Source organism: Mesoplodon bidens (genome assembly GCF_964165515.1).
Source record: "Mesoplodon bidens genome assembly, chromosome: 16".
NCBI classification, from domain to species: domain Eukaryota; kingdom Metazoa; phylum Chordata; class Mammalia; order Artiodactyla; family Ziphiidae; genus Mesoplodon; species Mesoplodon bidens.
In genome coordinates, this window is record NC_138173.1 from 39,877,173 (window position 1) to 41,030,605 (window position 1,153,433).

Consider the following 1,153,433-nt stretch of genomic DNA (forward strand, 5'->3'; position numbering starts at 1 on the left):
ACACCACTACGAAAGATCCCGCGTGCTGCAGCTAAGACCCGACGCAGTCAAATAAATTCTTTAAAAAAATTTTTTAAAGAGTACAGTTTTGTAATGTTAAGTATATTCACAGTTTTGTGCAACAGGTATTTTTCATCCTGCAAAACTAAAACTCTCATTGAACAAGTCCCCATTTCCTCCTCCCTCTAGCTCCTGGCAACCACCGTTCTACTTTCTGTTTCTATGAACTTTACTACTTTAGATGCCTCATATACATGGAACCATATGTGACTGGCTTAATTCAACTAGCATAATGTGCTCCGGATTCATCCATGTTGCAGCATGGGACAGGATTTCCTTTTTCTTTTTTTTTTTTCTTGGCTGTGCCACATACCATGCAGGATCTTAGTTCCCCAGCCAGGGATCGAACATGTGCCCTTGGCAGTGAAAGCACAGAGTCCTAACCACAGGACCTCCTGGGAATTCTCAGGATTCCCCTCCTTTTTTTTTTTTTAAATTAATTTATTTATTTTGGCTGTGTTGGGTCTTCGTTTCTGCACGAGGGCTTTCTCTAGTTGCAGCAAGCGGGGGCCACTCCTCATCGTGGTGCACGGGTCTCTCACTATCGCGGCCTCTCCCGTTGCAGAGCACAAGCTCCAGACGCGCAGGCTCAGTAGCGGTGGCTCACGGGCCCAGCCGCCCCGCGGCATGTGGGATCTTCCCAGACCAGGGCTCGAACCCGTGTCCCCTGCATTAGCAGGCAGACTCTCAACCACAGTGCCACCAGGGAAGCCCTCCCCTCCTTTTTAAGGATGAATAATATTCCAGTGTGTGTGTGTGTGTGTGTGTGTGTGTGTGTGTGACAGTCACATTTTGTTAATCTATTCATCTATCGATGGACACTTGGGTTGCTTCCACTTCTGGGCCACTGTGAATAATGCTGCTATGGACATGGGTATACAAATACAGAAATGCTTTTAAAGGGATGCAGAAGTTAAGAGTTTGAAAAAGTTTGCTGCGGAGATTTGGGGAAATAAATGTGTGGAACAAAGAAGCAAGTCATGCCTAACAATGACAGAAAAAGTCATTAGTCATGGATCGTTCATGTGTTAGGAACAGAAGCCACTCAAACTAGATCAAAAAAAGAGGAACTTATTATGAGAACACAGGGGTGTCTCATGGTACCTGAGATGGGGCCTCAGGAAATACTGGATGCAGAAACTGGAGTTAATCAAAGTTCTTCTCTTTATCTCTACAGAACCCATATTTATTCTGTCAACAGCAGGCACCACCGCTCTAGGCCTTAATGATACAACTGTAAAATAAAATAGGCTTTACACTGGGGAAGATGAGTAATAAACAAGAAATTCCAAAGTTTATAAATTGTATGAAGGAAAAAGCAAATGCTGTAGGAAAGAATATAATGGAGGGGGCGGTGAGGGGGTGCCCAACTTCGCCATTGTTGATCATTGATCACTTCTCTGAGGAAATGACACTGAAGCCACAACCTGAAGGATAAGGAAGTATCAGCCACATGAAATTCCAGGCAGAGGGAAGGGAGTGCTAAGGAAGTAAGAGAAGGCCATGAGCCTGGAGGAGGGTGATCAAGGTGGAAATAACAGCTGGAAAAGAGAGGTGTGTAATGGTGGGCATGACCACATGGAAACTTGTTGACCATGGAATGGAGTTTGGATTTCTTTTCTAACACAATGGGAATCCATTGAGGAGTTTTAGGCTAGGGAGTGATATCAGTTGATTTATATTTCTACAAGATCCTTCTGGAGTTCAGGTGGAGAGTGGATTGGAGAGGGAGAAGGGGGGTGGGTGAGACCGGGTGGGATTCCTGCAGACGATGGTTTAGAGCAAGGTGGAGACAGGAGAGGTGGAGAGAAGGCAGGGTCAAGACATACTTGGGGCACATGAATGTTCATAGGAGCACTCTTCATAATAGCCAAAAGGTGGAAATGGTCCAAAAGCCTAGCAACTGATGGATGGATAAACAAATACGGTATATCCATATGGTAGAATATTATTCAGCCATAAAAAGGATTGAAGTCCTGATATGATGTGGATAAATGTTAAAAAACATTATGCTGAATATAAGAAGCCAGTCACAAAAGGCCACATATTATATGATTCCATGCATATGAAAGTCCAGAATAGGAAGATTTATAGAGACAGAAAGTGGATCAGTGGTTGCCTAGGGCTAGGGGGAGAGAATGACAGGAAGAGAGGAGACAACTGTGGGGATTCTTTTTGGGATGATGAAAATATTCTAAAATTGACTGTGATGATGGTTGCATATATCTGGGAATATACTAAAAGCCATTGGATTGTACACTTTAAATGCGTGAGTTATATGGTATGTGAATTATATTGCAATAAAGCTGTTTGAAAAAAAAGACCCATATTGGGAGGCAAGCCGACAGGACCTGACTCTGGTTTGGAAAAGGAGAAGCCTCTCGTCTCTATTTGCTCTGTGCCTTTGTTTCATTTCCCTTCCTCTCCACGCACAAGGAGAAAAGGGGCTGTTCTAGGGCTTACACTCCATTCCATCCAGCCCAGCTCCCGGACTAGAAATCTCTGTCACCCCATTTCAGATCCCCTGGACGGAGACTCATTTGTCCAGCATGGGTCAGTGGCCGGGAAGCAGAGCTGCCTAGTCCATACAGCCAGGCCCACCCCTTAGCAGGGCTGCGTGGGATGAGCAGTTCCCATCCTCAGAGGTCACAGGAGACTATTTCAGATGCCTCAGGCAGAACGAGCATAGAATGCTCACCTCCGATGTGCCACATCCAGTGTCAACTGCTTTCATATTCCTAATGCCACTTAATCTCTTATCTACACTGTGTGAAAGTTTGTGCTGACTGAAAGAAAGCAGTTTCCATCGGGCTCAACTCGTGGTATATGCACGATGTCGAATCAAGGCCACCACTGGTAAAATCATCTACCCAAGGGTAGGAAGAGGCATCCTTGAAATGGGGTTGCTGGCCACAGAGGTTGGTTTCCGGAGGGCGGTGTCTTCAGGTCACCAAAACACAGGGCTCAGAGTCCCTCCTGGTGAGTGAGCTGTGCTGGCCAACAGAGAGATATTTCTGAAAAACGCTTTAGAACCCATCTGATGGGAAGAGAATCTGTTACAAAAACTATTTGGTTCTTATATAGTAATCTGTGAATTGCCTGTTTAAAAATCCTTCCTGGTCTTTATGAAAGCTGATTGTACACTTTAGAAAGAACGATGGCTAATGCCTGAGGCTGAAGGTGGGGAGCGAGACACAGGGAAAATCCATATTCTTCAACTTCATCAGTGTGGAGTAGGCAGAATCAAAATCCAAACCACATTTTCCAAAAAGATTTTTCCTCTTAATTCTGAAATCCATGTGTGTTATATGAGAAATCTAATCCGTATGTTTCTTACTCATTTACACTTAACTCATCAAAGTGTTTCCTCTGAAGAATTATTTGATGTCCAAGAACACTTAAGAGATTTTTTTTCTTTTCAACAAGGCTTTGTTCTTAGAAATAAAGAAGCTGCTGAATTTGTATATGCAAAGAATCAATGAACTCGAACCCCAGAAATGTTCAACTTTGTTTCACGCAGGTTCTCTATTCAGGAAAAACAACTTTAGGAATGAGTTATTTCTCTTTTAAATTTTTTAAGGCGGGGTGGGGGGCCCTCCAAATGGATGCTTGGATTATCATGCCAAAATGATTTCCTCTTCAGCTGTTCATAGGCACCATTAGATAGATGAAGCCCATCTTCTTAAGGCACTCTGAAGTGGTCTTCGACTTTTTAGTTAGAAGAGGCTGCATCTAATTTTGATCCTTCCCTCATAATATGTGGCAAAATCTGCCCAGAGGAGGATGTATCCTTCTGAGATTCCCAGCATGTGTGCTAGAAAGAACAAAGCTCTTGATGAATGAGGTGCCATGGAACCATCGGGCTTGACCACCACCTAAGCCATCATCAGGATGGCCTGATAACCTCTCTCATGCCCTGCATGCCAAAATTTCTTCCTTAGTTTGCCAAGATTTATCTTTAGCCTTCATTCATATCACATTTATCGTATATCTCTTAGCATAGCTGTGTCCTGGGACTGGGAGGAAGCAGAAGGCACTGCTATCCTGCTTATGAGACGGTCATCATTTCACTGGGAGACAAAACAACACAAGTGAGAAGTTTATCTGGAGTGTGCTTGGTGGGTATTCCAAGAAAGGAAGGATGCTCATGGACGGACTGAGCAGGAAAAGCGTCCCAGAGCAGGTGGGCCCTTCAGTCCAGGAACAGCAGCCTGAGTATGGACGTGGCCATACCCGGACGAAGAAACAAGGCCCCCTGGGCTGGCGTCAGTTGGACGTTCCTTCAAATTGATGAGCTAAAAATATTTGCTTGATGTGTATCTGGAAGAGAGACTGAGGACTCACTGTAGAGTGTGTCCAGGACCAAGAGGGGCAGGGCTCATGGCCTCTATCGCCTCTGCAATTCCACTCCACCCAAATTCGCCCACCCCACCCAGCAAGCCCAAAGCCGTGCAGTCAGTTACCTGGTCACCCGCTCAGTGACCTTCAGTTGTAACTTCTCATGTCCCCTGGGAGTCTTACCACCCAACCAAAGTGCTCTTTCTGTGTTCTAGTAAATATAAATTGCTTCATCTCATTCCATTTCTAATGAGGTTTTAGCCCCCTGTGGTCTTTTCTGGGACAACTGCCTGGCTGGGATGATGTGAGAAATAGGCAAATACTTGGCTCGGTGCCTAGAGAAAAGGAACAGGCTAAAGAAGAGAAAATGGTGTCTAGGGACACTGCATTTGTCTATTTCCTCCTATGTTCCAGGCCAGTGCTTGGTGTCTTACAGGCACACACTCAGCTATTCTCTGTAACAGCACTGCAAGGCAGGTGTTGTGATCCCATTCAATGGATGAAGGAGCTACATAGAGGCTAACACACTTGCCCATAGGCAGCTAATAAGGAGTGGAGCTTGGATAGAGATGCAACACAGGGTTAGGATGGACTGCAGGGGAGTGGAGCTTAGAGTCAGGGAGAGCAATGAGGAACCACGAGAAAGCTGGCTACGAGGGAGGGGCAGTGAGCTGGAAACGGGGCATATGAGAGAGAACCACAGGCAAAGAAAGAACAGGCTTTCGTGACTCTGCCACCTGCGAGGGTCAGGAGTAATGTTGGAAGAAGAGGAAAAGAAGTTTCTGGTCCTGAGAAAGCATTTGGTGACACTGAAACCTGGATGTCAAGTCGGGGCATGGGTTTGAAGGGAAAGATGCTGACTCTGTTGTGTCTGAGATTCTGGAAGGGCTGCAGTCTAGGCTCCTGGTCCTTGCTGGAGAGCGGTCGGTGCTGGGTCAGAGGACTAGCCTTGTGTTGAGGTACTGAAGGTCATAGATGGGACCTCCAGGCAAGGAAGCAGAGCGGTCCACTGGACACTGGACCTTTGGGACCACCATCCCGTGTCTCTCACAATACAATACCACTGCGGTGGGGCCTCTGCTGCCTCTGAGGTAGAGCATGGGAGGACAGAAGGGATGTTTTCGGTTGTTCCAGTGACTGGACGAGGCCACCCGTCTTCAATAGGCATACAGGGTATACGGGGACACAAGATGTCCTACCATGCACGAGGCGGTTCTGCACAACTTATATGGACTGGTAAATAGATTTTTCACCTAAATGAATATCCAGTGCAATATTTAGAAATCAAGAGGAATCCAGAGTAATTTTTTGGTCTCTGAGCTTAGAATGTAACTACAGTTTCCATATATACATATACCTTTTGTGCCATTTAAATGTATCCTCAGTTTCACAAGAATGAAAATAAAAAATTGTACTTTGTTTTGCTGGCACTTGACTGAGTTGTTCCATTTCAGAAAATCACATCTCTGATGGCCACCTGGTTGCTAGAATTTGAGTTACTTCTCTGCATTAATAGTGATCCCATTAAAGGTGATTCTGCATATGTATTCAAGCATCTGATTATTTTGTCTTCAAGTACTCATGTCTCGCCATAAGTTGAAATACATTTTTTTCCCTGTAGATTCTTTTCTTTTATCCTTCACATTATAGTTCGGTCATTATATTGATTTTTTTACATTATGCATATAGATGAGTTATTTTATCTGTAACTTTCATTTCAGGAGAGTGAAGAAGGTGTTACAAATTAGTTGTTATAAGGCAGGGTTGGGACTAATGGAGTTAAGAACTACTGGTTCTAAACTAGCACCATCCTATAGAAATATAATACAAGCCACAAATTAAATTCTAAGTTTTCTAGCAGCTATCTTAAAAACATTAAAAGTACGGAATATTATGCAGCCTTCAAAAGGAAAGAAATCACGTCACATCCTACAACATGGGTGAACCTTAAGGACATTATGCTAAGTGAGATAAGCCAGTCACAAAAAGACAAATACTATATGATTCCACTTATTTGAGGTATCTAAAGTAGTCAGATTCTTAGAAACAGAAAGTAGAATGGTGGTTGTCAAGGATTAGGGGGGAGAAGGAAAAGGAGAGTTGTTGTCTAATGGATATGGAGTTACAGATTTGCCAGATGAAAAAGTTCTGGAGAGCTGTATTTGTGAATGTAATTAACACACTGAACTGTACACTTAAAAACAGTTAAGATGATAAACGTGTGTCATGTGTTATGTGTTTTTTACCAAAATTTAAAAAAAATAAAAGGAGAAAGTAAAATTAATTTTTATATTATGTATTTATTTAACCCAGTATATTCCAAAATGCTATTATTTCAACATACAACTGAAATATCAACTTCAATGAATCAACAGAACAAGTATCAATGAGATATTTTATGTTCTTTTTCTCATTCAAAGTCTTTGAAATCTGTGTGTACTTTGTACCTATAGCACCTATCAAGCCAGACTAGCCACATTTCTAGCACTCAATAGCCACATGTGGTTAGTTGTTACCATACTGGATGGCAAAGTCCTAGATAATAGCTAACACTTGTTGAGCAAACCTTAAGTGCCAGGTACTGCTGTTAATGCTTCCCGTGGAATGACTAATTTAATCATCATAACGGCCCTATGAGACAGACACAATTATTGTCCCCGTTACATGTGAGGAAACTGAAGCTCAGAAAGTTTGAGTCGCTGGCCTGAGGTCACACACCACTGTGACCCCGAGCAGAAAGCTGAACGCGGGCATTCTGGTTCCAGAGCCCTGACTTTATTTTTATTTTTTTGGCTGCGTTGGGTCTTTGTTGCTGCGTGCGGGCTTTCTCTAGTTGAGGCGAGCAGGGGCTACTCTGATGCAGTGGCTTCTCTTGTTGAAGAGCATGGGCTCTAGGCGCACGGGCTTCAGTAGCTGTGGAGCGTGCGCTCAGTAGCTGTGGCTCGCGGGCTCTAGAGCGCAGGCTCAGTAGTTGTGGGCACGGGCTTAGTTGCTCCGCAGCATGTGGGATCTTCCCAGACCAGGGCTCGAACCTGTGTCCCCTGCATTGGCAGGTGGATTCTTAACCACTGAGCCACCAGGGAAGCCCCCAGAGCCCTGCCTTAACCACTGTGCTACGGGTGCCTTTGTAAAACTTTTCCCCTCAGACTCCTTTTCCAGCCACTGGGAGTCTGCACAGCCCTGGCAGGGCTTCAGGTAGCAGGAACCTGGCTGGCCCACCAGGTAGGCTCGTTTTCGCAGCCGTTCCTGAGGAGCATGGCCGAGGCGCTGGCCAGCCCTTCTGAGAAGCAGAAAGAAACCTGTGCTTGCTTCACGACCCCTGCAACCTTCTCTATTCTTCTCTGTATTCCCATTAGGAGAAGTGGTGCGTCTGGCAGAGAAAGACAAATATCATATGATATCACTTACATGTGGAATCTAAAATATGATACAACGAACTTATTTACAAAACAGAAACAGACTCACAGACATAGAAAACAAACTTACGGTTACCATAGGGAAAAGGTGGGTAAGGATAAATTAGGAGTTAGGGATTAATAGACACACACTATATAAAATAGAAAACAACAACAACAAAGGTCCTACTGTATAGCCAGGGAACTATAGCCAATATCTTGTAATAAATTAATATGGAATAGAGTATGAAAAAGAACATATATATATGAGAAACTAAATCACTTTGCTGTACACCAGAAACTAACACAACATTGTAAATCAACTATACTTCAACAAAAAAAAAAAAAAAGAAGAAGTGGGTCTGGGCAAAGACAAAACACAGATGGGGCAGAAAGACTGTCCCAACTCATGCATCTGATAAAAACTTGCTACCAGGACCTTGCTGGTGAACTATCTGCATTCCAATAACTTTTTCTCCTAGGTTGTCCTTAATAAGATAGATTTCTTCATTTCCTGGGACTCCCTCAAGATTATACTGACAACTTCCCCATTAATTACCAAACTATGCCCCATCACAAAATGATTACATTTGCTTCCTACCTAAACACCTCCCCTCATTGATGAAAAGTCTCATTTAAACTAATATGCTTTTAACTTGCTTCATTTCAACACCTCCATCGCGGCTACTAATGAGCTGACTCCTTGCCCAGCTGGTCCCTCCGCCCTTCCTTGTGTTCTGTTCCAAGACCAATTTAGATCTGTCGGAACAGGAAAGGGGAGGGCTGGCCCTTTGAAACATAGGCTTGGCTGGAGCCTTCTCGAGGGATGAGGACACACGACCTTGAGCCTGAGCCCCCCACAAAAGTGAGACTCCACTTGCAGCTTCCAGAAACACGAAAATTGCCTAAGAGTGCAGCCACTGAAGTAAAACGGCCTCCCAGTTTCGACTGAGCAGCTTAATGAGTCAGGTAATTATACCCAGATTCCCTTCACAGGGGCCTCTTAATTATTATTTAATAAAGAGATGATTCCAGGCTGTAACCCGCGAGGCTGGCAGCATTATAAGCATCTCCCTGGAGAAGTGCCTCGCCTCAGACGTGGTCCTCCTCTGGCAGGGAGACGGGGTGCTTTGAAAGGACCTCTCATCCTTGCTTTTGAGAATATCATGTGCCAAGCAACTCCTCTTCCTGGCACTGTCTTCTCTGGGGTGTCAGATGGGTCCCTTCACCGGAGTGCTGTGAATCAGGTCAGTCTGTTCCTCTGAGTAACCCTGATCTCATTCTGCTGGCAGCAGGCAGTAGCCTGAGGCCCTGCTGCCTTCCAAAGTCTGCCCACTCATGTGGACAGGAAGAGCTCCCCTAGTTCGCACTGTAAGCCAGGTTTGATTCTAGGTGCTCTCAATACCTGTCTCCTTAAATGTTCACATGGGCCACTTGATATATATGTCCCCACCCCATTTTACAGATAAGGAAACTGAGACTCACTGGATTGCCCAAGGTCATACAACTAATGGAACTGGGAGAGCTGGGATTTGAACCTTCGTCTATATTATTCCAGAGCATAGGGGCTTAACTCCTGTACCATACTGCTAGGTGTTAGCCGGCCAGGAAGAAAATTATTTGGTCCATGTTTTCTTTGGTAGATTATCAGAGAACTTTGGTAGATTATCTAAGGACATCCATTTTCATCAATATTGATGGTACATCATGCTCTTGGTCCTTAACCAGGGACATGTACAGTAATCATGGTTTCCCCTTCCCCGTCCCAGCAGTATTCATTAGATCAGGGATGGACCTATCATCCTGGCCAGACCAGTAGGAGTTCTTCCCTGGAAATTTTCAAATTGGAATTGAAGAAAAGAGGGGCCTTACCCACTCTAGTGGTACCAGCAACTAGGTAGATATGAGCTCCAAGGGACCAGGGGTCATCGTCCAGGCTTGTGGAAAAAGGCAAAGACAATGTTGACAATACACAGAGAAAGAGAAAAAATTCTAATGGTATTCAAGCCCCTGATTCAAATATCTGGGACACAACAGGTCTATTTCCCACAATTCAGCTCTGTAAATCAATACATTTCCCCCTTTTGTCCCAAATAGTCCTACTAAAGTTTCTATCACTTGTAATAAAACTGCTCGAATACGCCATGCTCTGGAATTTGGTCTGCTAAGGACAATGGGGCGCCTCCTAAGGGTTTTAATGTGTAGGGCAGAGAGGCAGCTGTGCCATAGTAGAGAGGAAGGGGATGCTGTGAGCAGGAAGACGGCGAGGAACCTCTTGCAGTGTGGGCAGCAATGGTCCCACGGAGAGATGTTGAGAGCCAGAACCAAGGCGACTGGGGATGGGGTCAAGAGATACTTAGTTGTTATAAGTTTTTAGATTTGATGATTGATTAAAATTGGGAAGATGATATTGGAGATGCCCAAGATGATTCTTAAGTGGATGGTGATGCCATTAGCTGAACAGGAAACACAGGAGACACATTGTACTCAGGGGAGGTGAGTGGTGAAGCAATAGGTAATAAGCTTGACCATGGAGAGTTGACTGGTGTCCAGCTGCATGTGGCTCCTTTAAGAGGCATGATATGTTCTGGCACCATGACAAAGGTGTGCTCTGGCAATCACCTGCTGGTCACAGCCTCAGTCCTGACTTGTTCATGCTAACCTGTGCCTCACACTCCTTTCTATCCTGCTCTCAGCTCCCAGTCACCAAGTGGTGTTATTTTTGTCCTTACATCACCTTCCAGATTTGTCAGAACTGGTATTGTCTTCCTGATAGAACTTTGGCTCCTTTCCATGGGATTCTGTGTTTCCTGCCACTCAGTTGAATTGAGCTGCCTTGGATAACTCCCCCGCTGGAGTGGTGGAGAAGGATGGCTAGCACTGTTAAAAACAAACATAGGAATCATGCTGCAGGAAACTGACTCCAGCCAATTTGCCTCCTTATAATTATTAGGCTTTTTGTGCAGGATATCTATAGCTTACCATTGTTAAAGGGAGCTGAGGATTATAGATCTCCTCTACCACGACTGTCCAACTAAGGGGTTGGTTGCATTGGGTAGGTTGCATTGAAAGCAAGACCCAGACCAAATTCTGCTATGCATACAAATATTTACTAATAAGCAGGCACTACAAACATGCACAATCTTTTTTCCTAAGTTTGCTCTCTGTCTGACACAAACCTTGTATAAAGAGACAATGTTCTAGTGGCAGAATTCATCTGAGCTACCAGTCAGAATCAGGCAACAGCCTCATCTGTTAAGTGAGGCACAGAGATTAGGTGGAATCTTAGGCATTGCGAGCCATTACGAAGGGTGTAAGCCCTTGAGCTTGCAAAATTCTTACACTCTGTTCCTGTAACCATGGAGAGCCCATATTGTATTTCTAGCTATCCACCATAGCTTTTTCACCATTCATTTAAACAATGAAAATTATTTCTAAACAATTATACAAATGAACAAACTCTGTAGTGAGGATGGAAGGTAAAGATTGCTGAAACTCTACCCAGAAATAAACCCACGCATATACGGCCAACTAGTTTTTGACAAGGAGGCTAAGAAGACTCAGTGGGGAAAGGATAGTCTCTCCAATAAATGGTGATGGGAAAACTGGATCATCACATGCAAAAGAATGAAATTGGATCCCTATCTTACACCACTCACAAAAACTAACTCAAAGTGGATTAAAGACTTAAATGCAAGACCCTAAACTATGAAATTGCTAGAGGAAAGCATAGGGGGAAAGCCCCTGACATTGGTCTGGGCAAAGATTTTTTGGGGGGATATGACAATAAAAGCACTAGCAACAAAAGCAAAAACAACCAAGTGAGACTATATCAGACTAAAAAGTTTTTTCACGAAAAAGGGAAAAATCATCAAACTACAAAGGAAAACAGGAGAAAATATTTGCAAACCAAATATGGAACAGGAGACAATATTTGCAAACTGTCTGTCTGATAAGGCGTTAATATCCAAAATATAGAAAGAATTCATACAACTCAATAACGAAAAAACAAACAATCCAATTTAAAAATGGGCAAAGGACTTTTGCCCATTAGACATTTTTCCAAAGAAGACACACAAATTAAAAATAGAACTACCATATGATCCAGGAACCTTCCTTCTGGGTATATATCCAAAGAAAATGAAAACTCCAACTCAAAGAGATATTTGCGCCCCCATGTTCATTGCAACATCATTTACAATAGCCAAGACGTGGAAACAACCTAAGTGTCCATATAAAGTGACTATATAAAGAAGATGTGTATATATATCATGTATATGATATATATATATGATATACAGTATATATATGATATATATGATATACAAACATATATATATATATCATATATATATATACAAACATTATTTACCCATAAAAAAGAAGGAAATCCTGCCTTTGCAACAACATGGATGGACCTTGAGGACATTATGCTAAGTGAAATAAGTCAGATACAGAAAGACATATTTTATGTTCTCACTTATATGAGGAATCTAAAAAAGTCAAACTCATACAAATAGAGAATAGAATGATGGTTGCCAAGGGCCAGGGGTGGGGAAGGTAAGAGGTGTTGGTCAAAGGTACAAACTCCCAGCAATAAGATGAATAAATTCGGGGGATCCAATGTACAGCATGGTGACTATAATTAACCATATCATATTATATATTTGAAAGTTGTTAATCGAGCAGATTTAAAATTTTATCACCCCAAAAAGACAATGGTAATTATGTGAGGGGGCTAAGGTGTTAACTAACTTTATTGTAGTAATCATTTTGTAATATATACATGTATCAAATCATCACATTGTACACCTTATACTTACATATATTATAAGTCAGTAATATCTCAATAAAGCTGGAAAGAAAAAAAGATGGCCAAAGCTCTTGTAGAAGGTACCTCCGGAGTGTGACATCCAGTTAGCATCTATCAAAGCTTAGAAACACTCTGGAATGTGTATTCCTGAGCAGGGCACTTCAGATGTTAACAAATTGCTCCTAGGATGTAGATTAAAAGTAACAGATCCAAAAAAATTAAGTAACAGATACTTCTCTCTGTCTAGGCTGAACTATTTGAAACTAAATTGTATGCAATATAATTCATGCCATGTACTCACCTCAGAACCTTTGGAGAAGTATTCTCTGCATACAATGTCTTCACCCCCTTCTCACCCATTTGCCTGGGTAACGTCTTATTCAATCTTCAAGATTTAGAATGGCTGTCACCTCCTCCAGGAAGACTTCCCTGATCCTCCACCACACCCACCAAGGCAAAGTTGAGTGACTCTCACGTCTCCTGTAGCATCTGTGCTAACTTTTCATCATTGGGAATCAACTGGTCTTTTCCCTTTCACTTGACTGTAATCCCCAGTCCTTTTATCCCTAGTAGCAAGCAGAATACCTGGCCATTAGCACAAACTCAATTTGTTTGTAAAATTGAATTTAACTCAAACAAGAAAACAATTTTGTTTTTCTGTCTCATTGCTTCCCAGCCATGTATTGGAAAAGGAATCACCAGTGATCATTTGTTGGCCAAAGATAGATAACTGATGAGAAGGAAATGAAGGAGACGTGGCCCTGGATAGACCATAAGTATGAGAATAATTTGGAAGTGACCAAATGTAGAACCATTTTTAGTTTGTTTTTTCCTTTAAACGCTCCAAGTCTTCACTGAGTTTGCACTCAGGGTGGGCTCTGGAGCTGGAGTAGTGGCAAGTATCTTCTGTACTGGCTGATCTCTGATATTTACCCTGAAGAGAAGAAAGCAACCAGGAACCTTACTCACTTGATGCTTCCCTAGTGGAGAGGAGGCTGGTAAGTTGCTGTCTGTCAGACAGAAAGCCCATCAGGAGGCTGCTGACCCCATTTTGTCCAAATACACAGACTTGGACTTGACATTTGCCAAAGTGCAGCTAAACAAATGGTGGTAAAATGATGCCCCACCTACTCAGCCCACATCAAAGTGGCTACATGTGGTTTTCAACGGTAGAAAATAGACTCAGTAGGAATACTGAGATACGGCCCGTTTATTCCTTATAGGGACTCTATTCCCTCGCAGCTGTAGACCTGTGATTTTAAATAAGACCAAGTCTGTATCTCATTGGATATTTTGTCTCATTTAAATAGTGAAGATGGCGTGGAATTCATGCATTCAAAATAGGTAAAGTTTACACTTTGGGATTATATGGAAAATACTGTGAGCAAACGACTACTATCCCCAGAGGCCCCAGGAAAGGAACTGGAGGCTGGGGAGAGTCAGGATTCCTGTCTCTCTTCTGCACCCACAGCCTCAACTTTCTCTCCACCTCAACCCCCTTATCCCAAAACAACACAAAGTCTTACCAGAATCAGCATTCTGGGCGGGAAAACAATGCAGGACAATTCTATAACACAGAGTGGAAAACCATGGTGCTGAGAAGTAGACTGGGCAGCAGCCACCTAGGGTACCCGGCCTGCTTTCAGGTAGAGCTGGATGGGTATGCATGGCCTGAGGCTGGTCATTCTTCCTTGTGGGAAACAAGGGATCCTCTGAGGAGCTCTTGGATAAAAGCTCTTTACATGAAAGTCATTCCGTGAATGAAATCTGGTGTGTCTGTGTTCTTTGCTCTGGTAAGTAGCAAAAATTGTCAGAGATAATAATTAAAGGCCCCCGAGCCCTCATCTGAAATTCAGGATTTCTCAGATTTTAGAAAGGTAACTCAGTAGCTGACACCTCAGGAAATGATCACATGAACATTTCTGCAGCAAATGTATGACTATTCATTCCTTTGTGAAGCTGCAAAGACAACAAAGAGCTCAGGTCAATCTGGGTCAAGTCAGAATGATGAAAAGCTTTCGGTATTCAGAGCTGTCTGAATCAAAATGTTTGAATAAGAGATCATGGACCTGTAATAACATTTTCCTGAAGGGCTTAGCTGTCTTGAGAAGAGAGACTCTGATTTCCACTACCCCATTTAGGGAGCCACGTAGCAGCACACAGCTTCAGGCTCAGAATCCTGACATCCCTCAGGTGAATCAGTGGCAACTCCCTCCCTGCTGCATTTCCTTCCCAGGGATTTTAAGACTCTGCGTGTGTCTTTTCATTTTATCTTTCTTTCTGCATTGTGCTTAAGGCAGCGTTGGCTTCACTGCTCCCGTGGATACCCACAAAGTGAGGCAAGCCAGGATAATGGTTAAGGGCTAAGACCTTATAGTCAGAAGGAGCTTGGTTTAAATCCTACCTCTGACACCTTTTAGCTGTTTGTTGGATACTAGGAGGCTGCTTGATCTCTCTGAACCTCAGCTTATTCAGCTATAAACCCACTTGCAGAGCTGTTATAAGAATTAAATGAGGCTTTAAGATTGCTGACATTTATGGAATGCTTGCTCTGTACCAAGCACATATTAAGAGTTCTACATGAAGGGTTATTCTATAAAACAGATACCATCCTTTTTTTTTTTTTTTTTTTTGCGGTACGCGTGCCTCTCACTGTTGTGGCTCTCCCGTTGCGGAGCACAGGCTCCGGATGCGCAGGCTCAGCGGCCACGGCTCACAGGCCCAGCCACTCCGCGGCATGTGGGATCTTCCCAGACCGGGGCATCAGCAGGCAGACTCTCAACCACTGCACCACCAGGCAAGTCCCCATCCTTATTTTATAGATGAGGAAACTGAGCCTTGGAAAGCTGGACTAACTGGGCCATATTGCTATCAAATGGAGAAGCTGGCATTCAACGCTGAGTCGTCTAACCCCTGGTACTCTCAACCACTCTGCTATAATGGCTCATTAGATGGTCGGCAAAATGTTTTGCACGGTTCCTGAAACAGAGTGAACTCTCAAAGTATGATAAGTATGACATCATAGTAATGATGATGATGTTAAAGGAGGGCTGACTTTAAGCTGAATCTAGAGGCGGACCATTGAGTGACTTGGTTGTCATTGTCAACAATTACCCATGTGGTGCTCCTGACTTGACAGCCTAGGGATAACCCCCCAGAGCTCTGTCAACATCCTTTTTAAGTAGAGTCTCACATATACCTGGCTCAGGGATTTTTAAAATGTTATCAATCTGTCTTCCATGCCCTCTAGTATAGCACTAGTGTCTTAGGTCAGGTTCCTTGGGAAACAGACTCACAGGCAGAAAATTGATTGGCAAGCGCTCTAGGGATCAATGACTATGGGGAATGAAGGCTGAAGGACTGAGCAGAGAGAAGAATTGCACTGCAATGCAGTCCCAACCAAGACCTCAGTCTATCCCACCCAGAGCACTGGGGCTCAGATGGTCTATGGTGGGCAGAAATCTAAGATAGCCCCAAGATTCCTGCCCTCTGGTGTACATGCCTTGTGCAATTCCTTTACCTTGAGTGCAGGCAGAAGCTGTGAATATGATAGACTATCACGCCCATGGTTAAGCTACTCATCAATTGACTTGGAGTTAATAAACAGGGAGATTATCTGGGTGGGCCTGACCTAATCAGATGAGGCCATAAGTGGATCTGAGCCCTTCCAAGCATGAGAGGGAATATGGGAAGGGCCACATAGCAGGAAATAACAGAAAGGCCCTAGGAAACTGAGAAGGGTCCCTGGTTGAGAGTCAGCCAGGAAATGGGAGAGCAGTCCTAGAGCCACAAGGAACTGAGTTCTGCCGACTCCTGATTGAACTTGGAAGAAGACCCCCAAGCCTCAGATGAGATCCCCAAGCTCTGGCTGGCACCTTGTGTTCAGCCTGGTGAGACGTGAGCAGGAGATCCAGTTGTGCTGTGCTTTGACTTCTGACCTGTGAGATGATAAAGGGGTGTGGTTTTTGCTTTATTTTTTTAATTAAACTTTTTATTTTGAGATAATTGTACATTCATGTGCAGTTGTAAGAAACAGTACAGAGAGATCCTTTGTATCCTTTACCCAGTTTCTCCCAAGGGTAACACCTTACAAAGCTGTGGTATGAGATCACAACCAGAATATTGACATTGAGACAGTCAAGACACAGAGCAATACCATCACTACATCCTGTAGTCCTTTTATAGTCAGGCCCCCTTGCCTCCTGCATCTCCTTTCCCCATTTATCTTCGACTCTCAGCAATCACTAATCCATTCTACATTTCTGTAATTTTGTCATTTCAAGAATGTTATGTAAATGTAGTAATATAATATGTAACATTTTGGAATTGGCTTTTCACTCAGCATGACTCCTTGGAGATTCATCCAACTTGTTGTGTGTATCAATGGTTCATTCATTTTTACTGCTGTGAAGTATTCCATGATATGAATGTACCACAGTGTGTTTAGCCGTTCACCTGTTGAAGGACATCTCGGTTGTTTACAGTTTGGTGCTGCTACCAGAAAAGCTGCTTTGAACATTCGTGTACAGCCTTTTGTTTGAACGTGTTTCCATTTCTCTGCAAAAATTTCTCTGGGCTTGAAACTCTGGGTCATACGATAGTTGTATTTTTAGTTATTTGAGAAACTGCCAAACTTTTCCAAAGTGGCTATACCATTTTACCTTCCCACCAGCAATGTATAAGTGATCAGGTTTAATGCCGTCACTATGTTTTATTTTAGACTTTCTGAAAGATGTATAGTGATAACTCATTGTGGTTTTAATTTACATTTCCCTAATGGCTAGTGATGTTGAGCATCTTTTCACACACTTATTTGCCATCTCTATATCCTCTTCAGCAAAATGTTCCTTCACGCCTTTTCCCCCAAATCTAATTGGTTTTCTTTTATTAGTTACTGTTGAATTTTGAGAGATCTTTATGTATTCTAGATGCTATTCCTTTGTCAGAAGTATGGTTTGCAAATTTATCGTCTCACTGTCTGAAGGTTGTCTTTTCATTCTCATAACAGGATACTTACAAAACAAATTTTAAAATTTAGATGAAACTCAATTTTTTTTCTTTTATAAATCATGCTTCTGGTTGCAAATCTAAGAACTCTTTGCTTAGCCTTGGATCCCAAAGATTTTTTTCTGATATTTTCTTTTCTAAAAGTTTCATAGTTTTACATTTTACATTTAAGCCCATGATCCTTTTAAGTTAATTTTTTTTTTTTTGAAGTAGATTTGCTTGGCTCTGAGTGTTTTAGTAATTTTATTTTATTTATTTTTGCTGTGTTGGGTCTTTGTTTCTGTGTGAGGGCTTTCTCTAGTTGTGGCAAGCGGGGGCCACCCTTCATTGCAGTGCGCGGGCCTCTCACTATCGTGGCCTCTCTTGTTGCGGAGCACAGGCTCCAGACGCGCAGGCTCAGTAGTTGTGGCTCACGGGCCTAGTTGCTCCGTGGCATTTGGGATCCTCCCAGACCAGGGCTCGAACCCGTGTCCCCTGCATTGGCAGGCAGATTCTCAACCACTGCGCCACCAGGGAAGCCCTAAGTTAATTTTTTAATAAGATGTGAAATTTAAGTCAAGGTTCATTGAAAAAGCTAGCCTTCCTCCATTGAACTGCTTTTGTACTTTTGTAAAAAATCAGTTGGGCATATTTGTGTTAATGTGTTTCTGGATTCTCTATTCTGTTCCATCGGTTTATGTGTCTATCACTCTGTAAACATCACAGCTCTGTCTTCAAATCAGGTAGATTGATTCCTTCCATTGTATAACTCTTTTACAAAACGATGTTAGCTATTCTGGTTCATCTGCGCTTGCATATAAATTTTATTTATTTTTATTTTATTTATTTATTTTTGGCTGCATTGAGTCTTCGTTGCTGTGCATGGGCTTTCTCTAGTTGAAGTGAGTGGGGGCTACTCTTTGTTGCAGTGTGCGGGCTTCTCATTGCGGTGACTTCTCTTGTGGAGCGTGGGCTCTAGGCGTGCCGGCTTTAGTAGCTGCAGCACGCTGGCTCAGTAGTTGTGGCTTGTGGGCTCTAGAGCGCAGGCTCAGTAGTTGTGACACACGGGCTTAGCTGCTCCGCAGCATGTGGGATCTTCCCAGACCAGGGAATGAACCTGTGTCCCCTGCATTGGCAGGCGGATTCTTAACCAGGGAAGTTCCCATATATATTTTAGAATACTTTTGTCTATGCCTATAAAAAATCTTGCTGGGATTCTGATAAGAATTGCATTAAACCTGCATTTGGGAGAATTGACCTCTTAATTATGTTGAACCTTCCAGTCCACGAGTACGCTATGTCTCCACTTACTTAGATCTTTGGTTTCTTTCAACATTGTTTTCAGTATAGAAGTTCTGTAGATGTTTTGTTAGATTTACACTTAAGCATTTCTTTCTTTTTTTTGAGTAATTGAAAATGGCATTCTATTTTGAGTTTTGATGTCCACCTATTCATTGATATATAGAAATAACAATTGCATATACAATTGTATATCTAGAAATACAAATGTGTACAATTTTTGTATGTTTATCTTGTATATTGCAACTTTGCTAACTCACTTATTTGTTCTAGGAGTTGGGTTGTTTTTGTTTGTATGTTTGTTTGTTTGTTTATAGATTCCGTGAGATTTACTACATAGACAACCATGTCATTTGCAAATAGGGACAGTTTTATATCTTCCTTTCTGATCTGTATGCATTTTATTTCCTTTTTGTGTCTTATTAATTTGATCAGAACTTCCAATAATATATTGAATAAGAGCGGTGAGAACAAACATCCTTTACCTTGTTCTTGACCTTGGGAGGAAAGCGTTCCATCTTTCACCATTAAGTGTAATATTAGCTGGAGGCTTTTGGTAGATACTTTTCAACAGATTGAGAAAGTTCCCCTCTACACCTATTTTCCTCTAAGAGTTTTATCATGAATACATGTTGAATTTTGTTAAATTTTTTTTTTGCATCAGTCGATAAGACCGTGTGATTTTTCTTCTTTAGCTATTAATATGGTGGATTACATTGATTGATTTTCAAGTATTGAACAGCTTTGCATTCTTTGAATAAACCTCCTTTGAGAGGGTGAGAAGGACCATTGGGGAATGCTTTGTTGTATTTTAAGCCGCCTGAGAACAAATGGTGAGGAGTTCACCAGGCAGTTAAGGAGGGAAAGAACTTCCAGGGTGAGGCATTACAGTTACAAAGGCACTGAGGCATGAAACTGCCTTCTTTGAAAAAATGAAAATATTTCAGGATGTCTGGAGTGTTGAGTCCCAGAGGCAGAGTGGCAGGAGATGAGGCTAAGATGTAGGCAAGGCAGAGCTCCAAGGCTTTGTATGCTGTGCTCAGGACAGTGGGCTTTCACTGAAGGTGATAGAAACCACTGTGAGGCTGGATGTAGGGAATGATCCTGTAAAGTTTGCCTTTTAGAAACCCCATGAAAAGGGAACTGGAGGGCTGAGCCTAGAGAAGGGGAACCAGTAGGAAGAATCCAGGAAAGGAAGGATGGAATCCTGTATTACCACTAAGATTGAACTCATTACCTTCCTTCTTCAAATGCTTCTCCTCAGAGCCCCCTGACTCTCCTTATTCATTTGCCCAAGGCCATCTCAAGCTCTTCTTTCTTTTGTCTTCCACAGCCAGTTAGTTGGCAGAGCCTCTGTGTCCTCATCCTCTTCTGTCCCTTTGCTCTACTCACTGTCACCAACTCAGTGAAACTGGAGTATTCGTATTCTCCTCACTGGCCCCCTACTTCTGCATTTTCTCCACCTCCAATCCATTCTCCATCCTTGCCCCTGTTTTCACCTTTAAAATTCCCTACTCTACTCAGATCACTTCCATTTCTACAAAAACTTCAGAAAGGGTCTGCTTGGTCTGTATGAAATGGAACAGACTCGTGGCTGCCTGGGGGCATGGACTAGGGTCTTAGAGGAACTGCTTTGGAAGGTCTTTGAGAGAAATCTCCTCTGAATTGTCAGGGGACCTCCAATGCAAAGGCAGCCATCTGCAGGGCAGAGCTTTGGTGCCTGGAAAGATACCTTCTCTTTAGCATGCCTGACCTCCACCAAACTGCTCATTTTTTCTTGTAGCCCTCCTCTCCAGCATACTAGTTCAGAACAGGCACACAGGGGCACTCAGCATGTACTTGGTGAATTGAACTGAATTGAACGGAGTTCACCCAGGTTATTGCTTTATTATTATTTGCAATCTAATCTGCATTTCTGGGACTTTCGTCTCCCTGCTCCTACTTACCTCCCTTCTCCGTGCTTTACTGTTCTTGGCTTGGATTTATGGGACGCAGGAGCCCTGGCTGTCCTATGGCCACTCAGGACTCCTGGACACTGAGTCTGTGCACCAGGATGATCCTGCCAGGCTCTCGGGGCACTTTTTGGTCTAGGTTGTGAGAGTCTTAGGGACGGGGACTGACCTGTCTTTGTGATGAGGGTGGGGAGCATGACACTCCACTCCCTGCTAGCCCAGGGACAGAAGAGTTTTTATTCAGTAAATGAGTGCTAATATTTGGTTACATGCGAAGCCCTCAGGAAGTCATTCCAAGAACACAGCGGACATCCCAGCCTTCAAGTTCCCTGATCCAGTTTCTCACAATCCCCAGCCACACAACTGAATGCCAAAGACTGGATTCTTTACCTTCCTCCACTATCTTCCTTTCCGATCTGCTTCCTAAGTCCTCTCTGAGCCCCTTTTATGTCCCTGCACAGCCCAGGCATCCTCTCTTGGCATTATCTCTGCCTGACTCTTCCCTCCTCCCCTCTTCCTGTTCCAGGTCGTTTGTCCAAACCTGTTGTATCTCCATTTATAATAGCTATTAGGGAATTCCTCTCCAATCCCAACCCTCTCTGCCTTTAAGTACTATCTGCTCACCTCTTGATCATGATGACCTTCTGGTCTTGGATCATCCTGCCTCATATGTCAGGAATAATGGCAGTGGTGTCAATGGTGAGAAGAGTGGCCTCAGGGTGATCTGAGGGAGTTGTGAGGATGTGCTGGATGCTTGACTGAAGGACAAGAGGCCTTCAGAGTGGAGGTTTCTAAGAATCACCTTTGGGAGAGAAGAGAAAAACACAATGGCAGATCCCAGATTTAGCTCCCACCCTATAAAAATCAAACCTCTACTAGTATCACACCCAGTCCTCCAAGACTGGCAGTGGAAAAAGAGCCTTTATGTGGATAAGGTGCCTGAATCTCATGGCCACGACTCCCAGGGAGCAGCTCCTCTTTAATTTCCTGCCCAAGCCCTGCCCATAATGCTACTCTCTGTATCCAGTCCATCCAATGAGACCATGTTGGAGAATAGACACCCCTTAACCAGAGCACTTAGATTTCAGACAGCCTGGGCTCCCCTACTGTGTGATCCCATAACATCAGCATTTCCCCCAAACAACATAAATGGCCATTTGAGTGTAAATGAGCATAAATGGCTGTCATTGGTCTGCATTCCCTGGACTGTCTCTATGTCACTCATCCCCATATTCTAGATCATAGTTCAGAGACTGCTACAAGACTGATGCTCAATAAATATCTGTTAAATGAATGAATGAATGAATGGGATGGATGGATGAATGAATGAATGAATTTTGCTTATGGCTCAAGGATAGCAAAAGAGAAAACAGACCCAGAAAGCTAGCTGTAACTAAGGAATCTGGCTTCCGAAGTGTAACTTACTCATCTCCAGCTTGTGTTCCTCTCCAGGGTCTCCCTGCCTAGCTTCTGGCATATCCCCACATCTCTCTCTCTGTTTCCACCTGGTGCACTCCAGCACAGCTAAACTTCTCAAGACAGACCCACAGGGAGAGAGGGACAGGAGTTCCCTCTCACGGTAGGCTGAATCTGCTAAGTTTCCAGATTCCTGTATGAAGGGCTACATCTTCTCTAGATAATAGTCCAGTCCTTTAGGGGTGTGTGCTTCCTCTAGGTCAGAAGGGAAAAGAGCTTTCATCTCCCTTGGCAATGTTCATTAGTTTCTCCTAAAGTATTCTACTGAGGATTAGCAGGAAAGAGTAGGTGATCCACTAACAGTGCCTGCCATGGGTGTGGCCAAGAGGAAAGATAGTTTCTATGGTGCATATTTGCCTATGGCCTCAGCAGGACAACCTGTCTTTATAAAACAAATAAATCTAAGATCCACACTTAGGGGGATTATTTCATACTTATCCTTTAAGGAGTGAAGGTTTCCATTGGCAGCCTTCACATGTACTATTCCCCTACAGAGACTTGGGGAGGGACATTTTGTGTGCCCTTTTCGGTTGTGATTTTTTTTCTTCTGATATGTAACAGAAGCTGAAGGAAGCAACTGCAACAGGATAGTGTAACTTAGACGCAATTCAGTCATTATTATTTTTGTAAATTTTAGACTTTTATTATGAGCCTTGAATGGGATGCTGTGCTCTTTGGCAAGCACTGTTCCTGAGCTCTGGCAATGGTGATGGATAAACCAGGGACAGTGTATTCATTCTGCTTCTTGTTCTCCATGGGTCTGAAACACATCTTCCAATGGGCCCCAAAGGGAGTTTGGCTCAGCATCTACACCAGGACTCTTGATATTGGAGCTCTTGGAAAACCAAGAATCGAGGGCAGCCACTGGGCTCCTTTCTTTTTAAGAAGTATTTTCTTCACAGCACCCACCCACTAGAGCCGTGGGTGATGGCAGCTAAGGAAGGGCCTGAGTGGGTTTAAGTGGGTTCTAGGATTGAAGCAACACAGACAAGTTGAGCAGAGGAGGTGGAGGACAGTCTTTGTTCACCAGCCCCTGGCAGTGAGCTACAGATCCAGAGCAAAAACAGCAAAATGCCGTGGAGGCAGTCACCAACAGGAAAGAGATAGGAGAGGTGACAGAGACTGAGCATATGTGCCCAGTGAAGTCGAATATTTTCTTTGGAGGTTCAAATTATCCCGTGAATTTTTTTCTAGTATTTTTCCATATCTCTGGGACCAAACATGTGCATACGACATGATGCGTTTAAAGCAGTTTTTGGAGAAGCAGATAGAGATAAGCTTCCAACTTTTAAACATGGAAAGGGAGGATTTCTCTCTGACTCAATAATGTGACCAGTTCATTGAAACAAAGCAAGCATCAATGCATCCCCTCGCACAGAATGTTTCAGCTTACCTTCATACACTGTCTCCAGCTGTTTCTCAGACTAAGGACTGTTTATTCTTTTTTAAATTAATTAATTTATTTATTTTTAAATTTTGGCTGCATTGGGTCTTTGTTGCTGCACATGGGCTTTTCTCTAGTTGTGGCGAGCGGGGACTACTCTTCGTTGTGGTGCCCGGGCTTATTGCTGTGGCTTCTCTTGTTGCAGAGCATGGGCTCCAGGCACACGGGCTTCAGCAGTTGTGGCACGTGGGCTCAGTAGTTGTGGCTCACGGGCTCTAGAATGCAGGCTCAGTAGTTGTGGCACACGGGCTTACTTGCTCTGTGGCATGTGGGATCTTCCCGGACCAGGGCTCGAACCCATGTCTCTTGCATTGGCAGGCAGATTCTTAACCACTGAGCCACCAGAGAAGTCCCCAAAATTGGTCATATACTTCTAAATGAATATATTATGTCCATGTAAAAACACACAAAAAATGGGTGTTTTAAAAGGTTGAAATTTTATAAGCAAAAGTTCCACTACTTTCTTGTACCCAGAAGGATCGCCATAGACACCCCACTTTGGAGACCGCTGGCACAGACACAGGTCCTCTGTGGATTCAGAGGAGTGAGGGTTGCTATTGACCGTGCCTGCAAGGCACTGGATAAGTGGACCAGCGTCCCAGTGAAAGATGTTTCCAGAGTACGGAAACACACAGGGATGTCTGAATGGTGTTGTGGGACAGTGAATGAACCATGGGGCTGGAAGTGACTGAGATTCTGGGCCTCAGTGTTAGAGCTAATAATAGAAGTATGGTAGCCAGGAGAGGAAGCTAGTCTTTGGGGAAAAGATAAATAACGTGAAAAGAAGCCATCTGAGGGGAGCTAACCTTATACAGGGTGAGCAAATGACAGCTGACTCTGGATTTCATGTCAGCGTGGGAGAAGAACATGAAATTTTGGTAGGTGCCACTTAAGGCAGATCTTGTGGTGTGGTTTGAAGAGACAAGTCACGAGTTCCTGGCTCAAAATCTACCCCCTACTGACTGTCACAGTGCCTGAAATTTCTCTTTTGAAAATTAATCTTTGTCAGTTAAAGGGCTGGAAGACCCAATTAAAATACAATCCCCCCCAACAGAAGTAAGGTCTTCATTTTTTGTGAGTTAATACCTCAAAGGGGTCAGGTTGCTGAGAGGAAAACACTATAGAAATGTAGTGAGGAAGCTGGAGGTGAGAGAGAGTAGGAACCCCAAGAGGAGAAAAGGTTGTACTAACAGGAGAGGTGAGAGGGCATGGGATCCACTGAAGGGAATTTTATGCTCATAATCTTCATGTGGCATCTTGGATTCTGCACCGAATTTTATACGTATATATTTATAAATTATATAGCATATAATTAATATATACAATTATATATATTAACCACCTTATGAGAAAACACACACATACATATATTATATAATGCAATCATATATAACACACACATAAAATGTATAATTATATGTAATATGTCTTTTTGAGTATATATAATATATATATTTCTGAATTTTCTTACAATTTTTCTCCTGTGTGAAAACAGGCATACATATGTTTGATATATAATATAATTAATATATATAATTGTATTCAATTGAAATGATAAAAAGAATAACATAATTATTATATTAGAATTATAAATATAATTATATGTGTCATATGTGTGTGTTTTCTCACAAGGTGGTTTCCAGCGAGAGAAAAATTATAAGAAAACTCAAGAAATAACCATTTTTCTGGATATAAGTAGTTTTAACCATTTATTTTCTAAGCCTAAAAGCAAGAGAAGAGAACATAAGGGAAAGGATCCAATAGATTTGAATAGATAATTTCAAAATTCTGTAAAAAAGGGAAAACACTACCAAAATTAAGATTGAAAGGCAAACTGCAGAAAACATTTGCAGTAAATACAACAAAGAGTTGCTCTCTTCTCTGTATAAAGAAGTCAAGCAATTCAATGAGAAAAACACAAAGAACTCTTAATATAAACAGGCAAAGGTATTATACAGACAGTTCATAAAAGAGGAACTCTCACTAGTCATTGATTACAAGGACCATGAGGAAGGGACCATGTCTGTGTGTTCACCATTGCAGCCCCAGTGCCTGGGTCAGTGCTGAGTCACCTATTAAGTAAATATTTGTTGAATGATTGATTTGATGAATGAACTAATTAATACAAGAAAAAGTCAATCTTGAGGTAATCAAAGGAATGAAAATTAATTTTTTTTTGTCCATCACTAGAGCAAATACTTTCTAAGTGGAGTAATATCCAATGAGTATAGTAATTAAGTATAGTGAAAGGACTTTCTCATGGGAATCGATGGTGACTCCCTAGGAAAGCAATCACCTCCTTCTTATGCGTGGGAAGATCACACCTCCTCACCTCCTTGGAGTCAGAACTAGCTGTGTAACTAGTTCTGCCCGCTGGGTTATGGGCAGAGGTGATGTGTGTTACTTCTGGACCAAAGCATTTAGGAAAATTCCTCTGAAGATGTGATCACAGAAGAGGCCCCCGTTGGGAAGTTGGAGCCAAAAGACTGAACAGCCTGGATTGCTGAATCCACAGAAGGAAGATGGCAGCTTCAGAGGGTAACCTGAACCCAAAGATGATTTTGTATGACTAGGAAGTAAATTCTTATTTTGTTAGGTCATTGAGATACTAGAGCTGCTTTTACCATGGCACACCTCACCTATTTTGATTAATATACTTATTTCATTCTGTTCATGAATATCTATTGAGCTAAGCACCTACTATAAGACAGACCCAGAAATTCCATTTATGAGGAATAAGAAAATCATCCTAAATATGGAAAAGGATATTTATACATGAAGATGCTCATTGTAAGGTTATTTTAAAACCCAGCTTTTCCATAATAGAACAGCAAGTTGCAAAAGAAAAACATTTCACATGCACTTAGTAGATATTTATAAAGAAGATATAATAACATGGGAAAATATTTGTGACTGTCATCCTCCTAAATTTCCTATACATGTAAAAAAAAGATTGAAAGAAAAAACACTGAAAATGTTGAAGTGTGGTTTTGTTGAGTAATGAAAATTATGATCATTTTTCCTGCTTATTTCTTTCTACAATTTAAAATTTTCTAAATATTTAAAAATAATTGGTATCAATTTTCATAATGAAAAGCAATCCTTCTCTCCCAACGTTTAGATTTATAACAATCTATTTATAACCAATAGATTATATCTTACAAAATATAATATATATTATATTTTATTATATCTTATTGTTAAGATTTTTCTTAATTTTGGAAACAAATCTTTCCCAAGTTGTTGTAAAACCCAAATGGTGGATGATCTTTATATTTTTTGCTCCTTTTTTGGTGTATATGCAGAAATTGCAAGTTTTAAAGAAAAAAAATTCTATCCATTCATCTCTTTTAAAGGCATTGCAGACTGCTTATTGATGTTTTAAAAATAGAATCTGATCTTGAGCAAGACTCTCCTCCTCTCTGGAACCCATTGTCTTTGTCTGAACAATGGGAGGCTGGGTCTAATGATCTCTCAGACCCCTGCCAGCTCTAGCAGTCAGGTGAAATAAGAAGTTAATAAGTTCATACGTCAGAGGTGTCATTCAAGCAGGTTTTGGAAAACACTTGCTTCATTAGTTTTGTGAACAGGTATCTATGGAAACAACTTATATTTGTACTCAAGGGAGATAATCATTTATGAATTTATCTCCATACAATCTTCACAAAGATAAGCTGTGCTGGAGCTAAGCTTCTAAGAGCCTGTACCGGAAGATGCAGTTTTACACCCTTTTTGGTAGAATCAAGTAAAAATCATCCTGATCAACTGAGATATCATCAGAGTTTCAGAGACTAGAAGGTTTCATTTGAAATTAAACCACAAGGATCTGGAGAGTCACAGCATTCACTAGACACAGTTTTTTAAAACTTGAGGAAAACACTCTGGAATGTTCGCAGAACTAGCCAAGTAACCATGGAAAGCAGAAGAGAAAAACTAGATGCAAGCAGCATCATTTTTCTTTCAATCTGGGTCATTTTTATCCAGTGATTCTGGAATGACCCACTCACTTCCTAATTAGCTGCTCCTCTCTGGGCCTGAGCTTCTGCATGTAGAAAATGAGGGACCTTAACCAGATGACATCTAAGGTAGCTAATAATACGAAGATTGAGCTAGCGTTTAGTATTTTTGCTATCATGTGATGACCTTCAGCACTGATTTAAAAAAAAAACCCAGGTTATGTGCAAAGAGGTACTTCTATGCTTTGATATTGTCTAACAAGCAGAACTGGTATCTTCCAGTTAACTGTTCTTGACTCCTAGCTGTGTTGTTCAGGACTCTGGTCGCCAATGCCAAAAGCTGAACGTGATTTAGCTTAACTGGAAAGGGGGAGCCTTGGCTCACGTAACCAAATCGCTGAAAGAAGGTGGGTCAGGTGACAAAGGACAATGGATTCAGGGACTCAAACTCTGTCAGGACTCTCCATGCCCTTTGGGTGTCAAGGGCTAGACCAGTTTCACCATATCGTGAGGAGCATGGCTATGGACAGCTCTGGGCTCACATTTCTGCAGCTTAGGACCAGAAAGGAAAATTAGCTCTCTTCTTCAGGTAAGTCAGGTAAAGACACTGACTGCACAGCTTGGGTCACCGCCCAACACCTGAGTCAGTCACCATGCCCAGAGGCAGGAGATATGATGGTCTGCCTCATCATTTGCCCCATCTTTGTTGTCAGGAAGATTTGAGTATATTATTAGGAGTTGAAGGAAAAGATGCTGAACAGGGAAACATAGCTGCCGCACTGGTTTTCTATTTCTTGCCATGCAGCAAGTTATCACAGACTTAATGGCTTAAAACAGCCCTCATCTGTGAGTTCACAGTGCTATAAGTCAGAAGGCTGTGCTCGGCATGACTGGGTTCTCTGCTCAGGATTTCACAAGGTTAAAAGGTGTCCACAAGGTTTTGTTCTCCTTGGTAGCTCAAGGTCATCTTCCAAAGTCATGTGGTTGTAGAGTATTCAGTTCCTTGTGGTGTACACCTGAGGTCCCCATTTCTTTGGTGGCTGTTCTCAGCTCCTAAAGGCCACTCACATACTTTGCCACACGGTCCCCTCCATCTTCAAGCCAGCCAGTGTTGAATCCGTCTCACTCTTCGAGTCTTTTTCACCAGGAAGAGCCCAGGTCCTTTTAAGGGTTCCTCTGATTAGATCAGCCCTGGCCCCAGGATAATCTCCTGATCTTAAAGTCAACTGATTTGACACCTCAGTTACATCTGCAAAATCCCTTTGCAACAGTACCTAGCTTAGTGTTTGACTGAATAACTAGGAGAAGGTAGATACTGGGGGAGAGGAGGGTGGGGATTGGGGACCCCCGCTTAGAATTCTGCCAACTACCACTGTTACATGAGCTTAGGAAGTTTAAATCCATCTTGAGTAGACCTATTTCAAAAGGCCAATCATTCCAAGACTAAGTCTGCCTAACTCTTGGGCAACTAATTCATTTATCAGACTGGTTGCTTGGCTCATGTAATCAAAATAACTTGATTAAATAGATTTTTTATTATTAATCTGATTGCCAACTTTAGGAAGATGGAATGTAAACTAAAAGACAGAGCTTACTTGCTTAAAAGCATGGTTTTTGTTTTTTGGGTTTTTTTGCGGTACGTGGGCCTCTCACTGTTGTGGCCTCTCCTGCTGCGGAGCACAGGCTCCGGACACACAGGCTCAGTGGCCATGGCTCACGGACCCAGCTGCTCTGCAGCATGTGGGATCTTCCCAGACCGGGACACGAACCCTTGTCCCTTGCATCAGCAGGCGGACGCTCAACCACTGCGCCACCAGGGAAGCCCTAAAAGCATGTTTTAAACACTTTCCGCATGCTCCTGCTCTAGAACATGAACTGCTTCATCCCCTAAATGCAGTTCAGTCCCCCTGTTATACATCTTCACGGAACCCTATTCTTTTCACTTGCAATGCTCCTCAGTGCTTATTCAACACCAGTCCTACTAGACTATATACTGATGATGCAGAATCTGTGTTTCCTGTTTAATGCATAACATAGCATAGTGCCTGGCACATACAATAAATATTTCTAGAACGAAGAGGAGAGGTGTCATGCCATGCCTCAGTGTGTACTTCTGTGCTTAGGGTGGTGCCAGCACATGGCAGGTGTTCCTTCAGGGTGAAAGGAAGGGAGGGAGAGAGGAGGAATGGAGGCCACAGCGCTGGGCCTTTCAAGGAAAACAGCTAACTTGGGTCCTTCTGACTTGATCAAACAATACAATTTCTCAGCATCTTACTTCCAAGAAAAATTGTATGCAGTGATCCAACTATTTCAAAATGTTTTTGAAACTCTCCAAGCCTATGGAGCAGAACAGGCAAAGTGTCCCCACAGCAAAGGCTGGCGTCATTGTCCCCGGAGGGCGTTAGTGGGGCCGGGCTCCAGACCGAGGGACTGGCCGCCAAACTGTTCAGTCAGTCTGCTTTACCCCCAGCACAGACACTGGCCCGCTTCAGGACTCTACACATGTGGAGGGGCCTGGAGTCAGTTACTCCTGGAGCAAAGCAAATACTCTCCTCCCCAGGCCAACAGCACACAGGCAGGAAGGCAACCCTGACTCACAGAACCTGGCACTGATTATAGAAAAGAGTCCTTACCACTCTGGGAAGTCAATCTCACTTACATATTAACTATCCCCCTGGCCCTGGGGATCTGGCTTTGGAGTGGGTCTCAAGATTTTGGACATCGCAGAAAAAAGCATATATTCTGTGTCCAAAATGTTGATTAAAATGTACAAACAGACTGCCTTCGCTGAAGGAAATTTGGGAAGTACCTTCCAGGGTCATTGTCGATGACCTTGTGTTGGTCTTCCCTGCCAGCCCCTCCTCACTCCCTTCTCCCCAGCCTCACCCACAGCTCTGCCCCTCCTTTAACCTTGTGGTTGCAAGTCTAACGGACAAGCGCACACATGTCTTCCTATCTAAGTGATGAAAGCTGTTCTATCTTTTGCTTCCCTGATGCATCAATGGGAAGGGAGCTATTCATAGACCCAGGAAAAAGTGAGGGACCATTGGGAAGGATGGGTTTTCAAATCTCTATCCCAGATCATCCTTCCTCATTCACTTGCTTATTGTGATTGGCTGAATGTTTGTGGCCTGCAAAATTCATCTGATGAAGCCCTAACCACCAAAGTGATGGTATTTAGAGGTGGGTCCTACAAGAGGTGATAGTCATGAAAGTAGGACCCTCACGATGAGATTAGTGCCCTTTTAAGAGGAGAAAGAGAGAGATCTCAGTCTCTCTTCACGCGCATGCACAGGGCACAGGCCATGTGAGCACATAGCTAGAAGTGTGTCTGTCTGTCTACAAGCCAACAAACAGGCTTTCACCAGGACCTGAATCTGCTGGCACCTTGATCTTGGACTTCCCTGCCTCCAGAACTGTGACCAATAAAGCCACCCAGTCTACAGTACTTTGTTATAGCAACCCGAGCTGGCTAAGACACTAATATTGCTGCAATTAATTATTTGTTTGATGACAGATTCCTTCCCTTATATTACAGCTCTCCAAGAGCTAGTCTTATTCACCTTTGTCCCTCATGGTGCCTGACCACAGGTACCTGACTGTATAGATGCTTATTTAATGTTTGTTAAACCTTAAATTCTGTGCTAAGGAGTCTGGACTTGAACAACAAAAACAATTGGAGTTTTTGAATGGGGAGTGTTATTAGCTGTGTACTGTCAAGCAAATGACTTGTCCTTTGGAGCCTCAGGTTTCTGGTAAGAGGAATTATGCTGTCCAAGGGAAAAAAGATGTGCAAATTCTCTGAACAGCATAATTCATTGCCTAACTGTATGAGAGCCATAGCATTTCATGTTTGCCTTTCTGCACTCCTCACAAGGCAAGAAAAGCTGCTAAAAGACCACTCTGTGATGCTCATTTTATTTCTGTTTATTTAAGCTGGACTACCCTGTGACTGAGTAATTCTTTCTAACCGTATGCTGTTGCTGCCTAGGCAGAGAAAGTGTCCAATGTGGAGGGGATTTGAAACCCTTTATTATGGGAAAAAAATTTCCCATCGTGCCTTGCATCTTTACTCCTAGGCAATAAATGCAGATTCCTTTCTAAATAGTTTAAAATTCACTTTGCAATCCAAAAACTACTGAAGGGGATGAAACTTTGAGTTTAAATTTGTCAAATATGCTTTAGCAGCAAAAAAGTCTATTGAAACACAGACACACACACACACACACACCCATGCTTGCTGCTGTTGCTGCCATTCCATCCTGAGGATTACTTAGTTTAGAAAGCCCACAATGCACTAAACAATTCCTATAAAATGTCCTAGCTGGTGAGTTAGCTATGTGATAAGGATTCCCATATATGGGAGTGTGACTAAGCTCTGAGAGAAAATATGGCAGAGACGGTTGGCTAAAAATCTGGGATAATTCCCTGAGAAGGAAAAAATAAAGAAGGAAGGATAACAAAACCCGCGGTGCACAGGAAATGCCTGGCTCACAGAAGGGTGAGCACGTTTGTGTGGGAAAACGCACAATCTGGCCAGCGCCAGTTCCCAGTGGAAAGATGTCTGCAAAATGCTCTCTCCCCATTTGCACCCTTTCAGATGCCTAAGAGCCTCTTTGGGGACTTTTGAAAAAGACCCTGGCCCTTCAGGCCAGGACATTTTAACAGCCTTTCTCACAGGCTTAGCTCTGTGTTCCTTGCAAACTGCTAAATCCCTCAACCTCTAAATTTTGTTTTGAAGCCATAAATTTCTCTCCAGGCATCCTGGTTTTCAGAAACCAGCACAGCATGTTTCATTTGTGAACAACTGGAAGAAAGCAGATTTACTGACAAATTTTTTTTTAAAAAGATTTTTTAACTTTCATTGGCTTTTCATTTTACATAAAGGTATGCCCCCTCTGCCAGATGTAGGAAAATGCAATGGAATTAGAGTAGCTTGATCCTCAGAATTGCACTGGTTTGCTAGTCTAAAAATATCTCGACCGGCTAAAATGTTGGGCTGAATTAACAAAATATAAATGAGGAGAAAGGAATGTAATATCCCTCACTTAGCTTCAAAAATTCAGCTGCACGAGTGCATTTAGGGGTTTATCTACTAGTAAGTCTACTGGTCCCAGCCCAATTTCTCCACAGACAGGCCACTGGGGGTGGGTTCAGGGGGGCCTAGATCACAGCCCCAGCCCTGCCCCTTGCACATATGTATGTTTGGGGCAAGTCACTTCACTGAAACTCAGGGTTCTCACTTGAAAAGTGAGAAAAACAAGAAATCTTTCCCCAGAGATGGATAAAGATTAAATGAGATGACAAATATGAAGCATTGATCACTAAGTTTTCACCAAGTAAACACCTGTTGTTATTAGGTCATCTGTCTCTGCATGGGCACCACTTTGGAGGACAAATTGATCAGTGGGCTCCACTCAGCTTTTGGTATTTCTGCTCTAAACCAAATCTGTAAGGGTCAATACATTGAAAATGTTAAAGACAAAAATGAGTTTCTTTGGAATAACTTAATGCACACAATCTGAAGAACCTTGAAACCATTCACAGAGTTTCAATAATTAACTATATATATATATATATATATATATATATATATATATATATATATATATACACATTTTTTTTTTTTTTTTGCGGTACGGGGTCTCTCACTGTTGTGGCCTCTCCCGTTGAGGAGCACAGGCTCCGGATGCGCAGGCTCAGTGGCCACGGCTCACGGGCCTAGCTGCTCTGCGGCATGCGGAATCCTCCCGGACCGGGGCACGAACCCATGTCCCCTGCATCGGCAGGCGGACTCTCAACCACTGCGCCACCAGGGAAGCCCTACATATATTTTTAATATATCAGTCGATATCCTTATATCAACCTTTCTTGTAGTCCCAGATTGAGTGTCAAGATCACTGCCCCCATCCTCCCCCCGCTCCCTTGGTAGGCTGGTGGCTAGAAGCAGCTCATGGCCCAGGTAGAGTTGCTATCAGTCCTCTTCATGTCTGTTATCTCGTTCCTGCTCATGTTAATATGTTAATTCACATTTCTTTCCTTTTCTCCTGTTTTCTATCTCTCTCTCTCTCTCTCTCTCGCCCTCTCTCTCTCTGGTACTTAGAGACATTAAGTTTTCAGACTAATGCTGCTACTACTACATTTCCTCTTTATAGTGAGTGCCTGGGTTCAAACCCTCTGTTATGGAAATCTTTTAACCTCCCTGTGCCTCCATTTCCCTATCTGTAAAATGACCTGAAACAAGAAAAGACCTGCTTCCTGACAGTGTTAGAAAGGGACATCCATTTGTGCTGTGTTCGAGGGCCAGGAGGCACAATGGAAAGAGCGAGAGTTTAGACCTGAAGGCGCCTCCTTCAAATCTCAGCTCAACCATTTTCCAGCTGTGTGGACGTGAACAGTTATTTCATGTCTCTTGGCCTGATTTCTCATTTGTAACACAGAGCAGCAGACTGTTGCTGCTTACCCCATATCCATTTCCTGTTTCCTTGTTTTGTTTGTTTGTTTTTCTGGTACGCGGGCCTCTCACTGTCATGGCCCTTCCCGTTGAGGAGCACAGGCTCCGGACGCACAGGCTCAGTGGCCATGGCTCACGGGCCCAGCCGCTCCGCGGCATGTGGGATCTTCCTGGACCGGGGCATGAACCCGTGTACCCTGCATCGGCAGGCGGACTCTCAACCACTGCGCCACCAGGGAAGCCCTCCTGTTTTCTTTTTTAACCAATAAAACCCTGATTTTGTTTGGAGCTGAAAAGTGCCCAGATAAAATGTTTCATTTCCACTCTCCCATCTGATACTGGCCATGAGCTGTAAGGAGAAACCACCGAGTACAGCTGATAGAAGGCTGTTTCCGAAGGACAGCCTGGGCTGCCACGAACTTCTCCCTTTGCCTTTTATCCCCTTTCCCCTAGAACCTGGGCACAATGCCTGGAGGGACAGCAAGCCACCCGGTAACCGTAAGGTGACAAACATTAGGATGAAGCCTTTACACTAAGGATGGCTGAACAGAAAGAGGAAAAACCCTCCTCTAATTGCCTCATAGGGTTCCCAACAAGCACTGGGCTGCCCACCTCCAAGCTTACAAAAAAATAAGTTGCAATTCAAATAGATCCCTATCTTTTATGTCTTTGTTGGTCAGTTTGTCTGTTATTTGAAGTCAGACTCTTCTCAAAACAGGTACTCAGGGCTTCCCTGGTGGCGCAGTGGTTGAGAGTCCGCCTGCCGATGCAGGGCACACGGGTTCATGCCCCGGTCCGGGAAGATCCTACATGCCGCGGAGCGGCTGGGCCCGTGAGCCATGGCCGCTGAGCCTGCGCGTCCAGAGCCTGTGCTCCGCAACGGGAGAGGCCGCAACAGTGAGAGGCCCGTACCGCAAAAAACAAAAACAAACAACAACAAAAAAGCAGGTACCCACAGGAACTAAAATGATACTTGCTTCCCAGGATCCCTGAGACAGGAAAGTAGGTTAGGTACCTAAAGTGTTTAGCGTGATTCCTGGCACATGGCAGACTTCCAATAACTGTTTATTCCCTTTCCCATCATCACATTTTGAATTCTCCTTGATATGGGTAATTATCAGAGCTACTGGGGGGCTGTCTCAGATATTTTGCTCTTAACGTGTCCCTAAGCGTGAGTTGCCCAACTGAAAGTGATCCCACAGTCTGATGTCACATCCCAAAGCACATGTTTCTAGGCTGCCTTCCTAGAGCACAGTCCCAGGAGAAGGGGCCCTAAAGGTCAGGCATTCTCTGCACTAGTACAGGGCATTTATGATAAAGTCCAACGTCCATATTTCAGGACTGACTTCCCTACTGAGAAAAGGGTCTGAAAACCACTGTCATGTTGGTTACCTTTATATGTATAGCTTAAAAGAGTAAAGGTACAAGGGAAACACGGCAGCTTTCTTCAAATATCACTTAGGCCCCTGGGGAGACTTGGCCAAGTATTAGCTGTGTGAACTTGGAAACAACAGCTTCTGAAAACCCTTCCAGTTCTAGATGAGATGCATCATAGATCACGGGCTTTGAAAGGATGACCATGATATAGTCTCAGCAAGTGTTCAGTGAATTGACTAATTAATTAATGATTAGGTATTTAGTCCTGATGTTTCTATGGGTAAATGCAGCTTGAGTCCCAATACCCAACTTATTGGTGAGAATGTGCCTTGTGTGAAATGGAGGTCACCTGGCTTTGGGGTCATCTGAAATCCAGCCTCTCCCTGATGAGCCCCTTTCTGGGACCGTCCAGGGAAAACCACCTTGAAGGGTCAAGGCCTACAGCCTTCCCCAGCCCAATTTCAAAGGCAGTGACTATATATCTTAAATTGCAAAGGCCAGAAGGACTGGTTTATGCTCACTTTTCTGAGACAGTTGTTTTATTTCAGTTGAGTTAGCATCACACATTTTTGGCATCTCCTCCAAGAAGTCTATTCAGTAGGCCAGAAGCATGTGAAATGGAGCCTTTGCTCTCAGAAATGGCATACTGACTGTACTTAAAGTTATTAAATCTTGAATGAATGGAAGAGAAAATGTCATAATCTTACCAGCGGAGAAGAGAAAGCCACACAAAATCTCCTAGTGTGAAGACAGCATGTTGGGACATGAAGCAAAAGGGAATTTTTCATTACTTGTATCTGGGTTTTATGTTATAGTGAGAAGTACTGCCTACTACAGTTGGTTTTATGTACACCTCCTCTATAACTACCTAAGGATTCCATTGGGCAAAAATTTAATCAAATATCTTGGTTTCTAGTTAGTAGATTTGTGGCAAGCATCGGTGACCAAAAAAAAAAAAAAAAAAAAAAAAATCTGAAGTATTTCCACCTACTTGGATGCCGTAAATGTTCCCTTCTCAAATTCAGGTTGAAAAGAAGGAATTCTGTGATGGGAACAAGGGAATGAGTTCTCTCACTTTTTATTTTTTGACTTAGACAACACATTCATTTTATTGAGGACTCAGCATTAAGTTTGAAGTTCCAAACATTGGAACTCATTTTTGAGGTGATATTGGAAAATAGCATCACATTTTTTAAATGAACTTTTCCCACTGTCCATAAAAGTCAGCTGAAACTTTTCCCATCATTCTTCATTCCTATGCCAAATTTACCTTTCTATTCTCAAATTTCAAATAAAACCCTCTTTCACAAATTATGAGAAATTTTGAAAAATGAAATTAAGCCACATGACTTTGGCAATGAGGGGAAGGATGAGGTTCACCTGTTTGCTTTCATTATGACTTATTTGGATCATCTAAAAAGCTCTGCATTTTTTTCTCTTTTTAAAAATTTTTTAAAATTAAAAAAATATTTACAATTTTAAAAGGTTACACTCCATTTATAGTTATTACAAAATATTGGCTATATTCCCCATGTTGTACAATACATCCTTGTAGCCTATATGATAACCAATAGTTTGTACCTCTCACTCCCCCACCCCATATTCCCCCTCTTGCACTGGTAATGACTAGTTTGTTCCCTATATCTGTGAGTCAACTTTTTTGTTTTATTCACTAGTTTGCTGTAATTTTTAGGTTCCACATGTAAGTAATATCATACAGTATTTGCCTCTCTCTGTCTGACTTATTTCACTTAGCATAATGCCCTCCAAGCCCATCCATGTTGCTGCAAATGGATTCCATTGTATATGTGTGTGTGTGTGTATACACATATATATATCTCACATCTTCTTTATCCATTCATCTGTTGATGGACACTTAGGTTGCTTCCATACCTTGGCAATTGTAAACGATGCTGCTGTGAACACATGTGAAGGTGCATGAATCTTTTTGAATTACTGTTTTTTTTTTTTTCAGATATACACCCAAGAGTGGAATTGCTGGGTCTATGACTAGAAAACTATGGTTCTATTTTTAGTTTTTTAAGAAACCTCCATACTGTTCTCCACAGTGACTGCACCAACTTACATTCCCACCAACAGTGTATGAGGGTTCCCTTTTCTCCACATCCTTGCCAACATTTGTTATTTGTGTTCTTTTTGACCCCCCATTCTGATAGGGTCAGGTGATATCTCACTGTGGTTTATATTTGCATTTCCCTGATGATTAGTGATGTTGAACATCTTTTCATGTGCCTGTTAGCCATCTGCATTTCCTCTTTGGAAAAATGTCCATTCAGTCCTTCTGCCCATTTCTTAAAATATTTATTTATTTATTTATTTATTTTTGGCTGCACTGGGTCTTCATGGCTGCTCGTGGACCTGCTCATTTTTTAACTGATTTGTTTGGGGATTTTTTTTTATACCCACCCCACCACAGTTTCCCCCCCTTGGTGTCCATACATTTCTTCTCTACATCTGTGTCTCACCTTCTGCCCTGCAAACCAGTTCACCTGTACCATTTTTCTAGGTTCCACATACATGTGTTAATATACGACATTTGTTTTTCTCTTTCTGACTGACTTCACTCTGTATGACAGTCTCTAGATCCATCCACGTCTCTACAAATGACTCAATTTTGTTCTTTTTATGGCTGAGTAGTATTCCATTGTATATATGTACCACATCTTCTTTATCCATTCGTCTGTCGATGGGCATTTAGGTTGCTTCCATGACCTGGCTATTGTAAATAGTGCTGCAATGAACATTGGGGTGCATGTGTCTTTTTGATTTATGGTTTTATCTGGATATATGCCCAGTAGTGGGATTGCTGGATCATACGGTAATTCTATTTTTAGTTTTTTAAGGAACCTTCATACTGTTCTCCATAGTGGCTGTATCAATTTACATTCTTGCACAACAGTGCAAGAGGGTTCCCTTTTCTCCACACCCTCTCCAGCATTTGTTGTTTGTAGATTTTCTGATGATGCCCATTCTAACTGGTGTGAGGTGATACCTCATTGTAGTTTTGATTTGCATTTCTCTAATAATTAGTGATGTTGAGCAGCTTTTCATGTGCTTCTTGGCCATCCGTATGTCTTCTTTGGAGAAATGTCTATTTAGGTCTTCTGCCCATTTTTGGATTGGGTTGTTTGTTTCTTTAATATTGAGCTGCATGAGCTGTTTATATATTTTGGAGATTAATCCTCTATCCATTGATTCATTTGCGAATATTTTCTCCCATTCTGAAGGTTGTCTTTTTGTCTTGTTTATGGTTTCCTTTGCTGTGCAAAAAAATATTGCTGTGATTTATGCCTATGAGTGTTCTGCCTATGTTTTCCTTCAGGAATTTTAAGAGTATCCAGTCATACATTTAGGTCTTTAATCCATTTTGAGTTTATTTTTGTATAAGTTGTTAGATAATGTTCTAATTTCATTCTTTTACATGGAGCTGTCCAGTTTTCCCAGCACCACCTATTGAAGAGACTGTCTTTTCTCCATTTTGTATTCTTGCATCCTTTGTTGTAGATTAATTGACCATAAGTGCATGGGTTTATTTCTGGGCTCTCTATCCTGTTCCATTGATCTATGTGTCTGTTTTTGTGCCTGTATCATACTCTTTTGATTACTCTATCATTGTAGTATAGTCTGAAGTCAGGGAGCATGATTCCTCCAGCTCTGTTCTTTCTGTTCTTACTTTTTGGCTATTCAGGGTCTTTTGTGTTTCCATACAAACTTTAAAATGATTTGTTATAGTTCTGTGAAAAATGTCACTGGTTATTTTGATAGGGATTGCACTGAATATGTAGATTGCCTTGGGTAGTATGGTATTTTTAACAATATTGATTCTTCCAATCCAAGAACACAGCATATCTTTCCATCTTGTGGAACGATTGTGTCATCTTCAGTTTCTTTCATGAACATCTTACAGTTTTCAGAGTACAGGCCTTTTGCCTCCTTAGGTAGGTTTATTCCTAGGTATTTCACCCTTTTTGATGTGATGGTAAATGGGACTGCCTCCTTAATTTCTTTTTCTGATATTCCACTGTTAGTGTATAGGAATGCAACAGATTTCTGTATATGAATTTTGTATCATGCCACTTTACCAAATTCATTGATGAGCTCTAGAAGTTTTTTACTGACTTCTTTAGGATTTTCTATATATAGTATCATGTCATCTGCCAACAGTGACAGTTTTACTTCGTTTTTTTCCAATTTGGATTCCTTTTAGTTCTTTTTCTTGTCTGATTGCTGTGGCTAGGACTTCCAAAACCATGTTGAATAAAATTGGTGAGAGTGGACGTCCTTGTTTTGTTCCTGATCTTAGAGGAAATGCTTTCAGCTTTTCACCATTGAGTATGATGTTAGCTGTGGGTTTGTTGTATATGGGCTTTATTATGTTGAGGTATGTTTCCTCTATGCCTGCTTTCTGGAGAGTTTTTTTTTAATCATAAATTGATGTTGAATTTTATCAGAAGCTTTTTCTGCATCTATTGAGATGATCATATGGTTTTTATTCTTCAGTTTGTTAATGTGGTGTATCACATTGATTAATTTGCAGATAGTGAAGAATCCTTGCATCCCTGGGATAAATCCCACTTGATCATGGTGTATGATCCTTTTAATGTGTTGTTGGATTCGGTTTGCTAGTATTTTGTTGAGGATTTTTGCGTCTTCATTCATCAGTGCTATTAATCTTTTTTTGTGATATCTTTGTCTGGTTTTGGTATCAGGGTGATGGTGGCCTCATAGAATGAGTTTGGAAGTATGCAGTCCCCTGCAATTTTTTGTAGTATTTTCAGAAAGATAGATGTTAACTCTTCTCTAATTGTTTGGTAGAGTTCAACTGTGAAGCCATCTGGTCCCGTATTTAAAAAGCCATGTATTTTATACACTGTATTTTCTTTAAATCTTGTAAAAATGGGTAGCATCCATGTTTTGGGGAAGGCAGGAGGAGATCATGTGAAAATGAATTTGTTCCTCAGATGCACATCGGAGCCCTCTGCCAGCCTGGTAGTGTGTGACCTGAACTGCTGCATGCTGCAAGGGAAGCAGTGGAGAGTGGGGACTAAGGAGGAACTGAGTCCACCATACTTAGGGCTTGTCAGAAAGCAGCAGGGGTCTTGCATTCGCCTTTGAGGGCCACATTTTAGCCCAGGCACTTCAAAACCAGAGAATCTCCAGAGAGGCAGAAGGGCAGAATCAAGCTGAGGTGCTCTTAAAAGAGTGACTGGTGTTCTGCGTGAAGAGACGGCCCAACGGGGGCAGAGTGGCTGCCCCAATGCTTGAAGCTCTGTCATGAGTGAGGGGCGGTGTGGTCAGGTTTAACATGCAACAGCAGCTAGATCAGAGTGGAAGGAGGAAGATATGAGAAGTTGATCTCAGATTGTTGGAGGAGGTCATGGAGAGGATGTGACCACTGGTTGACCCACAAGCTGCACCCAGGTAATCAGAAGCTCCTCACCCCCTCCCCTGTCCTTGGAATGTACGTTCTGCCCACCATTCCCACAGTGGGAGCTGTTCCAAGGACATGGCCTTGAAAGAGTAAGGTTTGCTGAGGCCATCTGGATGGGATACCTGCTGAGCCCAGTAAGCCCTCTATATAAACTTTAAGATTCTGGTGGGCAGGTGCAGAGATCTATTCATCTGGCAGCCGCCTGAGACAAGCCTTCTAAGTATGTTCCCTTGTTTATTAAACGTGACGCCTAGCAATCTGGAGCGGTCTGCTCTGTCTTTCCTCTCTCCTTGCTGTACGTGTACAGGGGCCAGTTTGTGAACCAACACACATCAAGATGAAGAAACCCATTCTGACGTGGAGAATTGCCCCGAATGAGTGGACTGCCCTCATCCGAGGATCTGGACGTCTTTCTAGTAATGATTGACATCTGTAAATCTCTTTAAAGTCTACAACACACTCGCATATGTATCTTCTCAGCTGAGAGGTATTAGCTTTGTTTTACTGAGGAGAAAACAGACATGCTGAGAGATTGAATGACTTTTCCAAAGTCATAAAATCATCCTAGAGCCTTAGAGTTAGAAGAGACAAAGAATGTCATCCAGACAAAGAAGGTAAGTGACAGATTTGAGATTCAAATCAGATCACCCAGCCTCCTGGTCCAGGCTCACAGATTACATCCTATTTCCTTTCAGCCTGTTTTTTTTTTTTCCTGGGAGATTTCAAATTCTGTCTGGGGGGCTCGCTGGGTCATCCTTCACCCCTCTTTTTCCCACTATCAACCACAGCTTAGCAACTTGAGTGAGTTTCTTAACCTCTCCAAGCTTCAGTTTCATCAGTTACCTGATGGGGATGATAGTAGGACTCATCTCATAGGTCTCACACTGTGAGTTAAATCAGACGATGCATGTACGTCTCTGGACATAGAATTAACACCCAGTGGGTTTGCAGCTTGATTTTACCTCTGCCACCATGTAGTCCAGGCCTCTAATTCCTCACTGGGAACCATTTATAATAGCCTGCCAACTAGTCTCCCACATCCATTCATGCCCAGTCCAGTTGATTCTCCATACTGTAGATGAGGGACCTTTGTAAAATGCAAATCTGATTGTGTCACTCTCTGGCTTAAAAACTGCAGTGGCTTCCACTGATTTTTGGATAAAGGCCAAGAACTGTAACAAGGTCCACAACCCCAAGTGTGGCTGGTCTCCACACGCCTTGCCAGCCTCAGCTCGTGGCAACCTCCTCTCATTCGGCACTGACCACACCAGGCTCCTTCTCACCTTGGGGCCTAGAATATTCTTCCACACCTTCAGGAAGCAAGGTAGCCCCATCCCACCCTACATACTCTCAGAGCCCCGTTTCCATCCCTTGGTGGCCCTATGCCCACTCACAGGTGTATTATTTTGAGTATTTCACTACAGTTTGTCACTAAACTATAGGTGTCTTGAGGGTTTTGCTCACCACTGTTTCCCAACATCCAGTGCAGGGCCTGTCATTTAGTCAATGCTCAAAGAACATGCGCTGAATGAATAAAGGCTTTGTAGGGGACTCTTCCATATAGATTTCTGTGTGGCTTAAGCTGGAAGGTAAGACTAGATTTACTCCTAGAGCCCTTCCTTCTCTGGGGTTAGATGATTCCATGCTTCCTTGTACATCCTCTCACCCTGCCGTCTCCAGACACTATAGCCTTTAGATGAGCCCCAGGAGTCTTTCGATAATTCTTTTCAAACTTACAGACAAATGACTCAGAGAAGCAGAAAACAAACCTTGAACTGAATTCTATGCAAATTCTCATCTTGACATTATTTTTATACTTCCCCACAGAATGTGAAAAATGCCAACCCTCTCATTGCTGGTGGGAGTGCCCATTGGTACCAATCATTGTTTCAGTCCCTCTGGCAGCATCTTACAAAACTCAAGATGGTCAAACTCTATGACTCAGAGATTCTAGTCCTCAGCAGACATCCGAGACACTCTTGCACCTATGCCCAGCACAAAGCAATGGCTGGCATAGCAAAGAAACAAAAACATAATCACTTAATTGTCCATCAACAGAAACATGAACAAATAAATTGTAATACGGTCATACAATGGAATACACTAGACCAATAGAATAAAGTAAACCAGAACTTCATGTATTAGCATGATATCTTTTTTAAAAAGTTTAGTAGTAGAAGCAGATCTCAGAAGGATGTACACCAAATAATCCCATTTAAAGAAATTTTTAAATAAGCGAAACCACAAAATGTGTCGTGTAGGGATTCTTAACAATGTAATCAAAGTATAAGGACATGAGATGGGATGGTAAACAGCAAAGCCAGTTCAGGGGCTGTCTCCAGAGTGGAGAGAGTTGCATGTGATCTGAACACGGGGTACCCAGGGGCTTCAACCATCCTGATAATATCTTACTTCTTAAGATGGATAGTTGGTAAACCACTAGTCATTATAATAATATCTCTGCCTTTTTGTATATCTGAACTATTTCATAATTAAAAAAAAAACACTTTAAATATATTTAGAGTGGCTGATTCAACTTAAAACAAGAGTGGCCACACTGGGTTTTCTGGCTCATGGTAAATTGGGTTTCCTCTCCCCTTTCTGAGATGAGAGGTGCCAGGTGAATTCCAAGCATCCTTGCTGTGTCCTCAGGTCTCCCCTCTCCCTGGGCATATTCTCTGCTGACCCTAGTGAGTACTCAGGCCAAAAACTTTGAAAGAAGATGTTTGCCTTTAGCCTGGGGACCAGGTACAAGGTCCTTTATGCTCTTGTAGGGACCTAGGAGGAGAAAGGGCTGAAAAGAAAGAATTGGGCAAATAGATCGGAATTTAGCTCTAAGGTAGGTAGGTATTATTATGGACAAATTCTTACTATACTGGCCAGAGGGTTGGTCAAGGCTTTTGGTCTTTACATCAGGGGTACAGATAAAACAAGTTTACTCCACCAGAGAAGGCCTGCGGGCAAAAGCTGCACAGCCTCCTGTTCCCTTCCATACCACGTACCATGCATCTGTCTTTCAGCAGCTGTCCAGGGCAGGGGGAGGACACGTCCTCCTAAATCAGCAGGACATTTTATTTGTCTCCTGCTGATAAGCCGTGTAAAAAGATGTCAACACAAGTTCTGCTCCTGAAATCTACCATCCCATCGGCCCTCCGCTCCTTCTAAGGAAGAGCATAGGGAGATTACAGAACCACCAGAGAAACCCAGCTGGGTCCAGTGATGAGAGCAGAGGACGCTGTGCTATGAAACTGGCCTGGAAGGGTGCTGCGAGCAGGAAATTTGTGGAGCTCTGTCAGCTTGAACTCCAGACGGAACCAACATTTCTTACAAATAAACCTCAGACACAGCTCTCTGGTTTCCTTACCGTCCTGACTCAACACCTAAAACAGGTCAAATCCACTACATTTTGGCAAAACACTTCATAATTAACTGAGGTCCAAGGCTTGGGAAAGACGCTCTTAGCGTGGCTGGTTTATCTTCAGGGCTAAGACTGCAGGGGCCCTTCTTGGGGCTGCTGTCCTGCCTTAGATGCACCTCCATGGTTGTGGGAACCACTTCCCAGACCTGCCTTCTGCCCTGAGGTTATTGTGGCCTCTGAACAATACTGTCTCATGGTGAAAATCATGGAAAGTTTGTGTTAACGCGAGCTTTCTGTCTCAGGGCAGCCCTAACTCGAAGGCAATGCGAGGGGGTAGGAAGGAGTGTGACTGGCAAAGGGAAAGAGAAAGGGTTGGACGTTGCAGGGGAGGGAGGGAGGGAGGGAGACCTGCTCCGCTCCAGGAGCCGGGCGCTGCGGGACACAGTGGCAGGGCCCAGTGCTGAAAGTCACCCTGCCCAGTCACTATTGTGTGAGGTGCTCCAGTGACAGGCTCGCAACCAGCCTCTCCTCTCCTTCTCTCTCTCTCTCTCTGTCACACACACACACACACACACACACACACACACACACACATGCACACTCTCCCATGGCCTGGTGGATGGGAACACAGGCTCTGGCGCCACACTGTATGGATTCAGGTCCTTGCTACACTACTCACCAACTTGATGACCTGGGCCACGTTATCGAGCCACTGGGTGCCTCAGTTTCCTCCTTCCCCCCCAAAGAACATTAATAGAAATGACAGTCCCTGCCTCATGCACATGGCCAGGAGGATGAAATGAGTTAATATGAGTTACATACTTAGTACTGGAACAGAGTAAGTCTGAAGTGGGTGTTTGGTCAATCAAACCAGGGGAAAAGGGGTGGAGAGGGATAAATTGGGAGATTGGGATGGATATATACACACTACTATATATATGAATAAAATAGATAACTAATAAAGACCTTCTGTAGAGCACAAGGAACTCTAGTCAATACTCTGTAATGACCTATATGGGGAAAGAATCTAAAAAAGTTGGATATATGTGTATGTATAACTGATTCACTTTGCTGTAGAGCAGAAGCTAACACAACATTGTAAATCAACTATAAATACTCTAATAAAAATTTTTTTTAAACTGTGAGGTTTCCCGTTCCTCATCCTCTCCCCACTTGTCCTGCCTCAATTCAGCCCCAGTAAAACTCTAGAACAGCCAGGAGCCTTCAGGCTGCTGTGCCCACCTCTCCCCTAGGCAGTGAGAAAGGCTGGGGGGCCAGGGAATCAACCACAGAGATTCAGAACAATTGGCACTGCTCCAGGGGATGGTCCAAGGCCCCCCTTGCTCAGTCATCATGTGTCCCATATCTTGCTTGGGACCACTGAGGAGGAGGGGACATACGTCAGCTCTTAACCGTGGTTGGTGCCCTCTTGTGCCATCAGCCAGCATTTTGGGGACGCTGGTTAGACACTGTCCTCTTGTCTCTTTCTGGTGCTAGGTGGGGATTATAGAAATGGCGGCATCCCACACTGTCCCTATCTCTGCCCTGCAGCCCTGATCGGACCCCTTGCCCTATGTCCCCAGAAATATTGCTAATGTTTGTTAAGTGATTAACATGTGCCTGGCCCTGGGCTAAACAGAAAACTTTAATGAACCCCGTGAGGTGGGTATAATACTATACTCATTTTCCAAGAGAGGTCAAATATGGGTTAGGGAGTTTAAGCGACATGGCAAGGTCTTAGCTCCCGTTAGACGCTTTGCATTTAGCCCAGAACTGGCTTGACTATGCTGTTCCTTGTTTGTTCGGGGGGCCTCTCGGCAGGGTGTGGGTGTTGAGGGAGGGTGGGGCTCTTCTCCTATTCTCTTCTATTTGTCTTGGCTTCCTGAAAGCACATAGAATGCTTATCCCAGGGCTGAGTATACAGTAAGCTGTTAACAGATGTTAGCTATTATTATTATGTAATACTTACTGAATATACTGTATTAGGCCCTGGAAGTGGGCCAAGAAAATAGGACACAATTCCTGTCCTCCAAGGGCTTACATTCTAGCGTGGGGTTGGGTGAGATGGGAAAATGAGACTCGCGCCAGAGTAAATTGCAAATGCATCCAGTAAGTGCTGAAAGAGAAGAGAAGGAGAGATACTCCTGGGCCAAGGTCGCTGGGGAGACGTCCTGGAGGAGGAGGAAGGATGGAGAAGATGCCGCAAAGAACGGAGGTTGTCTACAACAGGAGGGAGAGAAGCAGGCCTCGGGGGCTTTATTCTCAGAACCTCCGCAAGACGAGGGTCAGAGCGGGGAAGGTCTCACAGGCTAGAACTCACCGCTGTGACCAGAGCCACTGGGTGCCCAGGCCTGGTGATGACAGGATGCAGCGTGTTCCTGTGCCAGAAGCAGGCTGGGAGTCCGCCTGCCCAGTTTACAACGGTGGTGTTTATTGGCTACATTTCATCAGGCAGAAGTACCATAGTTTATCTAACCATTCATTTTTATTGGGCTCTTAGGTTGTTTTTCAATTTCCCACTGCTATAAATAATGCAGCAAGGCAGGATGGTAACAGACACGGACTTGACCATCAGAGAGGCCTGTGGGGGGTTTTTTGTTTGTTTTTTGTTTTTGTTTTGTTTTTGTTTTTGTTTTTTTTGCGATATGCAGGCCTCTCACCGCGTAGCCTCTCCCGTTGCAGAGCACAGGCTCCGGACGCGCAGGCTCAGCGGCCGTGGCTCACGGGCCCAGCCGCTCCGCGGCATGTGGGATCTTCCTAGACCGGGGCACGAACCCGCGTCCCCTGCATCAGCAGGCGGACTCTCAACCACTGCGCCACCAGGGAAGCCCCCAAGGCCTGTGTTTTAATACTTTCTCTGCCACTTACTAGTGATGTGACCACAGGCAAGTTACCTAATGTCTCTAAGCCTCAGTGTCATTATCTATTAAATGAGAATGATAATGCTACCTAACTAACTCACTGAGTTGTTATACATCCAGGGAAACCACATTAAAGTTAAAAAAATTATCTCTATGTATTTGAATGTTTACCGTGTGATTATTAGGTGCCCGGCTCTGTTCTTATATAAGGCAGTTGTGAGGATCATATGCCTTATTAAGAAGACATTGTTACTAATAGCCTCATGTTCGATGTAAGTGAAAACTGCGGGAACTTGTCCGAGGTCACCAGCCAGGAGGATGCTATTGAAAGTGAGTAGTCACATGCCAGAGCCCACGTTCTGCACCGTGCCTCTGCTCTCCTGCTCAGTAAGTGCTAGCTGGTACTGCATTTATCATGATCATGCTGCTATTGGCGTTGTGACAGGGTGTGGGGAGGCTGCGGGAGGCTCTAAGCCACTTTCAGATTTTTAAGCTCTTGGCAGAAATGAGAAAAGGCCAAACAGTTTTGTTTTTTTAATGTGGTACATTTTAAATGTTTAGGTTTAACAAATTCACACTAGTAAACGTTTATTAAAAAATTTAAAAATGCAATGCCTTCTGGAACAATAGACACAAGAGATAAGCCCGGGGCTGAGTTTCCCTCCGAGCCTGCTCTGAAGCTTCTGCGTACCCGACACCCACCCCAGGATCTCACCCAGAGAAGCAGCCTTGGGGACAAGGGCTGGGAGGAGAGATGTGATACTTAGCTTAGAGCTATGGGACGTGAGGTCCCCCCCACGCCCCACTGGACAGTCTTCTGCAAGGCTGGTTTGTAGGGGAGGATGAACAGGAAGGTGACTGGCAGGGACTTGGCATGCAAAGTAAATGCTGAATGTTCACTGTGTAAATATTAACATTTTAAGATCCTGGAAATAATGCCGTCCATTTATTTACAAATACACACTCTTGTAGCTGGCAGATGTTTTAGATTCAAAGCAGGTTTTCTAAACTTTTTGAACACTTGCCATCCTATTCGTTCTTAGGTACCAATGCTAAAACCACATAGAATGGAACTCGGTATTTATTAGACAAACGCTATTTGCAAAGTCCTGTGCTTGGGGCTGTAACAACAGCAGTGACATTAGCCACGGCATTTACTGACCACATACTCCACACGGGTACAGGCTAGTGCTTCTCACACATTGTTTTTATTTAATCCTCATGACCACCCTATGAGGTCAGTGTGTTATTATCATCACCATTACCAGATGAGGAAATGGAGGTGCAAAGAGCAGGTCTATTAGGTTCTACGTCTGTTGGCTTATTGTTGGAACTCTGCTCCTACTGAAAGGCCCAAGTTGAAGTGACAGGTCAGACTGTCCCTTTGTAATTAAGTTTTGTCATCTATAAAATTGGACTAGGTTATTTCTAAGATCACTTCCACATTCTATTGATAGTTTCCTGTCAGAAAGGAGGACACTTCACATAATCGGGACATTTTTCTTTCAAACTGTACTTTCCTGTGGACTCCATTTTTCTAACTTCTTTTGAAGTTTATAACCTGCATAGAGAAAAGTGTATACATCTTGATGAATGAACAGAATGAACACCCACATGTAACCAGCGCCTAGAAAAGAATCATAGGCTTCTGTTTTAATTTCAGAGATCTGGTGTCATTAGCTAATTCTTTCATTTAATTAATATTCATTGAGCATCTACATTGTACTAAAAAGATGATGCAAGGGCAAGAGAGTGAGAAGACACGCCACAGACTGGGGGATAATATTTGCAAAAAACATATTTGATAAAGGACTGGTATCCAAAATATACAAAGAACTCTTAAAACTCAATAATAAGAAAACAAAAAACTTAACTAAAAGATGGGCCAAAGGCCTTAACAGATACCTCATCAAAGAATATATATAGATGGCAAATGAGCATGTGAAGAGATGTTCCACACCATATGCCATCAGGGAAATGCAAATTAAAACAATGAGATACCACTGCACACCTATTAGAATGGTGATAATCCATAACACTGACAACACCAAATGCTGGTAAGGATGTAGAGCAACAGGAATTCTCACTCACTGCTGGTGGAAATGCAAAAAGGTATAGTCACTGTGGAAGACAGTTTGGTAGTTTCTTACAAAACTAAGCATATGCTCTTACCATACAATCCAGCATCACACTCCTAGGTATTTACCCAAAGGAGTTGAAAACTTAGGTCCACGTGAAAACCTGCACACCGATATTTATATAACCTTTATTCATCATTTTCAAAACTTGAAAGCAACCAAGATGTCCTTCAGTAGGTGAATGGATAAATAAACCGTGATATGTCCAGGCAATTCGGCGCTAAAAAGAAATGAGCAATAAAGCCATGAACAGACGTGGAGAAACCTTAAATGCATATTACTAAGTGAAAGAAGCCCATCTGAAAAGGCTACATAATGTATGATTCCAATTATATGACATTTTTCAAAAAGGCAAAACTATGGAGATGGTAAAAACAAACTCAGTGGCTGTCAGGGGTTAGGGGGAGGTGGATAAACAGGTGGAACAGAGAGGTTTTTCAGGCAATGAAACTACTCTGTATGATGCTATAATGGAGGATGCATGTCACAATATATTCATCAAAATCCACAGAATATACATCACCAAGATTGAACCTGAATATAAACTATGGACTTTTGTTGCTAGTGATGTGTCAATGTAGGTTCATGGACTGTAACAAATGTACCACTCTGTTGATGTTGATAATGAGGGAGCACATCGTGAGGAATCAACACGGCTCCCTCAGGTGTGCCCTGAGGTGTCAGACCCAGCTCTGTGATGGCATCAGAGTTGCAAGCATCTGTTTCCATGCCCAGCTTCCTAGCAGGACTCCAAGCTCCTTGACAAAACGAAATACATCTTCCTCTGAGCACAGGCTCAGTTTACACTTGTGAATAAAGTCCCTTCACATCAAACTTTACATTGCCGGTAAAACCTGCTTTGTTAGCTTACTGTGGAATACATTTTCTCCTCGTTATTCGCAGCTCCATATTTTCAAATTTTCCTATTCACTGTAATTTATTTGTAACCTCACCAGCGCTTTTGCAGCCATTCACAGACATGTGCAAAGAAAAAATCGAAGCACTGATGCATACCTGTGTTAGAAGAATTTCATTCAGGCATGAGTTTTAGTACTGTTGGCTGTGAGTTCAATATTAATTAATCAACAGTATGTACTCAGTAAGGTGTCAACAGTGCATATCTATAAGGTTATGTATTGATCAGTTGATGAAAATGTGACCAGGGGCTTGCAGCAACCTAACCGTGCATTTCCCCTAGGAGCCGTGGTTCAGTATTTGTTAATTCAGTGTTTGTGGTGACTCTACAGAATGTAACTACCACGAATAATGACAATCAACTGTATTTGCTTTTTTACAAGGAGAAAAGGATTGAGTCTCTTTACAGAAATCCTCTGACCATCACAAACAAGTGAGTTTATTTGGTCAACAAACAAGGTGGAGGGAATGACCAGTCCCCAGGTCCCTGAACTCATGGTCCTCCACTGAGTACACAGAGTTTACAACAGTCTGCTCAGATGTCCTTGGAATATTTTCCAGAAAAGTAAAAAGAGCAACCAAGTAACTTAATGCTTTCCAGCATATGGTTTCACTATGGGAAATCTAAACTTCACAGTAAAGTAAAAAGCCAACTGTTTTCAACACTTGACTCTATTAGAAACATCATTATAAGTAACTGGTTTTTTAAACAACTATGAGAAAAACAAAATAACTTCTTACCTAAACCTCAGATCTGCAAAACTCTAAATGCAGATTCTTTATTAAAAAACAAATTAAGTATTAAAATGTAAATTGTACTGAAGTTATGTAGAATTCATTAAAAGATTAATATTAATCAAAACAACTCTTTACGGCTCAATAAATGCAAATAAAAAGGCATCAAAATTTGCTAATTATAACTTGAATCTTGTGTCCATTAATTATTTTTTCAATTTTTTAATTTAATTTTTTTTATACAGCAGGTTCTTATTAGTCATCCATTTTATACACATCAGTGTATACATGTCAATCTCAATCTCCCAATTCATCACACCACCACGCCCACCCGCACGGCTTTCCCCGTGTCCATACATTTGTTCTCTATCTCTGTGTCTCTATTTCTGCCTTGCAAACCAGTTCATCTGTACCATTTTTCTAGGTTCCATATAATATGCGTGAATATACGATATTTGTTTTTCTCTTTCTGACTTACTTCACTCTGTATGACAGTCTCTAGATCCATCCACGTCTCAACAAATGACCAAATTTCTTTCTTTTTTATGGCTGAGTAATATTCCATTGTATATATGTACCACATCTTCTTTATCCATTCGTCTGTCGATGGGCGTTTAGGTTGCTTCCATGACCTGGCTATTGAAAATAGTGCTGCAATGAACATTGGGGTGCATGTGTCTTTTTGAATTATGGTTTTCTCTGGGTATATGCCCAGTAGTGGGATTGCTAGATCATATGGTAATTTTATTTTAGTTTTTTAAGGAACCTCCATACTGTTCTCCATAGTGGCTGTATCAATTTACATTCCCACCAAGAGTGCAAGAGGGTTCCCTTTTCTCCACACCCTCTCCAGCATTTGTTTGTAGATTTTCTGATGACGCCCATTCTAACTGGTGTGAAGTGATACCTCATTGTAGTTTTGATTTGCATTCCTCTAATAATTAGTGATGTTGAGCAGCTTTTCATGTGCTTCTTGGCCATCCGTATGTCTTCTTTGGAGAAATGTCTATTTAGGTCTTCTGTCCAGTTCTGGATTGGGTTGTTTGTTGTTTTAATATTGAGCTGCATGAGCTGTTTATATATTTTGGAGATTAATCCTTTGTCCGTTGTTTCATTGGCAAATATTTTCTCCCATTCTGAGGGTTGTTTTTTCATCTTGTTTATGGTTTCTTTTGCTGTCCAAAAGCTTTGAAGTTTCATTAGGTCCCATTTGTTTATTTTTGTTTTTATTTCCATTACTCTAGGAAGTGGATCAAAAAAGATCTTGCTGCGATTTATGTCAAAGAGTGTTATTCCTATGTTTTCCTCTAAGAGTTTTACAGTGTCTGGTCTTAAATTTAGGTCTCTAGTCCATTTTGAGTTTATTTTTGTGTATGGTGTTAGGGAGTGTTCTAATTTCATTCTTTCACATGGAGCTGTCCAGTTTTCCCAGCACCACTTATTGAAGAGACTGTCTTTTCTCCATTGTATATCCTTGCCTCCTTGGTCACAGATTAGTTGACCATAGCTGTGTGGTCAACACTGTGTGGTCTCTGGGCGTTCTATCTTGTTCCATTGATCTATGTTTCTGTTTTTGTGCCAATACCATATTGTCTTGATTAATGTAGCTTTGTAGTATAGTCTGAAGTCAGGGAGTCTCATTTCTCAAGCTCCGTTTTTTTCCCTCAAGACTGCTTTGGCTATTCGGGGTCTTTTATGTCTCCATACAAATTTTAAGGTTTTTTGTTCTAGTTCTGTAAAAAATGCCACTGGTAATTTGATAGGGATTGCATTGAATCTGTAGATTGCTTTGGGTAGTAAAGTCATTTTCACAATATTGATTCTTCCAATCCAAGACCATGGTATATCTCTCCATCTGTTGGTATCATCTTTAATTTCTTTCATCAGTGTCTTATAGTTCTCTGCATACAGGTCTTTTGACTCCCTAGGTAGGTTTATTCCTAGTTCTTTTATTCTTTTTGTTGCAATGGTAAATGGGAGTGTTTCCTTAATTTCCCTTTCAGATTTTTCATCATTAGTGTATAGGAATGCAAGAGATATCTGTGCGTTAATTTTGTATCCTGCAAATTTACCACATTCATTGATTAGCTCTGGTGGTTTTCTGGTGACATCTGTAGGATTCTCTATGTATAGTATCATGTCATCTGCAAACAGTGACAGTTTTACTTCTTCTTTTCCAGTTTGTATTCCTTTTATTTCCTTTTCTTCTCTGATCGCTGTGGCTAGGACTTCCAAAACTATGTTGAATGATAGTGGTGAGAGTGCACATCCTTCTCTTGTTCCTGATCTTAGAGGAAATGCTTTCAGTTTTTCACCATTGAGAATGATGTTTGCTGTGGGTTTGTCATATATTGCCTTTATTATGTTGAAGTAGGTTCCCTCTATGCCCACTTTCTGGAGAGTTTTTTTCATAAATGGGTGTTGAATTTTGTCAGAAGCTTTTTCTGCATCTATTGAGATGATCATATGGTTTTTATTCTTCAATTTGTTAATATGGTGTATCACACTGATTGATTTGCATATATTGAAGAATCCTTGCATCCCTGGGATAAATCCCACTTGATCATGGTGTATGATCCTTTTAATGTGTTGTTGGATTCTGTTTGCTAGTATTTTGTTGAGGATTTTTGCATCTATATTCAGCAGTGATGTTGGTCTGTAATTTTCTTTTCTTGTAGTATCTTTGTCTGGTTTTGGTATCAGGGTGATGGGGGCCTCATAGAATGAGTTTGGGAGTATTCCTTCCTCCACAATTTTTTGGAAATTTGAGAAGGATGGGTGTTAGCTCTTCTCTAAATGTTTGATAGAATTCACCTGTGAAGCCATCTGGTCCTGTACTTTTGTTTGTTGGAAGATTTTTAATCACAGTTTCAATTTCATTACTTGTGATTGGTCTATTCATATTTTCTATTCCTTCCTGGTTCAGTCTTGGAAGGTTATACCTTTCTAAGAATCTGTCAGTTTCTTCCAGGTTTTCCATTTTATTGGCATAGAGTTGCTTGTAGTAGTCTCTTAGGATGCTTTGTATTTCTGTGGTGTCTCTTGTAACTTCTCCTTTTTCATTTCTAATTTTATTGATTTGAGTCCTCTCCCTCTCTTTCTTGATGAGTCTGGATAACAGTTTATCAATTTTGTTTATCTTCTCAAAGAACCAGCTTTTAGTTTTATTGATCTTTGCTATTGTTTTCTTTGTTTCTAATTCATTTATTTCTGCTCTGACCTTTATGATTTCTTTCCTTATGCTAACTTTGGTTTTGTTTGTTCTTCTTTCTCTGGTGCCTTTAGGTGTAAGGTTAGATTGTTTGAGATTTGAGATTTTTCTTGTTTCTTGAGGTAGGCTTGTATAGCTATAAACTTCCCTCTTAGAAGTGCTTTAGAAGTGCCTCAGTTATTCTGCTGTTGATTCCTTCTAGTGTAGTTTTCATTTCAGTTATTGTACTGTTCATTTCTGTTTGTTTGCTCTTTGATTCTTCTAGGTCTTTGTTAAACATTTCTTGCATCTTCTTGATCTTTGCCTCCATTCTTTTTCCGAGGTCCTGGATCATCTTCACTATCATTATTCTGAATTCTTTTTCTGGAAGGTTGCTTATCTCCACTTCATTTAGCTTTTTTTTCTGTGGTTTTATCTTGTTCCTTCATCTGGTACATAGCCCTCTGCCTTTTCATCTTGTCTATCTTTCTGTGAATGTGGTTTTTGTTCCACAGGCTGCAGGATTTTTGTTCTTACTTCTGCTGTCTGCCCTCTGGTGGATGCGGCTATCTAAGAGGCTTGTGCAAATTTCCTGATGGGAAGGACTGGTGGTGGATAGAGCTGTTGCTCTGGTGGGCAGAGCTCAGTAAAACTTTAATCCACTTGACTACTGATGGGTGGGGCTGCGTTCCCTCCCTGTTGTTTGTTTGGCCTGAGGCAACCCAACACTGGAGCCACCTGGGCTCTTTGGTGGGGCTAATGGCAGACTGTGGGAGGGCTCACGCCAAGGAGTACTTCCCGGAACTTCTGCTGCCAGTGTCCTTGTCCCCAAGGTGAGCCACAGCCACTCCCCACATCTGCAGAAGACCCTCCAACACTAGCAGGTAGGTCTGGTTCAGTCTCCTATGGGGTCACTGCTGCTTCTTCTGGGTTCCGATGCACCCACTACTTTGTGTGTGCCCTCCAAGGGTGGAGTCTCTGTTTCCCCCAGTCCTGTCAAAGTCCTGCAATCAAATCCCACTAGACTTCAAAGTCTGATTCTCTAGGAATTCTTCCTCCCCTTGCCGGACCCCCAGCTTGGGAAGCCTGAGGTGAGGCTCAGAACCTTCACTCCAGTGGGTGGACTTCCGTGGTATAAGTGCTCTCCAGCCTGTGAGTCACCTACCCAGCAGTTATGGGATTTGATTTTACTGTGATTGCACCCCTCCTACCATCTCATTGTGGCTTCTCCTTTGTCTTTGGATGTGGGGTATCTCTTTTGGTGAGTTTCAGCGTCCTCCTGTTAATGACTGTCCTGCAGCTAGTTGTGATTCTGGTGTTCTCACAAGAGGGAGTGAAAGCACCTCCTTCTACTTCACCATCTTGGTTCAGGGCCTATACTTGGGTCCATTAATTTCTAATGTTTTTGTTTTTTTTTTTTTTCCTAAAAAGACGTAATGAATGAGGGCAATAACTTTAAGAACAAACAGGAAAAATAAAAATTACAAACACAGCTATTGCAGTCATTCAACCAAATAGTTAAGTGGTGTGTTATTTTCCACTGTAAGCACAACTTGGTAGAGAGAAATTTATTCTCTCCCAGTCTGAGAGGACAGAAGTCTAAAACCAGTCTCACCAGGCTGAAATCAAGGTGTCAGCAGGATCACACTCCCTCTAGAGGAGAAACTATTCTTTGTCTTTTCCAGCTTCTGGTGGCTGATGGCATTCCTTGGCTTGTGACTTCATTACTTTTTGGTCACATTGCTTTCTCTTCTTCTGTGTCAGATCTCCTTCTGCCTCCTTCTTATCAGGATACATGTGATTGCATTTATAGTCCACCTGCATAATCCAGGATTATCTCCCTGCTTAATCATATCTGCAAAAACTTCTCTTTTTTTGCCATTTAAGGTGACATTCACAGATGCCAGGGATTGGGATATAGATATCTTTGGAGATGGGGCATTATTTAGCTTTCCACAAGTGGTAAACCTAATATTAATTATATCTATGCACCAGTAACCTAATAAAATGAAAAACTAAAGAGAGGTGCCTATAAGAACACCCACCTCTGTCTCTGAGCCCCCCATACTCCATGGTCAATTGTGATTCTTTTATAGTAACAATGATAAAACATTTATCAAGAATCTGCCATGTGCCTGGTCCTGTTGTAAGTTCCCATGCATTGCCCCCAAAGGATCCTCACAACTACCCAATGAGGTAGGACCATCATATTTCCACATTTTACACATGTGGAAATGGAGGAGGCTAAATCCATGTTAGGAGAGCAGAACCAGGGTTCAAAACTGGGGGCGTCCACCTCCCATGACCCTGTCTCTGGTTCACTGGGAGTGCACCCAACTCCCTGGAAAGGAACGTCTCATGGGCAGGAGCATGTGCCGCTGCTGCAGGTGCCCAGAGAAACCACCAGCTGCAAAACTGGCTTGTGGACTCCAGCTCCAGGAGCTCCACATTGCCCTAAAATAAAATATTGTGCTGAGAGTGTCCCTTTAAATTTTAATGATAGCATAGCTATTCAGAAGATCATTTTAAGTTTACATGAGCATTCAGATGAATCTTACCTTTCTGAAGGTGAATGTAGCAGATCTAACTAATCACTCCCTTTGATTCTGGATCCTAGGATCCCGGGAATAGCTATTGATGAGCACAGGCACTAACTGAGCCCATGGGGGTTAACGATGTTCACAGAACTGAGGGTTGCAGAAGCTGTGGATTCTTTTATATTTTATTTTTGTGGTGTAGGAGCAAGAGGGACTAGGAAAATGCCTGTTATTAAGACAACCAGTGATATAAGCCAGACTTTCTGGGCAAATGGATTAAATGACCTATAAAATGATTTTTTTCTGAGCCAAATGGTCCACTCAGTGTCCTGGAACACACTATCTCCTAGCCTGTGCTCGCATTGCTCTTCTTGTCTCAATTCCCACCTCCTTTCTGGTCATCCATCATCACATATTGAACACTTAGTATAGGAAAGGCATTGTGCTAGGTGCTGCCCATATGAAGGCAATTAAACAGGAGTCCTCTCAATAGTGGAATCTAGAATTAGGTAATGAAAAAAAAGTAGTCAGTTTTTTCCAATTCTCTTAAACTGGTTAGAGTTACTCACTCATTTACTCATTCATTCAACAAATATTTATTGGGCATCTTCTTTGTGCCAGGGATGAAGGAATTAAAAAATAAAAAGGTATCTAACCCAGCCTGAGAGAGAGGGTAGCTAATGTTTCTAGGAGTTACAGACTTTGTTTAAGCTGAAAGATGGATGGGAATTATCTAGATCCAGTTAGAAGAGGGTGTTTCAGGCAGTGGAGATCTGTAAAGTGGGGTGTGAGGGGACCAAGTAAGGAGTGGCAATGGATAGGGTGAGGAGTTAGGGCCAGAACTTGGAGCTGCTTGAAGACTATGTAAAGATTTCCAGGCTTTATCCCAAGGCGGAAAAGGAGCTCTTGAAAATTTTTTGTTTACATTACAAAAAGCACACAGGCTCTGTACAATACATACGAACAGAAGTAAAAAGAGTACATTGTGTATCTTCTACTACAACTTGACGGTGCAAGAGTTACTGCCCTTTAAGTATATAATGTATCTAAAAAGAAGGAAAACAATAAAATTTTTAAAAAATTAATGCAGATTGTATCAATGTCAATCTCTTGATTGTGATACTGTACAAAAATTACCCAAGATATTACCATTGGAAGAAATCAAGTGAAGGGTATTGTTATTACTATTATTATTTCTCACAACAGTATGTGAATCTACAAAGATCTCAGAACAAACGTTTTTTTAAATGCACCACACACAAAAATAAAGGCAAAGACATCTTCACAGGAAGGAGAATACTGATATAGTAAAACAACACAATGGAACCCACTGATAGCTTCTGAAAACCAATGAAAACAATTCATCCTATGGAGCTTTAGAGGTGACTAAAGGTTCAGCTGTGGGTCTGTAATCCGCATTTTCATTGCAAAAAAATCCTGGGAGTGATCAGAGCACTGATACAGGAAGGAAAAATGGAATGGCTCAGATAGCAATAAAATGTTACTAAGAGGAGTAAGATTGTGTGGTTGGGGAAAGAGGTGGCTGCTGGACTATGATTCTTAAGTGGATTTAGATGTGCCCAACACCCAGCTTACTAGCAAATAAATTTATGTTCTTTCATTGGCTATTGTAGGATACAGTGTTCACCAGTGGCTTCCTCTCCTGCAGGAACTTCCAGTGATGTTTCTAGCAATGTTCCTTGGACACATATTGACACATGATATAAACCGTGTAACGAAATAAATACAAATATGGAGTAGGACATTCTCAGGCCCTAATATTCAATTCATAAGACAAAACATCCTATCACAAACAAGTCAGAGCTTACCAGCCTCTGGAAAGGTTTTTTTTTTTTAATTTAATTTAATTTTTTTTTATTAGTTTCTGCTTTATAACAAAGTGGAAAGGTTTTTAACAGTGGGAGTGATATAATCAAACTTGTCATTTAGAAGATCCCTCTGGCAGCAGTACAGACTACTTATTGGAGGGGGTGAAGATTCAAGGGAGAAACAGTAAGGACTTCCACTAAAGGGACAGGGGCAATGGAGAGGAGATAGATTCCAGAATTATTAAGGAAGCAAAAAATCTCTATCTCAACCATAAGAAATCCCCAGTAGAGCTTGGCCCTTGAATCTGCCGGGGTCAAATTTGGCTGTAAAACAGAAAACTCAAAATAACAATTGTTTAAACAAGATAGATGTTTATTTCTTTTATAAAAAGAAGTCCAGAGACATCAGTCCAGATGTGGTCTGGCGGCTCCAGTGTCACTGGGGAGTCAGGTTCCTCCTGTTCTTCTGATCTACCTTGCAAGTACATAGCTTCTGTCTTTAAAGTTACCTTTTGGTCCGAGATGGCTGCCAGAGCCCATCTAACTGGTCCACATCACTGGTAGTGGAAAGGAAGAAGGGAGAAAGCTGAGCCATCAACTTCTGCAAAGGCTTGTCCATATCTCCACACATATTGATGTTTATATCTCACTGGCCAAAACCAATGGCTATACCTACTAATGAGGATAACAGGAAAATAATATATTCTAGCCCTGCTATCATTACCAGAATATCTGGAATGGATATTTGATGGATACTTAGCAGTCTCTGTCATAGCCATCAATCAAGTGAGACACAGAGAAGGTGAGAATATCTTAGCCCTCCAGGGGATGAGTCACGGAGTTTGGTGGACACTGTGATGTGCCACCCAGGTCTCCTTCCATGAAGGACTTTTGCCTCAGCTGCAGAGCATTGTCAACAGAGAGCTTTCACCTGCCAGCCCCTTCTGAGAGCCTCTGCACCCAAGGAGCCTAGACAGCTTATGTTCAATGACCTTCAATACAGGAATATAAGATGGACATCTTCATCCAACTGAGGACAACTCAGAAGAACTATGCTAGCTCCAGCTCTTTCCTTGGAGTTGGCTAAGGCTACTGTCGGGTTATACTGTAGTTTGAATTTTCAAGCTGGAATCTAAACTCCACAAAAAAAACAACAAAGTTCCCTTCTCTCGCCACAAATTTCTCTTTTTCCAGAAGTGACTCCTACTTCCTTGTCTCCCTTCCATAGCATGGATGCCATGTTCACTCTTTAATAAACCTCCTGTGTGCCAACCTCCAACTCAGAGTCTACTTCTCAGGCCAGCCAGTGTGGCAAGGAGGGAGGGTGTATCTACCTGAGGTGTCAGAAGCTCTGGAAGGAGGCGAAATGTTCACATTTATTGAAAGTAGAGTGGGCTGAAAAGATGGAGACATGCCGCTGTATGCACATTTCCTTTTTTCTGTCTCCTGCTTGCTTCTCATGGCTGTCAGTGCGTATGTCTATAGCATCCGTTACATCGCTTCCAGTGTGTAACTATCCATCTAGGTTTGGATACCAGATCCTCAAACTTGTTAAAACTGTGTGTAAAGAAAAGAAAATGGCTGTTGGGTGAGAGCTGGGTCTTCCTAGATGGAAAGTGCCTGAGTGCCCACACGGTAGGACTTCCACTATCTCCAGCTACGCTTATTAGAGGCTTTTTAAAATTTTTATTTTTTGGTTTCTTTCTTGGCTCTTGGCTAGGTTCCAGATAGGTGAGATGGGACTCTAAATGCAATAAATAAGAGAGGGGGAAATTCCTCTAATTTTGTGGCATTTTTGGTTCTAACTCAGAAGCCAATTTTCCTTACTCTGTCCGGAGCTTATAGAATTTAGCCTAAAACAGCCTGTCATCATAGACACCCCTTCCTCTGGCATTCCATCTGCCCATTTGTGAAAGCTGGTCCACACAAATGTTCACTCAGGATGAAAACAGACCACCTGGGCACCCAGTTGTGTGTGAGGGGTGCTCATGACCATGGAGGAAAATGTCCCAGAGGGGCCAGAACTGCATCGTCACCCAGTTCTCAGGCAGGGAGTCCTACCCCCAAAACACTCCCTCCTCACCAGTGTGTACAGGGGACTGGCAAACATTACACTGCACCCAAAACTTCATAGTCAGAAATGTTTTTTCATTTCCATGACTCAGAGCAAACGTTATTCATATAGTGCCTCTGAATACACCCACTTCTGGAAAAAAAAGAGAAATTTGTGTCAAGAAATGATAACTTTGCCATCATTTCTTCCCAGAGTTTAGATTCTGGGTTAGGAAGCATCAGCTGCTAGTGACACGAGCCTGCGTGCTATGTGGCTTTTGAGGTTTGCCTACTCACAGATCTCTCTGGCTCTTCCCACTTGTCTCTGTCAACAATTGACACTGCAGTCTTTATTTATCTGGATTTTTAAAAATTGAATTTGTGATAGCACCTTTTCTCACAAAAGCACTTTTCAGGCAAGCAGTCCATAGCAGTTTCCTCCCGGTTTATTTTAGGGAAAAGTGCGAGAAGATCCTCTTCCTTTGAAAAACCCTAACTAAACTCATACAAGTCTGTAAATATATTTTCTCAGAGACTTTTATTCATCTTTGAATCTTCCAGGGTCTGACACCTGGAGTACAATAGACACTAAATGTTTGTTGAATGAATAAATGAATGAGTGAATGAAAGAAACAAATGACAATTACTGCATGAATAAATGAATGTGAGCTCAAGAAGCTTACTGGTAGGAGGATAAAATTCGTCCCTGAAAGGTATAACACAGGAAAGACTGGATGCTGTGAGAAGGTGGGAGGGAATGATCACATCAGGTGAGATGAGTGATGTTCAATCAGGCTGTATCTGGTAGAGTCGCCAGGAGGGCTTTACAAATCCCAGAGCCCAACCTGATAATTCAGAATCTTTCAGGGTGGACCCAGGCATTGGTGTTTTTTTAAAGCTCCTCAGGAGATACCAATGTCCAGCCAGAGTTGAGAGCCACTGGGACATGAGGATCAGAAAGAGATTCATAAAGGAAGTGGTTTTTTAAAACAACCTTTAAGGATGGGTAGAGTTTTGACTTGTAGAAATGAGCAGGAACTAGGGAAGATGTCCTGACCACCCTTCCCTCCCAACCACAATTCCAGACTGTCTATCCTACCTAATCCAGACAGATGCTGGCAACTGGTAAGGGGGCGCCTGTGCAGTCAAATGACTTTTTCCCCTCTGGGCCACCTAAGAGCCTGGCCACTAGTGTCTGAAGGACTCAGGTGAGGGTCTGAACACTGAGGATCTTGGGGGAGCTGGCCTGAGGGACTGCCCACCCCAGGGCATGTCTGTATCCACTGGTATATTCCAACTCAAGAGCTGAAAAGGGAAGTTAGTGATTTCATCCTTGAGGTTGGGATCTCATGAAAAGATGGGAAACCTAAAGTCTTCCTTCCTGTGGTGCCTTCACAGGGATCTGACAACCCACTGTTTGCTCCACTGGCAGCCCCTACAACAGAGACCACAGGGCCTTCCACTACTCTCGGAAGTGATGCTGCAGAAGGCTCTTAGCAACTATACCCAAACTCCAAGGATTAAACAAAGAAAAATAATACATCAGAGAAGGACAACAGCTAGAGAGAGAGAAATAATAAACAAAGCACTCAAAACATAAAAAATAAAGACTTGTAAAATTTTAGAGCTACTGGAGGAGATCGTCTACAAACTATACAAAACAATAACAGTAATAAGAGGTGCGGAGGAGATTTTTAAAACACCTTCAGAAGACAGCCTAGAATTTAAATAGGCAAATGTGATTTTCAAATTAAAACAAATTGAGTTAAGTAAAGAGCAGGATAGTCAGTGTTGAGACTCAATTCAGGGCCTAGAGGATCAAGTGGAAGAAACAATTCAAACCACAGAACTGATGGCTTCCATAGGGAAAACAGAAATTCCAGAAGGAGAAGGAGGAACAGCTGGAGAGAGGCAACAAACAGTGATGCAAGAAAATTTGGTATAGATGAGGAAAGATCAGTACCTGTCTTGCAAGTTTTCACCAAATTCTACACCCAGGTATATGTTGGTCAATTTCCAAATTCCAAAGGTAAAGCAATAAATCTTTCAGGTTTACCAGTAAAAAGAACAAGAAAGGAGAAGCACATTGGCACTCAACACTGCTGCATTGAAAACTAGGAGAGTAACATTTATGGACTTTTGAGAAAAAGGACTGCAACTTAGGATTCCTCTGCTGGCCAAGTTAGCCTTCATCTGTCAGCGAGAAAGAAAGATATTTGGGGCGTGTAAGAATTCAGGGAATATATTATTCCCACGCCCTGTCTGGGGAAAATACTAAAGAAAGGGCTCTAATTAAACAACAAATGAATCATAGCAGAGACCTCAAGATCAGGAAAAAAGAATAGGTAAAAGAAAAGAGTAGTGAGCTATGATGCTTGCTATTTATATAAATATGTGTAATATCTAAATCCATAATAGTAGGTTGCCTGAGAACGTGTAATATAAATTCTAAATGAGGATTCTTAAAATAGGCAAGGAACATTCCAAGGAAATTCTAATAATAATAATAATAATCCAGAATGAAAAACTCTTTTGTATCTCAGCAAAACCCAGAAGTGGGAGACAGATGAGGCAACAAAGCAAAAGCATTTATTATATCTACTCTGGAGAGAGAAAGGCGAAGGAAGGAGGAAGATAAAGTCTTCTAAAAGAGAGTTAGTAAACATGAAAGCAGAGTGAACTAAATAGAAAAGAAAATCATACGAGACACTACTGAACAAATCCAAAGGCTTGTTCTTAAAAAGTTCAATGAAATTGATAAACGCTTCCCTAGTCTGTTTAAAGAAAAGTGAGAACAAAAAAATAAACAAGAACGCTCCCCAGACGTGAGAGCCCAGAGCCACCTGCGTGCCAGCATCTGCCCTGGGACTCAGGGGCTCATGGATGGGCTGGGTCGGGATGCTCCACCCTTTCCCACACGTCCCATCCCCCCACGTCCCAGATTTGTCTCAGCCACGTAGCCAACATTGGATCAAAAGCTGCAGATGACATCAACGGTCCCAAGAGCGTTGCTCTAATTAAGAATAATACAAAAATTTTGGATGATTAAAAAATAAATAAATAAATAAATAATAAACAAGAACACCTGAAACACATAATGTTGTGTGTCAATTATACCTCAATTTAAAAAAATAGACACAATTGGGAGTGAAAAAGAGCCATCATCACAGATACAGAAGAGATTAAAATAATAAGAATTTATTATATGCTAATTCTATGACAATAAATTTGAAGATCTAGAGGAAATTACCAAAATTAATCCAAGTGAAAACCCATAATAACAACAAGAAAGGTTGTTAAATATCAACCATTAACAAGGGTATCAGGACAGATGGTTTTAACAGCTCAGCTTTCTAATCTTCAAAGAATAGATAATATCAGTGTTAATTAATTTATTCTAGACCATGGAAAAAATTGAAAGCTTCTCAATTTATTTTACGAAGCAAGCATGATTTTAATGCTAGATAAAATATTAACAAATAGAATCTAGCCATGTGGCAAAAAAAAAAAATACTGTAACTAAGCACAACATCAATAAATCTATCAACATAAACATTTTCATCAATAAATTAAAAGTGAAAAACCATACCCTATCAATAGTTCCTGAAAAGGCATTTGATAAAATTCAGCAGCCATCCATATTAAAGCTTTAAGGAAAATAAGAATGAAATGATAGTTGTTGTATATAATAAAGTCTCTTTATCAAAAACCAATAACCAATATCATTCTCATTGGTCAAACACCAAAAGCACTTCAATTAAAATCAAATCCAGACAAAAATGCCCACTATTGCCATTGTAACTCAACATTTTCTTCAAGATTCAGAGATTAAAACAAATGTCATAAGGTAAGAAAATGAAGTGATTAGTACAAGCATGTGAAAGAAGAAATAAAGTATTGGAATATTTCTTTTTGCTCATGGTTTTATCTCTTCTTTTCAGATTTATGCCTGCTACTAACGTTCTTGTTTAACATTGCCTTGGAGGTTTTTAGAAAATATAATAAGAACATAAAATTAAGTAACTGACATAAATATTTGATAATATTTTCTTCCATTGACCACATGAATGCATTCCTAGAAAACCCAGGAAACTCTAGTTTTAAGAAAACACTCAAATTAATGAAGAATTTGGTAAGGTGACAAATTTTACAGAAACGCATACAAAAATTATCATTTCTCTATACTATTGCATGTTCACCTAAAAATAGAAATGAGAAAAATACTCAATTAATTTTAGTGACAAAATCTATAAAATATTGAGGGATAAATATAAAAGAAACATAAGACTATGGAAAAAAATCTTATGAAAAAAATCGAAACAAAATCTGAAGAAATTTTAACACCAAACAATTTGTTCAGAGGAGTTAATATCTTGACAAATTCCTTCTCCCCCCAAATATAAATGTAATACAATGCCACTTATAATCCCAGTAGTTTGTGGGTTTTTTTTTTTTTTGGCTGGGGTTTTAATAGGAATTGCATTATATTTGTATATCACTTTGGAGAGAATTAGTTATCTTTACTATGTTGAGTCTCTCAATCCACAGACATGGTCCCCCTCTCATTTATTTAGGTCTTTGATTTCTCTCCACAGCACCAGTAGATTTTTTGATTGTAAGTAAATTGGTTTTGAAGTATAGTGTACATACAGAAAAGTGCCAAACCATAAGTGTGCCCATGTAACTAACATCCCCATAAAGACATATAACATAACCAACTCCTTAAGTTCCCCATCCCGTCCCCTCCCAGTGTCCCCCAACACCAAGGAGAAACCATCTACTATCTTGACTTCTAATACCACAGACTTACTTTGCCTCCAAAAGGTTTTGTTTTTCAATTGGATAGAATGTGCTTAGAACTTACACAGACAATAAATGTTCAGAAGATAAGAAAAATAGGAAAAAGAATAACAATAAGAGACGTGTAACCTTATCAGTATCAGAGCACTCCAAAAAGCTATAGTAATTAAGTCATTGTGTATTAGTACAGGAAGAGACCAACAGTAAGAGGTACAGAATAGGGGATGAAAAAAATCAATCCCGGTACATGTGAGCATTTAATACAAAGCTGATAATTCAAGACAGCAGGGAAAGAATAGATTATTTAATAAATGATACTAGCTCAACTTACTAGAACAAGTTGAATCCCATCTTATGCTATATACAAAAACAAATTTTAGACATATATAAGACTTGTTACATTTGTATAAAATAAAACAATAAATAGCTTAGAAGAAAATCTAGGTAAATACACGGGTTGGGGAATCTTCTTATCAGAACAGGAAACCCAGAACCTCTGAAAGAAAGACATATGTGACTTAAATTGAAAATGCCACTAAGATAATACGTAAGTGATAGATTTGGAGGGAAAAAGTTTTACAGATGACAGATAAATGATAAATAACAATACTATAAAAAGAGCTCCTACAAATTGCCCAATCAAAAAATGGGCAAAGACTATGAATAGATAATTCACAGAAAAGCAAATCCAAATTCTCAACAAACTTGAAAAGATGCTCAAGCTCACCAGTAGCCCACAAACTGCAAATTAAGTTTACAATGAAATATCACTTTAAGACGATCTGAATGGAAAATATTAAAACAAGAGTGATAGCGACTGTTGCTAGTAAGGGTGTGGGTAAAGCATTCTCCATATTTTACTACTGAAAATATGATGTTTGGGCCTTTTTGAAAGCAATCTAGAAATATATAATAAATTTTAAAATACACATGCCCTTCAACCTTGGAATCTATTCGGTAGAAGCAAAAGCATCAGTACATAAAGATACAGGCTTAAGAATATTTATTGCTTCACAGTTTGTAGTGACAGAAACGTAAAACAGACAAATGTCTTTCAAGAGAAAGATAAATAATGGATAAATTATGAAAGAGTCTCATCATGAATTATTATGTAAGCCAACTCAAAACAATGAATTAGAACCATACCAGGTGACAGAGGGATTTCCACAAGGTATTTTTGAGTGAGAAATAGAATATGTACAAAATCCATGATCTAATTTTTCCAGAGAAAGCAATGAACTCCCCCAAACCCTACATATACAGAGATTTATCTATTTATCATCTATCCTCTATCTGATATATAATCTATATATCTATGTGAAAGTAATCTTATATCATTATATGAAGATGGAAAGAGTTAAAAGGCTATTAGCACCTGGTCATCTGGGGTAAGGGACTGGGGGAGAGAGCGGGTGGGATGGATACTTGAGAAGACTAAGAAGTGAGAAGTTGCAGGGAATGTATGGATGGGAGTGAGTAGCTCCACTTATCTGAAGGGTACTTCAAGGATTCTGGGTATACTCAAAGTTTGAACTCCAAAGCTGCTGGTGGGGGCCTTTCCTGCAGGATACTAAGGCCAGACCCTCCTTAGAGGATGTGGATACAGGACATATCACAGAGAATGCCTCCTGTCCCTCCCACCATCTGACCCGGTGAAATCATGTCATGACAAATACCAAGGCCACTGTGAGGAACCCATAGTCTGGGATGTGCAGGACCTAATGCTGTGTTTAGGGTGAAGTGTTCCTGCGGGTCTCCTGCCAGGGGGCAATGGGGTAACTGTGGGATCACTGTATGTGTATATGGAACCCAATAACCCCCAGGGACCTTATGGCCTAGTTTGGGTAGGTCAAAGTCCTACCAAAGTCCACAACTCAAGTTATTAAGAACAAACCCCAAGAGATATTCACTTACTTCTCTTAAAGAACATTAAGGGGGGCTTCCCTGGTGGCGCAGTGGTTGAGAGTCCGCCTGCCGATGCAGGGGACACGGGTTCGTGCCCCGGTCCGGGAAGATCCCACATGCCGCGGAGCGGCTAGGCCCGTAAGCCATGGCTGCTGAGCCTGCGCGTCCGGAGCCTGTGCTCCGCAACGGGAGAGGCCACAACAGTGAGAGGCCCGTGTATCGCAAAAAAAAAAAAAAAAAAAAAAGAACATTAAGGGATCCAATTCCTATTCCATATCGACCATCTTAAACTACCCTTTCTCAGGGTTTTACTTTGAGGTGATGAAAATGTTTCAGAAATAGATAGGTGGTGGTTCCACAACATGGTGAATGTAACTAAACGCCACTGAATTTTTCACTTTAAAAAGGCTAATTTTATGTTATGTGCATTTCACCTCAATAAATTATTTAGAAAAAAAAAAGACCTTTTCTCTCCCAGCCTAAAACTTACTTTGTATCTTATTCTCAACTCTACCAAAAACGTTCCTGAAAGCCCAGTCCACAAACCCCTCCACTTTAGTTCCTTTTCTCTTCCCTCCTGTTTCTTGTAGTCCTGGCTGCACCCATCCCTCTACCCCATGTCTCAAAATCCCAGGAGGCAGGCTGGCAAACATGGAATTCCACATGTGGGTGAGGAAAGAGGGGAGCTGAGGGGGGAAAGACACATTTTCCTTTACCAGGTGGTGGGAATGGGCGAGCCGAAGGCTGGTATTACTCATTAGTAAGCTTTGCCTCTTTCACATATGGGAGCATAAGGTAATTTGGGTACCAGCCGCCCTCAGCAGCCTGTCTCCCCCCACACTATGAGTCGCTGCCCCCGCCTGTCACGACAGCTTGTTCTCAGCCCCCCAAAGCCAAGGCCCTGTCACTGGGAGCCCCCATCTAAAGATTACTTTTGGATGGGGATAGGGAACCTCCCTCCTTTGGTGGGAGGGAGTCGGGGAGGGAGGGACAGATGGGAGAGCTCCACTGGGCAGCACGCAGTCTTGCAGAACAGGTGGTTTTGTTTATTTTTCTCCATTTCATTTACAAAATTGTACCCTTTCCTAAAACAGCCTCAGGACTCAAGCACAACAAGTACAGGCACAGTGAGATGGCATTTAATCAAAATACAGAAATTTAAGCAGTCAACATCTTGATGGAGCAGCAGAAATCGCCGCAAAGTAAACATCCATGCAGCCATTTGACTGCTCAGCAACTGAGAGGACAGGACAGGAGACAGGCATGTCCCAGCTCAGCCGCTCACCCTGTTCACCCAGGGCAGGGCCGGAAGACAGGAACAGGCCAGTCCAGAGGGTCTGGGCCCCCAAGGCTCCAGAATGCCCAACTCCAGCCCCTACCTCAAATGAAGTTGGGTTTCCCTGGGCTATTTTATGGGTTAACTATGGTTTTAGGGAATCAATCTGTTAATATTACTAATACCCAAAAAAAAAAAACCACACTTCTGAAAGTCATTATGGCACAGTAGAAAGAGCTTTCTACTCCATTAACTCCCACTCACCCCCTTTTTTTTTTTTGAGCCAAATTAACTTAGGTTCAAATCCTGGCTCTGTCACTTACCAGCTGTGTTGAACTTGCACAAATCACGTAAATTCTCCAGGCTTCTGTTTGTTCATCTCTGGGGCAAGGTCAGCGTGATATCACTGGTTTACTGGGAATCTCAGTTCACTGGGGTCATAAACATGAAACGGTTTATTTTTCCTGAAATTGCTCCCAAACTCTCAACCCCCCCCCCCATTTCTCACTGGGTAGCTGCTTCTTTAAGTGACAGATCAGCCCAATTCCATAGTGTTTCCGTCACCTTTTATCATTAAACGGTTATTTTCATTCCTTAAGATTCTGCCCTGTTCATTTTAAAATTTCAACCTTCGGTCCATTTCCAGTACTTTTCCTTCCCTCTTAAAACTGCAGAACGCCAATGATATTAGAGTTCTAGATAAATAACGTTTTCATCTAAGTACCGCTCATTTTGTTTGCTAAATCTGGCAACCTTCCACCTTCTCCCAAGCACAGGCTTTAGGGAAGTGGTTCCCAATTCAGGCTGCTCATTAAAAATGTCAATGCCTGGGTTCCGTTCCAGACCTGTTAAATCGGAATATCTGGGCATACCAAGAATTTTTTTTTTTAAGTTTCCCCGAGGGACTGGAACGCTCTCGGGGCTGACAGCAGTGCTTTGGAGGGGGGTGGTCCGGCTTCTTCCCGTTCTAGCAACGCCTCCCGCTTCCCAGCATGCACTGCGGCGGCGTGGGGGGCGGAAGACGGAGAGGCCGGTCTCGTTTTACGAGACTGTCGCTTGTAAGCTCGTAACCCTCTCAGCTGGTCACGACAGCGCCTCCACTTGACACCGAGGGGCCCTTTGTTCCCAGTGTATGGGCAGGCACCCAAATGCGGGCTCTCCTGTTACGTGCTCTGGAGGGCTCCGTGAGGGTCTTCCTACTGCCTGCTCCCTGGTGTGGAGACGAGGCTTCAGCTGCCCCCAAATCAACCCTCTGCCGGAAGTAACCGCCCCCCGCCCCGACAGCTTCCTGCTGCTGAGAGCCCCCTCCCGCCCCGAGGCGCCCTTCCAAGGGGAGGGTACTGGCAAGATAGCTTAAACCACACTGCCTCCTACAGGCCAAGGTGACCTACAGGGCTCGTCTCAGCAAGCCGGCACTTAGCACCTGTTGTTCTCAGGTGAGGGTCCAATTTCAGCACCTCCCTCTGCACCCACGACCATGTTACCCTCATAATAACTCATGTTTGTTGAGATTTTCTGGGTGCCTGGCACTGTGCTCAGCTACTTATCTCCTTTAATCCTCGAAAACAGGGTGGGGAGATAGGATTCATTTCCCCACTTTTCCGATAAGAAATTGTGGCTAAGACAGTTTAAGTAATTTGCCGAAGGTCATACAGCTAATAAGAATCAGAGTTCAAATTTGACTCCAAAGCCTTGCCTTTACCGCTATAATTTATAATCGTCCTACTGTAATGTAATTTATGAAACTTATCTTGGTTTCTGGTACACAGCAGCCGCTCAATAAATATTAGTTATCTTCCCAGATAACCTCATACTGGAAATCTGTCATCAAGTACAGTTATATAACGTTCAGTCCAAGTTACTTGGAAACAATGTCAAGCTTTGTTTCATCATCCCCATGTATTAATCTATTAACTAATTCACTCTTTTAAAACATATACTATGTGTCAGGTTCTGTGCTAGTACCAAGATAGAGAACAAGAAAAATTTAGTATTAGTTTCTCTTGGCTGCTGCTACAAATTACCGCAAACTCGGTCACTGAACAGAAATTTATTATCTCACAGTTCTGGAAGCTGGAAGGCTGAAATCAAGATGTTGGCAGGGCCACACTCCCTCTGAAGATTCTAGGGGAACATCTCCTTGCCTCTTGCAGTTTATGGTGGCTCAAGGTGTCCCTTGGATTGTGGCTGCATCACCCAATCTCTGCCTTGGTCTTCACATGACCTTTTCCCTGTGTTTATGTCCTCTCCTCTTGCGTCTATAATAACACCTGTCATTGGTTCTGGGACCCATCCACGTAATCCAGGATGATCTCATCTCAAGGTACTTAATTACATCTGCAAAGACTCTTTTTACAAATAAGGTCACATTCACAGGTTCCAGGAGTTAGGATGTAGACATATCTTTGGGGGGCGGGGGAGGGTACTATTTAACTCAATACAAAATTATAATGCAGTGTGTTGGAAATAACTTGTTTGGTCTTTGGAGTGAAAAGTACATGTGTTCAAACTCCACCCATGCCATTAGCTCAGGCAAATTACTCAAATTTTCTGATATGTTAGTTTGGGTCTTCTGAGAAGAAGATGCCACCTGGGATTAGATGTACAAGAGGTTTATTGGAGGAAATGCCTGTGGGATTCCTCAGGGATCCTCACTTGCATTTCACTGGATAGACTCTTCTGCATGATTGTATCTAGCTGCAAGGGAGTCTAGAAAGATAAGTTTCCAGGCTTTATTGTACAGATAGGCAAGGGGGAAAGGGGATGTTGAGTATCTGATCCATAATACCTGCCAAGATAATACAATAATAGTGTCTACAGTGGCTGTGGTATGACATTTGGAAATTCCAGTTCCTATCGTGGAAGCAAAGTGCCTAAATCCAGCTAAATCTGTGTTTGGGGATGAGGCAAAGGTCATCAAAGTGACTCTTGGAAGTGCATTGGTTTGCCAGATGAATGAGGGCATTTCAGGCAGAAGGTGTGCATATGCAGATCTGTGGGTCACAAGGGCCTGCTGAAGAAATGGCCAGCAATTTGGAAAAGTTAGACCATAACTAATGAGATAGAGAGTGTTGAAAAATGATGAAAAACACATGTCCCATATCAAGGCATTTGGATTTTATGCTTTAAGACAGGGATGTCCAACATTTTGATTGTGTAGTTTTATTCAATAAAAATCTTTTTTGGAGTGTACACCCCTAGTGTATATTTATTTATTTATTTGCCTATAATTGATATACTGTACTAATATGCCAGGTGGGTTATAAGTTGCACACTAGAGTATAAGCTCCCTGAGGGCAGGGAATTATTCTTTTATTCACTGCCTATCCCCAGTACCTAGATGGGCCCTGGCACAGAAAAATACTTAATAAATACTTATTAATGACAGAATGAAAATTTAATAGAAATTGTAATTCTAGATTTCTTCTTGCACCCCATGGATCATCTTGTTACACTTGGGATGCATGCAACCTCCCCTGGATTTCAGCAGTGTGAGTAATAAGAGTTTCTGAAGGGTTTGAAACAGTAACATGATGAGATCTCAGAAATATGATTCTGGCGTGGTGTGGAGGAGACCAGAAGGCAAGTTAGCAGGTAGACTAGAACAGTAGTTCCTGAACCTCTAGGATTTCATGGACCAGTAATGGTAATAACAGTAGTATCATCAACTATTATTTTTTTCAATTTGTCAGCTTTTTTATTTTTCTAAATAAGGATTAAGGGGAAAAAGATTATTTGAGATTTTTTTTTTTTTTTTTTTGCGGTACGCAGGCCTCTCACTGCTGCGACCTCTCCCGCTGCAGAGCACAGGCTCTGGACGCGCAGGCTCAGTGGCCATGGCTCACGGGCCCAGCTGCTCCGCGGCATGTGGGATCTTCCCGGACCGGGGCACGAACCCGTGTTCCCTGCATCGGCAGGCGGACTCCCAACCACTGCGCCACCAGGGAAGCCCCGAGATTTTATTTTTAATGAAACACATTTTCATACCAAAAATGTATGAAGGACAATCTCAGATTAGAGGTGAGTTCTTTTTTTAATAGATTTTTTTAATTGTGGTAAAATATACATAACACAACATTTACCATCTTGACCATTTTTAAGTTTACAATTCTGTGGCATTACGTGTATTTGCATTGTTCTGTAACCATCACCACCATCCATCTCCAGAATGTTTTCATCTTCTCCAACTGAAAGTCTGTACTCCTTAAACACTAACTCCCCTTTCTCCCATCCCTTCATCTCCTGGCGGTCACCATTCTACTTTCTGTCTCTAGAAGTTTGACTCTTCTAGGTACCTCATACAAATGGAATCATATAATATTTGTCATTTAGAGACTGGCTTACTTCATTCAGAATAATATCTTCAAAGTTCATCCGTGTTGTAGCATGTGTCAGAATCTCCTCCTTTTTTAAGGATGAATAATATTCCTTTTGTGTATATACCATGTTTTGTCTATTCATTTATCTGTCAGTGGACACTTTTTTCCCACGGAATTACTGGATCATAATTCCATGTTGATAATTCTATGTTTAATTTTCTGAGGAACCGCCATACTATTCTCCACTGCACAGTTTTACATTGGCTGCACAGTTTTACGTTCCCATGGGCAATGCACAAGGGTTCTGCTTTCTCCATATCCTTACGAATAGTTGATATTTTGTTTTGTTTTGTTTCATTTTTTATAACTGCCATCTGAATGAATGTGAAGTGATATCTCATCGTGGTTTTAATTTGCATTTCCCTAATGATTAGTGATACTGAGAATCTTTTTATGCGTTTGTTGGCCATTTGCATATCTTCTTTGGAAAAATATCTGTTCAAGTCCTTTGCCCATTTTTTAATCTAGTCATTTTGTTGTTGGATTGCAGGACTTCTTTATACATTCTGGATATTACTCTCTTATCAGATAGATGATTTGCAAATATTTTCTCCCATTCCATGGGTTATCTTTTGCTCTCTCGATAGTATCTTTTGATGCACAGAAGTTTTATATTTTGATGAAGTCCAATTTTTATCGATTTTTTCCTTTGTTGCAGGTGCTTTTAGAATCATATCCAGGAAATTGTTGCTAAATCTAATGTCATGAAACTTTCCCGTATGTTTTCTTCAAAGAGTTTTCTGGTTTTAGATCTTACATTTAGGCCCTTGATCCATTTTGAATTAATTCTGGTATATATTGTAAGGTCAGAGTCCAACTTCATTTTTTGAGTTTTTTATTTTAAATAACTTTAGACATATCTAGAAACTCACTGCATTGTCTTTAATTTTATTTTTCCCTGCAGATTGGTGCAAACTTCATCAGAGTCTGCGGGATGATATTTGGAAGCCCCAGTCTAGGGAAGAGACAGTGATGGCCTAAACTAGAGCTGCAGAGTGGCGTGGGTGCGGTGAGGTGGGAATGGAGGAGGTCAGCGTGGGGCCGTTCTCAGATACATAATCGATAGAATGTCATGGCTGATGGGATGTGGAATGTGAAGCCAGGGAAGAAGTCTATGTGCGTGATGGGTAGATAATATTTTCTTTAATTGTCTAATATAAAAAAATATCTGAAAGCTGGAAGTTACCTTAGAATTCTTCCTAAGCAACAAAGAAGTTTTTGTTTAGAAAACTTTGAGTCCTTCTCTAAGAGGTTAAGGGAATAAACATAGGCCTTGATATGAAGAGGAAGTTAGGGCAAAGGAAGGCTGAACTAGTTTGCAAAGGAAATGAAAGTGGTTTAGTTTTTCAGAGTGGGCACAGAGGGAGAGGGTGAGGGACCCAGGAAGATGGGGAGAATAAAGAAGATGCAAGGAAGGTGGACCAGAGGAAGGGGTGTTAAACAAGATGGTGGGTGCTGGTACTTAAAAAGAAAAGAGAGCCAGATTGGAAGGATAGCACAGAGACTTTGAAGAATGGGCCAATATCTTACGTTGTTTGTTGTTCTGTGTAGTCTGTAACCACTTCCATTATCCTTAACTTCCAGTAACCATCTGTTACATACTCTGTCTTGTGTTACTGGTTCCTTGGGAAGGTAAGTCAAAGAAAAAGGGACTAGGTCCCTTTTAGATGCAAAGGAGAAAGGAGAAAGGTGAGATGCAAAAGAGAGCTCTTTTCTTCCCCACTTAGTAAAGAAAATCTGGTACTGTGCAAGATTGACCCAGTCCCTGTGGCCATGAAATGCAAAGCACTGATGGGCTCAGAGCTTGGTTACTCCTCATCTCTGAGACAGAGCGGTAAGGTTATGCTGACACCAACAGGCCTACCCTTGAGGTTGGGGGCAGGGTCAACCCCACTCAAATCAGTGGCTTCTATACATGGAGGAAGGGGTGTGGTACATGGATGCTGGGGAAGCAACCACAATGTTCACTATAGGGTTTGAGCCAGTTCTTACGATATTAAAGTAAAAGCAGGAAAACCTGAGGACACTCAGGTTGCTGGTAATTGAGTTATATAGGATAACATAGAAATACTAAAATCCAGTGAAAGAAAAAATGGCACATTGTCTTGATGCTCTTTGATGATAATGTTTGGGCATTTTTCAAACATCCTAATTTCTGAATATAAACTTTAATATATTCATGGAAGCAAGGTGGTGGTGGTGTTCAAATTCCAGCACGTCCCTTACTATGACTCTGTGACTTAGTCTCCTCATCCATAAAATGACATTAGCAGTAATACCTGCCTTATAGAGTTGGCAGGAGGATTAAGTCACTGAATATGAGTGAACCTCTTATGACACATGGTAAGTGTTGGTTAAATAAAAAATTGCAAACTAGAGGTTTCTGGGGTCCCTGATGGTCAACTAAATTTTATCTGCCTTCCAGACACATCTGCCTCCTTCCTCTCCTGACCCATGGCAAAGTCTCCTAAAATCAGAAGGCAATCAGTTGACTCTCCCTAGCTTCCACAGCATAGATTCATCTCTGGGGACCAAGAATAGATAATTGGCCTGTTATTGATTAGACTTTGAGGTCACTCTTTCTTTCCAGTGACTGTTGATCTGTTTAGAACAATAAGCAGTCAGTGATTTACAGAATGTCATCCTGCACACGCAGAGAAAGATACCCCCTCTAGAATGGCAAAGGTAATGGAACAGAGCTCTGGCTGGGCAGAATCCTTCAAGTGATGCAGGTATTTAAAAGCATGTGAGGGTCTATCTTAAATGCTTGGTCATAGCCTTTTTCTTTTTTTCTTTAAATAAATTTATTTATTGATTGATTTCTATTTTTGGCTGCATTGGGTCTTCGTTGCTGCATGTGGGCTTCACTCTAGTTGCGGCGAGCGGGGGCTACTCTTCGTTGTGGTGCTCAGGCTTCTCATTGCGTTGGCTCCTCTTGTTGCAGAGCACGGGCTCTAGGTGCACGGGCTTCAGTAGTTGTGCCTCGATGGCTCTAGAGCGCAGGCTCAGTAGTTGTGGCTCATGGACTTAGTTGCTCCTCGGCATGTGTGATCTTCCTGGACCAGGGCTCAAACCCGTGTCCCCTGCACTGTCAGGTGGATTCTCAACCACTGCACCACCAGGGAAGCCCCATAGTCTTTTTCTTAATCATAAATTTCAATGATTCAATGTACCATGATATTTATTACAGTGTCATTTATAGCAATGAAAAATTGGAAATGTCCAACACCAGGGGACTGGTAAATAAATTAAAGGCAGCCACATGATAAAATTATTCAGCCACTAAAAGTCATCTTTTCAAAAAAGCTTTCAATGACAGTTCAATGTTTACAGTACAATGTTAAGTGAAAAGAGCAAGACACAAAACAGTATAAAGTGTAGGAGGACCTCAACCTCGTGAGAAATACACATACTCATCCACCTTCTCACAGAATATAAGACCGGAGGAATACGTATTAGAGGCATAACAGTGGGTGTCTCTAGGAGGTAAGACACTGGGTGGGTTTCATTTTCTTCTTTATATTTTCCAGTGTTTTCTAAAATGCAGATGAGAGAATCTGTCCCCACTCCCATTTACCCCAGTGAACACCCCATATGACAAATCTCAACAGAGAAGGTCCGCATTCCCACTACTAAGATCCCCGGGCCGCCCTGGATTCTGTACACACTGCATCCTGGTTGTCAAACTCTCCTTCAGTTTTGGGTGATTCCCTTGTCTCCACCCAGTAATTTTCCCCTTTTGCTTAAGGGGGAAGAGATGGTTTCTGTTGCCTGTAAGTAAAAGAACTTTAATTAATACTATACCCTAATTGCTTTAGATACATACATTTTTATATCCTCAACTAGATGTTAGCTCTCTGATGCTAAGGACTCTGTCTTTGCTTTCTCTGTACCTCTCAGAGTACAACTAAGCCAATTCTAGGAGCAACAGGAGCACAAATATTGTGATTTCCCTCAAATAGGTGGGGAGCTCAAGGGGGCACCTAACACTCCTGGATGGTATGTTCGGTAACTGGGAGCCTTAAGGTGTGGGGAAGGTGATAAAAAATAAAGAGGGCCTCCCCTTGCGTCAGCTGTGGGGGCACAGGACTGGGGCTTTTCAAGAACAGAGCTAGCTTTTAGGAGGAGAAAAGTCCTGTTATAAAAATATTCTCTTCACTGCTAGTCATTAACCAGCAGGCCTAGCTCACCGAGAGAGTGACCAGCCACGTGGGCCCTGAGAAGAATCCAGCCCCATCTAATTAGAAGCCCGGGCTCCTCATCCACAATGATCCTGGGGACATTTCAGGGGCCTTTCTGAAGTCAGAAAATGCAGGCTTACACCTGCTTACAAACTGAGCCCTCCCCAACCAGGCTTTTCTTTCTTTCTTCTTTTTTTTTTGTAATAAAGCGATTTCATAGATGGTGTCTCTACTGTGTGATGAGGCTTTTGTACAGTATCTTCCCCTCTTCAAAAGAGGTAAATTTAGACAGGGGTAAACCTCACTGCCTCTACCCTGAGCGTGGTGGCCTGCCCCTCCCATCTGTGTGTCTGTCCCCTCGGGTCTCTGCTGCTTCGTCCCTGACTCCCTTTCAAGTCTCGGCTCCGTTCCCTTTGGCAGGAATGACTGTGCTCAAATTCCTTCCTGCCATCACCCGCCTACTACCTACCAGTTCTGCTTAGATGCCACCTGCCCCAGAGAACCTTCTCTGACCCCACCCCCAAACCTCACCCGCCTTCTCCCCTCCCGCACCTCGAAGACTGGGTCATACCCACCCATCTGGGTAACATGCCCAGGCTCTTCCCAGCACTTTCACACCGAAGACCAACAGGCTGCTTGTCTGTCTCCCCACTAAACTGAAAACTGCATGAGGCCAGGGGCTGGATCTTACTCCCCACCGCAGTCGCTGTGTCGGCACTTGGTACAGAGTTCACGCATTCACTCAGCGAGCATTTGTTGACTGCATCCTGTGTGCCAAGCGCTAGGAACAAATGGTGAACAGAAACACGGTGCACACCCCCACGGTCTTGTTGGCACTTCCTACGTACACAGCTCTCTCCTCATGCCCTGGTTTTCTGCTGAATCCCCTTGTCGCAAATCTGCTGTGCAGAGCAACATCAGGGAGTCAGACTTTGTTATAAAAGTTCTGTGAAACGCATGCAGGTGGCTGAAGCCACACTCCTTAAGCAGCAAGAAATGACTCTGAATCATTTTCTAATTTTGCTCTTAAAAATCTCTCTCCTACCTTATGTAAAGCTGAAGAACTCTTTAAGATGATAACATGAATTTCCTTGAAGGAGCTAATGCAATGCTTCTAAACCTATCTTATGCTATTGGAACAAACCAGGAAGCTACTCTTTAGCCTGTTTCCCTCTCTTTACACGTCTGTTTCATGGATCAAGTGATGTCTAGTTGCTAGAATAGGCTCTCATTACTTCTTTGTTTTCCTTTGCGACTCATGGGCTCCTGGGACAATTCATTAAGGTCTAGTGTATGAACCCCACTCCTCGCCATCTAGGAAGCTCAGGAAGAGACAGCACAGGAGAGGAAAGACAACAGCAGCCCCCAAACTAAGAGCAAGAGACCTCAGTGACAGAAGCTGCATGTCAAAGGAAACTGGACAGTGAGAAGTGTGCCTGGGCCACTAGCCTTTGGGCACCAGAAGGCTTACACCTGCTACAGGTGGCCCACCCCTGGGGGACAGTGATCAAGTGAAGGCTGGACAAAGATGAGATGGCTTCACTTTAGGCTGAGTTTGAAAGCAGAGACAGGAAAATCAAGGCCATTGGCAATTGAGGAATGAGGACACTGAATGATGACAGGAGAGAACGGGACTTCTCCAAGCCAGAGACCTCACTAAGCAGTTGGCCCCCTAGGGATTTCCTGTGAGGTATCTTGGATCTTTAAGAAGATATTTTGTAGTTAGAGACCAGGCTAAAATGACACCACTGAACAGACTGGTGTCTTCGTTTTATGTAGATGTATTTTTCTGTCATAAAAAGTGGCACATACAGAGGAAAAGCATAGACACAAATAATCTAATCCCATCACCCAGAGACTCTGGGTCTTTCCCTAAAGTCTTTGTTAATCTGTGCATATAAAATCACCCTCAGGGCTTCCCTGGTGGTGCAGTGGTTGAGAGTCCGCCTGCCGATGCAGGGGCCATGGGTTCGTGACCCGGTCCGGGAAGATCCCACATGCCACGGAGCGGCTGGGCCCGTGAGCCATGGCCGCTGAGCCTGCGCGTCCAGAGCCTGTGCTCCGCGACGGGAGAGGCCACAACAGTGAGAGGCCTGCGTACCACACAAAAAAAAAGCACCCTCAAACTTTCCCCCCAAATTAGGAAATCACATGGCATATTCTATGCTCTAACCTCCTTTTCCTCACTTAAAAATATATAACAATGTTGTTCCATATCAATTTATATAGATTTGTATGACTTTTTATGATTAAATAGTACTCAATCATATGAATTTTGAGTAATTTATTTAATTCCCTCTGGTTTAGAAATTTTTTAATCATTATAAACAACGTTACAGAGAAGTCTTTGCCAGTAAAACTCAGTCCATAGCCATGATGATTATCTTAGGGTAAATTCCTACAAGTAGAATTACTGGAACAAGTGGTATGCATGTTTTTAAAGAATTTGAATAGGATTCCAAATTACCCTTACAAAGGTCATGCCAATTTATACCCCTGGGTTCTGCTGACAGTGTAAAAGCATTTCCATTTTCTCGCATTCTCAATAAAGTGTACCTTACCAGATGTTAATTCAGGAGAACACTGAGATACTAATTAGGCAGATTTCAAGGGAAGTATGCATCAAAATTTTATCATCCCAGTTTCCTTCCATCCTCAGCCCTCTCACACCCCTCTATTCTGTCTCTTTGTTTTCTCCTTGGCACGATTTGGGTACCCATCTCTCTCTTGCATTGTCTTAACAGGTTTGAAGGTAAGGAACATGTCTGATTCAATTTATATTCTTCTATACTCTTAGGGCCTAGAACAGAGTTTTGTTGGTGACACATTTGTTAACTAAGCTAGGTTAACTGAATTCAAATGTATAATTTTGATCCAAAATATCCCAAGAGACAGAAAGTGACATAGTGTAGAAAAATGGCATTTGGTAAATTATGAAGAGAATGAAAATGGGTGTTTTATTTTGAAGTCTAATAGCTGCTTAGCAAGAATCTGTACCCTTGGATTCCTAAAAGAATCCTTGCCAATGTTGCCCATAGTCAACAGGTTCACTTAGTTATTCATTCTTTTATTCAGACACTTACTAGGGGCCTGTCAAGCACCAAGCACATCAGTGAAATAAACATACTCGCTGCACTCAGGGATTTTACAATGGAGCTGGAGAGCAGAAACATACACATTGATTCTGCAAGAGATATCAAGCACTCATGATGTGCCAGGCCCCAGGGATACAGAAATAAATATCTCATCTATGACCTCTAGGAGCTTATGATCCCACAGAGAAGAGAAACTGTAGAGAAATAATTTCACCTTTGGGTGATGAGTGCTATGCGTATCACTGCACCGCACCAGCAGAAGGCACCATGGCATGGAGGGAAAAGAATGGGCTTCAGGATCAGGCAGATCTACGTTTGAATTTATGATCTGCTTTCTAGCTCTGTGACTCTGGGCAAGCCACTTCTAGTTTCAGTTTCCTTATACCAGGCTTAATGTACAGATTGAAGGAAATAATGTATATGAAGGGCCTTCAATACCTGTAGATGGTAAATGATGTTGTTAGCAGGATGAGGTCAGGGAAGGATTCACAGAGGAGCTGGTGCTGGGACTGGACCTGGAAAACGATGTGACGTTATTGGGCACAAAACATGGAGAAGGACATTTCAAAGGAAAGGGAATAGCATGGGCAAAGTAGAGGCATAAAACCACTTGGTCGGGCTTCCCTGGTGGCGCAGTGGTTGAGAGTCCGCCTGCCAATGCAGGGGACACGGGTTCGTGCCCCGGTCTGGGAGGATCCCGCATGCCGCGGAGCGGCTGGGCCTGTGAGCCATGGCCGCTGAGCCTGCGCACCTGGAGCCTGTGCTCAGCAGCGGGAGAGGCCACAACAGTGAGAGGCCCGTGTACCTCAAAAAAAAAAAAAAAACCCAAAAAATACCACTTAGTCTGTTTGGAAAACCATGGTTGTTAAGTGATGTTGTACCATAAAAAATAAGGAACAAGGAAGGGCAGGAAACAAGGAGCAAGAAGTGAGCAAAATACATATCGCCATATGTCATAGTGAGGAGCATGGGTGGTGTCTTCTACAGTTGAGATGTCCAATACAGCAGCTGCTAGCCTCATGTGGCTATGTAAATGTAAGTGAATGACAGACATAGAAAACAAACTTACCAAAGGGGAAAGTGTGGGGAGGGATAAATTAGGAGTTTGGGATTAGCAGATACAAACTACTACATATAAAATAGATAACCAACAAGGACCTACTGTATAGCACAGGGAACTATACTCAATATCTTGTAATAACCTATAATGAAAAAGAATATATATATGTATAACTGAATACTTTGCTGTGTACCAGAAACTAACACAACATTGTAAATCAACTATACTTCAATAAAAAATAAATTAAAAATAAATAAATGTAAGTGAATAAAAATGAAATAAAATTCAGTTCCTCAGTCACACAAGCCATATTTCAATAGTCACATTTCATTATTCAGTCCCAATAGTCACATGAGGCTAGTGGCCAGCATATTAGACAGTTCAATAGCGAACATTTCCATCATCGTAGGAATTTGTATTGGACAGTGCTGCTCTAGAACCCAGCTACGCAGAGTGGTCAGCAGACCAGAAGCATTGGCCTCATCTGGGAGTTTGTTAGAAATGCAGACCCTCAGATCCCCAGGCCCCGGTGAATTAGAATTTGCATTTAACAAGATGCACCCCCCTTCCCCACCCCACCTCTGGTGATTCATGATGCACATAGAAGTGTGAGACTCACTGCTCTCTAGAACGGGGTCCTCAACCCCTGGGCCGTGAGCAAAGCTTCATCTGCCGCTCCCCATCTCTCCTCATCGCTCGCATTACCGCCTGAACCATCTCCCCCCACCACCCACCGTCTGTGGAAAAACTGTCTTCCACGAAACCTGTCCCTGGTGCCAAAAAGGTTGGGGACCGCTACTCTAGAATGGGGAGCCATTTAATGGTTTAAGCGGAAACAGCATGGTCAAACTCACATTTTTTTCTTATTTTTCTTCATTTTTTTATCCAGCTCCCCATCTCCCCATTTCCCCCCCGCCCCACCCCACCCCTCCAGCAAACAGCGTTCTACTCTCTACCTCTATGAGTAGAGATAGAATTGTCTTTTTGTGCCCACCTTATTTCACATAGCATAGTGTCCTCCAGGCTCATCCCTGTTGTGGCAAATGAGAGGATTTCCTTCTTTTTAAAGGCTGAATATATCATATATCATATATTATCTATATATATATATATGTATATATCACATTTTCTTTATCCATTCGTCAATCGAGGGACACACTTGGGTTGTTTCCATTCTTGACTATTGTGAACAATGCTACAATGTACATGGGAATGCAGATACCTCTGAGATACTAATTTTATCTCCTTTGGATACACTATACTCAGAAGTGAGCTGCTGGATTATATGATAGTTCTATTTTTAATTTTTTCAGGAACCTCCATACTACTTTCCATAACGGCTGAACCAATTTACATTCCCACCAACATTGTACAAGTGTTCCTGCTTCTCCACATCCTTTCCAACATTTATCTTTTGTCTTTTGATAATATCCATTCTAACAGGTTTGAGGTGATATCTCATTGTGCATTTCCTTGATGACTAATGATGTTGGGCATCTTTTCATATATCTGTTGGCCATTGGTATGTCTTCTTTTGAGAAATGTCATTCAAGTCCTTTGCCCATTGTTAATTGGGTTATGTGTTTTCTTGCTATTGATTATTTGAGTTCCTTGTGTATTTTAGATATTAGCCTTTTATCAGATATATGGTTGGCAAATATTTTTCCTATTCCACTAGGTTGTCTCTTCACTCTATTCATTGTTTCCTTTGCCATGCAGAAGGATTTTTTGTTTGAGGAAATCCCATTTGTCTATTTTTGCTTCTGTTTTCTATGCTTTTGGGGTCATCTCCAAAAAATCATTGCCCAGACCAATGTCAAGAATCTTTTCTCCTATGTTTTCTTCTAGAAGTTTTACAGTTTCAGGTCTTATATTTAAGTCTTTAATTCATTTTGAGTTGACTTTTGTATATGGAGTGAGATGAGGATCTAATTTCATTCTTCTACATATTGATATCCAGTTTTCCCAGGACCAGTTACTGAAGAGACTGTTCTTTCTGCATTGTGTGTTCTTGGCACCCTCATAGAAGATCACCTGGCCATATATATGAGGGTTTATTTCTGGGTTCTCTTTTTCTGTTCCTTTGGTCTATATGTCTGTTTTTATGCCAGAAACCATACTGTCTTGATTACTATAGGTTTGTAATATAGTTTGAAATCAGGACGTGTGATGCCTCCAGTTTTGTTCTTCTTTCTCAAAATTACTTCAGCTATTCAGGGGTTTTGTAATTCCCTGTCAACTTTAGAATTTTTTTTCTATTTCTGTGAAAAATGCCACTGGAGTTTTGACAGAGATTGCATTGAATCTGTAGATCACTTTGGGTAGTATGGACAGTTTAACAATATTAATTCTTCCAGTTCATAAACACAGAGTATCTTTCCATTGATGTGTGTCTTCAATTGCTTTCATCAATGTTTTCAAACCTGCATTTTAGAAGTTTACTCTTGAATGAGGATAATGAAAGGAAGGCAAGACCAGCAGAAGTGAGCCCAGTCAGGAGACACTAGCAACAGGGCTGCTGTTGCCACTTTTGAGTAAATTTTAAAAAGGCAACTTTTCTTCACAGAAGCAGCCCAGACAAGCTTGGTGAACAGAGTGTACTAGATTTAAGCCCTGCTTCAGCCCAGGCATCCTTGTGCAATGAATCCAGTGCATGATCATATGAGGAAGTGTATTGGCAGTTGTCCAGGTGAGTGATGAGGAAGGCCTGAACTACACAGCTTGAGGATGTTGATTAACAGCAACAAGCACCACTATATGCAGCATTGCTTTGTAACATACCATGTGCATCTTACACATACAAGGGCAGTGGCAGTTGTGAGAAAGTAAGAATCTGCACTGCAAACACCAATAAGGAGGGCTGGCCTCTTTACATCATGTGCTAATGGGCAGCCCTGCCCTGTAGAGTCCCTGTTTCATTTCACATCAGGAAAGTGATTAAACTAATTGCCTTACACCAGTGCTGTATTTCATGTGTATAATACCCAAAATTTGAGGTTTGAACACAATTGCAGTAAATTATACTAATCACAGGAAAAGTTCATTAAACTTATATAGGCTTATTGAAAAGTGTGTTGTTTTAAGCAATCAGTATCCCCAAGTTGAAATGTGCTTTCTTGTTTTATAATAAAAGAGATTGTGTACTTCAAAACTCTGTTCATTCGAAGTCTGTTTTTTTCTAAAATAATGGGAGTTTTTAGAAAATGTTAACCCATTTGGAGAATGGTCACCTTTTAAATCATGGGACATAATGCTAAAAAGATTAGAAAAATAAACCTAAAAGCAACCTTAAGTGGAAAGAGTCTTTAAAACTCAGTTTCTCTCATTTGTAGAGAAAAACATTTTTTTAAAAAGAAAAATACCCTCAGTTTTCTCTCTATTCTGAATACTTCTGAATTTCTTGGACATGGCAAAGTTTAATTTATGCACTTCCAATGGCTTTAGATAACATGAGCTGGGGCAGAGAGAATGCCTACCATTTGCTATACAATGTTGTACACACACACACACACACAATTATGCACACACATCCTGTATTGGTCAGGGTTCCTGCAGGCATCCAATTGATACACTCAGCCAGGGTAATTGAGGATTGTTGAATAAAAGGATCATTCACAGCTGTGTAGGTAGGGCCGAAGGGAATCAAGGAGGACTGCAGCAGCACTCTGGGTCTAGCAAAGGCTGGGAGATGTTACAAAACTTGTCCAGAAGAGGAAAGGGGAGAGGGTAGTTTCTGAAACTCTGCCAGAGAAGACTGACCATAAGGAGCCTTGGCCTTTGGTAGAGGGATGCAGCCAACTTACAAGACCTAGCAGAAAGGGAGTTGAGGGAATAAATGTCCCAGCCTCACACTCCTCCCTCCCTCTCTTCTTCTCCTGGCATCTCCCATTGGCCAAACCTAATAGGAAGCCAAATGGTAAGGAATCTATTGCTACAGTCCCTTCAGGAGAGCCTCCAAAAACACAAAGCAAGGAGGAGAAGGGTAAAGAGTGAACAGGAGGGTGGAGTCAAGATGGCGTTCTAGGAGGACGTGGAATTCGCGTCTCCTCACAACTAGGGCACCTACTGGGCACCAGTGGGAGACCACGGACACCTAAAGGGATGGGAGGAACGCCCAGCAACCGGCTTGCAGGATCTTGGTTCCCAGGCCGGAGGTTGGGCCTGAGCTCCTGTGGAGGGAGCTCTGAGTCCAAACCACTGGACTAACAGAGAACCTTAGATCCCAGGGAATATCAATTGGAGTGAGGCCTCCCAAGTCCTCATCTCAGCACCAAGACCTGGCTCTAACCAACTGCCTGCAAACTCCAGTACTGGAAGTCTCAGGCCAAACAACCAGTAAGACAGGAATATAGGACCACCCACAAAAAAAAAAAAAAAAATTACAGACAAAGGAGCCAGGTAAAAACCTACAAGAACAAACAAATGAAGAGAAAATAAGCAACCTACCTGAAAATGAATTCAGAGTAATGATAGTAAAGATGATCCAAAATCTCAGAAACAGAATGGAGAAAATACAAGAAACATTTAACAAGGATCTAGAAGAACTAAAGAGCAAAACAAACAGTGATGAACAAAACAATTACTGAAATTAAAAATACTCCAGAAGGAATCAATAGCAGAATAACTGAGGCAGAAGAACAGATAAGGGAGTTGGAAGATAAAGTGGTGGAAATAACTACCAGGGAGCAGAATAAAGAAAAAAGAAAGAAAAGTATTGAGGACAGTCTCAGAGACCTCTGGGACAACATTAAACACTCCAACATTCAAATTATAGGGGTCCCAGAAGAAGAAGAGAAAAAGAAAGGGACTGAGAAAATATTTGAAGAGATTATAGGAGAGGAGCTTCAAGATGGCGGAAGAGTAAGACATGGAGATCACCTTCCTCCCCACAAATACATCAGAAATACATCTACATGTGGAACAACTCCTACAGAACACCTACTGAACGCTGGCAGAAGACCTCAGACCTCCCAAAAGGCAAGAAACTCCCCACGTACCTGGGTAGGGCAAAAGAAAAAAGAAAAAACAGAGACAAAAGAATAGGGACAGGACCCACACCAGTGGGAGGGAGCCGTGAAGGAGGAGAGGTTTCTACACACTAGGAAGCCCCTTCACTGGCAGAGACTGCGGGTGGCTGAGGGGGGAAGCTTCGGAGCCATGGAGGAGAGCACAGCAACAGGGGTGCAGAGGGCAAAGCGGAGAGATTTCCGCACAGAGGATCGGTGCCGACCAGCACTCACCAGCCCAAGAGGCTTCTCTGCTCACCCGCCGAGGCGGGAGGGGCTGGGAGCTGAGGCTCGGGCTTCAGTCGGAGCGCAGGGAGAGGACTGGGGTTGGCTGCGTGAACACAGCCTGAAAGGGGCCAGTGCAACACAGCTAGCCGGGAGGGAGTCCGGAAAAATGTCTGGACCTGCCAAAGAGGCAAGAGACCATTGTTTTGGGGTGCCCGAGGAGAGGGGATTCAGAGCACCGCCTAAATGAGCTCCAGAGACAGGCACGAGCTGCAGCCATCAGCGCGGACCCCAGAGACAGGCATGAAATGCTAAGGCTGCTGCTGCAGCCACCAAGAGGCCTGTGTGCGAGAGCAGGTCACTGTCAATGACCCCTTTCTGGGGAGCCTGTGCAGCCCGCCACTGCCGGGGTCCCGTGATCCAGGAACAACTTCCCCGGGAGAACACATGGCGCGCCTCAGGCTGGTGCAACATCATGTCAGCCTCTGCCGCCGCAAGCTCGCCCCACATTCTGTACCCCTCCCTCCCCCCGGCCTGAGTGAGCCAGAGCCCCCGAATCAGCTGCTCTTTTAACCCCGTCCTGTCTGAGCGAAGAACAGACGCCCTCAGGCGACCTACACACAGAGGCAGGGGCAAACCCAAAGCTAAACCCCAGGAGCTGTGCAAACAAAGAAGAAAAAGGGAAATCTCTCCCAGCAGCCTCAGGAGCAGCGGATTAAATCTGCACAATCAACCTGATGTACAGTGCCTCTGTGGAATACCTGAATAGACAATTAATCATCCCAAATTGAGGAGGTGGACTTTGGGAGCAATGATATATATATTTTTTTCTCTTTTTCTCTTTTTGTGAGTGTGTATGTGTATGCTTCTGTGTGTGATTTGTCTGCATAGCTTTGCTTTTACTTTTTGTCATAGGGTTCTGTCTGTCCGTTTTTTTTTTATTTTTATTTTTTTGGTATAGTTTTTAGCACTTCTTATCATTGGTGGATTCCTTTTTTGGTTTGGTTGCTCTCTTCTTTCTTTTCTTTTTTTTATCAATTAAAACCTTTTTTTAATAATTAATTTTTATTTTAATTATTTTATTTTATTTTACTTTATTTTATTTTATCTTCTTCTTTCTTTTTTCCCCCCTTTTATTCTGAGCCATGTGGATGACAGGCTCTTGGTGCCCCAGCCAGGCATCAGGTCTCTGCCTCTGAGGTGGGAGAGGCAAGTTCAGGACACTGGCCCACAAAAGACCTCCCAGCTTGATGTAATATCAAAAGGCAAAAATCTCCCAGAGATCTCCATCTCAACGCCAAGACCCAGCTCCACTCAACGACCAGCAAGCTACAGTGGTGGACATCCTATGCCAAACAACTAGCAAGACAGGAATACAACCCTATCCATCAGCAGAGAGGCTGCCTAGAATAATAGTAAGGCCACAGACACCCCAAAAACACCACCAGACATGGACCTGCCCAGGAGAAAGACAAGATCCAACCTCATACACCAGAACACAGGCACTAGTCCCCTCCACCAGGAAGCCTACACAACTCACTGAACCAACCTTACCCACTGGTAACAGACACCAAAAACAAGGGAACTACAAACCTGCAGCCTGAGAAAAGGAGACCCCAAACACAGTAAGTTAAGTAAAATGAGAAGACAGAGAAACACACAGCAGATGAAGGAGCAAGGCAAAAACCCACCAGACCTAACAAATGAAGAGGAAATAGGCAGTCTACCTGAAAAAGAATTCAGAATAATGATAGCAAAGATCATCCAAAATCTTGGAAATAGCATGGAGAAAATACAAGAAACCTCTAACAAGGACCTAGAAGAACTAAAGAGCAAACAAACAGTGATGAACAACAAAATAAATGAAATGAAAAATTCTCTAGAAGGGATCAATAACAGAATAACTGAGGTAGAAGAACGGATAAGTGACCTGGAAGATAAAATAGTGGAAATAACTACTGCAGAGCAGAATAAAGAATAAAGAATGAAAAGAATCGAGGACACTCTCAGAGACCTCTGGGACAACATTAAATGCACCAACATTCAAATTATAGGGGTCCCATAAGAAGAAGAGAAAAAGAGAGGTACTGAGAAAATATTTGAAGAGATTATAGTTGAAAACTTCCCTAATATGGGAAAGGAAATAGTTAATCAAGTCCAGGAAGCACAGAGTCCCATATAGGATAAATCCAAGGAGAAACATGCCAAGACACATATTAATAAAACTATCAAAAATTAAATACAAAGAAAAAATATTAAAAGCAGCAAGGGAAAAACAACAAATAACACAAAAGGGAATCCCCATAAGGTTAACAGCTGATCTTTCAGCAGAAACTCTGCAAGCAAGAAGGCAGTGGCAGAACACATTTAAAGTGATGAAGGAGAAAAACCTACAACCAAGATTACTCTACCCAGCAAGGATCTCATTCAGATTTGACAGAGAAATTAATACCTTTACACACAAGCAAAGGCTGAGAGAATTCAGCACCACCAAACCAGCTTTACAACAAATGCTAAAGGAACTTCTCTAGGCGGGAAGCACAAGAGAAGGAAAAGACCTACAGTAACAAACCCAAAACAATTAAGAAAATGGGAATAGGAACATACATATTGATAATTACCTTAAACGTAAATGGACTAAATGCTCCAACCAAAAGACATAGACTGGCTGAATGGATACAAAAACAATACCCATATATATGCTGTCTACAAGAGACCCAACTCAGACCTAGGGACACATACAGACTGAAAGTGAGGGGATGGAAAAAGATATTCCATGCAAATGGAAATCAGAAGAAAGCTGCAGTAGCAATTCTCATATTAGAAAAAATAGACTTTAAAACAAAGACTATTACAAGACACAAAGAAGGGAACTACATAATGATCAAGGGATCAATCCAAAAGGAAGATATAACAATTGTAAATATTTATGCACCCAAGATAGGAGCACCTCAATACATAAGGCAAATACTAAAAGCCATAAAATGGGAAATCAACAGTAACACAATCATAGTAGGGGAATTTGACACCCCACTTTCACCAATGGACAGATCATCCAAAATGAAAATAAACAAGGAAAAACAAGCTTTAAATAATACATTAAACAACATGGGCTTAATTGATATTTATAGGACATTCCATCCAAAAACAACAGAATACACATACTTCTCAAGTGCTCATGGAACATCTCCAGAATAGATCATATCTTGGGTCACAAATCAAGCCTTGGTAAATTTAAGAAAATTGAAATCATATCAAGTGTCTTTTCCAACCACAACGCTATGAGACTAGATATCAACTACCGGAAAAAATGTGTAAAAAACACAAACAAATGGAGGTTAAACAATACACTACTTAATAACCAAGAGATTAAAGAAATAATCAGAGGAAATCAAAAAATACCTATAAACAAATGACAGTGAAAACACAACAACCCAAAACCTATGGGATGCAGCAAAAGCAGTTCTAAGAGGTAAGTTTATAGCAATACAATCCTACTTTAAGAAACAAGAGACATCTCAAATAACCTAAACTTACACCTAAAGCAATTAGAGAAAGAACAAAAATACCCCAAAGGTAGCAGAAGGAAAGAAATCATAAAGATCAGATCAGAAATAAATGAAAAAGAAAGGAAGGAAACAATAGCAAAGATCAATAAAACTAAAAGCTGGTTCTTTGAGAAGATAAACACAATTGATAAACCTTTAGCCAGACTCATGAAGAAAAAAAGGGAGAAAACTCAAATTAATAGAATTAGAAATGAAAAAGGAGAAGTAACAACTGACACTGCAGAAATACAAAGGATCATGAGAGATTATTACAAGCAACTAAATGTCAATAAATTGGACAACCTGGAAAAATAGACAAATTCTGAGTAAAGCACAACCTTCTGACACTGAACCAAGAAGAAATAGAAAATATATACAGACCAATCACAAGCACTGAAACTGAAACTGTGATTAAATATCTTCCAACAAACAAAAGGCCAGGACCAGATGGCTTCACAGGCAGATTCTATTAAACATTTTGAGAGGAGCTAACACCTATCCTTCTCAAACTCTGCCAAAATACAGCAGAGGAAGGAACACTCCCAAACGCATTCTACAAGGCTACCATCACCCTGTTACCAAAACCAGACAAAGATATCATAAGGAAAGAAAAATACATGCCAATATCACTGATGTACATAAATGCAAAAATCCTCAACAAAATACTAGGAAACAAAATCCAACAACACATTAAAAGGATCATACATCATGATCAAGTGGGGTTTATCCCAGGAATGCAAGGATTCTTCAATATATGCAAATCAATCAATGTGATACACCATATTAACAAATTGCAGGAGAAAAACCATATGATCATCTCAATAGATGCAGAGAAAGCTTTTGACAAAATTCAACACCCATTTAGGATAAAAACCCTCCAGAAAGTAGGCATAGAGGGAACTTTCGTCAACATAATAAAGGCCATATGCAACAAACCCACAGCCAACATCGTCCTCAATGGTGAAAAACTGAAACCATTTCCAATAAGATCAGGAACAAGACAAGGTTGCCCATTCTCACCACTATTATTCAACATAGTTTTGGAAGTTTTAGCCACAGCAATCAAAGAAGAAAAATAAATAAAAGGAATCCAAATTGGAGAAGTAAAGCTATCACTGTTTGCAGATGACATGACACTATACATAAAGAATCCTAAAGATGCTACCAGAAAACTACTAGAGCTAATCAATGAATTTGGTAAATTAGTAGGATACAAAATTAATGCATAGATATCTCTTGCATTCCCATACACTAATGATGAAAAATCTGAGAGAGAAATTAAGAAAACACTCCCATTTACCATAGCAACAAAAAGAATAAAAGAGCTAGGAATAAACCTACCTAAGGAGATAAAAGATCTGTATGCAGAAAATTATAAGACACTGGTGAAAGAAATTAAAGATGATACAAATAAATGGAGAGGTATACCATGTTTTTGGATTGGAAGAATCAACATTGTAAAAATGACTATACTACCCAAACCAATCTACAGATTCAATGCAATCCCTATCAAACGACCACTGGCATTTTTCACTGAACTAGAACAAAAAATTTCCCAACTTGTATGGAAACAAAAAAGACCCTGAATAGCCAAAGCAATCTTGAGAATGAAAAACGGAGCTGGAGGAATCAGGCTCCCTGACTTCAGACTATACTACAAAGCTACAGTAATCAAGACAGTACGGTAATGGGACAAAAACAGAAAGATAGATCAATGGAACAGGATAGAAAGCCCAGAGATAAACCCGTGCACATATGCTCACCTTATCTTTGATAAAGGAGGCAAGAATATACAGTGGAGAAAAGACAGCCTCTTCAATAAGTGATGCTGGGAAACTGGACAGCTACCTGTAAAAGAATGAAATTAGAATACTCCCTAACACCATACACAAAAATAAACTCAAAATGGATTAAAGACCTAAATGTTAAGGCCAGACACTCTCAAACTCTTAGAGGAAAACATAGGCAGAATACTTCATGAGGTAAATCACAGCAAGATCCTTTTTGACCCACCTTTTAGAGAAATGGAAATAAAAACAAAAATAAATAAATGGGACCTAATGAAACTTCAAAGTTTTTGCACAGCAAAGGAAACCATAAACAAGAAGAAAAGACAACCCTCAGAATAGGGGAAATTATTTGCAAACGAAGCAACTGACAAAGGATTAATCTCCAAAATATACAAGCAGCTCCTGCAGCTCGATATCAAAAAACAAACAACCCAATCGAAAAATGGGCAGAAAACCTAAATAGACATTTCTCCAAAGAAGATATGCAGATTGCCAACAAACACATGAAAGGATGCTCAACGTCACTAATCATTAGAGAAATGCAAATCAAAACTACAATGAGATATCATCTCACACCAGTCAGAATGGCCATCATCAAAAAATCTACAAAAATAAATGCTGGAGAGGGTGTGGAGAAAAGGGAACCCTCTTGCACTGTTGGTGGGAATGTAAGTTGATACAGCCACTGTGGAGAACAGTAAGGAGATTCCCTAAAAAACTAAAAATAGAACTACCATATGACCCAGCAATCCCACTCTTGGGCATATACCCTGAGAAAACCACAATTCAAAAAGAGTCATGTACCAAAATGTTCATTGAAGTTCCACTTACAATAGCCAGGACACAGAAGCTACCTAAGTGTCCATCGACAGATGAATGGATAAAGAAGATGTGGTACATATATACAATGGAATATTACTCAGCCATAAAAAGAAACAAAATTGAGTTATTTGTAGTGAGGTGGATGGACCTAGAATCTGTCATACAGAATGAAGTAAGTCAGAAAGAGGAAAACAAATACCGTATGCTAACATATATATATATGGAATCTAAAAAAAATAAATAAATGTTCTGATAAACCTAGGGGCAGGACAGGAATAAAGACACAGACGTATAGAACAGACTTGAGGACACACGGAGGGGGAAGGGTAAGCTGGGTCGAAGTGAGAGAGTAGCATTGACATATATACACTACCAAATGTAAAATAGCTAGTGGAAAGCAGCTGCATAGCACAGGGAGATCAGCTCGGTGCTCTGCGACCACCTAGACAGGTGGGATAAGGAGGGTGGGAGGGAGATGCAAGACGGAGGTGATATGGGGATATATGTGTATGTATAGCTGATTCACTTTGTTATACAGAAGAAACTAACACACCATTTTAAAGCAATTATACTCCAATAAAGATGTTAAAAAAGAAAGAGTGGGCTTCCCTGGCGGCGCAGTGGTTGAGAGTCGGCCTGCCGATGCAGGGGACGCGGGTTCGTGCCCCGGTCCGGGAAGATTCCACATGCCGCGGAGAGGCTAGGCCCGTGAGCCATGGCCACTGAGCCTGCGTGTCTGGAGCCTGTGCTCCACAACGGGGGAGGCCACAACAGTGAGAGGCCCGCGTACCGCAAAAAAAAAAAAAAAAAGAGTGACTGGACTATATCCAGCACTCACACCACAAACACAAACACAGATACATTTAAACACGTATCTTACATGTTCGTATCACCTCACAGTTAGCAAGAAATTCAAAATATCCTTCAGATATGCACCTGACTCATAGTTAATACTCCATATATATTTATTGAATAAATCAATGAAGTATATTATTTTCAACTGATCTAATTTTTTTCTTATTCCCAGTAGGTTTCTTTATATATTTATTCTTTTATTATGGAAAAATATACATAATTTACCATTTTAGCCATTTTAAAGTGGCATTAAGTACATTCATGATGTTGCACAACCACCATTATTACCCAGTTCCATTTTCATTATCCCAAATGGACATCCCATACTACAAATTTGTTTTTAAAGTGACAGACTTATTTTTTATTAATTTATTTATTTTTGGCTGTGTTGCATCTTCGTTTCTGTGCGAAGGCTTTCTCTAGTTGTGGCAAGCGGGGGCCACTCTTCATCGCGGTGCACGGGCCTCTCACTATCGCGGCCTCTCTTATTGCAGAGCATGGGCTCCAGACGCGCAGGCTCAGTAGTCATGGCTCACGGGCCTAGTTGCTCCGCGGCATGTGGGGTCCCCCCAGACCCGGGCTCGAACCCGTGTCCCCTGCATTAGCAGGCAGACTCTCAACCACTGCGCCACAAGGGAAGCCCCGACAGACTTGTTTTGTGTGCAAAGATTTGTGAAAGATAATTGGTACATAAGAGCTATTAAATGCAAAATAAATAAATAAATAAATAAATAAAGAGATATTAAATGGTGTGACAATTTTCCTATTACGAAAGAATAAAGGATTAAAAAACAAACTTCAGTGTGATTCTATCTACAGAAACATAGTGAAATACATGGAGTTACACAGAATTAACACACAGTGTGTAGTTAATTCAAATATAGGACCTGGATATTTACAGAAGTAACTTCCTGTTCACCGCCTTGATGATCAAATTGGCCAGGAAGTCGACCAATTCTTCCCTTCACTTTGACTATACAGATGTGAATGCCCTGATAACACAGCCTTCTTCCTTCTCCAATGGGGAAACAGCCATTTTCAATTCTCAGACCTTGCCAATGAAACCAAAACAAATTCCTGAAGAGTTTTGAGTGAGCATTTCAGCCACAATTGGCCTGTTAGTGGCAAGCGGGAGGTCTAGTCCTGGGTCTGCCATTCACTAGCTGCACGCATGCAGAACCCACCAACCAGGCCTCCCTTATCTGTAAAACGTCAGGGCTGGACTTTGAGCCCTAAAGCCCCTTTTGACACTAGCCTCTGTCCAAAACCCTCCAAAGCTTTCACTGAAAAACTCTCAGTCTAAAGACAGCAAATATCTAAACACACAGTATTTACCCTTCGGATGAAATGGACGGTGTGGAATTTGACCCTTTTGACAAAACATGGATACGAAAGCCAACATTCTGTGAGTGTACAGACGGTGGAGAAACAAGTAAGCCAGATTCACTGACCAACGTATTTTTTAATGGGTATTTTAATGACATGAAGAGGCTAGTTCTGAGCTTTTATCTGCAGCACAGTTCTCCCCATGGTGCTGGGAGACTGGCACTGATCCATCCTCACCTGGTCTCCTTGGTAACCAAGGGCCTAGATGTGTGAGACGTCTTCAGGACATCTGGCCAGGATTAAAATGCAGGCGACCGCGATAAGAGATCAAGCCCAAAGCCCTGGCTTTTGAAGACCCCCTGCTAATTAAAGACTCAGCAACCTCAGGCTGGGATGTGGAGTGCCCAGAACTGCTGGCAGTCAGGTTGGCACAGTGGTTGAGAATGTAGGTTCTGGAATCAGACTGCTTGGGACTAAATACCAACCTGTCTCTCGTTAATGGTGGAACTTTGGGCAAGTTTTAGTTTGCCTCTCTGGGTCTCAATTTCCTCACTTGTAAAAGGAGTTTACTAAAGTACCTTCTTCATGTAGTTGTTGTCAGGATTAAGTGCATTTAAAGATTGAAAGTACTTAGAGCAAGGGTTCAGCATGAAGTAGCCGGCAGTAGTAACAATGAGATGATTATGTAACACCAATAAGAAAAATAGAGCTTTTTTGAGATGACTACATGCAGCATTGTTTTTGGGAGATCCTAGCAAAGGTTCTTGGACTATAAAAACACAGCTGGAAAAACCTCTGCTCCGTTCCTTAACAAGTACACAAGGTTAGACTAGCATGGCAGGGATGTGAACAGCAGGAGAAGATTGTGAAGATTGAAATAGATGATTTTGGCATCAGACAGATCTGAGCTGGGATCCTCCTTCTGCAGATTACTAGCCATGTGAACTCCAGGAACTCAATCTGTCTGAGCCTTGCTTTCCTCGAATGTACAATGGGCAGAACCTACCTCAGAGGGTGTGTTGATGATTACATGGATGATGTATCAAAAGTGCTCAGCACACTGCCTAGAACATAGCAAGTGCTCAATAAATATTAATGACTGCTATTACTAGGTCCCATCCTGCTCCATCTGGCCCAGTGTTGTCCCATATCCCTAAGTTTATACACTTGTTCATTCATTCCATCTGTCAGACATTTACCAGGACTAATTTTGTGTCTATTACCAAACCTGACACCAAGAATTCAAAAATGATTATGAGGTGAGGTTCATGCTCCTAAATATCTAAGCAACATAAATATCCTCCTAAATATCCTAATGTCCTAGTTTAGTCTGAAAATGAACCATAGATCCACCAAGTAACAGGAGAGCCACCTTCAGAGTGCCCCGTGCACAGATGTGAGATTACAAAGGAGGACCCAGGTGGGGGATGAGCTGGTCAGGACTAAAGGAAGCTCCTGGAGGGTCTTGATGACTGAGGAGAGGCAGTGTGATCTAGGGGTTAGGTACAGGCCCGTCTCAGACGGTCGTCATCCCAGATCTGTCCCCATGAGCTCATATGACCTTGGTTAAGTTACTTCATCCCTCCCTGCCTCAGTTTCCTCAGCTGTAAAATGGTGAAATGATAATACTTGCAGAATTAAATGAGTTAAAACCCAATGAAGCATGTGGCCTGTAGTAAAAGCTATTGTTATGGCGTGGGTAAGAGAAAGGGAGAATTTTTCAGGCACATAAGATATCAGGAGTTTTGCTTTTTGTTGTTTTGTTTTGAAACTAAACATTGCCCATGGAATGCCACCACTGAACCCCTTGAAGTCTAGAAAGATGGATCCTCTTCTTTTAACCCCAGAAAACCCAATCTTTCTCGTGGCTTATCTGAAACACATGGGGCTCCTAAAGCCCTGCATAGATGCTTATTTACCTGCCCTTGGGGACACTTTTCAGCAAGGGCTGGCTCAGTATTATGTGGGCACCCCGAAGGCCCTTCTCCTTGGTCACCTACCCTCCCACCATCCACTTTCATCTCCCCAGGGTCCTGGCTTCATCCTGTCATTGGCCCTGAGCTGGAGCTAGTAAATGTCATCTCTCAGGGCTTCCCACAAATCCGTGACTGAGGTTCTGTTTGCCTGTGTTTTAAAATTCTTCAGGGAGGGCACCCACTACATAAGCCAGCCTCTTTCCAGCTAAAACCAATCACTTCCCATAGAATAATTTGTATTTTATACTAAAGACCCCTTCCCTGCTAAGGTAGAACAGGGAGGGACAATGGGGGTGAACAGTCTTGACCCTACATAAAATATATTATAAAAGTCCCTACTCAATTCCCCATACTGAAGTCTGGCATAGAGCACATTTTGTGGCTTGCTTTATTTATAAGCTCACTGAACGCCAAGCTTGATCTCCTGAGGTCTAATTTAGGAGGGTTAAGTGTTTAGTGGAGGCTTTGCATTGCTGAAGAACAGCTGGATAGAAGCATCACCCTCTGCCCAGATCGGGATTCTGATTCCAGCAGCATCCAAAGTCTTATCATCCCAGTGACTCAGTGAGCAGCCAAGCTCTGTGAGTCACCACGAAGCTTGTCACTGGATGCATTTGTCTGCTCAGGCCAAACAGCAGTTCGGAAGAGCTCTTTTATAGTTTGATGGTCTGGAAACAACTAAGGCTGTCTTCACATTCTGTGTTGTTGGCTCATTTCTTTTTGGGAAAAGCAGATGCTGCCAGGGCTTCCCTTGCCCTTGACAGTGCTGAAAGAGCCTTATGGACTGATCCTTTCCCTCGCAGATGGGTAAGGACCAGTAGTTTAGAATCCCTTAATCAACAAGCAACATTTCTTGAACAACTAATGTAAACACTACAAATGGCTTGGTCCAGTGAGGGAGAGAGGTGAGGAGAACACCTATCACAGTAAAATGGGAAAAGACCAGAGGAGAAAGGTACATGGGAGGCCATGAGAGCGAAGAGAGCCAGAAGTAGCTTCCCAAAACAAGAACAAGTTGAGTCTCAAAAGAAGGGCATAATTTACAGAACACCTGTCCTGGATATTTTACTTACCTCATTTCAATTAATTATCTCACCAGAGTCACAGAGCTAATAGGTATCGAAACTGGGGTTTGAATTAGGTTGGTTTGTACCCAAACCCATTTGACTTCTTCCCACTGCTGAGGAACCAGGCAGGCCTGGGCAGGTGGGTTGCGGGTTGGGATCTCAGGCCAAGGGAATCACCTTCCCAGTGGAGGGAAACCTCTGTGGACTCAAGTCAGACAGAAAAGGCCCGTGTAGAAATCCCTTCCCAGGTCTGAGGCAGGCACATGGCATTGTTTGTTGCTGGGCCCTGAAGTGGCCTTAGAATCTTTCCCAGTCTCACACTCCAGGACCACCGTTGATCAGATTTGAAACCTATTTGCCGCATAGAAGAAGAAAATGTATCTGGAAGAGCCAGAGGAGTTCTAAAGGAACCTCACGGAGCCAGAGGTTCAGGCAGGATGATTTGAATTTTCTCAAGTTTTCGGTTGCCTTAGGGGGAAAAAGTTATTGACCTGAAAATTCCACTGCTAAAAAGCTGAGGCTAATGCTTATGTAAGAAAAAGGACCTGAGGTCAGGATGGCTTCTTTTTTTTTTTTTTCCACTCTTGTGCTGAAATTTCACCATTACTACTGGTAAACCCTTGTTGACTACCCCAAATTCAGACTCCAGAATGGTACTGAGAGCTTACTAAGAAGTGCCCAAAATTGGGCCTTGGCATAGAAAACTTAACAGCGGGACAGATTCACACAAGCTGCTTGCTTTGCTTTCCCTAATTAAAGCACTCTTCAGTTAAGGAGAAATGTTAAAGGCTACCCAACTTTGGTCGAAACATATATGTTAGGCTAAACTTACCTGAAACATCACTCTGACTCAGCCAGACTTTGATTTAACGCCTGCCTCACTTTCTACCTCAAGTTTTTGAGCATTTGGCTGATGTCGGATGCCCAAATAAGGTTAACCTCCACATCCCATTAAGAGGAAGAACTATTTCTCAGGTAGGTTTTTTTTTTTTTTTTTTCTGGCTGCAATATATTTGTAATATTCTTCCAAGGGCTTCTGTGGACTTAAATATATGACATTCAAAAAATAATAGGTAGGGCTTCCCTGGTGGCACAGTGGTTGAGAGTCCGCCTGCCAATGCAGAGGACATGGGATCATGCCCCGGTCCGGGAAGATCCCACATGCCGCAGAGCAGCTGGGCCTGTGAGCCATGGCCGCTGAGCCTGCGCGTCCGGAGACTGTGCTCCGCAACGGGAGAGGCCACAACAATGAGGCCCGCGTATCGCAAAAAATAAAAATAAAAAAATAATAATAATAATAGGTAAATGAATTTCTATCCATTTCACTGAGGGAGTTTTCCCCTCCATTTGTAATCATTTTTTTATGATTTTCTTCTTGCAGGAAACAGAAGTAGAGGTGTATTCAGGCCACATGCCTAACTCTGGGATCAGCTCTCTGTGATGAAACTGGAAGCAAATCCCAGGTGAGAGACCCAGCTGTTTCAGATGAACATGGCAAAGCCCCATGCTCCTGACCAAGTTGTCATACACAGAGCAGAACTATGGATGAGAGCTGTACAGCATCTGTTGCCTGGGTAACCATCCATCCACAGAGCCAGCCCTGAGTCATAAATGGCGTGGCGAGGAGGTCTGCTAGGATAGAAGGCAGTGCAAACTCCTCTCGTCCTTCCCCGTCTCCAGATATGGCCTAAGGATGCCATATAAGGTTAGAAGAAGCCTGATAGATCCTTAAAGACCTGAAGACCCATCTTTCCCTAACCCTCATTCAAAGATTCCTGGACCTCCATTAGTCTCATCACAAAAATTCCCCAGATTCTTATTAGTGCTTAGCACATTACCAATGCTAAGCAACACTGCTCAAAATGCCAGTCCCTGACTGGTGCTACATCATTCACATGCTGGCACCTGGCTCCCAGACTACAATTTGAGTAGGACTAAATTAGAGAACCAACTCCTTAGGACCAATATGGCAGCCCACCAGAGCTCACACACTTACCGGTGGGGATGGGAAAAACTACCATATGGTTCTCCTTTCATGTATTCCATCACATCTAAGATGCTGCACACACATTTAGAGAGAAAAATTAATAATATGCCTTCACTGAGTAACTAGTTCCAATTCTCTAAAAACACTCCTAGGTATATTCCCCAAAGAATTGAAAATAGGTATTCAAACAAAAATTTGTACACAAATATTCATAGCAGCACTATTCACCATAGCCAAAAGATGGAAACAGCCCAAATGTCCATCGATGGATGAATGGATAAACAAAATGTGGTATATCCATATAATGGAATATTATTCAGCCATAAAAAGGAATGAAGTACTGATATATATTATGACATAGATAAACCTTGAAAACATCATTCTAAGTGAAAAGCCAGGCACAGAATGTCACATGCTGTATGATTTCATTTATATGAAATATCCAGAAAGGTAAATACATAGAGATAGAAAGTAGATCAGTGGTTGCCAGGGACTGGGGGGGATGGAGAAGTGTGAGGAGGCTGCTTTACAGGTGTAGGGTTTCCTTTTGGGATGATGAAATGTTCTGGAACTACGTAGAAGTGATGGTTGCACAACATTGTGAATGTACTTAAAACCATTGAATTGTATACTTTAAAAATAGTTAATTTTAGGGAGTTATCTGGTGGTCCAGTGGTTAGGACTCCATGCATCCACTGCAGGGGGCACAGGTTTGATCCCTGGTTGGGGAACTAAGATGCCACATGCCGCAGAGCCAAAAAAAAAAAAAGGTTAATTCTATGTTAAGTGAATTTTACCTCAATTAAAAAAGAATAGTACAAGAAAATGTATAAAACAGAGAAGCAGAAAGAAAAAATATTCCCCAGAGTTGCACCATCCAAAACCAAATACCCTTCGCACTTTGTTCCAGTTTATGTTCCAGAGTAATAATTCATAGTGCATTTATAATTTATATTTTGTTTTCACACTTAATGTTATTTCCAAACTATTGCCTATGGTCTGTATGTTCCATGAGCATAAACACTGGGTAAAGCTTCCTTTTTTTTTTTTATACAGCAGGTTCTTATTACTCATCAATTTTATATGCATCAGTGTATACATGTCAATCCCAATCACCCAATTCATCACACCACCACCACTACACCCCCACCGCTTTCCCCCCATGGTGTTCATATGTTTCTTCTCTATATCTGTGTCTCAATTTCTGCCCTGAAAACCAGTTCATCTGTACCATTTTGCTAGGTTCCACATATATGCATTAATATATGATATTTGTTTTTCTCTTTCTGACTTACTTCACTCTGTATGACAGTCACTAGATCCATCCACATCTCAACAAATGAACCAATTTCTTTCCTTTTTATGGCTGAGTAATATTCTATTGTATATATATACCACATCTTCTTCATCCATTTGTCTGTCAATGGGCATTTAGGTTGCTTCCATGACCTGGCTATTGTAAATAGTGCTGCAATGAACATTGGGGTGCATGTGTCTTTTTGAATTTCTCTGGGTATATGCCCAGTAGTGGGATTGCTGGGTCATATGGTAATTCTATTTTTAGTTTTTTAAGGAACCTCCATACTGTTCTCCATAGTGGCTGCATCAATTTACATTCCCACCAAGAGTGCAAGAGGGTTCCCATTTCTCCACACCCTCTCCAGCATTTGTTCTTTGTAGATTTTCTGATGACGCCCAATCTAACTGGTGTGAGGTGATACTTCATTGTAGTTTTGATTTACATTTCTCTAATAATTAGTGATGTTGAGCAGCTTTTCATGTGCTTCTTGGCTATCTGTATGTCTTCTTTGGAGAAATGTCTATTTAGGTCTTCTGCCCAGTTTTGGATTGGTTTTTTTGTTGTAATATTGAGCTGCATGAGCTGTTTATATATTTTGGAGATTAATCCTTTGTCTGTTGATTTGTTGGTAAATATTTTCTCCCATTCTGAGGGTTATCTTTTTGTCTTGTTTATGGCTTCCTTTGCTGTGAAAAAGCTTTGACATTTCATTAGGTTCCATTTGTTTATTTTTGTTTTTATTTCCATTACTCTAGGAGGTGGATCAAAAAAGATCTTGCTGTGATTTATGTCAAAGAGTGTTCTTCCTATGTTTTCCTCGAAGAGTTTTATAGTGTCCGGTCTTACATTTAGGCCTCTAATCCATTTTGAGTTTATTTTTGTGTATGGTGTTAAAGAGTGTTCTAATTACATTCTTTTACATGTATCTGTGCAGTTTTCCCAGCACCACTTATTGAAGAGACTGTCTTTTCTCCATTGTATATCCTTACCTCCTTTGTGATAGATTAGTTGACCATAAGTGTGTGGGTTTCCTCTGCGCTTTCTATCCTGTTCCATTGATCTATGTTTCTGTTTTCATGCCAGTATGATACTGTCTTGATTACTGTAGCTTTGTAGCGTAGTCTGAAATCAAGGAGTCTGATTCCTCCAGCTCCGTTTTTTCCATCAAGACTGCTTTGCTATTCAGGGTCTTTTGTGTCTCCATACAAATTTTAAGATTTTTTGTTCTAGTTCCATAAAAAATGCCACTGGTAATTTGATAGGGATTGCACTGGATCTGTAGATTGCTTTGGGTGGTATAGGCATTTTCACAATATTGATTGTTCCAATCCAAGAACATGGTATATCTCTCCATCTGTTGGTATCATCTTTAATTTCTTTCATCAGTCTCATACTTTTCTGCATACAGGTCTTTTGTCTCCCTGGGTAGGTTTATCCCTAGGTATTTTGTTGTTTTTGTTGCAATGGTAAATGGGAGTGTTTCCTTCATTTGCCTTTCAGATTTTTCACCATTAGTGTATAGGAATGCAAGGGATTTCTGTGCATTAATTTTGTATCCTGCAACTTTACCACATTCATTGATTAGCTCTAGTAGTTTTCTGGTAGCATCTTTAGGATTCTCTATGTATAGTATTATGTCATCTGCAAACAGTGACAGTTTTATTTCTTCTTTTCCAATTTGTATTCCTTTTATTTCTTTTTCTTCTCTGATTGCTAAGGCTAGGACTTCCAAAACTATTTTGAATAATAGCAATGAGAGTGGACATCCTTTTCTTGTTCCTGATCTTAGAGGAAATGCTTTCAGTTTTTCACCATTGAGAATGATGTTTGCTGTGGGTTTGTCATATATTGCCTTTATTATGTTGAGGTAGATTCCCTCTATGCCCACTTTCTGGAGAGTTTTTTTCATAAATGGGTGTTGAATTTTGTCAGAAGCTTTTTCTGCATATATTGAGATGATCATATAGTTTTTATTCTTCAATTTGTTAATATGGTGTATCACATTGATTTGCATATATTGAAGAATCCTTGCATCCCTGGAATAAATCCCACTTGATCCTGGTGTATAATCCTTTTAATGTGTTGTTGGATTCTGTTTGCTAGTATTTTGTTGAGGATATTTGCATCTATATTCATCAGTGATATTGGTCTCTAATTTTCTTTTTTTGTAGTATCTTTGTCTGGTTTTGGTATCAGGGTGATGGTGGCCTCAAAGAATGAGTTTGGGAGTGTTTCTTCCTCTGCAATTTTTTGGAAGAGTTTGAGAAGGATAGGTGTTATCTCTTCTCTAAATGTTTGATAGAATTCACCTGTGAGGCCATCTGGTCCTGGACTTTTTTTTGTTGGAAGATTTTTAATCACAGTTTCGATTACATTACTTGTGATTGGTCTGTTCATATTTTCTATTTCTTCCTGGTTCAGTATCGGAAGGTTATACCTTGCTAAGAATGTGTCCATTTCTTCCAGGTTGTCCATTTTATTGGCATAGAGTTGCTTGTAGCAGTCTCTTAGGATGCTTTGTATTTCTGCAGTGGCTGTTGTAACTCCTCCTTTTTCATTTCTAATTTTATTGATTTGAGTCCTCTCCCTCTTTTTCTTCATGAGTCTGGCTAGTGGCTTATCAATTTTGTTTACCTTCTCAAAGAACCAGATTTTAGTTTTATTGATCTTTGCTACTGTTTTCTTTGTTTCTGTTTCATTCATTTCTGCTTTGATCTTTATGATTTCATTCCTTCTGCTAACTTTTTGTTTTGTTTGTTCTTCTTCCTCTAGTTCCTTTAGGTGTAAAGTTATGTTGTTTACTTGAGATTTTTTTGTTTCTTGAGGTAGGCTTGTATAGCTATAAACTTCCCTCTTAGACCTGCTTTTGCTGCGTCCCATAGGTTTTGGATCATCGTGTTTTCATTGTCATTTGTCTCTGGGCATTTTCTGATTTCCTCTTTGATTTCTTCAGTGATCTCTTGGTTATTTAGTAGCATACTGTTTAGCCTCCATGTGTTTGGGTTTTTTTACGTTTTTTCCCTGTAATTCATTTCTAATCTCATAGCTTTGTGGTCAGAAAAGATGCTTGATATGAATTCAATTTTCTTAAATTTACTGAAGCTTGATTTGTGACCCAAGGTGTGATCTATCCTGGAGAATGTTCAGTGTGCACTTGAGAAGAAAGTGTAATCTGCTGTGGTTGGATGGAATGTCCTATAAGTATCAATTAAATCTATCTGGTGTATTATGTCATTTAAAGCTTCTGTTTCCTTATTTATTTTCATTTTGGATGATCTGTCCAATGGTGTAAGTGAGGTGTTAAAGTCCCCCACTATTATTGTGTTACTGTCGATTTCATCTTTTACAGCTGTTAGCAGTTGCCTTATATATTGAGGTGCTCCTATGTTGGGTGCATATATATTTATAATTGTTATATCTTCTTCTTGGATTGATCCCTTGATCATTATGTAGTATCCTTCCTTGTCTCTTGTAACATTCTTTATTTTAAAGTCTATTTTATCGGATATGAGTATTGCTACCCCAGCTTTCTTTTGATTTCCATTTGCATGGAATATCTTTTTCCATCCCCTCACTTTCAGTCTGTATGTGTCCCTAGGTCTGAAGTGGGTCTCTTGTAGACAGCATATATATGGGTCTTGTTTTTGTATCCATTCAGCAAGCCTGTGTCTTTTGGTTGGAGCATTTAATCCATTCATATTTAAGTTAATTATCAATATGTATGTTCCTATGACCATTTTCTTAATTGTTTTGGGTTTATTTTTGTAGGCCCTTTTCTTCTCTTGTGTTTCCCACTTAGAGATGTTCCTTTAGCATTTGTTGTAAAGCTGGTATGGTGGTGCTGAATTCTCTTAGCTTTTGCTTGTCTGTAAAGCTTTTGATTTCTCCACCAAATCTGAATGAGATCCTTGCTGAGTAGAGTAATCTTGGTTGTAGCTTCTTCCCTTTCTTCACTTTAACTATATCATGCCACTGCCTTCTGGCTTGTATAATTTCTGCCGAGAAATCGGCTGTTAACCTTATGGGAGTTCCCTTGTATGTTATTTGTAATTTTTCCCTTGCTGCTTTCAATAATTTGTCTTTGTCTTTAATTTTTGCCAATTTGATTACTATGTGTCTCAGCGTGTTTCTCCTTGGTTTTATCCTGTATGGGACTTTCTGCACCTCCTGGACTTGGGTGCTATTTCCTTTCCCATGTTAGTGAAGTTTTCAACTATAAGCTCTTCAAATACTTTCTCGGGTCCTTTCTCTCTCTCTTCTCCTTCTGGAACCCCTATAATGCGAATGTTGTTGCGTTTAATGTTGTCCCAGAGGTCTCTTAGGCTGTCTTCATTTCTTTTCATTCTTTTTCCTTTATTCTGTTCTGCAGCAGGGAATTCCACCATTATGTCTTCCAGGTCACTTATACGTTCTTTTGCCTCAGTTATTCTGCTATTGATTCTTTCTAGTGTAGTTTTCATTTCAGTTATTGTGTTGTTCATCTCTGTTTGTTCTTTAATTCTTCTAGGTCTTTGTTAAACATTTCTTGCATCTTCTCGATCTTTGCCTCCATTCTTTTTCCGAGGTCCTGGATCATCTTTACTATCATTATTCTGAATCCTTTTTCTGGAAGGTTGTCTATCTCCACTTCATTTAGTTGTTTTTCTGTGGTTTTATCTTGTTCCTTCATCTGGTACATAGCCCTCTGCCTTTTCATCTTGTCTACCTTTCTGTGAATGTGTTTTTTGTTCCACAGGCTGCAGGATTGTAGTTCTTGCTTCTGCTGTCTGCCGTCTAGTGCATGAGGTTATTTAAGATGCTTCTGCAGGTTTCCTGATGGGAGGGACTGGTGGTAGGTAGAGCTGGGTGTTTCTCTGGTGGGCAGAGCTTAGTAAAACTTTAATCCACTTGACTGCTGATGAGTGGGGCTGGGTTCCCTCCCTGCTGCTTGTTTGGCCTGAGGCAACCCAACAATGGAGCCTACCTGGGCTCTTTGTTGGGGCTAATGGCAGACTCTGGGAGGGCTCACGCCAAGGAGTACCTCCCAGAACTTCCACTCTCAGTGTTCTCATCTCCACAGTGAGCCACAGCCACCCCCAGCCTCTGCAGGAGACCCTCCAACACTAGCTGGTAGGTCTGGTTCAGTCTCCCCTTGGTTCACTGCTCCTTCCCCTGGGTCCCAATTGCACACTACTTTGTGTGTGCCCTCCAGGAGTGGAGTCTCTGTTTCCTCCAGTCCTGTTGAAGTCCTGTAATCAAGTCCCACTAGGCTTCAACATCTGATTCTCTAGGAATTCTTCCTCCCGTTGCCAGACCCCCAGGTTGGTAAGCCTGATGTGGGGCTCAGAACCTTCACTCCAGTGGGTGGACTTCTGTGGTATAAGTGTTCTCCAGTCTTTGAGTCATGTACCCAGCAGTTATGGGATTTGATTTTGCTATAATTGCACCCCTCCTACCATCTCATTCTGGCTTCTCCTTTGTTTTTGGATGTGGGGTATCTTTTTTGGTGAGTTCCAGTGTCTTCCTGTCGATGATTGTCCAGCAGCTAGTTGTGATTCTGGTGTTCTCACAAGAGGGAGTGAGAGCACGTCCTTCTACTCTACCATCTTGTTTCCAATAAAAACTGGGTAAAGCTTCTTGATACATATTTTTTAATTACTTCTTAATATTGTTGTACTAATTTATGCTGACACATGAAATATATGGAAATATCTATTCCCATACTTCCTTGCCAGCATTGACTGGTCTCCTAAAAAAGAATAAAATAGATTAGTGCATGGTTGTTTTAATACTGTTTCATTTGCACAGAGAACTCTACTCAATACTCTGTAATGGCCTATATGGGAAAATAATCTTAAAAAAAAAGAGTGGATATATGCAATTATATGTAAGCAATTCACTTTGTTGTAAACCTGGAACTAACACAACATTGGAAATCAACTCTACTCCAATACAAATTTACAAAAAAATACTATTGCATTTGCTTGTTAGTAAGATTTTCACCCTGTGATTTTTTTTCTGCTTTGAAATAATAAATAAATATTTAGTAGAGAGTTCTCTCTGCTTTGTCTTTGTCAGAGTAGATACTAGCTAGTTACTATTGTCTGGGGAAGAAGCCAATGGTAAAAGCTTTAAAACACTAGGCTAGACTAGGCTAGGCTAGACACAGTTGTCCCTGAAGAAGGAACTAGAGAATTGGAAGAATGATGTTATCAAATTACCTGAAATGTAACACTAAGCAGAGATAGAAAATATGGAAGAGAAGAATATAGAAGGTAAAACTTTACAATTTTGATAGAAATCAAATAGTTTGCATCCATGAAGAACTTGACCTTGCATGATTGAGGGAGGTGGTTAAACACTCTGCAAGGCTATTGTCTTCTGGAATGATGCTGGAATAGCTACTATTCTAGCCCTGAGAGCTGCCAACAGAGTCACAGAAAGAACACAGACAAGCATTGGAATAAATCCTGAGATGCAGGCTGTTAAGTCTTATACATGCTTATCTGGTTATACCTCAAGGTGTGGAGCAGGGAACAGTGACAACAGGAGCTGTGGCTGTGGAGGCCACTTAGTCTTTCTTCCCCAGGAATTAATAGATACTAAATTCCAGACCTGAAACTTAAAAGTAATATCAGTATAAAATTTTAAATTTAATCTGGAACATTACTGTGTGAGATGCTGCCCACCAAGGTCACACTAAAATACTGAGCCTTGTTAATGAGTCATTGCAAGTGAGACATAGGACCACCATATCACTGACTGCCTTTGGACACTTGCCTGTAGCCTTTCTGCTCCTCAACTTTGCCTCCTTGCTAAGCATCCCTTTTCAGGAATGTGAAGAATGGTTGAAAACCCAGAAATTTTAGGATTACCATGAACATTGCCCAAGATTAATCTGGTCTCTGCTGTTCTTTAGTAAATCTAAAGGAGAATCTCACAAATTAACAAAGACTGCTGAGGGTGGTAGTCTGTCAAGATGCAGGATGCCCCCTCTCTTTCCAATTTTCGAGTAAAAATAAGAAGAAAAATGGGTTCACCTTTAGTGTGCACAAGGAGAAACTGTTATTGAACTTGACAAAATCTGTTGAAATAAAGAATGTGTGACAGATGAGCTTCACCTCTGGTGAGAAGAAGCTATGTTCTCAGTGGTCACGTCTCAGTCCTTCAAAGCCTAATTGTGATTCATGGCAGTAGTTTTCACCCTCTATCACTCAGAGTATAATGTTCTACAAGCCAATCTTGCAACCAGAGCAACTCTGCTCATGTTCATTTATATACTAGAGTTGTATTAATATATTGCTTGAAAACACATTCTTAATTTTAAAGTTAGCTTGTAATTCCACTGCCATAAAGGAGGAAACTGTGTATAATCTATAATTAATTGGTCCCCATTTTAATTTCTACAAGCTCTGCTATCTTAGATTGGCTCCTAAAAAATGAGAATAATACATAATTCTTCACTGAAGGCTATGGGGATCAATATGTGTGGGAAGACTTTTTGTAAACTGTGTCACCATGTGAGTGTTAAGAATTATCATTTACTATCAGTGACTGCAGGATTGTCAGGTGAGAACTGAATCTAGTTTCACTGCTGCCACAATATGTTGTAATACAGGAGAGTAAATCACTGAGAGTTAACCTTAGCATATTTTTCCTATTTTGAAGGATAATACTTCAGGAATTAGCCAGTCAAACAACAAAGGGAGAAAAGATAGAAAAATAAAATGAACAGAACCTCAGGGATCTATGGGACAATACACAAAGGCCTGATGTTTTTGTTATCAGAGTCCCAGAAAGGAAGGAGAAAGAGCATATATGTATATATTTGAAGAAATAGTGGTTGAAACTTTCTCAAATTAGAGTAAACTTGGGATTCAAGTTACAGGCTCAAGAAGCCCCAACAGGGTAAGCTCAATCCATGCTCATATGTATCATAGTCAAGCTGAAGAACACTAAAAAGGGTGGGGCAGAATCTTGAAAGAAGTCACAGAAAAATGATACTTTTACTTATAGAGGAACAGGAATTAGAATGACTGTAGCTTTCTCATCAGCGACCATGGAGACCAGAAGGAAGCCACAGAACACTTTCAAAGGGCTGAAAGGAAAGAACAGTCAACCTAGAATTCTGTATACAGTGAAAATATCCTTCAGGAATGAAAGCGAAGTGAAGACATTCTCAGGAGGAGGAAAAGTAAGAGAATTTGTTGCCAGAAGATCTCCTCTGAAAGAAATGTTAAAGGCAGTTCTTGGGATGGAAAGGAAATGATATCAGAGGGAAACATGAAACTTCATGAAGGAAAGAAAATCAATACACAGAAGTAGTAAATATCTAGGTAAATAGAAAAATTGTGAAGTTTTAAATATATGTTACAGTTAAAAGCAAAAATAATAACACTATTCGATGGTGTTTTCAATGCATATAGATGTTACACACAGGACCACTATAACATAAAGGAGTGGTCTCCAACCCCCAGGCCACAGACCAGTACCGGTCCATGGCCTGCTAGGAATGGTGCCGCACAGCAGGAGGTGAGTGGTGGGTGAGCCAGCGAAGCTTCATCTGCCACTCCCCATCGCTCCCCATCGCTTGCATCACCACCTGAACCATCGCTCACATTACCACTTGAAACATCCCCCCACCAGTGGAAAAATTGTCTTCCAAAAAACCAGTCCCTGGTGCCAAAGAGTTTGGGGAACACTGACATAAAGGGAGGAGAGTAAAGAGACTTATATGATGGTAAGTTTTCTGAACTCCACTCGAAATGCTAAAATATTTATTCTAGGTAGGTTGTGAATGTTAAGTAATATGTTGTGATCTCTAGAGCAACTGCTAACAAAATTATTCAAAATATTCAAATAATTAAAAAGATAGCAGCAGAGGGGAGAGATCAGAGGAGACATCAAACAGAAAACAAATAATAAAGTGGAATTCTTAATTCAAATACATAAATAATTACAGAAAATTTAAGTAGTCTAACTGCATCTTTTAGGAGAAAGAGAATGTCATAGTAAATAACAGAGAAAGACCTAACTACATGTTGTCTGCAGGAAACCCACTTTAAATACCATGGTATAGGTAGGTTAAAAGTAAAAGGATAGGCAATATAGACCATGCAAACACTAATGCAAAGAGAGCTAGAATGGCTACATCAATAAAAGACAAAGTAAATATCAGAGTGATGAAACCTACCAGGGGTAACATCAGGCTTCCCAACCTGGGGGAACAGCAACTGGAGGAGGAATTCCTAGAGAATCAGACTTTGAAGTCTAGCGGGATTTGATTGCAGGACTTTGACAGGACTGAGGGAAATAGAGACTCCACTCTTGGAGGGCACATACAAAGTTGTGTGCACATCAGGACCCAGGGAAAGGAGCAGTGACCCCATAGGAGACTGAACCAGACCTACCTCCTAGTGTTGGAGTGTCTCCTGCAGAGGTGGGGATTGGATGTGGCTCACTGTGGGGACAAGGACACTGGCAGCAGAAGTTCTGGGAATTACTCCTTGGCATGAGCCCTCCCAGACTCCACCATTAGCCCCACCAAAGAGCCTGGTAGGCTCCAGTGCTGGGTCACCTCAGACCAAACAACCAACAGGGAGAGAACTGAGCCCCACCGATCAGCAGACAAGCAGATCAAAATTTTACAGAGCTCTGCTCACCAGAGCAACAGTCAGCTCTACACACCACCAGTTCCTCCCATCAGGAAGCTTGCACAAGCCTCTTAGATAGCCTCATCCACCAGAGAGCAGACAGTAGAAGCGAGAAGAACTACAGTTCTGCAGCCTGTTGAACAAAAACCACATTCAGAGAAAGATAGACACCAGATGAAGGAACAAGATAAAACCCCAGAAAAACAACTAAAAGAAGTGGAGATAGATAGGCAACCTTCCAGAAAAACAATTCAGAAAAATGATAGTGAAGATGATCCAGGACCTCAGAAAAAGAATGGAACCAAAGACCAAGAAGATGCAAGAAATGTTTAACAAAGACCTAGAAGAATTAAAGAAAAAACACCTAGAAGAATTAAAGGACAAACAAACAGAGATGAACAACAAAATAAGTGAAATGAAAAATACACTAGACGGAATCAATAGCAGAATAACAGAGGCAGAAGAACGAATAAGTGACCAAGAAGACAGAATAGTGGAATTCACTGCCATGGAAGAGAATAAAGAAAAAAGAATGAAAATAAATGAAGAGAGCATAAGAGGCCTCTGGGACAACATTAAAAAAAACAACATTTGCATTATAGGGGTTCCAGAAGGAGAAGAGAGAGAGAAAGGACCCAAGAAAATATTTAAAGAGATTATAGTCGAAAATTTCCCTAACATGGGAAAGGAAAGAGCCACCCAAGTCCAGGAAGTGCAGAGAGTCCCAGGCAGTCTAAACCAAAAGAGAAACACAACGAGACACATAGTAATCAAACTGACAAAAATTAAAGAGAAAGAAACATCATTGAAAGCAACAAGGGAAAAATGACAAATAACATACAAGGGAACTCTGATAAGGTTAACAGCTGATTTCTCAACAGAAACTCTACAAGCCAGAAAGGAGTGACATGATATATTTAAAGTGATGAAAGGGAAGAAGTTAAAACCAAGATTACTCTACCCATCAAGGATCTCATTCAGATTCGATGGAGAAATCAAAAGCTTTACAGACAAGCAAAGCTAAGAGAATTCAGCACCACAAAACCGTCTCTACAACAAATGCTAAAGGAACTTCTCTAAGTGGAGACACAAGACAAGAAAAGGGCCTACAAAAACAAACCCAAAACAATTAAGAAAATGGTAATAGGAATATACATATTGATAATTACCTTAAAATTGAATGGATTAAATGCTCCAAACAAAAGACACAGGCTCACGAAATGGATACAAAAACAAGACCAGTATATATGCTATCTACAGGAGACCCCCTTCAGACTTAGGTTCACAGAATGGACACAGAAACAAGACCCATATATATGCTGTCTACAGGAGACCCACTTCAGACCTAGGGACACATACAGATTAAAAGTGAAGGGATGGAAAAAGATATTCCATGCAAATGGAAATCAAAAGAAAGCTGGAGTAGCAATATTCATATCAGATAAAATAGACTTTAAAATAAAGAATGTTGCAAGAGACAAGGAAGGACACTACATAATGATCAAGGGATCAATCCAAGAAGAAGATATAACAATTACAAATATATATGCACTCAACATAGGAATTATAAATATATATGCACCCAAATATGAACACAAGGCAAATGCTAACAGCTATAAAAGAGGAAATAGTAACACAATAATAGTGGGGGACTTTAACACCTCACTTACACCAATGGACAGACCATCCAGACAGAAAATTCATAAGGAAACACAACTTTTAATGACACAATAGACCAAATGGACTTAACTGATATTTACAGGACATTCTATCCAAAAACAGCAGATTACACTCTCTTCTCAAGTGCACACAGAACATTCTCCACGATAGATCATATTTTGGGTCACAAATCAAGCCTCGGTAAATTTAAGAAAATTGAAATCATATTAAACATATTTTCCAAAAACAACGCTATGAGATTAGAAATCAATTACAGGGGAAAAAAATGTAAAAAAACCCAAACACATGGAGGCTAAACAATATGTTACTAAATAACCAAGAAATCACTGAAGAAACAAAAAAATACCTAGAGACAAATGACAATGAAAACATGATGACCCAAAACCTATGGCATCAGCAAAAGCAGGGAAGATGGAAGTTTATAGCATTACAATCCTATCTCAAGAAACAAGAAAAATCTCAAATACAATCTAACCTTACACCTAAAGGAACTACAGAAAAAAGAACAAACAAAATCCAAGGTTAGTAGAAGGAAAGAAATCATAAAGATCAGAGCAGAAATAAATGAAATGGAAAAAAAGAAAACAATAGCAAAGATCAATAAAACTAAAAGCTTGGTTCTTTGAGAAGATAAACAAAATTGTTAAACATTTAGCCAGACTCATCAAGAAAAGGAGGGAGTGAACTCAAATCAATAAAGTTAGAAATGAAAAAGGAGAAGTTGCAACAGACACTGCAGAAATACAGAGCATCACAAGAGACTACTACAAGGAACTTTATGCCAATAAAATGGACAACCTGAAAGAAATGGACAAATACTTAGAAAGGTATAACCTTCCAAGACTGAACCAGGAAGAAAAAGAAAACATGAACAGACCAATCACAAGTAATGAAATTGAAACAGTGATTAAAAATCTTCCAACAAAAAAAAGTCCAGGACCAGATGGCTTCACAGGTGAATTCTATCAAACATTTAGAGAAGAGCTAACACCCATCCTTCTCAAACTCTTCCAAAAAATTGCAGAGGGAGGAGCACACCCAAATTCATTCTATGAGGCCCCCATCACCCTGATACCAAAACTAGACACATATACTAGAAAAAAAGAAAATTAGAGACCAATATCCCTGATGAATATAGATGTAAAAATCCTCAACAAAATACTAGCAAACAGAATCCAACAACACATTAAAAGGACCATACACCATGATCAAGTGGGACTCATCCCAGGGATGCAAGCAACCTTCAATATACCCAAATCAGTCAATGTGATACACCATATTAACAAACTGAAGAATAAAAACCATATGATCATCACAATAGAAGCAGAGAAAGCTTTTGACAAAATTCAACACCATTTGTGATAAAAACTCTCCAGAAAGTGGGCATAGAGGGAACCTACCTCAACATAATAAAGGCCATATATGACAAACCTACAGCCAACATCGTTCTCAATGGTGAAAAACTGAAAGCATTTCCTCTAAGATCAGGAATAAGACAAGGATGCCCACTCTTGCCACTGTTATTCAACATAGTTTTGGAAGTTTTAGCCACAGCAATCAGAGAAGAAAAAGAAATAAAAGGAATACAAACTGGAAAAGAAGTAAAACCGTCACTCTTTGCAGATGACATGATGCTATACATAGAGAATCCTAAACATGCCACAAGAAAACTACTAGAGCTTATCAATGAATTTGGTAAGGTTGAAGGATACAAAATTAATGCACAGAAATCTCTTACATTCCTTTACACTAACAATGAAAGTTCAGAAAGAACAACTGAGGAAACAATTCCATTCACCACTGCAACGAAAAGAATAAAACACCTAGGAATAAACCTACCTAAGGAGGTAAAACTTGTACTCAGAAAACTATAAGACACTGATGAAAGAAATCAAAGATGACAGAAACAGATGGAGAGATATACCATGTTCTGGACTGGGAGAATCGACATTGTGAAAATGACTCTACTACCCAAAGCAATCTACAGATTCAATGTAATCCCTATCAAATTTCCCATGGCATTTTTTACAGAACTAGAACAAAAAATCTTAAAATCTGTATGGAGACACAAAAGACCCCGAATAGCCAAAGCAATCTTGAGAACGAAAAATGGAGCTGGAGGAATCAGGGTCTCTGACTTCAGACTATACTACAAAGCTACAGTAATCAAGACAGTATAGTACTGGCACAAAAACAGAAATATAGATCAATGGAACAGGATAGAAAGCCCAGAGATAAACCCATGCACATATGGTCACCTTATCTTTGATAAAGGAGGCAAGAATATACAATGGAGAAAAGACAGCCTCTTCAATAAGTGGTGCTGAGAAAACTTGACAGGCACATGTAAAAGAATGAAAATGGAACACTCCCTAACACCATACACAAAAACAAACTCAAAATGGATTAAAGACCTAAATGTAAGAGCGGACACTATAAAACTCTTAGAGGAAAACATAGGAAGAACACTCTTTGACATAAATCACAGCAAGATCTTTGTTGACCCACCTCGTAGAGTATTGGGGAAAAAAACAAAAATAAACAAATGGGACCTAATGAAACTTAAAAGATTTTGCACAGCAAAGGAAACTATAAACAAGACAAAAAGACAACCCTCAGAATGGGAGAAAATATTTGCAAATGAATCAACAGACAAAGGATTAATCTCCACAATATAAAAACAGCTCATGCAGTTCAATATTAAAAAAACAAACAACCCAATCTAAAAATGGGCAGAAGACCTAAATAGACATCTCTCCAAAGAAGACATACAGATGGCCAAGAGGCACATGAAAAGCTGCTCAACATCACTAATTATTAGAGAAATGCAAATCAAAACTACAATGAGGTATCATCTCACACCGGTTAGAATGGGCATCATCAGAAAATCTACAAACAGCAAATGCTGGAGAGGGTGTGGAGAAAAGGGAACCTTCTTGCACTGTTGGTTGGAATGTAAATTGATGCAGCCACTATGGAGAACAGTATGGAGGTTTCTTAAAAACTAAAAATAAAATTACTATATGACCCTGCAATCCCATTACTGGGCATATGTCCAGAGAAAACCATAATTCAAAAAGACACATGCACCCCAATGTTCACTGCAGCACTATTTACAATAGCCAGGTCATGGAAGCAACCTAAACGCCCATCAACAGACGAATGGATAAAGAAGATGTGGTACGTATATACAATGGAATATTACCCAGCTATAAAAAGCAAAGAAATTGGGTCATTTGTAGAGACGTGGATGGATCTAGAGACTGTCATACAGAGTGAAATAAGTCAGAAAGAGAAAGACAAATATCGTATATTAACGCATATATGTGGAATCTACAAAAATGGTACAGATGAACTGGTTTGCAGGGCAGAAATAGAGACACAGATGTAGAGAACAAACGTATGGACACCAAGGGGGGAAAGTAGTGGATTTGGTGGTGGTGGGATGAACTGGGAGATTGGGATTGACATGTATACACTAATATGTATAAAATAAATAACTAATAAGAACTTGCTGTATAAAAAATAAATAAATAAAATAAATTTTAAAAAAAGAGTAAAAGAAAGTTACCAGGGGTAAAGATGGACATTACACCACAATAAAAGGGTCAATTCATCTGGTAGACATAAGTCTAAATGTGCATGAAACTAGCAACAGTTTCAAAATACATAAAACAAAAGCTGATAGTACTGGAAGGAAAAATGGAAAAATTCACAATTATAGCTGGAGACTTTAATACTCTTCTCTTAGTAGTTGTTAGAACAAGTAGACAGAAAATCCACACGGATATAGTAGAATTGAACAATACCATCAACCAACTACATCAAATTGACATCTTTCCAATCACAAAAGCCTACAGATGGTTTTCAAATACACATTGAATATTCACCAAGACAGACCATATTCTGGGTTCTATTGCAAACCTTAAATCATTTAAAGGAATTAAAAGCATACAACGTAAGTTCTCTGGACATAATGGAATCAAATTAGATATCAATAACAAAAATATAACTGAAAATATTCAAATACTTGGAAATTAAAGAATATCCTACTAAATAATCCATGGATCAAAGAGCAAGTTTCAAAAGAAATTAGAAAATATTTTGAACTGAATGAAAATAAAACTACAACATTTCAAAATTTGTGAAATAAAGTTAAGTTAGTGTTAGATATGTCATGATTCTCAATTTTGATTCACATTTGAACCTGGAAAATACTGATCCCTGGACCCCACCCCAGACTAATGACATCAAAATCCCTAGGGGTGGAGTCAGTCCAAGCAAGGGTATTTTTGCAAAGCAACCCCAATGTTTTTACCATACAGCCACAGTTGAGAACTACTGTCTTAAGTGCTACAAAAGTGATAGAAAATGATCTGGGAGCACAGATGGAACAATGAACACAGCCAGGGCCATGATGAATGGCTTCAAGGAGGGGGCACTGGGTTTGAAGAATATGCAAGAATTTATCAGGTGGGAAAGGATTAGGAGGAAAGGGATTCAGGCATAGGAACAGCATGCATCAAGCCACAGAGATATGAAAGGCTATTTAGGGAATGAAGTACAAAGTATATCTACTGTGCCACCTTACAAATACACACACACACACACACACACACACATGCTTGTATATATATGTACATGTAAACCCTAATTCAAATATAAGCTTATTTCTTACCATTAGGGTGAAACTTACAAATGACATAAACTTACACAAAACTCTACATCAAGAAAGGATAGAAAATATTTGAAGATAGGTTCTTATTGAGAAGGAGAAATTTGGGGAGTAAAACTTGCTAAAAAACATTTGTTCATATTTCAGTTTACATATAAGGGTTTTCATATTGTACCAAATTGTGGCAGACAGAGTCACCAAATCAATAAATCCCACTGGAATAGAACATTTTGTGTTCAGCCTGGACCAGTGTGGGTTTTTTCTTTTGTTCCCTCCCTAGGTTTCTAGTCTCACTTATGACCAATCTCCCTCTGCCCCCCACACCACCTTGTACTTTATTCTTTAATAGCAGAACACTGAACAGATTCACCTCCTTATTTCTTGCCTCTGTACCTTTGCTCATATCACACTCCTTGCCAAGAGTCTCACTCTTTGCCTCCGACCCCACCCCAGTTAACTCTTACTCATCCTTTACTCTTCAACTCAGATATCACCTCTTCCAGGAAGCCTTCCCTGAACGGGAGTGCTTGGGTTGGATCTTCAAGATCCTTTAAGATCCTTTTTTGTAAATTCAGGATACTTTGCATTTTTTCTGCATTGTCTTCAGATGTGCAGTAAAGTTTTATAATTTTATTCTTTCTTAATTTTGAAGCACAGGTCTGAATGAGATTCAACAAGGTTATGTCATTTCTGAGACTCAGTGGAGCAGCTGGAATCCTCTATTGTCATTATTTTGCAGGAAGTCTATTTGAAAGATTGTAGCAAATGGGCATTTGTTTTTCTTGGGTATTCCAGAAAACATTGAGGAGGGCTTTAGAAAACAAAACTCTAAACTATGGCAGGTGGTGTTATTTCAGAGAAGAAATTAGGCATTAATAAGGTTGGTAACACTAGACCCAGATGAGTATCTCCTCTCGTGTTGGAAATTTGCTGCAAGGATGCCAGGGTGTTCCATGGACACATCCTAGGCTCTCTTAAGAGACCCAGAATTGCATCCCAAGAGGCCCTTTAAGGTAGGGAGATGTTTGTCAGCTGTAAAGCTTTTAACCGGAAGTGAAAACCCCACATAAACATTAATTCTCCCTCTCCCTGTGGCAGCAGACAGAAAGAGAGAGCACAAAAGTTTTAACAAAGTAAGGAAATTAACCTGGCAGTGGGACAGCCATGGGGATGAGAGTTTTTATGATGAGGCATTATGACTATCAGTTGGGACAGAACTGCCAACTGCCCTGATTAAATGATGTGAATGTGTAGGAACAAGACTATGCTTGATAAGATGTTACATGAAAATAAAAGTAAGCTACAGAATATTATATTTAATGTCATACTAACTCTATTTAAAAATAGGAACACAAGGGCTTCCCTGGTGGCGCAGTGGTTGAGAGTCCTCCTGCCGATGCAGGGGACACAGGTTCATGCCCCAGTCTGGGAGGATCCCACATGCCGCGGAGTGGCTGGGCCCGTGAGCCATGGCCACTGAGCCTGCATGTCCGGAGTCTGTGCTTCACAACGGGAGAGGCCACAATAGTGAGAGGCCCGCGTACCGCAAAAATAATAATAATAATAAAAATTTTAAAAATAAAATAAAATAAATAAAAATAGGAATATGTGCGCCTTACAAAAGCAGTTGTGAGGAATATTTCGACCTTTCAACAGTGATCAGCTATGGCTATTGAGACTACAGGTAATTTTTTAAAATTCTTTTCCTTTTTGGTTTATCATAGGATATTGAATATAATTCTCTGTGTTATATAGTGGGACCTTGTTGTGTATCCATTCTCTATATAATAGCTTACATCTGCTAATCCCAACCTCCCACTCCATCCCTTCTCCAACCCCCTCCCTATTGGCAACCACAAATCTGTTCTCTACAGGTAATTGTTTTTGCTTGCTTGCAGTTTTTGGTATTTTATCTATTTTCTGTACTGAGTACATATTGCTTTTATAATAGAAAAGCATTAAGCTTTATTCGATAATAGTAAATTAAAATATGAGGCTGTGTGCAGGAAGAGGGCACTGGCTGGACCTGAGAATTCGACCAGTCAAGCTGTGAACTTGCAGAGTGAAGGTATGGACAAGGGCATTTCTTATTCTTTGCCAATTTGACAAATGAAAAAGATAATAACTCAGTGTCGTTAATTTTTCTTATTTTGATACCAGTGTTGTTGAACACTTCTCTTTTGGAAAAAGCACTGAGAAATCACTTTGGGAATCTGTTGTACAGTATGATGTCATCAAAGGGACACCCACAGTATTCTCTGTACACACGAAATTCACATTTCTATCCTTCACATTTCCTTTAAAGCTGGGTGGGCTTTCAATGAATGCAAAAACAAGGTTTGTGGAATTCTGTGTTCCACCAGGGAATCGTTAGCCTTGTGTAGGGACTCCGAACTCAGAGCGGGCCTGTGGATGGTAGGTGAGCTGGGTGGGCTTTGGAGAAAAACTGACAATCCAAAGGGGTGAAGGTGGTCCAGTGGCTACACTTTCCGTATACAAAAGGTACCCAGGTACCTCCATGCCAGCCTTTATGTTCTGCCACTGGGCTAGGGCAAACCATCTGCCATCCAGAGGAAACTGGTGACAACACTGCCCCATCATCAGAAGCAGGGTCAGCCACTGACAAAAAGCCAGGCCTTGATTAGAATGTGACAAGCAAAAAGGTGATGAATCAAGCCTCACAGTTATTTCTGTGGCTTCCACTCTCCCGCGCAGACCCATTGAGAGTTTTTCTAGGAAGCCAAAAGAATCATTTAGTTCCTCAAAGCAACAGTGATGTGTCACTCCAGGGATTCCCCAGGAAGTCCTCACCACATTTTGAGCCATGACTTGCTGACTTTCATGCCAATGGGAAGAGTTAATGTTAATATCTGTTAGGCTCTTCTTACATGTATGAACCATTGAGAAAATGCTCCAGCGCTTCAGAACACTGTTATCATAATCAGCATCATCACTGTCATCATTACATCATTACATCATTCAAGTAAATTGACTATGCAATCTTCATAGCAATCGATAGCTATCCTTTCCTGAACCAATTTTCTGAACAAAATCTTCCTAGTCTGACCATGGGACTGAATGACGTTTTAGAACACAGCAAGCATGAGCCTGATGGTAGGTTTAGCAGGGTGTGGGAAGTGAAAAACAGGAACACTTAAAACAATTAGACAACGATCAGTGCAACTATTTTTTACATAACAAACACTCAGTGATATCAATAACATTAATGACTAATTTTTAAATTAATTTTATTTTTAAAATTCTCATGTAAGGGGGACTTCCCTTGTGGTTCAGTGGTAAAGAATCAGCCTTACAATGCAGGGGATGTGGGTTCGATCCCTGGTCAGGGAAGTAAGATCCCACATGCCATGGGACAACTAAGCTTGCGTGCCACAACAAAAGATCCCGAATGCCACAGTGAGAATCCTCCCTGATGCAACTAAGACCCAACACAGCCAAAATAGATAAATAAATTAATAAAATAAAAAATAATATTCTCATGTAGTAAAATCAACCTGTGTGTGTATGTGTATGTGTATGTGTGTGTGTGTACAGTGCTATGCATTTTAGTATATGTAGGGATTCATGTACTCACCACCACAATCAGGGTACAGAGCAAATCCATCACCTCAGAAAAATCCCTCATGCTGTCCCTTTGTAGTCACACCCTCCCTGACCCCCGCCCTGGACACTGATCAGTTCTCTATCACTACAGTTTTGTCTTTTAGAGACTGTCATATAAATGGAATAATATACTATGTAACATTTTGAGATTTTCTTTCACTCAGAATAATGCCTTGAGATTCATCCAAGTTGTTGCATGTATTAATAGTTGACTCCTTTTCATTGCTGAGTAGTATTCCATTGCATGCCTCTACCACAGTTTATGCATCATTTGTGGAAGGACATTTGGGTTGTTTCCAGTTTCAATTAAGAATAAAGCTTCTCTAAATATTTGTGTACAGATTTTTATATGAACACATGTTTTCATTTCTCTAAGGTAAATGCCCAGGAGTGGGATTGCTGGCTCATATGGTAAAGTTCCAGAGTGGCTGTACTATTTTGTATTCCCATCAACTATGAATGAGAGTTCCAGTTGCTCTGCATCCTTATCAGCAGGCCATATTGTCAGTAATTTTTATTTTAACCATTCTACTAGACATGCAGTAATATCTCATTGTGACCTCAACTTGCATTCCCCTGATGGTTAATAATGTTGAACATCTTTTCTTATACTTCTTTGCCATCCTTGTATCCTCTCTGGTGAAGTATCTTTTCATCTTTTGCCTGTGTTTTAATTCGTTTGTTTGTTTTCTTACTGTTGAGTATTGAGGGTTCTTATATATTCTGGATATAAATCGTTTATACAATATTTAATTTGCCAAATTTTCTCCCAGTTTGTAGCTCCTATTTTCATTCTCTTAACAATATATTTCACTGACAAAAAGTTTTTAATTTTTTTTTTTTTTTTTTTTTTGCGGTATGCGGGCCTCTCACTGCTGCGGCCTCTCCCGTTGTGGAGCACAGGCTCCGGACGCGCAGGCTCAGCGGCCATGGCTCACGGGCCCAGCCGCTCCGCGGCATATGGGATCCTCCCAGACCGGGGCACGAACCCGTATCCCCTGCATCCGCAGGCGGACTCTCAACCACTGCGCCACCAGGGAGGCCCAAAAGTTTTTAATTTTGATGAAATCTAACTTATGATTATAGTCTTTTATGTATCATGCTTTTGTGTCATATCTAAAAACTAACACCAAGTTACAAATATTTTCTCCTGTGTTTTCTTCTAAAAGTTTTATAGTTTTAGATATATGATCTATTTTGAGTTAAGTTTTGTATAAGGTGTGAACTTAGGTCAAGTTTCTCTTTTTTTTGCCTATGGATGTCCAATCGTTCCAACATAGTTTGTTTAAAAGACCATCCTTTCTCCATTGAACTGCTTTTACACCTTTGTCAAAAATCAACTGGTTGTATCTGTGTGGGTCTATTTCTGAGTTCTTTATTCTCTTCCATTGACCAATGTGTCTATATCCCTTCACCAATGTTTCCACTGTCTTGATATCTGTAGCTTTATAGTAAGTCTTAAAATCAAGTAGTGTGATTCCTCTAACTTTATTCTTCTTTCTCAGGATTTCATCAGCCAGTTTTCAATGTGATTTTGTTATGAATCCAACACCATGCCAAGCACCTTATGTGAATGATCTCATTTAGTCTTCACAAAAGACCTCTGAGGATCTGTATCAGTTCAAGCCTGCCAAGAAGCAGATGTCAACATTGATTTAAAAGTGCAAAAGTTTTATTGAGTGCAATTTCTATAGAGGATGAAAGGGAGAGGGAGCAGGAGTAACAGGGAAAGCCTTCAGGTCATGATGCTGCAAAAGGTCTGACACAATGAAAGAAGGGGGTAAGGAAGGAGGTTTAAAGGAGGAGGAGACTCAGACTGTAGCACAGGTCTGAGAAAATCTCAGCCAGGTTTATGGGGGAAATTCTAGAACAAAACTTTCCCACTAGAGGAGCCCCATGTTGGGTAGGAATCATCAGGATTCTTATATCCCCATGCCTCACCTTGCTCAGCTATTGGCTGGGAGCAGCCTTGGAGAGGCTTGGCCTCTCTGTGAATACTGCAGAGGAATTAATATCCAGAATGATCTGATTCTAACTCTTATTATTTCCCCAAATGCAAATTTCATCTCAAGATTAAATTTAATTGTAATATTACAAACATGTAAAATAATTTGAACCCTCCCCTGCTCAAAAATGAAGATCTCAAGGTTAATAGAGTTAGAAATTCTACAGCATTTTTCTGCTCAGGCAAAACCCAAGTATTAATAGACTCAATATAATGCATTTCTGATGGCATTTAGATCCATTTCCCTGGCCACAGACACGGAACTGGACTTGGAATCTATTTCTTGCCCTGGCTCCTCATTAACTGATGTTTTTTTCCTTAATATTGTTGCTCCTTCTTCTTCTTCCTTTCTTATCCTTCTATATAAATTTCTTCAAAGATCGAAGTCACCATTCACTCACAACCTCCTATCTGGCAGCAGAGGCCAGCCATCTTATGCTTTATTAAAAACCACATTCAGAATCTCTTTAATCAATGTTCTCATTGAACATTTGTAATGAAATGCTAAAAATGATGAGGCCTGTATGCAATGCCTTTCACTGACTGGCAAAACTATCACTGCACCTTGATACTCTAGGGCAGGGGTCCCCAACCCCTGGGGCCGCAGACCAATACCGGTCCACAGCCTATTAGGAACTGGATCGCAGAGCAGGAGGTGAGCAGAGGACCAGTGAGTGAAGCTTCACCTGCCGCTCCCCATCGCTCCCCATCACTCGCATTACCTCCTGAACCATGCCCCTGTCTAAGTCCGTGGAAAAACTGTCTTCCACGAAACGGGTCCCTGGTGCCAAAAATGTTGGAGACCACCACTCTCGGGCACCCCATTTGAGCATTCTAGAGCATATCTAGAGCAAATCACATTTTTAGTGCGATTTAAACATGTATTCTGACCAGCAGCTGGCAAATCAAGACATTTTATCCACAGATTTTTCACCAATCTTTGTATTCTTTAAGAAAAAAAAAACAGTTACAAATGTAAAATGTATTCTTTTTAGTAATAGCAAAGATAATGTCAATGATGTCACTCCCATTTTACAGATGAGAAAAGTGTGGCCCAGAAAGTTAAAGTGACATCCAAAGCAGAACTGTGATGAAAATCTAAGTTTTATGACTCAAATCATGTGCTCTCTTCTCTATACGTGAAAGTCTGTATATAGCATCATAATTTGTAAACATAGAAGATAAACAAACCTTTAAAAAGTAAATAGTTGACAGAAGGTTTGGAGTGTTTGTAAACATGGAACATGCTAAGCATCACATGTTTATGTAGGAGCCCAACCACTGACACTAATGAGAGACTGACCTCAAGATGTTTCAGAGACAGTTGGATGAATGAATGGATGAATGAATGAGTGAGGGTGTGCCCCAAATCCAGCACTGCCACTGCCAGCATCAGGGTCCAGAGGGTAACTACAGAGTTCCACCTGTTCCAGAACATCTCTTCCTGTGTCATGATGTCACATTTTCCTCCCATTTGTCCTGAAGCCTTCCCAGGCAGCCTCTGTTAAGAGCCAGGCAGCGAAGATAGAGTGTTTTTCCCAGCCCTGGACAAAATGTACATTCACGATCTGAGAGGAAATGGAAATGATGGGTCAGCCTTTCCAGAAAGCACATCTATGCCCATTCAATTCATCCAGAGAATCCTCCTTCTACCCTGCTCCCTGCTACCAGCACCCCTGTCATTTCACTCACTGCTTTGTCTATGTGTTTGTCTCCTTCATTGAATGAGCACAGTGATTTCAGCAGCATGTTCATCCATCTTTATATCCTACAGCGCCCATCACAGTTCTTGGTATAGTTGACAAGCCTTAAGCAATGGTCTAAATGAAGGAATGAGAACTATATGCTCAATATTAGGGCTAGTTTTCTAGCATTATGATGAGGAGGAAGATAATGACAGCAATGATGATGACGATGAGGAGGAGGAGGAGGATGACATTGATTAACGTTTATCAGCATTTATTATACGCCAGGCATTCTGTCACATCTTTTACACACACAATCTTATTTAATTCTCACATCAGCCCTTATGAGGTAGGAATTTCTACTGGTCACATACACATCCTAGGAAACTGGGGCTTATTGGGGTGAAATAATCTGTCCAGGACCACACAATGAGTATGTGGCAGAAATATATCTTGTTGGACTCCAGGGAGCATAGCCTTAACTTCTATGTTATTCTGCTGGCCATACTGTCCAATCCAGAAAATGAATGCATGGTCCTGACCATGGTCTCTCAAAGAGATCAGGAAAGATTCCTTGAAAGATCTGGGAACCAAGTCACCTTAGCAATGAGGGGAAAGAATTGAGCAGAAGGTAGGGTCTCCAAGGAGCTTACAGCCATAATATGGAGATGAGATCAACATACATGTTAAAGAGAGAGTGACCCGGACACATGAAACTTACTGTCTAGATATCCACTCATTTATCTAGACAGCCATACCTCTACCACTTGGTATGTATACCCTATATGCCCCACCCTATGCTAAATGCTTTACATCTACTTTTAAAATAATCCTTCCAATGACTTTTAGAAAGTACATATTATCTTCAATTACAGATGAAGAAGTTCTAATTAGGAAAAGTAATTAATTTGTGCTAGACCACAGAGCCAAGAACAAGTTGTGGATTTGGGTTTCTGAGCCAGGTCACAGGACTGCAGAACCAAGATTACAAACCCCGTCCTCCACGTGCTCTGAACCAGGAGCGGTAGAGGTCTGGCAGTCATGCCATAAGAGGAGAATGTGTCTCCAAACTGGTGACATCTTTATGAAAAATGGGGATTCTTAGCAAAGACTTGTAGATCTGGTATAAACAAGTTCTTTCAGATTAGCTAATAATTCAGTCGGGATCTTATGGACATAGGACACAGTACAGATAGATATTTTATCTTCTGCTCAAAGATGGTAGGTCTGTATGAGGGCCACATGAGGCATCTTGAGTAGACAGGGTGATGGGACATGAGGGGACAGACGTACTATAGCCCAAGGACTCTGGAAGTCTGAAGAGTAGCAGGTCTGCAAAGTGAGTAAGGGAATGATGAGAAGCAAGCCCATAATTTCACTAGGGACTGGCCCTGTTTAAGGAAGTGGAAGAATCATGTCTTAGAGACTTATTCTTGGAGATTATTCTGCATATTTTGTTATTCTGCTTATACAAGCAGAATATTGTCTAGTAAAAGAACTAACATTTTGGAGGACTTAATATATGTGCCAGTGCTCTAAGTAAGTTTTACATGATTTCTAATTAAGTTTTGCATGAGTTATACCTCATTAAATTCTCACAACTAGCTATTAGGCAGCTCCCTCTCAAAAAATATGGGTTGAATAAATGAATACTATACATATTAATCTGTGCCTTGCTTTTATTTAACTTAACAATACGTTTGGAGCTATTTCCAGATGAGCATATACTGATCTGCTACATTCTTTTAAATGGACACACATTATTCTATAGTATTGACGTATGGTGATTTATAGAACCATTCTCTTATCGTTGGATGTTTAGGACATTTCTGTTCTCTTTATAATGATACAAACAATAATCCAATGAATATCTTTGTTTATACAACCTTGTATACATTTCTGTAGGATGGATACCAAAAGTAGAGTGTCATTGTTCTTCTTTAAAAACTAAAAACCTAAAATTTATTAATTGTTGAGTTGATGAAACAACTCTAACTTCTGACCTAAATTGCTTTTTGAAACATTCTTTTTCCGTTTTAATGTAAAGTTGAAAAACATCTTTTTTAAAGATAGGAGGTATAAATTACATGCCTTCTATTTTGGATAATAGACCAAAAAGCTATGAGTAATCATAAAAGAGCTATAAAATTCTATTCTGTTCTCCAGCATGAGGCAAAGAAAAATTTTCAGAGTAATGAGTATAATTTGGGGTGTTTTGATGTCAAGTTCAGGCTTTACACCTTATAGTAATGCCCTTCATTACTCATATTTTCAAGCATTTTTTTGTAGATTTGTTTTTTATACATGGAACAACAAAATATAGGGAGAAATGTACTAGTGACACCTCAAGTACTTTTTTTAAAAAACATATTTTGCATCTGTATATACTTTGATTCAACTACCATTCCTAAATCCCTGAATTTGTCATTTCAGAATTAGAATGCAGTTGGTAGGGGTGGGGGAGTGAGAGGCATAAACTACTGGGTGTAAGTAGGCTCAAGGAGGTATTGTACAAAACGGGGAATATAGCCAATATTTTGTAATAACTGTAAATGGAAAGCAACTTTAAAAACTGTATGAAAATAAAATTTTTTTTAAATAAAGATGAGGCAAAGAAAAAAGAATGCAGTTAGTGGCAAGGGTCTGTAGGAGGTGAAGAAATAAAAAGCCAAACTCCAGTGTTGCCTGTGGGGTCATCCTCCTGTAGAGATGGCTCCTAGACCCTGAAAGAGTTACAGACAAGCAACTCAAATGTGCATCGACAGATGAATGGGTAAACAAAATGTAGGATATACATACAGTGGAATATTACTCAGTCTTAAAAAGGAAGGAAGTTCTGACACATGCTAAAACATGGATGAACCTAGAAGACATTTTGTTAATTGAAATAAACCAGTCACAAAAAGATAAATTCTGTATGATTCCACTTATATGAGGCATCTAGAGTAGTTAAACTCATAGAATCAGAATGCAGAATGGTGGTTGCCAGCGGTGTGGGGAGCAGGAAATAGAGAGCCATTGTTTAATGGGTATAGAATTTCACTTTTGCAAGATGAAAAAGTTCTGGAGACCTCTTTCACAACAATGTGAATATACTCAACACTACTGAACTGTACGTGCACTTAAAAATGATTATGATGGTAAATTTTATGTATGTGTGTTTTATCACAATTTTAAAAAATTACAGATGATCTAACCCAAATAACAGGGCATCTGCTAGACTTTGAGGAACCTACCCTCTAGTGCTCACATTTAAAGTTACACTTCAAACTTAATTGTACTAGTTGGTGTAGCCTAGACCCCAACAAGTTGACCTCAAAATGTAAAGTGGCTAAAACATAATAGAAGATCATTTCTTTCATGTAACAGTCTATGGCAGGTGGTAAATAAATGTTTGTTAAATGGATGAATGAATAAGTGTGGTTTATAAGATGTGTATACAAGCCATAGTACCAGGTATGAATATCAGTTTATAAACTCAGATGTGAAAGAAATGTGAGTTTATTCTTCCATAATTAAAATTTAAAAAATATATTAAACCTTCTTTCTGCTGGGCTAGGTGGCCAAAACTAAATCTGAGATAGCTCCTTGCCACTCTGTGGTGGGCAGAATAGTGGCCCCCAAAGATGTCCACATCCTAATGCCCAGAACCTATGAATATGCTAAAGTTCCTTAACAAAAGGAATTTTGCAGATATGATTAAGGATCTTGTGATGGGAAGATTATCCTGGATTATCTGGGTGGCCCAATGTAATTACTAAGGGTTCTTATAATTTAAAAGAGGGAGGCTGGAGAGTCAGAGTGAGAGAGAGATTTGCTGATGCTACTTTGATGGCTTTGAAGAAAGAAGAAGAGGACATGAACCAGGGAATGTAGAAGACTTCTAGAAACTGGAAAAGGCAAGGAAACAGATTCTCCCCTAAATCCTCCAGAAGGAACCCTGATGAGCTGATACCTTGATTTTAGCCTGATGAAACCCCATTTCAGACTTCCAATCTCCTGAACTGTAAAATCATAAGTGTGTGTTGTTTTAACCCACTAAGTTTGTGATAATTTGTTATAGCAGCAGTAGGAGACTAATACACACCATCCCCACTTTGCTGGCATGGTAACTAAATTCTGGAAGGGGGAGGCAACAGTGATACAGAGAGGTGATATAAAGCACAGGGACGCAGAGTAGAAACTGCCTGGATTCAAAACTCAGCTCAGTCACCTGTTGGCTTTGTAACCTTAGTGAACTTATGGAACCTCTCCACAAATGGCTACTTCCGCATCTGTAAATTAATGTTCTCATCTGTAAATTGGGAATAAGATCAGTACCTACTTCTTTGGTTTATTGTGAAGAATAAATATGTTCATTTAAGTAAAGGGCTTAGAACAGGGCCTGGCATGCAGTAAACATGATATAACTATTAGCTATTATTGTGGTTACTCTTATTATTATCATCTGGTCTTAGGCCTTGATTAGTCCATGTTGGTTCCTGCCAAGTGAGCCCTCAACCCTAGACCCACGTCTGTCTGTATTTCAGTTAATTCTGCTCCAGAATTCTTCCACCATTCTGGAAGCATGATGCTGATTCCCATACCAATTTGAAACAGATATCAGACCCTCACCCAGATCCCTTGGAATCCCTTTTACCTGATGGTTGACGTGCTTGTCCCCCTAGCTTCTGCTGTGGCTTTGGCTAAAGGCTCACCCCTGCAACCTTGTCCAGAGGATTGCCCTTGGGCAATGGAAGCCACCTTGCCCAAAGTTAAGATACCTTCATCCAAGGTCAGGAACCCAAGGAAAGAGTATAAACGTCTTGCTCTCTTGTTTCAAGGTAGGACAGACTACAGTACAATTTATGCTCCAAAGCTTGAGAGGATCTGATGGAAGCCACATGCTTCCCCTTCCCTGTCCTGCTGCCCTCACTACCCTACAGATGCCTCCTGAGAGAACCCCTTCAGTGTATTACTTGCACATGAAATTCTGTCTTTGGCTCTGTTTCTAGGGAACTTAATCTAAAATGTGGCCTAAGTTCTCAAGACACTTAGTAGGTGCTGTTTAGGGCACATGATAGGTGACCTGGGAGATGATAATAAGAAGCTGTGGGATTGCAGAGGAAGGAGAGATTTGGGCTGGAGGAGCAGGGAAGGCATCACAGACTAACCTGGGCCAAAATTCCGGTTGTACGCACCTAATCAAAAAAGCATCCTTTTAGACCAGGCTTGTGTCCTATGTATGCAGTCATTGTGTCCTATGTATGCAGAATGTGTAACACTATTTTCAATTCAATCTTAGTTGTCACAAAGTCTTTTTTTTTTTTGCTCAAAAGCAATAATGCTTCTACCCCTTGGGTCCTCAATGTTAAAAGTAAAACTTAAAAGCTCAAATTTTTGTTGCCCCTGGAAACCAAATAAAAAGTTTCTAAGACAAGAAAAATTAGGTTTGTAGTTTTTCCTGAATAGATTAAAAAAAATAAATAAATAAACCGTTAAGTTCTGAGACATCTCAGCAATTCATACTATGATCTTTTTGTTTTATTTTCCCTTTAGGTGATATACTGCTTAATATGTAAGCATTTATTGCCATTGTGTCTCAGAATTTTAATTCATTACATTTTCTGTGGTTTACATGCTTCTATTCTTCCTGACATCCTCTGCTACCCAACACAACTCCTGCCCCCATTCAAACTCTTCTCTCACACCATCCATACAGATGCTTCCCACACACACATTTTCTATTTTTAAACAAAAGAACTATGGCCATTGGCAAGCTATTCAGGGAGTCATAAGAATATCATATGAATTCACTGAAAAAGACACTGACTATATATTCCATTGGACGTGCAGATAACAAATCTAAAGGACAGTGAACAACAAGGTCCTACTGTATAGCATAGAGAACTATATTCAGTATCCTATGATAAGCCATAATGGAAAAGAATATTTTTAAAAAAGAATGTGTGTATATATATACATATATATATACATATATATAACTGAATCACTTTGCTGTACAGCAGAAATTAATACAACATTGTAAATTAACTATACTCAATAAAAAAAATTAAAGAATCTGAAGGACAGTGTCTTCCCCAGCACATAAGTGTTTACTGAAAGGAACAACCAACAAAGACCAGTCATTTGCTGCTGAATAGGACAGAAAAATGGTAATTAGTGACTCTCCACTACACATCTGCTTCTTTATCCCCTTCCTTCTTACCCACAGTTCCTTACCTTTCCTGGACCGTTGCCAGGAACCAAACACAAACCAAACTGAATTGTGGGAACTGGCCCTAAACTGACTCAGTTCGACAACACAGCCACTCCAGCCCTGCTGGGTAACCACCTGGAGAGCCTGGCCCTGCCAGGGCGGCTGAAAGGCTGCAGGTCTTCCACCCTGGACCAGAGGTGCTTACTTATGAAAGGGAGAGTTAGAAGGGACTCCTTACCTGCCTCTGTCTACTTCTCACTCAGAAACACACTGGCATGTATGTTTTGACACTCAACTGGAGAGTCCCCAGTGCAATTCTTTGATTTTTTCTTTCTTAGGGTATAAAGTTGAAACATGGAGGAAAATGACAAAAAAGATGCTTTTACTCCTTCCTCTCATTTCTCTCTTAAAAATATACATTAATATATGCTTTGGGCTTTCATACAGTCTTTTTTATAATTATTTGCTTTTCTCTTTTTAGTTCTAAACCAAGAATGGAGATACACCAGAACCAGATGCCTCCTAAATTACTTCAAGGGCAAATGAGGAATCATGCTAGTGAACATAGCATGTAGTAGTTAAACATACTGAAGTATGTCTAACAAAAGCCTTTTAAAACATGTTGGTTATCTCCATTTAATATTGTAATAAAAACAGAAGAAAAATAGAGTGATTTGATCAAAACTCATCACATTATAGCAGAAGCAAAGCAAGAACCCAAGAACTCTTTGATCTGAACCCAAAAGAGCTTGTTTACCTTCCAGTATAATGGGGGGGGAAGTTGTGAGTATACATCTTTGAACATAAAACAAAAACAGAAATATAACTTCTAGCCCATTTACTAATTCTCAGAGAATGCAGCCTCCAGTTTTAAAGTCTGTTTCAACATTTGAATGATTTTAGTACAAGCCTCAATTAAGGCTTCATTTAGATTGCTATTAGCAGCATTGCTATATAAGAGATTTTGTGACCACCTAAAGGGTTGGGATAGGGAGGCCAGTGGGAGGGAGACACAAGAGGGAGGGGATATGGGGATATGGGGATATATGTATCCATATAGCTGATGCACTTTGTTATACAGCAGAAACTAACACAACATTGTAAAGCAATTATACTCCAAAAAAGATGTTAAAAAAAAGAAAAGGAAATTAGATGTTTACATATCATCTCTCTATCCCCACCCCTAAATGTGCATTGCTATTTCCAGTTGTCCATAAAAGCAATAAAGCCATCATCAACAACTTCTATCTAGAACTGATGTGTGCCTTTATGACTCACTTCTTGTGTACCTATCTTGAGAGCACTAAAGCTGCATAGGAAAACTATAACTCAAACCCTGCCCTTAAAAAAAAGTATGCTTTGTCAGCCAGTGACAAAGGATCTGCAATGAGAACGTTAAAGGCAAGCAAATTGTGACGTCCCAAGAAGAAAACGTCACCAGGGAAGAAGAGCACTAGAACATAATAGAAAAGGAGGAAATAATTCATGGTTTTCTCAGAATTAGCAGGTTGGGGTAGGTTTACTGGCTTACTTTTATCTTAATTCTTTACAAATATGAAGACAATTATCACTTTTATTACTAGGTAAAATATCTATCCAAGACTATGATCTTGTATTTGAATTGTCAGAAGGGCTTTCTTGTACTATTTTCAGCATGTAATTTGGCTAAAATGGAACCACAGCCTATTTAATTACCTCTGCCCCTTGTTTCCCTGTTATCTAAAGAAGTTCCAAAACCTGAGAATTAGGTTTAAACTCATAATTTTCAACTCATCTTTTGGTTTTTGTTGCTGTTGTTATCGTGTAAAACAGTTACCATTTCTGACTCTATTCCTGTATTTATTCTCTCCTCTAGGAGGGCAAAAATAAATTGAGTTAGACTTAAATAAAATTAAATGGTTGTAATATTTTTCAATTGAAAAAAAACCCCACCAATATTCTCTATGCTACTAATGACCCCTGCCATCACCACAGCAGTGCTCTGACTCTTTTGTTGGTCCAAAAGAGAGGCAAATGTTTTATAGGCCGGTGAAAGTTCTAATGGACAAGGATTCAAAACCTTTATTTATAATGCTAATTTAAACTAATCTGAGTTTATGATCTTTGGGGAGATTTGTGATCCATGTGCAAATTATTATTACAATAAATTATTTTTCAGTAGGGTTTAGTGTGAAGGAAATGAGCATGATTCTATGACTAGGCAGAGGAGAAGTTTCCTAAGAAAAACAACCAAGGGTTGGAATGAGAAATAGTTTCCCAGAGATATCTCAAAATGTGAGTCAGATACTAATTTGTCCTGAGAGATTTAGTTGAAGTATCTCTGGAGGCATCACATGGTAGCTCTATTTTTAGTTTTTTAAGGAACCTCCATACTGTTCTCCATAGTGGCTGTACCAATTTACATTCCCACCAACAGTGTAGGAGGGTTCCCTTCTCTCCACACCCTCTTCCAGCATTTATTGTTTGTGGATTTTTTGATGATAGGCATCTTGACTGGTGTGAGGTGATATCTCATTGTAGTTTTGATTTGCATTTCTCTAATCATTAGCGACATTGAACATCTTTTCATGTGCCTCTTTGCCATCTGTATGTCTTCCTTGGAAAAATGTCTATTTAGGTTTTCTGCCCATTTTTTGATTGGGTTTTTTGTTTCCTTTGCTGTTCAAGAGCTGTTGAGTTTAATGACATGCCATTTGTTTATTTTTGTTTTTATTTCCATTACTCTGGAAGACGGAAAAAAGATATTGCTACAATTTATGTCAGACAGTGTTCTGCCTATGTTTTCATCTAGGAATTTGATATTATCCAATCTCACATTTAGGTCCTTAATCCATTTTGAGCTTATTTTTGTGTATGGTGTTAAAGAATGATCTAATTTCATGCTTTTACATTTAGCTGTCCAGTTTTCCCAACACCATTTGTTGAAGAGACTGTCTTTCTACCATTGTATAGTCCAGCCTCCTTTGTCATAGATTAAGTGACCATAGGTGCATGGGTTTACTTCTGGGCTTTCTATCCTGTTCCATTGAACTATAGTTTTATTTTTGTGCCAGTAATATGCTGTTTTGATGACTATAGCTTTGTACTATAGTCTGAAGTCAGGGAGCCTGATTCTTCCAGCTGCATTTTTCTTTCTCAAGTTTGCTTTGGCTATTAGGGGTCTTTTGTGTCTCCATATAAATTTTAAGATTTTTTTTATCTAGTTCTGTAAAAAATGCCATTGTTAATTTGATAGGAATTTCATTGTATCCACAGATTGCCTTGGGTAGTATAGTCATTTTGACAATATTGATTCTTCCAATCCAAGAACATGGTATATCTTTCCATCTGTTTGTGTCTTCTTTGATTTCTTTCATCAACGTCCTATAGTTTTCAGAATACAGTTGTACTGTCCCCCTAGGTAGGTTTATTCCTAGGTATTTTATTCTTTTTGATGCAATGGTAAATGGGATTGTTTCTTGAATTTCTCTTTCTGATCTTTCATTGTTAGCATATAGAAATGCAACAGATTTCTGTGTATTTTGTAGCCTGCAACTTTACCAAATTCATTGATGAGCTCTATAATGTACTGTTGGATTCAAATTGCTACTATTTTGTTGAGGATTTTTGCATCTATGTTCATCAGTGATATTGGTCTGTAATTTTCTTTTTCTGTGATATCTTTGTCTGGTCTTGGTATCAGGGTGATGGTAGCCTTGTAGAATGAGTTTGGGAGTGTTCCTTCCTCTGCAATTTTTTGTAAGAGTTTGAGAAGGATAGGTGTTAGCTCTTCTCTAAATGTTTGATAGAATTTGCCTGTGAAGCCATCTGTCCCTGGACTTTTGTTCTTGGAAGATTTTTAAATACAGTTTCAATTTCATTACTTGGGATTGGTCTGTTTATATTTTCTCTTTCTTCCTGGTTCAGTATTGGAAGGTTGTATTTTTCTAAGAATTTGTCCATTTTTCCAGGTTGTCCATTTTATTGGCATATGGTTGCATATAGTAGTCTCTTATGATCCTTTGTAATTCTGTAGTGTCAGTTGTAACTTCTTTCTCATTTCTAATTTTATTGATCTGAGTCCTCTCTCTTTTTTTTTTAACATCTTTATTGGAGTATAATTGCTTTACAATGGTGTGTTAGTTTCTTCTGTATAAAAAGTGAATCAGCAATACATATACATACATCCCCATATCTCTTTCTTGCATATCCCTCCCACCCACCCTATCCCACCCCTCTAGGTGGACACAAAGCACTGAGCTGATCTCCCTGTGCTATGTGGCTGCTTCCCACTAGCTATCTATTTTACATTTGGTAGTGTATATATGTCCATGCCACTCTCTCACTTCATCCCAGCTTACCCCTTTTCATTCTTTTTCCTTTATTCTGCTGTGTCGTAGTTATTTCCATCATTTTATCTTCCAGGTCACTTATCCGTTCTTCTCTCTCAGTTATTCTGCTATTGATTCCTTCTAGAAAATTTTTAATTTCATTTACTGTGTTGTTCATCATTGTTTGTTTTCTCTTTAGTTCTTCTAGGTCCTTGTTAAACGCTTCTTGTATTTTTTCCATTCTATTTCCAAGATTTTGGATCATCTTTACTATCATTACTCTGAATTCTTTTTCAGGTAGACTGCCTATTTCATCTTCATTTGTTTGGTCTGGTGGGTTTTTACCTTGCTTCTTCATCTGCTGTGTATTTCTCTGTCTTCTCATTTTGCTTAACTTACTGTGTTTGGGGTCTCCGTTTCTCAGGCTGCAGGTTCATAGTTCCCGTTGTTTTTGGTGTCTGCTCCCAGTGGGTAAGGTTGGTTCAGTGGATTGTGTAGGCTTCCTGGTGGAGGAGACTGGTGTCTCTGTTCTGGTGGGTGGGGCTGGATCTTGTCCTTCTGGTGGTCAGGGCCAGGTCTAGTGGTGTGTTTTGGGGTGTCTGTGAACTTAGTATGACTTTAGGCAGCCTCTCTGCTAATAGGTGGGGTTGTGTTCCTGTCTTGCTAGTTGTTTGGCATGGGGCTTCCAGCACTGGAGCTTGCTAGCCATTGGGTGGAGCTGGGTCTTAGTGTTGAGGTGGAGATCTCTGGGAGAGCTCTCACTGATTGATATTACGTGGGGCCAGGAGGTCTCTGGTGGTCCAATGTCCTGGACTTGGCTCTCCCACCTCGGAAACTTAGGCCTAACAGCTGGCTGGAGTACAGAGACCCTGCCAGCCACATGACTCCGAAGAAAAGGATGAAAAAGAAAAGAAAAAACCAAACAGATAGAATCCCAAAGCAAATGGGAAAAGCAAAACTAAACAGACAAAATCACACAAAGAAACATACACATACACACTCACAAAAAGAGAAAAAAGGATAAAATAAAATAAATAAATAAAAGAATTAAAAAATTTAAAAAGGAAGTGAGCAACCAAACCAATAAACAAATTCAGCAATGATAACAAGCACTAAAAACTAAACTAATGTAAACATAAAACCAGAAGCAAATCAGATGCAGAATGTAAACCCCAAGTCTGCAGTCGCTCTCACAGTCCACCACGTCAATTTTGGGAATGTTCATTGTCTATTCAGGTATTTCACAGATGCAGCATTTATCAAGTTGATTGTGTGGATTTAATCTGCTCCTCCTGAGGCTGCACGGAGAAATTTCCCTTTCTCTTCTTTCTTCGCACAGCTCCTGGGGTTCAGCTTTGGTCTTGGCGCTGCCTTTGCATGTAGGTCACCCTCAGGCATCTGTTCCCGCCCAGACAGGAGGGGGTTAAAGCAGCGGCTGATTAGGGCTCTCTTGCTCACTCAGGCTGGGGGGAGGGAGGGGTAAGTAGTCATAATTGGAATGTGGGCGAGCCTGCGGTGGCAGAGGCCAGCATAACATTGCAACAGCCTGAGGTGCGCTGTGTGCTCTCCAGAGGATGTTGTCCCTGGATCACGGGACCCTGGCAGTGGCAGGCTGCACAGGCTCCAGGTGGGGGTGTGGGTAGTGACCTGTGCTTGCACACAGGATTCTTGGTGGCAGCGGCAGCAGCATTAGCAGTTCACGCCTGTCTCTGCTGTCCGAGCTGGTAGCCGTGGCTCACGCCCATCTCTGGAGCTCACTGAGGTGGTGCTCTGCCTTCTGTGGGCACATGGAGCAGGAATCCCCTCTTCTCACACACCCCGAAACAAAAGGCCTCTTCCGCAGGTCCAGACTTTTTCCCCCACTCCCTCCCAGCTAGTTGTGGCACACTAGCCCCGTTCAGGCTGTGTTCACGCAGCCAACCCCCGTCCTCTCCCTGGGGTCTGACCTCCGAAGCCCAAGCCTCAGCTCCCAGCCCCCATCCGCCCCAAAGGGTGAGCAGACAAGTGTCTCAGGCTGGTGAGTGGTGGTTGGCACTGATCCTTTGTGCGGGAATCTCTCCGCTTTGCCCTCTGCACCCCTGTTGCTGCGCTCTCCTCCGTGGCTCTGAAGCTTCCCCCCCGTCCGCCCCCTGTCCCCACCAGTGAAGGGGCTTCCTAGTGTGTGGAAACTTTTCCTCCTTTACAGCTCCCTCCCAGAGGTGCAGGTCCCATCCCTCTTTTTTGTCCCTGTTTTTTCTTTTTACTTTTGCTCTACCCAGGTATGTGGGGGTTTTCCTGCCTTTTAGGAAGCCTGAGGTCTTCTGCCAGCGTTTAGTAGGTGTTCTGTAAGCGTTGTTCCACATGTAGATGTATTTTTGATGTATTTATGGGGGAGAAAGGTGAACTCCATGTCTTACTCCTCTGCTGTCTTGAACGTCCCTCTAAAATGGTTTATTTTATTGTCTAAAATATTCTTCGAACTTATATGGATGAACAACTACCCAAAGATATCCCCAAAAAAGTGTGGAAAAGAACAGAAAACAATGTGATGTTAGGGAGAGTAGCAATAATGGTTTTGGAAATTTCAGAAGGTACTATATCTTCAAGGTAATTAAATGAGTATGGTATGACATAGAAACAGACAAATAGATCACTGGATAGAATAGAGAATTGGAAATAGATTGTAGTATATATAAAAATATATGTAAGATGGATGAATACCATAGTTGTAGATGGATATATTTATAGCAATCATGAAGAGCTCTTACAAGAAAAAGGCATGTTGCCATGTAGAAAGTGGGAAAATGATATCAACAGATAATTCACAAAGGACCAATTCCAAATATAGCAAATACGTAAAAAGATGCTCTAAAGCACTAGGACTCAGGAAAATGCACATAACACTAGCAATGAGCTGTCGCTTCATGCTCATCAAACGGCTAAAAAGAGAGCTAACGTCTATTGCTGGCTGCGACGTAGAGAAAGGAAAGGCGCGATCTCAAGCATCGCTGGTGGAAGTGTGAGAACGTTTTGTTGTTGTGAAACCGTCAAACAACATCTGATAAAATTAAAAATGTTTACACTTTCCAACCCAACAATCCCACTCTTGGGAATCTAGCCTTCAGAAAGAAAATTACCATGAATTAAGGAAATATATAAAAGGTATTTCCTGTAAGATTGTTTGTAGGCAATAACTGGAAACAGAATGAATGCCTATTGTAGGGAAATGGCTGAATCGAGTAGGAAATACCCACACCAAAGGGAAATATGCAACCATTAAAAAAAATGCATGAAAGTTCTGTCAAGTGACTTGAAGGAATTTCTGCAAGACGAAGAAAGTGTTTAATGGATACTATTTTGTAAAACAGTAAGAACAAAATAAACACAAAAAAACTCATGTGTGTGCCATGTATGTGTGTGTGTATCCATACAGGGTTACATGAGAAGGGAGGGAAAGGGAGACATTCAGACTGGGCTGCTCACATAGGTCATCTTGGGGTGTTGGCGTGTGGTGACTTGGCAAGCATGAAGAGCTGCTTTTACAGTGCAACCCTGGAGTCAAATCTGCAGAGAACTTCCCTTCCTTTGCTGCGTGAATCACTAACAGCTACAAGAAAAAAGAGCAAAAATCAGACATATTCAGTTCTGACTTTATCATAGATTATGTTTTTTTCCTTCCCAGAAGCATTTTCCTTATTTCTATCTGAATTCAAAAGAGTGAGATTGTTTTGTTTGTTTTAACAATTCAATTCTCTTTACTTCTATTTCAGAATTTGTTACTTTACATTTTTACACTCTTTCCCTAGGTTTTTATTCAGGTTTAAACTTGTTATGGTGCCCATTTTTTTGAGGGTAGATTGATGGGTACTCTTGTTTCCTGTGCCCTTACTGATGCTATTCAGTTTTTTGTTTGTACTTTTAGCCACAACAGAACATGTTTCTATGAGCAAATTTTATTAATACTCAAATATTCTATCCTAGGTTATAATTAATAGGTGAGAATTAATCGTCTTTTAAAAAATTTTCCTTTTTCCTATTTCTTTCTTTATTTTCTTTCTTTATTTATTTTTGGCTGTGTTGGGTCTTCGTTGCGGCACATGGGCTTTCTCTAGTTGCGGTGAGCAGGGACTACTCTTCGTTTGGGTGCACGGGCTTCTCATTGCGGTGGCCTCTCTTGTTGTGGAGCACAGGCTCTAAGTGCACAGGCTTCAGTAGTTGCTGCACACGGGCTCAGTAGTTGTGGCTTGTGGGCTTTAGAGCACAGGCTCAGTAGTTGTGGCGCACGGGCTTAGTGGCTCCATGGCATATGGGATCTTTACGGACCAGGGCACAAACCCATGTCCCCTGCATTGGCAGGTGGATTCTTAACCACTGCGCCACCAGGGAAGCCCTGAGAATTAATTGTCTTAAAGGTCTCCTACTCAGTTGAGGTGGATCAGGAAAGGTTACCTGGAGGAGGTGTGTGATACATAATAGGCATTCAAATGTTTGCCAGTGAGGGAACTTCTAAACTGACACTGAAGGGGCAAGTAGGCATTAGCCAGAGAATTGGGAGAACAGATAGGTTATTCCAGGCAAGGAAATACTAATAATAACAACTGGCATTTATTGAGACAACCTGCATTTATTGGAAATTCACTATGTACAAAGTGACTCGATAACCTCTTTGATGCATTAGCTCACAGATTCTACACATTAACCCTATATTTCCAATCTACAGATGAGGAAACTGAGGCTTAGATTCAGTGGCCTGCTTGGGTGTCAAGGCCTCTTAAAACACAGTAAGGGGACTTCCCTGGTGGTGCAGTGGTTAAGAATCCGCCTGCCAATGCAGGGGACACGGGTTTGAGCCCTGGTCCAGGAAGATTCCACATGCCGCAGAGCAACTAAGCCCGTGTGCCACAACTACTGAACCTGTGAGCCTAGAGCCCGTGCTCCGCAACAAGAGAAGCCACCACAATGAGAAGCCCACACACCGCAACGAAGAGTAGCCCCCGCTCGCCATGACTAGAGAAAGCCCACGTGCAGCAACGAAGACCCAATGCAGCCAAAAATAAATAAATGAGTAAATAATACAAAACACACACACACACACACACACAGTAAGGGGTGGAATTGGGATTCAAACTCCAGTCTGTCTGTTGCCAAAGCCTGAGCTCTTACCTGCTATAGTGTACAGCCTCCCCTAACTGCAGGTGTAAGAGGCTGCATTCTGTCTCCTGAATGTATTGGGTTACTTAACAACTCACCCAGGCATGACCATACTACCTTCTTCACATTTCACTACCTGAAAGAATTTTGTAACATTTCACACCTGGATGTTTGTGCACCTTGCCTTCTAGATCTTTTAGAAAAATGTTCAGTGAAGCAATTTCCAGCATTAACCTGCAGGTGGTCCCAGTATTAATACTATTCTATTCAGAGAAGTATCTATGTATTCTCTTCTGCTTCTAGAAATTTTAAGATACCTAACTCTACTGAGTGGGGAAAATATTTTCCCTAAGGTAATTCAATAATTTAAACACATTTTTTCCTGATTTTCTTCTGAAAATCTAAATAGCTTTTACAGTAGGTTGTCTTCATTAACTGTTCTTTACTCATATATGTGTATAAAGCACTAAATGACAAGGATTCTATTCTACTCCAAGTGAAGGTAAGGTAGTCAAAACTCTGCCTCATGTTCAGCTCTGTCTTTGGGATCGCTTGTTTACCAGGAACAGAAATCCTCTTAAACGAGCTAAGGAAAAAATGAGGAATTTACCTTAAGATACCAGAGTATCTCATGGATCCTGAAGGAATCAAGTTGACTTGGGTCTCCAAAGAGGCTAAGAAATGAACTGGAAAAGAGTCAGGAACCTACATTATTCTGGAGTCAAGTGTTCTCTATTTCTGATTCTCTCTGTTCACCTGCTTTTTTCTTTCTACTGCAGATCAGCCACTTCTATTTCAGCACACAAGGACCCCCTACTGGGTTTGGATGACTCCCAGGTCAATGTACAATTGAGTTAGACTCTGAGTTCCCTGGTTTAAATGATCTGAAGTTCTGCTGGCCCACTAATAAATTGCTTCCCCCCCACATCCAGCCCTGGTCTGAATAATTGTGAGCAAGGAAGTGTGGGACCATTTAGTATATAGTATGTAGGGCTCCCCTCCAGGGCCTTGGAGAAGACAGATCTCTAAGAATAGTAAAGAGGGTAGGGCTTGCTGCCATTAAAGTAATAGTCTACAGACAGTAGTAACAAAAGGAGTAACATTTTACATAAAATCAGCCAAGCTTAGATATTCCTGTCCAGCTGGACATATACAAATGCAATGCAAATAATTTCAAGATGCCTTTATGGAACCTTTCTCAATTCACATATCCAAGTATGGCTCTTAGGAAAATGTTGTTTGATGCCTAAGAACGATGTAGTCCATAAATAATGCTTTCTTTCAATTTTCATAGGATGAAGTTTGACTTGGACCTTAGTCACAGACTTGTGACTTGAGGAAAACTCTTAGTGTAAAATGTATTAACTCTAACACATTTCAAGAAAATTCATGTTCCTACCCCATGGGTACCTGGCATGTGCCAGGTGATCCATGTATGTTTATCAAACGAGTGAATGTCAAGTTTTGCCAGTCTTTCAAGAACCATGCCACTCTGTTAGGTAAACTGATAAGAATGTTTTGCCTCCTGTTTTATTCAGGGGATAACTTATGTATTATACAATTTTGACTTTCCTGCCGGTGTCCTGCTGCCCAAAATGTGACAATTTTGTTCAACATTAGCACCGAATCAAATTATAAGACTCAAATCAGCCAACTTCCTTGGCAAAGGGTTGACAGAGGTGAGTGGAGAGAACAGTGGAAAGACTGAGGCTAAGAATAGACTTTTTGGATTGCTGGTAGATGTTTATCATGGTCTCCGCTCACTTGCCATTATTAGCATGGGTAATTAATAGCTGGCTAGCTGGATTTCCTCTTAGTCTCAGGTTCTATCATAATTCGAGTGAATTTAATCAGGACTGATGCTAATAAATGGATTTCTAGCCTGGACCCCTGGGAACTTTCCAGGGGATGGTGAGTGGAAGAACAACCGAGAACAACCAAGTGGCATCTTTGTCCCTCTGCAGTTTCCTGCTGTGACAGATCACCCTGGAACATACACCTGCTTGTCCACAGTTATCATATGATATCCTTAGATACCATAATGATGGAATCCAATGTGTCAGCTTGGGTTTAAAAATATGTCTCTAGTAGCTTTCGTTTTTATTAGTTCATGTTGTCTGGTTCTCATTATTTCTTATTTTTTACATTTCTGCATGTTAGCCTCTATATTCTGTTCATTTGTTATATTTTCTTCTAAGATTCTTGAGGAAGGGTGTTTATTTTTTAGCAATCAGTGACACTATTTGGGAAGTGATGAGTTTTGCTATTGTATTTGCTGTGCCCCTCAAAGCACAGTCCTCAAGTGAAGGACTTGAAAACATATATTAGAGAGGAGCCTCTGGCTCTAGTTACAAGCTACACTTAGTGTATTAGATATACTCCACAAAATTCTCCTGAATTTTAGTCCTCATCAGTTTAAAAAAATTCCAGTCAGCAAAACACACAAATAGGTGACTATAGACTGAATGTCTGTGTCCCCCCCCCCCAAAGTAAATATGTTGAAACCCTAACCTCCAAGGTGATGGTACTTGGTGGTGGGGCCTTTTGGGAGGTGTTTAGGTCATGAGAGCATAGCCCTCATGGGTAGGACTTGCACCCTTACAAGAGGCTCCAGAGAACCCTCTCACCTCTTTTACCACATGAGGACACAATGAAAAGACAGCTGTCTATGATGGACCAAGAAGCCTGCTCTCACCAGACACTGAATCTGCCAGTGCCTTGGTCTTGGACTTCCCAGCCTCCAGAACTGTGAGAAATAAATTTTTGTTGTGTATAAGCCACCCAGTCTATGATATTTTTCTTATAGCAGCCCAAACAGACTAAGACACAGGCCTTCATCATTTCCAAGTTTAGATGTGCTTCTAACACCGGGGGACAAGGCCCACTCCCACTCAGCATGGGTAACTTTTTTGTAGCCAGCTCTTGTGTAAGTGCTTTCACTGTTCGTGATTTTTACACAGTCAGATTATCCTTTGGCCACAACTGTTCATGCATTTGAGCACAAGATGTTGAATATTTATTTGTTATCATATATCTGATATTCTGTGACTCTCAAAATAGTACCATCGCCTTATTACATAAACTCTCAATGCTACATGACCATTGATAAAAAATACCCAGTCACTGAGAGTCTCATAAACACCAACAGCCTTGGGGTATGTCTTCAGGGGCACAGCTACATTCCTTCAACAGATGCATCTGCTAATTCATTTTTATCACTGCCTGCCCAAGCTGAATCAGAGAGCAGCCACCATGTTTCTTGTTAGGTGGATGCCCCAATAAACAGCAATAGCTGTGAAAGCCAGTGGAGAAGTGCATTTTCCCCTTTCTCTGGAATTCTAATTTATTTGATGGATTCTTAACTGCTGGGGAGAAAAGGGGTATGACCTTGTCCAAAGCCTGGAGAGCGGACTAGATCTCTTTTGGGAGTAGAGACGACATTTTATGGCTTTGTGCATTTCTCTCACATTGTTCATTGTCCTTTGGAAAACTCCTCTCAGAAGTCTCCCCTTCTCAAGAAACTCTTCAACCCACAAATAAATTCTACCGAACCCACAGGATCCGAAACCCGTAGACCCGGGTTCAGTTTCCCTCCTTAGAAGCTGCTGACTTAGCGTGTGTAGCTGGACCCTTTTCTGCAGCAGGGGCTAAGATTACTTTCATCCAAGTTACAGGATGACAGCGGCCCCTAGTTTGGCAGCCCTGCAGAAGTAGGAACGGCCATGTTCAGCCGTGTTCAACCCACAAAGAATCCATCTTAAAAATTTAGTCGTAGTTCATTCTTCCAAAAACCAAGCCAGACCCACATTGACCCACCCAGGTGCCAGCTCAGTTTCTGTGGAATCAGAAACATCCTGATGTTACAACGCCCAGTCTCCCGATCTTTTTCTTCTTTTCTTTCTTTTTTGCCTACTCTTCCATTTTTCCAAATTACCTCTTGGCTGCCAATGACTTAGATTTGCCTGTTGGGAGCCTGGTAGTTGGGACTTAAAACCAAAGAGGCAGACGTCTCAGAGGTTGTGTTCTCTAAAGTTCTCTCCAGTTCTCTAAATTTCTCTAAATTTCAAAACTTATATTTTGAAATATAAATTCAAAAAATCTCAGGGTCTAGTATCTATATACCTACATCGATGTTTCTTAAAGACTCACAACTCTTATGCAGTATAGATTGAGTTTTAGATGAAAGTTTATCCAAGAAATATTTATTGTGTATCTTTATGCAGTCGGAATGAAAATACAGTGGTGAACAAGACAGAAAGATCCCTGGTTTCCTAGAGTGGGCATTCTAGGAGCAGAATGGCTCCATAGAATTATCTACTTCAGAAGTCAGTGAGAAAAATCGTGCTAGAAACTGGAAGGGAGTATGCATTTGCCATGTTCTGTAGTGTACTATAGACACAGAATTGAAAAAAAAAGATTTCACAGGAAAATATTTCAGGTCGATTACTTCCATTCAGGAAATACATGCTCATTATTTTCTTCAAACTAGAAATTACTTTATCCCTTTTATCTTTGAAGTTCTCTTAAATCTGTTATTATTCAGATCTCTATCCAATTTCTCATCAAATTGCCCTATTTGTAGCTTCCAAACGTTAACACCTCTATGCTGAAATGGAGCCTATAAAATGCGTTAGGGGCTTAAACTGTGTGTGAGGCAAAAATGGTATTTAAGCCCTTAATGAAATTATGAGCTTTGGAAAGTGTCGCATTTTGGGTTTATGGGAGTCTTCTTTCACTTCCTTTTTGGGGGGCGGGTGGTTAGGGAGGGTGGGAAATACTCAATACACGTTTACTATATTTATTGTCTTCTCTTTTAAAATACAATTTTCATGAACTAGCCATTTTATGAACACTTCACATTGCTTGAAGGCATCTGTAAACTTCGTGTGTGTGTTTTTCCAACTCTCAAAGCAGTTTCTTCGTACTGGTCTGATTCTCACAGGCAGAAAAGCTCAACATGTCTCTCGTCGCTTCACCGATCTTTCTCCAGAAAAGTGAAAGTGAAGAGAAAAGAAAATAGAGAAAAAAAGGAGCACGGAGGAGGAGAGAGAAAAAGGGGGGAGAGAGTGGGGGGCGGGTAAGGGAGTCAGAAAATGAAGGAATACTAGAGCACTGGAGCACAGACTGCGGACGCACAGACCCAGAGCAGCCACAGCGCGGAGCTGCTGGTGGCCACTGGTCGCCGGAGCTGCCAATCCGGGCGTAATCCTGTAGGAATTTCTCCCGGGTTTAGCTGGGAGTCACACTGCCGCCTCCCCTCCTCGAGACGCCCGGAGAAGCCCAGAGAAGCGGGCTCCGGAGGGAGGCTGGGAGCGGTAGGAGAAGAGGAGGAGGAGGAAGGGAGGAGGACCCTGCGAGGGAGGCGGCGGCGCGGGAGGAGGAGGGGCGCAGCCGCTGAGCCACTAGCTCCGCTCCGACGCGCTTCTCTCCAGATACTCCGGGAGCTCCAGCCGCGCGGATCAGGCGCTCCCACCGCCCTGTGCCCAAACTTCAGCTGCAGCTACATTCCAAGCCACCTAATTTATTCCTTAAAAATCAGAAACGGAGCCGCGACACGGGGAAGGAGTCCGCGGAGGAGTACAACAACAGCAGAGCAAGAAGAGCTCCAGAGAGCTGCCTCACCGGAGCAACAGCTAGGCATCGGTTGTGTAGGAACCAACAAGTGAGAAGGCGCCGCGTTCTCGGGGCGCAGCCGCAGGCGCAGCAGGAGGAAGCGAGAGCCCGGAGCCCGAGCTCCCGAGCCCGAGCCCGAGCCGCGGTCGCTGCGGCTGCTCTGCTCCGGTCCTTCTGCGCAGGCTGCGCCGGTCGCTGGGCGAGAGACTTCGTTTTTCCCTCGTTGCAAAGCGGCGGCTGGGAGCAGCCGGTCCCCGGGGAATATGCGGCGCGCTTGGATCCTGCTCACCTTGGGCTTGGTGGCCTGCGTGTCGGCGGAGTCGGTGAGTGGGCCAGGCTGGGGACGCGCGCGCCGTTTAGGGTGCAGAGACCGAGCAGAGTCCGCAGAGCCCGCGGGGAATCGGGGAGCGCCACCTGGGGGATGTCCCCCATTCCCAGACGTGCCCCTCGGCCCCCGGCGATCTGCTGGGACAAATGAGCTCGCTCCTCCACTCCTCTCCCCCTTCGCTTCCCGCAGAAAAGCGCCGCTCGCTGGAGTTGTCCCGAGGTCCCCCGGGATGAGGGCAAGAGTACTGCAGTTTTGTCGAACCGCAGAGGCCCCTGAAGTCACTCCCAACTTCTTTGCAGTCGGAGGGTCTGGAAGCGTGGCCGGGAAGGACCGATGGGGAAGGGTGGCCGGAGAGAGGAAGCCCGGATAGGGCTGCGAGGGAACTGGCCCCCTCCGCGCGCTCCCCGAGACCCGGAGACGCCCTGGAAACTTTGGGGTCCCTTCTCCTGCACACCATCCCCCCAAACCCCCACGCCAGCTTTCCTACTCGATTGAATGCAGGTTCTGGGGAGATGGGGCTCAGCTTTAAGAAACCCTTGAGTGTCCGGAGAGGAAAGTTTGCAAAAAGTTCTTTTGTTTGATGTTCCCCTGGCTGGGGCGAGGGAGCAGACACTACGTGGAAACGCTACCGGCGGAGGCGCAGTCCTCGGTCCCGCGGTGGGTGAGCGGAACGCGCCCGAAAATGCCGGCGTGAGGGCCTCTGGACTCCCGGTGGTGCGGCGACCCGTGCTTCCTGCGGGGCGGGGGGCAGCTCGCGGGGCCTTAGGGACAGGAGGGCATTTCAGTATGGATTGCACTCGAGTGCAGCAGCGGGGCGAGGCGGGGTACTGTGACACTGCGATCGGCCTCGGGTCGCCCGGCCGCTCGGAGACCGAGGCTTCCATCCCGCCATGCTTGCCCTCGTGGCACCCGGCGGGAGTACCCCGAGGCCCGGAGGAGTCTCTTCTCCGGCGGGGCCGGCTGCGGGCACCCAGCCTCCCTCCCCGGCCTCGGCCGTGGGAACTTGGTTTCTCCTCCTCTGGGTCGCGTTTTGGGGGGGTTGGAGCTTGCTTCCTTAAGACGCCCAATGAGCGCCCTCTAAAGAGAACTGCCTCCTGGGCTTTCACTTGTGCTTGGCGGCCCCTACCTGGGCGCCCTGAGCTTTGTCCGCGATCCCGTCTGCAGCCTCAGGGCGGTCCGGGGCCTCGGTTAGGGAGTGCAGCTGTTTCTGTCCCTTCCAGTTCCCCATGTCTCCTCCCTTTGCCACCGAATAACTTGTCCATTTCTAATAAACTGAACCGCCTCTTCGAAGACAAATAATGTCATCTTTAGAGGTGGTTTTGTGAGTTTCTCCCCCTCGCCTTTAGCGTGTTATTTCTCCCTTCTCCCCCCACCCCAGCCCGCTTTTTTGAGTTGATGCGATTTAGGATTGGGAAACCTCTTTGGCACTCAGCAGCAGATGGGCATTTTTCATCGGTGTGGGAACCTCTGTGTGTGCTAGCAGGTGCCCAAACGTTAGGCGAGATTGGAGAACAAGTAGGATTGTAAACTGAACACAGCAGATGAGAATTTGGGTGCTCCGGCTGTAGAACAGAACTCCGAAACGTATCAGCATTTCTCTTTGGCAAATGATCGTTTTATCCCTTGGGATTGGTAATCTGCCAGCCAGTTATGAACTTTGGCTCTTTGCACACCGAAAGGGAGAGATTCTCTGTTTATTTCAGAAAAACATTATTGCTCATCTTGTTGCAAAGCAGGGCAAAGGGAGAACTCCATCTAAAGATGTTCAGGAGAAGCCTGCCTGCCTAAAAAGCTGTGCAGGGTTATAAGGAGGTCCCTTTTTTGCTGAGTCCTGTTCATAAATTTGCTAGAAAGTGTTGATGTTTGGGGATTCTAGAGGAATAATGTTTCCTTGGAGTTTTGCATAAATCTGACAGTGCTTCTTTTTTTTTTTAACATCTTTATTGGAGTATAATTGCTTTACAATGGTGTGTTAGTTGCTGCTGTATAACAAAGTGAATCTGCTATATGTATACATATATCCCCGTATCGCCTCGCTCCTGCGCCTCTCTCCCACCCTCCCTATCCCACCCCTCTAAGTGGTCAAAAAGCACCGAGCTGATCTCCCTCTGACAGTGCTTCTTAAGGAAGCTTTTTGGCTGAACTATACCTGTCTTCTCTGGTGACACCTCTACCCCCAACTCTGTGCCTTTGGGGTTCTAATATTTCTTATTTCCAACCAGAATTGGGTGCTTTCCAATTGAGCCGTTTCACTGTGGTAGATACTGTTTTCAGTAATTGGAATATCATTCAAAAGGGTGGTTAGATATTTTTTAAATGTCAACTTGAAGACTGTAGCAGAGAGTCTTTGTTAAGCAGGGAATCAATTTTTTCTCAATAGAAGCTTTTTCAAGGCCCAGAACAGCCAATAGTCCATTTAAATTACTTTTCAGCCTCTGTTTCACATGTAGCAGCATAAACGTACGCGAAGTTGAAAGACTTCACTTTTCAACATTTAGTTATTAGAGTACATGATTTCCAGTACTTCTAATTTTAATTGGAAAACTGCAACTGTTTTCCGGGAGTTAGAAGTAGTGATCATCTAAGCGTAAAGCCTCTCATTTTCAAAAGGAAGAACATCTCCAGTTAGTGCATTCTTGAGTTTTATACTAAGTTCAAGGGGGTGAAAAAAGAGGTTCTCAGCAACCAAGGCTCAAAGCTGTCTGTGGAAAGGAACTGGTGGCCCTGCCTTTCTGGACGCTGGAGGCATCAGGGCGAGCCTGGTCATGGCGATGCATTTATACCTCCCACCGGCATGCGAGAGGAGAGACTGACAGAGTGTGGCAGTAGTGATATGCTGCTGCTTTTCTATCAATTTTTTACATGACTGTTTATCTTCAGAAATAATACATTGCAGACTGCCATAAACACGTAATTTGAACTGGAAGTATGCTTAAGAAAAGGAAGCGTTTTGAACTAGTGGAATTTTTTGCACACGCTTAGATGTGTGTAAATTAAAAGAAACTGCCAGATCATTTGGACCCATGCCTCACGTCTCCGTGTATTATGAAAGGCAGGCCTTGGAAAACTTGCATTTGAAGGAAAAATTAAATTGAAGCCATATAACCTTTTGCAGTTCTTTAGAAAAATGCATTTTGGCTGCTCCAGTAATGTGGCAGATCATACTTGCTAGGGAATCTTAGAGAAATCAGGGCTCTTTCTCTGTTAGTTGGATATTAGCAGGAGGTAGATGTCACTTGAGAAGGGAAGACCTTATTAAGATCAGGCTTGTGGAAGATGGGCATCCAGAGGAATTGGAGTACACCCTCCAACTCCTGCTTCTGGGACCCGGAACGTATAATTTTGATGGTGCTTGCCATTTGAGGAGCTGTGGAATATGCTTACACACAAGGCACCTTGAATAATCATTCGTTTGGAAGGGATTTCAAAAGATCATCTAGTTTTTTTCTTGGGTAGAACTAGTTCTCAAGTCTCCTAGAAGCCCCCAGAGACCTGACTGGCCAGTTTCAGGGGGCCCGGAGTCTCCTCAGGTTGGCAAAGCCTGAGGCTGACCAAGCCACACAGAGCCCGGCCAGCTCTGTCAATTCAGGTTTACAGGGAGTCCAGTGGCTTAACGCCACAGTGCTATCGGCACGTCAGCTGGCAGTGATCTTAGGTCATGTGAAGAATGTCATCTGAGTTTAGATTCTCACGAGATTGTCTCTCCTCCTTTGCCAAAGAAGCAAACCAAAAGATCTTGCCCATCGTTTTCTTCTTCCCAAGACAGAAGACCTGCTGTTCGTGCCACTGTCGAAGGTACATTCCGGTATTTCAAAACCACCTAATTCTTTCATGCACCAGAAGCCAAAATAAAGCTTTAGAGAAAAGCAAGAAGGAGTGAGGAAGAGCTTTCGCTGAAAACAAGCTACTCTTTTTCAGTCACCTCTGCCAGTACCATCATCTTAATTCTAGATTTGAATCAGATTTGAATCTTGAAGTCCGGTCCTTGACCCATTCATCTTTGTTGACTTTCGTGACCAGTTGGCCACTATATGCACCTATATGGTGTTCACTCCATGATATTTATTCAGCATCTATTGTACTAAGTGCTCAGGATAAAGGCGTAATCAAACCAGGCAGCCAGGAAGTGTTTCCCCTTCAGGTTTTTCTTTGTTGGCACCTTGCCAGCATGTGCCCCATGTCAACAGCCTTGCCATTGCCCTTCCTGGCCCAGATGCTCACCTGCTGTTTGATTTACCCTGTACCACTTGGATTGTGTTTCCTTGTTATCATGGTGCGGAGTCTAAATACCTCTGCCAGATTTATATGATGCTCCAGAATATCACTCCTTCCTAGTTAGTCCCACCCCCCCGCCCCCATCCCTCTCCATCACGTCTCCCCGCCCTCGCCCACTCATCTCACTTTTGTGAATGCTCGCTGGACATAGCCACCTCTTCAGTGTTTCTCCTTTTAAATTCTGTTGATTCAAATCCAAGCTCCAGACAGCCTTTCACGACTGATCTAGCCATTGTTTTTCTCTCTCTGTAAATAGTAAGGCAGACTGACAATCAGAATCACTGTAAGTATGTAAAAATAGAGATTTCAGGGCCTTCTAACAATCAGAAACCTAAAGGGGGTGGGGGGTTTGTATTTTTAGAAAGCATCTCAGATGATGCTAAAGAATTAGCCACATCTGGGAACCACTGGTCTAGTAACACACTTTACCCCTTCTACGTGCTATTTTGTGTTAGTCTTGGGGCTCCCAGGGGTAAGAAGCTTTGTGACCCTGAGGGACCAGTGTAGAGATAAAGGGTTTGGGTGGGGGAGATGTTGCTACTTTGCCACTTACTCCGTGTTAGGACTTGGACAAGATACTGACACTTTGAGTCACTTAAAAAAAATACATATGTGCGTGTGCATATAAATTGCACCTGAGAATGCCTTTATAACAGGATTGTTGTGAGGATAAAATGATGGAGCGTGGGAGTGGTACCTGAGGCACAGAAAGTAAGTGTTGTTTTTTTTCCTTCTTCTTTCTTGGGCTGTTTTCTTGACTATGAAATGAGAGAGCCATATATGATATTCTTGAGGGCCCTTAGCCCTCTGATGTTTTGGAGACTGGCACTGAGGGGAAGGTCCTTGTTTCCACACCTTTGACCCCTGTGGTAAACACCTGTTGATGCTCCATACTTAAGGGCAGGTGCCCATGGCTGGGGCAGTCAGGGTCAGCTGGTCCTGCTGAAGCTCTCCTTCGCTCTGGTCACTGAAGACAGTGTGGTCTGGGGTCAGCTGAATCTACCAGCTTGTGGGTGGACCTGGGTTAGTTTGCAAGTTTTGACTCTCGACCTCAGTTTCATCCACATTGTGGTGTTGAAGAATAAAAAGGCAAATCCAGTGCCTCCCATCAGTGTACATTCCTACTCCTTCCCGTGTCCATGTCCTTTGGCTGAGTTGAGATTCTAGCAGGTCGGAAGGAGAGAGTTACAGTGGCATCGCATGCTTAAGTGCCACTGGGTGTCTAGAATGAGGTGGCACGGGAGGTCAGGGAATGTTGGGCAGCTGTGAGTAGCAATAGGGAGAATTTTTATTTTTTAAGAGTAGAAATGCATGGAAGAATTTCTTCTCTTAGCAGTTTGAGATGTGGGTCCTGCTATTAAAAATCTCCATTGCATTTTGATGAGTCTGTTTCTAGGGCAACATTCGTTTTAACAATAAGGCTAGAGGGGTGATTGCCTCTGAGTAGGAAAGGACACTGTTGAAATAGACTGTGTACATCTGTTTTTCTTGGGTATCTCAAAGAATTGGTGGGACTAGGAGAAAGTCACTGGAGATTTCCCATTTGAATCAGCAGTGAGGCCAACTGGTACCCCAGTCGGTAATGTGAGAGTCAGGTCATGGTGTTGGACTCCAAGCTATAGAAAAATATTATTAAAGACAAGATATGTTTTCACATTTCTCTCCTCTGTTGTTGAATCTGTTCTGTGAAAAATGTCACAAAGATGCAGTAAAATGTGTCCTTTGCAAAGCATTTTGATGTTTTCTTATCTTTATACAGGTATATTAAATACAAATAGTACAGATGTTTAAGGAATATGTACAATAAATAGAGTTTAGTCTCATGGTAAGAATGACACATGGAGCAAGGTATACAAATACTAAAGGAAAAATTTTTTTTTAAAGTTCTTATCAAAAAAAGAGTAAGAGTTAAATATGTATTTTTGTACAATGTATTGTTAAATATAAAGATAGTGAAAATAAATGTACAGTATTGAAGGCAAAAGAGAGGCTTTGCACACATATAATTAACAATCTTAATCCCTGTGGGACCTCAGCTTTCCCAGCTACAAAATGATAAAGTGAACTAGAAGAACTTCTGTCTTTAATATTTATTTTTTTCTGTATGCTTCAGGGTATGATTGGAGCAATGTTAAGATTAACCTAATCAATAAGTAATTATTAAGCTCCTGCCAAATACTTACTATTTTATTACTGGAGCAAGGAATTTCTTCACATTACAGAAATGTAAAGCTACTGGTAAAATGCTGGTGGTAATCAGTTAACTTGAGCTAACTATTCATCATGTACTGGGATTATATACATTGCTCTGAATATTCATGATCTAATATCTAGTGTTTTCCCATATATTTCCTGATATAGGCCAGTGTAGCAGCAAGAGCAGTTGATGTGATGGAACTCACTTTCATTCTAGAAAGAAGACAACATGACTTGTTGATGTAATCTGGAGGGCTTTTGAAGCATAATCCACTGAGGGTCTCAGGTTTCTCATTTGGTTTCTGGCCTTGACCTTCATTTCCAGAGAGGGGCCTTTAACTGCCTTCCCTTTGGTTCCTTTCTATAGCACCAGAGCCCAGCGTCAGTGCTGTAGAGGCCATAGCAAGAGTCTAAATGAGAAGACAGTATGGTACAGTGGTTCAGAGCCTGGGCACTGGAGTTAAGACTTGCCTGGGTTAGAATCCACTTACTGTGTAAACTTGGGCAAGTTTCTAAACCTCTCTGTGCTCAGTTTTCTCATCTGTAAAATGGAATATCGTCCAATAGGTTCTTAGGATTACATGGGACAGAACACACTGGAGCTTTTAACACAGTGGCATCTTCACACTCAGTGTCACATGTTAGTTACTTATATTCTGTTTTCTGCTTCCCTAAAGAGTGGGGGCTTGACACTCTACGGGCTCATCTGATAAGCTTCAGCCCAGAGGGTGGCCTGGAAACTACATGATTGAGCCTGCATTTTCATAGCTGGGGTTCTTTCCCCGACTTGGGGAGGCCTAGCTCTACCTCGAGATATTGGGGACATTTTTGTGTAGATATACTGGGAGATACTGTGGGTTTGGTTCCAGACCACCACAAAAAAGCAAAGATTGCAATAAAGCGAATATCACAATAAAGTGAACCACATGAGTTTTTTGGTTTCCCAGTGCATAGAAAAGTATGCTTATACTATACTGTATTCTGTTAAGTGTAGTGTGTTGTGTCTAAAAAAATCAATGTACATTATCATAATTAAAAATTTTTTATTGCTAAAAATGCTAACCATCATCTGAGCCTTCAGCGAATTGTAATCTTTTTGCAGGCAGAGGGCCTTGCCTGGATGTTGATGGCTGCTGACTGATCAGGGTGGTGGTTACTGAAGGCTGGGGTGACTGTGGGAATTTCTTAAAATAAGACAACAGTAAAGTTTGCCGCATAGGTTGACTCTTCCTTTCACGGTTTCTCTGTAGTATTTGGTGCTGTATGATAATCTTACCCACAGTAGAACTTCTTTCAAAACTGGAGTCAAGGGCCTCCCTGGTGGCGCAGTGGTTGAGAGTCCGCCTGCCGATGCAGGGGATACGGGTTCGTGCCCCGGTCTGGGAGGATCCCATATGCCGTGGAGCGGCTGGGCCCGTGAGCCATGGCCGCTGAGCCTGCGCATCCGGAGCCTGTGCCCCGCAACGGGAGAGGCCACAACAGTGAGAGGCCCGCGTACCGCAAAAAAAAAAAAAAAAAAAAACTGGAGTCAATCCTGTCATACCCTGGTGCTGCCGTATCAACTTGGTTTATGTCATATTCTAAATCCTTTGTTGTCATTTCAATGATCTTCACCAGGAGTAGATTCCATCTCAAGAAACCCCTTTCTCTGCTCATCCATAAGAAGCAACTCCTCATCCATTCACGTTTTATCATGAGAGTGCAGCAATTCATTCATATCGTCAGGTTCCACTTCTAATTCTAGCTCTCTTGCTATTTCCACCACATCTGCAATTACTTCCTCCACTGAAGTCTTGAACCCCTCAAAGTCATCCCCTCAAAGGGTTGGAATCAACTTCTTCCAAACTCCTGTGAATGTTGATATTTTAACAAATGTTCTTAATGGCATCTAGAACGGTGAATCCATTCCAGAAGGTTTTCAATTTGCTTTGTCCAGATCTGTCAGAGGAATCACTGTCTATGGCCCTACGAAATGTGTTTTTTAAATAGTAAGACATGAAAGTTGAAGTGATCCATGGGCTGCAAAAAGGATGTTGTGCTTGTAGGCATGAAAACAGCATTGCTCTCCTTGTACATCTTCATCAGAGCTCTTGGGTGACCAGGTGCATTGTCAATGAACAGTAATATTTTGAAAGGAATCTTTTTTTTCTGAGCAGTAGGTCTCAACAGTGGGCTTAAGGTTACGTAAACCATGTTGTAAACAGATGTGCTGTCATCCAGGCTTTGTTATTCCATTTACAGAGCACAGGCAGAGTAGATTTAACATAATTCTTAAGGGCCATAGGATTTTCTGAATGGTAGATCAGCATTGGCTTCAGCTTTAAGTCACCAGCTGCATTAACCCCTAACAAGGGAGTCAGCCTATCCTTTGAAATTTTGAAACCAGGCATTGACTTCTCTGTAGCTGTGAGAGTCCTAGATGGCATCTTCTTCCAATAGAAGGCTGTTTCATCTACATGGAAAATCTGTTGTTTAGTGTAGCCACCTTCATGAATTATCTTAGTTAGATCTTCTGGATAACTTGCTGCAGCTTCTACATCAGCACTTGCTGCTTCACCTTGTACTTTTACGTTACAGAGACGGCTTCTTTTCTTTTTTTTTTTTGGCGGTACGCGGGCCTCTCCCTGCTGTGGCCTCTCCCGTTGCGGAGCACAGGCTCCGGACGCACAGGCCCAGCAGCCATGGCTCACGGGCCCAGCCGCTCCGTGGCACGCGGGATCCTCCCGGACCGGGGCACGAACCTGCGTCCCCTGCACCGGCAGGCGAACTCTCAACCACTGTGCCACCAGGGAAGCCCCGGCTTCTTTTCTTAAACCTCATGAACCAATCTCTGCTAGCTTCAAACTTTTCTTCTGCGGCTTCCTCACCTTTCTCAGCCTTCATAGACTTGAAGAGAGTCAGGGCCTTGTTCTGGATTAAGCTTTGGCTTAAGGGAATGTTGTGTCTGGTTTGGCCTTCTAACCAGACCATTAAACTTTCTCCATATCAGCAATAAGCCTGTTTTGCTTTGTTATCATTTGTGTGTTCACCTGAGTAGCACTTTCATTTCCTTTAAGAACTTTTTCTTTGCTTTCACAACTTGGCTAACTGTTTGGCGCAAGAGGCCTAGCTTTCGACCTCTCTCCGCCTTTGAGATGCCTTTCTCACTAAGCTTAATCATGTCTAGCCTTTGGTTTAAAGTGAGAGACTCTTTCTTTCACTTGAACATGTAGAGGCCACTGTAGGGTTATTAATTGGCCTAATTTCTATATTGTTGTATCTCAGGGAATAGGGGGCCCCGAGGAGAGGGAGAGAGATAGGGAACTGATCCGTGGAGCAGTCAGAATACATCCAACAGTTATTAAGTTTGTTGTTTTATATGGCCGAAGTTCGTCCCCAAAACAATTACAACAGTAACATCAAAGAACACTGATCACAGATCACCATAACAAATATATTAATAATGAAAAAGTTTGAATATTGTGAGAATTACCAAAATGTGACACAGAGACACGAAGTGAGCAAAAGCTGGTGGAAAAGTGGCGCCGATAGACTTGCGAGACGCAGGGTTGCTGCAAACCTTTAATTTTTGAAAAATGCTGTATCTTTGAAGCACAATAAAACAAAGTATGCCTGTACTCACCCTTTTCTCTAAATGTGGGTGATGTGAGAGAATATGTCATCGATTATTTCTGGCCCATGAACAGTTTCTCCAGTAATTTTATCTCTACAGATCTCTCCAGAGGAAATAATCGTAGCTGGGTAAATGTATTTATTGAAGCCTTACTTATAATAGTTTAAAAAAATGGAAACAACCTACGTGTATAATACTAGAGGAATGGTTAAATAAAAGATTCTAAATTATACATTAATTATCATACAACCATTAAAAATGTATTGGAAGAATGTTTATAACTTGGAAACTTTTTATAATAGAAAAAAAAGTCAGATATAAAACTATGTATAGACAACATTGTAAATCAACTATACTTTAATAAAAAACTATGTATAGTAAAACCCTGGTTATATTAAATAAATTTAAATATATCTACACATATATGTATATACTATGTATTTATGTATCCACAAACCTGTGCGTTGATGAAATTACATAGAACTAAATACACACAGATGCAAACACAAATGAGTACAGGTAAAACTGGGGAAATCTGAATAAGATTGGTCAATTGTATCAATGTCAGTATCCTTGTTTTTATATTTATAAAATGTTACCATTGGGGTAAACTGAGTAAAGGGTACAAGAGAAGTCTCTGTTATTTCTTACAACTGCATGTGAATGTACAATTATCTCAACAAAAAATTCCCTTTAAAAAAAATGGCACCAGGGGACTTCCCTAGCAGTCCAGTGGTTGAGACTTCGCCTTCCAATGCAGGGGGTGCGGGTTCGATCCCTGGTCAGGGAGCTAAGATCCCACATGCCTCACGGCCAAAAAAGCCAAAACATAAAACAGAAACAATATTGTAACAAAAATTCAATAAAGGCTTTAAAAAAAATGGTCTACATCAAAAAAAAAAAAAAGAAAAAAAACTTTAAAAAGTGGCGCCAGACCTAGATGGTTTTACAAATAAGTTTTGCTGATCCTTCAAGGAACAGACACTTGTTCCAAAGCTTAGAGAATGACAGAAGATTTCATGAGGTTGGCATTATTCTGTGTCAAAACCAGACAAGGAAAGCACAAGAAAACAAATCTTTAGGCCAGCTTCACTTGTGATCATAGATGCCAACTTTTTATTTTATTTATTTTTAAAACATCTTTATTGGAGTGTAATTGCTTTACAATGGTGTGTTAGTTTCTGCTTCATAACAAAGTGAATCAGCTATACATATACATATATCCCCATATCTCCTCCCCCTTGCATCTCCCTCCCACCCTCCCTATCCCACAATTTTAAATAGAATGTTATCAAACCGAGTACAGCAGCTTATTAAAAGAATAATGATGAGTTCAAGTTGGGTTTATCCAAAGAATGCTTCAGCCTCAGAAAGCAATGCAGTTATTAACAGTTTAAGGGAGATAACAGTATGGTCATCTCAACAGATTCAGAAAAGCATCTGATAAAAATTTACAAAAATGTTAATATAAAGGTCTAATATCTGGTTAACTGAAGGCTTACTGTATTAGGGTTAGTACATCTGTGCTGAAGACTCAATATATTTGACATGTTTAGGAACCAAAAAGCCACTGTGTACTGAGTTGTTAGGCAACAGTCTCTGCATGGATGACAGGTGCGTGACAGTGCAGTAAATTATGGGTCATAACATATATAGATCCTAATTCACATGAAGTCGTAGTTCTAGTGTTGTCATGTTTCACTTGTGTGCCCTCCCAAATTAAGATAACACAGGAGATGATATTGAAGGGTATGATGATGAGTCAGGTATGCTGTAGTTCAGTTTCTGGTATTACCACCTAAAAGCCACATGACCTTGGGGAAGTTTCTTATCATCTCTGAGCTCATTTTTCTCAGTGTAAAATTGGGAATTATAATATTTTGCTTTTGGGTTAATTTTGAAGATTAGCCTCAATAATGACTGAAAACTTCTAACAAAAAACCCGACCCAAAGTAGGTGTTATAAACTCATTTGATCCTCTTTCCTTTCAGCTTTAAGTTTCGTGATTCCCGAGTATATTATATATGCACAAATATGTATGCATGTTTCTTGTTTCTTGCTTGCATTCTGACCCTTGGCACCAAGGGACATATGTTTTCACACATTTATGACCAGTTTATTTTTCACCAAGCAAGGTGTGATGCTGAATTATATTTTTTCTTTCCTGCATCATCCGTTTCCTGGATTACATTCAAGTAAAGCTCAAAATAGACTTGCATACAGGTTGGAAATTTAGTTGAGATTTGAAAAATCTAACATAATACTTGGGATTATAATTATAAAATGCTTAAAGGAGGTCCTATAAACACTGATTTATCTGTTAGGTTTACTAATGAATTAAAATCTTAATTTCATTTATGTCTCACCTCTGAACTCATTTAGATAAGAGTGCAGGGTATTTTGGTTTGAGTATTTTGTTTATTTTTGAGTTGATTAGATTTTGTAATTGTTTTGATTAGTTATTGGATGAAGTTTCTTATTTGGTAAGTCAGTTAATAATTAACTCATGTTATTGCACATCGAACAAGGGCAAAGCTCTTGCTTGTCTTGCAGGTTAAAAAGAAATGACATGATACCTACCTTCAAGCAACTATTATCTACCTTTTGATTGTTTAGGATAGTTGCACCTGGGTTGAGCCATATTTAACACATGCATTCTTTGTAAACTATGGATCTGTTTGTTTTTGTCTGAATCTAGTTAGACATATCTAGCAATCAAAACTGCTTAAGAACTACAGTTGAGAAGGATAAGAAAAACCCCTTGTAGAAGAGAAGTTACTGCTTTCCTAGAAAGAAGCCTTCCCTGAAGTGGCACAGTGTGCTAGAGAAAAACCAGAATTAGACACTGGATTTTCATACTTTTTAGTTTTCCTCCACCTGCTCTGCAAGCAAAGACTTCCGAATATTAAAATGTACAAAAGATTCAAAGAGCAAGAAATTGTTTAGAACCTGAATAGGCTATTGATATTTATATCAGGCAAGAAAGAAATCTTACATTTCATCCAGTTTAATTCTCCATACTTTATAAGCTTTGGACTCTTAAAGGGGAGAGCTAGACCTTATACTATGTGTTCAGTTGATCAGATAGTCTTAACTGATGAATGAAAGAGGTATACAAGTGTTGGGATGATTTTCACTGTGTTCTTTTGGATTCTGCCTTTTCATTATGTAACCATGGGTTTTGGAGCTAGAATTGACTTGTCCAAGATCACATAGTTAGTTAATGGTGGAATTATAAGTTGGGCCCAGGCTATCTGATTTGCTGCTGTTTTCTTCTTACCATAACACATTCCCTTTGGGGCTCATTCCTCTCCCTTATTCCCTACACTAATGATTAGCACCTAATACACTTACTTCTGCCACATGTTTGATAAATAAATGAAATTCCAAGTGGAACATACATTATATGTTATATCTCTGCATCAGTGTGTTTTGTGCAAAATGAATAAAGTGATGTTGAGATAATTTCAGAATTTCCAACAAAAAATGTGCTCCTGCTAACTTCTTTATTGTCTGTGAAGCTTTTGGCTGATTAGGGGAGCAGGGCTGGGAGCACTAGGATCTGGAAGACCCAGAGAGAGAGAGACTGAAGTCAAGTTGATTTGTAAATCTTGGGAAGATTGTGGAGACTTGCAGGCAGAAAAGGAGATAAAAACTTCATGGAGATAAGAATCAAAACTGGAAGCAAAATCCTCATGAATTACTACCACATTTTATGTAGGTAGCAAACTGCTGTTGTAGGTTGAGGGGAGAAGAACATTCTTTGGATTTTTATACTAAAATTATGTCAGAGCCTTCAGGGAAAAATGTCTGTGGAACTGAGGGCCCAGGTAGAAGCACTTTTTGCCAGCACTGGATGATCTTCTAACATTTTTCTCTTGAGTACTGATGTAAATCTTAGTGTAATAACATGAATATATTTGAGTCCTAGTTTTTCAGAAAATAAGTCTGTGGGATGATATTTTTAAGAATTGAATTTTGTTAAAAGACAATAACATGAGAAATTACTACAGTGATCTCCTACTGTGTGCTTAGAACTGTGGTAGGCATTTCCCATTTATTGCCTATAATTGTCTCACAACTGCTAGGCGGTATTACTTACCATGACTGTATTTTAGATGACAGAGCAGAAGTCAGATCCTCAGTTTTTCTAGCTTTAAATAGCCCTGGCTTGATACTGTAATCTTTCAAGAGAGCAGTGAGAGTGTTTAAATGTATAATCACTTTTTAAAGCAGTCTGATGGGTGCAGCCCCCATTAGTGATGGGTCAGACCCTTCATTTGCATGGTTGGGCTAATATTCTAGGTCACACATTTCCTGATTCCTTTACCAACATTTAGCACCTTACCTCAAAGGCTTCTCTCCACAAGCTTCTGTCTGTGGAGAGAATGGGAGAACTGAGTGTAGAATAAATAGGAATCTCTTTAAATACCAGATCTGCTGGTGTCTGGCTGTAGGGCTTTCAGCAGGTTACTTAGTCTCTCTGGGCCTCAGTTTTCTCATCTGTGAAAAGAAGGTGAGTCACAGTAGCAGCTCATCGAGATGCTATGAGGATTAGAGTTCCTGCACGTCAAGCATTTAGGAGAGTGCCTGGTGTAGAATAGTCACTAGTCTCCTGTTGACGCTAATTGAAATGGATGGCTAATTAGGTGTGCTGATCAAAGAAGAAAGCATCCTCTTTTGAGGTTTTGAAACTGAGACAGAGAAGAATGATGGTGCCACTGACCAGATGGGAAAGACAAAAGCAGAGGCTGAATTTTTTTCTTTTCTATTTTTTTTTTTGTGGCTGTTGTTTTTTGGTGAAAAAAGGTGGTGTTTTGCCTCTTCAGCTCTTGTTCTCATCTGGAGAGTGAAGAGCAGGTTCTAGGTCAGTAGTTCTCAGCTTTTCCTGCACATTAAACTCATTCAGGGAGCTTTTCAAAGCTCTCTGTACCTGAGCCCCACCCAGAACCAATTAAACCAGAATCTCTGGGGACGGGGCCCAGCCAGCTGGAAAGCTCCCCAGGTGATTCTAACCTCTAGAAGATTTGAGAAGAGAACTGTTTTGGATGCTTTCGTGGTCTCCTCCAGCTCCAGAGGAAGTCGGGCACTCAAGATTTTGTCTTCTTAAACCATGCTCACCACTGCCTGTGACCCAGCCACGTGGAATACAGTGGCTTCCCCGCACAGTTCTGCTGCCTGGCACAGTCAAAGCTGTGTAGAACTGGGAAGTGCTCGCTCCGTCTGAGCTTTTTCCTCTTCTACCCTTCTCTTCAACATCTCTTTCTCTTGGGTTATACTCTTCTGATAATTATGTTGGTGGATTAGGATGCCATTTGAGAGGTCTTTAGACAGAAGATTATACATGTATAAGTGAAAGTTATCTAAGGATGTCTTTAAAAATTTGAAATATTTCCCTTGCCTTTTGAAAACTCTCCTTGGTGGAACAAAGAATGCCTGTCCTCTTGGCCTGGTTGCAGAAAAGCATGTTTGGTCAGCTTATTAGATTTGCCTGAGTTCACGCTTTGAGCAGAGAGATGGTGTGTTTTACTGATTGAAAATGTATTCTAGGGCTTGTCTGAATGTACTGGTCATGTATAAGCCGAGCACACGTGTCTTAATGATGGCCCTCTTATTGTAACTGCACTTCAGCTACTTGAACCTGGTTCAACTCGAATTAATTCCATGGAAATAGACTGTTTCCAGTTGGAGTTGGGAAGAGAGAGTGCTTTAGGCTGTCCTGTGAATAAGACATCTGAGTTGTCTTTAGTTCTTTCTTAAGTAAAAAAGCAGCAGCCCATTATCTAATCTATTCATAGTTTACTTTGTTCAGATATCTAATTTGGGAGCATGTTTGCCCTCACTCAACTCTGAACACAATTTTCCATCCCTTGAATAAAAGAGGATCTCTTTAATTGACTCGGGAAAAAACCTTGTTTAAGAATTCTGGAGTTCTCAAAGCTTTTAAAAACAGCTCTGCAGGATGACATTAAAATGCTGACCCTTTAGAAACTACCACTCAACATGTATCTGTCCTACAATACAGATGGAAGAAGTATTATTCTGAGCAAGCTGTTAAAGTGAGCCATTTGCTGTGATTCATAGGCTTTTAAACCCAATGAGTCTGTAATATCCAGAAGAAAAGTTATCATTACTGTTTATTATTTTGGTGACAATAGGGTTAAATCTGTCTATACAAAGTATTAAGCGTGCACAGAGACTAGTCTTAGAAATCAAGGAAGTGGAAATGTGAATTCTACTCCCCTCCCCCAGTGTATCCCCTGATAGATGTTCCGGAGCATTAATAGAATAAAATTGGCAGATAAAGGCATTTGTTCTCAGTGGAAATTGAGGTCTGTTGCAGGAGTCATTAACTCTAGCTTTTGACGAGCGTTTCTTAAAGTGTGGATGGATCGCGGCATCTTTATCACTTAGGATCTTGTTAGAAATGTGGGTTCTGGGCCCATACTCCAGTCCAACCAAATCAGAAATCTGGGGGTGGGGCCCAGCAATCTGAGTTTTTAAAAGCCCTTCGGGTGATTTTTGTGGCTTGCTAGAATTTGAGAACTACAGAGAAGTGGTTCTCATCCCTGATGGTACAGGCACCACTAAAGGAGGGCCCCTAGGGGTGGGGCTCAGATATCAGTGTTTTTTTTTTTTTTTAAAGCTGCCTTGGTGATTCTACTGTGCAGGCAGGCTTGCAGACCACTGCTTTAGGGCGCTACTACTCAAAATGTGGGCACTGGACCAGCAGCCTGAGCATCACCTTGGGAGCTCATTAGAAATATAGAATCCCAGGGCTTTCCTGGTGGCGCAGTGGTTGGGAGTCCGCCTGCCGATGCAGGGGACACGGGTTCGTGCCCCGGTCCGGGAAGATCCCACATGCCGCTGAGCGGCTGGGCCCGTGAGCCATGACCGCTGAGCCTGCGCGTCCGGAGCCTGTGCTCCACAATGGGAGAGGCCACAACAGTGAGAGGCCCGCATACCGCAAAAAAAAAAAAAAAAAGGAAAGGAAGAAAGAAATATAGAATCCCAAACCCCATCTGAGACTGCTGACTTCTAATTTGCATTTTAACAAGACTCTCAGTGACTCACAGCCACATTATAGTTGGTCAAACACTACTTTATAGAAATAGTGAGTTTCCTTTAAAGAAGTCAGTCCCTAGGATGCCCTTAATTTACAATTTTGAGGGGAGGCAGAATAGCTGCTTTGGCTTCTGTCTGGTGTCAACTCAGGGAAGCAGGCACTGATGAGGAAGCAAGGGATGGCTCGAGAGCTACTGCTTAGGAGATCCTGGGACCGTGAGGTGTAACAGTAGCCCATAAGCCATCATCATTTAAGCAGTTAAGACACTCCCCGGTGCAAGTAACAAAACTCCCAACTCAGATTGGCATAAGAAATAAAAAGAAACTTTTTGGCTAAGATAATGGAGAAGTCCAGGAGTAGTTTTGTCTTCAGTCTGGGCTGCATCAAGAGGCTTAAGTATCAGGTCTTGGGTTTTACATGTCTTTCAGTGCAACTTTCCTTTCTTAGGTTTACTCCCAGGACTTCTACTAATTAAGGTAACAGCTCAGCTGTTGTTAAAAAGAGATTTCCCCAAATATAGTGGCTTAAAATAGCTGTTTTATTTCCCTTTGTCATAACAGTCCAAAGACAGAGCTGGTGGGATGGTTTTACCATGTTCCCATGCAGCTCTTATCTGTGGCTCCAAGGTGGCTGCTTCATCCTTCCCGTCTCCCAGCCAGGAGGAAGAGTCAAAGGGTGGACATGCACATTCCTCTTTAGGCCACAGCCTGGAAGTGTAGCGTCACTTCCACTTACATCCCATTGGTCAGAGTATAGTCATGGCTACACAAAATGCAGTGCAGGTTGGGAAATGTCTCTACGTGGGCAGCCACATGCCTAGTAAGAATCTGGAGAGGTCGTATTACTAAAGAAGGGACGATTTTGGATATTGATGACAACCAGGAGAAACCACTCCCCTTGTGGTGGCAAGATGGGGTATGGCAACTTCAGGTTAGCACACAGCCTGTCTTCTCAGCAGTTGTAGAAAGAGCTTCTCTTTCCCAATTATTCTAGTAAGAATACGAAAATAGCTTGTCATTAACTTTTTTTTTAATATAAATTTATTTATTTATTTATTTATTTGGCTGTGTTGGGTCTTTGTTGTTGCTGTGCGTGGGCTTTCTCTAGCTGCAGCGAGCGGGGGCTTCTCTTTGTTGCGGTGCGCGGGCTTCTCATGGCGGTGGCTTCTCTTGTTGCAGAGCACGGGCTCTAGAGCACAGGCTCAGTAGTTGTGGCACATGGGCTTAGTTGCTCTGTGGCATGTGGGATCTTCCTGGATCAGGGCTCGAACCTGTGTCCCCTGCACTGGCAGGCAGATTCTTAACCACTGTGCCACCAGGGAAGTCCCATCATTGACTTTTTTGTGTGTGTGGTACGTGGGCCTCTCACTACTGTGGCCTCTCCCGTTGCGGAGCACAGGCTCCGGACGCACAGGCTCAGCAGCCATGGCTCACGGGCCCAGCTGCTCCGTGGCATGTGGGATCTTCCTGGGCCGGGGCACAAACCCGTGTCCCCTGCATCGGCAGGAGGACTCTCAACCACTGCGCCACCAGGGAAGCCCCCCATCATTGACTCTTGATTGGCTTGACCTGACTGCCTCTGGCCTGGGTCATATGCATCATCCCTGGAACTACAAGTGGAGGAAGAGCCTGAATCCCCTTGGACCGTGATAGGAAAGGATTGGCTCCCCAGATAAAAGTGGAGTGACTATTACCTGAGGGAGGAGAATGAATGCTGTCAAAATGGGACACCTTTTTTTCCCCTTCACCTGTGCTCTGGCTCTTACTACAGTAACTTCTCTCTCCTCTTTCAAGCCTGACCTTCACCTTACCTGATTTTGCCAGGGTAAGATATTTGACACACACAACAGTTTGCCTTGGGGCTTACACTCCTGATGACCATATCTTGGAAGTAGGTTCATATCTTGGAAGGGGGGTCATATCTTGGAAGGGGGGGTCATAACTTGGAAGTGGAGGTTGTAACTTGGATGTGGGTTCAGGCATTGCCCTTTGTCCAGGTAAAAACTCCAGTATCCATCTATTTAGTGACAAATTAAATAGCAGGCATAGTATACAGTGAGCTTACTCTTTTAACTGGCATTTGGACCTAGACAAGAAAGGGAAGTGGAGAACTTGGGGATGCTAAAGCCAGGGGTGGAGGAGTATTTACTGTCAACTTAGTTGTGTATGGAATATTTGAAGATTATTGGCACATTAGATAAAAGGCATTTAAAAACAAATATTTTGATGAGTTTAATAAACATAGGAGACTGCAGCAATGTACTTTTGATGTCTTATTTTAATGATTGGTAAGTATTGATAAAGGAAAAGATAAATTTGTTTATCTTTGACTGATTGGTAAACTTTTTTTTAAATATTCTAAATGAAATGGTTTGCATCTTTAACTGCAAAGGACTGTATAAATAGAGGCCATCATCAAACAGTGATGAGTATTATAAAAATGATGAATTGTGCTGTGTTTACCTCTCATTCTCAAGGTTTTGTTTCCTTTAATATATATATATATATATATATATATATTTTTTTTAATAACTTACTCATTGTATAGAAGATTTGAGGTGATTTCCAAGACTGCAGACTTTTCCACAAACTTTAGAAGAAATGATATGTGGTTGAATTATATGAAACAGGAGCACTTTAAAAGAATACCATGTTAAAAAAAGTTGTAACCGTTAAATGATAGAAAAATAATGCATAATATTCAAAATGACATGGTATTTTCAAGCCTCTCAACTGAATGCTTATTGCTTATTGCATTATTGTCCTTTTTAATAAAAATGTGGATTGCAGGCACATCTGATGTAAATGAATTAAAATTTCATTTGCCCAGAACTTTGTGTATTGTGTTAATAAGATTTACCCAAAACACTATTGTTGGTTTAATAAATATTAAGAGACACCTCCTAGTGTTTGTCATTTTTCTCCCTGGGCATTAACTACTCTTGTGAGTCTTTACCAGACTGCTTGTGTTGTTTTGTGCCTTGAGGTATAAATAGAGACAGAAAACCTAGAAGATTCAAACAAGTTCCATACCGTAAACTATTCGCAGATGTGTTTAGTATTCATTCAGGAAATCCTTTTAATCTATTTCATATAAAACTACTTTCTTTTAGCATCTACATGTGCAAGAGCTTGTATTTATTTCACTGGAAATTTAAAAAACAATAATAAAAACATTTTCTGGAAAGCATCATCATCTAACAAGCACTAGGAAGATATAATGTGATGACTTACATCTGACCCTTTGCCTTCTTGGATCTTATATTCTTTTGGACAATTAAGAATGAAAGGGGTGGTAGCTTCCAAAGAGACAGATTTTGATTGAATAAAAGGAAGCCCTTTCTAAAAGGCAGGCAGGGATGGAATAGACCACTTCAGAAGTAGTGAGGGCCCCAGGCTGGAGGTAAGTAAGCATGTGCTTGGATGGCCTTTTGGGATTTTTAGAGGAGATTCAAAGCATTAGCTGGCTGGGAGATGAGCTGACCTGTATAGCTTCCTTCTAACTTTAGATTCTATTGTTCTTATAATATTTTGAAGTTAAATGCCAAACAACTTAAAATATATTTTATTTCCTGATAACCTGGTCTTAGACTAGACATCATTTGTTGCCTCAGTTGAAGGAGTATGGCACTCTAGGGCCAATTTTCTGTTAAACTGTTGGCAAGATGTCTATTTGCCAACTTGAGGGGACAAGTAACTATTGAAATTTGCCATTGCCTCAAACTTCAAGTGACCCTGACAGGTACTTAAATGAGGAAGAATGGCCAGCTTGACTGTGTGATGTGAGCCAGAGAGGTGTGGACCTGGGAGATGAGGCAAACTCAAGTCACAGCAAGGGGCCAGGACTTGAGGGCAGTGGAAGAATCTTCAAAGGAGGAGAGGTAGACGGTCTCCAAGCCAGCATGAAGAGTATCAGGCAAAGAGGCCACTGTCCCAGGCTGTCAGGGATGTGGAAGGTAGGCTTAGCCTCCGAAGCATTCATTCCCCCATCACTTTGTGACATGCACCAAGTACCTCTTCTCTGACTGGATGAGATGGTCATGCTGTGTCATGATCACCCATGACCCATGGGACACAGCACAAAGCTTTCCTTATGAGGCTTAAGCAACCACTGTGAAAAACACCACTGAAACAAATGATGGGCAGAAGGGCTCTAGGTTAGGAACCATTTCTCTACCTCTTTACTCTTGTCCAAATAGCACCCCGTTCATGTTTACTTCTTTATCCTGCATGAAGCAAGAGAATGCTGGCCAGGTAACCAGAAGACTTGGGTTCTTATAAGCTGGCCTTTCTCTGCCAGTAGCCAGCAGTGACCTCTAGCACATCCACCACTCAACCTCTTTTGTCTCATTTTCCCCATTTGTAAAACCCGCTGATCTCTGCCACCAAATGTGCTATAGTTCTATAATGGCTGCACTCTTCTTTTTTTTTTTAAGGAAATAATTTTTTTCTCCTCTCTACCTATTACCTTGGAATGAAGTTTTTTTTTTTTTTTGCAGTACGCGGGCCTCTCACTGTTGTGGCCTCTCCCGTTGCAGAGCACAGGCTCCAGACGCGTAGGCTCAGCGGCCACGGCTCACGGGCCCAGCCGCTCCGCGGCATGTGGGATCTTCCCGGACTGGGGCACGAACCCGTGTCCCCTGCATCGGCAGGCAGACTCTCAACCACTGTGCCACCAGGGAAGCCCGGAATGAAGTTTTTAAAATTCCAGTCCACATTTTAACATTTTGCTCTATTCTCTTCTCCTTTGTCAGCCAAGTAAATTGGTTACAGTTGTCATTTAGAATGCTATAATCTTTCATGACTAACCACTTCCTCTCAGGGATGCCACTCCATCTAGCTGTTATAGCTCAGATTTCTTCCTCCCAGATAGGAGGATGGAGGTTGCTTCTGAGTATGGGAAATAGAAGCTGGAGTAGGAGGTGAAGTTCTCACAGTTGGGAGAATGTGCTCCACCTGTTAGAGACAGGAAACAACTGGGGTGTGAAGGCCAGCTGTCCTTGTTCTGTGGATGGCAATTCTCAGCAGATTTTTTTCCTCATTTTTGGGCTCTGAACATTACACACTACGCAGTTTCTTTGTCCTGGAATCTAATAGTTCTGTTAAAAACTGTGCAAGTGAATGTACTCTAGAAAGATACTGAGACTTTGAGTAGCTCAAGCATGGTATTCTGGGGGTCCCAAGGAGTGACTGAACTGCCTCTTCTAAAGGCGAGCATTTCACCCAGCATGATTTATCCACAGACTTTCAAATCTGACTATCTCCCAAATGCCTATGAAATTGATGGCAAGTATTAGTATGAAAAATGCTGCCCAGCTGTGATCACAACTGGCCCACCGATTTACAGCTCATTAGCTCCAGGACTGCCCAGAGGAGGCTTTCCAGGTGGATGGGTCTCCTTGCCTAAAGTGCTGTCCTCACACTGCCTGGATTAGAAACATCTTGGGGGAGGGCAAGGGGAGTTTGTTAAAAATGCACGTTCTGGGCTTCCCTGGTGGCGCCGATGCAGGGGATGCGGGTTCGTGCCCCCGTCTGGGAGGATCCCACATGCCGCGGAGCGGCTGGGCCCGTGAGCCATGGCCGCTGAGCCTGCGCGTCCGGAGCCTGTGCTCTGCGGCGGGAGAGGCCACAACAGTGAGAGGCCCGCGTACCGCAAAAAAAAAAAAAAAAAAAAAAAATGCACGTTCTTGGTTCCCACCCTTGACTCTGCATTTTAATGTCTAAACACACTGAAGTTACAGAATGAACTGCTTTTGGCCGAAAAACTAGAAAGCTTGGAAGGACTTTCTGTGGACCCCACCTCTATGCTAATAACCTTTTTGGTGTTTTTAGTTCTGGTCTGAGGTCCTCTACAAAATGCAAAATTTGACACTGAGCTCAGGATCAAAACATACCTTGCATTGTCGGGAAATTATTTAGTTATTAAAAAATAGTTTATTTGGCTGTGCAATAGGATCACTGGCAAATAGTCTTTCTTTTATGCTGCTTGCAGTTGATGTACATATATACATAGAATTTAATAGCTTTCTTAAGCAATAACTCACATACCACAAAGTCACCCATTTAACGTGTACAGTTTAGTGATTTTAGTATTTTCACAGTTGTGCAACCTTTGCCCCAATTTGATTTTAGAACATTTTTATCACCTCCAAAGGAAACCCTCTACCCATCCACAGTGACCTCTCGTTCCATCCCCACCAAGTCCTAGGTAACCATTAATCTACCTTCTGTCTTTATAAGATTGTCTCTATAGATGTGTCTATTCTGGACATTTTGTGTAACTGAAGTCATGTAATATGTGGTCTTTCGTGACCACTTTCTTTCACTTAGCATAAACTTTTCAAGGTTCATCCATATGGGTGCCTGGATGAGTACTGCATTTCTCTTTTATTGCTGAATAATATTCTGTTGTATGGAGGTACCAAATTTTGTTTACCCATTCATCAGTTGATGGACATTTGGGTTGTTTCAACTTTTGGGCAGTTATGAACAACGCTGTTTCAAAAACGCTTGTATAGGTTTGTGTGTGGACATGTGGTTTTGTTTCCCTTGGCTGTACACCTAGGCGTGGAATTGCTGGGTCATATAGTAACTCTATGTTTAACATTTTGAGGAACTGCCAAACTGTTTTCCAAAGTGGCTGGAATATTTTACGTTCCCACCAGCGGTGCACAAGGATTCTCTGCATCTTTGCTAATACTTGTTATTTTCTGTCATTTTTGATCATAGTCATTCTAGCGGGGATGACATGGTACCTCACTGTGGTTTTGCATTTAATGGCTAATGATGTCGAGCATCTTTTTGTGTTCCTATTAGCCACTTGTATTTCCTCTTTGGAGTACTGTCTGTTTAAATCCTTTGCCCATTTAAAAATTGGGTTATCTGTCTTCTTATTACTGAGTTTCGAGAGTTCTTTATATGTTCTTAATGCAAGTCCTTTATCAGATATTCAATCTGTAAATATTTTCTCCCATTCTGTGGATTGTCTTTTCATCCTCTTGGTAGTGTACTTTGAAGCACAGAAGTATTAATTTTTATGAAGTCCTGTTAATCTAATTGTTCATTTGTTGCTTTTGGTGTCATATGTAAGGAACTGTTTCCTCACTGAAGGTTGCAAAGCTTTACTCCTATGTGTTCTAATAGTTTTATGTTTTTAGCTCTTACGTTTAGGTTTGTAATCCATTTTGAGTTAATTATTAATTTTTGCATGTGTTGTGGAGTAGGGGTACAACTTTTTTTTTTTTTTTTTGCATGTGGTTTCTAGTTGGTTCAACACATTTTATTAAAAAGACTATTCTTTCCCCCATTGAACTGTCTTGGCACTGTTGTCAAAAATCAGTTGACCATAAATGTAAGGCTTTATTTTTGAACTCTTGATTTTATTCCATTTATCTGTATGATCTATAAGTACTATAGGTACATATTTATGTACATAAATAATGTGTGTCTATCTCTATAGACACACCTATGGAAGGGAATCTTCAAACAAACTTGGTTGTGATGGGTGTCTTTCCTTTGGCTTTAATTTAGGTGGTTAGGAAATGGGATGAATTAAAAAGTAGGAATGTAAGACATTAACTATATCAGGAGACTTGGCCATGAGGCCTCTCAAGCCTCACTGAGCCCACTTGCCAGTGATACAAAGGGTAGGTAGCAGAGTGGTTGGATTGCTGTTAGTTTTTATTCTGTTTTTCTCCCTTCTGAAATGGAATGCATTTCTGAATGTTTGGAGTGGAGCACATTTTAGGTCCCTGGTCCCTGGCTTAGCCTTGCCAGTAAAAACTTGGTTAAGTGACCTTCCTGAGCTCTGACTGCCTCTACCCTGCCTACAGTTTCTGAGCCTGGGTTTTTTCAGCTGTGAAATGAAGGAGCTTGAGTAGCCTCTGATGCTCCTCCCCAAGTCAGCTTGAAATTGTGTGATTTTTGTGCCTGGCCACCCTTTAAAAAATGGTATGTTTTATCATTGTTGCCTACACATATAATTGAAAGAGTAAAGACATGTCCTACTAATGTTCTCTATTGGTGATTCTGGTGAGAAGTGGCTGGGAAGCACATAAATGGTGGCATTGAAGTGATCCGTTCTCTTAGTTTAATGGTATTAAAAGCCTAGTCGTGTGCTTTCATAATATTTCTTGGTTATTTTAATTTTTAACGATAAAATGCATGACATAGAAAAAGGAAAAAACAAAATTTTGCTGTGACACTGTGTACTTCTGCCTTGTGGATATAGTTAGAGAGACTGCCTTACTTTGAGAGCAGTTAACTTACAGATAAATAGCTGAAACTTCTTTCAGAAATGTCTTAATTTTATTCTTGGGTTCGTGGGAATTTTAGAAATAAAGGCTTTTAACTGTTCACAGCTGGTGCATGAATATAGTGGTAATAATTAGGAACAATATGGTTCACCTCTTAAGTTGTTAGTTTTTGTTTTTTTTTTCTTTTTTTGCGGTACGCGGGCCTCTCACTGTTGTGGCCTCTCCGGTTGCAGAGCACAGGCTCCGGACGCGCAGGCTCAGCGGCCATGGCTCACGGGCCCAGCCGCTCCGCGGCATGTGGGATCTTCCCAGACCGGGGCACGAACCCGTGTCCCCTGCATCGGCAGGCGGACTCTCAACCACTGCACCACCAGGGAAGCCCCCACTAAATTTTTTGGATCTGAAGTCCGGCAGCATCTTCCAGTGGAACATTAGGTGGGGGTCCGTCCTAGTTTTCAGTCAGGGAGTGTGCGTGTCTTGCTTTGTTTTGCCAATTTGTTAGAATGATTTCCATGGTTTGATTTTAAGGTCTTCCACCTAAAAGCACATACACAAAACCAGCCCATACTCAACAAAATCCATCCAGACATCCTCACTACAGAGCCCTTGAGCAGATGCAGTGAGCACCATGAGCCTGGATCAAGCATATCTGGGGAGCTTGCGACCTCAGATGTGGCCCCTGCAGTTGGACCCTACCTGATGGAGATGGGAGCCTTGTTAGGAGAGGAAGTGAGCTTGAATTAAGCGCTTGTGAATGGGGGCTGAACCCCATTGTGGCGCTCATTACTTCCTTGGGGTAAAAAACTCTTTCTATTCCCTGGATAGTAGACCCAAATCAGAAAGATGACTTTTTTTTTTTTTTTTTTTTTGCGGTACGCCTGCCTCTCACTGTTGTGGCCTCTCCCGTTGCGTAGCACAGGCTCCGGACGCGCAGGCTCAGCGGCCATGGCTCACAGGCCCAGCCGCTCCGCGGCATGTGGGATCTTCCCGGACAGGGGCACGAACCCGTGTCCCCTGCATCGGTAGGCGGACTCTCAACCACTGCGCCACCAGGGAAGCCCAGAAAGCTGATTTTTATAAGTTATTTATCCCTCCCACCTTTGAAGACTTTTGTAAAGTGTTCAAATTCCAAAGTAATAAGACAGTTTATTGGTGGAGTTCATGCTCCATGGCTCCATCTTAGAGAAATTTTTCTAAGTGATAAATATTTATTAGAGAATAAGTATTGGACACAGTGGTTAAGACTCTGTGTTTCCACTGCAGGGGGTGCGGTTACATCCCTGGTCAGGGAACTAAGATGCCACATGCCATGAGGCGTGGCCACAAAGAAGAAAAAAAAAATAGAGAGAGAACAAGTATTAAAAAACATGTATTCTTGAACAGTGATTTGGATGGAAGTAGTATTCTGAGAAACTTTAAAGCAACGACAAAATCGATTTCATATGAGAACATGTAATTACATCACACTGTTAAAGGATACCTCTTTTACCTTGGATACCTTGGGGAGAAAAAAAAATCTTAAATTTACATTTCATGTCAAAGAAATGTAAATCCTAATTTATGTTATTTTTAGGAGTTAGTGGTAGAACTTTAGTTTTGTGAACAAATTGATAGCTTCTTAAAATTCACACAGACCACTAATTTGGCTGCGGCAGTCCACACTTGTGTTCTGAAACTAAGTGATTCTCAAAGCACATCCTCTTCACTTTTCCCACAGGACTTCCTAGAACAAGAATACTTTTGCCAGGTAGAGCTGATATAAGAATGCTGCCAAGAAAACGTTGTAATGACAACCTTTATGCCTTTAAAGGAACACATTGTAAAAAGCTCTCTTGAATCTACAAATAGAACCCATTTTACAAAGCTAAGCTGTTGTTCACATTGTATTTCCAGGGAAGCAAGTTGGAATTGTTTTTACTTCAGAGGGCCATGGAAGTGAAGTGGAGAGAGGTTCTGACCTTGTGGAAACACTAGGTCACTATTAGGAATTAGTGTGAGATCCATACATTGAGCAATTTCTAAATGGGTGATTTTTTGTTGTTTTAGTCACTTTTGCTATTTCATGAAAGATTGTCTGTCCAAGTGAACAGAGGGACAGTAAAGAATCCCTTTAATAAGGAGCCCTACCTCCCTGCCCCTCAAAGACTCTCTTTTTTTCATCCCGAGCTGTTTATATATGATGAGCGTGTGGACACTGTGCATGCTTATGTCTTTTAAGTATTTGCTTCTGGAGAGCCAGCTTGAAAAAGCAAAACAGAAAAATCCATTGGCATTTTGAGAGTTGAATCCACAGAAGATGTTGTTTGCAATGTGCCGAAAACATAAGGTCCAAACAGCCGGAACAGGCCTGGTGCCAGGCAGTTTCACTGTGATAGAAAGAGGAGGTCTGAAGTAGTCCTTTTAGGATTATCTCCAACTCCGCAGCTGCTGTCTGAGTTTGATTATGCACATCCTGCTCCGGGAGAACTGCCTTAACCCTTGGGCCCCTGGGGAACATCAGGGCTGTCTTTTAAACAAAAGCCTCTTCCCCTGGACACCCAAGGGCAAAAGCCAAAACAATATGGAGGTTAAAAGAAGGTGGAGCTTTTGAAGATTGGATTTGAGAAAACAATCTAGGAAGCAAACTGACTGCAGAAGTTCGGAACTGCATTGTGCCTTTTAAGACCCTTTAATTTTACAGACGAAGGAGCAGAGACTTGGGGAAGTTAAGTGACTTGCCCAAAGAGAACTAGTCAGGACTGAAATCCAGGTCTCCTCGCCCCCGGATTATAGCTGTTTTGTAGAGCACCACATTCTTAATGACACGATTCTCACATCGATGTACGTAATACGTTGTATATTTTTGAACATTGAGCCGAAAGAGAAGAGACTTTAAAAAAGCATTTGGAGTTATGAGCTAACCAGCCACATTCAGATTTTTCTTTAAAGCAGTAGTGTTCCTCAGCGTGTAAATCCTAATAACTGGACCAGTATATAGATTATTCCAGTAAATTCTGTGTATGAGTCCTAAAGACAGTACAGGCATATTAGAGAGGTGTTGGGAGGGAAAATTTGAGTCTAGGAAGACTGTTCTGAAAACTAGGAAGGATGTTTACGTAAAGAACTCTTTTGTTCAACAATGGTGGTGTCTGGAGCAGGGCTGCCACCTCTGAGGATTTATGGCCTCCAGTCTGGAGAAGGTAGGTGGGCTCACGTTATCTGTGCTGAAGAATGTGTGGGGGGTCCTTGAGCCTAATGGTGTCCAGGTAACAAAAGGCTTCGTCAAAGAAGATGGCTGTCTAGAGTTCTTGGAGTGTAATGTGTGGCTGTTTGTTTCACATTTGTGCTGGGAAGTGAGAATTTTCCTTGCTCTGTAGTTGAAACAAGATCCCCAGTTTTCTTCCTTTTAGAGGTTGGGAAGCGAATTTCTTGTAGGAAATAATACATTAAATCCAGGGATGTCACTGAAATGTGAATGCTTTCCCTTCTTGCCCAGTTAAAGGACTGAACTGGTAGAGTTTTGTTTGGTATAATGGAACTGGGTATCATTGTTACCTAAAAGGGTGTTTGACTAAGCAAGAGAGAAAAATCAGGATGATCTTATTCACTAACATGCCAAGTGGATTTGGAACCGATTATTTTTTTTAAATATAAATTTATTTATTTATTTTTGGCTGCGTTGGGTCTGTTGCTGCGCGCGGGCTTTCTTTAGTTGCAGCGAGCGGGGGCTACTCTTCGTTGTGGTGTGCAGGCTTCTCATTGCGGTGGCTTCTCTTGTTGTGGAGCATGGGCTCTAGGCACGCGGGCTCTAGAGCGCAGGCTCAGTAGTTGTGGCACACGGGCTTAGTTGCTCCGCGGCATGTGGGATCTTCCCGGACCAGGGCTCAAACCCGTGTCCCCTGCATTGGCGGTCAGATTCTTAACCACCGCACCACCAGGAAAGTCCCTGGAACCTATTTTTATACTTTCTAATAGTGGGGTTTTTAATTACTTTATTCACTTTTAAAGGTTATGTTGCTTGTGAGCTGAGCATCCTTTTCTATGTCTCACCATCCTTTCTGCAAGACTTAAAAGAAAATACTACATTTAGGATACCCTACTGAGATAACAGTGGAATGTCTTTCTTTGCATTTATTCTCTTTCTAGGATTTTGGTGACGTCTATAGCTGAAAATAAAGCGGTTGACGGGAGGTCTGGAGCATATCCCAAACAGGCAAATGTGAGAGTCTTCTTTTAGAGCTATGCCTTGGGAATGTCTTTTATTTAGTGGTCTAATTAGGACATGTCTGAGTCCGTTTACTGATTGACAAGCTTTTGAAGTACCTGTTGCCTGCAAGTGAATTTTTCAAGTGGTTACTTGATTTTTTTTTTCCCCTCGACTGGGGAAAAGTTAGGGCACAAGAAGAAGCTATATATTATTTTCCTTGTTCTTCACCAAAGACAGAGTTTTGGGTACTTTGGAAAGAGAAGGTTATCAAAAGGTAATGAATCCTTTCCTCCTTTGTTTCCCTTAATTGATAGCAGTGGCTCTTTGTCCCTTTGGGAAACACTTTCTCAATGCTATTCTAACGCTGTAATGATATCAAAGGAGGCAATTAAGGTGATTTTCTCTGAAGGCAATTATTCCAGTTTATGATATATTATAAAACTTTTGGAAGAGCCATTTAGACTCATAAGAGAGGGGAAGTAGTTTAGGAATCTATGATCTTTATTTGAGATAGTTCTTAGTCTCTCTACTCGGATATTTTGAGCAAAATGGGCAGTTTCAGAATGTGTAGCATAAGATGAATTTTGTGTATGTACTGCCTCCAAATTGTCACCTTGCCCAGAAGCAACCTTCTTCAGGTGGAAGCTTTCTCTGGGAAGGGGATGTATATGTCTATTTCTGGATTAGTTTCACACAAATGAAGTGTCTTTGCCACCTGCTGCTCTTTGCCTAGGGTTGGAATTTTTCCCTTTCACTTCTTGTCACTTGGCCTCTGAATGGCAATGTGTCCTCCCTTTCAGAGCCAGAAGATTCTGCGTAATTCATCAGGAGAAGTTTCTCTGAGGAGTTATTAATTCAGTTGCCCCGGAGCAAATAGCTCACACTGCAATGATAAACCTCTGAATTTGAAGTCTCTTCAAAAAATTTTTTTCTTTTCTTCCAAAAATGTATACAATGGATTTCCAAGCCGCTAAAAATCCCACATTGCATCGCACTGTCATTGTCTGTAATCTCTTTTTAGAGGATTTACTGTTGTTTGGCTGCTTCAGCTAAACCACATTAACATGAAGTTCAGGCTTTTGAAGTGTAGAAGCAGTGAAGGAATAATATCGGGAGATCCTTTAGATTCCCTTGAAGAAGAAAGAGGAATGTATGGTGAATATACATGAATGTCCCATGTTTGAAAATGTGACTTATTAATTTTGGCTGGGAGTTAAGCTTGCCCCTGGTGCCTTGGGCCTCTTCCAGGAGTGGTACTCAGAGTCCTGGGTACTGTTAGAGAGGACCCTTTCATTCTTGGCGTTCTGGGGGAGATTTACATCTGTAAGCCGGATAAAAATACATGGAAAGGTGATTAGTTTAATTGGCCCACTATTATAATTATTCAGTAGGAGGTGACTGTACAGGACGGCTATTCTAGCCCAAAATGCCTGGTCGGAATGGGAGGAAACTCATTGAAAACAGCAACAACATTATAAAATGTTGGTTTAAACGTGCATTTAAAAGCAAATTACTCTGGCACTTTCAGAAGGATGGAGGAATTCTTAACTATGTGGGATTAGAATCCACCCTCACCCCCCCGAAATGAGGTGGGCTTTTTTCAAGGAAAATTGTGGGGAGTTCTGCTAATGATCTCTCTCCCCTTAAATATTACCAGGGTAACAGGATTTAGTGGATGTAAACTCGTTCCAAGTGTTTGTAACATTCAGATAGCCATTCATTCCCAAGGTGTTGGGACCGACAGGGTGGCCACAAGGGTGGGGATGTTTTGGCTTCTTTCAGAAAAAGCTCCGTCGAAGGGAATGTTGTAAAGCAGAGTATTTTTCTTTCACATCAAAGGCCAGGGAATGTTGTACAGACAGTGAGCTAAGAAGTAGGGAGCAGGCCTTTCAGTGCTCGCTTTGGGAAAATATGTGTGGAATGTCGTAGTTCACGGACCAGGGCCCCCGTCCCCAAGTGAATCCAGGTGCCTGCCCGGGGCTGTTTTCCTGGAGCCCAATGACCGGAGGCAGAAACTGAAGCCAGATGAACCAAAAATAAAATTGATGGCTTTATTGGACATTCTTTTCATGAAATTTAACTTTCTAATGTGCACATATATCACTCGGGGGATGTCATTATCTGTGGCTGACCTTTTGTTTGGGGGAGTTGCAGATCACTGCTGCTGTGCTCAGCTCGGCTTTGATTCGGCCCACATCTGTTGAACATGTGGGGTGTATATATATATATATATATATATATATATATATATATATATAATTTTTTTTCCCCTCTGAAGTACACTGACAATTGGCTAAAAAGATTTAATGAAAACCAGTCAGAACTAATTTCACTTACCTATTCCTGTTTAGGGTCTCAGCTCTCCTCGTTTCAGATGTAGACGTTAGGGCTTCCTGCAAGTCACAGCTGCAGGCAGCATCAGGAAGGCTTCTTGGGCCGGGGACTGGGTGGCTTTGTCTGGCCGCCCCCCTCCGCGCCCACCCTCCCCCTTCCCCCTCCCCCGCGCCGCCCCCGCCGCTCCCCCCCCCCCCCCCCGCCACCCCGCCTCCGACTGCCCCGGTTAATGATCGCAGGGTGGGCTGGGAATAATGAGCCAGCGCTGCAAGGCTTGTTATCAACGTGCTCGAGAAATATTTAAAAACCATCCCTCCTCCCTCTCCGCCTTTCCAATAGGAGTCAGAGCATGGCTGTGGTTACACCTAATAAATCCCTCAGACTTCACTGGGCTGTTTAATGGGACCTAATGGAGTGACATGTGCACTTCGGTGGGTGGCGGGTGGTTCTTATTTTTGTGTGGTTTACTGCTCACTCTTGAAAAGCTGTGAGGTCTGAAGACTTTCCAATAATTACAGTCTTTTATGGGATCAGAACCTGCGGGAGACACGACTTGGGCCATTATTTAACAAGTCATCCGAATTTCCATGTGAGCTTGGGGGATAGCGCAGGAATTAGGTCACAATAATATAAAATTGGACTTTGTCCTTCAACTTACTCCAGAGAAGTGGCTGGAACGCCTGCTCTCCCTTCTTCAGGCAGATCCCAGTCATGGTTTCTCCCTCTGCCCAAGTGCTCCTGAGCGTTCCTGGCTGCCCGTTCCTTCTCCCCACGGCATCCTCAGTCTCATCTTTGGTCAGTCTGGAGGCAAGCAGTGGTGAGGCTTCTGGTTTGGGTATGATGTCACTTAGGGCAGGAGATGGCCTTGTCTTGAACTTGGTCGTCCTAGAGAAGCTTCTGCCTCTCACCTTGGAAGATGCCCTCCTTGGGGTTGATCAGTCTTCTTTCCACAGCAGCTCCATGTTCAGCCTCCCACCTGTGCTTGGTTAATACTGGTCGGTCTTGTTCCTTGTAGCACTGGGCGGTCCACTTAGGTCGCTGGACAAGTTCCTCGACAGAGCCCCTTTCCTGTTAGACTGAGGCTGCACCGTCTCCTATCCCTGCTGTCTTGGTTGGACTGCATTATCTGTGGGCCGCTTAGGGAACAGGGACAAGGTTCTTACCCTGGGAGCGAGAAGTCAGGGCCAATTCCTCGAGTCTTTGTCTTCTCCTTAAAGCTTTCTTGTGATAAAACCTTCCTCTGCTGGTCTATCCTCCAGGCAGGTTTGTTGAACTCAGACAGATGAAACCGCGGTGCTTGGAAGGGTTAGACTCCTCTAAGATCATACCTTGCTACAAACTGGATTCCTCAGTCTTTATTGATTTCTGGGGGCTTTCTCTTGATTTGTTAGATTCCCACCTGCCCTGGAAAAAGCATTGTCTGGCCTTAGTTTCTCCATAAGTAAAATCAGAATAAGACGACTAACTCATGTAACTGAAAGGGGAGCAGTCACAGTGCCTCCAGAGGGAAGGATCTAGGATGTCTTCATGGCTCTTCATAATTTACAGAGCTTTTCTCACACTTATCAAGGTCATTCCTCACAGTAACCCTGAGGGGTGGGCATCACTGACCTTGTTTCACAGGTGAGGAAAGCAGTCTCCTCGCGAGGTTGAAGGACAGGCTTAGCAAAACTGAGCATTCGTTCTGAAGTTTATGAAGCATCAGATGGTAGAGATGGCCTTGGCTCTTGGACATTACGGGTAGTGGGAGGCATGTTTTGCCTTTCTTGATGTTTTGGGCCTGGCAACCTCCCCAAAGTGGCTTTGTACCTATTTTTGTTATAGGTCTAAGGAGGTTAGAATTCAGTGAATACATACTGATTATTTGTGATTCCTGATTTTAAACATAGGAATCTTTAAAGGGAATGCAGACTTTTAAGTCTTACAGAAAAATGAAGTATCAAAAATCATTTTACATAAGCCAGAGAAAAAAGTTACAAGTTTACATGCTTGATGTACAGAGCTGATCTCCTTAAAGCAGTTGCTAAAACCACCCTGTTATTATATAACAATATGTGATTCTTGTTATGCCTTACATGACCATTAAATGCAGAAATTTCTTCACTCCTTTCCTTGACCTTAAAAAGGTGGAGCAGATGTCTCTAGTCTGTTTTCAGTGCTATGGGGGAAATAGAGAAACTTCTTTCTAGATGACAGGAGTGCCAAGAGGGTGGGCTCCTGTTAACAGTGGGTGGATTGTGCCCAGAGAGCTGTGGAAACCACACCCCCATCAAGGGGAGGAGATTAAACAGTGAGCAAAAAGTGGGGAAAAGCCCTTCCTTTTTCTTCATGAGAATTAAGGGCCTTCCTAAGTACTTGGGATACATCACAAAGACACAATGGTCAAGCCAGGGAATCCAGAATTGGGTTCTGTTTTGATCCCCCTGCATGTAGCCATGGTCGGGGTGCCTGATTTCACTTGTCTCTGTTGATCCATCTGTAAAACTGGGATGGTGATACTGCTTCAAGGAAGGCTTGAAAGGCACTCACAGGGCTCCCGGATCTGCAGGGGGAGATGGGGGCCTGGCCACTGGCCTGGAGTGGAGAGGCAGGTGTCCTCTGGAAGATGGTGGCTCCGTGCAACAGTCTTCCTGATGTCTGGGTGACGCCGGTTTCTAACACTTGGTGTTTGGATGTCAGAGTCATATTCTTCGTTCTCTTGTGACTCCTGCTGATTTTTGGCACTGACCCATCCAGGATTTATTTCAACAGCTAGCATGGTGCCTGACCCATAGTAGGTGCTCAGTGAATACTGGTTGAGTGAATGTACCCCAAGGGGAAGAGGGACAGTGTGCTTACTGACATGTGGGGAGAGACCATGCCCGGGGACAAGTTTCGAGCTTCATTATTTCTGCTTCTGGAGTGTTCAGATGTGCCCTACGTAGCAGCAGAGGCGATGCTGCAGTGCCATAAATATCACCAAAATCATTCTTTGTTTTCCGTTGCCATTGTCCTGGTCACTGCTTGTCTAGAACAGGTACTGCAGGAGATTCCCAGCTGTTCTTGTGCCTCTGTTGGATGCTTTTACACTAAGCTAGCTGTCCACTCTCACAGCTATCTTTATCCTTCTAAAAGAGAAATCTGATCATGGCACTTTCCTTACTACTTAAGTGCCCTCAGCGGCTTCCTATCGCCCCCAGTGAAGTCCGCACTCCTTGCTGCCACGGCACAGGGCCCTCTGACCTGGCCTTGGTGCCTCCGCTGTGTGATACCCCAGGGCCTCCTTGGGTGGCCCTGCAGGCTATTTGGTGGGGGGGAGGGGGAGGGGCTCGAATCTACCAGGTGGAATTAGATCTGCTGGGTTTAAAACCAGGGAGTTTTAAAACCTGCTATGTGCTGAGTCTCCAAATGAGCTGAGAATCAATATATTTGGGACAAGTCAGCAAGGTACACTAAAAAGAAAAAAAAAAGTCATTGAATGTTTGGAACAGGAGTGCAATAATTCATGTTAAGGGACCAGAGAAAATTGAGATGTTAAGAGTCCTTTGCATATAGTCTTCAAAACTCTATTCAATAAAAAGTGTTTTTCAACTGATCCTATAGTTTATCTGGAAGAATATATGTTTGTATAGGTACACACATATATACACACATATATATATTTTACTTTGGAAAAGGAATGAGATGGAGACGTGCTACTGGAGATTAAAACGTACTGTAAAGCTATAAGAAAAGAGGATGATGTGGGAGTAAAAATATACAAACAATCAAACAGAATAGCACCTCTCAGAAATTTTCAGTGTGGAATAGCAATTCCACGATAAGTCCTTGGGGGAACGTACAGATTATCTGGTAAAGGAGGTCATGAAATTGGATAGTTTAAAAAAAACACACACACAAGCTATTTAGATCCTTGCCTCAGGTCATCACCAAAATACATTCATGTGGTTTGGGTTATATATTTTTATATAAAACAGAAAAAAAAGGATATTTAATCTCTGAACAAGGATATCTTTTAAAGCCTGAAAGCAAGAAACTTAGTGATTGCTCAACTTGAATACAGGAAATTATTCCTTTTACTGGGGAATTACAAATGACAATAATGATCACTAGTACCAAAAAATACAAACCCAAACTAGTGTTCATTGTTCTATCCTATATTAGACAAGCTTTAGAAAATGCAAATACCCAGTACTCATTCGGATACATCCTTTCTAGAAAGAAATGTAATTTAAAATAAATTCTAGATATTTTTAAGTGGTTTGGATTTTACATATACTGGGGGAATGTTACTATTTAAAAACTAGTGTAAATTATTTAAAAATGAAAATCTCTAATTTTAGTTTTATAACCTTGGTTTTTCATCTTAGTTCTGTTGTTGTTTTTTAAAATAACAAAGACCTTTTGGCCTTTGGGTTGTCCAAAAGAGAGATATCTATAATTTACTTCTATTAATCATTTACTTCTCCATATAAAATATGGCAAAGAGATAAACCATCGGAGAAAACATGCCTTATGAAGGGGATTTATGATCCTTAATATTCTAGAAGACCATAATGAAACATCCTATGTAAAAAACAAGTCATACTAGACTCCAGTTTCTGAAATGTTCACATTGTAAGTTGCAGGGTGACTTTGTTTTTTTTTTTTAATTTATTTATATTTGGCTGCATTGGGTCTTTGTTGCTGTGCGCGGGCTTTCTCTAGTTGCAGCGAGCGGGAGCTACTCTTCATTGCGGAGCACAGGCTCTAGGCGTTCAGGCTTCAGTAGTTGTGGCGCATGGGTTTCAGTAGTTGTGGCTCGCAGGCTCTAGAGTGCAGCCTCAGTAGTTGTGGCACACAGGCTTAGTTGCTCCGCGGCATGTGGGATCTTCCTGGACCAGGGCTTGAACCCTGCATTGGCAGGCGGATTCTTAACCACTGTGCCACCAGGGAAGTCCCAGTTTTGCTTATTTTATATCTCAGACTTGCTTTTCTCATTCAATGTTATGTTACTAAAATTCATCCATGTAGTTGTGGGTAGTTATAGTTCACTCATTCTGTTGAGTGACATGTCACAGAATAATTTATCTATTCTGCTAGTGTGAACATCCATTTTTTTCTGTCCCCCAAAATATGAGTGTTTGTGTAATGCACAAGTATATGCCTAGGAGTAGAATTGCTGGGTCACGAGGCATGACTTTACAGGATGATGCCAAACTATTTTCCAAAATGAATGTAGCAATTTACACTCCTACTTGCAATGTACAAGTGAGCCTGTTCATTCATATCCTTTCCAATATTTGGTATTGTCAGATTTCTTAATTTTTGCCAATTAAATGGGTATAAAATGGTATCTCACAGTCTTGATTTGCATTGGCCATATATGTTACCTCTTCTGTGAAATGACTCTTCATTTCTTTTTTCTCTTTTTCTTATTTATTTATTTACTTTATTTATTTTTGGCTACGTCTGGTCTCTGTTGCTGTGCACGGGCTTTCTCTAGGTAGCGGCGAGCGGGGGCTACTCTTCGTTGTGGTGTGCGGGCTTCTCATTGTGATAGCTTCTCTTGTTGCGGAGCATGGGCTTCAGTAGTTGTGGCACATGGGCTCAGTAGTTGTGGCGCACGGACTTAGATGCTCCGCGGCATGTGGGATCTTCCCAGACTAGGGCTCGAACCCGTGTCCCCTTCATTGGCAGGCGGATTCTTAACTACTGCGCCACCAGGGAAGCCCCACGGGGTGACTTTGAACAAGCTGCTTTACCTCTCTGGGTCTCAGTATTCTCATCTGTAAAAATGCGAGAGTTGGATTTGCTCACAGTTTCCCAACTGGGATGCCGTGCCACAGCTGTGCCAAGATTCTGATGCCCCTGAGCCTTCAGGGCAGCTGGACAGAGCCTGTGGTGGAGGCCACAGGTCCGTCACCTCCAGCCAAGAGCAGCTATTTCTTTCCCCCAGTGAGTCGTGCAAATACTACCACAAATCACACTTAATGCATCAAACCTGTGTGAAGCAAGTTGTTCTATTCTTAAATTCAGGAGGTGAAAGCTAGGTGGAGAAGGAGATAATTTCAAATACCATAATAAACCACTCATCCTTTCCACTCAATATTCAATAGCGTGTTAAAAATGAATGGTGGGGGCCTCCCCGGTGGCGCAGTGGTTGGGAGTCCACCTGCCGATGCAGAGGACGCGGGTTCGTGCCCGGGTCCGGGACGATCCCACATGCCACGGAGCGGCTGGGCCCGTGAGCCATGGCCGCTGAGCCTGCACGTCCAGAGCCTGTGCTCCACAACGGGAGAGCCCACGGCAGTGAGGGGCCCGCGTACCACAAAAAAAAAAAAAAAAAAAAAAAAAAAAAAAAAGAATGGTGGAAAATACATCAGAATGTTATCAGTAATTGTTTCTGGTGGTGGGTAATTTTATTCTCTTATTTATAATGTTCTATATCTTTTAAATTTGCTGTGTTAGGAATGGGTTAAGTTTAAAATAAGAATAGTCTTTAAAAACAAATTCTCCCTGTAGCCGTCCTTATATTCCAAAACCCCATAAGTACAGGTGGCTGCTTGTGGCTGTCAGTGTTAAGATTCTAACAAAAGTAAAACACCAAACCTGGACCCATTTCTCTTTATGTAAATATCCCTGGGCATTTTCAGCCCAGGGTTTCTTGCTCGGGCTGATTTAAGGTGTGAGAAGTAATCTTTAAGCAGACCTGTCTGTCAAGGGAGTTGAACCCTTCTCCTTACTCAAGGGTAGCTCACCAGAAAAGTCTTCTTCCCCATAGTCCTCCCCAGATGCTCTCTCCTCTTTCTTTTCCCTTCCCTGGGATCCCTGGAGTTACGGAATAATCCTTCCTTCTTTGTCTTCTTGATCCCCGGTGTGGATTTAGTTAGAGGTCCCTTGTGCCCGCTCAGCTAAGGGATGGAGATGCTGTTCACTTGTCCTTTATATGGCAGCCCTTCTCCTTCCGTAGTCATTATTGGTTTTCCTCTCCCAGCCCCCTCCTGCTTATTTACATCTTTCTGGTAATGCGTTGCCTGAACTTTCCAACCTATTAGTTTAAATCAGATTGGGGAATGTGGGCTTTTTTTCACCCTTTGTTGGCCTTGCTTTACTTTGAGGATAAACATTATAGACATTAAATCTGTTTAAACCCTATTTTCTCTGGCTTCTTAAACAGGTACTTCTGATTGACTCCAAACATTTTAATTTTCTGAAAAATGTAATTGCTTTGTCTAAGTGATGGGAGTGGTGGGCCCACGGGAAATGAGAAGTGCCATTATAATTCTTAAGCAAAATTTTAGATTGATTAATAGTGAGGCTACTGTGGCATATAGTAATTACTTATAAAGGTTAGAATGTATTATCATATTGTTTATATTAAAACTATACTAAATATAGATTACTTTCTTTTATATAACACTTTAGGGTCTTACAGGGTGCTTTGACATTCTAAGCAGAGATAACAAACTAAGGTATTAAGTAATAGAAATTTCCAGTCGGTAGAACCCTAGTAAAGAACATTGTAATTATATATTTAATTGTTAAAGTAATGTCGTTTTCTTAAGTGATGCCACTGCACTTTGAGCCAGTGTAACAAATTTGTTGAGTGCTTTCTGATTATACAGCACCATGCTCTGCATCGCAGGTGATAGAATCACTTAGTGGCTGGCCACTGGCAGTAGCTCGGACTTAAAATTTAGAGTTACAAAATGTCAGAGGTAGTATGGACCTTGAGGTCATCTTATCCAGTGCTTCCCAGCCATTTTCACATCATGGCACACATCGAAACGGTTTGCACAGCCCACTGCCGGGAAACAAATGGCCGCTTTGGGCTGGAGGTAATGGTTCTGGGGCCTCCAGTGTGGGCTCTGGCCAGCTGCCCTGCGGGCCCAGGGGCATCAGAATCCCGGCACGGCTGTGCCAGCGCATCCCAGTTGGGGAACTGTGATCTAAACCAACCTCCCATTTTACAAATGAGACGTCTGTGTTTACACTGAGACCCAGAGAGGTAAAATCGCTTGTTCAAGGTCATACAATGAATTAGTGATGTGTTATAGTAGATAGAATTTGGAGCATTTCGGAGTCTGAAATGACTTCTTTTTTACATAGAATGATCTTTTTCAAGATCATTAAGGACCATGAAGACCTTTTACAGGGCATGTTTTCCCAGAAGGTTTATTATCTCTTTGCCCTATTATATAAAAGAGAAGTACATGCTTAAGAGTAGGAAATTATACGAATATTTCTTTTCAACAATCCAAAGAATAAAAGGTTGTTTAAAAAAACAGCAAAATGAAGGTTATGAAGCTAAGAACAGTCCAGTATACATAAAAACCACCAAACCATTTTAAAATATTTTATTTACACAAATCAAAAATGTACTCAACATTTAAAACCTGTAAGTTTGGGAGTTATCTTGCTCTTGAAATTCAAGAGATAAAAGTAAGATGGAAAAGGAGGTGAAAAATGTTAATATCATAATGAACCACCATCACCTCCACCCTTATATTTACTGACCGACTATTGAACATGACTCAATGATTCTAGTATATTCGTGGCTTGGTTCAGCCTTATGTACGTCCACGTGTGTGCCAGTCAAGATGGGCACTGGAACACGGCATCTCATTTTCGGTTCCTCGACTGAACTACAAACTCTGTGTGCCAATTTAGGACAATTTATGGCATGCTAGAGTTGTGACATCACATTGAGTTGTTCCATCATTACCTGTAGATGTGTAGCTCTGGACTAGCATCACCTACCATTAACAGCTATATGACCTTGAAGTTCCTTAATCTCTCTCTGACTCCTTTTTCTCATCTATACAGTGGGGGAATAATAGTACCTGTCTGCTAGGCTTGTTGCACAGATTAAGTACTTTTTGTAAATGCAAAGACTTAAGAATAACATCCGGCACATAGTAAACCCACCATAAATGTTAGTTGTTGTTATTATTTGCCACGATTGTCATGGAGAAGGCAGCAGTTGGGGTCTTCAGGTGTAGCTAAGAACTACCGTAATCTGTTAGTCTCAGACTCACACCTTTTATATAAATAGTAGTCACCTAACTGAGTGCTTGGGACCCCAGGGAGCATGACTCTTGCCAGGCACCAACTGGCTGCCTTTTGAGGGGGCTTTTTGTTGGGCTTTCTTATTTGGGGGGAGCAAAAGAAAGCCTACCTCCTGAGACATGGGTAAATATATTTTCCCCCATAGTTAACATGAAATTCTAGTCATTATTTTGCAGAATATCGTGGACTAAGAAGGAAGGATAAAGATCCCAACTTTTGGCTTTCCGAAGACTGCAAGTACCAATATTCTAGACGGCTTCTGGCCCACATATGACTGAGTACATCCTGGGCTGTGCCTTTACCTTCTCTGACAGTCCTCCAGGTGGGAGCCAACTGCTAGAGGTGTTGCGAGCCATCAGGGATATGGTGTAAGAGACTAGCTAGGTGCCTGGAATGTAGACCGCGTGCCATGAATGTGACTTCTCTTTTCTGAGTTCATTGTTGCCAGAGTGCAACAATGAACTCAGAATGCATTTTTTACCTTTGTCTTTGGGCAGTCTTGTGTGGTGGCCCATGGGAGGCTGTTTCACTCCAGTGGCCTTTCCATTGGTGGCTTTCAATGAATGGTTCTCAGGCTCCTCGTTCTCTGCTCTCTTCCCCCACAAACTTTTTGAGCATCATTCTAAGTTATTTCAGCCCCTTTAGTTTTGTCACCCAAGTTCTTAGTCCCCTCATCACAGTCTCTAGCCTCACCACGCTTCTTGCTGTCTCACTGTCCTACCCCCTCCCCCATAGGGTTGACAGATAAAATACAGGACTCTCAGTTAAAATGTAATTTCAGATAAACACCAATTTTTTTTTGCGGTACGCAGGCCTCTCACTGTTGTGGCCTCTCCCGTTGCAGAGCACAGGCTCCGGATGCACAGGCTCAGCGGCCATGGCTCACAGGCCCAGCCACTCCGCGACATGTGGGATCTATCCGGACTGGGGCACGAACCCGTGTCCCCTGCATCGGCAGGCGGACTCTCAACCACTGCGCCACCAGGGAAGCCCACACCAAATTTTTTTAACATGAGTACATCCTATGCACTAAGTGGGACATACTTATACTAAAAAGTATTCATTATTTGAAATTCAGATTTAACTGAGCATCCCTATTCTTAGGGCTGACAACCCTGTGCATACCTGTACCAGTGACACTGTTGTAACTCACGCCTGCAGGGGCATCTTTTGGCTTTAGGAGCATCAGCAGGAATAAGAGAAGCTTCCTAGGCACCTCCCGAGGCCTTGGTTTGACTTCCTTGAAAGGAAGATGGCCGCAGGTTAAGAGGAGAGTCTGACAGTTATCAGGGGGCTCTGTGATGTCAGGGCATGAGATACATATCTATTACTTTGATTTGGGAGATGGACACTCTAAAAAGATGGTCGTTCAGCAGTTAAGTGTTACATCAGGCAGTTTTATGAAACGTAGAAAAGGCTTTTTCATGCAGCTCAAAGGCACGATGTTGAAGGGGAAAACCCAGACAGGAATGATTTGTGTTCATTGACTATGAACACTTCTGGAAATGTCCGTGGGGAACCCCGAAGTAATCAGATGACATGGACTTGCCCCGCAAGGAATCTGATTTATGGGTGAGAAATTTGAATATAGAATGGCTTATGCCAACTTTTCTTTTTCTTCTTTTTGTTTCTTCCTTTCATGTCCCTCCCGAAAGACAGAACTAGGGGCTGCCACAGCTATGGATAGGAATAATTATGTGAAGGTTGGTTATGGCCAGAAGGCTCCCACATAGAGGTTACGCTGATGGCTCCATTATATTTCCTGAGTACCTGCTGGATGTGGTTGGTCATCGTATTTATTGTGTGCCTTGTGTGTGTCTGGCAGGGCTCTAGGTGCTGGGGTTGCAGCAGCGAGTGACACAGTTCCAGCTATGTGGAGCTTGTGCTCCATCCATGTGGGTGCTTTGAGAAATACAGATGTACCAGGTTGGGAGGGAACCCTGGCCTCCAGGAGCCTAATGAGGATTGGTTCCTATGTGCTTTCCCTCTGTTCAATTAGAGAGAGTCTGCTGTTGGCCAGAGCACTGGAAATCTGTCTGTGTGTTGTTGTTTGGGAAGCTCATCAAACCTCAGGTCCCTCGTTGAGGAATTTTATACCAGAATCTTCAGTAGCTAGTCCAAGCTGACAGTGGCAGGCTGTAACAAAATAGCTAGTCAACCAGCCAGTCAATCTATCTTCATAAACGAATGAAGGAACCCTCCATCTTTTGTCAGATAGGAAGCCTCCTAATTTTGGTACGTTAGCAGTACTTCTGCAGGGGTCTACTGTTATGAAAAATGGTGGAACTTGATTAATTCTGATGACATTTTGATAAATTTGAGGGGGCTAAAAAGATTGTACTGTGACAGTTAGGTTTTTCTTCCTTACCAAGAGAATTTATAAATGGTACAGAGTAACAGAGAAAGCTCGTGGTTCTGAAATTTCTAATTTTTTTTTAAGATAAGAGAAAAAATAAGCCTTATTTTAAACCCCTTGGAGTTTGAACTCTTGCCTGTATTCTAGAACCCTCTTGGGCTGCTTGAGATCCCCAGCCTGAAGTTCACGGGATCTCACAGTGTCCAGGTATCTCAGAGATGTCACAAAGTTCTCCAAAAATTCTGAAAACAATATACTTAAGGAATAGATGCCCGCAGTGGAGTACTCTTTAGGGCTAGCAGGGTTCTCTGTGGCGGGGGCGGGGGGGAATAGCAAATCAGGCAGATCAGGAGGTTATGTCAGAAAGACTGCATAGAAATCATTGGTTTTCGGTGTTCAGGGAAGTTGAAAGAAACTAATAACTTTTCTTCTGAAAGATTTTTGCTTTGGGATATTTTGTTTATTTTGTACTGGTTTCAAATGCTATTTTAATGAGCCTAGTATTTTGTAGTGGGCCTATAACATAGCCATGAATTTTAATGATAATTTAGGGGGGAAAAAGTTCATTCTCCTATTCCTTAAGGGCTAATACACTTAAAAGTATGTCTTTAAAATCTTTTTATTTACAAGTGACCTCTGACTTTAGACCTAATTGGTTCCCGAACGTTTAGTCTTGAGGCATGGCCATAACACAAACTCTTATTTCCTGTAGGCTGTGTTAAATGTAAAGCTTATGTGATGTATTGGGCTTCCATTCCTGGAAGTCGGTTTTATAATACTAAAAATAACAAAATGGATATGAAAATATATCAAAAATACAAATGCACTTTTTAAAAAACAAACATTAAATATTTTAAATGAAAGATACTAAAGATAGTAAAAAAAAAACAAAAAAGCTTTGCTGTAAATAAATGTTACTTTTGGGGAATTTTTCTGCTTAGGTTGGATTGATTGAAGCTTGTTATTTGAATTTCCCTTAAGCAGATATAGGTATTTTTTCCATTGCTTCAAGGACCTTAAAATTGTATTATATGATAGGGTTGTCTGCCTCAGATTCTGTTGCACATGAAAATTGTTAGAAATGCCACTAAGTTTCTTAATTGCTGAAAGTTGAAGGAGGGGCAGTTGCCATGGCAACTTCTGCAGCCACCCATGCTCTGATATTTCAGAAGGATCTTCTTTGCTGAGCTGTGAATGAAATACTAAGAATTCATTCAAGTCTTCAGAATGAGCAATTGCTAAAGAAATTCATTTTCCCTAAGTATGGTTAGAGCAGACAGTTAGCTGGCTGTGTGCTGTCCCCAGCTGTGTCAGCCAGGCCAGTACACTGACCAAGGCATTGACTTTTGTGGGTCTGATTGCCATCAGTTTTGTTATCCCCGTAAGGATCTTTTAAGAGGAGAGGCAGTCCCAAGTTGAGCTGTCTTTGGGGTTTGCTGCCCAAACATCATTAGGATGTTCTCCTTTAATCTGTGTGTGTTTGTGTCTCAAGAAAGTAAGCAAAACATAAATTTTGGCTAAGAGAACAAATTTATGCTGTAATCATTTGTTGGTTTTCCTTTTAAATAAGAAAACAAAGCAGGGCCTGGCATTACTTGTAATAACCAGCACTGACCATAGAATTTCATGTAGGAGTTCCTGCAGAAGTGACATTAAAGGAAGATCTTTTATCTCCCATGTTGTCAAAGATGAAACACATCTAAGTGTGAACGAGATGATATAAAAGTATTTTCTTCAAACATCTTGGGGTACTTATTTTTTCTTACTGATCATCTCAGCTAGATTTTGTGCTTTGTAGAGTTGCATACATGGTAAATTACTTAAGAATTTATGGATATGTTGACTCTCACTTTCTGATAGAATTTTTATTTTTAAAAAATAACTGAATTATGTTAAGAAAGGAAGAGAACCAACAATCTTGCATTATTGCTCATAGTCAAGTAAACATCAATCTATATATCAACATGTGTTAATCAACAGTAGTTATTTGCCTAGCACTATACCACAGGGATCCAAAGGAGACACGAGGAAGGGTCTCTACTCCCTTGAAGTCGCCTGACCACTTATTAGTGATTAAAAAGCAGTATGACATGCGTTTAATGAGGTTTTCACTACCAGTGCATTCTACGTCCATTTTTTCATTCATCCAGTTTGCTTGTGTTAGATAACATTTCTGGTATTCTTAGTCTTATAGGTCACTCCCCTAGTCAGGTTTTCCAGTTTTCTAAGGTGTCCTTTCTGGATCAAGGTATAAATCAACCCTTTCCTACCCTTTGGGACATCATATGAGAGGAATGAACAGAAGCAGTTCTGACCAATTAACGTGGTTGGGAAAATGAGACCATATTGACAGGAAGATTTGACAGAAGAAATGCTTCTAAAACAAGTCATTATATTTAGCTTCACTGACATAATTAGATCAAGCTTCCAAGAAGTTCCAAGGAGTAGGAAGAAGAAGTGTCGGGTTCATTATGAAGAGCGTCTGTGATTATGCATTTCTGATGTCTGTTTAGAATCTCAAGATGGAGGGAGAAAGGAAAAGGGAAGCCCCTACAGGGGCGGCACTAAACGCCTTGGTGACTCAGAATTGTACACAGTAGCTTTCAGCAGGCCCCCCTGTGCTCACCTGCCCGCCTTGGGAGGTCAGCCTTGTGGAGACAGTGGCTACCCAGAGGCCCCTCCCCACACACAGCTTTTTTTTTGTAAACTTCTGTGGTTTGTGGAAGTCTGGATTTGAAAAGATTTAGCAATTGTTTATTCATTCTGTAGCAGCTTTCTCTTTCCAGATGAAGAGGCTACCTTCTTGGCCTTCGTGAAAATAGGTTTGACTCCTGCCATGAAACAGAAGCATTAAAATATAAGCTGATGGGCTTCCCTGATGGCACAGTGGTTGAGAATCTGCCTGCCAATGCAGGGGACACGGGTTCGAGCCCTGGTCTGGGAAGATCCCACATGACGCGGAGCAACTGGGCCTGTGAGCCACAATTACTGAGCCTGCGTGTCTGGAGCCTGTGCTCCGCAACAAGAGAGGCCGCGATAGTGAGAGGCCCGCGCACAGCAATGAAGAGTGGCTCCCGCTTGCCACAACTAGAGAAAGCCCTCGCACAGAAATGAAGACCCAACACAGCCATAAATAAATAAGTTAATTAATTTTTAAAAAAGAAAGAATATTATAAAAAATATAAGCTGATAAAAGCAAGGCAGTTTACCAGAAAAATCTCAGTTCACACAGGGCAAGTGAGCTATTAAGTCCCGCCTTCTCCTTGAGTAGTAGGTAATAGAAGAGAGCCTCGGGAAGCATTTTCTTACCTGATTTTTTTTTAATTGCCAGTTCATCTCTGTTTCTCTAAGAAATTTCAAATAGTCCAGTATAAGAAAGAGACTTAGAGCTTCCCTGGTGGCTCAGTGGTTAAGAATCCGCCTGCCAATGCAGGGGACACGGGTTCGAGCCCTGGTCCAGGAAGGTCCCACATGCTGCAGAGCAACTAAGCCCGTGCGCCACAACTACTGAGCCTGCGCTCTAGAGCCCGCGAGCCACAACTACTGAGCCCACGTGCCACTACTGCTGAAGCCCGTGTGCCTAGAGCCCATGCTCCGCAACAAGAGAAGCCACTGCAATGAGAAGCCCATGCACCGCAATAAAGAGTAGGTCCCGCTAGCCGCAAGTAGAGAAAGCCCTCTCACAACAATGAAGACCCAATGCAGCCAAAAATAAAGTTTAAAAAAAAAAAGAAGAAAGAGACTTAAAACTCCCTCACATGTGGGGAAACTGTGTTCTAGTCTCTGAGGTACACCTACTTCGATTCAAAAAGTATTTATTATAGAAAAACTGTCCACGGTCTATACATACAATGGGTTATTATTCAGCCTTAAAAAGGGAGGAAATTCTGACACATGCTACATGGATGAACCTTGAGGAGATTATGCTAAGTGAAATAAGCCAGTCACGAAAGGCAAGTATAAGTCTTGTATGATTCCACTTTCATGTGAGGCACCTAGAGCAGTCAGGTTTATAGAGACAAAGTAGAAGGGTGGTTGCCAAGGACTGCGGGAAGGAGGAATGGGGAGTTGTTTAATGGGGGCAGAGTTTCAGTTTTGTAAGATGAAGAGAGATGTGGAGGGTGGCGGTGATGGTTGTAGAACATAATGAATGTAAACACTACTGAACTGTACACTTGGAAATGGCTAAGGTGATACATTTTATGTTCTGCATATTTTACTATGTTTTTTTTTTTTAAAAAGGTGTTTGTTGAACATCTGGTTTTTGGGTGCCAATTATACTCCAGTGACTGACACAAAAGCCCCCAGGTTTGAGGCTGCTCACGGGAGAGGTGAGGGTGTGATGCTGCTGGGATGAGGAGCACAGTCACGTCACAATTAAGGATGATTTGGTCCTAAACTCAGGTGAACCTGAACCGAGCCATGAAAAAGGACCAGACGTGGTTCTCTGATTCCCACTTCTGCCCCGCTTCCCCTCACAACACGTAGTGCTGCCTTGTTGCTGCATCCCCAAAGCCAGTGCCTTGGGATCTTTTTTTTTTTTTTTTTTTTTGGCTGTGTTGGGTCTCCATTGCTGCATGCGGGCTTTCTCTAGTTGCGGAGATCGGGGGCTACTCTTCGTTGTGGCGTGCGGGCTTCTCATTGCAGTGGCTTCTCTTGTTGCCGAGTGCAGTAGGCACGCCGGCTTCAGTAGTTGTGGCTCACGGGCTCTAGAGCGCAGGCTCAGTAGTTGCGGCTCACGGGCTTAGATGCTCTGTGGCATGAGGGATCTTCCCGGACTAGGGCTCGAACCTGTGCCCCCTAGCGGATTCTTAAGCACTGCGCCACCAGGGAAGCCCCCCTGGGATCATTTGAACCAGTTTCTCCTTTAACTGGTTTGCTTTCTGCTCTCTTCCCAAATCCAGCTCTGCTCTTCCTCCTTGGCCTGCATTTTTGTATCCCCTATTTGATGTGTGAGTATCTCTTACTTTATAGCCCATGTCATTTTCCTTCTTGGACTGTAAATTCAGGGAGGACGAGGGCTATGCCCTTTGACCTTTGCAGCACCCAACACAGTAAACTACACTTAACGAAGGTTTTGGATAAGAATGAGCCTCTGAAGTTAGAAGATGACATTGCTAATGCCTATTTAATTGAAGGTTATTAATGCCTCTTTAACAGTGAAGGATAGTCCTCTGTTGAAACCAGCAGACAAACAAGGCCTCAAGCTTTTGCCAGTGGTCCCAAAGAATTTGCAGTCAGGTACATTCTGACCTGGACTTTGCATCCCAGAAAGGAGGAGAGATGCAGCAGCAGGGCAACTTTCTTTCCTGTGCATGGTTCAAAGACGGAAATCAGGGCTGGGATGGGTCCGAAGAGTTTTTTTTAAGATAGTCTTTTATTTTTTTAATTTTTATTTATTTATTTATTATTTTGGCCACACTGTGCAGCTTGTGGGATCTCAGTTCCCTGACCAGGGATCGAACCCAGGCCACAGCAGTGACAGCGCTGAATCCTAACCGGTAGACCACCAGGAAACTCCCGGGTCCGAATATTTACATACTAGTTCAGCCTATTAAATAAGAGATTTCCTTCTCTCCCTCATCCTGAGTAGACTTTTCCCTCTACCTAGAATAATAGCCGTAGGTAGGGTTACTGTATGTCCCAGTTTTTTATACCTGTTTTTCTGGCTTAATTATTAATCGCTCCCCTCTTTCACTCTCCAAAGTGCCCTAGTTGATGATAAATTTTATTGCTACTGTGGTAAAAGGAGGAACATGTAGAGAAAATCAGTTATTAAGGGGAGGTTGGGAGAATGAGGAAGGGAAATTTAGACTACTAGAGATTCAGGAGGTGAGGAATTTGAGAAATAGCTGTGTCGTCTGGCATGTTAGATATTCTTTGGATGGAAAAAAATATTTGGCTCTTAAATTATAAGCATGCTAATCTAATATGTTAGAATTTGAAAGTCTTGAGGGCTGCATGGCATCAAATGAAGATTTATTTTAATTAGTCACACTATAAAATCCTCCAGTGCAGGTTAACAGGTTAATATATTTACTTAGAGCTTCAAACATTTTTATGGCTAATGACAAAAGAGTTCACTGTAATGTACAAGTGGGTGTGAATATCTTGCATTTGTTTCTTTAACTATGAAAATGAATTTCAATCTTTTAAAGTTCTGTTTTATATGTGTATGTATTTAACTTAGGTAATTGTATATTGGGTATTCATTATTGATTGACCCTTGCTTTTAAAAAAAGCCAAGATAATAATGAAGGAAATTAGGTAGGACCATAGTAATATCTTTTTAGTTATTGAGGGAACATCATGTAATCTGAACAGAATAAGTGTTTTCTTTTTAAATCCAGTATCATTTAGGATTTTTTTATGTCACAGGTTTCAATTTAAACAAGTTTGAGCTGATTTTCTGTTAAGGAGGTGTCTCTGTTTAAGTAAATGGAAAGACTAGCTGAAGGGTGCTTTCAGGGTTGGTTTTCTAGCAGCCCAACAATTTCAGCACCTTCCTGTTTATTTCCATTTTTCTGCTCTGGCATCTCTGGTATCTGCTTCTGTCTGAGCCTAGTGCTCGCCTTGCTGAGGACAGTCATCATGTTATTTGAGGGTCTTTATTTATTTATTTTTTAATCACGACAATGTGTACTTTAAAATAAAATTTAAAACTTTTCAAAACTTATCCAGTAATATTGCCTTACATTTTGAAAGAGCTTTATAATTTTACAGAGGACCTTCATTCACATCCATGTTGTTGGAACAGCACTCTTACTGGGTGGAGAAATTACCATTTGTATTTTGCATGCAAAGAAACAGAGTGTGAGTGACTTACTCCAAGTGTTACAGCTGACAAAATGAACTTGAACTCAAACCCAAGTCTTCTGACTTTATGTCCATTGGTCTAGCCATGATGATCCCTGGTACTTTTTCTCACCTAGTTTATTGCAGAATATCGTTTTTTCCCCAATTTCCTTTCCATGGAGGCTTAATTTGAGGTTGGGCTGCACTATTGTTAGTAAAGAAGTAACCTGGGTGCCTTTAGGCTAATTGGACATGGTTTACCCATCAGCAAAGTGACTTGACCATTGTAAAAGCATCCCCATCCTACGGGTATACCCGAGAGGCCAAGGAGCGTCCGTTCAGTTATCCTGTCGACAACTCTGCCTCAGCTGCCATCCCATCCCATTCCGAGCAGAAGGATTTTCCCATCTGTGTTCTTAAGCTCTTGCCCTTCTTGCATGCTGACTGTCCTCTCCGTCCTAACCTCAAGAACCAGGTGGACCGCTGCTGCCCCAGCGCTGTTTTCTCTATTTATTCTAGTAATCACGCCTTCTCTCCTCTAGTACCTTGACTTTCTCTCACGGCACTTATCACACACTGCTTTGCACTATTTTTCTTTATTATATTCCTTCCGACAAGATTGTGCTGAGCTCCTCAAGGGCAATTAACCATTTCTCATTCATCTTGGTGTCCCCACCGCAGTGAGCACAATTGCCACATCCCTAGGAAGCTTTGCAGTTAATATTTTTTAATAAATGGATGGGTTTAGCGATGGTTATGCCCACTCATAAGGTTTGAGGACTGAAGCTTTTTATAACACAAGCATATAATTATATATGCTTATACGCTATATATGCTATAATTATCACCTGGTTTGTGCATAATTAAAAAAATAATTGTATATTTTTATGCAGCAAGTCATCATGTGCAGTTTTAAGTCCGCACTACCTTTTACGGGCCTGTGGTTTAAGTAAATGGCATAGGGGTTTTTGAGACACTGCCGTGAGGAGGGGGGAGGGGCAGAGTTGAGGTCTTTTCCAGAAGCTCAGTGAGCTGGCTCTTTGTGCTGTCAGTATATCCTGTTAGGCTAAGCCCTGGCACAGCTGTTCCCACCTGACTAGCTTTTCTCTGGTAGCTGGCATCTATTGCCTTAGCTGAGAGAGCAGGTTTGAAGACTTTAACTCTTCTCTGCCTGGCCTTGGTGTCAGAAGTATTTTAGAGGACTTTTGGAAAGTAGAAATTTAACAGACAAGATTTTGGTGGTTTTGAGAGTTCTCTCAGTTTTCCGTCTACTTCATTTTTTTTAACATTTACATATTTACGTTTCACTCCATGGTCCACCAATTCTGTAGCACCAGGAATGGGCTAATAACTAGTATTTTAAGGACTAGGTAGGTAATCCTGATGTGTGAAGTCAGAGAAAAATTCACCTTGAGAGAGATCAGAATAGATCAGTATCTGGGAAGGAGGGGCTTTGAGATAGACCGTTTGAAGTGCGTAAGATTTAGGTAGGTGGAGAATATTTCCACGTAGAGGTAAGAAATAGAATGAAAGTCTAAGGTGAGAATGAGCACATAATGTTAGGACGGAGGCAGGCAAGGAGGATCTTACCCAGGCTTCAGTGGAGGATGATTTGTCAGCAACAGTCCACAAACTGTGGGTGCATGAGAAATGTCCACGAGCTCTGTAAATGTGCACATTCCTGCACCCCACTCTGAAATTCTGTCAGTTTGGGGTGTTCTGCGATTTAGGGTGTGGCCTGGGCATCTGCATTTCTGACAGACATCCAAATGACCTTGAACTCCCTGCAGTGGATGGAACCCCTGCTCTGGAGTAAAGAGCATAAGCTGACGGGATAGCAAGGACTACATTTTGGCAGCCCTTCCATTTTTGGATGAGGTTTTGGGGTTTAAGGTGGGGAGACCAGAGCTCTGGCTGGGGGATCGATTCCAGGGCTGCTGAGTAATCCTGGTGAGGGGTTACAAGCAGGCAGGGGACAGGGAGAGGGGAGAATCAGGAATTAAAGGGCAGAAGTTTAACTCAGAAGAAGATATTAGCTGAAAAGGGAGTTTACTCTGCTGTAAACTGCTCAGAAATTGCAGAGAAATTTTCCATTTCATAATCTGTTGCAATTTTTTTAGAAAGGTAAACCTTTTCATCCATCCTTCGAAGGGTCTGTCAGTGGTCCCTCACAGACATCCAAAATAGACTAAGATCGGAGAGTGGTCCAGTCTGGGGGTTTGACTAGGAATCCGGGAATCCTGGACGGACCTAAGGATTTCATGAATCAACTGCCAAAAACTGTAGAAATTTGTGTGGACACACAATTTTGGGGGAGAGGGTCCGTAGTCTCCCTCATGTTCTCAGAGGAGCCCTTACTAGGACTTGGGGTAAGATAATTTAGTACTTGGCCAATTGGCTGGCTTGCTTTCTGTCTCTTCTCTCTTAAAATATGAAACAAAGTTCCTATTAGTGAAAAAATTAGCCAAGAGAACACAGAAGACTCCAGTCCATAGTATGGAGTGATGGAGGAGCCGTGGGCTTCCATAAAGAAGACCGTCCCTTTGCTTTTGTGTGATGGGAATGCCATCATCATAGTAAACTGGAGGAAAAGGGGAATGGGGAGCTTTTTGTAGAATGTGTGATGAATTTTTCTGTTCCTCATGGAGCAATTTCAGTGGTCTCAGCTGAAGTACAAAGAAAGGGCTATTTTAACGACAAGGAGGTGAATTACTAGTTATTGCTATCAAGTTTGGAACTGAGGGAAAAAGCTGGTGTGTGAAACAGGACTACGTGTGAATGGATTTCTCAAGTGTTTCATTAAAGATTTGTCAGAACAGTTAGCCCTCTAACCAACTAGAGTCTCACCTCTGATACCTTTGTGGAATTAAAAAATGTTTTTGGGAAGAGGGCTTCCACAAGCCTTTTGTTTGAATTTCCATATATTGATTAATGGGCCCAGCAGAGCATCCTGCTGTGAATTCCCTCTGCTGATGGGAGCCTTCACAAAGAGCAAAGCTTTTCTGAACTGGCACTTTCCACGCAGCCTGTAGCCTGCTCTGTTGGGTGTGACCATTTTTAAAAAGCCACCGTGCTAGAATGAAAACGGGCCATTTCTAAATGGCCTGTTGATTTGCAAAACCTTTTGGTGTCAGATTGAATGGTCTTATATCTGAGTTGAGGGGAAAACACAGGCTATTTTCAATTTATTACTGTGTCTCAAAGGTTTGAGTTGACGGCATTTAGGCAGTGATGTTCCCCTGCTGTTGAAAGGTCTACTACCATCAGATGCCTTGGATGCACATGTAAAAATCTGGTTCAGTAGCTTATCCTGTGAAAGACTCCTGCAGCCCCACTTACAGTGTGAGTCACAGTCGGTAAATATGGATCTAGAAGGCCTAATTATGACTCAAGCTCACCCATAAACTTGGAGACCACCTCCCCACCAGTGCTCTCCACCCACTATTTATAGAAGAAGCTACCGGCGATTGTCAGGGTCTATATTCATTTGCCGCATCCCAGTATTCAATCTTGAGGCCAGTCTGGGCTCTTCATAAGGTTTGCACATGGTAATACGTGGTGTCAGGGTGTACCTGGGTAAATTTTTTTTGTATTATTGTTATTTTTTTTTGCCTGCTGTCCGAGGATATCAAAGTGGCTCTTACACAAAACTGTGGGGTCTGGATTTAAAGGATGCTTTGTTTGTCTTGATATCTGGCCTGACTTGAGCGGGGCCTGGTTTGACTTTTTATGCAAATTATACTGCAGCTTTCGTAGATGTTTATTACTAACACTAGCAGCAACAACAATAATAGAGGCAGTTGAGATATCCACTATTCATCTTTCCCCAAACATGAAAGGTCAAGGAGGAAGAAAGTTCTAAGGATCACAGATGCTTTTTGCTGCAGACAGACGTACAACGTGATCCATCTTTATTGAGGGATTCTTCTCACCTTCAGGCAGTCTTCCCTGCAGGGAGCGAGCTGCCATCCTTTCACTGTTTTTTAACCTATATTTTACCCCATCATTTCAGTGCTTCCTTTTTTTTCTTTTTGAAGTGACAGGAATATTCATGAAAGGTGAGAAGCTACTGGAAGTAGCTATGACCAGAAATGGACCAATGAAATTCCTGGTCTGAACCTTCTGTTTAAACGGCCAGTTTTAACGGTGAGAATCTGCTTTGCAATGAACACGAAACAGAGAATTTGCAGCTTTGAGGGCATGCAGTTTACTGTCTTGATGTCGATTTTGGTGGTAAGTAGGACCACAGCAACAAAAAAGCTCTGATTGCCAACTTTACAGCGTCCTAGACGACAGTGCACACACGGAGTAGACATCATTCAATGGGTTTCTGCAGCATATTCTGTGTTGTGTACAATTCCTTCTTATCACTGTTCTAGCAAATTGAACTCAAATGCGCCTGTGTACCTTTTATCTCTTGGATCTCAAATTCTATGTCAGAAACATTTCTTGGGTAGTCACAGTATAGGAATCTAAACATGGAGTGTTTAACAGAACACTTTATCCTGAAATTGAGATCCTTACTTCTTCAAGAAAACTTAGGGAAGAGTGTTATTTGAAACCAACTTGATGCATTTCTAAACTTTCCCCCTCTTTTTCTCCTTTGCATTCATTTTCCTCTCAAGCAATGGCCTTGACATGGGGAAAAAAACAAACAAAAATGTTTTTCCCAATGTTTTCTGTATGTTTCCTGCTGTTGAACCACAATCCCCCTGAACAGCTGGGTGGCTTGAGGCTCTCCTGAAGGGTGTGGTATAAGTGAAAAACAAAACGCTTATCTGTAGGTAACCCTGAAAATGGGACTGAAGTCTTTGTCTCGGAGAGCTGTCCAGCAACTGCTGTGAACTGAGCAGCCTTTTTAGAAATGAGCGGCTCATGAGTTGTTGGGAAAGGGGAAGTTCAAACCTGACAGCAACGCTAGGAAGCGTTAACACAGCCGGTAGATAGACTCAGTTGTCCTTCACGAGTAGGTCCGTTGGAGCCAGTAATTTGGGGAATGTTTATTAATTGGCCCTTTGTTTCTCCTTGTCTGGAGTGTCTTCATCAGGCTGTTATTTTGGTGCCTCCTATCAGGGACAATATGGTTTTAAAAGTCCTAATATCAGTTTCTCTTCTGAGGACTATAGTAACAACTCCCATATGTTTGCATACTCGGAAATGCCTTTGTATAGGGGCTCAATAAGTACTGAATATTACTCAAATAATGACTCAAATATTACTGAATTTGATTTTTTTTAATTTAATGAGCGGTGTTTAAAACAAATAACGCCTATTTGCTTAGGTTGAACCAGAGCCTAGAAACTGTTGTAGTGATTAGTAGTCCTTTAGCTAAAAGAATAGAGTTAGAAGAACTTTTCTGATTCATCAGTTTTGAAATCCAGCTCACTTTGGAGACTGCTCTCTCTCTTTTCGGTTTGCAATTTTACCCTTGGGCTTTTGGGGTTTCCCTAGTAGTGTATTGTCCCTCCAGATATGGGCAGCTTAGATAGGCTGGGATCTCTCTGCTCACATGAAAATTTGAACCCTAAAAGCTTGTCAACGATCTCATATTTACAAGTGTGTATAATTAAAATATAAAAATTAAAATCAAAATGGAGGACGGGATGGTTGCCCCAGTGTCACTGTAGGATTTTTGATAGAATCTAGTGATAATTCAAGCAGTTGATGGAGAATGCTAACAGTCATGCCCAGAGAGGGACAAATTCTACTGAAAAAGAAAGCTTAATGGCTAATTATACTATCATTATTGGCACCACACTTGTGTCAGTGGTGCTGGTGAGGAAGGAGTTTTGATACTCCCCGCTGTGCATGTGTAACAAGTGCATTGACTTGGGCTGATTCCCACCCAACACACAGAGCCCTAGAACCCTGGGGAAATAACTTAGCCCAAATCAAGTCCCCTGACCTCCCTTCGCTAGGCACGTTTTGTTAAAGAATAAAGTGTTCCACTGAAGTATATTACAGTGATTCTTATTTAAACTGGCCAATCATAACAGTCCACTGCCCTTCTGTGATTATTCCTCATTGGCGTCTGGAGCCCCCAGGAGCCTTCTTTGTGGGTCTCGCTTCTGGAGTTACAGGAATCAAATTCCTTCCTGTTGATGGGTGCCCTGATCATTTTTCTAGTCCTAATATCATCAGCTCTTGGTTCCTACCCACGGTCTCCGTGATCATCGGGCTGACGAGGTCCCTGGGTTGCACACAGCTCGCAGGTTACTGTTGAGGAGGGCTCAGAACTTGCCTCCTGCCCAGCCAGCGATCAGCATGCTCACCCAAGTTCCACCCACGAGCAGGGCTACTGGAAAAGTAAGTGACTGTCCCTGGGAAGCTCCCGCTTGGTTCTAGCCATTGAGCATGTTAGCCCATTCGCTGGGGGAGGCTTCCTTTGGCCCACACCTAGCCCAGGCAGGTGGTGTAGGTGCAGAGAAGACACCTGTCACGTGCTTGTTGTGGGTTGCATCACATTCCTCCTACAAGCCCCAAGAAATTCACCTCTCACCCACTAAATGGGATTAAGAGAGAAAATCTGCCTGTGGTTATAATTTTCCTTATCAAACCCATCTGTTCTGCATAGGACAGTAGAAAACCGATGACTTCGTCAGTAAATAATTACTGGTAACTAATGCTATGCGCTGCTTACTTAGGTGCCAAGCAGCTCTCCTAAGCAGTCTATGTCTGGAATCCTCACTGCCATTGTGTGAGGCAGGTATACTGTTATCCACCCCAGGTCACAGGTGAGTTAACCAGAGAGACCCGGGGCAGGTAAGTCACTTGCCCAAAGTCACTGGGCTGGTGGAACCAGGAATTAACCCAGCCTATCTAGCTCCAAGGCTTTTAAGCTCTTGCACTGCTCGTCATCAAGTGCAAGCTAGTTTTAGGGTGGTTAATTTTGGATTCTAATGGACTTTTCAGGCGATTGAGTTTGATTATTTCTGAGACTAGGCAGGTCATTTTGAGAATCTACGGAGGAGAGATATCAAGAAAGAAGCCAGTAACAGAAAGAGTTCTTGACCAGCTCAGCGAGTTTGGCAGGCCCAGTGCTCTGAGACTTCTCTCCTTCAGCTCTGATTCCAACCCATGTGAACTTGGGTGCCTGTTCCTCTTGTGCCCATTTCTCTTTTCTTGGAATAGGTTTTCTTGGATATCTCCATTTCCTTCAGATGTTTTCTTCTCTTCCTCCTTCCTTTTTCTTGAACAAGATCAGCCTGCGTTCACTCTGGGGGGGGCAGGGTATCTGCCCCATGAGTCAGGGACTTGATTGGCAGTGCGAGGGGCCAGTTCTTGCTGCCTCCTTGGAGGGCTTGATGTGTCCTGATTTGGGGAAAGTAACCAACTTCAACATTCTTCAACAGAAGCTGCGACCCATTGGTGTGCATTTGGCTTGCCTCTGATTTGATGGTGCTCTTCTCCAGCGAGGCTTGGCCAAAACCCCTGCTTCACCCAGACCTTGTTCCAGTGAATGTCTCAGCTTCCAGGTGAAATGAGGAATGAAATACAGATTCTAGTATCTAATATAAAACTCTAACTTGTTTTTACTCTGAGCTCCATCTTGGGACTCTGTTCTATCCAGAGGCCCCGAGGACCTTCTTTCCCTCTTTTGTTTTGATATATTAAAGTTCTTGAATTATATTCCATGTTATTGATCTTGGCAAATGGGGGTTTCAAAATTGAGAGAATTAAATAGTGCCGTGTCGTTACCATGCATTTGTTTGAATTCCATGCAACATCTAAAAGGAAGGAATTCTATCCAGCCACTGTCTTTTGACATAAAATCAGTTTGCACCTTGGATTGATTCACTCAGTACATTTGGTGTTTGCCATGTCTAAGAGTTTATTCTGATTCAATGTCATTGTAAAGTCCTAAATTTTACTTAGGACAAAATTTTCTAATAGTGCTACCTATAGGCAGTCTTCCTCTGCTTTCAAGGCTAAAAGGGACAAAGGAGTTTTTAGGCTTTTGTCACTAACTTTTAACGTATAATTAAAAGTATTTTTATACTGTTTTGAAGCCTCTCTATTTTGTTTTGTGGTTCTGTTTTTCTGTAGAAGGGATACTTTACAATCCTTCAGTGTATTTAGTTAACTTTTCCTAGAGTGTGGTCTCCCCTCCCCCCTCCCCCATTGGAAAACTGAATGATGAAATTCCTGTGGAGCCTTGAAGCTTCTTGCCTTTGTTAGCGGGTAATGCTTCTCCAATTCATTAAGCTTATAAGAGTTTTCTGGTATTGAATGAAAAAGTCTTGTAGGTATTTCAGGAATTCCAGAATAGCTATTTTATAATCAGACTGATAAAAAAAAAGCAGTTTTAGGCTTGGAGTTAATATGTAGTGCAAGGTTGATATTTTAAAAATGATGCAAAAATCTGACACGCTTATTTTACAAAATGCTCTTCTACATTGAGGGAGAAATTGCTAAAAGGCATAAAATAAGTTTCATTTGATAAATATTTGTAAGAAAAATGTGTTTTATCAGGCACACTTTTTAAATAGACTTAACCCCTGTAAACCAGTATTAATTTCAGAAAATATTAATTACAGGCATTCAATTCTGATAACCAATCTATAAGAATACTATACACATGGGTTGTATGAGAATGCACTTTTATAAAATTTTATACTGTTTTATTATTTTGATTTTTTTAAATAATCTTTTTGAAGATACCTACAGCAGTTGTAACTGTAAAGGACCTAGAAGTTTACACTGTTTAATATGCGAATAGCCTAAACAGTTGAGGGCTGTGTGTGTGTGTGTGTGTGTGTGTGTGTGTGTGTGTGTCTACTGAGTCATTCCTCTTGCTAAAGTTTGATTGCTTTAATGTTTTCCTTTTAGGAAGAGATAAGGGTAATGGGAAGCTGTAGAGATAAGCTAACCTCATACCAACATCAGTCTAGAGCACCTTGCTTTTTTTTTCTTGCTTGCTCTCTCTTGGCAGCAAGAATTTCACGCACCAAAAAACAGAGTAGATGCTACAGCTATTTATCCATCGTAAAGAACCACAGATGTATTCTTTTCTTTCTGCTTTATTGCTGTCCTTCAGGATAATGCCTTCAGACCATGAGAGCCACTTGTACTTCAACTTATTTATGTTTAATTGTATACAGGAATAGGTAAGCTCTCTGTCTAGTTTGGCTCCAAGCTCTCTGTGTAATAAGATAATTGATTGATGACATACAGTTCTGGATTTATACCAGGGATATTTTTTCTAGGGAGGTTTACATGGTGATTATTTAAGATATAAGATTCTGGTGCATTGAAATATAATAAATGAATATCCAAACAGCTGGCCATCCATCCGTAAGGGGTCATAGAACAGGTTAACATCCGAAATTTAATAAGGTCTTGAGTTTTGTGAATATCATTTCCTTCAGTGAAGCACAAGTGTGAGAGTATTACTCTTAAAATGATTATATCTTTGGGCACATTTTCCTAATTTGTGATTTTAAAAGGAGAAAGTAGATTTTATGCAAATCCTGGTTTCTTTTACAGCATTTAATTAAAAATAATCTATACTCTTATAATGCTATTAATTTGCCAAACACTTTACAAAGCAATTTCACATCCTTCACCTAATTCATTCCTCACAAGGTGCTCTGAGATAGGTTTTGATATCTTCATTTGACACACTGAGTGGGGCAGAGGTCGGTGCCCACCTGATTTTGATCTGGAACTGGGGACTGGGGATCCCTTGTCTCATTTGGGATCCAGTCCACTTTCTACTGTGCTACATGAAACTTTGGGGGGGGGTGTTTTTCTCTTTTTTTATGTTAAGATAAAGACACATCCTTAACTAGACGCTGCAGGTCTGGCCTCTGCCTACTTCTCTGCCCTCTCGACCCGTATTACCTGCCTTCCTGTCAGTCAGCGGTGTGGGCAGCTTTCAGCTTCTCCTGTGGGCTGCTTCCTCCCTCCAGTGACTTTCGCATTAACTGCTATTTCTGCTTGAAACGTTCTTCTTCCCTGTTTCCTCTTCCTTCTTGCCTTAGTAAAGACCTAGCATCCTTCAGGCCTCAGGGTAAGTCTTCTTTGACCGCCCCCCCCAAAAAAAAAGCCAAACCTTACACACTTTCACAGCTCTGCTCACCTCTCCTTGGAAGCACTTTTTTCTACAATTTATTTTCATGGTGCTTGATTGTCTCTCATGAGACCAAGCTCCAGAGGATGGGGATTTTGTCCAGTTTTGCACCCTGTGTTATCAATGGGGGAGTATGGCCTCCTTGTGGGGTCTTTAAGGATCATCACAAATGGCCACAGAAGTTACCCCTGGAGAGGCATATGAAATTAAAGGAGTTACTACACTCACAGGTCCCAGAAGAGGGAGGCCCTGCATGCCACTCAGGGGACCGTGTGAGAGGAGCTCCAGGGAGCACACTCAGCCAGGCAGGTGGCGGGCCCAGGGGGAGAGAGGACCTGCGGGCAGGTGCCTTTGTTGGGCTCAGATGGAGTACACAAGTATAGGACGTGAGGTGAGTTCCTTGGTGTGTCTGAATGTCACTAGCTCGCAGTCGGGGAAGGGCAGGATGGGGAACTTGTGGTAAGATCAGCTATATTGTAGTGGTGCAACTGGTCACCTGGACAAGGTGTTGGCAGCCTATTTGGGGGATGCTGAGGCTTAAGAAAAATAAGAAGTTGGAAAAATTTACTATACACACATTATGTTCTCAGCCATTAGCTTGGTGCCCAGCACATAAGAGGTTTCACATACCTGGATGGGTAGATGGATGGATGGATGGCGCAGACTTGTTTTGTCTCCTTTTTTAGGCCATTAGAATCATGGGGAGCTCATGGGATTCAGTTAGCATCCTTTAAGAGTAGCTGGTATGGGAATTCCCTGGCATCCAGTAGTTAGGACGAGGCGCTTTCACTGCAGTGGCCTGGGTTCAGTCCCTGATCTGAAAGCCATGCAGCAAGCCCCCTGTCCCCCCGCAAAAAAAAGTAGCTGGTATGGCACTTGGCCAGATTTGAACAAATTAGAAATGTTTTGTTTAGTTCCAACTCCAATCACTTAACCAATATCTATTGCGTATGAGACAGGGTGTGAAGTGTTGTAGCTCTGTTGTCTTTTTGATGTCTCCATCTTAGCATTTACTCACGTTTATAGAGCAATGAGAATGATTCAAGTAGCTGATGGAAGCCACCAGGTAAAACTGCACAGCTAATAAATACTAGTATTTATTTAAGGGAGCTGCATGAACATTTAAACGCAAATGTGAAATTTGATAAAGTGGGCTAGATTAAAATGTTTTCCCTCTGGTGTGTAATACTTCATGGTCTTGGAAGTTTTCAGAAAATGAGGCCACTTCTCAGTTACTCCAGACAACACTTACTCTTCCAATTTAATAGCATTTTCTACACCAATGTCCTTCCTTTGTTCATTTCTCAAACTCCCTTTACTGACCCTGCAAATTGAGGCATCCGTACAAATCCACGTGCTTAACTTATTTGACTGTTGCAGAGGTTTGAGATAGTATAAATTTCCTCATGGTCTAAGAATAGTATATATCCAGCTTGAGCCGTAATAAATTGTTAAACTTAGTGCAAGCTGGACCTCTCAACTTCCTCTTGAGCTTGGTTGTTAAAACATAGTTTCTTTGGAGTGAATTATCAGAATATCACACATACACGTATATTCGAATGGGATTAAGGGACATACTTGGAAGTCCAACTTGAATTAGAAAATTTATGGTTTGGATTATTTTTGTAATGTTAGTTCAGATTTTTCACCATTATGTTTCCCTCTCTGGGACTGATCATTTGAGAGGTTAACTACATATAAGCCAGCTTTATAAAATAGCTATAAAATAGCTGTGCAGTTTTACCTGGTGGCTTCCATCAGCTACTTGAATCATTCTCATTGCTCTATGGGGGATAATAAGAAATTTTATTATGTTTAAAAGAAAAAGAAACTAAACATTGAAATTATTCCTCCTCTTTGGCCACACTACTGCTCTCATGCCGTGGATTTTTAACTTTTAACCAATTTTAAGATGGGATCAATTGAGTATTTTGTCATATGTGTGATCACTCCATATCTTTATATATGAAGTGTCGTTTCTCCATATGTAAAGATATGTGTTGTTTATTGCTAAACAATATTTTTGTCTCTTTGATACTTGCCCCAAGCCCAAAAACAAAACAGCTGTGTTGTGTAGTAGAAAGGTGCTAGAATGCCAGGCTGGGATTTTTTTTTAAAGAAGATACACAAGTACAGGAGGAACATAAGTACATTAAATCGATACTGAGGCTACATGTCAGGGCATGTCTAAACCATGTCTACACTCAGTGTACTTTGTAAATAAAGCCCATACGCACAAGTAGTTAGCAGTTCTAATTGCATGAAACCCATCTGAGAAGGATCCATTCTGTTCTTGGCAGTTGAGGAGATTATAAGTGTAGGGTAGAGACGTGTGTCATTTAGAAATGGTTTGCTAGGGTTCAGACATGCTGCTTTTCTGGTGGGTGGAGATGGGCTGAGAGGAAAGTAACTGGATTTGCCCTGGTTCTTGGGAGAGAAGAGGATTTGTGATTCAGGCTCAAGGTTTGGATAACCAGGAACCAGGGGAACCAGGAATGCTCAAGCAAAAGAGATGGCAGATGGTGCCATTGTGGCAGGAAGCTGATGGACCTTCATTGGTAGGGATGTTGCCTGTGTCGGTGCCTGTGTTGGTTGTTGTCTTCAGTTGCATCCTTGATGTGTATGGAGGAAATCTTTTCAAAGTGAATTAACGATGCTGCATTTCTGAATTTTACCTCTTGAAATTGGCTTGAATTCTGATGATTAAGTTCCTGACACCTAGTGGGTGCTCTGAAATATTTATTGAATGGAAGAACGGATGTGATTTTTAAATGGGATAAGTCCATATAAATCAAATATCCGTTTTTGAAGCATTTCCATAAATCATATGAATTTTTTTATTACTGTGTAATAAACTAAGTGATATATATTAGTAAAGCACCTCAATAGAAAACTCTTAAATCACACAGTATCTTAAATGTCACTTATAAATCTAACTTCCAGATTATTTCATGGATTGCTAGTAGAGGAACTGGTCTATTTTTAGACTGTTTTGCATGACTTACTGGAGTTGGGGAGTAAGTCTACTCATGGCAATTTAATGACTAAGTTATCTACCTTATACTCAGTTCTGGTCTAGGTGCTTGCCATGTGGGACCTCCTCCCCAAAGAAGGATGGTGGAAACAAGGTTGCCATATTTGGTACAAGGTCTGGTGGTGACTAGATAGGATGTAATGATGTGAGAGAGGAGAGTCAAGGCTGAATGGCCAAGAAGGAGGTGAGATTTGAGGTGGGGCTTAAAAGATTTAGGAGTTTGAAGGCTAGAGGAGAGAATGAAAGGGATTGCTGGGCAATCTCCACTAATTTGGAGATGGAGTTGAGTGTGAGACTGAGGAGGGTGACCGACCATGAGGCTGTTGTAATAGGTGGGAAATGAGGTGGGGTGTGAGGCCAGGCAGAGGATATGGGATTTAATAAGATAAATAATAAGAGACCATTGATCATTTCTGAAAAGAGAAGTGAAAGAATGAAACTGTGGTTTAAAGATAAGCTTGATTTGCTGTGTTCATGAGTACTTCTCATGACATTGGTATAACTTGCTGTTTCTATACCCCTAATGACCAGTAATGATTTAGGGATTAAACCTTTCTGAGTATTAGGCTTTTGTCTCCATTTTTATGCCTCTCTAAGTTAGAGTGTAAATAAGTGGTTCAGTCCCCACTCTACAGAAGGGGAGGTAAAGGAAACTCAGGAGTTCTGCAGCCAAATTCTAACCAAGCTGGAATTAATCCAGGAATAGTAAGCCATCTTTTCTCTTCCAGTTACTACTGACCTTCCTAATGTGAAATGAATTGTAAATACTTGGGGAAACAAAATACCTCCGTGAGTTTTTGAGTTGTATTTACTTTGGTCTTAAAGCGGACAAAATATTGAAAATTGATTCCTTCCCTTAGTTTTTTTTTTTTTTTTTTTTTTTTTTTTTTTGCGGTACGCGGGCCTCTCACTGTTGTGGCCTCTCCTGTTGCGGAGCACAGGCTCCGGACGCGCAGGCTCAGCGGCCATGGCTCACGGGCCCAGCCGCTCCGCGGCATGTGGGATCCTCCCGGACCGGGGCACGAACCCGTGTCCCCTGCATCAGCAGGCAGACTCTCAACCACTGCACCACCAGGGAAGCCCCCTTAGTTTTTAATTGATTTTTTAACAGCTTTACTGAGATGTAATTCACATGCCGTATAGTTCATCCATCTAAAAAGTACACAGCTCAGGGGTACAACCATCACCACACTCTAATTTGAGAACTTTTTCATCAGGCCCATGAAAAAAAACCTGTATTCATTAGCAGTCATTCCCCCCACCTCCCAGCAGTTCTCACCTCTTCTCTCCATCTCCCCCCTCCTCAACTCTAGGCAGCCACTAATCAAATTTCGGTCTCTATAGTCCAATTGATATTTTTTAAACTAGTATTTTACAGAATGTTACCACAGATTTTGGCATCAGAAGACCTAGGTTCAAACCCCAGCTTACTAGTACTATGACCTTGAGAAAAAACTTTAACTTTGTAAGTCTGTTTTCATACTTTTGAAACATGAATAATATCTACTTCACAGCTTTTTGTGAAGATTAAAGGATGTTTATATAAAAGTGTTAAGTGACGTATGTGTTCATTGTTCCACAGGAGGTGTGTAACTGAATTACTAAAGGGTCTCAAATATTGATCCTTTAAAATAGTTGGTGGAACATAATATGATGCATAACAAATGTTTGCATATAAAAGGACAGAGTTTATGTTTTTAAAGCTATAGTTTTATTATTTATGTGACTTAAGGGTTTGACTTTTAAGATGGAAGAAGTGTTTCTGGATTTCCCTGCAGAACCTAGTGTAGTGGTACTTGGGCTATTATTGGATCACAAACTCCTTTGAGAATTTGATGAAAGCTGTATGCATACACTTGATTTTATTTTATTTTATTTTATTTTATTTTTTATTATTATTATGTTTTTGTGGTACGCGGGCCTCTAACTGTTGTGGCCTCTCCCGTTGCGGAGCACAGGCTCCGGACGCGCAGGCTCAGCGACCATGGCTCACGGGCCCAGCTGCTCCGCGGCATGTGGGATCTTCCCGGACCCGGGCACGAACCCGTATCCCCTGCATCGGCAGGCGGACTCTCAACCACTGCGCCACCAGGGAAGCCCTGATTTTATTTTTTTAAAAATCAGGAGGCTGATGGATCCCTTAAAACCATCCATTTATTCCCTGCATACTAGATTAAGAGCCCTTAGTCTTTTAAAAGAGAGATAAAATAGCTCTTCAAAGCTGGAGTGAACAGTCCCACACATTGGCAGGAAAACACAGCCATCAGCTTGAAGTGTGTTTATTTACCCTCCAAGTTTTAGTACCCATGTCAAAGTGTGCCCAGTATGTGTTTGGCCAAGCAAGGTGGATTTTCTTCTAGGTATAGAAATGTACACACATTTCACATAGGGAAGAAATGAAGGGTAGTGTCCTTGAAAGAGAGAGCTGGTGAGAAAAAGAAAAAACAACCAGAGCATCTGTCATATTGTAAGCATCACCCGCCCTGGTCCTGCCAATTTTAGAACCCTTGTATAAACAAGCATTGGATTCCCAAAGGACTGTGGAGAAGTGGGAATTCACAACAGCCTTACTGTGCAAAGTGAGTGGGATGGCCTTGATTGAGTTTATTCTCCAGGTAGCTGCTACTCACGAGCCACTTGATATTGCTCCACTGTTGTTTATTTCATCGTGGTTCCATGGCCCCATGGTGCGGCATCCCTTAGTAGATTTAACAAAGTTCTTACCGTATCGAAAAAGAAAATTTTTGCCTTATCATATCTATTTTCCCAGTTCCTTCCCTTAGTTGGAAATGTTTATTATTGTGGGAAAATATTTGGGTACTGGCAGTAAAAGGATCTGACTAAGAACAAAGCCCAGAGGATCGCGATGGGGAGAAAAAACGAGCAGAAAGCGAATCAATGCTAGTAAACACAGAATGGCCAGGTGTCCCCTGTCAAATAAGAAGACCACTTGCTGCACAACCTTTGGATCATAGTTCTTTATCAGATATATCTTCTGTAAATATTTTCTCCCAGTCTGTGGCTTGTCTTCAAAGACACTTGGCAGTGTCTTTTACAGGGCAGAAGTTTTAAATTTTAATGAATTATTATCAATTATTTCCTCCATGGACTATGGTTTTGGTGTTTTCTCTAAAAAGTCATTCTCATACACAAAGTCGTTTAGATTTTCTCCTAATTATCTTCTAGGAGTTTTATAGTTTTGTGTTTTACATTTAGGTCTATAATCCATTTTGAGTTAATTTTTGTGAAGGGTGTAAGGTCTGTGTCTAGACTTTTTTTTGGGGGGGGGACAGGTGGATGTCCAGCTGTTCTAGCACCATTTGTCAAAAAGATGTTTTTTCTCCATTGTACTGCCTTTGCCTCTTTGTTAAAAATCAACTGACTATACAGTTGACCCTTAAACAACATGGGTTTGAATTGTGCGGGTTCACTTATATGTGGATTTTTTTCAGTAATAAAATATAATACTACACTACTGCATGATCCGTGGTAGGTTGAATCGTTGGCATGACAGGCAGATGCAGAGGATACTGGCAACAATGGATATGGGGGGCCAGGGATACAGAGGGCCAACTGTAAGTTACAGGTGGATTTTTCAACTGTGAGGAGGGTTGTCGCCCCTAACCCCTGCGTTGTTCAAGGGTCAGCTGTGTTTCTGCCGGTTTGTTTCTGGGCCACAACCTTTCAGTGACTTAAAGGTAAGTGACAGAGGTGGTATGTTTGCTGGAGCTGCCTTGCCTCCCTTGCTTGTTCTTGGCAGGCCTTCTGAAGGCAGTGGTTCATGGGGGAGTCGGGATGGCAGGGGGCTGGCAGGGAGGACGTTCCCTGTGGGTCTTGGGAGCTCTGGGAGTTTCTGAGGAAAGGACTGATTGTTACCAGAGGCTCTGCATCAGTAGAATAACAATGAGTCCAAGCCTCGTTTCCCTCTCTTCTGCAGGCTACCCGTTCATAGCACACTCATTCTCACTGGGAAGATAATTATCAGTGAGAATGAGTAACTACTAGAACCAAGGATTCCATTGATACAAATATAATTGGTAGTCCTCACCTTCAATTCTTCATTCTAGTGAAACCTAAAATAAAATTAGGATTGTTTTCAAGCAGAGCTTTTGTGCTTAAATTACCCCACTTCTCTCTCTGTATCTGCAGGCTGATCTAAATTCCAGATTTCCTATTTGGGGACTTGGATAGTTCTCCCACGGAGGTCAAGGTTCATTTGATGATAGGTTAGTGAATGTAAGAGAGGGGCCAGTTCACTGTAGAGTTCCATCCTTTTTTTTTTTTTTTTTTTCTCTTTACATTTCCCCCTCCAATATCACTTAACTCTGTGGCTTCACATCATCATTTTCACATGCACGCCTCATCCCTAATTTGTTTTTCTGGCTCTATGCTCTTTTCTCTTTCACTGTTCTAATCACCTGATAGACATTTTCCTTGGACACTCTGTTGGTACCTCAAACACCAAAAGCGACATTGGCTGGTCTTCTCCCAAACTTATCTTTTTCATTGCTTTTTCTATAAATGGTGTCAGTGAGATGTCTCCGTTGCCAAGTCTTACTGAAACTTCCAGTCCTGATACCTTACAAATCCCTCCCATGTCCATATTTCATTACCTTGCTCTAGAGTAGCCTTCTTGACAGCCTTCTGTCAAGTCTTCCTAGCTTTTCCTAACCCACCCTTCTCATGATCTCACTTCCTGCCCCCAAACTTTCAAGAGCTCACAATTCCCAGCTAGGCTTTGGGCTTCCTAGGCTGGCACTCAACCAACTTGAATTTCCTGGCTTTTCTACCTAACTTTCATTTTTATTTCTGGTACATTCCCTCATGCTGTTTGCTACCTAACTAAGCTGAGTGTTCTTTCCGTACCCACCCTGGAGTTTCTGTTTCACTAGGTCTGGGGTGGGGTCTGAGAATTTATAGTTCTAACAAGTATCCAGGTGATGCCAATGCTGGTGGTATAGAACTCCACCTTATACCTTGAGAACCGCTCTTCTAAGCAATTTTCGAAGCTGATGTGGAAGTATTACAGTCCATGTTTAATATATTTGGGTTAAAAGATAAATTTAACTCTTTAAGAAGGTTGTCAGTTATTCAGATCTGTGCACTGGAGTTTGTTTACAACAGTGCTAAAATTGAGTTTTGAACTTTAAAAAATGTGTAATTTAAGCTGTTACTCTGTGCCATCTGACAGGCCCTTTGCCTGTAAAAGCACTGTTGAATTGAGGGTTATACTTCTGTTTCCTCTCTACATACTGGATGAGGACACTTGTCCTCTTTACTCTCAGGCCACCGATGAGCTCGCTCTGTCATTACAGACCAACAGGCTCTACAGCCAGTCAACTGCCAATTACCAAACTGCAGGCCTGTCTACTGAAAGCTTTGCCAGCATCTTGGTGGTTCTTTCTGTTACCAGGCCTGGATGTAATCTTGTAGCTTGGTGGCTTGGTAATTACACCCTGTTAAAGACTCAGGTGTCCTCATCTGTCCTAGTGAGAAGGTTTTACATTTTAGTCTTAGTTTTAAATGTAGGGAATCTGTCCTCGTCCCTTTTAAAATGGTTGTGTAAGCTGCCTGTAGTGCCGTCAGTAGGGGTGGGAAAAGAGGGGTGGGAAAGCAGTGTGGCCTGCAACCTGTTGAGAGGCACTTTCATGCTTTTAACTTTGCAAGGGCAGGTCCAAGAGTGACTGCAGTTTGAGGAGGGTGTTTGGAACTCCTGAAAAGGTCATCAGTTCCTCATAGATCTCACTCCTCTTCTCACTGCAGTTACATTCCGCAGGTCTAGCCTGCAGTCCCTTAAACGTTGCTTGCCTGTGGCCTGGCTTCACACGGAGAGGTAAAGAACCTCTCATTTAATGGAGCTTCATTTGTGAAGGATTCTAAAGGGAAAGGCTGAAGAGTGCTTGCTGTTGTATGAACATACCTAAGATGTTTCCCTTACACACCTCTGGACTTTTGATATCTAACCCAAAATAAAACATTCCAAGGAAATGCCATCAGATTTTAGATTTTTTTTCTGTGGTTCATCTTACAAGTTTTATTGTTTCCCGTAAGTAAGTGACGAGGTCAGCCCTGCCAGTGCTTTGGGAAAGTGCCTTGCCCATTGCTTTGGAAGTTGAACTTCGTGATCCTTTGGAAAACTGACTTGTCTTCTGTCGCATTTTAGTCTTTCTCTGTCCGTTTTTCACTCTACTTCATAAACTTTGATAAGTTAGCAAGCTGTTTTTTTTTTGCAATACGGGGGCCTCTCACCGCTGTGGCCTCTCCCGTTGTGGAGCACAGGCTCCGGACGCGCAGGCTCAACGGCCATGGCTCACGGGCCCAGCTGCTCCGCGGCATGTGGGATCTTCCCGGACCGCAAAAAAAAAAAAAGGCCTCATAGATAACTGCCATGAAGAAATTGGAGACATTTAAAATGTAATGGTGTTTCCCCTGGGGGCAGGAGGTGAAGGGTCCAGGGGTGGAAAATTGAGGAATCAATGACCCAGAAGTTGTGGAGTTGAAGTTCTGCAGCCGGTTGAAATATCTGAGTTGTTACCCCCAGAAGACTCATACTGTGAGAGAAGAATACCGTGGGCATGGCACCCTGAAGACCTGGGCTTGAGTCTGCCTTCTTTCCTGCCTCTTATGTCACTTAGTAGCTGTGCAATCTTGAGTAGGACTCTGTAGACTCACATTCTTTTTTTTTTTTTTTCCAAACGAAAGGTCTTAACGTATTTATTACCAACCAGCCCACTAGTGCAGAAACATTGAAACAAAGAGAAAAATCATTTTCCCAATAAAGTACATCCGGCTGTCCAGATAGTAGCAATGTTTTCAGAGTGATACGTTAAGATACAAGTGACCTTGGTAACAGCATAAGTATGTGTGCCAGCTTATGAGCAACTCCTTATAGACCCAGCTTGGTTCTTCTCCAGCGTCTCCCCTTGGACTTGGACTTGATTTTATTACGAGTTTTCATCCAAATCCATTGGGGAATTGGGACAATTCTGTTTTGTTTCTTGGCTAGGAATCGCTTGATCCTGAAAATCTTCTGAGTAGACCTGGTGAGGAACAGATTCTACTGCACACACCAGGATGGCGGAAAAAAAGAGAGAGCACCCTTTTTGATGTCAGTGATGCCCACTGCCTGGTCTGCCTCATCTGGGTGCTGGGAGCATTGACTACCTCCTGGGTGTGGGGAGCATCTCCCTGGATGACATGAAAGTGTGGCATGGATATAAAGTAGCCAAATGCAATGTCTGGTGTTTATCATGATAATTGTCCTGGTTATATTATATGTTTATTATATTGGCTGACTTTATTGTGGGTTTCTTAGATGCTTTCTCTTAAAGAAATATGGGATTTTAATTTAAAAGCACATTTCATGTAAGAGCATCGGAGTTGACTTTGGTAAATTCGTGAACTTAAACACTTAAACTCTCTCCTGGCCTTTAATTATTTCTTGATTACTTAAGAGCATTTAATTCATCCTAATGCTTTGGAGTTATAAAACCATTAATATTATTATGGCTCTGAAAGCAAAGGCTACAGCTAATTCATTAGAATGATAAGGAATATTGTGAAAGGGTTTTCAATCATTCTACTCACAACATGTCTGGGAAAATAATGAAACGTGAACCATAATAGAGTTTACCTGAGCATATTTTACATGTCTAAAGAAGCCTTTATAATAACTATTGTACTTATTAGTTTTATGTGAAAGACAATTAATAAGCATATATAACATACCAGAAAATGTTTTTGCTGATCTTACTTTCCCTAAGATGTTTTTTTTTTTGTTTGTTTGTTTTAAAGTCATTCTGACCTTGCAATTTGAGAAGCATGGGCATTATCTTCATACTTCCCTTTGTAAGCATTTATATTTAGGGAGGGGGTCTGTATATGTGTTTGTGTGTGTATGTTCAAGTGTATCTATCAAATGTCATCAAAGGCTGGCTTCAAGAATTCTAGTAGCAAAAAGATAGGGAAGAATTCTCATTTCTCAGTTGCAGTTTGAAGAGAAAATGGTGTCCTGTTATGAAAGTCTTAAGTTTTGGCACGTTCTGCCATCTTTAATCTGATTGAGTGTTCACAAGGATAATTTAGTTGTCATAGATATTTTTTCCTAAACTTATTTTTGCCATAAAAGCCTCATTTCCCAACTGTATTCTGAGAAGTGGAGCGGAAATAACATCTTTTGAGTACCTACTATGTGCCAGGCACTGTTAAGACACTTTATGTGCAGGTGTCATTTTACCATTGTAGGGGTATAATCTTCACTTTTTAGCAGGGGAAACTCCTGTGAACTCTTGCTGTCATTCAAACCTAGGTCTCCCGCACACTGAATGTCCATATTTTTCCCACTGTTTCCTTGTAAAGACATAAATTGCCAACTGTTTATCTAATATGCCAGTAAAGCTTATTCTACACTTAAAGGAGATTGTCTCAGTTTCCTTTGCTTTGTCTTAAAAGTTATATGAGTTAGGGGTCAGGTAAACCCTCTGTCTGCAACGAAGCCTGTGGGTTTTTCCTCTCTTCCTCAGAAGTTCTTGATTACATTTGGCACATCTTATAGTGAAAGAATACGTCTTGTGGGGGTGAAAAATGAAATGGTAACTATAATGAATAAAATTGTTAGCCAGTCCAACAAGTTGGTTTAAACAAAAGGGGGGGAAGCACCTCGAACGAATTTGTTTTTCATAATATACCTTTAAAACGTAATCAGAACTTGTTGAAGATACTAAACAATCGTCCAGTTGCTAAAACGGTTGGATCAGTACGTGTTGATAGAACCCTGAAGCTCTGTCTGTATTAGCTGGACAAGCAGCGTGGCTGGAGGGGGTGATGTATCTGGGTCAGAGAGGTTCAATCACTTGCCTGAGGGAAAACCTGGAGGTGGAACTCTCACTTGGTGTTCTTGATTCATAGGTGAGAAATAAATACCACAGTGATTGAGTTAGAGCCATCTTTTCTTGTATCTGCAGGTTTGTAGAATGTGAACTGGTTTGACACTGTAAACTGAGCATGGGTCTGCTGAAGCCAGGAGCTGATTGGTGTAGCCCTGCTCTAGGACCATAGCTTAGGCTGCCATTTTGGAAAAGTGGGTCTTTACTCGTAAGGAAAAATAAGGGAGAAGTGAATTCATTCAATAAACATTTACTGAATTTTTCTGTGCTTAGTAGGGAAGCAGGTGACGAGGGGAACTCTTCATCTCTTGGGGTAGGCAGACGTAAATCAGAGTGTAATATAAGTAAAAGTCATAAGGAGTAATGAAAAGTCATTATGTGACCAGGGAAAGATGAGGACTTGCATGTGGCTGGTGCTTAGGTAGAATGTCCTTTCGTTCTCAGTCCCCCTTTTTCCTTCTTATTATCTCAGCCTAGCTATCCTTTTCTCCATGAAGGCCTTTCCCTGACCCCCGCATCCCAGGACTTGGTTAGATTCCCTTGTGTGGGGTCCTAGAGTACAGTTTACCACCCATAGCAGACAGCTACCCCCTGGATTATAAGTGACTCTTACCTGACTGTAAGCTCCTGTGAGAGAAAGCCCATGTAGACACAGGGCCCTGCACCTAGTACGTGCTTAAATATTTGCTAAATGAAGCTGTAAAGGTTGGAATTCAGTTGGGGAGGGCCCTGTAATAATAATAGATATTTACTGAATGCTTATTATGTGCCAGGCACTATAAAAGGACTTGATTTGTATTAACACCCTAATTGTTCAACAACCCAGAAAGTTGGTACTATTTGTTTTATACATGGAGAACTTGAGGCACAGAAGTTGAATCGGTCCTCACAGGTTGCCTATAAGTGCCGAGCCTGGCCCAACCCTAGTCTTTTGGATCCAGAGTCTTGTTCTCACCCACTTTGCTCCCTGCTTGCCCTGCTTTGGAGTTTAGACTAGCTCCTGGAGCCAGTGGAGGCTGTCAGTGCTCTAAGCAGGGGAGTGTGTGCCCGTGTAAAGTAATCCTGGCGCTGCTGTGTAGATGGACTGTGCAAAGGAGGGAGATGCCTGGAGCAGGGCAGTCATCCCTGACACGGCACTGGCAAGACATATCAGCGTGATTTACTGACTTAACAAACAGGCGGAGCACTTCCTATGTGCCAGGCACTGTTCAAAGTGCTTTACAAATATTAACTGATTTAATGCTCATAGCAACCCTACGGGGTCGGCACTGTTACGATCATCCCCACTTTATAGATGGAGGAACCTGAGCCTCAGGGAGGACCCATAGGTGGTAAGTGGCAGGGCCAGACAAGGCTGAGTCCAGGCTCTTAACCACTATCCATGCTGCCTTGAGTCTTCCTGTAAAAGGGAACACCTGATTACTGGTGGTTTCCAGGGATGCTCCTATTCCAGATAGTAGAGGATCTCGGTGATATTTTGGAGATGGATTCTTCCATTTGTAAAAGCATCTGCTCTAAAGACATTAGTCTAGAAATATTTAAATGATTCTGTTCTATTTAATATATGCTTGAATTATGGTTTTCCCAGGGTATATGCCTAGTAGTGGGATTGCTGGGTCATATGGTAGTTCTATTTGTAGTTTTTGAAGGAACCTCCATACTGTTCTCCATAGTGGCTGTACCAATTCACATTCCCAGCAGCAGTGCAAGAGTGTTCCCTTTTCTCCACACCCTCTCCAGTATTTATTGTTTCTAGATTTCTTGATGATGGCCATTCTGACTGGTGTGAGATGATATCTCATTGTAGTTTTGATTTGCATTTCTCTAATGATTAATGATGTTGTGAAAACCATAATTCAAAAAGAGACATGTACCAAAATGTTCATTGCAGCTCTATTCACAATAGCCCGGAGCTGGAAACAACCTAAGTGTCCATCATCGGATGAATGGATAAAGAAGATGTGGCACATACATACAATGGAATATTACTCAGCCATAAAAAGAAACGAAACTGAGCTATTTGTTATGAGGTGGATAGACCTAGAGTCTGTCATACAGAGTGAAGTAAGTCAGAAAGAGAAAGGCAAATACCGTATGCTAACACATATATATGGAATTAAAAAAAATGTCATGAAGAACCTAGGGGTAAAACGGGAATAAAGACACAGACCTACTTGAGAATGGACTTGAGGATATGGGGAGGGGGAAGGGTAAGCTGTGATAAAGCGAAAGAGAGGCATGGACATATATACACTACCAAACGTAAGGTAGATAGATAGTGGGAAGCAGCCGCAGAGCACAGGGAGATCAGCTCGGTGCTTTGTGACCGCCTGGAGGGGTGGGATGGGGAGGGTGGGAGGGAGGGAGATGCATGAGGGAAGGGATGTGGGAACAGATGTATATGTATGACTGATTCACTTTGTTATAAAGCAGAGACTAATTAAAAAAAAATTTAAAAAAAAGTGTCATGAAGAACCTAGGGGTAAAACGGGAATAAAGACACAGACCTACTTGAGAATGGAGTTGAGGATATGGGGAGGAGGAAGGGTAAGCTGTGACAAAGCGAAAGAGAGGCATGGACATATATACACTACCAAACGTAAGGTAGATAGATAGTGGGAAGCAGCCGCAGAGCACAGGGAGATCAGCTCGGTGCTCTGTGACCACCTGGAGGGGTGGGAGGGGGAGGGTGGGAGGGAGGGAGATGCATGAGGGAAGGGATGTGGGAACACATGTATACGTATGACTGATTCACTTTGGTATAAAGCAGAAACTAATTTTAAAAAAAGTGCAAAAAAATATATATATATATGCTTAGCTTAGAGCAGAAAACAAAAGAAAACAAAAAACAGAAGCCACAGGCCCTGCCTTGAGGAACTTATATTATGTTGAGGGGAGACAAAACAGCACATGGATATACAAAGAGAAACATCATTCTGGCTGGAGAAAAGGAAGTGAAACAAGGTTCAAAGGGGATGTGATAGAGCTGTGCGATCCACTATGGCGGCCGCTCGCCACGTGCCCATTGAGCGCTAGAAACGTGGCCAGGCCACACTGTGCAGTGCTGTGTGAGATACACACGGCAGTTTAGAGACTTAATATGAAAAGGATTATCAGTATCTCAATGTTTACATTGATGACATCTTAAAATAAATTGTTCATGTATTAGATGAAATAAAATATACTAGATAAGTGACAGGTGAAATACGCTAGGCCCCGAAGGACAAATACTGTATATTCCACTTACATGAGGAATAATTGGATTTCTAGAGATAGAAAGTAGAACGATGGTTGCCAGGGGCTGGAGGGGCAAGAAATGGGGAATCATTGTTTGATGGGTACAGAGTTTCAGTTTGGGATGATGAAAAAAGTCTGGAGATGGATGGTAGTCATAGTTACTTGACAATATGAATGTACTGAGTGCCACTGACTACTAAAAATTTAAAATTACATGTGTGGTTCACATTCTATCCTTATTGGACTATATCGGGATAGCGAGTGGTGGGTAAGATGGTCAGGAAAGGCTTTTTTGAGGAGATCTTCAAAAAGAAAAGATGAGTCCTCTGAAATGAGAAGGAACTGACCACACAGAAGCATGAGGGAAGAGTTTCAGTCAGATGGAGAGATGGTGCCAAGGTCCTGGGCTGGGAGCAAGTTTGAATGCCTGGGGAGGCGGGTGAGATGAGGATGGTGGTGGGGGTCCCAGGTCATGCAGAGTCTTATGAGCCATGGTGAAGAGTTCAGATACTTCTTCTGCTCAACTTGAGATGAGAAGCAAAGCAAGAAAAAAAATGCAAAGTCTGTATAGACAACACCATACAAAACTGCTAACATTTCTGACCTACAAAATGGCAATTTCATCAGATTGAACCTAATATTGGGATTTGTTATGCCCTTTCTGCAAGCAAAGAGTGCACTTCATTGTTTCTAATTACCTGTTCTTTGATGGGCGCCTCAGAGGACAGCACCCTTCCTCTGAGAGCTTGAGAGCACTATGCCTGATAGCAAATCTGTGTTGAAATGGAAGAAAACCTAGCTGGCCACAAACTGACACCGTCACAAATCATAAAAAATTCTGAACGCAGTCTCTTGAATGTTTCCTGTTTTATAAACCTTTGTCTTTGTCACCTCTGTGGCTTTTGGAACGTGGAGGGAAAGATAATAGTATCATTAGCACCTTTGGATCTCTTGTCTCTATCAAGTCATTGTGCGCATTTATTATTATTGCACAGGGAGACTTTTCCTTCTGGAGAGGGCTTGACTCAGGATAAGAAAATTGAAGGATTGGCCTTCCCCGTAGGGGAGGGTTGTTAGGAAGGCAAGTTGGGCGGTTTATCCATGTATTAAAGGCCGTTGGTGCTGGCTCAGGTCGTCTCGCGGCCGTGCTCTGCATCCCGCACCCACCTTGGTGGCCTCATTATGTTATTACAACCTTTCCTGGAGCAGGGGGCCTGGGACAATGAAAGGAGACCCCATGGGAGGTGCTGCGGGACAACTCTTTTTCTTAATAGTCTTTGATACCAGAGCCCCTGGTGGAAAATGTTTGTTCATATTAGAGGGGGAGATGGTTAATACCTAAAATCTTTCATCTGGTGAAAACATTCTCTGGGCTTTGAAACCTCTCTGGCCACCTGCTGGGGACCAGTGGGTCCAGCCAGAAATAATGATTACCGCCTTGGACTCTGGTCTTTTCTGGAAGTGGTCTGGGTTCTGTTTGAACTCCCCAACCAAACGCTTCTAAGTGGCTCTGGGCATCTCAGGTGGTGTGAGGGGAAGAGGTGAATGCGGATTCCTCAGGCTATGTGGAGTTTTAAAAGTTGACTGGATGCGTTGTGCTCCCCTGGGATGAGTAGGCATCTTTTCCAGCCTAGGTGCTGTGCACGCTAGTTTTCTGAGAACAGTAGAGGCATGTTATGTAATTATTGATATCTGAGCCACAAAGCAAAAATCTGTCCCATAATTCCTAGAAGATCTCTCAGCTCTGCATATTGTGATCTGTTTCTGTGGGGTCACTGTTGTGTCATCCTTGTTTACTGTCAAATGGCCAACTAATAGAAGTCATGAACTACATTCATTCACCACTTTCTAACCACATGAGGAACTCCTTATATGGATAGTTTATATGAAGGTGGAGTTGGGTTTAGGGTAGTAACAGAGCCTTTCCTTTATTCTTCAGTCCTGATCAGCTTCATTTGGTTTGTTTTATATCAAAGTTAGCCAGATCACTGTGACCCCCAGGCTTCATTATGACACAGACTAAGAAAGCTGTGTGATTCCCCAGAGTAGCTTGAGTTTGAAGAACAGTCACTTTTTTTTAACAGGGTACCGGATCTGCCTAAAAGAGCAAATGTGTCTACACAATTATAAATAATCATGCATTGGGTTTTTACTTTACAGTTTACAGTGGCTGTTTCACACGTTGCCTCTCTTTAATCTTCCCATGAAACCTGGGAGATGGGCATTGTTATTTTCTCATCTTACAGGTAAGGAGGCTCAGCCTCCGAGTTTCTGTCCAGGTGCGCTGACTTCAGGTTGGATTCTCTTCAGCCCCTTCTAACTCACATGTTGCCTAACTTTCTGGCACGTGGCCCAGTGGTCTCTAAGAATATGGTCATTCAACATAATGGGAGGAACCCATCATCCATCAAGTATTTCTGATTCTCTGTCTAGTAACTCCCACTGGCACGTCCTGCTTGCTTGGTCACCAAACTCATCCTGTCTCAAACCACCTTGCTGTGTGAGCCGCATGCCTGCTTCTTCCTGTATTTCTGAGTCACTGAAAGACTCGACCCCTCATTTGACGAAACCTGGGTGTTAGGATCATATGGTGCGTGATGGTGGACACACCATGTGATCGCTAGGGCTCAGGGTTCCACAGCTGTAAAATGGGGCTAATACTTGTCTTATTGGGTGTTGAGAGTATTTTGGGGTCTCATCCATCTACATTTGGCACACAAATGCTCAACAAGGATAGCAGCTACTGTTGTCATTTTAAAAATATCATTATAGCCTCTTTCCCCTCATTCAATCAGTTGGCAGGTCCTGCAGATTCTACCCACATTAATACCATCGACTCTGTCCTTTCCAATCTCTCTGCCTTGGACTTCTTACATAATTGCTGCCATAATTTGACTCATCAACCGTGGCTCCAGTCCAGCCCCTCTAATCCATCATCTGCACTGTATCCAGCCTCATATTTCCAAAAGCACAAATTTGAAATTCTCCTTGAAGTCCTTCATTTGCTTACAGAATAAATATAAATTCTTTAGTTTCTCCCCAAAGGCCCTTCATGACCTGACCCTTTTCATAGCCTCATCTCACTATCATTCCTGTTCCTGGACACACACGCTACCCTCCACCGTGCAGAACTGGGGCTCCTCTGAGTAATGCCCCATCCTGTCTGGGTCCCCTAAATGTCTTGGTTTTCTGTCCCCAGTTTCCCGTCTTCCCTCCTGCCCCTCAGATCCCCCCTGCGGCCATGCCTAGCTGGTATCAACCCACCTTCAGCTTCGTGGTCTCAGCACCTCACATGGCATCCTGCACACAGTGGGTGCTCAAGAAGTGAACGAATTAACTCTTGGCTTCAGTGGATACTGCGTGGCCAGCATCTTTAGCCCAGGGTCCTCTCACGTCTCCGGTGTCTCTCGGGGGTTGACAAGGCTGGACGCAGACTGGATCTTCAGGGGAAGACCCTGGGTTGGTAGCTGAGCCAGCAGGAGGCCTGGAGTCTGCCCCTGGGAACTTGGGGTGAAGAGAAATGAGGTCACTGTCACCACAAGTCATCCACTTTATCACAGCAAGAAAGCCTACCTGAGGTTCAAGTGTATACAGCAGCAGCTGTCCCACCAGGAATTTATCCAGCGTTGCCATTTGACTGTTCAGAATTTACATCATAATTGTCCCTAAATATTCCCTGCAGAAGCAGCCATCCTCCCCCCACCCCCACGCCATCAACAACCAGCTGAGTGATTATCCATGGTTACCAGGCCTACCATCTCCATCAGCTGAAAAGTGACAAAGCCAGGCCTGCTGGCCCTACAGGCCGTAGGCGCTTACCCTGTTGTGGCTGGAATCACACTTGTCCAGAGTCATCTCACAGCTTTCCACAGAAGGTTGTGAGGCGTTAGTCTAGTCTTATTGTTTTGTGAGAAAGACATTTAATGCTTCCCTCCATATGTTATGCTCTGGAAAACTCAAGAAGCATGGAAAACTTATTGCATTACATGTATGTTTGAAACCACTAGAAATCCAAGCCTCTCTCCTTCATGAGAACTATGGGGATTTGCTTTGTCCCCCCCACAAAAAAAAGGTGCAAAACCTGCTAAATATGTTCCCAAGCAAGTGTTGACATCTCTTGAGTTTCATGCTCAGATATACAGAAGTGCCTGAAAAAGGACCCCACGATCCACCTGTTATGGATCTTGGAAATGCAGACTTCTCTGAAAGAGAAGGCTGTGACCAGGGAAAAGGATTTATTCTCTAAGACAGAGGTTGCTCTCTTTCTGCTGGTGTGTTTCAGTCAACTTTTTACTGAAGTATAACGCCATCAGCAAAGGACACAAATCAGAAGTGCCCAGCTTGAATTTGCAAGTTGCCCTTTTCATATGTATTAATATATAATGATTAATAGGATTTGGTGCCACCACCAGTTTCTCATTGAATTAAATGAAGGGGTCAGTGAGGATGGAGATGGGAATGAAGTTCTGAATTCCATTCTCTTGACACAGCTGTTTAATAACCTCCCCGTTACTCACATGCTCAAGAAGGCCAAGTTTTGTTTCCTGGTGCTCACAGCCTGTAACTTTTGTCTCCAGTTCTGTTGCTTTAGCCTTTTGAATACACAGATGAATTCCAGTGAAGCCCCCACATATAAAGGTGGCCTGCTCCTGTCCTACTTGTTTGTCCGAAGAAAGGACCCCAAAGAGTTTATCTGCCCACGTGGTTCTGATAAGGGAGTTCCTTACCTAGATTGGATTTCCCCCCCTTATGACAATGCCTCTCTTACCCCTATGTCTTCCCCTTTTCTGTCTTCAGAGGTGGAAACTCTTTAGGGCTGTAGTTTATCTCTCAAGCTCATGGCCTTCTTTTCTTCTAGAAGATTTGTCCGATCACCTCCCCTCCTCCCATGCTGTCTTCTGTCGGTCCACTTAGTTGAAGCCAACTTAACACAGGCTGGTGTAATTTTCAGTCAAGTGCAGTTCACTCTTCCCCCTTGTTAGGAAAATAGCACTTTCTTGGCCCATTAGTGACGAACTAATACTCCATAATATTTTCTAATATCCAGTCCACATTCAGTTTTCCCCAGTTGTCCTAAGAATGTCTTTTACAATTAAAAAAATGAAAGAGTATACTAGAGTTTTTATTCCTGGTAGTTTATTAATGCATCAGAATATTTGGATGATTGTGATGGCTCAGTGGATAGAACAGTGGTGCAGACATTGTTAATCATGTAGACAGTTCCCCAGGAGAAGTCTGCATTTGCCTGTCTGTTGTTGGCAGTTTCCTTACTTACTTGATGCAACAAGTGTAGGCAAAAGTGAATGAATAAGCATGAATGCAGACACCCATCACCACTGTGAATGGGCCACTTATCACTCCTAGAAGTCTGGAAGGTCTCATTTCTTTCATGAACCTAATTGTCATTGGTGTGAGGCAGCCACATACACACGTTGTTAGTACCCAGGAACCATCTTGTGTGTGCTGGTTTGCCAAAAAACGTGTGTTTTTATTCTAGAAAGGAGCATAGCTCAGCACAGGTACATGGGCAGGCCTTAGGAATTCACCAGAGATTTGGACGTCATGATCATTAATAGACTTTATTTTGGGGGAGTACATGTTAAGATTTACAGAATAATTGAACAGATAGTATATAGTTTTATATATCCCCCAGGCCCCTGCCCATTTCCCTTATTATTGCATACATTGGTTACAATTAATGAACCAATATTGGTACATTGCCATTAGCTATAGTCCACGGTGTACATTAAGGTTCACACTTCGTGGTGTACATTCTGTTGGTTTTGACAAATGCTTAATGTCATGTCTCTACCGTTCCAGCTTCACACAGGATAGTTTCACCGCCCTAAAGATCTCACTTTCCATCTGTTCATCTCTCCCTCCTTCCCCCGAACACCTGATGTTCTACTGTCTCCATAGTTTTGCCTCTTCCAGAATGTCATATAGTTGAAATCGTACAGTGTGTAGCCTTTTCAGACTAGCTTCTTTCACTTAGTAATATGCATGTAAGTTTCCTCCTTGTCTTTTACTGGCTTGATAGCTCATTTTATCTTCTCGCTGAATACTATTCCACTGTTTGGCTCTACCACACTTTGCTTATCCACAAAGCTTACTGTTTCATTTATTTATTTTTTAAATACATCTTTATTGGAGTATAATTGCTTCACAATGCCGTGTTAGTTTCTGTTGTACAGCACGGTGAATCAGCCATATGCATACATATATGCCCATATCCCCTCCCTCTTGAGCCTCCCTCCCTCCCACCCTCCCTATCCCACCCCTCTAGGTCGTCGTTATTTTTAAATAGATGATAGAACATTCCGGCACATAGTAGATGTTTGGTAAATCAGTAGTTGTTAAATGACTTAGTTAGATTGAATCCTTACTTTTTCTGACAGGTGTGTAGTGCAAAGGGAGTGTTGTGATGGAAGAGGCAATTCTGTGTTAGGCATTGATTTCTGCTAATATGCAGTTATTGTTTAAGGAGAGAGCATTTAACCCCACAGCGGCTTAGCCCAGCAGCTGCAGACAGCTTTGATATGCCCAGGCTTCCAACAACAGTTTAAACATTCTTCCTAGCACTGCGCTGTCCATTGTAGTAGCCACTAGCCACGTGTGGCTATTTCAGTTTCAATTGATTAAAAGTAAATAAAATAAAAAAATTCAGTGCCTCTGTTGCACAAGCCACATTTCAATTGCTCGATAGCTATATGTGACTAGTGGCTCCCATTTTGGACAAGGCATTGTCATCATCACAGGCAATTGTATCGGACAGCCCTGATCTAGAGCATTCAAATGGAAGGAGGGGATTGACATGAGTTGATCAGGCCGATTCTGGTTTCTCCTTAATGCTTAGCTGTTTCTGAGCTGTAACAATTTTACAATGGAAGAGAGGAAGGCCAGAGATTTGTTTGCTGGAGAAAAGTTGCTTAAAATAACTTACTGGGGATAAAAAGGCTGCCCAGGCCAGTGAAGCTGTGAAATCCTTCTTGTGTGACAACCCCAGGAGGCCTAGCTTGCCAAAGCTTTAATCCCTTGATCAACTAGTGTTAACGGAGTTTTATAGAACTCTGAGTTCTTACTTATTTAGTTTGGTGAAAAAGCAGGGGCCTTCTCTAATTTGAGGGGTTGGGTTGGGTGTGGAGAGGGAGTTAAACTTCTCAACTAATAAATCTGCAAATTGTACACCCACCCCTGAGTAAACGCCTATGGTCCTTGGATGCCAGGAATGTGAAACCTGAACAAATATCAGATGTTTGCCACAGAAATTGTAGCTCATTCCCTTGAAATTGAGATTACTTTTATTTGGGAGCAAAGCAAATGACAGTTAAGTTTTCTTGGTTTTTTTCTTTTTTGCCAGCTCTTTGGATGTGATCAGATCTAATTTCATTCACGTGGTAAGTGCCATGCTGACACAGTGTTATGGGTTTCTTCAGTCTACTTAGATTTCAATTCTGTATGCATTTTATGTATGGCATTTTAATAAAGTCTTCAGGTTGTTTTCTTCTAAATAGAAGTACAGATAACAGACATTATATGAAATTGTGCTTTTCCTTAATGCTTAATCTGGAAATTGGCTGTTGATGTTGGTGAGGGTTTTTAATATAATTTTCAACTGAAAACACCAAATTGCTCTGTTTGCACATTGTAGCTTTAAATATTGACTTTTCACCTTTTGACATGCTTGGGTTTCTAAGAGGGCCTCATGTGGAAAGGCAAATTTGACAGCATAATATATCTACCAGAATTCCTATGAAAAGACTTAAAATATTCTGGTATTTGGACGTCCATTCAGGATGTGACCACTTGGAATCATGACTGTCTGTAAACACAGGCTTAGAATTGATAGTTTTCCCTAAGAATAGGCACAGAGAAAATAGTATATTATCTTGCAAATGAAGAATTGGAAATGCCAGACCTCAAATGAAGACAGATTTCCCTTTAATCTTTCGGCTAGGGTCACCTGCTAAACAACTCTTAGAAGAGTTGCTGAGATTTAATCAGTATTTAATAATTACTGCATTTGTTCAACTGACTTTTCTTTGAAAACAAACACGTTGGCCCTTGAATAAAAAGCAGGATAACGGATGGATTTCTTATATTTACTATGGTTTTCCTTTAATTTTGAAAAGTATATTTTAATTTAGACACTGTTTCGTGTTAGCAAAGTCTCAAGAAATTGATTACGGTTTCTGCCATGGGATTGTTTTCTTAAAAGCCATGCGAGGGGAAAGAATCAATATTAGGGCTTTCCGAGTGGCAGCTTTTTACAGAGCCCCCCAGCACGATTGATTACAGCTGTTTTTGTAAAGGATTTTAAAAGAACAATCTGTATTAAAAGCCTCCTTCTTTGGTATGAGCTGGAACAGTTCCAAGCGGGTTTCCACGCGGGCTGCGCTGCCGTGTGACCACTTGAATGAAGGGCTTGTGGCCGCACCGGCGCGCCAGGGCAGCCAGGCAGGGAAAGGCTATTAGGTGAGGGGGCTGTTGGCCTGCATGCCAAAGAGGTTACCCTGGCAGCTGACATCACTCAGCCGAATTCCTCAGCCTCCAAAGCAGGAGGGGCAAGAAGCAAGTGGTTTTTCTACCAGCCGTGTGTAAGCGGCTGGAAGAGAGAGATGGAAGTATCCATATACCTTGTTCCATTGGCCAAAGGCAGGTAGGTCCAGTCCAAGTTAGGAAGGATAGAAACGGATAGCCCCCGAGCTTCCACATCCTCAGCTGTGGCCTGGAGGCCGGTGAGGAGTGGACGCATCTTCCTTGGGTCTCTTACTCTTGAGCCCCAGGAGAGAGTTCTTCTCAGCCTGCCTGCTGATCTTGTACCAATTAAATAATAAACTCTACTCTGTGGGCAGAGGCGCTATATGGCAGCAGGGTGCCCGGAGCAGTTCCATCTATTCGAAACCGGTCCCATCTCAAAAGGCTGTGTGTGACAGGACCCAAGTGAGAGACCATGAATGTGGACTGGGCTCCCCCGGCTTTAATTCTCAGTAAGACCCTGTGCTCTCTAGGAAATGAAGATGTAGCAAGTAGCTCCAGGCGGCTGTCATCCGAAAGGGCGGGGCTTTCTACATAGATCTTGCCATTGGTTGCTTTGCAGAAGGCATTTGCAGGCATGGGGTGGCCCATTAATTTGGGAAGAAGGAAGGATCCTGGGGAATATGGGAATTTTTAGAAAATAATTTAGCACACTTGGGTGCTAAATCACCTCAGGCTTTTGGTATGGCTTGCTTCAGAACTGATGGAATCAGCTAGTAAGCTGCTTTTATTACTGGATTCACCTGGAGAAAAAAAAATTCCTTGAGATAATCTGTGTTTTTGACTCCTAACTATTTGCTTTTCCTTATCTCCCATATTTTTAGAAAACTAAGTGCTATGTCTCCTATGAAATGGTACTTATGAATGTGTGTTCCAGCTGAGCCTTTTAATTATCACTAGCGAATTATCATGAATTGGCCTCATTTGGGTGCAAAAAATAATGACAGGCTCTTTTCAATATATTCTCTAAAGAGCTTCTTAAATATTATTTTTTAACTGAGTATGTAATTTTACCATCTTGCAGGCTCTGTTTTTCCCTTCATCTTTGACATCCTCGTATTTTAAGAATAAGAGTTACGATTCCATCAGCAGAATGTCAGAATGTCTTCATAGATAGATTCTGATGGAGGCAGATCAGAAAGACAGGCAGCACTGGGGTGGATTAGGTTACCTTTTGGATTTTTGAAGGCTTTGCTCACATGTTAGTTTGAACAGCCAATAAAGTGTCTATTGTTTTTGGGAAAAAATATGACTATCCACACATCTCCTTTCCTCTTCCTATGGCAAGACTGTAAATGTTATCTTCAGATAAATAACTCATAAATAACACTTGAGAACACCCACAGGAGCGCTTTCTAAAATGCGTTCGCTTGAGAGATGGCACAGGTCACGTGACTGTAAACAGTCCTTGTGAAACAGGTGCTTTTGTCTGGGAGCTCAGGCTTCGTTTCTTGGGAAATTCCATGCAGGGTCCACAGTGGATTTCATAATGGGACTCTAATACCTTTAAACTTTTTCCCGCTTCCTCTATCAAGGAAATCATTTCTTTAAAAGCTGCTTGGCCTTCATTGTTTACTGGTTGGAAAGTTTGGTCAAGAACAGTTCCTTTATATAACAAGAAGAAATACAGGGCCAGGGGCTATGTGCCTTGGGCAGAATCAGAGTGTTTTTCCAGTAGATAATCAAGAATATGAATAATCCTTCAGCACACGGTGCAGCCGCCGCTGTGACTTGGCACTAGGTATTAAAAGCCCACTGTTCATGTACGCTTTGCTATATTTAAAATAGACAACAAGGACCTACTGTATAGCACAGGGAACTCTGCTCAATGTTCTTTAATAACCTACATGGGAAAAGAATTTGAAAAAGAATAGATACATGTATATGTATAGCTGAATCACTTTGCTGTACACCTGAAGCTAACATAACATTGTTAATCAACAATACTCCAATATAAAATTAAAAATTTTTAAAAAGCCCATGTTCAGAACAGCTTGACTCCACTTTTGAAGTCCGTGTTCTCATCCCCTTTGGGTGTGTCCCTTTCTGTGTAGCTTTGTTCCTTTTATTTAGATAAGTGCTGACACATTCTCAGTCTTCCAGCGTAAGGAAGTAGCCGCATGTCATTTTCTTCATTGAAAAAGTCTCCTAGATCAGGTAGTCACTGTGCCAATCCAAGGCTCTCTGGAATCAGCAGAAGGAGAGATAGAACAAGAGGCTCCCCTTGCAGACAGACGAGATCAGTGTAACAGAATGGACTCTGAAAACCAGGAACAACGCGAAACATCTTGGGGGCTCACTGGCACATCAGCCCTGGAGGTGTGTCGGGGGCACAGTGCTCCCAGGTCAGGTAGTGGCCACTGCAGGTGGGGACTAAGCTGGAAGGGAGCTTGTTGACTGGGGCACCGGCAGCCTCACCTTGATGTGGAGTGTCTTCCTTTCTTTAAATAACTCAAGAGCAAAGAGTAGCTAATGAGATGGGTAATTAGACCCAGGACATTTTCAAACCTAGAATCTTGTGATTAAATATCCATTTTACTATACGTTTTGCCTTTATGGCTTCAGTTAAACTGGATGGGAAGCGGCCCAAGCACTGTGGTATGATTCTGTGGCACTTTTCTGAAGTGTGCACTTTTTTTGTTAGTGTCTGTCACTTATACACCCATATACTTCCATGATGCTTCCTTTAGGTTCTTTATATATGTATGTACCTGTCTGTTTGGATGCATTAACTGTTAAAAGTTACTGTTGATGTTTGGAAGCCGGTCCCTGGCCCTTTCCATTGATCTTGTGCTTTCTGTGCCTTTAGCAGCATATATATGTTGGAAAATATAACAATAATATCAATTAGGAATGAAATCATTCACAAGCCACCACCCTCACCAATTAACTCTCTTCATTTTTCCACTCCCCTTTCAATGCTTAACCAAATGATATGAAATTTTAAGAGTTGTAATATTAGAAAACATTAAAGCAATATATGCTTTTTAAACATAGTGTGTCGTCTAAACTTTTTACTCATTGTTCTGTGGTACATGCTTTTTAATGGCTGTGTTGAGAAATTAACGTATCATACACAATTGACATAGCTACCCCTCTAGGGTTGCATTTAGGTTGTCTCAGGGTGTTCGCTTTAATGCAGTAGTAAACACCCCACCTCCCCTTCTTTTTAGAATATTTCCTTAGGGTAATTCCTGAGAGTAGAAATACCTGGTCAGATGGTAAGAAAGGTTTCATATCTTCGTAAAACACATTGCCAGTGTGCTTCCCAAGGGACTTGTGCCCATTTCTGTTAGTTGGCATCTTTTAAATAAAGCTTCTCTTGACAGGCCCGCAGTAAAGCTTCCCATATTCCTATCAACGTTCAAACTCAGTGCTAGCTTAGACCTGAAATACAGGCTCCGTTGGAAATTCCATCCACCAACCGCTGCTCACTGCCAAGAGCAGGTTCATTCTCCAGCATCAGCTGGAGCCTGGAAGGGCGTGGTGTGCCCTTTGGACCGGTCTTTCCCATTTTTCTGTCCCGTGGGCGTCCTGTGGCAGTCTGTCAGCTCCCGTATAGGGTGGAGAGTATATGTGGTTGTGCCTTGGGGCCTAAAATTGTAGCAGATGAAAAGCCTTTAGAGTGAATTATTAAATCTAAACCAGAGCCTGTTGGCTTCCTGTGCTTGATTTGGAGTCTGTTCCATTATGGTAGTTTTTACAAACCACTTCTGAATGAGAAATAAATTCCAAATCTCTTTTTTTCCCCCCTCTCCTGTCAAACGCCACCAGGAAACAGAATCTCGTTATTTCAGTTAGAATATATTAATACTGACCCTCTCCAGCACTTGGGAGTTTTCAGGTTAGGCCCACACAGCTTCTATTTTTACCCTAGTCTAAACTGTGGTCATATGGATGGCAAAATAAAAACTGGAATATTCTCGTTTGGGAGGGGGAGAGGCAGGAGTGCTTATAATAACATGGCTGCAAACCTCTGGCTTCCCTCTGTTTGATATTCCAAAAAAGGAAGAAAGCACAACTTGGAGCACATCTGTAAGTCATGAACATTTTCCTTTTGTGTGTCATGCATATTCAACATAATCCCACTCCGCATCCCAGGCGTTGCTTTAATGTACATTGCTTCATAGAGCCCTGTTTTTGTAGCCGACAAATTTAATTCAAGACAAAGGTGGCTTCCCTTCTCTCTCTGGATCAAGAATCCGAACGCTTTACCACAGACAGAAGTAAAAAGTTTTGGTGTGTTCTGCTTTTGTCCCCCACTACCTACCCCTAATCCCCTACCTCCCGGTTGACTTCCTTGCTCCCAAAGAGGAAGACTGGTTTTTGTTTACTATTAGCAGTAAACCAATCTCAGGAAGAGGATTTAAAAAAAAACAAAAACATATTGATTGAATTTTGTAGTATAGATGTTTCAAAATTCAAAAGTTATGAAAGGACATAAAGTGAAAACTCCAGGTGAGAGATTTTGCATTTAATTAGTTGTCCCTGTAGTTTCTCTAGGTGCCAAAGCATAAAGTATGTCAAGAATTTGGGTGCAAGGATTAGATTTCTTTCGGCTTGGTTTATTTAGTTGAGGGCTTTTCTTCATGAAGTGGTGGCTTATAGAAACGAAGGGCTTTGGAACATGGGGGTTTGTAGAGGGATAGGCCAGTGGTATGATTATTGGTAGATGAGCATATTCTCAACGAGTCTGTGTAATCAGGGCTGTTCACAGATTAAAGAGAAATGGGACTGGGGACCAGCCTCCTGCCTGTTCTGTGTGTCGTAATGCTTGGGGGCAGAGGAGGGTTGCATCATTCAGTTAAATAAACGTGCAGGATTTTCTGGGTCCTCCTATCTGAGAGGCTGGTTGAAATTTACCCAACAAACCACTTACTGAGCCAGGTACCGTACTGTAGACTCAACAGACAAACGTTGTAGGGAGAAAAGTAATTTTGAAGCTCCAGCTACACCAATATACCTACAGTGAGGCATGTTTGGTGAAAATGATATGGATTCTATTGAATCATAAATATAAATTGAGATGAGTCAAGTAATCCTTTGGCAAGATTATTTTGCTGTTGTTTTTTTTAACATGCTGATTATTGGACTGAGCATTTTATTAGAGAAAGATTATATTTGAGCTTTGTTGGCTAGAAAATCTAAGTACTTTGAACCACATTCATTTCTTTTTTTTTAAACAAAGAGGAAAATTTCTACTGTGAAGTACACTAACTCAGTGTTACTTTTTAAAACACTTTTCAGCCACTTAATGTTCTCCAGAGACTAGTGTTGTACCCGGCTCATTGGAGGCATTCTTAATGAGTTGGTGGGTTCTTCTAAGGTCATACTTATCTTTCTGTTAGTCCTCCTCACAGTAAAAGGCTGAATTCCAGATCTCCCTTTTTAAAAAGAGACCTAGTAAGAGTACATCGGTTGAGTTTTCCTTGATGCGAGGTAACCAGCTAACTTATTTAAAATACATGGTTATTTCCTTTCACCAAATGGCTTAAAGCTTGGGTTTAGCCTTTCAGAAAAATGTGACCTCTCCTACTCTTTGTTGAACCTCTTTCGTGTGCTGGCTCTAAAGCAGTAGGGGATACAGAAAACATCAGACCTGCTCCTGGTTCCTGGACCTCTTCAAGGAACGTACATTCTAAGTGGTGAGATAAGATTCCCACTCTGTATGCAGTGTCCAGCAGGAAAATCCGCCATGACTGGTCAATTCCAAATGAGTGGTTCAGACCTGAAGGATTGTAAATAGATACGGTAGGAATTCTGTCATCTGTCATGCTTTGGTTTGTTTCAAAAGGTTCATGGAACTAGTTGAAATTTTCCACGGTTGCCGATGATTTGACTTTTTTAGAATTTATTTTTTGATGTGACGTTTTTATGAGCAGCCCAGTCATCTTTTTGTCTCGTTCACACCCAAATGTGATTCCACCTTCATAAACCTGATTTTTTCTTTTCAGAATTGGATTTATTTTCCTATGCACCAGTAAATAATTTAAACTAAATCCCCACTTTATGGAAGGTATGCTGAAGTGTTTCTTAAAGTTAGAGACTTTAGCAAAAAGCTAAAAGGACTAGTAATTAAGGACTAGTCTAGGCGTTTGAAACAGGTCTGAGCTAAAGATCTTTCTTAAGGATTTCTTAAGTAAGGACTTAAGAATTTGCTTTCATGTGTGACCTCACCTTTGACCTCAGCTTTTGTGGGAATTAGATACAGGATAGTAGAATATGCCTAGGACATTGTTAGGTACCAGGTAGTTTTCTGTAAACAAGTGCTTGGTAAATACAATAGCATTTGCCTGGAAATATATAATGCAGTCATATCTCACATATTCAAGGACAGCAATATCTTTTCCCAACAATAAACCTAGGTTTCTTTCCTTCCATTACATCTTTGGTTTGGATGGGACATCTGATAGAGATGAAGGTATTACTAAAAATGAATGAATGGCAGTTGGCATCCTTCACATGGGCAGTTTACAAGAAGTTAGGCAGAGAAGAAATTGTTAAGCTAGAATTCTAACTCTTCACACAGACTTTTTCCCCATCTATGATGCCAAGAATACTAGTTCTAAAAGATGTTAAATAGATTTTCGGGGAGGGGGGGGGTTGGAGAATTTCCGTGGCCAAAGTTTGAAGGTCCTGGATCAAGCAGAGTTCAACAGGACTCTTTATTACAATTCTTCTCAGGACCTTTATTGTGTGTGAATCACCAGGGGGGCTGGTGGGAGGCACAGCATGGCCAGCCCTCTCAATGACCACACACTTTGAAGCCCAGATTTGGACGTGAACCCCTGCCTCCCCACTTCTGAGCTGTCTGTCTTTGGACAAGCCTCATTTCCTTGGTCGGCAGGGGAGACTGTTGAGATGATTAAAGGTGCCAGTGCTTATAAAACACTTAGCACAGAATGCCTGGCACATAATAAACACTTAACCATTAGCTACAGCTAATCCTTTTGAACCCCAGGCTGACTGGCTCTGATAGCTTCATGTTGTAGGACATTACAGTGCAATAGTAAAAATTAGGAGGGAAAAGTCTGGGGCTCTAGTTTGGCCACCAACTAGACTGGGTGATTTTCAGTGACTTTGCCACTGTGGTGTTCTGTGTCTTCACTTTTGAAATAAATCGGTCATCTAGATACCTGTAGTGTCCAGTCAAGCTCTAAGATTATATGTTCCTTTGGGCTCTACCTAAGCCAGAATTGGCAAGTTCATCTTAAGGGCAAGTGTATCATCTCTGCGGGACTATGTGGGAGAAAATTTTAACTATTATTTCTTTTACAGTGTGTGTTAGCTAGTAATAAAATAGTTTATTGAGTCACCTCTGGAAAAATAAGCTAAAGTTACAGCCAGTTTGGTGCTTTGTAATCACCATAAAAGTTAATATATATTTGAGTCTAAGTCAGGACTGGATGTGCCTTTATCTTAAAACTAAGAGACACCATCCAGGTGTTTGTTATCTAAGATATGATTTAGAATGTCATAGCAGGCCACATGAATATTTAAATTTTATGTCCAAAGGATAATTTTCTGAAGCTTGGGTCTGGGAGTGGTATCCATAAGTAGTTAGGTTTTCTACTTTCTGACTTTGTTATCAACCTAAGTTTCCACCATAAGGTGAATTTAACACCTACTGCTTTGAGCTTTAATTATCTTGACCGCTGTTTATCGGTTGCACGAGTTTAAGGCATTTAGAGGACATTCATCTAGTAGATAAGGCAGTGTATCTTTCAAGGAAGACCTCTAACTTCTAAATAACAGATTTCCACCCTGGCAGTTTGAAACATGATATCTGTTTGATGTAAGCTTTACCTCACAAGAAAAAAACCAACAAGTAGATTTGTTCAGTTGCCATCCCATGATTTTCTTTGCTGAGAAAGTGGGCAGGTTTGTGATATTGCTTACTAAAATCGAGACTGGTGCACTTGTGGTCTTCCAGGCACTGGATCAGCATTTTCTCTGTTCATTTTTATTACAAATACCATGTATGTTTGGGCCAAACCGTCTTGTCAGAATATTAGTTTTCACCATTCTCAAGTATATGAGTCCTAGATCACCATTGTTTTCCTCAATTTTCTGTCCTTAGGGGAGTTTATCTCCTCTTAGGGGTTTTTGTTTCTTTCTTTCTTTCTTTCTTTGCGGTACGTGGGCCTCTCACTGTCGCGGTCTCTCCCGTTGCGGAGCACAGGCTCCGGACGCGCAGGCTCAGCGGCCATGGCTCACAGCCCAGCCGCTCCGCGGCACGTGGGATCTTCCCGGACCGGGGCACGAACCCACGTCCCCCGCATCGGCAGGCGGACTCTCAACCACTGCACCACTAGGGAAGCCCCTCTTAGGGGTTTTGTATAAAGGAAATTGGTGTCACCAGGTCTCTGAGTGGAGTTTTTTTTGTCATGGAGCCCAGGGTTTGGGCGGAGGAAGTGGCAGCAGGTGACAGGGGAAATGCAGGTGAGGTCATATGCTATTCTTTCAAGGAAAAGGCATTTTTCTTTCATCCTATAGGTGATAGGGAGCCACTAAAGGGTTTTCTTCAGCAGGGGAGCAATGTGGCCCTTTTTAAGAAGAGTACCTCAGCAGACAGTGGATTCAAAGACAATGTCTTGAAGGGTGGCTAAGTACGGAGGCCTCTGTAACGGTCTGGACCCAGCATGATGAGGTTGCTGCAGTTCGAAGGCTAGAAAAGAAGGGATGGAGTTGGGAGACAAACGTGTATCTTGCCTGCCTTCCAGGCATGTGGGGACCCAGCACTCAGGCAGTGGGCCTTCTCCTCTGGGAGGAGCTGCTTCCTCGATGAAGGCAACTTAGTGCTCAGTTTCCATGGTTGAAGCTCCATTTGGTCGTGCAGTCAGTTTTCCTTCTCGTGTACCCAGTTGCTCTCTACAACTTCCCCTTGCTCTCCTGCATGCATGTCTTGCATCAGCCAAGGGGGGAAGGGTCTGAAAGACCAGCTTTGTTTTTCTTCCAACTCGTACTCTGAGCCCTGTTAGCCAACAGTCTTGGCGTTGCCTCGTAGAGATGGCTGGTCCCAGGTGAAACAAATGCATTAGGAAATCCTACCGTCAGGCTGCATCTCCACCCCCTGGGCTGTGCCTCTGCCCGTTTCCTCCTGGTTCCTTTCATCCAGAGGCTCTGTAACATCGAACACGAGAGCGTTCTGTGTGTCTTGGGGTTTTCTGCTGAGTGAGGCACTTCGCAGTTGGCTGGTGTAGAAGTAGTAGTCTTGAGTCACCCCTTCTCTTGGCTTTCTAGAGATGCACATCTTGCCCCCAGGGAATGTCGATGCAGAATTCTTTTCCCTCTCCGGGCATGTTAACTTCAGCAATCCTTTCCACAGACTGCGGAGGCTTCACCAAAGGAATTGTCATGTTTGTGAAGGTGGGTTTTGTTTAAAAGGAAAGACAGTGGAGGTGTTTCTTTGAGCATTATCTGCTACCGAGTGAAAAGGAGTCTGCTTAAATTGGAATCTATAGAAGGATGGATATTGGTAATTCCTCTTAGGTGCTTGGCACCCCTGACATCAGAGCAGGAGTTAACTTTTAGTGTGAGGTCATCACTATTTGCACCGCACCGGATGCTGGAGGAACAAATACTTTTAGCTGCCTTTGAGCACATTAAACATCCCGTCAGCCGCAGGACCACCCTGGAGCCCCGCAGAGCCCGAGGGCAAGCCAGCTTCTCTGCATGCATCCTGACCCCAAGTCTTATAGTAATTCAGGTCTGACAGCTTCTTCCTAAGGAGCCGGTTGTCCTGGAGAAGTGAGTTGCTTGTCAAGCCTCCCCGTGTGGTTGAACTGTGCGGTGGCCAGAATCCTCTGGGAGACGTTTTTGGCCCATCTGCCTGTGAGTGTGACAGACATGTCTGTCCGACAACTGGGTCACCTAATGAACAGAAATTCAGTTTACAAGGAGGGATTAAATACCTTCGTGTGGCCGGCGCCACCTCAAACTTCTTTGACGGAGCCAGGAGGAAAAAGGCGTTCAATGTTAAGAAAAGGCAAACGGGTTTCTGCTTTTAAGACTCAAGGTCACCTAAGCCAGGTGCCATGCCATGTGTGGGGGAGGTTTGGGGCCAGTGATCTCCCAGGCTTCAGATGGAAAGATTTCAACTTTAGGGATCTTATGACACATGTTATCTCTGAAGCCTGAGTCAAAGGCCAATTTGTTTTAGGTAATCTCAATTGGCAAATATTTACTGAGTCCCCATGCAGTCTTAGAGGCCCGGGGAGCACACACAGGGCATTGAGGCCCTGCCTTCTCCAAGTGTGCTCTGCTGAGGGGCAACAATTTAAAATAACACTGAGGGCTTCCCTGGTGGCGCAGTGGTTGAGAATCCGCCTGCCAGTGCAAGGGACACGGGTTCAAGCCCTGGTCCAGGAAGATCCAACATGCTGCGGAGCAACTAAACCTGTGCGCCGCAACTACTGAGCCTGTCCTCTAGAGCCCATGCTCCACAACTACTGAGCCTGCATGCCACAACTACTGAAGCCCACGTGCCTAGAGCCCACGCTCCACAACAAGAGAAGCCACCACAATGAGAAGCCCGCGCACCGCAACCACGAGTAGCCCCCACTCTCCGCAACTAGAGGAAGCCCACACGCAGCAACGAAGACCCAACGCAGCCCAAAAAATAAAATAAATAAAAATTTTAAAATGTATATATATAAAAAAATAAATAACACTGAGAGTTTGTCTTAAACTGTTCATAGGCTACAAAATCCAAAATAGTAGTCTGGAACGAGAGGACATGGAAGGACTGAAGAAGTCAGAGCCTGTTTTGTAGACAGGATTTGAGAGAAAGAACGACAGGGTCCTGCAGATGAAGTTCCCAGGACAAAGTTTAATACAAGCAGGACAACACATGAAACAGACCAAGCAGTGTTTACTGAGCGTGTACTATGCGCCAGATACATGATTGTGGGGAGTTGGGGTGGACTGAAGATGTATGAGGTGCGGTCCTCGCCCTCAAAGGAGCTGACTGCATACTGTGGCTCAGTGACGCTGATGGTGGGGCTGTGGAAAGCAGGGCTCCTGATACGCTCGGTTCACAAGCTTGGGAAAACACCCGAGGCCTGGACTGGGGAGAGCCTGGGAGACCTGTGTCACGTAGAATGGCCCCAGAGGGCGGAGTTAAGCTCTGACTGTTCTAGTAGGAAAACTCCAGCACACTCTTGGATCAGGGTGGTCACTCAGTGTCTGCAGGCCAGGCCACTGGGAAACCAGTCCCCGATTAAAGTCTCAGTTCTCAGAATGTGCCGATGTGGCCGCTCACACAGGGTGGGTGCCCATACCTTCCCGTCAGTTGTCCCTGACTCCTGGAGAACACAGACTCGGGTTTAGGACACTTCAGCCTCTCCAGCCAGCGGCCGAAACCTGAGGGAAGATGGTGTTGCTCTGATGAGGGGCGGGGCCAGCATCCTCCTAGGAAGGCTCCAGTGCCAGTGACAGCTGGAACAGAAGGCTTTAAAGGAAATCTAATGAAAGCCTCTGTCGTGAGGGAAACATTTTTTTGTCATTCCTATTAGGAAGAGACATTCCATTGGATTTTAAAAAATAGGACAATAATGAGTGTTGCCTTTTTCCAAACACAGATGTTGTTTTAGAAGCTGACAGATTGCTGTATTTGTTTCTGGGCTTTCATGAGATACTGGTGGTAAAATATCAATTTACTGAAACCATTTAAGAAAAAATTATACGTCCACTCGGCCTCCAATTCATGCGACTTGCTTTCTTGGTAGGATTAGGTTGAATTGTAATACTAAAATTCTTACCGAAGAGCTAAGAAGCTGCGGAACTGGTCGACTTAGTGAATGACCCTTCTCCATATTCACTGTGTGATTTGCTGTTACCAAGTGCCAGGAATATAAAAAGAATGTGCTCATGTGGGTTTATCTGCATTTGTCATTAAGGCTCTGCTAAGCCCATGAGCCCCAGACGCGGCTCACGGTGGGCTGTCGCCCTGGTCCATGAGCCTCACAGGCCCTGCTCCTCAAGGGGTATGGTGCTGGCATCTGCATGCGTCTGGGCTGTGGCAGGAAGCCCTGTGACAGCCTGCCCGCCACCACGAGCTCCTGGCTGCGGTGATGCCTCTCTGAGTGTGGCCAGGCCTGCAAACATCCAAGGGGCCTTGACGGATCCCTGGGTGGTGATTTTGCCCAAGCACCCTAATACATCCCCAAGAAAGTCTTAAATGATTTGAATGTCTTGTATCTTTTCCAGTAAAGGAGCCTCACGGTGACTTTGTGACAACAAGAATGCCTGAGATAGTTCCATCTAGCACTGGGGGGCCCTGGAACTCAGACAGGTTTAGTGGGACGTAAGGAGATAAGCCCGTGATAGGCGCTTCGGCCTCTGAGCCATCTTCATGTTACTGAGTTAGGTTCTGTAGGCTTCCCTCAGGGGCATTTGTCTGTGGTCAGCCCTTGACGTCATATGAGTTGTCAGGGTGTCCTAAGGAGGGGTAGGGCCAGAAATGTGGGTTCCAAGGAACAGGGGAGAGGGACGGGTAGTCGCCGAGGTGTAAACCTGCACAGTGAGTTGAATAAGCTCATTTCCTAATTTCTCACCATCCTGAATCCCTTCTCTCTCCTTTCTCAGCGGGCAGAGCTGACATCTGATAAAGACATGTACCTTGACAACAGCTCCATTGAAGAAGCTTCAGGAGTGTATCCTATTGATGACGATGACTATGCTTCTGCATCAGGCTCGGGTAAGGCAGGCTACGTCCACACTCTCCTCTGTTCTCTGCGCTTGTGTAAGCACGTGTGTGCGTGCACGCATGCACACACACACACACACACACACACACACACTAGCGGAACTTACTTTGAGGAGACAGGCGGTATGCACAGTGGTTAAGAGCATGCTCTGTGGAGTCACAGCATCTGGGTGTGAATTCTAGCTCCCCGCCACTTGAGCTGTGAGATCTTGGGAATGTATTTAACTTGGCTGAACCTCAGTTTCCTCATTTATAGAATGGAAGGTAATAATAGTCCCTCCCACATAGGTTTGTCATGAGGCTCAAGGGGTTGACACATCTGTAGCTCTTAGAGTATGCTGCTTGGCATGTAGTCAGTGTTCTGTCAACATTAGCTTTTAATTTTATTATTAACGCTTTCAGAGCGATGTCATGAAAACCACCCTGAAAGAGATCCCCGAGACAATGGTTTCATACAGCTGCCAACCCTACCTTAAATATTATAGGTGAGACAGAGAAGAGTTATACTTTCTTACTCCTAGTGTATTGCTCAAGCGTAGGAGGGAGAACGTAGTAGCCAGGTAAAATGATTGTACAGTGATATCCTCAACTCCAGTGGTGTATCAGTTATCTATCACTGAAGTAATGACTCGTAACAAACCACCCCGAAGTGTAGTGGCTAAAACCAACAGTCATATTTATTTTATTTAGCTCATTACTCTGCAGGGTGGAAATTTAGGCTGGCCTGACTGGGCTCCTTCACATGTCAATCGTCAATTGCAGGTTGGGTTTGCAGCTTTGCTGATCTTTCTGGATTCTGTCATATCTCTGGGACAATGGGACAGACTTGGCTCTGGTCATGCAGTCTCTCATCCTCCAGAAGGCCAGCCATTTGTCCACAGGGAGGAGGCAGAGATTCCAAGACAGCAAGCAGGAGTGAGCAAAATCTTCTGAAGCCAAGGCTTAGAACTGGCACAATTTCACTACCATATTTGATGGGTCAGAGCCAGTTATAAGGCGAGGCCAGAGTCCGCCTCTTAATGAAAAGAGCTGCAGGGCCACATTGCAGAGGATGTGGATACAAGGGGGAATAAAGGATTTGGCCAATTTTGCAGTCTACCATACCTGGGAAATATTTCACCTGTGCCAGGATTGGACCCCAGGCAGCAGAGAAAGAAGAAGAGCTTGGGCATACGTTAATGATCCAGTCAGGAACTCGAAGTCAGCAGCATGCTAGGCAACTCTTATCCAGGATCTTCCTTGATCTCATTTTCTGTTCAACATTTGGTAAAAGTTACGCTGAATGTAGATGTCTCACAATCAGATCGGCCTGGGCTTCAGAATGACCCGGAGGAAATTAAAATCAGTTGTGTCTTTGGGAGAGCTCTAGCTACATAAGAGTGAGTGTTTTAGGTTGGAAAACAGCAAGTCTGAGAAAGACAAGAGAGGTGGTGGCTGACCTAGTAACAATGAGCTTACAATGCAGTCCTTATGTAAAAATAGCCCTCATGTAAAACTAGTTATTCTGGGGAAAGTGGTATATAACGCACATGCAGGAAGAGTGTGAAAAGTTGTTCTCCATAGTCCACAACTCTATTAATAACGTTCACTCATGGCACTTCTTTTTTTTTCGTTAGCACCTCAAAAGTGCTTTGTAACTGTCTTCTTCAAAATGTCCCAGGAAATAATAACTATGTATACATTTTGGTCCCCATTTCACAGATCTTAGAATCTAAGAGTTGTTAGAAATATGTGGAGGTTGTCCAAGTCATTTTGCTGATTTCTGCCAAGATTGTCCCTAAGTTTAATATAAGGACTCAGGTTCAGTCCTGCTCCTCTGGCAGCACCTCTCCTCCCCCACTCCCCCCCATCCAGGTGAAAGGGGATTGGAGTGGATCATTTGAAATCCTGAACCACTCATCAGACGGATCGAGCTGAGGCTTAAATGTGGTCCCACATTGCTTCCGCCTTGGCTCCAGCCTCAGACAGATCATTGCTACAAAGAAGTGTATCATTCTGGGGCTTCCCTGGTGGCACAGTGGTTAAGAATCCACCTGACAGTGCAGGGGACACGGGTTTGAGCCCTGGTCTGGTAAGATCCCACATACCGCAGAACAACTAAGCCTCTGCGCCACAGCTACTGAGCCTGCACTCTAGAGCCCGTGAGCCACAACTACTGAGTCCGTGTGCTGCAACTACTGAAGCCCGTGCGCCTAGAGCCCGTGCTCCACAGCAAGAGAAGCCACCGCAATGAGAAGCCCACATACCGCAATGAAGAGTAGCCCCCGCTCACCACAACTAGAGAAAGCCCGCACGCAACAAAGAAAACCCAACGCAGCCAAAAATAAAATAAATTTTTAAAATTAATTAATTAATTAATTAAAAAAGAAGAAGTGTGGGCTTCCCTGGTGGCGCAGTGGTTGAGAGTCCGCCTGCCGATGCAGGGGACACGGGTTCGTGCCCCGGTCTGGGAAGATCCCACATGCCGCGGAGCGGCTGGGCCCGTGAGCCATGGCCACTGGGCCTGCGCGTCCGGAGCCTGTGCTCCGCAACGGGAAGAGGCCACAACAACAGTGAGAGGCCCGCGTACCAAAAAAAAAAAAAAAAAAGAAGAAGTGTATCATTCTGGATTCTGGAAACCTCCTTGCAGTGCACTGGGGATGTTGATTTTCAGCTTAAAGGTAATAGAAGCTGTAACTAAAATTTGTACAGCCCTTACTGCATGTCAGGCACTGTTCCTAGTCTTATAACATCTCTGTAAAGAGAGACTGTATTATCTCCATTTTTCACATGAAAAACCCTGAGGCTCAGGGAGATTGAATAACTTGCCTCAGATCACACTGTTGGAAAGAAATGGAGCTGGGATGGGGGCCAGGGAGTTGGGCTTGAGAGTGTGTTCTCTTCCACTCCTTTGCTCTACTGCCTCCTTGTGTCTCAAAACTCTACTCCAGAATGAGGAGACCCTGCCTAACTGACGCCCAGTCCCAGCTGGAGCCTGGGATCCCCCGGGTTTTGGCCAGAGGGTTTCGTTCCCTCTGTCCTCACTCCCGTCATGCTATCCAGTGGAAGAGCAAAGGGACTGGAGGGAAATGGCCAGAGGCCTAGAGGGTGCTTCCCAGCTGAGAAGATGGTACCAGACTATATATGTGCACTCAGGGGTGGACATTGGCAGACATGAAAACTTCAACCATTCACTTAAGTGTTTCATGGGCATTCACTGTGGACCAGACACTAGGCCGTGTTCTTGGGACACAGATGAAAAACTAGGTCCTTGTCCTCAAGGAACCAAGAGTCTGATGAGAAAAATGTAGAAATGAGAAAAAAAATCATTGTTATACCTTGTCATGGGTGATATAACATAAGAAGGTGCTATAAAACAAAAATGTAAGAGTGAAATGCAGAGTTCTGGTTAAAGATGGCAGATTGAACACACATACCTTTCAACATGCAACTAAACCAACAATAAAGGAATTGGGCCTAAACTCACAAGGACAAACAAAACAGTACAGGAGACAAACGCCACAATGTTTTGAAAGCTGGGAAGCAGATGGGCTAGTAGTAACAGACTTGGCAGATGTGAGAAAGCTGAGTTAGCCAGTAGTGGGGGTGAGGAGAGCCAAGAGGCAACCACTTTACACAGTAGAATCCTCGTAGGGCCCCAGAATTCATGGCACTAGATGGAGTGTGGAAATGGTACTAAACTCAGGATGATTAGTTGAAAGTCTGTTCAAGATGCAGGTAGATTTCCTAATTCCTTCCCACCATAACGCAGCAAAGGGACTGATGCTCCCAACCTCAGGAGAAAACTGGAGGTTTATTATCTGGGGAAGATAAAACAGAGGGTCTTTGGACTGGGAGTGTACCAGGCACAGATGGGGCAAGGGACCCCACACTGAAAACAGGAAATACAGGTTCTCAGATTAAGAGTTATTTAATGCAGAGATATTCCCAGTTGTCTTCTCCCAGTCAGTTCCTGGAACACTGACGGGCTGGCCTTTACCCTCTCCAGGAAATTGGACCAACTCCAAGATACTGGCATTGGCAATTTCTCCAACAAAACACACAAGTCTATCTAACTGATGATGCTAACATTTGACAGACCTCTCCTGTGTGCTCAGAACTTCTAGTCAGCTTCTCAGCCTTTCCTTCTTAAATACAAGAAGACAACCAAGGCTCCCCAGACATTTACAGGAGAACTTGTAACTTCTGAAAGATAGAGACCTTCCCACACCCCCAAATTGGAAGAGAACAGAAACTCACAGTGAGAAGAGAACTTACAGAAAAACTTATTACAGTTGGAGAGATAAGGCTCTTTAATGTTGAAACAAGAAGAGGATACTTTGAAAAGGGAACATTCTGAGAGTGCATGAGTCCTTGGAGGGTGGAACTGTCATCTAAGAGGTGAAAAACTCATTAGGAGATGATATGCAGATATTTATTCAATTCATTCCACAACTATTTAATAATGACCCATAACACGGGGGAACAGACACTATTCTAGGTGCTAGGAACACTTCAGTAAATAAAATCTAATGATGCTTTCTCTGGTGGTGGAATAATTTTATTTATTCCTTCCTGTATTTCTGTTTCCCAGTATCATCCATGAAAAATGTATTTTTTAAAAATATGTATTCTTTTTATAAGTAGAAGAAAATGTTATATTTTTTAAAAAAGAAGAGACTTAGTGAACAGTGGAAACATAGAGAAAGAAACAGTTCCACAATGGATGGAAAGGGGATGACACTGATTCTGGGCATAAAAGTGTAAGCAGGAGTTTCCCAGGTGGAAACGAGCTTTGGGCTCTGGGCTAGCATGTCTCAGGCAAAGCGAGCTGAAAGGGGGTCCCCAGATTACTGGTTTGGGCAGGAGGGTCAATCTTTTTAATAAAGATAATAAATGCAGTGGAGGAGCCTCTGAGGTGGGTCACTCACCTATCTCTAATTTAAGAAGTGCCAACTTGAGGGAATTTTCTACTTTACAAAATCTCTTCTCTCACAACAAATTCTCCACATTCCTAATTTGGCAGTTCGTATTTGTAACTCTTGTGAGCCAAGGGAGTCTTGAAAGCCCTTAACTGAAAATTTTTCATTTCTCATTGAATTTTTTTTGTAAGAAGCAAATTAATCATATTATGTATAAAACTTTGATGGAAAATTGGGGAGACTGATATGAAAGAGCAGTGTACTTGGAGCCATCATTATTAATGACTTACATTTCTGTAACATTTTATGTATACAGAATGCTTTCAAATATACATATTATATTTGCACCTCTGAGACTTAGTTGTTGTTATCCCCATTTTACAGGTGAAGAAACTGACTCAAACGTTATTTGCCCAAGGTCACAGAGAAAATAAATGCCAGAATCAGTACTGTTTGTTTAATGCCAAATCCAACATTTGTTCCAATAGACCCTCACCATTTCTTCTCTGTATAATGAGTGTACGTGCCAGAGGCAGTCGGTATATCAAAATATTTTTAAAATGGGCCTTATTCATAGCTTTGCACTATTCCCAGTATCTTACCTCTTGCTTTTTGAACCGCTTGTTATTGTAACATGCTTCTGTGAGGAATTTGGGGCTATTCATCATTTGTTCCTGTCCGAGGAAGCAGGTTAGCTCGAGTTACAGACTGAGTTTTTTTTCAGTTGTTACAAATTTGACGAATGGTCAGCTTAAAAAGAATGTTATAAAAAAAAAAAAAAAAAAAAAAGAATGTTATAGTCTGAAGTCCGGGAGGCTGATTCCTCCATCTCTGTGTTTCTTTCTCAAGATTGCCTAGGGGCAGGACAGGAATAAAGATGCAGACGTAGGGGATGGACTTGAGGACACGGGGAGGGGGAAGGGGAAGCTGGGACGAAGTGAGAGAGTGGCATGGACATACATACACTACCAGATGTCAAATAGATAGCTAGTGGGAAGCAGCCGCATAGCACAGGGAGATCAACTCAGTGCTTTGTGACCTAGAGGGGTGGGATAGGGAGGGTAGGAGGGAGACGCAAGAGGGAGGAGATATGGGGATATATGTTTATGTATAACTGATTCACTTTGTTATACAGCAGAAACTAACACACCATTGTAAAGCAATTATACTCCATAAAGATGTTTAAAAAAAAAAGAATGTTATATTTGAATATGAGAAATTCTCAAATTCTTCTGATAAAAAAGCAAAACAAATGAACAAAAAAACATAGTGCCCAGCTGGCAGTCAGTTGTCAGTCCTTACTGCACAAATACTGGGTCAGAGTCTGGAGGTGTTGGGACTCTGTTAGGCACTTGGTGAACAATCCCTTGGCCATATGGAGCTTCAGTCTTGTAGGGGAAACTTCAGTCAATCATTACACAAACAAATGCATCATTACAAACTTTTGATAAATGCAATCTTAGGGTAAGAAAGGTGGTGTTAAAAAACCACTTAACGAAGACTCTAATCTAATATGGAAGGGAGGCCTTCTCCAAGGAATGACATTTGTGCTGAGGTCTGGAGGTGAGAAGGAATTAACTAAGCAAAGGCTTCTGGCCAGAGATCGGGGACCACAGCTGGAGCACAGGGGACAGCAGGGAAAATGATGCTGTAGGAAGCTGGAAAGGTAGGCCAGGGCTGGACCACACAAGGCTAGGTTGAGGCATTTTATATTCATCTTGAAATCAGTGGAGTGCCATTGTAATAGCTTTAAACAGGAGGATGATGTGGTCACAGCCAGTTTGTGGACAGTGGACTGAAAGGGAGCTGTTAGGAAGAAGGTAGGTACAGTGATTGATAAGAAGATTACAATGGTTTGGATGAGGGCGGTGGCCCTGGAACCATAGAAAGGTGTAAGAGTGAAAACATAATAAAAAGGTAAAATCCACAGAACTAGGTGATGGATTCAATGTGGTGGTAAGGAAGAGGGGAAGGGGCCAGAGCTGTGATTTATAGGAATGGAGGGTTCCATTCACTGTAAGATAATATGGGGAGAAGACCAGGTTTGTAGAGGGAAGAGGCAAGGAGATCATGAGTTCTATTTTTTTTTTAATTTTATTGAAGTATAGTTGATTTACAATGTTGTGTTAATTTCTGCTGTACAGCAAAGTGATTCAGTATATAATTAGATATATACACACACACACACATACATTCTTTTTCAATATTCTTTTCCATTATAGTTTATCACAAGATATTGAACATAGCTCTCTGTGCTATACAGTAGGACCTTGTTGTTTATCCATTCTCTATATAATAGTTTGCATCTGCTAATCCCAGACTCCCAATCCTTCCCTCCCCAACCCCCCGTCCCTTGGCAACCACAAGTCTGTTCCGTGAGTTGTATTTTGAACATGATAGAGATGTATATGGTACCTTTGAGTCATTCAAGTGAAAATGCCAAGTAGGCCAGTGGATATGTAGGTCTACATTTCAGAGGAGTGGTAGAAGCTAATGATGTCAACTTAGGTTTCATTTGTCTTTAGATGGTAATTGAAGCCATGGGTGAGAGAGGAAGTGCGGAGTAAGAAGCAGCCTAGGGCTCAGCCTTAAGGAACTCTTCATATTTTGTGTCCAGGTAGAAGAGAATGAGCCTGCAAAGGAGACTTAGAAATAGCCGGAGAGGTGAGGGGAGAAAGCCAGGAAGTCAAAGCCATAGAAACCCAAAGGTAGTATATCAAGAAGGAGGTGAGAGGTGACAAACGTCCAGTGGCGCTAGGAGGTTCAATTAGATGAGGACTCTGGAAAATGCCACTGGCTATGGAACGTGGAGGGGAATGGTGACCTTCACAAAACAGCACCAGTAGTGTGGTGACAGGGGACACCTGGCTAGGGGCAGTAGAGCACAGAGTAGAGTAGACGGTGAGGGAAGAGGCTGGTGGTGAGTCTGCACGCCACCACTAGACAAGTCTGGTTGCAAAAAGGGGAGAGAACAGCAGCTCACACAGATAAAGCGTCCGTGTTCCTTTTTTGTGGTGGATATGTTTTAAAATGGAAAACGTAGCTCCTTTCAGCACAGAAGGGAAGAAATCTCTTGAGTAGGACAGACTGAACATGGAAGTAAAAGAAGGGCTACCTGAGAGCATTCAGGATAATAATAATATAGGAAAAAATGCCAGGCTCCCCACAGATCCACCTTGAAATCACTCTTCACTGCTATGAAGACTGCAGGAAGGTTTGTGCTAAGTTCTTGAGGAGCAGGTGTTTTGAGAGAACATGGCTCTGTCATCGTCAGCCTTAGACAATGTTGTCTGATACTGTAGAAATCTGTGTCCTGATTCGTGGGCTTAGCTCATCTTCGCTTATTTTGCCAGGAGCTGCTGAGGACGGAGAGAGTCCAGAGCTGAGCACATCTCGACCGCTTCCAAAGATCCCATTCACCAGTGCTGCTCCGAGAGTGGAAACCACGACTCTGAACAAGATACAGAATAAGATCCCCGCTCAGACAAAGGTGTATTTTGTTTTCCATTGCGTTCTCAGGTTATTGTAAAGGTGCCTTTTTAAAAAATTGTACAGACTGTGCTTTTTTTTTTTTTTTTTGGCGGTACGCGGGCCTCTCACTGTTGTGGCCTCTCCCGTTGCGGAGCACAGGCTCTGGACGCGCAGGCTCAGCAGCCATGTCTCATGGGCCCAGACGCTTGGCGGCATGTGGGATCTTCCCGGACCAGGGCACGAACCCGTGTCCCCTGTATCGGCAGGCAGACTCTCAACCACTGCGCCACCAGGGAAGCCCCAGACTATACCTTTTAAGAGGTGCCCTTTAACACTGTGTAAGGACAAAGGGTCTTTTCATTGTATCGTAAATGGCTCTTCCTTACTCTTTATGATCCTTTTGACATTTGCCCACCTACTGCTTTTTTGTTGTTGCTGTTAGATAGCCTTTGTTTTTCAGAGCAGGTTTAGGTTCACAGGAAATTGAGTGGGAAGTACAGAGAGTTCCCAGAGACTCCCCCACATGCACAGCCTCCTCCCATCAACATCCTGTGCCAGAGGAGTACACTTCTTACAACTGATGAACCTACACTGATAGGTCATAGTCTCCCAGGGTCCAGAGTTTTACCTTAGGGTTCACTCGTGGTGATGTACATCCTGTCAGTTCTGACAAATATATAATGGGCATGTACCCACCATTACTGTAGCCTACAGAAAAGTTTCACTGTCCTACAATGCTCTGTACCCTACATATTCATCCCTCCTGCCCCAGCCCCTAGAAACCACTCATCTTTTTACTGCCTCCATAGTTATGCCTTTCCAAAATGTTGCATAGTTAGAATCATGCAGTCTGTAGCCTTTTCAGGTGGGCTCCTCTCACTTAGTAACATGCATTTACAGTTCTTCCACGTCTGTTCATGGCTTGATAGCTAATTCTACCTAGTACTTTTATCACCCAGGCGTAGCTTATGAACAAATCTTTTTTACAGGGTACTCCTTCTTAAGGACCTCATAGCCCAGTTAAGAAGCAAAACCTTTTCAGTTTATTTGGCTTATGCTAAGAAAATTTGTTTTTATTTCGTAAAGAATTTGTTCTGAGTTAAAACCATTGTGAACTTTTACATCTGCTGAAACAGGTTATGGACTAAGCAGCCTCCAGGTACTAGTCTCAATACGTGTTTTCCCAGAGTTTTTTCAGGCCCACCTTCAGTGGTATGTAAACCCTGACCTCTTCCAATGATAATGATGCATGCGGGTACATCCCTATATTCATTTTGAGAGCTGACTTACTAAGAAATAAGGTCTTTGGGCTTAGAACAGAGCAAAGCTACTAGTTCATGGAAACTGCGAGACCAATGATTTTGGCCTTATTAGCATGCTGCTGCAACTAGCTGACTACCCACTACTAGGTAAGCTATTTAAGTTGGAAAATGCATATTAAAGTCTGAAGAAGGCCTAGGTTTCAAATCCTAGATCTGGTCAAGTTTCTTAGCTTCTCTGAGCGCATTCCTGATGGGTCCTTGAGAAGGTTACATGTGAGGGCATGCAGCGTGGCACCTGAGAGCCAGTAAGCATTTTGTAAGCCTTTATTGAATTTGGTTAGAGCAGGAGAGGCCGAGGCAGTTCACCAAGTGAGCCTGTGGAATGACAGAGCAGGAGGCTCTGCAGGCGGCCTGGGGGGTAGCATGCTGCTTATGAGAACTTGGAAACACAAGTGCCCCCTTTTGGAGCTCACCCGTCTGCTGGTTAGAAATGAGGTGCTGCTAAGCTTTAGCAGCAGACAGGCTGTGGAAGGCTGTGTCACGAAGGTAGGGACGGGCCTGCTCCCGAGGAAGGAGCACCCCTCTGCAGGCCGGAACGCACGCAGGCTTCCTGCCCACTGATGCGCCTCCCCTTCCCAGGGTGCAGCTGTTCTTCCCCTCACCTGCCGTCCTCCCGGTGCCTGGGCACAGGGTGGTGAGGGACAGGCGGGATGGGTTTCTGCAGATGTGGAGCAGTCAGGTCAGCCCTCTCCAGACGGGAGTGCTGTTTGTGGGATGGAGAAGGGCTCGTTGCCGTTAGCAGTAGACTGACTTCACAGGCCAGGCAGCAGGAAAGGAGGGAGAAGCTCTGAGCACTGAGGCAGACACACCTGGCTCCGGGCACGGTAGCTGCTCCAGCAATGGATTCGGTTCAGTGAGTGAAAGGAAGAAGGGAGAAAAGGGGCAATGAAAAGTAACAGGTGCATCTGAGGGTAGGTCATCCAGTGTGGCTGCTGAAAGATGCATCTGGCTTTGTTTATTTGACCACATGTCATAACTGAATCCCTTGAAGTCAAGAACCGTTAGGAACCATTAGGACTCGCTAGCGTGAGACAAGAAATTCAGTGTTGGGCTTCCCTGGTGGCGCAGTGGTTGAGAGTCCGCCTGCCGATGCAGGGGACACGGGGTCGTGCCCCGGTCCGGGAGGATCCCACATGCCGCGGAGCGACTGGGCCCGTGAGCCATGGCCGCTGAGCCTGCACGTCCGGAGCCTGTGCTCCGCAACGGGAGAGGCCACAACAGTGAGAGGCCCGCATACCGCAAAAAAAAAAAAAAAAAAAAAAAAAAATCAGTTTTGGCTTTTCATGGTGGAGTTTATCCTAAGCAAAACCTAGTTTGACGTAGAGCTCTCTGGTCAGTTCACAACAATGAATTGAAAATTGGTTGAAGTTTTTAAGAATTGTTTTGTTTTTTTGTTTTGTTTTTTTTGCGGTATGCGGGCCTCTCACTGTTGTGGCCTCTCCCGTTGCGGAGCACAGGCTCCAGACGCACAAGCTCACCGGCCATGGCTCACAGGCCCAGCCGCTCCATGGCATGTGGGATCCTCCCGGACCGGGGCACGACCCCGTGTCCCCTGCATCGGCAGGCGGACTCTCAATCACTGAGCCACCAGGGAAGCCCTAAGAATTGGTTTTAAGGAAATAATTGTGTCAGATTAAAATAAAGAAGACAGATGTTTGGCAGATGAGCTCAGAAATTAAGGACCCCCAAATCTTTTACTGCATTCCTGGTATCATTTGTGTTCGATGTAGTAATAATAAAAATTTATCCATTTGTGGGAGATTTACTGAGTGCTACTCATTGTATCCAACACTTTTCAAGGTACTTATCATGATAATACTGATAATGAATAATATTAATACTGGTGATTCAATTTTCTATTTTGTCGTTACATGGCACAGCTAAATTAAACATTGCCTCCAGGATACCATTAAAGTAGACTTTGCTTTTGAATGGGCGTCACTGTGGCATTAATGTCACTGTTATAGATATTCTGTCTAGTTTGTCATGGGACAGAATAAAAGGAACACAGTTGTTTGTTCGAGCCGAGCGTTGCTCGTCATCTTTTACTTCCATCACATTTCCATGGCATCCAAACAACCAGACATGGATGTGATACATCTTTAATTGGCCTAATTTAATTATCTCTGCTGCCTTCCGTACTTTCACTTTGTACATCTATACAGGAGTTAAGGTATTTCAGGTTAGTTCTATACTATTGGAAGAATTCTTATTAGTCAAGCTCTTACTTTCATACAATAAAACTTTTAAATTTAAAGAGCGAATGCTCCATCCAGAGCACCTGGAAGTTTGTACACTGGTGGACCATTCCTGTGAGTACGTGGAGGCCCCAGTTCTATGGAGACCTCCTGTCCCCACACCCGCAGACCCCCTGAAATGCAAGCTCCTTCCTGGCTGCTGGATCAGAAGCTGAGTCAGAGGGAAGGTCAACTCTCTCAAATGATCTTAGGGACTGAAAAAACCTGAGGGGACTCATGCGATCTGTCATAATAATGGGACAAAGATGATACGGATGAGTTAAATTCAGTCTCTAATATCACAGTAGCTACTTATGCTCACCTCATTCGCCACCAGAACTTGCTTTCCTCTTTCCCTAGTCAAAAACCTGAGTATTAACCTATTTTTCTCTTCCCTTTCCTAACCCTTCCCCGACTGCTAATGCATAGTGAAAAGGCTCCTAGATTAGAACCCAGATAATTCATTCTCTCATCTGTCCAGTTGTCTGTCCTTCTACCAGGTATCCAAATAGCGATGGGCTTTCTATGAGAAGAGTGTACTTTAGGCTTGCAGAATACTCAGGAACCTGAGAGTGCCATTCATTGGACAGATATAGAAAACGAAGTCCAAAAAAGTGGTATGACTTGATCAGGACCACATAGGAGCTACTTGCAGAACCCAGGCCCCCTGAAGTTCTTTGTCATCCAGGGTTTGGTGAAGGTGTTGTAAGAGTGAATAAATAGAGGGGAGCATTACAGACGAAGCCTGGGGGCTGCTCGCCACAGACTGGTAGCAGGCAGAGCCCTGGGAGAACACTTGGAGAGAATGCCAACAAGGAAGCTGTCATCACAGTGCCCTGTGTAGCAAAAAGATGATAAAGGAGTGAGGAGAATCGGGGCAGTGCTATTGGGTTGGAGCAGCCAGAGGGGGATGGTGGCCTAAAGTCCGAAGGGTGGTGGGAAAGAGATCTTACGAAATGTCGACTCAAACAACCTAACCATGTCATTAGGATTATTATGAACTCACTAACTATCCATTTTGCGTATGCATGTGATGGGTGTTATATAAAACCATGAACAACGTAGGTCCACCATAGGACTCACCCACTGATATGCACATCACACAAAGCAATGATTGCAATTCTTTCCTGAACTCAGTGTTTGAAAAGAACCAACTTGGGAATGTGCTTATCTACTATTTCTTCTTTCCAGCACATTAAAAGAAAATCTTCATAATCTTTTTTTTTCCCCAGTCACCTGAAGAAATTGATAAGGAAAAAGTTCACCTCTCTGACTCAGAAAGGAAAATGGACCCAGCTGAAGAGGCTACAAATGTGTATACTGAGAAGCACTCAGACAATCTGTTTAAACGAACAGAAGTCCTGGCAGGTGAGTAGCCCAGTGGGGATCAGGTGGCACGTCCTTAAACAGGCCAGCATTTGCCTAAGTGATATTCAGAGGTATCGGCAAAGCTTGCTGGATGTTACCTTAGCACCATATTGAGCACCTGTCTCATTCCAGAGTGAGAGACAAGAGTTAGGCAAATGTTATCTTTATTTTCTGTCGGCTCCCTCAGCCTCCCCCTTGGCCAGCCTTTTGGGCGGGGTGGGGAGAGGCAGGAAGAAGAAAGTTAAGGCCTGAGCTGGTCCAGAACAGTGGGGCGTTGGGGGTGGCAGAATATGAAAATCGATCAGTCTTGATCCAAGTCATTCATCCTGATTTCAAAACAAATTTAAGGAAAGGTTCTTTATGGGGAGGGCCATTGATATAGTGCCCAAGGTATGTTGTCTCTAATCGTAACTTACTGATGAAAGGATTAACATTTGATTTTAAAGGGGAAGATTTGCAAGATTTTAGAACACTTAATCCTTTTTAAAAATTTTTATTTTATTAAAGTATATTTGATTGACAATGTTGTGTTAGTTTCTGATGTACAGCAAAGCGATTCAGTTAGACATATATATACTAGTTTGCACCTGCTAATCCCAAGCTCCCAGTCCATCCCTCCCCCACCCCCCACTCCCCACTCCCCACTCCCCACTCCCCACCCCCCACGGCAACCACAAATCTGTTCTCCCCACCCACCTTGGCAACCACAAATCTGTTCTCTATGTCTGTACAACACTTGATCCCTGAAAGAGGATAGTCCCAAATCCAAGACTAGAAAGGAAATTTGCATGCTTTTTTTTTTTTTTTTTTTTGCGGTACGCGGGCCTCTCACCGTTGTGGCCTCTCCCGTTGCGGAGCACAGGCTCCGGATGCGCAGGCTCAGCGGCCATGGCTCACGGGCCCAGCCGCTCCGCGGCATGTGGGATCCTCCCGTACCGGGGCACGAACCCGTGTCCCCTGCATCGGCAGGCAGACTCCCAACCACTGCGCCACCAGGGAAGCCCCTCATATTTATTTTCCTTTACAGAATTTAAGTCGATTATATCATGTTTTGTGTTTTCATTGAAAAAAGCAATTAGAAGATTAGACTACAAAATGTGAATACCGAAGAGACTCAAGAGTTTTAAAGTATGGAATTAGTTGAGGTCACAGCCAGATTTTTCTTATTGAGGCTTTTGGGGGATATTATTAATATTAATCAAAGAAAGTATTATACCTCCTGAGGAATGTCAGATTTGCATAATTACCTGGTTGCTTCATTGAATCCAGTTTTGGGGTTTTTAAATTAAGCTTTTTATGAAAGTGTAGATAGATTGGGCTTGACAAAGCTAATTTCTGCCACCCTTGAACCTCTTCTGAGAGTAATCTTCCTTCTGGTGTGTTTCAGCTGTCATTGCTGGCGGAGTTATCGGCTTTCTCTTTGCAATTTTCCTTATCCTGCTGTTGGTGTATCGCATGAGAAAGAAGGACGAAGGAAGTTACGACCTTGGAGAGCGCAAACCATCCAGTGCCGCTTATCAGAAGGCACCTACTAAGGAGTTTTATGCGTGAAAACTCCCATTGAGTGTCTCTATTTATGAGATCACTGAACTTTTAAAAATAAAGCTTTTGCATAGAATAATGAAGATCTTTGTTTTTTTGTTTGTTTGTTTTTTCCATTAAAGAGCCATTCTGGCACTTTAATGATAAAATCCCATTGTATTTAAAACTTCTCATGTATTTCTTTAGAACAACATAAAATTCACATTTAACATCTGCAGTGTTCTGTGAATAGCAGTGGCAAAATATTATGTTCTAAAAACCCTCAATGTTCATGGAATCGGTTTAAACTTTTATGTGCAAATATGAAAAGATTGTTTTTATCCTACGGTTTGAAGATGAAAGCTGTTTCGTTTGAGTCTGCATGTCTCAGATTGACCTTACCAAGTTCGTCTTACTTTGTTAATTTATCTGTTGTTTCCCTCTCCTCTGCTTGCCCCTCTTGTCCCCTTGAAAAGAAAACAAAACTCTATGCCTTTTGTAGCTGTTACGGTGCAGTTTGTCTTTGGATATTTCAGATAATGGTAATTTAGTGTATATGTGATTTTCAAATATATAAACTTTAACTTCCACTTTGTATAAATTTTTAAGTGTCAGACTATCCGTTTTACACTTGCTTTGTTTTTCATTACCTGTAGCTTCAGGCAGATTTGCAACAGCAAATTAATGTGTAAAATTGGATTATCACCACAAAACTGTTTAGTCATGTCTGTCTAATCAGATCTTCTTTTGGGAGGATTTGAGTTACTGACAAGCCTCAGCAAACCCAAAGATGATAACAGTATTTTGAGAAGTTGCTGCAGATTCCTTTGGCCACTGTATTTGTTAATTTCTTGCAATTTGAAGGTACGAGTAGGGACTTAAGGAAAAAATCAGTTTTTGTTCTTAAAAACGCATTTAAGTTGTAAACATCTTTTTAAGCCTTTGAAGTGCCTATGATTCTATGTAACTCTTCGCAGACTGGTGTTAATGAGTATATATAACAGTTAAAAAAAAAGTTGGTATTTTATAAGAACAGACGATTATAATGGTAACTTTTGTAGTCTTACAAATAGACGTAAATTGTAATTTGGGAACATAAAAACTACTGAATAAATCATGTGGCCTAATATTGAAAATGTCACTGTTATAAATTTTGTACATTTTCGGTCAAATGTACACCTCCCCTTTGCTAACGACTGTCTGCTCTCAAGGATGATGTGGGTTTGATTTCTGAGTGTTCCACAGTGTCTGTAAATCAAAAACCAAAGAGCTCAGTGATGAGGCTGTTTATTACCAGATTCACTTGTGAATTGGCCAGAGGAAATCTGAATGTATCATCATCCTGTGTATGTTTGAATGTAGATATCGAAAGGCCGCCAGAGAGGGAATTGTGACTTTTGCAACCTTTATGGAGATAGCTGATGGCAATATTGAGACGAATGCCTGCTCTTGCAAATAACTTTTAGGACCATAAATTCCCAAGGACTAAAGGGGGCTTTCCTGACATCGGTGTCTATGGTTTAGTCCTGTAGATTGTTTTACCTTCGAAACTGCTCCAAATCTCTCCTGAAGCTTAACCGAAGAGATAATAGATGGAATACCATAGTTCACACTGTAGGGAAGAAGAGTCAGGCAGGGAGGCTCTGTGCATTAAAAGGAGGGCCTCACTGCTTAGGAATGCAATTGCCAGAAAGCAGCGATGCCTGATCAAGAGCTGGAAATATGAGAGTACCCTGTCTGGGGACTGCCTTCTAACTGAACATTTCCTTTTTCTATTTTACCACCAATTTTGTTTTAAACTGTGAGTGGCCAAAGTAGGAAGACAGCAAAAACAGCAACCTTTCCAACACGTAATTTACTTTTAATGAAGTATGAATCCTTCATTTAGAGAACATTCCCCAGAATTGCCACAGAACTCATTTAAAAAAAAAGTTTTTTTAATGCAGCACTCGGAACAGTGTTTACGTCAATTCTTAATGGCCTTAATTCTCAAATTCCTGTCCAGTCACTTGCACAATCAGTCCACTTTGAAGTGATTAAAAGGAAGTGATAACACCTTCTTAAAGCTGCACAATGTCCCTCGGTTACGGAGGTTAAGAATGTAGTGGGTACACCTCTAACTGTGCAAAGCATAGCGAAATTCAGTTCGTACAGTAACAACTGCTTGGACTATCCATGCCAGGAAAAGGAGATTTCTGGCAAATATTTTGTCACTGCTGTAAAGCAAAATATTTGTTAAAGTGCCAAAATAAAGTCTGTCATGCTGAAAGTAAAAAATCATTGTATAGACTGACATCCAGTTTTCTTCAGCTGTACATTTTCTGCTTAGTTATTTTATTTTTAAGATGCAGTAAACAGTGCTATAAGAAGTGTTAGTAATGATTACCAAGTTCAGGAAAATTTTGGTAAAATATAAATATTAAAGCCAATGCAAAAATTTCCTGTTTCCTTAACCACATCTAAATGATTTCCTGCATGTGAATGAATATGGCTTTGTTTGAGAGACTTGCAATATTCAAACTGTCCCATTTTCAGCATGTGGGGGAAATGGTATGAGCTCATTTTTTTAAAAAAGTTTCGCCTGCAAGTGCCTAGTACCTGAACTTCAGGATTAGGACCTGGTTAATAACATTGAATTTCGTTTGGACAAGATTGCAGAAATTGCCTTCTATTAACATTAAAAGTTGATAGTTTCAGATCAAATGTTTAGTGAATTGATATTTACTCTTTTTTTGGGCAAAATGCACTTGCTTCCTGAGGATGCAGCCTGTTTGTCTAGGGTCTAAGAGACTAAGCTAAATAAGTAGAACATAATTAATTTCTGGCTGCCCTAAAGAACCAAAGGGTGCTAGTTCCTGAAAGAACAGATGCAGTAATAACTTCGTAGTTTTTAAGAGTTTATTTCTTCAATATCTCAGACATTTTGAAACCTTAAGGAAAAATTTTAAGTGAGGAGCAAAAATATAAAACCTAAAAATATCGCAGGGTTAATTTTATAATCAGGATCTTCTTTACAGCTCTATTATAATTATATAATGGAATGCTAGAAAAAAAATGTTTTAAAATCTATTTGGTTTAAAAAGGTAAAGACGTTAAACAAAACAATCTCTAACTTGAATTTTACATTCTAAGCCTCTGGCAGAAAACAGTGAGACCCTAAGAGGTTTCCAAATAAAGGGAATCAAGCCAGCTGATAAATGGAGTTGTCTGAATTAAGTAATCACTAAGTTTTTTTTCAATGCCAGTATTTTATGACCAGAGTGAAATTGGAGGTTTGGTCATTTCTGGGGAATTAGATTTAGCTGGCATAGAAAATTGTAAAAAAGATAGAGCAACTGTCTGCCAAGTAACACTGGTAAAATAGTATCAAAATGAATTTTGTTCCACTCTGTCTCCTAACTCTGGGCGGCTTCACTCTCATGATTTATGGCTCCAAGATTTCACTCCTTTTTGTTTATCTGCTGCATGTGGTCTTTAGCAGAGCTTTTTCTGACTAAGGAATCATGGTGACTTTGGGAAACTTGGTTTCCTGTGAATTGGGAAGGGTGTAACCCAAGCAACTGTCCTAACCGGTAAATAGCAGAGTGAAGCTTTAGGCCTCGATGCTTCAGATGTGCTGAGTACAAGACCCATGCATTCCAGTTGCCTTGGCAAACTAACACATAAGGCACAAATGCTAGGTGCAAGGCACTGGAGGTTTAATCAACAGATACTTGCCTAGTGACTTGTACTGGGCTCTCTTCTAGAAGCTAGGTAAACAGAAGTCCTGCTCTCATGGGGTTTGGAGAGGGGTGCAGAGGGGAAACAAAATTAATGAATAAAACCAGCAAGTAGAAATGATCACTTGGTGGTATTTCCACGATGGCCCTGAAGCAGGTTGATGTAAGGGACTGAGGGACTCTTTCAGCCCAGATGGGCTAGGTATGCTGCAGTCACCATCTCAAAGCCTCAGCAACTTAAAACAGGGAACATTGATTTCTTGCTCATGCCACGTGTCTGTAGGTTGGCAGAGAATTCTGCCCTGAAAGATCATCATCCTAAGTCTGGGTCTCAGGCCAGTGGAGGAGCCATCATCTGGTACGCTGCCAGTCTCTGTGGCCGAAGAAAAATCGTGGTGAAACACACAGTGGCTCGTAGGCTTCCACCCAGTGGAGCCATATATCACTTCCACCCACATTTCATTGGCCAAAGCAAGTCACGTGGCTACAACTAACTGCCCAGGCGCAGAGAAGTGCAATCCTACTTTGTGCCCCTATGTAGAGAGATGGGACGTTTGCGAACAGCTGTAATTACTACCGCCTGGTCAGGAAAGTTCTCTGAGAGGGTAGGGACTGAATGATGTGGAGCCGGCTGTGCTAACATCAAGACAAGCGTTCCAGGCTGTGGACAGCCTTAAGGAGGGAAAGGGCTTGGCATGTTGCAGGCACAGGGAGAAGGGGAGTGGCTGCCAAGCAAGTGAATAGCTGTGGAAGAGCTGGGGTAAGAGGGCTGAGACGTGTAACTGCCTCCTAATTAGTCTTCCTTCCACTTTTTGGCCCTTACGTTTTATTTCCCACAAAGAAGTTAAGCTGATCTCTTTATGGTATAAATTACTTATGTCATTCCCTTCAGTGGCTCCTAAAGCACTTAGAATAAAGTCCTGACTCCTTACACTTGCCCCCCAGGCCTTCGGGGTGGGGGACAATGCGTTGGAAGGAGACGGGGTGGGGAGTGGAGTACCATGGCCAATTAGCATGTCATTATTGTTCCCTGTCAGAGCGATGATGGTGGCTTGGCCTAAGGTGGTGATAGTGAAGGCACAGAAGCCTGGAGAGGTACCGTTTGGGAGACGGAATCAGGGGGTCTTGCTAAAAGGTTGGAGGGAATACTGAGTAAGGAAAGAAAGGAATCCAAGATCACCCGTATTTCTGGCTGAGCTGGGTGATCCGCATTCTGAGAAGGAGAATATCGGGGGGAGGTGGCGGGTAAAACCAGGTCCTTTTGAACCTTGTTAAGTTAGAACTATTAGACACCCAAGTGGAGGTGTCAGGTGAACAACTGAATGTAAGAATCTGCAGCTCAGAGAAGAGGTCTGAGCTGGAGAAGTTAATCTGGGAACAGTGTCCATCGTTGCCTGTTGGCACTCTGATTCATTTCCCTCTCTTCCCTGCTCTGCTCTGTACTGAAGTGGGGGTGACCTATGCAAACTACATTTCCCAAGCTTCCCTGCCAACTGGCTCCTGGGAAAATCTGGCTGATGGAAGGTACTGGCAGAACACTAAAGGTCAGGAGGAATGGAAAAGCCAGCGTTCTTTCCCCTCTCCCTGCTTTGGGCAGCGTCTGTCGCATTAATGAGTCTCCTCTATGGTTTGAGATCCCACTGGTCTGACTCTCTTCCAAGTTCCCTGCTCCGACTGTTCCTAAACTCTCATAAACACCACTGTGGCCCTTTTGTCTCTCCAGCCTCAGGGAGGGTCACAGCTTCCTGCTGTTGCTCTTCTCTGGGTTATCTCACCCCCACCCCCCATTTACCCACACAGCTTTTCCAACATCTTTGTAACTAATTCCCTGGATAAATTCCTTCCATTGTGTTACCCGGCATGGGTTCTATTTTCCTTCCTGGACCCCGACTGATGACACAGGAGCGAACAGCATGTAGATGGTGTTAAAAGCCATGGGACTAAATGAGATCATCTGGAGATGTGCACAGATAGAGAAGGACCATGGCCCTGGGTCGGCCTGCTCGCATAGTCTTTCTTTGTAGATGAACCACTACCAGATTCACTCTTCAGCACTGGTCACAGGACTGGATTTTCGTTTTGGCAGATGTTTAGCAGAGAACACAATGTTTAACGGCCGGGGGAAAAAAAATCCCCATGAGGCTTGATAGAGAGCTCATTTTCGAGCACATTAATAAGCATGTTCAAGTATCCACTTCTACCAGGTCATTAACAACATATGAACTGTTTTTAAAACTGAAAAAAAGTAATTGGGAGGAAGAGTAAGAACTATTTGAATATTCAGGAAATATCTGTGTTTCCAATGGGAAAATATCAGCAAACAAAGCAGCAATTCTCCTACTTGTAGCCTTGTCCTGGGATCATTGAAAGCAGGATTTTACCTCTTTAGTTACATTCTGCTTAGGTAAATACCAGAGTAAGCTGGCATGTCCTCTGCCCAGACCAATTTCAAGGAAAAACAGTAAAGTTGGTACAAAATGTAGGTGGATTTGGCTCCATGTCAAACCCAGAACTTGGGGATTATGAAAAGTTTCCTTTTCTGATAACCTCGTATCTCAGTCCTTTCCTTTTTTAATTTTTTAGTATCTGTCACTCTTCTTTTTTGCATTTAGTTCACTTTTTCATCTGTAAAATAAAGATGATAACATACACTGGGAATTCAGTGAGGCACATTCAATGAGGTGATGCACCTAGAACAATATCTGGCATCTGGTAGGACCTCAATACAGGATCATTTATTCATTCCTTCACCAGCTGTTTCCTGGATACTCACTATGTACCAGGTACACAGTTCCAGCCCTGAGAATACAGGAGTCAACAAAACAACATCCTGGTTCTCAAGTAACTTACATTCTAGTGGGAAGAGACAGACCATGGATATGTAATGTATCAACAAGAAAGTGACATTTGAGGTGGGGGGGGGGGAAGGTGAGGAGGGTTTGAGCCATGATAGGTGGGGTAGGAGGCCTGGGGAATGGGCAACATTCCAGACCAAAGGAACAGTAAATGCCAAGACCTTGAGTATAGCCAAGGAGCAAGTGAGCTAGAGACTAGAGTGATGGGCAGTCAGTGAAAGATCCACAGGCCAGACAGTATATGGATGGCCTTGTAGCTTTGTAATGGCCTTGGAGAGTTGTAGGATTTTGAGCCAAGGAGTGACATTACCTCACCTATGCTTACAATTTGCTCTCAAACCTCAGCACGCATCGGAATCACCAGGAGCACTTTTTAAAACACAGATTTCTGGACCCTACCTCCAGAGTTTCTGATTCTAGAGGTGAAGAGAACCCAAGAATTTGCCTTTTCAACAACTTTCCCAGCAAGGACCCCACTTTGAGAACCACTGCTTCAAAAGGATTGCTTTGATTATTGTGTTGAGAATAGATTGGTTGTGGGTGATGGATGTAGGCAAAAACACAAGCAGGAAGACTAGCGAGGCTGTTGCAGTCCTCCAGGAGAGAGAGAACCACGGTGGATGGCAGTGGTGAGAAGTGATGCATTCTGGAGAGCCAAGGTGGCTGCAAAGTCTGGAAATCCAAGTGAATACATAATAAATGGTTTATTGACATTATATCATAACACCTGATCACATTATATGATTCATGCTCCCAGACTTTATGGCCACCCCATGTTTTGAAGGTGTAGTCAACAGAAATTGCTAACAAAGCCTGGGTGATGGTCTTCTACCAGATGGCCGCAAGCTCCTGACTCTTCCCTTCTTAGGATATCAGGAATCACGGTCATGATCCATTCCCCAATCAACCCCACTCCTTTCTTTTCACTACTATAACCTTCAACATATACCTTGTTCCAGCCTTGTGTTACATACCTGCTTTTTCCTTCAGCTCTCTGTGTGGGGGGCCTAGATCAGGTTTGATTCATTTTGCGGCTTCCCACCCACCCTGAGCACCTAGCCCAGTTCCTAGCATTGGATGATGGATGAATGCCCATATCATCAGATCTCTTACTAGCTCTTACTCAATTCCTCCCTGAAATTTAGTAAGGCCCCATATGTCTGGGACATTCAGCCAAACCAAACCAAAGCAAGTAATCTATATCACATCAAAAATCTAAACAGAATCCAAGCAACTAGGTATTCACAGATATTTGTTAAGACCCTGGGCTTGAACGTCCCCCACTTAAAACACAGAATGTGCTCTTGATGGGTTAATGGTTTTCTTGCAGATATATTTTATCATCTTGTAGATAAATATTTAGCATTTATACAGGGAGTTGATTAGTGTTTTCTTGCTTTGTTCTCTCAATATTTCCGTTATTGTGCCATATAATCACCAAGCTGGATCTATGCTGTCCTGAGATCAAAAACTACCCTTTTTATGACCCCCTCTCCCATTTATGCGAAGGAGGCTGGGCTGTAAACACGGTATGAAAGAAAATTCTTATATGCCATCTTGATTGCTAACATCTGTTCAAACTTCCATTCATAAATTTAAAATTCAGCCTTCTACAGTCATCTGTTTTCTTGCAACAATCCGAAAAGAAGAAAAGCCCAAGGCAGATGTGCAGGTGGGAGAGAAGGTTCTGCCTGGCTTGGCCACCTTTTCTGAGTTTTGCTTTGCTTTCTTTTACCTCCCCAGCAGAGGAAGGCATGACTTTCCTTCCTTCAGGGAGGGATTTCAGTCCCTGTGTCAGTTTCCTGCTGCACTGGGAGAAGGCTTAAGGAGATGGCCAGCATCTTCTTTCTCTCCCCACTCCTCTTTTTAGTTCATTTAATCATGTTAACCTTATCTTTCGGACAATTTGTAAAAAACTGTATTTATTTATTTATTTATTTAAGCTGTGTGGCTTGTAGAATCTTAGTTCCCCGACCAGGGATCAATTGAACCTGCACCCTCGGCAGTGAAAGCATGGAGTCCCAACCACTGGACAGCCAGGGAATTCCCTAAAAAATTTTTTTGTTCATTTTATCATTGCCTTCTAGTGCACTCTCTGTCTCTCCTTGTCTCTGTCTGTCTGTCTGTCTGTCTGTTTCTCTCTCTCTCTCTTTCACACACACACACACACACACACACACACACACTAGGAGTGGAGTGTCCATTTTATGAACAAGAAATCATCCTACTGACTTGCTTAATCAGGACTGCCTGGCAATCTTGGCAGAAGCTGGAGAACTGGAACCCACTGCTTGCCTGCATCATAGGCGATTTTGTAGCTTGCTGGGCCACTGGGAATTTTTCTGAGGATGACTTTGGCATGGTGAATGGATATGATTTGGCCGCTGCAGGACCCAGATGCCATGGCCCTTTTTTATTTTGTTCTTGGCACTGTCATCTGTGTCTAAGGGACTGGGCTGCTTCTAAAGCTGCTTGGCTTTATTCCAACGGTGCTGTTGCAGCAACTGTGAAATGCCTTTGAAAGCTGACATGACATTTTGGGGGCCTGCTGGGCTACAGTACTCTCTCAAATGCAACCTAGCCTGGGACTCACTTTTAGCTTTATATAATTAACTTTTTCTAGTTTATCTTGAGAAATAAGTCCTCAGCAAACCACATGCAAAGTCCATTTCACATTCTAATGTCCCTCTCTGAAAACCTCAGCAGTATGAGCAAGGATCCACCCATCCCAAACCCTAGTTTAACAGCCCTGTACGTAAGCTGGTGGTTTGTGGGATCATCTTGCTGGGTTCTATGTACTCATTTTCTTTCTACTCTGACATTGCTTTTATATATAACTCATGACTGATCTCACTGTACGACCTGGAATAAATCATTTAACCATTCTGACAACTTCTTGAAATGCTACAAGAGTAGACAAAGACTTGCCTCCCTTGGGCTTGCTGGTGTGTGGATCACTGGGGTGATGTTTGTGAGTGTGAGGAAGGGCTAGGCCGGCATGGTTGACACACAAATTTTCAGCTTGCAAAGTTACCCATAATTCTGAACAGCTGTTGTCACCCCATCAGAGGAATCTCAGCCACTAGTTTCACCAGGCCCCACACGCTGTCAACAGAAGCCTCAAGCAGTTTCTGCTCTCAGAATCCCTGCCCTGTCCCTTTCTTCCACTCCCTGGATTCCTCTGGGCTCTAGATTGAGACATATCCAGAGACAGGGTCGCAAGCCTTACCTCACAGCTTAGTGTCAGGGTGTAAAAGGGTCTGGAGCAGAGATGGCAAATGCCTGGCTTTGGGACCTCTCTTCCTGCTTCTCCATTCATGGAAGACATCATTAATTGACACTGGTATCCTTTCCTGCTAAGGCCAATCTCAGAATTCTTCTCCAGACAGTGGTCTGAGTTCTGTGCAGCCACAGTCATTGATTGGAATTGAGTTGGGAGATAAAACCTATTCACTATCCTTTGCCCAGCAGGACACTGGTCTTGAGGCCATAGTTGCTCTGAATCAGCTATGTTGTTAAAAAAGTTTGGTCTATTTAAATAGGTTGGCCCAGGAACCAAACCTAATTTGCAGTATTGTTTTGGTCGGAAATGCATTCAACTTGAAATACTAGCTTACAAGTGAACTTTTGGAAAGCAACTCGTGCATAAATGTACCAGCAACTCCTGTACTTTGGTTATGTGGTGGTAAGAGCAGCTACAAGGGTTGAGGTTAAGAGCGTGGACTGCATGGTTCTAACCCTGTCCCTACCTCTTACTGGCTGTGTGACTTTACACAACTGAACCTCTCTGTGGCTCAATTCCTTCAACTATAAAATGAGGAAGGTAATAGGATTACCCTCCTCATAGGATTATTATGAGGATTAAAAATGTATTATTTGGGGCTTCCCTGGTGGCGCAGTGGTTGAGAGTCTGCCTGCTGATGCAGGGGACACGCGTTCGTGCCCCGGTCCGGGAAGATCCCACATACCATGGAGCGGCTGGGCCCTTGGGCCATGGCCACTGAGCCTGCGCATCCGGAGCCTGTGCTCCACAACAGGAGAGGCCACAACAGTGAGAGGCCCGCATACCACAAAAAAAAAAAAAAAAGTATTATTTGTAAAGCCCTTAGAATAGTGCCTAGCATACAGAAGGTACAATATAAGAGTTCATGAATTAAAATAAATGCCATGTTCTGATCTGAACTGGGAGGCTATATCTGTTTCCTTTTATTCTCTCTATGAAACAAAAAAATGAGATGATCACAAATTTTGTAGTTGTATAAATGAGGTGCTATTGGTATCTATTAATAATTTATTTAACACTTTACAAATGTATTAACTCATTTAGTACTCCCAATAACTTTCTGTGGCAGGGCATTAGTTCCAATTTTACAGGTGAGATAACTGAAACGTTTCTATATGGTATTAAAATGGACTGGTACAGTCAGACACACCCTTAGGCACCTCTCAGACACATGGAGCCGAGGTGATGACCCTATGCCAGAGACAAGGAGATACTTCAGGGACTTTGTCCAAACGTCTTCTGTAACATTAACATGTCCCAGAGGATAAAAATGTGGGTTATTCAAAGTTGTATACACTGACCCCATTGATGCTTTCCCCCTAATTCTGTTATTTAAATTTTGCTTAAAAATTATCTTTTACTACCACAGAAAAAGGGCATAGACATTGTTGTATACTAGAAAATAAAGACAAGCAAAAATAAGAGAATAAAAACGTATTCCCGCCACTCAGTGAGTACTAGTACTAAGGTTAGTATTTATCCTTCTAGAATTTGACTTGTATTTCTCTTTTTTCCACAAAATCAGATCACATGATGCTTACCACTGTTCTATTACCTGCTTTTTTTTTTCTCTTCTGGTCAATGATGTCCATTTTTCCATTTCAACACATTTCATCTCATCTAATAATAAACCATATTTACATTACCCAATCATCTCCAAAATGTGCTTTGTTGCTGTTTATCCAAATTTGAATCTCATCCAAGACCGTGTTTGCAACTGCTCGTCATGTCCCATAAGCCTCTTTTAATCTATCCCTGTTTTCATGACACAGATTCTTTGAAGAGACTGGGCCAGTTGTTCTGCATCCTTGACCTTTTTTTTTTTTTTTTAATTTGGAAACAATCGTAAATTTACAGAAAAGTTACAGTACAAATAATTTGTATTTTTTTTCTGAAGTATCTGAGAGTGAGTTGCTGACATGATGCCCCATCACATCCAAACATTTATGTGTATATTTCCTATAAAAAAAGACATTCTCCTACATAACCACAATACCCCCATCAAATCAGGAAATTAACACTGATCCATCGCTACCATCTAATCTTCAGACCCCCTTCAAGTTTCTTTAATTACCCTAGTAAAGCCTTTCAGATGAAGGATTCAGTCTGGAATAACGTGTGGAGTTTTTGTGTCGCATCTCTTTAGTCTCCTTTGATATGGAACATTTTTCAATCTTTCCTTGGCTTTCATGACCTTGACATTGGTGGAGATTGGAGGCTAGTTATTTTGTATAATGTCCCTCCACTTAGATTTGTCTGATGTGTCTTCATGATTAGATTCAGCCTATGTATCTTTGGCAGAAATATCACAGAACTGATGTTGCATTCTTCTCACTACATCCCATCAGGTGTCCTAAGATTTAGGTTTGTCCCATTACTGATGCTGTTAACAATAAGCATTAATGCAGTGTCTGCCACCCAGGCATCTTTCTCTTTGTAATTAGTCAGTATCTAATGGGGAGGCACTTTAAGACTAGGGAAATATCTCATTATCCTATTACTTCTTTTCTTTTTTTTAAATAAATTTATTATTTATTTTTGGCTGTGTTGGGTCTTCGTTGCTGCGTGTGGGCTTTCTCTAGTTGCAGCGAGTGGGGGCTACTCTTCCTTGTGGTGCATGGGCTTGTCATTGTGGTGGCTTCTCTTGTTGTGGAGCACGGGCTCCAGGCACGCGGGCTTCAGTAGTTGTGGCTCATGTGCTCTGGCAGGAAGGCTTCAGTAGCTGTGGCGTGCGGGCTCTAGAACGCAGGCTCAGTAGTTGTGGTGCATGGGCTTAGTTGCTCCGCGGCATGTGAGATCTTCCCACACCAGGGCTCGAACCTGTGTCCCCTGCATTGGCAGGCGGATTCTTAACCACTGCGCCACCAGGGAAGCCCCTCATTATCCTGTTTCTTATCATACCTTCAATTTGTTATTTATTTATGTCAGTATAGGTTCATGAAATCCTCTTTTATTTAATGGGTCATAATCTATAACTATCTTTATTTTCATGCTTATTATTGTTCCATATTTGCCTAGTGGGAGTCCCTTCAAGCTGGCTTCTGTGTCTTTTTGATGTGACGTGTCTCTCAATTCTTTGATCACTTTTTAACTTTCTGGTACAAAAAGAGGTTTCAGGGTTACCTTGTACTTTTCCTAGCCCAGCTCTGGCGTCAGCCCTTTATCCAAGGATCCCTGGTGTCTTTTAGTGGAGAATAGTGTTTAGAAACCAAAATCTAGGTACTTAGGATGCTCACTGATATTGGAGTATCACTACTCCCAGATCCTCTCAGTGCACAGAGCTAGGGAAAGTGTATTTGTGCATGTACACATTTACATTTTTTATCTATCATCTATCTATCTATCTATCTATCTATCATCTATCAACTATCTATCTATCATCTATCTATCTGGTTATCCTCTATATATCTGTCTTGAAAACTATGTGTTCACACCATCATCTCCAACTCTAATCTAGCACCACAGGGTTCACTCTAGTCTTCCCTTTTCCATATTTGTAATGTCCTTCTCCAACCATGAGGCATCTAGCTTTCCTTGTCCTTAATACATTTTCTTATTTAATCAACCCACCTCTGTGTAACCAGTCTCTCATCTGTCCTCCTTATACCTCTTGGGCTCCATGTGGATGTCCTCTTCACCCAGCTCCAGCCCTGCCACTTCATACCACCTCGCCCTTCTGTCTGGGTATCCCCCTCACCCCACTGGGGCTCCAACCCCGTCCCAGCCTCCCCTCCACCCCCCGCAATGTGGACATCTTTCTCACTCTGCTCAGGCTTTAATGTCTTACACTGGGTTGCACCTCTGTGGGGAAGAGACATCCTTCTCACCTTGTTCTGGCCATGACACCCCACACAGGGTCACCCTCCCACATGGAGACTTGCCTCACCCCACTCAGCCTTCAGCTCCTTACACGGGCAGCTCATCGACATAAATGCCCTCTTCACCCTTCCCGGGCCAGACTACCCTGTGCTAGGCTTAAGCCCCTGTGTGGGTACCCTCCTCCTTCCACTCAGACACTAGCACCCTCCTCTGGGCCACCACAGCTTACCATCCCCCTAGGCCCTAAACACACACACATACACACTTTACTTGCTCAGCTCTATCTAATGGCTGTTGCATAAATTGTTAGGGAAGGAGACAGGAAGGGAAAGAAGAGAAGGAAGAGGGACCACAATTGACACTGGAGGAAGAGAATACTGTAGTATCATCCTCTCCCACCAATGATCAAGACCCCAGATCCACACCTTTATTACTGGCTGGATAAGAAAGTGTTTAGTAGTAATTCCACAAATACCATGCGTTTCTTTCCTGTGGATATTTTTTGAGAGAGAGAGAGAGAGAGCCAGAAAGAGATTTCTATTGTTCTTTTCCAATGAATTTGGTGAAGAGTGATGCCAGTTTGCTAATAATTAGCAGGGAACTGATTAGTTTGCAAGGGAACCCATAACAAAGTACCACAGACTGGGTGGTTTAAAAAACAGGCATTATTTTCTCACTGTTCTGGAGACTAGGATTTCAAGATCAAGGTGTCCGCAGGGCTGGTTTCTTTGGAGGCCTCTTTCTTTGGCTTAGAAATGGCCGTCTTCTCCCCATGTCTTCACTTTGTCTTCCTTTTGTTTATCTGTCCTAATTGCTTCTTGCAATAAGAACACCAGATATATTGGATTAGGGCCCACCCTAATGACTTCCTTTTAACTTAATTACTTCTTTAAAGATTCTATCTCCAAATACAGTTACATTCTGAGGCACTGGGGATTAGGAAGAAATTCAAGGGGACACAATTGAGTCTACAATAGGAACATACTCCCATAGGCTAAAAGTCTTATGTAAGGCTAAAAGTGGCCAGAGTGCCTTATGCAATACAGATTTTTAAGACTTCCTTATTTGAATGACTAACCTCTCTGTAAAAGCTTATTCTTTTTTATCCTTTCCCATCAAAAATTCCTATTAACAAATCTGGGGAAAATAGTCTGAATATTTTGTTCAGCTATAGAGGACGTTTTGACCTTTGGGTTTCCTGAACAACATAAATTAAAGCCAAGGGCAACACCACCAAAAGAAGGGGAACATGTATTAAGGGGCCCATGCAAGGAAACAAAGGGCCCACAGAATGGAAGCAAAATGACTCGGTGGTTCTCGCTTATAGAGAGAGGTCTGGCTCAGGGGTCATGGGCCGGGTGCAGAGGTTGGAGACATTGGCCCATGGGATACAAAGGATGCAGCCCAGGGTTTTTGGAGGAACTGCATTCAGGGTGAGACTGAAATAGGCGGCCAGGCTCAATGTACCATGAAGTGTCAATCCAAAGAGATCCAGGTACCAGACCACAGGACAGAAGTAGAGATAAGGAACCAGGGAAGAAGTTTTAGAGTGGAAAGTACAAAGTGGAACCTGGGGCAATTTTCTGAACCAGTGGGACATGACTAGGAGCTGTCTCTAGGTCCTCAGCAGTCTCAGCCATGGGTGAGCTTAGCCCTTACACCTGTTAGGGTAATCCAACCAAAGCATGTACTCTATGAATCAGGACTCTCTTAGAAGCAAATGGCAGAAACACTAGCTAAAATAAGCTTAAATTAAAAGGGAAGTTGTTGGTGCATGTAGCTGAAAGGGGCAAATCTAGCTTCAGGAACAACTGGATCTTGGCGTTCAAATTGTATCAGTACTTTCCAACTGATATTGGCTCAACCTTGCCTCCCTCTTTGGTTTGGCTGCATTTTTTCACCACATATGTCCTTTCTAGCACTAGGATAGATGTTTTCAAATAGATCAACTTCCACTTTCCTTTATCTGTCCAGAAGAATCCACCCTCTCTCTTCCAGCATCTGCATTACATTTTAAGGAAGACTCTAGTTCAGTTTGTGTCATATACCCACTTCCAAACCAGTCACATGGTTAGGAAGATGGCGTACTCATTCTGGGTATGGTGGAGGGGTGGGCACAACTGTACGAAAACCATGTGGAAAGAGAGAGCAGTGGATCCCTAGAAGGGCAGCAAAGTGCTGTTGCCAGAGGAATGGAGCATGATTACATGGAAGGTGGGCCAAACCATGCATCCATTCCAGACTGCTCTGCCAAAACCAGGGGTGGACACATTTTACATGCCCAGGTCATCTTATGTCCTGAAGTAGTCTGTGTGCTAGATTATCTCTAATGTGCCCGAGAATGACCTCAGAAGACTAAGTCTGAGGACTCCTAGAGTTTCTTGCTATGGCACTGGCCTCCTTCTGAGTCAGGCGCTGTCTCTACCTGCTAAACCAATGTCCACTCTCATCCACTTTTGCTTGTCATTTTAGTGTCCACAAAGAGATCGGTAAGAGTTACCTTGACTCTAGTACATGTAGTAGGCAAAGTACATCCAGGCTTGGCCAAGCAAAGAAATGAATCTTCAGGTTTCTGGTGAGATGTCTCCTGCCGAAGAGGCCTAGTGACAGTTTCTGCCTTTAGTAGAAAACGTTATAATATACTCACAAATAAGGCAGATAATATCAGGTTGGTTCTCATTGTGTTTCCTTCATTCCATCTATCTATCTATCTATCTATCATCATTTATCTTCTATCATCTATAACACTTATATGGCACTCACCATGTACCAGGCATCATTTTAAGTGCTTTTTACAAATACCAGCTCCTTTATTCCACATAATCTTCACATCCTAACAGTCCCCTTTGTGTCACAGTTGAGGAAAGAGTGTTTCTTCTGCAGGTTTATGAAAGTCCAAAAATTGATCCTGAACATTTGAAAGTCAAAGTAATCAATAATTAAAACTAACATGGGGCGTGGGTGGGAGGGAGGTCCAAGAGGGAGGGGATATAGGTATACATATAGCTGATTCACTTCATTGTACAGCAGAAACTAACACAACATTATAAAGCAATTCTACTCCAAAAAAAAAAAAAAAAAAAAACTAACAATGAGAAACTTACCTCAGGGCACATCAAGTTTACCCTCCCTCCCCTGCTAAAAAAAATAAATGTTGAGTAAGTATTCACTGAAGTATTTAGTCCTTGAGTCTTTTGAAAATTATCATTTCAGACAGTCCTCTGAACTACCTTAATGTGATATAAATAAAAGGAATTCAATCTTCTATGTATTGGATACTATGCTAAAAACATATATACTTATTTATTTGTCCTTAGTGAATGAGTCACAGTTCCTGCTCTCATGAAATTTACTCTCTAGTGAGTAATAGTCAAATGTGGCAGAGACTGATCATTGTCTCCCTGTTTATTCCATCCTTCTCCTATTAGTAAAAGAATCCCCAAAAGTTTTAGCTGTGCCTATGGCTGCCAAGGTATAAACTACTTTCCCCAGCACCATTGTAACTAAATGTGGCTGTGAAATTATATTTTGGCCAATCAGGTGTGAGCAGAAGTAATACAGGCAACTCCCAGGTCAGTTGATTAAGAATCCCCTTTCTCTCTTTTCCACAACGGGTTTGCCGCCAGGATACAGGTGTCGTGAAAACCACCACTAAACCTAAGCAAAAATGGGAAAGGAGAAGACCCACATCAACATCGTTGTCATCGGACACGTAGATTCGGGGAAGTCCACCACTACTGGCCATCTGAACTACAAATGTGGTGGGATCGACAAGAGAACCACTGAAAAGTTCGAGAAGGAGGCTGCCGAGATGGGGAAGGGCTCCTTCAAGTATGCCTGGGTCTTGGACAACCTGAACGCTGAACGCGAGCGTGGTATCACCATTGATATCTCCCTATGGAAATTCGAGACCAGCAAGTACTATGTGACCATCACTGATGCCCCAGGACACAGAGACTTCATCAAAAACATGATTACAGGCACATCCCAGGCTGACTGTGCTGTCCTGATCGTTGCTGCTGGTGTTGGAGAATTTGAAGCAGGTATTTCCAAGAATGGGCAGACCCGTGAGCATGCCCTTCTGGCCTACACTCTGGGTGTGAAACAACTAATTGTTGGAGTTCACAAAATGGATTCCACCGAGCCACCGTACAGCCAGAAGAGATACGAGGAAATTGTAAAGGAAGTCAGCACCTACATTAAGAAAATTGGCTACAACCCCAAGACAGTAGCATTTGTGCCAATTTCTGGCTGGAATGGTGACAGCATGCTGGAGCCAAGTGCTAACGTGCCGTGGTTCAAGGGATGGAGAGTCACCCATAAAGATGGCAGTGCCAGTGGAACCACACTGCTTGAAGCTCTGGATTGCATCCTGCCACCAACTCACCCAACTGACAAACCCTTGTTTTTGCCCCTCCAGGATGTCTACAAAATTGGTGGTATTGGCACTGTCCCTGTGGGTGGAGTGGAGACTGGTGTTCTCAAACCTGGCATGGTGGTCACCTTTGCTCCAGTCAATGTGACAACTGAAGTGAAGTCTGTTGAAATGCACCATGAAGCTTTGAGTGAAGCCCTTCCTGGGGACAATGTGGACTTCAATGTCAAGAACGTGTCTGTCAAAGATGTTCGTCGGGGCAATGTGGCTGGTGACAGCAAAAATGACTCACCGATGGAAGCAGCTGGCTTCACAGCTCAGGTGATTATCTTGAACCATCCAGGCCAAATCAATGCCAGCTATGCACCTGTGCTGGATTGTCACACAGCTCACATTGCCCGCAAGTTTGCTGAGCTGAAGGAGAAGATTGATCGTCGTTCCGGGACAAAGCTGGAAGGTGGCCCCAAATTCTTGAAATCTGCTGATGCTGCCGTCGTCGATATGGTTCCTGGCAAACCCATGTGTGTTGAGAGCTTCTCTGACTATCCTCCTCTGAGCCGCTTTGCTGTTCGTGACATGAGACAGACGGTCGCTGTGGGTGTCATCAAAGCAGTGGACAAGAAGGCAGCTGGAGCTGGCAAGGTCACCAAGTCTGCCCAGAAAGCTCAGAAGGCTAAATGAATATTATCCCCAATACCTGCCACCCCAGTCTTAATCAGTGATGGAAGAACGGTCTCAGGACTGTTTGTCTCAATTGGCCATTTAAGCTTAGTAACAAAAGACTGGTTAATGATAACAATGCATCGTAAAACCTTCAGAAGGAAAGGAGAATGTGTTGTGGACCATTTGTTTTGTGTGTGGCAGTTTTAAGTTATTCGTTTTTAAAATCAGTACTTTTTAATGGAAACAACTTGACCAAAAATCTGTCACAGAATTTGAGACCCATTAAAAAAGTTTAATGAGAAAAAAAAGAAAAATCCCCTTTCTCTCACGTTTTTTGTCTCCCCATGGATTAGAATGTACAGATGTGGTGCTGGGGTCCAGCTTCCCCCACGGGGTAAGAACCTCACTCTAGCAGCCTATCTCAAATGGGGTTCCTGTAAGGGAAATAAACCTTACAGACAATGATTTAAGTAACTCTTTTTTAAGACATCTTTACTGGAGTATAATTGCTTTACAATGGTGTGTTAGTTTCTGCTTTTAAGTAACTCTTATCTCCATTATTCCAAAGATGGTACAAAGCTATACTATTCCAGATACATAAGAGAAAGGTTAATTCATTACCACAATGGATGCTTTAAAGCATTAAAGCTTAATTCTCTCAATTGGGAAGGGCTGCTTGAGGATGTTGAAGCAAGAAAATAAAAGAAACCTGCATTCCTGGGTGTCCACTTGGACTTCAGCCTCCAACCCATTTTGACTGCTTGCCCATCTCTGGACAATATGAGAGAGAAATGAATGTCAATATTATCTGAATTTCTATGTTTTGTGGTGTCTTTTATACAGCAGCTTAGCCTTTTGCCTATCTAATTTATACCAATAGGAGAAAGAGCATTGCAGTGGGATTCAAGAGAATTGGGTCCGAAGAGCTGTGTGATGTTGGGCCAGTTGCTCTCAATCTGAGACGATAAATAAGAACACTTTGCGTATTGTCTTTGGCACAATGCTTCAGCCAAGGGAGGCCATCTGGACAGAGCAGTAGCTACAGACTCAGGGAGAACATCTCTAAAGCAATGCCAGGAGGTGCTTTTTCCTCCTGCCTCCTGCCCAACTTTGTCCTAGACACCAAAAATTCAAACTGCCAAGGAATAAAGTGGATGTGTAAAAGAACTGTCAGACCAAACACATATCATTTGGCTGGCTTTCTTCTGGGAGACACATCTTTCCCCAAAGACAAAAAGTTGTAGTTGCCAGCAGAGAGGGTGTTAATACTCATCTTAGGGGAATGCTATATTCTGGGTTCTACTGAATTTTTGTTTCTCTCCAATATGTTGACTTTGCAGCACCAAAGTCAAACCACTGATCTCTCTCCCCACAGTTCTTATCCATAGAGTCATGGCATGCTACATATAACTAGCAGTGGTGCCCAAAATGCAAAGTCCATGGACAATATCACATGCAAGTCTTGCAATCACAAGATGGGGGAGATACAAATCTAGATTTTATGGATGAGAAAACTGATGTCTAGAGAATTTTAAATAACTTGTAGAAGGCCACAGAGATATTAAATAATAGTCTGTCTGTAGTCTCTAAATATTGAGTAAAAATGGCCTCTATTGTGGATTGAACTGTTGACCCCAATTTTTCACCTCTCCTTGTATCTACATTCTTTACAAGTGAGTTTACAGTTTCTCTCACTAGAGGCATGGTGTACTTCCCTGCCTCTTGACTTTGGACTCAGCTATATGACTTGCTTTGCCCAATGGAATGTGGGTGGACATCATTATGTCCCTGTTCTGATCCTAGGCCTTAAGAGAATCACAGTTTCTGCCTTCTCTCTGGGGCTTCTGCCATTGCCATGGAAAGAAGATGCCTTGGATGATCAACTGCACCAAGGAGGATGAGAAGAAGCCCCCATAGGTAGTACTTCCCCTTTATCCCAGGTCCCAGAATTAACACACATGGAGCAGATGTGAGGTCGACGTACAGTGAGGAACTGAGCCCGGACAGACTTGCGGATTGAAGCAGAGAAGCCAGCTAAGCCCAGCCTAGTATAGGCCCGGCCAACCCGAAGACGTGTGAGCAAGAATAAATGAGTTGTTTTAAGACGCTAGGATGGTTTGTTATACATCAATAGCTGGCTGAAACAATCTCTTAGAACACTTTTTATCCACTGTGGAAATATTGCATTGTCCTGAAATGGGGATGTAATTATTCTGCTTATAAAAGCTCCCTGTAGATTTTATGATAAAGTCCACACTCTAACTGATCTCCAAACAGTCTTGGATCTGATCCTTGCCTAACTGTCCACTGTATCTCCTCTGCACACTCATGATGTTTCCTCCCCACATAGGTCGTCGTGTTTCACACCTCCATGTCTGCAGCCTCTTCCTAGAATGTCTTGACTCCTCTGCCTAATTAATTCTAATCATTCTTCAAGATGAAGCAAAACATCGCCTCTTTCAGGAAGCTTTCTCTGCCCTCCAGTATGATTTAGATGCCCCCTTAGATGTGCTCACCTTTAGTCTAGCCCTTGTCACATCATATTAAAACCATCTTTTCACATGCTTGTCTGTTCCACCTGCCTCTAATCTCCTTGAGAGCAGGGACAGTGTTTCATTTGTCCTTGATTCCTGGAATCCAGCACAATGCTAGGCAGAGGACAACCCCTGCAGGAAATGAATACTAAACAAAAGCATGAGATATCAAGCAATCACTTAAAACATTCCTAAACTAAGAAATCCATCTGCATCTTTAAGAAGAGGCGCTTTTCCCTCAATAAGAGAAGGATTTTAACTGTACATGATCCCCAGCCTCCTACCAACTACTTAAGGGCTGCCACTATGTTTTTGTTTTTTTGAAATTTTAGTTGTCATAAAATGCATATACCACAAAATTTACCATCTTAACCATTTTTAGGTATACAGTTTAATGACACTAAGTACATTCACATTGTTTTACTACCATCATCATCGTTCATCCATAGAACGCTTTTCCTCTTGCAAATCTGAAATTCTATACTCCTTAAACAATAGCTCCTCATTCTCCCTTACCCCCATCCCCTAGCAACCACCATTCTACTTTCTGTCTCTATGAGCTTGTACCTTAGGTACTTCATGTAAGTGGAATTATACAGTAATTTTCTTTTTATGACTGGCTTTTTTTACTCAGCATAATGTCCTTAAGGTTTATCCTTATAGCATGCATCAAATTTTCCTTCTTTCTAAGCCTGAACAATATTTCACTTTATTTATGCAACACGTTTTGTTTACCCATTCATCTGTCAGTGGAGACTTGGGTTGCTTCCAGTTTTTGGCTACTGTGAATAAATACCACAATGAATATGGGTATATAAAAATCTATTTTCAATTATCTTGGGTATAAACTGCAGGGGAGGAAAAAAATCTTTTTCCTCTACCTTCTTTGGTGACTGGGACCCTGAAAATTCAACTGCCAAAAGACAGGTTAACAAGAGAAATGGTTTACTATGTATGCGTAGTAAGGACTTCATAGAAAAGAAATGAAGACCCAAAGAAGCAGTTAGACCCAGGGGCTTGTATACTATTTTAACAAAGAGCAATAAATTTGTGGAGACTTGCCAAAATAAAAGAAAAGAGGTTTTGGATTTGTGGGGAGGTAAATTGTAGGACGGTAAATAGATGCAGGAAGCTAATGGAAGATAAGTATTATTTTAATAAGGTTTGTTTGTGCAGGTTTGTTCTAGTGCCATCTCTAGCAATGAAGGTTGTTTTCCTTCTCTTGGTACAGGAGAGGGGAGTGGGGACTTCTTCACAAAGGAAAATTTGTACCCTCCTTTTAGGCAGAAAGGGGAGGGTAGAGAGCTTTCCCCTGCACTTGCTGTATGTCAATTGTCTTCAGCTCAAATTAATCCTTATGCTAAAGTGGCATATTTTTTTGGTAGCACATTCTTTTCCTTTAAAATTTTATTTTATTGAAGTATAGTTGATTTACAATGTTGTGTTAGTTTTTGATGTACAGCAAAGTGATTCAGTTCTACATATACATAAAAGTTTGCATCTGCTAATCCCAAACTCCAAATCCTTCCCTCCCCCTTGGCAACCACAAGTCTGTTCTCTATGTCTATGAGTCTGTTTCTCTTTCACAGATAAGTTCATTTGTGTCATAGTTTAGATTCCACAAATAAGTGATATCATAGGGTATTTGTCCTTGTCTGACTTACTTCACTCAGTATGATAATCTCTAGGTCCACCCATGTTGCTGCAAATGACATTATTTCATCCTTTTTTATGGCTGAGTAATATTCCATTGTGTATATACACATATATGTGTATATATATATATATATATATTCATTGTATATATATATCTCACATCTTGTTTATCCATTCATCTGTCGATGGACACTTAGGTTGTTTCCATGTCTTGGCTATTGTAAACAGTGCTGCCATGAACCTAGGAGTACAGGCATCTTGTCAAATTATAGTTTTGGCCGGATATATGCCCAGGAGTGGGATTGCTGGATCATATGGCAACACTATTTTTAGTTTTTTGAGGAACCTCCATTCTGATCCCCTTGAATACCTGGAAGTAGAATTACTGGAGCATATAGTAATTCTATTTTGTAATTTTTTGAGGAGCTACCATACTGTTTTCCATAATGGCTCTATCATTTTACATTCTACCAACAGTGCATGAAAGCTTCAATTTCTCCACATTCTTTCTAATATTTTTATTTTTTTGACATACTTAAGGGTATGACATATGAGGTGGTTGCTTCTATGTTTTAAGTAAATTCTTATTTGGATTCAGGACATACTGTCCATAAGAATTTTCAAAGGAAGCAGAAAAGTATTTAAACTCAGCATTGTTTGTTCAACCAGTATCTAACTGGAATCATTTGCAGAGGTTATAATGAAATCATACAATATGCTTAAAACCAACCAACACAACACCTATCACAGGTTGGGTTTTCCAGGATGCAGACTCTAAGAGAGAAATTACCATGCAGAAAAATTATAAGGGAGGGCTGGAGGGATCAACACCTGTGGAAAAAAGGGCAGGGAAGAAAGCAGGATAAGATAGAAGCTAAATCTATGGGAAGCTCTGAAGCTAGGATGGCTCTTTCCAGTTTTCCTCACTAGGAATGTGGTCTGGGAAGGCCATCTGTTTTCGAAGTGTGTATTATATTTCTTTGAAGGTGACATAGACCTGTTCCAGAATCCTGGGGGACTATGTTGTGGGTTTTTCATTAGGAATTTCCATAAATTCTCTATGGTGTGTTTTCCCACACTGATAAATCCAGTATCATAGCGTTTGCCTGGTTGTGTGGCCCAACTTCAGGGCAGTGCTTACTGCAGTCTGGATCTGCTGAAAAGCCTTTTCCTGCTCTGGTCCCGCTCAAACCTGGCAGTGTTTTTTGTCCCTCAGTATATGAGTTAGAGAATCCCTAGTTATAGAAATGTTGACTCAAGGAACCAAAGAAGTCTACCAAGCATTGTGCTTTCTTCTCTGTGGTGGGAAATGCAAGATTCAGTAATCTGCCTTTTACTTTGGAGGGATGTCCCAGCATACCCCAGGCCACTCATCAAATATTTTACTGATGTAGTGGGTCCCTTCATCTTGTTTGGGTTTACTTCCCACTCTCTAGAGCTCATGTGTCTTACAGTATTGCTACCTCTCAGCCTTTTTTGCTCATCCTCTTCAAGGAGTATCATGTAATTGCTATAGTGGACCAGTGCAAATTTCTGTGAGATGTCCAGCTGGCCTACGTGGTTTTGTACTATATTACGACAGAGGATGGTAGAATTAACATAGCCCTGGGGTAAGACTGTTCGTTCTAAATGAACATGACTTTTTTTCTCATCTTCCTTTCTAATGAGAATGGAAGAGAATATATGCATCTGATTAATGGCAGCATACCACATGTCTAAGGCCATGATAATCTGCTCAAGCAAAGGTACCACATGGAACAGCAGCTTCACTCAGGTTATAATCTGCTCAAACAAAGGTACCACATGGAACAGCAGCTTCACTCAGGTTACTATTTGATTGAGTTTACAACAGTGCACCATCATCCTCTAACTTTATTTAATTTTTGAGGGAACCAGGATGAAAATTAAATGGAGATACAGGGGGGACCACCACCCCTACATCCTGTAGATCTTTGTGTCACTCTGAACCTACTGCCATATTTTGACAATTGGACACACCTCCTTCTGACATTTAACTGCAGCTGCCTGACCTCTATTATCTTGGAGTTCTTGCCCCAATCATCAGCCCATCCTTACTGCTTTGGTAAATGGTTGGCTGGTGGACTTTCTAGCCTTAGGTAATCTATCTAGTATGCCCACCTCTCTGAACGTTTGATCCCTTCCTAAACCATCTGCCTTGGCAGATCTGGCACTTGTAGTGTGGGGCATCACTTTTTCCAAGATTCCCAAAAAACTAACCTAGCTGCATATTAGTATCCTCTTGTGAGGTCCTTGCCATATGTTAAATCCTATCTCAGGGGAAAGTGCTACCATGTTGACAAACCCTCTCTTATTTATCTCTGTGTTCTGCCCTCCTTGATCCTGCATCATTAGGGACAGTACCGTATTGATCGAGCTCCTGTTGGTACATAATAGTCAGATCCTGCCTCAACTCTGGGAATAATCCCTTCTTCTTGTACAAGGTCCAGCACAGCCCAACCAGAGTCCTGACCTTTGCATAGGAAACCTGCCTAGGGTGAGAATTTTATCTTCTTCGAAGCTCTTCTCTAATGATTAAGGAGGGTCATCAGCTTTTACTGCTCTCCTGTGTAGCAATGAAACCTCTTTATATGCCACCAAAGGAGCACTCTTGGCTTTCACACTTATCTTTTGATTTACATTAATCATTCTCAACCACTGTCTATGGACTTTGCACAGCCCCTCAATCCCAGTGTCCTTATAATTTCTTCCTTATTTCCCTAATACATCACACCCTCTTTTTGTGCTAAAAAGTAAGGAAGCACTCCGTGAATAAGGCAACTGCAACAAAGGAAATGCTGGAAGAGGGCTAACAGCTGCAGGCTGATTGTCTGCCAGCAGTACTTCCAGAAGTTAGGGAAATGAAGACACAGAGGCCTGGAGTGCTGTGGTATGTTGCACGACTATCAGCAATTCAGAACTGGAGTTGGAGCTGGAACCACACAGCTAAGGGTTAGTAGTAGAGTCAGAATTCATGTCTTTTGAGAGTTAGCTTAGTTATTGTTCTACTGTAACAAGCAATCACTGTGAAGTCAAATAAGGCAGCTAGATTCCTTGGTGATGTTGGGGAAAAGCCATGTGCTCTCCTTTTCTGCTTCCCAATACCACCACCCCTTTTCACAGGAACAGGACAGAGAGGTTCAGCAAAGGGGCTCTGGCAGGACACTCATAGCTCAGGCCCTATTCCAACATTTGGGGGATCTTTCAGTACCAGTTACTGACGTTCCTTGGTGTCCTCTCCTCCCCCTACTCCCAGGTTCAAGGGTTCCTGTACAGCCAGCTCTTCAGGGAGATAAGATCAGTGCCGATGACTAGTGATTGTTCCCTTCCTCTTTCCTAAGAGGCAGAGGATGCAAGAAAGCTCTACCTTCTGTTTCTAGGATTGTTACCACAACCTTCCAGTAGAGACTCAATTTTATTAAAGGATATCCTCTGACTGATCAATCTGTTTGAGGATGTAAATTTTTTCCAATGTAAAAGGAATAAAAGTTAGTTCTAGAAAAATTAGAAATTTCATACAAGAAAAAAGAAGAAATATACACATTCAACCCATCATACAGAGACAACCATTTGTTGATATTTTGGTTCATTTCATTTCCAAGTTTTTCAGGATTTTTTTACACAGTTATAATCATATAAAGTATTTTTCTTGCTTTAATATTATAACAAAAGCATTTCCACTGTTTTAATCCTTGTGAATATAATATTAAGTGTAATATTATTAAGTGTAATATTAGGCATACGTGTATTCATAATATTGATATTATTACACAGCTATGAGAGTATTGCCTACTTAAACATATCCTTGTTTGGGGGTAGATGTATGATATATGATGAAATACATATATTTATATAATTAAAGCATTGTAAATATGGCCATGTATCAAGCTTTTTAATTTAAAATTATATGCTGATATTTCCCATGTCATGAAAAATTATTTTTTAAGCCTAATTTTTAATTGCTGTATGATATTTCACTTTGTGAATGTACATAAACTTGTGAATTATTCTGGTATTATTAGTCATCCGATACATTGTCAGTGTTTTATTATACTAAATTAATCTGCTGCCTGTATAATCATTTCCTTAGAAGAGATTTCTAGAAGTGCATTACTGGGCGACAAACACTGTGAGCTGTTCAGCAAACACATTGCCCCTTCTTCCTGGACACAGTCAGATACATTTCCCGACCGTCCTTGCAGTGAAGTGTGCCAATGTGACTGAGTTCTGGCCAGAGGAATGAGAGCCACTTCCACGCCTGGCCATAGAACATTACATGCAGACTTCTATATATTCTCTCCAACTCTGTAGAATGACTCTCAACATCTCCATTAAATTGGGCCAAGGATCCATGAATTTCCAGGATCCTGAGTGATTGTATGGAGCATCTATCTTTCTCTCTCTCTCTCTCTCTCTCACACACACACACACACACACACACACAACTAAGACCTGAAGCAGTTCAGGAAAATCATGTGAACAAGAAGAAAACTTTTATTTTGTTTGAGCCATTATACATTTTTGGATCAATGTTGTCAGACTAACAAAAAATACACACTTTAAAATATCTTTGTACAGTTTGTTATTTTTGTATATATTTTTAAACTGCTGTCTAAAAGGTACTGATAATATATATTCTCATTTGCAATGTATGAGAAAGCCCACACCATGGTCAACGTTAAAAATATGTCTACCACCTTACTTGAAAAGACTCCTTATTAAATTTGCCTTTTTTGATTACCGGTGAAGTTGAATATTTTTGTTTATTAATCATTTGCATTTTAGGAAGTTTTTCAAGTATGGAAGTTATATAATTTTTTAAAGCACTCAAATATATCTTTCCTTCTTTGATGCACTTCATTGTTCCAATCTACAAGTTTATAGACAATCTGAAATTAATACTCTATTGACCTGGAGAGTCAGACTTAGTTTTCTTGGCTAATATTTTAGAAGATCCTAAACTATCATTATGTTTTAAAGGTATAGTAATATATCATGACCAACAAGACCAAGAAAAAAAACCCAACTGGATTTGATCCTGCAATTCTGGGAAAACTAAATTGTTAATCAGATAACTGCAGAATAGCACATTCAAAATAAATATCAAGCAATTCCTTTGAAATTCTGGTGTTGGAAAACAGGGCCACCACCTGGTATATTCTATATTTATTTGGTTTTGGGGAATGTAATTTGGCTGCAATTCACTATAATTAGGAACAGTATTATAGTGAAGTTTAGCTCAACTCATACATTGGCTTTGATTTATGGGGCACGTTACCATTTTGGGTTTCTTACATGAGCTGAATGCTTTATTTCAAGCATGGTTTCTACCACAGTGCTGTACTCTGCTGGGAGTGGAGGAATGGCTGGTGATTAGGATTCTGGAAGTATAATCCATTCCCTTATACTTAATTTTAACTCTCTGTTCTTACATGGCCAGCAAGTCAACTTACTTTACTCTCCCGGTTATCCTGTCCAGCTCAGTCTTAACTATTACTAGGACTTACAACACAAATATTTATTGAGTGCCTACTATGTGTCAGACAGTGGTCTAGGCGCTGGGAATACAGTAGGTAAAAAAGGAAAAATGGAAAACTCCCTGCCCTTGAGGAATTTTCAGAAGGTATACAATAAACATAATAAATAAATATTATTATATAGTATGTTGGAAAATGATAAGTGCTATGGGAAAAAAAGTAGAGCAGGGTAAGGGTGATTGGGGGCTGGTTACTGTATTAAATACATGGTCAGGGTTAACCTCATAGAGAAGATGAGATTGGATCCAAAACTTGAAGTGACCGAGGAGAGTCGGTTAAGTAGATGTCTAGGAAAGAGGAGCAACTAGTGCAAAGTTCCTAATGTGGGAGTGTTTAAGAAGTGGCAAAAAAAGAAAGCAGTATGGCTGGAGCAGAGGTACCCTGAAGAAAGGAAGTGAGGATGGAAGCTACATCATGCAGCATCTTATAGGCTGTTATAAGAACCTTTACTCTCCGGGTACAATGGGAAGCCACTGGAGGATTTTGAACAGAATGACATTATCTGACTTTCACTATTTAGAAGTTCTGTTCGCATTATCTACTGTTGTGACAAACCATCCCAAAATGTAGTGACTTAAACAATTTATTGTTATCTCTCATGGTTCTGTGAATTGACTGGGCTGAGTTGGGCAGTTCTTCCTTGAGTTCTCTCAGTCAGATGACATTTGATTCTCACTGTTGGTTGGGTCCTCAGCTTGAGTATTGATTGGAACACCCACATGTGGCTTCTCCATGTGGCTTGAGCTTCTCAAGCATGGAAGGTAGGTTCCTAGTGGAAGCATCCCAAAGGCAAGACTTCCAAAGACCAAAGCAGCAAGGGTTCTTATGAACTAGCTGTGGAAATCCCAGAATGTTACTTCTGCCATTGTTCAAGCAAGTCTTTGAGGTCAGCCCAGATTTGTTAGAGGTGTTTTAGACTCCACTTCTTGTGGGAGAATGGCAAAGCTCACACTGCAAAAGAATATGTGGGATGGGAGGTATTATTATTATTTCTATCTTTGGAAAATATGCCTCAAAGTCCCTCTAGCTGTTGCGATGAGAATAGATTGGGTGGTTGGGGGAAGGATGGGAGTGGCAGGTGCCAAAGACAGCCTATCCAAGAGGTTAATCTCAGCAAGAGGTGACAGTGGTGTAGACCAGGATGATAACAGTAGAGATAATAGAAAGTGGTCAGATTCTGGATTTAGTTTGAAAGTAGAGCCATCATTATTTACTGATGCCTTGGAGGTGGGTGTGAGAGAAAGAAAGGAGTCAAGATGTTACCAAAGTTTTTGGCCTGGGCAACTAGAAGGATGGAGTTGCTAACAGATGTGAAGAAGGCTGCAGGTAAAGCAGACACAGATACAATAAGTTCAAGACATCTGTTGGATATTCAAGTGGAGTAGCTAGCAGTTGGATACACAAACTTAGAGTGAGGATACATTAACGTATTCAAAATACATTATGAGTGTTCTCTGAATGCCTTCTAAGCCCTAAAAATTTGGTTGGTTTTTATTTTCCTTGTTTTAAAATACGTGTAACACTAATTGCAATAGCCCCAACTAGATACTTCCCAAATGCCCATCAACAGTAGAATAAGTAAATATATTGTGGTATATGTATATAATGGAATAGCAATGAGACTGAGTGAATCATAGCTATGTACAATAATATGAATGAATCTCCCAAACATACTTACATTAAAATTTTTTTTTTAATTATGGTAAAAAAACATGTAACAAAATATATTAAGTGTACATTTTAAGTGTACAGTTCAGTAGCATTAGGTGTATTTGCAATATTGCACAATACGTCTCCAGATCTTTTTCATCCTGCAAAAACTGAAAAACTGTACCCATTAAACAACAGCTCCCTATTTCCCCTTTCTGCTAGCCCCAGGCAACCATCATTCTACTTTCTGTTTCTATGGATTTGACTACTTTAGATACCTTATATAAGTGGAATCTTACGTATATTTTTCTTCTTGTGAGTGGCTTATTTCACTTAGCATAATGTCCTCAAGGTTCATTCATGTTGTGCATGTGACAGGATTTCTTTCCTTTTTAAGGCTGAATAATATCCATTGGATGTATATACTGAATTTTGTTTATTTAATCATCTTGATGGACATTTGGGTTGCTTCACTTCTTGGCTCTTGTGAACAATGCTGCTATGGACATGGGTGAGCAAATACCTCTTTGAGACTCTGCTTTCAATTCTTTTGGATATATAACCAGAAGTGGGATATCTGGATCTTATGGTAATTCTATTTTTACCATTTTGAGGCACCATCAAACCATTTTCTATAGTGGTTGCACCATTTTACATTCCAACCAACATGGCACAACAGTTCCAACTTCTTCATATCCTTGCCAACACTTGCTATTTTCTGTTTTTTGTTTTTGTTTTTTTAAACAGTAGCCATCCTAATGGGTATGAGGTGGAATCTCATTGTGGTTATGTTGAGCATCTTTTCATATGCTTATTGGCCATTTGTACGTTATCTTTGAAAAAATGTTTGTTCAAGTTCTTTGCTCATTTTAAATCCAGCTATTTGGTTTTGTTGTTGTTGTTTTTGAGTTATGGGAGTTTTTATACATTTTGGGTGTGAGCCCCTTATCAGATATATGATTTGCAAATATTTTCTCCTGTTCTTCAGGGATAAATGTTCACTCTGTTGATTGTGTCCTTCAATGCACAGAAGTTTTAAATTTTGATGAAGTCCAATTAATCTATTTTTGCTACTATTGCCTGTGCTTTTGGTGTCATATCCAAGAAATCATTGCCAAACCCAGTGTCATGAAGTTTTTTCCCTGTGTTTTCTTCTAGGATTTTTATAGCTTTATGTCTTGCATTTAGGTCTTCAATCCATCTTGAGTTAATTTTTGTATATGGTATAAGGTAATAGTCAAATTTCATTTGTTTGCATGTGGATATCCAGGTTCCCTGCACCATTTGTTGAAGAGACTGTCCTTTCCTCATTGTGTTGTCTTAGCACCCTTGTCAAAGAACATCTGGCCATATACATGATGATTTATTTCTGGGCTTTCTGTTCTAAGCCATTTGTCTATAAGTCTGTCCCTATGCCATCAAACATTTTTAAATAAAAGGAGTCAGAAAATAATATAAACTGTATGATTCCATTTACATAAAATTCAAAAATAATCTAACCTATGGTGTTAGAAGTCAGGGGGTATCCTTGTGGGTGTGGGTGGTAACTGGAAAGGGCAGGAAGGGAGTTTTGGTGCTACTGGTAATATTGTTTCTTGATCTTTGTGTTAATTATACAGGTGTGTTCACTTTGAAAAGTCATTGAGTTATAAAGGTATTTAGCATTCATAATTACCAGCAGACTCTTTATACTATTTAATGTAGTCTTATTTAAAAATGATTGCATAGAAACAGAAAAATATGATCAAAATCCATTGATCCTGTACTGCTTTTAATTACTGTGACATGCATTTTTTTTTTTTTTTTTTGCAATTGGATTCTCAGTAGACAAGATAAGTGTCTTGGTACAAGTTTCAGTCATTCATATTTAGGTAGACTTCTTTTCTCACATACCTGGAGGAGTAGTTAGGAGTGAGTGATGAAAGAGAATAAGCAATGCTTCTTATTGCATTCTTTGAAGAATCAAAACAACATTGACTTTTTCTAGCTGACAGATAGCATTTGATTATAACATCTTCCCTAATTGCAATATTCTGGTAATGCCAACTTTGACAGAAAAACACTTTTCCATCATGCCAAGTTGATCAGGACCCACCAAAATAAGGATCCAACTGTTATTTCTGAAAGCCCATGTCAAGGGGAAAAGAAGGTGTAGACCTCTCTTCAGTAGTACCTGTACTAGAGCTGCCCAGTCTGTGTGCCTTGGCACACTGCATGCTGGGAATGCATTACAGGTGTAGGGAGGCACGGGTTCTACTCAACCTTCAAGGGTGGTCAAGCCAGGCTTGAAGAGAAGGAGATTACTGGGCTGGTCACTCCTACAGTGAGATACCTCAATCCTTCAATCCATTGTTTCCTGCAGATATCATTTTCTCTGTGTGAAGTAATGTACAAAGGGTTGGAAAGTCAGTAATGAGAAAAAATAGTAAGAGACCCCTAGCACACTGAAAAGTTCCACTTATAAATGAGAATTATTCTTAAATCCTGATAGTAACCCAGGTTCCTGGACGGGCAAGAGGAGCCTCTAGGGAGGAAAAGTAAGGTCTAGTAATTTCCAGGGAAGGCTCTAGAGTCAAACTACTTGATTTTGAATGATGACTCTATCATTAAACAACTGTTTTGTAACGTACTTAAAAAACAAAGTGACACTGTTTTGTGCCTCAGTTTCTTCATCTATGATTCATAGAAACCTATCTCAGAGAGTCATATGAAAATTAAATTGCATTAGCTCAGTGCTTAGCATATAGTAAGTGATTAAGAAATATTAGCTATTGTTAACATTGAGTACCATTGTGTACCATTTACTGAGTACCAGGCTGGAGTGCCAGGCTTGCTAGGAATTTTTATAAAGTTTATTCAATCTAATCCTCAAAGCAGGTTTATTATTTCCCATTTTATAGATAAAAAAATTAACGCTTAGAGAAGTTAAACAACTTGTCCGTGGCTAACAGCTAACAAATGGCAGAGCCAGACTTTAACTTCTAGGTCATGTAGACCCATGGTCTTCAAATGTTTTTGCTAATATATTCCTTGCCACATTAAAAAAAATTACTTCTATAGTTTTCATTGTAAGTATAGTAGTTACAAAGAATACAATTTCCAGCATTGTGAATATTGGCATTTCAAAATAAAACTGTTATATCACTCTTCTAAATGTACCCAAAGGCATTTAAATTTCACATTGATTGGCTACTCACCATAGTCCATTTAAAAAAAAATACTTGAAAAAACTCACAATAGTTATAAATTTACACTGTTCCTTTCCTTCCATGAAGTTATTTTTCCATCTCAATGTCCCTATTCCAGGATTTTATCCCCCTAATTTTTATGCTTCAAAATATTTTGTTTGTTGTCCTATCATACTTCTCTACAATAATGAATACACCTAAAATTTTTTTCTGAATAAGGACTTGTTTAAAATTTTTTTCTGAATTGAATTATCATTATTAATTACTAGTAGTTCATAATTTATTAAAACATAAATATATTACACATTCAGTAATTATTGAACACAAATATAAGATATTGGAAATGAATCTTCATGAGATAGATGGGGGTCATGGGGATCTATAGAACTCTGATTAAGGGCATTATCAAAATGTCCCTTAGGACTTCCCTGGTGGTGCGGTGGTTAAGAATCTGCCTGCCAATGCAGGGGACACAGGGTCAAGCCCCGGTCCGGGAAGATCTCACATGCTGCGGAGCGACTAAGCCCGTGCGCCACAACTACTGAGCCTGTGCTCTAGAGCCTGCGAGCCACAACTACTGAGCCCGTGTGCCACAGCTACTGAAGCCCACACACCTAGAGCCCGTGCTCCGCAACAAGAGAAGCCACCGCAATGAGAAGCCCACGCACCGCAATGAAGAGTAGCCCCCGCTCGCTGCAGCTAGAGAAAGCCCGCACACAGCAAGAAAGACCCAACACAGCCAAAAATAAATAAATAAATAAATAAATGTATATATTAAAAAAAAATGTCCCTTAGCTTGGCCTCTGGGACATCTTTTCCCTCAGGACAATGCACTTTAGGGAGGTGTGGGATATGTGAGAGGAATTCTTTCTTGAGCTTCTGGATCTTAAGACTCGTCATGCCTGTCTGTCGCTCAGACATGCCTTCAGCACTAAGATGACTACACACTCCAGTTTATGCCTGTCGTCCTGGAGTAATTCTTAACAGCAATGATGTCACTCTCTAAGTATCTCAGTTTGGAGGATAGTATTGATCACCCCATCAAGTACCCCTTGTGGTCCCCCAAGGGAACATTATTCAGATTTGAAGACGGCTCTTGTAAACAAAGGGGTGACTGACATTTCTTTTTCTCCCGTTAAACTGTAAAAATATTCGTTGTTTACTTATGTTCCATGCACTATATTAGTTCCTTTGACATATCTGATCAGCAGAATTACCATATGAGGTGTTTTTATTGTACCCCCTCTTTTTTAACAGATAAGAAAACTGAAAACCCGGAGAGCTTAATTGACCAGTCACAGGTAGTAAGTGAGTCAACCAGAACCCAAGCCTTGCTGCCTGGTTCTAAAGCCTGTGCTTATAATCAGGTGTTGTCCCTGTGTCTCCTGACTTGTATTGATTCCCTTCCCTGGGGCATGGGGTCCCACCTGTTGAAACTCAGGCTGTAGTGTAGGTCTGCTCACTGCCAGACTGCCCTTTTGCCCAAATCTCCACATCAAAAACCTCCTACTGGGCTTCCTTTTACAGCTGTCAGCACTTTCTCTTCATCCCTGTCCTGGTTCTGTTCACCAGCATCTCTCCTCTGGGTGACTGCACAATGCCCAATCCATTTGGCAAAGGCAGCCAGAGCAATCTCTCCAAAATGCTAACTTCATTGTTCCACTTACCTGCCTAAGCCAGTCTGGTGCTTCCCATAAAGATGAAGTCTGAACCTCTTATCAAGATTTACCAGGCTCTTCTCAAATGTACATGTCAGGCCTACTGAACTTTCTCCTTTTCTTCTCCAGTCCCACCCACTTTGCCAATTATTTGTCCCCCACACACATCCACCTCCCAAACCTGTCTTCTATTCATACTTGAGGTCTTAGTTTAGATCTCCGGGCAGCTTGCCTGGGCTTTGTGAGCCACTCTCTGTCCCACTAGCTTTGGTGCCCTTCCAGGGGTGTGCTGGAGCCAACTGGAACAGGCTCTCAAAGCCGATTGTTCGCATCACGTCCCGGTTTCAGCACTGTGGGATGTAGTGTTGACATCTCGAAATTGGCCATCGTGGGAGTATTCGTATCCGGGAAATTGACAAACGGTACAAACCTGGATTTTTTTTTTTTAACTGATCAATAAGCATTCACTGGAACAACGCTGTGCCCCTCCTATATTTTCATAACATTTGGAACACCATTTACTTCATTCATTCAGTGAATGTTTACCCACTGCCTACTGCATGTCAGATATTGTTCTTGTCGCTGAGAATATAAAGGTGGGAAAATAAGATAATCCTGGCCATCATGGAGCTGACAGTGTTGAATGGGGGAGACCGACCTTAGTCAAATATCCACATAAACTACATTTAAAATGATAATTATGTTAAGACCTAAAAACGCTTTAAAAATCTATACTAGGATATTTGACCTTGTCTAGGAAGGATTTCCTGAGCTAAAATTGGATGAAGGATAAGTTTAGGTTTAGGAAGGAACCAGATGAGGGGACATTCCAGGTTCAGGGAACAATATGTGCTATGGTTGGAGGGAACATGACCCCCAGAGGCAAGGGAAATAGGACAAGCGTGGCAGACGGGAACCAGGAAGCTTGCTGGGAGAGGCACCTGCAGAGTGGAGGCCACACAGAGTTTTGTAGGTCCCACTAAAGGGTTTCGGCTTTATCCTAAGAGTCATGGAAAGTCACGGAAGTGTTTTGAGCAGGAAGACCTCATGGTGCGGTGGAAAATCAGCATAGCATGGCGGTTCAGAAATCAACTCTGGAGCCTGGTTGCCTGGCTTGGAAGGCTGACTCCGCGACTTACTAGCATCTTACTAGTGACTTCTCTGTGCCTCAGTTTCCTCATGGGTTAAATGGTGATCAAATAATACCTACTCTGCTGGACCGGTTATAAAGCATAAAGGAAATTCCAGTTGGAGAACGCAGCACTGAAAGGTGTGGAGATACACAAATGACACTGACTCAGGAGCTTAAAGCTTAACGCCAGACATCAATAAAAGACAAGGATGCGGGGGTGGAGGGGAATTCCCTGGCGGTCCAGTGGTTAGGCTTTCACTGCTGGAGCCAGGTTCAATCCCTCGTGGGGGAACTAAGATCCCACAAGCCGCGTGGTGTGGCCAAAAAACCTCCAAAAAACAAAAAGCACAAACCAATGGGGGAAAAATGTTGTAGTAGAGGGACCAAGAGGTGATTCATTTCAACTCCAAAGCAAATGAGGAGGCTTTATGGAGGAGGGTTCACCTCAAGGTTGACAGTATAGGCCTGCTCAGGTCAGAGTGCTAACTCTGCACCTCACTAGCTTTGTGATTTGACTTCCCTAATCCTCAGTGTCCTCATTTGTAAAGTGGGAATAATAATAATACCTAACTCATAGAGTTGATAAGAATTCACAGTTAATGCATGTAAAGTCTTGGCATAAAGTACCCAATAAATGTGAAGCCATTATTGTTATTATAACGTTACGAATTGAACCTTGAGTGAGAAGAACTTTGATTGGCACTGAAGGAATAAAAGGCCCCAAAGTCAAAAAGTATCTGACGCATTTGAAGAACAGCAGGTCAAAAGGCACTTTTACGTATGGTCATCAGTTTGAATCTATGAACTGTTTTTACTGGCCTGGGATGAGATAAATATAGAATTTGAGAGTAAACACTTAGACATTAAAAGAACACAAAAATAAATTGACAGTGATTTTATTTTTGTATGCCTGTTATATACCTGTAATGAAAATTGGGGCTTGCAGTTTTTTATGTCTTTTTTCACTTTTCTAGCAAGTTTTCAATTTATATTACAAGAATGACAGTCCATAACTTATCGGAAATAATAAAACTTGTCCTTTACCTCAGATAGTTTGAGAAAAAAGTAATTCAATGGAGCTGGATATAGCACCATAGAGATGATCCTGGAAAGGTGGGCCAGGGTCACATTGTGAAGAACTACTCTGAATGTCTGAGTTCACACTTTATTCGGTGGGCAACGGGGTTATTAAAGCTTAGAGAGATTGTTAACTGGGGGTCAAGTGTATGCAGGTAAATGGACATTGCAAGTTTTGTACTTTTTTAAGTTCCCAGTGAGCACGTGTTTTTTCTTTTTTAATTAAAAGGTTTTTTTTTTTTTTTTCTGGTTAAAGAGGAGACCTGAATTGCTCCGTGTTTCACAAAGATAACTGTTTGTATTTGATAAGAGTGTGGTTAAACAAAGGAATTCAAATTTATCAAAACAGAAAACATTGAAACTACGTGAGCACACGCTTTGTGACCAGCGATGCGAGTGACTCGTTGAGATAAGCTACGCTGGGTAATCAGGCGAGTCTCATATAATTAACGCATAAACCAAAGAGACAGGACTCTTTCTGATCTCCCAGTTCGGGTCCTCTTGTCCACCTTCCATCATCACCGCCTCTCTAACAATCCTGCCCAGCAGGATGGGACAATAACGGTTTAATAAACGCGTATCCTATCCACGCTTACAAAGCATGGGGTTTCCAGACGCCCTTATGCAGGCGCAGAGACAGAAAAACACCTTTCACGCTTTCCTTTCAGCTCCACAACCCCTTCCTTCCCTACCTGCACGGCCACTCATGAAAGCACAGGACACCTCGGCCAAGCCCTTCGGCCCACCGGAGGTTACAGCTCTTGAAACCTCCGCCGCCCAGAGACCCGCGAGGGCCTGAGGGAGACGCACGGGCGCTTTGGCCCCTAAATAAAGCAAGGCCGCGGGGCCCAGGACCCAGGGTGGGACACTGATTTTCTAACGGGAGCCAGAGCCAGAAGGTGAGGCACCAGCTGTTCGGCCCGCGGCCCTCAGGTCTCCCGAGGCGCAGTGAGGCCCGCGGGCGTGGTGGAGGCGGCGCCGCGCCGGGCCCTCCCGCCCGCGCCCAGCGTCCCGGGCCGCTGCGTCCCGCCTTCCCGCCCAGTGCGCAGCGGGCAGGACCGCGGATACCCGGCAGCGTGACCCTGGGCGCCGCCGGCGACGCCGCCGCAGCCCGAACAGCCGACCAGGTGCGTGCGCCGCTGGCCGGGCCGTGCCCGCGGGCGGCTGGGCCCGGCTCCTCCCGGCGGGCGGGCCGAGGCGGTGCCGGCCCCGGTGTGGACTTCCCAAGTCACCCATTCGTGGGAGCGACTGACGGACAGGGTAGGGAGGCCACCGGGAGACGGGCCGGGCGTGCGGCTTCCGCGACAAGGGCCCAGCAATGGGGAAGCCGCGTGCGGCCGCCGGGATGGAGGGAGATGCTGTGCACGGAGGGCAGCGAGCCGGGCGTGATGTCTCCTTTTCCCTCTTGTCTCGGGGAGGGGAGGTGCCCCGCCCCAAGCCGCCCAGGAGCTTCCTCGCCCGCTTCTGGAACTAGCACCGAGTTTCCCTGAGCCTCCAGGTTGCTTTATCGGGTCTCCTTTGTGGTTCTTTTCGCCTTTTATCTTGTACTTTCATTTTTGGTGTGTACGTCTAGGCTCCACGCAGGCTCTTAAGTTACACGGGGGGCAGAGCCCCTGTCGGACTTCTCAGGTACTCGGTAGTACTCAAGTGAGCAACTGAATGAATGAGTGAGTTCCTATGAGGGAGAACTGGTGAATTAATGAATGAGTACACATGAAGTAGAGCTGAATGAAGGAATACATGAATGGATATAAATACACACGACGAGGAGGCAGTGGAGACACAGGCTTACAACTCTTATCTTCTGGTAGTTTCCCAAAAGCTGTGTGAATGTGGCATTCTTGTAAATGGAGTCATTCTGACTGTGGCTACTTAAAAGTTCTATTCTATGCTGTTTCAAAAGAAAATAATCACCAGAAGCACCCCCTCATATTTCCACTCTAAGTAGATTTTCCTATATGCATTGCTTAAAGCAAAGTATGCCTAGGCTTTTTTTGTTTTTTCTTGAGTTTTGTTTTCTACTTTGGAGAATCATTGTCACTATAATATTATTTAATGTATTTCTGAAAGATAAGGATGAATCTGAAGGTAGTACCACATGACTCTGCTTTTAGTAACTTGTTTGTAAAACCAGATGTCTCTTTGAATTCAGGATTGTGGAGGATCGTGTCTGTCTTCCTGAGACAAGTGCTGGCTGGTCTGTGGGTGACTGAAGAAGGCTGAATATAGTTCAGAGAGGAAAAGAGAGGCATTTATCAGTGTGCAGACCCTTTGGAAGTGACATAGGTTGAGACTGCTTTAATTCGATTGGTCACTGCATCACTTCTAGGTTTCCAGACCCAGGTTTCAGAAAAGCTGGATGACTTTAGACGTGTTACTTGATCTCTTTAGGTCTCAGTTTCTTACTTTCCAAGATGCAGGAGGTTAGGTAGGGCCCCTTCTTGAGTTAGACTTCTAGGATTCTCTTTTATCGGTTAAAAGGTGAAATTGCAGGTGATTTCATGAAGCCTGCTCACTTCAGCTGCTCTACTTGGGATTCTGTAGAATTTTGGCTTCACTGTTTTCTCTGCAAATTCCAACACATTCCTCATCCTCTCCACATCTGCTACAAAAGAACCTGGGAGCTTGAGATGAGAATTATACACTCTGGGCTGGAGGGGAGAAAGAAGGGCAAGATTGTTTTGTGCATTGCCCCAGGTTCCTGGTCCTGGCTCTACCTTGTTTCCAATACAACCAGCCTGACAATGCCATATATTTTCAGTATATCTAGGGAGTTATATCACTATTAATTTGACTGCATTTGAGATTAGTTATCATAGATCACAACATTTTGGAAACGGAAGGTCCTTAGAGATTTTTTAAAGGCACTTAAAAAGTCATTTTACATACATATTGAAATATTTCTTGCATGCTACATTTCACAAACACAAAGTCCCAAACATGTTAAGTAAAGTAAAATTAATGTTGCCTACTTCAGTTCTTTCAAGTCTATTGGGAGAAGTGAAGTCAAACATGGTGCTTGGTGAAAAAGACCCACTTTCTCTGATTCTTTTCTCAAAGATCCAATTATGGGGTCACATGTGGTTCCGGCATGGAATGTAACAGAGGTGATATTTATGGGGCACTGACCACTCACCAAGCACTGTTATATTTAACCATTTTACTTGTATTGCCCCATGTATTCCTCACTATAAACCCAAGTGCTAGGTGCAATTGTGATCCCTATTGAACCTTCCTAAATGGAAACAGTGCTTGGGAAATGGGAAAGTCAGGCATTCAAAACACAGGCAGATGGAGGCAGGGTTTCTGCCAGAAATATAGACATTTCCTGCTAGGAAAGCCTTGTAATGTTGTCACATGTGGTCTCTGTGTGTGTTCCAGGTAGTATATTAAACTCTTGGGCATTGTGGGTAAGTAAATTTAGAATGGGAACTCAGGGGTGGAATGATTAAGACTGAACTATAGAGAATTGTTTGTTATATCATTTTGCAAATTATTGAGTTCCATTAGTACTCTAGACTCTGATATTTTGACCTAGATGCACATGCATCCTAATTTTAAACGTGTTCAGATTTAACAATCCAGGGAGTATAAAAAGGATGACATCAAAAGCTGTGTGGGTGAGTGGCACCTAAGGGCTTCAAACTCTGAGTACCAAAGAGTGTTGTTTCTTGGGCTAGTTGCTGCCTCCCAGCCTAATGACAACTCCTAACGCAGACAAAGTACAATGCCTACCTCAGTGTAACGTAGGGGCAGAAATGCAAGATGAATTTCCAGCACTCTTATAATTAATTGACAAGAGCAAAAGAGGAAAAGAGAGGCCCATAAAGTAACTGGGAAATTATTTTGTGTCTTCTTTGTCAGTCAAGTTTAGTCTCCTAGAAGGCAGAGATCAATTGCGACTGCTTGAAAAACAGAGAGCCAGTGCCAGTTTGATTTAGCTCAGGAGGCTGAAACTTTCTGCCCTGAAGGCGGGTGTGATGGAATAGACCTTCCCATTGCTCACAATATTATGAAAAAAACATTAAAGCAACAATTTTTCTTACTTGCCCTGGAGCTCGAGCTTTAAAATATACTTTCTTCTCCCCCTGCCCTCCCTAAACCACTTCGGTTTTAAAAACAAACCACCCATTCATGTGTTTGCTACATCAGATTATCAGTCCTTTCCTTTATCCCTGGGCCCTGTTTCTTTAATGCAGCTAAGAAGGAGGACTGGTGTGCTTCTAGATCTGTGGAATTTTTCTTTAGTTATTCTTTTACTCAGCGCATATTAATTTCAGTAACCATTTAATGAGTGCATACTGTGTGCCAGATAAAGATGAATGAGATACCGAGTTTATGTAGGAAAGTGATCCATCCACAAATAATTGCAGCACAGGGTGATGTGGAAATAGTGGCCACTCATTCTCCCAGGAGAGAGGTATGGTGAGAATTTAGAAAGACTTCACAGAGCAGGTGAATTTTGAACTGGATTTCGAAGCCTGAAGGCCAAGAGGAGGGAGAAGTGTGTTTGTTCTAAGCACAGAGAACTACATGGGCAAAGAAATGGAGGCAGTCTGAGCGTGGCATTCCCAGGGGGAGACAGGGGTTGGGTGCGTCTGTAGTAAAGAGGTCTTGTGAGGTTGGGGCCAGAGAAGAAAGGTCCTTGAATGTCATGTTATTCAGGCTTTATCACAGCCTAGATAATCTTTAAGAGTTTTTAAGCTGAATTTTTAAGCAGAGGAGTGCTATGATTGGATTTCCTTTAGAAAATAGCTCCAGCAATAGTATGTCAGAGGAACTAGAGAGGGAAAAGCCAGGAGGCCAGAAGAAAATGAGGATGCTGTTGCTATAGTCCAAATGAAATAGGATAAAGTCTAAGCTAGCATTAAGTTTGAGAGATATTCAGAATATAGGGAAGGCAGGATTTAATGACTAGCTGCATATGGGAAATAAGGTTGAAAATAATTCTGAGGCTTTGGAATTGCTTACCTGGGTGGATGGAGATGCCACTAATGAAGGTAATACACACCAGACGAGGAAGAGGTTTTGGCAGAAAGACAGTGAGACAACTTTGGAACATCCAGGGGAGATCCCTGGTGTACATCCTTGACTGTAGCTGCACTGTGACGTCATATAGCCAAGACTGGCCAAACTTTATGACAGGTCCACAGTCTAAAAAGACAAATCAATTCAATAAAAAACTTAAAAAGAAGAAAAAAAAAACCACATGAGACTTAACTAATGGCCCTTATATTTCAGGCGAGATCTTTAGAACTCTAAATATTATGTAAGTTCCAGTGAAGGAACAAAGTTAGATACGCAGACAATGAGGGGTTTTTATAAACCATCAAGAAAAATCAAAACAGAGCAACACAGACAGGAGTGGTTGAAAGGAACAAAGATGAGCAAATGACAGGAGTGTAGCAGAGAGGACTGGTTGCTTAAAGCACAGGTATAGGCAGATTTGGAATACAGAGAGGAAATTTGAGCTGGCTCTTCCAAATAACGTATTTCTTTAGTGGTAAGAGTATCACAAGCTTTGGTTTCTCATCTTATTCAGCTTGTCAGGGAGAGACAAATAGGTGATTGTTTAGAGGTGCTGTGCAGAGGGTTTAATCTTATTTTGCAGAGAAAGTATTGGGAGACTTTGAACTAAGGGAAGAATAACAGAAGTAGAGTAAGATAAAATGAAAAGGATAATGATTAGGAGGAATTTTCAGAACTTTTAATGAATTCTGTGAGAAACAGTTGCTAACAGAGAAAAAGTTAAACTGATGTAGTGTTCTCTTAGGATCGTGGCATTAGACTTGCTTGGAAAAAAGGATATATTAGCACAGCACCTTATATTTAAAAATAATTTTTATATGAACCCTCAGAAGCATGTGCAGGCAGGCACTATTATCTTTCTTTTGTAAACTAAAAATCTGGGTATTAAGGAGGCTGTAGTTTGCCTCAGATCCCATAACTGGCAAGAACTCTAGGCCTTCGGAGTTTCAGCCCACTGCTCTGTCCATTGTATCGGACCTTGGCGGTTTACAATGAGTCCCCTCCACCTCCCACCATGTCCGTCATGTAAAAGTAAGAATAAAGCAGATGATATTTGAAGGCCAACAGAGCCAAGATCTCTGGGGAGACAGGCAGTGATGGAAAGGATCCTTAGCACCAACTCTGCTATGTGCAGTAGGGATGATTATGAAGGGTTGTATATAGAGAATTGCTGTGGAAATCAAATAATACTTAAAATGTAATAGGAGAGTCTGCAATATAAAAAAATCTTATGATTAAATCTTCCAAGAGGCAAATAACCCCTTTACAAAGTGAACTATTAATCATTCCTTAACATATTATCTGGATGAGTCCAGACTTTCAATATGGGGTTTGCTTAAAGCAAGATACATCTGCAGTAAGCTACGTCTATATTGATTGTATTATATGTGAAGACTTTTCCACGTTGAGTATCAAATAAGAAAATGGGGATCTGGACCTGGATCCCCTAATTATTTGAGGCCATTTACAACACATTGAATGTAATGATTTTCAATTAAATCCATCTAGCTACCTTTGCTTCTTATGAAGCACCTACAGGTAGGACACTGGCCACAGCTCAGCTGTGAAATGGAGAGATAAGCCCAGTACTGGCACTGCCCCTGGTGGGACCCACAAGAGACAGTCATCGGTGTAAATCCATCAACATAGTGGGCCGGGGTGGGAAAACCAGAAACGTTTATGGACCTTGAGTTCCACATCATTATTAAAAAGAAACCAAGTGTAATTCAAAGCAAAGAGCATTATACCAGATCTAGAGTTGATGAAAGATAAAATCTACAAGGAAGACAGAATAGCTGGGACATTTTATGGGCCAGGCAGTTAAACATATTTATCTTCAAAGGATATAAAGGAAATGGTCAGAAGTATGAGAAAGTGACCAAAACAATTTAAAAATATTAATTTTTATTAGAGTATAGTTGATTTACTATGTTGTGTTAGTTTCTGCTGTACAGCGAAGTGAATCAGTTATACATATACATGTACCCACTCTTTTTTTAGACTCTTTTCCCACATAGGTCATTACAGAGTATTGAGTAGAGTTCCCTGTGCTAGACAGTCGGTCCTATTGGTTATCTCTTTTATATATAATAGTGTGTATATGTCAATCCCAGTCTTACAATTTATCCCTTCCCCCCTTCCCCCTTGGTAACCATAGTTTGTTTGCTACATCTGTGACTCTATTTCTGTTTGTAAATAAGTTCATTTGTAGCCTTTTTTTAGATTCCACATATAAGCAATATCATATGATAATGGTCTTTCTCTGTCTGACTTGACCAAAACAATTTATAGGAGACTTTAAGATCTGTTGTTTATATGACATATCAAGCAGACAAAAGCCAGATGGTAACGTACAAAAGACAAATGGTAAGATTTGAATAATATAATTCATGAGGTTGAAGAATATAATTCATAAGGGTGAACAGGGATATAGAAAGTTTCAATAATACGGTGTATTAAATGTTTATCAAAAAATTCTTTATGTTGTATATGAATATATATGTGTAAGATATATGATTATATATGTATATATATGGTCTCTTATTCACAGAAAACTCATTTCTTCTTCAAACATTTATGAAAGATTGTAAAAAAAGTTTAACGAAGAATTCAGTGAATTTGAGAGTCCTGCTGGTCTTGTGCTTTGATCCTCTGGTTTAGGCCATGTTTTCAATTAGCTTTGTAATTGATTGAAATGGTAAAAAGAAAACATCTTCTCTTTCACGATGCTGTCAAGTGGCTCATATAATTAATCTTCCACCTTCATATGTCCTTTTTGTTCCCAGAACATCGTTTTGAGGTTCTTTTACCATTATCAAAATACTTTGGATCTATGTTATCTGTGACTAATCTGAAGATGCATTTGTTACATTTGGTTAAATGTTCTAAATCATTAATACCGTGTGTATTGTATCGCAAAATTTACCATCTGAAACATCTGGCTGTTCTTTTATAGGGTTTTTCTTTTCATTAGCTTTTCTGAGATAAGACTTTCAGAAAACCAGGGGCCATAGGAGGACTAGGGAATGAATGGAGGATCACAAACCCCAATTTAGTTCTTTGGGAAGCAGAGGGCAAATCATGGAAGTCAGCACTATTCAGACTTCATTTCACTACTTATTCAGCCTAAATTTTAGGGTTTACCACTTAAACTAACCACTCACTAGCACCCTATATTTGCTGTAGTTTAACAGTTAAGAAAATAGGATCTGAAGTCAGTTTCTTGGGTTCAGATTTCAGCTGTCACCAACACTTGTGTGACCTTGGACCAATTACATATCCTCTCTATGCCTCAGTTTCTTCCTTTGTAAAATGGGAAAAATAATTATAACTATCAGTGGTAGGCAGAATAATGTCCTCCCCCAAAGATGCCCATGCCCTAATCCCTGGAACCTGTGAATATGATAGGTTATGTGGCAAAGGAGAATTAAGGCTGTGGATGGAATTAAGATTGCTCATTATCTGACTTGAAATCCATATCCTGGATTGTGTGGTGGGCCTAATTAACAGTGGGAGAGGGGGGCAGAAGAGGATCAGAGAGTTAGGGAGATGTGACTAGGGAAGAATGGCCAGAGAGATGCAATGTTGTCAGCTTTGAAGATGGAGGAAGGAGGCCATGAGACAAGGAATATGGGTGGCCATTAGGATCTGAAAAAGGCAAAGATCCTTCCCTAGAGCCCCCGGAAGGAATGCAGCCCTGCCAACACTTTGATTTTACCTGGTGAGTCCAGTGCTGGATTTCTGACCTACAGAACTGTAAGATAATAACTTTGTATTGTTTAAGCCACCAATTTTGTGGTAATTTGTTACAGCGGCAATAGAAAACCAATGCATTATCCTATAGGTTTGCTGTAGGGTTAAGAAATATAAACATTTAGGACAGGCCTGCTCAGTCAATATTAGCCACTATCATTATTATTTTTTTCATTGGTGTGTTCCCTCCTGTCTTTGCACCTTTGTAATAGCTGTTTCGTGATTACCTGAAATTGTTGGAAATCACCCCCCTCCTTCCCCAAGACTGTGGCCTTAGGAGTTTCTCACTCTCAAGGTAGGCCATACTCAGTCTCCAGCAATTTGTTAAAGTTACTGTTGAGGTATTCCTAGACTTTATGGGTCCAGTGGCTTCTGCTCCAGATAAGCAGATCTGGGCTGTGACTCTCTGGATTTTCCTGTCTCTCTAGACTTTAGAGTGGTGGTTTGCTTTGCACCTTCACTTCTCTGCTCCAAGGAGAGTCGTTGGTTTTCAGTTTGCTCATTTTCTTTGTTGCTGTAAGGACGGGAGTGATGACGGAAGTGAGCTCAGTGCTCTCATTGCCATGTGGCTCTAAAGAGCTCCTCTATTCTCAAGAGATCTCTAGCTCTACACTTGACGTCCTTCTGATTTCTGTTCTCTGGTTTTCAACCCATCAATTTCATTCCCAAATATGCTTTCTGGGTTTTCTATTTTGGTTAATGGCATCTCAGTCTATGAGATAGTAGGTAATGTGACGTATCTGAAATATAGGGTACAAAACAGGGTCAAAACCTGGGAGGTTAGCCTTAACTCTTCCTTTTCCTCATCCTCCCACATTATTAAGTCACCAGATGCTGTTGTGTCTACCTGTGATAGCACCTGAAATTTTCTGTTTTTTTTATCCCCCCATCCTTTCTATCATGACTTTAGTCATATCCCTTATTGTCTCTTGCCTTGGCCAGGCAGAATCTTTTAAATTACTTCATCTTCCACACTGCTTCAAGAGTTGGATCATAGGCTGGATCATATTACTTCCCTTCTCAAAAGACCTACATTTTGAGAAATTGTCTGCGGAATAAAGTCTAAACTCCTAAGAAAGTCTAAACTCCTAATATGGCATTAAAATGTATTTCTCAGTATGTTCCTAGTGCATTCACTTACTGTATTAGTTCGCTAGGCCTGACAAAACAAAATACCATAGAGTGGGTGGCTTAAACAGTAGAAATGTATTTTCTCGCAGTTCTAGAGGCTGGACGTCCAAGATCGAGGTGTCAGCAGGTTTGATTTCTGAGGCTTCTCTCCTTGGCTTGCAGATGTCCATCTTCTTGCTGTTTCCTCACATGGTCATTTTCTTTCTGTTCGTGTGCATCCCTGGTGTCTCTGTGTGTCCAAATGTCCTCTTCTTATAAGGACCTCAGTCAGATTGTATTAGCCCCACCCCCCATGCCCCCATTTTAATTTAATTACCTCTTTAAAGTCCTTATGTCCAAATATAGTCACATTCTGCGGCACTGGGTAGTAGAGCTTAAACATATGAACTGTGGTGGGGCACGATTCAGCCCATGACACCTACTAGGTTCCTCCATGTATTCTATGTGTGTGTAACAGATCACATCATGAGTGCACATCACGACCTGGGAAGATGTGAAAAATACTGATTCCTGGTCCCCACCTAACTCTGTGGGTTCTGAATCACTATGTCTGAAATGGGACTGGGAATACACTTCTTGTATGCATGTGTGTGTTTAAATTTCTCCCTAGTGCTTTATAATACTTCAGCTTTTTATAGGCCAGAATTTTTTTTTAAAATCATCTCTGGGGAACATATTATAAATGTTCACATCTTTGCTCATGGTTGTTCTTTAAATACCCTTCCCACCATACAACTCTGCAAATTCATGTATCCTGCAAGGCTGAGCTGAAATATCATCTTCTCCGTTACTGCTTCCTTGTTCTCTCCTGTGATAATCCTGCAATACTTTATCATTACAGTTGACCCTTGAACAACTTGGGGGTTAGGGGCACCAACCCCACAGCAGTCGGCAATCCGAGAGTAACTTTACAGTTAGCCCCACCTATCTGTGGTTCTGCATCCTCAGATTCAGCTAACCTTCGATCCTGTAGTACCTGCAGTATTTATTGAAAAAAATCCACATATAAGTGGACAGACACAGTTCATACCCATGTTGTTCAAGGGTCAACTGTACTTTATTGTTAGTACTTGAGAATCTGTTTCCTATTGTCTTTGTATTGCAGTCATTTGCCTTCCTCTTTCACTGGCTTCCTAAGGCCTAGGACGACATATTCTTTATCTCTGTATATCTGAAACAGTTGCAGTTGCTCTTAGCATAATAGGTAATCAATCAAATATCTGTAGTATGAATAAATGAATGAACTCATTAATAAATGCTAATAATTTTCTTATGACTTTTTATCCAATGGAGACCATTGGATAAAACAAATAAGCTTATCAAATGTAAAACTAGTGGCAAAGTTTTATTTTTGAATTGAGTATCCTTAACATGATACATGAACAATAGTCTTCATGTGTATTTCCAATTTAGAACTTTAAACGTAAAATTTTTTCTTGAAGAAGGTATTTGATAATAGGAAGAGGATATAGCGAAGGCATCATAACAATTTGTGATAATGACAATTTTTTTTTTTTTTTTGCGTTGCATTTTCAAGGCAGAGTGTGGATGGTTCAATTCTTAAAGATGAACGGATTCCCTAGTGTCCACTTGTGGTGTATCCTTGTTTATCCTCCCGATCAAGAACTACTGCCTTATAGGGGGTATGTTAAGGTGGAATTGTCTATTCGCTGAGCTAATGATAAGCTGTGTTTTCCTGGGTCAGTGAATAACAGAAACAGTTCTTGAAATAATTACATCAGCTAAGACCCAATTTCCAGGCAGGGATCAAGAGTCTGACTTTTCCTTTGTTTTAGTTTTCCCCAAACTACTAAAATTTCTAGAGATGGAGTAATTACCTCTCAAATAATTTCTCCAAAGCCTTTTCTGAACAAGAGCAGGCAGTAACAGAGATTGGCAGGGGGAGGACTGATGTCTGCTCATGAGGGGAAGAATGACTCTGCCTTGAAAACACAAATGAGCCTTTGGATGTGGAAATTTACAAGTCTCAGAGAGCCCTGAAACATCTTTAGAAACTGAGCCCAGAGGAATAATGGGAGGCTGTGTTCTGGCTTGGCATGGGAGCCTGTCTGGCACAAACTACACTGTAAACAACTCAAACATTTCAAACATTTGCATCTGCATACATGACATTAGATTCTCAAAATGTCCAATTAAACACTTCCTCAGCTGACCTGGTGTCAGCCTGGCCTTTCTGATGGGGAAGGAGTTTCAGCTGATACTGTTGTATGCTCTTCCTTTCTGGACCCAATCTTGTCCTTCTTGTTCAGACAAAATTCTTCTTAAGGGAATTCCCTGGTGGCCCAGTGGTTAGGACTCAGTGCTTATACTGCCGTGGCCCAGGTTCAATCCCTGGTTGGGGAACTAAGATGCGCAAGCCACGTGGCATGGCCATGTGTGGCTGAACCACACTGACTCCATTTTGTCATCTCCATCTTAGGTCCACAGCCCTACCCCCTCCCCTTTCTGTGTGACTCAGCTTTAGCTTAACTTACAAGGATAGGTTCCCCATCAACTTTTACCCTTGTCTTCATCTGATGTGAAAATTGGAAGAATGCCTTATGCTGACACAGATGGTTAATGGTCCTGAGATCCCTGGGGGAGGGGAAAATCCCCGGTCCCTGTCGGTGTGGTCATGCTTCTCACTTGGTAGTCAGATTCCGTGTTTAGCTTTGGCCCCTTTATATCCCCCAGTACCCCTTTCCGTGGTGCAAAGTGCAGCTGCGAATGCCTCTGGATCATCCCGTCGGCCTGATCCTTCCTGCCTGTGTGTAGGTTACCCACGACAAACTTCATCATTGCACTTTATGGAATTGCCTGCTTTGTTTTTCTATCTCAAAGTTCCTTGTCAGTTTGGAGGATATTATTCAGTATCTCAGTATATTATTATTATTATTATATTATTAGTATTATTATTCATAATAATACTAATTATTATTAGTATTATTAATACTAACTATAATTAATAATAATAATAATTATTATTATTATATTATTCAGTATTCAGTATAATTGGTACAGTATGGATAGAGAATTTGGCCTTGGAAAGGAGGGTGGGCACTTCTTTCACTGGGACGTGAGCTGAGAAGAGCTGTATAGATAAAAGGATAGAAGAGTTTTGAGTTGAGGATGAAGAAAACCAAGTCATCTCATGGTCATAATATCGTGTTCTCAGTTATGTAGAAGAGGAGAGCTTTTGCTGAGCATGAGGGGAGTAGGGGTTGAATCCGGGGCTTAAGGAGAGTGGAAAAACTTTGTAGCAGCTGCTGTGGGGAATTTGATAGGAGTCAGTTGAAGATAAATATAAGGGTTGCTGAGCAATGCAAGGGACCCAGCTGAGATCAGACAGCCTTTAGTTCATATGGAGATATTTGGCAGGATTAAGTAAACGTTCATGATGGTGTTATGGAGCACATACGGAGAAGATTCACAATTAGTTGTGAAGAATTGGCAACTTGGGTGAGGAGGAAAAGCAAAGGTATTCTAAGGTGCTAATGAAAGCATTGTTGGAATCATTAATTACCATTGAGGTTTTTTTGTTGTTGTCGTTGCGGTACGCGGGCCTCTCACTGTTGTGGCCTCTCCCGTTGTGGAGCACAGGCTCCGGACGCGCAGGCTCAGCGGCCATGGCTCACGGGCCCAGCCGCTCTGCGGCGTGTGGGATCTTCCCGGACCGGGGCACGAACCCACGTCCCCTGTATCGGCAGGCGGACTCTCAACCACTGCGCCACCAGGGAAGCCCCCAGTTGAGGTTTTGAACCAAGATTAATCTGAAATGGTGAGTTGGGTGGATAGAAGTACAGTCAGACTGGAGACGAGGAAGTGTCTTAGTTAGTTCTGACTGCTGTAACAAAGTGCCATAGACTGGGTGGCTTATGCACAGCAGAAATTTACTTCTCACAGTCTGGAGGCTAGAAATCTGAGTTCAAGGTACCAGCATGGTCAGGTTCTGCTGAGGACCCTCTTCTGGGTTGCAAACTGCCACCTTCTCATAGTGTCCTCACATGGCAAAAGAAGAAGGTGCCCTTTTATAAGGGCACTAATTCCATTCATGAGGGCTCTACCCTCATGACCTAATTACCTATCAAAGGTCCCATCTCCTAATACCATCACATTATGGTTAGGATTTCAACATTTGCATTTTAGGGGGACACATTCAGTCTATTGCAGGAGGCTCTTCACTTAGCCAGTGTCAATCTAGCTGCTTCTCTGTGCCACACATGTGCTGAGTGGTGGGGATACAAGGATGAAGAAAACACAATTCACTTTAAAAGCTCAAAATCATTTATTGAGCTTCTACTATATACTGCGTGGAAAGACATTGATCTTTCCCTTGAAAAGCTTTAAGACTAGTGAGATAGTCTGGATAATTTCGATTCAGATTGTGGTAAACTTTGAAGGAGGTAAGCAGAGGGTGCTAGAAAGTTGTAGAAGAGGACATTCAACACAACCTGTGAGAAGAGGAACCAGGTCAGGGAAAGCATCCTGGAAAAAACTGTGCCTGAGTTGACTCAAGATGATTGAAAGACTCTTGTGGCTTAGATAGGAAACAACTCAAGTGTCTGTCAACAGACGGATAAAGAAGATATAATGTATAAGTGTATATATACATTATACATATACACACATATATACATAACACACACACACAATGGAATATTATTCAGCCTGAGAAAGAAGGAAAACCTGCCATTTGTGACAGCTTGGATGAACCTTGAAGACATTATGCTAAGTGAAATAAGTCAGACAGAGAAAGACAAATACTGTATGATATCACTTATATGTGGAACCTAAAAGAGCTGAACTCAGAAAAACAGAGAGTACAGCCATGGTTCCCAAGGGCTGGGGGAGCGGGTGGGGGGAAATGGGGAGATATTGAATCAAAGGGTACAAACATTCAGTCATAAGATTAATGAGTTCTGGGGATCTAATGTACAGCATGGTGATTATAGCTGATAAAACTGTACTGTATACTTGAAAGTTGCTAAGAGAGGAGATCTTAAATGTTTTCACCATTAAAAAGAAATGGTAATTATGTGACAGGAAAAAAAAAAAGGATGATTGAAAGAGAGTAGGGGTGGAGAAAAAGCAGAGCGAGAGGATTGCTTTGGCCAGGGCAGATAAAAAAAGGTTCCAGAGAGAAGGTGAGCATTGAGATGTGTGATGTATGATACCATTGCCAAGTGAGAGAAATAAAGAAGACCGAATTAAAGTGGTAAAATTTTTGTTGGTAGGGATAGAAGAAAGAGATGTAAGAGGATAGAATGATGAGATTTAGTGACTGATTGAATATGTGGGAGAATGAATAGATAAGACTGAATGGTAGGGACAGTTATGTTTTCATTAACAGAAAGAGGGAAATCCTCTTTCTGGGTTAGAGAAGATTTTGGGGAAGATGAGTTTGGAGATTTTGAATCAGAACATCTGATTATAAGTGAAAGCAATCCAACTAAAATGATATTAAACCAAAAGAGGAAATCTGTAACTTTCATAACTGGAAAGTACAGAGATACAGCTGGCGTTAAGCATGGCAGGATCCAGGGTACAAATGATGTGATATGGGTCCATCTCTATCCCTGTTGTCTGTATCTCTTGGCTTAGCTTGTCCTGCTTAGTTTCATTTTGCAGACAGGTTCTCAGCACACAGTAGGCAAAATGGGTACCTATAGCTATAGATTTGCATCCTAGCAATCCCAGAGGAAACAATTTTTTATTTCTAATTTTATACACAAAGACTTTATTTTACCTTTTCTCAATTATAATTTTAAAAACAAATAATTTCAAATGTCCAATCTTCAATGTAGTCTGATTTAGGGACAGAAATACTATAATTGTCTTCCAATAATTTGAAGTTAAAAGACATTTGTATTTTCCAAATTTATTTTATTTCCATCAATCTAGGAAACTGTTGCTACATTTTTAACATCTTTCTACCAAGTTCCTTGAATTTTTACCCCTTTATATATTTATGCCATTCTAATCACACCCCACTCATCAGATTTTTCCGTTAATTTTCACCAATCAGAAGACTCAAGAAAATCCTCCCTTTTAAATATTGTGTTTACATTGTCTTCATTTGCCATTGCATTTACTGCAGTCAATGCAATTAAGAAGTAATTCAACCAGCATTTATTGAGCAACTTTTTGATTTCAGACTGAAATGTGGAGGAAATCAGAATACATAGATACATGAAACAAAGCTCTTTTTTTTCAAGACAGTCATGGTCTAGTGTCAGAGACAATCATGCATACATAATACTCAAAATGATCTGCAGTGATCCTCGGGAGGAAAATGAGCAGAAGACTGAGAGCCACAGAGCAGAGAGGCTTGCTTCTGGTCCAGGAGGGAGGCCCCAGGGCTGCACAGAGGTAGGGCAGAAGCAATGCAGGGACCTATCTGTGTGCAGGATTTTGAGGAAGAAAAAAGAAGGGAAGGCTGCCCACCAAGTTCTGAGAATTTATATGTGGAAGGATGGTGTGTTCTATCAGAAATAGGGAATCTAGAAAGGAAAGACGTTGAGGAAAAGGGGTTATGAATTTAGGTAGGCTTTGAAAGCATCAACAGATTGAGATGCCGACCGTAGGTTTGGTCTGAGAAGACAAACACAGGCTTTGGGATTAGATTCAAAGAGACACTGAATAAGGTGGGTGAGAAAAGCAATTGGGTAGGAGAATAATAACAAAAAAATTAACTCAGTAGATCTTAAAGGCATCTAATGTCAGCACAAAGGGAACATTTAGAAAACAAATCCCAGTGATAGAGACATGTCTGAATTCATATCATTTAATTGCAAGGAGAGGTTCTTATTTCTTTCTCCCTCCCTCCTTCCCTCCCTCCCTCCCTCCCTTCCTTCCTTCCTTCCTTCTTTTCTTCCTTCCTTCCTTCCTTCCTTTTTACACTTAAAAAATAGTTCACCCATTTCTCCCACCCTCAAACCCTTGCCTGTGGCAACCACCAATCTATATATCTATGAGCTTGTTTTTTTTTTAATTTAATTTATTTTTTTAAGATACCACGTGTAAGAGAGATCATATGCATTTGTATTTCTCTGTCTGACTTATTTCGCTTGGCATAATGCCCTCATTTTTTTCTAAATTTCTATTTGTATTTTTATGTATGTGGAAGGTTAATTATGTTTCTTGACCTTGGAGAAGTGGCTGTCTGTAGGGTATGTCCTATGTCTTCTAGCAGTACACTCCCCTCTCCTCACCCAAGGCCCAGGGACCAGCTGGTTCCAGGGTAGGTTATTATTATTATTTTTAATATACATATATGTATATATTTTAAAAGATTTATTTATTTATTTTATTTTTGGCCACGTTGGGTCTTCGTTGCTGCATGCAGGCTTTCTCTAGTTGCGGTGAGCGGGGGCTACTCTTCGTTGCAGTGAGAGGGCTTCTCATTGTGGTGGCTTCTCTTGTTGCGGAGCATGGGCTCTAGGCACGCGGGCTTCAGTAGTTGTGGCACGAGGGCTCAGTAGTTGTGGCTTGCAGGCTCTAGAGTGCAGGCTCAGTAGTTGTGGCGCATGGGCTTAGTCGCTCCGCAGCATGTGGGATCTTCCCGGACCAGGGCTTGACCCTGTGTCCCCTGCATTGGCAGGCAGATTCTTAACCACTGTGCCACCAGGGAAGTCCCCCCAGGGTAGGTTCTGATCTGTGTTTGTGAACTTGGTTTCGAAGGCTGCTGGATCATAGCTTTCTTGCTTCTGGTGTCTGGCTTCCTGGTGGGAGGGGCCAGTGCTTGCCCACTGGTGGGTGGAGCTGGACCTTGGCCCTCTGGTGGGCAGGGCTGCATCAAGGGGTGTGTCTAGAGGTGACTCTGAGTTCAGGAAGTCTTTCGGTAGACTGTCTGCTGATGGGTGGGGCTGTGTTCCCTATCTGTTGGTTGTTTGGCCTGGGGCATCCCAGCATTGGAGTCCACAGGCAGATAGGTGGGGCCAGGTCTTGGTCCAAAATGGCAGGCTCCATGAGAGCTCACGCCTGATTACTCCCTGATATCTCCACTACCAGTGTCCTTGTCCCCACAGTGAGCCACAGCTGCCCCCTGCCTCCCCAGGAGAACCTCCTAGACCAGCAGGTAGGTCTGGCCTAGGCTCCTATGAAGTCATTGCTTTTGCCCTGGGTCCCAGTGCACACAAGGCTTTGTGTGTGCCCTCCAAGAGTGGAGTCTCTGTTTCCCCTAGTCCTGTGGAGTTCTTGCAATCAAGCCTTCAAAGCCAAGTGCTCTGGGGGCTCCTTCTCCTGATGCCAGACCCCCAGGCTGGGGGGCCTACTGGGGGTGGTCAGAACTCTCACTCCTGTGGGAGAACTTCTGTGGTATAATTCTTCTCCAGTCTGTGGGTCAGTCATGGGGGAGGGGGGTATGGGATTTGATTATATTATGAGTGCACTCCTCCTACCGTCTTGTTGGGTTTCTTCCTTATGTCTTTGGATGTAAAATATCTTTTCTGGCAGGTTTCAGTCTTTTCTGTCAATGGTTGTTCAGCAGTTAGTTGTGATTTTGGTGTGCTGAAGAGTGAAGGTGAGTTCAAAGTCCTTCTACTCTGCCATCTTGTCCTTCTGTCCACGTGGTGTAATGCCCTTGAGGTCCAAGCACGTTGTCGAAAATGGTAAGATTTCATTCCTTTTTATGGCTGAAGAGCATTCCGTTGCATATATATCACAATTTCTTTATCTATTTATCCATGGGTGGGCAGTTAGGTTGTTTCCGATATATTGGCTATTGTAAATAGTGCTGCAATGAACATGGGAGTGCATATATCAAGTGCTTTTGTTTTCTTCAAATAAATACTCAGAAGTGGAATTGCTGGATCATATGATAGTTCTATTTTTAATTTTTTGAGGAACCTCCATACTGTTTTCCATAGTGGCTGCACCAATGTACGTTCCTATCAACAGTGCACGCGGGTTTCCTTTTCTCCACATCCTCGCTAACACTTGTTATTTCTAGTCTTTTTGGTAATGGCCATTCTAACAGGCATGAGTTGATATCTCAATGTGGCTTTGATTTGCATTTCCCTGATGAAATGATGTAGAGCATCTTTTGATGGACCTATTGGCTATGTGTATGTCTTCCTTGAAAAATACTTATTCAGATCTTCTACCTATTTTTTAGTTGGATTGTTTGTTTTTTTGTTATTAAGTTGTATGAGTTATTTATATATTTTGGATATTAGCCCTATGATTTGCAAATATTTTTCCTATTCAGTTGATTGCCTTTTCATTTTGTTGATGGTTTCGTTTGCTGTATAGAAGCTTTTTAGTTTGATATAGTCCCACTTATTGATTTTGCTTTTGTTGATTTTGCTTTTGCTGTCAGATATGAAAAATCATTGCTAAGACTTACATCTAGGAGCTTACTGCCTATGTTTTCCTCTAGAGTTTTATGGTTTCAAGTCTTATGTTCAAGTTTTTAATCTATTTTGAGTTAATTTTTGTGTATGGTGAAGATAGTGGTTCAGTTTCATTCTTTTGCATGTGCCTGTCCAATTTTCCCAACATTGTTTGTTGAAGAGACTGTCCTTTCCTCATTATATATTTTTGGCTCCTTTGTTGTAAATTAACTGATCATATATGCATGGTTTGATTTTTGAGCTCTCTATTCTGTTCTGTTGATCTATGTGTCTGTTTTTATGCAAATACCATACTGTTTTAATTACTATAGCTTTATAATATGGTTTGAAATCAAAGAGCATGATACCTCCAGCTTTGTTCTTCTTTCTTAAGGTTGCTTTGGCTATTTGAGGTCTTTTTGGGTACCATATAAATTTTAGTATCATTTGTTCTAATTCTGTGAAAAATACCATTGAAATTTTAATAGTGATTGCATTGAATCTGTATATTGCTTTGGGTAGTATGAACATTTTAACAGTATTAATTCTTCCAATCCATGAACACAGAATATCTTTCCATTTACTTGTGTCTTCTTCAGTTTCTTTCATTAATATCTTATAGCTTTCAATACACGTCTTTCATCTCCTTGGTTAGATTTATTCCTAGGTATTTCATTCTTTTTGATGCAGTTGTAAGTGGGATTGTTTTCTTAAATTATCTCTCTGATATTTCATTCATTATTAGTGTATAGAAATGCAGTAGATTTGTGTGATTTTGTATTTTGCAAATTTACTGAATTTGTTTATTCTAACAGTTGTTTTGATGGAGTCTTTAGGGTTTTCTATATACAATATCATGTTATCTACAAATACTGACAGTTTTACTTCTTTTTTCCAATTTGAATGCTTTTCATTTCGTTTTCTTGCCTAATTTCTGTGGCTAGGACTTCCAGTAACAACTTTAATTTGCAACATCTGTATGTTTTAAAATCTATTTTATTATTTTTCAGGTATGGTGAGGCCAACAGATCAGGAAAATATTGCCACTGAAAAGGTAGTTTGTTGCTCACAGTTCCCAGGAGGAGGGGCATGCCATGCCATGCAGGGTCACATAGGGAAGCAGTGGGGTCAGTTAGGAGGCAAAAGGAATGAAGGGAAAGCACGCGCAAAAGACTCTATTGTGGTTTTGGTGAGAAAGAATGGGTTAGACTGGGTAAGCAGGCTTAGCTTTGGCTAGTGTGAAAAATTTCATTGGGTTCTCTCAGGTATTAGAACTATCCCAAGTTGTCTGGTACCTGGCCCTGGGTTGATTAGAGCAGGGAAAAATTGGTTTGGCCTGTGAGAATTAGATAAAGGAAGTGATTGAACAGTATGGGCTTTAGATTGGTTGGTTTGCATGTGAAAGGAGTGTTCATTAAGAATTAACTAACCCTGGGAGGGGGCAGTTCTTCCACTCAGTGAGGTCCAAGATGCCAGAGCATCAAGAATACAGAATATAAAAAACTGTAGTTGCTATTTTACTGTATATCAATATCAGGGAAGATTCTGGTTGGCCTTGCTTGAGTCATCCTGTCTCTGTAGTTTGGGTATGGAGCGTGGGGTAAGGAATGGTACTGTGATTGACAGCCAATCTAGACCAGAGGATAAACTTAAAGAGAAAGAAAACAAAGTGGGAAAGTGTACTGGGAAGCCAAAAACTATAGCTACTGTAGTCTACTACAAGATGCCTGTAGCCATCGTGGTTGAGCTGAGCAGGTGGCAGTTCAAATGTGGCTCTGGGCTTCTAGACTTCAGAGAAGTTAGGGGTTTGTTTTTGCCTTAGCAGCTCTCACTGCACAACATGCACTGTTCCCTGGCTTGACACCTTTCCTTTATCCTGCATTTCTACAAGCCTATAGAGTTCCTGAAACTCAGTGACCACATGTAAACTCATTATTTATGTTTTCTGATCCCTTTGACTAGGTACCAGTGTTTTCCTCAATGCTTACAACAAAAAGTTTAGCTTTTTCTTGACTCCTTTCCTTCTCCCTCTCTCAAGTCATCTATCCTCTTCTGAATCTCTCCTAGATTTACTCCTTTCTCATGCATATTTGCTGCTGACATTCTAGTTAGGATCTTCATCACTTTTCTAATCTCTTCTTTTTAATCCATCTTTCTTCATATTGTCAGATATATCTCACTGGGGAAAAATCACCTCCTGCTCCCCAGGATCACCTCCCTACCCCCAGTTATTTGAACATTATATAGAGAGAATGGTGTGTACATGGCACAAGGGTGAATGTCTGAAGATCTAAATTCAAGTCACTTCATGTTCCTCCTTTGCATTTCATTAGAGACATTTTGTGGCTTAAATGAGAAAGTGCTTGTTTGAAAAAATCTTTGTAAACTCTAATGTTCAGATAATGGTGGTTTCTTTATTTCTCTTTCTATGCTATATGAATTCTAAGTCTTTTCCAAACTCTAATTTTCAGCCTTATCTCCTCTTTTAAAGTGAATTCCTCTCTATCCCCATGCTTAGCCCACATTTGGTTCTATCTTTCTATACTGTTCCTAAACCTAAAATGCCCTTCTCTTTTTTCTCCTGGTAACTAAATCTTAACCATTTTTTTAAAGGCCTGACTGAAGTCCTGCCTCTTTTATGAAGTCCTTTTTAATTATTCAGGTTACCCATATTCTCTTTTTTTTCCTTATACTTCATTTTTCACTACTGATTATTTACTCTTTAATTTTTGCTCATCTTTTAGTCTCCACAATGTATTTTATACTTCTGAGGGCAGGAATCCTGACTTTCACTATCTTTGTACCATGCATAGTTCTGGTCATATAGGTTTAAATAAATAGTTGGTAGTTAATTACTTGTTAATTGGGAAAAAGTGCTAACCTGCAATAATTGCACTTTGGATATGCTTAGTGAGCTTCTCTTTTCCCCATAGGAAGAAATAATTGTGGATTGATTAGACTGACAGATGTGGAAACAATTTAGTCCAATTTAACAAACCCTTATTGAGTTCTGGAACATATGGCAAGTGCTGAATAAATATTCATTTGTTCACTTATTCAGTCAACAAATATTTATTGAGTATCCACTATATGCCCCACACTGTGTGAGTTATTGTAATACATGCAACCTATTAGACATTCAGACATTAAGAATCAAAACATGACTCTGACATGGTTCTCATCCTTTTCTTTGATAAATTTATTTATTTACTTTTGGCTGCATTGGGTCTTTGTTGCTGCTCATGGGCTTTCTCTAGTTGCAGCAAGTGGGGGCTACTCTTTGTTGCTGTGCACGGGCTTCTTATTGTGGTGGCTTCTCTTGTTGCGGAGCATGGGCTCTAAGCATGTGGGCTTCAGTAGTTGTGGCTCATGGGCTCTAGAGCACAGGCTCAGTAATTGTGGTGCTCAGGCTTAGTTGCTCCATGGTGTGTGGGATCTTCCTGGACCAGGGATTGAACCCGTGTCCCCTACACTGGCAGGTGGATTCTTAACCACTGTGCCACCAGAGAAGTCCACATGGTCCACATCCTTAATTTGCTTTGCTTAAATGACCAACGATGACATCATTGGTTGATTATAAGGCATTATAGAAAAGTAAATAGTATGCTGTGGACACACAAAGAAAGGAGCAATTCATTCTGACTTGATAGTTCAGGAACGGATTCACAGAGGAGATAACATTCAGGAAAAAAATGAAGTGGGCAGGGAGGTAGCTTTGACACTCTTGATCGCTTTGTTACAATTTTGTATTTTACACAGTGTGTTGTTAAAAATTAACATGCTGGAGAATTTCCACTTCTGGGAAGATGGGGTAGATGTACTTTTTCCTATTTATCCTGCTAAGTACAACTAAAAAAATTTAAAAACCTATGTCTGTCTGTCTATATATCTATCTATCTACCTACCTACCTACCTACCTGCTCAAACATAATAAGACTCTGAAAGGTGGAAAGATGGTAGACCAGCTAGGGACATTGGGACCCGAGTTCCTTGGGTTTTCTTTTTGTGTCATATATCTCAGACTTGGAGCTGAAAAAGCTGGCAACTTGGAAATGCCAATGAGTACAGACAAAAAACAAACAAACAAACAAAAAAACCCAACAAAAGCCTGCTCTCTCTAGTCAAAGGACCAGGAAAGGGAGAGTCTAGCAAGACAGAAAACTTTTAGAAAGTAATCACTCTATTCCAGTCAAACATTACAGAAAAATATATAGCCCACTGTGTGACCCACCCATGTCAACAAAGACTGAGTGGATAGCTTAGGCAGGGTATTCCAACATGCCTCCTGGGTGGTGTCACAGAAGACCAAGCAGGGAGTCTGGACTTTCATACCCACCAGCCACTAATGAGCGTCCCCACCCCCAGCCCCACCTGTAGAGTAAGTAGAGACCATGTGGGGAGCGGGGACTATGACCCATTTGGCAACAATGTACCCCTCCACTTCCCTGCTGGCATGGTGTCAGAGGGGATATCCTGGAGAGTCAGGACTTTCACCATTGTCAGCAGTAGTGAGACCTTCTCACTACATAGTTAGTGAAGACCACTTGGGGTATCTGAAACTCCCATCCTCCTTCAGAATTTATAAGGAGACCCCGCTCTTTGAGTGTCTGTAGAGGCCAAGTGGGGAACCTGCACTGCTACCCACTGGCAGTGTTGCAACAGCAACATCTCCTACCCCCTTCCTCCACTGCAGTGGTATCAGAAGAAACCAGCTAAAATAGGAGGTTTCAAAAAGATCCAGAGTCTCATAATGCAACAATGTCTGTGTTTCAGTTGAAAATCACTTGTCATAACAGAAGAGCCAGGGAGATCTCAAACTGAATGAAAAAAGAAAATCAATAGATGCCAATACCAAGATGACAGGAGTCTTAGAATTATCTGACAAGGACTTTAACACAACCAGATAACAATGCTTTAATGAGCAATTACAAACATGCTTGAAACAGTTGAAAAAATAGAAAGCCTCAGGGAAAAATAGAAAGTCTCAGTAAAGAAATAGAAGATATAAAGAAAAATCTAATGGAAATTTTATATATGAAAAATACTATAAGCAAAATAAAAATCTCAGTGAATGGCCTCAATGCAGAACAGAGGCAACAGAAGAAGGAATCAGTAAAATGGATGATAGAGCAATAGAAATTGCCCAATTTGACCAACAGAGGAAAAATAGACTGGAAAAAAAAAGGAACAGAGCCTCAGGAGGCCATTGTACTATAAGAAAGATCTAACCTTCATGCTGTCAGTGTTTCAGGAGAGGAGAAAGAAATCAGAGTTGAAAAAAACTCTCAAAGAAATAATGGCTGCAAACTTCCCAAATTTGATAAGAGACATAAACCTAGAGATTCAAGAAGCTGAGCAAACTTCCAACAGGATAAACTACTGGATCTCTGCCAACACACAGCATAATTAAACTTCTGAAAACTAAAGACAAAAGAACCTTGAAAGCAGCCAGAGCAAAATGACACCTTACCTATAGGGGAAAAATAATTGGAATGAGAGTATGTTTCTCACTAGAGACTATGGAGGTCAGAAGATGATGGCACAGTATTTTCTGGGTGCTGAAAGAAAATAACTGTTAACTTAGATATTATATCCAGCAAAAATATCCTTCAGGAATAAAGGGAAAATTAAAACATTCTCAGGTAAAAGAAACAACCGTAAGCAGACCTACCCTAAAAGAATGGCTAAAAGAGGTTCTCTGAACAGAAAGGAAATGCTAAAAGAAGGAATATTAGGAAGGAAAGAAAGAACATGATAAACAAATATGTCAGTAAATACAATTGGCTTTTGTTTTCCTCTTGAGTTTTCTTAATTATGTTTGATGATTGAGGTGAAGACTGTTAACACTCTCTAAATGTGATTCTAAATGTATGTAGAGAAAATATTTAAGAAAATTATATTATAAACATGGAGAAGTAAAGGGACATAATATGTAAGTTTTCTATACGTCACTCAAACTGGTAAAATATTTTACCAGTGATGATATATATATGATATATAGATGATGTATATATATATGGTGTTACACCTATTGCAAGCACTAAAAAAGCTATGCAAAGAGGTATACTTGAAAACACTACAGATAAGTAAAAATGGAATTCTAAAAAATGTTCAAGTAACCCACAGGCAGGAAGGGGAAAAAAAAAACACAAACAAAAAGCAGAGAGGAAAACTAGAAAACAAAAAGTAAAACAGCAGAGTTAAGTTCTAACATATCAGGAATTACATTAAATGTAAATGGTGTATATATAGCAATTAAAAAACAGAGACTGGCAGGGGCAATTAAAAAAAATGTGTTCCACTGTATACTGTCTACAAGAAACTCATTTCAAATATAACAATATGAGCAGGTTGAAAATAAAAGGATGGAAAATTATAAACAGTTGATTATCATTATTTTTGGTAGCTAATAAAGTTACTATGCATGCTGAATTAGCAAATACTGAACTGCTGCTTCTAAGGGAAATGCAGGGCTAGGTTCCTGTGAGCCTCTGTTCACATTTTTGTCAACTGATCAATACATATTCTTGTTTTATGTGTTTCTGTTTAAAGACACCTTATTGAGTATATATTGTTGATTCATTAACTTGGAACTCACTGCCACCTGCACTGTGATTAATATTTGATCAAAGCTTATCTAGCACACGTTTTCTCTGTAAAGCAAATCATAGCTTCTTTTACTTAGGAAGAGTAGACAGCACTTCAGCACTATGCTTGAGGCCATTTTAACAGTAAAATTACCAACAAAAAGCACAGAAATGAGAAGACACAGATAACAGTACCAGGAGTGAAGCAGGAAATCACCAACTGCAGGCACTAAGAGCTTAATAAGGGACTACATACTGCAAGTAATTTTACATACATAAATTAGACAGTGTAGACGAAACAGACCACTTCCTTGTAAAACACAAACTACCACAATTTACCCAATATGTAACAAATAATTTGAATAGCCTTATAACTATAAAGGAAATGGAATTGATAATTTAGAAACTCCCAAGAAAGAAATCTCTAGCCCCAGATGGTTTCACTATAGAGAATTCTACCAAATGTTTAAAGAAGAATTCACGTCAGTCCCCAAAATAGAAGGGAACATTTCCCAAATCATTTTATGAATCTAGTATTACTGTGATACCAAATGGCAAAAACAGTACAAAAAAGAGAACTACAGACCAATGTCCCTCATGAATATAGACACAAAATCCTTAACAAAATATTAGCAAATAGAATTCAGCAACACAGAAAAAAAAAAAACTGTACATCATGACCAAGGAAGGTTTATTCTGGGAATCAAGACTGGTTCAGTATTTGAAAATCAATCAGCATTGTGGTGGCTGGAATGATTAGGAATACAATATAGAGGCATCCAATTTACAGTATATACAAACTAAAGTGTGAGTGAGTGTTTGTGTGTGTGTTTGTGAAAAGCATGTGTAAGTATGTCTTAGGGAGTGGACATAATTCTTCTTTTTCAATATTTCAATGTTCCATTGTAAATTGTAAGAGCTATACAGTAGTGTAAAGTGGCATTTGTAATCCTATTCAGCTCTTAACTTGCCAAGAAGAATACCCTCTCTCAGGATATGTAGCTTCACTACATTACTAACCATTGTATTGTGAAATCCATACGAATTATGGAAAACAAAAGAAAAACAAATGGCCTAGCTAAGGTTTGGCAGCTGCAACAAGGGACCTATCAATTTGAGGTTTATTGTAATGGATTACATTTAAAAGAATTCTTCCAGGTAATTCTAGAGCTTGAAATGAATGAAGAATCTACAACTCATTTCCAAAAATTAGGGAAAAAAAGAAAATAAAATTCTTGCCAACTTTTTCTTGACTTGTATTTATGGAGTATATGGAAGTTAAGCATTTTAGATTATTTCCTAATTATTAGTTAATTTTCTTGATCTAGTTAAAACAACTAAGTTTTAGCTAGAGTGGTAATTCACTACTCTGGTATTCAGGGATGTGGCAGAAAAATAGATTCTATCAGATCTTATGGTTTAGAGTAATTCTTACAGATTTAAGTGTAATAGATGAAGATTTTTGCTTTTATAGAACCAGATAATTGTTTTTCTATGCAGTATCCAATACCAGCTTACCACATAATAAAAATGAAACCATAAAAGTAAAAAGGAGGCAAAAATAAAGCTTTAGGGACATCTGAAGCCATTTGTGAAAGCTGCTGTGTTACAGATCACAAAGCAGGTAGTAGTTAACAAACTCCAGTTACCTGGACAGGACTGCACCATTGCGCCACTCCTAGACCATGTGAATGATGTCCTCTGAGGTCATGTATTACATAGTCAGCTCCGTTCTGTGTAGCAGCCCTGGCACCTACCATGTGCCTGATACTGTTCTAGGTAGTGGGGATACAGCAGTGAATAAAACAGATGAAAATCCCTGCCCTCATAGAGTTTCCATTCTAGACTGGGAATATGGACTATAAGCTAAATGGGTAAGTTAATTTTATAGTATGTTGAGAAGTGACATGTTCTATGCAGAAAATAATTTGAGGGAGGAGGAAAAGGACTGCTAGAGCAGGGAGTCATGGGAATTTTGAATCTGGTGGTCAAGGAAAGATTTACTGAAAAGGGAATTTTGAGCATAGCCTTGAAGGTACTATGTTCCTTCTGGGTAAGAGTGTTCCAGACAGAGGGAACAATTAGTACTGAGGTTCTGAGGTGGGAACCTTGTACTTTAGCAAGGTGGTCAGAGTGACTGGAGTAGAGGGAGGGAGTAGTAGAGAAGAGGTCTGAAAGTAGCAGGGGCCTTGTGGGCATCCTGAGGACTTTGCCTCTTACTCTGAGCGAGATGGGGAACAATTTGAGGGCTTTAAGCAGGGGAACATCCTGTTTGACAGCTAGCTTTGGTGTGAGTACAACATTGCCTTGCTAGTAAGGAAGCAGCTCAAATACCACAATGAAGCAACTTAGCAATAAAATGCTAAGTAAGTTAGGGCTGCAACTGGGGAAAAGGGTGGTTAGACTGAAAAAAGAAAAAAAAAACCCAAACCACACATACACAACATCTGATGAGACTTTTCTGTTCCTTTTTTTTTTTTTTTTTTTTGCGGTACGCGGGCCTCTCACTGTTGCGGCTGCTCCATTTGTGGAGCACAGGCTCTGGACGCGCAGGCTCAGCGGCCATGGCTCATGGGCCCAGCCGCTCTGCGGCATGTGGGATCTTCCCGGACCGGGGCATGAACCTGTGTCCCCTGCATTGGCAGGCGGACTCTCAACCACTGTGCCACCAGGGAAGCCCTCTGTTACTTTTAAGATAGTGGAGGTGGAGGAGTCAGAGATAAGAGTCTTGTAATGAAAGCAGTCTTGTATCTAAAATAATTGTTGGACTAGGAACAATGAAACTGATCATAGGAGATCTATTTTAGTAGGTAAAGCAATAATATACCAACCATTACCATGGTATCTTAAAATTTTCAACATCATGAAATACCCAGAATACCTGTTACAGCTTGGATTCCTCCAACTGGAAAAACCAGTTGGAAACAGAAGAGGTTCTGCAAGAGGAAGGAGTCTGAGAAGTAGAAGGGACTGAAATGTGTGGATTTTCTGAACTTTTTGTTTTTTCCTTAATGGTGTTGTATTTAAAACACTTTTGTGGATTTATGGAGATTGTTTAATCTCATTAAAGTCAGATCTACATGGTTGAATAGTACTGTTTTGTAGTCTCTAAGACTTCATGACCCAGGTAAAATTTTATATTACCCTGAATTAGTGGTACCAAGGTTATAAGTTACCTTAAGGAATGTTTGCAGAGCCTTTAAAATGATGAAAAACTACCTGTCTTACTTGACTAAGAATTATTGCATTAGATAAACATTTCTCTAGATAAAGGTCTGTCAGCACATCTATGACAGGCACATATTTTCGGGTTGAAACTTGGCATAGCAGTTCTAAAGAAGAAAGAGATTCAAACAAAGTGTGAACAAAATCTTTCTTTTCTTTTGTTTGAAGAAGGAGACATTCCCTTTGTACCCTGATACAGCTACATCCCACAAAAGTGGGAATCTTGATTTTTATTTTGTTTTTAGTAAAATAAGGAGTGCCCTTGAAAAACAGTTTATCTTTGGATGTAAAGGTAGAAAGACACCTTTTGATGTTTGGCAACAGATTTGCTTAAGAACGGAAATGGTTTAACGGGCTTTTAAAAAAGAGACGGTATCGTCTATTTTTTTTTTTTTATCCTCGAGATCATAATCACACTGAAAATTGAAACACTGATACCCTTAAACATGGAATTTATCTGGCCTGTCCCTGGAACAAAACAAGATACCCACAAAGGTGACACCCTCTTTAGAAGAACAGACACTAAGTGTATATTTGTTGAGAATTTGAGAAGATACATGCCAGATAAAAGAAAGCATATAAAGAAGGCTTTAAATTTTTATAGTTTTTGAGGCAATATATGCAAGTGGAACACCACTCAAAAAGGGTGTGTAGTGAAATGTCACTTTTCCTCTTCCTCCTGCTCTAAGCTGCTGGGTTACTCTCCTGAGAGGCGCCCCCTGTTCTAAGAGGGACCCCTTGTTATCAGTGTCTTGTGTATCTTTCAGGAGACAGCATATTCTTTTTTTTTTTTTTGGTAGTTAAATGGTAGCTTACTATACACTTTTTTTCTGTGCCTTGTTTTGTTTTTCTGACATTTCATCTTGAGGCTGTTCAATATTTGTTCAGAGAGAGCACTTCATTCTTTTTAATAGCCTCATGTTTTACCTTATGATGTACCCTAATTTACTTAGTCTACTATACACAGGCATATAGGCTTTTCCAAAAACTTTTGCTATTATAAACTATATAAAAATGAATATCCTTGTGTATAGATCATTTTGTTTGAGTATATCTATAGGATAATTTCTAGAAGAGGAATTCTTGTGTAAAAAAGTGCATGCTCTCTATAGAAATTGTACACTCCCAGCAGCAATATGTAACTGTGTCTATTTCCCTATTCCCTTGTCACCACCATGTGTACCAAAGCTTATGATGTTTAGCAATCTGATGGAGGGAAGTTGTATACTGTTTTGGTTTTTATCTCATCATGAATGATGTTGAGCATCTTTTCCTAAATTTAAGAGCCATTTGTATTTTCTGTGAACTGTCTGTTCATATCTTTTGTCTCTTTTTAAAAGCATTATCATAAACAAAATGAAAAGACAACCCACAGAATGGGAGAAAATATTTGCAAAGGATGCAACCAACAAGGGATTAATCTCCAAAATATACAAACAGCTCATGCAGCTCAATGTCAAAAAACAAACAACTCAATCAAAAATTGGGCAGAAGATCTAAATAGACATTTCTCTGAAGAAGACATACAGATGGCCAAAAAAGCACATGAAAAGGTGCTCAACATTGCTAAGTATTAGAGAAATGCAAATCAAAACTACCATGAGGTATCACCTCACACCAGTCAGAACGACCATCACCAAAAAGTCTGCAAACAATAAATGCTGGAGAGGGTGTGGAGAAAAAGGGAACCCTCCCACACTATTGGTGGGAATGTAAGTTGGTACAGCCACTATGGAGAACAGTATGGAGGTTCCTTAAAAAACTAAAAATCGAACTACCATATGGTCCAGCAATCCTACTTCTGGGCATATATCCTGAGAAAACCATGATCTGAAAGGATACATGCACCCCAATTTTCATTGCAGTGCTATTTACGATAGCCAAGACATGTAAGCAACCTAAATGTCCATTGACAGAGGAATGGATATAGAAGATGTGGTACGTCTATACAGTGGAATATTACTTAGCCATAAATAAGAATGAAATAATGCCATTTGCAGCAACATGGATGGACCTAGAGATTATCATACTAAGTGAATGAAGTAAGTCAGATAAAGACAAATAGCATATGATATCACTCATATGTGGAATCTAATTTAAAAAAAAGATAGAAATGAACTTATTTACGAAACAGAAACAGACCTACCGATATCAAAAACAAACTTATGGTTACCAAAGGGGAAAGGTGAGGGGGTGGGATAAATCAGGAGCTTGGGATGAACACACACATACTACTATATATAAGATAGATAACCAACAAGGACCTACTATATACTCAGTATTCTGTGATAACATATATGAGAAAAGAATCTAACAAAGAATGAATATATGTATATGTATAACTGAATCACTTTGCTGTACACCTGAAACTAGCTATTTTAACTTCTGGTTGCAATGTACTCTTCCCTTAAAACTCCTATCAGTCTTGTCTGTATATATGAAGAGTAGTTATGTCACTATGTTATGTTTATATTTATCTACTTTAGTGAATTCTCTTATTGATTATATACTTTTTCAGTTGGTTCTCCAGTGTTGTCCTGGTAACTAATCATATTGTCTGAAAATAATGATAATTTTACCTTATCCTTTAAAATTTTATACCTAATTATTTTTTATTGTCTACAAATATTGGATAATATTTTTTTATATTTTATTATCCAAGACCCTCAAAAAATTAATAGTGGTCAAGGTAGACATCCTTGTCTTCAACTTGACTTTAATAAGAATACTAATAGTGTTTTCATTAAGTATGATATGCTGGCTTTTGAGATGCAATAGGGATATTTTATCATGTTAAGTGAGAATTCATCTATTCTTAGTATAGTATACAGTAAGAATTTTTGTCAAAAAGGATGTTGAAGTTTAGCAAAAACTTTTCTTTCTCCTCCCTCCCTCCCTCCGTCCCTTCCTTTTCTTCCTTTCTTTTTTTTTTTTTTTTTTGAAGATCTAATTGTCTTTATTCAACAATTCATGAATCTGATGGCATCCCATCTAGCAAACTAGAAGAGTGCTCCCAGGAAAGGTGGGGCATGGGGAGCTATTAGTAAAAGAAAAGAAAGGATTATTTTTAGGTCAGGACACCTTCTTTTGTGGGGCAAGGGATTGTCAAGGGTTTTGTCATGCAGATTGACTCTTCTTCCTATGGTGGTGGTGAGGGGTGGATGGGGAAGGGCCCGAGTGTGACAGATTACCTCCTTGGTTCTCACAGGAAAATTTCAGACTGGTTGATTAAGAGTACATTCCAAACTCTTAGAGGAAAACATAGGTAGAACACTCTATGACATAAATCACAGCAAGATCCTTTTGGACCCACCTCCTAGAGAAATGGAAATAAAAACAAAGATAAACAAATGGGACCTAATGAAACTTCAAAGCTTTTGCACAGCAAAGGAAACCATAAAGAAGACCAAAAGACAACCCTCAGAATGGGAGAAAATATTTGCAAATGAAGCAACTGACAAAGGATTAATCTCCAAAATTTATAAACAGCTCATGCAGCTCAATAGCAAAAAAACAGACAACCCAATCCAAAAATGGGCAGAAGACTTAAATAGGCATTTCTCCAAAGAAGATATACAGACTGCCAACAAACACATGAAAGAATGCTCAACATCATTAATCATTAGAGAAATGCAAATCAAAACTACAATGAGATATCATCTCACACCAGTCAGAATGGCCATCATCAAGGAATCTAGAAACAATAAATGCTGGAGAGGGTGTGGAGAAAAGGGAACACTCTTGCACTGCTGGTGGGAATGTGAATTGGTACAGCCACTATGGAGAACGGTATGGAGGTTCCTTAAAAAACTACAAATAGAACTACCATATGACCCAGCAATCCCACTACTGGGCATATACCCTGAGAAAACCATAATTCCAAAAGAGACATGTACCAAAATGTTCATTGCAGCTCTATTCACAATAGCCCGGAGCTGGAAACAACCTAAGTGTCCATCATCGGATGAATGGATAAAGAAGATGTGGCACATATATACAATGGAATATTACTCAGCCATAAAAAGAAACGAAACTGAGCTATTTGTAATGAGGTGGATAGACCTAGAGTCTGTCATACAGAGTGAAGTTAGTCAGAAAGAGAAAGACAAATACCGTATGCTAACACATATATACGGAATTTAAAAAAAAATGTCATGAAGAACCTAGGGGCAAAACGAGAATAAAGACACAGACCTACTTGAGAATGGACTTGAGGATATGGGGAGGGGGAAGGGTAAGCTGTGACAAAGCGAAAGAGAGGCATGGACATATATACACTACCAAACGTAAGGTAGATAGATAGTGGGAAGCAGCCGCAGAGCACAGGGAGATCAGCTCGGTGCTTTGTGACCGCCTGGAGGGGTGGGATGGGGAGGGTGGGAGGGAGGGAGATGCATGAGGGAAGGGATGTGGGAACAGATGTATATGTATGACTGATTCACTTTGTTATAAAGCAGAAACTAATTAAAAAAAAAAAAAAAGAGAAAAAAAAAAAAAAAAAAAAAAGAGTACATTCCTGGGGAAGGTTGAAACTGCAATTAAATCAGGTATTAAGTCTTGGTTTGCTGATGTGGGCTTTGGCACAAGTAACACCATTTTGGGCCTATGTTTTTCTCTTTAATAATTCCTCCCTTTTGGTCAAACTCTCAGCTTGATTGAGAGATGTGATAAAAAATTAAGGTATTAGCATCACTCTCAGCTACCACTCTGAAGCTTTGTTGATCCTTAGTGTGGCATGGTATTTTTGCTTAATTCCCATGACATCCATAGATCACAGTTCCAGGTTCACATGTCTTAAGTTGGTCATTCTCTTCATTCCTTTTCCAATGTTCCAGTCTTAGGGAGATCATTGCCTGGCCGTGAACATAGATTTAAAGTTTTTGAGAGAATACAGTGCTCCAGGGAGATCATCATGATTATAAGAAGCAGGATTATTCCCTATGTTTCTCATGCACTTTGAAGCCATTGTCCCTAAGACTCAAACCAATCAAAGGAAGACCCTACTGAAGAAGTCACTCTTTCAAGCCAAGTGGGTTGTTTCATGATCTTATGACACTGAGTTTCAACTTCCTCAGAAGTGTCAATCCAGGTACAGCAGGTGGTGTTGGCCACAGTGTAGACACCTCCTTGCTCAGCTAAAAGAGAATCAAGGCCTATCTTATTATCAAGAACACCCTTAGCCAGAGAATCTTAAAGATTTTTGTTAGGCAGCTAGTGTCTAGCAACAGAATCTACAATGTCTCTAAGAGTTAAGGAAGGGTTCCTGATTATATTGTCATTTGTATTAACTCCTAACCAGGGAAGTAGGGCCCTACCAAGGTTAGTGAACCTTGAATCATGGAAAGCATCCCAATAGGTCCTTTCTAGAACAGTTAGGGGCACAGCTAGATAACCTAAAAGGCATTGTCCAGCTGTGCACTAACCATCTAGGTTCAAGGAGAATGTTAACCACCCCAGACAAAGATAAATCCTGTCAGGGCATAATTGCCCCTTCGAGTCTGGGGTCAGTTAGATTTTCCCTAGCCTGAAATAAAGCGTTATGCTAAATTCCAGAGGTTACCCCTCCCCCATCCCCCAGCAATGCCCTGGGAGATACAGATGATGGCATTATTTTTCCAGGTCAGTGACAGAATAAAGGAAGGAAAAAGAAGAAAGGGTTTCATGTTTAGTTAAAGTATGAAAAATTGACCCAGCATTTGGGTAGAATCAATCTACCTTGATGTCAGCTACTTCTCTTCCTTGTCATTTGATTCGGAGGTCTTCAGAGTTTGTACAGGTGTCAGGTGAAGCCTTCTTTAACTGTGAGATGTATACGCAAAGCTTCTAGTTTCACAGCAGTGTCAGTGGTCATGGCCACTAGTTTCACAGCAGTGTCAGTGGTCATGACCACTTGGTAAGGTCCCTTCCAAGGGGACTCTAGGGCTGCCTTGGTTCAATGGCCCTCCAAACTGGTGAGAAAACAGTGAACTCAGGAGGGTTCTCAGGGCACCATTCCTGTGTTTCTCATTGTCCCGAATGCTGTTAGAAGTTCACTTTGGGTCCTGTTGCTGCTACCAATTCTGCTTGACTACACTGATCTTTCTTGTTTGGAGCTCCTTTTCCAAGGATTTCCTTTGCACCGCAGTAAAAGCTTTTTCACAGTCTATGGAGATGGTCATTTAATTTTCTTTTTTATTATTAAAATGGAAAATTATTGAATCAATTTTTAAGTTTTGAATTATTCTTTTATTTTAGGAATAAACTCCACTTGGTAATGGTATTAATATACTTTAATGTGATCCTGGATTCTGTTTGCAAGTATTCATCTAGAAGTTTTCATCAGAATTCATAAATGAGTTTGGGCTGTAGTTTTCTTTTTTCTACACTACCTTTATTGGAGTTTTATATCTTCATAAATATAATTTTGAGGCTTTTCTTCTTTGTCTATGCTCTGAAACACTTTAAATGGCATTGGGGTTATCTGTTTCTTAAGGATTTGGCAGGATTCCCCTTGTGAAACCAGCTGTGTGTTGAACTATTTTGGTAGGAGTACATGTTTGACAACTTGTCCTACTTTTTCTGTGGACATTAGTCTGTTAAATTTTCATTCCCATCTGGGGTGAGATTTCTTAGAAAATAATCTATTTCATCTTAGTTCTCAAATTTACTCACATGGAATTAGCAAAATGGTGTTTTAGGATTCTTTTAATTTCTTATGTTTTGTGATTTTTCTCATCATTGTTTCTTTCCTCCTAACTAAAAAAATTAGGCAAGTTAAAGGTTTTCTTTTGTATTCCCCCCTTCCCCTTCACCCAAGAAACAGTTCTTTGGTTTACTTGTTAATTCTACCATGTTCTGTTTTTCTAATTCATTAATTTCAATATTTATTTTTATTAATTTCTTCCTACTGTCTTCTCTTTCTTTCCTTTATTTTACCTTCTTGAGTTGAGTGCTTAAATCATCTCTTTCATTCTTCCTTGTTTCTTAATATTTTTAGCTATGTCCTCTAAATAACATAGTTATCCTGTTCTTCTGTATAGTGTTTTAAATCTATATAGTTCTTTTTCTATCATTATCTTCTAGATATTCTATATCTTCAGTTTTAATTTCATCTTTGATGCAAAAGTTAACAGAATTTTATTTATTTATTTATTTATTTATTTATATTGAAGTATAGTTGATTTACAGTGTTGTACCAATCTCTGCTGTACAGCAAAGTGACTCAGTTTTATACATATATACATTCTTTTTAAATATTCTTTCCTATTATGGTTTATCACAGCATACTGAATATAGTTCCCTGTGCTGTACGTTAGGACCTTGTTGTTTATTCATTCTAAATGTAATAGTTTGCATCTACCAACCCCAAACTCCCAGTCCATCCCTCTAGCTCTCTCCCTCCCTCTTGGCAACCACAAGTCTGTTCTCTGTCTATGAGTCTGTTTCTGTTTTGTAGATAGGTTCTTTTGTGCCATGTTTTAGATTCCACATGTAAGTGATATCATACGGTATTTGTCTTTCTCTTTCTGACTTACTTCACTTAGTATGATAATCTCTAGTTTCATCCACGTTTTTGCAAATGGTATTATTTCGTTCGTTTTTATGGTTGAGTAGTATTCCATTGTATATATGTACCACATCTTTATCCATTCATCTGTTGATGGACGTTTAGGTTGTTTCCATGTTTTGGCTATTGTGAACAGTGCTGCTATGAACATAGGGGTGCATGTATCTTTTTGAATTATAGTTTTGTCTGGGTATATTCCCAGTAGTGGGATTGCTGGATCATATGGTAATTTTATTTTTAGTTTTCTGAGGAGCCTCCATACTGTTTTCCATACTGGCTGTACCAACTTACATTCCCACCTACAGTGTAGGAAGGTTCCAAAAGTTAACAGAATTTTAAAATATCTCATGGTAGAGTATTTTTTATGTTCTAGTTTTGTTATTTTAAAGTTTTACTGCATTGGGATCACAGATGTCTATATTGCTTCTCCTTTTTTGGAACTTGCTAAAGTTTTCTTTGTTTCCAGATAGTCAGTTTTGTAAATGTATCATGGGAACTTGGAAAGAAGGTGTATTCTCTATTTGCAGAGTATATCACTTAGGAATACATTATCTTATTTATGTTTTCTTTATTCTGAGATATATTTTGTCTGCTTGTTCTGTGATGTACTGAAAGAAAAGAATTTAAGTTTCCTATTGCTGAGATTATATTTTCTAGTTTAAAACTTGAATTTTTTGTAGGTTTTTCTTTATAGCAATGCTATATTGTTGGGTACTTAGATATTTGTAACAATTAATCTTCATTTTGGATTGTACTGTTTAACATTATAAAGCTGATTTTTTTCATTTAATGCATTTTACTCTGCATTCAAACTCATCTGATATTAATATCATGAACCTTGTTTTCTTTTATTTGCTATGGCCTGTTAGAGCCTTTGCCCTTCCTTTTATTTTCAACTTCCTCTTATATGCAGCAGATAGTTCGATTTTGCTTTGAGATTCAGTCTGAGTCCTTTTTTTCTTTTAATAGTTATGCTTGGGCCATGTGTATTTTTGGAAATAAATGTTTGCTTTCAGTTCTGTCATTTTTTGTTTGTTTTTAAATTTACAATATGAACTGTATTTCTGCTTTTATGGGTATGTGTGTATTTTATGATAATTTGGAAGATTTGTATTTTTGTTCTAACAGTTACCCTTATGACCATATCTTTACATAGTTCTTTCTCTTCTCACTATGAACACTGATGAACTTGGCAATTTCTGCTTCTTTCCACTACCTCCACCCCCAAATTGATGGCATTATATTTCTTCGTGTCTGTCTCTTTACATTTAATATAATTCTACATTTAAATACATTTCATACATTTAAAACGTATAATTCCAATGCTCGATTTATCGGTTTTAAATGATATCTTTTGACTGCTAGTATATCAGAATGTTTTCATCAATGAGTAACTGGAAATCCATCTAATGATTGCTTAATCAATAAAGACATTTGTTATCTCAATAATAAGTGTCCAGAGGAAGGATAGTTCTAATATCTCAATAGTGTCTTCAGTACCTAGGTTTTTCCATCCTTCCACTTTGCAATTCTGAGCATGTAGGCTTAATCTTCATGGTTATCTCTTTTTGGTTCGATTATAGGCATGGGGTAGCTATGAAGCTATGGCAAGAGAGAGAAAAATGTGCTCTTTCGGCTTCTCAAATTTCTTCATAAGAGCAAAGAAACAAATGTCTCCTCATGCCTCATTGGCTAGAATTGAATCACATGTTCATGCTAAAGCATTATTGTTAAGGCAAATAGACTTACAAAGCCTGGCTTAGATCCGTTCCCTGGATCAGGGGAGAGCCCCTCCTAGCTCTACCAACAAAGAAGCAGGGGAGGATAGATTTGTGTAGGTGGGACCTACACATTGGTGTCTGCTATGCCTGCCTCTTTAAGATGAGGAAACCAGCAGAAGGATATTACCATTTTCTTGCCCCCTTGTTCTCTTAACTTGTTGATTATAAATTTCTACATATTAGGGCTTATAACTTATTCATTCTATCCTATAACCATAATCTGTATATATTTTTTTGGTCTTATTTGTTGTGACTTCAGTACTACTATTAGTCATTTTTGCCAGAGTTTTTTCATTTATTTCTTGATTGGCTGAAGTTAATGTACTAGCATTTCTTCTAGGGATTGTGAAGAGGAGGGAGGGAATCAATTATTTGGGTCCTTGCACGCTCAAAAAATGTTTGTCAGCTGTCATTATACTTCAACAACAGTTTTGTGGATATAAAATACTTGGTCTTAATGTCTTTCCTTGAGAATTTTTCTCTAGACAGGGAAATAAATATGGATTGAATCCTGTTCCATTGTTTTGATTATGCTCTTTGGGGACACTAGCTATGCATATGTTTGATTCCATTTTTTGAATTCCATATATTTCATTTTAGCTGTAACCATTTAAAATTTTTTATTTTTGTTGTAATTATTTTTAACTTGCATTTACATTTCATTCTGATCACTTTTCTCATTTGTGTCCTTCATGATCCTTACTTTGTTTTCAGCAGTCTCTTTGGGCTGTCTCGAATATGATTTTCATTTCTCTGATGGTTTGATTTTTCTCTTCTATTTATGAATTTTATCAATACATAATTCATCTCTTTCTATTTCCTTTATTTAACTTGAGCTCTTGTATATTTACATTGAGTTTTTGTTTTATAGAGGCATTTGCTTAGTTTTGGTTTTGTGACATTATATTTGGCCACAGTTTTTATCTGTTCTGTGGCAATATTTTTTTTTCCTCCTTTGTGGCTTTTATGTAATTTTTTTTTTTTTTTTGGCTGTGCCATGTGGCTTGTAGGATCTTAGTTCCCTGACCGGGGATCAAACCCAGGCTCTGGCAGTGAAAGTGCTGAGTCCTAACCATTGGAATGCCAAGGAATTCCCTTCCCTTCTTTTTTATCGTCATCTTTAAATGAGGTGTGTACTTTCTGGATCAGTTATTTGTATAAGGTTTGTAAGGGAGAGGGACTAATGCCATGTTCCAGGCTGACAGCTATTGTCCTTTGTGACATGGGATTTTATGGGTGAGTATGGTTTTTTAGCTTTTACTTTCTTCCCCAATCCTTCATCTTTAGCTTTCTGAAAATATGGCTTGTATATTTAACTTGTTATTTATTCTCAGCCACCTTCTTTCTTTTGTGCTAAGTTTGGTCCAGGAAATCTGCTGCTACTTCATGCTTCTACTATTCATTACAAGCAAGAGGTTTTTTTCTATCAGGGTGCAGCACTTTGGAAAACTGTCCTCTGCTGGTTTTGTCTCAGATCTGTAGCCACAAGTGCTCTCTTTGACATCTTTCTGTACCCCTGTTTGAGCTGTGACACAGGTTTACATGTCTAATGCAAGGGGAATGATGTGTGCCCTGCTGTAGTTGTTGACTTGTTCAGACTCTCACGGTCTCTCCTGATAATGGCAGGAATTAGGAAAAGCTGGCCTAGAGTACTCTTCCCATGTACCTTTTAAGAGCCACATTATGACTTCCTGTTCTCATGACATAAATATATGACTGTATCTGTGGCCTTTTATGAAACACAAAATAAAATGTCCTGCTAGCAACTGACACCCCAAATCCAGGAGGTAACCATAATTGCTTTAGGAATATAAACTTCCCCAAGGCAAGATCCATGTGTAAGACATCTTTATGTATCTAAAATGCTAGCACAGTGTCTATTTTGTATATAGCAACCTCTTGAGGACTATTTTTCTAGTGGAAGAATAAATCTGTAGAAGCTGGTTGTATTTGTTTCCTAGAGCTGCTAAATTACCACGAAGTTCGTGATTCAAAAGAACAGAAATTTATTCCTTCATAGTTTTCGAGGGCAGAAGTCTCCAATCAAGGTGTTGGCAGGACTGTGCTCCCTCTCGAGACTCTAGAGGAGAATCCTCCTGCAGGTACCAGCTCTGGGTGGCTCCACGCATTCCTTACCTTGTGGCTACGTAATTCCCCATCTCTACGTCCATCTTCACGTGGCCTTATCCTTTGTGTTCTGCATCTCTTACTCTGTCTCTCATGAGGACACTTGTCATTAAATCTAAGACCCCCCAAGTAATTCAGGCTGCTTTCATCTCAGGATCCTTATTAACTTTATATCCACAAAGGTCCTTTTTCCAAGTAAGGTCTCAGTTAGGTTCCGGGTGTTAAGATATGTACAAAACTTTTTGGGGTTTAATCCACTACACTGGTGTTTCTATTTGCATCACCTCCCTTCGTACGTTCAGACCTTTACAGAATACTACCTTTGTGAATAACACTGTTCTAGAGGTTTCAGAGTGTTTACTATGACTATTAGTATCATTAGTACTACTACTACTACTAATTACCAGTATTCCTCAAGATGTTTATAATTTAGTTGAGGACTTAAGAACTATATTTGAACAATGATACAAGTTTAAAAAATAAGTTAAAAAAGTGGAGCATCTTGGGAACTGGTGTAAGAATTACTTTGCTAGGAGAAATGTCTTTTTTGAGATGATGCTTTGATAAGCTTGGACAAGAATTAGGCTCCAAGGCCGGGCTAGTCCTCAAGTTTCTGCAAGAATGAATATAAAAGGCAGAATGGTCAAGAGGGTCATCGATGGTGGTATGAGAGGTGGCTTTAGGGAGAGGAAAGCCAAATGGCTATTTCTCATGTGAAATTCTGTGTTCTCTGCACTGTGACCCTTCCTTATTCTCTCTATATTAGTAAAACCATAAAACTCATGATAAAAGTTTGTGGAGTGGATTTCCTTTGGAAACCAGTGAAGGAGCTGGGATTTATAAAAACACACAATTGCATATGATTAAATGTAAGACAGTGATGCTATTAATAAGTCCTATAATTTTGGAGATGGGCAAGGTCTCTGTGGTTGGAGTTGTCTCTGGGAAATGAATCTTGAGCTGAATCTGAACGGAAGGGTACAATATGACTGAGAAAGAGGGCATTCCAACAGTGACTGTGACATTAGTAAAGGCAGGAATGTACCTAAGACAATCTTGAAACAACAAATGAATGGTCTGGTCTGGCTGACTCCTTCAGGCTTTCAGTAGAAGTGCAAGATTGCGTACTTACTTGTAAGTGAATATTAGGACTATTCCGAATAAAGTTGTAGTTTTTTTTGTTGTTGTTGTTGTTGTTTTGGCCACACTGCATGCCATGTAGGATCCTAGTTCCCTGACCAGGGATCAAACCCATGCCCCCTGAAGTGGAAGCCTGGAGTCCCAACCACTGGACCGCCAGGAAAGTCCTGAAGTTGTAGTTCTTAATAAAGGGTGAGCCTTCCATAGCCTGTGAGTTTTTACCATACTTCACAGTGAGAGCCACCATTCATTTTGTTGTGAGACTGGCCTTAATAGGGTTAAAAAAGGTGGATTGAGGGAAGGAAGGAGACAGAGAGGAGTCTGTTAAGAATACAGAGAAGGAGCCACCAGAGATGGGAGAACCAGTATAGATTGGTGTCATTGGCGTGAAAGTAGGAGAAAATTTTGAGAAGCATGATTGACCCATAAACCCCATAGCTCAGAGAGGTCAGGAGAAGGGCCTTTTGGCAACCAGGAGTTTCTGATGTTTAATAACACATCACAGCACTGTGGGTGTGTGACTGGTTGGAGGGCCTTGAAAGGCACATTGCGGAGAATTAGGAGGAGGAGGGTGGGGAGGAAATGGAGCCATAGTGAGAAGCGTGGCAATAAAAGGAAAGAACGGAATGAATGGCAAGTCGAGCAGGTGGTCCAGTCAAGTAACTCTGTTACCAGGCAGAGAAGATTTGTAGCACCAGGTGAGAGAGTGGAAGACAACAGTTTGGAGACAGGGACTAGAGATGTAAGAGTGAGGGGTGCCATGAAACTGGCCAAGGTAGACAGGCTCTGGACAAGTAGGGCTGAGTTTACTTGGCAGGAAGAGGAACGTTCTCCCCGTGGATGTCTCCTTCAGGGGTGGTTCCATGAGCGAAAATGCCGGAGAAGGGGAGAGCAGAGCCTTGACCCCCAGAACCGGTAAAGTATGGGGTCAGGGTCTTCTGGGCTCTGCTGTATGGAAGAGGTTTAATCTTTTGGGAGATATGATTCTGGTAGAGAATGGAGGCCAAGGAAGAATTGAAGGAAAATATGGGTTGAGTTTATTTGATTACTAGAGTTTTTTTTGTTTGTTTGTTTTTGTTTTTTTGCGGTACGCGGGCCTCTCACTGTTGCAGCCTCTCCCGTTGCGGAGCACAGGCTCCAGATGCGCAGGCTCAGCGGCCATGGCTCACAGGCCCAGTTGCTCCGTGGCATGTGGGATCTTCCCGGACCGGGGCACGAACCCGTATCCCCTGCATCGGCAGGCGGGCTCTCAACCACTGCGCCACCAGGGAAGCCCTGATTACTAGAGTTTTGATGCAAGAATAATTGAGTTAAAAAAAAGCATGTGCAGAGGGAACAGGCAAAGGAGAAGTGCCGTGATCTACAAACAAACATCTCTGGGGGCCAGGATAGCACCAGTGACTGAAGAGGGCTGGTCATGAACTGGAGAACTCCTGCCCAGGCTAAAGGGGAAAGCCACGACTCGGCTTCTGCAGCTGTCACTGTGTGGGGATGCATGGCCAGTATTGCCCATCCTGGGAGATTTGGAATTTACATGAAACCTCCTGATGAATTGGCACTTGTTTCCAATTTTTGAAAATGCTGTGTGACTCAAACAAAAATGCCTGTTGGCAGTTTTTGGCCCTTGGCCACCAGTCTGTCAGCCCTGTTAAATGAGGGCTGAGGATGCCTTTTGTGTGGCCATTTTGGCTTTTTGACGGCTGGCTTTATTTGGGACTACCACTTATGATGGAGATTTGTCTTCGTCAGTTTCAATCTGAGTGATATTCTTCTGACTCCGCTGACAAATTGACAACATTAAAATACAGTTTTCACTGAGGTACTAGACTTTCAGCACCTTTTGCAATAATCTATAACCACAGCTTCATATTTGTACTCCACTAAATTCAACCAAAATTTGAAAGGCATGGGGAAATTGGTCAGAATTTATGTTGCAATGTATTGAGTGGAACTTTTCCTATTACCTTGGAATCGGTAACTAGGGCCCACATATCAAACACCTCTTATTTTAAAGTGAGATGCAAATAAGTGGAGTCAGACACTTCCCCAGAGCTCAGTCAGAGGTGGCCAAGCTGTTCCCATTCTAAAGTATCACCTCATGACCTCCCCCATCCCTTCCCAAATGATAAAAGAAGATATGGGGTAGAGAGGAGGAAGTTACAGTTATGAGTTGCTGACCAAATATCCAAATGTTACGGTGTTTCCCTCCCTTCCCCATGGCGGCTTCCTGCTGACCTCAAAGCCCTGTGAAATGTGGACTACTTGATGAGAGCCTGGGGGTGTCCCAGGAGACTGGCTTCTCACCCTGGCTAGATGGTGGATGAGATGGGGCAGCAGAGGCCCTCCTTGGTGCTGTCATTAGCATGGAGTGGAGCTAAGTGTGGGGAAGGAAGGAGAGAGGCTGGCATGGCTCCCTGAAGTGTAGGGGCATATGTGAACTTGGAGACTGATGGCTGCTGCTTGCCTGGCTCTGGTAGTCTGCCAGAGCTCATAGAGACACCGCAGGGTAAGGTGTCTAAGAAGGCAGAGGAACTCCCCCACCCTACCTGGAAGGCCTGGAAGAGGATTTTCATGGTTCCTGTGGCTTCACAGAAGAAGCATAGAATGCAGAATGGGAGGCATGAGTTTTGGGATGATCAGGTGACATCTAGTTAGGGGATGGGGCAGATGCTTGGGGGCATGGACCCCTGACAAAGACAACATGGAAACACAGTTGCCCCACTCTCCGAGAGCATTCTCAGTCACGGACGGAGATGAAGTGAAGCAAGGCATCTCTGCAAGTAAACCACATGCACCTTCTTGGTAGAAACTGCCAAATTAGCGAAGACCACCAGCAGCAGAGAGAACCAGACTCACTAGACTGGACACTTGAATAGACTCCTGAAGCTGTCCGCCTCTCACAGGCAGCTGGCCTGGGAAGTCAAGCCCTGCCACTTCATGGATCTCACTCTCTCTGCTCTGAAGCACTGGCCGACGGAAGCCTGGGAGGTGAGGAAGGGAGGAGGTACCCTGGGCGCTGAGCATGTCTCCTCTCTCCCAGGAGCGTGGAGACGGGGGGAAGAGCAGACCAGGGCCTCTGCTCTCTCTAAGCCCCTACCTGCCCTGAAGCGGGGCTGGCCCTGGGGAGATGGAAGAGGGAGCGCTTTAAACTGGATGAGAAACAGGAATCTAAAAAGTAAATAGGGGCTTCCCTGGTGGCGCAGTGGTTGAGAGTCCGCCTGCCGGTGCAGGGGACACGGGTTCGTGCCCTGGTCCGGGAAGATCCCACGTGCGGCGGAGTGGCTGGGCCCGTGAGCCATGGCTGCTGAGCCTGCGCGTCCGGAGCCTGTGCTCCGCAACGGGAGAGACCACAACAGTGAGAGGCTTGCGTACCGCAAAATATAAATAAATAAATAAATAAATAAATAAATAGGTCTGAATCTTAAAAACTGGAATGAGACTCTTCTAATAACTGAAAACGATTGGAAAGTTGTGGAATCCACCCAGATGTTGCTAAGGGACAGTAAGGTATGGAGCTTTGTAGCACAACTGGCAGGAGGGACTGGGGAAAATAACACATCTCAAGTCCGTGTTCCATTGAGTGCAGACCATACAATTACCTGGTTATATAAAGTATAATAGAAAGGATATAGATATTAAAGTCAGGCTGACTTCGGTTTGGGACCTTGCTCAACCACTTACTTTCCACATGATTTTTGGCAAATTACTTTCCTCACAGTTTTCTTAACTGTGAAATGGGGATGGGTTGTAATGTCAACCTCCCAGACATTTGGGGGAAGATGAAATGAAGTAAGTTCTAGGAAGTGTCTAGCGTGATGGCCACAGCATAGATCCTTGAAAGGTGGTTATTACTATAACTCGAGACAGATGTGATAAGTCAAGAACTAATGGCCAATGTAGCTGTCAAATATCGTTTGCAGTTAGTTAGACGTGTCGAATCTGCTAAGTTTTTGATGTTTTCTAAATCGCAAATTATCTTTTTCAATGAAGGCAGTACAGTTTCAAAGCATTTTTCTGCTGAATTTGGAAGTTTAAACGTATCTAACTGGAATCTAATACTATGAAGACCGTGAAAAAGGACCTCTTGTCCTGATCAGAAAGATGAGGAAGCTCCAAAGAGGAGATTTGAGGCCGGGCTTCTGCCAGCCTGCAAATGTGCCACACACGTTTCACTGGGAAGATGCTCTGAATGACATGCTCTCAGCTTTGCAAGCGTGTTCCTTGGCAACCTTGGCAGGAGGGGGTTTTCATGTTGCCAGCTAAAGCCCTACCACTTGGGGTTGGCTTGAGTGTCTTTGCTCCCGACCGTTTCCCTATCCCCGACCCAAGGAACTTTTGTTTGTGTGATGGCCATTGTATCTGTTCCCTTCTACTGACTGGCCCTGGCCCAGACTTCCTCTCCACATCCTCTAGCTCAGCCATGCACGTGGGAGGTTTGCTCTGAGAAGGCCCCTGCTTTACCATTGTCATTCTCACCTGGCTCTTGTCTCTCTCTTTACTTTGTCTGGAGCCTGGATTCTTTGGTGACCCACTGAAAACTGAAGTGCTGGCAAGATGGCAGTGCTCTAGTCCCTTGCTGGCATGGGAAGGGGCAGTTGCAGAGTTGCGGAGTTCACAGGAAGGCCCCTTCTGCCTGGGGACGGTCGGTTCCTTCCCTTCCCCTCCCTTTCCTTCCCTTTCCTTCTCTCTTCACTCATACTGTCAACAAGTGTCTTTTGTGGTCTATTTCCTGCCATATTTTTCACATTTTTGTGGTCTCTCGGGGGGTGATTACACTGTTTAAAATGGTCCTCAAGTGTAGTGCTGAAGTCCTGTCCAGTGTTCCTAAGTGCAAGGAGGCCTTACGTGGAAAGTACACGTGTTAGATAAGCTTTGTTCAGGCATGAGTTATAGTGCTATTGGCTGTAAGTTCAATGTTAATGCATCAATAGGCGTTATATGTGGTACCTTTAAAAGAAACACACATAAAACAAAGTTGTATATTGATAAGTTGACAAAAGCATTGTAACCGGAGGGTCACAGGAACCTAACCCTGTATCTCCCTAGGAGCCATGATTCAGTGTGCTATGGTTCAGTGTTTGTGGCGACTTTATAGACCGTAACTACCATGAATAATGAGACTCGATTATATATCTCTTTCTGGCAAAGAGGATAACAGATATCTCCTTGCCATCTAAGTTTGGCTAGACATACAGCCATCATTCTAAGCCATGTTGTCAATTTGCTAAATACTGACACTATGCTATATAGGTTTTGTTTCCTCACTTCATAAAATCCCATACACAATATCTTACATGGTCCCTAGCAAGTGGTTGGTGCTCAGTAAATGCTTATTGAATGAATGAGTGCATAAATGAATAAGTGAGTGCTTCATATCTACAAGATAACCTAGTCTAGTATTCGACATCTTGAGAAATACATGAATTGATCTGGGAATCAATATTTTCTTTCTTTTGAGGTAAGCCATAAAACCTTTAGGTTGCCTTCTAGTTGATTATATACTATTTGTATATAGTATATAATCCAGTTTCCCAATCTGGCTATTGGGACTTTCTGAATGGAATTTTGTGGTTTGCTGTATAGATTGTTTATTTCCCTTAGTCCTGTCTGATAAGATTAAGGTCCATTTGGCTTGGATAAGAGTGCACTATTCACTTACCAAGAGCACTTTGATAAACAAAGAGGTTATCAGCTACTTGTGTGGATACCCTGTAGTCTGTTTGGCTGTTGTTGGGTTCAGAGGTCAAGAATCACCAACTTGGAGAGGTAGATTATGTAAGGGATTCTGGCCCATGAAGAACCTTATAAATGCCCGGGGACCTATGGAAGTGGATATTTTTGTTTCATTAATTCATCTATTCAACAAGTATGTTGAACAAGTATTTTGGTGATGTAATTTATAATATAAAAAATGTGACTTCCCTGAGATTGCAGCTGTTCTGTGGCATATTGGAAAATAGTCCTATGTAGAAAGCAATAGATTTCTTAATTTATTCCTTAAATATTCATTGAGTACCTGTTATGTCCAGGCATTTGGGATATAACAACAGACAAAGCCTCTGCCCTTTGAAGTTTACATTCCTTCAGGAAAAGCAGACCCTGAACAATCTGATTAGAGAAGTACTCTCTCCTTTGGCCTTGCTCGTAACCCAGCCAGTTTCTCTCACATCACCTGTTTTATTGTCCCCATATTATTACATAACATTATCTTCCTTTTCGAGGGGTCTATTTGCTTATTGTCTGTCTCTCTTTTCCTATAGATATGTAGCTCCAAGAGAGTGGAGACCTTGTTTTCCTGTTGCTGAATTTTCATCACCTAGAATAGTGTTTGGTCTAATAGTGGGTGCTTAATAAATGTTTGTTCTTATTTAATTACAATTGTGGTGATGCTATGAAGTGTATTCCTAGAGATTTTGACTTAGTGCAGGGAATCAGGAATGTGTCTTTAAGAAAATGCTGATTGAACTGAACCCTGAAGAAGTAAGAATTGACGGAAGGCAGCAAGGAGGGTATAATCCAGGCAGAGGAATCAGGACAAAGCATGGCATGTTGGAGTGTGTGAGATAAAGTCAACATATCTGGAGCTCAAGAGTAGGAGAATACATGAGAAGAGCCTATAAAGGTAGGACAGGGCAGGACATTGAGGGACTTCAGGCTGTGTGTAGGGATTTAAAGTTTTATCCTATGAGCAGTGGGAAGCAACTGAAGAACTGTAAACAGGAAATCAATCTTGTGTCTCTGTAGATTGGAGGGAGACAAGTGTGACCTTTTGTGGTTCTGAAGATCAGGCATTCCGTTTTGGAAATCTTGAAGTCGAAGTACCTGTAAAACATCTCCAGTTGGAGATGTCAAATAGACAATTGTGTATACATATTATTGGGTTCAGAGAAGAGGTCTGAAGTGAATATACACATTTGAGTGACAGCCCTGTGGATGGTATTTGAAGTCAAGAGTATTGATGAATTGGTTAGGGAGAGCATATAGACTTAAAAAAGAGAGTCTCAGGCTCGGAAACTTCAACTTTAAAGACTTGACAAAGAGGTTGAACAGGGAAGAATCTTAAAAGCAGGGGGGGCTGAGTTATTTACACCAATTTCTATAGCCTCTCTAAACAGTTTTGTCGTCAGTTGCCCAAAGATAGCTGCATCTACCTTGAGCCTAATCTCTCTACTGGAATTCAACTTAATTTACCATTTTTTTTTTTTTTTTTTTTTTGCGGTACGCGGGCCTCTCACTGTTTTGGCCTCTCCCACTGCGGAGCACAGGCTCCGGATGTGCAGGCTCAGCGGCCACGGCTCACAGGCCCAGCCGCTCTGCGGCATGTGGGATCTTCCCGGACCGGGGCACGAACCCGTGTTCCCTGCATCGGCAGGTGGACTGTCAACCACTGCGCCACCAGGGAAGCCCAATTTACCATATTTTAATGATTCATTTTCTTGTCCATTCCTTCTATTGTCCTTGAGAGCCGGGACTTTGTCTTTTAAAACTAGATGCTTGAGACCCTATCATCTCGCACACTGACAGCTTAGTAGCTAAGGAATATGTCTGTGTTTGAGTGGGAATAAAGATCCTCCTTAGGAAAGATGAGTAAGAACGGAAAGCAGAGTTTTTCTCACATAGCTTCTCTGTATGGCAACCATAGACACTTAATTTTAAGAATTTTGTCTATAACTGAAACGGTGACTTTCAGGTATCAGCAAGCATATGGGAAACTTTCTGGGGGCAGAGGAATCCAAATTCTTCATCTGTGGTGTCTTTGCATGGATTTGCTCCTACCCTAAGACCTATGGCTGCTAGAAGTTATTTGCAGAAGCTGCTGCATCAGAGTTTGGTATCCACCTCAGAACGCTGGCCTGCTCAGGTCTACCAGTAGGCCTTTTCTCTCTTTTCCATCTCTTCTTTTTTCTTTGGCTGTGCTGCGTGGCTTGAGGGATCTTAGTTCCCCGGACCAGGGATCGAACCCATGCCCCCTGCACTGAAAGCGCAGAGTCCTAACCACTGGACTGCCAAGGGAAGTCCTCCATCTCCTTCTTGATTGTGTACTGCCACTTTCCCTAACTTTATATGGAGCCTTCCTTTTCCTTTGCGCAAAGAATCCCAGGGGTATGTTTCACAGTTATAGGCATTATTTTACTCAAATTTTAATTATATTTTTGTATGGTTAGTGATGCTCTTCTCCATGTTTCATTCAGAAATGTATTACTTCGTTTCATGCCATTTTTACCTTTGGTAATGACTGAGGTTTCTGCATTCTCTGTGATAATGGCTCTAATAATGCTAATATGATCGATGTGCGAAGGTGAGTAGGCCATGCTGCCCTCCCATCATTCCTCATTCCCGCGGGGCTGTCTGTGCAGGCATAGCCTGCCATGTCCAGTTTTGGAGAGCGGCTCTTTTTCCTGGGCTGAAGCAACAGCTGTAATATTGAAACCTTGCTGTCAGCTAGTGATCCAGTCCTTGTTGCCTGGACTCTGCTTTAATTCATGATCTTTGCTGCCTGAATTTTCTTTTCTCCAGACTTACTGTTTTATTCTTAACCTGTGGAATTTTATGCTTTCTTGACCTGTGGAATTTTTCTTAAGTCCCTGGTTTTGAACCAATGCCTCTGTTCTTTTAAGCCAGCTCTGTGTTTTTCAGCCTCTGCCTGCTATCTCTTGTGCTGCCTGTTATGTTTCTCATCTCCAGAGTGACTTGGATGATAGGGCATTTTGTTAGCTTTGGGGAAAAGCATCAGCATGACCTGTGTGACTGGAGAAGAGTGGGGCTTAGCTTTTGAGGGTTAGGGGGTGAGTGTGTGGAGGGTATTGGGGTAGAGAGTCTCAGGGGCTACTTTGGAGGGGGACTTTCAACAAAATAAATTTCACTGATTTCAAATCAAGATGAATATGAAGTTCTGTCTACATGAGTGAAGACCAATTCTTAAAACATTTGAAGGCATACATTTAAGATGACAGCCTAATGTTAAAATGGGTAGTTATGATTCATAAGCAGTAGTATAATTTTGAATAACATGACCTTATTCATCGACACTAACTTGCTTTACATCTTCAGGTTTCATTATATCAGTACTGTGAATAAAACCCAGAAAAGTTATAGAGGAGGATGTGATTTTGATTTTTTTTTATTCAATAGTGATTACTTAAATCCCTTTTACATTTTTGCAAATTTTAAATTGCAATAGTGATCTTGCTACTCAATTTGCCTATTTCTTACAACTATAACCTTCTGGAATAACCACAAATATAGGAGAAAACTGAAATAAAAACCTTTGAGCTCAATGAAAATATCTTCCACAAAGCCCATGGTTTGACTCGGTAAAACCAGAATGGCATTTCCTTTTTTGTAATAGGCCCAGAACTTATTTGATTTAGTTATATCTATGACATTTTATTTATTTTCTCCTGGAAACATATAGTTTTTACTTTTGACCTAGGAAAGAAAAGGAGGCTTATGGCTTTAAAAACAGCCCTGCACAAAGTTATAGGCCTGAAAGCATAACTGAAGAGAGTCACTGAGGGGATCAGTGCTGTTCAGTAGAACTTTCTGTGATAACAGAAGTGTTTGTCTGCACTGTCCAGTACAGTGTCCATTGGCCATGTGGCTGCTGTGACTGAGAAACTGAATTTTAATTTTTATTTCATTTTAATTAACTTAAGTAATCACATGCGCATAGTGGCTACTATCTTAGATGGCACAGTTCTAGATCATTGTATTAGTTTCCTATTGCTGCATTTAAAAAATTATTATAAAATTAGTGGGTTAAACAATACGATTTTATTTTCTTACAGTTCTGTGGGCTAGAAGTCTGGCATAGTTCTCACGGGGCTAAAATCAAAGTGCTGGCAAGGCTGCTTGCTTTTCTGGAGGCTCTGGGGAGCATCCATTTCCTTGCTCTTTCTAGCTTTTAAAAGCAGCCCACGTTCCTTGGTTCATGGCTCCTTCCCTCCATTTTAATGCAGTGTTACATCTCTCTGTCCCTTTCTTCCATAGTTCTGTTTCCCTCTGACTCTCCTCTTCTGTCTCTCTCTTCCTCTTTTAAGGACCCTTCTGATTACACTGGGTTCACCTGGATAATCCAGGATAATCTCCCTGTTTAAAAGTCAGGTGGTTAGCAACCCTAATTCCCCTTTTCTGTGTAACCTAACATACTCATAGGTTTAGAGATTAAGAGTTGGACATCTTTAGGAGTGCTTTATTCTGCGTACCACAACATCTTGTGAATATGGAGCCATCTAGTGAAAGGGCAGGCTAAGCCCTATACATCTTTTTCACATTATTTGTTGAGCCTATACCTGTTTTTCATTCACCACAGTACAGTTCTCATAATGATTTGAGAACAATAGAAATTTAACTTTAAAAGGGACCTTATATGATACCTAGCCCAATCTTCTATCCCGTAAAGTATTATTTTATTCTATAGAATCTATAGTTCATTTAGTGTCTGTCAATAGTTTCCTATGAAGGGTACTCCCTACTTAGCAACAAAATCAGTTGCACTGTTGTATAGCTTTAATTGTTTTGTCATCCTATCATCTGGTCCTTTATCATCTCTACACAGTAGCCCTCTGGTTCTGACTTTTGGAACAATGTAGACATAATTTTCCTATGGTGTTACTATCCAAGAAATGGTGCTACCACCCACACAGTTGTCTGAGCAAAATTTTTCAGAGTCCTGTCTCTCTGTTCACCACTATTAGATATCCTAAAATATACAACTCCTAAAATATCTCTCAGGTCTGTCTACTTTTTTCGTTTTAGTAACGATACTTTTCAGTCCTAGAATGTAAAATTTTTTAATAGTTTCCATTGCTCTACTTATAGTCTCATTTGTTTAATAATGAAAACCATATTTTTTTCTTGAATTCTCTGAGCATATATATATATTTTTGTTTAATTTCTTGAACCCGCTTATAATAATTATTTTAAAGTTTTTGATAAATCCAACACCTGGGCCATCTTGGGGTCGGTTTCTATTGATTACTCTTTTCTTAATTATGGACCACATTTTCCTTTTTCTTTCCAGACCTAGCAATTTTTGATTGTATGCTAGATATTGCAGGTGATACATTTTAGATATTATGTGGTCTGTTATCTTCCTCTGAAAATATCTTCCTCTGAGGAGTATTTTTTCTTTTTCGAAGGCAGTTGCAGTGTTTTTTTTAGAAGTCACTTGATCACCTTGAACTTGGATAAGCTTGGGTTATGCTTTGCTAGAATGGTTCTTTGGAAAGCTCTATGTGTTACCTAAGCCTCTCTTAACTTACTGGGACTTAATTTATAAACTCTGTTTCCTTTGAAGACCTTGTTAAGGTTTAGTTTTAGGCTTTTCTTGGGAAGGTCTAGAGTAGTCTGTACTCTAAGGCAGTGTTTCTCAATCTTTTTAAAATTATTACTCGTCAAGGAGACTTTTTAGACATTTTCACTCCTTTCCCCCGTCATTGACCCTGCCCCCACTTCCCCACTTCTCTTGTGAAGTTTTAATACCACAGATATAACTATATACCTGCTTATGAGCTGTGTAATATCTAGGATGTTTTTCACTCCCCCTCTCCTCCCAGAATTAATTTTCACCCTTTTGGTGATATCCTTGTTGAGCGTACATGTCAGAGGGTGTGGCCCCTATTTGTAAGGTGAAGCCTTTTTGGTGTTTCTGCTGGATGCCCAGGGGATTTATGAGGTGATAATGAGATTTTTTCCTCTCGGGCTGTGCCAGAATGCGTGTCTTCCACCAAGGCTCAAGCTCTAGTTTTTTTGTTTCTTTTTCAAACCTATGGCAGCTACTCTCTGGGAAGCTTTAGGTAGTCTCACCAGGGCTGTACAGTCCAGCCCTCAGCTAAGGATTTGCAGGGACACCATATGGACTTCCAGGGCCCCTTGTTATATAGCTTCCTTCTCTCTAGTGCCCTGCCTTGCAGAGTCCAACTCTTCAAATTCAGAACTCTGTTTTCTCAATTCAGTGAGCCTGCTGTGCTCTGCTTGGATTCTAGCTCACTTTGCTGTTTCTGGTTAAGTTGTTCCTAGGCAAAGAGCTGGACAATTGGGGTCACCTTGCAAATTTGTCTTCTCTCAGAGGTTGCAGTCTTGCACTGCTTCTTTTCCAGTGTCTGAAAATTGTTGCCCTTATTCAGTTTTATGGTTCTATGGCAATGGTGGGAGGGTCAGTCCTGTACCAGTAACTCCAGTCTCTCTGACTTCTGTTGGAAGCAGAAATCCTTCCTCTACTTCTTTTAGTCCCCATCCATAGCTAGTACAGGTGATAATCATTACCCTAGGATTAAAACAATAGCGTTTTAACTAGTCTACTGGTCTCCTTACTTTCAGCCCCCATACAACTTCTAGAGGGAGCTTTCTAAAACACCAATCTCTTCTGTAATTTCACTGTTGGAAACCCTTCTTAGGAATTCTATTACCCTTAGGATAAAGTTCAGAATCTCTAAAGTGACTCATGGTCCTCCTTCTTTGATTCATTCCCTATCTTCCTCTCCACCTTGGGTTTTGTTGCCCTATCTTGAACACTTGTATGTGGCACACTGATCTTTTCCAGTTGTCAGTTGTGCACTGGTGTCACTTGCCTTCGTATGTTTATTTTCCTGTGTCTGGAATCCCCACATCCCTGACTTCCCACCTTACTTGGCTAACTCCTGCTCTTCCTTTAGGTTGCAGCACAGAATTATCTTTTTCTGGAAGGCCAATATAGGTCTCCTGCTATCTGAAAGTAGAGCATTCCTATGAAACCTATGAAGCCGAAATGCCGTAAAGCAAAAAGGCAGTTACAGCGTATCTTACTAACAGATGCACAAAGTAAATTGAGATGAAGCACACATGCTCACAGACACGGTTCAAAGCTATGGCGGCCTGATGCTGAGATGCTGAGTGCAGTTCCCACGGAAGGAGCTTGACGCTGCCACTCACTGCTCCGCGTGCGCTGCTTGGGTGCGTGCCGCCTCTATAACAGTTTGCTGCAAAACAAGCGCTGAACCTTTGCTTTTTGCCTTTTCTCATAAAGGTGAAATTCCTCTTTGAATTTCTTTTGGTTAGCAAAAACCGGTACTAATGTAGGTCTTTTGTAAAAGCAAAGTGGTATAAAGTGAACTTTTGAGAAGCGCGAGATACTTGTACCAGGACAGAACCCCTTCTTTATGCTTCATACACTAGCTGAGTGTAATTATTTAACAGTTCTATTTTTCCTCTTTACTCCCTTAGGAAATATGCTGTATAAAGGCAGGGATTTGATCTGTCTTGTCTCGTGCTGTATCCACAATGCTTATAAAATGCCTGGTGCATGAATAGGCATTCTGTTAATATTTATTTGTTGAATGAATAGATAAACAGATCATGCTTACTTCCTTTTTCATTTCACTGCTCTTCAGATATACAGAATAGCTATTGTGGTTCCTTAATCTTCACTTCTTCAGGCTGTGTATCCAGAGATCATAAAAGAAAAGTTTAAATGTCTATAGCAGGAGTTGACAAACTACAGCCAGATTTGGCTGGCTGGCTGTTTTTGTAAATAAAGTTTTATTGAAACACAGCCATGCCCATTCTTTACAGATAATCCATATTTTTTTTAAAGTAAATAATTCAATCACTTTCTTTTAAAATCAAGATCTAATGGTTTTTAAAAATTGATTTTATTTAAAAATATTCAGTTGACACAATTGTCCAAGAATATGTCAATCATGCATATTAAATGAAATATAGCAATGTTTTAAATGACCTGAATGATCTCCCTGACACAGGGGATTGTTTTATAAACCCTTATGTGTATGTCCCAGCTTATGGTGGTTCCACTTATGATTTTTTGACTTTACAGTAGTGTGAAAGCAATATGTATTCAGTAGAAACCATACACTCAGTTTTGAATTTTGATCTTTTCCCGGGTTAGCGATATGTGGACAATATTTTCTGGTGATGCTGGGCAGCGGTAGCGTGGGCAGCTTTCAGTCAGCCATGTAACCACAAGGATAGACAATTGATATCCTTACAGTCGTTCTGTTCCCAGACAACCATTCTGTTTTTCACCTTCAGTATAGTATTCAATAAGTTACATGAGTTATTCAACACTTTAGTATAAAATAGGCTTTGTGTTGGATGATTTTGCCCAACTCTAGGCTAATGTAAGTGTTCTGAGCACATTTAAGGTAGATAAGGCTAAGCTATGAGTTTGGTAGATTAAGTATATTAAATGCATTTTTTTTTTTTTTTTTTTTTTTTTTTTTAGTGGTACACGGGCCTCTCACTGTTGTGGCCTCTCCGGTTGTGGAGCACAGGATCCAGACGCACAGGCTCAGTGGCCATGGCCCACGGGCCTAGGCACTCCACGGCATGTGGGATCTTCCTGGACCTGTGCACGAACCCGTGTCCCCTGCATCGGCAGGTGGACTCTCAACCACTGCACCACCAGGGAAGCCCTTAAATGCATTTTTGACTTAAGATATTTTCAGTTTATGATCGGTTTATCAGGACCTAAACCCAAGCTGAGGAAGTTGACGAAGATCTGTAGACTGAAAACTTATCCTCTTACTTGAGTGTTATTTAAACTGGTGGCTTTTAAGTTCTCCTCCCCTCATTCTGTTTGTTATAAGCAATGAAGTCTTTCCAACAAATGAAATCTTAGGAGGAAGCTCAATTTAAACACATAAAGGGAGCTGCTGTGGTTTAAGAGGGCTAGCGCTGGATCCCTATCTACTTGGTCCCTGTTTTATTACCCCATTCCTCCCTCTCTATATGGGCACCTTTGTAGTATCCTTGAAGAGTGAAAACCACTGTTTATGGCATCTCCAGGACAGAATTTTGAATTGGTCTTGTTAGCAGGTCCTGCTTCTGACATTGGTATAAAAACACCATTAGTGCCTGTTCAGAGTTAGTCTCACTGCTGTGTTCTGTGGTGCTGCTGTCTTGATTTTTCTAGCTCCTTGAGTCCTGACAGTTCTTTTACATCTCACCTAGCTTTCTGGCTTCAAAAGACCCTTAGCTTGCAGCTAAACGTTGTAAAAAGGTAACTCACAGACTCACTGACTTCCAGATACCTGGTCTTTTCTCACCTTTGGCAGCTGAGGGCTCCTTGAACCAGGGATGACACATGCAAATGCTTATTTGATCCAGGATGGGAACACTAATGAGTGACCCAGGATTCGTGTGACACCATCAGGAGAAGCGGGACTATGGTGACCTGATGACCAGTTAGCCACTTCTCATGGGGCTGCTCCAGGTCTTCTGATTTTTCCAGAAAAAAATATAAATCCAGATTTTTATGTGAAATCTCCTGACCTTTTAATGTCACTAATTGTTTTGATATTTGGAAAAACACTGTGCAGGCCAAACAAAATATATCTGACCTGGATGCAGCCCACAGATCACTCATTTGTCACCTCTGCCTCAAAGTTTGGCTTATCTGCCTTGTGCTTTGGCTACTGCCTGGTCTCAGCCCCTATTCTGCTGTTCCTACCCGGGTGTCACCTACCTCTTGGGGTGATACTTCATTGAAATGGCTGTCATGTTAACCTTGACTTCCAAGTCATCTGGTACTGAAAACAGGCAGGACAATGTCTGAGCACTTAGCCTTACTGCTTGTCTTAAGTACTTTTACCAAATGCTGGTGCTTGGGAGGCCTGACTTGTTATGATACTTTTAGTAGAAGAGAAATGTTATATGGAAGGATATATTTTTTTAACTGTTGGAAAAGTAAAAGAGGCCAGCATTTTATGATTCAGCGACTCTTAAACCTCTTTGCCCTTTAGGGTTTCTGTGCTTCCTTGTGCTCTAATGTGAATCAGGTGACTCAAGTGTAATTAGAAGTTGGATTTTTCCTCCTCTTATCCTAATAGATTGATAGGCTAAAGAGCAGTCAGATTTATTTATTTATAAAAAAAGTTGTTTAACCTTCTTAGAATTTTCTCTACCTTTTGATTTGTGGATTTTAGGCTTTTGAGCATTTTGGGCATAGCCTTCTTGAAACAGAAAACATTTGCTTTCCTTGGGATTATTTGACACATTCCGAGGGTAGATGTGGTCAGTATCATCTTGGAAAACTAAGAAAGCACTTTATAAATCACAGAGTTTTCTCTGTTCTTGAGTCAGTATCAGAAATATTTTCTGAGCCAGCTGTGCTGGTCTTCCAGGTGTGGGATTATAGATGTGGTCCCTGAGATTGAGCTAGTGGAGTTCATTAGAGCACAGAGTCATGTGTTTGATCCCCATACAGGTCTGTTAACTAAGCCAAAGGAGGGACTCCTGGCTCAGCCTGTCTGGCAAATGTATGGTTTCAGGCTCAAGAAGAATCAGATTAGAGAGTGAGAAATCCCTCATCACTAGGCGAAAAAGGAACTCAAAGTGCGTGTCCTGTTGGATGTATTATGTCATTTGTGGATGGAATCAGCACCTAGATTACCTACATATAGGGAGAACGTTTGCATCACAACAGGTGTAATACCTGTCACACAAATTTAAATAACCAGTGGAAACCAATGACTTCCAAGAAATCTGGGAAATGACAGGGAGTCTTATAGCTGACGGAGCTGGGGTGGACCTCCATGGAACTCTGAGTATGCTAAAGAGCTCTGTGTGATTCCTTGTTAGGTGTGAAGCCATGCGTGTGCACCTTGAGACAACACTTTTCCCATGCAGAGTGGGTCAGAGGGTGGAGAGAGTTGTATTGGGCATAGTGTAGACACTCATCCTATGGCTGCCTTACACACCTTGTATATTTGTACATCCTGGTTTCACATTTCCTGAGCATTTTCCTATGGAAATCTTCATTATAGGAAAGAGTATTTTCTAGCTGTGCCTATTTTTCAGGGATGAGAATTTTTAAAATTATTTTTTATTATGAAAAATTTCAAACAAAGTAGTTAGCACATAATGCTGAATATCTATATACACATCATCTGGATTTGATAATTGTCAACATTTTGCCATATTTGCTTCATCATTTTTGTTTTATTGCTAGTGTTATATCATCTCTACATATTTCTCTAAAAATATGACTATTTCCTGCAGTACCATATACTATTATTGCTCTTATTAAAATGAGCTGAAATTCCTTAATATCATCTAATACTTAATCCATATTCAAATTTCCCATTTGTCTCCAAAGTATCTTTTGTAGTTGGTTTGTTCAGTTCAGGATCTAATCAGGGCCAGTGCCTTTCACTTCATTCTTATGTCTCTTAAGCCTCTTTGAGCTTAGAACAGTCTTTCCTCATCCTTGCTTTTGTGTGTATGTGTGTGTTTGTTTGTGTGAACACAGGACATTGACTTGTTGAAGAGGCAAGCCAGTTGGCTTATACCATGTCTCATCTCCTGAATTTGTCTGATATTTCAGGATGAGTTTTGATGCTTTATTTGATATTGAAAATGGCCTTGGGTCTGGAGATTGGCAGCAGTTGGGAGACCCTGTACACACAGGGCCTCGGATAATGAGGAAGATATACACAAAGGCAGTGGCAGTGTTGCATGTTCCTGTGTCTTGCTCCCTGTCAGAACTGACAGACTCATGTGAACACTCAGGACCATAGTCCTTTCAGAAAGAATCAGCTAATTTTTTCTCTTTGCTAGGCCATAGCACAGAGCTTGAGGATATAATGATCCTACTGAACATATATTTTAAATAAGGTATCCTGAATAGAACAAGTTAAAGAGACGGGAAGATGAAAGGAAACTAAAGCTATGAGAAGGCCATAGAAAATTACCAGTGGCCTGACACCTTGAGTTTCTTCTCCTCTCCTGAAGTCAGCTCATCTCTCTTGGGGGTAGCAAGAAACCAAATTTGGAATAGACAACTGCAGAGGACCAAGTGTCTTGGGAGAAGCAGATGACAGACATTAGGAGATTAGACTTGGGAAGATGAACACAGCCAAAGAAGAAAGCTTAGTACAGGGAGGGAAACAGTGAGAGGGTCCAACTCATCTCTTTTCTCCTTCCCCCAAAAGACTGGTGGTTGTCAGAGGGCCTGTAAAATCTTTCTAATCTTAAAGGTTTTCGAAAACTACTCAATCTTTAGCATTCCTAACCTGGAGCAGGGGATCTGAAACTTGAATGGTATCACCCGGGAAGCTTTAAAAAACTGATGCCTGGGTCCCACCCTCAGAAATTCTGATGTAATTTGTCTCAGATGTGGCCATGGCAACAGGATTTTTAAAGGCTCCCCAAGTGATTCAATGTGCATCTATGTTTGAGACCTACTGACCTAGAGCAATAAACTGTATATACATTAACTTTAAAAAAAGAAAAGACATATTCAGTTGTCTCCCCCACCTCCATTAAACTTTATAGAATTCCAATGCATAAAAAAGATAGAAGTGGAGGTTCTTCATCTAAGATAGTTCTGAAACCTTGCTCATTGGGCACCATTTACCACCTGCATTACTAATTTTTTCCAAACTCTCACTTCCTCCTTATAGCAGCATCTGCCTAGAACTAAGCTCCAAAGAGGAAGACTTCAAAAAAAATCACCGATCTAGAGTTTACTGGATTTTAACCATCTAGACCTTGATTTGAACCGTGTCTCTGTCACTTATTAACTGTGTGACTTTGGACAACTATAGCTAAACTCTCTGACCCTCAGTTCCTTTACCTCTTAGTTAAAGATAATACCTGTCTCACAACTTGTTAACGAAAACGAACATTGGATATAAGCTAGTGTACTCTTAATAGAGGTTGGCTCCTTGGATAGTTCAGCCTTTCCTCGAATCCACCATAAGCTTTCAGGTCTCTTCTGGCATGGGATTGATGGTTTGGTTTAATCTGGGAACTCTCAGTTACCTTTGTATTGTACTTGTGCTGTAGGATGAACACGGATTCCCTCTATATATGATGGGTCCAAAATTCTTGATTGACTTGTAGCATCATAGGACCAGATGGGGTGGGGGAGGAGTTGTTCCTGGTTGAATGACGAAGGAGAAGCCAGGAGCTTCCATGAAATGTCTCAGAAAATACTCTGTAACTTGAAGGAACTGAGATAATCAGTGGAGAGGGAATCAGGCACAAAACTGTTTTCACGAGAATGAAAATGGTATGAGGGTCTGTAAATGGTGGTGGTGGATGGGCCGGGGATTGGGAGGTTTGATGTGGGAAGGAGATCTCTGTGGACCAGACAGAGGTGCAGGTTCATGGATGAGGGAGCATTTTTTTTTTTTTTTTTTTTTTTACGGTAGGCGGGCCTCTCACTGTTGTGGTCTCTCCCGTTGTGGAGCACAGGCTCCGGACACGCAGTCTCAGCGGCCATGACTCACGGGCCCAGCCGCTCTGTGGCATGTGGGATCTTCCCGGACCGGGGCACGAACCCGTGTCCCCTGCATCAGCAGGCGGACTCCCAACCACTGCGCCACCAGGGAAGCCTGAGGGAGTATTTTTTGATGAAATTTTTTTTTTTTAAAGAACAGTGGAATTTGAAGCAGGTATGTAAAAACACAAACATATTCTTTCCCATTTTGGTATTCCAATGTGGTTAAACAAAACTCCCAGGTAATGCAGACACCTCACTTTTTCCTTTGTGAATATTTTACAGGGTTGCTACGAAGTGTAATTGACTGATATGAACTTAGCTTCCTCCTCGCCCTCCTTCTTCCCACCCAGACTTTGGCAAGTAGTGAAATGACTGGGCGCGTTCAGGGAGATGACAGAGAAGTCAGAGGCTTGGGGAATTACAAAGTTAGATGATCTGTAATTGAATAATGTTGAGTAGAACACACAAATCAAAAGTGTCTAAAATCTGTTAAAGGAAAGACTCATTTGGGTTTGGCCCTGTCTCCATGACACTGAACTAGTGTTTCTCAAGTCTCAACATGGCCGTAGGTGGTATTTCCTGTTTATCGTTCACAAGCTGACATCAATTTCCACATCATGTTCCTTGCACACCCCCGACCTCTACAGAATGAAAAATGCTTTTTAGTTTCCTCAGCGTTCACAGTGAAGAACCTTTTCTTTCTGGTGTCTGGATAAATGGAGGAATAGCACCCTATTAAAATAGGTGTTTGGGCCAATTAGGATGTTTGGTGGGCTCACTGTGGATTATCTTTAGTCTGTTAAATTTTTTTTTTTAGAATGGTTAATTTTATTTATTTATTTATTTATTTATTTATTTATTTACGTGCCACGTGGCACATGGGATCTTAGTTCCCCGATCAGGGATCGAACTTGTGCTAGCTACAGTGGAAGCGCTTAGTCTTAACCACTGGACTGCCAGGGAAAGTCCCCTAAAATTTTTTTTTTGAATTATCTTATTGACATGTTATTATCCAAAATATGTAAGTTTGGTTGCTAACCCACTTTAACATAGTAGTTGTATTGTTTATTTCCGTTCTTGACAGATGACAAAACACACTTCCAAGAAGTACAAAGTGGAAAATGCTTATTTGGGACCATAAAATCTTTTGCTAATTTGAAATTGAAACCAAGGCAGTTTCTGGCAAAATGTGATGCTGTCTCTACGGCGGCCTCTTCTCATGTTATCCTCCTGTATCCCCGTGCTGTCTGGCACACCTCCACTCACATCCAGGTGCTGAGCAGGGCCCCCATGTGGCTCTGCTGTCAGAGTTCACTTGCCCATAGTGTCCCAGTGAGAACACCCCCTGCAAGGCAATGTTTTTTTTATCATTTCTCCTTCCAGAGAAAAAAAATTTTTTTAATGCCTCAGTGTTAGTGAGTTGTCTGAGGAAAGAATTTGATGAAGATAGATCAAGTTCTATGTGAGATCAGTGGTAGGACTCAGTGTTTTATCGTGCTGTGAGTATATACATTTGAAAAGAAGTCCCCTGTAAACCCCAACTAATGCATCTACCTGTTAACAAAGGCATTTTCAGAACTTCAGGTACAGATTTGACGGCTGGGGCAGAGTGGTGTATAGAGTCTTTTATACAGACTTCCTCGAATCTCAGCACAAGACTTCTGTTTCAAACCTATTTTAAAGACAGGACTTAAGTTTTAGCGTAATATCACTAAACTCCCTTTTTGTTATACCTCCTCATTGCCAGGACATTTAAAAGTCCCTTCCATTCCTACCAAAGATAAGACATTGGTGACGTCTCAATTTCTGTGCACTTGTGACTATTCTCTGTTGGTGAAGAGGTGAAATTTGCGGAGTACAGGGATTTCAGTTCCTCACTTTGCATGCAATTAACAAATGACTTCCTTTATTATGGTCCTGACTTTTCAGTGTGAGACACATTTTTATTTCCCTTTCACCAGTTTTAACAATGAACTTTTTCAATCCATCATTACTTAATGAAGACATGGAGAATAATGAATACATGGTTCAGATAGTTCTGAGAACAGCCCCGTTCAATAGAAATAGCATGTGAGCTCCATACCTAAGTTTGAATTTTGTAGTAGCCACATTAAAAAAAAAAATAAAAAGAGACAGGTGAAATACATTTTTAGTAGTATATTTTATTTAATCCAATGTAAAAATATTATTTCAACATGTAATCAATATAAATAATTAGTGAGGTATTTCATACTCTTTTTTTTTCTCTGTACTTAGTCTTTGAAATCTAGGAGGTAGTTTGCAATTATAGCACATCTCAGTTTGCAGTAGCCATATTTCAAGTGCTCAGTGGCTAAATGTAGCTAGTGACTATATTATTCATAGAAAAAATTTCTGAGTAAGAAGAGTATGGAATTGTGAGCTTAGATTTAGTTTTAACTAGACTGTATTCTCTGTGAAAAATGTTGAAATATAAACTGATGATTTTTCTCCCCAAGTCTTCTCTGGTGTTCTCCAGTTCAGTAATTGTCACTGACAGGCTTGCTCTGTATGTTTTTACATGTAGGGATACTGTATACCTCTAACAGGTACTAATTACAAGGCACATGGCTGTATGCAGTGGTACTGGTTCAGTAACACTGCTCAGTTGTCCATGCCAGAAAGGGAGTTATAGGTATGTGCATGTTCAAATTTACCATATAATTCCAAATTGTTTTCCAGAGTGTAGGAATTCTTCTTTTGTTCCATGTTATCTCACATACTTATTATCAGACTTTTGTGTTTTTGCCAGTATTATGGTGTGAGTGGTATCTTGTGATTTAAATTTATAATTTCCTGATTCCTAATGAAGGTGAACATCTTTTAATTTTTTAATTCACCATTCCTGTTTCCCTTTCTATGAAGTGACTTCTGCCATTTTTCTGTTGGATTGTTCATCTTTTCCTCTTTTGTTCTTTGGGATTCTTCTGTATTCTGGGTCCTAATGCCTTTTTTTTTTTTTTTGTGGTACGCGGGCCTCTCACCGTTGTGGCCTCTCCCGCTGCGGAGCACAGGTTCCAGACGCGCAGGCCCAGCGGCCATGGCCCATGGGCCCAGCTGCTCCGCGGCATGTGGGATCCTCCCAGACCAGGCACGAACCGGTGTGCCTTGCATCAGCAGGCGGACTCACAACCACTGCGCCACCAGGGAAGCCCCTGGGTCCTAGTGCTTTTGAGGGTATTTGTATTGCTAATATTTTCTCCCAGTTTGTGGCTTTTTTACTCCTCAGTGATTCTATGGTCTTTCTATGAATCAAGATGATTAATTTTAACATAGGAAATTAACTGATCTTTTCCTTTATGGTTTCTGCTTTCTAAAATCTCATTTAAGTACATTCTACACTATTCCAAAGTTATGAATGTCTGTAGCTGCATTTCATGTGTTTTGATCAGTAGTATTTTTGTTATCGTTCAGTTCTATGTATTTTCTAATTTTAATTCTTCTATAACCACTGGGTAATTTAGAAGTGTGTTTTTGGATTTCAAATATGTAATTTCCTTTTATAGTTCTTCTTGCTACTGATTTTTAATTTAACTATTTGCTTTCAGATAACATAGTATGTGAGATAAGAGAATCTGAAATTTGTTGAGATCTATTTTATGGCCTGGAATGTGGTTAATTTTTATAACCATGTGCGCTTGAAGAGAATGTATATTCTCAAGTTGTTGAATGTATTGTTTCATAGGTACACACATAGGTACACATAGGTAGATCAAGTTTGTTGTGTTGTTCAGATTTTTATATCATTACTGATTTTGTTGTTGTTTTTGCTCGATATGTCAGTTACTGAGGAGGTATGTTAAAATCTTCCATTATTATGTGGATTTGCCCATTTCTCTGTAGTTCAGAAATTTTTTTGCTCTATGTACTTTTGAATCCATGTAATTAAGTGCATATACATGTAAAATCGTTATATATTCCTAGTGAACTGAGCATTTTTGGTAATGAATCTCTTCATATCAGTAATCCTTTTGCCTTTAAATCTGTTTTGTCTGATATTGATACAGCTTTACCAATTTTTTTTAATTAGTGTTTTTTGATATATGTTTTTCATAAACTTTACATTAAATTTATGTGTGTTAAGCTTTAGATGTGTCCCTCACAAATAACTTAGAGTTGTATTTTACTTTTTACTCCGGTCTGACAATATTTGTCTTTTAACCAGATAGTCAAGTCCATTTACATTGATTGTGATTAACGTTATACAGGCATACCTTGGAGATATTTCAGGTTCTGTTCCAGACCACTGCAATAAAGCAAATATCACAGTAAAGCAAGTCACATGAAATTTTTGGCTTTCCTGTGCATATAGAAGTTAGGTTTACACTATACTGCAGTCTGTTCAGTGTTCAATAACAGCATTATATCTCCAAAAACAATGTATCTACCTTAATTAAAAATTACTCTATTGCTAAATAATGCTAACCATCATCTGAGCCTTCATCAGGTTGTAATGTTTTTGCCACTGTAGGGTCTTGCTTCAGTTTTGGTGGCTGCTGACTGATCAGGGTGGTGGTTACTGAAGGCTGGGGAGGCTGTGGGAATTTCTTAAAATACGACAACAGTGAAGTTTGCTGCATCGATTGACACTTCCTTTCAGGAATGATTTCTCTGTAAAATACAATGCTGTTTGATAGCATTTTACCCACAGTAGAACTTCTTTCAAAACTGGAGTTGATCCTGTCCAACCCTGCTGCTGCTTTATCAACTTAGTGGATGTAACAGTCTAAACTCTTTGTTGTCGTTTCAACAATCTTCACAGTATCTTCACCAGGAATAGATTCCATCTCAAGAAACCACTTTCTTTGCTCATCCATAAGAAGCAACTTCTCATTTGTGAAAGTTTTATCATGAGATTGCAACAATTTATTCACATCTCAGGTTCCACTTTTAATTCTAATTCTCTTGCTATTTCCACCACATCTGCAGTTACTTCCTCCACTGAAGTCTTGAGCCCCTCAAAGTCATTCCATGAGGATTGGAATCAACTTCTTCCAAATTCCTGTGAATGTTGGTATTTTGACCTCTTCCCATGAATCACGAATGTTCTTAATGTCATCTAGAGTGGTAATCCTTTCCAGAAGGTTTTCAATTTATTTTGCTTAGATCCACCAGAGGAATTACTACCCATGGCAGCTATAACTTTACAATATATTTCTTAAATTGTTAAGACTTGGAAGTGGAAATGACTCCTCAATCCATGGGCTGCAGCATGGATGTTGTGCTAGCAGACATGAAAACAACATTAATCTTATGATACATCTCCATAAGAGCTCTTGGGTGACCAGATGCATTGCCAATGAACAGTAATATTTTGAAAGGAATCTTTTTTTCTGAGCAGTAGGTCTCAACAGTGGGCTTAAAATATTCAGTAAACCATGTTGTGAACAGATGTGCTGTCAACCAGGCTTTATTGTTCCATTTAAGGAGCACAGGCAGTATAGATTTAGCATAATTCTTAAGGGCCTTAGGATTTTTGAAATGGTCATTTAAACTTCATTCAGCTTCAAGTCACTAGCTCCATTAGCCCCTAATAAGAGGGTCAGCCTGTCCTTTGAAGCTTTTAAATTAGGCATTGACTTCTCTTCTCTAGCTATGCAAGTCCCAGATGGCATCTTCTTCTGATAGAAGGCTGTTTCATCTGCATTAAAAATCTGTTGTTTAGTGTAGCCACCTTCACGAATGATCTTAGTTAGATCTTCTAGCTAACTTCTGCGGCTTCTACATCAGCACTTGCTGCTTCACCTTGTACTTTTATGTTATAGAGATGGCTTCTTTCCATAAAGCTCAAGAACCAACTTCTGCTAGCTTCAAACTTTTCTTCTGCAGCTTCCTCACCTTCCTCAGCCTTCACAGAATTGAAGAGAGTTAGGGCCTTGCTTTGCATTAGGCTTTGGCTTAAGGTACTGTTGTAGCTGATACTATCTTCTATCTAGATCACTCAAGCTTTCTTCATATCGGCAATAAGGCTATTTCACTTTCTTATCATTGGTATGTTCACTGGAGTAGCACTTTAAATTTCTTTCAAGAACTTTTCCTTTGCATTCATTCACAACTTGGCTAACTGGTGCAAGAGGCCTAGCTTTTTTTTTTTTTTTTTTTGCAGTACGCGGGCCTCTCACTGTTGTGGCCTCTCCCTTTGCGGAGCACAGGCTCCGGACATGCAGGCTCAGTGGCCATGGCTCACAGGCCTAGCCACTCTGTGGCATGTGGGATCTTCCCGGACCGGGGCACGAACCCGTGTCCCCTGCATCGGCAGGCAGACTCTCAACCACTACGCCACCAGGGAAGCCCCAAGGCCTAGCTTTTGACCTCTCTTTGCTTTTGATGTGTCTTCCTCATTAAGCATAATAATCGTTTCTAGCTTGTGATTTACAGTGAGAGATGTGCAACTCTTCCTTTTACTTGAACAAGTGATTAGAGGCCATTGTAGGACTATTAATTTGCCTAATTTCAATATTGTTTTGTCTTAGGGAATAAGGAGGCCCAAGGAAAGGGAGAGAGTCTGGAGCGGTGAGAACACACACAACATTTATTAAGTCAGTTTGCCATCTTAAGTGGGTACAGTTTGTCGTGCCCCAAAATAATTATAACAGTAACATCAAAGGTCACTGATCACAGATCACCGTAACAAATAATAATCAAAAAGTTTGAAATATTATCAGAATTACCAAAATGTGACACAGAGACATGACGTGAGTAAATGCTATTGGAAAAATGGCACTGATAGAGCTTACTTGATGCAGAGTAACCTTCAATTTTGAAAAATGTAGTATCTGTGAGGTGCAGTAAAGCAAAGTAAAATAAAATGAGTTATGCCTGTATTTGGATTTATTTCTTCCGTCTTGTCATGGTTTGAAGTGTTGATCTGGATTGTATCATATCCTTTGGTTGAAAGATGTTCCAAGTCACTGAATAACCCAGTCACCTACCTATAGCCCATTATGTTGGACTATCCCTATGACCCCAACAGGGTAGTGACTTGGGATTAAATGGCAACAGAACACAAGGTAGGAACTGGAGATGGTTAAAGACCAGTGTTAGGAAAGAAGACATTCACCATCATCATATGTTTAAACAACTCTTATATGCATATAAAAGAGGAATTAAAACATTAGCAGCAAATGACAGAGCTAGAACAAATGAGTGGAATAATACTTTGTTCACTGAGCAGCTGTTAAGTGCCGTGTACACTGCTAAACACTTTTCACGTATAATTCACTTTTCACCTACATAGTTTACTTCACACAACAAACCACTAAGGTAGGGGGTTATTGTTTTCATTTTATAGGTGAGGAAATTGAGGATCAGAGAGCTTAAAGAAGATACTCAAGGTCAAACAACTGGTAAATGGTAGAATTGGGGATTGTACTCAATCCTGTATGACTCTAAAACTCTTGCTTTTTTCATTAAGTTATATTGCAGGGAGGTGAACGGGTAAACAGCAAATAAAAGAACATTATTTTAACTAAAATTGATAAAAAGTATAATGACCTATCATTTGGGGTGGTAAGCATCCCATTTTTGGACATTTCCAAGCAGAGAGAGGGTAGTCGTAAATTAAGGCTATGACAGTGGGAGTTTTACTTTGAGTGATAAGTTGTACTTTAGAACAGATGCTTGCTGAGAAGATAAACAAAATTGATAAACCATTAGCCAGACTCATCAAGAAAAAAAGGGAGAAGACTCAAATCAATAGAATTAGAAATGAAAAAGGAGAAGTAACAACTGACACTGCAGAAATACAAAGGATCATGAGAGATTACTACAAGCAACTATATGCCAATAAAATGGACAACCTGGACGAAATGGACAAATTCTTAGAAATGCACAACCTTCCAAGATTGAACCAGGAAGAAATAGAAAATATGAACAGACCAATCACAAGCACTGAAATTGAAACTATGATTAAAAATCTTCCAACAAACAAAAGCCCAGGACCAGATGGCTTCCATGCGAATTCTATCAAACATTTAGAGAAGAGCTAACACCTATCCTTCTCAAACTCATCCAAAATATAGCAGAGGGAGGAACACTCCCAAACTCATTCTACAAGGCCACCATCACCCTGTTACCAAAACCAGACAAAGATGTCACAAGGAAAGAAAACTACATGCCAATATCACTGGTGTACATAGATGCAAAAATCCTCAACAAAATACTAGCAAACAAAATCCAACAGCACTTTAAAAGGATCATACACCATGATCAAGTGGGGTTTATCCCAGGAATGCAAGGATTATTCAATATATGCAAATCAATCAATGTCATACACCATATTAACAAATTGAAGGAGAAAAAACGTTTGATCATCTCAATAGATGCGGAGAAAGCTTTTGACAAAATTCAACACCCATTTAGGATAAAAACCCTCCAGAAAGTAGGCATAGAGGGAAGTTACCTCAACATAATAAAGGTCATATATGACAGACCCACAGCCAACATTGTCCTCAATAGTGAAACACTGAAACAATTTCCACTAAAATCAGGAACAAGACAAGGTTGCCCACTCTCACCACTATTATTCAACATAGTTTTGGAAGTTTTAGCCACAGCAATCAGAGAAGAAAAAGAAATAAAAGGAATCCAAATGAGAAAAGAAGAAATAAAGTTGTCACTGCAGATGACATGATACTATACATAGAGAATCCTAAAGAAGCTGCCAGAAAACTACTAGATCTAATCAATGAATTTGGAAAAGTAGCAGGATACAAACTTAATGCACAGAAATCTCTTGCATTACTATACACTAATGATGCAAAATCTGAAAGTGAACTTAAGAAAACACTCCCATTTACCATTGCAACAAAAAGAGTAAAATACCTAGGAATAAACCGACCTAAGGAGACAAAAGACATGTATGCAGAAAATTATGACACTGATGAAAGAAATTAAAGATGATACAAGTAGATGGAGAGATATACCATGTTCTTGGATTGGAAGAATCAACACTGTGAAAAGGACTCTACTACCGAAAGCAATCGACAGATTCAGTGCTATCCCTATCAAATGACCACTGACATTTTTCACAGAACTAGAACAAAACATTTCACATTTTGTATGGAAACACAAAAGACTCTGAATAGCCAAAGCAATCTTAAGAAAGAAAAATGGAGCTGGAGGAATCAGGCTCCCTGACTTCAGACTATACTACAAAGCTACAGTAATCAAGACAGTATGGTACTGGCACAAAAACAGAAATATGGATGAATGGAACAGGATAGAAATCCCAGAAGTAAACCCACACACATATGGTCACCTTATCTTTGATAAAGGAGGCAAGAATATACAATGGAGAAAAAACAGCCTCTTCAGTAAGTGGTGCTGGGAAAACTGGACAGCTACACGTAAAAGAATGAAATCAGAACACTCTCTAACACTATACACAAAAATAAACTCAAACTGGACTAAAGACCTAAATGTAAGGCCAGACACTATCAAACTCTTACAGGAAAACATAGGCAGAACACACTATGACATAAATCACAGCAAGATCCTTTTTGACCACCTTCTAGAGAAATGGAAATAAAAGCAAAAATAAACAAATGGGACCTAATGAAACTTAAAAGCTTTTGCACAGCAAAGGAAACCATAAACAAGATGAAAAGACAACCCTCAGAATGGGAGAAAATATTTGCAAATGAAGCAACTGACCAAGGATTAATCTCCAAAATTTACAAACAGCTCATGCAGCTCAATATCAAATAAACAAACAACCCAATCCAAAAATGGGCAGAAGATGTAAATAAAGATTTCTCCAAAGAAGATATACAGATTGCCAACAAACACATGAAAGAATGCTTAACATCATTAATCATTAGAGAAATGCAAATCAAAACTACAATGAGATATCTCATACTGGTCAGAATGGCCATCATCAAAAAATCTACAAACAGTAAATGCTGGAGAGGGTGTGGAGGAAAGGGAACCCTCTTGCACTGTTGGTGGGAATGTAAATTGATACAGCCACTATGGAGAACATTATGGAGGTTCCTTAAAAAACTAAAAATAGAACTACCATATGACCCAGCAATCCCATTACTGGGCTTATACCCTGAGAAAACCATAATTCAAAAAGAGTCATGTATCACAATGTTCATTGCAGCTCTATTTACAATAGCCAGGACATGGAAGCAACCTAAGTGTCCATCGACAGATGAATGGATAAAGAAGATGTGGCCCATATATACAATGGAATATTACTCAGCCATAAAGAGAAACGAAACTGAATTGTTTATAGTGAGGTGGATGGACGTAGCGTCTGTCATACAGACTGAAGTAAGTCAGAAAGAGAAAAACAAATACTGTATGCTAACACATATATATGGAATCTAAAAAAAAAATGGTCATGAAGAACCTAGGGGCAAGACGGGAATAAAGATGCAGACCTACTAGAGAATGGACTTGAGGACACGGGGAGGGGGAAGGGTAAGTTGGGACAAAGTGAGAGAGTGGCATGGACATACATACATTACCAAATGTCAAATAGATAGCTAGTGGGAAGCAACCACATAGCACAGGTAGATCAGCTCGGTGCTTTGTGACCATTTAGAGGGGTGAGATAGGGAGCGTGGGAGGGAGGGAGACTCAAGAGGGAAGAGATATGGAGATATATGTATATGTATAACTGATTCACTTTGTTATAAAGCAGAAACGAACACACCATTGTAAAGTAATTATACTCCAATAAAGATGTTAAAAGAACAGATGCTTGAATTAGATGACCAGTAAGGTCTAGTTTAGTTTCTAACATCTTATTGAAACTGTGCCAAAGCTTAACAAGTGTATGCTTTACAAAACTCTCCCTACTTTTTGGAAGTAGCTGCGATGTGAACTTGTCCTTTCTTCACTCAGGCTCCTTAACTCACTGCAGTGTTATATGATGTGCACAGGTGGTGGCTTAATAAAATGCTGTTTGATGATGACTTGATGAAAGTTGACTTGGCCTGTTTAGATAGGAGAAAAGCAAGTCATGTGTATTTTATAGAGTGAAAACATGAGTGCAGCGTGAGGTTTGTTATTTTGAAATGCTGGAGTCAAGAGATGCAATCACTGAGAATCTCCCTTTAATATCAACACACCTCCTCACATTAAAACCTTTAACAATCAAGCCATACCTAATTTTAAATACAATGTTTTAAAAATGAAATATTATCTTATAGATAGCTTTTAGTAAGTAGCCAGAATTAGAGAAAAAAGGTCTTTCCTCTGTGTCTTACTTTCTTGGTACATTCTGCCCTATGAAGGCCAAGAGCCCATAGGAATAAAAAAAAAAAAAGTTAATTTCTGTCAGCAGTCTTATCAGACTGCCCGCCCTGTGGTCTCTGCTTCTGTCCACCTTATTTTCTTTATCCTCACTGTCACTCCATCAGTAATCACTTCTCCTTCTTTTAAAGCCCAGCCAAAAGCAGATTTCTTCCAGATGCTTCTCCTTGTGCCTGGACCTCTCAAAGTATCCAATAGGGGCAGCTGAAGTAGACAAGAAAGGATTTTACCTTTTCGTATAGTCCTTTTAAAACTTGTACAAGCAGTTTCACAGCTACCTGCTTCCTACAGCATGTCTCTGAGGTGTGTAGGAAAGGTCTCATTATGGCCTTTTGATACGTGAAGAAACTGAGGCATAAGGGGGTTGTGAATTGTAAGTAGTTAGCTGCAGTTTTAGCATCTTTCCGCCCCACAGCTCTAACGGTCAAATGCTGTGTTGCAAAATATTTCCCACCAGTTTCTGACTCTTGAGAGTTTAAGTTATATGACATGGCTGATGCCTGGGGTTTGGGGTATTTGCAATTTTCTGAGCTCATTGTTGGAATGGGCCACCCAAGTGCTGCCCAAGGCATGGAAAGATGAATGGCTATGAACAGCCTACCAGAATGTGAACACACTTTGAGAAGGGTTTACTGCTGAGGTGAATGTGCTGTCACCTGCATGCATGAGACCAAAGCCACCCCCAAAAATTCTTGCTTTCGGAATTTGACCCTATGTCTCTTATAGATTGGTTATTCCAGTTTCATCTAGTTGGCCCACAGTGACTTTGGGTTGTTTGGGGCAGGAAGAGATGTGTAGTGTAAAGATGGCTGGGAATTGGGAACCTAGGGTTTGAATTCTGGAACTTCCCGAGGTTAGATTCATGACTTTTATTGTCCTGGCCTCAGCTTTCTCATCTGGCAGTTGAGGGGCTTGTACCAGATCAGTGATTCTTGGAGTATGTTCCTTGGATATGTATCAGAATTACTAGGGTGGCTTGTTAAATGTCGAGATTCCTGGACTCCACACAGGCCTACAGGATTGGAACCTCTGGGGATGGGACTCAGATATCTTCCTTTTAACAAGGTGACCAAGCATGTGCACTGAAGTTTGAGCACCTCAGAATGAGGTTCCTTCTACCTTTGACGTCCTATGATTTTCTGAGTGAGAAAGACAAAAAAGAAAGATAGCAATTATGGATTTACTTTTGGCAGAGATTTCCTTACTCCTCTTTTTTTGTGTATAAAACTTATTTTCTGACATACAAAAGCTGAATATATTTAATGGATGCAACTTGGTGGGTTTGGAGATAAGCATACACTTTTGAGACCATCACAGCAGTCAGTGCCGTAAATGTATCCATCACCTCCAAAAGCTTCCTCTTCCTCCCTTCCCCTCTTCCTTCCTCCCTTCCTCTCTTCCTTCACCCCTCCCTCCTAAGAACACAACGTTAGATTACACTCTCAACAAATTTTTAAGTATATAATACAGTATTGTTAGCTCTAAGCACTATGCTGTACAGTAGTAGATCTCTAGGACTTACTCATCTTGCATAACCGAAACTTTGTCTTCTTGAACCAACATTGCCCCATTTCCCCCTTCTCCCAGCCCCTGGTAACCACCATTCTATTCTCTGCTTCTATGAGGCTGACTATTTTAGATTCTTCATATAAGTAGAATCATGTATTCATTCTTCTGTCTCTGGTTTATTTCACTTAGTGTAATGTCCTCCAGGTTTATTTCCATTGTTGCAAATGGCAGGATTTCCTTCATGTAAGGCTGAATAACATTACATTGACTGTAAATACTACATTTTCTTTATCCATGGACATTAACGTTGTTTCCATATCTTGGCTATTGTGAAAAATGCTGCAGTGCATGGGAATGCAGATATCTCTTTGAGATCCTGATTTCAATTCCTTCAGATAAATACCCAGAAGTGGAATTCCTAGATCATATGGTAGTTCTGTTTTTAGTTTTTTGAGGAAACTCCATACTGTTTTCCATGGTGGCTGCACCAATTTACATTCCCACAACACTGTGTGAAGTTTCTCTTTTCTACACATCCTTGATAACATTTATCTTTGTCTTTTTCAATAATACCCACCCTAATAGGTGTGAGGTGATATCTCATTTTGGTTTTGATTTGCATTTCCCTGATGATTAGTGATGTTGAGCACTTTTTCATATACCTGTCGGCCACAACTGATCGCTCTTCTTTAATGTCAAAGACTCTAGTTTTAGATTTGCCAGAAATCATCTAATTAGTATGTGACGACAGTATATAGTTTTCATTATTTATGCCTGTCTCTCCCAACTTATCCGCTTTGGTCCTGTTTTTTTCCTGCAAAACTACAGTAACTTTCAATCTCTTCTCATGCAAATTCATTTTTTATGCTATTATCTGCAGGGGTTTTGTTGTCTGTAAAATAACAAATGCAAAGAAGTCCCTCACACAATTGATATGTTATTTCTTTGTGCTATAAAACACAATTTCTCAGCATGGCTTACTAGAACTTTTCAAGTACTGCCTCATACCTTACCTTTGTAGTTTTATCTCCCAAATTTTCACCATTCATCCATCTAGGAATCCTTTGGTTCTCAAACTAGTGCAGGTAGCTGATTACCTAGAGTCAGTCATCCTTTTCCTAATATTTTTTTAATATGAAATAGTTTTATATTTTACTTCATCATTGGATCCAGAGACAACCTTATTCATAGAAAATATGCTAAAACATTAAACCATAGGATTTATTTATAAGAAAGCAAGCACTAGACTTAGTGCTTGCTTTGGCTTTTTAATTTTTTTACTTAATATTTTTGTGTATTTATTTTTACTGTTTGCTACTTCTTGCTATTAGAAAATTGGAAACAAGTACAAAAGAATAGACAAGGAAAATTAACTTCCACAAAGGACCCTGAATAGGCAAAGCAATCTTGAGAAAGGAAAATGGAGCTGGAGGAATTAGGCTCCCTGACTTCAGAAAAGTAAATCAAACAGTATGGCACTGGCACAAAGACAGACTTATAGATGAATGGAACAGGATAGAAAGTCCAGAAATAAATGCATGAACCTATGGTCAATTAATTGATGACAAAGGAGGCAAGAATATACAAGGGAGAAAAGACAGTCTCTTCAATAAGTGGTGCTGGGAAAACTGGATAGCAACATGTAAAAGAATGAAATTAGAACACTCTCTAACACCATACACAAAAATAAACTCAAAATGGATTAAAGACCTAAATGTAAAACTGAATACTATAAAACTCTTAGAGGAAAACAGGCAGGACACTCTTTGACATAAATCACAGCAATATCTTTTTGGATCCATTTCCTAGAGTAATGAAAATAAAAAGAAAAATAAACAAATGGGACATAATGAAACTTAAAAGCTTTTGCACAGCAAAGGAAACTATAAGCAAGATGAAAAGACAACCCTCAGAATGGGAGAAAATATGTGCAAACAAATCAATGGACAAAGGATTAATCTCCAAAATATATAAACAGCTCAGTATTAAAAAAACAAAACAACCCAATCAAAAAATGGGCAGAAGACCTAAACAGACATTTCTCCAAAGAAGATCTGCAGATGTCCAAGAGGCACATGAAAAGCTGCTCAACATCACTAATTACTAGAGAAATGCAAATCAAAACTACAATCAAGTATCACCTTACACTGGTTAGAATGGGCATCAGAAAATCTACAAACAACAAATGCTGGAGAGGGTGTGGAGAAAAGGGAACCCTTTTGCATTGTTGGTGGGAAAGTAAATTGATACAGCCACTATGGAGAACAGTATGGAGGTTCCCTTAAAAACTAAAAATAGAACTACCATACGACCCAGCAATCCCAGTACTGGGCATATACCTTGAGAAAACCATAACTCAAAAAGACGCATGCGGGCTTCCCTCGTGGCGCAGTTGTTGAGAGTCCGCCTGCTGATGCAGGGGACGCGGGTTCGTGCCCCGGTCTGGGAAGATCCCATGTGCCGCGGAGCGGCTGGGCCCGTGAGCCATGGCTGCTGAGCCTGCACGTCTGGAGCCTGTGCTCCACAATGGGAGAGGCCACAACAGTGAGAGGCCCGCGTACTGCAAAAAAAAAAAAAAAAAAACATGCACCCCAATGTTCATTGCAGCACTATTTACAATAGCCAGGTCATGGAAGCAACCTAAATGCCCGTCAATAGACGAATGGATAAAGAAGATGTGGTACATATGTACCATGGAATGTTACTCCTCCATAAAAAGGAATGAAATTGGGTCATTTGTAGAGACGTAGATGGACCTGGAGAATGTCATACAGAGTGAAGTAAGTCAGGAAGAGAAAGACAAATATCCTATGATATCACTTATATGTGGAATCTAAAAAATGATCTAAATGAACTTATTTACAAAACAGAAACAGACTCACAGACTTAAAAAACAAATTTATGGTTACCAAAGGGGAAAGGTGAGGGAGGGATAAATTAGGAGGTTGGGATTAACATATATATACTACTATATATAAAATAGATAATCAACAAGGACCTACTGTATAGCAGAGGGAGTTCTATTCAATACTCTGTAATAATCCTTATGGGAAAAGAATCTGAAAAAGAGTAGATATATGTATATGTATTACTAAGTCACTTTGCTGTACACCTGAAACTAACACAACATTGTAAATCAACTATTTTCCAATATAAAATAAAACTTTAAAAAGACCCTCCAAATTACAAAATAAATGAGTCATGGGGATAACATGTACAGTGTGGAGAGTATAGTAATATATTCAAAGAGTAAGGTATTACAAAGAGTATGTAATATCTTTGTATGATGACACATGGTAACTAGACTTATCATGGGGATCATTCTGAAATGTACAGAAATATTGAGTCACTGTGTTGTGCACCAGGAACTAACATAGTGTTGAGGTCAATTATACTTCAACAAATAAACAAACAAACTCATTGAAAAAGATCAGATCTGTGATTACCAGAGGTAGAGGGTAGGAGGAGAAGGAATTGGATGAAGGCAGACAAAATGTGCAAATGTCCAGTTATAAGATCAATAAGTGCCAGGGATGTAATGTACGTGATCAATATAATGAACACTGCTGTGTGCTATATGTGAAGGTGGTAAGAGAGTAAATTCTAAGAGTTCTCATCACAAGGAAATGTAGTTTTTCTTTTTCTTTTGTGTCTATATTTGATGATGGATTTTCACTAAACTTATTGTGGTAATCATTTCATGGTATGTGTAGTGTCAAATCATTATGCTTAAACTTATACAGTGCTATATGTCAATTATATTTCAATAAAACTGGAGGAAAAAAGTACCAAAACATTTTTATGCAAGAATAACTTAAAATTAAGAATATCCTATATATTACCTTAGGAAAAAGATTTGTTGTACCAGATTGCCATTCATGGCTTAAACAATAAACTACCTTGATTCAGTTTGTGCAGCACCAGGGTTCTCTGTGAAGTAGCAGGGTCTGTGTCCCTGTGGTTTTTTTCTTTCTGGAATGCTTTTCTGAAGCTTCTCTTCTTGAAGAACTCCTATTCATTGTTCAAGACTCAGTGGACTTTTCACCTTCTCTGTGAAGCCTTTTCTGATGCCTACAGGTCCGATGAAGTACTCTCTCCTATATATTTTCCATGTTACTTGGGATATTTGTCTATACTTTTTTACAATTCATATTGAACATAATAACACTAACTATAATTATTATTATTCTGTTTCTGTCTCTCTTGCTAGGTTATGCTTTTTATTCTGCTTTATACCTAAGCGCCTCTATGGGGTCTGGCATAAAGTGATGTTCAATAAATGATGTAAAATGAAAAATTTCTTTTGACTAAGATATTTGTTCTTTAAGAAATTTATCCTTCTTACCTTATTTTGTAGTACCTGGAACACAGGATCTTATAGGTACCCACTTAACAATGATAGACTGTCCAAGTTATCTGACTTCTCTCCTTGCTCTGGGAAATAGTTTAACTCTGTCAAAGAGCAATCAAGAAAAATTCACGTATTGAGTGTGATATGATGATGGCTATTTGAAAAGCTTGGAACTACCTTCTTAATTTAATAGACTTGTGTCTGTCTCAAGTCTGGATTGGGGCCAGTGTTTGAGTATCTCAATTAGTAAGTATCAGAACTCAGGAATTCATAATCTTTCATTCTGACCTGAAAAATTGCTGAGATGATTTGTCAGTAAACAGTACAGACCTTCTAGGACTAGAAGGAAGAGGGAGGAAGCCTACAGCTTGGAAGGGGTGCTCGCTGCCAGTGTGGAACTCAGGAAAGAGGCTTAGTTCAGGTCTGGTAAAGAGCTTGAGAATAACGGAAATGTAAGGGCACAGTAGTCAAAAAAGTAACTTAGGGCTTCCCTGGTGGCGCAGTGGTTGAGAGTCCGCCTGCCGATGCAGGGGACACGGGTTCGTGCCCCGGTCCGGGAGGATCCCGCATGCCGCGGAGTGGCTGGGCCCGTGAGCCATGGCCGCTGGGCCTGCGCGTCCACTGGGAGTTGGCTCGGGTGTGAGGGAAGAGGCAGCTTACACTGTTGGCGAGGACAGAAGTGTAAATTGGTACAGCCTTTCTAGAGTGCGGTTTTGCAGTGTGTGTTAAACATCTTATGCGTGTTTACACTTAATTTTCTCACCAATTCCACTTCTAAGAATTTTCCTTTTTTTTTCCTTAAGTACTTTTCGTAATGGAATAATCTGAGATGTTTGTATAAAGATATTTATTTGGAATCAATCTAAAGGTCCAAAAATAGAGAACTGATCAAATAAATGGATTTATCTACACAGGGGAATGTTACACAGGCATTTAAGTAATAATGTAGAGTTATATTTATTGAAAAGGAAAGAGGTACATGATATATTAAAAAGAGCTGTCCATGGGGACTTCTCTGGTGGTCCAGTGGCTAAGTATCTGCACTCCCAATGCAGAGGGCCCCAGTTTGATCCCTGGTCAGGGAACTAGATCTTGCATGCCGCAACGAATATCCCACATGCCACAGCGAAATCCCACATGCCGCAACTAAGATCCAGCGCAGCCAAATAAATAAATAAAATAAATCAATATTAAAAAAAAGAGCTGTCCATGAAACCATGGGTAGATTATGATTAATTTATTTTTAATTAATTTATTTATTTTTGGCTGTGTTGGGTCTTCGTCACTGTGCACGGGGTTTCTTTAGTTGCAGCAAGTGGGGGCTACTCTTCCTTGCGGTGCGCGGGCTTTTCATTGCGGTGGCATCTCTTGTTGCGGAGCACCGGCTCTAGGCATGCGGGCTTCAGTAGTTGTGTCTTGCGGGCTTTAGTAGTTGTGGCTCGTGGGCTTCAGTAGTTGTGTCTTGTGGGCTCTAGAGCACAGGCTCAGTAGTTGTGGTGCACAGGCTTAGTTGCTCTGTGGCATGTGGGATCTTCCCAGACAAGGGCTCGAACCTGTGTCTCCTGCATTGGCAGGTGGATTCTTAACCACTGTGCCACCAGGGAAGCCCGGATTATGATTAATTTTTGTAAAACATATATATTTATGTATATGTGGACCAAACTATTATGGGGAGTTGTACACTGAGAAATTTTTTCTTTTGATTTATCTTCTTTTCTTTTTTTTTTTTTTTTTTTTGGCCCTGTGGCACAGCATATGGGATCTTAGTGTCCTGGCCAGGGATGGAACTTTTGCCCCCTGCAGTGGAAGCGTGGAGTCTTAACCACTGGACTGCCAGGGAAGTCCTCTTTTGATTTATCTTAATGTTACAAATTTTCTACAGAGAGCATATAATGCTTCACTTATAAACAGATGATAATTTTTTTCAAAATTGTTACCTGTAGAAAGGATAATTCATTCAGATTGGTATTCTCTAGACTGAATGAATAGTACTTGGAATAGAATAAATGTATCATATGTATTAGCAAATTAAATGAGTGAAAGAGTAGGCAAGCAACTTTACTCCCAACTTGGCATTATTAGGTAATATCAGGGATATTTTTCTGAATTTTATTCCTTCATCTTCTTCCACTGGAACTGCTTCTGCAGGACAGCTGTTTTTAGTTTTTCTTGAGATCTTTTCTCCTTCCCTGGTTTTCACTTCTCAGACACCAGTTTATGAGATTCCATGCCTTCCTTAGTGTGAGGTTGTGCCCCTTCCTTTTTCTGGGTGTTGCTGGCAATTTCTGGCTGGTCATTAAATTATTTTTGCTCATTTCATTAAAGGTTTTGAGAGTCAGGTTTCATGATCCCATGTCATTTCATCATCCTGTGAGCCCTTCCAGTGGCTATGAGGTCTAGAAAATTCTTCCTCTCTAAAATTTGGCAAATATTTATCTATTCTGTTCAAAAATATATTTTCATTTAATTCTAAAATTTATTGGAAATTCATTTTTGTATGGTTTGAAGCGAGACCATAAGTTGATTTTTTTATTCCGAAATAGTTAGTTTTGCACAAATCACTTATAGAGTAATCCATTTTTTCCATATGGGCTTGTGATGTGTACTTTGTCATATATTAAGTTCTAATATATATGCGTCTATTTCAGGCCTGTTTGTTTTGTTGCATTGATCTGTCTATTGATTCTTACATTGGTATTATACTGTTTTAATTATTAAAAGATAATTATACAATTTAATATCTGGTTTGGGTACATTTCCACTGATTTTACTTTTTGTTTTTTTACCATAACTATCTTCATGCACAATGTTTGCCATACTCAATGCTTGGCATTATTCCAGAAATATATATTTATTTGGGAATAATTGACATTTTCCATTATTTAGTCTACCTTCCAAAACATTTTAAATTTTCTCTTCTGTTTCATCTCTCAGGGTTTTACTTAAGTAATTTATAGTTTGTAGCTATTGTGAATTAGACCTTACCCTCGTTACATTTTCTAATTGGTTATTGCTAGTATATAGAAAACTGAATCTTGAATATATATTTTGTACATAGCCAATTTGTTGAGTGTTATTATTAGTTTTAATAGTTTTTTGATTCTCTTATTTTTCTAGGAAAATAGTCATGTTGTGCAAATAATTATAATTTCTATTCTATTTTCAATTTTAGTATATGTGCTGCCGAAGGGAGTGCAATCCCCTTTTCAAATATTTATATATCTTTTTTCTTTTCTTGAATGTTAGTAGTGATCCTGGACATCCTTACCTTCTTCCTGATTTTCTTTTCTTTTCTTTTTTTTTTTTTTTTTTGCGGTACGTGGGCCTCTCACTGCCGTGGCCTCTCCCGCTGCGGAGCACAGGCTCCGGATGCGCAGGCTCAGCGGCCATGGCTCACGGGCCCAGCCGCTCCGCGGCACATGGGATCCTCCCGGACCGGGGCACGAATCCGCGTCCCCTGCATCGGCAGGCAGACTCTCAACCACTGCGCCACCTGGGAAGCCCCTTCCTGATTTTAATGAGAGGAATTTTAGTAATTTGCTGCTAAAAGGGATTGGCAGTTGGTCTGAGAGATTAAGAAATACACTTTGCTTCCTAGATCACTAGGAGGCTTAAAAATCAGAAAAAAAAGATGTTGAATTTTATCAAATGATCTTTTGTCCTTTTTGATAATTATGCGCTCTTTCTCATTTGACCTCATGTTGTTTAATGTGTTATATTAATATACTTTCTAATATTAAATAATCCTGTATTCCTGAAGTAATCCCTACTTGATTGTGCTGGCTTATTGTTTTAATATACTTGACTTAATTTCACTGGTTCCTCATTTAGGATTTTCACAACTGTATCCATAAATGAATCATGTCTGGAGTACCATTAATTGAAGTGTTTTCTAAAAAGGAATCTTATGAGGAAAAAAAAGGGGTTCGATGGTCAAACACATTTGAGAAAGACAGATTAAAACATTTAAACGAATTTCTTTGCTTCTGGCCTCTGAGAGACTTTAATATGCTAATACATGCTGTAAATTTCTGAGAGTGTTTTCCAAACTAGTCCACAATTAGACCTTCCCTCTCAGAAAGTGATACTAATGTCCACAGAGCCGTCTTTGGAATATACTAGTCATTTTCATATTTTGGCATTCGAGTTAAGTTAGCCTTGTAAAGTGAATTGGGATAGCTTTTCATAATTTTATATGTTCTGGAATAGATTATACAATATGGACGTTATTCAGTCTCTTGAAAACTTTCAAGGTCTTGCCCATAGCACTGTCTGGTTCTAGAGCCAGTTTTACAGATTATCTCTTGATAACATTTGCAATGTCTTCCATGGATATTCAGCTTTCTTACTCCATTGAATAAATTTTATTAATTCGTATTTCTAGAAAATTGTTCACATTATTGAGATTTCTAAATTTGTTAAAATGTAATTATGTGTAGAATTCTTTTTAATTCTTAAGACATGTTTACTTATGTGTTGGTAAATACAATAGAAAGAAATGATCTATGCCAAATATTTGAAACACAGTGTATGGCACTTTGTAAATGGTGAATTCTTTTATTTTCTACTTCCTTTCTAATTTTGTTTCTTTCTTTTTAATTTAGGTTTGTCAGAACTTTGTCAATTTTTCCCAACTAATCACCCCTTCTACTTATCTATTTACCCACCTATCTATCCATCTATTTATTTTATTCTTTTAAAATTCATTAGTTTTCTGCTTAGATTGCTATTTTATTCTTCCTGTGTTTCTTGCAGTTGTTTTTTTCTTTCTTTCTAGCTTCTTAAGTTGATTGAATAGTTCATTTAAACAAAATTCTTGGTTAGTAATAAAAATATTTAAGTCTATTAATTTGATTTTAAAAGACGTATTTTGTGTTCCTTTATATACATGGTGCAATATTCAAAGTTTACAAAAAGACTTGCACAGAAAATTGATTCTCCTTTCTTCCCCTGCCCCAGTCGTCTACTCATCAGGAAACAACTACAGTTCCCAATTCCTTATGTTTTGTTCCAGAGCTACTCTAAGTGGCTTTGTCAGGAATGCATACAATTATAATTAGTTTTTATTTTCATTAGGTTTAAATAGGATCTATGTTAAAATTTTTTTTTTATTGGAGTATAGCTGATTTATAATGTTGTGTTAGTTTCAGGTGTACAGCAAAGTGAATCAGTTTTAAATATACATATATCCATTCTTTTTTAGATTCTTTTCCCATATAGGTCATTACAGAGTATTGAGTAGAGTTCCATGTGCTATACAGTAGGTCCTTATTAGTTATCTATTTTGTATATAGTAGTGCATATACGTCAATCCCAGTCTCCCAATTTATCCCCCCTCTCCTTACCCTCTGGTAATGGTAAGTTTGTTTTCTATATCTGTAACTCTATTTCTGTTTTGTAGAGGATCTACTTTTAATTTAATTTTTCATTTGGTACAATAATTGGACTATGGCTTTAAAACTCTTTTTTCACAAGACATTAAATTATTTTGTTATTAATTTCTGTTTTTATTGCATTGTGATTAGAAAATGTAATCTATAATTTATACTGTTTGGAAAGTCCTGATATTCATCATGTGATCAATTACATGGTCAATATTTATAAATATTTCATAGATATTTTAAATTGTATTGGCTTTAGAGGCCCAAAGTATATAATTATTAATTCAAAACAATTTTTGTTTATTGTGGTTTACTTGATATATTATTATAGAGAGTAGTAAATTACTTTCTTTTTCAAACTGAACTTTTGTCAATTTTTATTTATATTCCTGATAATTTTTGTTTTATATTTTATTCCATAATATTTGGCACATAAAGCTTAATGATTTCTATATATTTATTCTAGATTCTAACTTTTACTTCTTTAGAAAAATCCTAAAAGTAATACCTTTACCTGGAAATAAAAAGTCAAGTAATAGAGAAGGAAATCAAATGAAAAGTAAAATATTTTTTCAGACTCCCCACCCGCAATGTCACACTTAAGTGGTAATTATTTTTGAATATTTTAAAACTATTTTTATTTCTTCCAGTGGTTACTTCCATAACTTTAATAATATGTTTTTATCTTTCATTCTTAATTTATTAACTGTTGATATTATATATTGATTTTTCAATATAAAAGATTAAGATTTAAATTATTTATACTACCTTTACCTCTCCTCAAATTCCTCCTAATTTTAATTTTTAAACAACCTTTATAATTAAAATAATAAACTGCAAGTTCTTGATTCATTAGTTTTAAACATTTTTTGACTCTGTTATTTAAGATGAAGAAATGAATTTCCCAATTTAACATTCTTTGTGCCTCTCTTTCTCTACCATCCAAATATGTTTATCATTTTTATTTGGGGAAGGTTTAGAGCATTTTGTTCTCTAGTTATAATAAACCTTCCATACTTTGTCTATAGGTTGACTTTGAAAGTTAAAAGTTGATAGATGGCATTTTAATATAATAGTTATGTAAATATTCACTGCATATTTGGTAGAAATATTGAATATGTAGAGAAGGCAGTGCAATTCAACATCTACACCCCTTGAAGGGGAATGTTCCAAAGGTCAAGGCTAAATGGATTCTTTCTCTTTTAGTATTTCATCTATTACTCAGACTCGTAACTTGTTTCATATGTGGACCATTCTTGGAAAATGTTTTTGCTTTTTCTTTTTGGAGTTTCTAATTGTCTTTTTTCTTAACAAAAGAATCACATGCCTCTCTACCATATACCAGTATCTTGCAACTGTTAGTCATAGTGTTTGTTGAATGCTTTAGTATGTGTTGACATATTTTTTAGGTCTGTCTGTAGCTAGCATCCTGGAATTTTATTTAATTTCACTTCTAGATTTGTTCCACTATTCCTTACATCCTGTATATTCCTCTCTTTTTATTTCATTTTTTCCCCCTGAAGTTCATATTCAAGTGATTCGCTTTTTCCAGGAAAGGTACATCAAAGATAAACTTTCTAGGTCCTTGCTTTTCTGAAAATGTCTTTGTTTTGACCTAATGCTTGACTGATATTCTGCTAGGTATAGAATCCTAGATTTAAAATAATTTCTTCTTAGCAATTTGAAAGTATTGCTCCTTTATCTGTTCATTTGTCTTTTAGCATGTACCATTCCTGATAAAAAGTCTGATTGCCACTCTGATTGTCTTTACTTTCTAGGTAACCTGAATTATTCCTTCTGGAAGTTTCTAATACTTTCTTTTTAACTTCAGTATTGTGAATTTTGTCAAATGTAGCTAAGAATTTCTTTTTGTATTTATCCTGGTGAACATTTCTGGATTCTTTTAACCTAAAGACATATCTTCAGGTTTGAAAGTTTTTATTCTATTATTTCTTCAGTTACTTTTTGCTTTTATTTTCTTTTGTACTTTTTGAAATTGTCATTTTAGTTGGCTTGCAGGAGGAAAAAGTGTTATTTGTAAGTATTTAGTGTGCTTTCTGATATGGAAATAAATCTGCATTGTAATTTTTTTCAATATTAAGTGACCTTTTTTCTTTTTTAAAAATTTTTATTGGGGTATAATTGATTTGCAATGTTGTGTTAGTTTCAGGTATACAGCAAAGTGAACCTATTATACAAATACATATGTCAACTCTTTTTTAGATTCTTTTCCCCTAGAGGCCATTACAGAGTATTGAGTAGAGTTCCCTGTGCTATATAGGAGGTACTTATTAGTTATCTATTTTATATATAGTAGTGTGTACATGTCAATCCCAATCTTTCAATTTATCCTTCCCTCCTCTTACCCGCCAGTAACCATACATTTATTTTCTACATCTGTAACTCTATTTCTGTTTTGTAGATAAGTTCATTTGTACCCTTTTTTAGATTCCACATATAAGCAATATCATATGATTTTTGTCTTTCTCGGTCTGACTTACTTCACTCAGTATGAGAATCTCTAGGTCCATTCATGTTGCTGCAAATGGTATTATTTTGTTCTTTTTTTATGGCTGAGTAATATTCCACTGTATATATGTACCACATCTTTTTTATCCATTCCTCTGTTGATGGACATTTAGGCTGCTTCCATGTCCTGGCTATTGTGAATAGTGCTGAAATGAACATTGGGGTGCATGTATCTTCTTGAATTATGGTTTTCTCCAGATATATGGCCAGGAGTGGGATTTCTGGATCATATGGTAGCTCTATTTTCATTTTTTAAAGGAACTTCCATACTGTTATCCATAGTGGCTGTACCAGTTTGCATTCCCACCAACAGTGTAGGAGGGTTCCCTTTTCTCCAAACCCTCTCCAGCATTTACTGTTTGTAGAGTTTTTGATGATGGCCATTCTGACCGGTGTGAGGTGATACCTCATTGTAGTTTTGATTTGCATTTCTCTGATAATTAGTGATGTTGAGCATCTATTCATGTGCTTTTGAAACCATCTGTATGTCTGCTTTGGAGAAATGTCTATTTAGGTCTTCTGCCCATTTTTTGATTGGGTTGTTTGTTTTTTTGATATTGAGCTGCATGGGCTGTTTGTATATTTTGGAGATTATTCCCTTGTCAGTTGCTTTGTTTGCAAATATTTTCTTTCAGAAAACTATAAGATACTGAATGAAAGAAATAAAAGATGACACAAACGGATGGAGAGATATACCATGTTCTTGGATTAGAAGAATCAATATTGTGAAAATCACTATGCTACCCAAAGCAATCTACAGATTCAGTGCAATCCCTATCAAACTACCAATGGCATTTTTCACAGAATTAGAACAAAAAATTTTATAGTTTGTATGGAAACACAAAATACCCTGAATAGCTAAAGCAATTTTGAGAGAGAAAAACAGAGTTGGAGGAATCAGGCTCTCTGACTTCAGATTATACTACAAAGCTACAATAATCAAAATGGCATGGTACTGGCACAAAAACAGTAATATAGTTCAATGGAACAGGATAGAAAGTCCAGAGATAAACCCACGCACCTATGGTCACCTAATCTATGACAAAGGGGGCAAGGATATACATTGGAGAAAAGACAGTCTCTTCAATAAGTGGTGCTGGGAAAACTGGACAGCTACATGTAAAAGAATGAAATCAGAGCACACCCTAACACCATGCAGAAAAATAAACTCAAAATGGATTAAAGGGGGCTTCCCTGGTGGCGCAGTGGTTGAGAGTCCGCCTGCCGATACAGAGGACATGGGTTCGTGCCCTGGTCTGGGAGGATCCCACAGGCCATGGAGCAGCTGGGCCCATGAGCCATGGCTGCTGAGCCTGCGCGTTCGGAGCCTGTGCTCCGCAATGGGAGAGGCCACAACAGTGAGAGGCCCGCGTACCGCAAAAAAAAAAAAAAAAAAAAAAGGATTAAAGACTTAAATGTAAGGCCAGATACTATAAAACTTTTAGAGAAGAACATAAGGATAACACTCTCTGACATAAATCGCAAGACCTTTTTTGATCCACCTCCTAGAATAATGAAAATAAAAAGAAAAATAAACAAATGGGACCTAATAAACTTAAAAGCTTTTGCACAGCAAAGGAAACCATAAACAAAAAGGAAAGAAAACCTTCAGAAAGTAACCCTCTTTCTAGTTAATAATTTTTGTCTTGAATTCCTTTATGTTTTGTATGTACAATACCGTCTTTCCCTTCTCTTTTTCTACTTTTGCCTGGTATAGCTTTATTCAGCCTATTAGTTTATACCTCATTTTCTTTTAGATTTGTCATTTGTAAGCAGCCTTGAGTTGGATTAATGCTCACTAACAGTCCTTTAATACTGTGACTTTCCTATTAATCAGTTCTTAATTTTGATTAGACCCTTAAGGCAGAATGTCTTTTAAAAAATAATTAATTAATTAATTAATTGTTGGCTGCATTGGGTCTTTGTTCCTGTGCGTGGGCTTTCTCTAGTTGCGGTGAGTGGGGGCCACTCTTCATTGCGGTGCCCAGGCTTCTCATTGCAGTGGCTTCTCTTGTTGCGGAGCGTGGGCTCTAGGTGCACGGGCTTCAGTAGTTGTGGTTTGCAGGCTCTAGAGTGCAAGCTCAGTAGTCGTGGTGCACGGGCTTAGTTGCTCCACGGCATCTGGGATCTTCCTGGACCAGGGCTTGAACCTGTGTCCCCTGCATTGGCAGGTGGATTCTTAACCAATGTGCCACCAGGGAAGCCCCAGAATGTCTTTAAGTAGCATTCTCAGGGAGTGTGGACATGTCATGTTTTTGCTAAGTATATTCACATCTGAAAATATTGTTCTACTGCTTTGCGACACACACAGTAGCTTGTCTGGGTGTCATATTCTTTCGGCACAATTTTTTTCTCTAAAATCTGTGTGTAAATTGATACCTTTTTTGTTCCTTATATTTAGGGTGGGCAAGTCTGAGAGCAGCCTTTTGCTTATTTCCTTCCTTTTCCCTCCCTGTTTGCCTTTGTAGCAGATGTTTTGTTGCCTGGATCTGGTATATGTGTGTGTATATGTCTGTGTGTGTGTAATTTATTTAGGTATGATTTTTCTCAATGATTTTGGGTCAAACCAGAACACTGTCTTTTTATTTTATCGACTACTATTCTAAAGTTGATACAAGTTTTATTTGATTATTGCTTTTAATCTTTTTTGTTTTTTAATCTAGCATAACTACAGTACCTTGGATATATATTCTGTGTTCGTCCTACCTACCACCTTCCTTTGTGTAGTTTTTTGTTTCTCTGTATTCTGGGAGAATTTTTCAAGCTTGTTCTCTGTATTTTTGCCATGTACATGGTCTATGCAGCAGCAGTTTCATCATCATCGGGAGCTTGTTAGGAATGCAGAATTTGGGTCCCCCTCCAAAACTGCTGAATCAGAATTTATATTTTAACAAGGCCCTTAAGTGATTCATGAGCACTTGAAAATTTGAGAAGTGCTACTCTATCACAAATTCTATTTTCTGCAATGTCATTCTATTCTCCATTGTTGTTAGTATGTTTTAAAATCCCTGATTGCATTTTGGGTTTCTTATATCTTCATATTTTAGCCAAGTCTTTTGGCAGTTTGTTCTCTAATCTGAGAGTTTGTTCTGATCTTGTTTCATAGAGATGGTGACCTTTTATATCTTTATGAAGATGACAAAATAGGATTTAATTTTTCACTTGTAGAAAACTGTTTTTAGTTTCTCTTTCTTTGCAGTTTTAGGATATTATTCATTTTTCTTTTGCTGGAGGCTTTTTGTTTTTCATAAGCCCATTACTGGCTCTTTTTCTACTTTTTAAAAAAATTAATTTATTTATTTTTGGCTGCATTGGGTCTTCTTTGCTGAGCGTGGGCCCTCTCCAGTTGTGACGAGTGGGGTCCACTCTTCATTGAGGTGTGCGGGCTTCTCACTGCAGTGGCTTCTCTTGTTGTGGAGCACGGGCTCTAGGTGCGTGGGATTCAGTAGTTGTGGCTCGCGGGCTCTAGAGTGCAGGCTCAGCAGCTGTGGTGTACAGGCTCAATTACTCCACGGCATGTGGGATCTTCCCAGACCAGGGCTCAAACCCAAGTCCCCTGCATTGGCAGGCAGATTACTAACCACTGCGCCACCAGGGAAGCCCTCTTTTTCTACTTTTTTTCTTGAATTGTGTGAGATCTAGCCAGCCTTTGTTTTTATTCACAAAAAGAATAGATGAATCATTTTTCACTCCACTTAACTGTTCACATTGTTCTGCTCAGATTTAATGTAAAATTTTAATTCATGTTTTCTTTATTTCTTATTTTTATGTCTAGCAGGCATTCATCTATCAAGGATTTAGATGGACAGTTAATATCCTCTTAATACAACCCTTGCATTTTTTTAACGATAAGGTTACATGCGATATGCAGTTATTTAAATAGTGTAAAATGTTAAATAGTCTTTAACATGCTCTCCCAGAATGTGAACTCTTCCTGTCTTTGCTCCTATTTGTAATACTTTTTCTAAAAAACTGTGCTTCCACCTATATCTATAATCTTGCTAGGTTAGGAGAGCCGAGGTCTCTTAGCAAAGTAATGCAAGCAGAGCTGATAGGACGGGAAGACTGGTTTGGGTAGGAGTCCATGACTGCAGAAAAGAGAGTTCTCACAGAACTGGATGCTGTTGCTGACCATATTTCTGACCGCCGAAGCCCCTGTATTCTGAAATTTGGTGCTGACTCTAGAGGTGATTGAGGTCTTTGCCTATGTTCTTTGGGACCATTCTTTCTGTCTGGTTGTGAAGATGAAGCCTGTGATGTACGGTCTAAGGATGTTGTTCCTAACCCACTCCCACTGAGGCTGTATTAAATGGAATTTTTACATCCACAGTGAATGACTCTTCCTTCTGATCTTTGGCTTCTGTACTTTGCCAGTCATTATGTGTGTGTGTGTGTGTGTGTGTGGTTTTTATAATGAGAAGTGAGGAGAAGCCCTATTATGCACATCTAGCCTACTACCATGCTAAGAAGACCAGTCATTAGCCTGTTACTAAATTTTGATGAGTTAGGGATCTCAGGTGGCTTTTGGCTTTCTCTTTAGTTATTATTATTATTGTTACTATTATTATTAGCTTTTCATATTTTGTATTTATTTTTGTGTTTTTAATTCATTCTCAGGGGCTGAATTCTCTCTCACTTAACTCATCTTGGGTTATCTTCCAACGTTTTCACACCAGAAATCCTTTACCAGTCTTCTTATTGCTTCCACATCCCGCTTATCACTTGCATTGATGATTGTCTCAGGTATTGAATCACCAATTAGACTGTGAGCTACTTCCTTGAAGGTGAGAGCTAAGTCTTAATTCTCCGTATTTCCCATACAGTAGATGTTCAATACATACTTACTGATAAGCTTCTTGAAGGGGATATAAATGAGCTCCTACTTCTCTTTCTCCCACCAAAGCTAAACCCTGGAAAAGGAAAGCTTTGAGTAATGTTTCCTAAGGAGAAGTTGGAACCCAGGCACCTACTGTGGAGGCCTCATCCCCTTGCTTCTCCTGGGACGAAGCCAGTAAGTGTGCTGCTCCAGGGCTCTGCGGGATGGGCTGGCTCACCTTGCTCCATCCCTGTCCTACCTTTAATCTGCCTTCACAGGGCTCAACTTATTCTCTTGTTTCCTTTCTTTTCTTTCCCCCGAGGCTCCAATGAGAGAAGAAGAGATTTTAGTATTAGAAAAATGGGCTGTTGAATTCCAAAGTCAGAAATAGACCACATAAATATGTATGAAGCATTAAAACCCTTCTTTGAGTGTGATTTCCTGACTAATGGTTGCTTATGGGTTAATTGATTGATTGATTGATTGATTGATTTTTGCACTCAATTAAGCCCTATTCAGACCAACTTGCTTTTTGGATGAACTTAAGAACCTTATGATTAGCATCCATTAGCATTTCTATAGCATTTTGTATGATAATAATCATAACTTATAAAATTTCTATACCATATTTTTCATGGTGCTTTATGGCCATTATTTTTTATTTTTTATTTTTTGCAGTACGCGGGCCTCTCACTGTTGTGGCCTCTCCCGTTGCGGAGCACAGGCTCCGGAGGCACAGGCTCAGCAGCCATGGCTCACGGGCCCAGCCGCTTCGCAGCATGTGGGATCTTCCCGGACCAGGGCACGAACCCGTGTCCCCTGCATCGGCAGGCAGACTCTCAACCACTGCGCCACCAGGGAAGCCCATCTCATTCCTATTTTATGGATGAGGAGACTGAGGTGCAGAACAGTTATGTGACTCATCCAGAGTCATGCCGTGAGTAAGGTGGCAGCATGCTGACAAGGAGCCATGTCTCTGGCTAGTATGACAAGAGTGTGCTGCCTGTCACTGTTAGTAAAGGAAATGCTCACTAACACTGAGTATTTACAGCAGGCTGGCTACTGTGTTAGACCCTTTATATTCATATTGTCATTTAATACTCTTTCTAACGCTGCAGAGCAGGCCACTACTATTATCTCCCCAACTACACAGTTTAGAGAGGTTAGGTAACTTGGTCAAGGTCACAAAGCTAGTACTGATAGGGCTGCAGCTTGAACCTACGTTTCTCTGATTTCATAAGCCAAACTGTTAGCCACTTGGCTCCCTCTTAGTTTTATTGGACAGAGCCTGTGAGGATGTTCAACACAGTCTAGCATTTAAAAGGCTGTTCCATTTCTAATGATTTCCTGAGCTGTGATTACAAACCTCATTCTCCTCCTTACGACTCCTGCAGATCTGGGGTCTATTGTCAGGGGTAGAATTTGGAGCTGCGTGAATAAGAAGTGCAGAGAAGGTGAAAGGAGCTAACATTTACTAAGCACTGGTTTTATGCCCAGTGTCTGTTAGAAACCTGTGTCACTTTTGAGAACTCTGTGAGTCTGATATTATCATTCCCACACTGTGAAGGAGGAGACACAGGTTCCGAGAGGTGAAAGACGTTTGTGCGAGCTTCTAAGTGGAGGGGTCAGGATTTTTACCCAGGCCTGTCAGTGGCGCTGCTCTCAGGGCTAATTGAGTGGGAGTGGTATTTCTCAGGGCCCAACGGAGGACTTTAACCAACAGAGATGAATTTAGCCCCTGCTGGTTATAGGGTTATAGGCGTTAGAATCAATATTCTGGAGACCCATAAAGTATGCTCTGAGGGAACTCAGAGAATCCAAAGAGAAGAAAAACTGGCAAGTTTTAGGGTAAATTGCTTAGCTTATATCCTGATGCCAGCAGGCCTTTGCCTGAAATGAAATGCATAAGAACTGGGACTTAACCAGCAAAAACACATTGGTAAACATCATAATAACACACACATTCAGGAAAATGATGTTTTTAATTTTAAATGCTATGCAGCCTTGCCTTACATAGTCAGTGCTGGGAAGTTGTGGTATACCAGGAAATGATTTACATTTTAGCCTTAGGGCAAAAATATGGAACTTGTAATTATGTTGGAGAGAGGCAAAATCTTCTAACGAGAAAAACTAAAGCTGTAAAAGTCTCAGGATGTGTGTTGATTAAACTGTTGTGTGGCTGAGGATTTTGCCTAAAACTTCATAGGGAAGAAGCAGCTGTTAATGACCCTCAGGTAAAAACCTGCCTTCTGAATCTCCAACGATCTGTTGACAAAGTGCAGAAGTTGTGGGTGACCAGCATTTCCCCATTCCTTCTAAGGCCTTTTTGGTGTGAGGTGATTTTGAGCAAGAAGGGCTGGCCAGGCTGGGTTTTTGGCTCATGGGAAGAAGGCAGCCTGTCTGCTTGATATGCACAAGCCGGCCTGAAATCTGTGATGCCATCATATGCAGATAAACTGCCATACAGACATATTGCCCACAGATGTGACTTCACCACCTCCAGGGGTCAGGGCTGTCTGCACCATCCATCCAGCACCCCTCATCTTCCTCTCCCAGCAGCACTGGATTGACTTCTCCAATGGGGAGCCCCCTCTGTAGGGTCTGTAGGATGACCAGGGGAGTGATTACCCTACCCCAGGGAACTGGAGTGGAGGGACAATGGAGAGGGTGGAGAGCTTTTCTGTTTTCTTTGCTCTTACTCTACCTGACAGAGGTAGATTACAGCAGTTGTTCAACGAACCAGCTCTGCAGTCACAGATCTGGGTGCAAATTGTGACTCTGTTCCTCATTTACTGTGTGACCTTGACCTCATCATTTATCCTAAGTCTCTTTACCATCTATAACACTACATTATTGATACCTAGCTCACATAGTTGTGAGAATTAAATGAAATAATGTGATATTAAGTCCTTAGGACTTGATAGGGATTAGATATTGTTTTAACTGTTACCTCTACTAATAGCATCAAACCTAATCAGGGCTCAGTCTCTTTGTTCTTTGTATGATATTAATATATTCATAACCATTCTTCTATCCTACTCGTCTTCTGAACAGAGCACAGTAAACTACCTAGGCCTTTAAACAAATGGAATTTATCAGCTGCAGCCCCCCCATGTGCCACTTGCTTAATAGCAGGGAAGGCATGTGTGTATCTGGTAGAGGGGCTTACCAAAATACTTTGCCCTATAGCACACTATCACGTGCTGATGTGGCTTTATAGGAAGTATATCTGGATGTTTATAATATATTATTTTTAGCTAGAGTTTATTTTTCTAGGGAAATAATTTCATTTTTTAGAATTGACAGTTATTTTGTACAACTGGTTTACGTCCACACAAAGCCCAGGTTCTTATCTTTTATGTTTGATTTCAAGATACTGTGAGGTGCCCCTGAAAGATCATGGACTTGGGGGTCAGAACTGGGTTCAGATTCCAGCTGTGAAATGTACCAGCTCTGAGAGCCTTAATTTTCCTCATGCGTGAATGTAAATAACACCTACCTCATGGGATTAAAAGAGAAAAAATATAAAAAAGCAGCTATCACATTACATAACACATAAATAGCCTCTCAGTAAAAGCTAGTGGTTATTATTTTGGGCAGATCCAAACATCCTGTTAATAAAATCCAGTGGTTTACACATTTTATTCTTTGGGCCCTGTGTTCTGCAGAGCCGTCTTAGAGACCACAAAGGAAGGTGATAGAAGGACTAAGGAAACCACCCAGAATCCTTGCCCCTTCAAAAGCAGCTCTGTTTATACCTGTTCTATATATATAGGGGCTCTGCATTAGACTTTTTAAAGGAAAAATGCTTAAAACGTGGTTGAAATCTAACATCAATTTTTCCTTTATGAATCCTACTTTTTGTATTGTATCTTAGAAATCTTTGTATAACCCGAGGTCACAAATATTTTCTTATAGAAGCTTTTATAGTTTTAAGTTTTAAATTTAGGTCTATGACCCATTTTGAGTCAATTTTTGTGTATGATGAGAGTTATGGTATTTGTTAAGGCTGCCATAAGAAAGCACCACAGACTGGGTGGCTTAAACAATAAATTTTTTTCCTCACAATTTTGGAGGCCAGAAGTCCAAGGGTGGGGTATGCAGGGTTGGTTTTTTTCTGAGGCCTTTCTCCTTTGCTTGTGGGTGGCTGTCTTCTCCCTGTGTCTTCACATGGTCTTCACCCTGTGCATATCTGTGAACTAACTTCTTCTAATAAGGACACCAGTCATGTTGGATTAAGGGCCACCCATATGACCTCATTTTAACTTAATTACCCCTCTAAAGACCCTCTCTCTAAATAACAGTCACATCCTGAAGTACTGGGAGTTAGGACTTCAACATATGAATTTTTTTGGGGGAAATAATTGAGCCCATAATATATGGATTGAAGTGGGTTCTTTTTTCCTGTTGTGTGTGTGTGTGTGTGTGTGTGTGTGTATGTGTATGTGTATTCAGTTGTTTTAACATCGTTTGCTGAAAAGAACCTCCTTTCTCCACTGAAATGCCTTTGTACCTTTGCTGAAAAACAACTGTCCATCCATATAAATGTTCATTTCTGTAGTCTTTATTCTGCTCTATTGATCTATTAGTCTTTCTTTACTCTAATACCATACTGTCTTGATTACAGTAGCTTTATAATAAGTTTTAAGGAAAAATTAATAAATTGGACTTTTTCAAAACTGAAAACTTCTGCTCTTCAAAAGACACTGCTAAGAAAATAAAAAGACAAATCACAGATGGGGAATATATATATATTTGGAAGTCATAGATCTGATACAGAACTTATATCCAGAATATATAAAGAGCTCTGAGATCTAACTAATAAGAAAATAACCCAATAAAAAACAGGCAAAAGATGTGAATAGATACTTCACCAAAAGAGTTATGTGGCTGGCAAATAAGCACATGAAAATATACTCAATATTGTCAGTCACTAGAGAAATATAAAATAAAACCACAATGCCACCATTCGGAAAATAAAAAAAGACTGACCATATCAAGTGTGGCAGAGATATGGCAGAACCAGAACATTCACATATCATTAGTGGGAGTGTGAAATGGCACAACCACTTTGGAAAACAATTTGGCAGTTTTAAAAAAAGTGAAACATACATATATGGTCCAACCATTCTGTTACTAGGGAATATATTCATATAAAGAGATTTACACAAATGTTTATGGCAGTTTTATTTGTCATAGCCCTAAACTGGAGACAACCCAAATATCCATCAACAGACGGTTGGATACCTTAACTGTGATATACCCCTACAATGGAATTCTACTCAGCAATAAAAAGGAATGAACTATTTGTACATGTTACAACATGGATGGATCTCAAAATAATTATGATGGGTAATAGAAGCCAGACATAAGAAGAATACATACTATATGCTTCCATTTATACAAAATTCTATGAAATGCAAACTAATGTATATTAACAGAAAGCAGATCAGTGGTTTCCTTGGGCCAAAGGTAAAAGGGTTCAAGGTGGAGTAGGAGGGAGGGATTATCAATGGACATGAAGAAACTTTTGGGAGTTTGAATGAATATGTTCATTATCTTAATTGTGGTGATGGTCCCATGAATTTAAACATATGTCAAAACTTATCAATTTGTATATTTTAAATATGTGCAGTTTATTGTATATTAATTATACCTCAATAAACCTGCTTTAAACAGTGGCTGAAAACACTTGGACTAATGGTATGAAGACTCAGAGAATAAGGTGAAAAATACAAGAGTATAGCAATCAGCTTTCAGGCCTGTTAGAATTTCCACTGTGCCAACAGCATTCGAGTGACTCTTTCTTGTATACTTTAGGAAATACCCAATCCAGGCAGTCAGGAGACTGAGAAGAGAGTCCTTATTGTGTTGGTAGCCCTGGAATACAGCATGGAACCACAAAATGCCAAGACAAATTGAGAAAGGTTGAGCTTTTTTCGTAGAGTTCAGTACCTTTGAATTAAATGCATGTTCAGCGTTGGTTCTAGTTGCTAGAGGCTACTTTTCTTAAGTCCACGATTTGCTATCCCCACTGGGTGTGGAATTCAGTAAAACCAGCCTCTGCACATGCCTTTATTAATGTCTGTACCTAGATGTGTTTGGAATAAGAGAGAAAAGTAACTAGAAGCAGATTTGCTTCAGTCTGGATTGTTCGGCTGACCTCTTTTCTCTGGTTTTCTGGGTTGATTAGACCTTATCAATTGATGGGGCATCAGGGGTGATAGCTCAGGCAGAGCCACTGCTCTGGACTTGGACGTAGTACATACACACATTCCTGGTGGTCAAGTCATGTAGTTTTTACTTTGGAAACAGGCATTGGAATAGGATTGCTGGAACAGTTGCACGGGTTCTACAGTGCAGAAACCAGAATGTCTTCCAAAAACATGGGCTAAGGTAATTTGGCTCTCTTCTTGTTTCCATCTCTAAAAGAAAGAACCCACCAAAGTTCAGAGCACATGAAACATTTTGAAGTTGTGATATTGAGTGTGAATGATTGGTGTCTGTGTGACTCCAAGAGTGAAAGCAGGGCTTACCAGTGTTTCTCAGTACTCTACAGAAAAGAACCTGGAAAACACCGACTGTCAGACATGAACATTTCCACCTAACATTCATTGTCAACCAGGGAATAGCAAATACTGCAGTGTTGTACAGTCACTTGCACTTAAACACCCTATTCTTTCACAAGTCCATAACCATGTTCCACATAATAGCATGAGTACCGTTGAGACTGTACAGTGGAGCTCGAAAGTAGGACACATTTAGTCTTTGTAACTTCTCTTTTTCATTTTGCTAAGCACTTGGCCAAATTAAAATTCCAGACACTATTATTTAGAGACAGCATGGGGTGGGGACTCTCATTTCTGGCCAGCATCCCTCAAGCACATAGAGAGCAGGCATTGTATTTAGCACTGAGGGACACTGAACCACAGCCTTTGCCTCCGGTGAGCCTTCAGCCTAGAGGTGGAGATGGAGAAACAGGCAATTATAATGCAGAGTGATATGTACCATGGAGAAAGTACTTGGGACAGAGTAGCACTGGGACCTGTAGGAGGATCACCCAACCCAAACTTTCAAGTCAGGCAAAGGCTTTCCAAAAGTTGAGGCAGGGCTTCCCTGGTGGCGCAGTGGTTGAGAGTCCGCCTGCCGATGCAGGGGACGCGGGTTCGTGCCCCGGTCTGGGAAGATCCCACGTGCCGTGGAGCGGCTGGGCCCGTGAGCCATGGCCGCTGAGCCTGCGCGTCCGGAGCCTGTGCTCCACAACGGGAGAGGCCACAACAGTGAGAGGCCCGCGTACCGCAAAAAAAAAAAAAAAAAAAGTTGAGGCAGAGTTACCTCTTCAAAGAAGCCGAGGAAAAGTCCTGCTTCTTAATACCCAGATGACAATGAGCAAATCACTCAAATCCCATAAGCAAATCACTTATGTTCTCTGAACCTCCGTTTTGGAAGTAATAATTATTTCCCTCAGTGGTTGCTTCTGAGGATTAAATCAGATGATATATATGAAAACACATAGCCCAGTCCTTTGCTAGGGCAAGGGTCAGTATGGTTTTCTTCCTTCCTTTTTTCCTCCCTCCTGCCTGCATCAAGTCAGGAACTTGACTTCCGTAGCAGACTACAGAGAGGTTATATCTGGAGGGTTTTCAGCCATCATCTCTGTCACTTGGTGTTTATCTTCCTGCTTCCAGTTCATTAGGGTCTTTTCCCTCTGATGCTCGTCTGGACCATACTCATGTACAACACAAGGTCTTTCTTGTCCTGCCTGTGACACTTCGTTAGGGAAGTGGCTGGCCTCTGAGCAAGTGGTGGTGGCAGAGGGGAGATGGGAAACAAATGTAGCAACGAGGGCTGTGCTGAACAGAACACCAGCCGGGGAGGGCAGGCAGCAGCCATCATCTGTGCAGAGCGTGAGAGGAGATTGCCTTAGGGACAGAGGGGAGAGAGCAGAGGCCTGGAGGCTGGTCTCAGGGGAGGACAAGCAGAGAGGAGAATCATCTTCGAGTATAACTCCGGTTTACTCTGTTTCTAGGTATCTTGCAAGTAGTACATTATTCCCACTCTTGGCTAGGCCTTAACTGCCATAAAAGTGAATGGTACAACTAACTGTGTTTGTGGGACATTCTGACTGGTGAGCAGGCCTTTCTGATGCGGAAACAGTGCCAAGAACTCCATACCACTGGCACCTTTACTTCTGCTGCTCTGCGTTTTCTCTTGTTCATTTTTCTGTGTGCTCTTCCCATCTGAAGACGCCTTTGCTTTTTCCAAACCCAAACCACCTTCTCATGTTGCAAATCCACCTAACCTTCAGACTTGTTTTTCTGCACAGCTGTCACAACAAACTTCCCCTCATCTGCTACTAAACGTATCAGACACTATTGTGCAGACTGCGAGCTGCCGACTCATTACCCCCGGGGCTTTCCAATAGAATCTGATGTTATCCAAAACTTCTCATCTGTTTCAAAGGGTACAATTTCCTGCATCCTCTGGAGGGAAATCAAACGCACTGCATTTAGGAAATAGTCTGATCCTTCACGGATTTAGTAGACCTCTAGGCAATTATGGGCGATTATTCCCAACTTAGTGTTTCCTCACCTCATTTCCCATAACAATGACTTGAGTGACCTGACTGTGGGTTTCTCATCATTTGAGTCAGATATCGGGAAAAAAATCACCAAAATTGAGACAAGCTGTGGTACCTTTTATTTCTCTGTCTTCCTCCCAAGCTGTTTTCGTCTCTCCCCAGAGGTAACTGGTTCTCTTCTCCCTTTTTCTTCTGCGGTTTCTATCTGGGATCCAAGAATCTTTTCTTTAAGTCTGTCTACATGATCCTTTAAATCATACAGTATCCTGATAAGTGTGATTATCTTTTAAAAAATTACTCTTTGGATTTAGAAATTGCCTGTTAAGAAAAGTCGCTCTCAGCTGTTGTCCCATGCCTCTTTATGGTTCTTTTCTCCTCCCTTCTCACCTCTGGACTGGGATATATTTTCCCCACTGTCTTTGTTCCACACTCCAAACTCATCTCTCTCTAAGTGTTTCGCTAATTCCTTTTTTTATTTTTTAAAACTACCTTTTTTAATTTCCTGCTGTCAAATATCTGCTGTATCACCTTGCTTTCTCCACTTTGGAGAAAACTTGTTTTACGAATGTTCTTTCTCCGTAGGATAATTTGGCTGGCTGTGCACTGATGGAGTGCTACAAGAGTTTTATTTTACATTGACCGATTAAGCACTTTGACTAATTGTTTTAGCTCCATTACTGTGAATCTATTTGGCTTACCTCTTTTCTTTTGCCACCTTTGATTAATATCTGACTACTGGGACAGGGAGGGATCTGTGCATTAATTTCCTCTCTACATGACTGAGAGCTGCTCTTTTCCCTGTGCAGGAGCCTGAAGTAACAGATGCTGCATGCTCCCATTGCAGGAGGAGGGAGCACACACTGTTGTCAAGTGTGTGTGTGTGTGTGTGTGTGTGTGTGCGCGCGCGCGCACTCTCAGCCTATGTTTGCTGATGGTGCCTTGTGGCAGCCATCTCACAGCAGAGAGCAAATGTTAGGATTTAGGGAAAAGTGTACCGGCAGATCAGATTTTCAAACCGAATGGTGAGTCTCTGTTGAGCTAACAGTGTATAGCTAGATGGTATTTTCTTTTTAAGCTCGTGAAACTTAACAGCTGTTTAGCGAAGCCACGTTTTCATACATGTCTGTTTGACGGCTTTAATAGCAAAGTTTGCAGTAAGTGACTTGCTGAACAGGCCTCCCTGGCTTGGGCTGTAATAAGAACTGTGTTTGCAGCAAGATTCAATGAGGGTCTTTCTGCTTTTGTGTTTATGGAATGGGGGAGCCTGGCTAAAGCGAGGGAAACTAAAATGCATGTTCTGAAGGAAATTACTAATATCTCTACCAGAGTGTTCCTTGGAACTTGTTCTTAACTAGTTCAGGGGAAGATACATGGGGGAAACATGCTCTTTAGCAATAAAAGCACATTAATACAGTCCATTTACTGTAAACCTATATTGGCAAATAGTAATTAAATCTATATATCTCTAGCTTTATAGTTTTCTGAGGTTGAGTCTCTAGAAGACTTCTGTATTTTGTCTGATTCAAGGAGGGCCATATTCTCTCCTTTGCCTCTGGAAGAGGCTGCTGTGCCTTGTAATAGTTTTGTAATATTACCAGATAGAAGACAAATGCTTCACTGGTTTTATTGACAGAAATAAAGCACTTCCTATTATTACTCTTATGTTAGGGGTCCAAGTTCTAGAAAACTGGGACTTTATGAGACTAAAATCCCATTTCCTTTTGTCCCTTTTTTCAGTTCTCTCAGATCATAAGACCTCAGAATTACTTGTGTCTGTGGTTACCTACTTTGTATTCGGCCCCAAAGGGTGTGAACTGCATTCTTCGTGATTTGTCTATATTTTTGTTGACTGTATGTGCTTGGTATGGCTGCTGACTGCAGATGTGTGCACATGTGGCCGTCACAGATCAGGCACCTCTGTTCTCAAGGGCCTCCACCCTCACTGTCAGCCCAGCATCCTCAGCTAACAAAGGGACCAAGAGCTGTCTCATATACATTTGGGGTTTCAGTAGGATTTTGCAAGCCAAGAATACGAAGTTTGTCCTAGATTCATGGTTGATTTCAGTTATTGGAATTTTAATCATATGGTTTCACTTAAGTAGCATGGAGCTTCATATTTATTCCTCTTAGTCCCATCATGATGTAGGTCAAAAGTCAGTTACATTCGGCTGTGTGACAAAGATGCCTACTTTTGAACAGTAGGAATTTAGGCTTCATTGTTTTATATATTCAAGAAAGGGACAAAGAAGTCCGGAAAAAGAATTAACAAAGTGAGCCCAATTAATTTTCTTACAATTTCTCAAAACCGCTCACTGGTAAGCAGTAAAATGTCAGGGACACAAAGTGAGTCAGTCCTCTGGCTTATCCTGGTGGAATGAGACAGGATAAGAGAGGGAGTGTCACTTGACATCTGTAGAGTGGGGCCATGGGTATTCAGTGTGGCCAGTGGGAGGAGAAAGGTCTACTGGTAGACCTCACTCAGCAGGTTGTTACTCCGACACCTTCCATCCCAGAGCTCCTGGGATTCCCTCTGCGAACGGGACTGCCAGTCAGTGTACCATTTGCCCTGCTCTAATTAACTCATTAACCCACTGTTATTGTACTAACTGCCAGAAGAAAGAAGAATATCATACACTGGGTTCTTTGCACAGTTGTTAGGATTTGTCTGTCTTCCTTCAGTCCTCCTCCCTTGTTTCCTCAATGCCCATACCTTATTCAGGATGACATGTTAAGTGGCAGAGACATTTAATGAAGCCTTATTATCATGGCTCATGGGAGAAAAGCCCTAGGAAATAATAAACTTTAAAGGATAGGTGGAAAAAAGGGACGCTACAAAAAAGATTGGGAAGGAGAGTAGAAATATAGAAAGAAGAGTATTTGGAAAAGGAGAGGCGGTCCACAATGTTAAATGTTCCAGATGTTAAGTACGATAGGAACTGAAATGTTTTTATTGGATTTAGGAACAAGGGCATCCTTAATGACCTTTGTGAGTTCAATTTCAGTTGGCTGGTGGGAGGAGACAAAATGGGATAAGGTGATTTATTCATGTGCTAATATGGAGTGTAAAGAAAAGTGTGATTGATACTAAATATTTAAGAAAATCCATAATAGAATGTTAGAGCTGGAATGCAACCCTTTATTTAACACATAAAGGGAGACTTCGAATCAATTGTTCAAGGTCCATCCATGCGTCTAGAGAGGGACAGCCAGGACCAAGTCCCAGGTCTCTTGACTCCCTTTATGAAAGAAAGTTGTGAATATGCTGTAGTTTAAAGGCGCAAACTCTAGTGTCTGATGCAGGAAAAGTAATCATTAAAGTGATGAATCAGAGCCATATACTTCTGTTGTGAAATATAGCTACTTGTTTGATGAATTTATTCATTTATTCTATAAATATTTATTGACAAGTATTGTGCTATTTGCTTAGTATACAAAACACATTCAGAGAACGTGCTTGGTGAATTTTATAAAATAAAATATTATTGCTATTAAGTGACGTATAGCCCAGCAGGGTGACAGACACAAAGACATGTAGCATGCAGTGCACTACTGAAAAGGCAGCAAATGGTTCTGTCTGGAGCTGGGGACAGATGAGCAGGACCTTGGTCATGACCATGGTTTCTCCAAGTGGAGAAAAGATGAAAGGGCATTTTTGGCAGAGGGAACAGCAAGAGCAAAATTAGGTGTAAAGAGTGTTCTGTGACTTCAAGGAACGGTAAACACCCATTAGGGCTGCACCATCGGAGGGGAGAGGAACGACAGGGAAGGAGTGTGAGGAAAGCCACATCCAGAACACTGAACAGTAAACGGGGCAACAGATGCTTTCAGCCAAAGAGTCATTCGAGTTGGCTCCCTAGATAAAGCTGACGGCAGTATGAAACACGGATTGGAAAGGGACCTGAGTTTAAGGCGGGGAGATGCAAGAGGAAGGGTTTCACATGAAGGATAATGAGGTTCTGAGCTAGGGGAGTGATAGTAAGTGTGGAGAGGAGGGAAATGGGTCAAGAAAGAATCTGAAGGTGGAGTTACAGGACTTGCCAACTGTTCACCTGTTTCCCTGAGGGAGAGGGAAGAATCCAACGACACACCGCAGTTTCTAACTTACTGACTAGAGGCGGGGAACAAAAGCAGGTTTGGAAGGGAAGATTCTGAGTTTGGTGTTGGATATTTAGAGTTTAGGTGCACATGGGAAGTCTAGGTAGACCATATGCTGGCTCCTAGGCCTTGCTTACGTTACTGAGTACAAGCTTGTACTGCTCGCCACTCAACAGGCCAATGAAGCGAGAAGAGTTGCTGGGGCAAGGACTAGTGACCTTATTTGGAAAGCCAGTAGACCAAGAAGGTGGTGGATTAGTGTCCCAGAGAACCGTCTTACCGGAGTCAGAATTCAGGCTTCTTTTATACTCAAAAGGGAGGGGGTGTTGTTGGTCACTGCAGACTTCTTGGTGTCGGAATCCTTTGTTCTTGCAGCTGCCTTCTTAGATCAGGTCACAGTGTTCCTGTAAACCTCCAACAAGACAAGTGTTATTCTCTGTTCTGCATTTATCTCTATGTGAATGGAAAAGTGTTAAACCTTTAAAGGTCAGAACCTTGAGAATGGGCTGTCCTGTATATTTCAGGCTATAGGCGACATTCTTAACTTGAAGAAAAAGCAATAGAACACAAAGATTAAAGTAAAAGAAACAGATCCAATATGGAGTCAGATTTGTTCTTCCCTATTACACTGATGGTGTTAATTAGTATAAACACTATATTTAATTATGGATCCCCAAGAGGCCTGAAAGTACTATAGCAGTTGGAAATATAATCACAGCTATAAGGAATAGAAAATCCAGCTAACAGTGGCTATAACAAATGGAGTTTATTTTTCTCGTGTAACAGATAAATTGGTGGTGCTGGTGTTGGTTTAGCTGCTCAGTGATGTCAGGACCAGTACTCTTGGACTTGCCCTCATGGTTACAAAGTAGCTGATGCAGCTCTAGAATTGTGGCCATTTTCTTGTCAGCTGCTTCTGTTTGAGTATCTTCGAGTAGAACTGGGTCACAGGGCCTCCTCTGGCTAAAAGGTAGGCTGGAAGAGTGAGGGAAGAGAATTGTGGAATTCACTTCTATCACTAGTTCTCCATCCTATTAGATGCAGTGCCTCTTTAAAAAAAAATCAAAACAAATAGTTTATAATGCTTGCTTTATTATCCTGAATTAAGCATCATAGATAATATGCTTCCACATATTTTCAAGTAAATCAGTGTGCTATCCTACCTGTCATGTAAAGGAACCATTAAAGGAAAGTACTTTATAATAAAGTACGTCAAAACGTACATTCCCAGGCATGACTGCACTAGATGACATAATGAAGTAGTCAGATGCTTGCATGGTGAATGTGACAGCAACAAATGCAGACGGGTCCAGGGGCGTGGTGACGGTGTTTCCAGTACCAGGAGCAGCGTAGTCATCGGTGTTCCACTGAGATGATGAACAGCTCTTGGTAAGCTCCTGAGCAAAACACGTATAGTCCCCCCTTGATATACACGGTAGTTGCTTTTTGAAAAAGTCAACTTACATTAAAACTGCACAGGAACTATTTTTGTACCTATTTGTATGTACAATAGAGTTAGGGTCAAGTCTCAAATAATAGTTTTTCACATTAAAAAAAATCTTCATGGAATATAGGAGAGTTCTTAGTAGACAGGTTTCCCCCCCCCCATAGCAGTATGTCTAGTGTCCCTGGCCTCTGCCAACTAATTCCTAGTAGGATCTCCACACCTTTGTGACAACCAAAAATGCTCCCCCCCCCACCATGGCATATACAGAACATCTCCTAGGACTACTACCATCCATATTAAGAACAACTGGCCTAGGTTAATCGGGCTGGAAACTTTGACCCCAAATAAAATCCAGGTTTGGTTAGCAAGAAAAGGGAGGGATGGTTATTAAATAATTAACAGTGCCTACTAATAGTAGGAACTGAGTCTTGCTTAATTTTATATCTTCTCCAAATTCTTGCACAGTTCCTGGCAGATAGTAAGTTCTCCGTGAGCTTTCTTGAGGGACTGAATGAATAATTGGGATATAAGCTTTGGAAAGTAGAAGCCCACTCTTGTTTGAACTTTGAATTTAATAAAGGAAAGAATCTTCCTTAAGATGGTTAAAGGGCTAATTATTATAAATCTAGAAGCGTTAGTGGGAGTCAGGAAGTGAACTTCGATGTGCCAGTGTCTGAGCTAGGATTTGGCATTTCTGGCTGTTATATCTGTTGCACAATCTAGGCTGAAGACGAAGAGTTAAGTTTATATTGGTGAATCCTTTTCAGCAATGGTAGGTTTAGGGGAAATATCTAAGTCTTCATGTAAGTAGTATATGTAGTCTTTAAAAAAGTGACACAAGAAAAACGTCAATAAAAATTTCAGTCCCTAAGTCTTACTCCTTCTGTCTTTCAGCACATTCTCTTTTCATTGTGTCCTTTTCCACGTCACTTAGTCTATTCATCCTGGCATTTCTATCATAGCCTGAGACATTTTCAAACAATAATATTTTAGGAAAAAGATTTAGAAATAGAAGCAAAGGGTTTTGTTTTGTTTCCTCAAAATATAAACCTATTATTAGAATGTAATTCACAGCAGAAGAAAAGTTGGTTTTGCTTAAGTTTCTTTCCAAATTTAAGTAGAAAAGAATGAAAATGACATTTCAATTTTATCTCTTTTTGTGAAAAAGATAATCTGTAACTGTGGATCATGAACACAATATATGAATAGAAAGTCTTTTTTTCAAATAGTGCTCCAGAGTTTCCTTTGAATATATAACTTTCTGAATTCAAAGGCATGATACAGCATGAGTTTTAAAAATAGTTGTTTAAGATTTTGAAGAGTATAACATTTAATATTCCCCCAGTTTGAATTCAAGTAAAGGAAAAATGACTTCAAACCTTCTGTGTATAAAAATAAAGAGTATTTTTAAAAAATGTTTTCAGTTTAAGTTTAGACATTTCAAGTGTCCTATAATTTGCTCAAGAGTGTGCTAGAGTTTTTTTTTTTTTTTTTGGTCAATTGGGTTATTCTTAGTATTTTAGGGATTTTAAATAAAATCTTGAGTGTCTTTGTAAGTGAATTATTTGACTAATGCGTCTTTTGTAACCATGGTTCACTTTTCCCTCCGTGAAAATTCCAAGGAATAACCACATAGGTAATAAGTAGTGACTTGTTTGGGGATTTTGAGGAACTTCACATGCTGTCCTTGTCCTGATGTGCAATCTGTGTGGATTCTTTGTGCTAAGGAGCAGGTCATAGTGAAGATCAGAAAGAAAACTATCCTTCCTTCCTTCCTTCCTTGCTTCCTTCTTTCTTCCCTTCCTCTCTCCCTCAATCCCTTCCTTTTTTCCTTTTCCTGGCTGCATAAGGGGTGGGAACTGTTCATTAAGTCCCCTGTTACAGTGCCCTGGGGGTTTGTGTTCCATGTTGAAGCTTCACACAGTAGACCTTTTTAGTCAGACCTTGGGGAATAATTCCTTCCATCACTGCTGTATCTTCCACCATTTCCCCCTACTTATCATCCAACTCCTTGCCATTTTCTCCATAGCCCAAGTTTTGTAAAGCCTCTGTGTCTTTGCACGGTTTGTTTTTTCTGTTGGGTTATCTTTCCTTCAGTGCCACTCTCTCCTTTTTCACATGCCATCAGGAATCTCCTCCTGATCCCCTCCTCCAGTTTGTTTTCACAGAAGCCTGTAACCACCTCAGTTGTAGGGTTTTCACATTATCTGTCTCTTTATTATACTTGGCGGCTCTTTGAGGGTATGGATATTATCTTATAAATTGTGTCTTTGGTGCTTAGTAGGTAAGGTGCTCAATACATTTTTGTTAAATGACTGGAAAAATGAAGTTATGACCCAAAACAAAGCACCATTTACAATTATAAAGGGGAAATGTTTGAGATCAGTAATTCTATTTGTCTTTGTTGATCACCATAAAATTGTTTGCTCCCTTTGCAGACTGTAGAAAAATACTATAGCTTGCTTAATTTTATTTGACTGAAATGACTGTATAGGGACATTTTCTATCTCTGAGCTAGGGCAGATTAACAGTCTTTCAGATCAGCAAACCCTCTTGGTGATCCCGTAGGAAACTATACTTAGTTCAGTGTGGTGCCAATGTTGTGTGGTAGATTTAAAAGGGTTCAGCTCCAATGACTCAGCTGAATGAGTTCAGCTCCATTCATGATTTTATCCAAACACTCTTTTTTTCTTAGGTAAACTGTTTACATGTTTATCACTTACTGTGTAAAACTATACATTTTGATTTTCCTAAAATTAGCTCTGAGCTACTAGGGCTATCCCCTGGTACAAGTATGAAAAGATACGGCGAGTAAATCTGTATTCATGTTTTCCAAACCCTTCTTGATTTTATACAACAAAATAGTTCTACTTTTGGCCTGTCTTTTCACACTGGGGAGGGCTAGTGTTTTAGTCCTTTCATGCAAATATACTGGTGTCTTTGATCATCCTTCTCACTTGGATTGACTCCAGTTCTAGAATGAATTTCTTGTTGTATGGTGATCCTAAATCTGTGAATTAGGAGAGAATTTCTTCAAGTTTTCCTTGATTATTGGCTTTTATTTAATCTTATTCTGTCTGTATATTTCACTATTTTAATTTTTATTATAATCTTCTATTTCTTGCTAGGAATGTACAAATTATGTATCAGATTTGTACAAATTTTGTACAAATTATGTATAGTCCCTGTGTTTTTAAATTACATATTATATTTTGGTTTTCTTCTTGAGTGGAATTTGATATAGCAATATCTTGTTCCATTTTTATTACCTCCTCAAATATAGACTGTTAGTTATAATTATTATTTTCTACTATTTATTACTGAAAACACATCTTAGTTGTGTTTCTAAAAGTCATAATAATAAAAAAGGATTCTTGTAGTGCTCCATTGGAGAGATATATAATTATGCATTCTAGCCAAGAATTACATAGGTAATTTTGAGATTATATTCCAGAGAAAACTAGGTTTAGAGTCAACTAACATGTATTTAGTGTTTACTTGTGTCAAGTGTTCTAGGTGATATCTCATGTAATGCATTGTTTTGTGCCTTTGATCTTAGTAAACTTTATACTCAGGGAAAAACTGATCCATTGAAAGGTAATAAACCATCACCTTTTAAATTAACCTACTTTTAAAAATAAGCACTTATTGCATTTGTGGGATTTGAAGAAACAGTGTAGTTAAGATACTCAGAACAACACTCGCAGATACCGAATTCTGTTTTAAAGTAATTATATCATTTTTTTTTTTTTTTTTTTTTTTTTTTTTTTTTTTTTTTTTTTTTTTTTGCTGTACGCGGGCCTCTCACTGCTGTGGCCTCTCCCGTTGCGGAGCACAGGCTCCGGACACACAGGCTCCGCGGCCATGGCTCGCGGGCCCAGCCGCTGCGCGGCATGTGGGATCTTCCGGGATAGGGGCACGAACCCGTGTCCCCTGCATCGGCAGGCGGACTCTCAACCACTGCGCCACCAGGGAAGCCCATTATATCATTTTTTAGTGTCAAAATTAATTTAACTGACCTTGCTAAGAAGCATTAAATATTATTATCAAAATGATGTGTTATCTGTTAATTCAATTGACATATACGCAAAAAGATGTAAAGATGATAGACTCAGGCACTGTTATTTTCTGGACATATCTTTTAACCAGGATGTGACATACAGATGATGTTCTAGTGGAGCTCTGAGGGATACCATTCACTCTTTTCTGCCTGCAGAGCCATTTCTTGAGCTTGTCCTGAGATGGTATGTCTTCTCTATAGTTTTTCATGATCCCCTTTGTTCTTCTCTTCGTTCAGATGCTACTCTGTATACATATATTTTATTATAGGTATTTGCTTCTCAGACTGCATTTGGGTATCCTTCATTGAATTTCTATTATATGTAAATGCATATAGTTTCCTAGAAGAAAACTATTCTTAATCCTTTAGAAAGTATGTGCTAGCTGGTCCACTTACCTGGTTAATTGTAGTTGCTGGTTTGTCTGCTGCCTAGGAATCACAACACAGGCCTTGATTAACTTTCTACGAAACAAGGATATGGACTAGGGATCCCTAAGCTCTCCTGTATCTCTACAGTGTTGTCATAATATGATTCTAATCCATCACTAGAAATGTATTATGAAATTGTTAATTAATGTTTGCAGAAGGCTTAGAGAACTTTTAATGAGAAGTAGATACTTGTGTTTAGTGTCAATTAATAGATGGCTTATTAACCTTTTTTTCTTTTTTTGCCCCAAGAACATTTTTCCAAATATATTGGAAAAATGTACTTTCAAGAATAAATTGCAATCTGGTGAAATATTTTAATTGCTTAATAAAATTTAGCTTTTAAAACAAGCATCAGTATAGTGACTGTAGAAACGAAAAATCTATGCATTGACCCTTGAACAAGGAGGGGTGTTGGTTGCAGGATCCTCTGTGGATGCTGAAGTCCCATAGTCAGCACTCCATATCCAGTTCTGCATCCACGGATTCAGCCAACCTCAGATCTTGTAGCACTGTAGTATTTATGGGAAAAAAACTTGTGTAGAAGTGGACCTGGGAAGTTCAAACCTGTGTCACTCAAGGGTCAACTGTAGTTATAATAAAGAAGAAAGCAGCAGCAATATATAGTTTTTATAACTTTTCAAAATATTTTAAATATGATCGCAAGTTTTTAATTCCTACAGCTTCTTTGTGAAGGAGGCAAGATAAGTACTCTTATACTCTAGGGAGGTGAGACCTAGAGAGATTAAATGCTTATTCATTCCTTCTTAAAAAGGTATAGAGTGCCTATATATGAGTACAATGATGAATAATTTGCCCTATTTGACTTTGAGAGCAGGAGAGACAGATTTATAAACAAATATATTTGTTGATAATATAGTTAATTATGGTAGAAACACAGAAAATGGTGCACGTACCTCTGGGGTATTGTTTGATGAGGCTTCACAGAAGAGGTGATTTTTAATGCATTCTCACTATAGGCATTTGCCAGGGTGAAGAGAAGGGCCTTGCAATAAAAGGGAATGAACATATGTAGAGACCCAGAGTTATAAAAGGGCCTGGGTATTTGAAGGACAGGGTCCAGTTCAGTGCAGCTAGAACAGTACTGTCCAATACAAATATAAATATTATGTAAGTTAAAAATTTCTAATAGCTATATTAAAAAGTAAAAAGAAATAGGTGAGATTAATAATGTATTTTATTTAATATATCTGAAATATTTATTTTTTTATACTTAAGTATGAAGTAGTTGATTTTAAAGATCAAATCGGGTGTATATTTTACAGGTACAAAACATCTCAATTTAGACTAGCCACATTTCAAGTGCTATGTGTGTGTGCCTGTGAGAGAGAGAGAAAGGGAGAGAGAGAAGAAATGAGAATGAGAATGAAAATGTGTTCACTCTAGAGGGGCAGGTGGAGAGATGAGGTTGAAGTGGTTGTTGGAACCATATTTTGAAAGGCCTTGTATGCTGCCTGAATTTGGAGTTTATACTTATAATATAGTAGTTTATGACCCTGCTTCTCAGATTATCTTTGGTGAAGGGCCAGATTTTTAAATTTAGAATTTGTTGCAGACTGATACTTTTGAAAAATATAATAGTGAAGTAGAAAAGTAAAATGAAGCATCATTTTTTAGTCATTAGATTTGACAAATGTATAGTTGTTCTATCAGTTATCTACAAAGGTGTCTAAGCCAGTGCTATTCAACAGAACTTTCTATGATGATAGAAATATTCTTTCTGTGCTGCCCAATACAACAGCCACTAGCCCATGTGGCTACTGGGCATTTGAAATGCAGCTAGTATGGCTGAGAAGCCAATGATTTAATTTAAATTGTAATGACCACATTGGACTATTGGCTACTGTGTTGCACATTACTGAATATGTTTACTTTTAATCTTTGTGTTTGTCTTTCATGGACTTGTGAAAAACAATTGTGGACTGGCATGGGTCCACAAACATACTTTTAGCACTGTTTACAGCGTGGTCTCTAGAGCTGGAAAGGCTTTGTGTGTCTTTGGCAAGTTACTTAATCTCTGGCTACCCCAGGATCCTCAGTTCTAAAATGAAGGCAATAATAAGAAACTGTTTCATAGAACTGTTGTGAGGATTAAATGTGGAAGGGGTGGGGTTAGGGAGAGCATCAAGAAGAGATGACGTCTCTGAAAGGGCCTCGAAGGATAAGTTCAATAGGCAAACAGGAGAGAGCATATCAGGTAGAGGGAACTCTGAAACACCTTTGGATCATACTGTGTTTAGAAGAAGGGGTAACACTGCCCTAGCCCTATCACTGCTACCTCTATTTCTTCCTCTCTTTCCCAGTTATCTTCTTATTTTAATCTTTTAGCATATTTTAAACTGATTGCTAGGTAACATGTGGTTTTGCTACCTTGTCAATAAGGCCAATCGTTGCCTCTTTTCTTCTTCATTCCTTCATTCCTTCCTTCATTCCTTCTTCATTCCTTCTTCCTTCATCAAATTCATGGTGCCTGAATTTGATGGTAGAAATTGGGCAACCGTTGAGAAGGGAAGGGGAATCCTGTTTGAAAAGCAGTCCCTGGGTTATGGGCAGATAGCTGTGAGATTCTTTTCCCCTAACACATATTTCTTACTTACCTAGATTATTTTAGGAAGAAAACAGACTGGGAAAAATAATGAAGTTCCATGTCTTCGTATTTGTTGGTGTTGTTCACCTTTTATCCCTGAACTCTGGGAAAGCTGTATATGGGAATGGCATCTCTCAGAGGACTTTTCAAGAAATAAAAGAAGAAATAGCCTGCTATGGAGATGTTGCTAAAGCAATCATCAACCTTGCTGTTTATGGTAAAGCCCAGAACAGATCCTATGAGCGATTGGCTCTTCTGGTTGATACTGTTGGACCCAGACTCAGTGGTTCCAAGAGCCTAGAAAAAGCCATCCAAATCATGCACCAAAACCTGCAGGAAGATGGGCTGGAGAATGTCCACCTGGAGCCTGTCAAAATACCCCACTGGGAAAGGGGAGAAGAATCTGCTGTGATGCTGGAGCCGAGAATTCACAAGATGGCAGTTTTGGGTCTTGGCAGCAGCATTGGGACGCCCCCAGAAGGTATTATTTGCCTTTTCAAGTCAATTTGCTGTGTTCTTTATTAAAACTAATGCCATGTCACATAACTGATTATAGTGTGCATGATTCATATTATAATTGGGTGAAAGAAAGGAAGATATAATCATTTTGCATTCCATTGGCTTCAGTTCTTTACTCTTATACTCCTTTTTTCTTCCTTTTTTCCCTCTCTTTCTTTTCTGAAAGTGTCACTTTTTAAAATGAAGCCTCTACAGCTATTGGTCCATGATACTTATGAACTGTATCACTTAATAATTTCTATCTAGTATAACATTAGTATCATTCTGTAGAGAATTGAGATATATGTAAATAGGTTATAAAAACTATGACTTCTTCCAAGTGGCCTCAGTGTACAGAATTTCTTAGAATTAATGAAATATGGGACAGAGCCTTGCACATTGAATTGATTTGAGGTAATTATTTTTACAGAACCTGAGGTCTCTAATGCAAGGGGTTGTCTAGGGTGGCGTGCTATCTTTACTTATCAGCACTCTGGCTCAGCCTCATCAGACAATGTAAATGCTTAGATCAGGGATATAAAACCAGTCAACAGTGAGCTATCAGTTGGTATTGGACTATTCATGGACTGTGCATGTATTCACGGACTATATTCCTATGGCAAAGGAACTACAGTTGGTCCTTGAACAACACGAGAGTCGGGGCACCCACCCTCCACGCAGTTGAAAATCCGTGTATAACTTACAGCCAGCCTCCAAATAGACTGTTTGCTTCTTCTGTATCCGTGAGTTTCTGCATCTGTATATTCACGAGCCGTAGATCATGTACTACTGTGTATTTACTGTTGAAACAAATCCACGTGTAAGTGGACCTGTGCAGTTAAAACCTGCATTGTTCAAGGGTCAACTTTAGTTTCTAGAAAAAAGCTAGTTGAGCTTCTTTAAAAAGTTTATAGAAACTTTTGGCCTTCTCTAATGCCAAGAGAAATACCCAGTAGAGAAGCAGATGGTCAGCTTTTTAAAAACATCTTTATTGAGATATCGGGACTTCTCTGGGGGTCCAGTGGTTAAGACTCTGCACTTCCACTGCAGGGGGTACGGAAGAGTTCAATCCCTGGGCAGGGAACTAAGATCCCTCATGCCTCACGGCCCAGCCCAAAACCCCCCCAAAACAAAGAACAAACCACTTTATTGAGATATAATTCACATACCATAATATTCACCCATTTGAAATGTGCACGTCAGTGGTTTTTAATATATTCACAGAATTGTGCAACCACCATCACTATCTAATCAGAGAACATTTCATCACCCCCAAAAGAAACTTTATATTCATTAGCAGTTATGCCCCATCCCTTTCCTACCACCCTCCTAAGCCCTAGGTAGCCACTAATTTGCTTTCTGTCTTTATGGATTTGCCTATTCTGGATATTTCACACAAATGAAATAATACACTATATTTTCTTTTGTGACTGGCTTCTTTCATGTAGCATGTATTCCAGGTTCATCCATGTTGTAGCATGTATCAGTGCTTAATTCATTTTTATTGTTGAATAATTTCCCATTTTACAGATATACCATATTTTATTTATCCATTGATCAGTTGATGAACATTTTTTTCCCCTTTTGGCTATTATGAATAATGCTGCTATAAACATTCATGCATAAGTCTTTGTATGTACATATATTTTCATTTCTCTTGGGTATGTACCAAGGAGTAGAATTGCTTGGTTATATAATAACTCTATGTTTAACTTTCAGAGGAACTGCCAAAGTGTTTTCCAAAGTGACTGCACCATTGTACATTTTCACTGATGTTTTCTAAGTTTTACACATACTTGTCAACAATTGTTATCTGTCGTTTTGGTTATAGCTGCCCTAGTGGGTATGACGTGATATTCATTGTGGTTTTTATTTGCACTTCTCTAATGACTAATGATGTTGAGCATCCTTCCATGTTCTTATTTGCCATTTGTGTATCTTTTTCAGAGAAATGTATACTCAAATCCTTCGGCCAGTTTTTAATTGTGCTATTTGAATCTTTATTTTTGAATTGTAAAAGCTCTTCATGTATTCTGGTTGCAAGTCTCTTATCAGTGTGATTTACTAAGGTTCTTTCCCATTCTATGGATTTTTTTTTTAAACTTTCTCGCTGGTAGTATTTGCTGCAGAAACGTCTTTAATTTTGAATTAGCACAATTTATCTAATTTTTTTTCTGTTGCTTATGCTTTTGGTGTTATAGCTAAGAAAATCATTGCCTAAACCAAGGTCACAAGGATTTATTCCTAAGAGTTTTATTTATTCTTCTAAGAGTTTTATAATTTTAGCTCTTACATTTAGGTCTGTGAGTTAATTATAGGTGTGAGGTAGGAGTCCAACTTTTTTCTTTTGCTGTGGTCATTCAGTTATCTCCGCATCATTTGTTGCAAAGACTATTCTTTCCCCATTGAACTGGATGTATTTCATTAATTGATTTTCAGATGTTAAACCAACCGTGCATTCCTGGGATAAATCCCATTTGGTTATGGTGTATAATCTTTTTTTATATATTACTGAATTCAGTTTACTAGTATTTTGTTGAACAGTTTTACATGTATATTCATAAGGGATATTGGCCTGTAGTTTTATTTTCTTTGTGTGATGTCTTTGTCTGGTTTGGTATCAGGGTAATTCTGGTCTCAAAGAATAAGTTGAAAAGTATTATGTTGTCTTCTGTTTTTCAGAAGAGTTTGTGAAAGATTGGTATTAATTCTTTAAGTTTTTGGTAGCATTCACTAGTGAAGCCATCTGGTTCTGGGATTTTCTTTGTGGGAAGATTGTTAATTATTACTTCAATATTTTTCCTTGGTATAGATCTATTCAGATTTTCTGTTTCTTTTTGAGTCAGTTTTAGTAGATTGTGTCTTTCTAGGAATTCGTTAATTTTATATAAATTATGTAATTTTTTTGGCATACAGTTATTTATAGTATTCACTTAAAATTATTTTTATTTTTGTGAGGATAAGGATTCAAATTATTGTTTGGTGTCACTTGCTTTCTGCCTGAATAACTCTCTTTAGTTTCTTTGTATGTTTTTCAAAGCCAGTCCACTAGCAGAGAATTCTCTAAGCTTTCATCCATATTTAGTACTTTATTTAATCTTCATTTTTGAAACACAGTTTTACTGGATATAAGATTCTTGATTCACAGCTTTTTATTTCCAACACATTGAATTTGTCATTCTATTGTCCTCTGGCTTCCATTGTTTCTGATGAGAAGCTAGCTGTTAATATTACTGGAATTCCCCTGTACAGGCATACCTTGGAGATATTTGGTTTGGTTCCAGACCACTGTAATACAGTGAATATTTCAGTAAAGCGAGTCACATGAATTTTTTGGTTTCCTAGTACTTATAGAAGTTATGTTTACACTATACCATAGTCTGCTAAGTGTGTAATAGCAGTATGTCTAAAACAATGTACATACCTTAATTAAAAAATAATGCTGTTGGGAAAATGGCACCAATAGACTTTCTCAACACAGGGTTGCTACAACCTTCAATTTGTAAAAAACACAGTATCTGCAAAGCACAGTGAAATGAGGTATGCTCCTTGTGACAAGTCATTTTGCTCTTACTGATTTCAAGATTTTTATCTTTATTTTTCATTTTCAACATTTTAATTTTGACATATGTAGATGGGAATTTCTTAGCTTTTATCTTGCTTAGAGGTTGTTGAGTTTCATGTATAGATTAATGTTTTTCATCAATTAGGGAAGTTTTCAGCTTTTTTTTTTACTATGAATATATTTTCTATCCCTTTTTTGTTCTCTTTTCCTTCTGGTACTTCCATTATGAGTATGTTGGTGCACTTAAAGGTGTCCCACATTTCTCTGAGGCTCTGCTCATTTTTCTCCACTTTTTTTCTCTCTGTTCTTCAGATTGCATAATCTGTATCAATCTATCTATTAAGCCTAGCTTAATAATATTTTCCCTTGTGTCAGAATAGCTTATTTTTCAGCCAGTATTTGGTTAGAGGTTGTGCTTAAGCCTCTTGTGCCAGTAAGGCTTCTGCCCTTTGTTGATGGATCTGTGTGCAGCTTGGAAAATGTTTTCAATCTGACCCATGTCCTGTTTTTGATTGTTCCTAAGTAGGACCATGTGGATAGCCTTCCCAAGCCCCAGGGTTTATTGTGATCTAGGGAGGGTTTTTCTTGGTTGCTTTTTCCTCCCTGGTTGTTTTTGTTAAACTTCTGATTGTTCTGCCATTTTGCTTGTTGTTAGCAGTATCATAAAGCTACCAGTACCCCATAACTTGTTCTCTACCAAGCTCTCCATCGTTTCCAACAACACCCTTAGGCATGGAATTCTCTATGTTCTGTTCCCAATAAAGTCACTACCCTGGTTAAGAACTGCAAAGCTCTTCATCCTCCTGGGTTGACTCTTCCCTGGGAGTCCCCAGGAGCTAGACATAGTGATAGTGGCCTGCTTCCCCAGAGTGATATCCCTGGCAGGTGCTAGAAGGGGATGGTGGTAGCTACTGGTCTTTGCAGCTTGCCTCTCTCAGCATGAGACCTCTGCCTATGAATGAGCTAAGATAGCCGTGATCAGGGTCTCAGTTTTCTCATGGCTGTACTTGGGGTAGGGCTTCCACCATACAAGTAGGGGCTGGGTAGAGGAATGGGGACCTAGTCTTCTTGGAGTGGAGTGGCCATAATAGAGTTTCTATAACATGCAGTTGGGGACGGGAGAAGGAAGCAGGTTATGGCCAAATGCTACAGACTCTCATTATTCTAACTTAGACTTAGTATATTTTCTTGAATGAATGTTTCTCCACTTGCTGTATGCCCTTAGGACAGTTTTGAGAGACTGTAAGTGATTTTTTAAAAATATTTTTTACCAGTTAAATGTTTTGTAGGGAGGAAGATCTGCCAAGTTTCTCACTGTACCATTCTGGAAGTACTACTGGGATGGCTAGTTTTGGTCTCTCTGAGGCTGTGTGAATAGGTGGTAGAGTCCTCTAAGGTGTTAGGAACCCCTCAGCTTGGGTTCTATATTGTCAACCAGGAGTTTGTTTAATTGCCTTCTGTTGTCACTAATCTGTGTAAGACACCAGCATATATACATATTTATTTCCTTTTTAGCCCTCCTAACTATCAATATCTTTAAAGGTCTAGGGGTTTTTGTTTGTTTGTTTTGTTTTGATTTGATTTTAACAAATGAGAAAACCAGACTACAAGAGATTAGGTAATTTGCCCAGGGTTACACAACTAGTGAGAGACCAAGTTCAGGTATGAACAGCCGTCAAACTCCAGACTTTGTGCTTTTAGTCATTAGACTATATTGCCTCACATACAGATATTTTAATGTTATTTTCATTTATAAGATTTCCTTTTTTATCCATTTGACTGAAGCAGATCTGTCTCAAAAGTTGCTGGTACTTATACTGCAGATGATACTGGTATCTGTACCTTTGGACATTTCTTCTCATTTTCCTTTCTTTCGTATCCTCATTTCTTGTTTCTGTCACTGGGCCTGCTCTTCCCTGGCTATCTGCCTGGGAAAGCTGAGCCAAGTTACTGATTGCTCCTGGGCCCTTAAAAACCCAGGGGAAGTGCATTTTACTCACTGGAATCTATTGTGGTGTCCCAAGACTCACTTTCACTCCATTCTTCATTCCATGGAGCTCAAGGTAGATAAACAATTGTCTGGCAACTGGGCTATTTTAAGCTCTAAGGAGACTGGGGAGTTAGGCTGGACCAGGTGTGGAAAAATTCCCACAGGAGATAGGGTAAAGTCTGCATAAAGGGACCTCTAGGTACAGGTGCAGATCTCATCTCCCAGGAAACCCATGTCATATCCTTGGTTTAGCCACCTACTTGTGTGACTCTGGCCCAGTCATTTCATCTCTATGGGCCTTAATTTTGTCATCTATAAAATGAGAGATGGCTGACAAATGAATCTGTAACATATTTCTAGATTAGAAAGGCTGTGGTTTTTCTGAGAATCCACAAGGGATCAGTGGAGATGATCACAAGATCACAAGAGCAATATTCTCCTAGGCATGTGCTATGGAACAGATTCCTTATGTAACCAGAGCTAAGTTTTTTAAACTTTCCAATTCTAGACTTGAGTATTACAGTGTGTATTAGGTTATTTGTGTGCCCGGGTTAGGTGTCTGTGAGCTCTCTGTGGAGAGCTGGGAGAAGACTTCCTCCTTGCATTTCCAAGAACTACTGGATGTCCTGCAAGCCCCACAAATTCAGCATCTTGTCTGTGTTTCTCATCTTCATTAATGACATTGCCAACCGCCAAGAGCTCAGGCTCAGAGCCTCAAAATTCTGCTAGTATCTGATATGGTATCTTGCTTTCATGTTTTTGTCCCGTCAGGTATGCCCTTATGTAAGGATTCAGCTTGAATGTCTCTTCTATGGAGACTTTTCCTATGCTTGTTCATCCCCAAGGAAGTATTGACAACTTCCTCCTTTCTGCTTTTCTTGTGCCCTATACTTGCTTATGTCATAAGCATTTCTCTACAGATAATAAGCCTCTCAGAATCAGAGATCCCAGTTTCAGTGGTTCTCAACTGGTGATAATTTTGCTCCCTAGAGGAAATGTGGCAATGTCTGGACACATTTCTGATGGTCATGACTGAGAGGGGGTGCTACTTGCCTTTAGTGGGTGGAGGTCAGGAATATTGCTAAACATCCCACGGTGTACAGAAGAGCCCTCCCCTTCCCCCACATCAAATAATTATCCATTCTAAAATGCCAGTAGTGCTGAAGTTGCAAAACTCTGCACTAGCTCTTAACATAATGTTTCATACACAGAAAAGTTTTGAGAAATATTCGTTGAATGATTGAGTCTTTCCATTTATCTCACCCCAACATTCAGTTGGTCACCAAGACTTAAATGTCAAATGACTCCATTTTTCTATTCTCACTCTCACATCAGAGTTCAGCACCTAACATCTCCTGCCTACAGTGTTACAGTGGCTTCCTAACTGATCCTCCTGGCTCCAGTCTCATTTTAATCAATTTCCACACTGCTGCTTCAATTGTCTTTGTAAAATATAGATCTCATTATGTCACTCCCTTACTTAAAATCTTTTCACTGTTCAGGGTATAGTTCAAATTCTTATGACCTTTAAACAAGTGACCCCAGGCTGTGCTTCTAGGCTTATGTCTAGTTCCTCCCTAGCCACACACCATGGTCCTAGCTGCTGTTGCCTGGACATGTTCATACTTCCTTGACTTAAAAACTGCTTCCTGGGGCCTCCCTGGTGGCGCAGTGGTTGAGAGTCCGCCTGCCGATGCAGGGGATACGGGTTCGTGCCCCGGTCTGGGAGGATCCCATATGCCGCGGAGCGGCTGGGCCCGTGAGCCATGGCCGCTGGGCCTGCGCATCCGGAGCCTGTGCTCCGCAACGGGAGAGGCCACAACAGTGAGAGGCCCGCATACCGCAAAAAGAAAAAAAAAAAAAAAAAAAAAAAAAAAAAAAAAAAAAAACTGCTTCCTGGAGCTCTGCTAACCCAACCCTAATCCCAGCCCAACCTAACCCTTCTCTGCTTGGAAAATCCCTGCTCATTTTTAAAGACTCATTTAAAGTGGATCTTTTCTCTAAAGTCTTTCTTGAACCTGAACCAAAATAAATGTAATTGTTCTTTCATCTCCATTCTCATAGCACTTTGTTTGCCTATATTATACAAGGATCACAATTTACTGTAGTTGATTGTTCACATGGTTATCTCTTCTGAAAAACTGTGACCTCCTCTGGGGTAAAAGCCACATCTTATTTATCTTTGTATCTCATTTAGTGCTATACCTAGTAATGTAATACAAATGCATATTAAATAGCTATTGGGATCCGGAGGAAGATGGCGGAAGAGTAAGACGCAGAGATCACCTTCCTCCCCACAGATACATCAGAAATTCATCTACACGTGGAGCAACTCCTACAGAACACCTACTGAACGCTGACAGAAGACCTCAGACCCCCGCAAAGGCAAGAAACTCCCCACATACCTGGGTAGGACAAAAGAAAAAAGAGAAAACAGAGACAAAAGGATAGGGACGGGACCTGCACCAGCGGGAGGGAGCCGTGAAGGAGGAAAGGTTTCCACACACTAGAAGCCCCTTCGCAGGCGGAGACTGCGGGTGGCGGAGGGGGAAAGCTTCGGAGTAGCCGAGGAGAGCACAGCAACAGGGGTGCGGAGGGCAAGGCGGAGAGATTCCTGCACAGAGGATCGGTGCCCTCAGGCACTCACCAGCCCGAGAGGCTTGTCTGCTCGGCCGCCGGGGCGGGCGGGGCTGGGAGCTGAGGCTCGGGTATCGGGTTTTGGTCTGAGCGCAGGGAGAGGACTGGGGCTGGTGGCAGGAAGAGAGCCTGAAGGGGTTGGTGCGCCGCGGCTAGCCGGGAGGGAGTCCGGGGAAAAAGTCTGGAGCTGCCGAAGAGGCAAGAGACTTTTTCTTCCCTTTTGTTTCCTGGTGCGCGAGGAGAGGGCATTAAGAGCGCTGCTTAAAGAAGCTCCAGAGACGGGTGTGAGCCACGGCTGAAGGCGCGGACCCCGGAGACGGGCGTGGGACGCTGGGGCTGCTGCTGCCGCCGCCACAAGGCCTGTGTGCGAGCGCAGGTCACTGTCCATCCCCACTTCCGGGGAGCCTGTGCAGCCCGCCACTGCCGGGGTCCCGGGACCCAGGGACGGCTTCCCCGGGAAAGCACACGGAGCGCCTCGGGCTTGTGCAACGTCACGCCAGCCTCTGCCGCCGCAGGCCCGCCCCGCACTGCGTGCCCCTCCCTCCCCTCTGCCTGAGTGAGCCAGAGCCCCCGAATCAGCGGCTCCTTTAAACCCGTCCTGTCTGAGCGAAGAACAGACGCCCTCCGGCGACATACACGCAGAGGCGGGGCCAGGTCCAAGGCTGAGACCCGGGAGCTGTGAGAGCAGAGAGGAGACAGGGAAATCTCTCTGTGCAGCCTCGGAGGCAGCGGATTAAAGCTCCACAGTATGCTTGATGTGCCCTGCGTCTGTGGAGTGCATGAATGGACAGCGAATCATCCCAAATTGAGGAGGTGGACTTTGAGGACAAGATTTAAGATTTTTTCCCCTTTTCCTCTTTTTACAACGAATTATCCCAAATTAAGGAGGTGGACTTTGAGAGCAAGATTTCAGACTTTTCCCCCTTTTCCTCTTTTTACAATGAATTATCCCAAACTGAAGAGGTGGACTTTGAGAGCAAGATTTTCGACTTTTTCCCCCTGTTCTCTTTTTGTGAATGTGTATGTGTATGATTCTGTGTGAGATTTTCTCTGTATAGCTTTGCTTCCACCATAAGTCCCAGGGTTTTATCCGACCGTTTTTTTTTTCAATAATTACTTTTTTATTTTTGATAACGCTACTATATTTTATACTTTATTCTATTTTACTTTGTCTTCTCTCTTTCTTTTTTCCTACCTTCCCTTCCTCCCTCCCTCCCTCCACCCCTTTCTTTCTTTCTTTCTTTCCTTCCTCCCACCCTCCCTCCCTCCCTCCTTTCTTTCTTTCTTTCTTTCCGTCCTTCCTCCCTCCCTCCTTTCCTTCTTTATTTCTTCCTTCCTTCCTTCCTTTCTTTCCTTCTTCCATTCTTTCTCCCTCTCTTTCTTTCTTCTACCAATTCTTTCTTTCTACTTTTTCTCCCTTTTATTCTGAGCCGGGTAGATAAAAGGCTCTTGGTGCTGCAGCCAGGAGTCAGTGCTGTGCCTCTGAAGTGGGAGAGCCAACTTCAGGACACGGGTCCACAAGAGACCTCCCAGCTCCACATAATATCAAGAGGCGAAAATCTCCCAGAGATCTCCATCTCAACACCAGCACCCAGCTTCAGTCAACGACCAGCAAGCTACAGTGCTTGTCACCCTATGCCAAGCAACTAGCAAGACAGGAACACAACCCCACCCATTAGCAGAGAGGCTGCCTAAAAACATAATAAGGCCACAGGCACCCCAAAACACACCACCAGATGTGGACCTGTCCACCAGAAAGACAAGATCGAGCCTCAACCACCAGAACACAGACACTAGTTCCCCCCCATCAGGAAGCCTACACAACCTACTGAAACAACCTTAGCCACTGGGGACAGACACTAAAAACAACGGGAACTATGAATCTGCAGCCTGCAAAAAGGAGACCCCAAACACAGTAACAGAAGCAAAATGAGAAGATAGAAAAACACACAGCAGGTGAAGAAGCAAGATAAAAACCTACCAGACCTAACAAATGAAGAGGTAATAGGCAGTCTACCTGAAAAAGAATTCAGAATAATGATAGTAAAGATGATCCAAGATTCTATTTCCAAGGTCCAAAATCTTGGAAATAGAATAGACAAAATGCAAGAAACAGTTAACAAGGACCTGGAAGAACTAAAGATGAATCAAGCATCGATTAAGAACACCATAAATGAAATGAAATATACTGTAAATGGGATCAGTAGCAGAATAACTGAGGCAGAAGAACGGATAAGTGAGGTGGAAGATAAAATAGTGGAAATAACTGATGCAGAGCAAAATAAAGAAAAAAGAATGAAAAGAACAGAGGGCAGTCTCAGAGACCTCTGGGACAATATTAAACGCACCAACATTCGAATTATAGAGGTTCCAGAAGAAGAAGAGAAAAAGAAAGGGACTGAGAAAATATTTGAAGAGATTATAGTTGAAAACTTCCCTAATATAGGGAAGGAAATAGTTAATCAAGTCCAGGAGTCACAGAGAGTCCCATACAGAATAAATCCAAGGAGAAATACGCCAAGACACATATTAATCAAACTGTCAAAAATTAAACACAAAGAAATCATATTAAAAGCAGCAAGGGAAAAACAACAAATAACACACAAGGGAATCCCCATCAGGTTAACAGCTGATCTCTCAGCAGAAACTCTACAAGCCAGAAGGGAGTGGCAGGACATAATTAAAGTGATGAAGGAGAAAAACCTGCAACCAATATTACTCTACCCAGCAAGGATCTCATTCAGATTTGACGGAGAAATTAAAACGTTTACAGACAAGCAAAAGCTGAGAGAGTTCAGCACCACCAAACCAGCTTTACAACAAATGCTAAAGGAACTTCTCTAGGCAAGAAACACAACAGAAGGAATATACCTACAATAACGAACCCAAAACAATTAAGGAAATAGGAATAGGAACATACATATCAATAATTACCTTAAATGTAAATGGACTAAATGCTCCCACCAAAAGACACAGATTGGCTGAATGGATACAAAAACAAGACCCATATATATGCTGTCTACAAGAGACCCACTTCAGACCTAGAGAAACATACAGATTGAAAGTAAGGGGATGGAAAAAGATACTCCATGCAAATGGAAATCAAAAGAAAGCTGGAGTAGCAATTCTTATATCAGACAAAATAGACTTTAAAATAAAGACTATTAGAAGAGACAAAGAAGGACACTGCATGATGATAAAGGGATCGATCCAAGAAGAAGATATAACAATTGTAAATATTTATGCACCCAACATAGTAGCACCTCAATACGTAAGGCAAATACTAACAGCCATAAAAGGGGAAATCGACAGTAACACACTCATAGTAGGGGACTTCAACACCCAACTTTCACCAATGGACAGATCATCCAAAATGAAAATAAATAAGGAAACACAAGCTTTAAATGATACATTAAACAAGATGGACTTAATTGATATTTATAGGACATTCCATCCAAAAAGAACAGAAAACACATTTTTCTCAAGTGCTCATGGAACATTCTCCAGGATAGATCATATCTTGGGTCACAAATCAAGCCTTGGTAAATTTAGGAAAATTGAAATTGTATCAAGTATCTTTTCCGACCACAATGCTATGAGACTAGACATCAATTACAGGAAAAGATCTGTAAAAAATACAAACACATGGAGGCTAAACAATACACTACTCAGTAACGAAGTGATCACTGAAGAAATCAAAGAGGAAATTAAAAAATACCTAGAAGCAAATGACAATGGAGACACGACGACCCCAAACCTATGGGACGCAGCAAAAGCAGTTCTAAGGGGGAAGTTTATAGCAATACAATCCCACCTTAAGAAACAGGAAACATCTCGAGTAAACAACCTGACCCTGCACCTAAAGCAATTAGAGAAAGAAGAACAAAAACCCCCCAAAGTTAGCAGAAGGAAAGAAATCATAAAGATCAGATCAGAAATAAATGAAAAAGAAATGAAGGAAACGATAGCAAAGATCAACCAAACTAAAAGCTGGTTCTTTGAGAAGATAAACAAAATTGACAAACCATTAGCCAGACTCATCAAGAAAAGAAGGGAGAAGACTCAAATCAATAGAATTAGAAATGAAAAAGGAGAAGTAACAACTGACACTGCAGAAATACAAAAGATCATGAGAGATTACTACAAGCAACTCTATGCCAATAAAAGGGACAACCTGGAAGAAATGGACAAATTCTTAGAAATGCACAACCTGCCAAGACTGAATCAGGAAGAAATAGAAAATAGGAATAGACCATTCACAAGCACTGAAATTGAAACTGTGATTAAAAATCTTCCAACAAACAAAAGCCCAGGACCAGATGGCTTCACAGGCGAATTCTATTAAACATTTAGAGAAGAGCTAACACCTATCCTTCTCAAACTCTTCCAAAATATAGCAGAGGGAGGAGCACTCCCAAACTCATTCTACGAGGCCACCATCACCTTGATACCAAAACCAGGCAAGGATGCCACAAAGAAAGAAAACTACAGGCCAATATCACTGATGAACATAGATGCAAAAATCCTCAACAAAATACTAGCAAACAGAATCCAACAGCACATTAAAAGGATCATACACCATGATCAAGTGGGGTTTATTCCAGGAATTCAAGGATTCTTCAATATATGCAAATCAATCATTGTGGTACACCATATTAACAAACTGAAGAAGAAAAACCATATGATCATCTCAATAGATGCAGAGAAAGCTTTCGACAAAATTCAACACCCATTTATGATAAAAACCCTGCAGAAAGTAGGCATAGAGGGAACTTTCCTCAATATAATAAAGGCCATATATGACAAACCCACAGCCAACATCGTCCTCAATGGTGAAAAACTGAAACCATTTCCATTAAGATCAGGAACAAGACAACGTTGCCCACTCTCACCGCTCTTATTCAACATAGTTTTGGAAGTTTTAGCCACAGCAATCAGAGAAGAAAAGGAAATAAAAGGAATCCAAATCGGAAAAGAAGAAGTAAAGCTGTCACTGTTTGCAGATGACATGATACTATCCATAGAGAATCCTAAAGATGCTACCAGAAAACTACTAGAGCTAATCAATGAATTTGGTAAAGTAGCAGGATACGAAATTAATGCACAGAAATCTCTGGCATTCCTGTACAGTAATGATGAAAAATCCGAAAGTGAAATCAAGAAAACACTCCCATTTACCATTGCAACAAAAAGAATAAAATATCTAGGAATAAACCTACCTAAGGAGACAAAAGACCTGTATGCAGAAAATTATAAGACACTGATGAAAGAAATTAAAGATGATACAAATAGATGGAGGGATATACCATGCTCCTGGATTGGAAGAATCAATATTGTGAAAATGACTCTACTACCCAAAGCAATCTACAGATTCAAAGCAATCCCTATCAAACTACCACTGGCATTTTTCACAGAACTAGAACAAAACATTTCAAAATTTGTTTGGAAAAACAAAAGACCCCAAATAGCCAAAGCAATCTTGAGAACGAAAAACGGAGCTGGAGGAATCAGGCTCCCTGACTTCAGACGATACTACAAAGCTACAGTAATCAAGACAGTGTGGTACTGGCACAAAAACAGAAAGATAGATCAATGGAACAGGATAGAAAGCTCAGAGATAAACCCATGCACATATGGTCAACTTATATTTGATAAAGGAGGCAGGAATGTACAGTGGAGAAAGGACAGCCTCTTCAATAAGTGGTGCTGGGAAAACTGGACAGGGACATGTAAAAGTATGAGATTAGATCATTCCCTAACACCATACACAAAAATAACCTCAAAATGGATTAAAGACCTAAATGTAAGGCGAGAAACTATCAAACTCTTAGAGGAAAACATAGGCAGAACACTCTATGACATAAATCACAGCAAGATCCTCTTGGACCCACCTCCTAGAGAAATGGAAATAAAACCAAAGATAAACAACTGGGACCTAATGAAACTTCAAAGCTTTTGCACAGCAAAGGAAACCATAAACAAGACCAAAAGACAACCCTCAGAATGGGAGAAAATATTTGCAAATGAAGCAACTGACAAAGGATTAATCTCCAAAATTTATAAGCAGCTCATGCAGCTAAATTGCAAAAAAACAAACAACCGAATCCAAAAATGGGCAGAAGACTAAAATAGGCATTTCTCCAAAGAAGATATACAGACTGCCAACAAACCCATGAAAGAATGCTCAACATCATTAATCATTAGAGAAATGCAAATCAAAACTACAACGAGATATCATCTCACACCAGTCAGAATGGCCATCATCAAGAAATCTAGAAACAATAAATGCTGGAGAGGGTGTGGAGAAAAGGGAACACTCTTGCACTGCTGGTGGGAATGTGAATTGGTACAGCCACTATGGAGAACAGTATGGAGGTTCCTTCAAAAACTAAAAATAGAACTACCATATGACCCAGCAATCCCACTACTAGGCATATACCCTGAGAAAACCATAATTCAGAAAGAGACATGTACTAAAATGTTCATTGCAGCTCTATTCACAATAGCCCGGAGATGGAAACAACCCAAGTGTCCATCATTGGATGAATGGATAAAGAAGATGTGGCACATATATACAGTGGAATATTACTCAGCCATAAAAAGAAACGAAACTGAGCTATTTGTAATGAGGTGGATAGACCTAGAGTCTGTCATACAGAGTGAAGTAAGTCAGAAAGAGAAAGACAGATACCGTATGCTAACACATATATATGGAATTTAAGAAAAAAAATGTCATGAAGAACTTAGCGGTAAAACAGGAATAGAGACACAGACCTCCTGGGGGTGGGCTTGGGGATATGGGGGGGCGCTGTGACGGGGTGGGGGAGAGGCATGGACGTGTATACACTGCCGGGCGTGGGGTAGATGGATGGTGGGGGTGGCCGCGTGGCGTGGGGGGATCGGCTCGGTGCTTTGTGGCCGCCTTGGAGGGGTGGGATGGGGCGGGTGGGAGGGAGGGAGACGCAGGAGGGAAGGGATGTGGGAACAGATGTATATGTATGACTGATTCACTTTGTTGTAAAGCAGACTAATAAAAAAAAATAAAAAATAAAAAAAGAGAAAAAAAAAGCTATTGACCTGATTGGTAGATTTGTGATACATATCACACATTTGAAAAGGATACTTAAAAATTTAATTAAAAAAAACCCCAAAACTTATTCATACTCAAGCTTCCTTTAGCCTTATGTGATTTCCATAGGTCTTTATGTCATATTCAAATAACAATAAGTTTTCGATTGCATCTGAATTGAAGGCACATAGGAAAGAGGAGGATAAATGAACATCAGTCAAATCACAATGAGGTTGTTTACCAGTCAGTTCTTTCTGAAAACTTCAGCAACATGGATCAGAAAGCTACAGCTTAAGCTTATTCCAAAATCTCACTGTTTTAATCGTATGGAAACCTAAAATAGCCTTCCTGCATACTCCCAGCACATCCACCAAACGAAGACATTCTACAGCCAATACCTTGATCCATTTCTTCGTGAGATGCTAACTAATTTACGTCCAATGTCCCATCATCAGATAATTAGTTATTTGTACCCAGTCCTCTTTTCCTCCTTTGGTCTCATCAGGAAAACAGCATTTTCGCTGTTTTTTTTTTTTTTTCAGGGCTTAATCTTTGTCTGATATCTAATTGCAGTATGAGCAGAAGTGCTCTTAGGAGCCTATATTCACAGATGATACTTAGAATTTGGAGGTGTGGGATCAACTGAAGGATCTGATTCCAAAATGTCACAGGTTGCAAATTCCCTCTCTCAGCATCAAATCAGGATTGGAAATGAGGAGGAAGGGGGCAAAGGAACTCATTTATTGAGAGCCTATTATACGCTAGTGATTGTGCAGATTCTTTTACTTACTTTGTCTTTTGGGATAGGTGTTGTTCACACTTGACAGATGGCAGGCTCTGGGAGGTTTAGAACTTTGTCCAAGGTAACACAGCATATAATATGTGGCAGAGTCATGTCCTAAGTCATACCTTCCCAATGGCCTTCTTTTTCACCTAGCCTCATGGTGGATCTTTCTGCCCACATCTTGCAGGTATATCTATTTTCCTCTTGGCTGTTTCCTCAAGAATAGGGCCACCACATCTGTCTCCTGTGTGCCTTTCCAGTCTCACACAAACACAACTTAAAAAGCACAAACCACAAGACGAAAAATTACCAAATTTGATTGCATCAGGATTAAGAACTTCTGTTCGATGAAGGATACCATGCACAAAGCTGTTAGGCAGATGGAAAAATGGGAGAAGATACTAACACTGTCTAAAATCATTATGAGATTAATATGTAGGCTATGAATGACTGGAAATCAAAAGAAAAAGGCAGTAACCCTAATAGAAAAATGGACAAAGGCTCTGAATAAGCAGTTTAAAGAAGAGGAAGCCTGAATGCTAACAAGTGAATAAAGAGATCTTAACTCATTAGCAATCAGAACAATGCAAGTTTTAAAAATGAGATCATTTTACAGCAGAGATGTAAAATGCATTGGTGATGTTGTGGTGATATAGGAACCCTTCCTTATACATTTATTGGTGGGCATGAAGCATGGTGCCACAATTCTGGAGAGCAAACTGGTAATATTTAGCCCACTTAAATATATTTTCATACCCAGTGAACAAATAATTCACTTCCTTAGTGTATTTCCCAAAGAAATTGTCACAGAGGTCCCTAAGGGTACATAACAAGGATGAGTATTATGGCCTAATTTTTGAGGGTAGTGTCCATCTGGAGGTCCATCACTGGGAGAATAGACATGTAAAATATGGTAGATGCTCCTCAGGGTATGTTATACAGAAGTTGGAAGCAGCAGACTAATATATATAGCAAAGGAATATATATATATATATATATATATATACATATATATATATATATATATATATATATATACACACACATATATATATATCTCAACGTGGATGTGTCTTACATGTATAAAGTTGGGTAATAAAAGTAAAAAATAGAGTGACATATATAATACAGTTGCATACATATACATACAATTTTTGCATGCACTCAGAATTATAGTTCACATTTTACAAGAAGGCATATAAGCAAAAAATATCTTAGAATGGTTGCCTACCCAGGACATGGGTTGGAGGTAGGAATGAAGATGGGGATGAAAGAGAATAAATAAATTAAAAACGAGAAAATAAAACAAGATACTTGCCTTGAATAGGCCAATGAAGATGGTATGCTATGAACTAAGGAGTATAATTAGCCCAGCACTTTGTATCTGAAATTAAAAACAGAAATCCACTTGTCAGTCCATGAGTCATGAGATTAAGGTAGGTATTTGGGTAATTTGTCATATTCTCCAAGAGGAAAGGAAACCACTTCTCTTTTACTTTTTAAACATTATCCAGTTACCTCTTCATCCATAATCTTATGATAATCACTTCGATTTATGCTTATACAATGTAAAATCTTTACTTTTTACTTATATGTTTTAGTTTTCATGTAATATATATCTTTGTCATTTTTATCCTCTAACTTTCAGAGCTCTGGAAGCAGGGATGATGTCTCTTTTCGTTTGCTTTGTGTAGCCTTCAGTATAGTAAGACCTTTAAATCACACTAGTTTAATTTTTCGGAAAATCTTCTAGGAAGAGGTTTTCTTTTTAAATCTAAAAGTATGGATAATGTTCCCTGGAGACTTGATGTTGAAATAATGTAGATTGATAGTACCCAGGTATCCTTTCTAAAAAACACCTTTCTCCAGCTCACATTTCATCCCTTCCTTTCCTTTAGCAAATCTCTGACTCCTTTTTACTAATGGAAAATATCATTGTTTAATAACTGTAGGTTTTTGATAACTGATGTTGTGGGTGAATCTAAGAAATGTGTTCAATAATCAAAAGACTGCAATTAGTATTGAACTTCATCATGTAGAACTAGGAAATTTAGATATTTCTTCTCAATAGTTGTGAATCTGTGTCTCTTTATTTCTCTTTCTCTTTGTATCTCTGTTATTTGCTCTGTATCTCTGTGTGTTTCTTTCTCTGTACCTCTCTGTACTAACCATCTCTGCCCTTCTCTATTACTCTCTTTATTTCTCTCTTATTCTTTTTTTGTTTTGGACTCTGTCTTTTCATTTTGCCTTTTCGTTTCCTACTTCCTAGTTTCTGGTTCATTGCCTCACCAACAGTCCAAGGCTGATGTCTCTGCAGTTATGTCAGGTTATTGCTCTAGATGTAATTGGAACTTCTTTTTCTTAGTCTGTAAAAGTCCTCTTTGACAGCCTCATTGTGTTCTTAGAATTACAGTCACTTGAAGCAAGTTGGTGAGCACATGTTTTGTACTCTTATAACAGTAAAGAAAAAATATGTGATGCGTTTCACATTGAAAGTGATTTCCTAACAATCAGTGCCATTTTCATGGTTGTTGGAAAAATGTATCAATAATATCAATTAGCTGAAGCCACTTTGATTTCTCCAGGGGCAGTCAGTAGGCCAAGGCTTGTAGGACTCCTTACATTCTTGATTTTCTTTGTCTGAAGACATTGCATGTACATTTTCCAGGAAGTTTCAGAACTTTATATCATCAAACTGAAACATTTTCCTGAGGAAATATTAAGATTTGTCCTCTTTAGAAGTAGATGGCTTAAAGGTTTTTAGATCAACTACTGGTAAATCATTGGGTCCTCAGGGCCTGATTGACAAAGTGGCTGATAAATAAACCCCTGGGATCAGATGTCATCCACCTAGTATTTTTGGAGCAAGTTGAGGGTGAAACTGTCAAAACTTGATTAAATTGCAGTTAATCCCTGTTAGTTGCCACTGAACCCAAGAATTATCAGCATTGTGACCACCTTGCTTAGGAATTCTTCCAAGAAGACCTTAAGAAGTACATTTTGTTGGTGATCATAAGTTCTTTGTTTCATCCTTGTATATGACAAGGTAATGTGTAGGGCACTTATGAATGGCGCATATAGATGATGGAAGGTGATGTCTGAATAATGGTGGAAACCTAAGATAGGACCAGATCAGATTTATAACCAGTGGGAACTGGTATACACTTATAAATAGGGGAATTTGGGGATAAACATTTTTCAGAAAACATTCTCTTGGCTCTGTGACAAATAGATGGAAAGGAGAAAGCTCATAGGGAGTTCAGACTTGAGGGACTAATAGTTTGGACTAATGGCCGCAGAAATGGAGACAAGAATTTTTTTTTTTTTGCCATGCCATGTGTCTTGTAGGATCTTAGTTCCCTGACCAGAGATTGAACCCAGGCCCCCTCAGTGAAAGTGCTGAGTCCTAACAACTGGACTGCCAGAAAATTCCCCCATGGATATTAGTAAATAAAGATCAATGAATGTCTTTTATATATGAGAGATCAGGAATGGGAGGAATCAAAGATTACAGAGCTTTCAAGTCTGAGTTAGTAGAAAAACCAGAGTGATATCACAGAGAGAAAGAAGAGGGCTGGGGAAGGAAGTTGGCTGAAGACAGTGGATAATAGGGTTACTTTTTAATACACTGACCTTTTGAGGTTGATTCCATAGAAAACATTCATGTCCTCTTATAGAACGTCCCCAGCTGCCACAAAATGTTAACAATGGACCAGGGTGGTCACTACTTCCACCCTTGTGGCATTTCTTATTTTCTTTAGTTAAATTCTATATACAAACGATTGAATTCTCTGTTGATAGTGCCATAACAGTGATTCATGTTTACTTAGCTGTCAAATCAATGTATTGTGAGCTTGATTCAGAAAACAGCTGCCTATAATCTCTGTCTCTGTAGCCCCTAAGGTAGCACTTCTCACATGGCAGGCGCTCAGTAATTGGTTATTGCATTGGCACCCGCTGTATGCCCAGCCCAGGGTTAGGTGGCGATACCCAGATGAGTCAAATAAGGAGAAAAGCACTGGTGTAAATAAGATGGGAACATAGAGAAGATGGGGATTAGTTGCATGTGTGGGTTGAACAAGCCTTCAGAGGGACATGACATTGAAGGATGAAGGATTCATTCAGGCTAAGAAGCAAGGACACATATTTTTAGGACGGGAAAGAAGAGCAGAGGCATGAGGGTGTAAAAGTTTCTGATGAATTTACCTTATGACTGGAGGAGTATGTTTATAGAGAGAAGAAATAAGTGGGTGGTGATAGGACTGGAAAGCTACAAAGGTAGACTGGAGAAAACCTTGCTACGGTCATCTTATGTGTTCTTAGCTTTCTTAGGACAGAAATTATTTCTAGGGTGAGGAGAGAAGGGAAGGGAGATTAGATGGTAGCGTAAATTGGTATCTCTTAGTCAAGCATAAAGAACTAGCTGTAAAGAGTTTTGAGTTTTAATCTTTGCTACTATATCATGTGACCGGGACAAAGTTAAAAAAATTCTCTGAACGATTTGGGGTGAGTTTCTTTGGTTATAAATATTACTAGTAGTTGCATAATTTGTATTTGATATGAGAATTCCTGAGTTATTTTAGTAGGATATCTAGTTTTTTGGTTTTCAAAAATCTGCTGAACCAAACAATAGCTTATACTCTCTTGATCATACAGGATCAGTGAAATAATTTCCAGTCTCACCTTCACAGGCAACTGTTAATCTCATTGTTTACTAAATGAAGTTCGCTTCCTCCTTTACATTGCCACTTTGTCATATATCTCTGTCAGTCTTACTATGATCCAAATGACTTTAAAGCTAATATGGCTTTTAGTAAAAGAATGCTTTGCAAAGTGTGTTTTTATTCAGACTGCCATATTGTGCTGCCTTACCTTTCAAGTGGATTTTCTCTACTTAATTTGGGGGAAATTACCACAAAACATTCAGGGCCTTGTTTTCTGAGAAGGCTGCTGGCTGTCTCTCTCAGTTCATGGAACAGGACATTTGCCGTCAGACTGCATTTATGCATTATCTTCATCCTGAAGAGCATTTACTAAGCACTCATTTGTGGGTACCACAGGTGATATACTGGTCTGAACAAAAACTAAATAGCTAACGATGTGCAAGCAGGAAGTGTAAGTTCCATATGGTCTTTTAAAACAGTATTTTCCTGATTTAAAAAGTAATGCATTTCTTTTCAAATGTAGAAATTTGAAAAATAAAGAAAAGCACAAGTAGGATTATAAAATAACATGAAATCCTATTGCCCAAAAGTAAGAGCTAAGATCATTTTGGTCTGTACACATACTCTATCTTTTTTGTGTGTGTGTGGTACGCGGGCCTCTCACTGTTGTGGCCTCTCACTGTTGTGGCCTCTCCCGTTGCGGAGCACAGGCTCCAGATGCGCAGGCTCAGCGGCCATGGCTCACGGGCCCAGCCGCTCCACAGCATGTGGGATCCTCCCAGACCGGGGCACGAACCCGTGTCCCCTGCATCGGCAGGCGGACTCTCAACCACTGAGCCACCAGGGAAGCCCTATCTTTTTTTCATTTGAATTTTTATATGTGTTTACAGTACATTGTGAACATTTCTCCTCGTTTTAATGTCTGTATAGTATAATTGTTCAGAACCTGGCTTTGAGGTTGTCTCGTGATTCGACTGCTAATTGGCAACATGACCTTTATCAAATTATTTAACCTTCCAAAGGCTCTGTTGTGTTTTCTGCAAAATGGTGATAATAGTGTTCCCTCATAGGGTTAGAATGAGGGTAAAGTGAGACAATGCATTTAGAGCATTCAGTGCCTGCCACATAGCATTTTATTATCTGAGTCCTTCATTATAGGATATTTCAGTTGTTTGTAATGTTTATTTCTGTCTGTACTATTTGCTAAGCTACATGACACAATTGGTGCTACCAGATTCCTTCCGTGCAATTATTGATTTGTGTGTCTAGTTCAATTACAAGAAAGAACTGCTGAGCCAGACTCAAACCCCATTGTAGGTTGTCCCTTGTGGGAGTTTTTCCGTGGATTTCTGACACTTGGGACTTCTCTCAGTTGTCCCCCTCCTATGGCTTTGGTCACACCACATGACCTCACTTGGTTGACATGGGGTTTGTTTCTGTAGCGATGTTACTCTCTCACATGCCCTCCACAATAGGACTTGGTAGGAATGAAACCTGGCTGGATGGGCTGGTAGCAGAGATGCACTCGGCCTTCCGCATGGGTCTAGAGGCTGGATCTGAGTCACGGCTGGCAATGGGGCCAGTCATAGGATTTTGAGTGGCCACCAGAGCCCTTGTAAACAGGGTACTGAAGTCTGGGGATGGAACAAAGTTGGGATTTAGGGAGTGGAGTCAGATGTTACCAGCATGAGGTAGGATGGACAAGGGGATGAAGCTAGCATAGCTTTAATGAATTTTGCTTCTATTTTAGTTGGAGATATTGGCTCAGCAGTGTGTTTGTCTTCTTGTATCTTCGTGGTGCCCTAGAGCCTCACGCTATTCCTCCCCCATTTCCAACTTATATACTTATTGAAAGTATAATAAAAATGAGATAATATTTAAGTTTAATGAAATTTTAAAAGTTTGACTCTAGCAAAATGCTCTGGGGCAGCGGAAACTCCAAGTGCTACCAGAGTATGGGTTGCTACTTGAGAACTGCTATGCAAATGAGAAATCCTGATTCTAGACACACACCCTAAAGAAACTCTCACACAGTACTTAAGGAGACTTGTACAAGAATGTTTATAGCATTGCTGCTTGTAATAATAAGGAATTATTATTACAGGGGAGTGGGTAAATAAATTGGAGCAGATTTAGACAGTGGAGTACTAGAAAGCAGTTCAAACAGATGAACTAGAGTTACATGTATCAGCCTGAATCAACACTGAATGTTAAAAAGTGAGTTGTTGAGGGCTTCCCTGGTGGCGCAGTGGTTGAGAGTCCGCCTGCCGATGCAGGGGACACGGGTTAATGCCCCGGTCTGGGAAGATCCCACATGCCGCGGAGCAGCTGGGCCCATGAGCCATGGCTGCTGAGCCTGCGCGTCCAGAGCCTGTGCTCCACAACGGGAGAGGCCACAACAGCGAGAGGCCCGCGTACAGGAAAAAAAAAAAAAAAAAAAAAAGTGAATTGTTGAATTATAGGTATGTATCCTACAATTTATAGGAAGTTAGTTAAACACACAAATAATTCTATATTTAAACATTTATATATAGTGAAGGTTTAAACACATGTATAGTTTGAACACCACATTTAGATAATAAGTGTTATCTCTAGAGAAAAAAAGAATGAGATGGGGGAGATAAAACATTGCAGATTTGTATTCTATGGATATTTATTTAAGGAGAAAAAGGAACTGAAATAAAGACCACAAAATATTAAGATGTAAATTTTTTTTTTTTTTTTTTTTGCTGTACACGGGCCTTTCACTGTTGCGGTCTCTCCCATTGCGGAGCACAGGCTCCGGACGCGCAGGCTCAGTGGCTATGGCTCACGGGCCCAGCCACTCCGTGGCATGTGGGATCTTCCCAGACCGGGGCACGAACCCGTGTCCCCTGAATCGGCAGGTGGACTCTCAACCACTGAGCCACCAGGGAAGCCCTGTAAATATTTTTTATATGATTAACATATTTCATGATTTACTAAAACGAGGAAGAGAGGGCAGAGGAAATTAATATATGACCACAATAAAGAGAAATTCCAGCAACACAAGGGAAAGTAAGTCTCTATTGAACCGCTGATCTCTGGTTCCTGTTCCCTTTACTAGAGGAAACCACTTAGCTGTTGCCCATGAATCCTTCTTATGACAGTCTGTGATATAGAAGCATATTGTATATTCATTCCCTTTCTACCTGCACAGTCAATGATCTTTGCTCTTTTCACTGAACTGTGTATATCTCGGAGATCATTCATCCTATACTTTCTGACAATTTCTTCTCAAGAAACTTGTGCTTCATGAAGGTAGGTACAACCATAGTTTCTTTTTTTTAATTGAAGTATGGTTGATGTATAATATTATATGTTACAGGTGTACAATACAGTGAATCACAAATTTTAAAGTTTATACTCCATTTATAGTTATTATAAAATATTGGCTATATTCCTCATGTTGTACAATATATCCTTGTAGCTTATTTTATACATAGTAGTTTGTATCTCTTAATCCCCTACCCGTATATTGCCCCTCCTCCCTTCCCTCTCCCTACCGGTAACCACTAGTTTGTTCTCTATATCTGTGAGTCTGCTTCTTTCTCATTATATTCACTAGTTGTTGTATTTTTTAGATTCCACATATAAGTGATACCATAAACTATTTGGCTTTCTCTGTCTGACTTATTTCATTTATAGCATAATGCCCTCCAAGTCCACCCATGTTGCCGCAAATGGCAAAATTTCATTCTTTTTTATGGTTAGGTAGTATCCCATTGTATATATATACCGCAACCATAGTTTCTTTAAAGTTCAAGTTTGGAATCATTGATCTAGAATACACAGGATCAGTTTTAGATACTAAATTGTAAAGATAGTTTGTGCTCAGACCCAGACCAACCGTGAAAACAAAGTATATTTATATTCACATTTGAAAGTTTCTTTTCCCAGTTTAGTTTGTCAAACATTTGAATGTATTAATATTGGGACCACAGACAATGGCAGGGTGAACATATGTGAGGGATTCACACCCCTCAAGGAAAAGTTCACTTTTTTTGGCCTTGGGCAAAGCTGGGGTTTGGTACTGTTGTTAATTTTTCAAGTCACTCTACCGAGACCATGACTGCATCTTGGCGTTGCTGTTGAATCCAGATAATGTTAATTTTGTCCTCATTTGTATTCTATTCAGTTTTACCAAACTGTTTATTAGTTAGTGATTTTTAGGAAGATTGGTAAGATTGTAACAATATAGTTATATTTTAAGAAAATGGGGGAAAATGCCTTTTAAATTACCTATGTCTTTTTTTGAGCTAAAGAAAGAAAAATAAAATTATGAACAGTGAAGTGGGTCTTGGTAGCTGAGCTGTAGCTGCCAGGTGTCTGGCCTGGCTTTGGGAGAGTTTGTTGTGGGATCACAAAGAGCTTGGACACACACAGCATGGAAAGTCCCTGATCCTTGTCATCACACAGCTTGGCTTACAGCCCTCTCCTCTCAAACGTGGTGGAGGCTTCTAGCATTTCTGATATTGTTTTCTATTCCTGTCCCCCATTAGAGAGAGAAATCCAATGTATTTTTGCTAAAATTCTCTAGAGTTGAATTTGGGAACTTCAAAAGACAAACTTCTCATGCAAAGCCTGTGGGAGGAAAGGCACCCTCTTTATTTAATTATAGTTCCAATATCCCCTAAACCCACCTGTTTACTCCTTCGGGTGCCTATAAGATGTGGAAAGGATAGGAGCTTAGACGATCTAGGTGGGAGCTTGTTGTCTTTATGCTTTTCCAGGGTCTCATGATGGTCAAGATTCTTAACTTCTTTTTTTTTTTAATTAATTAATTAATTTATTTATTTTGGTTGCGTTGGGTCTTCGTTGCTGCACGCGGGTTTTCTTTAGCTGAATCGAGCGGGGGCTACTCTTCGTTGGGTGCACGGGTTTCAGTAGTTGTGGCACGTGGGCTTAGTAGTTGTGGCTCACAGGCTCTAGAGCGCAGGCTCAGTAGTTGTGGCGCATGGGCTTAGTTGCTCCGCAGCATGTGAGATCTTTCTGGACCAGGGCTCAAACCCGTGTCCCCTGCATTGGCAGGCAAATTCTTAACCACTGTGCCACCAGGGAAGCCCAAGATTCTTAACTTCTTTGAGACTCAGTTTCCTCATCTTCACATGGGGCCCATAGAACCTACTTCAAAAGTGATATTTAAAGTATCTGGGACTTCCCTTGTGGTGCAGTGGCTGCTCCACAACGAGAAGCCACCACAATGAGAATCCCGCACACCACAACAAAGAGTAGTCCCTGCACCACAACAAAGAGTAGCCCCTGCTTGCTGCAACTAGAGAAAGCCCACACGCAGCAACGAAGACCCAACACAGCCAATAAATAAATAAATAAATTTATTTAAAAAATAATAAAATATCTGACAGCCAGTGTGGCCTGGCTGTTGGTCTATCAGACAGATGCCATATACATCTGGTAAGGTTGTCTCTGACACTTACCAGCTGAATATCAACCAGGACTATTTTACAGAGCAGCTGTAAGGGTAAAATAGGTCATCCATGTGAATGTACTTTGAAAACTATAAGTAATAAATCTGTGCTATTAATGCAGAATACATGCATTGGGCAGGACATTTGAGAAGTGCTTTGGGCTGTTTAACCAAAAGATCTTTTAATGAGAATAAATAGTTATTGACCCTCCATTTCACTTATTTAAAAAGCAGTTTCCTATAAAGTTAAACATATGCTTATTATACAACACAGCAAATCCATTCCTAGGCATTTACCCAAGAAAAATGAAAACATATGCCCACACAAAGGTTTGTCTGTGAATATTCATCTTAGTAGTATCCATAATAGGTAAAAACTTGCAGTGGCTCACATGTTCATCACTGGGTGAACTGAATAAACACACTGTGGTGCATCCTTACAGTGGAGCAATACAAAGGGAGGATGGTGAGTGGACAGGACAACACAGATGAATCACAAAAGCTTTATGCTAAGCGAAAGAAGATGACACAAAACATTACATACCCTGTGATTCCATTTATATAAAATCCTATAAAAGACAAAAGGTTAGTGACAGAAAGATCAATGGTGGCCAGGGGCCAAGGATGAGAGAAGGAATGGGAGGCACAAGGGAACTTTCTATAGTGATGAAAATAATCTATATCTTAATTGTGGTGGTGGTTACATAATTATATATTTGTTAAAACTCATTGAATTATATACTGAAAATTGGCCCACTTTGTTGTATGTAAATTATACCTCAGCAAAAATGTTGATTAAAAATTGAAGTAGTTAAAAAGTTTGCTCATGAAAAAATAGAAAATGTAGTGTCGAAAGAGAAAGGAGGAACATTCTATTACAAATCAAAATATATCCCCTTTATAGTTTATATATTTCAATTTCAGCCTTTCAGTAATACATTTTCTAGCCTCATCTCTTGCATTGAGCATTAGTCTCTAGTAATACCAAACTTGCTGTGAAGTCTTCCATACACAAGGTATTGTTTCTCTCTTCTGCTATCATTTGCTTATGCTGGACACTTGGCTGGAATAGTAAGACTATTTTAAGACTCTGTAAGACTTTCCTCTTGTGTTCTCCCCTGGGGCTCTTACTTCCACTCTCCCTCACCCAGCTAACTCCTGTCTACCCTTGAAGATTCAGTTTGGAATTCACCTTCTTCTGCAGGCTTTCCTTGATGTTTCCTTACCCCTAAATATTGGGACACCTTGGGGTATCGCCGTCTAACGTTAACTTTGTCATAACACTTGCCAGATTACACTATAATTAGCTCTTTATGGACTTGACTTCCCCAAAACATGGTACTCTTTTAGAGGTTGGGTATCATATCTTAGATGCTTTTACCCCCAGGGCCCGGCATGTTGCTGATGGTTGGTAAACGAGAATGAATGAATGAATGGAAGTATGTCAGGGAAGTGTGGTCAGGCAGTGTGAGACTGTGAAAAGATTGGAAAAGAAGAAAGGTCTAGTTCAAACCCAATCTCTCAGTGGTTAGAAGAACTTTGGATAAGTTGTTTAATGTATCAGCCTTAGTTTTCTGGTACAGAAAATGAGGGACATAGTCCTATCTCCTGAGTAGGATTGCTGAGAGACATGAATAAGAGGATGTATGTGAAAGTACTCTACAGAGTGACACAGTTTGCACACATGAGTTATTTTATTTCATTGGAAGGGCATCATATCTCGGCTCTGGGATAGAGTGATGCAAAACCAAATCAAATAGGTAAAGTCTGTTCACCTTCAATGGTTTAAGATTGGGCTCACTCAGCATCACATTGATTTGTTTACCTGACTCCTTGTGGCATTAGTTAGAACTTCCTCTGCTTGTGAGAGACATCTATAGTCTTGTCAAATCTGTAAAATTTTTGAAGACAGGGCTCTTGTCTTATTTATCTTTGGGTCCTCTACAATGCTTAATAGAAAGCAGTGCACCCAGAAATGTTAAAATGACAAACCAAGTAGAGCTTACCATAGAAGTCTAGAGAAATATTATCCAGTTTTCTTTAAGAATGCTAGATTTCAAAATAAAGTTGTAATTATATCTCATTTTTAGTCTGTTTAAATATTTTTGCGTTACCACAGAAACCATCCAAGTTTAAGCTAATAAAAATCCCCTGGATCTTCGGATGTCTACTGATGTCTTCATTTGGAACTTTGTAACACTAATGAATTTCACTGTGTCTAAGATCCATTTCCAAAAAGTTTTGAAATCTGAACTACAGTATGTTATCTGTGTGGCATTCTTTCTAGCATTTCATAGACATTTTTATTTGAAAAAATAATATTTTTACCTTGATTATAGAAAGAATGGGGACTATGCCTTATTTGTAGATAATAGATCAAGCATTAGGCCCTTGACCTACTCTAATTGGACAGATACATCATTTTTAGTTTTTACTAACCTTATTGATATTGCTCTGGAACAAAAGGGGAGAAAACCTAAATAGATGTATAAATTTTGAGGTTTATTAAGAATTCATCAAAATAATATTTTAGATAATATGACTGTTTACAGACACAGAATAAAAATAAATGAAATTGACAAAATGTGAGAGATGCTGAAATATTTTACCGTAAAGTATGTTATGCAGATACTTAAATTTATGAGATAGAATTATAATAGACAGCAAAAAATTCTCTGTATTATTGTCATTTTTATTTTATTTTATTTTCCAAAGGAATCTTGTTCTGCAAGATAATCTTTATTTTTTTTAACGTCTTTATTGGAGTATAATTGCTTTAAAATGTTGTGTTAGTTTCTGCTGCATAACAAAGTGAACAGCTATACATATACATATATCCTCATAACCCCTCCCTCTTGCGTCTCCCTCCCACCCTCCCTACCCCACACTTCTGGGTGGTCACAAAGCACTGAGATGATCTCCCTGTGCAATGCTGCTTCCCACTAGCTATCTATTTTACATTTGGTAGTGTATATATGTTAGTGCTGCTTTCTCACTTCATCCCAGTTTACCCTTCCCCCTCCCCGTGTCCTCAAGTCCATTCTCTACATCTGCATTTTTTTTTTTTTTTTTTTTTGCGGTACGCGGGCCTCTCACTGTTGTGGCCTCTCCCGTTGCGGAGCACAGGCTCCGGATGCACAGGTTCAGCGGCCATGGCTCACGGGCCCAGCCACTCCGTGGCATATGGGGTCTTCCTGGACCGGGGCACGAACCCGTGTCCCCTGCATCGGCAGGCGGACTCTCAACCACTGCGCCACCAGGGAAGCCCTACATCTGCATTTTTATTCCTGTCCTGCCACTAGGTTCATGAGAGCAATTTTTTTTTTTAAGATTCCATAAATATGTGTTAGCATATGGTATTTCTTTTTCTCTTTCTGACTTCACTCTGTATGACAGATTATAGGTCCATCCACCTCACTACAAGTAACTCAATTTTGTTTCTTTTTATGGCTGAGTAATATTCCATTGTATATATGTGCCACAACTTCCTTATCCATTCATCTATCGATGGACACTTAGGTTGATTCCATGTCCTGGCTATTGTAAATAGTGCTGCAATGAACAATGTGGTACATGTCTCATTTTGAATTATGGTTTTCTCAGTGTATATGCCCAGTAGTGGTATTGCTGGGTTATATGGTAGTTCTATTCTTAGTTTTTTAAGGAACCTCCATACTGTTCTCCATAGTGGCTGTATTAATTTATGTTCCCACCAACAGTGCAAGAGGGTTCCCTTTTCTCCACACTCAGCATTTATTGTTTGTAGATATTGTGATGATGGCCATTCTGACCAGTGTGAGGTGATACCTCATTGTGGTTTGGATTTGCATTTCTGTAATGATTAGTGATGTTGAGCATCCTTTGATGTGTTTGTTGGCAATCTGTATATCTTCTTTGGAGAAATGTCTATTTAGGTTTTGCCCATTTTTGGGTTCAGTTGTTTGTGTTTTTGATGTTGAGCTGCATGAGCTGCTTGTATTTTGGAGATTAATCCTTTGTCAGTTGCTTCATTTGCAAATATTTTCTCCCATTCTGAGGGCTGTCTTTTCATCTTGCTTATGGTTTCCTTTGCTGTTCAAAAGCTTTTAAGTTACATTAGCTCCCATTTGTTTATTTTTGTTTTTATTTCCATTTCTCTATGAGGTGGGTCAAAAAGAGTCTTGCTGTGATTTATGTCATAGAGTGTTCTGCCTATGCTTTCCCCTAAGAGTTTTATAGTGTCTGGCATTGCATTTAGGTGTTTAAGCTATTTTGAGTTTATTTTTGTGTATGGTGTTAGGAAGTGTTCTAATTTCATTCTTTTACATGTAGCTGTCCAGTTTTCCCAGCACCACTTATTGAAGAGGCTGTCTTTTCTCCATTGTATATTCTTTCCTCCTTTATCAAAGATAGGGTGACCATATGTGTGTGGGCTTATCTCTGGGCTTTCTATCCTGTTCCATTGATCTATATTTCTGTTTTTGTGCCATTACCATACTGTCTTGATTACTGTAGCTTTGTAGTGTAGTCTGAATTCCAGGAGCCTGATTCCTCCAGCTCTGTTTTTCTTTCTCAAGATTGCTTTGGCTATTCAGGGTCTTTTGTGTTTCCATACAAATTGTGAAATTTTTTGTTCTAGTTCTGTGAATAATGCCATTGGTAGTTTGATAGGGATTGCATTGAATCTGTAGATTGCTTTGGGTAGTATAGTCATTTTCACAATGTTGATTCTTCCAATTCAAGAACATGGTATATCTCTCCATCTGTTTGTATTGTCTTTAATCTCTTTCATCACTTTTCTGCATACAGGTCTTTTGTCTCCTTAGGTAGTTTTATTCCTAGGTATTTTATTCTTTTTGTTGCATTGGTAAATGGGAGTGTTTCCTTAATTTCTCTTTCAGAGTTTTCAGTCTTAGTGTAGCCAGAGATTTCTTCCTCTAGTTGCTTTAGGTGTAAGGTTAGGTTGTTTTTTTGAGATTTTTCTTGTTCCTGAGGTAGGATTGTATTGCTAAAAACTTCCCTGTTAGAACTGCTTTTGCTGCATCCCATAGGTTTTGAGTCATCCTGTTTTCATTGTCATTTGTTTCTATTTTTTGATTTCCTCTTTGATTTCTTCATTGATCTCTTGGTTATTTAGTAGTGTATTGTTTAGCCTCCATGTGTTTGTATTTTTTACAGTTTTTTTTCCTGCAAATGATATCTAGTCTCATAGCGTTGTGGTTGGAAAAGATACTTGATATGATTTCAATTTTTTAAAATTTACTAAGGCTTGATGTGTGACCCAAGATATGATCTATCCTGGAGAATGTTCCATGAGCACTTGAGAAAGATGTGAATTATGTTGTTTTCAGATGGAATGTCCTATAAATATCAGTTAAGTCCATCATGTCTATTGTGTCATTTAAAGCTTGTGTTTCCTTATTTATTTTCATTTTGGGTGATCTGTCCATTGGTGAAAGTGGGGTGTTAAAGTCCCCTACTTTAGTAATGTTAGTGTCGATTTCCCGTTTTATGTCTGTTAGCATTTGCCTTATGTATTGAGGTGCTCCTCTTTTGGGTGCATAAATATTTACAATTGTTATATCTTCCTCTTGGATTCATCCCTTGATCATTATGTAGTGTCCTTCTTTGTGTCTTGTAAGAGTCTTTATTTTAAAGTCTATTTTGTCTGATATGAAAATTGCTCCTGCAGCTTTCTTTTGATTTTCATTTGCATGGTGTATGTATTTCCATGCCCTCACTTTCAGTCTGCATGTGTCCCTAGGTCTGAAGTGCGTCTCTTGTAGACAGCATATATACAGGTCTTGCTTTGATATCCATTCATCCAGTCTAGGTGTTTTGGTTGGAGCATTTAATCCATTTACATTTAAGGTAATTATTGATATGTATGTTCCTATTGTGATTTTTTTAATTGTTTTGGGTTTGTTAATGTAGGTCTTTTCCGTCTCTTGTGTTTCCTGCCTAGAGAAGTTCCTTTAGCATTTGTTGTAAAGCTATTTGGTGGTGCTGAATTGTCTTAACTTTTGTTTGTAAAGGTTTTAATTTCTCTGTCAAATTTGAATGAGATCCTTGCTGCATAGACTAATCTTGGTTGTAGATTTTACCCTTTCATCACTTTAAATATGCCCTGCTGCTCCCTTCTGGCTTGCAGAGTTTCTGCTGAAAGATCAGCTGATAACCTTATGGAGATTCCCTTGTATGTCATTTGTTGCTTTTTCCTTGCTGCTTTTAATATTTTTTCTTTATGTTTAATTTTTGATAGTTTGCTTAATATTTGTCCTGGTGTGTTTCTCCTTGGATTTATCCTGTATGGGGTTCTTTACACTTCCTGGACTTGGATGACTCTTTCTTTTCCCATGTTAGGGAAGTTTTCAACTATAATCACTTCAAATATTTTCTCAGACCCTTTCTTTTTCTCTTCTTCTTCCGAGACCCCTATATTTTGAACGTTGGTGCACTTAATGTTGTCCCAGAGACTGTCCTCAATTCTTTTATTCTTTTTTCTTTATTCTGCCCTGTGGCAGTTATTTCCAGTATTTTATCTTCCAGGTCACTTATCCGTTCTTCTGCCTCAGTTTTTCTGCTATTGATTCCTTCTAGAGAATTTTTCATTTCATTTATTGTGCTGTTCCTCATTGTTTGTTTGCTCTTTAGTTCTTCTAGGTCCTTGTTAAATGTTTCATGTGTTTTCTCCATTTTATTTCCAAGATTTTGGATCATCTTTATTATCATTACTCTGAATTCTTTTTCAGGTAGACTGCCTATTTCCTCTTCATTTGTTTGGTCTAGTGGGTTTTTACCTTGCTCTTTCATCTGCTGTGTGTTTCTCTGTCTTCACATTGCTTAACTTACCGTGTTTGGGGTCTCCTTTTCATAGGGTGCAGGTTCGTAGTTCCTGTTGTTTTTGGTGTCTGCCCCCAGTGGATGAGGTTGTTTCAGTGGCTTGTGTAGGCTTCATGTTGGAGGGTACTGGTGCCTGTATACTGGTGTGTGGGACTGGATATTGTCTTTCTGGTGGGCAGGGCCACATCTGGTGGTGTGTTTTGGGGTGTCTGTGAACTTAATATGATTTTAGGCAGCCTCTCTGCTAATGGGTGGGGTTGTGTTCCTGTTTTGCTAGTTGTTTGGCATGGTGTGTCCAGTATTGGAGCTTGTTGGTCGTTGAGTGGAGCTGGGTCTTAGCATTGAGATGGAGGTCTCTGGGAGAGCTCTCGCTGATTGATATTACATGGGGCTGGGAGGTCTCATGGTCTAACGTCCTGAAGTCAGCTGTCCCACCTCAGATGCTCAGGCCTCACACCTGGCTGGAGCACCAAAACCCTGTCAGCCACACAGCTGAGAAGAAAAGTGAGGAAAAAAAGGAAGAAAAAATAAAATAAAATAAAATAAATAATGAAAAAATAATAGATAACAAGCACTAAAAAGTAAACTAAGATAAACATAAAAATAAGAAACAGATCAGTCACAGACAGCAAACCACAGGTCTACAGTTGCTCCCAAAGTCTACTGTCTCAATTTTGGGAACGTTCGTTGTCTGTTCAGGTATTCACAGATGCAGCGTTCATCAAGTTGATTGTGGGAATTCAATCTGCTGCTCCTGCGGCTGCACAGAGAAATTTCCCTTTCTCTTCTTTGTCCACACAGCTCCTGGGGCTCAGCTTTGGGTTGGCCCTGCCTCTGCATGTAGGTTGCCCTCAGGCGTCTGTTCCCCGCCCATACAGGAGGTGGTTAAAGCAGTGGCTGATTAGGGCTCTGTTGGTCTCTCAGGCCAGGGGGAGGGAGGGGTACGGTAGTCATAATTGGAATGCAGGGAAAGCCTGCAGCGTCAGAGGCTAGCGTAACATTGCAAGAGTCTGAGGTGCGCTGTGTGTTCTCCCGGGGAATTTGTCCCTGGATCTCGGGACCCTGGCAGTGGTGGGCTGCACAGGCTCCCAGGGGGAGGGTGGTGTGTGGGTCGTGACCTGTGCTTGCACACAGGATTCTCGGTGGCAGCAGCAGCAGTGTTAGCATTTCATGCCCATCTCTGGGGTCTGAGCTGATAGCCGTGGCTCACGCCTGTCTCTAGAGCTTGCTCTGACAGTGGTCTGCCTTCTCTGGGCACACAGGGAAGGAATCCCCTCTCCTCATGCACCCCAAAACAATGGTCTCTTACCTTTTGGGCAGATCCAGGCTTTTTCCCAGACTCCCTCCTGGCTAGGTGTGGTGCACTAGCCCCCTTCAGGCTGTGTTCACGCAGCCAACCCCAGTCCTCTCCCTGGGGTTGGACCTCTGAAGCCCGAGCCTCAGCTCCCAGTCCCCGCCCGCCCTGGCAGGTGAGCAGACCATTGTCTGATGCTGTGTGTGGGAATCTCTCCCCTTTGCCCTCTGCACCCCTGTTGCTGTGCTCTCCTCCATGGCTCCGAAGCTGATTTCCCTCCCCACCCCCCGTCTCTGCCAGTGAAGGGGCTTCCTAGTGTGTGGAAACTTTTCCTCCTTCACAGCTCCATCCCAGAGGGGCAGGTCCCGTCCCTATTCTTTTGTCCCTGTTTATTCTTTTTTCCGTTTGCCCTACCCAGGTACGTGGGGAGTTTCTTGCATTTTGGGAGTTCTGAGGTCTTCCGCCAGCGTTCAATAGGTGTTCTGTAGGAGTTGTTCCACATGTAGATGTATTCTTGATGTATTTGTCAAGAGGAAGGTGATCTACGTCTTACTCCTCTGCCAACTTGAAGGTCCCCTGTCATTTTTAATAAGTGAATTTCTATTTCAAGGTGATTTAAACCTATGTTCTAATCTTGGTAAGTAATTTAAAATAATTTGCTGACTTGTTGGCTTAACTTTCCAGATATGCCAAGGGCCACTAACTTCTTGTGGCATTTATAGATATTTATCCAAATGTGTTTTTGGTTAGGATGTGAAAATATTGGGGGAATTAATCCAGTACTTGTGCTTATTTGCTTTACATAAATCGATGTTTCCCATGAGTGACTATATAAATTGGGGGAAGTGGAAAGAAAGAGGAACTTGGATAGAAACCAAATATTTGTTTATGGGCTTTATTTTGAAATCCACATTAGTGACTCTGATAGTTAGGATATTAACTCAATAATTCCTTTTTTTTGTAGATTATTATTTTCATATACGATTATATACTCTTATGAGGCAATTCTCTTTGGAGTACTCAAAGAGAAATATTACATTTTTACTAAGTGGGTAATTTTCAGTATTCTAATATAGCAATACAGTTGTCCCTTGGTATCTGTGAAGGATTGGTTCTGGGATGCCCAGCAGATATAAAAATTTGGGGTGGTCAAGTGCGTTTAATAAAATGGCATGGTGTTTGCATATAACCTACACACATCCTCCCATATACTTTAAATTATCTCTATATTACCTCTTATACCTAATACAATGTAAATGCCATGTAAATAGTTGCCAGCACATGGCAAATTCATGTTTTGCCTTTCGGAACTTTCTGCCATTTTTTTTTTTTTAATATTTTTGATCTGCGGTTTGTTGAGTCTGCAGATGTAGAACCCGTGAATATGGAGGGCTGACCGTATTTGCATTTAGGAGCAATACTTTATGCCAGTATAGCTTTCTTGCACAGGTATTTTCCTGTTCACACCCTCCCCTACCTCCAGAAAAAAAAGGCTTCACCATAACTTCTCAGAACTTCGTGTGCTTTCAAGATGGTTTGGAATCCTTACTGGGTTATGTGCCATAGCAAATATGTTTTCTTAGCCATTCATCTTTAATTACGTTTAAATTTACATTAATTTTTAAAAGGATTGAAAGCACCTTCAAAAATGATGTGCCTATTCACCGAACAGCATGTATTAATTTATAGCTGTTTATTGAACAAAATGTGGTTAGTCTGTGTCTCTCACCTCATGCATAATAAAGAACTTCCCTGTTTGAAAGTAATTGCTGTAAAATATTACTGGAGGGATTGAAATGTTAGTGATTGGGAGGTAATATCTTTGCTCGTAGCCAGACTCTTTTGAACATCTCAGGTGCAAATCTAAAACTGGAATAGTATTGTCGAGGTCGAGGAATGACAGGAATGGTTAGAAGAGACCCTTAGGTAATGGAGTCTTTGAGACAGGAATGGGTTTTCTTGATCTTTTGTAAAATCCTTAAGTGCTGGTGCAGCACCAGTCACATAAGAGGGAAGGACGGCATTGCTACTAGACCAGCCAAGAGGCAAATAAGAGGTTGTTCTTAGAAAATGCTGAGTCCCCATCAAGATTGTCCTCTCAAGCTGAGCAGATGTCTGGTTCTCTGGCCATATGTTATTGCTTCTCTTTATTTAAAAAAAAAAAAAAAAAAACACGCCAGTTTTCAAGAAAGCTAAAATATTTGTCGTCTAGGTTGACAGTGATTTGGGCCCTCACTCAGACTGAGAGACTTTGTCCTGTGATTTTGGTGCTGTGTTTGGTACTGTAGATTAGGTAAGAAGTATGTGGTTATAAAATAAACGGCGATTTCATTTTGTTCATCCCCTACTCAGAAACCTCTGGTGTTGCCCCCTTCCCCACAAGGAAGACAAGAAAAAGTACAAACACTTCAGTGTTGGTGGCAGGTGGAGGCCTTCTAGAATTTGGCTCCAACCTCAGCATAACTTTTACTGCTTTACAAGTTGAATCTCAATTGTAGCTCAGCCATTCTTTTATCTAGTCAAAATATTCTAGGCATCTCTGGTGGGAAGGAGAGAATAAGCTAAGGCTGGAAGGGGGCGAGGCCTGGGAACTCTAACAGAGATTAGCACTCTGATCACTGAGTCATAGGGGCATGGAGAACTCGGGGGCTGCCCACTCTGAGAATCTTTCCAAGCTGAGAGAACAGTGCTTGTCCAGGTGAATGTGTTCAGATAACGTGACATTTCTCAATGCCGGGCTGTCATTTTACTCACAGATCAGGACAAATGTGAACTGATTTATTCGTTTCTAGAAGGAGGAGCCAGTCCCAAAGGACAAGTAGGAATTAGGTGAGGAAATCAGGCTACCAGACTGTCACCAGAAATGTCTTCTATTTATTTTATTTTTTTATTTTTATTTCTTTTGCGGTACGCGGGCCTCCCACTGCTGTGGCCTCTCCCGTTGTGGAGCACAGGCTCCGGACGTGCAAGCTCATCGGCCATGGCTCACGGGCCCAGCCTCTCCGCGGCACGTGGGATCCTCCCGGACCGGGGCACGAACCCGCGCCCCCTGCATCGGCAGGTGGACTCCCAACCACTGCGCCACCAGGGAAGCCCAGCCTTTGAGTTTTTAAACAAATCAATCTATTTTTTCCTTAAGCTCTCCCTGACCACCCTCCATGGAATACAAGGACTCATTATCACTTAGATTAGGGATTGTGAGTGCTGCAAATGCAACAAAGTGCCTTTCCCCACCCCCCACCCCCGATTATTTTGGAAACAACAGATTTTTCACTAGAAAGACTAGAAGCTGGAAAGCCAAAGGTTTTTTTTTTTTTTTTACATCTTTATTGGAGTATAAATGCTTCACAATGGTGTGTTAGTTTCTGCTTTATAACAAAGTGAATCAGTTATACATATACATCCGTTCCCATATCCCTTCCCTCTGGCGTCTCCCTCCCTCCCACCCTCCCTATCCCACCCCTCCAGGCGGTCACAAAGCACCGACCTGATCTCCCTGTGCTATGCGGCTGCTTCCCACTAGCTATCTACCATACGCTTGGTAGTGTATATATGTCCATGCCTCTCTCTCGCTTTGTCACAGCTTACCCTTCCCCCTCCCCATATCCTCAAGTCCATTCTCAAGCAGGTCTGTGTCTTTATTCCTGTTTTACCCCTAGGTTCTTCATGACATTTTTTTTTCTTAAATTCCATATATATGTGTTAGCATACTGTATGGTACTGGCACAAAAACAGAAAGATAGATCAATGGAACAGGATAGAAAGCCCAGAGATAAACCCACGCACATATGGTCGGTCACCTTATCTTTGATAAAGGAGGCAGGAATGTACAGTGGAGAAAGGACAGCCACTTAAATAAGTGGTGCTGGGAAAACTGGACAGGGAGATGTAAAAGTATGAGATTAGATCACTGCCAAAGGCTTTTGGCATAAAACTGTGAAGGGACTCTGGATGGATACATGCTCCCGGGGAGTTTTCATTCCAAGTTAAGAAATTCAGGCTCCATTGAAGGAAGTAGTCTATTTGCTTTGGTAAGATTAGTTTTTAGGGCTATCTAAGGGCTAATGAATAAATATACTAACGTGAATCTAGTTATTTGCATTTATCTAAATTTTGCCCTCAATATATAACTTATTTCAATAAGTGATTTTTGAACCTCTATCATTCTTTTATTCACTGAATAAACTTTTTTTGAACACCTGCTATATGCCAGTTCAGTGCAGATGCTGTTGCTATAGAAATGAGTAATGTACAGTTGCTGACATCAGGGGCTTACAGTCCTCACTGGCTTAAAACATACTCTTACTATATGATCCACCATTGTACCTGTTGATATTTATCCAAAGGATTTGAAAACTTATGTCCACATAAAAACCTGCACAGAGATGTTTATAGTAGCTTTATTCGAAATTGCCCAAACTCTCAATCAACCAAGATTTTCTTCAGTATGTAAGTAGATAAATAAACTGTGTTACTTACAAATATTCAGTGCTAAGAAAAAAAAAGCTATCAAGTCATGAAAAGACATGGAGATTTAAATGCATATTATTAAGTGAAAGGAGCCAATCTAAAAAGACTAAATACTGTATGATTCCAACTGTATGACATTCTGGATGACTAGGCAGAGCGCACTGGCTATTTAGGGCAGTTACTCTGTACAGCACTACAGTGGTGGATACATGTCATCATACATTTGTCAACACCCATAGAATGTACAGCACCAAGAGTGAACCCCAATGTAAACTGTGGGTTTGGATGATAATGATGCGTCAATGTAGATTCATCAGTTGTAGCAAATGTACCACTGTGGTGTGGGATGTTGATAGTGGGGGAGGTTATTCGTGTGTAGGGGGAGTGAGTATATGGGAATTCTCTGTATTTTACCCTCAATTTTGCTTTGAACCTAAAACTTCTCTAAAAATAAAATTTATTAATTAAAAATGGATTCAAAAGAAAGAGGCTGTGGCCATTAAAGTCTGTAATCAGGAATGCCCCAATGGGGAAGGTCTCCTATATGTGGGAAGCACAGAGCCTAGTGTAGGGTTGAGCTCACATATTCAGTCAACATATACTGAGAGCTTAACTATGGAGGAAAGGTCCTAGAGGACCCAACGGTAAGTAAAAGTTATGGTCCCTTCTCTCAAGGCATTTTAGTAAATGTATGTCATTGGTTAATTTCATTTCTATAATAATTTAATCCCTGGATCAAGTTTTATTACAGATATGAATCAGTATTCTAGAATAATAGTAACATTTGAGTTGCACCTACCATGAATCTTCTTTCTAACCGTTGAGGTCAGAGAACTGTGGATTCTTATACTTGTAAGTGATAGAAAGCCCCAGTTGGCTTAAGGAAATTTCCAGTTGGCTTAAGGAAGTGTGTTGGCTCATGTGACCAGTAGCAGGGCTGGTCTCACCTAGTTCCTGGTTTCTGGCACTGCCCTCCTTCATCTTCAGCATCCGTGTGGTACTCCGCTCCTTCACAGCTGCAGGTTCTCCCACACCTCACAACGTATATACTGCCCAGGGAAAGAGAACATATCTCTTCCAACAGTTCCCATGGGAAAGAGAAACCCCAGGAAACAAGTCTGCTTACGATTCACGGGTTATGTGCCCACTCTGAATCCAGTGCTATGGTCTTGGGGATGGGACGTGCTGGCTAACTTAAGCCAAGCAAGGCCCACCTCTAGACTTAGGTGAGGGACCAATCCCACCCAAATCGTATGGCTGGGAATGGGTGGCCTTCACCCACTCCCAGATAGAGGGGAGATGGAAGCCGGGTAGCAAACAACAGATGGTCACCACAGAGGATATCTCTTGATATTGCCACAATATGTACACAGTGCTTTTCCCATGTTCTGAATTCAGTATGTGTTTGCTGAGTTGAATTAAATTGACCGTGTTTTCAGGATCCATTCTGGCAGAGTAAAGAGCCTCTCAGGCCATTCATCCCCAACCAATTGAATTCAACAAAGTGAATGGGAACGTTTTGATGAGCTTCTGAAGAGCTACGAATTAATGAAAACCAGGCATCCATTTAACACCATTAATAGTTTATTAATCCATACCAGAAACTTAAGCAGAAATGCTATGGTAATAGAAACATTAATGCAACAGGAACCCATGGCTTGCATGGTTCCCAAGAATTCATGTGGCCCGTTTATAATCCTTGAACCATTTCCAAGAAGCTACTATCCTATACAATCTCATGATGAAAAGTAAAAATGTAAGACTTTCCATCAGATTTTAGGGCCGATGTTTTAAAAAAAAAATCAGATATTGTCTATATTCAATAAAAATCCTAGCGATGAAAGGCAATAATTCTTCAGTTCAAAAGATTTGCAAGAAACTAATAACAGGAATAACTGTTATATGCATACTCTGGCCAGGTATCATACAAAGCTCTTCAACATGCTTTATTTCAGGTAAGCCTTATGTCCCTATGTGGTAAGTATTGTTGTCCCTGTTTACTGAGGTAAAAACTGAGACTTGACCTAGGTCACAGAGTTTGGTATATTGTAGATACAGATTCAAACTCAGACCTATCTGATGGAGACCTTCTGTCTCTAACACTGAAAAAGGTAGATTGAGAGCAACGGTCTTTCTGGCGATTGAATCCTCATCCAGTTAATCAGCCATATGTTTGTATCTACAAGTTGCCTAACTACCGGACATACGAAAATGTCTTAGAAGCCATATCTTCCAAGACTTTTAGCATATTATCTTATATAGCACATGCATTTACTAGCTGCTACATAGATTATAATCTACAGATAGAACAATTGTTGATGAGTGGCCGTTAAATCTGTAACTTTATCTTTTACCTCTTCATTTAACCTATTTTGAGAGTGTGGATAAGACTATCTCTTCAAGCAGGTTTACTTGATGGTCACTTCAGTAAGGATTCAATTATAATAAAAATACTGGGGCTTCCCTGGTGGCACAGTGGTTGAGAGTCCGCCTGCCAATGAAGGCGACACGGGTTCGTGCCCCAGTCCGGGAAGATCCCACATGCTGCGGAGCAGCTAGGCCCGTGAGCTGTGGCTGCTGGGCCTGCGTGTCCGGAGCCTGTGCTCTGCAACGGGAGAGGCCACAGCGGTGAGAGGCCCATGTACCACCAAAAAAAAAATACTGAATAAACATTTATATAGTTCTTACAGTGTGCCAGACACTGTTTTAAATGTTTTACTTTAATTAACTCTTGATTCTCTCAACAGCTCTATGATGTAGATACTTTTAATACCCTCATTAAATACAAGGTATTTAATTTATTTATTTTTAATTGTATTTTACTTATTTGTTTCCTACTTTATTACCAAGACTTTGAAGAGACTTACAAAAATACACTGAAAAAAATAAAAATAAATGAAGAAAGAAAGTAGAGAAAACAGGTGCAATAAAATAAAGTAATGCCAGGATTAATATTATAGAAAAATGTACATATCATAAAGTTTGTGTATTGCCAAGGATCACCATAAGTATAGCTACAAAGTGCCTGGCAAACAAAATGAAGAGTGAAACATAATCAGACACAAGAGTCACAGTGCCCACGATAGGAAAACAAGCCAGTTGCTCAGGAGTACAAATTTCCTACAAGAAAGTTATTTTGTGGGCCATTATAAAGAAAATGCCATGTGATATAATAATAGTCAAGAGTACATTTTACCACAAGTATAACTGTGGGGCCATTGTTCCTCTCCCCCATATCCATTTGCACCCTCTCCTTTTAATATTCTCCCCTTCTCCCTCTTTCTCCTCCTCCCCTTTTCTCCTTCCTCCTCCTCCTCTCTCTGCTTTTTAAAAACAGCTTTATTAAGACTAAATTCACTTAACATACAATTAACCAATTTAAAGTATACCATTCGGTGATTTTTATTATATTCGTAGAGTTATGCAACCATCACCACAATAAATTTTAGAACATTTCATCACCCTCAATACAGACACTGTGCCATTAGTAGTCACTCCCCATCCCCAACCCCTAGCAACCACTAATCTATTTTGTCTCTATGGATTAGCCTATTCTAGATATTTTAAATAGAATCATACAAAATGAGATCTTTTGTGACTGGGTTTTTCTACTTATCCTAATGCTTTTGAGGTTCATCTGTATTTTAGCATGCATCAGTATTTCATTACTTTTTATTGCCAGATGATATTCTATTGTATCAATATACACTTTAAAAAAAATCCATGCATCAGTTGCTTAACTGTGGAACTGCTTTCCAAAGTGGCTAAACCATTTTTCATTCCCATCAGCAATGAATGAGAGCTTCTGTTCTTCCATATCATCACCAGCATTTGGTGTTGTCAGTGTTTTGGATTTTGTCCATTTTAATAGGTGTACAGTGGTATCTCATTGTTGTTTTAATTTGCAATTCCCTAATGATATATGATGTTGAACATCTTTTCATATGTTTACTTGCCATATATATGTCTTCTTTGGTAAGATGTCTGTTCAGATCTATTGCCCATTTTTTTAATTGGGTTGTTGAACAACCTATATATTTTTTAAGTTGCAAAAAATAAGTGTATGTGATTATAGTGGCATTCCTCTGTGCCTTGTTCATAGGAGGACAAGATAGAGGATATATGGAAAGTGTAGCATATCCACTCCCCAATTCCCTCAAATGGAGTGAATTTTTTAAATATTTCAAAACTTGCAGAGACCTATTCCCTACTAAGATTTAATAATTGTTAATTTGGGGCATATTTGCTTCATACAGGCACACACACATTCATATATACTTTTTAAAATAAGGAATAAATAATTTTTTATACAGTTGACCTCCTTTTGTACTTCTCACCAATTCCTTTTTCTTTGTTTCTTCTCAAGGATAATAACTAGTCTGAAATTGATGTTTATTTCTCCCTACATGTATTTATTCTTTGCTTTTTATGTATGTGTCACAGACTACACATACGATTGTATTCTGTGTGTTTTTAAATGACACATTAATGGAACAACTTGTTCTGAAAAATGCTTCTCTTAAAAAACTTTTATCCTTATGACTTATCCATACTGATACATGGGGATCTAGTTCATTTATTTCAACAGCTGTATTCTTCTGAATGAATATATAATAATTTACATGTTTTTTCCTATTGATGGACATTTTTGTTCATCTTTTATACTTTTATTTTGTTGTTTACACTTTTATTCGATTAGAAATAATGATAAAATATCTTCGTACCTTATTTCCACAGTGCACGTGTGTGATAGTTTCTCTAATTTCTCTAAAGTATTTAAATACTTCAGTGTGAATTGTTGGATATTAGGACTTCTTGAACTTTACTTGAAATTGCTAACATGCTGTAGCATGTTTGTACCAATTTACATTACCATTAGCAATATATGAGGATTCTGTTGTCCTCAAATCCTTGCCAACCCTTGGTATTGCCAGACTTTTCAATTTTTCCTCAATTTAATAGATGTGAAATATTATTTCACTGTGGAATAATTAGAGGTTTAATGCCTTTTTGTTTACTGGTCTTTTGGGTTTCTACTTCTACACACACAGCTTATTTATATTTGTTGACCATTTTTCTGTTGGATTGTTTGTTGTTTCTTATAGATTTCCATGAGTTCCTTATATAGTTTGGAAACTAATCTTCTATTAATTGTATGAAGAGCAAATATATTCTCCAAGTCTGTGGCACTTTTACTTTGTTTACTAGGTGTTTTTCAAACAGAAGTTTTTATGTTATTATATTTCACTGTAGTCAAATTTAATAAAATTTTCATTGTGGTTTGCATTTTTTATGTCTTTTAAAAAATTCCTTTCCTACTCTGATGACATAAATATTACTATAGTTTCTTCAAAAACTTTTTTTTATTGTGGTAAAAACATATAATGTACAATTTATTACCTTAAGCATCTTTAAGTGTATAGTTCAGTAGTGGTAAGTGTATTCACATTATTGTGAAACAGGTATCCAGACCTTTTTTATCTTGCAAATCTGAAAAACTAACCCATTAAACAATAACTCCTCTTTTTCTCCTCCCCCTAGCCCCTGATAACTACCATTCTACCTTCTGTTTCTATGAATTTGATCATTTTATATACCTTATATAAGTGGAATCTTATGATATTTGACTTTTGGGGATGGTTTTATTTCACTTAGCATAATATACCAAGGTTTATCCGTGTAGCATGAGACAGGATTTTCTTCCTTTTTAAGGCTGAATAATATTCCATTGTATGTATATACCATACTTTGTTTATCTATTCATCTATCAATGGATATTTGGGTTGCTTCCACCTCTTGACTATTGTGAATAGTGCTGCTATGAACATGAGTGTACAAATATCTCTTTGAGATCCCGCTTTCAATTCTTTTGAATATATACCTACACGTGGGATTTATGGATCATATGGTAGTTCTGTTTTTAATTTTTTGAGGAATGGTGATATGTTTTCTATTTTGGTTGTGCCATTTTACAATCCCACTAACAGTGAATGGGAGTTCCAGTTTCTCCACATCCTCACCAACACTTGTTATCTTTTGTTTTTGTGATAGTACCCATCTTAATGGGTGTGATGTAATACCTCATGGTGGTTTTTGTGTATTCAAGTCTTCCCCCATTTTGTAATCAGGTTATTTTATGTTTTAGTGTTATTGTTGTTGAGTTGTAGGAGTCTTTTATATATTCTGGATATTAACCCGTTATGATTTGCAAATATTTTCTCCCATTCTGTAGGTTGCCTTTTCACTTTGTTGATTGTGCCCTTTGATGCACAGAAGTTTATAAATTTGATGTAGTCCCAGTTGTCTATTTTTGCTTTTGTTGCCTGTCCTTTTAGTAACATACCCTAGAAATCATTGCCAAGTCCAATGTAATCAAGCTTTCTCCCTATATTTTCTTCTAGGAGTTTTATGGTTTTATGTCTACATTTAGGTCTTTAATCCATTTTGAGTTAATTTTTGTATATGGTGTAATATAAACTTCCAATTTCTCTTTTACATGTGGATATCTAGTTTTCCCAACACCAGTTGATGAAGTTGTCTTGGCACACTTGTCAAAGATCAGTTAACCATACATGCAAGGGTTTTTTTCTGGGCTCTCTATTCTATTTCATTGGCCTATATGTCTGGCTTTATGCCAGTACCACACTGTTTTGATTACAGTGGATTTCTAATATGGTTTTGAAATCTGAATATATGAATTCTCCAGCTTTGTTTTTCTTTTTAAATATTGTTTAGGCTGTTTGGAGTCCCTTGAGGTTCTATGTGAATTTTAGAATGAATTTTTCTATTTCTGCAAAACATTTTATTGGGATTTTGATAGAGATTATGTTGAATTTGAAAAACTTTTAAAGATTTTCATTTGTCATGTCTTTGATCTCTTTATAACTTATTTTTCTATATGTTGGAAGGTAGAGAGCAGTTTTATATTTTTCTAGGATAGTTCATTGAATAAGGTATTATTTCCCCACTGATTTGGAATGTTGTATTCCATATCATCTTGTATCATATACCAAGTTTTCATAGCTGAGTGGGTCTATTTCTGGACTCTATTTATTTATTTTTCTTTTCACGTAGTAACATTACATTTCTTTCATTATTTAAGCTCTGTAATAAGTCTTACTGTCTGGTCATGCCCTCTCTGTGTTTTGTTGTTGATGTTGAGATATTCCTGGCTATTTTTGGCCTCCATTCTCAATATGGACACAAAAATGGATTCTTTGTTCTCTGATATTTTTACAGTTTTTTAAAGTTAACTTCTGCTGACATTAATAATAACATAATTTTCTCTGTTACATTTTAAAAATCGGGGTTTGCCTGGTATATACGTTGTTTTGATTTGTGTATATTGTGTAAGCAGCATAGCTGATTTCTCTAATATTTTCTTAGATTTTTTTTCTTAGATTTTCTCAGATTATCTACAGATGATTATGTCATTCCCAAGTAAGGACAACTTGTTTCTTCCTTTCCAACTTAGCCATTTGATAACTTTTCCTGTCTTGCTTCATTAGTTAAGATTTCCAGTATATTGCTGAATAGAAGTTGTGACAGTGAGCAACCTTTTTTTGTTCTGATTTAATGCCTGAAACATAAACTTACAAGGCCATTGCCACCTTGGATGGAGTCCTATATGATGAAAATTAGAAGATGGATTATTACTGCTCCCACTTAAAACCTTTCAATTATTTCCAACTACTCATTGATAAATAGCCAAATTCCTTAAAGAGGCCCTAAAGGTCCTGCCTAAACTGGTTCCTCCCTACCTCTCCATCTTCATCGTGTATCACTCTACCACTCTACCCTGGTGTCTTTCAGTTGCTTGGACTTCATCTCACTTCAGAGCTTTTGCGTATGTTATTTAATCAGCTTGGAATATTTTATTTCTCCCTTTCCACTCCTGCTCCATTTAGTTAACGTCTACTCATCCGTCAGTTTCTTAACTCAGTGTTTCCTTTTCTTAGAAGATTTTCAAGATCCTGTCAGACTAGATCAAATCCCAAGGATTCCAATTTTAGAGCATCATGTATTTCACTTATTAAATTGTAATTATATATTATATTAATATGTTTGCTGGGTACCAGTCCTCCCCATTAGAATGTAATCTTCATTAGTGAAATCACTATATCATTGACTGTATCTTTAGCACTTTGGAATGGCCTGGCATATCAGAAGGGCTCAAATACATTTCTTGAATGAATAAATTATTGTAGGTGAGAATCTCTTTTAAAATGGAAATACACTTCTCCCACCTTAATGTCAGTTATTTAAGTTGAGTCTAGTTTGATTCAACTATTTGCCGAATCAAATAGATATTTGGCTGAGAATAGAAAGATGGGTTATTTGTAAAACAGGTAGGGATAGGGGAGAGGAAGCAGGGAATATGTGACTTTGGGCATCTTGAAGGCAACACAAGATCTCTGAATATTTGAAAAATTAATGATACTCATTGATTTGTGAGCCTTCAGAACATCTTTGCCTTTCCGTTCCACTTTCTAAATCCAGGGATTTGTGGAATAGGACAGGATGTTGGGCTCCTTGGAAGATCATTGGCTGCCTGAGGAGAGAGTCCAAGAAAACATACAAGTACATGCTGACTTAAGTTCATTAGGAGGGAAGCTACGTGGGATGGGTTGAGAAGAGCATGGATTTGGAGTCCATCTGACCTAGATTCATATTCAAGCGCTGCCACTCTATAGTTTGATAAGGTATTTGAACTTTCCAGTACCTTCCTGAAACTTCATATTTTCTCACCTGTTAAATGTGGTTACTGCCCTTGTGCTTAAATCTCTCCTGCTTAAACTGTATGGTGATGGATTTGAATTATAATTGTAATGGGATTGACATTGATAGTTGAGTTTATGTCCTTCCAGCCAATGGACTTTAATAAATGGCATCCAGGAAGTTTTCCTGTGTAATTCATATGGTTCTGATATTTCCATCGTGTCTCTAGAAACTTCTTTTGGAGGCAAATTGCTGTGCCAAACTGAATCATGAAACTGAGCCAGGTTTCTTATTATTGAGGGCAGAAATTCTGTTTGGTTCCAGTATTTTTTCCCCCAAGTTTTACTTCTCTAAGAAGAGCATAGGACAGTTAACACTTCAAAACATAGCTTAAACAAAGCCCATTTTGGAATGCCAAGCTGTCACAGAGTTATTTTATCTCTCTGATATAACACTACAATAACGTTATTTTGTACTTGATACGAACATAAGAACACCAGTTTCTATCATTTTTGCCCTTGGTTTTTGAAGGTGGAATTTAGAGGGAAAGTAAACTTAGATATGAAATATTGAAATCTATCAAAAGTATATAGAATTGGGGCCCGGAGGAAGATGGCGGAAGAGTAAGACACGGAGATCACCTTCCTCCCCACAGATATATCAGAAATTCATCTACACGTGGAACAACTCCTACAGAACACCTACAGAACGCTGACAGAAGACCTCAGACCCACCAAAAGGCAAGAAACTCCCCACATACCTGGGTAGGGCAAAAGAAAAAAAGAATAAACAGAGACAATAGGATAGGGACGGGACCTGCACCAGTGGTAGTGAGCCGTGAAGGAGGAAAGGATTCCACACACTACAAGCCCCTTCGCGGGCGGAGACTGCAGGTGGCGGAGGGGGAAAGCTTCGGAGTAGCGGAGGAGAGCACAGCAACAGGGGTGTGGAGGGAAAAGCGGAGAGATTCCTGCACAGAGGATCGGTGCCCTCAGGCACACACCAGCCCGAGAGGCTTGTCTGCTCGGCCGCCGGGGCAGGCGGGACTGGGAGCTGAGGCTCGGGTATCGGCTTTCAGTCGGAGCGCAGGGAGAGGACTGGGGCTGGCGGCAGGAAGAGAGCCTGAAGGGGTTAGTGCACCACGGCTAGCCCGGAGGGAGTCCGGGGAAAGGGTCTGGAGCTGCCGAAGAGGCAAGAGACTTTTTTCCCTTTTGTTTCCTGGTGCGCGAGGAGAGGGCATTAAGAGGGCTGCTTGGGGAAGCGCCGGAGACAGGCGCGAGCCGCGGGTAAGGCGCGGACCTCGGAGACGGGCGTGGGACGCTGGGGCTGCTGCTGCCGCCGCCGCCGCGGGGCCTGTGTGCGAGCGCGGGTCACTGTCCGCCCCGCCTTCCGGGGGGCCTGTGCACCCCGCAACTGCCGGGGTCCCGGGACCCGGGGACGGCTTTCCCGGGAAAGCGCACGGAGCGCCTCGGGCTTGTGCAACGTCACGCCGGCCTCTGCCGCCACAGGCCCGCCCCACACTGCGCGCCCCTCCCTCCCCTCTGCCTGAGTGAGCCAGAGCCCCCGAATCAGCGGCTCCTTTAAACCCGTCCTGTCTGAGCGAAGAACGGACGCCCTCCGGCGACCTACGCGCAGAGGCGGGGCCAGGTCCAAGGCTGAGACCCGGGAGCTGTGAGAGCAGAGGCAGGGAAATCTCTCTGTGCAGCCTCGGAGGCAGCGGATTAAAGCTCCACGGTCCATTTGATGTGCACTGCGTCTGTGGAGTGCATGAATGGACAGCGAATCATCCCAAATTGAGGAAGTGGACTTTGAGGACAAGATTTAAGACTTTACCCCCTTTTCCTCTTTTTACAACGAATTATCCCAAATTGAGGAGGTGGACTTGGAGAGCAAGATTTTTTATTTTTCCCCCTGCTCTCTTTTTGTGAATGTGTATCTGTAATCTTCTGTGTAAGATTCTCTCTGTATAGCTTTGCTTCCACCATATGTCCCAGGGTTCTATCGGTCCGATTTTTCTTTCAATAATTACTTTTTAATTTTAATAACTCTACTATATTTCATACTTTATTCTATTTTACTTTACCTGCTCTTTCTTTTTTTCCTACCTTCCCTTCCTCCCTCCCTCCCTCCGCTCCTCTTTTCCTTCTTTTTCTTTCCTCCCTCCCTCCCTCCCACCCTTCTTCTTTCCACCTTCTTTTTCTTTCCTTCCTCCCTCCCTCGCTCCTGTCATTCTTTCTTTCTTTCCTTCCTCCCTCCCTCCCTCCCTTCTTCCATTCACTCTTCCTTTTGCTTTCATTCCTCCCTCCCTCCCTCCTTTCTTTCTTTCTTTCCATCCTTCCTCCCTCCATCCCTCCTTTCTTTCTTTCTTCCTTCCTTCCTTTCTTCCCTTCTTCTTTTCTTTCCCTCTCTCTTTCTTTCTTCTACCAATTCTTTCTTTCTACTTTTTCTCCCTGTTATTCTGAGCCGGGTAGATGAAAGGCTCTTGGTGCTGCAGCCAGGAGTCAGTGCTGTGCCTCTGAAGTGGGAGAGCCAACTTCAGGACACAGGTCCACAAGAGACTTCCCAGCTCCACATAATATCAAGCAGCGAAAATCTCCCAGAGATCTCCATGTCAACACCAGCACCCAGCTTCAGTCAACGACCAGCAAGCTACAGTGCTGGTCACCCTATGCCAAGCAACTAGCAAGGCAGGAACACAACCCCACCCATTAGCAGAGAGGCTACCTAAAAACATAATAAGGCCACAAGCACCCCAAAACACACCACCAGACGTGGACCTGTCCACCAGAAAGACAAGATCGAGCCTCAACCACCAGAACACAGGCATTAGTCCTCCCCACCAGGAAGCCTACACAACCTACTGAAACAACCTTAGCCACTGGGGACAGACACCAAAAACAACGGGAACTACGAATCTGCAGCCTGCAAAAAGGAGACCCCAAACACAGTAACAGAAGCAAAATGAGAAGACAGAAAAACACACAGCAGGTGAAGGAGCAAGATAAAAACCTACCAGACCTAACAAATGAAGAGGTAATAGGCAGTCTACCTGAAAAAGAATTCAGAATAATGATAGTAAAGATGATCCAAGATTCTATTTCCAAGGTCCAAAATCTTGGAAATAGAATAGACAAAATGCAAGAAACAGTTAACAAGGACCTAGAAGAACTAAAGATGAATCAAGCATCGATTAAAAACACAATAAATGAAATGAAAAATACTCTAGATGGGATCAATAGCAGAATAACTGAGGCAGAAGAACGGATAAGTGAGGTGGAAGATAAAATAGTGGAAATAGCTGATGCAGAGCAAAATAAAGAAAAAAGAATGAAAAGAACAGAGGGCAGTCTCAGAGACCTCTGAGACAACATTAAACGCACCAACATTCGAATTATAGGGGTTCCAGAAGAAGAAGAGAAAAAGAAAGGGACTGAGAAAATATTTGAAGAGATTATAGTTGAAAACTTCCCTAATATGGGAAAGGAAATAGTTAATCAAGTCCAGGAGTCACAGAGAGTCCCATACAGAATAAATCCAAGGAGAAATACGCCAAGACACATATTAATCAAACTGTCAAAAATTAAACACAAAGAAATCATATTAAAAGCAGCAAGGCAAAAACAACAAATAACACACAAGGGAATCCCCATCAGGTTAACAGCTGATCTCTCAGCAGAAACTCTACAAGCCAGAAGGGAGTGGCAGGACATAATTAAAGTGATGAAGGAGAGAAACCTGCAACCAAGGTTACTCTACCCAGCAAGGATCTCATTCAGATTTGATGGAGAAATTAAAACGTTTACAGACAAGCAAAAGCTGAGAGAGTTCAGCATCACCAAACCAGCTTTACAACAAATGCTAAAGGAACTTCTCTAGGCAAGAAACACAACAGAAGGAATATACCTACAATAACAAACCCAAAGCAATTAAGGAAATGGGAATAGGAACATACAAATCAATAATTACCTTAAACGTAAGTGGACTAAATGCTCCCACCAAAAGACACAGAGTGGCTGAATGGATACAAAAACAAGACCCATATATATGCTGTCTACAAGAGACCCACTTCAGACCTAGAGACACATACAGATTGAAAGTAAGTGGATGGAAAAAGATATTCCATGCAAATGGAAATCAAAAGAAAGCTGGAGTAGCAATTCTTATATCAGACAAAATAGACTTTAAAATAAAGACTATTAGAAGAGACAAAGAAGGACACTACATAACGATAAAGGGATCGATCCAAGAAGAAGATATAACAATTGTAAATATTTATGCACCCAACATAGGACCACCTCAATACATAAGGCAAATACTAACAGCCATAAAAGGGGAAATCGACAGTAACACAATCATAGTAGGGGGCTTTAACACCGCACTTTCACCAATGGACAGATCATCCAAAATGAAAATAAATAAGGAAACACAGGCTTTAAATGATACATTAAACAAGATGGACTTAATTGATATTTATAGGACATTCCATCCCAAAACAACAGAATACACATTTTTCTCAAGTGCTCATGGAACATTCTCCAGGATAGATCATATCTTGGGTCACAAATCAAGCCTTGGTAAATTTAAGAAAATTGAAATTGTATCAAGTATCTTTTCCGACCACAATGCTATGAGACTAGACATCAATTACAGGAAAAGATCTGTAAAAAATACAAACACATGGAGGCTAAGCAATACACTACTCAATAACGAAGTGATCACTGAAGAAATCAAAGAGGAAATTAAAAAATACCTAGAAACAAATGACAATGGAGACACGATGACCCCAAACCTATGGGACGCAGCAAAAGCAGTTCTAAGGGGGAAGTTTAGAGCAATACAAACCCACCTTAAGAAACAGGAAACATCTCGAGTAAACAACCTGACCCTGCACCTAAAGCAATTAGAGAAAGAAGAACAAAAAACCCCCAAAGTTAGCAGAAGGAAAGAAATCATAAAGATCAGATCAGAAATAAATGAAAAAGAAATGAAGGAAACGATAGCAAAGATCAATAAAACTAAAAGCTGGTTCTTTGAGAAGATAAACAAAATTGACAAACCATTAGCCAGACTCATCAAGAAAAGAAGGGAGAAGACTCAAATCAATAGAATTAGAAATGAAAAAGGAGAAGTAACAACTGACACTGCAGAAATACAAAAGATCATGAGAGATTACTACAAGCAACTCTATGCCAATAAAAGGGACAACCTGGAAGAAATGGACAAATTCTTAGAAATGCACAACCTGCCAAGACTGAATCAGGAAGAAATAGAAAATATGAATAGACCATTCACAAGCACTGAAAGTGAAACTGTGATTAAAAATCTTCCAACAAACAAAAGCCCAGGACCAGATGGCTTCACAGGTGAATTCTATCAAACATTTAGAGAAGAGCTAACACCCATCCTTCTCAAACTCTTCCAAACAATATCAGAGGAAGGAACACTCCCAAACTCATTCTACGAGGCCACCATCACCTTGATACCAAAACCAGGCAAGGATGCCACAAAGAAAGAAAACTACAGGCCAATATCACTGATGAACATAGATGCAAAAATCCTCAACAAAATACTAGCAAACAGAATCCAACAGCACATTAAAAGGATCATACACCATGATCAAGTGGGGTTTATTCCAGGAATGCAAGGATTCTTCAGTATACGCAAATCAATCAATGTGATACACCATATTGACAAGTTGAAGGAGAAAAACCATATGATCATCTCAGTAGATGCAGAGGAAGCTTTCGACAAAATTCAACACCCATTTATGATAAAAACCCTGCAGAAAGTAGGCATAGAGGGAACTTTCCTCAACATAATAAAGGCCATATATGACAAACCCACAGCCAGCATTGTCCTCAATGGTGAAAAACTGAAACCATTTCCACTAAGATCAGGAACAAGACAAGGCTGCCCACACTCACCACTCTTATTCAACCGAGTTTTGGAAGTTTTAGCCACAGCAATCAGAGAAGAAAAGGAAATAAAAGGAATCCAAATCGGAAAAGTAGAAGTAAAGCTGTCACTGTTTGCAGATGACATGATACTATCCATAGAGAATCCTAAAGATGCTACCAGAAAACTACTAGAGCTAATCAATGAATTTGGTAAAGTAGCAGGATACAAAATTAATGTACAGAAATCTCTGGCATTCCTGTACACTAATGACGAAAAATCTGAAAATGAAATGAAGAAAACACTCCCATTTACCATTGCAGCAAAAAGCATAAAATATCTAGGAATAAACCTACCTAAGGAGACAAAAGACCTGTATGCAGAAAATTATAAGACACTGATGAAAGAAATTAAAGATGATACAAATAGATGGAGAGATATACCATGCTCCTGGATTGGAAGAATCAATATTGTGAAAATGACTCTACTACCCAAAGCAATCTACAGATTCAATGCAATCCCTATCAAACTACCACTGGCATTTTTCACAGAACTAGAACAAAACATTTCAAAATTTGTTTGGAAAAACAAAAGACCCCGAATAGCCAAAGCAATCTTGAGAACGAAAAATGGAGCTGGAGGAATCAGGCTCCCTGACTTCGACTATACTACAAAGCTACAGTAATCAAGAGAGTGTGGTACTGGCATAAAAACAGAAAGATAGATCAATGGAACAGGATAGAAAGCCCAGAGATAAACCCACGCACATATGGTCAACTTATCTTTGATAAAGGAGGCAGGAATGTACAGTGGAGAAAGGACAGCCTCTTCAATAAGTGGTGCTGGGAAAACTGGACAGGGACATGTAAAAGTATGAGATTAGATCATTCCCTAACACCATACACAAAAATAACCTCAAAATGGATTAAAGACCTAAATGTAAGGCGAGAAACTATCAAACTCTTAGAGGAAAACATAGGCAGAACACTCTATGACATAAATCACAGCAAGATCCTCTTGGACCCACCTCCTAGAGAAATGGAAATAAAAACAAAGATAAACAACTGGGACCTAATGAAACTTCAAAGCTTTTGCACAGCAAAGGAAACCATAAACAAGACCAAAAGACAACCCTCAGAATGGGAGAAAATATTTGCAAATGAAGCAACTGACAAAGGATTAATCTCCAAAATTTATAAACAGCTCATGCAGCTCAATAGCAAAAAAACAAACAACCCAATCCAAAAATGGGCAGAAGACCTAAATAGACATTTCTCCACAGAAGATATACAGACTGCCAACAAACACATGAAAGGATGATCAACATCTTTACTCATTAGAGAAATGCAAATCAAAACTACAATGAGATATCATCTCACACCAGTCAGAATGGCCATCATCAAAAAATCTAGAAACAATAAATGCTGGAGAGGGTGTGGAGAAAAGGGAACACTCTTGCACTGCTGGTGGGAATGTCAATTGGTACAGCCACTATGGAGAACGGTATGGAGGTTCCTTAAAAAACTAAAAATAGAACTACCATATGACCCAGTAATCCCACTACTGGGCATATACCCTGAGAAAACCATAATTCAAAAAGAGACATGTACTGAAATGTTCATTGCAGCTCTATTCACAATAGCCCGGAGCTGGAAACAACCTAAGTGTCCATCATTGGATGAATGGATAAAGAAGATGTGGCACATATATACAATGGAATATTACTCAGCCATAAAAAGAAACGAAACTGAGCTATTTGTAATGAGGTGGATAGACCTAGAGTCTGTCATACAGAGTGAAGTAAGTCAGAAAGAGAAAGACAAATACCGTATGCTAACACATATATATGGAATTAAAAAAAAATGTCATGAAGAACCTAGGGGTAAAACGGGAATAAAGACACAGACCTACTTGAGAATGGACTTGAGGATATGGGGAGGGGGAAGGGTAAGCTGTGACAAAGCGAAAGAGAGGCATGGACATATATACACTACCAAACGTAAGGTAGGTAGATAGTGGGAAGCAGCCGCAGAGCACAGGGAGATCAGCTCGGTGCTTTGTGACCGCCTGGAGGGGTGGGATGGGGAGGGTGGGAGGGAGGGAGATGCATGAGGGAAGGGATGTGGGAACAGATGTATATGTATGACTGATTCACTTTGTTATAAAGCAGAAACTAATAAAAAAACAAAAACAAACAAACAACAAGAAAAAAAAGTATATAGAATTATTTAACATACAACAGGGCTGCTTGTTTCCTTAGAAGTGACATCAGGTACGTTAGCCAACTGAGCTGCCCAGACTGTATTTTTTTTTTTTTTTTTTTTTTTTTTTTTTTTTTTTTTTTTTTCTTTTTGCGGTATGCGGGCCTCTCACTGTTGTGGCCTCTCCCGTTGCGGAGCACAGGCTCCGGATGCGCAGGCCCAGCGGCCATGGCTCACGGGCCCAGCCGCTCCGCGGCATATGGGATCCTCCCAGACCGGGGCACGAACCCGTATCCCCTGCATCGGCAGGCGGACTCTCAACCACTGCGCCACCAGGGAGGCCCCAGACTGTATTTTAATGATCTCTAGGGTTTATCTCCTACTTAAAATGCTTTGTCATTTAGTCTGTGTGTGTTAAATCACTGAGTCTTGCTAAATTCTTCTTCAGATTTGTTTGTTTTCTACTGTTTGGTGTTAATCATTTGATCGCTTTGATGTGTGATAGGAGGAAGACAGTAGTTATGTAATTTTCACTGAACAGTCTTCCCTAAGTTATTAAATATATTTATTCTATATCTTATCTGTCATCAGCTGCAGATTGTGAAATGCCCTGATAGAAACTTTGAATTCAGGGCTCCTGCATTACTCAGCTTTTCCTCAGTAATGCAGGGATAACACACAACCCCCAATCTCTATGGCTTGCAACCACTAAGATTTATGTCATGTATATATATATATATATATATATATATATATATATATATATATATATACATATATATATATGACATATATATGTGTGTGTATGTGTATATATATATATATAAAGTTGGTAGTGCCTTTGTTTCTGACTCAGTTATCTCTTTCACTCCAGGATCCAGGCTGTAGGAGAAACCCCCATCTGGAACATGCCATTCTTGTGGCTGAAACATACAGGGCTCTTAGTGACAGTCAAAACTTGCAGTGGCTCTTAAAGTTCCTGCTCAGCTGTGACCACACACACCAGTCATTCACATTCCATTGGCCAGAGTGAGTCTTATGGGCAAGCCCAGTGTCACTGTGTTCCAAGAGAGACCCTGCAGTTTCCAAGGCAGTTGATGGGCTTGTGTCCTTCTTTTATAGAGAAGGGTAGAGAAAATAGTAGAATATAACATAGATGTAAGTTTAGGTAGGGCCCATGGTATCTTTTTCTATAGTGGCCTGTTCTTCTGATGCTACTCAAAAAAGTCCCTTCCCTACTCCTCTCACCTTCTGTACCCTTTGCTGCCAAAGTAGACCCATGAAACCTACTCAGCTTCTCTGCACAGCCTGATGTGGGGTCTGCCTAAGTTACTGCTTTAGTCAAACCTGACAAGAAGTCACACAGCCTCTGGAGCTGTCTGACCTGATGAAGACTAGCTCTGCTCTGAGCCAGGAGGCTCCATATTTGCTGAAGTCATAGCCACTATTTTTGTTTTATTCCTGGTAATTTCTTGAAATGGAATTTTAAATAAATCATGTATTTATTGCTTATACTTATTCTATGTGTCCAGAACCCTTGCATACCTACTCTTGTCTTATAATGCTTTATAACACACAGAGCAATTTTTACCTCTATCATCTCATACAATGCTCCCATGAATCCTGGTGGTATCAACGTCATTGTGATTCCCATGTTATAGGCTGGGGAAAGTTAAGCAAATTATTCAGGATCAAAGACTAGTGAGCTTTATAGCCAGGACATAATGATGGATACTTTTTGTTACTGATAAAGAAAATACCCCATTTTAAGTATATCTTGAAGAATGCATAATGTAATATATAAGTACTTTTGTTTCTAAAAATGTTTGAGAGTAAGATGCTTATTTTACTAATAGGGTTCACCTTATTCAGACAGAGAAAGACAAATATCATATGATACTGCTTATATGTGGAAGCTAAAAAAAGAGTACAAATGAACTTATCTACGAAATAGAAATAGAGTTACAGATGCAGAAGACAAACTTATCATTACCAGGGGGTATGGCGGGGGAGGGATAAATTGGGAGATTGGGTTTGACAAATACACAACTACTATATATAAACAAGGACCTACTGTATATCACAGGGAACTCTATTCAATACTCTGTAATGACCTATGTGGGAAAAGAATCTAAAAAGAAGTGGATGTATAACTGATTCACTTTGCTGCACACCTGAAATGAGCACAACGTTGTAGATCAGCTTTTATTTATTTAATTTATACTCCAATAAAAATTAAAAAACAAAAACAAATTTAAAAATTGTCCTCTTCATTTTGAATGATCTGGTCACTAAATTTCAGTTTACGTACAACTTTCCCCAGGAAAACAATCATTAATAGATGGGGCAGTGTGGTTAGTGGAATGCAAAACTCTACGAAATCAGTTTCCCCGTCAAAGTAAATGGTGTCCCTTCCATACTGTCGCTCAAAGTCGTTCACTATTCTTTTCCTCTACTGCCCTGCCTTACTCCAAGCCACGTCACCTCCCAGCCAGAATGTGGCAGTGGTCCCCTAAATAGCCCTCCTCCAAGCCCACCTCCTTCCTTTACCTCTTCCAAGCCTCCTTCCATCACACTAAGCCTAGTGATATTTTCTAAATGTAAATCTGAATGTGCCTGACTTCTCTATCCCCACCCAGGTTCCTTAGTACAGCTACAGGGCTCCCATGTGACATCGCCTACACACCACCAGCCTCCTCTCATGCCATTCTCTCCCTCACTCTCTGCTTACTGTAATCTCAGTGCTCTCCTCCCTCCCGCCTCCCCCCAGCCTCCCTGCCAATGTCCCCTAGCCCGTTAACACTCATTTCTGGATCTCACCTTCTCAGCAAAGCTGGCGAGGCCTCCTGGGCCATGGTAACAAGTCCTGTTTCAGTCTACAGAAACTCACCTCTGTAGCCCCTCTACCACTAAGGCCTGTGGATTTTACTCCTTAAATACTGCTGGAAGCTGACCGAGGTACACAGTACCTTACGGCTGCTCACTTTACCAGATATATTAGATGACAGTGGTTTTTGCAAAAGCCCTCGCTCATCCCTGTTACAAAGAAATATCCAGTGTTTGGGGAGAAAGCAACCACTTCAATCATGTTTCAAACAAACCATGTTTCAAAGCAACTGTGTTTCAAACACAATACACCTCATTTTTAGACTAGAAATGCTCCCTTTGATAATTGCTAAAATTAATCAAGGTACCTGATAGTGTGACTGCCTTTCCTGCTGTGGAAGCAGTTTGGATTCTAACTGATCAAATTGCTAAGGATTGGTCTGTTCCCTGTGCTTGTGGCTGCTGGATGTTGCTGAACTGGATCTCTGGACAACTTGAGTGGCCTACATTACATGTTGACTCAAACATAATGGTCCTAGGGTAGGCAGCTCTCCAGCAAATGACAAAGTGTGTAAATTCTGTATTTTAGAGGTCAAGGTAGACCAGCTGCCTTGCTTGTGGCTCGTCCTCAAGTGTTAGTATGGAAAGACGGCTTTGTGGCATGCTGCTTCGCTGGGCACACGGCTGCCTTTCTAGAGATGATGATAATTTATTGTGTCCGTGGATTGTAATGAAGTCTGGTCTGGGCTCGCATGCAAGGTGGATGGACCAGGTTTGATTTGAGCCCACTCTCAGAATCCAGTTTGGAGAGGGTGGGTCACAGTCGTTTGCGGCTGTGCTTTGCCTCTTGCTCTTCTAACTTTGACTCAACTAATAGCTGAGTTTATTCATCTTTTCCTGAAAATTATTTCAAGGAGACTGTTTCACTTGCTTTCTTGGAATTCAAAGAATGATAGGGGTCCATAAATGTCTTGGTTAAAACTAGAAGATTTTAGAATGTCCCACTGTCTTCTGGGCCCTGGCAGGAAGCCTCCTATTCACTGTAAAGGAATAGATGTTTCATCTGTTTTTGTGTTCCCTTCTTTGTTCTTTACCTGGGAATGCCCTTTTGTTTATTATCAGGCTATTAAAATCTTCTAAGCCCCACTTAAAGTTTTACCTTCTTGGAAACTTTCTAGATTTCCCTCAGTCAGAATTGATACTGATTTATGTTAATTTTTCTGTGTGTGTGTGTGAAATTTTACTTTGTACTTTCATTTAGCACTTGTGACATTCTGTGCTCTTTTTAAAGTTATTGCTTACCTATTTTTCTTCCCCAGATTATACAGTTTTTGAGGATAGGAGTGGAACGGATCAGATTCATATCGTCCCCAGTGCTCAGCACAAAGCCCACCCCGTAGGAGGGCTGTACATTTGTTGAATGACTTTGAATCTTTAAAGCTAGTTCCTCCATGAAAAGAGTGTTGCACAATCATAATACATTCCATAAACAAATGGATACCCAGAAAGTACTGTTCTGAGATTATTTTATCTGCCTTGCCATGAATTTGCAATTTCCTTACCACTTCAGGCCAAAACACTGAATTTCTGAGAATGACTCTTACCCTTTCTCCATAACTGAATTCAGGGAAACCAGCCATTGCACTGGACCTGGTTATCTTGTATGGTGCATTTGGCAAAAGACCACGTGGTAAGAGTAAGATACTAGGCTTCCTTCTGGGTGGGGCTGGAGTAACTATTGCTTGGGGTGAAGTCTTCCAAAATCAGAATCAATTTCCTAAGACTTAACCACATTGAACTGAACCCCAGAGACAGGTTTTTCTGTCTGTAGTCTCTTAATAGTAGAAAACATTATAAAATTCTCACTTCACTATCTTCCTGTTCATAACGGTTCTTGGGAGGAGTCAGGTCAGAAGAGACTGAGATTAGAGTCTGCGTATCAGATTCTCCATAGAGTAAATATCCGAGCCAACACCACAGCAGTCTGTATCTGTTGCACGGGGTAAGTCGTTTAAAAAAAAATAAATTGGTCAATTTTGAAAATTAGGTGTGGAGAATAGAAGGGAACCTGAGAATTTTTATACTACTTCTGTGGTATAATCAGCTGTAGCCAAGAGAGTCACTTTATAATATGAATATTTATAGCTTCAGTCTTACATTTTCTTCAGAATGAACTGCCGTAATCCTTTTCATTACTCTAAAAGTCTGATGACTCTTGTCTTAGAGTGAAGCATCCCTTCCAAACTCCCCTATGAGTAGATTGGGACCTAGTGTGATAACAGCGCTCTGATTTACGAGCAAGACCCTGAGTAGACTGAGAAAAAATAACTGAAAACTTAGGCAGGCTTTTGTATACTTATTTATGTTTCTTCTTATTCCTCTTAAAATGAAAATCCTGAGCTTTTCTTTTTTTTTTTTTTTTTTTTGCGGTATGCGGGCCTCTCACTGTTGTGGCCTCTCCTGTTGTGGAGCACAGGCTCCGGACCCGCAGGCTCCAGACCTGCAGGCTCAGCGGCCACAGCTCACAGGCCCAGCTGCTCCGCAGCATATGGGATCTTCCCGGACTGGGGCACGCACCCGTGTCCCCTGCATCGGCAGGCGGACTCTCAACCACTGCGCCACCAGGGAAGCCCCCTGAGCTTTTCTTTAGATATATTTTACATCTGTGAAAGAAGATAGCAATGCAGTTAATAGGAGGAACGTGATCCTTGGGTTCAGACCACCAACAACTCTCAGTTTCAGCACCTCATAGTTGTATAAACTTATTTCTAGGCACTTCAGTGTCTTCCTAATAACTACTTTGCAGAGTTGCTGTGAACACAAGTATAAACATTAGATATTCAAATATGGCTATTATTATTATTATCAATTATGCTGACCTACAGACATATCCAAGTTCCTTGGAAGTATACATTTTTGAGAAGTGAGTAGGGATGGGGTATTATTATACTTTTATTTTGGGTTTCTTTTTATTCATTCAGTATATGCATGTGTACATGTGTGTATTTGTGCCTATAAGTGTGTGTGAGTGAATTTCACATATTACATGTCGGCACCGCTTCAGGCACTTTGATAACATTAATGAATAAAACAGACAAGAATTTTCACCCCCCATGGAGCTTACATTACTGTAGTGGATGCAACTGGAAGCTGATAATTGATATGGGAAAATTAAACCAGAAAAGAGGGATGGGGGTTGGGAGTGGGTTATAATTATTAATAAGGAGATCGGGGCATCTGATACTGGTTTTGTGTTCTTTGAGGTTTTCATATACTAGCTTTTGGAAGGAGGGCATTGGAAAAAGGGAGATGAGAGGACAGAAAAGAATAGGAGGCTGATGACTTGTAGGAGAGCAGAAGCATTTCCTTTATGTAAAATGTGTTGAAACACAAACTAATATGGAAGAGTGAAGTTCTCCAGATGGCCTGGTTTTATTTTATTCAAATTAGAGCCAAAATCTTCCTTAAGTATTTTGTACACACCCTGCCTTCCCAAACAATGGGTACTGCATATAGTCCGCCTGGACTGTGACCACTTCTGTTACTGAACTGTTGTGAAGCAAGTCCCTCAGGGCCAGCAGAGATGCTTTTGCCTACTTGCCTACATAATGGCTGAACCTGCAGTGATTGTGAGTTCTACATAGCAGCCACTATGTACATATGGCTATTTAAATGTGAATATAAATTAATTAAAATAAATGACCTTAAAAATTCAGTTTCTGAGTCAGATTAGTCACATTTCAGGTGTTCAGTAGCCACATGTGTCTAATGGCTACTGTGTTAGCCCAGATACAGAACATTTCCGACATTGCAAAGAAGTCTGTAAGTATGTATTTGTTATTTTTCATGTTTCTGTCTCTGACATTGTTTTTTGTGGTACTGATATCAGCTTCCAAACCTCTCTCTTCTTTTTGATTTGTTGTCTCTTATAGTTCATAGGTTTAAGCACTAGATTTAGAATTTTATGTAAAGTAAGGGTAACTAGGCTCTAAGAGCGGAAGAGCTTTCTTATGTTCAAGTATCTGAGTTTTCATACTTGGAATTTATATTTCTATTCTGACTGCCCCCAGACCTTTTTTTGCTTGGTTATTCTGGTACAGCTGTGCTCTGGGTGGTCAGAGAGTCAGACTCTTGAGTTATTGTGGGAGAAGCACTATCCAACTTTAAAGGTAAATTGCACTTTTATGGAAATGCTTTAGACCCAGTCAATGGTCCCTTGTTTGGAGCAGTGCCATTTAAGGCAAGTTTATTGACTGACTTCCTACACATATACCAAGCACTATGCTAGGCCTAGGAGATACAAACAAAAGTGAACATGGCCCCAAACCCTGAGGAGTTCACAGTTTAGGTGGTAGAGAGAGTCATAAATAAACCGTTTCACTGTCTAGTGCCCAGGTATGAACTTGCCTCTGAAAGTCCAGAGGAGAGTGGTGCATGAACCAGCCTTCCTGCAGGTGGAGGGAGGGGGATGAGACAAGAGGCCAGAGGCCTTGGGAATGCTCCCTAGTGATTCTTTTTTTTTTCCGTCTATTTCTTTTTTTTTTTTGCGGTACGTGGGCCTCTCACTGCTGTGGCCTCTCCCGTTGTGGAGCACAGGCTCCAGACACACAGGCCCAGGGGCCATGGCCCACGGGACCACGGGCCCAGCTGCTCCGCAGCACATGGGATCCTCCCGGACCGGGGCACGAACCCGTGTCCCCTGCATCGGCAGGTGGACAATAAACCACTGCGCCACCAGGGAAGCCCCCGTCTATTTCTTTTATTTTTTCATTGGAGTATAGTTGATTTACAATGTTATGTTAGTTTCAGGTGTACAGCAAAGTGAATCAGTTATACATCTGCATATATTCATTCTTTTTTAGATTCTTTTCCCATATAGGTTATTACAGAGTATGGAGTAGAGTTGGAGGGAGTGGCATCCTGAGGGATAAATAGGTGTTAGTCACATGGCAAAGTTAGGAGAATGGGGTCAACAAGACATGATGTACCATAGCATGAACAAAGATGCTGAGAAGTGGACTGGCGTGGTGCAAGTGGGAACTTTTAAGTTTAGTACTGATAGAATTTAAAATCAAAGGGAACCTGTGTCTATAGAGATAGATAGGCTTTGACTGGTATGTTGAAGTGATGGGTAATCAGCAGAGGGGGCAGGGGGCAGGGGTATGGTGACATCGGCTCATCTGACTTTTCAGCAGTTCAAGTTGTTCACCCTGGCAGCTCTGTGGCAGTTAAATTTGAGGGAGTTGGGCTGGAGGCTGGGACACTGGTGGTGGTGGGTAGAGGAGGAGGAATTCATAGCAGTCCAACAGGGAGATAACCAGGGCCTGATGTGAGAGGGTGTTAATGTGGTAGGGCAGAGGACCTGCTTTCAATCAACACTTAAGGGGGAAGATTATCAGTGTTTGAGGACCGATGAGATCTGGAGGATGAAGGAGACAGAGGAATCAGACATGACGCTAAGCTTTCAGGAAAACAGATTCATTTGAACACTTCTTCCAAGTTCATGGTGATAGGTTTTGACCTATAGCTGCTACCAGTGTTTTGCATTGGCAACTGGTGTCTAGGTTAGGTTTTGGCTCTTTAGGACTCCATCACTCACATTTGTTAAAAGAACTTGAACCACAAACTATAGTGAAGCTCTACCCTTGTATGACTTTAATTTTGCAGTGGCCTATGAAAATTTATAGAAATTTGGCTTCATTTCTAGTGGCTCCAATCCAGATGCCAAAATTATCCTATTGCTGGGACACCCCTTGGGTGGACCATTGAATCTGTTATTCATTAGGAACAGCTGAAAACCATCAACAAAATTCCTGTGCTATGCCAACAATAACACCAGTCAAATTTCAAGGTAACTCCAGGTTTCAGAAAGTTATGAATCTCAACATCTGTCTAGCTGAACCCTTATTTGTATTTTTACACATATTTATCACATATTTATTTATGTGAAAAAGCTAGTGGCATCCTTACTTTTCATGATTGTACATTGCTTTCTTTAGATTATAAATTAAATTCTGAGTTCCGAATGTTGGTGGAGACATGCTTATGGATCTGTAGTCAATCACATTAAAGTGAAAGTACAAATTCAGTCCGGATGGTGGAAGTTGGAGAGGAGCCAGCCCAAAGAATCCATTGTGATGGGGTCCATATTGAAAGCAAGAATTATCTCATATCTGCAGTGCATTTTAAAAGGATTTTCCAAGTAACAGTTACTATTTTAATGACGTGTGTTAAGCTTCCAGAAGAACCCAGTTCTCTAGTTTGCAAAATTAAAGAAGTATGCCAAATCTATGTTGATACTTGGGTTTTACTGATATATTTCACGACTGCATGGCTAAAGCCATAAAACAGTAGGTGCCTGACACTTTATTTTAGATTGTTATATTTAGCTACTGCATCTGGCCTTTGTTGCTAAATATTTTTTTCTTGTCACACTAACTACTCCATCAAATTGAATCTTCAGTGGTCTGGCAGTTTTTGAATGACTTCGTGCAAGCTGTGAAATCCTGTTCCCTAATCAGGAAGATCTGGGCAAGTCTTGTGGTATGATGAAATATGCCACATCTTTCTAAGTGAGACAACAGGATTATAGGACAATTATACAACATCTTCAGAATTTTTATCTGAAGAATAGTGATATGTTTGGTGATGAACAAGTACTACAAAGCAAGAGGCATGGGAAGTTTCCACATTCTTTAAAAGGGTTTGGTACAAGGAAGAAAAGAAAACAAGCTGACTTTTTGTGGCTCTTGAGAAGGGTTACGTTAACCATTTGTTAAAAGTTGGATTTATGAAGATCATTGGCTTCTAAGAACATTCTTTATAAACTGCCATCCTTTGTATGATGTCAATGAAGGTTGTTTAGCAACATATCAAAATAGTTTTATGAAAAGATAAATATGTGTTTCATTAATCCCAAGGGGAGCTTTCTAAAATGCATTTTTAAAAATAAATAATTACTGTCATACTGTGGGAAAGAGGCAAAAAAAGACATCTTTTCAAGTAATTTGTGATTTAATAGCAGCTGGTCAAGTGAGTTGAAAAACCTTATGAGTCGTATATTTTTTGAATGCCTTTTCTCTTTCTTGGGAAACTGGCTAACCCCCAGAATCTTTCTCCCATAGCAAATGGCTCTGAAACTTTGATCTTTGCAAACCAGTTTGCCAGATGTAGTGGATAGAACATGTGTGACCTTTTGTGTGCCAATTCACCCTGGCTGATCGGAAACCATATGTTAACCTTGTATGACTTTTATTTGTAGGCATTACAGCAGAAGTTCTGGTGGTGACCTCTTTCGATGAACTGCAGAGAAGGGCCCCAGAAGCAAGAGGGAAGATTGTCGTTTACAATCAACCTTATACCAACTACTCGAGGGCAGTGCAATACCGCATCCAGGGGGCAGTGGAAGCTGCCAAAGTGGGGGCTTTGGCATCCCTCATTCGATCGGTGGCTTCCTTCTCCATCTACAGGTTGGTCATTATGTTCATTTGAAATGTTTTCAAAAACCAGGGTTTTCCATCAAAGAGAAGCCCTTTTGAAATAAAAACAAACCAGTCAAAAGAAAATACTGATTGTTCATGGAACTTTTCCCCCATTCTACATTTGTTCATTTGTTTGTAATATCTTTTTTGGCCTTTTCAGGATTCCAAGCATCATTTGTGCATTCCTTTACAAAGCTTTCCACATCCACGATGATCCCATAACATTCTATATATAACCAGTTTATTTTATATATTTTCATTGGAGGGAGAACTGAATTCACGTCTGCATTTCATCAAAGATTCCTAAAGACTTCAGAGGCAGCCAGGCTTTTTTCCATTGTTGCTAGAGAAGTGAAATACAAATAAAGCAGGTTACATGATAGGGGCCATCTATGGTGTAGTGGAAAGAGTTGAGGCAGCAGAGGACCTTGGATGTAGACCTGCTTCTGCTTCTGAAGAACCGTGAGGCCTTGGGGATGTTCTTTTTTTTTTTTTATCGAAGTATAGTTGATTTACAATATTATATTAGTTTCAGGTGTACAGCAAAATGATTCAGTATTTTTGCAGATTACACTCCATTATAAATTATTTCAAGATAATGGCTGTAATTCCTTTTGCTATACAATATATTCTTGTTCCATATTTATTTTATACATAGTAGTTTGTATCTGTTAATCTCATACCATCTTGGGAATGTTCTTAAAACTCTTCGCGCCTCAGCATTCTTCTCTATTAATTGGTGATAATTAACAATAATACATTTACAAAATTTGAATGAGGTAAACTTATGAAAGATACTTGATATTTACGAAGGTCTATTTTGAGGGCAGCGTAAGTTTTGTCTTTTTCTTTGTATTTCTGATTGAGGTAATTGCAACATGCTTTATTGATCCTCAGTTGTGTGAGGAAATTCGGCATTGCAGTGGATAAAAAGTCCAAAAATTGACCTGCAGACATTGGGCCTAGTTTAGTAGCTACATATCATAGTGTCACATATCAAGGATAATATATTTGAGAAACATGGATAAAAGAAGCACCATTTTAGTGTTGTGGCCTGGTCTCTCTAAGATTAAAAAAAAAGTAAAAATAATTGCAAATAGGGTTTATTTGAGTCTCAAGACTAGATCTTTAATATCTTTTGTAAAGGAAGCATTCTTTATTCTGCACAATTGCTCTTTGGAGCTGGAGTCACAGCTGCTTGACCTTAAATAATTAGCACCCTACACCCTTAAAAATAACTGAGGACACATCAGCAACTAGGAAACCCAGTCAGAGGAGTTGTCCAAAAGGGCAGAGAAAAGGAAAGGGACATTTTTCTTTTATGGGGATAAGGTATCATCCCAGGGGAGGAAGATGGGGCATGCTAAAACCACTTGTTAGACGTTTTATGAGAGACAACCTAGTTACACTGATGTCACAGTGCTAAAAATAATGTTCTTTGTAGAGTCTTTAAAGTTTTGGTGACTAGTGAAATAATGATTGGACCATATTCTTTTGGATGGTTACTTTTCCCAGGAGGGAAGTCCTGAAATGGCTAGCTTACTTCCCAGAATACCTCAGTCACCCCTTAGAATAACACAGTCAGCAACCTGTGGCCGTTCACCAGGTTTTCACTGGTCCTGAGCTCTAAATTATGGAGCTACTCTGTTGCTTTGTGAAACTGGGTGAATGCCAGAAATATTTATCTAACAACTACTACTCATAAGACTAATAACTCCCAGATGACTTAATGCACAGTAATCTGCCAGGGTTCACTGACATTTTTTTCCTGGTATAATGAAGACATCTGGAAGCCCAGGCTGTAACCTAGGAGCACCAGAAGAATTTCGTCCAGCAAAGGACTTAGAAATCTGTCGTTAGCCTCTAAGACTTAGGGTTGCCAACATGTAGTGTGCATTCAAGACATTTTTCTTAATATTTATAGATCCAGATGATTATAATTTTTTCATTGATTTGATAGCCAGACATATTTCAGTGGACTCTTAACTTTTATAACTCCATATTTTCAACATTTATGAATACAAAATAACATTGCTCTTTACACAGTACTTTAGAATCTTTCACATACATCATCTTATTTGTTCTGACAACAATCCAATGGACCAAGGAGAAGGGGCATTATTATCCCCATTTTAAGATAAAGAAAGAAGAATTCAGAGAATTCAGCATGTTAACATGTTTAAGTCTTGCATCTTGAAAAATGAAAACCAAAACGAAACAAACTGTCTCTTTGTCCACTTCAGGCTAATTTGTTTTTTAGAGCCAGTTTTCCTTAAAGAGTATTCTATATTCCTATCTGTAATTTTTCATCCCTCATTCACTCTCCAGATCACTTTAACCTGGCTCTTCCAAATACTGAAATGGAAGTTGTTAAGGTCACAAATAGCTGCCTAGTTGAATATAATGGACATTTTTCAGGCCATTATCTTATTTCACCACTCTGAAGTATTCCTTATTATTGATTGCTTTTTCAATCTCTTCTCCTTGGCTTCTATGACTTTCTCATAATCTCTCTTTCTCTAGCTCCTGCACTTTCCCTCTTTCCCACTTTCCCTTTTCTTCCCTGTTTCTCTGGCTTCTCACTGTTAATATTCTACCTGAGCAATCCCATCATGCTTATGACTTCAGCCCTAAGCATGGTGACCCTTTCCGAACCCACCTCTTCTGTCCACTGCCTGAGCTCTAGGTCCATACATCTAACTACCTGCCGATTTATCTTTTGGGTGTTCCATAGCTACCTCAGTTTCTTTTCTTTTCCTTTCTTTTCTCTTCTCTTCCTTTTTTTTCAAAATTGAACTCATTCTTTCACCTCTTTCTCCTGCATTTTCTATCTCAGTGAAGAGAATGCCATCTGTTCTGCCTTATAAGTTAGATGGTCCTTGATTACTTTTTTCCTCTTCCCTTATCCATCATTTCTAGGAGCTATGACATCTCCTAGCTTCTGCTCTTTATCAGTCATTTCAGCCAATGCATGTTGAGCACCTCCACCTCCCAACATCACTCCACACTCTACTAGTCAGGAATCACTAAGGCTGCCCCAGTGCACCCCATTTCCTCCAAGTTTCATGACTTTGCAAATGCTTTCTCCTCTGCAACCTTCTATTCCCTTCTTCACTATCTCACACTGTCCTTCAAGATTCATCTTAAGTGTTTCTTCTTCTGGGGAGCCCTGCCTGATATCCAACTCCAGCCCAGGCGAGCTGCCTCTTTTGGGTATCCCATGTCATCCTGTGCATACTCTGTATCATAGTATCTTGGAGGTAATTTGGGTTCACGCTTTGGTAGGGTAGACTAACTGTTGTAGCAAACAACTTAGACACCTAACACAATAGGAATCTCTTTCTTGCTCACATAATAGTTCCAGGAGGGTGTTCAGCAGGTGGACTTTTGCCCCTTTCCATCGGTGGCTCCATCACCTCTAAGAAATCAGAGTCCTCTGCAGGGTGCCCTGCATCCAGCTGACAAATAAGGAACTGGAGAGAGAAAGCCAATAATCAAGGGGGAGGTGTTCTGTGGCCAGGCCTGGGTATGGCATACCTCACCGCTTACATTCCACCAGCCACAGTGCAGTTACGTGGAGGCTAGGAAATTTGGTCTATCTTCATGCTCGTGGTGAAAGGAAAATGAGTTTGGTGAACAACTGTGCAGTCTGCTCCAATTGCCTGACTCAACACTAGACTGTAAGTTCCAGGAAAACATGGATTACACATTTTACCTCTGTGTCTCCATCATCTTGTATGATATTTGATACATGGTGGTTACTCTGGAAATGACTGTTGGAGGAATCCACTTGTCTGAGGTTATGTGATCAGTCATGGTAGGGTTCTTACAACAAAGCAGGTGACCCGGTTCCTAGTGCTCTCTGACCAGACCGTGTAGCCTCTGTATAGTGAATTGATATCAGCTTGAACTTTTGGGGCACTTTGCTCTGTATTTGGAGGAAAACATCCAGTTGCCAATAGGCCAGATTATGCCTTTTTTTCTGCCACAATATTCACACACAATGATCTTTTGGGTCACCCTTAGCTCTATGGCAATGGGTTATGCTGGATCCTGTTTAGGAAAAGCATAGAAGTCAGCAACACTGGAGAACAGAATAGAAATTTGTCGCTGCTTGATTTCAAAATTAGAGACTCTGCTAAAGGACAGGAAATGTGTTTTACCAATGTGACTTGACACCTGTCAATGCACTTATCAATATTTGTCAGCCATTTTAGAAGTACAGCAGTCACATGCTTACATGACATGTCCTCAAAAGGCAGTCCATTACTTGTTACCAGCATTATCTCCAGATTCTTTGTCATTATTTCTCTGTATTCCCATTATTAGTGTTTTGGGGCTCAAATTTACTTCAAAGAGAAGATTTTTCCTTCATTGATGCTTTTATAATGACTTTTCTCTTGTTCAATATTAAGTGTCAAGTGGGGACTATCTAATGGGGACTCCCATTAGATCTTTTTTAGTTTTTCTGTTTGTAAAATACATTTTACCTTTGTCATAGGAGAATACTTTAAGGATAAATGTAATTGTAAGAGATTTAATTTCTGCAGAGGAAAGCTGCTCTATGGAACCACTTGCCTTACATTATTTCTCAAATTAATCATATTTTTTAGTAAATATTTATTGAGAGCTTACCAGTTGCTCAGAAGTTGCCAGGTAGGGTTGCTAAGATGAATTAGACATGTTTTTGGTTCCTCAGAAATATTGTCTGGCTAAAAGAGAGGAGGGTAAGCTTAAAATGTACATGATTAGTGTAATATATTTTATATTTAGTGCTAAATGCGTGATTGAGGAAAGGGACAAAGAAAGGAAAATTTTTTTTAATTTTATTTATTTATTTATTTACTTTAATTAATTTATTTATTTTTGGCCGTGTTGGGTCTTCGTTGCTGCATGTGGGCCGTCTCTAGTTGCGGTGAGCGGGCATTGTTCTTCATTGTGGTGTGCGGGCTTCTCATTGCAGTGTCTTCTCTTGTTGCAGAGCACGGGCTCTAGGCGCACGGGCTTCAGTAGTTGTGGCTCATGGGCTCTAGAGCACAGGCTCAGTAGTTGTGGCGCATGGGCTTGGTTGCTCTGCTGCATGTGGGATCTTCCCGGACCAGGGCTCGAACCCGCGTCCCCTGCATTGGCAGGCGGATTCTCAACTACTGCACCACCAGGGAAGTTCCAAGAAAGGAAATTGACGTTTATTAAACACCTACTTTGTTTATGCTTCTCCAAAGGCTTAAATCGTTTGTTTCAATTAATTCTTTATGCAACCCAATAGAAATAGATATTGTTATTGCTCTTTTACTGAGGGAGCAACAGGTTCAGAATGGTTAAATGGCTAGTTAAGTTGCACAGCTAATGAAAGAACCAGGATTCATACCCAGAGAGCCTTTGGCTCTAAATGCCATGCACTTCAGATTTCATGCACTTTAGATTTAGCTGGAGAGCTAATGCTACAGGAGTCTAGAAGAGGTAGCAGAAGTCTGATGGGGGCTGGCTACATTGAGAATGTAGGTCTTGGGTGTACTCGATGAAAAGGCTGAACTTGAACAAGAGGCAGGAGGTGGAAAGGCATTCTATACCTGATCAAGACAAGAAAGCGGGAGTGCATCATGCACTGGGTAATACACAAGTAGACCAGTTTGACTGGAGCAAGGTTTCATAGGAGGTAAGAGAAATGAAATTTTGAGGTGAGAGGAAGAGACCAGATTTATGAAGAATCCAAAGTACCAGATTGGGGAGTTTTAAGTTTAATTAAGTTTAATGTGGAGGAAATGAGGAATCATTGATTGTGTTAGAGTTGGAGGGGGATGTTTTAGTGCATTGTTTCTCTAAGTATGGTCCCTGGAACATCATCCACCTCACTTGGGAGCTTATTGATTTGCAAATTGTCAGGCCCCACTTGAGACCCATTAAATTAAAACATGCTTGGGTTTGGCGTTTGTGGTTTAAACAGCCCTCCAGGTGATTCTGATGTATGTAAAAGTTTGGGAACTGTTTCAGAAAGATCAGTCTGCTGACTGTAGATGATGTGCTTTGAGAAGGTAAGCCAGGACACTGATCTAATAATGCAGATGTGACGTAATGAGGACATAGATGATGGCAATGGGAATGGAGAGAAAGAGACAGCAGGAGGGTGTGGGGCTGCACCCAGCAGGCCTTGCAATTGCCCAGCTGCAAGGCTGAAGAAAAAGCCCAGAGACAGCAACAGAGACCACCACAGTTTATTGGATAGCAAGTCTTACAAGTCTGAAGCAAAGTGCTGGAGTGACACCCCACTGTGTACGGCAGACAGCAGGCAGGACAGGGCAGCAGTTTTTGCTACTTGGGGGGAGAGGAGGCTACCAGTTACAGGGGGACCTGATGTCAGGTTGGCTCATCAGTTACCAGAGAAACCAGAAGCTGGGGCGGGAGGCAAGCACTTAGGCAGTTGCTGATTGAGCCTTATGATTAGGTGAATTGGATAGTCACGTGAGTAGGTGTTGGTGAAGCAGGGACTGGTCGAGCAGGGGATGTACAGAGAGCAAGAGAACAGCTTGCAAAAATTATCAAAACTTGCGGACTGGCTGCATTTGAAGGGAGGAAGGAGGAGTCAAAGTTTACAGTAAGGCAAGGACTGAACACCAAAGGCTGAATCTGCATTCAGTCCAGACCAATATTTAAAAATCATGAGTTTTGGGCTTCCCTGGTGGCGCAGTGGATGAGAGTCCGCCTGCCAATGCAGGGAACGTGGGTTCGTGCCCCGGTCCGGGAGTATCCCACGTTCTGCGGAGCGGCTGGGCCCGTGGGCCGTGACCACTGGGCCTGCGCGTCCGGAGCCTGTGCTCCGCGGCGGGAGAGGCCACAACGGTGAGAGGCCCGCATACTGAAAAAAAAAAAAAAAAAAAAATCATGAGTTTTATGTAAAAATAGTGGTTTGTGGTTTTTAGAGAAAGAACTATAGCTGGGGGTGATGTCTTGTATTTTCTGTAAGGCGAACTTCAGCCTAGTGGATCAGCCACCAAGTCCTTTCTGTTGATGAGATGTGCCTTCTGCAGTCTGCCGCAGTTTCCAGGTTTCCGTGTACCCAGCTTGGGGACTAGAGAATGATGAGAGACAGAGGGGTCAGGAGAGGGAACCCATATGGAGGCAACATGACCAGTTTGGTTTTTAGACATTTGGAGTTGGAGGTGGCTGTGAGATAGTCCCCTTAATCTGGCTTTTATATTTTGTAAGGAAAACAGTTGAGCATTTTCATTTCTCTATTATCTACTTTTTGGATCACCCAAGGCAATTTAAAATTCTAGGCTGGCTTCCTTGCAGTGAGGTACACCTTGGGACTTATGCCTCCTGCTTTCTCAACCTGCGAGCTCAAGCATGCAAAGTAATTTTTATATTAGACCAAACAAAATATAATTCAGAAAGTAACTCTACCGAGGCCAAATTGCCTGTTGTACTCCCATTGCCAAATATACATTTTTTTCCTAGTTATTTTCTCCACTGCCCCAGATAATTGAACTCAGGCTATAAGTTGTAATCAGCTAAGGACGCAAAAGGCTCCCCTTTCACTTTACTGTGAAAATTGCATCACCATACTGGGTAAGAATACATTGAGGTGGGAATGATTGCATCACCATACTGGGCAAGAATGCATTGAGGTGGGAATGAGCTGTGGATAGAACTTGTCTTTGTAACTACTACTAGTTTATGTCTTATGCCACTTGGCCTTTGTGTACTATATTGATACATACAGTGAAGAGGAGGCATAGAGAAGCAATCCAGTTTGAAGATAAGATCTGATTAAACATTCAGCTGGAGAGAAAGATGAGTGAATCCAGGTGATGTTTATGGAGAATGTTAGACCATCTGGTGAGAGAGCTGTGAGAAAGTATATAAATCAGTCCCTATAATGATACTTAATTAATACAGAGTCGATAAGTGGCATAATTGAAGCAATGGTTGGGCTACATCGTAGAGTTAAAGAGCTTCAAAGAGGGTTCTGATTAAAACCATTACAATTTATAACACATTCTTCATCTTAAGAAAGCATCTTGGTGAGATTTTAACATGAACATTTTTGTAATCAGAGGACCAGTTTAAAACGTTCAGAGCAGAGGTGAAATGTCTTAAGAGGTCTATTTTAGATGATTTTTTAAAGCCAGTTTATTCTCAGAGAGTAAAAAAACTTGTCCCCCTCCCCTTGTTTTTTAATGGGAGAAAAATTAATGCTGCTACTTTACACTTAGACTGTCTTGGATCTTTGATGTCCTGGTGGTTTGGTTCTTCGGTGTGATCTTAGCATAATTAGCTATCAAGCTTGATTTAAGTTGTTTTGAAATATTTTTTGCAATTTGGGGGGCATACGTGCCTTCTGGTGATTACAAAATAGGGAAAATATCACCGTGACTCAAAATGGTACAACTGGGCTAGCCTTGATTAGTAGGTTCTTTTCTTTCCTTATTTTGTTTTTGCTTAATTCGCTCTGAGGCTCATAACAGATGCACAGTAATCAAGCAGAATGCCAATTCTCATCATTTATGCAGGTGGAGGGCCACTGTGCTCCCAAGGGGGGAAACCAGAGAAGACCCACATTGAACACTGCATTTTTTTCTTCTCATCATCCTTTTTTTCTGTCTCTCTCTCTGATTTTTTAAAATTAATTTATTTTTGGCTGCATTGTGTCTTCGTTGCTGTGCACGGGATTTCTCTAGTTGGTGGCGAGCGGAGGCTACTCTTCGTTGCGGTGCGCAGGCTTCTCATTGCAGTGGCATTCCTTGTTGCGGAGCATGGGCTCTAGGCGCGTGGGCTTCAGTAGTTGTGGCTCGCAGGCTAAGTAGTTATGGCACACAGGCTTAGTTGCTCCGCGGCATGTGGGGTCTTCCCGGACCAGGGCTCAAACCCGTGTCCCCTGCATTGGCAGGCAGATTCTTAACCACTGTGCCACCAGGGAAGCCCTATCTCTCTCTGATTTTTGAAAGGCAGATTCTTTGTTTAGAAGGCCTCTGTTAGAAATTCCAAAATGTCCTTTTATCACTGAATTATTATTGCTTCAGGTAGTGTGACAGGTATACAACTTCGTAATGGACACACTCGGGCAGTATACCTCAGAGCCTCAGTTCTGGAGTCACAGTGCCTGGGTCTTTGCTCAGCCTCTTGACAGATGTGTGACCTTGGCATATCATGTAAACTCTTTGAACCTCAGTTTCACCTGTAAAATGGAGTGAGGATTAAATGTGAGGATTAATCTGGGCATTTGTGAGAATTAAATGAGATATTATTGTCTGACACAGTAAGTTTTGCATACATGTAAAGTACTCTTATTATATAGTCTTGCTAAGTAATGACTGGATATGCTTATTGAATAAAAGAGGAAGAAAGGGAGGGAAACACGGAGCGAGGGAGGGAGGGAAGGAGAAAGAGAAGAACAGAAGGAAGGAAGGAAGACTAGTAGGAAAGAGGGAGGGAAGAGAGAGAAAGAAGAACTTAATTTACTTAATATCAGTATTGTAATTGCTGCTGTCTGGTTGGGAGACAACCCTTAACATCGTATTGCCATTTTGATCTCCATCTGTTTAGCCTATTTGGGGTTGTGTGTTTACTGCTCTGTTTTTCTTTCTGGATTGGAAGTTCTCCTGGGGACATACTGTGTGTCTCACTCATCTCAGTGTCTCCAGGCTGTGCTCAATGCCTGGCACACAGTATTGCTGGAATGAATGAATAAAGAGAGTTAGAGGCAACCTATCAGGTTTGGCTAACATGTAAATTCAAGGTGTCACCATTTCACATTCATAAAAATTGGATAATAATATAGATGAGGTGACTAACCTTTTGAATTGCTACTTATCAAAAATAGAATCTCTGGAATCTGAAAGGAGACTGTATAGTTATGTAAATTTTGGTAAAGAATTGCAAACTGCTATTACTTTGGTGCTTTGTAAGGCTGCTATAATTAATGTTCTGTTTGCTTTTTAGGACGGACTGTCATTTTTCATTTGCTTTTAACCTTGATATAAAAATTTCTTCTCGGTTGATATTTTGCATTCATAATTTAAAAATATTTATAAATGTTCACCTTCTATTTTCCAGCTTTCTGATTTTCGAAAGCACAAGCTTAAGAACCACATCATGTTTTTCCAGATCTGTACTGGTAGAAAGAAATTAATGCATTTTGAATTCAGGTTTCAGGATTATGGCAATGTTGTCTGCTTATGCAGTGCCCTTTGAAAAATGTCTGGTGTAGCATATGAACCAAAAGAATCCCCAGTAGCCTCAAGTCAGCCTTTTACTATTGCATGTGCTTTTGTTCTCTCTCTCTCATCATAGCTGAAGACCATTCCAAAGGTCCTCTTGTATCCAACTGTCCCTTTGGCTTCTTTAGCCCCCTGGAGAAAGTACCAATCAGAAGGTACTGCCAGGAAGACTGGAGATTAACAAAGGTAACAATATAGAGAGTGGGATTTGGAATCAGACAGACCTAGATTCAAATGCAGGTTTAGCCAGTTAGAGGTTGTTTGAGTCTACATACATTGTTTAATGTCCGAACCTATTTGCTCGTCTGTAACATGGGGAGAATACTGTTTACTTCATAGAGTTGTTGAGAGAATTATATAGGATCAAGCATTCGATGTAGACCCTGACACGTGGGAAGCAATCAGTGAATTATATAACTGACATCTTATCTTAATCATGGTTGTTACCATCGTTATTATCATCATTGGATAATGACAGGACTAAGCAGGTAGGTGGACATGAACTGAAATATCTTAAAAAGCAGTAGCTCCAGAACTCTCCTCACTGTGTGCTCCAGAGACCTTGCTTCCGGTTATCTCCCGATTTCAGGAACCTACTCTTGTAGACTCCCTCAGTCTTTGGCTTAAAACTCTGTTCTGCTCTTTTTATCCTCTTTGACCTCACTTTGTTTTTTTTTTTTTTTTTTTTTGCTTTATAACAAATTTAATCAGTTATACATATACATATGTTCCCATATCCCCTCCCTTTTGCGTCTCCCTCCCACCCTCCCTATCCCACCCCTCCAGGCGGTCACAAAGCACCGAGCTGATCTCCCTGTGCTATGCGGCTGCTTCCCACTAGCTATCTACCTTACGTTTGGTAGTGTATATATGTCCATGCTGCTCTTTCGCTTTGTCACAGCTTACCCTTCCCCCTCCCCATATCCTCAAGTCCATTCTCAAGTAGGTCTGTGTCTTTATTCCCGTTTTACCCCTAGGTTCTTCATGACATTTTTAAAAATTCCATATATATGTGTTAGCATACGGTATTTGTCTTTCTCTTTCTGACTTACTTCACTCTGTATGACAGACTCTAGGTCCATCCACCTCATTACAAATAGCTCAGTTTCGTTTCTTTTTATGGCTGAGTAATATTCCATTGTATATATGTGCCACATCTTCTTTATCCATTCATCCGATGATGGACACTTAGGTTGTTTCCAGCTCCGGGCTATTGTAAATAGGGCTGCTGTGAACATTTTGGTACATGACTCTTTTTGAATTATGGTTTTCTCAGGGTATATGCCCAGTAGTGGGATTGCTGTGTCATATGGTAGTTCTATTTGTAGTTTTTTAAGGAACCTCCATACCGTTCTCCATAGTGGCTATACCAATTCACATTCCCACCAGCAGTGCAAGAGTGTTCCCTTTTTTCCACACCCTCTCCAGCATTTATTGTTTCTAGATTTTTTGATGATGGCCATTCTGACTGGTGTGAGATGATATCTCATTGTAGTTTTGATTTGCATTTCTCTAATGAGTAAAGATGTTGATCATCCTTTCATGTGTTTGTTGGCAGTCTGTATATCTTCTGTGGAGAAATGTCTATTTAGGTCTTCTGCCCATTTTTGGATTGGGTTGTTTGTTTTTTTGTTATTGAGCTGCATGAGCTGTTTATAAATTTTGGAGATTAATCCTTTGTCAGTTGCTTCATTTGCAAATATTTTCTCCCATTCTGAGGGTTGTCTTTTGGTCTTGTTTATGGTTTCCTTTGCTGTGCAAAAGCTTTTAAGTTTCATTAGGTCCCATGTGTTTATTTTTGTCTTTATTTCCATTTCTCTAGGAGGTGGGTCAAAAAGGATCTTGCTGTGATTTATGTTTGACCTCACTTTGAATGCTCCATACTGTTCTTGCATGTAGTGCCAAAGGTATAGTGACTCAGATCTGTGATCAATGGCCAGCTGACCAACATGCAGACAGTGTTCTATTTAAACACCATCCAATCTATTTTCCACCTCAGGGCCTTTGCGCTCACTAACCCTTCTGTCTGGAATGTATTTCCCCCAGCTTTTTGTATGGCTGACTCCCTTTCAATCTTCAGATGGCAAGTGAAAATTTCTCCCTGCAGGCCTTTCCTGACTTTCCTGAGTAGAGTAACACTCTCCCTCAAATTCTGTTACCTCGCACCTCCTCTGTATGCTCAGAGGCCTAATAACATTTGGTAACTTCTCTCTCTCTCTCTCTACTTGTTCAATATGTGTCTCTCCATGAGAATATAAATTCCATGATGACTGGACTGCCTTTCTTGTACACCATTATATTCTCAGTACACAGGGGATTGTCAGCCCATGGCAGGTACTCAAGAGATATTTGTTGAATGAGTTACTATTAAAAAATCATCTAAGGGCTTCCCTGGTGGCGCAGTGGTTGAGAGTCCGCCTGCCGATGCAGGGGACATGGGTTTGTGCCCCAGTCCGGGAAGATCCCACGTGCTGCGGAGCGGCTGGGCCCGTGAGCCATGGCCGCTGAGCCTGTGCGTCCGGAGCCTGTGCTCCACAATGGGAGAGGCCACAACAGTGAGAGGCCCGCGTACCGCAAAAAAAAAAAAAAAAAAAATCATCTAAGATCAGAACCAACTATAAATGGATATATACTGACTCATGTCTATTTTCTGAAGCCACAACTTTTTTGGGGGTAAAATATCAATCCGTGGTAAAGTTGAAAGAATATTAGATGACTCATATACTCTTTGTAAGAAATTGCCTAACTTCTTCCTGAGAGGTGGTACCATTTCACATTGCCATCTGCCATGTGTGAGAGTTCAGAGTCCTCCACATTCTCACTGAAATTTGATGTTGTCAGTCCGTTTAATTTTAGCCATTCTGGTGCATATGTATTGAATCTCGGTGAAGTGTTGATTTGCATTTCTCTGATGACTGATGATGTTGAACATGCTGATCGGTCATTTCTGAATCTTTCTTTGTGAATAGTCTGCTCAAATCTTTTCCCTGTTTTATAATTGGGTTGTTTTTAAATTATTCAGTAGTAGGAGTTGTCTATATATTCTAGATGCAAGTCCGTTGTCAGATAAATGTTTTGCAAATATTTTCTCTCAGTTGGTGTCTTACCTGTTCTTATTTGTTTATTGTTTTTAGCTTAATTTTGATGAGGAGAAGTTTTAAACGTTGAAGAATTTTAACATCAATTTTTTTTTTTTTTTTTTTTTTTTTTTTTTTTTTTTTTTTTTTTTTGCGGTAGGCGGGCCTCTCACTGTTGTGGCCTCTCCCCTTGCAGAGCACAGGCTCCGGATGCGCAGGCTCCGCAGCCATGGCTCACGGGCCTAGCCGCTCTGCGGCATGTGGGATCTTCCCAGACCGGGGCACGAACCCGTGTCCCCTGCATCGGCAGGCGGACTCTCAACCACTGCGCCACCAGGGAAGCCCTAACATCAATTTTTTTTAGTTGCTTTCTGTGTCCACTTATATACCCTTCATCTACATTCATTATTTAACACTTTGCCACATTTGTTCTCTGTCTTTCACTTTCTTAATCAATTTAAAATAAGGTAGGTACAGCCATGAAACATTTAAACCATAATATATGTGCATGTATTTCATGAGAACAAGGATCTTCTCTAACATAATGCAGTATCATTGTCATACTTAGGAAATTTAACATTGTCATATAAATATTATATAATGTAAATTCCATCCATATTCAGATCCCAATCATCCCCCGCTCTCAATAATTAATGTCCCTGCTTTTTTTAAAAAAAATCCAGAACCCAATCAAGGATATTACATTACATTTAGTTTTCATGTCTCTTTAGTCTCCTTAAGTCTGGAATTGTTCCCTAGTCTTTTTAATATTTTATTGCATTGACATTTTTGAGGAGTATAGGGCAGCTGTTTTGCACAGTGTCCCTCAGTTTGGAGTTATTTCCTCATTATTAGATTCAAGTTAAATATTTTTGGCAAGAATTCTATATAGATGATGTTGTGTCCCTCCTATTACATTATGTAAGGAAATGAATAATACCAGTTTCCCTTATGAGTGAGGCTAAGTTTGATCACTTGTCTAAGGCAGTATCTCAGGATTTCTTCATTAGAGAGGTACCTTTTCCTCTTTGTAGGGGAAATACATTGTAATTATGGTGAGATGCTTTGAGACTTTGTGAATGTTATATTCCTCAACAAAATTTCATCCAATGAAAATTTAGCATGTGTTGACGATCCTTGCCTGAATCAGTCATTACATTGCCAGTTACAAGAGGTATCCTAATTCAGTTATTCATATTATGTACATTTATTAACTGACATGTTTTTGTGAGTAAGAGCTTCCACCTTTATTCTATTATTGTTTCTGAGTATCACTTCCTGGAATTTTAGAAGCATATATATTAAAATTACTGTCATTCTTTTTTTTTTTTTTTTTGTGGTATGCAGGCCTCTCACTGCTGTGGTCTCTCCTGTTGCGGAGCACAGGCTTTGGACGCACAGCCTCAGCGGCCATGGCTCACGGGCCCAGCCGCTCCGCAGCATGTGGGATCTTCCCAGACCGGGGCACAAACCCGTGTCCCCTGCATCAGCAGGCGGACTCTCCACCACCAGGGAAGCCCTACTGTCATTCTTTTTGATAAAGCATCAACAATCTCAAAGCACTTAAATGTCAAAGATAATATTTTATGATGACCTTGAATGTTTGAAACATTGAAATGATTTCACTTTTTTTTATCCAAAGGATAAATCCAAAGGAACCCAAACTATCCCAGGTAGGTCAGCTAATTAGCAGGGTGTAATCAATACCATTTCCTCTGAAGTTTCTCAGTAACAGTGTGAGCTCTAGACTAATAACTCTGGAAATTATTTTTAGAGTCTACCATTAACAGTGTGTACCATATGTGAATGAAGATCCTTCACCCCATACATAATTGCTGTTAATTGTTGAAATAAATGAGCAAAAATCTCAAATCCAGCAACTGTTTCTCCAGAGTTTCTTCTCTTCTTCTTTTCTCTTTTTTTGCTACGTAGTGGTGATGTTGAGGAGTGTGTTCTCAAAGAGCCCTTTCCAGGAGAAGTAAGTGTCTCAGTGTGGGTTTGCAGAGGCCTACAAGGATGTTTATTCAGGAGGAGTTTACCTAGCTTCTGTGGTGTAGTACAGAAAACTAAAGTATCTACCCACTCCAACTTCCCCACGTCATCAGGGGTAGTGAAGGGTTAAACAACCTTGGCTAGTGAGTCAAAGGGTAATAGTAATAGCTCAATGAATGTCTGTTTCTGCACCGGTTGCTGCTCTATAAATTAAATATTTGACATCTAGGAGAAGAATTTAATTATTTTTAAATTGTACTTTATTTATTTCTTAAAAATAGATCTTTATTGGAGTATAATTGCTTCACAATACTGTGTTAGTTTCTGTTGTACAACAAAGTGAATCAGCCATATGCATACATGTATCCCCATATCCTCTCTCTCTTGAGCCTCCTTCCTACCTTCCCTATCCTACCCCTCTAGGTCATCACAAAGCACTGGGCTGATCTCCCTGTAATGCTGCTGCTTCCCACTAGCTATCTGTTTTACATTTGGTAGTGTATATATGTCCATGCCACTCTCTCACTTCATCCCAGCTTCCACCTCCCCCTCTCCCACCCTGTGTCCTCAAGTCCATTCTCTATGTCTGTCTTTATGTCTTTATTCCTGCCCTGCCACTAGGTTCATCAGTACCATTTTTTCTTCTTTTCTTTAGATTGCATATATATGCATTAGCATGTATATCTTTTTCTCTTTCTGACTTACTTCACTCTGTATGACAGACTCCAGGTCCATCCGCCTCACTACAAATAACTCAATTTCATTTCTTTTTATGGCTGAGTAATATTCCACTGTATATATGCACCACATCTTCTTATCCATTCATCTGTTGATGAACTTTAGGTTGGTTCCATGTCCTGGCTATTATAAATAGTGCTGCAGTGAACATTGTGGTACATGTCTCTTTTTTTTTTTTTTTTTTTTTTTTGCGGTACGTGGACCTCTCACTGTTGTGGCCTCTCCCGTTGTGGAGCACAGGCTCCAGACGCGCAGGCTCAGCGGCCATGGCTCACGGGCCCAGCCACTCTGCGGCATGTGGGATCTTCCCGGACCGGGGCACAAACCCATGCCCCCTGCATCAGCAGGTAGACTCTCAACCACTGCGCCACCAGGGAAGCCCACATGTCTCTTTTGAATTATGGTTTTCTCAGGGTACTTGCCCAGTAGTGGGATTGCTGGGTCATATGGTAGTTCTATTTTTAGTTTTTTAAGGAAACTCCATACTGTTCTCCATAGTGGCTGTATCAATTTACATTCCCATCAACAGTGCAAGAGGTTTGCCTTTTCTCCACACCCTCTCCAGCATTTATTATTTGTAGATTTTTTAATGATGGCCATTCTGACCGGTGTGAGGTGATACCTCACTGTAGTTTTGATTTGCTTTTCTCTAATGATTAGTGATGTTGAGCATCTTTTCATGTGCCTCTTGGCCATCTGTATGTCTTCTTTGGTGAAATGACTATTTAGGTCTTCTGCTCATTTTTTTTTAACATCTTTATTGGAGTATAATTGCTCTACAATGGTGTGTTAGTTTCTGCTTTATAACAAAGAGGTTTGCAAAAGTTTTTAAGTTTCATTAGGTCCCATTTGTTTATTTTTGTTCTTGTTTCCATTTCTCTTGGAGGTGGGTCCAAAAGGATCTTGATGTGATTTATGTCATAGAGTGTTCTGCCTATGTTTTCCTCTGCGAGTTTGATAGTGTCTGGCCTTACATTTAGGTCTTTAATCCATTTTGAGTTTATTTTTGTGTATGGTGTTAAGGAGTGTCTAATTTCATTCTTTTACACGTAGCTGCCCAGTTTTCCAGCGTCACTTATTGAAGAGGCTTTCTTTTCTCCACTGTATATTGTTGCCTCCTTTATCAAAAATAAGGTGACCGTATGTGCGTGGGTTTATCTCTGGACTTTCTATCCTGTTCTTTTGATCTATATTTCTGTTTTTGTGCCAGTACCATACTGCCTTGATTACTGTAGCTTTGTAGTATAGTCTGAAGTCTGGGAACCTGATTCCTCCAGCTCCGTTTCTCTTTCTCAAGATTGCTTTGGCTATTTGGGGTCTTTTGTGTTTCCATACAAATTGTAAAATTTTTTGTTCCCATTCTGTGAAAAATGCCATTGATAGTTTGATAGGGATTGCATTGAATCTGTAGATGGCTTTGGGTAATATAGTCATTTTCACAATATTGATTCTTTTAACCCAAGAACATGGAATATTTCTCCATCTGTTTATGTCATGTTTGATTTCTTTCTTCAGTATTTTATAGTTTTCTGAGTACAAGTCTTTTGCCTCCTTAGGTACGTTTATTCCTCGGTATTTTATTCTTTTTGTTGCAGTGGTAAATGGGATTGTTGCCTTAATTTCTCTTTCAGATTTTTCATTTTTAGTGTATAGGAATGCCAGAGATTTCTGTACATTAATTTTGTATCCTGCAACCTTACCAAATTCATTGATTAGTTCTAGTAGTTTTCTGGTGGTATATTTAGAATTTTCTGTGTATCGTATCATGTCATCTGCAGACAGTGACAGCTTTACTTCTTCTTTTCCAATTTGTATTCTTTTTATTTCTTTTTCTTCTCTGATTTCCATGCCTAGGACTTCCAAAAGTTTGTTGAATAAGAGTGGCGAGAGTGGACCTCCTTGTCTTGTTCCTGACCTTTGCTTCTAAAATGTCACATAATAGGTTTGCTTTGCTCATTTTGATAGGACCTTCAGCAAAGTGCACTGTATCATGAATACTCTTGCAGGAAATGGAAACTCACCTTGTGAAGAGGTAAGCTTTCCACGAGCTTTGTGTTTTCCTTTCCTCAGCAGGGAAAGAGTCTGTATGTCAGTTGCCTGGCCTTCCTCTGGGGCTTGGTTTTTAATCTCCAGGGAGGCGAGGCCAGCAAAATGTCATCTCTTCTCTTGCTAAGGAAAGAAGCTGTGAAATAGATCTTTATTGCTTATGTGCCTTATGTTGCTTAGCAACAGCTATATCCATAACATCATAGTGAATTTAAAATACTGCTCCATTGGAATAATTGTTAAAAGGGACTCTGATGTTCATAAATACCCCAAATAGGCATTGTGAAAGTATACCAATTTTTATCTTTAATTGGATTTATTCCCCTGAGAAAACTTAAGTTTATGGATGTATGCCCAAATAATGCCCATCACTGATGTGGATTTTTCTGCTATAAGTTCTAGGAATGTCTTAATTCAAAGCGGGGAAGAGAAAAGAGCTAACATGTATTTAACAGCTTTTAAATATTAAGTGCTTTATCTATCTACCTATCTATCTATCTATCTATCAAATCAGTTGAGAACGCTTATGAGAGCCTTGGGAGGCAGGGAGCTTTAGACTCATTTTATATTTGAGTAACTTGATCAAGATTGTGTCCTAGGACATTTTGAAAAAGGTTTATTTGATCATCTGTTTGCCAACTTAAGAACGACCCTCTTGATGTAACTAAACTGGAAATAGAGAAAGTAATATATAGATAAGGGTTTTTGTAAGGTCACTTTGGTACAGGTGCAAAAGAGACCAAGCCATGTGTTCCAGTTGAGAAGATCAGGTCGAGAGAATGAAAGGAGGAAAATGGCCCACAAATGTACGAACACCAGCATTAATGACAGTGAAGAGGCCTCTGCTGTCCTGGGCCCTTTTGCTTTGGAATGTGGATTTTTAAAGACATCTTTGGTCATATTTCTGTGAGGCTCATTTGTTTCCTGCTCTTCCTCTTGTCCCCTTTCTCCTTCTCTTTATTCAATACCTGGTGGCAAATAATAGTTCCTAAATTAGATTCCCTGTTACTTCCCAGCCTGGAGGGCAGAGAGGCACAGGCAGTACCCTCCTGGCAACTATTTATGATATCTCCCCTTCCAGAGATTTGCTCTGTGGCCACTTCAGTCCATTACCATCACTCCTTTTGTCCATAATATTGGCAACTCCCCAAGACCTAGGGAGGAAAAAACACATCTGTAGATATGCAAACCTCAAAATCAAGACTTAGTTAATGAAATCACTTGCCCTTGCCTGTTACTGAATCCTATTCTAGCTGGGATGGAAAAGAGCATTGACCATGCTGTCAAAAGCAGATCAGATTTCTCCACTGCTATTTCTTCCTTTCTTAGCTAAAAACAAAACACCTCACACAACGATCAGACCCAAAAAAAAAAAAAAAATGACACAAGGTGAGCACAAAGGTAGTTTGTACTGTTTTCATATTTCATGTGTTCAATCATATTTGTCTTAACAAATATGATTGGAAGTGGTACTTTTTCTTCTTTTCCCACCTTCTGGCATGAGATTTACAGGTGAAGATAAAAATACACTGGCCCTCCAAGAAAGGGCTCCCACTCTGCACGTATCCCTTCTCGTTGCCCTTTTCTTGCTCCTGCTAGCTTTCTCTCTCTCTCTCTGACTCCCTCTTTCTTCAATCACGGCTTAGAGAAATCTTTCACTCTTCTTTTGACAAGTGTCAGATAGACAGTATGAGCTCATTTAAGCTGAACTGTCTGGGGGAAAATAACTTGTTGAGGAGAACAGCCATTTGGATGACAAGTGCCAGGACGCACAAGATGGCTCTTATCAGGCTCCCAGCTCACGTTCCAGGTGGCCTTTCTGTCTCTCTCTCCCCTGTTCTTACTTGTTCACTGTTGACCAAAATGGAAACCTTGAAATACAAATGAAGTTGTTCTTGGAAGTTGCCAAGAAAAAGAGTTTGATAGTGACTCAGCCTAACAAGTCTATATCCCCCCATTATATATGCTTTTTATTACTGATGCTTCCCAGACCCGTTTGGGCACATATTTGAAGAAGCCTCTGTTGTGAGCTCTGCTAGTTGTTTAATAAACAGGCCTATTATCTGAGCTGCAAAAATTTTGACATTTTGGGCAATCCCCAACCCTGGCTACTTTTGGCACTTCTTGCCAAGATATGAGCAATATTCTTAATATTCTTCCCCATTTGCCTCCCAGTAAGACTGATTTTTTTTGGCTCTCACTTGCCAGACAGGGAACCTATGGACACATAAATGTCATGGGAAGGTATTTAGTGGCAGGTGAGGTTTTTTTGGTGCATGTAAAACATTGTAAAATTCAAGGCCAGGGCACTGTGGCAGGCTGTAATCTATGAATCATTAAATTCTTAACATACCCTGAGAACAGGAAGAGAAAGATTAATCTTTGTAGACACAGGGGGAATTTCTCCTCTGAACACTGGTAATTCATGTGGCATTTGCTGTTTGCTTATGTTTGCAGTGAAATTCTTTCCCTCAACCTTGCACTGTGCTGTTACTGGTCACTTAGGCCTTCGGAGAGAGCAACACAAGTTGATGTTTTAAGTACACAAACAAAGCAGATGTTTTTAATGGTGGGCATCAGTTTTTTTGGTCAATATTTGGTTCACATGAGAACCTTTATTTTTTCCAGCCTGTAAGCTTTGGCTCTGAATTTACATGTTTTGGAGGTTTGATGTTGTTGCTAATTCAGTGATGAAATTTATTCATAGAAAAGGCTTATTGTGAGTGAAGAAATAAAGTACCAAATAGTGTAGACAACCCACACTTTTCTTTATTATTTATTTTTGCACTAAATGATATATCTGCTTGGTATTAGGAACCCCATAGTTGGGGCAAAGGCAATTGATGGCAATGTCATATTTATTTGGAGGTTGAAGTTTCATTAATAACTTAAGATGGAAATCAGAGAAAAAGACCTGTGAGCAACCCCATCTAGCTGTCACAACCCCCATGTTGCAAGATAGTACATTGTACTTCTGCTCTTCTCTCCAAGAGCTTTTGGGACTTTAGCCCATGATTATTATTATTATTAAAGACTTTATTTTTTAAGAGCAGTTTTAGGTTTACAGCAACCATAAAGAGGGAGACACACAGAGATTTCCCATATACGCACTGCCCTCATGCATGCATAACCCACCCCATGAGCAACATCACTCCCCAGAATGGTAAAAATTTCTCCAAAGATTAGCCTACATTGATGCATCATTATCACACAAAGTCCAGAGTTTACCTTAGGGTTCACTCTTGATATTGTACATTCTGTGAGTTTGGACAAATCTATAGTGGCAGATATCCATCATTACAATAACATACAGAATATTTTCACTGCCCTAAAAATCCTCTGTGCTCTCCCTATTCATCTCTCCTTGCCCCTACCCCTGGCAACCATGATCTTTCTAGTACCCCCATAGTTTTGCCTTTTCCTGAATGTCATATAGTTGGAATCATACAGTATCTAGCCTTTTCAGATTGTCTTCTTTCGTTTAGTAATATGCATTTAAGTTTTCCCCATGTCTTTTCCTGGCTCAATTGCTTATCCCTTTTTAGTGCTAAATAATATTTCATTGTCTGTATGTCCCATAGTTTGTTTATCCATTCACTTATTGAAAGAGATCTTAGTTGCTTCCTAGTTTGAGCAGTTATGAATAAAGCTGCTATAAACATCTGTGTGCAGGTTTTCATATGGATATAAGTTTTCAACTCTTGGGTACATACCTTGGGGCGTGATCACTGGATTGTGTGGTAAGAGTATATTTAGTTTTGTGAGAAACTGCCAAAGTGCCTTCTGAAGTGGTTGTATCATTTTGCATTTCCACCAGCAGTGAATGAAAGTTCTTGTTGCTCCATATCCTTGCCAGCATTTGGTGTTGTCAGTATTTTAGATTTTGGCCATTCTAATAGGTTTATAGTGTTATCTCATTGTTGTTTTAATTTACATTTCCCTGATGACATATGATGATGAGTAGAATCTTTTCGTATATTCATATGCCACCTGTATATCTGAGGATTTTGTTAAGGTCTTTGGCTCATTTTTATATTGAGTTTTTTTTTTTTATTGTTGAGTGTTAGGAATTCTTTGTATATTTTGGATAACAATTCTTCATCATATGTGTCTTTTTTTCCCAATCTGTGTCTTGTCTTATAATTCTCTTGGTATTATCTTTCACAGAGCAGAATTTTTAATTTTAATGAAGTCAAGTTTATCAATTATTTCTTTCATGGATCATGTCTTTGATGTTGCATCTAAAAAGCATAGCTACAACCAAGGTTATGTAGGTTTTCTCCTATGTTATCTTCTAGGAATTTTAGAGTTTTGCATTTTACATTTAAGTCTATGATACATATTGAGTTAATTTTTGTGAAGGGTATAAGGTCTGTGTCTACATTCAGTTTTTTGGTATGTGCATGTCCAGTTGTTCTAGCTCCTTTTGTTGAAGAGGCTATCTGCTCCATTGTATTGCTTTTGCCTCTTTGTCAAAGATCAGTTGACTATACTTATGAGGCTATTTCTGGGCTCTCTATTTTGTTCCATTGGTCTGTTTGTCTGTTCTTGCACTAATACCACACTGTTTGATTACTGTAGCTTTGTAGTAAGTCGTAAAGTTGAGTAGTGTCAGTCCTTCAGCTTTGTTCTCCTTCAATATTATATTGGTTATTCTTAACACTTTATTTTTGAGAAGTTTAGATTTATTGATTTTAAGGACATACCAGATTAACAGATGTAGTAATGATAGAGGACATTTTTGACATTGAGGGAAGAGACAAGAAAACTAAAGTGTAGCCACAAAACTGGATTGCCATACCTACAACGGTGGAAATTCATAAGGATAACATTGAGTCACCCAGAAAAGTTGTATTGTGTCTTCTTTTTAAGAAACGGAGTAGGGGAACTGAAGGCCCAGTAAAAGTGTTGTAGCAAGAAAGGAAGAGGATCAGGGCTCTCCAAAGAAACAGGACTAATAGGATCTATCATCTATCTATCTGTCTATCTATCATCTATCGTCATCTGTCTAACCTTATTTAGTACAAGGGATTGGCTAATGCAATTATGGAGGCTGATTAAGTCCCAAGAGCTGCAAGCTGGAGACCCAGGAGAGTTACGTCTGAAGGGCCAAGAACCAGGAGAACCAATGATATAGTTCCAACCCAAAGGCTGCAGGCTCAAGACCCAGGAGGAGCCAATGTTTCAGTTCAAGTTTTAAGGCAGGAGAAAACTGATGTCCCAGTTTGAAGGCAATCAGGTAGGAGAAATTCTCTCTCACTTGGGGAGAGTCTGTCATTTTATTTTATTTAGAACTTCAGCTGATTGGGTGAGACCCGCTTATATTAATCTTATCCAGAAACACCCTCACAGAAATACTCAGAATAATGTTTGACCAAATATCTGGCACCTCACGGCCCAGTCAAGTTGACACATAAAGTCAACCACCTCAGCCCTCTTTCTCATCATCAGGGCTGTCTGATGAGACAGAGATAGGGAGATGTCTTCCTATCTCTGGACAACAGGTGGCTGCTGAGAAGGTCCAGGAAAAGGAGACGGATGGTATCATGTCATGGGCCCACTAGTCCAGGGCAAAGACAGTAAATCCAGCCCTGATAGGAGAATGCTTGATTCTGGGAAATAGGTAGATTAGCTTCTAAATTATGTAATTCATTCATTCATTCATTCTTTTTTTAAAAATTCTAGCCTGAATTCATATATTACTTCCTTGGGGGGCTGTCCCTAGACACGGTCTAAAGTAGTCCTTTCAGCTGCTCTCATTTATTCATTAAAAAATATTTATTGAGGGCCTACACTGTGAAAGGCATTGGGGATTCAACAGTGACTGTGGGTAACAGACAAGGACCCTGCCCTGGTGCATCTTATACAATAATGGGCCCAGATAGAAACAAATGAACAGATAAAGAATGTAATTTCTGATAGTGTTATATGCAGTAACAAATAAAACAGGTTAATGCAGTAGAGTGTAGACTTGGGCACAGTGGTGGTTACATTAGCTATACTGGCCAGGGAAGAACTTTCTAGAACATCACATTCAGCTTGGATTTGAGTGATGAGAAGAAACTGTCCATTCAGAAACCTGGGGGAAGAGACTCTTAGGCAGAGGTAACAACTAGTGTGATAGCACAACAGGGAGAATCATTTGACCTATTCTAGACACTGAACAGAAGCTGATGTGCCTGCAACAGAGGGAGCAAGGGGGAGAGAGGTAGGAAGTGGCTAGCAGAGAGGTTGGCAGTGCCACATCTTCATAAAAGGTCATAGAGGCCTCGGTTTGGAGCTTGCATTTTACCCTAATGGAAATGGGTTTTTACTAGAAGAGTAGTATAATCTGATTATGCTTTAGCAAATCACTGACCTCTGGGTGGGACGTGGATTGTGGAGAGCAGGAATGGAAGTAAGAAGACCAGACGTTTAGGAAGCTGTTGCAAGTGTCCAGGTGAGACATTATGATACCTGGATTATGGTAATAGCAGTGGAGATGTTGGGCCATGGTCAGATTTGGCTGTTAAGTAGGCAGAGTCTTCAGGGCTTGCTGATGGATTAGATGTGGGAGGTGAAGAAAATAAAAGATTCACAGGTGAATGTTCGGTTTTAGTTTCTTAATGGCATTTATTTCAATTTGAAATTATCTTGTTTATTTATTTGTATACTTCTTTGCTGTTTTTCTCCTCCCACCAGGCTATAGGTACAGTGAAAGAAGGAACCTCGCTTATCTTATTAGATACTAAGGAATTGCCTTACCCTCAGCATCTACAACACTGCCTGATGCCTTGAATGTGTGCATGTATAAATATTGATTGAATATTTTGTATGGACCAGGCCTGTCTTAAGGCTGAAGTACAAAGGAGAACAAGAAAGAAATGACCGCTACAGACATGTAGCCTGCATTCTGGTGGAAGAGATAGATGACAAACATGTAAACCAAGTTGTTTCAGATTTTGATAAGTGCTGTGTTGAAAAAAGGATAAACAGGGTGGTTAAGGAAACACATCGTCTTTAGTTTTTTTGTTGTTCTGCATATGTTCACTAGATCGTAACTTCCATGAAAGCGAGGTCTAGGTCTTATATTCTTTGTACAGTGCTAAGCAGATAATATGTCCCCAGGAAATACAGGTCATGCCCGGAACCCATGCTTGGTTCCTGGTGTGCCTTAGGTACCTGTTTTGTTATCTGTGCAATGTGACCAGCTAAGGAAAGTGGCCAAGCCTCTCCTTTCTCCTGTAGGTCAGCAATACTTTAAGCCTGTGGATCTCTTCCTGGACAGACCTGTATATTTATATTAACTGCTCCCCTGGCTTTGGTTGTTACTAGGCATGGACAGTCCACCTATGGACTCGTGCAGCCACACACAGCCTTGCTGCAAATGTAGCAGAAGGTAGTGCCTCAAGGTCAGTAGGGAAGAATTAAATCTGGAAGGGGAATACACTTAGGCCAATAAACATGGAGTACCAGAAAATAGTGCCCAAAGGGATCTGAGGAGCATCTGCATGTTTATTAAAAAGCAAAGAAAACGCCTCCTCTTCCTCTATTAAAGGAACACACTTAGACCTCCTCTTATGAAATCATTTCCTCTGTGGCATCTGCTTTGAACAGAAGATTTTCAAATGAGCTTTGTTTGCCCTTAAGCAATCATTTCCCTCAGATAAGGATGCACAGTCAGGGGAAAATTTTCACTAGGTTATTGGTCAGCTATCAAAATGAAAACTGAAAAATCTTCCCTGACTGGAGTAAGCATGGAATACTTTGGTAACACAGCATTTTTCACTTGTCCATTTACAAACTACTGTATTCATTTTAGCCAGAACAGACTTTTTGTTTGTCAGGTAGTCGATAAATATTTATTCATGTTTCCTGTATACTGGGCCTCCACTGGGAAGCATTCCTCACACTTTGCCTTCTTGTTACTCTTCCTGTGCCTGTGTTTTTCATAACTCAAGATCACTGACCCATTTAGTATCTTTAGGAGGAAAGGAAAAGCAAAGCTGGTCAGAAAGCAGACTGGGAAGAGGTGAGTCATGGCAATTCTTATGCTGTGGAAGTGTGAACTTAGCAAAGTGCTAAGCAGACAGTAGATACTCAATTCATAATGAATGGTTTGATGGTTTCAGTGAATGGTGCCCCGTGGAGTGAATGTTTTCTTGCAAAGCACTACGGTCAGAGGTCTCTTCATTTTGGTTTAGATCATAAACAAGTGTAGAGAACCGACCATGTATGGACCCTCTGCTAGAAGTGAGGCAGGATACTGAGATCCACCTGACACACTATCTGTCCTCTGGGGCCTCAGTTTTGAGTGCAGAAAAGATGTGACCATGAACATTATATCTCAAGGAAGCATGTACTTAGGGAAATATGCAGTCTTGTGAGAACACAAGGGAGGGAGATATTCATACTTTTGGGGGAATCCAGGCCTTACGAGATGATATCCTTCTGTACACTTTCCCCAGATTTTAATTTTGAGTATTCCTCTTGGATTATTAGTTTTCTCTAGCTTGTGGCAGACCTCATCAAGACTGGTACATGTGCTTATGTTTGCTTTTATCAGATAATCTTCTACCTGCTTTGAGTTTACCCTTTGTTTCCAATTACTTAACTTCTGAGTTCTTTGCACAGTAGGGTCAAACATCCTGAATGTTACTCTTTTTTTCCCGACCCAAATGAAAATCACTAATGCAAAATTGTATTAACAAATGAGTATAACTAAAATCACCATTGCAGACTTTCCTGGTGGTGCAGTGGTTAAGAATCTGCCTGCCAACGCAGGCGACACGGGTTCAAGCCCTGGTCCGGGAAGATCCCACATGCCGCAGAGCAACTAAGCTCGTGTGCCAGAATTATTGAGCCTGCGCTCCACAGCCCGCAAACCACAACTGCTGAGCCCGCGTGCCACAACTACTGAAGCCCACATGCCTTGAGCCCATGCTCTGCAACAAGAGAAGCCACCACAATGAGAAGTCTGCACACTACAATGAAGAGTGGCCCCCGCTCACCACAGCTAGAGAAAGCCCGCTCGCAGCAATGAAGACCCAATGCAGCCATAAATAAATTAATTAATAAATAAATAAATTTAAAAGAAAATGTTAAAAATCACCATTGCTAGGGTAGTTAGTTAAGAAGAGATCTCCCGCTCTTTCTACTCCTTCTACCAGCTTCTTTCCTTTTATCCTGTCAAGGCAAATAGGTTGCTGGCTCACTAATTTTCCAGATGTTGTAACTGTTTAGTTTTTTGTTTAGAAATATTTTTTAAATTAATTAATTAATTAATTTTTGGCTGCGTTGGGTCTTCGTTGCTGCACGTGGGCTTTCTCTAGTTGTGGCCAGTGGGGGTTACTCTCTGTTGCGGTGCATGGGCTTCTCATTGCGGTGGCTTCTCTTGTTGTGGAACACAGGCTCTAGGTGCATGGGCTTCAGTAGTTGTGGCACGCAGGCTCAGCAGTTGTGGTTCACGGGCTCTAGGGCGCAGGCTCAATAGTTGTGGTGCACGGGCTTAGTTGCTCTGTGGCATGTGGGATCTTCCTGGACCAGGGCTTGAAGCCATGTCCCCTGCATTGGCAGGTGGATTCTTAACCACTACACCACCAGGGAAGTCCCTAGAAATATTTTTATATCAGTACATGTAGTACTACTTTATTGCTTTTATTTTTGCTTTCTTTTCTCTTGTCATTTATGTTTTTCTCTTTGTATGCCTAATAATTTTTGTATGAATGCCAGACATTTTTTTAAAAAGCTATAGAGGCTTCATAGATTTACCTTTCCTCTGCTAGACAGATCAAGTTGAGGGACTGATCTCCTTAATCCAGCCACAGACTAAGTTTCATCAGGATAGGTTGCAATTTTGTTAAGACTCAGACTACTTCCGGTTCTCCCTGTTTTTAAGCATGGCCCCCTAGGGCTTTCAATCAAAACACTGGTAGACCTTTGACTCCTTAGCTCTGAGAGAATGCAGAACTTCTGGTATGCATTTGAGATATTTTGGCTTAACTGGCTACTTTTATGCCCTGTGCAAATTCACAATTTGACAAATAACTTGATGGGGAGACCAACTCTGTGGTCAAGGCCCCTCACATCTCCAGTTTTGTCACTGAAGTCCAAATGACTGCCAGAGGATCTGATGGTTTCTCTGTCCTAGTTGCTGTCCTCTGCTTGGGCCTACCCTGAGTCTATCCTCTAGACCCTCTAGAATGAGCCAGCTCAGGAGTGGCAAATGACCCCCATGGGAAGCTGCTTAAACTGAGGTCATCTCTGAAACCTTTCTTTCTTTCTTTCTGGAATTTTACTTTTTCAGTTCTCTTTGCTTCAGTAATGCTCTAATATCTTTAAATATATGATTTTTGTAATTTATTTGATTTTTCTTATTGTTTGTAGTGGGAAAGTTGGCCTGCTATGAATAATTCATTATACCCAGAAGTAGAATTTCTCCCTCCTTGTTTTTAACTCCTACAGATTATTTCATTGCATGATATACTATCTTCTATAGTTTATTTAACCATCTCCCTGTTTATGGACATGCTTATTTTTTCTGGTTTTTCATTGTTACAGTCTTGCAATTAAAATTAAAGTACATGCATCTTTGTGTACTTATTTGTGTATGGCAATTACTAATATCAAAATACGGATTTTTAATTTTGATAGAGATTACCAAATTGTTCTCCAAAACAATTTAAATTAGATTCTCAGAGGCTTTCTGTCAACTAGATCAATACTTTTTAGGTCTGCATCTGATCTAGTACCAAATAGTTCCACTAGGAACATGGAGAGGCCTATTAACTCTTTCAGAGACACTGAGCACACTGAGGGCTTACGTATGTTGCCGCTGCCACTCTGACCCTGATGCTCTCCTGAGGGCACTTTCAGAACTTTTACAGTGTGTTAGATGATCATGCAGTGGATTACAATAGTTCAACATATTCTCTAAGACACCAGGGGAGTGATATCAACACTGAGGAGACAGCCAGCAGAAAAAAAACATCACCAAGAATAGCATATTTCCAATGCAGGCAATTCCCCAGGTGGAAGGCTTAACTATTACTGCACTGAGAGGATACTGGCCACTGCTTCAAAACTGTGGGGACTGCTCTTTATTCATATCAGTGATTTTTTTCATGTGCTTGCTGTAAAATCAATCCTTTGGATGGTTCACCCAGTGCATTTGAATACCTTTTCAGATTCCCTAATGCTCCTTGGCCCAGTAGCAGTTCCTTTTCTTGCCAGGGCACAGAGGGTGTGAAAGTAGCTTTTTCTAGGCATTTATTGGTATTGAGCAGTGGGAAGGGTTGGAGCCAGTAAACATGGGGTGCGCAAATGTGTTCAGCCTGTAGGAGCTCCTCCAGTTCATAGGATAGATCTGCTGGGATAGTTATCTTGGATCTCCTTTCACTCCAGGGTAGAATTAAGCTCTTGGCTGAATAGATAGGAGGTAGGGATAAGTCTCAGGGCTCTGGACACTTAAGCTAAAATTCTAAAGGAAAATTCCTTATTCCTTTTTTCCTTTGCAGTAGCTTAGCTTTAGGCAGCATTCACAGACTCTCTATTGTACTGAAATAAGCTGTAGTGCTTACTTTCAAAACTAGCAAATGGGTTTTCAACGTGAGTTTTCCTGGTAATACACGCTAGTTTATTTTGAATTTAAAAAATTTGGATTTTGATTTAGTGATGTCATTTTAATTCTTTGAAATATAGTGGAGAAGGGGTCAGAAATAAAGCAGTCTGTTTTCTAGACTCATTCATTTATTCACTCTTGGTTAAGCAGTTATTAAAATCCTCGTATCCATTAGACGTTGGGCTTTGCATTAGTGATAGACAAATGAATAAGGCTGTGATACTTTTGTTGGTGCTGTGTCATAAAAATTGCCTAGATTGAATTCTAAGCCAGCATGAACATCTTAGAGTGTAGAAAATAGAAACCAAACAAATACTCCATTTGGGATCAAAATTGCACAGCCAGTTGTCTAAGAAAGTGCACTGCTTTTTACCAGTAATTCAGAATCTTATGACTAACACTAAGTAGAAAAATGAGAAGAACAAAGAAAGAGGCAAGAAGTTAATGGGAACAGAGCTGAGAGGACAAAATTTGAACAGAAGGAGAAAAAAATAAGGAATTGAGGAAGGTTGTTTAGGTCACTAAGCTTACAAGATCTTCTATTTCCCAATTAGTACATTGTAACCCTGAAGACATAAGGGCGTGACAAGGATATCACTGGGGTGTGGTAAATTCTTCACAGTCTCACTTCCCTTTGCTAATTCTAGCATCAGAGTTGTTGCAGAGAATGTGCTCAACAGTGTATGGAGATATATCTTAAACAGGTGTGCTTATTCTTAAGAAAACTTGATATGTTTAAATTCAGATTTATTTACTTTACAAAAATTAGATGATTACCCAGAATGCCTGGCACCTAGTGTTACCCACACTGGGGATGTACATGACAAACACTCTGGTCCAGCACTCTGAGACTAAGAAGCCTCGAGGGAGGGCAGGCTGGGATATAGCCAACCATGATAAAAGATAGGATATGATTAAGACTTTAAAGGAAATACGAGCAAACTATTGTGGGCATTCAGGGGGAAAGTACTTCTGGTTGTTGGGAAATTGAGTAGAGGGAGGAAGGCAAAAAAATCAGAGACGTTTTCATGAAGGAGAGAGTATTTTAACCTATCATGGAAGATGCTTTAAATGTCAATATGTGATAGATCTCAACAGGGCTGGAGGATATGGACATTAGGTGTGAAGTAACAGCAGAACAAAGCTTTAGAAGTAGAGCTTGTATGATGACTATTGGTGTGTTATGGGGTGGGGGGTAGGGATGGAGGATGCAGTGAAACAATGTACTTCGGGGTCACACAGATATGTCTTCAGATCCCTTCTGCTCATAAATATTGGACTACGCCCCTGTTACTTAACCTTTCTGAATCAATTCCCTCATCTTTAAAATGAGGACAGTAATATTGGTTTTTTGGTTTTCTGTGTGTGTTTGATTTTTTTTTTTTGGTGAAGATTGGTCCTAATCTATGTAAATCTTTGGCTCTCGATAAATGGTAGCAAACATTGGAGAGCCATTGAAAAGTTTTGTCTAGGTGATATGATTAAAGTTTAGAATTGGAAATTTTATTCTGATAGCCATGCTGATGCTAGCTTCATTGTAGAGATAAGATGTGAAAGCTTAGCACAATTAGTCGTGGAGAATGGTGTCAGACCCTACTAGTCACACCTGAGTATCTGTTCTTTCCCCTTTCAATTTTTAGCGTAAACATGGCCATCTAAAACAAAGACTATCTTTCCCATCTTTCCTTGTGGCTAGGTGGGGCTGTGTGACTATGTTCTGGCCAGAAATATCATGCAGTAGTATGCGTAAAAGATGGCTGGCACACATCTTTTTTTTCCATTGCTTCTTCTATTCTGCTACTTAGATAATCTGCCATCTTGATGGGTCTAGGTGCTCATTTGGATCCTAGGAATAGTAGAGAGGTAAACTAGAAGGAGTCTGAGTCCCAGAAGAATTCACAGGCCACAATTGTCATATCAGCCCTAGACTAATTCCACCAGACTTCCACATGAGAGAGGATTAAACTATCTTATTGAAGCCACTGAAAATTTGAGATTCTGTTACTTGCAGTAGAATCTAATCCTAGCCAACTCAGAGATGGAGGGGAAAATGAATAGGAGTTTACTTTCTAGGAGTTCAAGCCAATGGCAGTTATAGGAATGTAAAGGAAACATGTTTGGAACAGGGGAAGGATGATGCTTTTGGTTTAGGGTCCAATTCAGACGGAGATGTCAGATGATTAGAAACCAATGTTAGGAGCCTGGAAGAGTGGTCAGAGTTGGAGATATAGACTTGAAGTGGGAACCAGGCCTCTAAATAGCTCTGATAATTGAATATATGGGAGGGGATGAAATTTCCAAGGAAGAAGAACATAGAAAGAGTGTAAAATGAGTGCAAAAAACTGAAGGCTGACACTGGACGAGGTCTCTGTTCACGGGGCAGGAGGTGGCAGAGGCAACAGAGATAGGAAAGTTAGGTAGAAGGAGATGCATATTGATGGTTGAGGGTTAAAGGAAGAAGAATTGAGACTGGATGGTGAGGTTTATTTCTTTTGTACATGGCAGGAAATGTGGGAGAGGAAAAGGAATTCCCTGGTTACTCACAGTCAAGGAGGTACTGATTATATGTATTTATTTGTTAATGAATAAAATGCTATTTTGTTGAGTGTTTAAGGGAGGCCTTCCATTCCAGCCTATGGAGTTGTTTTCTGCTTTTAATGCTTGCTTACAGCTTCGGTAGGCTCTTCTCAGGTGAGCAGCTACGTACCAAAATGTCTCACTGACAGAATTGCCAAGGAATTCCATGGAGGATGGATGGTCTTGGTTGGAAAGTTACTTAATGGCTTTTAAAGTAGTGAGCAGATGATCATGCTGCTTAAGCAATGAACCTTGAACGCTGAGAACTCATGAATGTTTTTAGTGTTGGCATCAAATAAAATGAATAACAAATTGTATTTTACACATTGTAATAGTATGCATAATTGTTACCGGTCTTCAGGATAACAGGTCATACAGTAACTGGCTGTAACTGGTAGTAGCCAGTATTACTTTTGCCTGGACACACACCAGGCATTTGTGGGGATAGCTGCAAGAGGGATAATATTGAGAAATGTGAGGGAAAGGATGGCTTGTGCCAAGAGAAAGCGTTGGAGGAGGTGGGTACCTTTCCCCTCCTGTTTCTTAACCAGCTTGTTCTAGAGCTGGAGGCCCAGAGTGCCTTGCCCCCAGTCAAGCCCACCAAAGGACCTAGTGGGTCTACCTGCACTAGTCTCCATGTTCCAGGGCCAACCATATTCTCTCAGTTGGAGAAGATGGAAGATACTGCCATCTGTGGTTCCCTGATTTCCTGAAAGTTCTTTGAGACTTTATGTATGACCCCGCTGAAAGCTTTTTTTTTTTTCCTCTCAGCAGGAGAGAAGGAGGCTGTAGACCACAGAAACTTCAGAAATTGTGATTATCTGCACTCATCAGGACTCTAAAGGTGCAGGTCTGTGTGTGTAAAGGTTACAGGAATTGTGGGACAGAGTTTTGGTCTGAGCAGCAGTATCCAAAACAGCTAGTGTTCCATGATTTGAAAGATGAAACAATGCAGAGTTATGGACCATAAGAAACCCGAAAGGGTTTTTTGATAACAAAATATCACATTTGCTGTTTTATCATCTAAACCCAGAGGAGTGCCTCAATAAATATTTGTTAAATGAATTTTGGGTAAATATTCTTATTTCAGAAATATTTAAAACTGCATCCTAGATCTACCTGTCCTCTCTGTATTTTCAAACATAAGGAAATGAGCACCAATAGCTAACTGGAGCGATAGGGTGAGGAATGAGGCATAGAATGGGGAGTGAGAGGTAGCATGTCTTCCCCATAAACATAGGTATTGGCAAAATCGTGGTTCAAATTTCACTTCCTTTAACTACTAGTTGTGTGATATTGAGCAAATTACTTAACTTTGAGCCATAGTTTCTCCATTTAAAAAAATTGGAGTAACAATACCTACCTTATATGATTGTTGTGAAAAATAAAAAACATTTATGAGGACCTGCTTCCTGCTTAGTAAATTCTAAGTGACAGTGCAAATGTTAGATGTTATTGTTGATGCTAACAGCAATGTAATAAAAATACTAACAATTGGAGCACTGCCAAGGAGTGGGATCCATGGAGGAAGGCATGAGTGCAAAACTTGTGTGGACTGTATGGGCTTTGGGCCTCTGGATATGTAGAAAGGCAAGTGGCTCCAAAAAGTAGAATGATAATGATGGCTGCCATTTAAAATTACAGTGGGCCAGGAATTTTGTATAGCTATTCTGAGGACTCACTAACACTCTGAGCTAGATATTACCTCCATTTCACAGATGAGAAATCTGAGGCTGAGCCTGCTTGTGAAAGCTACTCTAGGTCATACCGTTAGTTAGTGTCAAAGCTGGATTTGACTCTGGTTGCTCTGGCTCATATGTTGACCCTGCCTCTCCAGGATTCAACATGGAATCAACGGTTCCCTGAATGACAGCTGAGCTCTATCCAGTTTGAATGCTTCAAAATGCTAGCTGTCTCACTCAGCAAAACCCTGTGAGTCTGTCCAGAGTAGAGAGGCAGGTGTTGAGAGTAAGTCACCATGGCAAGCTAGGTCTATCTTTGGGGAAAGGAGCAGAGAAGGAGGCTCTGCTAGATCCGACTTAGCTTTGAGCAGCACATGGATGATGTGCTGAGATACCCAGGTATCCCTTTCCTTAACAAGTGCATCTGAGAGGAGCCCAGCAGGTGTGTGGTCGATATGCTGCCCTATGGAGGGTGGCCATTTATTGAATTCCTATTCCACTCAACTTCAGTTCATTTGACTTTTGAGGGGTTGCAACATGCCCTTGCCTCCTAAGCTGCACTTTCTCTAGAGTTGCTGTGTGACTGATTCTTTGTCAGACTTAGAAGTTCAGATGATATTGATTTTAAATAGACCCATGGGGTTTGAGAACAATTAGAGTACAGATGAGGAGAGGTTAAGTTTTTCCTAAACTCAAGTTGTCAGTAGTAAACTCATCATCCCCTAGTAGGGGACATAATCATGGATATAATAATGTATAGTTTTTCATTCATTTATCCATCAAACATTTATTAAAAGCCTACTGTGCATTGCAGTGCATACTAAATGCTAGACATATAGAGATAAATATATAAATAATGCCTGTGCTAGAGGGTGAAGTAGAGAGCCTGAGGGTGGCATTCAGGTTAGTCTGGGAAATAAATGCTCAATGATCTTTTGCAAAAATATGAATTTTTTTTTCTTTAGAGGACATGAATCACATTTGTTTTATTCACAGTTGTAGCCTATCTCTTTTGACTTAGCACAGAATTTGGCTTAGCTGAGTACCCAAGATGTTTTGTGAAATGACTTATTAATAATATTCCTCATATTGTATTATTATAATATGTTATATTATTAATAATTCTAATTACATGATCAAGTGGCCAGAATGAGTTAATTTAACCCATGAGCTCTTTTTACTCCCTTTAGTGAGCTAGAAAATTTTGGTTGCCAAAGTCAACCTGGTAGCCAAATGTTTAAATTCTGGTAATTAATGATTGTGCTTAGTCACAGGTTTGGTGAATGATTTATTTTTAATAAAAGCAGAAGGCTGTGGCAAGCTCTGCAAATCTGTTGGTTGTTTTAAGACATTACACCAGGTTGCTTAGGAAAAGTTCCCAGCAAATGAGACCTATTAGGTTATATAAGATTCTTGTAAGACAACTAGGAAAATAACTTTAAAAATTACATCTATCTTTTTATTTAACAGCAGGAATTACATGAAAAGAGGGAAGATTTTGGGAAATCTATTAGCAATTTGATGACTTTTTTATGATTTAAAAGAGTAATATTAATTTCTCACAGAAGTTTGATTATAGTTCTAAAAGTAGAAATAATAGTTTCTGTTTGATTACTAATTTTTTTAGAGTAACTTCCATCTACTTTTCGATGGTTTTAGTTACCCTTACCTTTAAAATTAAAATGATAAATTTAAGGCTAAATACCTCAACGTAGTGTTTATGAAATTGATTAAAATATATGGAATGTTCCAGTGCACTCTGAAACCATAGCAAGTACTAGAGATTTGATGTTTGAAAAGTGTTTTAATCAGTGTTAGATTTGGAATTATTGCCAGCTGATTCCTGAATCTTCAGGCCTAGGCCTTAGGAACACATTATCCAGATGTTTATAAAATGCCATTTTACTAATGTCCTGTTTATACTTTGTGGTAAAAAAAAAAAAATCTGTGTACTTCAAAGTACCAGATGAAAGTATTTTACATCAACTAAATATTATACTCGAGCTGTTCTTCAGCCCTTCACCCCCACCCTTCTGCCTTAAAGGGACTTATTCCATATCATCACCTATTTTCTCCACATTTGACAAGAATTCAGCCTGTTTTTGTGGAATTTAGTGTGAATGCTAAGTCCTTGGTAATACTTCTTGTACCTGCACTAGCTCTCCTAGTTTACTCAAAATATATTCTCTCTTTGAAAGAAAAGTTTAATTTCCCAATTTCTTAAGCCAGATTATTAATTGAAACTATGTAAAATGAATGGAGGAACACCCATTAATTCCTCAAACTCAGCAGCATAATCTAATCCTTTGAAAAATCTCTCTGCTTAACTCATCATTATTAATCAGTTTAAGACAATTTAGAAAGGTATATTGGGAGAAAGAAGTAGAAAAAAGAGAGGAATAAGGCAATATTAAAGCTTACACTTTATATTCAGGTTCAGAGGATAAAAAAACTTTTACCTTTTCATCTATTTTTTGAATCATTTTTTGCTGCATAAGTTTGCATATATACTGTTGGGGCTAGAGTATATACACACTTTTGAAACATGTTTTAACTGTTTTCTTGTGTCATTAAATATTCATCAAAATACAGTGTTTAATGGCTGCATAGTTATTTGTGTGATTTTACCATCCTTTATTGTGTTTTTCCTATCTTCTTATGGTGCCCAGTCTCAGTCCCCTCATGATTCCCATCTACCTTTTGTCTTTCCTTAGTCCCTCTTGGCTCTCTGTGGTATTCAGAGTTGAAAACAATGGTCATAAAGCCCTCACTGAGGTCAGGAGAACAATGCATGAATAAAGTGAGAATTTCTACAGAGATAGAAAATGTAAGAAAATACCAAACAGAAATCACAGAGCTGAAGAATACAATAACTCCACTAAAAATTTCTATGAGGGGTTCAATAGCAGACAAGATCAAGCAGAAAAAGGGATCAGTGAACTTGAAGACAGGGCACTGGAATTTATCCAGTCAGAGCAGCAAAAAGAAAAAAGAATGAAAAAGAGTGAAGACAGCTTAAGGGACTTATGGGACACTATCAAGAGGACCAATGTTTGCATTATAGCAGTTCCAAAAAGAGGAGGAAGAGAGAAAAGGGCAGAAAGCTTATTCAAACAAAAAATGGCTGAAAACTTCCCTAACCGGGGGAAAGAAACAGACATCCAGATACAGGAATCCCAGAGAGCTGCTCTGTAGAAGAAGAATCTAAAGAGACCCACACTGGGACACATTATAATCACACTGTCAAAAGTTAAAGCCAAAGAGATAATCTTAAAAGCAGCAAGAAAAAAACAGTTTGTTATGTACAAGGGAACCCCAATAAGATTAAAGGCAGAGTTTTCAGCAGAAACTTTACAAGCCAGAAGGAGTAGCATGATATATTCAAAATTTGGGAAGAAAAAAACCTGTCAACCAAGACTACACTACCTGGTAAAGTTGTCCTTCATAATTGAAGGAAAGATAGAGTTTCTAGACAGGCAAAAGCTGAAACAGTTCATCATCACTAGACCAGCCTTACTAGAAGTGTTGAAGGGAATTCTTCAAGATGAAATTAAAAGATGCTAATTAGTGACAGGAAAACTTAAGAAAGTATAAATCTCACTGGTAAAGGTAAATATATAGTTAAATTCAGAATACTCCAGTGTTGTAATGGTGGTGGGCAAATCACTTATAAATCCATTATGAAGGGTAAAAGACAAAAGTAGTAAAATAACTATAACTACAAAAATTGATTAATGTGTACACAAGGTAAAAATATATAAATTGTGACATCAAAAATAAAATGTGGGTGGGGGAGAGAGTAAAAATGTAAAGCTTTAGTATGTGTTCGAAGTTAAGCTGTTATGAGTTTAAAATAGACTGTTATAAATATAAGATGCTTTATGTAAGCCTCACTGTAACCACAAGGCAAAAAGCTGTAGTAGATACATAGAAGATAAAGAAAATGATTCTAAGCATAACATTACTGAGAATCATCAAATCACAAAGGAAGAGAACAAAAGAAGCAGAAAGAAACAAAAGAATTACAAAATAGCCGGAAAACAGTTCACAAAACGGCTGTAAGTATACCTATAAATAATTACTTTAAATGTAAATTGACTAAACTTTCCAATTAAAATACATACAGTGGCTGAATGGATAAAAAACAAAACAAAACAAAAAGAACAAGACCCAACTATATTCTGCCTAAAAGAGATTCACTTTAGCTTTAATAGAGTGAAAGTGAAGAGATAGAAAAATATACCTCATGTAAATGTAAACCGAAGAAAGCAGAAGTAGCAATACTGACATCAGACAATATAGACTGATATCAGACAATAAGCCAAAGACTGTAATAAGAGATAAATACACAAAAATCAGTTGCATCTCTACACACTAATAAGGAACTATAAGAAAAGAACTATCAGAAACTATCAGAACTATCAGAAAAAGAAAATAAGAAAACAATCCCATTTACAATTGCATAAAAAAGGACAGAATGCCTAGGAATAAGTATAATCAAGGAGGTAAGTACCTGTTCTCAGAAAACTATAAGACATTGATGAAAGAAATTGAAGAAGACACAAATGAAAAGATATTCTTTACTCATGGATTAGAAGAATTAGTATTGTTAAAATGCTCATTCTTTGCAAAGCAATCTACAGATTCAATGCAGTCCCTCAAAATTTCAATGGCACTTTTCACATAAATAGAAAAAAATTCCTAAAATTTGTATGTAACCACTAAAGACATTTAATAGCCAAAGCAATCCTGAGAAAGAGGAACAAAGCCTGAGGCATTACATGGCTTGATTTCAAACTACATTACAAAGCTATAGTAATCAAAACAGTACAGTATTGGTATGAAAACAAACACATTGATCACTGGAACAGAATAGAGAGCCCAGAAATCAACCCATGCATGTAAGGTCAATTAACTTACCACAATGGTGCCAAGAATATATGATGGGGAAAGGGTAGTTTTTTTTCAATAAATAATGTTGGGAAAACTGGACAGCCACATGCAAAAGAATGAAACTGGGTCCCTGTCTTAGACCACATACACAAAAATCAACTAAAATGATTAAAGGCTTGAACATAAGACCTGAATCCATAAAATTCTTGGTAGAAAATATAAGTGGTAAGCTCCTGACATTGGTCTTACCAGTGATTTTTTAGATTTGATACCAAAAGCAAAAGCAACAAAAGCAAAAATAAACAAGTTGGACTACATCAAACTAAAAGTCTTCTGCACAGTAAAGGATACCATCAACAAATAAAAAGGCAGTTTACTGAATGGGAGAAAATATTTGCAAATTGTGTATCTGTTAAAGGGTTAATATCCAAAAATGGGCAGAGGAACTGAATAGATTTCTTTCTAAAGAAGACATACATATGGCCAACAGGGAAATGCAAACCAAAACCACAATGAGGTATTGTTAGAATACCTATCATCAAACAGAAAAGAGATGAGTGTTGGTAAGTATATGGAGAAAAGGAACCCTTTTTCACTGTTGGTGGGAATGTAAATTGGTGCAGCCACTATGAAAAGCAGTATGGAGTTTCCTCATAAAACTAAAACTAAAACTACCATATGATCCAGCAATTCCACTTCTAGGTATACATCCAGAGGAAATAAAAACAGGATATCAAAGAGATATCCAAAACCACATGTTCATTGCAATAATATTCACAGTAGACAAAATATATAAACAATATATGTGTCTGTTAACAGATAAATGGATAAAGATGTTGATATGTATATGTGTATATGTGTTTGTGTGTATATATATATGTGTGTATACACAAACACACACACAATGGGATCTTATTTGGCCATAAGAAAGAGGGAGGTCATGCCATTTGTGACAACATGAATGAATCTTGAGGGCACTATGCTAAGTGAAATAAGGTAGACAAAGAAAGACAAATACTGCATGCATCACTTATATATGGAATCTATTAAAAGGTCTAACTGATAGAGAGTAGAAAAGTGATTGTGAGGACCCATGTGTGTGGGGGTGAAGGGGAATAGGAAGAGGTTGGTAAAAGGCTTCAAACCTTCAGCTGTGAGATAAGTAAGGTCTGAGGAGCTAATGTAAAGCACGGCGACTGTAACTGATAACACTGTACAGTTGACCCTTGAAGAACTCCAGGGTTAGGGGCACTGACTCTATGCAGTTGAAAATCTGCATATAACTTTACAGTTGGTCCTCTATGTATGTGATTCCCCATCTGAGGATTCAGCCAACTCCTGACTGTGTAGTACTGTAGTGCGTATTTATTGAAAACTAATCCGTGATATAAGTGGACCTGAACATTCAAACCCATGTTGTTCAAGGGTCAACGGTATTATATATTTGAAATTTGCTAAGAGAGCAGAATTTAAATGTTCTCACCAAAAAAAATAAAAAAAAGGATAAATATGTGAGGTGATGGATATTTTAATTAACTTAAGGGGGGAATCCTTTCACAATGTATACATATGTCAATCATCTTGATGTAATATTTAAATATCTTATGATTTCCTATGTCAATTATATCTTTCTAAAAGGCTGAAATTTTAAAAAAATTATCATTTTAATGAATAGAATCTTAGGGGCTCTTTGTTTTCATAGTATAACTTAACCCATCTTGGTCTCAAAGTTCACTATTTCTTACCCAGAGCACTTGAGCTATTCATGAACTCTGTGTTTGTCAGTTCACTTCAGAAATGAGTATATGGGCACCTATCTCAGAATTGAGATGCAGATTAAATAAGGGTAATGTATGAAATTGCTTAGCTCAGTATGTGTCTTCATATTCAATAGATAGTAGTTATTGCTATTAACAGTAATCATCATTAAAATGGTAAATTTAAAAAAATTTCAGCCTTTCATCATCATTGTTACTAGTGTGATGTGTGACAAAATAATACAGATTCTATATAGTTTAAGAGGATGGACCTGAGAGAGACTGCCAGGGTTCAGTTCTAGCTTTGTCAGCTTCTAGCTGTGAGACTGTGGGCTTTGCCTCTCTGTGCTTCAACTTCCTCATCTGTAAAGTGGGGACAAGTCCTTAGTTCATAGGGTAGTAGTGACTGGTAAATGAATTAATGCATGTAAAACACTCAGCACACTGCCAGCCCCATAGCAAGTTCTCAGTAAGTGCTAGCTATTATTATCATTAAATTCTTTGGAACATTCCATGGACTGCTCTGTTAGAGAGTTTAACTTCTCTTCATGGTATTTTGTCATTTTTGATAGAAGGGTTTATGTTTTAGGGGTCCATGGAACAAGAAGATCACTTTCCTTAATACTGTAGGGTTCAAAGCTCCACTACCTATTTGAGTAAATGTCTTTTCATGGTGCCTAAAATAAGAGGAAAAAAGCTGATACCAAAGTAAAGCTTTAAAAAGGGCCAAGGGAAGGAAATCTTTAAATGCAATGGCAGAGCATCCATTTTTATTTCATCAAAATGTGTTATCTAAGCAGACTTACTGATAATGATGCATAGATGTTGTTTGTAGACATTATTTTCCTCCTTTGAAGTGACTGAGTGCTGATTTCCTATCTGTGCCAGCAGCCCTTTCAGAATTCATTCTGTGCTCCTCTACATCATTGTGGCATGGAGATCTCATATATGACTTTTCTAAAGATTAGAAGACTAAAAACATGTACCTATTGACTCAGAGGCTGAGAAGATGTACACAAATGTGAATAAACCATTGAAACACTACCAGATGTACAGGAAGAGCCCTTGAACACAAATGTGATTGACATCAAGAAAATATTAGCTTTGAAGTTCTGCCTAGATGGCACGTCGATAGACTGGCACTGCAGCAGGATTCAGCTGAAAAGATTTCATGTAATTGATGGTGGAAGAAAAGAAAATTTCAACAGATATTTTTCTATTAATTTGCCACAGGTGCTCAAATGCCCGTGACCTGGAATTTCAAGTATTCAAATTGCTACTATGATAGCTTCAGGCTTTGCTTCCACGTTATTTTACAGACTGTGGCACAGACTTTTAAGGATTTAATTCTGTTTATTGGTAATGCTGCAGTTCACATGATTTCAGTCTAACAAGATGACTAATTTCTCAATGAATCAAGTGACTCTTGACTCAATATATATCAATCTTTATCACTCACATAGTTTTATTTAACTTAACATTATTTTTATCTACATGTTTCCATGTATAGCTTTTGGCCATTTACTTGCCATGCTACCCTTTCATTTTCCTGTTACCTCTCCTGAAGTTCCTCTGCTGGACTGTTTCTAGATGTTCACATTTATACACAGAGGCAGGGAACATCCTAGTATAAATTATTATTTTTTTTTTGTTTTGTGGTATTGCCATGGAGTTTGTTCTCCAAAGCAGAATAACTGAAAAAAAGTAAGAGTTTTTATAGTTCTTGCTACATACTGGGATATCACACTACAGAAATATCAAACTAATTTACAGTACCATCAGCATGGGATATATGTATACTTTCCCTCACCATTTACACAATATTGGATTTTATTTTATTAATAATTTATGTATGTAATGGCTTTAAAATTTAACCATTAACCACACCTAACCATTTTTAAGTGTACAATTTAGTGGTATTAAATACATTCATAATGTTGTGCAACCATCAAATTACCCATCTCCATAACTCTTTTTACCTTGTAAATCTCAAACTCTATACCCATGAAAGAATAACTCCTCAGTGTCCCCTTCCCCCAGCGTCTGGAAACCACCATTCTACTTTCTGCCTCTATGATTTTGACTGTTCTCAGTACCTCATGTAAGTGGAATTATACAATATTTGTCTTTTTTGACTGCCTTACTTCACTTAGCATAATGCCCTCAATATTCATCCACGTCGTGGCATATGTCAGAATTTCCTTACTTTTTTTTTTTTTTTTTTTTTTTTTTTGCAGCACGTGGGCCTCTCACTGTTGTGGCCTCTCCCATTGCAGAGCACAGGCTCCGGACGTGCAGGCCCAGCATCCATAGCTCACGGGCACAGCCGCTCCGCGGCATGTGGGATCTTCCCGGACCGGGGCACGAACCCGTGTCCCTTGCATCGGCAGGTGGACTCTCAACCACTGTGCCACCAGGGAAGCCCAATATTTCCTTACTTTTTAAGGCTGAAAAATATTCCATTGTATGTATACACCACATTTTGTTTATCTAGTCACTTGAGTTGCTAACACATTTTAGCTGCTGTGGATAATGCTGCTATGAACATGGGTGTACAAATATCTCTTTGAGACCCTGCTTTTAATTATTTTGGGAATAAGCCCAGAGGTGGAATTGTCAGTAATATGGTATTTCTATTTTTAATTTTTTGAGGAACAAGCAAAGAGGCTGTACCCTTTCATATTCCCACCAACAGGACACAAGAGTTCCAGTTTCTTCATGTCCTTACCAATACTTGCTATTTTCTGCTTTTTGATAGTAGACATCCTAATGGGTGTGAGGTAGTATCTCACTGAAGTTTTGATTTGCATTTCCCTAATGATTAGTGAAGTTGAGCATCATTTCTTGTGCTTTCTGACCATTTGTATATCTTCTTAGCTGAAATATGTGTTCAAGTCCTTTTCCCATGTTTGAATTGTGTTGTTTGGTTTTTGTTGTTGAATTTTCAGAGGTCTCTATTTATTCTGGATATTAATCTCTTATCAGAGATATGATTTGTAAACATTTTCTCCCATTCTGTGTATTGTCTTTTTACCTGTTGATATTGTCTGTTGATGCACAAAATTTTCTAATATTCATCAAGTTTAATTTGTCTGTTTTTGTTGTCATTTTACCTTTGGTGTTATATCCAAGAAATCATCGCCAAATCCAATGTCAAGAAGCCTTTGCCCTATGTTTTCTCCTAAGAATTTTATAGCTTTATGTATTACATTTAAATCTTTGATCCATTTTGAGTTAATTTTTGAACATGATATTAGGTAAGGGTCTAACTTCATTCCTTTGCAAGTGGATATCCAGTTTTCCCAGCACCATTTATTGAAAAGTCTGCCCTTTCCCCATTGAATGGTCTTTGCACACTTGCCCAAAATCCCGTATATGCAAAGGTCTATTTCGGGGCTCTCTATTCTATTTCATTGGTCTACATACCTGTCTTTATGCAAGCATAACACTATTTTGATTGTGGTACTTTTGTAGTATTAAAATCAGGAAGCATGAGTTCTTCAGCTTTAATCTTCTTTTTCAAGATTGTTTTGGCTATTCAGGCTCACTGAGATGCCATATAAATTTTAGGATGATTTTTTCTATTCCTGCCCAAAACATCCTTGGAATTTTGGTAGAGATTGCATTGAATCTGCTAATGGCTTTTGGTAGTATTGACATCTTAACAATATTAAGTCTTCTGATTCATGAACATGGAATGTGTTTCCATTTATTTATGTGTTCTTTCATTGCATTCAGCAATATTTTGTAGTTTTTATTTTACAAGTCTTCAACTCTTTGGTTAAGTTAATTCCCAAGTATTCTATTCTTTTTGACGTTATTGTAAATGGAATTGTTTTTTTTTCAGCTTGTTCATTGTTTATGTCTAGAGATGCAATTGATTTTTGTGGTTGGTTTTGTATCCTGCTACTTTGCTGAATTCATTTCCAATAGTTTTTTTGTGGAATCTTTAGGGTTTTCTACATATAATATGATCTGTGAACAGATATAATTTTACTTCTTTCTTTCTAATTTAGATGCCTTTTATTTATTTATTTATTTATTTATTTATTTATTTTCTCTCCTGGTTGCTCTGCCAAGAACTTCTAGTATTATGTTAAACAGAAATTGCAAGTGTCCTTTTGCCTCGTTCCTGATCTTAGTGAAAAAACTTTCAGTCTTTCACCGTTGAGTATGATGTTTGCTGTGGGTTTTTCATATATGGCTTTAGTTATGTTGAAGTAGTTTCCTTCTATTACTAGTTTGTTGAGTGTTTTTATCATGAAAGAGTCTTAACATTTGTTATGTTTTTTTCTTCATCAAATAAGGTGATCATGTGGGCTTTTTCTTTCATTCCATTAATGTGGTATATTACACCAATCAAATTTGTATGTTGAACCATCCTTACATTCTAGGAATAAATCCCACTTGGTCATCGTGTATAATCCTTTTAATATGCTGCTGAATTCTGTTTGCTAGTGTCTTCTATAATGCCTTCTTTCAGTAATTTGGATTTATTTACTTAATATGGAGCTGTATGTTTTTAAAAGGAAAGTTTTAATATTTATAATTTTTAAATATACAATATACTGATTTTTCTACTTTGGTTGTTACAAATGTTGGGAATATATTTGGCTGCAAATAAAAGTAAATTTAACTTTTAGTCAGGATTCTTTAGAAAAAGAGAACCAATAGGAGCTATATATATATAATGTGTGTGTGTGTGTATGTGTATGTGTTCAACAAATATTTATACAGAATATATGTATTTGTTGAACACTTAAAAATATGGTAGAAACTATAAATACTTAAAATATGGTAGAAGCTACATGTTCTTGCTGTACAAAAAATAATTAGACATGGTCAAGATTCTTGAGGAGCTCATATGTAGTAGGGGGTGTTTAAACACATGAATATAACAATATCATTAGGATTATAAACAGAAGTATAGAGGGGGAAGCAGGGGTACACAGGGGAGTGAGTCTCCAACTCTGCCTTAGTGGTATTCAAAAGTCTTTACAGAGAAAGGGCTATTTGAACTGATCACTGAAGGAAAATGCCCAGGCATTTTCTTGGTCCTCCTTTAAGGAGAGTGAATCAATGTATTTCTTAGATAAGACTATGCAATGATAAAAGTGTTACAAAAAAAGTTTCTATGGTCAATTAAGTTTGGGAATGCATAGTTAGTCAAACATTTTTCTTAACTATGTTACTTCTCAGAGCCTATAAATAGCCTAATGTGCTTCTTGACTCCTCAAAACAGGGAAATAATGCTCAATGTTTCATGACTGTATCTCAACAGGGAATCTTTTGCCCCTTACAAGGCTTCTTAGACCTAGTATTCTGCAGAAAACACCTTGAGAACATGGCTCTAGTGTTTCCTTCAGTACTTAGCTGATGCTTTATTTTTAATTTTAAAATTTTTAATTTTTTTGATTGAAGTATAGTTGACTTACAATATTGTGTTAATTTCAGGTGTACAGCATAGTGATTCAGTTTTTTTCCAGATTATATTCTACTATGTTATTACAAGATATTGGGTATAATTCCCTATGCTATACAGTAAATCCTTGTTGCTTATCTATTTTGTATATAGTAGTTTGTAACTTAATCCCATACCTCTAATTTGTATCTCCTTCCCTCTACTTTGGTAGCCTTATGTTTGCTTTCTATGTCTGTGAGTCTGTTTCTGTGTTGTATATAGATTCATTTGTATTACTTTTTACATTCCACATGTGAGTGATATCATACAGTGTTTGTCTTTCTCTGACTTATTTCACTAGGTATAATGTTCTCTAGGTCCATCTGCGTTGGTGCAAATGGCAATATTTCATTCTATTTTATGGCTGAGTAATATTCCATTGTGTATGTATCATTGTGTGTGTGTGTGTATATTGGGTTGCTTCCATGTGTTAGCTGTTGTAAATACTGCTTCTGTGAACATTCTGTGAGGTGCATGTATCTTTTCAAATTAGTGCCTTTGTTTTTTCTGGATATATACCCAAGAGTGGAGTTTCTGGATCATATGGTAGTTCTATTTTTAGTTTTTTAAGGAACCTCCATACTGTTTTCCATAGTGGCTGCACCAATTTACATTCCTCTCCAACATTTGTTATTTGTAAACTTTTTGATGATAGCTATTCTAGTGGTGGGTTAGAATTCCAACATATAAATTTTGGAGGGACACAAACATTCAGTCTATACCATGTGCTATTAGTTATATCTTCAGTTCTGTTCTAATAAGAGGATGTTGGGCTCTGAGGGTAATGAGAGATTAACATAGTTTAACAGAGTTAATAATAGAAACTTAGGATATTTCTGACTGAGAAGACGGAGATCTTGGGTCAGATGATCTTTAAATACTTTCCAGTCCAGTTAATCAGAAATGTTTCCCATTGAGGCTTAAACTCAAAACAATATTTAGTTGGTAAAATGGATAGGGCATTTTGTTGGTTAAAGTTACCATCTTCATTTATCAGTGATTTTTATGTTGCTCCATATCTTTATCATTATTATCATATTTATTAAAGAAATTATCTATTGTAACATTTTTGTTATTCCAAGGTAGATTTTCATCTTACTTAATATATAATTCCTTTTAGAAATTGTAAAGATTGGAGGGGCATATAAGAAAAAAACAAATTAAGATGATGAAATAACTGTACATTAGCAGAAAATTGTAACTTATACAGGAGAACAAGATCAGAAAGGAAAAAAGGGAACAAATATATTTTTGATGATTACTTTGGGTTACAAAATATCTAATAATAATGAAACTAGTATTTATGCAGTACTTTCTAGGTAACAAAATATTAAGTATAAATTTTTTTTTAGGTATATTGAATTCTCTTTTCTATTTATTTTACAGGCAGCTCTTTACATTTTTGTGTCTTAGAGAAATTAGCCGAAAGCCCTTCTTATATGCTGTGGATGTTAAAAAAATCACACGGTTTTATTCCTCTAAGCATTTTGACCATCTTCCTTCTGTCTCACAGTCTTGTGGAGCTGGCTGGGTTCCTCTGTTTTGCAAGAAGGTACATCTCTCTGATGCTGTGTCTCCTTACTGAGATCTGCCCATGAATATGATATTAAACATGTTGGTTGAGTTTTGCTCATGTGAAGTCTGTCATCAATATGGAATAGAATTCAAGAATTTGACTTTTTCTTCTCTCTCTTCTGTCATTTCAACTGAATTATAGAAATTAGGAATGAAATTTAGTCCTACCTCCTCTCTCTTGGTCAGGTTATTTTTGTTTTTTATTTTTAACCTGTGGGAGTTGGAAATATTTCAGGGTTTCCTTTTTTGTGAAATTATGGTGTAAATGAATCATTTTGCTTTTGTATTCTTAATGACAGTATAAATGCCTGAGATCAATTTACTCTTGTTGTTAATGACAGTATAAAAGTCTGAGATGAATTTACTCTTAAAGTGCTACATCTAAAAAAATTTAATAAAGTCAATTGTAATTTTTCCAAGAGAGTTATTTTCAATCAAACTGATTTTTAAAGCAAACAAGCCTTTCTGATAAACAGAATAGGTGCTCTTTTAACCATCCTAATAAGGAAGTTAAAAAAAACCTCTCATAGAAACAAGAGACTATAGCTTCAAAAGCTCCCAGTCCTCATAATCATTCCCACCTCTAGACTCTTTCTTTAGGAAACATTCCAAGACTTCATTGTGTTGTGAATAATTTTAACTTCAATCAATGTCTTCTATGCCCCTGTGAAAACCTACATATTCCTCAGTAAGGATACCTAATTTTCCTCATGTTGGATATTTAACATCACAAGCTGACACCCAGTTCCAATGGTTGATATGAGCTTTGCAATTTTTGAAGTGCTCAGAAACAAAGTGCCTGGTATCTTTTATAAAGAGCTAGTGAAAAGTGACTAGCATTAAGGGAGTTTGACTGATGTGTGGTAATCAGGTGGGAAATGTCAAAATGTATTTGTTTAAACCTTGCACTTATTTTATGTAGATAAAAGACAATATTCAGCTGACTTCAAGTTATATCACTTTACAAAACATACACAAGAAATTTAGTAAAATTTGAAAAGCTTATTAAGACTTACAGTTTCCATGTTCATTTTATATTTTGGGTATACTCTCTTGCAAGCACAGAGACCAGCAGGCTTTGTTTTCATACATGTCATAAACCAGAGCCATAGAAACATGATTTTTGAATGAAAAAGATACCAGGATTTTCCTCTTAAAAGGGAATCTGGAAGCTTAAGATTTTTATTTTGATTCTTTAAACTTCTAATAGAAGTTTTATTGGGGTAAATTCACAAACCATACAATTTACCATTTTAACACACACAGTTTGGTGTTTTTTAGTATATTCAAAGAGTTGTGCAAACACCATCACTGTCTAATTTTAGTTTAGAACATTTTCATCATCCTGAAAAGAAATCCCTAACAGTTAGCATTTACTTCCCATTTCCCTGTCCCTTCCAACAGTGCAAGGCAACCTAAAATTTACTTTCTACCTCTGTGAATTTGCCTATTCTGAACATTTCTTATAAGTGGAATTTTACAATATGTGGTCTTGTGTGACTGGCTTCTTTCACTTAGGAAAGAAGTGAAAGAAGGTTCAAGGTTTTCAAGGTTCGTTCATGTTGTAGCATGTTTCAGAACATTATTTTTTTATTGCTGAATACTATTCCATTGTATAGATATACCAGATTTGTTTATCTATTCATCAGTTGATCGACATTAGGGTTGTTTCCACATTTGGATTATTCTGAGTAGTGCTATAAACATATGTGTGCCAGTTTACATTTAGGTCTGTGATTCATTTTGAATGTTTTTGTGTGTGATGTAGGGGTGCGACTTCACTCTTTTTCATCTGGGTATCTGGTTGGCCCCAGCACCATTTGTGGAAACACTGTTTTATCCCCATTGAATTATCTTGGCCCCCTCGTTGAAAATGAATTGACCAATCTTATAAACTTTATTTCTGTATTCTCAATTCTATTTTATTGATCTATGTGTCTATCCTTATACCAGTACCACTTTTTAAATTACTATCGATTTGTAGTATGTTTTTAAATTTAGAAGTGTGAGTCCACCAATTTTGTTCTACTTTTTCAACTTGTGTTGGTTATTTTAAGTCCCTTCCTTTTCCATATGAATTTTAGAATCAGCTTGTAAATTTCTTCAAAAAAGGCAAGTGGAATTTTGAGAAGAATTGCATGGAATCTGTAAATCAATTTGGGGAGTATTACCATCTTAAGAATGTAAAGTCTTCTAATCCATAAACATGGGGCACTTTTCAATATATTAGGATCTTCTTTAATTTATTTAAACAACATTTTGCAGTTTTCATTATACAAATATTGCACTTCTTTTGTTAAATTTATTTGTAGTATTTTATTCTTTTTGTTGATAATGGAAATGCAATTGTTTACTTAACTTTCAGATTGTTCATTGCTACTGTATTGCTACTACACTGTATTGTTTATTACCACAGTGCAATTGATTTTTGTATATTGATATTGTATCCTGCAACTTTGTTGAGCTTGTTAATTAGTTCTAATAGTTTTTTGTGTGTGGGCATGTGGATTCCTTAGGATTTTCTATAAACGTGACCATCTGTGGACAGAGATAGTTTTACTTCTTTGTTTCCAACCTTGGTTTCTTTTATTTCTTTTTCTTGTCTGATTTTCCTGGCTAGAACCTCCAGTACAACATTGAATAGAAGTGGGCAGAGCAGACATCCTAGCCTTGTTTCTGATCTCAGGGGAAAAACATTCAGTCTTCTACCACTATGTATGACGTTAGCTGTGGGTTTTTCATAGGTACCTTTTATTAGGTTGAGGAAGTTCCCTTCCATTCAAAGTTTGTTGAGTGTTTTTATTATGAAGGAGCATTAGATTTTGTCAAAGACTTTGTCAGCCTCTATCGAGATGATCATGTGGTTTTTAGCCTTTATTATATTATTATAATACACTGCATTGATTGATTTTTTGATGTTAAATCAACCTTGCATTTCTGGAGTAAATACCACTTGGTGATGGTGTAAAATTCTTTTCATATGTTGCTGTATCAATTTATATTTTGTTGATTTTGTTTTTTGCATTTTATATTCATAAGAGATATTGGTCTATAGTTTTCTTTTCTTGTAGGGTCTATGTCTAGTTTTGTTCTTATTAACAGTGGCCTTGTAGAATGAGTTGAAAGTGTTCCTTCCTCTTGTATTTTTTCAAAGACTTTGTGAAGGATTGGGATTAATCTTTAAATGTTCTTGTTTTGATTTTTTATGGCTTCCTTTGTAGTTTACCATTTGCTATTGTTAAATGCAAGTGGAACTTGTAAGTGGGGCCAGGAAGGTGATTTTTATGGTGATCACCTCCTGTAGGACAATTGACAGTAAAAATAAGGACTCTAAATAGAACTGTTGAGTCTTCACTCTGGCAACTTCTACTGAACAATGCTGAATACTCAACCACTGGAGAACATGCTTAATTGTAGAAACAAATTAGAAGCTTTTTATATCTTGAATTCAGAACCACAGTGGGAAAATGCCATTTTCCTCAGTGGAGCCATTGGTGTATGCCCAATTCACTGTCCCCAAATTAAGAAGTCTTACCTTTAACTTAATAGTTCCAATTTATTTAGAAACATTATTTAAAAGAGCCTATTAAGAGGTGTTACACTGACCTCCTTTTGAGTCAGAGAGCCTGAGAACAAGGAGAGTTTGTTGAATCCTAGACATCACGTAAGGTAATATGAATAATAAATATTTAGATTGTCTTCCTACATGTCTCAAAATACTTTTGGTCCTTAACCACTCTACCAACTCAGTGGGGAAAATTAACACTGAAGAAATAATAATAACAACTAATGTTTGCTAAGTAATTCCTATATGCCAAGCACTTTAAAATCCTTTACATATACTATCTCTTATATTCCTCATAGCAATCTTATGAGGTCAATACTAATATTATTCTCTACTTTTCGGATGTGGAAACTCAGAAACAGAGAGGTAATCTAAGTTGCTTGGTGTCAGGCAGGTGGAGAATGGTAGAGCCAGGATGTGACCTAAACTGGAACTGAGAGTGGATTAGGCATATTCCAGAACAGAGATTCAGATTCAGGGTTTCTGTTTTATAAGTTTTGAATTTCTAAGTCACTTGTCTCTCTCTAATGAAGAATATAATTTTCAGTCAGCAGTTAAGAAATGTCCATAAAGGATATATTTAGATGGTCTGAGTCTAAGGACTTGAGATTACACAGTCTCTCTCTGCAGGGTTAATGTAATAGATAAGTTAGTATAATAAACATTTAACATTTATTAAGGGCTTACTAAGTTCCAGGGGAAGTGAGTTATTTGTATAAGTTAACTAAATTTGCAAAATAACTATGAAATAGGTATTATAATTACCATCGCCAATCATAGCTGAAGCCACTGAAGCAAAGACGTGTAACTTGCCCAAGGCCAATTAGCAATAAGTAGCACAGCCCAGATTTGAACCCAGACCGTCTTGCTCCAGAACCTGTATTCTTAATCACTTTGTCATGCGATTTCTCTAAGTCAGTAAATAGTCACCTGTTACATGGTCACAGCCATAACCGTCACACCGAGAAATCAGTGATAAGACTGGATCATCGTGTTTATGCATGTGCAGATTGGAGTCATTTGTACAGGAGAGAAATGTGTTATGGCTCAAAGGAGGAAAAAGGCTTTTCCCTGAATATGAGACAACCTGAAACGAGTATGGAAGTACAAAAAGAAAACTTAATTTGGAAAGGGAGGCTGTTAGCTTGTGCTTCCACAGAAGACGGGAACAGACTGATGGGATGTGGTGAGCGCTCAGAAGCTGTGGTCCTGAGCGAGATGTGGTGGTGTGGTTTGGAGTTTTACCTCAGAGGTAAAAGGGGACAGTTTGAAAGAACAGTTCTAGAAAGTGAATTTGATAAACTCAGTTAGCATGGGGAGAGGTTGAATCAATGGTAGATTAATATCAACGTCAATTACACGTGTTTGCAGTGATGTAAGAAGCATCTGGAAATTAACAGAAAAACCTTGACCATTTGGGGTGATATTTCCCCCTTCATGCCAAAATCATAATAGTTTTCTTTTTCTTGTGGCAGTGAAATCACAGACCTGGGTTTATCCGGCACTTTTCTTCCTGGGGATCCAAACATTTCCCAGATGTTGTTCTATGGTTTTCGTACCCAGTGTTCTACCCCTATGCAGGGCCACCTATGCAGACCTCTGTGTTTGGGTGGGAAGAGAGTAGCTCTCGAGCCAGTCAGTGACCAGAGAGCTGGTTGTACCTGGGCCTGTTCTCTTCCAGCCATGTGGGCCTTCTAGTCTGCAGCCTAGACTTTATGTAATGAAGTAATAAACTTCATGTAATGTTTTCAATGAAATTATTATTAAATTGAAGTTTCTAAGTTATTTTTATCAAAAAGAAAAATTACATTCACATCAAAAGCAAGTAAACCAATACTGCCCACCCTTTCCCTTCCTCACATGAAAACAAAGATCAGTGAAAGTCTTTTAAAAAATACTTTGGGTCCATTTCCACTTTCAAGGTAACCTGGTGGCTTCTTTTCTCAAGCCCTCACACAGGTATTCAGGAATACCAGGATGGTGTGCCAAAGATCCCAACAGCTTGTATTACGGTGGAAGATGCAGAGATGATGTCAAGAATGGCTTCTCGTGGGAGCAGAATTGTCATTCAGCTGAAGATGGGGGCAAAGAACTACCCAGATGCTGATTCCTTCAACACTGTAGCAGAGATCATTGGTAGCAAGTATCCGGAGCAGGTGAGTGAAGGCAAGGGATGGGCTGTCTGGGAATAAGGTGTTGTGGTCAAGTTTTAGGGTTTTTTTTTGTTGTTTTGTTTGTTTGTTTGCGGTACGCGGGCCTCTCACTGCTGTGGCCTCTCCCGTTGCGGAGCACAGGCGCCGGACGTGCAGGCTCAGCGGCCATGGCTCACGGGCCCAGCTGCTCCGCGGCACGTGGGATCTTCCCGGACCGGGGCACGAACCCGTGTCCCCTGCATCGGCAGGCGGACTCTCAACCACTGCGACACCAGGGAAGCCCAAGTTTTAGTTTTTAGAGACAGTTTAGGAAAGAGAGAATGAGTCTGCAGAGATGGTCTTCATAGACTCCTTAAAGGCAGACACTTTTTTTTTGCCTTCAAAAGTTTACTACTTTGACCGAAGAAGGGCGGGACTAACTGAAGGACAGAGTATGATCCACTGTGTGGAAATTCAACTCCGAATAGTTGAGGGCAGTATTTGTCCATATGTGTTGTATTTCTTCCATTTGGAACCACTTGGCATCTGAGATCATACCAATAGTGGATAGCATGCTTATTGTGTGACTTATCTTCCTTCATCCTTTCAAAGCTCTGTGAACTAAGTCTATTTTCTTCATTTTGCAGGTGAGGAAATTAACCTAAAGGAAACTCACTTGCCTAAGGTCCATACAGCTAGTAAATGACTGAGAAAGGACTCAAACCCAGGACCTTGTGACTATTAATCCAAGCTATAGACCACAGTTTATGTGAAATCTTTAGGGTTCTTTTTTTTTTTTTTGAAACTTCAAATAGTCTTAGATGCGTATTCAAACTGTATACTAGCCGAAGCTTAAATGACTTCAGCAAGTTACTTATTCTCTAAGTCTTAGAGAATTTATCTACAAAGATGGAGATGGTGTATGTAAGGAACAGGATTACTGTGAGGGCTAGACTAGATAATGCATATCTGATAGCCTCCTACTATAGTGTTTGTCGCATCACATGCACTCATTGAATGTCATGTCAGTTTACTTCCTATGACATCAAGTGTACAAAAGGTGGTTTTCATAAGGTTTCTGGTACAAACCTTCTTTATTAGTAGTTATTGAAATTCTGAAAATAGCACTTAAAAATATAGCTGTTTGGGCAGTTGAGACTTTTATTTTGTTTAAGAACGTCAGTGGGGGCTTCCCTGGTGGCACATCGGTTGGGAGTCCACCTGCCGATGCACGGGACGCGGGTTCGTGCCCCGGTCCGGGAAGATCCCACATGCCGCCGAGCGGCTGGGCCCGTGAGCCATGGCCACTGACCCTGCGCGTCCCGAGCCTGTGCTCCACGGCGGGAGAGGCCACAACGGTGAGAGGCCCGCGTGCCGCAAAAAAAAAAGAACGTCAGTGGGATGAAGGAACAGGCACACAGTAATGGAGAAACAGTCCTTCTGCACGTATCCTGACTCAGGGCCTCTCTCACACTTAAAGGGTTGTGCTGCAGTAAAGATGCGTTTTATGTCTTGGGACCCTTTTCTCCCTTCCTAAATGACCTGCTCCCTGGACCTGGGCATGCATCAACCCTGGGGTTACAGCCGCAGGGATAACAGAAAAGCAAGATCTCAGTAGGACCATGAAAGTCACAGTGTAGAGAAACTGTAGTTTTAAATATTGAGAAAACAAATAAGCCCAGCCTCTTGTCTCTTTAGGAAACCGAGAACAACAGAAGAGCCAAGAGTCCACGTTTCAGGTACTGAGTAGTCAGGACCCTTAGAGTGTAATCCCCAGTCCAGGGTGGGAGGAGGTTAGGATTATATATTATCAGTAGTCTGGATGAGCAGGCTGATTCTGGCCTAAGGGTGGGTGGCAAGGTGAGAGCGAGTTATTGGAACCCTAATCTGAAATGGCCAGTCAGTGTCGGGGTCTGAGGTCAAAGCATTAAAACAGAGGCGTTCTCAGGCTGCAGCAGCTGGAGGGTTGAGGTAGTGCTGGCTCAGAGCTTCCCGGGAACCGCCGGCATCTCCCAGCTGAGCGTGCTCGGGCCTCCTCCTCAGCCCTGCGTGACTGTTTTTCCAATCAGTTTTATTGAGGTATAATTTACATAAAATAAACTCACCAAAGTTAAGTGTACAATTCGATGAGTGTTGAAAAATGTAATCCAGTAATGTAAGCCCAGTCATAGCAGAGAGTATTTTCATCGCCCCAAATGTTCCCTTGTGCAGTCCATCTCCTCCTCTACCCCCCTGTGCCTTGGGCACCACTGATCTGCTTTCTGGAACTATAGCTTTTTCTTCTCGAGAGTTTCATATAGGGGGAATTACGTAAGTGGGGTCTTCCAGGCTGGCTTCTTTCACTCAGCATAATGCTTTTGAGGTTCATCCGTGTTGTTGTATCTGCTGTCCATGCCTTTATACTGCTGGGTAATATTTCACAGGATCACCTCAACCCTCCAGCTGCTGCAGCCCAAGACACATTTCACAGTGTGTTTATCCATTCACTGCTGATGATGGACATTTGGGTGGTTTTTAGTTTTTGACTGTTATGAATAAAGTGTCTGTGAACATTCCTGTATAAGTCTTGTATAAGTCTCCCTGTGGCCGTATGTTTTCATTCCTCCTTGGGTAGGTGCCTAGAGGTGGAATTGAGGGGCTGGCCTGAATCTTAAGCACCCTAATCTCTGGCAAGATGCTTCAACCTCTGTATTCTATGGGGGAAGTGCCTTCTCTGGGAGAGTGATGGACAGTTTCAGAGCTGTCCCAGGAATCAGGATTAAACTTTTACCTCTATCATAACGTTGCACAGCATTCCAGGAGTTAGTTATAAATACCTTGTTGCCTACATGTAAAAGATAGAAGATTAACAAAAGGTCTCCCACAAAGAAGTCACGGCATCACTTGCCCAGAAGGAATGTGGGTGAGTGCAGTGAAGTGAAGTCCATGTGGCTGTGTTTGGGGGGGAATCTGCCTTATAGCCTGCCTGGAACCATAGGACATGTCTAGACCACGAAGGGAAGTGGAAACCTTGTGTTCCCCCCTCCAGGTGTGAGGTGAGTTAATGAAGCTTAGTAAGCACCGTCCATCCCTGATAAAGCCTCCTCTGGGAACCCTCCCCTCATCCCACCACTTTATGCCATTGTTTTGCTGTTGTCTCCCACCAGAGCTTGCAGATGCCCTGAGCATTCTGTTTACTTTCTTTTCTTTTTGTCCCTAATGCCTATCCCAGAATTTGGCAGGCAGTAGCTTCTCAATGCATATTTTAATTCAGTAAAATGAAGAGAAGAATAAAGGAAGAAAACAAGTAGAAGATTTTTTTAATCTCTATTCTCTTTACATCCAGAAGTTTTCCTGCCCATTTGGAGCATTGGTTGTCCATAGGCACACTGGACATCACCCGTGAATGCAGCTCTGTATGGCTAAACTCGAGTCCATCAACTCCCTCACACCTAACACCTCGCCTTGGTTTCTTGTCTCTGTTAAAGGAACCATATTTACCTATCAGCAGAGTTCAGAAACTTCAAGTTGTTTTTCATTCTCTCCTCTTTGTTACTGTCCTACAGTCAGGAACCATATCCTATTCAGTCTACTATCAGCCTATTAAAAAAAAAAATCTGTTCCTGTCTTGTCTTTACTGTCATTACTGTTCTAATTCAGGCCCTAGCTATTTCCCTCCTGACTTTCTTTTCTTCTGTTCTCTTTCTGCTTCTGCATTTTTGCAATGCAGTTCAGTTATCTTTTAAAACACTAATCTCAAAATGGTGTTTCCATGCTCTCAGGTCCCCTCTCCTGTTCCTTATAAGATAAAGGTTATGATCTAGGTAAATACTGAGGTAAGTGTCCAGAGGTGAAGAAGACGGAAGAAAAGAGACCATGAAGGGGGGCGTTTGGGGGGGTTAAGTAGGAGGAACTTATGGTTAAATAATATAGTACTATTTATAAATGAGCAGAAAATTAGAATGAAGAAAGAGGGAAAGGAAGTGTATGATGGAGATTCAGTACCAACTAAGACCCATTCTTTTTTTTCTTTTTTTTTTTTTTTGCGGTACGCAGGCCTCTCACTGTTGTGGCCTCTCCCATTGCAGAGCACAGGCTCTGGACGTGCAGGCTTAGCAGCCATGGCTCACGGGCCCAGCCGCTCTGCGACATGTGGGATCTTCCCGGACCGGGGCATGAACCCATGTCCCCTGCATCGGCAGGCAGACTCTCAACCACTGCTCCAGGGAAGCCCAAGACCCATTCTTTCATTGGCCAGTGAAGGAGTTCAGCTCTCCTAAACTCTGACAAACATTTATAAAATCATTCAACTTTATTTTAAATTATAAGTATGCTGAATGACATAAATGTTGGTCTTGATAGTTTAGGTTGACTAACTTATCCCTGACATGTCCTTGCTACCTTGCTCCTTTTTATACTAAAGAATAGCACTAAATAATGCTGAGCAAACTAGATGGAGTGGAAATTATTTCTAAAATTGAAGAGGAACCCAGCAATCCCACTACTGGGCATATATCCAGAGAAAACCATAATTCAAAAGGATGCATGCACCCCGATGTTCATTGCAGCACTATTTACAATAGCCAGGACATGGAAGCACCTAAATGTCCATCAACAGAGGAGTGGATAAAGAAGATGTGGTACATATATACAGTGGAATATTAGCCATAAAAAGCAACGATATAGTGACATTTGCAGAGACGTGGATGGGCCTAGAGATTGTCATGCAGAGTGAAGTAAGTCAGAAAGAGAAAAACAAATATCATATAATATCACTTATATGTGGAATCTAGAAAAATGGTAGAGATGAACTTATTTGCAAAGCAGAAATAGAGTCACAGATGTAGAGAACAAACTTACGGTTACCAAAGGGGAAAAGGGGGATGGGATAAATTGAGAGATGGGGATTGACACATATGCACTACTATATATAAAATAGATAACTAATGAGAACAGACTGTATAGCACAGGGAACTCTACTCGGTGCTCTGTGGTAACCTAAATGGGAAGGAAATCTAAAAAAGTGCATATGTGTATACGTATGACTGATTCACTGTGCTGTAGAGCAAGAAACTAACACAACATTGTAAAGCAACTATACTCCAATAAAAATTAATAAAAAAAATTTTTTTAGATAAAAAAATAAAAATGAAGAGGTTATGTTGAAATCACCATTATTCTTCCTGCAGCCAAGCGTCCTGGGTGACTTGAAAGTGAGCTAATGCTCAGGCAGTGGCTAATACTCTTGGGTGGTGATGCCCAGCACAACCCCTTACATGCACAGCACCTTGATGAAAGGGAAGCAGTTAACACGTAAAGAATCCTTCTGATTTGGCCTGAGATCCATGGACAACATGTGGTGAATTTCAGCTCTGGAAAAGTGAATATGTGATTAACGAAGCATTAAATATTTCAGAACCCTACTGCATAATCCAGACATAAGCCTTGACTGAATTAACCACAGACTTTTAAAAGATGCCAATCATACAAATACTTTATTGGGTTTCAGTATGTGAAAAGGCAGGGCTTCCCTGGTGGTGCAGTGGTTGAGAGTCCGCCTGCCGATGCAGGGGACACGGGGTCGTGCCCCGGTCCGGGAAGATCCCACATGTCGTGGAGCGGCTGGACCCGTGAGCCATGGCCGCTGAGCCTGCATGTCCGGAGCCTGTGCTCCGCAAAGGGAGAGGCCACAACAGTGAGAGGCCCGCCTACCGCAAAAAAAAAAAAAAAAGAAAAAAAGACAGAATAAGGGTATTATAGACATAAATCCCACCCTCTTCCTAAAACCCCACGAGCTGGCTCCTCCAGGCACAGAATTCTCTCTCCACCTCTTCTGAAACTGCTCCTCTGTGATTTGGGCATGTTGTACAGGATTCAGCAGACCTTGAACACTTAGAGGGGGTGCATTTCACTGGGGGAAAGCAGGCCTCTGGAAGCCCTGACATTAGGCTTTGCAACTCCTTTCTCTAAGACAGCTTTTTTCCTGGGAAATCATTGTATCTGTGAGGCCCATCCATGGTTGAGAATGAGTCTGAGAGGGTGGAAATGAGAGTTCTTTGACTTCTGAGCTGATCCTCCCTGGCACTAAAATTGCCATGTTATTCTACTACCATTTATTAAACAGCTAATTTGCCTTGGAAAATTTATAGGAAACTTGTTGCCATCCATGAATAGGTTTTATTTTTTATTAAATCAATAGAGGGTATCCTACCTCTTAGAATAAATAGTCTTAGACAGGCAGAGACAGACAGATAAGGATCTTAGCAATTTAGTACCAATTCCCTGACTTTCAGATGAGGGAACTGAATCTGAGTGAGCTGACCAAGGAGACACAACAAATGCCTGATAGGACACATCTGGAATGTGACTCCAGATTTCCTGACTCCCATTTCTTTCTACCTCAAAGTCACTCCATTATGCCTGGGCACACTTTAGCTGGATGGATAGCATTTAAATCTGTGGGATTTTGTTGATTCAGGATTCAAGTCATGCTAACCCTACTAAGTCATTACTTGTGTCTTTCTCTTGTGCTTTTTTCCTCTGATATCGCTTTCCTAGGCACGAAGAACTCTCAAATATACTGTCCCTTGTTGTCTCACAGCTTCGTTAGAGCACCCATGAGGGTCGTTACCAGGGAAACCCACCGGTGCTTGGTCCATTCCTCCTACTCATCCTCTCTCCATCAAGTCTGATTTGGGTCTCATTCCTCCTTAGCTCCTTGTCCCTTTGGAAGAGGGTCTGACGGATGCAGCACTTCTTCGGTGTTAGTGACGCTTCATGATGCCCTCTTCCCCTGTGCCCCTTTGCATACACCTTCACCCTCACCAGTCAGGTAACCAGGTGTTTTCTGTTTTAGCAAAGGACCACAAACAAAGCCAAAATAGATCTACTACCAATCACATCATTTAAAAAACACTTTTTATTTGGAAATAACTTTAGGCTCCCAAGAAGTTGCAAAAACAGTGCAGAAAGCTTGGGTGTATCCTTTGACCAGCTTCCCCAGTGATGACATCTTACAGAACTATGGCACATGAACCCAGTGGGGAAACTCTCAGAAGGCACTCCCAAGAGTGAGCTGCTTTCTTGGAAAGCAGGGGCTGCCTGTGAGCATCCTCCGTGTAGCCCCCAGTGTAGCTGGGGCCCCATCCTGACGTTACCCTAGATAGTCCTTTCCCAGGCTTAGCTTATGATGCTTCCAGGGTCTCTCACTCAAACAAACAAGCAAACACAGAAGGAGGGCTGTGCTCAAATTGACCTGACGAGAGGGGAAATTACCTGGGACCAGGGGTACAGGGCACCTGTGGGAAAGAGACTCACTGAGAACAGAATCTCTCATGCTGGCTTTAGGGCTGGCCCATTGCTATTGCTCCTCAGTGATTTCCTAGGCCTTATTCTGAGGTCTTGCTTAGTAAATGCAATATTTTAAAAATGTTAATATATTCAAGAATTCTTCTGAGGGAATTGTATGGAAAAGAAGAGTGTTTTGGATTTTTTTTCTTTTTTTTGGTTGATAATATCCAAACCCATTTTCCTAAAGCCTTGATGAGGGGAATTGTTGTTTTTTTTTAATCTAAGCCTTTTTCCAACAGCAGTTATTTTCAGGGATTCAAAGAACAATTTCAGTTTCATATGCCAATATTATTTCAAATATAATGCAGCACTGTGCAGGCTAGTGGGAAACATTGAAATGAAAGCTCTAGCCTGTTCACCGGAGAATTTGCTTTTTCTTTTGTTTAGTGTGGGGCAGGGTTTCTCCACATCATCGCTATTGATATTTGGGGCCAGATAATTCTTTGTTGTAGGAGGTTATCATGTACACTGTAGAATATTTACCAGTATCCCCCGCCTCTCCCTTATTCCCCACAGCCGTGACCATCAAAGATGTCTCCAAGCATTGCCAAACGTCCCCTGAGGGACAGAGGTCACTGCACATTGAGAATCACTGGTGTGGAGTGATGGAAAGGACCCACTGGGTGGGTGTCAACAGGCCTTGGTTCCGGTTTTATTTCTGCCACAAATAAGCTGAGTGACCTTGGGCCACTTAATCCTTCAACTATAGAATGGGGAACTTTGTCTGGAAAAGCTCAAAGGTCATTTCCATCCTGAAAATTCCATTAGTAAAAAAAAATACTTGGATATTATGAGACTGACAGTGCAGACTGTATACTCTTGGATGGGAGCCCTTTCACTCTTTCACAGAGTAGGGGTGTTGGTAGTGTTCTTTTCTTTCTTTCCTTTCTTTTTTAAAAAAATATTCTCTGTTCAAATACAGTTAGGAACTCTTCTATTGAAAAAAGTTAAACAAATGCCATTTTTTGAGGCACTTCTTAGCCTTTAATGTGCTAATGTGCACTGGAAATCTTTTAAGAGGTCGTTTTGCAATATTCCCCAAACTTTCTGAGAAACAGGAGAAAAGAGGCATAAGATCCACTGGATAGTTTATATTTTGGTGTTTTTTATATTCTTTTTCCCCCCAACTATTCATTCATTCATTCAACACACATTTATGGAGTATGGGGTGTGTGTCAAGCACTAGGGTTATAGCAATAGCACTGGGTGGACAGCACAGCACTGTGGTTAGGAACATAGCCTGTAGAATTCAAATTCTGCTTCTTATCTTATGTTGATAGTTTATTTTGCCTCTCTGACCCTCAATAAGCATTAGCCTTCTTTGGAGAGGGGAGAGCTTATGCAAAAGTAAGGAATTGAGAAATAGGAGGGGCACATCAGGAGGTACTGACCACAGAGGCCTGGCATGCTACTTGAAGGGCCCGGCTTTATACTTTGTCCTTTGTCCTTTGTCCTTTGACAGCAGGGAATCACTGAAAGGTTGGGTTAGCAGTGGATTTTTCGTTTTGGTTCACTCTACCCACTGTATGTATTCACAGGGCAAAACTGCAATTCAGCCAGGAGATTAGCTGGACTTGAACTGAGACAGCTGAAATAGTGTTGGAAAAGATGAGAAGGATCCAGGAAATAGTTCGGAAATAAAATTGGCAAGAGTTGTTAAAGTTTGGATAGAAGGAGAAAAAGAAGAAAAAGTTCAGTTTGGGTGATTTGGAGAATTTATTCATTAATTCTACAGGAATTTACTGAGCTTCTACCATATGCTGGTATATTAATTTGCCCTCACAGCACTTGGGGTTTCATGGTAGAGACAGGCAGTTAAACAAGTAACTGCCGTAACAGGTGGTAAATGCCATAATATGGTAGCAAAGTGGTATGATGGGGATAACCATCCTGGTCAAGGAGGCCAAGGAAGGCTTTCTGGAGAGATCCAACTTATTCCCACAGCACGAGTAGTTATCCATGAAGAGTTAACCTGCTAAAAGTTACAGGGATGGAGTTGGGATGGGGAATATTCCAAGCAGAAGGAGTAATGCATATGAAACCCAAAAAGTAGTGTTACTCTTCTTTTAAGGAATGTGATGTGATCTCTTATAATTTCCCAATCCATTTGATAATGAACCCTGTATTCATGGAACTGAGCTGTAAAATAACCTAAAGGAAAAGTCCTGGGGCTTCCCTAGTGGCGCAGTGGTTGAGAGTCCTCCTACCGATGCAGTGGACACGGGTTCGTGCCCCGGTCTGGGAGGATCCCCCATGCTGCGGAGCAGCTGGGCCCGTGAGCCATGGCCGCTGAGCCTGCGCGTCCGGAGCCTGTGCTCCGCAATGGGAGAGGCCACAACAGTGAGAGGCCCGCATACAGCAAAAAAAAAAAAAAAAAAGTCATGGCCTAGTTAATGTATATGTGTTCTTAAAAATACATTATTGAAAAGCTCAGCAATCCCTTTGGAAACTGCCTTAACACTGATGCTGTCAAGCGCCCTGTTGAAGGAATAAACAAAACCTGATTGACCTGGTGGACAAACTCATTCCATACATAATTGAATAGTTAGAGGCTGTGCAGCAGATGCGGCTTTCCTTTCATCTGAATATGTAGTCTCATGATTTGTAAAACCTTCTTAATGGGTACAGCAAGTTATTCTGCCTGGGTGGGAACCTTTTTTTCTCACTTAAGCAGCTGTTTAAACTTTCATAAGCAAAGTAATTATTAAATCTTTCATGAACATATTGGAACATTGGTTCACATCTTAACCTTGAGTTGGAAAGTTTGGGGGGCTGGCGTTAGAGTTTTAAACTGGCAAATTTCATTTTCTTTCTTATTATAAACTTTTTATGGTTTAGAACCAGCCAACCTAAATCATGGTAGGAAAAATACATGTGTGGCAAGCATGAGACATTTCATTGTTTATTTTTCAAATTTCTGGAATGTGCTCATAGCTGTGCATGCCTCCGGGCTCATAAAGACAGCAAATGGAAATAGCTCAAGCCAGACAGGCTGTTTTAGATAGCCACCCAGGTAGGCAAGGCAAGCCTTAAAGAGTACTTTTTCCTGGACTCAATGTCATCTTAGTGGGTAAAATGGGACTTGCAAGCAGGAGGATGCCATCCTTCATGGGTTTGAACACCTTTCCCATATTAATGATGGAGCCATTTCATAATAATCATAATCCTGTGATGAATAATAATACACTTAATGGAGTACTTACTATGTGACAGGCAGTATTCTGGATGCTTCTCATGTCTTATCTCCTTTGATCTTCATTATGACCTTGTCATATAATCAGTGCTGTTATCCCCATGTTACAGATGAACAAACAGGCTTAAAGAGTTCACAGAATTCACAAAGCTTCTGAGTGGCAGAGTTTAACTCAAGACTGTCCCTTCCCAGAGTGTGTACTCTTTCTTAACAATTCATTATCCCGTACGTCTTAGTAACTTTCTATTCTAGTTTGTGAAATACTGCCATTTTAAAAGTTTCCTCTGTTTTACCCTAAATGAAAAGAAAACCAGAAGAACTGTCAGCATCATAGTGAACAACAACAAATGCTTATTGATTAGCTACTATGTGCAAAACTCTGTATTATAAGCTTGGAGATATTCTGAGGCAGAGAGGAGAGGAGGCACGATAAAGGGGCCCTTGCATGGTGGCTGATAAGTAAACTAGGTGGTAAATTCTGGAAGCCAGACTCTGCGAACACAGGGCTTGCAGTACTGACTGCATCCTGGCTGGATCAGTACTAATGTGGTCATACAGTACCTTGCAGTTTGCAGTGGACTCTCACCTGTATTATTCCACCTCACCCTAACAACAGGGCTGATGTTTACGATTCCCATTTTGAAGACAAGGGAGCTGAGATTCAGAGGAAATAACTTGACTAAAGTCAGACACACATCTAATAAGTGGAAGATAAAATTCAAAGTTCGAATACTCTATAACTTCCTATAGTCACTGCCCAGATCTCTAGTTTATTTAGGGTAAAATAAATGCTTTAAGGATGTCCTAAAAAACAACCTAAAAATGAAAGTGTTCAAATAAATAATTATAATGCCATAACAATCTTGGTGGTTTTAAAATATGCCTGCAAATTCTTTAATCTCCCTCTAAAAGATCAAGCTGGCCTCTGTTCCCCTATGTGTAGGCTGTACTTAGTGATTTACTTCTAATGAATAGAATGTGACAGAAATAATGGTGTGTGATGTTTGAGATTAGAACATAAAAGCAATGTGGCTTTCTTATTGTTCTTTCTCTTGGATCACTCGCTCTGGGAGAAGCCAGCTGCCATGTTGTAAGGATACTCAAGCAGCCCGGGGGAGAGGTCCACTTGGTGAAGAACTGAGGCTTTCTGCTATCAACCAGCCCAAATTAGCCAGCACATAGATCCAACAGCTCTAGTCAAGCCATCAGATGACTGCAACCCTGGCCAACATCTTGATCACAATGTTATCAGGCTCTGAGCCAGAACCACCGGGCTAAGCCACTCCCAAATTCTTGACCCACAAAAACTGTGTGATATAATAAATATGTATTGCTTTAAGCCACTAGGTTTTGGGGTTAGCTAATATAGCAATCAAGGAGTATAAGATACACAGAGAGGAATAACTGAGTCTGAGCTGTCAGGAAAGCTGGCTACTGAAAGTTGAGAGAGATGAGTAGGAATTTAATAGGTGGACCAAGAATTTATTGGGAGGTGTTCTAGGCAAAGAGAAAATGTGTGTAAAAAAGTATAAAAGTGTGACACTGCAAGGCACATTTTAGAAACTGCAAGTAAAGGACAAAACAAATCTCACAACTCAAAAATCATAGCATTTGGGGTATGAGAATCTCTTTAAGAACTTACTGTATTACGTGATAATGTAGTAACTAATGTTCCTAAGAGTGAGTTGAGTCTACAAGAAAGTTACATTTGTACTATTTAAGAAGATAGGAAAGCAATTAAAACACTGAAGTATTTATGTCAAAAATTAAAACAAAAAAAGTACTGTATAAATCCTTAGTGAAAGGGGGAGTTCAGGCTATCCAGAATAGGTACCTCCCTATGTTGTAACTTCACTAGAGTATCTGGGTCTGTGTTTTGAAAATTTGAAGCTTAAAGGTAGGGCCAAGAAATAGCTAATGAAGAACACCTGGATTTTCCCCAGGCTTTTGCTCCTCCAGTTCTGTTACAACAATCAGGTAGAAATTAACATTCTATAACCAATTATGTGTTTTGCTTGGCATCATGCTAACCAACTGAAATTTTATAAAAGGGAATAGCTCAAGTCAACTTGTTATTCTATGCTATATCTCATTCACTGACTATTTATTGAGTGCTATCCATGTGTTACCCACTGTGACAGTCTCATAAACCAAACCTTTATATTTGTGTTGCAGAAATCTCTTTGAATCCCAGTTCCAGCTCCACTGTTTTCTAGAGTTAATAGCAGCCCTTGGTAGAAGGACTCCATTTATTGTTTAAGTTGGACTTTAATATAAAATTAATACCTACTTATTTACTGTATGCTAACACATATATATGGAATCTAAAAAAAAAAAAGTGGTCCTGAAGAACCTAGGGACAGGATAGGAATGAAGATGCAGACATAGAGAATGGACTGAGGACACGGGGAGGGGGAAGGGTAAGCTGGGATGAAGTGAGAGAGTGGCATGGACTAATATATACTACCAAATGTAAAATAGATAGCTAGTGGGAAGCAGCCGAATAGCACAGGGAGATCTGCTCTGTGCTCTGTGACCAGCTAGAGGGGTGGGAGGGAGGGAGACGCAAGAGGGAAGAGATATGGGGATACATGTATATGTATAACAGATTCACTTTGTTATAAAGCAGAAACTGACACACCACTGTAAAGCAATTATACTCCAATAAAGATGTTTTAAAAAAATTAATACCTACTTATTTGAAAAAAAAGAGAAAAATGAAAAAAATTTGACTCAGAAACACACTAGCTCAGAAAATTGCTGTCAACATCTTGCTGCATGTCCTTCCCTGTATTTTCTTCTATGAATATTTTATACAGTTATATTTTATAGATGGTGTCAGATGAAACTTTTGTTTAACATCAGGCAAAATATCCCTTGAAATAGAAATTTTAGTATCTTTTAAGTTATTTAAGTTATTCTAACAAATGGGTATTTTATAATTTACTTAACCTGTTATTAGATGTTTGGTTATACATGAATCTTTCAGTAAAAATGATGTTATAGCTAAATAAGTATGCAGCTAAGGAATTTTGAAGTTGTCTTTTGAACTGTTTATGGGCTTTGCTACCATGGGGTAATTTTAAATAATAATCAATGGGAAGCTTAGGAAAGGATTAATGTGGCTTCTCTCTCTGCCAGAAGAGGTGCCTTTGGAAAGGTCTAAGATGACTGTGTGGCCATGTGTGGAAAGTGCCATCATAGTTATATGATTGGAGGAAGAACGTTATTATTCTATGCACATTCTTGACTCTTAATTTAGGGTTAAACTAACTTAATTTAATGTCATGTGAATTTTTAGCAGCAATTATGGCCAGTTAATGCATGTTCTTCTTTAGTCATGCCTCATCTCTTTGCAAAATTACAATATTTCATTCCAAATTTATTCTGACCAGGTTAGTAAGTAGCACTTTCTCCTATTTTTCCTCAGTGTTTATATCAGAAGACTTTTGAGTTTATACTATAAACCACCATTTGTGTATTTTCATAATAAGCCTCTAAGAAGTGGGCCTGGATATGAGAGCACAAGACACAATGCAAAACGGGGTACTGGGTCCAGACTTTTTTCTTTTTCTTTTTTAATCCTTCAGGGGATATTGTGTGGACAATAGAGATGCCATCTTAAATTAATATCTCTGTTCTGGTCTTTCTCCTCTCCATCTGTCCAGTATACTGCCACCCAACCAATATTCCTCAAGTATGCCTTTATGCTTATTCCTTAAGTATGTCTCTGTCTACCATCTATTTTAAAAAGTCAATGGCTCCCTACTTCCTGTAAGATAATAGACAGTATTCCTTAAATCTGTCACTTAAAGACTTGCATCTACAAGCTATTATACTGGTCATACCTTTTCCCACAGGTAATCTGTGTTCTGGAAGCCCAGAAGATTCTCTGTCCCATGTGTTTTTTATCACCTCCCTGTCTCTTTGCCTTCCCCATACTGATCCCCTTTTCTGCATCCACCCGTTGAACTCTTATCTACTCTTTCTAATTCACTGTTTAATTGAATGATTCAGTAACATTAATTTATTTAATAAGTATTTACTGAGCACCAGTTGCATGACAAATGCCACCTCCCCAGAAAAGTCTTTCCAGTTAGGATAGTTAATCTCAGCCCTATGCAATGTTTCTCTCTTCAGAACTTCCATTGGTCTTTTTTATGCTTCTCTTTTGTCACAAGTCTATACCTCATTGATGTGTATACAGTAAGCACTCAAAAATTCTTTTTGAATTAAAGAAAAAATGAATGGGTAGATGAATGAAAGAAAAGTTTTGCCTTCTCTACTAGGAGAAGCTAATGACTAAAATAAAATGGTTAAACTGGGATAGAAATTTAAGATTGTTATGGGTTTCGAATCTATGAAACACCCCGATATGGTTTCCATATTGGATCATCCCAACAGAAAAGGGAATGTATGGTATCCCCATCTTATGATTTCCAGATCAGTACTTTTTTTTCCATCATGCTACCACATTCTACATTATTTAGATATTGTTGTCAAAGGCAGTCTTACACTTTGTCATTGCTTTTCATTATAAGACATAGTGTTTTAAGAACATCACTAAATAGGAAGATTCTACTTTCAGAGGGCCAATCACCTATTTTAGCATTGAAAAAGGCAAATATATTAACCTGAGTGGTGAGAAAAACATAGAAGATTAAGTAACTTGGAAAAACCATTTATTCTGAACAATGAGTAAGAGCTAGGTACCTTGATTAGTTCCTAATAGAAGTGAGCCATCAAAACAATCATCATAACCATCAGCTTGTGTTCACCATGTGTCAGGGATTTTCCTGTCTGGTTTCTCATCTCTTCCCAAAGAAATCTATGAATCAGGTACTTTTTATCCCCTAATCTTATGGATAGGGACTGGGAGTTTTAAAGAGATTAGGCAACTTGTCCATGCCCACTGGATTAGTAAATGTGAGGGGTGGGCAGATTAAACCTTAGCTCTATGACTGATGAATAAGACTCTGGGCTTGATTTTCTTTTTGTGGGAAACTATTGAAATCACAGAAAGGGGAAATCTCAAGCAACTGTGCTGTTCCTAGTGGTTGGAGGTTCCACTGGAATCTGTACACCATACTGAAGCAGAGTCGGTAGAGGAGCTAAGAATAAGTGGGGGCCTCTAGTTAAGGAATTAGAGCTTGAGAAAGATGTGTCTGCCCAGGATTCCTTCTTTTGGGAATGGTCCTTCTCCCAACAGCTCTGCTTCCGGTGGACTGCCAGCTCCCACTACTAAGAACTGCAAACCTGAGCAGAGACACACAGGGCCAGAGGAGGTTGGGGCTGAGTCATCCATGATGTTGCCCTGCACAGTTCAGGATCTCTGGGCCTCAGGTTTTCCTTCTGCAAAATGGGGTTCGTGTGCCTCACTGAGTTGTTTGAGGGTTCAGTGAGATATCGTCCTTGAAAGCTTTAACACAGAGTTGTTATTCAATGAATTATGGTTACCACACTTTGAGATTAGTAGTCCTGGGGACACTTCTTTTTTCCTCTAAAGAAGGAAAAGCAGAAGTAGACTCTTACTACTGAGGAGACAGCGTACACAGAATTATTAACGGTGCTTGAGAAGAACATCCAACCATTCACATGATGAGTTAGCAAAAGATGCTCAGGGTGACTGTGAACTCTGGGATGATGCACTGCGGCTTTGTTATAGAACTGCTATTAAAACTCACAGTGCTTCACTCTTACAAAATCAATGGTCTCTTGGGGGTGAGGGTTTGGAGGGGGACATGGAGGGAGTAAGAAGGATGGTAGTCTATAAAGGAGTAGCCATCTAGCCATCCCGTGGCCAAGACCCTCTTTTTTTTTTTTTTTGCCTCACCTGGCTGTGGTCCAGTCTCCCTAGCAGGGACATCCTAGTGTTAACAGCTGATACGTTGATAGGCCCTCTCACTCTATGTCACTCCCAGCAGCCCTCCTTATCCCCAGCAGTAATTGATGTGCTATGAGGACCACAAAGGCAGTATTTTTATATTGAAGCAGCAAGTTATTATATACAAGCTATGGTTTCTGTTTTTATTTTTTTCAAAAACTACACTGGGTACTTTTTTTTTTTTTTTTTGCGGTATGCGGGCCTCTCACTGTTGTGGCCTCTCCCGTTGCGGAGCACAGGCTCCGGATGCGCAGGCCCAGCGGCCATGGCTCACGGGCCCAGCCGCTCCGCGGCATATGGGATCCTCCCAGACCGGGGCACGAACCCGTATCCCCTGCATCGGCAGGCGGACTCTCAACCACTGCGCCACCAGGGAGGCCCTACACTGGGTACTTTTCCAGAAGCCTGATGGTTTTTAGCCTCATTTAAAATTTTCTGTTCTATGGGCAATTTTAAGGATCAGGGGCATTTCTTATTTAAATCTTTTCAGCATCTCTTTCTGTAACAGAACCTTTTTTTCTGTAGGGACTCCATTTCAAAGGAGTCTGGCACTGCCCAATTCGTGTATCCTATGCTCTTGGATAATTAACCAGTCATTAGACTGGTTCCGACAGGCACATGATCCAAATCAAGCAAATTGGGATATTTTTTGGCTCTTTTCTGATGCTGCAATCAGGAAAGGCCATGTCTTTCCCCTGGGGTTGTTAGGCTGGGAGGATTTCAGTCTGAGGCTCTGCTAGCCACAGAACGAGGGCCTCTTGGAGAAACAGGAGATCCCTGATTGCATTGTTTGCACTCTGGATCAAGCCTTGCCTGAAGCCAAACAGTAGGGTATTATGTGAGCTAATAAATACCTTCCGTGCTGCTTTTTGAATGGAGTTTGAATGGAGTTTCTGCCAGTTCCCACTGAAAGCATCCTGAAAAACACAGTTAGATTAGCCTGTATATTAGGCTTTTTGAAAATCTTGAAGTATTGATACAATGGAATGAATGTAGTGGACAGAAATGTGAACTAGAGGGTAGCATGTAGGGTTAAGTTTGGAATTTCCTTTAAAAATAGTGTCTCCCATTTACTGAACACTTACTACGTGCCAGCTGTTTCATATACTCTATCTCTTGGCTTCTCACCACCATCCTGCATGTTATACTCATTCTAGAAAGGAGAAAATCGAGGCTCAGGGGAGCTAAGAGACTTGCCAAAGACCATTCAGGTAGAAGGTAATGGAGCCAGGATTTTTTTTTATTAGTTTCTGCTTTATAACAAAGTGAATCAGTCATACATATACATCTGTTCCCACATCCCTTCCCTCATGCATCTCCCTCCCTCCCACCCTCCCCATCCCACCCCTCCAGGCGGTCACAAAGCACCGAGCTGATCTCCCTGTGCTCTGCGGCTGCTTCCCACTATCTATCTACCTTACGTTTGGTAGTGTATATATGTCCATGCCTCTCTTTCGCTTTGTCACAGCTTACCCTTCCCCCTCCCCATATCCTCAAGTCCATTCTCAAGTAGGTCTGTGTCTTTATTCCCGTTTTACCCCTAGGTTCTTCATGACATTTTTTTTTTAATTCCATATATATGTGTTAGCATACGGTATTTGTCTTTCTCTTTCTGACTTACTTCACTCTGTATGACAGACTCTAGGTCTATCCACCTCATTACAAATAGCTCAGTTTCGTTTCTTTTTATGGCTGAGTAATATTCCATTGTATATATGTGCCACATCTTCTTTATCCATTCATCCGATGATGGACACTTAGGTTGTTTCCAGCTCCGGGCTATTGTGAATAGAGCTGCAATGAACATTTTGGTACATGACTCTTTTTGAATTATGGTTTTCTCAGGGTATATGCCTAGTAGTGGGATTGCTGGGTCATATGGTAGTTCTATTTGTAGTTTTTTAAGGAACCTCCATACTGTTCTCCATAGTGGCTGTACCAATTCACATTCCCACCAGCAGTGCAAGAGTGTTCCCTTTTCTCCACACCCTCTCCAGCATTTATTGTTTCTAGATTTCTTGATGATGGCCATTCTGACCAAGACCCTCTTTTAATGAATAGAGTTATGGTGAGACTCCCGCATGTTAATCAGCGTTCAGCTATGGGTGGTGAGAACTTCAAAAGGGAAATGGTGCATATTGGATTTGATAAGAATATAGAGAATTATAAATGAGATGTCCAGGAGGCATCTGTGTTAAGGAAACCTAGGATCAAGACTTTGTATATTCCAGCCGATGAAAGGTTGTGGGCAATTTTAGGGTGCTGTGATGGGAAAAGAAAGGATCCTGCTGGCTGGTGGAACACTGATGTGAAGTGATGGGGGAGTTTTGATCAAATGTGTATCTTTGATCTTTAGCATAGGGGCTTGGAGAGAGTATTAGAAGCCATAGGTGCTGCTACATACCTACTTAAAGTGACTTTTTGTTGTATTATTTCAGATTTGAACAGTTGCTAATTTACCAGCCATTGTACAAAAAGTAGGCCGTTTGGAATTTCGAATGCATCTCCAATAGAAATGAGGCTGAAAATGATTGTTTAATTCATCTTCTAGCATTAGTTGTACCAGAACAAGGTACAAGGGTAAGAGAAAGTCAGTATGAGAGCACAGGATGATGGAGGAGACTTACCTCTATCATCTAGGGACTTTGGGCCAATTCTTGGCAAAAAAAAAAAGAAAATGAAAGAAAAGAAATGATGTTATCTTTGATAGCCCCTCTTTTTTGTCCTCTTCTTCCAGTTCCTGGTAACCTTTCTCACGAACAGAATCCTCCTGTTGCAAAACAACCCAATGAAATAGGTATTATCCCCATGATATAACTGAGAAAAATGAGGCTTGGAGGGGTTTATGTAACTTGCTTATGTCCATATAATAAGTAAATGGGAAAAGTCAGGTTCATAATCAAGTATGTCTTTAAAACTCATGAACTCCAACATTTTTGGCTTGGAATGTCTGAGTTAATAGACCAACATTAACAAAATAAAGGATTGTAGAAGGAATATGGGATGGAGTGGGGTGTGGACAAAGGAGAGGTGAGCTTGGTTTTAGATATGAAGATTTTGAGCTGCCTTGGGATAGCTATGTCCTGCTGTCTGGTCACAAGAGAAATCTTGGTTTGTTGCCCAGTGGTGGAGATGGCTATACTTGGAGTGTTTCGTTTGCTGCAGAAGAGTGGAGGATAAATAGGTGGATACATCGGCAGAGACAGCTGGCTACCTAGGTAGGTATGTAGGTAGATGCATGGATGTTTACTGGCGAATTGGGTGTTTGGAAGTTGGGAAGTATCTGCAGTCACTAGTCAGTATTCCTATTGCTTAGCAACTGTATTTCCTCATGTAGCTATGACAGATAGAACTTTCATATTTATTTTTTGTGCCTAAGGGCTGATAATGCCGCCTGTGAATGATGCATAAGTGACAATTTTGTATTATGAGCATTGCTCTGACTCTTGGAATCAGAAAATCTCAAGGTTGGAAAGGAACTTAATATTCTGTCTTGGATTTGCTGTATATGCAGACTTTGCTTTACATCTGCATGAAATCCTTACTGACACATCCCGGTCCTTTAGACAGCTCTCTCTACATGAAAGATCTCACTTCTGAGGTGAAATCTTCCTACTTGTAAGCAGATATTCACCAGTTGTTCCTAGTTCTATCCGTAGAAGACAAATCCCAATATCTCTTCCACATGAGAGCTCATCACATATTTGGAAACAGCCTCCATGTCTCTCCTGATTTTCTCTTTGCTGGGCTGAGTTTCTTCTCCAGCTCTTCAGCGTTTCCCTGGGGGACCTCTTCCTTCAGGGAAGATGTTGGCCCAGGTTCTGGGAATGCACTCAGCAGATGGCCTCCAGTGTCATCCCCTTCAGGGATTGTTTCACTGGCAGAGAGCCATTCATCCAAGGTCACACCCTGTCCTGGAGTGGTCCACATCCAGTGACCGATTCATATGAGGGTATGAAAGCCTGGTTATGTCAGTCCAATATGTGACAATTTTGGCAAGCCATTTTAGTCTTATGGCTGCCAGTGGGGTCAGGTGAGGCCATTGCTGGGCTGCATTACAACTTGACTTCTCCATCCGTTCCTTCATGTGTCCTTCCCCTCCCTTTCTCAGGTGTTCAACCCAAGGGCATAAACAGTCTGCATGTCAAACTCTGGTGCAATCTGCCTTCTGGGGAACCCAATCTGTAATGTGTGGCTTCAAGTCTTCTCATGAACCATTCCAATTTGTTTATGGACCTAGACACTTCAGTAGGGCTTCTGGAGTGTATGGGTACCTAGTGTAATCTTTTATATGATCATAATACTTTTGGCTTTGAAGAATATTTTAAATTAAGTTTCATTACTATAAGCTGGTATAGTAGAGAGAAAAATTTTTCAGTAGAGGTGTCTTAACTTAGGTACCCCCTCAAAAGTAGGGCTGGAGACAGGGATTACATGTGAGTAGTTTATTTTGAGAAATTATCCCAAGGAAAAGAAGTGGAAGACTGGAAATAGTAAAAGAGGGAAAGCCAACCTAAGGGCTCATTATTGAGCTACTCACCACTATGGGCAACTGGAGTACACTCTCCCTGTGACCCTCTGAGAAGCGAGGTAGAGTTGTCTGCCAGAAGATGAAAGAGGAGAGCATTTATCCACCAGCTCCTGATCCCCATTGGTCAAGACTTGCCCCATGAGGTGTTAACTCCCTTTCAGGCCCAGGTTTGTGAATGTCCCAGAATTGCTGAGAAAGTGCCTGTCACCTTCCCAGGAGGCAAGCACTTGAAGGCCCTGGGCAGAAAGTGAGAGATTCCAGGTGCAGCTGAGGTGAGCTTCTGTCAGGTTACACCTGCACACAACTGGTTGCTGCAGCACTCATGGGTCTAAAAGTTGGACCAAGAAGATGTGAGACAAGGCACAAGAGGGGACCCATAGAGGGTGATAGCCACAAGCAATTGCCTTGTGGTTCTGTGATTTTCTTTGTGTGTGGGTTTTATGAAGGACAGAGTACATGGGACTGGATTTTCTCCTAACAAGTTTCTAGAACAATTTTCAAGCTTTTCTTCTCTGATCATAAGAGGTAGAGAAACTTTCTCATGAATTGAAAGTAGTGAAGTGGTTGCCTACTCATGATTAGAATACTGAACTTGGCTAGTTAGACGTATTGACGGTAAAATATCACAAAGAGAAATTACAGAAACCGCTTTATAAAGGTCCACATATTCCTCGTGCTTGTCTATCGATAGTGGACATTTATTGCTTGTTATTTTGACAATGGTTTGTCTAAGAGTTCCTTTAATGTCTTTGATTTAGCATCTCTGTGTCCACTACATTTTGAATGTCACAGAGTTTTGACTCTGATGGTGTTAAGCCATGTAGCAGTTTATTATTAAATCAGGGTGAGGAGTAAGGGAATTGGGAGGTAGCTTGGAATCCAAATGAAGATCACCTTTCATTGTGTGGACTAAGGCACTGTTTTAGCATCATATCCTGTATAGGTACTGCTGTCCCTTATAAGTGAATTAGCCACTAGTGACTCAGCTCTGAAATGGTTAGTCACAGCGATCTCCGTCATTTCATAGCTGTAATCCTTCATCGGCAGCTTCCTAATGAGCTCATCTTTGAGATGTCAAGTGGCAGAGCTTTGGGCTTTCTTCATGAGATTTGAGAGGTGTAGTCAGACAGCCAATTAGCATTTTTCTTTACTTTGGGAGAGCTGTGAGTCCCAAGACCTGCATAAGATTGTCCTGGTAGTACTTGCGCTGTCTGAAAAAACATGTCAAAAATTTCATATTTGTCATCCCAGGAATTTGGCAGTAACAGAACTGAGCAGGCCAGGACTGAGAACCTGGTGACAATGGAGAGGCTGATGAGAACTGTACATCGACAACAGGAGATATCCAAGAAGGGGAAGGTCAGTTAAGGCAAAGGGAGACAGACCGGGTTAAGTTCATGAAGCTCATCTCAGAACCAGGAAGCTAGCAGGAGACTGGGTGGAAAGAAAGAGATGGGGCCCCAAGCCAGTGGGCCTAGGAAATCAGATATCCGACTGTGGAACCGATGTCTAGTGACAGCAAATGTTTTTTCTGTGTCCCTTATTACGTGTCAGGTGCTGTTCTAATCGTTTTGTGTGTGTAATTTCATTCTCACAGTAAGTCTCTGAGGTAGGTGTGCTTATTATGGTATGAGGTAGGCTTGATCATTCACACCTATTTAGCAGATGAGATAACGGAGGCACAAAGGGGTCAGAAAACTTGTGCAGTGTCACATAGCTCTTAAGTGGTTGAACCTGGCTCCAAACCCAGGTAGTCTTTTCCCAAAGTTCATGCTCTTCTGAATATTGCTTATTGCTTACATACCTGCTTCTGAGGCAGAAGCTTCTTATATATTATAACTCTCCTTGATGAAAAGCCAAGACTGAATATGTGGGAGGGGAGGAGATGGGTATGTCAGACACACATTTTCTATGCGTCTTCAGATCCATCTGGGCGAACTGCATCTTGCACTCACAGCCCAGGGAATCACCCAACCAACTGCCCTGGGAGGAATGGGCCCTTGCCCTTGCTTGTCACTATGCTGCTTGGCCAGCCACTCCCCTCCTCAGAGGTTCTGGCTCTTGCTGCCACTTCAGGACCTGGATGAGATACCAAACCATGGGGCCTGGGATGAGGCCCCAAGAGCATCAGAAGAACCTGGATGATACAGTCCAGAAATGCAGGAGAGTTAACTCCCTGTGGGGTGAAATATGACCAGAGGAAAGCAAGGGGCAGGCGGGAGGTGGCCAGAGAACTCCCATCACCTGTTTGTGCCCCAGCAATGACTCTGAGGCACAGGTTTTTCTTTCTAGAACATCTAGACAAGTCCCTTGTGTCAAGTGGATTCACCTGCCTGAGGACCTGTGCCGCTCTGTGGCTTACGTCGAAGTGATAGCCATACTTCACTTGGCATTGCTTGGCATTCTGGTCCCCCTTTCCTTCTTTATAACTCTTGCTCTTCTGGGTTTACTGCCTCCCCCCACCCCCCAAATTATTAAAGCCAAGCTAAGGAAGTGGGCCTGGGCTAAAAAGTGGGAGCAAATAGAGAAGTCTCAGCAATACTTCATCGTTCAATGGCAAAGAGGACATTGACTCTTTGAAAAACATGTTTAGCATAAACTGGAAGTTGATATCATGACTAACAGTAAGTGTCAGTACTTAGGGAGTTCATTTTACCACAATGTGAACACTTGCAAAGGAGGAGGGCATCTTAGGAGTGAAGCTCTTCTCTCCCTGAATAGGCTGATCAGAGATCACATTTGCTTTACTGTCTGTTACACCTGTCTCCCACTCCTCTTCATGTTACCAACAGCAGAAATAGCCACCATTTTCTCAACTCTTAAATGTATGCCTGACACCATGCTAAATGGTGCGTAGTTTTTCATTTACTCCTTTAAGGTACTCAGAGAAGTGACTGTGGAGCAGCTAATGAGTGCTAGAATCAGAATTCAAGCCCAGCGCTGCCAAACTCAGAAGCCTATACTCAAAACTGATACCTTCTGCTGTCTTCTACAAAGTTCCTTATCAAAGGAAGTTATTTGAAGCAGGGAAAAGCCACACGGAGAGAAAATATGGTATGAAAGCATCTTATTCCCTTTGTTCTAATTTGCTCCAAAAGCAGCTTCTGGTGAGCCAGCTGCTAGTGTTTGGGATGTCCTTGCCTCCCAGGAAGAAGTGCCCATTCCTGGGTAGCAGACTGTTGATACATCTCAAGCCAAGAAGACATCCCACTGTAAAATAGTAAGTGGGCCCTATGGCTCCTTGATCATGCTTTTAAGTATTGGATTGGCATGAATCTGTCCTCTAAGTCTTCCTGGCAGAGCCAAACCCTGAACGCGGTGATCTTTTGGAGGTCACCCAGCCCAGAGCAGCCAGCAAACTTCCTCCTCAATACCTTTCTTTTTTTTTTTTTGCGGTACGCGAGCCTCTCACTGTTGTGGCCTCTCCCGTTGCGGAGCACAGGCTCCGGACGCGCGGGCTCAGCGGCCATGGCTCACGGGCCCAGCCGCTCCGCGGCATGTGGGATCTTCCCAGACCGGGGCACGAACCCGTGTCCCCTGCATCGGCAGGCAGACTCTCAAGCACTGCGCCACCAGGGAAGCCCCCCTCAATACCTTTCTTGATAGGTGTCCTTAGGGGAGCCAAGTTTTCTTTAAAATTATTCCTTTGACTCTAAAGCTCTTACCTCTCAGCTTTCCCTTCTCAATACATCCCCAGAGTTTTGTGTTCATGCGTAAACAGGACCATGTTTGCCATGGAAGCAAGTTGTGGTACAGAAGATCCCCCCAGAGGAGAATACAAATAGCATTTCATATTTTATTTTGAGATGTCTCGCCACTTTTTACCCTTCTAGTAATGTTTTTGTTGTTGTTTAGCTTTCCTTTGTTTTTGTTATTTATTGTTTTTTAAATAATGGAGACAACGGCCCTTGTTGAAAGTCTTGAGATCTGGGACCTGACTGCAGCTCTGGCTTACCAGCTGTGTGTGACTTATCTGTCATCTAGTCCTTGGGGGACTCAGTTCATTCACCTCCAAAATGGGAGAGTTGGGTGAGATTATTTATTCCCAAACCATGCTGATCATCAGAATCACCACTGATGTTTTTAAAAAAGGGCCCCATCTTAGACCTATTCACAATCCAGTGAAGGGAAGAGAAAGGAGAGGAGAAGGAGCAGATGCCCAGAATCCATAATGGCAACAAGCCCCCGAGGTTATTCTGATGCACAGTTGAGGAACAACCTTATGCAGTACTGAGGGTAGCACAACTCCAGGGGTGCCATCTGCTTGTATGAACTCCACGTACCCTGTTCCCATGGACCAGGATGTGACTGGTGCCCCTTAGAGTTGTGTGACGCAGCAGCCCTGTGGGAGCTGATTACTGCAGATGGTCATTTCCAAGCATGGGTATTCTTTGATTTTATGGCATTAGAGAGGAGTGAGGTGTTGAATGGACCGTGGCCCAGAAGCATATTGTTAACCATGGAGGCACAGTAGCTATGACAATAGGATAGGCAAGTGGAAGGCAGCTTAAGAACAGCTAATGAACATTGCCCCACGGGAAACTGGTTATCAGATTCTCTCCCACATTACGTCTGGCACCCATCTGAGATGAGGAATAGATCTGTGAAGAAAGCAGGGTATCGAAGGCAGCTTGGCCAAAAAAGGTGGGCCTTGGGTCAGGGTTCACCAAACAGGGTTGAGTGGAGGAAAAGAGGTAAGGCTTTCTCCCAGCCTAGAGAAGCTTTTAGTTGCCAATTAAGTTCTCTTCTTTGGGGGTTCTTTGGCTTAGTTTTCCCTTTATGTATTGTGAAGTTCCTTTTGAAAAAATAATCCAACCTTTTCTTAACCAAATTAGAAAAAAAAAAAAGATTTGTTTACACTTAAGCCTGTATAGAGATATCACAGTAACTGCCAGAAGCCAGGTTATGTTGGTAAATAATCAGGGACACAAGTGCAAGTTTAAAATTCTGGCGGAAGAAAGTTGGGATTCAGTTTTGATTACATTAAATGTTATAAATGAATTTTTTTTTCTCACAAGCTAAGAAGATGTTTCTGAGCTGCCTTGAGGTATGTCCATTATCTAGGACAGTATTTTGCTTCATTTGCATGACAATCAGTTGAGGCACTTGTCAGCAGTGCAGATTCCTGCCAAATCTCTAGCCAATTCTGATTCAGCGCATCTGGAGGGGACACCTGAGCTCTGCATTTCACATGAGCATCCAGGGACCACATTTTGAGAACGCTGTCCTAGGCAATGAGAGGAAGGATGGTGATGTCTGTCCCAGAATAGAGATTTGTACTTCTTGGGAATTATATTAACTCCTCTGAGCCTTAGTTTCCTTTCATGTAATAGAAATAGATACTTTCCCCTACTAAAATCACAGGTCTTAGAAAAATATTTCAAAATAAACTGTGTACATAAAAGAGATGGCTAATTACTTAGAAAAGAAGTCTACATGAGTAAAAGTCTATTTCATGGGCTTCTGTAAACCCACCTCCCACTGCCAGCATGGAGAACAGGAATATGTGTATGGAAGGTACCCTAATCTGATCTAGGTTGCTTAGAAGCCTTTGAAAGATTTCTAGAATATCAAAATGAAAAAAACTGCTCTTAGTTATATCTGTATGCTATTAGAAAATAGGATCTGCCAAACTAATGTAGAAGGAGAATTTGCCAAGGCAGATTGAGATAGGGAGTGCAGTAGATAAGGAAAACAAACACTGACCAAAGAATTATATTTATACTATATTTTGTCTGTGTAATATATTTTGATCCTATTTGGGGAAGGTATTAGTTAAAGTCTAGCTGCTGTAAGAAACTCCACAATGTAGTGGCTCAAATATCCAAGAGACTTATTTGTTGCTCAGGGTGCAGGCCTAGTATGAGTGGTCCATGTCTGCTGAGTAGTTCTCCTCCCCGTTGTCATTCAGGGAACAGTTTCCTTCCATCTTGTTGCTCTTTTATAACCTAGGGCCGTGTCATCATCTGTATTATAGCAGCTGGCTTGTCAGCTGGAAAGGGGAAAGAGAATGTGGAATATCTTACGGTTCAGACCTGAAAGTGGCCCATATCACTTCCATTCACAAGCCACTGACCATGCCTAAGTGAAAGGGAGGCTGGGAGATGTAGCCTTGCTGAATAGCAACATACCCAGCTATGCCTCTATTATGAATGCTATAGAAGGAGGGGAGAACAGAGTTGGTGACTATCTAGCAGTATCTGCCACAGGAAAGGTATATGGAACTTTAGAAGTGGAGCCAATCACTGCTCTTCCTGGCTTCACTAGTTGGCTGCTATGCTGTGGAGTATCCTCTTTCCTTTGATGTGCTGTTCCCATCCTGTCTAAAGCATCACTCCTAGCATCCAACTATGCCTGTGTGCTATTCTGGGCAATGTGGATGCTGGCATTCCTTTTTCTCAATTTTAGGTTCTCCTCCTGTATCCTATGCAGGTCATGAGAAAAGACTTGTCGAGTCCTGTCGAACAGTTAGTAAATGTGCTGTTGGTTGGAAAATGTTGGCAAAAGCACTGGTTTGAATTGTCTTCCATTTGTTTTTGTTTTTTTTTTTTGCGGTACGCGGGCCTCTCACTGTTGTGGCTTCTCCCATTGCGGAGCACAGGCTCCAGACTCGCAGGCTCAGCGGCCATGGCTCACGGGCCCAGCCACTCCGTGGCATGTGGGATCTTCCCAGACCAGGGCACGAACCTGCGTCCCCTGCATCGGTAGGCGGACTCTCAACCACTGTGCCACCAGGGAAGCCCCCATTTGCTTTTCTGACAGTTGTGACAAAATGAATCTCAAGTGTGACTGTTGTCACATAATCGGAGGCTCTGAACATTAAGGACATTTTCTTAAGGATCATCCAAGCAGAAAATGAGTTCACAGTTTTTCAACATTTTTACCAATGGTTCCCAAGACTCCACCTGTCCCTGCACTGTCTTTGTTCTATACTACCTCCTTATTGAATTTCTCACTCTCTCTCTCTCCCCCTCTCTGTTGGAGGTGGGGCAAAGAAGTTGGGGGAGAGAATGTTCCAACATGACAATATAGTTCAGAATTCTTAGTTTGTTCCTCATTATTTTGTGATGTATAGCACTGTTCATAGTAGGAAGGTCTTATAATTAGCTGCCTTGGGATATTCTAAAGGTGAAACCACTCCGCTGCCATGCACCTTGCAAGATTAGTGACTTAGACTGGAGGCTGGTAGGTGACAGACACTGTTAAGGAGGATAGGAGCAGATTGATGTGAGTGAGAGCTGCTGCCGGGATAGGGATGTTGGTTCAGAGAATGACCCGCCGCCACTGTGGGAACTGGATCCCTGTGAGACTGAGGTGTGACTCCAGTGAGATGAAATTAGTTCAGAGAAGAATCTGAAGGCAGGTTGAGCTGAGAAATTGTTCAGGAAGCTCCGATTACTAAAGGCAAAAACACTCGTGTATAAATGGAGAATGGGAGATAGATTACTTTCCTAACAGCTAGCTGACATGGTCGTTAAAGCTTGTCTTACTGGAAAAATTATACAGCCATTTCTCCCTTCAGTTTTTACACACACACACACACACACACACACACACACCACATATACACATAGATTTTGGGGGAGGGGTGGTTTGTTTTATTTTTGCAGCAGAATATAATAGCCTCTTATGTTCTCCAGGAGATCTAGGCTGCCGGCCACGTTCCCACAGCATTCTGGAATTCTTCCCTCTACCATCAGCCTTCCCTATCCCCCAAGTGATTTTAGTGATTCTCTAGTGCCTCACCAACTGCATTTCCATAACTCGGTGAATGTTCCATCTTGAATTTTGTGTTTTGCCACTTGTGATGGCAATTTATAATAAAACCAAGATGTGCCCTATTTTGTGTCCAGCAGTGAATGTGTCCAGGAGTCTGCTTGTGATGTGCAGTGTGCCTTCAATGAAGGGGCAGCTGTGATGTGAATGGATTTGTGATGGAAAAAAGGGCCTTAATTTCTCGGCCTCTTTTCCCATGGATATGAAACTTTGTTATGGTAAACTGAACCTCTGATATCATATACAACTGCTGGCATTCTAGATTGTTTTAATGGCCACTCCTTAGTGCTTAATACTAAGCATTACCATCTGTTTCTTAATTATAAATGCAGCAGGAATTCACAATTACATCAGTAATGGTGGAAATAAAATGGAGTTAGAGGCCTTGTACTTAACACAAGGCAGCCTTCCTGTAACACCCTTCTTCTGTTGCAGACATTGGTCAGAGAGGAGAATTCCTCAGTGATTTTTCTCTGTTTTCTTCTCAATATACATACCATGAGCTTATCATGCTATAAATTCAGCAATTTTCTTTGAGCGAGAGAAAGAGCTGTTTTTCTGTCCATGGAGCTGGGATGTGTGGGCAGATCTTTCTCACAGTGTTGGAAGCCAGTGGTCTGATTGTTCTGCTGTTATTAGCCTGTGTTTTTGTGAGAAGCTAGCCCAACGACATGAGTCACATCCATCCCCCAGAGAAGAGTTGGGAGTGGACATCTGAGGAGCTTTGATCAGCCCACTTGTAGACAGTTTTCCTGACCCTGAAAAACAAGGGAATATTTGTGGAGGGAGTTCATGTAGAAACTGAAGAGATATTTAACTTTGCATTACTTAGGCTTTTATTTTGAATTAAATGGAACATCACCAAGTTTCAGACTCATGGTATTTTAGAATTAAAAGAAATCCTTAGAAGTCACCTCGATCAAAGCCCTGGTCACTCTACTTTTTCTGTGTGGTACTTAACCAGGTTGAGCATGTGCTTTGGAGTCAGCAGAGCAGGGTTTGAATTGGGAGCCACCAGGTGTGCTCTGTGTTCTTTTCACTAAGTTCTCGGTGTCACCAGTCTCTTCATCTGTAACAGTGGCTACCATGACGCTTCTTGTGAAGCCTACTGTTTGGATGAAATGAGAGAGAACATGGAAATCCTAGTCCACTGTGTGGCCCATAGTTTTCTTCCCTTTCTTCCATTCACATTTATGACAGATGAAGAAGTATTGGTTCAAAGAAGTTAAATGCCTTGCCCAGTGTTGTACATCTGGGGAACGGCGACCTGGAACTGGGAGTCATGTTTTCTAAGACTTTTTCTCACTAGGTCGTATCTAGACCTGTTGCTGCCTTTCCCTTCCTTGTCACCCATTGTATTTTATACAATGATAACCTTAATCGTTATCACTTGTATGATAGTTTTTAATCTGTAAAGTACTTTTTAAAATGAACGTTCGCAGTTAATTGCAGTTGGTGAAGTAGTGTTATAATCCTATCATTGCTCTTACTTTACAGTTGGGGAAATGGATACTCTGAATGGGCAGGCATCTTGTTGGGGGGTCCCTGAGGACTGAGTGAGGACTTGAGCCCAGGTCTGTGCACCTTCACGGTGTGGGCTTCACTCTGTTCTAAGTGGACGCTCACTGTTGTGCCAGTGCGTGGAGGAGAGGACTGAGAGATGGAACAAACAGGAATCAATGTTATTATCTATAGTTTAGTAGCTGCGGTTAGGACTTTTTAGGATGAGGATGCTGCAAGGAGACCAAAACAGTTTTCTTGAGTTATATTAATATTTTAGTGACCCATGTGCTTTCGAGCCACCAGACCCCACGGGTAAATACAGAGGTCAAGCAAGAGACAGTAGGCTTCCATTGGGAGGAATTAATTATAAAACCGAACCAAACCAAAACAAAACGTACAAGACAGGGCTTCCCTGGTGGCGCAGTGGTTGAGAGTCCGCCTGCCGATGCAGGGGACACAGGTTCGTGCCCTGGTCCGGGAAGATCCCACATGCCGCGGAGCGGCTGGGCCCGTGAGCCATGGCCGCTGAGCCTGCGTGTCCGTAGCCTGTGCTCCGCAACGGAAGAGGCCACAACAGTGAGAGGCCCGCGTACCGCAAAAAACAACCCCCCCCCAAAAAAAAACGTACAGGACAGCAACCAGGAAAGGCCCTTGCTCCAACATGTGAATGAGTAGTTTGCTTCTTCAGAAATGCAGCTCATAAATGAGGACACCATCTGAGTCATTTGTCCCTGCCAAGTTCAGGTTCAGGCCAGTAAGGGTAAAGCTGGTGCATGTTCTCAAAAGGGCACCTGAGAGCTCAGCAGGAGAACAGTCTGCGGGCCTTGTACTTACCTTTTTGTCCCTGTGCCCTATCAAATGAGGAGTCCCTTTGCACTTTCCCAGTCCCTGGGCCATGTGTTTTGTCTGTCCCTCACACTGTGGCTAATGATACTTGTTGGTAATGACATGGCAGCGAGTCTCACTTACATCTGGCCTCTTCTGTGTGAGGCCTGTGCTCCCCCATCCTGCTGTCACTGAGCCATCCAGGCCCACCATATAATAAGCAGACTTACTGAAAAGCAGTTCTTTCCGGCAATAAAACGAAATCTTTTCATCTCAGAAACCCTTCTATTGACCATATGTAGAAAACCATGCACATTTAAAAAATGTAAATATTGACATCCTGCGGTTTTCCTATGTAACCTGATTTAGTCTGATTTTACCATTACTTCTGCTATTTCGGTGGGCATTTTCCCGAATCTAGGTTTATAAAGCAGCACAGGGGCAGCATTACTCAGAAGGTAACAGCGTGGGCTGTAGAGTCAGCCAGACCTGGGGCCGAGTCTTGTCTCTGCAGCTTAACTGCGATGTCACGTGAGTTCTCTGAGCCTCACTTTCCCCATCTGTAAAGTGACAGTAATGGTCTCCGCCACCTGCCGGTGCTGTGAGGATCAAAGGAGCTGCCCCGTGCAAAGTGCTCTAATTCAAGAACAGCATTTTGCCTGGCCTTGCTCCCCAGAACCAGGTGAATGATTCACTTGTGATGTTTTTTCCTCATTAGGAAGCTTTAGCTAGACAAAGGTCATTCAGGATTCTTTTTAACATTTGAAATGCATTCATTGTATGGAAAAGATTAAAAAATATTATTTTTAAAGCTTTGTACCTTACTTCAGAAGCCAAGTCTTATAACATCAGTAAGTTTTCACTCCAGGTTACTTTCATTTCTTATCCTTTCACTCTGAGGGAGACAGCAAGAAAGGCATTCTTTCTGTTACCTTGCAAATGAATGTGAAAATATCCTTTACGTGCCAAGTACATCTCTGTGAGCATATTGTTTGCTTTAATCTAGTTTTTTAATGTCAGAAAAATCTCTAAGTTCCAGTGTAGCAATAATAACTACAAAATGTTTATTAAAAAGTACATTAAATGATAAGGCTATTTTTGAAGACATGGGGACATATAAACTGGTTACTATTGTTTCATAAATGTATGAAATCAGGCATGTGCCAAATTTGTGACTTTATGTAGGGTTTTCTTTAGGGTTTTACGGAAATAATGCTAAAGTAAAGGAATGTGAATTCCTCTGCCAGTTCTTTGAAGGAAACGGCAGAATCTGACCTACCTCGAAGGAGTACTAAGAGAAACAACCCAGTTGTATTGCTGCAGGCTTAGAATCTTTAAATAGTCTCAGAGATCAAACCTGCCTCAGCTACATAGAATGATTCCATATGCTCTGCTCTGAACCCTCCTCCTCTCTATCTGTAAACAGGCTGTTTTAGAGCCCATGTGAGTAGAAGCAGCGGGACAGAAGCTCTCTGATGAGGAGAGCGTGCAAGCTGTGCCACACACAGATGGCTCCTCTGATCATGACATCCCCGACCCTGCGAGGCCAGGGCCCGCTGTCTCCTCCTCAGCTTTCCTCTTGTTCCTCTCCTCCCATAACATACACAAGCTACCATTACTTTCCCATATGAAGAGGACTCTGTATTAAACCCTTTGATTCTACTAAATATGCAGAAGCGTTGAGCAAGGCAATCAGGCAACCACATGTAGCTCCAGATGTACCTTACATATGGGCCATTGTCCACGCTGCTGGCAGGGCTGGCAGCATTTTAAAGAATGGTTATAACACATATTGTCCATTGCTTTTTGCTCTGGCTTTCAAAGCCTTGCTGATCCAACCACAGCATCCTTATGTTGTTTCCAGGAGAGCAAATATCTGTCTGCTCTCAACTCGTGAACTCCATGTGCTTCTCTAGCACAAAGTGGTGGAGAAGTTAATTCCAGATGAGAGGGAGGGGCAGTGGGCTTTGCCATAACCCTACTCGTGCATGGAAAAGGGGCATGTGTGGGGTGTCAGAAGAGGAAATTAAGTGGATTGGACTCTCCTCCCTCAACTCAGGGCTTTGGACCCTCACCCGTTATAAGCTTTCAAGCTGTATGGGATGATACTTTCCAATTCCTTTTCTAGTCAAGACTCCGAATTGTGATTTCAGGATGGAGAGTAAACTGTCTGTATTTCGTAAATGTCCTATTTCCCATCTCTGAGAAGAATTCCTCATCACCTAAAATTTCAAAGAGGCAACTCAAGGGACGTTGTTTTGGTTGTCCAGCTATTTATAAATTATTATTGTTCAGTCTAAAGTCTTGCTGATTGCTGAAAACTTTACCAAAAAAAAGAAAAGAAAAGAAAGAAAAAATAACAACCCAGTATTATGGTCATTTACTTCTCAGCCATTACTTTGCTGTTTGCACACCCACATGATTACCTTGAATGCCACTGAAAAGAAATCACAAAATAATGCTTCCTAAACACATTTTAGGTTTACAGAGTGATTATAAATGGCTTTTAAAGAAAAGTACTTTTATTCCTTTCATTGTGTTCAAGCGTCTCTACATAATTGTGCCACATGTGTGTTTGGGGACCATGGTGGTAAGCTGGGGGACATAGCCAAGACAAAACTTAATTGTTTTTCAACAGACAAATTGTATTAGTGCTACTTATACTTTCATTTTTAAATTTGACAAACATTTATTGAGTACCTTCAATGTGTCATAAGGAAACTTCACCTCTCGTTGGGTTTGAGGTTTTGGTTTTTGTTTTAATTAGTTTTGTGAAAGGAGACACCATCCCTAGGACTTTATAGCTATAAAAAGGCAGCTGTAGTTACTCACTACAACCTAGATATGAGGAAAAAATAGTTTTGATTCATTCTTTGAATGCACCCTTCACAGAGTGGTTTATAGCAAGGGTAGTAAGATCGTGAAAGGACTAGAGCAAGGTCCTGTACAGGGAGAGCTCTGGAATCCTTTTGTGGTACTTTCAGCAGGTATTGCTGGTAGGAAATTAATAGATATACACACCGCGAGGTTAGCTGGCATTTTATCCATCCTTTGAACAGCTTTAGGAAATATAATTGACTTGTGCTCAGAAATCTGAAATGCAGTTTTTGCCATAGTAATTTTCCCTGCAGCTTTGCCATTTTATTTTCCATTAAACTTTTTCATTTTCAGTGAGGGGAACATAGCCCTTGGTTCTGCTTTGTCATTTGGGGATGGTTTATTTTTAAATTATAGTAAGGGATTTTTGGTCAGAATTCCACCAAGCTAGTTTCAAAGCGACTTTGCTGACTCCAACTAGCCATAAATGATCCCCACCTCCAGCATACAGAACAGGAGGTGGCATGCCAGGATGCCAGGAATAAGGCGATTGCTCAGATGGAATAACACTTGGCAGATCGGAGGAATTTGTTGATGTAAGCCTGAATTGTGGGTTAGAGACTGACTTGTGGGATGCATTTCTGCCAATTATGGTCCATTGTGCAGTCAAAAATGGGAAAGATTACTTACTGCAGCTGGCTTTTTGGCATTGAAATCACTGATGGAGTAATCAGAGGGAAATGTTCTAAGTTGTCAGAAAAGATGGATTGTGACACAGGAGGCTGGTTTCCTGGGTTATCTGCTTTACCTGCCTCACGTAACATAAAAGGGGAGAAGAACTAAAGAGCCAGGAACTGCTGAGTGGTCCTTAGCGCTGACTTGCCCAATGATATGTGACGCCTGAAGTGCCCTTTCCATCCTGCCCAATGCAGGGGCCTATGATTTTTAAGAGTTGGGGCCTAAGAGGGTTCTTTTCCAGTATCCCTCCTGCGTGCAAGCCTCTCTGCACACCCGGGAGGTGGAGACAAGCCCCCTGAAGTGTTGGTAACATCCTTCTTTAGAATCATGCGCATCGTGTACCTAGAAGTCTGCGGCTAAAGGGTGAAACACGAAAATATCTAGAGCTGTTCACTGGAAGCGTCCCAGTGACTGAATATACTTTTTCTTTTTCATTCATGGATTTGTGCATATTCTAAAAAATAAAGTCACTAAAAATAAGGTTTGCAAAAGAAGAAATAAGAGAAAACACACCACCCACCCATGTAGACAAAATGGGCTACTCTCTACATTGATGAATTGTAAGTCACCTACTTGAGTTTTCCATACTTATTTCTCACTGAATGCTCCCTTCCCAGAGGACCTCACAGTTGTTTGACTCTTTCACCTCCATTGCTGTGCTGCCGGTGTTAAGGATGGATCTTGAAGATTCCTCTCTCGAGGGCCCCACCTCTCTGCTTTGTAACTTGCCACCTCTGTCCTCTATTTCAGGATGCTTGGGTCTAAATACGCTGTTTGCCTCAACCTTCTCTTTGCATCTTAGGTTCCCTGAAGAAACAGCTGTTGTTGGACAGCTGATATTTTGGCCTATGGAGCATCTGCTTCCTCTTCTTCTGGAAATACCTTACTTACTTGGGGGAACTTACTCTCCCACTTTGCATGCAGGCTAAGTAGCATCCCAATTAAGATATTCTGCTCTACTATGCCTGAAAGTGGTCACGTGATTCAAATGAGGTCACCCAGACTCTCTATCTCTGTTCTAAGAATTTGAGCTTTGAGCAGAGTTCCCTTTAGAATGAAAACTCATTAGAGCTGATTTCTCTCAAGGGAGTTCTCTGAAGAGAAGACAGGAGATCCTGCTGCCTGCCTTCGAGCTGCCTGCTACCTGTCCTTTGTGAAGCCTAGCTGGGTAGCTTTACCTAAGATTCTGTGAGCTGCCCCATATCTTTCCAATAAATCCCTTTATTTTGTCCCAACTGGGCAAAATCGGCTGTTGTTTGCTGACAAACTATCCTGATACATACTGCATCTTCACTGCCGATTTATGTCATGATTGCATGCAGCATGCTGAAAGCATAGTGTAGGTTGTTGCCTACAGTTAAGAAAGTTTCAGAACTCAAAGGGATCTTGGATATGAATTTAAATAATATTCTCCCTTATGCTGCTTCATTTCTCCCAAGAGTTTTAGAAACTTGTGAGTTTAAAATGGAGAACTAGAGCAGAAATTATGGAAATGTGTGACTATTATCTTTTTTTTAATAACCTTGTTATTTCAGAACAGTTTTTTTTTTTTTTTTGCAGTACGTAGGCCTCTCACTGCTGCGGCCTCTCCCCTTGCGGAGCACAGGCTCCGGACGCGCAGGCTCAGCGGCCATGGCTCATGGGCCCAGCTGCTCCGTGGCATGTGGGATCTTCCCGGACCGGGGCACGAACCCGTGTCCCCTGCATCAGCAGGCGGACTCTCAACCACTGCGCCACCAGGGAAGCCCCCAGAACAGTTTTAAATTTACAGAATTATTGTGAAAATAGTGCAGAGTTCCCATATAGCCCACACCCAGTTTCCCCTATTATTAACATCTTACATTAGTATGGTACATTTGTCATAATTTGTGAACCAATATTGATGTTGATCCATACATCATTCATATTTCTGATGTCCTTTTTCTGTTCCATGATCTTATCCAGGAATCGACACTACATTTAGACGTCTCACCTCTTAGACTCCTCTTTGTGTAATTGTTTCTCAGATTTTCCTTGTTTTTGATGTCCTTTACAGTTTTTAAGAGTACTGATCAGATATTTTATAGAATGCCCCTCAACTGGAATTTGTCTAATATTTTGCTAATGAATAGACTAGAGTGATGTGTTTTGGGGAGGAAGACCACAGAGGTAAAGTGCCATTCTCATCACACCATATCAAGGGTACATATTAACAACATGACTTATCACTGTTGATGTTGACCTTGTTTGACAGTTTTCTCCACTTTAAAGTTTTTTTTTTCCCTTTCCATATTGTATTCTTTGGGAGGAAGTCACTATGTGCAGCCCACACTTAAAGATTTGGAGAGTTATGCTGTACCTTCTTAAGGGTGGAACATCTATGTAAATTACTTGGAATTCTTCTGCACAGGAGATTTGACTATTTTTCTTATTTATCTATTTACTTATTTATTCAATCATTTATTTGTGCTAGAATGGATGCATAGATATTTATTCTATACTTTAGGTTATAATTCAAAACTACTTTATTTATTTTTTTGCTCATATTGTTACACCTTTGGCCATTGGGAACTCTTTCAGTTGGCTCCTGTGTCCCTTTGACAGACTCCCATTATTGTAGTGCAGGTTGTTCTTGTTCCTGTTTTTAGGCACCTCCTTGCTCTCTGACACTACAAGATACTCTAGGCTAATCTTGCATATTTCTTGCCCCAGTTCAAGAATCAGCCATTTCTCCAAGGAACCCTTTTTATTGGAGAATGGCATTAAAAACAAAGATCTGGCCCTAGGTCTGCTTGTTGCTATTGGGGTGTCATTGGTTCTAGGTTCTCTCAGCTGACAGGGCAAGGAGATATGTGTTTATATACCAAACCATGTGTATATACATATCCATAAATATTTCTGTGTATAAACATCTGTATCTATATTACGCTAAACGTGATTCATACTGATGTCTCCAGCTCTAATCCTCTACCATGTTTCAGCCTTATCCACTTGCTTTTCTGTAACCTCCCACCCAACAATGAGAAAACTGGCTCATTGGTGGCACCAGCCACCATCCATTGAATTAATTGTTCAATTCCAGTGTACATGTTTTGTTGTTTCAACATTGTTAACTTGTACCCCTGTAGAAAACAACTTTATCAACTAGAGTACAGTGCTTATAGTGCAGTTCATTTTACAGTATGGACTCTGCTCATTTCCAGAGTTACTTAGGTGAACACCTATTCCTCCACCTTCTGCAGTGGGGTTGTTTCACATTATTATATATATATATATGTATTTAATTGAAATATAGTGGACTTACAATATCATGTTAGCTTCAGGGATACAACATAGTGATTTGACATTTAAATACATTATGAAATATCATCACAATCAGTCTAGAAACCATCTGTCCTCATACAAAGTAATTACATTATTATTGAACATACTCTTTATGCTGTATATTACGTTCCAGTGACATATTTATTCTGTAACTGGAAGTTTGTACCTCTCAATTCCCTTCACCAATTTCACCCATCCCCTCACCCCTTCCCCTCTGGCAACCACCTATTTGTTTTCTGTACCTATGAGTCTGTTTTCATTTTTTGTTTTGTTTTTCAGATTTCAAATATAAAGTATGATCATATGGTATTTGTCTTTTTCTGTCTGACTCATTTCACTTAGCATAATGCCCTTGAAGTCCATTCATGTTGTCATAAATGGCAAGATTTCATTCTTTTTTATGGCTGAATAGTATTCTAGTGTGTGTGTGTGTGTGTATCACATCTTCTTTCTTCACTCACCTATTGATGGACACTTAGGTTGCTTCCATATCTTGGTTATTGTAAGTAATGCTTCAGTGAACATAGGGGTGCATATATTTTTTTGAGTTCGTTTTTCTTTTTGTTTTCTTCAGGTAAATACCCAGAAGTGAAATTGCTAGATTATATGGTAGTTCTAGTTTTAATTTTTGAGGAACCACCATACTGTTTTCCATAGTGGCAGCACCAATTTACAATTCCACCGACAGAGCATGAGGTTTCCCATTTTTCCACATCCTTGCCAACACTTGTTATTTGTTGGCTTTTTGATGATTCTGACAGGTGTGAGGTGGTATCTCACTGTGGTTTTGATTTCCCTGATGATTAGTGATGCTGAACGTCTTTTCATGTGCCTACTGGCCATCTGTATGTTTCTTTGGAAAAATGTCTGTTCAGATCCTCTGCCCATGTTTTTAATTGGTTCTTTGTTTTTTTGATCTTGAATTCTATGAGTTCTTTATATACTTTGGATATTAATCCCTTATTGGATATATCATTGGCAACTGTCTTCTCCCATTCAGTAGGCTTCCTTTTTGTTTTGCTGAAAGTTTCCTTCACTGTGTGAAAACTTTTTAGACTGATGTAGTCCCATTTGTTTACTTTTGCTTTTGTTTCCCTTGCCAGAGGAGGCATATCCAAAAAAATATTGCTAAGACCGATGTCAAAGAATATACTGCCTATGTTCCCTTCTAGGGCTTTTATTATTTTCAGTCTTATATTTAAGTCTTTAATCCATTTTGAGTTTATTTTTGTATATGGTGTGAGAAAGTGGTTCAGTTTCATTTTTTGGCATGTAGCTGTCCAGTCTTCCAAACACCATTTATTAAAGAGGCTATCTTTTCCCCATTATATATTCTCATCTCCTTTGTTTTAGATTAATTCTTCCAGTCCCTAATCATGGTATATCTTTCCATTTGCTTGTGTTATCTTCAGTTTCTGTCATCAATTCTTCTAGTTTTCAGAGGGCAGGTCTTTCACCTCCTTGGTTAGATTTATTCCTAGGTATTTTATTCTCTTTGATGCAGTTGTAAAGGGGATTATTTTCTTAATTTCTCTTTCTGATAGTTTGTTGTTAAAGTATATAAACACAACAAATTTCTGTATATTAATTTTGTATCCTGCAACTTTACTGAATTCGTTTATAAGTTCTAATAGTTGTTTTTTTTTTTGCCGTACGCGGGCCTCTCACTGTTGTGGCCTCTCCCGTTGCGGAGCACAGGCTCCGGATGCGCAGGCTCAGCGGCCATGGCTCACGGGCCCAGCCGCTCTGCGGCATATGGGATCCTCCCAGACCGGGGCACGAACCCGTATCCCCTGCATCGGCAGGCGGACTCTCAACCACTGCGCCACCAGGGAGGCCCCTAATAGTTTTTTTATTGAAGTCTTTAGGGTGTTTTATATATAGTATTATGTCATCTGCAAACAGTGACAGTTTTATTTCTTTCTTTTCAATTTGGATTCCTTTTATTTCTTTTATGGTCTGATTGCTATGGCTAGGATATCCAATACCACGTTGAATAAAAGTAGCAAGAGTGGGCATCCTTATCTTTTTTTTTTTTTGGTTTTAAGTTTTATTTTTTATTTTTTTTATAACAAATTTAATCAGTTATACATATACATATGTTCCCATATCCCCTCCCTTTTGTGTCTCCCTCCCACCCTCCCTATCCCACCCCTCCAGGCAGTCACAAAGCACCGAGCTGATCTCCCTGTGCTATGCGGCTGCTTCCCACTAGCTATCTACCTTACGTTTGGTAGTGTATATAGGGCATCCTCATCTTATTTCTGATTTTAAAGGAATTGTTTTCAGCTTTACACCATTGACTATGAAATTGGCTGTAGCTTTGTCATATACAGCTTTTATTATGTTGAGGTATGTTCCCTCTCTACCCACTTTGTTAAGAGTTTTTATTATAAATGGATGTCAAATTCTGTCAAAACTTTTTCTGCATCTATTGGGATGAACATATGATTTTTCCCTTCATTTTGTTAATGTAGTGTGTCACATTGTTTGATTTGAGGATATTCAATCATCCTTGCATCGCTGGGATAGACCCCACTTGATCATGGTGTATGATCCTTTTAATGTATTGTTGAATTCAGGTTGCTAATATTTTGTTGAGGATTTTTGCATCCCTGTTTATCCGTGATATTGGCCTATAAGTTTCCTTTTTTCTTTTGAGTGTGTTTATCTGGTTTTGGAATCAAGGTGATGCTGGCCTACTAGAATGAGTTCAGAGCATTCCCTCCTCTTCAGATTTTTTGGGTAATTTGAAAAGCATAGGTATTAGCTCATTCTTAAATGTTTAGTAGAATTGTCCTGTGAAGGTTTCTGATCCTGAACTTTAGTTTGTTGGGAGTTTTTTGATTACTGATTCAATTTCATTAAGTAATTGGTCTGTTCAGATTTTCCCTTTCATAATTTTCTTATTTCTAAATGTGGCCTATTCTTTTCCACTTAGAGAAGTCCCTTTAACATTTCTTTTAAGGTTAATTTAGTGGTGATAAATTCTATTAACTTTTGCTAGTCTGTGAAACTCTTTATATCTCCTTCAATTCTGAATGATAACCTTGCCGGGTAGAGTATTCTTGGTTATAGATTTTTTGTTTCATTATTTTAAATATATTGTATATCTACCTTCTGGCCTGCAAAGTTTCTGTTGAAAAGTCAACCAATTGTCTTATAGGAGTTACCTTATATGTAACTAGTCACTTTTCTCTTGGTGCTTTTAAGGTTCTCTCTTTCTCATTAATTTCTGACATTTTAATTACAGTGTGTCTTGGTGTGGACCTCTATGGATTTGTCTTGTTTGGGACTCTCTGTGCTTTCTGGACCTGGAAGTTTTCAGCTCTTATTTCTTCAAATAAATTGCCTGCACCTCTCTCTCTCTCTTTTCCTTCTCAGACCCCTATAATGTGAATAGTAGTCCCAGAGGTCCCTTAAACTATCCTCATACAAAAAAATTATTTTTTCTTTTTTCTTTTCCATTTGGGTGATTTCCACTACCCCATCTTCCAGATTGCTCATCTGTTTTTCTGTATAATCTAATCAACTGTTGATTCCTTCTAGTGTATTCTTCATTTCAGTTATTATATTCTTCAGCTCTGATTGGTTCTTTTTTATATTTCCTAACTTTGTTGTAGTTCTCTCTGTGTTCATCCATTTTTCTTCCAAGATCAGTGAGCATCTTTATGATCATTACCTTGAACTCTTTATTGGGTAGATTGTCTATCTTTGTTCCATTTAGTTCTTTTTCTGAGTTTTTTTTCTTGTTCCTTTGTTCGGAACATATTCCTCTGTCTTCTTGTTTTGCCTAATTCTGTGTGTTTATTTCTATTCCTGATCTTGGAGAAGTGATCTTATGTAGGAGACATCCTCTGGGGCCCAGCATCATGCTTCCTTCTGGTTATCAGAGGTAGATTCTCCTGGAGTGTTTCCTATGTGAGCTGCACGGACCCTTCTCTTGTGGTGGGGCCAACTATTATAGGCATGCTGGTAGTGAGACTGGGCCCTCGTTCAGCCAGCTGTGAGGCTCTGCAGCTGCTGTGGACCCACTGGTGGGTGGCACCAGCTCCTAGCATGACTGGCCATGTGGCCCAGCTGTGTGTGGTTGCTATAAGTTTGCTGGTGAGCAGGGAAGGCCCCCTCAATAATACTCTGGAAGGAGCATTTCAAAATGGCACTTGCCAGTGCCAGTGTCAGCACGGTAGAATGAGATCCCAAAAATATGTCTGCTGCCAGTGTCTCAGTCCCCAAAGGGAGTCTCAGCTGCCTCCTGCCTCTCCAGAAGAATCTCCAAGATCAGCAACCCAGGTGCCTTTCAGACTACTTCCTCTGCATTGGGACTTGGAGTGTGTGAGGTTTTTCACATGCCCTTTAATAGCAGTTTCTATTTCCTATACACCCCCCGCCAGCTCTCCTGAACATAAGCCCTGCTGGTTTTCAAAGCCAGATGTTCTGGGGCCTCATCTTCCTGGTACAGGACCCCGGGTTGGGAAGCCCAATGCAAGGCTCACTCAGCCCCTTTGCTCCTTGGGGAGTGCTGCCCCTCCTACCCATCTCATTGTGGTTCCTTTGTTATATCTTTAGTTGTAGAAAATCTTTTCTGCTAATCCCCTGGTTGTTCTCATAGAAAGTTGCTCTGTGAGTAGTTGTAGTTTAGGTGTGCCCATGGAAGGAGGTGATTCAGGGTCTTCCTACTCCGCCATCTTGATTCCTTCCCAGCTGCACAATTTTAAAATATAATCTGTTTAAAATTATGTTTTATATTTATCCAAGGACTACATATATAGCTAAAAAATAGCAGTCCCCTCCTCTTACTCCATCTTGACCTGTTTCCCAAGAGCAACATTCACCTGTTAGCTATTTGTATTCACAATTCTAAATAATGTGCTTTACAGCTATCTATTGAGACATCAATTTTAAACAATATCCACTGCTTTCCTATTATTGTAGATGAGGATTTAACTTTATTTCACCTCCTTCCCCTGACCAATTTCTTCATAACGTAGTTATTTCACAGTTTTTAAAATTAAATCAATATTTTACATTATTTATTTTCTTGTTAATTAAAAAAAATCCTAGAATTAGTAGTTAATTCATTTTTTGTACCTATAGCTGTCTTGCAGTCTACATTTTTTCCCATGTGATCAAACTTATTAAATAATTTTCAGTTCTTCTTAGCACTCATCCTCACCTCCCAGGACCCTCTGTTTTCTGGGATACTTCATTGAGAATAAGTATGCAGAGCCAGGAATAAGGCCATGGGTATCTGGGAACTGGATGGAAAAGGAAAGTGGGAGTCTTATTGTTTTACTTTCTGAGTCACCCTCTGTGAGACTTATGCTCCTGTTTGCTGGCATTTGGAGAAGGCAGGTTGCAGTTGCTTGAGTGGGCATGAAGAGTAGAAACCTGGGGGTGTACCAGCTTTTCATAAATACTTTGAAGCAAACTTCTTGCTTTTAATATGACATCTCACCCCTGCTTTAGAGGTACCTGGTACCTCTAATTCCTGAACCTTCCATTGGTTCTCTGCAGTAATGTAGCTTGGTTCTCTTAGATATACTGTCTGCAGGCACATGGGCTCCTCTTGCTTTACTCTGACAAGTCAGTAAGAATTGTATATCTGCTTTACACCTTCAGTTAATGTGTTTCAGTGTTACAGATGTCTTTAAATTTCATCAAAGATGGAGTTTGTGTTTGTATTTCATGGGCTATGGGTTGTTTTGCGGGGGGGTGATTTTGAATAGAAAAGGGACCCCCAACTTAAACAAGAGGTTTCACACTTGATCTACATTTTCTATGACCCCCTCTAGCCTCAGCTCATGTTATCTCTTTGGAAAAGATACTCCTGACTCCTCCAAGCAAAGTAGATTACCTTGTTCTTGGCTTCCATGGCATCCTGACCGTCTCTCTGTCAGGGCACATGTCATACAGAACTCTGTTGCAATACATCTGTTCATTTTCCCCACTAGACGATGAGCCCCACTAGGGCAGGGACCACATCTCACTCGGTGTGTACCATGAGCCTTGCACTGGCCTGACTCTGCTGGGTATAGTCAGTACCTGCTTATTGAATATAAAAATAAGTGAACAGCACTGTGTTTGCTGCATTAACTGTGAACAGGCACTAAAAGCTCTGAAATACATTCTGGTTGTTCAGGCATCATTTGAGAAGTTAAGGGATAATGTTGGGATGTACTAGAATCTTACATTCCCAAGTATTAACTCAGTTTTTTGCCCCCAAACTGTACTGCCTCTGGGAGGTATTCTGGGGTGACCTGGAAGAATTGTAGGAAACTGAGGACACAATAATTGGGGAGATTGCCAAAAGAACTAGAGTTTTCTGATTAGGTAGACACATCTCTCATACTTTAATATCATTTCTGTGTAGATTTGCTGTGATGTTCATATGGCCTAACCTTTAGAAAGAATCCCTTCAGCAACGGAAGTCCAGTTAGGGCTAAGACAAGAAAGCCACATGAGGTAATTAAGAATATGGGCTCTGGAGTTAGACACACCTAAGTTTGAACCTTAGCTCCTTCCCTGCCCAAATGGGTAAGTCACTAACTTCTCTGGGCCTCAGTTTCTCCACATTAAAGTTGGGGTAATAATACCTATTGTTGGTTTATGAGGGTTGTATGAGGATAAAACAAGATAATGCATATAAAACACTTAGCATAATACCTGACATCATAAGCTTTCAATAAGTATTACCTATATTTGCTATTATCTATCATGACAGTTAATATAATGCCAAGCAAGTGTTGGATAGTTGTCTAAGATTACTTGGAAAAGTTAGGGAAATAAATTGGGGGGTGTGGTTTGGGGATGGAGCACTGGAGATTTTGCAGTCTAAGCAGGCAGCGGTACTTTCTTCCCTGAATCCTGTTAAGTTGAAAGATTGTGTTCTAGCAGCCAAGAAAAAGAGCAGCTATACGAATCATTTCTTATGATCTGAAGTCCATTAGCTACTCCATTTAGCTGTTAATGTTGTGAAGTCGTTGGTGTAAGTCATTGTGTTATTCGGTAATGAACTTGTTTTCTTAACAATTATAATATATTGTTCTCTCCAAATGCTATCATTTACCTCTGGCATTCTGCTAATTAGTCAGTAGATCAGCCTTCAGGGTTGTCTCAGTATCTCATCCTCTCACCACATTTTTATATTAAAACGTATTTAGGGCTTCCCTGGTGGCGCCGTGGTTGAGAATCTGCCTGCCAATGCAGGGGACATGGGTTTGAGCCCTGGTCTGGGAGGATCCCACATGCCATGGAGCAACTAGGCCCGTGAGCCACAACTACTGAGCCTGCGCTCTGGAGCCTGCGCTCTAGAGCCTGTGCTCTGCAACAAGAGAGGCCGCGATAGTGAGAGGCCTGCACACCACGATGAAGAGTGGCCCCCGCTTGCCACAACTAGAGAAAGCCCTCGCACAGAAATGAAGACCCAACACAGCTAATAAATAAATAAATAAATAAATAAATAAATAAATAAATAACCAAGCATTTGAAGCCCTTTAAAAAATAAAAATAAAACGTATTTAGTTGGTGTTATAGGCTAAATTCTCTTCTCCCCAAAGACGTGGAAGCCCTAACCCCCAGTACCTCAGAAGGTGACCATATCTAGAGATAGGGCCTTTAAAGAGTAATTAAGTTAAAATGAGGCCTTTAGGGTGAGCCCTAATCTAATATAATTGATGTCCTTCTAAGAAGAAATGGGCACACAGAGAGACCAGGGGTGCACGTTCACAGGGGAACAACCGTGTAAAGAGATAGAGAGAAGGAGACCATCGGCAAGCCAAGGAGACTGGCCTCAGGAGGAACCAAACCTGCTGACACTTTGATTTACACTCATAGCCTGTGAGAAAGTGTGAGAAAATAAATTTCTGTGGTTTAAGCCACCTACCCTGTGGTATTGTGTTATGGCAGCCCTAGCCAACTAACACACTTGGCACTGAGTAGCAAAATTCACTCTGGAATTTCTGATTTTATTTTATTCCTTGTAGTTTATAAAGCACTTATCACACACATCATTTGAATCTAAGCCAGCCCTTAAAATAAGTGTTATTATTTACTCCATTTTACAGATGAAGTGCTTGTTCAGAGTCTGTACAAACACAGAGCTGCTCAGGGGGCGGGTAGAATTGGAAGGCAGGCTATTCGATTGAAATCTCCTTCTCTTTATCTCTCCGCATTACCATGAGTGTAGAATGTGCGCCTGTTTCTTCCTAGTGTAGTTTATGCACTGGATTTGTTATAAGAGAGTTTTGACAGGTTACCACTGGTGGGTTACCACTGGTGGGTTATCCACTGGTGACGGTAGATTTCTGCCTAATGCTGGGATGAAGATAACAGCAAACTTGCCAAATCTGAAAAGATTATTTTTATTTATTACTCAGCTTCCAGAATCTAATGCCTTTCAGTTTTCTGTCATTGTTCCACTGAAAGTGAAGAACGGAATACTGACATACTTTGTTTTGTTTTTGTTTTTGTTTTGCTTTGAAGCCATTCTGTGGTTAGATCAGCTTTTAGCCGTTCATTCATTCCACAAATAAGTATTGAGCACCTGTTATGAGCCCTGAGTCTGGATACCTGCTTTTCAAGTAGGAGTTGACATGTTTGGTGTGGAGGGATGTGGTTGAACAGAAAACTGTTGGCTCTTGAGTCAGGGAGGTTTCTCCTTTTCGTGAGATTACACTGTTGGTTCTTTGCCGTGTTGAAAGTATACCTTCCCCCGCCCCAAAATTAAACTTTCAACGTTTTCCTTCATTCTCAGAAAGATTTCTATGGAAATTTGAAGAAACTTGCCTCAAAATAATATAGTAAACCATCTGATATTATTGGCCTTATACAGTCTTAGTTTATTATCATAGTCATTCATCATTAAAGCTGTAACTGTTTGCTCATATGTGGAAGAATCTTGGGGGAAGAATCTTGGGGGAAGTGAAGAGATGGAGGGGACATTCAAGTAACAACTTTGATTTGGGATTTCTTTCCTGTTATTTTTAGGCTACAATTTAAAAGAAGTTTGTGTGCATTATATTTTTTTCACTAAAAATTTTATCTCAAGAACTGGAGAACGCTTCTGTTTCCTCCCTAAGAGTAGCAATCATTTTTTTCGATCATATTTTTAAATTAAATTAAAATTTTAAATTTCAGAGACCTTTGTTATTCTTGTGAGACAACACAGAGTATGTAACTTTAATTCTCTAGCCATCTAATTAGAAAGATGTTTCCTAACTATGATCAGTATTGGAATTGGTCCAGAGTCCATATTTATAAAACAGTAACTATGACAACACATTCTTCCTAACCAGGATCAACCCTTAATATTTTCCCAACTGTCTGTTTTACAAGATGACATAAGTAGTGGGTTTGGGGGAGAAAAAAAAACAACTTTGGATGATAATCAAAATGCTTTTTGCAAACAGAGGCTTTAAATCTGTTTGTTCAGCAGCATGTGATTCGGACAGTGGGAGTTCATCAGACAGCAAGGATTAACCCCCTAATTTATTTCTCTTTTTCCTTTTGGAAAGGGATAGACTGCTATGAATTCCATGTACTCAGCCTGAGCTGCCAAACAGAATTGGAGACTGACTAGTAGCCAAAACATGAGGCAGGGATAATTCGTTGTTTTTCTCTTCTTCATGACCCTATGCAATAGGGTTTTGTTTTGTTTAAAAAGAAGTAAAAATATATTACAACTTTCAAATCAATGTCTCTCTGAACCTAAAAGGCTTTTAGATATTTCATCCTTTTCTGATTAAATAAGACAGTGCTACTTATCTATCATAATTTTAACCAAATTCCTTATAGTTACATCCAATGCAGAAATGCCTCTTAAAAAGTGAATACTTAACACAGATCATAATATGCTCAAAAAGCCAATCTCTTTAGATGAATGCATACATGGTTGGTGTTGATTAGACCACCCCATGGTGTGCAGAGAGCTCAGAGCACCCAAGGCAAGGTCAGATCAGTCCTCTGGTACTTGACTGGGTGATGCATCCTATAAGATTAGCTGACCTGCAAAGTTGAGGTAGTAGCAGGGCTATGCAGCTGAGACCACTCCTTAACACTGACCCCTCCCCTCAGTCCATTTCCATATGTCTCAGTGAGGATAAATTCCCTGTAGGGATAGGGGAGTTGGAAGATCTGCCTCTACCAGAGCATCTCCATCTTTCCTTGGTCCAGAAGTAAGTAGAAGGTAGTAGCCTGCAAACTTTTCGATGATATCTCCATGAGCCATTGCCACTGGATGCTGAAGTCATCTCAGCCAAGACTGAGCTACAGGGATAAAGACCTCTCAGTCCAGATCATACCAGCCCTCACAGTGGCACAGGGCACACTTAACCAGGTTGACTTTCTAATATTCTTTATTCCCTTGGCTTCTATATTATCCTCACTTGATTTTTTAAAGTATCATCTCTTTGGAAATCAGAATTCTAAACTGGAGGTTAAAAGTAATGCATTAAATATTAAACTGAAGCTGTTAAGATTATGATGCAAAGAAGTATAAGGAAATGGTATAAAATATGAACTTGAATCATCAGTGGCTATCCAGTTAAATACATGGTCTGGGTATTAAGAGAGAGTTCCTTTTTAATGTCCCCAAGGTAACTATCAACCAATGAGGACAAGAGTCAGCAGATAAAGCTCTCAGCTGTGCCCCATGAAATACTCCTTCTCATCCTTACACTGGCACAGCTCTTCCATCAGAATCATTCAACTAGATCCTAGAAGCTGGCCAATGGGAACAATTCAGTCTCCTTCTTCAACTTCTATTTCTCTCTCTTTCCTTCAAATGTTATTGTTTCCCATGGCCCCAGTATTAATCTTATTATTTTTTCTGTTGTCCCCAATAACATACTCTTGTTTGTCTGTCCATCCACCCATTCATCTATCCATCCATCTTTCCATTAGTCCATGCATCTAACCATCCACCCATCCATCATTTATTGAATAACGACTGTGTGCATGCAAGGCATATTCTCAAAACATTATTCCCCTGGCCAACCTAAGAAGACAATGAAATGTTAGGTGCTCTGATCATAGTTCGATTCTTCAAAAGCAGAACCTATAATAAAGAATTCGGTGCAAGTAGTTTATTTGATAGGTGATTCCAGGAAGCCGAAGTGAAGTAAAGAGGGAGAAAGAAAGGGGAAAAAAAACAATAAAGGATGCATTAGGACATGGGTAATTGCTATGGCCAACTGGGCTCAGTCCTGCTGGGGATTTTTTTTAGAAAATTTGTAGAACATGCTTCAGAATTATCCTACTGAAAGATGGGAAAGCTGAGAGGTTTATCCACTGACTCTTGTCCTTATTGGTTGAAAGTTACCTTGGGGGCATTAAATCCCTGGCATTTTTTTAGGATTCCCTCCTTGTAGGCTTTTAATGCCTGAGAAAGCCCTATATGCCTATAAAAGCAGAGAAGAGAGGCATGAACAGGTTCTGTTCACCAAGGCTGCAAGTGAGCCCAGAGGCGGGCCCAGAGACTGTGGGATGAGGTATCCATAGCATCTGCATCAACCTCTGTGGCCATCCTAACTGCCTTAAATAGAAATGCATGAGAGTTTTCCATTTTCCAGTAAAGTTTACCAGAGTGGACATTTACTCAATTTCATGTGCAGAAACACAGCACTATGTTTAGAATTGGACTTACTCATTTCCTGAATATATATAGCTTCCCTTTTCTCTACAACCTCTTTTCAGCAGATTTATGCAGACAAGAAAAATATTGCAACCGAAAGCACCACTGCAAATTTCCCTGTGCTGACATTAATCATGCCCATTCAGTTTATTATCTATCATTTGAAAAGAATATTTCACAACTCTTGTGCGATGATTTTTTTTTTTACAAAAGATAGTTACATCCATGTAGCATAACTCTTCTAATGGTTAATGCAGTTTATTTTATCACCCATTCACTCTCCAATTATGGTGTGTTAGTAAGCAGACACTATACATGGAAAGTTGGGAGAGAAATATTTGATTCAGCCCACTTTTCAGAGAAAAAGAGATGGGTATGAAACCAGACTAGATATAATGACTTATTTTTGCATGCTTGTTTGGTGGGCTTAATTTACCACGTACCATTGAATTCATTAAATAATAAGGAAACTTCCGTGTTTATTAATACTTTCAAGTGTCAGGGTTTGAATGTCATCTACCTTGGGTCCATTAAAAAGATGTTTACTAATCCTTTGTAATTGAATTGGCCTTGTCATTTTTTTTTTTTAAACACAGCCACCCACCCTTTTGTTTAATCATTTCTACACTGCACATCCCTGGGCTGAGGACAAAAGTAATTGTGAGTAACTAATATAGGGGAAATATTATTGAATGCACGAAAGAAATTCATTTGGAATTTATATCTAAGAACAAATGCCCATGAACTCTAACAAAAATTAGTAAATTAACCTTCTTTTGGCCTTCATTTGTGGATGTTCTATAAGGCATAAACACATGTTATATATAACATGTTATATATAATACGTTATAACACGTGTTTATCAAACACATATACCAAGTTATACCAGGAATTCCTCTCTTTTCCTCTCCATTTATTCAAATCTTACCCAGCGTTTAAGGCCCAGACATAAATTCTCCTTCTTTAATGAATCTTCTCCAATTTCTTCCAATTCAGTGCTTCTTATACTTGGATATAGTTGGGGAGCTGTTAAAAATCTTTTTTTTCCCAGGCTTCCCCCTAGATTACTTAAATCAGAGCTGCTGGGGGTGGGATTCAGGCCTTTGCATTTTTAAAAGCTCAGGTGGTTACAATGTGCAGCCAAGATGGAGAACCACCATCCTACCTGGATATGTTTGCTCCCTTCTGTGAAGACCCAGGAAACCTTGTTTATACCTCTTAAAGACAGTTGTAATTGCCCTTGTAGTCTGAATCAAAGTACTTTGAAGATGGACTATCCCAACCACTCTTCCCATTCCTAGATACTTCTGACAACATTCTGGTTGTCCAGCTTGAATACCCCCAGTGACATGGAAGTCATTCCCCAGTGCAGGCTAATCCATCTTTGGGCAGCTCTGAACAGTTCAGATCCAGGTCTATCTCTTTGTAGCTTCAAACTATTCTTCCTGTTTCTACTGCTTTAGGGAAAATAAACCTTCCCCATAAGTTTTTTAAAAATAGTTGAACAATCCATTCACTCAAAAATAAATTTAAGGAATGACTACTATGTATTGGGCACTGGGCTACGTCAATGGAAGTAAACATACAGATTCCTAGGAAGATTTGAAAGTCAATCTTCACTTCTATGAGTAAATTCTGTTTTGTTTTAATATGCCACATTTCTTACATAAAAGGTTATCTAGGCTAGAACAGTAAGAAACCAAATGGGCTTAAGCTTCAACATGAGAAACTTATGTAGCAGAGTTATGACTCTGAAACTTTGGGAACAGTTTACTGAGTAAGGCTGTGGAATCTTTTCTCAAAACTTTATATATGACATACTTTCCTGTGACTCCATTTATATACCGCCTTGAGGGCAGAGGGCAATGTCCTAAGTTACTTCTCAGAGTTCGTTCTGAGTCATTGTACGTCCCTAAATGAAGCCAGGCTGAATGATTAAGATACTTGACTTTTGATAATTTGCGGGGAGGGGAAGATGGACAAGATTGCTTCCCCTTGCATTGTTCCCCGTGATGCCAGCAGCTAGCTGGGGTCTCCCAGGAGACTCTTGGTCCAGCAGTGCTTGGTCATGCCAGTTCCCTAACATTGAAGGTTTTGCTGGGAAATGAAGCACATTAAAGGCAGGTCTGGGTCACACTAGCCTTAAATGGGTTTCCAAGGCTTTTTCAAGGAGAAGACGGCAGGGCTGCTGAGCTGTGAAGCTCTGGAGGCTCCATTCCCGTTGTTGTGACCCCAGTGAGTTGCACTCATAGACATCAGGAGAATGGTGTCCCCAGAGGGTGCCATGAGGTTGCACTGGCCCTAGGGTACAGTGGAGCTGAGCATCCATGAGAGAACTGGTACCGGAGAAGTGTTGACACTCTATGCTGTCCCATCAGAGGAAAAGTCAGGGGTCCCAGGGACTCTTTCCCGGGAACCAGAACATGGTTCCACTTAACCCCAACCTAGAAACACATCAGAGAGGCATTTTATACTCCAGAAACCCACCTAGCTGAGATGTTCCCACCATCATCCTCTCTTGCCTGCTTAGACCCCAGGTCCTCCTCTCCTTCAAATAAACCCAGCCCTGAGATGATATGAATTCCTTCTAATTCTGTTTCTCAGTGCAATGAAATTTGCACTCTGGTGATGAATTCTGGCTTATTCCTCCAACCTACTCTGCTTTATCCCATGATATACATCATGCCAGGAGGTAGTTGTGCCCTCTGCAACCGCATTGACCTTAAAACAGACACAGGCAATGAAAACAGGCAGGGCCGGATCAGCAAGTCCTGTACAGCTCAAGGTCATCATGGTGTTCTACAGCCAACTAATTACTCAATTCATTTTGTGGGTTGGCCATACCCATCTCTTTTTCTCAGGAAGCATTTTCTAATATCGTAAGACAGGGAGTGAGTGAAAAGTGCTCTTTCAGTTTCAAACCCGGGAGCATTTATGCACTAATAACCTTCCTCTTTTGTGCTTTTGAAACGAATGTAAACCAAAGCAATTAAATTAAATGGAGTTAACATTGGCATGGTGGCATAAATCAGTTGTCAGGAAATTCAATATTCAGGGGTTAACGTTCCTTTCGTATGAGCTGTCTAGTGCTTGCCTACTTTGAATTAAGAATAAGCCAAAAGTTAGGTCTTGGTATAAGAGAGGATTACATGAGAGAGAGAGAGAGGTGCTGGCCTGGTGTGTTGCCTCAGAAACACAGCCCTGTGATTTGTGGGTGATGCACGTTTATCACATGTTTATCTTTTGGCCGGCTACAGGCCTCTTAATCAGGTTTTCCTGACTATGGTATTCTGAACGGGCAGACATGGTTAGGCAGTTTACCTCTGTACTCTGCAGTTCCTGAGCAGACAGCAAACACCCCTGCGTTTAGACTGCACCCACCCGGGCTGTGCTCTGAAGAGCCCCCAGGCTCTCCACATCACTGACTCTCCTGCTGAAAAGCAGAAGTCTCTTCACTTTATTTGTGGGCTGAAAGCTGCTTGCAAGATGGGCTTCTGAAGTTCAGGCCCTGATGAAGGGGAATGATGCTGCAAATCCGAGGGCGGCAAGTCAGAAGAAACCATTTGCTTGGATTGGTGTCTGATTTTAATTTGAGGAGTCCAGGGCCTGAAGGCTTTCTGCTGAGTCTGAAAACAAACAGAAACCAAACTTCAATCCAGGTCGCTTTCAAGGAATTGTGAATTATTTCAAAACCTGTATTTTTCTTATCCTTTATTCCCAGTGAGAAGATGCTCTCCCCTTCCAGCCTCATTTTGGGGCATGACTTTGTAATGAACTCTTAACAAGCATTTATCTTAGAGCTTGGGCATCCTTTTGAGTGATGGAAGATCATTCTGACCTAAATGAGTGAGAGTTTAAAATCCCAAGTGCACTCTTTCTTTCTGTTTATTGGGGAGGGACAGGGGACTAAGACTTCCTAGAGAGAACCTTTCCAAGGCAAATAAATAAAATGTGTAACTTTCGTTTTGTTCCCATGAGGAAGGCCTTACTGAAGCGACCTGTTGTATTGGAAGGAATGTAGCAGGTAGGATGTTTTGCTTTGCTTGAACGTGGCATGTCATTCTGTAAAGAAGTTGTGCTCGGGGCTCTTTTGACCTGCTTTATGAGAGTAAGCAAAAATGCTGGTCTTTCTAGGCTTTCTTGTATGCTTCCCCGAATGCCAGTTTCTGAGGTCCTATCCTAGAGACTCAGAATGCAGTCCCCTCTCAGGTTACCCCTCTTTGGCTTAATTTCAGAAATCCAAGTGGATATTCCTACAGTTTTCTTCAGCATGGTTCAAAGCATGGCTTCTCACCAATTCTGACTCTCTCTCTGAAACATGCTTAATTTTTCCGACATGTGTCTTTACACTGTAGAGTTTGGGTTGCAAATGTACTTTCACTCTATTCTCTTATTTTCAGGAGTGTGTGTATAAACACACAAATGAGTTATACTCAGGTACAGTTACTCGTGCTTGCTTCCAACTGAAAGCATCCACTGAAAAATGTGGGTAGAGAATTCACTTAGGTCTGTGTCTCAGAGGCAAAAGTTTCTTTACAAATTGCTATGCTTTGAAAACAGCCTCTTCTGTGTTCTGAGAACTCAAGGGGCACTGTGTTCAGGTCAGGAGGGTTATCAAGAAACACCCTCGGTTGGAGCGTCAAAAACCAAGAGGGGAGAAAGCTTTTCCTTCCCAAACTCCACTGCTACGAGATCAAGAGGGAGATACAGGTTTCCTGAAACGTATTCAGAAACTATAGGGGTTTCTATGACAACAGAAATGAACAGGGAAAATACAGTGTTATCTTCTCTCCTTAAGAGCCTTCAGCTTCGCATGAGCCCAAGATCAAGGAATCAAATACATAGAAAGTCACAGAGCAAAGAGGGACACGTATTTCTTTTAGCTCAGCAGATGGCTAGCAATTGGAACTCCTTATATCTTCATTGGATGAGGAGTTAAGAGAACTGTTACATTTTTAAAATATATAGAGGGAGTGATTTTTTTTGGACGTATTGAAATGTTAATCCTGTTCACTTGTGCAGAGTTTGTTTGGAATAGAGAATCTCTCTCGCTTGCTGGCTCCGCATTTGAAGTCCATAGAATGACTGTTTCAGAGGTTGGATTCTTTGCCTAGCTGTTTCTAAAGTGTAAGTTGAACCCTCACAAACACAATTACCAAAAAGTTCTATCTCTGGCAGGAAGAATGGTATTCTTTGGAGATTTTTAGTTTTAACCATCTATTTTACTGGAGATATAACTTGCATGCACCCATTTCCCAGTGGTTAGATGCAAACGGTCTGATGAGCAGCCACTTCCAGGTAAGAGCTCATTTGTGATACCAGGTTTCATCTGTTCACCATTATCTCTCCAGCATCTAGGAGAGTGCTTGATTCTAAACAGATATGCAGTAACTACTGGTTAGATGAATGACTGCTTATGGTGAAAGGAGGTGTCTGTGGAATAGGGTGATTCTGAATGCATGTCAGAGGGTATTAAGGCCTTTCTAAAATTTTCACACCACCCTCCAGCAACCACTGATTGGTTTATTCTTTAAAAATTGCCACAATAGATTAAAGAGATGATTTTTGTCAACTCTTTCACATTGTAGAGTCCTTCTGCATGGCTCAGTGAGGACCACTGGATGTTTGCAAAGAGCCATCAAAAGCTCTTGCCAGGGGAAATTGGTGGTTTGAGAGGTCTGGCTCAGGTTATGCTCTTTTACCATCTGTCTCTTTTTTTTTTTTTTTCTTTTTTTTTTTTTTTTGCGGTACGCGGGCCTCTCACTGTTGTGGCCTCTCCCGTTGCGGAGCACAGGCTCCGGACATGCAGGCTCAGCGGCCATGGCTCACGGGCCCAGCCGCTCCGCGGCATATGGGATCTTCCCGGACGGGGGCACGAACCCGTGTCCCCTGCATCGGCAGGCAGACTCTCAACCACTGCGCCACCAGGGAAGCCCTGCCATCTGTCTCTTGGAAGTAGCTTTGACTTGTCTTTGACTAGGCCTCAGCAAAGTCATGAACACCAGATTTGGTGAGAAAATGCCAAGTGTGTAGCCCCGGTCACAGGGAGATAATTTTCCCCTGATGCTGCTGTTCTTGGCAGCCCAGGGCCAGTTTGTTCTTGCTCTGCATGGAAGTGAATGTGCCCTCCTGTAATGAGTTGGGGGAGGGGCCAGGGTGACATGGAAAGTGTCCTGTACCATCAGCAGAGGCTTCTTGTGAACTTTTGTCAACCTTATTTATTCCACGATTATTTACTGAATAAGCAACTGACAAGACATTGTCCCTGCCTCCAAGTTGCTTTTAATTCAGTGGAGGAGACAGAAAGCTGAGGTTTTCAAGGCAGTAGCTAAATGCTAAAAGCAGAGAGGAAGCATAGGATGGAAGAGAAGCACTTAGGAGGGATGCTAAGCTCAACTAGAGGTGGTGGTCAGCAGTGGCTTCCTGGAGGAAGTGACTTCATCTGGAAAATAAGATTAATATCCACATGGCAAGGCGGGGAGGATTTAAAGTAATATCTTTATTACTTTATGGACATATACACACTACCAAACATAAAATAGATAGCTAGTGGGAAGCAGCCACATAGCACAGGGAGATCAGCTCGGTGCTTTGTGACCACCTAGAGGGGTGGGATAGGGAGGGTGGGAGGAAGGGAGACGCAAGAGATATGGGAACGTGTATATGTGTATAGCTGATTCACTTTGTTATAAAGCAGAAACTAACACACCATTGTAAAGCAGTTATACTACAATAAAGATGTAAAAAAAAATTCAGAGAAAAAAAAATTAAAAAAAATAAAGTAATATCTTTAGCTGCTCTTTGCTAAGTACCAGTGATGCTAATGTGGTGTTGGTGGTGATGATGATGATAGAGAGGGAAAAAAATGGCCTCACAACTAGATAGTCCTAATTTGAAATCCTAGCCCTTCCTGTTCATAGCTCTGTGATCTTGGTCACGTCACTCAGCCTTACTGCACCTGGTGTCTGAGATGGGACTGGTGATGTGTACTTGCAGCATGGTTGTGATGATTACAGAAAATGTTCACAAGCAACCTAACACAGTGCCTCGTACACAGGAGGCATTCAGAAAGAAGTTGCAGGGGCAACAGGGTTGAAGTGAACTTTCAGTGAAAAGGCAACAAGAGGACGAGAAGGCAGCAGTAGGTGTCACAGGTGGATGTGGAGGGAAGAGCTCTGAGTGTGGAGGCTGGGGACCTAAGTTCTCACCCAGCATCTGTCACTGGGGGGCATGTCATCTCTGGCATCCTCTGGGGTCTCCCATCATTGCAGCAAGGCCCATCCACAAGTCAGGTAATTTTTAAGTGAGAGGAACACATAACAAGTGACCTAGGATTAAGGACCACAGAGAGATCACTGCGTGAAGCGATGCTGCAGGAGACTTCATGGAGGAGAAGAGCCTTGGGCTGGGTGTCGAAGGTCGGGTAGGCTTCAGACAGGAAGTGCTAGGTGAAGAGGGTGTTCCTGGCAGGGTCTCAGTGGAGCAAAAAGGGCCCAGTCACACATCAGTGTGGCAACCACATCCTTCATCTCCTAACCTCTAGGGCAGCCTTACTCCTGGAGGGAATGGTTAATACACAGGTCTTGACTTTGACTCAGAAGTTTCTTTCTTTGATAGTCAGGCCTGGTTCAGGCAAATTTGTCAAGTTATTGAAGTTTGTTGCACGATCATTCATTTTCCTGTCAGCAACCCATCTTCCTTGCCTGTGGGTTCCCATTAGCTTAGCTAAACAAGCCCCCGACTCCCACCTCCCTTTGCAAGCATGCAAAGTATGCCTTTCTGTGGTTCTTCTCCCCACTCTCAGAAGTATGTCTGTAATCATGGTATGTCAAAGCTTAAAGGGAGCTTAGAGTTCATTATCATCCATCACCCCCCCATTGTTTTTATGAAGGGACGTGTCCAACGTTAAGTATTTAGGGATAGATCCAGATCTTTGTGATCTCCAGTTATGTTCTTTTCCTTCCACTCTGCAGCTCGAGTTTTTCTCCACCATGCATTCTGATTAGGGCATCAATACCTATGTATGAATCAGAAGTCTTGGAGTTTTAAGTTTCAGAAACTTAGTGAGACTGGTTTAATAAGAGGGCAATGTCATGGCTCGTGTAACTAAAGAATTTTTGTAGGGCTGAATCCAGGTTTCTAGAACATATCAGTTGTTTGCCTCTCCTTCACAAGGCTCTACTTTTTTTGGTATGCTTCATTCTCAGGCAAACTGAGAAATGGGGTCCCAAAGGCCTTAATAGCACCAGGCTTATATTCTACCATTTTAGCATCCTAAAAGAAATGGGGAAATTTTTTTTTCTGGCAGAAGTCCTGGATAGAACTTGCATTAGTCTGACTTGAGTCATTTGTCTCCTTTCACTGTGATGGGGGGTTGTCGGTCTGCGGTTGTCCAGCACTCACTAGGGTGCTGTACCGGAGCCAGGGGTCACGGTCGGTTTCCCCCAGACCATGGACTGAGAGTGGGGTAGAGATTGTCCCCAGGACAAAACCAGGTTGCTGTTTCCAAAAGCAGGGGAAATGGATGTTGAGCCAGCGTGTGTGAACCCACCCATGCATCAGCCACATAACCAACCACAGGCTGATAATGGTTTAAGGTTTTATATCCCTGGTAGAGTTTGCCTTCTTGTGAAGGCCTGTCAGTGTTCTGATGTGTATAACATGGGAATTTTGTGTACCGTGGAAAGGCCTGTGAGGGGGTTGGAGAATATGGAGAGTTTGGATTTTAGGATTTTGCAGGATCTCCCAAATCATAGCACAAAGTAACGGTCTACTCCATCCACTTAAAAGTCTTATCCTGATAGTGGCCCAGGAAATCAGCCTGAGATGGAAAGGTCTCCACTGGTTAACCACATGTGGATGACTGAAAGTCGACTGTGCATCCCAGTTTGTTCTACCTCTTTTCTTACCATGTACTGCTTACCTCTCTAATGAGCATGACCAATGTCTTATGAACCCAAGTCAAGTAGTGAACATCCAATAGAAAATTATAATTTTGTGTGTTGGTTTTATTCTTTCTCTCCTTTTCATGGTCTTTTGGTACACTTCTCATGTGCTTGGAGAAAACCCTGGACCTGTTTGTTAAGAATGAAGTTCTTGCATTCTCTTTGCCTGATGCATGTGGCAATGGGTATGTACCCATTAGAAGGAGGTAAGGGTGGTGAGGGGCAATCAGAAGGTGGCAACGATCAGTGTGGTGGGACTAATGAAGTATTTCTGGATGGAATTGAATAGAATTTTGCCTTAGGTCCTTTAGAAATCATTTTCAAGTCTGTTTTAATTCCTAATGTTCTCATACGATTTCTGACTCATTTGCCTAATGGGTTCATTTATGTTTAAAAAAGGAACACCAAACCTTCATTATTTATTTTTCCTGATGCTTTTCAAATACCACAGAATTCTGTAAAGCCATCACAAAGACAGAGGGGGGCCAAAATTAAACATTCATTTTTGTTTCTTTGGCAAAGAATTCTTGAGATAATTCGGCACAGAGGAACCAGTACAGGTCTCTGATAGCTGTACCTAATGCTGATTAACTCACAAAATCTCCTGCCTGAAAACTATTATTAGAAATATGCAGAAATATCTAAATACTCCAAAGATCTCAAGAGATCTTTGGAAAATATTTCAGAACATTTAGAAACATCAGAAGTTTGAAAAACAAAATATCCCCACATATGTGCGCGGGGGTAGGGGATGAGTAAGGGACTATGATCTGTTTTTCTTCTCACCATTATATCACTGGCCCCTAGCACAGTAATTGGTGGAAGGGAGGTTCTCAGTAAGTATGTGATAAATCAACAGCTTCATCTTTGCAGGGACTCTTGAATATCCGTTGCTTTAAGTCATCAGAGTAGGCAAAACAGGGTGATCTATTTTGTGTTGTCATATCTATGGATCCCACAGCGTGTGGTTTCTTTTTTTCCTCCCTCCCTCCCTCCCTTCCTTCATTCGTTTCCTCACTCCATCTCTTCCTTCTTCCTTTTTTTTTTTCCCCTTCCAGTATTTGCTGAATCCCTACTCTATGTCAGTGTCCCTTATGATACAGAGGTGACTAAGACTGAGCCCCTGTCCTCAGAGGTTGTACTTTAGTGAGAGAGACTCACAGGTAAATGGGTGATTTCAATATATCAACAGTATAAAAAATATTATGATAGAGGAAGTACACAGTATCTATGGACCATTTAAGAAGGAAAGCACTTAACTCAAATTCAGGGAATCAGGAAAGGCTTCTCAGAGGAACTGAGTTTTGAAGGACAATTTGAGTTAACCAGACCTGGTTTTCTATGGCTGAGTGGGCCAGCCTGGGGGGGAGCCTGGACCTGGGTTTAATCTCCTTCCTGGGCTCAGACAGGTGTTGGTGGCCACCCGCAGCCTCAGCTGCCCAGATGGCATCCACTCTAGTGGTCATAGCCTGGTAGCCAAAGAGTTCATAGTCTTTTAACCACGGAGTTCATAGTCTAGAGAAGCATCCAGACCCTGGGTACCAAGAGGGGAGATAGTAGTACTGAAGTCTGTCTGGCCTTGGAGAGACACCACCATAAGCATGGTTATGTGCAATTCTTATGCCCAGCTCAGTGCAGAGGACCTGGGGCCTCAGCCGTGGGCACACCGTGCAGGCCAGGAACCAGGCTTATAGCCCAGTTGTTGCCTGCACCTATAGTCTTTGGGTCCACCATTACCCATGCCTCTAGGAAGCCTCTGTGGAGCTACTCTAGCGGGTGTTTTTTCTTTCCCTTTTATTACTTAACTCCATAGAAGCTAACCTTGCTTCTGAGAAATCCTTTAAGTCTAAGGTTCACTGGATTACAGTGTCAGCATTTCTTACCAGCACCTACTGTGTGGCTGGCACTGTGCTGGGGACCAGGGATATAGAGATGAAGGGACCTGATTTGGTCCTTTAACTAAACTGCCCAGCTTTGCATTTAAAACATTATTTCTTCTGGTACTTGTAAAATTTGTTTTGCTCAAATACATGAATACTTGCCTCTTAGAAATAAGTTATATGATACAAAAATATAAAGGCCAAAACTGTAGTGTTTCCTTCTTTTTTTGTTGTTGTTTTTTGTTTTTTCCTGTACTCTCACTGTTGTGGCCTCTCCCATTGCGGAGCACAGGCTCCGGACGCGCAGGTTCAGCGGCCACGGCTCACGGGTCCAGCCGCTCCGCGGCACGTGGGATCTTCCCGGACCGGGGCGCGAACCCATGTCCCCTGCATCGGCAGGCGGATTCTCAACCACTGCGCCACCAGGGAAGCCCGTAGTGTTTCCTTCTTCCTCTAATTCTAGCTTCTTTCACCAGCATTAACCACTGATTGCCTTTCTTGTGTATATTTCTAGTCCTTTTTCTATGCTTGTATATCCATGTATAATTGTATCAGTTGGGGTCCCAGCAGGAAACAGATGGTGGAATCAAATTAGGATAATTTGAGTTTAATAAAGGGACTATTTACAAAGTGTGAGATGGTGGAGGGAAGCCACAGGAGACAGTGTTTACTATCCCTAGCCCTTAAAGGGCACGGGGAGGGAGTTTCATGGATACCTGGACACAGGGAACGTGCTGCAGAAAGGACCCTCTGATGGTGCTGAGACCTTTGATGGAGGGACGCAGCCACACCTACAGAGAGGTAGCTGGGAATAAGCACACTGACCTCTCTCTTTTCCCTCCCCCCATTCTCCTGCTGAAGCTCCCTGTTGACTGAACCCTATGGGAAGCCAGGGAGCAGGAAAACTGATTGATGGGGTCCATCTAGGTCAACCTCCTCAGTCAGAGTGCAGGGTGGAGGGTGGGTTGGAGGGCCAAGCAGAAGGTATTTGTACAAATATATACTTATCACATAGTTATATGAGCTTTTAATATCTTGGCTAACTTGTTACAGAAATGCGAGTGTGCTATGGTATTGTTCTGTCTTGGTCTTTTGTTAACCTAAACAATGTGCCTTGATCTTTTCCGATCAGAACATGTGGATCTAATTAACTTATTTTAATGGCTGTGTAGTATTCCATCATATGCTATACCAGAATTTAAATATTTTATATATGTCACAGTTGATCTGTACAACAGAATATGTATCATCTGTGTACACTGTGAAGCCTAATAATGAAACGATCATCTGTATAATGAAACGGTCTCAACCTAACATCACTAGTCCCATTGACTCTACCTTGGGCTCCACTCCTAGAGTCTCTCTGTGTCCCCTCACCCTGAAAATGCTAGTCTGGATTTTTTGTGTTAATCCTTTTATGTTTTTTAAAATAGGTTTTCCATATATGTATCTCTAAACAATATATTATATAGTTTTGCTTTTTTAAAAGCTTTATAAAACTATTTTAATTGTATGTAGTCTTCCATAATTTGCTCTTTTAAAAGCATAGCATGCATTTTGACGTGTGCAGCTGTGCTTCATTTATTTTCACATTTTATAATACTTCATTGTGTGACTATGCCATAGCTTACCTCCCCATTTGACTGTTGATGGACTTTTGGGTTGATTCCAGTTTTTGCTGTTTCAGACAGTGTAGTTTATGAACATATTTTTGTCCATATCTCTTGGCACATACGTGCAAAAGTTGCTCTAGGGCATATACCTAGGAGTGGAATTTCTGGGTCAAGGGGTCTACACATATTCAGCTTTGCTAGGTGATGCCAAATTGTTTTCAATGGGATTGTGCCAATTTACATTCCCACCAGAAGTACGTAAGAGTTCTGGCTGTTCCCTGTCTTCCCCAATGCTTGGTAATTTCAGGTGTCTTAATTTTTGCCACTAATACTTTTTTCAGGGATGCCAAGTGAAAGTGTAATGAGAGTCTGACTGTTATCATAATAAATATTTTTAACCTGGGTATTCTAAAACATGAATTCTACTTTTCTCTGGAAAAATTGTTTTCCCTTTCCTGCCCTATTTGATTTCCCTCATTGTTCCCTGACAGTTACACAGTTTAATACATTGAAAACAGATATCCCAAATGGGTTTTTTAATTCCTCCCAACTCTAAAATGAACGTGATACTGATAGAGCTCCACATAAAATTATGATTCATCAGCCAAAGGTTAGGGTTAGTCCCATATGGAGGACTTAGCTCACAAAGAGGGAAAAAAAGCCAACAGTTCTCCGTGGTCCCTTTATACGAGACTCCAGACCACCTTGACTTTCACAGCAAACTAGATTATGTGCTTTTTGAAAGGAATTGTGTCTCCCTCCATCTCTCTCTCACACTCTTCTATCTTTCTTTCCTCAAGTGTTCATTAACTGACTGGCTAAAAATCTAGTGGAAAAGACAAAGTAATATTCCTGAGTAGCTTGCAAATGGGATGATGATGAGGGGACAGGGGGCTTCTGGAGTACAAAGGAGGAAACTCGACCTCTGTGTCCCTTGAGTCCATCTCAGTTCCTGGGATGAGGTAGGCTTTACTGAGCATTTGTTGAATGAATGAATGAATGAATGAATGAACACTACAAAGAGTTTTCAGTTCACTCGTAGTTTAGGAAGAACTACAAGAAGTTGAATTCCCATCAACTAGTCCACCTTTAATTACTGGAGTTAATCTTCTTTTGTAATTTAATACTCAAAGCACCTTACATGATCTCTTGATTGATTCCTTTGGGAGATGTAAAACAGTCTATCAATTTATTTTACTTAAGAAAAAATACCTTTGCATTCTTTCAAGCACTCCATCTTCTTTCCCCAAATCTTGGGAACTGGCATCAGCTCCTTATAATGTACCAGCATGCTTTTTCCCCTTTTCATACAAGTAAGAGCTTGTAATCACCCAGCATTTCTCTGACCTAGAAAGGCTGAGAAACTCACATTAATGAAAACACAGGGACTTACAAAATTGCTCTCAGCCCTCTCCCATAGAAGTATGTCTGGCGCTTGCTAATTAGCTGGATGGAATGTGGGTAATGGATGGAGTGCAGTGCTGGTGCTGCCTGCCGCAGATGGGCTTATGTAACTTTGAAATCAGGAAGCACATGCAGTGGGGTAGGGCAGAACTGCTTTTAACAAGCTGCTGGGATTGGCTGAACTTGTGCTGGCCTTGCACTCTTACTATTATAACCTTGATACCTTTCTCATTTGTAAACTTTATTTGCATTCCAGAGCACAGCTGAATTTTCTTTCCTCTTTTGGCCTGGCTGTCTTGCATGTAAATCAGTTTCAGACTTTCAGCTGCCTAAATACTCCCCCAGTTTACACTCCATAACAAGTTCTTTCTCTGTAGGCTCCTGTCCACAGTGTGGCCGTGTACCTTAACACTGGACAATATGGCTGCTGTTAGTAGTAGTGAGTTGGGGTTGAGCATCAGCACAGGGTTGAGTCGACAGGGTGACTGAGACGCTCGCAACTGAGAGTTTCCTGGCCAGCGTGCTGTGGGATGCTGGAGATTTTGCCAAGCCACTCCAGGTCCCCCACTCCACTCCTGCCGGAGGTGACGTTTTCCTTGCCCTACTAGGGACGTCACGAGCATAACTGAGATCCATGATTCTAAAACGACTGGAGTGCAAGTGTACAATACCCTTCTGTGCCCTCACAGTAGTGGAGGAAGCACAGTTTCACATGTATACGTGTATTGTGCATCAGATGTCCTCTTCTCATTCCTATGGATCAAATGTAACAATTTTAATTAAAAAAATACAAATGCAAGAAAACTGAACTGATAAAAAGAGAGAATAAGGCAGCTAACACTTAAAGAGGAAGATGTTTAGCCATTCAAGCTACTATTGAAATATTGAATTTCTTTAATGTTGATATGTGTTAGAATGCTTTATTATCCTTATCCTTTCCCCCTTTCCTTTTCTCTAGAGAAGATAACTTATTTTGCAATGTCTAAATAGCATAGGAGTATATATATATATATACTGATTTATAATTTAGAGAAACAATTTGGTTACTCTTGTTAGCAGAACCTCATACAGCATTGTCTTTCGAAAGACTGCCTAACTTGATTTCACAAATAAACCACAAAAAGCAATTATTTGGTACATTTTCTATATTCCATTTTCTTCTTTCATCCCTGTTAGGGAGGAGCTGAGTGTTTTTTTTCTTTCTTTCTTTTTGTTTCTTTTTTTCAAGCCTTACTGTCTTACCCTGAAATTATATGGTTGTTTTTTCAATGGAAATTTGATAATCTTGCCAGAAGCCACATTAAGGAAGGAATACTACAAAGTCATTGTTGGAGCCAAGTTCTGAGGATGGCAAGCTCTGCCCATTTGCCTCTTTTGGTCCCAGTACGATTTGTAGAGTTGGGTTCTCGGTTTGAGGCTGGGATAAGTGCAGGGATGAAGCAAATGAAAGGGACCCTTGGGATATAAGAGCGGTAAGCCAGAGTTCAACCAATCCACAGTTCCTCTAGTTGACACAGAAGATCCCTCACCAACAGCACAGATTTATGGCTCAGTCCCACAACCTGAGTCGAATTTCTTGGACTGGTTCTCAAAATTTAGCATGCACAGGAATCATCCGGGTGATTAATAAAAATGTAGACTCTTCGGACCCATGCTCAGATTCAGATCAGTAGGTCCGGGATGGGACCCAGGAATCTGCATTTTTACAGATGTCATAGATGATTCTGATGCTGGTATTCTGAGGACCACACTTAGAGAAATGCCAACCTAGTGCATCTTATCATCTCTTCCCTTTTGTTCTTTCTCTGATTCAGGAAGTAACTTTGAATATGACCCTTTTAATGTCACCACTTGTAGCTGGGACCAGGAATCCCTGAGATGTACTTTTATCTAACATGGTTGAACTCTACCTGAGAGAGCATTAAATATATTACTTATGGGAGATCTGCTTTCTGGAACTCTCCTACCAGACCCATGTACTGGCCTGTGGTTTGAATGATTGAAAGCTGGAGTCTTCAATTGAAAGCTGCTAGCCTTCCAGACCTACCCAAAGTCTGTTCCTTTGGAAAGCCCTCTAGTACTCCAGTGTAGAATAAGAGATACTCATAGGCTGGAATTTTAAATAGGAGAGCTGAATGACCTGGAAGTAAATTATCAAAAATTTGAAAGTTTGCCCCATATCATGGTTGGACCTATTTTCATAAATCTATATAAACCACTCAAGTAATAAAAGTAATACAAATAATTGATAATTGACTACCATGGACCAGGCTTTGTCCTAAATGATTTGCATATATTCAGATAATCCTCATAATAACCAATACTTTGTGTTATTATTATTCTGCTTTTATAGAAAAGAAACCAAGGCACAAGAAAGTTAAGGAACTTGTACAACTGGAGAATAGCAGTCTGGCCCTCTTGGTTTGTGTAAGTTAAAATGAAACGGTTAAGGAAACTAGGAATCTGAAGAAGCCTTCTTTTTCAAAAGAGAAAGGAAATAAATACATAAAGGACATTATAGGGCTACAGCCCAACCACTAGTGAGAAGTGTTGTAGACTTTTTTTTTTGAAGTTTTTCAGAAATGTATCTAGGCCACAGATATAGTAACTGCAGCCTTTAATGCATATTGGGGTTAATTCCAGGACTTTTATTGTTACTCAGGATTTGACAGTGTAATAGTTATTTGTGTCACTAAGCCTTTTAGGCTGGAGAATTTTGTACATTAGTAGCTGTTAAAGATCTTATTGCAGAAATTACTGTCATGATTATGGAAACCCTAATTTAACCCACATTGATCATATGTTTCTGGCATGGTCAAGAAGTTTTTCCAATTCAAGTAGCTTTATAAAGCATATTTAAGGGATGACTTCAATCTCTCTGTAGTTATACAGCCCTTCTGTTGGTCCTGCTGAAATCCCTTTGGAGGATTTTTGTTTGTTTGTTTGTGTGTTTTTGTTTAGTGTTCTGGAAAGAAGAGATAGGAAGACAATTGACATTGCTAAGTACTGAATTCTGGAGTCCTGTCTATGATCAAAATGCCCCCTGGTCCCACCAGTTGAGTGCTGAGGTGGGCTCATTCATGCCCAGTTTTGCATCCTGTGACCCTTGCTTGAGGAGCCAGGTCTCTGGGCCTCCCTACAACGTCCCTTCAGGCAGTTCTTGGAGTTCCCCATGGTACCGGCCTTGTTCTCAGTCCCAAGTTTGTTCATGACCACCTGTTTCTGTTTCCTTGTTAGTATATCTGTAGATAAAGAAGTTTGAATATATAATCAGGGATAGTGAGGAACAGATTCCTATGCTTTATCATTTCTTTCTGAAGAGAGGTTTTGTAAAAAGAGGACTGGGACAAAATTCCTTCTTCTAGAGGTGTGGAGTTTTTCATATGTCAACCACTGTAACCTTTTGAAGGTTTAATGAAATCAGCAAATATAATCCAACGTACAAGAGTGGATGTGAACCAAGTCTATTATTGTTGAACAAATGGCATTAATTTCCAGTGCACGTGTGGACCTGAGTTTTAAAATATTTGTTTGAAAAATGTCAAGCTGCTCATTGTTTTAGAATATTTGAGCAGCTTCCCAGTATGCTCTTTTTAAACAGTTGTACTTCTGAAAGGTTACAGTGTTCCCGTATTTACTCTTCAACTTTAAAAATTCTTCCAGTGCCATTGGGTAGTGGAGAAATACCTCAAATTCCTCTTTTTAATGGTTTAATGGATTGCATTTCCTAGAGGGTATAAAAATTCTCCTTCACTTTCATCAGTAGCCTTAGGCTAAGGGACTCACTTTACATTCCAGTGCTTGTCATTCTGTCACTGGGTGGAGAAGTTCTCTTTAGTGCCCCCCAGAAGTTATAGAATTAGACTGCTTAAAGATAACAGAGAAACTAGTATCACCTGTCTAGTGTCAGCCCCCCAAGAAGGAAAGGGCTCAAGGGAGAACTAATACTCAATGAGTACTCTAAGGTAATGGAGATTATAGGATGAGCAAGGCATCCATGGGCCCTGCCATCCTGGAGGTCATGGTTGCAGTTCAGCCAAGGTCATTGTGGGCAGAGAGCAAAGAAATCTCCAAAGTGGGTACAAAGAGGTCCTTGAGGATGTTGGGAAAAAATATAAAACTTAGGTTTATCTCATTTCAAATTTCTATTCTTGTGGATATTTCATAATGCACATAGTATGTTGGTGTTGTGAAGCATTCTTTGTAATATACTTAATTATTTTTTAACATATTTATTGGAGTATAATTGCTTTACAATGGTGTGTAAGTTTCCACTTTATAACAAAGTGAGTCAACTATACATATACATATATCCCCATATCTCCTACCTCTTGCGTCTCCCTCCCATCCTGCCGATCCCACCCCTCTAGGTGGTCACAAAGCATGGAGCTGATCTCCCTGTGCTATGCGGCTGCTTCCCACTAGCTATCTATTTTACATTTGGTAGTGTATATATGTCCATGCCACTCTCTCACTTCGTCCCAGCATACCCTTGCCCCTCCCCATGTCCTCAAGTCCATTCTCTACGTCTGTATCTTTATTCCTGTCCTGCCACTAGGTTCTTCATAACCTTTTTTTTCTTTTAGATTCCATATATATGTATTAGCATACAGCACTTGGGTATTTGTTTTTCTCTTTGTGACATACTTCACTCTGTATGACCTACTCTAGGTCCATCCACCTCACTACAAATAACTCAATTTTGTTTCTTTTTATGGCTGAGTAGTATTCCATTGTATATATGTGCCATATCTTCTCTATCCATTCATCTGTTGATGGACACTTAGGTTGCTTCCATGTCCTGGCTATTGTAAATAGAGCTGCAATGAACATTGTGGTACATGACTCTTTTTGAATTATGGTTTTCTCAGGGTATATGCCCAGTAGTGGGATTGCTCTGTCGTACAGTAGTTCTATTTTCAGTTTTTAAAGTAATCTCCATACTGTTCTCCATAGTGGCTATATCAATTTACATTCCCACCAACAGTGCAAGAGGGTTTCCTTTTCTCCACACCCTCTCCAGCATTTATTGTTTCTAGATTTTTTGATGCTGGCCATTCTGACTGGTATGAGATGATACCTCATTGTAGTTTTGATTTGCATTTCTCTAATAATTTGGGATGTTGAGCATTCTTGCATGTGTTTGTTGGCAATCTGTATATCTTCTTTGGAGAAATGTCTATTTAGGTCTTCTGCCCATTTTTGGATTGGGTGGTTTGTTTTTTTGATATTGAGCAGCTTGAGCTGCTTATAAATTTTGGAGATTAATCCTTTGTCAGTTGCTTCATATGCAAATATTTTCTCCCATTCTGAGGGATGTCTTTTCATCTTGTTTATGGTTTCTTTGCTGTGCAAAAGCTTTTAAGTTTCATTAGGTCCCATTTGTTTATTTTTGTTTTTATTTCCGTTTCTCTAGGAGCTGGGTCAAAAAGGATCTTGCTGTGATTTATGTCATAGAGTGTTCTGCCTGTGTTTTCCTCTAAGAGTTTGATAGTGTCTGGACTTATTTAGGTCTTTAATCCATTTTGAGCTTATTTTTGTGTATAGTGTTAGGGAGTGTTCTAAGTTCATTGTTTTACATGTAGCTGTCCAGTTTTCCCAGCACCACTTATTGAAGAGGCTGTCTTTTCTCCACTGTATATTCTTGCCTCCTTCATCAAAAATAAGATGACCATATGTGCGTGGGTTTATCTCTGGGCTTTCTATCCTGTTCCATTGATCTATATTTCTGTTTTTACACAAGTACCATAATGTCTTGATTACTGTAGCTTTGTAGTATAGTCTGAAGCCCGGGAGCCTGATTCCTCCAGCTCCATTTTTCTTTCTCAGTATTGCTTTGGCTATTCGGGGTCTTTTGTGTTTCCATACAAATTGTGAAAATTTTTGTTGTGGTTCTGTGAAAAATGCCAGTGGTAGCTTGATAGGGATTGTATTGAATCTGTAGATTGCTTTGGGTAGTAGAGTCCTTTTCACAGTGTTAATTCTTCCAATCCAAGAACATGGTATATCTCTCCATCTGTTTATATCATCTTTAATTTCTTTCATCAGTATCTTACAGTTTTCTACATACAGGTCTTTTGTCTCCTGAGGTAGGTTTATTCCTAGGTTTATTATTCTTTTTGTTGCAGTAGTAAATGGGAGTGTTTCCTTAATTTCTCTTTCAGATATTTCATCATTATTGTATAGGAATGCAAGAGATGTCTGTGCATTAATTTTGTATCCTGCTACTTTACCACATTCATTGATTAGCTCTAGTAGTTTTCTGGTAGAGTCTTTAGGATTCTCTATGTATAGTATCATGTCATGTGCAAACAGTGACAGCTTTACTTCTTCTTTTCCGATTTGGATTCCTTTTATTTCTTTTTCTTCTCTGATTGCTGTGGCTAAAACTTCCAAAACTATGTTGAATAATAGTGGTGAGAGTGGGCAACCTTGTCTTGTTCCTGATCTTAGTGGAAATGATTTCAGTTTTACACCATTGAGAACGATATTGGCTGTGGGTTTGTCATATATGGCCCTTATCATGTTGAGGTAAGTTCCCTCATGCCTACTTTCTGGAGGGTTTTTTTAATCACAAATGGGTGTTAAATTTTGTTAAAAGCTTTTTCTGCATCTATTGAGATGATCATATAGTTTTTATCCTTCAGTTTGTTAATATGGTGTATCACATTGATTGATTTGCATATAGTGAAGAATCCTTGCATTCCTGGGGTAAATTGCACTTGATCATGGTGTATGATCCTTTTAATGTGCTGTTGGATTCTGTTTGCTAGTATTTTGTTGAGGATTTTTGCACCCATGTTCATCAGTGATATTGGCCTGTACTTTTCTTTCTTTGTGACATCTTTGTCTGGTTTTGGTATCAGGGTGATGGTGGCCTCGTAGAATGGGTTTGGGAGTGTTCCTCCCTCTGCTATATTTTGGAAGAGTTTGAGAAGGATAGGTGTTAGCTCTTCTCTAAATGTCTGATAGAATTCTCCTGTGAAGCCATTTGGTCCTGGACTTTTGTTTGTTGGAAGATTCTTTATCACAGTCTCAATTTCAGTGCTTGTGATTGGTCTGTTTATGTTTTCTATTTCTTCCTGGTTCAGTCTCGGAAGGTTGTGCATCTCTAAAAATGCGTCCATTTCTTCCAGGTTGTCCATTTTATTGGCATATAGTTGCTTGTAGTAATCTCCCATGATCCTTTGTATTTCTGCAGTGTCAGTTGTTACTTCTCCTTTTTCATTTCTAATTCTATTGATTTGAGTCTTCTCCCTTTTTTTCTTGATGAGTCTGGCTAATGGTTTATCAATTTTGTTTATCTTCTCATAGAAGCAGCTTTTAGTTTTATTGATCTTTGCTATTGTTTCCTTCATTTCCTTTTCATTTATTTCTTAATCTTTATGATTTATTTCCTCTGCGGACTTTGGGGTTTTTTTGTTCTTCTTTCCCTAATTGTTTTAGGTGTAAGATCAGGTTGTTTATTTGAGATGTTTCTTGTTTCCTGAGGTAGGATTGTATTGCTATAAACTTCCCTCTTAGAACTACTTTTGCTGCATCCCATAGGTTTTGAGTCGTTGTGTTTTCATTGTCATTTGTTTCTAGTTATTTTTTGATTTTTTCTTTGATTGCTCCAGTGATGTCTTGGTTATTTAGTAGTGTATTGTTTACCTTCTGTGTCTTTGTATTTTTAACAGATTTTTTCCTGTAATTGATATCTAGTCTCATAGTGTTGTGGTCAGAAAAGATACTTGATATGATTTCAATTCTTAAATTTACCAAGGCTTGATTTGTGACCCAAGATATGATCTATCCTGGAGAATGTTCCATGAGCACTTGCGAAGAAAGTGTATTCTGTTGTTCTTGGATGGAATGTCCTATAAATATCAATGAAGTCCTTCTTGTTTAATGTGTCATTTCAAGCTTGTGTTTCCTTATTTATTTTCATTTTGGATGATCTGTCCATTGGTGAAAGTGGGGTGTTAAAGTCCCCTACTATGATTGTGTTAGTGTCGATTTCCCCTTTTATTGCTTTTAGCATTTGCTTTATGTATTGAGGTGCTCCTATGTTGGGTGCATTAATATTTACAATTGTTATATCTCCTTCTTGGATTGATCTCTTGATCATTATGTAGTGTCCTTCTTTGTCTGTTGTAATAGTCTTTATTTTAAAGTCTATTTTGTCTGATATGAGAATTGCTACTCCAGCTTTCTTTGACTTCCATTTGCATGGAATATCTTTTTCCATCCCCTCACTTTCAGTCTGTATATGTCCCTAGGTCTGAAGTGGGTTTCTTGTAGACAGCATATATATATGGGTCTTGTTTCTATATCTATTCAGCCATTCTATGTCTTTTGGTTGGAGTATTTAATCCGTTTACATTTAAGGTAATATCAATATGTATGTTCCTATTACTATTTTCTTAATTGTTTTGGGTTTCTTTTTCTAGCTCTTTTCCTCCTGTTGTGTTTCCTGGCTAGAGAAGTTCCTTTAGCATTTGTTGTAAAGCTGGTTTGGTGGTGCTGAGTTCTCTTAGCTTTTGCTTGTCTGTAAAGGTTTTAATTTCTCTGCTGAATCTGGATGAGATCCTTGCTGGGTAGATTAACCTTGATTGTAGGTCTTTCCCTTTCATCACTTTAAGTAGGTCCTGCCACTCCCTTCTGGCAGAGTTTCTGCTGAAAGATCAGCTGTTAACCTTATGAGGATTCCCTTGTATGTATTTGTTGTTTTTCCCTTGCTGCTTTTAATATTTTTTCTTTGTATTTAAGTTTTGATAGTTTGCTTAATATGTGTCTTGGCTTGTTTCTCCTTGGATTTATCTCTGTGCTTCCTGCAATTGATTAACTATTTCCTTTCCCAATTTAGGAAGGTTTCTACTATAATCTCTTCAAATATTTTCTCATTCCCTTTCTTTTTCTCTTCTTCTTCTGGGACCCCTATAATTCAAATGTTGGTGCATTTAATGTTGTCCCAGAGATCTCTGAGACTGTCCTCAATTCTTTTCATTCTTTTTTCTTTATTCTGCTCTTCAGTAGTTATTTCCACTATTTTATCTTCCAGGTCACTTATCTGTTCTTCTGCCTCAGTTTTCTGTCATTGATTCCTTCTACAGAATTTTTAATTTCATTTATTGTGTTTTTCATCATTGTTTGTTTGCTCTTTAGTTCTTCTAGGTCCTTGTTAAACGTTTCTTTTATTTTCTCCATTCTATTTCCAGGATTTTGAATCATCCTTACTATCATTACTCTGAATTCTTTTTCAGGTACACTAACTATTTCCTCTTCATTTGTTTGGTCTCGTGGGTTTTTACCTTGCTCCTTCATCTGCTGTGTCTTTCTCTGTCTTCTCATTTTGCTTAACTTACTGTGTTTGGGGGTCTCCTTTTTGCAGGTTGCAGGTTTGTAGTTCCTGTTGTTTTTGGTGTCTACCCCCAATGGGTGAGGTTGGTTCAATGGGTTGTGTAGGCTTTATGGGGGAGGGGACTGGTACCTGTGTTCTGGAGGATGAGGCTGGATATTGTCTTTCTGGTGGGCAGGACCATGTCCAGTGGTGTGTTTTGGGGTGTCTTTGATCTTATTATGATTTTAGGCAGCCTCTCAGCTAGTAGGTGGTGTTGTGTTCCTGTCTTGCTAGTTGTTTGGCTTAGAGTGTCCAGCACTGTAGCTTGCTGGTTGTTAGTGGAGCTGGGTCTTAGCATTGAGATGGAGATCTCTGGGAGAGCTTTTGCCATTTGATATTACATGGAGCTGGGAGGTCTCTGGTGGATCACTGTCCTGAACTCTGCTCTCCCCCATCAGAGGCACAGGTCTGACACCCGGCCAGAGCACCAAGACCCTGTCAACCACATGACTCAGAAGAAAAGGGAGAAAAAAAGAATGAAAGAAAGAAAGAAAAAAATAAAGTTATTAAAATTAAAAATATATAATAATTTTTTTAAAAAATTATAAGTAATAAAATAAAAGAAAAAAAAGAAAGAAGAGAGGAACCACACCTAAAAACAAATCCACCAATGATAACATGGGCTAAAAACTATAGTTAAAAAAAACAAAAAAAAGAAATGGACACACAGAACTCTAGGACAAATGGTAAAAGCAAAGCCATACAGAAAAAATCACACAAAGAACCATATACATACAGACTCACAAAAAGAGAAAAAGGAAAAAATATATATATATATCATTGCTCTCAAAGTCCACCACCTCAATTTTAGGATGATTCGTTGTCTATTCAGGTATTCCACAGATGCAGGGTACATCAACTTGATTGTGGAGATTAATCTGCTGCTTCTGAGGCTGCTGGGAGAGATTTCCCTTTCTCTTCTTTGTTTGCACAGCTCCTGGGGATCAGCTTTGAATTTGTCCCCGCCTCTGCGTTTAGGTCGCCTGAGGGTATCTGTTCTTTGCTCAGACAGGACGGGGTTAAAGGAGCAGCTGATTAGGGGGCTCTGGCTCACTCAGGCCAGGGGGAGGGAGGGATATGGAATGCGGAGCTAGCCTGCGGTGGCAGAGGCCGGTGTGACGTTGCGCCAGCCTGAGGCACGCCATGTGTTCTCTCGGGGAAGTTGTCCCTGGATCACAGGACTCTGGCTGTGGTGGACTGCACAGGCTCCAGGCAGGGGAGGTGTGGATAGTGACCTGTGCTTGCACACAGGCTTCTTGGTGGCTGCAGCAGCAGCCTTAGCATTTCATGCCCATCTCTGGTGTCCACGGTGATAGCCATTGCTCGTGCCCATCTCTGGAGCTCGTTTAGGTGGTGATCCCAATCCCCTCTTCTCGCGCACCCCCAAACAATGGTCTCTTGCCTCTTAGGCAGGTCCAGACTTTTTCCTGGACTCCCTCCCGACTAGCTGTGGCACACCAGCCCCCTTCAGGCTGTGTTCATGCAGCCAACCCCAGTCCTCTCCCTGGGATCTGACCTCTGAAGCCCGAGCCTCAGCTCCCAGTCCCCACCCGCCCCGGCTGGTGAGTGCTGGTTGGCACCGATCCTCTGTGTGGGCATCTCTCCTGTTTGCCCTCTGCACCCCTACTGCTGTGCTCTCCTTTGTGGCTCTGAAGCTTCCCCCCCCGCCACCCCCCGTCTCCACTAGTGAAGGGGCTTCCTAGTGTGTGGGAACTTTTCCTCCTTCACAGCTCCCTCCCAGAGGGGCAGGTCCCGTCCCTATTCTTTTGTCTCTGTTTTTTCTTTTTTCATTTGCCCTACCTAGGTCCGTGGGGAGTTTCTTGCCTTTTGGGAAGTGTGAGGTCTTCTGCCAGCGTTCAGTAGGTGTTCTGTAGGAGTTGTTCCACATGTAGATGTATTTCTGATGTATCTGTTGGGAGGAAGGTGATCTCCATGTCTCACTCTTCTGCCATCTTGAAGGTCTCTCTTGCCAATGGCTCTCGGGAGAGAATGCGGAAGCAGCTGCGACTCCAAAGGCAGCCCCAGGCTGGCTAAAACGGTTCCTGGTGTGGAATCTGAGACCCGCAAGTGCCCAGGCCCAGCCCAACCTCGCTCAGGTGAGAGGGAGGAGGCCTCGCCCCCAGGTACCTGGCTTCTGAGCCACAGACTTGGCCTCTCCATATTTTGTAGACATACACAAATCTGCTTCAGGACTGTTCTGTTCCACTGATCTTAGCTGATATCTTTAAGAAAGATTGACAACTATATTTTAAAAATCTAATCCTATCTAACCAGGAAATTGATTTAATCGGAACACTGCATTCCATAAATGATTTGATTGAGCATGTTTTTTTCTCAAGATTAAAGAGTCCCCAGCAGCATGGTTATTTTTTGCACATAAATCCAATTTAGCACCCTTTTCAAGTTAGGTTTGAAATTGGAGGAACTTACATTTCTGAAAGATAAGCTGTTGCAATGGTATGATATTCCATAAAACACAAAACACAGCCCTGCTCTTTAACTTGTTCACTCGTCCCCATTTCATCTTATTTACACTGTGTGAATTCTTCCTTAACTGGTTTCCACGTGTTCTTAACTGTGTCCTCTTCTTGACCAGGTTCTCCACACTATTAGTTTGCTTTCAGATTCCCCTGAGTTTGCTGTCTGTCCATCACTTGTGACACTGTGAATTGCGGTCAGCCCAAGTGGCTTCCAGGTGACTTGCCTTGAGCAGTGGCTGCTCATTTCATGTGCTGCTGCTGCCTGGTTGATGCCACCAGTACCACAGACCGTTCCCATTAGGGCTGCTTTCAATGATGTTGGCTTTCCAATTGACTGTGAAACGGTCTATGTCTGCTTAGATCTTCTGTTTGTCCAACTCCTCTTCCATTTGATTCCATCTTCAGTGCCCATTCCTTCCCCAATTTTCCCTGGTAGATAGATTTTTTTCCCAGAAGTGATCCTTCCCTCTTTGTTCCCTTCCACAGGACTTCTATGACAATTAGACATTTGCATTACTTTCATCTCCAAAACAAAATTATTTGATGACTGTCTATGATTAGAAAAACAATTCTAGAAAATCTCATTTTAGTTTGCTATATCAAATCTTTCCTGGGACTTCTAGATCTAATATGTTGCATTTCCTTACTTGAAAGGGAATTATTATCATTTCCAGATGGATTTGTTTATGAGCATCTAAGTAATTTCTTTAGTTTCCTAAATCAGCATTTCCATTCATAATTCCTAAATTCAGATTAAACCAGTATTTCTGGTACTTCAAGTATTTCCTAAATGTGGTTCCCTGATTCACTGTTTTGCTGAATGCTCACAGGTTGTTGTGAAGAAAGACTTAACCACTCAAACTCATTCCAACCCCCAGGTCTTTGCATCAGCTGTTCCCTTTGGCTGGAGTTTTCTTTCCCAGATCTTCACGGAGCCAGCTCTTACCATTTAGATTTCAATCAAACTCTACTTTCTTGGAGAGGTATTTTTCTGGCCAATGAGCCTCTCACCATTCTTTGACACATCATTCGATTTTATTTTTTCACAGCATATGTCACTGTCTGGAGTTATCTTTGTTCACTTGGTCATCACCTGTCCTTCAACTAGAATGTAAGTTCAGAAGGACAGAGGCCTTATCTGTCAAGTTATCTGTCAAGTTCATTGCCTTCTCTGTCAAGTTCATAGTATGTTGTCTAGCAGTGGATTGATAAATGCTTGCTGAATGCATGGATAAAACATTTTGGAAATGGGTAAAGCTAAACAGGTTTCTCTAGACTGTATAGCATTTTCTAAATATATTTAGATAGATAGATTGATAGATAATTGGGGGAACTCAGAAGGGATGGAATATGCCCAGATTAACCTGGGGTATAATGATTTACTGCACATATACAAGGACATAGGGATGTCAGGTATGTAATTTCCTTTTTAGCTTTGCAGTAATTAATGGTCTTTATACTTTTAAGACTGTATTATACAATAGGCTTAACCAGAGGGTGCAGGAGACCCCTCCCTCCCCTGTCCCTCTCTCTGTGTCCCCCTCATTTATTGCCATCCAATGCAACTCACCCCTCTTGAGTAGGTTTTTGAGCCAGTCCAGGCCAAAGGTAAGCTTCTCTCATGTCTGATTACCTATGTTACTTTGACTTGGAGATGATTTTTTTAATATATATATATATTTATATATTTTTAAAATTTATTTTTATTTATTTTTTTGCGGTACACGGGCCTCTCACTGTTGTGGCCTCTCCCGTTGCGGAGCACAGGCTCCGGACGCGCAGGCTCAGCGGCCATGGCTCATGGGCCCAGCCGCTCTGCGGCATGTGGGATCCTCCCAGACTGGGGCACGAACCCGTGTCCCCTGCATCGGCAGGCGGACTCTCAACCACTGCACCACCAGGAAAGCCCAGGAGATGATTTTGAGATAATTATTTGTAACCATTGAAGCAGAGCTGGTTTCTCATGACACATGGCATGAGCCCTAACAACTCTATTCCTGAGGCTGCTTTCCTAAGGAGAAGCCTGTGGGCAGCGCAGGCACTTAGTGCTTCAGGGCTCCTGTCTGGCACAGAAGACAGAATGCAACACAGTCCTACATTTCTGTTTTACTGTTGGCTTTGTTTTCATTTTCAATGGTTGACTATTTCACGGATACTACAGTAGTGTGTGTATTTGAAATAAAAATACATAAACTGTGGTGCCAGGGTACCGTGCTGTTAGGCTTTCTAGATGTGGGTAGCGAAGCAGAAGTAAATGAATTAGTGTGCTCATTTTCTGCTCAACTTAATTCTTTAATCTTCAGGCGACAGCCTGGAGTTGGTCATTCCAGATGACATGTCTATGTGAACAAATCTACAGACCCCACCATGTGTATAATCAGAAGTATTATGGATTTTATTTTTTCATAGAGAATGACTAACTTATATTTCACATTTTGGAGCCAGCTTGATTGTCTGTTTGTTTTCTAATTTTATCTATTAAAATTGGAGGATGTTTTGCATCATGTTTAATAATTTGTTTAATAATTTTGCATCCTATTCATGAATAAGATTGGTTTGTAATATACTTTATTGTACTGTCCCTGTCTTTTTTTTGGTATCAGTGTAACACCTTGATAAATGAGGTGGCTAAGTCTGAGGATGCTCTATTCCTTTTAATTGGGTGAAACTCACCTGTAAAACCCATTGAGTCTGGTGGATTAGTTTGTGTGTGTGTGAGAAGGAGAGTACTTTCTGAGTCTTGATTGAATTTCTTAATATTTATTGATATTTCCATGTTTTCTATCTCTTCTTGAGTCACTTTTGGTGATTTTTCCTTTTCTAGAAAATTAATCCTTTGATCACCCTAAGTATAATTTTTAAAAATTGTGATACAGTCTTTCCACAAATTAATCTGGAGTGGAGGTTTTATTTCAGTTTCTGATTTTGTTGACATTTTTAGCACTATATTCCTTCATGTGTTTTGGAATTTGGGTTTGCTGACTTATTTTGAATGAGATGTTTTAAAATTCAGTTTGTGTTATTATTTGTATTGTTTTCTCTCCCTCTGGGTTCAGTTCTCTCTCTCGAGATTTTATGATTGCTTTCACCTGGCCTGCAACACTGCCAGTTGAGAACCAGGTTTTATTATGTTGTATCAGCCACCCTTGCTAGTGGTGATAATGAAGATCACATAGTCTGTTACAAAGCCAGCACAGGTGGCTTGATTCAGTGCCTGGTTCTGATTCATGTCTTTGTCCATTTCTCCTCCACAGGCTCAAATGTTTTATAAAGCTTTACCTCTTGGCATCTTTCTTTTGTTTTCAGCCTCCTCTCCTGAGCTCAACCCTCTTGCTTGCTTCCACACAGTTAGCCTGGCTTAGGTCTTCCTCTTTCCAGTGAAGCAATTTTAGGTTCTGTCTGCCTACAGGGACAGAATGCCAAGCAGTCATGGCTGGCTTCTGTATCTGGAGCCCTGCAGGTCCCCTGGCTTCAGACCCACTCACTGCCTTGTGATTCTTATCCATTTCTAGTCCACAGAGATGTTTATCTGGCTTTTGGAGCCAAATTACAACCTTTTGGTTTTCCCTTTTTATATTTCATCTCTAATTGCCACATGTTTGGAACAGAGGAGGCTCATGAACATGTGAATTTGCTGTACCGTGTTGACCAGAAGTCTCATAGTTAACTTTTTTTTTTTTTTTTTTTTTTTTTTTTGCGGTACGCGGGCCTCTCACTGTTGTGGCCTCTTCCGTTGCAGAGCACAGGCTCTGGATGCACAGGCTCAGCGGCCATGGCTCACAGGCCCAGCCGCTCCACGGCATGTGGGATCCTCCCGGACCGGGGCACGAACCCGTGTCCCCTGCATCGGCAGGCGAACTCTCAACCACTGCGCCACCAGGGAAGCCCCTCATAGTTAACTTTTAAGCATGACTTTATTTCTAGTCCTAATTTCTTGTCCATAGCTCTGTATGGTTCTGACCTTTGAAGAACACATTAAAGCTTAATCTTTTTTTAATGTGCTCATTGTTTATACTCATCATTGAGAGAAAGGGAGTTACGTTATCCATTATACGTAGTTGAGAGTAAACTTCTTTAATGAGTTTATGTAACTAAATTGTAAATGTCAAAATAATTAATTGGAAATTTGTTTTAATTGTGTATTGATCACAAAAACTAGTATCTTTCTCTGTAAGGGACTGAACTAGCTTGATTCTGAATCACATTTTATTACTAAATAGAAACAAATCAACTGTTGATTTGTTGATTCTCTACCATATTTCAAGCCCTGTGAGAAATACATGTGAAGGATGCAAACTGCCACTAAGAGAGCATAGTGTCTCTTGGCTGAGGGACGGGGATGGAAGGCATACTCCTTCCCTCTCCCCAGTAGAAGTGCATCACATCAGAGATGGGAGCCTTTTTATTTTCAGACTCTGCATACTCCTTCCCTTTCCCAGCCCCCTTCCACCCGGGGAGGGTACTATTCTTTGCCCCCCAACTGCTTGAGAATACCATCAGAGAGAGCCATTTTTACTAAGAACAGACACCATTTCAACAGGACATTTTGATAACAGTTAAACATGTAATTAAATGCTAAGATGAATGATTAGGAAACTAGATGGATGGAGCCTGCACTTGGTGCCTGGCAATGCATTAAGCCCTTTCCTCATGCTTGCTGTTACATCAATGCTGTGGACAGTTGTTAATGTTGGTTTTTAGATACATGGAAATGGGAGATCAAAGAGCCCAAGCAGCTTGCTGAAAGTTCCTGGTGAGTGAGAAAGGTAGACTTCAAATCCCGCCCTTCTACCTCTAGAGCCAATTATCTTGACTACTCTATTGCAAGACGAGGAACAAAGACAACGTTGAAATATGCTGTACCTCATCGCAGTTTACTGGAGGAAACATATAGAGATTAAAATTCATAAATTGTTAAGAGTATGGAGTTGAAAGAGATGAAACAATGCTCCTTTGACAAGCCAGTTAGTTCTTTCTTTGATCTTTAAACAATGCTACCCTTAAATTTGTCTACAACAACATGAAGAATTGATATCTGCCCTTTGTCATCCACTCCCCATTCTTGGTGATTTTTATACCTTCTCTACAGAGATTATGCTCAAATGTGATGTCAGGATATGCTTTTTGTTCCCATTTCTACATGAAACATGCCAGACTTTTGATGCTTTCTCTAAGGCTGTATTCTGGACTCTCTCCCTATATTCTAGGCCTCCCTGAGGAGAAAACTATTGTGCAGCCCATCTTGCCAGCTCTGTAAATGCAATTGACAGTGGAATCACTCATTCCATTAGCCACTGCCAGGACAAAACTCACCTCTGGTACATGGGGCAGCATCAGTTCAAACACCTGAATTCATTTTCACCCCGTGCTACCTGGTTACCTAGTAACTGCAGAGTTATTTAGAGAGGGCTGCATGTTTGTGATTGCTTGAGCTCTAACTTTTTTTTTCCCCTTTGCAACCTATTATTGAAATGAAAATGTAAGTTAGCTATTTCATGGTATATGGATGTTTTCAAATTGAGTAAGTTCATGCTGTTTTAAATTAGGCTCACCAAACAACATTTTTAGAATATTTGTCGTATTTCTAAATAACATGTGCTTGTGATTGATACTCCCTCTAATTCAAACTGGCAGCACATGGTACCCTAAACCTGTGCCTGCCGCAGTGGGCTGTGTGAAATCCACTTACGCACTCCAGCTTCCCAGCTGAGTCTTTCCTGGAGAGAATTGTTTGCAGCGATTGAGGTCATCTTAAAATAATTACAGCGTAATCAATAATGGCAACCATTTACGGTGTTCACTGCTCTGTGCCAGGGACCATGACAGTGATGAACATGTTATTTCATCTCATTTAATTCTCAGAATATTCTCTAAAGGTTTGTATTATTATTCCAACTTTACAGCTACGGAAACAAGGTTTAGAGAGGTTAAAGAACTTACCCATGTCAAGCTGATCAGGATAAATTGTTGAATAAACTCATTAGACTATGTGTTAAGGAAAAAAGTAGCAGATTAATTTTTAGCACAGTCAAGTAACAGGTAATGCATTAGAGAAAAGCACTCAAAAGTAGGCTAGGAGGCTTCCCTGGTGGCGCAGTGGTTGACAGTCCGCCTGCCGATGCAGGGGTCACGGGTTTGTGCCCCGGTTTGGGAAGGTCCCACATGCCGCGGAGTGGCTGGGCCCGTGAGCCATGGCCGCTGAGCCTGTGCTCCGCAATGGGAGAGGCCACAACAGTGAGAGGCCCGTGTAATAAAAAAAAAAAAAAAAAGTAGTCTAGGCACTATTTCTTATGAAGCAGGCAGAGGGATATGATGGCAATAACCCTTGGCTCTGGGTCAGAAGCTCTGGGTTTGATTTTCAGACCCTGCTGCTTGGGCAGATCACTTTACTTCCCTGTGTAAAAACAGAGTGTTGGCCATAATCTTGCTCTAGTAGAGTATGAATGTAGGAGCCTGAAAAGAAATCCAGAGTCAGGTAGGTTTCTTAATTTGTGTAATTCTAGGCAATTAAAGAGACTAAATTCTGGGAACTATCAGGAAGGTTGTTGTAGTTTCTCTATAATACACACAAAAAGTTATGGCATCTGTATTTTACAAGTTTGATTGCCACATCTCCAAAATCCAGTGGAATTGGAGAAAGTTCAGAAGGAACTATCAAAATGGTATGATGAGACTGTTATAATGAGTGTAGCAATCTTTATACCCTGCAAAGAAAAAAAATAGCTCATTTAGAAATGTCTACAAACTCATAGTTTTTATGTATTATGTACTTGAGAAGGTAATCTTAGGGCAGTTAAAGGGAAATACCATGTGGGGTTGATAGACTTATGGAATTTTCTACCCATGGATGCAAAAAATGAAAATAACTTGGAGAAAATTTAATCGAATGAAGAGATGATGGTCCATCATGGATTATTAAAGGAAACCATAAGAGGTGGAGCTCACCCCCAAGGATGATATTGAGAGTGATCATATTATTATGCCCTCCCACTGTATGCCCCTAGGTTCCAGTGTAAGTCGATGCAGCAAGAAGGCAAATTTTTTTTTTTTTTTTTTTGTGGTATGCAGGCCTCTCACTGCTGTGGCCTCTCCCGTTGCAGAGCACAGGCTCTGGACGCGCAGGCTCAGCGACCATGGCTCATGGGCCCAGCTGCTCCGCAGCATGTGGGATCTTCCCAGACCGGGGCACGAACCTGTGTCCCCTGCATCAGCAGGCGGACGCTCAACCACTGTGCCACCAGGGAAGCCCAAGAAGGCAAATTTTAAAATCATAAAATGTTATTTTTAGTATGGCATATTTCCTTAATAATAAACGTTACTAGTAATATAATTTAAAATTTTTGTTTTCGATCCAAAGAAAAAACATGATAATAGAAATTTATAGTACAAAACTATATTAGTATCATAGGACTATATCACTGAATCATGGCCAAGATAAGCCCATTTTTCCTTTTAGAATCATAGAGTCTTGGGGTTTACATTGCCTTTTGGAGACTACCCAGCTCAGCACCCTGCTCCCACTCTCACCTCAGGCCAGGTATCCATTCTTTACCTGACAGATGTCCCTTCTGCTTCTGCTGGAACACTGCCAGTGTTGGCAGCTTACTCCTCTGGGGGATTCTATCCCCTTGTTGGAACACTCAGATCTTTTCTTCTACTTAGCTGAAACCTATCTGACTATGCCCTCCACTCACTGGCCTGGTTTTACCTTGTGGGCAAGTTTGCTCTTCTTGTAGATGAAGCATTTAGCCCTTTGAAGCCTTCTCTTCCTCAGGGTGGCATATTCAGTTGCTCTTCAAACATAAAATCCTGACAGCTCTTCTCTGACCACAGTCCTTTTTGCAGATCTGCTTAGGTATCTAGGTGGGGAAAAAAGGAGGAAAATTGTTTGATTAACTAGAATAAAGTGTGAGTATTTTACTTCACATAATCAGAATCCGATATTTTTATCAGCAAACCCTAAAGTTTTGTTAACTTTTTTCATAGCTGAGACACACTATTGGCTCAGTATGAATAGGCCCACCTGAATTTTCTGGTTGTCCCCAAATGAATTACAATCAACCCACCACTTCAAATTGCAATGTGGACCTTCATATTTATCCTGCTAAATTATCTTATAGACTATAAACTATTATTTCTGCTTCAGGATATTTTTGGGTCTTGATGATTTGACCCAACATATTAATGATTCATCTTATATTCTTATTATCCTAAAATTCCTAAGCATGTTTTTAAGGTATTGATGGAAATGTTGAACATGATTGTACCAGTTAAGCAAGTGCTAACATTAAGAATTTAGTGAGAAATATGTGACTTATATTGATGCTTGTATTTCTCTTTATCTTGCTCTAATTTTATAACCTATTTAAATATACTGTTTGTGCTAATAAATACAAGTTAAATTAATAAATACTTTTTAAAACATTTATTTATTTATTTATTTTTGGCTGCATTGGGTTTTTGTTGCTGCGCGTGGGCTTTCTCTAGTTGCGCGGGCAGGGGCTACTCTTCGTTGCGATGTGCTGGCTTTTCATTGCAGTGGCTTCTCTTGTTGCGGAGCACGGGCTCTAAGCATGCGGGCTTCAGTAGTTGAGGTGCATGGGCTCAGTAGTTGTGGCTTGCGGGCTCTAGGGCATGCAGGCTTCAGTAGTTGTGGCACACGGATTTAGTTGCTCCACAGCACATGGGATCTTCCCAGACCAGGGCTCGAACCCATGTCCCCTGCATTGGCAGTCAGATTCTTAACCACTGCGCCACCAAGGAAGTCCAAATACTTGTTTTTATTAGCATTTTTGTTTCTTCAGAAAGAGGACAATTCAGGAGAAAGAGTCCATCTTCCCCCTCCCTCCCTTCCTTCCTTCCTCCCTCCCTCCCTGCCTTTCTTCCTTTCTTTCCCCAAGGTATATGATTAACTCTTCAAACCACATGGCTACAACCAACATTTAACTGATGAGAATATAATCTCATGAGAAGTCAAAATACTTAGGGGACCATAGGTAACCTCATAAGTGTTGACATTAAGAAATCTAGACCCACAATGTTATAATAATGTCACAATATCCATTTATGGAGAAAGTGAATGTTCTTTTAACATGATATTCTTTTTTTTTAATTAATTGCATTTTGGAGAGAGGAAAAGCTAAACTATTCATTATCCTTTTGTGGCCTCTGTTAAGTTCTGAAAATTACCTTGTATTCTCATTATGTTCTTTTTTTGATAGGCGCTCCTCATGAGCCCTCGGACGCTAGGGCCCAGTTTTATTCCTTTCTGTTTAGCAGGTCTGCCTTTACCAAACATTATGCCATTCAAGGGGCTCCTACTCCTTACCCCTGAAGTTCACTCTAAAGAGGGCAGAGGATAATGTTTCTGTGCTGTGCAAAGTGTGGCCATACTTCAAGTTAGCTTTGGACTTGGAAGAAATCACTTCCCGGTAATTCCTTTTGAGTTGTGATGCACAAACATCATAAGGTTAACCCGCTCTTTAGCTTTTAATGGCTTTTGATTCTTGTGAAACTAAAATTGTCACTTCTCTTTTTCATGTAGATGTGTTATTTGCCTGTGGATATTGAAATTAAGCTGCAATTTGTTATATCTTAAATGGAAAGGGAGAGTTTTTCAGTTTGTGTAAATATCTATAATATATACTTTTCCCTGGATCTTATAGCATTTATATTAGTTATAATGGTAGTTAAGATGTCTATTCTGGTTTTTTTCCTAGGACATGTAAATTCCAATAAAAAATAAGACAAAATCAGGATTCATGGGCAAAATAGTTTCTTATGCACAAGGATGCGAGAATATAAAATGTTCAATATTTGCAACATCTTCCTCCTAAAACAAAATATACCAATGGAAATTTGGCTTCTCCCTAGAGTCTTAATACAGAGATTATTAACTGCAATGACCTAGCTGATAGAATGTGAGGTCAAGTATGATGAGAGGACTGAAGATCAGGAAGTACTACGCTTGGACAGCAAGGCTGTGGCTCATGCAGACATGGAGCCTTTCGAAGTAAGCTTGGCTCTTTGACACTCTGTCCTGAAGCTAAAAACTAGATCATTGAAAAATCCTCTATTGGGAATTCCCTGGCAGTCCAGTGGTTAGGACTCTGTGCTTCTACTGCAGGGGACACAGGCTTGATCCCTGATTGGAGAGTTAATATCCCACAAGTTGCATGGTGAGGCCAAAAAAAAAAAAAAAAAAAAAAGAAAGAAAGAAAGAAAGAAAAGTCCTCTACTTGGGGTATCTATAACATTATTTGACTGTCTTTTGTTTAAGCTATAATTTATGCATCAAAATTAAAGTTGTCTTCAAGTGCTGACATCATAGGAAGCCATGCAGCTACCCCAGAGTTCACTGCCAAGTCTTGGGACACGGGATGGTTAATTCTGATTCCTCCTTACCACTGTGGTCCACGGACATGTTAGGCAGGAACCAACAAATAACTTGAATGTTTGAGGTAGAAATACTTCAGGTAACTTTTCTTTAAATTACACAGGCTCTCATGCCTGGGTAGTACTTCCAAAGCCTCCTTCCCACTTCTGAGCTTACCTAGTCTTAGCAACATCCATGATGACATCAAGCTCCATGATGACATCAAGCCCCATGCACATCAGAACATGGGGACACATTTCCTCTTAACTTTGTCATGTGAACCTCAGCAACCTGACACAAGCCTGGGTTCACATCTTGACCTGGGTTGACTTTCTCTTTTCTTCCTCTGCCTTTCTGAAAGCTTCTTTGCCATATACTTCCCTTCTGATCTGTTCACTACTTCACCTTCTCTTTTGTGCTAGTCACCATTTTGCTTCCTTCTCTTCCTCTGTCCTTTCCTCTCCCCCTCTCCTTCCTTCTTTAATTCCTTCCTCCTTTCCTTCCTTCCTTCCTTCCTTCCCTAATCATCACAATTAAAGTAACTAAAAATCCCCCATCCTCAGACTACATTTCTTTCTATTAAGGAAAAACTAGACAGAAGTAAATCGATATACTAATCCATGCTAATTTGGCTTTCGCTTTATGGGAACTGGTGGTAGAGAAGGAATTATTGTATAGCCTCCCAGAGACTGTACTTTTCAGAATGATGACAGTCATTTGAATAGGTAAATCCTGGCCTGTTGTTCAGTTTTTTCTCATGGCTCAGAACTGGAGCCTGCAGAGTATTGTATAGACTGAAGCTTTCAGCTGATCTTGCAGACTGACTTCTGTAGAGAATGTTCAGACGATCAGAGAAGGTTCAATAATTGAGAAAGTTTCCACAATCAATAGACAAACAAGCATCAAAAACAGTACTCTAAGCTGCATAGGCTTCTGGGATTTTAGAAACCATTAGGGGACAAGAAGAATCTTTTAGCTTATAAATCTAAATGGCCCCCCCAAAAAAAGTTTAAAAAGTTCCTTTAAGTAGGAAGCATCTTAGCCTCCATTTTCTATAGTGAAAGAGTGATGCTACCTCTGTGAGCTTGTCTAAGTTGAACCATGAAAGAGTCTGTAGAATATCAGAGTGCCACATGCCTCTGTTCTTTCTTTTTTTAATCCTATACACCACGCCTAACAGAATCCTGGAATATAGTGGTGAGTGAATGGTTGTAAGAAAAACGAAGTTCTAGCTGGGCACTGTACCATAGTTGGATTCGACCATGGGAAAGATGGTCATTATTGAGGTAGAAGTTGCCTAAACTCTCTGTCTCCCTCTCCTCCCCTGACAAAGTTCAAATACAATGTTGTAAGTCAACTTTTCTACTCCTCTCATCCTCTTAAGTCAGACAACTTATCCTGTGGCTGCTTAGACCAAAGGAGAAGGCATGCAGGAGCATAGTTCTTTCACTTAAAAGCATGTCATCTCCAGTTGCAACCAGTGATGACTTCTGGATAAAACCCAGTTGCCTCCGTTTAATCAGAATGAATTCCTTCCATAGATATTCTCTGTTGTGCCCCATCCACAAATCAATGTTTAATCAATTTCAGCCATTTCTTCCAAATACACCGCAACCACATTTTCTAAATCTACCAGAGGCTTGGTTTTTGTGAGTCACAGATAAATTAGGCCCTTCTTGTTTTTTTCTCTGAGATCAGTGCAGTAATGTGCTCAGAGAATTCAACCAGGATTAGGCATGATCTTCCCTTTATGAAGCCAATCTGAGTGCCCTGCACAGTAGGGGGGGCCCTCTAGGAGTGGAAACAGCCCCTTTCAGGAGCAGCTTTGTGATGTGTGAGCATTTGGACAGATGGCCCACTTTCTTGCGAAAGAAGCATGTATCCCACAAGCTGTCAACACCCAACAGCTTCAGTAAATAAGGTTTGATAATAAGAAAACAATTCAAGAGGAGCTCAGATGTTTGCTGTGCTGTCTCTGAACACCCTGTGTGTCAGGAGCCCAGCTGTATTCTGTAGACCACCTAGTCTGGTCGTGGTAAGGATGCTATTTGTTCAAACATGTCCCCTTTTGTCTGTTCTAGGCAATAGCATGATACATTCGGCAACTGCCCTCTGAAAGCCAAGGCTTTGTCTCTGACAGGAATCATGAAACAGATTTCTTAAGAAGTGCCTGTCCACCTGTGTTTAGATTCTAAATTGTGGGAAGATCTAGGAGATGCTCAGAGAAATGTCTGTTGAGGTTATGGAGACTTTTCAAAGGACAATTTCCCCTTTAAAGTGGTTTGAATAAAAGGAGAATTATTGAAAACTGTTATAGAATATTGGACTAGATGGAACCTTGAAAGGTTTTTATTTATTCCTTCTCTGTTAGCTTTCCTTCTAAGACCTAAGAATGCGTTCTATTTTAGAAATCCTCCAAGGAATGGAATTTTCCATAACCTTTCCCCTGTTAGCCATTTTTTTTAACTCCTACAAAAGCCTTCCATCAGAAAATTCTTGATCGTTTATATGACCCCTAATGCTCACTGCTGCAGCCAAAACCTGGTTCCTATGCCTTATATTCTGCTGCACAGATCTGCCACAGAAGGGACCGGTCACAGCTGAAGTCCATTATGAGATCACTTCTTGACTTCTTCTCTAGGCTAAATAATGAGAGATTTTCCCTCCTCTTTTTGTAGGTCATATGTTTCAACTATTTAATGAATTTTATTGTTGAAAATTTGATCGGGGATTTCCTATGTCTGGAAATGCACTGGGTCTTGAACTCTAGCCCTAATACTCCTCCCTGCTAGCTCTTTTCTTTTTTTTTAAAAAAAAAAAAAAACATCTTTATTGGAGTATAATTGCTTTACAGTAGTGTGTTAGTTTCTGCTTTATGAAAAAGTGAATCAGCTATATGTATACATATATCCCCATATCTCCTCCCTCTCACGTCTCCCTCCCACCCTCCCTATCCCAACCCTCTAGGTGGGCACAAAGCACCAAGCTTATCTCCCTGTGCTATGCAGCTGCTTCCCACTAGCTCTTTTACATTTGGTAGTATATATTAGTCCATTAGTGCATGCCACTCTCTCACTTTGTCCCTGCTTACACTTCCCCTCTCCCCATGTCCTCAAGTCCATTCTCTATATCTGCGCCTTTATTCCTGTCCTGCCCCTAGGTTCTTCATAACCATTTTTTTTTAGATTCCATATATATGTGTTAGCACACGGTATTTGTTTTTCTTTAACTTACTTCACTCTGTGTGACAGACTCTAGGTCCATCCAACTCATTACAAATAATTCAATTTCATTTCTTTTTATGGCTGAGTAATATTCCATTGCATATATATACCACATCTTCTTTATCCATTCATGTGTCGATGGACACTTAGGTTGCTTCCATGTCCTGGCTTTTGTAAATAGAGCTGCAATGAACATTGTGGTACATGACTCACTTTGAATTATGATTTTCTCAAGGTATATGCCCAGTAGTGGGATTGCTGGGCCGTATGGTAGTTCTATTTGTAGTTTTTTAAGGAACCTCCATACTGTTCCCCATAGTGGCTGTATCAACTTACATTCCCACCAACAGTGCAAGAGTATTCCCTTTTCTCCACACCCTCTCCAGCATTTATTGTTTGTACATTTTTTGATGCTGGCCATTCTGACTGGTATGAGATGATACCTCATTGTAGTTTTGATTTGCATTTCTCTAATAATTAGGAATGTTGAGCATTCTTTCATGTGTTTGTTGGCAATCTGTATATCTCCTTTGGAGAAATGTCTATTAAGGTCTTCTGCCCATTTTTGAATTGGGTTGTTTGTTTTTTGATATTGAGCTGCATGAGCTGCTTGTAAATTTTGGAGATTAATCCTTTGTCAGTTGCTTCATTTGCAAATATTTTCTCCAATTCTGAGGGTTGTCTTTTCATCTTTTTTATGGTTTCCTTTGCTGTGCAAAAGCTTTTAAGTTTCATTAGGTTCCATTTGTTTATTTTTGTTCTTATTTCCATTTCTCTAGAAGATGGGTCAAAAAGGATCTTGCTCTGATTTATGTCATAGAGTGTTCTGCCTATGTTTTCCTCTAAGAGTTTGATAGTGCCTGGCCTTACATTTAGGTCTTTAATCCATTTTGAGTGTATTTTTGTGTATGGTGTTAGGGAGTGTTCTAATTTCATTGTTTTACATGTAGCTGTCCAGTTTTCCCAGCACCACTTATTGAAGAGGCTGTCTTTTCTCCATTGTGTATTCTTGCCTCTTTTATCAAAGATAATGTGACCATATCTATGTGGGTTCATCTCTGGGCTTTCTGTCCTGTTCCATTGATCTATGTTTCTGTTTTGTGCCAGTATCATACTGTCTTGATTACTGTAGATTTGTAGTATAGTCTGAAGTCCAGAAGCCTGATTCCTCCAGCTGCATTTTTCTTTCTCAAGATTGCTTTGGCTATTTGGGGTCTTTTGTCTTTCCATACAAAGTATGAAATTTATTGTTCTAGTTCTGTGAAAAATGCCATTGGTAGCTTGATAGGGATTGCATTGAATCTGTAGAGTGTTTGGGGTAATAGAATCATTTTCCCAATATTGATTCTTCCAATTCAAGAACATGGTATATCTCTCCATCTGTTTGTATCATCTTTAATTTCTTTCATCAGTGTCTTATAGTTTTCTGCATACAGGTCTTTTGTCTCCTTAGGTAGGTTTATTCCTAGTATATTATTCTTTCTGTTGCAGTGGTAAATGGGAATGTTTCCTTAATTTCTCTTTCAGATTTTTCATCATTAGTGTATAGGAATGCAAGAGATGTCTGTGCATTAATTTTGTATCCTGCTACTTTACCACATTCATTGATTAGCTCTAGTAGTTTTCTGGTAACATCTTTAGGATTCTCTATATATAGTATCATGTCATCTGCAACAGTGACAGCTTTACTTCCTCTTTTCCGATTTGGATTCCTTTTATTTCTTTTTCTTCTCTGATTGCTGTGGCTAAAACTTCCAAAACTATGTTGAATAATAGTGGTGAGAGTGGGCAACCTTGTCTTGTTCCTCATCTTAGTGGAAATGGTTTCAGTTTTTCATCATTGATGACGATGTTGGCTGTGGGTTTGTCATATATGGCCTTTATTATGTTAAGTTATGTTCCCTCTATTCTTGCTTTCTGGAGGGTTTTTATCATAAATGGGTGTTGAATTTTGTTGAAAGCTTTTTCTGCATCTATTGAGATGATCATATAGTTTTTATCCTTCAATTTGTTAATATGGTGTATCACATTGATTGATTTGTGTATATTGAAGAATCCTTGCATTCCTGAGATAAACCCCACTTTATCATGGTATATGATGCTTTTAATGTGCTGTTGGATTCTGTTTGCTAGTATTTTGTTGAGGATTTTTGCATCTATGTTCATCAGTGTATTGGCCTGTAGTTTTCTTTCTTTGTGACCTCTTTGTCTGGTTTTGGTATCAGGGTGATGGTGGCTTCGTAGAATGAGTTTGGGGGCGTTCCTCCCTCTGCTATATTTTGGAAGAGTTTGAGAAGGATGGGTGTTAGCTCTTCTCTAAATGTTTGATAGAATTCTCCTGTGAAGCCATCTGGTCCTCGGCTTTATTTGTTGGAAGATTCTTAATCACAGTCTCAATATCAGTGCTTGTGATTGGTCTGTTTATATTTTTTATTTCTTCCTGGTTCAGTCTCAGAAGGTTGTGCTTTTCTAAAAATGTGTCCATGTTTTCCAGGTTGTCCCTTTTATTGGCATATAGTTGCTTGTAGTAATCTCTCATGATCCTTTGTATTTCTGCAGTGTCAGTTGTTACTTCTCCTTTTCCATTTCTAATTCTATTGATTTGAGTCTTCTCCCTTTTTTTCTTGATGAGTCTGGCTAATGGTTTATCAATTTTGTTTATCTTCTCAAAGAACCAGCTTGTAATTTTATTCATCTTTGCTATCATTTCCTTCATTTCTTTTTCATTTATTTCTGATCTGATCTTTATGATTTCTTTCCTTCTTCTAACTTTGGGTTTTTTTTTTTGTTCTTCTTTCTCTAATTGCTTTAGGTGTAAGGTTAGGTTGTTTATTTGAGAAGTTTCTTGTTTCTTAAGGTAGGATTGTATTACTATAAACTTCCCTCTTAGAACTGCTTTTGCTGCATCCCATAGGTTTTGGGTCATCATGTTTTCATTGTCATTTGTTTCTAGGTATTTTTTATTTCCTCTTTGATTTCTTCAGTGATCTCTTAGTTATTTAGTACTGTATTGTTTACCTTCCATGTATTTGTAATTTTTACAGATTTTTTTCCTATAATTGATATCTAGTCTCATAGCATTGTGGTCAGAAAACATACATGATACTATTTCAAATTTCTTAAATTTACCAAGGCTTGATTTGTGACCCAAGATATGATCTATCCTGGAGAATGTTCCATGAGCACTTGAGAAGAAAGTGTATTCTGTTGTTTTTGGATGGAATGTCCTATAAATATCAATGAAGTCCATCTTGTTTAATGTGTCATTTAAAGCTTGTATTTCCTAATTTATTTTCATTTTGGATGATCTGTCCATTGGTGAAAGTGGGGTGTTAAAGTCCCCTACTATGATTGTGTCAGTGTCAATTTCCTCTTTTATGGCTGTTAGCATTTGCCTTATGTATTGAGGTGCTCCTATATTGGGTGCATTAATATTTACAGTTGTTATATCTTCTTGGATTGATCCCTTGATCATTATGTTGTGTCCTTCTTTGTCTCTTGTAATTGTGTTTATTTTAAACTCTATTTTGTCTGATATGAGAATTGCTACTCCAGCTTTCTTTTGATTTCCATTTGCATGGAATATCTTTTTCCATCCCCTCACTTTCAGTCTGTACTTGTCCATAGGTCCGAAGTGAGTCTCTTGTAGACAGCATATATATGGGTCTGTTTTTCTGTATGCATTCAGCCAGTCTATGTCTTTTGGTTGGGGCATTTAATCCATTTACATTTAAGGCAATATCAATATGTATGTTCCTATTACCATTTTCTTAATTGTTTTGGGTTTGTTTTTGTAGCTCTTTTCCTTCTCTTGTGTTTGCTGGCTAGAGAAGTTCCTTTCGCATTTCTTATAAAGGTGGTGTGGTGTTGCTGAAATCTCTTAGCTTTTGCTTGTCCATAAAGGTTTTAATTTCTCCATCGAATCTGGGTGAGATCCTTGCTGGGTAGAGTCATCTTGGTTGTAGGCTTCCCCTTTCATCACTTTAAATATGTCCTGCCAGTCCCTTCTGGCTTGCAGAGTTTCTGCTGAAAGATCAGCTGTTAACCTTATGGGATTCCCTTGTATGTTATTTGTTGTTTTTCCCTTGCTGCTTTTAATATTTGTTCTTTGTATTTAATTTTTGATAGTTGATTAACCTGTGTCTTGGCGTGTTTCTCCTTGGTTTTATCCTGTATGGGACTCTCTTCCCCTCCTGGACTTGATTAACTCTTTCCTTTCCCACTTAGGGAAGTTTTCAACTGTAATCTCTTCAAATATTTTCTCATTCCCTTTCTTTTTCTCTTCTTCTTCCAGGACCCCTATAATTCGAACGTTGGTGCATTTAATGTTGTCCCAGAGGTCTCTGAGACTGTCCTCAATTCTTTTCATTCTTCTTTCTTTATTCTGCTCTGCAGTAGTTATTTCCACTGCTTTATCTTCCAGGTCACTCATCCATTTTTTCTGCCTCAGTTTTCTGTTATTGATTCCTTTTAGAGAATTTTTAATTTCATTTGTGTTTTTCATCATTGTTTGTTTGCTCTTTAGTTCTTCTAGGTCCTTGTTAAACGTTTCTTTTATTTTTTCCATTCTATTTCCCAGAGTTTGGATCATCTTTACTAACATTACTCTATATTCTTTTTCAGGTAGACTGCCTATTTCCTCTTCATTTGTTAGGTCTGATGGGTTTTTACCTTGCTCCTTCATCTGCTGCGTATTTCTCTGTCTTCTCATTTTGCTTAACTTACTCTGTTTGGGGTCTCCATTCGCAGGTTGCAGGTTCATAGTTCCCGTTGTTTTTGGTGTCTGTCCCCAGTGGCTAAAGTTGGTTCAGTGGGTTGTGTAGGGGACTGGTGCCTGTGTTCTGGAGAATGAGGCTGGATCTTGTCTTTCTGGTGGGCAGTACCGTGTCCAGTGGTGTGTTTTTGGGTGTCTGTGACCTTTTTTTGATTTTGGCAGTGTCTTTGCTAATGAGTGGGGTTGTGTTCCTGTCTTGCTAATTGTTTGGCATAGGGTGTCCAGCAATGTAGCTTGCTGCTCGTTGAGTGGAGCTGGGTTTTAACGCTGAGATGGAGATATTTGGGAGAGCTTATTCTGTTTGATATTACGTGTAACTGGGAGGTCTGTAACTGGACCAGTATTCTGAACTTGGCTCTCGCACCTCAGAGGCACAGGCCTGACACCCCACTAGAGCATCAAGACTCTGTCAGCCACATGGCCCAGAAGAAAAGGGAGAGAAAAAGAAAAAGAAAGAAAGAAAGAGAGAGAGAGAGAGACAGAGACAGAGAGAGAGAAACAAAGAAAGAAAGGAAGGAAGGAAGGAAGGAAAGAAAAGAAAGTTTTTTAAATAAAAAATAATTTTTAAAAAATAACATAATTAGGGGCTTCCCTGGTGGCGCAGTGGTTGAGAGTCCGCCTGCCGATGCAGGGGACACGGGTTCGTGCCCCGGTCCGGGAAGATCCCACATGCCGCGGAGCGGCTGGGCCCGTGAGCCATGGCCGCTGGGCCTGTGCGTCCGGAGCCTGTGCTCTGCAACGGGAGAGGCCACAACAGTGAGAGGCCCACATACCGCAAAAAATAAAAAATAAAAAATAACATAATTAAAAAGTAATAAAAAAAGAAAAAAGAAAGAAAGAAGAGAGTAATCAAACCAAAAAACAAATCCACCAATGATAACAAGCGGTAGAAACTATACTAAAACAAACAAACAAAAAAACAAAAAAAAACGGACAGACAGAACCCTAGGACAATTGGTAAAAGCAAAGCTATACAGACAAATCACACAAAGAAGCATACACATACACACTCACAAAAAGAGAAAAAGGAAAAAAATGTATATATATTGTTGCTCCCAAAGTCCACCGCCTCAATTTTGGGATGATTCATTGTCTATTCAGGTATTCCACAGATGCAGGGTACATCAAGTTGATTGTGGAGATTTAATCCGCTGCTCCTGAGGCTGCTGGGAGAGATTTCCCTTTCTCTTCTTTGTTTGCACAGCTCCTGGGGTTCAGCTTTGGATTTGTCCCTGCCTCTGCATGTAGGTCACCTGAGGGCATCTGTTCTTCACTCAGACAGGACGGGGTTAAAGTATCGGCTGATTAGGGGGCTCTGGCTCACTCAGGCCAAGGGGAGGGAGGGCTACGGAAGGCAGGGTGAGCCTGCGGCAACAAGAGGCCGGTGTGACATTGCACCAGCCTGAGGCGCACCGTGTGTTCTCCCAGGGAAGTTGTCCCTGGATCATGGGACCCTGGCAATGGCGGGCTGCACAGGCTCCCGGGAGGGGAGGTGTGGATAGTGACCTGTGCTTGCACACAGACTTCTTGGTGGCTGCAGCAGCAGCCTTAGCATCTCATGCCTGTCTATGGGGTACGTGCTGATAGCCACACCTCGCACCTGTCTCTGGAGCTCGTTTAGGCAGTGCTCTGAGTCCCCTCTCCTCGTGCACCCCGAAACAATGGTCTCTTGCCTCTTAGGCAGGTCCAGACTTTTTCCTGGACTCCCTCCCAGGTAGCTGTGGCGCACTAACCGCTTCAGGCTGTGTTCACGCCGCCAACCCCAGTCCTCTCCCTGGGACCTGACCTCAGAAGCCCGAGCCTCAGCTCCCAGCCCCCGCCCGCCCTGGAGGTTGAGCAGACAAGCCTCTCAGGCTGGTGAGTGCTGGTCGGCACCGATCCTCTGTGTGGGAATCTCTCCGCTTTGCCCTCTGCACCCCTGTTCCTGTGCTCTCCTCCGTGGCTCGGAAGCTTCCCCCCGCTACCCCCGTCTCTGCCAGTGAAGGGGCTTCCTAGTGTGTGGAAACCTTTGCTCCTTCACAGCTCCCTCCCAGTGGTGCAGGTCCCATCCCTATTCTTTGGTCCATTTTTTTCTTTTTTCTTTTGCCCTACCCAGGTACGTGGGGAGTTTCTTGCCTTTGGGGAAGTCTGAGGTCTTCTGGCAGCATTCAGTAGCTGTTCTGTAGGAATTGTTCCACATGTAAATGTATTTCTGATGTATTTTTGGGGAGGAAGGAGATCTCCACGTCTCTCTCCTCCGCCATCTTGAAGGTCTCTCCTGCTAGCTCTTAAAATAAACCAAATAAAATGAGACGAAAAGAATGAAGCAGCTGCAAACGAAACAAAACATCACAAAAGCAAAAAATAAAACCACCAGGTAGTTGTCTTTCTGGTTTATGATTGAGCAAGACATTTATAAGATGAAGCATGCTTCAAAGGAAGTGAGCATCTCATTTATTGAAGATTGATCAACAAGAACTTGGTCAGGTTTAGATAAATACGTATACAACTCACAATTTAAAATGCAGACTGTGAAAAGCTAGGCATGCTGAGAAGGTAAGGATGAGCCAATACTAGCCCTTTATTAGTACAGTTGGCCCTCTGAGTCTGTGGGTTTCACCTTCACAGAATCAACCAATTGCAGATTGAAAACATTTGGAAAAAAATTCCAGAAAGTTCCAAAAAGCCACACTTGAATTTATTGCAAGCCAGCAACTATTTACATAGCATTTACATTGTACTAGGCATTATAAATAATCTAGAGATGATTTAAAGTATATGAGAGTTTGTGCATAAGCTAAATGCATACACTACACCATTTTATGTAAGGAACTTGAACATCCATGGATTTTGGTATTTGTTGGGGGACCCTGGAACCAAACACTCTGAATATAGTGAGGGAGGGATGACTGTGTTATCTGCTACATGTCTATAACTTCTAGTTAACATGGGCCTTTGGGGACCATTGAGCTGTTATATTGCAATAGCTTTCAATATGCTGCTAGATACAACTATTTTACATTTTACAATTATATTTTCTCTCTAGTTGGTTTTTAGGAAGGGATACAACCTTTTTCATGTTTTAGTAAGAAAATTATGATTTTAAGTAAATGTAGACATTTTCCATACTTTTCTTTTCTTTGCAACAGTTGAAATAGAATGAGATAAATCTGACCTTTAATGTTTGTTTGAACTCACTTAAAAAACTATCTTTGATAACTCTTGCTATTGTTTAATATAGCATTCATTCAAAAGACTTTAGCATGTATGTACAATCTAAAGAAGAAGAATGAAAAGTTTACATGTGTTCTCACTCAGTTTCAGAGATAGAATGCTACCAGTGCCTTAGAAGCCCACTGTGTGCCCCTCTATGATGATTTCCCCCTCTCTGCCCTAACCCCATCTGATATAAATGATGTCCTAATTTCGGTTTACCATTACTTTGCTTTTTCTTCATGATTTTATCATCTCTGTATGCATTGCTAAAGATTATATTACTTAGCTCACTGAATTTTGAAATTTATATTATGGAATCATACTCTTCTATTTCTTTTGTGATTTGTTCTTGCTTTTTCTTTCATATTTCTGTTTTTATATTCATTTATACATATTTATATATGTAGCTATAGGTAATTTTAACTACTTTATCATATTCCATTGTATGACTGTACTATGCATAGTTTACCCATGTTATTGTTGATAGACGTTTGGGTTGGTTGTAGTTTGAGGCCATATGCTTGTTTCTATATGACCATTTTGGTACATGTCTCCAAGAGCCCAACTGCCAGAATTCTTCTAAATTGCACCTAAAGTGAAATTGTTGGGCTGTGAGATGTAGTCATCCTAAAAGAATATGCCCAATTGTTTTCCTAAATGATTTTAACAATTTCCTGCTCCTGCCAGCAGTGGATGAGAATTCCTATTGCTCAGCATCCTTGCCACGACTTCATATTGTCAGATTTAAAACTTTTTACCAATTAGATAGGTGCAAAGTGATATCGAGGATTTAATTTACATTTCCCTGATCAATAATGAGTTTGGTCATTTCAAATGCTTGATGGCTGTTCATAATTTCTTTTCTGTGAAATGCCTTTTATGTGAATTCTGAGAAAAGTCTTGCTCTGATTGTTTAAATATCTGGGCTATATCTGGGTCTGGCTCTATTGAGTACTCTATTTCCTGATAAAAATTCTTTTTATTTCTTGCTTATTTTATAACTCACAATTTTTTATTGGGAGCTGGATATCATCTGTAAGAGAACAGTAGAGCCTGAGATGAACAGTGTACATGTTCAAAAATGAGAACGCCTCTTCTGTCAAGCCATTAGTGTGAGGGTGGTACATTCCATCTATTTGGAGTTTAGCTAGGTTTGGATTGTATCATTTCTATTCTTGCTTTTGGCTCTCACATACTTCAGGCTGCTGCTGCTAGTCTGTTTTTAGTGTAGGGGTTGGGTTGTCAGAGCAGTTTTCCCAGTGCCTCACTTCACCCTCAGCTTTCAGCAGTCTCTGTATGCCTGCACCACAGAAGGGGTCTCTATGTGCCCTTGCCCTTCCCTTGGCTGTGAACTGTTACTGCTCTGCTTGTTACACACTGGAGGCTCCTGGCAGGGACAGGATGGTTTCTTGGTGCTTCTGCCCCTCAGTCTTAGCCAGGCTTTATGTGCCTGAGCTCAGGAGTGGGGCTTTCTCATTTGTTTATTTTTTGTTTTTATTTTCATTACTCTAGGAGGTGGATCAAAAAAGATATTACTGCGATTTATGTCAAAGAATGTTCTGCCTATGTTTTCCTCTAAGAGTTTTATAGTGTCCAGCCTTACATTTAGGTCTTTGATCCATTTTGAGTTTATTTTTGTGTATGGTGTTAGAGATTGTTCTAGTTTAATTTTTCTACATGTAGCTGTCCAGTTTTCCCAGCACCACTTATTGAAGAGACTGTCTTTTCTCCATTGTATATTCTCACCTCCTTTGTCATAGATTAGTTGACCATAGATGTGTGAGTTTATTTCTTGGCTTTCTATCCTGCTCCATAGATCTATATTTCTGTTTTTGTGCCAGTACCATACTGTTTTGATTACGGTACTTTGTAGTATAGTCTGAAGTCAGGGAGGCTGATTCCTCCAGCTCCGTTTTTCTTTCTCAGGATTGCTTTGACTATTCTTTAATGAAAATAAAAACAAAAATAAACAAATGGGACCTAATTAAACTTAAAATCTTCTGCACAGCAAAGGAAACCATAAACAAAATGAAAAGACAACCCACGGAATTGGAGAAAATATTTGCAAATGAAACGACTGACAAGGAATTAATCTCCAAAATATACAAACAGCTCATGCAGTTCTATATCAAAAATCAAACAACCCAATGAAAAAATGGGCAGAAGATCTAAATAGAAATGTCTCCAAAGAAGACATGGCCAAAAAGCACATAAAAAGATGCTCAACATTACTAATTATCAGAGAAATGCAAATCAAAACTACAATGAGGTGTTACCTCACAAGGTCAGAATGACCATCATCAAAAAGTCTATAAGCAATAAATGCTGGAGAGAGTGTGGAGAAAAGGGAACCCTCCTACACTGTTGGTGGGAATGTAAATTGTTACAACCATTATGGAGAACAGTATGGAGGTTCCTTAAAAAACTAAAAATAGAACTACCATACGACCCAGCACTCCCACTCCTGGGCATATATCTGGAGAAAACCATAATATGAAAGAATACATGCACCCCGATGTTCACTGCAGCACTGTTTATGATAGCCAAGACATGGAAGCAACCTAAATGTCCATTGACAGAGGAATGGATAAAGAAGCTGTGGCACATATATACAATGGGATATTACTCAGCCATAAAAAAAATGAATTAATACCATTTGCAGCGACATGGATGGACCTAGAGATTATCATACTAAATGAAATAAGTCAGACAGAGAAAGACAAATATCCTATGATATTGCTTATATGTGGAATCTAAAAAAATGGTACAAATGAACTTATTTACAAAACAAAAATAGAGTCACAGATGTAGAAAACAAACTTATGGTTACCAGGAGGTGGGGGGGGAGGGTAAACTGGGAGATTGGGATTGACATATACACACTACTATATATAAAATAGATAACTAGTAAGGACCTACTGTATAGCATAGGGAACTCTACTCAATACTCTGTAATCGCCTATATGGGAATAGAATCCAGAAAAGAGCGGATATATGTATATGTATAACTGATTCACTTTGCTGTACAGTAGCAACTAACACAACATTGTAAATCAACTAGACTCCTATAAAAATTTTTTTTAATTAAAAAAAAATTAGTGGGGCTTTCTCAGCATTTCTGCTCCTCCCCCTGTGAAAGCCAAACTCTGCCGTGAGTCATGGGGATGCATACCATGTCCCTTACCCAGGGGCAGCAGAACTCTTTACATCAGTGCAGAATTCTGAGCGTGGGCAAGTTTCCTGCCCTCGCCTGGAGACAGGTGTCAGTGCAGGGTGGGAGTGCAGTTTCTACCCTTTTTCCTGTAGCCGTCTTTGTCTAGTACTGCCCTGCAGGACAGTTTTCTCCTCTCCCCCAGGGGGAGATGGCCTCGGCTTCATATGAGAGAAGGGTCCCGGAAGTAGGTGTATTTGCTGCCTGCTCCCGACAGCACCCGGTCACATGTATCCCTGCACCATGAGGTGGGCTCTCTCAGGGCCTCTGCCCTGCTCTTTATTTCCTGTGAGCCCCTGATGGAAGCTTGTGGAAACGATCGAGAAAATAGGTACCTAGAGCCCCTATGTGGGAGGTTCCCAGGGATTCTAAACTCTCAAGTTAATACACACTCAACCCTTTAAGAATTTGTTAACATTTCAGTGGTCTTCATTCTTGCTTTTATGACTGTGGCCTCTCCCTCCTGTCGCTGCTAAAGGCAGACAGTTCATGTGTCCCACCTCTCCTCTGATGAGCGCGTTATCCTCTGCAATTCAGTTCCTCTGGTTGAATTACAGTCTCAGATCTCTGATGGGCCTAAAAATGTTATGATTTTCTAGATTATCCAGATTTCTCTTATTGTTAGAGTAGGGGCAGAATTCTCCTGTGGCTATCTACACCTTAGGAGGAAGCTGACTGACTTTTCCCCTCCCTGCCACTATCCTCTCTATTCCCGTCCTCTGCCTTGTTTTTCTTCATAATACTTAAAACTACCATTACATTATATTTATTTATTGCCTGTCTCCCTCACCAGAATATAAATTCCATTAAGGCAGAATATTTGCTTGTTTTGTCCATTTCTGTATCTCTGACACATAAGAGAAACTCAGTAGAAGCTGTTGAATAAATGCATGCATAAATGCCCAAGACCATGACATTTTCTCCAGGATCTTGCATTAGCTTGTTTTCATAAGAATCTACTTCTTCTGATACCGTTCTCTTTCCCTTGTTCTGCCATATTTTTCATATGTCCCATTTCAATTTTGTTCTTTTTTTTTTTTTTTTTTTTTGGTACTTGGGCCCCTCACTGCCATGGCCTCTCCCGCTGCGGAGCACAGGCTCCGGACGCGCAGGCTCAGCGGCCATGGCTCACGGACCCAGCCGCTCCGCGGCATGTGGGATCTTCCTGGACCGGGGCACGAACCCGCATCCCCCGCATCGGCAGGCGGACTCCCAGCCACTGCACCACCAGGGAAGCCCCTCGATTGTGTTCTTATTTATCTTTTAATCAAGCAAATCGGTTTGCCTTCAGTATCTCCATATGTCCCAGTAACAACGAAGCAGGGGCTTGTCCTTGGGCTGCTCTCTGTCTACCTTTGATTTAGTGTAGTTTTGCTCTCAGACCCACAGCTGACCTGCAGGTGTTTCTGTGCCGCTGCCAGTCTGATTCTTCATCCTCGCAGGCTGTCATCCAGTGTATCTCTGCCCTACTGGAGAAGTTTCCCCCACCCCCAAGACCTGAGCCTTTGGTGGTCAGGGCTAATGTGTGCCTCACAAATATCAAACTCTGTATTTCAGAGCATTAGAGTTCCCTTTCTGCCTTCCTGTTTGTTTTGTTGTGGCTGCTCTTGGCTCTTGCTGTTGTTTGAATAATTTTTACTCTTTACTGCATTTGGAAGAGATGGTGGTGAGATGGAAGCTGGAGGGCAGGGGATTGGTCGGTGCTCTGCCTGCCTCGGGGAGCAGCGCATAAGGAGGGTAGATGAGGGGGCGCCCCACTTCTCTGTTGGTTCTAGGCCATGTTATTGCTCTAGGGGCTGCACATCTGGCAGCAGAACTGGTGCATTCCCTTATCTTTTATAACGTGATCCTTTTTCATAAATCTGGAGTTTACTGTGACTCTGAGTTGTCTGTTTTTGTTTTGTTTGCTTAAATCAGATCCAAATATGTTACAAGTAATGTTCATTTCTGCCTGACCCTTTGTTTTGTTTTTCTGGGTTATCCTTTGTGAGGTGGCATTAAAGCATGCTAGCCAGACACCCTGTTGAATGAGACCTCCTGCACTACTATTTTTGAGGTGTAGGTTGAAGCTTTTATGATTAGGAAAATTCAAGTTCATTAAACATGCTACTGAATTAGAAGTAGCTTTTTGTCATCACCTAGTCTTTAAATCAGTTTATATTAAAATTACTATTACCCCATGGTAACTTCCAATATATTCTGTTTTTGTAAAAAAAAAAAAAAAAAGTAAAACAAACTCTCTTCCATACCACTGTGCCAAAGACCTCATCCTATGGGATATCATTTAGTTTCCTATCTTCAAACCATTTCCATATTTTAACTGTTAGTTTAAGTAATAATTCTGGATTAGAGAACAGAGATATTTCAGAAAACATAAAGAAATATAATTGTAAAACAACCTCAGTTATTCTGAAGGAAGTCTGAAGGTTAAAACAATAGCTGCCTTGATTTAGTTACTCATGTGTTATCTGAGAAAAGTTGATTAAAACAGATTTTGACAATTTTTATCCATTGGAACTTTAACTTCATTGGGAAAATGGTTCTGAAGGGGCTTAGAATGTTGACTAATTGGCTTGTTCATCCCACACGGGATTATACCACTTTTTGAATCAGAATTTCCTGCTATTGCAACACATTTTTTTCTTTTTTTTCTTTTTTCCATTTTTTCCTTAGAAACAATCCATTTGGATTCATTACATGGCTATTTGTTAGTCTGGGGCATTGTACTTGTTTATGACTACAATGAAGTCATAGTAAGCTGGGTCTGCCTGTATATACAGAGTCAGTGGGAGATCCTGCAGCTGCTCAGGGAACGAGGCAGTGCAAGGGGTCACCCTGATATTTTAAACCCAAAATCCTGCTTTCCCAAAGTCCTGGGGCATTTTCATGTTAATCATCAAGAAGATTTGTTCAACTTCGGTTTATTTATTTACTGTATGCTGTATGTAGAATCAATCTGTTGAACTTGGTTTTTTTAAGCTTTTTTATTGAAGTGTAATATTCTCAGAGAACATGCACAAATCCTAAGTGTATAACAAAATGAACTTTTACCAACTGAGTGCACCTGTGTAACCAGTACCCAGAAAAAAGAACGTGACCAGCACCTGGTCAGGAAACAGAACGTGACCAGCACCCAGCAGCTCGACTCATGTCCTCGCCCTGTCACTACCCCTCTAACCACTCTCCTGTTTTGCTTGTTTTTCTATCTTACACAAATGGAATTATACACGATGTATTATTTCTTTCATTCTTCATTATGTTTATGAGATTTGTGTATTTATTGTGTATTGTATTTGTTCATTCACACTGCCGCGCAGCGTCCCATTGACCAATACAACACACTATTCATTCTGCTGTTGACAGGCATTTGAGTAGTTTTCTTTGCAGGGGAGATGGGAGTTATTATGAACACTCATTGAATGTTCTAGTACATCCCTTCTGGTGAAAGCATTCATATGCATTCATTCCTGTTGGAGTATAGCTGGGAGTGGAATTGCTGGGTCCTAGGGTGTGTGTATGTTCAGATTTAGTAGATAAGCTAGTTTTCCAGAGTGGTTGTAAGTATTTATACTCACACTTGATGTATGAGAGTTCCAGTTGCTCCACCTCCTCACCAATACTTTCTATCTTTTTCATTTTAGCTATTCCAGTGGATATGTACTGAATGTGGTTTAATTTATATTTCCTTGATGATAATGAACCTGAGCAACTTTTAATATGATTATTAGTAATTTGTATTGATATGTCCTTTTTTGTGAATTGTCTGTTCAAGTTTTTTGCCCATTTTTCTATCATTTGATTCTCTTTTTGTTACCATTTCATAGGAGTTCTTTATATAATCTGGATATGGGACCTCTGTTGAAAATACGTATGGTAAATATTTTCTCCTCTGTGGGTTGCCTTTTCATTCCTGTAATGGAGTCTTTTGATGAACAAATATTCCTAATATTTTTAAAGTCCAATTTATTATTTTTTCTTTTATGGTTTGCACTTTTTTGTCCAGTTTAAGAAATCTTTGCCTACTCTAAGTTGACAAAGCTATTCTGTGCTTTCCTCTAACATCTTTATTTAAATTTGTAATTCATCTGACTTGATATTCATATACTACATGATCTAGAGATCAAGATACATACTTGCCATGTCTATATCCTATTAACCCAGCATCATTTTACTTGTTTTTTAACTTGTTTAAAATATGTCCATACATGGGGAAGGGAAAAGGGTAAGCTGAGATGAAGTGAGAGAGTGGCATTGACATATATACACTACCAAATGTCAAATAGATGGCTAGTGGGAAGCAGCTGCATAGCACAGGGAGACCAACTCCATGCTTTGTAACCACCTAGACGGGTGGAATAGGGAGGGTGGGAGGGAGACACAAGAGGGAGGGGATATGGGGATATATATATAGGTATAACTGATTCACTTTGTTATACAGCAGCAGCTAACACAACAATGTAAAGCAATTATACTCCAATAAAGATGTTAAAAAAATAAAAATTAGAACAAAACAGAACAAAAAAAATAAATAAAATAAAATATGTCCATAAAATTTAGTTTCACTGAAATATTTTTTATATTTTCCTGGAGAGAATTACTAATGACTCTTGAAAAAATTTAAACCTATGGTGATGTAAAATTTATAATATAATCAACAGATTTATTTAACACATAATTGAGATATTTCTTAAAGGTTCTTCTGTTTAAGTAGACTCTAGTTTGTAACTCCAGCATACTTATTTATTCAACACCAGAGTGATTTATAATGCACAAAGCACAATAATTAAAAACAAATAAATTATTCTCACTTTTTCATTTGAATTGAATTCAACACATGTTTATTATTTGTCTGCTAGAATTTGGGATGGTTGAGAATATGGTTGAAGTTTTGAGCTCCATTTTTATGTCATTTAGGTTTTAAGCCATATAATAAAGTTGTCAAACATCTGTCAATAATAAACCATTTTTCTTTAGTATTCAAAATTATATTAATAAAGAGAAGTACAAGGTGAGAAGTTTTATTACTATTAAGATGACCTTACACCTCTATACCAAGTTTTCCACTAGTAATGACACACATCTTTTAAGAAGTAAAAATAGAAAATATAAAAGTTTCATTTCTGTATTTGGAATGCCTATGACTGCTTCTTCTTTGATGTCATTTCTGCTTAGTTTTATTTTTTTTCTCTTTTTATTATTTTTTCTAGGTTGTACTGGTCAGTGGACATCTGGACAGCTGGGATGTCGGGCAGGGTGCTATGGATGATGGTGGAGGAGCCTTTATATCATGGGAAGCACTCTCGCTTATTAAAGATCTTGGTAAATATTTAGTAAGTCGTTAACTAATGTGTAAGAGTGTCAGTGGTGACATGTTTAACTCAATACACAAAATGTTCAACAGATTAGTTATTACGCAATGTTTAAAGATCCTCCTGAGGTCTATATGTTTTTTGTCAGTTGATTCCCAGAAAAAAACTAATTTGTCCCCTTAAAGAAAGAAATTTTTATTCAAGTGTCCACCAGACAGCCAAAGTATCAAATATGATCAGCCACTGGGGAAAATGAACAAGCAAATAAAACTGTAGCAAATGCAACCACATCAGCTAGAGATTATGTAAGGAAACCATAACCAAGTGGAAAGAAAAATCAGCAGCTCCCCCACTTCCTTTTCCTTGTTTGTCTTTAAAGACGTCATCAAGCTGTTAGGATAGCTTTACTGCAGTCGTCTTTCCATGATAGAAGTCAAGGAACAAAAGTAGGCCTGAAGGAATGATTCTTTTGGCCACAATAAGGAATCTAGGATGAAAAATTGGACCTTCCAGGTTAACCTAGACATGGGACAGGCATCAAAAGGAAAGACTAATTGTGAAAACAGTTTATTTTGATGACCCTATTTACAAACAAAAAACATACATTTCCTCTTTGTGTGCTGGCCAAAAGGTGGATTTTGAGCGAGGTTAGAAATAATGAAACAGTCTGAAATAAGACTTCCGTGTATGAATCAGACCAGTGGTGGTTTTGAAAATGCCTCATCAGCAGAACGTTTTATATTGTAACTGTGGAGTAACCTTGGTTTCAGATGTAGTAAAGATCAGAACATTCCTTTTGGTGAAGGTGTTCCATTGCTTACTTAAGTACACATGTGTTTAAATTCATGCTTTTCCTCTGGCTTTTAATGAACCCTTCTAATCCTAAATCAGCCCATTAAATAATTGTTCATCTTAACTAGACTACTGAGGTTGTCTTGGTCGAGGCGAATATTTGGTGTATCATTTTGCTTTATGTCTTACTTGTGTTTTAAAAATGGAGAAATGGGAAGGTGATTGTGCATGTTTTTAACTTCTAAAGAGGCCGGTGTCTCTCAACCTTGGCATTATTGGCACTTGGGGCCAGATAATTCTTTGTTGTGAGGTGGGTCCCATACATTGTAGAATGTTTAGCTGCATCCCTGGCCTCTACCTACTAGATGCCAGTAACACCTTTCTCCCCCAGCCCCTAAGCTGTGACAACCAAAAATGTCTCCAAACATTGCCAAATATCCCCGGCAGGTTGTGGGCGGAAAGGGTGGCACGTAAAATTGACCCACTAAAAGAAGCTATTAAAAATTTTCTGGGAGACCTGAATACAGGGTCGTTTTCTAAAAAATGAAACAAGCTAATTGGAAACCTTATACTGTATATACTTATACTTTTAACATCATTACCATACTGAGCACCTACTATGTGAAAGCATTTTGTAAAAGTTGGGCATACAGAGAGGTTTAAAGTATGTCCTCTGTTCTTAAGACCCTTAGAATATAGTTGAAGACATACATATGCACCTACACACATAGTTATCAATAAAGATATAATATCAAGTCTGCTTTTAGAATTGGGTAAGGTTTGAGAGAGATAAATTGCCCAGCAAATAAAACTGAAAAACAGTCATTCCTTCAGAGGAGATCTGGGAGGCTGCATATGTGAATGCTCTCCTCCTCTTCCCCTAAAAAAAATATTCCCTTGGCTATCTGTTCTCTCTGTCCTTAACTTCATTCCAGAATGAAGTGTGTTCTAGAGATGAGGCAGGCAAATATCCAACAGTTTCCTCTTTACAGGGCAAAGATATTTATTTTAGAAGTTAATTTTATTCCCAGGTGTTCCAACCAGCTTGACAGGAGGCAGAGTGGTAGTGTAAAAAGAGAACTGGACCCATCTCAATTAGATTTTTAGGTCCCTCTGTGCCACAAGCTACTTTTTTGGCCTCGGGCAGGTCATTTGAACTCTCTGGACTTCTTTTTCTTCACCTCTGTTCAACTGTTAGCTTCCAGAGTATTTTTATCTGCTCTAGATTGGCATAAAAATTGTGTCTCCTCTACGCTTTGAATCTTACTTCTTTACTACTCAGCATGGGACCCTAAATCACTGTTAATTGAGTTGAATTCAATTGCATAAATAAATGTCAAACACCATGCAAAGGTGAATTGAGTATCTTTCTCCAGCTCTAAAAGTATACTGACTTCAGTTGCCTTTGATAGCTAGTAATCAGCCTCCTTCAATTCAGGACTTAACTCTCCTATAGATTTCTGAAAACCTATGTCAACATATGAATTCAACTCTAAAATAAAGACTAATATTTCTTTTGAGTAGGTGTTAAGAGGCAGCATGGCACACTGTTAAAAAAAAAAAACACTCTGGAGCCAGACTGCCTGGGTCTATCTCATAAGGTAGCTCTGAAAATTAAATAATCTATTCACATAATGTACTTAAAACAGTGCCTAACCCAACCCAGATACACAATAAATTTTAACTTTTATTATTTAATAAGCATGACCTGACAGTACCATAGTTTTTTAAACCCCACACCTGCTTTGCCTCCTAACTTAATATGTTAATTGTACTGATGTAACTCTAGGGCCAGCTGCTATTGTATCCCTAAATATCCTTTCCCTTTACTATTTAAGTCACCATCTCTTGTATGATGGAAATCCACTGACCCCTTCACTATTTTCCACTTTCATACTAGATTTTCAAGAGTCTAAATTTCTCCTGGCCACTTCCTGCTTAAGTTGAATGCCTAGAATCCATGCTATACCTCATATCTTATGATTGCACCCACTGAGTCTTACTCTTTAATTTTAAAATTAAAATTAGATTGTGGATTTCTGTTTGTAGATTGTGTATGTGTTTTAATATGAAGAACTAGGCCTAACGTGTCACATATGCCTTCTAGATGAAAATTAATGATATACTTGAATAAGAAATAACACTTTGGGCTAGAGGCCAAGAAATGGGTTCATAATTATATTACTTAATTACATTGACTCCAAACTGTTTAGTTGGTAAAATATGAAAGCTCTATGGCAATCTCTTTTTCCAAGAAAAGTGAGACTCCTTTTGGCTGCTATTCTTTGGACAATATGTCATGCAGAATGCATGTCAAAGTCCCTCAGTGGGGCTTGTTAATTTGAAGTGTTGGTCCAGTGGGACTTTCTGATATTTAGAAATATTGTTCGAAGATTCATCCTTCATGTCTCTTCTCCTTTATTCACTTCTTTCACTACTTTCATAGATTCACTCTTTTGCCCAAGCCATCAGCTAAAACCATATTCAATTAATCTAACAGAAGAGGTATTTGTGCTTTGCAAATATAACCAGTCATTCCTGAGTAACTGTCAACAGAAGGCTATTTGCTGTGAAATGCCATTGAATACTTTTTTGTGTTTGTGGTTTACTGGACTTGAAAGTGTTTATTTGAAATGTCATTTCCTGGAATATTCTGGTGTCAGTGGACAAAGCCTATGGCCAAAGATTTTATGCTTCAAAATGTTCATTTGGCACTTGAATAATAAACCACCATCCATCCCCAAATTCTTCCAACTTTATCATTTTCCATGAAGTTAGAATTTTAAGTTTTCAGACCTAAACAAATGGGAAAAATAATTAACAGTACTACCTGGTTGTTGAAATGTTGGATATGTGTGAAACATCTTTTAAGAGAAATTTAAATGTGAGCATCTTGACTGTGATTTTTATACAGCTTTAAGTCTGTATGTTAGAAAAATATTTTATTTATATATTTCTTCACTCATTCACTCAACACATATTTACTGTGTACTGATTGCATGTCAGTTGCCAGATACCTTGTAACAAAGAGGAATGAGACTAGTCCTTGAAGTCTTTGAAGTAGGAGAGACATTTAATTCAAAAATTGCAATGAAATTGTTGTAAGCTCTTTAATTGAAATATGTGCAAATTACTTCAGGTAATTGAAATATGTGCAAATTACTTCGGGCACCTGATAAAGGGAGAGACCAGCATGGCTTGGCTGGGTCAGGGCGCCTTCACAAAAGTGATATTTGAGCTTTCTTTTATAAAGATAAATAGAATGTCCTGAAGCAAAAGGGGCACAATGAAGAATTCCCAGCAGATTATAGAGCTTCCAGTCCTGTGTATCATTAAAAATGAGGAGAAAACTGTTGACAGTAACAGTCATGGGATTGGGGGGGAAGAGAGGGTTTGTGGAATTGCAGGAGATACTCTTTTTACCTGATATATAATATTAGATTTTTGTGTAGTAAGCATGTGTTACTTTAGTAATTAAGAAAAAACTCTCAAAAGCCAAAAAAAAAAAATTCTTGGTCTTGCCATCACCATAAACACTCTGTTAACAGGAACTACAGAGCCAGAGGTAGGAAGTAGGAAGAGTCATGCAGGAGTCACCAAGGCCCAGAAGTACACCAGGCAACACAGCCAAATGTATGCTAAGGCTTTGGTGTAGTTAGAGCTTTATGCAGCCATTTCTAATGCAGTGGGTTCCCTGTTAGAGGTGGGGATCCATCCAGGAAGAGGGTTTTCTTCTCCCAGGCCCTGGTCAAGCCTCTCTTGGAAAAGTCTCAGGAAGTCCAATCCAGAATAACTGAGTGAGGGAAATGAAAACCTTCTAAGAAATAGAAACCTAACGGATAGAGCTAGAGATAGAGCCTGAAGCCAACTTGGGACTAGCCCAGATCTAGAAAGGAGATCCCATTAGAAAGGACCTCCTCTTATGGTCAAATAAGTTTGGGAAACTCCCTCTTGGTAATTCCTTTTTTTTTTTTTTAACATCTTTATTGGAGTATAATTGCTTTACAATGGTGTGTTAGTTTCTGCTTTATAACAAAGTGAATCAGTTATACATATACATATGTTCCCATATCTCTTCCCTCTTGTGTCTCCCTCCCTCCCACACTCCCTATCCCACCCCTCTAGGTGGTCACAAAGCACCGAGCTGATCTACCTGTGCTATGCGGCTGCTTCCCACTAGCTATCTATTTTACGTTTGGTAGTGTATATATGTCCATGCCACTCTCTCACTTTGTCACAGCTTACCCGTCCCCCTCCCCATATCTTCAAGTCCATTCTCTAGTAGGTCTGTGTCTTTATTCCCATCTTACCCCTAGGTACTTCATGACCTTTTTTTTTTTCTTAGATTCCATATATATGTGTTAGCATACGGTATTTGTTTTTCTCTTTCTGACTTACTTCACTCTGTACGACAGACTCTAGGTACATCCACCTCACTACAAATAACTCAATTTCGTTTCTCTTTATGGCTGAGTAATATTCCATTGTATATATGTGCCGCATCTTCTTTATCCATTCATCTGTTGATGGACACTTAGGTTGCTTCCATGTCCTGGTAATTCCTTTATTCATCAAAAAACATTTGTTGGGAAAGTGATTCCATGACTCAAGTGTGCTTTGGGAAACATTGCTCTGGGGCATTACTGGTGTTGGCAGAATTGAGGAAGAATCCAAGAATGCTTGCTGAGGTATACTTCATGGAACTGAGTACAAATGGCCTTGGATTTATTTTCATTCTAGATTTTCTAGGCTGTCTTTGGACTCTTGTGGTTGCCAGAATATTGACAAGATAGAACCATGTAATGGTTCCTTAACTGGCATGGTGGAGATTATTCTTATATTACTTACAAGAATATTCCTGAAGAGCATCTGTACCCACCCAAGTGCAAACTTTACCCAACAAATAACTTCATCTCTGCACTATCTGAGCCTATTTTATTAAGATAAATGTAGTATTATTGGGAATGTTTGACATATGCTAAAGGCTCTCTCTGCCAGGTTATCTGTGGCCCCCAATGCACTAGAATTTGGTAGGATTTATTTTTTCTAGAAGGACTTTTGATCTTAAAACATTCCACAAACTCTTCCCTGCTCCCATTTTGGATGCTCTTCCTCCACAATTATTTTGTGAACACAAGAAGGGAGTCTTACAGCCCTGGGAAAGGTTTCCTATTAAAATCACCTCAATACCTTTAGGAAATAATATGTCTGCTTCTGGAACTGTCCAAGAAATTAACTGGTTTCAAGTCTTAGAAAAAAATGTTTTTGCCAACATTAAATTTTATTTTATTAATTTGAATTTTAATTTGTAGATGCTGGTTTGCCTTTTTTTTCCGAACAAATTTTGGTCTTGACTTTTTATAATTATATTTAGTGATGCAAATACCTAGAACAATGGAAGAATTAGAAACTAAGAATTTGCTTGCTTTTTCTCTTTTTTTCTAACTCCTAAAAGTAGGTTTATAGTCAGGGGGCATTTTTAGCTCCTTCTCATGGTCTTTAGAGGATGATCTTCTCATTTTTTATTTAAATATGTTACTTCCTCTAGTGGCAAGGTATGTAGTGTCTGGCTTTACCTTAAGACCTGTGGCAGATACATATTTTTTCAGCTGGGAATTGCTGAGACCTTTTTTTTTTTTTTTTTTTTTTGCGGTACGCGAGCCTCTCACTGTTGTGGCCTCTCCCGTTGCGGAGCACAGGCTCCGGACGCGCAGGTTCAGCGGCCATGGCTCACGGGTCCAGCCGCTCCGCGGCATGCGGGGTCTTCCCGGACCGGGGCACGAACCTGTGTCCCCTGCATCGGCAGGCGGACTCTCAACCACTGCGCCACCAGGGAAGCCCCTGAGACCTTTTCTTGAGGTTTGAACACATTGTAAGTCTCACTAAAACACTTTGCATCTTTATATCTCATTCAGCTAACATAGACATTTCCAGTGGTGTATGTAAAAAGACAAACTGTGTGTAGACTGTTCTTCCAGGTATGTCATGAGATAAAGTAAGATTTGTTACAAATGAATCACTTAGAATGTGTTCTACCTTTTAGTTTGGACGTGGTAGGGGAGATTCTGTAGTCCTTTCAAAGCCTTAGACTACATGAATATTGCTGTTATTATTTTATCATGTAGCTAAAACATACCATTTCTGTGTAAAAGGAGACAAGACCCAGGCCCAGTGGCATTCAGCCTTGCGATTCATTCCTTCCTGTCTGACAGAATCTGGAGAGGTGGCACATGAATGCTGCGAGAGGAAGGGTCTCAGGGGCCCCTCTGTCCATAGCATGTTCAGCTTCCTCCCCAACATCTGCTTTGATTTGGCCTGTATGCCTTAGAAAGTTAAGAAATGTGGTGTTGGTAAAGGAAACGGAAGCCTTAAAAGTTGCTACTATTTATCCTGGAGAAGAATGGCTATGGAAAGACTTAATAATGGTATCCATAGTGCCCCAGTGGATTTCTTTCCACTCAAGAATGGGATCCATATAAGTCCAGAGCAGGGCTGCCTCGAAAATGTAGGCTACCTCATTAGAACTGTATCATCACAGTATTGTGCAACTTGGTTCACAAGGAGATCTCCTATTTCAACAATAAATATTGAACGCCCGCTTCACGTCCGGCAAATAAAATTGGTAAGATGCAGATCGTTCCATCAAAGAGCTCACAGTCAGGCATCAATAGCTTCACATGGGTGGGAAGCAGGAGAAGAAAGGACACAATTAGAGCTCATGAAGGTACATAGTTTGAGGAGTGGAGGATGTTTTCGTAAATCTAGAGCCATAGGTGAATGAGGAGTGGTGAGAATTTAGCAGATGAGCGTCAGTTTGTAAAGGGCATTGGACATGAAGCTGAACTTCGGAGCTGGTGCTATAGGCAGTAGGAGCCATTGAAGATTTTAAGCATGGGATTGACTTCTTCTAAAGATACTGGGTAGGCTATCCATTTAACTTGTAAGGAAGTGGGATGAATAGAACAGAGACGCAGGAAAGTGGAGTGGGGAGATTCCAGCTATACAGAGCCTGAAGAACCACAGTTTTGGAGTTACTAAGCAAATTTTATTTGCCATGTGGCTGACAAGCCAGCTAAATATACCAAAGAGGAAGTGACGGGGTTTCCAAGGATGCTGTGTTCTTCGCCTACACACTTCGCTGCATCATGCTAATGCTGCCTTTTGCAAAAGCTGTGGTCTGCTCAGCTTAGAATAAATTCTGTTCCAGTAAATGTGCCTAAAAACAAAGGTCTGCAAACAAAAAAACCAGAAAATATATTATGAACATCTGACTGGAACTTTATGGTTAACTGGATTTTTTAAATTGTCCTGGGAGATAAGGATTTAGTTTAGTTCATTTTTAGGCACCGCCAGCCCTGTGAACATCCCCAAAAGCAAGCTCTAGAAATGGAGAGTTTCTACTGGATGTGTGACAGAAATGATAAGCTAAATAAAGTATTAAATGAAGTTGGCTGTTGTCACATTACTTATTTGTAATCCTGCTAATGCCATCCTCATATTGGATAAATCATCAATGATGAACTCAGCCCATGTTCTTGCTTGACACCAGCATCTCCAGATTGTACCAAGTGACCCAGATCTCATGGACTTTTTAACCCATGAACTCCTACTTCCTTAACCCCTAAATAACTCAAAACCTGTAGGCAAATGAAAGGTAGCATGGATAGTAGAATAACATACACTCCACGTTAGAGTATCTTGGGGTCAAATCCTTCTATGCTACTTAGTATTATGTTGTACAACTTTTTTAACCTTTTAAATCTCAGTTTCCTCTTCCTTACAATGGCAACAATTTATCTTGAATTGTTATAGGATGATTTGAAGTAATTTAGACAGTGTCTGGTCCCCACTAGATCATCAGTAATAATAACTCTTATTATTAACACCTGTTAATTGCCAAAACAACAAGGGTGGATATTCCAGCAGAGGGTATAATCTCAGGATCAACCTTGTCTCTCAAGGCTTGATGTCCATATCTCTTTGCACAGTTGGGCTTGGTCAAGGCCATCCCTAAAGCAGAGAAGCCTTCATAATAAAAGAACAGTAGCTGGTTCTGATAAGCCAGACTCAAGAACCATCACCCCAGTATAGCCACCATTCAAGAGTATATATAGGGACTTCCCTTGTGGCACATTGGTTGAGAATCCACCTGCCAATGCAGGGGACACGGGTTCGATCCCTGGTCCGGGAAGATCCCACATGCCATGGAGCAACAAAGCCCATGAGCCACAACTACTGAAGCCCACACGCCTAGAGCCCGTGCTCCACAACAAGAGAAACCACCACAATGAGAAGCCTGTGCACCACAACAAAGGGTAGCCCCCGCCCGCCGCAACTAAAGAAAGCCCGCGTACAGCAACAAAGATCCAATGCAGCCAAAAATAAGTAAATAAATAAATAAATTTGTATATTAAAAAAGAGTATATATAAGGCTGATTCTCTCCTCATTGCTGTAGAGAAGGGTAGTTAATAGATGCTTCAAAACTGTGACGTGGAATTAAAGTAACACTCACAAGATATGGGGATGGAGAGATCTTCATGTTGTTCATCCCCTTTTCTCTCTCTGCCAGTGTCCTTAACCTAGTAATGCTGTATTTACAAAGACTTATAATATCCCCAAAGAAAAAAATAGTAAAATCAGGAAATAGCTGTTGAGGGCAACATAATTTACTACAAAGTAAATTGTTTGAAATATAGAAAAAAATCAAGGCAGAGAAAACAAAGAATCAAATCTAGTACTTACTCTTAACATTTTACCCTGGTAACTGAGCTCTCAAGAAGTCTTTCTATTTTTTAATATAGTCAAAACCCTACAATTTCCAGGCATTCTCAGAGGATCATCATGCATAGAAAACTGAGGACAACGACCACTGATGCTTGTATTATTGTTCTTTCTCTGTAATAATGGCATCTTTTAAAAGAAATACATTTAAAATGTAATTGAAAGTATTCCGAGTTATTGCCTTGGTTAATGTGTATAGGGAAATATAAGTCAGGAAGTGTTTCAAAGGCTATATTTCTGTTCGTGTCACCATAGACCATCTATCCACTTAGCCATCCCATAGTCACTTGTTTCAGGCAGCACATTAGAACAAGGGAAGGTGTTATGAAGTGCTTCATACTGGAATTACTCTTTTGTGAAAGATATAAGTGTGAGTTCACCTTTTATAGTTGAATAATTTTAGATGAAATCATTTGAATGTCATTTTTAGCCACAAATGAGGAGTTAGAGGAATTTTCAAATTATTACCTTTCTGGAACTTTACTATACGTTGTTACAAAAAACAGTGATTAAACTTATAAAGTAGGGATTTTTGATAATAATGCAAAACATATATCAAAAGAACACCATATGTTTTCACTTAATATAATAAGACACTAATTAAACAATATATCAGCAAACATTAACTGAACATCTGGGAGAAAAGAGAAGAGAGCCAATATATATGGAATATCTCCTATGCACCAGTTACGTCACATGAGCTTTTTTAATCCTCAAAAGAGCCTTCTGAGGTATATCTTGTTATGTCTGGCAGGTCACTGGACCTATCTGAGCCTTAGTTCCTCACCAGTAAAATAGATGACAACATGTTTGCAGGACTGTTACATGAATCAAATACAATGTAAGCAAATGCATATCTATCAGACAAAGATGCAAAGATGAAAAATCCATGACACAGATGTTGAAGAAAACTGTAGTGGCAATGCTGCCACTGATGGTTACCATCTCACTGACCTGGAATTCAAATGGAGCACTTTGGTGGAGAAGTGATTTGGGAGGTAGGGATACAAGGTAACTTTAAAGTGGTTATAGTAAGAAAAAACTTCAATAATGTCCTACAACGTTTTATAACAGTAGCATCATTTTACTAATTACAAATGTGTAATATTTCTTTCTTTTTTTTTTAGGAATCAACAGTAGCAGTAAATATTCTTGCTTTAGGACTTAAATGAAGGAGAATCAAAAAAAAAAAAAAAAAACCAAACAAAAAAAACCGATTTCTCATCCAGGTCTTCTTAGAATGATGTGAAGATCCTAAAGTCATCCTGACTTTAGGATGAAATAATAACAGCATTTAGCATTCTAGAGCACGTGTTCCAAGCTCTGAGCTACATGCTGGATATGCAGTTCTCAGAGTCTGGAAGGTAGAAATCACTATTATTCCTTTTACAGATGAGGGGCCTAAGGCTGATGCTACTTACAAGTTACAAAAGTAGAAAATCTTTTATTTCTTCTTCTTAATGTTTCTCTTCAATTTTTTTCTTTGCCCCCCCCTTTTTAAAAAAAATAATTCAAATATTTGGAAGCAGACATAGAATAATAAACACTAACAATCCTCCACCCAAATCTCATAAATGTTAACAATGTCAAATATTTGTTAACTGTCCTTAGTTTAAAGGAAGTTAAAAATTACCAATACAGCTGAAACCTGTTTTGTACCTCTCCACGATCTATCCCCTTCTCCCCTTGCAGTTGTAACCGTGTTCTGATTGTTGTAACATTGTTCTGTAAGGGTATTTATCCAAAAACAGTATTATATCATTTTTGTGATTTTGAATTTACAGAGATGGTATTATTCTCTTCCATGTGTGGGCTTATTGTGTTTTATTTATTTCTTCTGTCTTCTTCAGGTGAATGTTTGGTCCACTAATGTTCAGTCTTTCTTATTTTCTAACATTTACATTTAAGGCCATACATCTCTTACTAAGCAATGGTTTAGCTACTTTCCACGAGTTCTGAAATAGTGTCTTAATGGCCATCCAATCTAAACATGTTAGGATTTTCATTATGATTCTTCTCTGACTCTTTAATTATTATAGCTTTCTTTAAGTTTCCAAAAATATTAGTTACTGAGTTCCAGTTTTGCTGCATAGTAGTTGTTAAACATGGTTTATGTAATACTGATTCTTTGGTATTTGTTGAGACAAAATTTTGGTTTATTACTTGGTCAGTTTTTTAAAAATGTGTTCTTATGGCTTGCAAAGAATATGTAACCTCTTTTTCTGGGAATAACATTCTACATATTCTTTCATTAGAGAAAAGGTATTAATTGTGCTGTTTAAAACTACTATATCGTTACTAGTTTTTTATCTGGTTGCTCTTATCAGTTTTTGAGAGCAGTATATTAAAATCGCCCACTAAGATTGTGATTTTATAAATTTCTTCTTGAATTTCTATCAGCTTAATTAGCTTTGTATAATTTGAAGCTTTGTTGCTTTACCTGGTTGAGTCTAAACACCTTCTTTATCCTTAATGTTTTTTCCCTGTAAGTCTATTTTATCTTATATTAGTACTGTATCATGACTACCTCTCTTTTGGTTACTCTTTCTTTTTCTATTCCTTTACTGCCAACTAATCTAGGTCACTGTGTTTTAGTTGATTCTGTTGTAAACAGTGTATAGTTAGATTTTTAAATATTCAGTCTCACAATATCAGTTAACGGAGATGTTTGTTCTGCTTCTCTTTATTGTGGTTACCTATATTTTAGTAACTTTCTAACTTTTTTCTATTAAAGCTGCCTTCTTTGTTTCCTTTTTCTCCTTTTCTTTTTTTTTTTTGCTTTCTATTAGATTCATTGTTTTTTCTTACACTCTTTTCCTATTTTTCCCTCCATCATTTGGAAATTTACTCATTTTCTTCCTATTCTTTTAGTGGTTATCGTTAAAATGTCACATGTGTGTGTATATATATATATATATATATATATATATATATATATATATATATATATATATATATATATATTTGTGTGTGTGTGTGTGTGTGTGTGGTACGCAGGCCTCTCACTGTTGTGGCCTCCCCCATTGCAGAGCGCAGGCTCCGGACGCACAGGCTGAGCAGCCATGGCTCACGGGCCCAGCCACTCTGCGGCATGTGGGATCTTCCCGGACCGGGGCACGAACCCGTGTCCCCTGCATTGGCAGGCAGATTCTCAACCACTGCGCCACCAGGGAAGCCCTATCCAAACTTTTGAGTCACACTTCTGGCCTTGTAATTTACCTGATATGCTTCTATGTGCCATTCTTTTTTTCATAGTGAAAAAAGGTCATTCAGTGAGGGATAGGTATATTAGTGAGGACACTTAAGGCTATACATTTAAATCTGGGGAATATGGATAAAGAGAATGGAATGGAGAGTGATGTTGGTCGCTGTTGGTCAGTGGCCTGGAAGGAGTGGGTGTAGGTCCCCGAGCGGGCACAGGTAGAAGTCATGTGGGAAGTGGGAACATGTGCGTCCTCCAAGCCCCTCCATGGGGGCTGCTGCCTGCTGTGTATCTTCAAGGGTATTTTATGTGACATCTACTGCAGGTCCCTAAATCCGCCATACTATTTCACCTCTCCTCCTTCACCCCATGTTATGTGTACCCATTGTTTCCACTGTCAGACCTGAGCTCCTTAAGCATGACTTTTCATCTTTGCATGTTCCGCCCCCAACAGAAGACAATATCAATAATAGTGTCTGGGGCTTCCCTGGTGGCTCAGTGGTTGAGAGTCCGCCCGCCGATGCAGGGGACACGGGTTCGTGCCCTGGTCCGGGAAGATCCCACATGCCGCGGAGCGGCTGGGCCCGTGAGCCATGGCCGCTGAGCCTGCGCATCTGGAGCCTGTGCTCTGCAACAGGAGAGGCCACAACAGTGAGAGGTCCATGTACCGGGGGAAAAAATAATAATAATAATAGTGTCTGTCAGATTTAGCAGAACTGACCCCACTCCAATACTTTGGGCCAGGAAAGTGAGAAGTTCAGAGGAAAGGTTGCTTGGGGAGTAGGGGAGTCAATCCACAGAGGCCCTGGGTCTCTTTCAGAAACACAAGACTGGCAAGGAAGCCAACTATGACTAAAGGGGAGAGAAAGAAGAGAGAAAGAAGCCAGAGGTGCAACCTAGTAAAAATGTAGCCTGGCTTGGAGAGGCCCAGCAGCGTGAAGGAATGAGTTTTGGGTCCATGTCATGAAGTCAGGTGGGAAGGCCACATCCATGTCTGTTTGATCTGGGTGCCATCATTACACTGTCTCTGGATTTTAGCCTTTTGTTTATCAGTTAGTCTTTGTTTAATCGTTTAATCATTTTTCTTTTGTCCTTCCTAATATTAACTTAGAAAACTTCTTTTAACGTAGGCTACGTTCAGTCCTTTTTGCTCTACACACGTATAAAGTGACCTTTATTTCCTCTTATTGAAGAAGATAGATTTTATTGAATAATTTTTTCAAGTGGTGAGATTAGTTGTGGTCACAGTGGCAAATTCTTCATAATTCTCCAAGTGCTATAAAAAGTAATGACATGAAGTGAATTCCCATGATGGGAGTTGTCCTGTCATTGTGAATTGCTGTGATCATCTTTGAAGTAATATTTCTTTGCACACTGTCTGTCAGCAACAATGTAGAGTTTGTTTTAGATTCAAAAATGTGTGAGAAGAGTTGATCTACATCCAAGAGATTCAGACCTTTCTTGTTGTTGTTTTTGGCTCTGGTTGCTGTTCACTAGTTCAGTTTTGGGGTAGTTTTGTTATGTTTAGCTGTCCTGAAGTTTCATGTTCAGATGCAATTTTTACATACTCTTATTTTCCCCTTCATTGACTGAAAGATGGCTAGAGAAGAGAAATAATCTTTTATCTTTCCTCAGTGATATTAACTTCATTACATTCACTTTTTTAAATAAATCTTATACCTCCTACTCTACATAAGTCCTATTTCTAAAATTTTGTTATATATATTACTTAAGACTGATCAGCATTTGCCCCTTTCTACTTCATACACATCCAGGGTTTTTGTTTTTTTTTCAAATCTTTCAGACTGGGAAAAATGTACTATTTGTGAGCAGATGATTTAATTTCAATAAATGCCTTTGAATTTCTCTTTCCCCATGATTTACTGCTTGAAACCATGAGAAACATCCAAGTACAGATGCTGTTTTCCAGCTTTGATGAAACCTTGGTTGTTGCCCTCACAAACTTGGGAAGATTTATCTCATGTGACTCAGTGGTGGAAGCAGTAATATTAGCAGTTGAAATCTTATAAGACATCACGAAGAAAGGGAAATGTTGGTCATTCTGCTTCTTGTTAAGAACAGCTAGCAATTCAAAAAGCAGTTACTTGCTAAGGGGGGGAGATAAAAATGATCAAACAGAAATGCCTCCTCCTTCAGTTAAATATGAACTGAGGATACTGCATAGTAGTAATAAAAATCAAAGTCTTAGAAGATTTCCCTTGATGAGTGTGTGTATATGTGCTTATTTTTATTTGGTCTTCAAAAATGGATTTGCTTATGTATTTATTCTCTTTGAGGGAAATACATCTAGATCAAAATAGTTTGTTTGCACAATCCTTGGTTTATATAGGAACCTATTTAAGATGTCATGTTTTCCCTGGCTGTGCTGAGACGAAGACAAGATTATCTGCTGTGTGAATTCCATCTGCAAGAGACAGACCCTCGCCGCGCTCACCACACGACGATGCCTCTCAGCGGCCAGGCGGCAGAGGTGATTGCTGTCATTGGTCACTGTGAGCCCTGCATACAGAAGGCAGGCCCTCTGCAGGCCCTAGTTCTGAGGCACTAAATGAAAACGGCCACAGTGGCCATTGAATAACTTGTTGGTGAGGAAGCACTTTCAAGAGGAAATGATTCTGAAGAAAGAAATGTGCGTGACCAGTTTTATAGGATGTGCCTGGTGAAGCATGTCTTACTATCAAAAGCATGTGCAGCAGAAGAGAAAAGAAACGAGCATGTGAGCTGGATTTCCTCAAACCCCACCACCCCTGGACAGTGGGTCCTGGGAGGAAAAGAATAGTGAGCCTCAGCATCTCCATGTGGAACCACCCAGACTTCCTCCTTCTGGTTTAGGGAATTCCAGGGGGTCTCAACTGTGCTAGAAAAAATAATAAGACATGTTCCTGTTTGTTCTTTGTGACCTTGGTTTTCTGTCTCCCACTGGACCTTTAGCCAGAAGTAGGACCCCCATAGCTTTGAAAATCAAAAGATCAGAGTTGCTAGAGCTGGAAGGGGATCTTCATCCAGTGGAACAATCTGATTGTTCATGGGAAGCCCAGGGAGAATGCAGCTTGTGCCAGGACACAGACCATGGTTTGTGTCCCAAGCCAGGTCTTCTGACTTGTGGCCCTGGGTGGGCTGTAGTATACCCACCAGCTGAATCCCATTGCTCTCCAAGACACATCTTCTACTTCGCAGATGGGCCACTGTGTCCTCCACAAACCCTCCTCGCTCCCACCCCTGCACCTTTGCTGACACCATGTGCCCTGCTCAGCCTGCCCTTCTCTTCCAGCTCATCTAGTCAAACGCACCACATCCCGTAACACGGAGTCAATCCCATCTGAAGCGAAGGCTCCACAGTTCTTCCAGCCCAAATTAACCTCTCCTCTCTCTGGACTCCTCCAGCCCATTTTTATTCTCTGTTTCATGTTTGATCTCAATTTCCTAATCAGACCACATTCTCCAATGTCTCAGTTTTTGTCTTCTGCACAGTAGTCCCCCCAGCACCTACCGCCAGGCTGAGAACACGGCAGACTCCCGGCCTGTTAGATGGCGTATTGAATAGTCAGTCTCCTGTCGGGCAGGTAGAAGAAGAAAGAAGCACAGCCACACAGAACTCAAGTGCACTCATGTTCAGGTCCTCTTCAGAATCAGTCTCCACTGATCAAACATTTCCAGCACCTGTCTCAGCAACCATTTTTGTTTGTCCCTTTTCTCCAGAGATGGTTCTAAAAAGAGCTAATTCTTATTGTTGAGATGGATGTCTCCCAAAGGCCTTGCCAATAGTATAGTTGTGAGGTTCACAGTTTTGCCTAAAGCTCCTCTTTTAGGAGGGATGGAAACTGCAGGATGGGTATTATGGTAAATGCTCAACATAGACATCTACTGACTGGGTGACAGGTGAGCCCTAGGAATGTCACAGGTGTCCTGATGATAGAAAGATTTTTTCATGGAAATTAATAAAGACCATAGTTAGCCTAAGCAGACGTTCTGTGAATCATAGTGCAATTCAGAGACATGCTTTCTACCTCCTTTTTAAAACCCCTCCTAAAACAAGAGTCCTGTGGTTTAAAGCCAAGAAAGGGGAGGACTGGAGGTCAGCTCCAGAATCACCTGTAATTTATTTACTGTTTTCTCGTTCTAGTTTGTATTCACCATATTCAGCTTTCAATAGACTCAAAGCAGTGTGTCTTGATAGAAAGTGGTCCTTAGAGGCAGACAGCCAGGCAGTATAGCAATATGGAAAGAGCCCTGGATGACAAATGTAAAGGCCCACGTTTGAGGCCTGACTGTGCCACTTACTGGTTTAAAAATGATATTCAACGCCTCTTACAAGTCCCAGCTTCAGTCTTTTTGTCTGTTAAATATGAGTAAGAATCCTGCCCTAGGTCTAGGCATGGTCCACACATATAATGATTTCTTGACATTTCCTTCACTGCCGGATTGTCAGCTATACATGGGCAAGGTCTATATGTATCTTGTTTACTGCTCTATCTCCAGAATTTGGTCCATAGTGGGGTATGTACTATAGTCATTGGTTGGTTGATGAAGTGACAGGGAAAAGTTTAAAGCAATTATAGGCTGTTACTGTGATTCTTGTTATCTTTGATGTTCTTGTCCTGGCTCTGTAGAGAGTGGTAGTTTTTAGTTTGGGTTCTCATTTTCCACTCTCAATGACTGAGAAGGCACAAGACTCACAGCAGATCAACAGACCAACTACTGACCTTTGGTCATAAGTGAGGACCTTCGAAAGTTCATGATATTTCTCTGTAGATTCTTCCTTAGTCTCAGTACCTGGTACACAGACTAGAGGCATTTGACTTTCACTCAGGTTTGTTGTAGGTCCCTTGATGCATGGGTGCCAGCGATCATCAACAGGGAGATGACCCTCTCTGCTTATCAGCAGTAGCCGCTTTTCTTCTGATGTTTTTCTTCTTTGGTCTTTGATGTTTGAGTATTTTTAGTGGCAGATATAAGCTTCTCATAGTGCTGTACTAAATGCAGCTTCTGCCTGAGGGTGCACACGTGCCTGGGGAGGCTCTAGCTTGTCCAAGCGAGCTCTTATTTCAAAACCCCTCCTACAGGTGGGCTCTGAGGCCTGGCAGAAAGCAGGCCTTTGGCATCAGACAGGTATGCATTTGAAAGCTTCATGTAGCTGATTGTCTAGTAAGGAAGGGAAATGTTAAAGAAATAATTCCAAGTGTGAGGAACGTCTAGATATAGGGTAGGTATTAGCAGATGAGAAAACTGAGGCTGAGAGAGACAAAGAAGCTTTGCTCAAAATTTTTGAGACAGTAAGTGACACAGTCAGGCCTCCTTATTATAAAATAAAGATAACAGTCATATCTTCTACAAGGGATGTTGTGATGAATCAGTAAGGAAATATGTCTGAAAATATTGGGCACAGAATCTGGCCCAGAGTAAGTATTTGGTAAAGGTGAGTTTCCACTCACTGTCTTTCCCTTCATTTTCTTTTCCATAAATTAACCTGAATGAAAAGTGGCAGAATTAAACGTCAGTCCTGGAACGGCTCACCTGAAGTGCTTACTCTCAATTCATATTTATCTCTCAGATTGCTTGTTGTACCCACATTTCCTGTTAACACAAATTAGAGGGAGTAACATGACCTTCATTTGTTGACAGAGACACAAGTAGGCAGAATACAGTGATGAATCTCTCAGTTCAGGCAGGAATTGAATGTTGCCTGTGGGGTAAGCTAGCTCTGCCACCTGCATTGACTATACATCATCCCTGGAAATTAACCCGTCTTCACCATAGTCACTGAGATGGAAACAAGGGCCTGTCCATTGAACATCACCTTCAAATGGAAAGAATGAACGTTTAGCACAGTATATGCATCTACACCTATAATCACACTAACACAAGTGTTTTAAGGTATTGTGTTTCATGAGTCAGTTTGTGTATGTATTATTTGTTTCTTGATAAGAGTCAAACAGAAGCTAATAGTTTTCTAGGAAAATATAATGATTACGAAATTCAGGAGTCAATGTCCTGATTCACAACCACTTTTGCTCACTTTAGTACAAACTTATGCATCATCAGACATGTTGGTATAAGAAAACAATGATATGAGCCCTGATCTTTACAGGTACAACAGATGCAGTCCTTTTTAAATTTCAAAAGCATTATTATTCACTAAAATAGATCATTTTAATTCAAAGGAATGGTAGATATATGTATAAATAAGTTACATATCAACAACGTTTTGTTCTCTTTATTTAAGACATTAATACCAATTTAGTCTTTACTGTTGAATCTATTAATTCAAATAATATCTATCAGTAGGTATATGAGCTAAGCCATAAGCATGTATGTAAAATTTTATGTAAGATAATATGCTTGTATACATACACAGCAAAACCAATAATTACACATTTAGGTGTGGAAACTAATGATTAGTGCCTCTTCATAAAATTAATATATTTAGGTTCTACACTTATGTATTATTTCATAGTGTATCAATAAGAAGATCAGAAACCACCTCAGATATTTCAAGCAGGAAGGGATTTAATTTAGGGAATTCAAGTCTATGAAAGAAAGAGTTAATGCTTACCATTGTACTGTTCTCTCATCCTCTCTTGCTATGAGGTTGGGAACTTATGATGGTCCTGGCCAAAGGACTGTGGAGGAGAGTGAATTAATTTCCTAGGGCTAAAATAGTTAAGAGCTTGTATGCCTCTTCTAACCCTTACTGCCCCTGGGAGCAACCCTGGAAGCTATATAAGAAGATGGAAATAAAATGGTGGAAGAATCTGGTTGTCTGAATCACCAGATAGAAGAGAGCTCTCATCAACCTGTATTTGGATTTTGCATGAGCAAAAGTCAACATTTACTGGACTAACACAGAGAGATTTGAGAGTTTTGGCTGTCTGTTGAGGCAGCTAGGGTTGATTGCCTTACAAATAAAGGGATTTATAAAAGTATTGGAAGGCCTGGGAGAGGGAATATCAGAAATGCAGCTACTAGTATTCAGAAAATCTTGAAGCACAGGAACTACAGGAAACTTTCACCAAAGATTTCAGTTCTCCCCTGCGTCGAAATGAGTGATTTGTAGGAAGATGCTTGGAAGCTGTTGGCAAAAGCTCACATATGCTATCGATCAAGGCCCAAGTGACTATCCCCCTCAAAGGAGTAATAGTGGTTTCTATTTTTCTTTTGTCTGTGAATCTCACACGAATGAAGCTCATTGTTTTCATCTCATCTCATAACCCTGGTGGCATACGTTCCTGGAAATATAGTTCCCGGACTTCTAATCCCTATAATACCAGGGAGAGTGAAGAAGGAGAAAATGGTGTTGAGTTGCAAAAAACAATTTGGCATACATAAGTAGCCCAATTATTAGGGTGATGATATGTCTCAGTTTATCTGGAACAGTACCAACCTATTCCTGTTGACCCAGAGTAATTATTGATAGTGCCCGGTTTCAATCACAAAACTTTCCCAGTTTGGACACTAAAGTATATGGCCATCTTCCTATTATTAACATGGTAAAAATATTTCACTTGTTTCCTCTGCAGACACTAAAGATATACTAAGTGCTAATCATCGTGCTAAGCACTGGGGACATTGATAAACAAAGGCACACATGATCCTGACCTTCATGGAATTTAGAATCTGGTTTAGTGAATGATAAGGGTGTAAACAGGGCACTACTCTAAGGATGGAGCAGAGTAGACATATTTGAAAGAGGTTGAGGAATTAAACTGTACAGTCTTGATAACTAATCTGCATAGTGGTTAAAACCCTTAGACTCTTGAGTCAGACTATCTATATTTGAAAACCAAGTCCACCACTTATTAGCTATGTTAACTTGGGAAGTTACCAACTAATCTCCGCCTCAGTTGACTAATCTGTAAAGTGGGGTTAATAATACTTGTCGTGAAAATTAAATGAGATAACTTTTAAAGCTTATAAGAGTGCTTATCATACAGTAAACACTCAATAAATATTGTTATGATCACAATAACAAAGAAGAAGGAGGAGGAGGAGGAGAATGAGGAGGTTTTCTTTTGTAATGACCGAATACGAGAGAAATACCTAAGAAACTCACAGCTTTCTGACTTTGGTGTCTAGATGGATGGCTGTGTAACATAGTAAATGCAAAGAACCAGTTCTTAGTTTCCTGATCTTTTCTAATGTCTTTTTACTCTCTATTTCACTTTTTTCTGCTCTAACATTTGTTATTTCCTTCCTTATACTAACTTTGGGATTAATTTGTTCTTCTTCTTATAGTTCCTTAAGATATAAAGTTAGGTTCTTTATCTGAGACTTTTCTTGTTTCTTGAGGTAAACATTTATTGCTATGAACTTCCCCCTTAGAATGGCTTTTGTAGCATCCCATAAATTTTGGTATGTTGCATTTTCATTTTTATTTAACAAACCTTTAGCTAGACTCACCAAGAAAAAAAGAGAGCGCACTCAAATAAGTAAATGAAACGAAAGAGGAGATGTTACAACTAATACTACAGAAATACAAAGGATCATTACAGACTAATATGAACAATTATACACCAACAAATTGGAAACCTAGAAAAAATGGATAAAAATCGAAACGTACAACCTACCAAGACTAAATCATGATGAAATAGAAAATCTAAACAGATCAATTACTAGTAAGGAGATTGAATCTCTAATCAACCTGCAACAACCTAATCCCCCAACAAACAAAAGTCCAGGATCAGATGGCCTCACTGGTGAATTCTACCAAACATTCAAAGAAGAATTAATACCAATCCTTCTCAAAGTTTTCCAAAAAATAAAACAGGAGGGAACTCTTCCAAACTCATTTTATGAGGCCAACATTGCCCTGATAGCAAAACCAAAGATTTCATGAGAAAATTACAGGTTAATATCCCTGATGAACACAGATGCAAAAATCTTCAACAAAATATTCACAAACCAAATTCAACAATACACTAAAAGGATCATACAATATGATCAAGTGGATTTATTTCAGGGATGTAAGGATGGGTTAACATCCAGAAATCATTCCAGATGGTAGACCACATTAACAAACTGAAGGATAGAAGTCACATGAGCAATTCAATAGATACATAAAAAGCATTTAACAAAATTTAACATCTATTTGTGATAAAAAATTTCAACATGGCTTCCCTGGTGGCACAGTGGTTGAGAGTCCGCCTGCCGATGCAGAGGATACGGGTTCGTGCCCAAGTCCGGGAAGATCCCACATGCCATGGAGCGGCTGGGCCCATGAGCCATGGCCGCTGAGCCTGCGCATCCAGAGCCTGTGCTCTGCAACGGTAGAGGCCACAACAGTGACAGGCCCACATAACGCAAAAAAAAAAAAAAAAAAAAAAAAAAATTCAACAGAAGGGATATAAAGGGAACATACTTCAACATAATAAAGGCCAAAGATCAGGTACAAGACAAGGATGTTCACTCTCATCACTTCTATTGAAAATTTTATTTTTATTGGAAGCCACAGCCACAGCAGACAAGAAAAACAAACAAACAAACAAACAAACAAAAATGATATCCAGATTGAAAAGGAAGAAGTAAAACTGTCACTATTTGCAGATGACATGATATTATATGTGGAAACCCTAAAGAATCCTTCCCAAAACAAACCTGTTAGAACTAATAAACAAATTTAATAAAGTTGTGGAATACAAAATCAATACTCAAAAATCTGTTGCATTTTTATACACTAATAATGAACTATCAGAAAGAAAAGTTAAGAAAACAGTTCCATTTACAATTGCATCAAGAAGAATAAAGTACCTAGGAATAAATTTAACCAATGAAATGAAAGACCTGTATATCAAAAATTACAAGACAGTAATGAAAGAAATTGAACAAGACACAAGTAAATGGAAAGATATTCCACGCTCAAGAATTGGAATTAATATTGTTAAAATGTCCATACTACCCAAAGCAATCTACAGATTCAATGCAATCCCTATCAAACTTCCAATGGCATTTTTCACAGAAATAGAACAAACAATTCTAAAATTTGTATGAAACCACAAAAAGACCCCAAATAGCCAAAGCAATCTTAAGAAAGAACAAAGTTGATGGCATCATGAGCCCTGATTTCAAACTATATTACAAAGCTATAATAATCAAAACAGTTTGGTTTTGGCTTAAAAACAGGCACATAGATCAATGGAACAGAATAGAGAGCTCAGAAATAAACCCTCACACATAGGGTCAATTAATTTATGACAGAAGTGCCAAGAATATACAATGGAGAAAGGACAGTTTCTTTAATAGGAAAACTGGACAGCCAAATGAAAAAGAATAAAACTGGACCACTATCTTACACTTACATACACAGAAATTGCTTGAAGTGGATTATTAAAGACTTGAATATAAGCTCTGAAACCATAAAACTCCTAGAAGAAAACATAAGTGGTAAGCTTCTTGATGTATGTCTTGACAATGATTTTTGGAATCTGACATCAAAAGCAAAAATAAACAAGTGGGACTATACCAAACTAAAAAGCTTCTGCACAGAAAAGGAAACCATCAACAAAATGAAAAGGCAGCCTACTGAATGGGTGAAAATATTTGTAAATCGTATATCTGATAGGGGGCTAATATCCAAAATATATAAAGCACTCATACAGCTCAATAGCAAAAAAGCAAACAATCCAATTAAAAAATGGGCAGAAGGTCCGAATAGATATTTTCTGTGAAGAAGACATACAGATTGCCAACAGGTACATGAAAAGATACTCTACACTGTTAATCATCAAGGACATACAAATCAAAACTCCAATGAGGTATCACCTCACACCTATTAGAATGGCTATTATCAAAAAGACTAGAAATGACAAGTGTTGGCAAGGATGTGGAGAAGAGGAAACCCTCATGCACTGCTGTGGGAATGTAAATTGGTACAAACCACTATGGAAAATGGTATGGAAGTTCTGCAAAAAATTAAAACTAGAACTGCCATATGATCCAGCAGTTCCACTTCTGGGTATTTATCCAAAGACAATGAAAACACTAACTTGAAAATATATATGCACCCCCATGTCCATCACAGCTTTATTTACAATTGCCAATATATGGAAACAACCTAAGTGTTCACTGATGTATGAATAAATAAAGAAACTGTCACACACACACACACACACACACACACACACACACACACACACAGTGGAATACTATCCAGTCATAAAATGGAATAAAATCTTGCTATTTGCAGCAACATGGATGGACCTTGAGGGCATTATGCTAAGTGAAATAAGTCAGACAAAGAAAGATAAATACCATAACCTCTCTTATATGTGGAATATAAAAATAAATAAATAAATGAACAAGCTCTTAAAAATAGTAAATGCAGGGGAAGCTGATTTATGTGGGGGAAATAATGCATACAGTTTGGATAAATTACTGAAAGTGTAAATACAGGAAAAGCCAATTTATGTGGGGGGAAATAATACATTCAGTTTGATTATGTTGAGTTTGAGGGACCTGTGGGGTATCCAAATAACAGTGTTTAATAGGCAGCTGAATATCTAAATCTGGGGCTCAGGTAGAGTTTTGAATTGAAATCTAGATTTGTGAATTTTTAGGATCTTAGATAGTGGTTGGAACCAGGGAAATATGGGAGATCAAATAGAGTATTCAGAATGAGAAAAGAAAGGGCCACTACTTGGTATCTAGGGTAGGCCAATATTTGAAGGTCAGAGGATAAAGGCCCTTGAAAAAGACAAGAAGGAATACAGCCAGATATGTAGAAGAGAACCAGCGAGAGGTGTGAAGGAAGAGCAGCGTGGGCAACAGTGTTAAGTGCCAAGCACAACTCAAGAAGATAAGAACAGAAATGAGTTCCATAAATCCAGAAAGTGGGGGCTATTGGTGATTTTAGAAAAAATAAATTCAATGGAGTAGGGAAAGTGGAAGTCTGATCACAAAGAGTAGAGGTGAGAATGAGAAGAGGATGTGGAGGTAATGATGCATTAATCTTTGCTTCAGGTCACTTGATTTTGAAGAAAAGAAAGGGTCAGCTGGTGGCTGGGGCCTCTTTGAAAACAGGGCCTATGGGGTCATTTGGTCCCAGAGCTACACAAAGGATTTGCAGACCAGGAAATGTTTTAAATTACATGACCTTCAAAGTTCTTTCCATCTCAAAGTGTTTATTATTCCGTGATTCTCTACTTAATAAGTTCCCAGGTTCAGCTTTTATTTTCACAAGGTGATACCTGTAGACAAAGCATAAAATCTGTCTTATCCTAACAGATTTAAGTTAGAATTTAATTTGATCTTATGAGTCTTTTGGGATATATATCTTAGAGTTCAAACAAGTATCCATACCTAGTATATTTATGAACAGAGTTCTCAATTTTTTAGTATCACATTATTTAATTCACAGATTTAAGTTAGAATTTAATTTGATCTTATGAGTCTTTTGGGATATATATCTTAGAGTTCAAACAAGTATCCATACCTAGTATATTTATGAATAGAGTTCTCAATTTTTTAGTATCACATTATTTAATTCCTTTACAATCTACTCTTTGTTTCCTCTTTTCAACCAGTTGCTTATGCTTATTTTGCAGTTTATCTTATTGACCATTATTTTTCATGCCCATGTTTCCAGTTTTTTGAAAGAATAATTATTAAATCATTAGGTCATAACATTGAATGAGGTTTACTGAATGATAATTCTTTTCAAAGACTTTAACATTTCCCCCCAGAGCCTTAGTTGGTTTATTGACTAAAGTAAAGCAGTTAGTTTGCTACTAGTGGAATAAGGTAGACTAAGCATCTGGAAATATTCTACCAGGAGGAGCCAATGGCCTTGTTTTTTAAAGGTCCCAGGTCTCCCGTCACTCACCTCCAGTCTTGCTAGGGCATAAGAGAATCAGAATTTATGGCTGCGTCATTATTCAGGACTGCTGCCTTTTATCTGAGATCTTCTGTTTGGAAAGTCTCTTCAAATGTTTTCTTAGCCTCAAGGGAAAAGTTTTTCCCAGAGATACCTCAGTTTTGATCAAGAGCATTCAGAAATCCCCTTTTAGTTTTTTCTCTACCAATTAAGTTCCTCTTAAACTCATAAACATGGTTCTACTCTTTTACTAGAAAGCTCAGGTTAGCTAGAAGAGTCAAAGTTGCTCATATGGACAGACCCTAGGGAGCTAGGAAAAGGTTATTTTCCTCCAGAGAGTTCAAGACATATAATTTAATTTTCCTCTGGTTTTGACCAAGCTCATATGTTTGCTGACTTTATATATAACATAGCCTATCCATTTCAGTTAGGGATTGGTCTCTGTTGTTCCCATTTAATTAGAAATTTCCAAATTGTTGCTATCATTTTCTTTTCATGCAGGTGTATAATGCCTTTTTATAATTATGGTTCATGCAGGTGTATAATGCCTTTTTATAATTATGGTATTAAAATATTCTATTTCTTTAACTCGAAACAACATTAGTTGAAAGATGCATCTTTTGCTGTAAGAGATTTTCATGAGGAAAAAAAAACCTTCTCAGTGAATGTTTACCTTGATCATAATTCTAATTCCCAAAACTTAAATGTTAAAAAATATGCTCTTGTAATTGAAGAGTTATGGTATTAATGATCATTTCACTTGACTGAGCCTTTCCATTTGTGGGATTCATCATTACTTACTACTATTCATCCATCTATTCTTCATGCATCTATTCGACCCACAGTTATTGAGAGCAATGGTTAAGTCTTAAGCTCTGGCTAGGCAATGGACAATGAATACTACCTTGGGAAAGTTAGCTTTTTGAATTTGTAAAGCAAGTGATTTATCATATGTCTTAAGCTATTGTATTTCTTAAAAGTGTATTCAACACTTTTCTCTCAATATTTTAAAATCCAACTTAAGAAAAATGGAAATTATATGGTGGAAAAATGGAAATTATATCATTCTAGAAACTAGAATGAAACTAGAATGTCCAGTCACAAAACAGAGCCAATTATAATTATTGGAAATAAAAATGTATAGTCATTCAGATTTTTTCTTTAAAAACTCTCAACAGAAGATACTCAATAGTCAATAGTCAACAGTCAAAGAGAGAATGCTGTCAGAGGGAGACTTTATGAATTGGAACACGTAAATTAGAAAATTACCAAATTGCATGAAAGAAAGAAAATTAGAATTGAAAATATTAAAGATTTTGAAATATAACAAATACGCCCAGTAGGAGAGAACAGAGAGAAAATTGCTGAATATTTTCTAGAAATAAGTCAAGACATGAGTATTCATATTCACAAAAATTCAAAGAATGCCAAGCAATATTACATTTTAGAAACTTCTTATGTTTGCATTATAATGAAGCTAAAGAACATCAAGGGCAAAATGTTTGCTTTTTTGAATGGGGAGATGTGAGATTATTCTGAAGTTTTCCTTGTTACTAGAGGTATATTCTTGCATTGTCTTATGATAAAGCTTTCTTCTATATTTAGTTGTTTGCTTGCCGTCATGTAGTCATTGTACTGTCCTCCAGCTCATTTTACTTTGCTGCTGTTCTTTGCTGTTTATTGGACAACCCAAAAACTATATTTATTAAGAAACTTTCAACAGGTAATAAATAAGAATAGTCTATGGAATAAAGGATTGGCTTTAAAGCAGCACATAATCATACTAGAATAACAATAGCTTATATTTATAGAATGTTTACTATTTATGGGACACTTTTGTAAGATTTTTCTCATATAATCTTCACAATATCCACATGAGGCTAGTACTACTGTATCATCTTCATTTTCCAGATGAGGACCCTGAGGCATAGTTAGAGAAGCTGAGTCACTTGCCCACGGTCATGCAGCTTTAGCTAGTATGGTCAGTGGTGCAACCTGGATTTTAACAAAGTCAGTCTAATTCTAAGCCCAGATTCTTTTATGGAAAATATGAGCCTTTAGGAAAACTACAGGCTGTCTTTCTCAGCAGCCTTTCTCCTGTGGGCTTGTATTCTAGAACGTTGACATTGATGGAATTCTGATCCCTAGACAAGTGATTGGTTGTTTTATAATAGTTCATTTTTTCAGATCCACTTGTGGCCAAGATCATCCAGGCTACATAGTCATAAGTACTGTCCTAGCCGGTCCAGTTACCCCTATGATATGTATTTCTGGGGAACCCTTTAGGCTCGTGAGGCATACAAATTACTTGCCTTTTGTTGAGCCCTAAGAATTTTCTGTTACCAGAACTTGAAAGCCTTCCCAAGCTGCCCAGTAGATTCTAACACAGAGACGTTTCCTCTCTACTCTCTTATCTTTCTCTTGAAAGCAGATGCTGGTTCTGCTTCTGAGTTTTATAAGGTTTGGATGAGAAGACAAGTTGAGTTTTCCATTCAGGTTGCAAGGGAGGGATCCACAGAAGACCCGCAAGGCAAGGAATCATTAATGAGTCAAAGAATGGACTGGTCTTATAGTTTACAGGTCTGACTTTGATTCCCTGTTCTGCAAGCTAAAAGCTCTATGATTGTGGACACCTCAATGAAATTCTCTTATCTTAGCTATTGTATCAGTAAAATTAATATAATCATAGGCCCCAAGTTTTTGGAAGGATCAACTGAGAAAAATAATGTTAAAATCTTTGGAACCACCTCAGAGCACTGTATGCGGTTTAGTTGTTATTAACCTGAAGTTTTTGTTTTAGATGAATATAATTGGTCTGCAATTCTTTGACTTTACTTCCTAGGACTCTACCCACTATATATACTTATACACACCTATATACTCCTCTTGAAGCCTGAAAGCCTTGGCTTCTTCTTCAGCAGTAACCAGCTTTGCTGCACTTTGAGGCCCCATCGCTAGATTCCCACTGTTGGGTTACCTCTCTTTCATATCCCTGGTGGCCTGGGCTACATAACTCAATCTGCAGTCATCTACATACTTTGCCAAGTGAATGTGATGACTAAAGTATTTGGTAAGGACCTGAGATAAGCCTGGATACATATTGACAACTTCTGCTTGGGAGGGGCCTTTAAAATTGCACTGTTCTTTACTATGCCAAACCAAGTGGGGGGAAAATAATTCTCATTGTTAGAGGGGACATTCATGGAGCATCTACCTTAAATCTTATCACTCTGTGAGATACTATTATGTTATTTTGTTGATGATCATTATCACTGTTATCTAGGATATATGCACCTGTCTTTATTACTCAGACTTTGGAAGGAATTTTGGTATGTGTTGTGCAATATTGAATTTATAATGTTAGAGACAGAATTACATTTTGGATTTAACTGTCCTGGCATCTTTTTCTTTAATTCTCCTAATTCATTTTTATTCTGTGATATCCAAAGCCATCCTTTGAAATGTTAGCAGGAAGAGGATTGAGGATTAAGAAGGACAGATAGTGAAATCACAGAACATAATTCAAAATACACCAAAGGATTCCAATGAAATTATAGCCAATAATATCCTTAATACATAAAGCATTCAAACAAAGCAATAAGAAAGAAGTCCTGGGACTGCAATAAATAAATGAGCAAAGGACCACAATATATAATTTGCAAAAAAGGTTAAAGTGTTAAATCTCAGTAGCAATCAAATACATGTAATTCAAGATAATGAAATAACATTTTTTTGCTTTTTAAGTTAGTGATTTTACAAAAAGAATACTGGTAAGAGCACAACAAAAAGGCATTTTTATACCCTGTTTATAGGAATATAACCTGATACCAACTGTTTGGACAGCAATTCAGCAGTATATATCATAGAGGTAAAATTACCCTTTGACTAATTCTACTTCTCATAATCTATCCTCAAAAAAATTCAAATTCCTGAAAAAGCTTTATGTTCAAAGATAGTCATTACAATATTATGTATAATATTAAAGTTGGAAATAAATGAAAAGTATAACAAGTGAAGAACAGTTAACTTATGCTTCATCCTTATAATGAAATATTTTGAAATAGAAATAGCAATTTAGAGAGACTATGAAATAACACGGATAAACATCCAGGTTGTAATGTAAAATGAAAAATGTACACGTGTAATGGATCAACCTAAAGCAGTTTAAAAGCATTGTGAAAGAATTGAAGGAAAATACCAAAATGTTAACAAAGATTATCTCTTGTTAATAGAGCTGCGACTATTTTTTCCCACATTTTCCAAACGTTCCATGATTAATGTAATTTCTTCTATTTTAAGAGAAAAAGGAAACTTATTTTTTAGAAGAGAAAAAATACAATCAAAACAATTTCTATGGTGCTGGGGAAAGGATATCCGCAAACGTGGTTTGAATGGGAAGGCTTGTGAATTTTTTCTCTAGCAACTGAGCATTTATGATCATTTCATGGGATTAATTTAAAATCCATTTTGAATAGCCAGCAAAGACAAGTTCTCCTAAGTTTACACTTAAAACTGTGAAGAAGATAGCGAGAGAGAAAAGTTTCATCATAGCTTAGATCCTAAACTAAGCTAAGCAGCTTTTGATGCTTATGCAAAGTACATTTGTTGCCTTCTAAATATTTGTCCTATTTGAAAAATTCCAGCTCTGATTTCTTAGACCAAATTGCAGTTCAGCCAAATGTAGCTGCTTCTACCCTATAGGAGTTGGTTATGACCGTATCTCTCCCTTTCTTAGAACCCCTAGGAACAAACAATAAAAAGTAATAAAAACAAAATATTTATTAAAATGTAAATAGCATGGCTGGATCCCTGACATGTGATGCCAGCAACCTCGCTGGCAGCCCGGGAGGACCTCATGCGCACAGGGGTCCGACTTATCTGGTCGCAGAGCAGCGCAGCCTGGAAGGTGACAGGCTCTGAAGGGAGCCTTTTGTTACCTGACCTCTGTGGCAGGTTGCTGGTTCATTCTCCTGCATGGAATAGTTGAAACTTGTCTTTCAACTAAATAGAGTACATGGGAGCAGAGATGCTTTTTTTTCGGCAACCTAAGTATATTAGAAAAAAAAAACCACTACAAAATAGCAAGAAAACATGAAATATACTTTATGAAAAAGCAAAAAAGAAAACCAGAGCAAAGCTTATTCAGCCTTGGTCATTAAAAAGCACACTTCTGCTCCCAATCCTGTCTCCTACCCCCACCAGAGTTTGTTTGTGCAAAGAGTTTCTTCTGTAGAACACCAGACGCACCCCAAGTGTACTGAAGTCTATAACAGCTGGTTCTAGAAACAGAGGGGCTTCTCTTGAGAGAGACAGAATCTTCTATTTCATTGGGAGTTTTACACAACAGTTTTCCGTGTGGCTTAATTTTTGGCATCCAACTGTTTTGACAGAAGCTGTGTAGTGTTTTTTCAGCCAGATCTTTGAGAACTAGTGTCTTCCCACGATGCCCCTGGCAGCTGATGAAAGCAGGCCCACCCTGCAGAAATGCCACAGGTACTGCCTGGGATAAAATGACACACGAAGGCCTCTGAGAACTTGCTTGCCTCCTGACTCATATTTTATTTTCCATAAAGAGGCTGTTTTCAAAACTGACAGTGTCTGTAGCCTGATAATGGAAGGTAATGATTAGCATACCAAAATGGGAGTCATCATGGGGCTATTTGACACTGTCCTTAGAAAAATCCTTTACTTGCTCAAAAGCCAAAGCAAAGAACTAGTTCTAAATGACAAATGTGTATAAATTTTCAAAGTGGATTGTGATTTCTCAGGCAGCCAGAGCAGAGTTATGCTTCACAGTCTAAGGTGATCTAATTCTTGAAATAGACTTCATTCTGGGCCATGGCATGTATTTTCTAGATGGGAGGAGAAATTGTTATTGCTTATAATAAAGAACAGGCTGTTTTTCTTCCTTGGGAACCTCAGGGGGATGAAGCAAGTTTTAATACTATAAAGAAGTGGGCTGCGAAATACTGGGATAAGTCTTGTTTATTTAACATTTAATGCCTGTAGTCTGTTAGGTGCTGGAGAGATTCACTTTGGTGCTGTTATTTAATGCTGGAACAGTAAAATAGTCTGACTTAGATTAGGCAGTTGACTCAAAGTAATCCAGCTTCAAGGCTCAAAAATGACTAAATCGACATGGTTATCACACAGAACACTTGAACGTATGTGTGGCTGGGTGCTGCAGTAGTGAGCCATCCTCCCTCCTTAGGTCCTTGTGAAGTCCAGGCCTTGAGGAAGTGGCCTGACATCTCTATTTTTTTAAAAACCTCTTTAATGCCAGTTGTCATTTGAAGAATTTAAAGACAAAATTACTTGCCCAGAATGATTTGATACTTTGTACCATTGATTCCCCAGTATGCAAAAATAGATTTAAGCAACATGGTAGTGAGTCAGGCCAAGGAGAACTGGGAAGCTGGATCGATAGCCCAGTAGATCCTGAAATACTATGTTGATTTATGCTTGGACATTTTAGACTGTCTGCTTATACAAATGTGTACAAATGTACCTTCAACTTGCAGCCAGTGTGGGCCTAGTGCCGACAGAATAGCTCCTCTCCTGGACTGGGTTCCTCGCTTTTCAGTTTTGTGACTGGCTGAGCACATATTTTTCTTATCGGAGTCTTGTGAGTGTGTATCGATGATAGCATGTTATTGTCTTCATCAGATGCCTGTGCTGCTTCCCTCAGGACTAATCCCCATGTGAGTCAGCCCCAGCCCACCAGGCTCACTGAAGGGCCCCCATACAGGCTTCAACCATGGGCTTTGGGATCAGAAGGGCCTGGGTTCAAGTCCTGCTTCTGCCATTATTGTATATGTGACCACGAGTGAGTTGCTTCCTTCACCTCCCTGAGCCTCAGTTTCCTGATCTGTAAAATAGGAAAAATAATACCTACATCCTTGTGTACCTGTGAGGATCAGTTGAGAAAAATTAAAGGAACTAAAGCACATAAAGTGCTTATCAGACTGCCTTAGCACATCGTAGGCACTCAATAAATGCTAGCTTTCTTTTCACTTTTTACTTTACCTCATTAGCAAACATCTCTATTCTCTAGTTAGCGTTCTCCTGTCCACATCAGGGTGAGCATGACACCATGGAAGTCTGCCTGGTTTGTATTTCAGGTGTACAATGTGGTAATTTGATGTTTGTATAGAATACACTGCATACAGAGTTATTATAAAATATTGACTATACCCCCTGTGCTGTACATTACAGCCTCGTAACTTATTTACTTCTTCACACGTTGACCTGGTCGGCTCTGAGGTCTAGGCTGTGGCCCTGGCTTTGGATCCCAGTCAGTCCTGTGCACAACATCTCTTTACAGTCCAGGGTGGGAGCCTCCTAGCCACCGCACACTGGCAGCCTCACACAGCCAGCTGCTCGGGCCCCCGCAGATCAGTCCCTGGGCACTTGCTCCCCGTGTGCACAGGCTCTGTACTGGCCTTCTAGAGACCACAGCACACACCTTCCAAGGCCTCAGAGAGCCAGGCCAGATGGGCACCTGCATTTCTGGATTCTTGGAGTCTCTGTTTGACAAATTCCAGCATTCTTTCTACTTGGTCCAGACACTTTCCTCCTCATCTCCTCCATGTCATATCTGATTTTTCCTTATCATAGCGGGTGGATGCAGGGTCTTCGGAGTGAGCGTGGCTTGCTGACAGCTGCCCCAACCAGGGTGGTGTTGGCAGAAGGGGCTGGGAGGCACAGAGTAGTGTGTCCCCATCTTGAGTTTGTGGCAGTGCTGTTTATGGTCAGCAGTGTTTATTTAAGGAATTATTTATCTACTGGGGGAAAAAAAAGACGTTCTTTATTCTATATAAAAAGAAACAGGGGTTACCCTCTGGTTTTCATCTTTTGAAATGGGACTTGAGAATGTCTATATCATATCTATATCACTATAGCCTAGTCATTTCCTTTCTGGATTTTCTTAATTCTCGATTCGTTTTCTTTCTTCTCTTCTTTTATTCTTTTGTTCCTTCATTCATTCATCTGTTCATCCATCCATTCAAGCAGGTGAGAGATCAGGCCCTGCTAAATTATAATAGAAGGTGACGACTTTTCTCAGAGCGCCATGTGCAGCGTATAGTGGGGGAATAGGGATGGTGGTGGCTTAAAGCCTGCAGCTCACAATGTGATCTGTATAATTTCTGTGCTTTCTGCAAGCAACAGGCTGGTGGCGTTTGATTTGTTGTTATGCCTTGTGTCTGCCTTTGTACTGCTTCTTTCCTTCCCCACACTTTCCATTTATCTCAATCCTTGTTTTTCTGAGGAAGGTTGCACTGGAAACTTGAGGGGTTAGAAGGTGGGGACCTAATGGAAGTGAATAGAGAACTTGAAAACAGGCCTTGTTCTCCACCATGATGATGCCTGTGACCTAACACTGATGACTCTGTATATCGTACTGAAGTTCAGGGCCACTGTGGTCTCCCTATGCCTTTAGTAATTTGTCCTAAATGATTTTTGTCTTTCTTATGTCAGAGAATGTTCTCAACGTAAGGGAGCCTGGATCAGGGTGGTCTAGTTGAGGAGGCCCAGACACTGGGTTCATATCCAGCCTCTAGCACTTATCAACTCTGCAACACAGTGCAAGTCACTTACATTCTTTTAGCCTTTGTTTCTTACCTGTAGCTTGGGGATAACAGCCCCGGGTATTATAATACTCCCAGGTACTATAGGATTGCTGGGAAAATTAAGTGAGATAATGTCTGGAAAGAACTTAGCATGGTGTTTGGCACAGTGGTTAATACCCAGTAAATCCTGTTCTCTCTCCCCCAGCCTCACCTCCCCACCAGCTGGCCAGCTGTCTCTAACACAGGAGCAGTGGAGCTGCAAATACCTTCACTATGATGGAATCACTCTACACCAATCCACTCCTTGATCACCATTTTGCCCTACCTCCAGATTTTATTTTTCACAATAACCTTGACAGTAATATTTTCCAATTTTAGAAAAGCCCTATGATTTTTGTCTGCAGATAATGTAGTTTGTTAATTTTTCCAAGTGGATGCTAGGCTTTTTTAGATCTTAGATTTCATTTCAATATTTTTGGAGCTCAGGTCCCCAAAATGCAGGTGACTCTTCAGCAACCCACACAGAAGATGAGGTATTCTCTTTCTCGGCCTCCTACTTATTTTGAGTTGGTGATGATTTTTGGACCCAACAGTTCAAGACTTTTGTTATTCCTGTTGCTATAAATCTGGATACTCAAGTGTTGTTCAGCTTCTGCATGTCTTAGTGTCTGATTGTTTATCTCTGTCAACCTAGAAGGTATCCTACTTTGCATTGGTCCCCTGGTCCTCACCTCTACTGACCAAACACATTTATCCAACCAACCGTCTATAGCCATATTCTTGCCACTCTGTCTCTTGAAATTGGACAGTTTTAGATGGAATTTGAAGGCACTAATGTGGACCTCTGAGTAATGGGACAGATACATCAACTTTGTTAGAATATATTCTCTAATGTGAGAGTTTCACCTAAAAAAAAGACAGAAGAAGGCAGAGGTTGCACAGGATGGGTCAGATCTTTCCATGCAGCTTATTGCTTGGGAAGGCAGTAGCCGGATGTGGTTAAGAGCATGGATTGGGCATCAGACAGTCCCAAATTAGAATCCCAGCTGTGCCATTTACCAACTGTGTAGTACTGGGCAAGTGACTTAATTTCTGTATCTCTCAGTTTCATTATTTGTAAAAAAGGAAGGCACTATTACTTGCTTTGCAGGATTAAATGAAGTCATGTTTCTGAAATTATATGATACAATGTCTGGAAACATCTCGGCACAGTGGCTGGCATGGTACTGGTACTGAGTGCCCGTAAATCTTGGTCCCCTCTCGCCCCATTCTGTGCCGAATGTTGGCCATCTCTAAAATGGTGAAGCTGTGATTGCTTTTACTGCTACGTCACTACTCTCCTCCCAGTTATTTTCTTCATTACCTTTCTGCCCTATCTCCCAATTTTACCCTTGAACCTAGTTAAGTCTCTCTCTGGTGTAACCTCATTTTCCATCCAGAGCAATGATAACTTAATTTCTAAAAAATCAGTTTTCTTTAGATAAATTCAAAGTACCTACAACAATGATTATGATTAAAGGTGATGACAATGATGATAAGAATAACATGGGAATTTCTTACTCACTCTGTCTTCTAGATTGTAAGTTTCAAAGAACATGACTGTCTTTTTCAGCCCTAAACCCCTCGCTCCTGGACCAGGAATAGTTGTTGAATGAATCAGTCTGATATTTCAAGTAGCTTTGACTATGCCATTTACTCTTCTTGATTTCTGCACAGTTAGTCCAAATGAGTATTTGTTGATTTGTATGTTCGCTTCTCCTATTACAGAACATTCTTCCTTTATGGAATAGAGTTCTTAAACATATGCCTGTGTTGATACCTCCAAAGATGGACCATGCTGATGTGTTTTAATAAGCGTCATATGTGCACATGAAATATCAATAAGTTAGAACATGACAGAAAATAATGTTGAAATGTCGCAGTCTACACAGGGAAAAAGAACTCTAGTAGGTTGATTTTAAGGTTTGAGGACAGGGGGTCCTGGGAAAAGTTCTGAGAATGGAGGCATCACATTCCTTCCCACACTTAGCACATAACTCTGCATGGGTTTAGTTTCATTTCAGAAGTGAAGTATTCACAGACTCTGAACATGCCTTGTAAGCTTGGCCCTCAGAGGGCAGCAGTTAAACTTGGAGAATCTTTCTAAGATGACAGTCTGCTGAAGTCTAAAGTAAACTTTTACAAGTGCCTATAAATACTTTAACAGACTATATAAAATTTCTCCCTTACCCTAATGGCTTTTATATGTAAGATGTGACATAATGACCTGGAAAAGGAAGAGGCCCATGGGGGGCTTCCCTGGTAGCACAGTGGTTGAGAGTCCGCCTGCCGATGCAGGGGACACAGGTTCGTGCAGCCGGGAAGATCCCACATGCCGCAGAGTGGCTGGGCCTGTGAGCCATGGCCGCTGAGCCTGTGCTCCACAACGGGAGAGGCCACAGCAGTGAGAGACCCGCGTACCGCAAAAAAAAAAAAGAGGCCCATGGGGTCAGATAATCCATTAGCTTGGCAATGTGAGGTGCATAAATTACAAAGCATTAATTTCACGTAAATACCCTGAGTCTTCTCTAAGTTTTCTTTTATCTGGAGAATACAAATATGTTCACACTTTTCATAATTGAGGAATGAAAATGTTTGAGATAAACAGCACATCTCATGTAAGGACAAAAACTTCTCTAGAGAACAAGTCAATCTCATGTCCCTGTGGGTAGAGTTCAGTATTTGCAGAGTCATCAATTATAATATTCTGGATTTGACAGAGATTCAAAGATTCCAGTCTATTTCCATGTTCCAAACCTGTCGAAGCCCAGCTTTATTTCCAGGCTTTACTCTCCCTTAGGCAAATGTAACTGATAACTGATTTAATGTTTAAAAATGTCCTCTGTCCAAAAGTTCTTTTTACAGATCTAATCTATATCTGTCTTGTTTCAATTTAAAACAATTTCCATTAGATGTGCTAATGCATTCATCAACAAATATGTATAGGGTTCTTTGATTTACCAGGGGCTGTGTGTGGAAATCAAGAGCAGAAAGTTCATTAGTCATGACTAATTGCCAAATGATTAGTACAGAAAAGAGCAACTTTGAGGTTCAGAGGAAGAAGACTTTCTTCTTCCACTTGGAGCAGGAGGAATTGGAACTGGATCTTGAAAGATGGTTGGGGTATGGGTAAATCAAGAATAAAAAGGAAAGGCAAAGAGGATGGGAAATAAATGGCGGGAGGAAAAGCACAGAGGTAGGAAGAAAATGAAGAGGCCAATTTACCTGGAAATGAGGCTTTGGGAAGGCGAGTGGAAGAGGCAAGTCTGGAGGAGCAGATTGGAACCAGTCTGCATAGGTCCTCGAATGCCATACTAAACAGGACAGACTCTGTGCTATAAACTAGTGGCCTCAAAAGCCAGGCACTATGTAGGACCATCATTTGGGTACAGGAAAATGTTTATTCGCTATCTAAAACAAGATGTTAATTTCTTACTAATATTTCTTGCATGTATTGACAATATTGTATATGTGTCATTTCTTCATAAATATACGTACATGTGATGCATGCTCAAATGTTTTACTGGTAGAGATGCATATTCAAAAAAGTTTAGAGGTAGACAACTTCTATAGATGATGACTGATTAAAGATTTTCACTTAGCCAGTGACGTATTCAAAGCGGTATTTTAGGAAGATAAATCTGGCAGCAGTTGTACAGAATCGGAAGAAGCAGTTAGTTGGCAACTGCAGCAATTCAAAGGGCTTAAATAATGGTAGCCACGGTGGGAATGGAAAGAAGAGGGAGGGTACCAGAGACATTTGGATGATCTTGTTCCTTTCATGGTGAGGTTTTCCCTTAGCAAGAGCAGTCAGCAATCACTTCGGGAGCCAAGGATGGAGCAGTGCTCAAGAAGATGAGTTTTTTGGATCAAAACCAATTGCAAAAATGTATTGATACTACCAAATGTGTCGTGGTCTGAACACTGAAACTTAAATGGAACCAAGAAGAAAAATTAAGATTAATATATTCGTCAAAAACAAGTTTAGATAACTTTGCAAATCATTTTATACACAAGGAAAATCTTTTAAAATGTAGATAACATCCCTTCCACCATAACCCTACAAAAGAGCACTTGGGGGCTTCCCTGGTGGCGCAGTGGTTGAGAGTCCGCCTGCCGATGCAGGGGACGCGGGTTCGTGCCCCGGTCCGGGAAGGTCCCACATGCTGCGGAGTGGCTGGGCCCGTGAGCCATGGCCGCTGAGCCTGTGCGTCCAGAGCCTGTGCTCCGCAATGGGAGAGGCCACAACAGTGAGAGGCCCGCGTACCGCAAAAAAAAAAAAAAAAAAAAAAAAAAAAAAGGGCACTTGGAAGAGTTAACAGGAGCAGCTTAAAGATGGTGCCTTCATTATAAAACATCTATGCTTCATATCTGTTGTTTGGTGTTGAAAAGGGATCCCAGAAATGTTCTCACCTCCGTTGCTTGTTGGAGATGCATTGCTTGTTGATAACCTCTGATTCAAGTACAAACACTTTTGGGCTCCCTCAGATAGCACCATCTTCACAAGAAATGCAAGTTAGAGGATCATATAGGTGAATGTGAATTTGCAAGAGAGGTCTTGGTACTTGTACTTGATTTATCATCATTTCTTAAAAATTGCACTATTTGTTTAACTTCCCCACTTGATGTTTTTGCAAGGTAGAACTCTTAATGGAAGTGTGATTCAGAGTTCAAATCTATCATTAAGCAGGCTTCTCTATTACCCCCTTGCAGATAAAAACACTCTAAATAACGATAGGGAAAAAGAAATAGTATGTTTTAAAATTCCAGCTAGATCAAGCTTGTGATCCCTACATGATACTAACATTATCTTACAAATATATTACTGAAAGAGCCCTACTATCAGGCATTTTAAATAAGAAAAACAAATTCACATATTTTAGCTCTAGTCAAGCATCAGATACAAACTGAACATTTGTCTCAGTCAAGTTAAACTAGACTACAGATTGAGTGTGCATGTGTGTGGTGTAATTATTTTGGCTGAAAATGAGTAGAATGTGGTATCGAAAAATAAATATAATGTATTGACAGACATAAAAATTAAGGAGATAAGATTAAAAGTTCCACATTAAGTAGAAGTGAATATTCTCATACACTGCTGGTGGGAATATATATTGGTAAGCTTTTTTTAGGGCATTGGTGACATGTTTCAAGAGCCTTAAAAATGTTTATACTATTTAGACTCATTATTTCTACTTTTAAGAACTTGCCCTAAGGATAAAAACCTTAAATATCCAACAATAAGAGAATAGCTAAAAAAATTAAGAATCACTTTCTTGAAGATTATTATTATTATAGATAGAGGCCACATATGCCATGATTTTTAAGTGGAAAATGTAGTATAAAATTATATATAAAAATCACTCTTTATATATGTATACAAATGCATGCATACAAAAATTATAAGGAAATAAAATATGCTTATAGGTTGTTTCTGTTTTCTAAATTTTTTTATAGTTTTCCATTTTTTAAAGGATATATTGTTTTATAATCAGAAAAAATATTGAAGTAAAAAATTAAAGAGACATGTCAGAGCTTAAAATGCAGATACCTATCATTTAATACAATTAGCTGTTGGAAAGATTTCTGTGACCATAATATATTTATTTAATGACTTGATCAACAAGAGCTATTGGTGTAATAATTTTGACTAGATCTGTCTGTGATACAAAAGTAGGTAAATGCATTAACAACTGAAGCAAATGTAGAAGTTGAAGCACATCTAATTAACTAGGCTACTGGGCTTTGGTTTCACAAAAAGAGTATATCTTAACTTTCTGAACTGAACAGTCACTAGTATGATTTATTTATTTATTTATTTTTCATAACATCTTTATTGGAGTATAATTGCTTTACATTGTTGTGTTAGTTGCTGCTGTATAACAAAGTGAATGATCTATATGTATACATATATCCCCATATCCCCTCCCTCTTGCGTCTCCCTCCCACGCTCCCTATCCCACCCCTCTAGGTGGTCACAAAGCACCGAGCTGATCTCCCTGTGCTATGTGGCTGCTTCCCACTAGCTATCTATTTTACATTTGGTAGTGTATATATGTCAATGCCACTTTCCAAAAACGTAGTAGCTGTATTTATACTTATATAAATATATTTATTCACTCATTCATTCATCCAGTCAGTCAATAAACAGTTTTTCAGCACTTGTTACACATCAGGTACTGGACCAGGGTTATGAAAAAGAGAAACGAGTGTCTCAGAAAATTAGTGGTCTAGTGGGGAGATCAACGTGTAAGTGTGGTTGAAAATGAACAGAGAGATCCGTGTGTAGTTCTAGAAGAACACTGAGAAAGGAACAACCAACTTTTCCCTAGAGTTAGGGGAGCCTTCCCAGATAAAGTAATGTTAGTGATGGGCTTTGTCGAATGAATAGGAGTTTGCCAGATGGAAAAGTTGAAGGGGCATTCTAGATAGGAAGAAGAGCATCTACAAAGGACCAGAAATCTGAGATATCATGGCATCTCAGGTCAGGGACTGGTAGGAAATGTGATGTGGCTGGAGCTTAGGATGAGAGGTAGAAGCAGGATGATAAGGGTGGAAAACTGGATTAGGGCCAGAAATGGCCTTCACACCATAGTAGTCACAGCGTTTCTACTTCAGCAATGATTAATAGTGATTTTCCTGGCTAACAGAATCCTAATCATTGTAATGAGGTAGGACTGTTCACTTTGAATTATGGAAATTATAACTGTTATGACCTGCTCCACAAACACAGGTTATAAATATGATCACATCCTTCAATCTCCTTTAGAGTGAATCATCCAAGCCTCTACAGGCCTTATTAGCAGGAAGTCTGTTATCTCCTCCTGAGGTCCCTGGGACTTGACTCAGGGCAAATGGGTCAGTCCTCCTCCAGAAACCTGTGGTTGGATCCACCTGTGACTACTCCTCCTTCTGGCTGGCGCACGGCATTGTTTGCAGCCCTAAGTTACAGTGGTGCCCATTTTGGGAGCAAGGTTACAACTCTCTTTGTTAATATTCCCATCCTCAGTTCTCTAAATCATAACCTCTGTTAGGGTTGCTGGATCTGAAGGAGCTTCTGGACTTGGCCACATGCTAGACTACAATAAGCCCTTCCCCTGAATTAAGATTCAACGCCACTGTGTTGAGCCCAGGTCAATAACCCAGACCCCTTTCTTCAAGATCACTTTATTTTAGTGGTTTCCAGGACCTTCCCTGCCCCGGGACTTTAGCCATTGTCACCCTGACCCAACAGTTCTCTCATCCCCAGTCCTCTGTCCAAGGAAGCAGGGGTGAGGACACTGGGCTTTCCTCCCAGAAGACCCTGGGCTCCTCTTACACTCTGATTTATCTCCTGCCCAGTGTCCAGGTTGTTCCTCCAGATAGCTCAAGGGGAAGCGGCTAGCAAGGTGGAGTTTTAAAAAGCTCGTTGCCCTGCCCCAAAGCCCCCCAAAACTGTCTAATTGCTTTATATTTACATGGCTAAGAAGGATACAAGTGATTCTTCCAAGAACAAAAGATCTTCCTCCAAGTGATTTTCTGTTCCTGCCTATAAAGAGTAGTAGTTGTAATTTACTTCACTAAAATAATGAATCTTTGTGTAACCATGCCCCCTGTTTTAAAAAAATCAGTGATAATGTGTTTATATATTATATAATGAATTATGTAACTCGTCCAAGGTGGAAATAGGTCTCAACCCCAAAACCCGTATGCTTAACCACTATGCTTACTGCCTCATCTCATTCAGTTTATATACTAATATGTCATGATTTATTCTTTAATTCAGGTACCGCACTTATACTAGTCAAGTTTATTGCAGTATTAGACATCTCTAAATGCAGCACTCTTTTGAATTGTTGATAAAGGAGAGCTGGACAGCAAGTGTATTTATGAGCTAGAGCATATATGTGGAAACTGAGTATATTTACTGTAAGAGAAAATTGTGTTTTCTCTACAAAATTGGTGTCAGAACGGAGAAGAGTACTTATACATAGTTCTGACAGTACTGAAATGGAGTAGTAAACAGGCATTTGGGTTAATACACTTTGTTAACAAATAGTGTTCTTTAGAATTCATGATTTGGGAAATCTATCTACAAGGCTGGATTAATCTAAGTTTATTTTATTTTGGCCCACTCTTAGTGCAAGTGCAGGACAGTCAGTTGACCTTTTCAATTTATTGCTTTAACTCTCAGACTACTTATCTTTAAATTTGATAATAACAAAAAATAAACTCCAGCCAGATTGTTTTCACCTTTTCTCATAGGCACTATTTTCCCAATAGCATTATTACTCTCCTCAGTAAAATGAAAGTGAAATGCATGTGTCTTATTTCATAAACAAAGACAAAACTCTGACATATTATCTGTAGTTTATGTTCTTTTAGAGAAAAACTGTAATGCCATAAAAGTTTGCTGTGCTATCTGAAGCTCTTAATAAAAATTCCAGGAGGTCAAGAGATTTCTGGGCAGTTGCATTACATTTATGGGGTAACTAATTGCCTATCTTCTGACAAAACCTCAATGAGACCTGACTCCTAGCCAGCTCAGCCTGGAGTCCTCCCTCTCACCTCCAATTCTAAGGTTTATTTCATGTGCTTGCCTTAGGCTGGTGCTGTAAACCACTGAGCCAGGGCCACAGCTGTGAGCTAGGATTACTGTGGAGCTATTCATTTGCCCTAGTTTCACTACAAGATGAGATCCCTGCATTTGACCTTGTATCACTTTGTTGTGTTGCTGTCATTATTATTGTTTTATTATTGTTGTTGTTGTTATTTTTGTTACTTTATATACTTAAAATGCCTAGCTTTGAGACCAGTTTGGATTTGAGATACACAATAAATTCTATTATTTTAAAATGATAAATGCAGACATCTTTGTATCAACTTTATTCAGTTTTCAGATTTATTAAGCTTTTTTACTTTATCCAGAAACTAAAAATTCTGATTGACCTTTGATTTTTAAAGTGAGGAAACAATTTCTATTTATTTGGATTTGAATATGCTCTATGTTGGAATGAGGGCCTATTCTGTGCTGAAAGAGGTTATGTGTTTTTCTATGAGCTAGATGAAATTTGTGTTTCTCCCTTGGCTGGGTATGCATTACGTATAAACAAAGATGTTCTACGGTTCCTAGGGAAGAAGAATGAGGAAGATGCCTCCTTCCTGGAAGTTCTCTCACAGGATTTCCTGGGAAATCATTGGCACAGACTGAAGTCCGTGGAATGATGTAGAGTGAAGCTAACAGACAATTCTTGAAAGCCTACTATGCGCCAGGAACTGTGCTTCCTATATATTTGCCTGGTCTCATTTAATTTTCTTAACAAAATCATGAGGTCATTCCCCTTTTCCTTATTGTGTAGATGTGGAAACTGAGGCTCAGAGAGATTGGGAAACTAATCTAAAGTCAAAGAGCCAGAGGTAGCAGAGCAGGAAATCAAACAATGTTTATCGAGATTCCACAGCCAACACCTTTCTGTGCCCCATGCTCCCTGTCTGTGGACTCAGGTGGCCTGGGAGCTCCAACTCCACACTAAAGTCAGGGTCTAGTACTGAATGAAGTCCCATGCATTTCTCTTAGGTTCTAGGGACAATCAGAATGTCAGAGTGGAAAAGAGACTTCGCAGCTCAGTCAGGTATTTGCTTAACCACTGGTTTCCTAACCTCTTTTTTTGGGCCTTAACCTTGAATGTGGAGTAGGATGGGGACTGAACTTCTCCAGGGCTGGGAGGTGGCTCTGTCTCCTGAGGGCCAGCCATGCACCAGCTATGCTGTTGTTGTTTGGAGGACTTAGCATTCTTCACTTCAAACCGATTACTTTTTTGTTATCTTAATATAACATCATTGGTTATCTGGCTGATTGAAATGTGAAGGAGACTAATCCTGTACGGTAATGATTTGCAAGTAGAACACCAAATCTATGAGGATATTCAGGGCATTTGCTTTTAAAAATGGATTTTTCTCTAACTTGTGCTAACTGTCCCTTGATCCTTATTTAGAGAATTCCATCATTTTAATAACTTGGTACTGTTTTGCTGGTAAATGAGGAGATATGTAAACAGAAAGCTTTTCCCCCTTCTTTATGGATCTAAAAACATGTTTAGAATTTTCATTTTCAGAACTTTATCTCTTTTTATTTTTTTTTCTATGTTGCAAGCAAAATGTCATTTGATTTAAATTGACACTAAGCACATTTCTGTTAGAGGAGCCAGTGACTATGGTCTTTAGACATAGACTGATCATATTTCTTAATCCAACAGCAGTTTAAGTTTGTGCTATGAATGTGAGTTGGTGGTTTGACTCTGTGCAGCTGGCAGTGGGTACTTCACGATTCTTCTTTAGCAGGGGCTCAAATGACTTTGGAGGATTGTCCTGAGTATTTAGATGCCCCTTCTCTCTATGGGTAGAAGTGTGTGCTCTGTGCCTGGCTCTCCATTGTGTAGTTTTATCATTCATTCATTGAATGTCTGTTGCATGGCAGACACAGATTGTCTTCATCACACCTCATTTCATCCTCACAACCACCCAGGGAAGACGTTACGTTATGAGCATGTAATATTCCCTCCACTCTTTAGATAAGGAAGCTGAAGTGCAGGTAGATCTATTTCCCAGTGGTTACACAGCTAGTGCCTATTAATAGCAGGGCTCACCAGATCTGTCTGCCTTTTTCAACTACAACATTTTGCCTGGAAATGAGCTAGCAGGAAAGTTTTAGGAAATGAGGTTGGGACAGTGGTAGAGGGCTTTGAATTTTACTAGTGAGGCACCACACTTTGGATTAATGTATTCATTCAAGACGTATTTATTGGGCACCTAATATGTGCCAAACTGTCTGGGCACTGGGGGCATCACATTGAATCACAAAACTTAAATACCTGTCTTTGAGAAGCTTACAGTACGTCTCTTGGAGGTTTTGAACAGAGAAATGACATGCTCTGGTATAAGTTTTACAAGAGTCTTGCTGACTGCAGTGCACACCATCAGCTTCAGAGGGGCACAGGCTGAGGCAGGGAGACCAGTTAGGAGGACTGTTTTGCACCAGTCCAGGCAAAAGAAGGTGGGACTTGGACCAGCGTGGTAGCAGAGGTGAAGAGTTGGATTCTAGATGGACTTAGAAGAAAACACCAAGGGGATTTGCTGAACAATTGGATGTGGACATTGCTTGTCTAGGCTTTAACTGGAACTCAGGTCAGCCTGCCTCCTAAACCTGCGCTCTTGTAATTATGTTAAAATGCTCAAGTGTAAAGTAGCTTCACAATATTCAATTTAGTGAGAAACGTAGTTCCTTTTCAATGCCTTGGCACTAGGCTTCTGAAAGCAGAATACTGGTTGGTGTCCAGAGGAGGCAAGACAGAGCTCCATTTCCCAGGAGCATTTATCATCCAGGCTGAAGTCGACCAGCCCCCTCCCTTGAAGAAGGCCACGTGCCTGGGTGGCAGCAGTTGGTTATACTCGACGTCTGTGGTGTGTCCATCTCGGAGCCATTCAAAGTCCTTCCCTATGGTTTCCCTGCAGTGAGGCAAGAGGACAGATCTTATCAATAAGATTTAAGCCCAGCTTCTCATGTTTCTGCCTTTGTTATTTCTCAGAAACCACATCATCAGGTCCAAATCAGAAATGAGTTTTAATTCTTGGTCAAAAAGTGGAACTTTTAGCATACTGTTTGACCACCGTAGTTAGCTTTTCGAAGTGGATACAGTCACTCAAAAATGCCTCTAGATGCGCCAGATCTGCTAGTAGCTGTAATAGCTGCAGGACACAAGTTTGTATTTCCCAAGTCAATGAAATGGCCACCAAGCTGTTTGTGTGGTAATGAGATGAATAAAATACCATTCTCATTCAATTCATTTTCATTGACCTTAAGTGAATGACCTTATATTTCCAAGACGGAGGGGAACGTGACCCTGGGTAAACATAAACATTGCATCTGCTTCACAATCATCACATTACGAAGGACAGAATGGGCAGCTAGCTATACTTGTGGATTTAGACTAAGAAGCAACCCCCGACACACCTTGTCTTAAAGTAGAGGCACATGATTGGGTTTCAGTTAATCACTGGAAGGTCTCATGATCTGTCTAGAGCCTAACTGCATCTTCTGGATGCAATCTAATATCCCAATGAACTTGGCCATCCATGGGGTACTACTGGGCAGGCTGTCCAGTTAAGGATATGAATAGAGGCTCTCAATTCCTGGCTGGCAGACCACATTTATCACAACCCCTTTCTTCATTAACCTGCCCTAGAGATCAGCCCTGAGGGTACTCCTTTGTTTTGTCAGCCACACCCTAAATCAGGCAGCCACACCAGCAAGAGATGAATGTGCACACGTCTGATTCCCTCCTGCCTCCAGAATGCAGATAAGAGGCCCTGCCATTTTTCAAAAATTCAAAGGCAACTGAAGAATCACTTGTTTTATTTTCTTATTTTTCCCAGGGCTGCGTCCAAAGAGGACTCTGCGTTTGGTGCTCTGGACTGCAGAGGAGCAAGGTGGAATTGGTGCCTTGCAGTATTACCAATTACACAAGGTAAGAGAGCAGCCATGGACTGCTGGGCATTTGCACATGTAATATCAGTGTAAATACAGCAAAAGCACTGATGCTTTTAGTTTAAGAATTTCCTCTATTGTCCTGAAGACTCAGCAATACTTTGTGCTAGGCTGGCCCTGGCAAACACCCTTTACAGAAGTCTTCATCCAGCTCCATAAAGGAGAATGCACTGGTGAGCTGAGGGTGCTGGGATGGAGCTGAATGATTTTCTATTTCTACATTAGTCTGTAGCCTTAGGAAAATTACACCTGCTATGTGGCCATTTTCCTAAACTCTCTGGTTCTGCTATATTCATGTATGCCAGAGAAATAGTAATAGGTTAACATTCCCTGTTGCTACTGAGTCCACCCCCATACCCCAATGTCCCAAATCCTCCTGGGAGCGCTGGTATTTGAGAGCCACATCCTGAGATCTTAAGTCAGCCAGGAGCATTGATAATGACCATGGAAAAGCAGCAAAGAGCAGTCTCAGACCTGGGAATGTGGAGGACAGTGTGGTTTGACAGTGACCAATATAAGGCAAAAGTGAAGCTTGAAGCAAGAAGGTGATAGTGGAAGATCATAAATAGAAATAAAAGACCACGTTTAAGACAGGGACAGGGAGTCCCAAGGCAAAAGAAATAAAAGCAAAAATAAATAAGTGAGATCCAATCAAACTTGAAAGCTTTTGCACAGCAAAGGAAACCACCAACAAAACAAAATGAAATCTATGGAATGGCAGAAAATATTTGCAAATGACACAATCGACAAAGGATTAATAGCCAAAATACACAAACAACTCATACAACTCAATGTCAAAAAATGGGCAGAAGACCTAATAATACATTTCTCCAAAGAAGACATGCAGATGGCCAACAGGCACATGAAAAGATGCTCAACATCTCTGATTATTAGAGAAATTCAAATCTAAACCACAATGAGGTATCACCTCACACTAGTCAGAATGACCATCATCAAAATGTCTACAGATAATAAATGCTGGAGACGGTGTGGAGAAAAGGGAACCCTTGTGCACTGTTGGTGGGAATGTAAATTGGTGCAGCCACTATGGAAAACAGTATGGAGGTTCCTTAAAAAACTAAAAATAGAGCTACCATATGATTCAGCAATCCTACTTCTAGGCATATATCTGGAAAAGATGAAAACTCTAATTCAAAAAGATACATGAACCCCAATGTTCACAGCAACAGTATTTACAGTAGGCAAGTTATGTATATAATCCCATGATCAACTGGGATTTATCCCAGAGATGCAAGGATTGTTCAATATATGCAAATCAATTAGTGTGATACACCATATTAACAAACTGAAGAATAAAAACCATATGATCATCTCAGTAGATGCAGAAAAAGCTTTTGACAAAATTCAACAGCCATTTATGATAAAAACTCTCCAGAAAGTGGACACAGAGGAACCTACTTCAACATAATAAAGGCCATATACAACAAACCCACAGCAAACATCATTCTCAATGGTGAAAAACTGAAAGCATTTCCTCTAAGATCAGGAACAAGACAAGGATATGCACTCTCACTACTATTATTCAACATAGTCTTGGAAGTCCTAGCCACAGCAATCAGAGAAGAAAAAGAAATAAAAGAATATAAATTGCAAAAGAAGAAGTAAAACTGTCAATGTTTGCAGATGATATGATACTCTACATAGAGAATCCTAAAGATGCCACCAGAAAACTACTAGAGCTAATCAATGAATTTGGTGAAGTTGCAGGATACAAAATTAATGCACAGAAATCTCTTGCATTCCTATACACTAATGAAGAATAATCTGAAAGAGAAATTAAAGAAACACTCCCATTTACCATTGCAACAAAAAGAATAAAATACCTAGGAATAAACCTACCTAGGGAGACAAAAGACCTGTATGCAGAAAACTATAAGACACTGATGAAAGAAATTAAAGATGATACCAACAGATGGAGAATATACAATGTACTTGGATTGGAAGAATCAATATTGTGAAAATGACTCTACTACCAAAAGCAATCTGCAGATTCAATGCAATCCCTATCAAATTACCAATGGCATTTCTTTACAGAACTAGAACAAAAAATCTTAAAATTCGTATGGAGACACAAAAGACCCCAAATAGCCAAAGCAGTCTTGAGGGAAAAAAAAGCTGGAAGAATCAGACTCCCTGACTTCAGACTATACTGCAAAGCTACAGTAATCAAGACAGTATGGTACTGGCACAAAAACAGAAACATGGATCAATGGAACAAGATAGAAAGCCCAGAGATAAACCCACGCACCTATGGTCAACTAATCTATGACAAAGGAGGCAAGGATATACAATGGAGAAAAGACAGTCTCTTCAATAAGTGGTGCTGGGAAAACTGGACAGCTACATGTAAAAGAATGACATTAGAACACTCCCTAACACCATACACAAAGTTAAACTCAAAATGGATTAGACACCTAAATGTAAGACCAGGCACTATAAAACTCTTAGAGGAAAACACAACACTCTTTGACATAAATCACAGCAAGTTATTTTTTTATCCACCTCCTAGAGTAATGGAAATGAAAACAAAAATAAACACATGGGACCTATTGAAACTTAAAAACTTTTGCATAGCAAAGGAAACAATAAACACGATGAAAAGACAACCCTCAGAATGGGAGAAAATATTTGCAAATGAATCAACGGACAAAGGATTAATCTCCAAAATATATAAACAGCTCATGCAGCTCAATATTAAAGAAACAAACAACCCAATCCAAAAATGGGCAGAAGACCTAAATAGACATTTCTCCAAAGAAGACATACAGATGGCCAACAAGCACATGAAAAGCCACTCTACACCACTAATTATCAGAGAAATGCAAATCAAAACTACAATGAGGTATCACCTCACACCAGTTAGAATGGGCATCATCAGAAAATCTACAAACAACAAATGCTGGAGAGGATGTGGAGAAAAGGGAACCCTCTTGCACTGTTGGTGGCAATGTAAATTGATACAGCTACTATGGAGAACACTATGGAGGTTCCTTAAATAACTAAAACTAGAATTACCATATGACCCAACAGTCCCACTACTAGGCATATACCCAGAGAAAACCATAATTCAAAAAGACACATGCACCCCAATGTTCATTGCAGCACTATTTACAATAGCCAGGTCATGGAAGCAACCTAAATGCCCCTCAACAGACGAATGGATAAAGAAGATGTGGTACATATATACAATGGAATATTACTCAGCCATAAAAAGGAACGAAATTGGGTCATTTGTAGAGCTGTGGATGCATCTAGAGACTGCCATACAGAGTGAAGTAAGTCAGAAAGAGAAAAACAAATATCGTATATTAATGCATATATGTGGAATCTAGAAAATGGCACAGATGATCCAGTTTGCAGAGCAGAAATTGAGACACAGATGTAGAGAACAAACGTATGGACACCAAGGGGGGAAAGCGGAGGGGGGGTGGGGGTGGGGGTGTGATGAATTGGGAAATTGGGATTGACATATATACACTGATGTGTATAAAATGCTTGACTAATAAGAAAAAGTAAATAAATAAAACATAAAAAAATCATATGCTAAAACGTATTGCCTAGCTAGTTTTCAAAATTGTAATCAGATTAATAGCTGCCTTTATGTCATAGTTATGCTTATGAAGTATTACTTGAATTATTATAATAATTGCTAGCCTTACTAAATTGTTCTGAAATATGTGAGACTATTTGCGGTTTGTGTATAAATTTTGAAACTAAAGTAGAACTTTATTGTGATATCTAAAACACACTTTCCAAGGAAACAAACTTCGGCTCAGAAAGGTCTATGTGCATTTTGGCAGGCATTACTAAGTAAAATAATTCTAACAGGAAGTACTGAGTTTTTCACTTTACATGTGTAATATACATGTACATTTATATTATTGATAACAATAGAATTTTCCTGCAAAATACTTATATAATTGGCTCCAAACAAAATTTATAAACTTATCATTTAGGTCATACAAAGTTATAAATAACTTATTGTATGGAAATATATTTTGGACTCAACTAGAATAGCAATCATTCCTGGTGTCCATTACAGCGTGCCCGTAACAATTCATAGCATAAAGTCCTATAAAGGATGTGTACATATTATTCTCTTATTTTTAAAAAAATGCTACTTTGCATATTTTGATAAACTGTAAACTTTTCTCCTAGTGTTCAAGTTCTTTCCACTGTATCTTCACATTAGCACATGAAGTTGAGAATTATTTATATGCATATTGTTTGTGCTTTATGTTTACTGATTTGTTTATAAGTAACACACTTTTCATGCTAACAGTGTTTTATTGAGGTATAAGTAGCATAGAGTGATAAGATGCACAGATCTTAAGTATACAGTGCAATATATTTGGCAAATGTATACCCCTGTGTAACCATCGCCCAGATCAAGATACAGAGTGTTCCTGTTATCCTAGGAAATTTCCCTTTCAGATCAACCTCTGACTCCACCAAAGATAACTAAAGCTAACTATTATACTGCTTTTTATAACCACAGATTGGTTATGCCTGTTCTTGAATTTCAATGATACAGTATATACTCCTAGGCTTCCTGCAATACGTAAACAAGTATGGTTTTGTGATTCTTCCATGCTGTTGCGGTAATAGCAGTTTGTCTCTTTCTGTTGCAGAGGAGTTTTAAAAAAATTTTTTAAACATCTTTATTGGAGTATAATTGCTTTACAATGTTGTGTTAGTTTCTGCTGTATAACAAAGTGAATGAGCTATATGTATACATATATCCCCATATCCCCTCCCTCTTGTGTCTCCCTGCCACCCTCCCTATCCACCCCTCTAGGTGGTCACAAAGCATCCAGCTCATCTCCCTGTGCTATGCGACTGCTTCCCACTAGCTATCTATTTTACATTTGGTAGTGTATATGTGTCCATGCCGCTCTCTCACTTCGTTCCAGCTTACCCTTCCTCCTCCCTGTGTCCTCAATTCTATTCCCTACATCTGCGTCTTTATTCCTGTCCTGCCCCTAGGTTCATGAGAAACTTTTTTTTTTAAGATTCCCTATATATGTGTTAGCATACGATATTTGTTTTTCTCTTTTGGACTTACTTCACTCTGTATGACAGACTCTAGGTCCAGCGAACTCACTACAAATAGTTTGGTTTCATTTCTTTTTATGGCTGAGTAATATTCCATTGTAAATATGTTCCACATCTTCTTTATCCATTCATCTGTCGATGGACACTTAGGTTGCTTCCATGTCCTGACTATTGTAAATAGAACTGCAATGAACAGCGTGGTACATGTTTCTTTGAATTATGGTTTTCTCAGAATATATGCCCAGTAGTGGGATTGCTGGGTCATAGGGTAGTTCTATTTTTAGTTTTTAAGGAACCTCCATACTGTTCTCCATAGTAGCTGTATCAATTTACATTGCCACCAACAGGGCAAGAGAGTTCCCTTTTCTTAGCACCCTCTCCAGCATTTATTGTTTGTAGATTTTCTGAGGATAGCCATTCTGACGGGTGTGAGGTGATACCTCATTGTAGTTTTGATTTGCATTTCTCTAATGATCAAGGATGTTGAGAATCCTTTCATGTGTTTGTTGGCAATCTGTATATCTTCTTTGGAGAAATGTCTATTTAGCTTTTCTGCCCATTATTGGATTGGGGTTTTTTTTTTTTTTTTGATATTGAGCTGCATGAGCTGATTGTATATTTTGGAGATTAATCCTTTGTCAGTTGCTTCATTTGCAAATATTTCTCCCATTCTGATGGTTGTCTTCTCGTCTTGTTTATGGTTTCTTTTGCTGTGCAAAAGCTTTTAAGTTTCAATAGGTCCCATGTGTTTATTTTTGTTTTCATTTCCGTTTCTCTAGGAGCTGGGTCAAAAAGGATCTTGCTGTGATTTATGTCATAGAGTGTTCTGCCTGTGTTTTCCTCTAGGAGTTTTATAGTGTCTGGCCTTACACTTAGGTCTTTAGTCCACCCTATACTGTTGTATACAGTGTTAGGGAGTGTTCTGATTTCATTCTTTTACATGTAGCAGTCCAGTTATCCCAGCACCACTTATTGAAAAGGCTGTCTTTTTTCCATTGTATATTCTTGCCTCCTTTATCAAAAATAAGGTGACCATATGTGCGTGGGTTTACTTCTGGGCTTTCTATCCTGTTCCATTGATCTATATTTCTGTTTTTGTGCCAGTATCATACTGTCTTCATTACTGTAGCTTTGTAGTATAGTCTGAAGTCCAGGACCCTGATTCCTCCAGCTCCGTTTTTCTTCCTCAATGTTGCTTTGGCTGGGGCTGCCCTGGTGGTGCAGTGGTTAAGAATCCACCTGCCAATACAGGGGGCACGTGTTTGAGCCCTAGTGCAGGAAGATCCCACATGCCATAGAACAGCTAAACCCAGGTGCCACAACTACTGAGCCTGTGCTCTAGAGCCCGCCAGCCACAACCACTGAGCCTGAGTGCCACAATTACTATAGGCCACCCGCCTAGAGCCTGTGCTCCACAACAAGAGAAGCCACCACAATGAGGAGCCCGCACACTGCAACAAAGAGTAGCCCCGCTCACTGCAATTAGAGAAGTCCCATGCGCAGCAACAAAGAACCAATATAGCCAAAGAATAATTAATTAATTAATTAATTAATTAATTAATTAATTAAAAAGATTGCTCTGGCCATTCAGGGTCTTTTGTGTTTCCATACAAATTGTAAAATTTTTTGTTCTAGTTCTGTGAAAAATGCCAGTGGTAGTTTGATACGGATTGCATTGAACCTGTAGATTGCTTTGGGTAGTATAGTCATTTTCACAATGTTGATTCTTCCAATCCAAGAACGTGGTGTATCCCTCCCTCTGTTTGTATCATCTCTAATTTCTTTCATCAGTGTCTTATAGTTTTCTGCATATAGGTCTTTTTTCTCCTTCGGTAGGTTTATTCCTAGGTATTTTATTCTTCTTGTTGCAATGGTAAATGGGAGTATTTCCTTAATTTCTCTTCCAGATTTTTCATCATTAGTGGACAGGAATGCAAGAGATTTCTGTGTGTTAATTTTGTATCCTGCTACTTTACCAGATTCATTGATTAGCTCTAGTAGTTTTCTGGTAGAGTCTTTAGGATTCTCAATGTATAGTATCATGTCATCTGCAAACACTGACAGCTTTACTTCTTTTCTGATCTGGATTCCTTTTATTTCTTTTGCTTCTCTGATTGCTGTGGCTGAAACTTCCAAAACTATGTTGAATAATACTGGTGAGAGTGGGCAACCTTGTCTTGTTCCTGATCTTAGTGGAAATTATTTCAGTTTTTCACCATTGAGAATGATGTTGGCTGTGGGTTTGTCATATATGGCCTTTATTATGTTGAGGTAAGTTCCCTCTAGGCCTACTTTCTGGAGGGTTTTAATCATAAATGGCTGTTGAATTTTGTTGAAAGCTTTTTCTGCATCTTTTGAGATTATCATATGGTTTTTTTCCTTCAATTTGTTAATATGGTATATCACATTGATTGATTTGTGTATATTGAAGTATCCTTGCATTCCTGGGATAAACCCCACTTTATCTTGGTGCCTAATCCTTTTAATGTGCTGTTGGATTCTGTTTGCTAGTATTTTGTTGAGGATTTTTGCATCTATGTTCATCAGTGTTATTGCCCTGTAATTTTCTTTGCTTCTGATGTCTTTGTCTGGTTTTGGTATCTTGATGATGGTGGCCTCGTAGAATGAGTTTGGGAGTGTTACTCCCTCTGCTATATTTTGGAAGAGTTTGAGAAGGATGGGTGTTAGCTCTTCTCTAAATGTTTGATAGAATTCTCCTGTGAAGCCATCTGGTCCTGGGCTTTGTTTTTTGGAAGATTTTTAATCACAGTCTCAATATCAGTTCTTGTGATTGGTCTGTTTATATGTTTTATTTCTTCCTGTTTCAGTATCAGAAGGTTGTGCTTTTCTAAAAATGTGTCCATGTTTTCCAGGTTGTCCCTTTTATTGGCATATAGTTGCTTGTAGTAATCTCTCATGATCCTTTGTATTTCTGCAGTGTCAGTTGTTACTTCTCCTTTTCCATTTCTAATTCTGTTGATTTGAATCTTCTCTCTTTTTTTCTTGATGAGTCTGGCTAATGATTTATCAATTTTTTTTATCTTCTCAAAGAACCAGCTTTTAGTTTTATTGATCTTTGCTGTTGTTTCCTTCATTTCTTTTTCATTTATTTCTGATCTGATCTTTATGATTTTATTCCTTCTGCTAACTTTGGGTTTTTTTTATCTTTCTCTAATTACTTTAGATGTACAGTTAGGTTGTTTATTTGAGTTGTTTCTTGTTTCTTAAGGTAGGATTGTATTGCTATAAACTTCCCTCTGAGAACTGCTTTTGCTGCATCCCATAGCTTTTGCAACATTGCGTTTTCATTGTCATTTGTTTCTAGATATTTTTTATTTCCCTTTTGATTTCTCCAGTAATCTCTTGGTTATTTAGTAGCATATTGTTTAGCCTCCATGTGTTCATATATTTTAAGTTTTTTCCTGTAATCGATATCTAGTCTCATAATGTTGTGGTCAGAAAAGATGCTTGATATGATTTCAATTCTCTTAAATTTACCAAGTCTTGATTTGTGACCCAATATATGATCTATTTGCAGAATCTTCCATGAGCACTTGAGAAAAGTGTATTCTGTTGGTTTTGGATGGAATGTCCTATAAATATCAATGAAGTCCGTCTTGTTTAATGTATCATTTAAAGCTTGTGTTTCCTTATTTATTTTCATTTTGGATGATCTGTCCATTGATGAAAATGGGGTGTTAAAGTCCCCTACTATTATTGTGTTACTGTTGATTTCCCCGTTTATGGCTGTTAGCTTTTGCCTTATCTACTGAGGTGCTCCTATATTGGGTGCATAAATATTTACAATTTTTATATCTTCTTCTTCGATTGATCCCTTGATCATTATGTAATGTCCCTCTTTGTCTCTTGTAATAGTCTTTATTTTAAAGTCTATTTTGTCTGATACAAAAAATTGCTACTCCAGCTTTCTTTTGATTTCCATTTGCATGGAACATCTTTTTCCATCCCCTCACTTTCAATTTGTATGTGTCCCTAGGTCTGAAGTGGGTCTCTTGTAGACAGCATATATATGGGTCTTATTTTTGTATCCATTCAGCCAGTCTGTGTCTTTTGATTGGTGTATTTAATCCATTTACATTTCGAGTAATTATCAATACATATGTTCCTATTACCATTATCTTAATTATTTTGGGTTTGTTTTTGTGGGTCTTTTCCTGCTCTTGTGTTTCCTGCCTAGAGAAGTTCCTTTAGCATTTGTTGTAGAGCTGGTTTGGTGGTGCTGAATTCTCTTAACTTTTACTTATCTGTAAAGGTTTTAATTTCTCTGTTGAATCTGAATGAGGTCCTTGCTGGCTAGGGTAATTTTGGTTCTAGGTTTTTCCCTTTCATCACTTTAGATATGTCTTGCCACTCCCTTTTGGCTTACAGAGTTTCTGCTAAAAGATCAGCTGTTAACCTTATGGGGATTCCCTTCTATGTTATTTGTTGGTTTTCTATTGCTGTTTTTAATATTTTTTCTTTGTATTTAATTTTTGATAGTTTGATTAATATGTGTCTTGGCATGTTTCTCCTTGGATTTTTCCTGTATTGGACTCTCTGGGCTTCCTGGACTTGATTGACTATTTCCTTTCCCGTGTTAGGGAAGTTTTTGGTTATAATCTCTTCAGTATTTTCTCAGCCCCTTTCTTTTTCTCTTCTTCTTCTGGGACCCCTATAATTCGAACATTGATGCGTTTAATGTTGTCCCAGGCGTCTCTGAGACTGTACTCAATTCTTTTCATTCTTTTTTCATTATTCTGCTCTGCAGTAGTTATTTCCACTATTGTATCTTCCAGGTCACGTATCCATTCTTCTGCCTCAGTTATTCTGCTACTGATTCCTTCTAGAGTATTTTTAATTTCATTTATTTTGTTGTTCATCATTGTTTGTTTGCTCTTTAATTCTTCTAGGTCCTTGTTAAACGTTTCTGATATTTTCTCCATTCTATTTCCAAGATTTTGGATCATCTTTACTATTGTTACTCTGAATTCTTTTTCAGGTAGACTGCCTTTCCTCTTCATTTGTTTGGTCTCGTAAGTTTTTACCTTGCTTTTTCATCTGCTGCATATTTCTCTGTCTTCTCATTTTGTTTAATCTACTGTGTTTGGTGTCTCCTTTTCACAGGCTGTAGGTTCGTAGTTCCCATTGTTTTTGGTGTCTGCTCCCAGTGGTTGAGATTGGTTCAGTGACTTTGTAGGTTTCCTTGTGTAGGGGACTGGTGCCTGTGTTCTGGTGGGTGGGACTGGATCTTGTTTTTCCGGTGGGCAGGGCTGTGTCTGGTGGTGTGTTTTGAGGTGTCTGTGAACTTAGTATGTTTTTAGGCAGGCTCTCTGCTAATGGGTGGGGTTGTGTTCCTGTTTTGCTAATTGTTTGGCATGGGGTGTCCAGCACTGGAGCTTGCTGGCCATTGGGTGGAGCTGGGTCTTCGTGTTGAGACGGTAGTCTCTGGGAGAGCTCTTGCCGATTGATATTACACGGGGCCAGGAGGTCTCTGGTGGTCCAGTGTCCTGAACTCTGCTGACCCACCTCAGAGGCTCAGGCCTGACACCCCGCCAGAGCACCAAGACCCTGTTAGCCGCACAGCAGTGAGTGTGGCGGTCTCCATTCTGAAATCAGCTTATGAGGGTCTACAATAGCTGTTCAGCTAGAACAGACTTGGGAGCACTTTGTCTACGAGGCTGTCTCCCGCAGCTGGTGGCTAAAAGAGTAGGTCTCCGCATGTGCTGCCAGAATCTTAAACGTTTATATAGAGTTCTTCACTGGGTTCAGTCACAGATTCGGTACAGATTGTCTCAAGAACACCTTACTCTCTCAAGGCTGTGTGCTTGAAACAGCCCTAAGCCTGAGGGTCTACAAGCTGCAGAAAGACGAGACCACCCTAGGCGGCCTGCAAGCAATCATTCTTGCCAGGAACCCTGCTGCTGCTCTCGTGGAATCCGGCTTCCCCCGCCGCTGCCAGAAGAAAAAGCTGAAGAGTAGTTTTTCATTGTGTGAATAGTATATATCACAACTTCTTTATCCATTCTCCTATTGATGGTCATTTGTGTTGCTTCTAGTTTTAGCTATTATAAATAAGGCTGATATGACCATTTTCAAACAAATCTTTTGATGAACATGTACATTTCTTTTCTTTTCTAGGAGTAGAATTGCTGGGTCATATGGTAGATGAATGTCTAACTTTGTTAGAAACTGCCCAAGTGGTAGGAGGCTGTACCATTCAACGTTCCACCAGCAACACATGAGAGTCTTAATTACTCCCCATCCTTCCCAATACTTAGTAGTATTTGTTAGACTTTTTATTTCTGACCATTCTTGCGGGAGTAATATTTTTATATTTTACAAGGTACCACTCTAAAAGTCCCAAGAAAAGTTCTGACTCCACTTATGATAGTCATCATTCTTTCACCCTTTCCTGCTTCCTTGCCTTAAGACTACCACCTTCATTCTGTATGCTGCCTTATGACTTAGTGAGGTCAAGGGCCTTTTACCCAGCTGTTAATGGTTGGAGTGACCTTATTTCAATTTGGAGGAACAGCTTGGAAGAGCAGGACATAGAAATGCCATCCTCTCATAAGCAACAGCTGACTCCTTGGAGGCAGACTTCGCATGGGAGCTGGGGCTGCTGGAACTCAACTGGAGCCAAAGGGAGCCTGAGGCAAGAAGGAGCCCCAAAAGCATTTGGGGAGGGAGATTTCCCTTATGCCCAGAAAAGAGGTTATTCTAGAAGGCAGGAAAAAAGATGTCAGAAAATGCTTTGTGTTATTCTTTATTGATAAAATTATTATTTTTTAAAAAATATGAACTGCCTTTTTGGTTGAATTCAGCTTGCATTCACTGAGAAGGAAATGTCACCACATATGGAAGGATATTATTGTGCTCTAGTGATTTTTAAGAGTTTACTTATAGGAGTGGAATTTAACTTTGTAATTAAAAAATATTACAGATGATTTTATTGAATTTTCAAGTCAATGAGGAAAATGAGTATTGTCCAGATGCCATTTGCCTAATCTGCTTTTCATGGGAACAATGTTACTTTCTTCTCTACTCTTGGAAGGAGAGCAGGATGTCATTTCTCATGTCCTGAAACGTACAAAGGAGGAAAACCACCCTAAAATAGTTTCAACTGGATTGCTGGCATTTTTTAATCTTTTCCATTTTAAGCAAAAATATGATCTGGCATAATTAGAATGAGTAAGGTAATCTGGCCTTGAGAAAGCCTCATTACACAAAGTAATCAAATAAAATAGATTGATATGTTCTCTTCTGGCATGAAAAATATTTTAACCTTTTCCTGATTTATTGCACAAACTACTGGCAATTGAATTACTGGGATTATGAACACTGCCGTGTTCTGGTAGTCATTAATATAGGCAATATTTTAAACAGGCTTTATTAAATGAGGGATGGGATGTATGATCATTCTAAATACACTATTTTATCCTAAGTCTAGCCGACTGTAAAACAGAAAAAGTTAAAATGAATACATATAATATTTTGTCAGAACTTCTGATGTTGCCACGCTGAGGAACAAAACTTCCTCTTAAGTAAATATACAAAAATGCTAGCTTCTTTTAGTAGTAAAGTTCTTGCCAACTTCCCAGCCCACACTGCGTTCATGTTCCACTCAAAAATAAAGGGATATTTAGAGATGCTTGTGAGAATTCTTCATGTCATCTGGGCAAATGGGTTTACTTTGACATTTTTATTTTGCCAATCCTACTGCCTCTATATAATGTTAATTTAGCTAGATTGACAGTGCTAGAGTGAGCACAGTTTTGTACTCATCTGCAGCTCTGGTTATAAAAATAATAGACCTGATATACTCATTCAGCCTAATTGTGTCTGGACTGTGTCTCCAGAACGGCCTTGCTTATATTGTTAATGTTCCATGCAGTATAGATGTACTAATCAGAGGTTATTGTTTTAATCATTACTGCTGGGCTTTTATGCATCCCATGTTTTTCTTTCAGTGCCTAGGTATTTGCATTAGTCTGTCAAGCATATCACAAAATTGGTTTAAATTTCATTTATCTCAGCGTGTTCTTGGTCTGGAGCCCCATGTAGTTCCAACATTCACATAGTTTCTATAGCACACCTGGGGGCCCTTTGGGGTCTTATTAGAATCTGTGGATTTCATTTTTTAAAAAAAGGAAAGGGCTGTCTTTTGTATTTGCTTTCTCCTGAGAATTCCATTATGACTATGGGACTCCAGAATATTCTGTATGGTATTTATATATAGATGTTATGTCAGCCTGGGAAGAGTTGTCAAAATATTCCCTTTGGTATTAGGACAATCACATTATGCCACCTTGCAAATGAACAAGAGTAGGCTTTCACTCACCTCTTTCCTTTATCTCTTTAGAAGGGATCCGTCTTAGCTAAGCTTTTATTATTTTTTTCCACATAAGAGAAAAGACATAAAGTAAGAAGACTGGCTGTGACAACAAGAATGGAATCTTTGACCTTGCCTACTAGAGTTGTGGGACAATATTTGTCATATAAGGCCTTATGGTTTCAGGTCACAGTGAAGTTGGCTTGGGTATTAGTTTTAGCCCATACATGTAAAGAACCATATCCTGACTTCTCTGCTACCGTCACTAAGCCAAATAAGCCAACTGCATTTCAAAGTTGCTTCTGAGAACGTTGTGCCAAAACACTCAGGTTTACTGTGAGTTCTTGTGGCTGGCATCTTATCTCATTTGTTCTCCAGTTGTGAAACCATGAAGGACTTCAGTTTGTATCCAGCCCATTTTACCAGCTCACTAGAGGTTGCCGACTAGGCACAAACAGTTTCTGCCTCAGTGCCTCCCTATTGCTAACCAGGTCGTGATCTGACCCAGAAGGACCCATAGCGTATTTAGTGCATGAACTTCCTAAGGAAATCAGATTGGCACACCAAGATACACAAATCTGAACTGAGGTGTCATGCTTAGGATCACAAGTGACCTATGGATCACAAGAGCCTTTGGGACTAAGTTGTCTTATCCCCATGCACTTGGGCCGTAGTACATTACAGAGTCAGCAAACCACTTTCTAACCAGCAGCACTATTTTAATTTGCCTGGGAATGTCATCTTCCCTTTGTCTTCTAAAAGCAGGGGTTGGCCAGCTTTCTTTACGGTCCAAGTAGTAAATATTTTAGGCTTTCAGGCCATACGATCTCTCTACTCAGTTGTCATTGTAGTGCCAAAGTTGTCATAGACAATACTAAATAAATGAGCAGAGCTGTTTCCCAGTAAAATATAAGGAGGAGAAGAAGGCAGAGAAGGAGAAGGGGGGAGAGGGGACGAGGAGGAAGAGGTGGAGAAGGGATAGGCGGTCAGAATTGGCATGCTGGCCATAATATGATGATTCCTGTTATTGGAAAGAAGTTTTTAGAGAACTTTCTTCTGAAGCCTTTTCCAATCTCATGATCACACCTTTTGGTGGAAGAGCTTTGTAGCACATGATGGTATTCTAACATTTAAAGTGTCTTATCTCTAACATTTAGATTTTTTTTTTTTTTTTTTGCGGTACGCGGGCCTCTTACTGTTGCAGCCTCTCCCCTTGCGGAGCACAGGCTCCAGACGCGCAGGCTCAGTAGTTGTGGCTCACAGGCCCAGCCGCTCCACGGCATGTGGGATCTTCCCGGACCCGGGCACAAACCCGTGTCCCCTGCATCGGCAGGCAGACTCTCAACCACTGCGCCACCAGGGAAGCCGCTAACACTTAGATTTTAATATGACTGTTATTTGTATGCTCAGCAGTCAAGAGGTTGCAGTTTTTGTCCCTTAGATATTTGGCCAGGAGAACACACCATTACCAGGTCAGTCTGTAGCCTTAGTTCTAGCCTATTGAGCCACACAACAGGCATAGTAAGTTGATTGGGGGAAGGGGTTAACATACTTCCTCAATATTTCCTAAAGCACGAGCAGAACCTTTTATTAAGATAACTAAATGTGATAACATTTGAAAATATATTTTAAATGGCATTTTTTTTAAAAGTGTACACATATAGAAGCATCTTTTAAAGAAATGAACACTCTAATATATCTGGACGACTTTCCACTAATCCTTAACAATTGTCATTCACTGTTTAACCACATCCTAGTTTTATCTGTAGCTTTGCCTGCAATGTTTCTTTTTTTAAATCTGAATTATTGTCTGGGAGAGAGGCTCTTCCCAGAGACCCCAAGAAACTCATGTCTTTTGGTAATCAGTAGCCCTTCTGGAAGTTTGCCCCCTACTCTGGCTGCTGTGGTTTTTGTGTACTTGTGCTAGAATAATACATAATCATTGAAGAATGGTCTGTCGATGATGGCTTGAGGAATGAACGGGCAGAATCAAACTAGCAGGGCTGCCAGCAAGATCAATGCTAGAAAGCAGATACTGGATGGTGAGTTTACTTTGTACTCTGAGAGCAGTGTCCAGAAGTCAAAATAGGTAGTACTAAAACTATGTTGCTTTTAGGGCTGAAGATCAAACAGGGAACTGAGAAGCAGAATTGTGGGACACAGCTGAGAGTGCAACCTGAGTATTGCCCACAGGCCTTTGTCTTTCTCTCTGGAACTCATCCTAATAGGTCATTCCTAGAAGTATTAACCCAAGTCCTGTGTTGTCTTAAAGATACCACTTGGCCCCTGATAGAGAAAGTCTTGCTCTGGCTTTCTAACTTCCTTATCTATTAGGGCACATCTATAGTTCCTTCTGACTCATCTATTTGTGTTAAAAACATAAAGGCATAATTTTTTCCCAACCAAAAGATTAGAACTCTGATTCCTTATTTTCTTTCAGAAGAAAGAAAGATGCATCCTTGCATCCTCTTGCATCCTCTTATCCAATGATTGTCCTGCATTTACAATTATTCATTCTAGAAGCTGAGGTTACCCCGAACAACCAGCAGTTTGTCTAAACTGCTTTGGTTTCAGAGTTCTCTTAAGGGAGAGTTCTCAGAATCAATTTCTCAAGAGCTTTTGTACCCCACACAGCAAAACATATATAAACAACAATTCGAATTTTAAAAGCTTAACAAGGCCTTTCAACAAAGGTTTAAACTGGTTTCGTAACATGAGTTATTTTGAGAGTAGACAGAATTTTCATTACTAGTTAAAACAGGAATGTAATTTGCTTTTATAAATTTCTATGGTTTCATTTAATAAAACTCATCCCTGTGAAAGCAGAGGTGATGCTGTGTTAAATACTTGTAAATGTGTTTCAGGAAACTCTCCAGGTATTAACTAAGGCCCAGGAGAATATATAGCACGCATCCTTCCCCTGACATTGGCATAACTGGATAGTATTTTCCCCTCCAAAGCTCTGGAATACTTTATCATGCTCCAAAGAGCCAAATGGGAGACAATGAAGCTGTTTTGTCATTTGAATTAGGGAAGTCAAAGGGAAGAGAATGTGATAGTAAACAGAGGGAAGAGTGCTTTGTGAAAATTGTCCATTTTTTTTTCATGTAAGGGAAAATACTTTGTTCCTTTTCATAGATCTGGAAATTCAACTAGAGATTTTTTTAGATAGACTTATAGAGAGAAAAGAAACAATCAAGAATTTTGAAAGCTTCCGTTTCCCAAACCATTATGTACTATGTTCTTATTATTTACAAGGTGTCATTGTAATCTCTTGCATCTATATGATCATTTATAAATATGAATACTTTTTCATAGACATTGATAATAGTCATGACCCTGGTAGTTGCCAGGCCATGGACTGCTTAACTTACTTCATATTTGGAAAAAAAAAAAGAGGTTCGAGAGGTTAATAAAAAGATGTACCCAAAGTTGCACAGCACAGATATGAGGTACAGAGCCTGAACTTGAACCTAGCTTTTCTGTCTCTAGACTTCAGCCATAAGAACTTCTCTGACCATGCACTTCTCTGTATACTTATCTTATACGTAGGATTTACCTACATTTATATTAATATGTACATTTATCCGCTTGTCATAGTCTGAAGCACATACACACCAATTTATTCAGGCATGGTGGCTACAGTAACACACGAATGGATGAATGGAGAAGTCACTTCCAAGTGCTTAGTTTAAAACACATATAGCACAGAATCATATTCTACCACATTTTGGAGTTTAAGGCCAAGGGATTTTGTATAATCATGCAGACATTAGCTGTCACCAATAATTCTCAATGTTTTATATTCTCACTTTCTCTGAAAAGTATAAAAATATATTTATTTGTCCCTGAAGTTAACTTTTTATATACTGCTACAATGATTTTTTTTTAATCTTCCCTGTAATTTTCTTCTAATTTGGGGTACTTTCTAAGTAATGTTTTAGCTAGACAATAGATATTTGGTTGGCCAAAATGTTCCTTCGGGGGCCTCCCTGGTGGCTCAGTGGTTGAGAGTCCGCCTGCCGATGCAGGGGACACAGGTTTGTGCCCCAGTCTGGGAAGATCTCACATGCCGTGGAGTGGCTGGGCCCGTGAGCCATGGCCACTGAGCCTGCGCATCCGGAGCCTGTGCTCTGCAAAGGGAGAGACCACAACAGTGAGAGGCCCGCGTACCGCAAAAAAAAAAAAAAAAAGTTCCTTCGGTTTTTAAGTAAAAATAAAAGACACATTTTTCATTTTCACCAAGAACTTTATTGAACAACATATTCACCCTTTTGTTCCACTACCTTCTGCCATTTTTCAGGCAACTTCATAATTCCATCTTCCCAAAATTTTTTATCTTTTAGAGCAAAGAACTGTACCAGGTGCCTTTTACAGTCTTCAGGGAATTGACGTTTTTTCCATTGAGAGAATGTTGTAAAGACCAAATAAATGTAAATCCAAAGGTGCAGTGTCTGATGAATATGGCGGATGAATCAGAACTTCCCAGACAAGCTGTAACAGTTTTTGCCTGGTCATCAAAGAAACGTGTGGTCTTGCATTATCCTGATGGAAGATTATGTATTTTCTGTTGACTAATTGTGGACGCTTTTCCTCGAGTGCTGCTTTCAGTTGGTCTAATTGGGAGCAGTACTTATTGGAATTAATCATTTGGTTTTCCAGAAGGAGCTCATAATAGAGGACTCCCTTCCAATCCCACCATATACACAACATCACCTGCTTTGGATGAAGACCGGCCTTTGGCGCGGTTGGTGGTGGTTCATTTCGCTTGCCCCACAATCTCTTTCATTCCACTTTACTGTACAGTATCCACTTTTCATCTCCCATCACAATTTGTTTTAAAAACAGAATGTTTTTGTTACGTTTAAGTAGAGAATCGCATGTGGAAATATGGTCAAGAAAGTTTTTTTTGCTTAACTTACGTGGAACCCAAACATCAGAGCAAGTCACATAACCAAGCTGATGCAAATGATTTTCAGTGCTTGATTTGGATATTTTGAGTATGTCAGCTATCTCCCGTGTGGCATAATGCTGATTGTTCTTAATTCATGTCTCGATTTGATCGCTATCAACTTCAACTGGTCTGCCTGACTGTGGAGCATCCTCCAGCGAGAAATCTCCAGCACGAAACTTCGCAAACCACTTTTGACACGTTCGATCAGTCACAGCACCTTCTCCATACACTGTGCAAATCATTTTTTTGCGTTTCAGTTGCGTTTTTACCTTTCTTGAAATAACAAAGCGTAATGTGTCAAAAACATTGCTTTTTTTCTTCCATCTTCAATATTAAAATGGCTACACAAAAATTCACCAGTTTTGATGTTTTTTTTTAATGCACGCTGATATGACAGCTGTCACAATACAGTCTAACAAAATTGTTTTGAATGAAGTTAAAGACAACTAAGCGCTACTAAAGCCATCGTACGGGAAAAAAATGAACGAACTTTTTTGCCAACCCAATAAAATAAAAAAAAATCCAAACAGAACTTTCAGTGATGTGAAACTCTTCACACTAATAAATGTTAAAATCATTCCACTATTTAGAAGATAGTCTTCAGATCAGAGGCTCTCCTGGGTACCACCTTAGGACATCTCCCACTGCCTCTAATCTTAAAAGAAAGGAAAATTGAGATCCTTGAGAGACAGATATAGTATATGTATTTATCTGTTTATATCTATTCTACATGTGTTGAGCTTAGACACCTAGGAAAATATATCGAGAGCCTCCATAAATCGAGTCCAGCTTCCTTCTTCCAGGATAGCTGTGCCTGATACACTAAGTACAGAGGATACACCAGGATGGATCCCTACTTATGTTATTTTTAAAGATTTCCAAGGGCAGAGATTTCATTGTGTCAATATTTTTTAACATTATTAAACAACAAGCATATTGCAGGCCGTGTCCACTTAGCAATGTCTTAATTTAAGGATACAACTTAGAATGCCAGAGGAGCAGTTATAAAAGAAGGTAGCCATCAGGTCTCCAAAAGTTAGTGTACCTTAACCTTGCCTGCCTTAGTAGTTTCTGTGTAAAACACTAAGGAAGGAAAGGTGAATTATGGGATGGGGGATGCATTGTGAATTGCAAAAGATAAATTTAAACATTATTTGCAAAGTAAACTCAAAGAACAAATGATTTAACACTTTTTCTGTTTTTTTGTTTGTTTGTTTGTATTTGTTTTTAAGAAAGTGGACTCTAATTTATTCTTTCCTTGGTGGGGAGATTTTAAAAATTTATACCTTTAATATGTTCTTTTCTTCATATTCGGAACTCAGTTTGTTACTACTCTTGGCAAACTGTTTTCTGAATGTGTGGAAAATTGTACCTGCCAGAATGGATTGGTGTTTGCTCTTCTTCAGTGAAAGGTGGCTGTGATCAAAAGCTGCCTCTCTCGGGTAGTTCAGCCTGCCAAAGTCTAATGCAACAGAAATGGAAAGGAAAAGGAAAATGAAGGATATATTCAAGAGTGTAACAAATAATTGGAACCTAAGGCACTAAGTCTATTGGCTTCCACAAGAGCTTGACAGAAATACTGACCGCCCATGTGATTTTTATCTTCACATCTTTAAGGCAATTACCTTGACATGGAACATAGTAGTGATGGCTTCCATTGAAAGGCTCTATTTAAACATCTTTTTTCTGAGTCACCAAGATAAGAATGGAGCAAATGAAGATGGAAAAAATAATCACTTGTATACAAAGCTTCTACCTTCAGTTCTTTAAAACTGTGTTAATACCTAATTTATGATATTCCTATTGTACAAAAATATTGAGAATGTAAATATAATTTCCCAGCTAATTAGTTCATTATATGGAAGTGACACATGTGAAGTAATAGTTTAATGTGGTCTTCATAAAAGTCAGCAATTGTGGACTTTCACTTAAAATTTTCAAGTGGAATGAAATTCACTTTTCTCATGACTACTCTAAATAAAAAGTGCCTTCCTCATTTACGTGAATAATACTACCTTCTTTTAGCAGATATTTATCATTGAAGTAGGGTAGTGAGACTTATGTGAGTAAATTATTACTGACAGCGAAACCCAAGGAATGTCTAGGGGTACGGCCACCAGCAGCTGCAAGAGTCTGGACTATTCCTCTCTCTTCTTTTTTTTTTTTTTTTTTTTTTTTTTTTTGCCGTACGCGGGCCTCTCACTGTTGTGGTCTCTCCCGTTGCGGAGCACAGGCTCCGGACGTGCAGGCTCAGCGGCCATGGCTCACAGGCCCAGCCGCTCCGCAGCATGTGAGATCCTCCCAGACCGGGGCACAAACCCGCGTCCCCTGCATCGGCAGGCGGACTCTCAACCACTGCGCCACCAGGGAAGCCCCCTCTCTCTTCTTAAACATGGCTCGAGCAGTTGATGTACGAATAGTGGTGGAAGAAATGTCCTTTTACGTTTCCAAAAAAACCAAAAACTCAGCCATTCACACCTCTTCAGCTAGAACAACAGAACGTCAAATATTGTATTCTCAGATTTAAGCTATAAAATAATGGTGGAGCCTGAGAGAGGGGAGAGAAAATTAAGGAGGGACTTCGTGGGATTGGTTGGAAGAGATTCAATTCTCCATTTCTTTGATTTAAGGATTATCACTTTTAAGGAGTGCAGTTAGGAATAATAAAGCTTTTCAGGAAAAATAAGACTACATTAAATGTACAGTTTTAAAAAACTGACAATAACGTACAATATCTCACACTTTTGTAGTCAGAATCAAAGTCTCTCCGAGTCTAAAGATGGCGCTGGATACCTTTTGGTCCTGAGCAGTGAGGCCTCATGTAGGGGTGAGAGGCCGCTTTGTGTAACCTGTGCTCCTTATTTTGACGAGGCGCTAAGGATGCACCTTCAGGGTTGACAGCATGATTATGAGGCATATTGAATATAGGCTTTCCTCTGTATTTCCAGTGGGGCTACGTTTTGGGTTTTTTTTCCATTTAAAAAATTTTAATATTTCTATAAGTCATACAGCTTCTTTTGAAATTCTAAGGACTCTTTCGACAAATTGTTCAGTACCAGAGTAGAGGCCTCCATGACGCATGTTTGGTGACACCCGTCTTCACTAACCCTGAACACTCTAGGGTCTAGTCTGAGCATCTGGCGATTTCTACTGCCTTTCATTGCTTTGCCTCACACATGAAAATCAATCTTCTGTGTACATAAAAACTTATAAAGAATTTAAATCAAAATTAGGGGCTCACATATAAAATTTAGTGATCTATATCGATACTAATGCCAATAACTTAACCAAAGTGTAAAATGAAATCCCAGAGACCATTTGTGTATGAAGACGTTTGTACACAGACAAACAGTGACAACTAATATATGGCACGATTTGTTTCATTGCCTGGAATTTGGCAAGTGTCTTCTGGAATGTATCAATAACAAGGTGCATTCCAATTACCAAAATGCTAAAATAGGAGGAAAATGTGATTCTTAAAATCAAGGAAATTTGGTGTTTATCTGTTGAATTTTATAGTGGCAGAAATAGGAGGCACACAAAAAAAATCAGAAAAGTAGTATTTAAGTAGCTCCTTGGTTCCTGATTTACCTTAGATAGTCCACTTTCCACCCATTGTCCTGCCATAATTATTGATCTTTCACTCTCCAAGCTCTCATCGGTTTGGATGATCATTTATATGGCTGTTTTACTTATTAGGCACTCTTGTTGGTGACACTAACAGTAAAAAGTCTCAAGATAACTGAATAATTTGGTATACAATATACCTTTGAATACACGTAATAAATTCATATGATCCTCTGAAAAGCCCTGTTAAATTGGTCTTTGTTGAAGAGGATATGAAGCTCAGGGAGATTAAATGACCTGCCAAATTCATTCAGCTGTTATGTTACAGAAGCAAGACTGCAATCCAGATATCCAGGGCAAATGAATTCTAGTGAGTTTAGTAATAATAACAGGAGGAATGATCACTGTCATCATCATCATCATCATCACCATCATCACCTTAATGGTGAAGTTACCACTTACCCAACAGAGGTTCATGACCATTGTTTGTTCCATGCACCACTTTGGCAGTCTGGTAAAGCCTATGAACATCTTCTCAAATAATATTTTTGAATGCATAAAATAAAATGCATAGTATTACAAGGATATGAATTCTATTAAAATGCAGTTATCAAAATTTTTTAAATAAATACATGATAATGGTATGTTTTCTAAATGCATAAAATAATAAGATCTTGCAGTATTATCTATTACTGTAATTTCAAAGTAGTGATGAACATAAGGATTGAAATTTCTACAATAAGTCTAATATGATATGAAAATATCTGTGATTTCTATTGATGACAAAGTGACAGGTTCTGCTAATACTACTGTGGTTTGTTACTTACATCCATAATTGAAGGAAATTCTAAATTTCAGTTAGAGGATATTGAAAGTAAAGATGTAATTTTTTCCCACTCCAGTTCACCGACTGACTCCAAATTTATGAACCACCAAGGGGTGCCCGGTTAAGAACTCCTGCTTTGAATAAACTGGCAAAATAACTATTAGTATCCCCATCTTACAAATGAATAAACTGAGGCCCAGGGTATTAAGTAACTTGCCTAGTATTTTTCACCTAATGGCCGAGAAGGGTATCAAGTGATATTAGCATCTGTGCATCACCTCCTCTAACTTCCCAGTGTCAATCACCATTGAAGTGGGAATTGTAGCATCCACTCCACTCTAAAACAGATGACCCCGTAAGGATTATTACCCTAATCACTTGTATCTCCTTCAAACACTAATGATATCCTTGATGAAGATTGCAGATAACCAAAGAGAAATCTGGGGTGAGGTCTGTGTGCCTGACTAACTGTTTATGTTCAACTTGCCTCAAGCGTTTCTAGTGTTTGGTCTCCGCTAAGTGGTCCTCAGGTGGCTTTTCAGAATGATCATTATTTCCAACGTGTTTGATGCTGTTTTCTACTGTAGCGATTTTCCTCTTCTACCTTTAGGTGATTACTGCTGTTGCTTATTACTATTCTCAGATGAGGGAAATTGTTTTTCTCCACATCCCTTATCTCAATATACGTACCTATTTGGATTTTTTTCTGTAATTGCTATAATTCCTTAGTCTCTTTTTATCTAAACTATACCTATTAAATTATCTTAACTCTTCTCAAAGCTAAATTGCCTCATTTGTTTATTATTTTTCCTTCATTTTGTCTGAATACTTTAAAGCTTACTAAGTATGCAAAGCAATTGTTAAAGCTCTAAATAGTCCCAGGATTCATGTATTAGTTTCTGTAATTGAGTCTTAGTGATGACACCACGTATTATTAATCTCACGTTGTACTAACTCTAGCGTAACAAACCTTAAGGTTTCTTTTGAAAATTATTTAATATTTTAAAAAATCTATGTATATGACCCCTGGGCAGTTCAGTTGTTAATTGCTCATCCTTTCTCCTCCTGTTAATGGTGGCCATTTTATTTTGGCAAATCTTGCATATTAGGGTTTCTCATCTCTGATAGTGAAATGACCATGACATAGGGATTCTACATAAGGATGTCTTCCAGCACTGTTTTCGCCTGAAAAGGAGACTCCTTTTGCCACACAGCTTTGAGAATAAGAGTATCTTAGTATTTCATTATTGAAGGAATTTTAGAAGTTTCGCTTGTATTTAGGGAACTGAAGGGCATTTTTGATTGCTATCACTTTATACAGCCTTCTAGGAAGGATTTATTTTTAGCACATATAACGGATGTTTTAAAAACTTGTATATTTGAAGAGCTTTATAAAATATACACTAAAGATTCAGCTTTCACCTTTAGTTGTTGAAACTTACGCTTTCTTGAGAAGATTAAAAAAAAAACATATTCTGAAAAACTGATGTTGCCTTTTACCACCAGCACTAGCAACCATCTCATCATTGTTATCTTCACCACCACCGTCACCCAAAATAGCATCTAAAGGTGTGCTTACAGGGTTTACACATGCATACATACACACATATGTGTTTAAACACATACATACACGTATTTATTCATTCACTCAGCACATGTTTGTTGAGAGCCTTCTAAGTTCCAGGCACTGTTTTAAACTCTGCCCTCCTCTTACTCTGCCCTCCTCTTGTTCATCAAGGCTGATGATGTGGATAAATGAGTAAAATGATATGAGAACAGCTGAAGAGAAAAAGAAGATGGGACAGAGATAGGGTATATGTGAAGGGAGGGTTTGAATTTTTGTTGGTGGGGGGCAAAAAAGACTTCACTGCAGTAAGGTTTGAGTAAAGGTCTGAAGAAGATAAAGAAGTAGCTCTGTGGGTATCTGGAAGAGAACATTCTAGGGAAGGTGCTGATGGAGTGTAGGGGGCATTCTGGGAACAGCGAGGAAGCTAGCATACCTGAATTGGTGCAGGGAAGGGATAGTAGCAGGACAGAGGAGCCCAGATCATGTCAGGTCTCATGGGCCATTTTCTCTGAGTGAGATTAGAACTCTTGGAGGTTTTTGAGCAGAGAACTAACCTGATCTGAATTAATAGTCTAAAAGGATCGCTCTGGAAGCTGGTTTGAGAATAGACTGAAGGAGGACCAGAACCAAACAAGGCTGAATAATCCAGGTGAGAGATTATGGTAACTTGTGCCAGGATGGTAGCAGTGGATGAAAAGTTGTCAGCCTCCGGATATATGTTAAGGAAAGAGCCCAGAGGATCTGATGATGGATTGTATATAGAGTGTGAGAGAAAGAAAAGAGTCAAGTGTGACCCCACAGTTTGAGGCCTGAGCAAGTCGAATGGGAGGAGTTGGGTAGAGGGGTGTGAGGAGGGGGTCAGGAGCTCAGTTTTGGACATGTCAAGTTTGAGATATTGTGCATCCATGTCGAGAGGTCAAATACAGAGCTTGGTAAAAAAAAAAAAAAAAAAGACTAGAGTTTAGGGGAGAGGTCTACAGATAGCCATGGTCATGGATTTTTCTCCATATAAATGTTCCATCTATATCGACAATACTACTTTCCTTCTCTCTACACCTCTGCCTCCTGTCCAGTTGAAGCTCAGCTTCTGTGCTTTCAACACTGGGATTGCTATTTTTGCTCTCCAGGGGATATAAGATCCTCTGGTTCCCAGGGTTAACATTCTCCACAGGTGTCCTCCATCCCATCCTCATGAGACTCATTGGGAGTCACTATCTCTGGGCTGTTCTCTCCCTACTCCTGATTCAGTCTCCATCTCTCCTCTCCTTTCCCCATGGCCATTGTAGCCTCTAAAGGGATTGGATGCACCACCATTCCATTCAATAAGTCAGTTGATTTTGTTTGATTAGAATGGTTTTGTTCAGCCTTCTTTGAGGTTCAATTCAATATTCTATAGGCAACTTGAGGCCACTTTCATCATAACACCAAATAACTAGTAACTCTTACCCCCAGGTTCTTCCTGGCCAAGATCATTTCTTCCATTCTTTTGGTGAAGAATTCTAGAAATTCAACTGAGCAAGCACTTGGGCATTTCATCAGATCCTAAGGTGCTTCTGGAGAATGTTTTTGGCTCTGCTCATAGATATTCTCCTAAACCCACGTCAGCAGAGGAGGGATGATTTAACACACGGGCAAGATTACAACCAGACTCTTTAATTTTTTTAATTATAAAATTCCAACTTTCCCACATATCCAAATTATATATAAACATATGAATCTTCTTTGAATCAATAATATAGAATATTCACTCATTCAACAAATATTTATTGAGCCCTGTTACATATTCTTGGTGTTGTTTCAGGGAGTTCCCTGTCATTAGGGAGCCTAGATGCTTCCAAATATCACATAGGCCATACTTATACTAAAAACGTGTTTATTCTTTATCTAAACTTCAAATTTAACTGAGTATCCTGCATTTTATCTGGTCACTGAGGTCATGTGACAGCTTGGCTGGGATGGATGGTCAAAGATGGCCCAACCTGTGGAAACTGGGGCAGACTGTCATCTGGGCTGCTCCCCCCATATGGTACCTCAACTAGCCCAGGCTTCTTTACATGTCAGTCTTAGGGCAGCAAAAAGTCAAGGTGGCAGCTGTAAGGCTTCTTTTGGTTCATGCTCTGAAGTTGCAAGTGGTCACTTCTGCCAGAGTCTGTTGGTCAAATAAAGGCACAGGGCTGGCCTACATTCAGAGGGTGGGGAAAGAGATTGCACCTCTTGATGAAAGGAATGGCAAATTCACATTGGAAAAGGGAATATACACAGGGAAGAGAAGGATTTATAGCCATTAAACAATCACTCACAAGTAGTAAACACAGCAAAGAAGTCTCTGCCATCAGGAGCCAAACACTATTCTAAGAAGAGACAGACAATAAAGGTAAACATTCATTGTTGATACAAAGGAGAAAAAGAAAGCATAATCAGGGGGTTAGAGCGTGTTATCAGGAGTGTTAGGGGAGGTCTTCTTTTATATAAGGTGGGCAGGAAGACTTCCCTAAGAAGAGGACATTCAGCAGAGCCCAAAAGGAAGTGAGAAATATCCAGAGGAATGGGGTAACAGTCAGAGGAAGTAACAAGTTCATAAGCTTCAGAACCCAAGCATTATTGAGGAACTGAAGGTGGCCGAAACAATGAAAGTGAAGTGGAGAGAAGTAGGAGATGAGGTCAGAGAAGTTATGGAAGGTCAGGCTCAATCTACATCTATGGCCGTATAGGCAAATATAAGGGCTTTGCCTGTTACCTTGTGTGAGCTGGAAGCCACATGCAGAGTTCCAGAAGAGGAGTAGCATCATTTGACTTAGATTTTTTTTAACAGGGTTACTCTGGCTTCTGTGTAGGGAATACACCAAAGAGTGGCAAGGGTTGAAGTGGTTGGGAAGCTATTGTAATACTCTAGGTGAGGGGTAATAGTGGCTTGAACTGGGTGAGAATAGTGGAGCTGGTGAGTTGTTGTTGAACAATAGGTCTATTTTGAAAATAAAGCCAACAGGATTTGCTGATAGATTACATTTGGGGTGTAAAAGCAAGAGAGAAGCCAAGAATTAGAGAGGAGTCAAAATTTTTAGACTCAGCAACTAGAAGAATGGATTTGCTATTTATTGGGTTGGACCCTCCTTATAAGAGGGAGGCAAGAACAGCAAAGGCAGAAGAAGGCAACGTGATGACAGAAGCAGGAGGAGAAAAGGCAATGAGATGAGGAGCCATGAGCCAAAGAATAGAGGAAGCTTCGAAAGCTGGAAATGTCAAGGAAATGGATTCCCCCTTAGAGCCTCCAGAAGGAACCAGCCCTGTCAACACCTTGATTTTAGCCCTATAAGACTCATTTCAGACTTATGACATCCAGAACTGTAAGAGAATACATTTATGTTGTTTTAAGCCACCAAATTTGTGGTAATTTGTTACAGCGGCAATAGGAAACTAATACATGATTAGACCTTTAAATAGAGATGCTGAGTAGCTGTTCATTATGAGTCTGAACTTGAGGAGAGAGGCATAGAATGTGAATTGGAGCTCATCACAATATAGGTTTATTTAAAACCATAAAGCTGGATGAGAGCACCAACAGGGTGAGGATAGAGAAATGAAAAACCTTTGACTGTTTTTGACCACCCCAACATCTAAAGATCAGGAGAGTGAGAAAACCAGCCAACAAATGAGAAGCCATTTCCAGTGATGCATGAGGAGACCAGAGAGTCTACGGTCCCAGAAGCCAAGGGAAGAAAGTATCAGCAGGTGTAAGCAAGTGACAAGTTCAGCTCCATCAAATATTCACAATGTAGTGCTAAGTGATCTCAATCTTGAATCTTTCGCTAACTTCTACAAAAATTCTACGAGAGACAATTGATATTTGAGAGTGGGATAGAAAAAGGAGGCACCATTAATAATTATACCAAGACAAAGGATGTAAATTGGGACTGCGCAGGGCAAACAGGAATGTATGGTCCTCCTATTTGGCTTCAGTCTCAATAACTGTTAAATAAATACAGTTTACTTCCTAAAGAAACATCTTTACTGAAATATCACTAAATATTTTGCTTTTGGCTTTAATTGAGGATCAATATTTAGGAAATAGTGTTAGGAAAGATATTTCTGCCTCTTTTATAAAACTGTTATTGGAGACTCTGTTCTTTATTATGTTCAATGTGCCTCATAGAAAGAACCATGTGGTAATTCCTCTTAGAATGGAATGCTGGGAAAACTGTTGCTTTTTTCAAGGAGCTGGTGGTATCCTTTCTTTTCCTAGATAATGAGAGCTTCATAGTACATGGTTCTTCCCTCTTACCTTGGTAGCATGAGCTAGAACAGTTATATCTGCAAGTTGCAGTTAGGGTACCATGTCAAATTTTCCCAGCTGTGACTTTCTTTCTCCTCAAATATTTCTTGAGTACCCACTCTGTGCTGAGCTTTGTTATTTAAGCTACAGGTATGGCAGAGATCCACACAGATTTGATCCCTGCCTTCATGGCATTTTCTTGGTTCTCAAGAGTTTACATACTTTTAAAATATGGTGTTAGTATCTAATAGGAAGCCTTGAATTCTTTCAAGAGCAAAGTAGGTATAAAAGACACATAGAATAAAGTGCAACATTGCAGTATATTATTTAGATAGGGGTGTGGCGTGTTAGGAATGGAAGGCGAGGGGAGAGGTAGAGCATGAAACCTTGAGTAGAACCAGAGCCTTGAAGCTCCTCATGTTTTTCATGAGGTTTCAGACCCACTATTGTGCTTTTGAGAGAAAAGAAGGCACGTTTAAGGAAATAAAATGATTTCTAAAGCTGTGTTTAGCATCTTTACTAATAGTAGTGAAGAGTGCTTGATCAAGTAAAGCATTTGAGGATATTGTCATAATCCAAAAATGCTCTAAGTGCTTGTCTACTGGCTATAGAGAAAAGAGAATTAATGATGAATTGTGTTGTAATATGATATGCCCTAGGATTGAGTGAATATTTCAGTTCCAGATTATAAAGTAGCCTATTTTTTCAGGACAAGAAAATAAGTACTGTATTTTTTTTTTTTTTTTTTTTTGTGGTACACGGGCCTCTCACCATTGTGGCCTCTCCCGTTGCAGAGCACAGGCTCAGCAGCCATGGCTCACGGGCCCAGCCGCACCACAGCATGTGGGATCTTCCCAGACCGGGGCACGAACCCGTGTCCCCTGCATCGGCAGGCGGACTCTCAAACACTGCGCCACCAGGGAAGCCCCATAAGTACTATATTTTTAAAAGAAATAAGCTATCTACTCATAAGAAGAGGAACTCCTTTCAGTTATAACCTTGGCTAGGGATTTAAAGAGGCTGCTGTAGTCTTCCCAGTCAAGAGAAGGGGATTGGTTAGAAGTCAACCAGAAAGCACTGTCCTGGCTGGTAAGACCCCACCATCAAAAACAAGAAACATGTCTTTATGTTTATTAAGCATGTAACAGTGTCAAAGAAGAAAGGTCAAACAAAGGAAGGGATCCTCTTTTAGACAATTTAGTTCTTACACTTTGATAGCAGCATGATGGGTACAAGAGGAGACAGGGGGATACCATGCGACAGAGGAGGTTGAGAGGGATAGAGAATGAAAAAGGCAGAGACAGCTGCTTTCACAAAGCCAGCTGTGTTGGAGATGTCTCTTCTACAACTGCTTATTGAAATGTATATGAAACTAGTAACATGAAACACTGGGGCAATGTATTATGTTAAAGGAATCAAAATTTAATTGTGGAGACTTTGAGTCCCACTGATTCCAACTATTGATTATGTTGCTTCAACATGCAGGAATAAAATTAAAAGCTGAGATTGACAACAAGCTGCCATGTAAACCATTTTTTAAGTCTGTCTACCAAATACCCTGGATATTGGATTGTTTTTATTCCTGAAAGAAATGTAAATACAGTCATAGTTCCTGTATAATATAAATAAAATTCTTATTTCTTTTAACCTAGGTTTATGCCATATTTTCAGCCTTCTGACTCACTGTTGTTACCGTAGTGACATTTAGAGAGGGATCGTGTGTTTTCCATAAGTTTAAGGGCTATCCACGGACCTTAAGTAGCTCAAGAGGAGAATTCACTGAGATCTAGAGTGCTTTGAACAACCCTGTGAAAATTGGATTGCCTGAAAACACAGGTTTGTCTCCCAAGAGAAACCTTCTGTGCACACGCAGAGAATGACAGGGCTGGAAAGGGATCTCCGGAAGCCATTTATTCTGTCCCATCTCCCGGCAGCATGGTGACTAAACCACAATAGGTGTCTGTGATTTTTGTAACTTACCCAAGACTGCCTATTCCCCCGAGCCACAGCCAGTTTAGCTGTCAAACAAAAATAACTTATGGCACTCCACCTTGTCATCATGCCTTTCCTGGCTCTCCCCTGGGTCCCCAGGGCTGTTCAAAACTGAATGCTGGAGACTGCCAGAAATAAAAGTCTGAACCTCGGGGTAGACCTGACCAGAAAGTAAAACCTATTCTTGGTTTTGCACAGCAGGGAGAAACCTCTTTCCCTATATCACATCATGATAGGGATTTGAGCTAAAGTTCCGTGAAGCATCCCCGCTCCAGTTACACCCTTTGAAATGTGAATTCCAGGGTCACTGGCAGCACTAGAGAAGATGATTATAGCAACTCAGCACATGGTCTCATAGGATGATTTCCTTTTGAGAACTCGTTTTTGAGCCTACCACCTGACCAAATAGCATCACCACCATCGTCTGTAAAATATTAGCATTTACCGGAGCGGGAAAATGGTACCGAGACTGATTGCCCTGTGTTGGGGGCGGAGTGGGCGGGAACCGTTTACTTCTTTGAAGATTGAACTGAGGAGGCTACATGATTAATTCAAATAATTAGGAGTCTCTTTTCCTCGTCAGTTGATTTTGGGGATTGCAATTTTAGTTCAAAACCAAAGACAGGTTACCTAGGTTATGAGAAAATAAAAGCTTTGAAACAAGAAGCTGCATTTGGGAGGAAAGGAAATGTTGAACTTGGGTCTATATTTCTGAAGAAGAATTATCTGGAATTTTATAAAAGCACAGAACACAAACATCATCCCTGTGTTTATATTAGGAAGGAAGCATTTGAAAACATGCAATATGTATTTTAAATATGGTTCTACTTTCTAATCTTGTGTTGCTCCCAAAACTGGCTAATGGTTACCAAATTGTTCTTTGGCAGAGTAAGCTGACACTTAAAAAAAAGAAAAAAAGGAAAAGAGGTGATAGGATGTGATTCTAGCGCAGGACAAAGTTATGAATCCTCAACCCTGAGCAGATACTAACTAATCCGGCAATCCCAACCTAGAGGTTATAGCCAGGAGCATTTCTCTGCATCACATTATGTCCGTTACATGGCAAAGAAGGACAGTTTCCGTGGCTCCTAGTAAAGAGATGTTTCTCTTTATGAAGAGAGCAGAGTGAGGGTTTACAGATAATATCTGAGCTTGTCACTGAGCTTCTCAGCCTCCTCATCTATATGTTTGCCTCAATCAGTGCAGGTTATCTCAGCAATAAAGCATTCAATCTCTAGAAGTAGGTTTCTCCCTACATCCTATAACCAGGAGGATGGATATTTTGTTTTGTGTGCTGAAGTGGGTTGATTGAAACCAGCATGGCCCTGCTCTGCCTTCACTAGCTATAATCAGCTTTTCAAATCTACACTGAGTATGTCCCCAATGACTGAGATGACATAGTGAGGAACGTGTTTGTGACCACACATTCCTGAGAAGCAGCAGTTCTAACAGCCCAGTGACCCGACATTCATTCCTGTTTCTTTGTGCAGAGACATTTTGTTTCCCAAGCTCTTTGGCCATGTGCTAACCATTAGACAATGACTCCATAAATGAGGAGAAAAACGGTGTCATGGACGGTGGGTGGTTTGTTTTCTTAGTTCTTTATTGAAAACATATGGAGATGTTTATATATAAATAGACAACAATAGACTGCTGCCATCGTGTTAGCAGCAGCTATTAAAATTCTACATGAATAGAGATCAAACTTGTGTCTGCCTACGCCAGAATTCTGGTTTACTGAGATCTGCAGATCCTGTCTAATTTGGGTTGAAAAGATGTTTTATTGCTTTACTTTTTATTCCTAGTTGGAAGGAAATGGCGAACCAAGGGTTTTGTTTTTGTTTTTGTTTTTGTTTCGTTCTTCTCTTTGCTTAATCAAATTACTGCGTTAGCAGGGACAATAAATTCTGTCCAATCGGACCTTGTATTGTGATCATGCAAAACTATTTTAAACTCTATACATCTGTTTCACTACAGTCTTTGTATTTTTGGATTAGAAGTGAGGACTTGTGGCCCGACAGCTGGAAACAAGCATCAGCAGACAGGGCATTGGAGGGACTGAGAACACAGGCTTGGGGAGGCAGACCTCAGGGTTTGAATTCTGGCTGCTCCACTCACTAGCTAGGTAACCTTGGGAAAGTTAGCTAACCTGACTAAACCTCAGTTGCTTCATCTGTGAAATGAGACATGTGGCACTTATAGAATGATTGGGAACATTACATGGGATAAGCTGTAAAGCCTTTCATACAGTGTCTGGCATGTAGGAAGCCCTGCAAAAATGCTACATATGATCATTGTAAGCAGCTAACAGAATGGTTTATATGGAGACCATCCTTGAAAATCTGAGAGGTACTGATGTTTAGTGGTAAGACCAGTAACAGCAATTATTGATCAAGTGCTCATTATACGTTGGGGTCTACATTGCACTCTTTCTTACAACTCCATGAATTGGGTACCAGTATTATCCCCATTTCATGGCAGAAGAAACTGAGGGGTTACACAGACTGCCCAGAGTCACAGAGCCCATGATTGGTTCATCTGTTGGTCAAACCCAGTCTGAATAATCCCAGAGCACATACTTGTTATCACTCTGCTAAAAAGGCTGCCACATAGACAGCGTCTGGCACCTTTGAAATCTCCTTTATTTACATTATCCTCAACATTCCCATTAACATCCTGGCATTGCACGGTACCATTCACAAACTGTGGGGTGCCCTGTCCCTGGAACATCTGTTCATTTGCCGTTGAAGAGGGTCAAGAAGGCTTTAATGCATATTTTGTTAGGAGCCCTGACAAGTTCAACTCGCACAGCACTTTCACTTTTGGTCTACAAATGTCTTTTCTTTGAAGACCCTCAAAGCTCCATATGTCCAGGCTCATTGTTCAAGCCTGGAAAAGAGCATTTGTCCCAGCCTACAGATGGAGAAGCCAGAGGCCAAGGCGACATGACCTGGAGACAGAGGGAGAGGCCAGTCACTCCCCTCAGCAGCCCTAGCATGTCAGTTGCTGAGTCAGAAATGGAGTCGAGTGGGTCCAAGGCTGTGTCCATCTCACCAGGCTGATGGCCAAACTACTGACTAGCTCTACTTTTAACTAAATTTTATATAGTTAGGAGCAAATTGCCTAATTTTCTTGTTGGAAGGACGGGATCTGCCAGAAATATGGGAATCCTCACATACATTACCCAACTGTTTTTATTTGCAGATATATTATGTTATTTCTTTTCTCATTTTTACAGGGCAGGGAGAGAATTTGGGGCGGGGGGCAGCCCGGCACATAAGGGGACAGGGTTAGGACTGCCAAATTCATGTCAACTTGCTCACCTAGCACCAATGTGCTAGTTGAACGAGCCCCGAATATAAGACATTAATGTAAACATTTTGCATGTTATTAACTCTGATGATGCTACCGCCATGCAGTAGCCACAGCTGAAAGCAGAGGTGGTCCTTTTTATCATCAATGCCTTGGGTCTTTCTCTGATAATCACCATGAAGACAGAAATTCCTTAGAAGTCTGATCATCGTCAACAACAACAAAATGACATCCCAGCGCCATGAAGTTCAGTCCTATAAATGTTGGCAACGTCCTCCTTTAGAAACGAAGGGTACTGTTCTTGCCCTTGTAACAACAGTACCCTTCCATGGCAATAGTTAGGAAGTCATTGTAAAAGCATATCTGTTTTACAGAAAAAAAAATGTATGCAACCCTGAAATTGTTCTGTTGTAAGTGAAAAATCATTCTAATTCAGAACAAGCATGGCCTACTACTTACTCCCTCCCGTGCTAGTGGTGGCAGGGTGGAGTTTTGGAAAGCACAGAATTTCAGACCCAGCTCTCTCATTTGCCAACTGTGTGACTTTGAGCAAATCACTTGACTTCTCTGATCCTCAGTTCCTTTTCTATAAAACAGCATCAACCATAAAACTGCTCCGTCTACTTTATGGATTATGGAAGAAGATCAAAGGAGATTGTAAATATGAAAGCTCTCTGAAAGCACTGTAAAAATATTATTATTGATTTTTACTAGGTGAATAATGAGGATGACAGCTTGGGAATAACTCAACCGAGGTAGTATATGGTCAGTCTGGAAGAAGTGAATGGGTCCTGGGAAATAGATGGCGAGGCCAGTTTGAAGGACCTTAAACTTGCAAGTCTTAGGGCAGTGTGGCAATTTAGCTGTGCAATCTGGTGAGAGGCTCTTATATTCTAAGCTCTTGCTGTGACCATATTGGCTACATGGAATCACTGTGTGCTTTCTTACCAGACTTTATCTGGAAAAAGTTTACACACTAGTGGCCTGGCAGAGTTGCCAGGGTTTAGATGCTACAGCTGTACCCCAGAGAGAACAGCATTTCATGTGTTGTTCTATTACCTCCCTCCCTGGGGATTCGACAGATGGCACAACAATGGAATCAGAAACCCAAGACACACCTGTCAGTTTGATGCCTTTAAGCCTTCACAGAATTCATAATTAAAATAAGATAGAATATCCATCTAGGGGGAAGAGGTGCAGAGAAATAGGCCCACAGGTTACACCTTTTTCTGTCTAAGCATGGCTAATACTATCCAGAGGTCCCCACCATATAAAAGGAATTGTATCTGGTACAAGGTAGACGCTTAAGAAAATTGGTTGAAAGAATATTATTGCTAGTAGCAATAATTGAGTAATTTTAATATGGAGTTTTATATTTATTTTCACTGAATTTTAAAAAAACCTTCCAAGTCAACTCAAATTTGGCAGATCCCAAGATGAGTAATTTTGCATCTCAGAACTGTTAGGTAATATGCAGACTGGATCCTAAGTCGAGCAGAGCAACATGTGCTTTGGCAACAACTGGTGAGGAGATAAAGTATTTGATTATTGTTTTTTTTGATAACTTCCAAAGAGAAAGCAGAGAAGCAACAAATATGAACCAAACACTTCTCTCTTTTGTTCAGGCAAATATTTCCAACTACAGCCTCGTGATGGAGTCTGACCTGGGGACCTTCTTACCCTCTGGGCTGCAGTTCACTGGCAGTGACAAGGCCAGGGCCATCGTGGAGGAGGTCATGTGCCTGCTGCAGCCCATCAATATCACACAGGTCTTTAGAGCTGGAGAAGGGACAGACATTAACTTCTGGATCCAAGCTGGAGTACCTGGTAAGAGCAATAGATGAAGTTGGGGTTCTTTACATACAGCTACCAATTTAAAATAAAATTTCTATTCTAACATGCCGCAGTAGATACTTGTAGGTCATTTAAAATATGGAAACCCTTAGCTTTGTCCACAAGGTATAATCTGATGATTTCCAATATTGGGATAATAATACTCCTTTTATTTATCTACCCATCTGTCTTCTCTTTCTGAGGTATAAGTTCCTCACTCCAAGAGATTCTGATTTAATGACTCTGGGATTGTGCCTAGAAATTGTTTTGTTTTTTGTTTTAAACAGGGGTCTGGTAATTGTAGCACAAATGATCTCCTGACCAAAATTTATGTAATAGAGTAGAATGCAATTATTACTACTAATATCCTTCTAGTTCTAGTCCTATGCTACAGAAAGTTCTCTGACCCAAATAATTCCCTACCCAAATCCATGGTATCTGAAATTTTACCATTAGTGATTTATTCTTTGAGGTTGGGTACTTCTTGCTAATCATATTTTCCTAATGCAGAGACTACTTTAAGAGGTTGGACATAAACTAATTTACCCTGATCAGTGATTCATCAGGTTGATATTTTTAAGACAAGTCCTGGGCAGGGATGAAATTATGTAATAGGAATAGGCCTGGCGCTTACAGGACTAGAAAGGAGAGCAGTCCTAAAGAAGACAAACTTATAGTACTTCACAAATTTGCCCTAGACTGGCCACGAGGAAGGGTTATTGTTGATATTAGACCTCTATGACCTGGGGTTGTTCCCTCAACACCATTATCTCCATAATCAAAAACACTGTTAAAGAATCTATTTGCAAATTATTCTGTACTTGTATTATGCAAACGGAAGTCCAGCTTTTGAATAGTTTTAAAATTATGGTTTCCAAAACCATTTCTATGGCTACAAAACATTTCACAGGTTTAAAAAAAAAGTCTCTCTAGATCCACCCCACTCCAGCTTTTTTATTTTTTTAGCCTGCAAAATAGACTTTACCAATAGCATACTATATGGATTTAAACTTTTTTAAAAGCTCATTCTTTAGATATTATAGATTAAAGCATATTTTAGATGTTAAGGTTGCTAATAATCTTTCATAACTAAAAATAGAAGGAGATCTTCTTTATTCTAAGACAAGAAACTAAATTCTCTCCAATGGTTTGTGTATATTTTAACCATATTGTGATATATCTTTTTTTTTTTAATGTTGAGCCTTCTTTTAATTTATTTATTTTTATTTTTGGCTGTGTTGGGTCTTCGTTTCTGTGCAAGGGCTTTCTCTAGTTGTGGCAAGCTGGGGCCACTCTTCATCGCGGTGCACGGGCTTCTCACTGTCACGGCCTCTCTTGTTGCGGAGCACAGGCTCCAGACGCGCAGGCTCAGTAGTTGTGGCTCACGGGCCCAGCTGCTCCGCGGCACGTGGGATCTTCCCAGACCAGGGCTCGAACCCGTGTCCCCTGCATTAGCAGGCAGATTCTCAACCACTGCGCCACCAGGGAAGCCCATATTGTGAAATATCTTAAAACAACATTTCCATTTTCAGTGCCGTGGGTCATCTAGACAGACACGAGACTCTACATATACGTTTCTAATCATGATCAAGGTCTAGGGGAAGGGAGTTTGCCCTTTAAGTCCTATAGAGCGATTTTGTTTGAATTTTAGATTTTTCCTGACCCTTAACTTTTTCAATAAGAATCTTCCTAAAATTTCAGAAAAGCTAAGTAAGTTTGCTGGGGATAGAGGTGAGGAAAAGACTGACGGATTGTGGGTGAATTCGAGTGAAGACCGGGGGCGCTTAAAGGGGAGGTGAGGAACTGAAGCCTGGACCGAAGTAGAACAAAACGTGTGCTGCCTCCTCCCAGCTAGTTTTGCTTCCGTTGCACTGGATCAACAAAAGAGAATCGGCTCTAGCTTTACTCCTTCCATGTAGATACTCCATAAGAATGGTTCTATTTGGAATTAACAAGTTGATTTGATTGTCTTCACAGAGGTAAAGAAGGCTTCCCCTCTTGCCACAGTGCTGTGGGGAATTTGAGCCCCCTTGTGGTTGCTTCAGCATTAATGCGAGTTCTAATTTACTGAACTAGTTGTCAGACACACTGTTAGGCTTTTTGAAGACACTGTCTGTTTGATCTGTACAACAATCCTAAGAGGTAAGTGCAATTATTCCTCTTCTTCAGATGAAGAAACGGACTCAGAGGGACCAAATGACTTGCCCAAGTCTCTCCGGCTCTTAAGTGTAGATGTCACCCTGAGAACAGGCCACTTTGGTTTCAAGGCTGGTGGCCCCTTTCCCACAATATGCAACAACACAGGGGCGTCTGGAATGCTGAGATGGTCTTCCAAATCTATGGCAGTGTCTGAAATGTTTATCTTACTCAGCTCTTGCTTATGCAAAGGATTTCAGTTCGTTCCTGCTCCAGAATAATTTACCCCGGGGGAAAGGAGTTTGTTATTGTAAATAATTACTTATTTCTTCTCGCATTCTTTGTTCCACTCCCCTCTCTATCTCTGTAGATCAGGAAGGTTTATATAAACTTGGTAGTTCATTTAGACTGCAACTAATGTTTCCTGGAATTCTTTTTTATTTCGTTTAGAGTATTGTAAGATGGAACCAAATTATTGCTGTTTTCCCCTATTATTATTGAAGCTATCTTTTGATATTTCAAGTTTGGGCTCTTCCTGGAAGAAATAATGGAACTGTTTATAACTCTTGTTACCCATTGAAAATTTCAGGGACTTCTTTAGAAAAAAGATGGAGAACCATAGTTAATCTGAAAAAGAAAATAAAAATATACTAGTTGTGTACTCTGAATTCTTGAAGATATGGTAAGTTACAGTGAGTTAAACCTGAAGATAGAATTCAAGATACTAATGAAGTATGATTTAAATAACTGCTCACCTAACTGTTGAAAAATTAATGAGAAATACTTCCACACTCCATTCTTCCTTTCTTCTTTCTCTTTTTCTTTCCTGTCATCCATTGAACTAATAAATATTTATTGAGCCCTTACCATGTCCTTGGCCTATCAAATTTCTGTAGTCTGATGACTGAGCCCCAATTTTTTTAATGTTTCATGTATACTCAATATCAAAATACTAATTAAGAGCACAGATAGAATTAAAATTCAACATGATTTTCATAAATTATAGAAGCCAAATGGATAAATTTATGAAAGGATCATCTTTGGAGAGGAGATAGGATATCCTTCATCCATCTAGGTGATGTCCATGATGGATAGGATAACTGTCAACATAAGTATAAGGCTTTGGGGGGAAAAGTTAAAAAAATAACAGATGTATTTTCCACATAAACTCTCTGTTCCAGATACCTTTATACTCCAGCCTTCTCCCATTTCTACCCCCTTCCATACGCCTTCCTATTTTCTCCTCCAAATCCTAAATGCTCTTTAAGTCTCACTCCATATTCATTGGTAATCGCAAATCCATCTTTTACAGACCCTGGTGCTGTGTTGCCTTTCTGAATTTCTAAAACGCTTCTGTGGCCCCCAGTCTCTCACTTGAATCACACACAAACATTCTTGGGTTTCTAGGAATTTCTGTGCATCCTGCCTCCTGTAATCAGTGATCAATTCTTTGAGATCAAGGTCAATGTTTTCTACTTCTTTGCCTCCTCTGTAGCTCTTAGTTTTGTTTTTTTTTTAATACAAATTTTTTAAATATAAATTTATTTATTTATTTGTTTGTTTATTTATTTATTTTTGGCTGTGTTGGGTCTTCGTTTCTGTGTGAGGGCTTTTTCTAGCTGTGGCAAGCGGGGGCCACTCTTCATCGTGGTGCACAGGCCTCTCACTGTCACGACCTCTCTTGTTGCAGAGCACAGGTTCCAGACACGCAAGCTCAGTAGCTGTGGCTCACGGGCCTAGTTGCTCCATGGCATGTGGGATCTTCCCGGACCAGGGCTCGAACCCCTGTCCCCTGCATTGGCAGGCAGATTCTCAACCACTGCGCCACCAGGGAAGCCCCTGTAGCTCTTAGTTTAATTTTGGGAAACATTTAAATTCTTGTAAATCTCACAAGAGAAAAAACAGAAACATAGAAGTAATTGTTTTCCCGACGAGTTTTGGGTCCTTCAGCTTAAGATTGTGGAGAAAAGAAAGGATGCTGAGAAAAAAGACACAAAGATAGAAAAAATGACAGATGGAAGAATGACATAAATTAAGGAGGCTAGAGCAATTAGGATTATTTATTTACAGGAGTAAAGACTGAGAGAAGATGCTGAGTAATATTTTCTAGTACATTAGTGCAATAATACACATAGATAATTTACCACGTAAAGGGGCAAAATTCTTGTTCCCTGACTCTGTCAAAGGTAATACAAGAGCATGACTCAAAGGAGTCCAAGAGGGATTTAGGTTTGTCTCTATTGGCCCCAGATAGCAGAGAGGCTTTCAACCTTAAACTTTTGCCTGATCCTCCAATTATAAGCTCCAGGTTAGAATACAGGAATCTATTTCATTCTGAACATGTCAGTAATAAGATATAATTCATGGTTCTCAGAGGTCCTTAATGCATCCTTCTTGAACACCTTTCTTTAGGAACTCTTCTATAAAATATATTGATAGGGCTTCCCTGGTGGCACAGTGGTTGAGAGTACGCCTGCCAATGTGGGATACACGGGTTTGTGCCCTGGTCCGGGAAGATCCCACATGCCGCGGAGTGGCTGGGCCCGTGAGCCATGGCCGCTGGGCCTGCGCGTCCGGAGCCTGTGCTCCGCAACGGGAGAGGCCACAACAGTGAGAGGCCCGCATACCGCAAAAAAATATATAGATAGATAGATAAATAGATAGATAGATACATTAATGTAAAAAATGAGATGCTCTCTTAATGTGACTTGAGGCAGTGAGCCCACCATGATTCCATATCTACCAAAGAGTTCTTTCCTCTGCTTCAGAATCTGAGAGGCAATCTTTTGCTGATGATCTCGGCAAGTGGTAGACAGTGCGCTGGGAAGAATTAGAGTGTGTGTTCTGGCTTCGCAACTTTGAACTTCATGTGCCATCTAAGGCAAATGATGTAAGTTTTCTCAGCCTCACACACTGATTATTAAGCATTCTTATTACTCGTCTGCTGTATGGCACTTGGGAATCAATAGTAGAGAAGATGGACAAGATCTGTACTCTCACAGTCTATACAGACTAGTGAGTGAGACTTGGTTATCTCATATGCAAAATAGGTATGGTCACCACCAAGCCCCACATGCATTCCTCCTCCTTCTCTGTCCCCTCTCTCATTGACTGGCACCACCTTCCAGAAACCACACAATCATCTGGAACATAGAACCAAATACTCTCAAGTCCTGTTTACTCCAAATTCCTCCTATTTTTAAAGCCCATTCCCTTCTCTCTACCCCATAAACCTTGTCTCAGGAGTACTCACTGATTTTCCTATAGCAGCCTCCTACTAACATATCAACCTGCATTCTTAGTTCCCTTCCATCTAACTGGCTCACTGCTTCCAAAGTGAACTTTCTCAATTAAAAGTCAGACTATCAGCTCGGTGCTTTGTGACCACCTACAGGGGTGGGATAGGGAGGGTGGGAGGGAGGGAGATGCAAGAGGGAAGAGATATGGGAACATATGTATATGTATAACTGATTCACTTTGTTATAAAGCAGAAACTAACACACCATTGTAAAGCAATTATACTCCAATAAAGATGTAAAAATAAATAAAAATAAATTAAATAAATTTAAAAAAAGAAACAAAGAATAAAAGTGAGACTATCAATTGGGATGCTTTTGGCTGCAAAATATCACAGAAGCTGCAACTTAGAACAGTAGTAAGGGAATTTTTAAATATACTTTAAAAAGAGCTCTCGAGTGGATGGTTACAGAATGCTTAATTTAATCATCAAGCACATCAAAGACCTTGGTCTTTCCATCTTTCCACCGTGCCAGCCTCAGCATGTTGACTTCTGCCTTCAGGCTTGTCTCCCCATGGTCCCTAGATGGCTGCAGCTGTTCCAGGCAACAAATTCTCACACATCGTGCAGTAGTGGAAGAGAGAATGTCTATAACGGCCAGTCCTTTTTAACAGTAAGACAATCTCATCCAGAAGCTCCAAAGCAGATTTTTCCTCAATTTCATTGGCCGTGTTTGCGGCAATGGAGTAGAATTACCAAAATTGGATTATATTGATCAAATTTTACTTCCTGGGTCTAGGGTAGAGCTCAGTCTCCCCTGAAAATGTAGCCTCCTGATGTGTGAGCAAAACTGGGATTCTTTAGGAAGAAGATGACGATTCCCACTGATAAGCAACTAAGAGTAGCGGCATATCTGATCATCTCTCCTCGTTACTTGAAATCCTTCAGTGTCTCCCCATTGTCTTCAGAGTGTCAGGTCTCTGTTTAGCATGGAATTCAAGGTCCTTCTGGTTCCACCCTGGGCTGATGTACAGCCTTGCCTCTCGTGGCTGCCCCACTGGTCTCTATCCATCTCTTACTCATACAAGTTTCATTAATTGAGGTTCCGGTGCACCCTGTGTTCTCAGCTTCCTAGCCATTGGACCTGCCCTGTTCTGTCTTCTTCTCCAGCTAATTCCTACTCATCCATGATTCAGCACCTATTTCTCCTCTCACAAGCCTTCTTTGATCCCCAGCGGTCTGGGTGAGTGAACCTTGAGTATGTTCCCATAACCCCCTCTTTACCTCTCCTCATGGCACTTACCCTTTTAGAATTGTGATTAATTGTGAACTTCTCACAGTTTCCAGCACCGAAGAAGAAGTGCCTGGCCTTTGACAAAATGTCCTGAATCAAATGCTGAATCAGTAATGTCTAGATTTGTAGGAAGAGTTAGATGATGTGAGAGAGGTTTGTAAACTGTAATGCCATAACATAAGTTGTGATTACTTTAGGAATAACTTTGCTTCATTGAGCTGTCCTCTTTTCTTATATATTGAATTGTTTTTAAAATCACATGTTAATTTCTTTCATCTTTTCATAGTAGCTCAGACTCCATAGTGAAGTACCAAATATGCAGATTACTCAGAATTTCCTTCTTGCTTCTTTCTGATACCTTATATGGCACTAAGCAGAACTAAATTAAAACTTTTCGCTTTTACACCTCCAAAGGCCTTTCTTTTAAAATTTTCCAAGAAGGGCGAAGATCAGGACACAAGCAGGAATGTAAAGTAAATTGAAGTTTCAACCTCTGGACCCAGGACTCATATGTTTTCCAGTCACCTGATGGAATAGTACAATTTAGTAGTTCTATGTCCCCTGCTGTCCCTAATTAAAAGATGCCTCCTTTGTGGTGAAAAAACTCTGTGCTAGTGATGTTGGAGAGATCGATGCTGCATGGTGAGTAGACCTCACCCCACTGGGAACATGAAAAGGCACTTCCTGGTTTGCGACTATAGCCCTTATTTAAATAGCCTAGCAGTTTCATTCAATCAACAAGCATGTCTTGAGTGCCTACTGTAAACCAGGCACTCTACACACTGGAGATAGAGCATGAAAAAGACGTAGCAGCTCTCTGCCCTTATAGGGTTGACATTGTAGTGGGGAGTGGGGAGAGGACAGTAGGAGGAGACAAACTATAACAAAGGAATCAAGAATGGAGAAAAATATTAGAGAGTGATAAGAGTAATGCAGAGTATTATAGCAGGTGGCTGCCTCTCACCTCTAACTCAGGTGAGTCAGAGCTCTTGCTTTAATACTCATCATCTGCTGTATGCTAGATAGGTGTGTACAACATCCACATCAATACCACACTATTGGGAATTGCTCATCAGACAGCTAATAATAACAGCTAACAGAATAAGCTTCTCATGTTCTTTCCTCTTGCAGTAGACCTGCTGCAGCTCCAGAGAAGCCATTGGATATCTTGACCAAAGCAGGCTGGGCTCATACCCTGCAGTATGACTGACAATGGCCTAGAAGGAGAGGGCATTGTTTCTACCATCAGGCAGTTTGTCATGCACTGCCTTCTGAAGTATCTTCTGTTGTTGCCCAATCTGTTATTTAAAGCACACACTTTCACTTTAAAGTTAATATACTTTGTATTTTATCTCCTTAACTGTATTGAAAACCAAGAGAATATTTTATTCACCCTTAAATACCCAATACCTATTATTACCTGGAACATAATAGGTATCCAATAAATGTTTACTGAGTAGATGTATTTGATTTTAAGATGAACATACGAAAGAATTAAGTCACAGAAAAAGGAAGTTTTGGTACAGCACCAAGATAAATAACACATGCAGAAAGCTGTAGGAACTCATAGGGTAGAAGACAGGAAAGGCCTGGAAGAAGTGAACTGAGCTGGAAACTGAAGGATTTGTAGTGTCAGAAGGGACAGAAGGGGCGAGAAGGGCATTCCTGGTGACAGAAGTCATGTGAACAAAGGCAGTTGTCCCCATTGGGGACACTGGGGAGAGTGATTTCACAGGGCAGAGGAATCCACTCGGAGAGCAGTGGGTGGTAGGTACAGTTGAGTACCTCTGGGTCAGATGAAGAAGAGACAAAAATTTCTGGTGGAAACTCTTGTAGTTGATGCAAAGTCACCAGACGTCTTCAGGAGAAGATAAGAGCAGGGTTTTAGAAGGGAATCCGTAAAACCCTTGCCAGGGGGTACACTGTCACACTCAAGTAGGAGGCTCAAAGTGGGAAGACCTGGTGTGAAAAGGGAGCTTGAGGAAGTAGCACAGGATTAGAAACAATTACTTTAGAAAATCAGTGGATAGCGCTAAATTACTGCACTATTCTCTGCACTGTAGTGACCAAAAAACACTATGACTTAAATTTCTCTATCTACGATTTCCCATGCCTGCTAATAATGTAGCCTAGAAAAGTTTCACTTCCCTGACTGCCCCTTTCAAGACCTCAAGGTTGCTTCTTCCAGGTTCCCTTTCCTATGCATTTGACTTTCCATCAGTTTCACTTAATACTTTACAGATGCTCTGATTGACTCCTTATGTAACACTTCATTCAACAGGTAGCCGTATTATATATAAACTATGGAGGATACAAAAGTAAGATATGGCCCCTTTTCTCCAGGAGCTCACTATCGAGGACTGACTGTTATTTGGTTTACTTAATAATCATGAAGGAAGACTTCATCATGGAAAACCAAATAAAGCTACACTGAAATTTTCTAAGAAAAAAATCTAACATTACTTGAAAACCAGTGGAGTACAAGGAAGTAGGATTTCAGAATATGTTTCCTCCTTGTCAGCTATGTGAACTTTGTCTATCCCTACTTTAAGTGATTAGAGCCTGTAAAATTCAGTATGGCCTGCTATATTAGATGCTTTTAAATATGGTATAAACTTTTTATTACAGAAAATTTCAAACATATGCAAAAGTGAAGAGAATAGTCTAATGAACTCTCCTACATACTCGTCATTCAGGAATTTTTCATCCTCGGGCAGGCTTACTTCATTTACACCTTGGTCACTCCTCTATGCCAAGATTATTTTGAAGCAAATGCCCAATATCATATCATTTTATATCATCTCCTTTGTAAATATTTTAATGTATCTCTAAAAGGTAAGGAGATATATATATTATATATATATTAGGAGGAATAATAATATTGTAGTCATATATTATTCCTCCTAAAATATTTTACAGTAATCTCTTAATATCGTATCCAATATATCGCCAGTTTTCAAATGTTTCCAGTTTCCTCCAAGCTGCATTTTCCTCCACAATTTTCTTGTGTAAAGCAGGATTCCAGTAAGGGTCAAACAATGCAGTCGGTGGATGTGGTCGATGTCTCCTAAGTCTCTTCTAATCCATAGGTTCCACCTTCATTTTTCTTCTTTCTGCTGCTTGTTTGTTACAGAAACCAAGTAATTTGTTCCATGGGATTTCCTATAGTCTGGATTTAGGTAATTCCTTTTCTATGGAATCATTTAACATGTTCCCACTCTCTTATATTTCTGTTAATTGGTAGTTAACTCTAGAGGCTTGATCTGATTCAGTTTTGATTATTTTTTTTTTAATTTTTGGGGGCAAGGATACTTCTTAGGTATCGATGTTTATTTCCGTCATGAGTGATGTCTAGTATTCTCTCTTTTTATGATATTAACTGTCATTGAAGATTATTGCTGAGGTCTATTATTTCATTGGGGGTTGCAAAATGGTAACTTTGATTATTAGTTGAAATAATTCTATAAAACGAACTCTCCCCCCATTGACTATCTGGTTACTCAGAGGTAATTTTGTGTAAGAAAAGTAGGATATATGTTTCATTCTTTCCCTTTATTTACCTATTCTTAAAATTATTAGTTGATTCCCTGGTACCCTCCAAAGATAACTGATTGGGCTAATTTTTACTATATAATTTACTAATGGATTTAAAAAATATAGATGTGCTTCATTCTGTTGTAGTAATTATGCTTACTAATGCTCAAACTTGTCCTATTTTTGGCCAATGAGAGCCTCTCTAACCTGGTTCCTGAGTTCTTTTGAAATGCCCTGTAGTCACTGATAGTGTCCTAGCTTTCTGATGTGACAGTGTTCCAGGCTATCTTGTGTATTTCCTGCCCCAGATAGAATCAGCTATTTCTCCAAAGAGCTCCACTTTCTTCTACTAGGTCACTGTATTTAGAGACCACAGTCTGAACACTACGTATGCTTATTGCTATTGGGTTGGTCATTGTTTCTAAGTCTTTTTAGCGGATAGAACTAGAATTTCTTTTTCTCTTAAGAAAAAAGATATTGTGGGGACTTCCCTGGTGACACAATGGTTAAGAATCCACCTGCCAATGCAGGGGACCTGGGTTCGAGCCCTGGCCCGGGAAGATCCCACATGCCACGGAGCAACTAAGCCCATGCATCACAACTACTGAGCCTGTGCTCTACAGCCCACAAGCCACAACTACTGAGCCCACGTACCACAACTACTGAGCCTGTGCTCCAGAACCCGTGTGCCACAACTACTGAAGCCCGCGTGCCTAGAGCCCATGCTCTGCAACAAGAGAAGCCACTGCAATGAGAAGCCCACAGACCACAACGAAGACCCAATGCAGCCCAAAAAATAATTAATTAATTAATTAATTTTTTTAAAGGTATTTTGAATTATATATTTCCAGTTCAGGTTGAGGACTCCAAAGCTGCGCTTTACCTCACTGATGTCATGTCTGTGTCTCCTTCCTCCTTTGCCAGAAATTCTGGTTCTTAGTGCAACAGCATAACCACTCACTTGCTTTCTCCCACAGCACACACAGTAGTCTCAGAATAACAACACCACACTACCAACAACACCACACTACCAACAACACCACACTATCACACTACACCAGATTGGGCAACAACAGAAGATACTTCAGAAGGCAGTGCATGACAGTGCATGATTATTGAAAATGGTCTGTTTATTGCAGGTTCTTTTTATGTCTTTAGGATATGTTATATATTGCACTAGAGATGTACACATTTCTGTTAACCTATAATGCAAGTTACCCTGAATGAAATATCATTTCCATCTTTCATATTTTTGTCTTAAAATCTGAAACTACTGATTTCTAAAACGCTTAAATGCTTATTTATAATTTTTCTTTATAAAGTGAGAAAAAGTTTACACATAGGAATAGTTGTAAGACTTATTAAAATAATTACCCTGGAGTGTCATAGTTGGATCCTCAACACATACATTGCCTGTTCTTTCTTATTAGATCTAACTCAGACAATTTCATTCATTCATTCATTCATTCATTCATTCAAGAAATATCTAGTAAGTACTACATGACATTCAGACAAGGAGGATGAAGAGGGAATTTAATGTGTGTTGAACGTCTTTTGTATGTCAAGTATTATTTTAGCTGCTTTACATACATTATCTTATATAATTTTATAAGAACCTTTTAAAGCATACATTAGTCGTCTGTAACCAATTTCCAGATGAGTCAGTTGGAGCTCAGGGAGTTTCCTTTGTCCAAAATCACAAAGATATTAAGTGGAAAAGCCAGGATTAACATATAGGCCTGTTTTATTCCAATGTCATATACAAGGTTCACTCTCTATCCTCAAGGAGTTAATGTAGGGTTTAGACACAGGAAGAACAAAGCACAATAGGAATTCAAGCAAGAGAGGAATTAAAATCATGGGGCATCACAAGAGAGGTGGCATTTCACCTGATTTTCCAGAAAGAATAGAATTTTGTTGGATGGAGAGGGACTGCCTTGCACATGAAAAGATGGGGATACACAAAATTGCCTAGGCAAGAAAGTTCAACAGGTACTGGAAATGATGAGTAGTCTGGTTTGGCCAAAGTTTAGTTTAATATAGGGGGATAGAGCTAAAACTGAAAAGGTCCCTTGGGACCCCAGTTGGACCCTGAATGCAATTCAAAGAATTTGGAACAGCCAGAAACTTTTGAAAGTTCTGAACAGGAGTGAGACATGATGGGGCTCAATCCCAGCCACTGAGTAGGCTCCATCTAACCCACAGCATCCTCCTTTGAGAGACTCAAAACAAAAACCAGCTTCATAGATCTGCACATCTCATGGGTTGTTCTGCATGTCTTCTAGCAATTTCATGCTAAAATTGCACTTTTTTGGATGCTTTGCTACTTGACGTTTTGCCAAATTAAACTGTACAGTTGTAGAGGCTCGGAATAGTCCCATAAGATATTGCACTGTGATTGGCAGGAGTTGCTGGAGTTCTCAGATATTAACAATGAAGTCTTACTGTAACTGGACATAATCTGCTTGTTGAACCTTCTTTGAGTCAAAGAAGTCTTCAAGTATTGTGACAACTCATCAATTTCTTACAAGAGCTGTACTAAAAATATGCTTATCAATTTAATTACTTTAATAAGCATAGGATTATGGAAACAACAGGAAAAGCATCACAATTCAAGAGATTTTGGTAAAATTGAGTTCTGATTGGGTAAGGACTTTTTACTATAGAAATGAGTTATATCTCAATTGTGTACAATAGACTCCTTAGTCTGGGTACTTTCATTGGCTTAAGATCCTTCCTTTGCTCAGTATTAAAGTTCAAAAATGACTACTTAACCTGATATTCTTGTACATTCCCCTCATGGGAATTTCTAACACAGTGAATTAAGTCTCCCTATTATCTCATTTTTATAGGAGAGTGTGAGATTGCATAATTCGTGGTAACTAAACTTTCTTTTACAGTATGACATTTGCTATCTTAACTGTCCTTCCAGTTCATAATGCACAAATCAAATATGGTTGAGATCTGTGATATCTATTAGTTGTGGATCGTTTGTAATCTGGCAAGCTATTGCCTATAATAGGACTAGTTATGAAGTATGTCCTCAGTATTCTTTCCTTTCTTCCTTCCTTCCTCCCTACTCCCTCCCTTCTCCCTCCTTCCTCCCTTCCCCTTCCTTCCTCCCTTCCCCTTCCTTCCTCCCTTCCCCTTCCTTCCTCCCTTCCCCTTCCTTCTTCTCTCCCTCTATCTGTCCCTCCCTCTCCTTCTCCTTCTTCTTCTTTCTGCTTCTTTCTTTCTTTCTTTCTTTCCTTCCTTCCTTCCTTCCTCCCACCCTCCCTCCCCCTTTCTCTTTCTTTCCTTTCTCTCTCCCTTCCTTCCTTCCTTCCTTCCTTTCCTCCTTTCTTTCCTCCTTTCTTTTTTTTTTTAATGCACTTCTTTCTAATTGTATTTCAAGTTCTTTCCAAAACAAGGCCTTTGGATACCCCAGGTTCAATATGCCCCTGGGCCTGGTCCACTGCTGTCTTGTATTCATATGTGGGTATTCATTCATTCACCAACATTAAATCTCAGGATAGGTGTGATAAAACATGACTCCCTCCTCCATGGCCCAAGTCCTTTGCTGGTTTCAGAGGTGGACTGCAGTCTTTGCAGAAAACACGCAGGAACGTTTTCTTGGAACTGAAGTGGGATGAAAAGTGCCTGCCCTGAACATCACCATCTTTTCCCTGATCCTTCCCCTCCAGTTTCTGAACATACAACAGAAAATAATCTTCCTTGAAGATACTGGATAACAATTCCATAAAACAAAAACACATGCTTCCAAATGCACTGTGCTTTCAGATATGTTGGTTTTAGTTCAGCTGCTGGATGAGCTGATTAATGCATTCACCTTGACAGCCAGATGAGCCCACTTCTTTGAGGAAGCCCACTCTATTCTTGGTAGTGTGATGAGCCACTGAGAGTTGGAAAGGGTGCAAGAACCCTGAGATCACCTGAAAATTCTTCCCCGGGAAGGCAATTTCGTGAATGAGGTCTTCCAAGCAAATGACACCAAACTTCCCCAGGGGCTCCTCAGTCACTGTGTTGTCTGTCAGAGGGATGATTTTATTCTTGACCTTGGCTTGTCCACGTTTCAAGGTGAGTTCCTGAACAGACTTCAGATTTGGAAATCCCCAGGTCACATAAGTTTCCACTATACAAAGCGTGTTTATGGTTTGAGGGGTTACTTGCATAAAGACACCACTGAAAATCTTATTCAGGCGAAGTCTTGCAATGGTCCCCTGCACCAGTAAACTCACCCCATTAATCCTTTCGATGCATACAACAAAGGCCCAGGAATGTTTATCTGGCACTTCTAAGCCATGAGGTTTCACTTCTAGTCGTCTGAGTCGCACCCTGTCACGTAGTTGCCGCCAGGAATCATGTAGGAACCATTCTAGTCACTTAAACTTGATCTCTTTTCCTTTCCTCTGCTCCTTCCTTTGCAAAAGCGCCTGCTTTGCCTGGGTGGCTTTCAGGCCCTGATAAGACTTCTTCTTTTTCAGGAGGTTTTTCTGAAACCAAAGGGATCTTTTTTCTTGGCTCTTCCTCTGCCATCTTTCCAACTCTCTCTTTCTTTCTTTCTTTCCTTCCTTCCTTCCTTTCTTTCTTCTTTCTTGTTGTAATAGCTGAAATAGTCTCCTGACAATTGAGAGAACAGAATCCTATTTAGAGATAGGCATGGCTTTCATCAATACCCATAACTACCCAGATATGGAAGGTTTAAACCTAAGTGGAAATGTTTGCTGGACACATCTATACAAAATCCAAATTTTTTGCAGGAATAGTTTATTAAGTATCATTGATGCCATATTTAAAGAATGAAGGTACTCATAGATATCATTTTAATATCTTTAGTGAACATTACAGTGCAAAGCACAGATGGAGGGGTCAGTGATTCCACGCTCACTATTCCTGACAGAAGATTTTATCTGAGATAACTGTAGTCATTTGGTATGTTAGCTTCAATTGCTGTAATTTCTCATCCTGTATTGGTGTAGACCCAGATATGTGTTCAGGTTACAGTTGTGGTTCACACTCTTGACTGAACTTTAAAGTCACCTGGAGGCTTCTAAAAATATATCAGCACTGATGCCCCACCTCCAAAGATTCAGATTTAACTGGTCTGGCTGCAGCGTCACAACAGTTGCACAAGTTCAGGGAGTACATTTACCATAGAACATATTCATCCCTCAGGGCCCACAACCTCCCAGAGCACAAGTCCATTTTGTCCCATGTGAAAGGTGCCTGCTGTACTTGTGCAAACTTGGGGCCAGAGAGAGGGCTTGAGCACACCTGGTTTTAGAAGCCCCCCAGGAGATTGCAATATACAGCCAGACTTGAAAACCATTTTGAGGTAAAACATAGCCTAGATGTTAAGAGCATGGATTTAGGAGTCAAGCAGAAATGGATTCAAAATCTTGCTCTACTACTCTCTAGCTGTGTGACCTTAAGAAAGTCATTTAACCTCTCAGAACTTCAACTTCTTCATAAATAAAAGCATGATACCCGCCTTGTGTGATTATATTCAAGAAAAAGATAAAGACAATCTGAGTGAAATGCTTGGCACAAAGTTAACTCTCAAGAAGCCACTGTTACTATTTCAGTTATTAAAGCATAATTTCTGTATTAGTCCAGACTCCTTCAGTACTAAGTGACAGAAATCTAACTCAGACGACCTGGAGCAAAATGGAGAATCTGAGCAAGCCACAAGAAGAGTAGGGCTGGATTTGGTCTTATGGACTCCAGCAATGGGATACTCTTAGGACACGTATTCTCTCTCTCCGGTGCTTATTCCACCTTCTTTCATGGTGACTTCATTCTCTCAAGCCAGCTGTCCCCTTAGAGGCTGAACTATGACCTTATGCAGCTCAAAACTCAAGACTTACGTCTTTACAGCCTGTTAAGCACAGAAGAGCCAAGTAATTCATCACATCCAACTCAGTTGGGAAAATCACAGTGGCCCAGCCTGGCTCCTTTGTTCATCCCTGTTGTCAAGGTGTGTAATCCTTAAAGGGGGGAGAAGTGGTGATGTGCAGATGAACACAGTAACTACCTTTATTTTCACTGTTGAGACCTATTTCAAAATATATAAAATACATAAAACCTCCGCCATCTAGGATCTATTAGCAGATAAGGAAGGACAGCAGTGAAGTCCCAGAAGCAATAAAAAAAAGTACCCTGAATTTATAATTCCTATTCTCTCAGCTCTTCATGACCTAAGATGAGTTTAGGGCAAAGAAAAGCATTTGTTAGACTTTTCTGGCCCAGTTTACCTGAGACACTCAGGTGACCAGGCAGATGCGGAGCTGGATAAGTTGATGCCACACTCCCAGCAATCCGCATGATTGAACACCTGAAGTGTTCTCTCCTGCCACCTCCACCCCACGGTCTCTCCTTACCTCTACAGATGGGAAAACTTAGGAGACTTACTTATAGGAACACACTCTACAGATGCACTGTGTATTTATCCAAGAAGAAGGCAATGAGAAAGAACGTCACTAAAGACTCAGAGACATCCTTTAACATTTGAATTGTTCTGACCACTTACCTAACATTTGTCTTAGAGAGGCAGCAAGTGTCATAAAAAAGGAACAGGCTTCACAGTTTTATAGCAGCGTGGCTTTGACAAGTCATTCAACTTCTCTGAGCTTCAGTTTCCTGATCTGTGAAATGAGGGCAATAATATTCCACAGGACTATTGTGAGAATTGAATGTATTTGATAAGTGATAATGTATTTGAAAGTCAATTGCACTCTACACAGTTGATCTTCAGTAAGTGGTTTCAGTGTTTGGGGTTTAGTTTTATATTTTAAAAACTTATGGAAGAGGCCTTGCTATGAACATGCTTTCATGTATTTAGACCCAGTAGAGAGGGTGACTGGGCATATAGTTGAGTATTCTAGGAAATACTGCAAAAGATGCATGAGTATCATTGCTGCTCACTGACCTTTGGGTCTTAGCATGTTACTTTGTGGTTACATAAATGAGTGATGAAACTGCTGGCATTCACATCAAGTGACCCTGATACTTTACTGGTTCAGCGGCCTTATTTAGGAAAGCACCTGACTCACTTCATTCTGACATGGTGAGCACTGCAGAGAAGAAAGCAAAGAAGAAAAAAGTCAAATGTTAATACCATTCGTAGCTCTTCTATGTCAAATGATGCTTCTGGGATTTTGAGGCCTCTTTACAGTTCCTATTCAGCCAAAGTAAATTGGTTATGGGTGGGTAAGAGTTGGTGGGAGGATTATATAAGTGAATGTGTAAAAGCCAACTGGCTCGTGGCCAAGGACACAGGTGGCAGTCTCATTGAGTCTCTTGGACAACATCAAGCTCTGGATTCTGTGCTGTGGACTGACTGGGTATTCTCTGTTGGCAAGGAGCCTCATCCCAGACAGTGATATTCAGATAGTATGTATCAAAAATATATATAGTAGGCATCTTCTCTGACCTAAAAATGGGGGAATTACCTTTCTAAGCTTATACTAGTGTTAAGACTCCATATCTTAAAGCCCATATTTTTCTAGAAGTGAAAATTGCTTTTGGTATAAAGCAGAGATGATTCAAATGAAGGAGAATGAGATTACCTCTGCCTTTTAGGAACAAGAGATTAAATAGCACAGAATTGCCTATATCAAACAAACATGAGTAAAGGCCAGCTATGGATTTTAAATTGTTCCAAAGATTGTTACTTTGACATGACTAAAATATAGGGAGCAAATTGATGAGAATATCTCAGCAGTGAAGGAATGTATTTTCTTAATATTTTTTAACATCCCGTCTTGGTACAATTTTATTTCAATGTCTTCTAATACAACCACATAAATGCCTGATTTAAGTCATTTAAGTATCCCGTGGCAACATGATCTTGTGCTTCTCTCTTTCATTTCCTTCCTGTCCCTCCCCTTCTTTTTTCTTGAGAGAATCAGGAAGAGGTTTCCTATTTCTCAACTCTTGAATCTGTTTATGAAAATTGGAACTAAACGGTTTAACACAATTAAGCAGGATGCCTCATTCATCAAACCTTCATTTTTCTAAGACTCCAGCCTGTCAGTCACCAAAAAGCGTGTGTTAAGTGGAAGCCGTGCTTCTACTCTGTTGGCATGCTACATCTGTTGACAATTACAGAGGCACATATGATGCCATTCCTGTCATGGCATGTGCTTCCTGTGCCTCGGGTCACAGGCCTTCAGGGACATTTACAAAGTGTGTCCTGGAACTAAAGAGTTTAATTTTGCCTGCTAATGTGTTTATGTATCTTGTAAAGGAACTAATCATTCCCTTTTGATTTCCCTTATTATGGGGGTGTGTGTGGGTGTGTGTGTGTGTGTGTGTCTGTGTCTGCACCAGAAAAGAACCATGCCATATAATAAGCATAAAGACCTTTTTCTTATACCCACCAACCTTTCTTGTAAACCGCTGCTTTTATTTTTTTTTATTCTTTTGTCAAATAGCATATTTCTTGGCTTTTCTTGGATTTTATCTATTTTTTGAATACTACTGAATTCTGATTTCATATTTAGTCAAGATTTGGATCAGATTTTTTAAAAATATAATCCATGTAATTATAAGTCACTGGGATGCCCTCTGGAGTTATGCTTTCTTTCTTTTGGATCTCTAGTTGACCTGGGAGCATATAACTTTTTTCATTCTATAAGCCATATTATTCAAGAAGTATGTAGAACCCAGAAAAGTGGAGCTGAATTTACAAGTCATCTATCTAGGTATTTTATTGCTCTAAGCTTAGTACCTAGAATATTTGTCAATGTCCAAAGTATTGACCTTTTTTCCTGCTTTCATTCAGATATTTAGCACTGGGTATGCATGACTATAGGAATACTAATTTTTTTTTTCATTTAAAGGAGAGGTACTGCTTTTTGGATATTGTGAGTACCTCATTAATATTATGAACAATTAAATGAATTGTAGAAGAGCTACCTGAAAGAGAGCTAGAAGATAAAGAAGCTCAGACTGAGTTTAAAGCCAATGGTAGTTTCACCCATGGTGGCTAATGGTGTTTCTTAATCTTTAAATATCAAGTGTGTTGTAATGCTTAATTATCCTTAATATCTAAATGAATTACCACCATATTGGAGAAGAGTGGAAGTGACCTACAGATTCTTTAATGCTTGTTGAAGAGGAGCAGCTTGAAGAGTTTTGAGAATTCTACAGAAGAGAGGAAGCTGTTAGATCCAAGGTACCACCTTCTTCAAATGGGGAAAACAGGATGCACGCGCGTGCCTCTTCTCCAGCATTAAGTTTTGCATCAGTTTGATATTAAACTCAAGGATTTGTGAAGGAAGCAATTCTAATTGCTTGGCACTTAAAAAACTTGCTCTGTTAGAAGTATTTTGAAAATTTGATTGCATTTTGAGTCCCGCAAATTTACCTGGAATAAATTTTTGCTGTACGCCTAAATCTGTCATTTAAATGCAACTATAGAATTCTCAGAGGAGAAAGGAAGCTAATATTTATTGAGGGTCTACAAGATATTACATCCATTGTTTTATCTTCCCTTAACATCCATGAGTAGATATTGCTGTTTCTGTGTTACAGAGGAGGAAACAAGCGAAGACTGCCTAGGAGCATTTTCCTAACTAACGTGAAGTGTAGTACAATCTGAAACCAGCTCTGTATGACTGCCAAACCTGTTTTCCTTCTCTGCAACCTTCACATCCCTGAGATTTTGTTGAAAACAGTGAACAGTGGCAGCTTCTTAGTTCATGTAGGCTTTACGATCAGTGCAGCCTAATTGGCCAAAGATGCACACCCAGCCTCACACCTGCAAATCAACTTGAGGACGGACTGATCTGGATTTGAGCCTGAATTATACCATATATCAAATAATGCTATATCCTCTCTCTAGTTTCTGCTTTGTAGCCAGCTCAAAATGTCTCAAAACTCACATTGTCCCAGGGGAATACTAAAAATGTTGTCATCTTATGTTAATTAAGTATATGCTCTGCTGTTTCATATTAATTAAATTCATGACACCTAAATTAAGAATCCTTCAGGTTGGCTCTTGAAGTGTGCTCTATCTCTGGTGTGGGAAGAGCCCATTTTGAGATGTTTCTACACAAAAGGAAAGAAAGCAGCCAACATTTATTGTTTCGAGCCCTTTTAACTATATCCCCAGACATAAGAGGCATCTAGAGTCTCTGAGTGCACACAGAGGAAACATCATGTGAAAACAAAGCAAAATGGCAGGAAGAAAGGTCTTACCTGTTGGCACCTTGATCTTGGGCTTCCAGCATCTAGAATTATGAGAAAAATAAATTTCTGTTGTTTAAGCCAACCTCTTTGTGGTATTTTGTTATGGCAATCTGAGCTAACGAATAATACTCAACAATGAACTCTTTCTGCCAATTGCTGTTTAGCTTTTCTGTGATACCAGCAAATCAAAGACTTAAAAATTAGGATAAAATCCATAATGCCATACAAAATGATCAGGGAATGCTTGAACGAGAGAATATCAGAGTTGCTCTGGATCCTTTTCCTACAAAACCTTTTTCATTATGGGATACTGAAACCTGTCTGTGTATCAAGGGGTCTTGAGATTCTATACGTATGAAATCCACTCAGTAGTTTCAGTTTATTTTTAAAAATGTGTTTTGCTATTTTGAACCACAGCTCTAGTTTGTGATTGCAAAATAAAAATGCAGTCAGTATCTTGGGAATAAGAGCCGATTGTTGCCAAAAGTAAGGGCCTCCATTGCTTTAGAACTTAACAGTAACAGCTTGGAATGGAGTTCTGATCCTCTGACAGGAATTTTCTCAGTCCCGACTACATGAAAGACATAAAAAAATTTAAAAAAAATAAAAATTAAAAAATTAAAAAAAATTTTAAAAAAGAGGAATCTAGTTTCTGTGGAAGTTTTTTTTTCTTTTGTTTAACATCTTTAAAGGAGTGTAATTGCTTTACAATGCTGTGTTAGTTTCTGCTGAATAACAAAGTGAATCACCTATACATACACATATCCCCTCCCTCTTGTGTCTCCATCCCACCCTCCCTATCCCACCCCTCTAGGTGGTCACAAAGCACCAAGCTGATCTCCCTGTGCTATGCGGCTGCTTCCCACTAGCTATCTATTTTACATTTGGTAGTGTATATATGTCCATGCCACTTTCTCACTTCGTCCCAGCTTACCCTTCCACCTCCCCGTGTCCTCAAGTCCATTCTCTAGTAGGTCTGCATCTTTATTCCTGTCCTGCCCCTAGCTTCTTCAGAACCATTTCTTTTCTTTTTTTTTTTAGATTCCATATATATGTGTTAGCATACGGTATTTATTTTTCTCTTTCTGACGTACTTCACTCTGTATGACAGACTCTAGGTTCATCAACCTCACTACAAATAACTCAATTTTATTTCTTTTTATAGCTGAGTAATATTCCATTGTATATATGTGCCACATCTTCTTTATCCATTCATCTGTCGATGGACACTTAGGTTGCTTCCATGTCCTGGCTATTGTAAATAGAGCTGCAATGAACATTGTGGTACATGACACTTTTTGAATTATGGTTTTCTCAGGGTATATGCCCAGTAGTGGGATTGCTGGGTTGTATGGTAGTTCTATTTTCAGTTTTTTAAGGAACCTCCATAGTGTTCTCCATAGTGACTGTATCAATTTACATTCTCACCAACAGTGCAAGAGGGTTCCCTTTTCTCCACACCCTCTCCAGCATTTATTGCTTGTAGATTTTTTGACGATAGCCATTCTGACTGGTGTGAGGTGATACCTCATTGTAGTTTTGATTTGCATATCTCTAATGATTTGTGATGTTGAGCATCCTTTGATATGTTTGTTGGCAGCTGTATATCTTCTTTGGAGAAATGTCTATTTAGGTCTTCTGCCCATTTTTGGATTGGGTTGTTTGTTTTTTTGATATTGAGCTGCGTGAGCTGCTTGTAAATTTTGGAGATTAATCTTTGTTAGTTGCTTCATTTGCAAATATTTTCTCCCATTCTAAGGGTTGTCTTTTTGCTTTGTGTATGGTTTCCTTTGCTGTGCAAAAGCTTTTAAGATTCATTAGGTCCCATCTGTTTATTTTTGTTTTTATTTCCATTTCTCTAGGAGGTGGGTCAAAAAGAGTCTTGCTGTGATTTATGTCATAGAGTGTTCTGCCTATGTTTTCCTCTAAGAGTTTGATGGTATCTGGCCTTACATTTAGGTCTTTAATCCATTTTGAGTTTATTTTTGTGTATGGTGTTAGGGAGTGTTCTAATTTCATTCTTTTACATGTAGCTGTCCAGTTTTCCCAGCACCACTTATTGGAGAGGCTGTCTTTTCTCCATTGTATATTCTGGCCTCTTTTATCAAAGATAAGGTGACCATATGTGTGTGGATTTATCTCTGGGCTTTCTATCCTGTTCCATTGATCTATACTTCTTTTTGTGCCAGTATCATACTGTCTTGATTACTATAGCTTTGTAATATAGTCTGAAGTCCAGAAGCCTGATTCCTCCAGCTCTCCTTTTCTCTATCAAGATTGCTTTGGCTATATGGGGTCTTTTGTGTTTCCATACAAATTGTGAAATTTTTTGTTCTAGTTCTGTGAAAAATACCATTGGTAGTTTGATAGGGATTGCATTGAATCTGTAGATTGCTTTGGGTAGTAGAGTCATTTTCACAATGTTGATTCTTCCAATCCAAGAACATGATATAGCTCTCCATCTGTTTGTATCACCTTTAATTTCTTTCATCAGTGTCTTATAGTTTTTTGCATACAGGTCTTTTGTCTCCTTAGGTAGGTTTATTCCTAGGTATTTTATTCTATTTGTTGCAGTGGTAAATGGGAGTGTTTCCTTAATTTCTCTTTCAGATTTTTCATCATTAGTGTATAGGAATGCAAGAGATTTCTGCGCATTAATTTTGTATCCTGCTACTTTACCAAATTCACTGATTAGCTCTAATAATTTGCTGGTAGCATCTTTCGGATTCTCTATGTATAGTATCATGTCATCTGCAAACAGTGACAGCTTTATTTCTCTTTTCCGATTTTGATTCCTTTTATTTCTCTTTCTTCTCTGATTGCTGTGTGGCTAAAATTTCCAAAACTTTGTTGAATAAGAGTGGTGAGAGTGGGCAACCTTGTCTTGTTTCCTGATCTTAGAGGAAATGGTTTCAGTTTTTCACCATTGAGAACGATGTTGGCTGTGGGTTTGTCATATATGACCTTTATTATGTTGAGATAAGTTCCCTCTATGCCTACTTTCTGGAGGATTTTTATCATAAATGGGTGTTGAATTTTTTAAAAAGCTTTTTCTGTATCTATTGAGATGATCATATGGTTTTTCTCCTTCAGTGTGTTAACACGGTGTATCACATTGATTGATTTGCATGTATTGAAGAATCCTTGCATTCCTGGGATAAACCCCACTTGATCATGGTATATGATGCTTTTAATGTGCTGTTGGATTCTGTTTGCTAGCATTTTGTTGAGGGCTTTTGCATCTATGTTCATCAGTGATATTGGCCTGTAGTTTTCTTTCTTTGTGACATCTTTGTCTGGTTTTGGTATCAGGGTGATGGTGGCCTCGTAGAATGCGTTTGGGAGTGTTCCTCTCTCTGTTATATCTTGGAAGAGTTTGAGAAAGATAGGTATTAGCTCTTCTCCAAATGTTTGATAGAATTCTCTGAAGTGATTTGGTCCTGGAGTTTTGTTGGTTGGAAGATTTCTAATCACAGTCCCAATTTCAGTGCTTGTGATTGGTCTGTTTATATTTTCTATTTCTTCCTGGTTCAGTCTCAGAAGGTTGTGCTTTTCTAAAAATGTGTCCATTTATTCCAGGTTTTCCATTTTATTGGCATATATTTACTTGTCATAATCTGTCACAATCCTTTGTATTTCTGCAGTGTCAGTTGGTACTTCTCCTTTTTCATTTCTAATTCTATTGATTTGAGTCTTCTCCCTTTTTTTCTTGATGAGTCTGGCTAATGGTTTATCAATTTTGTTTATCTTCTCAAAGAACCAGCTTTAAGTTTTATTGATCTTTGCTATTGTTTCCTTCGTTTCTTTTTCATTTATTTCTGATCTGATCTTTATGATTTCTTTCTTTCTGCTAACTTTGGGGCTTTTTTGTTCTTCTTTCTCTAATTGCTTTAGGTGTAAGGTTAGGTTGTTTATTTGAGATATTTCTTGTTTCTTGAGGTAGGATTGTATTGCTATAAACTTCCCTCTTAGAATTCCTTTGCTGCAACTCATAGGTTTTGTGTCATTTTGTTTTCATTGTCATTTGTTTCTAGGTATTTTTTTATTTTCTCTTTGATTTCTTCAGTGATCTCTTGGTTATTTAGTATTGTGTTGTTTAGCCTCCATGTGTTTTTATTTTTTCCAGATTTTTTCCTGTAATTGATATCTAGTCTCATAGCGTTTTGCTCAGAAAAGATACTTGATACGGTTTCAATTTTCTTAAATTTACCAAGGCTTGATTTGTGACCCAAGATATGATCTATCCTGGAGAATGTTCCATGAGCACTTGAGAAGAAAGTGTATTCTGTTGTTTTTGGATGGAATGTCCTATAAATATCATTAAGTCCATCTTGTTTAATGTATCATTTAAACCTTGTGTCTCTTTCTTTAGTTTCATTTTGGATGATCTGTCCATTAGTGAAAGTGGGGTGTTAAAGTCCCCTACTATGATTGTGTTACTGTCGATTTCCCCTTTTATGGCTGTTAGTATTTGCCTTATGTATTAAGGTGCTCCTATGTTGGGTGCATAAATATTTACAATTGTTATATCTTCTTCTTGGATTGATCCCTTGATCATTATGTAGTATCCTTCTTTGTCTCTTGTAATAGGCTTTATTTTAAAGTCTATTTTGTCTGATATGATTATCACTACTTAAGCTTTCTTTTGATTTCCATTTGCATGGAATATATTTTTCCATCCCCTTATTTTCAGTCTGTATGTGTTCCTAGGTCTGAGGTGGGTCTCCTGTAGACAGCATATATACAGGTCTTGTTTTTGTATCCATTCAGCCAGTCTATGTCTTTTGGTTGGAGCATTTAATCCATTTACATATATGGTTGTTATCGATATGTATGTTCCTATCACCATTTTCTTAATTGTTTTGGGTTTATTATTTTAGGTCTTTTCCTTCTCTTTTGTTTCCTGCCTAGAGAAGTTCCTTTAGCATTTGTTATAATGCTGGTTTGGTGGTGCTGAATTCTGTTAGCTTTTACTTGTCTGTTAAGGTTTTAATTTCTCTGCTGAATATGAATGACATCCTTGCTGGGTAGAGTAATCTTGGTTGTAGTTTTTTCCCTTTCATCACTTTAAATATGTCCTGCCACTCCCGTCTGGCTTGCAGAGTTTCTGCTGAATGATCAGCTGTTAACCTTATGGGGATTCCCTTGTATATTAGTTGTTGTTTTTCCCTTGCTGCTTTTAATATTTTTGCTTGTATTTAATTTTTTTAGCTTGATTAATATGTATCTTGGTGTGTTTCTCCTTCGATTTATCCTGTATGGGACTCTCTGTGCTTCCTGGACTTGATTGACTATTTTCTTTCCCATGTTAGGAAAGTTTTCAACTATAATATCTTCAAATATTTTCTCAGTCCCTTTCTTTTTCTCTTGTTCTTCTGGGACCCCTATAATTCGAAAGTTGGTGCGTTTAGTGTTGTCCCAGTGGTCTGTGAGACTGTCCTCAATTCTTTTCCTTCTTTTTCCTTTATTCTGCTCTGCTATAGTTATTTGCACTATTTTATCTTCCACCTCACTTATCCGTTCTTCTGCCTCAGTTATTCTGCTATTGCTTCTTTCTGGAGAATTTTTAGTTTCATTTATTGTGTTGTTCATCATTGTTTGTTCGGTCTTTAGTCCTTCTAGATCCTTGTTAAATATTTCTTGTATTTTCTCCATTCTATTTCCAAGATTTTGGATCACATTACTGTCATTACTCTGAATTCTTTTTCAGGTAGACTGCCTATTTCCTCTACATTTGTTTGGTCTGGTGGGTTTTTGCCTTGCTCCTTCATCTGCTGTGTGTTTCTCTGATTTCTTATTTTGCTTAACTTACTGTGTGTGGGGTCTCCTTTTCTCAGGCTGCAGATTCATAGTTCCTGTTGTTTTTGGTGTCTGCCCACAGTGGGTAAGGTTGGTTAAGTGGGTTGTGTAGGCTTCCTGGTGGAGAGGAATGGTGCCTGTGTTCTGGTGGATGTGGCCAGATCTTGTCTTTCTGGTGGGTAGGACCACATCCAGTGGTGTGTTTTGAGATTTCTGTGAGCTTATTATGATTTTAGGCAGCCTCTCTGTTAATGGGTGGGGTTGTTTTCCTGTCTTACTAGTTCTTTGGCATAGGATGTCCAACACTGTAGCTTGCTGGTCGTTGAGTGGAGCTGATCTTAGCGTTGAGATGGAGATCTCTGGGAGAGCTTTTGCCATTTGATATTATGTGGAGCTGGGACATCTCTGGTGGACCAATGTCCTGAACTCGGCTCTCCCACCTCAGAGGCACAGACCTGACACCTGGCCGGAGCACCAAGACCCTGTCAGCCACATGGCTCAGAAGAATAGGGAGAAAGAAAGAAAGAAAGAAAGAAAGATTAAAATAAAGTAGTTATTACAATTTAAAAATTATTAAAAATTTTAAAAATTTTAAAGTATTAAAAAAAAGAAAGAAGAGAGCAACCAAACCAAAAAACAGATCCACCAATGATAACAAGCACTAAAAACTCTACTGAAAAAAAAACAAAAAACGGACAGACAAACCCTATGACAAATGGTAAAAGCAAAGCTATACAGACAAAATCACACAAAGAAGCATATACATACTCACAAATAGAGAAAAAGGAAAAAAATATATATATATATAGAAAAAAAGGAAGAGAGCAACCAAATCAATAAATCTACCAGTGATAATAAACTCTAAACTCTAAATACTAAACTAAGATAAACATAAAACCAGAAACAAATTAGATGCAGAAAGCAAACCCCAAGTCTACAGTTGCTCCCATGTCCACCGCCTCAATTTTGGGATGATTCGTGTCTATTCAGGTATTCCACAGATGCAGGATACATGAAGTTGTTTGTGGAGATTTAATCTGCTTTTCCTGAGGCTGCTGGGAGAGATTTCCCTTTCTCTTCTTTGTTCGCACAGCCCCTGGGGTTCAGCTTTGGATTTGTCCCCACCTCTGCGTGTAGGTCACCTGAGGGTGTCTGTTCTTCACTCAGACAGGACGGGGTTAAAGGAGCAGCTGATTAGGGGGCTCTGGCTCACTCAGGCCGGGGGGAGGGAGGGGTATGGATGCAGGGCGAGCCTGTGGCGGCAGAGGCCAGCATGACGTTGCACCAGCCTGAGGCACTGTGTGTTCTCTCGGGGATTTGTCCCTGGATCACGGGACCCTGGCAGTGGCGGGCTGCACAGGCTCCCGGGAGGGGAGGTGTGGACAGTGACCTGTGCTTGCACACAGGCTTTTGGTCGCGGCAGCAGCAGCCTTAGCATTTCATGCCTGTCTCCGGGGTCCGCGCTGATAGCCGCAGCTCACGTCTATCTCTGGAGCTTGTTTCAACGGTGCTCTGAATCCCCTCTTCTCGCGCACCCCAAAACAATGGTCCCTTGCCTCTTAGGCAGATCCAGACTTTTTCCTGGACTCCCTCCCAGCTAGCTGTGGTGCACTCGCCCCCTTCAGGCTGTGTTCAGGCAGCGAACCCCAGTCCTCTTCCCGGGATCCGCCCCGGCAGGTGAGCAGACAAGCCTCTCGGGCTGGTGAATGCTGGTCGGCACTGATCTGTGCAGGAATCTCTCCGCTTTGCCCTCTGCACCCCTATTGCTGCACTCTCCTCCGTGGCTCTGAAGCTTCCCCCCGGTGCCCATCCCCTGTCCCCACCAGTGAAGGGGCTTCCTAGTGTGTGGAAACCTTTCCTCCTTCACGGCTCCCTCCCAGAGGTGCAGGTCCCGTCCCTATCCTTTTGTCTCTGCTTTTTCTTTTTTCTTTTGCTCTACCCAGGTACGTGGGGAGTTTCTTGCCTTTTGGGAGGTCTGAGGTCTTCTGCCGGCGTTCAGTAGGTGTTCTGTAGGAGTTGTTCCACGTGTAGATGTATTTCTGATGTATTTGTGGGAGGAAGGGGATTTCCACGTCTTATACCTCCGCCATCTTGAAGCTCTATGGAAGTTTTTAATAAACCTCATTATGTGACAGTTAGTCAAATGTCTTGAATACGGCATTCTTTCATTATTTATTTTTCCAATTATGGTTATGTGTTACGGCTCTTTGGATGTTGTTTGCCCCCCAGGTGGTGGTAAATGACCATGACTGCTAATAGGCTGGCTTTCACAGGCGCTTGTAAACAACTGCCTCATATATTCAACAGGCATTCTGTGCGAAGGGCTGGGAAATTAGATAACCTGGCAAGTCTCTCCATATCTAATATCTATGATAATGGCTGCAAATTACATGGGACGGAAGGAATGGCCTTGCACTGTGAAAAAACGAGAGGGAATCAAGACAGCCTATGGCTCCTGGATTGGGCAGGCAGCTGCCTCTGGAGTACACCTCTCCCGGCGCTGGCTGCTGAGGTCAAGGGCTTTCACCCCTGCCTAACGAGCAGTCCTTCCTCAGCAAGTCTTCACCACCCGCAACGTGGCAGGCTCTTCTCTTTATTTTAATCTTTGTTTTGCTGGTAATTAGCATTATATCTTGAATAGTCAATTAAGAAATTCTAAACAGAATTTAAAATTTTAAAAGCTTGTCCACTAGGAAACCAGTTGCATTAATTTTGTGGACTGGAGGTAAGCTAAATTGGCCAAGTTTGTGCATTCATAACTTCATTCTAATCCTCAGTATCACAAATGCAAAAGGCTGTCATTAAATTTGAGAACAGACAAGAGCTGGTATTTCTTAATATGAGTGTTGAAAGATTAATTCGAAAAGATCTCACTAAAAAACACAAAAGGTTATTGCTAACATGGGATATTTTATATTCATAGTCTGTACCTGGTTTAAAAAATTCCTATTTGCAGTACCCAATTTAAAAAGAGGTTATACATTTAGGGCACTTTATCAAATTTTAAATTTAAGTAGTTATAGTTATTATTTTGTTCTGGTGGTATGCAAGCACAGGTTATAAGATAATACTGGAAGCTTCTTTTCTCATCAACGGATATTTGACTTCCAGTTATTAAACATTTTACATCCAAACAGAAGTTAAAAACAAAGAGAAAAAAAGGGAGAAAATGAGGGTTTTTGAATTTCACCTATTTTCTTCATAATATGACTTCAAAAGAGAAAGTACTTACTTCTTTAACAGTATTTCATACTTCGCGTTTGCCCTAAAAATATTGATGGCAAAGAGGAAATGGTAGTGATGAAAGCAGTGGTAATAAATTTCAGGTAAGTAGAGTTAATTTATTATTTGCCAAGATGAGAGTGGGGTAAAAATGTAAATATTTCACCTTTGATCAATGGAATTTTAATTTTATAAATAGCTGAATACCTTGATTTAAACATCTGTAGCACATTTTAAACATCTGTGCTCAAGATGACCATTTGGGAAAAGGAAGCTAAAAGGTTCATTGACTTCACTTCATACCAGTTGTCTGGTTCTCTATACGGCATTCAGATCCCAAATGAGACCTTTGTAAAGAGAGATTTTACACAACTTGCTTGCCTTAGTTTAAATTGTGTAACCTAGAATGGCTTTTTAAAATTTAGTAATTTTAGTGGTTTTTCTATGAGTTTTCAAATGTTATACAATTGTTGAAGAATTGAAACTTATCGGTTTCAGCAGTGGAAGTGAGAATAATTGAGATTTAAATACTAGACAGGCTGTTGATGCTCTTAGCTCTGTTACTGTAGGCCCTTCTCTCCCTTGTGTTTCCTTTATTAGTTCATGAGAGATTTTTGCATTCAGAACCTAGGGCTTGGTTTAAAAAAATGCTGCTTTAGGGTAACAGACTGGTTTGTAGCATTATTTTCACCACACTTGGTTAATTTTAGCCATTGATAGCTTTAAAAGCTTGATTAAAACTACTGCATATGCAGGAAGAAAAACAATAGATTGCCTATAGCATAGCTATAAAACGTAAAGTCCAAGCTATGCTTGAAATAACTTTTATAGGTGACCCTTCTATTTAAAAAATAATAATAATATATATTATTAGACTCCCAAGATTCCTAGGTAGCCATTGCTAATAAGAAAATTGAATTGCTTCTATCTACCCTTACTGTATATTTGTTTCTTTTCTAAAAGCACAGGCCTAGAGGCAATTTTAATAATCCAGAATATATCCTAAGTCCCTGCTTCAATTAAGACCAGACCTAAGGCCACAGATTCTGCTAACATCAAAATAGCTGCTAGTTCCCGCTATTACTACAGGGGTCATCCCCCTGCCCCATGAGCATAAGAACAGCAGTTTTGTTATAAGAGGATCTGAAAAACCTCTGGATCCCATTATCCTGGAGATCTATTTATTTTGTAGTCAATACAAACTAAGAGGGGCCCTTCTGAAATTTTTGCTTGGTGACTCCTGAATTAAACATCTGCCACTTTTTCCTTTTCAACACTATTCCTAATGTGTATTGAGCTCAACTTAGGATAGGGTCTGCGGGGGGTGTTGATCTTTTCTTTAACTTTGAGTGGCTTTTTGCAAACATTTGCTTACCCTGGACCAGTAGTATTCAAACAATGTAATTGAGAAGCTCTTGTAAAACTTATTAAAAGTGCAGGTTCCTGGGCTTCCCTGGTGGCGCAGTGGTTGAGAGTCCGCCTGCCGATGCAGGGGACATGGGTTTGTGCCCCGGTCTGGGAGGATCCCACGTGCCGCGGAGCAGCAGGGCCTGCGCGTCCGGACCCTGTGCTCCACAACAGGAGAGGCCACAGCAGTGGGAGGCCCGCGTACTGCAAAAAAAAAAAAAAAAAAAAAAAAAGGGCAGGTTCCTGAGAACCATACTGGAAACACTATTGTAGTAAGTCTGTGGGGGGATCTCGAATCTTCACTTTTCTTAAGTTCCCCTGATGATTAAGATGTAGGGTGTCTGGGAACCATCCTTTGAGGAAGAGGATAGGTTGAGTCCTTACACGTTCAAACAGCAACTACCTACTGCAGCCACCTAAGAATCAGATGATCTAGGCAGTGTTTTCCCAGGTTTATTAATGTTATCAGGTTCAGAACCAAAGACTACTTGGCCCGAAAGCAGTTTGGTAGCTACTGAGAGGGCTCTGGGCTGGGAAGACCTGGGTGAGTTCCAGGGCCCTGTTGATGAAGCTCTGGCAGCGTTGAGTGACTTATTACCATGACTCAGTTAGAAAACTGAGTATATGAAGGGCGATAATTATCTTTGCCTTCTACCCACCTAATACCAATGCTCTGACAAATGTTGAGGCACAACTTGTGAAAATCAACTAACTCCTACGTGGTACAGTAGTGCCATAAGTAACAGATTTCCAGAAACCAAACACCCATAGAAAACCCAGCATTTTCCTTATGTTTTACAATAATTTTCCTGAGTTTTAGATGATGGTTTGTAAGACTATTTCCTCAGAGACTTTGCCCATAACTTTCAACTTTACCTTCATCCTGTCTCAATTCATTTCTATAAAGATATCGAGATGCCAGATTACATGTCATGTTTCCAAACCAGCCTCTAACTGGTACCCTTGGAAATCTTACATTTCCCATGCTCAGAACCTAGGAGGTCAACCATATTTGACTCACTGAAAATAGCAAACAGCTGCTGAGCTACCCTGAGATAATAAATGGGATAAAAAGTCAGGTTAAACCACAAAGGCCTTCCCTTCCCAATCATGAGTCAGTGTGTGGGTGCCTCTATACAAGACTTCATGCAAAAGAGAAGGAGCTGAGTGAGGGAAAGCTCTCAAGTGGTTCTTTGAAATTGGAGTTTTTTGAAAGGTAGCATCCTTGCTTCCTCACTAGAGGAACCTCTCTCATTGCTTTACCCACTTCATCCTTTCCAGACATTATGTGCCATTCAGAGCAATGTGCAGCAAGAGTGCCTGTCACCTCTGCTTTGTCAAAGGCCTGGGAGATGCCTGTGGTGGAATAAGGCAGGTCTGTCACTCGTTGCACAGGAACTTTGTTTTAGTCTGGACTTACTTATACAAAACTATGAAGTGGCTTGTTTTGACTCACTTTGTCAGTCACAGAATGCCCTTGTCTGATGCTGGTGTTCTGTGAGGTTCTTCATGTGTCCAGCAGGACAACAAGGCAGCCTGGCTTCTTTAACAGCCCTGCCATCTACCTGTAAGTGTCACACGAGTTCCCGGATGTCAGGGGCTGCTATCTTCTTTTTCAGAGCAGATGTCCTGATAGTATAAAATCAGTTTTAGAACAGTATGATTTTTTTTGTCGTGAACATTTCAGGTTCTCTTCATAGGTGCTGTTTTTTTAAGTTAATTTCAGCTTTGCCATGGTTTGTTTATAATCAGTTTATCTGTTCTCAAGTTGTTTGTCCCTAGCATTTAGGAACTTATGCGTTTGGGATATTTAGGGACTTAGAAACAGTAAGAAGAGTGAGGAGAGGTTCCCCCACCATGAAGCAGTAGATCAGTAGGGAAATTATAAGGAGGAGCAAGGGAATATAATAGAACTACCATACGACCCAGCAATCCCACTACTGGGCATATACCCTGAGAAAACCATAATTCAAAAAGAGTCATGTACCACAATGTTCATTGCAGCTCTATTTACAATAGCCAGGACATGGAAGCAACCTAAGTGTCCATCGACAGATGAATAGATAAAGAAGATGTGGCACATATATACAATGGAATATTACTCAGCAGTAAAAAGAAACGAAATTGGAGCTTCCCTGGTGGTGCAGTGGTTGAGAATCTGCCTGCTAATGCAGGCGACACAGGTTCGAGCCCTGGTCTGGGAGGATCCCACATGCCGTGGAGCAACTAGGCGCGTGAGCCACAACTACTAAGCCTGCACGTCTGGAGCTTGTGCTCTGCAACAAGAGAGGCTGCAATAGTGAGAGGCCTGCGCACTGCGATGAAGAGTGGCCCCCGCTTGCCACAACTGGAGAAGGCCCTCGCACAGAAACAAAGACCCAACGCAGCAAAAATAAGTTAATTAATTAATAAACTCCTACCCCTAACATCTTAAAAAAAAGAAACGAAATTGAGTTATTTGTAGTGAGGTGGATGGACCTAGAATCTGTCATACAGAGTGAAGTGTCAGAAAGAGAAAGACAAATACCATATGCTAACACATATATATGGAATCTAAGAAAAAAAAAATGTCATGAAGAACCTAGGGGCAAGATGGGAATAAAGACGCAGACCTACAAGAGAATGGACTTGAGGATACGGGGAGGGGAAAGGGTAAGCTGGGACAAAGTGAGAGAGTGGCATGGACATATATACACTACCAAACGTAAAATAGATAGCTAGTGGGAAGCAGTCGCATGGCACAGGGACATCAGCTCGGTGCTTTGTGACCACCTAGAGGGGTGGGATAGGGAGGCTGGGAGGGAGGGAGACGCAAGAGGGAAGAGATATGGGAATGTGTGTATGTGTATAGCTGATTCACTTTGTTATAAAGCAGAAACTAACACACCATTGTAAAGCAATTATACTCCAATAAAGGTGTGAAAAAAATAATAATTAAATTAAATTAAATTTTAAAGAAAGTATGGAATAGATGGGTGGACAGACAGATGGATGGATATAAAATATCAGGCCCATCTGAACTCCTTGCCACCCACATAAGCTGTAATTAACCTGAATACCTCTAAAACCAATCATCAACAAGGTACATGATTCCTCCCATTTTATGTTTTTTTTAATTAGTTTCTGCTTTATAACAAAGTGAATCAGTCATACATATACATCTGTTCCCACATCCCTTCCCTCATGCATCTCCCTCCCTCCCACCCTACACATCCCACCCCTCCAGGCGGTCACAAAGCACCGAGCTGATCTCCCTGTGCTATGCAGCTGCTTCCCTCTATCTATCTACCTTACGTTTGGTAGTGTATATATGTCCATGCCTCTCTTTCGCTTTATCACAGCTTACCCTTCCCCCTCCCCATATCCTCAAGTCCATTCTCAAGTAGGTCTGTGTCTTTATTCCCGTTTTACCCCTAGGTTCTTCATGACATTTTTTTAAATTCCATATATATGTGTTAGCATACAGTATTTGTCTTTCTCTTTCTGACTTACTTCACTCTGTATGACAGATTCTAGGTCTATCCCCCTCATTACAAATGGCTCAGTTTCGTTTCTTTTTATGGCTGAGTAATATTCCATTGTATATATGTGCCACATCTTCTTTATCCACTCATCCGATGATGGACACTTAGGTTGTTTCCAGCTCCGGGCTATTGTGAATAGAGCTGCAATGAACATTTTGGTACATGTCTCTTTTTGAATTATGGTTTTCTCAGGGGATATGCCTAGTAGTGGGATTGCTGGGTCATATGGTAGTTCTACTTTTAGCTTTTTAAGGAACCTCCATACCGTTCTCCATAGTGGCTGTACCAATTCACATTCCCACCAGCAGTGCAAGAGTGTTCCCTTTTCTCCACACCCTCTCCAACATTTATTGTTTCTAGATTTCTTGATGATGGCCACTCTGACTGGTGTGAGATGATATCTCATTGTAGTTTTGATTTGCACTTCTCTAATGATTAATGATGTTGAGCATTCTTTCATGTGTTTGTTGGCAGTCTGTATATCTTCTTTGGAGAAATGCCTATTTAAGTCTTCTGCCCATTTTTAGATTGGGTTGTTTGTTTTTTTGCTATTGAGCTACATGAGCTGTTTATAAATTTTGGAGATTAATCCTTTGTCAGTTGCTTCATTTGCAAATATTTTCTCCATTCTGAGGGTTGTCTTTTGGTCTTGTTTATGGTTTCCTTTGCTGTGCAAAAGCTTGGAAGTTTCATTAGGTCCCATTTGTTTATCTTTGTTTTTATTTCCATTTCTCTAGGAGGTGGGTCCAAAAGGATCTTGCTGTGATTTATGTCATAGAGTGTTCTGCCTATGTTTTCCTTTAATAGTTTGAAAGTTTCTGGCCTTACATTTAGGTCTTTAATCCATTTTGAGCTTATTTTTGTGTATGGTGTTAGGGAATGATCTAATCTCATACTTTTACATGTCCCTGTCCAGTTTTCCCAGCACCACTTATTGAAGAGGCTGTCCTTTCTCCACTGTATATTCCTGCCTCCTTTATCAAAGATAAGTTGACCATATGTGCATGGGTTTATCTCTGGGCTTTCTATCCTGTTCCATTGATCTATCTTTCTGTTTTTATGCCAGTACCACACTGTCTTGATTACTGTAGCTTTGTAGTACAGTCTGAAGTCAGGGAGCCTGATTCCTGCAGCTCTGTTTTTCGTTCTCAAGATTGCTTTGGCTATTCGGAGTCTTTTGTTTTTCCAAACAAATTTTGAAATTTTTTGTTCCAGTTCTGTGAAAAATGCCAGTGGTAGTTTGATAGGGATTGCATTGAATCTGTAGATTGCTTTGGGTAGTAGAGTCATTTTCACAATATTGATTCTTCCAATCCAGGAGCATGGTATATCTCTCCATCTATTTGTATCACCTTTAATTTCTTTCATCAGTGTCTTATAATTTTCTGCATACAGGTCTTTTGTCTCCTTAGGTAGGTTTATTCCTAGATATTTTATTCTTTTTGTTGCAATGGTAAATGGGAGTGTTTTCTTGATTTCATTTTCAGATTTTTCATCATTAGTGTACAGGAATGCCAGAGATTTGTGTGCATTAATTTTGTATCCTGCTACTTTACCAAATTCATTGATTAGCTCTAGTAGTTTTCTGGTAGCATCTTTAGGATTCTCTGTGTATAGTATCATGTCATCTGCAAACAGTGACAGCTTTACTTCTTTTCCGATTTGGATTCCTTTTATTTCCTTTTCTTCTCTGATTGCTGTGGCTAAAACTTCCAAAACTCGGTTGAATAAGAGTGGTGAGAGTGGGCAGCCTTGTCTTGTTCCTGATCTTAGTGGAAATGGTTTCAGTTTTTCACCATTGAGGACAATGTTGGCTGTGGGTTTGTCATATATGGCCTTTATTATGTTGAGGAAAGTTCCCTCTATGCCTACTTTCTGCAGGGTTTTTATCATAAATGGGTGTTGAATTTTGTCGAAAGTTTTCTCTGCATCTATTGAGATGATCATATGGTTTTTCTCCTTCAACTTGATAATATGGTGTATCACATTGATTGATTTGCATATATTGAAGAATCCTTGCATTCCTGGAATAAACCCCACTTGGTCATGGTGTATGATCCTTTTAATGTGCTGTTGGATTCTGTTTGCTAGTATTTTGTTGAGGATTTTTGCATCTGTGTTCATCAGTGATATTGGCCTGTAGTTTTCTTTCTTTGTGACATCCTTGCCTGGTTTTGGTATCAAGGTGATGGTGGCCTCGTAGAATGAGTTTGGGAGTGTTCCTTCCTCTGATATTGTTTGGAAGAGTTTGAGAAGGATGGGTGTTAGCTCCTCTCTAAATGTTTGATAGAATTCGCCTGTGAAGCCATCTGGTCCTGGGCTTTTGTTTGATGGAAGATTTTTAATCACAGTTTCAATTTCAGTGCTTGTGATTGGTCTATTCCTATTTTCTATTTCTTCCTGATTCAGTCTTGGCAGGTTGTGCATTTCTAAGAATTTGTCCATTTCTTCCAGGTTGTCCATTTTATTGGCATAGAGTTGCTTATAGTAATCTCTCATGATCTTTTGTATTTCTGCAGTGTCAGTTGTTACTTCTCCTTTTTCATTTCTAATTCTATTGATTTGAATCTTCTCCCTTCTTTTCTTGATGAGTCTGGCTAATGGTTTGTCAATTTTGTTTATCTTCTCAAAGAACCAGCTTTTAGTTTTATTGATCTTTGCTATTGTTTCCTTCATTTCTTTTTCATTTATTTCTGATCTGATCTTTATGATTTCTTTCCTTCTGCTAACTTTGGGGGTTTTTTGTTCTTCTTTCTCTAATTGCTTTAGGTGCATGGTCAGGTTGTTTACTCGAGATGTTTCCTGTTTCTTAAGGTGGGATTGTATTGCTCTAAACTTCCCTCTTAGAACTGCTTTTGCTGTGTCCCATAGGTTTTGGGTCGTCGTGTCTCCATTGTCATTTGTTTCTAGGTATTTTTTTATTTCCTCTTTGATTTCTTCAGTGATCACTTCGTTATTGAGTAGTGTATTGTTTAGCCTCCATGTGTTTGTATTTTTTACAGATCTTTTCCTGTAATTGATGTCTAGTCTCATAGCATTGTGGTCGGAAAAGATACTTGATACAATTTCAATTTTCTTAAATTTACCAAGGCTTGATTTGTGACCCAAGATATGATCTATCCTGGAAAATGTTCCATGAGCACTTGAGAAAAATGTGTATTCTGTTGTTTTTGGATGGAATGTCCTATAAATATCAACTAAGTCCATCTTGTTTAATGTATCATTTAAAGCTTGTGTTTCCTTATTTATTTTCATTTTGGATGATCTGTCCATTGGTGAAAGTGGGGTGTTAAAGTCTCCTACTATGATTGTGTTACTGTCGATTTCCCCTTTTATGGCTGTTAGTATTTGCCTTATGTATTGAGGTGCTCCTATGTTGGGTGCATAAATATTTACAATTGTTATATCTTCTTCTTCTTCTAATAGTCTTTATTTTAAAGTCTATTTTGTCTGATATAAGAATTGCTACTCCAGCTTTCTTTTGATTTCCATTTGCATGGAATATCTTTTTCCATCCCCTTACTTTCAATCTGTATGTGTCTCTAGGTCTGAAGTGGGTCTCTTGTAGACAGCATATATATGGGTCTTGTTTTTGTATCCATTAGCCAATCTGTGTCTTTTGGTGGGAGCATTTAGTCCATTTACATTTAAGGTAATTATTGATATGTATGTTCCTATTCCCATTTCCTTAATTGCTTTGGGTTCGTTATTGTAGGTATATTCCTTCTGTTGTGTTTCTTGCCTAGAGAAGTTCCTTTAGTATTTGTTGTAAAGCTGGTTTGGTGGTGCTGAACTCTCTCAGCTTTTGCTTGTCTGTAAACGTTTTAATTTCTCCATCAAATCTGAATGAGATCCTTGCTGGGTAGAGTAATCTTGGTTGCAGGTTTTTCTCCTTCATCACTTTAATTATGTCCTGCCCCTCCCTTCTGGCTTGTAGAGTTTCTGCTGAGAGATCAGCTGTTAACCTGATGGGGATTCCCTTGTGTGTTATTTGTTGTTTTTCCCTTGCTGCTTTTAATATGATTTCTTTGTGTTTAATTTTTGACAGTTTGATTAATATGTGTCTTGGCATATTTCTCCTTGGATTTATTTTGTATGGGACTCTCTGTGCCTCCTGGACTTGATTAACTATTTCCTTTCCCATATTAGGGAAGTTTTCAACTATAATCTCTTCAAATATTTTCTCAGTCCCTTTCTTTTTCTCTTCTTCTTCTGGAACCCATATAATTCGAATGTGGGTGCGTTTAATGTTGTCCCAGAGGTCTCTGAGACTGTCCTCTGTTCTTTTCATTCTTCTTTCTTTATTTTGCTCTGCAGCAGTTATTTCCACTATTTTATCTTCCACCTCACTTATCCGTTCTTCTGCCTCAGTTATTCTGCTATTGATCCCATCTAGAGTATTTTTCATTTCATTTATTGTGTTTTGAATCGATGCTTGATTCATCTTTAGTTCTTCTAGGTCCTTGTTAACTGTTTCTTGCATTTTGTCTATTCTATTTCCAAGAATATGGATCTTGGAAATAGAATCTTGGATCATTTTACTATCATTACTCTGAATTCTTTTTCAGGTAGACTGCCTATTACCTCTTCATTTGTTAGGTCTGGTAGGTTTTTATCTTGCTCCTTCACCTGCTGTATGTTTTTCTGTCTTCTCATTTTGCTTATGTTACTGTGTTTGGGGTCTCCTTTTTGTAGGCTGCAGATTCGTAGTTCCTGTTGTTTTTGGTGTCTGTCCCCAGTGGCTAAGGTTGTTTCAGTAGGTTGTGTAGGCTTCCTGTTGGGGGGGACTTGTGCCTGTGTCCTGGTGGTTGAGGCTCGATCTTGTCTTTCTGGTGGACAGGTCCACATCTGGTGGTGTGTTTTGGGGTGCCTGTGGCCTTATTATGTTTTTAGGCAGCCTCTCTGCTAATGGGTGGGGTTGTGTTCCTGTCTTGCTAGTTGCTTGGCATAGGGTGACCAGCACTGTAGCTTGCTAGTTGTTGACTGAAGCTTGGTGCTGGTGTTGAGATGGAGATCTCTGGGAGATTTTCGCCGCTTGATATTATGTGGAGCTGGGAGGTCTCTTGTGGACCCGTGTCCTGAAGTTGGCTCTCCCAGTTCAGAGGCACAGCACTGACTCCTGGCTGCAGCACCAAGAGCCTTTCATCTACCCGGCTCAGAATAAAAGGGAGAAAAAGTAGAAAGAAAGAATTAGTAGAAGAAAGAGAGAGAGAGAGAAAGAAAGGAAGAAGGAAAGAAAGGAAGGAAGGAAGAAAGAAAGAAAGGAGGGAGGGAGGAAGGAAAGAAAAAGAAAGTGAAAGGAAGAAAGGTGGGAGGGAGGGAGGAAGGAAAGAAAGACAGGAGGGAGGGGGGAGGGAGGAAGGAAAGAAAAAGAAAGAGTGAAAGGAAGAAGGGAGGGAGGGAGGGAGGAAGGAAAGAAAGAGAAAGAAGGAAAGGAGTGGCGGAGGGAGGGAGGGAGGGAGGAAGGGAAGGTAGGAAAAAAAGAAAGAGCAGGTAAAGTAAAATAGAATAAAGTATAAAATATAGTAGCGTTATTAAAATTAAAAAGTAATTATTGAAAAAAAAAACGGACAGATAGAACCCTGGGACATATGGTGGAAGCAAAGCTATACAGAGAAAATCTTACACAGAAGCATACACATGCACATTCACAAAAAGAGAGCAGGGGGAAAAGTCGAAAATCTTGCTCTCAAAGTCCACCTCCTCAATTTGGGATAATTCATTGTAAAAAGAGGAAAAGGGGGAAAAGCCTGAAATCTTGCTCTCAAAGTCCACGTCCTTAATTTGGGATAATTTCTTGTAAAAAGAGGAAAAGGGGGGAAAGTCTTAAATCTTGTCCTCAAAGTCCACTTCCTCAATTTGGGATGATTCGCTGTCCATTCATGCACTCCACAGACGCAGGGCTCATCAAGTGGACCGTGGAGCTTTAATCCGCTGCCTCCGAGGCTGCACAGAGAGATTTCCCTGTCTCTTCTCTGCTCTCACAGCTCCCGGGTCTCAGCCTTGGACCTGGCCCCGCCTCTGCGCGTAGGTTGCCGGAGGGCGTCCGTTCTTCGCTCAGACAGGACAGGGTTAAAGGAGCCGCTGATTCGGGGGCTCTGGCTCACTCAGGCAGAGGGGAGGGAGGGGCGCGCAGTGTGGGGCGGGCCTGTGGCGGCAGAGGCCGGCGTGACGTTGCACCAGCCCGAGGCGCTCCGTGCGCTTTCCCGGGAAAGCCGTCCCCGGGTCCCGGGACCCCGGCAGTTGCGGGGTGCACAGGCCCCCCGGAAGGCGGGGCGGACAGTGACCCGCGCTCGCACACAGGCCCCGCGGCGGCGGCGGCAGCAGCAGCCCCAGCGTCCCACGCCCGTCTCCGAGGTCCGCGCCTTACCCGCGGCTCGCGCCTGTCTCCGGCGCTTCCCCAAGCAGCCCTCTTAATGCCCTCTCCTCGCGCACCAGGAAACAAAAGGGAAAAAAGTCTCTTGCCTCTTCGGCAGCTCCAGACCCTTTCCCCGGACTCCCTCCGGGCTAGCCGTGGTGCACTAACCCCTTCAGGCTCTCTTCCTGCCGCCAGCCCCAGTCCTCTCCCTGCGCTCCGACTGAAAGCCGATACCCGAGCCTCAGCTCCCAGTCCCGCCTGCCCCGGTGGCCGAGCAGACAAGCCTCTCGGGCTGGTGTGTGCCTGAGGGCACCGATCCTCTGTGCAGGAATCTCTCCGCTTTTCCCTCCACACCCCTGTTGCTGTGCTCTCCTCCGCTACTCCGAAGCTTTCCCCCTCCGCCACCTGCAGTCTCCGCCCGCGAAGGGGCTTGTAGTGTGTGGAATCCTTTCCTCCTTCACGGCTCACTACCACTGGTGCAGGTCCCGTCCCTATCCTATTGTCTCTGTTTATTCTTTTTTTCTTTTGCCCTACCCAGGTATGTGGGGAGTTTCTTGCCTTTTGGTGGGTCTGAGGTCTTCTGTCAGCGTTCTGTAGGTGTTCTGTAGGAGTTGTTCCACGTGTAGATGAATTTCTGATGTATCTGTGGGGAGGAAGGTGATCTCCGCGTCTTACTCTTCCGCCATCTTCCTCCGGGCTCTCCTCCCATTTTATGATTTCTTTGTTTATGTATGTACATACATACATATGTATTCCACCTGGTACTGACACATAATACTGAAATCCTGGGCTGCTAAAATTATGAGAAAAAGCAGCTAATGTTTCAGGAGATTTTCTTAACTGAGGGGAAAGTAAGTAGAAAACTGTTTGCAACATGTGGTTTTAATCCCCATTACCTTTGAAATCTATCAGAAATCTCTTGTCAACTGTTGTTATCCTCAGAATCATAATGTTTGAAACCATGAAATGTTCATTTTCATAGAAATATAGAATAGAGTCAGGGTGTTAAAGATTCATTCCTTAAAGATGCAGATATAGAGAACGGACTTGAAGGCACAGCAGGGGAACGGGAAGCTGGGACGAAGTGAGAGAGTAGCATTGGCATATATACACTACCAAATGTGAAATGGATGGCTAATGGGAAGCTGCTGCATCGTACAGGGAGATCAGCTCGGTGCTTTGTGACAACCTAGAGGGGTGGGATAGGGAGGGTCGGAAGGAGGCTCAAGAGGGAGGGGATATGGGGATATATGTATACATATAGCTGATTCACTTTGTTGAACAGCAGAAACTAACACAACATTGTAAAGCAATTATACTCCAATAAAGATATTTTTTTTAAAAAAGAAAAAAAATGCATTCCTTTTCCAACAGGCACTTCTGTAGAAACACTCAGTAGAGAGGGATCCTTCCTCAAGAGGTGTGGGAAAGAGCCCAGTGATGCCACATGAGTGGCATCAATAGCTACAGAGGCTGAACTGTCACTCAATATTTAGTACCCTGGGCACAGGACAGTGATCCCTCTTCTTTGCTGGATTCTTTGTAAGGGCTAAGCCTACCAAGAGGTTAAACCACCAATCAAAATTTGAAATCTTTAAGGGAAGCTATTTGCCTGCAATTTCTTTTCTTTCTACTTTAAAGCCTTGTCACAGCCAATATCTAGAGCCTGTGGCACGATAAGGTATGAGGCTTCATAAACAAAGGTAGGGAGTGTCCTTGGTAAGCCCCTCCTACCGTTGGGGTATGTGAAAGCCTCCTTGCTCCTTTTTTCTTTTCTTTTCTTTTCTTTTTTTCTTGTTTCATATCGAGCATTCTGAAAAGAATAAAATTCTTCTCTGATAACTCTTATAAAACACTTTTGTGCTTGGCTCTCCAAAGATTAAGAATTGGACACATCATTCTCCATTCATTTCTCAAGTGTCAAGAGAGAATTGAGTTTAAAGGCTCCAATTCCCTTGCAGGTTACCCTGTTGATGTAGATGAATTAGTATTCAACAGAGCTTTGGGAAAATCTCAGATGATCTGCAGGTTTGCAAATTGTTCAGACTCATAATGAAATCCCAGGCTGAGGAAATCACTAAACAGTTCATGAGCATGAGCTTTTCCCCGGATGTCTGGACATCTTGGATCAATTTTGTCACTGCCTTCTTTGCCTCTAGACATTCAAGGGCAGCTTGAGAAAGTCACATACACACCAACTTGGTGCCACTGCAAACTCATGGCCTCCAACTGTAGCTGGGCCTTCAGTGAGGCCTCCTGCTTCTGCTATGTGTCCTCAGTAACTTCCTCTCCTAAACCGTCTCCACCAACATCCTCCCGTTCTCCATTTTCCCCCTCACTCAGGAAGGGCGGTCCATCATCCATCCTTTCCCACTCTCCCTCTTGGATACAACAGGGTGTGTGTCTCTCTTCTTATCCATGGCTATGTTCTGGGTCCTGTACCCTTCCACACCCTCAAGCACCTCAAACTGACCATTATAGTTTCTATTCTATAGCTTCAGTCCTTTCTCTTCCTTAAAATGTTTCCCTTCAAAATATAAAACATTCTCAGGTCTTTAGCATTAAAAAAAAAAATGTAAACACCTTTACATGACTCCGTGCCCTTCCAGCTCTGTTCTTTGCAGTCAAGCTTGTCTCCTCGCATTCATTCCTTTTCACACTACAGTCTGAATTCCACCTGGGACAGTCCACAAAGGCTGTGCTTCCCAGGATTCAATGGTCCTTCTTTTGCCCAAATTGAACAGGCCCATGCTAGTCCTTTCCTTACTTGATTTTTCTGAAGCATTGGCACTGTTGAGCACCACCCACATCTTGAAACTGTTTACTTCTTTAGCTTCTATGCACTTCTCTTTCCTAGTTTTTGTACCTCCTTTTCCCCCATTCCTTTTCAAGTCCCTCTCCTTGTGCTGGTCTCTTCAGTGTTAGTATGCATAAGGTATCATCCTTAGACTCTTTTTATTCAGTTCACTGTTCCTAGAAGATAACACTATAGATCCCCAAATCTATATCTCCAGGCGTTAAAATCCATGTAGCCAACATTACCACTTGGATGCCCTATAGGTACTTAAACTCAGCATGCCCCAAACTGAACTTTTATCTCACTCTCACTGCAACACATCTCTAGGAAGAGCAGAGCATCATCCTAGTCATTCAGACCTGCAAGCTTTGCACTGACATAGATCTCTCTTCCTCATTCATCCCTCTCCATTCAGTCGATCCCCAAGATATGCCAATTCAACCTAAATATAGCCTCTTCTCTGCTCATTGTGCTTTAAGTTAAGGTATTCAAATTTCTCATTACTACGTTGTTTCTACCTAGTTTCTAAAATGTGACTTCTCATTGGTTTCTAGGCAACCTCTTGAGCAAGACATTGAGCAAGGCAGGTCCTTCATGACCTGACACCTGCCCAATTCTCTAGCCTGGTCTCTTACCAGCTTTCCATGGGGACCTTCACTCTGACCATAACATCCTACTAGAAGTTCCTTAAAAACACTAAATTATTTCACACCTCCTCCTTTTATATACTGCTCCTTCTTTGCTTCTAACATTCTTCCTTTCTAATCCTCCCAGCTAATTTCTAATCTTTTAAGGTTCAGCTCAAATACCTTCTTAACATGCTCATTCAGGAAATGTTAGCAATTATTATAGTTGCTGTTTTTGTTATTATACCTCCATTTAGTATGTAAGGCTGTTCGGTACCCCTCCTCTGTATTCTTCTCATAGTAAACCTATAACACAGCATTATTATATGTACATTGTAATCGGCTACTTGTTTTTCTCATCACCTAGTTCTGAACTTCAACCATCTCACTTTAGTCATCGTTCTACTCTACTTTACTCACTTACATTACCTACATGGACCCTAAAGGCATTTGGGTTTGCTCTCCCTGTTTAAAATAACAAAGACCGGGCTTCCCTGGTGTTGCAGTGGTTGAGAGTCCGCCTGTCGATTCAGGGGACACGGGTTCGTGCCCCGGTCCGGGAGGATCCCACATGCTGCGGAGTGGCTGGGCCCGTGAGCCATGGCTGCTGAGCCTGCGTGTCCAGAGCCTGTGCTCCACAATGGGAGAGGCCACAACAGTGAGAGGCCCACATACTGCAAAAATAAATAAATAAATAACAAAGACCATCAACAATTTTCTAGTGAAATTCTTCTTGTGGTGGTAATAATTACATTTACTGAGTTCTTACTATACGCTAGGCACTCTCTAAATGTTTTACATGTGTAATCTTATTATTAATCTCTTTTAATGGGTGAGGGAACTAAAGATGAGAGAGGAAAATACCTTAGCCAAGTGATACATCTTATAAGCAGTGAAATTTGGATTTGAACACACGGAATAGTAGTTCAGAGCACAAAAAGAAAGGGAAAATATTTTCCATGCCCTGGTACTAACCTTACTCCATCCTATTACTTTGTGAGAGAGATACTGGAAAGGTCAATTCACATGTTTATTATGTATCTAATTTGCGATTGAATTGGGTCTTTGAATAAAATACAGTTCTGTCCTCAAGTTTGCCACCTAGAAAGGTACATAAGATATGATACCACAATAGCTAGGAAAAATATTATAAATGGTAAAACTTACAAGTGATATGGAAATGGAAACCTGAGGAAGTTTAATCGTGGTTGAGGAAAACTCAGGAAAGTCTTTTTGGAAGCGGTGGCATTTGATAGGTGCCTAAGTTAGGTCCCAATGGGTGAAGCTGTCCAAGGGGTGAAGAGTGGATGAGATATAGAGGGTGCTTATAGGGACCAGAGCAACAGCCTCATATTACCTGGCTTTATGGCAGAGGAGTAAAACAAAGGCAAAAGGCTTCAGCAGAGTCTTTCCCCCTCCATGGAGGGGAAGAGGAGAATGTAGTCACTCATGGCTCAGGACCCGTTGGTTGCTGCCATGCAGGCATCTATGGAAGCAAGGAAATATGCCCCAGCAACTTTAAACTGACATCTGCTTCCCTCCCCCAACTCAGTCCGTTCGCACGTTAATTGGTCTGTCCTGGACAATGAGGTGAGCTTTTTTGTTTTTTTTTTTAACATCTTTATTAGAGTATAATTGCTTCACAACGGTGTGTTAGTCTCTGCTTTATAACAAAGTGAATCAGTTTTACATGTACATATGTTCCCATATCTCTTCCCTCTTGCGAATGGTGTCTTAACATCCCGGGAGAGACTTGAGCTATCCCGAGGCCTCACATTTGAACCCTATGGTCCTAGGCTTGAGAAAGGTGTTGGTGCCCTTTTCCCAAGCTATCACGTTATGTCTCTTCTGCCCAGAAAGCAGCCCAGTGGGCTGGGCTCTTCTACTCCATGGGCTTCTCAGGAGGTCGCAAGGACTTTTACTCACTGAGTCTGATTTTTTGTTCTTGTTGTTTAGTAGAGAACTATTTCTTGGATGCATTTTCATAGGGAAAATAGTTAATGATCATAGGCAACCTGAAGTTGGTAGTGGCCAACTCTGACATGACTAATTGGTGAATGTCAACCTTAGACTCACTTCTTCTAATGTCTAAGTACACAAAGAATCATTCTGAAATGCCTTGCTTGCTATTTATTTGATGCCTTGCGTATGGAAAATGTTTAAGAAATGGCATTTGTGATTCCGTGTGCACATATACAAAAATGTACATGATGGGAATGTCTAGTTTTGTAGCCCTACTCTCTGTCAGGAATCAGAGGATTCCAGGTCCCTATAACTAACACAGAATTCAATGGTCTTTTATTAGTCAGGGATGTAATGCTGGCAGCTACAACAAACAACCCCAGCTCAGTGATTTAAAAAATAAACATGTCATTCTTGCTCGTGTCACAGTCCAGTGGAGATCAGTGTTTTTTGGAGGAGACACTGTGTACCACATAGTTATTCAGGGACTCAGACTCCTTCCATCTACTGGCCTTGCTGTGCCCCAAAGCCTCAGACCCTTGAAGTCCTCCACTGTAACCTCCGCATCTATTCGGAGAGAGGGAGAGAGGGATAGAGAGAGAGAGGGAGAGAGACAGAGAGAGAGGGGGAAAAAGGGAGAAAGGGAGAGAGAAAGAAGAGAGGAAGGAAGGAAGGAAGGAATGGAAGGAGGGAGGGAGGGAGGGAGGGAGGGCATTGACGATTACAAGAAAGGGGTTTGGAGCCAGGCCTGGAAGCAGCACATTTCACCTCTGCCCACATCCCATTCCATTCCCAGAGCAAGTTACATAGCCCTGTCTAGGTACAAGGAAGCTGGGAAATGTAGCCTTCTTATATGTTCAGGAGAAAAATTAAGTGGTTTGGTGAACACATAACATTGTCTCTATCACAGTCTGTATCCTCTTCATCATTCTAGTTATTATGCTTTTTTTTTTTTTTTTGCAGTACGCGGGCCTCTCACTGTTGTGGCCTCTCCCATTGCAAAGCACAGGGTCCGGACACGCAGGCTCAGCAGCCATGGCTCACGGGCCCAGCCGCTCCGCGGCACGTGGGGTCCTCCCAGACCGGGGCACGAACCCGTGTCCCCTGCATCGGCAGGCGGACTCTCAACCACTGCGCCACCAGGGAAGCCCTATTTTTGTTATTATTGATGAAAATAATGTTCTGAGTGGCCTTTTGATTCTGGGGGTTCTCTTGGAGTGGGAAAGATTGTTCATAGAAAGGCCCTAGGATGTGTGCCTGGGAAGAAATAGGCAAAAAGATGAAATCTAGTGATTTCTTAGTGAATAATTTCAAAATAGGACAAGTGAGAAAATTCTCATAAGATTCCTAAGTAAGCTTTAGAAGTGATTATAAAGTTAAATTTGTGTAATTAATTTAAATTATTATGAATTGGATATATTCATTTCACAAAATTATATGTGGGAAGTAAAGATCCATTCATTCACTGAGTAAGTGAAGGAACTTGATTAGAATAATACCCAATCACACTTGTATTGTTAAAGAATGTTAGCCAAAGCTTTATTGTTGTTAATGATTCTTGGCCTATATAACATTCCTTATCTTCAGAGAACTTGACAAACATTGATTTAACCTTCTTTTCAAATACATTCTCAAATTAAAGTCATTGTTTCTGAGTATGCCTAGAAGCAAAAAGTAAGATTCACTGGGTGTCAGTAAAAGAAACTATTGAAGACAGAAGTGAAAACTACGTATTGATAGAGTAGAGATAGTTTCAGAGATGACGGCATTGTCTTAAAACAAATTTGGGCAGTAAGCTCTGCCCACAGTTGATTGCGTGAAAGGTTTCAGCAAATGTGCAGCACTCCTCCAGCTCTCTTATTCTTACTCCAAAGCAGACATCACTAACCAATCACACATTCTTTCCAGCTGAGTCTTGGCTTGGCCAGTAATTCTCTTTGCCATATAGGGTTCTAGAAGCCAGTACCAGTAGGTCAGAGCTGACACAGGCAAAATGGAAACTACTTACTATTCTGCAGTGAAGGATGGCTCTACAAAGTTTCAATAAAGAAACCCCCTTATCACTCTCAATGGCCTGGAAGTGTGTAAGTGCATATGATTAAAATGCATAGATGCAGGACTGATAGGAAAGTCATCTCTCAACCTCCCTTCCCACATCTTGCTTTCTTCATTTCTTTGGCTCTTCTTTTTTTTTTTTTTTTTTTTTTTGATATTTTCTGTTTTATTATGTGTTTCCAACCAATAACCAAGGATTCCTCTGTAAATAGTCGTGTCTTCCTTTCCTTCCTCCACGAACCTTTAATGATTCTTCACTAGGGTCCTGGCAGACTCAGGTCCCCAGGTCCCCGTTTGGGCTCTTCTTTATTTATTCATTTGACTAATGATCCCCACCACCCAGCCCCCTCTGTTTACTGATAGCTCACCTTATACTGAGTGCTTAAGAGAGAAAAAATGTTATAAGACCATTTCATGCTCTAGAAGAGTAAACAGTACTGTACAGTTAGAGAGACAGATCAAGCTATGTGAACCAGTCAAATTCTGCTCCCTTTTAAAATGTGACCAATTGAGTTTTTTTGTTTTTAAAATGAAAACACACTCAAACTGAAAAAAAAAAGTAGAAAGGATGTGTATCACTCTGAGTTTTCAAAGACACTTCTGATTTCAGGAAAGCTGCTGGGGGAATTTCTGGTTAGCTCAATTCTGATAGAAGCTAAGAAGACCTTAGAAGTCAAAACAGCTAATTACTAAATTATGCCCGTCCAACCAGCGGTACTGTTTGGATTAAGCTGCCCTTTTCTAGAAACATAGAGGGGAGCAGGAAACAGCTTCTATGGTGGGAGAATCGAGTGAAGACCAGAGCAATTTACGTTCAAAAGGAAGGTTGTGTGTGTGGCTGGTTTCATTCTATTCAGCGTATAATGGAAGGTCAAGGCCGGCTGCTTTGCAACACTGACAATCAGTGTCCTTTCACTTGCCTCCTTTCACTCTCACTGTCAAAGATTCAGATTTTGGAGTTTTTATTAGGCACATGGTTTGGGGGTCAGAAAAGCCAGAGTTCAGGTATTAGCTTGTGACTTGCGGCACAAGCTGAACCTCTCTAAGCCTCAGCTTCCTCATCTCTAAAATGAGAAAATTAGAAATAGTTCCTCACTATTTTTATGAGGACTGTGAGGCTAGATGGTCCAATACGATGCCCAGAACTCCGCCTAGACATGGTCAGAGCTGAATAAACGTTATCTATTATTAGATAACTATTAGCACTAGGAATAAGTATTATCTACTATTGTATTATTATTATCACTGGTAACACTTAGCGGACTGTGTCAGTTTCCTGTTGCCCCTGTAACAAATCGCCACAAACTTGGCTTAAAATGACACAAATTTGTTCTCTTACAATCTGGGGTGTTGCAAGTAAGAAATCAGTTCCATGGGGCTGAAGTTAGGTGTTAGCAGGGATGGTTCCTTCTGGAGGGTGTGAGGGAAAACCCATTCCCTTACCTTTTTTGTCTCCTGCTGCCTTGTGGCCCCTTCCTCCATCCTCAGAGTGTATCACTCTGATCTCTGCTTTCCTCATTACATTGTCATCTCCTCTGACTCCTTCTAGATCCCTCTTATAAGGACTCTTGTGATTACCTTGTATCCACCCAGATAATCCAGGATAATTTTCCCATCTTAAAATCCTTAATGGAATCACATCTGCAAAGTTCCCTTTTGCGGCATAAAGTAACATTCACAGGTTTGGGGAACTGGAACTGTGGACATCTTTGGGAGCCATTTTTCAGCCTCCCACATTGACTGATCAGATTTGTGAACATCATGGTGATCATTTGCTTCAAATCTCCACGATGCAAAGTGGTGAGCATAAACTCTGGGGACATGAGCGTTTGAGATACTAACCAAAGAAATCATTTAGAAATCTCAAGAGCTTTTTCTGAAACATCCATTCTCTCCTTCCACCTCTATTTATCTCTAGTAACTCAGGAAGGAAGAGGTAATTAAATTTGTAGAAGAGCAGTGTGATCCTCAAACATAGATAGTCCTGGGTTCACCATCCAACTCTGCAACCTGGTGGCTGGCTGGGTTACCTTGGGAAAATTACGTGATTGCCCCCAAAGCATCCCCTGAGACAGGGATTTGAGTCAGGTAGTTTCTTTGAAAGGTGATCCCCAGAAGCATGATGGGAAGTGAGGAAATTAGTCCAAGAATGGAAGGCAGCTAACAAGCACCATGTTGTTGAGCAGGTCACTCCTGTGGGCCACTGGGTGAACTTCGGGGTCTGGGAGACAGTGTAGAACATGCCTCAGAGGTACCTAACCTGGGAGGAGGACGCTTTCCCCATGGCCAAGCGCTGATCTGGAGGCATTATCCCCAGGACTTCCAGCCTGCTGCACTCCCCTCCACTCCCTGGGAGAGCGTTGGCAGCAGGATGCCCACGTCTAGTGAGGAATGCTGAGTGCCTTGGGGCTGTGAATGGGGCGCTGACCACATCTGTTGGCGTGAGCTCTCTGTTTTTTGTTTTGTTTTGTTTTGTTTTGCGGTACGCAGGCCTCTCACTGTTGTGGCCTCTCCCCTTGCAGAGCACAGGCTCCGGACGCGCAGGCTCAGCGGCCATGGCTTACGGGCCCAGCCGCTCCGCGGCATGTGGGATCTTCCCGGACCGGGGCACGAACCTGTGTCCCCTGCATCGTCAGGCGGACTCTCAACCACTGCGCCACCAGGGAAGCCCGGCGTGACTTCTCTGAACTTCAGTCTCTCCTCTGAAGACTGAGGACAATAGTACTCACTTTGCAAGGATTTTGTGAAAATTAGCAATCACGTGTTAAAGTACCTAGCAGTATGCCCCTTACATAATAATTGCTCAATAACTGGTAGCTCTTAAATAGTGACGATATATCAAATGTTTCCCTTTAGTTTCTGCTTATGAAATTCATTGGCACTTGGGAAGATCCCTCAACATTTCTGAGCCCCAGTTTTTTGTCTCTAAGATCAAGGAGGATGGTCATCTAAACAATCCATTGCATATTCCCAGGATTAATAATTCGATTCTTCACAGTTTGGTTTCCCGTGTCCTTTGACACTAAAATTTTCCTCTGGCCTCTGTGTTGGTGACTGTGAACTGACCTGGGCTGATATAGCCATGTGTGACCCTTAGGTTCTATTTGGTAAATCATGGGAGCCTCTGAAGAAGTTTCAAGGGAAGAGTTTCCTACTTAGCTGACAGCTTCACTACTAGGTCATTCTTATGCCCTGGTGGAGCAAGTATGGGGACTGTCTCAAGTATTTCTGCCAATCCACATATGAATATAATGAATACTTTCAATTTCAATAATGAGAGCCCATTTCTAACATTCACCATGCTACGTAACAGACTATTAATTTCATCAATTAAAAAAAAACTTTTCTGGGGCTTCCCTGGTGGCACAGTGGTTGAGAGTCCGCCTGACGATGCAGGGGACACGGGTTCGCGCCCCGGTCTGGGAAGATCCCACGTGCCGCAGAGCGGCTGGGCCCGTGAGCCATGGCCACTGAACCTGTGCGTCCGGAGCCTGTGCTCCGCAATGGGAGAGGCCACAACAGTGAGAGGCCCGCGTATCACAAAAAAACAAAAAAAAAAAAACAAAAAAAAACAAAAAAAAAAACATTTCTGACTTTCAGTATGTTAATCGGCATAGCACTGCTTGCGAATTGAGATACAGAAAACAGAAACCTGTGGGAGCTAATTGGAAAGACCACCCCCGCACTGTGATTTCTTCATTAGAATGCAGCACATTCCAGCACCTGATTACAGCTTAACCTGAGGAATGGCCGCAGAGTATCACATGACACATGCTGATAATTTTTGTTTGTTTTGTAGCAAAATATACATAACATAAAACTCACCCTTTTAACCAGTTTTAAGTGTACTCTTCTGTGGCATTAAATACGTTCACATTGTTACCCATCACCATGCAATCCATCTTCAGAACTTTTTCATCTTCTCAAACTAAAACTCTGAGGTCTGTACCCAGAAAACAATAACTCCCCATTCTCCCCTCCACCCAGAAATCACCATTCTATTTTCTTTCACTATGAATTTGACTATTCTACATCTCTCATATACATGGAATCATACAATATTTTTCCTTTTGTGCCTGCATTATTTTACTTAGCATAATGTCTTCAGGGTTCATCCATGTTGTAGCATGTGTCAGAATTTCATTTCTTTTTAAGGCCAAATAATATTCCATTGTATGTATATACCATGTTTTATTAATTTGTTTATCCATCAATGGACATTTGAGTTGGTTCCACCTTTTGGCTACTGTGAATAATGCTGCTATGAACACGGGTGTACAAATATATGCTGAAGTATTTTAAAGTAAACTAGAGACATGAAAATCTGTTGCTTTGACTAGGAACCTAAGGAACGAAGCAGATAATACAAGGAAAATATTGCCTAATCCTTGTTATTATTGCAGCTTAGGAGAGCACTTTTAACGTCTTCACTACCTTAGAAATACTGGAAGCACTGGTTTTATAGATCTTCAGAATAAGATTTTGGAAGGAAACAGTTTGAAAATCTTGATTTGGTATTATTATAAGACTGATTCTCTATTTCATCTCCAAAATAACTTTTAAAATACCATTCACAGAATATTTAATTTCCTATATGGTATGTTCATTCCACCAAAATCACATAAATTTCCACAGCTATTTGGTAATTCTGCTTGGCTTCCAGGATACAATTGAATAAAATCTTATATTCCATGACCTAAACATTTTCATCAGTGATGCTGAAATGTGCCTTCATCTGCCTCACCATTGGAATGGTGCAGTACTTTATAGATTCGTATTAACCTTCCTCTGCAAGACCATGCCTGTGGAGAGTCTCTGCCTTGAATTCTGATGGCCACAAATGAGCCGAGTTGGTTACATATTGGCAGAGATTGGAGACTTGGATTCTGTGCAGGAGGGATTATTTGTTTCCTTAATTTATATGTGTGAGTCACTGTGCTTACATACAGGGCATGTCTGGCCAAAAGCCCCTGCCCAGACTTCTGGATCTTTCTTTGATATGCTGGGAAAGTGGGCTTCCTATCGATGAGTTCCTGGTTCTACCCCTATCTCTCTTCCAGTGGTAGACTGAAAGGTCTTGGAAAGGTTGGCCTTGGACTTTGATCGTACATTCATTAACACATTTTTATTGACCACCTACTGTGTGTCAGGCACTCTGCTGGGTGTTTAGGTGACCTTGGTGAATGAAACAAAGTTCCCTGCTTTCATGGTACTCAGATTCTGGAGCTGTTCTGATGGTAGCCACTAGCCACATGTGGCTACTTAAATAAAATATAAATTTAAATTAATTAAAATTAAGTAAAATTTAAAATTCAATTCTAAGTACATTTGAAGTGCTCAATAACCACATATGGCTGGTGGCTACTACATTGGACAGTGCAGATGTACATCATTTCCATAATGATATAGGAAAGAGAAATATTAAATAAACTATAGACTGTTAGAAGGTAGTAAGTGGTATGGAATAGAGAAAAGTAGAGAAGTGTAAGGGGAGTTAGGTTGTGGTATTAAACAGGGTGGTCAGGGTCAGTATTGCTAAGAAGGTGAGATTCAAACAGACTTGAAAGAGGTGTGAATGTTAGTTAAGCAGATAACTGAGAGGGAAGCTTTCCAGCAGACTAACCAGCCAGAGCAACATACTGAGTCAGGAACACATGTGACACATTCCAGGACCTGCAAGGAGACCAGAGTAGCTGAAGCTGAGTGAGCAAGGGAGGGAACAGTCAGAGGAGATCAGAGGATATGAGGGTCTAGAGAACATAGGGCTTTGAAGACTATTAATGACTGGCTTTTACTGTGAGTGAAATGGGGAAGGCTTTTACTTTGTGTAAAATGGGGAAACCATTGCAGGATCTCAAGCAGAATGACATGATCTGTCATCTTGGGATGGTATCACACTGAATAGACCGAAAGAGAGACCTGTGAGAAAGCGATTGCAGTAGTCCAGGCAAGAGGTGATTGGAGCTTGGACCAGGGTTATGGCAGCAGTAGAAGTAGTGAGAAATGGTCATGCTTTGGATACATTTTAAAAGTAGAGCCAATATGGTTTCCTGATAGATTGCAAGAGTAAAAGGTGATTCCAAAAGACTCCAAGGTTTTTGGCCTACGCAGTTGGAAGATGGAGTCGGCATAAAGTAGAATGTAGAAGGTTGTGACTAGAACAGGTTTGGGAAAGAAAACAGGAGTTTATTTTGGTACATGTGAAGTTTGAGATGCTTGTTAGACATCCAAGTGGAAATGTCAAGGAGAGAGTATAAAACTAAGAAGGAGGTGTGGGCTGGAGAAACCAGTTGGGAATCATGAGCAATCTATGGGCTGGGTGGATCATAAGGGAGTGTGGATAGAGAAGAGAAGAGGTACTAAAACTGAGCCCTGGCAATTCCAGCATTAAGAGTTTGGGATAAGATAAAAGAAGGAATCAGCATATATTTTCAATATATAAAATTTCTATATCAAGCTAGAAAACTATTAAATAAACTATGTTATTTCCATTATGTTGACAAATATGTATTTCATAAGGACCTGGAAAACCAGGTTCAGGTTTGGAATTCTTGGACTCTGGAGTTCCACACAATAACTTGGTGGCACAGGGAAAGGGCCTGTGGCCCACACCCCTTCCCTTCCAGACCCCAGCTTTATCCTATACTATGAGGGGCTTTGTGTGCTTGGGTGAGGACACCCCAGCCTGCATGTCCAAGCTTTGTCCACACTCCCACAAAGACCATCTCTTGAATATCACCTGAGTCTAGGCGTGTGTAAATTAGCAGCATGGTCTACCCTAAGGAAGATGGACTCAGAGAAGAGAACTATGAACACTCTATGAGGGGCTAAGGTGTCTATGTGGGCAGAGAATTCTGTGGTGCAGGGAGGGTACACAGAGACTGGTTTAGAAAGGGGGAACATCAGCTTTGGGTTAGCACTTCTTGGCCCAACAGACTTCTCACCCCATAGGGAAGCCCATGGCTGGGAAGGACCAGAACATAGCCTTTTAAGGCACAGAGCTAAGGGCAGGGACCCTCTCACTGGCTCTCTGAGCTGGTAGGGAAAGGAGTAGAGAAAAAGATTTTTAAGATAGAGAAATCATGTGTATTTGTTCGTGAGAACAATCTAATAGAGAGGGGGAAGTAGATGATGTGGAAAAGAAAAGAATGACGAAAGCAATTCTCTGAGTAGGCAAAAGGGAAGAGGATCTAATGGCAAAATGTGGAAGTTGGCTTTGGGTATAAGCTTGAATGGTCCTTCTATGGTAACAGGCAGGAAGACAGAGCATGTGAGTGCTGATGCTGGTGAGGAAGTAGATATGGGGGTGGGAGGTGTGGAAGTTCTCATCTCATTAATCAGCACTCATTTCTAGAAGATCCCTGATTAAGAATGCCTTGCCAGAGTGCTGTTTCAGGTCAAAGTTGACTTTTGTTGTTGTTAATTTAATTTCTATTTAAGGACTCACTAACTATTCACTGTTTTCTTAGTGAATTAAAAATTCCAACCTTGTATAGCTCTTTTACTTGCAGAATTTCTCTGTGAGGAGCTCAAGGCACAGAGTGGCAATATTTTGTCAAGAGATACACAGTTAATAAGCAGTAGAAACAATTCTGCTGCCATTTCCTTCTGACTCATGATATACCAAAAAGCTCCCACTGGCCTTTGGAATATATTTCTTGATGTAGGAGTCTGCAAGTCCCTAAATAAGAATTTTGATTTTTAAGGGCTTGAAGGAATTACTCCAATAAAAAAAAAATCAGTAAAGAACTGGAAAGATGAATAAGAACAAAACAACTTCTTTCTTCTCATAAATTTTATTTTTTAAGTGTCAAAACATGCAACTTCTTTTCAGACACTGAAACCTATGCTGTTTTGTGCCCTTTATCTAATGCAATCACTTTCTGAGTAGTCAGGTGATTTCAGCAATTTCTTTTGTGTACCCAAGTCCTACCCCTTCAGTGTGGGGAGGGGCACTGAAATGAGGCTCCTCGTTTGTAAAATGAGAATAAAAACCACTTTCGTGTTACTCATAGAGACTTGATTAAAATCAACTTTAAAATATACCCTGAAGCATTCTCAACTTCATAGAATAAAAAGAGTTAAATATAATCAGTAACATATTATTTATTTATTTATATATTTAAATTTTTTTTGCGGTACGCAGGCCTCTCACTGTTGTGGCCTCTCCCATTGCGGAGCACAGGCTCCAGACATGCAGGCCCAGTGGCCATGGCTCATGGACCCAGCTGCTCCAAGACATGTGGGATCTTCCCGGACCGGGGCATGAACCCACGTCCCCTGAATCGGCAGGCAGACTCTCAACCACTGCGCCACCAGGGAAGCCCAGTAACATATTATTTAAAACAGTACTTTATATATATAAAAAAAAAACAGTACTTTGTAACCAAAGTTCAGGTCAACTTCTGCCTCACCTTTGCAGAGAGAAGAACCTGTAAGTGGGAGCACTCCACCACGTTTGCTCAAGGGCTTCAGCTTTGGCTCAGTTTCCCTTTCCCCATGTCTTCTGCCATCACCCTTGGTGACTCCCCACTTCCAGTGCTAAATGGCATCACCATTCAACCCATCCATCCTTCACAACTGCTTTCCTTCAAACACCATGAATCACAAAACCACCTTCACTGATCAACACTGCCTTATACTTATCGAATTTCTTATGCCTCCAGACTTACTCCTCTTCTTCCTGGCAGCCAGAACCTTGACCCTTCCGTGATCTCCACTGGCCCTGCCCTCTAGCCATGACCCGTGTCAAGCATGTTCTCAGTAGCCACCCTTTGCTTTCATTCTCCGTGCCTTGCCAGTCCCCAGCCTGGCCAGTGGTCCCTATTAGCAATCCATGCTGCAGTTCCCAGAATTTGTCCATTCGTCTCAGGATTCTCTTTCAGATTCTCTATATCACCCTGTTTTGAACTTTTTCTATGGTCCTCGAGCCCCAGTCCTACCTCTTTGTCACTTTCACTGAAAGTCTGCTCTACTGAGACATTAGAGGACATCTACCATGAGCTCTCGTGCTCCCCACCCTTCACAGTTTTACTCAGGCCTCCATCTCCTCTCCTGACAGAGGTGTAGCAGGTTCATATCCTTTCTAAGTGTGAATCACCCACATCTATCAGAACCATGCTCTGTGAGTGATCTCCTCTCTTCAGTATCTCTTCCGCAGTGATTCAGCCCGTTGGCCTACAAACAAATCCAAACAACATAATCTCCTAAGCTTTTGAATCCCTTTAATTATTCTATTTCCCTTCTCTTTCTTGCTGAATCTAATGAGATCTAGTCCATGATTTCTGCTCCTACCACCCCACCCACTGTTATGACCTCAGCCCACAATTTCTGACCTTACCTCCCATGGCCAACATAGCCCTTCCTGAGACCCACAGTACACCCCCCTGGATGGCCTTTGACCCAGCCACTTTTTGAGGGTCACCCTCTGAAGCTTGCTCAAGGCAGCATTTCCATGGAGCCATGCTGTCCTTTACCCAACTCCAATTTTGTTTTATTTTTTTAACTGAGGTATAATTGACATACAGTAAAATGCACCTGGTTTGATAATCATGTACACCTGGGTAACCAATGCCCCAATCAATATATAACATTTCCATCACCCCAAACAATGTCCTCATTCTCCTTTCCAGGCAACCCCCAACCTCACCCCATCTCCAGAGACAACCACTATTCTGATTTTTATCATCTGATGTTAGTTTTGCCTGTGCTTGAACTTCATATAAATGGAATAAATGCAGGGAATTGTGCCATATTTAGCTAACACTACATCCTTTTTTTGAGATTCATCCATTCTGTTGCATTTATCAGTAGTTCATTCTTTTTTATTGCTGAATACTTTCCAACCACAATTTGTTTATCCATTTTCCTGTTAAATACACATTTAGCTTTTTTTTTCAGTTTTTTGGTATTTATGCATAAAGCTACTATGTACATTCTTATACAGATGTTTTTCGTAGATATACATTTCCCACTCCCCTTGGGAAAATATCTAGGAGTGGAACTGGTAGGTCATAGGGTAGAGGTATGTTTAACTTTGGAAGAAACTGCCAAACCGTTTTCCTAAGTGCTGTTACTGTTTCCTGTTCTTTACATCCCTGCCAGCGCAGATGGAGAGTTCCGGTCGCTCCACATCAGTCTCTTCCTTTTGTGTTCTCGTTCATGCTTTTCTTTGACATGTGGCCCTGCATTATTAGAGCATCTTAGCTCTCTCTCCACTTGAGCTTCTTAAGGACTGCAGTTATACCTCAGTTGGCTTTGCACGCCCCAGTCCAGCCTTCCTTAGAGCTGGCTCTCTCTAAATCTGTACAAAACAGGATAAAATGGAACCCAGTGAGAGAGGCAGGGACTCTGGGAATTCTGTACAGACAGCCGAGTGGCCCAACAAAATCAATATGACCTGACTCTCCCAGCAGTGTATTACAATACTGCAGCTTGAATGCAGGGCTCCTGTGGCCATTTGCTATGGTCTTCAGGCAAGGCTTTTTATCAGATTCATAGTGGCAAGTGATACAAATTATTGGGTTTCTTTTCCAACATAAAAAATAGCTATTTGCAGCCTTTTGAAGCTGGGTAAATGAGCCATTTATCTCACCTGTAGAACACTGCAGGGTATTTTTGTCCTGTCTTAACTTCCAATATTCTATGACGGGAGCCCGCCTCTCCAGCCAAGCTGGTCTAATCCTTATTCCCTAGGCATACCCTGTTCATATCCTCCTCCATGCCTTTTCCCACAGTATGGGGGGAAATTCTTACTTGGAATGCCCTCTCTTTTTCCCCTCCTAGAAACTAAGTCTTCAAGGCTGGGCACAAATGCTGGTATCTCTATGAAGCTTTCCCCACTGCTTCATCCTTGAGTAACTATTCTCTCCTGTGAATTATGATAACCTCCCCAGGGGAGGGTGATAGCCCCCATCCTGGCTTCCAGGGCTTCTAGACTAATAGGGGCATCCCAGGGCCTCACATGACAAGTATACCCCAGATATCTGTGGTTGCGTTCCAGAGGGCCAGCGGCTATGCAGAACCTCTTTTTGGACATGCCTTGCTCAGAATGAGCCACTCCACTTCTAACCAGCACTGTCTGCCTCCTGCCATCATCTTCAAATGATGAATTGCTTCAGACCATGTTTCATCACTCACCAGTCCGTCGAGAGCTTGAGTTGCAGTCAAGAGCGCATGTTAAAGCATTCAGTCCTCCGGGCATGTGGGCAGGCACTGAGTTCTATGGCTCTGACTCATACCGTCCATACAGGCTGCTCATTTTCCAAGGGAGACACAGAAACAGTTGGCTTAAATCTGGCAAATATCTTGACCAAGACCAGAGAGACCTTACAAGCCTCCAGGTTTTCTTTGCTCTGTTCACTCTCACTCAAACAAACCAGCACCTTGTCTGTTCCCTCGTAGACTCTGGGCAGTTCTCCAGACGTCTTCCTGAAAGACAGCCTGGACAGAAGAGTCTTCTCTTTCAATTCCCATTGACTTTATTGGACTCCAGAAAAAATCCTTCATTTTTAATACTGGAAAATGCAAGCAGGAGCACCCAGGAATATTACCTTCCCATACTTCCTTATTCGGCCCTTCGGGTCATCTCTTCACCTGGCTAGCCTGCTTCACTTTCTCCTAGTTCTTGCAAAGTATACTTATTCGTTCAAAAATATTTAACACCATTTTAAGTTTTTTAATGTTTTCACTAAACACTGTGGTAGGAGTTAAAGTCCAACAAAAGTCAAGATAGAAACAGTGCCTACTTCTGGAGCTTATGTTTACTAGGAGAAACAGATACACAAAGAGACAACTACAAAAATGTGTCCTGACTGCCATCTTATTAAAAGTGCAGGGCACTGTAGGGACACATGGAAGGAGTCCAGGCTCAGGAGGTCTGGGGAGGCTTCAAAGAAGAGGTGACATTTAAGGCAGTAACACTTACCCAGAAGTCAGCTGAGAGATGTGAGTGTGGGAGTGGGGTGCTTCACGTAATAAAGGCCATATGTGAGAACACGTAGAAACGGTGAAAGCATGACACTGCAAGGAACTGAAAGAAGTTTGGTATGTTTGGAAAGCAGAATGCGGGGGAGATGGTGAAAAATGAGGCAGAAAATATGATTGCGGGCATGATCATAACAGGCCTTTCCTGTAAGTTCTAATAAGGACTAGGGATGTCTCATAGCAAAGGGGAGCCATTCAAAGTCTCAAGTAGAAGAGAGCACCCCTTTTGTGTTTAAAGGGGTGCTCTGGCAGAAGCTCTGATAGGGTGGATTGGAGAGGCAAAGCTGGAACAGGCAGGAGGGCCAGACAAGGGTGATGGGGGCTCAACAAGAGGAGAGGCAGGGGCACTGGAGAAGGTGGGTGGGCTGCTGACATCACAGCCTGGTGGTGTGATCTGAGAGTTGGGGGACAAGAAAGGGTAAAGGGTGAGTCTAGGGTTCAGGCCTGGATTATCGTTGTCAGTCACAGAAGAAGGAACACAGGAGCTTCAGGCTAGGGCTGTCCCTGAGTCAATTGGATATGGGTCTGGGTCTCAGGAGAGGACTGAACTAGTGGGGCTGTACATCATCAGTACTTGATGTGCGTGCTGCCAGAATGGGTTAGACAGCCCAGGAGAAGGGAGGGCTGTGGACACTAAGGAGGGCAGAGGAAGAGGAATATATAGAAAAAGGGCAGCCAGGGAGTGGGGCAAACCAGGAGAGGGGATCACCCTGACAGGAAGCAACGCAGGAGTCTTTCATGAAGGACAGATGGTCAAACAGGTCTGATGTCCCAGAAAGGCGCTCTTATACCCATTGGAGTTAACAACCAGAAAAGTGTGGTTGGCAGGTGCAATTTCAGGGGAAGAGTGGGTGTAAAGTGGATTGAACAGTGAGTGGGAAAGGAGGAAATAAAGATGGCAAGAAAGGAAACTCTCTAAAGAGGACTGGCTGTAAAGGGAGGAGCTAGAAAGAGCAGTAGCTAGAGAGAGGTATAGGGTAAAAGAATGGATTTTGGGGGCTTCCCTGGTGGTGCAGTGGTTGAGAATCTGCCTGCCGATGCAGGGGACACGGGTTCGTGCCCCAGTCCGGGAAGATCCCACATGCCGTGGAGTGGCTGGGCCCATGAACCATGGCTGCTGAGCCTGCGCGTCTGGAGCCTGTGCTCCGCAACGGGAGAGGCCACAGCAGTGAGAGGCCCGTGTACCGCAAAAAAAAAAAAAAAAAAAAAAAAAAGTGGATTTTTTTTTAAGGTGGGAGAAACATAAACAGACTGTAACATGTTTTAGAGTGAAGAAGGAAGATGAAGGCATGAAATCTGTAGTGAGAAGCAATTGTAGGATAGAAAGCAAATAACAGGAGAATATAGGCACTGTGTTCACTTGATAAAGACAAAGGTCTGTAAGAGTGCATGGAGTCCCCAATTTGCAAAAGGGTTGGAGAATCCAGTTGCATGCTGTAGAAGCAGCACAGTGGGCTGGTCCAGGGGCAAACCCACGCAGTGCAGTCCCAGATGAGGGGGGCTGGGCAAGCTACCTAATGTCTCTGCCCAAAGTCGGGGTAAGCATACCCACCTCTAGATTCTCATCACCTCAATGAGATAAGACACAGAAGTGCCTGGTACACACGGGCAAGTGCTCAATAATGTTAGCTGTAGGCATCTAAGGAAGCCTGACGTTCCAGGGAGAGAACTCACCCAGTGGCTTCTCACCTGGGCTGCGAATGAGTTTGAAAAACGCATCCTGTGCCCTTGTTCTCGAGACTGTTGAGAATCAGACCCATCCTGAAGAGCTGGGCCCCTTGTGCCCATAGAAGCCCTTCACACTGTGTGGCTGGGCTCCAGCCAGAGCTGCAGCAGAAGCGCCCGTCGTGAAGGCAGTGCGAGCGCAGCCCAGACATCTCTTGTGGGTCCCTTCCCTGTTTCTTCCCAACGCCTATCCTCTGGTCTTCAAATGAGATTTTCTGTTCAGGAGGGGGCCGAATGCTGGGGATTTCATAATACCCCAACCCCAGGCACCAGATTTGCGTAATTGCAGTGGCGGAGGTTTGAATTGTCTTTTTGAAGAGACTGCATGCTGTTTGTCAGTCAAATCGTCTGCGTGTTGGTGGAACTGAAATTATAGAAGATGAAGAATGTGAGAATGTGTTCCAAAGTAGCTGGCCTATGGTTGGTGATCCTTAAGCATTGGTTTCCTTTCCGGAAGGTACGGAGACTGTGTTCTTGGGGGGCAGCATGACCGGGTAGAAGTCATGTGGGGTTTGCCCTGGAATTTTGGCTCTGCTGTTGAACAGCTGTATGAACTTGGGTTATTTACATCTTCTTGAGCGTTTTTTCCTTGTCTGGGAATGAAGCCTCGTAACACTCACTGCACCAGTTTGTGTTAGGGATTAAGTGGGACAGAGTAGATGGAAGTACCCGGCACACAGTAGGTATTCTGTGTTTTTTCTTCTCCCTTCTTTGTGTGCCTGTTTTGACTGCTAGGTAACCATGTTTACTCTCACAGATCTGATATATTTCTTCACATCTAGTCAATATATCAAGTATTTAGTCACACCTCCACCTGATGCATGGAACTCAGGGTGTGGAAGTTACACCATCACCAGACCCGCCATTGTCTTGTTAGACACAGACAGACCTTTGGGTGGCTGCGATAGAGACATTGCCAGTTGTCAGTATTGAAATGATGCTCTCCTTCAGTCGTCAGTGAAATGTGTGCAGGCATTTCTTTCCCCTGGTTGAACATTTTTCAATTACCTTTAAAAACATTGCCTTCCTCGTGTTTCCCCTGACCTGCCTCTTCTCCTAAACCCCATCTTGTTTCCCTGTATTGTTTGCTTAATGGGCACTTTAATGAGTGTGGTGCTTCCATTTTGAAATGCACGGAACCCAAGACAGAAATTGGATTTCTTCCTGGACAGTTTCCATCCCTTCTCCTCATTTACAGCTTTCTCCCTTCTTTTTCATTCTGCAACACAACTGAAATTTGCTGAACCAGAAAGGGGCTGAAGGAGGTGTGAAAGGAGAGGCAATCCACCTTCTCATCGTTTCAGGAAGAGCTTATTAGCGACCTGCTCTCTAGAATAGACCAAGTGCTCTAAAGATACTCCAGGTGCCTCTTCTGTTTCCACAAAAGCCCAAGGCCTGAGTATACCTTGCATGACAGAATCTAATTACCGAGATAATTATGGTTACCTGAACTGCCCAACTGTTGTGTTTTGTAATCAAAAGCAATATTGGCAGGTATGAGTCTGAGCCTGCTGAAAATTCAGGGAAGCTATTGAATGCTTATCAACCTGAAGCAATTTTATTCTAGCCAGTGGGCCTGTGTTACTCAGATTTTATGTTAGCAGAATGTTCAGGGATCTGGAGAATATACCAGAGCGCTTCCACCAACAGAGACATTAGTCCCCCTGTAGGAATATCCTCGGCTGACTCAAGTATTCATGTTTCTGAAACTGGACTTCATAGCAATTTCACAAAGCTCTGTGCCGTTTTTGAATTTGTTCTCGTTAAATAGTGGATCAGTACCTGACTTCAACAGCCTTCATTTGGCATTCAACCAGGACAAATTGATTATTCTTCAGCCCTGGACAGGCTGTAGAAATTTGGTGAGTACAGGGTGTGCTACTCTGGATAGAGGTGTGTATTCATACCCCTCGCCACCTGCTTCATAAATATTCTGGCACAGAGCTACAAATTGGCTCTCTCTTCCCCGTCTCAGTCGGCTCTAATTTATGTCTTTACCTCTCTGCCATAGCATGCCAAGGAAATGGAGTTGCCACTTTCAAAATCAGGCTTGCTAAAAATGAGGCAACATGGTAATAATTGGCTTTTTCAATGCTTAAAGGAATCCCAAGTGGAAAACAACAGTTTGCAAAAGAGGAAGAGAAATTAAATCACAGAAACAAGGACAGTTAAAAAGAGAGAGGCAAATAACAAAGAAATGTGGGAGATGTTGACAGGAGATAAGTTGTTAGAAAGGAAGAAGGGTCAAGGAAGCAGAAGAAGGGATGACAGGAGACGGGAAAGTAAATGATGTGGACTTGAGTAATGGACTTGACAAAGGAAATAGAAAAAGTGAAGGTCACAGTAAGGATTAAGGAGGAAAAAGTCAGAGACAGCCCGGTCTCTAGAATTGCAGGTTATTGGTGGCCTGGGAGGACATGGATGGGGCTAGATCAATCCCTAGTGAAGTTAGGTGTCTGAATGCTTTAGGACAGTCTGATGGTCAGGGGGACTGTCCCCTGCATATGCTAACTCAGACTCATTACTGGGTTTGGCCAGCCTGTAATGGCAACAGAATTCACTGATGCATATTTTAACTGAATTTTCTAACCAAGTTCTTAAATAAACAGTCACTAGATGTAGCTGAAAATTAGAATAAGGCTTTCGGTGGTGAGCGTTTCTATAGGAAAAGTCTGACAACCCTTCACATTGCGTTTTCCAGAGTTTTTAGTAATTTGTGGTTTTTAACCCTGGCTAGTATGTTCCATTGCTGGACTGTGTGGATCTTTCTAGTACTTACTTTTAACATCCTCCAGGGCAGGGAGAGTGGCTGACATCTGTGGTGCGAGTGAATCCCCTTGGCAGGAACATGAACTCTACCAGTAACAAAGGGATCTTTGAGAGACTTGGATTATAATGGCACCATCAGAATCTCCTTTCCCCAAAGTTGGGAATTCCAGAGCAGTTCTTCTCAGCCAGCCCAAATTTGGCAAACCAGAGCTGTCAGAGGAAGGTAGAAATGGCAGTAGGCCTGAAAGAAATTTCCAGAAGATGTCATTTTTGCCTACGGCTTCAGATCCAGAGTTTGGAAACTTGGCATCACCTCCCTGGCTTGCTGTGGATCCTGCACTGGCAAATGGATATTCTGTTGAGTCTAAGAACTGATGCTCACCAGTAGCTTGTGAATAGTTTTCCATATTGAGCAGATGCCTTCTGTTATGGTTGACGCTAAAAGCCCTCTTTGTTTATGTGTTTCTTAGGTTAAGTGACAGATTACACAATTTTCATTAATGAATGGGAAATATAGCAGTAATAATCCAGACTGATTTGTATTTGTCAATGGGCTATTCTTTCATCCATACCCTTTGATATTTTAATATAGTTGGGTTTAATATAGTTAGATTTTTCTACAAAATCATGAGGCCCTGTCATGTTCAAGTGTTACTGAGAAACTGGACAGCCCTCCTGTTCTTATCCCTGGTCCCCTCCAGAGGAGGATCATTACCTCCAGGCATGCAGAGGTACAATTAGTGGTCAATTCATTCAACACATATGATTTAGCAATCAGGGTGACCATTTGCCTGGGACTTTTCTGGTTTTAGCACTGAAATCCCTGAATTCCAGGAAACCCCTCAGTCCCAGGCAAACCAGGACAACTGGTCACCTGATCATCTTTCACTTTCTGATAGAGCCAGAAGAGACCCTAGAAATCACAGTGATTCCTTTTAAAATGCTGGTTAAAACCGAGGCCTCTTTATCAATGTATTTTCCTTCTGATTCACACATTCCCTGGATCGGAGGAGATAATTAAGTACTATGATTGAAGATGTAATCATCAGCATTAAAGAACAAAATTAAACAAAAGGTACTGCTGTGTGCCAAAAAAAAATTATAATCCAGATTGGGATTTGAAAATTAGATAGTCAAAGACATAAAGTGAATCACAAATCATTATTCTCTGTCTGGATACTGTTTGGTACCTCAAAGAGACCACTTCTAAAATGGTATCATTTCAGGAAGTTTAAAGAATGAAATACAATAAACATACTATCATTCTATCTAGTTATACATTTTTTTTTCTGGAAAATGTTCACAATAATGTAAAGGCTTAGAAGACCAGCCTGGAAGCCAACAGATGATGGTTCTGGTCCTGGTTCAGTCACTAACAGATAATTGACTGCAGACAAGTCATTCAGCCTACCCAGGTCCAAGCATTTTCACATCTAAAAATGAAAGTGTAGATAAGAACTTCTTATGGAACAGCTAACAGAGGAGAAATATTAGAAGTCAGGAGACTCATGTTGCAGTCTTCACACTACATTTACAACCATGTGGCCTTGGACAAGTGAGCTAGCCTCTTAGTTTTCTCATATATAACATGGAAAGTCATTAATAGCCTACATAGCAGGGTTCTTGTGAAGACCAAATGATAATGCAAGAAGCAAGGACAAATGTCACGTTCTACTGTCATGTAGTATCCCTTAGATCCTATGGTAGCATCTAACATGGGTCACAATTTAGTGCAAGTGTTGTTAAACTTTTATGTGGGGGCCAAGTCTGGCCCATCACCTGTTTTGTGTGTGTGTGTGTGTGTGTGTGTGTGTGTGTTTGTGCTTATACATATATATATAGAGAGAGACAGAGAGAGAGAGAAGAGAGAGAAGAGAGAGTCAGAGAGTCAGTCATCCTAACCAGCCATGCTCATTCATTTACACTTATACACTGTGATAGCTTTCATGATGCAACAGCAGAGTTAAATAGTTGTGTTGCCACACAAGCTGTATGGCCCACCCAATCTAAAACATTTAGCCTCCAGCCCCTTACAAAAATACTTTACTAACCCTGATCTAGCAGACAGGTTTCAAGATTGGTGTTCCAAGGTCCAGGATTCTCCTAGGTCCTATGTCACTGTATGATATCACACAAATGATTTACTCTCTTATTCTCTGCTTCTCAATTTCTTAAAAAGAGGGGAATACAAATCCAGCCCGTTCTTTCCTCATAGAAATGTTGTTAAGTTAGATAAGAAAAAAAAGCATTGATTTTTTTTTCTTTTTTTGAAGGAAAGATGATTTAAATTCAAAGTATTAGTCATAGGGTGGATGCTGTTAGATGATTCGGGGATGATGAATGGTGTGTTATTACTGTGTGATATTAGTTCTCTCATGTGCATCAGTGGGGGATTACTTAGGTCAGTGATAGCATACAGACCCCTGCATTGTGGTACCACATCAAAAGCTACAGTAATGCACCAGAACCTAATTTAATCACAATATCCAGTCAAGAGAGAGAGTTTTAATTGCTTCTTTATCCCTTTATCCTCTGAAGACTATCATTAAACATTTACAAGACATGAACTTCAGATCATGCCAACATCTCTGCTGGGGTCACCTAGAGCTGGCCATTTTAATCCAGGACCAAGAGAGAGGGGCCTTCAGGCCCATGAGGAAGGACTACTCCCAAGACAGAAGAGCAGTGGTGGTGGTAACACATGGGCTGGTTTGCAGAGCAAATACCAAAGGTATTTGTCTACATTAAAACTTTAATTCGTATTTGATTCTTGGACACGTGACTGATACCCAGGCTGTTTAAGCACATACACAAGTGAGTAACAAACCTTTGCCTAACACATGTAAATATTAGAACCTCCTCTTTCCCAAGCACTCCCTCAAAGCCCCAGGGAGGATCTCCCTAAAGGAGAAACTCTTAATATGTCTCAAAGCAGCCAGCTAAGGAGGCCAAGGCTAGTCTTTGAAAGTAAAATTGGCTCAGTTGCAGCCCATTACAGACCCTACATACAAAACTCTGGATTTATGGCATAGATAAATTAGTGGGCAATCATTTGCTCTATAAAAGGAGTCTTCACTTTACAAGCAGATTCACTGCCATGTTCCTTTAACTGATCTATTGCCAGTAGTGCATTTCTAATAAACTCTCATTGTTAGAAATGCAGCACACATATGCTTTTTCATTGCTAACCTAAATGGAAATATGAAGAGCAGGGTGCACTTATAGTCCCCTTAGATCTTAATGTGGCTTTTGTCAAGGTCCTTTGTTCTCACACTAGGAGCTTGATGTTACTTGTTACTTATGATTGGCTAGGAGAAATGGAGGTCCATGATTCTTTAATGTAACAACAATGAAACAATATCATGTGGTTTTATTGACTAACTTAATCTGATTATCTGCATGAGATTCCAAAAAGGTGAAGGAATCTTTACTTTTTTCACAGGAATAAGCTACCTGGTCTTTTGAAGACAAGTCATTATAATATTAGCAACAGAGTAATATAAAGCATTATCATATGCTGAGCAGTATTCTAACTCATTGAAGCTCGAACAAACCCAGAAGCTAGGTTATTATCATTCCTATATTATAGATGGGAAAATTAAGACACAGAGAAGTAAAATACCCTTTCCCATGTCACAAACTAATACATGTAGTCAGGATTCAAACTCAGTGAGGCTGGCTTTATAATTTGTGCTTTTAACACTGTGCTATATTGACAAATAAAGCAACTGTCAAAGGCTGAAATGTAGGAGCATATGACATATTTTCTACCTTCAAGAAGCTAATAAGTATATCTGCTTCCAGCCATAAGAGAGAAACTTGGACTTGCCCTTGCCATAAAAAAAAAAAAGACTAGAAAACTAGACAAAACATGTCAGGCAATTAATTCATCCATTGGACAACAGGAAGGTGAGGACTGTGATCCCTGGGGTAAAGAAAACAAAAGATGACCTCTGTGATTGCCCTAGTTTTCTGCCTAAAGGCATATTTGGGGTCATGGAGCAGAGAGGGAAAACCCAAGCACAATACAGTAGTCTCACTAAGTTACAGGGATGGAGATTGGAGTTCAGGAATTCTGAGGCAGCTGTGTTTTGTAGGACAGAGTACCAGAGCAAGGAGCTACATAGAAAAAGAACTCCGGAAGTCTGCATAAGGGCTTCCTTGAGTCTTTGCTGCATACTAAGCTGAGCATGTGTAGGGCAAAATTCCACAAGAATCAGCACAGAACAGCCATCAGGGAGCTGGAGACTGGACAATCCCCAGAGACCTCAGGGCTGGGAAAATTTTGAATTTTGATCAGCCAAAATGGATCAAACTTGTTGAATATGGAGTACATTCAACAGAACAAAGAATAAATGAAACAAATGCAAAACAAATAGCAAGATGGTAGACTAAAACACAAGCATATCAGTAATTACATTAACATAAATGGACTAAACCCTCTAATTAAGACAGGGATGGTCAAACTGAACAAAAAAGTTGAGACTTAATTATATGCTATTTGCAAAAAGCAGACTTCAAATATAAAGACACAAGTAGGTTAGAAGTAAGTGGGTGGATAAAAGATATACAGCAAATTCTGAACATGTGAAGACCATAATAACTGTACTATCCATAAAAGTAAGTGTCAAAATAAAGAATATTATTATAGAGAAAAAGGGACATTTTATAAAGATAAAATAGTCTATTCATCAATAAGGCATGTAAATCTTAAATGTGAATGCTCTCAATAACAGAGCTTCAAAAATACATAAAGAAAAAACCGACAGAACTGAAAGAATAGAAAAATCCATAGTTATCATTGATTTTTTAATGTTGATTTTTTAATCGTTTTTAATGTTAGAACAAGTAAACAGGAAGTCGGTATGGATATGGAAGACTCAAACACACTATCAACCCACATGATTAAATTGATATTATAGAATAATGAATTCAACAACAGCAGAATGCACATTCTCTTTTTTTTTTTGTTATTTTAAAGTGTGCATAAGCTTTAAATTTTATTTATTTATTTATTTATTATTTATGGCTGTGTTGGGTCTTCGTTTCTGTGCGAGGGCTTTCTCTAGTTGCGGCAAGTGGGGGCCACTCTTCATCACGGTGCGCGGGCTTCTCACTCTTGCAGCCTCTCTTGTTGCGGAGCACAGGATCCAGACGCGCAGGCTCAGTAGTTGTGGCTCACGGGCCTAGTTGCTCCGTGGCACGTGGGATCTTCCCAGACCAGGGCTCGAACCCATGTCCCCTGCATTGGCAGGCAGATTCTCAACCACTGCGCCACCAGGGAAGCCCACACATTCTCTTTTTAAAATGCACATGAGCATTCACCATGATAGAGTATATGCTGGGTCATAAGAGCAATCTCAATGAATTTAAAGGGATTGAAATCATATGAAGTATTGGGTTGGCCAAAAAGTTCATTAGGGTTTTTCCATAACATACAAAACCAGAACGAACTTTTTGGCCAATCTAATATATTTGCTGACCACCATGGACTTAAATAAGAAGTCAAAAGCAGGCAAAATGCCCAAATATATGAAATTAAACAGCACACATGGGTCAAAGAAAAATCACAAGGAAAATTAGAGATTGTTTTGAATCTTCTTGATAATAATAATACAGCATATCGAAATGTGTGGGATGAAGCTAAAGTAGTGCTTTATTGTACAAAGAGATAGCTGATTCTAAAATCTATGTGGAAATGCTATGGGCCTAGACTATTCAGAACAATTTTGAAAAAGAAGAAAAAAGTTGGAGGACTTTCTCTATCTGATTTTAAATTGTCCTTACTCTATCTGATTTTAAATTGTCCTGTCCACAATAATTAAAGCAGTGTGGTATACTGGCATAAGAATAGACAAACAGATCAATAGAACAGAGTAGGGAATCCAAAAATAGATCCATACATATATGGTCACATAAATTTTAACAAACACTACATTCACAAAGACGATACATAAATGCCCAATAATAAAAACCAAGATGAGACATTCCTACACACTCAATAACCAAGAAAAAAAAAACGAAACAAACAAACTATGCAACAACATAGGTGAATTCCAAAATCATCATGCTGAATGAAAGAGGCCAAACACAAAAGACTGTGTACTGTATAATTCCATTCATGTGGCATTCTAGGAAAGACAGATCTAATCTACAGTGCCCAGAAGTAAATCAGTGGTTGCCTGACACTGAAGGTGGGAAGGAATGAACGAAGAAGGAACACGGGGGGACTTTTAGCAGCAATGGGAATGTTCTACAACCTGATTGCTGTGGTAGTCACGCAGGTGTGTACATTTGTCAAAACTTGAAGAATGTGTACTTAAAATGGGTATATTTTATAGTATGCAAGAAGGTGATCATTTGTTGTGTAAGCAATATTAGCACTTACTATTATCTAACTCTTTCCCAAGATTATACAGTACTTTGAATTCCTTTAGTTAATCTGACAAGTAGGAGATTAGCATGGGTTGATTGAACATCACAATTGGAATTGACCTTTACATCCCCTGAGCTTTTACAGAACTTTGGATCTCATGTTTTAGCTCTTGGTGTGCATTTCTTAGCTCCCCTAGTTGGCCTCATAAAGGGCAGGAGCTTGGTACAACTATAACAGTTCTTTACTTGAAACTTTCCCCACAGCTCATTTTGTGAATGTAGTTAATGTTGAATGAACGTATTACTGGAGAGCAATTGGGATGGGCTACTTTGGAAAGTCCCGAGTTTCCTGTCAATAGAGGTGTTTAAGAGAAGACTAAACAACTGTATATTAGAAATGTTGTAAAGTGATTCAAACGTCAGGTGATGTTTGGATTAGAGAAGTTCTTTCCCAGCTCTGCTTTATGTAAAAAGAAAGCTTCCGGGCTTCCCTGGTGGCGCAGTGGTTGAGAGTCCGCCTGCCGATGCAGGGGACACGGGTTCGTGCCCCGGTCTGGGAAGATCCCACATGCCGCGGAGCAGCTGGGCCCGTGAGCCATGGCTGTTGAGCCTGCGCATCCGGAGCCTGTGCTCCGCAACGGGAGAGGCCACAACAGTGAGAGGCCCATGTAACGCAAAAAAAAAAAAAAAAAAAAAAAAGAAAGCTTCCAAGGGGATGCAGTGTTTCTCCATAGAGACAAGAGATTCTAAAAATTAAGAGGGGGCTTCCCTGGTGGCGCAGTGGTTGAGAGCCCGCCTGCTGATGCAGGGGACACGGGTTCGTTCCCCGGTCCAGCAAGATCCCACATGCTGCGGAGCGGCTGGGCTCGTGAGTCATGGCCGCTGAGTCTGCGCGTCCGGAGCCTGTGCTCCACAATGGGAGAGGCCACAACAGTGAGAGGCCTGCATACCGCAAAAAATTTTAAAAAATAATAAAAAATAAAAATTAAGAGGGACAGTAGCCATCCTGACAATCCACTGACCGCAGATAGAGTGGGTTTCGCCCTAAACCAACAGAGTGGGATTCAATGCCTGTTACCAAGAATGTGAGGTTGAATTATAAGCAAGGGAAGAATATAATTTTGGAAATGTACAAACCAGATATTCTATTATGAAATCTAATAGGAGTTTCCAAAAACACGGGTTCATGTGAGAAGTTCCATGGAAAGAAAAGATGGTGGTGATGTGGGCATGAATCACCTGAGGATGGCAGATTCATAGAATTGCCCTTTCACTCCACTCTGTGAGGGCAAGACTACCCACTCCTGAGGACCTTCATCCTTAAGATGAAGGAATGAATTCAGCACAAGTTCTGCACATCCTCTCATCAGACTCCTTTGCTTACCATTGTCATTATAACCTTTAAGTCTAAGTTTACTCATCTGTAAAATGAGAAGAATAATAATTAGAGAACCATCATGAGGATTTGATAAGATCATGCATGTTTAGTTAAGGCCATGATACACAGAAAGTACTTAGTAAATCCTGGCTATGAAAATGGCCATCATTAAGCAATATGTCCTTGTACATTGCCAGTTATCCAGAGACAATAAGTAGGAGTACCATCTCCAGTCTCTGTACCATGCCCAGAGCAAAACAGCCTGTGCCACCTTCTAACACACCCATGAACAATCTTTACTGCGTTAAAATCAGAAACTTGGGGAGAATGAGTCTTTCTCCTTTTTAAGTTTTATCTGTAGAGTCCCAAGAAGTTTTGGATGTAATACTTTATTTTCCAGTCAACCTCATTTCTACGGAGGTGTATTCTACTACATTGAAAGTTCTATGAAATTCCACGACAGCAGACATCTGTAAGTTATACCCATCATTTTTTGCCCAGGGCCTATCAAGGTACTTGGCACTTAGTAGGAGCTCAGTAGATTTCAGATGAATGAATATGATCTCCTTTCCAAAAACCTTATATACAGGTCACGTTTGACAGAACCCCTAAGTGGCTGCCTTGCTGTGCAGCAATGAAGTCAAGGTTTGTACATTGGAAGTGTAACTGTGATCCTACTGAGCATCTTTACAGCAACTGGAAGATTGTTTCTCAGCTGTATGAAATTAACAAAGAAATAATTCATGCTTCATGTTCCCTGTCCTTCATATTGAGGTCTTCTTACTAGTTTAATTAGTTAGTAAAGGACAGCATTCTTTTCTTTCCACCTTTTGTCAAGAATTCTAAAGACTTTAAGAAAAATGACTCAAGAGGTGAAACAGCAGGACTCCTGGTATCACTTATAAACTCTGCACTGGAAACTACTTCAGGGTCTGTAGCAGCAAATCTCAAGCACCATTTACCTTGCCCCAGGATGCCGGAGTTTGAGTATAAATGATGGAACAGCTAATGACATGTTGCCCCACAAAGTAGCATTAGCCTCCTTTATCATCATCAGACTTTTTTTTTTAAAGAACCCACAGAAACGTATAAATTGCAGTTTATCTCACCACAGAAGCATTTAATCAAAAGTACTGTAATTATATTTTGAGTGGCTACTGAGAATATTCACTGTTTCTTCATTATAAAGATTGTCCTAAGAATTACATTAATGAGGGTGAACCATAATAGCATTGGGAATTTAGCTACGTTTAAATGTTAAATTAACATCTCAGCCTTGTAGATTCCCTATAAATTGATAGCTATGGGCCAGGATCTTTTCATGAGCATTGACATTTAATGGATATTCCTTGAACTGATGTTTTACTTTAAGTGAAATGTGTGTTTGCATTAAAAGCATATTCATTTCCCAGTCTCCTTCTTATACATTTGTTTCCTTTGCTTTGGAATCCACAAAGCTTTGCATGTTTAGCTCACTTTTTTTCCCCTCACTGCATAACGACTTTTAGAAGGCTAAATTTTAAAAGGTTTTGTGTTTAAAAAAAAAATTGCGTCCCTTTAGCAGATAGTCAATTAATGGGGCTGCATTTAGCTGCCAAATGGGAACCTGCCAGGTGACCAAGAAAGAGGTTATTTGCATAAATAAAATGAAAGCATATTAGAATAACTGAGCCAACATTCACCAAATTTTTCACCAGTGTCAACCTCTAACTTTACCTGTTTCATTTTCAGGATTATGGTTTGAAGCCAGTACTATTCACCATGTTTCTATTTTCCTTGTAGTTCTTTCCTCAGAAGCTGCCGTGGAGGAAATTTGACTAATACTTTGCAGCTTTAGCCAAATAGTTTGTGATCTTCTTGTAACCCACTGACTTACACAAAAGCATGGACACACTTATTTTGGATAAATCCTTGCTATCTGACACACAAACAAACAATAAAGAATTGAAAGGAGTCTAGAGACACTCACTCCCAGATCAATTTTCTTCATCACTCCCAGATCAATTTTCTTCAATGTCCTGAGCTGCCTCTAAGTTGATTCACACGGCACCATCCTCATTTTTCTGGCCATGATTACATGTTATTCATTATTATTACCTTTTATTATATTTTTAATGCTATATCTTTTCAGATGGGATTTTTTTTTTGTAGTAATTGTACTTTCTTCTTTATGTTCACTATTTTCTATGATACAGCTTCCTGTGACCTTCACGCTGTCATATCCAGAAATGAAGAAGCCTATCTTGGTGCAGACTCTTGGTCCATCTAGCCCATAATTCTACTGCTGTCAATGGCCCCCAAAGCCATTTTGTGGAGGACTTGGCTGTCCACCTTGACATGATCCCTAAGATTTTAGGTGCACAGTCTATAACAATCCCATTTCTCTTTGTAACCTAGTATGGCTTAATCAGCTGTGAATTTAGCTAGATCCTTTTAAAAGGACAATTTTAGCCTGTCCTACCTACTGGGGAGTGGGGGGGGGGATGGAGAGAGGGTAATGGAGATCCACAGTGTAACTGGAAGGGCCATTGCAGGGTCTCAAGACTGATTTCAGTTCCAAATAGTGATACCAATCCTCAGGTGGACTGCCTTCTAGAGAAATACCCTCTGTTTCTGTTCTTTGTCTCATAGACAGTTAGTTCTCTATCCACAGCAAAACATTTCCTTCCATCCAATAGCAACTCAACCTTTTTGATTGTCAGTATAGTTTTATCAGTGTTTCTTTGAATGGGTAAAATACCCCCTTCTCCTTGCTTACAACTTTTTTAAACCTTTTTAAAGATTGTAAAGATTGTGAAAACAAGCCAACTCTTCCTTTTATAAAAAAAACTATGATCTTTTTTCCCTATAGACTATGAGCTTAAGTGCTTAATAATAAACCTTTTTTAAAATAAATTTTATAAATCACAGCTTGGCTATGTGGCAGTGAGAATCACTAGTCAGAGGTTCATAGAGTCTCCCTTGCAACCTCTCTCATGGATGGACATCTTCCTATCGACCTGTTGGCCTCCAATACCATAGTCATTTGCAGTGGCTCTCTCCAGCTCCACCATGACACTCAGGCATTCCTGCAATGCACCTGCCAATCAGCCTTCCAGAATTATTCATAATTAAGTAGAGGAAGTAGGTCTTTCGAACAGCATGTCCATGTATAGTACTTCCAACTTGTCTCATTCCTTTGTGTCTGCTTGCCAACAGAATGGGAGGTGGCAAACAGACACAAAGGTTTATATCTATCAATACTAACATCCATCTTCCACTCACAGCAGCTTTGTAACCTTTATGTATCTGTAGCCAGAAATCAAAATCTGTCCATTTGAACACAATTATAGAAAACCATGTTGATTTTAAGGCTTTCATTATAAACTTCACTGTGGAAACATCTTTAGAGTCTTTCCAAGTCTGAAGACCCATATGCATTGAATGTTCTCACAGTGTGCTCTGTCAGAGATAGTTTTTACTGATGTTTTCTTAGGAGCATCATTCCCCAGGTATGGAGAGAACTGCTGAAAGGCCTTTACAAGGAGTCAGGCTGTCTCGGATAGGTGGGAGCTTTATTGACAACAGGCCATGAAAGAAGAGTGGGCAACAATTTCTGTATGGACAAAGGGAGAATTATAAATTGGGACTGACATATAAACATGAGTAAGATTCAAAATTCCCCCTCAGAAGAAGTGTCAATATTAGTTTGAGTTACAAAACAAGGTAGAAGGAGAGAGTGGTATAGATGTTTCTTTATAGCTACATATGGAAGCTATGACTACACATGCACACACATAAAATTATAAACTCAAAGATAAGGAACCAATCATATATGAATGTGATTGTACTTTTAAGGTTTATAGGTGGGCGGTATTAAGTTATAATTTTCTGAAAGGCAAAATCATGACTCTCATGGGGAAGGTGTGAGGCAGGTCAGGGTAGAAATTAGGGTATTAAGGGGTGAGTACGTGTTGAAGACAAGTCCAAGCTTATATACACACAGATGCACATATGTATGTTTATATATATATATATAGAGAGAGAGATACATATAGACATATACACATTCATTTATATTTGTGTGTGTGTATAAAATTTGTTTTTATTTTCCCCCCAATCCTCCTCATAATTGGGGACCATCCACTACCCTAAAGGGAGAAGGCAGAAGACCAGCCCTTATGTTGGTGACCAGTTTTCTCAGTGCTTTTAGGGTAATCGTGGGTAATATCATGGATGGGGACCGTGAGTCGCTGAACTTTTTTTTTTTTTTTTTGCGGTACACGGGCCTCTCATTGCTGTGGCCTCTCCCGTTGCAGAGCACAGGCTCCGGACGCGCAGCCTCAGCGGCCATGGCTCACGGGCCCAGCCACTCCATGGCATGTGGGATCTTCCCGGACCGGGGCACAAACCCGTGTCCCCTGCATCGGCAGGCGGACTCTCAACCACTGCACCACCAGGGAAGCCCGTCGCTGAACTTTTGAGAAGCAACATGAATGTGATTATTCCTTTAAGGTTGTAGATGGGTGGTATTAAATTATAGTTTTTAAAAGCTGAAATCATGATTCTCATGCAAATAAAAAGTGAACACATGTCAAAGATTTTATTCAATTCATTCATTTATATGGGAATCAGTAAGATATTCACACCAATTCAAAGAGCATTTGAGAATCTGAGTTTATGTAATGTAATAAATATTAACTAAGATTGCTAGGTTAGATTAAAACTGCTTAACTGGTTAATGTCTCAGAGGCCAATAAACTGTAACCTTTGGAAACAACTGTTCTATGGGACAGAAATAATTTTCATCTAGAAAAAATGAAATAGACTAAATATCTATGAGTTAACATATAATGTCACTAAGTCTGGGACCTTTAATCAGTAGTAAGCAGTGAGTCAAACTAAGTACGTTGTCCTAGAGAATATTTGCATGGACTTTGCCCTGAATGACATTGAAAGGATGTGCTGCCTTATTTTCAAGTTGTGGATAATTTCCATAACAGTGGTGAAAAGTAGAGGGACATATTGAGTAGTACATAATGGAGTGTTTAGATCTCAGCTTATATGTGAAATATCCCATGTTTTTGGTAACAAGAATCTTCTTATCATTCCCCAAGGCAGCAGCTGAGAGAAGAATCCCCAGAAAATAGGATTTACTTAGCAAAATTGCTATAAGGAGGGAGAATGAAGCCAGTATTTAGCCCTGCTTTTGCCCCATTAGATATTTAACAATTCATTCATTTATCCATACAGTGATTCAACAAACATTTATTGAGCATCTACTGCCTGCCAGACTTTGGGGAGTAGAGTGAAAAAGACAAGGTCCCTTCTAGTGGGAAAGACAAGCAGCAAATAATGAAATCATTACAAGAATAATATCATTTTAGGTAGTAGAAGAGTGCTGTGAAAGGTAGGGGCGGGGAAGAAGCAGGGTAAGAGGATAACAAATGATTAGAGGGGAGGGGTGGGTTTTAGATGGGACAGTTGCAAGCTCTTAGGAGGATTGGCAGGCTTGCAGTGTGTGGCCCAGCAAGAGCAGGGGGCTTGGTGTCAGGAGAGGCTCTGCTATCCATCTTCTGATAGGTAGTCCCAGGCTGCCTGAGCCCACTGTCTGAATATGATTATGTCTTCACTCTAGTTCATGGCCCAGGATACCTCCAGTTTGAATTTCCATCTTCTTGTCATGAAGCAAAGTAAGGATGGGGGACCAGAGCTGCGAGTGGAGCAAACAACGCACACAGTTCGCCACTGGGGAAAAAGCTGTTACAGATGTCCTGCTTTAAGGCAGGGAGAGAAGGCTCAGAAAACTGGTTAGGAACATGGTTTTTAGATCAGACACAGCTGGCGTTGACTCCTATCTCTACTGCTTTGGCTGTGTGACTTTAGTTACTCAAATCCATTTTCCATCTGTTAATGACACATAATGATCACTCCCTCATGGGGTCACTTGGAAAATTAAATGAAATCATCTCCAAGAAGCCCTAGGCACACAGGAGGCTGTCAACAAATAGTATTGTTCCTGTTATTCCCACATTTGGAGAGTCTGTAGTACCATCTTCCTGTAGCAGTAATTAATTAGTCTTATTACAGGTGTACGGTTCTTCAACTTTATGGAAAGATGATTCATTATCACAGAGTTTAGGTACATGTGAACTGGAGGTCCTCCAGATGTGTTGGTGTTGACCCATGTTCTGTGGTCAAAATTATCCCAGCCAACAATCCAAGTTTTCCAAAGAGATGGAAGGTGCGAGGCCTTAGTGGCATACCTGAAACTTTTCAGCACAGGCTTGGAGATTCTTGGGTGAGAATTTAGAAACTAAACTTATAATACTTTTCATGGAGTTTTGATCTGGGAGGTTTTTCCATGTCCTGTCTGTCCTTTCCTTTCCTTTGTTTTACTGTTCTTTCCTTTCCCTCTTATAAGTTGCTTTCTCTTCTGGAGAGCTATGGGTTAGGAAGCTATTAATTAGCTGCATCTCACTCTACTTTTCAATGAGATTTAATATAGTAGGGATAAAACTGCCCCTTTTGAAAAGAGAGATTAAATGTCTGCAAATTCCTTGAATTGATTTTCTAATTGTTTTGGTAATAATGCTTTTTCATTTGACAATGTTGCTGAAAGAAATAGTTATTCTAATTAAACTTTAAATGTAATTTTTTATTTTATATATCCTAGGGAGACTAAGTTTTCTCGCAGGGAATAAGTTAAGACCATAACCTTCTTCTCTAACCTCATAATTATTATGATCAGGAAATGTCTGTAATACATTACATTGTAATTAAATTGCATACCCCAGACTGTGCAAGATCTGTTTATAAAGGACAAATGGATTTTCTGCAGCTGCTTGCCTGTGAGTGCATCCTTCGTGAAACATTGCGGCAGCCAATGTATGCACGGAAATAACAGACTTGAATTTAAATTCTCAAAGCTTTCAAATGTCTTTCAAAATCTTCTCATAACGTGAATTGCTTAATTTGTGTACATGAAAACCCACTGATTACATATGAATGAGAGTCAACCTACAATAAGAGGGGGCTATGAGAATCTTTGTGTATTTATCCACCCATCTCTTCAGGAATTAGTAGGTATTCACTTAATCTTGTTCTGATATCCTGCACAGACTGCGGTCATTATGGGGATCTTTCTGTGAAGATTGGAATCTTCTGTGAACAGTATGGGGCAGGTCAGGTATTTCTTACCATAGTCATTGGACCATCTTCACCCAGTCACACAGCTGGAAAATATTTTGTGAGATGAATATTTACAAAAGAAAAAAATAGGATTCAGAGTGGAGAGAGAAGAGGGGGGAAGAGAAGGATGAGAAGGAAAAATAATCCAAACATGGGTCAAGGCGGGGGTCACATAGAATAGACCTCATGGTCCAACTGTTCCATCTTTAAGAACAATCATCAGAACTTTGATTTATTAAATAAGAATTTTAAATCCTTCAAGTTGTATTTAATTGATCATGCTGTTGTGGATATACTGGGTTAACCTTGTGGATACATAATATCTTATAGTAAAGTATTAACTGAGTGCTTACTCATCCTCACCAGCATCTTGAACTCGGGTATCATTAGCCCTCACTCATTCATGAGGAAACTGAGGCTGGGTGGCCTTATGTGATTCTCCCAAATTCACCCAGATATTAAGCAGAGGAGTTTGAATTGGAGCTTGGTCCTATCTGACTCTAACCCCTATGTTCTCTCAGCTGTATCTCCCCGTCTAGGCCCAATTTCTCCTTGACTGACAAGCTCAAGGATATGTCTTCACATCCTTAAATTCCAAACCTCCCTTAGAACTAATTTTCTGAAGGTGGACTGTCCTAATCATGCTGTAATTTGTTTCCAAGGGGTGAATATTAGCCTTCAGAGCAGGCTCCTTCCTACCAGCTTTCACCTTCTAAAAATCATTTGATTTGATTCCCTGTTCAGAGCTCATATACCTGTCAGAAGATACTGTGCAATTTATCCCTAAGGACAGTTAACATTTCCTCCGCCGCCCCCCGCCTTGTGATGTCATGTGCTCTCAGAAATTGCAATGCAGGCTCTCCCTCAGTGCTGGTCTTTTCGATCAGTGACTGTCACTGACAAAATATCTCCTTGGAACTGCAGAGACAAAGCTGTAAGGCTGCCAGCAGGCCTGCTCTACTATCTCCTGTGGTTATCTGTTCTCATTGGTGGTACCAGCTCTTCTGGAGTTGTTTCAGTTTCGTAAAGTGTTCATGGGAACTTAGATGATCTCTAAGGAAATGCTTTCCTTAAGTCACTAGTTTTAAAGGGAGGCAGCCAAATTCCCAGCCATCTGGCAGTCAGTTTCTTTCAGTCTGAGACAGGGAATTTCAGAGGCCTTGAAGAGGGCATGCACAAATATTTCTCGCTTCTATTTTTTCAATATGGAATTTGGAGCCTTGTCTGTCAGCCACCATGCTGTGTCTTTAGGAAACTATAAATGGGAGGAAATCAGCCCCTAACAAGCTGCACTTTGTCTCTTGGAATTAAATGTCCTTTTCTGTTTCTTGAAATCCACAATTCTGATTCATCTCCTATCTGCCCTCAGTGACTTCCATTCTTTGAACTCCTTGACTTTGTCCTTAACTTGTGGATGAATTTGACATCCAGCTGATGCTCTCTGGGATCCAGAGAGCACATGTTCCTCACCAGCTTCAACTAGTTCTAAAATGTCATGGTTTCTGTTAAAATGCTTCTAGCTCCTACCAAAGTAAACACACAGATTTGTCTCTCTCGGGTTGTGCTGTGAGTTCATGGCGTAAAGTGTCTTCCGGTTTAAAAATGGACCACTGGGCTTTTCACTGGAAGTTTGGTTATCTTTGTCCACATGCTTTCCAGAGAATCTCAGAGGCTGGGTTATCATCACCTGGCCCTGGTCTTTGTCACCTGTCCCCCAAACTGTACTTCCTTCCTAGGCATCTCCTCACCACCACGATTGTTTACAGAATTCTACCTCCACATTTTTCTGGAATGTCTCCCTAAGGTGCAGCTCCCGTCTCCCCACCTTCCTGCCCACTGGCCCCCAAAGGCTTCCCACTTATGAACTGTGTTCAGTCTATTTTCAGCCTTATTTAGGAACTTTCAAAGATAACGTTAGTTGCCAACTTTCTCTGCCTGTAATTAACCCAAGTTACCCATACATCGCCCAAACTGGAATGCTCACATGTTCTATTCACCTGGAATATCCATGTCCCCATCTCTGTCTGTTGACAGCCTAAGTACTTGTGCTAGATATTCTCTTGTACCACTCCTTATCAATCCTCACCTTTCTCTACCCTATGCTGTGCCGTTGGAGGCTAACGGTTATGGGCTGCCCTCTGGCTTATGATTGGGTTTGGCCAAGGGAGACCTGTAGGATATGAAAGGCACCAGCAGGGGACTGATTCCCTGGCTTCAAACAACCACAGCTCCTCTGGTGTCCCTCTCCAACAGATACAACTGCAGCTACAGCTGCTTTCTTCTCTGCTCTTTTAGGCCTAGGGGTGGAAATGGCCTCCCTTGCTTCTCCTTTAGCATCCCTTATTGGTTTTATTTAACCCTGACCACTCTTTGTAAATAATCCTTTCATTAAATTTTCCAAGTTATCTTCTTGGAGTGTCCCATCTGTTTCCTACAAGGACTCTGACTGATACAGCACCCCCAAGGCTCAGTTCACTTATACACTTTTCTGATTTCATTCATTCATTCAACAAATTCACATTCCTCATCTGTTTGGTGTTACGTTATAGGCATTGGTGACAAAAGTGGAGAACAAAAAACAGTGGCCTTGCCTTCAGGGAAATTACAATATAGTGGGGAAAACAAATGTGAAACAAACAGTTATAACAAAGAATGGTGAAGATTATGATAGGAGAAGTATGGAGAGCACACAACAAGGGGACCTAGTCTAGGGATCAGATTGGGTCATTCAACTACATAAGGTATCCACTATTTTTTGTCCTTTGCCCATAGCACTCAGTGCATTCTGATTGTGTTATTATTATTTGTGGACACATTTTCTCTGCCTCTAGAGCAGAATAAGCTTTTGAGAGCAGAGACTGTCTTTTTCACCTTTATGTCTTAGCCCACTGCCTAGAATGTTGTAGGAACTCAAGTATTTGTCCAGTTGAATTGGATTGAACTTTCTGAACACTTATGAACCTCAGCTCCAGCCCACCCACTGAAGGTTGTACATTATTAGGCTGGATAATGGTGAGATCCCACCCTTTCAGAGCTATCAGCACAACAGAAAACATGTTTTACTAGTTGAAAAAGAAACATCACTGAAGAGGAAGAAGCCGCCTCAACACAGGTGAAGGGTTTGATAGGTGTTATCAACCTAATACACCCTGTTTTGGATATTTGCTGACAGGCATTGGAGTCATTAATTGTCAGGGTTGAGAGTTGAGCTTTCTTTTATATGTTTGTTTTGCATCACTGGCTTGTGTTGTGTTTGATAGCAACATGGCTGAACTCAGTGTGAAATATGAATGAATGGAGGGAAATCCATGTCCTACTCCAGAGCAAGGAGTTTGGGGAGATAAGTAGGGGAAAACCTTGGTACAAAGTTTTTAAAACTTGGGTCGGTGTAGAGAAAATCTGGACAGCATCCTGAGGCAACAGAGGGCTCAGGAACAAAGAGCAGGAAGTAGAGGATTGGGAGAAGAGAACTCTGGCAATGTGGTAGGCCAGAAGTTCTCAGACACTTAGCTCCCCCTGCCAAAAATAATTGTTGGATAAAACAATAACTCTTTCTATAATGCATGGCTTAGTAAGGCAAAGTAAGGGAATTCATCAGGGGTGAAAAATGATGAAGTGAGAATCTGTAAGAGTTAAGAAAACTCCAGAGCCTTTGTCTAAGGGTATCTGCCGATCCCTGTTCTCCTAGAGCATGGGTTTTAATGAAGTGTGAGTGTGTCTGGGACAGGAGACAAAATTTGGGGCCCTAGTGTCCTTATATAAGGTATTGATTAACTTTAAATAAATATGTAAGCCATATCAATCATCTGAGGTCTCCACTGAGAGAACTGAAATAAAGTGTGTAACTTCCAAATGAGTAGAGTTGGGGTGGGGGAAGGAATGATAGGAGGGGGAAAAAATCAACACAAAGGAGAGCAAGAAAGAAAAGGAAAAAAACAAACTTAGAAAACAAATGAACAAATAGGAAGCAAAAACTAAGATGATATAAATGAGTCCAATTTAACAATAATCACAAGCTACATAAATGAATTATAATTTCCAGTTAAAAATCAAAGATTGTTAGACTAGATTTTAAGAATTCAACTTTAAACTATCCGTAAGAGAAACCCCTATAATAATAAGGACAGAGGCAGATTGCAAGTAAATTAATGGGAAGAGACATACGAAGAATGAGGTTAAAAAAAGGAGATATAGCTATATTAAATATTAGGTAAAACTAGACTTCAAGACCAAAAGCACTACTACAAATGGCAAGGATGACTACGTATTAATAAAGATTGTCTCTCTCTCTCTTTTTTTTTTTTTTTGAAAGCGTAACATAGCTGACAAACTGCTGGCAAGATTGATGAACAAAAAAGAGAGATGACTCTAATAACCAGTATCAGGAATGAAAAAGCGTACTCCCTATAGGTGCTACAGACATAAACAAAGGTAAAAACAGGATATTACTGACAACTTTATGCTGATTATTTTGAATATTTGGAAAAACTCACACATTCCTAGAAAAGTGTAATTTCCAAAGTTAATTCAAGAAGAAACATAAAACCTGAATAACCCAATAACCAGGATAGGAATTGAATCATTAGTTAAAATGCTTACCATAAAGAAACTGTCAGACCTAGATGGTTTTGTAAGGAGTTCTACAAAATGACCAGGAAATGAATCATTCTAATCTTACACAAACTATTCCAGAGTATAGAAAAAGAAGGATCACTTGCCCATTTTATGAATCAGATATATATCCTTGATACTAAAAATGGAAAGCCACAAGCAGAAAATGCAAATTTTTAAAAATGTATAATTTACAGTTGCAACAAAAAGTATAAGCCATGGAGGAAAGAAAACTAACAAAAGGCATGCCAAACTGTATTACAAAACTTCAAAGACATTACAGAAGACTTAATAAATAGAAACATATCAACACACCATTTTCATGGATAAAAACACAGTATCCTAATATAAAGATGCTAGTTCTCCCCAAATTGATACGTAGATTAACACAATTCCCATCAAAATCCAAAAATATTTTTCATACAATTTAAAAATGATCCTAAACTTTATCTGAAAGAGCAAACAGTCAAGATTAGTAAGATATTCCCGAAGGAGAAGAAAGAGAAAGTGAGGGAACTTGCCCTGCCAGATAACAAGAATTAGAATGCAATGGTAGTTAAGATACTGTGATATTGTTTTGGGAATAGACAAACAGACCACTGGAACAGAATTAGAAAGCCCCCAAACAAAGCAACAAGGAAATGTGATATATGCCAAAATTGATACTGCAGACCAGTGGGGAAAGAGGATGTATTAGTCAAATTTTGCTGGAACAACTAAAAATAAAAATAGAAGCCTACCCTACACCAAAATGAATTCCAATTCTAAATGAATAAAGAACTTAAAAATGAAAAGCAAAACTTTAAAAGTTTTAAAATAAGACCCCAGAGACTATTTTTGTGATATAAGGGTAGGGAGAATTTCTTAAACAAGATATAAAAAATAAAAATCATAAAGGAAAGGATTCATAAATTCAATTATATTAAAAGTAAGAACATCTATTCATCTAAATGCATGATAAACAGAGTGAAAAGAGCCACAAACTGGGAAGTGATTTATAGAAACCAACCACCAACAAAAGATTGGTATCTAAAATATATCAAGAATGCCTACAAATCAATAAGAAAAGACAAATCAATTCAAAAATGGGCAAGGGGCATGAACAGGCATTTTCCAAAAGAGAAAACATAAATGACAAAAAATGCATATGTGAAAACATGCTCAGTCTCATTAATAATTAAAAAAATTAAAACCTTATGAGGTAATATTTCACACCTAGCAGATGAGCAAAACTTAGCCTGACAACACCAAGTGCTAGAGAGGATGTGAAACAAGAGAAAGACTCATATACTGATAATGGGAGGATAAACTGAAAAGGAAAACATCTTGGAAGTGCATGATGAAATTAAACACACATGTGGCTCTATAGCCCAGCAATTCCACTCCTACATTTAGACCCTAGAGAGTGTTGATTATATTTATTTGGTAAAACTATAAAGAAAAGCAATGGGGAGCGCAGGGAGAGGACTGGGGCTGGCGGCAGGAAGAGAGCCTGAAGGGGTTAGTGCACCACGGCTAGCCCGGAGGGAGTCCGGGGAAAGGGTCTGGAGCTGCCGAAGAGGCAAGAGACTTTTTTCCCTTTTGTTTCCTGGTGCGCGAGGAGAGGGCATTAAGAGGGCTGCTTGGGGAAGCGCCGGAGACAGGCGCGAGCCGCGGGTAAGGCGCGGACCTCGGAGACGGGCGTGGGACGCTGGGGCTGCCGCCGCCGCCGCTGCCGCCGCCGCCGCCGCCGCCGCCACCGCGGGGCCTGTGTGCGAGCGAGGGTCACTGTCCGCCCCGCCTTCCGGGGGGCCTGTGCACCCCGCCACTGCCGGGGTCCCGGGACCCGGGGACGGCTTTCCCGGGAAAGCGCACAGAGCGCCACGTGCTGCTGCAACGTCACGCCGGCCTCTGCCACCGCAGGCCCGCCCCACACTGCGCGCCCCTCCCTCCCCTCTGCCTGAGTGAGCCAGAGCCCCCGAATCAGCGGCTCCTTTAAACCCGTCCTGTCTGAGCAAAGAACGGATGCCCTCCGGCAACCTACGCGCAGAGGCGGGGCCAGGTCCAAGGCTGAGACCCGGGAGCTGTGAGAGCAGAGATAGGGAAATCTCTCTGTGCAGCCTCGGAGGCAGCGGATTAAAGCTCCACGGTCCATTTGATGTGCCCTGCGTCTGTGGAGTGCATGAATGGACAGCGAATCATCCCAAATTGAGGAAGTGGACTTTGAGGACAAGATTTAAGACTTTCCCCCCTTTTCCTCTTTTTACAACGAATTATCCCAAATTAAGGAGGTGGACTTAGCAAGATTTCAGACTTCTCGCCCTTTTCATCTTTTTACAACGAATTATCCCAAATTGAGGAGGTGGACTTGGAGAGCAAGATTTTTGATTTTTCCACCTGCTCTCTTTTTGTGAATGTGTATGTGTAATCTTCTGTGTAAGATTTTCTCTGTATAGCTTTGCTTCCACCATATGTCCCAGGGTTCTATCGGTCCGTTTTTTTTTCCAATAATTACTTTTTAATTTTAATAACGCTACTATATTTCATACTTTATTCTATTTTACTTTACCTGCTCTTTCTTTTTTTTCCTACCTTCCCTTCCTCCCTCCCTCCCTCCGCTCCTCCTTTCCTTCTTTCTTTTTCTTTCCTCCCTCCCTCCCTCCCTTCTTCTTTCCACTTTCTTTTTCTTTCCTTCCTCCCTCCCTGCCTCCTGTCTTTCTTTCTTTCTTTCCTTCCTCCCTCCCTCCCTTCTTCCATTCACTCTTCCTTTTGCTTTCATTCCTCCCTCCCTCCCTCCTTTCTTTCCTTCTCTCTTTCCATTCTTCCTCCCTCCCTCCCTCCTTTCCTTCTTTCTTCCTTCCTTCCTTCCTTTCTTCCCTTCTTCCTTTCTTTCCCTCTCTCTTTCTTTCTTCTACTAATTCTTTCTTTCTGCTTTTTCTCCCTGTTATTCTGAGCCGGGTGGATGAAAGGCTCTTGGTGCTGCAGCCAGGAGTCAGTGCTGTGCCTCTGAAGTGGGAGAGCCAACTTCAGGACACGGGTCCACAAGAGACCTCCCAGCTCCACATAACATCAAGCAGCGAAAATCTCCCAGAGATCTCCATCTCAACACCAGCACCCAGCTTCAGTCAACGACCAGCAAGCTACAGTGCTGGTCACCCTATGCCAAACAACTAGCAAGACAGGAACACAACCCCACCCATTAGCAGAGAGGCTACCTAAAAACATAATAAGGCCATAGGCACCCCAAAACACACCACCAGACGTGGACCTGTCCACCAGAAAGACAAGATAAAGCCTCAACCACCAGAACACAGGCATTAGTCCCCCCCACCAGGAAGCCTACACAACATACTGAAACAACCTTAGCCACTGGGGACAGACACCAAAAACAACGGGAACTACGAATCTGCAGCCTACAAAAAGGAGACCCCAAACACAGTAACAGAAGCAAAATGAGAAGACAGAAAAACACACAGCAGGTGAAGGAGCAAGATAAAAACCTACCAGACCTAACAAATGAAGAGGTAATAGGCAGTCTACCTGAAAAAGAATTCAGAATAATGATAGTAAAGCTGATCCAAGATTCTATTTCCAAGATCCATAATCTCGGAAATAGAATAGACAAAATGCAAGAAACAGTTAACAAGGACCTAGAAGAACTAAAGATGAATCAAGCATCGATTCAAAACACAATAAATGAAATGAAAAATACTCTAGATGAGATCAATAGCAGAATAACTGAGGCAGAAGAGCGGATAAGTGAGGTGGAAGATAAAATAGTGGAAATAACTGCTGCAGAGCAAAATAAAGAAAAAAGAATGAAAAGAACAGAAGACAGTCTCAGAGACCTCTGGGACAACATTAAACGCACCAACATTCGAATTATAGGGGTTCCAGAAGAAGAAGAGAAAAAGAAAGGGACTGAGAAAATATTTGAAGAGATTATAGTTGAAAACTTCCCTAATATGGGAAAGGAAATAGTTAATCAAGTCCAGGAGGCACAGAGAGTCCCATACAGAATAAACCCAAGGAGAAATAAACCAAGACACATATTAATCAAACTGTCAAAAATTAAACACAAAGAAATCATATTAAAAGCAGCAAGGGAAAAACAACAAATAACACACAAGGGAATCCCCATCAGGTTAACAGCTGATCTCTCAGCAGAAACTCTACAAGCCAGAAGGGAGTGGCAGGACATAATTAAAGTGATGAAGGAGAGAAACCTGCAACCAAGATTACTCTACCCAGCAAGGATCTCATTCAGATTTGATGGAGAAATTAAAACGTTTACAGACAAGCAAAAGCTGAGAGAGTTCAGCACCACCAAACCAGCTTTACAACAAATGCTAAAGGAACTTCTCTAGGCAAGAAACACAACAGAAGGAAAAGACCTACAATAACGAACCCAAAGCAATTAAGGAAATGGGAATAGGAACATACATATCAATAATTACTTTAAATGTAAATGGACTAAATGCTCCCACCAAAAGACACAGAGTGGCTGAATGGATACAAAAACAAGACCCATATATATGCTGTCTACAAGAGACCCACTTCAGACCTAGAGACACATACAGATTGAAAGTAAGGGGATGGAAAAAGATATTCCATGCAAATGGAAATCAAAAGAAAGCTGGAGTAGCAATTCTTATATCAGACAAAATAGACTTTAAAATAAAGACTATTAGAAGAGAAAAAGAGGGACACTACATAATGATAAAGGGATCGATCCAAGAAGAAGATATAACAATTGTAAATATTTATGCACCCAACATAGGAGCACCTCAATACATAAGGCAAATGCTAACAGCCATAAAAGGGGAAATCGACAGTAACACAATCATAGTAGGGGACTTTAACACCCCACTTTCACCAATGGACAAATCATCCAAAATGAAAATAAATAAGGAAACACAAGCTTTAAATGATACATTAAACAAGATGGACTTAGTTGATATTTATAGGACATTCCATCAAAAAACAACAGAATACATATTTTTCTCAAGTGCTCATGGAACATTCTCCAGGATAGATCATATCTTGGGTCACAAATCAAGCCTTGGTAAATTTAAGAAAATTGAAATTGTATCAAGTATCTTTTCCGACCACAATGCTATGAGACTAGACATCAATTACAGGAAAAGATCTGTAAAAAATACAAACACATGGAGGCTAAACAATACACTACTCAATAACGAAGTGATCACTGAAGAAATCAAAGAGGAAATAAAAAAATACCTAGAAACAAATGACAATGGAGACACGACGACCCAAAACCTATGGGACGCAGCAAAAGCAGTTCTAAGGGGGAAGTTTAGAGCAATACAATCCCACCTTAAGAAACAGGAAACATTTCAAGTAAACAACCTGACCCTGCACCTAAAGCAATTAGAGAAAGAAGAACAAAAAACCCCCAAAGTTAGCAGAAGGAAAGAAATCATAAAGATCAGATCAGAAATAAATGAAAAAGAAATGAAGGAAACGATAGCAATGATCAACCAAACTAAAAGCTGGTTCTTTGAGAAGATAAACAAAATTGACAAACCATTAGCCAGACTCATCAAGAAAAGAAGGGAGAAGACTCAAATCAATAGAATTAGAAATGAAAAAGGAGAAGTAACAACTGACACTGCAGAAATACAAAAGATCATGAGAGATTACTATAAGCAACTCTATGCCAATAAAATGGACAACCTGGAAGAAATGGACAAATACTTAGAAATGCACAACCTGCCAAGACTGAATCAGGAAGAAATAGAAAATAGGAATAGACCAATCACAAGCACTGAAATTGAAACTGTGATTAAAAATCTTCCATCAAACAAAAGCCCAGGACCAGATGGCTTCACAGGCAAATTCTATCAAACATTTAGAGAGGAGCTAACACCCATCCTTCTCAAACTCTTCCAAACAATATCAGAGGAAGGAACACTCCCAAACCCATTCTACAAGGCCACCATCACCTTGATACCAAAACCAGGCAAGGATGTCACAAAGAAAGAAAACTACAGGCCAATATCACTGATGAACACAGATGCAAAAATCCTCAACAAAATACTAGCAAACAGAATCCAACAGCACATTAAAAGGATCATACACCATGACCAAGTGGGGTTTATTCCAGGAATGCAAGGATTCTTCAATATACGCAAATCAATCAATGTGATACACCATATTATCAAGTTGAAGGAGAAAAACCATATGATCATCTCAATAGATGCAGAGAAAACTTTCGACAAAATTCAACACCCATTTATGATAAAAACCCTGCAGAAAGTAGGCATAGAGGGAACTTTCCTCAACATAATAAAGGCCATATATGACAAACCCACAGCCAACATTGTCCTCAATGGTGAAAAACTGAAACCATTTCCACTAAGATCAGGAACAAGACAAGGCTGCCCACTCTCACCACTCTTATTCAACCGAGTTTTGGAAGTTTTAGCCACAGCAATCAGAGAAGAAAAGGAAATAAAAGGAATCCAAATTGGAAAAGAAGAAGTAAAGCTGTCACTGTTTGCAGATGACATGATACTATACACAGAGAATCCTAAAGATGCTACCGAAAAACTATTAGAGCTAATCAATGAATTTGGTAAAGTAGCAGGATACAAAATTAATGTACAGAAGTCTCTGGCATTCCTGTACACTAATGATGAAAAATCTGAAAATGAAATCAAGAAAACACTCCCATTTACCATTGCAACAAAAAGAATAAAATATCTAGGAATAAACCTACCTAAGGAGACAAAAGACCTGTATGCAGAAAATTATAAGACACTGATGAAAGAAATTAAAGATCATACAAATAGATGGAGAGATATACCATGCTCCTGGATTGGAAGAATCAATATTGTGAAAATGACTCTACTACCCAAAGCAATCTACAGATTCAATGCAATCCCTATCAAACTACCACTGGCATTTTTCACAGAACTAGAACAAAACATTTCAAAATTTGTTTGGAAAAACAAAAGACCCCGAATAGCCAAAGCAATCTTGAGAACGGAAAACGGAGCTGGAGGAATCAGGCTCCCTGACTTCAGACTATACTACAAAGCTACAGTAATTAAGACAGTGTGTTACTGGCATAAAAACAGAAAGATAGATCAGTGGATCAGGATAGAAAGCCCAGAGATAAACCCGTGCACATATGGCCAACTTATCTTTGATAAAGGAGGCAGGAATGTACAGTGGAGAAAGGACAGCCTCTTCAATAAGTGGTGCTGGGAAAACTGGACAGGGACATGTAAAAGTTTGAGATTAGATCATTCCCTAACACCATACACAAAAATAAGCTCAAAATGGATTAAAGACCTAAATGTAAGGCCAGAAACTCTCAAACTCTTAGAGGAAAACATAGGTAGAACACTCTATGACATAAATCACAGCAAGATCCTTTTGGACCCACCTCCTAGAGAAATGGAAATAAAAACAAAGATAAACAAATGGGACCTAATGAAACTTCAAAGCTTTTGCACAGCAAAGGAAACCATAAACAAGACCTAAAGACAACCCTCAGAATGGGAGAAAATATTTGCAAATGAAGCAACTGACAAAGGATTAATCTCCAAAATTTATAAACAGCTCATGCAGCTCAATAGCAAAAAAACAAACAACCCAATCTAAAAATGGGCAGAAGATTTAAATAGGCATTTCTCCAAAGAAGATATACAGACTGCCAAGAAACACGTGAAAGAATGCTCCACATCATTAATCATTAGAGAAATGCAAATCAAAACTACAATGAGATATCATCTCACACCAGTCAGAATGGCCATCATCAAGAAATCTAGAAACAATAAATGCTGGAGAGGGTGTGGAGAAAAGGGAACACTCTTGCACTGCTGGTGGGAATGTGAATTGGTACAGCCACTATGGAGAACGGTATGGAGGTTCCTTAAAAAACTAAAAATAGAACTACCATATGACTCAGCAATCCCACTACTAGGCATATCCCCTGAGAAAACCATAATTCAAAAAGAGACATGTACCAAAATGTTCATTGCAGCTCTATCCACAATAGCCCAGAGCTGGAAACAACCTAAGTGTCCATCATCGGATGAATGGATAAAGAAGATGTGGCACATATATACAATGGAATATTACTCAGCCATAAAAAGAAACAAAACTGAGCTATTTGTAATGAGGTGGATAGACCTAGAGTCTGTCATACAGAGTGAAGTAAGTCAGAAAGAGAAAGACAAATACCGTATGCTAACACATATATATGGAATTAAAAAAAAATGTCATGAAGAACCTAGGGGTAAAACGGGAATAAAGACACAGACCTACTTGAGAATGGACTTGAGGATATGGGGAGGGGGAAGGGTAAGCTGTGATAAAGCGAAAGAGAGGCATGGACATATATACACTACCAAACGTAAGGTAGATAGATAGTGGGAAGCAGCCGCAGAGCACAGGGAGATCAGCTCGGTGCTTTGTGGCCGCCTGGAGGGGTGGGATGGGGAGGGTGGGAGGGAGGGAGATGCATGAGGGAAGGGATGTGGGAACAGATGTATATGTATGACTGATTCACTTTGTTATAAAGCAGAAACTAATAAAAAATATATATATATATATATATAAATAAAATAAAAAAAGGAAAAAAAATAAAAATAAAAAAAGAAAAGCAATGAGTGGTTAATACCCAAGCAGAACAGGATAGTGGGCACCTCCCTCCTCTGGAGGGAGGAAAGGATCCATGGGTGGGGTGGGGTGGGGTGGGCTGGGGTGGGTGGGAGGGAGCTCATAAATGGGCTTCAAAGGTACTGGTGATATTCTTGCTTTGAATCGTGGACATACATGAACTCTTATCTTGTCACCGTTTATAATATACATTATGTTCCCTACAATCTTATGTATGTATGATACTATATTTCATAATAAAATGGTAAGTAAATAAATAAATTAGTCCAGAGGCTAAGGAACTGCAGTTGGAACCCACAGAATGGGCCAAGTAGGTTCTAAAGGATGACTAGGAGGTATGAAGGTACCTCAAGGCTCTGATCCACGGCTGAAACTAGAGAAAAGCTTCACTAGAGTGACAAGAAGGCTTTTAAGTGGGGCAGAGACTCCTGCTGGTGCCCTTGGAGGTTGCTGGGAAATGTTATTGGAAGCAAATGAATGATTTGAGAAGAAAAACTTGAGCAGAAGAGTACTGACTTTCTTTTGTATCCAGGGAGGTAAAAAATTTGCACTCTGCTAATACAAAAAAATACTGTCTCTTTATAAATAAAGAGGGTATTGTATCACTTGCTTTTCTAATAAAGTTTATTTTCCTTTGGGTAGCAGGAAGTCCAGAAGAAGGCAGTGTAGAGCTTTTTCAATGGGCTTGCAATATTTTCTAAATCCAGGCTCCTTCTGTCTTTCCACTCTGCCATTTTTAGTGTGTGGGCTTTTTGCCCTCTGCAGTTCCAAACTTCTCATCTAATTTGGCATGAGGGCATTTTACTGACTCTTGTCAGCCAAGTAAAGGCTTTCCTAGAACTCACCCACCGCCTGCCACTTCATATCCTAGTAGTCAGAACAGTGTCACATGGCCATTTCTTGCTGCAAGAGAGGCTGGGAACATCATTATTTTGCCATCGCAGCCTGTATAATAGGAGCAGGGAAGGGGGCAGCGGTTTCTGAGCCGCTATTGAGCAATGCCTGTCAAAATACTTAACTAAGGGCTTCCCTGGTGGCGCAGTGGTTGAGAGTCCGCCTGCTGATGCAGGGGACACGGGTCCGTGCCCCGGTCCGGGAAGATCCCACATGCCGCGGAGCGGCTGGGCCCGTGAGCCATGGCCGCTGAGCCTGCGCATCCGGAGCCTGTGGTCTGCAACGGGTGAGGCCACAACAGTGAGAGGCCCGCGTACCGCAAAAAAAAAAAAAAAAAAAAAAAAAACTTCACTAAGAATTCTTCCTCTTTTTTCCCCAGGAGCCAGTCTACTTGATGACCTATATAAATATTTCTCCTTCCATCACTCCCATGGAGACACCATGACTGTCATGGATCCAAAGCAGATGAATGTTGCCGCTGCTGTTTGGGCTGTTGTCTCTTATGTCATTGCAGACATGGAAGAAATGCTGCCCAGGTCTTAGCAAGAGCAAGAGAGAAGCCACTTTTGTCCTTTCTGGCCAGGAATCCTGGGTCTGCAGCTTCAAGAAGCCCTGCTTCACCTAACAATTTTATGTGATCATTTACAAAGCACAGCACTTTTTCATACTTTCTGATATCATCTTTCTTGATACTTTCCAAATTCTCTGTTCCTAGTGTAAGGAATAAGCCCCACCCCCACAAAGAATCAGCCAGTGGAAGAGATCACAGTGGGGGAATTTTTTCACACCACATATTAAAAATACTGTTTCTACTTTGAAAGTAAATACTGGATAAAGCTTTGGAAGACCTCTGGCTTTTATGCGTGTATTGACGAACATTAAGTACAGTGACCACTATTTCGTTAAGTTCCTCATTGAAGGAGCAGAGCTGTACACGACTGTAGTACAGTCGTAGGTGGATGTACGGAGGCATCTGGCTTTCTAATGGGTACATTTTTATATTATTAGAATGTTTAAGGAGGTTAAATTTTTTTTAATTCGCACAAAAAAGTCACCATTTGGGGAAAAAATCAAGTATGTAAAATCCAGTTGCCTCATTAAAGATCTATCACCAAACAAATGATAATACTATTTTACATTTATGTTTTATGTATTTCACATAATATATCTATGAAGTTGGGGCTTATTCACATTTTGCTGATAACAAGTTTGAGGCTCAGAGAAGCTAAATCATAGTCACAGAGCAAAACACTGATCCCCTTCTACTCTGGGAATAATCTCTACTATTCTTCCACACACAATGTCCAGTATTCAATTTAAAAAATTACAAGACACACCCAAAAATGCAAGAAAGACTCATTGTCAAGAGTTAAAGCAATTAAGAAAACCAGACAAAAGAGATAACTCAGATGTTGGAATATCAGAGAGGAACTTTAACATAACTGTGATTAATAGGTTAAATTCTAGTGGGAAAATGGGTCTATATACATGAACAGGAGAATATCAACAGAAAGATGAAAACTATAAAATGGAATCAAATGCAAATACTAAAATAAAAAATACAACATCAGAGATGGAGAATTTCCTTGCTGGGCTCATCAGCAGACTGGATAAAACTGAGGGAAGAATCAACAAACTTGAAAACAGATCAATAAAAAATATCCAAACTAAAGCACTGAGAAAGAAAAGTGAAGGAAAACAAACACCAGAATGGATCATTAGACTGTGATCTAATATATATGTGGCCTAATATACATGTAACTGAATTCTTAGAAGGAGAAGACAAAGTATCCGTTTTATTAATGGTAATGATTAAAAAGGCCTTTCATTTCTGGCAAGGTTCCCGACTGGTACACTGACTGACACACTGAAAACTAAAGATGTTGGAAAACATCTGAGAAACACTTTCTTAAATATATGAATTAACTGATTAAAAGGTAAAGAATATTAGACAAAAAACTAAGTGGAGGCATGAACCAAGATGGTATATAGCGCATTAAACCAGCTTTTCTTTTTGAGAAAATATGCAGAATGTGGTGAACTTAAATTTCTATTTTCACAGCTTTAAGTGGCTCAGGGGACTATAGACAAATCCCATATTAGGGATACTAGAGAACCCCAATGAAATTGGAACCCCAAAGGATTATACCTCAATACAATGGTGAACTAAAAATAACTCTGAGGACCATAAGGAAAATTACTGTTATTAAGTAATTGCTGAATGGAGGGTCCAGAGAAATTCCCACAGATAAAGTTACACAGTCAAGAAAATAAAAAACAGAAACAGGAATCAGAGCATTCTGAGCAACAGCAGTCCAAAATAGAAAACAGCAGAATTAATTCACAGTATCCTCTGATATTGCAATTTTTAAATCAAGAATTTTCTAATCTATGCCTATTATGTTTTGAGGAAGTAAAAGAAGGGATTAAAAATAGAATAGAGAGTAAAGGACTATAAAAAGTGACCAAGCATATTGTTTAAAAAAAAAAAATAGAACTTCTAGAAATGTAAATGGAATTTGAAAATTATAGGACCAGCTTAACTGCAGATAAGAGAATTCATGAACTAAAAAAAATAGTGAAGAAATTAATAAGAATTTAGCACAAAAAGAAAAAGATGGAAAATATGGATGAGGTTAAAAAATGTGAAAGATAGAGTTATATGTTTAATCAGGGTTCCAGAAAAGAAGAAATAAGACAAAGAATTATCTGAATAAATAATAAATGAAAATTTTCCAGAAATAATGAAATATACCAATCCACAGAATCAAGAAACCCAATGAATCCCAAACAGAATAAATGAGAGGAAATCTGCACTGACATGTTATAGAGAAACTACAGACCACAAAAGACGTAGAAAAAGAGTCATGTAAAATCCCAAATCCATTTATGATAAAACTAAAGAGGACATCCTTAACCTGATGAAAACCTCCTACCCCCAAAAAAGTTTAAAATATCACAATTACAATGAAATACCAAAAACGTTTCCTTTAAGATAAGGAAAAAGATATGGGTGCTCACTGGAGCTACCTCTAGTCAATGGTATCTTAGATGTTCTGGCCACTACAGAAAGGCAGGGGGGACAAAGTCTAAGCAATGGAAATGAAGAAAGAAAACTTTTTATTTGTAGATAAATATAATTGTCTTGTAGAAAATTCAAAAGAACCTACAAAAAAATGAAAATTAAAAACAAAGTTTAGGAGGTTTGGAGAGAAGAATCAACAAATATAATGAGAAGCATTTCTATACATATACTTAGAAAATGCAACCATAAATATGTTACTTACATTAACATCTAATAATATAAAATATCTAGAAACAAATTTTACCAAAAAAGATGTGTAAGATTCTTTTAGGGAGAAAATGATAAAACTTCACTGAAGTATATTAAGGTAGAACTAAATAATTGGATAAATATGCCATGTTTAAGTTTGGAAGACTCAATAGTAAAGATGTCCATTCTCCCCAAATTTATCTGTAGAATCAATACAATCTCAATGAAAAATTCACAATGGGATTTTTTGGATTTGATTTCTTAATTTTAGTTTATTGGTTGGTTGCTTGGTTTAATGTACCAAGCTGATTTTAAAAGGTAATTGGATGACAAAGGACTAACAGTAGCCAGCGTTCCTGAAAAAGAAAAAGTAGGGGATTACAGTAGCCATTAATGTGATTGCCAAATATTTTTGATTTTCGTTCTAGGCAAGATTGTACTTTCCTGATCCCTTGTAATTTGGTATTACCATGTGCTTTTGACAAAGAAATAGGAGGAGAAGTGTTTACCTCTGGGTGGCAATTTTAAGACCCAGTGCATGATTTTGCCATCCTCTCTCTTCCCCATCATAGCAAAAGACAGTGTTGCAGAGAGTGCGTGCTCCAGGAATCCCCCTCCAGAGTGATGACCAGGCACAACCCAGCTTCTGGTCTACCCGTAATGAACATGAAGCATGAACAAGAAATGAGTCTTTATCATAGTAAGACACTGATAATCTGTGGGACTTTGTTACCACAGTTTACTCTGACTGATTTTTTTTTAATCTTACCTTGCTAGATATCAAGACTTCTTATCAGGCTGTAGTATTTAAGATGGCATGGCATTAGCACAACGGTAGATAAACAGACCAATGAAACAGAATAGAGAGTCCAGATCCAGAATCACACATTCATGAAGACTTGATTTATGGCCAGGTTGGTACAGAAGATCAGCAAAAAATAAAACATAGACTTCTCAATAAATAGTAGAACAATTGTCTCTAAGTGAACAATTGACTCTAAGTAAACAAATTCGACTCTCACTTCATATCTCTTATGTAGCGTCCTGTTGAGAATAGATTGAAAACAAGTGATTGAATCGCTTGACTAATTTAAGGGCACAGTCCCCTGAAACACATCTGAAAGCACCGAGAACAGTGCACAGTACATAGTAACTTCACAATAAATGTCCTCTGATTGGGGAATGTCAGCTCCTTTAATCTTGTGGCAAGTCCATTTCTCAGTTTCCATTCCTCAGTCCTTCTCTTCTTTGAGGTAATGATAGGAACAGGATAAAAATTCCTAACATGGAGCCCTATCAAGAGAGAGCTAAACTGAATACCAGCAGGAAAGTCCTGGAATTCTCTCAAGCAAGGGAATAAGCTTAAGCAGGAAACATGGGAAGCTGCCAAAGAAGGAGGTCTTCACAGTTGTGCTTTAGGTGGTCCCATTTGTATTCCATCTTCACAAAAGGAGACAGAAGCCATAAATGGAGACTTGGACTGCAAGTAACCCACATGGTTGTCAGTTCCTACTACAGTGGCCATGCAGAGACACAGGAAGTTAGATCTTCTGACTGAGTTATGTTGGTCATGCAGTTTACGAGATGATGTCTTCCACCTCGATCCAAAATCCAGTCACTCTCAGGTTCATTCTGGACTGTATAAATATATATAAATAAATACCTATAAAATCATTTATGTAAACTCATAGGCTGCTGGTTGCCTTCTTGTTGCTCCCTAAAATGGAGCAACACTTTATGTCCTATTGGACCAATTTCTTCCATTCCCTTCAAGATCAGCAGAGAGGGACTTCTCAGTAGCAACACAGCTACACTCATGGTCCACCTCCCTTTGACTTGGAGCTGCTGTGCCTTCGGCTTGTCACCCTGAGCAGCATCTTTAGATCACCCTCACAGGTGGCGGAGCTCAGGTATATGTCCCGTTTTGTATTCTCCACTCATTGCCACCACCATCCTCCCCACTCACTCCAGAATTTTAAAGTTCAGAGCCACTTTGAAAGAGAAAAACCATCACAAAGTGATATTGTAGCCTCTAGTTCCCACCAGCTGGCGAGACTCTACCTCCCCCCACCAACTGCCTTCTGTGTCACTGTACCCACCCAGCCCCTCCAGGAAACGGGACCCTTTGTTCCCCCTCCACTTTCTGCATGGGGTGTGGGCTTGTACCTTCCTCACCTATATCTTAGAACTGTCTCTGAGGAAGTGATTTTATTCCATCTCTTTGCCTTTCCCCATAAAGTTATCCCTGAAAAATATTAGGGAAAATAATAATAAAAATATTATTATTTCCCTGAAAAAATAATAATTGCATATGGCCAGATGAAAGCATGTCCTCCCAGAGGCCTCTACTGCTGCCTTACTGGAGGAGAATGGCGGGACTGGGTTGCAGGACTGTGAATGTGTGAGCCTGGGGAGTGTGTTGGTTGGTGGATGATCCGTAGCATTGATAGCATAGGAGCCACGGAGAACCACATGGAGGTGGGAAAATAGAGGAGGGAGGAAGAATTATGAAGAAAGAGAGGGGTCTGTAGAGTTTTTTCTCATGATAACTCCACTCGCACATCATAATTGCTTAGGTCTCCCAGGCAGCCGTGGAGCCTGGAACGTGCCCTTGAATCACTACAGTTACAGGCACTTTCAAGTACAATTCTCTTCTTTTCCATAAATTGTAAAAGGCACTGTTCCTCTGCTAAGAAACCGTGTCTCATTTGAGTGGTGGCCTAGTTCCTGTGCACGCAGCAGCTTTCCAATTTGACTTTAGGGTCAAGCAGCTTTTCTGATTCATTTGGCTGAGTAGACTTAAGTGCAGATCGAGAAGAGAAACCCATTTAAATATTGTACAATGTGAAAAAGGTGAATTCTGTAACATAAAAAGGAGGGGATTAGAGGGAAAAGAGGTCAATTGCTGATTTTTCCCTTGACATTGTTAAGATGTGGTTTTGAGGGTTCTGGTGTGTCTGAATGATTTGGAGTTGAAGTTCCCAGAGTGTTCCAACTTCCTCACAATAATTACGCTACTGACACCAAGAGTGTTTTGAAAATCTTCATGTGTCTGCACTGCATACATTTCATTGCCACGCAGTCCTATTTGCTCAGTGTGCTCCCCTCATAATAATTTGAGATGCTTCCCACTTACCTTGAGTAAATATCAAACAGATCTTGATATCTATATCTGTCTCATGAAATATACATCCTCTCTAACTGTGCCCAAATGATTAATTTACTGCTATGTGATGATTAGCGTAAAAATCTCAGCACAACACGAGATAGAAATGTTATCAGCTAATTGCCATTTGAAGTGAAGAATGTTTTTGCATAGAAATTAATGATGCATGCTTACTTCTTTTGAAGCAGAAAGGAATTACCTTTGAAGTTGTTTTTTTTTTTTTCTTTCCTCTCCCTTAGATGATCCACAGTTCAGCAAAGGAATGGTGGAAAGCAATGGTTAGCGGAGTTTTGTACGCAAAACTCAGCTTTCACCAAATCAGGTCTTCCAACCAATCAATTACACAATTTCAGGCAAAGACCTTTTCCCTGGATGTTAGAGCCTCTCTGTGGCCCTGAAACTTGACAGAGAAACACTCATATATGTGCAGCATATCCTAAGCATGCTCAAGTCCTTTGGAGAATCTGTTCTTATTATCATTGGTGGTCATTCCAGTTCTGCTCAAGCAGCCGTACAACTATCTATGAGTTTGATGATGCCTCAGAAAGCCTTGTTTTATTTTCCAGATTTAAAGAACATTTAGTTATGCCCTAGATCTTGATGATAAAGTCACACCCTAATCCAATTAGTCCTCTTAATTCTAAGTACCAGCCAGTCTATCCCAGAGTTTGTAATGGAACATGAATTTTCCCCAAGCTCTGCCTTGCCATCCAAATCATCATCACCATTATCTAATACACAGCCTGGGCCAGTTATGCTGCTGGGAACTTTATTGCATTTTCTCATTTAATCCTCACCCAACACAGTGAGGTCAGTCCTATTTTAATCCCCATTTTAGAGATGAGAAAACATGGATATACAGCTCATACGTTACTTTTCCAAGATCACGGAGCTGATAAAATGTGGCTGAAATCTAAAAAATTCAAACCCGAATATCCCACTCAGACAAACATAAATCCTCTGGATAGTGACCCCTCTAGCCTTCACTGTGTGGACAGATCCAGTCTAACTGGTTCATTTTCATTTCAAGGAATAGAAAGTGGGGCTTGAACAGTGCCATTCTTTGGCCCAAGAAAGAGGGGCTTTGTGCTTTTAGAAGACCCCACATATCACAAACACACACCAACAACAAATGTATTGAGGGTTATATGGGTGCTTCTGTCACCAGCTGTCTGGCACTCAGGGCAGGCACAGCAAGACTCATGAGTCTAAGCATCCACTTTCAGGCGAATGCCATGTTGGCTCCAAAGAAATGCTGCCCTTGGGTCCTGCCTTTGAGAGACAACTGTATCCGAATGTTGTGAACATAGACACTGCCTCAGAACATGAAGAAGATTTGAGGAATAAAAGTTCTCAAGAAGAAAATACAAATTCATTAACTTGTCAAATCTTTCCTCTCAGAGAGCAAGAAGGCAATAGTTATTGCATAATTAAGTATTGTTTCCCAGAAGTGTGGAACATCCACTTTCTTGATTCTCATCCTGTTCCAATTTGTGGTTCTGAACATACTCATGAATAAACATGGTATTTGCAACAGTTGTACATGGTGGCATATTGCATTATTTAATATTTTCAATATTATTTAATATCTAATATCCGTAACTTAAATTGGCAACTAGATGGACATTTCATGCTAGAATTGCAAATAGTTTTATATTTGTAAAATTAATAATATCCAACAAACATTTTAAAATCTAAGTAGAAAATGTTCACTTTAGAGAGTGGCATGGACATGTATACACCACCAAATGTAAAATAAATAGCTAGTGGGAAGCAGCTGCATAGCACAGGGAGATCAGTTCGGCGCTTTGTGACCACCTAGAAGGGTGGGATAGGGAGGGTGGGAGGGAAACGCCAAAGGGAGGGGATATGGGGATATATGTATATGTATAGCTGATTCACTTTTTTATAAAGCAGAAACTAACACACCATTGTAAAGCAATTATACTCCAATAAAGATGTTAAGAAAAAGAAAATGTTCACTTTAAATATTTTGATTTAAAAATGTGATATTTATTCATTATAATTTATATTTCTCTTTTATTTAACACTTATTATTTTTAATTGTGGTAAAATATACAGAACATGAAATCCATCATCTTAATCATTTTGAAATGTACAATTCAGTGGCATTAAGTACATCCACATTTTTTGCACCGATCACCACCATCCATCTTCAGAACTCTTTTCATCTTGTAAAACTAAAACTCTGTACCAATTAACCAATAACACCCCATTACTCTCTGCCTCCAGCCCCTGGCAACCACCTTTCTACTTTCTCTCTCTCTGAATCTGACTACTCTAGGTACCCTATATAAGTGAAATCATATAGTATTTGTCCTGTGACTGGCATTTCACTTGTCCTCAAGTTTCATCCATGTAGTAGGATGTGTCAGAATTTCCTTCCTTTTTAAGGCTGAATAATGTTTCATTGTATTTTATACCACATTGTGTTTATCCATTCATCCATCGATGTTGATCTACTCTTGGTGGATCAACCAGGAGAAAATAATGTGAATAACACTGTTATGAATAATGTGAATAATGCTGTTATGAACATGGGTATACAAATACCTCTTCCAGATCCTGCTTAAATTCAGAAGTGGAACTGCTGGATCATATGGTAGTTCTGTTTTTCATTTTCTGAGGGAACACTATACTGTTTTCTACAGTGGCTACACCATTTTACACTCCCAGCAAGAGTGCATAAGCGTTCTGATTTCTCCACGTCCTTACCAACACTTGTTATTTTCCTTTTTCTCCCTGTAATTTTTTTGGGGGTGTGAGGTGGTACCTTGTGGTTTTGACTTGCATTTCCCTAATGATTAGTGATGTTGAGCATTTTTTCATGTACTTATTGGTCAGTTGTATATCTTTTTTGGGAAAATGTGTACTCAAGTAGACATTTATTCCCCATTTTTTAATCAGGTTGTTTTTTGTTACTGAGTTGTAGGAGTTCTTTTTGTATTCTGGATATTAGCCCCTTATCAGAGATGTGATTTGCAAATATTTTCTCTCATTCCATGGGTTACCATTTCACTCTGTTGATTGTATCCTTTGATGCAGAGAATTTTTAAATTTGGGGGTAGTCCTATCTATTTTCACTTTTGTTGCCTGTTCCTTTAGTGTTTTTTCCAGAAAACCACTGCCAAATCCAATGTCATGAAGCTTTTCCCCTACTTTTTTTTCAGAGAGTTTTATAGTTTTAGCACTTACATTTAGGCCTTTGATCAATTTTGAGTTAATTTTTATATATGGTATAAGGTAAGCGTCCAACTTCATTGTTTTTCTTCAGTGTGGATATCCAGTTTTTTCAACAACATTTATTGAAAAGGACTGTCTTTTCCCCCATTGAATGGTCTTGGCACACTTCTCAAAAATAATTTGACCATATAAAATGAAGTGTTCATTTCTAAGTTTTGTATTCTCTTCCATTCATCTATATGCCTGTCTTTATTATAGTACCACACTGTTTTGATGTACTGTAACTTTATAATAAGTTTTAAAATAAGTAAGTATAAGACTTCCAACTTTGTTCTTTTTAAAGATTGTTTTGACTATTTGGGGTCCTTTGAGGTTCCATATTTAAAATTCATTAAATATGAATTTTAGGATGTATTTTTTTCTGCAAAAAACCACTATTGGGATTTTGATAAGAATTGCACTGAATCTGTTGATCATTTTGAGTAGTACTGCCATCTTAACAGTATCCACAAATAAGGGCTGCTGACTTAGCTTGGGCTAATATAACTAAATACCATAGACTGGGTAACTTAAACAACAGACGTTTATTTCTCACAGTTCTGGATTTTGGGAAGTCCAGGATCAAGGTGCCATCAGATTCAGTTCTTGGTGAAGGCCCTCTTCCTGGCTGATATACAGTCACCTTCGCCATGCATGCTCACATGGTCTTTCCTTGGTGTGTGCTCATGGAGAGATCTCAAGTCTCTTCCTCTTTTTATAAGGGCACCAATCTCATCATGAGAGCCTCACCCTCATGTCCTAACCTAACCCTAATTGCTTCCCAAAGGCATCACCTCCAAATACCATCCATTGGAGATTAAGGCTTCAAAGATGGATTTGGGAGGAACACAAACATTCAGTTCATAGCAAATGTCATTATCTATTTGTGACTTCAATTTCTTTCAGCAGCAATTTGTTGTTTTCAGTGTACAAGTCTTTTACCTCTTTGATTAAACTTATTCTTAAGTATTTCATTCTTTTTGATGCTATTGTAAATGGAATTGTTTTCTTAATTCCCTTTTCGAATGGTTCATTGTTAGTGTATAGAAATGCAGCTGATTTTTCTATGTTGATTTTGTAACCTGCAACTTCACTGAATTCATTTATTAGTTCTAACAGTTTGTGGAATCTTTAGAGATTTTTTACATATAAGATCATGTCATCTGTCAACAGAGATAATTTTACTTCTTCCCTTCCGATTTAAATGCCTTTTATTTCTTTTTCTTGGCTAGTTGCCCTGGCTTCAGTAGTTAACTTTGAACATTGTAGAAGAAAAATAACTTTTTTGAAAACATATACAAAATGTTTTTAATTGTTTACATTCTCTTTAATTTATGTCTTTATTAAATATATTCAAATTTTCTAGATTTTGAATACAAATTCATTTTATTTTTTAATCCTTTAGAACATTATTTTCAGTGGAGTACAAATTAAGTGAAAACCTGGATTATAAGAACACAATTCATGATTTTGCTGAATTGAAGACAAGAAAAATAAAGTTTATGGAATACATATGTAATGATTTGCAAATTATGTATGTCTGATCCAATAACAGAACACCCAAGCATGGACAATAATAATTAAATTCAACCATCTCTGATATTTTTCTGACTTTTAGTCATTATGTATGTACATTTTTCAAAACAGGATGCTAGAAAACATTTAGTTTAACAGTTTGTTAATTTTCATTTATACTGTTTAAATATTTAGGCATATCTAAAAGTTTCTCTCTCATAATCAAGAAGCCCAAGAATAGCCAGCCCAGGCTGGTCTGCTGCTGTACACTTTCTTTGCCCAGAGCCCCACAAAAGTTTGATAGGGGCAGACTTGAGTTTGAAAGTGCGAATACAGTAGACTTCTCATCTACGGAAGTTACTCTAATGTGATAACCCCCTCCCCCTCCTGATAACACCACAGCCAGGATGATATTATACATTACAAATCTGATTATGCACTCCCCTGCTTGGAACCCTTTGGTAACTTCTCTTTGCACTTGGGATAAAGTTCACAATATGGAAGCCCTGCATGTTCTAGCCCTGTCTTCCTTCCGCATCTCTGTGTATGTACTACTCTTCCTCTCTTCACTCTGGCCACACTGGCTTTTATTCTAGTACTTCCAACATATCCCCTCCTGCCCCAAGACCTCTGCACGTGCGCTTCCTTCTCCCTATGATGTTCTCCTCACCCCTTTCTGATCTAGTTAACTCCTGCCTGTCCACTGGACTCATCTCTAAGATCCCTTCTTCCAAGAAGCCTCCTTTGAACCTTTGGACTAGATAGATCCCAATAATATCAAAAATAAAAATGATTTTGATGGTCATGTATAAAATTGACTGTTTGCTCTCCAATAGGCAGAGAGGTAAGCATTTCACATGTATGAACTCCTTTTATTCTTCCAAAAGCCCTCCCCTCCATTTTTACAAATAGAGTAGTCAAGACTTAGACGAGTTAAGTCACTTGACCACAGTCACATTATTAATAAGAGGTGAGACAAGATTTTAATCAAGACTGTCCAACCCCAGAGCTTATATATTTAATCTCAGTGCCACAGTGGTTTTCTCTGTAAGGGCCCTCGTTCATGATTTGTTCACTCATTCCACATGTTTATGAGGTTTCTGCCATGTGCCGGGCACTGTGAGACACTGCGGGTAGAGTGGTGAGCAGCAAGACAGATAAGATTCCTGGACTCAAGGAACTTTATTCTAGTTGAGGAGTGAGGCCATAAAAAGTAAAAGTAAAGAAGTAAACAAAGGATCATTCCTATGGAGGAACCGAACAGGTTCTGTGATAGAGAGTAAGTGAGGATAGCCTGCTACCAAGAGGATGGGCTCAGATGGTCTCTCTAAAGAAGGGGCATTTGAGCTGAGTCCTGAAGGATGATGGGGCAGAGCTAGCTACTTGTCCTCCAAAATCCATTCTACCTTTTTTTATAGTAACAGACCCCCTAAATCTTAGCTAGATTATATCCTGCAACCCACCTCATAACTAGATGTAGCCATGTGATTAAATTCTGGCTAATGGGTTATAACCGGAAGTAGCATGAGAAACTTCCAGGAAGTTTCCTTAGGGGGAGCTGGGGGGATGGGCATGCCCTTCTCCTCCCATCCTCTTTCTTGTTGGAAGGTTGGAGGAGCAGCAGCAGACTTGGACCATGAAGTGAACTTGGGGATGGAAATACCCTAAGCAGAGAAGCAAACAGGAGGGACTATGGGTCCCTGAGACTATGGAGTACGCTATCAGCCCTTTATTGACGTTGTACTTCCTACTGAAGGGTGACTAAACTTCTTTATGATTCTGAAGATTTAATACTGCTACTTGGGAAGTATAGACTACGCACTTCATGCAAAACCTTTTAACCACAGTAGTGATTGACTAAACATCCTCAGGAAGTCATTACAGACCCCTTCGGCTACCTCTGACTCCCAGTCACAGGAAATGGCTGGTTTTCCTTTCTCTCTGGCTTTCCTTTGGAAGGCGTTCTGAGGCGTTTGGCATGCAGGAAGGGCCACCCACTCTATCAGATGGCACCTGTCAAACTAACAAAGATATAAACCGCCACAATGCAGATCTCTGAGAAGTGCCTCCATGGCATATTAGCGATTTCACAAACACATTTAGAAGCTCAGATAAAGCTTTTGATGTTCCTGATCTTTGCACTTCCAAATGGTGGCTGAACAAACAGAAATCAGTCTTCTTTGAAAGCCTTCAAAGCAGTGAAAGTGCCTAAATCAGTGTGTTGATTATTCTCTGACTTCCAAAAGTCAGGGAAGGTTTTCTGTTTGTTCCTCCTTCCTGGAACACTTTCACACCTCTCCTCAGTACTTTTGTTCTAGGAAATTTAAATCCATCAATTATCTTATTTGATATACAAGTTTGAATTTCCAATAAAGCCTTGACCATCTTTTCCAAAAACTGAAACACTTTTTCAAAACCAGTTGTATAAACATTCTATTGGGAAATGGTAAATAGAACTTTACCAGAATGGGGGTAAATGCGTAAGGGCAGGAACTGATTCTTTTATCAATGTATTAAAAGCTCATGAAGTCACAAATGTGTTATTACCCCAGAAAATTCTGTGTAGAATCCAGATTTTACAAAATTCTGTGTGCTAAGGTTGTTACGCCACCATTTGTGTGAACTGGGACTTGATCATGGCAGCAAGAGGGATATATGATTTTGTACTTGTTTTTCAAGAATTTTTAACTCAGTAATCAGCATATAAGGATGATTCTCACTGTAAGGATGACACCATGGAAGTGACCACATGTGGAGATGAGCTAAGAGGCTGAGCCTTGGAGTCTTCAATGTCATTATGACCCTCATTATCAGGATTCTATAGGTTACCGACAGAAATACAGTTAAACTAACTTCAGCAAAAAAGGTGGGGAGGGATATTAGATGGAATGGAAAAATACTGAGCTGAGCTCAAGGTCTCACTATAGTGAGGCTCCAGGAATTGAATCAGAGACTGACTCCTGCTCATCAATGCTTCCCAGCCTTTTCCACCTGCCAGTATTAGATAAAATGATGATATTTCTATGCCCCATGGGGATAAAATAATGAGGATGCTCCACACACCGGGAAGTGACTTACTCCTTGGCATACTGATCAGCTACCCATACAGCCCCTTTTCGAGTCTCCCAATTCCCAAGTTCTTAGGAAACAATTATGGCCAACATTTATTGAATCCTGTATGGCAGGCACTGTTCTAAGCACTGTACGTGCCTTTCATTCACTCATTAAATCTTCACACAATCGTGTAAGTTGGATATTATATTTTCCCACTTCACAGACAAGAAAACCCAGGACTTAGAGGCTAAGCCACGTACCCAAGGTCACGTGGAAGTCGGTGGAGACAGGGTTTGAATCTACTTTGGCTCGAGTTTGCCTTTAACCCTCAGCTATAGCACCTCTATTGGGCACTATAAAAGGAAGTGAAATGATTGGCCATGCTTGAGGCAGGTGCCCATCCCTGCACCAATCAACGACGAGAAAGGGGTGGGATTACACCGGAAGAAGCAACTTGATGCTCCTGCTACACCCGTGGAAGAAGGGAGGAAGGGGGGCTTCCCTGGTGGTGCAGTGGTTAGGAATTCGCCTGCCAATGCTGGGGACCCGGGTTCAATCCCTGGTCCAGGAGGATCCCACATGCCGCAGATCAACTAAGCCCATGTGCCACAACTGCTGAGCCGGTGTTCTGGAGCCCGTGAGCCACGACTGCTGAGCCCTGGCACCTAGAGCACGTGCTCCGCAACAAGAGAAGCCACCATAATGAGAAGCCCGTGCACCTCAAGGAAAAGTAGCCCCCGCTCAGCGCAACTAGAGAAAGCCCACGTGCAGCAACGAAGACCCAACACAGCCAAAAATAAGTAAATTAAATAAATTAATTTAAAAAAAAGAAGGGAGGAAGGGGTAAAACTTAGCAAAGGAGGGCTTCACAGACTCTCCTAAGGATCATCTTCCTCCTCTCCCTCCTCCTCTCTCAGGGGCCCAAGACTGACATAGTTACTCTCTTCAGTTCACAGCACATTATCGTCATGCTTCTCTTGCTTTATTTCGTCTTATCCCTCTTCTCCGCTCCTGTTCTCCTCCCATCCCCGAAGGCAGCCATTCTACTCTGTTTGATAGGAATCATTTCATTTATATACGTTCTTATATAATGTATATATATTGTTTTTGTGCATGCATCTTTACATATATGACATTGGGCTACAGGTCCCATTCTTTATCTTCCTTTTGCCATTCCATCTTGTGTTCATAAGGTACATCCATGTTGCCACATTGCCAGACCATTGCTTCCAACCACAAACTATACCCTATGATATGCCTGCACCCTTTTATAATATTTTTCCCCCAGCCCATGTCTGGACTAGTCTTGGACTAGGTTCTACAGATCAATTCATCCAACTTGGGAGCCCCCTCATCTGGAAAGGGCCCCCCCTGCCTGATGGAGAGTCCCTCCTCTGTGCTCCCACAGTCCTCCATGCTTGCCTCCATCAGGACAGAGGCCACAGAGCAGCTTGGTTAAAAGTGCAGGATTGGGACCCAACTGCCTGGACTCAGAATACTGTCTCTTTCACTTACAGCTAAGTTATACAGCCCCTCGGTGCCTCCACTTCCATGTCTGCAAAATGATAACCACAGCTACTCATGGGATTGTTGTGAAGATTAAATGAGAGAAATCTATGAAAATTGCTATGAAGAGTGCCTGGTACAAATTAAGTGCTATTTGTACTTACTATAATAACATTTGTTGCATGTATTGGAATGGTCTGTTCACTTGTCTGTCGCCACCACCAGATTATGAAATCCTGAGTCCCAGGACCTTGGCTTTTCCATCTTTGCGTCCCAGAGGCCCACACACTGCATGAATCCAGGGCATGCTCATTGCATGATACTCTCTCTTACTCACCCCCTGGTTTGACATAGCTGCAGGATTTGTATCTAGAAACCAACTGGGTTGAGGAGAGGCTAGATAGAACAGACTGGAGAGGTGGCTTTAAAAAGGAAAACTTTCCTGGAGCTATAATGCTGTGCAATAGAAAATATAGCATCAACTGCCACATACAGCCAGGAAGCTCAGCAGGTCACCCAAGACTGGCCCCCAGTGGACATCCTTACCCAGGCAGATGTATAAACTTGCCTCAAGCATGGCCAAAAGCCAGCTCTTGGTCATATGCCAACATTTTCTGGCTTTGTGTGTATTCACCTCAGTGTCCTCATCTGTAAAATAGGACTAACAGCATTTACTTCATAGGGTTGTCCTGAGGATTATATGAGGGAACCATTATCAACTGCTCAGAATAGTGTCTGACATGGCCTCAATTGGCAATAAATGTTAGCACTTCTTAGTGTGATTATCACCAAGTCAATTACTCTTACAAATAGAGTTGGGAGATGCCACACTCATTTTCTTTCTTGTTTCAAGATCTTGGAATTTTTGTTTGTTCATTTGTATGTTTGTTTTTGTTTCCATTTATTTATTTGGCATTCTGGTGGGAATTATTTCTTAGCAGGTTATCTGTTGGAAGGTTCTAGCCCTTTTTCCCTTAGCCTCAACCTGAACTCACAGGTGGATGGTATAGCTTCCCTATCTTTGAAAGTTTCTTAAGAACAATATCACTCTCGGGCTGGAAGTTCTCTGAAGTCTCAGCTTCCAGTAACCCCCAGTCAGATAGTCCCAGGAATACAAGAGGACACCATTTGCAATCACAGAACACACTTAAATGAGAATGAACTTGATTCTTTCTGTTGTTCAAAAAAAAGGGGGGGGGAAGGGGGGAAGAACAAGGAAATCAAACGCAGGTCCAGGGCTTCCCTGGTGGCGCAGTGGTTGAGAGTCCGCCTGCCGATGCAGGGGACGCGGGTTCGTGCCCCGGTCCGGGAAGATCCCACATGCCGCGGAGCAGCTGGGCCCGTGAGCCATGGCCGCTGAGCCTGTGCGTCCAGAGCCTGTGCTCCGCAATGGGAGAGGCCACGAGGCCCGCGTACCGCAAAAAAAAAAAAAAAAAAAAAAAAAAAAACAACGCAGGTCCAGTGGAATTGCCCTCAGAGTAATGAAGGCCTTTGCCATGAGCTTTCTAAGCAACTTTTAGGTGCTGCTGGGCCACAGAAAGACTCTTTAGCTTTGGTTTATACATGGAAAGAAGCCCTCAGGGTGAATTACTGCCCTACATTAGAGGCCTAGCTGTAAGAACCATTAGCTGTAAAAGAGAGGTTAATTATGAGGAAAACTCCCTGGCCTACACTGAGGGGTTTTAGTGACTCACAGTGAGGGGGCCACGTTTGGTGACCACAGCCCTCTCCCCGGCAAAGGCTTAATGGGGAGTCTGCTACCACGTGCCACGTTTGGGCTTGTGTAGGGACCAGGAAGCCTGACCTTGTTTGGGTTCATTAGCTACGGGGACTGTTGCCCACAGGGATCATTAACTAGTAGCAGGGGGGAAGGGGCCAGGAGCAAGACAAGCTGATGGGACGCAGCAAAGTTACTCATTTTCTAAAATTAGGATCTTGGTGAAACTCCAAACAGACTTTGCCTGGGGCTGGCTCCCTGACCCCTCTGATCAGTAAGTTGGTGGAGACAGCTTTTTCCAGATCTTCCTCCCCACTCTCCTCCATGTCCTGTGCTTCAGCTGTGCCTGAAAACACGCTCAGGTGGGGAGCACTTATTTCCAAGAAACTGCGTGAGATATTTTCTTTCAGAAGCCCTTGAAAAACTAAATGTTGTGTTTTGTCAGGAACATTTTATTTTGAGCTAGGAACCCAGTTCCCACCCCACCCATCCCCCTCCAACATTCTGAGGACAAATAGGAAGCCAGGATGGGCAAAATTTAGGAGCTCACCTCCAAAAGGAATATTTCAACAAAATGTATGCACACTTCAGATTCCACTGCCAGCACTGAGAACCTACTGTATGCCAGACCCTGTGCAAAGTACTTTTCTTGGCCTTTCTCCACCATGCCCACAGCACACGGACCCCCGAGTACACATGGACGGTCACCAGTTCTGCAGATGACACACTGAGCCTCAGGCTCGCAGACCACAAAAGGCCACCTGATGAGCGCAGAGCTGGCATCTTTACCCAAGTCCTTTGACTGATGTTGGTCCTATGCCACCCCTTGGCCCTGTCTCAACAGAATAACCCAGACAGTGACTTTCAATAGAAGTTAAAACCGTTGCCATAAACATTCAGAAGTACATAGCTTAAGGGAAGGAATGTGAAAATGTCTCCCTCTGAGGGTGACACCCTCTGATCTCACCCACCCTATCTATGCTTCTGGACCTTTTTTCTTTTCCTTAATATTTCCAACTTTTGAGTACATGAGTAGGCAGACAAACCTTGTGACAAATACCTGGCAAATCTGGAGTGGTTGCATGTGTCGATGCTCCATGTATATTACTGTATGTTTTCACTATTGCTATGGATAAGTAACTATTATTTTCTCCTAACACTTCCAAATCAAATTATCTGTTAAGAATGTCTTCTTCACTGTGCTAACACTGGATGAAATTCTACCATTCTGCACTTCTACGCTTCATGTCCATTTTGCAATTAAAATAATGATAAAACTTCCTCCTGAAGGATGGTGTCGTTACAGGTTAATATGAATGAATGCATTCTACCGTCACTCTAGTTTCTTATCAACATTCAGCCGAAGCATTTTTAATTTTCAGTTATTTTATATTTAGCAGTGTTTCTGAGGCATTTCCACTTGGGTGCAGCCAAGGCAGTGAGCAAATGAGGGGCTGACATTGTTGTGGAAGTGAGCAGAACGCCGTGAATGCAGGGTTTGTGGAGCCAGCTCTCCTGAGTTTGAGCTCCAGCTGCTGTTGATATTGAGCAAGTTCCTTCCTCACCTGCATCTTATATTCTCCTCCATAGAAATGAGATTAAAATTGCCCCTGGCTTCCCTGGTGGCTCAGTGGTTGAGAGTCCGCCTGCCGATGTAGGGGACACGGGTTCGTGCCCCGGTCCAGGAAGATCCCACGTGCGGCGGAGTGGCTGGGCCCATGAGCCATGGCTGCTGAGCCTGCGTGTCCGGAGCCTGGGCTCTACAACGGGAGAGGCCACAGCAGTGAGAGACCTGCAAAAAAAAAAAAAAAAAAAATTGCCCCTACCTCATAGAGTTTCTGTCAAGCATTAATTTATGTGAAGTGCTTTTAAAAATGCCTGGAACATAGTAGCTCTATGTATGCGATTGCTGTTATTATCATGATTATCATTATTCCACAAGAACCACAAGTAGGAGCTCAGCCCTTTGGGAGGCAGCCACCATGAGGCCAGGAATCAGGATTGCACATGTTCGTTTCCAGAACTGAAGTGCTTGGAGCACAAAAGCATTTAGTGATATATTTGCCTCTCCTCCCCTAATTCACTGATCAGACTGTGCCCTGTGATGTGCACACTTTTGAGACTATTCAGTTCTAGTAAATAAAGAAGCTTGTAGTTTACAAACATAGGCAAACTATCTTAAGATGTTTAAACATAAATAAGCTATTAAGCAAAAAGTGTGATAGTCATCGGCAGAATTCATGGGACATGTTAAGTATAAGATAAGTAGTCAACACGTAGAACGTGTGCATGTTAAACACAGGTAACGAAGGATGGAGGAACCAAGAAATACCTAATCTGTATGACGCACCTGAGTGCTAAGTATTCATAGTGTACTAAATACACATGAGATTAAATATCAGGAGTTATTAAATATATATGAGCATTTAATATTCATGATCTCCTTATCTGGAAAGATACTGGTTATATGCTTCAGGTCACTTGTCCTCCGCCCAAGAAACTCAAATAGATCTCATAACTGTTCATCAGGCTAATTGGCGAGCAACAGCTTAGGCCAGGCACACCACAACTCTCTAGTAGGACAAGTATGTGACACTGGCCCAGGGTACCCACCATCTGTGGGCCCCTGTGTCAGGGATCCCCAGCACTACCCTCAGATCTGATGATTTTCTAGGGCTCATAGAACTCAGAATAGCAATTCAACTCTTGGTTACGCTTATTACAACAAAAGGTTACAGACTGGGCTTCCCTGGTGGTGCAGTGGTTGAGAGTCCGCCTGCCGATGCAGGGGGCACGAGTTCATGCCCCGGTACGGGAAGATCCCACGTGCCATGGAGCGGCTAGGCCTGTGAGCCATGGCTGCTGAGCCTGCGCATCCGGAGCCTGTGCTCCGCAACAGGAGAGGCCACAACAGCGAGAGGCCCGCGTACCGCAAAAAAAAAAAAAAAAAAGGATACAGACTAAAATCAGCAAAGTAGAAAGGTACACAGAACAGGTACAAGCTTCTAGCTGGGCTCTCCCAGTGAACTCTATGGGCGACACTTCATTCTCCCAACAACAATGTATGACACCAAATATAAAGTGTTGCCAACCAGGAAGTTCAAGGGAACCTTGGTGTCCAGCGTTTTTACTGGGGTTCGGTCACATAGGCATAGAATGTCCATGAGACTGACCTTAACTACTCAGCCCCCAGCCCCCAGAGGTCCACCGGATAGTGTGTGGCCCAAATCCCCTACCGTAAATTACACTGCTAGCATAAACTATCTGGCAGGTCCCAAGGCCCCAGGTAAACAAAGACATTCTTATCAGGCAGGATATTTCAGGGGCTCAAGAATTATCTCCCAGGAGCAAGTCAAGGGCCAGTCCTTCCTTTGGAATGAACAGAGCTTGAACGCTCCAAGCCTGCTAAGTCAACCCTTTACCACCCTGTCCTCTTGCTCAAACCTCAACTCCGGTCCTGGTAACCACATTACCAGTGGGTAGAGCTGAGTGCGGAGGGAGACACTGTGCACACTGAGTTCAGGTAGTGTGGCCCTTGCACCCCACTTGCACCCTACCCTGAGTGCATTAACTCACCGCATCTTTCTCCTCTTGCTTCTTGCTGTATGTTTTAAATATATTTAAGTCATTGTGACTTCAGTATTTTAATTTGTTCTATGAGTCTTTCTGGGATAGCCTACCTGATATTGTATTTAGAGGCTACCACTTCATGTATCAGTACTTGGAGATAATTTCCCACATGACATGTCCTGCCTTCATCATTTATTTGCAGTGGGTGGAGAGAGGTGATCTACCGGTCAGCTTTTGTAGAGATATGCCATGGGAGCAAATGCTTACAACAGTCATGGTTTGTTATCGATTAGGAACAATAATACAATCTATACAAGTGGGATAAAGAGGAGAAGAAAGATAAGAAGGCAGATGCATGAGCATATCAGTATGGCTATGATCTCATTCACTGCCTCCAGACAGTGCTGACCACAATTTGCCTCTAGCTTGTACTTATTGAATGCTCATGGCACACCAGGTGCCATGCTAAACACTCTAGCTGAATTAGCTTATCCTTACAAGCCAGATGTAGGCACTATTTATCCCTTCACCATTTTGTAGATGAGTAAATGAGGGCACAAAGGAACTTGTGTGAGGTCACCCTCTGTCAGTGGTGGAGCCAGAATTCAAATGAGGTGACGGAGTTGACACTCAACCACTCTACTAAGCTGCTTGCCTTCTGAAACTGGTTTGTCTTGGTCTCAGGGCCTAGCACAGAGTGGACAGAACTCTTTCATTTGCACGTAACAGAAACCCAAGGCAAAATGTGAAAAGAGATATATATTCACTCAGAAGCCTAAAAATTTTAGGGAATAGGACTGAAACAGCTGGATCTGTGGGCTCAACCAGGCAGGGAGGATTTGCCTGCCCATCTATCATCTCTCAGTTCTGTTTCTTCACTACTTCACTATTGTCAACTCTAAGCTGACATTCCTGTAGCTTGGCAATCAACTCTGAGAGATTCTACTTCCCAAGGGTTCCAGCCACAGACCAATGAGTTAGACTGACTCTGATTTGCCCAGCTAATCCAGTCCCTGAGGAGGGGCAGTGGCCAGGCCTGGGTGATATATGCACCCTTGCTGCTGGCTGTAGAGTCAGTCCCATTTGAACCACATGGATTGAAAATGAATGAGAACATTTTCCTAAAGGAAAATGGGGTTGTTGCCAAGAGAAGAGGGAATATCTCTGGGCAGGCAAAAACAATATTTTCATGAGTTCAGTAAATGCATGAATATCGGATAGATGGATGGATGGATGGATGGGTGGGTGGATGGATGAATGTGTGAATGAATGCAAAAATGCAATGCCCAGGGCAAGGGTCTGTATGATGAGAAACTTACAAGCAAAATACTTTCTTACATATCTGAACTGTGAGAGCACTCAAGATTAGCAATTCCTTTGGTTCTCTCCCACAAAAAAGAGACCAGGAGATTTGAGGGAAGTGGTTGGGTGAAGACTACTGAAAAATAGGTACTTGAAACAAAGAATGAGAACATGAGGAGGAACTTCTCTAATGGAAAACATTACAGTTTTAATAGGAAATCTGCCTCAAACAGTGTGGGTTTCGGGTTGCTGCTTTTGTTGGCATATCTCTTCTTCTTGGTGTAGTAAGAAGACTGCAATTGTCATGGGCAATTACAGCCCAGTGCACAAAGTGGTATGTCCCATCTGGAGAGACCGGTCACCTTAACTGGCACAAGCCATCAGAGTCCTCAGGAAATATGAGCTTGCTCCACAGGGATGCTTAGAGTCTCTTTAACTTCCAAACTCAGGGCTTTCCTGTAGGTTGATCCCTAGATTTCAGCCACATTTGTGTCCCTGTGAAGCTGCCATTTGGAAAGTTGATTCTCAGAATGAGATTTGGCTGAGCAAATAGAGCCCCAGTTGGGAGAGTACATCTACCCTGCAGAGAAAGTTATGAAAAAGGACAGGACGATAGATTCCAGCAGCAGGTTCAGGAAGAGGAAAAGAGCCACGCACGCCCTCGCATACATAAGCACCAGGACTGCTTTTGTGCACAGCATGAGATCAGGGAGACCTCAGCATATTTCAGTTCCAAATCCTTGTGTTATTTTATTTTTCACTGTGTGCTCCATTTCAGGGAAAATGTAATGTGCATCTTTCTAATTTGCCTGCACTTCAATTTTGCCCTTAAGATTTATTAACCCATTTTTTTAATGTATTAACTCATATAGCTGCTCTTGTGTGACATCCCGTCTTCTAGGGCTAAATAGACATTCATATCTTTTGTGTTTAAATCAGGGATTTGGAGGAAGTTTTATGCCTCCAAGAAATTGAAGTTTCTTTTTCAATCTAGAAGTTTCTAAGTGTCATGGGCATCTGGGCTGCCAGGCTAGAGAACTTAAGTCCAAGGTGCCTTTTGAGGTGTGATGTTGTTGCATGCTTTTAGCTCTGACAGGGGACTGAGCTTGCCTGCCATCTGGAACCTAACATCCTGACCTTTTTCCTCCAGTGTCAGGCCGTGGATGCCAATCTCAAGTGAATCAGAGTTGAATGTAAGAAGATGTTTTGATTAGAGAATGTAATCGCCAACCTAGAGTTATACCAAAACTGAAATCTGAGGGAAGAGAGAGCAAAGTGGGGTCCCTTTTACAAACTGGGCTAAATGAGGCACGAAAGCTGGTTTTACCCACTGCACCTCGGTCAAGCAAAGGATCAGAAGTCCTGCAGGAGTCCCAGAGTCACTGTCACAGAATTAAGCCCTATAGACCCTGCTCGGGCCCTAGCCTGGCCAGGCTCTCTGCCTCCGCTGGGGAGGGTTCTTTTTCAAGCTGTCAAATAAGAAAACCTAAGCTGAGATGGACACAGCATAAATTTTATTCAGTGCCCAAAGAATGGAGAAGCAGGAACTAAGTTCACAGATCAATTAAATCTCACCTGGCCAGAGGGATTTAATTTTAAAGAGTAAAGGCAAAAGGAGGAGGAGTGAGGCTAGCGATGGGGAGGCATAAGCACTAGTCTACCGGAGAAGGGGCAGGGCTTTATCCACGTGTGCGATGCCGCCCCCTTTTTATTCTTTTTTGGTCCTTAATGTCCTGTCATGGTCACCGATAGGTGTGCCATTTAATATGCTCCCGTAGTAACATCAGCTTATAATGAGGCTCAGGCTCTGTTGGAGGTCGGATTCATCACCCCCTTGGTCCCAGCTGGCTCCATGTGGGTGTTTGTTTGTAGCTTCCTTTCTTATCTCTGGATGCTTTAACTTAAAGATTTATGTTAACTCTGCTACAGATGGGGGCTGAGGGGTTTTGAGCAAAGACCTGGAGCAGCTCTGGCAACATCACCTCCTTAAGAACCAGAGGAAATGAAGACTCAATTTCATCTGAGAGGAACCTGAGCCCAGCGAGGCTGAGGCATTTGGCCAGTGGGGGTAAGAAGCCCAGACGTCAGGCCTCCCCATACAGCACGCTTCCCTGCCTGAACCAAACACAATTATGGAAAAGCAACAGCTTCCCTGAAGTATTCATGCTTTTTGTAAATGCATTGTTTCCACCCTGGCCATCCATTAGAATCAATGGGAAAAGCTAAAAAAAACAGAACAGAAAACTGAACATCTGGGCCCACCCAGACCAATTAAATCAGGCTCTCAGGGGGTGACAGGGCCCTGGACATCAGTGTTTTGTTTTGTCTTGTTTTATTTAAGGGTGATTTATTTTACTTAAGGGTGGCAGTGGGAATAGTCATAGATTTCTAATACAAGCCAAATACAAAAATCAAACAACCATAAGAATAATGAAAATCTACAGTGTTTTGGTTTTTTTTTTAATTTCCCTGGGCGATTTTAATGCGTGGACAACTTGAGAACCAAAGTACTTATCTGGGCTGGGATGGACCTACCTGAGTGTTGTCAGCCAAACTGAGCCGAGAGAACATGCTGCTGATGGGGCGGGGAGGGTGTCTAGTGATGTATCACACAGGTGGAGGGAAAGGATGCTGCCCGATGCTGTGGAATGACTCCAACAAGCTTGCCCCTGGGGGAATGAGAGGAGAGGACACACGGACAAGTTATCTGAAAAGTGTCTTCTGTCCTGAGAGACAGTTCTGTCCTCCTGACCTCTGGCAGCCTGGATTCCTTGCACAGATAATTCCAAGCCTGCCCTTTCCCAGCACTGGTGGAGGTCTTCTGCAAGATTGTCTGCCTTGTCTTATTTTATTAGCAATCTATAGCCACTCGTAGCAGTTTTGAACAGATGTAATTAAGGGCAACTAGGGCTTTCCAGTCTACAAAGTCAATACGGAAATGGCTGAAATAGTGTCTTGATGCCAGAAGGAAGGAACAGCTCCTTATACCTAATTCACCATGCAAACAGGCTGCTACAACCATAACTGCTCCTTTACACGTGCAAATCTGGGAGGTGATTTGATTTATGATCTTAATTGAGCCTCTTTAGGAAAGGTCACATCTGAACTTGGCTTTGGGAAAGTCTACCCCCATTCACCTTAATACCTAAGGTCGAACTAATATTTTTAAGTGAATGCTGGACTGTATTTCTGTTCTGCTCCCCAAACGCACGCCGCCCACTACAATTTCGTTTGAATCCAGCTCTCACAGTCCAGGCATTAATACTGACAACTCACCTGACTGCTTAAAATAAATTTTCTAAAAGGAGACAATTTCTCACACGCTGCAACAGATAACCCACTTTCCCAGACTTGATGATTTCAATGCATAACTTAGTCTTAGACAGGATGGAGCCGGTAGCTCCGAGAGGTGAGAAGTCAGGTGGCATGGCAGACTGATTAGGGGCTAAGGCCTTGCTAAGACCTTTGGATTGGAGGGTTGGAGGAGGGAAGTGACGTGTGATTTGAATTAATTCTTCATCTTTTTGTTTTATCATTGCTTTTTAAAATTAGGATTCCAATTCCACCCAAGAAGCTCTTTAAAAAGGGAGGAAATTGCCAGGTCCAAAAGAACCAGGTGGCACCATTCAGGAGGCTGGCCAGTTACAGAGGGCAGTCAGGAGGTGCCATCTCGCTGACCACTATTCTCCTCTACAGATGGAGCTGTCCACCTTCCACCGAGCATCTTGCCGCAGAGGGAGACGTTCTGAGTAAAGTCAACATTTGACTCCTATCATTCTTTTATCCATACATGACTGAATAATATCATTTTTTTCTTTATTATGTAACTTGATAGACTTTAGGAATTGTGCACCCAGGTGAATCTAAGCTGCCCTTGGTCGCCCTGGCTTCAGCCTATGCCTTGCAATTCTTTGTCATTGAAAGGTCCTAGCTGACCTTGGTCAAGTCCCCCCGCTTTGTTGGACTCACTTCCCTCGCTGGTACATGAGCCCCACAGGATGAGCGCTGGGACATTTCCACTTTGGCCTCTTCTGATTCTGGGTCTCCACCTTTAATCTACATTTCCGTTTAAGTGACTGGTCTAGAAGGAGTTTCTAAAGGGTGGTTCTAACCATGTCCTGCTTTATTATCCAGAAGTGACATCACATCAGTTGCTTCCCGAGGTAGAATACTTAATGCAACCACTAAGGGTTTGCCTTCTTGCCTATTTCCTCAGCTGAGGTCTGCACCCTGCCTTCCTCGTGTGCCTTCCATCACAATTATCTTCCACTCCCCACATTCAACTGCAGCAATAGTTCATTCGCTTGATAAACATCCATGGACACGTCGACATACATGGCATGACAAGACCCCTATTTCTGACCTTCAGAGAAGGAAAGATAGTGCCCAAAGGCTAGATATCAAGACAGAAAATTCAGAAGAAAAGGAGGTCACACTGTATAAAGATTTTTTCCCCAGGGAAGCAAACAGGAGAAGCTGGGAAAGGAGAAGGAGAAACTCACAGAAATAGCCTCAGGACAGCTTTACCTGAGAAGGTTCCAGAGGCGATATCTGGCTTTGCTCTGACTCAGCTTTGGTTTCTTACCTCTGGTAAAACTGGGAGGCTTGTGAAACCAGATTGCAAAGCATCACTCACTTTTCACTTCCAGAAACCAGCCTCTGGTGTCCACATACAGACACATCTTTGGCAAGGATCTGCCTTTCAGAGGATGGGAAAGAAATGAGATATTAGAGCCTGTTCTGAAGGGAAGAAGGAGTGACAGCTAGTGAAATAATGATCAACCATAATACATAATATTGGACCCTAAACAAGTAACCCCGCATCTGGAGCACAAACTGATGCATTCCCACACAGACTGAATCTACAAATATTTAAGCTGGAAAGGGAGGAAGCAAAAAAATCTTCATTTTTATATCTGCAGGAAATATCTGAGTTTTGGCCTGGGTGACGTTGGGGCCTTCCAGGGTGAGAAATGATGCCTTGAACAATTATAGTTCTAGCCCCTGCCCTTTCAGCAAGCAGACTGTTCCCTGTCCATCCAGAAGTTATGGTCACTGATATGTTGCTGTCTACTCTGCTCATGTCTACACGAACTTCCCCAGCCTAAGAAAAGGGGGCTTGCAGCTGGACACTGCTCACTAGTTCTTTGGAGCACATTCTTTTACTGTGTTCATACCAGCTAATAAACTGGAGACCACGCCATTGGCATCGACTCACTGGGGAGCTTGTTAAAATGCAGCCTTAGCCCTCACCCAGAACCTCTAAATTTGAGTCTGTGTCTGAAGTTATCTGTTTATTTGTACACTTACTTGTTTGTCTGTTTTGTTCACCGCTCTATCCTCAGCTCCCAGAAAAGTTTTAGGAACAAAGTAGTTGCTTAATAAGTATGTGTTGAATAAATGAATGAAAGAGCTTGGCAATGGTGGTTGGTTTAAGAAACATGACCAACATGACCCAAGCCATTCCGTTCAAGACTGGATTTAATTTCTAGGACTTGGGAATGAGAAGTTCTTTTACTGCTGGGATCAACACAAGAACTGTGGTTTCGCCCAAGACTAAAGCTAACAAAGAGGAAAGTGGAGCCAAGAGATTGAGTGAAGGAGACCAGGGCCCGATGACACTGAGCCTCTGGATCCAGCTGTCATCTTGTCCGCAATGAGAGACAATAAGTTGCCCTTTGCTGAGGCCATGCTGGCATGGGCTCTATCACTCATGGCTGAAAGAGACCTGCCTGACAAGCCCTGAGGTCCAGGCTTCACTGGTGTTTCATGAGCAGAATCACATGCTCAGTCTAGACTGCAGCTTTTAAGAGCAGAGATTGTGTCTTTTATTCTTTCTCTATCTCTCCTGCTCCTCCTTTCTGCTCTTGGGACTTGAATGCAGGGTGGGACTACCTTTGCATCACTAAAATTATTATGATTATCATGAAATATTTTTGAAAATGACTTAAGAACTTACAAATCCTTCTGTGGCTGTTATCTCAACAAATCATAAGTCTGGAATATTGTGGAAGTACAATCCTCATCCAGTTCATAGATGGGGAAACTGACCCTGGAGGAGACGGAGGCACCAGCCCTGGCATCAGATGGCTAATAACATGGCAGGGGCCAACCAGGACTCAAACCCCGGGGCTCCGATCACAAAGCCTTCTTTTTCCTCATCGTCTTTATGCTTCCTTTTCATGAAAAAAATAATAGACCTAAAGTTCAGTGAGTTTTCCCTAGTGGATCCAAGAACCCCAGCCATAAAGGACGCTTCAGATTCCCTGGCCTGTCAGAATGTTGCCAAGCCCCACTACTGGACTTTGTTCACTGAGCACATCTCCAGCAGGATGAAATGCAGATGCGGGGTACTTGCTGGGGCTTCAAGATACCTTATGATGGGACATCAATTGAGTTCATGTCTACAGTGTCTTCCCAGTCGATACCCTGGTACACACCGTGTGAATCAAGACTACAAGATCACGATGATTGTGTTACTGACCAGGGTTCTTGGCATCCTTAATCAATAGAAATTGATCAGAGCCCAGACAAGAAATTTAGGCAAGGCTTTATTGCGGCCCCTGCTGCAGCAGAGGGGAACAAGAGCAAACAACATGTTCCCTTGCTTGCTTGCTCCCCGAATGGGGGCAAGTGGTTCCTTATATGGGATGAAGGTAGGGGTGTGTCCAGGGCTCGGGCTGGAGGGGTGGCTGAGGTAGTTTGCTCACCCCTTTGGTGGTGATGTGTGCAGGGGACATGTGCAGCATCCTGCTTTTGCTCCCGACACCCTGATTTTGCTCCCGGCTCTTCAAAAGTGGCAGTTAGGCTCTTTGGTCTTTTTGTATCTTGTTGTCCATAATTTGCCCCAACTGCACAGACACGAAGTTATTTTCAGTCTCTTATATACTTCCGTCATATTTTGTTACTCGAGGAGACTTCTGGGCAGGTGCAAGCGTTGCAGCAAAGGGTCCCAGGTCCCAGGTCCCAGCCTGTCCCAACTGCGCTCTCAGTGTGTTTCACCGAGAATGGCATATTTTGGGACTTGTCCCCAGACAACATCCCAGGGCACAAGAGATGATTCTGCCTCAAGACACCAGTCCCCTTCACAAATACCTACGCTCACTGTTCAGAAGCTGTGCCCACTTAAGCCTAGACACACACACACTTATCATTTATTTATTAGGCTTTTAAAAACTGTGTCCTTTAGGAAATGACTGTGGATACAAACCAGGAATAAGCTATCAATAAAAAAGCAAATATAATTGGGATACTAATTAAAACTGTAGCAGGATATAAAGATCCGCCTAAAACACCACCTGGTTGAGAAGAATCAGTTTAAAGACACAAGTCAGAATATAAATGTTGGCAAAAAGAGGTTGTCCTTAAGGAGGTTAAAGATTCCAGGGCTGGCTTCCCTGGTGGCGCAGTGGTTGAGAGTCCGCCTGCTGATGCAGGGGACACGGGTTCGTGCCCCGGTCTGGGAGGATCCCACATGCTGCGGAGCGGCTGGGCCCGTGAGCCATGGCCTCTGAGCCTGCACGTCCGGAGCCTGTGCTCCGTGGCGGGAGGGGCCACGGTGGTGAGAGGCCCGCGTACCGCAAAAAAAAAAAAAAAAAATAGAATTCCAGAGAGTCCTTCATGAGTTTGAAACTTGCCATGGAATCAGAGCAATACTCACAGAATATACCTTGAAATGATTAGTAGTAGTAGGAAAAATGATGATGATAAATATGTTATCTGAAATAAATAAAGAAAAATGCTGTTTAGTTAGCAAAGAACTCACTCTCCACGTATTATCTCATTTAATGGAAACCTGGGACTCCTCACAGGTATTTCAGAGGCAGCCCTGTGTATTATCAGCTGACATTCCAAACTGTAGGCTCTCAGGATAAGGAATCATTGAGTCCAGCTAGCTTGTCCTACAGATGTTAACAGTAGCCTGTGTGTGTGGAGCCATGTCCAGTGCTACACACTTTACATTAGTTATCTCCTTAAAACCTCACAATCTTCATCTTCAGTTAACTTGTGAGGAAACTGAGGCTTAGCAAGATTGAGCCACTTACTCGTGGTTACTCAACTATCAAGTGAGAGAGCCAGGCTCTGCGGCTGGAAGGTGCTGCTGTGACATCCCAAGGTCCCCGTCCTCCACAAGCCCACATTTTTTCGAGCAGAGAGCCAAGGTAAAGACAGATTTCCTGCCTTGGAAGCGGAGGGTCCAAAAGAAGACAAGGGGAGACAGAGGACCTGTATTCACCAGCTGTTTGACCTTTTGAAAATCAGACTCCTACGGCCTCATTTTCACCTTCTGTAAAACAAGTTGCTTAGACTAAATGCCCTCTGAAGAATCACCCAGCATTAACATTCAATGATACCATGAAATATGTCACGTCTGCTGACAGGGAAGTGTGACAGGAAGGGATATTTTGCTATTAACATAAAGAAAAAAGAGCCACAACCATAGCCTCTCTGCATTCTAGAGGAGCAGCAGAATTCCTCCCAGGGAAGGTTAGAAATGCGTCTTATTGAGCCTTTGGTTTTTAGCATATTTCTTATAAAAGAGTCTTATAAGTCCTCTGGTGCCCATAATTTACTAATCACAGTGCTTCAGAATCCTTCTCAACACAGTGCCCCAGGCAACCAACAAAAAATCAAAGTGGACATGCAAGATAAAATGCATTTTATATCCCTCCCATGCAGGAGTTATCTGGGTTAAAAAAAAAAAGTATGTATCTTATAGACGTGTCAAGGTTATATTGTGGTCAAATGGTGGATAGGCGGCAGCCTCTTGAACAAGTGCAAGTCTGCTCAACACATTTGCAGGGACAAGATTAAAATGCATCCGGGAGAGCCCAAGCTGTGATCATCCAGCAGACCTGACAGTCACGTTCATAGACTCTCAGTAGTAGAGCTTCATTAACACCACCGAGCATAGGAATCAGTCCATTCACTTTCAGCCACGAGAGAGAAAGAGCAGCTTCTCAGAGAGAGTCCACACCCAGACCGTCAGATTCTCTCTGGGAGAATGAGAACTGCTCTCAGGATGCCGACTCCCACTGGGCTCAGGGACAAAACACACAGATTCTCATATCAATCTATTTCACGTCTTTTTCCTTTGGGAGGGACGACGAGCCCGTGGGATCTGGGCAGCAGGCTGTAAATAATGGTCGGAGGGAGAGATGGATGATGAGAGAGTACGGGCTGGCGCCTTGCTGCTATTGCATCCCAGCTCTGCCTGCTTCGGTGGCCACCCCATCTCTACTCAGAGATGCCCTCAGGAAGGAGTGTGTGTCCTCCCAGCTTCTATTTCTGACTGCCCTTTGCCTAACCATTCTGGCTGCCTTTTCTCTGTGAAAAGTTGAATGATACAGCCATAGCCGAGGAAGAACACAGCCTGCAACTCTAGCTTTCTTCTCAAAAACCAGGCAGTCCCATGAGACCCTTTGATGTGCTGTGTGTTTTTGATGAGAAAAGAAAAGGTATCTCTAGAGATCCTGGTTGGTGGTCAGTCAGCACCCGTGCACAGAGTAGCCACTGAGTGCTGGGCACAAGGGGACATGAGAGAAAGCAAGAGGGTGAGGTCTTCCTTCATGGAGCCAACAGTCTAGATGGGAAGCTAGTAAGATGCATGATTAAAATCATAGCTGGAGTAACTGTCATGGATCAAGTGCTATGAGGATGACAGTGGGCTACGGGAGCCTGGTTAATTACCTAATCTGGGCACTAAACAGTAAAGAGCACCTGCTCCCACGAACGTACACATATGCACAGAGCCTTGTCACCATAGCTACACCCTCAGCTTCACTCCTCCTCTGCGTCATTCTCAGGCATCTCCCTGAGAAAGCACCCCAATCCAGGATAAGTCATGCTTTCTAACTTCCTGAAGCAGCAGCAGCAGCAGCAGTGGCTGTGGTCATACTGGGGGTCAAGGCAGTGAAGACTACAGCCGTGTCTCTGGCCACTCCACTCTCTGCCCTTTGCTCCCTAGCAGTTTCCTGCAGCTACTAATCTTTGGTTTCCCTTACCCTTTCCTTGTACTATTCAGGGCTTTTTCAATAAATTCCCTGATTGATTCCAAATTCTGTTTCAAATCTCTGGTAGGTTTCAGCTTTGCCGATTGGACACTGACTGACTCGGGGCACAAATGTGTCCAAGAGACGGCCCTGCCTTCAAGGTCGGCTGGGGTCAAGCCCTTGTCCTTCAAGAGCAAGAACACTCAATCCCACTCCTGGGCATATACCCAGAGAAAACCATGATTCAAAAAGACACATGCACCCCAGTGTTCATTGCAGCACTATTTACAATAGCCAGGACATGGAAGCAACCTAAGTGTCCACCAACAGATGAATGGATAAAGAAGATATGGTACAACCTCCTAGAGAAATGGAAATAAAAATAAAAATAAACAAATGGGACCTAATGAAACTTAAAAGCTTTTGCACAGCAAAGGAAACCATAAACAAGATGAAAAGACAACCCTCAGAATGGGAGAAAATATTTGCAAATGAAGCAACAAACAAAGGATTAATCTCCAAAATATACAAGCAGCTCATGCAGCTCAATATCAATAAAACAAACAACCCGGGGGCTTCCCTGGTGGCGCAGCGGTTGAGAGTCTGCCTGCCGATGCAGGGGACGCGGGTTCGTGCCCCGGTCCGGGAGGATCCCACATGCCACAGAGCGGCTGGGCCAGTGAGCCACGGCTGCTGGGTCTGTGCGTCTGGAGCCTGTGCTCCGCAACTGGAGAGGTCACAACAGTGAGAGGCCCGCGTACCGCAAAAACAAACAAACAACCCAATCCAAAAATGGGCAGAAGACCTAAATAGACATTTCTCCACAGAAGACATACAGATTGCCAACAAACACAAGAAAGGATGCTCAACATCACTAATCATTAGAGAATGCAAATCAAAACCACAATGATGTATCACCTCACACTGGTCAGAATAGTCATCATCAAAAATTCTACAAACAGTTAATGCTGGAGAGGGTGTGGAGAAAAGGGAGCCATCTTACACTGTTGATGGGAATGTAAATTGATACAGTCACTATGGAGAACAGTATGGAGGTTCCTTAAAAAACTAAAAATAGAATTACCATATGACCCAGCAATCCCACTACTGAGCATATACCCTGAGAAAACCATAATTCAAAAAGAGACATGTACCACAGTGTTCATTGCAGCTCTATTTACAATAACCAGGACATGGAAGCAACCTAAGCGTCCATCGACAGATGAATGGATAAAGAAGCTGTGGTACATATATACAATGGAATATTACTCAGCCATAAAAAGAAACGAAATTGAGTTATTTGCAGTGAGGTGGATGGACCTAGAGTCTGTCATACAGGGTGAAGTAAGTCAGAAAGAGAAAAACAAATATCGTCTATTAATGCATATAGGTGCCGCCAGTGGAAAGCAAGTTTATACTTTCATGTATTACTTTGCTGTGGCAGCTGTAACAAATAACCACAGCTTGGTTTAAAACACATAAGTTTATTTTCACAGCTCTGGAGGCCAGACGTCCTGAATCAAGCTGTCATCAGGACCACCCTCTCTGCAGAGGTTTAGGGGAGAATCCATGCTGTGCCTCTTCCAACTACTGGCGGTTGTCAGTGTTCCTTGGCCAGTGGTTGCATCACTCCAGTCTCTGCCACCATTGGCACATGGCCTTCTTCTCCATGAGTGTGAAATCTCCCTCTGCCTTTCTCTTGCAAGGACACTTGTGATGGCGTTTAGGGCCTGGATAATCCAGGATCATCCCCTCATCTCCAGATCCTTAACTTACATCCACATACACACTTTTTCCAAATAGAGTAATATTTACAGTTTCCAGGAATCAGGACCTGATACCTCTGGCTTCCCAGGGGAGGCTCATGCCCTGAGCTCAGAGGAGTTCACAACATCCCCTGGGTAAGAGCAAAAGTCAGCAAAAGCCACAGCCCCACTGATAGAAAGAGCTGTTGTCCCTTGGGCACCTTGGGCACCCAGACCGAAAGGATGAATGGGGCATGTTTGTTGGGTGGAGACACCCTCTCACTACACAAGACCGACTCTCAGATGCCTTCCAAGAGCTTAGCTGGTATTGAAAGAGGTCTTGGCTGGACTCATGCTTCTGGGGAAATGGATGGAGAGAGGAACAGCAACGTTGGCCGCAGCAGAGGTTTATACTGGCCCAGGAATTCATTTGGGGAAAACGCTCTCACTACTAGACCACTTAAAAGGAGGTTCTGTTTTCCCTAATCTGTGGTGTTTTTCATGCCAACAAAAGCAGCTTAATTTTTTTGACATGGCAAACTTTTTCTCCCATGTCCAGCTTCACTCTAGAGAAGAGAAGCATCTATCTTCGTATCCAGCACAGTACTCAGCATGAGAACAGGGAAGACTTGAATTATCAGGCTCAATGGACAATATCCAGTTTTCCTTTGTCACAGGAGTGGGCAACTGGCAAGAAAATTCTAGCACTCAGTTTTTCATCCCCGGTCCTCAGTCTGACACCTCTGGTCTTACCTGAATTGGCTTTTTTCTCTGTAGTCATCCTCTCGCTCTACAGCATTCGTCTCTCTTTCTCCTCGCTCCCACCCACCCCCTGCTTGCTTAGCCAGGGACATGTGTACATGGAAAGCCATAACCCTTAGACCTTCACTTCCAAGATGCATCTTTGGAAGGTGCCCAGTTGAGATGTTGTCAGTGCCCTGGCCATATCCCCTCAGCATTCACCCCTGCCATACCCGCCAGCCCAACTCCTGCCACCAGCAAGCACCTGTGATGCTCACCCAAAGGCCGCCTGTGGCTGCAAAAGCCCCCTGTGCCTGCTGTGCCCACTGCAGCCCACCAGGGGTCAAGGGTCACACACCATGTGGGAAAAGTCCGTTGACCAGGCGCTGACCGGAGATGGAGAAACACCCGGCTCCCTCTCTCCTCAGGCGGGATAATTCCAAAGCCCATGTTCTACACTGGCCCCCAGCGTTTTTGGTGGGATTAAGCTCTGTTTGTCCACGGTGGGGGATGGACCACCGTGGTGGACTTGCTAGAGGATGTACATGTGTTTGGCTGCCTTCCCGTCTGTCTCTCTTCCCCAACCCCTCACTGCTTCCCACCATCACCTCCGCCAAAGCTATTTGCACTCAAATACTTGTCTCAGAGTCTGCCTTGGGGAGCCGCCCAAGCTAGGACATCCTCTTGTCATCACTTTGGGTCTGCCTGTGTTTCCCACACACCCCTGGGCGGGATGCCCTGGAGGAACCAACTCTCCACTCCGCTGTGGCAGGTTCACACCCTGAAATCTGGTCCCTTTGGTCATAGTGGGAGAAAACGGATGTGGCATCTCCAAACTTCCTTACTGTTCTTGGTCAGACAAAACTGTCCCCTTCTGCTTGCTTATTATCTCGTGTTACACCCTAGTTTAGCTTCTCCCACAACAAACACATGGTCTTCCTTTCAGAAGCTATTCCAAGGCCAGTTCATGGTAAACCTCAAGCTTTCCTTGCTATTTTCCTTGTTTCTCGGTTTTTACCCATTTTTTCCTGTGTGTGTGTGTGTGTGTGTGTGTGTGTTTCCTCAGAAGAGACCTGATAACGGCTTCTAGAACAATTCAAGTTGGTCGTTTGACCCCCTTCCTCTACTCTCAAGCCGAATAAGAGCAAATGGCTCTTCTCAGGAACCTTCCCATCACCTCTCCCCACTGCAACTCTGTCAGGTCAGAAACTGGTCTTCCCGACTCAGCCCCTTCCAGAGCTGTTAATATTTATCCTTCTGGTCTCTGAATTCCTTCCGTTTAATTGGCATCCTTTGATACAGACAGCCTTGAACTTCATCCAGGGCAGCTCAGCCTCCGTGACCTGCTCCGTCCGTGACCAGACCCCGGCGTCAGCTTTGCCCCACAGGGATCTTTTGCCTCGGTAATTTTTGCTCCCCTACTGGGTGTCTCTTGCTGTGTGTGGCCATTGATTCCTGGCTAATAGTCATGCCTGCTCATGTGATTAAAAATCCAAACCGAACATGAATAGCTATTTCAGTTGCTGGTCATTTGATCAAACTTCCTCAGTGTCACCCCAACAGAACCCAAGTCTCTGGAAAAACCCTTGACTTGGGTTTTGAAAAGGGAGGTCATGGGTCAATACAGCCCTGCCGTTGCAGTTCTCTGCTCCCCCATGAGTCTGTACATGATCACGAGGTTGGTGGTGAAGGGAGGCTACGAAAGCCAGTGCAAAGCGCCTGGGCTTTGACAGCGCACAGTCCTGAGCTAAATCTCGGTTCTACCTTTTCCTCACGTGTGACCCTGGACAAGTTAAGCAGCCACTCTGAACCTCTGTTTCCCCAGTGGCAAAATTGGGGTGATAAAATCTACCTTGCAGTGTTGAATAAAGATGAAAAACGATAATGTACATCTTATTTATTAGTCACTTATGAGAAGGAGAGTGTTGAAACCTTTCATTATAATGGTGGATTTGTTGATTTCTCCTTGAAATCCTGATAATGTGAACCTAACCCAGTGCAGGCCCAGAGTCCACATTCAAAAAACACACACGTTTAATAGGAAGAAAGCTAAAGCCAGCAGACTCCCTCATTTTATCTTTAACAAGACATCATTCTAGACAAGGGGTCAGCAAAACAACCTGTGAGCCAAATAGCCCACTACCTCTTTTTGTATGGCTCATTTTTTATATTTTAAAATGTCATTTTAAAAAATAAAAGGGAGAATATTTTACGATCCATGAAAATTGTATGCAATTCAAATTTCAGTGTCTACAAATAAAGTTTTATTAGAACTCAGCCACACCCATTCATTCACATGTAGTGTGTGATTGCTTTCATGCTACAAAGATGGAGTCACTGCAGCGGAGACCGCATGGGCCACATATCCTAAAATATTTTCTATCTGCCCCTTTACAGAAAACGTTTTCTAACACCTAATCTCTGATCCTGGATTATTTAAGCTATGTTAACTCTAAAGAATGCCTCCAAGTTGCCTCAGGTAATGGGAGTTTATTATAAAGCAAAAGCCTTCCACAAAAAAGCTGGGGTGACGGTAAAGTGAGGTGCTGGTACATGGCATCTGTGACCTTTGACCTGATGTCCCCCTGCACATGGACCACAATGCTGTGGTTGCCCTCACAATCAACTGAAGGGCGATGAGAAGAGGCACCAAGTAAGAGCAGGAGTCTCCAAGCCTAACTTAAACTGGAAACTCTGTCTTCGATACTCCAGGTCTTTCAAAAGCCTGGCCCGTTTTCACTTCTTTACCTTTGCTGTCTGTTGGGTACTGTCCATCTGGTGCTGCATAAATACTTTTGTCTCCTTGAATCTCCTCAACAGCCCTAGGAGATCAGTGTCATCATCTCATTTTATGGGTGAATAATCTGAGGCTGAGGGAGGTGAAACACAATGCCTGAAGTCACCCAGCTAAGAAGTGTGGAATTAAGGATTTACATTGGGTTTTTCTGACTTCAAGAGCCCTTGGTTCCACCCATTCACATATGAATTTCATTCTAAGAAATGGAAAGTAAAACTTATATATTTTAAGGTAAAGTCTGAGCTCTTGTCTGTTTTCCACTTTACCAGGGATACAGAGTGGGATGCACTGCCCTGTTGTGCGATCTTCAGTACAGTTGGGTAATAACACTTGAAAGGGCAAATTGCCTGAATGGACCTTTATTTCACATCTACCGGTGTGCACTCTATCTCCCGAGATGTCCAGGGACTAACTTCTCACACACCTGGGATTTAGGAACTTAAGCTGAAAGCGAGTGGCTCGGTGATCCTCTAAATTAGGCTGTGATGTGACTTTTCCCCCAACAGTGAAAAGCATCACTAAGACTTGATTACCATGTAGGGATTTCTGATTGGATGAGAGGACATACCAAAGGACCAATCACACTGTCGGGGAAGCAGGGGTGACCCAGATGTCCACTTGAAGCAGACCCCTGGCTGCTCCCCTGAGATCTTGGGAAGCCAGCCTGTGGCAGGAGATGGTGGACCCAGAGGAGAGGACAGAGGGATCACCCCAACATTCCTACAAAGAACCTGAAATGAGACACTTTTATAAAGAAAATTATGGTTTTTTGGAAAGCAACTTAAAGCAAGATTTGAGGTCCTTAGGACATCCTAAAAAGAATTCTGTTTAAAAATACTGTAAGTCATCTTTTAGTACAGATGCTCCAAAAACATATTTTAAAATTAAATGTAAAAAATGAAAAGCATATTTTAATGTTATAAAACTTTATTTTTAATAAAACTGGAAAAAAATTGTGATCTGTTTTTGAGATCTCATTTCAAAACATACTAACTCCAAAATCAGTCATTAAAATAAGAGTAAAGAAATGAAATAGTTACTGTGGAATTTACATAACAAATATTACTTTGGGGGGGAAATGAAGTATAGAACCACATATTAGGGAAGAGCTTAATCTATTCTTTTGAAAGAAGTAGCATAAAATATGTCAAACACAAATACCAAAAAAGACACAAAAAGATGGGAAAAGCCTAAAAAACAAATAATTGACTAAAATTAATGGTTATAGAATGCTGATCTATGCTTAATGACCAGTGTAGAATTCAATCACAGATCAGTTCGGGGACAAACAGTTTCCTCCATGGATGCTTGTTTGGAGCTGCCAGGGAAACAGACCAGGCTGACAGAGGGACTCAGTAGAGGGAGGGTTGGGCAGTGGGTCCAGAGTATGGAAAACCAAGAATGAAAACAAGAGTCTGCAAGTGGCAGGCGCCTCCAAAAGACAAGCACGGCTCACACTCCTGTAAGTGGTACACAGGCAGAGGGGGGTCTCTCATTTTTCTGTTCCACACTCACATTCGTTCCGTTCCCCTCAGCTCCACCCCCAGTTACAGGCCTTTCCAAACACCATCAAGACTCAAGTCACTAAAACCCATCTTTGTGACCCTTGTTATTACAATCCTCCCTCTTCAATGAAAAATGGTGACTATTGCCAACATCCACTTCCTATTATCTGCTACACGTTGGTATCGTGCTTCCCTGGAATAGCTCCCAGGACTTGGGACCGAGTTGTGCCGTGAACTGGGCACACTCTGGCCCTTCTAGGTGCAACATGATGTGTAATTTCCACTGGGAAAGCAAGTCAGCTGGGGAGGAAGAGCAGGTGAGAATTCAGGTGATTCTCCTAATTGCACCTGGCAACCCTGGACACAGAGTGAGGCTGGGTGGCCAGGAAGTGGTGAATTTTTCTAAGGTGGGGAGACAATGGGACATCTCTCCCACACGGTGGAACCACATTAAGAACCCTCACCTGTGAGGAGTGAGGGACACCCAGGCTAACTAAATGCACTGCACCTGAGGGCAACCCTCCACTGCCGGGAATGGGCTCGGTAGCCATTCTCAATAACTCAATCCCATCCACCATCCACCCTTGAGCACTTGTTATGTTCCAGCACCAGCCTCAGCAGAACGTATGCAAAGATAAGTAAGAGTACACGCCACACAAGGTGGGTGCCCACAAATGTTTGTTGAATGGCTGAATGAATGAATGAATGAAGACATCTCTGCCCTCAAGGTTTTTCACACTCCCATAGAGGAGACACAAGAATAGAAAATGTAGTGCTACAACAACCAAAGTATGAACTGGGCACCTTACTCAGACATGGGAGTAATCATGACTTCTATTTTCGTGGGTCAAGGAACACTGGGCCTGGATTTGGAAAGATGAGCACAAGCTCTCCAGTTGTAACCCAAGCAGAGAAAATAGCACATGAAAAAGGATGGACCTGTAAAACAGCAATGGTGCACTCAGGGATCTGGAGTTGCTCAACGCGGCTGGAGAATTGAGTATAATTCCTGTGTTATCCCGGCAGGAGATACCAGCAGGAGAAACTGAGTTCAGGCAGAAACTTCCAGCAAGGTTTGAGGAGGCACACATGCAAACTCCCCTGTCATTTCAGACCAGAAGAACCTGGCCACAGGTCGTGACTAAGTTGCCTCTCCCCTCTGGGGCCTGGAGAGTAGGAGCGGGGCACCTGTCCTCTGTCTCCCCTTTGTCACCAGAAGGTGTGTGTGCAGTGGTGGTTGGTGCTTGGTGGGGCCATGCTGGGTCTTCACGCTGGCTCCACACTTCTCTCATATTCAGTCTTGCCCACACTTCTCTCATATTCAGTCTTGCCTCAAGACAAGGCCAAATGGAAATAAACTGTTGTGGTTGGCCCCTTTCCCAGAGAAATTATATTTAGCCCCCTGAAGTAGTAGGCTTCAAAATGGTGTGGTGGTCTGGGCTAAAAATGGCCATCCGGAAGGAGGTGGATGCGGAAAGCGATCCAGGGATGAGGAACGGGCGAACTAAAGGATGGCTATGTGCTGCAAGGTGTCCTATGCGCAAGTCCTCACGGGCTGAGCCAAATTAAAACAGATGGGCGCATGACACTGGACCATCAGAAGCAACCATAAGAGGGGCTTTTCTCTATGGCTCCAGGCCCAGAGCCAAGGCTAGCCGGGGCAAATGTTGTCCAGCTCCAAAATTAAGCTCTACCACACAGATAGCGTTTACCGTGACATAGTATTAAAGCCCTTTTAGAGCAAAGGGTATGAACAGGCACTATACAAAGGGAGTAATAATAGTGGCAAGCATTTGTTTTTTAAAGTTCAACTTTTACAAGTAAATGAAATATAAAATGATACCATTTTTCAAAAATGTTTTTTAAATAATAATAGACAATATTAGTGAATTTTGGAAATAGGTGCTCTCATACAATGCTAGTAGGAAGTAAATTGGTTCATCTATTCAGAGTTTTTTCTTGAAGAGAGCACAGGAGACAGATGGATTGGAAGGGGCAAAACTCAAGACAAGGAGACCACTTGTGGACAGGACTGCAGGCAGAGGGGAGGGTGGCCTGAATAGAGAAGTGGCAGCAGGATGGAGAAAGTAAACAAAATTGATAGGATTCACAAGTCTTGGGAATTGATTGGACTAACTAGATAGACAATGTCATTCACTAAAATAAGAGTCTGTCGTCACCATCACCATCACCATCATCGCTAACCTTTATGGATCACTGAGTATGAGTAAGGCATATTCTGAGTACTTTACAAGTAATAATACATTTAATCCTCACAGCAGCTCTATGAGGCAGGGGCTAAATACCTGTCCCCATATGACAGATGAGGAAACTGAGGCAGAAGAGTTGAAAACCTGCCCAAGCTTCATACACTGAGATTATTCTCTTCAACTTTGTATTTTTTAAAATGGAAATAACTTCAAAATACAGTAAGAACTGAGTATATAAATGGTGGTACAGTCATATGGTGAAGTGTATACTTTAGAAGAATATTCGATGAATGGAAAAAGACATACAATATAATTGGGGAAAAATCAAGTACAGAATTTGGGGGGTGGGGGGTATATATAAGATTCTCATGATCTGATGGGAAAAGACCACTTAAAGTAAATCCACTTAAAACATAAGCAAGTGTTATGATGAATAGCAAGAAATGGATCGATGAGTGATGTATCTTGAAAAATTAAACTAAACATTATAAAATGTTCGTTCATTGTATATTTAATACTATATAGGTTATAATTAAAACTTTGAGCTAATACTTAGAACCCAGACTGAAAGGAGGGTTGCGTAGAATCTTTCTGACAAACTGAGTCAAGGACTCGTGTGCTGCTCCTTGAATCAGAGGGAGATCCCAGTATTGTAGCTGAGGGGCACGGACTAGAAGAGAAGAAGGAACGCAACGTAGTGTGTGCATTGTCAAGGTTACTCCTGGGGGCAAACAAGGGCGTCATCTCACCAGTGACCTTCCAAGGAGGGCAGACTTGTCCACCTGGGCACTGACCATGAGACTACCTCTCCCCCAGCTCCTGGTTCCACATTGCTTGTAGGCTGTTCCTGGGGCCACTGATGCTCCCAGCACTTCTGGGCTACTTGTGTGTGTTGGAAGTTGCACCGGCGCTGACACATCAGAGAAGCCCAGGAAGGAAGTGAAGGGTAGGAGCCATTAGTGTGGATGTCCACAGAGAAGCTTCTTCTGTCCTAAAGCCCTGGCTGTGGTCAGGGTGAGGCCAAGAGCAAGGTCATGAGTCTAGCCCTCAGAGGTGACTGATACAATAACACGTATAACATGACATGAAAGAATTCTGATTTGATTTGCAACACAGTCATAATGAAGACCTCTGCAGAAGCATTGCACAGATATCTGAGATCATCACTCTCCCCAAAGACCTTTCTTATCCTTTAATGTTCTTCTCTTTTAAACCACCTTTCCTAACCTCCTCTTGCTTAGTTTCTCTTCGTCCATCGTTAACTGTCCTGACCCTGCCAAACAACATTTGTCAATCGCTTTGTATGTGATTCCAGCAATTCTCCAACACAACTTCACAAAACAACGCATCTTTTCCGAGATACAGGATTCCCCCTTGCAGTGAACTTATAATGTGTTTACAGTTAGCAGAGAGCACAGCCACCAGGTGACAACATCCTCAGAGGGCACAGCTTTCCTCTACTATATCTGAGGACAGAGGGAGAGCTAGACTGAACCCCTGGATGGCTGCATCTAACTCAGTGGAGCCCCAGAAGATGAACAAGATCTCAGAACTGTATTAGTAAGTGCCAGAAACATCGTTGACAAATGGGCTTTTGCACGGGATAGAAGACAGAAATGTCCTGCCACTAAATTCCTGGGTACAACCAACCACCCCGTGACATGCATTACCCCGAGTCACAGCCCTTGCTTTTTTTTTTTTTTTTTTTACTTCTTTATTGGAGTATAATTGCTTTACAATGGTGTGTTAGTTTCTGCTTTATAACAAAGTGAATCAGTTATACATATACATATGTTCCCATATCCCCTCCCTCTTGCGTCTCCCTCCCTCCCATCCTCCCTATCCCACCCTTCTAGGTGGTCACAAACCACTGAGCTGATCTCCCTGTGCTATGCGGCTGCTTCCCACTAGCTGTTTTACGTTTGGTAGTGTATATATGTCCATGCCACTCTCTCACATCATCCCAGCTTACCCTTCCCCGTCCCCATGTCCTCAAGTCCATTCTCTAGTAGGTCTGTGTCTTTACCAGCCAGGTATGTGGCTCCCTCTGCAGGGAGAACTTGCAAGAGGATGGGAGGTGGGGGAACGGTGAGGAAGTCTCCAAAAGCCCTAACCGGAGGCAAGAAGGCAACGGCACAGGAGTGGTAAGGATCCGAATAAGACAGGAGCTGTGTCACTTCATTTTTCAAGAGTGATGTTGGGAAATCTGCTTGGCCTCAGAGCTCAGGTGTCGGGGCTCAGTGGGTATTCATTTCATAACCTGAACCCCTAAGCATTCATCTGAGTTGGGCTGTAATTGAGTACCACCAGGGGTGCTGCCAAGCAGCTCCTCAAACAAAAACCCCTCTCGCTTCTCTGCGCTGGGAAAGGCACAGGTGAAACCCACAGGGCCTGGGCCTGCTGGAGATGGAGCTTCCTCTACAGGGGCCAGGCCTGATTTTGTAAAGGGCGGTGATTACCAGTCGATCTGACCACAGTGGAACAGTGTTGTTCCAGGACAAAGGGAAGCCACTTCCCAGGGACTTGATGCCAGGGCCGGTACCAGTGGGTGGTCACTGTCCACTTCTGCTGAAGCAGCCCTTCTGCCTGCCAACCCCCTTCCCACCTCTGCAGCTGGGAGTGAGTCACGGACACACCCATTTCCGAGGCCTGGCAGGCCAGCCCTGCTTCCCAGCAGACGATGTGTCCAGGCACAGTTGAGGGTTCACCTCATGACTAATCACAAATAATGAATTGTGGTGCTTCTCAAGAGTGGCCAGGGTCGGCTAGGGGAGGAGGATCTCTGTGCTGGGGCCAAATAATCCAGGCCAGGGGAGTGTCTGAGCCGCCCACCCTTTACCTACATGGAACTCTGCAAATAACTCCAGCCATATCCAGGGATCCAGGGTGGCAGACCACAGCCTCCTGGCATCAGGCCTCTGAGTTGTGACCACTTAGGGGGCTCCGGGGCTGTCCAAATGACCCAGCTGAAAGCCGGCCCCTCGGCTCAGCAGAATGGAAGCTCAGACACAGTGGTTCAGCCCTGGGCACCTGAGCCCACCTGCCCGAGTTCTTCCTTGCTCTGCACTTGGTAAGGCCTCACTAACAAGCTGTTATTAAGGTATGGGGACCTGCATCTGGCCCCGGAATTAGGGGCCAAGGGAACAAAATGGCACAAATGCAAGTAGCAGTGACCCTCGGAAGCGCCACACTGTGTTCTGGGCCATCAGTCGACTCCCCTCGTGTGCGGGGAAAGATCTAGCGGTCCCCACCTCCCCTCGACCCCAGAGGGGATAGCGAAGAGTTAGTGAGTCAGGCCCCGCCCTTTGACATCGGTGGCAGGCCTCAGCCCTGAAGGAAAAAAGGGAAACCAGTGTGTGACAGGGCCCGTGGGGCCCAGCCCACTCATAGGTCCTCATTCCTCAGCACCGGGCTTTCGGTACCAAGTCCAGAGCCCTTGCCGGTGGGCTAAGTCTCGGCTGTCTTGACCACGTCGGGTTAGGTCGGCTCTGGAAGTAAACTTGACCGTGCCTTTGGGGGGAGGTGTCATCACCTTAGCTGAAACTCTGGGCTATGTGTCCCGACCTCAGGGGACCCTAGAGCCCTTTGCCCAGCCCCGATCATGTGTCTGGAGGAATTAGTTACCTGTCTGCTGAGGGAGGGCTGGAAATCATCATACCACAAAATCACCAATTTTTTTATGCACGCCTTCACCTGTAGATTCTAAAAAACTACTAAATTCCTACCATGCCAGTTTCTTTGCTGGACACTGAGGGTAAAACAAAGCCCTCTTGGAATTTACAGTCTATTAGGCGAGACCCAACTAAATGAGCAATTACAATAAATGAGCACGACAAATGCTGCGATGGGACCAGGGTGGGTGACACAGGGATAGAATAGGATTAGCCAATCCAGCTGGCCAGAGTGGCTTCCTGGAAGAACTGGCACTTCAACCATGAGAAGGGAGTAGTAATAATGCTCCCTTATTCTTAAACTTGAGATACTATATATGCCCCCCAAATAAGCTGAGCTCTTTTTTTCCCCTACGAAAATTACCTTTCAAAAAAAAAAAAAGGGAGGGTTTCCCTGATGGTGCAGTTGTTGAGAGTCCACCTGCCAATGCAGGGCACACGGGTTCGTGCCCCGGTCCGGGAAGATCTCACATGCCATGGAGCGGCTGGGCCCGTGAGCCATGGCCGCTGAGCCTGCACGTCCGGAGCCTATGCTCCGCAACGGGAGAGGCCACAACAGTGAGAGGCCCGCGTACCGCAAAAAAAAAAAAAAAAAGGGAGAGGAGAGATGTTCTTATCTGAGCCTTTAGAAAGTTTCATTTCTCATAGCAAAGAGCCTTTTCTCTAAGACTTTATCTGGACCAACAAAGGCCTGTTTAGAGAAAGCATATTAGGCTGACATGACCTCTTGTCAATACTAGTTTACAGAGATGCTAGTTATGGGGATGTTTATAGAGATGACCATATAAATTTGGCTAAAAATAAAGAAGGTAAAGGAATATGGCACAGCTTTAGTTATTATTCCTGGGATGGTAGCCTCCCAGTTTTGTTAGATATTTTGAACAAGCATGCCAAAGAGCCGTCAGGATACAGTACAAGAGGTCCCCTTGAAATAAGATCAGATAAGCAACGGGTTGTTTCCTGTCCATCTTATATGTATTCAGATGGGCTGCAGCTCAACAGCTGAGAGGGAAGTAAAAAAAAATGGATGTGCTCTGGTAAAAGAAAGACGCTGGTGCCAAAGACATCCGTAGTAAAATAAAGTATTTTAATGAAATGAAAATAAAATACTTTATGTGCTATGTAATTTTAAATATATGTGTATCCCTAATGAGTTAACTTATATCCTAGGGTTTGTATAATCAGGTTGGCAAAAAACAAGACACTTCTGGGGAAACCTTCTCATGGAGCAGATGGAAGCTTGCCTTATCTTTGAGGCTGCCTTCTAGGTGGGCAAAACGAGAAGTCTCTTCAGAACTTGGTCAACCTACAAGAATGTATTAAGAACCTAACTGGGTATTGTGTTGGCCATGAAAAGGAAACCAGGGCCCTCGCATCCAGGAGTTTGCACACTAACTCTGGAAACCAGACACGAGGGTGGGAAATTATCAAAGGAGAGGAGATGGCGGGGCAGAATAGACCAGTCTTCCGTGGCACTGGAATGGCCCCCTTGTCAAAGCATGTCCTCCAAATTCAGGTCCACTGTGCCTTGAACTTGGAGGCATCTTGTGTCCATGGGCACCCATCGATAGGAACCAGAGGTAAGGCAAAAGGACCAAATTAACCCAGAGGTGCCCCGTCTTGCCAGGGCAGCCCTCAGGGAAATGGAGAGGTTGATACAGTGGTCCCTGATAAATCAATACCTGGCAGGCAAGGCAAGGGATCTCAGGGAGTCCTCCACATCGGGACCCCCGTCTGCTATGTCGCCAGGCCCCAACCATCCTTCTGAGACCAGGAGGTCCTCCCCAGGGCCCAATCTGGCTCTCTTCAGGCAGTCTAATGGTACCAGGCTCCCTCTGTGCCCCAGCTCCTGTACATCTGTGGCTGCAGAAATGCCACAGATCAGAGCAAGTGCCCCAAGCTGCAAATCGGCTGCTTCCTTTTTCTGTGCCCACAAGCCCTCAGCTCTCTGCCAGCAGCCCTCTAATACCATGATGCTTCATCCTAAGCTCACCAATCAGGCACAAGTGTGGCTGACCTGGTCATGAGAGGCAAGCACCTAGGCAGAGCAGGAAGAAACAAATTTGTTTGACAGCCACTACCTTGAAGGCGACATTCATCCCTTTTCCAAAGCATGCACGATTGGCGACTTCTATGTGAGATTTATGGGAACCCTATTTGGCAAATCACATGCTGACATACTTATCTCTTTAGCTGTCGAGATGAGTAAGTAGGCACGTTGACGGCCATCATTCAGCCTGCATAGAAAAACACTACCACTCAAGAAATCTGACACAATAAATACATTTCCTAACATGATTTGTTAGATTTATATTAATCCTTTGTTCAGAGCTTGTCATAATTGACCGTAAATAGACCTACAGTGACCCACAGACTAGAGGCCTCGAGTTGTCACTTGCCTCACATATAAAGCCACAAGCTGCCAGCACCACCTGGAGAGATGTGTGATGGAGAAGCTACCCAGCCTGCATCATATATTTTATTTGTCTTTTGGTATCTAATTACCCTGAAGGAGCCACTGAAAACCATAGGTTTAGGCCTTGCCACCAATGCAAGCAGAAAGCCAAGGGGCAGATAAAGTAATTGCCATATTTCTCTCTCTCTTTTTTTTTAATAGATCTTTATTGAAGTATAATTGCTTCCCAATACTGTGTTAGCTTCTGTTGCACAACAAAGCAAATCAGCCATATGCATATACATGTCCCCATATCCCCTCCCTCTTGAGCCTCCCTCCCATCCTCCCTATCCCACCCATCTAGGTCATCGCAAAGCACCGAGCTGATCTCCCTGTGCTATGCTGCTTCTTCCCACCAGCCAACTATTTTACATTCGGTAGTGTATATATATCGATGCTACTCTCACTTTGCCCCAGCTTTGCCCTCCTACCCCATGTCCTCAAGTCCATTTTCTATGTCTACCTCTTTATTCCCGCCCTGCAACTACGTTCATCAGTACCATTTTCTTCTTTTTTTAGATTCCATATATATGCGTTAGCATATGGTATTTGTTTTTCTCTTTCTGACTTACTTCACTCTGTATGACAGACTCTAGGTCCATCCACCTCACTACAAATAACTCAGTTTCATTTCTTTTTATGGCTGAATAATATTCCATTGTATATATGTGCCACATCTTCTTTATCCATTCATCTGTTGGTGGACATTTAGGTTGGTTCCATGTCCTGGCTATTGTAAATAGTGCTGCAATGAACATTGTGGTATGTGTCTTTTTGAATTATGGTTTTCTCAGCTTATATGCCCAGTAGTGGGATTGCTGGGTCATATGGTAGTTCTATTTTTAGTATTTTAAGGAAACTCCATACTGTTTTCCATAGTGGTTGTATCAATTTACATTCCCACCAACAATACAAGAGGGTTCCCTTTTCACCACACCCTCTCCAGCATTTATTGTCTCTAGATTTTTTGATAATGGCCATTCTGACTGGTGTGAGGTGATACCTCACTGTAGTTTTGATTTGCATTTCTCTAATAATTAGTGATGTTGAGCATCTTCTCATGTGCCTCTTGGCCATCTGTATGTCTTCCTTGGTGAAATGTCTATTTAGGTCTTCCAACCATTTTTTAGCTGGATTGGTTTTTTTTTTGATATTGAGCTCCATGAGCTATTTGTATATTTTGGAGATTAATCCTTTGTCTGTTGCTTCATTTGCAAATATTTTGTCCCATTCTGAGGGTTGTCTTTTTGTCTTGTTTATGGTTTCCATTGCTGTGCAAAAACTTCTAAGTTTAATTAAGTCCCATTACTTTATTTTTGTTTTTATGTCCATTACTCTAGGAGGTGGGTCAAAAAAGATCTTGCTGTGGTTTATGTCAAAGACTGTATTATTTCCTATGTTTTCCTCTAAGAGTTTTATAGTGTCTGGTCTTACATTTAGGTCTTTCATCCATTTTGAGTTTATTTTTGTGTATTGTGTTAGGTAGTGTTCTAATTTCATTCTTTTACATGTAGCTGTCCAGTTTTCCCAGCACTACTTACTGAAGAGGCTGTCTTTTCTCCATTGTACGTTCTTGCCTCCTTTGTCATGAATTAGGTGCCCATATGTGTGTGGGTTTATCTCTGAGCATTCTATCCTGTACCATTGATCTATATTTCTGTTTTTGTGCCAGTACCATACTGTCTTGATTGTTGTAGCTTTGTGGTATAGTTTGAAGTAAGGGACCCTAATTCCTCCAACTCTGTTTTTCTTTCTTGAGATTGCTTTGATAATTCGGGGTCTTTTGTGTTTCCATACAAATTGTAAAATTTTTTGTTCTAGTTCTGTGAAGAATGCCATTTGTAGTTTGATAGGGATTGCATGGAATCTGTAGATTGCTTTAGGTAGTAGAGTCATTTTCACAATATTGAGTCTTCCAATCCAAGATCATGGTACATTTCTCCATCTGTTTATGTCATCTTTAATTTCTTTCATCAGTGCTTTATAGTTTTCTGAGTACAAGTCTTTTGCCTCCTTAGGCAGGTTTATTCCTAAGTATTTTATTCTTTTTGTTGCAATGGTAAATAGGAGTGTTTCCTTAATTTCTCTTTCTGATTTTTCACTGTTGGTGTATAGGAATGCCAGAGATTTCTGTGCATTAATTTTGTATCCTGCAACCTTACCAAATTCATTGATTAGTTCTAGTATTTTTCTGGTGGCATCTTTAGGATTTTCTATGTATAGTAGCATGTCATCTGCAAACACCGACAGTTTTACTTCTTCTTTTCCAATTTGTACTCCATTTATTTCTCTTTCTTCTCTGATTGCTGTGGCTAGGACTTCCAAAACTATGTTAAATAAGAGTGATGAGGGGCTTCCCTAGTGGTGCAGTGATTGAGAGTCCGCCTGCTGATTCAGGGGACACGGGTTTGTGCCCCGGTCCGGGAAGATCCCACATGCTGCAGAGCAGCTGGGCCCGTGAGCCATGGCCACTGAGCCTGCATGTCTGGAGCCTGTGCTCCACAACGGGAGAGGCCACAACAGTGAGAGGCCCACGAACCACCAAAAAAAAAAAGGAAATAAAAAAAAAGAGTGATGAGAGTGGACATCATTGTCTTGTTCCTGATCTTAGTGGAAATGCTTTCAGTTTTTCACCATTGAGTATGATACTTTCTGTGGGTTTTTCATATATGGCCTTTACTATGTTGAGGTAGGTTCCCTCTATGCTGATTTTCTGGAGAGTTTTCATCATAAATCGATGTTGAAATTTGTCAAAACCTTTTTCTGCATCTATTGAGATGATCATATGGTTTTTATTCCTGAATTTGTTAATATGGTGTATCACATTGATTGATTTGTATATATTAAAGGATCCCTGCATCCCTGGGATAAATCTCACTTGATCATGGTGTATGATCCTTTTAATGTCCTGTTGGATTCTGTTTGCTAGTATTTTGTTGAGGATTTTTGCATCTATGTTCATCAGTGATATTGGTCTATGCTTTTCTTTTTTTGTGATATCTTTTTCTGGTTTTGGTATGAGGGTGATGGTGGCTTCGTCGAGTGAATTTGGGAGTGTTTCTCCCTCTGTAATTTTTTGGAAGGGTTTGAGAAGGATCAGTTTTAGCTCTTCTCTAAATATCTGATTTATATCCATTACTCTAGGAGGCGGGTCAAAAAAGATCTTGCTGTGGTTTATGAGTGTATTTCCTATGTTTTCCTCTAAGAGTTTTATAGTGTCTGGTCTTACATTTAAGTGTTTAATCCAGTTGGAGTTTATTTTTTTGTATTGTGTTAGGCAGTGTTCTAATTTCATTCTTTTACATGTAGCTGTCCAGTTTTCCCAGCACCACTTACTGAAGAGTCTGTGAAACCATCTGGTCCTGGACTTTTGTTTGTTGGAAAATTTTTAATTACAGTTTCAATTTCATTACTTGTGATAGGCCTGTTTATATTTCCTAATTCTTCCTGGTTCAGTCTTGGAAAATTGTACCTGTCCAAGAATTTGTCCATTTCTTCGTGGTTGTCCACTTCATTGGCATATAGTTGTTTGTAGTAGTCTTATAATCCTTTGTATTTCTGCAGTGTCAGTTGTGATTTCTCCTTTTTCATTTCTAATTTTATTGATTTGTGTCCTCACCCTTTTTTTCTTGATGAGTCTAGCTAAGTGTTTATCAATTTTGTTTATCTCCTCAAAGAGCCAACTTTTAGTTTTATTGATCTTTGCTATTGTTTTCTTTGTTTCTATTGCATTTATCTCTGCTCTGATCTTTATGATTTCTTTCCTTCTACTGACTTTGGGTTTTCTTTGTTCTTCTTTCCCTAGTTGTTTTAAGTGTAAGGTTAGATTGTTTATTTGAGATTTTTCTTTTTTCTTGAGGTGAGATTTTATTGCTATAAACTTCCCTCTTAGAAGTGCTTTTGCTGCATCCCATAGGTTTTGGGTCATCGTGTTTTCATTGTCATTTGTTTCTACGTATTTTTTCATTTCTTCTTTGATTTCTTCAGTTATCTCTTGGTTATTTAGTAGTGCACTGTTTAGCCTCCATGTATTTGTGTTTTTTACAGTTTTTTTCTTGTAATTGATTTCCAATCTCATAGCGCTGTGGTCAGAAAGGATGCTTGATAGAATTTCAATTTTCTTAAATTTTACAAGGCTTGATTTGTGATCCAAGATGTGATCTATCTTGGAGAATGTTCCATGTGCACTTGAGAAGAAAGCATATTCTGCCACTTTTGGGTGGAAGGTTCTATAAATATCAATGAGATCTATCTGGTCTATTGTGTCATTTAAAGCTTGTGTTTCTGAATTTATTTTCTGTTTGGATTATCTGTCCATTAGTGATAGGGGGTGTTAAAGTCCCCTAGTATTATTGTGTTACTGCCGATTCCCCCTTTTATAGCTGTTAGCATTTGTCTTATGTATTGAGGTGCTCCTATGTTGGGTGCATAAACATTTATAATTGTTATATCTTCTTCTTGAACTGATCCTTTGATCACTGTGTAGTGTTCCTCCTTATCTCTTGCAACAGTCTTTATTTTAAAGTCTATTTTGCCTGATATGAGTATTGCTACTCCAGCTTTCTTTTGAATATTTTTTCCATCCCTTCAGTTTCAGCCTGTATGTGTTCCTAGGTCTGAAGTGGGTCTCTTGTAGACAGCATATATATGGGTCTTGTTTTGTATCCATTCAGCCAGTCTGTGTCTTTTGGTTGGGGCATTTTATCCATTTATATTCAAGGTTATTATCGATATGTATGTTCCTATTACCATTTTCTTAATTGTTTTGAGTTTGTTATGTGGGTTTTTTCTTCTCTTGTGCTTCCCACTTAGAGAATTCCTTTAGCATTTGTTGTAAAGCTGGTTTGGTGGTGCTGAATTCTCTTAGCTTTTGCTTGTCTGAAAAGCTTTTGACTTTTCCATCAAATCTGAATGAGACCCTTGCTGGGTAGAGTAATCTTGGTTGTAAGTTTTTCTCTTTCATCACTTTAAGTATATCTTGCCACTCCCTTCTGGCCTGCAGAGTTTCCACTGAAAATTCAGCTGATAACCTTATGGGGATTCTTTGTATGTTACTTTTTGTTTTTCCCTTGCTCTTTTAATATTTTTTCTTTGAATTTTATTTTTGTTAGGTTGATTAATATGCATCTTGGTGTGTTTTTCCTAGGGTTTATCCTCTGTGGGACTCTCTGTGCTTCCTAGACTTAGGTGACTATTTCCTTTCCCACGTTAAGGAAGTTTTAAACTATAATCTCTCCAAGTATTTTCTCAGAACTTTTCTTTTTCTCTTCTTCTTCTGGGACCCCTATAATTCAAATGTTGGTGTGTTTAGTGTTGTCCCAGAGATCTCTGAGATTTTCTTCAATTCTTTTCATTCTTTTTTCTTTATTCTACTCCTTGGCAGTTATTTCCACCATTTTGTCTTCCAGTTCACTTATTCGTTCTTCTGCCTCAGTCATTCTGTAATTGATTCCTTCTAGTGTATTTTTCATTTCAATTATTGTGTTGTTCACCTCTACTTGTTTGTTCTTTAGTTCTTCTAGATCTTTGTTAAACATTTCTTGTATTTTCACAGTCCGTGCCTCCATTCTATTTCTGAGATTGTGGAATATCTTTACTATCATTACTCTGAATTCTTTTTCAGATATATTGACTATTTCCTCTTCATTTATTTGGTCTTGTAGGCTTTTACCTTGCTCCTTCATCTGTGAAATATTTTTTGCTGTCTCTCTTTTTTTTTTTAATGAGTGGGATTGTGTTCCTGTCTTACTAGTTGTTTGACCTGAGGCTTCCAACACTGGAGTTTGTAGGCTATTGGGTAGAGCTGGGTCTTGGTGCTGAGATGAGGAACTCCATGAGACCTCACTCCGATGAATATTCCCCGGGGTCTGAGGTTCTCTGTTAGGCCAGTGGTTCAGACTGGAAGCTCCCACTGCAGGAGCTTCGGCCCGACCCCGGGCTCATGAACCAAGATCCCACAAGCTGCCAGTTCACTTTGGTGTTCCTCCCATCTCCTTGGGCATCAGAGTCCCCCACCAGTGGCTGGCAGGTGCCCTAGTTGTGGGGAGATGCTAATTCCACATCTTCCCACACCGCCACCTTGACTCTGCCCTGCCATATTTCTTAACAGTCCTGTCCACCTTTCCAGAGGCCGGAGTGCAGCCCTGAAGTGAGTTCAAATGCAGGGGAAATAAGAGCATGTATTCTGGGGAGACAGAAATTTCAGTGTATTGGAGGACTTCAGAGTAGAAAAATGAATAAAACTGCCCCTACCCTTCCCTGTTGGATCAGCTCTGGTCAGGCCTCAAGCAGCAGACTAACTGCTGCTTCATTTGTGATAGTTTAGGAGTCTAAAAGAGAGGACATCCTACACTGTTGGTGGGAATGGAAATTGGTGCAGCCATTATAGAGAACAGTATGGATGTTCCTCAAAATCTAAAACTAGAACTACCATATGATCCAGCAATCCCACTCCTGGGCATATATCCAGAGAAAACCATAATTTGAAAAGATAAGTGCACATGTACATAGCAGCACTATTTACCATAGCCAAGACATGGAAGTAGCCTAAATGTCCATTGACAGAGGAATGGATAAAGAAGATGTGGTATATACACACAATAGAATATTACTCAGCCATAAAAAAGAATGAAATAATGTCATTTGCTGCAACATGGATAAAACTAGAGATTATCATACTAAGTGAAGTAAGTCAGACAGAGAAAGACAAATACCATATGATGTCACGTATATGTGGAAACTAAAATATGACACAAATGAACTTACTTACAAAACAGAAACAGACTCACAGGCATAGAGAACAGACTTGTGGTTGCCAAGGGGGAGGGGAGGGAAGGGAGGGAAGGATTGGGAGTTTGGGATTAGCAGATGCAAACTATCTTATACAAGATGGATAAATAAGGCCCTACCATATAGTACAGGGAACTATATTCAATATCCTGTGATAAACTATAATGGAAAAGAATATGAAAATGAACATGTATATATATAACTGAATCACTTGGTTGTACAGCAGAAATTAACACAACATTGTAAATCGACTATACTTGAATAGAATAAATTTTTTAAAAATTAATTTAATAAATAAATAAATGAATGAGAGGGTAAACCCTGCCCCGCCCGCCATGTCCTAAGGGTTTAGTTCCTCTGAGTGAGATAAGGGGTTCAGGACTCTGTATTGTTAGAGTCATGCAGAGAGAGTACAGATATTCAGGCCTGAAGTCACCTACTCCCCACCCCACCAAAGGAGGGTGAGCTTCCAGTCCCGTGCCTGGGAGCTCTGGAATCAAGTTCAGAAAGGGCAAAACAGACATTGAAAACACAATTTATTTTCTCCAAAGGGTCTGTTTTATCTTTAAATTTATAAACTATTTACATTGTGTGCTTGCTCTGTTAAGATAATCAAAATTCAAAACTTCTTCCCAACTCTCTGAATAAAACTGATTTTCCAGAAAAAAGAAAGTACCCAATTTGTTTACCCTGTGGCTTTCTGTCCTAACAACTGCTAGAATTTCTGGAGCACTTAGTAAGTGTCAAGGACTAGAGCTTTACCTAAATCACTTAAATCTCATGATTGCTCTCTGAAGGACTATCACAATCCACGTTCTGCAGATGAGGAAGCTGAGGCTTGGAGAGATGACACGAAATCTCACACAGCCAGAAAGACACGGAGGTGGGATTTGTGTTTAGTTTTGTCTGACGCCCAAACTGGTGCCCTTGGCCATTATGAATCATAGCCTTCAGGCCTGAGCAGCACAGTCCTGGACTAGAGACTGTTTTCTTCCTGATGGAGGATGGACTGGGAAAGACACTGTCACAAAAATGACAATAATGACAGCAACAACAAACAATGGTGTGTGTGAGACCAGGCAGTGAGTGTGTGGAAGGACCAGAGCCCAGTGGTCCTTCCTCAAGTCAGGCCCCACCAGCCGTTCTGCAGAGAGAAAGTCTGGAGGTGACAGCCCATGTGAGAGCCAAGGCCTCACAGCAGGCCAGGCGGCCTCCTCTCAGAGGGTGCTGTGGGGAGCCACACGCAGAGATACAACCGTCCAGAAGGCTCTGCACCCACTGGGCACCCTGGGTTTGCTCTTGTTCTGAAAGTGTGTGTGCTTTCAAAGGGCACTTCTCAAAAGAAGTTTTGGTGCCTGCCTTCACCAGACACTCTTCCTCAAATTATACTTCCTTGCAGGTTCCCTCTGACAAAACAACGTGGGGAAATGCCTCTCATCACCCTGAAAAGGGAGGCACCATAAAGGTTCTTCTCAAGATGCTGACTTGAATGCGTAGCTCAGCAGAGGATGAGAAAACTGAATGTTAACTAAAATGGAGTACAGTGAACAGGGAATACGTGTCCCTTGACTCAGACTGCAGCTTGGCCGCTCATTCTTTGGTTCATGGGATATTTATTGAGCACCTACTAGGTGCCATGTGCTGTAGTGGATGCTGTGCATACATAGATATACAGGATGCAGTTCCTGCTTTTCAAAGTCAAGTAGAGAAAAGTGACAAAAATATCTGTCTCCACTTAAGAGTCCAGAAAATAAGAACTAATGGACACCTGGCAATATATAATATGAGCTCACAGTTGCTGAGCACATCTATGTGCCCGACGCTGTCTGGACTAAACCACTGGCATGTATTACCCTGTTTAAACTTTATAAATCCCTTAGGTCCAATTAACATCCCAGTTTAAGGATGAGGGTATTGAATCTTAGCAATATGAAGTCACTTGCCTGTATCATACAACCAGGGCATTTCAGACCAAGCTTCTCAGGATTTGATCCAGACCCATGACCTAAAGGGGCCTGGGTTCCAGTCTGGCATGGCCAGAAGCAGCCATAGAGCAACCTCTGACTCACAGCGTTGCTGAGGATTAAAGATTTAAGGCGTCTGGGGTGTTTACACCCACTTTAGTCTTCAGCCCTGAATGTGAAGGTCTTTGCCTCTACATAATGGGGTCTGGACTAAGTGCCTCTTTGTCTACCGTTGGGTCAGGTGACAATCAGTCAGGCAAGGTTTCAGAGAGGTGACCTTTACTAGGATCTTGAAGGAGCTATACAAGTTTGCCAGACTCTGTGTTATGGGGACAGAGGGGAGAAGGACACAGATATTCTAGGCAGCGTGGGAACAATGTGAGTAAAGATGGAAGCAGTTACGGACAGCTGGAGGTGAGCACAGGGCTGGGTTGGGGAAAATAAAAAGAAGAGGCCCAAAAGGTGGGCAGAGGCCAGATCTGGAGACCATGAATGTCTTGCCACCAAATTACACTTGACCCTGAAGATGATGGAGAGTGCAATAGAAAGGTCACTTGGCAATGATACACTAGGTAGATCTGGGGGAGACCAAAGCAGCAGCAGGAAGCCCAGTTAGAACACCATGGGCACAGCACAGTGAGAGGGTCATACATTCATTTGTTCATTCATTCAGTCAGTCAGCCAGTCAATCCGCAAATATTTAAAGACTGTCCATAGAGTAGTTCTCAAAGTATGATCTGGGGACCCCAGGGAGTGGTCAAATCTATTTTCATAATACTGCTAAAACATTATTTACCTTTATCACCCTCATTCTCTTAGAAATGTCCCATGGAGATGTCCAGAGGCTACATGACCAGGGAAAACACAACAGATTCAAGGCACAAAGCAGGTGTGAGAATCTCTTGGCCTTTTAATTAAGTCAGACATAAAGAGATTTGTATTTGACTTAATAAAACAAGGACATTATTAAATTTCTCGCTTTGGGAAAACAATCATTTTTCATAAAACAACTTATTTATGTTAATATGTAGTGGGTTTATTATTTTTTTAATGAACTAATAAATATTTTTAAATTACCTTTTTTTAAAAATTTTCTGCTTTAATTTTCAGTATGGTAAATATTGACACACACAGCCCATATAAAACACTAGGTAGTGTTCAGGGCTCTAGGAAGAAAGCAATGCACAGGTCTTCATCCCTGCCCTCAGAAGGCTGTTGTCCTCCTCAAGTGAGATAAATGGGTCAACAAACTGAGACATTTCAGGAAACCACGACTGTTTGGGGGACATAGAGCTGGTAATGAATGGAGGGTGGCAGGTGGTGAGGTAGCAGCTGATCCGTGTGCGGGCAGCAAACTTACCCTCTTCTCTTGCTCTCACTAAATGCCACTGTCCCCAAGGGCACCATGACTCATGACTCCTCTCCCATGATGCCACTTGTCCCTCCCACACCCCTCGTGGTACAAGCAGACCTGGAGTTGGTGCCAGCTTCGCCTCGTCCAATCCCCCTCCCTCCTTCCTGCTCAGGCATTGATATTTTGTTGAAAGCTTCCCAGAACCAGTCCAGGATCCCTGGACACTCACACCATTCTTCTCATAGATGAATTTTTCACACTCTTTTCTCCTCAAACGACTCTTCTGTATCCTCACTCACAGCTTCCTAATGCACTGAGAAAATAGAAACAATCCAAAAAGAAGGTGCACATTTCCCTGTCACCCCACGCAGCCCCACCACGTGGGCGCTCAGGTGCCGGGACTTTCTGTTCCCACCGCTCCTGGCACTGGAGATGCTCTCCGCCCTCCGCTCCCGAGCCACGCCCATCCCCAGCCACGCCCCCTCCCAAGCCCCACTTCCTGGGGACCCCCTTCCCCCCCCATAGAGACCGCCTGCTCCCGGCAGCAGTCCTCCTCTCTCGTGCTTCATTCATTTTCTCTCTTTACTGGAACTTTCCCGTTAGCACACAAATATCCTTTCTCCCACTAAAAAACTCCTTTTACCTCACATCCTCCTCCCCCCTTCTACTGCCCTATTTCTCTGCTCTCTCTTTTACAGCAAAATTCTTCAAAAGTGTTTTCTCTCCTCCCGGTCTCCAGTTCTTCCCTTCTCATTCATTCCTGAACTCACTCCAGTCATAACATGGCTCCCGCCCTCCCCCTGAAACAGTGTCCTAATGATTCCCGAGTCTCTAAATCGGTCCCTGCTCCATCCTCACCTTGCCTGCCCCTTTCAATGCTTTTCACCCAGAAGCTCACATGGTCCTCTTCCAAACACTTTCTTTACCTGTCTTTCAGAACACCACCCTCACCGGCTTCCTTCCATCAGGAGCTCCCCATTCTTAGTCTCCTTTGCTGGTTCCTCCTCACCTCCCTGAATTCTGTTAGAGTCCCTATGTTCAGTCGTCAAATCTTCAGTCTCAATGCTTTAAATACCATCTATCTGCTGCTGATTTCCAGATTTATATCTCCTGCCTGGACCTCTCTTCCCTTAACTACAGACTCATAAATCCAAACTTTGGCTATTAATAGCCGTCTCAAACCTCACAGTATCCAGAAATAACCCTCTACTCCCACGCCCCAAAACCTATTCCTTCCAAAGTCTCTCTCCCATCTCCATAAATGGCAACTCCATCCTTTCAGCTCTCAGACCAAAAGCCTTGGATTAACTTTGAATCCTGGACTTCCCTGGTGGTGCAGTGGTTAAGAATCCACTTGCCAATGCAGGGGACACGGGTTCGAGCCCTGGTCTGGGAAGATGCCACATGCTACGGGGCAACTAAGCCCCTGCACCACGACTACTGAGCCTGCGCTCTGGAGCCCGCGAGCCTCAACTACTGAGCCCGCACACCTAGAGCCCGTGCTCCGCGACAAGAGAAGCCACCGCAATGAGAAGCCCGCATGCAGCAACGAAGAGTAGCCCCCGCTCACCGCAACTAGAGAAAACCCGCGCACAGCAACGAAGACCCAACGCAGCCAAAATTAATTAATTCATTTAAAAAAAACAAACCTTGAATCCTGTCCAGGGAGGTTGAGCTGTTCGGTGCAGGCACAGAGGAGGGGGAGAATTAGACTTAATCAAGGCGGAGGTTTTGCCACAAAAGTATCATAGAGGGAGGCCAGGAGGACAGGGCATCCCCACAGACTCCAAGCTAGAATAGGAAGGAACTGAGGACACAGTGATTGGTGGTAACTGAGAAGTTGGCTGGGTCCACGGGCTGGCAGTCCCCATGGAGTCAAGGTTGTTGGGGCAGTAAACGAGGTAGTGGTCTGAATAAGATACTTGAAAACAAGATTTCAGCTATTGTGCACTTGTTTTCTATAGCGCCATACAAACAGTATGGCCAAGGGAGCAAGTCATTGAGGTGGGATGCAGGGAAGCATCTCGGCAGTGAGGCTGTGTCCTGAGCGACCAAGGATTGCCTCCCCGGATGTTGAAGAGGAAAATCACCACAGTTCTTTGAGCATCCTTTATCTCTGCTTTTTTGTTTATATGTCTGCCTCCCAGACTAGAAAGCAAATCCAGAGCCTACCACAGACCTTGGTATACTGGAGGTGCTACATAAACATAGTTGGTTCTTTTTTAAATCAAAGGGGCAGAGAGGAGATCAGCAGATGTAGGTCCTTCACCTTATGAAAGAGCTGATTATTAAAATCTTCTGAAACCGAGTCTTGAGGCTGGTGGCCACATCTCCTGCAGTGTGAACTAGGTCCTCTCAACTCTGTGTGGTCCCGGTCTCGAACTGCCGCTTATTTAGCCATTTAAGAAGATAAGCCGGTGAGCTCCACCCTACATGGGTCAGCTATTTTCTTCCTAGAATGCCAGATCCAATTCCTTTTGAATCCACACATCTTTATCTAGCAGCTACCATGTGCCAGACTCTGAAGTGCTGGGGACAGACCAGTTCACATCCCTCACCCTTCATCTCATGGAGCCTGGGAAACTCAGTTTCCAGCAGAAGGATCTTGCTTCTCTTCCAAGAGTAATTGCCTGGGAATAACTTCTTGTTCTGGAATTGGGAGAACGTCTCTCTAAAACTCTAAGTAAGCACAGCACTTTGCTGAATTTCTGTAAATGGGGCCAGCACTGCCTTGTTAGTCAGGATTTTACCTTCCTACGCTGGGTTCCCGCTAGTTTTGTTTTGTTTTGTTTTGTTTTAGTTATTGCAGCAGAACTGGCTCACAGGGAATGCTTTCTTCCATGTAAGATTGATCTCTTAAAGACTGAGCCTAATGTACAGCCACTTGATATAATGAACATAATGACAAGCTTTTCCTTCACATTGTCACTGGCCACTATAGAATACAGGCTGCCCAGGACTCCCTAGAAATCAGAGAGACAACCCTCTCCCCCCAACCCTACATTACTGGTCAAGCATGGGTTAAAGGTGTCAGCCCATTCTCACCTATTCTCTCACAAACCCGAGTTTATTACCACCCACATCTCAAAGACAGTATTCCAAATCCCAAGTCTATCACCATCTTTACTCAGCATTCCAACAATTTTAGCTAAACCTACCTACCCATCATGTCTTCTCTTAACTCCTGAAATTTGAAAAAGGAATACCATTCAATATATTAACTCCATTTATTGATTATTTATTCACTCATTCATCATTTATGTGCCAGGCACAGTACAAACAGTCAAGCAGGCAGGCAGACATGGGAAGCAAGAATTGCAATGCTGATGACAACTGACAGCATGGAGGCATTACCAAGCTGAGCATCTGCTGTTCCAGGCCATGTTTCTCTCTGTTTGACATAATAAACGCTGAGCTCTGCAGCGCACTTAGTCATATGCCAAGAACCGTGCATGATTTAATTTTCCTCAGAACTGAATGTGATAGCTGCTTAACATCTTTTTGCCTCAGTTTCCTCATCAAAAAAGATTATTGAAGAGTTCTTAACTTGCTAGGCAGGCATAAACATCACATGATATTCTTTCTTCAGTAACTGCAGGCAACTACACTCTGCTACTTTTAGGCATTCCGTTGTTTATTCCCTCCAGCAGGACTTGAGGCTATCTTGTTTTTTTTTTTTTTTTGGAGGCTTAACACAATAGAAATTTACTATCTCACAGTTGTAGAAGCCAGAAGTCTGATATCAAGGTGTCAGCAAGGCTGCTCTCCCTACAGATGCTTTAGGGGAGATTCTAACCCTTGCCTCTTTTTTTTTTTTTTACAACTTTATTGGAGTTTAATGGTGGGAATGTGAATTGGTACAGCCACTATGGAGAACAGTATGGAGGTTCCTTAAAAAACTACAAATAGAACTACCATATGACCCAGCAATCCCACTACTGGGCATATACCCTGAGAAAACCATAATTCAAAAAGAGTCATGTACCAAAATGTTCATTGAGGCTATCTATTTTTAAAGTGGCAGCTCATGTCTATTTCCAAGTTCTTCTCCAGCTGGCCCTCCAGTGCTGACTTGATGTGTGGCTCCTATAGTTTGGGGCCATGGGCAGAGAATCTGCTTTCTCATCACCCTCTCTTTGATGTGTCTTCCAGGCACTCACCTGGTGTCAGGCAGGGAGGAGGGAGGGGGAGGGCACCTCTTAGCTGACACCCGTGGTAAGGCGGTTGTCTATTTTAATGACCACAGCTCCAATCCAGCTCCCTCTAGACTTGGCAGGGATGGAGTGCCATACAAACCCTGCTGACAAGACTCTCATCCCACACAACTCCTTAGGCATCCACTGGTCACTTTTGAGATTCTTCTGGCAGAAGCCCCACTGCATTCCTCTTTGCCCCTTCCTGGGGAAGCCTCCGCTGAACCGAAGCCCCCATCTCATCTCTCCTCTGCAGCCTCAACTGCGGAGTTTTGGGGGTGACTGCTACCCCCTCTCCACCTGACTGTGTCTTCTGACATCCCAGTTCTCTACTGAGTTGGAGGAGCAAGGACACTAACCCACACTGCGCTGGGCAGTGGCCACATCATGAGGTCTAGCATGGTCTACGATGGAGTAGTGTTTGTGGTTTAAGAAAGGGAGAGCCCCTGAGAATTCTGGATGGGGAGATGGCATGATTAGATTTGTATTTCATTATAGTCATTCTCAGAGCACAGTAGAGAATGGACAGAAGTGTGAGACCAACAGCAGGGACACTAGGAAGGAGCCCATGCCATGCTTTCCAGCTTAAAATTGTTTCCAAGCATGGCCAATCTGGATCAATCTTTTTTGCTTTATGACATGGTCTAAAACTTGTTCAACAAGCTTTGGGCAAATTGATCTCATCTACCTATGGATGGCTGTAGTGGACTGCATGTGTCCCCCAGAAAGATATGTTGAAGTGCTAACTGCCAGTACCTGTGAATGTGGCCTTATTTGGAGATAAGGTTTTTGCAGATGTGATCAAGTCAATGTCATTAAGATTAGGGTGAGCCCTAAATAAAGTCAACGACTGGTGACCTTATAAGGACAAGGAGAATTGAAGACACAGATACACACACAGAAAAGAAGGCCATGTGAAGTCGGAGGCAGGATTGGAGTGATGAGGTACAAGGCAAGGAACTTCAAAGACTATTGATAGCCACTAGGCACTAGGAAAGGCCAGGAAGGATTCTACCCACAGTCTCAGAGACAGCATGGCCCTGGCGACACCTTGATTTCTAGAACTGCAAGTCAATAAATTTCCATTGCTTTAAGCCACCACATTTGTGGCATCCCTAGGAAACAAATACAAGGGCCAAATAATTACAAAACATTAAAGCCATCTAGACCTATCAGAGGATGAAGCTGAGGTCCAGAGACCTGACTTGGCTTCCAAATGTCCACAGAGAGTCCATGGCAAGGACGGTGTACTGGAAGGAGGCAGCAGAGTCCACCCTGGCTGTCATTTCTGACACTTCTGTGGCTGTCCACAGAGAGTCCATGGCAAGGACGGTGTACTGGAAAGAGCCAGCACAGTCCACCCTGGCTGTCATTTCTGACACTTCTCTGGCTGTCCACAGAGAGACCATGGCAAGGACAGTGTACTGGAAGGAGCCAGCACAGTCCACCCCGGCTGTCAATTCGGACACTTCTGTGGCTGTCCACAGAGAATCCATGGCAAGGACGGTGTACTGGAAGGAGCCAGCACAGTCCACCCTGGCTGTCATTTCAGACACTTCTGTGGCTGTCCACAGAGAATCCATGGCAAGGACGGTGTACTGGAAGGAGCCAGCACAGTCCACCCTGGCTGTCATTTCTGACACTTCTGTGGCTGTCCACAGAGAATCCATGGCAAGGACGGTGTACTGGAAGGAGCCAGAACAGTCCACCCTGGCTGTCATTTCTAGCACTTCTGTGACTGTCCACAGAGAGTCCATGGCAAGGACGGTGTACTGGAAGGAGCCAGTACAGTCCACCCTGGCTGTCATTTCTGGCACTTCTGTGGCTGTCCACAGAGAGTCCATGGCAAGGACGGTGTACTGGAAAGAGCCAGCACAGTCCACCCTGGCTGTCATTTCGGACACTTCTGTGGCTGTCCACAGAGAGTCCATGGCAAGGACGGTGTACTGGAAGGAGCCAGCACAGTCCACCCTGGCTGTCATTTCAGACACTTCTGTGGCTGTCCACAGAGAGTCCATGGCAAGGACGGTGTACTGGAAGGAGCCAGCACAGTCCACCCTGGCTGTCATTTCGGACACTTCTGTGGCTGTCCACAGAGAGTCCATGGCAAGGACAGTGTACTGGAAGGAGGCAGCAGAGTCCACCCTGGCTGTCATTTCGGACACTTCTGTGGCTGTCCACAGAGAGTCCATGGCAAGGACGGTGTACTGGAAGGAGCCAGCACAGTCCACCCTGGCTGTCATTTCTGACACTTCTGTGGCTGTCCACAGAGAGTCCATGGCAAGGACGGTGTACTGGAAGGAGCCAGCACAGTCCACCCTGGCTGTCATTTCGGACACTTCTGTGACTGTCCACAGAGAGTCCATGGCAAGGACGGTGTACTGGAAGGAGCCAGCACAGTCCACCCTGGCTGTCATTTCTGTCACTTCTGTGACTGTGCCCTCTTTTGATTTCAGCTCCTCTATTCCTGCCCAAACTCATACCATACTTGTACTAGTCAGCTCGGGCTACTATAATAAAATGCCATAGACTGGGTGGCTTAAACAATAAAATTTTACTATCTATCTCACAATTCTGTAGGTGGAAAGTCTGAGATCAGGGTTCCAGCAGAGTTGGGTTTGTTGGTGAGGCCTCTCTTCTGGGCTTGTAGATGGCCGCCTTCTCACTTTGTTCTCACCTGGCCTTTCCTCAGTGTGCAGAGAGGGAGATCTCTCTCTCCTCCTCCTCCTCTTAGAAGACCATAGTCCTATCAGATTAGGGCCCCCTCCTCATTTATCTTTAATTTCCTCCAAATACAGTCACACTGGGAGTTAGGGCTTCAACATGAATTTTGGGGGTGCCTCAGTCACTTCAAGCACTGTAGACTGGGTAGTTTATAAACAACAGACGTTTATTTTCTCACAGTTCTGGAGGCTGGAAGCCTGAGATGGGTGTGCCAACAAGGTTGAGTTCTGGTGAGAGCCGTCTTCCAGGTGGTAGACTTCCAACTTCTCATGGTATCCTTACATGGCAGAGAGCCGAGAAAAGCAGGCTGTCTGGGGACCCTTACAAAGGTACCAGTCTCCTTCAGGAGGACTCCTCTCTCCTGACCTCATCTCCAAAAACCCCACCTCCTAATTCCATCACATTGGGAGATAGGGTTTCAACGTATGCATTGGTGGGGACACAAATATTTTGTCCATAACATGGGGACACACTTCTCTCCATAACTTAAGGCAGGTTTATGTCATTCTTCAAGTGTCTCTTTCCTGCTATTAGACCACAAGCTCCTAAAAGGAAACCCTCTTACACTGTTGGTGGAATGTAAATTGATACAGCCACTGTGGAGAACAGTAGGAAGGTTCCTCAAAAAACTAAAAATAGAGCTACCGTATGATCCAGCAATCCCACTCCTAGGCATATACCCAGAGAAAACTATAATTCAAAGAGATACATGCACCCCATATTCACAGCAGCACTATTTACAATAGCCAATGTGTGTATATATATATATATATATTACTCAGACATTAAAAAGAACAAAATAATGTCATTTTCAGTGACATGGATGGACCTAGAATTATCATACTAAGTGAAATAAGTCAGAAAGGGAAAGAAAAATGCCATACGATATCACTTATATGTGGAATCTAAAACACAACATAAATGAACATATCTACAAAATGAAAACAAACACATAAATATAGAGAACACACTTGGAGTTGCCAAGGGGGAGGGCAGGCTGAGAGAGGGAAGGACTGGGAGATTGGGGTTAGCAGATATAAACTATTATATACAGGATGGATAAACAACAAGGTCCTACTGTGTAGCACAGGGAACTATATTCAATATCCTGTGATAAACCATAATGGAAAAGAATATGAAAAAGAATATATATATATGTATAACTGAGTCACTTTGCTGTACAGCAGAAATTACACACAACAATGTAAATCAACTATACTTCAATAAAATTTAAAAATAAAAAGACTACAAGCTCCTTAAAGAAAGAAACCATGGATTTTTACTAATTTATCTTTTTTATACCCAGTGTAGTACCTGGTCCAGGGTATGCACTGACCTGATTGAGTCATTTCTTTGCAAGCTGCCCACCTGTCTCAAGCCTATGGTCAGTTCCCATCCTATACAAAAGTATATGTGGGGCTTCCCTGGTGGCACAGTGATTGAGAGTCTGCCTTCCGATGCAGGGGACATGGGTTCGTGCCCTGGTCCGGGAAGATCCCACATGCCGCAGAGCGGCTGGGCCCGTGAGCCATGGCTGCTGAGCCTGCGCGTCCGGAGCCTGTGCCCCACAACGGGAGAGGCCATGATAGTGAGAGGCCCGTGTACCGCAAAAAAAAAAAAAAAAGTATATGTGGAAATAGATATTGCAAAGTTGCCAGCAATTAATGAGTATTCTGTGAAAAGAAAATATTTCATGATCAAATAAGTTTCGAGGGTGCTAGGTTATAAAAAGTTAAACTTTTTTCTTTCTGTCAAAACTGCCAGGGGTCTTTAATAGGCTAATACTCGACTCCCCAAGATGAGTACCAGTAGAAATTGCTCTTCCTTCAGACCCACCCAACACCTCACTTGTACCAGGTATCCCTCCTTCTCCACTGAAGGATATTTTGGATTCCTGGTGGATTTCCATTTTGTTTTTAAGCAGAACGTGAGCCAAAGGCATCCTCTTGTCACCTATAAGTCTGTGCCAGCTCTGCTTGGAGATGCTGACATGGCCTTAAATGTCACCACATGCATATTAAAATTCCCGGCTTCTCTCTGCTCCGCAGCGCCTCTGGGATCTCTGGCTAGAGCCCTTTACAGGGGAGAACAGGCACAAGAAGTAGATTACCATGGTGGTGCATGGCAGTCACCTAGGAGACCAGCTGTGCCTTTCCATTCTGAATGCAGCCCCAAATAAATGAGGTGCCTGTGCATCCTAGCCGAGCAGTGGAACCGCCCACCTGGCATGATGGCCTGGGGAGCATGGACACACTTGGAGCTCACCCCCTGCCCCTGCCATTTTAGAGAAGAGGAAACAGGGCCCAGGGAGATGCTGTGGCTTTCCCAGCAACAGAGCTGATGAGCTTTTTTTTTAACATTTATTTTCTAAAATAAAATCTACATAAACATAGAGTCTAATAATTTCAGAAGTTTGTTACTTAAACAGCAGCCCCTTCCCTCCCATTTACTGCTTCCCAGTTAGCCAATGCTTTTCTCATCATTCTCCTCCTGCGTTAAAATTGTAACTCAATCACCAACCATTATAAGGTGCTACATTTTTTTCTAATTGCTTCAGAAATACATAGATGCTGTCCAGGGTGTTAGCTCCGGGGAGGGGAAGAGGGGAAGGGGCGAAGGCAGCCATCACTGCCACCGAGACAGCAAGGGGTCCCCAGGGAGAGGCAGAGAACGTGTGCTTTCTCTTCCCAAGTTCTCAACTGCCCACACTCCCGCCTTTCACAGGCTCCTGGAGGTTCGCCGCGTAGTTGGGATGGGCAACCCCGGGACTTGGGAGAGAATCCTCCCTTCCCAGAGGCTTCTGACCCCAGTTTCCGAAGCTCCTGCAGAGAAGAGGGTTCACAGCCAGCAGTTACTCTGGAGGGGAAGCCGTGGACACCTCTCCATCCTCTCTGAGAGCCTCGCCCTTCCCAACATTGACCCTGCAACTGCAAGCCCACCCGAGCCCCCTGTCAGAGGTCTGGCCCCTGCTTGGGAACGTTGGCATTAAACAGGGAACTCTGCCCTGGGGATGCAAGGAGAAGAAAAACAACACCTTGTCCTCTGCCTGGAATGGCTTGCCGTCCCATGGGAGAGGCTGAGAAAGTGTAGTGAAGCTTGTTCTCCCACCCTCCGCGCCCACTCAGCATCCATGCACCTTTCCTAACAGCACCCTGATTTCCTTCTGGTTTGGGGAAAGGTGGGAGTGTAAATCCACTTGCCTCCCCTCCGAATAGAGAAAATAGAGAAATCAGATGCTCCTTCCTCGGTGCCCAATGCCACAGGGGCCAGGCAGGACTAAGCTCAGGAAACGGATGCTTTCCCCCATTTCTGAGTCTTGAGTGAGTGTCCCAAGAATCCATGATATGGTCCCTCTGCCCTTGTAGTGGCATCCCAAGTACACAGTCCTGATAAAACGTGACTCCCTGGCTTCCCTCTCCCGCCCCTCTCAAGGTCGCCTGGCCTCCCGTGTCTTTGCTAGCCTGGTGCTCCAACAGTCCTGTTCATTCTGAGTGCCTGATCTACCTCCCAATAATCCCCACACCCAGCCCCCATTAATCAGAGTCATTTTCTGTTGCTTGCAATCAAGGAACCATAAAGGATGAAAAAAAAAAAAAGAGGCACAGATAATCCTCAGCAGGTGTGGTAAATTCTAACGGCATCACCAAGTGCCACCAGGAGAGGGAAAAGTACACAGGAGGAGATGGGGGTCATATGGGGAGAGACCCAGGATGCCTGCAACAGACCCTGCAACTGCCCCAGGTGCCACCTCTGCTGCTGCTTCTGTGTGACAACCACAGCCAGGTGGCCCCACTGAGTGTCCTCCCAGAACTGAAGTCTGACCCAGCGGATGCAGCACCCCTCCTTCCATGTCTGGGCAGGGGCCCCTGGGAAAGGGAGCAGGGTCCCTAGTGGTAGCAGCGGAGCCAGGTCAAGGAGGGCACACTGGCAGCCTTGCATCCCCCCAGGCAGTCTCTCCTGAGTGCCCAAGCCCAAACCTTCCACTGACCATGACTTGGGGCCATGGTCCCTGTGAGTTCTGGCACCTTCCATCCCTCCGCCTCAACCCTAGCTCACTGAAAAACCCCGTTCTTCATGTTTACCATTCTCTGTTTCCCACAGGGCCAAATTGGTCCACGTCTAAGTTTTATTGCTTTCATGGGGACTGTGCTTGTAATATTTTGGATCAGTAATTTCCATAGAGATGCTAGCAAAACAACAAATCCAAGTGAATTAATTCTGAAAAACTCTCGCCAAAAAAAAGGAAGAGGGCCAGTCGCATAGTATAGTCTTCAAGCCCCAAACTCCCCACTTATCTGGTGTTCCCCAGAGTCAGGAACAAAGGAAAGATAAGCCTGATCCTCCTGCGTGCCTGCCGCCTTTTTAATGAGGCCATTGGAAATGAGGTCTGGGAACCACTGGTTCAAGGTTTCAGCTGTTGGCTCCCAGACAAGGAAGGATCTTGGGGGAAAACATTATAATGTAATTGTGACGAAAATCTCTTTTCAGTAGGAGATTTTCAGAACATTAAACCCTATCCACAGACAGTTTCAGATGGAGTCCCTAGTGCCAGAGGACTGAAAGGCTTTTGAATCTGAGTTCCCCTCCTGCTCTATTTGAAACATCTCCTTCCACTTGGGCTGTTGTGTTTGAGGCTTGGCAATGAGGTGGCATTTCCTTAAAAGGGAAAGAAAATACATATTTTGGTGGCCATGGCTCAGGTAGCCTGTGTTCCCAGAGGAAACAAAAGTCTTTGCAAGGAATGTTTGCCTTATTCAGTATAAATAATGTTGGTTTGTTTATGTCTTAACCCCTGTTTGGTGATTAATGAGAAAAATATATCTTCTGAGACTCAGAGCACACTGGATCGTTTTTAGTGGGCCACTCTAGGGTAAATAAAGATGAAAAGAAGAGAGAGCCATTGTGACTCCAATGAAATACATTCTTCTTAGTTAATCTGAAGTTTGGATGGCCCACACTGTTCTTAGGGAAAAATACTGTCTCTTTCAATGGTATTCTTCTTTCTTTCTTTTTTTTTCTATTTGCAAATCATGACTCCTGAAAATTTTAAATTACTTCTCGTGTTTGGAAAATTAGGTAATTACATGATTTAGTTTGGGCTTTGCATGATGTGGTAGAATTGGGCATTAGTTACGTTCCCTGATTTGATGTCAGAACCAGCTCCAGGAGGTACTGGCTGTTGGATCTTAGGAAAGTCATTTTGCCCTTCTAATTCTCAGTTACTGCAGGTGTGAAGTGGGGTGAAAATACCCACATCACCTCCTAGGGCTGTTATGCAGATCAAAGCAGATAATGAATTGCAAGTGCTTTGGGAATTGCAAAGCACGTCACAATTGTAAGAGAGAAGGAAAAGGAAGCCAAGGTTTATTGTGCACCCAATGCGCACCAGGCACTTTGCAAATCGACTCTGACACTGAGCAGGCTACACCTCCAATCTTGCTGCCCCCTCCCCTATCCTTCCCCCAGTGGCAGCCAAAATGACATAGATCATGTCATTCTCAGTTTTAAATGTTTTCCCATCGCCATTAGAATGAGCATGCAGATAAACAACAAGGGTTTACTATGTAGCCCAGGGAACTATATTTAATATCTTGTAATAACCTATATGGAAAATAATTGAAAAAAAGAATAGAGATATATACATATACATGTATGAGTGAATCACTTTGCTGTACACCTGAAACTAACACAGGGTTGTAAATCCACTACACTTCAATTTAAAAAAGAGAATAGCCTGCAAACTCCCTGCAATGGCCTCTCAGGCCTGATCCTCCTCCTCCAGGCACAGTGCCCACCACTCTGTCCCTCGTGCTCTTGGCTGTAATCACGTGGGTCTCCCTCCATCCTTTGGTCATGCTCAGCTCCTTTCTGTCTCAAGGCTTTTGCATATGTCAAGCCCTCTTTCTGGGAGGCTCTTCCTCCTTTTTTCACCAAGTCAATCTTTTACATCCCTTGCAGTTGACATGTTATTGCTTCCCTATCAGCCAAGACTACTGTTTTGACCAGACAGGTTATAGAATACACAACTCCAGCAGGCGCCATTCACATAGAGTACAGTTTGCACAGCAACAAAGCACATGGTGACCTTGTTCTCAACCTCCTCCACTAGTTCCATGATACCTTTGATTTGCACTGTGCTTCTCCTTCACAGCAATTTGCACATTTATAAACATTTATTTGTTAAATGACCGTCTTCTCCACTAGACCATCAAGATAGGGACCATGACTCGCCTGTTCACCTCAGAATCCTCAGCAACTAGAACACTGCTGGCACACAGAAGGTACTCAATAAATGTGTATGGACTGACTTTCTATGAAGTATGATGAAGCCATTCTGTCTCAATCCAATGGCACTGAGTAAGCATGAGCATTGAGGCTCAACAAGTGTCTCCACAGCAGCCCGTTGTCCACCTCCATCCCCAGTGCTGGCACGGACCTGGAAGCTAAGAGGTCCAGATAAGCCACAGGCCAGGTTCAGAGGACCCCAGAGGAAGAAGGACATCAGGGCAGCTGAGAACCGAGCCCTACCTTCTGCTGCTAAGAGACGCATCTCTGCCCGCTAGGAGGATTTAGCTTCTTTCTCCAGAAATGAATTATTGCAAGGAAAGTATATGACAGCAGAGCCTGAAGTCCTAAAGATCTGAATTTTAATCCTTCCCTATCACAGGCTAGCTGGTAATTACACAAGTGCTTATACAATGTGCTGTTCTTTATCCTTGCTAGAATATTTTTAAGTTAAGCAAAGCACTTTATAAGCTCTAAAGAATGGCTGAGCTCTAAAGAATGGTTCTAACGATGTGATGTAGCATTATTATTTGCAGTTGATTATAAACCTCTTCAAGAATGCGGTCACCATTGCTTCCCCCTCACCTGCTTCTTAGGATGCAGTTATCTTTAGCTATAACTTGTTGATTAGCCAATCACAAAAGCATTAGGAGCAGAAGGTAACGCCCGCTCTGTATTTTGCATGATATTAAAATAAATAACACTAGCAAACTCAGCACTATTGTGTGGTGAGCCCTTGCTCATTCACTGATTCTTGGAGCAAGCATTTATAAATGCCTTCTGTGCACCAGGGCTGCGTTATGTGTTAGAAAGCGTGTGTTTCCTGTCTTGGAGGAACTCACGAGATAGGGTAAGGGGTGGGGTAAGTGGGAGACCCAATGTTCAACTAGAGGGAAGTCTATTCTGATGGAGGTACCAACAGCATCCCAGGGCAGCACGCAAGGAGGCTGATCAACCCTGCCTGAGGAAATGATTCTCAGAGACACCTTCTTGCAAGGCCACCCTGGGTTTGGCAGGTCGCAGAGAAACATCCGCAAGGGAGGGGAGGAACAGGAGGCTTCTGGAACTATTCCTAGGCAGTGGGAACCAACTGGATCGCTTCTGTCTTTCAGTTATCTGCTTAAAAACTCTAAATTTCCTGTCATCAGCCCCGGAAAGAAGACAAATGGGGGAAGGTTTGCAGAGCACCGGCCCCTCCTGGTCTCCGGGGCCCAGGCCCTCCCAGGTGGGCTTGTTGGTAGGAGGTCTGTGGGCAGCAAACCAGCTCCAAATTCCCATTGAATATGTGGGGTTTGGTAGGAGGCGCTTTGTCTGGTGCATTTTACTTCAGTTTTTATAAACTTGTATATTTCAGAGGAAATATCAGTCTTGGGTTTCTGACTCATTTATATCCCTCAAAATGTCATTCTTGGGGCTTCCCTGGTGGCTCAGTGGTTGAGAGTCCCCCTGCCGATGCAGGGGACATGGGTTCGTGCCCCAGTCCAGGAAGATCCCACATGCCGTGGAGCGGCTGGGCCCATGAGCCATGGCTGCTGAGCCCGCGTGTCCGGAGCCTGTGCTCTGCAACGGAGAGGCCACAGCAGTGAGAGGCCCGTGTACCGCAAAAAAAAAAAAAGAAAAAAAAAAGTCATTCTTTATTCATGATACAAGAAACCTCTATAAACCCTTTTTTAAATTCCCCCCAAAGGCTGGATTTTTGGATCCCCAATGCCCAGAGTGTGGTCTTCAAATCTAAACCTAAAAAGAAGAGAAAGTTTGAGTTAAACCCCTTCCCACTTCTGACACCTGGGCTTTCACAGGGCTGGTGGTGAGACTGTGGAGGGTGGGAGGGAGCTGCGGACCGTGATCTTGACCCTGAGCTGAAAGCATGGTCCTGCTGATATTATCACGCCTGGACAGTCAGGGGCTGGCTCTGTTGACCTACTGAAGCTCCGTGGAACTTTGGAGGGGCCGGTAATAAGACGTCTGGAGGAAAGATGAATGTCCAAGGAAACAAACGAGATGGCTAAATGTTCCACGTTAAAAATGTGCAGGAACTTAGGGATAAAGGGAAAAGACAGGAGGGAAGATGGAAGCAGAAGAGGTGAGGACTAAGCAGTGTGGAGGTGGCCAGAAACTTGAGAAACAGGATTGCATGGCACTGTGTTGCACGTCATTTCTGATGCCACAGTGGAATTCCCTTAATCCTCCCCAACTTCCAGTAAAGTCACCTGCACTCTGTGTGAGAGATTTGTTTGGGGGAAGGAAAGGGAAATGACTGAGTTGTACATTTGGGTTGAACAAACCAAGTGGGCAGTGAGACAGTGGCTGAAATGACTAGTTTAGTGGCAGCAGGAGCTCACAGCATAAGGTGGCCACAAGGCTGTGAGCTGCTCAGAAATTTCCATGACTCTTTTTTTTTTTTTTTTTTTTTTTTGGTACACGGGCCTCTCACTGTTGTGGCCTCTCCCGTTGCGGAGCACAGGCTCTGGACGCGCAGGCCCAGCGGCCATGGCTCACCGGCCCAGCCGCTCCACGGCATGTGGGATCTTCCGGGACCGGGGCACGAACCCGTGTCCCCTGCATCGACAGATAGACTCTCAACCACTGCACTACCAGGGAAGCCCTCCATGACTCTTGAGAAAATAATTAGATGTTCCACTACCTGCAGGTTGAGGGTTTGAACAATCTCATCTAGCCCTTAAGGGACTCCAGCTAACATCTAGGTTTTCCACTTTTATTATCTCCCTTGGTCATACAATAAACAGATATAATCACCCTCATCTCCCAAAGGAAAAGGCCAGAGGAGATAAGTCATTTCCCTGAGTCCCATACCTACTAAGTAACAAATCCAGAATTTGAACCCAAGTCTTCAGCTGCAATTTTGCTTAATGTTTTATTTTGAAATGTCCAGGAAGTTGCAAAAACAGTTCAGAGAAGCCCAGCTTCCCCAGCTTCTGCCACAGTCTATGTTCTCCCCACCATCCACTGAAACTAGGGATAAAGAATTGAACTGCAGAGACTGCAGATTTGTGCGAAAACAGGATTTTTAGGTTTACAGATCATCAGGCACAGCATCTCTTTCTGGAAACCAGAAGGTAAGCATAAAAGAGTTCAGCCTAAAAAAGATCAAGGCCTGGGGCAGTGGTTTGCAACCCTGGATGCACATTCAGATCACCTGGTGGGCTTTTTAAAAGTAGCTGTGCTTGGGCTTCCCTGGTGGCGCAGTGGTTGAGAATCTGCCTGCTAATGCAGGGGTACACGGGTTCGAGCCCTGGTCTGGGAGGATCCCACATGCCACGGAGCAACTAGGCCCGTGAGCCACAACTACTGAGCCTGCGCGTCTGGAGCCTGTGCTCCGCAACAAGAGAGGCCGCAATAGTGAGAGGCCCGCGCACCGCGATGAAGAGTGGCCCCCGCTTGCCGCAACTAGAGAAAGCCCTCGCACAGAAACGAAGACCCAACACAGCCAAAAATAAATTAATTAATTAATAAACTCCTACCCCCAACATCTTAAAAAAAAAAAAAAAAAACCTGTGCCTATCCCAGCCTAACAGGTTCTAATCTAATCAGTAAGGTCTGGGGCTTAAGAGTCGGTATTTCTGCAAGCCCCTCAGGGGGCGTCTAAGCAGCCGGTATTGAGAACCACGCCATAGGTATCAAGAGGCTCTGAAGTGAACCCACCCTTTCGTCAGACCCAGGTGTCAAGCTACCCTCCTTCATGGGTCCCATCACTGTGGCCTGAGATGCCTGTAAGAGGATCCTGTGAATGAGAGGCTCCTCAGGTGACCTGGCAGGGAAACTTTCTCTGTTGTGCTTAATACAAAGCTTTGTGGTCCTGCCACACAGAGCTGTGCCTCCCTTTCTGAAAAAGTAAATCAGCTCCAGGTACATCAAAGGGGATTATCATTCCTTTGGCACTGGCTTTGTTTTCCCATACATCTAAGGGAAGCAGGTCCACTTATCTCCAGAACACTTTCCCAGAAAGCTCGGTCACCTGCTGTGTGAGATCACAGGTCCACAATCCTGCATCCATCACACCTTGTACGGAAGCGGGAGGAATTGGCTTGCTTTGGTTTCCAGCACTAGGGAAACAGATTACTTCTTAAGCTTCACACAATAAATTGTATTAGATCCTTTCAGCAGGGTTTCCATGGCTATGTGAAAGCAAAATCATACAGTAATTGTTTTAAGTAATACAGCAAGGCGAGCTAGAGAGTATGTCTTAATATTTGTCATCTGTGCAATGTTTCTGTTTGTATGGAAATGTTCCCGAGGCAGGAGAAAGGTTTCTGCATTCACTGGGAGTTGCTTGGCAAATGTAGTGCAAGGTCAAATATAAACTGAAATAAACAGACCTAACAAATCCCTCAGCCCCCTGCTCTGTCCATGTGAGCTCTGGGGCTAGTTTGCTTATTTTAAGTGGGTATTAGGATGGTGTTTATCTCTTCGCTGCTTGGGCACCAAAACCCATCCTCTCACTGCATATGCCTGGCTCCTGCTTCCCTAGGGAGAGAGTTGGAGGTATACCCTAGACAAAGGTGACACCTGACAGGAACCACACCCCACCCCCAAGCATCGATTTGTCCTCTGATACCGGGGACACTCTCTAGTAGTCTTAGCCCAGGATCCACAACAAAATGTCATGGATAAGAATCAGTCTTCAAAACTGACCATCCTACATTCTTGTTCAGGCCCCATCAACCAGGCTATTGCAAGTTGCTTCAACTCTGAGATTCCATTTCTTCATCTACCAAGTGAGGGGGATGACACTTACACACCAGAGCTTCTGAGTCTCAAATGAGGTCATGCATGGAAAGTACTTGTCCTCATAGCTGACAGGGTGTTAGGGCTCATTAAATGGTATTCATTTTTAAATGATTATTACCATTACCATTATTATTCTTTGACTGTAGAAGAGTCCTGATAATATGGTGAATCTTAGAGCTGTTGTCTGCCTGGGTGATAGCCGGGTTGAATTCCACAAACACTCCTGACCCCTTCCAGATGTCAGAGAGCCTGTTGGGTGCTGGAAAATGGAGAATGAAGGTCTGGTTCCTGCCCTGCAGGAGCTCCCAGACCAGGACTGGGACCCTTACCAACTGAGGCTCATGAACATTACACTCGGATTGTGCTTGGCCATGGCTGCTGCCCACATTGCGTTATTACTCCAGGGAGGAATCGATTCTTGATAATCAATTGGGTAAAGAAGGAGAGAGTTCTACACCGTCACTGACAAAAATGTCATCTTGGGCCCCGATCCCATGTGGGCAATTCAACTTCCAAATACAGATACAAGTAAAGTCCCTCAGCCAAGCCCCGAAGAGAGTTCAGGGTAGACTTCGCCCCGGGTCGTAGTTTTTGACCACAGCTGATGCTCGTGAGAACCTCACGTGGGTGGGAACTGGGGGAGGTGACAGGAAGGAGAAGAGGGGGGTGGGGAAGCCCAGCCTCACCAAGTATGTATAACATCACTTGGCTGACAAGCCAACGTTGGAAGGGAAAGGACATTGGCTCTAACCACAGTCTGCCATTTTGAACTCTGTGGAAGTTTATTTTAGCTTTTTGTTTTTTTAATGTTTTAAAGCATGGACAGTAAATAGTAAGAGAACACACGAAGAAAAAGATTTGCCCACACAGAAGTTGTCTTTGGAGCCAAAACGAAGACATACTTGAGATGCTTTGCTTTCCATCTGTGCCTGAGAGAGATGTTCCCTCTCTGCAGGTCCCCTGGGAGGCTTGGAACAAACCCACCAGATTCCAGGAGCTGAGCCTCAGAGGGGCCAGGCTATGGCCCCCAGGAGGTCAGGGGTGGCTTGTCCTTTGGCGCCTCTGGCCTGTTTGTAGACTCTGCCTGAAATTCATTCTTTGTCTGTGCTGAGCCTGTCCTTTCTTCCAGACACAGCTCATGCCCTACTTGATGGTCCTCTCAGAGCTTTGTCACAGGTGTAACAGATTTGATTCCAAGACCAGGGGCCCCTCTTCTGTGTTCTCACATCACCTCTCCTGTGGTACTGACCCTCTGGTTATACTTCCTGTTTACTCATCTGTCTCCCCCACTAGATTATGACCTCTTGGGGAGGGACTGTCTCTTATGCATCATGGGTCTCCAGAGCATACCACCCAGTCTGGTGCATAGAGATATGCCATGAATAGGTGTTGAATGCATAAATGACTATATGAATGAATGAATGACCAAAAGGTGACTGAGCACATCAGTATGGTGATGCACTGAACCTCAGTACGATGTTCCTTTAGCTCTCTCTGCTGGAGCCCAGCTTCTTTACGCTTGCCCTCACCCACTCTGAATTCCAACAGCCACCCCCTACTCCCACCCTTCCCTCAACATACATGCACACACACTGGACGACAGCACCATCCTAGGCCCCAGGGGACTTTAGAGGCCTCCTCTGCCAGGAAGCCCACAGATCTCACTATGACAAGGATCAGGTCTTCTCAACTCCCCCGTTATGCCCTTTGTGACCCAGGTCGGCTCAGCTCATATGTTGGTAGTAAGACCCATCTATGGGATCATAACCGCCACATTTTCAAAGGCCAAGTGGTACTATTTCTTCTGACCTCAGATTTTCTTTGGAACATTTCTCCAGTGACTCAAAATGCCCTCTTGGCTTGTGGGAAAAAACAGAAAGCAATGCAAAGGTGTTAATGACCTAATCTTACTCTCAGGGCATTAGCAAGAGACGAGACTCTTAAAGGAATTCCTCCCACATGCCCCAATCTCTTATCTACCTTTTGCACAAGAGCACATGATTTACACTGATTTACTAACTACAGTAGCTACCCACTGACCCATTCACTAAGACCCTCTCACTGTGCTTGTTGCTTTTCATACTTCATCTCTCTTAATCCCCAACAAATTCATTAGGTAAGTCCTGTTGTGATTCTCACTTTACAGAGATGGAAATGAAGTTCAGAGATTTCAGGTGATTTGTCCACATTCCCATATCTAATAAATGAGGAACTTGAGAGTTGAAATCTTATCTGTTTATCCATTGCTGTATAGCAAACCACCTCTAAAATGTAATGGCTTTAAACAATTTACCATTACCTCTCATGGGTCTGTGGGCTGACTGGGCTTAGGTGGGAAGTCTTCACTGATGCTCTCTCCTATGGCTGCGGTCATCTGAAGCCTCGACTGGGCTGGACGTTCAAGATGACAACTCATATAAGCTGACTGTCACTGTTGGCTGTGGGCCGGGAGCTCTTCTGGGACTACCAATTGAGCACTAATGATTTTCTGAGACTCTTGGCTCCATTCACTGGGGTATTAATTCTGGGCTCTGAATCATCCTTCCTTTTCCATAAGAGGTGGCCATGTTTGCAGCTTAGTAGCCTTCTTCTCCTGTTTCCTACTCATAGCAAGTTCTTTGCATTTTGAACTACCTCTGTCTTTTTCCATCCCAGCTGATGGTGCTTCCTCATTCATAATGCCCTTAAATTGTTGTGAGCTTCCTAAGGACTCTTTTGAGTACACACCATTAGTCAAAATACACACCAGCAAATCTCTCTGAGACAGGCCCCTTTTCTGCCTTGGGCTGAGAGTCAGATGGGTGGAACAATGCCCATCAGATTCCTTTGAAACTTTTCTGTCTAGTTGAGAAGGTCTATGAGACATACTCCTAAAACTTTCTAAAAGCTTAACGAGTATCTTAGAGCCATGCCTTTGAGATGATCAATACCCTCATATCCTGTCTTACTTTGAGAACATTTTTCCAACTGGAGAGGCTGGGAATAAGAATCAGCTTTATTTCTAAACCCAGCTAGTCTGCTTCTTTATATTTCATCTAAGTTTACTTGAAACCGAATAGTTCAGTTTCCAGTTCATCTCTCTATGCCCATACCTGCCTAAAAGAAAACAGTAGACACTTTTGACATTCTATCTGGATGTCTCCTTAGCCAAATCTGCTATGTCACAGGTATATTTTCTGTGGTTTGCATTATCATAAACAACAGAGTACCAAATTATCCATCATTACGAAATAAGGGATGCCTTTATCCAGCCTCCAGTAACAGTTTCCTCCTTTTCCTTCCCATTTTCAGGCATAGTTTCCTCAAGCACTTCCTGGCTTCTTGCTGCTTGGTCCCAAAGCCAATGCTGCACAATTTAAGTTTTTATCATAGTAGCACTCCACTTCCGGGTACCAAATTCTATTCTAATTATCTGTGACTGCATAGCAAGCTACCCAAACGTTAATGGCTTACAACAACAATGCATTGTTTCTCATGGCTTTATGGGTGGACTGAGCTCAGCTGGGTGTTCTCACTTGGGCTTTCTCATACACTTGCTGCCAGATGTTGGCTGGGGCTGCGGTTATCCAAAAGCTTGGCTGTGGAAGATGTTCAGGAGGGCTCACTCAAGCAGCTGGCAGCTGATGCTGGCCTGGGCTTCTGACAGCCTGGCACCTGGCTCCAAGATGGACCATTCTGAGAGTGAGTGTTCCAGGAGCCCTAGGCAGAAGCTGCAACACTTCTTATGCCCTAACCTCAGAAATCCCAGAACATCATTTTCATTATATTTTATTAGTTAAGTAAGACACTATGGCCAGATTCAAAGAGAGAGAGGAATTAGATCTCATCTCTCAATGGGAGGAGGGTAAAAGGATTTTATTTAATGTTTAGTCATTTAATTTTCTACAAAGCTCCTAATCACTAAGATCTGTGTCCTCTCATTAAAAGTAATGGTCTATGGGGGCTTCCCTGGTGGCGCAGTGCTTGAGAGTCCGCCTGCCGATGCAGGGGACATGGGTTCGTGCCCCGGTCCTGGAGGATCCCACATGCCGCCGAGCGGCTGGGACCGTGAGCCATGACCGCTGAGCCTGCGTGTCCGGAGCCTGTGCTCCGCAACGTGAGAGGCCACAACAGTGAGAGGCCCATGTGCCACACACACACACACACACACACACACACACACACACACAAAAGTAATGGTCTATGAAAATTACAGTTCAGCTCTGCATACCTGGTAACTCATTCCCCTAAATGTTGATGTTGATTCTGCTCCAAGGCCATCTTGTTGTCTCTTATCTTACAAAAATATATACACATCCTAGAAATATGTGGACCCAATTCGCCGTTCTTCTGGGTCTGACATCTGCAAAACATCTGCTGAATCTGACACGTGAATGCTAAAATTGGCAATGGCTCTGTCAAACAGTCATCCATGGGAAAACTGGATCAGGAATATTGCTTCTCTCCAGACAGTTTCTTCTCCAGGAATGATTAGGCTTAGCTGCCTGAAGCAAAGAGGGAAAGACCCAGATCAAACACATTTATAACCCTCCTTTAATCACTGCTAAGTGGCAGACCGAGGTATAAGTCTATGCCCAATTACACACCTTATGGACCATCAGTTTGATGGTTAATAGTCATCGGCCCCGTTTTGCTATCTTCATCCCTCGGCATGGCTGTTTCATGTGGCTGAAAGTGAGTGACCATTTCCCACTTAGATTCCCTCTGCCTCCAGGTACAAGCATGGCAGGAGGGTTGAGATTGTAGGAGAGGAAGGTGAGAGGGATAAAATGCAGCCTGGGTCTCTGCAATTTTATAAAAATGTTGGGGGACAAAAGTAGATATCCTATGCTGCCTAAACAGCCATGTGGCATCATCCTCTCCCCCTGCTGAGAGGTGGTACAGGTGGGTGAGAAAGGCCACAAGCTCTGGAGTCAGGCAGCCTGGCCCCTCCACTAAACATGCCACAACGGACAGGTTATTCACCCTTTTGTGCCTCCTTTCCTTAGTTCTCAATATTTATCTTACTTCTCCTAGTAGTAACGTGTAAACACCTGAAGAATGACTAAGGGATCAAGGGGAGCCAACTGAAGACTGGGCGATCAGGGGAGGCAAATCGGAGGAGGTGGCATTTAAGCTGAGCCTTGAATGACAGGAAGAACCAGCAGATTTGTAATAATCATGACAGTTGCATTCGTTTCCTGTGGCTTCTGTAACAAATTCCCATGAATGAGGTGGCTTGAAACTACAGAAATGGAATCTCTCACAGTTCTGGAAGCAGAAGTCCAAAATCAAGGTGGCAGGACCATATTTCCTCCCAAGGCTTTAGGGGAGAATCCTTCCATTTGCCTCCTCCAGCTTCCGGTGGCTCCAAGCATTCTTTGGCTTGTGGCTGCATCACTCCCATCTCTACTTCCGTGGTCACATCACCTCCTCCTATTCTCTGTGTGTCTTCTCCTCTGTGTGTCCGTCCTATAAGGATGCAAATGATTGCATTTAGGGCCCACCTGGATAATCCAGGATAAGCTTCTCCTGTCAAGATCCTTAACCACTTATTTTGCCATACACGGCAACATTTAATTTTTTTCCATATAAGGTAAAAATCACAGATTCCAGAGATTAGTATACGGATGTATCTTTTGGGGGCCACCATTCAAACCACTACAGTGTGGTCAAAGAATAAAGAGAAAGACTGGGTAGGGCCTTTTCAGCCTGGTAAGGGGTTTAGTAAGAAGTCATAGGAGGTCTCGGGCCTCCGAGGTTGTGCCAAGGTGTGTACCGAGATACGCTTTATAGTGATCAGTCTTGCTGCTCTGTGAAGAATGGATTTGTGGGGAGGGCAGGAGAGTGGTGGTAGGGAGACCAGTTCAGAGGCTGTTGTCAACCTGGGAACTTAAGTATGGGGCAAATCTGCCATTCTCTCTAATCTAAGGATTATAGGCAAATGATTCTTTGTCAAAGCCTGGAATACAGTATTGCTAGTAAGAACAGTCTTTTGACAAAGCAAATTCTAATTCTAAATGCTGCAAAATAAGACTGTGTCCGAGCTCCACTTTATTTTACCTGAAACCCAAATAATTGACTTTCACTATTAGCTGAAATGAACCCATACTCTCTCTGCCACAGCATTTGGGGACTTTCTCCATTATACTGATGACATGGTTTTATGGCCTGGAACTCAGAGTGGCCTTGAGAAGAAGCAGAAACATTTGGTTAACTACGGTCAGAAAGAACAATCTCACATCAGCTACACAGAAGGGAAAATAGTTCGCCGTGGAGGGCAAGAAGGTAATCCATAGACGGAATTGCTCTCCTGCCACCACCCTTCCCCGCACGCCTCTCCCTCATCCCTTGCAGCCAACACAGTTGGTGAATCCACTAACTTACAGACATGCTCAGAAATGGGCTTTATGCAAAGATGAGACAGCATTCTTGGTTTTGTTTTTTATAAAAAAGGGCAGAACTTTGTTAACTTCCAGGCCAAAACTGTCTCTTTCATGCATAATGCACAGATCTCTCAGGTCTTAACCAGGTCCGCATGCTTGCATGTTTTTAAACTGGCCTCAAAGTTCTATTTCAGACATAAATTTTGGCTCTACTAGCAGCTACCCTTGTGAATGCCGTCTGGCCTTGCTTTGCCTCATAGGGAAAAGGGAGACCCACTCTGTGAAACACACTTTCACACTTGCTCCTGTGGCCTGAGACCACCGAAATTCATTGTTTCCCCCCCCCCACCTCAGTAATGGGACCCTTGATTTTTTAAATAAATTTATTTATTCATTCATTTATTTATTTAATTTTGGCTGCTTTGGGTCTTCGTTGCACGCGGGCTTTCTCTAGTTGCAGCAAGCAGGGGCAACTCTTCGTTACGGTTACGCTACGTAACCGAGTTACGTTACGTAACTCTTCGTTACGGTGTGTGGGCTTCTCATTGCAGTGGCTTCTCTTGCTGCGGAGCACAGGCTCGAGGCACGTGGGCCTCAGTAGCTGTGGCATGCGGGCTCAGTAGTTGTGGCACATGGGCTTTGTTGCTCCACGGCATGTGGGATCTTCCCGGACCAGGGCTCGAACCCATGTCCCCCGCATTGGCAAGCAGATACTTAACCACTGAGCCACCAGGGAAGTCCCAGGACCCTTGATTTTTAACTGGCCTAGAGTTGCCATGTAAAATACAGGACTCTCAGTTAAATTTGAATTCCAGATAAACAATGAAAATTTTCTTATTAAAAGTATGTCTCAAATACTGCATTGGAGATACTTAGCTAAAAAAAAAAAGTTCATTATTTATCCAAAATTCTAATTTAACTGGATGTCCTGTATTTTTGTTGCTGTTGTTAAATCTGGCACTAGGCTACCCTGAATAAAGATGACATTTCTCAATTTCTCTGAAGTTAGGTGAGATTATGTGACAAAATTCTGGCCAAAGGGTTACAAATAAGACTACAGCTATATATGCAGAAATAAATGTCAAATCTATGAGTGTGCAAAGAAGAGAGCTCAATACAGTTGGAAAAGCATAATTTTAGAATCAGAGGGATCAGGATTCAAATCAGGGCTCTACCATATAATTAGGGATTTGATCTTGGTTTCTTTCATTTATTTTCTCCTTCTTTAAAATGAGGCTAATAACGTCAACCTTTTAAAGCTCTTGTAAGGGTCAATTGAAAGAAAGTATGTAAGAGTCCTAGTACATCATCTAGCTCACCATTCACACAGATAACAGATGCAGGGTCTGGAATTTGACCAAGCTGTCTGCTTTCGAGAAGCTCTCTTCCTTGCATACACTCACATACTGTGACAGTTCTGAATCAAGAATAATTGTCTTCCCTTCTGGTCATCCTACCACTCCTTTGAAATTTAGCCAAGATCTTACTTCATGAAGATTTCTTTTCTAGGGATTCTATTTCATTTATGGTTAGTACTACAAACTTTATGAGTTTCATGTTTTATATATTCATTTTTTGTCTCCTAAGAACCCTAGATTTAAAAAATTCTTTCCTGCATTTTAAAACAATAGCTAAGCACATAATAAATGCTCAATAAAAAAAAACAGAAAGAAATGGTGTGCCCCCTCTCTTTCTCCTTCCTGCCCACCTGCTGGAATGTAAAGGTAATGCTGGAGCTCCAGCAGCCATTTTGGACTATGAGGTAATCTGAGGACTGGAAGCCACTCATGGTAGAACAAAAAGCTAAGAGACCTGTCTGCAACAAGAAGAAGGTCCTTGGTCTAGAACAAAAACAAGAAATTAATTTCTATCTTATTTGAGCCACTGCTATTTGGGGTTTTTGTTTGTTTGTTTGTTTGTTTTTGCTGCTTGTAGATAAAACTAATGGTAACAAATACACTATGTCAGCTAATTTTCACTCAACCTTTAAAGTAAGGCATATTATCCACATTTTGGCAAAGAGAATCCCAAGGCTGAGAGACATTAAGTAGCTTAGCCAACATGGTCACATAGCAATTGTTGAGTCAAGTTTTGAGACCCAGTCTATCTGAAGAGTATCCAGGCTCTTATTTTTGTATACTACACTGCTTGTCTGGGTGAGAATCTTTATCAAATTCTTAAGGTTTTTATAACATTGTATCAAATTTGCTTCTGCATGTCTGTTATCTAAAGCATTTAGCTCTCTCCCTCATCACAAGTACAGAGTATGGACATTTCTGGCATTTGTTAGTGTTCTATGATCTAGAAGTCCATCCATAGATCTAATATTGAAACAAAGGACTGAAACAAAAGACATGTTATTTATTTATTTATTTATTTATTTATTTATTTATTTATTTCTCTAAAGAAATTCATCTGGCCTGTATTTGAATATTTTCCTGCAGATATGTCTTAACTAAGTTATGACTCAATATGAAGTCCTCAGCACTTACAGAGAATCAGTATTAAAATGTCTATTTGAAGAACGTTTCTGGATCTTTAGAAGCATTATTGTGTTGCTTTCTGTTCCTTGTTAAATACAATTTTCATGCAATAAATTTCACATACAATCTAGTGCCAGAAAAAAAAACTGAAAAACGTCTATTCAGGTGCGATCCTGTTTCCTTTTTTTTTTTTTTTTTTTTTTTTGCCAAACATCGAAAGAATAAGAGAACCTAACAGTTACTCTCTTGCTTTGGTTTCCAGGAATCTTGGAGCTAAATCTTATGGTTATTTGTAGTGTTTCAATTAGCCCAGATACTAAAATATTTATTTCTGTTTTGTCTTTCTATTTTTTAATCTATATTTTCTGTTTCTCTACAATTTTTTCTTTCATATCTCCAATTACCCATTTTAGGATACATTTTTGTTATTATAGGGCCACCTCAAGTCTGCCTTCAGTTATTTAACAAATGTTTTTATTGATTCCCTTGCACATAGCACTTGACGGAAGGAGATGCTACAGGCTATAAATTCCTAGCTGAGCCTTTGCTTGTAACTCGTGAGCACTACTTTCTTTTGAAAGGAGCTCACAAACCTCTATGAAATTATCTATTCCAGAATTCAGGTGAGGATCAACAGTAAACCCAGTATTTCCTCAAATTCACTTTTCTCTTCCTGTTTTGGAAAATGGAGATATTTTCCCCATCAAGCCAATCTTCTGACAGAAGACACCCATGAATCTCAGGCACCGTTAATAGGACCAGCCCTAGAGGAAATTGCAAGAGAGTAGCATTTTAACAGCAGCCTTTCTGCTCCCTTTCTCTTCTGCCAGGGGGCCCTTCCCTGGGTTTCCAAATAGTAAGTACAGTTGGGCCCTCTTGTCACCCTTCTCCACCTCCCAGCATCCTTCTCAAAGGATGCTCATGCATTGTTTATGTCTCTGCGGGAAAGTCACCCTCCTCTTCTCCTGGGGACAATGGAATCTTAGCCCTTATAGCAAATTAGGGGACAGAAGCCTTTATCTTCATTAAAGGAAATGTACACACCAGTGAACAGACCTGCAAAATGGGAAAAACAAGCCCCAAAAGCCTTGAAGAAAGTAAGAAATGGGGGCCTTCCTGGTGTCTGAAATCGGCCCACGGAGTCGGGCATCCTCGATGCCTGGGTTGTCCTGCTCCAGGAAGCACCAGCAGGTTCACATCTCCGTGGTGACGAAGCCTGGCCTGTCAAATATTCCTGAGCTTTCAGAGAGTCGGGGGAAAAACAAAAAACAAAAACCCAAGTGGACAAATTGGGCTTTTGCTAGGCCAGGGAAATGGGATTGGAATTTTGAGTCTTGACACCCATCCCTGGAAACGGTTGACACCATCATCTGGGAGAGCCTGAATTTTCTGCTATTTTAGGCTGAAAGGAGAAACCAGCAATGGCCCATATTCCTACGGCCTCCTCTGAGCTCACTGCCCTCTTCACAGAAGGCGGATCCTGATCCGGCCCCTCCCAGCCTCACAGGGTACCTCACCCGCAGTGACACGTGGTGGTTTTTAAAGCACTTGCATGCCCAGTGCAAGTATATAGTTTTATAAGCTCTGCTGGACTGTTGAGGAAACCAGCTCAGGAAAATTTAGTGACTGGCTTAGGTAAAAAAACAACAGAGTTGGGACTAAACAGCCAGAGCCTTAACTCCCAGATAAGAGTTATTTTCAGTTCTCTTTAGCTAACTGTCCTCTGGGAGCCGAGCAGGCTGGCCAGGCTGGCCTCCTACCTCTCGGGAGCCTCACCCGGCAGATCCTCACCTCCCTCCATCCCTCCCTCCCCCACGCTTTGCTCACACTTCTCACATCCTCGTAAGCAGGTTGGGGTCCTCTGTCCCTGGCCTGTGAGAGTGTCAATGGCAGGGACAGTGTCTGGTTCAACTCTGACTACCCTCTGCCTAACGTCATAAGTGAATAATAACTAATAAACAAACCAATGAACTTGGGGGTGGCCCTCGGTGCTGTCTCACCCGACACGCTAAGAGCACCCTGGTCCGTGTTGCACCCGGTACAGAAAAAAACCCCAAATCTTTTTCCTGGCAAAGTTACCTCCACTGCTATATTCATGTATAAATGAGCAGGTGTTGGCAGCTATGGGACGTTTTGGTGAGAAAGATTTAAGACCCTGGAATAACGTCTGCCTTATCAAGTCCACATCAGAAAATCAAACAAACCAGAATATGATCTTTTATTCTGTTTTTGTCTTAATGGCTTTGGAACTGTGGTCAGTGGAAACAGCATCATTCTCTATAAAAATATTCCTGTCCAGCCAAGTGACACATCTGATCAGTCGTGACGAGGGAGAGAACGAGCTCTTTCATTCCTTGGCAGCCTGGGAGAAGGCATCTGGGCAGGTCTACTTTGAGAATGTTTGCGAAGTATCACTCCAGTAACTCCAGGAGAGCTGGGATGATGAATTTCATAACTGAAATCAGAAATCTTATCCAGAATAAAGTTTGGATGATTTTATGAAATCATGGAGCAGAAGAGATCCTAAGTGAGAATAATTAATCTATCTCTCCACTGCTCTGCAGGACAACACCGAAATTATCCTACCAAATTCTCTATGTTTTTTCTTTAATCTGCAGAACAGGAAACTCTTGAAACCTCTCTGGAAAACCCCTTTAAATACCTCACAACCTTCATGGGAAGAAAGTTTTCCTTCTTTCTAACCTAAATCCCTCTTGCTGAAATTCAAATTCATTCCCTTTTGCTTAGGGATCAGCCAAGAATTTAATGCCTTGATCAATGTGCATCAATACATGAAATAAAATTAATGTTTTTTAAGACATGAAGTATATCTATTAGCAAGTTCCAAATACCCAACTCAGTGGCTAAATAGAGGTCCTTTAAGCTGAGGATGCACTGTCTAGAAATTGGGTCCCATAAGCAGCTAACTAGGACATGAGAATCATGAGCAAAGCACTGGGAGAGTGAAGGAGATGGAGCTGAGGCTCTTGATCCCCACAAATGGTAAGTACAGAGGTAAGTTGAGCTTTGGCACCTTAATAATGTCAGTAAGGGTTTGTTTTCTTTTCTCTTTTCTACTCTGATTTCCACAGGGTCAGTCATTTGAAAGACTTTCTCCCTCATTGTGGCAGAATAGCTGCAGCAGCTCCAGCCCTCACATTCTTACAGCACACCATCCCTTCAAAGCCACAGGCCTGAAATGCCCTTAGATGATGTCAGCCTGGATCATGAGTCCACACTTAAACCGGGAAGTTGAATGTAGTGATTGGCTTGATTTAATCAGGACCCACCTCTGGACCTGGGGATGGCAGGGGTGGGGTGGGTGTGGTGTCAGCTTCCTAGAAGCACTTGTGATTTGTGGAGAAGAAGAAGAAAATGGACTGAAAATCTGAGTACTGTTAGGGTGGGCAATTGGATGTTGGGTCATTGTGAAAACAACCTTCCCCCTCCCAAGATTCAAAAGCAGGATATGACTTTCTGCATTTAAGACATCTGCTCAGACCTGTGGCTTGTCCACTTACAGACAGGTCCACGCTCCCTGGTGATGAGGATCACCTTGGGCACTTGTTAAAGATGCAGTCCTCAGGTTCCTCCCCTGAAGCTTCTATTCAATGGGTCTGGGATGGAGCCTGAGAATTTTTAATCCAACACATTCTCCAGGTGATGCTTGTGAGCCCAGCTCAGCCCACAACCAATCCCAGCTTCTGTCCTTCCCACTCCTGAAAGCGAGGGAGTATATTGTGTCTGCAAAGGTCTTCAAGGTGAGGGAGACATACTCAAATCACGGATGCACAACAGATTTCAGAAGGGTATTTCTGAACCTGGTCATTGTGAGTACTGGTCAGGGGTCTATGAAGATAACTGATAACCCTTGCTGAACATGAAATCTGTGAAGGATGCTGAGTGCTTCACATAAATTTTCTGTAAGTGCTGCATCTCCTTTGTAGAGAATTTTCAGGCAAAGCAGAGACCACCATCCTTCTAAAACATTCTTATTAAGAATTCAGAGGAACATCGATGCAACTAGAGATTATCATACTAAGTGAAGTAAGTCAGAAAGAGGAAGACAAATAACGTATGCTATCACTTATATGTGGAACCTGAAATATGACACACATGAACCTATCTATGAAAGAGAAACAGAATCATGGACATAGAGAACAGACTGGTGGTTACCAAGGGGGAGGGGATTGGGAGAGGGATGGAGTGGGAGGTTGGGGTGAGCAGGTGTAACATTTTATATATAAAATGTATAAACAAGGTCCCACTGTAGAGCACAAAGAACTATATTCAGTATCCCATGATAAACCACTATGGAAGAGAATATGAAAAAAAGAATGTATATATATGTATAATTGAATCACTTTGCCTTACAGCAGAAATTAACACAACATTGTAAATCAACTATACTTCAATTAAATATATATATATATATATATATATATATATATATATATATACTGGAAAAAAAGAATTCAGGCACCTTTATAATATATAAAAATCAGGATCCCCACATAATAACAGTTTTATTATCTACTGTATGAGGAAATATATAATATCAAGAAATCACTATTTTGTCAGTGTTTCTTTGGTTGAGGTTACCTTGATCAATTTTTAATGTATTGGAAAGATTCCTGGGATAGCCAGTAGCATCCAAGCCTCTGGGAAGAGAAAGGCAGTATCTGGAGAGTGTTTGGTATTCAGCTGTGGCTGCCTCGATTTCTGCTTCCCTCTGTGTGTTTGCACCACTTCTCGCCCAACACCCCCTTTTTCCATGTTTAAAACAAGAAGATGATGCTGTCCCACAGTTGCCAGTTACGGGTTACCTCTGTGCCAGACACCTGCACCCAAAATTAATTAAATCTCAAGTTCAAGTTCTAGAAGGGAGACTGTGTGGTCAAGCTACGCATAGACGAGGCACCAGCCCGGGTCCAGTTAGCTGTGACTGGGAAGGGGGCAAGGGTGATGCGAACATGGGCTGGGGCCATTTTCTGTTGGGAGAAGGAAATTAGTTCTCAGAGAAAAAGAGTCTTTGGAGGCTGAAAAGATGCCTCTCATAAAGCTGCTGATATAATTTATTGTATTCATCCCAGAGGCATCTGAAAACATTGGAAAAATTGCAGTGTGATACAGTGCTAGATGCACTTATGGCTGCCCAGACCTACTACAATGACCTCTCAGTTCTCCCAAGTCCAAGGCCAGCACACGGGAGCCAGTGTTTCAGAGGAAGAAGAAAAAGCCGGATGATTCTCGGGAGTCCTTGACCTCTCTGGTCACATCCTTGGAAAGAAATGGGAAAAAGAATACTTCGCCCTCTGGAAGTGATTTGAGGACGAGAGACTGGTTCCTTCCCCCTCTGACTCCCCCAGGACCCTCCCAAGGGCCACCCCCCAATCCCTGGCCCGCCTTGAAGCCGACCTGGCCGTTGTGCCTCTGTGGCTAGTTGTAACAGTTCAGCCTTGGCTGGCAGCGCACTGCCCACTTCCTGGCAGCTCCAAACTGCAGGAGACTAATAAAACGAGCCCTAGTGAATGGCCAGCTCTGCAGTCATGTTGAACTCTCGGATTTATTCTTGTTGATAATTTGAGTGGAGTAGACCAAAGGGTGTCTTAGCGTCATAACTAGGAGATAAAATTCTGATGAATGAAGCATTACCTTGTTGCATCATTAAGAGGGTTGTTGACCCTAATTTAAATGATGTTGCCAAGGTGAACCAAATAGCAATTCTGAACCAGAGAGAGAGTTTCTTGCTCACAGTAGACTCTTCTGCAAGCAGAGGACCTAACTTTGATTTTGGCAAAGTTTAGAAATGAGCTTTGTTAATGGGGCTTTTTAACCTGGGTATGGAGCTAGATCTGAAGAGTGCTAGGTGTCAGATTCTGCCTTGTACAGGCCTCCTGGCTAAGCAGAAGGGACCAGGACAGAATCAGGGGTCTGTGCATTCTAGGCCGCCTTTCAGGATCTGCTGTTGCTCTGCTGGGTGCCCAAATGAGCAGGGCCAGATGAAGAACTTCCAGAGAATGTCAGCACCAAAAAAATATAGCCCTCCACAATACGTAATTTTAAATATATGTATTATAAACCTTAAAAATAATTCAAGGAATTTTAAAGATGTTCCGATTTTTTTTCTACTATAACTTCGATGCTTCTTTTAGAAATATTAAAGTTCCCCTCTTGGGTAAACCAGCACTGTGAATGAGTGAGAGAAAGAGCCAGGACTGACACCCAACAGCCCTGGCTCTGCTTCTCTAGCACCTGTGGGACCTTGGGCAAGTCACGTAACTTTTATGGCTCTCAGAAAGGTCATCCAGAAAATAATGGTTCCTCTCTGGGCAGTGGTGAGGCTCAAATGAAATGTCAAAGTGCTTCATAAACTTTGAAATGCTCTACACATACACAGAGGAGGCCTTGCATGATATTCATCATGCAAGTGCCTGAAACAGGGAGTGGCACCCGAAAGTGAAATGTTTCATACCCCCAAACTATCCACTGCTGAGGTACAGGACTTAAAAAATCCATCCCCACTCCAAACCACCTTACAATTAACATAAGCACTCCTTCCTGCCAGAAGGGGAAGGTCTGCCCCTGCCTGAGGGTCTGATGCCCACAACAGCTGACCAGATTTGCAAATTCAATGCAAATAGATAGCAAAATGAAATTGCAGATCTTGCAATAGATGAGGGATTTCATGAAGTCAATGAAAGTGATGTTGGAGACCGCTCAGTTCAGTTAGCTAAGCCACTGACCAAGGAGTATAGGCAGTTACCAACAAAGAGAGAAAAAGCGCAAGGTTAGTGATGCATCAGAGAAAACCATTTGAGTAGAAAAGGTTTTTAAGGGGCTCTTGGGGAAATGATAAAAACTCAAGTATTTTGTAAAAATTACTCTTTTTTGGATTGTGCTACAAAACTTAAATGTGAAGAATTTAGTATCAAACAAGCATGTAATTTTACTGGAAAGTTTTCACATGTAAAAAATGTTTATTTTATTCATTCTTTAAGAATTAATTAATAGTTGGTATTAGGACCCTAAGTTTGTTTGATAGAAAATAAACGAATTTTTATAAAAGTTTTGATAAAATATTTCATTTTCTAGGCAAAAATCACATTCAAGGATTTTGGTTTTTGATTTTTTTTTATTATTTTACTATGATCTTTTGGATTCACTTTCAAGTAGTTTTTTTTTTTATTGATATCAATCATTCTCAGATAATGAGGACTTTTTATAATTATTGAAATGAAATTTGCTAATTTCATTATTTCCCAGTCTCCCTCAATGGAAATGATGCTGACAGTTTCCTGAAGCCCAAGGGAGGGAAAGGAACACGCTTCCAAGCCCTTTGGAAGTGGAAAGGCCCAGCGTGTCCCTCTTTCAGAGATAAAGCCAAAATGTCTTGGAACCAATACAGTGAGAAGTGAGCCCGATTTTCTGGGCAGAATTGACGCTGGCATGCCAGGCTGCGTGCAGAGTGCACTGGGAGAGGATGTGCCAGGACCGGCTGTGAGGCATGAACGCCTATGGCCTCTGTACCCCTTGGACCACCAGACTGGACTCGGCTACTCCAGCTGGCCAAGCAGGTGCTCCTACATCTTCTCCACTGGCTCCACTGTCCCTCCTCAAACCTCGGTCAAAAGAGTCAGGTTTCCAGGACACCCCTGATGACCCCTCACTGAGGACTTAACTTAGATGCGCTCATCAGTACCCTTGGAAACAGTAAGCCTCCACCTTACAAGCAGGCTGATTGAGCAGTTCAACATGCCAGAGTCCTTGGTACATGACCCCTACAGGTCTGGGCCAGCATTCAGAGATGTGCAGCCAGAAAGTAAGATCTCAGGTGCTGCTAGGCGGACCTGTGTCCACATCACAATTCTACCACCTTACTAGCTGTATGACCTCAGGCAAATTACTTGACCAGTCTAAACTTCGATTTTCCCTCTATAAAATAGTAAAGCATTTAAAAATAGGTCTGCCTCATGGGGTTTGAGGTATATCTTAGGTCAGACTCCCCAGAAGCAGACCCCGAGAGGAGGATTCACGTGCAGTGGTTTATTTAGAACAGGCTCCCATCACAGGACTTGAGGAAGCAGGCAGGGACGGAGAAAAGTCAAAGCAAGGTATGGTTTCCTAGCCTGATCCTCCCAGGCACTTGGGAGGATGCTATACGTCAGACTGTCCCACTCACAAGGAAGTGTGGGTTTCATGTACCTGCACTGGTCATCCAGGGCCTGAGAGCATGCAGGAGATATATTCCAGGTGCTTGGGCACTCTGCCCTGTGGGCAAACCAGCCTCAGGAGCCCTTAGTCAGACCTCTGATGAGATTCACAGGTGCAAACCCTGGAAGCATCGTTATGGTAAAAGAGCCCCCAGGATCTGGCAAAGGACGAATGGCATCTAATACTCCTAGGGCTGAATGAGAGGACTTGTGAAAAACACCTCGCACAGTGCCTGTGCAGAAGAGACGCAGGATCCATGCCCCCTCTTATTGTTGCCGGTGCTTCTGTGGTTATAATTATGAAATTGTGATTGTCATCCTCTTAGGCATTCCGCCAGGGAATGTGTCATGGGCCTCAGCCAAGGAGCTGGTGGTCAAAGCCTCCATGCAGGTAGATAGTACATTCTCATGCACAGGAAAGAAAAGGGTAGCAACATTTATTGAACACCTACTACTCAAGTGTCAGGCACTGTACTGAGCGCTGTCATATGCCATCTCATCCACTCCTTACAGCAGTCCCATCAGGTAGGATTAATATCTTCATTTTTATGGCTAAAGAAACTGATCCAAAGGGCTTCCCTGGTGGCGCAGTGGTTGAGAGTCCGCCTGCCGATGCAGGGGACACGGGTTCGTGCCCCGGTCCGGGAAGATCCCACATGCCGCGGAGCGGCTGGGCCCGTGAGCCATGGCCGCTGAGCCTGCGCGTCCGGAACCTGTGCTCCGCAGCGGGAGAGGCCACAACAGTGAGAGGCCCGCGTACCGCAAAAAAAAAAAAAAAAAAAAACTGATCCAGAAAATCAGAATAAATTACCCCTTATCACACAGTTATGTCTAGGTTCTAAAGCAGTATTCTTTTTACCTAAACTTCAGAGGCTGCCCTTGAAAGATGGTAGGACAGAGCCTGCCTGTTGCCTGCCCAATATATTCTGAGCAGCCATGTACCCAGCTAAAATAATATATAGCTCAGCTTCCCCTGCAACTAAGGATGGCCAACAAAAGTGGGGCTCCTTTAAAAAATGGATTCCATCAGAAGGCATTCTTTTTGCCCTTCCCTCTTCCTTCTCCTGCTTAGAATACAGATGTGATGGCTGGTGCTCCAGAAGCCATCACGGGCCATGGAAGCTAGAGGTTTGAACTTATTCTAGGTATTTGGACTTAGTTTATACGAGAGAAAATAAACGTCTATATTACTGAAGCCGCTTTTATTTCCTTTGTCTGTTTCTAGCAGCTGGTCCTAATCCTAACAGATACAGACTGTATGATATTTATGAGTTCTTTTAAGAACGACCTTACTATCTTGAATCAAAGTAAACTACCCACTTGCCCCAGGCCCTCTGTCCTGAAAAATACTGACGCATCTCTATGCTATAAAATTGAACCCATCAAGTCTAAACATAACAGAAAATGTCAGATAAACTGCCAGCAGCCTGAGGTTTCAGAATTTCCAGGGCAGGTATAAGTTCTTACCTTTTGAAACTGTGGAAACTGGGCACCTGCTGAGAGATAAAGCCCTGATCTGACAGGGGTCCCTGAAACCCTGGCCTCACTACAATGACCACATCACCCTTTCTTGGTCTCCCATAAAAGCAGCAACTGGCATGTCCCCAGGGAAGCAACAGCATTTTGCCCTGTATCTTGCAACCCCCTAACCTGCCCACTATTCAGCAGCCTGTTTCTCTGAGTGAGGCTCGAGGAGATGGTGCCTGACTCAAGACCTGACCGTGATGTCCATCTATATTCTGCCATTTGCAGGAAGAGTTGATCAGAAGCTCCAGTCAATAGTGGAAGCTCCGTGGTCCAGAGCACAGAGGGAGCCTTACATAATCGGCGATGGTTTGTCAAAGCACATTTCACATGCAGCTGATTCTATCACCTTGGGACTTGCTGGTGGAATAAATAATCACCGTACACATTTTGTTAGCTACGCCTCATTAGAGATGGGTTTTTGGAAATGGCATCGTGCAGGCTGCTTATCTGTCAGTGCTCCTTTTAAGTATGGTGAGCGTTCCAGATAGGCTTTTCTAAAAAATTAGACGTCGCCATGGCCAGATGCAGCTCGTCATGGTTACTGGAGTTGAGGGAGCCAAGGGGAGGGATACGACAGCCTGAGCTCACCTTCAGAGCTTGCAGCTTCAAGTGCCGGAGGACAGCTGGGGAGAAGTTTCCTCGCAAAGCGAGAGCTTGATCAGAACTCTTCCAAAGAAGCGTCTTGACCTCAGCGTGACAAAATACCAGCTTGAAGTCACTACGAATTCTTACACTTCCTTCTGCGGGTCTCCTGCCTCTGCTGCTCCTCAGGATATGTTTGGGTAGCTGCTAGGACCACCTCAATACAACAAAAATACGTCGGTGGAAGATGGGTGTGTCCTTGATGGGCCACGCCCAGGTCAGAAGGTGGAGAATCACTCTTTATCGAATCCAAGCAGGGCTCTGACAGGGGCCCTCCCTTAGTGACCGAGTGAGGGCAGGGCCAGGTCACTGAGTTCTCCATTCCCCGGGCACATTACAGCACGTGGTACACAGTAGGTGCTCAGTACACAAGTTAAACTGGACTGGATTATCACACCCTCAGTTTGGGCTTCTCTTCACTGTGAATAGTTCCTCTTACGTGAGAACTGCTTGCTGGGCGCTCTCACACACACTGTAATCTATCCCCACTGTTCCAGGACAGGAGCCTTCCAGCCAGCCTCAGCGAAAGGCCACAGACAGAATGGAAACTGCTGACAATATCGGTAGTAGGCAGGGGGGCTAACAGCTCCTGTTCAGCCTAGCAAGTTAACACCTCACAATTGTCCTGTCAGGGGGTGCTGAGGAGTATCAGTATTATGTTATGGGTGAGAAAACAAAGACATGGAGCAGTTACTTAATCCAAGGTTTCATACGATGTCCAAATATAGAGAGGCTCATGGATTGTGAAGATCTAGATTTATCATAAAAGGCAAGTTAAGAAATGCTAACTTGCTTCACAAAAGGATTCCTTTACTTTTCCTTAAGCATGCCAGTTGTCTTTGTGTTTGTAATATGCAGTTGTTAACAACAAAAAAATGTATATACAACTTTCAGCACCACGTTTGGTCCACAAAGCAAAGTTGTGTGTCCAGTGGAGCTCTGTCCTAGTCAATCTGTATTCATGAGGTTAGGATGCAGATTGTTCCCACACATTTCTAAATAGGAGCCTGGGGTTAACTGGGTGTCATCAAAGGGTCTTCAGCCCCATTCCTTTGGGTGAAAAACAAGGGACACAAGTCCTGAGCACCGGTGGGAATGGCCCTGCCTTCAATGGGCCCTACTTAGCCACAGCTGGGATACTAAGCTGAATAACTATTGGCTATTTTGTTCATATTTCTAGGCTTTGTTTCCTTGGGGGAAATAAGTAAGGGGTTAGATAAGGCAGTCTCATGCTTTGTCAGACCTGAGATTCTAGGATTCTAAATCTGGAGGAGCAGAGGCAGAGGGGTGGGCTGGGTTAGAATGGGCAGGAACAGTCACCTGGTTCAAGAATAAAGAGGATGGGGCTTCCCTGGTGGCACAGTGGTTGAGAATCTGCCTGCTAATGCAGGGGACACGGGTTCGAGCCCTGGTCTGGGAGGATCCCACATGCCGCGGAGCAACTAGGCCCGTGAGCCACAACTACTGAGCCTGAGTGTCTGGAGCCTGTGCTCCACAACAAGAGAGGCCGCGATAGTGAGAGGCCCGTGCCCCATGATGAAGAGTGGCCCCCGCTCGCCACAACTGGAAAAAGCCCTCACACAGAAACGAAGACCCAACACAGCAAAAATAAATTAATTAATTAATAAACCCCTACCCCCAACATCTAAAAAAAAGAAAAAACAAAAAGAATAAAGAGGATGAAGAGCTTTTATTCAAATTCCCACCAATGTCCTACAAGTCACTGCAAGAATATCCAGAAGAACACACCGGCCAAGTGCATTCCATCCAAACTCTCCTTGAACTTGGGAAGGGTAGCGTTTGTGAAGAATCTGTGTCTCAGCATCCACCAGGGAAGTGTTTCCATTATCTCTGTGGCTTCTAAAGCATCAAGGGGAGAGGTTCCTGTTTTGGGGAAATCAGCTCTGAGGCTGTGAATCAGGAGAACTTTCAAGTTCTCTCCAAAAGTGAAGTTGCAGTAGTTAACTGTCCTCTCCACAGAGGCTGGCCTGCTGGCCCCGGTCTGGGAAGATCCCACATACCGCAGAGGGGCTGGGATCGTGAGCCATGGCTGCTGAGCCTGCACGTCCAGAGCCTGTGCTCCGCAACGGGAGAGGCCACAACAGTGAGAGTGAAGTACTGACACCTGCTAAAACATGGATGAATATGGAAAACATTATGCTAAATGAAAAGAAGCCAGTCACAAAAGGTCTGTCTCCATAGAGACAGAAAGCAGATTGGTGCTGCCAGGAGCTAGAGGGAAGGGGACAGGGGAGTGCCTACTTAAATGGCACAGGGCTTGCTTCTGGGGTGATGAAAATGTTTTGGAACTAGAAGGAGGCGGTGGTTGCACAACATTGTGAATGTGCTAAATGCTACTGGATTGTACACTTTAAAATGGTTAACTGTAGGCTACGTGAATTACACTTCAATTAAAAAATAATGTAATAACAGCACTTTATTCTTTCTTGTGATTCTGTGGGACAGCTAGGGCGCTCTGCTGGCTTCACCTAGGCTCTGTTCAGCGGGAGGGTTGCCTGGGAGGGCAGGGCCTCTCTTTCCACCTGGTCTTTCATCCTCAAGGAGTCAAGTCCCAACCTCAGCAAATCCCAGTGCCCCAGCACCTACCAAGTCTCAGCTAGGTAAGATGTCCCATTGGCCAAAACAAGTCACATGGCCAAGTCCAGAGCCAATGTGGGAGAGAACCACACGGGGGTGAATACCAGGAGGCATGACTCACTGGGGGCCATCACTGTGACCATCTTCTACAGGCATCCTTCTAATCATCTACTCGAAATCAGACTTGGGTCTGAAATGACTCTTAGATCCTGACTGATGCAGAATAGAAAGCTTTATGCTTTATGCTTTTAGAACAGGGAGATGCAAGCCTTAAATATATTCAGAGATCTCAGAATGGAATGAAACTCAGCTTCCTTCAGCATTCCTCTTTTCTGGACTTCCTCCACATTTTAATTTCACTGGTTTTGATCAGAAACCATCTTGCTCCGAACCTGGACTGCCATTCAGTGTGAAACATCTGAATGAAGGAGCAGCAGAGACTCAGTAAAATGCTCATCTTCACAGCGTCCAACTCTGCAGGCTCTGGATTTACCACTCCTGACATTCGCAGGGGGTTAATCCTATCAGGAAGGGCTGGTCAGCTGGGTGACTTACCCAGGCCTTTCTCCCAGGGCAGCTCTGCCAGGAAGGGCTCCCACATCCAGGGCTGCCTGGCAGGAAGAGTGCCCTTAGTGCCCATAGAGGTGACTGGTGTGAGTTTACAAAGGACATGCACACACATTATCTAACTTAAACCCTATGCAGCTGGTACTGTTACCATCCCCACTTTGCAGATGGAGAACGTGATGGAGGCCCAGACCCTGCTCCGGGAAAGGACTGGTTGATTCCAGCTGCCAGCTCCTTCTGGGCATGACTAGCTGTGGAGAGCTGCTTCATCCGGGGGCAGGCCTTTACTTTCCGGGCAGCCCACGCACAACTGACAGTGTGGGGACATAAAGGCCCCGGCACTCCAGCCCATGATAGGACCACTCTGACACGCTGTGTATGCTCCAGAGCTCCCCCTGGGGGCTGCAGATCGACTCCTCCCCTGGCCCGATTCTACTTCTTGCACACGCGTTGATCCATTATGAACATCCTGGAGGCCAAATTCCATCTCCGCGTCTGCTTCCAGAAATCCCACCCGCTACAAAGAACTCAAGACTCTCAACACCCAACATCCAAAACCTGGAAGTCAGAACTGCTGGTGCCAAAGCCTGAGCTCCTTTCACCAGATCCCACTGCCTTGTCATCATTGCGCCTCTGGGCAAGAGGCAGGCCCACTTCACTGCAGAGAGTGTGGGTGACCAGCTGTATAGGGAATGGTTTACACACAGCAGGACGGTCACCCCAGACCCCCTCCATATCCCACAGAAGCACGATGCTGCTCAGAAGTTCTGACCACCATGAAAATAATGGGTCTGGAGAGCCTTCCTTGAGAGCAGGTTTTGAGAGGGGCAGGAGAAAATGAACATGTGGGGAGCAGGGCCTACTATGGGGGTGGGGGGGAGGTGCCTGACCAGCATCACAATGTGTGCAGGTGGGGGGAAGAGCACAGAAAGAGAAGGTGGAGGAGGGCACTCGAGACAAACCTCAAACGCCGGAAATGACCGGTTCCCTGCTTCCTCATAGGCCCCGGGAAGCCAAGCCAAGGGCAGAATGCAGGCCGCACTCAGAACGCCCCCAGGAATGCTCTGAGGGCTTGTGCACAGCGTCTCCCAGTGCCCCCCAGCAAGCATGCACCCCACCGCCCTGTGCGCAGCCCGTGACAGGCTGAGCGGGACTTGGAGCCAGGAAACCTGCTGCTTCACATAGGACAAGGTTCGACTGTGAGCAACAGGGACCCAGGGTGGCGGTGGTTCAAACAACATAGAAGCTTAGTTCTCCCACCCGGAAAAAGGCAGAGGAAACCAGTCCACAACTGGTATGGCGACTCCACATGTTCTTGGGGAGCCCAGGCCCCTTTGGGCTCACAACTTGGCCATTCCTGGGGTGCAGACCACATCCACATAACAGACGGGAGGACAGAGGGAGGGGTAAGGACAAAGGGAGAAAAGAGTGGGCACCGGCGGTCTTTAAGGAGGGCTCCTGGAAGCTGCCCCCAACATCCCCACCGATGGTGAACAAAACTGCATCACACCCTACAAATAGAGGCAGAAGGATCTGGAACTCTGAGCAATCTTGGAGGACAGGAGTGGAGAGGTGTGAGGAGAAAGAACCAGAAGGAAGACAGGAAGCCGCTGGGTCCTTGTCCCCAGATCCTCCATAAAGTACGCCAGACGTGCAAAGTGCTTGCTGGGAGAGGGTTTTGTGGAAAGTGCTGAAGGACCTGAGTGTTGAATGGGGGCTGAGAGAGAGGCAAGACAGAGGCTGTGGTGCCAACTGGAAGCTGGGGCAGAGAAGTCCACCAGAGCATAATCCTCATTTCAGAAGGATGGAATTTTCAGCCTATAGGTCTGAGTCCAAGGCATTGATTTCAAAATCACACAATATATTGTGGGGCACGAGTGGTCCTAAGCCTTTATCTACAGTACAGATTATTATCGCTGTAAAAAAAAAAAATCAAGAAATTGGCCCTCAGAGAGGTCAAGCAACTAGCCCAAACTCACACAGCCAGTAAGTCCCAGGGCTGAGATTGAAATCCACTCCTGTCTTGTTGCAAGGCCAGTGCTCCCAATCACTACCTCTACTGTCCTTGTCCACCTCGCCCCCCACCACTCACACACACCACCCTGCCAAGCAAGGTTTTCCCTCAGGTTCAAGTCCAGCTGAGGGGCTGAGCTGCCAGCCTGCAGGAAACCACCGCTGAGGTATGAGGTATGGTGTCCAGAGGACAAGTCCCTCGGGTGCTGGCTGTGGCTTCACCTTTTACTTCAGCTTCCAGTGGGTCCCACGCCCTCCCTGCCCATAGCTGCACTTCCTCCCCTGCAGGTAGACAGAAAGAAACCGCCGCCCCCCCAGATGAGGCAGGTGGAAAGTAACGGCGCTTTCTTCCAAAGGCAAAGGGAGCTCGTGGCAGATGCCCAGGACCAATCTGCAGGGAGAGCCCTCCAGCAGAGGAGCCAGAGCAGGGCTGGGTGGGAGGCGGGGCTCGCTCCCCGGAGGCAGGGAGGGCGGGGAGCTGAGGACCACACTCCCCAAGTGCGCCGCTCCCGGGGCTGCGTCCTGCCTTCAAATAAACAGCATCATAGCACTGCCCAGGGCCAGGGCCACGGAGCCAGGGGCTGCCACCACTTCCACTAGAAAGCCCTCATCTTTCAGGCTGAAAACGCGGCTTTCAGAGTTTATTCTGAATTGAGACTGTTCCATGTAATCTGGGGACCCAATTTTTACTTTTCATTGGTTTGGATTCTCCAGGGATGGAAAGCCCCCTAAGCAGCTCCCCCAAGCCCCCAAATAACCAAAACGAAGCCCCTAGCTGTCTAAAATGGTTTTACTTTTTGTTTTAGACTTCTTTTTTCTTCTGTGCTATGGAAATTGAAATAAAGCTTCAGAGAATGAAGAGTTCCTCTAGGCTGGGCTGGAGCCTGGAGAGCTTTGTAAGTGTGGGTGGGAGCGGAGGGGCCTGACCTCACAGTGGCCCTCACACAGGACGGCAACTGGGACACAAGCCCTGCCCGGCCAAGGGCAGGTGAGGCCCCCGAGGCTGAGGGGCCTACAGAGGGCGTCCTGTAACACTGCTAGGCCTCTCCAGTCCGAACTTGGCCACCACCACCCCAGCGTCAGGAGGAAAAGGAGACTTCTCTGTCCACCGCCTCAGTCCTGAGACCCAGGCCGCCCCCGCAGCATCACTTCATCACCCCGTCCTCCCACCCCTGTCCTCACACAGCTGCTCAAGCGCAGAGCACGGCTCGCCCACAGATGAAGAAAACAGAGGTGTTCCAAGGTCCGAGATAGCCATGCACAGTCTCCCAGGTGCCCCCACTCTGGGACAGGAGAGGGTTCCCCCTTCCGGGTGGTCCCTGCTCCCTTCACTCTAAACCCTCTTCCTCAGAGCAAAGCTTTCCTCCTTCCCATTTCTCACTCTGGCCCAAGGCTGGGAATCTCCTCTGGGCACTGTTTTATCTCTGAAGGAGGAAATGTCTTCCTTGCTTGGCTCCCAGGGTGAATTTATCTAGCCACTCACCCACCCGATCCTAATTAGCCACGCCCCTTCTATGTCTCGCCTTCTCTTCTCTTAGGCCCGCATTTTGTGCAACTCATCTGCAACTCTCTCAGTTCTCTCCCCCGCTTCCCCCCTCCTTGCAGCCCAGCCTGGAGGGAAGTGCACAGAGCCCATTGCCACCAGGGAGAGTTCATCTCTCCCCAGCTGAGGTTCTGGTTATCAGTTTGTGTGGAACATTTCTTGTGAACAGTTTTTTTCACGTTATTATACATTCATTCTAATTCTGGCCTGCCCTAGGGCCGAAGGTAAATCCTGCCATGTCTCTGGCCTCAGGGACTTCACCGATGTGGCTAGTCTTCCGTCCATCCCTTCACTGGCCCCGCTCAGTGTTGGAAGAGGCTGACCTGCCTGTGTGTCCCCTGAACTACCCACATTCCTGAGGGGTGACCTGTGACGGCTTACCCCTCATCGTGAAGAGAAGACAAGAGTGGGAGCCTTGAGGAAGGATGAAGCGCAAGCCGCTGGCCTGGGAAAGGGGGAGCGAAAAACTCCTAAACCTCTCTGAGGTATATGGAAAGTCCCATGGCTCCCAGGAAGTTCCATAACCCCTCGCCAGGTTCTCTGAGGCCCCAGCCTGTATCAACTGGCTCCAAACTGCCGCAGGTGACAAGCCCCGTGCCCCTGCCCTCTGAAGGAGCCCTCCTCACCTACCAGTAGTAGCTGCCAACCGCCTTCCCAGACTCACATGGCTACAGTCAGCAGTCACTGTCTGGATTATCCATAGCCAAGAGTTACACCAGAAAACACAGAGGAAAAGCACCCAAACCTGAAGAGAATAATAATAATGCAGAAGAAAGGAGGTGGGGAGGCGGAGCTGCAGCAGCAACAGCAAGGCTTGATGCCCTGAGAGCTTAAAGCAACATGGGTTGTACGCCACATTCAAGCTGCAACCAGATTTCCATAGTAGAAAGGCTGTCATGCTGTGAAGAAAGGTAGGGAGTTGCTGGCCCCTGGTCCTTACAAGTAACAGCAGTGTTTTTGTTCCTGCCTTCCCACTTCCGTATTAACAAGGATGACCCGGGCATGGACTTCTGCTCAGTGGGCATCTATTGTTTTTTAGGCCCAGCATCCATCCCTGCTTCCTCTGGTACAGACACCATCATTTATTTTCATTTGGAAAAAAGTATCCCTTCCCTATTGTCAGTCTTGTAGCTTGGGTGGGGCTGACTCCATTCTGGGCTCCAGGACTGGGCAGTGACCCAGTTCTTAGTAACTGGTTCGAGTGTATGTAATGACTTCATGAACCAAGAGAGTCAATCTCAGGGCTTTTTTTCGGGGGGACTGCAAGGGAAGAAATATTTTTTGTCTTTATTAGGGTTGCTGAAAGAGTAATATTTGTGGGTCTAGAACATCAAGCAGCCAGTTTGCCACCAGAAGAGAGGAACCTGCCTGAGAATGAAGTTAATACAGAGCAAAGAAAAGCTGACATGGTTTGATCCCCTGGATCAAGCCCTAGCTGAAGCCCAGACTGCCCCTGGACTTTCCAGTTCTACATACTAATAATTTTTTTTATTCCATTAATTTGAGCCTGGTTTTTAATGACTTTCACCTAACTCAGAATTTTGTCTCTATAGAGAAGAAAACTGGGGCTTAGAGATGCTAAATAACCTACTAAGGTGGCACACACTGACTAGTAACTATCAGAGTTTGGATATGAACCCAGATATGCCTGATTCCAAGCCTTAGCTGTCATACTCTACAGCCTCCCATTATATTCCTTCCCCCACTCTCTAGGTCCCTGACCTAACTCTAGTAAACATTTAGCAGTCAACCATTCTGGAACATTTGGTTGTTCCAGAATCTGGAACATTCTGGAACTACCAAGTACCCAGAGTAGTGGCTCCAGCCAGCTTTACTTAGACCACAGTCCATGCCCGCTGCTCTTTGCTGGTTCCAACTGGCATTCTAGCTCTGGTTTGAAGGTTGTGGCTTTCAAACGCAGACCTGAAGCCAGCTCTAAGGTGAGCACGTTCTGCAACCTGCATCTTACCCTTTGTCTTTAGCACAAGATCCACCACATTTTCTCCAATTGCTTATTGGCCCCAGTTGCTACTGGAGTGCTCAAGGGCACAGAACTACCATGACTGTTTGGCAGAACCGTTTCTTGTTAGATTGGCATGGGTCACCATTGCTCTAGCTCAGCTAGGGCTGAGGAACAGTTAAAATAGCCAACAGGGTGGGGTGAAGTAGCAAAGCACTTACTCCCCACTCTAATTAGAACAGTCCCTGGAAAGAGGGATAAGAAATGCCATGCTGGTATGCCCCTCCGTACTCTCTCCAACCCCCAAGAAAGAAGAGGCTGGAAAAAATAAGGTTAGCATCTCTGGGGGCAGGGGTGTGGGGGGATGACATAACAAAAGCCCTAAAATAAAAAGGCGGGGAGGTCTCCCAGATGGTGATCTTACCAAAGTGACTGGTCTACAGGGAAGGTTCTCCAACTGGAGCTCTAGAGAAGTAAGAGCCCATATTCTGGATCACCCTTTAGGGTTTCAAATTATAACGACTCCTAAACCAATTTATTATAGGTCAACACAATTATCAGCAAAGTATGTGTTTGTGTTTATCTGTTCAAAGCATTACTCTAGGAACTGAGGCCAGATTGAGAAGACTGCCTTTAATCAGAGGCCAAATTAAAAATTTGGCTGCTGCTATGGCATTTTTTAAAGCATTATTCAAATGCCTCTAACTTAACTGTTGAAGTGAATGTTCATGCTTAATTTGAATACTGCTTAGACCCACAGGGAACCCCCAAAAAGAAAAAAGAATCATAAAATGTCAGCCTTACACAGTAAAGCTACCAGGGCTGATGCTTAAATTTAAGATTGGTTCAGACCTCCTGCTGAAGCACCAAATATTTTTTTCTAGGAAGCCAGCAATATTGTGTTTAACACCTAAAAATAATTTCCTTGGCCCAAATATCCTTAAATCATTGAAAAATTTATGCATTTTCTTTGGAAGGAAATAACAAAAACCCGGCAGAGGATATAAAAATGAATCCTGCCGATTGAAAATAATTTTTAAAGTGGTTCCAGGAGGACCTTCAAGATGGCAGAGGAGGATCTCATTCAGATTTGACGTAGAAACTAAAACCTTTAGAGGCAAGCAAAAGCTAAGAGAATTCAGCACCACCAAACCAGCTTTACAACAAATGCTAAAGGAACTTCTCTAGGCAGGAAACACAAGAGAAGGAAAAGACCTACAAAAACAAACCCAAAATAATTAAGAAAATGTTAATAGGAATATACATATCGATAATTATCTTAAATGTAAATGGATTATGCTCCAACCAAAAGACATAGATTGGCTGAATGGATACATAAACAAGACCCATATATATGCCGTCTACAAGAGACCCACTTCAGGGACACATACAGACTGAAAGTGAGGGGATGGAAAAAGATATTGCATGCAAATGGAAATCAAAAGAAAGCTGAAGTAGCAATTCTCATACCAGAAAAAATAGACCCTAAAATAAAGACTATTACAAGAGACAAAGAAGGACACTACATAATGATCAAGGGATCAATCCAAGAGGAAGATATAACAATTGTAAATATTTATGCACCCAACATAGGAGCACCTCAATACATAAGGCAAATGCTAACAGCCATAAAAGGGGAAACTGACAGTAACACAATCATAGTAAGGGATTTTAACACCCCACTTTCACCAATGGACAGATCATCCAAAATGAAAATAAATAAGGAAACACAAGCTTTAAATGACACATTAAACAAGATGGATTTAATTGATATTTATACAACATTCCACCCCAAAACAACAGAATACACTTTCTTCTCAAGTCCGCATGGAACATTCCCTAGGACAGATCATATCTTGGGTCACAAATCAAGCCTTGGTAAATTTAAGAAAATTGAAATCGTACCAGGTATCTTTTCCGACCACAATGCTACGAGACTAGATATCAATTACAGGAAAAAAACTGTAAAAAATACAAATGCATGGAGGCTAAACAATACACTGCTAAATAACCAAGAGATCACTGAAGAAATCAAAGAGAAAATCAAAAAATACCTAGAAACAAAGGACAATGAAAACATGATGACCCAAAACCTATGGGACGCAGCAAAAGCAGTTCTAAGAGGGAAGTTTATAGCAGTACAATCCTACCTCAAGAAACAAGAAATACTTCAAATAAATAATCTAACCTTACACCTGAAGCAATTAGAGAAAGAAGAGCAAAAAAACCCCAAAGTTAGCAGAAGGCAAGAAATCATAAAGATCAGATCAGAAATAAATGAAAAATAAATGAAGGAAACAATAGCAAAGATCAATAAAACTAAAAACTGGTTCTTTGAGAAGATAAACAAAATTGATAAACCATTAGGCAGACTCATCAAGAAAAAAAGGGAGAAGACTCAAATCAACAGAATTAGTAATGAAAAAGGAGAAGTAGCAGCGGACACTGCAGAAATACAAAGAATCATGAGAGATTACTACAAGCAACTATAAGCCAATAAAATGGACAACCTGGAAGAAATGGACAAATTCTTAGAAAAGCACAACCTTCCAAGACTTAACCAGGAAGAATTAGAAAATATAAACAGACCTATCACAAGTAATGAAATTAAAACTGTAAATAAAAATCTTTGAACAAACAAAAGTCCAGGACAAGATGACTTCACAGGTGAATTCTATCAAACGGTATTTGCTTGGAGATATTTGACAGATATCAAATTCTATCTATCTCTATTTAGAGAAGAGCTAACACCTATCCTTCTCAAGCTCTTCCAAAAATTTGCAGAGGAGAAACATTCAAAAACTCATTCTACAAAGCCACCATCACCCTGATACCAAAACCAGAAAAAGATATCACAAAAAAAAGAAAATTATAGACCAATATCACTGATGAAAATAGATACAAAAATCCTCAACAAAATACTAGCAAACAGAATCCAATAGCACATTAAAAGTATCATACACCATGATCAAGTGGGGTTCATCTCAGAAATGCAAGGATTCTTCAATATATGCAAATCAATCAGTGATACAGCAAATTAACAAATTGAAGGATAAAAACCATATGATAATCTCAGTAGATGCAGAAAGAGCTTTCTACAAAATTCAACACCCATTTATGAAAAAACCCTCTAGAAAGTAGGCATAGAGGGTTTTTAACACCCTATAGTAAAGGCCATATATGACAAACCCACAGCCAACATCGTTCTCAATGGTGAAAAACTGAAACCATTTCCGCTAAGATCAGGAACAAGACTAGGTTGTCTACTCTCACCACTATTATTCAACATAGTTTTGGAAGTTTTAGCTACAGCAATCAGAGAAGAAAAGGAAATAAAAGGAATCCAAATTGGAAAAGAAGGAGTAAAGCTGTCACTGTTTGCAGATGACATGATACTATCCATAGAGAATCCTAAAGATGCTACCAGAAAACTACTAGAGTTAATCAATGGACTTGGTAAAGTAGCAGGATACAAAATTAATGCACAGAAATCTCTTGCATTCTATACACTAATGATGAAAAATCTGAAAGAGAAATTAAGGAAACACTCCCATTTACCACTGCAACAAAAACAACAAAATACCTAGGGATAAACCTACCTAAGGAGACAAAAGACCTGTATGCAGAAAACTATAAGACACTGATGAAAGAAATTAAAGATGATATAAACAGATGGAGAGATATACCATGTTCTTGGATTAGAAGAATCAACATTGTGAAAATGACTATACTACCCAAAGCAAGCTACAGATTCAATGCAATCCCTTTCAAACTACCAATGGTATTTTTCACAGAACTAGAACAAAAAAATTCACAATTTGTATGGAAACACAAAAGACCCCAAATAGCCAAAGCAATCTTGAGAAAGAAAAACAGAGCTGGAGGAATCAGGCTCCCTGACTTCAGACTATATGACAAAGCCACAGTAATCAAGATGGTATGGTACTAACACAATAGCAGAAATATAGATCAATGGAACAGGATAGAAAGCCCAGAGATAAACCCACGTACATATGGTCACCTTATCTTTGATAAAAGAGGTAAGAATATACAATGGAGACAAGTCATCCTCTTCAATAAGTGGTGCTGGGGAAACTGGACAGCTACATGTAAAAGAATGAAATTAGAAAACCCCATAACACCATACACAAAAGTAAACTCAAAATGGATTAAAGACCTAAATGTAAGGCCAGACACTATCAAACTCGCAGAGGAAAACATAGGCAGAACACTCTATGACATAAATCACAGCAAGATCCGTTTTGACCCACCACTTAGAGAAATGGAAATAAAAACAAAAATAAACAAATGGTACCTAATGAAACTTAAAAGTTTTTGCACGGCAAAGGAAACCATAAACAAGATGAAAAGACAACTCCCAGATGGGAGAAAATATTTGCAAATGAAGCAACTGACAAAGGATTAATCTCCAAAATTTACAAGCAGCTCATGCAGCTCAATATCAGAAAAACAAACAACCCAATCCAAAAATGGGCAGAAGACCTAAATAGACATTTCTCCAAAGAAGATATACAGATTGCCAACAAACACATGAAAGGATGCTCAACATCACTAATCATTAGAGAACTGCAAATCAAAACTACAATGAGTTAACAACTCACACCAGTCAGAATGGCCATCATCAAAAAATCTACAAACAATAAATACTGGAGAGGGTGTGGAGAAAAGGGAACCCTCTTGCACTGTTGGTGGGAATGTAAGTTGATACAGCCACTATGGAGAACAGTATGGAGGTTCCTCAAAAAATTACAAATAGAACTACCATACAACCCAGCAGTCCCACTACTGGGCATATACCCTGAGAAAACCATAATTCAAAAAGAGTCATGTACCACAATGTTCATTGCAGCTCCATTTACAATAGCCAGGACATGGAAGCAACCTAAGTGTCCATCGACAGAAGAATGGATAAAGAAGATGTGGCACATATATACAATGTGCCACAATGGAATACAATGGAATATTACGCAGCCATAAAAAGAAACGAAATTGAGCTATTTGTAATGAGGTGGATAGACCTAGAGTCTGTCATACAGAGTGAAGTAAGTCAGAAAGAGAAAGACAAATGCGGTATGCTAACACATATATATGGAATTTAAGGGAAAAAATGTCATGAAGAACCTAGGGGTAAAACAGGAATAAAGACACAGACCTACTTGAGAATGGACTTGAGGATATGGGGAGGGGGAAGGGTAAACTGTGACAAAGCGAGAGAGAGGCATGGACATATATACACTACCAAATGTAAGGTAGATAGCTAGTGGGAAGCAGCTGCATAGCACAGGGAGATCAGCTCGGTGCTTTGTGACTGACTGGAGGGGTGGGATAGGGAGGGTGGGAGGGAGGGAGACGCAAGAGGGAGGAGATATGGGAACATATTTATATGCATAACTGATTCACTTTGTTATAAAGCAGAAACTAATACACCATTGTAAAGCAATTATACTCCAATAAAGTTGTAAAAAAAATCCAAAAAAACAAACAACTAGAAAAAAAAACAAATACTGTATGCTAATACATGTATATGGAATCTAAAAAAAAAACATGGTTCTGAAGAACCTATGGGCAGGACACGAATAAAGACACAGACATAGAGAATGGACTTGAGGACACGGGGAGGGGAAAGGGTAAGCTGGGACAAAGTGTTAGTGTGACATTGAAATATATACCTTACCAAATGTAAAATAGATAGTTAGTGGGAAGCAGCCGCATAGCACAGGGAGACCAGCTTGGTGCTTTGTGACCACCTAGAGGGGTGGGATAGGGAGGGTGGGTGGAGATGCAAGAGGGAGGGGATATATGTATACGTATAGCTGATTCATTTTATTATACAGCAGAAACTAACACAACATTGTAAAGCAATTATACTCCAATAAAGATGTTAAAAATAAAATTAAATTAAAATAAAGTGCTTCCGTCCAGTAATGAGTAAGACAAAGAAATCACAAAATACTTTCAAGAACAATATGCTGAATTGCCCTCTGACCCAGAGACCATTTGATCCTATGTTGGCTTTTGCTAAATATTTGTTTCATGCTTTTATTTAACTGTTCACTGATACTTAACTCCTCCCTCATTTAGATTATAAAGCATGTTGCAGGTCTATATCCTACAGTTCTTTCTAAACACCAGGGTGCCTAGCTCATGCCTGAGATCAGAGAGGGTACTAAACAAGCACGCTGTCCAAATCTATGAATAAATAGTGAATGTTCTCAGTCCTCTCAATTATTCCATTCTGGCTATGCCAATCACAGAGCCTGATGAGCCCTTGGCTTTGGTATCATGTGGCAAGTGCACACCCAACAGCCATGCTCCCTTCTTCCCTGCAGGCTGTGTGCCTAGTCCCTGGGAACTAATCCTGGTTGGTCTAAGCCAGTCATGGCGGTAGCATTCCTCTTGCCTAGGAATTGGTCTAAGAGGGGATATATATGTACATGAAACTTACGTCTGGCCAATGAGATGAATGAGGTGTTAAAGGAACGTGCACTAGAGATTTCAGGATAGATTTTCCTCCCCTGTAAGAGAGACAGTTCTACAGGAGAAGCCCCTGTTTGCCCCCTTGGCTACTTTTCTAATTTAGACACTCTCTTTAAGAATATGATGTTTAGAACTGAAGCAGCCATCTTGAGACCATGAGACAAGTTTGAAGACAAAAAGTCCTTGCTGAGTCTATGCCAAGGATATTAGGAGGATGGAAAGAGTCTGGGGACTTGATAAACTTGATAACTGAGCAGCTAAGCCAAGCGTGGGATCACTTGCCTCCACATTCCTTATTATAAAAACAGAAACTGCCCTTACTCTTGGACCTTTTTGGTCAGAGTTGCTGTTACTTGCACCTGAAAGCATTCTATCTGATTCATATTACTCTCACGAAAATTAAAAGTAATTATGTCTCCTCTCTTCTTCCAGGAAGGGCCGTATGATATAATGGAGAGAACCTCTGTTTTGGAGCCAAAGACACTCTCATCAGTCAGAATTCCAGCTGAGTAACCCTGAGCAAGCTTTTAACTTTCAGAGGTTCAGTTGCATCGTTAACTGTAAAATGTAGATAGCAATGCAGATTTCATAAGCTTACTATTATAGAAAGTAAAAAATAATTTGCACATGTTACTCAGTCTGGCACGCAGTAGGTGCTCAATAAATGCTAACTGCCTTGCTTCCTTTCCCTCCATGTGATCCCTGTGTGGAGGAGAAGATTCAGTGAATTTTTTGTACATAGGGAAGCACACCCCTATGGAAATGTCAAGAAGGAATGATTTCTCACTGTCTGTCTCATTTGAAGACAAGAGCAGGGATAGGGACGGCTGTCTGTGTGGGAGAGAGGCTGCAGCTCAAAGAACAGCTTATGACGAGCAGGCCGATCTATGCTGCCTGCACACAAACAAATCCCCAAATTTCGTAGCTGCAACACCCTTTTGTTGAGTCTGGTGCCTTCTGCGACTCAGCTTCCCTGTAAAACATCTGCTCAGGGCCTCAATAGAGGCCCCCTCTTCTGAGCTGCTTCAGGCCAGGAGAGTCTGTTCCCCAAACTGCCCACAGCTGGGAGCCTCTGAAGTGTGGACTCCACTGCTCGGTTGGCAGTGATCCTGAGTGAGCGTGCGTGCCTGGCAGCCTCGGGGTGCCATGGGCCTGCAGAAAAGCAGCAGGCAGTCTGCAGGCCGTGTTCCAAAGCTGACTTTGGACACACACATGGACACACCCAGGATACATGCCCTCCCTGGACACACACCCAGATATGGCCCCACACACACGTACACACAAGCACACACACACTTCCCAACCCTGGTGAGTAGGCACAGTGACAGCCACCCTCTGGAGAGCTGGAAGCCTATCTGGGACCACACACCCTCTTCCCTCCCTCCTGAAGTCAGGAGACAATGTTAGTCTAACTCACCAACTCACCTGCAAACCGCAGCCTGAGGGGCAGGGCAGAATAGTGGTTAAGGGGCTCTACCCCCAGCTCCAGGAATGACAACTTACATGACGTTGAACCAGTTATCCAAACTTTCTTGGGCTCTTTTATCTCATCTGGAAAATGCAGTTAATAATAGAATTGTGATGATGTGTTTAAATGTTCTAGCACTGTGTCTGGCGTGTGGTATGTGCTCAGCAAAATAGACTAAGTCCCAAAGCATACTTAGGAAGAGACAGCTCCTCCCACCAGAGGACCACTCTAAGGTACAGCCCATCCAACCTGCCACCTTAACAGGCCAGAGCTCCCAAGACTAACACGTCCACCAGCCCAAACTACTTGCCAAACACCTCCTATGTGTATGCACTTGGGATTCAACAGTGAACAAAGATCCTTGAAAGCTTACAGTCCAAAGGACGAAACAAACTCAAAGACAAAATCATAGCCTTGAATTGTGATAAGTGCTATGAGGGAAAAGAAGGAATACAGTGGGCAGTGGGGGGGGAGTACCACTTTATCAGGAAGTCAGATAAGACCTCCTGCTGAGAGAAGGACACATGACCATGGAGGAGCTCAGTGACCCTCCAATGTTGGTTGGATGAGTAAATGCCCCCTACCCCAGAGGTGGCTCTGATAGTAAGATGAGTTCTCGGGGCCGAAGATGAAGGGCTCTCATGATGATACACTCAGGCCCCACAACCTCACTTCCTGAGGGACAGTCAGCCCGGTCTCGCTCCTCTCTCCCCCTGAGTTTTCTGAATGTTCTCATAAGGTATCTGGTGCCATAGCACTAGGCGATGCAGCACCGGGCTTTGATGATCCTATGTGTCCTAGAATCTTAGAATTTAGGCTACTTAATACTGAAGCTCAAGGTGCTTCTCCCCTAGATCCACTCCTTGGATTCCATTCTGCAGGTCACTCTCTTGTCCAGCTTCTCTTCAGTGACATCATTCTTTTAGAGACTGACTTTGTTCTAACCCAATTTTTTGAAGTCACTTGAATTCAAGGGACCTCCTAGCAGATCTCAGACTATTATACACATTCATGTATAAAGAGAGAGAAAGATCCCAGGAAAGTCATTACCAGAATAACATCGGCTTGGCTTTTTGTTTTCTATTATAGACCTGCGTGCTGTGGAATATTACTAAAGCAGAGCATACCTAGTACATTTCCAACATCCTTCACTTGCTTTCCAGCTCACTTCCATTTTCCTACTTTATTTCCAGTATGCTGTGAGAGTAATTTAGTGCACTTTTTGCCTGAGGTTTTGTGCAGGTAATAGCTTCCTTCTCCCACTATCCTTTAATCCATTTGTATTAGGTTCATGCTTCTCCTTCACTTGAAATTATTCCCAGTCTCTGCTCCTGGGCACTTCCAACCTCTCTGTAATTTGTTACCAATGCCTTCATGAATCATTAAGGACCGTTCATTTGCTCACTTGTTCAGTACTTCATGAGCACCTACTATGTGTAAGTCCTTGAGCTATGGGAATGCAAAATGATTAAGACACACTGTTAATTCCTATTCTGTGGTCTCAAGGATCTCATAGTCTCTGGTGGGAGCAGACAGGGAAAGAGACAAGAACAAGTCACTCCATTAGTACTATGAATCAAAGTATGAACAAAATATTGTGGAAATAAAGAGAAGGGAGGGACTAATTCAGCCTTGAAAGATTAAAAACTACAGCCCAGACAAAAATATCTGAGCCGGGCTTCCCTGGTGGCGCAGTGGTTGAGAGTACGCATGCCGATGCAGGGGACACGGGTTCGTGCCCCGGTCCAGGAAGATCCCACATGCCGCGGAGCGGCTGGGCCCGTGAGCCATGGCTGCTGAGCCTGAGCGTCCGGAGCCTGTGCTCCGCAATGGGAGAGGCCACAACAGTGAGAGGCCCGTGTACCGCAAAAAAAAAAAAAAAAAAAAAATTCTGAGCCGTATCTAAGCACCAGAGAGGGTGCACGAGGGTGTTCCCCCTAGCAAATGGTGTGTGCAAATGTGCAGGGCGTGAAGCAGCACCATGGTGTCCACAGAACCCACAGTGGTTCACGCTGGCTGGTGCACAGCACACGGGGCAATGGGAGAAAATCAGGGACAAAGATGAGAGGTGTGTGCTGAAAGTGAGTTTGGAGCAAAATGCAGGTCAATTATGTAGCCAAATGAAAGATGACTGTAATTGTAAGACATTAAGTAAATAAAATTCCACAAGTCCACAGTGACAGTAAAGAGAAGATAAAAACATGTCCTTATTTGAAAGCATTAGAGGTGATTATTATATGCCAACTTCTGATTCTGAAAACTGATAACTAAAGGGAACAAGTTAAGCATTTATACCGCCTTTTCAGAAGGAAGTATAGTTCATCACCAGATGATGAGGGTAAGGTCTTCCTTATAGAATACCAGCTAAGATATGTAAAGGAAATGCCAAACTTAGAAAATCACTATTTTGTAACCCACAGAGGAATATCTGATTTGGGCAAATATCATCAACGGCTGTTAAAACCTAGGGATGAAAATTTAAGAGAACAGGATATTTTCACAGCGACCAAGTACCATCTCAGAGATTACCTGCTGATTGGAAGGGGAAAACCTATCTTTACAAAGGAAAGATCTAGTGATCAGCATCTTAACTAAGAGATCAAACTAACAGCATGATAGCGGGACAACCTGTCATGTACCTTCTGAAGTGATGCCTTATTAAGTACACACCTCATTTACACAGTATTCTTGCCAAAGGTGTTTCATCCAAATCCTCAGTTTTCAAGAAGTACAGAAGACAGAGAAAAAAGTTAAATTACACCAAGAAGAAGCAATCAGACAAATCCAGAATGTGGAACAGCCTATAAGACAACTGGCCTAACTTGTTTAGAAGTTCAATGTCATGGGGGAAAAAAAACTGAATGGATTATTCTTGTTTTAAAAAGAATGAAAAACAGCAACATGCAATGCCTGAACATTATTAGATCTTGCTTTTAAAATTAATACTATAAGATAATCCTGGGAGCAATGGAAAATTCTAAATACAGACTGGATACTAGACGTTATTCGGGAACTGTAACTTTCCGCAGTCTGATCATGGTTTTGTGACTGTGTAGGAGAGTATCCTTATTTTTTTTTTGAGATACATGCTCAAAAGGGGTGAAACATTAAATTATTTTCTAGTGGTTCAGCAAAATATAAACATACAGACACATGAATAAACAAATATGGCAAAAAGTTTAAAATTGTATATATGTCCATATACACTACCAAACGTAAGGTAGACAGCTAGTGGGAAGCAGCCGCATAGCACAGGGAGATCAGCTCGGTGCTTTGTGACCGCCTGGAGGGGTGGGATAGGGAGGGTGGGAGGGAGACGCAAAAGGGAGGGGATATGGGGACATATGTATATGTATAACTGATTCACTTTGTTATAAAGCAGAAACTAATACACCATTGTGAAGCAATTATACTCCAATAAAGTTGTAAAAAACAAAAAGTTAAAAATTACTGAACTTAAATGGTAGGTATATATGTGATCACCGTACTTTTCTATCAACTTTTATGTGAATTTTCATAATAAAGAAGTTCAAAAGAAAAAAATGTAGGGTAAGATAATGAAGGGCCAGTCATGAGCTTCTTAGGATTCTGGACCTTACTCCTGAAGGCTTTGAACAGGTGATTGACAGGATCAAATTTACACCTTAGAAAGATTATTGGCTTAATGCATTCACTCCACTAGCATTTACTGACCACCTACACCAAGCGTTGAGTGAACCATGAGCTAGGTGCTGTGGGAGATAGGAGCACTAAAAAGGCATTGCTGGCCAGAAAAGCATTTACCATAAACAGAGGTGAGACACAAAACACAGAGCACGGGTAGAGCTTCCTTGTCAGAAGAGGTGACGGGGAGAGCTGGGGAAAGCGCAGATGCCTCCAGGTATTAAGTGGTGTTCCAGGTCACCAGCACAGCCACACCACCCCAAAAAGGATGAACCTACAAGTGACTAAGATCTCCCAGCAATTCTAGACTTCCGATCTCTTATTCCTTGATGGCAGAACCCCACTCCCATGAGAGATGCTGAAAAGTGCTAGATTTCCTTGAAGCAGAGTGTGGGAGTGTGACCCATTTCTGGCCCAAGGGACCTGACTCAGGTCCCCTGAAATCCACCAGGGACTACCAGCAAAGATTTTCTTCCCTGATAAAGGCAGAGAGGACCCCCTTGCCCTCCTTCCTGCCTTTAAGTGCAGCTGGATGAGGATGTGGTGGTTGGAGCTAGGGAACCATGAGGGGAAACCCAAGAGAAGAGAAGCAGAGAGAGGGACCCATAGCCCTAATATCCCTGTGCTACTGAAGCAAGCCTGCAACTTCCTATCACCTGACTTCTTGTTATGGGAGAACTTCTTGTTATCTTTTTTACAAATCACTCATATTGAAGTATAGATACTTATAGCCCCAAACCTCACTCAGCCTCCATCTGCAGCCATGTGTGTCTAGAGCCAATCCTGACCCTGGGACAGAGCAGTTAAAGGAAGCCTCAGCCACAGTCTAGGTCACCCAGGCCATCAAGTCACTGCCCCTAGTTGAGCTCCAACAGCAGCTGCAGTGTGGGATGGTCAGGAAGGTTCACATTCACATGTCAACTCTGATTGATTGGCAGTGACTGATGTGCTATGCGGAGGGTTCTGAAGCGCCGTGTGAAGGGTGAAATACAGGTTCTGTGCAAAGAAGTGCCTAGATTCCTGTGCCAGATACCTGCCCTGGCCTCATTTTTATCATCGCATGTATGGAAGGAGTTTGGAAGCAGAAGACGAGTTTGAGCCCTGGCTCTATTGCTTACTGGCTTTGTGATTTTGGTCAAGTCACTTAACCTCCTCGAGCCATCTTATGGGATAATTGTTATCACTGAGATAATGAAAGTGAATGTGCTTTGTAAACCATGAAGTGCCATGTGTGGGAGTTATTTCGTCTCATATTTGTCAAACCTCAGCTGAGGACCAGGTTGATAGGAAGTAGGGAGAGGAGGAAGGAATTCAAGGTTCCAGCCTCGGACACCTCACCAGAGGGTGCTGATCCAGGGTAAAGAAGCAGGACTAACACAAGGTCAGAGTTTTAGGTGAAGGTGAATCAGCAGAAGTGAGTTGTGAGCCTAAATGGTGAAATATAGTTGGAGAAGATGCCAAAAGCAGAAGTGAAGATGCTAAGGACAAAGAGATAGAAACCACAGACTGGAGATGGGGTCTCTGCTTTAATTTTTTTTTAACTTCTTCGGCCCCGGAGGGATATGTCCCCACCCAGCGGTTAACAGTGGCTCCCCAAGGCTGAGGACCTCAAGGGGTAAGAGGGTAGAAGGAGTTTCCAAAATCTTCAGAGGGGCAAAGGGAGGTGAAGTCCCCTCCCTAGGTGAAGCCACCCCAGGGCAGCGTGCCTCCTTCCCTTGTAGAAAATCAGTGCAGTAAGACCAGAAGAGGAAGCCCAAAGTGTAAGGAGACAGTCAGAAGTAGATAGACTTTCGGTAAGCTACAGGTAGCCAGACCACTTATTTTTCTCTCCCCACTCCCCTATGGCATAGCACAAACTCACGACATTCCGAAAAAGTCCAGCAAGTAACAAGTTAAGAAATTAGAGGGCCTTTTGCAATAAAACTAGGTGAGAAAGGGGTAAGGGACTCTCAACAAGAATTACTCCAAGAAGCCCTTACTCTCCAGGTTATTAAAAGTCTAAATTGTCTTGTGAAGTCTGACCTAGAGGCCAGAGAATGATCCCCCATATGGATCTAAAACACCCGCCAGCCCCACGCAGGAAAAGGGAAAAAAAAAAAAAAAGGTGGACTGACAATTCCAAGTAAAAGCTGAGAGGAAGCTGAAACCCAGAAGGGGGGCAGAGTTCAAAGCTGTATTTGTCCATCACTTTATCTCTAATGTCTACAACAGAGATGATGAATGAATGGGCCCCTGGGGCGGTGAGGAGCCCCAGATCCGATGGGCTCTGCAAGGTAGTGAAGGGAGAGGTGTGAAAGGGGCCTGGGAAGTGGAGGCTCCACACCTGTGAAGAAGCAAGTGTGTGAGAGGAACTGGACAGAGGCCCCTCCAGTTTGTAGCCCCAGAGGACTCTGCACGGGTCTCAAGAGGACGCTCACGCCTGAAGGACAGGCTGCCCTCCATACCCTTTTGAACTCCACCTATCACTAATAGCGAGGCTCTGGGTGTTTAATTTTTTAGTTGAAAACCTTCAAAATTGGGAGATTCTACATATTCTGATTCACCCCATCCCTTTTTGAAGATGGAGCGACACTAGGCCTGCGGGCCCCCAGGTAAATGATCTGGCGCTGCAGAACAGCTGCCCCGATGTACACACAGCACCCACCTCTTCCCACTGCTCCCAGACACACACACAGGTAAGGCGGTGAAAACACAGAGAAGACAAGCACCTATAAGCCCAGGAGAGAGGCCTTCAGAAGAAACAAACCCTGCCGACACCTTGATCTCAGACTTCTAGCCTCCAGAACCGGAAATACGTTTCTGTTAAGTCATCCAGTCTGTGGTATCTTGTTATGGAAGCCCTAACGAATTAATACGTACATCCTTATGAAACAAATATGGGCCACTTCACAAATTTAATTACCAGCCTAGCCTAAGGCATTTGAAAATACACTACGTGTTAAATTCATTCTTTCATTCAACATTTGAGCACCTACTAAGCCCTGAACACTGCACATTTATTGATTCAAGCCCAATATCTTATAGACCAATTTTATTTTCTTGTCATTTAACAACCCACTTCTGATTTTTTCCAACCATTTTCTGCTGGGAAGCTTTATGTGGCATTTGGTTGTCTGCTGCTGATTCTCCTGATTAATGGAAAATGGTCTTTGTCACGAATCTGTTATGAACAGTATCAGAAATCCTAGTTCTCAACTCCGGCTAGACATCAGAATCATCCGGGATGTTTTTAAAATACCTACACCTGGATCAATCCCTTCCTCCATTCTGATTTAGTTGGTGTTTGTGAGGAACTCTGCCAGTACGTGTATATTTCTTTAAGCCTCCCAGATAATTCTGATATGCAACCAAGACTGAGCACTGTTATTCTAGTTTGAAAGGTCCTTGAAGGTCACCTCCTTTGCTACTCAAAGTACAGCTTGCAAACTGCCAGCACCGGCATCACCTGGAAGTGTGTTAGAATTGCAGAACCTCAGGTTCCGCCCTGGACTACTGCATCAAAATTCATATTTTAACAGGATTCCCCACAAAATTCAGAGGTACTCTAAAACTTGAGAAGCACTGGATTTCCACTAGAACTACCTGGAAAGCTTGTTAAAAACAAGACTGCCTGGCTTCTTCCCAGAACCACAGAATCGCAATCTCTGGTATGGGCTTGGGAATCAGAATTTTATATATTGTTATGTAGCTAGTCACACGCGGGCCTGAGGCTTAGGAATCACTCACGTATGCCATAGTATACATCCCCTCAACTACCCAGCCTCTGCTTAACCTTCCAATTCTTTTTTAAAGATAAAAAAATATAACAGAGATACAGGCTTTTATTTTTTCCATCATGCATGCAAGCTTACAACTATTTATACTGTTTCAGAACAAAGAAATAATGCATTATTACCAGGGTGTCAATTACCCAGTAAGACAACCAGTTACTGATTACTTTTGGGAGGTTATTATCACAGAACACAGCAACAATTTCCAAATTATACTTTCAAGCCCAGAGTTATTATGAGACCAGGACAAGCTGATAATTCTAATAGTCACGCAAGTCTCCATCTTACACAGGAAAAAAGACTGATGTTCTGGTGAAAGATCTCAAGTAAGCACCTTATCAAAGACTGACAAGTCTTTATCAACAAACAGTCTCTCTTTCCTTTTGTGGATGCAGGGAAAAGGCAGCATCCCCTTCATCTCTTTTTGAGACTTCTTGTTAATTCTGAAGACTTTCATTCTAAGGCCCACCTCTGGAACTTCATTAGTTAACAAGAAAAGCAAAAAACAGACCTGATGTGATGATGATAGTGCACCCCACCACTATCACCACCAACACAGAGTCCCAATCTCCCAAAGCAGTCCTGGTTGAACAGGCACAGGATCTTGGACTTTTGATAAACAATACAGGCAGGGAGAGGGAGACACAGATGAAACCAGGTTGATCGTAATTGATAACTGATGTAGCTAGGTGATGGGCACACGGGGTCCAGAGACCATCCTCTCCACTTCTGTGCATATCTGAAAATGTCCACAATAAAAGAAGAAAAAGCTGAAAAAAAAAAGCAGACCTGTACAGCTCTATTTTCCCATTAAGCAAAAAATGAGGAAAGTGGTTAGATTTACTTAGAGACAAAATAAGCAGCATATACGTTAATCTTCCACATACACAAGGCCACACCTAGAACAAAAGAGAAAGCATCCAAAGTAACATTATTCTGTTTTTGTTTGTTTCTATGATTTATAAAATCCACTAATGATGAGAGAGAGACTGGACAAAACTTTGGGCATACCCTCACCTAGGCATCGCATTTGCCCACAGCCCTTTAATTCTCCCATCCGCACCCTGGGGAAGGTCCCTCCCCATCCGCTCCAACACTGAGAGGCAGGCGTGTTCTCCCTGAGGCTCCTCAAGCCATTTCTATCTGCTCTTCCAGGGCCACTCCACACCAGACTCATTCCCACTCTGTGTTTTTGTCCCAACTCCCCTGCCCAAAACACCCTCTCGACAGCTCTGAGTCAAGACCTCCCTAGACCTTGGGGAGCTCAGAACAAGGTCTTCCATAAGGAAAGGGAAGTTAGTGGGTGGAGCGCAAGTGTAGACACAGTCCTACTTTCCCACCCTCGGGGATAAGGGGGAAAGAGGGCACAGGTAAGCCTGGGCAGGGAGGGCCCAGATCAGCTTTTACACCCACAGGAAATGAGCCTTTTGGAGATTCAGAACAGGTTCTGCCCACCCCCATCCCCATGCCACAGGAGAGAGCCTTGGGATCCCCCACACTGGAAACTAAAGCCTACTTCTATGGGTATTTGAGGGTAGAAGCCAAGAGAGCAAAGGACTGCTAAGGGTGGGGAAGCTGGGGAATGAGGTTCCAGAGAGCGAGAGGCTACCACAGAGGAGGAAACAGCAGGAGGCAACTGGGTCTTAAGGGACAGAGGAAAAGGTCGGAACAGGAGCAACCCTGGTTCACAACACTGCTGCCTGGGGGGTTATCATTCTAGCAGATGCACAGCCATGAAAAGAATTTTCAACATCAGAGTTATAGCATGAACCCAGGAGTTGGGAGCAGTTGGCCTGCAGTTGGCCTTCTGGCTTCCTCTACCCTCTTCCAGCCCAGTGTGTGCATGTGTAGAGCAAGTCCCCAGCTATCTCGCTACCTGTATGTAGAAAACCCTGGTTTTACAATTGTTTTGTTTTCTCTTTCTGAGATGTGGTACTACTGAAACAAAAAAAAAAAAAGGGAAGGGAAGGAGGAGTGGTAGACAGGACAGGGAGCGAGGGAAGGGAGAGAGGGAAAGGAGGAAGAGAGGGAAGGAAGAGGAAGGAGGCATGGAGGTGTGAGATGAAGTAGCCACAGGCCCACAGATCAGAAATACCTCTTCCCCAGCAACTCCACTGGAGCACTCTGGTCATGTGTGAGGAAGGGATGAGGGGAGTTGATCATCAAGATACCTAGATTATAGGTGAGCTCAGTCCCCATCCTCACCTGGAGCCACAGCTTGATGACAGTGAGCACATGTCCATACATACCAGCCCGCCCATCAGTCTGGCAGCCAAGAGGGTTCCCGGAAGGCTGGGGAGGGTAGGTGTGTGTCTCATGCACCGGCAGGGGCCCTGGGTCCACAAGCAGTTCTTGAGGTCCTTGTTGACCAGGAAGCCAATTGGGGCCGATAGCAACCTAGACAAAACTCAATGGCTTAATAATGACGGGGCATGGTGCTGACCCTGATGAAGGTTCACCAGGAGAAAGGCCCAGAGGCAGGAAGAGATGCATGATGGTACAGAACGCACGGCATACTGCTTCTCACCCTTAACCTGTGTCCAGGAGGGCAGCGTGGGCCCCTGGCCAAAGCCAGAGATCTGGTCGATGGCACCTTGGCTGGTGACCCCAGAGCCACGGAACAGTTTTGGCCGATGGCCAATACCATGTGCACAAGCTTCATTTTGCAGTGGCAACAGAGAAGCTTGCCATAGATGGCATGCATGGTCACATGAAGCAGCCCAGCAAGTCACGGGCCCTGGAGGAACAGAGCTGAAGGATGCACTGGTCCTCTTGTTGGATGACTCGTGAGTGTCCACGTTAAAGTCAGGTGGGAAAGGCCAGAGCCAAGAACAGGGTCCAGGCAATGGAGATAAAGGGCGCACACATCTGAATCATGTGTGTGTAACATATATACAGTAGGGGTGAGATCACGTAACATGTGACACTAACGTAAAAAAGCAAGAATGCCATGGGGAGGCGAAAGAACACGATCATAAACATCATATGCTTGTAACTGAAGTCCAAAGGGAATGTAGTGCACAGAGGTCAACATGAAGAGAAGGCAGACAGCCAAACACATGTGGTCAGCCAGACACGGGTCCAGCAGGAGGTAGTAGGGAGGCCTGTGCAGAATCAGTTGGACTTGTTTACCCCAGGCTCTGGGGTCTCCACTGGCTGCCTTGCTGGACACGGCCTGCCCTCCTTTCCTTTTTCTGCTCGGGCCCCTTCACTCATAAGGTAGTACTGCAGGGGATTGGGCCACAACTCCTCATTGATTATCTCCACAATCTTGTCAGACTCAATGGAGCTGTGGTTTGAAAACCACCCAAAGAAGCTCCGGGTGTTGTCTGGGTTCCCCTGGCTTAGGGACTGAAGATCGTGCCCTGGGAGCCACTGGATTGGAGTAGAACGAGACACCACCTGACCGGAAGGACCACACCCATATTCCTTGATGAGCACCTTATTTTGGAAATAGGGGTTGCGGCCAAAGTAGAACTTGATCTTGTAGCCCAATCTGGCGAGACCAAGCTCTTCCACCTCCAAGCTGTTCAAGTAGCTGAGCACCTCTTTATCTTGGTTGTTTAAAAAGGATGAGAGCTGGGGGTGGTTCTGAAAAGCCTGCCCCCAGAAGCCCGGGATATTCTGGATGAGGAGGTTCCTGCGCTCTAAGTGGTGCAGTCGCAACTGCCCAAACTTGCGGGAGAGCCGCAGGTAGGCCCTGTCCGCCTGGGCGTTCATGGTCTCCAGCTTCAGCTGGACGTTCTCCAGTGTATCCATGCTGCCATCTGTTGCCGGGGGCCCTGACCGCAGGGCCTCCACCTTCTTTTCCTCTGCCACTGGAACGGAGGCAGACTCCCCAGTGGTCCCTTTCTTCGGTTTCCCAACAGCTACGGCCGAAGGCCCCCTCCCCACTGCGCTACAGGTAGCTGGGGCCTTCTTCCCAGTGGGGCAGCGCCGAATTCCAACGCGGGGGACATTTTTCGGCTTTCCCATGGTCCCCACGGTTCCCACGAAGACAGTGTCTGTCGCCAGGCGCTCCGAGAGGATTCTGGCCTTCCCCGGGCCGGGCCTGGTTGCGGCCTGCCCGCGATCCCCCGCAGCCCGGGCCCGGAGCGCGAGGCCACAGTCCAGGGGGAGCCGGCAGGCACCCTCTTCCCCGGGCTGGCGGGGCGACGCGGGCGCAGCGGTTTCCAGGCTACCCCAACCCGCGCCAGCCTGCACCTGTGCCGCCTTGGTCTCCTCCCCGAGCCTCTGGTACTGTGGAGGGTCCGGGTCGCGAGGGGCGTCGTCAGGAGTAGCGCGGACTCGGCCTTTGGCGCGGCCTTTGCCATGGTTTTTGGCGCGGGAGGACTTTCTACCCCTACTTCGGCCGCTCATGACGGTAGCGGACTCAACTTCAAAGGCACACTCCGGCCCTGCGGCCCCTGGCGCCAGCTCCCTGTCCCTACCGAGAGGGCCTCTCCATGGCAACCGCCGACGTCACGACGTCACGACTGTACCGTAGCGCGAGGACTGGATGCGCCCGGTGATTGGCTCCACTGCCGCAGCTGCGCACCAGCCGACCCTCACAGACGCCCCCACCCCCATCGCACCCTAACTCGCTTTCACTGTTCGAGAGGGCTGTGCTTTCGTTTAGTTTTTTACCGTTGGTCTCAGTTATGCCCGCGGGGTCCTCTTATAAAAGACACCCTCAAGACAGCCATCATGTCAGTTCCCCTATCATATACTTTCTAAGCTAAATATCTAAAGTTCCTTCAGTTATCTTCTGTGGCATCTATCATGATGAAACTGCTCCTGGTCTCTATGTCTCATCTTTGAAAGCCTTTGCTGAGGGATTTGCCCGGGTACCTTAACTCCAGGGACTTTAAAGGTAGGTACCGTAATGCCAGGCCACAAAGCGATGTGATACGTGGTGGGATGTTAGTAGTAACTACTTAAAAAAAAAAAAATAGCAACTACTATTTTATGAGTATCATTATGTGTCAGGCACTTTACTGTGTGCTTTATATGCATTTTCTCAATATGTTAAGGAGGTATTGTTATCATTCTCATTTTCCAGATGAGAAAACTGTGGCTCAGGGATGCCGAGGAACATTCCTGAGATAACGCAATAAGGCATGGAAGCACCATTCTAACCCAGTTCTGACTCATAACCTTTATTTTATATTCACAAGTATCTAATCCTTCCAGACCTGCTCAGCTGTAAATTACTGCGTTAGTGCTTAGGAAGGCCAGCCTTGCCTGTTAAACCAGCATCAGCCGAGCACCTCTTCATCCTGGGACCATGACCTGAGTCCTCTAGCTGCCTCAGGCCTAATTTACAGAGCTGGGCTGTCACTCAAGGTATAGGGCCAGGAGTGAAGGATACAAGTCAGAATTCCTATAACTGGAGTAAGATGGGAATGTGGTCAAAGAATGATTTAATTGTCATTCAAGGAGTGGAGCAGGGCTTCCCAGGTTAAAGCTCAGAAGCAGACCCTCCATCGTGGCAGTGAGGAGGCCCTAGAAACTTCTTAGAGACTGCAAAGAAACAGCCAGACAACCTATTTCGTGTTCACAAGAGAGCCCTGGACCATGCTTTTACTAGCCAGGTGAAAGGACCATGAAATAGTGAAGCCAGTGACGAGGTTATGACCAGTAGGAAAGTTTTCAGGTTGTCCCTTTAAGTTCAAAGGGAACAAGAAGGCCCTTGCAACCAGCTAATGGAGAGGTAAGCCCCAGCGTCTCTGGGTTCTCAATACCTCTTACACTCATGACTCTCTTGTACTCTCTTGTGGTTGTGGCCTGGCAGCCTGGCATCACCTGGAAGCTTGTTAAAAATGCAGAATTTCAGGCCCTACCCCAGACCAGCTAAATCAGAATTTGACTTTTAACAAGATCTCAGTTGGTTTGTATGCACATTAAAATTGAAGTATAGGAGACAAGGAAAAAGAGGAATTGTTTGATACAGTTGGGCCTTACTTTAAACCAGCCCGATACAAACGACTCTGCTAACTTTCCCAAAGACTCTGCAATAGCTTGCAAGGCTCTCCGTGATCTGCCAAGTTCCCTCCCTGCCACTACCCAACTTACCTCTCTGACCTCATCCTCTTGTCTCTCCCACCCCCTTCCAACTACACTGGCCTACTTAACTGTTCTTCAAAATTCTAGGTAGGCTCCTGCCTCAGTGTCTTTGCACTGGCTCTTCCTTCTGCCCTAAATTATCTTCCCCCAGATATGGTTTACCACCTTGGCTGGCTCCCTTCACACTTTGCTCAAATGTACCCTTCTCAATGACCATCCTATTTAAAATTGCCACCCAGCTCCATCCTTCTAACTCTGCATTAACTTTTTTTATTCCTTAGCACTTGTCACCTTCTAACATGCTACCAATTATTTATTATGTTTATTATTTAACTGTCGCTCCTCGCTAGAATGTCAGCTCCATGAGGGCAGGGATCTATGTTTTGTTCACTTGTGACTACAACAGTGTCTGATACATGAAAAGCACTCAATAAGAGAAAGAACCAATCAAAGGAGAATTTTTTTAAATGAGTTTGTAAATTGATTGTCTGAAATCAGAATACCCCTCTTTTCCCCACAGAAGCAATTTTATAGATGAAGGTTGTATACTCAAATCAATGCATGGAAACCTATCAAACTCATAATTTAGCTAAAAAAGCATCTTTTGATATGGGCACCATTGAGGGACAATCTTAGGTAAAAAATCTAGAGTGACACATTTAAAAATTAAATAAGGGGAATTCATATTTGACTTAAAAGGGATTAAGCCAAGGGTTACCTTAAACTCTTGTTGAGGGCCCTTTCATAATCACTTCTTCCCAAGGCCTTCCATGATCACTCCAGACCACGGTAAGCAGCCCTGTCCTTGATCTTACAGAGAAGTTGTTAACTGTAATATATTCATTTAGCAGTCAGACATGCGGTTTTTGTGCCAGTCCTTGTACAGAATTACCTCTTAAACCAGATAACCACAGTCTGGAATTCTCTGTAATCTCAGGGGGAAAAAAATTAGCTGAAGCAGCCACCATCCCTCTGTAAACTGCAGAAATTGATAGATTGGCCCACTTCTCAGAGCACTAACAAGTTGGACCAACCTCTGTTGTCAAGAGCCTTAATCCAGCATCAGCATCTGCGTCATGTAATGCTCACCCATGACTAAACCACTGCAGGATTAACGTAGGCTGGCTGCTGCAAACAGTGTTTATTGTACAATCTGCTTGAGCCTGTTTTCATCATGTCAAAGAGATAAGCATCAGGTAAAGGGAAACAAATGTGAGACTAACACCTTATATAAAGATACTCCGCTTCTCCTTGAGAAGCTGGCCTGTGCTACTGAACTGAACTGTTGGTTTCTTCCGAGGTATTGATAGTTAATTTATATGAGACTATATCTTGGGTTCCCAGTTAGATAGTAAACTGTATAAGGGTAGAGACTCTGTCTCTTTCTTTTATCCCTCAAAGCACCTAGCGTGGCCCTTGTACATACTAGTAATTATAACAAAAGTTCACATTTATTTTGTACTTTATACAGTACCATGTTCTAATTCACTGAATCCCTACAACCATGCCATGGGACAGGTGCAGTTATTTCTCCCATCTTAGACATGAGGTTACTGCTGTACAAAAAGGTTCTGTACCTTGCCCAAGGTCACACAGCTAATAAATGGTTTTAGCCAGGCAATCGAACTCCTGCACCCATGCTCTTAACCACTACCCCAGGATGTAAAATTATGGTTTGATAGATTGAAATATCAAACTCTCTCTAGTGGGTAAAAATACCTTTCAATTTTCAAAAATTATATATATATATATCTAATATAATTATACATACACATACATGTACATACACATTCGTATATAGATAAACTAATACCTATATATATATATCAATTAGTCATGAATCATTTTCTATGGGGTGTATATGTGGCATGATGATACTAAACAGAAGTGAGTTTCATTTCAACAGTCCAGGTTGAGAATAAAGCATCTTCATTTGCATTGCATTTGTCATAAGCATTCTATGACTATTATGAAGGAAATACAAATTTACTCTCATGAACTCAGAAATCTGAAAGCATTTTGACCTTTTCCCAAAAATGAGACATTAAATCCACAGCAATGTAAGCATTTAATTGATTCTTTTAAATAGTTGATCATTAGCAAATATTTATTAAAGACTCATAAAAACACTTTTCAAAATATTAGAATAACTAGTCGTCACTTTTGTTCCCTGAAAATTGTACTTCCTCCATTCCTTTTACGGTCTGATTTGCTCCAATCATAGAAATTAACAGGCTGGGAAAAGACATTCCAGTCATCCAACCTATTGCTCAGCCAAGAGAACAATGTTCCCCACCATCTCCCTGCCGAAGGGCTTTAGGATCCCAGATGACATTTTTTAGCCACAAAGGTTTTCTCTTCCCCCACGGAGATAGTTTGAGTCTGTTAGATCAAACAGTGAGTATTGCTTACTCTAAGACATTTTGCCAACTAACCCTCCCAGATTTGGAGGATCATAGAAAAGGAGTGACATAGGGAATATTTTTCAAAGCCAAGGAGGGAGAGAAAAATCTGCCTCTTAATGGTAAATTTCAAAAACTATTTGAATTTAACATCTCGAATAACGTGCCTAGCTTCTTCCCGGTTCCCACTCACCGCCAAAGACCAAAAGTTTACAGCACCACCTAAGTTATTCAGTTCATGTCATATAAGTAGCTGTAAAATATTTTTAAATATTGACAGGTGTATTCTTCCTTCCTGGCGTTTTCTTTTTACCCTACAACATTTTCACCATAAAAATTAGATCTTTAGGCTAAGGCTTTTGTTCTAGAGAAGGGAAAATACCGAAGAGCCCAACAAGAGCAGAATTTAGTAACTCAGATTCTTCACTTTGAATTTCAAAATAGGTTCTTGAGAGGGGAAGATACAATAGCATTGAAAGAGAAAAAAAAAATTTAGCTCTGCAAGAGCAGACCTGGGAGCATTAAGAGCATAGAGTTCATCATGTAAACCATAAAGGAAGGAAAACGTGTGATGATTGATACACAAGCCAAATCTCCACCACACAAAGAGGAGACTAAAACCTTTCCTGAGCTGGGGTTGAAGAGCTTGCGGAAAATTTAGAGCACTTTGTTGGTGCAGGATCTATAGAAAGGAATTCTCAGTTACCCCTCCAGGGGTCAGAACTCTTAGAGAGCTAGTAGAGACCATCCTCCCTGGAAAGATAGAGATCTGAGAGTAGGGAGGACTAGTTCCCAACTTGAAAACTGGGACTCAGACAAGAAATCCTCTTAGAGGGCTTCATTCCATCACAAGGATAAGTATTGCCAAAGGAAGTTCTTTGAATTATAAGTGTTTTAAGTGTTAAGTTACCTAGTTACTTGAATTGCCATGTTTAAGTTCATCTGAACTTTATAAATTGCTGCAACTATGAAAATTCATACTCATTACAATAACATTACCTAGACCAGACCCAATATCTAATGGGTTTAAGCCATGCAATACCAAAGGCAAAGAAACTTAAGGGACGGGTGACTTCAAAACTCTTTAGAAGATAAATGGCATTGATAATTTTAGAAAATAACAGAGGGTATTAAAAAGAAGCCTCATAAAACCCGGTTATGATTGCAAAAATCAAAAAATTTATGAAACTCCAAGCACCAAATATGAACACTTTCACTACAATTTAGGGGGGACCCTAAAGCAAAAGTAAGTGCTGTCCAAGAAAGTCTTCCATTGAGTGGTTATGTGTTGAACTTAGAACCATGGGTGCACCCCATTTATTGCCGTTATTACTTTTAATATGTAACTTAGTAATTTATCATACACTTGAATTCCACTTCCAGTTGGGTTACATATGCAAGTCTCTGTCTCCAACCAGATCAGAAGCTTTATGATTTACAAAGGCCGAGCTTACCTTCTTTGTAAGCTGCACAGTGCCTTCTCTGAATTACCCCACAGTCATCCCCCAATTTCCACACAGCCCTCATCAATTTCCAAAACAAAAACAAGCTGTCCTCAGTCAACGCCTCCACATATTGTCTAGTGCAGAGAACAGTAGGTGCAAGGTCTCTCTTCCCTACCATCTCTTTTCATGCCACTCAGGGATGTTTTGTTCATATTATACCCATAAGTTTATTATCTTTATTGTTCCCTTTCCTATATTTACACACACTTTTTATTGAAGTATAGTTGATTTACAATGTTTATGTGTGTATATATCTATGTTCTTTTTCAGATTCTTTTCTATTATAGCTTATTATGAGATACTGAATATAGTTCCCTGTGCTATACAATAGGTCCTTGTTGTTTCTCTATTTTGTATATAGTGGTGTGTATCTGTTAATCCCAAACTCCTAATTTATCTCCCCCTCCCACTATCCCTTTGGTAACCATTCTGTTTTGTAAGTAAGCTCATTTGTTTCATATTTTTAGATTCCACTTATAAGTGATATCATAGGCTATTTGTCTTCCTCTGTCTGACTTACTTCACTTAGTATGATAGTCCCTTGGTCCATCCATGTTGCTGCGAATGGCATTATTTCATTCTCTTTTATGGCTGAGTAATATTCTCTTGTATGTATATACCACTTCTTCTTTATCCATTGATCTGTCGATGGACATTTAGGTTGTTTCCATGTCTTGACTATTATAAATAGTGCTGCTGTGAACATTGGGGTGCATGTATCTTTTCAAATTAGAGTTTTCATCTTTGCTGGATATCTGTCCAGGAGTGGGCAGCTCTATTTTTAGTTTTTTAAGGAACCTCCATACTGTTCTCCATAGTGGCTGCACCAATTTACATTCCCACCAACATGTACACACACACTCTTAACATCCTTGTGCCTTCTCTTTTTTTTCCCAACAACACATTAATAGTACAGAAATATTCTACAGAAAGAAGTAAGGTTGGTAGATTTTCACTTGGAAGATTAATTGGGAAGAAAAGATCTCAACAGGACTTGGATAGGAATCTTGGGATATCCCAGGAAAAAATGTCATTAAGAAAGGACAACATGGAAAACAGAAACTGGAATCACCCTCATTTCATATAATCTAAGATCCCGCATGGGTTACGCAGGGTCCTGAGATTGAGGAAGGCCAGGATCTTCATGGAGGATGACCAGTACCTGCAGGGAGTTGGGGTCTTAGGACGAGGGTGGGGAAGTGAATCCTCTTATATCACCCAGCACATCTCACACACCAGCCAGGTAGCTATAGGGGTGAGAAGGGTCCCTCCCCTTATCAAGCAAGCCATCAGTTTTCATGAAGCTAAGAATTTTCATCAAAGACATGGGGAAAATGAACAAAGAATATTAAATTGAATTTTAAATTAATAGGCAAGCATTCTGCAGTTAAAATGTTCAATTATATGTTGCAATCAGCTAGCACCCATAAGCATGAGGTTTCATTGTTCCATTTCCTTTTACCTGGACTAATTTATCGGAAGATACTCCTTGTCTTCTAGAATGCCTGCTTCGGTTATTCAGTCTGTGTTTGTGTAATATCTGTCGGCAATAAGATATTTTAAAAAGCACTCAAAATTAATAGTCAAGAAAAAGAGTAAAAGAAAATAAAGAACTCGAAAATTAAGAAAAAAAAACAGAGTGAAATACAGTCACCCCTCAGTATCATGGGGGATTGGTTTCGTGATGTCACCTTGAACAAGAAAATCCAAAGAAGCTTGGCTCGGTCCCTTACATAAAATGGTGTAGTATTTGCATATAACCTAGGCATGTCCTCCCATATACTTTAAATCATCTCCAGATTACTTATAATATCTAATACAAGTAAATGTTATGTAAATAGTTGATGGTGTGCAACAAATTCAAGTTTGCTTTTGAAACTTTCTGGAATTTTTTAAAATACTTTCCATCTGAGGTTGGTTGAATCCACAGATATAGAACCTGCAGATAATGGAGGGTCAGCTGTCCCCAAATGCGTCCCAATCCGTTGTGTCTCCTACACTTGCTAGAAGCTGGGCACAGATTTGATTCTGACCTTTTATCTACCAGTGCAAAGAGAGAAATCAGATGTGGTGTAACGTTCATAAAGTTTGTAATATTAAAAAACAAACAACAAAAAAAAAACAGGTTCTCAGAGAAAATACATTGATTCTCAATGCTGAACCCAGAGAGGAATATCAGGATTCAAAGTCCCAGCAGTATCCTGACACTGAGTCCAGCACCGTGGTACCTGTAGCACCGCCTTATAGGCTGGTGAGCAGCCAGACAAAGAGCCATGTTGTAAATGCAGTTCCATGGTGGTTCCGGTCCAGAGCTAGAAGGCTTAATCCAAGGAGACAGTTTGTAGAATTTTGAGGATAAGCTGGGTGTGCGTCTTGAAGTCAGCCTCTGCGGTATGGCCTCCTCGGTTGACAGTGTGCCTGGAACCTGGATACGGCCTGGTAGGCATCACATGAAGAATGGCCTGGTGAATTTCATTCTGCTCCTTGCTACCAAATGGGTCCAGACGTTTCCTGAGAGCCATGCCCTCCTCTCCCATTCCTTCATCTTTTTTTCTGTCTCCCTCACTTTCTTTTCTTTCCTTCCCCCGTACACTGATGTGTTTAGAGAAACCATTCCAGCTGCTTCAAAAACTATTTTCCTGCTCCAGGTCCTCTCCCCCATCCACACGCAGACTAAGCCGAGTCCCTGTGAAATTAAGCCATGTTTCCCTCTCAGAGTGACTTTGTACCTCAATGTCTCCACAGTGTCAGAGGTGTCAGTTGGGGTCAGGGTTCAGGTACAGGACCAGGCACGTGGCATAGGTGAGTGAAGCAGGTCCAGTGCAAGCCTTTAGGGAGTTGAAGAGGGAGTTATGCCCCATCTCAGGCTGGCAATTGCCACTCCACTCCAGCTGATTGTAGCCATGGAGAAATCTATTTTTATGTGAAATTTCTCACTCTAAAAATCCTGTGAGAGCCAAGCAAGACAGTTCTGCTTGTAGGCTCTAATTTGCTACCCCTGTTCTACATCCTTGTTTTTTTTAAAAAAAAAAAAAAACTCAGTTTTTAAGTGAAATCATGAAGGAATGTCTGGAAATTATTTGAATTCCTCCAAAGAAGAGCAGTTTTTGTGGTTGTCCCTTGAGAAAAGCCCATGAACGTAAAGAGAGGTAATATGATCAAGCTGGACTCCACCTTACGTTGTTAGGGCAAGTGAGGAATTGATGGCAACTGGGAGACAGCTTTACTCAAGGAGAGCCCAAGTAAGGGATTATATTTTTGTCAAGATTTTTATCCTTTTTCATTTTAAACTGCAAAGATGATGATCATTTTTAATTGGTTTTATTTTTTCACACATTCAGACTCTGTGCTACCTCTGATTTCTTAACATGTGTAACTTAGACTCCAAAACTATTTTCATCTCACTACAATAGGAAGGCTTTGCAAGATCAGCTCAGAGACACATCCATACTGCTCTCTGCACCCAGCAGCCACATCTGGACAGCTCTACTGAGCAACTAATGCAATTCTGACACAAGTGGTAGATTTGAGTGACTAACGCTGCCTCTCTGTTGTTTTTTTCCTCCCCTTCTTAATCAGTACCCATATAATTGATCAGGTAGGCCATATGGCCCCTCTGATTGCCACATTAAGACAATTAGGACACCAGCCAGGTCATTGCTCAAGCTGGCATTCTTCATGACTAAGACAAGAAAACCTAACTCTTTGTCTTCCTCAGAAAAAGCCAACTCCATCTGCTCTTGGGTATGATTCAGTACGAATTCATATAATATCTGGCTAAAAAGGAGTACAGCCACATTTAGAAAAAATATTGCCTGTAAGTGAATTGTATGCCAGTAAGTTTCCCCCTGCAGAATCCAGACTGAAATGTGATAGTAAAAATCTAATGTGATAGTAAAACTCTAACTCAAGAAGAGTGAGTATACAGTGTAGAGTAAGGTTTTACACACAGTCTGAGAGAGAGCTGCTGGTCATTGGAGAGGAGGTAGACCCTCCTACTCTAGGACCGAGTGTTAGGAGACTGGGGGATTCTCACAGCTATGAACTCTAAAACGATGGAGGCGGGGGAGGACTTAGAAATGCAAGGAAAGATAAAAGATCTATTTTCTGGCATCAGGATTTATAGAGGGAACCGCTCCCACACTGCAACCCTCTTTTAAGAAGAGAAAATAACAAGCTAAACGGCATGTCATAGCTGAGATTTCTGGAAAGTCAGCCATTCTCCGCATCATGGAATCTGTGAATCGGGAGCCAATGGGAAGCAAAACAAGTAGCAGTTTGAACATAGAACTATTATTTTATTTAGAACAGAAAGAGAAAATTGACTAAATGTATTTACTAAACATAGGCTAAACATATGACCTATTGGCCAGGAGATTTATGCTTCCCTACGTGATGTGTTCTCTTAACTCCAACCCCCAACCCCCAGGCAGGAGCAGTGGAGGAAGCAAGAACCACCGCAGCAGGGTTAGTCCTGGAAATGACACTGTGCACCAACAGACTTCTTGCAGAAGGTTTCCAAGCATAAGAGCGACCCCTGAAGTACCTGGGCAGCCCACCCACTACTGAAACAAGACGAAAGTGCCTCTGGGAAGGAGATGACAAATATTCCTCTTGTCCTCTTGTCTTTCATCACTCAAACCAATTAAAAAGTAAAACAAAAGTACCTAAGAAGAGGCAAACAACAGCAATCAATTCTCCCTGTTTATAATCAAACAGGATTTCAGCAACCAATGATGTTAAAAAAAATTTCTACCATATGCCTCATGTGTTACTCTAGTAAATGAATTCTTTCATCATCAAGAGAGTTTATATGACATTCTCTTGACGATGAAAGAATTTATTTCCTAGAACAAAACTCTGGAAAAAGTCATGTTAAGAATCATGCTGGCATAAGTCAGGTGTATCTAAGGGCCTGGCCTTCTGGCCTAAATTTTATCATTCAGTCACGACTGGAAAATATTCCAAACCACCCCCTAAAACTACACACAGTTAACAAAGAAACATGTCATTTAAAGATTAAAATAGAAAATTCCTTTTATGATTTTGAGATTGTGTACATGGGATGGGATAGGATGGGATCTCGTGGGACGGGGGAGGGAGTTGGCAGGAAAGGGCGGCCACAGGCAGTAGCTCACTTATGACTCAACATGTGTTAGGGTCTAAGGAAATCCTACCCAGATCTTTATGATTTTGAACTCAGATAAATGAGGCTACCTGTTGGCAAGAAGCAGCAATGCTGAAATAAGAGAAAGAGGCCTGAATTCATTTCCTATTGCTTCTGTAACAAATTACCACAAATTTAGTGGCTTAATGCAACATGAATTATTTTCCAGTTCTGGAGGTCGAAAATTCAAAATGGCCACAACTGGACTGAAATCCAGGTGTTGGCAGGATTGTGTTCCTGACAGAGGTTCTAGAGGAGAATCCATTCCGAGGTTTCTCCATCTTCTAGAGGCTGTCTGTGTTCCGTGGCTCTTCCAGACAGCAGTTGTATCACTCCTACCTCTGCCTCTGTCCTCACATCTCCATCCCGCCAGCCTCCCTCTTTCACTCATAAGGCCCCTCCTGATTACAACAGCCCTACCTGACTTACCCAGGATAAATTCCCATATCAAAATCCTTAACTTAATCATATTTGCAAAGTCCCTTATGCCATGTTAGCTAACATATTGACAGGTTCTGAGGATTAGGATTTGGGGGCCATTATGCTTCCTAACATAGGGCCATAAGTATTGAGTATTGTTTTTAAAAGTTAAGTGTTAGAAGACTTACGATCAGTTGTCCTGCTTTATAATTGTTCATCTCTTTCATATACACCCATCATTTTATTTCTGTGCCCTAAATCTAGTTTATTATAATAATAACAATAGGTAACATTTATTGTTTTCTAAGTACCAGGTGCTGTGCTAAGGAACTTTCATTTTCTTATTTACTGCTCACAACAACCCAGTGAGATAAGTACCATTATCATCCCCATTTCATGGATGATAAAACTGAGGCTTAGAGAGGTTAAGTAATTTGTCTAAGATTAAACAGCTGAAATTCAAGGCAAGGTATGTCTGGCTCCTAACCCATAAGAAACAGCTCAACTAGATTGAGGCTTGTAACAGGTGTATTTTTTTTTTCTGTAAGCTTTATTTATTTATTTATTTTATTTGTTTATTTATGGCTGCATTGGGTCTCTGTTGCTGCATGCGGGCTTTCTCTAGGTACGACGAGCGGGGGCTACTCTTTGTTGCGGTATGCGGGCTTCACACTGCAATGGCTTCTCTTATTGTGGAGCATGGGCTGTAGGTGTGCAGGCTTTTGTAGTTGTGGCATGCGGGCTCAGTAGTTGTGGCTTGTGGGCTCTAGAGCACAGGCTCAGTAGTTGTGGCACACGGGCTTAGTTGCTCCACGATGTGAGGGATCTTCCCCGACCGGGGCTCAAACCTGTGTCCCCTGCACTGGCAGGCAGATTTTTAACCACTGCACCACCAGGGAAGTCCGAAAGGTGTATTTCTTTCTCATGCTCCATACCCATTACAGGTCTGTCTTGGGTCTGCTGCATCTTCACATCTTCATTATTCTGAGACCCAAGATGAAAAAGCAGCCCGATCTGGGATATTGCCCTTCCCGGATATTGCCCTTGGTTAGAAGAGAGGAAAGAGAGAGATGGTAGAACCTCCCATAGGCTTTTAGAGTGTTATCTGGAGGTGACATAATCACTTCTGCTCACATTTCATTGGCTAAAGCAAATCAGTGGCTCAGCCGAACATCCATGTAACCAGGAGGTTTAATCTATTGCCAAGTAGCGCAGCAATTATTTGGAAAGAATTATACAGTCTATAACAGCTTTAAGTATGATACTGTCCCACTCATTGAAGATGAGAGGAAAAGTAATAGTTTATCCACAGTCAAGATGATGTGGGACCTCCCTTGGTGGCACAGCGCTGGTCTCTCAGCCAGCTGGACTGCTGGGTCTATGTGAGAAGTCACCTGTATGGAGGGAAATTCTCAAGATACTGAAATTTTCCTTCATCCATGAGCCCAAAGTGTGTAATGCTCCACCATTAGAGAGAGAATTGTGCCACCTGAGGATAGCTGTGTGGTACCAGGAGTTATGAACTGTTCTCCAAGGGGACTTCCTCCCAACTGGTGGAATCTAGATGGATGCAGGCCTTCCTCAAAGTATCAGGTGAGGAGTGTGGGTCTCCAAAGGTCCTCTCTAGTCCAAAGACTTCCTAGGATTCTAATCCAGGTGGAGAAGACTACTCTTCTCTGAGGACAGTTCTTAGGACCCAAGGATTAGGAATGATGTTTGCTTCTTGTGCAGTGGCCCTCAAACTGCTCCAAGGAGCCCTTGAGGTTCTATAAAATTGTCTCAGAAATGGCCAGACAGAGGGACACACACCCAGACACATCCTTGCCCTCATTCCTGGGGCTTGCCACACAGACTAGGGCTAGGATAAAAAATGTGGCTTTCCTGTGACAAAGCGAGAGAGTGGCACGGACATATATACACTACCAAATGTAAAATAGATAGCTAGTGGGACGCAGCCACATAGCACAGGGAGATCAGCTGGGTGCTTTGTGACCACCTAGAGGGGTGGGATAGGGAGGGCGGGAGGGAGGGAGACGCAAGAGGGAAGAGATATGGGAATATATGTACAACTGATTCACTTTGTTATAAAGCAGAAACTAACACACCATTGTAAAGCAATTATACTCCAATAAAGATGTAAGAAAAACAAAAAACAAAGTGCACAGTAGCCCACTAAATGTCCACTGATAGAGTATGTGTATTAGAAATTGTGTTAAGTTGTTTACCGTTCTGATTCCTTTGTTGTTTGCTTTTTAAATTATTTTGTATACATTATTAAATACAATACTTAATAAAATGATTGACTATAAAAAATGTGGCTTTCATAATGAGACTAGAGGTGGATGGAGAGAGAGAAGAGTTCCTTTTGATACAACAATTCACAGAAAATCTGCGAAGCGAGGCTCCATCTTAGTAGCCTGGAAGATTCATCTGCCCAGTATTTGTTTCACCCAAGGTTATGAATGTGCTGCCCCACCCCTACTCCGTGTGGCCCATTCAGAGAGGCTGGGACTGAACGGCTGCCCATATCCCTGCGGGAAGCTCCGGAGAAGAGGGTGATAGCGGGGAGGATGCGGTGGAGGACATTAAGGACACAGGGTCAGGGGAGGAGCAAGGGAGGGAGTGTCAAAGGGGAAGGTTGGTTCCCCATGCCGCCGAGGAGCGTGGCCCTGGGGCTGAGCCCACGGCTCTCAAGGCACAGAAGGGCGCATGCTGGATGGTGCACCTCGATGCCCTGCCTCCCTCGGAACTCCGTGGGGTCCAGCACGCCCGGGGATGGCTGTCAGTGAGGCCACTTAGCAAAACGCTGTTAGGGCCACTTCATCTCATGGTAATATTGAGCGCACACACAGAAAAGGCTTCCACGTAAGATTTAGTTTGAATTTTTAAAACAAAAGCTTAACCCCACAATTTAACGGAGTCTTCTCACTTCATGGGAAAGGAAATAGGAACTCAGATTAAAAGGCTTGTCCAAGGTCAGAGAGAGAGAGAACCAGTAGAAAGTCAGAACCAGAACCAGGATTTGGGGCTCCCAATTCAGTGTTGCTTCCAGGCAGCCCTAAATTCCTCAAATCCTGGGCGTGCATCTTTGGTGCTCACAGCCCTGTCACTTAGGGGCGATGACCATTTGCTTTAACTGGGTAACCTCGCTTCCAACTCACTGATGGAGGAGAATGAGTATTTGGAATTTGCAGCAAAGCCCCTGCTTCAAAAGGAACCAAACCTTATTCTTGTAGTGTTACTGGGTTCCTCTAAAAGCCACGGCATGGGAGTGTGAGCTTCTGGCTCCGCCTGGGTCCCCACTGCCCCCCACATCCCTTCCTCCGGCCTTCTCACGCTCCATGGAAACGCCGCCCTGACTTGTTGGGATGCTGCAGCCTTCGAGCTGGCTGCCAGTTGGAGTTTTCGCAAGTTTGCCACGTTGCAGTGACAGGACTGTGTCGAGGCCCAGATGCTTCGGCGTAAATAAATAGCACATCTGGGACCTGGAAGGGGTCCAGCTGCATATGATAGAAAAAACTGGGGTGGAAACAGAGCCAAGTGATACACAGCTGGAAACCGTTAAGTTAGGAGCGAGGTAGGGGAGCAGTTGAAGTAGAGAGAGGAAGAAAGAAATGGAAAGCGGGGGGAAAAGATCAAACCAGCAATGACCGTTGTCTGGAGGCTCTGAATTATAATTGCTGAGAAACAAACCTGTGGTTTACACACAGCTGAATTAAGAGCATTCCTACAAAATGATAGTTTATAATCATTGACCTCAAAGCAGAGAGACCGAGCAGGGGAACTTGACTCCTGGATGTCTGGCTGCCTTGGATGTGTCGGTTTGGTCACCTCCTAGCTATTTGCATCTATAAATGGCCTCGTGGTGAGCAGGGTGAAGGAGTTCAGACCTGCATCGATGAGCACCCCAGGGCTCCCTTCCCAGGGTCATCGGCATTTGGGAAGCTCACTGAGTTCCCAGACTCCAGGGCAGCCTCAGCTGAACATGCCTGTTGCAAACGTGCAGAGGATTAAAGCGGAGGCTGGGGTGGGGGTGGAGGGACAGTGACATCACTGTCTCCCAGCCCGGAGGCCCCAGCAGATGAGTCAACGAGATGAATCAGCGATGGCTGCAGAGGGAGCTGCACACCCACAGCCCCACCAGAGACTAAAAGCTACCATGGTATCACCAAGCAGAGGAGAGGAGGTTTGAGTACAGGGAACATTAGGACACAAAGAAGAGACAGGAACCCAGTCCGTTCCTCTCTTAATGGAAATCAAATGCATGGATTACCTTCTTAATGATGGCTTGATTTAATCTCCTGGATTAAAAATACCCCAAATGAAGCCATCGTCAAGAGATGCCAGAATGCAGGCTTTCTAAGCAAAGCACAGTATCGCAGGGCAAAGCTTTTCTAGATCCTTCCAGACCCTCCCACTTCATCCTTGTCTCGTAGCGGGTGATAGCAGGTAAATCTCACCATCCTAGAGAGGATCCAAGGCTCCTTCCAACTTACTTGGGGCTGAACATTGATGGCCGTAAGATGCAGGCTTGTTGTCTTTTAAGGAAAGCAGATGACTAAACAAAATGGACCCTACGACAACTCTTACACTTGGTTTGGTTGAGATTCCGGGTTTTCTGCATTCACAGGGAATCTCAAAGGATAAATGACTTTCTTTGGGTCTTGGTTGGCAAAGTTTCTAATTGGCAATGATTGCACTTTGGAGAATTCTCAAAATGATTGAACCACAACAGAAAGACTAATCTTGGAAGCTACTTCTTAGTTTGTAGGTTCCCAGCATTCCAGTGAAGGGAGGAAACCAGTCAACCTTCACAATATCATTTATAGTGATTCTGAAAGCTCATAATAACACATATTTAGGGAATATGGTTGGAAGTTGGTATGATTCAGTTATGGATCTATGCATTATTTAAAAACCTTTGTTCATTCATTCAAGAAATATTTACTGAGCACTTTCCAAGAACCAGGCATTATGCTAGAAGCTGGAGATAAGTTGTTGAATGAGACACAGCCCCTGTTCTCAGGGAGCTTATAGTCGGGCAGCCAGAGTTCCTACAACCACTGTGACTGTGAAAACACAGCTGTTCATTGTATTCAAAATTAACTTCTTAGAGCATCAGTCAATTCTAAAGTAAGAGAAAAGAAGTCTGCACAGCACTGGAAGTATCCCATGCCTCAAAATAAAAATAGGATTGTATTTAGAAAAATCTTAATTTTGTGGTATTCCAAGAAACAGAAACTGCATAAAGGGAGGTAAGCCAGAATTCTTTCTATAGCCTGGTAATTAATTTGCAGCTCAAAATCTCCTACAAGAGACTCCAAGCCAAAGTACTATTTTGGGGAAGGAGACGAATTCGGGAGTTGATGGAAGGCATGTTTCCTAAAGCATCTCATAATTCAAAGTCCACATAATTCAAATGCAGTCCTGACCAGGGACAGATCATTTGGAGGACTCAGGGGCGTGAGTGCTATTTACCAGCTGAAATGGCATGGCCATGTGGCAACAGCAGAAACACTATTTACAATTTGTCCTGCTGCTGGTTTGAAATTATATCATTCTTGGCTCATTTTTTTGGTTCAGTTTGGCAGCCCTCCAGATTTTTCTCCATCCTGTTCCCCCCAGGAAGTCAATCTTTATGGACTACAGCAATGAGTCTCCTTGCCCTCTGGCTTCCAGGCAGTTCCCACCAGTGGGCGGCACCCACTGAAATCAGGGTGATGGAGGAGAGAGGTTAGAGTATCTACTCCCAGAACCCTCTGCCAGGCCACAGAAGATCAGCTGTGTCCCTTTACCAAAGCCCCCGGCTCCTGTCAGGTGACCCTCTCCACCCAGCTACCCCTGGAAGGGGTTCAGTAATTGCTTATTCACCTCGTGACTTCAGGTCGGGAGGGAAGATTTGTACTGTTCCTTGCAGTTTCCCTACACCCTGCCCACGCCTTTGTCAATAGCTCTTTAATCCAGTTTAAGTGTGCCATCTACTTGCTGCCGGGACCATGGCAAATCAAGGGGATTTATATTATCTCAAATGTTGTACCTAAAGGGAGGCTTTATTATTATTTTCATATTACATGATTTCAAATCTGCTTGGTTCAAACTTGCATGAAAAAGCAATAAATTTCAAAAGATCCACAGGGCCATCTGCATCAGTAACAGTGTTGAAAATCAAAGTTTACGACAACCTGCCTTAGATTTCCCTCTGTAGCTTAACCTATTATCCTTTATGACTTTGGGGACCTTCCTCCTCTGCTTTATGTTTAGCTTAAATGGTAGACGTTAGGTCATCCAACAATTCCTTCTGACCTAGCTTCATTAATTCCTAGGCAAGAAGACGAAAAGATTTTACCGGCAATGCATTAAGGCAATCACCCCTCTGCCTTTCCAGTCATTGGAATTCCATTCCCAGGCAACGATAATCTCTGAAATATTCAGAAACACACATGTGACATCTCTTCTTCCACTGCAGCAATGCATGGGGGTGGATTTTTATTTGGCTTCATTTTTTCATAATTTCAGCCCCTTTTGTTGGGTCACTGATTCAGTGGTGACAGTTCGGCTTCCACTGCAGCTCAGAGAAGCCAAAGCAGATAGTTTGGCTGCGGGGAAAATGGGTGTCTGTCACCAAGAACCATGACACACCTGCTGATTTATGGACACGACCCATCGTTTCATTTGCCACCTCCATCTGGAACTCCCCATCCATCCATTCATTCTTACTCATTGGTGCCATTTCCACTTCATCACGTTCAAGGAAACGCTTTCTGGAAGCATTGTGGGAAAGGGCAGTCAACAATTTCCTGAGATTCATGTCCGAGGAATATGGATTTAAATGAAAAGGCAGGGATGGACAGTGACCGCCCTTGTAACGGGCAGACCATGTAGTACGCACACTGACAGCACTGACTTTAGAATCAGATCTGAATTTTAATCCTAGTTTCACCTCCTGTTAGCTAAGTAACATGGGTTAGTTGCTTAACCTTTCCAATTCTTACTTTTTTTTCTCTGTTAACTGTGGATATTATTAATATTTCAGTGGGTGTTGTGGAAATTAAATGAAAGAGTATCAATAAAGCTCTTCGCACATTGCATGGCACAGGGAGCACTCACTAAATGAGGGTTTTCATCCGGGAGCCCCTTGGTGGTTTTCTGCTGCTCCATGAACCCCTTCAAATTCAACACACACTCCCCCTTCCACTGCCTAACTACTAACATGTAGAAACAGAATTTCTCCCCTTGTGGGTATGTCTAGATTTGCCAATCACAGGGGTTACATCTTCCTGTCCCACAAAGATCTCAGACGTATAAACCCACCATTATGGAAAAGGGCAGTGTCATAGGCACACAAGGTTTTGCCCTTTTCAAAGCATTGCTTTTGGGGGTGGGGGGGTGGGAAAGGTTAGGCTGAGCTGGGCTTCTCTGATGCCTCTCTGAATGATGGAAAGCCAGAAAAACACCATTCAACCCATAAAACTATCTAGCTACTAACCCTTCCTACCTACCTACAACTCCTCTATTGGAATCATGTTTATTATTTACCCCTTGTCTCCCCAAAAGCTCTGATATTTAAATTTAATTCTTTAGATGAATGGATATCATTGAAGAATTTTAAGCAAAGAGTGTTTAGACTTAGATCTTCCAAGAGCATTCTGGGAGCCACATAAAGGATGGGGAGGAGGGGGCATAACTAGCTCGGCCTCTCACCGTTGTGGCCTCTCCCGTTGTGGAGCACAGGCTCCGGACGCGCAGGCTCAGCGGCCATGGCTCACGGGCCCAGACACTCCGCGGCATGTAGGATCTTCCTGGACCAGGGCACGAACCCGTGTCCCCTGCATCGGCAGGCGGACTCTCAATCACTGCGCCACCAGGGAAGCCCCTGTGAAAATGCAAGTTCTTATTTGCAGGAGGCCTGGGGTGGAGCCGAGATTCTGCAGTTCTAATCAGCGCTGCTGGACCCTGGCCATACTTTGAGTACCAAGAAGCCAGACCATTTAGTCCAACCTCTGATAGTCCAAGTTTGATAAAGGATAGTGCCCATACAGTGTACAGAGCTGTATCTTGCTCTGTACAGCTCCTAGCATTGGGTGCAGTATAATTATCGTGTTTAATAACTGCTTTCTCACAATGCTGATGTTGATCAATGACAATGAAAAATAAAACGAAATTGAATTATTGAAAATGTGTCCCCAAAATTTCCCAATGCTGGGTTTTTGTTTGAGAGTGAAGGAGAACAACCCAAGGTTTACCAATCTTAGTTTAGGTTTTGCTTTCCACCAATTTCAGGCTGTTTCTAAGGGACCACCAAGTCAATTTTTTTTTCAAAAGAATGTTTTTAGTTTAATGAAATAATGGGTTTTTTAGTTTGATGAAATGAAAAAATATCTCTCACCATGGCTCTATACTGTTGTGTTGACCAAAAAGTTTGTTCGGGTTTTTCTGTAAGATGTTATGGAAAAACCCGAACAAACTTCTTGGCCAGCCCAATAATATTAACAGATCAATCCAATGCCCCTTGTAAAGAAGGACTGAGTGTCAGAGTGGTAAAAATCCTTTTTGTCAGTCCCCTCTTCTCTCCCTGGTCTGTTGTGAAAACAAAGCCATTGGGACTGCATTCCCCGTTCTGTCACTCACACATCTCCACGTCACTCAGACCACAAGCACTTTGCTCACCCAGGCAAAGAATGACGGCTCTACCTCTTGGAGGAGACCTACATCCTCATAGATCAGAGGTTCTCAGTGAGGTTCCTGGACCAGCAGCATCAACATCATCTAGGGACTCGGTAGAAATGCAGATTCCCAGGCAAATCCCCAGACCTCCTCAGATTCTGGGGGTGACCCAGTGATCTGTGTTTCAGCAAGCCCTTCAGGTGATCAAGTTGAGAACCGCTGTCCTGCATTTGGGTTTCCAGGTGAAGGAACTTCAGCTGAGTGACCCTCCTGATTATTTTCCCTACCTTTTGGAGAGGATCTGTGTCTAATTGGTGAGTCTAGGAGAAGGAGTTGAGTGTTTGGGGTCAGCCACTGCTGGAATCTCTGATTCTGATCTTCCTTCCCACAGAGGATGCACTCTGCCAGGGGGCAGGAACGGGGGTGTCGAATCTTCTCATTCTTCCTACCCATAGACAATGACTGTGATGGCCTTTGAGGCTGAACTTGCTCTGACCTTGCAAGAGCCCCTCAGGCCTGAGCAGGCATGGCTGTGACATAAATTTCATTCTAGGAAAACTAGAACATTGTAGACCTAGTTAAAACTAATCCTATAATTGGCTGTAGCATATGTGCTTTTTATGCATTGCATGTGGGAAATTTTTTTCTACTTGGATTATGTCTCTTCAACATTTCTAGAGGCCAGGTGTTTAAACTACAAAGGCAGCTAAGTTCTTCCTGGCTGCAGAGCACGAGTGTGAGTTTCAGGCCAGACCTTAATCTAGATCAACTACTCAATGTTCTGTTCCCTTCTGCATTGTTAGGAACTGCATTCAGGGACAAGGAAGAGAAGTGTGGAAGTAGGGGGATGATCCACAGACTCAAGTCACCCCCAACCACCAGACCTCAAGTTTATCCTGAATTTGTTCATTATGTAAATTCTGGCCCTAGCTTTACATCCCAGGGGCACGAACACTCCCAAAAGATGGTAGATTTCACTAATGAATACATCAAAGAAGGAACAGGAGCCACTGTTTTTATAAAGAATATCCCATCTTCTTGGGAAAACAAAACTACCCCTCCCCCTAAAAAAGCTCAGTGAAATTATTATCAGCCCCAAAGCTAAGAAGGCAGTTTAGGAGGCCTGAGCCTGAAACAGCGTATCTGGAAGCAGCTTTGCTCGGAAACTCAGGGAGGAACTGGATTGGCTGTCAAAATGCACTTCTGCCTTATTATCTCAATAGGAGCAGAGAGAGAATGAAAGACAAATAAAAGCAGATGGGCTGATTAAACAGGAGGAAGAGAAAGGTTTCCTTAGGTTTGGGTTTTTAGAGACAAGGTAGATGGATATAAAGGGGATCAGGGAACATACCCAGCTCCAGCCGCTCATAAAGAGAAGATTAGGAAGAAAAGTGATGAAATCTAACAGAACCAGCCAGAACGACCCCTCCCCCATCCCCACCTGCAAAGCGATCCCAAGTTTAGGAAACCATTGAGAGAGGCATGCCCTTATAGCTACAGGAAGAGAGGCCATAACGAGAGCAATCAGAGAAACCACATGCAGGGGACTGCGGCAGCAGTGGTTACAGAAATCTTAGATTTGAGAAGGAAGGATCCATCTAAAATATTCAGAAGAAATACTGGGTTAGTTTCAAGGTGGAACTGTTATCATAAGTGAAGATGCGGATAATACCTATGACCTGAAAGAAATGCCCAAGAAATCCATGGAATTCACACAAAGAAAAGCACAGTGAAAAATGAGACCTTTTAAAAAGAAGGCAAGCAAGACAAAAGTAGATCAGGTGCAGACCTCAGGTTACATATTGGTTTAATGGAACTACACCCCTTAGGTTGGATTATCCCACTCATGAGATGAAGATGAAAAACCTCTTTGTGAACAATGGATGCTGGAAAGATCCAGAAATCTTTGATTTCTTAGCTCTCAGTACGAGGTACCCTCAAGAGAAAAATCTAGAAATAGAAATAGAAAAACAATCCTAAAGTTTCTAAATTTTAATTTGCTCATGGGAGAGAAATAGACCTTGAGTTAGGCTTGGTGACTGGGGCTGTCACTGCTGTAAATTTCTAAACTTGGCAAGAAAGGAACGTCCAGTCTCTAATGAAGGCAGTGGCAGTTTCATGTGGATTTCCCTTCCACCTGCCCACCCACCCCAAGTATGTTTAACGAGTGCCATAAGTAACCTCTTTATGAAAGTTGTCTCCCAACCAAGTTTAAGTTCATAGGTTCATAGTTGAAGTTCATAGATTATGGAGAAGTGCCCTGGATAAACTGGATGGCATTCTGAAAAAGGTGAAACCGAAAGTTTTCCTGTCTATCCTCTTTCTCACAGCCTTTATTATGATTGTCAGGATGCTAAATATAGAGTGATGGAGATAGAATTTGGCCAGACAGGGATCCCTGTGCTAGAAGATGGACATTTGATTATGTTCCTCTAGAAGATGGTAATTTTCTCTAGAAGAAAGTAACTGATCATTTTAGGTGTCTTATGAAGTCTTCAGAATTATTAAACTAAGGGACTTTGGGTTGGGTTAATTCACTTCAAAGACACCAAAGGAATCACACATCTTTCACTTGAAGGAACCCCACCTACAAGAACCTCTGAGAATCTTTTTGGCCCAGCCTGAGCCAAACATACCTGAACAGTACTGCTCCAGCCATTGTACCAAAGATGCCCCAGTAAACTTTCAAAGTATATTTTGTCTTATGCTGCCCTACTTTCCAACTCTCCTCCCCATTCTCCTGTTTCCCCCAAATGCAGTGCCTCCTCCCTGTTTCCCCCCCTTCCTCTTTGCCTCCCTCTGTGACAACAGGCACAGATCGGTACTGTCCAATATGGTAACCACATGTGGCTACTAGACACTTGAAGTGTGGCTCCTCTGAATTGAGATTTGTGATAAGATTAAAATACACGCTAGCTTTTGAAGACAGCATGAAAAAATATGTAAAATATGTCACTAATTATTTTGATTACATATTGAAATAATATTTTTGATGTATTGGTTAGATATAATATATTGAAATTAATTTCATCTGTTTCCTCTTTTTCAATGTGGCTACTAGAAATTTTTTTTTGATTTACTTATTTTTGTCTGCGTTGGGTCTTCATTGCTGCGCGTGGGCTTTCTCTAGTTGTGGCGAGCAGGGGCTACTCTGTGTGTGGTGCGCGGTCTTCTCATTGCGGTGGCTTCTCTTGTTGCGGAGCACAGTCTCTAGGCGCGTGGGCTTCAGTAGTTGTGGCCCGTGGGCTCAGTAGTTGTGGTTCACGGGCTCTAGAGCGCAGGCTCAGTAGTTGTGGCACACGGGCTTAGTTGCTCCATGGCATGTGGGATCTTCCCGGACCAGGGCTCGAACCCATTTCCCCTGCATTGGCAGGGGATTCTTAACCACTGTGCCACCAGGGAAGCCCTAGAAATTTTTTAATTACTTATGTGGTTCACATATTTCTAATTCAGGTCTAGTGCCCTGGGCCCTGAGAATCTCACTGCAACTTGTCTTACTCCTGATCTTCTAAAGTACCCAAACCAATCTAACTTTTCTTCTTCTGGATAAGCACAGATTTCAGTGTTCTTATTTGGAGAATTATTTTATAAATGCACCATATGGTGCTAAGGGTTGACTATGGCCTAGAATAGTCATACGTTGGGGCTCTCACATGTATTTATTGAACACCTACCATGTGTATAGATTGTACTTGAACCAAGAGGGCATACTAAGGAAGCATCAACAGCTTCAATCAACAGCCATCCAACAGCTAACAGTCTAGTTGGGAATCACCATTTGATGACAGTAATCTGAAATATTGACATATCTTCCCCTAAAGGAATGAATCAAATAGAAATCCTACACACCATGGTAGAATAATGGAAACTACTTGTATTATGGTTATAGAGGAAGTTTCATGGAGCCATTCAATTCATACCACATATGTCTGCATACTTCCAGCCCACTGTATTGTCAAGCAATTGGAGAATTTTTTTTCTTTTTGTCCCTGACAAGAATTACAGACTCTGTGTTTCTCTAGTGTAAACAGCATCCTGAAGAAAGGTAAGTGACTTGAGCCAAGTCGGAAAAATAAAAACAAAATGTCAAAATACTTTCTACTTTGTCTCTTCTGTTTGAAGACACAGGAGTCTGGGGGCTGTGCCTTGACTGGTCTACCCTGAAACCTCTTCTCCGTTCCTACTCACAGAAAAAGCAGACCAAAACCTATTAAATAGGAGCCCCACTCAGAGAGGAAATGATTCTTGCTTCTCTTTTTTCGTTTCGTGGAAGAAGCCAATCATGTCAGTTCAAGAGCCCAAGGATAATTTCATTTATAAATCATACATGTTGACTACATGGATTTTAACACAAATTAGGGGTGGGGAGCTTCCCTGGTGGCGCAGTGGTTGAGAGTCCGCCTGCCGGTGCAGGGGACACGGGTTCGTGCCCCGGTCCGGGAGGATCCCACATGCTGTGGAGCGGCTGGGCCCGTGAGCCGTGGCTGCTGAGCCTGCATGTCCGGAGCCTGTGCTCCACAACGGGAGAGGCCACAACAGTGAGAGGCCCGTGTACCGCAAAAAAAAAAAAAAAAAAAAAAAAAATTAGGAGTGGGATTTAGTTTCAATTCTCTTTCCTTTGAATTTGATTATTTTAAAAGAGGAATGTTTTCCTTGAAGCAGGTAGTATTTGCAGGCCAAACATTTGCTGCTCACAGCTGTCTACAGGGTTGCCTTTGGATATAAATGTTCTTAATAGATCACAGTTTGAGGCTTAAAATGTCCCTGTTTATCCCAAAATGTTTATTTTCTTTCTCATTCTACAGACACTATAGTCAGTTTCTTTTCCAACCCTTTTTTATCTCAAAGAAAACAAGTTTTATCATTTGAAAGTATATCTTATGCCATAAAACCAGGTCAATATTAAGAGAAGAGTGTAATCACATAGATCAGTATCAGACACAAAACGCAGGATTTAGAGTGGAAAAAGATGAGATCTTATCAACCACAATAATTAATTACAAAGAACGGAGAAAGCAGAGCCCACGCTTCAGCGTGGAGTCCTTAGTTAGTGGGATCTGTGCACTGGGACGGGGTTCCCTCCATCCAGGAGCAGAAAGAACTCTACTCTCTCCACCTTAAGGTGCCATAGTTAAGCTTGAGTCCCAGGTTCTGATTATAATCAATCATTGATTTATTTTCCATGTCATGACAGATGGTCCCAGCCCTGAACACACCCCCGCTTTCTCAGGTCTCCTTGTTTCTATGGTCTACACTCTGCTCTCTGCCCACTACACTTCTCTTCACACCGCTTCCATCCTCCTGCATTTCCTGACTCAGACATGCCTGCCGCCCCACATGTCCTCCCATCTCCCAACTCAAGCAGAACCTCCTCTGAGGAGCCTTCTCTGATGCACCTTCCAACCACCCACACCCTGGCCCCCAGGCAGAGGGAAATGCCCCATCATCAGATCCCACTGTAGAACTTCTCACTGGTTTGGTTATTATTTGCCTCTAGGTCTGTCTCCTGTCTGGTAAACTGGTGAGGTGAGGAACTGGATCTTGTTTAACGTGTTATCAATAGGGCCTGGCGCAGCACCTGGAACCAGCCCTGCTCAGCCAATATTTTTTGAATGAATAAAGTCAACATTTAATTCATTCTTTCTTATGTGCTCAGGACGGTGATAATACCAAGGGCAATTCAAGAAAGCAGTTAGACAAAATCTATTCCCTATGGAGTCCAGAATCACAAGAAGTTGTACCTAGCCAGCATCATGATGGAGCAGGTGCTGATTAAGTTCTAGAGTGGGAGAGAGATTGCTGCAGGGTTGAGAGCAGGAAACCCACAGTGGCTGAGAATAACAGCCAAAGCACAATGTGAATATTCATTCATTCATTCATTAAATATTTATTGTGGGCCAGATGCTGACTTAGGGGTTGTGGATACATCAGAGAATGAAACAGACAGAATTCCCTGCCCTCATGGAGCTTACTTTCTATTAAGGGGAGACAGACCAACAAGTTCAAACAACCCCCAAGAAGACACATGCTAGCCCAATAAGGGGAACAGAGACACTGGTTTTGTTAATCTGCTTCTTTCTGCTACTCGTACTGTATGAGCGAGCCGGTCTGTTCAGCTAACATAAAAAAAATGGAAGACCCAGGACTTCCCTGGTGGCACAGTGGTTAAGACACTGCGCTCCCAATGCAGGGGCCCTGGGTTCCATCCCTGGTCAGGGAAATAGATCCCACATGCATGCCACAACTAAGAGTTCATACGCCACAACTAAGGAGCCCACCTGTCGCAACTAAGACCTGGCACAACCAAATAAATACTTTTTTTAAATGGAAGACCCATTTGCAAATGCCTTTGTGCTCACATTATTTGGAATTATCCTTGCATCATTCACACTCCCAAACAGCTACTTCCCACTCCAACTCTCCTTCCCTTCTCCAGTGAGTTGCCCAGGTCAATTCACAGGCAGTAACGGGGTTTGGGCTACACAATGGTCACTGGTCTTCATTTGCAGTTTCTAGGGTCTGAAGCATTGAGGAGTCAAGTAAGAAGAGGATGTGGTGATGCTTGTGGCAGGCTTCTGTCTTCTTACTTCTTTTGACATATTTTTGAGCACCCTAGTGATCGCCGCTGAGCACACCAAGGTAAATGAATTTACACCAAGGTAAATAAATAAAACCGCCCATTCATTCAACAGATATTTAATGAGCACCTAGAGTCCAGGCAATAAGTCTATCACTGGAGATTCAATGGTGAGCAAAAGAGATGAGGTCCCCGCCCCAGTGGTACTTGCAGTGTAGTCAGAGGGACAGGCATAAACAAGAAAATAAGTCCATTCATCACACAAATAACAGCTCACTGGCCCTTGAGCAGTGATGCAATGAAAGCAATCTTCCCTGTGCTTTCATTTTACCATTTTCTCCTTACTTTTCTTCTGTTTCTCTGGTTTATGTCTCTTTGCCTTCTTTGTCCCACTCTTTCTTACTTTTTCCTCTTCTTTGTTTCTAAAGCTTCAGTGTCTCTAGAAACAGCCTTCCCATCCCATTCTACACATTGTACATCCACTCACAAGGTTTCAACAGCACCTCTCTGCTGAGGACCCTCAGATCTCTCCAGGTGAGGTCTCTCCTGGGAGCACTTGGCTTCAGTCCTACATATGAAACTGCTCACTAGAAATCCCCACTTGTTTGTCTTCAAAATTCATAATGTAATACATTCAAGTTGAATTTATTATCCCCATGCTACCCCCAACCCATAACAGGCTTACCAGCTATTTCCCTCAGTCTCGGAACCAAATTGTTAATTTCCCATCTCAATGGCAAGAACCACTTTCCCCCTAGACACTCACCAGAAAGCCAAGGTTGGCCTTTTCACCTCCCTCTGTCTTCCCCCCACATTCGATCAGGTTTCAAGTCCTATGGAGTCTGCTTCCCTAACATCTCCTAAACCTACCCCTCCTCTGCAACCCCTTCACCACCACCCTTTCCAGGTCTTGTAGGGATTATCCTACATGCTCTCCATTTCATCCCAAACACCCTGACCTGCCTTTCTATGGCCACCAGAGTCATCTCTGTACAATGCAAATCTAAGCAAAATCTTCAGTGGTCCCCAGGTTATTTTAGGATACATTTATAAGCTTCTTCTCATGGCACATAAGGTTTTGCATTTCTCTCCAGCCCCATCTCTTGCTATAGCCATGCTTAAGCACTTTAGTTCCCCAAACATGCTACTCTCTGTCCCCGAAAGAGTGCCTTTTATACCTCTATCTGCCAGGAATATCCTTCACCCACTTCTTTGTCTGATTAAGTCTTAACACACTCTTCAAGACTCAGCTCAGAACTTCCTTCAGGAAGACTTTTGCATCAGCTTGTACGTTTTCAGCTTCAACTAACAAAATATCAAACTAGCTATTTATTGTAGTATAATTTAGAGGTTGTTATTCCCCTGCAATTTCAGAGCTAGTTAATTTAGCAGCTGAGCTCTAGACTGCCTTTTCTTTGTCTTGGCTTTCCCCCATATGATCTCAAAGTGTATACCTTGCCTCCAAACATCAAATCCACACAAAACCACACCCAAAGACAGAAAAAAATAAGAGCTTCCCCTTGGACATCTCTCTTCTTTATCAGAGAAGAAAATCTTTCCCAGCAGACTTCTCTTCTGGTCCCATTGAGTAGGTCCAGGTCACTAGCTCACCCTAAACCAATCATTGGCAAAGGGAGAAGGATTACTATGGTTTATCTGTGACTGGTGGAAAAGCCCCTCTACTCTGAACAGAACAAAGTTCAGGTTCTATTGACAAGAATGAATGAAGGAAATGGTGGTTAGGTAGGTTACTGACAGTTTTGGCCATGCTTCCTCTCCTAGAGTTCTTTGCTCACCACTCCCTCACCAGAAAGAATGAGGTTCTTGTCAAGTACTCTGTCATTGTGCTTTCCAGACTGTTTTGCAGTGTTGATTTAGTTATTTGTCTCCTTTTACTGACCTCCATACAGTTTATTCATATTTGATTCCTCAACACCCAGCAAAGGCCTAGTGCAGTGCTCAATAAAAATTAATGTTTGAATGATGGAGTGATTTAATTAATTAGTAAGATGTCCAGGACAATTTCCACGTGGTTTCATTAATCCTAATAATTTGACCCATCTATATAGTGATAGAAAAAAAAAATCAGACTGACATATGACCATACAGTTTGTGCTGTTTGCTCCATGCAAGTTCTATTGTTTTATTGCTTTTGTAGCTCAACCCTATGGTTGGTTACCTTCTGCTCCCTCTGCAGCAGCAACCAAATGACCACTTGCTTCATTAAATAGAGTCAATGTCTCATGGCCCCCAAAAGGACCATGCTGGGGCTGAGCCATTTTTTTCTATTACTCTGTTAGTGTCTGCCAAGCCAGCAGGAATCAACACCATCTGTCAGCTTACCATCTTTGGGGTGGAACTTCAAAGGCAGGGTTTCATTTTCTGGGTCAAGTTGACCTGTAACTTTCATCTTCTTCATACTAACCCTCCATCTGTAGAACTGCATCATCTCTGCAAAGTGGCCAACAACGTCTCATCCAGTGCCTTAGCAAATATTTATTGACGGAGCTAGTGAATGATTCATTTAACTGACTTATATGTAATCTTCAAAAACAGCCATAGCAAACAAGAGTTCTTATTTAAAAGGTATGTGCCACAGTAGAAACACTTTTAAAAATAACCAAATTAGCACCTTTTATCAATGTTGGCATTCTGTTCACAAACTAATTACCACCTTATGTAACTGACCTTATTAAGGGATGTTGACACCTCCTTAAGTTATCTTTGGAAACCAAAATCAAACCTAAATACAATTATGATCTTGCCAGGTTCAAAAACTGCCATTTTGATGTGACCAGAATTCCCTACTGAGTTCAGAAATCCAACTCAAATCCCTAAGTTGGAAGAAGGAGGGATGTGAATCAAATCAATAAATGAATTATGAATAAAATGGCCATTAATTAACTTAGGCATGAAAATAAAAATAGAAGTGTCAACTGAAGCATGAACTGGTAATCTTCTAACATAGGATAAACATTAGTTGGTTGGTGAGAAATTTGTTTTGGGCATTTATACGGAAGATGGCTCCTTAGCAAACCAAAGAATTACAGAGCAATGTCATGTCAATATGCCATGTGACGGTAAGCATTTTCCCTGTGGCAGGAATCACAGCCAGCGTACTGGGGGGTCCCCTCAGCACAGTCGAAACATCAAATAGAATGCTCTGTTAGAAGTTAGGGTCCATGAAAACAGAGTCATGGACTCATGCCCCAGGCTGCCAGGCAGGAGTGTATCTTGACGCAGGTCCCGTGAGCAGGACTTGCCAGAGTTTCAGTGAGACCCAGACGTCAGTCTAGCCATTAGGTGTGGTAACTCCCGCTGGAACGGGAACAGCATACTCGTGAGGACGTGTGCTGGCACAGCTTCAACAATTCAGCAACTGGAAATAGGGCTTATTTGGCACAAGAGGTAAACCAATCTATGAAACAAAGGAACAGAACTACCAGCAAACATTGCCTGTCACAACAAACCAAAGGCTAATCTTAGCTCACCAAGGTCATAAACTCCTACAGAGTGGAAACAGCTAGATGGTGGCAAGTATCATTCACAAATAATACTAAGGCTGGGCTGACTCTGAAATACATGTTCAGAAAATTGTCATGTGAGATGCAAGCTATTACACGTAGAATGGATTAACAACAAGGTCCTACTGTATAGCACAGGGAACTATTTTTCAATATCCTGTGATAAACCATAATGGAAAAGCCTATGAAAAAGAATGTGTGTGTGTGTATATACATATATACATATATATATATACATATATATATGTACAACTGAATCACTTTGTTGTACAGCAGAAATTAATACAACATTGTAAATCAACTATACTTCAATAAAATAAATTTTAAAAAAGAGAAAATTGTCCCACAAAGATGAGCTTTAGAACTTGTTTAATCCAAACTCCTCACTTAAGAAATCGAGTTTTAAAGAGGGGAAATGACTTGCCTAATCTCATACGGCTTTCTCTGAGAGTGTTAGGACTGGACTCCTGGACCCCTAACTCCAAATGAGGGCTCTTCCCACTTTAACTCTGCACCCTAAAGCTCCTACCACAGTGCCCTGCATGCAGTTGGCTTTCAACCAACTTGATGAACAAACCATGTCAATCATGATTGGGTGTTAGCAGGGCCAGATCCTAGTCATATGGGGCTTAACACCTAAAATTTGGAGGAAGGGACTGCTTTAAGAAAAATAGTACAAAATGAGGAATATAAAATTTGGTACAAAGGTGAATATTTCTTCAGATTGAGAGAAGAAAGTATAACAAATTACAAATATAACAAAGTTAACAACACAAGTGTTACAAAATCCATAAATATAAGATAATATTCTTATGAATGAACTGCCTGGCACGTCTCTATAATACTTTCTTGCCCAATAGTTTCTGGCTCCATACTCTCTGGTTAACTCTTCATATAATAACAATTGTGTAATCTTCTCCACAGAGAGAATAGAAAATTTACTCTTTCTTCTAACAGAAAAAAATTTTTTATTTATTGTTAACAGTTTAGAAAAGTTACTTTGAGCTTCACAAGTTCTTACTGGTGATTTGACATTAAATTTTAAGGTTTTCAAACCTGGGAAAACTCTAATCTAGTTGCTTTCATAAGAGCTGCAGGACTTCAGGACATTTCTTGGCTAATCTTAAATACTTCTAGAATTCATGACACATATTCGTCAGAGAAAATGCACTTTAAAATGGCTGCTATATTTCAGTGAGCTACATAATTGTACAATAAATTAGTCATATGCTACACAATGATTCAAAGATGAATATGTGTAGTTTTGTTCAAGGGGTACACTTGTTTCTTCGGCCTGTTTCTTGCATGCTGTTTCGTCTGGAATCGCCAGACTTCATCAGGACAATTTATATTAGATTCACAAAAACTTGATTTGACGTGCATGCAGAAAACACAACTTTGCATTCAGAATGGACTCAACATTTACAGCATTGCTACAGGATTGGGTCCCACAAACATAAGAATTTAGAGGAAATTCTACTTTATGAGACTCCCATTACAATATTTAAAAATATAAGGAGTGTTTACTGGTGTACACCCTACATTATCGAAGTATAGCTCAGACAGAAGAGAACTTCCTTTTTGACAAAGAGTTGATGAGCACCGAAGTCTCCAATTACAATTTTACACATCCGGTGATTCAAAGACTTCTTCGCAGACTAGCGTCTGGATACACTTCAAACCTTGTTTCTTTTCACCTTCCTCCTAGTGCCAGGACTGGGCACTGAAGGACACACGTGTGACATGGGGCAGCCTCTGGCACAGTGAGTGGGGGGGAGAATTTCAAAAAGTCATCTACACTAGGAGATCTAGCAGTAACTTCATATACATGCAAGTGACTGAAGACCACAGAAATATATGCCACTAAACCAAACTAAGTGTATCTCCAAGTTTATATCCTCTTAGCAACATCCCTAAAAGTTCAGGCCATGATAAAGTCACCTGACCCAAGGCAAAGTCGGAGAGGAAAAAGATAGTACTCTTAATTGATTGTGGTGAAAATACCATTCTGAAATTTTTATGAAAACTTATAACTATGTGAACACAAATCTGGAGACCCTCCCTTGCCCTTGGAATGGGCCTTATAAGTGAAGGCCCTTGAAGTGGAAGCTTTATGAATTTCATGGTCCTCGTGCCTCTGTGTGCCGGCCTTTGTATCATCCCCATGCTGGAACAGGAAGACGATCAGCAGAGTCAGCTTTAAATGTGAAGGACAAGGATTGATCAGATGGTCTGATGGGAAGTATATTCCTTCCCATCAGAGCCTCACTCTTCTGGAGGCTAGAAGTTTGAGATCGAGGCGTCAGCAGGACTGTGTTCTCTCCAACAGCTCTAGGGAAGAATCCTTCCTTGCCTCTTCCATCTTCTGGTGGTTCCTAGGAACCCTTGGCATGCTTGCCTTGTAGATACACCACTTCAGTCTCTGCCTGCAACGTTGTGTGTGTCTGTGTGTGTGTCTCTGTGTCCTTTCTCCTCTTCTCATAAAGACACCAGTCATACTGGCTGAGGAGCCCACCCTAATCCCACGTGACTTCATCTTAACTGATTACATCTGCAACATCCTTACTTCCAAATCAGGTCCCGTTCTGAGGGACTGGGGGTTAGGACTTCGACATATCTTCTTTGGGGGACACGATCAACCTGGAACAGAAAGGAAACAGCACTCTCCTCACTATGCATTAACCAGCTGTGTGGTCCTAAGCAACTCAAACTTGTGATTCAACAAACTTCAGTTAGCACCGAGCACGTGCTAGGGATCCCCAGAAAGGAACGATCAGGCAGCCACTCTTTTTTTTTTTTTTTTTTTTGCGGTATGCGGGCCTCTCACTGTTGTGGCCTATCCCATTGCGGAGCACAGGCTCTGGACACGCAGGCTCAGTGGCCATGGCTCACGGGCCCAGCCGCTCCACAGCATGTGGGATCTTCCCGGACCGGGGCACGAACCCGCGTCCCCTGCATCGGCAGGCGGACTCTCAACCACTGCGCCACCAGGGAAGCCCTATCTTCTCTTTTATATGCAAAGATGAGAGCACTAGCCTGCCATCAGTGATGTATATACTTTGAGCTGCTTTCTGGGTATGGCATAGGGTGCCGGAAAACACCCCTTTCATGTCTCAGGTTCTTTGTGATCTTGTGCAGTGATTGTATTCTGAGACTCCATTCACTCATATACTCCAGGCTTGAGTCTCCATATATAGTGGTTCTGATGACTTATAATTCATGTGAATGTTAGGGTTGTCTCCTTTTATTCTGCAAAAAGTACCTAAAATACCTTTCTTTTAACCATAATGGTCAACCGGTAGTGTATGCTGAAACCATTGATTTTCCAAATATAGCGCCTGCATTTAGCACTGAGAATAGCCCTTTAATTACTACAAAACCAAACAATATAGGGAGAAGCCTGCACATTGGGGTGCAGCAGATGCTGGGGCAGAGGGACTCTGGGGGCAGGTCCAGTGTAGCAGGCAGACCCTCACCATGTGGAGGACTAGACCCAGACAACAGGGGAGTCAGCACACGGATGCATGGCCAAAGCACAGGAAAAAGGCATCTCAGAACAGACAACACTCCAAAACAGGCAGGCAGTGGGGCTGAATGAAGGCTTTCTGCAGGGGCAAGAGGCAGGCCTTCAGATGGGAGTGAAAGGACAGCTCGCATCAGGGGGACAGAAGAGGGCAGCAATAAGAAAGGTTGACTCTGGCAGACAGACCTGGGTTTGAATCCTGGTCCAGCCACTTCGTCACTGGAGAAGACTGCTGGCGGATTCCATACCTGACTCTCTTCTTTCTGGGCATGCGTCCTTTGCAGTTAGTTGTGGCCGTGGGACTGCTTTCTTGCCAATGCACCGTGAATGGAAGCCATTTGGATTGGTACCTTAACATTTCCCACACCCAGTCCTCCATTCTGCCACCTCCTTGCGGTGACCTTGGTATTGAGAGGGAACACTCTAAGATGGATAGGGTCTCTGAATCCCTACTTGGAGGAAAGGCCTGGCCAGTCAGGAACACCTGCTCTGGATTTCAGGTGAGCAAGAAATACATTTCTACCTTAACTAGTACAACTTAGACAAGTTATGCAGCCTCTCTAAAACTCATCTGAAACCTAAGAAGAATATTAATGAAATGATTTCCTATCATCCTGCACAACCTGGACCCTCCTTCCCAGCCATCTTCCTGTGCCATTTCTCACTCCACACAGGTGTGCTCACACATGGCTGCTACCTGGGAGGGGTGCACCATGGCCATCCTATTTCATCCTATTTTCATGCCACCCACCACCATTTTTCTTCTAAATTTACTTCCCGCACCTCAAGTTCCTTTGACAGATGTGTATACCCACCTCCTGCTTTAATTTTCTTGGCATTTATTACTATCTGATTTATTTGGTTGTTTGTTTATAATATCTCCACCATTAAAATAAAGGCTCCATTATAATATAAATATATAACTATATAAATGTAATGTAAAATAAGTCTATAAATATATGTAAGTATATTATATTGTAAATAACATAAATATATATTATCAATAAACATAAAATACGATATAAACACTGTATCTTTTGGGTTTAGAATAGTATCTGATCTACAGGAGGCCCTCAGGCAATATTTGTTGGATAGATGGATGGGTGGATACATGGATAGATGGATGAAGCAGAGCCCAGCTGTAAGAATAGGAATACAAAGTCAAGGACAGACTAAGCAGCATGGGTGACTTCCTGTGGAGCTAGAGTCCCAGGTTGGCTCTCTTTACCGTCTTCTACACCCAGCTGGTCCAAGAGTAGGGAAGCCATATATGTTCCTGCCTGCATGGCAATCCTCGGCCATTGCGTAGAGCTGCCTGGAGCACTGAGTCAAGTGGGATTCTAAGGCTGCAGCTGTCTGGGTTTAGCAGAAATGAAGGTGATGGTCCATTAATGGTGTCTGTCTCAGAAAGGGGAGTAGGAAGTAGTGGTAAGCATATTGGCAGTCCTTTTCCTGGAAGCTACTATGGGGCTGAACCTGCTGGTGTGGGTCAAATTATCTCAGCTGTAGAAGGAAGCAAGCCACAGAGGCTGGGGAAAGGCAGGACCTGACAGCATTTTTGAAATGCCATTTACCACCTGTGCTGGCTGTGATTACACCAAGGCCGAAAGTCATGTGATTAAACGTGCTGAGATCATTAGTCTGAATGGGTTTGGGGCTCCTGGCTTTCTTCCCATTGATTTTCAATGGGTAATAATAACACACTGATAAATGCTACACAGGGAAAGGACTCAAGGGCACAAGAAGACTTTCACGCCCGCCTCAACCAGGCTTGTGTTCTCCTGTGACAGTGGCCACATTTCACTAAATAAGTCATTGTGCTAGCCCCCTTTTCATTCCTGCAGTATGATTTTTTTTCTAGTGGATGGCTTGGCTTGAAGCAAAGTACCCGAAGCCTGATGAAGCCTCGTCTGACAGTAATTGAAGATAAGACTAAGCCTTCAAGTTTTGAAGCATATCACAAGGAATTCAGCCTTGTTATAGCAAACCGTAAAGCTAAGGGGTCTGTTATTACCATAAAATATATCTTGCAAAATCATTTTCTATTTGTCCAAGACCAATCATCTCTTTCTCTCTTAGAAAGGAGAGAGCCACTTTTCTCCAGTCAGTTTTAAAGCCACGATGCTGCCTAATATTCTGTAAGGCTTTGGGATTTGCATAGCTCAGAGGCTGAAACAACAATATAAATGAGTTTTTTAACTTCTCAAAGCTTCCCCCTCAAAGGTCACAGATTCTCTCTGCTGTCCAAGTTTCTCCCTGGAAGAAAGTCAGGAACCCAGCGGTCCTTATTTTGCACACCTTTAATGTATTCAGTGGCCTTGCTTGGGGATACAATCATATCTGTCATTGCCAGGATGACACCCAGACCCAAGCTGGTGTCCTGTATATGTTTATTCATATCCACATCCATTTTTAGGTCTTTTAACTATTTTCAATACATTTTTATTATAGTTTCCATAAAAGCTTTGTATATATTTTTTCTATCTATTTCTAGGTATCTCATTTTTAGAGGGTACTATGATTTTTTTATTGCATTTTTTAAATGTATTGCTGATAGATAAAAATTCTGTTACATTGTTGTTCTTGTTTTTGTTGGTTGTTTATCCAGCCACTTTACTAAACTTTCTTATTAAGTCTAATAATTTATCTGTACATGCCTTTGGATTTTCTATGCAATTTTTAATTCTGTTACTACGACTCTTAGGACCCTTGCATCCCAATCTCATTTCTTTATTAAACTAGTTAGGACTACTACTACAGCATGAAATAGAAATGGAGATGGTAAGCCCTCTAGTCTTATTCCTGATATTAAAGGGAATATTTTCAATACTTCTCCATTTTTTATGATATTTGCTGTTGGAGTGCTTTTGTAGATTTTTTTGAAGTTAATGAGGGTTCTTCCTATTGAGCATTCTTCCTAGTTGCTAAGAGTTTATATATGAACACATGTTGAATTTTAGCAATCCATTTTCTGTAACTATTAATTGTATATTTTTCCCCCTTTTTTTTTTTTTTTTTGACCGTGCCACGTGGCTTGCAGGATCCTAGTCCCCCACCAGGGATTGAACAGGGGCCACCGCAGTGAAAGCACTGAGTCCTAACCACTGGACCGCCAGGGAATTCCCATCCCCCTTTAATTTATTAATGCAGTGAATCATATTAATTGATTTTCTAATGTTTAACTTTACATCTTTGGGATGAATCCAACTTACTGACATATTATATTCCTACATCGCTGAATTCAGTTTGCTAATATTTTTGTGTAGAATGTTTGCACCCATATTCATAAATGACACTAGACTGTAATTCGCTTTTCATGTACTATTCTTACCAAGTTTGGTATTATGATTATGCTAGACTCATATATTCTGAAATCATTTTTATAAAATCGAGATTATTTATTCCTTGAATGTTTGATAGCACTTAGTAAAACTGTAAAATTGTTTTTAAAAACACAGTAAACTGTGAAAAAATATTATTTTGTGGGAATATTTCATATTACTGATTGAATATTTTTATTTATTATAAATTTTTTAAGCTATTATATCTTTATTTCCTCTTGAATCAGTTTTGGTCAGTTATATTTTTCTAGGATTTGTCAATTTTACCTAAATTTTCCAATTTATTGGCATTAGGTTGTTCAAAAGACCATATTTTCTTTTTAATATATGCAGCATCTATAATCATATCTTTTATATTTCTAATGTTGTTAATTTGTGCCTCTTCTTTCTCTCTCTTTTTCATTAATTTTGCAGAGGGTTTCAATTTTATTAGCCTTTAAAAAAAACTTTGGTTTTGCAGGTCTTCTTTATTATGTGTTCATTTTCTGCTTTAATCTTGTGTTATTTTCTTCTACTTTTTTTGAGTTTATTTTACTGCTCTTTTCTAAGGATACTTAGTTCATTAGTTTTCTACCATAAGTCTTGTCTGATTGTTCTTTAGACTAGAAATTTCCCTCTAAATATAGCCTTAGTGGAAATCTAAAATTTTTGATAAGTAATATCTTCAGTACCATTCCATTCTAACATTCTTTTAATTCTCCTTGTTATTTCTCCTTTGGCCTTGGAATGTTTAGAAGTATGCTTTTTAATTTCTAAATTATTGGAAAATTTTAGTCATATTTTTGTTTTTTATTTGTAGCTTAATTAAGCTGTGGTTAGAGCATATGACCTATATGATAAAATTCATTTAGAATTAAGCCTTGATTTGTAGACTAATACGTGGTTGCTTTTCACTGATGTTCTGTCTCTAAAAAAAATGAGCTTTTTATAGCTGATTGATGTGGTTTTATGGAAATGATCTGTGATTAAGTGAAACATGTTCATTGTATTATGTAAATCTTATTCATCCTTAATGATATTTTTTTAGTCTGCTTGTCTTATTACCCCCTTAGGATAGTGGATTTGCCTATTTTCCCTTGTAGTTCTGTAAATTTTTACTTTACCTGTTTTCAGGCTACATTATTAAGTCCATATAATCTTGGGATTATTTTATCTTTCTGTTGAATTGAACTTTCTATAAAATAAAGAAATTCTTTCACTAGAAATACTCTTTGCCTGTGGTTTATTTTGATATTAATATAGCTAGGCCAATTTTATTTTACTTAGCATTTGGCTAATGTATCTTTTCGGTATTGCTGGATAACAAACTACCCCAAAACCTGGTGGCTTAAAACAGTAATCCTTTATTATTGCTCATATGTCTGCTGATCTGGAATTTAGCTGACCTGGTCTGGGATTAGATATGCTTCTCAATGCAGATGTGTGGATTGGATTGACTATGGTGGTTCTGCTCCACGTCTCATCTACCTTGGACCAGTGGGCTGGCCAGGGCCCATTCTTCTCATGGCAATGGCAGGGATACAAGAGCACAAATGGACACTAGTAAAGCCCCTTACAGCCTAAGCTTAGAATTAGCACATTATCACTTCTCTCCATAGACCACTGGTCAATGAAAGTCACGTTACAAGTCCAAAATCAAAGTGTAGGGAAGTATACTGTACCCATAATAAGACCAGGAAAAGGGAGATGGAGGGAAGGGTGAAGAATTAGAAGCAAATATTCAATCTATCACACCATCTTTTTTCTATCAATCTTTCTGTGTCCTTAGGCTTTTATATGTCTCATGTAAATAGGATAAACTGGATGTTATTTCCTGTTCAGTGTGATCATATTTGCCTTTTTCTCATGTATTATAATTGCTGAAATATTTGGATTTATTTCTAGTCATTTTAATTCCATCCTCCATAATCTTAACCTCTCTTTTATCTTTTCCATCTCTTTGTCTCTAATAATTTCTCTCTCTCATCTTCCAGTTCATTAATTCTGTTCAGCTCTATCTAATATATTAATAGACACATATAATTCACATGTTAATTTCAATTATTGTATTTATCATTTTGAGTTGTATTTTATTTTGTTTCAAATTTGCTTGCCTATTCTTTATAGATTCTCTCCAATGCTCATATTTTCAAAGTTGTCTCACTTCTTTAAATATATTAACCATAGTTAAGAATATCTAAAGTATTTATAGGTCTGTTTCTAAAGTCTTTTTTTTTTCTTCTGGTGCCTTGTATACTCATGATTTTTACTATAAGCTGCTCATTTTTCTTGGAAATTTATCTCCAAAAATCTTGGGGGATCTGGAATGAAGATGGGTTCCTGCAGAGGTGATTTACATTGGTGTCTGTTGTGCTCCCGGAGGCTCTGATATTTTAAGCCTAACTGTAAATTAAATTCTTGGTTCAATGTTTCTGAGTTGCCAGTTCCATATGAATTCAGGCTTCAAATTAGCATGAAGCCCAGTTTATGGCTAAAAATTCTGAGAGGATTTCTTTTTCCCCTGATTAGCACCAAGTTTTGAGACAAGTAATTTCCTCTTCGGTCTAGGGTGAGAGAAAGGAAGAGACCAGATGGCCCTTTAGTTCTCTGCCTTGAACATACCCTGAGTTTTCTTGTGTCTTCTTTTTCCGTGAATCCATGAAAAAAAACAAACAAACAAACATTAAGTTCACCAGGATCAGCAACTCTACACAAAACATCATAAGCCCTATTGTTTTCTTAATAAGTAAAACCACATCACCTTGTGCTTTTACAGTTCCTGTATTGAACACCTGAGGAGGTAAGAGATGGTTTAGCATTACCTCTTCAGTTCAGTGATTTGACTCAAATTCAAAGGTGGTACACCCGTTTCAATAATTAAACCACCACTTCAAGGGCTTTATCATTAAGCATAAATAGGAACTAATGAGAGTTGGAGATGGGGATAATATTGTGTGATACTAGCAGTATGCTTGGCAATGTCATAGAAGAGAAAAGCTTAGACTTTAGTTATCTCAAATAAAGCCTTTTCATTTCACACACGAGGAAACATGATCAGAGATGCAATGTCATATAGCAGATCACACAGCTAATAAATGTCAGAATCAGAATCAGAGACAGTCTAACTTCTACCTTAGCCTTCTTTCCTCTTAAACCAGTGTCTTCCAAGCTATAATATCTGGAATAATAGTTTCTCCATGAGTTGCTCCCCAAAGGGTTCTTTGATCAAATAAATTTAGGAAGTTCTGCATGCCGTTAACTCTCTTTCATAGACTTAGAAGGCATATAGCATAACCAAGGCTCAGAGACATTGTGAAGTAAGAATTCTTTTTAACTATCACTTCCCAAATTAATTTAACCAAAAAATATTTTCCTACAGAACACCTGTTAAAACTGTGCAGAACATTTATGCTCCCCAAAGCAATTTAGGAAATGGTCACCTGATAAAAAATCATCTCTGCCATTTTCTAAGTAGCATAAAACTCTGTGCAGTCATTAAATCCCTAACAAAACAAAGGGGATCCTGTGGCACATATTGTTTTATTACACCTGAAGTTGTCATGTCTGGAGATATACATCAAAAATTTCATCATTGATTTGAACCTTCAGTTGTATAAATAAAAAATCTTAATCTTTGAAAAATGGACTAGAGAGGACTCCCACTTCCAACTATGATGGAGTACCCTTTATCAGACCATTCCTCCTGCTATGAACAATTATGGATGCTGAATAAAATATTGAAAAACAGCTGCTTAAAGATATCAGCAATCAATCAAGGCAACCAAAAGCTGATTGGCCAAGACCCCAGAGAGAGGAGAAGGACACTTCAGTGAGCCTGACCTTCTCCACTGACAATTTGTAAATAAAGTGGGGTCAAGAGGCCGAGCAAAAAGTAACTTCTCAGAGCTTTTGGTAGTTCCATGGGGCTGCAGAAATAAAAGTTGGAGTTTTAGGTGACCCAAAGTCAGTATCTGAATTCTTAAGATACTGGAGAAAAGGAAACCACAGATAAGTGGGCCCAATATTCTGTCTGTGTGGCTTTTCTCATTGAGGAATTATCTGATTCTCAAGACACATCAGACACAAAGCAACAGCTAAGAAGTGAAAAGCCAAGCAGAAATTTTAGGATTCTCACCATTCTGGGGAACAAACACTACAAGTATTAGAATAATCAGATATAGACTTTACAATAACCATGTTTAATACTTCATGAAAATGCACAACAAAAGGAAAATTTGACCAGAGAATTCAAATCCATAAAAAAGGCTCAAATGATAATTTGCGAACTAAAAAGTACAATAACTGAAAATAAAAACCCAATGGTGGTTATAACAGTAGGCTAGAGATAGCAAAATAGAGGATCAGTAAATGAATGATAGGTCAGTAGAAAATATATTACTGAAGTACAACTAGGAAAAAGTGTAAAAAATTACTAAAAGAAGCTAAGAAGCATGGGATGTGATAAAAGGTCAACTTACTGTAATGCACCTCTCAGAAGAAGATAGGACAAAGCAGTACTCACAGAGATAATGGCAGCACCATTTGAAACAAATTCAAGTCATCAAACCACAGATTTTTAAAGCTCTACAAATTCCAAGTAGCATAAATATAAAGAAAGCCACGCCTAAGCACATCATAGGAAAACTATGAAAACCAAGAGCAAATAGGATATCTTAAAACCACCCAGGGAAAAAAGACACATTACTTTCAAAGGTAATACTGGCAACTAACTACCCAAAAGAAATAATAGAAGTCAGAAGGCAATGCAATGACATCTTTAAAATGTTGAATGAAAATAACTGCCAATATCCAGTGAAAATCTCCTTCAAAAATGAAAGCAAGTTATAAACATTTCCAGGTAAAGAGAGAGAAAGAGAGAGAGAGAGAGAGTTTGTCACCAGCAAACCACTATAAAAGAAATACTAAAGAGAGTTCTTGAGGCAGAAAAATTTATCTTAGCTGAAACCTGCAAATATAGGAAAGAATGAGTATCAGTGAGAAAGGTAACTATATGGATAAATCTCAAGAAAAATTAACTGTAAAAAATAATAACAATGATGCTTTGCTCCATTTTAAATATATGCATAATTAAAATGCATGACAAAATATAGCAAAAGTAGAAAAGGTTAAAAATAATTAAAGTGTACTAAATTCCTGCATTCTCTGAAAAGTGGTAAAAGTACTCCTTTAGAATGCACCCTTGTAACTCAAGATCACATGTTGTCATCTATAGGGTAATTGTAAATAGAATAGTAAAAATAGATAATACATATAGAGAACAAATAGTAAGATACACAGGACAAATAATACAAATATATCAATAATTACATTAATTATGAATATACAAAATATTTTATTTAAAAAAATAAAACTTGTCAGACTATTGTAAAAGGAAACAATTACATGCTAATGATGAGACACACATTAAGTGGAGGAAAAAATTTGAGAGTAAAAGCACAGAAAAAGATACACTATACAAACACTAAACTATAAATAAGGCAAATGTAGTTCTTTTCTTGTCAAACAATGTTCAACTTTAAGGAAAAAAGATTACTAGAGGTAAATAGGGACATTTTATAATGATAAAAATGTCAATCCACTGAAAAGATGTAGCAATCCCAAATTTGTATGCATCTAATAACATAGCCTCGAAATATAGAAAGCAAATTTTAAAACCTCAAGGATAAATTTTAAAATTCACAATCACACTGAGGTGCTTTAATACATCTCTTTTAGTAACTGATAGAACAAACAGACAATGAATCAGTAAAAATATGAAAGATTTGAACAACACAATTAACTAATCTGACCAAATTGTTACATTTAGAACACTCCATCCCCAAACTGCAGAGTATACCTAACATTTACCCAAATTGACCATAAGCTGGGCTGAAAGGCAAGTCTCAATAAATTTTGAAGAACTGAATTATACAAAGTATATTTTCTGACTGCAACCAAAGCAAGCTATAAATTAATAACAAAAATATAATTAGGATATCTTAATATATTTCAAATTTTTTAAATATATAAATAACCCATGGGATCAAGGAGGAATAAAAATGGAAACTGGAAAATAACTTCTAACTGATTAATAATAAAAATACAATATATCAAAACTTGTGAGATGCAGCCAAAGCTGTATTTAAGGAAAAATATATACTTTTAAATGCATGTATTAGAAAAGAAGAAAGCTGAAATTTAATGATCTAAATATCTATCTCAAAAAATTTTTCAGTCATCAAGAACAGAAATTAATGAAATAGAAAACAAATACACAACAGAGAAAAAGTACAGAGACAAAAGTTGATTCTTCGAATTTAAGTTTATGAACTCTATAAACCCCTAGCAGTATTAAGAGAGAAAAAAAAAGAGTAAACACAAATTACCAACATCAAAAATGAAAAGAGAGACATCAATACAGATCTTGCAGATATTTAAAAGATAATGAGAGCAAATTATGAACAAGTTTATGCCAATACAAGTGAAAATTTGGATAGAATGGACAAAGTGTTTGAAATGTTTAGCTGGGAACTGACCCCCAATACAAAAATTGTATTGTATTGTATTGTATTGTATTATATTCTTATAGAAATACAAGAATAGAAATATGAATGTTCCTGTATTTATTAAAGAAACTGAGTCCATAATAATAACCTTCCTGCAAAAACACACACATAGACACACACACACATACACACAACACTAGGCCCAGATAGCTTCACCAATAAATATTTCCTAACATTTAAAAATAACACTAATTTTATACATACTCGTCCAGATAATTTAAAAAAAAATAATGTATACATCACATCTTGTGTCATGAGCACAGCATAACCTTGATACCAAAGCTGACAGAGAACAATTTCAGGCAAAATCACTCTTGTGATACTAACACAGTATTAGCAAATCCAATCCAGCAAAAGGTAAAATGTATAATCTAACATAATCAAATGAGACTTATTTCAGGAATGGAAGGTTTATTTAACATTCCAAATCAATCTCTGTAATTCACTAAACAAATAGAATACAGGGGAAAATTATACATTTATTTCAATAGGTACAGAGAAAGCATTTAATAAAAATCAACACTCATTCACTATAAATACTCTTCATAACTAGGCATAGATGTAAATTTCCTATAAAGTGGATTTACCTGATAAAGGTATATGCAAAAAACTTACAGCAAGTTACACAATTAATTTTGGATTATTAAGCTATTTGATAATTATTAAGCTTCAAAACCACCCTTTTTTTACTTCATTTTGTGTTTTGGGAGCTGGCACTCTGCAGTTCACATTTTTGCTTTGCCAGCAAGCTTCCTGTTAGGCTTTAGGGAGCATGAGACAGAGGCTGCAAAGCTGGAGGAGGAAGAAGGGACTTTCCTGTTTTCTTCGCACTTGTTTGTGTTAATGCATCCAAAGTTCTTCATCCTGGAAGTAACAGTTGTTTCCAAGAGCAGCAGTTGTTTCCAGTTTGCAGCTTTTTCTTACTTCAGAATCTGTCTCACCATGCCCCGTCAGAGATAACAATGCCAGGCCTTGTTGCCCCCTCCTCACAGCTCTGAAACCAGCTCCAGGGGGCCCTCTTCAGGAGCACCTTCAGCTCCAAGGTCCTCAGGCACTGGTCAGGCAATGTCCTGTCCCCAGAAGACTGCAACCCAAATACATGGGGTCTCTCATCTAAGCTTTTAAGTTTTACTAATATCAACCCCTTTCCTTTGTTTCCCTAGCACCAGGGTCATAGCTGCTTCCTGTGGTTACAGTCTCTGTGATACTCAATGTTATCTCTTTGCCTTTTCTCCTCTCCAAAACATGGATGATAATTCTTTAAATTAACTTCTCTTTCTTAAAATAACTAATACGGTTTCTGTATTCTAACTGACCCTGACTGATATAATACCTAATGGTAAAGTAGTGGAAGCCTCTCCCAGAGACTTGTAATTAACAAGGACATCTGCTGACATCTCATCTATAAAACATCATACTGGACGACCTAGCCAGTGCAGTAAGAAAAGAAAAAGAAGTAAAAGGCATAACAATTAGAAAGGAAGAAATAACATTGTTTTGACTATAAAATTGTATACATAGAAAACACAAAAGAAAGTACTTAGAAATTATTAAATATATTATATATATATCAATGTCAATATTTTAAATTTTTTATTTCTAAATACACTGGCAACAAAATATTAGAAAATGGAATTTTTTAAAAAGATAACTCTACGACAGTATCAAAATCCCCCAATATCTATAAATTTAGCAAAAGATGTACAAACAATTACTGACAAAAATTTTAAAAGACTTAAATAAACTAAAGGATTCCTACCCACTGACCAGAAATACCTGCTTTATATTTACCCTGCTGAGGGTAGAAAATAAACTTCTACTGTGCTAAGCCAATGAAATTCAGGGATTTATTTGTTACAGTAGCTGGTGTTATCCTAAGTTAAATGTTTGGGCTGAAAATGCATGCCAATATGATATGATTTTCTCAAAGGTTAATTAAGTAAGTGTACAACCCCTAAAAATAAGATTTTTGTTAGGTTCCATATCAAAAAGTTTTAATTAAAAATCAGTCTCTCTTTATTCAGCTTTCACTATGCCCATTTCAGAGGCCAAGAAGCTTTTCTATTTGTTAGGCCTCAGAGGTGTGTTAAGCCAAATTGATCCCAAGACCATTCTCATGTCCAAGGGAGGAAACCCTGGAAAGGACACCTCTTTCATCATCTCTCTTTCCTTGATCACTAATACAGTCTTTTTAAAGGCTAGAATATCAGAGGTAAATTCACCATCCTTGCCCACTGGTGCTTTTTTTTAGAATATATCTGCTCTAATTTCAGCTTATTGTGGATGTTTGAGCTGAAGTCTTAATCCTTCCCCCTCCCCCAGCAGGCGGGCATGTGATTGAAACCCAGCTGATTTACTGGTCTGTCAGGGACTAATCAGTTCTGGAGCTGGAAGATCATTCAGATCCATTTTAAGCCACGTTCATGCTGGGAAGTAAACAGGGAAACTAGTATATAACCAGTATATAAAGAAGCCAGAAAGCAGCCAGAAAGCAGAAGCCAGAAAGCAGCCCCACACCTTCAGGAGCCCTCAGGCCCCAGAGCAGAACTTCTGGCTTCTTCTGTGGTCTTTCTGGTTTGTGCAGGTCAGTATAATTTTCAGTGTTGAAAGCGGTAGATGATTACTTTCTGCTAATGATTTTCTGCCTGGCCTCCTAGATTCCCTTCAGTAACTCCCACCAGAATTTCAGCAATCAATAAGTCAGTGCTTCACTTGTTTGCCTAGGAACTCCCTGCCTGCTTATCTATGTGGCTCACTGGGACCTCCCTTTGTCCTTACCTCATTTCCCTCTCTTCTTCCCTGACAAGTTAGGGGTTTTTTTTCCCACCTTTTTTTCTTAATTTTTAAAAAATTTTTATTGGAGTGTAGTTGATTTACAATGTTGTGTTAGTTCCAGGTGTACAGCAAAGTGAACCAGTTATACATATACATACATCCACTATTTTTTAGATTCTTTTCCCATATAGGTCATTACAGAGTATTGAGTAGAGTTCCCTGTGCTATACAGTAGGTCCTTATTTGTTGTCAATTTTATATATAATAGTGTGTATATGTCAATCCCAATCTCCCAATTTATCCCTCCCCCTCCCTTACCCCTGGTAACCATAAGTTTGTTTCTACTTCTGTAACTCTATTTCTATTTTGTAGATAAGTTCATTTGTACCCTTTTTTAGATTCCAATATAAGTGATATCATATGATATTTGTCTTTCTCTGTCTGACTTACTTCACTCAGTATGATAATCTCTAGGTCCATCCATGTTGCTACAAATGGCATTACTTCATTCTTTTTTATGGCTGAGTAGTATTCCATTGTACATATGTACAACATCTTCTTTATCTATTCCTCTCTTGATGGACATTTAGGTGGCTCCTATGTAGTGTTTCTGAGCCTTCTGCTCTGGCCTCCAGCACTGCCCATGTTCCTGCTCTATATGTTATCCCCACCTACTGGAGTCAAATAAGACTGGACTAATAAAAAGAAAGTCTAATGTCTCCAAAGAAAACATACAGGTGACCAACAGGCACATGAGAAGATGTTCAATGTCGCTAATTATCAGAGAAATGCACATCAAAACTACAATGAGGCACCATCTCATTCCAGTCAGAATGGCCATCATTAAAAAGTCTACAAATAACAAATGCTGGAGAGGGTGTGGAGAAAAGGGAACCCTCCTACACTTTTGGTGGGAATGTAAATTGGTGCAACCCCTATGGAAAACAGTACGGAGGTTCCTTAAAAAACTAAAAATAGAATTGCTATATGATCCAGCAATCCACTTCTGGGCATATATCCAGAGAAAACTCTAATTTGAATAGATAATGCACCCCAATGTTCATAGCAGCACTATTTCCAATAGCCAAGACATAGAAGCAACCTAAATGTCCATCGACAGATGAATGGATAAAAAAGATGTGGTATATATACACAATGGAATGCTACTCAGCCATAAAAAAGAATGAATTAATGCCATTTGCAGCAATATGGAATGACCTAGAGATTATCAATATTAAGTGAAGTAAATCAGAAAGAGAAAGGCCAATATCATATGATATTACTTCTATGTGGAATCTAAAATATGACACAAATGAACTTATCTATAAAACAGAAACAGGCTCACAGACATAGTAAACAAACTTATGGTTACTGAAGGGGAAAAGGGATGAGGGAAGGCTAAATTAGGAGTTTGGGATTAGCAGGTACAAACAACTATAAATAAAATAGATAACCAACCAAGATCTACTGTATAGCATAGGGAACTATACCAAATATCTTATAATAACCTATAATGGAAAAGAATCTGAAAAAGAATATATGTGTGTGTGTGTATCTCACTTTGCTGTACACCTGAAACTAATGCAACATTGTAAATTAACTATACTTCAATTTTAAAAACCACTATATATAAAATAGATACACAACAAGGACCTACTGTGTAGCACAGGGAACAATATTCAATATCTTGTGGTAAACCATAATGGAAAAGAATATGAAAAAGAATATATATATATATATATATATATTACTGAATCACTTTTCTGTATACCAGAAACTAATACAACATTCTAAATCATCTATACTTCAATTAAAAATAAATTAAATTAAATTAAATTAAAAATAAAAAGAAAGTCTAATTCTTCTGTCTTCGCATGCTTCATGAATCCCTGTCAATAACTAGCAATTTAACAGGCGTCACTTTTCCTAAAGGTCATCTTTGCCAATTCTCTTTCCCCCAGCTGGGTTCTCTGGATGGCCCTTGATAAGTACATGTGAGAAGGTGTCGTTCCTCTTGTCATATCTGCAGGGCTTCTTTACCTTAGCCACGAATGACACTTGGGTCTTAGGAAACAGACCCAGGTGTGTCCTGAAGCTTCACACGGCATGGCCAAACTGAAGGGTTCCCCACCGTTTCCACACGTTGCCGGGGTTACCGCTGCAGAACGCAGACCTTCAACCTGAGTTCACAGCTACCATGAAACAACACGATTCTGTCCTGCTTCCCCTGCATTTGGCAATTGCCATGGTATGGGAGCCAGCATTACTATCTGAAGTCATCTCCTTCTCTCACACTCAGACCCCCAGATACATGTAGCTACATTGAGAGATGCATGAGCTAACTGAAAGACAGAGAATCTCCAAGGGTAAAATTTACAGAGGAGAGTTAGCGCCTGACACCAACACACTTTACTCTGACTCTCGAGCCACTCGGAGTCCTTTTTTCCACGTGTTTCTGTTTGTCCATAAAGCAAAGGGAAACCTGATGAGTAATGGAGAACCCGAGAGTCTATTCAAAGCCTTCTACCCACAGCATGAGAGGAGGTGGTTGGTGACACCGATGTTAAAAGCGAGTCCTAAACTGGCATCTGGACAAAGACTGTCAATGTTATTGTGAGATGATATCTTACTGGTCATTTAAGACTGGCAGTGTGTTTGGTTTCATGAACTCCAAATCAAGATGAGCAGTTTCGGGGCTTCCCTGGTGGCGCAGTGGTGGAGAGTCCGCCTGCCGATGCAGGGGACACGGGTTCGGGCCCCAGTCTGGGAAGATCCCACATGCCGTGGAGTGGCTGGGCCCGTGAGCCATGGCCGCTGAGCCTGCACATCCGGAGCCTGTCCTCCACAACGGGAGAGGCCACAACAGTGAGAGGCCCCCGTACCGCAAAAAAAAAAAAAAAAAAAAAAAAAGATGAGCAGTTTCTAAATTATTTTCCCGCAGTAAACAAACACGTCTCTAGAAAAAAAGAAATTAAGGATTTGTGTGGATGAAGAAATGTCCCTGGGCAGGAAAGTACAAACAGATCATGCTTATAATGATGCTGAATAAACGGTCAGAAAGGACCAAATCTATTTGGAGTGATGACTAGTCATCTGATGTCAGACTGCCTGAAACAGCTGAATAAAGTGGGATTTTTACCCTGTAACTGATTCTGGCCCATTAAAAACGTGACTTGTTTTGCCTCTCTGTAGCCTCTTCTTCCAAGTTCTGCTTACGTGGCCCACCCTAGACTCTTAGACATTCATTATTCTATCAGTTTATTCCAAAAACATTTATTGAGCACTTATTCCATTCATAGCACTGCATGGGACTCAGCAGAAATGTAGAGGTAAAAAAGCTAGCCTGGGGCTTCCCTGGTGGCACAGTGGTTGGGAGTCCGCCTGCCGATGCAGGGGACGCGGGTTCGTGCCCCGGTCCGGGAAGATACCACATGCCACAGAGCGGCTGGACCCGTGAGCCATGGCCGCTGAGCCTGCGTGTCCGGAGCCTGTGCTCCGCAACGGGAGAGGCCACAACAGTGAGAGGCCCGCGTACCACCAAAAAAAAAAAAAAGCTAGCCTGTACTTTCAAAAATGTTAGAGCAACCAGAGAGATATACAAGTGGACAAATAACTAAAAGACAAGAAAGAAGGTTATCATTGTCATTAAAGAGCTACAAGAAAGAAAGAAGGAAGCAGTTAACTCTGACTTAATGATGCTTGTTTTGACCTAAATCGTGTTAAAGTTAGCTGCCTAACAGGGGCAATTGTGATTTTCCAAGAGGGAGTTACAGTATGCTATGTCTCCGCAACTCACGTTCATGTCATACGGTGCCTTCATTTAAGGCAAACTGGTGAACCTCTCCCTGCACTCAATTTGTAAAATGCTGGGGAAAGACATCTATTGTGCAGAGGAAGCTGTGTTTGCAAAGGGAGGCTGGGGTGTGATGGGAAGGGGCCTGGAAATTCCCTGCTCCAAGGAAACTGGCTTAGCCTTCTTGGCCACACTGGGTTTTTCTGAGCCAAAAATAGTTGTCCGGTTGGGGCCTGCTGGCATGATTCACATGAGGCAGGATTGGTTCCTCTGGGGTTTAACCCAGGCTGGCTGCAGCTGGAGGGCCCCTCTCAAGACCCTTTGTTTTCTTTAGCCAGTAAGTGTGTTTACCCACATGTCAATGGGCCCAAAACAAATGTTTAAAGCCAAAATTTACTAACAACGAATTGCAAAGGCAAAACTACCATGCCCTAGGCTAAAGAATTCACCTGTAAAGGACATGTTTCCCATCTGAAAATCCAAACAAGAAGATCACAAATGTGAACAAAAAGTTCAGGGGAAAAACAAGGCATTCTACCCCTTTGACAGTATATATATATGTCCCAGATAAAAAAAAGTAAACTTTTTCAGAATATTGCTTTTTCTATGAAATTAGTTCATGAATTTTATTTACAATCCAAACATATTTTCTAAATCTGAGTTGCGTCAAAACATTCCTGGTTGAGTAATAGGCCACTTAAGAAGAATGACCATCATGGGCTGGTTTCCACCAGCGTTCCTAAGAGTAATGTTTGCATCGTGTTTGCAGTTTTCCAAGCACTTTTATATCTATGACCTTAATCCTCACAGTGAGTCTGTAAGAAAATTCAGACAACTATTTTACTTTCACTTGTTGCGTGAGAAAACCAAGGTCTGAGCACAGCAAGCACGGCCCATGAGCCTCAGAGCGGCCCTGACTCTCTAGCTCAGCATCCTTTCCATTCCCCTACACTATTTCCTGGGACAAGTGCCAGCTGCTTATAGTACCAGCCATACCAAGGGGACAAGGGATCTCTCAACCGTCTCATTAATTCAGTTATTTATTCATTCATTTAACAAACCCTCACTGAGTGCTGCTGGGCACAGGAGATAAAGTGATGACACAATACAGCCCAGCCTCACCCAGTTCAGAGTCAACTGCAGAAGACACACACCTAAACAAACCTTAATAATAGAGTATTAGTGACACTATGACAGGGCAGCCAGGAACTCACTGCCTTAAACTCACTGCCCCATTGTGTGTAGCATTCAGCTGTCTCGGGGCTTTGCTGCCTTTCAGAAAATAATAACAACAACCATTTACGAAGGGCCTACTATGTGCCAGGCACTGCATTTGGCCTAGATACATTCTCTCATTGAATTCTTGCTGTAACTCCTGCAAGTAGGTATTGGGATTCCATTTTATAGAGGAGGACACCAGAACTCCGGGAAAGTAACTTAATGTACTGGTATTTGTTCTGGATTGCCGCATAAAAAATTCCCCCCAAACTTGGTGGCTGAAAACAACCACATGTATTATCTCACAGCTTCTGAGTCAGGACTCTCAGCATGTCCCCGGGGTCCTCTGGCTCAGGGTCCCCACAAGGCTGCCATCAAGGTATCAGCTGAAGCCCCAGTCATGGCAGAGCTCCACGAGGGAAGAATCTCACAGCTCACTCACAGGGTTGCTTGGGGCTTCAGTTCCTGGTGGGCTGTTGGACTGAGGGCCCCGTTCCACATCAGTTGGCTGGAGGCCACCCCCAGTCCCCTGTCACATGAGCCTCTCCATAAAGCAGCTCGTGACACGGCAGCAGGCTTCATCAGAGTCAGAGCTAAGGAGGGGGCCAGCACCACAGAAGTCACTGTCTTTTACAAGCTAATCTCCAAAGTGACGTCACTTTTGCCGGATTCTATTCATTCGGGTCACCAGGTCCAGGCCACCCAAACAGAAAAGGAGGGGGTTGCACAAGGGAGGACATCCAGGAGGCGGGAGTCATTTCAGAACGAGCTTACCATTCTTACCAACAGCTAATTTCTTGCATATCCAGAGCCCAAATCCATGTCTGTCTGACATACAATTCACGCTCAATGCACCACCTGGTACAGCCTCACAGGTTTCCAACACGTACATTGTTAATCATATTACAGTTTTCAAAGCACTAGTACACATGTGATTTGTTTCACTCAAGATACACACAGGCAGATATTTTAATTTTCATTCTATAAAGGAGAAAACTGAAATTCATAGAGCATAAATGACTCATGGATTTGTGTAAGTCGTTATAATTTTTAGTGTCAACATTTAATGGCATTCTAGTGTTGGAGCTTAAATGATTTTCCCAAGCTAACCCCAGATGGAGCCTGGATTCTGGTTTTCTGCCTGCAAATCCCAAGATGCCCATTGCTATGATTATCCTTTTTACTGACTTCCACCTATTTCTATTTCTATTTCTACGAAGTCCTCAGTTGCAGCTCCTTATCCCCACTCATCTGTGGGAGGCATTGTCAAAAGATCTTAAGGCCTCTTAAATCCCATCGGAGATGTCCTCAGCCCCCATCCCCCTGTTTCCCAGTGTGACTGCAGTGCCAAGGCCACCATGACGGTAAGATTGGAGATGAGGCGAGAGAGAAGCTCCCAGAACTTTAGGATGGTCCCTGTGTTGGAGGCACATCTCACTGCCCCACCCGTGGGTCACAAGATGGCTTTTGAAAACAGTTAGAAACGTGTCTACTCAATGCTCAAAGCAAGCATCAATCTTACGTTCATTCTTATGCAGATAGCTTTGGCCCTTCTTCCTCTCTGGTCCTCAATCACAATCAACCACTAAGAACCCCCCCATTATGTTTCAAACCCACACTCTGTTGCTTGGTTAACATAACAGCCTCCTTACTAAGTGGTTTCCTTGCCCTAGTTTCCAGCCCTAAGTTCATTCTCCATGGCATCCAAAGTAAGCTTTCTGAACTCAGATCTGATATTGAAACTCTTCTGCTTGAAAATTTCAATTCATTCCCATCACTCTCAACATCCAGTGATATTCCTTATCCTAGAAGGCAAGGCCCTGCTGATCAGAATCCTCTCCTTTCCTCGCCAGCCTCCCATCATCATTTCTGCTCCAGCCACACTGACGTGGCATGGCCCGTGTCTCCTGCATACCGTGCACTCTCTCATTTTCTGACCGTTCCTGCCCCCATCCTCTTCCACCCTTTACCTAGTCAAGACTTCCAACTCATCCCTCATACGGCCATTCTTCACGAAGCTTTCCCTGACTGCTTCCAAGTCTGAATCTGGTATCCTTCCTTTGTCATCTCAAGGTATGCCTTGTGCCTGTCAATTGTGTCATTATTGTGTCAGTGCCAGGAGGACAGAGGTTGGATTTGCCTTGTCTTTTCTATCCACCGCGGCCAGCATAGCATCAGAACCCATAGTAGTGACTTAGAAATTTTTTGAAAAAATGAGTGAATGAATGTGCCCCCTGCTCCCATGTTCCCAGGATTAAAGGTCTCCAGCTGCTTACTCATCACCCCACAGGTCACCAAGGTTCATTTGGTCCTGATGTCTTCAAGGAGATGGTCCAGTTATTGGTGGGGACCTCCCACAACTTGAGGCAACCTATTCATTCATCTGTTCCATCAACAAACATTTGTGCCAGGTACGTTCTGGGTGCTGGAATAGAGTCAAAGATGAGTTAAGCACATAAAAATTCAGACCAAAGTGAGTTCTTAGTCTGGTGTCTGGAGCTTATGCTATTTCAGACAGTTCCTCAGGGAAATAGTAGGCTCATGTTTAGAAAGTACCTTAATAAAGACACTACCTCGGTATTACTATTCTTTCTCAAATACATCTGGTCTTTAGTCACTGTACCATTACCAGCCTGTGCTAAAGTAGCATCATCTTCTACTGTTCCATTTTGTTTTATTGCTTAAGTTTTGGAGTATGTGGCCTGTAGCTAGCAATACCCCCTCTGAACTGACGACAGCATACACACTGGCTGCAACGTTATGGTTTGGAATTGCTTTTGAGATGGTAATAATTTTAGGAGTTAATAATTTTACTGTTAAAAAGTAATATAGGTCAGTAATATAGTCAGCAATATACTTTAACATTTTATGACCCTTCCTCCATTCCCTTCTTGTTAAAATATAAAAAATAAATATTCTTCTCAGAGGCTTAGGGGTTTGTGAGCTCCTACAGGATTTTAAGCCATCTTCAGTAGAGTTTATACAGTTTATTCTCTACTCTGCCTCAGCCCATGGGAGCAGAGGAAATCTCCCAGCAAAACAAGACTGACTTTTTCTCCTCCAACAGATACATTAATTTATTCAAGTATTTATTTATTCTCTTACTAGTTCTAATACTAACAATAGCAATAATTACATAACACTGATTCAGTATAGTTGGCTCCCATATCCCTTGATGCAGAACCCACAGATACGGAGAGATGACTGTACTACATCATTTTACATAACAGACTTGAGCATTCATAGATTTTGGTGTCCGAGGGGGGTCCTGGAACCAATTCCTTGCGATACCAAGGGACGAGTGTACTTACTATCTGCCAGGTGCTGCATTAAAATCTTTACATTTACTAGCCACAACAGCCTTTAAAAATTGGTGCTCTTGGGCTTCTCTGGTGGTGCAGTGGTTGAGAGTCCGCCTGCCAATGCAGGGGACACGGGTTCGTGCCCCGGTCCGGGAAGATCCCACGTGCCGCGGAGCGGCTGGGCCCGTGAGCCATGGCCGCTGAGCCTGCGCGTCCGGAGCCTGTGCTCCGCAGCGGGAGAGGCCACAACAGTCAGAGGCCCACGTACCGAAAAAAAAAAAAAAAAAAAATTGGTACTCTTGTTATCCCATTTTACATATGAGAATGCCGAGACTGAACAAGGTCAGATAAGTTACCCAGAGTCACAAAAGTCCTAAATGGCAGGGCAGCAATTCAACTTCAGATCATTCTGATCCAATAGCTCACATTTTTATTCAGTGCACCCTTCTCAATTTCCTTTATTTCATAAATATCTGAGGTGAATTACAGTACTTAGAGTAACACATTCAGTACATGAGATAACAAATCAGTGAAGTAAAGAGATAAAGAGGAAACTTAAGGTAGAAACAAATAAGATGAAGTTGGAATTAGCATATAAAATATACACCCATAGAGTCCTGTGTACTTTGGAGAAGAAAGCAGCAAATTGGGCTCTACATTTCTCAGTCAAAAAGGGACATGTATTCATTTACATACTTTGCAGTATTCATAAAATGAAAAACAAACTAGGTGCTTGGGGGGGAAAACTTCTCTATCTTGCTACTGAGACTTACAGAAAATTTCTCACTTGAGTCTCTTAAAAAGGACTGTGTGATGTAATGATAGACAGACTGTCGCCTGCCACAGCATCCAGGCAACGGTTCTGTGAGGCCGGTTCATAGATCCGTTTATAATACAGCTCAGTGCAGTGAAACAGCTTAACCTCAAAGCCCAGGTGAAAAGAGCCAAGTCCAGATTTTACAGCTTTCCAACGGCCCGGCTCCCAGGAGGCAGGACTCCATAAACACATTCTCTAACACCAAGGGTGCAGGCATGTCACAGCATCAGCTAAAGGCAAGCCCATGTCCTTCCGTTGGGTGTGTATGTATTGGCACGCCTCTATGGAGAGCAAGAAGCGTTTTGAGGATGGACACCTGGTACATGCATCCCATCCCACCCCTGTGCAGAGCCAGACACAAGAGAACCCCCAGAGTATGGCTCAGATTCTGAAAATGATTTCGGGCACATCAGGGTAACATGGGTGACTGAGCCCCCAAAACCCTACTCCATAGAGTGTAGCTGTGAACATTTCAGCCTAGAAGAAAAAATTCAATCAGCTGTTAAACTCCAGGCACAGTCATTTTTAAAAAAAAACAATAAATACACTGATTAAAGCAGATCTTGAACATCTAAGTTTAAGCAATGTCACTTCCTGGCAAACTCTCCAAGATAAACCAGTAACTAAATACATTGACTTGTTGTAGAGGGCTGTCAGGACAAGTTAGTTAGATGCTGGAAGATATTTAAGATATGGTCAGTGGGACTCAATCCCAGCATCTTGAATAATTTTTTTCCCACCTGCTTTGAAAGCAGCTGCCATGATCCAGGACTGGCATCCTAGAGCCTTAGAGCCAATTTTACCACCTGAACAGGACAGCCTCATTCCTGGGCACAAGCAGGCATTTACCTACACCCTCAGTGGGAGTATGGGGCAGGGTGTGCTGTTGGGTTTTAAAGTACTGAGTGGCCTCGGAACTCTTTGGTCCTATACCCAATCAGTAAAGTATTTTATATTTTATTTATATATAGTACATACGTGTGTATGTAGGTATATGGTACTAGATTATATGTAACAATTACTGTAGGTTATATGCATCAATTACCATACTAATGTTCTACAAGCAATAGAAAACATTCATTAAAAGGGACATTAGGCAATCCCACTCCTGGGCATATATCCAGAAAAATCTCTAATTCGAAAAGATACATGTACGCCAATGTTCACAGGAGCACTATTCACAATAGCCAAGACACGGAAGCAACCTAGGTGTCCATCAACAGATGAATGGATAAAGATGTGGTATATATCCACAATGGAATACTACTCAGCCATAAAAACGAATGAAATAATGCCATTTGCAGCAACGTGGATGGACCTAGAGATTATCATACTAAGTAAAGTAAGTCAGACAAAGACAAATAACATGATATCACATATATAGAATCTGAAAAAGAAATGATGCAAATGAACAGAAATAGACTCACAGACATAGAAAACAAACTTATGGTTACCAAAGGGGAAAGGGGGAGAGAGGGAGGGATAAATTAGGAGTTTGGGATTAAAATATATACACTACTATATATGGAGTAGATAACCAACAAGGACCTACTGTATAGCACAGGGAACTCTACTCAATATCTTGTAATAACATCAAATGGAAAAGAATCTAATAAAAAATACATATGTATGTATAACTAAATCACGTCACTGTACACATGAAACAAACACATTATAAATCAACTATATTTCAATAAAATTTTTTTAAAAAACAGAGACGTTTGGGAGGAATGAGATACAAAATGAGTAGAGACAAAAGTTCTCCAGAAGTTCTAATATTTTCTCCCCATCCCCCATTATATAGTCCCACACACTCCTCTTTAGGGGCCACCATCTAAGAGTAAAGAGCTAGGCCTTTGCTGGACTGGTTCTTGGCACCTCAGGCAAGGTTTCCATGGTCCATCCCTGGCCCATCTCCCAAGCCTTATCCCTATTAGGGCTCTCTACCCACACTCAATTCTCCACATGGGCACCCACAGCGTTTCCTACATGCACAAAGCACTCTGCATTTTTGGGGCAGGATCATGTCATCCCTTCAGTCCAAATGCCTTTCCCTCTTTCTCCAGTTATCACACTTTCAAGATCAAGCTCAAGTTCCATCTCCACCCTGTAATTTACCTAGATCCCTTCTCAAATAGGAATCACTTTCTTCCATAATAATAATTCCCACAATTATCCTTTCTATTCTCCCTAATATTGCTGCAAAATATTATTATCTGTTTTGCAGATGGGGAAACAGATTTATGGAGGTTGCATAATCCACCCAAGATCACATCCCTAGTGACTGACAGGAACAGCATCTGAATTACAAAGCTTTCTCTCCTTCATGCACTGGCATCCCATGACAGAAAGTATATTTTACATATATTCTCTTGTTGCATCTTCAATTAGCCCTGGGAGGACATGCCATCATCCCTAGATTGGAGCTAAGAAAACAGAGCCTCAGAGAGGTAAAGTGATTTGCTTAAGGTCACACAGCTAGCAAACAGCAGTAATGGTTTCAACCCAGATCAATCATTCTGCTTTGCCTTGCAGGTACATCCATTCTTCTCATTACTTGTTACTTCCACCTCACTTTATCTTTCAGTTATTTTGCCTCAGATTAAATATCAATTTCAGTATTCCTTTCCTTCATTGTTCACAGGACGGAAGATGTGTTTTACTCAACTCTGGTGGCCAAGACCTACACATAGAAAATATGTTTGTAAATATTAAATGAAACCCTACAGGCAGTATAACTGCAAAGAAACCTCAAGTCACTGTACTGCCCCATCTCCAGAGCTTCTGAACCTATTGGCTGTCAACACAGGATTCAAAGAATATGAAAAGGAAATTGGAGAAGGTGAAAGAAAGTACCACCTCTTGCTATGCCCTAAAAGATCATATTTAAACCATGGTTGTCCTTGGAAACTGGTAAGAGACCTTTTTCTGTCAGCTGTGAGCAGAGTTCTGGAACATCTCCTTTAAGCTGCCAGAGGTTCAGGTAGCCATCCAGACAGCAAGACATGCCTGGGGACAAGGAGAAAAGTTACTGATATTACAGTGTCCAGGGGATGGTCCATAACACTCCTCTGCTCTCCCACACTCCTATCTTTGGTGGGATTTTAGGGGACAACACACATGGCTAAGGAGAGACATGGTGTAATTCAGTCTATTTTGCAAGTATCTAAAAGCCCTAGTGTAGGGCACATCATGAGGCCCAATATCAACTATGAAAAGAGGGAGTGTCCGTCAACAGGTCAATGGATAAAGCCAACGTGGTATGTACTATACGTACAAGGAATACTGTCCAGCCTTAAAAAGTAGGAAATCCTACCATTTGCAACAACATGGATGAACCAAGACGACATTATGCTAAGTGAAATGACAGTCACAGAAGGACAAATACTGCATGATTCTATTATGTGGACTCTAACATAGACAGGCTCATAGCAGCGCAGAGAAAAAAAAAATGGCTGCCAGGAGCTGGGGGGAGGGGAAAATGGAGAATTGTTGCTCAATAGGTATAAACTTTCAGTTATACAAGATGAATAATTATAGATATATGCTATACAACATAGTGCCTTTAGTTAACTACACAGTATTATAAACTTTAAAGTGTTAAGAGGACAGATAAGATGTTAAGTGTTCTTACCACCGAAAAGCCCAAAAAAACCCAAAAGAAATTTTGGAGGTGATGGGTACGTTTATTCAGTACCTTGGTTGTGGTGATGGTATCATGGGTATATGCATATATCCAAATACATAAAAATATAAACATTAAATATGTGCAATTTTTATATATCAGTTATACTTCAATCAAGTTTTAAAAATAAAAATTAAAAGGTGAGAATGAGATATCCCAAAGTTCTAGAAAGCAATTTCCAAGTGCCCAAGAGTATTAATGAAAAAGACCTCTGCCCAAGCATAACCTAATAAAATTTTTCATTGGTAAGACTGGATGCCTTAAAGACAAAGGAGAAATATATAAAACTTTCTAATGGAAAATTATTTTATTTTATTTTTAAAATATTTTTAAATTTTATTTATTTTTATTTTTGGCTGTGTTGGGTTTTTGTTGCTGCACGTGGGCTTTCTCCAGTTGCAGCAAGCAGGGGCTATTCTTCACTGTGGTGCACACCCTTCTCATTGCCGTGGCTTCTCTTGTTGTGGAGCACAGGCTCAGTAGTTGTAGCTCGCGGGTTCTAGAGCACAGGCTCAGTAGTTATGGCGCATGGGCTTAGTTGTTCTGCGACATGTGGGATCTTCCCAGACCAGGGATCGAACCCGTGTCCCCTGCATTGACAGGTGGATTCTTAACCACTGTGCCACTAGGGAAGTCCCTTGGAAAATTATTTTAAATGTAGAATCATATTCTCAGCCAAACTAACTTCATATGAGAAGGCAAAATAAAGATTTTTTCAGATATACATAAAGAGTTTCAACTCTTTAAATGAACTGTCTGTGATGTACACTGAGCAAGTATCTCAAATGGCCACCTGCAAATCAAAAAGTCAAGTTGCCTCTGACAGATCTGATCCAAGCAAAACAAAATTCATCCTACCACAACTGGTAAACAAAGAAACCAGGAGAACTTGTAGTTAAATCTAAATAAGTTGGTACATATTTTACAGTTAACCAAATTTTAGAATTTTGCTGTCTCTGGGATAGATTATACTTTGATTCTTTGAATCATGAGATAAATTTCAGAACGTCAAGAGACAGGCTGATTTCACAGCCCTTCATCCACTGTTGTATGTAATGCTTAAATGATATTTAGATACTGCCCACATTGATTTCAGCCCTCTGCTGAACAATGAAAATACCAATTTTGCAAACAGTCCCAGGACACAGATCTGGGTTGCTTGCACAGTGCTTAAGGGTGGAGTATGCAAGAAATGCCAGGAGCCTAATGCCAAGCCCTCCAGGGAATTTTCAGGTTATAATTCCAGCAAGCAGATTATAGAGCTATGGTGAAATTTACTTAAAACCACCACCCATGGGGAAATCCATTATGCACTCTGGCCATGACAAAATCCCTTACAAATTTCTTCTGATACAAACAAAAGAGCAAGCAATCAAGAATCCTAAATAAAAAGCTTCAAGCAAATATTTTTTCTCCCTTTTTGCAGATACTGCAAGATAGGGGCAGTGAGACTTTGGCCCAAATTGCTGGAAAACAATGGCCATAATTAGCATCTTCTGTCTATTGCAGGGTTTTGTTTTATTATTAGCTGTAGGCAAGGTTATACCAAAGGCTGCCTAGACTACCTTAGTGACACACTAGAAGCCTTTTTAAAGTTATGAACTCATGCTGATGTTTAAATTTAACTCTAATTTTATTAACTCTTTTCTCATCTGATTTTATATAAGCATTTCCTGATTCATTTTTTCTCTAAAATGCCAGCTTTTCTCCTATCTTCTGTATACAACACATTCTTATCAATTTTAATACTCTCTTATTATATATTGTCATATATATATATATCCTATATATTGTTACCAGGGGTTTAAATTATAATATTCTTCAAAACTTTAAAAATATTAATTTTTTCCATAAAACAATTAACAAAATCACTAAGACATTAATAAAACATATTAGAAATTCACAATTAAAGAAAAGAATCTCTGAGGTAGGGTGGATAATACCCTCCTAAATTATCCACATCTTAATCTCCAGAACCTGTAAATATGTTACTTTGTATGGCTAAGAGCACTTTGCAGAAGTGATTAAATTAATGATCTTGAGATGAGGGGATTATCCTGGATTATCCAGGTGGGCCCAATGATGTAATCACAAGTATTCTTGTAAGGAGGAAGCAGAGGGAGATACTACTACAGAAGAGAAGGCAATGTGATGACAAAGGTGGAGACTGGAGTGATGAGTTTTGAAGAAGAAGGAAGAGCCACAACCAAGGAACACAGGTAACAACCAGAAGATGGAAAAGGCAAGCAAACTGATTCTCCCCTCAGGCCTCCAGAAGGAACCAGCCATGCCAACACCTTGACATAAGCCTAGTGAAACTGATTCCCTACTCTCACCTCCAGAACTGGAGGAGAAAAATTTTGTGTTAAGTCACTAAATTTGTGGTAATTTATTACAACATCAATTAGAAACTAATACCATCTCCCACCAAAAAAAATTTTTTTAACCTGGAAATTGAAAAACATTCAAAATAACTATTTAATTAGAAGAGTAATTATAAACTATTTAGAAAGGAATGAGTGTACTACATATTGAAGGCTAAGATATTTGGCCACAGTGGTAGCAAAAGGAAAAATGTATAACCTCATAGGCATTTATTAGAAAACAGAATAATTAAAAGTTCAATACTAGAAGCTAAATAAAAAAACAAAAGAATAAACCCAAATAAAAAGAAGTAACTAATAACCAAAAGGCAGACATTAATGCATTAGAATACAAAATAAAAAATAGCAGACAAACACTAAAACTAAAAGTTGGTTCTTTAGAAAGATCAATAAGATAAACTTTGGCAAGTCTTGTTAAGAAAGAAGAAAGGAGGGCTTCCCTGGTGGCGCAGTGGTTGGGAGTCCGCCCGCCGATGCGGGGGACGCAGGTTCATGCCCTGGTCCGGGAGGATCCTGCGTGCCACGGAGTGGCTGGGCTCATGGGCCGTGGCCACTGGGCCTGCACGTCCGGAGCCTGTGCTCTGCAGTGGGAGAGGCCGCAGCGGCGGGAGGTCCGCATACCGCAAAAAAAAAAAAAAAAAAGAAAGAAGAGAGGAGACAAAAAACAATGCTAGAAATTCAAAAGATAATAGAACCATAGATACAGAAAAGACTATTTTAAACATGAAAAATATTCTATACAACTTTATACCAATAAATTTGAATGTTTACATGAATTGCATGTTTTTCTATGAATATCTATGACTCCAGAAGAAACAGGAAAACAGTGGAACGATAACCAGTTAATAAATTTTTTAATTGTCAAAGATATATCCTAAAAATGATAGTAAGCTCAGATGATTTTAATGGCAAATTCTAGCAAGCACACAAACCCTGTGTTATGTAAAATAATACAGAGCATGGGAGGCATATGAGGCTGGCATAACCCTGAAACAAAGATGGAAAAGATAAAATAAATCTAAGAAACTATAGGCTAATCTTTCTTAGGAAAAAAGCATAAACGTCACAAATAAAAAAGCAGCAAATGGAATACAGTAGTAACTTTTTAGAATATACAGCATGGTCAAGTTGAGTTTATCATAATTATGCAAGAATGTCTCAGTAACAATATACCTATTAATTTAATTCAACACATTATCAAGTTACAGATGAAAAATAATAAAATCCAACATATCCTAAAAGAACACTGGATTTAAAAAAAAAAACCTTATCCTGTTTTAGGAGGGAAAAAAACCTTAGCAAGTTAAGACTAGAAGCAAAGTTACTTAATACAATAAAATTACCTGAAATCGCTAACAAACCTATATTAAAAGCATTCCAATTAAACTCAGGTATAAGACAAAGAAGTCTACTATCATCATTCTGTAGGAGATCTAGTCAATCCAATAAGACAAGAAAAAGAAACAAGAGGTATTATTTGCAAGATTCGAAAGTACCAAAAGAGCTGCATTCAACACCTGATCTATGGAAAGCTTACAAAGGAAGAGGGAGAAGATGGGACAAAGAACCAAAACCAGGTCAAGACATAGAATGTGGGGCAATGCTATTTTGAGGATGCTAGATAAGCTCAAGGCAGTAGTTCCTAGGTCAGATAAATTAGTATGTTAGAGTCTTAGCCTTTCCCCCCCTTCTTTTGTTTCTCTATATCATTCAAATGTGAGGTTTTGGAGGAAATCTATCATACACATCCATAGAAACAAATGTCATTATGTGTATTGGATAATGATAACTTCTAAGAAATAGCAAGATAACTTTATTAATGAAAACTAGTAATGGATTCATCAAAGGAGCTGAATACATGATCAACAAAACCAATCTTTTTCCAAAATTAACCAATTAGAAAATTTCATAGGAAGGGGGACCCCACTCACTATCACAGCATAAAAATATCTAGGGGGGAAAGTTATAGACAATACTCAGAAAAAAATATGGAGAAAACTTTGGAGAAAATACATTGAAGGATATTTTTTAAAAGGCCAGACTAGATAGCTATCCATGTTCCTGAATTGAAATGTTTATTATTATAAGGACTCTAATTCCCTCCAAATAAAATATAAATCAATATTGTAAATTGATTGTAAAATCAAAATTCCAAAAGGACTTTTAAGCTATTTAACAAGTTGATTTCTAAAATTTCATCTGGAATAAAGAACACATTAGAATACCCAAGTAGATTTTGAAAAAGAACAATGAAGAGGAATGTGCTCTACGAGCTTTCAAATCGCGTTATAAAGATAATATAATTTAGGGCTTCCCTGATGGCGCAGTGGTTGAGAGTCGCCTGCCGATGCAGGGGACACGGGTTCGTGCCCCAGTCCGGGAAGATCCCACATGCCACGGAGCGGCTAGGTCCGTGAGCCATGGCCGCTGAGCCTGTGCGTCCGGAGCCTGTGCTCTGCAACGGGAGAGGCCACAACAGTGAGAGGCCCGCGTACCGCAAAAAAAAAAATAAATAAAATAAAATAAAATTTAAGATAAAAATAGTGGAAAACTCAAAATCCATAAAGGAAAAAATTGAAATATTGAGTACATAAAATTTTTAAATTGCTATGTGGTAAAAGATGTCATAAAAGATTAAAAGCTAGTATGAAAAATATGAAAAAATATTTGCAATAAATATGGAGACTATTTATTAGGATTAATATTCAGACTGTGCAAAGACGTTCTACAAATCAGTAAGACAGCAACAGTTTATTTTTTAAAAAATAGATCAAGCGATATAAATAGACATTTCACAGAAGAAAAGATACAAATGGCCAATTAAGAGATTAAAAGATGACAAAACTCACTAATGAACAAGAAACCCCAAATTAAAACAACTATGAGATATATTTTTATCCATTATATTTGCACTAATTCTTAAGTATGAAAATCCAGTACTAGGAGAGGTTATGAAAAAGAGCACTCTCATCCACTTTTTATGAGATGGTAAATTAGTAATGCTTTTTGTATCAAAATTAAACTACACCTACTCTTCAACCCAGAATTTCCAATTATAGGTATCTACCTGAGAGACATGCCCACATATGTGCACAGAGACACATGCTCTTTGCAGCATGATTTGTAAGAGAAAATCTTGTGGGAAAAAACCGAATTTTCAATAAAAAGGAAATGGCTGAATAATTTGTGGAAGGGTAACATAAGTAGCTAGGTTTCTAGACGAACTCTTTCACTAAAAACAACTAAAGGCTGGGGGAAATACTAGGAATATCTTAAAGGCAAAGAGAGCTGAAAAATAATTAAGAATTACTAACATCAGATCATAACTGAGGATGGGAACCTCAACAGATAAGCAGAGCACAGAAGTTCACTTTCACCTGAGGGTATTTGCCAAACCTAGTGTAGTTGTATTTCATTTTTATAGTCTGGGGAAAGCCAAGACCCAGCAAAAGTGGGAGGACTAGTAGAAAATCCTCATCCCCTAAAGCTGTATTCTCAGAAGGAGAAAAACAAACAAACAGAATCCTATAAGTTATACCCACAAGCCATTCCTCACTCCAATTTATTGCCCAAATTCATAGTGTCTGAGGTGGTTTTAAAAAATCTCAAAATGAGTATTTAGTTTAAGTTTTTCTGAACTTGAACTTGTAATGCTCTCAGATGCATGACAAAGGTAAATACTCACTGGAAGAATTCACCTTCATTCCTGCCTCAAGAATTTTCATGAGCAAACACACACACATACAGGATGAAAGTATTTGAGCTTTTCACAAGAAGTCCTGTCACCAAGTTTGACAAGCAGCTGAAACAATAGACAGCAAAAACAGACCCCAAAGGAATTTAGATATGTGAATTATCAGTCAAAAACATGTAAAATAGATCTGCTTACTATAACCAAAAAAAGAAAACAGAAGCTTGAAAAATATGTGCAATAAATAAGAAACTATTAAAAAAAAAAAAAAAGAAGGGACCTCCCTGTTGGTCCAGTGGTTAAGAATCTGCCTTCCAATGCAGGGGACACGAGTTCTATCCCTGGTCAGGGAACTAAGATCCCACATGCCGCGGAGCAACTAAGCCCACATGCCACAATTACTGAGCCTTCATTCCAGAGTCCGAGAGCCACAACTAGAGAAAAACCCGGGTGGTGCAATGAAGAGCCCACTCGCTTCCACAAAAGATGTCACATGCCGCAACGAAGATCCTGCATGCCACAACTAAGACCCGATGCAGCCAAATAAATAAATAAATATTTTTTTAAAAAGACCAAGAAGATTTTTATAAAACCAAACAGATATAACTAGGCATGAAAAAAATCATAATTAGTATTTAAAGCTCTATAGGTAGATTTAACAGCAGAATAGATTCAACAGAAGAGACAATAAACTGGAAGAAAGATTTTAAAAAGTATCCAGAATGAAGAAGTAAAGAGAGAAATATACAGAATAGATGAGCAAGTTAATAAGAGACACAGAGAATAGATTTAACATATATCTAATGGGAGTTTCAGAAGGAGAGAAGAGAAGGAAGAGCAGAGGAAATATTTGAAAAGATAATGGCCAAGAATTTTCCAAGTCTCACAAGACACCAATCTGTAGACTCAAGACACACAAAGATTGTGAAACAGAAAAAATAAATTTGTATATGTATACATATACATATATAACCATGAACACAAAGAGGGTCTCTATGTTAAAAAAGAGAAAAAAGGTAGATTACCTCCTATCGGTTGGGCTGAAAGCTGAAATGCTAACAGCCACAATGAAAGCCAGAAGTCAATCTTCAACAAAATGAGAGAAAATCACTGTCAACGCAGAATGTTATACACACACAAAAATTTTTATAATACATCCATAATATGTATTACGTGCAGCATGTAAAAAGAATGTGGTATAGCTATATGTGCTGAAAAGAAAAAATTCTGTAGTGTACATCATCATGGGGAAAAATCATGTTGCAGAAAATACAGTATAATTCAATGTATACAAAATATAGACTAAGTTTGCATGTGTTTCTATATTATATAAATATATTTAAGGAAAAGGCTTGGAAGGAGCCATTAAATAGTAAATAATGATTACTTTGGAGGGGGAATGATTTCTCTGACTATTGAGACAGGGAAATGGGGCAGGAATATGTATGGCTCCACCTGGCTCTTTCGTGCTCTAGAGTTTGGACCAGGCTGACTGCAGGACACTCATGTTCTTCCCTCCTCCAGGTAATAAACACCAGGCCAGACTCTGCCTCACACCAGACACAGGGCCCTGGGCCTGCCAGTGCCCTACTGCTCCATCCTTACATCGATTGACAAGTTCAACTCAAATGGGGAAGAAGCATGTGGTCTATTTTGCCCTTGGGTCAAAGTAGCATTTTCTAATCCTGTTTTGTCAGAGATAAAGTTCATATTTTGATCCCAATTTGACATCTGTGTCTTTTTTCTCAATATGCTCAACACCTGGACAAGAAATGACATGAATAATTGGCCATTTCAAAACTCCAACGATGAGAATGTATTTATGTATTAACTTGGAGAGTCCTTGCCCATAGCGTGATTTCAAAACATAGAAAACCAAAGTTAGTTGTATTGAAAAAGAATCAGATTGTCTTCAATTCAGTTCAGTTCAACAACCCAGATATTATAAGCACTGACTATATGCAACCAAACCACTATTTTTTGGTAGATACTCAGAGGTGTAAGACAAGGTCTAACCTCAGAAGGCATTACCGTGTAGGGTAGGGGAGGGCACGCAGCAAACAAACTTTAACACAAAGCAGAAAGAAAACAAATGCTCAAATAGAGGTAGAATCAAAATTCTATGGGAACAAAAAGAACAGTCAGTTAGTTCCACAGGGAGTCTGAGCAGACTTCACACAAGAGAAGGCATTTGAGATGATCAGAAAGATGAGTAAAACTGTGATGGAGAAAGAAAGGCAGAGAGAAGAGTAGACACAAAAGCATAAGGTGTGAAAACGCATTCCAGGTCTGTAGAACTCTGAGCTGCATGACACAGTTGGAAGAAAATAAAAGAGAGAGAGGAAGCGACAAAAGAAGACTGTAGTCAGATTAAAGGAGGTGATGAATGCTGGGTTCAGGAATTTTTTTTTGGAATTCAAATAATCTCACTTTATTGCCCCCAGCCACAGACAGACACAGGCAGGAGAGAACAACCTGCTAACTGCTTCTTTGAAGAGGCAAAGACTCTTGTACCCAAAAGCTATTTGTCCTCCCTAAATGGGATTTCAGAAACAGAGCTGAAAGGGGAGGGGATGGCCTCAAGAGCCTAAGCTTGTATTATACATTAGACAGATATTTTAAAATAAATAGCGATTAAAAGGAAAGCCGTGAGTGACAGTTCCAGACCTTCCAAGGCGTTCATGCAAATGTCTCACTGCTCTCTCAGCACTGGAAATGTGGGCCAAACTGTAATCATTTCTCTGATTTTTTTAAAAAATGTTGTCACCCAGCTGCTTTGAGGGGCTATGCTCTGGTCCAGGTGGTGTGACCGAGTCTGCGGAGAAGCCTCTGAGCGGATTCCCAGTGCCATACCCTCATCAAGGAGGTCTGTGCGCATGCTCGGGGCTCAGCTTAGTGTGTTCCCGGATCTGGAAGGCTCCCTCGCCCATCACTCCAGGTAGGTCTGTGCACCCATTCCCGACACTCAACACACCCTGTGTGCCGAGGCCTGTTTCCTCACTAGTCTCCCCCGCAGCCGTGACCTCCAGGGGTCAGGAACCACGTCCCACACTGGGTAAGCTCGCCATAAGATTTTCTGATGGGCAGTCTGCCGTGATACACCTCTTAAGAGGTATGCCAGGAAGGAGGGCAAAGTCCAGGCCAATAAACACCTTCCTTAGTAGGTCTAAAGTTTCCTTGTTAGTTATCATTGTTATTATTGTTATTGTTGGTATCATCCTCAGTAGCATCAGCATCAGTCATGGTTGGAATCCCAGCCCTTATCTAAAGACTTCAATCATTGTGAATACCTCTTTGAGACAATCATATGCTCAGCTTTTCTCAGTTGCTCCCTTTTCAGAGAAAATGAGTTTAGATCCTTTTGTTTTAGCTGCACTAAAACTTTTTCAGATTTTATTACTTTTGATCTGATGTCCGTCTCCTGTTCCAGGATCCCATCCAGGATATTACATCACATTTAGTCATCCTCTTAGTCCCCTCTCAGCAGTGCACATTTCTCTGATTTCCTGGTTTTGATAACCTTGACAGTGTTGAGGGGTACTGGTCAGATACTGTGTCGGATGTTACTCTACTGGAATTTGTCTGATGTTCTTCTTCTTTTTTTAGTTTTATTTTTTTTAACAGACAGAAAATTATATTTCAATAAATTTAACCAGAACAAACGTAACATAGGGGTTGGGTTCAGGAATTTAGTATTATTCTGTAGACAGTGGGAAGCCATGGTGGATTTTTGACATGATCAGATCTGTGCTCTAGAAAAACAACTTTGGTGTGAAGGACGGATTGGAGAAAGAAGAGAGGGCATCCAGTGAGGAATTCTGTAATGATGATCCACGTAAGACTCGAGGGGTCATTTCTCCAAAGAAGATATACAGATTGCCAACAAACACATGAAAGAATGCTCAACATCATTAATCGTTAGAGAACTGCAAATAAAAACTACAATGAGATATCATCTCACACCGGTCAGAATGGCCATCATCAAAAAATTTACAAACAATAAACGCTGGAGAGGGTGTGGAGAAAAGGGAACCCTCTTGCACTGTTGGTGGGAAAGTAAATTGATACAGCCACTATGGAAAACAGTATGGAGGTTCCTTAAAAATCTAAAAATGGAACTACCATATGACCCAGCAATCCCACTACTGGGCATATACCCTGAGAAAACCATTAATTCAAAGAAACATGTACCACAATGTTCATTGCAGCTCTATTTACAATAGCCAGGACATGGAAGCAACCTAAGTGTCCATCAACAGATGAATGGATAAAGGAGATGTGGCTCATATATACAATGGAATATTACTCAGCCATAAAAAGAAACAAAGCTGAATTATTTGTAGTGAGGTGGATGGACGTAGAGTCTGTCATACAGAGTGAAGTAAGTCAGAAAGAGAAAAACAAATACTGTATGCTAACACATATATATGGAATCTAAAAAAATAAAAAATGGTCATGAAGAACCTAGTGGCAAGATGGGAATAAAGACACAGACCTACTAGAGAATGGACTTGAGGATATGGGGAGGGGGAAGGGTAAGCTGGGACAAAGTGAGAGAGTGGCATGGACATATATACACTACCAAACGTAAAATAGCTAGCTAGTGGGAAGCAGCCGCATGGCACAGGGAGATCAGCTCGGTGCTTTGTGACCACCTAGAGGGGTCGGATATGGAGGGTGGGAGGGAGGGAGACGCAAGAGGGAGGAGATATGCGAACATATTTATATGTATAACTGATTCACTTTGTTATAAAGCAGAAACTAACACACCATTGTAAAGCAATTATACTCCAATAAAGATGTTAAAAAAAAAAAAGACTCTGAGGGGTCTGCAGCTTGTCACAGTTAAAGGTAAAGGAAAGTCATGGCAAGGGCAGACCTTAGAGCATCATGTGAGATGTGGGGAAAAGAGAACCGTTTCAGGCTCAAGCAAGCCGTTTTGAAGCAGGGGAGGAGAGAGGCCTCTCCAGATGCAGCCTGGCCACCCAGGAGCAAGAGGCATTGCCAGGAACCCAACAGCCATCAGGAAACCTGGTTTCTGGAACAGGCTGAAAAGATGTCACCACAGAGTAAAGTGAAATCTTAGGGAATTTGCAAAGTAGCCCCAGAGCCCAAGAGCAGAGTGACCTACTTTTAATTTTTTCCTTTCTAAACAGAGGGCCTCTGGTGCTATGGCCCTGGGACAGGGTCTACCCCCGGGCCCTCGGTTGGTCTGGCGGGCTTCTGCTTTCTGAAAAAAGCACCTGTGCAAGTCTTGCAGCAGAGGAATGGGCCTGGGGCATGGCTGGATTTGGGGGTGCAGCACCCCTTTCTCCTGAGCCACATGAGAGCAAGTGGGAGGGCAGAGGAAAGTTCTCTGAGGGGAAGTCTGCCATCTCTGGCAACACCTGGCCACACTGGGGTAATCTGGGACCAGAGAGATACGAACAACTCAGTCTGATGCTCCCTGATTTTTTTTCAGTTTCACTGTTGTTAAGTCTGGACAAAATAAGCCTCATTACGTATCTCCAAGATCTCCAAGATCTCTGGAACACATATGCTGAGAGCTTCCCAGCTTCCCAGCAGAGGCTTCGTTGATCCCTATAAAGGACTTTAATTATGCAAAGATATGAATCACTTGATTAATTTTCAATATGCACAGAAGCTGTTCATTTCCACCAAGCCAAAATACTTTTCAGAAGCCTGAATGGCCCCTATCTTTACAATTTATCACCATCATTTTATTACCACCATCTCTGGGGACACCCAACTCCAAGCTTTAAGGTGGGAGCTTTTAAAAAATACAGACCTTTTTCACATTTCTGTGGCTGCCACACAAGATCCAGCCTCCATAGTCCCCCACACCCTGGCCCTCTGGGCTCCCCACTCTGTTGAGCACCCAACCCACAGATGACCTGGGAGAGGGCCAGACCACAGCTGGGGAAGGTTGGCTGCATACACGTGACCTTGACGGCTGGGGATCCATGTGCTGCTTAGGAGGCCTGTGTTATAACAGCCTCAATGTTGGAGGAGAACATGCCAGCAGAGGGCTGAAAAAAGGGTCGCTTGTGTGAGCTGGACCTCTTTGCTGCTGTTTCTGTTAGCTGGCTGCCCTGGCCATCAGATTCTCCAGCTCTCACTCCATCCCATTCTTTTTTCTCCCAAGGATTGCTTTGGCAGTACCCCGACACCTCTTCCAGACTCCTGCTGTTCTTAGGACCAGGGCTACGTGATGGTTCCCAGGACCACAGAGAACAATCACCACAGCAATGTAAATAGAGTAGCTCATATTTACTGAGCACCTACTATGTGTGAGCCAGACATGCTTTTGCTCATGGAGTCCACACCACAAGCCTAGGAGGTAGATTCCATAGACTGCACGTGTTACAGATGAGGAAGCTGGAGCTTGGAGCACTCCATTCATTTACGCTGCGCTGCACCATAAGCCAGTAGTGGCTGGAGCCCCCGGCTGCTGACTCTCCTCCTAGAGCTTGTAACGGGCACTCTGTACTTCTGAGTTGGTTGCTTGAGCTTCCTGTTTCTCCATTTATATTCTCCATCCACTAACCTTCCAGAGAGGCCAAGGGAAAACAAAAGCTACCCTCCTATTGGTATTGAGATTCCTTCAACTTTGGCCAAGGTGCAAATTTGGGCGAGGCATGGAATAGATGGCCTCACTGAGCCAGAGACCAAAATTAGCAGGATGGGGTTAGAATAATGGGCAGAATCTAACATGGTGAAGTTTCACAAGGACAGAGCCCCACATTGGACCCCTAAACACCACGTGGGTACATCCGGATACCTATACGCACATCATGTAAGAAACACCCAAGCCAACACCCGTGCTTGAAGCAATACTAATAATGATGGTGCTAACAGCTAACTTTTATTGAACATGTCTTAGATTCCAGTACTGTGGGGACTAATTTCATCCCCATTTAAAACAAACATATTTTAGGAGGTTAGGGCCACTAGCATTCCCACAGAAGAGGAAACTGAAGCTCTGAATGCTCTTGAAGTGATTTCCCATAATCCCCTCACTAGCAAGTGACCACGCCAGGATTAGGATCCAGGCAGCCTGGTTAAATTCTGCTCTAGCACCCTCTCATCTTTACAGAAGTTCATTAAATAATCCGGTGCAATCGTACACTGCGTGCACTGTAGTTTTTAGAATGAGGGAAGTGTGTCGGTGCTGGCACATGCCACGCCAGGCCAGACACAGAGTATTACTACATCCAGTCCAGGAGGCCATGCTTCAAAGTAAAGACGATCTAGCGAGGAGCTCATCAGAAGTAAGTGGTCAGGATGGCAAAGGAGCCAGAACTACATCCCACCAGGAAAAGCTAAAGGAGTTGGCCAGAGTTCCCTGAAGAAGCCGCTCCTTCAAATTCTTCAAATACCGAAAGGGCTAGTTAGTGGAAAAGGGACTGGATTAATTTCCGATGGCCTCAGGGGTTGGAATTAACACCAGAGTGGGGACATTACAGGGAGAAAGCCTTCAGTTCAGCAGTCTGTCAGCTCTGGGGGAAGCAGGAGGGACAGGATTGGCCTTCCCTGGACGGACTCTCACAGGCTGGACCACGGCGTGGTAGAGTGTGGTCACGGGGGCCCAAGCAGCAGACTTGCAGCTAGACAAGGCCCAGAAGCCTGCCTGTATGTGATGATTCTCTGATCTTTGAGGATGACCTGCCCCCACCTCTCACTCTCAGACAGGGCCCATCTAGAACCACTGGGTAGCGCCTGAGCCCTCTCTCAGCCCCCGCCCCTGGCCCAGCCACAGATGATCGGAACAGAGGCGGGTGCCCGGTCCAAACGCGGCCATCAGATGCCCCATCCTGGGGATCTGGGCTTAGGAACGGACAGCAGTGGGCCACATGCAAGTGGCTGACCCTGTATCGTATACGCCTGAGTGTTTTAGGGCAGCCGTGTTCTGCTGAGTGGCCAGAGAAGCAGGAAAATCAGTCTGTATAAGTGAAGGAGGGTATGCACCAGAGCCTCCCAGGTCTGTGTGCCAGGCGCCCACTGAGGCCGGCTGCTTCTCTCCCCCAGCTACAGGGAGACACCCTCACCTCCTTTTACAAAATATTCCCCAGGGAGCTTGTGACACTTGTAACCCAAAGAATCCTGATAGAGGTAGCGGCTGGCTGGGCAGGTCTCTTCCACGGAGGGTCTGTAACTGGAGAGCCTGTCCCAGCGCAGCCCTTTGAAGTCAGTTCCTGAACCGTAGTATGTGTACTGAGGTAAGATCCTGAAATAGCAAACTTGGGGCTTTTTTCTTTCTTCCCTCACTTGCTGACCTTGAAGGGAAGGGAACAGAAGGCCCTGAGAGGAGCAGAACTTCTAGTATGCGCCGTAACAAAGATTAGGGACAGCCACTCCCCCTCAGCGGGCCCCGGGTAGCTCAAGTCCTTGAGCTACAGGGACACAGAAGAAAGGAAAGCGCTAATAGTCAGACTCCTTTACTTCCAGACTCTTGGGAGTCACGAGAAAGCCCTGAGTGGAAGAGAACACAGAGTTAATTCTGTAATAAAGACTAAAAAGTCCTGGAGGAGGAGGAAGCAGCCAAGAGGCCCTCTCCCCTCCTTGGGAGACAAGGTAAGGGTCACCAGGACTGGAGGAGGGGACTAGCATGGTGGGACCATGACCTTGGGGGGCTCTATACTCAGAGGCAAGAGGACTAGAGCTGGCGTGAGCTACAGGAATGACTCTCAGGGAGGGAAGTCTGTGTTGAGAGGCATCGGAGCCCCTCATGAGCCCATCGAGTGCCTGGAGATCATTCCAGCCCTTCAAGGGAGCAGCTCCAGGGCAGAGGTCGTGTCCACCAATCACTGCCATCAAGGCAGCCTGCACATCCCCTGGCTCATCGGGCAGCCTGTGCTGCCAGGATTGCTGAGCCCCAACCAGAATGGCCCCATGTGGCTCCTCCCCTATCAACTGCCCTAAATGTTCTAATGTCCCTAAAACAGAAAGTGGGGCCTTAGCCCTGGAGAGCCATGGTGATATGTAAGCAAAGCTCCAGCTCCGGGGTTGGGTGGCACAGCACAAGGGCGGGAGGGGGTGAACCCCACCTCGCCCCCTGGTACACACAATTCACAGAATCCAGTGACTGGAATTAGAGACCATTTGGGCTCCATCTCCAGGGAAGGTCCCAAAGGAGGGACCTTGAAGGGTGTGGGTACTGAGGAAAAGAATGGAGTCAATTGCCCATTTTTGTGTTTATGAGCAATGCACAAACATCAGTTGCTTTTCTCAGTTTACAGGGTAGGAGACTGAGGCTCACTGTCAGCAGGTTTCTTGAAAGCCCACTGAGTGGCAGAGGCTGTGCTAGGCATGTCCTGCCCAGGTTGGCTCCCTTGGGTCACGTCAGCTCCTGTCCTCAGTTTCTGTCATCCTTGGCACCTCTGTCATCACGGAGGCTCTCACCTTGCCATCCCACGGCTCTCTACTGCTTCCCTCCACCTCCACTTCCCCTCCTTTAGACCTGCTGTCCACCGCTAACAGATCCACCCTGCAGAGTGTCCTCAGCCATGCCTGGCTCTCCACAGGGCATTTCCCTCTTCCTCCTCTCAGATCAGGCTGTTCTTCTCCCTTTGCCCCAGGGGGGGCAGCATCAGTATCCCGGTGATGTTTCTAAACCTCTTTGACTCCCCTCTCTCTCCACAGAAAACCTTCTCCCTGGAAGCTCGCAGCCCTCTATGCCCCGCCTCCACCGTCATTACACCTGTCACCCTCCTTCAGCCCCCAGAGTCACTAACTCTGACATCTGATTTATCGTCTTCACACTCCGCCCACAGCCTCTCCACCTTTCCCGGGATCTCAGCTTCCTGCGTCCCATGCCTCACTTTTCTGAATTACCTCCACCTGCTCCATTTCCACAAACCCGTCCCGTGAGCACACCCTGGCTCAAACCATAGCCGCTCCTCCGCTTACATCTTAAATGCTATCATTTAAAAGGTGAACGTTTGGGCTTCCCTGGTGGCGCAGTGGTTGGGAGTCCGCCTGCCGTTGCAGGGGACACGGGTTTGTGCCCCGGTCCGGGAAGATACTACATGCCGCGGAGCGGCTGGGCCCGTGAGCCTATGGCCGCTGAGCCTGCGTGTTCGGAGCCTGTGCTTCGCAACGGGAGAGGCCACAATAGTGAGAGGCCTGCGTATCGAAAAAAAAAAAATGTGAACATTTTTCCTCTACTGCAAACACCTTAACCTCCATCATGCTGCTCGTGGAGGAGTGTCAGTTGACATTCCTAGGTTTGACCCAGGCCTTTTGATGACGTGCTACGACCCCAGCTCCTGGACACAGATGTATAGTCTCTGAACATAGATTCATACAACAGTGGACAGACTCCCGGGTGGGTCTGATGGGGAATTACAGTGTTTCCAACCCTGCTGACGTTGGGAAGCACCATTCGCCCGGAAAGGCAGTCTTCAGAGGGAGGTTTGCAGCAATCCTGAGAAGCTCCTTCAACTCCTATAGTCTGCCTGAGCACAGCTTCCCTTGATAATTTTTTAAAATCTTATTTTCAGTGAATGCATATCACACTCTAAGCACTAAGTATTTGACATGTACAGTATATAGCAACTCAATGAGTCCTCATAATAATCCTCTGAGCTCAATACTATTATCCCCGTTTTACAAATGAGAAAACTGAACCACAGAAAGGTTAAGCAACCTGCACACAGCCGGTAAGTGGCAGAACCAAGATTCAGCGGCCATGCCCCAAAGCCCATGCACTTCAGCCCTTCACTCTACTGCTGCTATTGTCAAGCCAATGGCATCTGGGGCCACCAGGTCCCTTAAGATAAGATCAGCTCAAATTTCCATCCCTATTTTGGGGAAACTGCAATGCCCTTCCCAAGTTCTGAAACTTCTCAAGAGGTCAAGGTTCTCATGGTCACTCTGGCACTAATTGGGTGACTCCACTAAACTTGACATAATTCCTATTCTTGATGCTACATCTCATGGATACTAATCTATCTCCACACTGTCATTGACCCAATGGGGAAACTCAACCCCTTTCACCGACTGAGTGTTTTTCACACTGCAGTCCCCATCCACTGGTGGATCATAAAATCAATGGTCACAACCAGCGTTTTTTTTTAATTAATTAGAAAATATCAGAGAGGAGCTTCAAGATGGCAGAAGAGTAAGATGCGAAGATCACCTTCCTCCCCACAAATACATCAGAAATACATCTACATGTGGAACAGCTCCTACAGAACACCTACTGAACGCTGGCAGAAGACCTCAGACCTCCCAAAAGGCAAGAAACTCCCCACGTACCTGGATAGGGCAAAAGAAAAAACAGAGACAAAAGAATAGGGACAGGACCTGCACCAATGGGAGGGAGCTGTGAAGGAGGAAAGGTTTCCACACACTAGGAAGTCCCTTCGTGGGCGGAGACTGCGGGGGGTGGAGGGGGAAAGCTTCGGAGTAGCGGAGGAGAGCACAGCAACAGGGTTGCGGAGGGCCAAGCCGAGAGATTTCCGCACAGAGGATCGGTGCCGACCGGCACTCACCAGCCCGAGAGGCTTGTCTGCTCACCCGCCGGGGCGGGGGTGGCGGGGGGCTGGAAGCTGAGGCTTGGGCTTCGGTCAGAGGTCAGGGAGAGGACTGGCGGCGTGAACACAGCCTGAAGGGGTTAGTGTGCCACGGCTGGCCGGGAGGGAGCCCGGGAAAAGGTCTGGAGCTGCCGAAGAGACAAGAGACTTTTTCCTACGTCATTGTTTCCTGGTGCGCGAGGAGAGGGGATTCAGAGCGCCTTAAAGGAGCTCCAGAGACGGGCGCGAGCCGCGGCTATGTGCGCGGACCCCAGAAACGGGCATGAGACGCTAAGGCTGCTGCTGCCGCCACCAAGAAGCCTGTGTGCGAGCACAAGTCACTCTCCACACCGCCCCTCCCGGGAGCCTGTGCAGCCCGCCACTGCCAGGGTCCCGTGACCCAGGGACAACTTCCCCGGGAGAACGCACAGCGCACCTCACGCTGGTGCAACGTCACGCCGGCCTCTGCCGCCGCAGGCTCACCCCACACTCCGTACCCCTCCCTCCCCCCGGCATGAGTGAGCCAGAGCCCCCGAATCAGCGGCTCCTTTAACCCCGTCCTGTCTGAGCGAAGAACAGACGTCCTCCGGCGACCTACGTGCACAGGCGGGTCCAAATCCAAAGCTGAACCCCGGGAGCTGTGAGAACAAAGAAGAGAAAGGGAAATCTCTCTCAGCAGCCTCAGGAGCAGCGGATTAAATTTCCACAATCAACTTGATGTACCCTGCCTCTGTGGAATACCTGAATAGACAACGAATCATCCCAATTGAGGAGGTGGACTTTGGGAGCAAGGATATATATTTTTTAGTCCCTTTTTCTCTTTTTGTGAGTGTGTATGTATATGCTTCTATGTGTGATTTTGTCTGTATAGCTTTGCTTTTACCATTTGTCCGAGGGTTCGGCCTGTCCGGTTTTTTGTTGTTGTTGTTGTTGTTGTTAGTATAGTTTTTAGCACTTGTTATCATTGGTGGATTTGTTTTTTGGTTTGGTTGCTCCCTTCTTTCTTTCTTTTTCTTTTATTACCTTTAAAATTTTTTAAATAATTATATTTAATTTTAATAACTATTTTATTTTATTATTTTATTATTTTATAAATTTATTTTATTTATTTATTTGGCTATGTTGGGTCTTCGTTTCTGTGCGAGGGCTTTCTGTAGTTGCGGCGAGCGGGGGCCACTCCTCATCGCGCTGCACGGGCCTCTCACTGTCGCGGCCTCTCCCATTGCGGAGCACAGGCTCCAGACACAAAGGCTCAGTAGTTATGGCTCACGGGCCCAGTCACTCCGCGGCATGTGAGATCTTCCCAGACCAGGGCTCGAACCCGTGTCCCCTGCATTGGTAGGCACACTCCCAACCACTGCGCCACCAGGGAAGCCCCTTTAATAACTATTTTATTTTACTTTATTTTATATTCTTCCTTCTTTCTTTCCTTTTTTTCTCCCTTTTATTCTGAGCCGTGTGGATGACAGGCTCCTGGTGCTCCAGCCAGGCGTCAGGGCTGTGCCTCTCAGGTGAGAGAGCCAAGTTCAGGACACTGGTCCACAAGAGACCTCCCAGCTTCATGTAATATCAAATGGCAAAAATCTCCCAGAGATCTCCATCTCAACGCCAAGACCCAGCTCCACTCAACGACCAGCAAGCTACAGTGCTGGACACCCTATGCCAAATGACTAGCAAGACCGGAACACAACCCAATCCATTAGCAGAGAGGCTGCCTAAAATCATAATAAGGCCACAGACACCCCAGAACACACCACCAGACATCGACTTGCCCACCAGAAAGACAAGATCCAGCCTCATCTACCAGAACACAGGCACTAGTCCCCTCCACAGGAAGCCTTCACAACCCACTGAACCAACCTTAGCCACTGGGGACAGACACCAAAAACAACGGGAAATATGAACCTGCAGCCTGAGAAAAGGAGACCCCAAACACAGTAACTTAAGGAAAATGAGAAGACAGAGAAACACACAGCAGATGAAGGAGCAAGGTAAAAACCCACCAGACCTAACAACTGAAGAGGAAATATGCAGTCTACCTGACTAAGAATTCACAGTAATGATAGTAAAGATAATCCAAAATCTTGGAAATAGAATGGAGAAAATACAAGAAACGTTTAACAAGGACCTAGAAGAACTGAAGAGCAATCAAATGGTGATGAAAAACACAATAAATGAAATTTAAAATTCTCTAGAAGAGATCAATAGCATAATAACTGAGGTAGAAGAACGGATAAGTGACCTGGAAGATAAAATAGTGGAAATAACTACTGCAGAGCAGAATAAAGAATAAAGAATGAAAAGAATAGAGGGAAGTCTCAGAGACACCTGGGACAACATTAAATGCACCAACATTCGAATTATATGGGTCCCAGAAGAAGAAAGAAAAAGAAAGGGACTGAGAAAATATTTGAAGAGACTAAAGTTGAAATCTTCCCTAATATGGGAAAGGAAATAGTTAATCAAGTCCAGGAAACACACAGAGTCCGATACAGGATAAATCCAAGGAGAAATGCGCCAAGACACATATTAATCAAACTATCAAAAATTAAATACAAAGAAAAAATATTAAAAGCAGCAAGGGAAAAACAACAAATAACACACAATGGAATCCACATAAGGTTAACAGCTGAACTTTCAGCAGAAACTCTGCAAGCCAGAAGGGAGTAGCAGAACATATTTAAAGTGATGAAGGAGAAAAACCTACAACCAAGATTACTCTACCAAGCAAGGATCTCATTCACCTTTGATGGAGAAATTAAAACCTTTACAGACAAGCAAAAGCTAAGAGAATTCAGCACAACCAAACCAGCTTTACAACAAATTCTAAAGGAACTTCTCCAGGCAGGAAACACAAGAGAAGGAAAAGACCTACAATAACAAGCCCAAAACAATTAAGAAACGGTAATAGGAACATACATATTGATAATTACCTTAAATGTAAATGGATTAAATGCTCCAACCAAAAGACATAGACTGGCTGAATAGAAACCAAAACAAGACCCATATGTATGCTCTCTACAAGAGACCCACTTCAGATCTAGGTACACATACAGACTGAAAGTGAGGGGATGGACAAAGATATTCCATGCAAATGGAAATCAAAAGAAAGCTGGAGTAGCAATTCTCATATCAGACAAAATAGACTTTAAAACAAAGACTATTATAAGAGACAAAGAAGGACACTACATAATGATAAAGGGATCAAGCCAAGAAGAAGATATAACAATTGTAAATATTTATGCACCCAACAGTGGAGCACTTCAATACATAAGGGAAATGTTAACAGCCATAAAATGGGAAACGGACAGTAACACAATCATAGTAGGGGACTTTAACACCCCACTTTCACCAATGGACAGATCACCCAAAATAAAAATAAATAAGGAAACACAAGCTTTAAATGATGCATTAAACAAGATGGACTTAATTGATATTTATAGGACATTCCATCCAAAAACAACAGAATACACATTGTTCTCAAGTGCTCATGGAACATTCTCCAGGATAGATCATATCTTGGGTCACAAATCAAGCCTTGGTAAATTTAAGAAAATTGAAATCATACTGAGTATCTTCTCTGACCACAACACTATGAAAGTAGATATCAATTATAGGGAAAGATCTGTAAAAAATACAAACACATGAAAGCTAAACAATACACACTTAATAACCAAGAGATCACTGAAGAAATCAAAGAGGAAATCAAAAAATACCTAGAAACAAATGACAATGAAAACACGATGACACAAAACCTATGGGATGCAGCAAAAGCAGTTCTAAGACGGAAGTTTATAGCAATACAATCCTACCTTAAGAAACATCTCAAATAGACAACCTAACCTTACACCTAAAGCAATTAGAGAAAGAAGAACAAAAAAACCCCAAAGTTAGCAGAAGGAAAGAAATCATAAAGATGAGATCAGAAATAACTGAAAAAGATATGAAGGAAATGATAGCAAAGATCAATAAAACTGAAACCTTGTTCTTTGAGAAGATAAACAAAATTGATAAACTATTAGCCACATTCATCAAGAACAAAAGGGAGAAGACTCAAATCAATAGAATTAGATATGAAAAAGGAGAAGTAAAAACTGGCACTGCAGAAATACAAAGATCATGAGAGATTATGACAAGCAACTATATGCCAATAAAATGGAAAACCTGGAAGAAATGGAAAAATTCATAGAAATGCACAAACTTCCAAGATTGAACCAGGAAGAAATAGAAAATATGAACAGACCAATCACAAGCACTGAAATTGAAACTGTGATTAAAAATCTTCAACAAAAAAAAGCCCAGGACCACATGGCTTCACAGGCAAATTCTATCAAGCATTTAGAGAAGAGCTAATACCTATCCTTCTCAAACTCTTCCAAAACATAGCAGAGGGAGGAACACTCCCAAACTCATTCTACGAGGCCAATATCACCCCGATACCAAAACCAGACAAAGATGTCACAAAGAAAAAAAACTACAGGCCAATATCACTGATGAACATAGATGCAAAAATCCTCAACAAAATATTAGGAAACAGAATCCAACAGCACATTAAAAGGATCACACACCATGATCAAGTGGGGTTTATCCCAGGAATGCAAGGATTCTTCAATATACACAAATCAATCAATGTGATACACCATATTAACAAATTGAAGAATAAAAATCATATGATCATCTCAATAAATGCAGAGAAAGCTTTCGACAAAATTCAACACCGATTTATGATAAAAACCCTCCAGAAAGTAGGCATAAAGAGAACTTTCCTCAACATAATAAAGGCCATATATGACAAACCCACAGCCAACATCATCCTCAATGGTGAAAAACTGAAAACATTTCCACTAACATCAGGAACAAGACAAGGTTGCCCACTCTCACCACTATTATTCAACACAGTATTGGAAGTTTTAGCCACGGCAATCAGAGAAGAAAAAGAAATAAAAGGAATCTAAATCAGAAAAGAAGAAGTAAAGCTGTCACTGTTTGCAGATGACATGATACTATCCATAGAGAATCCTAAAGATGCTACCAGAAAACTACTAGAGATACTCAGTGAATTTGGTAAAGTAGCAGGATACAAAATTAATGCACAGAAATCTCTTGTATTCCTATACACTAATGATGAAAAATCTGAAAGTGAAATTAAGAAAACACTGCCATTTACCACTGCAACAAAAAGAATAAAATATCTAGGAATAAACCTACCTAAGGAGAAAAAAGACCTGTATGCAGAAAACTATAAGACACTGATGAAAGAAATTATAGACGATACAAATAGATGGAGAGATATACCATGTTCTTGGACCAGAGCAATCAACACTGTGAAAATGACTCTACTACCCAAAGCAATCTACAGATTCAATGCAATCCCTATCAAACTACCAATGGCATTTTTCACAGAACTAAAACAAAAAATTTCACAATTTGTTTGGAAACACAAAAGACCCCGAATAGCCAAAGCAATCTTTAGAATGAAAAATGGAGCTGGAGGAATCAGGCTCCCTGACTTCAGACTATACTACAAAGCTACAGGAATCAAGACAGTATGGTAATGGCACTAAAACAGAAATATAGATCAATGGAACAGGACAGAAAGCCCAGAGAAACCTACGCACATATGGTCACCTTATCTTTGATAAAGCAGGCAAGGATATACAGTGGAGGAAAGACAGCCTCTTCAATAAGTGGTGCTGGGGAAACTGGACAGCTACATGTAAAAGAATGAAATCAGAACACTCCCTAACACCATGCACAAAAATAAACTCAAAATGGATTAAAAACATAAATGTAAGGCCCAACACTATCAAACCCTTAGAGGAAAACATAGGCAGAACACTCTATGACATAAATCACAGCAAGATCCTTTTTCACCCACCTCCTATAGAAATGGAAATAAAAACAAAAATAAACAAATGGGACCTAATGAAACTTAAAAGCTTTTGCACAGCAAAGGAGACCATAAACAAGAGGAAAAGACAACCCTCAGAATGGAGAAAGTATTTGCAAATAAAACAACTGACAAAGGATTAATCTCCAAAATTTACAAGCAGGTCAGGCAGCTCAATATCAAAAAAACAAACAACCCAATCCAAAAATGGGCAGAAGACCTAAGTAGGCATTTCTCCAAAGAAGATATACAGATTGCCAACAAACACATGAAAGAATGCTCAACATCATTAATCATTAGAGAAATGCAAATCAAAACTACAATGAAGTATCATCTCACACTAGTCAGAATGGCCATCATCAAAAAATCTACAAACAACAAATGCTGGAGAGGGTGTGGAGAAAAGGGAACCCTCTTGCACTGTTGGTGGGAATGTAAATTGATACAGCCACTATGGAGAACAGTATGGAGTTTCCTCAAAAAACTAAAAATAGAATTACCATATGATCCAGCAATCCCACTACTGGGCATATACCCAGAGAAAACCATAATTCAAAAAGACACATGCACCCCAATGTTTATTGTGGCACTATTTACAATAGCCAGGTCATGAAAGCAACCTAAATGCCCATCGACAGACGAATGGATAAAGAAGATGTGGTACATATATACAATGGAATATTACTCAGCCATAAAAAGGAACGAAACTGAGTCATTTGTAGAGACGTGGATGGATCTAGAGACTGTCATACAGAGTGAAGTAAGTCAGAAAGAGAAAAGCAAATATCGTATATTAACGCACGTATGTGGAACCTAGAAAAATAGTACAGATGAACCGGTTTGCAGGGCAGAAGTTGAGACACAGATGTAGAGAACAAACTTATGGACACCAAGGGGGGAAAATCATGGAGTGGTGGGGATGGTGGTGTGCTGAATTGGGCGATTGGGATTGACATGTATACGCTGATGTGTATAAAATTGATGACTGATAAGAAACTGCAGTATAAAAAAACATAAAAAACAACTAATACTAAACTTTCTTTGGGTTATTTGTATGGAAATATGTTAATATAAATGTTTCAGACATTACATGAAATGTCTAAAAATCTTATATGTTCTGGTATAATGTTATAGGTCATAATTCTAGTTATTACTTTAAAATGTATATCTCAGAAAAAACTAAATTTCCTTGTCAATTGCATTATTATGAACTTTCATCAAATCTTTAACCGTGGTCATTTTTAAGTCTTTTGGCATTTACAGACAGTTCTGGGTATATGCTGATGCTTTTGCAAAAATGTTCCTATAAAAGGGTTTCATCTTCAAGGTATTCATGGAAAAGACTCTGACAAGTACAGGTTTCTGGTAACTGACTATACTGCTGAATTGAATGAACAAGCATTTTCAGAACTCTAATGGAAAACTGATGAATTCATAAAAGTGCTAACAAAAGATCAAGATAAAAAAATTAATTACATGGGACTGAGTGAACTGCTGAGGATGATTATAATTTTTGTGACTTTCTGTTTGAATAAAAAAAAACCCACAAGGACTCAGAGGCAAAAAATATGCAAATCAATTTTCACTGCAAAGTAAAGGAGCTGTTACAGTGGAGGATTACTGGACTGAATGTCAATATTATGACATATTATGAGTGTGTTTCGTGTATGGTAATTGCAAACATTGTTGTTTTTGTTGTGGTCATCCATTTACAAAGCTTGGTGTTGTTTTATTTATCTCTTATAAAAATAAAATACAGTGTGTGTGTGTGTGAAAAAATTGCTTTGGCTATTCAGGGTCTTTTGTGTTTCCATACAAATTGTGAAATTTTTTGTTCTAGTTCTGTGAAAAATGCCAGTGGTAGTTTGAAAGGGATTGCATTGAATCTGTAGATTGCTTTGGGTAGTATAGTCACTTTCACAATGTTGATTCTTCCGGTCCAAGAACATGGTATATCTCTCCATCTGTTTGTATCATCTATAATTTCTTTCATCAGTGTCTTATAGTTTTCTGCATACAGGTCTTTTGTCTCCTTAGGTAGGTTTATCCCTAGGTATTTTATTCTTTTTGTTGCAATGGTAAATGGGAGTGTTTCCTTAATTTCTCTTTCAGATTTTCCATCATTAGTATATAGGAATGCAAGAGATTTCTATGCATTAATTTTGTATCCTGCTACTTTACCAAATTCATTGATTAGCTCTAGTAGTTTTCTGGTAGCATCTTTAGGATTCTCTATGGATAGTATCATGTCATCTGCAAACAGTGACAACTTTACTTCTTCTTTTCCAATTTAGATTCATTTTATTTCTTTTTCTTCTCTGATTGCTGTGGCTAAAACTTCCAAAACTATGTTGAATAATAGTGGTGAGAGTGGGCAACCTTGTCTTGCTCCTGATCTTAGTGGAAATCATTTCAGTTTTTCACCTTTGAGGACAATGTTGGCTGTGGGTTTGTCATATATGGCCTTTATTATGTTGAGGAAAGTTCCCTCTATGCCTACTTTCTGGAGGGTTTTTATCATAAATGGGTATTGAATTTTGTCGAAAGCTTTTTCTGAATCTACTGAGATGATCATATGGTTTTTATTCTTCAATTTGTGAATATGGTGTATCACATTAATTGATTTGCATATATTGAAGAATCCTTGCATCCCTAGGATAAACCCCACTTGATCATGGTGTATGATCCTTTTAATGTGCTGTTGGATTCTGTTTGCTAATATTATGTTGAGGATTTTTGCATCTATGTTCATCAGTGATATTGGCCTGTAGTTTTCTTTCTTTGTGACATCTTTGTCTGGTTTTGGTATCAGGGTAATGGTGGCCTCATAGAAGGAGTTTGGGAGTGTTCCTCCCTCCACTATATTTTGGAAGAGTTTGAGAAGGATAGGTATTAGCTCTTCTCTAAATGTTTGATAGAATTTGCCTGTGAAGCTATCTGGTCCTGGGCTTTTGTTTGCTGGAAGATTTTTAATCACAGTTTCAACTTCAGTGTTTGTGATTGGTCTGTTTATATTTTCTATTTCTTCCTGGTTCAGTCTCAGAAGGTTGTGTTTTCTAAGAATTTGTCCCTTTCTTTTCTAAGAATTTGTCCATTTCTTCTTCTGTCCATTTCTAAGAATTCATCCGTTTCTTGCAGGTTGTCCATTTTATTTGCATATAGTTGCTTGTAGTAATCTCTCAGGATCCTTCGTATTTCTGCAGTGTCAGTTGTTACTTCTCCTTTTTCATTTCTAATTCTATTGATTTGAGTCTTCTCCTTTTTTCGTGATGAGTCTGGCTAATGGTTTATCAATTTTTTTATCATCTCAAAGAACCAGCTTTTAGTTTTATTGAGCTTTGCTATTGTTTCCTTCATATCTTTTTCATTTATTTCTGATCTGATCATTATGATTTCTTTCCTTCTGCTAACTTTGGAGTTTTTCTGTTCTTCTTTCTCTAATTGCTTTAGGTGTAAGTTTAGGTTGTTTATTTGAGATATTTCTTGTTTCTTGAAGTAGGATTGTATTGCTATAAACTTCCCTCTTAGAACTGCTTTTGCTGCATCCCATAGGTTTTGGGTCTTGTCTTTCATTGTCATTTGTTTCCAGGTATTTTTTGATTTCCTCTTTGATTTCTTCAGTGATCTCTTGGTTATTAAGTAGTGTATTGTTTAGCCTCCATGTGTTTGTATTTTTTACAGATTTGTTCCTTTAATTGATATCTAGTCTCATAACATTGTGGTCAGCAAAGATACTTCATAGGATTTCAGTTTTCCTAAATTTACCAAGGCTTGATGTGTGACCCAAGATATAATCTATCCTGGAGCATGTTCCATCAGCACTTGAGAAGAAAGTGTATTCTGTTGCTTTTGGATGGAATGTCCTATAAATATCAATTAAGTCCATCTTGTTTAATGTATCATTTAAAGCTTGTGTTTCCTTATTTATTTTCATTTTGGGTGACCTGTCCATTGGTGAAATGGGGTGTTAAAGTCCCCTACTATGATTGTGTTACTGTTGATTTCCCGTTTTTTGGCTGTTAACATTTCCCTTATGTATTGAAGTGCTCCACTGTTGGGTGCATAAACATTTACAATTGTTATATCTTCTTCTTGGATTGATCCCTTGATCATTATGTAGTGTCCTTCTTTGTGTCTTGTGATAGTCTTTATTTTTAAGTCTATTTTGTCTAATATAAGAATTGCTACTCCAGCTCTCTTTTGATTTCCATTTGCATGGAATATCTTTGTCCATCCCCTCACTTTCAGTCTATATGTGTCCCTAGATCTGAAGTGGGTCTCCTGTAGACAGCATATATATGGTTCTTGTTTTTGTATCCATTCAGCCAGTCTATGTCTTTTGGTTGGAACATTTAATCCATTTACATTTAAGGAAACTATTGATATGTATGTTCCTATTACCATTTTCCTAATTGTTTGGGGTTTGTTATTGTAGGTCTTTTCCTTCTCTTGTGTTTCCTGCCTGGAGAAGTTCCTTTAGCATTCATTGTAGAGCTGGTTTGGTTGTGCTGAATTCTCATTCAATAACTTTTGCTTGTCTCTAAAGGTTTTAATTTCTCCATTGCATCTGAATGAGATCCTTGCTGGGCAGAGTAATCTTGGTTGTAGGTTTTTCCCTTTCATCACTTTAAATATGTCCTGCCACTCCCTTCTGGCTGCAGAGTTTCTGCTGAAAGATCAGCTGTTAACCTTATGGGGATCCCCTTGTATGTTATTTGTTGTATTTCCCTTGCTGCTTTTAATATTTTTTCTTTGTATTTAATTTTTAATAGTTTTATTAATATGTGTCTTGGTGTGTTTCTCCTTGGATTTATCCTGTATGGGACTCTCTGAACTTCCTGGACTTGATTAACTATTTCCTTTCCCATATTAGGGGAGTTTTCAACTTTAATCCTTCAAATATTTTCTCAGTCCCTTTCTTTTTCTCTTCTTCTGGGACCCCTAAAATTCCAATGTTGGAGCATTTAATGTTGTCCCAGAGGTCTCTGAGACTGTCCTCAATTCTTTTCATTCTTTTCTCTTTATTCTGCTCTGCAGTAGTTATTTCCTCTATTTTATCTTCCAGGTCACTTATCCATTCTTCTGCCTCAGTTATTCTGCTATTGATCCCTTCTAGAGAATTTTTAATTTCATTTATTGTGTTGTTCATCATTGTTTGTTTGGTCTTTAGTTCTTTTAGTTGTTGTTAAACGTTTCTTGTATTTTGTCCATGCTATTTCCAAGATTTGGATCATCTTTACTATCATTACTCTGAATTCTTTTTCAGGTAGACTGTCTATTTCCTCTTCATTTGTTTGCTATGGTGGGTTTTTACCTTGCTCCTTCATCTGCTGTGTGTTTCTTTGTTCTCATTTTGCTTAAGTTTCTGAGCTTGGGGTCTCCTTTTCACAGGCTGCAGCTTTGTAGTTCCTGTTGTTTTTGGTGTCTGCTCCCACTTGCTAAGGTTGGTTTAGTGGGTTGTACAGGCTTCCTTGTGGAGGGGACTAGTGCCTGTATTCTGGTGGATGAGCCTGGATCTTGTCTTTCTGGTGGGCAGGTCCGCATCTGGTGCTGTGTTCTGGTGTGTCTGTGACCTTATTATGATTTTAGGCAGCCTCTCTACTAATGAGTGGGGTTGTGTTCCTGTCTTGCTACTTGTTTGGCATAGGGTGTCCAGCACTGTAGCTTGCTGGTCGTTGAGTGGAGCTGGGTCTTGGCATTGAGATGGAGATCTCTGAGAGATTTTCGCCATTTGATATTACGTGGAGCTGGGAGGTCTCTTGTGGACCAGTGTCCTGAACTCAGCTGTCGCTCCTGAGAGTCACAGGCCTGACACCCAGACGGAGCACCAAGAGCCTGTCATCCACACAGCTCAGGATAAACGGGAGAAAGAAAGAAAGAAAGAAAGAAAGAAAGAAAGAAAGAAAGAAAGAAAGAAAGAAAGAAGTAAAATAAAATAATGTTATTAAAATAATAAATAATTATTAAAATTTTTTAAATTATAAATTAATTTTTAAAAAAGAAAGAAAGAAGAGAGCAACCAAATCAAAAAACAAATCCACCAATGACAACAAGCGCTAAAAACTATAATAAAAAAAAAAAAAGCCGACGGACGGAACTCTAGGACAAATGGTAAAAGCAAAGCTATACAGACAAAATCACACACAGAAGCACACACATACACACTCACAAAAAGAGAAAAAGGAAAGAAATATATATATCATTGCTCCCAAAGTCCACCGCCTCAATTTGGGATGATTCGTTGTCTCTTCAGTTATTCCACAAATGCAGGGTACATCAAGTTGCTTGTGCAGATTTAATCCGCTGCTCCTGAGGCTGCTGGGAGAGATTTCCCTTTCTCTTCTTTGTTCTCACAGCTCCTGGGGTTCAGCTTTGGATGAACTTCCTCTTCAGCAGTTCCAGACTTTTTCCCGGACTCCCTCCCGGCTAGCTGTGCTGCACAAGCCCCCTTTAGGCTATGTTCACGCAGCCAACCCCAGTCCTCTCCTTGGGATCCGGCCTCCGAAGCCCGAGCCTCAGCTCCCAGACCCTGCCCGCCCCGGCGGGTGAGCAGACAAGCCTCTCGGGCTGGTGAGTGCTGGTCGGCACCAATCCTCTGTGCGGGAATCTCTCAGCTTTGCCCTCCGCACCCCTGTTGCTATGCTCTCCTCCGTGTCTCCTAAGCTTCCCCCCTGCCCACCCGCTGTCTCCGCCAGTGAAGGGGCTTCCTAGAATGTTGAAACTTTTCCTCCTTCACAGCTCTCTCCCAGAGGGGCAGGTCCCATCCTTATTCTTTTGTCTCTGTTTTTTCTTTTTTTCTTTTGCCCTACCCAGGTACGTGCGGAGTTTCTTGCCTTTTGGGAAGTCTGAGGTCTTCTGCCAGCTTTCAGTAGGTGTTCTGTAGGAGTTGTTCCACATGTAGATGCTGTATTTGTATATTTCTGTTGTATTTGTGAAGAGGCAGTTGATCTCCACGTCTTACTCTTCCGCCATCTTGAAGGTCTCTTTTAAAATCAAAACTTTTCCTCTTAGTGAAAACACAGTATATTGTATAGAACACACAGACTAGCATAGATTTTGAGATCCAAGTTGAGGACACTCATATTATAATAGAAGCAATCCTTTTCATTTATATCAGGTATGTGTGGTGAGATAATTCATGGAGAATTTGTTATATAATTTAAATTGAATCTCACACACATGAATTAAATAGTTACAAAATTAGAAACATGCATTATTGATCAATATGAATTAAAGTAGAGCACATAATATTAAAAGACATAGGACAGTAAATACAACTAGAAAACATGGGAGAGTTATTAGAAAATGGTTAGATGCTACTGTTTAGAATCTGGCTTATATGTCTTGAGGTTTGGACGTCTAAAGATATTCTACAAATCTCATGGATAAATTGAAAAATGCAGGCTAGTTAATTTTATTAAAGGAACCTCACTGCACAGCTGACTTTGGGAATATTTTATTCTGAGATTAGAGACAATCATATCCACTTACTGAGTCATCCCAACGTTTACTAATCATTACAAGGGAAAGTGGTAAGCAAGGTATGTGAATTCTAGAATGAGATTCACATTTTACTAATCAAGAAGCAGTACCATATGGTAATTTTTTCAAAGATGATGCTTCTTAATAAAAATGGTATATTTTGCTGATGTTTTCAGTATTCTTAATGAAGTAAACTTGAAACCATAGAAGAAAATCAACAAGATAACATATCCAGGGGTTTCAAAAGATTTTATTTGCCAAGTGAGTAAGAAATAATGGCTTTATCTACTAAATGTTCCCAATATTGTTACAACAGCTCGAAGAGAACATTGCTAGTGAACACAACCCAAGTGAAATAGAATTAGAGATATATTTACAATTCCCTTCCACCCAGACTTTTAATTTTTAACTTTCTGAAAGAGAAATTGAAACATTAAAGAAAAACACTTGGATTTCAAATCCATTTTCTTTTCCAAACCCTGATTCAATAATTGAGTTTAACTTGGTGTTGTCCAAAACAGAGAATGAATTACTGCAGCTTAGTCATTTGCCCCAAAGAAAGATTACAAGACTTGTTTATGTTCATTACTTTGGATTAACATTAAGAATTTTTTAAGTTAAGTAGAAAAAGTATATTGCTAATATCATTCATGGTAACACATTTGGGTGAACTAAATTTTCAACCTGGACTGCATTAAAAACAAAGAAAGATTGTGATCAGTAATTCACCAGATATGCTTGAAGTTTTGTCTACATGTGTCTTGGGATGAATTTATGAACAAGAAAGAACAACTATCTCATCATATCTTTATTTGTTTGAAATTATAAAATTTTTATTTATTTGAAACAGTTTCTTTGCATTAAAGAATTGATGATACCATAGTTGATATTTACTTTATGTTTTTACTTTACCACACAAAGTAAGGTTAAGTGCTGTATCATGGAATAATATATGTCACTGTGTGTGTGCATGCATGTGTGCATGTGTGTGTGTGTGTGTGTGTGTGTGTAGTCCTGGGCTGAATGAAAATTCCTTCCAAAAAGATGACTTTAGTCAATTCTCTCCACCCTACCCTAAACTTTCCAGGAAAACAAGGATGTTGCCAACATCAATCCAAGCAGGGGGCTGCATAGAGTAGGGAGGGGTTACATGGCCACAGCACAGAGTAGCAACTTGAAGTTGCAATTTAATTGTCCTTGCTCTTCACTTTCAGCCAACTGGGATCCCTTTTGGACACAATTCTCCTACTGTTTGCTGACTCCTCTCTTCCCTTTTCTATCCCTTCCCCTCACCATCCTCCCAATTCACTTCCCAAGCTCTCCCAGAAACTCCAAATGCATTTCACTCTACTGAGCTCCGTTTTTCCACTCCCCTCTGCAACCCCACGTCCACCTTAGTGCATCCAAAGCCACTCAAGGTCGCAGTTATAGGCCCACTTCCCTCTAACAGATCTCTCCTTTACATCGTCAGGCCTCAAACTCATTGCCCCATCCCAACTTCCTTCATTCCTGGGATTCAGGAATTATCTCCTCAAACAGGTCTCCTCGAGGCCACTTCTTCTATATCCTCACACCCACTTGACTCACCTTTCTTGCTCCAGCCCTGCTTCTCTCCCTCCTTTCTTACCAGGCCCTGCTATGATGTCCTTTTGTAATCGTCAGTCTCTTGTGAACAATATGCTTATAGCCAGGACTTCTCTAAGAAATCTTCCTTCCTCCACTATGATCTGAAACTCTCTCCCTCAGGAGCTATTCCCTCCTTGACCTCTCCTAAAAATGGATCTACAGGTAACACTTACTGAGCACTTAACTCTCCCTGGATGCCAAGTGCTTTACACAGATTATCCTCACAACAGCCCAGCCAGGTAGATTCCATTAGTTCCTGTGTTTTACAGGGGCTACAATGAAATTTATAGAGACAAAGTAATTTTCTTATTCCTGCAGCTTTAAGAGGGGCAGCTGGGGTTTGAAAATGCCCTCCCTGACAGCCAGGCTCACTACTCTCTCCAAATGTTCCACTCCACCCCTCTGCTGCTATAAGATTGCACCTTTCACCCAAACCACACCCTAGTGAAATTAGAGCAAAGCAGAAAAAGGAGAAAGAAATCTGATCTTCTGAGAACTTGTGAGCCCCAGGAAGACAAGGACTTTGCTTATTCACTGCTGTATCCCCAGGACCCTGAACACAACACCTACAAAGGGCTCAGAATTAATTGTGGAGTAAATGGATAAATGAAATTCAATTTCTATCTATCTCTGAGTTAATTTCTCAGCAATAAGAGCAACTGTAAGAGTCTTTGTATACAGCTCACGTGCACATCAATGACCTGATTCAAGACTCACAATGGCCCAGGAGTTTAGAGTTATTATCATCCCCATTTAATGAGCACCCACTGTCTTAGCCAGCTCAGGCTGTTATAACTAAATGCCTTAGACTGGGTGGCTTAAACATTTATTTCTCACAGTTTTGGAGACTGGGAAGTCCAAGATCAATGTGCTGGCAGATTCAGTTCCTGGTGAACTGAAGCCCTCTTCCTAGTTTGCAGACTGCTTCCTTCTTTCTTTGTCCTCACATAGCAGAGAGAGAGAGGAAGCAAGCTCTCTGGCATCTCTTCTCAAAAGAGCACTAATCCCATCATGGGGGTCCCACTCTCATAGCCTCATCTAAGCCTAATTATCTCCCAAATACCACCAAATATCACTTCCAAATATCATCACATTGGAGGTTAGGTCTTCAATGCATGAATTTTGGGGAAACACAAACATTCAGTCCATAATACCTACTATATATGGAATACTAGGACATAAGCTAATGACATGAAGAAGTATAGCCATGCTACCCTTTCATTCATTCATCCATTCGACAAATATTTATTTATTTTTTGAGCACCTGCTCCATGCCAGACACTCTTCTATATGCTGGGAATTCAACAGTGAAAAAGTCCTTACCCTCACAGAGTTTAAAGACTAGTGGAGAAAGCAAAAAAAAAAAAGAAAAAAAAAAGATAAGAAAATACATTTATAATACAATGAAAAGGAGAGGTAGTGACTATTAAAAATAGTCAAGCAGGAAAGAATTGAGGGCTACTACTTTAACAAGGGTGGTAATGCTTGAACAGAGCCTGGAATGACATGAGTGGGCAGGGCAGCCAACCACATACCTAGAGGACAGGGTCAAGGCAGGCGAGAGCAGTGCACAGCGCAGGCAGGTGTGTACTTGGTTTGCCTAAAGAACAGCCACAACGGAGGATAGGTGGAGTGTAGCCTGATGGAAGGAAAAGTTGTTACAGCCATGTCCACTAGCCCACCGGATGACTTGGTGCCAACTAGAAAACACTTTATTGTCACCTTATTGTAAACTGCCAGGAAGTTATATTAATAAATACACAAATCTATGATTGCCACCAATATCAATGATGATACCGCTTGGAACTGTGTGAAGCATAACTTGTACAACTGTGTGGTCCTGGGCAAGAAATAAGACAGGAGAGAGGTCCAAGCAAGAGATATCAATTTGGGAGTCATCAGCCTACAGAAGGTCTTGAAAGTCATGGGCTTGGATGAGATAACCTAGGAAATGAGTGTGAAGCTGAAGAAGAGACAAGTTCAAGACAGAGCCCAGGCATAGTCCAACCTGTAGAGGTCCAGCGGAGACGGATCCAGTATATGAAACTGGGAAGGAATGGGAAGTGAAGCAGGAAGGAAACCAGGAGAGTGTCATAGGCTACAAGCCAAGAGAAGGATGCCTCAGGAAAGAAGAAGTGACATGTTGGATAATGCTCTTAAGTTGAGATAGGGGGTGAGAATTTTCCACTGGATTGCTCAGTGCAGACACACAGAGTTTTGGTGGAGTAATAAGGACCGAAGCCTGATGGAGGGTGTGGATTAAAGAGAAAATGAAAAGTGAGGAAATGGAGATAGCAAAAAGAGACAGCTCTTTGAAGGAGTTTTGTTAAAGGAGCACAAAATGGGGCTGGAGGCTGAGCGTGAGGCAGGATGAAAATAGGAGGTAGTGGAGTAGGATTAAATGCTCAACAGAATGATGCGGTAGAGGAAGAGATGGGTGATGCAGAAGAGACCAGACAGTGGTAGGGCAGAGCCCTTGAGCAGGGGACAGGTGATGGGATCCCATGCACAGGTGGTGAGCCAGCCTTGGGTAGAGCCTCTGTAACTTCTCGCTCAAATTACAGGAGGAGGGAGAGCACAAGGTCCAGGTACAGGCAGGATCATAGATCTGGCTGGTGAAGCCTACCAGAGTTCTCTTTCCATTGTTTTCATTTTCTTGGTGAAGTAAGAAGCAAGTCTATGGATAGTGGGGGGAGAGCATTGGTGGTCTTAGGAAAGAGAAAAAAGTGAAATAGTTCTCTCAAAGGGTGGAGAATGAATTGACATGGTAAACAACGTTGCTCTACCAGCCTGGGTTGAGAGTCTACTTAAGGTCCATGAATTGAAAAGCATGGCCAGGCACAAGGTTGTGTGCTCTTTGCAAGCCACATTCAGCTGCTTGGTGCAGATGTGGGTAGCGAGAGGGGTGGATTTCACCAGGGTTGGAGTTTTACCAACAAGTACAATGAAGGGAGAGACGAACAAAGGAGTTGAGTGGCAGGAAAAAAAAATGTATGCAAGACAGTCCGTGAAATCTCAGCCGGATAAAGAGGGAAGAGTTGGAAATGGAAAAAATAAGATGGATGGGAAGTCTGAGAAGGGTCAAATAATTCCCGGGGTTGGCTTAGTGGAGGGCATGGGCTAGAATAGAAGGAGATCGTGGCCAGAAAGCACTTGAAGTGAAGCTGAGACTTTGAGGTGGTGAAGGAGAGAGTACTACAGAGTCTGGGGGATGGCTGGCCTCTGGAATAAAAGGCTGAAGTGGTCAGAACATGAGATCTTTGCAACTGAGAGGCCCAGGGTTGGATGCATCACACATGTGGATGTTCAGAATACTAAAAGCAATGACGAAGGCAGTGGAAGAAAGACTGAAATCCAGGCTAAAATTATCAAACAATGAGGCATGAGGGAGAAGAAGGCGGGTGACACAAAGGAAGGAGTGGGATGTGGGAGAGCCCCATGGTCCGTGTTTCCGCTGCCCTGGAAGACTGTAGGGCGTGGGGGGAACAAAGCCCTGGAAGCAGCAGTGAGAAGCAAGGAGGTCATCTGGCCCACCTCCAAGCCCGGGATGCAAAGAAGGTAAGAGAGAAAAAAAAGCAATGAAGAAACACCCCTTGAGGGGGGTGTAGGGGATTTCAGTTAGAGCTGCTAGAAGATGAAGAAACCGTTCAGAGAATCACTTGAGGCTCCAGGAGATTTTGCTGCTGAGAGAACATGAGTCCAGGAGGCACAGTGGGAGGGCTTGGAGGCATGGTGGGGGGAGGATTCAAGTGCAAATCAGAGCAGGGCAACAAGAGGGAGGGTGGCAGGGAATGGGCTAGAGTGCTGGGCTTCTCGTGGCTTCCGAGGTAGACAGGCCTTGCTGGGAAAGGAGTCCTAATGGATGATTATTTATCACTGCTGCCTCTTTAGGGACTGGCCCCTGAATGCTGAGTCGGAGAGTGTTGAGGGAAAGGACGTCAGGATCTCTCCAGAAGCCAAGTTGAAGCCAAAGTGTTTCACTTCTGACCTGAATTATTCAAGAGGTTTCCTTCTTCTCAATTTCTCTTTGCCGACAGGGTCCCAACTCCCTGGCCTGGTTAAGCCCGTGTGAGCCTCCGAGCATTCTGCTCTGTGGACCAACTTTCAAACTTGAGCTCACGCCACATCAGTGAAATGCATCTCTTTCAATCCACCTAGAATAAACAGGCTGTGGAAATAAATATTTCGGGGACAGTTCTGGTTGCCTTCTGCCTAACCTGACCCAACACTAAGGGCTTTTTATAGCATGAGCAGTAAGTAAAATTATCTGAGCGTTATTTTCAGTGAAAACACTCAGACGCCTGTCTGTGGTAGACAAACAACATGGGAAAGAAAACATGAAGTGGGGAAATATAACTGGAGCCAGAGACCATGGCATTAATTTTTTTTTTTTTTTTTCCCCTGAAGGTTGTGCGCATCCCAGATCAGGTCTTTTCACACCTCTCTGCCGTTAAGCAATGCTATTTTGCCCCTGAAATGCGCTTCTTTTCCTTCTCTGCCTGAAGAATTCCTACTCGGGCTTAAGGATCCAGGTCAAATGTCATCTCCCCTTCAAAGTCCTCCTAGGTCAGCCCCTCTTCCTCTGGCTAAGTGAGCTCTTCCTTCAGCACATTTCCCTGTTACTTTGCAGTTTGTATAATTGGCCCCGCTGTGTCTCCAACTCACCTTGCACCAGCCCGGCTCCTTCCTCTGACCTCACCTAATCCCTTACTTCCTCCTCCCCACTCCTCCCTGGCTCAAATCTTCTTTTCCTTCAGGTTCCTGCTTACAAATCGCTCCTTTGGAGGCTTCCCTGGCCCCTTACCTAGAGGAGGTCCTCCCTGTTAAACTTTCTCAGTCCCCTGTTTGTTTCCTTCAAGCCCTGATCACAGCTGACCACATTGCCCGACGAGCAAACAGCCAAGCTGCAGCCTTTCTCCCCCTGCCTGACCCATCTTCCACAGATACCTCTTGTATTTCACCAACAAATCCAGAGACAGATACCATCTAGACATGAAAAGAATCGTTGCCCGTCTTCCATCACCCAAACTGCATGTTTTTAACCTGAAACTGCATTTTTAACTTTCATTTTTTCAGCATCAACAACTGAAAACATCAGGTCATCACTGTTCAAAGTAAGCCCTGTATTCCCTGGTGGAGCAGTGGTTGAGAGTCCACCTGCTGATGCAGGGGACATGGGTTCGTGCCCCGGTCCGGGAAGATCCCCATGCCACAGAGCGGCTGGGCCCGTGAGCCATGGCCGCTGAGCCTGCGTGTCCGGAGCCTGTGCTCCGCAACGGGAGAGGCCACAACAGTGAGAGGCCTGCGTACCACAAAAAAAAAAAAAAAAAAAAAAGTAAGCCCTGTTTCTGAGTATATTTTAGTCTACTAAAGGAGCCTGGGAGGGTGGGCGCTGGGAGCCGCAGCTGCTCCCTCAGCTGCAGCTGAGGCCGAGGGAGAAAGAGCTGCTTCTGACCCTCTCGCCCCTCGAGGCCCAGGCCCATGCACTGCAGTTCTGCCTGCTTTGAGATCTCCCGAAGCCAAGATGTAGGACAACTTATTTGAAGTCAGAGGACAGAGAAAGAGATCCACCCCGGATTAAGAATCCCCCATTCACTTCACTATGAAGCAGCCAGAAGGAACTTCTCAAAATGCAAGTCTGATCAGGTCCCTTTCCTTCAAAGACTTCCATTGCTCATGGGATGAAATGCAAACCTCTAAACAAAGACTGCGAGGCTCTGAATTGTTTGAACCCTGATCATCTCTATGGTCACAGCCTATACCTCTTGGGGTCTTTGTGGGTCCCATAAATAACATCCCTTTTTCCCACCTAAGTTCTGGACAGTGAGGAGAGAGAACATAGGAGCAAGGAGATGGAGACCACAACAGCATCTTTATTCATGATAATGACACCTTGGAGGATGTAGTTGGAATCTCTGCACTGCTGTGCTTCCATGCTCCGAGCCCCAGAATCAGGCAGCCTTCCCCTACCCAGGGAAGCAGCGCTGCTGGGGACAGGCCACCCCAGGGGCAGAGCCTCTCCCTGGCCGGTCAGAGGAATCTCACACTCCCTGAAGGCAGCACCCTCCCTCCAAGATAAGGAAGACTCTGGGCTGTACCTGCCACCAATGGAGGCCATTCCTAATCCACCCTAGGGAAAGAGGGGCAAGTGAGGGCTCAAAAGAGGCCAGGAGGGCTACAACAAATACAGCTCCCTCCGCACGGGAGAAAACATCAGGAGAGGGAAAGGCAGCCCCCTTCACACTGCCTCCCTCCCCCACTCCTTCATGCTGCCTCCCTCCCACCACAGGCCCTTTGAATGTACTGTTCCTCTGCGGAAATGTTCTCCCCTCCCCCTGTGGCCCAGATAACTCCTGCTCTCCTGCTGGTCCCTCAGCTCTCAGCTGGAGCATCACGTCCTCCGGCAAGGCCTTCCTGCCTCCCTCACCCTCACCCCAAGCCCAGTCTCTTGTGTGCCTCTTCTTCCTAGGACTTGTCATCGCTGTAGTCTTACAGGGTGTGTGTGATTGCTCGGTTAACATCTATCTTCATATACCAGTCCATAAGCTTCATGAGGGCACAGTCTGGCACCGTGCCTGACACATAGTCGGCATTTGAGAAATATTTGTGGAATGGAATGGAATGAATGAATGAATGAATGAACAAATACATCTTGGGGAGAAGTCACAGCACACATACACACACACTTACAACCATGGACCCCACAAGGACAACTACTAGGGTACAGGTTGTCCTTCATCTTCAGGGATGCTGCTACGACTCACCATGCTTCTTTGTGCACAAGGGGGACCAGACAGACTGTTGCAGTCTTTCCCTTGGAAATGGCCTCGGAGATGGGGATTCTCCTGTGGGAAGACGATTGTGGAGTGCTCTCAGGATCAACACCCCTGGAAAGTGAAAGAAGCAGGGCCAGGCAGAGAGAGGAGTTGAACTGCAATACAGTCATAACAAAGGCCTCACTGGAACCTACAGAGAGGGATAGAACTGGAATGGCCCTTCAGAGATATCTCAAACGAAGGCGGGGGCCTGCCTGTTCTTGGAAGCCTGTGTCAGTGGATGTAGGCTGGATATAGGCTGCACTTGGGAAGGGGGGATGACCTTGGGCAAGGTGTCCCTCTTCAACTGAGGACAAGGCTCAGAGATGGACTCAGCTGAGAGGTATCAGCTGCCAACACTCCCAAGCAGCTGGGGGAATAAGAGCCTCAGTCTTGGAAGAGGAAGGGGGGTCTGGGTGGCACTCAACATCATCCACGACAAAGACCATTCATGACCTGCTTTCCATTTAGAGATTTGTTCATTAGACGCTAGGCTTGGCTTTCTGGTTAGAGATTTGGGCTTGCTTTCTGTTTAGAGATTTGTTCGTTAGACGCTAGGTCACTTACCCAACAAAAATTCCTTGAGCAACTATTATATAGCAGGCACTAAGCTTTGTCAAAAAATATCTAGGTCCTCTACAAAAGTTTCAATAGAAGGGTTCAAGACGGATGCTAATAATAAGAGCTACCAGTTGGGCATTTTTCACATGCCAAGCACTATAGCAGGTACTATCCAGACTCAAATAGTCCTTGCATTAACTCTGTGAGATTCATATTATTCCCATTTTACAAATGCAGAAAAGGCAGCTCAGAGAGGTTAAGGGACTTACCCAAGGTCACACAGCTCCTAAGCAGCAGAGCTTTCTTTGACTCCCAAGTCCATGCCCTTAAATACCATCTTACACTGCCCCCTTCTGAAAATAGAAAATTACTCCCAGAATACTTGCATACACTTATATGTGTGCTGGAAATGCATGCAGCTGAAGGTAATAGGAATTCCAGCTTACAGTGTTTCAAACAAATCAAGATTTCATTTTGTCAAATTACAACACATCTGGAGGCAGGCAACACCATTGGTGTTGGTTCAGTGGATGGATTATGTTAGGCCATTTCTGCAAATGTCTTGGCCTTTCCCACATGCTTTTTGCTTCCTCGTTGCAAAATGGTGGTTGAACCACTAGATACCACAGCCATATTCAAGTCAAAAAGAATGGGAAGGGACTTCCCTGGTGGCTCAGTGGTTAAGAATCCACCTGCCAATGCAGGGGACTTGGGTTCAAGCTCTGGTCCAGGAAGATCCCACATGCCACAGAGTAACTAAGCCCTTGCACCACAACTACTGAGCCTGAGCTCCAGAGCCCGCGAGCCACAACTACTGAGCCCATGTGCCACAACTACTGAGCCTGCACTCTAGAGCCTGACAGTGACAACTACTGAGCCTGTGTGCCTAGAGCCCCTGCTCTGCAACAAGAGAAGCCACCACAATGAGCAGCCCACGCGCCGCAACGACCCCACTCACCACAACTAGAGAAAGCCCGCACGCAGCAACAAAGACCCAATGCAGCCACAAAATAAACTAATTAATTAATTTTTTTAAAAAAGAATGGGAAGAAGTAGCATTAGTGATGACCTTCTCTTTTTATCAAGAAAGAAAGAGAAAACTTTCCCAGAACCACTCTCAAACTGTCTCCCTCTTACATCTCATTGACAAGACTATTCATATGACTACCTTCCTTCAAAAAATACTTGAAAAACAAATATTTAGCTTTCTGAGCCTCTATGAGGGTGGCAAGGCATCTAGAGGGGCACTAAACTGGCCAACCAGTCACATCTGCCACAATCACCTAAATTATGAGTCTGCCTTATAGTCATTTTGTGTGCGTGTGTCTGTCCCCTTCACAAACAAGAAAAAGGTAGAAACGCCTTCCAACTCAGTTTGTGTCTTCAAAGCTCCTGGCACACAATAAGTAGGAGCTCAGTAAGTATATGTTCAGAATTAAGTGTCCCATTCCTCAGCTCCTGCTCCAGGGCTGACTCCGAGAGAAGAGACCGCTCCATCTTCCAGATGGCCCTTTGCCCAATTCACAGCCACCCTGGTGATGGAAAGAATGCACTTCTGGGCTGCTAGCAGTCTTCAGGGCATCCTCCAGAAGTCCTGGAACAGAGATCTAAGGAAGGATGTGGGGAGCCTTAAGGGGAGCACAGACTGTCACCTTAAAAATTTCAGTACCACCCAAGGGTCTTTATTTAGCCTTGTTAATAGAAAGAGCATAGATCTCTAAGTCAAGAGACCTAATTCTGGTACAGTATTTTCGAAAAACTAAGTGCTGTCTTAGGAAAGTTTCTTCACACACCACTGGGCCTCTCAGGGTCCTCATCTATGAAATAATAACCATCCAACAATAGGTCCCTCAGAGACAGTTTCTTAGAATTGGAAGGGACATTAATCCCTCCCTTTTAGAGATGAGGAAACTGGATCATAGGGAAAAAAAGTGACTCACACAAGGTTTTCCGACTACAATGAAATGGAATTGTCTAAATGAACATTTATGCAAACACAAGAAACACAATGGCAAACCACATAATCACGAATTCCACCACATTCTGCTAGTTGGTGGCTTACTGCTGACTCGGAAGAGTTTCAAAATACCTCCAAGCTGAGTTATCTCTGGCATCTTCACTGAATCAGGATATCACTTTCTGGTACACAAGGAGTCGGATTATACCGAGCTTCATGTGGCCTAAAAGAATCTTCTCATTTCTATGTATGTCAACAACAGCAGACAGGCCAGCAACGCTAATGCCAAAGCTTGTCTGCAGGCAATATTGAGCCTTTTCATTAGTCCTGGTGAAAGTCTGGGCTCATCACAGCCACCCTGCTTCATGTATCTCTTAGCTGTAAATCAGAGGCGCCCAACTTCAACATGGCAGTAACTGAGAGTGTCACCCATTGAGAAAGCACAAAAGGCCAAAAACTACTCTGAATTCAGCAATGCTTCTAAATAATTTTGTGTCTTACTCATCAAAGCAAGTTATGCATATTTTCAAAATAGTAATTTTAAAGTATCATGACTTATAATTCACTTCGTGCAAAGAGTCACAGTTTGGGAAACGTTGTTCTAAAAGTCAACAGACAAGGTCATCAATGTGCCATTATTCATGTGTTCCCATAAAGAATCATGGTGAGCCAACACGGTATGACACTCGATATGAGACCCGGTAAACATCCTCTCTCTACAACTATAGGGCACTGGGTGATTCACATTATCTCTCAAGGCCCTTGTTTCCTTTTCCATAAGAAAGTGATTCTCAACATTGGATGCATTGGGTATCACCACGGCCCTACACCCAGATATTCTGATTTAATTGATCTGCATGTGGCCTGGATGTTGGGATTTTTTTTATGCCCCTTAAATAATCACAGGATGCAACCACGTTGAAAACCACTGTTACACGGGGAAAGAGTTGGACTGGATCAGGACAGCAAACACTGACCCACCTTCTGCCATTGCCCTCCCCCCACCCACCCACTGCAGACCCTGTTGTCGACAGGGGAGTTCCTCCTGCTAAGCCCAAATGTTGTCTCCCTCTCTTCATCAACACATCAGCTCACACAACCACTGCCAAGTTGAACCTTGGCACAAGGGATGAGATTTTTCAGCCCCTTGGCATTAGAAAAGTCTTAGGCTCCATTTCCAAAATTCTTAGATTCTGAGATTTCCTCTAGTACTGAGAAGTAAAAGCTGATAATGGAGTTCTCAAGTTAACTCACAGACTATTTGATGTGACTTGGAGCTATTTCTTCTTGTTTCCTTGCTGATGCCCACACATGCTGTAGCAATAATACTGATCAGTTAAGGTAACCAGTCTGTGCCTATCAGACACTTCGGCCAATAAATTGTACAAATAAATCTTCTGGAATTGAGAGCTCAATATTCATTATGATTGTCTTAATAAACCAGATCTATTATAAGCCTCCTATGGATGATAATAGAGAACTTGGCTGTTTGAATGGCATAAAAATTAATACAATCACAATAGAAAAACATGATAATTAACAACATGGCTGCATCTAAGTATATCTGAAATCACCTAATGTAAACAAACTTCTAAGCTTAAAATATTTTTGAATACTTTTGCTTTGTTTATTTTGTTTTTGGATGAGAGGACTATAAATGAATGTATAGGTAAGTACATAAGTAAAGGAAATATTTTACCTTCAGTTTCAGTATCACAATTTGTTTCAGTATTCCCAGGGTAAAAATGTGATGAAAATATGCCCATAACAACAAATAATAACAACAACATAATTGTGTATATGCAAATTAATTAATAAACGGTACTTTCTGAAGCAATTTCTAAGCAATGCCACATTACACCCCATAACTTAATGACTTTAGCCTTAAGTTGTTAAACGAGTGATGAAGAACGGTTGGCTTTCTTATTTTGGCTTTCTCATTTTAAAAGCCTCAAGCTCTTCTAAGGCAGAAGTTTCAAGAACAGATTCTCAATGTTCAAGATTCAGAGACATCTAAGGTGGTAGCTTCAGACCCAGTCTTTCCCACGTTTAATTTAATTTAAGGAAATAAAAACAAGCAGTCAAAACCGTCCCACTAGGATACACCAAGGAAATGTCACAATCACTCAAATACATTTAAAACAGTGGTTTTCAACTTTGGCTGCAGTTAAGAATTACTTGAGAAGTTACTAAAAAAAATATTGATGCTTGGGGTCCCACTCTAGGGATTCTGTTGTAATTTGGCTTAAAGGTAGCCTGGGCGTCAGGCTCCACCAGTGCTTCTAAAGTGCGCTAAAGGCCAAGCACCAGACCCTCGGGAAAATATCATCCACCTTAAGAGGAAGGAGGGTTACCTAAACAAGGACATGCACTCTGTTCCCTTCTCTTCAGTCAATGTGTGCCCACTGCTATTTGGCTGAATGAAGAGTTAGGAACCAGGAGGTAGGGAACTCAGGGAGAGAGACTGGTAAGCAAACTCAGTAACAATGAGCTAAACCACAAAAGTCAGCACTGCAGTTCAGAGAGGCAAAACCCTTCCACCATTTGTTGGGACATTCTGGCAAGAAGCCAAGGGGCTGGGCCCTGGGACTTGGGAACTTGGCTCCAGGAAAAGCAATATTTGGATCAGAAAATCCTTAAAGGGAGAGAGAGCTCTACTCATCCACTCACTCACTCTGCTAAAGAGGAGCCCCAGGTAGGAGACAGAAACAATCCCCATAGTGAGAGCCAGCAGCTACAATGAAAGCAATAGTTGGGAAGATCTGGAAACTGATGATCAGCATATTGTTTATATTTTGCCCCAGAAGAGGGAGACCTTTGAATGTGTCCCCTGCTCAAAGCATCTGTTTTCCACATGTCCCAACAGTGAGTAAAGCGTAAAAGAAAAGGGACTTCCTTGGTGGCACAGTGGTTAAGAATCTGCCTCCCAATGCAGGGGACCTGGGTTCGAGCCCTGGTTCAGAAAGATCCCACATGCCATGAAGCAACTAAGCCCATGTGCCAAAACAACTGAGCCTGTGCTCTAGAGCCTGTAAGCCACAACTACTGAGCCCACGTACCTAGAACCCATGCTCCACAACAAGAAAAGCTAACACAATGAGAAACCTGTGCACTGCAATGAAGAGTAGCCCCCACTCGCTGCAAACAGAGAAAGCCCACATGCAGCAATGAAGAACCAATGGAGCCTAAAATAAACAAACAAATAATTTACCTTAAAAAAAGAGTAAAAGAAAATAGAATTTTAAAATACATGGGCAGACCTTCAAGGTGCTGGAGGAGTAAGACATAGAGATCACCTTCCTCCCCACAAATACATCAGAAATGTATCTACATGTGGAACAACTCCTACAGAACACCTACTGAACTCTGGCAGAAGACCTTAAACTTCCCGAAAGGGTCTTTGTGCTCTAGCCGGGTGTCAGGTCTGTGCCTCTGATGTGGGAGAGCCGAGATCAGGACATGGATCCAGCAGAGAACTCCCCGCTCTATGTAATATCAAACAGTGAAAGCTCTCCCAGAGATCTCAGTCTCAATGCTAAGACCCAGCTCCACTCAACAACCAGCAACCTACAGTGCTGGACACCCTATGCCAAACAACAAGCAAGACAGGAACACAACCCCACCCATTAGGAGAGAGGCTGCCTAAAATCATAATAAGCTCACAGACACCCCAAAACACATCACCAGACGTGTTCCTGCCCACCAGAAAGACAAAATCCAGCTTAATCCACCAGAACACAGGCACCTCTTCCCTCCACCAGGAAGCCTACACACCCACTGAACCAACCTTAGCCACTGGGGGCGGACACCAAAAACAATGGGAGCTATGAACATGGAGCCTGCGAAAAGGAGATGTCAAACGCTGTAAGTTAAGCAAAATGAAAAGAGAGAGAAACACACAGCAGATGAAGGAGCAAGGTAAAAACCCACCAGACCAAACAAATGAAGAGGAAATAGGCAGTCTACCTGAAAAAGAATTCAGAGTGATGATAGTAAAGATAATCCAAAATCTTGGAAATAGAATGGAGAAAAAACAAGAAATGTTTAACAAGGACCTAGAAGAACTAAATAAATGAAATTAATGAAATGAAATGAAATCAATATTAATTAAATTAAAAATTCTCTAGAAGGAATCAATAGCAGGATAACTAAGGGAGAAGAACAGGAAAGTGACCTGGAAGATAAGATGTGGAAATAATTACCACAGAGCAGAATAAAGAAAAAAGAATGAAAAGAATTGAGGACAATCTCAGAGACCTCTGGGACAACATAAATGAACCAACATTCAAAATATAGGTGTCCCAGAAGAAGAAGAGAAAAAGAAAGGGACTGAGAAAATATCTGAAGAGATTATAGTTGAAAACTTCCTGAATATGGGAAAGGAAACAGTCAATCAAGTCCAGGAAGAGCAGAGAGCCCCATACAGGATAAATCCACAGAGAAACAAACAAAGACACATGTTAATCAAAATAACAAAAATTAAATACAAGGAAAAAATATTAAAAGCAGCAAGGGAAAAACAACAAATAACACACAAGGGAATCCCCATAAGGTTAACAGCTGATCTTTCAGCAGAAACTCTGCAAGCCAGAAGGGAGTGGCAGGATATATTTAAAGTGATGAAAGGGGAAAAACTACAACCAAGATTACTCTATTCAGCAAGGATCTCATTCAGATTCGACAGAGAAATTAAAACCTTTACAGACAAGCAAAAGCTAAGAGAATTCAGCACTACCAAACCAGCTTTACAAGAAATGCTAAGGGAACTTCTCTAGGCAGGAAACACACAAGAGAAGGAAAAGACCTACAATAACAAACTCAAAACAATTAAGAAAATGGTAATAGGAACATACATATTGATAATTACCTTAAATATAAATGGATTAAGTGCTCCAACCAAAAGACACAGACGGCTGAATGGATACCAAAACAAGACCCATATGTACGCTCTCTACAAGAGACCCATTTCAGACATAGGGACACATACAGACTGAAAGTGAGGGGACAGAAAAAGATATTCCATGCAAATGGAAATGAAAAGAAAGCTGGAGGAGCAATTTTCATATCAGACACAATAGACTTTAAAATAAACACTCTTACAAGAGACAAAGAAGGACACTACACAGTGATCAAAGGATCAATCCAAGAAGAAGATACAACAATTGTAAATATTTATGCACCCAACAGAGGAGCACCTCAATACATAAAGCAAATACTAACAGCCATAAAAGAGGAAATTGACACTAACACAATCTTATTAGGGAAGTTTAACACCCCACTTACACCAATGGACAGATCATCCAAAATGAAAATAAATAAGGAAACACAAGCTTTAAATGATACATTAAACAAGATGGACTTAATGGATATTTATAGGACATTCCATCCAAAAACAACAGAATACACTTTCTTCTCAAGTGCTCATGGAACATTCTCCAGGGTAGATCATATCTTGGGTCACAAATCAAGCCTTGGTAAATTTAAGAAAATTGAAATCGTATCAAGTATCTTTTCTGACCACAAAGTTATGAGACTAGATATCAATTAAAGGAAAAAATCTGTAAAAAATACAGACACATGGAGGTTAAACAATACACCACTTAATAACCAAGAGATCACTGAAGAAATCAAAGAGGAAATCAAAAGATACCTAGAAAAAAATGACACTGAAAGCACAATGACCCAAAACCTATGGGATGCAGCAAAAGCAGTTCTAAGAGGGAAGTTTATAGCAGTACAATCTTACCTCAAGAAACAAGAAATATCTCAAATAAACAACCTAACCTTACACCTATAGCAATTAGAGAAAGCAGAACAAAAAAACCCTAAAGCTAGCAGAAGGAAGGAAATCATAAAGATCACATCAGAAATAAATGGAAAACAAGAGCAAAGATCAATAAAACTAAAAGCTGGCTCTTTGAGAAGATAAACAAAATTAATAAACCATAAGCCAGACTCATCACGAAAAAAAGGGAGAAGACTCAAATCAATAGAATTAGAAATGAACAAGGAGAAGTAACAACTGACACTGAAGAAATACAAAGGATCATGAGAGATTACTACAAGCAACTCTATGCCAATAAAATGGAAAACCTGGAAGAAATGGAAAAATTCTTAGAAAAGCTCAACCTTCTGAGACTGAACCAGGAAGAAATAGAAAATATAAACACACCAATCACAAGCACTGAAATTGAAACTGTGATTAAAAATCTTCCAACAAACAAACACCCAGGACCAGATGGCTTCACAGGTGAATACCATCAAACATTTAGAGAAGAGCTAACACCTGTCCTTCTCAAACTCTTCCAACATACAGCAGAGAGAGGAACACTACCAAACTCATTCTACAAGGCCTCCATCACCCTGATACCAAAACCAGACAAAGATGTCACAAAAAAAGAAAACTACAGGCCAATATCACTGATGAGCATAGATGCAAAACTCCTCAACAAAATACTAGTAAACAGAATCCAACAGCATATTAAAAGGATCATACACCATGATCAAGTGGGGTTTATCCCAGGAATGCAAGGATTCTTCAATATACACAAATCAATCAATATGATACACCATATTAACAAATTGAAAGAGAAAACCCATATGATCATCTCAATAGATGCAGAAAAAACTTTTGACAAAATTCAACACCCATTTATGATAAAAACCCTCCAGATAGTAGACATAGAGGGAACTTACCTCAAAATAATAAAGACCATATATGACAAACACACAGCCAACATCGTTCTCAATTGTGAAAAACTGAAACCATTTTCTTGAAGATGAGGAACAAGGCAAGGTTGTCCACTCTCACCACTATTATTCAACATAGTTTTGGAAGTTTTAGCCATGGCAATCAGAGAAGAAAAAGAAATAAAAGGAATCCAAATTGGAGAGAAGAAGTAAAGCTGTCACCCTTTGCAGATGACATGATACTATACATAGAGAATCCTAAGGATGCTACCAGAACACTACTAGAGCTAATCAATGAATTTAGTAAAGTAGCAAGTTACAAAATTAATGCACAGAAATCTCTGGTGTTCCTATACACTAATGATGGAAAATCTGAAAGAGAAATTAAGGAAACACTCCCATTTACCACTGCAACAAAAACAACAAAATACCTAGGGATAAACCTACCTAAGGAGACAAAAGACCTGTATGCAGAAAACTAACTAAAAAACATGGATGAAAGAAGTCAAAGATGATACAAACAGATGGAGAGATATACCATGCTCTTGGATTGGAAGAATCAACATTGTGAAAATGACTATACTACACAAAGCAATCTACAGATTCAATGCAATCCCTATCAAACTACCACTGGCATTTTTCACAGAACTAGAACAAAAAAGTTCACAATTTGTATGGAAACACAAAAGACCCTGAATAGCCAAAGCAATCTTGAGAAAGAAAAATGGAGCTGGAGGAATCAGGCTCCTGGTCTTCAGACTATACTACAAAGCTACAGTAATCAAGACAGTATGGTACTGGCAGTAAAGCAGAAATATACATCAATGGAACAGGATAGAAAGCCCAGAGATAAACCACGCACATATGGTTAATTTATATTTGATAATGGAAGCAAGAATAAACAATGGAGAAAAGACAGCCTCTTCAATGAATGGAGCTGGGAAAACTGGACAGCTACATGTAAAAGAATGAAATTTGAACACTCTTTAGCACCATACACAAAAATAAATTGAAAATGGATTAAATACCTAAATGTAAGGCCAGACACTATAAAACTCTTAGAGGAAAATATAGGCAGAACACTCTATGACATATATCACAGCAGGATCCTTTTTGACTCACCTCCTAGAGAAATGGAAATGAAAACAAAAATAAACAAATGGGACCTAATGAAGCTTAAAAGCTTTTGCACAACAAAGGAAACCATAAACAAGATGAAAAGACAACCCTCAGAATGGAAGAAAATATTTGCAAATGAAGCAACTGACAAAGGATTAATCTCCAAAATTTACAAGCAGGTGAGGCAGCTCAATATCAAAAAAACAAACCACCCAATCCAAAAATGGGCAGAAGACCTAAATAGACATTTCTCCAAAGAAGATATACACATTGCCAACAAACACATGAAAGGATGCTCAACGTCACTAATCATTAGAGAAATGCAAGTCAAAACTACAATGAGGTATCACCTCACACCAGTCAGAATGCCCAGCATCAAAAAATCCTCAAACAATAAATGCTGGAGTGTGGAGAAAAGAAAACCCTCTTGCACTGTTGGAGGGAATGTAAATTGATACAGCCACTACGGAGAACAGTATGGAGGTTCCTCAAAAAACTAAAAATAGAACTACTATACAACCCAGCAATTCCACTACTGGGCATATACCCTGAGAAAACCATAATTCAAAAAGAGTCATGTACCACAATATTCATTACAGCTCTATTTACTATAGCCACGACATGGAAACAACTTAAGTGTCCATCGACAAATGAGTGGATAAAGAATATGTGGCACATATATACAATGGAATATTACTCAGCCATAAAAAGAAATGAAACTGAGTTATTTGTAGTGAGGTGGATGGACCTAGAGTCTGTCATACAGAATGAAGTAAGTCAGAAAGAAAAAAACAAATACCGTATGCTAACACATATATATGGAATCAAAAAAATGGTTCTGATAAACTTAGGGACAGGACAGGAATAAAGATGCACACATAGAGAATGGACTTGAGAACACGGGGAGAGGGATGGGTAAGCTGGGACGAAGTGAGATAGTGGCATGGACATATATACACTACCAAATGTAAAATAGATAGCTAGTGGGAAGCAGCTGCATAGCACAGGGAGATCAGCTCGGTGCTTTGTGACCACCTAGAGGGGTTGGAAATGGAGGGTGAGAGGGAGATGCAAGAGGGAGGAGATATGGGGATGTGTGTATGTGTATAGCTGCTTCACTTTGTTTTAAAGCAGAAACTGACACACCATTGTGAAGCAATTATACTCCAGTAAAGATGTTTAAAAAAAAAAAAAAGATACATGGGCCATAAAGCCCTATTGGTCAAACACCCCGTTTGCTTGGTGCCAGATGTTTATCATCATGTAGTCACAGCAGCTTGAAATGAAGAACACTGACCTATAAAGGTCACTTTATGGATAACAGTCCCAAAGTCAACCTCACTGGAATAATTTTGCCATCATCTGGGTGCCATGTTTTCCAGTCCAGCGCTGAGTTAATTTAAAATAAATGACCACTTCAGTGTATTTGTGCCATATAAGATGGGTGTAATTTCAAGGGAAAGGTAGATGCTTAATGGAGCAGTGAAACATGTACGGAGCCAACACCTGTTTTATACAAAAATTCTGGCCTTTATACAAACTATCATTAAGTTGCAAATACTTATTGGGAGCCAAGTTTTTGCTCTATGAACATCCTAGCTTGTGAAAGCCTTTGAGAATTTTCTTGATTTAAAATGCATTTAATGATCTGTAAAGGCAAAAGGAAAATGCTGAAATACAAATATAAAATAATACGAATAATAATTCCCATGTTCAACATGGAAAAATGATGTATCGGTTATCATTAGGCTTTGTGTTTATCTAGAGTCTTTCTCCAAGGGGATTGCATGATTCTACTGCAACATTGAGAATCACCCTTGAATATATAGTTGCTCCCTAAGTCCGGTGTTGAACAAACACTGGGAGAGGGGAGGTTTCTCCTTGTGCTCACATATCTCTCCTCCTGACTCTTTGTTCATTCTCTTCTTTTCCTATTTTTCTGACATCACCTGTTAGATCCCAGTTTCAGCTAGAAATGGCAAAGGTGACATTTCTTTACTATCTTTCTCTAAATTGATTCTTTCTTTCATGTAACAAACATGCATTGGCTCTCATCACTGTCAGAGAAAACTCCAGAATAATCTTTGCTTGAGTTCATACATTCACTTTGAAACTGCAAAACTCCAAAGATCATATTGTTGGGTCTGATTCTGACCACTTTAGGGCTCCAAGAGTGATGAGATCTCCTAAGTACCAGTTCCCCCATTTACCATAAAAGGCAATATCTCTCAGGCAATCTGGTTTGGTCAAATGCAAATCAGTACAGTAGGACTTGTCATTGTCTTCCCTTGTTTGATTCATTACTGACTTTTGTCATTCCCTTTCTGTGACATTGGCAAAATCGGTCTTCCACGTTCAATTCTATGCCTTCAGTTAGGAAAGTAGGTAGAATTATATCCACCTAGACATGTGAGAGGTCTGAGCAGTCAGTAATTAGATGATCCTTCAGACCAGTATTCTTTAAACATTTGTTCAACACTTTTTTTTTGGTCACGTGGCTGGACGGATCTTAGTTCCCCAACCAGGGGTCAAACCCTGGTCTCCAGCAGTGGAAGCGCGGAGTCCTAACCGGACCGCCTAACCAGAATTCCTAACCGGAATTCCCTTGTTCAAAATGTATTTAATGGGAGTAAAGAGAAACTCATTTTCTATTAATAAAAATTGTATACTTTTCTATGTTCAGAAATGAGGGATTAATTACTGTCGTCTTCAGAACCAGAAAATGCCTCAGAAGAAAACTGAACCATGTAAAGATGTAGACGATAAAATAAATCACTTGAAAATAAATTACTTATTCCCACTAAAGAGTACCATATCATATATTACTGAGTTTCAAATTATCCATTCACTACAAATGCCAGCTTCCCACAATCAACAGGAGTTAATCTCAAGGCTGATGGTACAGAAGGTTAGAACATGCAACTTACACATCCATGTTGCAGAGATACTCAAAGATGGCCGTGAGGAGTGAGTCTTTAATTTCTGCTCTAGAGCTTGCTTATTTTAGTGGGAAAAGAATAAATATTCAATCGGCCAGTTACGGAAGACGTCACATGGAAAGCTGAGTTACTCTGCACCATATTTCTCGGATTTCTCATTGACAGAGTGGCACCTGGGCAGCTTCCCAGTCAACAACTCCCCAAATTTAGCTCTACCCCCAGTCCAAGTTCTGTTCATTCAACATGAGAACTACTATTGATTTCTCATCATTCCCTTCCATTAGTGAATGGAAGTCCCAGCCTGCATTTTCTCTCCCTTCAAATAAAGTCCAATTAATCTGGAATTACCTTGCCCTGACTGCCATTCAGTCTGAAATCCAAAATGGGCTTCCATGTGCCTCACATGGTTTGTGGGGAAGGAGGTGATAAAGAAAACCCAGCTCCCTGAACCAATGCAACTTCCCATACCTATGCGGCATTTCTATGGGTGTAGAGCCTAGGATCCCAGAGCGACAAGAAACGGAAACGAGCAACCACTGAAGGCCACTTGCTGGCTCCACTGCGCCCCCTTCAGGACATCGTATGTCTTCATGACTGCAGGCAATCTTTGTCAAAGCAGGTGCAGCTAAAGCCCTGGACTCCAAAATAAAAAGAGGGAGAATTCAGCTGATGAGATAATTTCATCCATCGTATGTGTGTCTTGGGAGGAGGAGAAATAAGCTCTTCCATTTAAAAACGAGGTAAATCCGTTAAGGACTTCTCTGTTATGAGCTACTAAGAAATAGATCACTTGCCTCAGAAACCCAGGCAAAGATCGTGCTGCACAAATCCCCAAAAGCATCATACTGGCCAGAACAACAAGAAGAGAACTGGAACTGAATACAGACTTTGACGGCTGTTGGATCACCAGGGGCAGCCCACTCAGCTCCCCTGAGTCTGCTTCTTATTTATAACATAGGAAGAAAAATCTCAGTCAATCTCCCGAACCTGGGCTTTGAGATCCTTGGGGAAAAAAGATACATATCCTAAACCAGCTCTGTTTTCCACAACCCACCACATTTCAAACGGGACATTGCTAAGTGAACTAAATTAATTCTTCCAACCTAATCACTCAAGAAAAATAATGCACCTTTAAGACAAAGAAACACCAAAGCTGGTGGTTCTACTGAAAAGAATCCCCCCAAAAATGTTTTTACAACATCAAAACACCTTTGCAGGGCAACAGCAATGAAGGCACCAACTTGCTTCGTTTGTTGACTTAAAATCTCTATTCAATTCGCTGTCCTCTCCCTTGTTAAGGAAAGTTCTGGAACTGCCTAAATGGGAATTGGGTAAAGAGCCATTTCTCTGTGTCATCTTCTCCCCAGTTTACTCAGGCATTGGCTTCACTGTCCACTGCACCCCTCACTGCTGAAACCCCCCCTTCTCTGGGGACTCACCACTCCCTTCCTCCCCCTCTCTGTGGTTTAGGAGAGGTCAGCTGGCAGCTGGAGGCCCCTGACTTGCCTCCTTTTTTCTTCCCATTCCTGCTTTCATTCTGCACCACAACAGGGGTTGCCCACATATCCACAGACCTCCCCACAACCTACACGTTTCTCTGTACATGTTGCCCCTTGGTCATCCTCCAGCCCAAGTATGTAACACCGGTGGCCTGGGAATACACATGCAAGGCCCTGGAAGCAGCCTCTGTACTGTCTGCACAGGAATTTTCAAGGTCCTGGGTACCCAAAGGGTAGTCTAGAAAAAGAGCACATTTTCTTGGCCCCATGGACTCCTTCTGGTGGGAAGGGGTGCAGCCAAAGAGTAGGGCCCAGGACAGGGGTCTCATCTGACTGAGTCTCAGGACAATACAGGGAGAGGTCTGGATAGAGAGACTGAGATGGCCCTGGTGCTTTTCCATGGCTGGTGCATAATTTGCAAGCATTCCAGAAGTTCCCATGCGCCCTAGCCAGGGACACAGAAGAGGTAAGAAGGACTGAAGAGGTCTGGAGTAGGGACGATGAGACTCCTAAGGGCAAGGACCTTGAGCCTGGAGGCAAAAGCAAGGTCTACTGTCAGCAACTGTTGTTGCTGGCATGTGACCCAGCAGGCAGCGCCAGTGACACCAGCAGTGGATTCAGTGAGGAGAGAAGCAGATACACAAAGTCAAGCAGGCTAAGATGCTTCAGCCAATGCCAGCAAGGATCCAGAATATTTGAGCCAACAGACTGTGTGCCTGAACACTGGCAGCCATGTGGGATTGAAGCAGTGGGAACGAGAGAAATGCTGAAGATTCAAGCGTTTACATGGATGACACTGAGCTAATTTGAATGAGGCAGATTAAACTGAGAAAGACTGAGATACCACGAGACCATACATTGAAAGCAGAAGTACTCTTAGCCCACCCTCCCCACCCCTTTCACAGGCAGGGTGGTCTCAGGAGGAAGATCAGTTTACAGCAGTGCTACCCAACCGCTCTCCCATCATGGCGCACAGCGAAAATGATAACGCATGTGTGGACCACGGGGGAAAGCCGACAAGGCAAGCATCTGGGGGCTCTTATCCCCACCCAGCTGCCCCGCATAGAGGTATCAATATCTAGGCATCTCTGCCACTCACCCCTGTGCCGCAGGACACTGGGGAGAAGCCCTGAGTCACAGAGGATAAAGAGCCTACATGTTTCTCTGTACATAGAAGTAATTGTTTATAGAAGTGTAGACCCCAGCTATGGGATGAATGAATGAAATTGACAAATAAACCTACATTTCATCACTTCCTGAGTAACTTCAGTCAAAAACTTTTTTTTTTTTTGGCCGCGTTGAGCGACATGCACAATGCGGACATGTTCCCCCACCGGATCGAACCTGCACCCCCTGAATTGAAAGAGTCTTAACCACTGGACCGCCAGGGAAGTCCCAGTCAAGATTCGTAACTTCACAGTTTCCCTTGGAAAAGGAGAGATAATAATCACTACCTTGAAAACCTACTTTGTGAGGATGAAAAAAGGCAAGGGATATATAGCCTTTTGGGCAATTAATATAAATTCAATCAACATTAGGTTTTTGGACCACTGCGCCCTATACACTCTAAGCAGACATTCCCAGGGGGACTCAATTAACAAAATGGACAAAGCTCAGCTTTTTGTCCCTGCCCAGTATGGCCCTTCCCTGGGTGACCCTGTAGCCCCAATTGCATCAGACTCTGCCTGGCTGTTGAGCTACAAATCTCTCTCACCTTCCAGCCAATTGTGGACTCATATGTTAAACTGCCTTTTCTCTTGATTCATTCTTCCTTTAGCCCCTAGACCTTGCCCTCCTCACCGTCACAGCCAAATGATCCCCGTTTTCTCTCTTAGAGCCTACACCCCACTCTTCCCTTAGAAGGTGCAGGGGAAAGAACCATAACAATACATCCTGGATGGAGGTGGGCAGCTGGGGGGAGAGGCTGGTGTCAGGAGCCTACGAGGGTGCCTTGGGAGTCCTGGCAGATCTGAGAGACCCTCAGTGACCTGTAAGAACAGGACACTTTGAGGTCAGCAATGTTTTTCCTAAAAAGTTCCACAACCTTCCCTGAAGATCAGGGAAGCACCAAACATATCAGGGAAGCGCCAAATATATCAGCCAGTCCATCACCCCATCTCCTTGTGGGACATGTTATTCCCCCAATACCTGTGAGCCATCTTCATCAAATCAGCCCTCTGAAAGCTCTGAGACTGAATATCCCTGGCACTGCAGCTGTTAATGAGGCACAGAAATATAATAAAGGCTTTTCATTTAACAATGAATCAACTAAAGCACTTGGGAAAGGCATGACATTTACAAGAACATTTACATTTTTGTGATAAAATATTATTTTAAAACTTCACACTGTACCACCAAGTACAGTTCTGGGTGGAATTAAACACATCTCATGTAACTCAATATCATAGGTTTTGTTAAGCCTTGTGCTCGTGAAATTGAGCTTGCACTGGAATCAAGGTAAGAAAACTGACTCAGGAGGTGGAAATGCGAGAATATATCCAATGTCTTCAGTTCTTATGTGCCTAGAAAACCAGAGCCACTGTGGGTGGATTAGAATACCCCAGCGACTTGACTGGATGCCTTACCCTGAGGCTAATACACAAGTTCCTAAGAAGAACTGAAGGCTGCAAATCTTGCCTACTTGACAAGAACATGGCTGTTTCCTGACTACTCAGTTGATTGCTTCTAATCTGCCCTTCCTGACAGCTCATTATATCTTTCCTAAACATGCCAGGTGCTAGATGGCCTGCTCTGGGGCTGAGGAAAAATGAAGTGAACCTTAGGAAGTATAGAGTTGAGCCACTCTCCTTGGTAGATACCAGAAGGATCGTTGCTTAGGGAGCTCGTACAGAAACAAATGGTCTGGGATTCACTGCCCTGGCTATAAGGGCTCCCTGGACTTTAACACCTTTCACATTTCTCTCTTTCTTTGGAATTTATGACTTTAGCAAAGCAACTGATCTACATAATTCAGAAATCTAACTTTTCTGGGAGACACTTTGAACATATAGACATAACTAATGTCTTACTTTAAACAAAATTTTCCCGATGAACTGTGCACGAAGCATGGAGATGGCTCCTTTTTAGAATCTCACATTGTATACAGTGTGGCTGTCACTTTGTTCCTCTCAGTGAAATAGTTTGTTTCTGATATGTTTCTCTCTCCCACTTAGACGAGGCTTCCAGCATGACCAAGGGTAGCTAACCCAGTGCACCCATGTTCCAGGGACCTCTCTGTACTGTGTGGTTTTCTTGTGTTCCGTTTCTCCTTGGCTCTGAGGTATACTCAAATCAGACTACTTTTAACAAAAAAGTTGGCAACGACATCATTATGCTGCAAGTCAAGTTCTCTTCACAAATCCCCATCCCTCCCCTGGAGCCAAGTACCTATGAAAGATTTTGTAATGGTCCTTAAGACCCTGAGGACTCTGTTATCAGTTAGGATATAAGTTCAGTTACGTGTGACAGAGACCCAGAATCACACTGGTTTAAACAGGATAGAAATATAGTTCGCTCTCATATGAAAGTTGCTCCCAACCGCATAACTCCGGGGACTTCTTGAAGTCTTCATTCCAGCCAGCAGGAAGGGGGAAGGAGAGAGGACACTCCTTCCTTCTGAGGTTTATGACCAGGAAATGTCACGTGTCACTTCTGCTTATATCTCATTGGCCAGAATTTAGTGATCTGGCTACACCTGGATACAAAGGAGTCTGGGAAGTGTAGTCTTTAGTGTGGGGTAGCTTGCGTGATAATGTACTTGAAGGCTACCAATACATCAACATAATGTTCCACACAATAACTGTGAAGCCAAAACGATTTGTGACTTTGAACCAGATTCTTCCCCTGAACCAGTGTTTGTGGAAGTACTCCCTTCATTTTACAACCTGGGGAGCAGCATGTGCATCAAATATGATGCTTCGTATTTGGGGATCTGGATTTCTTGATCCAAGGAAAACGGTATACAGAATGGAGTGCATGAAAGAATTATCCAGATAATTCAAGGCAAAAACATCAAGTTCTTGGAAGCAAGACTTCTTATTTTGGGGGGCTTGAACTGGAAGGACACTCTCAGAGTGAGGAGACCAATGTGATGAGAAGTGTTAAGTGAAAAGCTCTTGTTGGGCAGAGAAATACATTTGAAGGAGCTGGCACAGTGCCCCCAATTGCCTGATCAACACGATGTGCCAGGAGAAGGAAGTGATGCCAAAACTCGGCCTCTGTGCACCGGTGCCGAATCAAATCTTGGAGACAGAGTTTTGGGTAAAGTAGAAAAGAATAGCTTTATTGCTTTGCCAGGCAAAGGGGGACACAGCAGGATCCATGCCCTCAAAACCTGTGTGTCCCAACCAGGGAGGATTTCGTGAGGAGTTTTATAGCAATTGTTCAAGGGTGGGTTTTCTGAGATTAGGGTGTGCGCAGGGCCTGCACTCCTTTAATCTGGTCTCAGGCGATCTCCTGATGAGCTTCTCTGGTTCTTTTAATCTGGCCTCAGGTGGTCTTCTCTGGAATAAAGAATGCTAACTCCATTTGCTGGGGGTTTTTGTTCTGTAAAGAGCTCAAAGATATTGTTATGTGTATCCCTTGAGGTGGAAGCAGGACACTGCCCCAAGGCTGCACCACTGTTTTTCTTCTGTTTTTGTTTTGTTTTTGTTTTTTTGGCTGCTTCTCCCTTGTCTCTGCATCCCCTCCTTTCCCTGCTTAGCAACAGTTTGAATCTGCCCTTTGGGATTCAGGGAAGGTCATGGAGACTGCAGTCTGTTCCCTCCCATCAAAGAATGGAGGACACAGAAAGGCTCCATACCCAGGAGCCCTACAGGGTCCTGCTGGGTTTCAGAAGCACTGGTTACATTGCAGATTCCAAAGTCATTGTGTGCCATGTTTAGGAAGAAAGACAGCAGTCACTTTGTCAAAAGTCACAATCCTGACATTAGCCTGCCTGGGTCCCCACGTGGGGCAAACACGCTTTCTCTGTCACTCCCTGCAGTAAGGCTGCTGGCTGCTGCTTCTAGATGACATTGGATAGGGACTTAGACTGAGAGAGGACACTTCTTTATTCTACCCTGAGTTCAGGAAAAGATGTCAAAAAGGGAAATGTTAGGCCCCTTGACTGCTGAGCTTTTGTGTTTTCTGGCAGAAATTACCTAAAGCAGTGATTCCTAACTCTCACTGTACATTGGAATTGCGAGAGGAAATTTTTAAATATCTATGTCCGGGCCGAGCCCCAGAGATTCTCATCCAGTTATCCTGAGGTGTGGAGCCAAAGGAGAGGAATTTTTAAATGTCCCCGGGTGATTCTAACGTGCAGCCAGGGTTGAGAACCGGTAATCTAAGGAACCTCCTCCCTGTGTTTTGAAGTGAGCCCTGATCCATCCTAATCATTACAGGATGTGCAACCGAGATTAGGAGATTTCAGACTGAGCCGGGAGCCCCGATGACTTCAGTGGTTGCAGCCAATTATCACACACCCACATCTCTGATGCTGCGCCCTGAAAGAGGGTAGATAGAACAAAGGGAGGAAAAAATAACAAGGGAGAAGATTACCTTAGGTCATGCTCTTTTTGTACAAGGAATCCAATTAAAGAGCCCCTCAAAAGATGTGGGTTTAATATCATTCTACATAAGGACCTAAAAAGGTTGTGGAAAATGAAATGATTTCAGGGACCAGCTCCTCTGTCAGTTTCCATCAAGGGTCTAATATTGAAGACTGACAGTAACGTCACCTGGACTTCTCACCTTTCCATCATGTTTCTCATTACTTCCCTGCAGTAACCCAGCACTCTAGCCAAGCTGGACCACTCTCTGTTCCCAGTGTCCCAATTTTGTCATGGAGTCTTTTTCGTTTCCCCCAGTGTGATGTTCTCTGGGCCTCTTCTTAATCCCATATGTTGTATCTTTATTATGACATGAGTTATATATTCTACTTTATTTTATACTTACTTGTATTCCAGTCTTTTCCTCCCAACAATACAAAAGCATCTTGCAAACAAGCCCTGTGTCTTACTCATCTTTGCATCCCTAACATGGTGCTTTCCATGTGATTGGCCCTAGCAAATATTTAGGGAATACATATGGTTTTCCAGAAGCTTCTCCAGATGGTTCTTTCATTTAGTGTGTAGGTCCCAGGAAAAGGTACTTCATACCTTATCTCTCACTTCTGAGCCATGAGAACCTTAGCAACTCACTCAGACTCTGAATGAAGGTTCTTCTTAGGTCTGCCCAGGACAAGAGAAATCTCTGGACGTGCCACCTACCACTTATCTAGCAGCATGGCAGTCTGGTATCCTAACTGGCTCTCTTCCAGCTGCTCTGAGTCACTTGACCTTTCAGGATAGGAAAGAAAAAAATCCCAAAGTCCCTCTTTAAAAACCCTGGGGCTATTAGGGGAAAAAAAGGGTTGGAATGGGTGGGGTTCAGTGGTGGACACACAAAGAAAGTTCTTCGAATGACAATAAAGCATTTAAATAGTTATGGCAAAGGAAGGAATGCTTTCCAGAGGCCAAGAAGTTTTTCAGTTAAATGAAATTCTCCACCTCCAGGGAGGCATGGACCCCTGATCTGAGCTGCAGGGAGTGGAGAAGGAGGGCTGGCAAAGGATTTTTTTCCTAAACACATCCTGTTTTTTAAACTTTAAAAAGCCAGACAAACACTCTGCCTCCTTGGGAAACAGGAATAACAACTACATCCACAGAATTTGTTAGGATTGACTGATGAATATTATTGTCACAGTAAAATGAGCATAACCGATATTACACGTATATGACTCCGTACAGTTTACAAACTTTTTCTTATGCGTTGTCTCACTTCAGACTCACAACAACCCTGTTCTCTCCAAAACAGAAATGGACTCACAGACATAGAGAACAGGATTGTGGTTGCCAAGGGGGAGGGGAGTGGGGGAGGGATGGAGTGGGAGTATGGGATTAGCAGATGCAAGCTATTATATGTAGAATGGATAGACAACAAGGTCCTACTGTATAGCACAGGGAACTGTATTCAATATTCTGTGATAAACCAAAGTGGAAAAGAATATGAAAAAGAATATATATATATATATATATACACACACACACACACACACACACACACACACACACACACACATATATGTATACTGAATCACTTTGCTGTACAGCAGAAATTAACACCACTATACTTCAATAAAAAATAAACAATAAACAGATAAATAATTTTTTAAAAATTATGATCCCCATTTTCAGAGCATGAAACTGAGGCTCTAGTTGCTGGTGTGGAGGAGGGATAACGTGTTCTTCCCAACCACACCACACCCTGGTGACACAGAAGGCAAGGCAGAGGGAGCCCCATGGAAACGCCCTGCCCCCGCTCAGGACCCGGGTAGGTGCAGAGCTCCACAGGTTCTGGAGTCAGACAGACCCGCCCAGGATCCCAGCTCTGACTCTCCAGAACCTTGGGCAGGAGACTTATTGACTTCACTGGGTAGCAAGCTCCTAATTTGAAAAATGGACATCATAATACCCACAGGTTTCCTTCAGGATTAAATGTTTGTGCAGTGCTTAACACAGGGCCGGGCACAGGACAAACCCTTAATGAGTGGTAGTTATTAATATTAGTTTAGGCTTCAGATATGGGCGATAGCACCCCACACATTGCAAAGTGTTCTGTAATTATGGCTTCTAGTTAAATACACGGCTTAATGGAGAAAACATCTGGGAGTTTTCGCTGGCTGAGAGTAAACACTAATTTCAAATGAAAAATCTCTGCTAAACCATTGTACCTCAAAGGGGACACCAATATTTTTTCAAGATTATGTATTCTGTTTCCAAAAGTATCCACACTAATCAAAGCTGGGTTTTATTTATTTTAAAATACCCTGTGTTTTAAAATGTCTCCCCATAGGTAAAACAGGAATAAAGACACAGACCTACTTGAGAATGGACTTGAGGATATGGGGAGGGGGAAGGGTAAGCTGTGACAAAGCGAAAGAGAGGCATGGACATATATATACAGTACCAAACGTAAGGTAGATAGATAGTGGGAAGCAGCCACATAGCACAGGGAGATCAGCTCGGTGCTTTGTGACCACCTGGAGGGGTGGGATGGGGAGGGTGGGAGGGAGGGAGATGCAAGAGGGAAGGGATGTGGGAACAGAGGTATATGTATGACTGATTCACTTTGTTATAAAGCAGAAACTAATAAAAATTAATTAATTAATTAATTAAAAATAAATAAATAAATAAAATAAAATGTCTCCCCATAACCCATGTCCACTAGATTAACCCATATTTCACTGCACACTTCAATAATCTTTCCACGTTAAACAACCACCTGGAGTTTACCCCTCTGTATTTATTATGCCTCTATTTTATTATTTTCTTGGTAAACCTTGTGTTTCAAAGGCTTTCCAGAACAACTCAATCACAAAAATATGCTTTTGGGTAACACTTAAGATATAAGGTTTTAACCCAGTGGTGAAATAATTTTTATTATAAAAACAAAACAATGAAATGGAATCCTAGTGACGGTTAAACAAATCTTTAATTGTCCAGCCAGCTTGTAAATCCCTTCTTCCTTCCTTTTCATTCAGTTTGCAGACCTGGATGTCATCTCATTAAATCAACGGCTCAGATGTGCACACAAATGTCTTACACCAAATACACATATCTCTTTCCACCTCTCTCCCAACACCTAAGCCTCTTCTTACACAGTGGCAACATCAGATTAAATCAGGGGAAGAAAGTAAATAGGAAATCAGGTAGCTGAAGCAAAAACAAGCAACAGCAGCTGGTGCTTCAGGTCAACAGTCCCCAGGTGTCAAAAGGAGATTTTGTGATGTGAATGCTCAGTGTGTGCGTGTGTGTGTATGCAACTCAATAATGACTGAATTCCCCCTATTTCCAGTAGTAAAGTACACACCTAGCACATGTGTCTGAATAAAAGTTTATCAAATAAATCAATGAATTACAAATAGTCCACTAAAATCACATCCTGTAATAGCCCTTGCAGTATACTATGACCCCACTTACTCATCAACTGCATTCAAGAATTTGTTTTGGCAATTAAAAGTCTAAACAATTACACTTTGTTCAAGCCCCAAATACCATGCAGATTAGATAACATGTGCCTCAAGTATTAGCTCCCAAATCTCATCCATCTGCACGAGCTTCCCCCTTACCCCAAGAGCTTGCCAAAGTTTTGGAAAGACATGGGAATGTGTGTCACGCATGGAAGGAAAATGGAGGAGATGGTGCTTACTGACGTGCTGAGAACAAACCAACGATCTCACTTTCCTCAGATCCATAATTCTGCGGGCTGAGTCGCCCACAGTCTCCAACTGTAAGCCCTCACTCTCCTCTGCACTGGGCCCAGGGAAAGGGCCCCAGAGCCTGAGGATTGGGAATGGCTTGCAATTGCAGGAAGTAACGCAGGGAGTCTGCTTTTCAGCATCCTGATCTCTGATGCTCCGGGGAGTCCTGGGATGTCATTGTAAGAATAGACTCTCAGTGAGGAAATAAGGAACTGGTCCCAGAGTCATTTTAAAAATACATCTGCTGTTGGAAAGAGAAGTGAATCTAACATCTTTCTCATGGGACTGACTTACAGATAAGTGGGAACTTTTGGTGTCACTCCTGGTGTCATTCCTCACCCAGCTACACAGCTGGAATTGATCCTTATCCTCCCGTACAGAACTCACATGAAAGCCCAAAGCCATTATGTCATCCCCTGGCCATTTAATGATCAGGTTTTTTTTTTTTTACTTTTAATAATCTTTCGTTCTCACCATCTGGAACTGGCACCTGAACAATGTTAGGATGTTTAATATCCTCCTCGGAGTTGGTAAAATTGGATGAATTTCTTTGGGACTGGAATTAATATTTGGGGAGTTGTTTCCTTTCATTACAAACTCAAACATCTCCGAATTCTTAATGAACAAGGGAATTATGTTCAAAATCAGAGTCGTTCAGCCAGACTCGGTCCTTTTGACATCCTGAGAAGAACATAAATAAGTCCTTTCTTCACTGTCAGAAAACAGATGGGTGCTTGTTCTTCACAAAAAGGACTTCACTATTTATAAAGTAGTGTTTTGGGGGTAAACAGTATGTACTCCATTCTCTGGATGTAAACTAAGAGGCCTCATTCTCACCATGAGAAGGACCGGGGTGATACTGCACGTGTGAAGTCTAGCAGGAGGGCAGGTCGGTTAGATAGAGGGCCCTGACCACAGACCGAGAGGCAGAGAGAGAATGGGGTAACGGGTGGGACTGCAGGATGAGGCTGTGTTGCAGGACAGTTACTCTGGCATCAGGAATGGGGCAGGTGGGAGTAGGAAAGGACAGAGCCACAGTGGAAATCTAGGTCCCTGCGTGTCAGGGTCTGGCCAAGAGACGGGGCCAGTAGAATACCCCGCAGGAGATAGTCTAAAGAAATGGGACTTGGGCTTCCCCGGTGGCACAGTGGTTGAGAATCCACCTGCCAATGCAGGCGACACGGGTTCGATCCCTGGTGCGGGAAGATCCCGCATGCCGCGGAGCAACTAAGCTCGTGTGCCACAACTACTGAGCCTGTGCTCTAGAGCCTGTGAGCCACAACTACTGAGCCCATGTGCTGCAACTACTGAAGCCCACGTGCCTAGAGCCCATGCTCCACAATGAGAGAAGCCACTGCAATGAGAAGCCCGCGCGCCGCAACAAAGAGTAGCCCCTGCTCGCTGCAACTAGAGAAAGCCCGTGCGCAGTAACGAAGACCAAACACAGCCAAAAATAAATAAATAAATAAATAAAATTTAAAAAAATAAAGAAATGGGACTTGACATTGCAGCATTGTTTACAATAGCCAAGACATGGAAGCAACCTAAATGTCCATCAAGAGATGAATGGATGGGCCTCCCTGGTGGCGCAGTGGTTGAGAGTCCGCCTGCCGATGCAGGGGATACGGGTTCGTGCCCCGGTCTGGGAGGATCCCACATGCCGCGGAGCGGCTGGGCCCGTGAGCCATGGCCGCTGAGCCTGCGCGTCCGGAGCCTGTGCTCCACAACGGGAGAGGCCACAGCAGTGAGAGGCCCACATACCGCAAAAAGAAAAAAAAAAAAAAAAAAAAAGAGATGAATGGATGAAGAAGATGTGGTACATCTATACAATGGAATATTACTCAGTCATTAAAAAGAATGCAATAATGCCATTTGCAGCAACATGGATGGACCTGAAGATTATCATACTAAGTGAAGTAAGTCAGACAAAGAAAAATACATAACATCACTTATATATGGAAACAAACAAACATAAAAGATACAAATGAACTTATTTACAAAAGAGAAAAAGACTCACAGACTTAGAAAACAAACTTATGGTTACCAAAGGGGAAATGTTGGGGGGATAAATTGGGAGTTTGGGATTGACATATACACACTACTATATGTAAAATAGATAATCAACAAGGACCTACTGTGTAGCCCAGGGAACTCTACTCAGTATTCTGTAACAACCTAAATGGGAAAAGAATTTGAAAAAGAGTAGCTATATGTATATGTATAGCTAAATCACTTTGCTGTACACCTGAAACTAACACAACATTGTAAATCAACCATAGTCCAATATAAAATACAAATTTTTTGAAATGGAACTTGAAATTGGGACTTGACTAGATTACTGATGAGGTAAATGTGGACCTAACAGCAAGCCTGAGTGGGCGCAAGAAATGAAAGAGACAGGAATTAGGTGGGGTTGAAGAGTTCTGGAAGGCTAAGTTCCAGAAAGCCCCTGAGGGGTGCCCAGCCAGCCTGTGGTCACCTCACCCTTTTGCCACAGCTCCAGTGCAACTGTCAGGCCTCAGTTTCTTCCGAGGTGCTCCAAAAAGGAGAAAGAATGGAGTCAACTGCTTTGGAGAAAGAGCTTTGTTTTTAGAGTTTTATATGCGGCAGCCAGAGAGCTCCCCAATCTTATCAGACCTTCAGGTCTTGCATTTTACAATAGATTTCTCTGACAACATGGTGCTCACCCAGAGGAGGAGAACCAATGGAGGAAAGTCCTTAACGATGATGGCCAAAGGAGAAAGGCTGTTGCCTTTAAAGAGCTGTCATGTGAGGAAGGACTAGATTATCCAGAGGGGCCAAACAAGGAGAAAAGGATAGAAGCTGCAGGGGGGACAGATAGTGATTCCTTACAGACTTTTCTGTCAGTGAGGACGTACAACCACTCCTCTTCGGGGTAAAGCCTTCCCTGAGGATGTCTGAATCACAGAGTTGTTGAGTTGGTGGAGACTATAGAGCCCAACTTCTTTGTTTTACAGAAAACAAAATGTAAGCCTGGAAATACTACAGACACACCGTGGGTCCTGGAGGTGAAAGCGTGGGCTCCTGCATTGAGGGGGCTGTTGGTTGAGATGACCTTCGAATCCATTCCAACTTATGAGCCTATGTCCCCCAAAACAGCTCAAAATCCAAGCAGAGAGGCAGAGAATCATGGTAGCTAAGAACATTGGCTCTACTCTCAGAACTGGGGTCAGATCCTGGCTCCATCATACACCTGCTGGTGACACTGGACTACCTGACACCTATCTGTCTTGCATCTATCTTACTTCTTTATGCACAAAATGGGACCAATACCTGTACTATCTCAGAGGACTATTGTGAGGGTTCAATGAGAGAATAAAGGTTAGCTATTGTTATCTTCACCTGGACCCAACACCTGACACATAGATGTCTCATAGAACACAAAATATAATTTATCTTATTGTTGCTACACTGAAAAATGCTCTGCTGGATGTTAGGCCAATTTGCATGAACCCACTTACCATTCTATGGAATTCCATCCTTTTAGAGCCTTTGGAGTTTCCTGCTATACCAGGTTTCTCTTGAAGAAAAGTAGCATTTGATTAAGAACTTACAGTCAATCATTCACTCACTGAGCAACTACAGCATGCCACAGAGCTACATACTGGGGATAGAAAAATAAACCATACACAGGTCTTGCCCTTAGGAAACTCAACCTAGAGAAGAAGATAGAAGATCACAGGAGTTTTTTTTTCCAGAAAAGGACTCTGGTTCATATCAACTCATATTTTTGGGTGAATACTTGTTATGGGTTGAATTGTGTTTCCCCCAAAAAGATTATGTTAGAGTTCTGTCACCCAGTAACCCAGAATGTGACCTTCTTTGGATATAAGGTCTTTACAAATGTAAGCAAGTTAAAATGAAGTCATTAGGGTGGGCCCTAATCCAATATGACTGGTGTCAGAAAAAAGGAGAAATTTGGACACAGAGAAATATACACACACAGGGAGAACTCCATGTGAAGATGAAGGCAGAAATTCTGGTGATGCTTCTAAAAGCCAAAGAAGGTCAAAGATAGACAGTAAATCACCAGAAGCTGGGCAAGAGGCCTGGAACAGATCTCCCTCACAGCACTCCGAAGAAAACAACCCTGCTGACACCTTTATCTCTGACTTCCAAACTAGCCTCCCAAACTGTGAGACAATACATTTCTGCTGTTTAAGGCACCCAGTTTGTGGTACTCTGTTACCACAGCCCTAGCAGACTACTACAATACTCTATGCTAAGTTCTCTGCTAGGCACTTCGGGAGATATAAAATAAGAGGTGTAAGTAAGATGAGATACAACTGTAATACAGTGTCATGTTATAATAGCAGGATGAACAAAGTGTTGGAGAAGCACAGAATAGGAAATGATTCATTCTAATGGGGGAGAGATGAAAGCAAGAGAGTCTTTATAAAAGAGGTGACATTTAAGCAGGGTCTTAAAGGATGAGAACTGAGGCTGCATAAAGGGTACATGGTGGTGTCACTAAGTAAGAGGGAAGGTGGGGAAAGAGCAAGTTTGGTGGGAGGGGAGTAAGACCAGGAGTTCTATCTGGAATGTTTTAAATCTCATCAGAGTAGAGATTTCTATTCTGTGCACCCAAGATTAGGAATCATCTTATTGTGTCTATTAAGTGTAATCAGTCTTACCTGGGGGCCACAGAAAGCTAAATCATTCTTGACTTTTGAGCAGTCATTATCCCGAGGCCTGATGTTCCCAGTGTACTAAGCAAGCCCTCTGGGATCCTTGCCCTGCCTGCACATCCCTGCCTCTCTCATTCACAGCTTGTTCTCATCTTTCCTTCAAGTCATCTGAGTTGGATGACTACCCAGAAAGTCTCCCACTGCTGCAGAATCGGAAATGTGGGCCCTCCACCTAACAGCTGGGGTTGGATTCAGGGTTTCCAGTGGATACTTTCTTGCTTTTGGAATTCAGAGGGAAGGGCTATGGAGCAGGACCCTGACCCAGGAGTGGCTTCCGAAGCTCTTCAACGCAGGCAGAGGGAAGTGAGTCATCACTGGCCATCAGAGAGGAGGGACTCCCTGCAGCTGGACTTCATGAAAGAGACATGCCGGACACCCGCACAGCCTGCCAGGCTTCCTTAAGGGAGGCAAGTGCGCTGGAAAGGAGGATGGAAAATTACACTCATAGATTTTACCCCAGGTTTATGGAACTGACCAGTATGTTGTGGAAAATTCTGGGCTCACAGGACAGGGAAAACACAAAACTGGGCTTTGTCAGGGTGGAAGCAAGAAAAAAATCATTAGAGAAAAATGTAAAACCTGTGCCATGCGCTTCACTCATCCAAGAAACCTACCCTGATTCTGCTAGGTCGACTCCCCTCTTCCTGAGCCCTTCTCTTGCTTTCCTCTTCTTTCCTTCCTGTTCTCTTGCATTGGTTTAATGTTTTTCAGGAGAGTCTATGGACTTGATGAGTTGCTGAAGTGTTTGCTGATGAGTCAGTTGCCGTCTCCCCTGTGGTGTCAGACTTTCTGCTTCTCAGGAGAAGGGGATAAGCAGAGCTCCTTCATTTACCAGGAGCAGCCTCTGTGCACACCTGTTAGCTTTTGAGGGGCTAATAAATAGTGTCCCTGTTACCCACTGGCGTTCTGAAACCGTTCAGAGGTAGACGCAGGAATCTGGCAGATGAAGTTGGAAATATCACCTTCAATACAGATGAGAAGCTCTCCTGGAGGGCATGGCTTAGCTCTGGTGTCACTGTCACCCACCAGTGACAGGTGCAGCTAGAAAATGGCAGGCTCTTCCTTAGAGACCAACCCTGCAGGCCTTCCCTCGTAACCAAGAACAAATGAGACACCATCCCTATTTAAAGGCTCACCAATCAAGTAAGACCCTCCTCTTCCTCTGGGGAAGAGTAACGCAGGAGCAGAGGGAGGCCAGGGTGTTCCTCTAAAGAAGGACCCTCCACACAGAAGGAACCATCAAGAGTGGGGAATATGTGTTCCCCTCACACTGTTCCCTGCAGAAGAGGTTTAGGAAGGTTGACTCCCAGTGCCCTTCCCAAAAGAATGTCAGGAAAGGCAGAATTTCAAGCACCCATGGAGGAGAGGTTTGTGGAAGTTTTTGGACAGTTTCCTCCTCCTGTGGTAAGGTTGGTCCTCCTCTGCTCTTGTCTCATTATCATCATAAATCAAGAAGAAATGTTTATCATCCATCTCAGGAACCCCTCGGGAGGTCCTAGAAGGCATTCAGAACTGAGCTTGATCATTTCTTCCTAAAACTTTCAATAGGTTTCAGTGTCCTATGAGATGAAATCCAAACGTGTTAGGCTGGTATGACATAGTCTTGGTTTTTTTCCCCAATATCCATCTTCTTACTTTTTTAAAACAACCCTCACCCACAACACACACCTGAGTTTTAACTGGGCATAAGACTGCTCAGCAAACAGCAACATTTCCCAGCTTTCCATGTAGCTAGTTTCTAGTTAATGGGACATGAGAAAAAGTAATGCAGGCAATATCGGGATCATCTCCTTAAAAAAAAAAAAAACTGACCTAAGTGTCCATCAACAGATGAATGGATAAAGATGTGTGTGTGTGTGTGTGTGTGTGTGTGCAAAACATGGATAGACATCCAACATGGATGGACTTAGAAGGCATTATGCTAAGTGAAATAAGTCAGACAGAGTAAAACGAATACTGTATGAGACCACTTATACATGGAATCTTAAAAATACAACAAACTAGTAAATATAACAAAAAAGAAACAGACTCACAGATATAGAGAACAAACTAGTGGTTACCAGTGGGGAGAGGGAAGGGGGAGGGGCAGTATAGGGGTAGGGGATTAAGAAGTATAAACAATTATGTATAAAATAAGCTACAAGGATATATTGTACAACATAGGGAATGTAGCCAATATTTTATAATAACTATAAATGGAGCCTAACCTTTAATGATTGTAAATCACTATATTGTATACCTTATATAACTTATATAATATTGTACATCAACTTATTTCAATTTTTTTTAAATACAAAAAACAAAAAAATTGCTTGCCCTCGACTTCTCTTCTCTTCCTTCTCATGCACCAGAACTGAGATCTGAGAGGTGAACCAGATTCAACTTTGTGGAGCACAGCCACCTGCCTCTCTGGGCCACCAAACAGCTTGGACATTTACATGATTTAGAACTAAATTTTCTACCTTGCTGTCTGTTAAAGACCAAATTAATATATTTATATTAGTACATAAAGATTTGTGAATTCTGGTCATAGACATTCTATTTCCCCCTCTAGCTCTATTTGAACCTACAGACACTTTCCTGAAATTGCCACACACATCCTTACTCTGAGCTTTTGGCTACTTTGTACTGGGAGTGTTCACTTCACCTCTTCATCTGTCCAGGCTTCCCTATCCATTAAGATCCAATTCACACCTTATTTCATTCAGTTAACAAGTAGTTATTAAACACTCACTATGTGTCAAGCACTGGGTGATTCCTGCCTATAATCTAAGGGCAGTTATTGCTAAATGTCAGCTGTTACATTCAACTCACCAGTATCTCAGATGTTAAGTCTCCATCTAGCCTTCCTACTATGGGCCCTGACCACCAGATTGAATTCCTGGGCACAAATGACATCAAATTAGTGCCGAAAGTATTTCCTGCACAATAAGGAATTTGGCTGGGCTTTGTTCCCAGTTCCTGGAAGGTAACCTCCAAATCCTTAAAATTTCCCAAGTGATAGGAGTGTCTTTGTTATTCTTGGTGGGCCCCTAGATAGCCTGAGCTAAAAAAATGATTCAGGACTGGGGCTAGCCACACCAGAAAGACCGCCCATGTGATTAGAGGCTTGGTGCTTTGAGCCACCTGACATCAGTCTGGCCTCTGGCAAAGGGTAGAGGACTAGAGATTGAGTTGAATCACGTGCCAATAATTCAATCAGTTATACCTACATCATGAAACCCCAGTAAAAACTCTGGACACTAAAGCTCAAGTGAACTTACTTGGTTGGCGATACTCTGTATTATCACACATCGATGTACCAGGAAGGTGATACATCCTGTCTCCGTAGGGAGAGAAAATGAAATCTTCATGTTTGGGACTCTCCCTATGTATTTCTTCTTTCAGCTTGTTCTAATCTGTGTCCTTTGTGCTATAATAAAACTGTAGTCATAAGTATAGCATTTCCTTAGTTTTATGAGTAGTTCTAACAAATTATCAAACCTAAGGGGTGGTGTGAACCCCAAAGTTTGTTACCAGTTGTGCAGATGTGAGGGTGGTGTAGGGACCCCAGAGCTTGCTGCTGGCCTCTGAAAGTAAGGGCAGTCTTGAGAGGACTATGCCTTTAATCTGTAAAGCTTAGTTTATGTCTGGGTAGTTAGCATCAGAAGTCATGGTAGTATTCTTTCATCTCAGGCTGGATATCTGACTTGTCTGTGTGTTGCATTCTATCAATTAGCAGAAATATATTGAGCGTCAGATAAATTAATTACAATCCCTGCTCTCAAGGAGCTTGAAATCTAGTATAAAAGGAAATCACAGTAGTATATATACTCATAGAATGATGTACAAAGTATACCATGGAGAGGATAAATTATAACATGTGGCAAGGGGGAAGTTGAAGAGAATTTTGTAAAGGAAGTGACCTCTGAGCTGGCTTTTGAAAGATGGATAAGTTTGCCTCAGGAACAAAGAGAAAAGGGTATTCTAGTTCACAGGGAGCGCATGTGCAAAGGCACAGTGGTGAGAAAAGGTACAATATATTCAGGGAAATTTAAGCTTATCCACATTGTTGGAGCGCAGTGTGGGAGCGAGAAGGGGGGAGTGGAAGACAATAGGTCTAGAGAGAGAGGAAGAGGCCTTGTGTTCCACACTGAGCAGCTGGAACTTTATCCGGGAAGTTGCTCACAGTGCAGCCCAGGGTCCAACCATAAGTGAATAATGTTTAACAAAGTAATCCATTTGGGGAATGACTGTGCTAGGTGATGAGCAGAAACTTGCCTTGACTTGTATTTTTTTTTAATAAATTTATTTATTTATTTTTGGCTGTGTTGGGTCTTCATTTCTATGCAAGGGCTTTCTCCAGTTGGGGGAAGCAGGGGCCACTCTTCATTGCAGTGCACTGGCCTCTCACTGTTGTGGGCTCTCTTGTTGCGGAGCACAGGCTCCAGACGCACAGGCTCAGTAGTTATGGCTCACAGGCCCAGTTGCTCTGCGGCATGTGGGATCTTCCCAGACCAGGGCTCGAACCCGTGTCCCCTGCATTGGCAGGCAGATTCTGAACCACTGCACCACCAGGGAAGCCCCTTGACTTGTCCTTTGAAAGATCATGGTGGCCTCCCAGTATCTAGAAAAGTAAGCTGTGTTACACAGATCAAACTTCCAGCTGAAATCAAAGAAAAATGATGGCTAAGACTGTAAAATATAAAAACAACTTAAAAACATCGACTATCTGAAAAAACTTGAGGAACTTCCAGGCTAACTTTTGGATGAAACTCTGTAATCAGAAAGGTAAGCCAAAAATGAGACCTACAAAACTGCTTATGATCTGAGGGCATTTGCCAATGACACAAATGACTCCAGTTGCCAGCAGCAGACCTAGAGAGACAGGAGGTGGGCTCAAGCCCACTGAGAGTGAGGAGTCTGGGGAGACCCTCCCCACACTGGGCTGAGACCCAAAAGGACTATAATCTCAAGTCAACTGCAACCAGATCTCATCCTGCCTCTCCTCCCCAAACCTCTGGAAACTTCACAAAGGGTTGTTTTGGTGATAAAAAGGGAGAGGGAAAAGGAAAAGGAAAAAAAGAAAAAAGAAAAACAGCTATTCTTGAGTATCTGTGGCCAGGACCAGCCCTCTTACAAATTTGTACCCCATTCTATATGGCCTGGAGTATGAGCCACTGGGTCTCAAACCTTGAACTTGTTCTGAGGTGTTCTGATTGATAGCTCATCTCAGAAGAAAACATATAGAACCTAGGCTTCAGAGGACCCACACAAACAATTTTTCAACAGAAATGACCAGAAAGCAGTCAAAGATTAGCAGGCATACAAAAAAGCAGGACAACCTGAACATAAACAAGAACCATCAAAAAATCACAGACCACAGGAACAGATCCACAAATATTTCAGATGGTGGAATTATTAGACCCATATTTATTTTTAAAAAAACAGAAAGAAAGAAAAAAACTTTGATGACATGTTTAAAGAAATAAATGACAAACATGAATATATATGCATGGAATAGGAAACTCTACAAAGTGATATAGCATACCTGAAAAAGAAATGAATTTCCAAAATGGAAAAACACAAGAACCAAAAATGACAGTAATAATGGTTGTATTTGGCTGCAAGTTGAACACATCAGAAGAGAAAATTAGTGAACTGGAAGAAATTGTGGACATCCTCTGGGTCAAGTAGAATCTCATTTTCTAGGACTTTAGGGCAGAATTGTTCTCAATTCTTTCAATTGCATTATGGTAAGTTTCCACAGGCTGAGCTGCTCTTTTGTAGAGCATATATGGATAATTATTATCTCTGCTTCCTCATAGGAGCTGCAATTCTCAAAATATTTAACGTGGTGGTTGATTGCACCCATATTTTTGATCAGTAGCCCAAAGAAGCCACAATTCATTCTCCTGTTAAGTAGACCTCCAGTCTCAGCACTAAACCCAGAACTCTGAAAGGGTGGAAATTTGCCATCTCTGGCAGGTGGAATTATCAGTAGGTGCTTGAATGCCTAGTAGGTCAATTTGATAATATTTCCCTTTTTGATTAAAAACCAACATTCCCAGCTCCATATGGCACCTGAAGGGCTGGGGAAATTTATCTGAAGTTTTCATAAGCAAAATTACAGTAAGGACCTCTTTGCCCTTTGTTAATTGAAAATAAACTACTCTCTTTTGGAGAGGGACTCAACCTCTGAGGGCTGCCATGGAAACTCACTCACTAGAGGATTCAGCAACTGCTCACACATTTTCATTTCACCCACATCAAGATGTAATCCAAGCAAAGAAACACTCAAAATATAAAAATATTTAGTAGCAGGGGACTGCATGTGTGTCTTGCTAGGTACAGGCCCCACTCTCTTTCTTTTTGAGGATGCCCAGCTGGAGTGTCCAGGGGGAAAATTATCCTAGGACCATCATCATAAGCCAGCTCTGAAGACTGACCAAGAAGAGCATAGGACATGCCCTGCAGGAAGAGGAAAAGAAAGAGAAAATTGTTTGAGAAGTCACCGGCTTCTGCACCTCAAAGAAATGAGAAGGTTCAGGTCAGGACAGGGTGACCAGAAGCCTCCAGGGAAAAACTCATCTCTGATTAACCTTGTGCTCTGCTTGCATAACCTTCCATCAATGGCTGAGATTTTGGAGCCATTTGCCTAAAACAAAAGAAACAATAATATCGCCAACTCAGAGGGAAAACAAAGCACTGGATTAATAAAAAGTAAAGGAGGTGGGGAAATATCTTTGGAGGAGAAGGCAGAGCTTGACCATCTTTTATATTCTCCCAGTTTCCAGATTCCAAACCTCTTGGCTGTATTATCATAGCATTCAGAGGTGGAAGGAAAACTAGTGTTAGTCCAATATTTTTACATTCCAGGGGAGGAACCGAGATCCAGCCATGTGGATGAGTGATGCATCCAAAGTAGTTAGTGATAAAACCAGACCCAGGACCCAGGCTCCCTGAATTACCACCTGCACTGACCCTTCCTTGCCCCAACATCCCAAAGCCCATCAATCAGCAAGTTCCACTGGGTCTAATTTTCCCATCCTTTCTCTCGCCAGTGCTACCACAGAGGCACAAGCCCTTACCACCCAAGACAGAAGAAGAAGGTCAGTTTTGTGCTAAGCCCTTGGCAAACATGCATTTAACCCTTACAACAAACTGTGAGATGAGTAATAATTCTTGTCATATATGAAGGAACAGAGGCTAGGAGACTGAGAGAAGTCACACAGCTGGCAAGTGACAGAATTAAGTCTCAAACCCTTCATTCACCTGATTCCAGGTCCACGCTCATCACCTCATCATCTACTGCCTCCCAAGACTATTTCAAGGGCTTCCTATTTGGACCCCTGTGCTTATCCTCTTCCCATTTCAAAACATCCTGTACTCTGAAGCCAGGTTAATCTTCCTAAAACTTGCTTTTAATCATGTCACTCCCAACCTCTTATCTTGTCCACCATCTGGTCCAACTGACATATCCAGCCTGCCTCCCAAGGCTGGTACTTGGGGCTCTGTAGATGTGTTTCTTTGCGCCTCATTTCCCTCCCCTACACTGCCTTCCCCCTGACTTTTCTTCTCCTCAAAACACCAGCATTGGTTCCTTTATATCCTCAATACTAACTGAATGCCTACTAATTCCTCTACAAGATGTATTGCCAAGAGACAGCATAATTTAGTGGGTAAAACTCAGACTAGACAAGTTGCCTGATTTGAATCCTGACTCCACTAAGTATTAGCTACATGACCTTGGGCAAGTTTCTCAACCTCTCTGTGCTTCAATTCCCAAACTGTAGAATGGAATCATTATGGCTCCTACTGAGAGGATTAAATTAGTTAATACACATAAAACACTTGGAACAGTACATGGAACAGAGTAATAATAAACAGGAGCTAGTCCTAGCAGTAGTACTAGGTACTGTCACCGAGTCTAAGCTCCTACTGCTCACCGCACGACAGGCCAATAACTGAGAGACAAGCTGTTGGGGCAAGGAATAATGACTTGATTCAGAAAGCCAGCTAACGGAGAAGATGGTGGACTCATGCCCCAAAGAACCATCTTGCCTGAGTTAGAATTCAGGCTTCTTTTATACTAAAAAGGGAGGGAGTAAAGTCAAACACTTCCTGGTTCCCATCAGCCTCCGAGGGGTGTGTTGATTTCTTCCTGCCTGCAGTCACTCACAGGTGGACCTGGTCAGGATGTTTCCTGTGAACTCAACAAAGGTATTTTAGCTTTATGGTCATTACCTGGGAAGCAGAGTTCCCAGAGATGTGCCGTTACATATAATTTAAGCTTATAGGCAACATCCCTTTAGTGATTAACTTGTAATAGAATACAAAGGTTCTTCCCTATTACGGTACCAAGCCCTGGGCTAGTTACTGGGATACGGAAATGAAGAAATCACAGTCAGCCCCTTTCCTCACAGTCCAGTGAGCAAGGTGGGCATGTCAACGGAGAATCACAGCCCAGCGCTCTACGTGCTGTAACAGAGGCAGGTACGGAGGGCTGGGGGGAAGATGTTAAGTATCGGAGGTAGGGTATGGTTTCAGGAAAGAAATTATGCTTTATCTCAAAATTAAAGAAGCGTAGGAGTTCTTCTGAATACACAGAGTGATGGCATAGGAGTGACATCTGAATAAACATGGCACAGTCATCCAGGGAGGATCCAGAGGCTGGAACAGGATGGGGCCTGATCCCACGAAGACCTTATGCCATTCTGAGAAGCGTATCCTCGAGACTGTAACCAGAGGAATGCCCACCCCAGACCATAATGGTCTCAGCCACTTCTGACCTGGTCAAGAACACTCATTGCATATTTTACTAATATGATACTTATTTGCTGTCCTATCTTATTTCTGAGAACTAACCAGCCCACACAAGCATTTCTGAGAAGCTTTGCTATGTTGACCCACCAATGGCCCCTCTCCAATGCTTCTTATCCTAGGTTGATATGTTTTCCACCAGGGAACTCTGCTACCTTGGCCACAGCTGATTGGACCAAGGACTAGCACCTGACCTGCAGGCAACTACCTCTTGGTTGGCCAGTGCCCAGGGAGGGGGGCCCAGAACCAAAGCCAGGCTCAGTGGTATCATTTCATCCTGTATGTGGACTGCCCAGAGTCCCTCTCTTAAGGAAATCTGAATGTGAAACACACACAGAGAGGAAAACAGACATAGAGGCAATGAAAGTGGGAAAACTCACTTTGAAAAAAGCAGTAAGCAGAAGCCATGAATCAACCAAACCTACAAGGTAGAGAGCAGTAACGGCAGACAGTCAAAGCTTAGAAATAGATGCGGCAGTAACAAACACGAAGCACTAGGTAGGGAGCCAGTAATGAGAGAAGCCATATTATATCCTGACCCATATAGGATATGGTTGCCAAACACTCCTGGTTTTTGTGAGTTCAGCAGGGCAGTGGTTAAGACAATTTTCTGTTTCCCCTATTTCCCTAAGCATCTTCAAATTAAACCCCAAAACACTGTGGACAAGTCTCTTTTCCTTGGAACCTGAATGAGTCTAATGTAACAGGGACAAGTCCTTTCTGCCCAGCTAGATGGCATGTCCTGCGAGTGCTTTCTTGTGGAACAGCCTGTGCATTGGCAGAAAAGCAAGAAGGAGAACAACTTATTCGGAAAGATTTCCAGGATTTTCATACGAGGAAATGTAGGCAGCCTGTGGAGGGAAGGGTGCCACAAGAGACGGGAGAAGCAGGGAGGGGGCCAGATCCTACAGGGGCAACCATAGCAAGGAATCTGGGCTTCATCCTGAGATTATGGGGCTCTCTTTAGAGCCCCATAGCGTAGGAAGGAAGAATGATATGGTCAGGTTTGAGATTGTTGGATAAAGTTACATTATACACTGTCATCTCCAATGGAGGTAGATAGAAAACATTTACAACTCAGAGGAACCCTCTTCAGTAAAAATGACCTACCCCTACGTGACCCAGAAGGAAATCCAACTTTCCAGGTATATTCACCCAGCCAAAAATGTAAAACAAAGAAATGTAGGCAAATTACGAACTCCAGTGCCCAGACAAAGGAAGCCCCCCAAAAGAACAACTCCTCCACCCATTATTTCCTTGAGACAGAACATAACACACACAAAGAAGACCCAGAGCTGGTGAGAGCTTTTCTGAATGTTTTGTGAAATGGGACACTCATTTCTCTGGGGAAAACAATGTCTAAAGAGAGATTTCATGGAAAGTCACCCTGTATCTTATCTACTTTACCCTGGTCTAAGTCTCACAGTGGCCTGTTTCTACCCCACGCAGTCGGGCACTGGAAGCGTCCAGAAGGACTCTGGCTGCCAGAGACGCCCAGACACCAGGACACACAGAGCAGTAATGAGAACTCGGGATGAAGTGACCTCCCGGGCTCCCCTCTGGCTTCCGGAACTCAGCCTCCACCTGCCAGCGCGCTGTCTCCCCTGCTTCGTGCTTCCCTTGTCTTTCCCTCTCACTGATGCCTTCAAAGAGCCCTGTGTTCCCAGGAACAGTGGTTATGCTTATCAACTCAAAGAACCACCACTTCAGAGGAAAGGAATCGCGAACCCACCCCGCTCCCGGGTCCCCGCTGGCTATTTGCAGAAGTTCTCCACAAGCCGAGAAAAGTCCTCCGCGTGCGATACCCACTCCATCACAGTGGGTTAATCGAGGCTCTCTGTGCAGCCTCCTCCACGATCTGCTCGCACTGCCTTCTCTCTGAGACGTGGCAGGGAAACGCACGCTGGTTTTCAGCCTAACTCAGGGACAGCGAGGTTTTTCATACCTGCGCAGGGGCCTGTGCCAGTTGGGATTCAAAGGAGCATCACGGGATGAAACAGAAAGAAAAACAGCGGAGGCGCCAAGCTGCGAATCGTAACCAGCTTCCCTGATGCTGTGCCACAGTCAACGTTAGACTGGAGAGCCCATTTCCTGTTTTCTTTACGGGTTAAACCCTGTCACATTTGATCCAACTCCAACCCAAACTTGTCTCTAACAAAATGATTGTTTTCCAAGCTCCAGCTGCTGGCAGGCTCATTTCGAGACATATTCAATACAAGTGAACCACAGTATAAGGTAAGATGCTTAAGCGGGGTGCCTTAGCCTGAATTTTCCTCTTGTTCTCTGTTCCCTCCTTTCCCTCCTCAGCTCTTTCTTTCCAGTTTTTTGGGCTTTGTTAAGTTCACTCCTGGGGCCTCATTTCTGCTTCATTTTCTAGACGTCTTTTCATTTTTCCAGCTACCCTCCTCCTCACTTATTTACCCTTCACTCTATTTTCGTCTTGTATCTTCCTTCTCCTCTCCTCTCTTTTCCCTTTCTTCTGGCTTCTTGCCTCTTCTCAGTCTTAATGTTGAGAGGATCTACAATCCTAAAATCACAGTAATATTCCAAACGTTGGCAGCAGGTACCACAGGGGCGCTGACTCATCAGGACAGACGCTAGCAGTGGAGCGGGGAGATCCAGAAGGTTCCCTACTTTGCTACTAACTAGTGTGTTGCGAGAGGTGGAAGAGGACAGTGGGGCAGGGACAGGAGAGCACCCTCAGAAGGCTCATGGAAGTGGCTAATTACTATTACATTAGCAATTCAGAACTATTTCGATCTTTTTTTTTTTTCTTTTGCGGTACGCGGGCCTCTCACTGTTGGGGCCTCTCCCGTTGCGGGGCACAGACTCCGGACGCGCAGGCTCAGCGGCCATGGCTCACGGGCCTAGCTGCTCCGTGGCATGTGGGATCTGCCCGGACCGGGGCACGAACCCGTGTCCCCTGCATCGGCAGGCGGACTCTCAACCACTGCGCCACCAGGGAAGCCCTGTTTCGATCTTTTAATGATCAAGAGTGTACCAGATTGAGAACAAGAAAACAGCCACTGACATGTGGGAACGGTCCTGGTTCTGTGAGCCAGGCCTTGGTGTTGCTAGGAGCTGGCACTGACACATACAGCCAGACCTTGTTGAATATGAGCGATTTCACAGAACACCAATGACTGTGATGGATCCAAGGAAAAATAAGACCACTCCATGCAAAAATATGAACTTCATCCAAAGTGCAAAAATGACCACACATCCTCCTATTCTGCTAATGAGTGACCCCTCTTCTTTACCAATTACAGTTCCAGCCTTGATTCACTCATCCTGCCTTCTATGGTCGGGTTAAGATACCCAATGATAGAAGTACCCCCACTCCTGGAACGCATCCTATCCTAATTTCTTCACCCCTCCCTCCAATCATCAAGCACAAGCCCAAATCCTATAGTAGGTTCTTTCCAACACCCTTTACCTGAGTCTCCCCAAGTTCCCCATGGTGTGTGTCTCCCCTGTTACAACAAGCAACAAACCCAACTTGTTCAACCACAGGTGTGTTCCTGGTGGGCTTTGGCTGAAGGTCCAGTGAAGGGTGCCAATTAAGTTCCCTGTGAGGGACAGAAAGGGGACCTGCTCCTCACCCTGTCCCCCTTCCCACTGGTAATTCTGGAAAGTTCCCAAGAGAAGAGCATGACAGAGAGGGAAGTCTTCCAGATCTAGCAGGGGGGATCCTCACCTCTTGGCTGGGGAGTCCTGCTGTAAGGCGAGGGGGAGGAAAGGGTAGAGTTTGGGACAGATGAATCCTTTGACCTGCTCGAGGGTGGGGGCAGCTCTCTACGTTCTCAGAATAATTCCCGAGCATCTATAGTACTGTTGCTTATTCCCCCACCACAGACCACTTCCGCTCCAGAGCTGACACTACTTCCTCCCCATGACTAGGTTTTCTACTTTGGTCCAGGAGCTCCAGAAGGCATTATTTTCCCTTTCATCATTACTTTCAACTAACACACAGGAAGGAGCTTAGAGCCAACAGAAAACTTAACGCATCAATGCCGATGTCAGGAGATAGGACCGAGCCTGCGTCTTAGAATGCAACTTAAGCTGAAGGTAAGCACTAGATTCCAGGAACCTGAGTGGCCACACAGTATGCCCAAGTTCATGTAAAAATGAGTCTTGTTATAAAGCAGTTCCTTCCTGCCTTCAGACACTTGAGTGAAATATGCTTCAGAAGGACTCATAATTGCTAGACGCCAAATTAGCCACCAACCCAGGATTGCCCCTAAATTATTCAAGATGTTGGAAAAATACATACACAAAACAGATCAATCAAAGAAATCAAATACATACCCTGCAGTTCTGAGACAATTAGGTGGAAACATTCTGCAATTACACACTAACAATTATTTCTCCCACTGAGTGGTGTCAGAAAACTTGGAAAAATTAAATGCGGTATCATATCACCAACCCACAGAGTAGAAGGCGTCATCCTGAGCACTGGATACCAGTAAACAGAATTACAAAGCCTAATAGGATCACAGAACAAAACCTGAGGGAATCACCGTCTTTCAAACAAGACCGTGATTATCTCCATGTGTGAGCTTATGCGGGGCGGGGGATGCAGGGGCGCTGTTCCTGATTCAAAGTTCTCAAGGTCACAGGAGGAGCACCTGGGGATGCCAGAGCCGATGGGCCGCTCTGCATCCCACCAGCACCCAGCACCCCAGCTGCCCACTTTGGGACAGTTTAATCTGACAGAACAAAGCAGCTGCAAGATGTTGGAGCAGAGAAAATCATGGCATGCCGAGGAGGCATTCTCCCTGAGCTCATTAAAAAGATATATTAATTGGGATAACTAAGCTGCTATAACAAATAAACCCCAAATTTCCAGGGACTTCACAGAATAAGAATTTCTTTCTCTCTTAAGTACCATTCCAATGTGGGTGTCCTGGCCAGCGGACAGCTTTCTTCCTTACACCGATCAGGGCCCACCAGCCCTCCAGAGCAGCAGATCTCTGCCTTGGTCATCTTCTAGAACATCTGGGGAGCTTAAAACTCTTGTTGCCCCCCACCGCACCTCAGACCACTTTAATTAGCATCTAAACAGGCGGTGGGATGCTTTTTTTAAGCTTTCCAGGTGATTCCAATGAGCAGCAAAGGTTGAAACCACTTCACCAGAGCCCTGGAGACCTCCACTTTGAATGGTGGAAGAGGAAAGAGGCAGTGGAGAAGGCAGAGCCACTCCCCAAAGCCCCAGCCTGAAATGACAGCCATTTCTCTGCTCACTTCCCATCCCTGGGAACTTGTCACACAGCCACACGTTTATGCAGGGAGGGCTGGAAAATGCCATCCCTGTCTGGTTTCCCTGCTCCCAGTAACACTGCCACAACAGGGAAGAGAGAGGACACATTTCTGGCGGTTAACCATCTTGATAGAGTGCTGAGTATATGTGAGGGGCTATGCAGACCTAGAAGGAGAAAAGGAGAAAAGAGGTGAGTGTTAGGAGAGAGACAGAAGCAGAGAGAACCATGACAGTTTAAAAGTCAGATATCATGCAGCCCCCTCACTGCATTTGGTACCATTGCTCACCTGGGATACAAACTCCACCCCACCCCCCTTGTCAAGTCATTCTCTCCTCTCCGTCCCAGATGCACCACTTCCCTCTTGGGGCCAGAGTTGTGTGTGGGGTTTTGGTTTCCCCAAAACACAGTCTCACTGATCAAATCACATTCTGTGAACAGGTATGCAATGGGAAGCACAAACCCTGGAGGCAGCCTCATCTCCCCAACTCATCTGAGGGCCCTGAAGAATCAAGGCCATAGTATATGACTATCTGTGACCATTTCCTCTCCCCACCCAGTAACCAGCATTGTCTGGGGGGTGGGAGTAGCAGGTACTTCAAGTCCACTAGCACAGCCCACACTGAGAGTGAAGGTATGAAAAGGTAACCAATCAAATGGAGAACTTTAGCAGCCAAGGAGAGTGCTTGGTGGAGCCCCATTGGCTGGGAACCAGAGTGGCCTCTGTATTTAAAGCAAAAGAGGAGCCCATTTTCTGCTTGGCTCCAATCTGGAAGTTACTCTTTTTACCAAATTAAGCCACAGGGGAAGCCTCTTCCCCACGTCACAGTGTAGAGGCAGTGGGGCAAGCCCAGCTCCTCAGGAGCAAGTCCCAGTGCTTTGGGAAAAGACAGCCTGTGACACTTGGGGTCAGCAGGAATTCAATGTTTTTGCTGAGCTTGGTGAGGGACGTTAGCCTCCTTTAAACACCATCAGTGGAGACTCAGGCTGAAAATAAACTGGGAGCAATGGCAGAGCAAGACTGAGAATTCTCTCACAAGGGCCAGAAACAAGCAATCAATAGTCCCACAGACTGGTTTGGGACAAGAGCAGCGAGGCCACATTGCAAAGGGTCAACAGGATCAGGGTGTGTAAGAAAGATGCCTGCATGAGACCAGGGCTGAGCTGGTCCCTTGGCCGCCCTTGGTTGAGGATCTTACCAGGAAGTTGGGAAGTGGAAATGAATCCCTCAACACCACTGGATGGTATTCATGACTGTTGCAAATGGCCAGCTTGGGTTACCCCTAGAGTAATCTACACATGCTCTGATCCCACAGTGAGAGTTCGGTCATTCCCAGCATATCCCATTTGTCGTCTTTTATAGTACAGCATAATACCCCTCCCAGTGTTACTATAAATAGATTCCTAGCCTGGATGTGCCCTGCTAGACTCATACAGTCAAGATCCCAGTGTCCAGAGTGAGGTAACCAGGCAAGCAGTTTACTCCACAGGGAACACAGCTGTCAGCAGCATCTGAAAAGAAGAAAAAGAGAAAAGAAAAGAAATATGATGGAATACTACTCAGCCATGAAAAAAGAATGAAATAATGCCATTTGCAGCAATGTGGTTGGACCTAGGGATTATCATACTAAGTGAAGTAAATCAGAGACAAGTATCATATGATATCTCTTATATATGGAATATAAGAAAATGATACAAATGAACTTATTTACAAAACAGAAATAGACTCGCAGGCATAGAAAACAAACTTATGGTTACCAAAGGAGAAAGTGGCTGGGGAGAGGGATAAGTTCAGAATTTGGGATTAACTGATACACACTACTATGTATAAAAGAGGTAAACAACAAAGACCTATTGTATAGCACAGGAAGCTATATTCAATATCTTGTAATAACCTATAATTGAAAGGAACCTGAAAAAGAATATATATATTCGAATCACTTTGCTGTACATCTGGAACTAGCACAACATTGTAAATCAACTATACTTCAACTTAAAAAATTAAAGTTTAAAAAAAAGGAAAAAAGGAAAGGAGTGGGAGGATGGGAGGAAAGGAAGGAAAAAAACTCTGTTCTGGGAGGGCATATAGCATACCCTAAATAATAGAAACTCAGGCATGAAGAAAATATAGACTCTAGTACAGGCTCTAGCAAAAACTAATTTCTGTGAACTCGGACATGTCCCTTAACCATCTCTGGGCTTCAGTGTCCTGTAAAGAGAAGGAGTTGGACTAGAAGTTGTAAGGTCTTTTCCAGCTCTGTGATACTTCCATTCAATGGTGAAGATGGTCATGGAAAATTGAATTTACCTAAAGTCAAGTCTTATACAAGAGAACTTTATGTACATCTCTAGTCATTTCTAAATGACATGTGAAAGAACTCAGTTTAGAAATGATGCAGGCCTCTGCTTTCTCTCCTCCCTTTCAGCTCCTGTTACCCTTAGTCATTACTGCTGCTCATTAAGTTTGCCTTTAGATGAAGAGCAGGAGAAAAGAAAATGAACTACAATTCCATCATTTGGTTTTCCTTACTTAGTAAAGAGCAAATCACGAGCAACAACATGCAAATAAGTACAGGTGGGAACTCTGTACATCAAAGAGGAAAAGCAGAAGGAGGAAGGAAATGTAAGTGTTGCTTTACACAGCCACGATGGGCTTCTCTGTCCCAGGCATGCAAGGAGAGCCAACACATAATGGCCGTCTTTCCTCACTCTCTGCTGAGGAGACCCAAAGAGCATGTGTGAGCATTAAATTGGATGATTTATCACGATAACTCAGATCTGGAGTGTGTTTTCCCATTAAAGCTCTGGTCTTCTCCTTCTTACAAATTTTGTGCTTTCATGTTGTTTGTGCTGTTTCACATTGCATATAAAAAGGCAACAATAATTATATGAATCTGCCCACCTCACATGTACCATGTTCAGTTGGTCAGTGTAGCCTTGGTGATGAGGTCAGCTTCCAGGACTTTTATATTCAGGAGGTGTTGGGGCAGCCGTTTTTCCCTAGATATATTTATGCTCAGCACTGTAAATTGAAATATGGCCACAGCTACAAAAGAAGAGTATTAAACAGAGATCTATTGTGTCTCAAAAGTCAAACCACTATTTGGTCATTGGATAAATGAGGATAAGATAAGTTACCCTTACAAATAACTGCAAAGATTTAGGAGCCTGAAGATCAAGAAGTGAATTTCTTTCTCCTGTAAGAGTCCAGGTGCCCAGGCTGACAAAGACTCTGCCATCTTCAGAAGGCAGCTGCTGACGTCTCCCTGGGAACTGCCTTCCCAGTTCACCAGGAGGGAAAGGAGCATGAAGGACCCACAAGGGCTGGGCCTGACAGCTGCATCCATTACTTCCACTCACACCCCATTAGAGAGGACTTGGACACATTGTCACACCTAAATGCACAGAAGGCAGGGAAATGTAGTCTCACCGTGTGGCCAGAAATGGGATGATGAATTTGCATAAACAGCTAGTGGTCTCTTCCACTTTTTACTTGCAGGTTGCAACTCATTCGTGCATCATAAAAATCAATTTAGAGGGCTTCCCTGGTGGCGCAGTGGTTGAGAGTCCGCATGCCGATGCAGGGGACACGGGTTCGTGGCCTGGTCCGGGAAGATCCCACATGCCGCAGAGCGGCTGGGCCCGTGAGCCATGGCCGCTGAGCCTGTGCGTCCGGAGCCTGTGCTCTGTATTGGGAGAGGCCACAACAGTGAGAGGCCCGCGTACCGAAAAAAAAAAAATCAATTTAGAAAGTGCAAATTAGCATTTTTTTTAATGGGATGGAAGAGAGGAGAAGGGAAAGAAAGCACAGGGAAGAGGGGGAGGAGGGGAGAGGAGATGTCAGAGACTAGTGCATGTAGGAAGGTTAAGTAGTGTTTAATGAAATTTGTATCAGTTGTATGTGTGTTAATAAATTATTATGTCACATGAATTTCTTACTGTGGGTCACAGTCAGACAGATTTGAAAGCCCCTGACTTAGCCACACCTTCTTAAGTTTGTTGTTTAAAAATCTAGGAAGATGAGTTTTTTTCAACCCACAGATATGTCTTATTGTAACCTCACACTAACACTATTAGTTATTCACTGTAGAGTGGAAACTGGTCTTGGACACCACAGAATGGTGGGAATGTGTCCATTTATTCCTAACAACACAGAACTAGATTTGTAGTTAGAAAGCCTGTATTCAGATCCCCACTGTTAGTCCCCACCGTTCATTCATTCATTCACACCACAAACATATATTGAGCACCCATTATGTGCCAGTCATAGTGCTAGTGCTGAAGATAAAGCATTAAGCAAATAATCAAGGCCCCTGCCCGCACTTTGAGTTAGAGACAAACAAGAAACAAGAAAACAAAACAGATAGCTACAGAATGTGAGTGGCATGTTCTGTTAACCTCTTAGCGCTTCCATTTCCTGATTTATAAATAAGTATCATATATCAATACCTCAAAGGTACGTGATGGTACTTTGTAAGTATGTATACTTAGGTAAGGAATTACTTTATTCAGTGATGATTTGCTGAATGCTGATCCCATACTCAAGAGTGTAATAGGACCATGGAGTTTAGTTATTAGCAAATCAAACAACCTCTTTATAAAGTGGCCTCATCTAGTGTTACAGGTTGAATTATGTCTCCTAAAAAAAAGATATTTTGGAGTCTTAACCCCCAGTACCTCGAAATGTGACCTTATATAGAAATAGAGTCTTTGCAGATGTAGTCAAGTTAAAATAAGGTCATTAGGGTAGGCCCTAGTCCAACATGACTTGTGTTCTTATAAAAAAGGAAAAATTGGACATACACACACAGGGAGAACACCATGTGAAAATGAAGGCAGAGGTCAGGAGGATGCATCTACAAACCAAGGAACATCAAAGACTGGCAGCAAGTCACCAGAAGCTGGGAGGGGCATGGAGCAGACTCTCTCTCACCATCCTCAGAAGGAACCAACCCTGCCCACACCCTGCTCTAGGACTCCTGGCCTCCAGAACTGTCAGAGAATCAATTTCTGTTGTTTAAGGCACCCAGTTTGTGGTACTTTGTCAGAGCGGCCCTAGGAAACAAACACACCTGGAAACCAAGACCCAGGGCAGCAACTCCAAGAGTCTAGATAATTCTGTACCTGGACTTCAGGTCACTTCCTGATGGATGATTCTAGGGCTCAAGGCTATCTGCTGAGTGGAAAAAGCAAAACATAGGGCCATTTTCCTAATTTTCTTTTTCCCTTTAGCACTTTCTGGAATAGAGTTCTCATAAAATGGATATAATGCCATTATTAACATCATTGTCAACAATTCACGTATACAAATCTTAGTGAGAATTAGATTTTAATGTTTCCTTACACCAAGTGCTAGAGCCAGCTACACCCAGCTAATTCGTGGGAACAAAACTGGTTAAGCCGATGCATGATTTATTTTTACTCCTATAGAAAGTTGACACGTTATTCATTAAACTACTCCCTTTAACACATTTCTAAATCATTGCTTTCCACTCTGATTGTCTAGTTCTCATTTCTGAATTTCAGCTGGAGTGGCTTTGATTATTAATTCTGTTTTTTACCTGACAAGGGAAGTTAAAACCGCCCCCTCCTGAACATTTAAAAGGGAAATTCAGGCCATTTTTTGTCAGGCTGTTTATCATACCTTGCAAATACTCAAATCCATTTCCTCTGGAAAAGGTTTGTCTTTCTATGACAGGCATATAAAAAGGTTTTATTACAGTACTCTATTCATTGGCGCTGCTCTGCCTGAAGATAAAAAGGAATTCATTTTCCGGATTTTCCTTGAATGTCATCTCTACAGTTTCCTTCTATTATCAGAGTTCTTAACCCAAGAAGAATGGAGGGGGAGGAGAATTCAAGTTAATATACAATATCAAGCTCCATTATTGACTAACATGAATATCAAAAATCCCAAAATAAAATATGAATTTAAATGAAAGCAGTAAAGACCAAAAAAAAAAAATCGCTATAGGGATTTAATGGCAAGCAATCACTGGATTTACTTGAAACATGCTATGCTGCATATCTCCCCAAATCTGGAAAATTGCTTCAGCATCAGTTCTTAGGTACAGCCTGATCTGTCAGTTATGGTATAGAGCAGTGCTGCTCAGGCTTTAATGTGTATGTAAACCACCACAGGGTCTGGTTAAAATGCAGATTTAGGGCTTCCCTGGTGGCGCAGTGGTTGACAGTCCGCCTGCCGATGCAGGGGATACGGGTTCATGCCCCGGTCTGGGAAGATTCCACATGCCACAGAGCGGCTGGGCCCGTGAGCCATGGCCGCTGAGCCTGCGCATCCGGAGCCTGTGCTCCGCAACGGGAGAAGCCACAACAGTGAGAGGCCCACGTACCGCAAAAAAAATAAAAAAATAAAAAAAATTTCAGATTTATATTCAGTAGGTCTAGCCTGGGGCCTGAGACTCTACATTTCTAACCAGCTCTGGGGTGATGCAGGTGCCAAAGGTCAACAACAGCACATGGAGTAGCCAGAGCTTAAAGGCCAAAGCAGTGTGTTCCAGGCCAGGATGGAAACGTTGGCTTCGCTTTAATCCTTGAGCTGAATCTGTCGGAATAACATAATTATGTCTCAAAATTACATAACAGGCTGGGGTCCCAATCTCATACTAATTTGCACCCACTCCTAGGATGCACTGCTGTCTGGGCATGTCCAATGGGCTGGTGGAGAGTCCATGTCTGGTGCTGACACCAGCCAGCCCCACGGACTCATGTCTGATGGCGCTGGAGAAAGCTGCAGACGGAAGCTGTGTGCAGGAGGGACCCGGGAGGCTTGGAGACCCCACAGGGGAGAAGGGAAACCTGCCATGGTGTAGAGCATAGCTTCACCTCTGCGTGGAACAGCACTGGCTTCTGGGCAGGAAGACTGCAGGGGAGTCGGGCACTGCACTCATCCTTAGGGTTTGCAAATTGGGAAGCATCAGGAGACGGCACCGTCGTGGCAACGATAAGAGAGTGCAAAATGGAAACCCTGCTCAGGAGCTCCCAGCAGTAACTTGGTGGCTGTTTGAATGGGCTGGAGCTCATTCATTACACAGTGGGGGGGGGCAGGACCAGGGGCACTTGAGTCCCCCCAGTCCATGTAAACACAGGAGGCTTGAGGAGATTTGGGTTACACTTGCTTCTAGTGGTTGGGGGCTCGGGGCAATGAAGTATGGATGAATCACTGTCAGTCTATCGCTGTGCCCAGGAAAACAACTCAAGCACAAACTGTAAGTCTTCAAATGATGAGACATGTTTATACCATTCAGCCACAGACATCTCTCATTTCATAAGCCACGGAGATGGCCAACCTCCATGTCATAAAAATTAAGCACTGTGTAGGGATAAAAGAGATTGGGGAGAAGGGGAAGGAACCACCAGTTTAATTTCTATAACATCAATTCTGGGAGCACTGTAAGTTCAAGTAAAGTCCAGTAAAGGATAAGTGATCAAAATCAGCCTTCAGCCGACCTTGCTAAGCCAAGACACATTCAATAACTTCTGTCCCTGAACCTGGCCACATGGATTGTGAGCATCTTTGTCATCTTGAAATTCTGCTTTCAGTGACTTTTACATTCCATTGGTGGCTGGTCCTCTCTTCTGGCCTGAAAAAGATGGACAATAATTTTGGTAACAGGAACCAAGTGAGAGAGAAGAACCTGAAATTCCTTCTTTCCATTTCTTGTTTATTTATTGTGACAATCAGACAAACAAACCAAAGACACTGTCTGTCCTTCCACCTTTACCCACCAGCAGCACCAGAAGGCTTTCCACTCCCCTCCGAGCAGTGAGATGCTCAGAGCAGCGAGAGGCAGGGTGGTGCTGGAATGCATGGCAGCGGGAAGAAGATCAGTAACCTCAGTGCCACCTCTGGGTAGCACCAGTCAGTGAGAGAAATCCCACAGTTTTGCACGGTCTGAGCATACTCATAACCAGTTATGTGAGGCCCCTAGGTTAACCTTGATGCAAACTGGTATATGTCCCTTGCCAGTGCTTTTAGTCACTCTGATGGTCAGTTGTAGCAGCTCAAGCTCAGCTGATGCTCCATCCCCTCCCCCACCCCCAGTTCCATTATACTAATTATGTGACCTATGCCTCAGTTTCCTTTTCTGTGAAATAGGAATCCAACAGGACCAACCTCAGAGTATTGTTAAGAAAATAATTGAATAATGCATGGAGAGACTTAGTGCACTGTCTGGCATACAGTAGGTGCTCCATAAATGCTGCCGCAGCTTTTGCCCCGCCTTCTACTGCCAGGAAACAGGGGAGCATAGTGGTTAGAAGCATAGGCTGAGGAGTAAGACTGCCTGGGTGTGCAATCCCATCTGCACTGCTAAGCACTGGCAAGTCAACTGTTCTCTGCCTCAGTTTCCTCTCCTAAAAAATTAGGATGCTGGGCTTCCCTGGTGGCACGGTGGTTGAGAGTCTGCCTGCCAATGCAGAGGACGCGGGTTTGTGCCCCGGTCTGGGAGGATCCCACATACCGCGGAGCGGCTGGGCCCATGAGCCATGGCCGCTGATCCTGCACGTCCGGAGCCTGTGCTCCGCAATGGGAGAGGCCACAACAGTGAGAGGCCCGCATACCGCAAAAAAAAAAAAAAAAAATGAGGATGCTTATAACAGTGAGTGCCTCGCAGCATTGTGGGATAATCCGTAGAAAGCACTTAGCACACAGTACCTGACATACAGTAAGTACTCAGTACCCTTATGTGCACTTCTATTGCTCCCTTATTACTCTGACCTGACACCGTTAAAGAGAAAGCAGCTTCCACTTGAGCTCTGTGCAAAATGTCACAAACCAACACCCTGGTACAGGTCACTCACATGCTGGCATCATTTCCCTATTCACACTGTTTTGAATGATGCTACTTATTCGTCCCAATCTCAGCAGAGAAAAAAAGGAAAGTCGCTTTCTCCAATTACACTTTAGCTCATGCTCTTCCCCAGACAGAGGGCTGAGTCAAGGGAGGAGAAGTAATTTTCTGAAGCCTTGACGAAATCTTTATTTAAACCTTATAAACACTGCAAAACATTGTTGAGGATTTGGATTTTCCCCACCTGCCAGCTCCTCACAGCTTGTCCAAGGAAGAAAGGCATAAACTTAGGTAAATAAAGGAATTTTCATAAAAAGACTCTGGCTCTTTTGCTTTTTGGTATAATAAAATTATTTTCCAGAATCCTCTAACAGATTATAAATAAGTCTTTTTTGAGAATCCCTTTCATTTGGACCTGCCTTCTCCCTGAAGCCTAATGGAGGCTGGGTGGGGCCGGGGCGGTCCCTAAAGCTAGAAATCCTCCAAGAAAAGATTCATGGCTTCACAGGCCATTAACACAAAGCCTCAGATCTCATCCAAGAAGCCTGCTCCATGACAAGTTTTCAGCAATTACAATAACGAGTAAATTTTAGAAATGGTAGAAAGAGGCCACATGTATAGCTGGCAGTCAAGGCTGGCTCTAGGCATGCTTGTCTCTGAGCCTCTCTACTCTTCTGCCATCCTCCTGCTAAAAACTTCCAGAGGCCTCCTCCTCCATCACACTTCACCCCCAGCTCCCAGCCCCTAACACACAGCCACACTCCATATTCCTAATACCCTCCAAATGTCCATGATCGGTGGTAGGGAACATCACCCCTATCCTAGACCTGTGCTCTTCCCTCGCTTTATTAAAACTTACCGATGCCAAACCCTCCTGCACTGTTGGTGGGAATGTAAATTGATACAGTCACTATGGAGAACAGTATGGAGGTTCCTCAAAAAACTAAAAATAGAACTACCATACGACCCAGCAATCCCACTACTGGGCATATACCCTGAGAAAACCGTAATTCAAAAATAGTCATGTACCACAATGCTCATTGCAGCACTATTTACAAAAGCCAGGACATGGAAGCAATCTAAGTGTCCATCGACAGATGAATGGATAAAGAAGATGTGGCACATATATGCAATGGGATATTACTCAGCCATAAAAAGGAATGAAATTGAGTTATTTGTAATGAGGTGGATGGACCTAGAGCCTGTCATACAGAGTGAAGTAAGCCAGAAAGAGAAAAACAAGTACCGTATGCTAACGCACATATATGGAATCTAAAAATATGGTATTGATGAACCTAATGGCAGGGCAGGAATAAAAACGCAACCATAGAGAATGGACGTGAGGACAGCGGAGGGAAGGGTAAGCTGGGACGAAGTGGGAGAGTAGCATTGACATATATACACTACCAAATGTGAAATGGATGGCTAGTGGGAAGCAGTCGCATAGCACAGGGAGATCAGCTCGGTGCTTTGTGACCACCTAGAGGGGTGGGATAGGGAGGGTGGGAGGGAGGCTCAAGAGGGAGCGGATATGGGGATATATGTATACATATAGCTGATTCACTTTGTGGTAGAGCAGAAACTAACACAACATTGTAAAGCAATTATACTCCAATAAAGAATAAAAAACACTGAACTGTACACATTCAAATAGTGAATTGTATATTTATACAAATTTTATCTCAATAAAAACATTGCAAAAAAAAAACTTACACATGCCAAGTCCTACGTCATCAGGTCTCTTCTATGGAAAATGACTCAGAACCTATCTTACACTAAGGCAGTAGAGGCGTTTGCTTATGTGATATGATGTAAAGCACACTGCCCCCACTATAAAATTTTCCCCCATACATCTCCCACAGTACCTGAAATACTGCCATTGGGGATTTTGCTGCTTTGGATTCAATCTTTATGGATTCCATAAGTCCTCTGTTGAATTGTAATAGCACCTTGCTTAGAATAACATATAAAGTCATAATCAGGAATAGCAGGCTCAAAAAGAACAGACTAACAGACAAGGGAGTTGTAACAGAAAACTAAGAAGGGGGCAAATGGGTCTAGAGAATAAGGGATTATTTTCTTCAAAAAGAGCAGAGATGGTCCTTGGGTCAACAAGGGATGACATAGCAGCCCTGGGTTACAGGGAAATGGCCAGAAAAGAAAGGAACATGAGAAGGGATCAGGAAGAAATCTCCCTCATTTCACAGTCCTGTTCAGCACCAGTTCAGTGATGGATCACAAGTGAAAAACCGTTGGATAAACTACTCCTCAGTTTAGTGTGGTACCTGGCTACTGTGTCACCTCCCACTGCCTTGCCCCCATCTGCTTCCCCTTCTCTTGCTCGACCCAGTGACCTTCTCCCTAAAACCAATTGAAACGTGCACCTTCCTTTAAAAATGACATCAATATGGAAATCAGGTACTGCAGCAAGGGAGCAAGGGATACATTCTGATAGGGAGATGGGGCCCTTTCAACGGGCCTCTCAAATCACTACATTGTTGTGACAGCTTGTTTCATTCTACACAAGACCAGGTTGGTTGGTTTTACTCTATTTGTGTCCTAGAGAGCCCAAGTAGAGTCCCTTCATTCATTTATCAAATATGTATTGAGTACCACCATATGCCAGGCACTGGAAGTCTTAGGAGATCCCAAAAGAAAGCCATACTGCTAACTTCAAGGACCTCATGTGCTGGTAAACCAACTCTCCAAAATATCATAGCCTTCATTTGGCAGCATTTGCCAAATTTCATAATGTAAATATTCCCACTGTGGCCAATATCAAGGTACCCACAGTTTAGCAGCAGGCTCATAACACTCCTGAACATGTAACAGTCAGTTCCCTGCCTCCCCTCTCCCACCAGTTGATAGCTCAGGTACAACCACTGGCCCTCACAGTTGAGTGAGGGAGACAAGAATATCAGGATACAGGGACAGGCACAGAGTACCGTGGAACCACACAGGTAAGAGACAAGTTCTACCTGCAGAGGGTCAAAGAAAACACAGAAAAATCATAGTCTCCAGTAATTGAAGGAGAAAGTTTAATTTTTCAATGCCCCACTAGACTGTAAGCTCACTGAGAACAGAGCCTTTGCTTTCTTTTCTACCATATCTGTCTTTTAATGTCTTTCAGTAGACTTTTCCATATATGACATGGATCCACGTTATAGCTATTAAACTGAGATTTTGAAGGAGATGGAATTAATATAAGTAGCTTGCCCCTTTTTCCTGATGGCCATACAAGTAGTTTTCAGGTTTTACAAAAGGAAACCTTACCATTGCTAAGTGCACCCTGAAAACTCACTTTATTATTTTGACTTCAGTTTTAATTAACTGTGCGTATGGCTGCCCACTCATTAGGGTCAGATGGCCCAGCTGGGGATGGATCTTCCTGGCATCTGGACTGAGTTAGCATGTGCCTTTGAGATTTGAGTGTGTGACAAGAGGCTGTGAAGGAGAAATTCAGGAAAGGTTACAGACTCAGGTGCCAAAAGCAACTGCACTGGCTCCTCCAAAGTGAGCCAAAAAGAAAAAGCAGCCATGGAGAAATGTCCCCAGAGCAACAAATCAAACTCACCCTGACGTAGAGGTTGACTGAGGACCAATCAAGGCCACGGAGGTCTGGATAGGGGCTAAAGGGTCTGAAGGTTTTAAGACTTGGTAACTTTCAAATAAGAATTCACTGACATGCCACTAAATCCAAAAGCAGAGAATGCCCAGTGACCCAGAAAACACCACTCCACAGAGATGCAAGTCACACAGACAACTCCTCTGTTGGTGCTATTGCTACATCTCATATTTTAATGCAAAGCCCCAAAAACACTTAGTGGAAAACAGGCTTATAACCCTGGTAGACCACATGGCTTTCTGCCTTCCAGAAAAAGACTTCCTTTCCGGAAAGTGTATGTTTCCATGTACTTATTTAAAATCATATACTGGAGTTGTGTCTATCAATGTCAAAACAACTACCCTGTTTATGTTAGTTGGAGAAAAAATCCATTAATCCATTATTGATATTGTGTAGACAATCTGTTGATTCATTAAATTTCCAACTGGTTGCTAAAGTACCTGGAATGAAAACACCACTCCAGAACATACATAAGAAATGCAAAACAAGAAAATACTTAAGTAACTAGCAAAAGCTTCTATCATCCTGAAACATCAATTATAAAAGGCCAATTACTCTCAAGTTTTCTTTGATTCCTTTATGGAAATGAATAGTCCTTCACTGGGACTTCCAGGGCAGTCCAGTGGTTAAGACCCCATGCCACTGCATGGGACATGGGTTCAATCCCTGGTTGGGGAACTAAGATCCCGCATGCCGCGCATCCTGCATGCCGCGCAGCTCGGCCAAAAAATAATAATAATTCTTCATCAATAGCTACCAACTTCAGCCCTTCCCCTTTCAATAAAAATCTTTGTGTGAACTCTCTTTAATTCCAGTTTTCTACAACACAAGTATATCATCAGATTGCTCCAGGAGCCCTGCAGACATTTGCTCACTAGAAGAAGCACAGTGGTAACTTATATCTCATATACTAAATGTTCGAGCATAAAAAGTTACTAGTCTGGAGATTCAGTAAAACACCAAAAATTTTCCTGAAATGATTAGAATTTACAAAGGAACAATATTAATACAGAGTATGTACTGAATCATATATATTACTTGCATTCTAGTTACTTCAAAAAGTATTTGATGAGAAAACCATAATTCAAAGAGTCATGTACCACAATGTTCATTGTAGCTCTATTTACAGTAGCCAGGACATGGAAGCAACCTAAGTGTCCATCGATAGATGAATGGATAAGGAAGATGTGGCACATATATACAATGGAATATTACTCAGCCATAAAAAGAAAGGAAACTGAGTTATTTGTAGTGAGATGGATGGACCTAGAGTCTGTCATACAGAGTGAAGTAAGTCAGAAAGAGAAAAACAAATACCGTATGCTAACACATATATATGGAATCTAAAAAAAAAAATGGTTCTAAGAACCTAACGGCAGGACAGGAATAAAGATGCAGATATAGAGAATGGACTTGAGGACACAGGGAGAGGGAAGGATAAGCTGGGACGAAGTGAGAGAGTGGCATGGACATATATACACTACCAAATGTAAAATAGATAGCTAGTGGGAAGCAGCTGCATAGTACAGGGAGATCAGCTCAGTGCTTTGTGACCACCTAGAGGGGTGGGGTAGGGAGGGAGGGAGGGAGACACAAGTGGGAGGGGATATGGGGATATATGTATATGTATAGCTGATTCACTTTGTTATACAGCAGAAACTAACACAACAATGTAAAGCAATTATACTCCAATAAAGATGTTTTTTAAAAAAAAGTATTTGAAGTGGTTTAGCCAACAGACATATATACTTTTCAATCATTAAAATAAGGATAAAATGTAAACAGCATGTACTGTGAGGAGGAAGATTATTATATGAAACCCAGACTAAGGAAAGTTACTATAGCCGAGTCCTAAATTTTACTTTAGATTTTTCTAGAGGGAAATAGGAAATTCGGTCAATTATATAATCCTCACTCATTAAAATAGAAACAAAATTTTTGCCCTCGGGACTAAAATCTAAGAGAAAATTATTGCATGAATCCATATATAAAGAACATTACAGAACAATAATACGCAACTTTTAAAGCAATTTGAAAGATGCAAACATGTTCGTCATGTGATCATTTCTTATATTAAACCCCAAGGGCACAATATTAAGTCTATTTCTATGAAGGCATTTCTGCAGAGAAGTAAACTAATGACATCCAGGTTTGTGATTTTCTGATGCTAGAATCTGATGTGGAGATAGAACCTGGAAACTCTAGAACATTAGATGATTAGAAATTCTGTTAGACTACCTTCCTCAAATACAAAATATCATGGCTATGCTTTTGAGAGACAGCCCAGGACTGAATTCTCTTAAGTATATCTGTAGTTCTATTGATGCCTGATGTGAGATCCATGTGCTTTCAGTAACAGAAATGCAGGGAACAAGATGCCATTTGGTTACGAAAATCAAAGAGAAGCACAGAGGATCTCAGTCACGGTCCCTTCCTGTCCTGCCCACAGCCCTTGTGGACACATTTGCTGAAAGGGTCCTACCACGTGTACCTGGCCAAAGCTAACTGGACCGGGGCAGTCACTTGACTTAAAGGCCCATAAACCATAGGCCACTTAAAACTTATGACCTGGCTCAGTCATTGAAAACATAAACTTGTCCACTCTGATACTCTCCCTTCATCATTTAAGCTAAAAAATAATACTGAGATTAGGGCAGTTAACTGTGAAAAGAGCAGATGAAAGATCATGATAAAATAGAAGCCAGGATTCCTGTTGCTCCATGTGTAAAACAAAGATAAAAAAGAGAAAAAGCTACAAGAAGCAGAAGATATGAAGCAGAGACGTGTATGGAGATAAAAATGAGAAAACTGAGCAGAGAGAGGATCAAGACACAGGTCTGCAGTGGGGCCGAAAGCACATCTGTGTCAAAGCTCTAGAATTCAGACCCATCCACCTGTCTGGAGTCTATGTGCCCTGCCCTTTCCTGTCTGGCTCTGCAGTTTTCTCTGGTTTCCTGTGTGCAGGTCCCCTTAAAATAAATGGTGCATTACCTGAGATAGTATTCTAAGTCACTATTTCCACACCCAAAGAGGATAAATTAAAATATATTGCTTTATCTATGGAAAGAAACTTTCATCTCTCCAGCAGATTGGTTGCCGGGGTTCACTGATCCAGAGGCAAACTGTCCTCAAGCAGCATCTTCTTAGTGGACTGGACAAATTGAAATACAAAACAAACTTTGACATGAGAGAAAGAAATATTTAAGAACAAATATTACCAGTGATATGCCTCTGTGTGGGGGGGGGGGTGTGTATGTGTTGTTGGGCAGGTGGTGGGGGAGGATGTTGGTACACTTCCCTTGAATATCTGATTTTAAGTGACATTGCTTCCTGACCAGGGCCAGCTGACATGGTTAGGGGCAGGTAGGTTAGTCCTAATAATCCAAGACACTTTGTAGTATAGTCCATCTGAATATTGAAAAATGTCAACCCAAAACATCAATTTTGATTTGACAGAACTAATGGAAGAAAAAAGATAATGAGGGATTAGTAACCAAGATGGCAGAGTAGAAGGTCGTGCTCTCACTCCCTCTTGTGAGAACACCAGAATCACAACTAGCTGCTGGGCAGTCATCAACAGGAAGACACTGGAACTCACCAGCAAAGATACCCCACATCCAAAGACAAAGGAGAAGTCACAATGAGACATTAGGAGGGGCGCAATCACAGTAAAATCAAATCCCATAACTGCTGGGTGGGTGACTCACAGACTGGAGAACACTTATACCACAGACGTCCACCCACTGGAGTGAAGGTTCTGAGCCCCACGTCAGGCTCCCAACCTGGGGGTCTGGCAACAAGAGGAGGAATTCCTAGAGAATCAGACTTTGAAGGCTAGTGGGATTTGATTGCAGGACTTCGACAGGACTGGGAGAAACAGAGACTCCACTCTTGGAGGGCACACACAAAGTAGTGTGTGCATCGGGACCCAGGGGAAGGAACAGTGACCCCATAGGACTCTGAACCAGACCTACCTGCTAGTGTTGGAGGGTCTCCTGCAGAGGAGGGCGGGGCTGTGGCTCACCGTGGGAACAACAACACTGGCAGCAGAAGTTCTGGGAAGTACTCCTTGACGTGAGCCCTCCCAGAGTCCGCCATTAGCCTCAACAAAGAGCCCAGGTAGGCTCCAGTGTTGGGTTGCCTCGGGCCAAACAACCAACAGGGAGGGAACCCAGCCCCACCCATCAGTAGTCAAGCAGATTAAAGTTTTACTAAGCTCTGCCCACCAGAGCAACAGTCAGCTCTATCCACCACCAGTCCCTCCCATCAGGAAACTTGCACAAGCCTCTTAGAGAGCCTCATGCACCAGAGGGCAGACAGCAGAAGCAAGAAGAACGACAATCCTGCAGCCTGTGGAACGAAAAACACATTCACAGGAAGATAGACAAGATGAAAAGGCAGAGGGCTATGTACCAGATGAAGGAACAAGATAAAACCCCAGAAAAACAATGAAATGAAGTGGAGATAGGCAACCTTCCAGAAAAAGAATTCACAATAATGATAATGAAGATGATCCAGGACCTTGGAAAAAGACTGTAGGCAAAGATCTAGAAGATGCAAGAAATGTTTAACAAAGACCTAGAAGAATTAAAGAACAAACAAACAGAGATGAACAATACAACAACTGAAATGAAAATTACACTAGAAGGAATCAATAGCAGAATAACTGAGGCAGAAGAACGGATAAGTGACCTGGAAGACAGAATGGTGGAATTCACTACCGTGGAACAGAAAAAAGAATGAAAAGAAATGAAGACCACCTAAGAGACCTCTGGGACAACATTAAACGCAACAACATTCGCATTATAGGGGTCCCAGAAGGAGAAGAGAGAGAGAAAGGACCCAAGAAAATATTTGAAGAGATTATAGTCGAAAACTTCCCTAACATGGGAAAGGAAATAGCCACCCAAGTCAAGGAAGCACAGAGAGTCCCATACAGGATAAACCCAAGGAGAAACACACTGAGACACATAGTAATCAAACTGGTAAAAGTTAAAGACAAAGAAAGATTATTGAAAGCAGCAAGGGAAAAATGACAAATAACATACAAGGAACTCCCATAAGGTTAACAGCTGATTTCTCAGCAGAAACTCTACAAGCCAGAAGGAAGATATACTTAAAGTGATGAAAGGGAAGAATCTGCAACCAAGACTACTCTACCCAGCAAGGATCTCATTCAGATTTGGTGGAGAAATCAAAAGCTTTATAGACAAGCAAAAGCTAAGAGAATTCAGCACCACCAAACCAGCTCTACAACAAATGCTAAAGGAACTTCTCTAAGTGGGAAACACAGAGAAGAAAATGATCTACAAAAACAAACCCAAAACAATTAAGAAAATGGTCATAGGAACATACATATTGATAATTACCTTAAACGTGAATGGATTAAATGCCCCAACCAAAAGACACAGGCTTGCTGAATGGATACAAAAACAAGACCCATCTATATGCTGTCTAGTGTGCCCTAGGCCCCACTTCAGAGCTAGGGACACATACAGACTGAAAGTGAGGGGGTGGAAAAAGATATTCCATGCAAATGGAAATCAAAAGAAGGCTGGAATAGCAATACTTATATCAGATAAAATAGACTTAAAAATAAAGAATGTTACAAGAGACAAGGAAAGACACTACATAATGATCAAGGGATCAATCCAAGAAGAAGACATAACAATTATAAATATATATGTACCCAACATAGGAGCACCTCAATACATAATAAAACACCCTTATTAGCTATCTTTTCTTCTCAATATTACTTTTCCACCCCCACCCCACCCCCACTAATGTTCTCAGATAAACTACTTGCCCTAGAATCCATGTCTCAGAATCTGTATCTGGGGGAACCCAAATAAAGGTAGCATCTCTGCAGAAATCTTTTCCTTAAAAAACAGTCTAAAGTGTCCAAGAGAACAGTTAAGGCTCCCAACCTGCATTCCGCATTGACTTTTTTTTTTCCTTCTTCCCCATAGGTTTGCCAAACTGCCTAGAATATATCTGTCGTGGTCTCCGAGCCTAAGAACCGAGAAGCCTCCAGTGGGTCTGTGATGAAAACCACCACTGTGATGAAAAGCACAAAATGAGAGGCAGCCTCGCTTTGTCATGGGAACAAGCCCAGGAGACACAGACACAACTCAGTGTTTGCCCTTCATCTTCACTCTCCAGTACAAAGTGGCTGGCTTGCCTTTGACTGAGGTACCAGTATTCCCATGGTGAGGACCGCCAGGCAATTAGGTTCTTGCCCTCTGCAAATTTCAGCAGGAACACAGAAGTTTTATTTTTAACTGTGTAGGAAGGCATTGCCATGGTAACGTAAGAACTCCAAGAACAACTTGATTGATTGATGATGTTGTGGTGAAGGAGGATTGATGTGAAAGACAGTAAAAAATCATGCAGCTTTATCACCCTGGGCTGAGTCTATAGATCTTGGTTATTAAACACTAACCATACGTATTATCTGTTTATCCTTATGCAAAAGGAAACATGGCCATTTTCCTACTCTGGTCCCCCAGAGCAAAATGATAAAGAAAGAATAATCGTCAGGGAATTGAGCTGGTCTCATGAATTTAAGAGAAATGTGATCAATGTAGCTGGAAGAACATAACACTTGCTGGGCCGGCTAGCAGAGCAGAGCATTCAGAAGCCCTACCCACCAGGCAGTTGATGGAGAACATGCTGCCGCTCCCTCCCCCAAAGACATTTTACTTTCGACCACCCTCTTTTCAATTAATCTTCATGTTTGTAGTGGGGATAGTGTATTTGAAATAACCCTCTAAGTATTTTCCCTCTTGGAAAACCCAACTTCTTTCCTTACAGCCCAGACACTGTTCGTGCCCCAGGGAAGGTAAGGGACTGTCATCCACTGTTGGTGGGAATATGAAATGGTACAGCCACTCTGGAAGATAGATTGGTGGTTTCACAGACAACTAAACATACTCTTACCATACAATCCAACAATCACACTCCTTGGTATTTACCCAAGGAACTTGAAAATTTATGTCCACGCAAAACCGTGCACGAGGATGTTTATAGCAGCTTTATTCATAATCGCCAAAACTTGGAAGCAATCAAGATGCCCTTCACTGGGAGAATAGGTAAATAATCTGTGGTACATTTTTTATATAGGTGCAGAAGAATTTATTGAAACACTGGACAAATATTTTGAAGCCATTGTATTTGCCTTTGATGTGTGTGAGAATAAAACAGTTGTAAATTTCAATAACAGTTAAATCTTGGTTAACTGTGGATTATCCTTTAACATTTTTCTTAACTTTGGACCAGGTTTAACCTTGGTCTACCGCTTACAACTGTCCTGGTGACAAGTTCATTAGCTAAGTTAAATTTAATTTGCACTTTGGTCTAAACAAAAACACACTAGGAAAATGAAGATGTAAAGGAACTTTATCAAGCATTCCAAAACTAGCTAGAAATTACTTGTAGTTTTCTAATGAGTATTATCTATGTCAGTATCCTTGATTGGAAGCAGTCCAGATGTCCTTCACTGGGTGAATGGATAAATAAGCTGTGGTACATCAGGCAAGGGAATATTATTCAGCACTAAAAAGAAATGAGCTATCAAGTCATGAAAAGTCACGGAGGAAAGTTAAATGCATATGACTAACTGAAAGAAGCCAATTTGGAAAGGCTACACACTGTAGGATTCCAGTTACGTGACATCCTGGGAAAAGAAAAACTATGGAGACAGTAAAAGATCAGTGGTTGTCAGGGGTTACTGGGGAGGGATAAATAGGCAGAGCACAGAGACTTCTAGGGCAGTGAAACTACTCTGTATGACACTACAGAACACATGTTATTACAAATTTGTCTAAAACTGTAGAATGTACAACATGAACCCTAATGTAAACTATGGACTTTGAGTGATTAGGATGTGTCAGTGTACGTTTACCAGTTGTAACGAATGTACCACCCTGACGGGGGATGTTGGTAGTGGGGGGCGGCTGTGCATGTGGGGGGGCAGGGAGTTTATGTACCTTCCCCTCAATTTTGCTGTGAATCTAAAACTGCTCTTAAAAATCTATTAAAATCAATAATAAACAACATACAGGAATATATATATATATCTCACACATCTGTGTATATGGAATAACCAAATAAGGAAGACTCCTAAGTTACAGCTGGTTGTCCCCCTTCCCATAGATGTGATGTTGAGGAAGCCTAAATCTTATCTGTAAATTCTTAGATAATATAGAATGTCCTCCAATCACTCCTAGTCACAAAGTAACTTCATTTTGGTAGGTGCCTATTCCTGTGTAGTAGACAATGCTCCAGACTTTCTTTGAAGTTCAGATTTCTCCCCTCTGCCAGCTCAGGCTGGAAGGGAGCAGTGGCGGAAAGACGTGGTCACTTATTCTATAGTGTTTACCTACCCTGCCGTGATCAAACAGTGGTTAGCTCTCTGCATTGTGTTTACCTGTCTAGCACCTGCACCCCTCATCCTCCACGCACCAGGTGGACTCTCCCCCCCAGAGTTGAAGAGTAGGAGGAGGGATAGTAAAAGGCAGGGACAGAGCTCACCTGAGAGGTACTACTGGGTTTTGGCCTTGGTGCCATTTGGACTCTTGTTTATGATGTATTGGTGGGTTCATCAGAGACTTCCCTCATGATCTCTCACACAATTGCCTTAACACAGCTGATACTCCCTCCAGCCAGCCACTTAATTACCATCCCTCAGCACCCTAACACCTTAGGATCCTAACACCCTCCAAGCTACCCTCTCAAGCAGAGTTTCTGTAAACTTGCTCCAGGCTGTAATTCACACTGGATGTATCAGAAATATGCATCCTTTGTTCCTACAGACTGGGAGGGCAGGCCACTCCCTAGGCAGTCACTTTTCTTTGCTCTGTCATTAGTCAAGTCTGCTAGCTACCATAGTCTTCTGGCCTTTAGGTTCCTGTAGGTGTCTATGGCACCACAGTCTCCAGGGCTGTCATGCCCTCCTAATAACTCTTCTCTTCTACAAGTATAAAATCATTAGTTGCTTTTAAAATTCTTTATAATATGTGCTTTCGAGGCTGTATCAGTTAGCTATTGCTGTGTAACAAACCAACACTTGTGGTTTTAAAAACAACCATTTACTATAGCTCACGAGTCTACAGGTCAACTGATGATTCTTATCTAGAACTCATATATGTATATTCAGCCAACGGCCAGGTCAACTGGGGACTGGCTGGTCTACAATAATCCCTTCTCATGTGAAGCAGTTGGCTGACTCTTAACTGAGGTGATGGGTATGACTAGGCCATGTGTTTCTCATCTTTGGGCAGGCTAGCCTGGACTTGTTCACTTGGTAGAGGCATGATTCCAAGAGAAAGCGTGGAAATGTGCAAGGGCTCACAAAGTCTAGGCTCAGAACTGTTTCACCATCATTTCTGCCACATTCTAAACAGGCCAAAGAACATTACAAGGCTTGATTCAAGAGGTAAAGAAATAGACTTCACCTCTTGATGGAAGAAATTGCATGTTCAAATTCAAAATACACAGAAACTGGGAGGAGGTTGAAAGATTGGGGACATTTTTGCAATTAATCTAGTACCCAAGCCATTCTCTATCTTGGTCTTTGTAATAAGCTCTAGCTCATATGGATCCCTCTTAATTCTACTTATGTTAGTCTAGCCTAAGATGGACATTAACTTGTATGGGAAACTGCAAAGAAAACTTCTGAGTAACACTGATATTACTGTTGACTAGTGTTTTTTCCTTGCTCCTGACACTGCTAAGCCACTGAATTCATGTAGCAGATTTTTTGGCTCCTTGTTCAGAACATTACATATATAGAGAAGGAAAAAAACTTTTCCTCTACCCTCTTAGGTATCAGCTGGGGCATTAAATTAAAATGACAAAAGGCAGGGGCTTCCCTGGTGGCGCAGTGGTTGAGAGTCCGCCTGCCGATGCAGGGGACACAGGTTCGTGCCCCGGTCCGGGAAGATCCCACATGCCGCGGAGCAGCTGGGTCCGTGAGCCATGGCCACTGAGCCTCTGCATCTGGAGCCTGTGCTCCACAACAGGAGAGGCCACAACAGTGAGAGGCCCACATACCACACACACAAAAAAAGACAAAAGGCAGATTAACAGGAAAAAAAGCATTTCTATTTTATTGATGTCAATTTTTTAATTTTACAAGCATGGGGTGGGGAAGAGGGTCACAGAAAGGAAGTGAAAAACCCAAAGAAGCATTTAGACTTTGAAAGTTATATACAATTTTAACAAAGGGTGGTAAATTGCAGAGAAGTGACTAGACAAAAAAAGGGCAGCCTAGGGGTGGTAAATTGTGTGAAGGAAAATATATGAGGAAACCAATGGTGGATAAGTGTTGTTTAGTAAGGTTTGTATGCAGACTCAAGTTGGTGCCCTCTCTGTGGAGCCCTACATCAAGGACACCCTACATCAAGGACACCCTATATCAAGGACACATGGCAACTGTTGCCATGGGCTCTCCTAATCTAAACCGGACAGCCCCCTGACTCTATATTAGGCAAAATACTCACCATGTAGTAGCCTTGTAGCATCCTGATCGATCACCTGATGCCATCCTGCCAGCTGGAATTTTCTTTGTCTTGAGGCTATAAAAGTGCTACTAGCCCACAAAGGGGGTCGGCTCTCCCTGGTCTATCAGGAAGTCGGCCCGCTGTACTTGCAGCGCCCTCACTAACTCTGCTCTGCTGTTTGTTCTCAAGGAACTCACTCTTTTCTAAAATACTTCATGTCTGGAAATTCTTCTTCCAACCCACGCTTGGACCACGACACTCTCCAGTGCCAAGAGTTGTCTAGAATGATTAAGAGTCATTCTTCTCTTCCTGATATGGAAGAGGGAGACACCTTTACAGATGGAAATTTATGTTAACTTTATGAAAGGGAAATTTATGCCCTGCTTTTAGACAGAGAGGGGCAGAAAATTCCTCCCGTCTCTGCTGTTTCTTAATTGCCTTCATCTCATAGTAATCCTTATGCCAAAGTGGCATATTTTGGGATACCATATTCCAATCCCCTTCATATACATACATCCCTGTTCAATATCATCTTGTTAGTTTAGGTCCATTTCTTCACTTTGAGAAGCCTGAAAATGTAGTCCAGGCTGTTTCCTGTCAGTACAGACAGTACAGGAAAACCGGGACCAATCAAACGTGAAAGTTCTTGGTCAAAGCAACAGCTCATGCCACACTTATGAGGCCTCCCTGACCCGATGCAGCTCAAAGAATTAGAATCAAGAGCTATGTCGGTGCTTTGTGACCGTCTGGAGGGGTGGGATAGGGAGGGTGGGAGGGAGACGCAAAAGGGAGGGGATATGGGAACATATGTATATGTATAACTGATTAAATATGTTATAAAGCAGAAAAAATAAAATAAAATAAGAAAAAAGAAAAAAAAAGAGCTATGGTCTTATCAGTTTGTGGTGGGAGGTGTACAGTTATTGTGACAAAGACCCTCTTTTCCTGGAGCAAGCCCATAAGATTCAATACAGATGTGAGGTGCAAGTCAATCCAGCAGCCCTTTGTGGGTATAAGCCTAAGACAATTCAGAAAGTAACGCAAAGGACTTCCCTGGTGGTGCAGTGGTAAAGAATCCACCTGCCAATGCAGGGAACACAGGTTCGAGCCCTGGTCCGGGAAGATCCCACATGCTGCGGAGCAACTAAGCCCACGTGCCACAGCTACTGAAGCCCACGCGCCTAGAGCCGGTGCTCCGCAACAAGAGAAGCCACCGCAGTGAGAAGCACGTGCACCACAACGAAGAATAGCCCCTGCTTGCTGCAACTAGAGAAAGACCGTGCACAGCAACGAAGACACAATGCAGCCAAAAATAAATAAATAAATAAATGTTTAAAAAAGAAAAAAGAGAGCAATGCAAGAGGAAAGAATGTTGATTCTTTCAAACTAGAAAAAAAAAGATATGAAATAGCTCACTCAGGGAGCAGGAGCATAAATGAGCTAGGAAATGTAATGAGACTGCCAGGCAGCAATAGAGACCCACTTGAGGTTAGTGGCCATACATTGGAAAGGGCTCCAGTCAGCATAATCATGAGCTTTACCAGCCATGCTCAGTTGAACAGACACAGAATCAGTGGAGACTTGGATTCAAACAGGGTTTTGCCAAGGGAATATGATGAAGGGAGAAAAAGAAAGGAAATTAAGAGTAGATATGAGGGGGCTTCCCTGGTGGCGCAGTGGTTGAGAGTCCACCTGCCGATGCAGGGGACACAGGTTCGTGCCCTGGTCCGGGAATATCCCACATGCTGTGGAGTGGCTGGGCCCGTGGGCCACGGCTGCTGAGCCTGTGCGTCTGGAGCCTGTGCTCTGCAGCAGGAGAGGCCGCGGCGGTGAGAGGCCCAAGCAAAAACAAACAAACAAAAAAAAAAGAGTAGATATGAGGGAGTAATGTCATTTGGACCATGAAATCCAAGTACGGTAAGGAGGGAGGTGAGGAAATGAAGAGGCTGTGAGAGACCGTGAAAGGTCACAGAAATGAAGACCCAACACAGCAAAAATTAATTAATTAATTAATTAACTCCTACCCCCAACATCTTCTTTAAAAAAAAAAAAATGGCATGTAGACATGGCAGTCGTTGGTAATGGTGAGGTCTAGGGTGTGGCCAGGATGTAGAGGCCGAGACAGGGTGGAGGACAAGATCATTGGAGGAGCGGAAGCCAATGAACTGAGAGGTTAGGGTCCTAGAATAGTTATTTATGCAGATATTGAAAACCCCAAGACATAGTGAATGGTTCTATTCCTCAAAGAAAGCATGACATTGAACATGCTTTAAGGAATGAGGAACAGAGGGAGGTAGGGTTGGAAGATGTCTGTCCCGGGAGAAATAGGGGTTACAAACTGATTGAAATGCAAAGCTAGGGATTTCAGGGAGAAGATAAGGAGAATGATCTGGACATGGAGAGAAGCATCAGGAGGAGATGGACCCCATCTCGAGGCTCCGTGGTGTGAAGAGTGTACCAAAGAAAGCAGCCACCACATGAGAGGGAGGCGGGGGAGCCAGAGTTCAGTTGTGAGAGCAAGATGGCAAAGGGAAACTTCAGAGAACAGGATGGAGAAAGAAGGTTGATGACTGACCTTGAGTTCCAGAGGGCACAGTAAAGCGGATTTGAAAATTTGGGGAGCGGGAGTAGGGAGTCGAGGTCAGAGAAGGGGGTGCACAGAGTCTTACAGGCATTAATGTCCTGGGGAATGAGGGGTGAGCTGAGATAACTAACCCCAGGAGTAGTCATCCTGCTGGTCTCAAGGCAGGGAGAGGTGCTAACGCTGTGAGAGTTGCAGGGAAGGAAGTGGAAGGGGCGTTTACAGAGTTCTCGGGATCCTGCTTCCCTCTTGCCTACAGAGGTGGGGACCACCGGGAGGGGAAGTCTTCCCTTCCACGTGTGGATTTCATCACTCATTGGGCGGGGAGATTATGGATGATTTAAGCGTCCTTCTTTTTGCTCATTTGATTCTATAATAAAAGTGTATCCCATTTGTGATAAGAACATTTTTTCTAATTCCAGAGACCTCCAATTCTTTCACCTACTGTGTGACTTTGAATTAGTCGCTGTTTAAAACCTAGAGATTGTCTCCACTTGTTCACAATTTTGTAAATCAACTGTACTTCAGTTTAAAAAATGAGAATAGAAGATTAAAGTATTTCCAACATATACAAATAGAGGCACATGTTCTATCGTTCACATAGCAAAGGCTCTCCCACACATGTGTAAATCTACATTCCAGAATCATTGCCAATTGGCCTAGAATCTAGTCTTTCCCTGCTGTTACTAAAATATTTAACCCCTAGAAATTACACTGCTCTAACTACTTTCTAAGTGTTCTATTTCTTTGTATTAATTCATGAAAGTCAAGAAAATTAATCCTGAAGAAGATCAGAGAAAACAACCAGAGGGCACCACTGTTTTAATTAAATCAACCTTAGGAAGGAGATTGTGCCAACTCTCCCACCTACCTATTTCCAGACACTGGAAGGAATTCATTTGTGAGAAGCCAATAAAAGTCAATCCAAATTATTTTTAAAGCATTATGAGGTAGATTATTACAAATACCAGGAGAAGCTATTCACACAGACCCAGCCCCTGATAAAGCCAAAGACAGAGCATTTCCTTCTTGGCTAATGACAAGAAGGTACATTATGTCATCCTGTCCTCTTGTGAATTCCTTCCCACCAAGAGAGCCCTGTCAACACTCCCATAAAATCCATTCCTGTATAACCAACAGACTATTCAATTCTCCAGATTGCAAGAGAGACTTCTAAATGGGTCTTTTAGAATAAAATGTGTTTCCTGAAGAAGAAATTGGAATGGCCATTTGGAGCACTGAAACTCTGTATTTATCCAAGGAACAGGAACTTCTTGTAGAATTACTGTCGCCTGAAATGTACAATCTTGCTGTTACATTTTTTTTAAAAGAGAGAAAGAAAACCCTCTCAGCCCAGTATTTACTAGCCTGTCCGAGCATTTTTAGCAATGATAACAATGAGGCCTCAGCCTGTATTGGCCGTCAGTGCTCCAACCATAGTCCCAGGCTGTATGCCAGCTTTTAAAAGGCCAACCTGACTTTAGTCCAATTCCTTTCTGACCCAAAGCCCATTAACCTGGACTCCTTGTCAGGTCTGTTTGTGCCTTACATCTAGTTTTAAAGGAGAGGTTGTTCTGGGTCAAGAGATGATTTCTAATATTTCCTCTTTTAAGTTGTCTAAAATTCACAGACTGATGTAATTAGACAGCAGGAAGATCATTGGGGACAGGATAGCTGTCCATCTGTGTAATGAGATTTGGATGCTCAGCTTTACTGAACTGTGGATTCTAACCCCCATCCAGTTGGCCAGAGGTTATTTCCACAATATTTTTCTATCTTCTTCTTCAGTTAAATTTAAAACTATGAAAGGAAGGGGGCCCCTAATCCTTCCTCGGGAGCAAAAGTGATGCAGATCTTATCGGGAAGACTTTTTCCGGGCCCAACTTAAGTTTTTGTTGGCTCAGCATTAGTTCATTTTTTCCTAAATCTTTCCTCTTGGAGCTCAGTAGACTGTTTAGCCCAGCCCTGCTATTTGTGTTTCAAATGCTTGCAGACGGTTTATATACTCCCTCCTCATCCCTGTTTAGCTGCACTGTAACATACCTAACTGTTTCATTTCTTAATCTCCCTGACCGCTACCCTGTCCATGCATGATAAATCAGTCCTCAAATAATTGTGGCTTCTGAATTTTCTATTATTTTTCAACGTTTTCCTAGCATTTGGTGAAGTGCGATTGTATTGGCTTGCTACTGCTGTGTAACAAATAACCACAATATCTTAGTGTTTACCATTAACCATTTGGTTAACTTACACATCTGTGGGTTGTCTGGGCCCAGCAAGGCTGTCTGACTGGGATGGTTCATCTGAGTTGGCTCTGCTGCACATGTCTTCTGTCATCCTCCTAGGGCCAGAGGGCTAATTTAGACGTGTTCTCCTCACAGCAATGGTAGAATACAAAAAGGAGCGTAGAAATACACAAAGCCTCTTTAAAAAGAAGTGACACACCATCACTTCCACCTTTTTCTATTGATCAAATCAAATCACGTGGCCCAATGCAAAATCAAGTGACAGGGAAATATGCTCCATTCCTTTAGTAGGGGAACTTCAAAGTCACGTGTCAAATGGCATGGATACAGGAAAAGGTGAAGAAGTAAGGCTAAAAAGTCACAATGGCCAGCTCACCTGAGCCATAACACAAGCTTCAGTTTGAGATCTGATATCTTTCATTGTCCCCTTTGAGTACCACCAAATACCTGCACAGCATTGTTGATGCTCATCAGAGATCATGAAGCCTTCAAGGGCTTATAGAACTTGATTTACGAAGTGCCTGGCAGAAGAGAGATGGAACTTGTTTAGGAGGGAATCATTAAGTCCCTCCAGAACCAGATCAGGATGATTATTGGAGACCTGAAGAACAATCAGTGTCATTCCAAACTCAGGTGATGAAATAACAATGATAGGCAGTTTTTGTTGAGCATCTACTATGTTCTAAGCCATTTGTATCTAGCCTTTTATTGATGGCATCACCACAAGGCTGCAAGGTATTATTGTCACCACTTTCAGAGGAGGAAACTGAATCTAAAAGATCAAGGAACTTGCCCAATATTACACTGAATTTTTAATCTGAATCAAAATTTTTCAAACTGAAAAGGTTAGTTTCAAACTCATATTGGTCCTAATCCCAATAATCTATATTCTATTCAATAACTCCAATGAAATGAGGTTTAAGATTTCTGGGTTTCCCTAGTGGCCCAGTGGTTGAGAATCTGCCTGTCAATGCAGGGGACACGGGTTCGAGCCCTGGTCTGGAAGGATCCCACATGCCACGGAGCAACTGGGCCCGTGAGCCACAATTACTGAGCCTGTGCGTCTGGAGCCCGTGCTCCGCAACAAGAGAGGCCGCGATAGTGAGAGGCCCGTGCACCACGATGAAGAGTGGCCCCCGCTTGCCACAACTAGAGAAAGCCCTCGCACAGAAACGAAGACCCAACACAGCCATTAATAAATAAATAAATAAATTTAAATCATATGGGCTTCTAAGAAGACCTCTGCTTAAAAAAAAAAAAAAAAAAAAAAAAAGGGTTTCCCTGGTGGCACAGTGGTTGAGAGTCCACCTGCCGATGCAGGGGACATGGGTTCGTGCCCCGGTCTGGGAAGATCCCACATGCCGCGGAGTGGCTGGGCCTGTGAGCCATGGCCGCTGAGCCTGCACGTCCGGAGCCTGTGCTCTGCAACAGGAGAGGCCGCAACAGTGAGAGGCCTGCGTACCGCAAAAAAAAAAAAAAGAATTCTCTTACTGTCTGTAATATATACAGACAGACAGACAGACAAACTCACCATATAATTATATGAGGGGAAAAATCTCCAAGAAATGTAGTTAAATGAAAAATGCAGAACAGGTTACATAAGATACATATACGTATACATATCTTTGGTGTTTAAAAAAGGCAGTGGAGCAAAGGTAAGTAGGAAGAAAATAAAAGTCTGTGTATGTATTTGCTTATCTATTCAGGAGGAAACTCTAGAACAATACACGAGAAACCAAGGACAGTGGTTACCTATGAGGAAGTGGACCAGGGACAAGAATGGGGGGGCAGAATTTCATGGCAAATCCATTGATACTTTCTGATTTTTTGAATAATGTGAATGTTAAGGCTATTCATAAAATTAAATTTAAAGAGAAATAAATATTTGGCCAAGGTAGGGTGGAAGATAGGGCAGAAAGATGAGATAAGGCTTTGAGAAGTTTTGACTACAAAGCTCCATTGAAAGGGCAGAAGATTAGAAGGGCATTTAGAAATCCAAATGGCCCTCCATCCACTATCAGACTATTATTTGAACAAGAAAATGTATCACATAGACAACCCCATCTAGAACAGTGCTAAGGGGACAGTGACCTAGAGCTTTTAAAGGGAGATTTGATGTCATCCCTCTGTACTAGATGTTGACCAGTCCTGGCTGTATTTATCCCCAAACTGTAGAGCCATTTAATCTGCGGCCTTGAATACCTCTCCGTCGTACTGTGGCAGATTCTCAGTTCTCTTTCTTCTTCCTATAGTATTCTTTTTGCTGCTGTTCTTGTTTGAATTTTCTTTTTATTTTTTATCAGTTCCTTATAGCTCCTTGTTACCAATGCATTTGAATTATATCTCTTGAAGCAGTGATTGTTTTTACCATTTACAGGTTATTGTTAAATGTCTATTTAGTGTGGAGTTTGGCTATAAAGTGGACATTCTTAATGCAATATAACTTGTGTAAATAAATGTGTTTTTGTTTCAAAGCAGTCACTTCAAGGTGTTATACCCATAAAAATTTAGGAGGTTATACTCATATAACTCCATTTCCTTTGCCATCAAGTTAGGAACATGATGATACTGACTCTTGCCAAGTTCACCCTTTAAAACTTAGATCAGAAGTGATCTCCCCTTTGTGACCGCCTGGAGGGGTGGGATAGGAAGGGTGGGAGGGAGACACAAGAGGGAGGGGATATGGGAACATATGTATATGTATAATTGATTCACTTTGTTATAAAGCAGAAACTAACACACCATCGTTAAGCAATTATACTCCAATAAAGATGTAAAAAAAAAAAAGAAAGAATACAAACTTAAAAAATAATAAGAAGAAGAAGTGATCTCCCTCTGACAGTTTTTCTGGAATCCTCAGGTGTTCATTCTTTGTAATCCCATAGTTCTCAATCATAGCACAGTATATTTTCCAAAAATGGTTGCAACAGTATCTCCATTCCACATGCTATTCTTCAATAACTTTGACATTTCTTCCATCAAGAAATGGTCCATATTCCTTCTCCCTGAATCTGCGAAGGCTTGTGACTAGAGTAGAAGAGATGCTATGTGACTCACAGAGCTAAATCTTTAAAATGTTACAGTTTCTTCTTGATTCTCTTTAGAATTTACTCTTGGAGCGTAGCCATGAAGCCCAAGCAGTCACAGGGAAAGGCCATGTGTAGGTGGTCAGTTGACAAGCCCAGCTAAGATCCCAGACAACAGCCAGCATCAACTACTAGACATATGAGTGGATGAGCCTTCAGACGATGTTACCCTCAGCCGTCAAGACGTTCCAAGTGACATTTACTGTCTCAGTTCCAAACTTTCATGAACCTGAGACGAGATCTATGCCTGCTCAGAATTCCTGACCCACAGAACAAAATGTTTGCTGTTTTATGCCACTCAGTTTAGGATGATTTGTAGTGTAGCAATAGTATCTGAAATAAATTTTGATACCTGGAAGTGGGGTGCTGCCAAAATAAAACCTAAAACATATAGCATTGACTTTGGCACTGGTTGGTTGGTGAAAACCTATAAGGCTTTGAGGAGGTTATTGGTGAGGGATTAAAGGAACCGTTTTAAAAATGTTATTGGGAACTGGAAGAAAGGGGACCCTTCTTATGAAGAGACAGAAAGTTTAGCAACATTGTCACTTGTAGTAATGTGGAAACTGGGAAATATACCTAATGAACTCAATGATCTGGGTTAGGAGATTTCTAGGCAGAATTTTTTTTTATTTTTATTTTATATTGGAGTAGAGTTGACTAACAATGCTGTGTTAGTTTCAGGTATACAGAAAAGTGATTCAGTTATACATGTACATGTATCTATTCTTTTTCAAATTCTTTTCCCATTTAGGTTACTATAGAGTATTGAGCAGTTTCCTGTGCTATGCAGTAGGTCCTTGTTGGTTATCCTTTTTTTTTTTTTCAAATGAGTGGTTTTGTTTATTACAACAAAGAAATAGAAATTTTCAGAGCAAGAAAAATGGTATAACTTTTCTCCTTCTAAGTATACACCAGAGATATTACTTAGCACAAGAACACCCAACCTGCCAGAACATGTCTTCAATATACTAAGGACTGACATAAAAACAGCAAGCACCTAGGTGCATCAACATGATAAGTATAAATGCATTCAAATATATACCATTAAGATTAATGTGAAAATATAATAGCAACATTAACAGTAAATAATATTTTCAATATTACTAATAATTACTAATTAAATATTTATTGGGGGCCATATTTTTCTGAATACTTTTATATATATTTTACTAGCCTTTTCAACTCTACTAGTAGGCAGGAATAATTAGCTTCATATGACAATTGAGAAAACACCATCAGGTTTTTTTTAATTTTTATGGAGTATAGTTAAGTTACAATGTGGTATTAGTTTCAGGTGTACAGCAAAGTGAATCTGTTATACATAAACATATATCCACTATTTTTTAGATTCTTTTCCCATATAGGCCATTACAGAGTATTGAGTAAGAGTTCCTTGTGCTATACAGTAGGTCCTATTAGTTATCTATTTTAAATATAGCAGTGCATACATGTCAATACCAAACTCCCAACCTATCCCTCTCCCCCCTACTTTTCCTCTGGTAACATAAGTTCATTCTCTAAGTCTGTTTCTGTTTTGTAGATAAGTTCATTTGTATCATTTTTTTTAGATTCCGCATATAAGCAATATCATATGATATTTGTCTTTCTCTGCCTGACTTACTTCACTTAGTATGGTAATCTCCAGGTCCATCCATGTTGCTGCAAATGGCATTATTTCATTCTTTTTAATGGCTGAGTAACATTCCATTCCATATATGTACTACATGTTTTCTTCCACTAATCTGTCGATGGACATTTAGGTTGCTTCCATGTCTTGGCTATTGTAAACAGCGCTGCAATAAATATTGAGGTACGTGTATCCTTTTGATCCATGGTTTTCTCCAGATTTATGCCCAGGAGTGGGATTGCTGGATCATATGGTAGCTCTATTTTTAGTTTCTTAAGTAACCTCCATACTGTCCTCCATAGTGGCTGTACCAATTTACATTCCTACCAGCAGTGTAAGAGGGTTCCATTTTCTCTACACCCTCTCCAACATTTATTGTTTGTAGACTTTTTGATGATGACTATTCTGACTGGTGTGAGCTGATATCTTATTGTAGTTTTGATTTGCATTTCTTTGATAATTAAAGATGTTGAGCATCTTTTTATGTATCTCTTGGCCATCTGTATGTCTTCTTTGGAGAAATGTCTATCTAGGTCTTCTGCCCATTTTTTGATTGGGTTATTTGTTTTTTTGATATTGAGCCACATGAGCCGTTTGTAAATTTTGGATATTCATCCCTTTTCAGTCGGATCATTTGCAACTCCCATCCTGTGAGTTATCTTTTCAATTGGTTTATGGTTTTCTTTGCTGTGAAAAAGCTTTTGTGTTTAATTAGGTCCCATTTGTTTATTTTTGTCTTTATTTCCATTACCCTAGGAGATGGATCAAAAAAGATATTGTTGTGGTTTATGTTATCTAGGCAGACTATTGAAAACGGCACTTGGATTCTTCTTGCTTCCAATGACAAAATGTGAGAAAATAAGAATGAAATGTTAAATACAAAGGAGCAAGACTTACTAGGTTCAAATATTAAATGTTTCTCACTCCCAGCCTCTCCAGCAGCAAACAACACTTAAATTAAGAAAGGACCTCAGGCCAAAGATCAAATCCAGGGTGAGACTCTAAAATTCTTTGTTCAAACCTCATAGAATACTTCAAATAGGCAACAGGACTTCTAAGGATCTTAAAGACATACTTCACAGATTCTCTCTGTTAAACAATATGGCTCCTAAGAGCCATAAGGACATGGTCCCACATTAGCCTCCAGGGGGCGTGGCTTATCTCAAAGAGTTTCGTGGGTATGGCTTTTGTCTAATAGAGTAAATAGAGACACAGGAAACTTGCAAAATCTTTTAAAGAAGTATATCAGATTTGACTTAAGAGGACAGAGACAGGAGGCCTTTGATTTTTGACCTACTATTGGTGGCAAATCAGCTAGAAAAACTACTCAGTGACAAACACCAGCAGTTTCTTATAGAAAAGGAAGGATAACTCAGATGGTCAAGGAACTGACAAGTGCCAGGTAAATTTCAAAATTGCTAAGGACCAGTAACTGCTCTGTGATACACATTTTCCCTTTTTCAAATGAGAGTGCTATAACAGCTAGCTAATTCTTATCCCACAAATGTGTATTGGATGGGAAGGAGGAGGGTTGATAACTTCTCTCTGGCCTTCAGAGAAACTCCACCAGAGGCACTGAAGAAAAGAGCTTCATCCACACTGGATCTGATTTAAATAATGGGATCCTGGACTTCAAGCTGATGCCACATTGGGATGAGACCTGGAATTGTTGGAGAAGGGGATGAGTGTATTTTGCATGTGGGAGGAATGTGAACTATTGTGGTCAGAGGGTGGATTGTGGCAGACTATACTTTCCAATCCCACATGTTCTTACAATATGACTTTGATGCCCCTCCCATTGAGAATGGTGGTATGTTCCCTCCCCTTAAATATGGGGTGGGAGTGGAGCTTATAAATGACACTGTGTGACTTCCAAAGCTAGGTTATAAAAAGCTGTGCAGCTGCAGCCTGATTCTCCTTGGGATGGTTGCTCTTGAAACCGAGACACTATGCTGTGAGGAAATTCAAGCAGTCACTTGGAGAGGCTACATGTGGGTGTTTTGGCTAAGAGCCCCAGGTGAGGTCCCAGCAGACAGCCAACATCAACCACGGGACATGTAAGTTAGCCTTCCAGCCCCCAGCTATTGAGTTTTCCCAGCCTTTCATTCTGCCCACTTGAGGCCCAGACACCATGGAGCAAAGGTGAGCTATTGCTGCTGTACCCTTTTACAGACTCCTGACTCACAAAAATCCATGAGCATAATAAAATCATTGTTGTTTTATGTCACTAAGATTGAAATGGTAAGTTACACAGTAATAAAACCAGAACACCTGTGAGGTCACTGCCAAGTGCAGTAATCAAGCCTTAGACTCAGGAGATACACTTAGATTTCAGTACCAGGATCATCCTTTGCCAGCTGTGTAACTGTGGGCAAGTCCCCTAGATAATTATTACTGCTTCATGGGTTGATTATAAGGATTTAATGGGATAACACACATACAGTACAAGGTAAAGTATGTGACACCTACTAACACTCACTAAATGTCTGTCAGCTGTGATTACTCTTCATCCATGTCTTTATCACTGCACTTACTGTTGAAATTATCCATTTATTTGTCTTTCTCTCCTACTAGGCCATAAGCTCCATGACACTAGAAACTTTATCTTTTTCATCACGCAGTTTAGTGCCCAGCTCAACTGGCTTAGTAGACTATTTTAAATCTCAAATAATAGAAGGTGTCCAAAAGTATTTGTCAGTGGTGTTACAAAAGTGTGCAGTATAATTATATCTGATTAACTTCAGTTTCAATTCATATCTTCAGAGCACTTAATATGTGGTCAAGCATTCTCATATGTATTGTCAAAAGTCATCTTCTTAGCAATTTTATTTTCGTTTCATAAGTGAAGAAACTGAGACTCAAGTGAGTTAAGGACTAGCTCAACATCACCAATGGGAGTTCAAGTTCATCCATGCTGACCCTGCACCCCCAGCACTTCCTCAGACACCACAGCTGACACTTCTGAACTCTCTCATCCTCCTCTTCCAGGATCCTGCCTTTCAAATTTCCCCATCATGGACAAATTTCCATCCTTAGAAATGGTCAAAAATCAGATAAAGATCACACAAGTAAATAAAGAGGATATCTATTTTTTCCTTCCAAAACCAGACATTACAATATAGTAATAAGACCGGTTTTCTTGAAAGTTCTAGAAACTCTTCCAAAATAAAAGAACAATGTTTTTAACAAATTCAGGATTAAATACCTGAAGGTGAAGAGACACACTTATTTCAATGTACTGCTTTATGGTTGAACCTCCTATTTTCATTCTTCTAAGTGCTCCCTGTAACTTTTACACATGGTCTAAAGGGAATATGAAGCTTTGGAAAGATACTTTATAATCTTTCACAGCAGCTTAGGAAGAAGGGGAAAGGCAAGGAAAATAGTTTCAACTTGTTGACTCATTTCATATTCAGTGAATGGCCCTGTTACTCCCTTAAGTGTTGAATCCTTCAAGAAAAGGATATTCAAAATATATTCTAAATGGCATTTTATGGAGGAGGGAGGAGAGGGAGACTTCAAACAATTTAAGCAAGTGCTTTTTCACACTGTTTCCATGTTAAAAACTATTTATATAAAAGAAAGCCTAGGGGGCTTCCCAGGTGGTGCAGTGGTTGAGAGTCCGCCTGCCGATGCAGGGGACATGGGTTCGTGCCCCGGTCCAGGAGGATCCCACATGCCACGGAGTGGCTGGGCCCGTGAGCCATGGCCGCTGAGCCTGAGCGTCCAGAGCCTGTGCTCCGCAATGGGAGAGGCCACAACAGTGAGAGGCCCGCATACCGCAAAAAAAAAAAAAAAAAAAAAAAAAAAAAAGAAAGCCTAAATGCATATCAAAACTATAATGAGGTATCACCTCACACCAGTCAGAATGGCCATCATCAAAAAATCTACAAACAGTAAACGCTGGAGAGGGTGTGGAGAAAAGGGGACCCTCTTGCACTGTTGGTGGGAATGTAAATTGATACAGCCACTATGGAGAACAGCATGGAGGTTCCTTAAAAAACTAAAAATAGAACTACCATATGACCCAGCAATCCCACTACTGGGCATATACCCTGAGAAAACCATAATTCAAAAAGAGTCATGTACCACAATGTTCATTGCAGCTCTATTTACAATAGCCAGGACATGGAAGCAACCTAAGTGCCCATTGACAGATGAATGGGTAAAGAAGATGTGACACATATATACAGTGGAATATTAGCCATAAAAAGGAACAAAATTGGGTCATTTGTTGAGACGTGGATAGATCTAGAGACTGTCATACAGAGTGAAGTAAGTCAGAAAGAGAAAAACAAATATAGTATATTAACGCATGTATGTGGAACCTAGAAAAATAGTACAGATGAACCGGTTTGCAGGGCAGAAATGGAAACACAGATGTAGAGAACAAACGTATGGACACCAAGGGGGGAAAGTGGCAGGAGGGGGGGTTGTGGTGGTGTGCTGAATTGGGCGATTGGGATTGACATGTATACACTGATGTGTATAAAATAGATGACTAATAAGAACCTGCTGTATAAAAAATTAAATTAAAAAAAAACAAAAAGAGTTGTGTACCACAATGTTCATTGCAGCACTATTTACAACAGCCAGGACATGGAAGCAGCCTAAGTGTCTATCAACAGATGAATGGATAAAGAAGATGTGGCACATATATATACAATGGAATATTACTCAGCCATAAAAAGAAACGAAACTGAGTTGTTTGTAGGGAGGTAGATGGACCTAGAGTCTGTCATACAGAGTGAAGTAAGTCAGAAAAACAAATACCGTATGCTAACGCATATATATGGAATCTTAAAAGAAAAATGGTTCTGACAAACTTAGGGGCAGGACAGGAAAAAAGATGCAGACATAGAGAATGGACTTGAGGACATGAGGAGGGGGAAGGGTAAGCTGGGACGAAGTGAGATAGTGGCACGGACATATATACATTACCAAATGTAAAATAGATAGCTAGTGGGAAGCAGCTGCATAGCACAGGGAGATCAGCTCGGTGTTTTGTGACCACCTAGAGGGTGGGATAGGGAGGGTCGGAGGGAGCCACAAGAGGGAGGGGATATGGGGATATATGTACACATATAGCTGGTTCACTTTGTTGTACAGCAGAAACTAACACAACATTGTAAAGTGATTATACGCCAATAAAGATGTTTATATATATATATATATATATATATATAAGCAAAAAAAAGAAGAAGAAGAAAGCCTAAGTATATTTTCAGTACTTTGAAGAAAAATATTATAAGTATGAAAAGGCTGGGTTTCAAACTTCCAAAAAAGCAATGCCTTCTCTCAGATAAAATGAATTTAAGGAGAAAATTTCTGTTTTTAAAGTGTTAGCATCCTGATAATTTTGAAAAGCTAGAAATGGAATTTTTAAATAGAATTTACTCATTATTCTTTGGTTTGTCAAACAAATATTTAGAGCATGCACGCTAATGGCAAGTACAAGCTTAGTTGCTGGAAATGCAATGATGAGTCCCAGAAACATCACCTCTGCCTCAGAGCACTTACAGTGTAAGAGAAGAGATAAACCTTGCAGTAATTGCCAAATGTGATAAGTGCTATGAAGGAAAACTAGAGGTGGCAATGGACCATAAAGCAGGAGAATGTATTCTAAGCCATGGAAGGGTCTGGAAGCCTTCTCCAAAGGGTGACATTTGAACTCAGATCAGGATGGTGTATTAGTTTCCTGCGGCTGTCATAACCAAACTCCACAAATTAGGTGGCTTAAAACAATAGAAGTTTCTTCTTTCACAGTTCTGGAGGCTAGAAGTCCAAAAGTAAGGTGTCGGCACGGCCCTGTTCCCTCTGAGATTCTTCCTAGCTCCTGGTGGTGGCCAGATGGATGAATCCTTGGTGTACCTTGGCTTGCAGCTGCCTCACCCCAGTATCTGCCTCTATTGGCACATGGTATTTCTCCCTGTGTGTCTCTCAAGACCTTCTTTTATGGACACCAGTCATATTGGACCAAGGGCCCACCCTACTGCAGTATGACCTCATCTTAAATAGTTACATCTGCAATGACCCTATTTCCAAATAACATCACATTCAGAGGTAGTGGAGATCAGAACTTCAACATACTTATTTGGGGGACACAATTCAACCCTTAACAGTTGGTTAGGAGCTAACTAGGAGACAACAAGTGAGGCACAGGCGAGAGCCTGTCAAAGGTCCTATAGCAGGAAGGAGGGTGATATTGGGGGGACCAGAAAGAAGGCAAGGTGACGTTACCCCACGGTCACACTTCTCAGCTTATCCGTGTGTGATGATCTTGTCTCCTGACAGCTCATCAAAACTGTGATAATGGTTACCTTGATCAGAATCCAGAGAGTAAGATATAAACCTGACATTTCTCTGACTATGTTTCTGAGATCCTCATGAGGAAAAAAAATCCCCAAGGATGGAACACAGAGGTTTTCTGGATAATATTTCTCTCAGTAGCATTGACTGAAACATGATTTTAAATAGTTTTCCCTTCATACCTTCAGGTCCTGGGAGATCTCACATGTAGCTTGAAGTCTCCGAATAAATTACTAAACCAAGTCTCATTAAAAACAAAATAAAACCAAACCAAAAAACCACCTTGATGTTCTCTTTCATGATACAAAATAAGCTAGTTCCCAGAAGGCTGTATCTGAATGAACATCCACCCTAATTTTTAAGACCAACCCACATCCTGATTCTGTGGTCATTCACTTCTTTGAATCCAGATCAACTCCAAAACCAATTGTAAGACCACAAATCAAGATGCAATGCCTGGTTAGGCGATTCCCGTAAACCCATTGTCTGCTTACAGCATTTAAAGTTGCAACAGATCCCCAAGGATAGGGAAATTAGATAGTTTATGCTGGACTAATAAACAGGGCTGGAGTATCAGAAAAGTAGTGGGTCACAGAGTACCTAAGAGCTGGATCCAATTCTGGGATACTGTCCCTGGGGGAAGTGGGTGGGTACATATGTGTGTAAGCATTTTGCTGTTCTCCAGACCACAGTTGACTTTGGAACAGGTCCTTCTAAGAAGTTACATGGGACACTGAGAACATCATGTATACTCAGGTCAACTTCTCCTGGAATATTCAACACAAGTCGTTTGAAACCCATCCTGCAATGTATTTGTCTCCCATTCACAAACTTTATTCAACTTCCAGGAGTTCGGACCCAAAAGTAGCACTAAGGTTTGTTATTGACACAAAGTCCAAAACTGAATTCCTCCTGACTGTGTCAAGTACGGTTTGACTGAAATTACAGGACCTAATTGTTTGTAACTCAATTCCCCTTTCTTTAACTGGGCATAACGTGTGCCCTGTGTACTTCACGGGGTTACTGAAAGGACTGAACAGCTTAAATATGGGAAAACACTTTGAAAATGGTAAGGGGCCACGCACACTTGAGATCTGGCGATTGGTTCCATTGCCTCCAAGCATCTCTGTGAAATCAGTTCTTCCCTCCCTCGCAGTCACCAGTCGCCCTGCAGACACACAAACGCACACACAGGCCGGATCAGAGGAGGCCGAGCATCTCTGTGGGTCCCCCATAGGCTCCTTCCTGCTCCCAAATCCACTCTCTTCCACCATCAGGTGTTCTCACTCACAGCTGCATATTTCAGCCCAGTGGTTGTCAACATTAGAATGGCTGAGGTAATTTTTTGAATTTAAATTTTTGAATTAGGCAATGCCTGGGCCCCAGCCCAAAAGCTTCGATTGAATTGGTCTGGGCTATCAGTAATTTACAGTTTTTAAAGCACTCCTAGTGATTCTAATGGGCAGCCGTGGTATTTTTTTTAAATTATTGTTTCAGAGGCTCACAAACAAAAATCACAATAATAATAAATATTTATTGGGCACTTCCAATATGCCAGGCACTGTGACAGGTATTTAATGCATCATCTCACTCAGTCCTTACAAAGAGAAAGACAAATACCATATGCTAACACATATATATGGAATTTAAGAAAAAATTGTCATGAAGAACCTAGGGGTAAAACAGGAATAAAGACACAGACCTACTAGAGAATGGACTTGAGGATATGGGGAGAGGGAAGGGTAAGCTGTGACAAAGCGAGAGAGAGGCATGGACATATATACACTACCAAACTTAAGGTAGATAGCTAGTGGGAAGCAGCCACATAGCACAGGGAGATCAGCTCGGTGCTTTGTGACTGCCTGGAGGGGTGGGATAGGGAGGGTGGGAGGGAGGGAGACGCAAGAGGGAAGGGATATGGGAACAGATGTATATGTATAACTAGTTCACTTTGTTATAAAGCAGAAACTAATAAAAAAAAAGTTTTGAACAATTAAAAAAAAATGAAATAAGTGTTTTTATTCTCTTCCTCCACAAGGAGAAAATGAAGCTCCTACAGCTTACCTACCTTACTCCCTGAAACCAAGCTCCTAAGTGAGGGGCAGGATGCAGACTCCACTCTGTCTGCACCAGAACCCAGGCTAGGCTGTCCTCCAGGACCCTCCACTGTCCTCCACTGAAGCCATGTAGTTAGTAAATGAGCTTGGAGGAACCCTGAAAAATCTGCCTTTAATTGGGGAAAGAGGAAAGGGGAAGAAATTTGTCATGCCAAATGAATCTTAATACTCAAAGGCTTTATTCCTGTCCTGCCCCTAGGTTCTTCAGGAATAAAGCCTTTGAGTTTTAAGATTCATTTCGCATGAAACAATTTGTCATGCCAAATGAATCTTCAAACTAGACGCAGACAACACAGAGAATGGACTTGAGGACATGGGGAGGGGGAAGGGGAAGCTGGGACAAAGCGAGAGAGTGGCACGGACATATATACACTACCACATGTCAAATAGATGGCTAGTGCGAAGCAGCCGCATAGCACAGGGAGATCAGCTGGGTGCTTTGTGTCCACCTAGAGGGGTGGGATAGGGAGGGTGGGAGGGAGACGCAAGAGGGAGGGGATATGGGGATATATGTATACATATAGCAGATTCACTTTGTTATACAGAAACTAACACACCACTGCAAAGCAGTTATACTCCAATAAAGATGTTTAAAAAATTAAAACTAAAAACAAAAAACTCAAAGGCTTTCTGACAAAACATTGTTAGAGCATTTTTCTTTCTCGTGTTTCAAATGTACGGTTGACCCTGGAATATATGAAAATTTGGGGGTTCATTTAATTTTATATTGCTTTCCATAAAGCAGTGTTATCTCACTCTCAGATTTCAGAGTCCAAAGAAAAGCATAAATGATGAGGTTTAGGGGAGGGAAAGGGTCCGGGGACTGCTAATTCTTTCCCAGTTAAGGGAGATACCCCTTTCTTTCTCTTTCCCCTACGTACCCACAAGCCACAGTAATGTGTAATAAACTTAGACCATCCATAGCTGTAGGATCTCTTTTTTCTGTGTATGGTTAGAACAAAGCCCATTCTCATGAAAATACTGAGGTTCTGTGGTTTTCTAATTGTGCTCACAGAGCACTGGGGGTTCTGTGGGCCCTCCTGGGTGAAGAGGGGGAGATAACTTGTAGGAAAAGAAGTATGGCTGAGCTGGGGATCCTGTGGGCTCTCCATCACCACTTTACTAGAGCAACTCAACTTTTATTAAACTTCACATAACCTTGGATTTGAAGAATGTACTGTTGCTCTGTTGAAAAGAAAGTTTAGACACCACTATTCTAGTTAATAGTTGTGACTCAGACCCTACCTAAATTACCAATGTTGAAAGAATTGTATTACCACAAAATGTACTTCACCCTAAACCTGTACTGAGCCAATGTGGATGATTCAGGAAGTACCACAAGGTCTTATCATGGAAGTGGTGGTTAATAGAAGGATGGTGGGCTTCCCTGGTGGCACAGTGGTTAAGAATCCACCTGCCAATGCAGGGGACACGGAAGGGTTCGAGCCCTGCTCTGGGAAGATCCCACATGCTGCGGAGCAACTAAGCCCGTGTGCCACAACTACTGAGCCTGCTCTGTAGAGCCCGCGAGCCACAACTACTGTGCCCACGTGCCACAACTACTGAGGCCCACATGCCTAGAGCCCATGCTCCGCAACAAGAGAAGCCACCGCAATGAGAAGCCCACGCACCACAACGAAGAGTAGCCCCCGCTCGCCACAACTAGAGAAAGCCAGCGTGCAGCGACAAAAGACCCAACTCAGCCAAAAATAAATAAATAAATAGATAAATAAATAAAAGTTAAAAAAAAATAGAAGGATGGTAACAGCATTTACCACTCTTAGCTCTCCCAATACGTCATATGTACACATTATAAATGCTCCAAGTGTCTCTTTTTTATTTACGTTTTTATTGAAGTATAGTTAATTTACAATATTAGGTTAGTTTCAGGTATACAGCAAAGTGATTTGGTTATATATATACATGTATATATCTATATTCCTCTTTTTCAATTCTTTTCCATTATAGTTTATTACAAGATCAAAGTCACTCTTAATAGAAGTTGAGGTGCTGTTTAGCAACCACTGTGAAAGAATGAGGAAGCCTCATCCTTTCCCCAGGGTTCAGAGGCCTCGTGCAGCCTTCCTGTCCTTGCAAATGTAGCAGCAGCAGCTGACCCAGGCCAGCCCGGGTCAGCAGCCCAGGTGGCTACTTTGGAGCAGGCTACATGCACCATTTTGCCAAATGGCACTGCATAATTTTTTCCCCTGATGTTTAAAGTGGGACTGTTTGTTAGTAGTATTTTTAAATAACAGTTATGGCATTTTCTGATTATAAAGTAATATTTTGAAAGGTAATTGATTTCAGACTATTTCTGCTTGCTTCTCAGATCTCTGAGGCCAAGAATGACAAAATCTGGCTTCTAATTGAAAGTGGGGAGAAGGAAAAATTATAGGGAGAAAAACAATTTCAATGAACTGACCTGCAGCACAAAAAAAAAAAATTTCTTTGTTTGTTTACATGGGTGAGATTAAGCTGTGTGGATGTCACAAATATTTTCACTTCAGTAAAAACTTCCAAAGAACATTTTTTATGGCTGTATGCTACAGTGTATATTATAGGTGTGCTGGCCTTTGTTTAATCATTCTCTTATTGTTGACTTTTAAGATGATTTCCACTTTTGAGTTATGATAAATAACATTGTGATGAACATCTTGGAGCATAAATTGTGGCCTGCACAGAAGATTATTTCCTCTGTATAAGTCACAGTAAGCAGAAATAGCAGAGTTTTTCACACTATATTTTTTTAAGTAAATTTATTTATTTATTTATTTTGGTTGTGTTGGGTCTTCATTGTTGCACGCGGGCTTTCTCTAGTTGCAGGGAGCAGGGGTTACTCTTCATTGCGGTACGCAGGCTTATTGCAGTGGCTTCTCTTGTTGCAGAGCACAGGCTCTAGGTGCATGAGCTCAGTAGTCGTGGCTTGCGGGCTCTAGAGCACAGGCTCTGTAGTTGTGGTGCACGGGCTTAGTTGCTCCGCAGCATGTGGGATCTTCCCAGACCAGGGCTCGAACCTGTGTCCCCTGCATTGGCAGGCATATTCTTAACCACTGCGCCACCAAGGAAGTCCCTTTCACACTAAATTTTAATGAGATGCTCCTTACTAGTCTTCCCCTTCCTTTCACTATTCCATGTTCTTTATTTATTTATTTGTTTGTTTGTTTGTTTTTATCTTTGGCTGTGTTGGGTCTTCGTTGCTGTGTGTGGGCTTTCTCTAGTTGCAGTGAGCGGGGGCTACTCTTCATTACAGTGCGCAGGTTTCTCATTGCAGTGGCTCCTCTTGTTGCGGAGCACAGGTTCTAGGCACACAGGTTACAGTAGTTGTGGCACGCAGGCTCTAGAGCGCAGGCTCAGTAGTTGTGGCGCACGGGCTCAGTTGCTCTGTGGCATGTGGGATCTTCCCGGGCCAGGGATCGAACCCACATCCCCTGCATTGGCAAGCTGATTCTTAACTACTATGCCACCAGGGAAGCCCTAGTCCATGTTCATTTATTCTTTGTGACCTTTCTTTACATGGTGCCTTTAGCAATTTCTGTATATGCCTCTGGGTTTCTGTCCTATTTTCTTTTCAAAGATTCTTCTGGGGATTCTATTTTCATTCAGCTGTTTCAGCTGTCCCGGCTGTCATATTTGAGCTCTTAATCAGGGACAGTGCTTTCAGAGCTGACGCAATCTCTTACCATCTTACATCCTATTATACCTTAGAAGCTATTCCCCAGGATCTTTCAGTACATAACTTGGATCTTACATTCTCCTCTGCTTCTAATACTCCTGCGTTTTCAAAGCGTATATTGAAATGGGTAGAAAACAGGCTTTATAACACAAACCTGCACTTCTGAACTCTATCTGTTTCCCTAGGAAATCCCTTATGCTTAGAAAGTATGGCTTTGTATAATTCTTTTAAATCAGAGTTTCACTGGGGAACGTGGCAGAGTTGCTGAAATTTGCACTCATTAGCATCCAAGTTGTAGTTAAACACCTTTCTATATTCAGTGCTTGAGTAAAATAGGCCCAGAGATTTTACCAGCCATCTCCCTATGGCTAAATTAAATGAAGGCAGATTTTAAAGTCTTTGGAAACATAAAGAGATTTCAAATATATCCAAGTGTCTTCATTTCTTAATGATTTCACACTTTACTTTGGCACTTTCAGGCTCTGAAAAAAATCAGCTCGGGGGTTGTTTGTCTGTTTTCAGAACTCTGATTTAAAGGTTGGCATCTTCTGGAAAGCTCCAGAGGGCATAGCAGGTCCCAGTACTGCATGGCTACCAACATTCCCACCACGGCTTCCCCACCCCATTCCGCCTTCTGTCAAAGCACGGGGCTTACTAACTCCACCATTAGTTTCTCTGCTCTGCCATGGAAACTGAATAAAGAGTCCTCCCCATGCATGAACATATCTGATAAGATTACACAGAGCATCCCACCAGGGGAAACTGGGGCGATTTAAAATGCAGCCTTTCTCTCCCTGCGACAAACTCTACAGCATCCATTTTAATGAGAAAATGAACCTGACCAGGGCTGAAATGTGACCCAAATGCACCTGGATGACCATGACAGTGATTAAAATATTAAACTACTTCAGTATCAATGGGCAAAGAAACATCTTTCCATCATGCCCCTCCCCCCACTCCGATATCAGGCTCCTTCCTTGGGACTCCTCACCTCCCCAGGATCCAGCAACTAAAAGTTTAACATCTGGCACAGCTGGGGCTCCAGCACCTTAATCCAGCCCCACCGGGCCAGGGTCTATTCCAACTGATGATCTAGTTCAATAGTAATATTTTGAATATAATTCTCGAACCAGAATAATATGTCAGCTGACCTCAAAAATCATGGAACATATGTTGACTATCGTTTTAGGGAAATGTTATTTTATTCTCCCCTTCAATTATTCAACAAATATTTATTGGCACCTGCTGTGTGGTAAGCAGAGCACAATCCTGCCTCCAGAAGTTCACAATCTAGTGACAAAGACATATAACTGAATAAGTAACTTCAATACTGTGTAATAAATGCTACAATGGGGCAGGTACAGTGGGCTCTCGTGGCCACAAAGGAAAAGGTTTGGGCAGGTTTACAGAAGGTGATGATGAAGATGAAACTTCATTGGAGTAGGGGCAGCTGTTGTAGTGGGAAGGATGACTCAAGCAAACCTAAATAGACCACAGAAGGACCTAGAAGCCAAAGAGAAGCAGACAAGTTCAGGGAGCTACACATAGTTCACTGGGGGTAGATAGAGGGAAGTGATGAGGACTGGAGCTGTGGAGTTAACCCGATGAATGATTTGCTTTTCACTTCTCACAACTGCACGTAAGCTGAGGATGAACTGTAGTTGGCAATGTTCTTTCCTTGGTATCTCAGAGTACTTGTGGTCCCAAGCTATAGTCAAACTTGCCCAGGTTTGCCTGCTCACTATTTCATTCCCAAGACTGCTCGGGAAGCCCACCAAGATCCACCTGCACAGTAAACCCATCAGCTATGAACACGAAGATGCACAGGCAGGAGTTGCTAGGCAGCTCCTGGTGGAGACAGAGCTGTCGCCAGGGCTCCTCCAGGCTGATGGCCCCACATGGTGCCTGGCACTCAGTGAATGTCTGCTGAATGAAAAATGAATGAATGAGTGGGGAATAAGTTACAAGGACAGTTGTGGAGACTGAGCTCTCATTAAGTTCCTCATAAGTGCTTGACTAAGTGATCACGGCAATTCAAGAGTCATTGCTTCCAGGTAAGAGTGATACTTTTAATACACACGTTTTAATGGGAAAAGACCAACACCTTGTTAATGGTCTCTGTCTCAAAACTGTTCTCATTCACTGTTTTCAAAGCCTGAACCGAGTAATGAATTTTGAAGTTGGAGGGAGAGGGATTCATGAGAGCTTTGGCACCGTTTCACCCTCTACCTCGCCTACTGCTTCTTGCCTGTTGACTCTATTTCCTCCTTATTCTTTTTTTTTTTTTAATAAATGTATTTATTTATTTATTTATTTTTGGCTATGTTGGGTCTTCGTTGCTGTGTGCAGGCTTTCTCTAGTTGCGGCAAGTGGGAGCTACTCTTCATTGCGGTGCGCAGGCTTCTCATTGCAGTGGCTTCTCTTGTTGCAGAGCACGGGCTCTAAGCATGCTGGCTTCAGCAACTGTGGCATGCAGGCTCGGTAGCTGTGGCACACGGGCTTAGTTGCTCTGCGACATGTGGGGTCTTCCTGGACCAGGGATCAAACCCATGTCCCCTGCATTGGCAGGTGGATTCTTAACCACTGCACCACCAGGGAAGTCCCTCTTTCCTCCTTATTCTTTTTTTTTTTTTTTTTTTTAAGTTTATTTATTTATTTTTTTAATTAGTTTCTGCTTTATAACAAAGTGAATCAGTCATACATATACATCTGTTCCCACATCCCTTCCCTCATGCATCTCCCTCCCTCCCACCCTCCCCATCCCACCCCTCCAGGCGGTCACAAAGCACCGAGCTGATCTCCCTGTGCTCTGCGGCTGCTTCCCACTATCTATCTACCTTACGTTTGGTAGTGTATACACGTCCATGCCTCTCTTTCGCCTTGTCACAGCCCACCCTTCCCCCTCCCCATATCCTCAAGTCCATTCTCAAGTAGGTCTGCATCTTCATTCCCGTTTTGCCCCTAGGTTCTTCATGACATTTTTTTTTAATTCCATATATATGTGTTAGCATACGGTATTTGTTTTTCTCTTTCTGACTAACTTCACTCTGTATGACAGACTCTAGGTCTATCCACCTCATTACAAATAGCTCAGTTTCGTTTCTTTTTATGGCTGAGTAATATTCCATTGTATATATGTGCCACATCTTCTTTATCCATTCATCCGATGATGGACACTTAGGTTGTTTCCAGCTCCGGGCTATTGTGAATAGAGCTGCAATGAACATTTTGGTACATGTCTCTTTTTGAATTATGGTTTTCTCAGGGTATATGCCCAGTAGTGGGATTGCTGGGTCATATGGTAGTTCTATTTGTAGTTTTTTAAGGAACCTCCATACTGTTCTCCATAGTGGCTGTACCAATTCACATTCCCACCAGCAGTGCAAGAGGGTTCCCTTTTCTCCACACCCTCTCCAGCATTTATTGTTTCTAGATTCCTTGATGATGGCCATTCTGACTGGTGTGAGATGATATCTCATTGTAGTTTTGATTTGCATTTCTCTAATGATTAATGATGTTGAGCATTCTTTCATGTGTTTGTTGGCAGTCTGTATATCTTCTTTGGAGAAATGCCTATTTAAGTCTTCTGCCCATTTTTGGATTGGGTTGTCTGTTTTTTTGCTATTGAGCTGCATGAGCTGTTTATAAATTTTGGAGATTAATCCTTTGTCAGTTGCTTCATTTGCAAATATTTTCTCCCATTCTGAGGGTTGTCTTTTGGTCTTCTTTATGGTTTCCTTTGCTGTGCAAAAGCTTTGAAGTTTCATTAGGTCCCATTTGTTTATCTTTGTTTTTATTTCCATTTCTCTAGGAGGTGGGTCCAAAAGGATCTTGCTGTGATTTATGTCATAGAGTGTTCTACCTATGTTTTCCTCTAAGAGTTTGATAGTTTCTGGCCTTACATTTAAGTCTTTAATCCATTTTGAGCTTATTTTTGTGTATGGTGCTAGGGAATGATCTAATCTCAAACTTTTACATGTCCCTGTCCAGTTTTCCCAGCACCACTTATTGAAGAGGCTGTCCTTTCTCCACTGTACATTCCTGCCTCCTTTATCAAAGATAAGTTGACCATATGTGCGTGGGTTTATCTCTGGGCTTTCTATCCTGATCCACTGATCTATCTTTCTGTTTTTATGCCAGTACCAGACTGTCTTAATTACTGTAGCTTTGTAGTATAGTCTGAAGTCAGGGAGCCTGATTCCTCCAGCTCCGTTTTTCGTTCTCAAGATTGCTTTAGCTATTCGGGGCCTTTTGTTTTTCCAAACAAATTTTGAAATTTTTTGTTCTAGTTCTGTGAAAAATGCCATTGGTAGTTTGATAGGGATTGCATTGAATCTGTAGATTGCTTTCGGTAGTAGAGTCATTTTCACAATATTGATTCTTCCAATCCAGGAGCATGGTATATCTCTCCATCTATTTGTATCATCTTTAATTTCTTTCATCAGTGTCTTATAGTTTTCTGCATACAGGTCTTTTGTCTCCTTAGGTAGGTTTATTCCTAGATATTTTATTCTTTTTGTTGCGATGGTAAATGGGAGTGTTTTCTTGATTTCATTTTCAGATTTTTCATCATTAGTGTACAGGAATGCCAGAGATTTCTGTACATTAATTTTATATCCTGCTACTTTACCAAATTCATTGATTAGCTCTAGTAGTTTTTCGGTAGCATCTTTAGGATTCTCTATGTATAGTATCATGTCATCTGCAAACAGTGACAGCTTTACTTCTTCTTTTCCAATTTGGATTCCTTTTATTTCCTTTTCTTCTCTGATTGCTGTGGCTAAAACTTCCAAAACTATGTTGAATAAGAGTGGTGAGAGTGGGCAGCCTTGTCTTGTTCCTGATCTTAGTGGAAATGGTTTCAGTTTTTCACCATTGAGGACAATGTTGGCTGTGGGTTTGTCATATATGGCCTTTATTATGTTGAGGAAAGATCCCTCTATACCTACTTTCTGCAGGGTTTTTATCATAAATGGGTGTTGAATTTTGTCGAAAGCTTTCTCTGCATCTATTGAGATGATCATATGGTTTTTCTCCTTCAACTTGTTAATATGGTGTATTACATTGATTGATTTGCGTATATTGAAGAATCCTTGCATTCCTGGGATAAACCCCACTTGATCATGGTGTATGATCCTTTTAATGTGCTCTTGGATTCTGTTTGCTAGTATTCCTCCTTATTCTTAACTGGCTGATATCCTAGGATTACCAACTCATGCCAGTTTTCCCTGGACTTTTGTGAGTTTAGCACTGAAAATCAGGCCCAGGCCCAGGTGAACTGGGACAGTTTGTCATCCTTCTGATGACAAAGAAGATGAAGAGCTTCTTTTTAGGCTGGAGACATTCTGAAGACAATAGACCACTTCAGTCACTTCAGTGGCAGGGAATCATTAGCAGGGGAGAATTTCCAAAGCCTTGATCTGAATCCAGAAAGAGAAGCATGAATTTGCCAGGTGAACAAGGTAGGAAAGGGCATTCTAAGAAGGACCAGCATCAGCAGAGGCATGGGGGTTACTCCATCTGAGTGAAACAGAGGTCCAAAGAGCAGCCGGAGGGCAGAAGGGAGGAAATGGAGAGACTTCTAATTCTGGAGCCAGATTTTTTAGTAACAAAACAGCAGGTAACACACATATTCATATGCAAGTCATAGTTGCCAAAAAGAAACCCTTCTGACTGCCAGTTTAGATTAGCTGTGCTCTTGCTTTCATCCGTTGCTGTGAATAATCAAGAATTTGCAGAACTTCCCACTATTCCCAAGTGTGGTCTGGATCCAGTCCCATCTATTACACTCGTCCTGTTACTTCTTACTGTTAATGTGAATAAATAAGAAATCTGATGTGACTGAACACCACCCCCGGCTGCATGATGTAGCAAAAGGTGAATTTATTTTTGACCTACTACTTATGTGTAAACATCTGACTCAGAGCATCTTGCCTTCTCTCCAGGTACTCAAGCAGCTAAGTTGATGAAACACCTGAATGTTATGCAGCAGAACTTGGATTCATTTCTTCTCTCTTCTAACTCTGCTCTAAACATCTGTTTTCCCCTGCAGAGGCCTGGATGCATCAGCAGAACAACAACATAGCAATTTTATATATAACCATATTCTTGACTGTGAAACTTCAGTGCCTATGGAGTGTTCTCCTACTCACTATGGCTTTCTTAACTATCCTGATAATCAAGTCACTAACACTAGTGTTTCTTTGTAGTACCACAGTCCACCAAAATAACTACCTATCATCTGCACCACATTGAATTGTGCTGGCTTTGTTGGAGTGGGCACTTCTGTTGCCTAGCAAACACCCATTCTTTTTTTCTTCCTTCCTAACAGAGCCATAATTTTGCTCAGGTGCTAACAGCCAAGTGCCTCAGGGGAAGGTGACTCCCACCAAAGTCAGCCCCACCAAGGTTAATGCCACTGTTTCGGAGTGATTGGCTCAGGCACAGGCTAATGACCCAGTGATGGCCAATGAGATGCAAGAAAAAGTCTGCTAAGGCCCCTCGCTCGTTCTCCATAAGGAGCCACTGGAAGGTTCTGTGGGTTCTTTTTAGATGGCTGCCTGATATTGTTGTAGCCGTTTTGCTGCCAGCCTGAAGATGCAACCAACACTGAGGACGGCAGAACAGAGACACAAAGAACCAGACAGGCACCAGATCATGTGTGTCTGGCCAGTGCTCTTATCCTAAAATACCTTACTCCTAGACACTTTCTGAAGCATGATTTTTGGGGTGTTGGAGGTATGAATTAAAGGTCCTAGACTTATTTCTTGGAACTAATTCCATTCAGCTAATGTAAAAATCATTTTCATTAATTCACAATAGCTAAAATCATGGTTAACTCTGACATCCTCAGGCAATATTCATCATTGGTAGCAATAGGTTATTCAAACTGAAAAACGTGAAAGGAAATAATCATTGATAAAAACAAAATGAAAATAGGAGCTTAACATGAAAAGGTAAAGGCCTCTGAGAGCTCTTCTCTCCCATTAATAGAAAGCATTCTGTCATCTGAGACGTAATATACTACAACTGAAAAACTCCTGAGATGAAAGCAGAAGTTAACTTGCACAGGAAAGATGGATAACAGATAGGATAGAACTCACTAGGATCCTGATAGTGACTTTTGACCAAATGGTAGAATTGTTGAAATAAGGAAGCTGGACCAAAATTACAATAAATTGACCATGGATATTAAAAGCCACGAGATTGTAAATCAACTATACTTCAATTTTAGAAAAATAAAAGGTAAAAAAATAATAAAGGAAAAAAATTAAAAATTAAAGCCATAGGGCTTCCCTGGTGGCGCAGTGGTTAAGAATCTGCCTGCCAATGCAAGGGACACAGGTTCGAGCCCTGGCCCGGGAAGGTCCCACATGCCACGGAGCAACTAAGTCCGTGTGCCACAACTTCTGAGCCTGTGCTCAAGAGTCCGCAAGCCACAACTACTGAGCCGACATGCCACAACTACTGAAGCCTGCGTGCCTAGAGCCCGTGCTCCCCAACAAGAGAAGCCACCGCAATGAGAAGCCCGTGCACTGCAACGGAGAGCAGCGCCCCCACTCGCCGCGACTAGAGAAAGCCTGTGCGCAGCAACGAAGACCCAACGCAGCCAAAAATAAAAACAAATAAATAAATAAAATTAAAAAAAAATTAAAGCCATGAAATATCCTTTGTGTATGAGATGATACTATTAGTTCATGATCAATAAGACAATTCCCTCATTTTGGTGAAGGATTAGCACTGAGCCAGCCACACCCAGTTATCCAATGCCTCTTTGAAGACAGTTGGCCAAGGTGAGATGTGCAAGTTCCTGAATATCCCTAAGCCTTGGTTTCCTTACCTGTAATTACAGTAATACATAATCCAAAGGTCTGTGGAGAGGATGAAGTTAGATGGTGCATGTGAAGCCCAGAGCAAATGTTTTGTACACTGTAAAGTCCCAATTTTTGAGCTCCTTTTCCTTTCTCCTTCCACTCCTGACATGACTGAAAGGGTCATTGTTCCCTTGCAGTATTAGATGAGTAATTAGAGCCATAATTATAGAGACCGATTTGATTGGGGGCAGCCATTTCCCACAGAAGGCTGCAGGCAGAACCGAGAGTCAGCTCCTCGGAATCAAATTCTCCCCCAAAGGACCCGCAATGTATGGCCTAAGAAAGTACTCATCACTAGAGTGTAATCATTTGTTTCTCTGAATTTCTTTGCCACTAACTTGGATGTTGCTAGAAAGAACCCAGAGACTAGAACAGAACCTGAACATAAAAGATGCTCGGTAAAGGAAGGGAGGCATGGAAGGAAGGGAGGAGGGAGGAGGGGAAAGAAGGAAGGTGGAAGCAACAACCAACCGAATGGGTGATGTTTAACTTCTAGACCAGGGCTGTCTGCTGTAAATGTAATGCCAACCCTAAAGGTGAGCTACACATGTAACTTGATATATTCTAGTGGCCACGTTAAAAATGTAAAAAAGAAACTGATGAGATAAATTTTAATAATACATTTTACTTAGCACAATATATCCAAAACACTATCATGTCAATATGTAATCGATATGAAAAATGATTATAGGATTCTCAAGTTTTTGCATTGTCTTCAAAATCTGTTGTGTATTTTACAATCACTGAACGTCTCAATCCAGACTGGACACATTTCAAGGTGCCCAGCTACTCCCCACCCCACACTGTAATATCACTCCAGGTCAAGAACATTCCTAATTCACTCTGACTAATGAAATGTATTCATCTCAAATTCCAGATTCCTGTCCTAAAATTTTTATTTAATCTGTTGTTGTTGGTTAAGAATTAAAGTGGCCAACACTGCCAAGTAACAGCCTGAATGTTAATAGATGGTGGGAAGGAAGACCCTTTCTTCCCACTAAAGGATTTATATGCATCCCACATTGAGAAAAAAATGGGAATAGGAACTTTAGCTAGCCTCCTCTATGAAGGCACCTAATCAGATCTCACTGTACACCCGAAGGTGTGGGTGAAATAGAGTATTTTGGTGCAAGATTCTAAGAGCACAGACACTATCATTTGTCTTCATGTCCCCCAGTACCAAGCACTGTGTCTGGCATATAAAGAGTGCAATAAATACTGGCATTAAATGTGATTGAAATTAGTCGGGAATCACAAGTGAGAGTTCAATCAGAGCTACTTAGGGAATTCATGGGGTATGACTAACAGACTTCTTGGGTTTTTAAGTGAAAGAGTGAGTCTTTTATTAGAAAGTGGGAAATATAAAATGACATAGTGGGAAAGAAATAAGATGGCAGAAGTCCCTTAAAGTACATGAACCAGAGAGTAGAGGGTATATGATTAATATTCCGGGATTGTGGAAAAGAACATTTACGCATTCATTTGACAAATATTTCTTAAGCTACACCAGGTTCTGTGCTTGGCATGGCCGCATAAATGTGAGTAAGACATTGGTCCTGCCCTAAGGGAGTTCTAGACTAGAGAAGAGACAGATATAGAAATAAATAACTTCCTACCCTGTGATGTGTTGAAAAGTATGCTATAATGGAGATATTTACAAATTAGAGTGGGGTCAAAGAGGAAGGAGTGGCTATTTAGGGAGTTCTGGGACAGCTTCATAAAGGAAGGGAAAACAAGGCCTTGAAGGATGAGTAGTTGTCTGCCAGGCACACTTAACAACATGTACAAAGGCACAGAGGTAAGAAAGTACATAGAATGTTCTAGAAATGAGAGTAATTCAGTGGAACTGGAGCAGAGCATTGGGTGAAAAGTAGAGGGTGGGAGGAGTTGAGGTTGGCAACGTAGACTGCGCCCAAATCACAAAGGACCTTGCATACTCTGCAAAGGGGTTTGGACTTTGGTCTAAAAGCAATGTGGACTCACAGACATAGAGAACAGACTTGTGGTTGCCAAGGGTGGGGGTCGGGGGGGAGGTAAAGATTGGGAGTTTGGGATTAGCAGATGCAAACTAGTATATACAGAACGGGTAAACAACAAGAACCTACTGTATAGCACAGGGAACTATATTCAGTATCCTGTGATAAACCATAATGGAAAAGAATATATATATATATATATATATATGTATGTATAACTGAGTCCCTTTGCTATACAGCAGAAATTAACACAACATTGTAAATCAACTATACTTCTAAGAAAATAAATAAACAAAAGCAGTGTGGGACCAGTCAAAGTTTTAAGCAGGTACATGATGGGATAGAATTTCCCCGCCCACCTGAAGTTAGACGTGATCATATGACTTGTTTTGGCCAATGACATGTGAATAGAAGTGACGGGGGTCCCCTATGCATGGACGTTTAAGAGCCAGTGCGTGCTTTGCCACCTTCTCTTTTACCTCCAGCCAGTGACCAGCAATCTTAAGATACTGGATTTTCTGTCAGCCTCAGTTCCTGAGTGATTACCATAAACGACAGTGGACTTGCAGCAGGAGTGAAAAATAAACCTTTGTTGTGTCAGCCACTTCGATTTGGAGATTATTTGTTACCGCAACAAAACTTCAGGCTATCCTGACTGATATAGGATATAGGAGTGGAATAACATTATCAGATTGATATTTTTAAAAGGTAACTGATGGCAAAATGGAAGACGAATTAGAGGTAGGAGAGAAGGTTAGTTACAGGCAAGGAAACCAGTAAGGAAATATTGCAATCGTCTAGGAAAGAGACGATAAAGGCCTAAAATTAGAACAATCATAGTGGATTTGAAAATAGTAGAAAGAGATCATCTTAATGAACTTTTTCATTTTAAAGATAAAATAAGACCCAAGAAGTTAATTAAGTTACATGCTTACCGTCACATAGCTTTTTTTTTCTTTTTCCTACAGCTGGGTCCAGGCTTCTGGACATCGTGTCCAGTGCTCTTTTAACTCCATCCCATTTCTTCATATTATTTTACACATATGCACACACCCACACACATATCTATAACTCTCTTATCAGGAGAACATGATATTCAGAAGTCTAATAGGCATCTCCAATTTAACACAGCTAAAACAGATCTTGACTTTGTTCCTCAAAATGTGTCTCTCCCTGTCTCCCCCGTAACTGTAAAGTGTACACCCACCCACCCCCTAGAAATCTTCCTTGACATCTCTCTCATGCCTTTGCATCCCACACTTCATTCGTTGGCAAGTCCCACTGCCTCTACCTTCAGAACGTGCCCAGAAACAGGCCACATTGCACCACCCTGGTCTGAGCACCTTGATTTCTTCCCTGAACTGCTGCAGTGGCCACCTGGCTAAGCTCCATGCTTCAAATCTTCTCTGTTACAGTCACAGCAGCCTGAGGGCTTTTTATTTTTCAAAATATAAGCCAGATCATGTCACGCCACTTCTCAAGCCCCTCCAGTGGCTCCCAACCACACTCAGAATAAAATCTAAACTCCTTCCTACGCTCTATAGGCCCCCACGTATGCTGCAACCTCATCTCCTTAACCTCTCAGACCTACTCATCTCACTCGAGCCACACCGCTCCTCAGACACCTCGAGTTCATTCCGAGCTCAGAGTCTTCTCACATGCCATTCCCTCTGCCTGAATGTTCCTCCCAAAGATTGTCCCACAATTCACACTCTCACTTCATTTAAGTCTCTGCTGAAGTGTTGCCTCTTCAGAGAAGCCTTCGCTGGCCACATTGTCTAAAATAGAGACCCCTGCACAGACATAGAAAACAAACTTACAGCTACCAAAGGAGAAAGGGGATGGGGGAGAGATAAATTAGGAGTTTGGAATTAGCAGATATAAACTACTATGTATAAAACAGATAAATAATAAGGTCCTACTGTATAGCACGGGGAACTATATTCAACATCTTATAATAAACCATAATGGAAAAGAGTATGAAAAAGAATACATATGTGTATAACTGAATCACTTTGCTGTACACCAGAAACTAACACAACATTGAAAATCAACTCTACTTCAATTTAAAAAATAAAATAAAATAGAGATCCCTGCCTCCCCAACATTCTCCATCCTCTTATTCTGCTGTTCTGATTCATAGTATGACCAACACCTGACATTGTTTTACACTTTTATTTCTTATTACTCTTTCCCTACTGGAATTTCAGCTCCATGGAGGCATTTTGTTCACTAAAAAATCTTCAATGCCTTAAAAGCACCTGGCCCATAGTAGGTATTCAAAAAATATTTGTTGAATAAATCAATTAGGATTGATCCTAAGGTCAAGAAATACTCAAATGGCAATATTATTTTTAGCCAATAGAAACTCAATCCAGTGACTTACCAGAAACTGAAAGCAGAAATGTCATGGGCGTTGGTAACGTTCAATGTAGTTGCCTTTGGGTGTTTTTTGTTTGTTTGTTTGTTTGTTTGTTTGTTTTGGCTGTGTTGGGTCTTCATTGCTGTGCACAGGCTTTCTCTAGCTGCGGCAAGCGGGGGCTACTCTTCGTTGCAGTGCACGGGCTTCTCATTGTGGTGGCTTCTCTTGTTGTGAAGCACGGGCTCTAGGCATGCGGGCTTCAGTAGCTGTGGCTCGCGGGTTTAGTTGCTCTGCAGCATGTGGGATCTTCCCAAACCAGGGCTCAAACCCGTGTCCCCTGCATTTGCAGGTCAATTCTTAACCATGGCACCACCAGGGAAGTCCCTTGCCTTTGGTTTTGTAGACAATGCATCACAGCAGCCCAGAAATCTTTGTCTAGTATCAAATCCCAGCCCTAATATGCTCAAGAGCCAGTGACCCTGAAAAGACAGGAGATGATATAGAAAAACCAAAACTCATTACTGCTCAAAATTAACAGCTCTGGCCATGTATTGTCAATATCTACTGAGCCTCCCTCACTCCCAGACATAGAGATAGGAAATTACAGAAATAAACTCAGTCGCAAAGCAATAAAGGGCACTGTTATAAGGGATTCAATTCCTCTAATTCGTTCATTCATGTTTTCCTTTCATCCAGCACTTTCATTGAGTGGATACTATGTGCCAGACACTGCTAGGTTAAAATCCTTTCTGGAATAAATAGTGTTTGCTATTGTTTTTGTTCCAGTGATGACACATTGTAATCCCTGTCACCATCATCTTCATCATTATTCCTGCCATTTTGGAGTCATGTGAAGGTCACCATGGGAACCCAAGGAAAGTCATCTAGATGTCTGCTGACGTATGTTTCCTACCATGGGGAGAGATGATGATATATACCAAGCAGTCTCACCTATACCTCCCAGCAAGTCGTTTTATTCTAAGAATTGATCTACCTATCTTGGACCATAAAATCTCAGTTACCTGAGTCGTGGGGGTGAGGGGGAACAACTGGGCTTATTTCAGAGAGGAAACTCCATTCCCCTACTTTGGCAATATTTTCCCAGTTATAACTTAATCCTCAGAATCCATAAGAACCTTAATTAGGATGAAAACAGATAAATGAATGGCTGCAGTACATGAAAATCCATACTTCCCTTCTAAGAGTTTGAGCTAGGGGGTTACCATATTTTAGCTTTTCACATCATCCTTTCAAATATATCATGATACAACAGAAACTACTTAGGAGATAAGAAGATGCCAATACCATTACATGCATTTAGAAATACTCCGTTGATGACACAGAAGAAATCAGATGGTTCACTTTGGCCATGTTTTTCAAAGACCTTCAGTCAGGACAAATGCCTTCAAAAATAAATGAAGGGGGGGGAAATAAAATAAAATAAATGAAGGGAAAAGACGGAGTGCCTGTGCTAAAATTTTGGCAAAGAAACAACTGAAACCTACCTTTGAACCCATTAAAAGCCCACTTCTGTCTGATTCTCACCAAGAACCCCTTATATCTCCTTGGAATTCTGACTTCCATCCACACATCCATAGCACTTGCCTTCACTCCTGGGGGGCCTGTTGTCACTACGAAGCCCAAACATGATGCATTTGTTTCCTTGGGCCGCTGTCACACATTACCACAACCTGGGCGGATTGGAACAACGGAAATTTATGCTCTCACAGTTCTAAAGGCTACAAGTCTGAAATGAAGGTGTCAGCAGGGTCATGCTCTCTTTGAAGACTCCAGGGAAGAATCCTTCCTTGCCTCTTCCACTTTCTGGTGGTAGCCGGCAATCCCTGCCTTGTAGATCCATCACGGCAAGTTCTGCCTGGTCATCACGGGGTCATCCCCCCTCTCTATGGGTCTCTGTGACCATATATCCTTTTCCTTATAGTCATTGGGTCTAGGGCCCATTCTAATCCAGTGTGGCCTCATCTTAACTTGATTACATCTACAAAGACCCCATTTCCAAATAAGGTCATATTCACAGGTATCAGGGTATTAGGACTTCAACATATCATTTTGGAGGACACAATTCAACTCCGAATCTTCTACTCTGAGAAAAATTCCACCAAATGGCATTATAAATGGCATTCCATCTTTCCTTCCTTTCTTCCTCTTTTAAAAAATATGTATGAATATTTACTATGTGATAACCCTATGTTCTGCTATGGAGGGTAGAAAGATGAAGTTGATATTCCCACATTCAAAAGATTTAGACCTACCCAGTAGGAAGATTCAACTGTACATACAAATCATGATACAAGGCAAAAGACGGTAATTGCCATGAGAGTCATAAACAGAGTGACACAAAAAATACAGAGAAAACAAATCGATTCCAGCTGGGGAGAATCAAGCAAGACATTTGAGCTTGACTTTAAAAACTATCCTGGATTTGGATTTTCAGAGATTAGTAAAGGCGTCTCCAGTTCAGCTGGGTGAGCAAAGGCACAGAGGTAAGAAAGCACGGCATGTTTAAACATTTATCAGTGTGTCTAGGACCCCTCATGTGTTACTGCTGCAAAGACATTTCAGAAGTGTTCATAGAAAAGAGATTAGAAGAAAAAGCTCCAAAAAGCAAACCAACAGGGGTCATTTCTGGGAGGTGAAAATTCCTTCCCTTCGTGCTTTTATATTTTTTTCTAATTTTCCTCAATGCTTATGCTTTATTTTTAATTAGGAAAAATAATACTTTTTTTTCAAGAAAGATTTTCACATCACCTCAACGTAGTTGTCTCCCAAAAGGAGAAGAAATCAAATCTTTCCTGATACAGAATTATAACTGCGTGAGACGACTTTAATCGTGTCTCTTGTGACAGGGATCAAGAAAACGACCAGGAGATGGAGTTGATCCATCAGCGGGTTCCTGCGGATACTGGCATTTCAGTCTGTACTTGAACGCAGACGGGCAACTCTGGGTTTCCTTTAGGTGAGCAATGCCTGCCCTCTGCTGGTGATTCAAAAGTTAGTTACCAAGGGCAAGGGTTTTTCTTTCCCGGCTTCCTAAAACAAAGTGATGAAGAAACAAGAAATATAAACTCATCACTCTGATTATAAAGCCATTCGTTTTGTTACTTTGGGTTCTGAATTACTTTAAGCATAGGAGAGAAAAGTCTGTTGGTTCACTTTCCTTCTTGGGCCAGTAGCACAGCCGGCCCTCGGGCTGGGACTTCAAAATATCTTGTTCCCAGGTCAGGAATTCGTTCAGTTGGTTTGTAGCGTGTAAGAAAGCAGGGGTGGCCGGCGTCAGCGGCGAGCTTAGTGAGGCCAGGCCGGGCTTGGAGGCCGGCGCGTGGCCGCAGCCGGGGAGCCTGAGGCCCAGGCCTCGCGCGCAGGCGCTACCCGGCTGGGCCGCGAGCCAGCTGTGGCCTCGGCGGCGAGGCCTCCCCGGTGCCGCTTGGGTCTCTGCGGAGCGAAGCTGAGGCTGCGCCCGGGCCCGGGCCCGGGCCCGGGCCGCGGGCGGGGTACAAGGCCCGCCGGCAGCTCGGGCAGCTCGCCCGCGCCCGGTGGATGAGACAGTGGCGGCGGCGATGGACGCCCTAGAGGAAGAGAGCTTCGCGCTTTCTCTTCCGCCTCTGATGCAGAATTTGATGCTGTGGTTGGATATTTAGAGGACATTATCATGGATGATGAGTTCCGTTTATTACAGAGGAATTTCATAGACAAGTATTTACTACCAGGAGTTTGAAGACACGGAAGAGAATAAGCTCACCTACACGCCTATTTTTAACGAATGTATTTCTTTGGTAGAAAAGTATATAGAGGAGCTGTTGGAGCGGATTCCTGGATTTAACATGGCGGCTTTCACTACAACTTTACAGCACCATAAAGATGAAGTGGCCGGTGACATCTTCGACATGCTGCTCACGTTTACGGATTTTCTGGCTTTTAAGGAAATGTTCCTGGACTCTCGAGCAGAAAAAGAAGGCCGAGGACCGGACTTAAGCTGCGCTTTAGTGGTTACTTCATTGTGCAAATCATCTTCATTGCCAGGTTCCCAGAACAATATGCGGCCCCAAGTCCCACCTCCAGGTATTGGGATCTTTCTGGACATCACCAGCCGAATAGACTGGGAGAGGCTTTGGCTAATGACGTCAGAAGAATACATCTCGGAAAGACTGACTGTTCTGCAACCCTTCGTTAATCTTAAGTATTGATGGGTCAGAAGAAGATTACCTGACCTTCCAGGGACACGTTCTTGTCTTCAGTAACCCTAGTACTCCTCCCGGAGTAGACACCTCTCTCAGGGGCTTCTGAGTCTGGCTCCTGCAGCAAGCCCAAGCCCAGCATTCCCCCGGGGACCCCTTCCCCAGCATACATGTTAGCGTGTCCATATTGGGAGAACCCACCATCACCAGCCCTCTTGCCCAGCGGGCCTTGCATGTCCCACCAGGCTTTCTGTGCACTCACAGCTTATATGGGTCAGAGTTTCAGTCCTGCAGCTTCTATGGGGTTTTTGACTGGGAGTGTTCATCTAGAGTTTAACTCAAGCTAGCTGCCCATCTCAAGATTTCTGAAAATGCTACCATCACAGCTAGTCTTGGCTGTAGAAATCAACTTAGAGAGATGTCCTTTACCTAAAAGCTACATGTGAAAAGCAATGTCTGGGCTTCCCTGGTGGCGCAGTGGTTAAGAATCCACCTGTCAATGCAGGGGACATGGGTTCGAGCCCTGGTCCGGAAAGACCCCACATGCTGCAGAGCAACTAAGCTTGTGCGCCACAACTACTGAGCCTGCACACCTAGAGCCCATGCTCCGCAACAAGAGAAGCCACCACAGTAAGCCCTGTGCACTGCAACAAAGAACCAACGCAGCCAAAAATAAATAAATAAACTTATTTTTTAAAAAAGAAAATCAATTTCTAGTCTTATATGTGTAGTCCTTGTATCACTGTCTTCTGCTGGTCCTGATGTAGTCCCATTGTTTCTATAACTCATTTACATGTTTTTGAAAAAATATTTTTATAGATGAATACTCAGGCTAACCTAGTAGATATAATCTTGGAACTTCTGTGATTACCCACTTCAAGATCAAAGTATTATATGCTGTGTGCTTTTTAGCTGTTAGTGCTATGAAAGCAAAAATGCTTTCTATGTTGGTATTCCTATTTTACTGGGCAACAATGAATATATGCTGGAAGTAGTCTAAAAGGTATTCCTTTCTTAGAGCATGCTCGTGTTTGTGCAGGTTTGCTTAAAACCCTTTCTCTGTAAATCAGCTCCTTAGGTTTTCTGTTGGGATAGGGGCTCTTCACTTCCTTCTCGCTGTCAAAATAATCCCACCAAGATAGCGTTCTGCTGGTCTAGCTCAGTACAAGTAGGAGATAGCAAATAGCTTCACTGGTCATCTGTCTGCTTGGATTGGTTTGGTTTAGTACAATGTTTGATAGAACATTACTGACCAGAAAACATGGATGTCACACCCCTCGAAAGAAAATCCATAGTAGTTCAATTCCCAATGTGCACCTTAGTTTTTTTGTGGTTGTTGTTTTTATTTTTATTTTTCAAGTAAAAATAAGAATCTCTACTGACTTTTCACTTGGCTATTCTGGTTTTAAAGGATGCGCTATAGGCTATGTGTTTCTCTGTACCAACGTGGTGCTTATTAAATACTTTCGTACCATTAGTAAAATTTGAGGTGTTTTACAAAAACAAAACAAAAAAAAAGAAAGAAGGGGTGGGCGAGTTCCTGCCTGGTACCTCAGGGCAGGTAAGGGGTTTGCACAAAGTAATGGAGAGGCTTTGACACCAACAGGAATCGGATGCTCTCCTAATTCAAGAGGTTTGATTAGGGCTTTTTCTGAATTAAGCTTGATTGGGTGATACCTTTAGAAACTTTAGAAACTTTAGGTTTCTCAACCTCAGCACTATTAACTTTCAGGACTGGGGCTGTCCTAAGTGTTTTAGGCTGTTTAGCAGCATCCCTCACCTCTACCCACTGGATGCCAGTAGCACTTCCGGCAAGTTGTGACAACCAAAAACACCTCCAGACATTGCTAAATCCTCCCCCACCCAGCCCCCAGGAGTGGAGACAGAATCGCCCCCTGCTGAGAACCTCGGCTTCAGACCCAGCTTTTCTTCCTTTTAAAACCTGGGTGTATTTACAACCCATCAGGCCCATTGTGTGCAAACCAGCAGGGATGTGAGGACAAAGCACAAAGGGTTCAAGATGCCAGTCACCCTAGGCCCAGCCCCTCAACCTCCTGGGGCTTGGTTTTATCAGCCGTGAAATACAGTTATCATAAATTTTATCTTGCAAGACTGTTGTTTGTTTAGTTAACAAAAACTCGCTAAGCACCTATTATGTGTTAGGCTGTGTGGTGAGGGTGGGCATGTGGAATAAACATGTCAGAACGTGAAATTACTATGAAGAGTTTGAAGCGCTACATGTATGTGCTTCTGCGGTAAAATGAATAATGAACCTTTGGAAGGTGGCACTTTTTAGAAAGATCGAACACAGGCCCACAACCTTATTCACATTTCTGAAATGCAAAAAACTCTGAAAATTTTTTTCTTTTTTCTTTTCTTTTTTTTGTCATCAAAATCTATTTGCTGGCAAAACCTGACCTGACATGGATGAGGCTCTGTACATTTTTTATCTAACTTGCTGAGTATGAATGGTCATATTTTTCTGCACAAATATTAATGTGTTAGGTCAAGGGGTATTTCCCCAGACTGTGCTGAGGGCTTTAAATTGTATATAACATGTGCACTGCTTTACTTTTCTAAAACCCACAGCAGCTGAAGGCCAAAACAGAGGCAGACCCAGAGGTTTTGAATAAGGGACTATGGACCTGGTCTGTGTAAATTAGCAGGGAAAGAGCAACACAGGAGCTACACCCTCACCCCAGAAGGTGCCATTGGTTCTCAGCTGCACCTTGTACCCAGCCAGGCAAACTGTGAGCTTATCATATGAGATCAATGGGAAAAGACAGGTGTGTGAGTTTGTGTGTAGAGTGTGTGAACTTTGTCCCTGGCTCATCAGAGGAGCCCCTGTCCAAAGACCACTGGTCACTCTTTTCATCCATCACCCTGAGAGACAAGAAGCAAAACCTTTCCTCCAAAGGGCTCCTGGTCACAGATGTGGCCCAGTCTCCTTCTGTAGCCACCAGCTACAGAAGCCACTCAAAACAGTCCCTTCCCCCATCTTGTTATTAATATATTTGTTCATTTCTCAAATATTTGTTGAGTCTCTACTGTGTGCCAGACACTGAGCTTGCCACGGAAACATTCCCCTTTTCTTTCTTTCCTTCTTTCTTTCTTTCAGCTTGTCATATGTCAGTATTCTTTTTTGTTATTTCAGAAAATGGCAGAATAGAAGGAAATTTTAAGGTATGATCTGAACCAATGAATTATTCCATGATTAACAGATGTGAGTTTTTTCCTTTATGTGATATATATGTATAATTGTTACCAGGTGGTGTAGGGCTTTAGACAGTATGTCCAAATTCTATGGGTTAAAAGTGGTTTTGTGGGCTTCCCTGGTGGCGCAGTGGTTGAGAGTCCGCCTGCTGATGCAGGGGACACGGGTTCGTGCCCCGGTCTGGGAAGATCCCACATGCCGCGGAGCGGCTGGGCCCGTGAGCCATGGCCGCTGAGCCTGTGCGTCCGGAGCCTGTGCTCCGCAACGGGAGAGGCCACAACAGTGAGAGGCCTGCATACCGCAAAAAAAAAGGAAAAAAAAAGTGGTTTTGTGTTATGGTTAATGTAAAGGGAATTTGTCTTATAAAAGCACTCATTCACAGTAACTATTTGCTGATGTTTTTCTCTCCTCACTAGACTATCTACTCCTTAAGAACTTCTTTGTGTTTGCTAACTGCAGGTGCTTGATAAATGTTTGAGGAGGGAATGAAAGAATGATCTTCCAACCTTCTGGCTGAGGATTCTCTGCCTTTACAATTGAGCTCGGTGACTGTTTCTTAGTCTCTTTATTTATTTATTTGTTTATTTATTTATTTATTTATTTATTTATTTTTGGCTGCGTTGGGTCTTTGTTGCTGTGCGCAGGCTTTCTCTAGTTGTGGCGAGCGGGTGCTACTCTTTGTTGTGGTGCATGGATTTCTCATTACAGTGGCTTCTCTTTGTTGCAGAGCACGGGCTCTAGGCGTGGGGGCTTCAGTAGTTGTGGCACATGGGCTTCAGTAGTTGTGGCTCACGGGCTCTAGAGCGCAGGCTCAGTAGTTGTGGCACATGGGCTTAGTTGCTCCGCGGCATGTGGGATCTTACCAGACCGGGGTTCGAACCCATGTCCCCTGCACTGGCAGGTGGATTCTTAACCACTGGGCCACCAGGGAAGTCCTGTTTCCTAGCCTCTTGAGATAGATGACAGAGATGCAGATAAGACTTACATATGTGCAGAACTTTACAGTTTTCCAAGTACTCTCACGTACATTGAAAATAATTTTTAGATTAAATTAATCCAGAAAATAAAACTTGACCACAGGAATGGTAGCAAGTTTTCCTTTTACACTGACTGCAGGTAAGAGAAGTTGTTCCCTTCCTTCCAGTTGGTCCACTAAATTGGTCTTTAAATGCAGAATTTGAAAGTGTGCATTTCAGGGGCTTGGAGAAGCATCACTACATTCTTCAACTGAAGAAAAACCAAGTAGAGAATTGAAACAGCATCAAAGGCAATCCAGGTTGAGACTTAGCAAAATTTTGTTGAACATAAAATATCTGAAGGAGTGGAATGCTTTCCTAAAAGAGGTACAGAATCACCACAAAAACGGTGGTTCCAAAATTACTCTCATCATACAGTTTTGTTTTGGTTTTCCTGTCGAAAAACCTGCAGGAAAATATTTGGCCACCAGAGGGTACTCTACCAAAATCCAAAGGCACTCCCTCAGGGAGTTCCCTATAAAACGCTCAGATATTGAAGACCTACCAAGGGCTAGTCTCAAAGGTTTCATGGTTGTTTTCCCAACCAATTGTCCATAATCTGTACTCTATGGGAAAGCACTGTATCTTCAGCTCTAGCTTTCCAGATCACGACACCATTTCTTAGCGGCAGAGAGTCACATGGGATCAACATTGCCCCAAACTGGAGTTCTATGTCAGCTATAGCCCTTTTGCACTAGTGGCACCTGTCTTGTTGCATCTGCTCGTGAATATAGAAATTTACATAAGGTTAATTTATGTTCTCCACTTCTCTTAAGTACATTGATGATGAATAAATCAGAACAATATGAGAACATATGAGGCTGTTGCATTTAATTTGGCAATTAATAATTAAGAGAACTATTTGTCACTTAGAAATACCGCGATTAATCCTTTTAATTACCATCTGGATCTCTTGTAAATTATTCGATGTACTTAATTCTTGTTTACTTTCATTCAAAAGCCCTCAAATTTCACTAATTTGGCACACCAGATATTCAGCTAATCGCCTTAGTGGAAAACAAAACAAAATATAAAGGAACTTAGCACTGGAACCACTCTGTTGGTGGGAAAAGGATGGGTGTGGGAGAGATCTACCTTCCAATCCCCATTAGCCACCTGTGGGATCCTGGGCAAGTCACTTCCTGCCCCTAAACTTCATTCTCTTCCCTCATAAAATGAGAGAGGGCTAGACTGGAGAAGAGGATTTTACTTTTTCTTTTTCTTTTTTTTTTTTTTTGTGGTATGTGGGCCTCTCACTGTCGTGGCCTCTCCCCTTGCAGAGCACAGGCTCCGGACGCGCAGGCTCAGTGTCCATGGCTCACGGGCCCAGCCACTCCATGGCATGTGGGATCTTCCCAGACCGGGGCACGAACCCGTGTCTCCTGCATCGGCAGGCGGATTCTCAACCACTGCGCCACCAGGGAAGCCCCTACTTTTTCTTTTTAAGTGAACCTGTTCTTCTGTAATGGAAGGGGAAAGTCTATCAATGTCCTGGCTCTAGGGAGATGGCAAATGGGTTCCATTTGGATTCACCCAAGTTCAGGGGGTTTTCCCTTCCACACCGTACCACTTCCCCAGGTCTCCAGAACCACGACCCCCATCAGTCATGGGAATGGGGTTCATGCATGTGGCACAGGTGTTCCCACTGGAGTTGTCTACATGAAGTCAGAGTCATGGGGCCCAAGTGTGCTCAGTTACCTGTTTCAGGAGCTAAACAGTAGATTCAGTGAGGGATTTCTTTCTCTCATGTAACAAGGAAACTGAGTAGCAGGTGCCCAGCTCAAATGTAGCTGCTCAAGGTCCAGGCTCCTTCTACATCTCTGTTCTGCCATCCTCAGCAAGAGGTCACAAAGTGTCTGTAGCCTCTCTGGGCATCATGTCTCCATGTCTGGCAGGAAAAGGAGGGAAAGGAGAGAGCAAAGAGCCCATGCCAGCTGAGTCTGTCCATTTTTATTAGGAAAGCCATAGCTTTCCTGGAAGCCTCATCCAGTGGAATATGGAAGGCTTCATTCACATCTCATTGGCTACAACTATCCGCATGACATTGAAGGAAGCCTGGGAATTTTTTGATGGGCACATTGCCCCCCGAACCAAATTGGAGATAGAGCAGCAAGGAAAAAGAGGTACATGGAAATTGAATAGGCTGCTAGCCGCATATGCCACAGGGATGAGAAAGTATCGGGACATAGGTGGAGGTCCTCGTGCTAGTCATTGGATGATATGCACATGTTTGTCTAAAAGGGAGTCCTCGCCAGACACCAAGAAATCCATTATCGAAGCTCCTTCTTATGGGGGACACAGTGCTCACTCCAGTGGAGACTTGGTTCCTTTGATACCTAACACAGGTGAGCCATTCATCCATGGCTTATGTGCCAGGGGAGCCTGGCAGTCACTAGATGCTGACTGACTCTGCACCTATCAGAGTCTGGTCCCTCACCCAGGGACCTCCCACTATTCACTACACACCTCTTCCCCCTCTCCCAGCTCTGAGTCGTTCCTCAGGCAGGAGTCTTTGCCTTTCCTCATTTCCCAAATCTCTGTTCTACACACAGGAATCTGCCCTTTTGGAAGCCCAGGCTTTTGAAATTTACAACCAAAGAGCGCTTTCCATTCTTTGTCCCTCTGTTTTCTCTGAATCATCTTCTCCTAAGGCAATGAACACAGAAAGTCAAGCTCACTGAATGGGTCAAGGACCCAGGGATATAAAGAAACACCAGAAACGAAAAACAACTTCGATTTTAAAATATTATCCCTCTGCTCTTCATGTGAAATCTTACCCAGAAAGAGAAATAAAAACTAACCAGTATGGTTAAGGGGTGGATGGGAGATGGGAGGAACCCAGGGCCCTCCCCACGAGGCCTGAGAGTAGTCAGCCATGGGAAGTTTGAAAATTCACCAAATTGGAAAATCTCTATGGTCTCTTCCAGACTGAAAGTTCTATGATTCAACGTTAAAGAGAAAACTTTTAGTCTGTTTTTCCCAAAACTTGAAAGTAGTCCCACATAATAAGTGTGACAGATGAAATAAAGGATGATTAATGTGGGCGTGTTCCTAGCCTTTCCCTAATCCTGACCTTACTGTTTGGCCTGTTGTGGGATTTTCAGCTTCCCCACACTCCATGTAGGGTTTTGTGATGAGGAATCAGCATGGAAAAATGAGAAACAAGAAGAGACACTTGGTCAAAAAGCTAAGCATAGAAATAATATATGACCCAGCAATTGCACTCCTAGGTATAGACCCCCAAAAACTGAAAACAGATACTCAAACAAACCGTGTACCTTCATGTTCATAGCAGCACTATTCACAATAGCTGAAGGTTAAAAACAACCTCAAATGTCCATCAGCAGATGAATGGATAAATAGATTGCAGTACATACATACAATGGGAAGTTATTCAGCCATCAAAAAGGATAAGTGTGGATACATGCTGGATGAACCTCGAAAACATTATGCCAGTAGAAAGAAACCAGACACAAAAGGCCACGTATTTTAAGATTCCATTTATATGAACTGTCACCTATATGAATAGGTGAATCCATAGAGATAGAAAGCAGATTGGTGAGTGCCAGGACCAGGGTGAGGGGAGAGTGGGGAGTGGCCACCTCTTGGGTACCGGGTTTGGGAGGATAAAAATGTTTCAGAACCAGATAGAGGTAGTGGTTGCATAATATTGTGAATTTATTAAATACCACTGAATTCACTTTAAAATGGTTCATTTTATGTTTTGTGAATTTCATCTCATGTTTTATTTTTTAAATCAGTTGAAGAAAAAGAAAAGAAGAAGAGGTAGCTCTGGGAGGCATTTGGAGGGAGAGTGTTTGAGGGCAGCCACTCAGGAAGGAACAGCTGTGACTATGAGGGTAGTGGGCAGTGGAAGGCTGCTGGTGATCTTATGTCCCTTCCCCCATCCCTGAAGTCCAGGTAAAGGACTCCAGCACCGCCACAGTCAAGAGCATAAGCTCCAGAACCAGACGGCTTGGTTTTAAATCCCAGTCCTGTTACTTATGAACTGTGACCTTGGGCAAATTACTTAGTCTCTCCATACCTCAGTTTCCTCATCTGTAACACAGAGATAATAATAATACCTAGTTCATAGGAGTTGCTAAAAAGGTACATTAATTCATCTGTATATAGCACTTAGAAGAGTGTGGGCATCACAAGACTTCAGTGAACTTTACCTCGTGTTCTTTGTCATTTTGGTCTCACGGATGTTCCTCTTTGACCAAACCATTCTAGAAATGAGTATGTCAGTTGTGCTTTATCAATCTTCTATCGATGTTTACCTATTCTATGATTTTTTAATGCAAACTTTGAGGCAATTATAAATAACATCACCTCCAAAAAAAAGCTGTTTAGTTTCCTAGGGCTGATGTAACAAGGTACCACCATCTGGGTGGCTTGGGACAACAGAAATGTAGTCTTTCACAGTTCTGAAGGCTAGACGTCAGAAATCAAGGTGTCAGCAGGGTCATGTTCCCTCCAGAGCCTCTGGGAGCGGACACTTCCTGGCTTCTTTCAGCTTCTGTTAGCCCCAGGCATTCCTTGGCTCGTGGCTGCATAGCTCCAACCAACGCCTCCATCTTCACAGGTTGTCTTCCTATGTGCCTTTGTATCACCTTCCCTCTATGCATGTCTGTGTCCAAATTTTTCTCTTCTTATAAGGACACCAGTCATGTTAGATTAGGGGCCCATGCTACTGCAGCACTACCTCATCTTAATTTAACTAATTACATCTGTAAAGAACCTATTTCCAAATAAGGTCATTCTGAGGTCCTGGGGGTTAGAACGTCAACGTATGTCTTGGGGGGTACACAACTCAACCCATAATACTCCTCAATTGCTAGAGCTCTCCTCATACATTCATAAACTCCACTGCCACCCTTCTGTGGTCCAGGCCACCTGCTGGAACAACTGGAGGAAGCAAAAAGCCTTCCTTCTGCAGACACATCTCATGTGAGGCAGGTACTTTGTATACATACTGTAACAGTTGTCACATTGGGTTGCTCAGCTTGTCTATGAACTCCCTAAGTGTAGGGACTATATCATATTCAACTTTGAAGAGTAGAAAAGTACGAGAAGAGTACCTAGTACATGCAATGGAGGCTTCAACAGGAAGAAGGTAAAGGAGGAAAGTAAAACTCAGATGTCTACTAGCTCAGTAGCCCCACTTGTGAGTAATACCAGGCCCTCAGCTCTCCTTTTCCGTTTGTTCCACCTCTTATTTCTCTCACATGGGCCCCCATCTTTGCCTCCACCAAGGCTTTGCTCTGGACTGCCAATAGCCACTGTGACCACAGGCTGGAGCTGACAGTTCCCTGAAACTCCTAAATGACATGAACTCCTTCTGACCACTACAACCAAATCTGTGATGGCCTTAGGGTCACAGTTCTCTCCCGTATAAGGCCAGGACACAGAGGACACAAGCCCTGATTACCTGCAGCTCAGCCTAGTGCCCATATAAATAATAGTAGCTAGGCCTTACTGAGCACTTACTATATTCTATTCTATTCTGTTCTATTCTATTCTATTGTCTTCAAACAGATCAGCTCATTGACACCTCACAATAACCTAATGTGGTAGAAACTACTGTTATCCTTACTTTACAGATGAGGAAACTGAGACTTAGAGAAGTTAAAAAACTTGGCCAAGGTCACAGCTAGTGGAAATGGGAAATAGGATTTGAATCCAGGCAACCTAACTACTGTGAAGACAAAAATACCCAAAACTTGGAAACAGACAAAGGATGGCTGCCCATCTTTTCAATGTCACGCTGGACCATTACAGAGCCACTCCAGAATTATCCTAGTCTCTAGGGGGTTTAGCCTAATGACTCGCTCTTTACTATTGATTAGGACAGTCTACAACTTTGTAAGAGTAGATATTAACTTGTAGAAAGCTGAGGGTGATCCAAATGATTCTTGACCTATAGCAGGGCAACTGAGCTACTCTCTAGTGAAAAAGATAACTCCAGCGGTTACAGTTGTATTGTTCTCTAGGAGATTAGCTCGTTTGGCATCTAATACAGCAGTCTCAATCCAGCATTCTTTCTTTCAATGACTGTAAATATTTCTGTCCCAACTGTAATCCTTTGAACCAGGTTTACCATCCTGCTACTTCCCTCATTAATGAGTTAATTAAATGTGTGGCACATGTTCATTCTATATTTGTATGAGAGTTAGATTTTCCATGTTCTGGAAATTATACTTGGCACACCAAAGCCCACATGCTTAACTACTATACTAGAATGAATGAATGAAACTGAATATATATTGATTATGTTTAAGAAGGGAGGGACTTCCCTGGTGGCTCAGTGATTAAGAATCCACCTGCCCCATCATCAAAAATTCTACAAACAATAAATGCTGGAGAGGGTGTGGAGAAAAGGGAACCCTCTTGCACTGTTGGTGGGAATGTAAAGTGATACAGCCACTATGGAGAACAGTATGGAGGTTCCTCAAAAAACTAAAAATAGAACTACCATACGACCCGGCAATCCCACTACTGGTCATATACCCTGAGAAAACCATAATTCAAAAAGCATCATGTACCAAAATGTTCACTGCAGCTGTATTTACAATAGCCAGGACATGGAAGCAACCTAAGTGTCCATCGAGAGATGAATGGGTAAAGAAGATGTGGAACATATATACAATGGGATATTACTCAGCCATAAAAAGAAACAAAACTGAGTTATTTGTAGTGAGATGGATGGACCTAGAGTCTGTCATACAGAGTGAAGTAAGTCAGAAGGAGAAAAACAAATACCGTATGCTGACATATATATATGGAATCTAAAAAAAAATTTTTTAAGTGGTTCTGAAGAACCTAGGGCCAGGACAGGAATAAAGACACAGACATAGTGAATGGACTGAGGACACAGGTAGGGGGAAGGGTAAGCTGGGACGAAGTGAGAGAGTGGCATGGACATATATACACTACCAAATGTAAAATAGATAGCTAGTGGGAAGCAGCTACATAGCACAGGGAGATCAGCTCGGTGCTTTGTGTCCACCTAGAGGGGTGGGATATGGAGGGTGGGAGGGAGATGCAAGAGGGAGGAGATATGGGGATGTATGTATATGTATAGCTGATTCATTTTGTTATACAGCAGAAACTAACACACCATTGTAAAGCAATTACACTCCAATAAAGATGTTAAAAAAAAAAGAATCCGCCTGTCAATGCAGGGGACACGGGTTCGATCCCTGTCTGGGAAGATCCCACATGCCGCGGAGCAGCTAAGCCTATGTGCTACAGTTACTGAGCCTGTGCTCTAGAGCTCATGAGCCACAACTACTGAGCCCACATGCCACAACTACTGAAGCCCATGCATCCTAGAGCCCACACGCTCTAGAGCCCACATGCCACAACTACTGAGCCCGCAAGCTGCAACTACTGAAGCCCGTGCACTCTACAGCCTGTGTGCCGCAACTACTGAGCCTGCGTGCTGCAACTACTGAAGCCCACGTGCCTACAGCCCATGCTCCGCAACAAGAGAAGCCACTGCAATGAGAAGCCTGCGCACCACAACGAAGACTAGCCCCCGCTCGCTGCAACTAGAGAAAGCCCGCATGCAGCAACGAAGACCCAATGCAGACAAAAATTTTCAAATTAAAAATAAAAAGATTTCATTTCTGGGAAAGCTAAGACTGTAATTAAGTCAAGTCTCAGTTTGATGATGTGGGGCTTAGCATAATCAGCTCCATTTCGGGCCTGTTGTCTTGTTTTTAACAGGTGTAACCTCCTGGGGATTCTTAAAAGGGAAAATAATTAACACCTTTACCAAGGGCCTGGCTCAGCAGAAACCAAATACCCCAATGCAAGACTGCTAATAGAAGTTAATAAATGAAATAACTATAACACAGCGCATGATATTGTTGCTTGGAATAGAAGATGCTTAATAAATATTGAATGAGTTGAAAAATTGATCCCTGATACAGAGAAATCACTTCTGCAAAAAATAAAGCCAAGTTGAACAAATTCAGTCAAAGACATCTTTCAGAGCTATGAAAATTGTACCCTTTATTTGGGGAAAGATTATGACACACATACTTACTTCCAACTCACTGCCAATAACTTGCTAATGGTGCTAATAGAGTTCTTAACTATATGGGAAAGACTATGAATGACCTATTTTCCAAGTGTTCAGAAACATAGATATACGTTAACAGTCCATTGTGCTTCTGTGTTTCTTCTGTGTCTCTTTTCTGGGATGGCTATGGGCATTTGTGGTTTCTATTTGTGGAAGGATACCACCGGCACACCAAGAGAAGGGAGATTCCAGGCAGTATTAAGGGATGACCTTATAAAATGTTAGTAGGCTTCCTGAAACATGTCACTAGTTAGGCAACATACTTACCGATTCATTCAAGGCTCTCTTCTAAGTGGTAGGGACATAGCAATAAACAAAATACACAAACTGTTTTGTCTTCTTGGAGTTTATATGCTGGTGGGGAGAAACAGACATGAAAAAATAAAAAAGAAATGCACGTAGTGATAGTTGGTGACAAGTGCTGTGGAGAAAAGGAATACAGGGACAGCAAAGAGGGATTTCCAGGTGAGGTTTGGAGGAGGGGCTTGCAATTTAAGAATAGAATGGTCAAGGATGGCCTCGGTGAGTAAAGACTTTAAGGGTGTGAGATAGCAAACAATATGGTTCAGTTATACATATACATGTATCTATTCTTTTTCAAATTCTAGGCTCCATATAAAATTAAAAAATTTTTAGTACATTTACAAAAATAAAACTATTCACATTCCTTGTGGAAAAAAAATATGAATTTGGGGAAAGGGAATTCTAGGAAGAGGAAATAGCAAGGGCTAAGTCCTCAGGCAGGAGCATTCCTGGTGTGTTTGCGGGACAGTAAGAAAGTCCCAGGGGGAAGCAGAGTGAAGGAGGGAAAATAGCGAAGAAAGGAGGGAATGGGGGGGACAGATGGGGTAGGGTTTGGGGGAGAGGACTCTTACGATCCACTGATGTCTTACCAGGATCGCCCTGGCTGCTGGACTGAGAATAGATTGGAGAGGTGTCAGGGTCAGAGCAGGAAGAAGAGTTCAGAGCTGTTGCTCCACTGAATGAATGGAAGCCACCCTTCCCAGCAGCCTTCCCCTGCAAAAGCCTGGCCACTTGAAAATGTGTCCAGCCTGCTCTTGCAATGTCATCTTGCAGTGATCAGATTTAATCCCTGCTCTGTAAGAAAATCAAAAGAAAAAGAGAAAAGAGAAAATGGGGCTGGACATGAGGGTTACAGTTTCTGAGGAAATAAGAAAAAATAAATAAAATTGCAATTTGCATCTTTGACAGTTAGGGAAATTGAGTGGACTCGAGTCTCCTTAGGAAGAAAAAAAACTAATGTTAGTAAGCTAAAAATAACAATGCAATACAGAGTGATGGAATAATTAGCCTGGAAAAGGGGTTGCCCCAGTGATCTCATTACATTTCCTCAGGTGACTTTCCAAAGCAGTGACAGGTGAGTAATAGGAAACCACTGGATGGTCAGGCACAATGGTCTAGTTTTAAAAACCTATAATTTAATGTTGAAATAAATGGCAGAGCCCCCAAACATCAAGAGTAGATGATAGTTAAAGAAAATGACATGCACTAGTGTCCTATAAATAGCTGTCTTGAGATGTACTATCACTGTCCTTCATTGCAAGTCAAGACCATGAGCTGCTGTATCCTTGGACACCTGCTAAATGCGTGTGGGTGGAGGTTCCTGAACATTTAAATTGTACAGCACCCATTCAGCTTAGATGCAGAAGGTTTGTAGAGTTTTTTGCTACACTGCACTTATGGAAACAAAGACCCACTGCTTGGAAGGTTAATGCTTTGCTGCAGGTCAGTGCTTTTTTCACCCTGCTGCCTGCTGACTTGTGTGAACTGAAACAAAAATCAATTATTCTCCAAAATCAAAATCTTCAGATGCCTCAGGAGCAGTTTAAATTTAGTTTTAGAATTATGGGCTGGCTTTCTCCCTCACCTCTTGGTGTCAGATGTAGCCAAATTAAAAACATTGCCAAGGAATGGAAAGTTACTTAAAATCTTTCTCTCGTGACTGTCTTCTCTTTACAACCATTATCATCATTTTCTGGCTGGTCACAGACACATTTCTTCTAAAATGGAATGCCCCTTGGCTCATTTTGAGCTGTACTTCTCACCCCCTTTATTGACCTCTATCCCTTTATCTCATTCCCTTGGAAGCCTGAACCTCAATTCTATAAATACATTAAAAATAAAAACTGATCCCATTTGGAACGAGGTCATACCATTGAATTTATTCTCAGAGCACATCATGACAAATAATTCTTGTTTGCTCTATACTACGCTTAGAATCCAGGCATGACCAGGCTTCAACCTCTTGGCATCCATAGTGGTCAAAGGGGAGAACTCAAGCTGTACTCTTCCTTCCCCATCCCACCTGATCCCCACTCTGGCCCTGCCTGGGGCCCAGGATTGACTGTCTTGCTATCTCTCAGCAGGTGGGCTGGGTGCTACCCACTTAGCAGCTGCAGGCAGTCACCAAATAGGAGACCGTTCCCTGCCCATAACTCCATCTAACTCAGCATCTCAGAAACTAGCCTCTGCAGAAAGGCGGTCTCCTCAACCAGCACCTCAGTACATTGCCTAAGAATCCCTCTACATGTGTCTACTCACTAATTCAATTCATTTCATTTCACCTACTATGTGCAAGGCATTGGGCCAAACATAGGAGAGTCAATGGTCTCCAGACAGCTCCATCTTCTGTTCCTCGCTCTAACCTACACTGTTCTCCTGAAGCCCCACCCCAATACCTTCCTCATTCCTCTTGGCAGTGATCTAGCCAATTCTAGAGAAGGACTCCCTCAACTTCCTACACCATCCAGATATCTACACACCTATCAGCGCCTTACCTATCTTTCCCTCCTTCCTTCCCACCTCAGTGGAAAATGTATGATCTGGGTTTCATCAGTTTCCACTTCCTTAGGGCACTGACTCCACCAACTTTCCTCTCCTCTACCTTCAACCTCATCCCGCTAGTGGTTCTTTTCCAACAATATTTTTACATGTTCGGGTCTGTCTCAAATTAAAAATTCATAAATAAGTGATTTTTCCTCTATGCCCTTCTCTAGCATTCAAGCTATCTCTGTCTCTCCATAACCAAGATTTTAGAGGAATCCATACATTCAATCCCCACTTCATCATTTCGGCAACAACATTAATATGACTGGTTCTCAAATGTGAGCCTACGTTCTGGGTTCCTCCATATATGATCAAAGATCTACTGGATAGGGGCTTCCCGGGGCTTCCCTGGTGGTGCAGTGGTTAGGAATCCGCCTGCCGATGCAGGGGACACGGGTTCGTGCCCTGGTCCGGGGGGATCCCACATGCCGTGGAGCAGCTGGGCCCGTGAGCCATGGCCGCTGAGCCTGCACGTCCAGAGCATTTGCTCTGCAACGGGAGAGGCCACAAGAGTGAGAGGCCTGCATACCACAAAAAAAAAAAGATCTACTGGATATAGCACCAGTTAGATGGCCCAAGGCACCTCAAACCACATATGCCTGGAAGTAAGCTCATCAGCTTCCCTAGACTGCAAGAGTTTGGATTCCACCTCCTCCACTTACTGGCAGAGTGACTTTGGGCAAGTTCTTGAACCGTTTGTCTTTCAATTTCCCCCTTCATGAACATCAAGAACTGGGAAGGGTCTGAGATGTTGCCCTACTTGCAAACTAGCAAGTTAGCCTGCCATACTTTCATAGACGCTGGCAGAATACACGAAACTCCTGGGTCAGAAACAAATGACAGTCTATTACTGAAGACAACTGCAGTAGCCAGAGTATCAGCATGTATTACACTGGTTCCTTGAGCCCTGGTTCCCACAGGGAGATGCAAAAACCTGCACATGCAGTGTGGTTACAGGAGAGGAGCCCTGAGTTCAGGGAAACTGCTCTTTGCCCCAAAGGGAGACAGTATATCTCCCAAGGCTGCTTGCTACATGTTCAATAAAATGTGGGGAATGTTATAGCAACTAAATTACCAGGTTGTTGTATTAAATGTTCTTAAAAAAAAGCCTTTAAGATAGTGCTAGGTACATATAAGCCCTAATATTATTTCATAACCCTAGTCCCTAGGAGCTCACTGGTTGAGGGTGTATGTTATTTATCTCTGTGTAAGCCCGTGTCCAGCACAATGTGTTGTGTGTGTATACAGTAGTTGCATCATGTCTGCTACATAATTGGTTGTCAAATATCTGAAGCTCTTGAAATATCACATGTACTATTTTACATGCCAGGCTATACTCAATGCTATGATGGTAGAAACCTTAAATACTGGCTCACCTTGGGCTTCACAAGTGAATTACAATGTTAATTGTGGGAGCTGTCAAGTTAACATGAGTTGTGTGAAAAAAATCACCGAATATCCTGCTTTTTAGAAAAGATCTCATAATGTCTAAGGGTTTGTTTTAAATATATGTTCCATGGAAAGTATTATTATCCCTTTAAATAAGTTATGGGTTAATAGGGGCAGCTTCAGACAAAAAAAAAAAAAGCCTTTGCCCTTACAATTCATTTGACCTATAGCACAGTCAGCTTCCGATGAATCCACAACCAAAAGTCAGTGGCTACTGTACTTTACATGAAACTTATCTAGTAAATAAAGATTTATGGAGTACATTCTTTGTACCAAGTAATATCCTAGGCAGAGTAGGGATATCCCAGGCAGGGGAAAATGCCAACATCCTTCCTGCCCTGGAGGACTCACATTCAGAAGGGAAGAAATGCATCAAAAACCCAAATACAAAAACACTGGGGGAGTTGATTGGATCACCAACAAATAGCATCCCGTTTCCCTGCCAATGTTCTAAAACAACGAAGAAATGAAAGGATCCACATGTGGAGACCAAAACATCACTTCTAAAACTGACAGGGACTTCCCTGGTGGTCCAGTGGCTAAGACTCCGCGCTGCCTATGCAGGGGGCCCAGGTTCGATCCCTGATCGGGGAGCTAGATCCCACATGCCACAACTGAATATCCAACATGCCGCAACTGAAAAAAAAAATTCCGCATGCTGCAACAAAGATCCCGTGTGCCACGGCTAAGACCCGGTGCAGCGAAATAAATAAATACTTTTTAAAAATTTTTTTAAATAAGAAAACTGACAAAGCTAATACAGAGAATCCGGCTCTAGATGTAGGATCCCCAGTCCCCCTGGAGACTCATCCAGTCAAGTCACAAAGGATGTTGGATCACCACAGGGAGTGCTCCCCACACCACGGGGCCTTTAAGGTTTACACGTGGCTGAAAACAAGTGGGAACAAATGTTCTCTGCTGGCAGGCAGATCCCAAAAGGGAAGGCAGCAGAAGGGTCTCTGCTACCCACGGTGTACTTCCTCCTCAGATTCACTCCTCAGTCAACCCGCGTCCCATTGGTAGGAATTATTACAACCTATCCCCAACAGCACTTCCCTACTTCACTTTTTATCCGAATTCATCGTCACCATATGCTATATAGTGCACTTGTTTTAATTTGGTTATTGTCTATCCCTTCCCTCCTCTCTACTAGAATGTAAGCTCCATAAGGGCAAAACCTATGGCCTTTTTTTTCTTTTTTCACTAAAGTATCCGGGCACATACATAAGTACTCAGTAAATTTTTATTAAATGAGTGAACAAATGATTGAACAAAGGAATGAACTGAATAAATAGGTATCTTCCCAACTATACCAAATGTCTTATATCACTTGCTGGGTGATTCACACCCACCAGCTAATGCGGTCCGTCCTGAGAATGGCCCAGGGGAAGCAAATACCTACTGGTCTATGGTTCCCTGGCCTGATTCTGGCACAGAAGTGAAGCAGAGAACACTTCCTGACAGCCACATTCACTGGAGGCTTTCAGAGAGAGCGCTCCTGGATGACCCCAAGTCCTGAGCCTCCAAGGGTCTTCACATGCTGAGGACTGTCCAGGAATACTAATGCTGTGTGGAGGGCAGTGCTGGGGCTTGCCTGCCAGCCTGCCTGCTGCATATCCTACAGCACCGACAAAAAGCGCATTAAGTGGCAATACCCAAGGGTAGATAGGGCAGAGAAACATTATAATCCCCATTTATTAAAAGAAAGCTGGATTGATTTAGATTCATATAGTCATAGGATGTTAAAAGTGGAAAGAGCCTATAGATTGGGGGTTTTTAACCTTTTTTGTGTCCCAGAGCCCTTTAGATGTCTGGCGAACCATATTAACTCCTTCCGAGATGAATGCTTTTAAGTGCATAAAACAAATACAATCACAAGGAAACCTATTACATTAAAATATAGCTAACAGGGCTTCCCTGGTGGAGCAGTGGTTAAGAATACATGTGTCAATGCAGGGGACACGGGTTCGAGCCCTGGTCTGGGAAGATCCCACATGCCATGGAGCAACTAAGCCCGTGAGCCACAACTACTGAAGCCTGTGTGCCTAGAGCCCGTGCCCCCAACAAGAGAAGTCACCGCAATGAGAAGCCCACACACCACAACAAAGAGTAGCCCCCGCTCGTCGCAACCAGAGAAAAGCCCACGCGCAGCAACAAAGACCCCAACGCAGCCAAAAATGAAATAAATTAAATTAAATTAATTTATAAAAATATATATATAGCTAACAAAATATTTTTAAAACCTGGTGACAGTTGTACAACAGTGTGAATGTAATTAATGTCACTGAATTGTACATTTAAAAAATGGTTAAAAGAGGGGCTTCCCTGGTGGCGCAGTGCTTAAGAATCCGCCTGCCAATGCAGGAGACACATGTTCGAGCCCTGGTCCGGGAAGATCCCACATGCCGTGGAGCAACTAAGCCTGTGCACCACAACTACTGAGCCTGCGCTCTAGAGCCTGCGAGCCGTGACTACTGAGCCTGCGCTCTAGAGCCCGCGAGCCGCAACCACCGAGCCCACGTGACACAACTACTGAAGCCCGCGCACCTAGAGTCCGTGCTCTGCAAGAGGAGAAGCCACTGCAATGAGAAGCCCTCGCACCACAACGAAGAGTAGCCCCCACTCGCCGCAACTAGAGAAAGCCCACGCGCAGCAATGAAGATCCAATGCAGCCAAAAGTAAATAAATTAATAATTTTAAAATAAATAAATTAATTACATGATGTATACAAAAAAAATTTTTTTAAGTCTCAGATACTGCTAATAAAACTGTGGTTTGTGGCCTGTATTTGTACTTGAAGGAAATACGGAATTTCTGTTAGAGGCTGATGAGGAAAGAGAGGTAATAATGATCTCCCATTACAGACCATCTTGCTCCACCCGTTCCTTTGGGAGATGGGAAGTCTCAGATGGGGGAAATCTGAGAAGTCTAACATGAGAGGTCTAAGAAGTCTTACCCCCAGGGCCCTGACTCCCAGACATAAGGTCAGAGGAAACTCGATGGCCAGAGCAGGACCTTGAAGACTCGAATAAGTCATTTTACTTGTCTAGGAATGAATCAAATAAATGGGAATATAGCTATTTCCATATCCCTTAAGAACCACCTTCCCTGCCTTCAAAAAGCTCTCTGTATATTGATTCTACTATTGAGACCCACTACATATTTTTAATCTCTGTATTTGAGATTAAAATCTATAAAATGAAACCAGTAACTACTTACCACACTGGGTTGTTATGAGGATTATATGCAAAAAAAATACTTACAGCTCCTATCACAGCACCTGGCATGTTGTTGAAGGTAAGTAAATAATACTTATTTGTAAATTAATAATACCTCATGGTACCTTACCCCTCAATTCTTTGCAATGCCTGCAGGTAATCTGGCAATTCACCTGTGAGATTTAAATGTCTGGGATTCTGTAAAAAATGACTGATTAAATTTAGAGATCATGTTTTGTGTCTTTCCAGGCCTACTTTAACTTTCAGGCGGCTGTCACCCAGCCTGCATAGCTTCACTCCCTCTGCAAAGAGCGAGCTGCCACAGACTCTTAAAAGCATGCCTTTGGATTCTCTCCGGGCTTTCTTGTGCCTGGTGAGACAAAGAACACCTGAGCAGGTAGGAGTGGTTTCTCTGCCTTCAGCCAAGGTGCACACACTTGATAGATGTTTTCTAACTTCCCGATTCTTCAGGCCTGAGCATAAGTGTCAG

At 41.3% G+C, this 1,153,433-nt stretch overlaps 5 protein-coding genes and 2 pseudogenes across 17 annotated transcripts; 4 read left to right on the forward strand and 3 right to left on the reverse strand.

The window, feature by feature from the left end:
- Positions 1–6,678: 6,678 nt before the first annotated feature.
- LOC308630195 (uncharacterized protein) lies at positions 6,679–69,563 on the reverse strand. 5 transcript variants are annotated; one of them, XM_081258670.1, is made up of 5 exons: positions 68,922–69,007; positions 21,468–21,645; positions 12,908–13,172; positions 10,531–10,673; positions 6,679–7,768 (listed from the first exon to the last, which is right to left on the reverse strand). In XM_081258670.1, the coding sequence occupies exons 3-5, from the start codon at positions 12,964–12,966 to the stop codon at positions 7,590–7,592; spliced, it is 381 nt and encodes a 126-aa protein (XP_081114796.1). In that variant the 5' UTR covers positions 12,967–13,172; positions 21,468–21,645; positions 68,922–69,007; the 3' UTR covers positions 6,679–7,589. The 5 variants fall into 5 exon arrangements, 2 of the variants coding, with proteins under 2 accessions (XP_081114796.1, XP_081114797.1); XM_081258671.1 differs by lacking the exons at positions 21,468–21,645; positions 68,922–69,007 and having other exon boundaries at positions 12,908–14,516; XR_014017780.1 differs by lacking the exons at positions 6,679–7,768; positions 10,531–10,673; positions 12,908–13,172 and adding an exon at positions 14,519–16,544.
- Positions 69,564–145,513: 75,950 nt separating this feature from the next.
- SDC2 (syndecan 2) lies at positions 145,514–258,632 on the forward strand. The gene is made up of 5 exons (XM_081258672.1): positions 145,514–146,091; positions 242,556–242,667; positions 250,931–251,067; positions 255,840–255,975; positions 257,363–258,632. The coding sequence occupies exons 1-5, from the start codon at positions 146,032–146,034 to the stop codon at positions 257,524–257,526; spliced, it is 609 nt and encodes a 202-aa protein (XP_081114798.1). The 5' UTR covers positions 145,514–146,031; the 3' UTR covers positions 257,527–258,632.
- Positions 258,633–274,789: 16,157 nt separating this feature from the next.
- On the forward strand, positions 274,790–276,524 carry LOC308629863 (elongation factor 1-alpha 1-like). Its single transcript, XM_081258166.1, has one exon. It carries the CDS (start codon positions 274,840–274,842, stop codon positions 276,226–276,228), a length of 1,389 nt encoding a protein of 462 aa, XP_081114292.1. The 5' UTR covers positions 274,790–274,839; the 3' UTR covers positions 276,229–276,524.
- A 19,176-nt stretch (positions 276,525–295,700) lies between these two features.
- On the forward strand, positions 295,701–809,429 carry CPQ (carboxypeptidase Q). Of its 3 annotated transcripts, XM_081258893.1 has the most exons (8): positions 295,701–295,787; positions 406,636–407,102; positions 472,762–472,969; positions 526,109–526,316; positions 631,514–631,625; positions 678,238–678,329; positions 713,871–714,072; positions 808,142–809,429. In XM_081258893.1, the coding sequence occupies exons 2-8, from the start codon at positions 406,670–406,672 to the stop codon at positions 808,303–808,305; spliced, it is 1,419 nt and encodes a 472-aa protein (XP_081115019.1). In that variant the 5' UTR covers positions 295,701–295,787; positions 406,636–406,669; the 3' UTR covers positions 808,306–809,429. The 3 variants fall into 3 exon arrangements, with proteins under 3 accessions (XP_081115019.1, XP_081115021.1, XP_081115020.1); XM_081258895.1 differs by lacking the exons at positions 713,871–714,072; positions 808,142–809,429 and adding an exon at positions 696,420–696,937; XM_081258894.1 differs by lacking the exons at positions 713,871–714,072; positions 808,142–809,429 and adding an exon at positions 696,104–696,551.
- Positions 728,072–728,822, reverse strand: LOC308629923 (large ribosomal subunit protein uL30-like; annotated as a pseudogene). Its single transcript has one exon. The product of its transcript is annotated as a large ribosomal subunit protein uL30-like (transcript).
- Positions 809,430–926,642: 117,213 nt separating the features above from the next.
- On the reverse strand, positions 926,643–931,080 carry TSPYL5 (TSPY like 5). 5 transcript variants are annotated; one of them, XM_081258759.1, is made up of 2 exons: positions 928,843–931,080; positions 926,643–927,332 (listed from the first exon to the last, which is right to left on the reverse strand). In XM_081258759.1, the coding sequence occupies exon 1, from the start codon at positions 930,950–930,952 to the stop codon at positions 929,708–929,710; it is 1,245 nt and encodes a 414-aa protein (XP_081114885.1). In that variant the 5' UTR covers positions 930,953–931,080; the 3' UTR covers positions 926,643–927,332; positions 928,843–929,707. The 5 variants fall into 5 exon arrangements, with proteins under 5 accessions (XP_081114885.1, XP_081114884.1, XP_081114882.1 ...); XM_081258758.1 differs by having other exon boundaries at positions 926,643–927,492; XM_081258756.1 differs by having other exon boundaries at positions 928,799–931,080.
- Positions 931,081–1,132,489: 201,409 nt separating this feature from the next.
- On the forward strand, positions 1,132,490–1,133,242 carry LOC308630063 (ADP-ribosylation factor-like protein 2-binding protein; annotated as a pseudogene). The gene has a single exon. The product of its transcript is annotated as an ADP-ribosylation factor-like protein 2-binding protein (transcript).
- The last annotated feature ends 20,191 nt before the right edge of the window (positions 1,133,243–1,153,433 follow it).

Coding starts and splice junctions, on each gene's coding strand:
- LOC308630195 (XM_081258670.1), bottom strand. CDS start 12,966: ATGGGTGAGAAGGGGGTGAAGACATTGTATGCAGAGAATACTTCTCCA. Junction 10,674..12,907: donor ACTTCTCCAAAGGTTCTGAG/GTGAGTACATGG, acceptor TGTTTTTAACAG/TGCTAGCCATCCTTCTCCAC. Junction 7,769..10,530: donor AGTTCTGACAAATCTGGAAG/GTGATGTAAGGA, acceptor TTTCTCTGCCAG/ACGCACCACTTCTCCTAATG.
- SDC2 (XM_081258672.1), top strand. CDS start 146,032: ATGCGGCGCGCTTGGATCCTGCTCACCTTGGGCTTGGTGGCCTGCGTG. Junction 242,668..250,930: donor TGCTTCTGCATCAGGCTCGG/GTAAGGCAGGCT, acceptor TTATTTTGCCAG/GAGCTGCTGAGGACGGAGAG. Junction 251,068..255,839: donor AGATCCCCGCTCAGACAAAG/GTGTATTTTGTT, acceptor TTTTTTCCCCAG/TCACCTGAAGAAATTGATAA.
- LOC308629863 (XM_081258166.1), top strand. CDS start 274,840: ATGGGAAAGGAGAAGACCCACATCAACATCGTTGTCATCGGACACGTA.
- CPQ (XM_081258893.1), top strand. CDS start 406,670: ATGAAGTTCCATGTCTTCGTATTTGTTGGTGTTGTTCACCTTTTATCC. Junction 472,970..526,108: donor GCTTCCTTCTCCATCTACAG/GTTGGTCATTAT, acceptor TCTTTTCTCAAG/CCCTCACACAGGTATTCAGG. Junction 678,330..713,870: donor AGTATTACCAATTACACAAG/GTAAGAGAGCAG, acceptor TCTTTTGTTCAG/GCAAATATTTCCAACTACAG.
- TSPYL5 (XM_081258759.1), bottom strand. CDS start 930,952: ATGAGCGGCCGAAGTAGGGGTAGAAAGTCCTCCCGCGCCAAAAACCAT.